Source organism: Rhinopithecus roxellana, chromosome 7 (genome assembly GCF_007565055.1).
Source record: "Rhinopithecus roxellana isolate Shanxi Qingling chromosome 7, ASM756505v1, whole genome shotgun sequence".
Taxonomy (NCBI): Eukaryota; Metazoa; Chordata; class Mammalia; order Primates; family Cercopithecidae; genus Rhinopithecus; species Rhinopithecus roxellana.
The window spans coordinates 134,598,232-135,688,270 of NC_044555.1; the positions used below are offsets into that span (position 1 = coordinate 134,598,232).

The window sequence follows — 1,090,039 nt, forward strand, 5'->3', positions numbered from 1 at the left end:
CTCCAAAGGACATGGATGGTGGAAGAATCCATATATGACACAGACTGCTGACCAGGAAGTGAGCATGGGAAAGGCAGAGATACAGCCTTACTAACAGCTACTATAACAATTATTAAATCTTACAGAGAACTCACTAAGTGCTAGGTACTTTGGTTAGCACTGTTTACATTTTTCTCACTTAATCCTGCAGGCATTATTAGTATCCCCACTTCATAGGTGAGGGACTTACACAGTGTCCCACAAACATTAAGAAAGCAAGTTGGGATTTGCATCCATATCAGCTCAGTTTCAAACACCATGTTTGTAGCCACTATTCTCTACTGCCTCTTTATAGCTCATGAAGCCCAGCTCTTAAGAAATACTTTCTGCGTGTAGCTGCAACACTAGAAAGATGGCAGAGCAAAAGCAAAGAAAAATCCCTTTGGTTCCAGAAAATCTCCTGAAAAAGAGGAAGACTTATCAAGCCCTCAAAGCCACCCGGGCAAAGCAGGCACTTTTGGCAAAGTAGGAGCAGAGGAAAGGAAAAGGGCTTAGGTTTAAGCCACTGGAATAATTCCTACATGATTCCTGGTGGCAGAAATGTGACAAGGTGCATCTCAGACAACTAGAAGTGAAACCTCATGACTTGGAATTGCCAGATAAATATTCCTTGGCCTTTGTTGTATGCATTGAAAGGATTGATGGCATGAGATTACTGGTGCAGATCATTGCAAGACTTCGCTTAAAGAAAATTTTCAGTGGTGTGTTTGTAAAAATCAACCCCCAGAACCTAAAAATGATGCATATAGTGGAAACTTATGTGACCTGGGGATTTCCAAATCTGAAGTCTGTCCGGGAACTCATTTTGAAACATGGACAATCCGTGGTCAAGAATAAGATCATCCCTCTGACAGACAACACAGTGATTGAGGAGCACCTGGGGAAGGTTGGTGTCATTTACTTGGAAGACCTCATTTTTGAATTTACCTTCCCAGGGAAGCATTTCCAGGAGATCTTATGGTTCTTGTGCCCTTTCCACCTCTCAGTGGCCCATCATGCTACCAAAAATAGAGTGGGCTTTCTCAAGGAGATGGGCACACCTGGCTATCGGGGTGAATGCATCAATCAGCTCATCCACCAGCTGAACTAGACCCAGGTGCCAAACTGCAGTAAATTTTTATCAATGAGGTGGAAGCATGTGTTTTTGTTTTTTGGGAATTTTTATCAAGTATCTTCAGAGAAGATTATTTCCTGCTTTATCTTCAAAAACTGGAAAGGAGGGGTCAAAGAAAAAACAGTAGCTTATGTTCATGGCAAGCACCTCTTATCACGGCCCAGTTCCAAGGAAAAATTCCCAGCGTTTTCTACATTGTGGCTGCCGCCTCGTCTGAAATCAGCACATTCCATGGAGGAAGGAGTTCTGCTTTGCTGCATCTTCTATCCTAGGGTTTAATGTTGGTAAATGAGTAGCTCAAGCATTTGTATAAGGCTTCCTAAGACTCCTGCAGCAGTCAACCAAGCCCAGGGACATAATTGAATCTGGAGATTCCTGTGGCCTTGTTTTGGAAAAGACTTGAAATACACATAGGAAGAAAGGCACAAAAACAAATACTTACTTGTCTCTGAAATAAAAGAAAGAAGAAAGGAAGAAAGAAGAAAGAAAAAAGAAAGAAAGAAAGAAAGAAAGAAAGAAAGAAAGAAAGAAAGAAAGAAAGAAAGAAAGAAAGAAAAATACTTTCTGCTCTCTTGATTTTTCTCTTTAATAGCCTAATTAGTGACATTTGAGTGTATTTGCAATGAAGAAACTAGAGCAGGAGACCTGTGGGATATAATTTTAGGGGACTTCCATGTTTGTATAACCAGGTATTCTAGCTCTTTTCTCAAAAGTCAATCTAGTAGATAAATCATCTTCCAAAATTGTCATAGTCAGTAAACAAAAGACTTTCAAAACACCTTAATAACTACAATCACTTTCTAATATAAGGCAACATCATTTTGATCTCAAAAAGAAACTGTTGTGTTTTGTGACAGAAGGAGAAACTGGATACAGACTGATCTCTCTTATATAGATAACTGGAGAAATCCACCTGAAACTGTTAAGCCTCTAAAAGAAGACGACTTCTAATTCAGAAAGTTTATTTTTTTCTTACACTGCTCAAATATTGGATTTGGATCATTTCATTTTCTCCCCTGTTTAGTTTCTGTGATTAGGTCCACAGAGTTTAAAAGATATGAGTCATAAACTATGAAACACAAAGACCTCTGATTCATCTAGAATTTGTTGAGTAGATGAGTCAGTATATTGATTAACTTTAGTGGCTACTGACACTTTTCCCTTTCATTACTAGTCATTCAGACACAGAATGGGTAGTGAGATACTTTTTCATACTTCTTTATCATCAGACTTTGTTTTCTGTGGTTTGTTAGCTTTTTTTCTTGGTTATCTATACAGAGATGAAAACTAAGCTATAAACAAAGGCATTGATTGCATCAGTGAGTTGAATCACTTGGTCTTTAATTACGAACTACTTGGAGACTGTTAAAAATTCATGCAGTCTTGTATTCATAATGGTACAGGTTTAAAAGTCATTAAGAAACAGCATGACTAGCTTAGATAATTAATATTTGGCTTGAAAAATAAAAACATTGCAATTATGAACAGCACGACCCATGGTCAATTATCTATCACATTTTTCCCAAGTAAATTCTAAAATCCAAATGAATTTATTATGAAATTAGCCATTCATTCATTCATTCATTCATTCATTCCACAAACATTTATTATTTTTAACTACTGGGTGTCAGGAACTCTGCCAGAAACTGTCAAGGATCAGAGATGAAGAAAATCCCATTCCTACCCTCAAAGAGCTTATAATCTAACAAAGGAGTTAATACCTCTCTACACAAAATGCCCTTTAATACAAGATACATGTAGAAAATGATCAAAGAAGCATCAAAGTAATTCAAGAAGAGACATACTTTCAATGGTGGAATATAGGAAAAGCATCATAATACAAAGAGTTCTGAAAAGTAACAGAGAAGGCATGATCAGAAAGTAAAATGTCATGAAAGATAAGGTATATTCAGGGACTGAAACTAAGTTATTTTAACAACTACAAATGCATAACATAGGGCACTGCCTCTCAAACTCTATCATTTGTAAGAATCACTTGAAGATCTTGTTAAAATGCAGAGTATTTTTTAGTAGGTCTGCAGTGGATTGTGAGATTCTTCATTTTTAGCTAGCTCCCAAGTACTGCCCATTCTGTTGGTCCATGGACCACATTTTGAGTGCCAAGGTCCTAGGGCACTGTACTAGAAGTCGAAGACTGAAGAGTGCTCACAGTCAACAGTGTGCTACAGACAATAAGGGCAACAGGATCTTATAGGAAGCTGAGGTCAGTAAGCACTGGAGTGGTCATAAAGTGTTTCTTAGAAGAAGTAGAGCTAGAACTAAGACGTGAAAGTATAGAGGACTCAGTTTAACATGTTGGAGAGGCAGAGATTCTAGGTAGGTAAAATATGGTGAGCGAATATGCAGAGGAATGCATATAATCTGTCCAAGCAATAATAAGCAGACCAGTCTGGCTAGAGTGGAAGCTTTTTGGAGAGGATTAGTGGGTTATAATGCTAGAAGTATAAGGTTTAGACCAGATCATGGAGGTCCTTGAGAGTCAGACTAAGATGCTTCAAAATCAGCTTGAATGCAGGCTTGGCATGATGGAGATAAAATACTGAAAAGTCACCAACAGCAACGACAAAAATACCCGCAAAAGTACCATCCTGTTCCTAACCCTGTGCCCATAGTACTGGACCTCCCTGAAAGGTACACTTTAAAATTTTTGTGCAGAGCTGCCATATGGGTATCTGGCAAGGAGGGCTGGTAAAATGAGTGTTTCACCAGTTGTAGCTTCCATAGAGAGTATATTTACTAATATGTAGTACTACTATATACCAGGAGGAAACATAAAGAGTCAGAGATACTTGAAAAGCTAAAGATTAAGGGGATGGTCAGCTGGAAAACTGAGATTTGGAAGGCAATCATTTCAGCATTGGAGGATGGTAAAATTGCCCAGGGACGAAGTCTAGAGCAAACGTTCTTAACATTTTCTGCAGGGTCCTGGACGCCTTTGAAATTCAATTAAATTATGGCCCCTTTTACCCAAATGCATAAACAGATGCACACACAAGTACAATCTGGCATAAACTTACCAAGGTTTCCTGGAACCCTCAGAAGCTTTTCCATTTCTTCCTAAGATTAGAAACCTTGCTTCTAAAGAGGAAAAAAAAAGGTGAAGGACAAAGCCTTGGAAGAGGAAGCAGTGAAGAAAAACAAGGAACCCTTAGGTAAGAGGAGAAACCATATATTTCTATATAAGATTGCCTGAGCCAAGGAAAAAGAGTTTCTAGAAGGAAATGTCAACATTACGATAGGTCATAGTTCAATGAGGAAGAGTATGTTGGATCCAACCATGTTGGATCATGGTTGATTGCAAAAGAGAATGGTGAGTAGCATGCTGAGAGTATAAACCCTAAGTTCAGGAGTAAATAGACAATGAGGAAGTGGAGTTGGAAAGAAAGAGGATTATAAAAAGAGAGATAGCAGAAAAAATAAATAAGGCAGAGAGGAATTTTAGCATGAATGAGAAAAAATTGAGGAAACTTGTGTCAGTAAATTAAGGTGTGATGTTGTCATCTTAGGAGGGTTTGTAGAGTTGGAAGCTTGATGAAATGTTTGAATTGGCTGTCATAAACATAGAGAGTCCAGAGGGGATGAAATCAAGATCTGCAATCAGTATTTGATATATTACTAATGATGAAATATATGAAGCTTTTGAGCTTACAACGTTTCTCTCTGCCATCGTTCCCCAAGGATTGGCCATTTATATCTGCCATGGTCAATTGCAGGGCTAAATTCTTGAGACAAAATGCTGGCCATATATGTGTCAAGTCATAATCTTCTCATGTTACTGAAAAGCTGTTTTCTGTAAACAACTTTCCAAGAGTTGTTACTTCACCCATGAAATGAAATTTCTCCCGTGAAGAGGCAGTGTTACCTGTATAGATCCACTGGACAGGCAGCCATTGACAGTGAAATAAATTAAAAATTTCATTGAAATTACTGTACACACATGCATATGGGGAATAATTTCATATTAAAATATGAAGGTAAATAATGAATATCAGATAGCCAATCAGCAAGAATTTGAAATATATAACAGTTATTATCATACTCCCCAGAGTAGTGATAGTCCAATTTGGAACATTTGAATACAGGAAAATTGTAGTTTCCTCTGCTTCCTGGCAAGGGCCTAAAGGTCTTGAGAGGGAAGTTATGTGGATGAAAAAGAATAAAGACTGATCCAGGGGAGCATGGCGAGGCACAAGCACATTTTGAAGGCAAAATATGTTGCTTGTGCCTGCCAACATTGTGAATGGGTTTGTTAGATGGATTGAAATGTACTAACTATCTACAAAGTAGGTAGTACCAAAATCATCTGATTCACTTTTATGAGGTCTGATATATGGCACCCATTGAGATTACAGGCGTGAAGTACCTAAGACAGGGCCTGGTATGAACAGTAGCTTCTCAGAGAGGGCAGTTTCCCCTTTCTCCTTTTGAATTGGTGATTGCAGGAAGGAAGTGTTGCTGTTTTGATAATGGCACTGAATCTAGCCTTAGCAATTAAGGCTTCTACCCATGGCAAAACTTACATTTAATTTTAATTCATAAATAGTTATATTTTTGTGCCTCCACATGAATTTTGTCGACATTTGTCCACATTACAAAAACGCAACACCAGATGACACATTTTGGCACTGCGTTTAATCTCCATTTGAAAGACAGAGAATTGTAATGGGGAGTTGGCAGAGGTGTGTATCTGCATTTGTAGCTGGTTGTAGCATTTTTCTTCTCTTTGAAGCTCTAAAAAGTCATCACTTTTCATAAGCTGCAAGACAATGGCTGGACTCTCTGAGATGTCAATATTTTACCATTGTCAATTCATCCAGAAGCTGAGAACACACTAATCAGTCATCTATGGCAGTCTTACAAAATAACCAAACTAGAGAGCTATAAAATATAGGGTCACAGCCTACTAGCCACTCAGTTGTTATGTATAATGTACAGGCAACATCATCTCCATTGAAAAACATTTTCTAAAAACCTAATTGCCCTTCTGGGGTTATTCTAAGAAGAGAAGGGCATAGAACCCAAGCCTTTGAAGAGGAGGACATGAACTCTGAACCCTCAGAAGTCACAAATGTCACACAGTGACAGTGGAGCAAACCTATGGAGAGCAGGAGAAACATGCTCAGCCATGCATGACTGTCCAGTCAAGCATATGGCAAGAGCAATTTTCCCATTTGACATATTCCCTCCTTTTGGGCATCTCACAATCAATCAACCACTATTTTTGAGGGCCTACTATGTGCAGGGACTTATGCTTGTATCTGTGGTGATCTACCAAACTGGCTGGATTCAGAAAGGACACCACAGAGGTCTTTGCTATAACTTCTCCTCCGTTCACCAGGATTTCCAAGGTTTCTGAATATTCAAGTATAGTTATGGGGGCAAGCTTAGTGTTTTCTTTAATTGAAATACAAACATATAAGGGAAGCAGAATCTTGTCATTAAAAATTGAATATTAATATTAAAACATTTTGTCTAGAGCTAACTTTTGTGTGGAGCAAATTTTTGTTCTGAGGGCAAACTCCATGATACAGAATTTGAAGAGGAAGTTGGGAACTAACTTATCTGTGCTTGAAAAGTGCAGCAGAATACCTATTATGAAGAATTAGCTGCTATCCCCCTTCAACAAAAGGGACACATATTGTACTGCATTCCCATTCTGTTATTTTCATTGACATGGGGAAAGGATACTACAACAGAAATGAAAAGGAAATGAGAGCCAAATTCATGGCTTGTGAATTTCAAATGCTGAGATCTAGAATCTCTAAGCATGTGACCAGCCTGAATCAGCCTCTTCACCCACTTCCTTGGTATATACTCTCTGAGGGGCAATGTAGTATCTTCATCAAAGTATGACCATCGCAGACAGGCTGTATGAGTGAAAATCCCAACTCCACCACACACTAGCTATGTGACCTTGGGAAAGGCCCTTAACTTCTTGGTGCCTCAGTTATTCCACCTGCAAAAATATGCCAAAAGTAGTACCTACCTCACTGGCACTATGCTTCCTGTACAGCCTGTATAACTATGAGCCAAATAAACCTCTTTTCTTCACAAATTAGGCAGCCTCAGGTATTCCTTTATAGTGACACAGATGGACTAACAGGGGAAGGGTTGGATTACAGGACCTGTAGGCAGGTTCTAGGGTTTCAAGACCAGATGTGACTTGTGCCACACTTTGCAGGTAGTGGACTAGGCAGTAGTGAGCCTCAAAGACATCTCTCTTGCACCCAAAATGGCTGAGGAGCAATAGATTTGAAATGGATGAGGATGTCCCTAGGTTGAAGATACCCAGGTAGCCTCTCAGCCTCTGTCAATCCCAGAGCAGCAAGAAAGAGGAGCTGGATGGTTTCCCATACACCAGAGATGGAGTCCAGAACTGAGAAAACCAGAATGGGGAGAGGGCCAATAGTGGAGAGTGAGGGTCAAAACAGTGACAACTTGTGTGGGTGTGCTATGGTTTGTATGTTTTTCACCTCCAAAACTCATGTTGAAATGTAATTGTCATTCAAACAGTATTATGAGGTAGGACCATTAAGAGGTTATTAGTCTATGATGGCTCCATCCTTATGTATGGGATTAATGCTGTTACACAAGGGCAAGTTCCGTTCCCTTTTTGTCTCTTCTTCTGCCTTCTACCATGTGAGGATGCAGCAAGAAGGCCCTCACCAGATCAGATGTCAGCACCTTGACCTTTGACTTCCAAGCCTCCATAACTGTGAGAGAATACATTTCTGTTCTTTATAAATTACTCTCCCTCAGATATTCTGTTGTAACAAAATAAAACATAAGGCAGGGTGCCAACATGAGAAGATGGAGCCTGCTGACGACCAGTACACTTGACCCTGGAACTCCAGAGGTAAGTGGAAAGAGAGAGCCCCTGACCTGACTGAGATGATATGTCTTCCATCTAGCAAAGTGGAGACCAGTAAAAAAGGAATTGAATTGATTTATCAAAAAAGAAGTCACAAATTTTACATACTTGTATTTAATGCCTGAGATTCATTCCAAGGACTCATGTTTAGTTTTTTCCTAATAGTCACAACTATACTATGTACTAGTTAATATTATCCTCACTTTATAGGTGAGGAGTGTGAAGCTGAGGAAGGCTAAGCAATTTATCTAAGGTCACGACAAGTCTAGCAAGTGACAGAGCTAGAATTCCAGCGAGGTCTCTGGATCTAAAAGCCATGCCTGATCCTCCCACTCTGGCACTCTGCTTCTCGAGAGCTTGGAGGGACTATGCAAGTCTAGATCTCAATAAAGCAGGACTAAGATGGTCTCTATCAAACGATATAAAGCATACTTTATATCTTCTCCTGAACCTCCTTCTTTGCCCACAACTTGAGCAGGTCTATTCCATGTGCCAAAATGAAACTCCCAGCCAGGGTAAACACCTCAGCCTTGCCATACTTCTGTCTCACCTTTAACTTGTGCCTTCTTGAATCTATCTTCTACTGATAATTTTCCATATTAAACCACATAAAAATGATAGCTCTCCAATTAATGTAAAGGATCTAGGATTGAACAGAAGAAATACTAAGCTAATACACAGATTTAGAATCAAAAGAAATCTAGTTCCAATGTCAACTCTGATAATAAAAGACCATGCTAAAATAAACCATAGGAGGTACAGTGCAAGTATTGGAGGGCATGACTACATTGGTTTTTATTTTACTTTTTTTTTTGATAATAAGAAGGCGCCTGGTAGAGAACCAATATTGGAGTCAAATTTACCTTATTTTCATGACTCTTTACACAACTATCTAAGCCACAGAACTTAAACACTTTATAGAAGCACACATGAGGTGCTTTTATTTGTAAAAATCTCTCCTACTTATGCAAAGAATATTGAATCTTATTTCCTTTCTATGTTTGGAATTCTGGCTAAGCTTATTTAAATCTTTACTGACTTACCTTTAAGCAGTATCTGATTTGAATGCTTCCATTACCTAATGCTAATATTACATTTTTCTTGATGCTTTTGGTTTTGCCTTGCTTCTTAGTCGGGTATGTCATTTTTAGAAATAGATGATCATAGTCAAAATAATGCAACAAGGGGTAAATATACACAGAGAAATGTTATTTTGCATTTTCTATAGATGACAAGACTATCCCAGGTATGCTTGCACAGGACTAAGCAGGCATAATTTTTCACCTTTTGAATATAGTATAATAGAGTCAATGCCTGATTATTAATATGTACTGTATTTTTTGTGTGTGAATTGTTGGCATGAATTTTAATGCCTCTATCAGCTTCCCACAACTCCATGCAACATTCTTCCAAATCAACTTCCCCCATTGACTGGAATTATTTACATTCTCATTTGCTGAAAATACTGACTTATAAAACACAATTAGGAAAGTAGGCTTAATTAAGACAACGTATTCTAAGCTAAGATAGAGAACACTTCCAAAGCCAAACAGAAATGACTTTGGATTTTTTGGACTTCTTGAGTTATCTGTACTACAATGCCCCTCTCTTTTATGGGTTATTGAGAGTTGGCTGTAGTTTCCATTTGGTGTTAAATCATGAACATATGAGTAGATATAAGCCAAGAAGCATGTACATCATCCATATGGAGCTGTTACAGAAAATACCCTGCCGATGCTGAAACAGTGAAAATAAGAAGCCAATCTTGCTGGAACAGTGAAAATAAATGTGAAGATTGTGAAGATAAAAGACCAGAGTATAGAAAAGTTGACCTTAAATTTCTTTTGTTTTTTCCTATGCTACTCATTGTTCTATTTTTCAAATAGAAATTGCTGTTGAATACAGAGATTTGCATAAAATTCATGAAAAGTTGCATTCTAGAAGGCAGAACAAGAGAGCTTTTCAGCATAAGTGCACATATTTGTATCTCTCAGAATAATTAGTCGTAGTGAACCAAGCAAACTATGTTTTTACCATGGTGAACATTGCAAACCATTATTCCGTTATCTTGAAAACTTCAACTGCCCTTTTCAGACACTTTTTAAAAATAGAATAGTGAATCTGTGTGTTTGAGAAAAATACAGATAAGAAGATGCTATGTATTGTCCAAGTAACTTATTAAGTCTTAAAATAATTTTTCTTGGAGACTAAGCGTCATACTTTGTAAAATTATACAGACTTAAAATGCAATAAGGGCATGTTTATCCTAGAGAAATTTGAAAACTGACATTGGTTTTAAACTTTGGTCAAATTTATTCTTGCTTTTTGACTGGGTCATTTTAGTAGTTCATTTAACACTCATTCTCAGTAAAGTACAGTATTCATTGTATTATTGAGGAGAATAAAGAAGAAAATTGAACAGTGAAATCTGTTTTTTTTCCTATCATGGTTTTATTTGACTTTACATGGCTACATGGCTGAAATATCAAGGTTGGGTTATTTTTTGCATTATCTGTTTATCTTTGTTATAGGTAAATAGTGTTAGGATTTTGCTGTTGGCAAATCACCTCTTGCTTTTGATCATGATACAAGCTAATGCTCTAGTTTATGTCCAACTAGAAAAAAAAAAGGAAACTAGCATAAGAATGGCAAATGCCTTATTTATTGACAAAAACAGTGGACCAAGACATTTGAAATCAGTTAATTCTTCTGAAATAGTGGTCCCAGGTGGACCCAGACTTGAGACTTCAGTTCTATTTAGCACAACAGGGATATAAACTAGTCAGAAATATATTATTTCAGAAACCTGAACCACAAAGTGGTCCAGGAAACAGCCTGAAAAGGTAGAAAGAGCAATGGATGAGGACTCAGGAAACCTAAGGTCAAGCCCTACTGCTTTCACTAAGAAACAGGGAGACTTTGGACAAGTCATTTTCCCTCTCTGAGCCTATAATTCTCATCCACAAAGTAAGAACAATAATATGTCTTCTGTTTTCTTGGGAGGATGAAATGAAAGTTTTGCAAACAATAAAATGCCAGAGCTTTGTACTGGATTCTCAGTATTGAGAAAAACTTTCGCTATTCTCCTATAAGAATGAAGGAACTATTGATTGTTTATCTTTATGTAATGTGTAATATATATTTTGTTGTTGTTTAATAACTATAAAATGTTCCTATTCCACTAGATGCCAGCTGGTATAGTTTACACTGAAGTAAAAACAGATAAATAAGGAGATGAATCATATCAGAATGAATAGTGGAAGCATTCATAGTTGGTATATGTTAATGGTTATGCCCAAATCAGTTTCCATACCCAAGATTTCCATTAGGAATTTATGAAAACTGGTTTGATGTCTTTGAGCTTCTAAATTCTATTTGGATGGCTTGTTGTTCCCTAATCGTAATTCCCTAATTTTGAAAGCCTATAAGCCATCAACAGTCTTTAAAATTCATTGCCTAGAATATGCAGAGTGCACGCTGGGTATTCTCAAGTGGTGGCACTCAAAAAGGAACCAGGTCATTTTCTGTACTCATTTTTTTTCAGTGACATTATCAGTCTCTTAATCACTCAGGTCAGACAATGTCACCATCTCTAAGCACTGAGCAAGCAACAGAGAACTATAGTTATGTAGGCTGTGCCTTGCTTGCATACTCCCTACACTTCCGCTGAGTATCCCACACCATCTTTCCAAATACTCACGCAAGTAGGGCTTTGCACCCCTTCCTTAAGTCAGAGGGCGTAAGTACAACAGAATGGTCAGAATGAGAAAAATTTTGAACTCCATATTTCAGTTATAGTAAGTAGTCTTAAAGTATCAATGACAATTATTGTCATTTAGAAAGCATTTGGACTACAAGTATTCTTGGATGTCTTTCCTAGAACTGCTAGTGGCACCACCTAGTTTGGAAACATTGGCATGCACATTGTTGGCTGGAAAATTCGGCAGCCGTTTCCAACTCTCTTCTCCCTGCTTCCTACAGATGTTGAAAGGCTAGGTACGTATAGCTAGGTTTGGCCAGAACTTGTTTGAGACTTGGGGAAATTATTGTGGTTTCCTGATAACAAAGCACATGTGTCTTCTCCTTTTCATTCTTCCTGCTAAATTGAAGCCATAATATCTGAAGCTATAGCAGCCTTCATGTGACCATAAGGTGATAAAACCTCACCACACACACACACACACAAACACAAAGGCCAAAACGTTGAGTGTAGCAGAATAAAGAGATGGAAACAGCCTGAATTCCTGAGGACACTGTTAAGTTGTTTGCTCAGCGATGAGACTGCCTTACTTCATACTTAACAGTGAATATCCTCATAGATTCGAACTATACTCATCATCAGGTATTAGTTACTTTCAACTTAAAGCTTTTCTAATGAATATAAAAATATTCATAGGGAATATTGACAGTTTTAGACAGATGAATAACATTTTTCCTTAGAAATGCCCATGTCATCCATCACTTAGATGGCAAAAGCAAAAGATTAATAAAGCATATATGAAGGAAGAGCCTGACAGTAGAATTTTTTTATTAGACATCATTTTTATATCTAAAATTTTGAATTGTCCATTGCTAATGGACAGTCCTCTCACCTCAAATTTAAATTCTTATCTTTTAATCTCTATTACATTATAACAATATTTTTGTTATTTTCTACCCTCCATAAAAGGGAGTAAAGTTAGTGTCTACAATGTTGGAACAAAAGGCATCTTTAAATCTCTTAAAAAATAAACATAAACAGACATCAAGTAGTAATTGTCGTACAGCAACCTGCCTGCTAATGTAGCCTACAAAAATGACAAAAAATGAACAAATGAATCAATATAAAAACCATGCCCTTATCATAGCTTAAGGACAGAGAATGCCCAAACTTCAAAGTAACTGTGAGTGAAAAGACAAAATTCACCAACTCCCAGAGTTTCATCTCTCCTGGTCCTGGCCCATGTCTGTCCTACTGTAAGGCTCTGTGGCCAGCAAAGGCAGACTTTTCAAAAACAAACAAAGAAACCAACAAAAAACCAACCTCAGGGAAGACACACAAGGGAACCTAGAAAAATGTGCTAATTTTATTTTAAATCTACTTCCAGAAAGACTAAGTCCACTTTAATCTTGAAAATACAAAATAAAAAGTTTCTAGGAAGATGAGAACATGAACTATAAGGAGAGAACTTAAAAGTATACATAATTAAAAGGGGCACATATGGTTTAAAGGAGTCAAACACTCTTTAAGCAGGCAGGCATGATGTAAAAGAGCAGGCATGATATGAAGGAATGGGCTTCAAAACACATAGCTTTGGCAGGTAGAAGAAAAGTAAGAAGGAAGGGAAAAGAAACATTTGGCAATTGGGTAGTCAAAAGGAATACAAAAGCAAAGGGGGAAAATTTAGGGCCCTGTAAGACAAAAGAGAACCACATCATCTAAGCACTTACAACTCCCACATCACAACCAAAGTACCTGCTCCTTGCTATACTGACAAAAGAAGATGGCATTTAATTTGTAGTCTTGTAAAAATAACTCAATACCATAAAAATGAACAAAAGAAAATTGAAGGTAACAAAGCTATGACAGAAAATTAGGAAACAAAATATCATATATATGAACTGAGGAATCCCCCCCGCCACAAAAAGTATGAATCATATAAAGAAGTAAGTCTCAGGTTTGTCAAAGATCAGATGGCTGTAGATGTGTGGTATTATTTCTGAGGACTCTGTTCTGTTCCATTGGTCTATAGCTCTGTTTTGGTACCAGTACCATGCTGTTTTGGTTACTGTAGCCTTGTAGCATAGTTTGAAGTCAGGTAGCGTGACGCCTCCAGCTTTGTTCTTTTGACTTAGGATTGTCTTGGCAATGCGGGCTCTTTTTTGGTTCCATATGAACTTTAAAGCAGTTTTTCCAATTCTGTGAAGAAACTCATTGGTAGCTTGATGGGGATGGCATTGAATCTATAAATTACCTTGGGCAGTATGGCCATTTTCACGATATTGATTCTTCCTATCCATGAGCATGGTATGTTCTTCCATTTGTTTGTGTCCTCTTTGATTTCACTGAGCAGGGGTTTGTAGTTCTCCTTGAAGAGGTCCTTTACATCCCTTGTAAGTTGGATTCCTAGGTATTTTATTCTCTTTGAAGCAATTGTGAATGGAAGTTCATTCATGATTTGGCTCTCTGTTTGTCTGTTACTGGTGTATAAGAATGCTTGTGATTTTTGCACATTAAGTTTGTATCCTGAGACTTTGCTGAAGTTGCTTATCAGCTTAAGGAGATTTTGGGCTGAGACAATGGGGTTTTCTAAATATACAATCATGTCATCTGCAAACAGGGACAATTTGACTTCTTCTTTTCCTAACTGGATACCCTTGGTTTCTTTCTCTTGCCTGATTGCCGTAGCCAGAACTTCCAACACTCTGTTGAATAGGAGTGGTGAGAGAGGGCATCCCTGTCTTGTGCCAGTTTTCAAAGGGAATTTTTCCAGTTTTTGCCCATTCAGTATGATATTGGCTATGGGTTTGTCATAAATAGCTCTTATTATTTTGAGATATGTTCCATCAATACCGAATTTATTGAGGGTTTTTAGCATGAAGGGCTGTTGAATTTTGTCAAAGGCCTTTTCTGCATCTATTGAGATAATCATGTGGTTCTTGTCTTTGGTTCTTTTTATATGGTGGATTACGTTTATTGATTTGGGAATGTTGAACCAGCCTTGCATCCAGGATTCCCTATTTAATAAATGGTGCTGGGAAAATTGGCTAGCCATAAGTAGAAAGCTGAAACTGGATCCTTTCCTTACTCCTTATACGAAAATTAACTCAAGATGAATTAGAGACTTAAATGTTAGACCTAATACCATAAAAACCCTAGAAGAAAACCTAGGTAGTACCATTCAGGACATAGGCATGGGCAAGGACTTCATGTCTAAAACACCAAAAGCAACGGCAGCAAAAGCCAAAATTGACAAATGGGATCTAATTAAACTAAAGAGCTTCTGCACAGCAAAAGAAACTACCATCAGAGTGAACAGGCAACCTACAGAATGGGAGAAAATTTTTGCAATCTACTCATCTGACAAAGGGCTAATATCCAGAACCTACAAAGAACTCAAAGAAATTTACAAGAAAAAACAACCCCATCAAAAAGTGGGCAAAGTATGTGAACAGACATTTCTCAAAAGAAGACATTCATACAGCCAACAGACACATGAAAAAATGCTCATCATCACTGGCCATCAGAGAAATGCAAATCAAAACCACAATGAGATACCATCTCACACCAGTTAGAATGGCAATCATTAAAAAGTCAGGAAACAATAGGTGCTGGAGAGGATGTGGAGAAATAGGAACACTTTTACACTGTTGGTGGGATTGTAAACTAGTTCAACCATTGTGGAAAACAGTATGGCGATTCCTCAAGGATCTAGAACTAGATGTACCATATGACCCAGCCATCCCATTACTGGGTATATACCCAAAGGATCATAAATCATGCTGCTATAAGGACACGTGCACACGTATGTTTACTGCAGCACTATTCACAATAGCAAAGACTTGGAATCAACCCAAATGTCCATCAGTGACAGACTGGATTGAGAAAATGTGGCACATATACACCATGGAATACTATGCAGCCATAAAAAAGGATGAGTTTGCGTCCTTTGTAGGGACATGGATGCAGCTGGAAACCATCATTCTTAGCAAACTATCACAAGAAGAGAAAACCAAACACCGCATGTTCTCACTCATAGGTGGGAACTGAACAATGAGATCACTTGGACTCAGGAAGGGGAACATCACACACCAGGGCCTATCATGGGGAGGGGGGAGGGGGGAGGGATTGCACTGGGGAGTTATACATGATATAAATGATGAATTGATGGGTGCTGACGAGTTGATGGGTGCAGCACACGAACATGGCACAAGTATACATATGTAACAAACCTGCACGTTATGCACATGTACCCTAGAACTTAAAGTATAATAATAAAAAGAAAAGAAGTAAGTCAACACACCAAATATAATTAAATATATTTAAACAAGCTTGTGAGGCTATAAAAAACTACCTTCAGTCAAAGTCAAAAACTAAAAGTAGAAATGAACTAAACACAGGATGAAATAAGAAGACAGATGAGTAAACTCTGCAAATAAATGGAAGAAAAATACAAAATTATCTTATGAAAGAAGAATAAATGACAAGGGATCCAAGGGAGAAGGAATGGGTTGAAATGAAAATGTAATAAGAGGTATTGAAAAAGGCAGAGAGAGAAAAAACAAAAACATTAAAAGACCACAAAATACAAGTAAAAAGGGTCAAAAAGAAAGTAGCAGAAATGGAAGAGAGGCAAAGAAGGAATAATATTTGTGTTATTGGAGTCCCTGGAGAAAAAAATGCAGAAACACTGAAACAGAGCTAGTATTTAAAACTACGAAACAAATATCTTCCCAGAAATAGAAAAATGCCTGAGTTGACCTATGACTTAGGGAAATTAACAGAGAATTTTCAACTCTAAAACATGACCTGGTAACATGATTAGATTTAAAAAATAAAAGTAAAATCTTCTAGGCCTCTAGGCAAAAAGATCAATTAACTTACAAAACAATTAGACCGGCACAGAATTTTCATAATCAGCATACAAGCAGAACAGCAATGAAGCAGCATTTTGAAAAATAAAACACTCAATGAAATAAAGTATAAACCAATAATTGTATATATTAATACAATCAGGCTGTTCTTCAAGTTTCAAGACTAGAAAACCAGTTTTCAACATTCAGTAATTTAAATAATTTGATATTCATCACCTTGTTCTGTGGAATACACTAGGGGATAAGTTTCATCCAATCAAGTTACGACTGTGAAACTTCTGCAAAAGAACATATGGTGACATATTAAAACTATGAAAGTACAACTAAGACAAAACGTATGAATGAGGGTGACATATACACACACAAAAATTGTCTATTGTGATAAAGTGGAAATAATGTAACTAAAATTGAGAGGAGGAATAGTGAAAGAAAAAATGTAAAGGTCACTGCTATGTAGGCAATAGATGTGTATTGAAGAATACAAATTTATTTTCTCTATTGTGTTTACTTTTTTCAATTGAATAGATCTTCTAATCTTTATTACTTACTTTCTTCTCTTAACTTTGCATCTAGTTTGCTCTTTATTTTCTTGTTATTTAAGGTAGAATCAGGTTACTAACTTTAGATCTTTCTTCTTTTCCGATGTATACATTTAATGATATAAATTTACCTCTGGGCGCTACATTAACTGCATCCCACAGATTTTGATATTCAGTATCAAAATGTATTCAGTTCAAAACACTTTAATTTTTCTTCAAATTGCCTCTTTGATCTATGTGTTATTTAGAATGTGTTGTTTATTTTCCAAACATTTGGGTATTTTACAGATATCTTTTTGTTAATGATTTCTATATTAAGACCATTACAGTCCAAAAATAAACTTGATTATTTCTGTTCTTTCAAATGTGTTGAGCTGTTATTTTATGGTTCAGAATATGGCCTACCATGTGCACTTGGAAAGAATGTGTATTCTGCTGCAGCTGGGTAGAACACTCTATTAATATCAATGAGGTAAAGTTGGTTGATAGTGTTGTTCAGGTCATCTGTATACTTTCCGATTTTTTGCCATCTTGTTTTATCAATAACACAAAGAGGAGTATTAAAGTCTCCCACCCTAAGTATGAATTTGTCTATTTCTCCTTTCAAATTGATCAGTATTTTTATCTCATGTATTTTGAAGCTCTGTTATTAGATGCATATGCATTTTCTAATTGTTATGTCTTCTTGAATAATTGACCTTCATCATTATGTAATTTTCCTTTTTCTCTCTAATGATATTCTGAAGTCTACTTTGTCTGTAATTAATACAGTTTCCTTTTAGTGTTTGCATGATATATCTTTTTTCATCTTTTAATTTTCACCATTCATTTGTATTTAAGGTGGGTTTCTTATCAACACAAGGATACATACATATTAAGGCTAAAAGTCATAATTTAGAATACAAATATATGACTTATAAATATTTATGCACCAAATAAGATAGCAACCACCTTTATGAAGCAAAAACTACAGGAGATGGCATTAATAATGGGAGAGATTAATAAACCAATTCCAGTACAAAGCAGATCACATTGACAAAACGCAAGGAGAGAGAAAATCTAAACAACACAATCAATAAAGTGCATTTTATGGATATATATTGAATGTCCTTATAATAGCAAATACACATTTTCTGCATCAATTGCGGCACAGTCACAATACTGATCAATATTGGAATCTAGAGAATAGCTACACTGTTTTGGTTACATTCGGAAAAAGCTCTAACAATAGTAAAAAGTAAAAATCAAGGAAAAATATTGCATGGAATACTCTAATCACAATGTAATGAAAGAAGACATTGTTGTTTAAAAAAAGCCAGAAAATAGAAAAGGACCTTCAACTTGAATTGAAAAAAATCTTTTTTTTTTTTTTTTTTTTTTTTTTGAGATGGAGTCTTACTCTGTTGCCCCGGCTGGCGTGCAGTAGCACGATCTTGGCTTACTGCAACCTCTGCCTCTGAGGTTGAAGTGATTCTCCTGCCTCAGCCTCCTGAGGAACTAGGACTATAGGCGTGCACCACTATGGCTGGCTAATTTTTGTCTTTTTAGTAGTGATGAGGTTTCATCATGTTGTCCAGGCTTCTCTAAAACTCCTGACCTCAGTCAACCCACCCACCTCGGCCTCCCAAAGTGCTGGGATTACAGGCATGAGCCACTGCGCCTAGCCAACAACTCTTGAATGTAAGAGAAAATGTAAATTGAGGTTATAGAATTAAAAAATAAAATAATGACATTAAAAACATTTCTTATCAGAATCTATGGAATGCACTCAAAACAGTGAATTAGGGGATAATTCACTACATTATACACTTACTGATAAAAGTGGATGTTTGAAAATAAATGAAATGCCCAGCTCTAAAAAACTAAAAGGAGTAAAACCAAAAAACAAACAACAAAGTAAACAAAAAAATTAACAAGGAAGAATGTAAAGTTAAAAATAGAAATTAATGAAGCAGAGAATAGAAAAAAGTAGGTCTAATTAATCATTAAAAGTTATTGGGGATTTTTTTCTTAATGTTACCAAAACATCAAAATCAGTAACTAACTAAAGAAAGAAACAAAAAAGGAAGTAAAATCATACAAAAAAAAACGGATAAGAGGGAGGAAATTTAAATAAAATCTAAAGATACTACTTTTCAGACCTCTTTGTAAATACGTTGAAAACCTAGAAAAATGGATAATTTTTAATGAAAATCTACTTACTAAAAATAAGCTCGTTCGATATAGAAAATTTAAGCAGACCAACTTTCATAGGAATAGAGAAAGTTTTAAGGATTTACCTTATATTTTAAAAAAGTCACACTCAAAAGGTTTCACAGGGGAACTCTACCAAGCTTTCAAATATTAGTTTGTCTCAATGTGCTATAAATTCTTTCTAAGCATTGAAAAGGAAGGAAAACTTTCTAATTACTTTTATGAAGCAAGTATAACATAAATATCTAAATCAGATGAATATAATATTAAGAAACTAAACCAGAGAATAGTATCACCTATGATTATAATCCAAAAATACTAAATAAAACATTATTAAATAGGTTACAATATCATATTATGAAAATAACATACCATAATCATGTGAGACTTATTCCAGGCATGTAAGGTTGGTTCAACAATAGAATATTCATTAATATGCTATATTAATAAATCTAAAAAAAATGCACAATTATGTTCATAGATGCTAAAAAAACCTTCAGCAAATTTCATTAATTTATAAAAATAAAACAAAACACTGAAGAAAACAATAATTTAATATATGACAAAACTGTTAAGTCACCAAGGTAAGATGGAATAAGGGACTTTCTTACAGGTTGTTCTGGAAAAACTGGGAAGCCAATTGATGAAAAAGAAAAGATTGATTACATCCTCATTTCACATCAATAGACTCCAAATGGATTGGGATCCAAAGGTCAAAAATACAACCTTACAAGTACTAGAAGAATACTGAGAGAATTCTTCTTTAACCTTAAGGTAAACAAACTTTAAGACCCCAAATCCAGAGCCAAAAAAGAAAAGATTGATGAATTTGACTACATACAATTAAAAGACACATGAAAAATATTATATAAAAAGTCAAGGACATCTGATAAACAGGGAGAAAAATATTTGCAACATATACTACAGACAAAAGACTTATATCCTTATGATATAAAAACTCTTAGAAATTGAGGAACAAATCTTCTACACAACAAAAGAAGCTATCAACGCAGCAAACAAACAACCTACAGAATGGGAGAAGATATTTGCAAACTATGCATCCAACAAAGGCCTAATATCCAGAATCTAAGGGAACTTAAATCAATAAGCAAAAACAATCCCATGAAAAAATGGACACTGGACATGAAAAGACACTTCTCAAAAGAAGACATACAAATGACCAAGAAACATGTACCAAAAGCTCAATATCATTAATCATCAGAGAAATGCAAATCAAAACCACAATGAGATACCATCTAACACCAGTCAGAATGGCAATTATTAAAATGGAAAAAAACAACAGATGCTGGCAAGGCTATGGAGAAAAGGGAACGCTTATACACTGTTGGCAGGAATGCAACTTAGTCCAGCCACTGTGCAAAGCAGTCTGGAGATTTCTCAGAGAGCTTAAACTAAAGCTCCTATTCAACCCAGCAATCCCGTTACTGGGTATATACCCAAAAGAAAATAAATCATTCCACCAAAAAAATCATATGAATTCATAAGTTCATTGCCACGCTATTCACAATAGCAAAGACATGAAATCAACCCAGGTGCCAATTAATGTTTGATTGGATAAAGAAAACATGGCACATGTACACCACGCAATATTATGCAGCCATAAAAAAGAAAAAGATTATGTCTTTTGCAGGAACATGGATGGAACTGGAGGCTATTATCCTTAGCAAACTAATGTAGGAACAGAAAACCAAATACTGCATGTTCTCACTTATAAATGGGAACTAGCCATTGAGCACACATGGTCATAAATATGGGAATAATAGACACTGTGGACAACTAGTGGGTGTTTGGAGGGAGGGGGTTGGGTTTAAAAACCACCTATCAGGTACTATGATCACTACCTGGGTGACAGGATCCACACTCCAAACCTCAGCATCATGTAATATTCCTATGTAACAAGCCTGCATATATACTCTTTGTATCTAAAATAAAAGTTGAAATAAAAAAATTAAGGAACAAATGACCAAGACTTTGATAGGGATTAGGAAATAAGACAAGAACAGGCAATGCACAAATACACACACACAAACACACACTTCCATACAGATACACACAGACACACACACCCACTTCCTACTTCTGTCTGCCAGGACACCTGGGAGCAAGAATACCCCAGTAGCAATGAGCACATCCAGTGCCCAGATCTTGATCTCTAAACTCCTTGCTTCCATAAGGGGAACCAGGAGCTCTCAAAGAAGTGGTTGATTCTGGAGCTGGGGCAAAGAAAACACAAGGTGATCCTGGAATATCTTGTGGTAATAAGTAAGGAAGTGCTCAAAAAGGATGGATGCATATCAAAAGAAAACCACATTCCTTAATTAAACTAAAGAGCTTTTGCATGGCAAAAGGAACAGTCAGCAGAGTAAACAGACAACCCACAGAGTGGGAGAAAGTCTTCACAACCTATACATCTGACAAAGGACTAATATCCAGACTCTACAATAAACTCCAACAAATTAGTAAAAAATAAATAAAATAAAATAAAATAAAAAAATAAAAAAAAAGTGGGCCAAGGACATGGATAGACAGTTCTCAAAATAAGATATACAAATGGCCAACACACATATGAAAAAATGCTCAACATCACTAATGATCAGAGAAATGCCAATCAAAACCACAATGTGATACCTCCTCACTCCAGCAAGAATGGCCATGATCAAAAAATAAATAAAAGTAGATGTTGGCATGGACGCAGTGACCAGGGAACACTTCTACACTGCTGGTGGGAATGTAAACTAGTATAGCCACTATGGAAAGCAGTGTGGAGATTACTTAAGGAAGTAAAAGTAAAACTACCACTTGATCCAGCAATCCCACTACTGGGTGTGTACCCAGAGAAACATAAGTCATTATACGAAAAAGATACTTGCACGCGCATATTTATAGTAGCACAATTCACAATTGCAAAAATGTGGAACCAACCCAAATCCCCATTAATCAACGAGTGGATAAACTGTGATATACACAAACACACATACATAGACACACACACACACACACACACACACACATATATAGAGAGAGAGTATATCACATATATGTGATATATATGATATATACATATATGATGGAATACTACTCAGCCATGAAAAGGAATGAATTAATGGCATTTGCAGTGATCTGGATGAGATTGGAGACTATTATCCTAAGTGAAGTAACTCAGGAATGGAAAATCAAACATCTTATGTTCTCACTCATATGTGGGAGCTAAGCTATGACAATGCAAAGGCTTATAAATGACACAATGGACTTTGGGGACTCGGGGGAAGAGTAGGAAGGGGGTGAGGGATAAAAGACTACCAATTGGGTGCAGTGTATACTGCTCAGGTGATGGGTGCACCAAAATCTCACAAATCACCACTAAAGAACTTACTCAAGTGACCAACCACCACCTGTCCCCAGTAACCTACGGAAATTAAAAAAATTTAAAAAAAAGAAAGAAAATCAGATTCCAGAATGACAGCACTCCCAATGGCCAAAGACGGAACAATTTGGAAATAAAATACACAATGATGATATTGGATTATAATTTGTAGAATAAAATTAACATCCATGAATCCATATTGATATAAATAATTGAAAAAAATGGGGAGAGGGGTTGGGTAATTCATTCTTACAGAATAATGCCAATTGATAAATGTAGAAGGAAAGAGAGAAATAGAAAATAACCATTAAAACATCACAGTAATCTAGGCATTGTGGTGCATGCCTGTAGTCCCAATTACTTGGGAGACTGAGGCATAAAGATTGCTTGAGTCAAGGAGTTCAAGGCCAGCCTGGGCAGCATAGCAAGACCCCATCTGTTAAAACAAACAAAGAACCAACACAGTAAAGAAGAAATCTAGATGACCTCGAGTTTGCTGATGATTTTTTAGATATAACACCAAAGGCACAATCCATGAAAGAAAAAATTGATGAACTGGGAATCATTAAAATAAAAAAAGTCTGCTCTGTGAAAGACACTGTCAAGAGAATGACAAGGCAAGCCACTGATTGAGAGATAACATTTATAAAAAGAAATCTGATAAAAGACTGTTATTCAAAAGAAAACACAAAACCAGACTAAAATATGAGCCAAAGACCTTAACAGACGTCTCACTAAAGAAGATATACAGATAATGAATAAACATATGGTAAGATGCTCCACATCATATTATCAGAGAAATACAAATTAAAACAATGAGATACCACTACACATCAATTCAAATAGCCAAAATCCAGAACATGACAACATCAAATGCTGGTGAGGATGTGGAACAACAGTAACTCTCATTCATTGCTGGTGGGAATACAAAATGGTACAGACACTTTAGATGACATTTTGGCAAGTTCTTACTTAACTAAACATACTCTTACCATAAGATCCAGCAATTGTGCTTCTTGCTATTTACCCAAAGGAGTTGAAAACTCATGTCCACACAAAAACGTACACACAGAAAAAGTTTATTCATAATTGCCAAAACTTAGAAGCAACTAAGATGTCCTTCAGTAATTGAATGGATAAATAAACTGTAGTATATCCAGATAATGGAATATTATTCAGTGATAAAAAGAAATAAGCTATCAAGCCATGAAAAGATATGGAGGAAACTTAAATGCACATTACCATGTGAAAGAAGCCAATATGAAAAGGCTACATATTGCATGATTCCAACTGTATGACATTCTGGAAAAGGCAAACCTATGGAGACAGTAAAAAAAAAAAAAAAAAACAGTGGTTGTCCAGGGTTAAGAAAGGAGTGAGGAATGAATAGGCAGAAAACAGGGGACTTTTAGGGCAGTGAAACTACTTTTTATGATACTGTAATGGTGGATATATGTCATTATACATTTGTCCAAACCCATAGGATGTACAATGCGAAGAGTGAATCCTAATGTAAACTATGGATCCTCGGTGATAATGATGTGTCAATGTAGGTTCATCAGTTTTAACAAATGCACCACTCTGTGGAGGATGTTGATAATGGGGAAGGTTGTGTATGTGTGGAGACAGAAGGTATATGGAAAATCTCTGTACTCTCTGCTCAGTTTTGCTGTGAAACTAAAAGTGTTCTAAAAAATAAACTTTGCTTAAAAATAAATAAATAGCTTTGGGCATATATGGTTTAAAAAGAAAGAAATACTTGCTTATCCCTAAAACTGGGGATGGTGAGAGCAAGCATGGAATAAGCAGAGAAGAGACTTCAAATTCACAACTATTAGGTTGGTGCAAAAATAATTGCAGTTTTTGCCATTAATTTTGATGACAGAAAGCCCAGTCACTTTTAAGCTAGGCACTGTTACAAATTTAACAGTCATTTTCCATTTCAACATCCTAAGAACCTGAATTGATATTTTGTAAGTGGACATAAAAGATGTTCAAAAATGTGTTGTGACTTGCCCAAGGTCAAACAGCTCTTAAATTGGAAGATTTCTGGTAATACTTATTTTTTATGTTTATTTTTATTTTCTACATTTTCCTAGATTTAACATATATTTTGTTGGGGAATTTTTCAAACATCAAAGAAATATTAAATTATTTGAATTTGTTTAGGTCTTTTAAAGCAATTGTTTAAATATTCCTAGAGTACTACATTAAATCAATAGACTTATAGAAAACTTGGTGCTCAAGCTATACTTTTTGCCAGCCAGTGAGCAGGTAGAGCACTACTGCCTAGATGTAGAAAAGGAAGGGATTGGGGATGTGAACAACATGAATTTAACTGTGAGGGTCCACTTGTACGTGGATTTTTTTCAGTATGTTACATCTAGTGTGCCTACCTCTCCTGCCTTCCCTTCTACTTCCTTCACCTCTTCTGTCTCTGCTACCATGAGACAGCAAGACCATCCCCTCCTCTTTCTCTTCATCCTCAGCCTACTCAATGTGAAGATGATGAGGATAAAGACCTTTATGATGATTCACTTCTGCTTAATGGAATAGTAAATATATTTTGTCTTCCTTATGATAGTTTCAATAAAACTTTATTTTCTCTAGCTTACCTTATAATAATACAATATATAATACATATAACATACAAAATATGTTAATTTATTATTTCAATTGTCAGCAAGGCTTCTGGTCAACAGTAGGCTATTAGTAGTTTAGTGTTGGGGGAGTCAAAGTTTATATGCAGATATTTAACTGTTCTAGGGGTTGGTGCTCCAACCCATGTGTTGTTCAAGGGTCGGTCACATGTACTTTGAACCAGATTAGTCCTCTATCATAACAGCCCCAAATAATGTAAGGCCTCCTCAGACTTGACAAACATGATCTTTAGGTCTTAAACCCACTGATTAAAATGTTAAATTTGAGTACAGAGGAGCTAATAGTGATCCCAGTATACCTCACCATAAGAACTTTCTTAGGTCCTGTGAAGAACTACAAAATCCTAGTCATTTTTGGTAATCAGTGGATAGTAAACTCATTTGGTTGTTCAAATTCCTCCCCTTCTAATGCTTCATTAGGTACTGACCCTTGACTCTCCATTGGAAAACACACTTGGGGAGACTGTGGGTAAAGGACTGGCTATAAGGAGACATTAAGCTGAAGTCTTCCAAAGCAATGTGGTGGAAAATGAGCTGTCAGTAAACCCTGGATCTTGTGTCATCCAGGCCCACTTTGTGACTTCAGCAAGGCTTTTTTCTTTTTTGTCTTCTCACTTTCTAAATGAGGGATGTCCTGGAAAAGAGTGGAACATTACAGAAGAACAGACCTCAATTTGAGTGTTGGCTCTGAGACCTATCAGCAGTGTGATGTTGAACAAGTTAGTTAAGTTCTCGAAGCCTTGGTTTCCTCACCTGCTGTGATGGTTAATCTTACATGTCAACTTGACTGAGCCATCTGGGCAAAGATGTGAGGATAACCCGATTATTTTCATAGTCTCAAAGTATCTTCCACAAGGTATTTATTAATTACAAGGAGAAAATTACAGTGGAGAAAGTCAGCAGATACATTATTAAGGTTAACGCCACCAAAGATAACATCACCAAATCCATGATGAGACATACTAAGAAAGTTACAGTATTACTTCTGTGATATTCTTGCCAAAAATGCATAGCCTCAATCTAATCATGAGAAAACATCAGATACATTCAAATTGAAAGACATTCTAAAAATAACTGACCAATATCATGAAAGTCAGGGACAGACTGAGTAACTATTTCAGACTGGAGAAGACTAGGGTGACAGGACAACTAAATGCAGTGTGGGATCCAGAATTGGATCCTCAGACAGAAAACAAAAATGTCATGAGAGCAGAAAGTGGTGACATTTGGATAGTTTCTGCAATTTAGTTACTAGTACTGTACCAATTGTTATTTGTATCAAAATACAAATAATTTATATGATTATATAAGATATTTACACTGGGGAAGCTGGGTGAAGGGTAAATGGCACCTTTCTGTATTATTTTTGCAACTGCTCTGTATGCCTAAAGTTATTTCTTTAAAAAAAAAGTACAAATTAGAAAGACACAAAAATACCTGCCCTTCTGAAGCTATCATTCTGAGAAAAAAAAAAGAAAAAAAAAGAAAAAGCATAACCATATAAGTTAAAAAAAAAACAAAAACCCTGGACCTATCCCCCAGGAAATATAGTGAAAACCTTGGGTAAAGCACAGCCTTAAGCCTTCAAGGGGGTAAACACACAAACATAGATTCTTGCACTTCCATAGGTTCTGTTTGCTGACTTGAGTTGCTGCAATGGTTCTTTTGTGATTCCTTGCTGTCTTTTCAATGTTAGTATGAATATATGGAGCCCTACACAGTTTGAATCAGGTGTAACAAGGACATCATCTCTGATTTCCCCACCCCTTTCAATTTCCTTCAATGGCTTTGTCTCCAGAATAGATTGTCTTTTCCACTTCTTCAAAGGAATATACCTCACTGAGAAGATTTCTACTAATTTGCATCTCTTAGATAATACAAGGCAGATTTTTGAGAACCAGTGGGGATTGGCCTTGGGGAACTTCTGTGGAGAACCTACCCCAATCTGAAAGCAGAATTAACCTCTTTTTATAAAAAATTATATATATATATATATATATATATATATATATTCACTTAAAAGGTAATACAGGAGCATTATAAAAATTTTTGGAAAACACAGAAAAATAGAAAAACAAATCACCCACATCTCACTCCCTCGCCTCCCTCTGAAGACTATATATACTTTTTGGTACATTTGCTTCCTTCCAGTCTTCTTCTTATGCATCTGTTTCATGTAGTTTACACTTACGTTTATATGATTTCATACATTTTCCTTTCATAATAAAACATTTTTCAGGTTATTACAAACCTTCTGTAAATATAACTGTAATGGCTGAGTAATATTGCTTCATGTGGCTATTGTCTCAATCCCTTCTCCCCATTTTTTGATACTTCATTTGAAGGAATGCCTTGTTAGTTTATGTGAGCTTTAGGAGTTGTGCTACTCTTCTAGAGGATGCTGACTACTGGTGTGTTTTCAGAAAAGGCATTATGATGCAGAGGAATGAGCTCTAGGCTTGTAGCAGAAGACATGGGTTCAAATTTTGAGTTTTTAATAAAGCTTTTAAACTTCATTTGCTCATTGTTCTTTTCTGATCCATTTCCTCAGTTGCAAAATGCCATAACTGATGCATAATCTTCAAGTTTCCCTTGGGTTGTAACATTCTATGATAAGATTATGTGTTTTCCTATTGACTTGTTTGAGTTCCTTGTATATTCTGATTATTAAATCCTTGTTGGATGGATAGTTTATAAATATTTTCTCCCATTCTGTAGGTTCTCTTCACTTTCTTTGTTTCCTTTGTTATGCAGAAGGTTTTTAGCTTGATATAATCCCATTTGTCTATTTTTTGCTTTTGTTGCCTGTGCTTTTGAAGTCTTATTAAAAAAACAAAACCAAAAAAAAAAAAAAGAAAAAAAACTTCTTTCCAAAAAAAAAAAATCTTTACCCAGACCAATATCCTGTAGTGTTTCCCTGATGTTTTCTTTTAGTGGTTCCATAGTTTCAGGTCTTAGATTTAAGTCTTTAATCCATTTTGAGTTGACTTTTTTATATGATGAAAGATGGGAATCTAGTCTCACTCCTCTTCATATAGATTTCCAGTGTTCCCAGCAGCATCTATCAAAGAAACTGTCCTTTGCCCAAAGTATGTTCCGGCAACTTTTAAAAAATGAGTTGGCAACAACTCAATAGTAAAAAACAAAACCAAATAATCTGATTAAAAATGGGCAAAAGAGGGAATCGCTTTTCTTAGCCAAGGGAACTGAGACACACAACACCTGGAAAATCAGGTAACTCCCACCCCAATACTGCGCTTTACCAAGGTCTTCGCAAAGGGGCACACCAGGAGATAATATCCCACACCTGGCCAGGAGGGTCCCACGCCCACAGAGCCTCCCTCATTGCTAGCACAGCAGTCTGCGATCTAACCGCAAGGCAGCAGCGAGGATGGGGGAGGGGTGCCCGCCATTACTGAGGCTTAAGTAGATAAACAAAGCCACTGGGAAGCTCGAACTGGGTGGAGCTCACAGCAGCTCAAGGAAACCTGCCTGTCTCTGTAGACTCCACCTCTGGGGACAAGGCACAGCTAAACAACAACAACAACAACAACAACAACAAAAAGCAGCAGAAACCTCTGCAGACAAAAACGACTCTGTCTGACAGCTTTGAAGAGAGCAGTGGATCTCCCAACACAGAGGTTGAGATCTGAGAAGGGACAGACTGCCTGCTCAAGTGGGTCCCTGACCCCTGAGTAGCCTAACTGGGAGACATCTCCCACTAGGGGCAGACCGACACCCCACACCTCACACGGTGGAGTGCACCCCTGAGAGGAAGCTTCCAAAGCAAGAATCAGACAGGTACACTCACTGTTCAGAAATATTCCATCTTCTGCAGCCTCTGCTGCTGATACCCAGGCAAACAGGGTCTGGAGTGGACCTCAAGCAATCTCCAACAGACCTACAGCTGAGGGTCCTGACTGTTAGAAGGAAAACTATCAAACAGGAAGGACACCTACAGCAAAACCCCATCAGTACGTCACTATCATCAAAGACCAGAGGCAGATAAAACCAAAAAGATGGGGAAAAAGCAGGGCAGAAAAGCTGGAAATTCAAAAAATAAGAGCGCATCTCCCCCTGCAAAGGAGCGCAGCCCATCGCCAGCAACGGATCGAAGCTGGTCAGAGAATGTCTTTGACGAGATGAGAGAAGAAGGCTTCAGTCCATCAAACTTCTCAGAGCTAAAGGAGGAATTACGTACCCAGCACAAAGAAACTAAAAATCTTGAAAAAAGAGTGGAAGAATTGATAGCTAGAATAATTAATGCGGAGAAGTTCATAAACAAACTGACAGAGATGAAAACCATGACACGAGAAATACGTGACAAATGCACAAGCTTCAGTAACCGACTCGATCAACTGGAAGAAAGAGTATCAGCGATTGAGGATCAAATGAATGAAATGAAGTGAGAAGAGAAACCAAAAGAAAAAAGAAGAAAAAGAAATGAACAAAGCCTGCAAGAAGTATGGGATTATGTAAAAAGACCAAATCTACGTCTGATTGGGGTGCCTGAAAGTGAGGGGGAAAATGGAACCAAGTTGGAAAACACTCTTCAGGATATCATCCAGGAGAACTTCCCCAACCTAGTAGGGCAGGCCAACATTCAAATTCAGGAAATACAGAGAATGCCACAAAGATACTCCTCGAGAAGAGCAACTCCAAGACACATAATTGCCAGTTTCACCAAAGTTGAAATGAAGGAAAAAATCTTAAGGGCAGCCAGAGAGAAAGGTCGGGTTACCCACAAAGGGAAGCCCATCAGACTAACAGCAGATCTCTCGACAGAAACTCGACAAGCCAGAAGAGAGTGGGGGCCAATATTCAACATTCTTAAAGAAAAGAATTTTAAACCCAGAATTTCCTATCCAGCCAAACTAAGTTTCATAAGTGAAGGAGAAATAAAATCCTTTACAGATAAGCAAATGCTTAGAGATTTTGTCACCACCAGGCCTGCCTTACAAGAGACCCTGAAGGAAGCAATAAACATGGAAAGGAAAATCGGTACCAGCCATTGCAAAAACATGCCAAAATGTAAAGACCATCAAGGCTAGGAAGAAACTGCATCAACTAACGGGCAAAATAACCAGTTAATATCATAATGGCAGGATCAAGTTCACACATAACAATATTAACCTTAAATGTAAATGGACTAAATGCTCCAATTAAAAGACACAGACTGGCAAACTGGATAAAGAGTCAAGACCCATCAGTGCTGTATTCAGGAGACCCATCTCACATGCAGAGACATACATAGGCTCAAAATAAAGGGATGGAGAAAGATCTACCAAGGAAATGGAGAACAAAAAAAAGCAGGGGTTGCAATCCTAGTCTCTGATGAAACAGACTTTAAACCATCAAAGATCAAAAGAGACAAAGAAGGCCATTACATAACGGTAAAGGGATCAATTCAACAGGAAGAGCTAACTCTCCTAAATATATATGCACCCAATACAGGAGCACCCAGATTCATAAAGCAAGTCCTTAGAGACTTACAAAGAGACTCAGACTCCCATACAATAATAACGGGAGACTTCAACACCCCACTGTCAACATTAGACAGATCAACGAGACAGAAAGTTAACAAGGATATCCAGGAATTGAACTCATCTCTACAGCAAGCCGACCTCATAGACATCTACAGAACTCTCCACTCCAAATCAACAGAATATGCATTCTTCTCAGCACCACATCACACTTATTCCAAAATTGACCACATAATTGGAAGTAAAGCACTCCTCAGCAAATGTAAAAGAACAGAAATTATAACAAACTGTCTCTCAGACCACAGTGCAATCAAACTAGAACTCAGGACTAAGAAACTCAATCAAAACTGCTCAACTACATGGAAACTGAACAACCTGCTCCTGAATGACTACTGGGTACATAACAAAATGAAGGCAGAAATAAAGATGTTCTTTGAAACCAATGAGAACAAAGATACAACATACCAGAATCTCTGGGACACATTTAAAGCAGTGTGTAGAGGGAAATTTATAGCACTAAATGCCCACAAGAGAAAGCTGGAAAGATCTAAAACTGACACTCTAACATCACAATTAAAAGAACTAGAGAAGCAAGAGCAAACACATTCAAAAGCTAGCAGAAGGCAAGAAATAACTAAGATCAGAGTAGAACTGAAGGAGATAGAGACACAAAAAACCCTCCAAAAAATCAATGAATCCAGGAGTTGGTTTTTTGAAGAGATCAACAAAATTGACAGACCACTAGCAAGACTAATAAAGAAGAAAAGAGAGAAGAATCAAATAGACGCAATAAAAAATGATAAAGGGGATATCACCACCGACCCCACAGAAATACAAACTACCATCAGAGAATACTATAAACACCTCTACGCAAATCAACTAGAAAATCTAGAAGAAATGGATAATTTCCTGGACACTTACACTCTCCCAACACTAAACCCGGAAGAAGTTGAATCTCTGAATAGACCAATAGCAGGCTCTGAAATTGAGGCAATAATTAATAGCCTACCAACCAAAAAAAGTCCAGGAACAGATGGATTCACAGCTGAATTCTACCAGAGGTACAAGGAGGAGCTGGTACCATTCCTTCTGAAACTATTCCAATCAATTGAAAAAGAGGGAATCCTCTGGAACTCATTTTATGAGGCCAACATCATCCTGATACCAAAGCCTGGCAGAGACACAACAAAAAAAAGAGAATTTTAGACCAATATCCCTGATGAACATCAATGCAAAAATCCTCAATAAAATACTGGCAAACCGGATTCAGCAGCACATCAAAAAGCTTATCCACCATGATCAAGTGGGCTTCATCCCTGGGATGCAAGGCTGGTTCAACACACGCAAATCAATAAACGTAATCCAACATATAAACTGAACCAAAGACAAAAAGCACATGATTATCTCAATAGATGCAGAAAAGGCCTTTGACAAAATTAAACAGCCCTTCATGCTAAAAACTCTCAATAAATTCGGTATTGATGGAATGTATCTCAAAATAATAAGAGCTATTTATGACAAACCCACAGCCAATATCATACTGAATGGGCAAAAACTGGAAAAATTCCCTTTGAAAACTGGCACAAGACAGGGATGCCCTCTCTCACCACTCCTATTCAACATAGTGTTGGAAGTTCTGGCTACGGCAATCAGGCAAGAGAAAGAAATCAAGGGTATTCCGTTAGGAAAATAAGAAGTCAAATTGTCCCTGTTTGCAGATGACATGATTGTATATTTAGAAAACCCCATTGTTTCAGCCCAAAATCTCCTTAAGCTGATAAGCAACTTCAGCAAAGTCTCAGGATACAAACTTAATGTGCAAAAATCACAAGCATTCTTATACACCAGTAACAGACAAGCAGAGAGCCAAATCAGGAATGAACTTCCATTCACAATTGCTTCAAAGAGAATAAAATACCTAGGAATCCAACTTACAAGGGATGTCAAGGACCTCTTCAAGGAGAACTACAAACCACTGCTCAGTGAAATCAAAGAGGACACTAACAAATGGAAGAACATACCATGCTCATGGATAGGAAGAATCAATATCGTGAAAATGACCATACTGCCCAAGGTCATTTATAGATTCAATGCCATCCCAATCAAGCTACCAATGAGTTTCTTCACAGAATTGGAAAAAACTGCTTTAAAGTTCATATGGAACCAAAAAAGAGCCCACATTGCCAAGACAATCCTAAGTCAAAAGAACAAAGCTGGAGGCATCACGCTACCTGACTTCAAACTATACTACAAGGCTATAGTAACCAAAACAGCATGGTACTGGTACCAAAACAGAGATATAGACCAATGGAACAGAACAGAGTCCTCAGAAATAGTACCACACATCTACAGCCATCTGATCTTTCAGAAACCAGAGAAAAACAAGAAATGGGGAAAGGATTCCCTATTTAATAAATGGTGCTGGGAAAATTTGCCTAGTCACAAGTTGAAAGCTGAAACTCGATCTTTTCCTTATTCCTTATACGAAAATTAATTCAAGATGGATTAGAGACTTAAATGTTAGACCTAATACCATAAAAACCCTAGAAGAAAACCTAGGTAGTACCATTCAGGACATAGGCATGGGCAAGGACTTCATGTCTAAAACACCAAAAGCAACGGCAACAAAAGCCAAAATTGACAAATGGGATCTAATTAAACTAAAGAGCTTCTGCACAGCAAAAGAAACTACCATCAGAGTGAACAGGCAACCTACAGAATGGGAGAAAATTTTTGCAATCTACTCATCTGACAAAGGGCTAATATGCAGAACCTACAAAGAACTCAAACAAATTTACAAGAAAAAAACAAACAATCCCATCAAAAAGTGGGCAAGGGATATGAACAGACACTTCTTAAAAGAAGACATGCATACAGCCAACAGACACATGAAAAAATGCTCATCATCACTGGCCATCAGAGAAATAAATGCAAATCAAAACCACAATGAGATACCATCTCACACCAGTTAGAATGGCAATCATTAAAAAGTCAGGAAACAACAGGTGCTGGAGAGGATGTGGAGCAATAGGAACACTTTTACACTGTTGGTGGGATTGTAAACTAGTTCAACCATTATGGAAAACAGTATGGCGATTACTCAAGGATCTAGAACTAGAAGTACCATATGACCCAGCCATCCCATTACTGGGTATATACCCAAAGGATTCTAAATCATGCTGCTATAAAGACACATGCACACGTATGTTTATTGCGGCACTATTCACAATAGCAAAGACTTGGAATCAACCCAAATGTCCATCAGTGACAGACTGGATTAAGAAAATGTGGCACATATACACCATGGAATACTATGTAGCCATAAAAAAGGATGAGTTTGCGTCCTTTGTAGGGACATGGATGCAGCTGGAAACCATCATTCTTAGCAAACTATCACAAGAACAGAAAACCAAACACCACATGTTCTCACTCATAGGTGGGAACTGAACAATGAGATCACTTGGACTCGGGAAAGGGAATATCACACACCGGGGCTTATCATGGGAAGGGAGGAGGGGAGAGGGATTGCACTGGGAGTTATACCTGATGTAAATGACGAGTTGATCGGTGCTGACGAGTTGATGGGTGCAGCACACCAACATGGCACAAGTATACATATGTAACAAACCTGCACTTTAAGCACATGTACCCTAGAACTTAAAGTCTAAAAAAAAAAAAAAAAAATGAGCAAAAGATCTGCGTAGACGTTTCTCAAAAGAAGACATACAAATAGCCAACAGGTATGTGAAAAGATGCTCAACATCAGTAATCACTAAGAAAATGCAAATCAAAACTTCAATGAGATATCCTATCATCCCAGTTAAAATGGCATTTATCTAAGAGACAGTTAGAATGGCTATTATAAAAATGACAACAAATAGCAAATGCTGGTGAGGATGCAGAGAAAGGGAAGTGCTCATACACTATTGCTGGGAATGTAAATTACTACAGCCACTGTGGAAAGCAGTATGGAAGTTCCTTACAAAACAACAGAACTACCACATGATCCAGCAATCCCAGTGCTGAGTATATACCTAAAATAAAGGAAATCAGTATATTGAAGAGATCTGCACTCCCATATTTAGTGTAGCACTATTCACAGTAGCCAAGATATGGGATCAACCTAAATATCTATCAATGAACAAATATAAAGAAAATGTGACATATATACACAATGGAATATTATGCAGGCATAAAAAATGAAATCTTGTGATTTACAGCAACATGGATGGAACTGAAGGTCATATGTTAAGTGAAATAAACCAGGCACAGAAAAACAAATATTGCATGTTTTCACTCATGTGGTAACTAAAAAAGTGGATCTCCCGGAGATACAGAATAAAATGGTGGTTAGCAGAGGTTTAGAGGTAAGGGGAGGTGGACCACAAAGAGAAGTTGGTTAATGAGTACCAAAACAGAATTAGAAAGAAAGAGTAAGTTCCAGTATTCAATAGTAGAGTTAGGCGACTATAGTTAATGATAATTTATTGTGTGTTTTAAAATAGAAAAACTGGAATGTTTCCAACACAAAGAAAAGATAAATATTTAAGGTGATGGGTAACCCAATACCCTGATTTAATCATTACATATTGTATACAGGTATCAAAATATCAAATATACCTTCAAAATATATACTAGTGTTATATACCAAAAATTTTTAAAATATTTTAGTCAAAATTTTTTATCCCATTTTCAGCAATTTAAAAAATTTTATATGTCAATGAATCAATATTGATATTGATGTTTACATGTTAATACTTCAACATTTATAGAGGACATGGTTATATAGTTCAAAATGTCAGGAAATGCTACCTACATTTTTTGTCAGTAGGCATACTCTTTGGCATCTGGGACCTCTAAATGAACTCTTTACAATTTTTCTGTATTATCCCCAGTTTGTATAGAAAGCCTCTATTTACACATCACAATGGCCTACATACTCTGAACCAAATTAATTGATGACTAAGGTACTGTTGGATGTTCAACAGGAACACTAGGCCCTTTCCTAATGGACTTATTGTTAGAAGTTTCTTCCTTATTTTATGTTTTTTTTAAAAATAAATCTCACAGAGATTATAAACTTCTTGTTCCTATAAATGGTCCTGATGCCTGTTCAACCTTTAAAAATGTTAACTATAAACAAAATTACTGCAGAAAGTTTCTATCATCTTTTTATCAGTGAACTTCTAGAAACTACACTTTGGTGAGTGCTATGTAATGGTTCTAACTGGCTGCTTGGAGACCTGTAATAAAGGTTAATGCACTGAAAAACCTACTCATTTAAAATATGCTTTTGGTTAAAAGCAGACACTTTGACCAAAACTGGGGCATATGAAAATGGAAAGAAAATACTAGATAACATTTCCATTCTTCAGTAGCTCTTGAATATGAGATCAAAAGATTTTCTTCACACTCACATTTGCCTCTGATGCATTCGAGGTGAATGAGAAAAGTAAGCAAAAGTTTTGTCTGCTTCAGAGATAAAATATGGTTGCCATTTGTCCTAGGTGAAGCATTTTCCCATACAGAATCGAGCAGATCAGAATGGGGAAGGGAGGATTGTATCGTGATAGAAGATTTGGGGAGGCAGAATGGGGGCTGCATGTAGGACTTTACATGTGCTATGTAAATGATAACATGTTGGAGAAAACACACATTACTAATGAGGATAGTAGAAAATGAAAGTACAGCCAGAACATTTCCCATCCTAGAGCCTGTGGCTTTCTTTTGGGTTTTATTCTTTAACTGAGAATTACTTGGCACCTTACACTCAATAGAGTCAGTATAATTCATTCCAGGAAGGCATATTTTAAATAAAGTGAATTTGATGTGCTTTCCAAGTAGAGCTGACCATTTTCTCTTTCAAGCAGTGGTATGGCAAAGTGTCTACTTACCCTGGAACCTTAAACTGAGAGCTTAATGAACACTTCTTGAAGATAGTTGATTACAGAGATAATCAATCCTAAAAAAAAAGTAAATCATTCTCTTACAGACTATTGGATGGAATTTTCATTTTTCTCCAAAGCATAAGTTTTTCCTTAATTTATAGTTCAAATGACAAATATTTTAAAACATAAAATGGTATAAGATGCAGTGGCTTAAGATTTCAAGACTGCATAATTTGAGTTTCAGTTGAGACTTGGGGGATCTCTTGGTGAGTAACCTGAGCCTCCAATGGACTACAGATAATCAATAAGGTTCCTGGTAGTGCTGATATTCTATGATATTTTAAAAAACCCTAAATGCTGGCAGAAAAGTAAAAGGCTATCTTGGGGCCATCATCCTACTGAGAAATGTAAGTGACTAAAATGTCATGATCTGATAAGTAAAGTCTCAAAGTATGGCCAATTGACCTAAGAAGCTATTGAGTGAGGCACAAGTGTGACACCTGGAAGTGCAGCTGGGTGAGGGATATGGCCCTCTTCCAAGCTGTGGTCTTTCAGAAGATTGTGAAAGTATTTTGGCCTGGAGTATACCTTTAAGTTGGATCCCTCACAGTAATGCAAAGTAGACTATGGGGTGGAAATGGGCAGGCACTTGTTTGCCTGTTCACAGTAGATCCCATTATCATTGGTGGTGGGTCCAGAGGCATCTCATTCATTGAGGAGGTTGCAGGTTTATGGAAGAAAGAGTCTAAGTGGGGGCCATTGGGATAGTGGTGGAAGGTCTTCTCAGTCATTTAACTGTTACAATCCAGGCCAACTCTGGGCCATCCTGATCATATAGATGTGGTTTGATTGCCGTGAAAGGAGGAAGGATGAACCACCTAGTGGCAGGGAAGCATGGCCTCTTTGGAGCAGCAATTCCCAGGAGGTGAAATGATTAGGCAAAGGTTCTAGAGGCTGAGGCCTCTGCTCTCCTTTCACCCACAGAACAACACAGCTTAATTGTATCTCTGATGACCATCACTGAGCCCAAGCATCAAAGCTTTCAAGAATAATTCAGAGCTTGAGGGGCTTACTGCATTCCATTTCCTGAAAATAAAAGAGGCAGAAGCAGCTAAAAGTTGACTTTAGGCAGTCATTTCATTTCTATTAATGACACCGCCAAGGATTTTATTGTTAGCAACTTATTAGAAAAATAAAAGTTTCTCACAATGCTAATAACCAGGATGCTTTAAACAAAGGCACTGATTTAAAACCCTTTAAATATTTCAGTATGAAAATCAATGATATGAATTCCCTCCAAAAAATCATTATCAAGTAGAAACAATTTTATACATCTTAATAAATATTACTTTAAAAGCATGAAAACTTGCAACTGGAACCCATGCCTGGTTAACATATACCCTTTTGTAAACAAACTAACAACAAAAAAAAACTAGAACAAAACATCCAACTACAGCTAGTACCCTTAGCACTGCTGATGTCACCTGATGGGGAAGCCTCTAAGACATCAACTCTCGGGATGATGAGAGTACACATTTATCTGGAGCTTTTTACCATTTACAAAGCACTTTCATATACATTAGGTTTCCTCTCTGGCCACTGGGAAAAATGCTTGACTTCCCTCTGGAATCCAGTCCTTCAGCCCTGCAGAGCTGGCTCCAGGAAGAAACTGTTGGCAGCCATACTGCTGAATGGATTGATGAGAGCAGCCCAGGGACAGCAATCGGAGCTCCAGGAAGTAAATTTCTCAATCACCATATCAGACATGGAGATTATTGATCTGGGCAATTCAGGTGACTCTTCACTTTGCCTTCCTCATCATTATAAACTACCAATCTGCATTTGGCCATGGACTGGAGGTTATACAAAGGGACTTCAAATCAAGGAGCCATAGAATGCCAGAGTTGGACTGTTTCCAACTTCCTTAATTTATATACAAGAAAATAGAGCCCTCAAGAAGTTAGAAGAATGAGCCAGGGATTCGTCATTGCATAGCAGCATAGTCATATGCAGAAGAAAACTCCCTGTGGACGCCTTACAGCCCACCAACATGTGTTCCCCAAAAGTTGGCCAAAGAGGTTTCTTAGCCCTAGATTTATAATCTCCAGGAAAAAAGCCCATCTGAGTCTTCTTAAATGATGAAGCAAGAATTGCTCCACCGTATTCTTGCTTCCTGTTGCCTATTAGATTGACTTTCATTAATACAAGGGCATGGCTCAGTCAACTGCCTTCCTCCAATTCAGCCACAGTTGAGATCAGGGAAATTGCACCATGAGAATTTTTTTTCTAATCCAACAGTTAACTGATGCCACTTCAGTCCCAAACTCCCAGGGTATTATAGTTCATCAGGGTGGCCCTGAGACTATAAACAACAATGTGGTAAGTAGAACAAGCACTGGATTTCATGCCCAGCCCCAGTTGCTCAGCTGTCCCACCATGTGCCCTTGGTGAAATCACTTTAACTTGTTTCCTCTACTGTTAAATGGAGAGTATGGTTAATTCTCTGCTTACCTCTCAGAGCTAAAGTGAGATGAAATACTTTGTGAATGTAGAATGGGGGTAGTACATGGGCTTTGCCAGCAAACCAACTTTGGGACAAAACCTGGCTATGGCACTTATTAGCTCTGTGACTTTGAGTAAATACTTAGATTCTGTGAGCCGTGGTTTCCTCCTAAAAAATAAGTAAGTAAAATACTAGTATCTACCTCAGAGAATCATGCTGATGAGTAAATGAAATAATGTATATACAATGCTTAGTACCGTGCCTGGTATATAGTGGCTCAATCAATATTATCTATTTTATTGTTATGCTAAATATGTAAAAGGAATTACAGCAACATATCATCTAAAATCAGAATAACGTGACCTTTCAAGTACCATAAACCTAATTAAGCAGATGATTGACATAAGGTCACACGGTATTTCATATTTAGGACCTAGTAGGAATCCAGAGCCAGGGACTTTAGAAGAGCTCTGAAATGGGATCATTACCTATGATAACAGAAAACTCAAGGGTAGGTTCTTTCAATCATGATACCTGATTGAGATCCAAAATATAAATGGTAGAAACAGGAGTTGTGAAAAAAAATACATACGCATATTCAGGAAGTTCAGAGAATTGTCCTGACCCAATTTGAAATCAACTCCTGAGATTGCTACCTATACAGAGGCTGGTTAGATAGATCCTGGAAGGGCCTAGTATGTGTCAGATACCATCCTGGGCTTTGACGACATAGACTCAGGCCCTGCCCTCATGAGGCTTACAGTTTCTAGGGAGAACTGATATTGAAATAGGCTGGGCACTGTGGCTCATGCCTGTAATCCCAACAGTTTGGGAGGCCGAGGTGGGTGGATCACTTGAAGTGAGGAGTTCAGGACCAGCTTGGCCAACATTGTGAAACCCCATCTCTACTAAAAAATACAAAAAATTAGTTGGGCGTGGTGGTGCGTCCCTGTAATCCCAGCTACTGAGGAGGCTGAGGCAGGAGAACCTGGAAAGCGGAGGTTGCAGTGAGCCAAGATCATACCACTGCCCACTGCACTACAGCCTAGGTGACAGAGTGGGACTCCGTCTCAAAAAATAAAAAAAAAGAAAAAAAAAAAAAGAAAATTGAAGTATATCTTTAGAAGGATCATTCTGGATATTGCAGCCCATGTGTGGAAACTGCCCCAAATTCAGAGTCATGTCACTCCATTCTAAACTCATGGCAGTACCAGTGGTTCTGTCAGAAGAGGAGCCACAGTTATGAAAGGTGGTAGTCCCCATGGTGTCCATGGAATTCTTTCCAGCAAGCTTCCCCAAATGAGCTGTAACCTGGATCGTAATTTCTTCCTAGAAAGTAAGTCAGCCTGACAGCATACCAGTTCAGAAACAAATGCTTAATATTTTAAGTGGAAATCTGTGGTGTGACACAATGACACAAGTATCACACGCTGTCAATTTGTTCATTTCCTGTAACTGACAACTTTCTTAAATTAATCCTAATTTTTAGACACTATCTACCCGAACCTGCATGACATTGCCTTTAGTACAACTGTACAAATGGAGGATTTCAAGTTCTTTGAAACAAAGATTAGTACCTGGAGACTACAAATTAAACTCCTTTAAAAGTAATTCAAGTCAAAAATCTCACTTTAGAAAATCTGAAAATCAGCATTTCTATAAAACCAATCCTTCTCAAAAACAATTTCTGGTTTTATCTCAATGGATTGGGTCATGGAGTCTCAGTTTTGATCCTTTCCTGTCAGAAAAGATGGCTTTCTGTTGGCCCATGGGTTCTCCCAGTAGGTTCCTTTTGGTTGGGGTTTTGTGACTAGGGGAAATTGGTGAGGCACTGGCAGGGATAGGGGAGGCAGTCAGAATGGGAGAAGTCAACAGAGGGAGAAGAGTCAGAGGGACGGAAGGTTGTGCCTACAGTTTCTGAAATATTCGGTTGAACTGAGAGTTCTGAAACTGGGGCCTGAGGTGGGTTTTGCTAGGTAAGAAAGGAGCTTTTCCAGCCAAAACAAGGGCATTAGGCTGGTGAGGAGGAATATTCCATCTTAGCTAAGATGCCGTAGTGAGTGGAACGAGAGGGAAGCAACTGAATCCCCACCACAGGCTAGCTGACAGCTAGATGACCCCAGTATGACAGCAGCAGTGGGCCCTCCCTCCAGATAGCCTTTTTTATTTCTTCTTGCTACTGTCCTCCATGCAAAGTGCTTTCTCCTCCCTCCTGCTAGCTTTTTGGTGGAGGAAGCATGGCTTGGATCCAGCATCCTGCCCGAATATTTGAGGATTCATTGAAGAGCTGAGTTCTTGGGCCCCTGGCCCCATCACAGCCAGAGATGCACAGAGTGAGGAGGAAGAGAAAAAACACACCTTGGATCAGAGAAGACAAAGCTTCTATCTTGCCCAGTAGCTGATGCTCAGTGAGCAGGTGCCAGGCCCGGGCCAAGAGATCTCAGGGACAGCCTGGCCCCTTCAGTGTTGCTTGTCTTAGCCTCATCTCTGAGGAGCGTGGCTAGGAAGTGGGAGCTCCTTCCACCCAACTCAACCTTCCTGCTTGGTTTTGATCTCAGGAAGGGAAAGCCCCTGCCCCTCTTTTGAAGCGGCAGCTGGCACCGCTTGTCTCTTCTCTCCTTCCCGCAGGCACTTCTGTTCATAGTGCTGCCTCTTGCTGGCTCCTTCTGCTTCTACTTGGTCCTCCTGCTGATTGGGAAGAAAGTGCACCAGTGGGGTGATGGGGGGCTGGAACTCTTAAAGGGGCAGCTTTATTTCTGTTGAAAATTTGTTTGCCTAGCATATTATTATTTTTTCTATCTTTCCCCATTAAATACAATTTTGTGAGAAAAGTAAACCAGAAATAAAGTGACCATAATCACCATTTAAATGTTAATTGTAGATGTTCTGGCTTTCCTGTAAGGATTTTCAAGCAGATCAAGTACTAATGCTGGCAACAATCATTAGCAATCAAATCCAATTTGAGGATTTTTTACTGAAGGCATAAAGATTGGGGGCCACAGATCTGAGCGAGGCCGTCCTTGTTGCTTTAAGGGCCCTCAGAATAGGGCCGAATACTAGAATTCTATGAATAAACAAGGCACAGAGATAATGTGAAAATCCCCAGCACCATTTTTGCCAATAACTGTTTCTCCATAGAGTCTTTTTGATCACCCGACTTTATAGGTAGCCAAATCTACAAGTCACTTTGAGATGTAGTCTCCCCTTGGCTGCCCACTGGTTGATTTTCCATCAGTCAACCAGTATCTGTTGAGGACTTGGTCCCATGCAAAGTAAATAGACATCTAAGCAAAGTCCCACTGGATGCTTGAGTTGCAGAGCCTTGTTTCTTTATGTTAATGATGTGGTTCCCCCCCACCCATAAAACAATGTGAAAGAGACCAGACCCTGGGTCCCTTGTAGCTCAAATGCTGAAGTCATTCATGGTTGGAGCTGAGGCACCTTCTACTGGCTCCAGCCCTGGAAGAGCTTCCCAGGTTCTAGGTTCTAATCTGGGATCCCCCTCTAGGGGAAATATCAGATCTTGAGTATTTTAATGTCTTGGGGCCTCTGTTTCTTCAGGAAAAAAAAAAAAAAAAAAAAGAAGTTAAAAGCTATTTGGATGATTTTGGTAATATGAGATAATACTCTAGAAGCATATTCAAATAGAAGGGAGAATGTCAGAGAAGTATGAGCCAGAGGGCTGCTGGGTGTTTTATGGGGAAACTGAGGCCCAGATAAGTGACTCGCTTGGAGTCACACAGAGAGCTACTGGCACCCTGCTCTGTCAAGGTTCAGTCTACTGTCCTTCCCAAGAGAGTTCTAGCCTTAGATTTGAATAATATGCCAATACTATTCCCTCTGTATAACGGTACGAAGAAGGCAAATTAGATGCCCGGGACTCCAGAATGCTCATATCCTGAAATGCCAGAAACTGGTCCCGCCCCTTCCCACAGGCCTTTCTCTGCAAGGAGGCCAGGGAACCTTTCCCTCCAGGGAACTGGCTAAAGGGATCCACCCCTTCCTGGGGTCCCTTCCTGGACCAGAGGTGGAGGTTGAAGGGAGTAGGAGGCTCGGTTAAACCCTCCACGTGCAGAAAGAGAATTTCAGGCCAGAAGGGAGACGGGCAGCCGGTGCGTGGGATACTGGGCACACACCCAGTGGTTTTCCCATTTCTCAGAGGAAGAGCGTGCAGAAGTCTTTTGCTCAAGGCACCTGGTGACTGTGCGAGGAAAGTGACAGTGGAACCCAGTTTAACAGTGTCCCAACCCCGAACTCAAGGACCACACAAGGGCAGTCATTTGTTCCTATCCTTGCAGCCCACTGAATCCAGGGCCTACAGCTCGCAGACCTACTAAGTGCGCGCCTAAAGGCATGCCTGGAGGGCCTGGGTGCGGGCACGTGGAGCCACGGGGACGGTGAAGGTGACCGCCTTCTCCTTCCTGGACCCGCATGCTACGCACTACAGACCTGAGGGATGCTCAGGCCCGCAAAAGTTTGCTCCACTACTCGGGGGCTCAAGGAGCTGTGCTTGAGGTGGCAGGGGGCGACCTTCAACCCCAGGGCTGTTTGTGCTGTCTTTTCTAGATCGAAACTAATTCCCAGTGGGGTGGGGGGTGGGCTGGGTTTCAGAGAGGGGTCCCATTCCCCAAGCCAGAGTCCCGGTCCCGCCAGCCCACCTCCTGTATCCCTGCCACGGCCCCTGCGTCCCGGGTCCGGGTCCGCGTCCGGGTCCTGGTCCGGGTCCTCAGCTCTGTGGCCGCTCCCACTAGCTGATTTTGACAGTGGGGGGTGGGAGGGGGTTCCTGAACGGCGGGGGCGGGCACTGCAAGCCCCTGCCAGATCCGGGGATGATAACGTGCCTGCTCCATGTCGCGGCTTCGAGCTGTCCAGGCTCCGCCCCCTGTGAGTGTGTAAGTGTGTGATGCTGCCGCGGCCGCCGCCGCCGCCTGTGCAGCCGCTGCCGCTGCCGCCGCCGCCGCCGCCGCTGCCGCCCCGGCTGCCGCGCCGCGCCGCTGCCTCTGCCCCGGCCGCCCCCGCCGCCGCCGCCGCCGGCCCGCAGCCCGCCAGGCGGGCGGCCCAGACCGCCTGAGCCCGCAGCGGCTGCCGCCGCAGCGTCGGGGCGCTGGGTGCGCGGGCTACCGCAGACCGAGCGGACCGGAGTGGGCGACCAGGCGCTTGCCCGCCCAGTGCCACTGCCGCCGCTGCCTCTCTGGAGCGCAAGACCAGGCATCTCCAGCGCCCGCCCCTGCTGCCGATGCGGCCCGCACACTTTTAGCTGGGCGGGAGGGCTGGAGAGCCGGGCCGCCGAGAACCGCCAGCGAGCTGTGCTGAGAGTCGCGCCGACCCGCTGCGATCAGGGACAGGCGCCCACCCGCCGCCGCCGCCCGACCGCTATGGATCTATTCGACTTTTTCAGAGACTGGGACTTGGAGCAGCAGTGGTAGGTGTTGATTTTTGCCTTCTCCTTTGATGAGCGAGTCTCCTGGCGAAGTCTGAGGTTTTCGCCTTTGTTAAGAGGAGCTGGAGCTGTCGTGGGGGGCGCCCCGGACTCCCTTCCCACTTGCTCTCAGCTACCTCTGGCCCCGGCCGCGCTGACTCCTAGGTCGGATGCCAGGGTGGGGGGAGGTGCGGGAAGAGGGAGGGATGCGGACCCTAAAGCGTCGCTTTGCGCTCCAAGTCTAAAGAGTTGCATTTGGCTCACATCGAATTCGGTGCCGCCCGAGAGCTGAACCGCACGACCTCCCAGGAGCTTTTCTCTCGGAGCGGCTCGCGGGTCTGGCCTCCTTGAGCCCCGGATGCCGCCCCCCCGAAATGCCTCAACTTTCCAGGTGCCCAACGCCCGCGGCCGGCCATGGGGGGAAAGGCAACGGCCAGGTGCCGCCGGCTGCCCTCTGCTTCCTTGGTGGCCACCGCCCCCGCTGCAGCCACCTCCATCCCTGCGCTGCGCGGCGCGCACACCTTTCCTTCTGCCGACTCAGCCCAAGTTCCCTGCACTCCCGGGTGGAGCAGCGGCTTTGGGGGCCACCACGCAGGGGACCTTGGTTCGGGGCCGACTTCGGCGCTTGGCTTTCAAGACTGAGGGTTTTCGGAGTTGGCCCCCAAAGTCCGCAGCTCTGATGTCAATGCACATTTAATTACCGGCTGGATCCCCGTCGGCCTCCCACTGGGAGGCAGCCGTAGTTTTTTGTAATGGGCATCCAGCTCGGATTCAAAGGTTGAGTCAGCTCTTCACAAAACCATAAACTTGTCGCTGAGACATTTTGAAAGATGGTAGAAAGGTGACTGGGGAGCTGGAAAGTTGTTACTGTCTTAGAGATGTGCGTGCGCGCGTGCATAAATACTGATATACATATCTATTAACTTTTCAAAAACTTCACCTACTACAAACATTATCACAGTTTATTTGTCATAGTATTTAAACATATCAGATTCCCCCCGCAGTCTAAGGAATTAGATAGGGAGGGGGCGCAGTGGTAACCGCTTAAAATTGCATTCTTGGTTATTGCCTTTTAAAATGTATTTAGAATGATCTGTAGTACCTACCAATAGTGCGAAATCTTTTGCAATGTTAAACTACTAGCGGCCGTTGGTTATGAATGCTGTGTATTTTTACAAGGATTTCCCCTGTTGATGTGATATTTTAGGCAATTTCCTTCTTTAAAAAAGGGTCATATGCTTAGCCAACAGCTTCATTATGCCAATCATGCCTCCTTTAGTTGCAAATCCAAGATAATCAGAACTTAAATACATTTTATTTTGCAGCAATTCCGGATAAATCCTTGAAACACAAATTATGCTGTATCAGTATTAATCTATAAGGCGTTTTTGATGCCACGGTTTTATCAGCTCTGTAGAAATACATTGTTACATTAAAAAATGCTGTTATTTGAAAGTAAAAATTACAATAAAATTATTGCTCAATTAGATATTATGCTCCTGCACACAGCCTTTACTCTGCTTCACTAATTTATTTTGCAGACAACTGATAACCATAGCACTACTATTTGCATACAATTTGCCTAATATATGGTGTGGGTTACATCGTTAATTTAACAGACATTGTTCTAATTAATTTCATGGGTATAGTTCAAATGTTAAACATATACAAGGTACTATTTTAGAAACATTTTTTATATTAATTCCGGTTTAATCTTATGCATATGCAATTGCATATTTAAAGGGGATGGACTCTTTTATGTTTGATTTCTTTAAAGAAAATGATAGGCTCCCTCACCCCTGTGGGAGGCTTTCTTTTTCTTATCTTAAGGAAAATGCAAAACCTTTTTTTCCTCCAGATCCCTAACTGAGCCACATCAGTTAAGGAGCATAGACTTGGACACTTTGAGAATATTATGTGAAATACTGATTAATTAGTGTAACGCATCTGCATAAATAAGTCTGTCCTTTCCCTCCGTACATGATCCAGGAAAATTTCTCCTTCTTACTGCTCATGAGTGGCACACTTCGTTATGCATCTCTGTTTATAAACATTTGTAATGTGGTTGTGCTTCTGTGTTTTATACAGCTCCACAGAGAAAAGGAACATAAATGTGACAATAGTGGATGAACTAAAAAGCTTGACATTGTCTTGAGTGGAAATTGGTACCTTTCCCACTTCTCTTTGGAAGTCCAGAGCATGCCAGTTACATGTTCATTATATGTTTACGTGCCTTCCTTGGGAGTAAATAGCTACTTAAAGTGATGGCCTCCACTCCCCACACCCCTAACCCCCAGGAGGGCCAAGAAAGGAAAAAAGACCAGCAAAGTTAACGATCTTATTTGCCTTTAATTTATTCTTAACATTCACTTGTGGAGCAGTAAGCTCTGAGCTATCTCTACTGCAACCCTAGATGTCTGACAATAAATGGATCAGGACAGCTTAAAAACGAACTCATTTTCCTAGACATAATGAAGAAAGACTTTACATATACAGGCATATGTGTTATCTGCAAACATTTGACTGTAGCAAACAAAAAGTGTGTGCCCATTTATAAACACACACATTTGTTAGGACAAATGTAAATGGAAAGGATGGAGTACTAATGATGCTGCAGTGTGCATGTTATGGGCAGTGTTTGGGAATGCTCACATGCCTAATGGAACATACCACTGGATTTCACAAACTGCAAGAATAACTAAATGGGTCATGCTCTGGACTCGATTAAAGGGCCAAAGCTCAAGTTCTTTAAGATTCCTGGATGAATGAGCAATGTTCACCTGAGTTTGAATTTAATACAAACCATTCTGTGAAAGAAAAAAGATGGCACAGATGTCTGTCTGTGTGCATGAAAGACATCACTTGCTCTTAAAGAAAAAGACAAATTTAAAAAAAATCAAATTTCTTCATTTAAATCATTCCATAGACTTGTTTTTGGTAATCAAGTAAATGAATTATTGAGGTGACTGAAGATCATGTAATGATGTCATTAATCCCCAGTTAAGAGGGGGGGAAAAAAGCAAATTCAGAGGGCCTACAAAATGTACAGCCTTTCAGTTCTGTAAGCACCTCCCACCCAGTATTGATTAGTTATTGCTTTGTGACAGGCCAAGGTTCTTTGTGGGGATGCTTACCTTTCCTTCGTTGGAAGGAAGGAAAGGAAAGAAAATAAAGAAAATACAGAAAGGGACACATTCTTAAAAAAAAAAAAAAAGAAAAGAAAACCACCATGATAGCAAAATCAGAACGTTGAAAAGCGTAGTTATAATTGTAAAGTGATTGTGACAGTGGCTGGCTTCTCACTGCAAGGGACAGCATCAATTGTTTGTAGTTTTTATGTGATGTCTCACAAATAGCCTAATTAGAGGCAAGCTTGCAAACGGGCAGTTATACAGGAAGAGACTTAAACTCACTAAACTGTTATATAAATAGAAAGTTCAAAGGTCTGTGTGGGGCTGTCAAGACTGAGAAGGGGCCATGTGTCGGCCAGGCTTCTCCTCCTAGGGTATAGGCAGCCCCCAGGGCCTGCCCCAGCAGTCCAAACTGCACTTTCCCCAGTTTTCTTCGACCTTGCGAGGGCGGGGCAGTGCTGGAGAAGGGGCGGGGGGCTGCTTTCTAGACAAAAGTGAACTGTTTCAGCTCCAGCCGGGCATGGCCCATGCACTGCAGCAACCCGGCTGCCTCCTCGTGTTCTGTGAGCACAGGTCTTCTGAGGCCTCCTTAGCTACAATCCTCCAGAAGAGCGGAACAGGACTGTTTATGGATGGGAAGGTGTGGAGATGGGGGGACACAATCTTTGCCAACTTGGAGATGCTAGGGCTGTGGTGGGGTAAGGGGAGGGGAAGTCCTGTTTTGAATAAGGCCTAGAGATTCCCAGCATTTCTTCGTCTCTACCTCCATCCATTTATCTTTCCCCTTTTCCCTCTGTGGTCTCTTAAAAGGCAGACTGCCTATGGTCTGTTTTCTTTGCTAGTACAGTATGCATTCTCCCGTGTGTTTGAGCATTCATTCAATAAACCATTTGGGGTTGTGTTTCTTAAGGGAATGTGTGGGTAGGAGAAATTTAAGTTGGTGCAATTCACTAGTAAGGTCTCCTCCGCAACTCCCCAAACCCTCCAAAGAATGAAAGCTCTCAGTAAATCTTAAGAGGCACATCTATTGGACACCGAAGAAAATTATCTCATGGTAGAAATCAGTTTAATGATACATGAATTGTTTTGCTAATGATTCAGCCAAGCGTTTAACAACTTTAAAATATACAAATCAAGATAGAAAATGACTGCCTCGAAAATGAATCCATCATTATAGACATAAATGAGATTCCATACATTTAAGCATCCTGTAGATGGATACAAATTATATCGTATTTAAACAGGCTAATTATTATTGACTAGAAATGGTTTCAATGTACTAACCTTTAACATGAAGTAAATGCCCATTATTCTTAGCTAAGATTATTTTTGCATGCAAAATTTGCACTTATTTAACACAATTTCAAAACTGTAGAAGTCCAATGAAATGGCCTTCTCTGGAACAATTTAGAGCTATGGCCTTAAGAGCTTGTAACTGTAGGTCATACCTCAAAGAGGAAAAATGCCATATACTTGGTTAGCCTGTCATGTAGACAAAACAATTTTTGCTGCAGTGACTACATTTTTTACTTGTAATTTTGTTTTTCTTTTTCTGATTGCTGTGGGATAAAGAGAGATTTGAAAAACTTGCTTACTGATAAATGGAAATAAATGTTACTGATTAAAGAACTCAAGACCAAACTTGAAGAAACCTTTTTGAGTGTGTGTGTGTGTTGTGTGTGTGTGTGTGTTTCACCTGTGGTAGAACTCAACATTATCATTGCTACTATAATTTGAATGTTTACTCTGTGCCACAAGCTTGGACTAAATTCTGTAAGGACTCAATTTCGTTTAATCCTTCCAACAACTTTCTGAGACAGGACCTGTTATGATCCCTGTTTTACAGATGAAGCAATGAAATCACACAGGCACTCACTCAGTGATGCAATCCAGGTTTCAGCATAGATGGAGCTGACCCCAGAGCCTACAGCATCAACAACTGACATTTTGTCTGAACCTTTCCAACATGTGGAATGCTGTTCCACATGCTATCTCATTTGATCATTGTGAGTTAGAATGTTCAGGTGTTCTTGCCATTTTATTGAATGGCAAATTCAATCTTAGAGAGGTTGTGTGACACATGTAAGTTCACACAGCCTGTTGGTAGTAGAGCTTGCTCAGAAATCCACATCTGCCTATTTCCAAGTCAGGTGCCTTTCCACAAAAGCTCATTGCCTGTTATTTATTGTGTGGGTCCGAATATTTATTTAGCTGTCACTGAAACAAATGGATTGGATTGTGTATATTGTACTTGTGGATAAAATCTGTGGAATTACCATGTAATTTGACCAGCCCTGGAACTCTGCTTTTACCTTTTAATTAGAAAGAGAGCAGTCTATATACTGATACAATCTCTTAGCATGTCATTTATGGAAGCCCCTTTCATGAAAATGTGAGAATGGAAAATCATATGCGTGTGTGTGTGTGTGTGCGTATGTGTGTGTATATATATATATACACACACACACATATATATATGACAAATCTCAGGTCCATTTAAATCTGAATGCTCAAATTTTGAAGATTTGATACTTGAATATAAAGAAGACCATGGTATATTTTTTGGCTCATTTGGAGCCTCAAAACTGGAGGTGGGAAGTTGGTAACATTTCTTTCCAAAGCTTTCTAATTTACCACTTGTGCTAATTGATTGGACCCTCACAATAACCTTAAAGGTTTGTTAGGATTGGTATTTTAGCTTCACTTTGTAGATAAGAAAACGGAAGCTCAGAGAGGTTAACTTACTTGCCTGAATTTACACAGTAGGTGAATAGTCTTAGGATATGCGTTTGTTGCTCTTTTCGCTGTATCACCACTGTTGCATTAAGTTGTTAATATTTAAATATCCACGTTGCTTCCTAGAGAATAGTGTGTCACCCTCTGGCATCATTTAGCATGGTGTTTTTCCATCACAGGTACTCAATAAACATCTGTTGATTGATGTTACAGTCACATTCAACTCAAAGACTGTTCCAGGCAAATGCAGGTCTCTTTCAAGGATAGTTGCTTAGTAAATCCTGGTGATAATACTGTACCTCTGCCTGTGTGATCGTATATTAGTTATTTGTAATTCTTTTAATGTCTTTTAGCCAGTCTGATCTCTTTTGCAGAAAATAAAGAGAATAACCAATGGTTACAGAAGAAGAGTAATAGGAAAAGGCAAAAACAGTATTCATGTAATTGGCATGATTTTAAAAAATAGAATTTCTATGAATTCCAAGTTATGTTTAGCCCAGAAGAAAAACAAGAGGAAAGAATATCTTTTAAGGTACAGCATTATAGGTATTAACGGACTGGTATTGTGTCTCAATCTGCATTGAGAACATTAATAAAGAATGTGTAACAAAAATCTGAGGGAAAAATGAATGGTCGGAGGGTTGAGATTCCTCCAGCTTTCCTTGAGTTTCAGTCTTTATGACTTGTATTTCATGAGAAGGCTGTTTTTCTACTTAACTGTAGCAGATCCACACCATAAATTATCATGACTGTTAAACAAAGGTCCAGCCCTAGGTTCTTCTAATGTAAAACTTTTATGTTACACTTTAATGAAATTTTATATGCATGTTCAAAGCAAGGCACACTTTACACCATAGAGAGGGTGATGCTCTGAATTGTTGAATTTATTTTAAAGTAAATCTTTTAGATGACCTTAGCTCCTAACATCTACCTACTTACTGAGCTCAAAAAAAGTTGTCTGAGAACTGAAAAAAATGGCATGATTTAAGCAAAGCTGACAATAGCATTATAGCTAGAACCTGATTTTGATTATGGATTGCTTAGTTTATGGGCTGCTGTTTTTCAAATATACCTGTATATTTTGCTTCATTTGAAAAATAAAATCAGCTAATGTTTCAAAGTAATCTTTGATTTGGTTCTTCAGTAGGTACTTTCCCTTATATGAAGGTGTAAAAGTCACACTTTGAGGAATAAGCTAAGGAAACAAGCTTTATTTTCATTACAAAATCAAAATCACTCATCTGTTTATTTTTCCAATGTTTCTTTTGTTGGAGAAATAAAAGACATTACTTCCATCCTATGAAGAACAGTTTGTTTTGTTAGATTTCCAAGTAAGAGTTCTCTGCATCATCTACCATCTTCAATGAAAACCAGATCTCAGTAGCAGATACTGGTTCACTTGGTGACCTTTATTAAACCATTTTCCTGGAGTCAGTTTTTGTGTTTTGTAGGCAATGTATCTCCTGGAAATAAATAGCTTTGAAATGGTTTCTTTTTTGTATAAGTAAAAAATCATATGCTACTTGTCTTGTAGTGGTGCTGCAATTGAAATCTCAGCTTTAACAATCACTGGAAGAAGTTGTTTGCTAAAAGTGTGATGTCTTCTTGGTGTTTGGGTTTCTAGTATGGTTTGATCAAACCAACCAAGCAGATGGAACGTGTTGTTATAAGGTCACTTTAACCTTTAGACTATGGCAATATGTACATGACAACCTGACTATCTGTTGAACAATGAAAAATGCAATTACGTAGACTTTATTTCCCCAATCAGGATGTCAGTCAACTAATATTTTAATAAATTATTTTTCCAAAGGACTGATTGTTTTCATGCCAGGTCGGCACAGCCACAATGACTAAATTAGACTCAGTGTGATTGATGTTTCTGATGAAGTGCCATGGAGAGGTTTCATCAATTCGCTATTATTTATTTGCTGCCAAAGTGCTTGGCTTTGGTGTGTAGACGTTAATCAGTTCCTAGAAGCTGGAGTTTTAAGGCTGGAGGGCCCCTTTGAATCATGTGATCCAAACTCCTCATTGTACAGGTAAGGAGACTGAGGCCCAGGATGGGAAAATGACTTGCCCAAGGACATCCAGTCAATAATTGGCAAAACCGGGTCAGGAGCCCTTGTACCCTACTTCAGTGTTTGTCATCTTTCAAGAACTGTTTGTATTGCCTCCCTACTCTGTGCCCAACACTTTGCTAGTCAGTCATTTTTAGGGAGAGATAAAAGGCCCGTAGAAGATGACCTCTGGCCTCGCAGAATTTACATTGAAATGTATAGTTAGCATTAGGGAAGCATTAGGGAAATAGTATGACATGGGCTGTAAGTAAAATAGGAATTCTGGGAGAGAGAGAGAGAATGCAAGCTAAGTAGGCAAAACAATCCTGGTCAAGGCCCATGAAACTCTTTTATCAGTATTAGTACAGTTCAGAGTGAAATGGAAATACAGAAATTTTTATTGTTTAGGGGACCAGGAGCATTGAATACTAAACTTAAGACAATTGACTTTGGACCCTGAAGTATCTGGTTTGACAATAGCTCACATTCATCACGTAATTGCCTGAGTCCTCTTTTGCTGTGTGAATGGAGTATTCTCATTAACACAGACCAACATTTGCTGGGGGACAACCACAAAACTCTCGCAAGAAGAGTTTTGGAAACATTCATGCAAACGTTCTTCAAAGAAATACCAAATGAAAATGTGTTTTTTTTTCTGAAATAATTGAAACAAGTGTTTGTAAATTGGTACAGTTGCTGGCAAAATGGCCATTTTTCAAAAGAAGTGTATATTGTAGCTCGAGATGTTCACAAATACATTGCTTCTTTTGCTTTTTCTCCTTTTCTAAAAATATAATTAACTGTTTTGTTTGTTAGGTGTGTACCAACATTTTACCATCAGTATTTCTTTTTTCCTAAAAAGTGAGTTGGTGCCTTGGTACTGTGTAATTGGTGTTGACATCTGTGTTTACGATTAGCTGTTTGGCCACCAAGTAATTCTTTGCCTGGCTATGTCATTGTGCAAATCTCAGCTCTATCTCTGGGAAGCTGCTAGGGAGCAGCAAACCTCCTGCCTCCTCCGCCCCTCAAACTCCCATACTCCTACCCAGTCTGTTCAGATGCCTCTCCTCTGTGCTTTCATACCTTCCGGAGCTGACTTCCACCTGGGCTGGATCCTGCTTTCTCCCTTTCCCGACTCTTCCCATGCACCTTTGTTGTTGTGAGTGATGAGAATGTGTCTTTTATTTTTGTGTTCCCAGTGCCTGGCCCAGAATAATGACCTAATGCTGCCAGTCCCGAGTACAGCATCATTCATTTATTCGACTCATTCAGGCACTATGCTAGCTCTTCAAAATATTAAATCTAGGCGAGAAGACCTAAAAGCAGTATTAATAATAGTAATAATTTAAGCTAATAATTAGAGGTAACATTTCCTGTGTGACAGGCTCTGATTTGTGTTATCCTATTTCTTTATTTAACAGAGCAGGACACTGGGACAGAAGGGTTCAGCGACTTGCCCAAGGCCATACTGGTAGTATGTTGATGAGCTGGAATTAATCCACAGACCATGTGAATCCTTAGCTTCTCTGCTAATCTATAAGGATACCTAGGATAGATGCTATAATAGCAGCAACCGCTGCTTGTGCTTGGGCTCTGTAGTAGACTGGACTAATGAGGACTTTACCACCCATCCTTAGTATTTACAAATTGGGTTTAAGTTCATTACCAAATATGAGGCATGACTTTCCAGATATCTACTCCAACAAGAGACACACAAGTCTGTTCCTCTTTAGTGTAAGTGGCAGATTCTGTGCTTGGGAGGAAGGTATACTCGTCCATAAGCCTGAACTTAATTCAAACTTGACAAGAATGTGAGCTCATTAAGGGTGGAGAGTTTTGTTGGTTTTATTCACTGCTGCCACTGCAATGCTTAGAATAGTGTGTGGTGCACAGTAGGTGCTCAGTTATTTCTTTGCTGAATAGGTAAATGGAATGATAGACAAAAACCTGCTTAATACTTTGTGTGATCAAATTTTTGAAGAGATAGCTCAAGAGGTGTAAGAATGAGGACCAAGAGAAGTGCTAAAATCACGATGAGCAGACAGGTGGGTACAGGTAGGTGTGTTGCCTTGCCTTCCGTACATTTCTGAAATAGGATGCTTATAGAAATGTTATAAATTAAATGTTCTTTATGTGCACCTTACTTGCCAGGAATACTGTAGGGAAGTCTTTGTTGATGAGCAAAATCTCTCCCAAACAGCCCTAAACTTATCAGATTTGTATACAGCATTTTTAGATTCTAGATTTTTGTGTACAGCATTTTCTTGTCATGACGTATACCTACATTTAATATCTGCAACAGTGCTTTAAGGGTAATTGTGCAGCCTTAAAAAAAAAGGTGTAGCAACTTCTTACCATCCCTGGATTGTACCTTTCATCTAGTACAAAGAGGGGGAGAACAGACCTTCAACATTTGCTGTGTATTTTTCTCCACACTTTTGTAACATTGTCTCCTCTTAGCTAGATGCCTTGTTTGCTTAATAGTTCCTGCTTTGAGGCTAACCTGGGATTTGAATTTTCCTAACATACATTTTTACATTGAACACATTTTCTATTTATGTCTCTGGAGAATTCAAATTACAATTTCATACCAAGGATGTGCAGAAACGTTTCCACACGTGCTGATTTTTAAGAAATCTATAAGGTAATTTGGTAGGGAAAGAGGATTCGCATTTACAGAGCATTATGGCATATACTTTACAAACATCACCTCATTGAACAAGGACCCTAAAAGATAAGGATTTTCACCCCCATTTTACAGACAAGAAAGATGAGGATCAGAGGGGTGCACCCCTGACTTTCTCAAAGTCACATGATTAGCCAACAGCAGAGCCCCAAGTTTCTTGGACCCAGAGATCACATCCCTTCTGCTATAACCTGCCTTCACAGAGTTGAAGATGAGCTGATAATAGAGTTTGTTGGGTACCTTCAATGTACTAAAAGTAATCTGGAAAAACACCCCCGAATATTATTTTATTATCTTCAAATTGCAAAATTAAAGGTGGCAGGATGCAGGTCCAGAAGATAGACAGAAACATGAGATGACAAGGAAATTTAGGAAATTTTAGTGGGAGTGAAACACCCGGCCAGTTAAGTGAACCAGACTTTAAGGTACATACTAGGAGGACAGACTGTAGATAATTAATGGGTCTTTAATAAATTGGGCCTCATAATCAGAAATGAAACTTATCTGAATATTAATTACAAATCCAGAAAAAACTCAAGAGCCATGATGGACCTTATGAAAAAATAGCAGTTAAAAGTTAACTATATCTCTTTTGATACAATTAGGCATTTCGGCCATTTAGTTTTGAAGTTCTGTAACAGTTTAAACTTCAACAGTGCAAATGTATTCAGACTGTAAGTGGTAAAACTTCCTGTCAAGAATGACGAAGGCTGTTTTCATTGTATTCTGATTAGCATCATACTTAGAAATTACAATGAAATGCCAATGAGCACTCTAATGCCATTGAAAAAGGACATCCATGACACACGTCTGCCATACATACTTTGGTAAACAATTGCAGTGACTCATATACCTTGAACAAAAAACAGAAATTTGATCAACCTATTTCAAAAGGCTTGAAAGTTAAAGCGAATTCTAAATGTAGATTAGTAGCAAATGATGACAGCTGAGCCAGCATTACCTCAGTTGATTAATTTATAAGGATACTGGTCAATGATTTTACCCAACAGCTATGCATAGTAGAATCCTAATGGGATCTGTCTGTTAAAATTACATAAAGTAGGGCATTTGATTTATTTCATAGTTTCTCAGAGCTCAATTTTAACTTCATACAAATAATGCATTAGTCACCCAGGATAAATGACATGCTGAATACAGTTGTGATTTTGTCTGCTTCTCATAATCAGATTTAGCAAAGGATTACATCTGTCTTCGTAGTTTATTCCTATCCTAAACATTTGTAGGTAGAGTGGGATCTTTTCTCTTGTTTCATATCTCGTTAGATGACATCGGACCATCCAGCCCTTTCCCTGCCTCTGGGTTTATGGAGTGTGTAAGGAAGATTCACTGATTTAGGGGTAGTATTAAGACCTACCACATCAAATAGAAGGGTTTAGAAACATTGCTACTCTAAATATATCATTAAGAATATATCACTATCTATCTATTTATATATTGCTGAACAATTTTATTTCATTTTTGAGATTTGGTTACATTCTTAAATCTGGAGTACATATTATTATAAAGCAAATTCAGTAAAATAACACTTAAATCATTCAAATGCACTAAAGCAGGTGAAAATGGGGGGATCACCAAACTTTGCCTAAGTGCCTATACTCCAAATCATCATCTCCCTCACCATTGACCCTGGGGTTGGGAGAGTCTTTTCTTTGTGTTGTGAATGCTGCAGTAGCTGCTCCAGGAATGTACATCTCTGAGCCTTACAGTGTCAACCCAAATGTGATTTCAATGTCAAGACCTGGCTAACTTTTACACTCTGATCACCATTATTTCTGTCTTTTAGTAGCTTCATTGCCTTAATGGAGGATGGAAAGGTGAGTTTGCCCAACTGAAAAACTTTGAAATCTGTTCGGCCTACACTTGCACACCAAAATTAGAAGAAGGGGGAGGTTTTAAATTTGTGGCTGGCTGGAAATATGTGGGTTTATATTTTTAAGATGTAAAAAATATGATTAGGAGAAAGTTCTCAGAACTTCATGGACATCATGTAACTCTTAGAAAGTAAGGTAAATGATAAAATATGGGATAAGTTTCCTTAAATTGAACATAATCATAAAAATTCAAGGCAAAGCAACATATTCTGCAAAATTTATGAGATTTGAGGGTGGGGGAGAGTTTGCAAAGCTTGACAACCTCCAGTGCATCTGACCTGGCACATTCCTATGGGTAATGAGAACCTTATGGGGTGCTGGGCCTTGGTTTTCTTAGTCAGGGCCTGCTCCCCGAGGGTATCATAAATGATACGCGAGTCAGGAACTTTATGGCTCATGGCATTTCTCAGGGATATTTTAGTTAAGCTGTCCCACCCAGTGACAGTGGCAGAAGTTGAGAAGAGGGCCCACTTATAAATCTTTATTGAACTTTAATTAATTAATTATTTGCCATTGTTCATAGGAATTTGAAAGGGAAAGACATATTGAATGACCATGCCTATCTGACTTTATAGAAATGGTCCAGGTTCTTGGGGTTAATGTGACTTTTATTATTTGATAGTCATGCATTTGTTTAACAATGGCAATAACCAGAAAACCACAGAAGTATAAATACCAGTAATGAAAAGTTCAATGCAAAGAGGGAAAAAGAAGAAGAAAAAGTGCAATGCCAAAGTTAGGACTGTTTCTTCTGGTGTTTTCTTATGTTTTGTCTTCCCTTTTCTTTCCTTTTATTCCCACATGCCATGAAAGTTTGGAGTTGGCCACAATCTCATTTGTGAATTTGGGCCTTCCGTTGTAGGATGTGTAGGGAGGTCAGTCACGAAATGTGTATTTGTAAATATGTGTTTGTTCAAAAAAGTCTTACCACCCGGATTTCCTGAACATAGTTCTGATATAGCTTTATTCTCAAAGGACTTCTAGCAGTGATGCTACATTTTTGTGGTGACAGTTGGAGGCAAGGAAATGTCCAAGTTGAATTGGTGTACTTGATGTTGATCCTTTAACTATGAATGTTTACTGCCTTCCCTGGGAACTTGGAGCTTAGCCGACTTTAACAGCCATAGAAGATAAGCCTGATGTTACTTCTAAATACACAACCCTCAGTTCTCTATCACCTACCCTCCTCTTTCACTATCTTTTAAATTCTTGACATTTATTCATATAAACAGTTTAGTAGTTACTGTTTTATTTGATTCCTTGAATAGGTCTGACAGCATTTGGAAAAAGACAGTTTATGATATGGGCATCATGATCTTATTTCACTGTCGTCCTTTTAATTGTATTACTTACATCTGATAAATTTTCAGATTATTTTCTACCCTTTATTAGTGATCTAGGATACTTATGGCAGTGTTTTGAAAGGTGAGAAACACAACACTGCTTTCTGAATTTTTTCTAAAGACTATGGTGCATTTTATGAGAGAAATTTTTAAAAGGTTGTTATGAATGAGACAGCCTACACTGAATGAATGAGGAGATTGGACAAAATGAAACCTTATTTTAAAGGAAAATAAGCCATTTTTACCTTCCATAAGTTTACTTTGAAAGGGTAATAAACAAATTGTTTCCTCACTGGAAAAAAGGGAGGAAATAACATATTCGGGAGACAGAAGCCTTTAATATCTTGCAGGCTGTTTTATTGTATTCTGAATTTCAGGTCCAAAACTGTCATGGCTAATGTAGATTTATGAACCATCATTTAGAAAAATCCGGGGAGCCATCTTGCATTTAAATTGTCAAATTATTAGACCTTAATTCTCAATGGAATAAAAAGACACTAGAAATTCTGGGTGTTTTGCTTTAGCTAATAAAGCCATACTTGTTTCTATTTCCAGTGTCTTATTTCCAGTAAGACTGAATTTTCATAGACAGACAATGGATAAACAAGCCTTCTTAGCTTTAGTACTGATACTTTGTATCCCTCCATTATTTATTAACTGGACTCTTAAGGCCCTCTGTGAGCTACATGTTTTTCATAATGATAGTCTCCCATTTAAAAATAGAATTGTAAAAATCATAAAAGCTATAACAATATAAAAAGAAATGTGATCAATTTTTATGAATCAGTGTGAACTAATTTCAGTGGTGTGCAGGCAAAATGGTAAATGCAGCTATGGCTCAGTTCTCATGCAATGTATGATGTGTAAAGAAGAAAGGAGAATCTACCATTGGTTCTTTGCAACGGTTGCTCCTGATTCATGTCCCAGCAGTGGTATAGAATCTTAGAACTTCAGATCTGCAAAGGTCCTTAAGGGGGATGAGAGCGAGGCCAGCCCCTTGTTCAGTCTGCCCACAAGTAGTTATCCAGCTTCTGCTAGTCAAAAACCAAAAACAAAAACATGATGAGAATGAAACTACCTCCTATGGTAACAAATTTCTTCTTTTTTGGATAGGTCAAAACAAATTCCATTGTGTGTGGACAAAGAAGCTTTCTTTGAACTTCCAGCCCTTGGTTGCAGTTCTGCCCTGGAGACCACACAAAATAGTCTAAGCTCTTCAGTTCACGTCAGCCCTCCCAAGGTCAAAGGACAGCTTGCCTATCTGTGTTCACTGTGTTCTCATTTCTTAGGGCAAAACATCCCAAGCCAAGCTTGGAGAGACTTCAAGAAACTCTGTCTAGATATGCAGGTGGGAGGTGGCTGGGCCCTAAAGGCTCTAACTCTATTTTTAGGTTAGATAGAGCAGGGAGAGGCGTCTTTATCTCCTGCATATAAACTTTTTCAAGGGAACTTGGGCTGAGAAGCAGATATTCAACAGTCTTTTCCCAGGAAACACCCCTCCGGATATCCCCTCCAATTGCCACAATATGAGAACCCCAAAAGATCAAAAGGTTAACAGGAATGTTTCCAGGAGGAATCAAGTAACTAATGTTGAAGCCTGATGCTTCCTGTGAAATCATACATCTTTCACTGTCACCATATTGGCATATACTTGGCAGATGACAATGGCCCTCAGAGTTGAGCAACTACTGCACATCAGACACTCATCTGAACGCTTTCCATACACACACTATTAATACTTCCAGTAACCTTGCGAAGTAGTAGGCAAGCTTATTGCCATTTTTGTGATGGGGAAATTGAGGCCCAGAGAGGTTGAGTCACTTGCTTAAGATCACATAAGTAAGTAGTAGAGCTGGGATTTGAACCCTGGCACTGTAACACTGAACTGTGATACAGCTTCTCAGAGATAAGTCTTGAGATGTTGCTCAACGTTGGCCCCCTCTGAACAAGCTACTACTTGGATGTTATGAAAAGCCACTCTTCTGGCTGTGACCATCGATCGTTTCATCCTGTAAGGGGGAGAGTGGGTCCTAGTATTATTTATTCCACTCTGATACTACATCATTGAATAGCTACATTCTCTTTGCAGTCTATTTGGTAGCCGAGAACTAGCTTTGTGATGAGTAAACTTTTAAGTATAGTGCCTCCTGAAGAGAGGAATGGTCATTCATTTATTCCTTCATTCGACAAATATATTCTGGGTGTCTACCATTAGCCAGGCACTGGGGATATCATAGTGATATTTGTGTAAATGGCCCCTGGAGTCAGACCATTAAATACTAAAAGTAGAACAAGCAGTGGGCAAAAGTCCAATGTTTTTCTAAGATGCCACAGATCGTATCTGAAAATCCTTCTGGTGGCACAGATTGTGGCACTTTAAGATGACAAAAACAGATACCCATTGCCCAGTCCTACCCAGCCTTCTCTTCAGTACCACGGCCCTGGTTGCTTCATGCTAGAGATTTATATGAATGAGATCAGCATAGGAGATGGAATTGGTCAAAGCCATAGCAAACCCACTTCCAATGAAAGGGCTTGAGTCATCTGTCATATAAGGAAATGCATGACACAGAGCATCTGGCTTTCTTTGTGGCTGCTAGGATGCCAAGCGGACCCAACACTCCCTTGAATGATTTTTTGTGTCTAGTACTCATTTTTTTCACTTGTACAAGAGGCATCTTAAGTCAAAATCTAGCCCTTAATGCATTGTACCACATTGTTGATTACTGCAACCTTTCAGTCATTATTCCACAAATCATTTCTTGTACTGCACTATTGATTAGTTATTATAAAACCCTGAATTCAACTGTACAGTATTGGTTCTTTTTGCCAAAGGAACTCTAAATTAGAAAATAATTTTGTCAAATACTATTGTCACAGCTATTAATGGGGCATCCCAGGATGAATAGTTTCTTGCTACCAAATACCTTTTATAAATATTGCGTTTAAAATTGAGACTCGAGATTCATCTTGATTTGGGGGGAAAAGTCTATTAAAAGGACTTTATATTCCATTTTGCTTTGGTCTGGTCTTGGCATAGGAGTGTGGATTTTGCTAATAAGATCAAACAGAGCCAGCTGTTTTCTTCCAGAGAGCCACCTTGACTATCAGTGTGGGTGTCAGATGACAGCCTTTGTGGTGAGAAGTTTATTGTATTTACTTGGGCGGTGGTCTGTAGTATTTGCAGTGCTTCATTGGCATAGTGTCTCACTTCTGCAAGAGAAGTTATCCATGACTGTGGGTCATTTACTGTCTGTCAGGCGAGACATTTATAAACCAATGTCCTTTGTGCTCTGCCCTGAGCAATGACCCCACATATGACTGAGCTTTGATGGAGAAAGGAAAAAGTGGTGTGTTGTGTTTGGTCACTTTCCACTTGAGTGGCAGTTACCTGGTAAAATTTAAGGTGGAGGAGTATGCATGTCTTGTGTTTAAGCAAAGACTGGATGACCCTTATTAGGAATGTTGCAGAAGGAATTCCAGCATTAGATAAAGGTTGAACTAGATTACCTTTGAGGTTGTTTCAGCTGCTGAGTTTTTATGATGCTTTAAAATCCTTTAGGAGAAAAGCTGCAGTGTAGGTCATAGGCTGTGAATCCTAAGCTTGAAATTGTTGGAAAATTTTGCTCGAATCAAATCACATTAAATTCACTTTAAATTTTAGAAATATATAACTTACAATATTTTGTCTGTTGTTGGTTGGGGTAAGGGGGAGAATAGGAGGAAGATTATTACAACATAAAATACAACAAACCATGAAAACAACATCATACTTCAAAATTACAATTTTTCCTCAAAAAATTAAAAGGATTGGGAATCATTGACCTATATATTGCTTTATTTTTCTTTTTGGCTCATTTGTGAGCTCAACAATTTGAGCCTATTAATTACTGTTGCCTCCTATTGGCATTTTAATGGCACCTTATATAAATAGAGGCAGTGAAGCTAGTTGCTACTCTCCCAACACGCCCCATTTTTTGCATTTCTGACTTAGTGCAGGGACCTGTCTCCATTTGGTTGTTGGCATGCTTGTTACAGAAGTCAGTTAAATATTCTTCAGGTCAGAAGTGAGATGTTAGCATTCTCACAATGAAGAATGTATGGTTTTCTCTCTCTTATCTACTCACTTTCTGTGTGTTTTTAAAGTAAAACCTAAGCATCTTATTCTTCTTTGTTCATAGCATAATGGAATAAATATTACAGTCTTTGAACACATTCTTAGTGAAATCACTTGCAGCAATTTCTAGTGTTTGGTTTGTACTAGATATCTCCCACTCATGTAGACATGAAAATAATACGAAGCGGAAGAAACTACAAATGAAAAAAGAAAACCAAAAAGAGTGTTTACGAATTCAGAGAAGAATCTAAAGTATTCTTGTGCTTATGCATTAAGGGCACATACTATGCATGTGTCATCATTTAATGACATTAAAATGTGCCATTCAGAGACCCGAGGAAATAAATTAATAAGAATGTTTACCTGTGCATATATAGTATGTATATATGCATACATATGTATTTATATATGCACTGTATATACACACATATATACACACATATAAAAACACATATGTAAGCTAGTTGTAGAGTCTAGGCTTTTGTGAAACTTAAACTCTTAAGATATATGGTTCTAATACCCCATCCCACCTCTCCCCACTCCATATATATAAATAACCTTTCTTACTCCGTTAGCCTTTTGGTCTGGTTGAAGGCTGTTTTGTCTAAACATATTATGACATTTTGTTTTAAACATTTTTTAGAATAAAATAATTAATGCTAGCTGCCCTGAGCATTTGTGCATTTAAAAGTAAAATAAAAGTATATAAATCTAGTTTACATCTGAGATGTTTCAAAGAGGGACTTTAACTATCTAACAATTCAAAAACATACAGAATCCCTTAATATCCAAGATGGACACACCCAGCTGTATTCGGGGCCTGCTGCTTGTCTAGAACTATTTTCAAATGCTTTTGGATTCAGTGAAACCCCAAATGCATATTGCCTCAAGTACTTTTTCCCTCTTTAACTTTGAGACCCCTGTGTATTTGGAGGGAAATGAAATACATATGTTTCTGATTCATTTACACTCATCAAAATGTTTTGTGAGAGCATTTGATGTTCCAGAAGCTTTTGTGAATTTTTGAAAATAAACTTTTGCAAACTTTCCTCACCACTCTCACTGCCACTTTCCATAAGAAAGTCATATTTAGCTGAGGGTAAACAAATTGAAATGTCCAACAGGGTTGAGTTCAATTCTTTGTAGCTTAGGCAGAGTGTTCTGGGGGCTCCAGGTGGTAGGCACCGGGCTCCGACGTTTTTGTGCTGGCGTAACTGGGCTCAGCAGGTCGCAATAGTCTTCTGGTTCTTCTTAACACTAGCCCAGCTGTTCTTTCTTTTGGATGCAATAGAAAGAATTTCCAAATAGGTTTAAACCGAACAGAGAATTGACTCCTGTAACCAGAACTTTCATTGAACTCTTTGTAGAAGAAAGGCCTTGATCCTTATTTGTTATGTGAAATAAAATGTCTTAAGTGGGAATAACTTCCATATCTCACAGTGCCTTTTACTTCAGACATTAGAGCTGTGTTTATAATTTTAATCGCTGTATCTACGGTTCCTTTTTTCAAAAAAAAAAAAAATAAGGAATCTGATATACAGTAATCAGAAACAGTTTTGATCAATCTTTTTCATTGTGGCTGGTGGCTCTAGCCTTTTTTGTAAAGTAATTTGTTTATGCTTACACTTACAAAGCACTCTAATAGCCTTATTCTATAATGACCCAGACAGGGCCTCTGAGAAGAAGTCTTTGTGTGGAAGTCAAACAGTTTAGTGGAGCATAAAGACGGCAGACATTGCCAAGGCCAGGAAAGCCATTTATCAGTGCACGGCCTACTATGCACTGAAAATGAACTTGGATAGAAGCTATCTTAAGTCTGCTTCCTTCTCACAGGGATTTGGCTTGATGGAAGCAGGCCTTCAGGGTTGCAGTCATATCAGTGCGTCAGTGGGTCACCAGGTACCATTTGCATGGAGCCTCTGATATGGCACTGTCACCATTCTTGCACCCTGTGACAACACAGAGGACTGGTCAATTACAAACCCAAGAAAGCCTCTAGTAATTATTCAAATTCATGGTACATTCAGGTATAACTTACAAACTGAATGTACCACATTCAGGTTCCACAGCTACCCGAAACAACAACAACAACAACAACAACAACAACAACAACAACAAACCAGACACTTTTGCCTTGATCTTGCAAAAAAGTTATCCTAAAAAATAGTATGTGTACCTTTGGTGGTAACTAACACTGAAGCACATTTCGTGGGAGGTAGTTTTGGTTATCAAGATATACTTCCCCTCTATCTCATAAACCTTAAGAAGGTATTAGAAACAAATTACATTGCATAGTTTATATATCCATATCTCCAAGGCTTTCTATATGTCAATAAAATGCCAATCATAAGATTTGTACTGATGTGAAAGTCAGGGGCAAAATGACCACCTAACTTCTCAGTTGAGACTACATGGAATTACGTATGAATATTTCAGATAAGATCAGATCTGATCATAAACTCTTATTTTTGTAGCATGCAAGTGTGTGGATAATGTGTAAAAAGGAAGACATAAGTCAAATGTGGTACATCTGAGACTCTCTTGCACTGAGGTTGAAAAGGCATTGCATCCATGAAACAGCCCTTGTGCCGTCCAAAAGCACTGCTCCTTTCTCCTCAGCTGCATCAACTTTCTGTGGAGCTCATACCATTGCCAGATTAGGGCACTCAACAGGGGCAGAGAACTTCAAATGAAACTTCTGCCACAGTTCAAGTATTTGTCACCACATTGCCAGTGAGCCAAAACCTTTCCCCTTTGTGCTCATGGCTAAACAAGAATACTCTCACAATCTCCCCTGTTGTTCTTTTTCTAAGTGTGCCCTGAAAAAGTTCTGATGCAAAATAGTCAAATCATGACTGTTACTTGCTTGCCACCTGTCCTGACGACAAGAGGAAACATGGGTTGCACCTACTGGACCTAAAGTCTTCACTTCTTCTCCAAGGATTGCAGGTGCACGGTTCACTATATTTAACTATGTGGGCTGTCCCAGAGGGGGCTTGTGCATGCATTTGCATGGGGCAGAATGATCAGCTCTTGCCTCCAGTCCACCTGGTGATAGGGACAGTTTCACATTATATATGTATTTTCGGGAACATTTTGTGTTAAGAGGTGGGAGTGGACTTTCTGGGCGTGCAATTGTTTGTTTATGGAAAGAGGCATACATTGTGTCTACAAAGCAATAGGGAAAAGGCTTTGAGGGAAAACTTCAGTCCCTTCCTGCTTGGGGAACATGCCGTGGGAACCTTTTAAGTTTTCTATTCACTATTTTACTGTTCTAGGTCTGCACTGAGTGGGAGTTAAATTTTAAATGCACATCAGGTCTTTGCAAAGACTTTTAATATACAATTGCTGGTACAGTTGCTTATACAATTGTACAGTTGCACAACAATTACTTATGATTGATGTATATTTAGATTGACTTTGGCTAGGCAAGAGTGGCACCCCAAAACCCTGTTCCAGTTTTGAAAAAAACTACTTTATTAATATATTCTTATCTTGTTGATATTGTCATATTTATATGTTCATTTCTTGCAACTAAAGCCTTCTGGCACATTCATTGACAAACTATTCCAATAACTTAGTATAAAGATCTGCTCTATGTGATCACACACATGGGCATGCAAACACTAATAAAAGGAGAAACCGAGGCAAAGAAATCATGCAAATTTCCTGAGGTCAAATTTTGTATTGTGATAGGATTGAGAATACATCCTTGAAACTGGAATTCAACTTCAGTGACTAAAACACTTGCTCTCTGTAGCATCTTTGTGAAATGTAGGGGTGATATATATGCATATATATCATCTTCATTAAGAGGAAAGTGAGATATTTATGGTAGCTGCTAATGTTAATATCAATTTTCAACATTAGTAACAAGATGAGCAGAATGAGGCCAATAGATCCAGGTCCTGTATATGACTAAATTTATTTATTTTCATTTTGAAGTGAAAATGTTAAATCAATTGCATGATTTCCTTTGAATTTGTAATAATGACATTATAAAGCATATACATGCACATATACCCCATTCATGTAATTAAACAGATTCATCAAACATATTGATGAAAAATCTTGGAAATGTATGGGACAGAGGATTAATTAACTCAGAAGCATATAAACTCTAAAAAGTTTGTTAATCTATTTTCATTATACATATGCTCTTCCATGTACGATTTGTGACAGCTTAAGGACAGATGGCCGAGTAATTTACAACTCTGACTTCAATTATATACCGTGTTGTTCAAATGAAAATAGCTCTCTTGCAGCACAGATAGAGATGTTAGCAACCATTTATAAGAAGTGTTTGGAAATTAGGATGAAAGACAAAGCCTGCTTTGTTTGATTTCATGCAAAAAAATTTAGAATGCTTGTTCATAAAATAATTTCCAAATATTAGTCTTTAGTTCTTGACAGTTTTAAAATTGTGAAAGTGTAAAAGGAAATTATAACTGCTTTTCTTTTCTCTTTCATGTAGTTCATAGCAGATATTTCAACACTGTCGCTGCTCCAGAAAATCCTTGGATCCAGTTCCTCCAGATTGAGAAAGGAATGACATACTCCTTAGGGTAATCATGTAGGCAGGGATGAGGAGAATGGTCAAAGAGAGAATTCTGTGTTTTGACTTGTAAAGGCACCCACTCCACCCTAGTATTTTCAAAGTGGCTCTTAGATGTCAGGCAGTATGATTCTCATTCAAAGCCTGGGACACCACAGAATAAACTGCATCTTGCCACTTAAACTTACTGTTAGCACTTCAGTACTGATGTACAGCTTTGGTTGAAGCCTCTCTCTCTCTCTCTCTCTCTCTCTCTCTCTCTCTCTCTCTCTGTGTGTGTGTGTGTGTGTGTGTGTGGTTTGAAAATTGTATGCCCCTTCAGACTGTAACCTAGTCTTTTAATGTGCATGAAGAGAGTAAAAGTAAATATATGCCCCTATAGAGAAAAGGAGGTGATTTATTTATTGCTTTTCCATTTTTAATTTGCCCATTCTAAATAATGTTCCAGAAGGATTTGTATGACTTAATACTTTCCAGAAAAATTCTATTTTTGTAGGCTAATGGTTCAGTTTACTTCTCATTTCTTCATTGCCTTTCAGAAAAGTACTTCCACAGGAACTTAGCATTAAAATTTGCCTTTTCAAATATACCATATGGAATTCCCAAAGGAAATATTTAGTCCAGTCTCACTCATTAATTTGGCTGTAGAGCTGAGTTCTCTTCCTCTCACAACCCCCTTCCCCAATTTAAAACATTTTCATAAAGTCAGAAACAGAGGAACTAACAAGAATCTCTGGATCCATTAACATTCAGTCATGTAGAATTTCTCAGAATATTCCCATCGTAAAGAGAATGTAGAGGCAACATTTGAATGGATGGCATTATGTGTGTTTCAGAAGCCAGGTGTACAGAGCACTTTTCCGTACATTTTATATCTGAGTTACCAATGCCTCATCTTCCAGAGAACAGGCTGTAGGCGGCATGTGTGTCCAGGGACACTGAGCTTGCCTTCCTTTACTAAGGGCTGTAACTGCCACATCACCATTTGGAGTCATGACTTATAAAGTACTCAGTCTTCTTTGTTGACAACTGTTGTGGGCACCTCTCCCTTCTAAGTGTTCTTAAGGAACAAGTTTTGAGAAATTAGGTCAGTTGAATTTTCTAATAGTTTTGGAATGTAAATTAACTGTACAAAAAGCTTCAACTGCGGTTCTAATTGTAGCTTGTTAAAAATGAAAAACAGAGATGTCAGAATTCTATTAGGAAAAAATAATTCTAGTAATATTTTCCTGCTATATTGACCCTGCTAATTGTATAAAAGTAAATACATTCAAAATTTAACTTATGTGTACATGTGTGTGTGTGCATGTGCAGGAGAGAGAGACAGGTGTTAGAGCTACCGGTTTGCTGAAGTAATAACTTTCCTTTTCTTCTTTTCTATAACCAAGCATAATATATTAAGAGAGCTTTGACATCACATTTAAAGTCTAAAATCCAGCCAATGTCAATATTATATGGCAAATATTGACTTTAATCAAAAAGGTCTGACTGATGTTAAAGCTTATAGGAACAAAATTGTAACACTTATCACTAAATTACCACTATAGAAATATGTAGATGATAATCTCAGCCCAGTGAACGAGCTGATTCTCAATAGATAATGGTCCCATTAGTCAGATGTTATCATTTAGCTTATCTATATAACTTATACATAGTTTATATTTAAATAACCAGAATGGAAGACTTCATAAATACACATTAGAGTTTGGGCTATAGATTTCAACACTATCTATCTATAGATAAAGCTATAAATAGATGAATATTGAATATAGTAATTTAACACTTAAGTAATTTTATAGTATCATTAAAAGGAATGACAGTTGAGCCATTAATTGTAAGGATTTGAAATGTTAGAAAAAACCATTGTGAAATTCACAGAAAAAGACAGGAAGAACATTTTAAACATCATCTATTTTGGAGATGGAAAACAACATTTGATTTCATGTATATATAATGTATCCCATAGTAGGGACCCAGTGTCAGTAGACTGAGATAACATACAAGAAATCTGGAAGTTCTGACTGCTCTGTGTGCTCAGGACCTCCATAGGGTACCAGGCTTTACCAACTTCAGGACTTCCACTAGTCTGAGTAGCCAAGGCACACCAGTCACAGCTCAGAGAGACACATCTTTAGGTTTGCTGAAAACACCTGTTTCTGAGAGCAATCATAGTGTAATAGCTTTGACTCAATAAAGTGATCTTCGGTGAGCAAGAAGATCAGTTGGCAGAAATGGAATAGGAAATGTGGCACAAAAAAACTTGGCACTCCACTATAAGAAATAACTTTACCTTTGTTAATTCATTTAATCGGTGAATTCTTATGTATTTAATGAGTTATAATCCACTACTATCATTTATTTATTTATTGCTAAAATTTGAGATAATTTTAGATTCATACATAGTTGCAAGAAAGAATATACAGAAGTCCTGTGTACTTTTATCCAGTTTTCCACAGTGATAATATCTTGCAAAACTATGGTACAATACAACCTTGTTAATTTTTTTGATGCACAAATTTTCCCAGACTTGACCAGTGGGAGGTGTTTCTAGCTGGCTCCTTTGTCCTTTTGATTTTTAATCACTTCCTTAATTTCTGGAACAAAATACTTCAGGTTCTTCTGGTACTTTTTCTGCTTCAGCCCCAAAATCATTTCTCTTAGGAGCCTAATTTCTTTATTGGAAAATGATACTTATAGAATAAGATATAGAACAAAATGGTACTTATAGAAAAGGGGATAAGTATACCTTTACTACCAGAATGCCATTATTTCTAGGCCATCTCAGCAAATAGAGCTAGGAAATATATACATGTATGTGCACATACACATACATGAACACACATCTATCTCTATTTCTATGTCTGTTCATCTGTATATACAGTATGGTAAAATATCATGAGGTTATAATAATCTCACCAATTCCAATAAAACACCACATTCCAGTCTTTCCCCTTTTCTTACCGGAAACTCCCTTCTCTAAGATTAATAAATTTAGCTCACGTGATCCACAATACACTTAGTTATTTGCTCAATCCAAATGTGCTAACCCCTACCACTGTGAAAAATCAATTCAGGTAAGAGTCATCAATGGATTGTAAAAGCAGTGGGTGAAAGTTTCAGGAGTAATGATAAATTTACGTAATTTCTAATATTTCCCTACAAAATATTTATTAATTGCAAGGGGAAGAAGTAGCAAATTGGCAGTGGAGAAACCTGGCAGACACCACCTTAAGCAAGTGACCAAAGTGAGCATCATCAGGAATGAGACATGGAGACCTCCTTTGCCTCCTAATGAAATGCACTGAGGGGAACACAAGATCACTTTTGTGGTATTTCTGCCAATAGTACATAATCTGGATTTAACTATGAGGAAACATCAAACAATAAACCCAAATTGAGGAACATTCTACAAAATAAGTGCCCTTTTTCTTAAAAAAAAAAAAAAAAAAAAAAAAAAGTCAAGATAGTGAAAAATACAACTGGAGAACTGCTCCAGGGTAAAGGAGGCTAAAGAAACATGAAAACTAAATTCAAGGTGTGAATCTAGACTGGATCTTGGACCCTTTCTTTCTTTTTTTTTTTTTTAAAGTATATTATTGAGACTATTGGTGAAATCTAAATAAAGTTTGTAGATTAGATAACAGTAGAATATCAACATCAATTTCCTGATTTTGATAATCATATTGTAGTTATATAGGGGAATGTTCTTTTTTTAGGCAATACGCAATGTTGGTTTTACAGGTAGGGGGCTATCATGACTGCTAATTAACACTATGTGAAAGATATATAAGCTGTTTTAATATTCTTGCAGCTTTTCTGGAAGTCTGAATTTTTTTCAAAATAAAAAGGTTTCAAAAAAACAAATGAGAAGTGTTCCCCCACCACCTCATCTTCATTCTATGCATTGACGTTTGTCATTTCCTGGACCAGTAATTGAGTCCCTTCTAAGTCACCTGAAGCCATCTTGTTTGCTTGCCCTAAGTCTAGTACTGGCTCAGATGAACCTGCCTCTGTACCTCTGTATCCCATTTCTCCTGTTGATTTCTTTCTTCTCCTGACATCAGAAAACCATTTGAAGGACAGTATACACATTATCCTTTCTCTTGACTCTTTTTACCAGCTCTCCAATGACCATTTGTCTTTACCTGACCCAAGAAAATGATGCTGCTGCTAACCATAGGTACTGTCCTGTAATTGCAGATTTCAACTTTTTTGATATGCTCAAAGTAGCCTAAGGCAAGTAACAATCTGTGCTAGGAGAAGAGCAAAGACTACTGCAATTCACTTTGCTTTTTAAATTTACCTAGAAAGAACAAGAGAGCCAATAAAAATTTGAGGGATTTGTTAATTTGTTAACTTGGTATTTGATTTGCCCTCACAGTTGTACCTCACCTTTTAGATATTTTTCTACTTTGGGAAAACTTGAGCACACTAGTCAGTTATATACTATTTTAACTTATCAAGGTGAGCTTCTCATTTAAAGGGAAACTGAGATCAATTCTTTTGTTAAATCAGTCATCACTTCCTACTCTTGTTAAAGGAAATTTTTTCTGTGTTGATATGTCTTTAGGTATGAAGTGCACATATATGTTATAGAAATTCTCATGATATTCCTGGTGTTCAGCCTTAGACCTTTGACAAACTCCTGGTCACATGGTCTCTTGAAAGGCAGAGTAGAAATGGGGGCTTGGCATGATGTTATGGCTATCATTTGGCTCAGGAAAGCTTCTGAAACTAGGGAGGGAAGTGCCTTCCCATTTACATTTTGGATTCACTCCAGTTCACATTTTGGATTCATTTCCGTTCATTAATTTTTTCCCTAAGCACTATAATACTTTAAAATAATAAATATTTCTAAAAGAAACAATCCGTTCTCAACTCAAACCAATGTATTCAAAAAGCCATATGAATGTTATTTTCATTCAGAAAATTACACATCTGGTTATGGAATTTGCTTCAACTTCAGCATGTTGAGTATAAGTGGTCCCTATTTTTTTTTTTTAATAAAGGGCTTTTCTGTAGTTATCTGAGCACATTCACACAAATATCTTTCAGATCATTAAAGTAAAAAATTTGATTTAATGCTGATAAGTTATTGTAAAGACTTTCCTTTAGAAACATCTTCCGTTTTCCTACTATGCTCATAAAGTTGATAACCATAACTTAAAATTATATTGATACAAGTTTTGTCACAGATTCCAGATCTGAAATATCATTTATCATAAAGATTTATAAACAAATCAGTAAAAATAAGTCCATCTATTTTCTACTCCAAGGGTGCTAATGGAGGTGCACACCAGTGTGATGTCCAGGACATTTTGTCTGCCTCCTTAATTAGTGAGAAAATCTGTGGTAGCCCAGTGCTAGCTTTGGTAGGTTGAGGGAATGGACTCCCGTGCATGACCCCATGACCCTTCCCATTCCACTGAAGCTTTTTTTCACCCATGATGACATGAGCCAGTGTGTTATCATTAAAGGAACACTGAGAGCATCTATCAGGCACCTTTTTTTGTTCCTATGAAATGGGGTCTTTATGTACAAAAACAAAGTGTAGGTAACACAGCTACAGCAACTGGCTAATCAGTAAATGAGTAGATTGTGCTTGTGTTGACATTTCTGTTGTCAACCTAATCATTTGTTTGTTTAACTGATGGTTGTTAACATATCAAAGCTAAGCTTGAGAAAGTGATAAATTGGATGCATGTTTGTCCAATTGTCTCTGATGCAAAATGATATTTTAGCAAAAACCTTTTGATGTGCACAGATTCTCTGATGAGGTTCAAGGAGTAAATAAATTATTCTGAGGGTAGGAGTACTCCCACCACATGGAAACTTGCTTTGAGGTTCCTAGCACCCTCATGACCAGCTTTCCAAACCAAAGAATGAGGCTTCTTGAAAACTCACCTGTATTTTACTAAGTATCACCAGATGGTTGTAACGATTATTAAAACAAAATTGGAAATGTTTTTCCTCTGTTGTTGGGAATGAAGTGACATAGGTGGCTCTCTTGGAATGGCTAAAATGATAAGGAAGCAGCAAGTGGGTAGTCAACAGTTTCTGGAGGCACAATGTTGCCCATTTGCATGTTAGCTTAACCATGTAATCCTGTGACTTTGGGCAAGTCCCTTCCCCTCTTGGTGCCCTGGTTTCCTTATCTGTAAAAAGGAGTGGTTGTGTTTATCAGATAGGTTAATATGTGAAGGGGCTGAGAAGAGTGCCTGGCATGTGGTAATACCTGTGCCTACTTTGTGGGGAAGTCAGGAGCATTAGATAACTTCATGTGTGTCAATTATCCAGGATGGTGTCGGACTCATATTGAACACCCAAGAAATGTTAGCTACTGTTATCATTATTGTCATTCTCATGTCATCTGTGGGCAGATTTGCCAGCCTTTTCCATTGAAGAGCAATACTCAATATATGGTAGCTATTGTTAATATTATATAATATTATGCCTGGCACATAAGTGCTAAAAAACATCAGTATCACTACTATTTAAAATTGTTATTACATCATGAAAATGTCCAGGAATCTTCCATTTGGTCGAATTAAAACGTTTTCCAAGTTAGGTGATTTGACAAGTGTTGCCTTGGGGTGATTTTTGCAGACTGTTCATAACTCCAGTCTTTTATTCCCATCCCATGCCTTCCTCTTTTCATATGAATGAATTCTATGCATTGAGATTTCCTAAGTCTGGTGACAATTCTTGTAAATTTGCTCCCCCTTTTTTTTTTTTTTTAACTTTGCAATGTCTTATATAGTTAAGCTGCAGTTCCCCACATCACCAGCAGGTGCTGACGACTAACACATAATATGTTTCATTCTCGAATTTTTTAAGATTGAGAAGCTTGGAATTTAGGGGAAAAATAGTGTTATACTTGGGAAATGAGAATACTGGAAACTATATAGAATAAGTTGGACTACAACAAGTATATCCTGTAGGTATGGTAGCCTGACTAGTCTTGAGAGAGAGAATTGAAAGCTTAAGACCATCCTGTTTTTGTCTGTTTAATCATTTACATTTAGCACATGTTTGGGTGGCTCTGGCAGGTGCTAAGCTGAGTGCTGTGGGACCAATGATGAGGAAAAAGTGGAAAACAGACATTAACTTTGCTCTGGTTATTTCTCTTTTTAAGGCATACAGACAGGAAAAATGGCCAGTGAATTGTTCATTAAGAAAAATATAACTTCTGTTTATTAAAATAGGCTTTCTTTATTAAAAATATATCAGAAAGATTAAAGCAAAAATATATAGTAAAGGTATGAACATAACATTCAAATGCATCTTGGGATGATGAGGTAGAGGCAAACACAATTCTTCCCCATCCCCTATCTGACATAGTCTTCACAAAGCACTGTATTTGCCAGGAGGACGGAATATTCGACTTCACAAGAGAAGTCAATGAAATTTAGTACTGATCCAAATAAAATGAAATCTCATGTTCCAAAATTCTGAATATTTATTTTAGGTTCAAGGTAAAGGGCAGGTTGGAAAAATGTGGCTTGCTTATCATCATTTCATAGAAGATACAGTAGGAAAACATTCAGCGTTATGGAACATGTGATTTCATCTTCAGGAAAGTTGCCCTGAGTTCTACTGAGGCAAGAAGAATGCAAATATGTATTCATTTGTGCATGACTACTTATTATAGGTAATGCATGAAGTAGAAGGAGGAGCATGGGACCTCTCTGAGCCTCAGTGTCTTCATCTGTGTAATGGGGTTGTTGTGAGGCCCTAGGGCATAGCGTAGGTGAAAACATTTGTAGAGTATTAAGCAGTATACAAATGTGGAAGATGGTTAAAGGGTTCACGTTTTTCCAAATATTGAATTTATGTTTGTAAATATATACAGTATCTGTCTATATGATAAGTTGGAAGTATTTGTATTTTTTTTTTTACCAGGAATCAGATATTTGACTGTTTTAACAGCTACACAAGTCAGCTGGATTTCCTCAGCTTTTATTTTTACATATTTGTTTATTTTAGAATGTTTGTGTATACATGTGAGAAGAATAAGTATTGATAGGAGATCATTAATTATCTTTTTTCCCCCCCCAAAAAAAGCAAAACATTGAACTAGCTCCTTCCTGTCTTATTTGTTCAAGTGTTGTTAACATTCTTTAATGGCGGGTTTTAATCAGTTCATCATCATCACCAAAAGTACATCACTGAAATCTAGATTTAGTAACATGGCAAAGACAGAACATACAAATTGACATTTGTATGTTTTTTTGATTCCCATTTTGTGCAAAGCTAACTTAAGATGCCAGTGACTCACAAAACATATTGTTTAAACATGTTCAGATTGCTAACAGACCATACTGTTATGCCTTTTAGATTCCAATAAACCATATGAAAATGCTAATTATTGAGTCTACATTAATTTGTATAAATTATGCAAATTGAGTAGCAATTAAGTATTACTGTAGTTGAGGTGGATTCCATGCCATTTTTTAACTTAATGTTGAATTGACACAGACTCCTTTCACTAAAACAAATTGTTTTATTGTTGAGTGTTTACAAAGCAATTGCTGATGGTAATTGGTTGTAGATGACACTATTGTGCATTTCAGTAAGATTTATTTAACCACATGCACCACAACCAAAACACACAAACACAGGAAGAATGGTCAAGGAATGACTTTATGACAGTTCATTCAGAAAAAATGGAGTTTCTGTCCATGAAAATAGGCATTCTTTAAGAAAGTTATTTTAGAAAGATGAAAACAGACAAACAAAGTAAATCACTTGGAGATATGTAGTTAAAGAACAATTGAAAGAAGTAGAATTTAGCAAGAAGTCAAGGCATCACATTCAGTGTTTTAAGCAGGATATTGGGAAGTAATTATAATTTTAGCTGCCTCCATGGTATACGGATGAGAAATTCAGCCCTGATTTGTTCAAACTAATCGTGTACACTTTTGCCATGGTGCACAATGGTTCTATCCAAATTACTTAGACATAAGCAAATATTGTAACCAAATACTGAGCCTGGATATGCATGTGTGTGTGTGTGTGTGTGTGCGCGCGTGTGTGTGTATTTAACAGTTGGTCAAACAGCGTCGTCATACTTTAGCAAACATTAATTAGCAAAGTTATGAAGTGTTGGCATCTTGGGAGCAGCTTAGCCATTTTTTAGTGATGTTTCATAGAAGGCTAATTCTGGAAGAGATCATCTCAACCCATTTCTTTGGAAACCAGGAATCTGCAGTCATGCTCTGTCACCACTGAACAGAACTCAAGGCCAATTATCTTCTGTTCCTGGGATTCAGAGTGACTTTTGCAAATGTAAAGGTTGAGCACACTGATGCAATAATTATGAAAGGAAAAGAAATCTTTCCTTTCACCAGAAAGTGTTGTGTTAGATAGTGCATAAATTGTGATTCACAAATACAGTCATGGCTTTAAGGTTGAAACATGGTATCCAGGTGATTAGTAGATTGTGTCAGCCTTTCATAATTTTTTTTTTTTTTTGAGATGGAGTCTTGCTCTGTGGCCCAGGCAAGAGTGCAGTGGTACGATCTCGGCTCACTGCAAGCTCCACCTCCTGGGTTCACAACATTCTCCTGCCTCAGCCTCCTGAGTAGCAGGGACTACACGTGCCTGCCACCACACCCAGCTAATTTTTTATATTTTTAGTAGAGATGGGGTTTCACCATGTTAGCCAGGATGGTCTTGATCTCCTGACCTCATTATCCAACCGCCTCGGCCTCCCAAACTGCTAGGATTACAGGCATGAGCCACTGTGCTTGGCCCGATAATTTATTTTTTGTTAGTTTCTCTCATCGGCGATGGATTTGGAGAATCTAGATTCATGACAAGTGATCTTCCTGAAAATTGAACAGAAATAAAGAGAATATGTTATGAAATTTCTGCTAGGGTCATATTTATGCCATTATTCTAATAAGAACTTTAATAAGGCAAATCTAGAAATTGGTTTTACTGGCTTCATAAATTTGTCTTTCATAGTTTCCAACCCAATTTTCATTTGCTTTGACTTAAAATATTATCAGCATTCTGAAAATTTTGAAGAGTGAATCATTAAATTCAATATTTATTACTTAATATCTTAATAATAAATGTTAAATCTCTTAATGGACTGTATTTCAAATACAGTTCACTAAGTCCTCTGGTTTTCTTTTAAAAACCATGCTTCATTGTAATTCCCATTGCCACTTTTGCCAGACATCTTATTTCCCTGGCAAATCTATTGAGGAAAAATGAAATTTTAAAGCAAGGTCTGTGCTTGGAAAATCTAATTCACTCTAACTCACTAGGTCACTTAGAACCAAATGATTCAAATGGAATTCTACTTCCAGCAAAAGAATGGAAGCTGTATGTAGGGATGTGAGTGAAAGCCTTGCTGCTTTTCTCAGATAGGATGACTGGATGCAACAGTGGCCGAGTACTTAGCCACAAGTCTGAAGCCCCCTGCCTAGGACCAGCTTCATGGCTCTAGGCAAGTTGTCAAACTCTGTGACTGAGTGTCCTCATCTGTGACTACCATGAAGATAAAATGATATGCATATATGAAAGTTCTTTGGAATATGAAGAGGATGTATAAATGACAAGAATTCGGACTTATTTAATAGAGCAAGGCATTTAAAAGCTGGCATCACATGTTGATTTTGGCTCAAGCTGTGGCACTGCATAGTGTGCATTTGAATTCAGAACTGTCCATGTTGACCTGTGCAACCATGGACATGTCACATAGTTTTGTAGGCCTTAATTTCCACAACTGTGAAATCATGAAAATAACAATTTCCACCTCATAAGGTTGTTTTATTGGTTAAACAAAGTAATGTCTGGCACAAAAAAAGACACTTAGTAAAGGTTAGCTGTTACTACTGGGATACATTGTATTAATGATGACAGAAAAACCACTGTTCTTATTTTGCAAGTAATAGAAGATGTCTGACTAAGCTTTATTTCTTTTTGTATTAGTTATCTTCCTACCAGAAATTTTGATCTTCAAAACTTTATTGAATTGTCTCCCATATCCCACATTTGTCCATGTAGTTTTGTTTCATTTCTAAATCACATATCAAATCTTGTTACCTGCTTGCTCAGTAGAATACGATGGCTCCTCAGATGACACCCTGAGCTGTCGTATAAGGAAATGATAAAAGGTGTGGCTTTGTGGTCAGAGAGACATGGATTTGAATGCTAACTCTTCCCCTGACTCATCATCTGGCCTGGGTAAAGTTACTTAAATTCTCCATGCCTCAATTTCATCATTCGGAAAATGGAGATAATCATAGCACCTAAGTCATAGGGTACTTGATTGTGAGGCAATTTACACAAGGACTTGGCCCATAATAGTCACTCAATATGATAGCTGCTGCCACCATCATTGTGGTTATGATATGATTATTATGATTATTAAGAATTAAATTTAAACTCTTGAGGCTGGCATTAAGAAGCCCCCTATAATGTGATCTACCTTTATTCTTTTCATTCCTTACAAAACAGTTTTTTTTTTTTTTTTTAGCATTAGCATGGCCCAGATATTGCATGAGGCATACTTATATTAGCTAATCATTCCCTATGTATCTGAAATTCAAATTTAACTGGGCATCCTGTGTTTTCATTTGCTAAATCTGTCCACCCTACTCACACATCTATACCTCCCACCAGTACCTCCACCTTTACCTCCTGCCAGGTACAGAAAGACTTCCAGAATGGCAGAGTTTCCTAAAGTCTCTACTCAAGGAGGCATTCAGGCCCTGTGCCGGGCATTGTAACAAGAAATTTTTAAATTATTTTCCTTTCTTTATTTGTATGAACATTTGTTAATTCTTACATCCCAAATGTGTAGTGTATAGAAGATTGGTGGGCCTACTCACTTTCCCCATGGCTGTAGCCTTAGTTACCCCAATCACTACCCTGCTCTGCAGCCCCCTAACTGTCACTGTGGTTCTCTGCCCTGGCTTCATCATAGCTGGTGGCATCAGATTTTATGATGGTGTGACTCAGCATTGGCATGTTGTAAAAAGCTCCCCTAGGCAATGCCGATGTGCAGCCAGGGTGCTGAATAATTGCTAGGCTTCTGCTTCAGGCTGTTCCTTCTGCCTAGAGTGCCCCCCTCATTCCCATTCCCATGTTTTTTTCCTTCAGGAATTCGCACTTTGGAAGACCAAGGCAGGTGGATCACCAGGTCAAGAGATTGAGACCATCAGGCCAACATGGTGAAACCCCGTATCTACTAAAAATACAAAAATTAGCCAGGCGTGGTGGTGCGCCCTTGTAGTCCCAGCTACTTGGGAGACTGAGGCAAGAGAATCGCTTGAACCCAGGAGGCGGAGGTTGCAGTGAGCCAACGATTGTGCCACTGCACTCCAACCTGACAACAAGAGAGAGACTCTGTCTCAAAAAAAAAGAAAAAAAAGAATTCAGCCATTCATTTAGATCCTAAACCATATCACTTTATTCATCTTCCCCAGACTCAACACTATCTGCCTTCCATCATCAGCAGGCAATCTTCTTGTGCCTGGTTGTTGGTCCTGCAAGATTGGGAAGCCTGGAGGGCTGGGGGTGCCCGGTTGGATTCAGTGTCCCTTGCCCCAGTTCCCAGCACAGTCCCCTCAGCATTGCTGACAAGCCATTTATAGCTGCCCAATTGAAGTGACTGTGATATAGGGGCCCAAACTTTCTATGAAGCTAATAGAGACAGAAACTCATTATAACTTTTCTAAGTACTTGTTTATGAAGAAACCTATGTAGATATCTAGTAATCATTTTATCCCAAATTGAGATAACTGTTAACTACCTGTGTTGAAACTTTAATAAAGAGAATAATAAATATCTTCGTAGAAAACATTAACTATTATCAAGCTTTGGTTTTTAGTTTTATGTTGCTATCATAAGTCGGGTAAGGTTATTTCAAAACCCATAGAGGAGACATTGAAGTGGCTTAATTATTTAATTAGCAATAGTGAACTTTTGGAATTTTGGTCTCTGTATGTGACTCCTAGACACCATTGTGATATCTGCATTTTTGTTTAAAACAGGTTAATAAGCCAATAGATTTTTTAGAAGATCTTTTCCTATCTCAGTGAGCAGTGAAATCTGAATCTATAGCTTGCAAATGAAACTATTTTTCCCCAAAGCCATTGAGGGCTGTTACTGAGTCTGGTGTAAACAATTTATTGTTAAAGTCTTAGAATATTTGCATTTTAATTAAATAAAATTTTAATTAAATTCTAAACTTAGCTCAGAAAAGGCAAGTTTGGGCAGCTAATGCATGGTAAGTGGCCTATTCAGAGATGACTTAAATTTCAGGAATTCTGTGTTTGGTGCCATTTAAATAGCAAAGGAATGTGTGTCTTTCCTGCTTAAAAATATTTCCCAGCTGCCTTTGGGGACCCTCCCCAGGAGTAGACAAGAGGTTTGGAAAAGCTACAGACTGGTTAGATATTGAGATGTTGTAGACAGACAGAGATGGATACAACAGATCTGATTGTCATGGAGGTGGGGAAAGATGTTGCTTAGGAGAGAGGTACACATGAATAGGTACAAACATTTACTGAACACCTTCTATGTGCTGGGCACCAAGTTACCCTGAATTCAAAGATGAGTTTTGCCAAGATGATTTACGTGGTCCAGGTGTAAGTTGATGAGAGAGCCTGCTCTGTGATGAGAATTGTGGGAATGGAAAGGAAAGGAGAAACTTATTTCTGAATTTTGATTTTTTAAGTTTTTTTTTTTCTTTCTAGCTAATGCTTATATAATTGGAGCTTCTTGGATCTGCCATTATGCTCTAGGGCATATAGTTTGCAGTGTATGTTTTTGTTTATTTTCAGGACCTTTTACTGAGATCCATTCACTGTCAATCCCCTGGCTCCTTGTGTTGCTTTTCCTCCCTGCTGCTTAACTCAGGGCTTCAGATAGAGCTGCTTCATTTTGGGAGGTCAGGAGAATGATGCTGCCCTTTGTTCTGTCCTCCCGAAATGAAGCGCTGATTGCAGAAGGTAAAAGGCAGTGGCTTAGGGAGAAGCTGAAATGGCCCCATCAGTCGCATCAAGATTAAACAATTCTCCCATCTAATGGTAGGAAATGAGGCATTTTCTGCGAGCCAAACCCTGATAGCTGTGTCCTTGTGGTGCTGCACAGGACGTGCGGGGGTGTAGGTACTTTGTAATGAAGCAAGTTAAGAAATAGACTCAGACATGGGCCATCCTTTCCCTCCCCTCAAGGTCAGACTTCAGTGTCATTAGACCAACTCCTACGTAGTATCAAAACCTCTTATTCAGAAACACTGACAGGTATTTGACTGAATTCAAGAAAATCTACTGTTTCTAATCTTGTAACTGTTTATCAAGGTATTAAATCAAGCAAAACTATGAGGACATGTATTAGATGTTTCCATGCGTGTAAGGCATTATGCCTGATACAGTTCTTCTCAGGTATAGGTGAGCATTAGCGTCACTGGACTGCTAGAAGCATGCAGATTGCTGGGCCTCACCCCAGAGTCTCTGCTTCAGTGTGTCTGGGGCGGGACTTGAGAAGCTCCCTTTCTGACAAGCTTCTAGGTGAAGGCCATGCTGCTGGTCCCTGGACCGCACTTGAAGTATGAGGTTGAAGGGCAACTTACGAGTTCCATGCTTTCAAAACTTTAATGTACACAGAAATCATTCAGGAATTTTGTGAAAATACAGATTATGCCTCAGAATATCTGGCGAAGCACGGACTAAATTTACCTGAAAGTTTAAGCAAAGTCTATTGATTTATTTGCCTGAAAATTTTCATTTATCAAAAACAATATTTAACAAGAAAATAAGCCTTTGATCACAAATAGCTACTATTTCTTAGATCCTTACTGTGTGCAAGGTCTTGTGCTAAGTGCTTTGCATGTCTTATTTAATCATTACACCAACCTTATTAAAGTGAAGACAATCCCCATTTTACAGATGAGAAAACTGAGGGTTCAGAGAGATTACTCAAGTCATACAGCTAAGTAAATTACAGATTTCAGATCTGAACCTAGGTGTGGCTGAATTTGAAGCCCTGTGACTTCTCTTTTATACTACACTGTTTCTCTTAATAGCTACCCAAGATAGTTTCCACTCTGAAGACATTAATTTGATATTTAAACTGTCTCCCCTACTGTCAGTTATGTTCCTTGCTGATCCTTCTTTGACTTGTCCTCTGCTGAGCAGAGTATTTATGTCTAGACCCAAATAAGCAGACAGGTTCTGCAAACCAGAAATTTAAAAAAGAATTTTTCATTAAGCATGTGATGGGTTATAGAGTTGTAATTTTTCTTACATTTTGGCAACCTTTAAATGTAGTATGCCCTATGAGAGTTACAGGAAGACAAAGTAATCTAATTCATTAAGCACTTATTATGTACTTTGTGCTTTAATATCTTTTTTATCTTGCAACTCTCTTAACCATCCTGAAGGTAGGAACTACCCTCCCCATTTTATGGATTATATTAGAGAAGTTTACTAACTTGTTTAGCATCACACAGCTAAACAGAGACTTGATTTGTGATAGGAAGCTGGCTGTGTTAGATTTCTAAGCAATGCTATTTTCTTTAGATCATAGTGCCTCTCAGTTTCCTCATCTGTAAAATGAGGAGAATGATACTCATTATACAGGCAAATAATAACGTCTGGCATAGATTAGGTGTTCAGTACATGGTAGTTATTTATTATTTTTATGAGAATCAACAAGAACTGGAAGCAACATAGACCCATACCATTCTACACTCTCATTTCTCTTTCTCCTGCTATTCTCTTCTCTTTCTGTTGTCCTTTCCCCTCTTCCCTTTCCCCATCCAACATTCTGTAAGATTGAACTATCTTTTTTTATTAAAAAATAAGAACATTGAACTAGCTCCTTCCTGTCTTGTTTGTTCAAGTGTTGTTAACATTCTTTAATGGGGGTTTTTAATCAGTTCATCATCATCACCAAAAGTACACCCTTGAAATCTAGATTTAGTAAGCCCTAATAAGCCCTACTTAGGCTACAGTTCGGACACAGGGATTTTCAGGTCAGTAGTGTTCACCTTGACCCTCCAATTACAAAGAGGAGTGCCATTAGATTCCCATTAATTAAGGGCACATGCTACCCATCACTTTGGAAGTTTTGGTGTTAGAGTGTGTCTGTATTTCTGGTTTAGAAAGACATGATCTAAGTTGCTAGATATAAGATGTCATTTCTTGTCTTTTCTGTTAGCCCTAAACATCAGCTTGCTTTAATTAGAAATAACTGTAAGGCATCTGCTGAAAATATGTGCACTTTCATTAATCTAGGGTTACTCAAGAGAATGGCAAAGCGGTTTCTATATTACATTTGCTAATAAAGATTATAAACAGTATTTCAAGATGAGGACTAAAATGAAATACCTAAAACCTTACCAGGTCCAGCTGGTTCATATTTACATTGCCAGAAGGAGGGATTAGAGAAGCACTGCAAATGCACAACACCTTCCGTATTCTTAAAATTAAAGGGACAAATCGTTATCTGAAATGAGCTGCAGGCCAGGGGTGGGGGTGGGGGGGAAGATAACAATATCAGCAGGAACAAAGGTTGTGACTGACCAGCTAAAAAGTGACCTTTTTTTTTCATTTTCTCAGAATCTAAAAATGGAATCCCATTAAAATGCATTAAAACTAGGAAACAAATATAACATAAAAAAGCCAGTATAGTCGCAGATGCTAAGTGTACACTTCCCACAACAGGGATTGTGCCTTAGTGTCATTCCCATCAACCCATCAACCCAGCTTCCCCCTAAGCAGACACCACTTCCTGGGAGTAAAGAAAGCATTTTTGGGAGCTAATCTCCCAGTTGGTCTCAGGCCACTAGGGTCCCATTCAGTTAGTTATTACTTCAGGACACTTACTGGTTCCCTAGTGGTCCCGAATAAATGATTGCAGCTCCTAAAACATTCTGACTTCCAGAAGTAGCTTGTGCATGAGGAGAATGTGCAAATCTCATGAAATGAGATAATTCTGAGCTTCCAGAATCCTGTTAAATTCAGTATAAAACTGTGAAGCTGCCATACTTGGTGTCTTTGGTTAGTAAAAATCATGGACATCCTTCAGGAAAGCAAAACTACCCTCTCACTGCTAGTTTCCTTCTCCATAGCCAAGACGCGAGAAAAAATAAACGTCTGAAAATTAAAGATCTTTCAGCTATACCAGATGCCTTTGAAAAGAAACAACTCAGTCATTCAAACAGCCTGATTTTATGAGGTGACATTTTAGATTATGATATGACATTGCAGATTTGACATGATTGTGCTAATTGTGAGAAAATATGCTACTTTGATCAAACTAGAATGAAGGAAATAAAAAGACACTGTGGCTCAACTTGTAATAAAGAGCAGCTCATCCTCACAGCTTTGTGATTGTTGCTATAGTTATCTATTCAACATGGGATGCACAATACAGTTAACGTTTCATTACCAGTAGCCTGTTGCGTGCTTATTGTTAAAAGGAATTTAACATACAAGTTTTTGTATGGGTTGTTCGCCTAATTCTGATTCCTCGTGCTGACTGGCATGAGACAGGGAGCTGGATTGTATTAAACTGGTTTTATTGTGATGTGACTATGATGGATGTGACAAGGGCCTCTATTATTCGCTGGGGAGTGTGGCCGTTAATGAAGCCATTAGCTGAGCTAAGGCAAGTGAAGAAAATAGGGAAATTACCACTATTCTGAAGCCATTAAGTTGTAATCCACCACTTTCTCTCCTTACTCAAAAAGGCATCTTCTTTTTAAGGCCTCCCTGACTGTCCTTTAAAGATTCATTAATTCATTAACTTTCCAAGGAGATGGGGGTGGATAGCATAGTTGAAATTTTAATCAGTTCAGCGTATCATATTATTAACATTATGACAGTGTCTGTGCTCATTGCTGGATCACATCAGGTTAATTTTAAACAAACCACATTACAGCAGATGTCTTTCTGTTCTATACATAACAGAAGAGCTTCCATTTGTAGAGTACTTTAGATTTCACCAAGCTCTTTTATGTTTGGTTGATACCCAGGGCAGGCACTATCTACCCCTGTTATACAGATGAGTGAACTGAGGCTTAGTGAGGCTAAAATAACCTGAGGAATGAAGATCGACCAGCCACTAGATGGGCAGAAGTGGGTTTCACCCTTAAATTCTCACTGAACCTTTATATTACTATGAATCATGCTTTTCCTATGTATAGTCTTTACCGGAAAAAATGAAACCTCTGGTGAGCACAGATCTTTTGAAAATGAATAACTTGTGTTGTATTCTGTATTAAATGTTTAAAAATATTTATTTAGCTAATCAGGGCTTTGCATCTTTTTAAAACAATGGCGGTGTGCTCTGTGCGAGTCATATATGTTATATACTACCGTGTGGGTGGTTTCAGTTTACATATAAAACGTTTAGCTCAGTCAAGTTGAGTGATGTCTGGTACTTGGCAAAGCAGAGTGTTCTTAAAGACACAAGCTTTGGCTCCATAGCCCTTAGGAAACCAACATTTCCCAAGCAGAAGTTAGGACAGTTTTTTTCTTTAAAGGGATAGTGAGGTCAATTCTATGCTCAATCCTTGCCATGCTAATAAAATTTGGGACCCAGAACCAGTGCCTTAACTCATCCCCAAATTGATGCATCTTCAAACCCATTTGTGTATATATGTTGCATATATAATTGTTGCTACCTATTGCAAGATCCAAATGGGTAAATGATACACATTTTGATCTTCTACACTAGAGTATTCTTGAGACCTCCTAAAAGGGAGCATGAAGAACTGAGGCTTGGCTGGCTGCTGGGCAGACCACTTTGCTTAACAACCATCCATGCAGACAGGTGCCCACAGGGTGATGGGCTGTCAGGGGAAGGCAGTCACAGGAAGGAAGGAAGTGGGATAGGAACTGAAACAAAGATTATTTCTCCTCATATATTTATGAGTTTCTCTAGGTGGGCTAGAGCCTAGAGCGAGGAGAAACTCAGTGTGTATTGTTAAACAGAATGGATAAAAGGAAAGGGACTGTGGACTGTGACTTAAGAATTCATTGAGCAGTCTATGATCTTTTGGACCATCCCTGTCTTCATCACAAGTAAGTCCACACCTAGAAATGGAACTTTTCCTTCCAAACCACAGAGTGGATCACCAGGGAGAGAGCTGTAATGAAATCTCTGTTTCTGAAACCAGGTGGCCTTACTGTTTCTGTGTGAGTTGGTGTTAGCAAATGGTTGCATGAAACCTTCCTGATTACTTATCATCCTCTAGAGGGCAGAGCCAGGACTGGATCCGGGCCTCCTAAATTGTAGACCCTGGTATTCAAAAGGGGGTCCATGGAACAGCAGCATTGACCTCTCTTGGTATAACTTGTTGGAAATGCCCAATGTCAGGTGCCAGCCAAACTTCCTGCATTGCCAAAAGATCCCCAGGGAATGCATATGCACAATAAAGACCAAAGAGCCCTGCTGTTGAGCTCACACTGCTGATAGGCTTGGTTCATTGAAATGTGAATCTTATGTGCAATGACTAAAGATTGTGTTCTTTTGCCTTACTTTTACAAAAGAAGAAGGGAACTGATCTTGATTGGACCCCCTACCCTGTGCCAGTAACTGAATGTGCCTGGCATGCTATGTTTCTGCTTGTTCAACCTTCACAACTACCCTGGGAGATAAGCATTGTCTTCCTAATCTTATAGGCAAGGAATTCTAAGCTGAAAAACAAAGTGACTTGCCCAAGGCCACAGGGTAATTGTCAAGGCTGGGGTTTGAACCCTAGTTTGTGTGATTTCAAAGCCTTCTGCATGACAGCATGCTGTAGTAGAAAGCACAGAGAGAAAATCTGGAGGAGACGAAATTGCCTAGTTCCTCGGGGAACATCTCTAGAGGATTGATTTTATTATTGTTGTTTAATAACCCTAATTATTTGTGTATTTTTTTTGTAGTGGCTTACAGCATATCTTGATAAACATGCAAGAATTGATATTTGGCAGTATTATGAGAAATAACATTAGGCTGTAACAGTGTTGTAAGTTTAGATACTTTTGTTGAATGCTCAATTATCTGCACGTCTTACTTTCAACTTTTTATTAATAGGGTTAAAGTAAGTGAACAACTCTTCTGCTCCTACCATCCATATCACTTATTTATTTTTGTCTCTCCATGTTCCGTGAAGGCAGAAGTCTTTTAAGTCTCAACAGCTAATTACCTCCCTTGGGAGAAAGCTGGGAAGACAGGAAACATCGAAAAGGTCAACTCAGTTTAAGCTGGTGATTTGCCACAATGTGAGGTGAGGTGGTCACTTTCGAACTTGGAGCGAATGGTCACCAAGAGGGGAACTTGCCAGGCAGCAAGAAAAGGAATCTCCCAGGGCCGCCCATTTGCCTCAGGCCTTGTGTTTTATTTCGTAGCCTGCTCGAATTCATTATATGGTTACATTTTTCCCAAACAAAATACTCACCGCTTAAATATAATCCAGTTATTTCCAAGAATTTTGGGATTTGTCATTTGGATTACTCACAAGACTTCTTTCCTATATACTCACGACTGTTTCTTAAAAGTATCCCAGTTGGGAAATGATTTGCTGCCCTAAGAAAACAAGCAGGTTTACATATCCCCATCCCCACCCCGCTTCTCTCTCTCTCTCTCTCTCTCTCTCTCTCTCTCTCTCTCTCTCTCTCTCTGATTTCTTCCACTCTTCCACTAGGGCCAACTGAGAATCCTCCCAATGTGTGAGTGTGTACACACCTGTGTGAGTGTGAGTGTGCACACATGTGTCTCAGTTTGCCTCTGTCTTAGGGATTGGGGCTGCTGTAAAGCAGCCTTATATTGGGCAGGTTTTCCTACATGTTGATTGTTAATGAGATTAATATTTTCTCCCTTGTTATGTAGGGCAATTCTGTATTAACAAGCTGTCGTCTTTTTCTTTCTTACTGTGGGGCTTTCTCAACTGTCATGCCATCAGGCTCATGAGCCTTTCATGAGAAAGATATGGGCCTCTTATGAGTCCACTGAGCTCAGTCCACATGAACAGCCAGTCCAGTCATGGCAGAATCTGTGGTACTGTGTTACAATCACCGCAGTCATGAGTAAATTTGAGAAGAGATACTGTGAGGCTATGCAAATATCCCAGTGTTTCTTAGAGCTTCACCCACTAATTTTAGCATCTGTTGATGAAAGTTGCCTGCAGGAATTATTACTATGGTGTTCTAATGATTTTCTATTTCTCTCCTTCCATCAACCTTTATTAATTTCTTCTGTGAAGAATCCCTTCTTCTATTTATACATTACCCAATTTGTTTTAATAAGTTGGGAATCATGGATATTTATTTTATTCTATGAGTTATAATCAAATACTGTTGTTATTTATTTTGTTGCTCAAATTGTTCTAGCTGTAGCTAGGGGTTTTCCACCCCCTTCGTTTCTGGTTGAGGAACAGGCTGGAGAGGGGAATGCCTTGCCCAAGATCATGCCTTTGGAGAGAGCGCCAGGGTTAGAACGCAGATCTATCTCTTTTTGAACTCACAGTTCACGCCTGTCTCATTATACTGTGCCACTTTATGAAACACTGAAAAGTATCTAGGTATACTCTCTCACTTTGCTATGTTTTTTTACTCTTTGAATTAACACAGTTTTGATTGTCCTTCGGAGTTGGGTACAGGAGGAAATTTTGGGTGTCAGCCTCCTCTGTTGGAAAGCCTTTTTGTCATAGACAAATAACTTCACTAGCTTGATCTACTGTAGAGTGGAATTTAAAATAAGCTGGATGCCTTTTGTATCCCTTTTAGGTTGTTATCCGATTATAAGGCAGCATAGGTAGGGTGACCATGCATACTGATTTGTTTTGAGTAGTGCTACTCAAGACCTACTCAAGGCCAGTATATTTAGTGTTTTTGTAGTATTGGGTTTAGATGTATGATACTGCTTTTTATTTGCTGTGGCCATATGCAAAAAGATATTACCACTTTAGCACTGATTGGGTCTCAGTTATTTGTGTGTTATCATGCATCTATTTAATTGAGCAGCTACTACATGCAAGGAGCTGTGAGAAATGAACATGAGGCCAAGATATTGACCTTGCCCTCAAGGAATTTACAGTCTTTTCAGATAATCCATACCCATAAACACCATAAAAAGTAGACAGAATTAAGAACTATGAGAGCTACACAAAGAACATGACGGGAATTCAAAGAAAGTACTGCTCCTTTCTTGCAGTGAGGGGTCCAGAGTGGATCTGAGGTTGATTTTGTACATGAAGAGATGAGAAAGGACAATCTAAGTGGAAGATACAGGAGAAACACAGATACAAACAAAAGAATATCAAGGGAACTGTTTGCAGGTCCCTTTGTCTGGTTGCATGACACAGAATATAGCAGAAATCCATGAACCAGCTGAAAGTAAGAAGAATTTGGCTGGCTGCAGACAGGCAGTACAAAAATGTAAGGGCATACTAACCTTTATTCCATCACTGTGGGCCAGTTACTATGCTAGGAATCTTATATACCTTCTCTCATTTCATCCTCAAAATTTCTCTGAGGAAGGGAGTGCTTTTCTTATTCTTTCCTTGTATTAAGGACTATGAATATATTTCAGGAGAAGAGCTTCCAAAATGCTTCCAATAAATATGTGGGATGGTTAAGCAATGGCACAACAAATTTAGTTGCCATGACTTAAGTCTGTCCAAAGGCCCCTCTACAATTCAGAAGCTCTCAAGAGAGAAATGTCAACTTCCCAAGTGTCCAGGTTTAATAACATTTGAAGAAAGAAAAGGACCTTCCTAGGAGACCTCCATTTTACCTGGAGGTATTTCCTTTCTATTAGTTCTACCTGTCTATCTATGTGTGTACCAAGAAGAGGGTCACGTTTTCCCCTTCATCCTGCACCTATCACTCTCCATCACTCTCCACTGCTCTGACCGCTAAGCTCTTTCATCATCCGACATTGACTTGTAATTTAACAGAGGCCATGTGCTAAGCAGGACACTGCAGTATTGGCTGGCCAGTTTGACTCAGCTGTCTTCCCACTGCAAGTCAATTGTTTTTGCCTGAAATTATTTCAGCAAACTTTGTGCTGTATCTGTGTCATGCTTTTGGCCAGTTTGTTAATGTAAGTGCTCCTTGGTAGTAGGAGTAAGATCAATTCCTTCTCTACCTACCCATGGCCCTTGGACAATACCCTCTACCCAGTGGGTTTCACCAACAGACACTTTGTGGTGGGCATATTGGCAAAAATGTTTGACTCCCAACCACTACTTCCCAAGGTTTTGCCATGCACAAAGCTCTCCTTATTTGCACACTGGGGTTTTCTGTAACTGCAATGTCCATCCATGTCTAAGGAAGCAGCCAAATAAAGAAGCTGCTTCCCTTTTATTTTATTTTATTTTATTTTTTTGAGACAGAGTCTTACTCTGTTGCCCAGGCTGGAGTGCAGTGGTGCAATCTTGGCTCACTGCAGCCTCTGCCTCCTGAGTTCAAGCAATTCTCCTGCCTCAGCCACCCGAGTAACTGGGATTAAGGCACGTGCCACCACACCAGGCTAATTTTTGTATTTTTACTAGAGATGGGGGTTTCGCCATGTTGGCCAGGCTGGTCTTGAACTCCTGACCTCAAGTGATCCACCCACCTCAGCCTCCCAAAGTGCTGGGATTACAGGCGTGAGCCAGCATACCTGGTCTGCCTCCCATTTACTTTAAAACATCTGTTCTAGTCTTCCAGTGTAGGCATGATCATAAGGTGGGAACACCTTTAATAGTTAAAATGGATTCTGAACAATTGGCGCATGAAATTAAGAGAAGATAAAAATGCAATCTTTTTGGTATGTGTGCCATAATATATACTGGCTGGTTACATCTTTAATCATTTTTAAAGTATTGAAATATCATCTACATGAAAATAACTCTGCATTGGTATAAAATATTTGCTTTTAATGATGTTTTTGTTTTAGTTAAAAAGATTCATAGAGCTAAAAGGAACTTTTAAAGGTCATCAGGTTTGTTCTCATAATCTAGCAATCGGCCATTCTAGGCAAGTGAAAATGTAGTTTGCTTATAACAGTGTCCTGAAAAATAATTTTTCAACCTTGAGGTGGGGCTATGTCGACTATTTCCGTATCCCATTCCTTGCTTGGAAATAGTACAAATATTCATTGAAAAAGCGAATGAGCCTTTAAAGGAAATGCATTTAATTGGCTAGAAAGCAAATTCTGAACACATATTTGTAGAGTGGATGCATGGAAGAAGGAATGGGCAGACAAGCCACTAGGAAATCTTCTGATGTAGCTAACCTGATTTTCTCATGTTACAGATGAAATCAGTTTCTTCTTATTCAGTTTACACAGTGTAAGTGAGTTTCCTCAACTAGCCATCATACCCTTTCTATTTGAAGGAAGTTATTAATTCTTCCCTCAGTCCCATCTCTTCTGGCTGAGTAATCATAGCCTCATTTACCTTTCCTCATAGGTTCATCTTTCCAAGCCTTTGAGAGTCTCTGTGGCTCTCTGATCCCCAAATGCATCATAATCCTCTCTCTGTTTTAGAGCCTAGGCCTAGATATGCCAATGTGAGATTTACAGAGGGATTAGTGGGCATTTTGTATCTAAACCTGGATGATGACAATCACAGACTTCATTAGTGGATAAAGAAAACCATAAGACAATAGGGGTTTTGTGGGATTTGTGGTGAGTTTTTTGCAAAATTATGTTTGACCATTCTTTGCTCTTCTTTCCCCAAGTTGCTGTTTCTGGAACTCACAGTTGTGATTAGATAGCATCAGAAAAGGAGGCTGCTACCTTTCACTCTTGGTTATTAAAAACAATATGTTTAATAGTTTATTACACATTTTCAAATAGCTTCCTCTAAAAACTGGAGAAAGATTCCTCCCACCCTCATGCAATTCTCTTGCTCAAAGATTGTCTTTTAGCTAGAAATATTGATTTGCTGTTGTTTAGCCACCAATGGATTGCTTCTTATCTCTGAGACAGGATTTTTGTTAGAATGAGAGTTGACAGAATTCAGATTTAGTCAAGTGAGGTGTGTCAGAGTTGGTAAAATGTTAAAGTTTGAGAACAAATTGGATGTTAACCCAGGAAATTTTGTGTGAATTTTGTCAAAAGAAGTGATTTCAGGAATCAGGACCTTTGTGGTGTATATTTGCCGAGAATAATTATTTAATTACAGAAGATAATGATTTAAATGCCTGAGTCTCCTTTTGGGGGAGGAGAATTGATTTTCACAGATTTGTTTGTACAGATTCAGTCATAAAGCAAACCTGAAATGAAAAGTCAGTCCAAATTTTTAACAGAGAATTGCATCAGGTTTCGTACATTCGTATACTGGATGATAACTAATTTTTCTTCTTTGTATTTTTTTGAAATTTCTAATTACTTTCATACATGCTTGTATAACAAGTAAAGACACAAACATACATCAAATATGAACCCTATTTTGTCAAATAAAAAAATCATGTACAAATGCTCCTCCATCAAGCTATGATTTTTTTTACCTTACAGTGGTTTGAAAGTGATAAGCATTCAGTAGAAACCATACTTCAAATTAGTAATTGAAATGCATATTCAGCTTACAGTATTTTCAACTTATGATGGGTTTATCGAGGGACATCTGCAAATACATATGTGCAGGAAAAAAACTAGAAGGAAATATACCAAAATATATTGTGTTAATGGTTATTACCAATGATTGATAAGATTATAGGCTGCTCATCTGATCTTTGACAAACCTGACAAAAACAAGAAATGGGGAAAAGATTCCCTATTTACTAAATGGTGCTGGGAAAACTGGTTAGCCATAAGTAGAAAGCTGAAACTGGATCCTTTCCTTACTCCTTATACTAAAATTAATTCAAGATGGATTAGAGACTTAAATGTTAGACCTAAAACCATAAAAACCCTAGAAGAAAACTTAGGTAATACCATTCAGGACATAGGCATGGGCAAGAACTTCATGTCTAAAACACCAAAAGCAATGGCAACGAAAGCCAAAATTGACAAATGGGATCTAATTAAACTAAAGAGCTTCTGCACAGCAAAAGAAACTACCATCAGAGTGAACAGGCAACCTACAGAATGGGAGAAAAAATTTGCAATCTACTCATCTGACAAAGGGCTAATATCCAGAACCTACAAAAAACTCAAACAAATTTACAAGAAAAAAACAAACAACCCCATCAAAAAATGGGCAAAGGATATGAACAGACACTTCTTAAAAGAAGACATTCATACAGCCAACAGACACATGAAAAAATGCTCATCATCACTGGCCATCAGAGAAATGCAAATCAAAACCACAATGAGATACCATCTCACACCAGTTAGAATGGCAATCATTAAAAAATCAGGAAACCACAGGTGTTGGAGAGGATGTGGAGAAATAGGAACACTTTTGCACTGTTGGTGGGATTGTAAACTAGTTCAACCATTGTGGAAAACAGTGTCGTGATTCCTCAAGGATCTAGTACTAGAAATACCATTTGACCCAGCCATCCCCCATTACTGGGGATATACCCAAAGGATTATAAATCATGCTGCTATAAAGACACATGCACACATATGTTTTTTGTGGCACCATTCACAATAGCAAAGACTTGGAACCAACCCAAATGTCCATCAGTGACAGACTGGATTAAGAAAATGTGGCATATATACACCATGGAATACTATGCAGCCATGAAAAAGGATGAGTTCATGTCCTTTGTAGGGACATGGATGCAGCTGGAAACCATCGTTCTCAGCAAACTACTGCAAGAACAGAAAACCAAACACCGCATGTTCTCACTCATAGGTGGGAATTGGACAAAGAGATCACTTGGACACAGGAAGGGGAACATCACACACTGGGTCCTATTGTGGGGAGTGGGTAGGGGGAAGGAATAGCATTAGGAGATATACCTCACATAAATGATGAGTTAATGGGTGCAGCACACCAACATGGCACATGCATACATATGTAACAAACTTGCACGTTGTGCACATGTACCCTAGAACTTAAAGTGTAAAAAAAAAAAACAGATTATGGGCTGCTTTTATGTATTTTTCATTCTTCTCTATATTGTTACAGTTTAAAGAACATGTATATGTGAATCAGGGTTTCTTAATCTTGGCACCACTGACATTTGCAGCCAAGTAACTCTTTGTTGTAAGGGGCCATCCTGACTATTGTCCTGAGTTTCCCTGACCTCTACACACTAGATAGCAGAAACACCTATTCCTCCATAGGCGTGACAACCAAAAATGTCTTCAGACGTTGCCTAATGTCGCTTGGGAGGGGGCAAAATCAGCCCTGTTTGACAACCACTGGTATAAATTAAATTAGTGCTTCTTCAGTAAGAAACTTTCTAGCCATATAGAAACAAAACTAAGGCTTAAATATCTATAAATAAGGTAAGCAACAGCATAGCTCCCTTACACTACTCTCTTCTCTTTCCATTCTCAGTAGAATGCAAGTGTGGGATAATGGCCTGGTTGAAGTTTACAGAGTTGTCAGGCGATGAATGGTTTTGATAAGCCACCAATTCCCTCCGCATAAAATAAATAGACTACATAAAGCAATATGGGCATAGAGATTTCTTATATGTTTAGGCACACAATTAGCACTTAATGTATGTTTAATAATAAGCAATGAAACTCTTACCAAATTAGTAGTAGAACTTATGGTCCTTTTCTGCTCTAAACTCTCCTCCAGATGCTGGGAAGTGAAAAAAAAAAAAAAAAAAAAAAAAAAAAAAAAAAGAAAAAGAAAAAGAGATTGGGCAAAAGTTGAGTTGCTTTCTGCCTGTGGCCCTTGGAATCACAACTTTAAAAGTTTTGTTCTGGAGACCCTGTGTATTGCAAAGGTCCCATTCAAGAAGAGGACTTCCTCTCTTTTGGAGAGCGCCTATGCAGTAAAGGGTTAACCCAGCACGCTTGGGGTGTTCCAACCCTGCATATTCCAAAAACAGGGCCAGTCAAGGGCTTCTGGGAGATAACCTCTAGGTCCTTGGAATATTCTGCCTGATGAGAGGGTCTTTGTATACCTGGGGAGTTAAGCCACACCAGATAATTTATGCTAACAATGTGGGTTATGGTAGGATCCTTGGGCCACTGTGTATCAGTTTGACCTTTGGAGGGGCTGGAGACTGAATAAATAAAATCAGGCACGTGGGTGCTCCATGATTACTGACTAGTCTTCAATAAAAATCTGGACACCAATACTCAGGAGAGCTTTCCTGGTTGGAAATATTTTGTACATATTGTCACCCATCATTGCTTGGGGAATTAAGCACTGTCTTTACTACTCTCCTGGGAGAGAAAAACTAGAAGCTTGTACCCGGTCTCTCGTGGAGCCCACCATGTGTATCTTTTTCCTTTGCTGATTTTAATCTGTATTCATTTACTGGAGTAAACCATAACCATCAGTACAGCACTTTCTGTGACTTGAGTCCTTCTAGCAAAACATACTTGAGGGTGGTCTTGGGAACCCCTGACACAGCCACATGTCCTTTAACTCACAGAGAGTGATGGGGAAGGTCAGGTTTGAAGCATGGTGTGAAAACCCCAAATCTATGGCCTTGCCCAGTGTGTGTCAACTCTGACTTGATGTACAGCTTGAATTGGCTATTTGGTCCTCTAGTAGGCAGGGTCTTCACAGGCCAGGTGAATGTTGGAACCCAAGTACCTGACTGGGGGGAAAGCTGCACTTCATACCTGGGATTCTATCCACCTGGGGAAAATATCGGTCAGTATCCTCTTCCCTGAGAATCAGACACATGTGTACATTTGCCAGGGTCTCGCTTGCCAGGCAAGCATAGCAGAGGTGTGGCCTTTAATTGCCTTTGGTTCTCAAAGTGTTCTGAGCAGTGTACCTGAACCACTATGCTTGTTGGTCTACTCACTTTGTTGTTTTGTTTTTTGAGTAGAGGGAATAAGTTTAATATTACAAAACAAGTCTTGCTTCACAGCACAGATGGATGCCTTTGTATGAATGAAAAAGTCAAATCTGGGAGAATGGAGAATGGAAGGCCTTATAGGTTTAGATTTTTCTCTAGCATGTTTCATTCAAAGCCTGTTTACCTCTGGATATGGAAACTGGGGACGTCCTTTACTTATAGCCTCTGCAGTGACAACTACCCCTAAGTTAGTCAGGGCCCCAACTCCATTCTAGGTATTTGTTGCTTGGTGGGAAGAAAATCAAAACAGTAAGAAATGAGTGGTTTTATCCCTAGTAGCTTGATCTTGCAAGACAGGGAGTTGCACCAAAGATCTGACAAATGCTCCGGATGGTTCTCCCTTCTTGTTGTTTAAGAATTCCTCAAATATTTGAACTGTAACTAACACATAGTAAAATGTACAGGTATTCAGTTCAGTGAGTTTTGACATTTGCTTACACCCAGGTAGCTGCTACCCAAAACAAGATACAGAGCAACTCTGTCCAATAGCAATATAATACAAGCCACATCTATAATGTTAAGGTTTTTTTTTTTTTTGCAGCCACATTAGAAAAGGTAAAAAGATACAGGTGAGTAAATTTTAACACTATATTTTCAATCCAGTGTATTTGAGTCATCATCATTTCAACACATAATTAACATAGAAATTATAATTAAAATTCACATTTTCTTTGTAACAAGTCTTTGTTACAAGCATATTTTATGCTTACAACACATTTCATTCAGATGCCAACATTAAAAAAATTGTGGTAGAAAACACATAACAAATGTACTGTGGCCTTCTCTGAAAGGGGTATAAAGTGTTCAGGCTGTGAATGAGCATAGGCTTCTGGAACAGAGTGCTGTCCTTGGGTTTTACTTCCCAGTGACTTTGAATTCTGAATTCCTGTGGTCAGAAGGCAGACTCCTAGAACTTGATCTGAAGACTGAAACTGTACCTGAGCCTCTATCTGTGTCCTCAACTCATTCTTTGCTGTTTGTTTATTTCTTCCATGTCCCCAGACCCTAACTTCCTTCCACTAATATTACTGAGAGTTTGCCAGTGCAGGACAATCTACAGATTGCTCCCAAGGGAAAGGCATTGTAATCCCTGGAAGAACTTATAACTCAGTAGAAGAAGACACTTCCAGACACCATTAAAAACTATGACATAGCCCTCAGACTAGAGGAAGCCTATGGTTAGAGGGAGCTTCCTCAGGTTAGAGGAAGGTACAACATGGAAGTATGGCTAGGAGTTGAGGAGGCAAAGAGCAGGGTCTAAGAATGAATAGAGTGTGGATTAACTGTCAGATGGCCAGCTTTACTATTTATAGGCTGTGTCACCTTGAGCCAATTGCTTCATCTCTCTGGGCTTCTTTGCCATTATCTGCAAAACAGGGATAATACACATATTTACCAGAGGTGTCAAACATCAAACAAAAATGAATATCAAACATTTGTTGCAATGACTGGCTCATTTGCTCACTCATTCATTCAACAGATATTTTAAAACATTAACCATATGCCAGGTGCTGGGCTATTTGCTGGGGATACAGCAATAAAGTGCGGTAGGCGTGGTCTGTATTCTCTTAAAGTTTGACATCCAGTTGAGGAGTTTAGTTAACAGTATTTATTATCATGGTGAGAGGCAGACATGAGAAAGGCCATGGTGCATGGTGCAGCTGAAGAAAAGTGAGAGGTTTAAATCAAGTTTACCTGTGCCTGGAGGGAGACAGGACTGGAGGTTAGCAGAGGGTGATAAAACTGAAGGAGTTAGATTGGGCCCCCATCACAGTCTCAATTTTGATGAAAAAATTTTGGAAATCTTCAATAAGCTTTTCAATATTTGGGATTATTCAAGTATTTTAATAAAACTAGAATAGACAATTCTGTTTCTTATGGGGATAATGGAAGACACTCCAGTTTAATTTGCATTTGCCATGTCTTACTGTCCAGATTTCAGACTCTTTAAGATTAGGGAGCATGCTATCCCTGAATCTTCCACCCAACCTACTTTTGCAGTGTAGCTTAGACTTAGATTCTTCTTGACTCTCTACATATGTTGGCCAGAATTGTGTCTGGCACAGAATGAATGTTCAATAGATGTGTGTTGAATGGCTGGATGGGAGAATGGATGGATGCCCAAGACGCTGGCAGAGTCAGTCTGGCTATTCCAGGCTCCTCCCACAAGTCAACCCCTGCAGAGAAGAGGCAACTTTCCACCCAATAGAAGGGGACATGGCCTAGAAGTTAAGATATCTGGGTCCTAGCCCTGTCTCTGCCATTCATTTGCTTTGCGATCTTGGGCAAGTCATTTAACTCCTCTGGGCCTGTTGCCCAACCTACAAAACTAATGAGCTTTGACCTCTGGAATCTCTTTTGTGTTTCACATTTCATGATCATCTGGCTCCCAAGGTTCATTTTCTCCTGTCTCCTGGCTCCTGACACTCACATGTTGTGTAAGCTGCTCACTAGCCTATATTTTGTGGAACTGAACTCAAGCCAATTAAAAACAGAGTACATTAACAAGAGTTTCAGTGAAGATGTCTGATCCCATTGTTGTTGCAAAGGGTTAGTGAAGGGGCTGCAAGAGGATTATGGTCTCTGTTGAAACCTGTATTTAATTATTCGTTCCTTTCTCTGTATTTTCATCGTATACCCACTGAGTACTTGACCATTGCTGTGCATGAAGAAGAGGAAGAATTAATCCTCATCTGACCTCTATTTAAATGATACATTTTAGTTTTGACATAGAGTGATTCTAAGTTCTGCCCTGATAAGGCCGGTTTCTGCCACCTTTTTGATCTGAGACATGTTCTGCTTCCTGGTTTGAGCATCGGAGGACTTGGATTTGTCAAGACATGTCCCTCAGCAATATCAGCATTTCTTTTTTGGGACAGTTACTGACTAAGTTCACAGCACTGGGGAGAAAGAACCGAACAGCTAGAAAGATGACAGCCAATGACTATAGGTTTCCCATCCCATTTTAGTCATCTCTCACAAAACTAAAATCACCATAAGAAATCTTTCTGCATATGTAAGAGTCTGTATTTTCAGCCTTGGAATATTCATTCAGTTTTTATGCGTCTGATTATGCACATACCAATAACCCTCTAATTTATGGATGCTTGCTATTAGGTTTTGTTTAAATGAGTTCCTTCCAAAAGGAACCAGCCTTCTGTTCTAAAGAGACACGTAAACCACGCGAGGTGAATTTTCCTACAACTGATTTCAAGTGTGGAGTCTTCAGGGTGTAATTTAGATGTAGCTGTGATGGTTTATGGCCACAGAAACTGTAGGTGTGCGGGTAGGAGGCTACATGGTACTTACGAATGACTGGACGCCAGAGAGCAGAGGGAGAAAGCCAGCGGTGGGGATTTTAGCTCAGTTTTACATCTCTACCCCAAGGCATTAGATGCTGCTAATTCTTCAAAAGCCAAAGATTTGTTTTACAGAAGAAATTCTGATTTGATTAAGATATTGCTTCCAGACCTAATGTTCCTTTAGCAAATCATGCCTACATCCATGATTAGAAAAAAACTGCATGTTATCTAAGCATAGAAAAGCCACATGATTTGAAAGTATTTTACAGAAGTAACATTTAGTGTAATTACAGTACATTTAGATTAATTATAGCCCTGGTTCCGGGCGCCACCATACTTAAGGTCGTATCAGCATTTTTGTTTTTAACCCTGTGTGGAATAAGTTTATCCTCTGGCTGCATATTATTTACTCCAGAAAATATTTGAGTTCCACATAACGTGAGATCAAAATTGAATGGCCTTTTCTACTTTTAGGCTAACTTTAAAAAGATATAATTTCGGAGAGGCTATTCTCTTTAAGATTGTTGTTTGTGTATAGAATCTCGAAATAGGCAGAGATTAATTTTGAAAAAAAATGAAAATGGTCACAGTGCTTAGCTAGGAAGTTGACTTGCTATAAATGGCTTGTGTTTCCCTTTGAAAGGCTTTATAGCATTGGCCATAGAGTAAAACCTGGTTGACATTTAACAGCCATGTCTGTCCAGAACTTACCTATCTGACCTGAGTGTGTGGCTCCATTCAAATTGGGCCCTTAGGGAGGCACCACCTTATTCTAACAGTTCTACCTGACTAGGCAGGTAACAGTTTGAAATTGCACCTTTGTGAATGGCCTTTGGAATCTGTGGCTGGTTCTTTTTTAATATCCTTTATTGTAAACCCCAGATTTTCATTTATTGATGGTAGTGATGATTGTGATTTTTTTTTTGAAACAACCAGAAAGTAATTTGGAGCAAGATTTGGTGAGTAAGGAGGCTGATAAGGTCGAATACAGGTTTTACTAAAAAATGAGCTGTGGCTCTAAGATAATGAGCCTAATTTTCATGCATGGTTCATAACTGTAGCTGAAGGTAATTCCCTCAGAGCAGTTCTAAATGTGGTTGAAGAATGCATGTCTCCTTGAAGGTAGTGTATAGTTTCCTCATAGTGTTGCTTCTAAGAGTCAGCATTTATTTAAATGTTAAATGTCTGGTAGTTTCTCTTATGAAGAGTCTCATTGTCTTATAGTTATAAACCATGTAAATAAAGGGAGATTTCTTTAAATTCTAAGTATTGGACTGTAATGAAACTAAAAATTGTTATGACTTATGGCCTATTTTGCTGTTGCTATAATAGAATACCAGAGACTGGGTAATCTATAAAGAACAGAGATTTATTTGTTACAGTTCTGGAGACTGGGATGCCCAAGATCCAGGAGCTGCATCTGGCAAGAGCCTTCTTGCTGTGTCCTGCCATAGCAGAAGGTGGAAGAACATGGTTCCTAACTATAGCTGAAGATAAATCCCTCAGAGAAAGAATGCATGAAAAAGAGAGAGAAAGAGAGAGAGCAAGGTAGGAGCAAGGAGAGTGCTGAACTCTTAAAGATCTCACCTCTCAACACTCTTGCGTTAGAGATTAAGTTTCTAACTTTGGGGGACACATTCAAACTATAACAACCTGTCATATATAATAAAGGCATTTCCTAAAATCTATTATCTTTATACAAATGAATGGAAACATTCTCAAAAATATTTGTTAATGCTAGCTAATAGTTGGCATTTTATTGAGCACTTACCATTAGTCAGGCAGTGTGTTTGCCATGCTTTAACTGGTTTACCTATGACTTTTTGAGAACCTTAGAGACCCATCCTTTCAAATAGTGCCAATTATGTTCATAGAGAGGTTAAATAACTTGTCCAAGGTACACAGCTTGTAAAATGCTGAGCTGGGATGAGAAGTCAGGCCAGTCTAACTCAGGGTCTGCCCATTTTGCCCCACTGGATGCTTCAGTACATTTGATAAACACATGCATCCTGAGTAGAGCCACAGATTATTGCTTCCCAGCATTCTAGCTGTTCTCTTGGTTGATCGAGGCAAAAGGAAGGACTGTTCAGCCATTTATTACAGAGCAAGTTATATCAAATGAACAAAAGAATCAAGACAAAAGCAGTGAATTTCTCCAGCCCTCACTTGGTTTTATTTTTCTTTTCCCTTTCTATTTTGCCCTGCTAGGTTGTATTTTACCTTTTCGTGGTGGAGTTGTGCAGGCGAGTGGCTCTCATCAGGAACAAATGATGCCATAAATCCAGGCTAAAATCAATGAGGTTATGAGCTCTAAGAGTGAGATGCAGTTCGTAGGCCCAAGTGTTTTCCCTTCTTAACATGCTGCACCTTGGAAGCCAGAAGCCAGAGGCTTGGGTGTTGTTCTATATGCAGTTAGTTCTCTCATTTACAGACATATATATAGCTGCTCTGTCACTGAGCTGGGTTCCCAATACCCATCTTCCCATTTTGAACAAGAGGAATGTCGAGAAGAAATAATAGAGAGTACATATGCTCTCATGCCTGTCTCCAAACATTTAAGAAAAGAGACAGAAAAGGAAATGCCAAACAAAACCACCTTTTGGTAATAACACTGTAATGTAAAAATTATAGCCTGGAATTCTTGCAAATGGCTTCATCTCCCTCTCTTGGAGAGACTGGCACCAGCTCTTTAGCTTTACTCAGCTAAAGGGAACTGATTTACCAGTGCCAAATGCATTAATTTAGTAAGAAAGAGAACAATAGCAATGGAGTCCATTCAGTTTTCTGATGACTGGTTATGGCCATTTTCTGCAGTACTGACTTCACTTAGAGGAAACTCATTAACAGGCACCAGGCATCTTAGGTAGTGGCTGTGAGTGAGAAACATGACACTCAAATACTGTGTCTTCATTCTCAGCTGTTGGTGCCCTTAGTGTGTGAGATAGTGGAAGGGTAATAAGAGTGACCACTGAGATTTCTACTCCAAAAAGACAGGTTCAATCCTGTAAGAGAAGCTAGTTTGCCAGTTGGAGCTGGCCTATTCTAGTTGACTAGGTGGGAAAATGGACTTATTTTCTACTCCCTCATCACAGAGATTTCTTGGCTTGGGGAAGGGCCGTTACTAGGGTCACAACATTTTAAAAATATCACTAATCAAGATGAATATTATTTTAATGTGGTATTTGTGAAAAATCAAAACCCATGCAGAAAAATCCACAATGAATAAAAAATCTATTTTTTTTTTTTTTTTGAGATGGTGTCTCGCTCTGTTGCCCAGGCTGGAGTGCAGTGGCCGGGTCTCAGCTCACTGCAAACTCTGCCTCCCGGGTTTACGCCATTCTCCTGCCTCAGCCTCCCGAGTAGCTGGGACTACAGGTGCCCGCCACCTCGCCCGGCTAGTTTTTTGTATTTTTTTTTTAGTAGAGACAGGGTTTCACCGTGTTCGCCAGGATGGTCTCGATCTCCTGACCTTGTGATCCGCCCGTCTCGGCCTCCCAAAGTGCTGGGATTACAGGCTTGAGCCACCGTGCCCGGCCAAAAATCTATTTTTTTTAAACTTTAAGTTCTGGGATACATGTGCAGAATGTTACAGGATTATTACATAGGTATACATGTGCCACAGTGGTGGTTTGCTGCACCCATCAACCCATCATCTCCATTATGTATTTATCCTAATGCTATCCCTCCTCTAGTCCCTCACAGGGCCTGGTGTGTGATGTTCTTCCCCTCCCTGTGTCCATGTGTTCTTATTGTTCAACACCCACTTATGAGTGAGAACATGCAGTGTCTGGTTTTCTGTTCCTTGTGTTAGTTTGCCGAAAATGATGGTTTCCAGCTTCATCCATGTCCCCGCAAAGGGCATGAACTCATCCGTTTTATGGCTGCATAATATTCCATGGTGTATATGTGCCACATTTTCTTTATCTAGTTTGTCATTGATGGGCATTTGGGTTGGTTCCAAGTCTTTGCTATTGTGAATAGTGCTGCAGTAAACATACGTGTGCATGTGTCTTTATAGTAGAGTGATTTATAATCCTTTGGGTATATATGCAATAATGGGATTGCTGGGTCAAATGGTATTTCTAGTTCTAGATCTTTGAGGAATTGCCACACTGTCTTCCACAATGGTTGAACTAATTTATACTCCCAGCAACAGTGTAAAAGCATTCCTATTTCTCTACATCCTCTCCAGCATCTGTTGTTTCCTGACTTTTTAATGATTGCCATTCTAACTGGTGTGAGATGGTATCTCATTGTGGTTTTGATTTTTATTTCTCTAATGACCAGTGATGGTGAGCTTTTTTTTTCATATGTTTGTTGGCTGCATAAATGTCTTTTTCTGAGAAGTGTCTGTTCATATGCTTCACCCACTTTTTGATGGGATTGTTTGTTTTTTTCTTCACACTATACTACAAGGCTACAGTAACCAAAACAGCATGGTACTGGTACCAAAACGGATATATAGACCAACAGAACAGAACTAAGGCCTCAGAAATAATGCCACACATCTATAACCATCTGATCTTTGACAAACCTGACAAAAACAAGAAATGGGGAAAAGATTCCCTGTTGGAAAAACTGGCTTTCCATATGCAGAAAACTGAAACTGGACCCCTTTCTTACATCTTATACAAAAATTAACTCAATATAGATTAAAGACTTAAACATAAGACCTAAAATCATAAAAACCCTAGAAGAAAACCTAGGCAGTACTATTCAGGACATAGACATGAGCAAAGACTTCGTGACTAAAACATCAAAAGCAACAGCAACAGAAGTCAAAATTGACAAATGGGGTCTAATTAAACTAAAGAGCTTCTGCACAGCAAAAAAAAACTATCATCAGCGTGAACAACCTACAGAATGGGAGAAAATTTTTGCAATCTATCCGTCTAACAAAGAGCTAATATCCAGAATCTACAAGGACCTTAAACAAATTTGTAAGAAAATATCTGATTTTTAAACAAAGACAGGATCTATAACAGTGCCATTCTGAGCCATAGTGAAGCCTGAGGCAAAAGGAAAAAATAAGACATTTTGATTTTTAACAGTATTTTAAAATTTCATTTATCTTGATGACAGTTTTTTTTTTTCTGGGGGGTACCTCCTGTTCTCCTCAAAGTCCAGCTCTAATGCTTTCTCTCTGGGGTTTTACCTGATTTTTCTCTGTACCCCTTGCCACTTCAGTGTGAATGTATTTCACCTCTGGTCACCCATTAATACTTTCTGCAGATCTCCTTACAGTTCCTGCCATGGTAGACCATACGTTTTATATATTTGAAGTATTTGCATTTTTCGTAAGACAATGGTTTCCTTGAGGATGAAGTCTATGTCTTTTGCTTTTTGTATCCATAATGCCAGCCAGACATTTTGTAGGTAATAAAAAACATATCTGTTGATTGTTAAAAACCAAAAAATGAGTAAGTGAATGAGTTAAATGAATAAATGAACATAACATTTGAGATTTCTTTTAGTATTTTATTAGTGGATTTACATTTCAACAATTATTCCTAAATATAACCTTGGATCAATTTTGACCCTTAATTTGGGAAATCAAAGTCACCTGGATAGAACTGGCTCTAGGGTATTTTCTCTTATAACCATCAGGCAGGGAGTCTTGTCTGCTAAATGGGTAATGATAAAGTCATCTTCATGAACCTATCCAAGCATTGAACTCATTTTCATTACATAGAAAACTCAAGAGCAATTCATCATCAATTTAGTAAAGTCTTAGGATGGAGATGATAGCTTGCTGAGTGTCAGCTTTCAGTTGATGCCTCATTAAGTGTATCTGGCTTTATTCTAGGGTGTGGTCCTTATCCGGGTCCCTGCCTCAGAATCAGGAGTAGGGTAGTCTTCTCTTTGTAGATGCCAATCCATACCTGTACCTCGCCTCACTCCTACTGAGCCAGGATCTCTAGGGGTTGACTTCTTTGGTCCTAGAAGGAATGCAGTGGAATACACTGCAGCCCTTAGTAATTTAACCTAAATGGTCTGTGTGGCCAAGCTGTTTGGAAGCCTACTTTTCTTTTTTGAGGGCTACATTTTCTTACCCATTTTTATGACAGTGATTCAGTGGTGAGTTTCTTTTCCTGAAATGGTTCAACATAGGGGAAATAATCTTTTATACTAAAAGAAAAAAAAAAAAAAAAAAAAACAGAACCAGAGTGGGGCAAGTTATACAATATTCATGATCACTTCAAATTAGAGAAGTAAAAGTCAGTGTTGAAGTGGCCCCTTGCATGTGGAGCTATTATGATTAAGATTCAGGGTCTGTGAGATCTAATCCTAGTTGCAGGACACTGTGAAATTATTGAACTTACATATGGGAAAATGTTAATGAAAGTGGTGAGTTCCCACCCCCTAACATTGTTACTTGTTTTAGAATTTAAGACAACAGAGTTATGCCAGCAAATGACAGCTTTGTTCAGTCTACCTGATGTCAAATGACTGGTCTGACTGATTTCTTTTTAAACCACGTTTAATCAATTGTCAAGTCGCTTTGGCATCATACAGACACAGCCTGTGCTGTGCTAGGAGCTGTGTATTGACTTAGTGTTAAGAAGCCATGGCTGAATGGTGAGTAAAAGTCATGCAACACCAGAATATAAACTATGGAAAGAATGGAGACTCATAATCACAGACACTGCTGCTCAGCTTTCCCAAGTTGTTCAGAAAAGTACAACCTCTAGTGTCTCCCCTGGGCCTCTTGTTTTCTGCAAGCAACTCTCCAAAAGATTCTAAACCTCACTCATGGCTACGGGTAACAAGCCACCAAAGGGCCTCAGTTTTGTCCTCTCATGTAAGCAGTCATTAAAACAACCTGTCTAACCATGCTTTCTTCCTTTCCTTCCCCACACCCTCTGGAAACCAAGGCTAGAGACATCGGTCAGCTTAACTATTCCAAAAAAGACCCAAACAAACCTGAAGACAACTGAGTTCAGGTTGAAGGTGATTTCACTGTTATTCCCAAGAATAATAGTTGTCTCCCTTCCTCTCTCTTCCTCCCTTTTTTCCTTCCCCTATTTCTTTTCCTTTCTTGACCTCCTGCAAAGGGTCTGCCAAACTGGAGGCCTTGAACTAGGTACTAATGGCTCAGTGGGGAACTTGACGCCTGGTTGCATGGAGTTTACATTTCAGTCAGGGTGTGCAGATGTGAAAAAAGTCACAAAGAAAGGCACAATCCAGTTTCAGATTGCAATAAGTCATCAGAAGAAAGAAAATAGGTTCCTGTAATGCAGTTACAGAAGAGGAAGAGACCGACTTTAGCCTTGGTCATCTGAGAAGGCCCTGATTGAGCCGAGGCCTGCAGGATGAGAAGAAGCTGGTCAAGTGTGGATCTTGGGGAAGCATTTCAAGGAGATAGCAGCGCAATTACAAAAGACCCTGAGGCAGGGACATGCCTGGCTTGTTCACAGAATAAAATGAGCCTTGTTAAGGAGGGTAACTTTATAGAGGATGAGGTCAGGGAGGTAGGCAAGGATCAGATCTGTGGGTACTTCAAAGGCCCAGATAGGCAATTGGAATTTCATTCTGCCTGCAATGGGAAGCCTTTGGAGGAGTTTAAGCGTGGGCAGGGGGAACTGATTTACATTTTAAAGGGGCACATTGGCTGCTATGTGGGGATCAAAATGTAGGAAGGCAGAGAAGGCAGTGGAGGCCAGCTGGGAGGCTGTTATTGCAGTGGTGTGCACCAAGGTAGTGGCCATGGAAGGAGAGAGAGGTTGGAGGTGGAGTCCACAGAAGTCACTGATGGATCCTGTGTGTGTGTGTGTGTGTGTGTGTGTGTGTGTGTGTGTGTGTGTGTGTGCATGCTGGGGGCGACGGAGGTGAATGAAAGGGAGGAGTCCAGTGTACCTTCTCAATTTTTGTGTTGAGCGACCAAGAGGATAGTAGTGCCATTTGCTATGCTTTATGCTTGTATAACTAGGACAGTCCATTGAGATGGTTTTTCACAAAGGACTAATCTTTGCCAAGTAAGTTTTATCTTTGGTGAGACAACAGTAAAATAAAACTATTTGCAGTACTCAAATAGTTGTCTTTTACTAGCAGATTCACACATTCATATGTAGGATTTCTAACATCTGGGGACTGATTTTCAGCCTGGGTTATCTTCCAGACTGTGAGCTACTTGAGGGTAGCTAAGACACCATATCTTATTTCTCCTGGTACTTCTAGTGTCAGTGTCAGTGACCAGCACATGCCAGGTGTTTTATAAATGCTTGTTGAAAGGAAGAAAGGAAAGACAACTGACCCTCTCTAGAACTTGACTATCTTTTATTTCTAATGCTTGTCATGACAATGAAGAGGACCCAAAAAGGAAAATAAAATAAGGGCATCTCTGCAGATTAGGAAGAAAACTTCAATATATCCTGAAGGGAAAAATATGATAGAACAAAACAACAGACATGCTGTAGATCACTTCTTCCCTCACTATTTAAATATTCAATAAATCTATAGCAGCACTTACCTAACTGTCTGGCAGTATCTTAGTATTTAGGACTAAATTTCAACTCAGTTGATCCTTTGAATTCAATCCCAGATAAGTTTTAAATATATATGTTGTTCATGTCTGAGACACTTAGGATGACACATATTATCATTAGGCTATATTCAGTAACTAATAAATACATTATTAAGAAAGGGAAGTCCAAAATGCCTGTGTAATTATAGAGGAGCTTCCTCATTCATTTGATGCAATAGAGTCAGTGAACTGTCTGGAAGAAAAACTATTTTCTGCCAAAGCATTTGGTAGTTCCCTCTTGATTCGGAAAAAAAAAAAGAAAAAATCAACATTACTCTGTGTGCCATTTTGGAGGTGTTTTAACGTGCTCCAAACCTGCCTTTTTTCTTTTATCTTTTTTTTTTTTTTTTTTTTATTATACTTTAAGTTCTAGGGTACATGTGCATAACGTGCAGGTTTGTTACATATGTATACTTATGCTATGTTGGTGTGCTGCACCCATCAACTCGTCAGCACCCATCAATTCATCATTTATATCATGTATAACTCCCCAATGCAATCCCTCCCTCCTCCCCCCTCCCCCCTCCCCATGATAGGCCCCAGTGCGTGATGTTCCCCTTCCCGAGTCCAAGTGATCTCATTGTTCAGTTCCCACCTATGAGTGAGAACATGCGGTGTTTGGTTTTCTGTTCTTGTGATAGTTTGCTAAGAATGATGGTTTCCAGCTGCATCCATGTCCCTACAAAGGATGCAAACTCATCCTTTTTTATGGCTGCATAGTATTCCATGGTGTATATGTGCCACATTTTCTTAATCCAGTCTGTCACAGATGGACATTTGGGTTGATTCCAAGTCTTTGCTATTGTGAATAGTGCCGCAATAAACATACGTGTGCATGTGTCTTTGTAGTAGAATAATTTATAATCCTTTGGGTATATACCCAGTAGTGGGATGGCTGGGTCATATGGTACATCTAGTTCTAGATCCTTGAGGAATTGCCATACTGTTTTCCATAATGGTTGAACTAGTTTACAATCCCACCAACGGTGTAAAAGTGTGCAAAGGATATGAACAGACAATTCTCAAAAGAAGACATTCATACAGCCAACAGACACATGAAAAAATGCTCATCATCACTCGCCATCAGAGAAATGCAAATCAAAACCACAATGAGATACCATCTCACACCAGTTAGAATGGCAATCATTAAGAAGTCAGGAAACAACAGGTGTTGGAGAGGATGTGGAGAAATAGGAACACTTTTACACTGTTGGTGGGATTGTAAACTAGTTCAACCATTATGGAAAACAGTATGGCAATTCCTCAAGGATCTAGAACTAGATGTACCATATGACCCAGCCATCCCACTACTGGGTATATACCCAAAGGATTATAAATTATTCTACTACAAAGACACATGCACACGTATGTTTATTGCGGCACTATTCACAATAGCAAAGACTTGGAATCAACCCAAATGTCCATCTGTGACAGACTGGATTAAGAAAATGTGGCACATATACACCATGGAGTACTATGCAACCTGCCTTTTTTCACCCCAACCTCTGCTCTGCCATTTTACACCATTTTCCATTCTTAATTGTTTACTCTTCTGTGCTTTTAGTCTCGCTCTTCCAGTGGCCAGGAAGATATCTCCCTCACTTTCTCTACTTCAGGTAGCCTAATTATCCTTCAGTGCTCAGCTCAGATGCCATCTCCCCTAAGCAGCCTTCCTGGACTTCCCCCAGGCTGAACTCATACCTTCCTCCATGTTTCCTCTGCTTTGTATTATGTGCAGTTTTTATGGATGCCTCCTACAACTACATGGTATTTATCTTCCACAGTTCCTAGATAGTGCATTCCACACAGTAATACTCAATAGAGATTTATTGAATGCCTAAGTGGAATTGCATTAATGTCACGGTCCTGTTTCTTATTGTCTTCCTCTGCCTCAGAAGGAGGACATGTAGAATTGGCTGCTCTTTGCTTTTTACAGCAGGTCAAAATAAATGCAAGCTCTGACACATTACATGGAATTGAAATTAAGAAGAAAGAGTATGATGCTTGTTATCAGTGGAATCATGGGCATGGTAGGAGAAAATTACAGTAGTGACAGGACTGCTAGTCTCAACCTAGGATACTGGCAGTAGCTGGCTTTGTGACTGCAGCCAAAGATTATACCATATTATATTAGTTAAATGGTTGAATATATATCTGTTCTTGGAGGAATAGTATGTAATTAATCTCTAGTTTTTTAATATATTTATGATAAGAACTCTGTTTCCCCTATATTTTATTTTTCTTAGGTTGTTAAATAAAACTAATGATATCTTTCAAGCACTTTACTCAATATTCCCCCAAAAGCATCAGCAGCAAAAGTTTATGAATATTTTTATTAGAGATGATTTGGATTTTATTCCTGAAACACAGAGCTAGAAAAATTGTAAGGTCATTAGCCATAAGAGTTTTAAATACATTGTCATTTGAATATGTTAGTTTTAGCTTCTACATTCTCTGATATCTTTAGCCTTTCCCATTTTAAGTTAATAATGACAAAAATAAATTTCGTACTTATTGGCTTTTTTTCATCCTAAGGTGTTTAACAAATCTTAGGGGTACAGATATAATGTGTAGCAATCCATATGCTTGCTCGTAAGCTTATGGCCCCGAGAGCATAATTTGATTACAATTATTTGTGTTTCATTGAAATTCCACACAATCAACTGAAGAATTGGGTCCTAAGTTATTGGAAAAGTACAAGTAGAAAACCTTGTCTATTCAGTTAACATGTCTTCAAATATATCTATTTCTATTATTCCTTCCTTTCATATCCTTAGTAATTTTAATTTCCTGATTGTTTACTCTCTGACAGGCACTGTGCCAAATAGTTTATGTGCATCATCTCATTTAACACTTGCAACAACTCTGTGAGATATCATTATCACATGGTGCAAATAAGAAAACCAAGACTCAGAAATATTATTATTATCCATTTTGCCCAAGTCTGTCAGCTAATAGTTGTCACAATCAGGGTTGAAACCCAGGTGTGTCTGACTTCCAAGCTCATTCTCTTTCCCTATGTTTGTAGGTGTCTCTGGTTGAATCAGATGCTGATTTCTTCCCAGAAGTCTAGATTCAGAATTAAAGAAACAAAAGAATGAAAGTATTAAAATGGTTGCTTGAATATCAAAACTGGATGGTCATGAATACCAGGGATGTATTTGTTTTGTTATATATATGCTTTGGCAATCCCGAATTGGAGTACAGAGTCAGTCCTCAGACAATAGTTCTCTATTTGAATCATAGCAATGAGATGCAGCAATTCAGTGACAGTTGCATCCCCCTTCGGTTCCCCAACTGAAGACCACCTTCTGGCTGAATTACTTTATGGTGTGGCCTTTTGGTACCTCAGTAGCTAAGAAAGTGTTTTCAGATTAATAAGATGTTGAAACACCAGATGAGCCATCAAGGCGTGTGCAATGTCTCCATCCTTAAGAATCTCCATGTTGAGAAAACTGTTCATCCTAGATAGCTGAACCATTCACCTCTTGGGATCTTTGACAATTCTGTGATTTTTGCATGACATGCATACTTATCAAGTTAATTTCACCTTAAGCCAAAATCTCCTTCGTAGCTCTTTATAACCAAAGTGCCAGCAAATCAACCAGGTGTTTCTGACAACCCATAGACTGGATTAGACTCTCTGTTAGGCACTTGTGGTACTTTTTGCTTCATAGTATTTCTTACTCTAACAGTTCAGTGATTATGTGTATAATGCCTGTCTGCCATGCTAGACTATGAACTCCAGTTGGACAGAGACTGTATTTGTAATGCTCAGTACTCCACCTTACCTGCAGTGCTTAACCTTGTGACTGGCAAATAGTAGGAAGTCAATAAATATTTATTGATGGAAGAATGAATGAATGAAATTTAATAGAAGACTAGACACATACAACCATGCAGCGGATTTAGTGTTGATTTATGCTACAGTAATTCCCATTCTTAATTTTTAAGCACACCTCTAGTTCAATACCTCTTTCATGACCTAACAGCTCTAGGGGTTTTATGTGATGGAGGGCAATTCTGTTTGCTTGGTGATTACAAGAGGCAGATACAATATTTACTAGCCTTAGCAGTTCCTGAGCAAATGTGGTCCCTGGAGAAAGGCACATAATAATAAAGCAGGGAAACCTAGCCGTTATCTCAAGGCAAAGCCACACAGGCATCAAGGCTGCGGCTCGCATTCCTGTGGTCTGGAGCTCTGGAGTTTTCAAGGGTTATTTATGGTGACACTGATGAGACAATTCATTTAAATACTGTAACTGCTGAAGTATCCCAGAATGAAAAACTAAGATCACGGTGGAGTAAATACCTTGTTGACTCTTTTAACTCTCTGATATACCATTGTTTCAAGGATTTACACTAAAATACTTGAGTCTTGAGTCCTAAAATGACCCAAGAGAGAGAAACTGACCATGGCTTCCTCCTGTACATAGGATTTTGTTTCTTAAAATGAAGTTCACTCTCATCTTTACTCAGCCCATTGTTCTTTAATTGGTCAAATGACGCTATAAATGAAGGACTTTGATAGCAAAAAATAAATGTTTTATACATTGCTAGAAAAAGCTTTAGGGGAAAATTTTAGCAAAAGAACAGATTCTTTCTTGTTTCTATAGAAACCAGTAGTGATCAGGAGGAGCGAGGTGTTCTTTTAAACATACACATTAGTAGGGCCAGCTCAGCAGTCTCCAGCATACTGGAGAGCTGGAGTCAGAGACCCGCTAGCTGGGGGAGTGCCTCTGTCTGAGTCCTTTTGATATCACTGGGAGTTGGGGACATCTTGCTGGAAACACCCGGTTCCTCATAGGCTGAGTAGGGTTGCATCCACAGTCACTCAGCATCACAGAGCCAGAAAGGTTTTTAAAGGAATCTCTTGTCAAAAGGGGAGGAAAAAGATAAACATAGGAAAGCTTTAATATCAGATGTCAACAGGCCTTTAAATGTGCTCTTTACCACTGAACAATAAATACTCTAGTTGTGTCCTGACCAGATCACTTATAAACTGTCCAAAGCATGCATTTGAATCATTGGATTGTATGACAATTTGTTGCCCTTTTGGTTTGTCTACTTCCATAAAATCTTTTAAAAATGAAATTTGAATTAAATGTATCTTTTTAAGTTAAATTTCTAGAGCTGTTAGGTTCCTGACAAGTGAATGTTGGACAAGACTTACAATCAAATTCCAAAGCAAATACTTTTTTCTAAAGCCTAATCAATGCTACAGCTTTCAATGATTTATCTAGTCTTTTAAATGAAGTTTAGGTCAAATGTAATGACAGGATGAAGCAGATGCATTTTACTTCAACCTGACATGCCCCAGAAGGTAAGAGAAATATCTGGTAACTGATAAAAGAGGTTTCTGTTTGCTTGACATTTACTTTGTATGTAAACAATCCAGTATATTGGCATGTCAATATATTAGTTGATGGTGGTCCAGAACATGATGAGAATTTAGATAGTATTTCTTTCTGCTCACAAATACACACTCTTGATCAACAAGAGAACATTTATTGCAATCTTGCCTTGCAGTTGGCAGAGCAGAATGAATCATTTTGAAATATAAACTTCCTCAGATCTAAAATATATCACAGGAAAACACAAGATATAAGGGGAGTGGATTATGAAATAAAAGGAACATATTTCATAGATAGATTATAACCATTAAAGATTGCCATTAGTAAGATGCTGGGCCAAATGTGTAAGACTACATTTGGTGAGCAGGTATGAAAAGCTCATTATTTCCTTGAAACTGTTCTTTGGAGGCAATACTGCATTGTAGAAGGGTAAGAAGTAGCCCCTTACTGGCTGTGTGAACTTGGGTAAGTCACTTTCCCTCTCTGACTTCGGGTTCCTCATCTGCAAAATGGTAGTAGTAAAAATGATAGTGATGGTGATGATGATGATGATGAGGAGGAGGAGTAGGAACAGAGGTAGGAATAGGAGGAAGAGGATTTTTCTCTCTAGGGTTGTTGTAAAATTTAGATAAGAAAATCTAGAAAACTCTGCATGTAGAAGATGTACAATGTGAGTTATGTTCCTTTCTACTTTCCCTAAGAACAAACCATATTAGTACTTAACATTTCGCTTTTACCAAGCTTTTAACGGTCATTTCTTTACTCTTCAATGAGAACTGAAGTTTTGCTGAAATATGCTTTGGGAGAAAAGTAATCAAACATCTCTAAAAAGCAAAACAAAACAAAACAAAACAAAAAAAACAAAAAATATGAGGAATAAGAAATATGCCATATTTTCTAGACACATTTTATTTCAGTTTTTTTTCCCCTGGGTGTAAAGTTAGGATGCAAAATCTATCAAGTTATTCTATTAATTTTAAATTAAGAAATGTGGAGCTTTGCTTTGCTAGAACCAAAGCTTTCCCAATTCTCTGAGGAGAACTGTGTATGTGTTTGACCTCTAGGGCTGAAGTCATGGTGTTAGCCCCATGTGACATTAGTGTTCAGAAGCTCTTTCTATGCATGGATAAATCTTGGTTGCCTAGCACAAGTTGTGAAACATAATAGGGGCTCATTAAATATTTGTTTAATGAATAAATGAAATTATTATGAAATAAAATTTAAAATGTAATATTTACCAAACTAATCTCAGTACATTTGTTTCAGTGATTTTTTTTCATACCATCATATGTGATATCAGACCACATGTAATATATATAAAAAGGATAGCTGTCAGTAAAATGGAAAGAATCCTTGTTTCCATCTCACTGGCTTGATTGATATATATTCATATCCAGTATTTCCTATAGACAGGCTACCATAATTAATTTGATTATTCTTTCACATAATTTTGATGGATCAAGATGCAGACGATTTACAATTTCTACTAATCCAAAGTGTACAGTGTGTGTTTGTTTTGGTCTGTAATCTCCGAACACTCATTGTCATCATCATCAAGCCTACTTTGAACCATACAAGCTATATAGTGTCACATCTACATGGTTATAGACCCTCAATATGCTTAAGATGAAATTTCATATCACCCAATAAGAAATCTTCATTATTTATTAAGAATGAGTCAGGATGAGAAAGCAGTTGCAACTTCCTGGCTTATTTTGCTGAAAATCTCTTCAATTTGAACCAAGCAATCATTACTCTTCTTTTAATACACATCACACACATAGGTGGATCAAGAATTGAAGTCTCATAACATTTAGTAAAGTAGAATTATGCATCTTCGTAGAACAAATGTAGAATGTGTATTTGTATTCTTCCTTTTCATTTCAAAGATAGTGCTGCTTACAACACTGATGATCTGGAGATGCAGATGTGACTGAAAGGATCAGTGTAATGACAATCCTTCTACCTGAGACACAGGAAGTTTTCCCTTTGGATAGGGTCTGGTGCTTTGTATTGGTTTCCTTGAGCTGCTGAAACAAAACACCACAAACTGGTGTGGCTTAGAACAACAGAAATGTTTTGTTTCCCAGTTCTGGAGGCTACAATTTCAAAATCAAGATGTTGGGAGGGCTATGCTTCCTCCAAAGGTGCCAGGAAAGATGTGTTCCATGCCTCTTTCCTAGCTTCTGGTAACCACAGACATTCCTTGGATTGTTGATCCATCGCTTCAATCCTCCACCTTTACATGGCCATCTTCTTCCTGTGTCTTCCCATCCTCTTGCCTCTATGTGTGCCTATCTCTCTGTCCAAATGTCCCTTTTTATAAGGATACTAGTCATACTGGATTAGGGCTGACCCTAAGACCCTCATCTTAACTTGATCACCGCTGTAAGAGCCCTATTTCCAAATTAGATTACATTCTGATGTGCTGAAGGTTAAGACTTAAACACATTTTTTGGGGGGGGAGGTTGGAAACAATTCAATTCATAATAAATTTTCATACTAAAGTTTGTTATTTGTAACTGCACCTCTGGCTCTTGTGGTATAGATGAAGCATTAGCTCAAAAAACCCAACTGCATTCTTTGGAGCTGCTTTTCTGGGCAAGCCTGTGGACTACTTAATTGTCACCAAAGTTCTACTGTCAGGCCACTTGACTTGAAGCCATGCTTCTGTGGATTCTTAAAGATGACACTTCTGCCCTCCTGCCTGTGATTACTGTGCCTGATTAGCTGCAGCATTGCTTTCCAAATATTCCAGAACTTGGAATTTCCAGTAACTTAGCTTGGACTGGTCTCTGCGCCACCCCGTACCCCTAATTGCAGCTCATCTAGGTTCATAAGTTTAACTGGGTCTGAAAGATATCAAGAAAATTTAAACTTTGGGGGGGAAAACAGATGGAAAAGCTGTATTGGAGTGTAAAGTAAAAGATTGTATTGATTAAAGAGAGGAATTCTAAAAGTCTTGTAGCTAAACTTATTCCTGTGGGAAAAGCTGCTAACCTAAATCCTCCTAGAAAAATAATGCCAATTAAAAAAGGCACTGAGTTCACTAGCTTAAAAGCAGGCATTCTCAAGATAGTATTATCATTTAAAAGCTTCTAAAAGCTTTCTGGGAAGCTTGAGCAGGTTCATTGTCGTAAGGACAGATGGACACCTGATAAAGTATTTATGGCCCAATCTAACTAAGGATCAGCACAGGGTCATAGGGTAAATGATAATAGGACTAATATCTCTAGATCCACCTACATATAGGAAGCACTTTCTAAAAGTTATGAGAAAAAAGATTATTCAGCCTGAGGCATTAGTAACTATTTTGATTAAAAATATTGGTAGGGAGCTTCAAAGGTCATCATCAAGTAAGTGAAAAGACACATCACAGAATGAGAAAAATATTTGCAAACCATAGATCTGATAAGGTACTAGCATCCAGAAAAGCCAAAAAAAAAAAAAAAAACAAAAAAATAACGGTTACAAAATAATTCAATTAAAAATTGGCAAAGCATCTGAATAGATATTTATTCAAAGTAGATACAAAAATGCTAATAAATACATGAAAAGACACTGAATATCTTAGTCATCAGGGAAATGCAAATATTATTAAAAACCATGAGACACCACTTCACACCCACTAGGATCACTATGCCCAAGAAGATACACAACAACAAGTGTTGGCAAGGATGTGGAGAAATTAACGCCCTTTGCTGGTGGAAATGTATTAAATAAAATTATGCAGACACGGTGGAAAACAATTTGGGAATTCCTCAAAAAGCTAAATATCGAATTTTCATGTGACCCAACAATTACGCTTCTAAGTATACATGGAAGAATATTTAAGACATGTGTCCACATAAAAACTTGTACTGGAGTATTCATGGCAACATTATTTATCACAACCCAAAGTGGGAACTACTCAAATATCCATCAACTGATGAATGCACAAACTAAATGTGGTCTATCTATACAAAGAATATTACTCAGCCAAAAAAGGAATGAAGTACTGATGTGTGTCACAACTTGCACTACAATTTGGATGAACATCGAAAACGTTAAGCTAAGTGAAACAAAAAACAGACATAAAAGGTTACATATTATATAGTTCGACTTATATTCATAGAGTGGTTGTCAGGGGCCGCTGGGAAGGGAGAATGGAGAGTGACTGCTAATAGGTACAGGGTTTCTTTTTGGAGTAATAAAAATGCTCTGGAATTAGATCGTGGTGTTTGTTGCACATCTCTGAATATAAAAGGACTACAGAATTATCGACTTTGAAACGGTAAACTGTATTATCTATTAATTATATCTCAGGAAAGTTTTTAGAAAAACAGTTTCACTAACTGGCTTTAACATTCACTGATGATTCTTTGAAACAGCAACTAGATATACTGTTTACAACTTAGACAACAATTTTTATTTCAGAAAAGAGTATTTTAGCACTGGCATTTAGAATTGCTGCTGCGTGGTGATGATAAATAGCAGACAGACTTTAAAAATTGTTAGGGAAATTATGTTAGAAAACATTAATCACTCTAGTTTTGTAAGAATTCACCCAGCTTCCAGAAAAAGATACACAGGCTGGTTTCAGTGTTGGATCAGCCAGCAATGACAGTCAAAACTTTCTAGTTTACTAGCTTTTCAATTGTAAGGTCAGTCATGTACTCCTTGAAGCCTGTGGGACCCTGATCCCCAGCACATCCACTAGAGGGGGAGCAAGGGAGATAGAATAAACATGCAATGAGTGGTCTTGGGGTGGCTAACAGCCTGAGAGAAATGCTATATGGCGTGGATAGGAATTTGAACTTCTAGACCAGCATATAGTTTCTTGATATTGTGAGTGTCTGTGGAATGCAATAATCGATACTAACCTCTTGCTATTTAAAATGGTGATAAGGACATTTTTTTTTTTTTGTCCTCAAGAATCACATGGAAAGCACCTTAAAATTAGATTCTGTTTGAATTGGACATCAGGGATCTTTTAAAATTACATTTTAAGAAAAGAACATGTGGAGGAAGGTTAACTTTGATGTGAACAACGCTTGAAAACCAACCGCAGATATTTAAGGTTAACATATGTCTTATTCCCACAAGATAGGCAACTTTAGTGTTTTTTGCAGTCATGGAAACAAGTTTGGGTTAAACGATATAGAGATCTGAAGCTTTGCTCTTTGAAGTGAAGCTAAAAGATAGAACAAATGGAATAGTTCTTGTATTTGGAGAGAGAGAAAAATCATGATTCCACAATAAAGTTAGTATTAGCGGTCATGTTCTGATGTGACAATCCAAACTAGAAATGCAGGGCAAATTTCTATTTCTGAGACTCCAAACTAAAAATCTTGGAGCCGGATTTTTTCACCCTTAGCATCGTGTACTCTGCCTTGATAAGGAGGAGACAAAGGATAAGCCAACAATCTTTTAAGATAATAAATATAGAGAGATAGTTGAGATTTAACCCAATCTATATTTCTCACAGCAACATCAGGGGTTTTGATGACCTGGATCATCCAAAGAAAGAATAAATATTGCTCAGTAAGGATTTAATAACAACTACATTTTATTATTGTCTGAGTCATGGAAATCAGTAATCCTTGTCTATAGTGTACTGATGGCTCATGAAAACATTAATTCTCAACAATATATAGTCAATTCCCACCAATCCTAAAAGCAGATTATCTAACATGTAGATTATTTCTGGCCCTTCTGCCATAGTGACAAAGGGAAGAGTCGGGCCTTTGTGAATGGATGTGATTGAGTAGCTCAATAAGGGTTGGTGTCGACAAGGCCAAAGTTAGTGGATTCGTCATTATGATTCATGGCCTCTTGTAGGCAGAAACACCAAGCAAACTGAGCCATAACCACAGCTCTGGGTTTGGTTACTTTGATCTTAGTCAATGACATGGAAATCTTTCTTAATAATAGGAGCACACAGATTCATTCTGTAGCACAGCAACTTATTTATTCTTGTTTGGGTCAAATTGTTTAGGAAAGGGGTTGTAACTGAGTATCTTACTTCTGGAGGCAAGGGATGGTGGGCTGAATTTATGGTGCTTTGTCCTGCCCTGCCCTTGTGCTTCATGAAGATGATTGCACAACAGCTGTGGCCTTAGTGTTTACCCAACTTCTAATATCTAATAATAGTAACTACCATTTACTGGGTACTAGACTGTGCCTTTTACTTACCTTGTCGTTTAACTCTCAAGAAAAAGCTAAGAAGTACACATTATTGTTTCCAATTCAGGGATAATGAAACTGAGAGTCTGAGAAGTCTGTATGTATAGTATCAGTAACCGCTTTCATTGGAATATTGTGCAGATTCATAAATACATACATAGTGCTGGGGTGTGTGTGTGTGTGTGTGTGTGTGTGACTGAGCACTGGGCACTGTGCCTGGGACAAGAGAAGCACTAAGTAAATGAGAGTCACACGTTTTTTGTCTGACATAGCACTGACTATTTTGCCAATGCCTACCTAGCAGATTCAATAGGTAATGGTTGAATTGAATTGAAATCTCACTAAATAGATTTTTCAAGTTGGCTTTCCTTCTGTAATTAGCTTTCTTACAATTTGAGTGGTAATTGGTTGATGGAAAGAATAATTAATAATAAAGGTTGTTTATTTGTGGGGTGAGCATTTATCACTGTTCTCATTTTCCCTCTTTTCCATCAACATTTAACTCACAAAAAGGAGAATAAGTTAACTACAGAGAAATTATATTACTAAATATTGAATAGCAATTACAATACATAATATGTTTTCCTTTTAATTAGCAAGTAGACTGTTCATTATGTTTTAGATAATTGTTACATATCACTTAATTTTATTTCTTTATCATTTGTGGCAGGTGATTACGTTTCCACAGGGTATAATTTTTAATCACATTATTTTGAAATTTGATTGCAAGATTATGCAGTACAGAATTCAGTGTATTCAAATCACCCCGAATCTCTCACATTCTTTGCTTCTGGAAAATTTGCCCTTCTTTCTTCTTCCCTGAATATGTATGATAAGCAAGAATTCAAAATTAATGAAGCCCAGTACTGGTGTAAATCTCTCTAAATTGCTCATATTTAGAGATCTTTGAACTTGAACTCAGAAACTTCAACTTGTGTCCCATTGCAATAGCCATCTCTTTTAAAACCAGTCTTTTTTGCTAATAAATGCAAATAATGTGCAAGTGCAAATAATAAGTTATACAATGAAATAGAATGTAATATATAATTATTATCTGATATTATATTATATATATATACATACTAAATACAAATAATAGCGTCTCTGACTCCTCAAGGAGCTAAATAGCATGTGGTGTGTCGTTACTAGTTTTCCTCTCCTGTGTCTTTAAGGAATTGAGCTGATCATGCCCCTTGTTGCCTGCTATGGGATTGACACTGCAAGTTTAGCTATGACAAGAATTCAGTAGCAGTGTACAGGTTGCTTGAACACAGACAGACCTCCCTGCTTCTGCTTTGATAATGTTTACAATAAAGGAAAGATCATAGGTGCAGCACCTATTACAATTATTGTTATATTCAGGCATTGGCAGCCATGGCACCCAGATGCTTTGTCACAGTTTGTCTTAATAACTGGATTATCTGATTTCCTACAAGTTCTGCAATGACAAAGTGGCAGCCTTTGGGGGAAGTTTCATAGAATGAGCACTGTTTTAGGCAAGGCAGCCAACTTGGTTTAAAATCAGATCATATCAGAGGAATGAGCGGAGTCTACAATTATAGGTCATACAAAGATTGTGAAGATATTAAATGTGAAGCAAAACTCTTCAATTTCCTTATTTCATTTTGTTCTGAGGAGTTTAAATAATACTGCTTAATGCTATCAGGACGATGTCAGTACTTCAAGGGAATAACTTTCCTATTTAGACTTAGTCATGCAGTCTGTTTAACAGCTATTTCCTTTATAATGGCATGTTGCATTTCCCAGCATTCCTTAGGGCATGCAAGGAGAATGGCATGGACCTCTTGAATAATTAATATGGTTTTTTGAGCAGTAGTCATGGAAACCCAAGCAGTGTCACATATTTGGATTATAAGAATTAGGCACATTTTGAATATAACATTTAACCAAAAAGGTGGCTACCCAGCAAAGACGAAACCTTTTTCCCAATTCCTCTAGTTTAGCAACATGAATGTGGTTTGGGGTGTGTGTGTGTGTGTGTGTGTGTGTGTGTGTGTGTGTGTGACAGAGAAAAACTAACCCTTGCTTCATAATACAATTATTTTTATATTTTTGTGTTTGAATTGCTTGATTGATTCTCTTTGCTCTATTTTTGAATTCTTTGTTTAATTGAAATGTTTTCACGAGCAAGCTTCTGTTTTCATACTTTATCTAGGGCTGCTCAGTCACAGGTTATTACTTTTTTATTAAAGAGAAAATGCAGAACTTAATTTACAATAAAATAGCATAGACCACTCACTGTCTTGAGTTATCTCTAAGGTATCACATCCTTTCTAATGCTGCCCCAAACCTCTGATGTTATTAGGTTGTAAGATTTTCAAGTGTGTTAGACAATTGCTATTCATGAAAAAGCCTAAAGTGTTACTGTGAAGTTTCTAGACCTGCTCTATTAGACAAGTTGTATGTATGGTTCTTTTATTTGTCTCAAAAAGTGTCTCTTCAGAATCAATATCATCATTACCTTGGATGTGTGTGTGTGCATGTGTGTGTGTGCACACACGTGCGCACAAGTCAACCAGGCAATAGCAAAAAGCTATCATCCAGTCTTCAGTAATGGTGTACGTGAAAAGAATAAGAATAACTGGAAGTTATTTATAGAATGTAAACCCTCTGGTTTCATAAGCCATGTATGCTGCTATTTGCTCAGTTTTATTCCACAAACAACTGCAGTGTCTAAGGCTCCCAAACCTCTGCCTTCCTAGACTGATGAAGGAGGTGATTAGTAATACCATGAACAAATAACAGAAGAGTAAAAAGAATAAAGGGAAGCAAAGATTTCTTTTTGTTACTACTTCTAGTTTTCTGCCTACTATTTAAAATTGTCTTTCTCACAAAAATGTGCCACCTCATGGAGGCCCACACATGTTTTAACTATTTTGTTTTGCACTTTCATTTGTTAAATGTGCTTAAATAGTGGGGATCTTCCTCAGAGCTCCAGATTTTTCTCTCATCTTACATTGATCCTTTCTCTGTGGTGAATATGCTCAGCGGTATCATCTTTTTCCCCCCGAATGCCTTTACAACAAGACATTACTCTGTCTCACTTGCATTAGGGCCCACCTACTTTTCACCTCTGAGGCTGTGCCTGTGCTTTCATTAGGATTCCAACTGCATCACTGGCCCGGCTTCCATCCATCTGTTGATAAGTTGCAGCTCCTCTGCGACTCTTTTTGGAATTACCAGGCAAATACTGGACTGATGCTTCAGCAAATCCCCAAATTCTTTCTTTATTTTTATTTGGTCATGTGTTATGATTACTTTCACTCTTGTCCTTTTACTTTTCTGTGAACTGATTTAGTCGGAAAATTCCAATTGGAGATGTCTTTTCTTATATCGTTTTGCTTGTGCTTTTAGGTTTTAGAAATTTGCAGTCCTGTGCTTATGAAGTTTACCTGTTTGCAAGGGCTTGCTGACTTATTCCCGTATATCTCCACTTTATCCCTTAGGCTCTCTCCCTGACAGTTCCCTTGGTTATTTCTTGAAGGTCAAACTGTCATTTTGATAACTTCCCAGCATCCTTCTTCTCCCTCATCATTTTTCTGGATTATTTCTTTGAGGACTCCACTCAAGAGTCATCTTTTCCTCTTTCATGGTACCAGTCCCTCCCAGTCTGAACCAAGTGCCCCATGTGTAGACCACCACATGACACTAATAGGTGTGTTGAAGGGATTTGCTTTTATGTTTCCCCTGCTGCCTGAAAACTTTGAGGTTCTTGAAAACAAAGACCGTATGTTATTCATTTTTCTATCCTCAGACCTTTATACATTGTTCATCACATAGGTAGGTGCCCAATACATGTTCCTGGCAATGTTGGTTCCATGTAAAAGGTTGTTAGGCTGCTTCATTTTCTTACTTTGGATTATATTTGTTATCTATAGATGCATTCTGTTTGGGGAAAAACAAAACACATCATGGGATACTTGGAGATGTATTTGTCACCTAACTAGCACTTTGCAGGGCAAAAATATTTGAATATGGACTGTGAAACATTGGTTAAACGAATTAATTTTTTTTTTATTGTATGAAGGGCATCCAGGGACATAAATGTTAGACTCTAGCCTTTTAGGCAAATGTTTTAGAAAGGCACCCTCCCCAGTGAAAAAAAATCACCATTGTCACCTTTATTAATTACAAATAAAAAGGTCTTACTTTGAGGTGGGTTCCACTAGAAAGGATGCCTTTTCCCAGAGGCTGAGCTCAGTTGCAGATTTTGTTTCTAGGCTACACATTAGCCATGCCTGTTAGCATGGCAGCTAAGTTGTTTTGAAGCATCAGACATTAGGGCTCTTGTAAACTTACAGAAAATGTGTCTATGATCAAGAAGGTAAGCACTCTTTGAGTGATCCAGCAGCAGACAGAATCAAATAGTAATTTGGCCTAAAAGCATTTTTGTTGTGATAGTTAAGCACCATTGTTAGATTCCATACGCTGAACTGAAAACCCACGTATGTCTGTAATTGATGGCTGAAATGGCTGAATATAGCCTCCGTATTTGTTAGCAGATTGGCTCCAATATATTTGGTCTGTAAATAACATTGGAGTAGTACACACATCTATAGGGAGCAAACTTTTACCTGAGATGCGCATGCACAATTTTCTCTGAGTTCAATGCAAGGCCAAACACAATTTAGTTTGGTGAATAACAGGCTTTTATCAGCAGTATGTATATCACAGCTACACATGTTTTGAAAAATAAAGTGATTGTTGTCATTTGCCATAGGAAAAGAGAGTTGTCTGTAGTAATATATTTAAATGATGCTGTTAGTCATTTATGCCCCAACATAAATGCTGTTTCATGTTTGTTTTATTAAATATAGTAGTATTGCAAGAATATTTTGTTGCTCAAAGACCTACATGAAAACTGGACTAAATAAAATTAAGGAGCTATCACTGCATGCAGCGTGTGGAAACCAAGTAAAAAGTTTGATGTTTTGTGACTGTGACTGGAAAACTCATCATGATACTGACAGCTGAGCTTTATTAAAGCATTTAATGTGCAAGGTGGCCAAATAAATGTGATAAAATATGAGGATTTCTTTAGAGTAAATAATTTGAGGTGCTATGAATGACATGGAGGAGTGGCAGAATTCAGCCTGGAGTTCTTGTGTATACTAAGAGTGAAAAAGGGAGGTAGGTCAGCATCTCTTTTGCAGTCCCATTAAACTAATTTCCTTTGGGTCCTGCATCACTATCGTGCAGATAGTGCATGATTTTTAGAGATAACATGTAACTTTGCAACCCCCTCTGCTGCCTAGTTGGTAAGAACTCAGAAACTGCAAACTGAGCTGAACATTCTATGCTGTTTATAGACCAAGGTGCCTCTGAGGAAGTAGTACTTTAATACTTGTCAAAGCAGTGCTGCATTTGCCTGGATACACTTGCCCATTCATATCCAGGGGCTTTTTGCCCAGTGCCTCCTATTTGCCAGATGGCTGCTACTGGTTATGAGTCAGTGAAGCCTGTGGTTATCAAATTGAACTCAGCTTCTAGGAGGCTCTTATCCTCGGAACCAGCCCATCCACCTTTTGTAAAAGAACCCCCAAATAAAATATCTGTCATTGGATATTTCTTTAAGGGGAAAATAGGTAAAATAAAATGAAAAATATTATTTTCCTATTCTTTTAGCCATATCTGTTAGCACGGTAGCTAAGCTGTTTTGAAGCATCAGACATCAGGGCTTTTGTAAGCTTAAAGAAAATGTGTGTTGTGATAATGAAGCACCATTTTTTCATTCAGATGAAGTTGTAGAAAAGACCAAAACAAAATTTTAAAGAAAATTATTTGAAGTTAGGCACCTTTTTGAAGAAACAAGTTCATAACAGTTATTTATACATGTGTGTCTATATATGTGTGTGTGTGTGTATTTTTAAAAAATAATCTCAGATAAGTGGGTTGAAATAAAATAATTTTACTTCTTAATGTAGATAACAAATCAACTTTATACTATTATTATAGCTTTTAAAAAACATTTTATTTTGACATACAGAAAGTTATAAGAATCATGGAAAGAATTCTCATATTCCCATTACCCAGATTCCTCCTATGTTGACATTTGTATCACATTGCTTCCTCCTTCCCTCTCTCTCACAAATATACACATGCATACACCTCTCACACACATACATATATGTGTATATGTATACACAAACACATTTTTTCCTGAATTGTTTGAGAATAAATCACAGACATATTGAACATAAAGTTCAATATATATTTACTAAAAGCAAAGATTCTTTTACATAAGCACAGCACATTGATCAAAATCAGGAAATTAACATTGGTACTAATCTGTCTAAATACTTTAATCTAAAGGCTTTATTCAGATTTTACCAATCGTTCCAATAATGTCCTTTAGAGCAAAAGAAAATCCAGGGTCATATGGTGCATTGGATTATTATGTTTCTTAAGTCACCTTTAATCTGGGACGTTCCTCACTCTGTCTTTGTTATTTCATGTCCTTGATATTTTTGAAACTACAGGGCAGTTATTTTGCAAAGTGTCCTTCATTTTGGGCTTGTCTTATTAGTTTTGTCTTTGTTAGTTTTCTAGTGATTAGAGTCGTATTATGTACTACTGGCAGGAATACCACAAAAGTGACATTGTGTTCTTCTCAGTGCATCACTTTAGGAGGGACACTGTTGATTTGTCCCATTACTGGTGATGTTAACTTTGATCATTTGCTTAAGGTGGTAAGGTGGTAGAAAGCTTGTCACGCTAATGCCAGGTTTCTCCCCTATAAAGTTAGTATTTTTTTCTTTGTAAATGGTAAATATCTTGTAGGGAAGTACTTTGAGACCATGTAAATGATCTTGCTGCTTATCAAAATTTTACCCTCAAACTAATTAAAAAATAAGAACATATGAATATGCTCATTTCTTCAAAGAGCATATACAAATGTCCAATAAGCATATCTAAAGACGCTCCACATCATTAGTCATCAGGGAAATGCAAATCGAAACCTCAAAATCAAAACTACAATGAGATAACACGTCACATCTGCTAAAGTAACTATTCTTAAGAAGACACATAATAACAAATGTTGAAAAAGTGAGAAATTGGAATCTTCATTCATTGCTGCTGAGAACATACAATGGTGTAGCCACTGTGGGAAACAGTTTGGTAGTTGTTTAAAGATGTTAAACATAGAGTTACCATACGACCCAGCAATTTCACTCCTAAGTATATACCAAAGAGAATCGAAAACATTTGCTCACACCAGAACTTGTACACAAATTTTTATAGCAGAACTAATCACAATAACCAAAAGGTAAAAACATCCCAAATATCTATCAATTGGTGAGTTCACAAACAAAATGTGATATATCAATATAATGAAATATTATTCAGCCACAAAAAAGAATGACGTACTGATGCGTGTTACAACTTGTACCTCAACTTGGACAACCTTGAAAACATTATGCTAAATGAAAGAATGCAGACACAAAAGGCCACATATTGTATGATTCCATTTATGCAAAATGTGCAGAATAGGCGAAGACACAGTGACAGAAAGTAAATTAGTGGTTGTAACTGTTTAGTGATGGAAGGATGGAGTGCAACTGCTTAATGAGTACAGGGTTTCCGTGGGGTTAATAAAATGTGTTCTGGAATTAATAATGGTTATGGTTCCATCACCTTGTGAGTATACTAAAAACCTCTAAATTATACACTTTAAAACAGTAAATTGTATGGTATGTGACTTGTATCTCAGTGAAGCCATTACAAAAATGAAGTTTCCCTCACTAGATTTAGCATTCGTTGACAATTCTGCTGAATCAATTATTATTATGGTGGAGGCCAAATGGTGATTTTCTTAAAAAATAATAGATTTTATTTTTAAGAGCATTTTTAGTTTCATAGCAAAATTGAGCAGAGGGTACAGAGATTTTCCATATACACCCTGTCCCCATACATGCATAGCCACCCACCATAATAGTATCATCCGTAGTAGTTTCACTGTCCTAAAAGTCCCTGCGAATGCTAAGTCCTCTTAGCAGACAGAGCTAGAAAATCCATGTGTATACATATGTTCATATATGCATACATAGATGCACACATCTATTATATATTTTTATCTTTCATAGATTTAATATAGACAAAGGCACACATTAAAAGCTACAAGTTTGTACTCGTACTCTAATTTCCATCTGACATAACAGGGTTCATTTTTCCTTTTTCCTTTTCCATATTTATAACTCCTTTTTCTGACATTGAGAAATCTGAGTCCAATTATTCACTATATATTAACTAATTAACTAAATTCTAGAATAAACGGAAAAGTATTTTCAGAATTGCTAACCCATGACACTATGGAAAGAAGCCTACTAGCTAGTGTGCAACATTTGCTTAGAGTTATTTTTGTCTTTAGCCTAAGGACATATAGTTTGAAGACTGTGTGCAAAAATCACTTACATTAGCTCTTAGTCCCCTTATGCCCCCACCCCCACTGTGGTTGTGTTATTCATTTGAAATATACTTAAGTTTGCTTTTTTCTGTTTGAATTCCTTTAAAAGTTTTGGGTTTTCACCTTTATTTATTTCTTTTCTTTTCTTTTTATTAAAAAAATCACTGTGAAACATTAACATGCTTTTAAATGTTAGAACTTTTTCATTTAAAAAGGTATCCGGGATCTTACTCAACATCAGTTTATAGAGATCTTCCTCAGTTTAAAGCTTATTTTAATTAAACAAATCTCTAGTAGAGGAATATTCAACAATGTGTTGGTTTCTTTACAAGAAAAAAAAGTCATTTTATTTTCTGTTTTGAATTTTATTTTCAAATTCCTGGGTCTGGGAAACTGTTAAAATGGTGGAAGAGTATATCCAAGGAAACATTAGCATTCAAGAGAGAAAACTGGGAAAATGACTGATGTAGTAATTACATAATCAAGGACGGTATTGAAAAACTGAATTTTATTGTGTCTGCTTACCAGCTGTTAAAATGAGGAGCCCAGGTCAGCTTGACGTAGTTATTTGCCCCTGGAGTTAAATGAAATGATTTTTTTTTGAGACGGAGTCTCGCTCTGTTGCTTAGGCTGGAGTGCAGTGGCCCGATCTCAGCTCACTGCAACCTCCACCTCCCGGGTTCAAGCAATTCTCCTGCCTTACCCTCCTGAGTAGCTGGGACTGCGAGCGCATTTTTTGTATTTTTAGTAGAGACGGAATTTCACCATGTTAGATAGGGTGGTCTCGATCTCCTGACCTCGTGATCCGCCTGCATCGGCCTCCCAAAATGCTGGGATTACAGACGTGAATCACCACGCCAGGCCGAAATGATCACTTTTAAACTGAATGCCTACTTAGTGACAAGTGCTATTTAGGACATAAAAGAAACATGAGATTTGGCTGCTGACTTTACAGAACATCAGATCTAATTGGAGAAGCCAACCAAACATGTACAAAAAGAAAATTAAATCTTTCCAAATTCAGGAAAATAGAGGTGCTGTTCCAGGATACTAGATAATTACTTGACTAAATGGATTGTCCCAGTTCCCAAGGAAGCCCTGACTGCTCTGAGAGTAGTTCAAAAGTGAAGTACTCTGAGAACTGGATTGATTGGGGGATGTCTGAGGATGAGTTGGGGCTGAGATAATTTTTGGGAGGGCACATGGGTAGGTGAAAGGAATCAGGGATCTATTGCAGAAGGTAAGACAGCTACTGGGTACAAACATAGGTAGGACTGTCCAGTGGTTTTAATGAAAGAGCTAGAGCCAAACTCCCTGGATTTCACTATGGTGGCCCTGCCATTTATTAGTCCTACAATTGTGATCAAGTCACTCATTGGGATAAACATCAGTTACCCTCATCTATAAAATGGAGTGATAATAGTACCTGCCACCTAGAGATCTTGAGAGATCAAAATAAGATAATCCATGCAACTTGTAGGACAGTGCTTGGCACAGAGTATGCTCTCAATAAATATTTGCTATTTATCATGCAAAAGCATGAGGGCAAGGAAGCATAAGATGTAATTTAAGAAGACTGAGTAAACCAGTCTGATTGGATTAGAATGTTTAAGATGGGAGCAGTGGGAGTTAAAGCCCGAAATATATGTTGGGAACATACTACATTATGGAAGGAGCAGTATAGTAGTTAATATCTATATGTGACTTACTGTATGCTTGGCACTCATCAATGTGTTTTTTTTTTTAAATGTATGTCAGTCCATTTCTGCCTCTTGCCAACCCTATGAGAAAAGTGTTATTATTATTATCCTCAATTTACTGTTCAGGGAAAATTGAGGCACAGAGATGTTAAGTAACTTGTCCAAGACCACACAGCTTCTAAGTGGAGAATCCTGGGTGACAGATCAAGGTGTATTAACTAGCCTTGAATTATAGAGTTTTATAGATACTTGGAAAAACTTCACCTCACTTCCAGAAGATGTGAATATGGAAGTGGAGGAATTAGTGGCAACAGTGGCAACGTTTATATTACGAGAAGATAATCTCAGCCATGCCGTGATGGAAATATATATTAGGCTTTTAGAATTTGAAGAGATTAATATTCCACAAGTGTTCATTTTAGGTAACATTAGCTTTTTTCCTCTCATAAGTATACATTATTACAAGAGGATAATACTCAGATTGTTGAATTAGAGTGGTGATAAGTGTTTTAGTAAACCTATGGAAACACTTCTCAATCGGAGCTCTGTCAATCTGCAAATTAAGCAAATATATACCCAGTTCATCTTTTCTGTGTAGTTTAAATATTTGAGAAAAAGAATTCTTCAATATTTAGATAATAGGACAGACATTGGACTAATAAGGGATGCTCCTCTGAATACTTTTACATATTTCATTGGTGACCAAAGTGCTTTTTTATTATCTATATTATAATTGATACCAATAGATAGTTTAAACCATAGGATCACAGACTCATAGAGCAGGCCTTTAGAAATTTTCCGGCCCACTCTCTTCAATTGATCTAATGAGGTAGGCTTAGACAGTGTCAATTACTTGCCCAAGGTCACACACTTAATACAGCCTCTCTTCCCTCCTTCCCTCCCTCCCTATCTCCTTCCTCTTTGGCTTCCGCCTTCTCTTCTTTTCTCCCTCCAACCTCCTTCCCCATTCCATATATTCTTCCAACAAACATTTGAAATTGGACACATTCTAGGTGCTAGACCCAATTCTGAGCACTGGAGACCCAACAATTTACGAGGTAGAAGTGTTCCTTGCTCTCATAACTCTAGCTCAATACTCTTAATAACTATTTCTAGACTAGAGCTTATATACTACTCCATTACTCTGATGAGGATTCAATGGCTCAGATAATCTACAAGAGGAGATACTTTATACATTAAACAAAAACAGTTGTAACATACAGCCAGCATTTTGCATATTTTAGGGGATATGTACAAGAAGAGCTATTATTTTTACATTGATTCTAACAGGGTTTCCAAAGACAGAAAGAGCCAACCACTCCAAAATTGAATGACCAATGGGAAATTGCTTTTAAACATATTACTCATGATGAAAAAGCATGCGTTTTAGTATATGAATATTTTATTAAGCAAAGTGCCTGTGACTAACTCCAGAATTTTGTAATACTTAGCGTGAAATATGTAATAAATTGCATAATTGAAAAAAGAAAGGTGATTACAAAAACATGGCTTAAGGGGCTAATAACTCCTAGAAAGAGCACGCCAATGCATAACTGCTTGAGCATTAGAGTACTATATCTTGAAAAAGGCCTGTAGTGAAAGTTTGAGTTGAGCCCTTAAAAGGAAACATCACACTAAAGTTACCTTTATCTCTTTGCCAAAGGAAAGCGGTTGGTTGTTGGAAAATGGCTGAAGTTGATTGCATGGTCTGCCTGGCCCTAAAGTACCCTTGCAAATGAGACAGAAAATCCAGAGTTATATGCCCTCCAACTGAGAAAGCATATTTATTGACTGAGATATATTTGTTTTTCAGGCATGCTTAGAGATCTACTCTCTGTTTTCCTTAGGCATTATTCATTCTATGTATCTTCAAGTCCCATAATTCCCCAGACACTCTGCATGCTCTTTGCCCATAGTAGGTGTCTCATGTAGGTTTGCTGGTAGCATTGATTTTGCATGGGTTTCAGCTTCCCCCAAAAGGCAGCCCTTCAAGCTCCTCTTTAGGGAGCATCGGTGTACTTTTAACTGTGGTGGCTTCATTAGTCTTGGTCCCTTCAATGCCATTAGTGGATTTTTAACAGAAGGAAACTAGCCTGCTCCATTACTCTCTGCAGCATGGGTTCTTATGCAGTACATGTATTCACATGGGCTTTATACATATCACAGCTTTTCAAGTGAATGAAATGTCAACGTTGATCCAGAATCGGTGATATTTGTTCATACATGTAAAATGTAGACATTTCTGATACAATTATGTGAGTCTGTCAAAGTTACTTCTTGAAATGACGTGTATGAGTAGTGCCATTGCTTTAAGGGTGGCACTCACAAAACTGGCAGAGGCCATAGATATGCAGCAGACAGTGAAGGTTTCACGCTCTCACCTCATCAGGCCTCTACTTTGTTAGTCCCTCCAACAAACCAGAAGGAAACTGTTTATGGAGGGCAGAAACGGGACTGACTCATGAATCCTGGATTCCAATAAAGATCATATTGAGCTGGTGGAGTCGTTCAGTGATTCAACTTGCAGAAATTATCATGTAAATTTTATTTCTCCAAAGCAATCATTCGTGTTCACATTTTTTTTTTAAATCAAAATCTGAGTCTTACCTGATTAATATACTTTTCTTCTACTGTGAAAGTTGTGCTTTAAGTAAAGGCAGCAACATCAAAACATTATGCAATTTCTACTAGCTTACCAATGTAGTCATGTTTGTATGGTCACCCGCATGCCACTGTCTTCTTCTTTCTGATCATCTGCTCCGGATTGTTTGAGAGAGCTTGAACCAGGCTAAACTAAAGTGAGTCACAGCACTCCCTGGTCTTTCTATTGTGAGTCGGCATCAGAACTTGTAGAACCGCAAGGACATACTCAAATTTCAGTTCTCCATGTTCACTTTAGAGATCACATGAGACACTACATGTTATTGAGTAAAAGAAACTGAATCCATGCCATGGATCCACATGGCATGTGGACAGTTAAGAGCTGAACTAGGTTAGCATTTGCAGCAGGGGAGTTGGAAAAGTGGCCTGGTCACACCTAGCCCAGCAGGTCTCTTGGTGCAGTGACAAGACAATCAAATTGACAGGCTTTGAGAACTTTCCTCTTTCAACATAAGGAGGGAGGGGGACAGAGAGGCAATGAGAGGCATTTAACTGTGCTGATGGGACTTTTTAAATTTTTTGTCACTGATGCCACGGACGTTAATTCTGGCAGGGTTAATTATGAGAAATTTAAAAGCTGCTCTGAACAGACTGTACCCTTCGCACTCTGATAGAGCAGGCTCTGACATGAGAACATCTCTTCATTAATATCCATCCCCAAAAGGCTACTACATGCAGCGTTTGGAATACGACTCTTGAACTTCCAGGGACAATGCAGGACACCAGGGAGATAGGGTTCAGAGAAGGATGACTATGCTTCTTTTACATTTTCAGGAAAACACTGCAGTGCTGGCCTGGAAATCACCTGGCTGGTGACATTTGGAAAGGAGAATTTATTTATTTGCTTGTTGGTATGTTACGAGTTTTGAAATATGATTTTCACTTCATTTCAGGTAGACCTCACTGCGTCGGTGTTCTCAGTGTTTCTGTGTAATTCATGCAAACACCAACAGGTAGGCTTGCAGAAGCCTTATAATTGTTTACCATTTAGTATGTCACCCAAGTGGCTCTAGGGCATGCATTTCTTTCTCAGGAAAATTTCACCAGCTCCTTACACTAGGCACTCTTCCACCAGCCTAATATATTATACTAAATAGCAATCTTATTACACCAAATACATTGCAGAAAGTAAACTGTGAACAAACACCAGTATAAATAGTGCAGCTGTAAGGCAGATGCTGGGGAAAAAATGAAAGCCTTCCTATACAATACGCTTAATTTGTATTATTGTAACCTGAACGGCCATGTTTTGAAGGAAACTCACCTAGAAATGGAAGTAGGTAAAACAGTAAAATGCCGTAGCAGTGTTACCTTTCAGCAAAGATAAAGCCCTATTGTTCAATGGATTGGGAACTGAGAGCGGTCACAGAGCAGCTCTTCATGTTAAAACTCTGTTCTAGAACACAAGTGTAGTTCCCCCTTAGTAAGGGCATCTGCTAATCATTACCACCAAAAACGCAGTTGGAAAGACATTAAAATATACTACCTATTTTATACTGCAGAGCTGGCAGTGTGAACACAGAGCTATTCTTGGATTTGCTGGCTCTCTAAGGAGCTGACAGCCATTGGCTGTTAGAAAAAACAAAATATGAAAATCCATCAATATGTAATTATCTCTTCTCTTTTGTCTGAAGATCATACTGCTCAAAGGGATATAATAAGGCACAACACTGTTGTTCTGCCTCTGCATTCTGTTTCATGCCTTTTCCTTCCTACGGAGTGGGCACCTACCTAGGCCTTGCTTCTGATCGTCCACTAGGATCTATTTGCATAGCCACAGTCTCTACATGCTTTTAGGCCTCCCTCCCTTTCTTCCTTTTTAATTCCTCAAGCCCCTGAGGCATCAGTGGTTCTCTATGAGAAGCATCCTCGCCTCTTTATATTCTTAGCTAGCAAGTGGGTGTCAAACCCCAATGTTGCCTCATTCAGTACCTCAGGGCATCATACCACATGGAAGTGTTCTTGGTGGCATCCTAGTGGCTTTAAGAAATACCCACATACCCTTCTAGAAGAACCCAAGAATCACGAGGATAAGACAGAAAGGAGCCCAGGGGTTGCTAATTTCCAAGACAAGGAATTGCCTCATTTGTTGTATTTGTTTTCCTTAGGAAATGTTTCCTACTCCCAAGACCCAGTAAAATGAATATTTTTCATTATGACTTCATAGAGGGGTAAACATAGATAGGGAAAGAATCATATGTGCAAAATAACTGGATCATAACTACTCTTGTGGTTTTTCCATTCAGAAAATACTTGTACACAGCAACTCATTGGAGGAGGGAGGTTGTGTTTTATTATATAATCCTGATCTGCAGTTTTTCTTAGATGCACAAGATGGTTGTTTCTGTTTCTCTTTGAATTACCCTTGTGGCCCTCTGGGTATTGTATAAATGATGAACTTGTATGTTCATTGGAACATAAACAATCTTCATCCAAAATGTTTGGTATAATTTTTCTTCCTCTTGAGCTCATTGCTCTTGCTGTGCTGCTGTCATTGGTAGTGTCATCCAAATATAATATTGGACCTGAATGCCATCAGCAGACGTGAGCCACAGGGAATAGGGAATAGGAGGGGGACATAGGTCATCATAATTATGTGAAATTTCTTGGGCACTGTTTACATGGAAGGAACACTTGACTATGTGTGGAAGCTTGTCTACAAGTCGGTTCCCTGGCTTAACTCTAGGGTAAAGAGTTCCAAAGCTCTGGAGGCAGAAGACCTGGGTTCCAGGCCCAGCCCTGCTACTGATTTGTTCTCGGCTTTTAAGTTAATTAACCAACAAGAGCCTCAGTTTCTTTCTCTCCTTCAGGAATGGAGCTAATAATCATTTCTGCTCTGCTTTTGTTACTAAGGATCAAATGAAATGCTGTACAAGTGCTTTAGATACCAAAAAGTGCCATGCATATTCTGGTTATTCTTGTAGCTTGTATATTATTATCTAAGTCCATTATTTAATGGCTTCCAGCCACAATCAGCTCTTTCAAGGCATGGATGGGATTTATTCCACCATTAGCGAAGAAATTTCCTTTTCTGAGAGGGCCAAGATTACATTTTGTGTAATCTTGCCTTCCATAGAAGTGACCACTTTCAAGTACTAATTTTACATGCACTTGAGCACTTGGCAAATGAAGTGAAACACTTTTTTAAAAAAAACATCTTTTCTTTTGGATAATTGTTGCAAAACACTGATATGTAATTTCTCGTCAGGGTAAGGATATACGCTGTTTTCAACTGTATTTCTTGTTTTCATCGAAAATGCAGCCCATTCACAACTTGTTCCCACAGGCTTGCACTGCCACATTTCCTCATTAGCTTTGCCTAAGACAAACTCCTGTGTCATGGCTGATGGAGCCTTATGAGCTTTTTAGCTAAATGACTGATGTTTGCCTCGTGTCAGATCCGAGGGCACTCCTGGCATCTCTCTTTATTCCCTGTCTAACACCATCAGTCGAGCAGCTGCCGTGCACCCATGATCAGGCTGATTATGAAAATGTGCTCAGGAGCCTGATGACTCCAGTTGTCTTTTATCTGAAGAGGCCAGTAGATGCTGGCTAGATCTTATAGTTGTGTGAACAGCAGATTTTGTCCCAGGATTAGCAGGTGAGAATCACTGGAGCTGAGTCCATAGCAGTTAGGTGAGGGCCATGAAAACTAACATTGGTTTATTATAGAAGAAGCTCCTAGAAGGACTGGTTTTGGCTGTTTTAGTCATTTTCCCATTCATCCCTTAGAAGATTATTTTGGCCTTTTCATTTTGGTTTCATGTCCTAGACAAGTTTATTATTCTCATGACCATGGGAAGAAAGCTTTTTAAGCCCAAGGCCTGCAAAAAAAAAAAAAAAAAAAAAAAAAAAAAAAAAAAAAAAAAAAAGTATATTTTTCCTAAGTGCACTTTTTAATGAAGATAAATATTTTTTTATGGGGCACATCAAATTCCACCTGTACCTTCATGAAGTTTCCCTGAATATATGATGACAGCTTTTATTTGCTGCTGAAATTAAAAGTGATCTGTGACCTTCTCTGATCCTGAGACTGTTACTGGCCTGGTAGAGTGGTCTGCAGATGATAGGGCTTAGGCTTCATTAGGGCACTGGCCTACTCCTGTGAGCTAGCTTGATGGGGTTAGGCCCTGAGGCATGCGGCCTTTGGGTGGAGCTCAGCTAAGTGCCTCATCAGCAGGGAGTCAGCTCTATAACCTCCCAGCTGAGCCCAGGCAGGATGAGGTTGAAACAGCCTATTGTTTGTTCTCCTCTAGGCTTTTTTCCTTACCCAAAAGTAGCCCTGTGGCTTTTTTCTCTTTTCTTTCTTGCCTAGTCTCCCTTTGTATCATCTTTTACTTGGAAAACCAGAAACCTGTATTATAATTTAGTTCAGAACCTCAGGTTGTTCTAAAGTATTTGAAATAGATTGCTGTGCTGACCCTGCAGGGGAGCCCAGGGAGACCGCACCAAAGGACATCCTCATGTATCCAGGAAAATTTGGTGAGACTGTAGCTGGATCTTGATATGCTAATTTCTAGTCATTTCTGAGAAGCTGTGTATTCTCTAAACCAGCAAGTTCTTGTGGTGCTCAAACAAGTGAATGGGGGTAACAATTTTTATATTTGCTTAACACCTTTTATAATTAGTGTATCATGATTGCGTTTCTAGCTACTGACAAGGAGTCTAGAACAGGGGTGGGAGATAAAATACAGTTTAAGGCCACCTGGGAGTGAAAGAGGAAGTTTGGTAAAGAACATAAGTTTTGTAGCCCTTGCCTAGTGTTAGAATCACCAAGAGAGGGTTGAGAACAAACCCATGTCCGGAATCCACACCTGAACAGTTAAGTCAGAATCGCCTGGATGGACCCTGCATGGGAATGTTTTCAAAGCTTCCCATGTGATTTGAGTGTGCATGCAGCCAGAGATAAGAACCACTCGTGTGGTAGAAGAGGCATGAACTTCTAAGTCAAAGATGGTAATTTGAGCCTTGTCTTATCTCTGTACCTTATTGGTTCTGTGGACTTGGAAAAAATCATCTAACCTCTCTGTACCTCAGGATCTTCATCTGTAAAATGGGAATCAGAGTAATAGTGAAAAAGATCAAATGAAAAAACTAAAAGGCAGAAATGAAGTCCACAGGCAAACAGCCCGGGCGGTGCCCTGAGCCTAGTTAAAGATCGACCCCAGACCTAACCGATTACGTTATCTATAGACTCCAGACATTGTAAGGACAAACGTTGTGAAAGTCTCTGTCTTGCTCTGTTCTGTTCTAATTACCGGTGTCTGCCACATATCTTAGTCCTGGGCCCAGTACAAACACAATCCTCTATTTTGTCCCAACTTCCTGAGCCCAGTACAAACACATCCCCCCCATACATCTCAGAAACACCACCTAGAGAGCCCCTGATAAGGTCACAACCATTTGTAGTTTTACTAAATGCGTGGGAACAAATAGAAAACTGTTAATTGTATAACTTAAAATATTAACCAATTACCAGTTGTGATGCTGCAACCAAAAGAATTCCTTTGTACCTCTGTAACCTTACATATCCTGTATGCATTGGGCTATAAAAAGCAGGCACATGCATCATTCGGGGCCCTCTTGTATGTTGTAGAACGGAGGGACCAAGTTCGAACTTGCATTAAAGATCCTTGCCGCTTGGCTTTGACTCTGGACTCTGGTGGTCTTCTTCGGGGAATAAACTGTCTGGGCATAACAATAGCTGCTATTTATTGAGTGCTTTCTTTGTACCAGCTATTGTGCTGAGCACATTACGTGCATTCTTGTTTAATCTTCACAAAATCTCAAACGATTTGAGAGTACTGTAGTTAATCTCCATTTCACAGATTTAGAAACTCAAGCGCAGAGAGTGTGAATAATTTGTCCAGGTTGTATGAACAATCAGCCTAGAACCAGAACCCTTACCAGCTGATGTTTACTCCAGAGGCCAAGCTTGTAACTATGATTCTAGAAAGAATGACCACCACCAAAACAATTTCTTCACAGGGATATGAATCAAGTGAGTTAATATATGTTTAAATACTCTGTAAACTGTGCATGGATATACACGTAGAAGTTGCATATTAGTAGTGGTAGGAGTAAAAAGAATAGGCTGGGAATTTCGGTTCATGAAACATTGGTGTTAGCTGAAAAGCTATAGACATGCAAGCAGAAGGGAGTGGGATGTGGCTAAGCATTTGTGGGCTCTTGTGGCTCGGTTAGAATTACAAGACAGCACTTTAGAACTGCTTAGCCTGAGCTAGTCAGGACTTACTTGGGTCTGCAATCAATTCAGAAATATATCTGGGACACCCTCCTGAGGACCCCTTTGCCTTTTGTTTATGTCTACTAAATTTCAGGTTCTTTCTCAGTTTACAGAAGTAACACCAGGCACATAATTCATGTTTTAAAAGAAGAGAGAAAGAGACGTGGTTGTCATATGTGAATTAGCTGCTTTGACTTTTTTCAATAGTGGATTGATCACATACCTCTAATTTAACTCCCTTTAAAAAACCATACCAAAACTACAATAAGGGATTTTTTTTTTTTTTAAGAAATAAACTCAAAGGACTGGAGATGTGGGAGAGGAAATAACCAAATTTCTGAAGCTGGAAAGCATTTGAGCAAATATTAACTGATTTAGCAGATCTGGAAATCCATATCCTAACAGTGGGAAAGCTTAGAATCAATGCAATTCATACTGCAGAACCTTCAAAAATCCCAGGAATTGGTGATAGCAGATATCCCTTGAAGCGGGAGTGAAGAGGGTATAAAATATAGAGGACTGATTGAAAGCTGTGTAAGAAGTTAGATCCCTAATTCCTCTCCCTCACTCTTACTGCTCTTCCTTTCCCCAACCTTGCAGAAAATGGAACTTTATTTTTTGGAGAGGATAAAACAGAGGTTTGTTGTCCTGGAGTACTTTCCTGGAAACAGAGACTTTTAGTGAATAAATGCATACACCACCAGCTACACACAGGGAGTGCCAGTTTGCTTCCAGTAGAATGCTGGCAGCGAGGATTCACTGTGACATTCCAGAAAAAAAAGAGATAAAGAGAAAATTCCACAAGCCTCCAGAAAGAAGGAGGAAGGAAGGGAGGTAGGAGAGGGGGAGAGAATAGGTATCATGCAATGGGACAGAATGGCTTTGGATTTCACAGCAACACTCGAAATTCAAAGACAATTCTGAAGGAAAATAACTTCCACCTTAATATTTCTACTTAGCCAAATTATCGATCAAGTGGGAAGATAGAATGAAGACATTTTCAGACACTCAAGATCTTAGAAAAAAATGACCTCTAACCAATTTTTTTCTCAGTAAGCTGGAGAGGATGTATTTGTTCACCAAAGAGAAGGAATAAATCAAAGGAGAGGATAGCATGTCTGTAGGAAACAGGAGCTGCAACACAGGAGAGAGGCCAAAGGAGTCTACCAGACAATGGTGAAGAGAATCCCGGATGTAGAGGGCAACAAGTTGAGGTTGAAGCAGGTCAGAAAACTCTGAATGAAATTTATGAAGAAGATGAGATAGATAGCTAATGTGAGTAAATGTATTGACAGGATTTATGCAGCTAGTAGAGAGTTTGAGGTTGCATTAGTAATATGTGCATAGAAAAATGAGCCAAACATTAATAAAAAGCCAGTCATGATGATTGACTCCAAAAAGTAGCTCAGGAAAGGAAAATCCTAGTTTAGTACATGGCTTAGCTCTGAATAACATATACCATCTAAAAATTGTAAAAATAAAAATTTATCTAACTAAACTTTTGGTGTAAATATGTTGGGAAGATGGAGGGATGACAAGTATTCGAGTATGTAGTAGGGAAGGAGAAAGAAAGAAGGCCAACTAAATGCTCATTTTCCACAGAAGGAAATCAACAGATAATACCTAAAAATAAAAAAATAGCAATTCAGTGTGTTTTTTAGAGAAATGAAGGCAAATGCTCCAAGAATAAAATAAAGTTACAAGCAATTGCTTGTTGAGAAGAGGGAATAACCTAGGGGTCCAGTGCAGGTCTGGGAACTGCTTTGGGTCTTTAAGAAGCTTTGATAGGTAGTTGACTCTTGAAATAATCATATGTATACATCAATTTGATAAAAAGCCCTAACATCTACTGTGCTCTTTTGCAAATACAACAATGAAAACTGCCTTGAGATAGAAAATGAAATGCACAAAGTAGTAATAGAAACTCCTTTCCTTGGTGTAGGAGATAAGAAATATATATATAAACTCCTACTAAGCAGGTGACAGTTACAAAAGAAAGAAGTCCAACAGTAAAGAAGCAAAGTCTCCACCAAACTTTTATTTTGACGGAAAAACAACCAGACACCAATGAAATGCGCTGTAGTGCATCTGAAGGAACAAGAGCGCCACCCACGCCCAACCACTTCATGGCCACTTGTGCCCTGATGTGACTGCCTAGCCAAGGGGCCAGGGAAGCTGCACAAAGACCCTTTCATCTAGCCAGGTCTCTCTCCTTAATTGCTTTCAAATCCAGTAGAGCTAACCCAAATACAATGGGTACTTGAGATGTAGCCTCTGAAAAGAGCATAAAGTGGAACGACTATGTTCCCATCTCCTCTGACTGTAGGAATCAGGATTTCCCTGGAATTTCCCATTAGCTTCACTTTTTAGTATTTCGGCTCTCCCAATTAGGCCAAGTAGTGATGTGCTGAATGCTAGGGCAGATCCTAAATGTCAGTTAGCAAGGTTTAATGAAAGCAAAGAGTTCTGTGCACAGGAGAGTCATATTAACAGATATTTGTAGCCATTTGCATAATTGATGTGACTAAATAGTTTAATCAGGAGAATATTGGAAATATTTGTTACACTTTTAGCCTCCTTTTGTATTGCTCTAGGATAAAAACTGTGGAGATAACTGAATGTATTGACTAACTCCTCAGGGAATGTGATATATCTTTTGACAGTGAAAATTCCCAATAAACTCTCAGCACTACTAAGGAACAACTCAATGGACCATGTTAACACTTCCTGTCTGTCTGTCACCAGACAGCCACCAGGGGTTACTATAGCTAGACTCTCTACAGAAAGGGTTATAACATCTGCTGAGGGGCAGATGAAGGGGTCTGCCTTACCCTATTTTCTATGGTGAAGCTACAGTTAGTTAATTTGAAATGAATAATGCCTTAGTGGAGTTTACTAAAAACCTCTGCTTGTAGGGCCTTGCAACAAAGACGAGAATGTTTAAGCCGAAAAAATGCTTAATATCTTTAAAAATATCAAGCCAGGCTGTTTTTGTGTGTTACCCTATGAAAGGCCCCACGAGGAGGTGGAGGAGCTGAGGTGGGCAAAGAGGGGAGTATGGTAATCTCAAAGAGCCTGGTGAGCTGGACAGCGATTTCCTTTCTCTGTGCCAGGTAAAATCAGCACAGGAGCACTTAATCGCTTGTTGTTCTAGGGTATTATTAAGTGAATACATTTTTCATGGCCCACCTGCTAGTGTAACTAATTAACAGCCATTCTCATTAATTACATTGATCAGGATCATAAAATAATTTCAAATTGCTGAACATGATCAGCAGGAGTAAAATGGTTTCACTTTAATCCCTTAATGATTTTTTCATGATTAATCAAACAAAATATATGTAGTTATTTGATCCACTTTTTTCATCTTAGAACTGAAACTCAGGGCAATTATAGTCGACATAAAGTTGATGCAAACAGAACTACGTTTCATGCAGTAGCTAATTAAGCAATAAGACACAATGGGGTGGGGGTATATGATTATCATGAGATAATCACCCCCCTGAGGAGTCACAGAGCAAAAGGTACAGTTGAGTACCTCTGCTCCCACAGGGCTGTGATTACCTTCGCATAACCACGTATCCCGCCGGCACCTTATTGCTAATCGGAAACTCTTCATTTTACACAGAAATAAATTGAGGAAAAATGACTTTGATCATAGGAAATGGCTCACTGCAGTATAAAGGTTTCATCTATTAATAGTGACAACATCAATGCATACTTTGAAAGGTTAAATAATCAACCATGCTGTTCTTACATCATCAATAGGAGTTGGGGGGATTTTAAATTGGTTGTTTACACTTTGAAGAGTACATACATCTGGTGGTTTGGGTGTGTGAAATGTAGTCTACAAATGCTCATACATCTAATAATTAATGTTTGATTTAATTGGAAAGGTCTTGCTTCTAAGGTACTAGACATTTTTGAATGAAATTATGAAAGAATAGTAAGGAAACTCATTTCCAAAGTCTAAAAAAGAGAAAAAAAATAGATTTGCTAAATTTTGGCCGTAATTCCTCAAATCGCTGCCAGCATTAAAACTTTCACGCCATCTTCCAGTCAGCAACAAGATGTGACAATTGGAACACAAGGCCATTTAGGTGAAGGAGATAGTTCTGGCTCTGAGACATAGCTCGTCCCCTTCCCTCTCCCCATAAATGAATAAACAAAATAAAACCCAAACAAACAAAAACAAAGTAAAATGACCAATGTCCTTCCTGTGCCATGGCCAGGTGGCAGGGTGAGAAGGCCCTGCTTCCTAGAGTGCCACCATCCCAAGGCACTAGTGTTCTCCTATCCTTGCCTGCATACTGCATGCCGTGGGAAACCTGAATTCATTCCAACCACTAGACTTAGTTACTTCTTCATGTAGGAACAATAACGGTGTTAGAGCAGGGGTCACACAAAAGAAAAGCAAAATAAACAGACAAAAACCTACTACCCTTTCCAGCAACTTCTAAACAATACAGAGTATAGATAGAATCTAATGGTTGACAAACATACCTTTGGCTACTCTGGCTGTGTAATGTCTTGAACGATTTTGTTCTTTTTAACTGTAAAGAGATCCCTTGTAAACTTTAATGATATTAATCAACTAAACTCTTTTATCATGAAAAATAACTATGTATCTGAGTTATGCCTGAAACAATCAGATTTATTTCATTTCATATTTCCCTTCTGTTGGGCTAAATAATTATGGCTTTCTCAAAAGCGGTTTCTTTAAAACCATCTTTCTCTATTTTAAGTCTAGAATGGTAACAGAGTAGGTAAATAGTTGTTGGCTCTTGAAGAGGTTTATCCAAATTTGCCCAAGTTTGTCTCAAAATTAGAATGCCTGGTTTGGCATCTGTGGACTTCCTGAAGGAAATGCAATCATGTACTTATTGTGACCCTGTGAAATGAATATAAATTGTGTCATATGCAGGATGCATTACTGACTTTATGACATGCATGCTTTGAAAATTGAGTACATCCTATATATAAAAGCATCCTTCAATTTCCTATATTATGTTTTTAAAGTAAGTTGGTTAACAATATGATGAATTGAAAAATATGTATGTAAAACAATTGGACATCAGATTCAGGAATTTTCCTTAACGTGTTGGTAAGTTCTATCTTTGAAAACAAGAGTCTCACTTTAACCTTGCTAAACCTTCCATTGAAGCCATTTGGCTTGATCAGTTCAAACATTTGACTTGATGTGGCTCTGCTTGGCATGGGGTTCTCTACCATAGAGAAACACTTTTTGTGGTCAGGGTTATGAATGACCAAGACTTTGTTGAAAAACAAAATAGGCAGAAGATATAGGCAATCAGTATGATCTTGAAACATTGGCTTCATAATGAGTCTACTGGTCTCTCAGCTTATCTTGGGTTCACAGCAGCACTGAAGCTTACATTATGTATTACGAAGAGGAAATGTCAGTTATTAACTTAAGTAGCGTAGGTACAAATTGTAAAAGGGCTTTTAAAGTGCCAAGTGCTGGAAAAAGGAAATTAAATGTAGTTATTTATGATAGACATTTAGAAATACTTAGGTTTGTTCTTGGAAGACCTGGCATTTAGATTTTAAATCATGTTCAGTCCTCGAACTTGAACAATTCATGTAAAAATAAGAAAAAAGGCATCTTCCCCTATAATCATCTAAGTGCATATGTGTGTTTGGCCATGATTTCTGCTCCCCCATCCCCCAAAACAATCAACCATCAGAACTTTCTCCTTCAATAAAACATAACACTTTCTTCTGTCTGGTGAGTTGAAATGATGACAGGTGAAAAAATTGACAAGTGAAGGACATTTGTAAACCTCTTTCAATTGAGATTGATTTTTGGTTTTTGTGTACGTGTGACTCTTCCACATTTGGTGGATATCATCTGGAGAGATCTTTGCACTTGTAAACATTACAGGTGTTTTGATCTTTCCAAGCTAAGGAGACTTGGTAGTCTTGTATGGAATTTAGCAACACAATAGGTCTGTAGATGGATAGTCCACATGGTATTAATGAAGTGCCATTTAGGAACTGCTCATTGGCCCAAACAAGTGGGAGGACAGCTTGGCGAGACAGATGGAAAGGGCTGCTTTAAGAAGGGATCAGAAAAGGCATTGCTCCTCTGCCGGCCTAAATCCACTAATCTGATGTTATTATTAGCGATAAGGAGCAGTGGCCAGAAGAAAATCTCATTCTCTACAAATGTCGTTTAAATAGGACTCTGATATTTTCTGGTCAAGTCGACAGGCGTTATTCAAATACTGAGCACTTTATTTGTAAATGCAAGAGGGAAAGAAAACCTTCAGTTCAGCAGTTCTTAGGATGTCAGCTTACTAGTATTGATTAATCGTTCAGTAGTGGCAGCTGCTTCTTTATTAATGTGCAGCTCACCATACAAAAGATACCAGGTGTAGGAAGTGTTTGTTGATAATTCACATTTTCTCGCAATGTGGCAGAACCTACTCTTACTTATTCAACTACTATTCTTAGAAGTTCACCTCCTTCCATCTCCAGATGCCTGCCACCCCCAAGCTCCCTGTACCCACTCCCAAGATAGTTAGTAGGCTGAGCCTCCGTCAAGCAGACAGTGACTGCAACGTTAAAAAAAATTTGGAAATATTTTAAAAGTGCCCCAAGCTAAGTGTACAGAAAATGCAAAGGATCTGAGGTATGAATGAGCTTGGCAAGTTGGAGAAAGAGAAAGGAGGCCAGTATTGGCAAGAAAAGAGTAATTAGGTTGGAGAGTGGCATGAAATGAAATAAAAGAAGTAGGCGGAGACAGACATTGTACGGCCTGGCAGCCATGGGAAAGAGTTAGATTTCATTCTGAGAGCAGTTGGAAGTTGTTGGAGAATTTAAGTCAGGCAGTGACAAGATTCGATTTATGTTTTATTAATAAAAATGTAGTCCTCTTCCATATGGAGAATGGATTGGAGGGTGTGGGATTGGAGGGGGTGATAGTGGAGGATGAGAGAAGAGTTGGATGTTTATTATGGCAGTTTTCTAGGTGAGAGTTGATTCTGACTTGGGTCAAGGTCATAGAAATATAGATGGAGAGAAAGGGAATACATTTTGGAGGTAGGTAGATGAAATTTGCTCATGGGGTTGAGTGAACAAAACAAACCAATAAATGACTTGAGAGTGATTGTTGGAGCTATATAAGGAGAAAAGGCCGAAGGAGAACAGGCAATGTAGAGTAACAGTTAAGAGCTCCAGTTTTGCCATGGAGCAACCTTGATTTTGATCCTTGGGCATATTCTCTAAGCTTCATTTTCTTAATCTGTAAAAGGTGGATAGTAGTAGCCACTACAAAGGGTTTTTTTTTTCTTTCTTTTTTTTAATGGAATTGTAAGGACTAATGCAGGTAAAATACTTAGCACACTGCATCATAAATAATAAATGCTTAGTAGATAATTACAAAGGAGTCTTAGGAGAGAAACAACTTTGGAAATTCATATAAGTTTTTTAAATTAAATAACTGATGGGACTTCCCCCTCTTCCAATATGAAGTTTCTGATTTGACACACTAAAAAGTCAAGAATGTGTCTAGTGAGTCAAGGGTAATGTCAGCAGCACAGCTGGCTACCTTGAAAGATTTACCTCCACAAACCATAAGAAATAAAAATATAGGAAAAGTAAATTTTACACAAAACCAAATTCTTTCAGGATAATTTGAAGACAGACAGTGCCAAATGTGAAATCACTATGTGTAAAGAGGAAAAAAAAAAAGTCACCAAATCTCAGTGTGTGATTTCATGACTCTTCCCTGACTCTGCTCTGATAAAAGACTTTGCAGTCAGCAAGGGGAGACGAGAAAAACTTCGAAAAGGGTCGGTATGTGCAGAATTCCCTAAGTTCTTCTATGCTGAAAACTTTTATTTTCTCCTATATTGGCATCTGAATAACAGACTGGCTAGATATAAAATCTAGCCACTTTCTTTCATTAGGTGTTGTTTTTTTTTTTTTTTTTTTTTTTAATTCCCCATCATTGCCTTCGTTTTGAAAACTCTGATGCCAGTCTAATTCTTTCGTGTTCTGTAGCTTATTTGGATTTTAGGGGGAGATGTTTATCATTATCTTTGAAATCTAGTTTTGCCACCAAATGCATTGAGCTGATCGTTCTACGTATCTTCAGCTATGCAGTGAGCCATTTCAGTGGGCTGATTCAGATCTTTTTCAGGAACATTTCTTGAATTTCAGAAAATTTCAGGAACATTTTCTTGTATTGTAATTTTAATTATTAGCTCTTTAGCATTTTTGTTTTTTCTTTTCCAGGGACCCCAATAATATAAACGTGATTTGTTTTTTTGCCTTTCTTCCATTTATAATACATTATTTCTGGTTCTTTTTGAGTTTCTAATTTATGTAATTATCTCAGTTATTTTTCTGTATTTCTTCAATGTCTCTTATTAAATTTCATTTGAATCTATTCTCCCTCGTGCACCTTGTAATTTATTCTTTATTTTTTAAATAATTTTGTCTTTTTCATTTATTTATTTATTGAGTTTCATTACTTACTTTTAGTTTATTCCTGGGTTTTTATTACACAGGTTTTAGATTTCTGAGTCAAGGCAAATTTTCATATCTTCAAATGCTTTTTTGAGAATATTCTTTTTGAGTATTTTAAATCTTTTTACAGTGTTGGATTATAGTTTTCTTGTACTTTGCAATTGTTTCTTGGAAGGTGGGTTTACTCAACTGAAATTCATAAAATTTCACTTCCTATGCCATGACACATTCACAAAAATTAATTATATATTAGGTTTCATTGAAAACATGAATAATTTTTGTAAAGTACAAATAGTATAATACAAATAACACACTCCAATTGCAATGCAATAAATTGAGAAATTGCTAACAAAATAAAAACTAGATTGTCAGTCACTTTCATCTAGAAATTTTAGTTTATTTTTTATTTTTAAGAGACATGGTCTCGCTCTCTCACCCAGGCTAAAGTGCAGTGGCACGCCCATAGCTCACTGCAGCCTTGAACTCCTGGGCTTAAGCAATCCTCCTACCTTGGCCTCTCAAAGTGCTGGAATTAAAAGCATATGCCACTGCAAAAACTCCTGAATGAAAGAGGAAATGCAAATTGAAATTACAGATTTAAAAAAATGGAAAACAAAACACTACATATAAAAATCTATGAGATGCATTTAAAGCAAAGATTAGACAGAAATTCATTTCATTGAGCACTTTTACCAATAAAAATGAGAGTGCAAATAAATGGGAAAATGCCCAGATCAAAATATTAGAAAAAGAATAACAAAGTACACCAAAAGAAAGCAAAAAGAAGGAATTTATAAAGACAAAATAGAAAATAATGAGGTAGAGAGCAGAATAATAGAGCAAATCTGTTCAATAAATCAAAATTCTGCGTTTTTTAAATTATGCAAATAAACTATTAGCTAATTTAATGAAGAAAAATAAGTAGAAAGGAAAACTATACAAAATAAGAGATGACAAGAAGGAACTATCCATTAGAGAAAAGTAAGTTTTCAAAAATCACAAGTATTTACTTTTCAGATATCCACATGCAGTTGAAAACGTAGATAAAATCAATAATTTCCTAGAGAAATACACATTACCAAGACTGAGCTCACTTGATTTGAAAAGCTTAAACAGATCAATACCCATGGAAGGAATAGAGAAAGTTACGAATGAACTACTTCACAAAAAACACCAGGCCCTGATGATTTCACAGTTCCAAAACTACTCTGTGAATATTAGGGTTGATCAAACTGTGAATATATGTCATTTGAATGACATATAGTATATGTGAATATATGATAATGAGCTTAGGTTTCTCACTGTTGGAAAAAGGAGTTACAAATTAGCAAAGGGGGAAGGCCGGATTGAAACTTGTGTTGGATTGCAATTGGTGGTATCAGTATGAACTCATGTTTGATAGGTGATAGATAGATAAATAGATATAAACATGTATACATTCCCATTATTTCCTAGCTTGGTTTGCTGATAGAGCCTAGAATTAATGACATCCTCATAGCAATAAGCACACCTTGCACCCAGGTCTTAATTTCTAAATACCATACTCTGATAAGTGAAATCAGGGTCTCTTGGTGAAGTAGTTGAGTCCGGCACTGGGGCCAGAAAACCGTAAACTAAACCTATAATATCTTGTGATGCTAGAAATAAGGAAGTGTTAACAAACAATCAAGGTGTCAAAAGGACAAAGGACACAGGAGCCAACACCAAAGAGCACCCAATGGTCAAATCATGGACAATTCAAATAACAAAACAAGCAGTGATAGTAATGGGTTATGATCCATAGAATAAAATAAATATCCGTGAGTTCATACTGCTATGAATCAATGAATGAGTGAATGAATGACATACAAAGTCACTATTAGTGAAAGACCATGCTGTAATTATCGCAGGCAAGATCTAACAATGAATAATTCAAGGAATCTGAGTTTTGGAATCTGGAAGATTTGGCAAGAGCTTTTACTAGCTTAGTGAGCATGGGAGCCAGTTACTTTACCTTTATGAGATTCTGTTTCCTCATCTTGAGACCATAGTAAAGTCTCAATATTCTTGCTTTACATCTTGTCCTCTATGACCCTAAACATGGTACATGGCACACAAAGCCAATTTCTTATAATTGCCTTAGAGCAAGAGAGCTGTATAATGCCCAGAAACAAGCTCAAGTGAGTTTAGAGTAAAAGCTTTAAAAAAAGAGAGCAAGTTCTTTCTTTCACTTTCACTAATTCAGGCCAGAATTGGGAAAACACTCATTTATGTGGCATTGTATCAATCAGGAATCTCTGTTAATTGACACTTCTTTGTGAGTCTCCTATGCTGCACCACTATAATTTGATGTTCATAATCATGATCCAGAGGTATTGCAAAGTCCTGAAGTGCCTACTGAATCGTCAAAGATTCAATTACATACAATCTAGTTTTAGTTCTAAGTGATCATTTGAAAATTGCTAATTCCTGTGTAGTATAGAAACTGAAAAATCTGGCATATAGCCTTCACATGCTATAGCATCTATAAGGCTTGGAAACACCATGGAAAATATGCAGGCTACTAAAAAGCAGGTTGGGTTTAGACAATTTTACAAATCTATCTGCAAGGCTGACTTGACTTTTTTTAAAAAAATTATTTTGAAAGAATTTTAGACTTTAATACAGAGAATTTAGGTGTCTTCTCTGACCACCTTTCCTTAGTGTTAGCAACTTATATTACCTTAATAGAATTATCAAAAAAAGGAAATCAACATTAATAAAACACAATGAACTAAACTACAATACTTGTTCCAATTTCAAAAGATTTTCCTCTAATGTCCTTCTTTCTGTACAGAATCCTATCTTGGATTCTCCATGCATTTAGTTGTGTCTCCTTGGTTTCCTCCAATCTGTGACAATTAATTCCTCATCTTTCTTCATCTTTCATGATCATGAGACTTTTTATGAATCCTGCTAGTTACTTTGTAAAAGTTTCCTCAATTTGTGTGTATCCTAGATTTTGTCATGATTATATATGAAGTTATGCCTTTGGGCAAATACCACAGAAGTAATATTGTAGTTATTGTACTTTTCTCAGTGCATCACATCAGGGAGTTCAAGATGCCAATAATCTTAGTTGTTAAAGTTACTCTTTTCCCCTTTTTACCTGGTCTAAATTCGGGGGAGATATTTTCAGACTCTGCTAACACCCTGTTTCTCCTCAAATATTCAACAGAATAATAAGATGAGTATTTTGAGAAGTTGATGATACCTTGCCATCTTCAGAACTGCTGCTAAAAGGGAATATTTAATATACCATGTAAAGAGGCAATTGTGTTTTGGAAACTAGAAGTCAGTGTAGAACTATAATCTAGTTTTGTTGTACTTATTGAAGTCCAGGATAGAATATGACCCTTGAGAGTAGAGTTTTCTGTCAAAAGGGACAAAAAATGCCATGGTCAGGTATTGGATTATATAGTCTGGGAAGATGTATTCCAGGACTTACAGCACTGGTTTTGACATACCTCATTGTGTCAACAATTTTTTTTTCCAAATGGCTTTATGAAGCTATCATAAGGTACTCAAAGCAAAATTAAGTTTAATTAGTATATATACAGTCACATAACTATGCAGTACTTCTATAAAGAAATGGGAAAGATGTCATGAAATCTAAGAAGCACAGATATGGAATTGCATCTTCGGAATCCATGGAAAACTCTGGCTACTTGGTGACTTTTGTGTAGTTGCTTGGCTCTGAAGGAAGCTAAGGCTTGTATTCTTTATTGGTAGGGGAGTCAGTGGAATACTTTATTTTAATTAATTAATTTTTGGGGGACAGGATCTCACTCTGTCACCCTGGCTGGAGTGCAGTGGCGTGACTGTAGGTCACTGTAACCTCAGACTTAGCCATCTTCCCACTCCAGCCTCCCAAGTAGTTAGAACTACAGGCATGCACTGCTCATGTCCCCAGGCCAGCTAAAAAAAAAAAAAAAAAAAAAAAAAAAAAAAAAAAAAAAAAAAAAAAAAATTGGTAGAGATGGGGTCTCACTGTGTTACCTGGGCTAGGTGAAACATTTTAAACACTTCTTTAGACATCCCCAATGTCTACATTTTACATTCTTGTCCTGAAATCCAATCTTAGTTTGTAATGGCATATATGTGTAAAGGTGCTTTTAACAACACGAATGTTTAGTGTGGCGTAGAAAGTCCTTGAGCCAAATCCTGCCTTCAATGTGCACTTAAGTTTCCATTAAAGGAGAGTGGCAACTGAGCTTATAAAGCTGAGGGTAACATTTGAATTCTTCTATAAGAAATCAGGTACTAAGAACTAGGATATTGAATTTCACTTTTCCCCATGCTGACATTGACTTTCCTCTGGAGCATCACCTACTAGCGGGATCTAGTTCAGTTGCACGATTTTTTGTTTTTCTTCAGTAACCAAAATCCAGAGATACAAATCCAGGGCTTAGGGGGCTTGCATATAGTTTTGCCATATTCCTGAGGGTTTGTGAGAGCTTAATCACTTTCACATTTTATTTATAAAGCAAATGTTCCATGACATTGAAACATTAAATGTATTATACTCAGTCATGTGCAATGTATAATTTTCGAAAATCTCTGATTAATTTAATATGGGTGATTTTCATTCTTTGATATGTGGCCTTGGTGTAATTTATAACAAGCTATAAATATTTGAAATGCCATGGAAATGTGGTTTGAGGAATAGTATTAACACCTGCCTTCTATTCTAGTTGGGTTATATTAAGTTCTAAATGTACATGGGTATGTTTCTGGGATATGATTTGATCTGTGGTCTGTCTGTGTGTGTAGTGACTGGCTGAATTAAAAGGGGTTCTCACTATTTTCTTAGCTTTTGATCTGAAACCAAGTCTAATTTTGGGAGTTTTATAGCAGCATTCCTTTTCTGTACTTTGTAATTCCTTGTAGAAGCAGAAATGCCAAAGTACTTTGCATGCTAACTCCTCTCCTTCTTACTCCACACACCCTTCCCAACTCAGTATGTGCATTATAACCAGGAAATAAATAACATGGTCCCTGTTAAAGCCTGTACCCTGAGATACACACATTGGATATGGTCCTCGTGACATTCGTCCTGTCATGGTATGGCTCAGCCAACCTGTCCAGGGAACTACAAGAATACGGATTGTCTTTAAATCTGATCCCTTCCTACTTCCTTGGGAAGGCAGGTGAAAGGGGCAGCCTCTGAGCTCAGTGGCCTAAGCTTTGCCCCTCCCACATCCATCTTGTTCTTAGGAAGGGAAAGAGTGAGTGCAAAGCGGAGCCCGTGAAAGCTTTTGGCTTTCCCTGAGCACTTCCTGGTCTCCACTACCGAGTAATCTGAACCTCATGAGCCTCACTTCCCTTATCTGTCAATGATGGGTAATAATAGTGCCTATCTCATAGGATTGTTTTAAGAATTAGAGATCGCACATGTGAAGAGAGAGAGGGGGGTGGAAGAGAGCACTCACGCATACTTAGTACATAGTATGGGTGCATTGTTATTGTCACTGTAGTTCTTTCCCCTGCTATTAATAATTCTAACTGTAAATGACTTGGTATTGAGTCACAAGTGGTGAAACAGCCTGTTTGTTGCTCACTTGGCAGTTAATGGCCAATCCAGTAACACAATGTGGGATTCCTGATGCCTACTTTGGGGTTTATTCTACCTGATCATGATGCTCTTTGTCCTCTTAGTACTCCATATTTAATGATATCTATGTTTTTGTGCATTTCCTTTCAAAACAATAAAAACTACAGTGAAGCAAAACAGAGAACAAATATTCTTGCAAATAACATTTAGTGAGGGCAGAGGAAATTGTACTTCCCTTTTCTGTTTTTCCCCCTTTCATTCTGAGTGAGCCACAGTATTACATGTAAAAGTTGTGTAGCTGCATCTTTTTTCTTTTACAAGATGAGTGGTTTATGATTTATGGAATCAGCTTGGGATTTGCTTATGCAAGTGAACTTCTGCCATTCCAACTGCATTTCCAGTGGGTAATGTGCCTGGAGAGGTGTGGGGGTTGGTGGTCAGGCCGCTGCTAAAATCTGACATTTGGGAAATGGCATCAGGTTATCTCCACTTAGTGACATTGGGCTCAACTGATATTATCAGCCTTTCCAAAGACTGCTGTGTAATAGTTGAGGTGAGAATAAAATATATTTTTAAATATATTTTATTTCTCTATGTAGGCATTACCATTCCTTTAAAAGGTATTGAGGGTGCTTGTTAAATGGGAAATAAAGCTAAGGAGGAAACAACGCTGAATGAATTATATTAGCTGACATTGAAAGCAGTAACTTATTAAAATAATGCTTTATAATTATTTTACTTAGCCCAATGTTTTTCAAATATTATTCTGTCCTCCCAGTATTCCTAGCAGAGACATGGAAAACAGGCCCATTTATCAAGTATATGATGTGACGGTTAAATGGAAAGTTGGGCTAGATTTTCACTTGTGTGAATTTGCACCCTGGAAGTTAGACATTCATAGTCAAGTGGTCTGGCAGGTAGGGGAAGCCCTGGGTGAATGGTGGTTGTTTTACGCAGTGAGATATTTGGAAGGTAAGTTTTCTTTGGAGAAGTTGGCTTCGCTGTCTTGTCTCCAATTTGTTGAAATTAAACACTACATTCAGGTAGTATGGTCTAATGGTTACAGTAAGATTTGTGAAGATGAGAAATGTATTTGTATACACATAAGATATATTAGTTTCCCATGGCTGCTGTAACAAATCATCACACACTTAGTGGCTTAACACAACACAAATTTATTTTCCCACAGTCTTGGAGTTCAGAAATCTAAAATGGGTTAGCAGGGTTACATTCCTTCTGGAGGCTCTAGGAGAAAATCCATGACAGCACCCCCTCCCCAGTACTTTCCCAAACTCATCTTCCTTTGCTTCCTTAAAATGGCTCTTTCTTCAGACAGACTGGGACACTCACTATGCCCTGAGTGGGCTGGCTGGACTCCTATCTCTGAGCCTTACATAGTCTCCATTCTCCATCTTGGGAGACTCCAGTTTCAACTCCTCCATGAAGCCTTGCTTGCCCACTCCAGCCTTCAAGCATTTCTCCTTTCCCTGAACCCACCTGTAGTGGGCCCACCCACTCATTTGGCAGTTGTTAGGGAATGTCTAAATCAGTTAATTGTCTTTATATGTCAATCGGTCTTATTTTTCCAAATAATTATAATCTTGAGATCTGGGGCCATTCCTAGCACATTTGCATGCTTTCCACTCAGCATTTAGTACCTAGTAAGTCTTAAATACATATTTCTTGATAACAGCATGTGTGAATAGGGATTAACTTTGCAGGGCTTTTGTTCTGGGATTTATTTTCCTATGCTATTAATCAGACACTTTATGCCATTTAAATTTATTGACATTTAATTTCTTAGGAAACCCCCTCAGTCTACCATAGAGAATTATGTACTGACTCATTCTCATGACTGTGAAACTATATGAAAGTGCGTGTAAGTTTTGTGGTAAGCTACACACCTTTTATAGTTCTGACAATAGCGACTTTTCCTAAGCCTCAGTCCATGTATCAGACTAGGCCTATTTAAAAAGAGTTCTTATCTATGGAGATTTTTCCTCCCTGCTTAAGATGTCTGAAACCTCTATTAACAAAGCCCTCTCTTCTTGTGCATTATATTTGTAAGGCATAATCGTTGTAATTTCCTCCAAGGATTTCCTCAATATGAAAGACGAAACTGTTTTACCAAAGCTATTGAATATACATTGTTTTTCTAATAGGGTATTTTCCACCTGATGCTGCTGTTGCTGCTGCCAAACTAAGAAGTATATGGAACCATGTTAGCAAATGAACATGCTTCTAAAAACAGACACAGCATATGTGGAAAAACATTTCTGGAGACTTACAAGGTAAAAAGGAGACATGATCACCAGACCAGTCCTAGGTTTGTGGCTTATATAAGACCTGGATTGGTAAGCTGGTTATTGTCCTTGTGGCAGCCCAGTAACTGGAAGAAACAACATGCTAGCTAAGGCCAGACATTTTGTACAAGAGAATTTTCTGATTAGTAAGAAAAGGTAACCAATGTGCAAATATTTGTGATCCAATTGGTGACATTTCCCAAGTGCTTTTGAGACCTTGGAGAATGTGGTCTTCATGAAGTCATTCTTTGGTTCTCTTTCCCCCTTTTTGAAACTCGGCTCTTGAAAAGGTGGGGGAGGGAAAAGGGAGGTGGCCAATCTTTTAGAGAAGTTACAAAATAATCACTGTAGTTGTGTCAAAGCTGCCCTTTGAGACTATAATAATGATCACATCATAGAGTTTAAGGCAGTCTTTCACTCAGTTTCTAAATTGGAGAGGCTGTTTCCAGGAGACTCAATAGTGACCATAAGGATTGTTGTTAGGCTCCATTATGGCCTGCTTCCATTTTACATCCCCTAATATATTAGGCCATAGAAATCAGAAGTGTGAATTCAGCCTTTCATTTATCATTGTACCTCCCCACTTATCGTTAAATCCTTAATTTTGAAGGCTCAAGTGGCCTATTGTGCTGGCAATTAGCCAATTGCAGGTGCAAAATCTTGATGGCATCCATAGGGAGGCCTTGGTGGGAATTGTCTGAAGAAATGGATCCCTCTTTATGCACTTGGATGCAGAATTTGTGAGGGAATGAGTGTAAAGAATATTAAATGCATAACAGATGACATCCCAGGAAAGAATTGCAAGTGAAAATGAATGTGAAATTGCTTGTCTACGGATTGACCTTCTTTGATTAGGCAAAAAAGACCCTTCACCCTAAGCCCTTTACAATAGAAATACCCAGGGTACAGTGGGAATGGAGACATTTAGAGGTATACTCCATCCTTGACATCCGCCTAAAGAGTTCAATAATGGGGTGGCCTTCCATGCCTTTCCATCCCTATTCAATACCAACGCAAAATGTTCGGGCTTGGAATGTGAGCCCCAGCACAATTTAGCTCCCAGCTTTTTCTCCCGTCACATGCCCTCGTGAGCCCTGTGCTGTAGTCTCCTGTTGTCACCCGAGCCATAGCTCTCTCTCTCTCTCTCTCTCTCTGAAATTCCTTTCCCTGCTTTATATACTTTAACTGATCTGTAAAGATGCACATCAGGTCCTCATCACTTCTGAGAAATGTTTCCAGGTCATTCTAGCCAAAGATAAAATCTTTATCCACCACATTCCTGCTGCACTGTGTATCTCTGTTTTGTACTTAGCCTTGAATTAGAGTGATTTATGTCTCATTGATTTGTGTACTCCTGTAAAACCTAGCTTGGTGCTTTGGCACCGGTTCATTAAATTAATAACAACTGTATATTCAGTTTAGGAAAAACTTGATGTAAGAAAATCTGAGCACATTCTTCTAAATAAGATATGTAAGAATTGGCAACTCATTAACAACTTAATAGAGAGGCTGGGGGGATCATCAGAGACGGAGAGCTGATTGGGATAAACTATCAATTGATGCAATTAGAAATGGAGACACACCATGTTTAAAACTATAATCAGAGAGAAAGTGGGAATTGACTGATGATAGCTTAATTTACACACAATTTTGCGTACCTACAAGCGTTGCTTTATTTTTACTTTTTAGTCTGCTACACCTTTCTGAAATTTCTTGCATTATTGTAGAAGTAGGTGGAAAGCTGAATTGGCCCTTTGAATAAGAGCAATGTCTGTTAGTGCCATTTATGAATCTAATGCTAGAAACCAGATTGAAGAAATGAGATACAGTATTCTATTTTCAATCACCTGGAGGAGTGATCCCTGCTTGGCAAGGTGAACATAGATGAGATGCACTTTTGCCTCATCCTAGCCAGCAGGATTTGGAAAGACCAACCATCAGAGTCAGCAGATTCAAAACCACTATAGCAGGCCACCTCCTCCATATCCTTTCCTCCCTCCTTCCCTCCCTCTTTCCCTCCTTCCCCTTCCTTCCTTCCTTCCTCCTTCCTTCCTTCCTTCCTTCCTTCCTTCCTTCCTTCCTTCCTTCCTTCCTTCCTCCCTTCCTCCCTTCCTCCCTTCCTCCCTTCCTCCCTTCCTCCCTTCCTCCCTTCCTCCCTTCCTCCCTTCCTCCCTTCCTCCCTTCCTCCCTTCCTCCCTTCCTCCCTTCCTCCCTTCCTCCCTTCCTCCCTTCCTCCCTTCCCTTCCCTTCCCTTCCCTTCCCTTCCCTCCCTTCCCGTTCCCTTCCTTCCCTTCCCTTCCCTTCCCTTCCCTTCCCTTCCTTCCTTCCTTCCTTCCTTCCTTCCTTCCTTCCTTCCTTCCTTCCTTCCTTCCTTCCTTCCTTCCTTCCTTCTTTCCTTCCTTCCTTCCTTCCTTTCCTCCTTTCTTTCCTCCTTTCTTTCTCTTTCTCTCTCTTCCTTTCTCTTTCTTTTTCTTTCCTTCTTTCTTTTCTGCCTTTCTTCCTCCCTTTCCTTCTTTCTTTTTCACCCTAATGTTTCTTTACAGGCAAAGATAAAGGACTAACCGGTTTTCCTTAATGAATAAATGATTCTATGCAAGAGAAAGGGGAAATGATCATTTAATAACTTTACATTATTTCCCCACACCTCCCTTATTTCTTTAGTCCCAAAGTGAACATATATTTCTGTTGGCTGGTATAATTCAACATTTCCAACTCCAAAATGTTGTCATCAGTTCTTGAAGGTTTGCAGCAAGTTTATATGTCTTTTGTCACTCAGCACACTTCGCGCCTGCTTTTTCCTCCTGTGACTTCCATACTAGTGAGGATTAAAGCCCATTTTAGTCTAAGCAAAACAAAGTTAAGAGGGTAAAATATGCAGCATGCAGAATCAAGAAATGCAACAATGCACTCAGAAGCCAAGGGCTTACTCTCCTCAGCTGATGCACTATTTCAAGTCTCTGTCACTGGCCTTCTTGCACATAGAAGGTATGTGATAACTTTGGAAGAGTTAGAATGGAATTTTGCATTGACAGTGTCATTTGGTGGTTTAAAGTTTAGATGGAGTTGTCAAACCATTATCATGGCTCTGCATCCTAATCTCTAAAAGAAAATTACTGTATGTGAAATTAAAATGAATCGTTTCTGATTTTCCCATCTATTTTCTATTCGTGCCTTTAGGGGGCCTTTAAGGACTAGAGGACAGAATATTATGAAAGGAGGTAGATATATTTATTCTACTCATGAGAAGGCCCAATGCTCTTGGCTTCGCTGCCTGTGAATCATCATGTCTTTCCTCCCTTGAAGGATAAATATGGCATTCATTCCAACCCATTTAGCCCATTATTCCTTTGTATATAAAATAGGTCCAATTAAGACATTCTTGTGTTAATTTCTGCATTCTATGTATGGCTAGAAAGAATTTAAAAATATCCATCACAGCAAATGTCTCAAAATGTTTCATGCATACTGAGCATACCACTCTTGCCCCCCTCCCCAACCCAAAGGCAATAATTCACCCAATTATGGAGATTTGTGATTTTATGTTTTCCACTTACCTACATTAAGGCTCTGTGTATGCACAATTCAATATTTAGATGAAGCCATATATTTGTAAATATCTGGCGTTTTTACTAAAACTAAAAATTTTCATTTTTATCCAGATGTCTGACATCATAGAAAATCAGTCTAAGAATCTACTCTTTATATGTTAACTCATTCATGGTTACTCAAGCATACAAACAGAAAGAGACATGCTTACCTTGTTCTTGTCTGCAACCCCTGCCCCTCCTCAACCAGTGAGGGGGTGAGATCATATTCTGAAGTGTCTAACTGAAATTTCATTATGTGTCTTCCACTGGTCATGGAAATTCATTAGACAAGCCACCCTGGACTTTAATCTTCCATTTACTAGCCATATGATCTTGGGGAAATCATTGAGCTTCTCTTTGGAGCTGGCTTCTTTAACTCTTAAAAATGAAAAGAACCCAGGGAAGAGTTGAGATCTTGTAATTGCAAAGACTCCATTGCAACCCAAAGTTCTGTGAATTTCTTTACCTCTACCTTGTCTGAAAATTAACAGTTGATGAATATTATTGTGCCAGTGTCCTTTGTGTTATAATTTAGCACACTTTGAGGTGATGTTGACATCTTGTGTAAAAGTTGGTATACAATAACCAAAAACATTGTTTTCAAAATTTTGAAACAAAAGGACAACATTTTCAAAAACCCCTTGAATATTGAGTGTTGTGTGTTGATGCAATTCACATTCGCCTTATGTTTACTCCTTGTAAAAAATCTTTCTTGTATATACCTCTTCGATAAAATCAGCATGTAAGAAGCTCATACAAAATATGTATCCTCAAGATCATATAATATTTGGTTACTAAAAAGATTCACTGCCAGAAGAGATACAACAAAGTTCCTCTGAATTATGAAGTAAAACTTTGAATTTAAAAATGTTGCTTTCCATTGAAAGGTATCTTTCCACAAGGGATAACATGATGATAGATCTTTACACAGGAGTGACATCCAGGGAGAGCATTTAGGGTATATATACAATGAACCTTACTTATTTTCTCTTTCTCTCTCTCTGAGTGTATCTGTACATTTATATTTATGTGTGTATATATTTATATATGAATATCTATAGTTTATATTATTAGAAGATGAAAGTTATTTATAACCTGAATTATGTTCTTTCCGTGACTAACTCTTTAAAAATTCTAAATATCTGTTTGAGTCATTAAAAATATCTTATTTTCTTACCTAAGGGACACTTGAGGTTTATAGCTTGTGTTAGTCTGTTATCATGCTACTATAAAGAACTGCCCAAGATTGGGTAATTTATAAAGGAAAGAGGTTTAATTGACTCACAGATCCACAGGGCTGAGGAGGCCTCAGGAAACATACAATAATAGTGGAAAGGGTAACAAACATGTCCTTCACATGGTGGCAGGAAGGAGAAGTGCCGACCAAAGGGGGAAAGCTCCTTATAAAACCATCAGATCTTGTGAGAACTCACTCACTATCACAAGAACAGCATGGGGGTAACTGCCCCTATGATTCAATTATCTCCACCTGGTCCTGACCTTGACACATGGGGATTATTATAATTCAAGGTGAGATTTGGGTGGGACACAGAGCCAAGCCATATCATAGCCTTGAGATTGAATGGATCTAATTAAAAAAAAATACTATTTCATTCCTTTACAAATATTTTCCTTTATGATGACATCAGCAGAAATTGGTACAAGGTGGATTTTCACGAGGGTTCATGTTAGCCGGGACAGTTTATTTAGGCATGGTTATCATTTTCTTATGAAGGAAGGAAACAGATTGACCAAAGGGATTCTGCTATTCGTAGAAGTGAGCAAGTACTGCACAGGGAGAAATTTCTAGTCAAAATGGATGCCTACTGAACAAGATTTTTGGAACTGGAAGAGTATGCTGCACTTTTTGTCTTGCTCATGGCCCTAGACCCCACTGCCTGATAACCACCAGAAGGAAAGAACTCCCTATGCCACTGAGTGAAGTTATGATGCAACCTGTCCAGAGGCCAAAGAATATTAAATGAGAACACCCAAGGACACCAGAAAAATTGAGATAAACATTCTTTTCTTCCTGTTTTTTCCTCAACTTCTTCTATTCTATTTTCCTTCAGTATGACCTATTATTCATCTTCAAAATCCCTCGAAGTGGCAGTTTTGAAGGATTCCACAAATAGCCTTGTATACAATCCCTCATGGCTTTCATAAAGACCCTGTCATTTGTCCTGCATGAGTCCCTCCTGACTCTCTTATCCTGGGGCTACAGACTTTCTCCAAGATAGCTCAGGTGCTAATGTCAGCAAAACAAAACTGATAATGATTGGTACTGTGTGTGGGAGTGCAGTCTGACTATTGAAACAGCACTAGAACAAGGACTTTGGACCAAATACATAGCTGAGCTCCGAAGTTGCATTATAAAAAGTGAAATCCCCCAACTTCCTTCCCTCACACACTCCACCTCATTTTGCTGGATGGCTCCAATGTCATTTACGAACATATTCTTTACCAGAACTGTTAACCAATAGATTGAGAAAAAGTGGGGTTCATCTCTTATTTCTGTTATTAATCTTCCAAAAGTTGGTAAGATCTCCAGAAGATGAGAGATTGTTGGAAGATGGAATGCTGCATTAATTTAAGACTTCTCTGTGTTGATAGAATATTCCACATATGACTTCTGTAAACAACTGTGTGGGAAAGGGTTATCATAGTCCATGTATCTGAACTCACAGTTGCATAAGCTACACATAGAAATCAAGCGGATGATATGTACCCAAATATATAACAACAGTTTTTCTCCATCTTGCCTCCCTAGAGGACTTTCCCAAACCACAGTCTTGATGACTGCTATTTCACACTTTGGCGATGTGATTTTATGAGTTCTCTGTGATCTACCAGCATATTTTTGTTTGCTTTAGCAATTTTGCCAAGAAATACGTAACTGGGATTATTGTCCTGACAAAGCATTTTCATCAGTGTGATTAGAAATAATTTTGAAGAGTGACAGTAATTGCCACCCCAATGTATGCACTTTTGTGCTTAGCTCAGAGGGACTAAGTCCTTAGAATGTCGATAACATGAGTGTGCAGATGTAGTCAGCATTGTCAAACTCTGGAGTTCAGTCTTAACAGAACTGTCACCAGGACTGGAGTCACAGGTGTCAGTTTTTCTTAGGGAAGAGTGTCTTGGGTCATTGGTTGCATAAAGTAAGGCTTGTCTCTCATTGCTACTCAGTAGTCTAGTAAGTGATTTTCTTAGGAAATCCATACTTTGTGGCTTGTGGCTAGCAAATGTGAAGGGAGTGGGTTAGGTGGCAGGGGAGCTGTGTTTGTAATAAAGATTGTTTTCATTTTTCCAATAACTCTTTACCTTCACACCATTGTTATTCATAATATGTGCCTTCGAACCCCCAAAATGTAAGGTAAGGACCTTTAAAAATATATCTTAATTCATTCATTTTAGAGAAACTGAAATGTACAAATTAGTGCATTTTATCTCTGCTGGTTAATTTCTGAATCACTCATTACACCCTGAGTTCAATAAAAAAAAATCTATATCCTTCCTATAGTGATTTTTGGGTTGTAATATAGATGGACCTTACTCTGGAAAAGACATTCTCATCAGAAGGCCTGGATTCCAGGCTCTCTAATATTAATTTTGAGCATGCTTTATGATTTTGAGCAACTCTTTTTACATATCTCTACCTTATCTTACCTACTCCTCCCTACTGGGACTTTTATTTTTCCTCTAGGAGATATCTGGAGCTTGTTGCCTCCAAAGGAAAAGCAGTGCCTCTTTAACCTCCAATTTTTAGCAGCTGTGGTAACCACCCATTTCATGAAAACCTTTTATCAGAACTGCCAACTCATACCATAAAGGATGGATTCACATTTTTCAACTCTTCTATTTTCTGGTCTGCCCTTTGTTGGTGATCTCAATGAGTATCAAAATAGAATCCTTGCACAAATAACATAACTCTCAGATAGAAAAATAATGATAGAAAACACTCTCAAGGGAGAGCTGTGCAAGGCAGTGAATGCCTATGAGCCAAGCAAGCACCTGAGTTTGGAAGAGACAATTCCAGGGAGCTGTCCTGGTCTAGCTGCCATAGCAGAAGTGATGGCAGGAGCTAAGGACATACCAATTTTTATTCTTTCCTGAATCATGGGATCTGTGATTAGAGCAGGAGCCCTTTTATTGGACGAGCTTGGGGCAAGTTATTGGTTAGCTAATCAAGAAGTCATTTCAAGCAAGGAATTATTTAGAAATTTTAACATATAAAGTGTTTTGTTTTAATGTGTATTTTATATATATATATTTATTTTCTAATTTTTGGTGGTCTTTTTTGGAGTATTGGATGGCTTGTTGAAGTTCCATGTTGACTTTTTCTTCTTTTTTTATAAACCACACCCTTTATCCATTGCCAGTTTAAATTTATTTAAAGTGGAACAGGACTTACAGGCACTTGGGCAATGATCTCAGCAGTTTTTTAGTGATACATTTTAATCAAGTTTCTCCAGATAGGCAGCTTAGTTTTTATAGAAACAGTAAGTCTGTTTTTCACTCATATTTAGTCAGTTTATCTTATATTTGTTTTAATTATGTAATCATAATAACAACTACAATTGGCATAAACTGTCCTGTGGTTAAGAACGCAACTCAACTAACAAGAATGCTGTGTTCAGGCACTCTATTGAAGAGCCCATTAGCTGTGGATATTTAGCTTTTGTTGAGTAAAATGTGTTAGGATCATCCATTCATTTATTTGTTCTATTTACTGAGCTACCTACTATGTGCCAGGTACTCTGCTAGGTGCTGGGAACATATTGGTGATGCAATAAAATACCACTGACCAGGAGCTTACATTCTAGTGGGTGAGTCAGAAAGTAAACAAGTAAATACAACTATAGAGGTTTATCCTATTTACTTTAGTCTATTATGCATGATTTGCAATTACTAAATTATGATGTTAACATGTCAAGAGCATTAGGACTATACTGCCAATTTACCCTTGTTACTTTAACATTGTCAATTGTTTACTTGAAATCCAACTCCTGAGTGATTGAAAAGTTTCATATTCTCAAGCCTGAAAGAGTCAAAGTGAACTGGGGCATTTTTGTCATGTGATACCTCCTGATGCTTATAAAATAGATGCAAACACCAGTTGAGGCAGCCCTTTCCGAGAGCTCTGACAATGATTTCTATTCATTCAGTGCACACGGGTTGAGACTGTAGTAGTCAGGGTCCTTCAGAGAAAGAGAACCAGTAGGAGATAGTGTAGATAAATAGAGGGAGAGATAATTTTAGTTTAAGGGATTGACACACACAATTGTGGGAGCTGGCACAGCTGAAGTCTGTAGGGAAGCCAAGAGGCTAGAAATTCAGGTAAGAGTTGATGTTGCAGTCTGGAGGCAGAACTTCTTTTCTGGGAAACCTTAGCCCTTGCTTGTGAGACCTTCAACTGATTGGAGGAGACCCATTTACATTATGGAACGTTGACTTTACTTAAAGTCAACTTGTTGTGAACATTAATCACATCTACAAAATCCCTTCCCAGCAACACCTAAACTGGTTTTGACCAGCCGACTGGGGACCATAGTTGATATCTGCAGTTTACCATCACAAGCACCTACTCTATAGGTGCAGTGCTCAGTGCTGGGAGCTGACAGGCTCAGTTTCTACACTCAAGAGCTCTGAGTCTTGTAAGTCAAGACTGTCTGCCTTGAGTATCAGAACCCTACAATGTAGTAGGGAGTCAAATGCTAATGTCTCTTGTGATGTAGTCCCAGCCCAACCTGTGCCAGATTTCTGGCATAGGCTGTTTGCCTATTCCTGCCACTCTCCTTCACATGCCGTGTTCTCATTCACTTACTCCTTGAACTCAGCATATTATTTGGTAGCCATGGTTGTATAGTGTTTTAACTAAGTTGTCACTAACCTTTTACTCCAACTACACTGTAAGCTCTTCAGGAACATTATGTGTTGACATCCCGGCAAGGAGGCTGATGAAGATGAAGCAGGGGCTTGGTAGAAACAATTCAGGTGCATTGTGTTGCCATTGATTCTAGTAGGAGTTGCCCAGAGATTAAGAAATAAAAATAAAAAGTCATCAGATTAGTTCTAAAGGTTATAAAGATGGTATCATATAACATAAAGAGATCCACACGCTGTATTTTTCTGGGCAAATCATTGCTCTTTGCTGACCCTTAGTTTTCTCATATGTAAATGAAAGGGACAGATGAAGTGTTCTCTTTGCTCTAAAAGCCAGTGATTCTAATTGACTTTCATGCAGAAGACCATGAGTGTTATTTAGTATTCAAAGAATGCAAACACTTGTTTTTTCTAAACCTTTGAAAGGCTTAGAGCTGGAAGGAAATTGTTCTTCTTAAGATCTGTGTGAATTGGTGTGCCTTAAAAAAGTGATATGATGTGTTTCTATCTCCCATTTCACTGTGCCTAGCATAGTGCCTGGCACCAAGGAGGTGCATGTTAATGTTTGCAGAAACAGACTAAAAGAATAATTTAAATATTGGAGGGTTTATTTCAGTCCTAATATTTTATATGAATATGTTATCACTTCCATTATATAGTTCATATATATGTCCCACTCAAACATTTGAATATATATATATATATATATATATGTTTTAACTTGGTCTAGAATTTAAACCACCTCAAATCATATGAGGAACAAGAAGAGTTACATTAATATATAGGTAATTGAAATAAAAATAAACAGTTAATCTGTTTGCATAGAAGACCTGTGTAGGTATTATGTATTAAAATAAAATAACCACAGAGTTTCAAACTGCATCAAGCTAGAAAAGCAACTCCAGATTCATAGTCCCAAGTGTGAGCCTCTCCTATCCTAGTTCTTTTGAAAATTCCTGCCTCTTTTAATGTGAGGTTTCATAATTTGGCCAACACATATGCCTTTAAAGCCTACAGGGTTGGTAGAAGGTCTGTGATAAGCTGGCAGTTTTGTTATTCAGATAGTGATTTTGTCAATGCAATTTGACAAAAACTACACATCTAATTTAATTCTTAAGATGTTTCTAAACCAGTAGCTCTAGACATAGCAAGCTAATGTCAAATAACATAGGCTTATTTTGTAAGGGCCAAGTCTTTAAAATTTCTGACTTAGTGGGCAATTTTGAAGTGTCAAATAATGCATCTTCTCACGGTTAAGCTGCTTTGAATCAGCAGAGTTTTGCAGTCCGCAGTCCCTTCCCCATCGCCACGTCTAACCTCGTCACCAGCCACTTTTTATTTTGAACTCTTCTCCTTTAGCACCTAATTTTTTCATTCTGTATACACAAAGCTATAATGATCTAGGTTAAAATGTATTTGATTCCAATATAACTTTAAAAAAGCTTTCTCGGGATGTATCAGCATTGAAGTTGCTCCCATGTTTTAAAGCAATGCAGCCATATTACCAGCGTTATTTTACTTTGTATACCTGCTACGATATATGTCTTATATTGCCTGTGCAGATATTTAACTTGCTGATCATAGCAAAATGAGTTTCAACTGATTTATGTATATTTTTCCTTTATGTATAGATACACTTCTTATTGAACAATGATCACCAGAAGGAAAGTAAGACTAGATTGTTGAAAATGAATGTAATTAGTATTTATTTCTCTTTACATTTCTTTTTGTTTACATATCATTAGTATTTATAAAGCCAAAATAATATTCACAGTTACTTTCAATAAAAGAGAAATTACTACTGCCCGAAACCAGACTGTAGGGCACCCAAAATCCAGATGGAAACTAAAATTTCTGTCACATATCCAATTGTCCCCCATATGGTAACAGTCCTTTTTATACTTGGACATCATCTGCATCCTAAACATGTATTCAGACACATTGATGCGGCTAAGAATGGAGTTATAACAATTGTCCGAGGATGTCTGGAATTTAGTTTGTACTTAGCCCATAGCAAAATGCAAGTGAACATAAGAAAACCACTTCCAACATTTTGAGTCTTTAGTTATGAGCTCCATTTTCTCCATTGTTCTTTTTTTTTTTTTTTGCATGCCAATCAGATGAGTTTGTCTCTTGTGAATATATCTCTGCAGGCTTCTGTACCATTTCCTTGTGTCCATGAGGGACCTGTCACTCTTCACTGACTTCATCTTAATAATTTGCTTTCCTTGTGGGCTTTGCTTGTCCACAGGGATTAGCTACTCCAAAGACGGGATACCTAACGTGAGGCTCTAAGCTGAGCAGCCAGGCCCTGTCAATAGCTGTGAATAACTGACTTCTGGACATTCAGCTGCACATGAGCTTCCAGAGGTGCAAGGTTGATGTGTCCCCTGCTGGCTTAGCATGCTGGCCTGTCCTGAGACTAACGTGACTTGTAGAACTGTTACCTTGTCACTGACAGATTTGCTTAGTGGTGCTGACTTTTGGCCCCTTACTCCCCCCGCCAAAGAAAAGGTCAGTGCGGCAAAATAAATCTTCAAAGGACAGGAGGGTGGTCAGTCTTTCCAGTCAGAGGGAATATGTAGCTCAGTCAACCTCATTATGAGTCACATGTGGCCTCCCACCAATTACAAGACACTTCGTTTAGTGATCTAGTGCTGCCTGTCCCTTTCTCCTCTGGACTGGATGGACATCAAAAACTTCAGATGCCAGTTACCTTTCTTTCATTTCTCTACTCTTATTAATGTCTTACTTTAAAAAAGTCACACTTTCTTTCCTCCATCAGAAAAATGTCTTTGTTCCTAAAGATAGAGGATCCTTCAGCCATTCTAACTTAGAAGGGAAAGGTAAAATGCATTAGTTCAATTTAAGCACCAAAGACTGTTATCACCAATGACCTGTTTAAGCAGGGCGTATCATGGGGATTAATGACAGACTGAAGGGAGCTGATGACCTACGGCAAAACCAAAAGGCCATTAAGCCCCATCAGTTATTTAATTCCTGGGGAAAACCCATTTGGTGGTAATTATTGCTGTTATAAACTGGACAAAAATCAGAGGTGCATGAGTTATATTAATGAACCCTGATCATTTTATTTTATAATGTTAGTCCATGAAAAAAGTAAATGGTTTTAAAAGTTTGAGTTTCACTTTTTAATTTCTAAGGAAATGCCCCTTTGGAAAAATTGGTGGTGCCAAGAGAGGCCCAGCAGTTTGGTGGACTCTCCCCCTATTCTCTCTTCAATTCTTAATCTCAGACATGCTGAACTAAAGAGACATGGATGTTGGGTGGTATTGTCTTAGAGCATCATCTCTCTACCATTTACTCTTTGTGGTTATTTCTGTTAATATTTAGCCAGACCGGCCTTCTGCTTGCCAGCTTGCACCCAAGTCATTTTACTCTCCTGGTGCGAGTTCAGGTCTCTTCTTCTCTCCCTCCTCTACTCCCACCTTTTTTCAACCATATTTAGCAAGAATGTACTATGTCTAAGGTGCTGTATTCTATTGGGGTAGGTGACATGGATGTATATTTGATATTAAAGACAAAGAGGTTAGATGATACGATTTCTGAGATGGAAGGGGGTGTGTTAGTTTCCTAGGACTGCTGTAACAAATTGTCACAAACTTGGTGTGTTTAACAGTGGTTATTTTTTTGTCTTACAGTTCTTGAGGCCAAAAGTCTAAAATCAAGGTGTCCAGGGCCACACTAGCGCTGAAAGTTTTCGGAAAGAATTCTTCCTTGCCTCTTCCAGCTTCTCATGGTCCCAGGCATTCCTTGGTTTTTGGCTGCATTACTCCAATCTTTGTCTCCATCTTCACATGGCCTTCTCTGTGTCTCCAATATCCCTCTCCTTTCTCTTGTAAGGGCACAAGTCAATGGATTTAGGACCCACCCTAAATTCAAGATGATTTCATCTTGAGATTCTTAATTTACTGCGGTACTAAATACCCTATTTTCTTTCTTTTTTTTTATTTATTATTATTATTTTTTTTAATACTTTAAGTTCTAGGGTACATGTGCATAACGTGCAGGTTTGTTACATATGTATACTTGTGCCATGTTGGTGTGCTGCACCCATCAACTCGTCAGCACCCGTCAATTCATCATTTATATCATGTATAACTCCCCAATGCAATCCCTCCCCCCTCCCCCCTCCCCATGATAGGCCCCAATGTGTGATGTTCCCCTTCCCGAGTCCAAATTTCCTCATTGTTCAGTTCCCACCTATGAGTGAGAACATGCGGTGCTTGGTTTTCTCTTCTTGTGATAGTTTGCTAAGAATGATGGTTTCCAGCTGCATCCATGTCCCTACAAAGGACGCAAACTCATCCTTTTTTATGGCTGCATAGTATTCCATGGTGTATATGTGCCACATTTTCTTAATCCAGTCTGTCACAGATGGACATTTGGGTTGATTCCAAGTCTTTGCTATTGTGAATAGTGCCGCAATAAACATACGTGTGCATGTGTCTTTGTAGTAGAATAATTTATAATCCTTTGGGTATATACCCAGTAGTGGGATGGCTGGGTCATATGGTACATCTAGTTCTAGATCCTTGAGGAATCGCCATACTGTTTTCCATAATGGTTGAACTAGTTTACAATCCCACCAACAGTGTAAAAGTGTTCCTATTTCTCCACATCCTCTCCAACACCTGTTGTTTCCTGATTTTTTAATGATTGCCATTCTAACTGGTGTGAGATGGTATCTCATTGTGGTTTTGATTTGCATTTCTCTGATGGCCAGTGATGATGAGCATTTTTTCATGTGTCTGTTGGCTGTATGAATGTCTTCTTTTGAGAAATGTCTGTTCATATCCTTTCCCCACTTTTTGATGGGGTTGTTTGTTTTTTTCTTGTATATTTGTTTGAGTTCTTTGTAGATTCTGGATATTAGCCCTTTGTCAGATGAGTAGGTTGCAAAAATTTTCTCCCATTCTGTAGGTTGCCTGTTCACTCTGATGGTAGTTTCTTTTGCTGTGCAGAAGCTCTTTAGTTTAATTAGATCCCATTTGTCAATTTTGGCTTTTGCTGCTGTTGCTTTTGGTGTTCTAGACATGAAGTCCTTGCCCATGCCTATGTCCTGAATGGTACTACCTAGATTTTCTTCTAGGATTTTTATGATATTAGGTCTAACATTTAAGTCTCTAATCCATCTTGAATTAATCTTCGTATAAGGAGTAAGGAAAGGATCCAGTTTCAGCTTTCTACTTATGGCTAGCCAATTTTCCCAGCACCATTTATTAAATAGGGAATCCTTTCCCCATTTCTTGTTTCTCTCAGGTTTGTCAAAGATCAGATGGCTGTAGATGTGTGGTATTATTTCTGAGGACTCTCTTCTGTTCCATTGGTCTATATCTCTGTTTTGGTACCAGTACCATGCTGTTTTGGTTACTGTAGCCTTGTAGTATAGTTTGAAGTCAGGTAGAGTGACGCCTCCAGCTTTGTCCTTTTGACTTAGGATTGTGTTGGCAATGCGGGCTCTTTTTTGGTTCCATATGAACTTTAAAGCCGTTTTTTCCAATTCTGTGCAGAAACTCATTGGTAGCTTGATGGGGATGGCATTGAATCTAGAAATAACCTTGGGCAGTATGGCCATTTTCCCGATATTGATTCTTCCTATCCATGAGCATGGTATGTTCTTCCATTTGTTTGTGTCCTCTTTGATTTCACTGAGCAGTGGTTTGTAGTTCTCCTTGAAGAGGTCCTTTACATCCCTTGTAAGTTGGATTCCTAGGTATTTTATTCTCTTTGAAGCAATTGTGAATGGAAGTTCATTCCTGATTTGGCTCTCTGTTTGTCTGTTACTGGTGTATAAGAATACTTGTGATTTTTGCACATTAATTTTGTATCCTGAGACGTTGCTGAAGTTGCTTATCAGCTTAAGGAGATTTTGGGCTGAGACAATGGGGTTTTCTAAATATACAATCATGTCATCTGCAAACAGGGACAATTTGACTTCTTCTTTTCCTAATTGGATACCCTTGATTTCTTTCTCTTGCCTGATTGCCCTAGCCAGAACTTCCAACACTATGTTGAATAGGAGTGGTGAGAGAGGGCATCCCTGTCTTGTGCCAGTTTTCAAAGGGAATTTTTCCAGTTTTTGCCCATTCAGTATGATATTAGCTGTGGGTTTGTCATAAATAGCTCTTATTATTTTGAGGTACGTTCCATCAATACCGAATTTATTGAGAGTTTTTAGCATGAAGGGCTGTTGAATTTTGTCAAAAGCCTTTTCTGCATCTATTGAGGTAATCATGTGGTTCTTGTCTTTGGTTCTGTTTATATGCTGGATTACATTTATTGATTTACGAATGTTGAACCAGCCTTGCATCCCAGGGATGAAGCCCACTTGATCATGGTGGATAAGCTTTTTGATGTGCTGCTGAATCTGGTTTGCCAGTATTTTATTGAGAATTTTTGCATCGATGTTCATCAGGGATATTGGTCTAAAATTCTCTTTTTTTGTTGTGTCTCTGCCAGGCTTTGGTATCAGGATGATGTTGGCCTCATAAAATGAGTTCCAGAGGATTCCCTCTTTTTCAATGGATTGGAATAGTTTCAGAAGGAATGATACCAGCTCCTCCTTGTACCTCTGGTAGAATTCAGCTGTGAATCCATCTGGTCCTGGACTTTTTTTTGGTGGGTAGGCTATTAATTGTTGCCTCAATTTCAGAGCCTATTATTGGTCTATTCAGGGATTCAACTTCTTCCTGGTTTAGTCTTGGGAGAGTGTAAATGTCCAGGAAATTATCCATTTCTTCTAGATTTTCTAGTTGATTTGCGTAGAGGTGTTTACAGTATTCTCTGATGGTAGTTTGTATTTCTGTGGGGTCGGTGGTGATATCCCCTTTATCATTTTTTATTGCGTCTATTTGATTCCTCTCTCTTTTCTTCTTTATTAGTCTTGCTAGTGGTCTGTCAATTTTGTTGATCTTTTCAACAAACCAACTCCTGGATTCATTGATTTTTTGGAGGGTTTTTTGTGTCTCTATCTCCTTCAGTTCTGCTCTGATCTTAGTTGTTTCTTGCCTTCTGCTAGCTTTTGAATGTGTTTGCTCTTGCCTCTCTAGTTCTTTTAATTGTGATGTTAGAGTGTCAATTTTAGATCTTTCCTGCTTTCTCTTGTGGGCATTTAGTGCTATAAATTTCCCTCTACACACTGCTTTAAATGTGTCCCAGAGATTCCGGTATGTTGTATCTTTGTTCTCATTGGTTTCAAAGAACATCTTTATTTCTGCTTTCATTTCGTTCTGTACCCAGTAGTCATTCAGGAGCAGGTTGTTCAGTTTCCATGTAGTTAAGCGGTTTTGATTGAGTTTCTTAGTCCTGGGTTCTAGTTTGATTGCACTGTGGTCTGAGAGACAGTTTCTTATAATTTCTGTTCTTTTACATTTGCTGAGGAGTGCTTTACTTCCAATTATGTGGTCAATTTTGGAATAAGTGCGATGTGGTGCTGAGAAGAATGTATATTCTGTTGATTTGGGGTGGAAAGTTCTATAGATGTCTATTAGGTCCGCTTGGTGCAGAGATGAGTTCAATTCCTGGATATCCTTGTTAACTTTCTGTCTCGTTGATCTGTCTAATGTTGACAGTGGGGTGTTAAAGTCCCCCATTATTATTGTATGGGAGTCTAAGTCCCTTTGTAAGTCTCTCAGGACTTGCTTTATGAATCTGGGTGCTCCTGTATTGGGTGCATATATATTTAGGGTAGTTAGCTCTTCCTGTTGAATTGATCCCTTTACCATTATGTAATGGCCTTCTTTGTCTCTTTTGATCTTTGATGGTTTAAAGTCTGTTTTATCAGAGACTAGGATTGCAACCCCTGCTTTTTTTTGTTCTCCATTTGCTTGGTAGATCTTCCTCCATCCCTTTATTTTGAGCCTATGTATGTCTCTGCATGTGAGTTGGGTCTCCTGAATACAGCAGACTGATGGGTCTTGACTCTTTATCCAGTTTGCCAGTCTGTGTCTTTTAATTGGAGCATTTAGTCCATTAACATTTAAGGTTAATATTGTTATGTGTGAACTTGATCCTGTCATTATGATATTAACTGGTTATTTTGCTCGTTAGTTGATGCAGTTTCTTCCTAGCCTCGATGGTCTTTACATTTTGGCATGTTTTTGCAATGGCTGGTACCGGTTGTTCCTTTCCATATTTAGGGATTCCTTCAGGGTCTCTTGTAAGGCGGGCCTGGTGGTGACAAAATCTCTAAGCATTTGCTTATCTGTAAAGGATTTTATTTCTCCTTCACTGATGAAACTTAGTTTGGCTGGATATGAAATTCTGGGTTTAAAATTCTTTTCTTTAAGAACGTTGAATATTGGCCCCCACTCTCTTCTGGCTTGTAGAGTTTCTGCCGAGAGATCTGCTGTTAGTCTGATGGGCTTCCCTTTGTGGGAACCCGACCTTTCTCTCTGGCTGCCCTTAAGATTTTTTCCTTCATTTCAACTTTGGTGAATCTGGCAATTATGTGTCTTGGAGTTGCTCTTCTGGAGGAGTATCTTTGTGGCGTTCTCTGTATTTCCTGAATTTGAATGTTGGCCTGCCCTACTAGGTTGGGGAAGTTCTCCTGGATGATATCCTGAAGAGTGTTTTCCAACTTGGTTCCATTTCCCCCTCACTTTCAGGCACCCCAATCAGACGTAGATTTGGTCTTTTTACATAATCCCATACTTCTTGCAGGCTTTGTTCATTTCTTTTTCTTCTTTTTTCTTTTGGTTTCTCTTCTCGCTTCATTTCATTCATTTGATCTTCAATCGCTGATACTCTTTCTTCCAGTTGATCGAGTCGGTTACTGAAGCTTTTGCATTTGTCACGTATTTCTCGTGTCATGGTTTTCATCTCTGTCATTTCGTTTATGACCCTCTCTGCATTAATTAGTCTAGCTGTCAATTCTTCCACTCTTTTTTCAAGATTTTTAGTTTCTTTGCGCTGGGTACATAACTCCTTCTTTAGCTCTGAGAAGTTTGATGGACTGAAGCCTTCTTCTCTCATCTCGTCAAAGTCATTCTCTGACCAGCTTCGATCCGTTGCTGGTGATGGGCTGCGCTCCTTTGCAGGGGGAGATGTGCTCTTATTTTTTGAATTTCCAGCTTTTCTGCCCTGCTTTTTCCCCATCTTTGTGGTTTTATCTGTCTCTGGTCTTTGATGATGGTGACGTACTGATGGGGTTTTGTTATAGGTGTCCTTCCTGTTTAATAGTTTTCCTTCTGACAGTCAGGACTCTCAGCTATAGGTCTGTTGGAGATTGCTTCAGGTTCACTCCACACCCTGTTTGCCTGGGTATCAGCAGCAGAGGTTGCAGAAGATAGAATATTTCTGAACAGCGAGTGTACCTGTCTGATTCTTACTTTGGAAGCTTCCTCTCAGGGGTGTACTCCACCCTGTGAGGTGTGGGGTGTCAGACTGCCCCTAGTGGGGGATGTCTCCTAGTTAGGCTACTCAGGGGACAGGGACCCACTTGAGCAGGCAGTCTGTCCGTTCTTAGATCTCAACCTCCGTGTTGGGAGATCCACTGCTCTCTTCAAAGCTGTCAGACAGAGTCGTTCGCGTCTGCACAGGCCTCTGCTGCTTCCCCTGTTGTGCCCTGTCCCCAGAGGTGGAGTCTACAGAGACAGGCAGGTTTCCTTGAGCTGCTGTGAGCTCCACCCAGTTCGAGCTTCCCAGCGGCTTTCTTTACCTACTTAAGCCTCAGCAATGGCGGGCGCCCCTCCCCCAGCCTCCCTGCTGCCTTGCCGATAGATTGCCGCAGACTGCTGTGTTAGCAATGAGGGAGGCTCAGTGGTCGTGGGACCCTCCCGGCCACGTGTGGGATATATTCTCCTGGTGTGCCAATTGGCTTAAAGCGCAGTATTGGGGTGGGAGTTACCCGATTTTCCAGGTGTTGTGTGTCTCAGTTCCCCTGGCTAGGAAAAGGGATTCCCTTCCCCCTTGTGCTTCTCAGGTGAGGTGATGCCTCGCCCTGCTTCAGCTCTCGCTGGTCAGGCTGCAGCAGCTGACCAGCACCGATTGTCCGGCACTCCCTAGTGAGATGACCCCAGTACCTCAGTTGAAAATGCAGAAATCACCGGTCTTCTGTGTCGCTCGCGCTGGGAGTTGGAGACTGGAGCTGTTCCTATTCGGCCATCTTGCTCTGCACCCCCCCTATTTTCAAATAAGTTCACATTCATAGGTTCCGGGTGAACATATATTTTGGAGATCACTATTCAAAGTACTATAAGACTGGGCATAGTGGTTCATGCCTGTAATCTCAGTGCTTTGGGAGACTAAGGCAGGAGGATTGCTTGAGGCCAGGAGTTTCAGACCAACCTGAGTAATATAGCACTCCATCTCCACAAAAATAAAGAATAAAAAAGTAGCTAGACATGGTGGCATGCACCTGTAGTCCTAGCTACTCCAGAGGCTGATGTTGGGGAATTGCTTGAGTCCAGAAATTTGAGGCTCCAGTGAGCTATACTATGATCCTGCCATTGCACTCCAACCTGGGTGACAGATCAAGTTTCCATTTCTAAAAACAAAAACAAAAAGCCAAATTCTACAGGAAGCATATTCCAGGCAGGATCATTAGAGAATGCTTAACGGAAGAAGTAACCTTTACATTTAGACATGTAGAAGAAAGGTTTTTCCAGGCAGAGAGAATATCATGAGGGCAAAGACACAAGACAAAGGAAGGATTGTGGCAACGATGGAGTTGCAGAAGGATTGAATGGGGGTCAGCTTGCCCGGGCACAGAATGTAGAGGACAGAGGAGTGAGGGGCAAATTTAGGAGATGGGTATGGGCCATATCGTAACCCTTGGCCTGGGAAACACTGAACACTGTAAAATAAGACAGGAGGCTTTGGAAGTGCTTATAAGAGAAAAGTAATGAAAACAAGGAAGTAGCAATAGCAATTGATAGGAAGGACTGGATTCTGAAGGTAAAATGAATGGTCTGGAAGCTTGTAGATTTCATAGATGGATGAAGTAGTGTAAACAAAGAGCAGTAAAGGGAAGGAGGCAAAGATGATGCCCATATGTCATGCCTGTGTGACTGGGGATTTGGTAAAATTGATTAAAGAAATGAGCAACTCAGGACAAGGAGCAAGTTTGAGAAAAAAGTTGTATCATATGAACTTTAAGACATTGGAGGGCCAGGCAGAAGTGACCCTCTACTAGGTGAGATTTCAGGGCTGGAGTTCAAGGGGGTATCACAGGTGTGTTTTATGTAGATTTGGATGTCTTTGTGTAGAGCACCCTTCAAAGCTCTGAGATTGGCCAAGCTGGCCAAGGGAAATCTTATGGTGTTCAAGAAAGAGCAAGTACAAAGAGAGCCTTGGGGACTTCCTCATTTGAAGGAGGAGAAGCCAAAGATGGGAAAGGAGATTGTAAAGAAGAAGCCAGGGCAGCAGAATTCAGAGCTGGTGAGCCCCATTTTCCTGAAGCCAGGCAAGAAGGTGTCAGGAAAGTGGAACTGCTTTGAAGTGAGAGACTGGTGATGGGGGGACAACACTGTGAATGTACCTAATGCCACTGAGTTGGACACTTAAAAATGATCAAAATGGCAAATTTTCTACTATATATATTTTCTATCATATATTAATATATTTTAATTTGAATAAAATATTAATGTAATATACCAAAAAAGTGGAAATGATCAACAATGTCAAATACTGTAGATGAGTCTATGGAGATAACTGGGAAGAGAAAGCAAACTACTTTAAAAATATTTGCCAGAGAGAACCAACCATGATTAGAAATATCATTTAGTTATCCCCAATCATCCTGATTTAGTTGGCACTTTGAAAAACATGTTAGCATATTGGGTTACTTCTTGTGTTGAACACTTGGCATTATAAAAAATTCTTGGTCTGGGACAGGTAGGTAACCAAAAAAAAAGAGAAAAGACTTATTGGGCTATGAATGCATGGCTTTCTTAGAGCCAAAGTGGTCGTAAACATTGGAGCAAAGAAAGCTAGCTATGAGATTTGTTTCTAGAAGTAAAATCCCAATTCTGATAGTTAATGATATGCTAATTGCTGTAAAGACATAGTGGCAGTTTCTTCAAGACTTTGACACCTTCTCCAGATTGGTATAACAGCTGCACTATATTGGAAAGCTACATTCTGCTTTGGCAGATGAATGGTGGCAGTCTCTAGCACGCATCTCTCATGGTTTGCGAAGTTATCAGTTTGACTCTAACCTTTTTTTATGTGTTGGTTGGCATTACCCATAAGAATGAGCATTTGCACCATAAGTAAATGTGACTTTTATCATAGTACTATTAGATATACTGAAATAAAATATGTATTTCCCAAAGTGTATCTCATTTTAAAGTAATTATCCAAGGAAAATAGAAACCTCATAAAGAATATTAATTGGCCTCAGGTGAATTACAATTATATGACAAGAGTTTTTGTGTGTGCGTGTGTGTGTGTGTGTGTGTGTGTGTGTGTGTCTTCTGAATGGTCAGCGAGGTTGAAGGAATAGGGAGAAGAAGATGATAATCTCTCTCTGTCTCAGTTTTCTCATCTGTAAAATGAGGTGACAGGACCGATTAGCCTCTGAAAGCATACTTTAAACTGTAAATATTATGTGCTTCTAATATTCAGAATAGAACAGCAACAGACATGCCTAAAAGTTTGAGATAAAGCTTTATATGCTTTCAAGTGGCAAATTGTTAGTTTACTTTAATGAATCCAAACTTTATGAAGTCAAATATTTGATTAATTGCATCATTAATCTGCTTCTATTAGCTGATTGAAACAAATTGTTTATTAATTTCCAGTTGGTAATATGTAAATTTATAATTTAATTAAAATCTCATTATGTATTTTTTAAGACAAAAGGCACATTGATACAGAGTTTGATGAGTGAGACACAGACAATGCTATAGAATCAGCTCAGCTGCAAGAAAGATAATTTGTTACCAGGCTCTGTGCAGAGGGAGAGCTGGGCCCGGGGCCAAGCTACTGGGCCCACTTAAAATCACGGGGAAGCTTTTTATAGAATGTGAGTTCCCTTGAACATTGACATGCTTCCTCAGTAAGTCTGAAAATTAGAGCTTTAGAAGTGAGAAGGTTTCTCAAGATTATCAGACTCCAGTCCGGCTCTCTGTCAGGTATTTGAACCCACAACTCTTGAGCCTGTTCAGTGGGCCAAGCAAAGCTTGCTTCCCTGTGGATGGAACCAAACTCACCCTCATACACCTTCTTCTCTGTGAATCCCAGAAAGTCTGCTTTATCTTCCCCAAGCTGTGCTTCAGAGATTGAAAGACAGAGCCCCTATGTGCCCTGAGTCTTGTCTTTTTAAAGGCAAAATATACCCAGGTTTTTTAACAAGTGTCCACAGGACAGCATTGTGAGCTCACTCTGCTTTCCTTGAAGCTGATACATTCCATTTTGCCTAGTTCCCTAGAGAGTACCAGACCCCACAGAAATGCCCTCTGTGAGGGGTCTTCCCAGAGCCTCTCTTGTCAGGGTTACCAATTAAATGTATTTTCCGTAGAGACCTCTGTGCAGGTTAGTGAAGCATCTTGATGAGGGAGGAGGTTTCTCACACAAAGGGCCTGAAGGTAGCCATTTCCCAAGGAGCATTAAAGTCCCTCACTGGGCTTAAAAATGTGCAGGGGCCCACATTTTGGTGATTTGGTTTTGGTTTTCTGGATAAATTTAGGGAGCAGTTATGAGTGAGATACCACAGATAAACATTTGCCTTTGCCTTTGTAGTGTAATTGTTGACCATTTGGGGTAATATTCTTATTCCTTGTTTTCCTCGAAGTCTTGCCTGATTCTTGCAGGTGGGAAACACTGAAGGTCACCTGGGTGCAGGTTCTAATGATGTTTCCAAGGTGGGAGACAGCTTGCCTCCGCCCACTGTCCTCACTACCACCTAACAGTAGAACGTTTAGAATGTTTCTTTTGGGCACTTCCCTCCACTGGAGGAATGGATCTTGCAGATGAATGACCTCTCTTGCCACTCCTGTGTCCATTCCTGTCCCCAGCCAGCCTGCCCTCCTTTCTATGTTTTATAACTTTTCTGGGCAGAAAGACAAGGAAAGCTGCTGGTGGAGTCCAGAGAATACATTCATCCCTGCTAACCTTTACAGGTTCCCCTTTCATGACTGTTCATCAAATCTCTGGTTCAGCCTGACCTGTTCTTCACAGTTGCCATTCCATAGTTTTCCTCTTTCTGCGAGCTGAGTTCCTTACTTACCCCAACCTGGGCAGATGAATCCATCTTCTGTTTCTCTAAGGACATCAAGGTCATTTGGCCATTTGGCATGAGTTTCATAATCTTTCTTCCTCTCCACCTGTCATAGTGATTCTCACTGCTTCCAAGTATTTGTCAATCTTCAGCCCCTTCTTACTTTCCCCTACAGAGTAAGAAGTATCCTGATGCCGTCCCAAATTGTTCTCTCATTCTCCATTCTGCCAGTGCATTTGAGCACCCATGAACAATGGGATGGTTTTTTCCTGTTTAGATTAGGTGCAGGGTTCCAGAAGATTATGTTTGTCTAAGGACTCAATAACAGAGAAGATATAGCCCAAATGAAATGTATCCTTTCTCAGTCTAAGAATGTAGTGAAATTATATTGATAAACGATTTCTGATTAAATCTATAAAAGAAGAAAAAAGCTCTCAATTTTGCATAGGATTGCTTTAATAAAGTTTTTAGAGAGAGGAAATATATACATATATATGTATGTATATAAATATATATGACTGTCATACATGTATAAATATATATGACTGTCAAGCACACATGTAAAGTGAAAGGGCAAGGCACAAGCCTGACTGATTGAACTGGGAAAGACATAGCAAGAAATTTTCAAATTCAGACAGTTTGGTACCTACACAGATAGTGAAGAGAAGAAAAAGCCAAAGAGGCCAGCTCCCTATTATCCTTTCCCCACACAACAAGAAGGACAACAGAGAAATAAAAGGGGCCAGATGGCTGTAAAATGAGTTGCAGAATATCTCATTGCTGAGGACTTCATTCTAGTCTGCAGCTAAGTGACATTTTTACTCAGAGCTCCATTGAAAGGCAGGGGGAGGAGGGCATGGGCCAGAACCCGGGAGTTGATGAGAAACTGGCTCATAACAGTCTTCCAGAGGAGTTAGGGAGGTAAGTGGGTGAAAACCTCAGAACAACTCTTTTAATAACGGCCTAACATACTCTTGTGTTTTGGGAGATCACAAGGCATTCCACAAAGACTCAGATCAGCTATGGTTCAAACTTCTGTTTGTGTGGATATGTGCAAGGTTGCCAGGATGCCATGCCAGAGCCATGCCTCAAGAACAGTAAGAGACCAGGTTACAGGCACAGATGAATGTTATTCAGGCACAGATGAATAACGTGTGTCTTATTGTCTATTTAAAAGCCTACCTTTGTGAGAAGAGGGATTCCATTGAAATGCAGCCGTCATTTTGGATTTCCCTGGTCTATGAACCTGGTAGTGACAGACTAAAAACTAATTTGTATTGAACTTGAATGTTAACTTAATAATCAAATAAATACCTTCATGTTTAATGCTTAAACAGAATTTCATTAAAATTTCTTTGACGTTAAGCCAAATTTTGAAGTGAATTGGAACTGGTTTGCATTTCTTAAATTGGTCTTTCTTTGGAAATAATGAAAAAGTGTTAGAGTCTTGGCCGAATTCCAATGACTGTGACTCAACTTGTTAAAGTTAAATTTTAATATTTACACATTACATAGTATAATATTTATACTAAGCAACAGATTGAGTGTGTAGAATTCAAAATAGGATACACTTTGACTTGGAATTGCAGTGTGGTAGTCATTACACCCAGAGAATTGGGGGTGATCAAATGCTGAGACTGAGGCAGCCCAAGCAAAAGAGTTTCAAATACAAACACTGCTAAGTGTGCAGTTCCAGCTTGTACTTATGTGTTGGTTTTCATGACAATGTGTGCTTTGTACTCTTGCCGATCATTGATTTTACTGTTGTTAAGATACTTAGGGGAAAGCTGGCTTGACACCATCTACTAGGTTGGATGATAATGTAGCCAGTGAGACTGCCATTGACCTCTCCTCCGCCTGCCAGGAGCCAGTCTGGCTCACTACTGGAAAGCAGGAGAAGTTATGTAAAGATTAATGTAATCATAGAATCCCAGAATGTAAGAATTGCTTAGCACACTGGAAACTTTCCAGTACATGCTCCCTGTTTTACATGTGAGGAAGCTGAGCCCGAATAGGATTAAATGATCTGCTCAAGGTCACTGAGCTAGTTAGTGACAGAAAGATGAAAACACAGGTCTCCACCTCTAATCCAGATAGAATACCCCTGAATAGAAACTCACGTGTAGTTACCTGAGATTGATCTATTTGAAGATATAGAAATAAATAATAGAGAAACTCCTGGATCAAACATCCCTAGATTTTTTTGGCAATGATGTAAAGGTCATTCAAGAGTCATTTATAGTATAGAGTGCAACTGGATGATACTGCAGTTCCTTTCAAAAGTCAGGGTTCCAGGAGTACTGTGAAAGAACAGCAGCAAATACAAGTTGGTGTAGTATTAAACTCTCAGGTCTAGGCCCTAGAGGGCAAGGGACTCAACGCAGTGCCCTTTCTCATCCAGTCACAGTCATACACAAAGGCATTACCAGGTCAACTTGTTAGGTCATGGGCACCCCGAAACTAATCGTACCACTTGTCTGAAAGAGGATTCGACACATTGAGTGGAGCGTGGTACAGTTTAACTGCATGACTACATGTAGCCTCTTCTACTCTGTGGTACTGTAATGTAAATTTGCCTGCCTCATCCCTAAATTGTGGATGTGCATATGTATGTACACACACACAGATGCATACACAAGCCTAATCAACATTCACTGTACCCTTATATTCAGTCATATCATTGGCTTAATAGTGTCATGTTGTCCCTAGAAGATAACATTGAGACAACCACTTACAAAGAAAGCATTCTGTCAGTCACTTGGCCGTTTAGTCTCCACATCCTTCTTTATTTAATAACTCTTTCTACCTTGTGCCAAACCATGGGCTTTCTTTGGAGGGCTTCCAAGTTACTTTTTTCCTAAACTAATCCCACACAGTCTGGAATATGACAGCCTTTTCACATAGACTGGATTGCTTGCAGACACTATGTCCTGTTAAGTTTGTAGTGATTCATGAGCATTTTAAGTGAAACTTCCAAAACTCATTTTATCTGTTCAGCCACCTGTTTACAAACCACAGGACTACAGGAATGCTCTTTTCACTTCCTCTTTCACCTTTCCTTTCTCCCATGAAAAAGTGAACTAAGATCAAGGGTCAGAATAACCCAAAGGGTGGTAGAAAGAAAAGAGCACTAAATGAAGAGTCTGGAGATTTGGGCTGTGGTCCAAGTCATGCCACTGATCTGGTGGATGACATTGGACAGTCGATTTCTCTTTCGTGTACTTGATCTTCCCTATAATGGAAAATGATGGCTTTGATCTTAATACCCTCTAATAACCCTTTGATTGAAGGTTGTTTTCACGCTCAATTTTCTCCTGTTTTCATGTTCCCGATTTGAACTACAATAAAGTGTTTTGCAGGTGTGTGATGTCTTTTAGGGTAATTTTCCTTCTATTGGAAGATGCATTGTCATCTCTATTGTTGCGATGTCACTGAAACCCCTTATTATCAATAAAATGGATGGGTTAATATGTTAGATTTTATAAATGAGTAACCATAGATTTCATATGACTGTAATATGTAAACATGACAAATCCGTCTTTGATTGTTATGCTCAAGTAAAACGTAAGAGGGCAACTGTGGCCCCACTTATCTAGAGAAATTGAGTATCTAGTTATTCGAGGTAATTTAAGCATCTTGTGTCAGACTCTTAAGCTACTTGCATATGAATAGAAAACATTTCCATGGTCACTTTTGGATGGTTACTTTTGCCGAGTTTTACTGAATAATAATACCTTACATCTCTATGTAAGTGGGACCTGTTCCCTCTTCTCTCCCTCTCTCAAAGATCTAGTGTCTCTTCTCTTAGAAATAACAAGCATAAAGATAAATAACATGTATAAAGCAATTTGTCTTCAACAGACATTTTCACATACCTTATCTTATTTGAGGGTCACAGCAATCCCTGGAGATACTTACTGTTGAGAAGAGTCAGCCTTGCAGAGCTGAAGTGGCTCAACTCAGCTCTCATGGGCATTAAATGGCAGAGCAGGTGTGGATGACACAGACCTTCAGGCTCTTCCCTGCCTCACCCAGTGGGCACTCTTCATGTGTGAGGTGGTTGTGAGAAGAGACATTTGAAAGCTTTCATAAATCATTCTCATGCATTCATTTGCCTCAGGAAGAATTTTGAAGCCCTACTGTATGTCATGTAATGGTTTGAGGCACTAGGTTGACCACAGTGAACAAGCCATTATACCTGTGTTAGGCAAAATAATGTCCTGTCTCCCCCAAAATGTCCATGACTATATATATCATGTGAACACACTACAAGACAAAAGGGACTTTGCAGATGTGATTAAGTTAAGGATCTTTAGCTGGGGAGATTATCCTGGATTATCATGGTGGGCCTAAAGTAATCATAAGGGCTCTAATAAAAGGAACGCAGAAGGATCAGAGTCAGAGAAAGAGATGTGATGAAACAAGTAGGGGTGAGAGAAAGAGAGATCTCAAGATGCTATGCTGCTGGTCTTGAAGACAGGGGAAGGTCGCCAGCCAGGCAATGAAGGTGGGCTCTACAAGCTGGAAGAGGCAAGGATATGGATTCTGGAGCCTTCAGAAGGAACGCAGCTCTGCCAACACCTTGATTTTAGCTCAGGGAGACCTATTTCAGACTTCCTACCTCCAGAACTGAAAGAGAATAATTTTTTTGTTGTTTGAAGGCATTGTGTTTGTAGTAATTTGTTACTATGAAACTGATGTAATACCTGTCTCTAGAAACTCATCACGTATTTGGAAGAATGGCAAATAAACAGTTCCATCAGAGAGGAATGAGTGACATTGAAGAGAAGCTGCACCCTGTTGGGGACTGGAGACTGAATGCAGCCTGGATGAAAGGTGCGAGGCTTCCTCAAGGAGGCAACAAGGAAGATGAATCACAGACGTTTGGGCATTTCAGAAACTAGTGACTGGGGCACAGTTTTTTTATGTGTCACTGTGCCCAGGGCAGGGCCACTCCAGAGGGAAATGAATAATAGCCTGAGGATTCTATTTACATTGAGGAGCGGGGGGCAGAGAAGTAGGGGGCCCACCACTCATAGGATTCTGTATCCTGGCCCAGCATTGATAGAGTTATCCTATCTGCTTCCACGGAATAAGCAAGCCCACAGCGTGGGCATCAGTTATATATCTGTATGAAAACTACGTACATGCAATATATATGAGTGTGGAGATATATATATATATATATATTTATATATATATATATTTTTTTTCATCTAGTGATCCCAGCATATATATCCCAGCATAATATTCAATATCCATTAACTTAGGGACACACTGTGGAATTTGAAACAGCTGAAGCTTGAAGTAGATCATATCCTTTCTTTCTAGTCTGCGTTGGATCATACATTACAATGAATACAGGCAATTATAGGCAGATTCAATGACAGTGTTGCCATTTATTGGAGTATAATTCCTCTAGCCAATCAGTACTCTAAGTAACAATAAATTATGTCAAACTTCCAATATTACTTGAGCATGTCGAGGGCTATGGATCAATGGGTGTCTGATACTTGAAAAGCTTCAGCATTCAGTTCTTGTTGAATCTGTAATTAACAAATGAAACTAAAATAATCATAGTAAATTGTTCATTTGGCCACATTTTTGTTGTTGAGCGCACTGTGTGCTGAGGAACAATAGTGTGAAGTGTTGCACAGCATGGGCCTGCACTCTTCTATTTCAAGGTGCCCAACAGCAAATGAATGCATCTATCAAAGCATCTGAATGGTGAGTTGCTGTGATAAAATGATTCATACTTGCAGGATGCTGATTTATGTGGCTTGAATAGTATGTGTTAATAAAAGATTGTTTTATATTAAAAGGCAGAGTTTAATTTTGATAGATTGGCTAGCAATTTTCCAAGAAAATATCAGTAAACTGAGGGAGTTCTAAAAGTTATGTATGAAATGTATGTGAAACAGGTAGAAAAAGCTCCTGGTGGCTTATGTGAATCAAAATTTTTTCCAGCTATTGTGAGTACCTTTGGGGAAAAAAAAAACCAGACATAAAAGCCTTCAAAACTGCACAGTTTAGATTTAAAGACACAGTTATTGGTAGATTGTCCTACTCAATTATTTAGCCTTTTTAGCTTCTGTGCCTGAAAAATGACTTCATCTTATGAAAGGCAATTTACATTAATCCCGGAATACTGCTTAGGATCTTTAAATATTTCAGAGAAGGGAATGCACTGGTTCCCACATACCAACACAGTGTTTGTGATGTTCATTAAAAATATTAGGGACCACGATGTTCAGAAACTACTTAGCATAATTTTGTTTTACTAGTTAACTATGCACCAGTGATGCTCAATTGGGTCTTAGCATTAATACACTCATAATATACAGTGCACTGCTTCCATATGGTACATTGGGTAGAAGCATATTAAACATATTACACAAACAGAGCTCAACACCTCACATATTATTGATCAACAATGCACCAATTAGACAATACAACAGTCATGAAAATCAACATTGGCATATGTGCCCCAGGTCCAGATGAAACTGGATTGACAGGGAGAAATGAAAATAGAAAAGGGGAGATAATTAAACAGGATGGCATAAGACCGCATAGGTTAGACTGTTACAGCAAACCCAAAGGCACAGTTTTTTATTGTCCTGAGGCACAGCAATGAAACCAATATTGTTTAAGCTCTAAGTGGCTTATTAAGTAGACCTAGAAAATTTCTACTTTTAGGGTAGTGCTGACCAATAGAAATATAATGTGGGCCACAGATACGAGCCACATATGTAAGTTTGAATTGCAGCCACATTAAAAAGGAGTGTAAAGAAACAGATGAAATTAATACATTTTATTTTAACTCAATATATGCAAAATATTTCATAGTACTGTCTGTATAAAATTATTAATACTATATTTAATATTGTTTACATACTAAGCCTTTGAAATCTGTTATATATTTTACACTTATAGTACATCTTAATACAGACTAACCACATTTCCAGTGCTCAGACTGGTTAGTGGCTCAGATTGATTAGTAAAGTTGTGGATTATTTCATTACAATTGTATCTTATCCTCCAGTTTATTTTATGCTCCTTTGGATAACTGGTTTTTTTTAGAAGGCTGGGAGGGTGGGGTTGAATGTGTTAATTGCAGAGACAGAGACTCAGAATAGTCCAGGAACTTGCCCCAGGTCACACAATCTCTAAGTGGCAGAATCCCTCTCTGAGGTCTTTCCACCACATGACCTCCTCCTTCTAAAAGTCCATTCTTTGTATGTCCTTCCATATCCTTGTTTGCCATAAAAGCACAATTATGATAACCCATTGTATTAGTCCATTATTGTATTGCTATGAAGAAATAGCTGAGACTGGGTATTTTAGTCCACTTTCATACTTCTATAAAGACATTACCTGAAACTGGGTAATTTATAAAGGAAAGAGGTTTAATTGACTCACAGTTTCCCATGACAGGGGAGGCCCCTGAAAGTTACAATCATGGTGGAAGGAGAAGGGGAAGCAAGGCATGTCTTACATGGTGGCAGGAGGGATAGAGAGCAGGGGAACTGCCACACTTTAAAACAATCAGATCTTGTAAGAACTCCCTCACAATCACAAGAACAGCATGGGGGAAACCACCCCCATGATCCAATCACCCTCACACCAGGTCCCTTCCTTGACACTTGGAGATTACAATTCAAGATGAGATTTGAATGGGGACACGGAGCCAAACCATATCACTTGGTAATTTATAAAGAAAAGAGGTTTAATTGGCTCTCTGTTCTGCAGGCTGTTCATACATGGCTTGGCTTCTGGGGGAGGCCTCAGGGAGCTTTTACTCATGGCAGAAGGCAAAGCAAGAGCAGGCATCTCACATGGCAAAAACAGGAGCAAGGGAGAGAGGGAAGGTGCCACACACTTGAAACAACCAGATCTGATGAGAACTCATTCACTATGGCAAGTACAGCATGAAGCCATGAGGGATCTGCCCCCGTGACCTAAGCACCTCATGAGATTTGGTGCTTTTTGTCAAATAAAAACCTTAAAATAATGTCCCTTTGCTCTAACACTTAGGACCTCTTTCTACTTTCTAGATGAACAGAATTTGAAAGCATTTTACAATGAGAGCAGGAGGTGGTATCGAAGAAAAATTAACTGCACCTGGAGTCAGACAATCTGCATTCATATTCTGGTTTTGCCCCTCATTACCTGAGTGACAGTGAATGCTAAGCAGTCAGCCCTTCTGGGCCTCAGTGCCTTCATCTGTGAGATGGGAAGTCAGAGTGCCCGTCTGGCCTATTTCTCAAGATTGCTGCAAGTTTTGTATAAGATCATATTTGTGTAAGGAATTGCTCAGTGAAGTGAAAAGTACCATGCAAATGGAAGAGTCTGTTGCTTTTCAAGAGAGAAACATTTTAAAATCCCAGTATACCCCATATTTATTCATTTATTTATTTGGTAATGACATCAATAATCTGCGAATTTACTTACCTTCATAAAAATTCAGCCATGACAGATAAGGCTAATATTGTCTCAATATACCCCCAGCTCCACCCGTCACTTGCCTAACTACATACTGCTAGTTTGCTTGATACAACCTTTTGGTCAAAGTAAGAACATTTGTATGAAGGCCCAGTGCTAGATAGGAGACAAGCAATCGGCGCACACATAGTTTTGAATGGAAGGCTGAGCTGGTGACCCCAGGTAAGCAGAGACCTCTCACCTCCACAACAGAAAACATTTGTGCCAGTGGAATTGCTCCTGCGCTGCCACATATAACATGTTTATTGTGTGTGTAAGGGTGTATGCATGTGTGTGTGCAGTGCCAAGGCTCAAGAATGAATTACGCATTTAGTGGGTAAATCCATTGGATCCACACAAGATGCAAAGGTTAAACATGGCTCAAATTGAGTCAAAAAGAAACAAGGAAAGCAAGCATTTTCTGTTTTATATTAATTGGTAGGAATGTGGGCTGTAAAATCCTCTGTGGCAGTATTTGTTGCAGAGAATGTTTTCTTTATTCAATGAGGATAGTAGAGGAGAAGAAAAATCTCCACCAAACACTATCGTACCACCTTAAGTGGTACTAAAGATAATAATTCTAATGAAGATAGAAAAAGGAGCTGCTATTTCATCAATGATAGTAAGTTTTGTTTAAAATATGAAATATTAAAATATTAAACTGCCAGGCATTGTCCATTTTTATTCACTGTTCTTCAGAGAGCAAATGCAGTTGCAGAAGAATTTTATTAAAAATAGCATGCATACTTAGAAGAAGCATTGTTAACCAAATTACTATCACTGATATCATTTACATGTGTCATGTTTCAAAAGAAGAGTGCGTTGTTTTAATTTGCTTTTTAAACACCACAACAAGGTCTCCAAAAATTTAAATAAAATAGAACAGTTCATTAGAACAGAAGAAATCTATCTGAATATACTGGTCACAACTTGCTTAAAGCATTTCTGACAGCAGCCCTCTGCTGAAGGGAAAATTGCACAAATTGCCAGTTATTATCATTTTTAATAAATAAGCCTTCTACCTTCTCCCTCCCTCCCTCCCTCTGGCTTCTATGTGATTGTGTTCAACAAGCATATTTTCAGTGGGACCATTTCTATTACCGAGTGATTGAGCTCTGATTTACACATCAATTACCCACCTTCATGGAGATTTTCATGCTCCCCTAGCTGACATCAATGAAACATAACTGCGTAAACGCTTTATTTCATACCAGTTTTGGATAACTGAGACTGATAACTAATCATATCGAGAGACAATGTGCTATAATACACAAAACAATAAATATTTCCCTTTAAAAATCTCATCTATTCTTTATGAGTTAACCATTCACATGCTTACCTCAGTTGTCCATTTCTTGAAGGATCTTCCTGTCACTAGCTATCTCAAATGAAGTTAGGGTTTTACCCTAGAATACAAGCATTTGCAAAAGCCAAATTATCATTTTCCAGCTTCCCCAAGGAGCAGAAAATCTTATTGTTTTCCTTCCAGTGCTGTAGACCAATTTGCCAAATAGCTCTTGGACAATCCACTGGACTGAACTTGTCTGTATCTTTAATCTCTTGTTCACTCTTCCATGTTTGTCCCATGGTATCATCTTTAATACCACTTCATTCATGTGTACTTGAATTAGCTGAAATGTTCAAGTCCCAGCTGGAACAGAGCTGGCTGATTTTGTTTCCTACCCCAAGCCAACCTGAGAGTGTTCCTATGGCACTTTCCTCATAAACTTATAAAATGTGTTATTCTGTACTACAATTGTTTTGGAATGGATTTGCCTCTTCTTCTGGATTGTGAATTTCCCAAAAGTTTTATTAGGTCTTTTTTTTTTTCTGAGCACTAAACATGGTACCTGGCACGACGTAGGTATCCAGTAAGTGTTTGTTGATTAAATAGACAAATTAATGTATTAACTAATATTTTGTCAACATTTGTCACTGAACTTAGGTAGAAAAATATATTTGCCTGTCATTTGTTCATTCATTACGTTGAAAAATATTTATTTTGAGCTGAAGACTGAGCTTGGCATGTTTCCAGATAAATGGGAAGCAGAAATGCATTATTCCTCTCTAGTGACAGGTTCATTTAACACCCACAAGTTCTTTCAGACATAGCAGGAAAGGGGGGAAAGAAGAATGAGTTGGAAAGCCAAAGGAGAGTTGTGCTAGAGTAGTAGGGACAGGATTAGAATGGATCAAGTGCAATGTAGAGTGAAAAAGACAAGGTCTAGATGATCTGCACGCACTGTGAGGAGGCCTGGAGTTTTCATGGTGAACTGGCTCAGGAATGCAGTCTGTAGGTGCATGCATTTGGTAGTTTGAAATCAAGGTATTTGCAGGGTTGGTTCCTTGTGATGGGTTTTAGGAAGAATCTGCTAATTCTTCCTAATATCCCAGAAGTTTGAATGAAGTGTGATGTTTCTGGTAGTTTGTTGACAATATTTGGCATTCTTTGGCTTGCAGAATCATCACTGTGATCTCTGCCTTTACCTTCACATAGAGTTCTCGCTGTGTTTCTGTTTTCACATTTTCTCCTCTTATAAGGATGCCAGTCTTATAGGATTAGGGGCCCGCCCTAGTCCAGTATGACTTTATTTTTAACTAATTACATCTGAAATGACCCTGTTTCCAAATAATGTCATATTCTGAGGTACTGTGCATGAGAATCTCAACATAGGAATTGTGGGTTGATACATTTTGACTCACAACAGGGTTACCCTGATTCTTGTCAGGCACCTTGTTAGGGCAAGAGAGAGAAGTGTAACCTAGGGAAGAGTCACACCTATAGGTCCACATGAGAAAGCAAGCCTACGGTCATAAGAGTTTGCTGCTGCCCTACACTCATACTCAGGCCAGGGCTCTGCAGGAGTGCATGGTAGAAGGAGGCAGAGCCAAAAGGTTAAGCCTATAGGGGGTAGAATTTGCCTGGGCAAAAATTAGTGAGTGCAGGTGGATCAAAGGGTTTGTCGAGATGTGAAAACAGAGTCAGCTTAAAATTGTCAATTATAAACTGCTCCTTAAGGGCATTAATTTCCTTAGTTTAAAAGTAATTAAGAATACTATTTCTGAGAAAATATTGTTTTAAATTAAGTAGTTATTGAAATTGCCTTGCTTATAGCTAAATGAAAATAAAACACCTTTTAAAAGTGTCACTTATGAGAAGCCAGAAGGTTATATTAAGACTTTGACTTGGAAAAGAATTCCTGATATTTAATGGGCATAAAGAGGAAATACTTCAGGTAGCTTTTTCCTAATTTGAAAGACAGAGCTGTTCTGTGTAAGTTGGCTGCAGAAGCAACTGGTGTGGAGTTTGGGACGTGGCACATGGGATGAAGCCAGGACACATTGGGAGAGGACAAAGGCTTATCAAGAGCAGAGGGCCAAGCTAAGCCTTGGGCTACTGAGCAGGGCACTATACCTGCCTCACTAGGGCAGGCAGGCCTGAGGAAAGAGGAAGAGGAGGAGGTGAAGGGAGAGGAGAAGGAAGACCTCATTGATGACATCAACTGTGTACTCCTGAGCAGCACCACAGATTCCATAAATTGAACCTTGCCTCAAGCCAGAATTCAAATAAACCATGAAGTACTTTAGAGCCATCACAAGTATTCTAAGCTTGTCACTGCCTCTCTGCTTCCTTTCTCGTAAATCCGTGGGACCATTTCTGGTTGTGGAAAGCATCCTCCTGAAGTAAAGAATTAGATCTGGTAGCTCTTTAAAACTCAGCATTAGTATCAACTTTGATTAATTTAGATAGGGAATTATAAATGAGATTGGTTCAAGTTGACAGTAAAGAGTGAATGAAGAAATATTAGAAGAAACATGAAGAAACAGGAAATTTATAAAAAATTATTACCTCTGATTGGCAATGGGGAACAGGGTGGATGCTGACAAGGGTGGAAGTGGGAATGTTTTATATCAATTTGAATTTTATGTACAGTAGTTTAAATTTTTGATCCTATTCAAAAGTCATAAAATATAAATGAAAACATTTACTATATTCACTATCTGATTACATATTTGCTTGGTTTTTGACATCCATTCGAGGCTTCTACTAGTCTTCAGGAAGTATTTTTATAAGCTTCCAAGTCATGCAGTTGTTTGCAGCTCTCTTGGTTTGGCCAGGTTGAGTGTGAGGCACTTGTAAGGCATTGGTTTCTGTTACAAATGGGTCAATGAGCCATGTGAAATGATAGTGAAGCCTCATTTTTAATGAATAGGTCAGAACTAAAGTTATTTTAAAATGATTTTCTATAAAAATGAAAATCAGACATGTAATATAAGAGCATGTTATAAGAGCAGAAAAGAAACTCAGGAATCCTTAGATATCTATTGTGCAATAGAGCTGTAGTACGGTACGTGCATATGGAAGAGGACAAGGAAGTGCTTGACATGAGATTCAAGGAGATAAAGTCAGACATTCCATAGTTGTAAAGGGATAACTGACACATTCTGAGCTGCTTGGGAGAGAAGGGAAGTAACACTTGTTGAGGAGATAGCCACCCCTCTCAAGCAGTCAGGGATATTGGACCACATCTCTTAGCCAACAGTTATAGTGTATGAGGACAAAAGAATTTAATTTCACTGGAGAAGTTGCTTTTAGAGGACATTTAATTGGCATACAAAGTGGTTGATATGCTGAATACTGCTGCAGGCAGATGGGAATCTTTGGGTTGCTAGAGTCATGGTCATTCTATATAAAAGTGGTATTTCCATTAAAATGGAATTCCCTGAAAATGGAGTTTTAGTGAACTCTTACAACATTTTTGATAATCAATATCCATCTGAGTGTCTACCTGTGCTTGCTTTTCTGAGAATAGTGTAAACCATGCTCCAATAGCCCCTGAGAAGCCGAGATATTCTGAAGATAGTTAAGATTTTAGACATACCTTCTGGATCAATTGCACCGTGCATGTTGTGTGAGCAGAGCTTAAACATGTGGATGTGCCTCTCTGTGAATAGAGTGTCCTTCTCTTCTGTGAGTAAGACTAGAATCTTCTTTATGACCAAGAGGGTGGCCTCTGGATTCTGACAGCCCCAGCGGTTACTGTGTTTGTACCACTGACTAATTGTATGGTGTTGAGCATGTTAACCTCCCTGTGTCTCAGTTTCCTCATCCACAAAATGACGATGGTATACCACTTCAGGGTTTTTGTGAGGATTAAATAAGATAATGCTCATAAAAGTCCTGGAACAGTGGCTGGCATAAACAAGAAATCAACAGACAGTAACTATTAGTGTTATTGTTGTTCTGCACAAGTCTATTTTTGTAATAACTGCTTTCACCTTCAAGGCACTTTTCCCAACATATGCCAGCAATGTATATTTCTACGTAATAGAATACATTAGTTCCCTTAAAGTGTCTGGTCCTTGATTTTCCTTCATGAAATGAAGAGATAAATGATCTCTTCAGGTTAAGTTTTTCAGATTTTGATATGCACAAATGGGTCAAATAAAGAAATCTATCTATTAATATAAAGACCAGGAGTTATTTTCCATGTGATGCCTGGGATTCACACTGTGAGATCCTGATGCAGTTGGTGTAATGTATACCCTGAGCCTGGAGATTTATAAAATCTTCTCTGGATGATTCTGATGGGCAGCTAAAATTGTGAACCAAGTGATAGAAGAAATATTTAGAAACATTTAAAATTAAAAGTTATTATTTTAAATTTCAGGTCAATATTTGTGAATTACATTTTTGAATTGACCAACTTAGTGTTTCTGTCTCAAAGGTCATATCTGAGTCTGTACAGAAAAATTTGTAAAGGATATCTAATGAAATTAACTTAATCTGTTACTAGAAAGACTTTAGACTTCAACAACCATGAAATTTTGCTATGTTTTTACACAGTAAAGAGAGCTCAAAAGCTATAAAGAGATTTACATTTGCTTTTTCAGGGTGTCAGTCATCTCATCTGTTAAATGTGAGCGGTCATTAGTAGTTTACAGAAGCCTTTCTTGATAACTGTCATATTTAACCTTTACACTAACTGCATGTAGAGAAGACATAAGGTTTATTTTCATGTACAAAGGAGGAAACTGAGGCTTTAAATGTAAAGCAATTTATTAATGAACAAGAAACTGGTAAGTGAAAGAGACAGGGCCTGTCCCAGATCATCTAAATCTGGATGCTATCTTTTTTTGACACACTGTAAAATTCCTTAAAGCTTTCTACCTGGGAACAACAGAATCTGTTTCTTTGATTGGCATCAGGTTAGGTTTTTACTAGGTTTTTACCATTCCTGAGTATATTAAATTATCTTTGCAGCTTGAGTATTTTGTGTTTGTTAGAGAGATGACAATGTCTTCTTGAGTGTTTGGTAGGCCAGTCAAAATAATTTTGTCCAAAGCCTAATCACACACTTTTATTCAAAAAAGCAAATATGTTTTCCTTATGACATTTGCACTGGCCATTGCTTATTTGTGTACAGAAAGGTTATTTGTGTTCAGTTGGAGGATGCAGTGACTTAAAAACCTCTGACCTTAAGGAGGGAAAAGTCTAATGGGAGACTTAGAGAATCCTGGTTGAATCATTAGAAAAAAACAAGATTGAATCCTCTTAATGAGCACAGTATATCATAGGACCAGGAATATCCATACAGTGGAATATTATTTAACTATAAAAGGAAATGAAGTACTGACCCATGCTACAGTGTGGATGTACGTTGAAAACAGTATACTCAGTGAAAGAGGCCATGAACAAAAAACCACATCTTGCATAATTCCATGTATATGAAGTATCTAGAAGTGGCAAATTCATTCACAGAGAAAGTAGACTAGTGGTTGCTTAGGGCTGGGCTGGATGGTAGGATTGCACGAGTGGATGATACCTAAAAGTGTACAGATCCTCTTTTTGAGTTGAAAATATTCTAACATTATATCATGATGATGGTTTCAAGATTCTGTGAATATGCTAAAAACCACTGAATTGTACACTTTAAATGGGTGAAATTGTATGCTATATTAGTTATATCTCAATCGAGCTGTTATTAATGAAAAGAGAGGACTAGAAAAGAAGCAAAGCAGGGGATACAGAAACAAGGTAGGAGGGATGGCTCTTGGGGAATCTGCCTGACTTAATTGGAGGATGATTAGACAGGCTTTGCAGATGGGCTGAATCTTTGCTTCCATTTTCAGAAACGGAGGCAATGAGGTAATCCCAAGATGCTCCTACATTGAAATATTAAGCCTGTTTCTTCCAGGACGTCTGGACTATTGATGTCTACATAATTTTTAAAACCACAGATTTAAAGGAAAATAAAAAACAAATTGGAATGATCAGATGGGCAGGTGTCTAGAGCTAAAAACTTGTGTGTTTCTCACCTTTTCATTCTCTTCTTGATTATTTTTCATGAGAGATAGTGTTTGCAGGGAGATAGTACATTTGCTGAAGAGAGTGGTGGTATTCAGAGTTCCTCATGAGTCCTGCCATTAAATATGGCTGAGGAGGTTCTACTGGTTTTGAAAATTCCTTTCCAAGGCCGCTTACCTCCTATTCATTTGCACACCTCCAGATCAAAGGTTCTTGTGTTTTTACTCTATATATGTAAAATAATGATGGCCTGTTTTGAGCTGTTTTTATAGTTTTGAATTTAGCATTTTACATAATGTGGGTTAAGTTTGAAGGTATTGGATAGCAGAGATTTTCTTTTCTTAAGAAAAAAGTTATGTAGAGATTAGATGAGTGTCAAATTCAAAATAGGATTAGGTATAGAAAAAGTGTCACCTGACTCTCTGGAACATATAATATGGATAAATATCTACACATGCTATAGAAGGCAGGGATTCATTCAGAAGAACCACAAGAAGTGAGTGATAGCTTATGTTTGTCCTTTGGGTGGATTAAGTATGTATTTTTATGCTTTTGCAAAAATATTAGCCAAATAAAGGCGTTTAGTGTAGTTGGACTGGAAAACACGTGAGGCTGAATTATTTACCTTTATGTACACCACTACTACAGCAAATCATATGTTAGCAGTATTTTAAAACAAATTTATCATTTTAAAATATCAATTTTTTAAAGTTTCCCCAAGTGGCTTTGTAAAATAACCAAATTAGGTAAACAATGAGTATTAGGCTTCATGAAATATATGAACCAAATGGACTGAAACTGGTTTTAACTCTCCCTCGCCCAGCCTCTTCCCCACCGATGCAGTTAATTTTTACAATCCCTTTAGGGTCTGTACATTTTGATATAAGGAAACTAATGGTTTTTCTATACTCGAATCCAAATTAAATCCCTAAAGTTTTTCCCTACTGGCAATTTCTAATAAAAAGCAGTCCTAAGGAAAGGTGACCAATGGAGTGCATGTGAGACTCATCTTCATTCTGAAGTGTGATGGAAACACAGGAGGCAGAAGGGACAAACCATGTAGCTTGGGAATGTGAAAGCCTGAGTTCCAGCCTCCTAGTTCTCTGACAAACCCACTGTGAGGCCCATTACCTTACCTTAGTTCTATTTCCTCATCTGTAAAATGAGGGCACTGCAACTAGATGATTGCTAAACTCTCTTCCTGTTTTAAACAGTCTCTGTTGTAAAAGACTAGCCTGTATTGTCAGCCTGCGTGGGCTACCACTGTGCGCTAATGAAGAGGGCGTAATTGAACTTTCTGGATCTCAGGGAATCTACATGTGCCCTGCATTTTATTGTCCCACCAATGTACCTGAGGTTTTTAATGAGCAAAATGAGAGTTATCTACATACAAGATAAGGTTCAAGTGTCTGAGAGAAGGAGAAGGCTAGGAGAAGATATTACTTGAACTTGAAGATGGAAGAAGCAGATTCAGATTTTCCTTTGCCACTAGCTTGATGACGGCTTGAGACAGCTGCCTCTGTTCGTTTTGGGAGGGCCTTAGTTTCCTCTTTTGTAAATGAGGGCAGTTCCTCTGTTTGTGGTGGCCTGGGAAGCACACGGGTGGGTGAAATCACAGCTAATATAAAAAACCTGGGCCGGGTGCAGTGGCTCATGCCTGTAATCCCAGCACTCTGGGAGGCCGAGACGGGTGGATCACCTGAGGTCAGGAGTTCAAGGCCAGCCTGGCCAACATGGCAAAACCCCGCCTCTACTCAAAATACAAAAAATTAGCCGGGTATGGTGGCTGGTGCCTGTAATCCCAGCTACTTTGGAGGCTGAGGCAGGAGAATCGCTTGAACCTGGGAGGCGGATGTTGCAATGAGCCGAGATTGCGCCATTGTACTCCAGCCTGGTTGAGAAGAGGGAAAACTCCATCTAAAAAAAAAAAAAAGAAAGAAAGAAAGAAAAAAAATCCTGTGATAGAAGCTTCTCACCATCATGCCTTCCACCAGGGAGATTAACAAAGTAGTTACATGGGACTTATTCTTCTTTCTGACCTTTTCCAGTCAGCTAGTGTGGATATCAGTGAAATAGGGATTCCAAAAAGGTAACCTGGAGAGAGATAAACCTAAAACCTTTGGTTAATTCATAGTAAATTTGATTTTGAGTGGTCAGTTTTTGTGTTATCATAATGTGACCGATTTTATTATATCCAGGAGAAAAATGTTGGAAAAATATCCTAACTTGCTAAGTGTGGTGAATCCTTGAGTTGAGCTTTTTGGCTTAACTTCTCAGTATGAACATGGGTTTTCATGCTGATTGATAGGATCAATTCGTCCTGTCTTCATCACTGAGAAGAAACTTGAGTTGTTCATGCCAATGATATGATGATTAATTCAGGTTTTTGGCTTGAGCATTTCTCTGTGGGCTATGGAGCTCTTTTCCTTTGGAAAGCAGGCCTGGGTGCGTAAAGATATATCGAATTATCAGGGGACAGACATATACTTTCCTGTAGCCTCTACAGGGCTCACAGGTTCAAGCACAACCTGCCTGAATCATAAGAAATTTAATTGAGTAGATAAAGAGGTCCTCATAATTATAAACTGCAGTAGGTATAACAAGCGGCTAAATACATAGCTGTGGTTTTAATTAGCTGGTGCTTCAAATTAGTAATGTTGGTTTCAGTCAGAAATCAGTGACATTATCAACTGAAAGCCTCATCACCATGTAGTTCATTACTCATTAGACCTCACTGTGTGAAGCCTTCAATACAACGCCATGCTGAGCAAGAAAGGAAAAAGTTGGAGATATTTGGTTGCCTTCCAAGAGCAGTGGAGCTCTGTGGAGATTAAATTCATTCTCGCCAGAGATATGAGAATTAACTGTTCTTTGTTGGATGTGTTAAAAAATGCAGCAGGCAGTTTTGCTTGCAACGGATAACACCCGCGTGCACACTCAATCTGCTATTCAAATTTGTGTCTGGAATTTGGTAGCTAATGAACTGATGCAAAATGCAGCCAAGAGCCTCGTAACAAATCAAAGCCAGGGCCAAAGCACCGAAAGTGCCCTTACTGCTGGTCGTTTGAAAGGTTGTCATGCAAGTTGAAGCATGTTTCCTTTTCTTCTTCTTCTTTCTTTTTCCTTCAGGGTTTTAATTATATCTTTCCCTTGGAGGAGAAGGAAAGTAGTTTGCGAAGCCAAGAGACCAAAGCACTTCAGTTCTCTTCATGGGGGAATTAAATGTGATCTATGGGCCTGTCATTCTGAGCTGTCAGGTGCACAAAATGAACAGATAGCTAGAAAACTGACATCCTGCTTGCATTACTCAGAATGAAAAGACTTTGGTTCTTGTTTGTGTGTCGATACTAATCTGCTATGGAAAGCAGAGAAATTAAGTGTCCTTCTCCTTTGCAACAACTCCACCCTCACTAAATATTGCTTTAACTTGTTACTGTACCCCCACCCTAACACCCAATCTTTCTTACATTTGGACAAATTTATGGGATTGGATTACACACAGCCAATGTATGGTGTTGAGATACAGTCACAAACGCCACACTTAACGGACCGAAGATGTTACTGTGCCTGATTAGTTACATGTCAGTCTCAAACATGGACACATTGAGACACACAGCAATTGTTTGGGATTCTGAGTTCAACTTGTGAATGGAAATGAAAGATGATGCTAGGAAATCTAATACCTGTGGAGGGTATCTGAGACTACAAGTGATAGGCTGCCTTCCAGTATCTGGACTTGACATCTTCCTTGACCAGGCGAGGCCTAGATGTGGGCCCTGGCTTTGGGTAGGACTCTGAAGGTTTTGTTTGCTTTGCTCAGACAGTGATAACATTTGTTGAATATACTCATGAATGGTCCAGTGAGCTTTAATGTATCTGACGTTGTTTGTATTATGAAAGTGTAATGTGCATTTAAACATCCTATAAATGTTGTCACTGTTTTTTAATGGAGAAATGAGTGTTCTTTATCCAGGAGATGAAGTTATCAAAGTCACTTTGAATTTGACCTCAAGGATTCTTGTGAAGAAAAGTGGATGATTAAGTGTAGTGGCATTGTACACTCCATGTTTATCAACATCTAGTTAAGCTGCACAGATAGTTTATGTTCTAGGTTCTTACTTTGTAAATTAAATTTATGATACTTTGAGCAAACTAGCCTACCAATGACAGATATTAAGGTTTCGGATATAGTCAAAGCCTGTCAACTGTACTCTTATATCAGTAGATCTCTTGTAATTCCTTTAGCTATTATGTTCATTTGCATGTCAATTATCTAATTAAGTCTTAACATGGGAATATTAACATGGGGAAGGAAACCAACATTTATCCAACACCTGCTAGGCATTTTATGTACATTTATGTAATTTAAATTTGCCCAGTGTATATGTACTCACGTTGGGTAAGGTTAACATCAAAAGCATGAAAAAAACCCAATGAATAAAATAAAATACACTGCTACGAGACTTACAATTATGGTTTAATTTGCAGTCTTGCATGATGAAGAAAATAATTGTTTTCTTAGTAAGAAAGCATTCCATTCCATAATACCAAAAGGCCTGGAATATGTCTTAAATGTTGTTTAGGAGCTTTTGATCCTCCAATGGGAAAGCCTGAAATGTGATGAGAGTCACAGTTAGTCTTTGTAAAACATTTGTTCATTGAGGTCATTAAAGACTTTTGACACCTCCTTTTCTTCATCCACAGCTAGTCATTTGTTATTCAAGTCAGACCCCCTTTTTTTTGTGAAGAGTTTCTCAAAAAGGCTTCCATTCACCTTTGAAGAAAACTATGAGAAGACCAATACCACAACAACCAAACAAAAAGAAGTGTAGGTGATTTGGTTATTTATTTTTCTGTGGACTTCCGAAAATGTCCTTAAATTCTCCTGTGAGTTCACTTTGGCTATGGGCTCAGGACAGAATTCCAGTTTATCTGCAGCTCCATACTTTGATAATTCTTTTCTCTTAGGACTTTGTGACATCTGTGGATTCTGAGCCCTAGGTAGTTGGCAACACAATGTAACTTTAATTTAGTACCTTTCTGCACTGTGGACTGACTTTTGGGGAGTATGTAATTACTTATAATAATCAAACAAGGACAAGGGAAGAGAATTTTGCTTTACTTGCTTGTCATGAATGTAATTTCAGATAAGCAAGTTTTTGTTTTCATCTTTATTCTGAAGAGCTGGTCAGGATCTTAAACTCAATAGGTGTAATGAAAAGGATTATCTGCTCTCTATGCAGTGTCAACTTGGGCAGCAAGTTGACTTGAAATTTTTTTTTATTATTGACAACAACAAAAATTTAAATGACTCGCATGATTAATTAATCTTTTTCTCTTTTTGTCTTTTCCTTTTCATATCAGTCACTATGAACAAGACCGTAGTGCACTTAAAAAAAGGGAATGGGAACGGAGGAATCAAGAAGTCCAGCAAGAAGACGATCTCTTTTCTTCAGGCTTTGATCTTTTTGGGGAGCCATACAAGGTAGCTGAATATGTATGTATTTTTTCTTTCTGGAAAATGGTTGCTTGTTACATTTTCGAACTCACTAATCAACATTTGATTTATGTTTAAAGCACCCAACTCATTTCCAGGAGAATATATTTTACAAGTGAAATTTGTACATACACTGTATTTGAGGCAACTGCAAGTTTCTGATGAAGTCTTCAGAAACAAATTTCATCTTCTTTTGGGAGCACAGTAGGATTGAAGAGATACTTGTGAGACTTCCTGTTTCCAATGAGCCCCTCTCTGCCCAACACTTCTTACAGCAAGGAATGCCCCCTTGACACTTTCTATCTACTGCTGTGATTTTCAGTAGGCAGTGCCTGAAGACTTCATCAGAATGTCAATAGAGATATCTGTTTCTTTTCCCAGTCAGTGTCATCCATTGCAAGGCCACTGTTTTTCTTTTCCATTTTAGGTTGTTAGCAGCTCTTCAGTGGTTTGAGTGCTCTTTGAAAATCATTGTTCCAGAATAAAGGAAAAAAGCCAATCATTTTTTCTGATGGTTAATAATCATGGGTTAGAAGATTGTCTCAACCAGAGGGGGGTAGTATAGTTAAGTTGAATTTCTAGTGGTAGTCTGGCTAGTGTGTAGCTCCAATAATCATCAAACTGCTGTGTCTACAAGTGTTGATTTTACAGTGACTGCTTCTAAACTTTCTATTTGGGGTAGAGATGAGAGGCGACTGGGAAGAGATTATGATGGAAGAATCTTATTGAATTGCTGGCAGCTGGTTGGTTTTTATTGAAATGTAGTATCAGTGTAATTTTCTGTAATAAAACAAAAATGATGTAAGAAATACAACAATAGAGAAAATTTTCAAGAGCTGTGATTTTAGAAGAGTACCCTTTAAGGGACAGTGACTTCTGGAAAAGGAAAGTTTTTAAGGAAGACAGCATAGGCCCAAATACTACTTTGGGGTAGAGAGTAAGCTATTTGTATTGGTGACTGGTGAGACTAGGGTCTTGTTACCTTGTTCAAAGCAACTAGGCAACTCTTGATTGAGACATTGCAGGAACTTTCAAGTTTGGTAAGCCTGATGAAGAAACTTAGGTCACCTAAGCTATTGGTTTTCAATCTGTCAGTAATAGTATGATCCATAAAAAAGCAGTGTTCCCATATCAACAGGTTAATTTTTATACTACTTTGAAGGTATATATTTAGATATATAATTGGTTTAACGAAAATTTATGAAGGCCTACTATGTACTAGTCACTGCCTTACACCAGTGTACAAAGAGGAATAGCATAGTCTGTGTTTTCAAGGAGTTCCTAGTCGAGTGGCAGAGATCATTTGAACCAGTGATGGCATGCCTGCATGGTGACAGAGAGATAGCAAGGGAAAGATCAGTGAAGACTTTGTACTCAAACTCATTATAAAGAGTTTGAACATAATTTTTTACATGATAAAAATCATTACAAATATTTAAATCATGGTATGGCCAGGACAAATGAACAGTTTAGAATGATGTTGGGCAGTGTGGACCATGGGTTGCAGGGAGGGGATACTAAGGAAAGATAAAGAAGCTATTGTAATTGATGAGGGGAGCTTATATCAGGAATGATTTAAGGTAGAGTAAGGAAGTTGAAATTATGGAATTGGGTGTCTAATTGCATGTGGGGAGTATGGAATAAGAATTAATGGTTCCCAAGTTTTTTATTTGAGAGGGTGGTGGTATCATGAACAAGTTGTTCAGGAGGAGAACATGGTTGGTGCTTGTAGAGAAGAAATAACTAATTTAGTTTTGAGCGTGTTGGCTTTGAGATGCTAGAGAGGTATCAGGAGAGAGCTATCCAGAAGGCTTGGATATATAGGTCTGAAACTCATGGGAGTGGTCAAGAGAGAAGTTTAGCTGTTATTGTCTTATAAGTGTCAGTGGAAGCTGTGAGAATGCCTACCATCACTGAAGAGATTATGGAGTAAAAAGGAGGACAAACAATTCTTGGGAGTAGCACCATTTAAGGGGTAAAAGAGGTGGTGAAAGCAGAGGCCAGGAAAGGAAACTCCAAAGGAATGATCAGAGTGGTAGGAAGAGAACTAGGAAAGACACATTTAATAGAAACCTAGGGAACTAAGGATTTTGTAGTGGAAGGATTTGCTGTGCCTCAGAGAGGTCAGGAAAGGTAAGAACTTTAAAGTGGCTGTTTGGATTTATCAGTTAAGGAGTAATGGTGACCTTAGGGAGAGTTGTTTTATTTGTTGATGACAATGGTCACTGTGGGATGCCAAGCCGCCAGGGGTTGGAGAATAAATGGGAAGTGGTTAAGTAAAGAAAGTGAGACGTCAATGTAGATATGATCTTGCAGAAATGTTTTACATGGAGGAAAAAAGAAAGAAAGATACATTAGAAAGTAAAGGGAGGAATGATATAAAGGGAAGCTTTTTAGAAAAATGAGATAAACGTGCATATGTTTAGAGATTGATGGGAAGCAAATAACTTCAATGGAGAAAGAGAAGGTGGAAGATACAGGAGAGAAGGGTGAAGCTAAGTGGAGAAAGGTCCCAGAGGAGATTAAAAATAATACAAGATGGAGAGCAATTGAGGAATAATGAGCTATGGGGTGGAAGGTGGGAATAGAACATTAGAATGAGAACAAAGCAGGAGAGGGGAAGGAAGATTGGGGAAGTGCAAGAAATCAGGGCTTCCATTTTCTGCAGAAAATGGAGGAGAGGTCAAAACATGATAAGTGTCTTATCCTTTCTCAAGGTGAAGAAGGAACAAGGAGATAAGTTTTACATGTTATCTTTGGATGGGTTAGAAAAATGAGCTTTACTCAAAAGTTTATTCTTAAAATCCAACATCCACACTATCGTCAACACTATAATGAGGTGAAGAACTCTTGATTTATTCTCCCTTCATAATTTTAAGTCACGATGAATTGATGGTCTTGTACCTTTAAGGTAAATGCCATCTTTTCACAAGGCCTGTTATATAGATCCATTTTTTAAATGTTAGCAGTGTATTTTTGAGTAGGCAGTTGAAAAAATCTGTTATCAACATTTTCAGAAGTTTCAAAAGCCATCTGTCTTGATATTACAAGGGTACATCAAGTAGAGACATAGATGGGAACATTTAGTATAGTGTGGGGCAGGGCATATTGTGTGATTAGTAGCTTGTTACCTTTGTGCTTCCTGATGAGGAAAAACATTTGTTATTTTTTTTCTTTTTTTTTTTTTTTTTTTTTTCTGAGACGGAGTCTCACTCTGTCACCCAGTCTGGAGTGCAGTGGTGCGATCTTGACCCACTGCAGCCTCCACCTCCCAGGTTCAAGTTATTCTCCTGCCTCAGCCTCCCAAGTAGCTGGGATTACAGGTGCATAGCACCATGCCCAGCTAATTTTTGTATTCTTAGTAGAGATGGGGTTTCACCATGTTGGCAAGGCTGGCCTCAAACTCTTGGCCTCAGGTGATTGCTCACCTTGACCTCCCAAAGTGCTGAGATTACAGGCGTGAGCCACCACGCCTAGCCAAAACCTTTGTTCTTAAGTCAAAACTGTGAAGAAAAAGAATAATGCTAGTGATTGTTGACCTAATAATTATTTTTCTTTCACCCTTGCTTTGATGATTGGTTGTCATCTTGAGCTGTGTCCACATTCAGGGTTCCCTGGGACAGGACTGAGGAGTAACAGAATACTAGAACTGATGTTGCACCTCCATAAGGCTCCCCAGACCAGGACTGGGCTGGATACCCTTGGAGTATCTGGACATGCCAATGATCATGGGAGTCCTAGAGCTGACCCATGGTCCACCGGTAGAAACGAGGACATACCACAGCTCTTCCCTAAGGTGGCAGCGGGAGGACTTATCAAATTTAGAATAAACATTCCTGATGGTGGGTCAAGACTTTCAGGAAAGTTCTTGCTACCCTGAAGCCTAAAACAAGGTCCAGTTACCTGTCCAATAGCGCCAGTGGTTCATAAACTAGCCAATATGAACACTGATCTCTAGGACCTATTATCCTTTCTTGGCAGAAAGATAAATGGTGATCTCTCACGTTCCTGGCTAATTTCTTTCCCTTCTTTTCTTTGCCTCTACCACTGCTAGAATGGAGAGAATGTTGACCGCCCCTAGATTTGGTTAGTGATAGGGAACTTCTCTCTTGGGCTGCTTTTGTAGCATATGATTTTCAAATTGGAGTTTGTGTTATGCTATTGAGAAGGATGTCTTCAAATGTTCCTGAAAAACATGAAGCCATTTGACTTGTCTAGGTTAGTGCACTAAGTCTGGTAAGGAACTGGCATGTAACAAGTGCATGCCAGCTTACTGTGTGCTAGGCACTGTGCTAGAGTTTTATGTGTGTGCTCATTTAGACCTTATAACAACTGGGGTGTGCAATTTTCCCATGTTTTCCATGAGGAATTTTAACTCAGAGAAGTGAGATGGCTTCTTTGCATTTTCATATCCTTATACATGGAGAATTTAGACTTTGCATCCAGTTCTGTATGATTCCATATCTGTAACAGGAAGTTATTTATCCTCTGACGGGAAGTCAGAAGACTTGATCAGCTTACCTGCTGGGTGACAGTGGAGAAGAAACTCCCTTTCTCTGATCCATAGGTTTTCTTTTTCCTTTCTGGATTGAATCATAGTAATTAATAAGAATAGTAACATTCTATGACTCTTCATAGCCCAATAGGAATGAGGAAACTGAGGTGCAGAGAGGATTATTAAGTGGCTTACCCAAGGTCATTTGTGTTGGGGCACATAGAGGTAGAGGCCAGATGGAGGCCAGACCTACTCTGCTGACTCACATGGTTGTTTTAGGGATCAAATGAAATAATGTGGGAAAACTTGCTTTGAAATCTGTAAGGTGCTATACAAATTCAGGTATTATCGTTATTATAATTAGAGTAAAGAAGGAAATAGAAACTTAGAGCTTAGAGAGATTAACTGCAAAAATACTAGAATTCGAAAAAAATGAATTACTAAATCACATGTTGGCCACAATAAAATAAAAGAAAACAATGAGCTTCAAAACTTAAATTATTTTGCTACTTGTATTAAAAAGAAATACTATGGTACAATAGCCTCCTAGCACATTAGTCTTGCATGCAATGAAATTATACTACTGATTTGTAGATAGCATTAGAAACAAACTGAGGGAAGTTTGCATTTCCTGAAGTAATGAGAGGCAAAAAAGCTTAAATGAAGGAATGCTGTTAGTCATGAGCCACAAACCAGACATGTAATTTATGCCTGAAAATACTTGGAAAATACATTTCCTGATGATAGAGAAATTGTGATTACTTAGAAAATAAAGGCTGCACAGGTTACCTTTAAAGAATCAACCAATTATCTAGACTGGTAAGTAAAGAATTGGATAATTGAAAGAAGCATATAATTGATTAAAATGGCTGAATTTCATTTTTGTCACGTTTATAATGTTCAATCAAGATTATCAAGAATATTTTGCTCCTTAATAGGATTACTAAGACTCAGGAGGGTGAAAAAGAACATTTAATATGAATCAGAAGTTGCTATGGTGTATAATGAGAGTACATTGTATAGGTGTGTATAAATGTTTTTCGGGTCTCATTGGGTTTTCTATCCAGTGGTTCTCATATCTCCATCTTGAGAAATTTAAAAACTGATTGACAGTTACCCACCTCCAGTGGTGGGAAGGTGGAGTGCTTACTCTGACGACCTGGACTGGACTGCTAATTATGTGCCAATTGTTGAATGGTGAACTTCTTGAGGCTCTGTGTCCATGTGTTCTCTGTGTATAACCCTGCCTCAGGAGGGTCCCAAATTTACCAGTGTCTGTCTTAAGAACTACTACAATAATTCCTACGTGTAGCCACAGAACATCTGTTATGCAAACCATATGGATCTTCCTTCAATCAGCAACTCAGAAAGCATCACCTGTGAACTCAACCTTGAACTGTGTGCTATACATTTCCTGGCACATGTCCTTCTGAGACAATTGCTCTATGAGGAAACTAGTCTAAGGGAGATGACATCCCTCATTTCTCCAGGTTATCACAGCTTCACTCCTGTGTCATTAGTGTGCAAGAAAGCTGCACGCCTGGATTGTATTAGCCTAGACCTCTAAGTCCACATACAGACATGCTTTCACTGAGTTAGTCATCTTAAGAAAAAGCCACATGAAGATATATTTGCATCATCTTGGAAAATGAGGCCCCAAAAATTGTTTCATTGCTCAACTGTTCTTCTAAACATATCAATGAGAGGAATTCCTTTTCACATTTTATTATCAGACAACCATTTGTCTCGTTTAATGAATTAGGATATGCTTCTTTCGATCAAAGATAATTCTGTAACCTATGAGCTTTTCCTTTTTGCCTTAGCTACCAGGAAACTCAAAGTTCAATTTAATGTTCAATTGTAGTAACCAAGTTAGCCTGATTTTTGCTTTCTATTATGTACCTTTGACTCCAGCCATTGCAAATTCTTTATTTTGATATAGACAGGGTATGAATTTTAATTTATCCTATTCAATTCTATAAAAATTTATTGAGTTTTTGATAAGCGCAAGACGTGGTGCTACATCTTGGTTATATAAAAATAAGTGAAATGTAGTCTCTGACCTTTAAGAACTCATAGTTTTATTCAAGAAAAGTTATCATAAGTGTAGTATACACTATGTAGTAGAAGGTTGATTTTCTAGACTTATTGAGAGAAATGTCAATTTTCCTCTAATTTTGTTCACATAGACAGTTTTAGACATTGGCCAGTTTAGAAATTCTCTTAATTTCAAGTATATTTTTATAACCTAGATATCGAAAAGTGTACCTAAGCTTGCTTCAGAAACCCAGATCATTATAAGTAAATGTCAGTGAAGAGATATTACAAAGGTAGGCAAGGTTCTCCCTACTGAGGAAAATATGAACCTCTTTTATTTACTCCTGAAACAAGAACAGGAATTTGACTAGCTTGCTTATAAGCAAATGAGCTTTCACATTCTTGAGTCCTGATTATGTTTCCCTAAGGAGACTACAATGACTTCTCAGGGCATGGAGGTATTACAGTGGTCTCTATGACACCTAGGGACAAGGTTCTGATTTTGCAGAGCTCTGTTTCTGTGAAAGCCAGATAATAAAATGAAGGCATTCTAATGGGAAGTGAAATGGTATTGTTTTCCCTTGTTGGGTCAGATCATTGAATATGGCCAGGTATCACTGTTCATGAGGCAAACATCTGACCCAAGAGGTAATCTGTTTGATAGGCCAAAATAACCTACAAATGTTTAAAGCTTGCATGAGATTCTTATTGGACCCTCAGCACAATGAATTTTTTTTGTTTTAAATTTAGAGATTGAACAGGGAGCCTGGTTTTGGCTGCTGTCCATGTGGTTCATTGTGCAACTCAGTTGAAGGAGACCACTATATACAAAGGGGTTATTCTTGTCTGGGCTAAAAAGTAATTCCTGCCTTTAAAAATGACAAACCTAGAGACTTTTAGGAAGTAAAAGTGACTTCTATCCATCTATAACTTTTAAATATATCTTTCAGATGTACTTTTGAAAACAGAGTGATTATTCAGCTGAGGATTATAGAGAATGTTAATTGTTTAATCACTACTTCAATACTAAGGTTGCATATGATGCAATATATGATTGGAGGATAAGCAAACTAAAACTGACATGTAGTTACTTGATTTCTAAAAATATCTGTCCCTGACAAAGCTCCCTTGGCATATGTTTAGCATACTTTTCCTTAATCTTTGAAATTTATATTTCTCCTATTGCCCTCATTTCTTTGGAAGTGTATCATATGGGTTCACACACACGGTATGAGTAAAATACTTTATATGGTATATGGAGATGGTGCTGATAATGAGGCCAAGATTACTGGTTTGATTCTCTCTCTGATTGTTCCTTCTTGGTATCATTTGCTGGCTCCTCATCTTATCTCAGTCTCTTAAAGGTTGATGCTTCCCAGGGTTCTCTGCGAATCCCTGTCTTCTCTTTCTACGTTTTCTTTCCCCAGACGATTTCACCCATTTCTGGCACTTCGCCCTCTATCCATCTGCATATCCTCCCATCTTCACATAAAGAGGAAAACACACAGGCATACAACCTAAGTTTAGACTGAGATGCTAGCCCTGGATAGGTATACTCCCTGTGTACACCAGGAGACTGGGCTGTGTTAACGGCATGTGAAAAATTTTAGATGTTAAACAACTATCTTCAGCAGAGAGTGTACCAATGGTTAGATGGTCACTCCCTCCTGTGCGTTGAAAATGTACCCAAGGCTTCTGGGACTTGAAGGCCACATAGGGTGATATCTTTTGTGGCCCACTTGCCAGATGGCTCCTTGAATACTGGTAGCCTTCTATCATTGCAACATCTTGGGCCAGGATAGTGCAGCCTAGGTACAAAAAAGTCCTTTGGCTTTCTGAATTCAGCAGCTTGTTTTGATAACCTCTTTGGCATATAAAGAGAATAAAGAAAGCCACTTTTGGGGGTGAACAACTGAGCTTGCATCAAAGTCATTTCCAAGTATACAGCTACCCATCATTTTTTAGTATGATAACTTTGCTTTCTGTATTACAAAAACCCATGCAGGAGCATAATTATTTTAAAAACAATCATAACCGTTTTAATAGAACAAATACATCCCACAGGGGGTGGTGTAGCTGGTATACTAACTGTCCATAAAATGATTTGGTTGCCTCTCTAACTGCTATACGTTAGGCTAACATCACTTTGAAAAGATAACTTTGTTTTGGTTTACTTAAACAACAGTTTAAATACTTGAATAGATTTTCCTTAATAATTGAAAAGACACAGAAGGGCTTGAGTCACTGTTGATGAACAATTGCACCATTTCAAAGTAAATGAGTGTGAATCATCAATATGTAAACACAGTCTTTCCAGAATATACAGGCAAACACTAGTAATTCATACAGTTCTTTGATTAGAAGGAATCAGATTCACTTTAGTCATAAGTTAGCTCAATTAGATGCTGTTTAATTCCATTCCTTTTCTAAACTTATCATAGTCATGGTAGTACAATTTAACTGATTTTCTTATCCAATAGCCTAAGCCTTTTTCATGGTATAATGTGGTACAAAGGCTGATATGTCAAACATTTATATAGGTAGAACATTCCATTATAACTCCAATGATTGGTAAGCAAAAGTTGTTAATCACAATGTAGAATGTAGCAATTCAGCTCATCTGTCACAGAATAAATTATTTTTTCTAATAAAATTAGTAAATGATATAATTTAAAACTTTTTCTCAATGAGCATGTTTAAGAACTGGCTAGGGAGTATACAAATGTTAGTCATATCCGCTCATTCCAAGAGGCTTTTTCAATAGTGTTATTGATTTTTTTTTCTTACATAGCACATGAAAAGCATGAAATTATATGGCAGCAGGACAATTTTAAAGAACCCCGTATGGTAGTCTACTTAGGGCATCTGTTTGAAACATTAACATTAGGAAACACAAACCTATTCATTCTCTCTCCTCCCACCCCCATCTTTTTGTTATTTTAGACAAACAAAGGTGATGCACTTGCCAACCGAGTCCAGAACACGCTTGGAAACTATGATGAAATGAAGGATTTGCTAACTAATCATTCTAATCAGAATCATCTAGTGGGAATTCCAAAGAATTCTGTGCCCCAGAATCCCATCAACAAAAATGAACCAAGCTTTTTTCCAGAACAAAAGAACAGAATAATTCCACCTCACCAGGATAATACCCATCCTTCAGCTCCAATGCCTCCACCTTCTGTTGTGATACTGAATTCAACTCTAATACACAGCAACAGAAAATCAAAACCTGAGTGGTCACGTGATAGTCATAACCCTAGCACTGTACTGGCAAGCCAGGCCAGTGGTCAGCCAAACAAGATGCAGACTTTGACACAGGACCAGTCTCAAGCCAAACTGGAAGACTTCTTTGTCTACCCAGCTGAACAGCCCCAGATTGGAGAAGTTGAAGAGTCAAACCCATCTGCAAAGGAAGACAGTAACCCTAAGTCTAGTGGAGAAGATGCTTTCAAAGAAATCTTTCAATCCAATTCACCAGAAAAATCTGAATTCGCCGTGCAAGCACCTGGGTCTCCCCTAGTGGCTTCCTCTTTATTAGCTCCTAGCAGTGGCCTTTCAGTTCAAAACTTCCCACCAGGGCTTTACTGCAAAACAAGCATGGGGCAGCAAAAGCCAACTGCATACGTCAGACCCATGGATGGCCAGGACCAAGCACCGGACATCTCGCCAACACTGAAACCTTCAATTGAATTTGAGAACAGCTTTGGGAATCTGTCATTTGGAACACTCTTGGATGGAAAACCCAGTGCAGCCAGTTCAAAGACTAAACTGCCAAAGTTCACCATCCTCCAAACAAGTGAAGTAAGTAATTTTTAAAGTTTTGTTTGGTTTCACTTTTTTAAATTTCTCTGCTCTAACCTCTATAATACAGTATTCACAAGCAGCTCTCATTTACCTTATTGAGCTGTATAGGATACTCTTCAAGTTCAGAGTCTGAATTTTGATCTTCTGTCACTTGTGACATAACTGATTAACACACTGCAAACAAAGTTAAATCTCCATAATTTGGAATGACAAAAGACAAGGTTGGTCTGACTGAATGATTGACAAGTTGGAGTTATAAAAGAGTTTCATAAAATACAGTTGTAGTAATATTATGTACAAATTAATAACATTTGAGATTATAATTGGTCATAAGTAGTATGAGGTTCATGAGAAGATTGCGAGTCACTATAGGCCTTCACTACTCAATAGCATATTCTAAACCTAAAATACAGAAGTTCCTTAAAGTAGAAGAATGTAGAAGTGTGGTTTGCTGGAACCTGAAATAGAAGGAATTCTTTAAGAATTTTAGTTTCTTGAGTGATTACAGAGCTATTCCTTGGCAAGATCTTAATGTTATCTTCCATATCCATCAATCTTCCCTTTTGCATCTCTTTCCTCCACAGGTATCTACATAGCCCTTTTATTCTACCTTCATCCTTTCTGTCAAAGCAAAAGGCATTGCAAGTAACTAAAGCCCACTGGTTTAGAATGACTAAATATCCTACCCATCTCAGGAATCATTGCCTTGTAGAAGAGAAGTCCAGAGGCACCAAAGCCTCTTCTGAGGAATGAATCGCTAATGATTGGATTCCAGGCCTTGTGGTCCCTGGGTGGGGAGCATATATGGTGCTGCCTCTCAGACACCACCATGTAAGCGGCTGTCTACTGCACCTCAAGGTCTTGATTGGAAGAAGCCACTGCCTTTAGATTGGATTCCTGTCACTGGTGACTAAAGGCTTGAAATAATACAGAGGAAGAAGTAGGGTTAAATTCTTACTCAATAGGAGTGACAGGCAGTCTGTCTGAATGGTCACAGATTCCAAGTCAGTGGTATCTGAGTTAGAGAAGTGTGACCCTATAAGCCCCCTGGTTCTCCTTCCTTTATTTATCCTCAGCAGATGCGGTGATTTCAGAGGACAATGGGAACATAAAGGGAGGGAGGCCTGGGGCTGTTGACTATATTTTCTGAATGTATGTTTTTAATATTGTTTCATTTCTGAGGCAGTTTTGCTTTTTGTATCATCATTCATCAAGTCTTGTCAAGCTTCCTCTTAAGTATCTCTCTAGTCTGTCACCTCTACCCCCACTGCCTTTGAACCACCTGTGAGCCCTCAGTGGACTGCTGTGAGAGCCCCTCTTGACTGGTCTCCTTCCCTCTAGTCTCACCTCTCTTCCATACCATCCATGCAGGCTCATCTAACAGGCAGATCTGACCATGTCACTCCCTGCTTTTGATTCTTCAGTGCCTTCTCATCACTTCCAGGGAAAAGTCCAAATTTCTTAGTCACACATACAAGGCTCTTCACCCTTTAGTTTCATACTCCTTTTTTGGCTACATATTTCACTACTTCTTCATGTGCAGTTGAAATCCCAGCCATATGGGACTACCTGTGGTTCCCTGTCATGTCATGCTTTATCACGCTTCCTTGCTTTTTGGCCTGCTGTCCCCTCAGCCTAGAATGTCTTTCCCCACCCTCCCTTGTCTTCCTGGTGAAGTCCTGTTTCTTCTTCAGGTCTGGTCAGTTGTCACCTTCTCTGTGAAAGCTTCCCTGATCCCCTCAGCTTAATTAAAAACCCCTTTGTCTCGGCTCCTCTAGCACCTTCTATATGCCTTGATTGGCACCGACTCCATTGTATTGTAGTGATTCGGTTATGTTTCTATCTCCTCTACTAGACTGTGAGCTCACTAAGAGCAAGGAATACCTCATTCTCTCTGTATCCCAAGCGCCTAGCAAATACTTAGCACATAATAGATATTCAATAAATGTTTGTTGAATGAATGAATTTCAAAAATGGTTACTTGATTACATTTTCTAAGCCACAATGTTAATCAAATAACATGCACAAATGTAAACAATTGCTAGGAAATCCATCATGAGTTATATCTTTTTCAGTTGTATTCTGTCTGCGTGTTTCTTACTCTGCTCTGCTCCTGTTCTGTCATTGAGAAATCCTAGCCATAATTTCTACGGAATGACTTAATACAGGCTTTAATACTTAAAAACCAAAAAAGAGATCTGCTTTGAAAAAGTAGAAGTATAATGGGAGATGGGGATATCATTCTTGTTTCTTCTTTTGCCCTGGTATCTGCTGCTGTTCCCTCCTTACACAGCCAGAACTGATCTGGAAATAGCACTGCCCCATAAAGCAGTCTGTCAGCCTGTTTCCATACCTCATTAGTAGAGCGACAAATCACAGACCCAGTGAAATCCACTCTGTTGTAATTCTCTCTCTTATACATTCACAAAATGGCTGACCCAGATTCAGAAATGACTTCATGCTTTCACTCAGTGCTCTGGCACACCAACGAGAGGTACATTTTCAAAGACAATCTGAGCTGTCATCAGCTCTGGAGACAATTATCCCGGGAGCAGCCTATGTGCATGCAGCCTTTGGTGATGGTACAAACAGACCTTGGTAGAGCTCTGTATGAAAAACGGGCCAGGTGCAATAAAGTCATGATAGGAGATCAGTGAAGAAAGTACTTATTTTAAAATATGCGTTTCAACAAACGATTTGACAGAAGAGTAGAGAGAAGCTTAAAGCCCTAAACTCAGAGGCATATACAGAACCCGAGGGTAACGTGAAAACCAAAAATAGGAGGAAAAGAAAAGAGAGGTTACACAGCCCACCAAGAGAGCTTAGAAGGGTGCAGATTAAAATGCGGGCATAAATATAGACAGGGTGGAGCATTACGGAGCTTTGAACCTAATGGAATTTACGTGGCTAAAACTCTGACCAAGCCTGAAAATTCACTGTATTAAATCTTGATGCACTTTTCAAAAACACTTAGCATTAGAATTCAGCCCCAGTTCCTGGCGCCAAGAAGTTTCAGGCACTGGGTTCCGGGTCCCTAGTCAGTGTAGCTGTCTTTGATGAGTGGTAACATTACTCTGAGTTATTACCAAAAAGACTTATCCGTGGAGCAATCACAGTATTTCTTTGAGCATTCTCAACTTTTTCCCCTGCTCTGGTGACAGGAGGTTGATGAGTGTTAGTGAAGTGCATTTGTGGAGAGGGTGAAGCGGGATGGGTTGAATGGCCAGAAAACAGACAGCATTCTAAGATATACAAATAAGCAGATAACATTATATTTATGAATTGAGAGATCACAAACTATTACTGAAATGTGATGTGCAAGTGTGTGTGCCCATGTTTGTTTATGTGTCCACATATTGAGTATATAGTGGGGAGATTTTTATTTTTTATCCTTGAAACATTTCAATGCATCTTAGAATTTCTGTATCAACAATAAGGATATTAGAAGTATAACCAACTTCATTGCAGAAGGTCAACTTTTCAATTGAGGCATGTCATTTTAACAAATAATTTGTTTAAAAACTTTATGTTGGTTGGGCGCAGTGGCTCACACCTGTAATCCCAGCACTTTGGGAGGATGAGATGGGTAGATCATGAGGTCAAGAGATCTAGACCATCCTGGCCAACTTGGTGAAACCCCATCTCTACTAAAAATACAAAAATTAGCTGGCCACGGTGGCACACACCTGTAGTCCCAGCTATTCGGGAGACTGAAGCAGGAGAATAGCTTGAACCCGGGAGGCAGAGGTTGCAGTGAGCCAAGGTTGCGCCACTGCACTCCAGCCTGGTGACAAAGCTAGACTCTGTCTCAAAAATAAATAAATAAATAAATAAATAAATAAATAAACAAACAAAACTTCATGTCATAGAGTTTATTAACATTCCTGGCAATAACAACAACAAATTGCTGATGTGTTTTGCAGTTGGGTTTAGAATAATTTTTTGGGAACTGCATCTGAAAACAGTAAAAGGCCTATTTATATCAAGTGGAAACTGAGGGTTGCTTGCAGATGGTGTTTTATTAGGAAATGAATTTGTTAATAAATGTAGCTTTATACATGATTTCTTTACATATGTTTTTGTTTATTTTTACCTTAGGATAAAAATCTGCTGGTGTAGACAGCTTTGCATTTTGGTGCAATTTGTTATTAGTATAGATTGCCAAGTAAATAATCACATGCACATGAAAGGATTGATACCACATATTAAGTGTCTCCATCCTAAGTCAATAAGCTTTTGAAAGTACAAAACTAACGTGTAGAGTGTCATATCCCTAAAGGGTTATTCGCTTTACATGCTGCTCTTGGCTGTGATCTCAGGCTATCTGAGGCTCCAATTGCCTCAAAACTAGTGGCCTTAGAAAAGTTTGATAGAAATGATGTGGGATTTGTCTGTAGCTTATTTTAGTGGGTAGCTTTGTCAACTAGCTGAGAAATTATTGCCAACATTTGTGACTGTGACTGTTTTGTTTCACACCCTATGTAGTGATCACTGTGAGTATAATTACCTTTATTTATTGTGAGGTAGATAGTAAACTCAGGTCCCTTGTGTGAGAACTGCACAGAATGCTAGGATATTACCATTGGTGTTCTAGATATGTTCATGCAGCTACACAGAAATGAGACAGCTGCTTCACTGAATGGAAGGCCATCCAGTTGCTGTTTGCAACTCAGGCTAAGAATTTTTCACTTGACGTAGTAATCTGTTTTCATGCTGCTGATAAAGACATACCTGAGACTGAGCATTTACAAAAGAAAGATATTTAATGGACTTACACCTCCACGTGGCTGGGGAGGCCTCACAATCATGGCTGAAGGTGAGAGGCATATCTCCCATTGTGGCAGACAAGAGAGGAGAATTTGTGCAGGGAAACTCCCCCTTGTAATAAACATCAGACCTTGTGATACTTACTATCATGAGAACATCACAGCAAAGACCTGCTCCCATGATTCAATTACCTCCCATTGGGCTCCTCCCACAAAGCATGGGAATTGTGGGAATTACAATTCAAGATAAGATTTGGGTGGGGACAGAGCCAAACCATATTAATCCACCCCCAGCCCCTCCCAAATCTCATGTCCTCACATTTCGAATCCAATCATGCCTTCCCAACAGTACCCCAAAGTCTTAACTCATTTCAGCATTAACTCAAAAGTCCACAGTCTAAAGTCTAATCTGAGTCAATGCAAGTCCCTTCCGCTTATGAGTCTATAAATTCAAAAGCAAGTTAGTTACTTTCTGGATACAATGGAGGTATAGGCATTGGGTAAATACAGCCATTTCAAATGGGAGAAATTGGTCAAAACAAAGGGGCTACAGGCCCCATACAAGTCCGAATCCAGCAGGGCCGTCAAACCTTAAAGTTCCAAAATGATCTCCTTTGACTCCATGACTCATATTCAGATCATGGTGATGCAAGAGGTGGGTTCCCATGGTCTTGGGCAGCTCTGCCTCTATGGCTTTGCAGGGCATAGCCCCCTTCCTGGCTACTTTCATGGGCTGGCATTGAGTGTCTGTGGCTTTTCCAGGTGCATGGTGCAAGCTGTTGATGGATCTACCATTCTGGGGTCTGGAGGTTGGTGGCCCTCTTCTCACAGCTCCACTCGGTGTTGCCCCAGTAGGGATCCTGTGGGGGCTCCAACCCTGCATTTCCCTTTCACATTGTCCTAGCAGAGGTCCTCCATGAGGGCCCTGCCTCTGCCGCAAACTTCTGCCTGGATATCCTGGCATTTCCATACATCCTCTGAAATCTAGGTGGAGGTTCCGAAACCTCAGTTCTTGACTTCTCTGCACCTGCAGGCTCAACACCATGTGGAAGCTGCCAAGGTGTGGGCCTTCTATTCTCTGAAACAACAGCCCAAGTTTTACCTTGGCCCCTTTTAGCCATGGCTGGAGCAACTAGAATGCAGGGTACCAAGTCCCTAGGCTGCACAGAGCAGAGGGCCCTGGACCTGGCCTATGAAACCATCATTTCCTCCTAGGCCTTCTGGCTTGTGATGGGAGGTGCTGCTGTGAAGAACTCTGACATGCCCTGGAGACATTTTCCCTATTAACATTCGGCTCCGTGTTACTTATGCAAAATTCTACAGCTGGCTTGAATTTCACCTCAGAAAATGGGATTTTCTTTCCTATTGCATTGTCAAGCTGCAAATTTTCCAAACTTTTATGCTCTGTTTCCCTTTTGAAATGGAATGCCTTTAACAACACCCAAGTCCCCTCTTGAATGCTTTGCTGCATAGAAATTTCTTCTGCCAGATATCCTAAATCATCTCTCTTAAGTTCAAAGTTCCACAAATATCTAGGGCTGGGGCAAAATGCCACCAGTCTCTTTGCTAAAACATAACAAGAGTCACCTTTGCTCCAGTTCCCAACAAGTAACTCATCTCCATCTGAGCCCACCTCACCCTGGATTTCATTGTCCATATTATTATCAGCATTTTGGTCAAAGACAGTCAACAAGTCTCTAGGAAGTTCCAAACTTTCCCACATTTTCCTATCTTATTCTGAGCCCTCCCAACTGTTCCAATCTCTGCCTGTTACCCAGTTCCAAAGTTGCTTCCACATTTTCATGTATCTTTTCAGCAGCACCCCACTCCTGGTACGAATTTCCTGTATTAGTCCATTTTTTTATGCTGCTGATGAAGACATATCTGAGACTGGGCAATTTACAAAAGAAAGATTTAATGGACTTAACAGTTCCATGTGTCTGGGGAGGCCTCACAATTGTAGCAGTAAGTTAAAGACACATCTTTCATGGTGACAGACAAGAGAAGAGAGCTTGTGCAGGGAAACTCCCCCTTATAATAACCATCAGATATGGTGAGACTTACTGACTATCATGAGAACAGCACAGGAAAGACCTGCCCTTGTGATTCAATTACGTCCCACCAGGTTCCTCTCATGAAGCGTGGGAAATGTGGGAGTTACAATTCAAGATGAGATTTGGGTGGGGACACAGCCAAACCATGTCACTTGAGGTATATCACCAGTTTATTTTTTGTGCATTCTTATGAAAATAAAATAGTATTGAGTCCAAGGCTATATCTGGGCTATTTCTAAACCCATCAAAATGAAGGGATAACTTTATACTTTTAGGGTGCCAGAAAAGACTCTTGAAATTAGTATTTGTCTTATAGCTGTGTGGAATCTAGAAAGCTTTGTACCTTCTTCTCTGCTAGTCCATCCCCTGATAGTTGCATTTTGTTTATGCTTTTTTACTAACTCTTCCAACTCACTGGTCTCATTGGTATTCAAATTCATTTTCTTATCATATTCCTCCTAACTTTCTCTTCATATTTCCTCTAACTTTAGTGTCTCCCTAAGCTAAATGAAGTGGTCTCCAACTGAACATGTGTAGTTGATAGTAATACAGATAGAATACCTGGCTTTACATTCATGATGGAAAGGGTGGATATGCTAGGAGAGAAGTGATTAGGAAAGGTGTCCTGAGGAGTGGAGACTGAGACCATTCTCACAATAGCAGGACTGATTTGTCAGGCAGAGACACAGAGGAAACCAGGGAGGGTTTCACAGAGAATAAATGGGAAGTTTGTTTTGAACTTGGCCTTTAATATTGGGTAGTATTAGAGTAGTTCAAGAGGAATCTGGAGAGCAGTTCATATGTGTGCATATTAGTGATGAATAGAGATAATAACATATACAGAAAGGGGAAGTGAGCAAAATGTGGAGTATGTTCTAAGGATAGGCCAGTTTATCTGCAGCTGCGGATATGTGGGACCAAAGTGAGAGAGCTCAAAAACCAGATTGTCAGTTCTCTTGAATTTGTAGGCAATGTGGCAACCAGAGTGTGATGCTGAACTTGACGCGTTACTTTCCCTGTCATCGTAGGAGACCTAGGAATTCTCTCAAGACAATTGCCATCATCAATTCAGGCAGTAATTTCTGAGCTTTCCCAGGTTTGTTCTCTACCTCCCTACAAGAAAGGACATCTCAATTCTTCTCTTGTAACCATCCTTTCTTTTTCAGTGTGCTTTCCCAACGATCTTTCTAAAGTAATGCTGAACTAGCTATTTTATACCATACTTTCCTTCCCTTGGGGTCCTTGTACTCCATTCATCCCCTTTTTCTTCCATTTTTTTTTTTTTCATTGGCATTAGTCAAACTCAGAGATAGGTCTCAAAGACGGCTTCTTAAAGAGTATGCAGATACCTGGGATTTTTTTTCTTCCTGTTTCCTCAAGTCTTCTTCTTTCTCATATGTATTTTTTTTTCTTTTCTAAGGCTGTATGCAAGTGGTTCTAGCCATCAGCATCCTAAAACGATGTCAGTGATTTCAACATGCCATTGTATAGGTAGATCAGAGTATTTGCTTTCAGTGCATCTTTCTTGGCACACTTTGCTTTTAAAGTCCTTGTCTTTTTTTAACACTTTTTTTGGTTGGAAAGAAACCAAAAGATTGATTTATTCTTACTCTGTTTAAAAAACAATTAATTCTTATGTTATACACATTTCTGTCATCATTATTAATAATGATGCAATTTAAAACAGCACTATTTGATAATTTTAGTGATTCTTCATGAGACAGCTGAAAATAAATCTCTACTTTGGAAAGTGTGAAATATTGCAAAGCATAGTTTTAATAAGGTATACTGAGATGTGGGTTTGTCTTCTGGCCTGGACTTTGTTTGTAAAATTAAGAGAGTTATTTTGCCTTTCTAGGGCTTTTGTCCCATGAGGAGATTAGACTAACTCATTGGTAGGGTTGCTTACAGCTCTAAATCTTCTCTTTGTGGTTAAGCCCAAACCTATCTTGTTTGTATAGTAATTTCAGCCATTATCTCCTCAACCCATAATCCTCTAGGAGTATCCACAGTAGAACAGCATGAAGGGATCTGAGCCCTGCCTGCACACATTCAGAACAGTTTGGAACTTTGTAAGACTACGTAAATATGGGCAGACTCGAATTGGATCTTTTTAGGGATTGACTAGCAATTCAATTGGGGTATTCTTATATTTCACCTTTTTTTAAATTTAAGTAACAGCTATATGCTGCATTTTACCAGAAAGTAACTGTAGACTCAGCAAATAGCCTCTAATCCTTTTGTCACCACCCACTAAAATAATGAAAGATAGAGAACTCCTATTTTCACATTACTTCTAGGAAAATATTTTGACAGATTCAGTATGCAGTAAAATGGTAAGCTTTTGTTATGTATATTCCAAATCATCTTGTTATCACTGGCTATATCGATTAGTTCAGTACTTTCTGAGCCAGTCATAAAAAAAGACTTCTCTCATTCTGCATTAAAGAATAAGAGAAATTGACAGGTAGATAACCATATTGATTCAACCCAAATAGTAAATGCAAGGGGCTTTGGACATAAGTAATAAATCTCTTTATGGGAGTTATAAGTGTGTTTGGTATTTTCTATTTGACATGAAAGAAAATAATCTCTAATTAACCATCATTTTAAAGTGAACTGTGCTTTGATTTGGGTTTATAATATAGGTGCCAACAACAAAAACTGTTACCTTTATACTTTATAATTTACAAATGTCTTCATACATCTTATCTTATTTTGATCCAGTTCTAATGGGGTCTGGAATTATCATTTCCTTTTCTGACACAGAAACTTAGTCTCGGAGAGGCTAAGAGTCACTTGCCTACATGGACACAGCCAGCAAATGGCTATGGCAGGACCAGGACCCAGGCTTTTAGTGACACTTCCACATGGCATTTGGTGTATGGCGTGCTACTGTATATATATATGGGTTAATTTTCTAAAAGTAGCTCCTCTACTGGCACATAAAGGGCAAGAGAATAATGAGCTAAATCCAGCTTAAGTTAAAATTCCCTTGTTAGGTTCATATTTCAAAAGTCTGGGACCGAACACACCAAAAGAGCAATTTTTCTTGTGGTATTACAGGTTATAGTCATGTGGTTTTCATTTACAAATATGGTGAGAAGTAGTGTTTTTGCAATATTCCTAAATGAGTAACATATGACACAACTTGTTAGAGGACCTTTTCTTGGTTCATAAAATTTCTGAGTCTTTGTGTCTTTAGTGGGATGACTTTATCAGAAATCCTCAGACAACAGAGCTAAAATCTAAATTTCTGTGGGTGAAACGCAGCCACCCTCAAGAGAAACCTTAAATGTAAATGAGAGGTCAGTAAAAAGTGGGTATGAAACTAATTGCTATAGAAGGAGTAAGACTTCTCTCAATTGTTTGAACCCCTGAAAAATATAATAATTATAAAAACTGTCTAGGATCATCAAATTGCAAAAGTAGTTAGCAAGGAACAGACAGAATTTGTGACATTTATTCATAGACACTAAATGGGTGAGTGTCGCTCTACCTCAGCAAAAGAATGCAGATGGTCCATGTACAATCTACTTCAGAAAATTACTGTGACAATAAATGAACTAAGTAGCTGTGAAAGTTCTCTGAAAAGTATACAAGACTCTGCAAATGGGAGGCGTATTAGTTTCCTGTAGCTGCAACCGAATATCACAACTGAGTGGCTTAAAACAAGAGATTTATTTTCTCACACTTCTGGAGACCAGGAGTCCAAAAAGATGCCACACTCATTCCCAGTACTCTAGAGGAGAATATTTATTTGCTTTTAAGTAGCTTCTGGTGGCCCCAGGCATTTCTTGGCTTATGGCAGCATCATGCCAATCTCTGCCTGCATCTTCACATGGTCTTCTTCTAGGTGTGTCTCTCTGTGTCCTCTTCTTCTAAGGACATCAGTTATTGGATTGAGGGCCTACCTTATATCCCAGATGATTCATGTCTAAATCCTTAACTAACTCCATCTGAAAATACTATACATATATCCAAAAAAGGTCACATTCTGAGGTACTGAGGAATTTTTAGGGAATAGTATTCAACCCTGTATAAGAAAGGTCATTCTTCCCACTTTTCAGACTAAGAATAGAGGAAGTCTATGCTCTGCTCAGTGTGAAAAGCCTAAGCCAGTCTTTTGCAGGTAGGTGGGCTTCTCCACCTCAGAACCGACTTCAGGTTTAGTCCACAATACTTCTGAGCCAGATCTTTAAGCTGTTCAATTTGACTGCGACTATGAGAAAGACAATGGGTCTGGATAAACTGTTAACATATAATTGTGCAAAAATGAGATTTAAAAATCTTTTAGGGAAATATAAAGTTCCTTTTCACTCAGATAATAGATAAAAATAATTTGTTAGTACAATTGACTTTTTTTGTGAGCTAGAGCTAAGTGGGCAAACCTTTTCTGAAAAATAATTATTTTCCACTATAGGGGCTATATGGTCTGTCTGTCACAAATTCTTATCTCTGCTATTGTAGCATGAAAACAGCCAAAGACAGTACATAAATGAATGGATATGGGTGTGTGCCAATAAAATTTGATATATGGATACTGAAGCTTGAATATCACATATTTCCATGTGTCATGAAATATTCTTTTCCTCTTTTACAAACATCTTACAGTGTAAAAAATACTCTTAACTTGGGAGCCAAACCACAACAGGCAGTGGGCTGGATTTGGCTGGCAAAACTTAGTTTGCTGACCCCTGGGCTAGATCTAGACAAAGTTTCAGACAGCAGAACACATTTTGCTTCTTGTGCCTGTTATCAACAGGAAGATGGCTTTTAGAAAGTGGGGAAAGTCAGTTTTATTCTTGTACAGAGCAGAATCCTAGAGTCAGGAGAGGTATCTATAGTCAAGGGAGAACTGGCCAAGGGAGTAGAGGCTCTCCTAGGTCTAGGCCTACAGACAGGTGAACGTAAATGTTGTGTACCCAGGATTTGAAATACTCTTCAACACCACAAATCTCACCCTCTATTCAAGAGAATCTTTTTCCTTAGTGACTCATGGGGTGAAGGTCATTTTACCTTTTGCTTCCTCAGAATTAGAGTGTCTGGACTCCCAGGGCAGGAAGCCATTTGCATACCTAGTCTTGGACTCAGAATCACAAGACATAAAAGAGGTGACCACAGATATAAGTGCTAAAAGGAAGCCAGCCCTATTATTTTATCTAAGGAGTAGATGGCCTAGGCCAAACCCAATTGACATTCTGGAATCCCTTATACATCAGAAAAACTAAAGCATGTATTTGACTTGAGCACGGGGAGGTAGAGATTTCTTAGATTCTTGGAAAAACACGTCCTCTTGTATAGCCTATGACTTTGAGTCAAATTAGGTGGAAGGGTTGATGGTCTGTGGCAGCCCCTACAGGCTTTGCATAGCTGATATGTAGGGGTGTTTTTGTATGTGTGTGCACATATGCATGTGTTAGGTGTCCATGTGTCTCTTTGGGGAGGGGGTGCTGAGAAATCCAGTGGAATTCTGGAGGAGGCTAGAAATTGTAGCATTCTTGGTACTTTCTGAAATTTTTTGCCCAGCATGCAGGGAGATATCTAGGTTCCTAAGTGATGTAGAATGAAGGAGAAATAACAGACAGGATCTGTTTAGTTAAGGCTTTAAAGATGAGGTGAGGTTCAGCAAGGACTTTGGGAAACACATGGGTTGATGGAGAAAAAAAAAGAGGCTGTATCTTAGATGTAATGAACTGCATAAAGCCTTGAAAGTTAGTGGGGCTCTAAGGTCCATGCTTCCTATGAATGGGATCATGCCACTCATGTCTTAAAGTAGGTATCATAGAAGAATGCTCCAATGATGTTGCAGTTTCATGAAGAAGTTTGGTGTTGGGAGAAGTAGCTGCTATGCTGTATAGTTTCAAGGTCACTGTTCTCATAGAAAACAGGGTGAATTATGACTTCCAGAGTCAGTTAAGGAGATGGCCGCAGTTCTAGATTGAACCTGTTCTTTGGTCTTCCTCTGCTTGTCAGGTTGTCTTATTCATCCAGACCTTGATGTGAACTTACTGGAGAAGCTGATTTCCTCAGGGACATCCAGAAATGCCTTCCTTGGGCATCTGCTGGATATGGAGACCAGGATGTTCATCCTGAGTGGGGTCTGACCAAATGTTCTCTCCTGTGTGTTGAGACCCCAAAACTGCCTTTCTGCAGTTCTACTCTGTTTAACTTGAATAAATGTGGCCTTCAGATTATTGGGAAGATGAGAAGCTCTAACTTCCCTTCCCAGTCAAGATTGATGGATAAAAAGGGCCCACACCAGAGACATAAGCCTGAACCCACAATCCACATATATTATAATACATCTAGAAGGAGTGGTCTTATTCAATACTGGAGGGAAGCATTTAGCTCAAGGACAAACATTTTTTAAAACCTAGTGTAACATTTTGAGTAGTTCACACTGAGTTTGATACTATGAATTATGATTTTTTTAAACTCTGAAAATGTTATAGACTGTTGGAAAGATTCACTAGATACTTGTAAAATCCAGTATTTTCTTTTATTCATTCATTTACCAAATTTGCACTGACTGCCCATTGTGTGCCAGGTACTATGCCAGAAGCTGGAAAACTGAGATGATGACATATTGCCTTATCTTAGGTAGCTAAAGTCTGGGATATAGACACAAAAACAGAAAAGTCACAATGAAGTATAATAGAACAGTGTTTGGTATTCTCTTTAAGCAGAGAAAGAATAGCTACCTGAGGTGTTAGAAAAGCTTTTTCAAGGAGGTAGTAACTTGTGGCTAGCTCTTGGAGTATGATTGGAAGTTTTCTTGGTGAAGAAGTGGAAATACAGGCATTTCCTTCAATGTAAACCCACATCAAGTTGTAAATTGGCTTGATGGCTTCTGGGATTCATGAGACACAAGAGTCAGCTGTGTTTGGAGAGAGAAGGAAAGTTTGGTTGGGAAGACTGGGGGGCTTGGCATCACCTCTACATGATGGAGAGTCTTTTAAATCATTAAAAGGTAAAATGTATAAGGTATAAGCATAGTAAATAATGTTTTAGAAAAACCATCTTGACAGGATGATTGGCGGGGGAGTTGGGGGAAGGGAGTAACATGTTAAGACTGGTGAGATTTGAAGCAGAAAGATTGAACAGGCTGTTGAAATATTCCAGGCCGGAAATGCTAGCAATTTGAATCAGGGTCATTTTTGAGATAGATTTTTAAGTCTGATTCAATGGAATTCAGTGATTAATTAGATGGGCCATTGAAAGGAAGCCAACAGAGAGGAATTTAAAATGATGCTGAGGTTTCTAGCTTGGGCAAGCAATGGATGGGATGGTGATACCATTACCCAAGATTCCTTTCTTTGACATGGAGAGCTTCACAAAGCAGGTAAGTTTTTCCCTTTATCTCTTTTATTGTCATGCTGTCATGATAAAGGCTTTGAATGTCATGATATTTGATTAATGCTTGCACAGTGCTTCTTGTTGTAAAGCTATGTACAAAAAATCATGATCATTTTCTTATGCCTCATTGAAAGATTTATTTCTTACAAATGGCCTTTTTTGTTCATCACTTAAAAATTAATGTCTTACCTCAGAGAAGTTTGATAGTACTTTAGAGAACATGGGAAAATATGCTGAATATTTTCTTAGAAATCATAGAAGTGATAAGTTTCTATTAGTTTTGCAGTATATTAAATATTAAATTATGTTTTGTCTTTCGTAGTTTTTGAAGTCAAATGAACACATTACCAGTTGAATTTATCTTGTACTGATAGCTGTGGACTTTTCTATGATACTTCCTGACTTTGTTTCTTTTAGACTGAAGTTGGCTACACGGAGAACATGTTTACGATGGAGAGTGGGAATGACTTTGCACTCTGTACTATTCTCTCCCTCAGTCCCTATGATATAGTATTGATGGAGAAATCACATCCTTTGATTTTGGTAGAGTTGGTGTAGGGTTATTCTGACTATCTGTATATAAATTGTTACCTCAAAAACTGTTTGACTCAGCTCCCCTGCCTTTATTTGGTGACCATGGACATTGCCTTTTAGTTAAGATCAGTGAATTTCTTGTGGTAAAAGCAGGAGGAAAGAGTGGAATTGAGTGTGCAATATTTTTGCACTCCGTAGTTCCTAGGATTGCAGTTATGTTTTTTTTCAAATATAGATAAATTAATCATAATGTATTTAATTGACTTTACTTATCCAGTCCATCTCAGTTCTCAACTATTTGAAATTCTCTCTGTAACTCCCATATACTTTTGTGTTTTGAAATTACTGTAAACACAGATATTTTGAGACCTGAAAGCTTCACTTCTTGCAATGAACAAAGAAGCTTGGCAAGAGGAGGCCTCACCAAATGCCTCACCTTGGCTAATTGCAGAACTTATCCTTGAACTCTCCACCCATAAATATTGGCATTAAGTGAAAAGAAAAAATATCAGCATTTTGAAGAACAGCTTATATTCTGTTAATGCACATGAATTCAAAGAGCAGTACTCTGAGAAAACTGAATCATTATTTTCTTTGAGTGGGAGCCAAGGAGTGGCAGTAAGACTGTGGAGGTGATAGTGGCACTATTTATAAAATTACAGATTCTTGATTCTGAGAGGGCTCTGCAAAGCCAACCAGTCCAATTGGCTTCATAGAAACACATTAGTCTGCTTTTAGACTGCATATTCCTCACTCAGGAATGAGGAAGTCCTGAAAGGTCACAGGTGAAACCTTCATCTGAGAGAGTTTGCATCGAAAATAATCAAGTGCAGTGTGGAACTTGGCCATTTTCCATAACCCAAAGATACATGTAAAAGTTCCTTAGTTGGTAGGCTCCAGCAAACATATTAGCCATATGAAAAAGCAACATCTAACTTCTGTATTTTGACTTATGAAGGAAAAGGCCTCCCTGTCACATAAATATGTTCATTTCACCTCCTGTGGGGAAAAGAAAGGAAATTGTAGCTACAGTGTGTTATTGAATCTTCCTGAAATTAGCCTTTAGAGTTTTAGAGTTTGGGAAGATTGAAAGATTGACTGCCAGTGCCTTCCACACACAAAAAAACAAAAAAAAGTATTCTATGTTTGCATCAACACTGGTTCAATGCTGAAATACAGCTAGCCAAAACCCATGGCAAAGTTTTTCATATATTATATAACACCACTATATAATACATTAAAAGACATCCTGGATTGGAGATAAATTACTGAAGAAATACCAGATTTAGTTTGTAGGCTTCAACTGCAACATAATTTATTATGTGATTTATATAGGTAGACATAAGTACATTTCTTTCCAAACTATACAGCCATATACATATAAAAGCTATAAAATAAAAAAAGCAAAACCATACTAGGTGACTGCTGAGAAAAGATGACTGTTAATTTTTTAAATAGCAATCTGATAGTAAAGTTAACATGATACAAGAGAAAAGGTTTTACTAATAGACATTTAAAAATTACGTCTTCATAAATCTAGAGGATGTATTACATAGAGCTAGAAATAACAGTGGCGTGCTTTCTGATTAGAATAAGCCATTATGCATTTTTGTCTTTGCATCCCTATTTAATTTGTACAGTATTATTTATTCCAATAATTAGTGTTAACTTTCTTGGCAGTAGGCGATATAATTACCTTTAAAATTTAAATGGGATAAAAATGCCTTGAGAACATGGTTTAGGAAAACTCTTAATATTTATTTTCACTTGTCTCTTTAATTATTAATTTGTGTAGTATATGAAAGAAAATCTTGAGAAATGGAAGACCGCTGACAGAATTACTTCCCAGATGAGCAGACTTGGTTTTTCAGTTGGTTGGGTGACATTCTGGACTGCTGAGGCATTAGTGATGCCAAATGGAAACTCTACTACCCATTTAACATTGCCAATCTAAATACATTTCACTTAGAACAGCACAGGCCACTTTTTCTTATTCTCTTTCTTCTGAAAATAAGTCTTTATTTAAAATAAGTCATTATTCTGAAAACAAGTCATTCACATGACTTCTGATTTCACATATACATATGCAGGTGATTATTTTCCTAAATACATAAATTAATTTGAAACTAGTTTATAATCTTAATAAATGCTGTAACTCTGAATAAGCATACTAGTCTCCAAGAAAATCAATGTTTTGAAAGATGGAAGGGATAAATCTAGCCTGTCCTCAGCCATTAAAAAGTACACAAGCAATGCCAAGGTAAGGTTGAGAGTATTCATTCATTCATTATGTATTGAGCACATCTACATGCATAATATAGTTTTAATCTTTACAGGGGGATCCAAAAACTTTAGAAGAGATGACTGGATTTTTGCCAATTCCAGTTATAATACCTGGCACAGAGTAGGTACTCATTAAATATATGCTGAATAAGTGAATACATCCCCTGGAAAGCTGAAGAGTTCATACATATCTGAAGCAATTAGACAATAATAATAAGGAAATGTGTATGCAGTTGTGTGATAACAAGTTATAAAATAAGGGTATTGCATGTGCAGGCCTTTCTTGAAGATGATGGCCCAGTGATTGACCAGAAACAAGTCTGACATTTGAGGAAGTTAGCCTTCCAGGTGATAGGAATTAGGTAATCAAAAGATCAAGAGTAGGAGGAGTAAGCATGGTTTCGGTAGGTAACAACTGCTCACTAAATTTTTTTTAAAAAAATCAACTTTGTTTGACCTTTATCAAGCACTTATCATATGCAGAGTATGGTGCTAGGGCTTTGAGAGAGACAAAACTGGAAAAGATTGTGTTCTGCCTTCAAGAAACTTATGTCTAGCAGGACAATTTTGATATATTCACATTAACAACAAAGCAACAAAATGAAGTAAAAAATCAGGGTTGCAGGAGAGTTCAGAGTGCCATGGGAACCCAGAGCAGAGAGAGGTGCATGCTGGCAGGTGGATTTAGGATGGCTCTAGGGAAGTATGGTATTGGCATCTGCACTAAGCCCTATAAGACACTGGGATGAAATCATGGGCATTCATAAACTTTTGGGGCGTCACCCTTTGTGAGAAGCCGGTAAAATCTCTACCCCCATGTCTTAGAAAAATGTGACTTGGAAATACTCAAACTGTGTTTTATACAATAGCTTAGGCTTTCTGAAGTCAAACTGTGGACCTCCAAGGCAATCCATGTACCCAGAGTTGAGATCTTTGGTGTAGTGAGAGAAAACTTGCTTTGGAAGGGAGTAGAGCCATATTTAAATTGCAACTGCTACCTTTAGCTTTGTGATTTGGACAAGTTTCTCAAGCCCTCAGAGTCTCAATTTCCTCATCTGTAAAACAAGGATAATAATACTTACTTGAGATTATTTTAGCATAGAACAAGTTAACAGAAATCACCTGATCACACCAGGCACCAAACACATTCTACTTTTCACAATACCTTGGGGCTGCTTATGCTTTATTGAGAGCAGGGGAGGTGGCTGCATAGCTGGGCTATTGTCAAGTGCTATCTTTTTTCTGTCCTTTCCTACCAATTAACAGATGATTTGTATTTTAAAATAATCCTCAACATGCAAAACTTTATGAGTACACAGGGCAAAATTAACTGAGAAATATCCCACACTGGATTCTTAGGATAAGAACACCAGAAAATGAGCCTAAATGTTCAGTTGTAATGTTGATGATCACGGTGTGCTAAAAGGTGTATGTGTGTGTGTGTGTCAGTGTGTGTGTGAGAGAGAGTGAAGAAAGAGAAAGAAAGAAAGAAAAGAAAGAAGAAAGAAACAAAGAAAGAAACAAAGAAAGAAACAAAGAAAGAAACAAAGAAAGAAAGAAACAAAGAAGAAAGAAAGAGGAAGGAAGGAAGGAAGGAAGGAAAGAAGGAAGGAAAGAAGGAAGGAAGGAAGAGAAAGAAAGAAAAGAAATAAGGAAAGGAAAGAGGAGTGGCATGTTAAAATGTTAAAATGAGACTTCAGTGGTATCTCTGTTTTTGTGTTCCCCACCAGAGGGCTTTGGGCTTTCATAGGCCTCAGTTATTTTCATCGTCATGTATTTCCCCATGGTTTGTTTTAATTTACTGATGGATGGCTCAAGATTTTGGTAGAAGCATGCATAGAAACACACAAAGAAACACACAAACACACACATACACATGCACAAAAGAGCATGCATAGTTACAGAACAAAAGCAGCAGGTGACAAATACATACTTTAGCTATTGTATAAAAGTATAATGTAGCTTTACAAACATGTTTTTTTGGTGAAGAAATAAAAGGAGGGTAGTGATGGGTGATTAGGTTTAGAATCAAAAGTTACACAGCTGGTCATTGTATAGGTGACTCAGTTTGGCTTTGTATACTGTGAACGTTTTGATTGCAGGGCTTAAAAATATGTAATCCTAATTTTAAGAAGACTAATGGAATAAACACTCATTATGCACACAAAAGCACTTCCATTCAGCTTTTCATTACTGTGCAGTTATTTTCTCCAAAATAAAATGAGTAATTATTTGGAAGTACTTTCAGCACATCCACCATGTGGGCTAAGCTTGTTCCCGACATCTACAATCCTTTGAATGGAAGTGCCAAAGGCCTCCTGCCACCATGGGCCACAGCCAACTATCATGTGAACCTGAGTCTCACAGGTTACATGGGAAATACAGGACAGTCAGACCAGCCTGCTTCTGGGAAAGATGCAAAATGCAGGAACTAGAGAACAGCGATGAGGTGTTTTTGGAGACTAGGCACCAAGTAGGTATATCTTATGTGTAAGGATGGGTGGACAGGTAGATGGATGGATGGATGAATTGATGGATATTTCAGGCAAGCCTAAGGACATAGCAAGTTTAGAATCTACATAATGGCTCATCAGGCCATGCTAATTTACTTACATAAAAAAAAGAATCTTTTTCAAAACATTATACTTGTGATTTGGTTTACCAATAGTTAACATTCTATATTTTTAGCAAAAAACTTATTAAAAATGTTCCTAATTGGTATTATTTGGGGTTTTTATTTTCTTTTACTGAGAAATTCCAAAAAGTTGATTTGGATAGATAAATACCTGAACCTCAGGTCTTTGGTAGAGTATATCAGGGAATTGTGGTGCTCAGGAAATCACAGATATTATTCTCATTATTATTATTGTTAGAAGGACAAATAGTTCTAGAGTATCAGGAAATGAGAGTGGATATAGGTTTTGCTTTACCACACTCTTGTCTGAGGTAACCTGAGTAGAGAGATCAACAGAGAACTTTGCCACCATCTAGCTGATGAGTTGTGTGGTCTTGGGTATTCTTGTGTTGGTTACACATACACTTAACAGGTTTACCCTCTGAGCTGACTTTCTCAGCTGTATCAGAGGGAGAAGTAATCTTTGCTTTTTACTTTCTTTAAAAGGCTGTGTGAATATGTCCTGAGGTTGTGGATGTGTGAGTGCTGTGTAAACTGTGAAGTGTTTTGTGCTTGCAGGATGAGGGCTTCATACATCTTCAGTAGAGCTCTCCAGATGCTTTTATCTGTGCAATTAAAATTACATATGTGTTCTTTTCAATTTCTATGGTTGCAAAAATGAATGTATCAGTCTACATAGTACTCAATGACAGAATGGATTTACTTTTAAAATACCATGTTTTGAGCTCTAGCTTTGCATGTTTATGAACTTCTAGAGTTGTCCATGTGGATGTGTCCTATGGTACCCTGCTTTCTTGTGAATGAAGAGGTCTGAAATGCTTCTGGAATACTTCTATGTCAGTTTTGCTTATTGTGCATTTAACATGTTGGTCTTACAGGGGAAGCATGTCTTTTTTAAGTATGAAGGACATATTTCTGGCCTTTTTCTCTCTTCTCCATTGATAAGCTGTGACTGCAGTTTTTGTTTGTAAGCTTTCCAAACCTGGCGATTTTTCATCTGATTCAACCTTTCTCTTGACAAAACACCAGTCTCAAATGCTTTGCCCATTCCTGGTCAAGGCTTAGAATTGCACTCTTCCTTAGTGGCAAGAGACTTTTATTTGGCTTGTTGCCTCTCAGAAGACTACTTTTATTGGATCACTGACTTTTTTTTGGCTTTGGAGGCTTGGAGAACTATTTAGAGCATTTCTTTTTATGAGGCAAAATTGCCCAACAGAAAGTTGCTTTCTGTGGACTTTCCATCATTAAGATGAATTTGTGCCTGGTATACATTAATTTCACCCATACCTAATATCTTAGAAGTTACCCTGTGAGAGAGCCTGTACAAATATTTTAAATGAAATAGGCCTATGTACAATCTAGGTCTGAAAGGCATTACAAGTTTTTAAAGTGTTGTCATTGGAGAAGAAGCTGTGGAGGCTACTTTTAATAAGAGTATAACAAAAAACATGTCTCTCACTTAAGACCAACATGTTAAAAGCACAGAAGCAAAATTAAGAATAGATTAAATATTGTTATAAACTAATTAATGCATATTATTGATCCTTACTAATCAGAGGCTTTCAAACTAGAAATAGCTCTTATATTTCTGACATGTTTGAATTTAGCAATGTCCAGTAGTGATAATTTTGAAGGAAGCTATTGGTTGGCTTTTAAGTTTGTACCTTCGGCTTCAAATTCAGCATGTTCATGCAATGTTATATGGGAGGCTCAGTAGATTTTACTGAAAATGTAATACATTTCTTCAAAAAAGTTTTAAAAGGCATTATTCCAAATTTGATTGGTAAAGGAAGTATCCATAAGTTAACGAGGCAGTCCCAATTTCTAACCTGGGCCCTTTCTTATAAACACAAATTTCTGTAACTGCTCAAAATAGCTCTTAGGCACTTAGAACAAATATATACCTGGCCCACCTACACACCTATTTGATTTTCTAAATGTTGGAGCTAAACTCCTAAGATTGAAAATGAAACTCAATAAGCAAGTATCAATTTAAAGAATAAGCACCCCAGTAGCTAAATTGAGAAATGCAATTGTAATTATTTGGTGGAATAGAAATCAGGTCATTCCAGCTGCAAATTGTCATAGAAAAGCTCAAAAGGAAAATGTCTTCATTTTGACTAACATTGCCATATTTTAACTTTGGGGTTGTTATAACTTGTTTTTCCACAGATATTATCTGTATTATGTATGTTTAGGAATCAAAGCAGTTCTTAGCTTCCAACAGCTAAGTAAAAATAGATGTGTGTAATTGTTGAAAAGTATTTTTAGTGTTTAAGGAGAAAGCAATGCTTTTTTTATTTAAGTAGCATAACTCAGACTGGATTCCGCAGTAGACATCCCTGACTATAGACATTTCTGTAGGCACTTAAGTGCAAATTAAGCATGTTAAGACCCAAATTAGAGTCAAATCTGATGTGAGCCAATTCACTCTGAACCACAGCCCTGGAGTGAGAAGTGATCTGCTAGGTAGGTTGTTGCTTAGCTCAGATCTTGGTGCTGCCTTCACTGGGAGGGGAGGAAAAGGGGAGATGGTAGGAAGAACAATGACCAGTGGCTTAAAATAATTTAATAATTAGCTTTCCACATTGGTTAATTTGTGCATTATTTAAGCAAAACCAGAAACATTTTTAACCTAGAGAATTATCCCTGCCCATAGCAGGAATTATTGGAGGATGCCACAGGAATATACAAGGCTATTGAAACCATCTGCTTAGAGCCTTTAAAGCTTGAACCATGACAGCACAAATGGTGACTTTATTTTTATATGAATTTGAATTTTTCTTTTTAAAAATATTCCATTAAGCATTCAATATTATCAATAACTAAATGACATTCCCAAACTCTAGAATGGGAGAGTAAATTCTCAGTGGAGAAATAGCTATTCTTATATATAATAAACAACAATGATTCTGGTGAAATACTATTGTAGATAGGAACCATTTAAGAGCCAATGTTCATGTGTATGTAATAGTTTCAGAATCTAATGTTTAGAATTTCCAAATATCTCCCGTTTTCTGCATAGCTACCTCCCAGCCCCATACCAAAATATCACTTAATCTTCATTTAAAAAAAAAATACTGGTCTATTTATCTCTTTTGTAAATTTTCAGGATTTTGACATAGAATGTGTCCAGGTGAAAATATATTGCATCGTCTCTCTCTTTCTCTCTGTCTCAATCTCTCTCTCTCTCTCTCTCTCTCTCTCTCTCTCTCTCTCTCTCTTTCTCTTTCTCTCTCTCTCCCTGTCTCTCTCTCTCTCTCACACACACAGACACACACACACAACACACACACACATACATTCATATACACACACTCCTATCTGTAACCATTTTTTTTCTTTCTTTTCTTCTCAGGAGTTTTTAAGCAAAAACGGCTTTGAATTTTTCTATTTAAGAAATACCAACATGGAATTCAGTAGCACATTAGCAGTGGAAATTTTGAAGTCTGTGGATTTTCTTTTTAGCAAAGCCTAAGTGAATCTGTGAAAACTAATAAACATGATAACAAAATGTTGCATTTCTTTAATTGTTTTTATTCTGACAAATTCCTGATGATTTCATATATATTTGAAGCAATCCAGAAATCAAGGAATCGGGTGAAACCATTGATCTTATTTTACATATGCTGAATGAAAGACCCAGGAAGGGAGAGATGCCATAATTGACAACAGTTCTTCTGACTCCCACATAAATGTATGCAGCAGCAATGCCCTTGTCTTTTGTTCTTCCTTCATTTAGACTGAGTCAATCCATCAGCACACATTGATTGAGAACCTACTCTGTGCTAGATAGTGATAGAGTGACTGTATGAGTTATTGTTCTGAGCAGGACAGTTTTTAAAGTGAAAAGGGGCATAAACCAGGGAAACAGATGCCCTACTCTAGCTGAGGGACCTTTGACAAGTGACTTAGCCTCTCTCAGTCAGTTTCCTCAACAGGGGATGATGATAATATATGTATCAAGTGGCATGTGTATAGTGCCTACCAGTACCTGCTTCACACAGTAGGCCCTCCAGAAGGTTTTGATTTCTTCCTCTTTCCTGGAAGCATTCCCAGTTCTGGAATCCTGGGTGTTTTTGTCCAACACTTAATGGCATTTACTGAATGCTGCCTCCTATTGGGGTCCTTTGGGCGTAAGCCTGTATTCTGTTAGTGCTGTTTAGACCAGAATTTCTTGGAGAGCTGGGTCCATGTCTTTTTATCTTTGCATTTACTCTGATGCTGCTAGTTAATTAATTAATCCAATAGCTATTTATTGAATACTCTCATTTAGCAAATTATATATATGTATTTAAGATGAGTACAGAAAGATAGGCAAGTAAAACAAACCCGTGTCAAATGAAAAAATAAGAACCTGTGGATCTTAAAGGATTGATATTGTCTCTATAGATTAATGCTTAAGCAGTGACTTGTGACTCTAGGGGAATTTTCCTGACTATATTCAGATGTGCAAAGCATCAGTTTTATTGTCATATATGTTGGCATTTTCATTGGAACAAGAAGATAATAAATACAAATAACCATCTCTATATCATAGGCTTTCCTTCTTTAAAAACAACAAATTATCAGATTTCAGTTTCAACTATTAAAACAATCTTCCCAAGAACTTATTTTTAAATCTGTAATCTTGTCAATTTTGAGGTTTGTTTCAAACTTTTTAGATGTCCAAAAAATAATTCATGCAGATTACAAAATCTAGTTTTCACATGAAGGTATCCTTGTTTTTTATTTTTAATTAAAATCAATTAGGTACATATCAATGTGTTGATTTGGTAGCAGAAAATATAATATGTAATACCTTTCATACTAGAAAAAATGTTGAAAGGCATATTTTCAAATGTCATTTAGCTGATGAGATTTAGAGTTTTCTACATATTTACTTCTTAAGATGATATTGGTACTTAGGTAAGAGCTCATTATTTTAAAGCCTTTGATTTCCCTTTGGTTTGATCCTTCTGTGAAACCAGAAGCTTGTGTCTCTAGCTTCCTCGTCTGTTTTTATGCAATGTGGGTTTGTGTGTGTGTGTGTGTGTGTGTGTGTGTAGCACAACCAAGGATGTCAGGAGGTGTGCCGCTTTGTTTAATACACATTGATGTTTAAACATTTAAATATTGCTAAAGAAAACCAGCTGGCAAATAATTTAGACTTATATATGGTAAGTCATTCCTTTTTCCTCTTTCTCCCCTTATCCGCATCTCTTTCCCTTCTTCCTCTATTCGATACCTACTGTGCACTAGGCATGAGATATGTATATGCAGCTGCCTTGTACACATCTCTATTTGGATGTTCCCATTGGGACCTCATATTCATAATAACTAACACTGAACAGTTGATGGCACTACTGTCTATGCCAGAAGCCTGGAATCACCTACAATCCCTCCTACTCCCTCATGTTCTATAGCCTATCAATCACCATATCCTACCTTCCTTATTTACTTTGAAACTGTAGTTCCAACACTTTGACCATCACCTTACAACAGGTAAGCATCATGACTCAGCTGATTTCTGCTGCTGGTTTTCTTACCTCTGGTCCCACACTACTGAACCCCTGCCTTCTCCATGTTGCAGCCAGACTGATCTTTCAGTGCCACCCATTGCCTAAAGATAGAAATCAAAACTCTGGAGATCCCCTTGTGACCTGTCCCTTGCTGCCCTTGCCGCCCTTGCCAGCTTCTTCTAACATACTGCCTTCCAGCTATATGAAGTGTGCCATCATACTTTTACCAGCTAATCTCAGTTTACTCTTGCTATCCTTTGGGAAGACTTCTCAAAGCAGGTATTCCTCTTTTCTGTTCCTGCAGTTTTTGTAGTCTTTACGCCTCTGAAACTCATCTCACATTCTATTTTGATTGCTTATTTACATATATTTCTCTCCCAATAGCTTGGAAACTCCTTGAGGGCAGGGAGTATAGTGAAATTAATCTATCATTGTATCCCTTGTTACTAGCACAGAACTTAGCACTTAAGTAGGGGCTTAATAAATATAGTCATGCATCACTTAACAACAGGGATGCGTTCTGAGAAGTGCATCATTAGGCAATTTATCATTTTGTGAATATGATGGAGTGCACTTACACAAACCTAGATGGCATAGCATACCACACACCTAGGTTGTATGGAATATCCTATTGCTCTTAAGCTACAAACCTGTATGGCATGCGACTATACTAAATACTATAGGCAATTGTAACACAGTGGTAAGTATTCATGTATCTAAACATATCTAAACATTGAAAAGGTATAGTAAAAATACATTATTATAATCTTATGAGGCCACCATGACATATGTGGTTGATTGTTGACTGAAATGACTGTACTTGCTGTAGTGGTCCTTGTATTAGTTTGCTAGGTTGGCTATAACAAAGTGTGTACTACAGCCTGTGTGGTATAAGCAAGAGAAACACATTTTCTCCCAGCTCTGGAAGCTAGAACACTGAGACAAAGGTGTGGACAGTGTTAGTTTCTTCTGAGCCCCCTCTCCTTGGCTTGTAGGTTGCCGTCTTCTTTCTGTGTCTTCACATGATCTTCCTGTGCAAGTCTGTGTCCTAATCTCCTCTTCTTGTAAGGACACCAATTAGATTGTGTTAGGGCCCAATCTGATGACCTTGTTTTACCTTTATCACCTTTCTTAAGGCCCTATCTCCCAAAACAGTCACATTCTGTGGTAGTGGGGGTTAGGACTTCAATATACAAATTTAGAAGGAGGTGACAAAACTCAGCCCATTGCACTTGCCCTTCAGATATTTGCGGACTAGTGCTTGATTGTCCTGAAGGCCTGTCTTACGAGATATGAATAGAAATGTTTGGAGTGGGATTTTCACAATGGCCTCCTGGAGTGTCTGTGGTTGGGAAGGTGCCAGGTTTTAAGTGGGTGTGGTCCCCAGGACCACTCCTGTGCAATGAGTTTCTCTTTTTCTAGTTCATGGATTCTACTGGTTTGATTGCTTGAGGAGCAATGATGATAGGCTGTGTTCGGGAAATCAGAGTTGAACAGATGTCCTTTGGTAATATTGGCTATATTGCCAGATCTGAGGGCTTTTCCTTTACTTTCAGTGCCCAGTGAATGATATTGTAACTGTTTATAATGTGACTATTATCAGAATGCAACCATATTTGAAAAACTTTACACTTAGCTTCTCTGAATTGACTTACTACTGTTAAGGCAAACTTGGATACTCAGAAAGTATTTGGCTGGCTTTGTTGCATTTTTACCTTCTCGATGAATGGAATCTATTAGTTATTTGCTTATTCAGAAACATGTAAATCATCTATAGCCGATTTTCTCTCTTAGTGTGTTTGGTTGACTGACGTTGTTTGCCATCTCTCAAGTATTCTTTGTGTATATAAAATCCCAGACTCCTGTGCGGTTTAAATATAAAATTAAAATGTTACCAAAATACTCAGGTATTTTCAGCCTGGCCCAACAGCCCATCTCATGGAAGGCCTGTTTGAACTGATGGGCCCTTGATGTAGCAGACCCAGACTTTTCAGGTCAGAGGAAAGAAAGTATCTAGAATCATAGATCTTACAGAGAGAAGAGGCTACTTGCCTGCACTGCAGTTTGTAGTGAGGGACTGTTGTGATCAAATAATCAGGAAAGAGGATGCCTCAAATTGTGAGAATGTGTAATCATTTTATGCCAAGTCAAGGATAACTCAGTAACTGAGCAAAAAGCTTTTTGTTTTCCAGTTAACTAATTAGTTACAACCGCTCTCTGGCAGTGTGGACCATAGAATCATAGAACCACAGAGAACGTAGCAGTAAGGACCCATAAGGACCATCTAGTCTAAACCTAATTTCGACATTTAGGGAAATTGAGGCCCAAAGAAGAGAATGAACTTACTCAGGACTATGTGTTGGGCCAGAGACTGAGCTGGCACCTGCATTTAGGTATCCTGACCCTCAGTCCAGTCTCCTTTCTTCATTATATCAGAGTGTTTAGGCCTCTGCCAGCCATCTCACCATTTAGAGGCACTATGGCTTCCCATCTCAGTTGAGAGGCAAGAGTGTTTAGCAATTAAGAGCATGTGCTCAGGGACCAAACTGCCCAGATTTGTATCCCATACTAGCTATATGATATTCAGCAAGGCACTTCCTGTCTGTATGAGTTTGTTAGCATTACCAGAACAAAGTACCACAGACTTGGTGGCTTAAACAACAGAAATGTATTTCCTCACAATTTTGGAGGCTAGTAGTCTAAAACCAAGGTGTCAGCAGGGTTGTTATCCTCTGAGGGTCTCTCTCCTTGGCTTGTAGATGGCCACATTCTCCCCATGTCTTCATGTGGTCTTCCCCTGTGTGTATCTTAATCTCTTGTTCTTAGAAGGGCATTAGTCATTTTGTATTAGGGCCCACCCATATTCCCTCATTTAATCTTAATTACCTATCTAAAGACCCTATCTCCAAACATAGTCACAATCTGAGTTAGTGGAGGTTAGGACATTCATATATGAATTGAAAGGGGGTACAATTCAGCCCATAACCATGTGAGTAGGCCTCAGTTATCTTATGAACAAAACAGAGATGATAATAGATTCTACCCAAAAAGGGTGTGAAGATTAAATGAACTGGTCCAACATAGAGTGCTTAGAACAGTGGTAGTGTGGGTTGTTGATTTATAAACTGACAACAACAGAATCTAGGATTTTCATTTCATTCACAAGTATGAAATCTAAGTGTTTAAAATGTCAAAACATTTTTCCTACTTGCATTTACTTATTCAACAGTTGTTTATTTTATATCTGTGTATCTTATATTGTGGTAGTTGCCATTCTGGTCTGAAGAAACTCATAGTCTAGAGCAGAGACACATGATTACAATGTGTACAAAGTGCAATGAAATATGAGCATGGAGTCACTAAGAATAACTAATTTGACCTACAAGAATCTAAAAGGCTTCCTGGAGGATGTGAGTGAGGAACCAAATCATGAAGTGTAAGTAGGAATTTGTCAGCAAGCCAAATGCAGGAAAAAATTTAGATCTAGGGCACAGCATGAATAAAGTCTAGGGAATATGGTGGTGAGGGGACCCACTGTTGTTTGGTACAGCTGGAGTATCGGCTGTGTTGGGGAAAGTGGTATGTGATGAGACTGGACATTTTGCCATGCTCAGTAGGTTAGACTCATATTCTGTACGTTGAAGCTGGCTAATAGTGATGGCTGACATTACTAAATGATTGCATCACTCATTCTCACTAATCCTGATTGAGACCTTAAAATCCATCTCAACACAGCTCTTTAAGCAACCATCACCACTCAACTGGAGTTGGCCTGCATTCCAGCTGTAGACAGTGACAATTATTAACGATTAAAATTAAGTCAGAAATATTCATTTTACCTAAAAACTACTAGACTTGAGATTATTAGTTTAAAACTGCATATTTTCTTAGGTTGCAAAAATGTTCTTTTTTTTTTTTTTGCCTGATTTGTAGATGTGATAGTAACATTCCTTGGAAGAACTGTAGGTAGATAACATATAGTAAATTGGGTTTACAATGATTTTCTAAAGAAAGATAAAACTGTCTCACATTTTGATCTGAATTTATCAGGCTCTTGAAGTTCAATGAAATGTTCAAATACATCATCATATCATGACCGTTAGAATCTTGGTCTAAAACTCAGCATTGGAAAGTTTCAAGGAATGATACATCTTAGCGTTTTTGCTTCTACTAAGGGATACATGATTTTCCTCAAGAATGCAAACAAAGCAAAATCTTTAGGATTACCTTCTATAGTAATAAGGCAAGCATTTAGGACTGGATGTATTATTGGTCAGCATTACTGATTTGTGTCACAAGACCCACAGTATTCCAGAAAACTTGACCTGCTTTTCTGTGTGCCATCTTAATACTTATGTTTTTGTTCAGAAAAGAAAAGGTTCCTGTTAAGGAGATAAACTAGATTAAAATGATTATTCTCAGTTTTGATGAGTTGTATACAATTTTCATAAAACATGTACTATTCATTTCTGGCAAGATAAAGTCATATTTATTTTTGTGTCATATATAATTATATATAAGCATATAAAACTTAATATGTAGTTGCATATTCTATTTGCTTTCTTAGGTTTTCTCTTATATGTGTGCAGAGACAAAGGATGGTATCAATGAAGCCATCTCAGGTCAGTTTCTTGAGGAAGCTGATTCTGCGATGAAGATTTTTGCATGTGGGAAGGTTCTTGGGGAGTGCATTTATGGTCAACACTTGTGAAGGAGTAAAGAAAATGAAATGACCCTTTAGAGTTGTCCGGAATTGAGGCAAGGTACCAGGTTTTTAGGCCCCTCCTTCAACTAGTAATTGGATGTGGGCTGCCCCAGGAAGTAGGCACAACCTTGAGTCAGGAGCTTTCTTATGGTAGGGGAAATTCTTGGAAAGGTGACTCAGTGGAGGGCAGCTAGCAGCCCACTCTCCCAGAAGATGAAAGAATTAGTGTTTCTGCTCAGAAAGAGGCAGGGATCTGGGACACTTGGAACACACTATGGATATGTTCATCTGGACAAATATGCATATCTTTTGCATCTTATGGAAACCTGTCTTTACATTAATGGTGGTATATTTAATAGATGTTTAGCTTAACGATTTTCAACATCTAATTTTAGTTCTTCTGCCATTTCTCTGCAGAGTGGTCTGATATATGCTTCTTTTGCTTATATCATCTTCAGTTGAGTCAACTTGATGTCTGTTTCTGGCTCTGGCCTCCTGTACTAAGCCACATATGAAAAGGCCATCATTTGCTATGTACTGATATAATTCTCCCTTCTGTACACATCAGATCTTGTCCGCCTGACGAAAGGAAGTTAGATTGCCCAGAAACAATCAGTTATTTCAATGGAATGCATGTTCCTGGCCTCACCTGGCAATACATTATTATTTGACATGAATTTACAATGAATTCAACTTCCTTTCTTCTTGCCATACCTCAAAGTGAAAGTAAAAACCTGAGTCCCATTTAAGAATGAAACACTGGCAGACAGGAAGCTGTCCAATTGGCTAAGACCAACTTATGGATGATGCCTTATGAAGAAGGCTTTATTAGATGGAAAGGACTGTCAACTCAACGGTGTGGGACTATTACATACAATTTAATGTCCATCAACTTTGCTAGATGGGGGTGGAGGAGGGACAAGGGGAGTTCAAGTTCGGTATCTACCATAAGCAAACTTTTTTAGTGTTTTCAGTCTTAAAAGAAAATATTGGCTTTGTTGTGCCCAAATCGCCTATAGTTTGTTTGCATGTTTTGCTGCTTTAACTCCAAGAGATAAATGCACATAAGCACTATGTGTTCATCCTGCTAATGTCATTTAATTTAATGAGTTTAGAAAAATTACTTGATTAACCTTTTATAGTAAGGGTTTTGAGAATTTATGTTTACATTTTAAATTTGAAAATAAAATAATCTGTCTTCAACCATGAACAAGGTATCATAAAGCACTGTTTTTGTTTTTGTTTTTGTTTTTTTTGATGCGGAGTCTCGTTCTGTCACCAGGCTGGAGTGCAGTGGTGCGATCTCTGCCCACTGCAACCTCTGCCTCCCAGGTTCAAGCAATTCTCCTGCCTCAGCCTCCTGAGTAGCTGGGATTACAGGCTCCCACCTGTGGCTAATTTTTTTATCTTTAGTAGAGAGGGCGTTTCATCTTGTTGGTGAGGCTGGTCTCGAACTCCTAAACTCGGGTGATCCACCTGCCTCTGCCTCCCAAAGTCCTGGGATTACAAATGTGAGCCACCACGCCTGGCCTTCATAAAGCACATTTTTTAACTACCACCCAGTCATTCCAGTTACCATTTGTGTGGGCTAGGTTTTACTTTTAGCTTCATTTCAACTTTACCAATAATCTTTTGAGAGTCTATTAAGTACAAATTGTATTTGTTTGGTCAGGCCCCATCTGGTGACAGGTAAGGAGACTATGCATTTGGATGTTGCTGACACCAGGTCATGATGGAATCCGTGCCATTGGAAACAGAGACCCAAGTATGTCTGAGATAATGACACTCTAGCGTAATGCATGTATATAGAATCCAAAGACAGGCCTGATGAATAACAATACCATCTGACAGCAAATAATCAACGCAGGAAATTTAGGCCACAACAGCTTGCTTGCTCTTTACACTGTCATGGTTGATTGGTTATTCTCATCACCCTTTGTTTAAAATCATTTCAGAATTAATTGGCATTCATTAACGAAAGTCTTTGCAGTGGAATTGCAGAAACAGTCATTAATGTAGCTAATAAACATAAAAAAGAAAAAAGGTCCTATTACTGGGTCCCTACAGGCTGTTAACTAACATTTTGAATAAGAATACATAAACATAAATTAAACATTTTTCAAACTGCTAAGAATGTGGGAATTTCACATGGTGGTCTGTAATAATGCTTTGAACTAATTTGTTCCTTTTTTAAACATGTAGTTTAGAGAAAGTGATTCTGTTTAGAAATTATTATTTTGGATGATCTCTCAGAGAAGCCAGGGCAAAGCCAAAGGTAAGTCATCTTATCAGCTAGTAGATTTTAACTAAAAGTAGAGCACTCGAATGTAAGTATGACAATAACAAAATCTAACATCATGAAGTTATTTGATCACTTAGTAGGTAAGTTTCTAAGGTATAAACCTTAATTAATGAGATTTAGAAAAGCACTCATTCCACAAGACAAAGAAACAAATCTTTCAAGAAGTAATGCTTTATTGTTCAGGTGCCTCAGTTTTGGTTTATCAGTGTTGTATAATGTTGAATCTTCTACCACATGCCATTAGAACAAACTCCAGAGAACATCCACATTATTTTGGAATGATGAAATGATGCTGACTTCTGTTTCAGTTCAAGGGCCTAGGGATTACAAATATTCTCAACTTAGCTTCCGACTCATATCTTTATCTTCATATGCATAGCTCTGGTTAACTCCAAAATGTGCACCATTCTAGAAGAGCCTGGATAGAAAATCCATCAAATTTTCTTATTCTTTGGTAACATGACTAGGCATTTCCAGTTATCCAAAGGGTAATGGAAGAAAATGGCATATAGTTTTAAAACTTTACTTTCCTATTCAAAGGATATTTGTGTCACATGTCAGTGTTGTGTTTTTAAGAACAAGACAAAGTATGGAGAGAATCTGTGCTCTAACACCAAATACAGTAGAAACTCCCTTAACTCATCACCCAATTCAAAATTTGCAAGATTAACCAACACTCTTTCAACCTTTTGGGAAGTATGCTGGCTGCTGCCCATGACATATAGATTGTTGGCCAGAGGCAAGTTTTGGGTAGACTGCCACTTCTGCTCCCAACAGTTGAATTTGATAACTGGTGGGTGTTAGTTGTGTTTGCTCCCAACCCTGTTAATGCCAGTCGTACATATCATTGTAGTTATGTAATTAAATTTAGTATTGCATAAACCAAAGAAAAATGAGTGAAAAAAATTGTTTCTCCTATAAAAATGAATGTTTTGGAAAAGTTTAGTGATACTGGTTTCCTATTTCTTCTCAAATGTCTTTAGGTTCCTACTTTACTTTCAGGAATCTCAAATGAGCAACCTTAGAGCATGTATTGTAGGTGTGTATGTTGTGGAAATCCAGTCAGTGATCTGTACTCAAAGGCCTTGGCCTTGAGTTAAAAGATTTATAATTTTATGGATGAATTTATAATATAATTTTTAATATACCAAATGTTGTGATACCCCATTTAAATACAATCCTTTGATTTGATGGCCAACTGAGGGTTATAATCAATTCCAGTTGAAAGAGCTTCTCCTCTAACTAGAGAGTTTCATCATTGTAAGCTGAGATTTACTGTCTCAAATGAATAATCACTATTGAGTGCTATAGATCTTGCCTTTATGTCCTGCTACTACATCTACAGCAGATGGGTCAGTCCATTTACCAATCCGATCTCCTCAGGCACATTTCTTTCCCTAGGCCATTGTTCATACCATTTCTCGTTATATACAATGTTCCTTCTGTCCCCACTTTTTTCAATCTTTCCCCTTCCTCTTCAACAGGAGACATTTATCTAATTCCTAGTTCCCATCAGAAACAAAAGAGGCAATTTAGGTAAATTCATAATTCTGAACTTTGGTTATTTGAGGTTATTTGATGTATCATCTTCATACTTGAGTAGCTTACGTCATGCGTCTGCAAGGACCTGGTGGGGTTGTTGTATATAGGATGCAACAGAGTCCAGCCCAGGCCTCTGAGACTTTTCTACACAGAAAATGATTTTACTGCATTTATAAATGGTATGACTATAGCTGCTTTGAAATATATGTCATAGTTTTAGCCTAGCAAAAAGGTTTTGTTAATGTAGTTGAATGTAAAATACCAGGACAGGTAATTTATAATGGGATATCGATACACTTTCAACAAATTCCAGATCTCCTCAGAAGTGCAAATGCTGAATGTATCGCAACCATGTATAATTGTATTGTAGCAATAAACATATACGTGTGTGTCTAGAGTACACGTGTCATTGCAGGCGTCATAGTACAGTGGATTTGTATTGAACTCTTAACTATGACTAAAGTCAGTCCTGATTTCATTTTAAAAATTGTGTTAACCTTTGGTAATTAGAATATAAAACCAGGAAGACTCAAAATTGTTAGTCTAACTTTTGTTTATTGACTAGAACATCTAAATGGCTTTAGGCATCACAAAACTATAAAAAGTGGCTTCCTATTGGGTCTTTGATCCATTTTAATTTATTTTTGATGCTGTATGCAGTTTCTGAATATCTTTTGTGGCTTGTAATAAAATAGCCGCAGTGCAATTTTGCATGTATGTCAAGCGACGCGTGACCTGCTATGCAAATTTAATACCAAGGTGCCAAAGCTGAATTCATAATGTTTCCCAGCTACAGAGCTGTTTAAGGCAGTTTAGAAATCAATGAATATGTAATATGAAGGTGATAAGACCTAAATAAAAACCCTATTTATCTACTATGAAAAAGTATTTATACACAGAATACTTAGCACAAGCAGAAAACGGACACAGTTTCCAATTATATGGTTTGCATAAACAAATGTTAAACTGCGTGCTCTGAATAGATAATAATATAGCCAGTCCCTCTGCATTGTGTTTTAAACTTTGAAAATGTTTACAGATGTGTTTCCCCTCTTAAGATATAAATAAAACAAAATGTGCAGCTGAAGCAGTGGGATCCACTCTGAGTTCTAGTGTTTCTTTTTTTCTTTCTGTATTTTATGTTAACCTAGATTTTATACTTGATATAGGGCTGAACTTCTTTAATACCAGGGTAAGCAGACATGCGTTTTATGAAGTCTTGTGCTTTATTTTGCAGTAAGAAAGATCAATTGACAGCAATTGATTAAAGTGAGAAAATCCTAATAACCCAGGTTGCTGTAGAATGTGTAAAATTATTTGGATCTGAACTTCTGATATGCCACTATTTAAATTTATATGATACTACTGTTTCTGTTGGAGTGGTTATGCCATAATTCTAGTAAACATTTAAGGAGTTTGTATAGTAGCTGACTACAGTGTGGGAAGAGATTAACAGGGAAGACAGGGCTTGATTGATGGGAGTTAGTCCTAGCTTTTTATCATGGGAAAAATATATTTGTGCTTCTCCACAGAGAGAAGGAGAAAGCAAGTGAGTGTGTTTTTGTATGTGCAATGTGTGTGCTTACATGCATATGTAAGTGTGCATATGTATACATGCACATGCATGCATACACACATACACTCAGTCTGTACTGTTTATGACGCCCCTGCCAGTCAGATTCCAGACACATTTATATCCTCTGGTTTAGAGTAAGCTGCTACGATAATGACAAATAGTGTTTAGAGCAGTCAAGGAAAATGTAGGGGTGAGATTTGAAAATAGCATCTATAATGCCATCTGGGTGGTGCTGATACTTTGGAGAGCATGGAATACACCTATCTAGAGGGCAAGTGCTCTCATAGCAAAGTCAGATGAAGGTCTGTATGGTAGGGAAAGTGAGGACTCTTGGTAGATAATGATGAACTTTCACTCAGAGCCTGTATTTAGGTCTTTGAAGGAGGAAAATCAGTTTCTAGAAATGTACCTCAGTTAAAGCCACAGTTGGTCCTTAGATAACCTGCCAGAATTGACACCACAGCTAGAAAACTGATAGGTCCCTGTCTTTGAATTTTTACTTGCCATATGTTTCCTTTGGATAGCAGCATACTCAATAAGAGTGCTTAAAAACCAGACAGTAATTCTAAGGAAGGCCAAAATAAAGAGCAAGTATAAGTACATCTGATAAAATGTCAAAGTTTTAATGTTAAATTTTATTTATATTGTTTTGGGCCATTGTATTTTCTTTTAAAAAGCTTAAGCACACAGTAACTTACGCATTTCACCTGAAGGTTACATATCGCTTTACAAATGGGATGCGATTTCAGGCACTGTTCATCCTATTTAACAAATGGGGAAACTGTCAGGGTATGTGATGTGATTCTCAAAATAGCAGTGACATATTTGGGTTGTGGAGACTGGTGAAATGGAGATGTGGCAATTACCAGGGTCATTTCAACAACGGAGACAGCCAAACTTGATAATTCAGACAAAAAATAATCTACATTGGCCACTTTCGTTAAGCAGATGAACTGAAAAGTTGCCAAATCTCAACTTCCTGATGCTCTGTTCAAACCAGCCTTCCCTGCAACAGGACCAGGCAATCTGGCTGACTCCCGGGGCAGGCTCTTGTTCCACTTAGCTTAATTAAATGTGCCAGGCACCTGAAGTGGTGCAGTTACCCAAGGGAGTATTTGAGCCCCGTATTGATCCAAAGGAAGGGAGAACTGTTGAAGTGTGTGTGTGTGTGTGGCGATGGGCAAGGGCGTTCTATTCTGTAGTGCCCACCATGTTTCTAAAAGAGCCTCAGTCCTGACACTGAAGCACTTCATCCTCCACAAGCCCCCCTCCCCTGATATGCTCTTTCCAATAAACTCTTCTGTCCTTGGCTTTTTGCAGATGCTTCCGGGAAGAAGTTAATAACGGGTGTTTTGGAATATAACTATAGAAAAGCATTAAAAATTGTTGTTGCTGTTGTTGTTTAGAAAGAACATCTGTAGACTCAATTATTTTTCAAGATTCTAATTTACTGCTTTGCAAACAACAGGCCAAATTATATTATCTGTATTTAGCCCTACTCTGTTGCTATACTCCTGAGAGTTTAATTGTCAAACTAATGTGCTGTCAAAATGTCTTCTGTGGCTGGAAATCTTTCTAGCTCTTAGAGATTATAAGGCTTAAAATTAACTAGAATCCCCCTAATAAAATTTCAGTTTATAATTTGGGGCCTTTGCCCTTTGTATTCTGTGAGAACTTTTTGGTAGGTATGATGAGAGAGAGAATGTGTGTGTGTGTGTCTGTGTGTGTGTGTGTCTGTGTGTGTGTGTGTCTGTGTTTTGTGTCCACGTGAATATGTGCCCACACCATTATGGTAAATTGCCTTGGTGGAGTCCACTCAGCTGTGTAAAAATCTGTAATGCTGGCAGGAACAATTATATCGTGTCCATAATATTGAAATAGACCTCCTAGGTTTAGAGAAAAGTGGTTTTTTGCAGACAAAATTGTGTTCTAAGTGATGTGCTAGTAAGCGTTTTGATGAGCACAAGTTTATGTGTGGAAAATGTTCGACCCATCTCTCAACGCCTGGTGGAACACTCACTAGTTTTAACATTTAAAATGCTTTTTAAAAATGGCACTTTAAAGAATCATATAGGGTCCTCCATCTGTTCTGATATTCATTCCTTCATAGATAAGAAAAATATGTTGATTGTTCTAGAATTCATTGCCATGATAAATGACAAAACTTCCAGGGAATTTATATAATGTCCAAATGAGGAAAGCTAATCCAAGAAGAATCTGCATTGAAAATATAACCATTATTTGCAACCATTACCCACGATTTTGGATGTTCAAAAATAGGAACAAAATTTTGAAATTATTTTAATACTCTACAGAATAGCATTATTTTCCTGAAGAACAATTTTTCTAGACTCGTTGCTTTAGAATGTAGTTTTCAGTGCATCTTTATTGGGAACACATTGTGGTACACTCACACACTCAGTTTTAACCCTAAAGTGTAATTTACTTAGCACTTAAACTGATTTTATTTGTGGTTGTATGTCTGTGAATTAGTCTGTAACTTACTGTGAAATTTGCCATATCTGCCATGACCAACCCATGAAATTTATCATCTGTCTCTCTGATTTACATAAAACTCCATTTATAATCATCAAACCCAATTTACAAGTGAACAGTATTAAACTAAAATTCTGAACATTGAAGCATTTTGACATTGTATTTGCTGTGCACTGAAAAGGTAAATTACAAGTGTGAACCATGTATAGATATTTTGACATATTTTTAGGTTTCATTTGATCTTAAGTGTGCCATTATTGTGAATTCATTAGCTATTACTGGAAAAGTACTTAATATAATGGATTCATTTGGTATCCATGTGGATGTCACATTTTTTATGTATTTTCTACTATAATTTTACTTCAATTCCTCTCTAGAATTGGTTGATGGATTCTCTCATAACTATAGTTCATTTCTAAAAATCTAAAACTCCTAACTAAAATTTCTCATACTTAAAATTGTTTAACTACATGGCTTGGAAATAGGAAACTTTACTTGGTCCTTGTCAGAAATATTGAGTAATGGCAGCTCCATTAGAATGGCGTCCATTGTTGATAACTGGGAACAATGTGGTGCAAATGGAGTTAAAGAGACATTGGTGAGGAGGAAAAGAAAAGAAATGCCATTTCCAGGTAAGTTTTTATGCACTGTTTATCTTTTTTGGTAAATGCCACCATACCGAGCCCTCATTTGTTCTTGTCTTTTCTTAGTGCTTTATCTGTTCCTTCAGGGCTGCAATCAGGCACAGGTGGCTCCCTTCACCAAGTGAATGAATATTTAGTGCTGTCAGGAGTGTCCCATGAAAAAGCCCTTCCTGATATCTCCAAACTAGGCTGATCTGTCATTTCTGAACAGGGGATTCCTGTGAGTCACTTCTACACTTAAGTGAAACCTAACCAGTAGAATTACCTAACATTGCAGTTCAAGCCCATATGATTAATGATGAATCTTCCTAGGGCATTTTAAACAAAAGTGGCTTCATATCCAATTATACTGGAAAGGTCAGACAGTCTGCATCAAAGCTTCAGATTGTTGAGAAACAATAGCATACGGTTATGATTTTAGCTTGTTTGTACAGCTACAGTGAACTGTTTGCTCGAGATTCGATTTTGGGTAAACAAGCCCCTTTAGACTCACTTGGAAAAGTGAACAAGCTCATTGAAACTCTTTGCCTATTAAGCTCAGGAAGAAAATCGAGGTTGAAATCTGCCAATATTTATAATAGAGTATTTGATTCAGTTGTTTTATCTTATAGTAAAGCCAGCCAGAAGAGACAAAGAATTTGAGGGACCAGAACAGAGAAAAGTACATATAAAAGTATGTTTAATAAAGGCATAGTGTCAAGGCATTTAGACCTCTCTATCCTACTGTCAGCATTTCCTGTTACCTTTAACAATGTGGTGATTCTCCACTCTAATATCAACTGCAATCTTCTAATTTCAGGAATAAATTACATACAAAAGTTATTTTCATATCACAGGGCCATAAAGACAAAGGAATGCCAAGCCTGGACCAAGATATTCAGATTATAATTTGTTTTCTTTTTCGAAATCCTCATTAAACATGAACGATTTCTCCCATTCATGAACTGCTAACAGGTGTCATGGCAAATGATTCTTTTAAAAATAGTATCTGTTTCCCACGTTGCAGGTATGTGTATATCCCAGGAAAAACGATTGTCTGATTTATATGGATCCCCCAAGGTACATTAAACTTGAATATTAAAACAGTAGGTTTATTCTGGGTGAGTCATGGATTTAGAAATTTAGTTTTTGTTCCAGAGTTTTTGAGAGTAAATTTCTTGCTTTAGAATTACTGATGCAGTGGAACAGACAGCATATCAATGGTTGATTCTAAGGTAATAGAATTTAATAGAGCTCACTGTATGATTCACAGCCTTTCCCTCTACCCTCTTCTTGCTAGTCCTTCCCAAATCATATCTCCCGTCCACACTCAGATTTCTAACTTTATTTTATATTTTCACCTGGATACCCCACACCTACTAAAAAACCCACTTGTTTTATTCTTAAGAGTTTCACTTACTAGTTATAGTTATTTTTGTTTGTTTGTTTGTTTGTTTTGGTTTTTTTTGAGACGGAGTCTCGCTCTGTCGCCCGGGCTGGAGTGCAGTGGCCAGTTCTCAGCTCACTGCAAGCTCCACCTCCCGGGTTTATGCCATTCTCCTGCCTCAGACTCCGAGTAGCTGGGACTACAGGCGCCCGCCACCTCGCCCGGCTAGTTTTTTGTATTTTTCAGTAGAGACGGGGTTTCACCGTGTTAGCCAGGATGGTCTCGATCTCCTGACCTCGTGATCCGCCCGTCTCGGCCTCCCAAAGTGCTGGGATTACAGGCTTGAGCCACCGCGCCCGGCCTAGTTATAGTTATTAATGGAACCTTAAATAGGCCAGAAAGATAGAACTCCATCTTCTTTTTATTGAGATAGGATCTTGCTCTGTTGCCCAGGCTGGAGTGCAATGGTACAATCATGGCTCAGTGCAGCCTGGACCTCGACTTCCTGGGTTCAAATGATCCTTGCACCTCAGCCTCCCAAGTAGCTGGGACTACAGGTGCATGCCACCACACCCGGCTAATATATATATATATATAGAATATATTATAAATTATATATATATATTTATTTATATATGCCTATAATTAGGCTGACTGCAAGTGGTTTTGGAACATAATTTACTCTCAGAAATTTTGTATGTTGGGTGAAATAGGAAGTACTGGAAATCATTTTATATATATATATATATATATATATATATATATATATATATATATATTTTTTTTTTTTTTTTTTTTTTTTTTTTTTTGAGACAGAGTCTTGCCCTGATGTGCAGACTGGAGTGCAGTGACACGATCTCAGCTCACTGCAACCTCCACTTCCCAGGTTGAAACAATTCTCCTACCTCAGCCTCCCGAGTAGCTGGGACTACAGGTGTGAGCCACCACACCCGGCTAATTTTTGTATTTTTAGTAGAGATGGGGTTTCACCATGTTAACCAGGCTGGTCTTGAACTCCTGACCTCGGGCAATCCACCCACCTTGGCCTCCCAAAGTGCTGGGATTACAGGTGTGAGCCACCACACCCAGCCTATATATATACATATATATATACACACACACACACATACATACACACACATATATATATTTTATTATTTGTAGAGATGAGGATCTCGCTATGTTGCCCAAGCTGGGCTCCAACTCCTGACCTCAAGCAATCCTCCCACCTTGGCCTCCCAAAGTACTGAGATTAGAAGCACAAGCTACTGTGCCCAGCCCCCATCTTCTTTTATAACATAATTTGTTTCACACAGGCACCCAAGTTCAAAACCTTACCTTCAACAGCCAATCCAGGACTGCCTGACAGTTTACCAATTTATGATGCATTCATCTTTGGATCTTTTAAATATTTTAATCATAACATATATCCCACTTCAATTTTTATTATGATACTTCTACCTTTTCTTCTATAATGTGTATTCCCTGAATAGATCGTTTATTATATTCTTAATGGTATCCCCACTCCCCAACACAGTATCATTTACACAGTGAGTACATCATAAATGTTTGTGAATCAAGTCAACTGGAATCAAATGGAATCCAAGTATATAATTGCACAAGATCAAGGTGCCACAGTCAAGACCTCATAGCAGAAGCAGTACACTTCTTAGTGGTTAACATGGGATGTAGTGATCAAACAGCAAACAGACTCTTAGCCAGAAGAAAGTGTATTATTTTCCAAAAGGGCAGTGATCACATTGCAGTTGACTCTATACTGTTAAGAGTGTGCCACAGGAGTTTCACTGAGGACTGGGTGCCACAGTTAAAGGCATCATAAACTGGAATGAGTCAAGAGGAATGTGAGGAGAGGACTTTGAGCTTTTTCATGTGAAGCCAAGTCAGATAACTTAGGGAACAACAGAGTTTTCATCATATATCTGACAGTCTGTTGAATGGAAAGGAAGAGGAATATGGCTTGTTCTATGCGGCTGTAAGGAATGAAGTCCCCATCAACTGATGAAAACTTCAGGAAGGCCAGTTTTGGCTGAGTGGTCAATAATGTATGCCTTATCTTGAGTTAAAAGAAGTATGAGTTTTCTGTCATAGAAAGTGTAAATAGAGGTTAGAGAAGCCCTTGAGAGGGGATGATTCATAAAGGAGTCAAGTATGAGATGAGGATCCTCATCAACTAGAGGTCTACAATTAAGAGATCCTTCTAACTATGCAATCCTTGGACTCTATACATTTGCAGAATTAGGAGATCCTTCTAACTATGCAATCCTGGGGCTCTATACATTTGAGAGGGGCCCACCACCTTATCATTTCATAAAATATTTGTGAACTTAAGTTTTAGTTGTACATTTTGATCCTCTGTCAATCAACTGCACTTCTTAAACCCCTTAACTTATTTATTCTAGCTTCTGATGTCACTCCCTTCACTCCAGTGCAAGAAACATTTGTGCTTTCCAGTAATTAACTCCAAAATCTTGTTTCTCGGAGCTTTGCATTAAAATTGCATTTTCAGAGGTGAGTGCTTCTGGTAGCCATTCTAGCTACAGTTCTTCCTAGGAAACTATGTGGACATGATGTCTGCCATTTGGGAACCTGTCCATTCAGCAAGAAAACAAGTGATTCACCTTTGCATATGGAGCGATAGAACTGTAGGCCAGAGGAACTCTTTATAGCTTCTGTCAAGGGTTCTCCCGCCATTGAATCCACCAGTATCACTATTGCCAAAAAGTTTTCTGCCATGGTAAACTCAGCTATTTAAAACTTTGAGAAAGCTCACCTGTCATACGACATTCATGACACACACTTCCACTCCTGTAATGCCTTCACTTTATTGGAGTTGTCCCAGATACATTTAAGTACCTGTGTGATTCCTTTTCCAGACCAAAAATGTTCCGATTAGGATCAAGAGGGTATGTTGATGTGATAGCCCACACCAGAATATAAGGATGCTCTTTCTTTGAGGCTTGGAATAAAATGAGAGAGCGACCACTTGAAATGTGTATGGCTTCCTAGGCCCCTATTTCAGCTCTACTGACCATTTGCAAGGATGTTCCATAGTTCATAAATGCAACTCATATTTGAGTGTAATAGGGGAAAAATCATTGGCCAATTTAAAAAGTCATCATCTGCAAATGTTTTGTCTGAGTTATGCCTAAACAGAAGATTATCTTTTTAGGATAGATACCATTCTTTCATCCTGTCTGTTGTTAGAGCCAAGCTGCTTCTTTCAGTAGTCTATCATTTCTTTTGAGGGCAGAGATTATGTCTTGTCTTTCACCGTGTAGACATAGTTTATCAGAGTCACTTGTACTCATAGTAATGGCTTTGGACCCATTTACTAGGTTGAATGGTTTGAATTTATTTTGGAAAGTTGTGATCTGTTCTAGTTTTTACTTCAGTTTTAGTTTCATAACAATAGCTCTGATTTGCAAATTGGAAGAATCTAGACTGTTAGAAGACTGTCAAAATAGAATGTGAATATACAGAGACACCATCTAATTCTCATTTCTGGGGATGGGAACATGGTAAACTCTAATGTTGCCCTAAATACATATCTTTGAGGAGTTGAAATCATTCTGCTTGCTGTATTTGTACAGAGATATCTTTTATTCACTTTTATCTATTCATTGTAGAGACTAAAATCTGTGTATTGTAGGCATTAACGTAGTAATCTTTTTAAGTTATCCAAAATAGAATCTTTTTGGAACTTTCATGTTTGGAAATTATATCTCGTAATTAGGCATATTATCACTTTATAGAAAAATAATATGTCACTACAGAACTGAAAATAACATATATATATATATATATATATTCTTTTTCTTTTTCTTTTTTTTTGTCATTTGGGGGAAGGAAGGTAGTTTACACTGAGTATCTCTTATTTGCCAAAAAGTGTGGTAAGTTTTTTGTATACATCATTTCATTTAATTTTTGTGATTCTTTGAAGCAGGTGTTATCATCATCCCAATTTTATTAATGTTCAAACTGAGTCTCCAAGGGATGAAAGTATCTGGCTTGAGGTCATAGAATAAAGGATTTAAACTAAAAATCTGTCCAGTTTCCAAACCAATGTTTCTTTAAACAACAATATATCCATGCAATTGGGCTTGTCTGTGGCATCATGCTATTAGTTTTTACTTTTGATCCAATGTCGTCATTAGAATTTTGCCATGCCTCTCATTTATTCTAAGAATAGCTAATATTTACAGAAACGCAGAAAGAGTGGCCACTCAAATTTCAATGCTGGTAATGTTAGAGGACAGAATTGCAAATGATTCATCACAAATATAAAATAAGCACATAAAATAAAAAGAACAAAGCATACTGTTGTAATTACCCTGCAGTCCCCTAAATCTTTTAAACCCTACTAACTTGCAGCCACAATTGTTGGATTGTTCTTGTTAGTACTCCAGTATTTCAATTGTTGTTTTTTAATGCTTGCTCACTCATTGTTGCAAAATGTTCTAGTAATTGGATCTTTAAAAAATCTTCAGAATATTACAGATGAGTTTGTTTGCAAATGTGCACATATTAGAGTCTGAACTGTGCACTTTAACTATCCTAGAGATATTTAAAACATGCTAGAAAGTTATGTCATGGAATAAAAAAGAGCTAAATGAAAGATTTAAGCTGCCTCCTGTCACTCCATTAGAGACAACTACTCAGATGTACCATTGTGGTCTAAGTGAAAGATAAATCTTACAAGTAATAGCTTTATTCTCATATTCTTTGATCAGCTGAACTCAGTTGGAACTATATAAACAACAAAAAAATCCCAGGAGGTTAAATCTTTGCCTTTCTTCTATTCGAAATGAAAATATTACAGTCACTAGAAATATGGTAATATGATGCAAAATGGATCACTTCAGGTCAAGATTTCATGGGTCAACTTGTTTGTTTAAATGTAGTCCCAGATACTCGAGCGACTGAGGCAAGAGAATCACTTGAACCTGGGAGACGGAGGTTGCAGTGAGCCAAGATCATGCCACCGCACTCCAGCCTGGGTGATAGAGTGAGACTCCGTCTCAAAAACAAAACAAAACAAAACAAAATTAGACAAATGCTACATTAATGTTTGGGTGGTAAGATTCTATTTTTGAAGACTAAAGTTTGCAGATATGCCTATAGATTTTTGGAGTTTACCACTTTCTTATTCTGCATCATTAATGTGATATTTTAAATTACTGTATATTTTATTTTTTTTCTGTATTTAGTAAGAAATTTGCATTTTTGATTTGATGTAACAAAGGTTTTAATGTAATTTATGTTAGATTTTGCATTTTTTTCATTACCATTATACTTTAACCTGACGGAATGACTGATCTCTTTGTGTTAGTATTGCTAATAATCATGTGAAATGTTTTGAGACAGAGTACTATATTTGTGAATATAATTTTATGGCTTTTTTCACTTAGTAAGAACCTTTCTATCATTATGGAAAACTAAGAAAATTGCTTTCTGCTGTACAATCTGGCATTCATTGTAGATTAAAGCTTATTTTTCTGTGAATAAAACTTATTCAATAAAATACTAAAACAAAATTTCTAGGCTAGTCAAATTTTGGATTGACTGCCTTGCCAAATGTGCCAGTCATTTAACTACCTCCCTGACCACTTTTAACTTGAATGGGAAAAGATAGGATTAGAATGATTATTTTTAAGGATGTCTCTTATACATTCTTGGCACCTAGAACAGTCATTGGCACACAAGAAATGTCAATTTAATGAATGTATAAATTAGTGTGTTTAATGTGAGTGCTCACCAAGGGAAAAACACAATATGTTATTTGTCACCTCTGCAAAATTATAAACGTACCTGTCTCATGGAGTTACAGTATAAGAATAAAATTATATAATCATGTTAAATCCTTTGAGTAGTGTATGATATATTGTAATCATTCAATAAATATTACAATATAAAGTATATAGTTGAAGATTTGCTTTTTACAGTGACTTTGCTGTTTGAACTGTGAGATACACATATACACACACTCGCAGGCAAGTGCACAAACATAGACAATATGGCATGGTAGAAAGGGTAGCATACTAGTGGTCAGGAGAACTGGATTGAATACTTATTCCAAAGTTTACATGTTGTCTGAAGTCAGGAAGGCATTATTACCTATCTCACTTCAATTGTCTGGCCTGTAAAATGGGAATTGTAATACTTGAACTGCTTGAAGGTAGGGTTTTAAGATAAACTCTCTTTAGAGGAGTTTTCAAAGGTACTTAATGGCCCTGAGTCAATGATAAACCTAGTATAAATTGAGAAAGCCCAGAATAAGAATAGGTTTGTGACTTATAAATACTTAATCTAAAAATCATCACTTAATGATGATGATCATAGAACCTAGAATAGTCATGGGCTATTTAAACTGGAAAGATACCTTACTCAACAGATTCGGAAATGGAGACCCTGTTAAATAAAGTAAATTGCCCAAGGCCAGACACAATTTCTAAGAGGAAGATTCCAATTGGAAATTACGCATTCAACTAGTGATGAAATTGATCAAGTTATTCTCATTGCATCACTGACTTGGATTAAAAAATGGCACAACAGAACTGAAGACAAATAAGGCTCTTAAAACATATGCAGTGATAAAATGAATCTCTTTCAAAATGGATGATTCTCTGCACCCATCCTCTCTGCCTCCCTAGATAGCACTTTCCATCCATCATATAGGCAATATAGATTTGAGAGCAATACTTATAATTTTTCTAGGCTTCTGCTCCATCTTTCTGCTTAGACAAATGGAAACATTTAAATTCTTATGATTTTATAAATAACATAGCATTACATATTTATTCTTGTGGGAAAACATATATAACATCAAGTTTACCATTTTAACCATTTTTAGTGTACAATTCAGTGGCATTAAGTATATTTGCAATATTGTATAACCATCATCATTATCTATTTCCAAATTTTTACTTTTTTGTCACCTGAAATAAAAAGTCTGTAATATAAAACACATTGAGAATAAAATATATGTTGATTTTTGGAAAATTTGTTAGAGTAGTGCATTAACCACATGTAGATAATTTGCACAATGGGTTTATGTTTCTTTTTCTGTTAAATTCAGTTTAAACCATGATTTATTTTCCCTATGTATATGTCATAGCCCTTGGAGGCAAATTTCACATTTTTTTGAATCTGTGAAATATTACCAGTTTCATAGGTTGGGCCAAGGTCAGCTGACTGGATGAAATGTAAGAATTATCTGTCTTAAAAATAGCGACTGGACTAAGCTCATTTTAATACTCTTACTGATCACCATTTTCATATATTGTTTAGTTACTTAGAAACCTTTCTCTGTAATAAATTACACCTGATTAAATTACTTGCATTACCATGTGTTTAAATGTGCCAACCATAGTCAAATATTATCATTAAAATGCTCAATTTGCCAAGTATAGAGTCAAGAGCAACTCAGTAAATAAAGAATGAAGAAATTTTCTCAATGTGGAATAGTTTTTCCTTTGCTTGAATATATGACAGTTAAACATTTTTCTAACGGAGAACAAAGGCTTGAATCCAATTCAGCTCTGGAAAAAAAAATCATTTTGTAAAATGGATAAACTGCCATTTTTCTTACCCAATGATTCATCATGTATTTCTAAATTCTGATAAGAATTGTTACAAGTCTTTTCTGTAGCATTATTAGAAAATCTACATTATTATGTATGACAGACCATGTCAAAATAATTGTGTGTGGGACTAGTCTAGGTTAAGAGGAATCGTATTTGATGTTACTAATTTTCACATTATTTCACCTATAAAAATTCGTCTAGCAGCAAAAGTTTTATTGCACTGTATTTCAGAGTCTCTAATTTATTCATGGGATAAATGTTTCATATAATGAATTTTCAAGTAAATGTATTCTGAAATTCATGCATAACCATGCTTGCTCTAAAACTATAAAAATTTGGTTAAAATTGAGACATCTTCTCAATCCCCTTGGAAAGTGTATTGGGGAACCTGGAAGATTTTATGCTAATGAAGGCAATATGGCTCAGCTTTTCTTTTTATCCAATATATTTCTTTTATTGAGTTCAAGTCATTGTCCTAATTAATAACTTTAAATGGAAGCACTTCATCAATTGTATTGAGGCACTACTACTGCTTAAAAAGTACTATGTGCTAGGCCCATCCTGTGTCATTCAACACATGCCTTGTGATAGAGAAATATGTTCTATATTTTCTTCTGAGTATTTTGTGTGGTTTAAGAGCCCTCTGCCATATGGTCTTGTATCTGCCTTTCTTCCCTCACTCACTCCCTACTTCATCTCCTCCTTTGGATTTTTGTAGTGGTGGTGGTAGTTGCTCAGCTCGATGCTGTGCTGTAGTCTGTGGGCATTGGTGGGAAGCATCTCTCTGGTGTGATCTACACACAATAAACAGACATGAATACAAGTAATGGTTGAAAGCATGCAGTCACATCTGCCTCCATCTTCACATGGAAGGGTGGTCTTAGGTTATTTTGGCAGGATTTAATTCTGTTTGTTCAATTTGCCAATGTAAGAGATAAACATAGGATTTGGAAGTATAGAGTCTGTGTTTATCCTCAATACTAAGAATTCTTGTGCCTTGGGGATGTTGCCGTATGCCAAACCCAAGGTATTATATTTAAAGATTAAGTTCCTGAAAAACCCTGATTTTCAAAGAATAACATTCTACTGCATTTCAAAAGTTATAAAGTAGAATTTCATATATAAAAAAATCTGTATTCACTCCCCTCAAGACAGTGAAGAAGGTCACTTTTCCTAGGGACAAGAACAACAGAAATCTTAAAAGATGACATAGTATATGTTTCTTTGTCTAGATAGCCTCTTTGGTTTGGAATCCTTCCCTGAAAGATGGGCAACCCCTCCCTCAATCAAAAATAAAGAAAAAACAGGCTATTACGTATAGTTTTTAGTGAGTATAAAACTCAATATGCAATGAATTCAATATACAATGAAATGTCAGAAATACAATATTTAATGAAATGTTTCATTTGAAGAGAGGGGCTGTTGTGCATTTATACTCATTCATTCATGCATGCATTCAGCAACATTTGTTGTGTACCTACTATGTGCTGGTCACTTTTCTAGGTTGTAGGGACATAATAATGAATAAAACAAGTCAGGACTCTGCCGTCTTCTAACTTGCATCCTTGGAGTGGTGGCGAATGGGCATCAGAGAATAATGAAAATAAGTATGTAAAATATAAAATATGTAGGATGATGACAAGTGCTATTAAAATCATGAAACCAGAGAGGGTGTTAGAAAATGGCTCAGGGGCTCAATTTCTAAGAGTGGTTAGGAGAGGCCTAACTGATGTGACATTTGAACAAAGTCTTGAAGGAGGTGAGGAAGCAAGCCATGAACTATGTGTGGGAAGAGCCTTCCAAACAAGGGGAACAGCAAGTGCAAAGGATGTCTGAAAAGTATAAAGAGGCCATAGAGGCTGGAGCAGAGTACTCAAAGTGTAGAATGGCAGCAGATGAGACAGGGAGGGAAAGGTTGTTTCTGTTTTGGGTAGGTAGAGAACAGGTCTTGGAGCAGCATCTTGCAGACCATTTATAAGGGCCCTAGATTTTACTCTAAGTGAGATGGAGAGTCATTGGAGGGTTTTGAGCAGCACGAATGAGGCACCCTTGCATGGCACTTTGGTGGTTATAGAAATGCATCAAATTTCATCATTTCTCTTGATATGATATGGTAAACTTCGATAACGGAATTTTATAAAACTCATGTCTCAGGGCTAGCACCTTCAGTGGTGGGGGAGGTTGGTCTTGCAGTGAAGAATGCATAATGTGCCCTGATTAAATAATTAGCAATAGGTTTTACAGAAAATGCCTTCAGTATAGGATTTCCAGTACTTTCTATTTCACCAAACATACAAAATTTCTGAAAATAAATTATGTTCCAAAACCGTTTGCAGTCACCCTAATTATAGGTATCTCTATCTCTTCTATCCGTTGGCAGGAATAAACTTGAAAAGGCTGCCCAGTTATTGACTCTTGAGTCCAAAAATCAATGTGAGGTAGTCAGTTCTCAAATAAAAGAGATTGGGAAGAAAGCAGGAAGAGGACTGAAAAATTGGCCTCCTCAGAAATGCACGAAGGGGACATTTGCAGTCTTAAGGGGCATATTTCCTAGTAGCATGTCTTGTAGGGGCCCTACTGAGGTAAATGAGTTAATTTTAGTCTGTTTAAGAAGTTCCATTATAATGGTTCTTTCAGGATATGAAAATGCAAAGAGTGAATATTTCGATGACCAGATGCATGAAAGCATGTTTTAAATGACTGCAGTGTAACTGATATATGCTGCCATCAGTTGTGACCCAGGTAACAGTGCAGCTAAAACAATTTCAAGTGGGTCAGGATATCCTTGGAGTACTTCCTGAAGTGTTATAAAAATCTCCCAGCAATGTATCTTAAGTTCTGTAAATCGTGTTAAACTTAATGAAACCTTTTGCAAGAGCATTCCATTTCTATGATGCATTTAACTGCAGTTGTTGACATGTTGTATCTTGATTGAAGAAATATGTAAACTTTTGATTAATTACTTGTGGTACTAGGAATGTAAAATATACCAACTACTTTTTTTAAAGTAAGATTTAGGGTATGTGTTTTCATGTATAATTGATTACCCCCAATTAATTAAAATGTGCTCCTTTAGACTTTGTTTTCCGTCTCAGACTAATATTTGCATTCCTATGTTGTGGATTTAGTCTATGATGCTTATTTTTTAAGATAGAAAACTCTGAAACTCAAGGCTGAACTGCAGTATGTTCATCATGTTTATACTTACTGCTTTGGCACAGTTGAGTATGATAATAATAATGCTAGTTTATTTCAGTCAGATTCAGTACCCCTGGAGTACCTACTCTGTGCAGTACTGTGTTTTGTGGAAGTCGTGCAGTGTCTTCAAAATGAACAAGTATATACCATGGCTACAACACAAAAAATTTACTGAGAACCAAAATTTTATGCCAATGGCCTGTTGATAGTCTCCTTCCTTCTAAGATAAGTCTCCAGAATGTCAGGAGCTTCCTTTGTCTCATTCACTTCTGTATCCCTAGCCAGATTGACACATCAAGTTAACCATCACAGTGCTGGACAGAGTAAGTGCTTACTGCATATTTGTTGAAAGAATGACTAAATATGAGAACAAACATTTGCTATATACCTACTGTGTGCAGGGGTCTGAGCCAAGTAGGTCACAGTCCCTCCCATCAAGTAGTTTAAAGTTTGGATGATGTGGGAAATGAGGCTGAAGACAGAAATCAGAGAAACAAAAATAAAGGGAAGAGGAGAGTGAAAGTGCATAAATGAGTTGACGGTGTCTGCCAGGAAAAACCCAGAATGCTGTCACTGCAGAGGTGGGGTTAAAGGAAGCATCCGAGGACCTTGAACAGCAGACCTTAAACAGCAGGGTGAAGGGTAGTCTGGCTGGGAAAATGACGTCGATAGAAGCGCTAACAAGGGAAAGGACACAGTATGTTTGCAGAGCAGCAAGTGATCTGAGTTTCTTATCGAGCAATTTGTAAAAATGTAGGCATGTTCCTTATCAAGCAATTAGTAAGCATGTTCTTCTAGCACCTTTAATGTCAGTAGATTTAGTTTCCGGTTAGGTGTACAAGCAAAGGGGAAGAAGTTCAGCAAGTAATCCATCAAGAAAGCCCCAGATCAGCACATGTATATACACCATTCCACTCCCACTAGTGTGTGCTCGCTGGCACACACAAACGTGCACACACACACATGCGTGCATGCCCTGGATGATCCCAAGCATAGCTCTCTCCTGTCGCTGCCAGACTTGACCTCTTCTAATGATGGGGAGCAGACCACAGAGAAGTCTCTTGCACATATCCTAATATGAAGATGACAGGGGCCATGTGAACACATATGTCCAAAGAAAAACCATGAGGTTTTAATTGTGGTCAAAGGCATTCTACTTATAGACTTGAATCCAAATGGATGAATTCACTGGTCAGCAGCATAGCTATGAATTTGTTTAATCAACTTCTTAAGAATCAAGTCAAGTTCAGATACACTTATTTTGTAGTCTAATTTTCTAGGGGTCCCAAAGTTTTAATACACTCATCTTCTCTGGTTTCCCACAGGAAATGATGATCCCATACATTTAAAATGTTTTCATTATTCGAGGAATACAGGAATACATGATTCAACACAAGCACTACAGACAAGCCTCAAGTGCTCTTTTGCTTCTGTCTGAAATTCTTGTCCCTTCTCCTGCTTTTGTAGGTAAAAACTGCTATGAATTTAGTGCCTTCAAAGCATCATTTCTCTGTCTCTGTCTCTGTCTCTCTCTCTTTGTGTGTGTGTGTGTGTGTGTGTGTATTCACAACCACACCATATATATTATTTTGCATAGGTGCGTTTTACATAAATGGTTATATATACATATATGTGTGTGTGTGTGTGTGTGTCTGCGTATACATATATAGTAAGTGTTGCTGTTTTCACCTTACTATATGTCATAGTAATCTACTGGCTTTAACTCAATCCTTTGACCAGCTGTCCCAAATTCTATGCTATTAAATATGATAATGCACTGTTTATTGTGCCATCCCCTTATTTGAGGACACTGAAGTTGTTTCCAGTTTTTTAGCTGTTGGAAACAGTGCTATACTTAACACATTTCTATACTACTCCTAGTACCCCCATGGAAGCATCAAAAGAGAGAACGTTGGACCCTACAACTTAATTTTAAACAAATGTCTTCTCATAGAAGAATCTATGCCAGTGTAAGATGAGTTTCCTTATTTCCTTAGCTTCTTATTTCAGGTGATATGAACTACCTTGGTTAGGGGAGTGTTTCTAGATTTGTCACTATTGGTCCTACATGTATTTTCCCACGGTATACAGGGTGGCAGGCCATTTTCTCTGTGAATTTACTATGGATGGCTCTGCTACAGTGTCTTGTTTTAATTACTCAAGGAATTACAACTCAAGGTGTTGAGACTGTGTATCAGAGGGGATTTCTAAATGCAGGGAGCCCCTCTCTCAGATAGCTTATCTATATATATTCTTACATAGGAATACTGACTTACTACTTGCTCTCCCCACTCACCACAGATGCCTCTTGTGGCCTCTCTCTTCCTTCTTTCTCTCACAAATAGTTCTTGGACACCCTTATGTGCCACACACTATTGTAGACACCGGGGACCCATCAAGGAACACAACATGCTAAATTCTTGCCCATGTGGAGGTTATATTTTGGAGGGAGGAGATAATAAATGATAAGCACAATAAAGAAAGTATAGTATGTTCAAGCATGCTAAGTGCTAGAGGAAAAGAAGGAAAACAGTCTGACAATTCTGCAAAAAGTTAAACATAAAGATATCATATGACCCAACAGTTACACTCCTAGGTACACATTTAAGAGAACTGAAAACATATGTCCACACAGAAAAATGGCATGCAGATGTTCATAATAGCATTATTCATCATAGCCCTAAAGTGGAAACATCTCAAATCTCCATCAATGGATAAATTAATACTGTGGTCTATCCATACAGTGGAATATTATTCAGCTATGCAAATGAATGAAGTACGAATACATACCACAACGTAGATGAACCATAACAACATTAGGCTAACGAAAGAGGTTCAAAACAAAACGTCACATATATTATTTTATTAATACAAAACATTCAGAAATAGGCAAGTCCCTAGAAACAGAAAGCAGATTATCAGTTAGCAGAGGCTAGGGGATGGGGAACACTGAGTAACTGCTTAATATGTAGAGGCTCTCCTTTTTGGGTGATGAAAATGTTTGAGAATCAGACAGTGGCGATGTTCACTTAACATTGTTAGTGTACTTAATGCCACTGAATTACACACTTAAAAATGGTTGGTGTTTAATTTTACGTCTTGTAGTGTTACCTACATTTTAAAAAATAGAGCAGATCAAAGAGGACCTGGATTGCAGAATTGGGGTGCAATTTTGTAGGGTATCACTGAACAGGTGCCATCTGAGCTGCAAACATACCAGGTAGCAGGGGCAGTCATTCAAAGGGTCATAAGAAGGGGCATTGCCTCGTGTGTTCAGAGAACAGGAAGGAGGCAATGTGCCTGGATGTGAGTAAAGGAAGGGCAATAGGAACAGAGTCAGCCTTGGTCTTCCTCATTCACCTGCTGTTTCAGACACCACTGGCTATAATTGTCCACAGTTAGTTACCCGCCCAAAGTTGCAGTGATGATGGTATTGGCAGTGGTGAGGAAAAGAAGAAGGGTAAAGGCAGAAAAATCACTCCAGATACTTCCCAAGGCCCAGAATTTGATCATACATTATTTCCTTTGACTACGAGTTTCCTTTACATGATACTTCCCCTTAGTTTTTTTTTTTTTTGTTTGTTTGTTTGTTTGTTTTTAACATATTATGAGTAGAATGTATTTTTCAGTAACACCTTATCTCATGCAAAGGATAAAACTTACCTTTTGTAACATCAGTGAAGAAAGGTTAAGGTTCCCAGCAATTTAAAGGGATATTATTTCAGTGAATATCTATGTAAGAATAAATTAAATAAGACAGACATGCAAAAGAAAAATGAATTCATTTAGAGAAAGATCATGTCCCTCTGTTCTCAGATGCTTTTGAAGAAAACATAATCATGGATAATTATCCACTACTGCATTCCCAGGTCTCCTTTGACCCCACAAAATGGGCATAGGGTCATCATTTCCTTTTTAGAAATACTTGTAAATAATTGAGCGAGGAAATGATGTGGACTGGGAAGGGCAATGGACCTAGGACTAGAAGCCTAGGATTTGGGGCCCAACACTTGTATTTATAATTTGTACAACCTTGGGCAAGACACTTAACCTCACAGCTGCAGGTTCTTTATCTTCAAGCTAGAAATGATATCGTCCCTGCCTATCTAACTGGGTCACTGTGAGGTTCACATGAATCAAAGGTATATAACTGCTTTCAAAAGTACAATTTCATAAATAGAAAGTATTACTATTAGTCATCAAACATAAAAGCAGTTATTAAGAAAACCTAAAATCTCTCTCCTTCTATGTGTGCTTGCATATTTATATTTTTTTTATTTTATGATAGTACACATGTGGAGTCAGTCTCTGAGCCCCTTGAGAAAAGGGAAACCTGTTTTATTCATCTCTGTATTCCTGGCACTGAGCAGAGCTCTATACACACAGTAGGAGCATAGTTAGTTAGGCTAGGTTGAGTGAATGGATAAATAAAAACCAACTGTATTTTGAATTATTCTCATGAGATAATGGTTTACAGTGTCCCACAATTTACCATGTGCACTGTTTGATAGTTTGAATACTCTGGTGTCTAAGAATGGATGGAGGAAGCTAAAAAAACAGAGTTTAAATTGAGATGATGTCATAATTAGCTTATGTATTGTGACCTAGAATAAAGAACATGGTGATTCCACAACAGTTTTGGGGCCAGTAAAGCTAGGCAGTCTGGGATATTAAGGTGAATTTTGGTTGTGGCAACCCAGAGGAAGGTTGCAGTGGCCCGTTTATCTATCCCAGATGAAAGACATGCTTCACCCCTCTTTCTTGATCCATGAAGTTCAAAAGGAGGCACCAAGCATTTCAGTCCTTCTTCAGGATGAAGGTAGGCAATATAAGTTGGCTGTAGAAGGTCCACAATCAGTCAATGGCTTAACAAGTAGCTTTTCTCCCTCTTTACAAATGAGTCCTTGATCACAGTGAGGTATTTCCTTTGACTTAAGGATATCCAAAGCACTGATTTAAATACAGTTCCTTAGAGGTAAAATTGTATGGATTTCCTTCCCACTAAGTAAGGAAACTGAGACAAACACCAGTTAAAGGCCTCAGGGTAGTCAGAATGCTTCACTGACTGTCCGTTTTGGAACTAAGGACAACCAGAGCATCATGGATTGGATCTGAGATTCTCATGTCAGAAAGTGAGCAGAAGTGAACTGAATGTCATTCTGAGACTTCAGTGTAGGATAATGTCTGTTTTCTCATCTGGCAAATAGGGATAATTATCTCTACCTTACTAAGTGGTCGTGGAGATCAAAACAAACAACAATAACAAAACAGCCTATCTGTCTGCTATTTAAGTGCTCACATGCTCCAGAATGGAGGGTGCAGGCCAACAACATGGGGTTGAGTTTGAAGTCAGAATTAGCTTCTTTATTATCAGCTAGATTTGTTGCTTTCTAACCAGCCACAATGACAACAAAACTTACCATATGGAAGGGCCCAGCAGAGCTCCTGGCATGTAGTAGGTGCTCACTGAATGTTAAGAAATACAGACCTATAATGAGGGATGCTTGGCAATGGGTATGTAGAATGCTAAAGATAACCACTTACTTTGCCCATCAGTTAGACCATTGCCACCATTTGCACTCCCAGCCTCTTCCATTCCCTCAACTCTACTCTGTATTTCCCTCTGTATTCTCTTGTGCCTTTCTCTAATTTTTTTTCAACTCTCACTTTTTTTCCTACCCTACTTTTGCCTTGGTTCCTCAGTGAGATCTTTGAGCATAATATACTCCAACTACAGTAATTCACCTTGCTGAAGTGGCTGCTGAGTTCTGCTTTGAAGGAAATTTATTTATTTAATTTTGGTGAGGGGAAGTTGTGGCTGGACAGCTTATAGAAATGTAGGTCTAGTTTTCTGGGAATGTTTAAAGAAACCATGCACCAATATACATTGTCTTTCTCCCTCTCTCCTTCCTTCCCTTCCTTTCTTCCTTTCTTCTTTTATCGTTCCCATCCTCCCCCTTTCTTCCTTTCTTCCTTCCTTCAATCAATCACATATCCATATTCACATATAGATATATCTTTAATCTTTTGCCTATAATTCTTGTCAATTCTATCTTCATTTTTCCCCTTTGGGCTTATGAGTAGCTACAGTCAGTGCTCCATAAATGTTTATTATGAGTAACAATGATAATAGTGATAGAAAGAGCAACACATGTGCTATTCCTCAGTGCTTTTTATCTCATGTACAAAATTAAACACTAATGTTGCCATCAGTTACTCTCAAAAAGATGGTGGAAGCATATTTGTTAGTGATATTTTGATAATAACTATATAAACAGATATTTGTCATGCTATTCTGACTCCTACATCTTCATTCACAGAAGAACATTTTATTTACATTGTCAAGTAAGAGGGTGGCAATTTAAGTGAGACTTACAATTTATCACTTGCTTTGCTTTCCAAGGCAAGTCCTGGGAGTCGCATTTTTGAAATGGATCTAGAATCATTCTTTTCTAAATGTTTTCAAATATACTCAGAAGGATAAAATGGATATCTATATCCATATCTCATATTTCTATGGAGGGCTCATAGAGATATTTGTCCTCCATAGAGATATGAGATATAGATATTACCTCCATTTGCACCCTGGGATATTTTCCTTGCCTCAGGTAGTTTAGCTGATTCAAAGCCACCAGGGTTTATAACATGTCTGTCTAACTGCCTCTTGACATTATAGGCTTAAAGTCTATATGTAAAGAATCCACTTGGTGGAGGGCAACTTTCTTTTGGGTGTATATTTTACAATCAAAGTGAGATATTCCAAAATGCAAAGGAAAATGTATGCACAGGAAGAAGCATAACACTGAACAAAATTGGGCAAGCCTGACAAAAAATAAGTGTGGATAAGTGAAAACTTGAACCTGGCAGTGAAGAGCACATGATTTGGAGTGGGACAACACTGGCTCTACCATTTCTTTGCTTTGGAACACTGGAGAAAGTCCTTCTCTGGTCCTCATGTGTGAAATGGGGATAATAATAGTTTCTACCTCATGGTGTCATTGTGAGTCACAAATGAAACAAACGCATTGAAAATCATTGTGAGGATAACATGAAATAATATTTATCTAGTGTTTAGCAGATAGAACACTGGATAAATAGGAGCGGTTATCACTATTATCCTACCAGACAGGTTGTCTGTGTCAGCCCCTTGTTAGGATGGCATCATTTGCCTAGGACCAACAGTGGAGGGCAGTGAAGGATTATGGTGTAATGATTATTTTCTGACTTTTAAGGATGACTAATCTCAGAATCTCAGGCTTGAAGAGACAGAGTAAGCTTCATGGAGGAGGCATGATTTTATTTGACTATTTCAATTAATAAGTGTATCAGGTTGCTAGGGCTGCTGTAACATAGTACCAGAAACCAGGTAGCTTAAATAACAAACATTTATTGTCTCATAGTTCTGGAGACTAGAAGACTGCAGTGATGGCAGGGCCATGGTCCATTTGAAGCCCCTAGGGGAAGATACTTCCTTATCTTTTCCAGATTTTGGTAGCCCTGGGTGTTGCCGTAGCACTTCAATGTCTGTCACCATTGTCACATGATATTTTTCTCTGCATGTGTGTGTCGATGCCCAAATTTCCCTCTTCTCATAAGGACATCAGTCATGTTGGATTAAGAGCACACCCTACTCCAGTAACAGCTCATCTTAACCTCACAAATTAATCTGCAGTGGCCCCATTCAAACATAAGGTCATATACACAGGTCCCAGAGGTTAGGATTTCAACACATCTTTTGAGGGGCGGGAATGCAGTTCAACTCATAACAACAAGTATCTGTTAAGGTCTTGTAGTATACTAGGTGCTGATCTTGATGTGGAAGGACTGGTCAGAAGGGCAGAGGAAAGAGGGCTTTAAATGAGGGAAATTGTGTGAGTTCTGGTTTAGGAACAACAACAACAAAAACCCACAAGATTTTGTTCAGCAAGTAACACTGTGTTGATTGTCAGAGTACAGATTTCCCACTGAGCATGGTGGGTAGAGTTGCTGAGAAGACAGACTAAGTGACACGTATCCATGCCTTCTGATATTTGGGGTTGCACTGGCTCTTTTTTTTTTTTTTTTTTTTCTTATTCCCCTTCTTAAAGAATGGCCCTTCCCTCCACTCAGGCTCGCAAGAACTCAACCAGCGAGACCTTGTAGATTTCCTACCTCTTCTCATCTTCATGTGAGATGTCCTCTTTCATCAATCACTGTAGGCTGTCAAGCTGGCTTGTGCCTGCATCATTACTGCTTGGAACGTAGCAATGACTTCTTTCTAACTTGTTTTTCTGTTTCCAGTCCCTTCTCCCTAGGTGGTCCTCTATACTATTGCATATCTGAACATGTCAACACTCTGCTGAAAATTCCAACAATGATTGTGCAACACTAATATGATGAAATTCAAACTCCTTAGTTTAGCATAAATGCCTAAAATTCCTACTCCCTCAATTCTGAGGCATCCTGCAGTGCCATTAAAATGAACTACCACTGTAGCATCTCAACTGCCCCAACGTGTGTCATGCCTCACTATCTTTGTATACTCCATCCCTTGGGGCAATGTTCTCTTCCTTTCTCTCCCTTTACCATCTTGCTAGCGCCTTCTCAAGTCTTCACCACTCAAGTATCACCTTCTCCAGGAAGCCCTCCTTGGTCTAGTGTCCAGTCTGAGATAGGTTCTCATTTTTCTCATGTTTCATGAATATAGGGCTGCGGTCAATCCTCTACCTTGTCATATAGCACAGTGTATCACAATCCTTAATTACCATGGTTTTCCACTCCACCACCCAATGAGAAGTGTGGCTTGCGAAGGCCTGTGGCTCATGTCTCTCTGTAGCCCCCATGCTGAGTGCTGGGCCTAGCCCAGGGCAGAAGGCCAATGTAAATGTTCATGGGCTGGAGAGTAGAAAGGCAGCAGGCTAGCCAACCTCATGGCCTGGGAGTTACCTATGAGATGATTGATTTCCTAATGTCCTCTGGCAAAATGAAGATCAAAATACCTCTTCTACCACATACAAACACTTTGACAAGGGAGAAGTTTAGTGCAACTGAGAGATAAGGAGACAAACTTTCTAATTATACAGCTCATGGGCCTGGCATTTGGCAGGGATCATGTGAAGGACTCACTTTTCTCCATTTTAACTCACTATTTCCCAAAGTTTAATTATTGAGGGCACATTAGGCAGAAGATGAGGAGTGAGAATTAAAAAAAATAACTTCAGTAGACAATCACCTTGTAAACATCTTGTGATGAGACTGGCTATTAAACAGGAACGTTCAGTACCAACTGAAGCTCAGGCGAGTTTAGCCAAGCAAATCAATGCAAGTTAATCTTTCAGTGTCAGCTGGCTGAGTTTTGGACTAGTGATGAATGCCTTGACTGGAAAGATGAAATGCTGGAATGCCAGCCAGTGTTCTGACAGCTACAGATGGTGCCAATTACTGCCAGTGGAGCCTGTCCTGCTGTGAGCCCAAGATGTCTGATTTGTGGCCACAGGAAAATGAAAAAGAGGCCTTCCAGCTGGGCCTGTCACCTGTCCTTTATTGTTCTGTAACCAAAATTGTATTCAGGTGTGAAAACCTTTTTTTTTTTTTTTTTTTTTTGGTGATGGTGATGAGGGCATTGGACATGAGGAGGAAACAGGAACAATGTTACTCATGTCAATCATACAGCCATGTTCATTGCCAAGCATATGCCTGAGGAGGTGAAGCAAGTCACTACCAAGGTTGGCCACTTCTTCCCATACCATTCCTAGCAACCAAAAGACTGTCGATTAACCTGAAACATGGAAAAAGGCAAATGAAAATAGCTCCAAGGCTTAGGATTGCCATGGGATTTTATACACATAAGTATGATCTGTTGTATCGTTTGAGGAGGATGTTTTTGCTAGGAAGATTGCTGTGCCTCTCCTATGGCAGACCTCAGAACTGGGTTCTCCTTGTGTTTAGGCCATGGTAACAAATGAACTCAGGTAAATGTTTGGAGTCTAACACCCAATGGCCCTCTACTATGCTCCTCTTTTAGGAGAGGAGGCTGCACTCAAACTTTAGAGGTCCCAAGAATGATACCTTGGCATAAATTGGATCCTCATTATAAGAGTAACAATATAAAAAATAATAGCATCAACAACAATAATATCTGCAATCACATTTATTTATTGAGAACTTTTGATGAATAAAATATTAGGCCCGGTCTTTTACCTACTTTACCCTTAATCTTTTTAACAAAATTGCCTGAGAGCTATTACTATCCCATTTTACAAATGAAGGCACTGAGTAACAGAGAGGTTGAATGGCTTGCCCAAGGCCACAGAATTACTGAGTGATACCACCTAGATTTGAACACAATTCTCCAAATCTTACAAGGGAGTGCAACCAAGAAGCAAAAAGAATACTATTACTTTCATGCCATATAGTTAGAGTGAGGTGTTCAATTTATGTTGGAATGACCATAAAGGTGCTAACACTAAGCTCTTTAGTAGTAGTGGAATAGCAATAGGAAGGACAGAAGCAACAGCAGAGTTAGTAATTAACACATCATTCAGATTTTTACTATTATTACTGTTAGCCAAGTTTTGCTTCCAGTAGGTCACCACTACATATTATGGTTTGCTTCCAGTAGGTCACCACTAAATGTTATGATTCTGGTCCTAGATAATGGATAGATAATACTAGGCACACAGGTAGGTTTTTGTGAAGCAGGCAAGGACATAGGGTCAGCTGGTACCCAGTTTGAGTCAAGAAGAGACATCAGCCTAGTTAAGTTGTCAAGCCTTAGGGTGGCATTTGACTCTTACAGCATACCTAAAGGAAGCCACTCTAGCCATATCCATCAATAATTCCATCAGTCCCTGGAGAACTCTTTGGAGGCAGTTTGAGGAATGGAAAAGTCAGTCCCAAAAGCCCTAGCCCGACAGGGGCCCTGTGAGCAGTCACTCCTGCATAGCCTGATCTTCTGCTCCACATCAACTGAGCTCTGTTAACCTGGATGTTGTCCTCCATCCAGTGTGGTTTCCTAGGAGGTGGAGCGGGTTCTGGGGTCCTCTTATCAAGATTTGATCTGGAAGATCGGGTACTCTAATAAAAGACCATTTCCTCCTTTAATAAAACATAGAGCACAGGCTTCAGTGCCCTCTGAGAAAATCTCAAAGACTTAACACAGTGTCTTAAAAGGCACTTCCTCTAACTTTGTGGGCAAGCAGAGATTAGAGTTTGGGTCCTAAGGGAACTTAGCTCACTAAGATATGGCTGGTGCCTCTAGAACACTTTCACTTCTCTGACATAATGTCCATCTTTGATAAACTTTCAGTGCATTTCTCCCTTTTCCTATTTTCTTACTCAACACAAATCATCATTGACTGCACTTTGACATTTCTTTCTATCTTTGTTGAGACATCTGTGATCTCTAATTGATTTCTTTTCCAAAAGACAATTGCTTATAAAAACTTAAGTGACTCAAAATTATTTTACTTGTAATACTTTAAATTATTGTGGATAATATGTCTTGGCCACGTTAGTTTGCATTCCTGGCTTTTCAAGATGGCCAAGAGTTTCTCGAAGAACTAGCAATAAATGAGAATGATTTTTTTAGTTTTAAAAGAACTTTATATTTTAAAAAATAGAGTGTTGAAGGGCTATAGGCCAGTTTTCCTCAGTAATTTCCATGTGGCGATTGTTTAGGGGTTTTCCAAGACCACCCAGTATTCATTGACTTGCTAGAAGGACTCGTGGAACTTAACATGCAGTCAAACTCAAGACTGAGAGACACAACAAGAATAAATACTACAGCAAGATCAGTAAAGGAAAAGACACATCAAGAAGAGTCTTGAGGAGTCCATATGCAGGCGTCCTATGCTCCATCCCTGCCATGAGGGGCCACACAGCAAGCTCTCACCATAGCAACAAAAATGTAGCAGCATACATGAAATGTTTCTTCCCAGGAAAACCCATTTGAGACTTAGCTTCCAAAGTTTTTACTGGGGTCTGGTCACACAGGCCCATTCTGCCTAGCAACTATCAAAATTTCAGATTCCCAGAGGGAAAACCAATTTAGGGCCCCAAGTGGGCAAAACAGTCTTATCACTGAGGGAAAATTTCTTATCAGTATAGGGAACTGTTTACCAGTCAAGTGCCCAGACTTCAGCCAAAGACCAACCTTATACACAAGCCTTTCTAAGGAGAGCAGTCTCAGGCCTGCTACGTTAAACTCTGTTCTGCACATACCATCCTTTTGTCCCTTGGCCAAGGCATCTTTATAGCAAAATCACTAACAGTATGACCCCATTTGGCAGAGTGAGACTAACCTGCAGTATTGATCTCAATCATGTCTTTTAGGGGTCATGGATTTAGCCAGTTAAAACAAATCCCACCAATCATAAAGGTCTGTGTTAAAAAGCCAGGTGGCTTCCTTCTTAAGTTTTTGTGTGAACCATTTTGATCTAGCCTGGGGTATTGATTTAGGTGTAGCACAGCTCTGGCAGTGTGTTGGCAGTTGACCCAAAAACCTTGCAAGCCTGAAGTGGTATCCAGATAGCCAGAGCACACACAAGAAACACAATCCCCCAGGGCACACATGGTCCCCATGCAGACACACAACTTAACAACTGTTAGGGCATCTTGGGCAGTACAGATTAACAGAGCCCCCAGTGTGGCCTCCCACCCACAAAAGATGTGGCAGGCATCCTTTTTCTTGTGCTTTCTGAAAGGCAGAAGTAATGCTTTATAGTTAGATTTAAATGTTTATTTATTTATTTCAAATTAATATGACCTATAATCATTTTATTTAAGCATACTAAAATGGAAATCTGCTTTTTCCGTTTTGGAATTATCTGACTGGAATAGCCTAACTGCTAATAGCTTCTAAATTAAGATGATCAGAAATGTTTTTTCATTTTATTAAATATGTCCTATAGAAATCGAACTATTTTGATCTCAACTTCAAACACAAATATTTAGCAAATTTTAGGATTCATTTAACAATAGAATTATACCAGCAGACAAATAGCCTTATAAAATGACCCTCAGCATCTGGGAAGCATGTCACAGTTGTGCATGTTGTATTTCCACCATATCACTTTGCAGAATTGATAGTTTCTGCTCCAAATGACTATGAATAGTAAATTGCAGTCTCTTAAATGGGTAATTGGCTTATACATTAGAACTTTTGGAAATAAAGATAAATGGAGAGGGTGAAAGGAAGTCAATGATGATACAGCGCTTTACAGTTTGCAAAACACTGTCCCATAGATTCTCACAATTGTCCTCTGAGGTTGGCATTCTTATTGCCACTTCAAAAGTAAAAAAAAAAAAAAAAAAAAAAAAAAAAAAAAAAAAAAAAAAAAAAAAAAAAAAAAAAAAATGAGTTTGGAACACATTGAAAATCACTCTAAATAAACAAGTAGCAATGTATGGAATTAAACATAGATATTCTGACTCCCAACTCTACTTTTTGCGCTACTTTTAATACCACAAGACTAGCTTTTAAGCCTTCAGCCTCTCACCTTGCTTCAGCATGGAAACAGCATATAGCACTAGAGGAAGCCTAGCTGACAATTTGCTAGTGTTCTTTATAGCTTTATAGTGTCTCAAGGCTGGTGTTTTTGTTGCAGATGTTCCTCACTTCTTTGATTCAAGATCAACAGAGTTCCTATAAAAAGATATTGTATTTTGCATGTTTTCAGTAATTGATGATGTTGATGTCTTTGGTACTAATACATGAGTGCTTTTGAAGAGCCATTGGAACAGGGAAAAAGTTGCAAGACACAAATCTTAACTTACCAAACACTATTCCGAGACACTAACTAGTTAATCATTTGACTGTACATAACTAGCTGAGCTTGGGCGTGACATGCAATTCTTACTCCAGACAGAGCTGCTGCCACAGCCTCATTGGGTTTACTGTCCATTTTCCTTTGTTGTAAGCTATTTAACAGCAAATCTTTAGCCTTAGCCTTCCCTGGGACTGGCTTCTTGTTAAAGAAATCTCTGCTGTCTACTGAACTCATTTTCATTTCCTGCCAGCAAGAAGAGAGGGGATAAAACTAGTACAATCCATAGGCCATAGGCCCCAAGTGGACAGTTTTCTGTAGAGCTGAAGCAGACGATGGGTGGGTTTATGTAACATTAAACCCAGGTGGCTACTTACCCACTTTGCCTTGGTGCAGCATGTTTTGGACTTGGCACAAATTAGTGTGTTTGTCTTTCATTCTACTTGGCTACTGGCCAGCAAGGATACTCTATTTTCATTTTGAAATTTCACTTGGCAGATCCTGAAAAGTCACCAGAGGACTTTTCCTGAGTAATAAAAAGAAACTTTTATTGAAAACTAATTATTTTTTCAGATGAATATGCCAGCTGTTTAAAAATGCTACAGTCATGTTAAAGCATATTTTAGTAGTGTACTTGCAAATGCAGATCCGGCCATGAAATGCTTTTTGACAGTAACTTGTGAGCACCTTATTCCAATGTACCTCTAGGCCTAGTTACATGCAGGTCTGGAAATCTGATAAATGCCAAAAAATATCCACTAGGTGAGTAAATCAGTTATTTGAAAATGGACACATATTATAAAGTTCACTATATAACTAACAGGTTCTCCCTGCTTGGGAATGAAGACTGACAAAAGAGATGCATACCATTATTCATCGAGCAATTTTAAGCTTTTAGAAGGGAGTGGGATTGAATGACTTGGGAAGGTTGCAGTTATTCTGGGTATACTTGGGTTTGTGTGTCACTCTGCATCTTTGCCTGTGTCTACACACATAGTTGTGTATTTCCTGTGTTCTGGGCTCCACACTAACCACTGATATATGTATGAAACACTAAGATGAATTAAACATTGTCTTTGCCTGCCAGGAATTTACAGCTTCATGGGGTGAATCAGAAGAGAGACAAGAACATAAATGTAAACAAGACAGAGTTATGCACGTGTGAAATAGAGGCTTAAGGGATATCTTGGACTTACACAAAGCCTGGTGTACATTCTGACTCAAGGGACCAAAGAAGAGTGTGATAATAGAGGTCGCATTTGAGCTAGGTCTTCAAGGATGAAAATGGCAACGGTTAGTGGAATGTAGAGAAAGGACATTTTTCATTCATTGAAGGAATAATAACAAAGACACCAAAGAATGAAAGGGCATGGTCTAGAAGGGAGAATATCAAAGGAGATGAGGCTGGATGGAGCAGATGATAGAAAGTCTCAATGTGACACTACAGAGGTTATTTTCTTTTCTGTGTACATTTGTGAGAGGGAGAATGGATTTGCTCTCTGTTGAGTCTAGGCTTGTGAGAAGGGAACTGGCATACTCAGGCTTTCATTCTGGTGGAGAGTAGAAAATTAATTGGAGAGTCATAAGACTACAGACAGGGAAACAGACTAGTTAGGAGCTATAACAATAGTTCGGGGAAGGGATGACAAGGGCTTGCAGGGGCATTAAAACAGTTATCCAGTGAATTTAATCAATGCAGAGAGTGATCTGGCTAATTCAGGGGGTTTGGAAGGAGGCACTTTACTCTCAATTACTTGTTTTTATTGCCTTGACTTGGCCAGATAATTGTCTCAACTTTCCACTTTGCTATGCCTATGTCACAGCCATTGTATAGTTTGGACAAATTGCTTAGTATCTCTAGGTTTCATTTTCACCAGCTGTAAAATAGTGATACTAATTCTTGCTCCCAATGGTAATTGCCTCATAGGAATGTTCTGCGCATTTGTGTGAGTGGTAGCATATCCGTGGCATGCAATAATCATTAATAAGATTTCTAATACTAATACTAATGTGCTTCAACATCTTCTGAAAAGTCAACAAGCCCAAATACTAAAACATTTGAAGTGATGAAAGGGTGACTCCATTTGGTCAAGCAATAATCCCTGATGACCTCTCTTTCATTTGCAAATCCTCTCTGATTTAATTCAAAGATTTTATTTTATAACATAAATGTAATATCCAAAGTTGTCTTAAGAACGTTTCTGAGATTTTTGCAGCAGATTGGAGGCTGCTTTCCACCAGCTCCACAGCTGTTCCAAACACCAAAGATTTCCTAGACGATGAATTTGCCTGTCTGTCTGCAGGTAACAGTTGAAGTCCAGAGGTGTTTCAGAGTTTAGCAGTGTCCTTTTTTGATGACCTAAGGACCCAGTGACAGAAATAAGTTTTGTTATTTTTCTAAATCATGGTGAAAACTTCAAGAAAAAAAATGCCTTTGTTGACTGACCTCAGGCTATTGTAGAGTGTTAAGAAAATTAGGGGAAGATTTAAATGACATTTTCTTTCAGGAGATCAGCCTACTCCTCCCCCATACTCTACTCCACAAAACAAGACAAAACTGCACATTCATGAGATGCACATGTGTTGACATGATCTGAACTATGTTTTCCAGAACATCTGGGGTTGGTTGGCCAGTATTAGCAGTACTTACAAAACAAAACACCCAAAGCCAATGTTGCATATCAGTTCTACTACTAACAAGCAAACAAGTGAAACCATTCCTGGGGCTTAAAACTAGTTCACCAGGAAATTCAGGCAAGTGAGAATTGAGCTCCCCATTGCCAGTGCAGTTTTCTGATAGTGGTGTTGTCTCGGGAAGCCAAACTGTGGAAGACAGAAGCTCCATTTCAGCTACTAACAGCCTAGATGTTGAAGCATTTTATTCCAGGATGAGGTGTTTGGCAGCCAGGAAGATTGTGTACATAAATCTGGGCAAGACTCTAAAGGCTTCTGTCTCAGATCAGCTCTTTCTGACAAGTCATTTCAGTGAGACCATTTCAAGGTATGGCATCCAGTTCCTCGAGTGACCTAAATCTCCCCGATGCTGCTCTACCCCCAAAAAGATCCCAAAGAATTCATTTCTATCTATGCCTAGCCAAGTGTCTTAGACCAATTTATAGAGACGAGTTCTGCTGCACGTGTGCACACCTCAGGGCTCAGCAGTAGCATGCCAGGTTGTATGTATCTTTTCCCAGCTGGTCTTGGCAAAGGACCAGTCCCAAAGGACCTAGACTGAAGTGGCAACGTTTGATTTATCTAAATGAGTTGCTCTCATAGGAATGGGAAGATTTTCTCTGTGTGTGGGGCTGGCCCTGACTTGATATCTGACTACAGGTTCACTTTTTATACTCCATCCCCGAGCATCTGGGAAATTGCATTTTCCTTCAGAGTGCAACCCCTACCTTTTCAGAAATAACAGAAAAAAGGAAGCATTTGGGACAAAGCACTTACTTTTGAACAAGGTAGAAAACTCTTCAGTTTTAGAAGGAAGAGTTTAAAAATCACTGGATACAGAGTCAAAAGGCTCATGGTTCAAGGGAAAATTCTGCCATTTTAAAAACTACTGTGATTATGGGGTAAGTCACTTCAGTATTCTGATCTTGTTTAGCTTCTTATATATAGAATGGGAGTACGTAGTACCTGCTTCACCAGCCTCTCATTATTGCTTAGAGGGCCAAAGGAGGTGATCCATGTACTAATTCTTTGAAAAATATAAAGGATTGCTTATTTGGAAGTTTCTATTTGGGATGTGGCATGCTTTATGAGCAAAAGGCCCATAATTGTCCAGGTTAACTACTTGTCACTAGAGGCGGAAATAATTCAATAACTCAGCAGCCCACTCTCTTATTCAAACAACACTGAATGACATGTTTGTGGCTTCCTTTTCCTTGTATATAAATAGCACCAGCTTCGAGATGATGTGATCTTTGGTCAAGAGGTTATTACAGACTCTGATTTAGAGATACAATTAACTTCCCATCAATAACTGTGTTCAACCTAAAATAATTATAATAAATATTATTTTACCTGCAAGATTTTTGTCTGGAGGTAGGGTTCACTGTTTTACCCTTGTAAGTGAACTGCTGAGAATGAAGTAATAAAAATTATTTATTTTGACTACTCATGCAACATTGTCTGCCTGTTTGACATTATGTGTTAAGAACATTTAATTATGGATGGGTGAAATTGTCATTCATTTATTATTAAAATATTTGTGACACAACACCCACATCTCCAGTACTGTCATCTTAGGTACTAAGAACTGTAGGATTTTTCTGCCCCCAAACATTGTGTCCCTTTAAATTTAGTATACTTTTCCTTCTTTTGTGCATTCCTTCATTCATTCATCCTTTCATTCATTCATCTTCTTATTGGAATGAACCCTTTTTCTATCTAAGAAACTGTGTTAGTGCTCTGGAATTTGGAACTCTGTAGGCTGGTCTATGATAAGACACCTGACAGAAAGGAGGCAATAAAGTAATTTTTATGAAAAATAAAAAATTAAAGTATTACTGATGAGCAAAAAAATACATATTTTATCAAAGCAAAAGCCATACTTTCTGAAACTCCATGATTTATGTTTTTGTGCTTGTACGTTTTACTTTTTTTCCTTTATAGTGCTGCCACTGAGTTAACATATCAATAGATGCACAACCCACCAGTGGATATAAGTAATGCTTGGAAATTGTGGCTTTCAGAAAGTCCCAACAAGCACAGGAAAATGTCTTAATTTGACCATGGGCCTGAGCAAATGCTAGTTTGTTTGGAAAGACAAAACTAGCCAGTTATGCAGTGTATGGTCTGTAATCTGACAGAAGGAGACCAAAGCCTACCTATCTATTTCCATCCAGTGGCCTTGGTTCCCACAATAGTGCCATTCACAGCAAGACTATTAAATATCCTTGCATGGCATCACCTTATATAAACATAGTTGTGAGAGACCAGAAGCCTGGTGACAGAACATGTGCTGCAGTCCTCTGTCTGCCCAGTGGGGACCTTCCAGGCCACATTATACTCACACAGGGAGGGTGGCGAAGTGCTTGCTCTGCACTTTATTTGCTTCTAGTTGTTGTCTATGGATTCCTTTCCTGTAATAGGCACTTGTTTGGCTACTGTACTTGAGCTCTTGTATGATTTCAGCTGAGGAGTTTGGACGCAGTAGCAGGCGAGGACTACAAATGTAGTAGTGAGAGACTAGCCATTGAAAATGGAAGAGGAAAGGAATAGTTACTAGGCATACATTATGTGCTTGGCACTCTGTTAGGCCTTTATGCACGTTATCTCATGTGTACCTCCCAACAATAGTATGAACAATACTATAAAGCTAGTGTTGTATCCCTACTGTGTTGCAGAGAGAACAGCCACTTTCCCAAAGCCACACAGTGTGTAAAGCATGGAGCCAGGATACTATCCCAAGTATTCCACTATATGCTTTATTCAATTCACCACACCGACTACTACATTATCTTTCTTTGTTGAATCAGAAAATGACATATATGGTGTCTACTGAAGATGGATCATTCTCTTGTTTGTCTTAGGCTAACCAGTGTCACAATTTTGAAGATGTTGACTAAAAACATTTTAGGAATCTTGAAAAGTCTACCTCAATATTTACGAATAAGAATCCCCTTCCTCACCACTTCTACCAAATAATAGAGGCAGTGAAACCCAGTGTCTACCAAATGGTTCTTTATAAACATGTTTTTTCATAAGTTTTGTGCATTTGTATTTTTTGTGTACCTTCAACTGGTTTGAGTAGGTACGGAGACACAGGTGTGAGAACTGGAAGAACACTGAAAGATCATCTAGCATGTTTGACAGATGCATAAATTTAGATCCAGAGAAGGAGACTGTTATTCTCTCCAAAGTCACCCAGCAAGCAAGTGAAAACACTAGAACTTCACCTTGAAGAAAATGTCGTTGTGTGCCTATAGCTATAAATTAGGTCACCCAGACTTATTAGGCATCGATTCATATAAGAATAGACCCCTAGTTTTGTAGAGGTTTGACAGATATGCACAAGTGGCTTGCTTGGGAATTACGTGTATCTCAGGCATTAAAGCAGGAGATGGCATGTTACCTTTGATGCTGGAAAGACCAAAGACTCAGGAAAATAATTTTTCATCCAAGAATGGGCAAACAAATATTATCTCAGATTCTCTGATGCACAGTTCTCTTTGAGCGTCTGTGTATATTTATGCATATATCCACCTTTAGTTACTCTTTCTTTCAATCCCATGTTTAGCTTTTAGGAATTTAAACAATGTGCAATTATTGTTTTGTTTTGTTTTGCCTTTCATTAAGGCACATGAAGAGTATGTTGGAACACTTGGGCTAGAATGTGGTTCTACCATATAGTTTATCAATTTTAAACAGGTCAAATATTGGTACATAAGAGAATATTAAAATTTGTTGTTCTAGTACCTCCATCTTTTTTTTTTTTTTTTTTAAAGTGAAAATTAGTTTCTTAAGAAAGTAGAGGAACAAAAGAGTGGCTACTCCATAGACAAAGCAGCCCCAAAGGCTACTGGTTGCTCTTTTTTTATTATTATTATACTTTAAGTTCAAACATTTGCACAACATGCAGGTTTGTTACATATGTATACATGTGCCATGTTGGTGTGCTGCACCCATTAACTCGTCATTTACATTAGGTATATCTCCTAATGCTATCCCTCCCCCCACCCCCTCCCCACAATAGGACCTGGTGTGTGATGCTCCCCTTCCTGTGTCCAAGTGATCTCATTGTCCAGTTCCCACTTATGAATGAGAACATGTGGTGTCTGGTTTTCTGTTCTTGCGATAGTTTACTGAGAATGATAGTTTCCAGCTGCATCCATGTCCCTACAAAGGACACAAACTCGTCCTTTTTTATGGCTGCATAGTATTCCATGGTGTATATGTGCCACATTTTCTTAATCCAGTCTGTCACTGATGGACAATTGGGTTGATTCCAAGTCTTTGCTATTGTGAATAGTGCCACAATAAACATACGTGTGCATGTGTCTTTATAGCAGCATGACTTATAATCCTTTGGGTATATCCCCAGTAATGGGATGGCTCGGTCAAATGGTATTTCTAGTTCTAGATCCTTGAGGAATCGCCACACTGTTTTCCATAATGGTTGAACTAGTTTACAGTCCTACCAACAGTGTAAAAGTGTTCCTATTTCTCCATCCACGTCCTCTCCAGCACCTGTTGTTTCCTGATTTTTTAATGATTGCCATTCTAACTGGTGTGAGATGGTATCTCATTGTGGTTTTGATTTGCATTTCTCTGATGGCCAGTGATGATGAGCATTTTTTCATGTGTCTTTTGGCTGTATGAATGTCTTCTTTTGAGAAATGTCTGTTCATATCCTTTGCCCACTTTTTGATGGGGTTGTTTGTTTTTTTCTTGTAAATTTGACTGAGTTCTTTATAGGTTCTGGATATGAGCCCTTTGTCAGATGAGTAGATTGCAAAAATTTTCTCCCATTCTGTAGGTTGCCTGTTCATTCTGGTGGTAATTTCTTTTGCTGTGCAGAAGCTCTTTAGTTTAATTAGATCCCATTTGTCAATTTTGGCTTTTGTTGCCATTGCTTTTGGTGTTTTAGACATGAAGTCCTTGCCCATGCCTATGTCCTGAATGGTATTACATAGGTTTTCTTCTAGGGTTTTTATGGTTTTAGGTATAACATTGAAGTCTCTAATGCATCTTGAATTAATTTTCGTATAAGGAGTAAGGAAAGGATCCAGTTTCAGCTTTCTACTTATGGCTAGCCAATTTTCCCAGCACCATTTATTAAATAGGGAATCCTTTCCCCATTTCTGGTTTTTGTCAGGTTTGTCAAAGATCAGATGGCTGTAGATGTGTGGTATTATTTCTGAGGGCTCTGTTCTGTTCCATTGGTCTATATCTCTGTTTTAGTACCAGTACCATGCTGTTTTGGTTACTGTAGCCTTGTAGTATAGTCTGAAGTCAGGTAGCATGATGCCTCCAGCTTTGTCCTTTTGGCTTAGGATTGTCTTGGCAATGCAGGGTCTTTTTTGGTTCCATATGAACTTTAAAGCAGTTTTTTCCAATTCTGTAAAGAAAGTCATTGATAGCTTAATGGGGATGGCATTGAATCTATAAATTGCCTTAGGCAGTATGGCCATTTTCACAATATTGATTCTTCCTATCCATGAGCATGGTGTGTTCTTCCATTTGTTTGTGTCCTCTTTTATTTCACTGAGCAGTGGTTTATAGTTCTCCTTGAAGAGGTCCTTTATGTCCCTTGTGAGTTGGATTCCCAGATATTGTATTCTCTTTGAAGCTATTGTGAATGGAAGTTCATTCATGATTTGGCTCTCTGTTTGACTGTTACTGGTGTATAAGAATGCTTGTGATTTTTGCACATTGATTTTGTATCCTGAGACTTTGCTGAAGTTGCTTATCAGCTTAAGGAGATTTTGGGCTGAGACAATGGGGTTTTCTAAATATACAATCCTGCTTATGTAAACAAATGAATGCAATTCATTGAGATTTCCTTATAGTAAATGTAAGTGAAGAGTAGAAATAAGTTTCTGTCTTTTTGGAGTACCTAAATATTCATTTTATTTTATTTTTATTTAAGTTATTGGGGTACAGATGGTATTTGGTTGCATGAGTAAGTTCTTTAGTGGTGATTTGTGAGATTTTGGTGCACCCATTACCCGAGCTGTATACACTGCACCATATTTGTAGTTTTTTATCCCTCGCCCCCTCCCACTCTTCCCCCCAAGTCCCCAAAGTCCATTGTATCATTCTTATGCCTTTGCGTCTTCATAGTTTATCTCCCACATATCAGTGAGGGCATACAATATTTGGTTTTCCATTCCTGAGTTACTTCACTTAGAGTAATAGTCTCCAGTCTCATCCAGGTCACCGCAAATACTGTTAATTCATTCCTTTTTATGGCTGTATAGTATTCAATTGTATATATATACACCACAGTTTATTTATCTACTCATTGATTGATGGGCATTTGGGTTGGTTCCATGATTTTGCAATTGTAAATTGTGCTGCTGTAAACATAGGTGTGTGAGTATCTTTTTCCAATAATGACCTGTTTTCCTCTGGGTAGATACCCAGTAGTGGGATTGCTGGATCAAATGGTAGTTCTACTTTTAGTTCTTTAAGGAATCTCCACACTGTTTTCCATAGTGGTTGTACTAGTTTACATTCCCACCAGCAGTGTAGACATGTTCCCTGGTTACCGCAACCATGCCAACATCTACTGTTGTTTGATTTTTTGATCATGGCCATTCTTGCAGGCATGAGGTATCACATTGTGCTTTTGATTTGCATTTCACTGATCACTAGTGATGTTGAGCATTTTTTCATATGTTTGTTGGTCATTTGTGTATCTTCTTTTGAGAATTGTCTATTCATGTCCTTAGCCCACTTTTTGATGGGATTTATTTTTTCTTGCTGATTTGTTTGAGTTCGTTGTAGATTCTGGATATTAGTCCTTTGTTAGATGTATAGATTGTGAAAATTTTCTCCCACTCTGTGGATTGTCTGTTTACTCTGCTGACTGTTCCTTTTGCCATGCAAAAGCTCTCTAGTTTAATTAGGTCCCAGCTATTTATCTTTGTTTTTGTTGCATTTGCTTTGGGTTCTTGGTCACAAAATCTTTGCCTAAGCCAATGTCTAGAAGGGTTTTTCCAATGTTATCTTCTAGAATTTTTATAGTTTCAGGTCTTAGATTTAAGTTCTTAATCCATCTTGAGTTGATTTTTGTACAACGTGACAGATGAGGCTCCAGTTCCATTATCCTACATATGGCTAGCTTATCCCAGCACCATTTGTTGAAAATGGTGTCCTTTCCCCACTTTATGATTTTGTTTGCTCTGTAGAAGATCAGTTTGGTATAAGTATTTGGGTTAATTTCTAGGTTCTCTATTTTGTTCCATTGGTCTCTGTGCCTATTTTTATACCAGTACCACACTGTTTTGGTGACTATGGCCTTATAGTATAGCTTGAAATCAGGTAGTGTGATGCCTCCAGATTTGTTTTTTTTTTTGCTTAGTCTTGCTTTGGCTGTGCAGGCTCTTTTTTGGTTCCATACTAATTTTAGTATTTTTTTTTTCTAATTCTGCGAAAAATGATGGTGGTATTTTAATGGAGATTGTATTCAATTTGTAGATTGCTTTTGGCAGTATGCTCATTTTCACAGTATTGATTCTACCCATCCATAAGCATGAGATGTGTTTTCATTTGTTTGTGTCATCTATGATTTCTTTCAGCAGTGTTTTGTAGTTTTCCTTGTAGATGTTTTTTCTCCTTTGTTAGGTATATTCCTAAGTATTTTATTTTATTTTTGCAGCTATTGTAAAAGGGTTGAGTTTTTTATTTGATTCTTTGCTTGGTCGCTGTGGTGTACAGAAGAGCTACTGATTTGTGTACATTAAACTTGCATCTGGAAACTTGGCTGAATTCTTTTATCAGTTCGAGGAGCTTTCTGAAGGAGTCCTTAGGGTTTTCAAAGTAAATGATGATATCATCAGCAAACAGTTGACAGTTTGACTTTCCCTTTACTGATTTGGATGCACTCTATTTCTTTCTCTCGTCTGATTGCTCTTGCTAGGGCTTCCAGTACTGTGTTGAAGAGGAGTGGTGAGAGTGGGCATCCTTGTCTTGTTCCAGTTCTCAGAGTGAATGCTTTCAACTTTTCCCCATTCAGTATTATGCTGGCTGTGGGTTTGTCATAGATGGCTTTTATTACATTAAGATATGTTCCTTGTATGCCAATTTTGCTGAGAGTTTTAATCATAAAGGGATGCTGAATTTTGCTGAATGCTTTTTCTGCATCTATTGAGATGATCATGTGATTTTTGTATTTAATTCTGTTTATGTGGTTTGTCACATTAATTGATTTGCATATATTAAACCATCCCTGCATCCATGCTATGCAACCCACTTGATCATGATGGATTATCTTTTTGATATGCTGTTGGATTCAGTTAGCTAGTACTTTGTTAAGTATTTTGGCATCTATATTCATCAAGGATATCGGTCTGTAGTTTTCTTTTTGGTTGTGTCCTTTCCTGGTTTTAGTATTAGGGTGCTGCTGGCTTCATAGAATGAATTAGGGAGGGTTCTTTCTTTCTCTATCTTGTGGAATAGTGTTAAAAGGATTGGTATCAATTCTTCTTTGAATGTCTGGTAGAATTCTGCTCTGCATCCATCTTGTCCTGGACTTTTTTGTTGTTGTTGGTAATTTTAAAATTACCATTTCAATCTCACGGCTTGTTATTGGTCTGCTCAGAGTATCTAATACTTCCTGATTTAAGCTGCGAGGGTTGTATTGTTCCAGGAATTTATCCATCTCTTCTAGGTTTTCTAGTTTATGTGTGTGAAGGTGTTCATAGTAGCCTTGAATGATCTTCTGCAATTCAGTGGTGTCAGTTGTAATATCTTCTGTTTCACTTCTTAGTGAGGTTATTTGAATTTTCTTTCTTCTTTTCTTGGTTAATCTTGCTAATGGTCTATCAAGTTTATTTATCTTTTCAAAGAACCAACTGTTTGTTTCATTTATCTTTTGTATTTTTTTTTTGTTTGTTTCAATTTCATTTAGTTCTGCTCTGATCTTGGCTATTTTCTTTCTTCTGCTGAGTTGCGATTTGGTTTGTTCTTGTTTCTCTACTTCCTCGAGGTGTGACCTTAGATTGTCTGTTTGTGCTCTTTCAGACTTTTTTTTTTTTTTTGAAAACAACATTAAATTGATTTATATCACATTTGAACCTTATAATCCAGACATATTAACCTCAACTTTACTGCGATTTTGAAGTAAACATTATTGTACTTGCTAGAGATCTCTGAAATATTTTAAAAGTCTGTCCCATACCATTACTAAGGGATCACTTTTGGGTTTTCTTACAAGCATGTTGCAAAAATCAAAACTCTTTACATTGCCAGGAATTTTCCCGTAGTTTCTATCTTTTATTTATTTATTTATTTTTATTTATTTTTATTTTTTTATTCTTTATTTATTTATTTATTTATTTTTTATTATACTTAAAGTTCTAGGGTACATGTGTATAACGTGCAGGTTTGTTACATATGTATACTTGTGCCATGTTGGTGTGCTGCACCCATCAACTCGTCAGCACCATCAATTCGTCATTTATATCAGGTATAACGCCCAATGCAATCCCTCCCCCCTCCCCCCTCCCCATGATAGGCCCCGACGTGTGATGCTCCCCTTCCCAAGTCCAAGTGATGTCATTGTTCAGTTCCCACCTATGAGTGAGAACATGCGGTGTTTGGTTTTCTCTTCTTGTGATAGTTTGCTAAGAATGATGGTTTCCAGCTGCATCCATGTCCCTACAAAGGATGCAAACTCATCCTTTTTTATGGCTGCATAATATTCCATGGTGTATATGTGCCACATTTTCTTAATCCAGTCTGTCACTGATGGACATTTGGGTTGATTCCAAGTCTTTGCTATTGTGAATAGTGCCGCAATAAACATACGTGTGCATGAGTCTTTACAGCAGCATGATTTATAATCCTTTGGGTATATACCCAGTAGTGGGATGGCTGGGTCATATGGTACATCTAGATCTAGATCCTTGAGGAATCGCTATACTGTTTTCCATAATGGTTGAACTACTTTACAATCCCACCAACAGTGTGAAAGTGTTCCTATTTCTCCACATCCTCTCCAGCACCTGTTGTTTCCTGACTTTTTAATGATTGCCATTCTAACTGGTGTGAGATGGTATCTCATTGTGGTTTTGATTTGCATTTCTCTGATGGCCAGTGATGATGAGCATTTTTTCATGTGTCTGTTGGCTGTATGAATGTCTTCTTTTGAGAAATGTCTGTTCATATCCTTTCCCCACTTTTTGATGGGGTTGTTTGTTTTTTTCTTGTAAATTTGTTTGAGTTCTTTGTAAATTCTGGATATTAGCCCTTTGTCAGATGAGTAGATTGCAAAAATTTTCTCCCATTCTGTAGGTTGCCTGTTCACTCTGATGGTAATTTCTTTTGCTGTGCAGAAGCTCTTTAGTTTAATGAGATCCCATTTGTCAATTTTGGCTTTTGCTGCCGTTGCTTTTGGTGTTTTAGACATGAAGTCCTTGCCCATGCCTATGTCCTGAGTGGTACTACCTAGGTTTTCTTCTAGGGTTTTTATGGTATTAGGTCTAACATTTAAGTCTCTAATCCATCTTGAATTAATCTTCGTATAAGGAGTAAGGAAAGGATCCAGTTTCAGCTTTCTACTTATGGCTAGCCAATTTTCCCAGCACCATTTATTAAATAGGGAATCCTTTCCCCATTTCTGGTTTTTGTCAGGTTTGTCAAAGATCAGATGGCTGTAGATGTGTGGTATTATTTCTGAGGACTCTGTTCTGTTTCATTGGTCTATAGCTCTGTTTTGGTACCAGTACCATGCTGTTTTGGTTACTGTAGCCTTGTAGTATAGTTTGAAGTCAGGTAGCGTGATGCCTCCAGCTTTGTTCTTATGACTTAGGATTGTCTTGGCAATGCGGGCTCTTTTTTGGTTCCATATGAACTTTAAAGCAGTTTTTTCCAATTCTGTAAAGAAACTCATTGGTAGCTTAATGGGGATGGCATTGAATCTATAAATTACCTTAGGCAGTATGGCCATTTTCACGATATTGATTCTTCCTATCCATGAGCATGGTATGTTCTTCCATTTGTTTGTGTCCTCTTTGATTTCACTGAGCAGTGGTTTGTAGTTCTCCTTGCAGAGGTCCTTTACATCCCTTATAAGTTGGATTCCTAGGTATTTTATTCTCTTTGAAGCAATTGTGAATGGAAGTTCATTCATGATTTGGCTCTCTGTTTGTCTGTTACTGGTGTATAAGAATGCTTGTGACTTTTGCACATTAAGTTTGTATCCTGAGACTTTGCTGAAGTTGCTTATCAGCTTAAGGAGATTTTGGGCTGAGACAATGGGGCTTTCTAAATATACAATCATGTCATCTGCAAACAGGGACAATTTGACTTCTTCTTTTCCTAACTGGATACCCTTGATTTCTTTCTCTTGCCTGATTGCCCTAGCCAGAACTTCCAACACTATGTTGAATAGGAGTAGTGAGAGAGGGCATCCCTGTCTTGTGCCAGTTTTCAAAGGGAATTTTTCCAGTTTTTGCCCATTCAGTATGATATTGGCTGTGGTTTGGTCATAAATAGCTCTTATTATTTTGAGATACGTTCCATCAATACCGAATTTATTGAGCATTTTTAGCATGAAGGGCTGTTGAATTTTGTCAAAAGCCTTTTCTGCATCTATTGAGATAATCATGTGGTTCTTGTCTTTGGTTCTGTTTATATGCTGGATTACGTTTATTGATTTGCGAATGTTGAACCAGCCTTGCATCCCAGGGATGAAGCCCACTTGATTATGGTGGATAAGCTTTTTGATGTGCTGCTGAATCCGGTTTGCCAGTATTTTATTGAGGATTTTTGCATCGATGTTCATCAGGGATATTGGTCTAAAATTCTCTTTTTTTGTTGTGTCTCTGCCAGGCTTTGGTATCGGATGATGTTGGCCTCATAAAATGAGTTAGGAAGGATTCCCTCTTTTTCAATTTATTGGAATAGTTTCAGAAGGAATGGTACCAGCTCCTCTTTGTACCTCTGGTGGAATTCAGCTGTGAATCCATCTGGTCCTGGACTTTTTTTGGTGGGTAGGCTATTAATTTTTGCCTCAATTTCACAGCCTGCTATTGGTCTATTCAGGGATTCAACTTCTTCCTGGTTTAGTCTTGGAAGAGTGTAAGTGTCCAGGAAATTATCCATTTCTTCTAGATTTTCTAGTTGATTTGCGTAGAGGTGTTTATAGTATTCTCTGATGGTAGTTTGTATTTCTGTGGGGTCCATGGTGATATCCTCTTTATCATTTTTTATTGCGTCCATTTGATTCTTCTCTCTTTTCTTTTATATTAGTCTTGCTAGCGGTCTGTCAATTTTGTTGATCTTTTCAAAAAACCAGCTCCTGGATTCACTGATTTTTTGGAGGGTTTTTTGTGTCTCTATCTCCTTAAGTTCTGCTCTGATCTTAGTTATTTCTTGCCTTCTGCTAGCTTTTGAATGTGTTTGCTCTTGCTTCTCCAGTTCTTTTAATTGTGATGTTAGAGTGTCAGTTTTAGATCTTTCCAGCTTTCTCTTGTGGGCATTTAGTGCTATCAATTTCCCTCTACACACTGCTTTAAATGTCTCCCAGAGATTCTGGTATGTTGTATCTTTGTTCTCATTGGTTTCAAAGAACATCTTGATTTCTGCCTTCATTTCCTTATGTACCCAGTAGTCATTCAGGAGCAGGTTGTTCAGTTTCCATGTAGTTGAGCGGTTTTGATTGAGTTTCTTAGTCCTGAGTTCTAGTTTGATTGCACTGTGGCCTGAGAGACAGTTTGTTATAATTTCTGCTGAGGAGTGCTTTACTTCCAATTATGTGGTCAATTTTGGAATAAGTGCGATGTGGTGCTGAGAAGAATGTATATTCTGTTGATTTGGGGTGGAGAGTTCTATAGATGTCTATTAGGTCCGCTTGGTGCAGAGCTGAGTTCAGTTCCTGGATATCCTTGTTAACTTTCTGTCTCGTTGATCTGTCTAATGTTGACAGTGGAGTGTTGAAGTCTCCCATTATTATTGTATGGGAGTCTAAGTCTCTTTGTAAGTCTCTAAGGACTTGCTTTATGAATTTGGGTGCTCCTGTATTGGGTGCATATATATTTAGGACAGTTAGCTCTTCCTGTTGAATTGATCCCTTTACCATTATGTAATGGCCTTCTTTGTCTCTTTTGATCTTTGATGGTTTAAAGTCTATTTTATCAGAGACTAGGATTGCAACCCCTGCTTTTTTTTGTTCTCCATTTGCTTGGTAGATCTTCCTCCATCCCTTTATTTTGAGCCTATGTATGTCTCTGCATGTGAGATGGGGCTGCTGAATACAGCAGACTGATGGGTCTTGACTCTTTATCCAGTTTGCCAGTCTGTGTCTTTTAATTGGAGCATTTAGTCCATTTACATTTAAGGTTAATATTGTTATGTGTGAACTTGATCCTGCCATTATGATATTAACTGGTTATTTTGCTCGTTAGTTGATGCACTTTCTTCCTAGCTTCGATGGTCTTTACATTTTGGCATGTTTTTGCAATGGCTGGTACCAGTTGTTCCATTCCATGTTTAGGGCTTCCTTCAGGATCTCTTGTAAGGCAGGCCTGGTGGTGACAAAATCTCTAAGCATTTGCTTATCTGTAAAGGATTTTATTTCTACTTCACTGATGAAACTTAGTTTGGCTGGATATGAAATTCTGGGTTGAAAATTCTTTTCTTTAAGAATGTTGAATATTGGCCCCCACTCTCTTCTGGCTTGTAGAGTTTCTGCCGAGAGGTCTGCTGTTAGTCTGATGGGCTTCCCTTTGTGGGTAACCCGACCTTTCTCTCTGGCTGCCCTTAAGATTTTTTCCTTCATTTCAACTTTGGTGAATCTGGCAATTATGTGTCTTGGAGTTGCTCTTCTCGAGGAGTATCTTTGTGGCGTTCTCTGTATTTCCTGAATTTGAATGTTGGCCTGCCCTACTAGGTTGGGGAAGTTCTCCTGGATGATATCCTGAAGAGTGTTTTCCACCTTGGTTCCATTTTCCCTCTCACTTTCAGGCACCCCAATCAGACGTAGATTTGGTCTTTTTACATAATCCCATACTTCTTGCAGGCTTTGTTCATTTCTTTTTCTTCTTTTTTCTTTTGGTTTCTCTTCTCACTTCATTTCATTCATTTGATCCTCAATCGCTGATACTCTTTCTTCCAGTTGATCGAGTAGGTTACTGAAGATTGTGCATTTGTCACGTATTTCTCGTGTCATGGTTTTCATGTCTGTCATTTCATTTATTACCTTCTCTGCATTAATTATTCTAGCTGTCAATTATTCCACTCTTTTTTCAAGATTTTTAGTTTCTTTGCACTGGGTACGTAATTCCTCCTTTAGCTCTGAGAAGTTTGATGGACTGAAGCCTTCTTCTCTCATCTCGTCAAAGTCATTCTCTGCCCAGCTTTGATCCGTTGCTGGCAATGAGCTGCGCTCCTCAGTTGAAAATGCAGAAATCACCGGTCTTCTGTGTCGCTCGCGCCGGGAGTTGGAGACTGGAGCTGTTCCTATTCGGCCATCTTGCTCCGCCCCCCATCAGACTGTTTATATTCTTTGAGAGTTTTTGATGTAGGTGTTTAGGGCTGTGAACTTTCCTCTTGGCACCGCCTTTGCTGTATCCCAGAAGTTTCGATAGGTTGTGTCATTATTGTCATTCCGTTCAAAGAATTTGTTAATTTCCATTTTGATTTCATTTTTGAGCCCATGCTCATTCAGGAGCAGGTTATTTAATTTCCATGTATTTGCATGTATTTGAAGGTTCTTTTTGGAGTTGATTTCCAGTTTTATTCCACTGGTCTGAGAGAGTGCTTGATATAATTTCAATTTTCTTAAATGTATTGAGGCTCGTTTTATCGCCTATCACATGGTCAATCTTGGAGAAACTTCCATGCACTGTTGAATAGAATGCATATTCTGCAGTTGTTGGATGAAGTGTTCTATATGTGTCTGTTAAGTCCATTTGTTCCAAGGTATAGCTTAAGTCCATTTTTTCTTTGTTGACTTTCTGTCTTGATGACCTGTCTAGTGCTGTCAGTGGAATATTGAAGTTCCCCACTATTATTGTGTTGCTGTCTGTCTCATTTCTTAGGTCTATTAGAAATTGTTTTATCAATTTGGGACTTCCAGTGTTAGGTGCATATATGTTTAGAATTGTGTTATTTTCTTGTTGGACAAGGCCTTTTACCATTATATAATGTTCGTTTTTGTCTCTTTTAACTGCCATTGCTTTAAAGTATATTTTGTCTCATATAGGAATAGCTACCCCTTGCTTGCTTTTGGTGTCCATTTGCATGAAATGCCTTTTTCAACCCCTTTACTTGAAGTTTATGTTATTCCTTATGTCTTAGGTGAGTCTCCTGAAGGCAGCAGATGATTGGTGAGTTCTTATCCATTTTGCGTTTCTGTATCTTTTAAGAGGAGCATTTAGGCCATTTACATTCAATGTTAGTATTGAAATGTGAGGTACCATTGCATTCGTCATGCTCCTTGTTGCCTGTGTACTTTGTTTTAGTTTTTTCTTTTCGGTTTTTAACCTGTAAGTCCTGTGTGATTTATGCTTTAAAGAAGTGCTGTTTTGATATGTTTCCAGAATTTGTTTCAAGATTTAGATCTCCTTTTAGCAGTTCTTGTAGTGGTGGCCTGGTAATGGCGAATTCTCTCAGTATTTGTTTGTCTGAAAAAGACTGTATCTTTCCTTTATATATAATGTGTACTTTCACTGGATACAAAATTCTTGGCTGATAATTGCTTTGTTTGAGGAGGCTGAAGATAGGGCCCCAATCCCTTCTAGCCTGTAGGGTTTCTGCTGAGAAATCTGCTGTTAATTGGATAGATTTTCCTTTATAGGTTATCTGGTGCTTCTGTCTCACCGCTCTTAAGATTTTTTTCCTTCATCTTAACTTTGGATAACCCAATGACATTGTGCCTAGGTGAAGATGTTTTTGTGATGAATTTCCCAGGTGTTCTTTGTGCTTCTTGTATATGCATGTCTAGATCTCTAGCAAGGCCAGGGAAGTTTTCCTCAATTATTCCCCCAAGTAGGTTTTCCAAGCTTTTAGAATTGTCTGCTTCCTCAGGAACACTGATTGTTCTTAGGTTTGGTCGCTTATCATAATCTCAGACTTCTTGGAGGCTTTGTTCATATTTTCTTATTCTTTTTTTCTTTGTCTTTGTTGGATTGAGTTAATTCTAAGACCTTGTCTTTGAGCCCTGAATTTCTTTCTTCTACTTGTTCAATTTTATTGCTGAGACTTTCTGGAGTATTTCACATTTCTCAAAGTGTGTCCAAAGTTTCCTGAATTTTTTATTGTTTTTAATTTAAGCTATGTATTTCCTTGAATACGTCTCCCTTCACTTCTTGTATCATTTTTTGGATTTCCTTTCTTTGGGCTTTGCCTTTGGTCCTTCCCTGATTGACTTAATAACTAACCTCCTGAAATCTTTTTCAGGTAAATCAGGTATGTATTCTTGGCTTGGATCCATTGCTGCTGAACTAGTTTGATTATTTGGGGGTGTTGAAGAGCCTTATTTTGTCATATTACCAGGATTGGTTTTCTGATTCCTTCTCATTTGGGTAGGCTCTGTCAGAGGGAAGGTCTAGGGCTGAAGGCTGTTGCTCAGATTCTTTTGTCCCACAGGTGTTCCCTTGATGTAGTACTCTCCCCTTTCTCCTGGCGATGTGGCTTCCTGTGAGCTGAACTGCAGTGATTGTTATCTCTCTTCTGGTTCTAGCCACCCAGTGAGTCTCCCCAGCTCCAGGCTGGTACTGGGAATTGTCTGCACAGAGTCCTGTGATGTGAACTGTCTATGGGTCTCTCACTCATGGATACCAGTGCCTGTTCCTGTGCAGGTAGTGGAGGGCGCAATGGACTCTGTGAGGTCCCTTACATTTGGTGGTTTAATGCTCTATTTTTGTGCTGGTTGACCTCCTGCCAGGAGGTGGTGCTTTCTAGAAAGCATCAGCTGTAGTAGTGTGGAGAAGGATCGGTGGTGGGCTGGGCCCTAGAACTCCCAAGATTAAATGCCCTTTGTCTTCTACTACCAGGGTGGATAGAGAAGGACCATCAGGTGGGGTTGGGACTGGGTGTGTCTGAGCTCAGACTCCTTGGGTGGGTCTTGCTGTGGCTGCTGTGGGGGATGGGGGTGAGACTCCCAAATCACTGTAGTTATGTACCTAGGAGGATTATGGCTACCTCTGCTGAGTCTTGCAGGTAGTCAGGGAAGTGGGGGAAAGCCGGCAGTCACAGGCCTCACCCAGCTCTCACACAAACTGAATGGTGGGTCTCACCCCCACTGTGCCTCCCCCAACAGCCCCAAGTCTGTTTCCAGACGAAGGGCCAGACAGACTTGAAAACTTGCCCAAGGCTTTCCTCCTCTCAGCTGCTAAAGAAAAGGGCTTTAGTTCTTCACCCCGCCTGTGAAATTGGCTTGCCGGATTCGGCCCTCCCCTGGGTTCTGGCCAGGAGGCTTCTCACCCCATTCAAATTGTTACAAAGTCCAGCTAAGGAATTCGTTCTCCCTATGGCGTTCCTGCTCCTCTGGCCAATCTCCCGATGGATCCCTGTGGTGTCAGGCAAAAATGGGTTGCTTGGGGGACCCAGGGAGCTCTCAGGACCTTTCTGCTGCTTCCTCTACCCCTGTATTTCACTTGGCTTGGCTCTCTAACTTGACTCAGCTGCAGGTAAAGTTGGAAACTTCTCCTGGAAACAAACCTTCAGCTTCTCCTGCGTGGGTGTATGTTCAGGAGAGGAGGGTCTCCCTTTCCCACTTCCACAGTTGAGGTACTCACAGTATTTGGGGTGTCTCTTGGGTCCTGCAGGAGCAGTCCCCTTCCTTCAGAGGGTCTGTTGGTCCTCTCAGGATTGCTGGTTTGTTCTCGCATTCAATCTGGAGCTAAAATTCACAATGCTAGCCTCTGCATGCTGCTCTGTTCAGAGCTGCAATCTAGTCCTGCCTCCCATCCACCATGATCCCCGCAAGTAAGTTTCAATTAGTGTCCGTGAGTTACAATCAAGATGATAACTCCATACACTTCAAGCCAAGACTTCCATTAATCTTTTATATGTTCAAATACAAATCATCATTTAGCAATGTTTACTGAACATATTTCTGCAAAGAAATCTCTTACTAGTTTCTGGATGAAAATTATACTTGATTGTGTCCCCCCCAAATTTGGACCTACTCATGTTTGTTAAAATGGGAAAGGAGAAAGTAAGATTTTGGTTTAATCATTCTATTTTGTATGAGTTTGTAGGAGGTATTAGACATTATCTGTTTCAAGTACAATAAAAAAGCTCTAAAATTATGTAAGCATTTCAGTTTTAGTTTGCTGAGGACTATAGCATGCTATAGTGGAGTAATTACTGCTTCAGAGTCAGAATCCATTGGACTTCTGTTTTTCTGTCTATAAAATAAAAATGGGACTGATAGAATCCCTAAAATTCTATCATGTCATTGGAAAACTTGCATGTGCTTTGCAGGTAAGGGATTTAAGAACGATATTTGCTGTAAAAAAATGTGAGATGAGTATTATTTTCCCACAGGAATAAGATGACCAGTTGCTAAATATCACTGGGTTATGTTCTCTATTCCTAGACTTTCCATTTCCTTCATGAACTCTTATCAGTCCATCTTTCTGCAATCACTCAAGAGGTCTGTATGTGCTTTCCAGATATCTTCTCTTGGCTTCAGAAATTTTATTTGGGTTTTGTTCCAGCCTATATTTTATTTGTTTATGTAAAACTTGTCTCTACTCCTCTTCCTTTTCACTTCTTTTTGTGATTTGCTACTACTATTTTGTGTTTCTTGACAGAGGTAAGTCATGTACTGTTCGCCTGTTTATAGCTCTATTTCTAGCCAGCTCTTCTGCCTAAACATTCAGACTCATTTTCTCTTTCTAAAACTGACTTTAAAACTAATATTTGCTTTTCAGCTTACAGTTCAGTATGTCTGTAAAGTTTTTGTGATACTATTGTCTCATGGACCAGAGATAAACAAATGGTATTACATTATAATGCTCTAATACAATCAACTGTTGCATGAATGAAGTGTTTTTCAATGAATAACACTATTTGTCAAGCAGGTATAATTCCATTTTGATTAATGGAAAGAATTTTGTATCCTTCAATTGATGAAAGTGAAGATTTTACAGATCAAAGTTTTAATTAAAAAAAATGAGTACTGAAAATCACAATGCCTGCAAGTATTTAAATATAGCATAGGAGCTTCTGGAGAAACACATACACAAATAATTTTTCTTATTGTGTACAGATATTTTGTTCTTCATGGCTTGTTAAACAATGAAAATGAACATTCAGTAATGACATTTAAATTTTGTTTGATGGGTGGGTATGTTTGTGAGTGTGTGTATCATGATGAGGGGTGGGTACATGCACTTGATTTATTTCCTATTTTCTTCTTCTTTCTGCTCCTTGCATTTTGCTGGAGTACCATGAATGCTTTATTTTCTCAACCATGTCTACTCCCCCAATGACAAAGAACATTGAGGAACTACATGGACAGAAAAGGCAAGAGCTCTAATGAGGTCTTTAAAAAGGACTCCGTTGGGTGGTCAGAGTAGGGTACAATAGTTATTTGATTTAAAATGAAGTCCTTAATGGCTTCTATCACTAATACATTCTGAATTGATTATGTGAGTGTGGAATGCTTGCAAAGAATGGAGAAAACTGCCAAATACAGACTGGATTTGTCTGAAAGGCTTTTAAAAGAGGGGGCAGAAACATAAGTAAATATGTGTATATGAAATATATAGAAAGAAATGGGTAACTGTGCATATGCTACTATTTTCTACTATGGTAGGATTTCTGTACAGAAACAGCCCAAGGAATCATATCTCTAATTTTTTACATGTTATGTGCTCAAGGAAAGATATAATTAATGGTGCTAAGAATCCAAGCAGATTACCCTTATGTTTTTTCAAATTGATGCCTTCTACTTCATCTCATTTAATGCTCACAACAGGCCTGTGAGGTAGAGGATCCTGTGAAGATAGAGATCCTGAGTCTCAGCATGGTTAAGTAGCAATCTGCCTTGGATTACACAGCCAATGAGTGGAAGGGCTGAGGATAAAACATGGCTCATAACCAAGTGTCCTGTCTATTTTTTGTAATAAAATTTTATTATTGTATTATAATTTAGTTAAGAATCTTGCATGTACGTAAGCATATGAAGAAGAAAACAAGTTACGGCATGATGTCATCACTCAGAAATATCAACTACTAATGTTTTGGTTTATTTCCTTTCAGATGCTTGCATGGGTAGACAGAAGATAAGAATTGAGGTTATCATTGCAATCAGAGTTTTGTGCCTTGTTTTCCTCTTTGTAATACAATATGAACTTTTTATCATGTCATTAGATAGTCTTCAGAATTATAATTTTAAACTCTCAGTGCCTTTCTCCTGGTTCATGCCACCACTTTTTAAAGGAATTCATCCATCATTGGTGACAGTCCAAAATGGAAAGATGACATATGCCAGCATTTTAAGAGCCTTCTAATACTCATGATCATATTGGCATGGGGAGGTGTCACTTTACTGAGTTTTGTTTTGTTTTTATTTTTTGTTCTGTTTCATGTTTTTCACAGAGGCATGGAGAGAAAGACCTCTAAGCTGTTAGGTTTTAAAGCAGACCCTGCTTCCATTTTTAATCCTAGACTTGTCACGATCTTCTCTCTGTGATTTACCTATAAAGTAGGAGTGCACCTCATTGGTGAGGGAAGGATTCAATGAAGATTCAGGATCCCTTAATATGTAGGACTTTGGCTGAGGAAATAAAGGATAGGTTAGGATTTTCCAAGTTGTCTCTACCATGGCACAGGTAATAGTGAGTCTTATGCCTGGCTTCCCACTTAGGTGGATTATTGCTCTTGTAAATATCCTTCTGTATATATCCTTTGGTAAGTTAACAGGTGGTCAGCACTCCTAGGTTTCCATGTTGCTTTGATTCTCATTGCCATATAACTCAGAGCCAGTCATTTCCTCAATGTGGTTTCATCTCTAAAATGAAAATGTTGGATTAGATGATCTCCTTATTCCTACAAGTTCTAAAATTGTTATACATCTATTGTATGCTGTTCAGTAAATGGAGGACCAGACATGAGCCCTGTAATGCAGCTCCACAGGCAGTGATGGGGAAGTAGAAAACATTTTCTAATTTCTGTTAACCCCTTCCCCTATCTACTCTATCTCCGGAATTATTTTTTAGAAGCCAAGTGCTTCTTGACTTTTTGCAAAACAGTATTTTGATGAGTTAATTTAAAATAGGTCAGCAACATATGGACTCTATTTTACTTGAAATGTCCAGTGGTTTAAAAATGAAACGAGATCGCGTCACTGCACTCCAGCCTGGGTGACTGAGCACTCCAGCCTGGGTGACTGAGCGAGACTCCATCTCAAAAAAAAAAAAAAAAAAAAAAAAAAAAAAAAAAAAACAATTAAACGAAGATTTTGGCAAATGTTTTTAAAATTATCTTGAAACTTAACCCAGGTTTTCTGTGCCTGTGCCTTTATAAGAATGTGATTACTGTTCTTGTCTCTTTAAATACTGAAGCCTGCAGTGCCTATTACAATTGCATGTCCACTAAAGAACAAGTAGGCATCACCTGATAATCATACTGCATTGTTATTATTATTATTATTATTATTGTTATTATTTTTAGACAGAGTCTCACTTTGTTGCCCATGCTGAGGTGTAGTAGTGCGATCTCGGTTCGCTGCAACCTCTGCCTCCTGCGTTCAAGCAATTCTCCCACCTTAGCCTCCCGAGTAGCTGGGACTACAGGTGCCTGCCACCATGCCTGGCTAATTTATGTATTTTTAGTAGAGACAGGGTTGGGATTATAGTTGTGAACCACCGCGCCCAGCCCATAGTGCATTATTGAAAGGGAAAAATGTCTGCATAAGCAAGCACAGTGTAGCTTATCAATTAAAAAATAGTAGCCAAAGCAAAAAGAAGCAATATCAGTTGAAACAGCTACTTTATTAGTAATGCGTGATAGTGCTATACACAGACAAGTAGCAATAGTCTTCTACTTACATCTATTCTTAATTAATCTTGAATCCCTGACAGGCTTTTCACTGAAAATTCCGTTTTGTTCATTTGGATATCAGACCCTGTTTGTAAGATGCTATTTAGTTTTCTCCTAGCTACGGCCTAACCTTTTCTCTCTCAAGCCTTTTAAAAATGAATATTTCATAGCATCATTTGCCTTCCTTTGTAACCAGAGTGTTTTGGAAGGCTACGAATAAGAAAACAAGTTGCAAAGCCAGGCAGAATCCCTCCTCTTACTTCTATTGTATCAATCAGAATGTTGTTTTTTTCTAGAAGGATCAATGCCATTTATCTGTTGGAGCACATTAAACCCCTGCCTAAAGGATTCAGGCTACTGTTTTCTTTTCCAGAAAAGAATTACCACAACCATACAAGTCAGCATAGTAAGAAGCTAAGAAAATTTTATCAGTTCTTCGATTCATTCATTCATTCATTCATTCACTCACTCATTCTGCATTTCCTGCAACTTTCTATCCTGGGTAGGAGATAGATAAGTTAATAAGCAGTGACGATACCAAGCTCTCTAATAGAAGGATGATGCAAGGAGGGACTTACTGCCATCAGGCAAGGCTTCTCATATTCAATTCCCTTCTGGCAGACTGAGGGCCAGTCACTGGTAGAGACTAGTTGGAATTGACATCCCAACGAGGTAGAAACAGATTGTACCAAAGCATGGAAATGCAAAAGGATCTGGCCCACTTTGGAAAGAAATTCAGGCTGTGTAGTCATTGACATGGTGGCAAAGAGGTAGATGAACTGGGGATGGGGTTCCTAGATACAGAGAAGCATTAGATATTTGATTATTTCTCTAAGAAAAATACAAATAATTTTCAATGACCCTATGAATTCTACACGAAGCTCTCCTGACTCACACATCCTGAGACATTTATATCAGTAAAAGTTATTGTTGGCAGTAACCAAGACTCCTCATGAACTCCTACTCACCCTTCAAGACCTAGCTTAAATAGCACTTTTGTAAGGAAGCTTCCCTTGATCCTGACTTTATGTCCCCTTTCAGAGCACTGCTCAAACATCATCTTTTGCTCTAGGCTGACTTGCCTATGTTGCTCACCACCATATCTCAAAGTTCAACAGGGTGCCTGGTCCCTAGAAGGAGCTTGACAAATCATTTTTGAATGAACAAAAGAATATACATTATGCCCGTTAAAACTCTATGAAGGATACAGGTACAACCTTGAGCACTCATGCAAAAAAATATTGTAGCTAAAAGAGTAAATGGAAGTAACACAATTTGAATCTTTATTATACGACATTTAACTTAAAAGCACTAAGTTGAAAGTTTTTGGTTTTTAATTCGTCTTTCAAAGCCTAGAGTCACTTTCCAAATAATCTGCCTGGGACTATTTTGTTGTTTACACATCTCTTGATTTATTTTTTTTCCTACTGTTATTTTCATTAACAACAAATACTTTAATATCATACTAAACTGAGCTACATTAGATCAACTCAAAATCTTTTAGACTCTCCAAAGCTGGGCATTACATATTCAAAACAGGACCTAATGTTTCAGAGCTTCATATTCTACTATAATTATATGGTTCAATGCAAGTGATTATATCTCTTCTTCAGTAACGGGCTGAAAAGTTTTGGTTTGCTGGTTCCCTCATAATTTACTGCCTAGGTATAATAGGCCAGTCTTGCGGAAAAAAAGATGATAAATGATGCTGGCTGGGAATCATAGATTTATTAAATTTCTATCAAACAGTGCAACAAAAAAAATCTGCTTAAGTTAGAAATGGGCTCAAATTTTTTAATCAAAATTCATGAGTCCTGATGCTTGGTTCAGTAGGTCCGAGGAAGGCTTGAATTGAAGACTGATTAAAGAAAATAAAAGGCTTATTTGAAGTAATTTTTCAATGACGGCTTTTAATTGGATGTTAAATCAAATTCTTATCTGCCTTTCTGCAGATAGCACATTATATAAAATACAGTTAGCGGCACTACCACTGTAACGGATACACTGAATAACAATTGACTTCTCAGTTTACACTGAGAGGGTAGAAGGACTGTGTTTGTCAGCCTGTCAGAAATTAAGTATGTAAATTAATGCTTAAGTGTATGAATATGAATATGATTTACAAGAGGCTTGGAGTATTGTTGGGGAAAATACTGAGGTTTCTCTTTCCCCTTCAAGGTTAACAAGTACTCAGTGACCTTTACAGACAGCGTGCAGCCATGAGTGTGTTAGTGTGTGTACCCACGTGTGCATTTTTCCACTGAACTTGGGCTGGGAGCTTAAATACTCCCGAAGAGCAAATACCGGCCTCATTCTCTAATGTCCCTTTCTGCCATCCATGAATGTCAGCCCATAAAAGCAATTTCATTAGCATTTCCTCATTTGCCAATATAAGCAGTCAGTGTGGTACTAATAATGGGTCCTTATCCATCCTTTGCAGAGGATGGGTACTGTGCCCTGTGGAAGGAAGATGGGCTACCTTGACTGGGGGACTCAGAGAGCACCCTGGCCAGCAAATGTAAGCACTTGAGAACCTATTTGGGAAAAATGGTTGGCATTCCTGAAAAAGTGCTTAACCTTTTGCAGGCCATAGTGGGGATGGGGGCGGAACAAATTCATCTTTCACAGCTGACTGAGATGAGGGTGATTTGCAAGAGTTAATGGAACTTTTGTAAGTACTGAATTAACTCCCAGGATAGCGTCTACAGATTGAGGGAATGGAGTTGGCATAGAATGGTTTTCTCAAGTACATTTTTAATGGTAGATCTTTAGTAGACAGCTCATTAATTTCATGATTCATTGCCATGAATAATATCCTTTAGGTTTGGGAAAATTTTCTCCCATTTTTATTCTAATTTTTGGAGGGACTGTAAAAGCTGTGCTTCATAGAATTTAAAAAGGGGAAACCCCAGTACATAGTTTAGTTATAAATACATATTAGTTTCTCTGTTGCCCTAAACAGAATAGCTTCTGTGTTGGCTTTCCATGTTTGAATACTCATAATATCATCATTTTGCTGATTGAGAATTATTATTTAAACTAGTGAAATTTATGTTGCCTTCCTAAATAGTCTTTTTTTACTTTTAATTTTAGAAACAGAGTCTAGTTCCATCACCCAGGCTGGAGTACAGTGATGTGATCATAGCTCACTATAGCATCAGACTCCTGGGCTCAACAGATCCTCCCACTTCAGCCTTCCAAGTAGTTGGGACTTCAGGTGCATGCCACCGTTCCCAGCTAGTCTGTTCCATTGCATATTTTCATTACCACTTTTAGAGTTAAGTTATTTTAATTGACAAATTCTAAATTGCATTAATAATAATAATACCTACATCTGCTATGTATTGAGTGCCTCATTTGGGTCAGGCTAGTTACTTGATATTGATGGTTAACAGTAGCTTGTGGTGAGTGCTGTAGTGCCTGAGGAATATTCCAAGGCCATATGGTCAGAAGTGGCCCAGCAGGCATTGCAGCCCCACTTGGATTGACCCCAGACCCTACGTGCTGCACCATAATGTAGCATGCTTTTGTCCATCAAATCTTCACAGCACTTGCAAGTTAGTTGGCATTAAGCATCTTTTACAGATGATGAAACTGAGGCTTAGGAATGGTAAGTAAACCAGAACACAATTAAGACATTGGTGAGAAATTTGAGCAAAAAGTATTTCCATTTCCACTCTTCACCCACTGCCTCCTCCTCACCTTACACTGTGAGCACTTTCTCCACCATGATGCTGAGGGCCTGTACTATTTATTTATTTATTTATTTATTTTTTTTTTTTTTTTTTAAGACAGAGTTTCGCTCTTGTTGACCAGGCTGGAGTGCAATGGTGCAATCTCGGCTCACTGCAACCTCCGTTCCCCAGGTTCAAGCGATTCTCCTGCCTCAGCCTCCCGAGTAGCTGGGATTGCAGGTGCCTGCCATCACGTCTGACTAATTTTTTGTATTTTTAGTAGAGACGGGGTTTCTCCATGTTGGCCAGGCTGGTCTGGAACTCCTCGAACTCAGGTGATTTGCCCGCCTCTGCCTCCCAGAGTGCTGGGATTACAGGCGGAGCCACCATGCCCAGCTGCCTGCACCCTTAACATTTATTCAGAGACTCCTATGCAGTCGTCTTTTCTGGGACCTCATCTTTGTTGGTTTTATTTTTGGGGGGGAATAGCATTTGACATTTTCCCATCCTTCTTTTGAAGACTCTTGACATTGTATTTTCTTGGCTCTCATCCCGCCTGTCTGTCAATTGCTGTTTTTCCCTTCCATCCCTCAGCATGAGGTATCATTTCAGTACTTTAACTTTGAGCCTTATCAGTCATCAGATGTAGTCATTCTCTTACCCCATCATTTCTTACTGTGCCATCTCTCCCAGACTTCTGTCTCATACTTCTAGCCATGCTCTACTTGTGTCAGATTTGGATTTAAATCTGGATCCTGTGTAACCCTGGAAAACTCAATGAACATTTCTGCGTCTCTGTTTTCTCATTTGTAAACTGGGAATGATAATAGTTCTTCGTAGTGTTAAATGAAGTGTGATATTTATAGGGTTAAATCGTTCTTGCAAGGATTAAAAAAATGAGATGGTGAAACCGGAGAACTGAGCACAGTGGCACGCACATAATAAGCAGTCAGCAAATGGTAGCTATTTTTCTTGTTACTAGCATCCACTTTTGGGTCACATGGCACAAGTTGCCTTGCATTGTCATTCTTAATGGCCATATCTTGTCTCCGTGAGAGACCATGAGCAACTTGAAGCTATAGATATCTATATATCATTCTGCCTCAATCAACAGGCATATTCTTGACTTGTCTTTTGATAACAAGCATTTAGAGTGGTTTATTTTCATTCTGTGAGCTGAGTATAACAATTTATACTTATTTCCAAATTCTCCAGTGTTTGCTGACTATAATTGAAACCACATAAAGATACTCTGTTTAAATCCCATAAGTAATAATTCTGTGCTAACAACATTTTTGAATATTTCAAGGAAATAGCTAGTTTCTCCAGAGGATTGCTAGTATCACCAACATTTTTGGTGAGGTTTTTGTCTTTGTTTACTTTTGTAGCCAGTTTGAAATGCTAGATGTGGACTGCTATGGACAGGGTGAAAACCAACAACAAAGTTCTCTAGCTAGTTCATTAGCTTCATTATGATGTATGTGAGAGCTAGATTATTCCCTCTGTGCAATAGTTGTGTTTTCTAAATGAGGGAGTTGCTTTGGGAATGAGGTGCCTGTGGTACTTCTAGAGCATTCGGGATTTCCAGATTTATAAACAGTTATGCACAATCTTATGATGCCCTAATCACCATGAAAGAGAACACAGGGCCAGACTGGCCTTTCTGTAGGAGAAAGCACATTACAGGATAAGAATGTGCTAAGCAACCTCTAGTAGACAGGGCTTGTTCTCTGGATAAATATGCCTATTGTGATTGTGTGGGCATGTCAGTGGACATGAGGAGTTTCTGATTAGAAAGCCTATGTTGTTTGGGTAGCCAAATAGCAGGTGCTTTAAAAATGGTGGTATTGACACCCATCACCATTTCTTAATGAGGCCTCATGGATTCTGCCTAGTTAATTTGCCTGCTCTCCCTGACATGATTTATTTGTTCACTCTCCGTGCATGTTGTCTTATTTCAATTGGGGCTGCTGTAACAAAGTACCATAAACTAGAAGGCTTATAAACATTAGAAATTTATTTCTCACAGTTCTGGAGGCTGAGAAGTCTAAGATCACAGCACCAGCAGATTTGATGTCTAGTGATGTCCTCTTACATTCTTAGTATCTTCTTGTGGCAATCCTAATGTGACAGAAAATGCAGAAAAGCAAGGCAGCTCTCTGAAGCCTCTTTTATCAGGGTACCAATCCCATTCATGAAGGAGGAGCCCTCATGACCTAATGACCTCCCAAGGGCAACATCTTCTAATACCATAGTATTGAGGGTGAGGATTTCAATATATGAATTTGGGGGAATGTAAACATTCAGACTATAGTACATGTACTATTCCCACTGCCAGGAATACCATCCTGTTTTCCCTGCTAATAATCGACTCTACCTTTGACAACAGAGCAAACAAGTTATAATATGAACTTTGTGAGTTGTTGTCTTTTATTTGCTGCTAGGCTTTCCACCTACCTTTGTATCCAGTACTCACCAGGATGTCTTGAACCCAGGATGAGCTCTCTTAATGTCTGTAGAAGGAAGGAAGAGAAGGGAGGAGAAGTGGGCAATTTAGACAAACCACCGGGGAATCAAACAACTTGTTAATAATCCCAACTATGGAGTTTATCCATCTAGTTCTAGTCCTGAATAGCATCCCACTTTTTTTAAAAATGGATTTCAAGTGAGAGAATGTCATGTTCACACTAGTATTGAATGAGCCACAGCATGTCCCTGATTTAATTATGTTATGTGAAAATTTAAGTAGTGACGTAAGAACATATCACTTTGGGGACATTTGCTGTTTTTTGATTTAACCTTTGTGGCAGCAGAAACCATCTCCTCAATGAAGACCCCTAATGAAAGCTGGCAGAAATTCGTGTTTTTATTTTAACTTCATGGAAGAAAAATATTATGTTACTTACATAGATATGTTTCTAATTATAGCTTTTTCGTTGTACTATTTTAATTGTCTTCTTATATGCAATATTTGACACGCTGCCAGAAACTTCTCAATGATTTCTTCATTGAGCAAAGGGTTTTTAGACATCAACTACATTTCTTAAAACCGTACACTTTTGCAACATTAAAACTGAATCTTTTCTCCCAGAGTCACGTTGCAGCTTATATTCCTCCCTTCCCAGGACACATCATGCCCCTCTGCATAAATGTGGAGGGTGAGGTAGGGAGAACTTGAGCAGCCATTTATAAGGCTCACTTCTTTTTAAGCTTTAAGACCTTGGGGATGTTATGATGACATAGCTGTTTGTCTGTAGGGGAGGAAATAGGATTAAATGAAATGAAACCATACCGGAATCACTCAAGTCCACATTTTTATACTATGCATAATCTACTTTTTTTCTGGAAGTCATGATAGATGTTTTTTATTTCTTGTTTTGCAAAAATAGCCGCCTCTGGGATTGATAATACTAGTTTAAATTCTTCAAAAGAATCCATGAATTGTAACTGCTCTGATAGTTTTGCAGCTATTTATGAATTTGTGTTTTTGCTGAGAAAAATATAAGCTGTGGAGTAAATTTTAAGTGCAATTATATACCCCTGGAGGAAACTTTTGAGGCAGTATCATAAATGGACTTTTGGGGCAACCTCCTGATAATATGGGACAGCTGATTCTATAACATATGCATCTGGTCGTATATGCTTTTGCACATTTTCATTTATCTCATTAAACCCATTCTGACACATTTTTCATGTAATAGCGTTTCTGATAACTTTGGTTTGTAAAACATTAATATTGTATCTTTTGGGGGAAGACAATGATGTCTCTGTTTTAATCTCCTGTAGGTACGATGTGTATCCTGCACTTTACCAAGTGGCAGAAGGCACAGCTTGTCACCATTAATTGTGACTGGGATATGTTGTTGATGCTGAGACTCTATCCAATGTCCTGAACTGAAAAGTTTTCCATAACCACTGACAAAAATAGGCCATGAGTCTGTGTTCCTTCAGTTTAGTTCTACATTCCATGGAAGCCACTGCTACCTGGCCTATTGCTTAGCCTTTCAGACATCTCTCCCATTCCTTCTGAATACATAATTGGCTCTCGATCTTAGTACACATGTCTAACTAAGGTGTGCAGAATACGAACTCCAGAACCTCCCAATGTTTAGGCAAATTCTTTTGCGCTTGAGGGAGCAAGGCGATAAGTGGGGGTTTGATCAAGAGCTTCCCATCCAATCAATCATGGCTATGATCAAGAGTAGACCACAAAAGAGGAAGTAATAACTATAAGCTTCCAAATCACTGAACCTAGTAAAACTATTTTCCAAATCCTATTAAAAGAGCATTAAGATACAATACACATTGATTATACAATAGATGCCATTATGCCACATACAATATGCAATAAACACAAGTAACCATGCTATGTAACACTTTTTATCTCTATTAATCTAATAAGCAAGCTCTAACAAGCATTAATTCAACAGTAAGTACCAATAATTGTGTTAGGCTTCTTAGAATCCTAAGAAACTTTGGAGGATTGATTTGGCTTTCAACGTATTTTTAAAGTCTTTTTTTTTTTTTTTTTTCCTCTGGGAAACATGAGCTGATAACTGTTTTCTTCCTGTCAATACATGTCCCTGTAGCAAAGACCATCAGGAAGGCATGAAGAGGGCAGGAAATTTATTTGCTTTGAGGATCCAGAGACTATCTATGGGCTCCTTCTTGGGATCCAAACATCTGACCTTTCTTAATCTCAACTAATGGAAAGAGTCACCTTTCACCTCTTCTTCCTGTGTGGCCCCTCCCACTATTCCTTTTCCCTACACCAGGAGGATAGAGTCTTATTACAGAATCCATTCAGTGTTTGGATGTTGATTATACATTGTTGAAGGAACAGTTAACCATTGTTAAAAGGGGATGTATAAAGTGCTGAAAAGTGGTGACTTATGATTAAAGGTGTTCCCCTTCTTTCTTGTTGAGAGGCTGTTCAATTCAACTGTACTATTAAAGAATACAAGAGAAATAACACACATAACCCCTGCCCTCTGGAAGCTCATAATCTATTATGAAGACTAAGAGAAATATACAAAGGATTACAATGAAGTAAATAACAGGACTCTTCCTTATAACATCTTTAAGGATTCTGAATAAGTTGGATGAAGGCATCAACATGCTGATTGAGTTCATGCTCTCATAGATGGGCTTTTCATGTTGATTGTAGTGATGATTACGTTTTGTAACTGTCACAGTGAGTGTAGGAGTCAAAGAGATAGGTTAATATTTGAAACTTCCTGATTGCTTTCCATCTTGGCATCAGGTTATCATTTTACTTGCACTTATACCAGAAACTCCCATGTTCAAACACTTCCTTCCATATTATACATTTGGCCTTATCTTGATTAAGACTGCGTTTGTCACTTTTGTTTTCAAATCATCATGACACTGAGACAGTTCAATGCTTTGTCTGTGCTTAATTATGATATTCAGTTACAGAAAAACGTTTCCGTTTTTTTCCAATCTGCCTTAATCAGGGCCTTAATTCTGACCTCCTGGCTCTGAGTCATGTTGTATTTGCTCCTCAACGAAATAGGAAAGCAGTCCCTATTCAGGTTACACTAAATCACAAAGTGATGGGGGGTGACAGGTTCTGCAGCAAGTTAGAATCACATGCTGTTAGATTTTTGCCTGTATGGACCAAATTCTAACAGAAAAGTAAGAAAAAGAGGAGGTCACTGCATATGTCCAGATACTCTGAAGTGAGATGACAGCATTAGAGTGACAGCATCTTATTCTTCAGGCAAAGGAAGTATACAGGATTTCTAATTAGAAAATCAAAAGTACTCAAACATTATTTAAATTATCATACGGTAAAATATCCAGTGATTATCTGTCATCTATCTGTCTATCTATCATCTATCTGTCTATCCATCCATCCATCTTTCTGCTTCTGTTTACTGAGCCATCATATGGGATATTTCATAAATTTTGCTTCGAAAACCCAAATATCTTCCCCGAAACAAATATGCTATTGGTCATCTGAGCCCTTTGCTCCTTCAAGGAAAATTAGTGGAGCAGAACAACTGAAGTTGAAACACTGGCTAGTTTTAATGTTTATAATTAGAGATTGTTTACAAGCTTGATGGACTGGACTTGAGCCAGGAAACTATTAAAAGAGGCTGGGCCCATATCATTGTGGAGCAATGTAGGAAAGGGGATTCATATAAAATAGGCTTTAGAATACAACAGCCTGCATTCACATTCAGGAACTGTCTCTTTCTAGTTTTAGGGAAGATATTTAACTGCCCTGAGTCTCACTTCCATTATCTGCAAATTGGGAACAATAATAGTGCCTACGTTAGAGGGTTCTTTAGGATCACATGAAATAAATCATGTGAAGTGCTTAGCACAAAAATTGGCTGTGCTGTATATGTGCTAACATTTATATAGAGCTGGCTTGGTGAAAGAATGGCACTGGCTGAGATTGGTGGGAGGTAAGAACAGTTAGCAAATTAATACAGTGAGCTTCTCTCCTTGCGCTGTGTAACTTGAACTGGGAATGATCTCATATGAAAGAGTTAACTGTGCTTTCTACTTTGCTGGTGAATTATGAGAATTCTGAACTTTATGATTTTGGAATGTGAACATTTCTTTTGATAGTGGTGATTTGTGTCCTTTATAATCTGCAAATAATCAACCTATTTATTTGAAATACAAAAGAAGGCAATTCAAGAATTGATTTATTTCCCTCTGACATCTCAGTAGTAGTACATTTGAATCTTCATTCATTCACCATGTCTAAATCATATAAAAACCTGCCCAAGCATGATGAATGAAGGTATAGTTTTGAATTTTAAAAATAAAATATATGAAACAGATGTTTGCAGCAAGCTTCCTCACTTTCTGGATGATTAGATATAGGTGGTGCTGACTGAATATTTTGAGGGCTCATCTGGCAGCTTAAGCATAAAGTGCATGCTTGCAAGTTAGCAACTAGAATATAAGAAGTTGAGACACACCGCCGAGACCGTGTCCGCCCCGCGAGCACAGAGCCTCGCCTTCGCCGCTCCGCCGCCCGTTCACACCCGCCGCCAGCTCACCATGGATGATGATATCGCCGCGCTCGTTGTCGACAACGGTTCCGGCATGTGCAAAGCCGGCTTCGCGGGCGACGATGCCCCCCGGGCCGTCTTCCCCTCCATCGTGGGGCGCCCCAGGCACCAGGGCGTGATGGTGGGCATGGGTCAGAAGGATTCATATGTGGGCGACGAGGCCCAGAGCAAGAGAGGCATCCTCACCCTGAAGTACCCCATCGAGCACGGCATCGTCACCAACTGTGACGATATGGAGAAGATCTGGCACCACACCTTCTACAATGAGCTGCGTGTGGCTCCTGAGGAGCACCCCGTGCTGCTGACCGAGGCCCCCCTGAACCCCAAGGCCAACCGCGAGAAGATGACTCAGATCATGTTTGAGACCTTCAACACCCCAGCCATGTACGTGGCCATCCAGGCTGTGCTGTCCCTGTACGCCTCTGGCTGTACCACTGGCATCGTGATGGACTCCGGTGACGGGGTCACCCACACTGTGCCCATCTACGAGGGGTATGCCCTCCCCCACGCCATCCTGCGTCTGGACCTGGCTGGCCCCCCTGGACTTCGAGCAGGAGATGGCCACGGCGGCTTCCAGCTCCTCCCTGGAGAAGAGCTACGAGCTGCCCGATGGCCAGGTCATCACCATTGGCAACGAGCGGTTCTGCTGCCCTGAGGCTCTCTTCCAGCCTTCCTTTCTGGGCATGGAGTCCTGTGGCATCCATGAAACTACCTTCAACTCCATCATGAAGTGTGACGTGGACATCCGTAAAGACCTGTACGCCAACACAGTGCTGTCTGGTGGCACCACCATGTACCCTGGCATTGCCGACAGGATGCAGAAGGAGATTACTGCCCTGGCGCCCAGCACGATGAAGATCAAGATCATTGCTCCTCCTGAGCGCAAGTACTCTGTGTGGATCGGCGGCTCCATCCTGACCTCGCTGTCCACCTTCCAGCAGATGTGGATCAGCAAGCAGGAGTATGACGAGTCTGGCCCCTCCATCCTCCACCGCAAATGCTTCTAGGCGGACTGTGACTTAGTTGCGTTACACCCTTTCTTGACAAAACCTAACTTGCGCAGAAAACAAGATGAGATTGGCATGGCTTTATTTGTTTTTTTGTTTTGTTTTGTTTTGTTTTGTTTTGTTTGGCTTGACTCAGGATTTAAAAACTGGAACGGTGAAGGTGACAGCAGTCGGTTGGAGCGAGCATCCCCCAAAGTTCTACAATGTGGCCGAGGACTTTGATTGTACATTGTTCTTTTTTTTAATAGTCATTCCAAATATGAGATGCATTGTTACAGGAAGTCCCTCGCCCTCCTAAAAGCTACCCCACTTCTCTCTAAGGAGAATGGCTCAGTCCTCTCCCGAGTCCACACAGGGGAGGTGATAGCATTGCTTTCGTGTAAATTATGTAATGCAAAATTTTTTTAATCTTCGCCTTAATACTTTTTTATTTTGTTTTATTTTGAATGATGAGCCTTCATGCCCCCCCTTTTTTGTCCCCCAACTTGAGATGTCTGAAGGCTTTTGGTCTCCCTGGGAGTGGGTGGAGGCAGCCAGGGCTTACCTGTACACTGACTTGAGACCAGTTGAATAAAAGTGCACACCTTAAAAAAAAAAAAAAAAAAAAAAAGTTGAGACACAAAAATGTAGTAAGTGAATGAAAAGTGGAACTTTTGATTTCTCAAGTCATTACATTTGACCTGTTGACCCCTGGTCAGGGTGGGAGTTCATAAATGTCAGAGAACAACAACATAACATGAGCACATGGAGTCCAACAAAAGGGTCAGGAGGGGAACATAATATGAGGAGGGTGAATTTTAAAATCATATTCAATTTAAATTCATTCTGATATATTTAGAAAATGTTCAGTTCTATAACAATCTTACCCCCAAGGTATAATATAATAGCATTAGCCACCGTGGCCAGGACAATATTAAAGTTCTATTTGGTATAGACCAGGAGTTTGCAAATTGCAAATGCTTGTTTTTACAAATAAAGTATTGTCAGCACACAAATATACCCATTCATTTACATATTGTCCATACTTGCTTTAGTACTGCAAGGGTAGAGTTGAATAGTTGTGACAGAGACCATCTAGCCCACAAAGCTGAAAATGTAGTATTTGGTCTTTCACAGGGAAGTTTGCTGGCTGCGATTTTAGAGGAACAAGAAAAAAGTTATCATACACATGTATGCCTATATGTGTGTCTATGTATATGTGTGTACTGTATGTGTGTGTATACCCATATATTCAAAAATACAGTTTAAAACACCATATATACATATTAATTAGAAAATTATAACGAGTACTATACCATGCTACTAGCATGGTAGTTGGCTCTCAGTTGGTGCCCAATGAATGAGAGTTACTAGTATTAAAAATAGTCTACATAAAAAGTAACCTAGATTAGATCTTTAAAAAGTGTTTTGGATCAGCAAGGACTATTTTATAAAGAAACTGAGGAGCAGGAAGACTTGTTCATTTTTGGTAAAATGAGAACTAACCCCAGTCTTTACTCTTCTTTGCCAGAATTGAACACAATCATTGGCTTAATAAGACTTAAAAATCCTCAAACCATTTAAAAAATCTTTCACTCTTGTTTTTGTTGTTATGCTTTATAATTATTCAAAAGCTTAACCTCTGATGCATCTCTGTGCTTTATAAGCTGGAAAGAGAACCAGCAATATCAAAAAACAAAAATCTGTTCTCAGAATAACTGCAATTTTGTCAAAACATGCAATGTCCCAAATGCTACCATGGAGCTCATTTGAAGTAAATTCATATATTTAGATGAGGTCAGGTGACATTGATAACTATCTGAGTAATCCATTTTACATTTTGCCTGCTATTACTAAAAACTACATATTTCCATTATTTAGCATGATCCTATGTAGGGCAAAGCCTCACACTGAGCAATCTGGTTGATTCCAGTGTATTGTATTAAAGCAAAAAACCATGTAGGTAGGGGCAGAATGCAAGAAGCAGAGTATGAAGCTCTTGAGAGTAATGTATAGAACAATTTTCTGAGGCCAAATGTTAGCTTGGAAAATTTGAGGGAAGAACTGTCAATCTAAATGTCAGGTTATTTGAAACGACATGATTCTTAAGACACAGAAACACGTTTCTCGAATATTGGATAGCTGTTTTCGTGATTTTGCTTGTTTAGTTTTAAGGTCGGCCCTTTGAAAGACATTTTCTGTAACTTTTTTTTGATATATTATTGTATTTTATTCATTTATACATGCAATTACAATTTAAGCTCTAATTGTCATGAAATACAATGCCTATTAAATCCTATTCATCAGTTTCTTTAGAGATTTTTTTTTTTATGATACTTTAAGCTCTAGGGTACATGTGCATAACGTGCAGGTTTGTTACATATGTATACTTGTGCCATGTTGGTGTGCTGCACCCATCATCTCATCAGCGCCCATCAATTCATCATTTATATCAGGTATAACTCCCAATGCAATCCCTCCCCCCTCCCCATGATAGGCCCCGATGTGTGATGTTCCCCTTCCCGAGTCCAAGTGATCTCATTGTTCAGTTCCCACCTATGAGTGAGAACATGCGATGTTTGGTTTTCTGTTCTTGTGATAGTTTGCTAAGAATGATGGTTTCCAGCTGCATCCATGTCCCTACAAAGGACACAAACTCATCCTTTTTTATGGCTGCATAGTATTCCATGGTGTATATGTGCCACATTTTCTTAATCCAGTCTGTCACTGATGGACATTTGGGTTGATTCCAAGTCTTTGCTATTGTGAATAGTGCCGCAATAAACATACGTGTGCACGTGTCTTTATAGCAGCATGATTTATAATCCTTTGGGTATATACCCAGTAGTGGGATGGCTGGGTCATATGGTACATCTAGTTCTAGATCCTTGAGGAATTGCCATACTGTTTTCCATAATGGTTGAACTAGTTTACAATCCCACCAGCAGTGTAAAAGTGTTCCTATTGCTCCACATCCTCTCCAGCACCTGTTGTTTCCTGACTTTTTAATGATCACCATTCTAACTGGTGTGAGATGGTATCTCATTGTGGTTTGGATTTGCATTTCTCTGATGGCAAGTGATGATGAGCATTTTTTCATGTGTCTGTTGGCTGTATGAATGTCTTCTTTTGAGAAATGTCTGTTCATATTTTTTTAAATAAAAATGATAGAAATTGATTGTGGAACATTGGGAAACTGCGAAAATGAATAAAAACTAGAATGAAAATCACCCATAATCTCATCAATAAGCAATAACCACTGTAGATAGCTCAGTGATATCTATGTCTCCATCTGGTTATTGATCTCCCCAAAACAGAATAGTCGTGTGTATATGGTTTTCTGTCATGCCTTTTTGAGCATTTCCACTTATCATTAATTTTTAAAACTTGACGGAAGACCTTCTATATAATATTATGGAACATGATTACATTTTTGATTTAACCTTTCCCCTTTTGTTGAACATTTAGACATTTCCATTCTTTGGTATTGTAAATAGAGCTGCAATAAACAACATTTTGCATGAATCATTTCATGCGTGTTTAGCTTTTCTCCCTTAGAATAAAATCCTAGAAGTGGAATGATTGGATCAGAGAGTATGAACATTTTTAAGTCTATTGATACATATTTCCCAACTGTCCTGAGATTCCCTACTGAGCTGGTATTACAGGCACCCACCAGGACGCCCGACTAATTTTTGTATTTTTGGTAGAGACCGGGTTTCACCATGTTGGCCAGGCTGGTCTCGAACTCCTGACCTCGGGTGATCTGCCCGCCTCAACCTCCCAAACTACTGGGATTACAGGCATGAGCCACTGCACCCAGCCGACAATATGTTTTAAGGAGTACCAACAACAGTCCTGAATTTTCTATGCTAAACTCGGCAGTCCTGGGCAGATGAGAACAGTTGGTCATTCTATTTTGCTTTGTGTCACATGGACATAGGACTTAAATCCTGGAAATGTCAAGACTTTGGGTTTGGAATTTGAGAGAATCTTTACAGAAAGCTGCATTTCTATGGGAAAGTCATTCCTTTAGTTCACATGATCCTTGAAAATATGTACACAATTATAAACCATTCTTTCTCTTAGGTTTTTGTACTAGACTTAACTGTTTGCATAACATGAAGCGTCCTTATTTCTTTTGAATTATGAAATAAACACTTTTATACCCAAACTAGAAAGAATGAAGAGTTTTATTTCCCAAGAAATATTGTAGAATGAGTTCAAGGATTATTACTGAGATAAGAAAGAATGAATGCAGTGTGACAATGAAGGCCCAGTGAATTCAGAGAAGCAAAATGGTTCTGAAAGTGACATTTTCTCACATACTCCTCTCTGCTGACATTATTGTAACCACTGAATGCACAGTGCAAGCATGGTATTGATTTTAAATCACAGTCAGAGAAATAGGGGCTGGAAACATTTTTCACTATATTTTGAGGATAGAAGGATCATTATGTTATCCTAGGAATAGTTTTGTTAATGGAAATGACTGATTCTCCCTAGATCTTTTATAAATAGATTCAAATAGCTTCAGCAGCATTTATCCTGTGCTTCACTTCACTTCCACGATGTACTATGATTATGACAATGCCTGAACTGTGTCTGAGAATTGTAAGTTACATTCAGCCTGGGACAAGAAATTAGTGTCCCACCAAGTAAATCCAGTAATGCCATCAACTTTTTAGGCATGCTGTGAAAGCAGTTGTGAATTAATACTTTTGCTTTGAGCCACAGTAGACAGAGTGGAGAGTAGAAAATTCGCCTGAAAGAGCTTTTGCACTTTTCTAACAAATGTATCTGCCCAAAAGCCGTTTTGACTCCTTTCATAATAATAATGTTTTAAAATTAAAAATAAAACATTGAAACTAAGCCATTTGGGATTTTCTTTGTTCCAATTTAGCATAGTTGGAATTTTCATCAGATTGGAAAAATAATTCACTCCCGAAGTAACAGTTACTATGCTAGGTTTAATACCTAAGCTTCGAACCCACCCAAATCAGGATTTAGAATGGAAACAGTGACATACCTCCTGAAATCTCTAAGCAGCATTGAATGGAGCTGCTTAAAAAGCCAGACTGGAGTTTTCTATGGACCTTCTTAAAAAGAACTGCAATCTCTGCCTGGTTACAGAAAGCAGTGTACAAGGCAAATAAGAAATGCTACCTTTCTTTCTTCTTTTCTGACAAAATTCACAAAAATTTCCTCAAGCTTTCAACAGTGTCTCTGTCAGTGGCTCCTCAGGAAGAAGGATGGCCTTCGGCCATCATCAAATATTCACAGGGAAAGAGGTTTTTAAGAATTGTAGTGCCGGGCCGGGCGCGGTGGCTCAAGCCTGTAATCCCAGCACTTTGGGAGGCCGAGACGGGCGGATCACGAGGTCAGGAGATCGAGACCATCCTGGCTAACATGGTGAAACCCTGTCTCTACAAAAAGGAAAAAAAAAAACTAGCCGGGCGAGATGGCGGGCACCTGTAGTCCCAGCTACTCAGGAGGCTGAGGCAGGAGAATGGTGGGAACCTGGGAGGCGGAGCTTGCAGTGAGCTGAGATCCGGCCACTGCACTCCAGCCCGAGCGACAGAGCGAGACTCCACCTGAAAAAAAAAAAAAAAAAAAAAGAATTGTAGTGCCAATTGCACGCTCACAGCTGGACTGACCCAATGGGTTATGAGACAATGGAAGGGTAAGTTGTTAGTGTTATTGAGGAGAAGCAAAATCAGTGAAAATAAATTGGAAATTTCCCTTGTGTAAAAGAGTGAAGTATGCTGAGGTATAGAAGTGGATGTGCAGAGTTTGTATCGTTCATCTATTTGAACACTTACAGCATTTTCCAAGTGCCTTAAGTGAGGCATTGTTGGATAGTTTGTCAATATAATAAATAGTATATACAGCTTTTATTAAAATATGAAGTCATGTCCTTATAATATAACTATGTAAGATTTTAACGTATTCCTGTGTTAAGCTGTCATTCAGTGCCAAGTCTAAAATTATTGAACATAAACACCTCTATTTGACAATAGATTTAAGTGCAACTCTTCTGCATTGAACTCTTTCCATGTTACCTCATCTATTTATGTGACCTTAGAAAATGTGTGAAGAAATCAGTCTTACATTTAAGAACATTATTCCTACGTATTCTGATCTCAGTTTCCTTATATGTAAAATGAACTTTATATCTCTCTAATATTTAATGAATTTGTTTTGACAATCAAGGGTTATAATCAAGGGTAACATTGATCCTGTGTTTCACTTCACTTCCACAATGTACAAAAATATGGCTGGACAAAAGTAAGGGTAGGTATAGCTTTGACTGGAGTGGAAATATTTAGCTATTTGGAAACATTGAGAGTTTTTTCTTTTTCTTTTTTTTATTGTTTTAAACTATTATTTAGAACTATTATGTAACATTTTACAGATAGAATAGTTGGGGGTAAAGTCACTGTACTTATTGCTTAGTCCTATGGATGTATATGGGGAGGTCATATACAAACAATTACTAAAGAGGTAGATGATTTTGATGGCATATCACTCAACTGTCCTCCAGGTTGTTTTTTTCTTTTTTTTTTTTTTTCTTTTTTTTTTTTTTTTTTAATAAAAACTTGGTCCATTATTTTGACAATTGAAAACATTTGCAATCTACTCTACCTTGGTTTTCTGGGTCAACTGCCCATGGCTGATTAGCTCTTTAGACTGCAAACTCATTCGTTTGTTTATTTAATGAATGTTTACAGAGTCCTGACTCTATGTTAGGCATGATATCAGGTGCTGGTACTACAGCAGTGAACACAGCAGACACCTTCTGTACCCTCATGGAATGTAAGCTGTGTGTCTTCTCTGTCGTGGCTGCCCAAATGCCTAGCATAGTGTCTGTTGCACAGTAGATCTTAGTGAGATTTGCTGATGGGTGACAGATGATAGAGTGAATCAATATATGATTTAAAAAGTGAGCTACAACAGTTCTCTGCAAGTGTAGACTTTGTAAGCTCCAAACACTATTCTCTGCCAATAATGAACCTTACTATATATATGTGCGTGTATGTGTGTGTGTGTGTGTGTGTGTGTGTGTATTTTTTTAGGAGAAATGTTGATTTTCTTTTACATTTTTAAAATTTCAATAGGTTTTTGGGGGAACAGGTGGTGTCTGGTTACATGAATAAATTTTTTAGTGGTGATTTCTGTGATTTTGGTGCACCCATTATCTGAGCAGTGTACACTGTACCCAATGTGTAGTCTTTTATCCCTCATCCTCTCCCACCCTTTCCTCTGAGTCCCCAAAGTTCACTGTATCATTCTTATGCCTTTGCATCCTCGTAGCTTAGCTCCCACTTATGAGAGAGAACATATGATGTTTGGTTTTCCATTCCTGAGTTACTTCACTTAGAATAATGGTCTCCAGTTCCATCCAGGTAGCTGCAAATGTCATTATTTTGTTCATTTTTATGGCTGAGTAGCATTCTATGGTATACATACATATATATATATATACACACACACACACACACACGCACACATATATATCTGTGTGTGTACGTATATATGCTTAAAGATATATATAATGTGTATACATATGTATATGTGTATATATATATATATAAAACATTTTATTTATGCATTCGTTGGTTGATGGTCATTTGAGCTGGTTCCATATTTTTGCAATTCCAAATGGTGATGCTTAAGCTAGATCTGCCATGCATGTAACATCTCATTGTATGTTCCCTCAGATCTCTGCAAGCTCCCTCAGATCTCTGAGGATAGTTGACTGATTCTCATTTCAGGTATTCTATGCATCTTATAACTTCTCAGGAGCCCCTCTTTGCTCTGGCTGCTAGGGAACTGACTGTCCTTTGTGACCCAATTGGACTAAATATCCAGGCTTTCTAAGAAAGTACTTGTGCTACTTAATCTTGGACTGATCCCACCATCCATATTTCTTACAGTTTTAAACATTATTGTATTGCGTTTATACCCACAAACTGCCTGACATCTATTTTGTGACAGAACAGGATTGAACATGTAAAATACAAAAGTGCTTGTGGCATGAGGTCACTGACCTTACAGCCCAGGCTGACGACACTTTTTCTGAATAGCTAACTTCTTGAACTCTGTGCTTGCTTTGCTGAATTACTTTGTATTTAAAATAAATATACCATGTCCCTTCTCAAAACAACAAATATTGATTTCAAAAATCTTTTTTAGTTTTGGGAATCTCAAAGCATTTTATAGGTTAAAGGTATCTAGACTTGACCATACTTTTTTGCTAAAATTTATCCAGCAGTACTTGACATTGTGTTGGGCACTGATAAAGTATTTAGTGGATTTAATTATACTCCATATTTTACTTCCTGGGCTTTTCCAGGGGAATACAAACCAAAATCAAAATCTTAGTCTCTGAGATATGTGTAGAACATATGAATTGAGTGTTAAACCTCAGGTTGGCTTTCATCTCTGCATCCTAGAACCAGTATTAGTTTTAGGATGCTATGTTCCAAACACTTTCTACTTTGAAGGAATGGGGAGAGATTGCTACAGGGGTAATTTGTTATCTTCCACCTGATTTTTGTTTTTTTTAGAGAGAAGTAGGTGATATGGCATGGTGACTCTAGTTATTAACAATGTGTTGTATACTTGAAAATTGCTAAGAGACATTATAAGGGTTCTCACCACAAATAACTAATAAGTATGTGAGATAATACAAAAAAAAAAAAAAAAAAAAAAAAGAAAACAAGAATAGAAAGGTAGGTGGAACATAAAAGAACAACAGCCAACATTGAGGAACACAGAAATCCACCTGATTATTTTTATGAAGTGGCAAGGTAGAAAATTAGTAAGAGAAATTGAGATGAGTGCAAGGATGCTCCCGTTCTGGACCACCATAAGGACAGCTTTGATTCTCAACTGATTTTTATTTCTACCACTGTTTCTATATTGGTGCCAGTTGGAAACATAGCATGCAAGGTGTCACCCAATAAACGAATTTGCCCAGGGAATAAACTAACAACGATAACGTTTTCTTGGAAGCTAAGGGAGTAATTAGAGCAATGACTTTTAGAGACTTCATTTCAGAAAAGTTCATGCTTTAATATTCAAATAATTACATTAATCTGTAGATTAGTCAGCTGAAATATTAAATTTTTTGGCACAAGCTTAATGAAAATTGTCATAATGGTGCCAAAAAGAAATCTTATGGCCGCCTTTTAAATACCAAAGAAATTCTCCATTGTTGTGATAAAATACAGATGTGGCATAGAAAGAAACTTGCATGGTGAGCAGAAATAGAATATATAATTAGAACAAAGAGGGCTTAAATCAAATTAATCTTCATCTGACAGGAACAGTTACATTTACATCATTGAGTGCAAAGTCATAGCCAAAATTGAAATTAGAAACAGATAATTATGATAAGAGAGGACACTTATGCTGACTTTTCTCATGCATAATTGGAAAGCATACAAAATGCAATGCTGTTTCTAATTAGAATTAGCATTAAAAGATGCCAGTTTTGATGAATTCTGGGTTTTGCCATAAAATAAGTTGTCTAAATAATTAAACTATGGACATGCAAATTTGTTTCCCTGTGTGTTCAAGATACAACTTTAATAGTATCAGTGATATGAATGCTGTTAATTTCTTTTGTCAATGGCATATTGTAATTTTGTTGGCTTTGTTTTATTTCTATTTTTCTTGAGAATCTGATTTTATTCTTAAAACTCTGTCATTCATTTATTTCGGCAAAGTCTCTTTTCATACGTGTACTTACATATACACATGCCTTATAAAAATACAGAGTCTAATTGTTCACTTGGCATGTATGAAAAGAGTGTGTATGACAGTTTCAGAAATACAGATGTGTAAAGACTCTGTAATACAATCTTGCTTTTTTCACCTTGGAGTTCAAATGTGATATTTCTGAATGGTTGTACTCAAAGGGAAAATGCGCATCCCATTGACAAATTCTTTTTGAAATATTTCTTCCTGAATTATTTACTAGAATATTCCCTTGACTGGGGGGGGGGGGGGGGGCTTTTCCAGCAATCCTAGCAGTTGAGAAAATCAGGGGCAGGTGTTGGCCATAATCTTGGGGCTCCATTAATTCATGGTAGGTGCCTCACAGCTCTGTATGTAGTCTTTGCTTTTCTTTTATTGTTGTTGTTTTTAAAAACATTTATTTATAGAGACGGGCTTTTGCTATGTTGCCCAGGCTGGTCGACAACTCCTGGGCCCAAGCGATCCTCACGCCTCGACCTCCCAAAGTGCTGGGATTGCAGGCATGAGGCACCACGTCCAACCAATCTTAGCTTTTCTTGACCTCTTGTCCTGTTACTCTTTTCTTATTTTCTTTTTCCTTCTTCCCTTTTCCTTCTCCAAGGTGAAGCTTCCACTTTCTTCAGTAGTAGTAGTGGGTTTGGCTGTTTAAATCTCCAGGGGCTCTTGGGAGCAATTTCATTCTTTTCCATTAAATTCATTCTGTCATATAGTGATGTATATTATTTTGTAGATTGTGAAACTCCTAATTTCATTTTTCTTGGAACTGCATGAGTTTCTGTCAGTCAGGAGAAGTGGACCCAGACCAACCAATGAAAATGCATTTCAAAGCTCCTTATTTCTTGATTTTGGATAAAGAGTTTTTCTCTGCATAAACAAAATGGATATTAGTTGTATAGCATACAGGGTTTCTGGTTAGGGTAACATTGAATGCCTTTCCACCTAGGGCTCTTTAAAACCCTGTGAAGGATTAGATTAAAACCTTGTGAAGGTTGTAGATTTCCTTCCTAAGAAAATCTTTGCAAGCAAGGAGGATTCTGATCCATCAAGGATTATTTAAGAGTGATGCTGCCTGAGGTTTCTCCAATTCTATGATCCTGATCATTGTCAGATTTCTTCTTGGTTTAGTGTTCTCTCAAAATTTCCCAGTACTCAGAAGTGCCAAAAGAAACATCAAAGTGTCATTTCTCTTTTGGATCTTGGTTGTAGTATCTTTCCTTAGCTTTCACATTTTTCTTTGAATTGTGTTTTTATTTGTTTGGTTCATTTTGGTCTAAGGGCTAAGGGTAAAGGGCAAAGGAGAAAGTCATCAGTATTTTATTTTAGGGACCACAGTAGAATGATACTTGAAATGCCATTTTAATATAACTTCTCAGATAACTATTTTGTACAGATAAAACAGTTGTTGCCAGGATGAATTATATAATTGACTTAAATAAAAGTAACATGGAAGAGGGAAAGGATTTTAAACATCCGAACAAAAATAATAATTTATCATAAGAAGCTCCAATTTTTATTGTTAATGTGGTTGGATGATGTATGTTAAGTAACTGTTGATTAAAAGGTAGTTGTAAAAGCTACATTAATAACTTCTGAAATAACAGGATTTTATTTGAGAAGATGATAACATGGAAGAGAGTGTGATTGTGATGCAATAAGTGGCATCAATGTGACCATCTCAGGAAGATTTTTGTTTCTAAAACACAAACAAAGCATTTCAAATGATAGACTCAAAAGAGCATTTTCAATTGAGATATTTAGCCATAGAGGCTGATTTACTTCAACCTGAATGCAAAGTTTCTCAGGGAATTTGCCCCCAAAGCCACTAGCAACCTAAAGCTCACTCTTAAGACAGAAAGGCATCCTAAACCCTGTGATTTCATAATACCCTTGCAACCACATGCTGAAAAACTAATTTGCTAAGAACTTAAAAGGGTTGACAAACAAATTACAGCCATCTTGATAGGGGGTGATCATTGGCATTACCGACTCAATTGGGTATTCTTAATGAAATAAGACAGCTTTGTTTTCACAACTTGCCTTGAAATGTAGATGAAGGATATTTAATGCTTTTTAAATTAGCAGTATTACGTAGTTACATAGCACTTTACATTTGCACATATCATTGACGTCAACTCTATTTCATTTTCCTTCAAAGGCTTCTGGGAAGTAGGTCAGGATAACCAGGCCCATTGTATGGAAGGCATAATTGTAACATGTGCTCTGTCTGATGAGCCTTGTGTATGTAATCTGAACTCTTACATACTAATGGCCATCCACCCTGGGAGGCTGACTGGTGCCTACTGCTGCCTCATGCCTCCTCCATGCTGTCACTTCTGCTTGGAATACTTGACAGTTTCCACTTACTTCCTCTGCCTGGTGAACTTTTATTCATCCTATGAAGCCTGATCAAACTTGTCTCTCTTCTGAAGTTTGCTCTGCCACTTTTCAGCCCTTTTCCCACCCCCACGATCACCCTCACCCCCATCCCCAGCAGTTAGTCCTTTTCTTTCCTAGTTCAAACTCCCTCTGTTCTGTTCTTATGGCTACTATAGCATCTATCACGCTGTAATACAGTGATCTCATCACATATGCTTTCTGCACTTGGCTGGCCTGGAACATGTGTCCAGGTTACCTACAACTGTCTCCTCTCCTGAAGAAATGGGATCCAAAACTAAGAGTCCTTAATTAAATGCAGTTCACACCTCCTTGACTTCACTTCCAGGCCTTCAGAGGTGAAGCCTGCTTTTAACTACTCCTGCTGTTCTTGCTGACAATTTTATAGAGGATCTTTAAGGGCTTTCACACTGGGCCAAAAATGTGTGCATATGCATACACACACACACACACACACACCCATACACACACATATTTGCAAGTTAATGTGATCTGCAAGACCTTTCAGTTTGAGAAGAATAATGCCTTCGGCTATAGAGAAGCTATTCCCATGGCTATCACACAGAGAATAAATTAAAGTTGCTTTCTAAGGCACAGGTTAGGGAGGGAAAACACAGCATTTTGGGATCATTGACCAAAAGGTCTTTGCTGTAGCAGAAAGTTATGAGGACATGTTTTTGTTCATTGTTTTTCTCATTTGTTGTACAACTGGCCATTAAATTGCAGGTGTTCCTCCCAGCCAACAGTACCATCTGTGTCCTGGATGGTGGCAAGTTTGTGATGGTTCAAGATCAAGTTCAAGACCCAGATCAAGAATCAGATCTTGCCAAAATGTCACTTCTTTTTTAATTCAACTTTTCTCATTTAATTCCTGTCTACAACCCTTTGAAGTAGATGTTATTCTTTCTCATTTAAAGGTGACAAAATTGAGACTTTGAAGGGACAAGGGGCTTGACATGTGTACAGCTAGAGTTTTATGCCTATTGGACTGAGCCTTGAAACTATGCAACCTCTCATTTCTTTCCACAGAATGGAGCAGGGACCCTGCTTGAAGAAAACTTGATAGATGAAAAATCATATTACAAGACAAATACATTAGAATTTTTATTTTTAAAAGGCTTACTATAGAAGTCTTTACAATTTGGACTTGCTTTGTGGAAGGCAAGATGTGCCTTCCTTCTGAAGAAGTTCCATTGAATACATTGGGTAAAAGGCAGCTATAGTGTCATGAAGGCTGCCAACAGGCATGGAGTGTGAGTGGTTTTCATGAATAGCAAGAATACAAACCTGTAACAGAAGAAACTAAGGTAACAGGGTTACAGGCAGCAGGGACAATGATGTATTTTTTTCCCTATTGATAAACTGTTAAAACACTTTTGCAATGCACTGTTCTTTATGTTCCTCAGAATGTGTCACTGGGAAGCTCAGTTAGAAATGTAGAGCCATTTCTTAGTACGTAATGGACTAAGGCCTCAGTCTTGCCCCTCCGTCCTGGACTTGGCTCCTATTTCTCTCTGGGGTCTTTAGCTTCAATGAGAATCCAGAACAGATGTTCTGAATGTTTTGGGAGAGAGCCAGAGCCACTGGAGAAGTATAGAAAATGATGCTTCTCAGACTCAGGACTCTAAATTAATAGAACAGATTCCAAACCCAGACCCCTTCTCATTGACTTGATATTATATTTTAGACTGATTCTCAGGAAGAATCCCCAGATTTCCAGCTCTTCAAATGGGCAGTTACATTCAAAGAAGTGCATTTTGCAAACCAATTAAAAATGGTTCCATAGCATTGTGATCTCTGCTGCTGCAGGCAGAGCTTTCCATGGAAAGATATGCCTTCTTCAGAAGTCAAGTTATCAGCAATTTCACAGGGGCCAATTCAAAGCCTTTCCAGATTATTCAGTCTTCCATCTGACATATATTTGCTGAGTGCCTACTATATGCGAGTACTGTGCTAAACATTAGTGATGTGTGATGGGAAAAACTGGAAAGGGCAAACGTTTATCATGATTGGATTAGACACTGCCTTGGTGTGGCTTGCAGATTAGGAGGGAAAATCATGGGTGTGGCATGATATTGACACAAACATCTATAGCTCAAGGTAGAAACTACTAGGAGAGGTATAGATTAACTCCAGCCATTGTTACTGGGGATGGCTTCAGAAGCAGAAGGTTATATCCAAGAAAAACAGCAGCCCTTTCTATACGTGGACATGCTGAATTTGAAAACTGATATTTTCTTATCTCAAATGACACAAAGGAAACTGTTACTCCTAGATACACTTTAATCCTGTTTGGTGGGGTCCCACGCATTTGAAATATCAGTGGGATTTGTAATTGTAAAGTTGGGGGTATCTTTCCAAGAGCAGGAGGTACTACAAATGGGGGAAATGTTAATAAAAACATGGACAAAGGGGTAGAAACTCGTGCAAATATAAATCACTAATAAGTGATATTGTACAGTAGTCCATAATCTATCGATTATGGGAGGGATTGTCCTGGCTCCTGTAGTCTGGAAGGACCTCACACAAGTCTTCAATAGAACATATGAAGAGCTGGGAGAAAGCCTCTCATTCCTTCGTGAGGATGGTAAAACATGTTTTAATGCAAATACTTCCTTGATCTTCTTATGATGATCTTTCTGTTGCTGAAATTATTTGCTGCTTAATATGGTGTAAATGTATTTCACTGCAGGAGTATTGGTGCAGAAAAGAGTTAACATTGCACTACTGAAACTGCAGTTTCCTGAAGCGCCTGCTTACAAGGTTGGCCTGTGGCTGACTTCTGGGAACATGGCTTTGAAAACATTCCCTAATGGAAAAATGTGGCTCACTGTGCCTCAATTGTTTGTACAAACGTGATTCATGCTGAATACCTGCTTTCTTTCACAGGATCTGGAATTTTGGTATGTGCTAGGCAGAAGGTGCCTATGTAGCTAGTCCCAAATGAAAAGATTCAGTGCTAATTCTATAATGGGCTTCCCTGAGCAGAACTTCTCAAGAGATGGAGAGAACACAAGGAAGCCCGCATATGGATTCCTCCAGACTCTGCCTATTTCTTTTTTCCTTATTTTCCTATCGTAAGCCTTAGTCGTGAGTGAACTATATGTTGAATTCCATGGGTGTTTCTAGTGATTCTCCAAATGTGTGGGTGGTCTTATGGACCCTGCCAAACATAATTAAAGTGTATCTAGGAGTAACTATCTTCTTTAGGTTATTTGAGAGAAGAAAATACCAGTTTTCAAATTCAGGATGTCCAATTACAGAATGTGCAGCTGATTTTTCACAAACAGAACCAAGACCTGCATTTCCTCCTTATATTCATTTTCTCCTTCTCTTTTCCATGTGTAATTGCAAGAGAATGGCCCCTGATTTTTATATTGAACTGCCTAGTAATGAGCATTCCCCCAACACACTGAATTCTCCGAAAAGAAGCCCTTTCAGGCTTGTGACCATCTTGTCTGTGTTGTGATTGGCAGTAATCCAAGTAAAGACAATAGTAAATATGTTTTCTCCTCTCACACCAAGTGATCCTCAGTGAATCTGATTGTTGACTCATTTGCTCTCTCACTGTAACAGATGTTGCTTTTGGAGATGGAAATCAATGTTACAAAGTATTAACAAGGGGAGAACTTACAAGAAAGTGAACCTAAATGATTCTTTGCTGATTTAACACAGCCTGATCTTGGCCTGTTACGTCAGATTTTGCCAACAGATTTTAAAGGGTGTAATTTTAAGTAGGAGATTAGTTCTGTGAAGTGTATATGTGCATCCCAGATAGCCAAGAGTAGTGAAAGTAGGAAGACGAGACCCTAGTTTGAAATGTGAAGACAGATCGAAAGTTTACTTGAAAAAGACACCTGCAAAATTCATGCAAGACTGGATGTAGGCAGGAGACTATTGGCCCTACAAATGTGTTTTTTGACCCATAATAGGTTACAGCCTGATTTAATAGGTCACATTTCACTGCCTTTGTGGGCATCCTTACATCTTCTTTTCAGGGTAATTATCTCAACACACATCTGATGTGGCAATGTAATTGACTCTTGCTTTTGTACAGTTATAGGTTAATGAACCAGACTGACTTTTTTAGACCAAATCACTCATGTTTTGTTTTTGAAATGAAATAGAAATGTATTTAGAAGGCGATGTTTGATACATTAAAAATTCTCAGATGGCTGACAACTTTGATTTCTCATCCTTTATGCATCACAGTGTGTAGCCATGAAGAAAGGATTATAGAGGCATCTGAAAGCAGCTTGGATGTTTGAAATTTAGAATCCAAGAGGAAAGAATGGCAAAATGATGTTTTTGATGAGTTTAACGTTGGCTGTATAGAACACCATGTGATTATTATAGAAGAGTGGCTTACATTTTCAAAGTTTTTTTTTTTTTTTTTTTTTTTTTTTTTTTTTTTCCACCAGAGCCCCCTATGATTTTCAGGTATAATATGTGGTTACTTTAAATTTTCAGTTAAAATTATTTCCAAAAGTCTGTTTCAGATGCAATTTGTTTGTCCTCTGATAAAGATTTCTTTACTAATAATTTCTAAATGGAGGCAGTAAAGATATAAAAGATATTGAAACTTAGATTTGAGATTGAGAAACCAAATGCCTTATCATTTATTTTACATTGTCATGGAGTTAGTCCTCTGGAATCACTAACAAAAAATGAGCAGCAAATAATAACTAATAATTCAACCATTGATAAAGAAGCAACTCATTATGTATATAGCATAATCATTTTTGTTTAAAAATTGCTTGAATAACATAGACGCAGTGAGAGGAACAGCACACATTAGGGCCTATTGGGAGAGGGAACTTAGAGGTCAGGTGCAGCAAACCACCATGGCACACGTATACCTATGTAACAAATCTGCACGTGCTGCACATGTCTCCCATGTTTTATTAGAAATAAGGAAAAAATAAAAATAAAGATAAAAAAGAAAGTAAAAAAAAATAAAAAATAAATTGCATTTGATTAATAGAAAAAACACTTGAATATATAAAAAATACTAGAAGACCATACACCAAGATGTTAAATCTAGTAATTTCTAAGTGAAGAAGCCATAGATTCTTCTTTTAAAATATATTTCCTGAATTTTTTATAGATATCATGCTGTTTTTGTTATAAAATGAAAGAAAATATATGTATCTCTTTTAAAAAGTAATAATTATTGTGGGGAGGTCTGAAAATAATAGTGACTATATATTTGATTGTGATTACATGTTTTCCCCAAATCTTCACGAGAAGAAAGTAATCCTCCAAAGAATTCTGTTTCCAGCTCTTATTAACTAGCCTCTTATAACCAATTGATGGCCAGGACAATTTCACAAGCATCTGTGAAGAGGCTAGCCTCTTGAGTAATAAAGGAGATTCATCTTGGAAATATGCAAAATTTGGGAGAGAATTAATCAGAGTGACAAATACAAATGATGAGTATGCTGTAGAGATGTAAAGCTGCTGTTCAAAGAGAAAGAAAGAAAGAAAAGGGAAGAAAGAAAGAGAGAAAGAGAGAAAGAAAGAAAGAGAGAGAGAGAGAAAGAAAGAAAGAAAGAAAGAAAGAAAGAAAGAAAGAAAGAAAGAAAGAAAGAAAGAAAGAAAGAGAAAGAAAGATAAAGAAGTAAAGAGAAGGAAAGAAGGAAAGGGAGAGAGAAAACATTGTCAAAGGTTTGGTGGTAGAATTAGCTCTTATTTCAGGAGCCCTTAAAGTTGGGAAGAGGAGGACTCCAAATGCACAGGAAACTGGGTCTCTTATAGAAAATCTGAGCTAGAAGTTGTTCATTTTGCAAAATGTCAGAATCTAGGAGAAGCGCGACGACCATGCTCCAAAAAGTTATTTCATAGACGTTCTTAGGCTTTTGGGAGAACACCACGATTTCCAAGAATTTCCTCTGAATGAAGAATTAGGGCTCATCTTGAGTTATTACAAATATAACTAGCAGCACATACTTATCAGAAATGCCAAGTCAGGGTGACTGCCCATATCCTGTAATTTTTTTTTAAACTCACTTGCCATTATTAGTTTACATCCCAACTTTTCCCAAAAATGAATCAGGTCAGCCAAAAAGTTAAAATGAATGTCAGCAAAAACAATTCAAGTAAATGATTAAAGATTTATAAAAATTAGTGCAAGAGGAAAGAGACATACCAGGAACCTCACATACAATCACCATCCGAAATTGAGTACTTAATTTAGCACTGGTAATCTTTTTAGCATGAGATAGATGTCATATCCTCCTTATATGAGCACAGACTAACATGGAAGAAAACAAGAGTCTGGAAAGTTTTGTCTAACACCCTATAGATTCACGCTGGTTTCCTGTGCTTGATGAGCACTTTAATAATTTTATTTCTTCCTCTCCTTTTCCCTCTTCCTTTCCACTCTGCAGAATTCATATCCTATATTCCTCTCTTATTCGTCAGCCTTTCTGTGTGTTTCCCCGGAGATATACATAATTTTGCTCCTGCTATTCTAACACACATGGCCGCTGCTCTAAAAAAAATTCCTAACAGCAACCTGTGCAGTTCTTCCAGAATACTCACTCCCTCCATCTTACTCATATTTTTGTGAATATGTTGGTTTTGCTTGGGGAAAATTTTGTTTCTTTGTGCTCAGATCAGTAGGTAGGGACTGCAGATTATAGCTAACTGGACAGACTCTTCTCTGTAAAACAGTAGCCCAATGCTGTGCTTGTTCTCTGGCCAAATGGCAGAAAAGATTTTTTTAAAAAAATGATTGTTTCATCATGTAACGAACTTATGGGATCTTTTGAATGATTAAAATGAGTGAGGTTGACTTTACTGGACTTGAACCTGCAGAGTAATTTTTATTGATTGTGTAGTTCAGCAATAATGCTAATCGACATATCCTTATTTTGAATGTTTATTCATGCAAATGGGTACACCTTTAGTGAAAAGCTCTACAGAGTAGTATAGCCCTCTTTCTTCATTTAGATACATTTGATAATCAGGGGATACATTTGTTACAAAAATTGATTAGGTGGCCAGGAAAGAGTCCTACATTTATTTTGGTTTCTAACTTCTTACCTATAAGTTCTGTGTAATATGTGTATTTTACCTATAAGTTCTGTATAATATGCATGTTCTACTCTGATATCTGAAAATAGCTTATAAAATTAAAACTATCGAAATAGACAAGCTGGAATAATAAGTCACCCTGTGCTGGCATGCACTTTGCCTTCTTTGAAAGCGCTTGGTAAGTGTTATATAAATGTTAGCCTTTATTGTTTTTACTTAAACTTTTCACATTGAATCTGTGAGGTAGGCATGGTTAGCCCCATTTGCCAGTGAAACAAAGTGAGGACCAAGGTTGTGTAGTTTCTCTATGGCAGGTGTAACAAATTACCAAAAACTGGATGACTTAAAATGACAGAAATTTATTATCTCCTAATTTTGAAGGTTAGAAGTCCAAAATCAAGGTGTCTGTAGAACTTTCTGGAAGCTTTTAGGGAGAATCTTTCCTTGCCTCTTTTAGCTTTTGGTAACTGCTGGCAGTCTTTGGCTTGTGGCCTCATTGCTACAATCTGTGCCTCTGTCTTCACATCGATTTCTTCTCTGTATGTTTTGTGTGTCTTCTATTCTTCTTGTGTCTGTCCCCAAACTCCCTCTGCCTCTCTTTTATAAGGATATGGGTGATTATATTTAGGGTCCACCAGATAATTCAGGATAAATGCATCCTCTCAACATCCTTAACTTATTAAAAAATGTACTTTAAGTTCTGGGATACATGTGCAGAATGTGCAGGTTTGTCGCATAGGTATACATGTGCCATGGTGGTTTACTGCACCCATCAACCTGTCATCTGCGTTAGGTATTTCTCCTGATGCTCTCCCTCCCCTTGCCCCCCATACCCCAACAGACCCCAGTGTGTGATGGCCCCCTCCTTGTGTCCATGTGTTCTCATTGTTCAACTCCCACTTATGAGTGAGAAAATGCAGTGTTCGGTTTTCTCTTCCTTTGTCAGTTTGCTGAGAATGATGGTTTCCAGCTTCATCCATGTCCCTGCAAAGGATATGAACTCATTCATTTTTATGGCTGCATAGTATTGCATGGTGTATATGTACCACATTTTCTTTATCCAATCTAACATTGATGGGCATTTGCGCTGGTTCCAAGTCTTTGCTATTGTGAATAGTGCTGCAATAAACATATGTGTGCATGTGTCTTTATAGCAGCATGATTTATAGTCCTTTGGGTATATACCCAGTAATGGGATTGCTAAGTCAAGTGGTATTTCTGGTTCTAGATCCTTGAGGAATTGCCACACTGTCTTCCACAATGGTTGAACTAATTTACACTCCCACCAACAGTGTAAAAGCATTCCTATTTCTCCACATCCTCTCCAGCACCTGTTGTTTCCTGACTTTTTAATGATTGCCATTCTAACTGGCGTGAGATGGTATCTCATTGTGGTTTTGATTTGTATTTCTCTAATGACCAGTGATGATTAACTTTTTTTCATATGTTTGTTGGCTGCATAAATGTCTTCTTTTGAAAAGTGTCTGTTCATATACTTTACCCACTTTTTGATGGGGTTGTTTTTTTCTCGAAACTTGTTTAAGTTCCTTGTAGATTCTGGATATTAGCCCTTTGCCAGATGGATAGATTGTAAAATATTTTTCCCATTCTGTAGGTTGCCTGTTCACTCTGATGATAGTTTCTTGTGCTGTGCAGAAGCTTTTTAGTTGAATTAGATCCAATTTGTCAATCGTGGCTTCTGTTGCCATTGCTTTTGGTGTTTTAGTCATGAGGTTTTTGCCCATGCCTATGTCCTGAATGGTATTGCCTAGGTTTTCTTCTAGGGTTTTTATGGTTTTAGGTCTTACATTTAAATCTTTAACCCATCTTGAGTTGATTTTTGTATACAGTATAAGGAAGGGGGTCCAATTTCAGCTTTCTGCATATGGCTAGCCAGTTTTCCCAACACCATTTATTAAATAGGGAATCCTTTCCCCATTGCTTGTTTTTCTCAGGTTTGTCAAAGATCAGATGGTTGCAGATGTGTGGTGGTATTTCTGAGGCCTTTCCATTCCATTGGTCTATATATCTGTTTTGGTACCAGTACCAGGCTGTTTTAGTTACTGTAACCTTGTAGTATAGTTTGAAGTCAGGTAGTATGATGCCTCCAGTTTTGTTCCTTTTGCTTAGGATTTTCTTGGCTATAGGGGCTCTTTTTTGGTTCCCTATGAAATTTATGAAATTTAAAGTAGTTTTTTCTAATTATGTGAAGAAAGTCAATGGTAGCTTGATGGGAATAGCATTGAGTCTATAAATTGCTTTGAGCAGTATGGCCATTTTCAGGATATTGATTCTTCCTATCCATGAGCATGGAATATTTTTCCATTTGTTTGTGTCCTCTCTTATTTCCTTGAGCAGTGGTTTATAGTTCTCCTTGAGGATGTCCTTCACATTCCTTGTAAGTTGTATTCCTAGATATTTTATTCTCTTTGTAGCAATTGTGAATAGGAGTTCACTCATGATTTGGCTCTCTGTCTATTATTGATGTATAGGAATGCTTGTGATTTTTGCACATTGATTTTGTATACTGAGACTTTGCTGAAGTTAATTATCAGCTTAAGAAGATTTTGGGCTGAGATGATGGGGTTTTCTAAGTATGAAATCGTGTCATTTGCAAACAGAGATAATTTGACTTCCTCCCTTCCTATTTGGATAGACTTTATTTCTTTCTCTTGCCTGATTGCCCTGGCCAGAACTTCCAGTACTATGTTGAATAGGAGTGGTGAGAGAGGGCATCCCTGTCTTGTGCTGATTTTCAAAGGGAATGCTTCCATTTTCAAAAGGAATGCTTTTTCCCATTCAGTATGATATTGGCTGTGGTTTTGTCATAAATAGCTCTTATTATCTTGAGATATGTTCCATTAATACCTAGTTTATTGAGTGTTTTTAGCATGAAGCAGTGTTGAATTTTATCGAAGGCCTTTTCTGCATCTATGGAGATAATCATGTGGTTTTTGTCATTGGTTCTGTTTATGTGATGGATCACGTTTATTGATTTGAGTGTCTTGAACTAGCCTTGCATCCCAGGGATGAAGTTGACTTGATCGTGGTGGATAAGCTTTTTGATGCGCTGCTGGATTTGGGTTGCCAATATTTTATTGAGGATTTTTGCATAGATGTTCATCAGGGATATTGGCCTGAAATTTTCTTTTTTTGTTGTGTCTCTGCCAGGTTTTTGTATCAGGATGATGATGGTGACATAGAATGAGTTAAGGGGGAGTCCTTTTTTTTCTGTTGTTTGGAATGATTTCAGAAGGAATCATACCAGCTCTTCTTTGTACCTCTGGTAGAATTGGGCTGTGAATCTGTCAGGTCCTGGGCCTTTTTTTTTTTTTTTCTTGGTTTGTAGTTTTTTGTTGTTGTTGTTGTTGGTTTGTATTAGTTACTGCCTCAATTTCAGAACTTGTTATTGGTCTGCTCAGGGATTTAATGTCTTCCTGGTTTATGTATCCAGGAATTTATCCATTTCTTCTAGATTTTCTAGTTTATTTGCGTAGAGGGTTTTATAGTATTCTGTATTTCAGTGGGATCAGTGGTGATCTCCCCTTTATCATTTTCTATTGTGTCTATTTGATTCTTCTCTCTTTCTTTCTTTATTAGTCTGGCTAGTGATCTATCTATTTTGTTAATCTTTTCAAAAAGCCAGCTCCTGGATTCATTTATTTTTTGAAGAGTTTTTTGTGTCTCTATCTTTTTCAGTTCTGCTCTGATCATCGTCATTTCTTGTCTTCTGCTAGCTTTTGAATTTGTTTGTTCTTACTTCTCTAGTTTTTTTAATTGTGATGTCAATTTTAGATCTTCCCCACTTTCTCCTGTGGTCATTTAGTGCTATAAATTTCCCTCTAAACACTGCTTTAGCTGTGTCCCAGAGATTCTGGTACATTGTGTCTTTGTTCTCATTGGTTTTGAAAAACTTACTTATTTCTGCCTTAATTTTGTTATTTACCCAGTCATCATCCGGGAGCAGATTGTTCAGTTTCCATGTAGTTGTGCAGTTTTGAGTGAGTTTCTTAATCCTGAGTTCTAATTTGATTGCACCGTGGTCTGAGAGTCTGTTATGATTTTCATTCTTTTGCATTTGCTGAGGAGTGTTTTACTTCTAGTTATGTGGTTGATTTTAGAATAAGTGCTGTGTGGTGCTGACAAAAATGTATATTCTGTTGATTTGAGGTAGAGAGTTCTGTAGATGTCTATTAGGTCCACTGGGTCCAGAGTTGAGTTTAAGTCCTGAATATCCTTGTTAATTGTCTCTCATTGATCTGTCTAATATTGACAGTGGGGTGTTAAAGTGTCCCACTGTTACTGTGTGGGAGTCTCAGTCTCTTTGTAGGTCTCTAAGAACTTGCTTTATTGCTTTATGAATCTGGGTGCTCCTGTATTGGGTGCATATATATTTAGGATAGTTAGCTCTTCTTGTTGCATTTTTTTTTCTTTCCATTTGCTTGGTAAATATTCCTTCATCCCTTTATTTTGAGCCTATGTGTCTTTGCACGTGAGATGGGCTTCTGAATACAGCACACCAATGTGTCTTGACTCTTTATCCAGTTTGTCAGTCTCTGTCTTTTAATTGGGGCATTTAGCCCGTTGACATTTAAGGTTAATATTGCTATATGTGAATTTGATCGTCATTATGATGCCAGCTGGTTATTTTGCCCATTGGTTGGTGCAGTTTCTTCATAATGTTTATGGTCCTTACATTTTGGTTGTTTTTGCATTGGCTGGTTTTTCCTTTCCATATTTAGTGCTTCCTTCAGGAGCTCTTGTAAGGCAGGCCTGGTGGTCACAAAATCCCTCAGCATTTGCTTGCCTGTAAAGGATGTTATTTCTCCTTCACTTATGAAGCTTAGTTTGGCTGGATATGGAATTCTGGATTGAAAATCCTTTTCTTTAGGAATGTTGAATATTGGCCCCCACTGTCTTCTGGCTTTTAGGGTTTCTGCAGAGAGATGTGGTGTTAATCTAATAAGCTTTCCTTTGTGGGTAACCCAACCTTTCTCTCTGGCTGCCCTTAACATTTTTTCCTTCATTTCAAACTTGGTGAATCTGATTATTATGTATCTTGGGGTTGCTCTCTCAAGGAGTATCTTAGTGGTGTTCTCTGTATTTCCTGAATTTGAATGTGGGCCTGTCTTTCTAGGTTGGGGAGGTTCTCCTGGATAATATCCTTAGAGATATTAATATCCAAGTGTGTTTTCCAAGTTGGTTCCATTCTCTCCTTCACTTTCAGGTACATCAATCAAACATAGGTTTGGTCTTTTCACATAGTTCCATATTTCTTGGAGGCTTTGTTCATTACTTTTCATTTTTTTTCTCCCGAGGGAATCTCCTGGTCTGTGGGTTGAGAAGACCGTGGGAAAAGTGTGATATCTGGGCTGAATAGCAGGGCCCCTCACAGCTTCCTTTCATTAGGGGAGGGAGTTCCCTGACCCCTTGCACTTCCAGGGTGAGGGAATGCCCCATCCTGCTTCTGCTTGCCCTCCTTGGGCTGCACCCACTGCCTAACCAGTCCCAATGAGATGAACTGGGTACCTCAGTTGGAAATGCAGAAATCACCTGCCTTCTGCATTGGTCTCTCTAGGAGCTACAGACCAGAGCTGTTCCTATTTGGGCATCTTGCCCAGGAATCTTTAAGATCCTTAATCACAGTTTTTCCATATAAAGTAATATAAGTTAATGTTCACAGATTCCAGGGATTTGACATGGACATATCTTTTGGGAACCATTTTCTGGTCTTCTACAAAGAATATCCAAGCAATAAGTGACAGAGCTGAGACTGACTGAACTTTAGGTATCTTGATAGCCAAGCCTGTGTTCTTCTAATCCTGTAGCAAACTACCCCATCTCTGCTCTAGAATAAATTTGGAGACCAATCAATGTTATGTCTACATTTCAGAAGTTAGGAACCAAGTCCCCGAGAGGGGAGATGTTTTGATATCTGGTTAAGAAATAATATAACAAACATAAAAACAAATCAGATTCACAGTTAATAGAGCAGGATGGTTTTTCCCATTTCTCTATAAGGAATTAAGGATTTTGCTTGGTATATTTTATTTTAAAGACTTCTGAATATTATTTGGATTAAACGAAGCTAAAGAGAATATTTTATTATGCATTTTAGTGAGCTTATTATCAGTAATATGTTTAGCATAAAATGTATTAGTGACGTGCCCTTTAATTTAGCCTAATCGGTGCTAATTTAGTTAGATTGCATTAAATTACACCATTTAATGTTGCTATACGTGGGTCAAGAAATTTATTTCAGCAACTTAGGTAATTTTTCATGCAACTGAACAGTAAAAATGGCATTTAGGTGGCTGAAAAATGCAATACTCCAAAATAATAGTTTTCCTGAAGTCTTGTTAGAAAGGCACACAGAGCTTGTCTTCCATCTCTACTCATTTTCCCAATCTGTAAAAATTAGCCAAAGTATAAATCAGGAAAAGAGAACTGATGCTTATAAGGATACTGGAATCTTTACAGACGATTCTTGTTCCGGTCTTCATTTCTGATTCACTGTGTTAGGGAGCAAATAACATTGAAAAAGAAAGAGAGGCTGTTTTCTATCCTTGATCTTTATGTCTTCCTTTTTGGATTTTGTTGGTTCGGTGTTGGAAGTATGATGCTATTGATATTTCCCCCTCGGTGGTATAAAGAAAAAAGCTAATTCATGTTCAGAAAACACATACACAAAAACAAAACACGTTGCCGATGTGCAGCCTGAGCTATTTTCTCAGACTCTGTTTTAACCATCATGAACCACCAAGAGGTTTAGGTGAGGTTTTATGAAGACATAAAGATCAAAGATGGGAAACAACCATTTTAAAAAAAAATTTTTAATGTTGTTTGTTATGTAACATAGCAAATCAGAAATGAAGGCTGGGACAAGGTTTATTTGTAAAGATTCTGGTACACTTAAAAGTGTCAATCTCCTTTTCCTGATTTGTATTTTAGTTAGTTTTTACAGATTGGGAAAATAAGCAGAGACTGTCTTTCAGGGGATCCTTCCTTGCCCACTTGTTCCTCTCATTTATGTTAACTCTGTCAGTTCCACACATCTCCCACAGACAACTAAATGGTTGCTGTAACACTGCTGGAGCTCATTCTAGGACTTAATAACCATCCCAATATATGATTTTTTTTAACTTGTCTCTAGAAGGAAGCATTGCCTGGGTCTTGAGGGGAGGTGGATCTGCAATAATCCTAATTAGACCCATAGGTAGCTTTTTCTGAAGCTTGCTTTCAGATAGCTAACAAATGAGGTCAGATTTGCAGAAGTATAGACAGATTTGACAGAGATAGAATGCTTCTCTTAAAGGGACCTGTGAGAGTACAGGTGAACTAAGCATCAGATTCCACAGGCCTTTTGAACTAAAGGGGCATCACACAGTATTGGCAGTAGCCCTGGGTCTCTCCATGTGTTTGCAGCACAATTGAGCTGCTGCCCCTCCTCCCTAGCTTTCTATAGTTCTGGGAGCAAATGCCCCACAGCCCAGTTGGTTTTGCCATTTTGCAAGTTAGAAACTCAAGCCTTCGGTGAATTTCCTCTCCAGTGGCTGAGGAGATACCAACATGGCTAGGGGGTAACAGGAGTTCAGAGTAGATTAAGGAAACTTCCCTAATGCCAGAGAGCTTGGAAGGTGTGCCAGCCATTGCTGTCTGTGTCCAACAATGCTGCCACCCCTAAGCAGACAGGCTGTGAGTACCACCTGGTTACTACCACTGCCTTTTTGGGTCTCTTCCTTGCAGGACGCAGCTGAGGTGATGTCTTTGTTCAGCCCCTATTACTGAGCTCTTGGGTTTCTGAACCCAAGACTCAAGAAAAATGGGACTTAACTAGGAAAAGCTGCAGGGAGCCATCAAAGTGTCAGCAGCATTTTGAAGGCGAGACAAGAGGAAGTTGGGGATACTCTAGAGTCGGAAAGGCCAAAGGAGAGTGTACAGGCTGGCAACATTATGGCAGGGGTGCCTGTGTTGGCAAAACCCCGGAGCTGAATACCTTGATGAGGTGAACCGTTCTCCAGTACCTAATGCTACGGTGCATTAAGGATGAGATAGTTCTCACTGAGTACTGTTCCTTATAATAATAAAATTAATTTGACCATTTGGAACAAGATTTAGTAATGGGCCTCATCCAAGCCTCTAAATATGCATATTCCACTTTGGAACTGTACATAATTGCTCAATTGCACCTGCAAATCATGTTGTTAGCTCACTAATTATTCAAATAGTGGGGGCAATTCCACAATTGTGTGTGTAATTGTGTTAATTGTTAACGCAGTTAGGTACAGGTGCACCGTGACTAATTACACATGCAGAAGCAGCTCCCAAACGGCCCACTGTCTCCATGCACGGGCTGCCCCTCTCGGAGACAGACATAAGTGGGTGACACAAACAAAGCCATAGGCCATCAGTGGGGGTCCATCTGGCAAAGCTTTCACTTGGGAGCCGCATATACATTTGGGAAACAATCAGGTCTTTGACTGAATTCAGCTGTTTTTGCTTTTGCTTCTCTTGTTCCCCCCTGCCCCCAAGGCTGTAAGAGGCTTGGGGCACCCGGCTCCTGAGCTAGTGTGAGTATGTGTGCACGCATGTGCATGCGCATGTACACAGGGTCACACAGAAACTAGTTTGTAGGGCTCTCTCTACTCACCTTTTTGCTGATAGTTCCCTTGCCTGATGAGATTAGCTTTTAGTCTGGGATTTTATTACTATCTTTCTCTGTCATCCATATGGTTTCAGGAATCAAATTTATCTGTACCCGGTATCAGGATATTTATGCCATTTTCAGGGTAAGAGATGCAGCCTGGGAGGTGAAATTTAGGTGATTTCTGGGACATTCTTATGGCTTATGTCAATGGGACCAGAATAGGGACTGCTGCCACATTGATACTTTACCTATTTCCTCATCTCTTCACCCAGGTCGGCCTCATTTTGTGGCTTGGTGCACAGCTTTAGTAATAGCCTTCCTGGCTACAAGACATGTCTGATAAGTGGTGAAATAGCTCTTCTGTGTCTGTGGGTCAGGGCCTGGTTGCATATCTCATGCTGTGGAAGGTATGCTATAGATATGTTCCCAAAGTTTTAAGACTGACTTCATATCACATATTCTGCCCAGTTGTCTCACAAACCAGAAGTTTTACCTTTTGATGGATCATGAGGTATTGTGATATTTTGATCCAGAAAATGCACATAGGCACACATGTTTTCCATATTATTTCAGACTCCCTGAAGCTGATTCCTGGATCTCAGTTTATCATCCCCTTCCAGAAACCCTCAATATTTCAGCACCTAACAAAGTACATGGTTCATAGAAGTGGTTTGATGGAATGAAATAAATTATATGAAGGCATTCTCATTTGAGGTATGTGATAACTGAATGAAGTTGGTAAAAATTACAATGCAAATATACACAAGTCACACACACATGCACAAAGAACTTTGAGATGATAAATCCTACATTTTGTTAGGAAAGATATGGTCAATGCAGCTATAGGTTTTTATTATTGTCACAACTATTAGTTTCACAACACAGTTGGTAAATTTAATTAGTATTTGTAGCCAAGTATGCATTTGATGATCTGGAAAGTGTGTAATTAGGAGGGAGAGAGGGAAGGAAGAAAAGAGAGGAAAAATTGGGGGAGGGGTGCAGGGTAGAAGTATACAGACTTCTGTAACCATAGACCCTGTTCTACACAGGACGTGGGGCTCCCAGGCTGCACATGCGCATTGCACCTTGGGCCCTTCTAGCAGCCATCCACACGTACTTATTGTTTTGACTTTGTCCTCTGTAAACCTAGCTCTGAGGAACTGGCTCTCTGATAAGAATACCCTCACTGCTATAAGGAAGGCAGGTCAGCTGTAAAAAAATTAATTAACACTGGCTTGGAAGCTCAATGCCAAAAGGAGAATAAGCCACACTTAAGACAAATCAGTCTGTGACTAAAAAAGGAGAATCTTTTGAGGGAGCACTGAAGTTAGGGGTAAGGGAATCCACGCAAATTGACCTCGTACTGGTAGAAGCAATTCACTCTGCATCACTGTTGCACAGGGAACAGAACTGACTCACTTCGTACCCAGGTCTCTGTCCCAGCAAGGTGCCCAGTGTAACATAGGGATAATGTAGAACTCACATCACAGGATCGTTGTGAATGTTAAATGAGATCGTCTTTGTCGGGCACTTAGCACCATGCGTAGCCCACATTAGGTATTTAGTAAATGTGACTGTATCATTACTATCATTATTGTTATTGCTGTAATTATTTCAACTGTTGTTCTTTTACTCTATAAATATGGGAAATTAACCCTTCACTGCTGTTGCCTCCCCACCCCACCCTGGCCAGTCACTAACTTTGCCCTCCTGCCATTGAGTATTGTTCATGCCTTCCTCTTGTCATTTTCTATAGTCTGCCTTGTAGTACAGGCATTCATGTATTTGTCTTCACCCACTAACTAGGCTATATGACTGAATTAATTTGCTAGGGCTGCCATAACAAAGTACCACAACTTGGGTGGCTTAAACAACAGAATTCATTGCCTCACAGCCTGGAGGCTAGAATTCCAGGGTCAAGCTTTTGGCAGTGTTAATATCTTCAGAGGACTGTGAGAGAAAATCAGATCCAGATCTCTCGTTGGCTTGTAGATCGCCATCTTATCCATTCTTGTGTCTGCATACCCCCTTCCCTCTATGCATATGTTTGTATGAATTTCAACATTTTATAAGGCCACCAGTTTTATTGGATTATGTCCCAGCCTAGTGAAATCATTTTAATTTTATTACCTCAGTAAAGGCCCTATAACTAAAGAAGGTCACACTGTGAGGTACTGGGCGTTACGACTTCAACATGAATTTTGGGGGAACTCAACTGAACGCATAACAATCACCATTAACAATATAGTGTGTGTTTTATTTGTGTTTGAAACTCCTGCAATGATGTCCAGTTCAGTGCCTGGACTATATTTGAAGAAGCAATGGGTCTGATGTGGTTGAAGTCAATAGGCCTGAGTTCTAATCTCTTTTCTCCCCACCCATGGACCAGTTAGCCAGTCTGAGTCTAATTCTCTGTCTAAATGCGAGGCTCCTCATTCCTACCTTAATGGGAGTAATAAGCACTAACGATTATATACATGCAAAGTACCTGCACATATTAGATGCTCAATAAAGTTAGTTATTACTCAAATTTTTGCTGAGTAAACTAACAAATAATGTCTGTAGGGGTGATCGAAACCTACATATCTAGTCACAACTGTTGGCCAGAATTAAGTTTTTAACATCTTTCTTAAGTTGGCCTCTTTTTCATTTCCTTTCATGGTTTTTTACCTAGTCCGTGTGTAATGGAAAGAAATTAATGCACTGGTTTGGAATGATGTGAGCAGCCAGCCAACTTTCTGAACCAATTTTGTGAAGAACAATCAACATTGTGGCTGTGTGTGTGTGTGTGTGTATACATAAGTTTATTTGGGCAGTCCAAGTTGCCTTTTTAGGTGTGATATTTAATTTGTCAATAGGAAAAGCCAGTTTATCACTTCAAATTAAAATTTGTCTGTTAAATTTCAGAAATGTATGTAACTTTGTAAGAAAATATTCCCAATGACAATACTATATCTAAGGCCATGATGTCCAGTAATTAGGAAACAGAAAATAGGCACTTGTCCAGAAAGGAGGAAAATTCAAAGTTCACGTTGATATTGTTCTTCATTGTAGTTTCAGTTCAGTAACACAAGAGTGTCAAAATCAAATCCAATTTCCTTTTGCCTGCTCGTCTCAGCATTACAGCAGTGGCTTAATGTGCATTATTTGCTTCTTGGTTGACATAGATGGGAAGATCAGTAACATCAAAAAGTCAACCTCATAATCACTGATTTTTTCACACTGTGTCAATTGCAGTAAATCACAGAGATATAGATACGTGTATTTGTCATGTTGAAGGTGATTAAAAGATTTTGAATCTGTAATCACTACAATGAAATAGGTTGTCATCAATAAAGAAACTCTAGAGCAAGGGAGTTATATTGATCTGAGCACAGGAATTTGCAAACTCTCTTTCTCAGTATCTTGCCCTTCCAGAACTGTAAAAGATATAGTAGCGCATTTTGTGGAAGAAGGTTCATATTTTAGTTCAGAGCACTTTTTTCATTTTCAGCTTCCAGGTCCTAATGTGGACCTTCTCAGTGAATGGCTACATTGTCATTCATGTTATCTAAAAGTTTATCTATATCTCCCTACTAAGCTCAGCTTTGGTGCATTTGACCGCACATCCTAACTGGGTTAGGCATCCTGGAAAAATCATTTGGAGGAGAGAGGGAGCTATAGAGACTGTCTATTTTCATTCAGAATTAGCCACTGGCTGCAATTGGTTTCATACTAATTCTATAAAGCAGTATAGAATTGTGAGTAAAAATGCATACTAAACAACTTAATGCAATAAAAATGAAGCAAGAACACTGTACCAAGTTTTCTCTTTCCAGCAGTTACACAGAGCTATGTATCAAGAACATGTGTCTGTGTGGGCCTCCATTAATAAAAAACTTGCATTATTGCAGGTCAGAGGGGCCATCGCTATTTATATTGGGGCCTAAGCCAATATTCTGTGTGCCAAGTCTGTGCACCTTCCCACTGTCCTGCCTCTGTTCTCACCACTCTCTTCTTTATGCTTGGGTGGTCATATTTTGAAATTTCCCCAGGACCAGTTTATCATGCAGTCACGTTTCTCATCACATCTGAAGGATGTTGTGCTTCGCATGGTAATGAGGCCCTCTTTGTTTCAGCTGCTGCACTGCTCTCAGTAACTCCCATCAGTTCCTGCAGTCTGAGGGCTAGTGCTGTGATGTTAGTGTGTGGAGGGTCTCTCAGGGAAAACAGCTTGCTTATTACTTGGTTGGGTTTTCGAAAACAGATTTAAATCAGTTTCAGGTTTTAAGCTGTTATGTTTACTCTGGATTTTTAATGCATGAAAACAATTTATGAGCATCAGTTGCAAGCCTTGGGTGGTTATGTTTGTCCAGATTACTGTGCCCATGTATACAACTTACTGCGTATTTTCAAAAGAGGCTGAACCAAGTTACCGACACTCACTTGAGCATGTTCTAAAGAAAGAAATGACACTCCTAGATGACATTAATTTATTTACGAATGTATTAACTGTGATAGTGTATTTCTCACCAGAACTGCTGAAGAATATTATTTTCTGTCTTCTCTCAAAATGATTATTATTTGGTTTCAAATTGCTTTAAATTGCATCCAAAGAACATGTTTCCTCCACAGAGATATAGTCTGTCAATTTTATAAAATATGTGCCCTTGCCTTATCTCAGCTAATTAAGCATCTAGTCCTGCAATTCTTATCTAGACCCTAGGAAATTATGACAATTTAATACAGTAAAAGGATGACAGTATCGAGTTTGTTTTCCCACTAGCTGATTATACCACGATTCCAACAAAATCTATGTCTCCTGAATGTGGACAGAAATACTGGCTATTACCAAAGGTGGTGATTTCACTGAAAAACTCCGTGAGATCTTATGAATCACACTTGTAAACTCATATAACATAGAAGCCAGAATAGACCAAATAGACTAGAGAGGGAATCAGGCCCCTTCATTTCATAGTGAGGAGACTTTAGCCCAGAGAGCATGGGTGATTCACCAAAGACACACAGCTAGGTAAATGAAACTTGATTTAAAAAATGGACCCTAACTGCCAGCATGAATAGAGAGGGATGGTCCCTGCGATATATTTGAAGCTGTCAAAGGTTGCCTTGACAAAATGGAGAACGTCTGACAGGTCAACATTTACCAAGTGTTCTCAATGTAGGAATACCATGTTCCCCTGAAAGGAATCATCAAATGTAGAGTATTATAAAATGACTTTCTCTTGGCATTGTTAATCGGTATAATCAATACATTTTATCTCAATTTACAGTCTTACACTTCTGGGAGGTGTGCAAAACCTGGAATACCTGCTTTTCCAGCCTCTTCAATTCATAGGTGAAGAACTTGACAGAGATCTAAAGAGGGGGGAGTATAACCAGGATATTCTGACCTCAGCTGCTGGGCTCTTTATTATGGTTCATCCCTCTTCTTTCACAGTGAACCGCCCATTTAAAAACTGGCCCATTATGAGATTTATTTATTGTCCAACTTAGCACTCTGAAAACAGAGAGCTGTAAGAATAAGTCCATTGATATTTTGAATTGCCCAAACAGTGGTACTGGTTTTCAAGTGGTTACCTTGGCCATGCTGGTCAGAATGGCAATTATTAAAAAGTCAAGAAACAACAGATGCTGGTCAGGTTGTGGAGAAATTGGAACGCTTTAATACTGTTTAATATTGTTGTTGGGAATGTGTATTTTTTCAACCATTGTAGAAGACAGTGTGGTGATTCCTCAAAGATCTAGAACAAGAAATACCATTTGACCCAGCAATTCCATTACTGGGTATATACCCAAATGAATATAAATCATTCTATTACAAAGATACATGTACACGTATGTTCATTGCAGCACTATTCACAATAGCAAACACATAGAACCAACCCAAATGCTCATCAATGATAGACTGGATAAAGAAAATGTGGTACATATACACCATGGAACACTACGTAGCCCTAAAAAGAAATGAGATAATGTCCTTCGCAGGGACATGGATGGAGCTGGAAGCCATTGTCCTCTGCAAAGTAACACAGGAACAGAAAACCAAACACTGCATGTTATTACTTATAAATGGGAGCTGAACAATGAGCATATATGGACACAGGGAGGGGAACAACACTCACTGGGGCCTGTTGGGAGTGGGGTGGGGGGAGGGAGACTACCATTAGGAAAAATAGTTAATGCATGCTGAGCTTAATACTTAGGTGATGGGTTGATAGGTGCAAAAAATCACCATGGCGCATATTTACCTATGTAACAAACCTGCACATCCTGAACATGTACCCCAGAACTTAAAATAAAAGTTAAAATTAGAAAAAAAGATTGAAGGAGCATTTCAAACGAGACCAAATTACAAGGTCTGTGCACTTTGAAAGCTTTGGATGATAATACTGGAAAGAGCAGGTTTTCTCTCATTAGAGCTAAATGGAACCAACCAACCAGTAGTAAGTCCATTAGACAGAACTTGTGAGAAATGCAGCTTTTGAAAAATTAAGCTTTAAAATTCCCATAAGGAGGACCCATTTTACCATTAAATTGTCAATTGCAGGTCAATATATACTTATTCTACGTACACTCTCACATAGACTTTCACATATGCAGAGAGAAACACTAAAGTTGCTATGTTAGTCTGTTCTCATGCTGCTAATAAAGACATATCCAAAACTGGGTAGTTTATAAAGGAAAGAGGTTTAATTGACTGACAGCTCCACATGGCTGGAGAGGCCTCACAATCACGGTGGAAGGTGAATGAGGAACAAAGTCACATCTAACATGGCGGCAGGCAAGAGCATGTACAGGGGAACTCCCCTTTATAAAACCATCAGATCTCATGAGACTTATTCACTGTCATGGGAACAGCACAGAAAAGACCTGCCCCCCATGATTCAATTACCTCCTACCAGGTCCCTCCCATGACATGTGGGAATTACAGGAGCTATACAATTCAAGAAGAGATGTGGGTGAGCACACAACCAAACTGTATCAGTTGCAAATTCAGAAATCCATAGCAGGTCAATTAATTGTTTTAAAACTTTCTCTCTTGAATTACTTGTCTTTATTCAACAGCCTCAAGATAATCTTAGCTTCATTTGATTTAATTTGTTATGCAAAAAATGGCACCAAGTCCTCTTATGGCTGTTTTAATCAGTTGCTTGTTGAAATTTTATAAAATAGCCAATTGAGCTCCACATTGTATTTTTTGTATGATTAATTTGAAGTGATTGTATTGGCCATAGTAGTTATGAATGCAAGGAAATAATAATCTTATCTCATTTATGTTACTGAGCTGGGTATATATAACTTTATGCTCATCAGAGCAATGGACAAATTGGACTCATTGAACTGCAACTTACATTTTCATGTTCATTCCATTGTATTATATTGGTACATCAAAGGAATTTTGCAAAATAAAAATAATGAAACAACTTATATTTTAGTAGTGGCTACTAGATTTATATATACAGATAAATATAAACTCTTATTTGATAATATAGTTAGGAACCAGTTTTTTTGTACAGTGATTGAGAACATAGGTTTGAAGTCTTACGGACGTGATTTTTTTTCTTGGCTTTATCATGTATTAACTGTGGAACCTTGGGAAAATTACTGAGCCTCTATGAACCTCGCTTTCATCATCTACACCATGGAGATAATAATGCCTTTAGCTTAGAGTTGTCATGTAGAATAAGCAAGATAAAGGATAGGCCTGGTACACCTAAATGCTCAAAAAGCATGTCCTATAAAAATAACCATTTATATCCAAAAATTAGCTGGGCATGGTGGCACGTGCCTGTAATCCCAGCTATTCGGGAGGCTGAGGCAGGAGAATTGCTTGAACTCAGGAGGCAGAGATTGCAGTGAGCCGAGAGCTGCCACTGCACTCCAGCCTGGGTGATAAGAACAAGACTCCATCTCCAAAAAATAAAAATAAGATATAACCATTCTTATGACTGTTTTAACACAAAAGTGATAACAAAGGACCTTGCTGACACAGTTATTTTCATTTTTATACCTTACCTTTAACTCAGTGTACAATTAATCATTCTGTTGGGAAAATAATTATGTAAAATGGCAGTGCTAAGAGGGTCTTTATATAGAATTCTGTGTGCCCTGGAGGCATTTGTGATAATGTCTAGGATGGACTAAGCCTGAAGGTTACTGTTAGGCTATGATTTGGCTGATGTCATATACCACAATGCCTAATTAGGGAGCCCCATTGAAAGTGATCGTTTTCTCTTTGGTGTAGCCCTTCCATTTAAGGGTTGAATGTTATGGTTACATTAATGAAACTAGACAAAAAAATAAAGAAGACGGGAAATTTCCTACACTTTCTGAAACACAGCTCATAGACACCCTTAGAAAGGAAGCCTGGATCCTTTACAAGAGTGGGGCATTTGCAGCTGCTCTAATGTATATCTCCCCAGAAATTAACAAGTACTGTTATTTTCTGCACTTAAATAATAACTTACAAAATAGGTTTATTCATTCAACTTTCTCTTATCAATACTTCCAAATTGCTAGCATTATATTTTCTCATCTCCTTGTTTTGAACATGACTGTGACCTCCTACACACTAGCTAACCTCACTTTTACAGCCAAAGATTCTAAGGAGGAGCTGCAGCCCTTTGCCTAACATAACATACCAGGCACTAGGCAAAGCTGTATTCTGACTTCCTGATGGTCCAGTCTTTAGCAGCGTGGGTGGGGGAGGGCAGGGCCTACACTGCTGGGTAACTGGAGAGCAAGTCCATTAAAAAGGTGCCCACAGACTTTGCCTCCCTTTTATGTAACTTCTATTCTTGCTTTCACACTGCTTTTTCAGACATCTTTTTGTCACAGCTTTAACAATTACCTCATCATCACAGTATTTAGAATTTTTTGATGAGATACTGTGTTTGAATACTGTTTTCAGAAGTAAGGTGGGGCACAACTCTTCTCCTCTCCTCCACCCCTGCTGCTTCCCAACAGAATACAGAAGAGGCTTTGTAGGACTTCCAATAGAAGAAGCTCGATTAGAGCTCCTTGAGTTGCTGAATTAAATTGCAATCAATTCAATGGAACCAAATGGAATCATGAAGTAATGAATCCCCTGTCATGAGAATCATGTCAGCGGTACTTGTATGATATGATGACAGGACTTGGCTTGATCAGATGGTTTAAGGTTAATCCCATACCTTCCATTCACATGGTTATGTGACCTTGGGCAAGTCATTTCACCTCTGTGCACTGCATTTGTCCTCATCTTTAAAATCGGGCAGAAGGTAGCAGGCTGGAGTATATAATCCCCACGGCCTTTTCTCTGTCGGGAGCCTGTATAGGCGATGAGTGTATCCACTCATTACTGGACAGGCAACTCACAAGTATTCCATTGAGAATGAACAAGCAGCATTAGCTTTGCATGTCAATGATGGCACATTTATTATCAGATTTATTTCATGTATTACTTGTCCTTCCCCTCCCTGTCTTCCAACAGATATAGTAGATCTCAGTCAGTTTTAATGCTTTCGGCCTCTGCTGCACCTGTAGTAACTGTCTGCCAGAGGCAGCCCTTTTTCAAAGTCCCTATCTTACTATAAGTAACCAGAATTTCTAAAGATGGAAAGGTTGCCCCTGTCAACTCTATTTCACTGTTTCTCTATTTCTTGAAAGGAGCAATGAAAGGGAGAGGGTATCCCATGGTGAATAAGTAAGTGTCTGCCTTCATTCCAGCCTTGTCATGACTCCAGTAAGCTCATTTCATCACAAATTTATGACTCCTAAAATCAATATTCACTGTGAATGTTGGGGGGAGGACAATTTTGAGGGCACATCTGAAGTACCAGTGAACCCATAGGAATTCCCTTCAGTTAGGTGAAAAATGATCAAGAAACAAAAGCTAAAGGAGGAGTCAAGGACTACAGCATCAAGGTGCTGAACTCAGTGTTAAACCTGAGTCCTTAGTGCTTAGCAACTTTGAAGTCCTAGACGGAGGAAAGCCTTGGTCTGTTTGTGGTAACAGCAGGTACTTTCCAAGGTACAGACTGTCTGAGTCATTATTGTACAGGCAAGATTCTCTCAAGATGATCTTTTTCACTTTCAAGTTTTCAACGTGCCATTTTGTAGGTTCCTTTTTAGACTATCAGTATTTTGCTTTTGATGTTGATGGTCAGCTTGGAATTTGTGATGACATTAATAACCGTATAACAGGGATAAATAATCTTTCATCTTGCAGAGGTGGGGGCAGGGGGTTCATGGCAACTTAGCAAGTTGTCTCCTGGATTGCTATGGCTTTAGTGAGAACTACATGGATAAATCTATGTTAAACAACAGCAGCATAAAATAGTGGAAGACACACTGGATTGTTTAGCCAAAAACCCAGGGGCTAGTCTCCACCACCTCTGACTAGCCATAAAACTTCAGACAAATCATGCAACCTTTTGAAGTCTCGCTTCTTTTTCATCTTAAAAAATGAAAGTAATTTTATCTTATTTACCTACTTCAGAAGATTGTTGTAAGCAACAAATGATACCAGGAGGGGGATAATAGATGTAGAGGATGTAAAAGGATTTTGTAACCTGGCAAGGACTCTAAATTTCCAATGAATTATTTCTATTAGCAATGGTCTTAGTAGCAGTAATAGTAGAAGATATTCTTAATGTCATCCTCATATATAAATTCCCTCATTCCCCTTTGTTTTCATATGCCACCAGGATGCTGTTCTTAAAGTTTTGAATTAAGGGGTAAATATCTTTACTTTCAGGATTTAGGAGATCTCTCTCATGGGGTTAGATTATCATTTATAAAGAACTGAAACTGAGGATCTTAAAAATGCTAATTGTAAAGCTTATCATTACAGAGTAGATGTCAGATGCTGCCCTGAAACTTTATAGCATCCTGATAAGGTGTCATGCTTTCCTTTTCAGCATAGATTGCAAAATGAAGGGTAAAACATTTAGAAATTAATAAAGCATATTTATAAAAAATATACCTGGCCATGAGCAGTGGCTCATGCCTGTAATCCCAGCACTTTGGGAGGCTGAGGCTGGCTGATCACGAGGTCAGGAGATCAAGACCATCCTGGCTAACATGGTGAAATCCTGACTCTATTAATAATATAAAAAAATTAGCCAGGTGTTGTGGCACGCACCTGTAGTCCCAGCACTTGGGAGGCTGAGGCAGGAGAACCGCTTGAACCCGGGAGGTGGGGGTTGCAGTGAGCCAAGATCGCGCCGTTGCACTCCAACCTGGGTGACAGAGTGAGACTCTGTCTCAAAAACAAACAAACAAATATATATATATGTGTGTGTGTGTGTGTGTGTGTGTGTGTATATATGTATGTATATATATGTGTATACACACACACACATACACACATATATATACACCTAAGTGTCAGACTAGATAATTTCAAGATTAATGTGATCATAATAAATTTTTGTTTACCAAATACTCTCTGCCTAGAGCTTCTCAGATAACCAATTAAAAGCACACTAAGTATTACTAATTGCATTATTTAAATAGGCATATTATTTTAGGTTTAGAAGGTCCCTCTTCTTCATGATAATGCATTTTCATGAAGAAAGATCTTAAAACTGATTCTAAGGATCTTCAAATAACACGTCATAGTGTAGTATATGTTGGTGAGTTTATTTATCTTGAGTTGGGAGCTTTTACAGATTCCAGCTATATGTCTTCACCACAAATCTTGTTTTTTTGTGCTCATGGCATGAGTGAGAATAAATGGAAGTTGTGGAGTCTGTGAAGGCCACTGGAGGGAGATTTCCCAGTCTCCTAATATATCAGTGTCTCTTCCTGTCTGTTTCTGATGGGGTCCTACAGCACGTCAAAATCCTTAGGTAAGGAAAAGCTTCCTAAGAGTGAGCAGCAGTCACTGAAAGTAAATTAATGAAACCCTGCATCTGCTGATCTATTTGACAAGAAGGAATTCAGGCTGCCAACATTTAGAAACCACTAGAAGTAATCTCCATTGGAAACCAGGCTTCGACTTTCTGCCCTGGGCTGCCCAAAGTATTGCAGTAGAAAATGTGAAAGTAAGTTGAACTTTGAATTATAATTTCAATGACTGTCTAGCGAAATGGATTCATGCTCTGGCACTGCACCTTTGAGGCTGTGGGTTCGTTCACATAAGATAAAATCTGTCTGGCCTGACAGTTGAAAAGGTCGCAAGAACACTTGATGTCTGATGGTCTCAGTGTATTGCTAAATCTTGATTAAAATAGAAGACTTAGAAACAATTATGTTTTTTTTTTTTCAAAATAATATTTTCAAACAGAGCCATTTCTACATGTTTTGGCTTTAAGTTTATTGACTTAGCCAAGTATAGATTGTATTTTCACTACCATTTAGCAATAACCTCATACTTAACATGAAGCTCTCACATAGTTGAGATACTTTGGCCTTGGGGCCAACATGTTATTTTTGAAAATGACATCTAATTGTCATTGTAGTATCTTTGATATTAAAAATTGAACTATCTACATTTTAATGCTTCCACTTTAACTCTAGAGCACGTTGCCTGTCATCTGTTTTCATTATGAAAATACTTGCAGGAATGGCTTAGCATTTTTACTTCTGTAGATCATGCAGGCTCTGTACCTGTGAAATGTGTAGGTTTTAATTTTAGATTAGAGACATCTACTAACTAGAGATTAACACAAGTTGAATCTTTCTAATTAATCTACTTTTGGACCACAGATTGATAGACTTAACAGACACGAGTCACCTTAAAGACTGGATTCTAAGCCAACCCGCTTGTTTTACATCTGGGAAAACTGTGACCTGCCCAAAGTCATACAGTTTGTCACTGAACCAATAGAGTTTCTTCAAGACAGCCAGTTCAAGTATATTAAACAGTATCTCATGAAGTACTAAAGGAGTCCTGAGAGCGGGGACAAAGTGTTACATATAGATGTCCACCATACTCAGAGAAACTCTATTCAGATTAATCTACCACATTTTCTGTTCTCAGCCAATTACATTTGACTATGCCAAAAATAAGGTACTTTCTGTCTTTTCCAAATGCTAAAGTCACTCTCTATCTGCATTTTTTCTCTTATTCAAAGTTAAGGTCCTGTCTTACTCCCTTGCTTGACGACCCAGATCCATGGACAGTTTTTGCTTTTGTAACTTTCTGTTGAAGTTATTGTCAGAGTCATGCATCTGGCTTTTTAAAATAGGCTCACCACATAAACTGGCATTTCCAGGATAGCCCTGATTTCAATTTATTCTCCCCATAAATTGGTATTCTAGAAATTCCCATATTTGGCCATGTAAATCATGTAATGCAAGCTGCCTTTGGTACCCACTAAAAGAAAATGTTTTTCTGCCAATGTGCCTCATTTAGGGATCAATAAAAGATATCTGCTAACATGCACTGTAATTCCTTACTTTAGATATGCAAGTCTTGTCTACTCATCTATAGTATATGCTCCCTGTCTTAGTGTGTCTTGTGCTTCTATAACAGAATACCTGAGACTGGGTAATTTATAATGAACAGAAATTTATTGGCTCACAGTTTTAGAAATTGAGAAGTCCAATGTCAAGATGTCAGCATCTGCCACAGACCTTCTGTCTGCATTATAACATGGTGGAAGGCGTCACATGGAAGAATTTGGAGGTTGGGGAGAGACAGAGCGAGAGAGAGAAGCAGAAACAAAAGAGTGTCAAACTTGTCACTTTATCAGGAACCTATTCCCATGATAATGACATTAATTTATTCATGAGGGAAGAGCCCCCATAGCCTAATCGACCCTAAGGGCCCCACCTCTGAATACTGTTACAATGACAATTGAAATTCAACACGAGGTTTTGAAAGGACAAACATTCAAGCCATCGCACTCCCTGTGGACAGCCATTGTTTATCATGTACTGCCTTTCACATCATGCTTAGCTTAGTGTACTGTGCATACTGAGGGTGCAATGCATATTTGTCATTTGGGATTATTTCTTTTACATGAACAGATTTTCCAAACCCCAAATTTAGAAGTACTGCAACACATTGATTCTGATCAAGAGTAGGTCTGGTTAGTTCATTAAGAGTTTATTTTATCAGTAATGTGGTGTGCTTGTACCTGAAATTATAAATGCCTGCCAGGTCTCTGTATCCTGCATACTTCCACAACTCAGAAATAATCAATACTTTGTTTTCTTGTGGATGCGAGACAAGTTAGGATCACTGGTGCTGGGTATATGCTGTCCATGTTAATTGGCAGAGACCTTTAGGCTTCATAAACCATGGTACACCATGTATCACTCCTTCTTTGTTCTTCAGCATAAAATTCAATGGGCTTGAGACGCTCCACAGAGCTGGCCCACACTTAATGTCACAGACCCTTTATGACACACACTATGTCTATTTCAGGGGATTTTGCAGAGTGATTTTCTGGAAAAGTGCCATGCCCTTCCATGAGCCAAGAATTTCAGAATGTCCCACAAATGGTGGACAGACGGGACTTTGGGGCCTCTCTCCAACTAACAGAAGATACTAAGTAAGGTCCAGGGGAAGTTTAAGAAACAAACTTCCTGTGTTTGTTCTATTGATTGTCCTACCAACAAGAAGTGTAACAAATTGTGATGTTTCCAAATGAAAAGCATCAGGAATAAGCTCCCATTTTATTGAGTGGTTTCCTGGACACACATGCAGATGCATTTTGGAAGAGGCTGGATATAGCCAGAGACAGGTAACAAAGCCAGGTCACTTAACAAAGCAGGAAAGATAAGGGCCACGGTTGCAAATCATTATTTATAATCAAACGAAATGGTAATTTTGCCAACAATCCCTTCTCAAATATAAGACCATCATCATGGTAATCAAACTATTACTCTGACAGTTTACTTACCAGGAGACCAATCTGAGATTGATGACCTGAAAATGGAGGTTGTCTTTCAATTCATTTGAAATGCAAACCGAGTAGGCAACCTATACCTACTGTGGCATATTTTTAAAGCAAAATCAGGCACCTACATTGACCTCCTATTTACATTTCTTTGAGAAGAAAAGAAAATCACATAAAAGCTATCAAGAAACACATTTCACAGCAGGCAAATTAATTGGTTTTACAGTATTTGAATGGAGGGTTTGTCAAATAAAACATGCCGTGACAGTTAATAGTGTCATTTAGAGCCAGAAAATTATTGGCTTATTTGTTATTGGATAAAAGGAAGGCAAACATTTTGTATTAGAAAGTTTTAATGTGTTTAAAATCCTCATTAGGAATTAATGGACATGCTTGCTTAGCACAGCGCCTCATTAATTTGAGGCTAAACAGTTACTTCTGTGTTTCAATCTCAGTGTTGTTTCTTAACTTTTTTTTATTTCTCTTTAATTAGATCTTGCATTTGAGTTTGCTCTCTATACCATTGGAGATGTAGATTTAATTAATGAGATTTATAAATCTAATGAAAGTGAGTTATTCTTAGCTATCGTTTCATTTTAGTGAGCAGTTAAACCACATGTAAGTGGGCGCAGATCTAAGAGATTTCAGAAGTACAGAAAAAATGTGAACTTCCCTGAATATATTTAGCTGTGTCACTTGGCATTAATAGATAAAAGTGTTTTAATTAGAGTCATAAATAATAGGGGAGCTGGCGAGGATTCAGTTCCCATGCACATGGCTTGTTCTTTAGGATCATCACTGTCAAAGAAGAGCAATTGTAACTCTGTTTCTGTGGAATTTCAGTGTCATCCACTGGCAATTAAGACAATCCTAAGTGCAGAGTATAGAGAGTCAATAAGGTGCCAAGTTCGTTAGAGGTTAGTATGAAAGTGGAGCCACTTTCTATCAAGTGTATTCTGTTGTCACTTTTACTGAGGGCATCTGTGGGTACAATTTATAAAGTCTATTCCATTTACATTGCCTTAAGGGGAATTTAGTTAAGGAAAAACTGATAACTGAGTTTTTGGTTTTCAAACAGACGGTTAAATCATTAGCTATTTATCTGTAGGAAGACCATTGTAGTCTCTTTAGGGTGAGGGATTGTGAATGTCAAGGTAATACCTTTTTTTTTCTAAAAGATTTTCAAAAAATAAGAGCCAAAGGTACATATTTAAAAGATTTTTTTGTAAACGGGGTTATGGAACTTAATTTAAGACCCCATAATATACCTGTGGCAATGCCTTCAGAAATAACCATAAAAACCTGAACTCCCACTTTTTTTTTCCCATGAGGAAGTCCTTGTATCTTAGACACTGTAAATGAGTTGAAGAACTTGTCAATCGAAGACATATAAAAGATAATCATATTTTAAAATACTACATGATAGCAATCATATATTAAATGTGTAAAATGCTTGCTTGAATACAAAATATTTCAATGATTAAAAATAGCTCTTCTTTAAACAATTCAGAAACTCCTTCTAATGTTCTAAAGGAATGATTTATCTCAGGAGGATATGAGTTAATAGAGTTCTCTGTGCTCCCAAAGAGACAGAGTAGCATTCAGTTAGGCCCAGAGGAGATCCTCAAGCCTTGGGGCTTATATTCGGCCCTGGGTTTACTTTCATCTGGCCTTCTGGATTCTGTTACAGGAGTTACTACTGTGGAGTCCTGGTCATTACTCCTACTCCTGTGCTTTCTACTTATTGCAGTCAGAATGAAACCTCTTCTAGATTAGAACAGTTGGAGAACTGTGAACTGTGGTTAATTAATCAGTGTTGGAAAAAGCAGAAGCTAATGATGAGGAGCAGTGTCACCTTCATCCAAATTGTCAGAGCTACTTGGCCTCCAACTCCTTTCTTTCTCCCCACCTCCCTATCCCTTCTATTATTCTTCCCTAGCAAGTCTATGATCCATGTTTCTATTTTCCAAGACAACTATTCCAACCTTTCCTTCTTCTTCCAATTTCCAATAAACACACCCCACTCTTAGCTGATGATCTTGCCGCATACTTCATAAAGAAAAATAAGATACAACCAGAGAAGTACCATCTCATCTTCTTATCTTTAATTTCTCCAACCCAGCTGCTTATGTACCTAGGCACTCTGCCTTCCATCCTGTTACAATGGAAGAAGCGTACAGAAAGTGTCCATGTTCCTATTTCAGGCCAACCTCTTCAGTTGTGTCTTGATCCACTCACTCCTTCTCAAGGACTTTGCTTTTACAATCATCCACTTTCGCTTTTGCCACACTTTTTCCCTCTTCACTGAGTTCTATGCATCAAGTATACAAATATGTCTTCATATCGTCCCTCTTATAAATATAAAACCAAACCAAAACCTTGACTCCACATCACCACTTCCTATTATTCCATTTCTCTACCCCCTTTCACAGTAGGAATTGTTTATTCACTCTCTCCACTTCTGCCCCTTCCACTCTCTCCTCAATACACAATCAGGTTTACATCCCCACCAAGCTTCTGAAACAGCTATGACCAAGGATACAAATGACCTAGATATTGCTAAAGCCTATTCTGCAGCGTCAACCTTATTAATGACCACTTTTTCCTGGAAGCACTTTTTCTTCTAGGCTATTGGGACCCCATGCTTGCTTCCATACACACTTAAAGAATTCATTTTTGGCTTTGGAATACATGACATGTGATAGATAATATACCATGCTATGTGCAGTGTGGCCTCCTGGCAAAGGGACTACTGCATATAGCAAAATACATAAAATAGGAAAGAATAAAGCAGAGTGTTAATAAAATTGTAGAATCCAAAAGATGTGTGAAAGATCCCGTAACCTGGTGATCAGCCCAAAGGGAAGGTGTTGTTTGTTATTCTGTGGCAACATAGGAAATGTAAGATAATGATGTGTGTGTGTGTGCCAGCATGTTTGATGTTAGCATAAATTTAACTGTTCTGTATTTTGAACAAACTGGCCTGTTTTCAGAGATTATGCCTTATTAACCTTTTGGAAGTTGTAATGTTTTTTAACAAAATAATAGTGCCAGTGGTTAATTTTGTTTTATAATGCTCTTATTGATAAAATAAAAAGTTAGTAATCTTATATGTATCCCTCATTATTTGTGTACTATTATGTGAAATACAAAACACTGGGTACTTGTAATATATTTCCATGCCTTCACTGTATAGGCTGCTTGGGCTGCAGGCTGGTGAGTGAAGAAGCGGATTGTCCCAAATTACACAGCTAATTAGATAATGTATTAGTTCACTCCATTTTGTACATCTCTAGTTTTATAATCTTCTCTTTTGAGAGATTATTATGGGCCTGCACACAGACAGTCATTACCATTAATGGGAGTACACTAAGCAGGGATTAAGTGGAATCTAGATTTTGATCCTAAATGGTCTTTGGTTGCAGTACTAGGACTTTGGGACAGAAGTGAGTATCCTGCAGGCCCTGAGGAGTTGGCTGCTTACCTGGGAATTTCAAAAGGAAAGGACTAGGGCCAGAAGATCCATGGATTATAGGGCAAGCACCAAAAGAAGAAAGAAGGTCAGGAAGAGCATAGGCAAGAGAGGGCAAGCAAGTGGGGTCAGAATCATGGAGACTGGAAAAGAGAAGTAGGAGACAGCTCGAGTCTGATCCCAGAATGATGGAATCATAGCAAGAAGCCTAGAGACTCTAAGTTGGAGATCTGTCCCTGTGGAACTGGGCTGGAAGACCCTACTCAGCCGGGGTATGAGTCTGGGTAGCTGCAGCAGCAGTAACAAGAATGGCCTCACTGGCTAGCCCAGGGGACTTGAGACAGAGCATACTTGAGGGAATGTGAGGCAGGCAGCAAGGTGCTTCCAGATAGGTTCTTGATTTCTAACAGTAATATTTCTAGATGTTTATCTTGTTTTTCTCTAAGACTATAATATACCCTCATTCCCCCATCTCCTTTTATAGCTCACTCTTCTATAGAAACTAGTTATTAGAGCAAATAAATGAACAGTGAGCTAATGGCTATTCAGAGCCAACTGAATTAAGTACTCTTCACTTGAAATTCCATCTGCCATTAGGTACTCTCAGCTGATGATGGGCCTTTCTGCATATGCATTCCACCGTTGCCCATACCTAATGTAATCACTGAAGAGGTGTCCTCATAATGAAGCATGTCACCCACCCCTCCTCCACCCTTCTCATCCTCACTCTCCCTTATCTCTGTTGTCATATCCACTCAAGTCCCATCTCCAGCCTCCTTTTTCACCTTTAATGAGAGCCAGCAGATGGAGAAGCAGCCTGAGACTCTTTACGCACTGGGATCCTGAATAGGATTTAGTAATTAGCAACATTCATAAGATGTCGTGGGAGCCGGTTTACAAGGCGACCAAACTATCTCCTCAGTGGTTCCAAGGCTCAGAGTGCTGACACCTTTCTAAAGACTTTTGAGAGAACTTAGCATACAAAGTGCTGATGGAGACTTAACATGCACCCCCTACTAGGCTAAGGTACTTTTATATACCTCACTTCATCTCAACCTCACAAAAATCCTAGAAGTGGATTTTTTAAACTTTCTCTTGCATAGGTAGGGATACAGAGGCTCAAAGAAGTTCAAGTGGCTTGCCCAAGGTCGTAAAGCAAGTTGAACTTCAGAGCTAGGATTGAAATCCAGTTCTGTGGAGCCTCAAAGACCAGGCTCTTTCCACTGCCCCCTTGGAGCCCCTAGAAAATACAGTAAATTATCTCTTTCTCAAAGAAATAACAGTTCATGGTTACCTTTTGGTTTTATGTTCATGTATGATTACAAACAAAGGGTCATTTCCTGTATTTGGCTTAAAAAGACATACGTTAAATTATTTTGATCTTCATGCTCTATTTTTTGTTCTTTTTGTACTTTGTTGGTGCATATTAGCTTGTTTTACATGAAGTATTTTGACCAGGAGACTTACTTAAAAATTGGCCAGAAGCAGTATTTTAAAGCAAACACCAGCTCTTTGGATGCCCAGGATTTTTGCTGTATTAAAATGAAATTGGAAGACGAGCTGGTTAGCTGGACCATGTAACTGTTGTGAAATCGTTTTGTTTTGATTAAAGTTATATTACCCGAGGACTTCTATCTACAGCTTATGCAATATTAACTGTTCCCGTTTAATCATAGACTCATGAATACAAACTAGAATAGGGACGGTTAAGGTGAGGCAGGAAGCAAGGGACAGACAGATCCTAATGTGAACTGAGTTTGTAGTTTTCCAAATTCATTTTGGAAAACTGGGACTTCCTGGATAGAGACATCGGGGATTTCATAATGCATGCAAATAGGAACTTCAGAGGCTGCTGTTCTGTGTTTTTACAAATTACCAACGATGGGAATTACAAATTTTAAAAAGATCGAAAACTCATTTGGTAGTACAATATCATAACCTGGGTTTTTATTTTATTAGTCATTCTGTGTCAGGGGACTTCTGTGTACCACAAATCAATCATGGGGATAAATGGGGAAGTTTGTTAATGAAAGTACAAATGGAATTAGTTTGGAAGTCGCCATCAGTGTCTGTTGTGGATATTGGTTAACTGGGCCCAGTTATTTAATTTGCAATTAAATTTTCGGTTTTTAAGTTTTGCTTTGAGAAAGTGTTTGTCTAGGTGGAATATACCTAGACTAGTGGATTATGATTGCCAGGTATTGTGGGACCACCCTCAGGATGATTTTATGGGAAAAAAATGACCTCTCTTCTCTCACAATCCCTTAGTAATAATATACTCAGAGGTATGCATTGAGCTCCTCTGGATTAACCATGTGATGATCATTATTCTATTAATGTTTTACATTAATCTCCATGTTTTCTATTAGTGATGGCTGCTGCTTATATCTCTCAATGCCACAATCAGGGTGTTTTTGATATCTTGTATTACCCTAATCGCTAAGAAGTATGCTCCGATTAAACCATCCTATGCAATTCATTTATTGTTGCTGCAGTTAATTGAATATTTGATGATTTAAAGGAACTCTGATTATTTCATAAGATATGTATTTATCACCAGGCAGATAATTTGTGCGTGATCTCTGTGGCTACATGGAGTGGCAGCCTGCACTGTTAGATGCAGAGAGGGTAGGCACTTGTGAGGGTTCTCGGTAAACTCACCACCTGCCCGATGTGCACCTCCCTTCCCTGGCCTCAGAGGACCACATCCGTGCCCAGCACAAGAGGGTCGTCTGGGGCCAGGAGTGAGAGCACAGCCTCCCTTGTGTGTCGTGCAGCTTGCTTTCTGCTCCAGGAGGAGGGGGCGGAGAGGGGGAATGAGAAAGGACGCTGCAGCTCTGAGTGGCTAACTTGGCGCTTTGTGGACTATCTGAATACTCAAGAGTGGATTTAAAGAGAGGAGAAGGTGCCTCCGGAATTAAGCAGCAGCTTGGCAACTCAACGGGCAGCAGTTCTAATCCCAGTGCCACCACTAGTTCTCTTCCTCAGACTCTGTCTTTCACACCTGTCCGAGTAACTCCTCCAGAATTACTGCAAAGACGTGTGGGTGTCTGTGAGAGAGAAAGAGAAAGAGAGTGCAAGAGAATAGAATTTGGGGCTGAGCCCCAGCCTTAGCTCAGCTTTCTGCCAGTGTGCAGAGTGACCCTGGTGCATCTCCGCAGGGGACTCAGTGACTGAAGTGGCCTCAGGTGGCCCCATCACTTCTCAGCCATGTCGAATCCTTGGCCTCTCACTCCCATATGGAGCGAGGACTACAGTGGGGACCTCAACGGCTGGGAGCTTCTGTCTGACATGGCAGTGTCGGTGAACCCGGTAGGTACCCTTTCCCTGGCACTTAAATCAGACCTACTATTTGGTCTTGTCTGTTTCCCTGTAAATGTTGTTTCCTCAATTTGCGTGGAGTCTTGAAGGCAGAAATGGTGTTGTCTTCAGTGTCTTTAAATCCTCCCTCTTGGCACCATCCTGAGCACAGTGTGAGCTCAATCAGGATTTGTTGTCTAAAGAAATAAATGGGAGAGCTGATGAATAGGCGGACAGGCGAATGAATGCGATCCTATTACCCTTGTCATGACTACCTTACAATGTATGTCCCAGTGGGTTTCTAATTGTTTGTTTTCCTATCCCATCTAGACATTTAACTCTGAGAGAAAGAACCTGAGACTCAGAGTGATTTGTATTACCAACTCTCCATGTTTTGCACTGTGCTAGGCACGTAGGAAATATTTGCTGGTTAATTAAAAAACACTTGCAGGAAGGAAAAGCACTTGCGGTTCAAATGTGGTTGTCTTACGGAGAAAACAGCTGTGGGCCTGGGCTAGATGAATTTGTGGAACTAGTGACTTTGTGAGAATGTTGGATTTTAGTGTTTTCTAAAGAAAAATATCTAAACACTGAGTGTGAATGCATATTTATTTGACTGCTCTTGCCTTTAGAGTTCTTCTCTGTCTGTCCTGAGTGCTGCCGACTCCAATAGTCAGTCATTATTAAATGTGATGCAAAGCTCCAGAGTCCACAACTTTTTCTCTTTTGACAGCATTTCCTCCCATAAAGAAGTGGATATTTATATTTCGAAGAGGGGAGATGATATTTTCAGTTGGCAAGAGTGAGTCAAATCTTAGTTTGAAAAGATGAGAAGACAGGACTTAAGAAAAGTAAGGAGAACAACAGGACAAGGGGTAATAACTTAATTCATTGTATTGGGCTTTGCGGATTACAAAGCACAGTCACATCACTTATTTCACAGGATGCTCACAGGAGCCCTGTGAGATTTAAAAAGGATTGGTATTACTATTATTCTTTCCTTTTCTTTTACATTTGGAAAAACTGGAACTCAGAAAGGTACAGTTATTAAGTCCTGTTCCCAAGTGGTAGGGCCAGGACTCCCTCCCAACCCTTTTGACTCATCAGCAGGTGCTCTTGCTGTGTCTGCATATCACTCATATATTTTCACTTTGATTTAAAAATTAACGCTGATGTGTTTGTGTGGGAAAAGGGGAACAAAGACCTTTTCATGAGACTAGGCCATACATTTTTAGCCTAGGCTGCACACTCTAATACAATGTAACAATGATATTGAAGATTTAAGCCTTTGTTATAATCCTTTGACCTTTGTATTTGGGGAATGTATTTGTTAGAAGTTCAAGAACTCTCTTGGAAAATACTGTTGCTGGAGCACTGAGCAATGGAATGAGATTGTATTTGCAGTTGAGAATTGCCAGTTTAACTGTATAATCATATAAACATGTTAGACCAGCGTCTTCCAGTGTATATTCCGCAAACATTCATTTTGTGAAATAGCAGTAGTTATTAATTGGAAAATAAAACAAACAACTAAAAAAACAACTAAAACTAAAAACCCAAGACTTAAGGGCCAGGGAAGTTGGGAATGTACTTTATTAAAAATTTTAGACAGGTGTCTCACACCTTTTTATTTGCATCATGGATCTCCAAAGAGGGATACAATATGGGTTACAACATTTCCCATACTTCTTTGGACACAAAACCTTTTATTTTGCATAACTACTGTCCATGGGATGGTCCTTTTTAGTACTTCCCCACAGCTTATAGTTGTACATTAACTATGTGATTCTTCATATTCACCTTTCTATTGAGCCTATAAACTCCATGAGTGAGGAAATTGTGTCTCCTTTTTCTTCCCGTTGTAACTCTGCCTACCACCAAGTAGCACAGTCCTTGACTCTCCAAAATTATTTGTTGAATGATGAATGAATTGTGCTACACCAAATCACCAGTGGTTCTCTATCTGAAACCTGTATTTTAGATTCTTTACAAGGTATGCCCAGCCAACTTAAGTATTTTCTTCTACTGTTTCTTCTACCTAGTATTAGAGTATTATTGTTATTGGGAGGATGGCTGTATAAATTTGTCATCCAAACTGGAGGACATTTTTGAGAGAGAAAGGGAATAGAATACTATCAATAATTACACAGATAACAAGTGTAACCTGGGGTTGTACTGGGCCATCTAGAATTGATAGCCCTTCATTATTGGTGACTGTCTCAGGCTGTCTCTCCTATTTGGGATTTTAGGCCTCTTGGAGTGGGGACTTTTACATGTAGAAGGTCTTCAGTAAATACTGGTTGTAATGAATGCGTGTACAGAAGTGACTATAATGTTGTTTGAAGATTTGCTGTATTGTTTAACTTGTAGTTTTGTCAGGTGAGGAAATCTAGTGCCATATTCTATTCTTCATTTCCCCAAGTATAGTTGAGTCCATACTTCAGTCTGTTGGGGAGTTAATAATTGTCCCTGCAAGAGGCCTGGGCAATGTAGATATAATGGCAGTGCTCTCTTAACAGGACTGGGCTTTCATCTTTCAAGGCAGTGAATGAGAGACCCACTGTTCTTACCAGAGCAGGCAGGAAGCAAATGTGATCAGACTGCAATCCTGGAGAGGGTGAAGGTGTGAAGGGGAAATAGGAATGTTTGGGGGATGCCTAAAACCTGCACAGATGACGTGGTGAGCAGCAGACATTTTTCTAGATGGTTGCCTGACTCTCAAGTTCCTGATGGTACACTGTCTTGCAACTGGTATCTTATTTTGTTATCTCACTCCTTGCTTTCACTGATTATGAAGCACCTGCAGGAAAGGGCTGTGGGCTTGACATGGAGTAAACCCTCAGTACCTTTCTGCTAGTGACTTGAATCTTGATTCATTTGGAAGGTGTCACACTGGGAAAAATGGATCATGGGATTCACTGAGTATACTTCTGAGACTTCTTGTGACTGCCAAGGCAAGCATGCAATTTACGCAGGCCGTTATCCTTAGTGTTTTGTAAGCACCTAGTTGGACTCCCAAGTTCAAAAAGAACTCAATTTAATCACAAAGTGTTTTATATAGGCCTCATATTTTTAATGAATAATATGCAAAAGTATGTCAGAAGGTCAAAGATGCCTTAAAGATCATGAGATCAAGCTCTCTTTGGATAGATGAGCAAAGAGAAGCCCCAGGGGACAGGGGAGGGGTCAGTGCCTGAAAGCAAATCAGTGACAGAACAAGGAGTCACTTTCTTTCTGCACCATGCACTGCGATCTTACCACTTCATTAAAGTAAAACAAAATTAGTCATTTGCAGAGATATTCTTTTGTATTTAATAGGAAAAAATTGATAGCTAGATTTTCTTGCTTTACAGTTTGTCCTACAGAGTAAACTATTGTACAAGAAGAATAAATAGATTGTACCTAATGTTTTCTATTTATTTTGTTTCAGGTAAGTCTTCCCAGTGATCCAAGCTGTGTTGAAGAAATCTTGCGGGTGAGTTTAAACCTTTATTTTTGTACCTTTTAATAATGAAGCAATCTATCTGCTTAAGCTGTTTAAAGTAATTACTGTTCTGTTTCAAGGAGTTTCATGATGGGGAATCCTGACATTCTACTTCAAGACCCTTCTGCTTATTCCAGTGGCCTCATTTCTTACCTGTCTTCTTTCCGTTTTGTAATCAAGCTAGTTTTCTAATATCACTAAGCTTCTGCCCTATCCATTCCTACATCCTTCTCAGACACTCACCACCTTCTTTAGGAAACTTTCCCTGTTCAAGCACCATACCCTAAACCTTTGCCTTTTACCTTTCTGGAACCTCAACTCAGTCTCACTCCTGCCGCCCACTATGTGGAACATGGTTATCAACATTGATTGTGGCCTATAATGAGAGGAAGAGATGCGGGAGTGGGAGAGGAGGAGAAGATGAGAGACTTGAAAATGATAGCATGTTGTGGGAAGTGTTACTTATGGAAGTGAGTGTATGTGTGTGAATGCCTTGGGGGCAGAACAAAGTTGAAAGAGTGGCTATAATCTCTCCTGAAGTAAACAATTAAACCAAAAGAAGAAACCAAATTTAAGTGAGAAAAACATATCTGTCTACTGTCTCTGGCCATTGACATCATAAGGCAGTATGGAATCTCAAGAATAGGAGTCATGGTAATGAGCTCCTGTACTGGCTCTACCATTTGTCACTTCTATGACCTTGGACAGATTACTTTATCTCTCTAAATTTCCTTTCCTTGTCTGTAAAAGAGGACAATAATACCTGCCCTAACTCCCTTGTAGGCTACCAAGTGGTATATAAATCCTTGTTATTGTAATAAATGATGAGTGTAGTCATGTAAAAACCATGAAGGCTTTCTATCTGGGAAAGAAAATAATCTGTGTGCCAGTGAAAACTCTGCATCCCCTTTCCTCAGTTACCAAAGTCACTCCAACTCCCTCTTGATCCCCCTCTCCCAGTAAATGCCTTCTCAGCAGCCCAGTGATTGAAGCAAGCCCTGAGAAAATGCAGCCAAAGGAATAGTCAAGAGCCAAAAGCTGTTTACCATTGAATTGGCTTGCCACCCAGAGTATACCTGATGTGCACATTCGTGCACCTGTTTCAGCCCAAGAATATTGTTCTTAACTATTAAAGAGATGAGTCAGTCATATCACTTTGATCAGTGATAAGACTATATGGATTAGGGCAGGGGTTTCCAATCCCAAGGCAATGGACTGGTACCATGTGTTCCTCATGAGAATGTAATGCCTTGATGATCTCAGGTGGAACAGTTTTATCCAAAACCATCTCCCCACCCCTACTCCCACTCCCTACCCCCTCATCTATGGAAAAATTGTCTTTCATGAAACCAGTGCCTGGTGCTAAAAAGGTTGGGGACTGCTGGATTAGGGCTGTGCTGACTACTTTGGTAAGATAAGAACCCAGCAACCCCTCAGTCATCTGTCTCAGTCATCTATCTCAGGGGCCCGACGTTTTGGGTGGAGACGAGGCAGCTATTATGAGTGCCACAAAAGGAATGCACACTGGGAACTCAGCTGCTTGCTCCTTTCCCATTGGGAAAATACATTCAATCCTTGCTCACTTGTCAACAGCCTTCCTTAACAGAAGGTAGTAACATTGGAAGAAATGTCTTACTCTGCTCTACATAGTAACCTTGTTATTCCTTTCTTCTCCGAGTCACAAGCATAAATAAACTCAGTGGCCTTTTTCTTAACTCCCAAAGGAATGCCACACATACCTCAAAATCTCTACCTAATTTGTCACAATTGAAATCACCTACTTAAAAGCAACCCGGCCCTGGTGCCTAGGTGGTTATGTGACTAAATGCAGGAAGGAGGGTGAACACCTGGCAGAGGCTGGCGACACCAGTCTCCTAAAGGAGCCACTTAGAGAAACAACAGAATTTCACTTACACATGGAAAGAAAAGAAGCAGGTTTCCTTAATAGGCTCACAAAAGATAACATGCTTTGAGAAAGTAACAAAAGTCCTTCTGTTATTCTTGAAAGAGAATCTAGAGAAATGTCTCTTTTTTTGAAGGGCTATAGATTGTATAGAATTCTTTTTTTTTTTTTTTCTTCCCAACAACGCTGTTAATGAGTGGGCTTTCTTTTATTAAAGAATGAATGTTTCATTCCCCATGCCTCGAATAAAAATAAGCTTTCTGAAATTTGCGTCCCCAATTTTATGACTAATTGTTAAATTTTTATAGACCACCTTGCTTGTCACAATAGAGCATGCTTGTTGGGCTTTTTGTCTTAATTACACATTCATGTTCCTTTTGGTTTGAGGGCCTTAGAGGCCTGTGGCGGGTTCCGCAGTAAATTTGTCACCTCATTCCCCATAAACCCCCTTCCTGGGGAAAAGTACATTTGCTCTTTCTCCCTACCTCTCCTGGCCATGTTCACTGCTTTTCAAACTAAGCAGAGGCCCAAACAAGGTCATCTCTCCTCACTGAGAGGAGCTATGCAGAGGAAGGAGCACTAGCCCCAGAGTGGAGGAGCTGGCTTCCGGTTGCTCATGAGATTCCCTTATTTCCTAGCTGTGTTGCTTTTCAGTGTCTTCATCTAGAAGCATGAGCTAGTTATTACCCCCTCCATCTCTCTACCCACCTCCAATGAAGGAAAATTTAAATTATGCACATTGTTTGCATCTGCACCATGAAAATCTGAGTCCATTTGCTCTCCCATCTTTCCCACTTCCCTGATCCCCCTTTTTTCCCTCCACCACCTGGCAAGCAAACATATGCAAACCCACTTCATCTCACATGGAGACAGACTTCTTTTATTAACCAAATGCAACACAACCAGTCTTTCCCCACTCTCAGCCTCTCAATCCTCCAGGCTATGGAAATGGTTTCACCTTATGTGTTTTGTTATGGCCCCCTTTCTCAAAATGCTGTCCAAATTCAAGCCAGTTGGTTTCTCTTGAAAGCCCCTCTCACCATTCGTCTGACAATGTTCTCAGCACCCCTTCAGACCAGTGGGTCCACTTTTCTTTCTTTGCCCCCCGGACAAAGTGCTATAATATGCTGGAGCCCACCTTGTCTGGTCTTCCAGCAATTTTCTTCTTGTCCTCATGCCCTCTTAGATGCAATCAGATTACAACAGGCTAACTTGACCTGATGTGTCAACCTTATTTTCCTATAGCAGGTGACGGCTTTTCAAAGAACTTGAATCTCATTGTCTTATTTGGTCATAAGGAATAAGGTAGTTTCTTATTATTTCATGAAATCGAGGTCCAGAGAGGTTAAATGACCTGCAATCCAGGGTGGGGCTGGTATGTGGCAGAAGTAAAATAGTATCTGGCCTTTGTTTTCTAAATCTAGTGATCTTTGCACTACACCCAACTCTCAATCACCCTGTCACAAATCTAGAGTGAGAATCTCTGAATATTAAACAAAATTGCTTCAGACAGTAGCTGACATTTCCAGCAACTTTAAGAATACCAGCAAACCAACATAATTGGAACAGATCTTAGAAATTAATTCTTCCTTTTTGTCATTCTTTAATATTTTTGAATCTAATTTCAAATAATAATAAAACAATAGCAAATTTGCTTCTAATAATAAAAGAACTGATAATAGTAATGTGTTGTCTATTGTATGCCAGGCACAGTTCGTAAGCACATTATGTCTTTGAACCTTTACAACAACCCTCAAAAACTGTGTTATTAGTCATGCTTTACAGAATGGTAAAGAGTGAAAGTCAGAGAGGTGAAGTAATTTACCTCAGGTCACAGTTTTCCAAATCTCTGACAAGAGTCATGCTATACGTTCTTCTGGTCCTGTTGGCTTATCTGAATCCATTCTTACTTAGCAGCTTCCAGTCTGCTTTATGATTAACATTATAGTGGATTCAACCACCAATTCATTTCAGCTTCTGTTGTTTCCCCAATTTGTACAAATTCAGTTATGCCAGAATAATTTAAGTAGTTTTTTGAACAAACTAGAATTCATTGGCCTACAACACCTTTCCACCAAACTGATCTTCTCCCACAAAATGAGCCATACAAATTCAGATGTCTTTGCTCCTTTTCAAGCATATTATTGCTTATTATGAATTTTACAAATCAGAAACTTAAAAGCAGCAATCTGTGCAATGCATCCCAGCTTTTACACTTGCTTCTGTCAGCATGCTATTTACTCTTTAGAGTCAAGCTACCCTCACGTGTAAATGGAAATAAAAAATAATAACAACTCTGGCCACAGTGATGGCATTTTGCAGTAACATTCATCGATCATGTGAGGGATTCCTAGGCAGCTCATCTGTAGTAATATGGGCACCAGCAGCAGCTTCTTTTCTGAGCTCTATGGGGTTTTATGGATCCTAGCGTAATCATTTCTGGAAGAGTTAAGCCAAGGAGAGCAGCATGCTCTAAATGCTACTAGCTAAGGATGGATGCTCAATGATTATTTGTTCTGCAGTAGTATGATTTATTTGTTCATAGCAAGAATTTACTTTAAAAAATCAACAAACTATCAAATCCTTTCTGGAATCAAAAATGCAGATAGAGCATTTCTTTTAGATTTGATGCTGAACAGATTGTCTCTCCTAGCAAAGTACCTTCTGTAGTTGATAATTTCATAGGCAAACATCTGTAAGGGTAATTCAGTGTTTATGAGGGATGCTGAATTTGCTAGCTAGGATTTAGGGAACTTGATTTGATAAACTGTATCTTCTTACAGATTTCTTCCTGCCATATGGATCAGGTTGGTAAACACCTACTTGGCCACCTCTTTTTGATTACAGTATGATCTGTGTTTACAGCATTCTAAATTATGGCAATTCTACTTATTAGGCTTGTGTTTTGGTTAAAAGTTTTAGCATGGAAAAATTTACCAAATATTTACAGGGCAGTGTTTGTTATTTTATTTTTATTTTTTAACAGGGAAACAAATGAAAAAACCCATCTTGCAAGTAAGAAAAAAATGGATCAGGGAACAAAACTGGACAGATAATTATGTCTGAAAGGAAATTTTATTATATTGTCATGACTATGCAGCATAATCAAGCACCTTTCAGTAGAATTTCTTTTATAAATTTAACCAATAATTAGGCAATTGATTTTATATCCTGTCAATACATTAATGTATAAATAATGTTCAACTTGGATTCATGCAAAGATTTTCTACATAGCTGTCTTAAATAAGAATCATCTGGAATATTTCAGAAAACATGTAACTTATTTGGATATGGACTTTTAAAATTATAGTTTCTTGAAATAGTAATATAGTGTTCCACCCAGGAAAGACAATTCCTAAATATAATTTAGACTATAATTAATGTTAACATTGATGCAGTCAAATAAATGAACTAATGGTTGTGCCTTTTGCTAATCTGATGACTAGTTCTTACCTAATGGCACTGGGAAATATGTAAATTTGTCAGCAGGTGAAAATGCCCTTGACTGGGTAAATTATGTGCAGTATTACCTTTTCTGAAGCTAATTCAAAGCACTAATGGACTTAATACGTAGCATGCATATGTGAGGTGAGCTATTCATGGAACCAAATTAGCTCATAAGAGATATTATCCATTATATGCCTCCTAGTAATCATTTCCTCTTTTGTCAAACACAAACCAACACAGAAGAAAGATGCTTAATTTAATTATAACATCTGTTATGTGAACAATGCAGGTAAGCCATCCAGTGTGCTTCCAAATGCACTTAGAACCTGTCAAGCAGTTTAAATATTTTTATGTGGAATCTAGGGGTTCGCAGCTAGTGTATGAGGTGAATTTTAAATGATTTTACAGACGTCATTGGGAAAGTGAGTAATATGAGTAATGAGGTGACTGGGCCAGTGAATCATGGGAACCTGTCAAACATGGGGAGATGTCAGGGAAGAGATGATGTCAAATAACAGTAACTTAGCAACCCAGCATTTAGCTGTCCAGAGAATGAGCAAGAGTAGCCCCTTTAAAATAGCTGAGTAAATATATCAGTTCCTATATATCTTAGGTATGCTATAAAAATAAGTCTGTTCTCTGTCAACCTGTTTCTTTTTGGGAATATGGTGATTTATGATTTTCTATTGAATTGGATGAAAGCAGGTGAGAATTTAGGCCATGTGTAGAATTTACACCTGCTTTCTGTATCTTGGGTGTACGGAGAGAGTAATGAAACAATGCATTGGTTTGCCAAAAAGCATTCTAAGCTTCTCTGAAAGAAGTAATAGCTTCCAACTGTTGTCTGAGAACGAGCATTTTTGTCCTAGCTTTGCTAGTGGTATTGGGCTGGGGGAAGGAGAAGTAATGGAAGGAAGTTAACCATTCCACCTGCATCTGTGTAAAGGTGAAACTCATGTCTCTGCAAAACACCTTGGGAAAGTAGCCTCTTGGAATCAATTTGGTAGGCATCTCCCAGTTTTGAAATGAAAGAAAGAAGGAAAGAATAAAACAAGGCTGGTCCCTTCTCTCATTTGTCACCAGAAGCATTCAGGAGAATGAGAAAAATAAATTTAAACTCCATAATTGATGTAAACAAAGGGGATCCATAAGCCTGACTCACAATTTATTTTGTGAAGGTCAAACAGGGAAGAAGCCAATAAGTGATTCCCATGGTCTTGGATTTTTGGCATGGCAGATGAAAGAAACACTGATTTTCAGAATAAGTGGAACATGGTGAAAAGCAAAAACAATATTAGAATAATAAGAATGGATATTAAAGTTGGAGATTAGAGCTTCCATGGACCAAGTTTGGGACACAGTCTTGAGAAGTAGGGAAGGCAGGACTGAATGAGAAATTACATAAATGATACATATTTGTAGAAGGCACTTTGTTAGTGAGGCAAGGTGGATGAATGAGATGCTGCTTTTCTAGTAGCCTGCAGGGCTGATGTCTGTTGATAACAGAGAAGTAAAGGCTGAACACATTTGGGCACACAGCCTTGTATTCCAAAGAGAATTCCTGCTAGTCTGGAATTCAGCCACAGCCCTGACTGGTCCTGGAAGAACTCTTGACATGAAAAAAAAAAAAAAAAAAAAAGTAATAAAAAAAGAATCACCACTAGATCTATGTAAAAAAAAATACACAAAAAGCATGTGAGAAAAGTGTACCAGAAAAACACATTGTTATGGAAAAATTAAAGCTGTGACCAACATAGTGGCATGAAACCATGAAGCAATTTTATCTCAAAGGACAAGAACAAAATCAGTGATACTATTAAAGATGCTATTTAACTTAAAGATGCTATTAAAAAGTAGATAAATCAAGAGGTGTGAATTAATGAATTATGAACAGAAAATCATTATAATTAATTAATTCAAGATCCTTTTCCCAAATAAAACAATACTACAATAAAATAGATACTTGGTTACTTAACATCATCAAGAAGAAAAGGAAAACACTAATACATAAAACAAGAACTATTAAACAGAAATAATCTCAGATACAGAGGAAACTAAGAGAATAATGAGTAGCTATTTTCTCAGCTCTGTACAAATAAATATAAACAGGTGGATGAAATGGATGGTTTTTTTAGTGAAATGTAATTGGCAGAGATTAACTCCAGAAAAGACAGAAAATCTAAACAGGCTTATCGCCATCAATAAAATGAAGACTCTCCCCACCCCTTAACAAAAGCGTCACTCGCAGATGGGATTTCATGAGGAAATTAAACTAAACTTTCACAAAATATCACAGTATAACTTTTACACAACATAGAAAAAAAAAGAAAAAATTGCAAAGTACTTTTTAGAAAAGCCAACCTAGCTCTTATTTTGATACTAAAATCTGACAAAAATAGAACACAAAAAAGAAAATTACATAATAATATCATTTATGATTATTGTTGCAAAGCCCCTTAATGAAATACCAACAAACAGAATCAGACAGCACTGTAAAGGATATACAATATCACCAAATGGGTTTTATTCCAGGAGTATGAAACTGGTTCAGTATTACAAAATCCATTTGTATAATGCCTTTTGCTAATAGAATAAAAAAAGAAAAAGTACACAGTCATCTTCATATAGATGATAAAAGACACTTGACAAAGCTGAACACACATTCTTGATAAAATAGAAATAAGTGGAAACATCTTTAATGTGATAGCATATATCCACCTTAACCCAAAGGCTAGTATCACATTTCATGGAGAAACTCTCAAAGCATTCTTATTATAGTCAAGAAAAAGACTAGATGTTCTTTATACCACTATCATTTTATATTTTTCTGGAGGTTAGCCAAGACAATTAAATATGTAAAGAATAAGAGGCATTAAAGTGAGAGATAATGCTTAAAATGGTTATTATTTGTACATTATACATATATTGTTTTCCTGGAAACTAGAAGCAAATTAACTAAAAACACTATCATGAATAATACACAAATTCAGCAAAGTTGCTGTGTGCAAAATAAATGTATGGCGATAAATAGTCTTTACATATAAAGCAATCAACTATAAGATGTAATGGGCAAAAAAAATCCATTTACACCTTATGAATTGATGTAACAAGAAATGTGTCAGAGCTATATAAACAAACTGAGTCACTATGAGAGATGCCAAAGAATACGTAAATAAAAAGGCACACAATTCCTGAATAGGAAGACAATGTCACAGACGTTTATGTTATCCCTAAGTTAATCTTGGATCCTTACCTCAAGCCATACAAAAACATTATTTCTAGATGTATTAAAGATTAAAAACAAAAACATAAAATATTAGAGATGTATATGGGAGATTTTAATTCACTTTTCATTATCAGGTCAAGTCTCAGAATTAGACGGCAGGGATAAGAAGCTGTCGGGGGAAAGTTCAGAGGTTAGAGGAGATTGGAGAATGAAAGAGTAATTGAAAGAGAGAGAAGTCTCTCACTCTAATGGAATATAGTAAGATTATGAGGCAACATCAAGGCTCCAGGTAATATTGAAGATATTATATTTATACAGGTTCCAATCTGTAGATTGTATAATTTCCTCCAGCAGTGCTTATTTCATTACCCAGAGACCACTGGCTAATGGGTTGATGACAGCCTGGAGGCCTTAGAGAGGTTGAAAATTGCCCTGAATCATATATTCATATGGTTATGAAGCAGTTGACACAGAATTGGAACTCATGTTGGCCTGAATCCAAAGTACACACTAATAGTGTTACTACTTACCTAGCATTTTTTTGTACCTGGTACTGTTAGAAGAATTTCACATATAGTAACTCATATAATCACTGTATCAATGCCAAGAAGCAAGTACTATTATCATCCCCTTGTTAGATAATGACGTGGAAGTACTCTGGGCTTAAGTGACTTTCTAAGTTCAACAGCTAACCAGAGGCAGAGCCAAAATTTCAAACCAGGCAGTTTTTGGTGATTATGAATAATGTGGGTATTAATAATTGTGTACAGATTTTTGCATGAATACATGTTTTCATTTATCTTTGGAATATACCTAGGAGTGGGATTGTGGAGTCATGCGCTTAGAGTATGTTTATATTTATACAAACCATACTAAATTGCTTTTAGAGTGGCTGTACCATTTTGTATTTACACCAGCCAAGTATGAAAGACCACTTACTCAGCATGTACTTATTTCCCATTTGTATATCTTTTTTGATGAAGTGTCTGTTCAAATCATTTACTCATTTACTAAATCAGGTTGTCTGTTATTTTATAAATGAATCTCGAGAGTTTTTATTATTTCTGGACATAAGTCATTTGTCAGATATGTGATTTGCAAATATTTTCTCTCGGGCTGTGGCTTGTCTTTTAATTCTCTTGGTGATATCCTTCTAAGAACAAAATTTCTTAATTTTGATAGCATCCAATTTATCTTTGTTTCATGTTATGGGTTATTATTTTGTTGTCAAGTCTAAGAACTTTTGGGTTAATTCAAGGTCAAAAACATTATATCCCATGTTTTATTCTAAGAGTTTTATTTAAGACTTCATTTTGGATTAATTTTGATATGTGATGTGAGGTATAGGTTGAGATTTACATTGCTCATTGTGTTCCAGCACCATTTATTGAAAAGATTGTATTTAATCTTTCTCCATTGAATTGCTTTTGCAGTTTTGTAAAAAGTCAATTGACCATATTTGTGTGGGTCTATTTCTGGACTCTCCAGTGTCTTCTACTGGTCTTTGTCCTTGACCTTTCACCAATACGATAATGTCTTAATTTCTGTAGATACTGTAAGTCTGGATATAACATGATGTGAATCTTCCAACTTTGTTCTTTTCCTAAAATGGTTTAGCTATTCTAGTTCCTTTTCCTTTCCATATGAATTTTGGATATATAATTTATGTTTATAAAGAATTCTGCTTGAATGTTGGTTACTATTGTCTTACATCTATAAATCAATTTTGAGGGAATTAATACCTTTACTGTGTTGCATCTTTCATCTCATGGATGTGGTCAATGTGCCTCTCCATTTATTTAGGTTGGCTACTCTATTTTTATGGGGACACTGGTAATCTATAATTCCACTTTAGAGAATTCATACTATGAGAAAAATCCAAGCTCCTAGAAAAGCTATGTGAACAAAATTATTCATTACATGATTCTTTGTAATAGCAAAAAATGCTACTATATATCTAACAATAGGAGAATAGTTAAGCAAACTCAGATTTATACATTCAAAATCATAATCAACCATTAAAAAGATGGCTTTGCTGATGATGTACAACATGAGGAAAAACTATGAGATAATGTTAAGTGAAATAACCAGAATATAACATTTTATGTTCTTAAGTATTATATCAGTATAAAAATATGACTAAAAAGAAACTGAAGGAAAATATTTTGAAATGATAGTTCTTATTTTGTTAGAGTTAGAATTATGGGTGAATTTCTTCTTTTTTATATTTTCTCAATTTCTATAATTTATATTACTTTCATAAAAATATTTAAGAAGCAATTTACTCATGTAACAAACATGCATGTATACTCCCTGAACTTAAATAAAAATGAAAAAACAATTTAAGAGGTATGTTGCTGAACTAAAATGCACTTAGCAAAGAGTATCCAGGATAGTGGGTAGTCTCCAAACTAGAATGTCTAAAGAGATAAACAGTAGAAAATTGAACTAGAAGAGGGAGCAAGCTGTGGCTACCTGAGAGACTACCCTGTGGAAGAAAGAGGCTCAGAGGCTGCATTTGAGATAGAAGGCCTCAAATGGTAGAATCCAACTTTTGAGGGGCACTTATAGAGGGATAAGTATTAGGGCAATAAAAACAAGAATGTTCTGGGGTTTGGGGCATCATGGTTAAGACAGTAGAGCTCGGCTCTTCTCACTTGCTGAATGTTTTTGGGTAAATTAACATTTTTGTACCTCATTTACAAAAGTGTGATAATATGCCCTAATTCTCAGAATTATAGGGACAATTACATTACACGATGCATATGAAACCTCTAGAATAGTGCTTGGAGCACTCAATTAGATCTTTCCTTTCTCCCCTGTTCTAATTGGTAGATCTGTCCAAGGATAGAAGGAGGTGAGGTCTTTGTCACGGAAAGTGTTCAAATAGAGGCACTGTGCTCCCCCAGTACCTAGAGGATAAACTTCCAAACCCAGATCTTGGCAGTCAGAGTCCTTCCTTTATGTCACCACCCATGCCTACCTCACGAATTGCCAGTTATTCCAACGGTGTGCCCTTTTCCACATCCATTGCAGACTTCTCCCCCTTTATCAAATGTGCCATGTCCTCCTCTGCCTCTGTGTGTTGCCTCCTCCCTCTGCCTGCGATATCATCCATTCCTGTCTGGGGACCTCCTATTTACACCATGTAAGATCCACCACAGAGATCATAGATATTAATGAATTAATTTCTCTATCTGTCTTCTAAGTCCCCATAGCAATTTTTATATACCTACACTTGCCTTTGTATGTGTGTATGTTGGGGAGTTGCCTCTTACGGCAGAATGTGAGGTCCATTAGGGCATAGTCTGTGTGGAAATCCTTACTCTGTCTGTTTGGCCAATTACAGAAGGCACCCCCACATACATGCACACAAAGGTGACAAGTGTAGATGCATAAAAAGTGCATAGATTAAATGCAGTGTGTTTATTAAATGACTTAAATTTGTAGAGGAGTGGTTAGAGAAAATGACCTCATAGTGTTATTTCCACCCAAGGTACAATAATGATTTGATTTTCCATGAAAAGTATATTACAAGTTAATAAGCAGATAATAGTGCTTACTGAGTAGAATAATTATACAAATATTAGGCATTTTAATGACTCCATTTCTTATTTCTCCAAATGATATATTATCACCATTGTGTGCTTTTTCCATTGCCAATTTCTTTTTAAGAAGGGCAAACTGCCAAATGCAACTCCAATCATTTAGATGTGTCTGGATTCTTGGAAACTTGACTACCCTATGTTCTCCTACAAATGGACCTTGAAAGCTTCCTTGGAGGTTGTAGCAGGGAAGCCCAGCAGCTCCTATACCTTTGACCTAAGAAGGGTTCTTCTCTATAGAGAAGCAGTGGTAAGAGGGAGAAATGACACCCATCTAGCCAGCCAGTCAGTTGAATCAATCCTGACGTTCAGTGGGGTAACAGATGTCGCAGCCAGATAGTCATCACATCCTCAATTGACAATTACTATTTAATATATATAGTCCATTTTTAATATTGTTCCTCAAAATACAATAATGCTGGCATTATCAATTTAAACAAGGTACTGAATAAAGGCAGGGCCCCACATGCTACTACAATGGGAGAGATTTTCAAATCTGTCAAATAATGTTTTGGCGCCATTCACTGTGCTTATTATCACTGTGATCACAAGAAAAGAGCTTCCACAAGATGTGTTTTCTCCTCTAGAGTGATTCCTCCAGGGTGTGTGTGTGTGTGTGTGTGTGTGTGTGGCTGATAACCTGTATGTTGATAACCTGTATGTTGCTTCCATTAAACACTCCTTTCCCCAAAGCCCCTTCATTATTGGAATGACACACTAACACGAACAGACTCATCCTGCTCTTTTCCTGGCAACATGTTAACTGGAAATTGCAGAATCATAAAATAAATAACTAAGGCCAATCTAAAACTAAGGTGTAAAAACAGCATCCTGGCTGTCTGGGCCTCTGATTATTTTCTATTCAACTCCCTTAGTACTTCTCAGGACCTGTTGGGTTTAGAGGACACCTGAAAAACTAGTCCATACTCCAACTTTGCAGCCTCCTCGCCGCTCTTTAATCCTGGAGCCCCCAGCACATCCTCACACCCCTAGTGCTTTTGATGCAAAAATGAATGGCAGTTCTGACACCTGGAGAATCCACCCCGATATTGTTAGAGCCTGGTCTGCTTCTGTCCTATGTTACAGAGTGGAGACCATGCAGCATTGGCCTTTGAAAGAACTGGGATTAAGCTGAAAACAATGTGCCAGTGACATTGGACTGGACATCAAAGGACCTCAAAGCTAATTCTGACCCTGCCACTACCTTATTCTGTGACCCTTGGCTAGTCTCTTAACCATTGTGTGCTTCAGGTTCTCCATCTGTAAAGTGTTGAATTTTTTCCACTCTCCAGTACAGAAACACCAACCACATGTGGCTGGCTATTTGAATTTAAATTAATTAAATTTTAATAAAATAAAAGTTCAGTTCCTCATCCATTTCAAGTTTTCATTAGCGACATGTGGCCAGTGTTTGCCATATTAGACAACACAAAACTCAACATTTCCATCACTGTAGAAAGATACAGTGAACAGAACTGCCCCAGATATCTCTTCAGATTTGCTCTAGGTTTTTATTCTGAGTTTTACTATCAAATAAAACCAAATATTGTTTTACCTTCTGGACTGTGTATTCTAGACTGTGTTTAGAGTATATCTGACTAATTTATTTCCTCCTGAGTGTTATATATAATACATTAATCAAATTCAACTCTAGTTCTGAGCAGTGCCCCTACTATATAAGACAGAACAAAAAATAAGGCTGAGTAGATAGAAAGAGATAAAGCAAGTATTCCCACAAAAGAGAGAAGACGAGAGAAGTCTCAGGCATACACCTGGTTTGTTGGGCAATGCAGGGACCCATGTACTCCTAATTCAGGCCTCAGGCAAAGTGTCTTTCCCTGTGTTTGATAAGATTAATAATGCTTTCATCCCTAGGCTCTGGAAATAAAAGGGTACCTCAGGCCCTTGAATGGCCCTTTCAGGAGAGAAATGGTGCTATAAAAACCCAGGACTTGATTCATATTTGCTTCCTCTCTCTTCTCTCTTCCTCTCTCACTCTCTTTTTCCTGCACTCTTCAACGTTTCCATCTCTTTAGACATCCACCTAAGGTGCATCATTAAAGAAAGTACCACGGCAGCACTTGGACAACTCCAGTGACTTTAATTGTCCCAGTTCCTCATAAAGGGAAGTTGCTTACCTACACCTTGCTGTAGTGCAGGGGCTTGAGATCTGGATTATTGACATTAAAATGGACTGAGTCGTGAGAAAAGCCATTCATTGTACAAACTTTCAGTTATGTAGGGTAAATAAGTTCTGAAGATATACTGTATTATATACTCAAAATTTACTGAAAGAGTAGATCTTAAATGTTCTCGTAACATTTAAGCAACAAATAAATGTAGCTATGTGAGTTGGTGGATATATTAATTAGCTTCATTGTGGCAATCATGTTACAATGTATGTATACATCAAAACCTCATGTTGTATACCATAAATATATATTAATAATTTCTTTTGTCAGTTATACCTCCATAAAGCTGGAGAATAAAAAGCTATTAATTAGAATGCATCATGGTGACAAGGGAAATTTAATAAATTTGTGCCTCTCCTTAGAGATCGGCTTATTTTTACTGACTTGCCATTTGGGTTTTGTGACCGTCACACTTGCCATTGGTTTGTATGTGGCATGACTAAGGGCAGTGGTTTGAAAATAAATTATAAGTTGGGTTCTGTGGTTCATGCATGTAATCCCAGCACTTTGGGAGGCTGAGGTGAGAGGATTGCTTGAGAACAGGAATTCAAGACCAGCCTGGGGCAACAAAATGAGACTCATATGTCTATAAAAATAAATTAATTAGCTAGGTGTGTTGCTGCACACCTGTAATCTCAGCTACATGGGGAGGCTGAGGTAGGAGGATTGCTTGAGCCCACGAGTTGGAGGCTGCAGTGAGCCATGATCACACCATTGCACACCACTCACTCTGAGGTGACAGAGTGAGACCTCATCTCTAAAACCACACACATACCCACTTACACACACACACACACACACACACACACACACACACACACACAAAATGATGATATTGTACTTCTTATAACCACCAAATTATAATGGACATCCAGAAAGGTGAGGGAGCCTTGTTCCTGCTACACGATTGGAGTGTTCCCTTTTAGAAAACCTGTCCTATGGAGCATGGTGGTGCCCAAAGCCTAGAGCTCAAAGCCAGATACCTGGGCAGAGGTTCTTGAGCTGCATGACATTGTCTCCAAAACTCAGTTATCTGACCTATGAAATGAGAACAAGAAAAACTACTTCTCTGTATTATTGAGTGGATTAAATTTGGTAACATAAATGAAACAGTGAATTCTAACCCCCAAATACATACAAGCTCCTATTGGATTGTTATTATGACTCTTCTTGTTATTCATAAATTCCAAATATTTTCAAAGTGTAACTTTGAATTTCATATTTCAACCCTTCACAGACTCTCTATCTGATTTGGCCAAGGAGCTTCGATTGCCCCTGTGATTTTCTTGAATATTAAATAAGTAAGCTCCTTTCATGTCTTTAATAAAGTGTTTGTTTCTTTTTCATTTTTGACCACTCCATAGTTCATAAGGCACGTTGCAGCTTTTCAAATTGTCAAATTTGTTTAATTAGCCCAGAGACCCTGCCAGGTTGGTTTTTGTCAGCTGTATAGCAGTCTCTGTGGGTGGCTTGCAAATCTCTGACCAGGGTTTTGGGGTTTTTTTTTTTAATCATTTTACACATTTCTTTCCTTCTTTAATACGAATGAAGGAGAGACTAGATGAGCAGGAGGCAGTGGTGGGGGTGGGAGTAGGAAGGCAACGTGCTGCGGCACTGGTTGGCAAACTGGCTTTTGGACAAGAGTTACAAATTGATTACAAGTAACAGTTGGAATCCCAGGCCTGAGACATCCAGGTTTATGTGTGTGTTGCAGGTGGGGTAGAGTTCTCCTTGAGATATTTATTTACTTCAATGTTTCATTTGCACTGAAACCTTCCTGGGTATAAGGGTTTGACATTGTTCCCTTTGAATCTTCTATTTGGTGCTTTGATAAATTTATAGCCAGGAGTAAAAGTATTGATCTGGTTACCCCAAAAGATGTTTTAGGCCAAAAACGATAGAGGTTTAAAGAGGATTTAGAGACATCCATGGGCAGTGGATTCTCAGACGGTTATTAGGGAAGCTTGCAAGGGGCGGAGGGTGGGGGTAGTTGGAATGCACCCCTTCCTTATGGTGAGTAAATGTTTTGAAGTACAAATGTGAATCCCTAAAAAATGTCAGTGGGAAACTATTAATAAAATAAACTTTTATAAACTTTTATACTTCGAATGGTAACTGGTAATTGTTATTACCTTACTCTCATTCCAGTTATCAATACTCTACCTACCGAGAGTAACACCAGACCCTATACCGCGACCTAGTCTAGCTTCCTGGCTGTTAGATACCTTGCAAGGAGTAGACGCTCAATAAATGTTTTCTGAATGAATGAGATTAAATACAGATTATTAGAAATGGTGCTGGAGAAGAAGCCAATGAAAGTGTGTGAGTTTTATCAAGTTGGTTTTATAAGATTGTTACCTTTTAATTAAAGAAAAAGACTTGGTGGTAAAATCCGATAATCAGATTGGATTGATTTTTAACAAATGCTTAGTATAAAATATCAGGTATGAATCACTAGCTACTTGTAGCTTACACTGGCAAGTTGCTGTTTATACCAAGGCAGAGAGGGACCTGCTTTCATTGGTTTAACACAGGATTGAAGCTTTATAGCATGCCTTTGGGGCCACATTTTTGTACATACCGCTGGCCCCCAGTGTTCATACAGAGTTTAGAAAGTTCTGCTTTTTCATCAGTCAAATATCCTTTTAGGAAAAAAAAAATACCTCTCACTTGTGCTGTGTTTTTGCCACTGTTAATATGGAATACAGATGCTATTTATTTTCCGTTATTTGGAGGAATTGTAGAGAAAAACGAATCTGGGGAGAGGAGTTACTGTCCAGGCATTCAGAAATACTCAACCTATTAGGGGTTTGGAATACTTGGAGGGGGCTTTCTGAATCAATTTCACTGTGACTTAGTAGTGGTTTTGATGTTGTTAAATTCAGGCTACTGCAAGGAATTTGATACCTCTGTTGGTTTATTTTTATTTTTATTGAGGGGTGTCTGTGGGTGGGGGGTGGGAGAGAGGGCCTGGTGTTCAGTAGTTAGACTGTCATCTTGTGATAGATTTGTTAGTTAATTTCATGTGAATGGGACAAACCAGTTCTCTTTCATCCCCCTGGCACTGTGATTCTAAGATTGAAATAGCTGTTTCAGAGGAAAGACAATTCCATGCAAATCATATTGGATGGAGTTTCAGCTATATTAGCGACCTGGTACCTTATTTTTACTGAGCTCAGGAATAATGAGAGACCAAAGCTATAGCCAAGTTCTTCACTGGAGGCTTCTTTCCATGAAAATAGATATTACTTCTTTATTCCCCAGCAATTGAGCCTTTGTCCCTTCTAAAAGCAGTTGTCATGAACTCCTCATTACCATTTTTCTTAACGTGATAAGTGTAAACTACAAGAAAGCTATATTGTTTGAAAAGCTACAGCAGCCCTTAGAAATGGAATACTAACATGCCTTGTGTAATTCTTTGAAAAGCCTTAGACTGAGGATTGTGTGAAATGTATCCTTCTGTCCCCCTTTGCCTAGAGTTGTCATTCTCTAGTACCTTTCACTTATAGCATAAGCTGGTTTTCTAAAGGACTGCTGTGTTGCTGCATCGACACCATATCTCTCCAACAATGTGAAATCAACAAATCCCTTTAGCAATTTCTGAAACATATAACAAATTGTGCATTATTCTCTAAAAAACAATTAACTTTGATGGGCTTATTTTATTTCTACTTCGAATGGTAACTGGTAATTGTTATTACCTTACTCTCATTCCAGTTATCAATACTCTACCTACCGAGAGTAACACCAGACCCTGTACCGGGACCGAGTCTAGCTTCCTGGCTGTTAGATACCTTGCAAGGAGTAGATGCTCAATAAATGTTTTCTGAATGAATGAAATCAAATACAGATTATTAGAAATGGTGCTGGAGAAGAAGCCAATGAAAGTGTGTGAGTTTTATCAAGTTGGTTTGCCTGAGTTTGTGCTAAAGGAGCAAATTGGAAGGTAACCATTAAGAAATATCTCATGCTGTGAGGATATAGCATGTCATTCCGTCTTGTGAAGTGACTCTGAAAGAAAAAAAAAAAAAAAACATGGCTGTAGTGTTATGAAAGCCTGGTGAATTATCTCAAATCAGTATATTTTAAGTGATGGTCATTGGATGTAATTGATGGGAAAATAATTTGAAACAGAAGAGCTGGAAATTCAACAGTGCAGTTAAAAATCACCTTTGAAAAGAGTTACAATGATCTGATGTCAAAATTAGCTTAAGAATGTAAGAAACAATTTCAAGGGCTAGAAATGTTAAGAACTGGCCCTCAAGAAACCCCAGAATCCTCAGATACCTGAACTGGACCACTTAACAAAAGCCCTCTAGCTTGATTCCCTTTTTGCTACTGCTTTTTGCAGAACAGTTTCTCAGTGGCCAGTTCTTACATTTCTAACCTTTGAAATTGTGTTAATTCTGCCTGTACCAAACAAGGCAAACAATTCAATGTTGTTCAATCTGATAACATTTCCTAGTGGGGTGTTCAGTCTTCTATTCTGACGGGTTCAACCTAATTTAGACAAAGACGAAGGTCTTAATAAAGATTAAAATTTACAAGGCAATCGTGTTTAGGGAGTCAAATACCGTTAGTTAGATAGCTGTGGCCTCAGGTTGCTGCTGCTGAAACCTTTTGCTGAACTAAAAAGGTCTGGTTGAATTCTGCCCGGTATATCACTATAGTGCTCCGTTCCCTCATATTTACCTTTGGAGACCTTTCTTTGCAGTGTCTGAATGTAGAATGCCCGAGGAGTAATGGGGCCAAAAAAAGTTGCATGAATAGTCCCTGCACATGGTCATATATGTTTTCTGTCGTATTCAGTGGGTGAAATGGAATTGATTGCATCTGGCAATGGCAAGAAGATGGCTTGATTGATTTCCTGATTGAGTACACAGTGGAGATTCAGAATACTGATCACTATACTTCCCAATTGTACATTATAATTAGGGCTCTTTTTCAATGAAACTCTTGGTTGGGTCTGCCAGGATGAAGGCAGCCAATGTGAGCTGAACTTTTTGCATGTACAGTCCTGGGTCCGAAGGAGAATATTTATAGATTCCCTTAAACAAATGCCAGCACTAAAGAGTTTGAATAAAGAATTCAATTATTTATTTGAAGAAACATCACTAGGGTTTTTATACCATGCCATTGAAATCATAAATTAGTGTTAGAAACTTTTAAAAGAATTGCATTTTGCGTTGACCCATTGTTATGCCATGGCCGAGAAGTTATGTTTAATGTAACAGTTGATTTTACACTTCATCTCTATGAGCACTTGCATGGAAATCAGAGGAGCAATCTCAGGAGACGGTCTTAACAGCATTCCAAACAGAAGAATATTCATTCAATTGAATGGAACAGAGTTTTGACCACTAGAGAAGCTTGGCAGGAATGGTTAGTGATCAAGCCCAGGAAACTCTATGGGTTCCACTGTTGTTAGATTTTCTAAGAGCTCAGCAAACAATCAGACAAATTGGGCTGTTCGCTCTCTCACTGTGAGACAATAGGCTCCCCCTCAGCGTGTTCCCCCAACCCCATCCCTGGGAGAATGATAAATTTCCTTAGCCAGTTTAGTCAGCCGTGTTTACATGTCATGTAAAACAACTGCTCCAGATTCAGTTTTGCATCTTCTCATATATATCTTTGACTTTACAGAAGTGAAGTGTATGATTATCTCGTTAGGTAAAGCAGTACAGTTGGTTCACAACACCCACTCCGCCACCTTTTAGGAATCCCTTTTCACTTCTCTAGGCAGAGGACATTTCCTCTTCAGAGATGAACTGCTCACTGCCTTCTAAGGCAGTAGGCTCCATGATCGGAAAGCTCACGTGATTGGAAATTTTCTTAGTTTGAGCTAAAATTGGTCCTCTGATAACTTTACCCATACAGCCAGTCCTAACTTCTTGGTTCACAAAGTAGGTCTCAAATGTCTTTCATATGAAAGACTTTCATGGATTTGAAGACACTCCTCACTCTCCCTTTTCTGTGGACTAAACTTGCCCTGTTTCTTTAATGTGTATGTATACATGAGATGAGCTTTCCAAGCTCTTACCCTTCTGGTAGCTGTCCCTTAGACAGTATTCCCATGCCCCCACTGAGATGGGACATCCAGGAGAGCGCTCTGAGAGGACCCTGAGAGGAAAAAGATCAGTAACTCTTCCCACATGCCCTACTTCCCTCCAGGGGGAATTTCATTTGGAATAGCCAAGCTCCCTGATCCTCAGCAAAGGGCCCCTGTCCTTCTGAAGCCTGCCTGAGGGGCTCTAGTAGGAGAAGCAGGCAAGTTCCTGTGTCTGTAGAAGCTGCACAGCAGCCTGGCTACATTCTGGTGCACCATACTGGGAGCAGCAGCCTGTGCAGATCACATCCAGCTCCCTGAATCCTTTTACAAATGGCTGTGTGGCTCCCTCCATGGACCCATCTTAACCCTACTCCTGCTATTGTTGTCCATTTCCTATTAACAGCCCCACTGCTGCTGCAGATAAGGGTGCTAATGCCCCTGCCTGGCTCTGCTGTCCTATCAGGGAGGAGCAGAGCATCCAACAGGCCGGTTAGCAATTGATAGCAGATTGAGGGCCAAGGAAGGATTAGTTTGCTGCTCTCCTGAACCCTAGCCCCAGGGCAGCCCTTTCTAGGCATCCTAAGGGCCCTTGTGCCTTATTCCCTTGCAACCTGGTGCTTAGCTGCTTCATTCCCTCATTTCTGGCTCCTCACAGAACTGTCAAGAATCATGGATGCAAAGGGTCTAAATCATTCATTCAAACAAATTAGGTCTTTCTGGTAAGTCATTGACACCTCCTCCACACACGCACACACATATATGTTTTCGTAAATGAGTAAGGACCTTTAGATAAATAAACAGATTCAGCAGCGTCATAAGAAGACCTCACTCACAAATGTTTTCAGGTTTAATTTAGTTTTGGAGATGGAAAGATGCTGATGTTTCTTCATCCTTAGTCTGTCATGGCTTGTAAAGCTACTCAGTAGGATACCTTTTGGGAGTACACAATCTGTAAAGCAAAACTAAAAAATAAAAGAAGGAAAGAAAAGAAAAACTGAAGGAAGGAGGGAAGAAGGAAGGAAGCAAGGAAGGGAGGGCCCTTCTAATGGAAGTCAGACACCAAGATTAGTTACCATGACTCAGTTACCATGACTCGTTTGTCCTTTACTTCTGATTTCCTGTGAAAATATTGATGAACTTGAACCCGATTTTGCAGATGTATTGTTCTATTCTACCATATTTTTATTTGAGCCACTCAGCTGTTCACGCTTATTCTTAATCATGAGAATTTGTGAATACTTCCAAAATTGCATTTATTACGTTCTTGGTATTTTAGTAGAGGGAAAGGAGAAAGGTGTATGCGAGCTCCATCTTGAGTCTTGGGCAGATCCCAAGCTGCCTGGTTGCTAAGTCAAGGCATGCAGGCTCATACTGACAATGCCATAGCCACACCTGTGGGGCTGGTAGCAATGAAGTTTGAATTTGTACAACACTATATGGTTTCCAAAGCCCTTACACACTTATTCATTTGCTTTCCCTTATGTCAAGCCTGTGAGGTAGGCAGAACAGGTAGAATCAGAGATGAACAGTATTGCTAACTGGGAGAACTAGAGGCCATCCAAGTCAAAGCCCACATGTTATAAGCAGGAAAGCTGAGGCCCAGAATGGACAAGCAACTTGACCAGGGCCACCCACATAGCTTTTGGCAGAGCTAGGCTTGAATTAAGTTCTCCCTATCTTAATACTTAGCCCAAGTTGCTTTTGGGGCTCTCTCTGAGTATCACAACAACAATGAAATATGTGAACTATCATCATCATTAGCATTCATTAAGGTGGTCATTTGAACAATCACCCTAATCATCTCTTCAGTTTGAGCTCTTTTGCAGTAAGTATCTTAATATTTATGCTTAACCTAAACACACCATTTGAACAGCTACTATGTGCCAGGTATAATGATAGCCTATAAAAGGGATACACACACACTCACACACACATAACACACATGTGTGCTCACAAACACTGCTCCTCTCACTTCAATCATTGAAGCCTTTTCCAAATGCCTAGCACAGTGACTTTCCCCACCACCTTGTTCTCTGCACCTTTGCTCATTCCCCTCTTAAGGTGATTCACATGTCAGGCAGGGAACACTTCAAAAAGAGGTCCTTGACTTAAAAAAGAGGTCCTTGACTTTATCCTTTCCATGTCCCAGTGACTGGCTCATAATGGCTACACACACCTGTAATCCCAGCACTTTGGGAGGCCGAGGCAGACAGATCACAAAGTCAGGAGTTTGAGACTAGCCTGGCCAACATGGTGAAACCCTGTGTCTACTAAAAAATACAAAAATTAGCCAAGCAGGGTGGCACGCACCTGTAGTCCCAGCTACTCGGGAGGCTGAGGCAGGAGAATCGCTGGAACACGGGAGGTGCAGGTTGCATTGAGCCAAGATGGCGCCACTGCACTCCAACCTGGGCAACAAAGTGAGACTCCATCTCAAAAAAAAAAAAAAAAATTAGTAGAACAAATGCAAAGAATCCACCAAACAGATCTGCCATTTGCTGTGTGACCTTGGACAAGTCACTTTACCTCTTTGTGCTTCGATTTCTTGTCTGTGAAAAGGGTGTGAGGCTAATCCCTGCCTGTTTAATTTCTGGTACAAAAAGACCAACCAGTTACTTATTACACACTAGGCAAGAGATATACAAAGGTGAATAAGGTAAGGCTTGTGACAACATACTAGTTACTTGAGACAACAGCTATTCAGGTAGCTGTGTGTTAGATGAGTACAGGATCCATTTGAGATTAGCAAAGCCTGGAACACAGACTGTCTTTTGCCCTTCAGCCTGTGGCATACCCAGCTTTTTTGTCTAAATTGGGCAAAGCAAGGATATCTACAAGTGGTTTTGGATTTGTTTTAACTCCTAGCCATGACCTATTGTATGGATAATATGGTGGAAATTTTAACCTTTTGTGATTTTGTGGGGTTTGACTTTGGAGTCTTCATATCACATTAATATAGTGTCTTCCTATTATTAGAAGTTATGTAGAATGCTCTATCACTTATGAAATCTATTCTTTGCTAAATACTAAAAGATAAAACAGTATTCCTTAGTCTTTTCTTCATTATCCATGTTAGTCAATCTTACAAAGGGACACATATTGGTTATAGTGGAAAGTGTGCACTCTTGTACCAGTAATCAACCTTCACTTGCTACTAAATGTAAGGCTGTGTATAAGTGACCTCACCTCTTGGAACCCCTATTACCTCAGTTGCCCATTGGGAATATGAATCCCTGCTTGCTTTCTCTCTCTCTCTCTGTCTCTCTCTCTCTCTCTCTCTCTAAAAGTATCAAAGGATCCCAAACATAAATCCGTGCTTCTTTGTGGAAGTTCAGACCAGTCTTCGATGTGTGTGTGTGTGTGTGTGTGTGACTTATTTTTGTTAAAACAGAAGTGATGCTTGGTGTTGTATACAGGTACTCATCATTGGGTCTTGTTATAAAAACTGTGGCAACATTTTGGGAGCAGGGGTTCATCCCTACTTCATGACTGGGTGAAGGATTAGTAAAGTTGGGTAAGAATGCATAGGTGTCTTATCTTAGGAATAGCAAGAACATAAAATAGATTAATATCCTTCAAGTGTTAATGAAAAGGATAACAATGGAATATCTGCTGTGAGCGTGCCACACTTTACAAGTCTAACTCATTTTGAGAAGTGAAAGAGCTTGCTTGCTCCAGAGTCCTTTGCAGAAGATATTCTTTCAGGAAATTATATTCCTTTCAACTACATCCTGCCTACTGTAATCAAATGCATCAGCGGTAACACGGACTCAGTGTGCTGTTTCATGAAATTTCACATTTTCAAATACAGTTTGAAATCAGTTGTAATTGTAAATGCAGAAGTTTGCGCAGTTCCATGTGGATTGGCTAACAGGGTGGTGCACTCCACTGGTAGTTCAAGATAATCAGATTCTGCCTCCGAGTAAACACAGAAAACCTAGGGGAAATGGTACACCTTTGAGAAGTGACTTGATTCTTCCCGGTGTCTGAAACACCTTTTAATAAACCCAGAGACACACCTCTAAAATCAGTGGTGAAAGGGGATAAAACCAAGCCTCTAATCAATTTAGGCATACCCAGTAGTTGCTGAAAACAGACAACACTCCTTTTCCTGGAAGAGACTTACTGCTGTTTTATTGACTCTGGCTAAATGTGAACTATATTTTATTTATTTTGAAAAAAATTATTTTAATTGACAAAAATTGTATATACTTGTGGGGTAAAACATGATGTTTTGATATGTATATACATCATGGAATGATTACATCAAGTTAATTTACATATCCATCACCTCACATACTTTTTTTTTTTTTTTTTTGAGACAGAGTCTCGCTCTGTCACCAAGATGGAGTGCAGTGGCACAATCTCGGTACACAGCAACCTCTGCCTCCCAGGTTCAAGCAATTCTCCTGCCTCAGCCTCCCAAGTAGCTGAGACTATAGGCACATGCCACCATGCCCAACTAATTTTTGTATTTTTAGTAGACACGAGGTTTCACCATGTTGGCCAGGATGGTCTTGATCTCTTGACCTCGTGATCTGCCCACCTCAGCCTCCCAAAGTGTTGGAATTACAGGCATGAGCCTCCATACCCAGTCCACCTCACATACTTTTTTATGGTGAGAGCAATTTAAACTCTGGCTTAGCAATTTTCAAGTATACAGTACATTATTACTATAAATAACTGTAGTCACCATGTTATGCAACTGATCTTCAGAACTTGCTCCTTCAAACTGAAACTTTGTACCCTTATACCAACATCTCCCCCATCCCAAGCTATATATTTTAAATGATCTGACTGTTTTGGAGACCAGCTTTAATCAGGAGAAACCATCTAAATTGTAAAAGAGATCATTGAGTATTTTTAAAACTCAGAGTAATTAGAATTCAGCTTTAAACTGTTGTCACATATATTTACTTTGCGGCCAGTTTTGATGAATACAGGAGTAGGATTTGTCATGAATTTTATCAACTGGATACAAATGCACATCTCAAAAACACTTGAAAGTAGTCTATCTCTTGAGTAGGTTAAGCATCTCCTCTAAATTGTGTATGCATTTTTAATGTACTTACCTCCTCCTTTTTAAATAGTGCTATGTAAAATTCAATCTTTTTCAGAATAATACTTACAAATTCTGCTTCAGCAGTGCCACTGTGAATGAATCTGTGAAGTATCTACTTGCATTGCAGCTCTTCATACATCAAAGACTTTTTGAACTGAGTAATTATAGAAGGAAAAAAACCTTGTTTTAGTGCCACCTGAGAGTTCTTATTAATATTACCTTTGAAATGACTAATTATGTTACTTATAAAAGCTGGAAAAAAAACAGGTATTATGTAACTTACTCATTAAAAAATACTTTCATAAATTTCGATCCCCTCCATCCCTCCCCAAATCCCTACTTTATTTCTATCATGACGTTTTTTAATGCTTAATGTTTATATAAGAAAATGACGACTCCAACACATACTGACTCCCTCCTGCTTCACAAAACTTATCATCTTTCTGTTGCTGGGATTTTGAGCATGTGATTCAATTATCCTTGCTCTTAGCGTAAAGCATGTTGGCCACATGCCCTAAGACTCAAGTAAGATTTGAACAACACCTCTTTCAAACTGAGTATTTGAAAGAGCTGAGAGGGTGCCCCTGCTGATAACAGAGGGTGGGAGCCTAAGGGGCTTTTCCTGTTTTGAGACTTGAACTCACAAATACACTGTCTATGTGTATGGCTGTGTGGAACTGAGCTACCAATCACATAGTAACCTCTATGAATGAGGAAGAATTCCCCTCAGCGGCTTCATCTTTGCATGGAAAAACCCACAGTATGTGCATCATGGGTCACTATCTGTTGGGCTGTATCAAGAGAAGATGAGTATCAGAAGGCAGTGACAGTACTGTCCTCCCTTGAGCTGACAGATCACACCTGGAACAGGATACCATGAGTTAGAAGAGCCCCAGGCAATCTGGAGTTCCTCCTGGAAGCACCAAAGATAGTGACAGAGTACAGAAATTGAGCGTTAGAAGAAAAGTTGAAGGTTCCCAATAAATGAATTAACAAGCTGAGAATGTCTCAACCTGGAGAAGAGACAATGCCAGGGGATAGGATTACTATCTTCCAACAGCTGAAGGTTTGTCATTCAAAAGAAGGAGGAGATGCATTCTGTGCAGCTCCAAAATACAATATATAGGTAGAACTTCCTGGGGAACAAGTTTTTAACTCACAAAAAAAGGCAAAATAGCCTGATCAGGCTGTCTCAACATGGAGCAGGCTGCTTCAAGCAGTAGCAAGCTCCCTGTCACTGGCAGTGTGCAAGCATCTGCTGGATAGTCCAAATGACTTTAAATTCACCTTAAATATTAGGTCAGTTAAGTTAGTATTTATAAAGGACCTACCCTGTTTAGTGCCAAGAAAGGGCTTGATTTTTTATGTGCTCTGAAATAAAGTTGCTTTATTTTTCCTCATTAGGAGATGACCCATTCCTGGCCTACTCCTCTCACTTCCATGCATACTGCTGGACACTCTGAGCAGAACACATTTTCCATCCCAGGACAGGTCAGTTCTCTTCCTTCCTGCATTTTTCTTTGTCTTATTTTAATTATACCAATCTTCCAGTTGGATTCTCAGTGACAAAAATGGCCTTGGTCTTCTAGTGCCATAAAATCTCGACTGTCTCTCTCTTGCCCCTCAGAATAGCAATATAAAAATAATTTTTATTGAAAGTGAGTCTTTAAGACAAAATACACACAGATACCGGCATGCATATCTTACTCCATAGGGTGTTGCCACTGTCCAAGTCACTGTGTCTAGAACAGATGAGACAGAGATTGAGTAAGAAATATTCAATCCCTTAAGAAATATCAAATAGATGATGGAACAGCAACATTCAAGATTTTAAAGTTGCAAAACCTATACTCTTTAATGAACTGATTTTCATTTTTATCACCTCAGTTCTTGCTCACAAGAAGACAGATCTTTACAAAACACCACATCACAATGACAGAGCTTTTCCTTCTGCAGTTCTATTGTCAAATGTTTAATATTATTTTTATTTACCTTCTCCCAGTAAGATTTGCTTTATTGCCGTCAGTTTTTAAAATGCCTAGACATGGATATTCTAACATGCTTCAAAAATATATATAATGTCTTCCTTTCTTCCTCCATTCCTTTCTTCCTTCCATGCATTTATTCAGAAATTGTTTACTGAGAAGATACAGTGGGCTTAAAGTTAGGGGTGAAGAAAAACCATCTACATGCTATCACATAGATCACAAAACAATGTAGTAAATGTCTTCATAGAGAAGACAAGACACTCCCCTGGGGAGTTGAAGAAGTGCTCACCACTGAGGTGGCAACATCTAGAGGATGATTAAAATTCTGACAGGTGAAGAAGGGGCCAAGAGAAGAATACCGCATGCAGAAGACTAGCGTGAGCAAGGTCATGAGAGATGAGGGATCATGCTGTAGTGCATGGTGATATAAGGTCTTAAGTGGCAGGATTAAAGTTTGTGTGATGGGGAGTGGAAAGAGAGGAAATCTGGGCAAATAGGTGCATCTTTGGAAAATGCCTCGGATACCACCTCAAAGAGTTTGGATTTTATTTGTAGAAGGAGAAAGACCCAAAGGAGAAACCCTTAGAGTTTAGGGTCATGATTTTGACAATAACACTGGTCTAAACTTTGCTTAATGATCTTCCTTCACTTATGAAAGAGGTCAGAACTAAATGAACAGCTAACCTCACTGTCCCAGTATGGGTGTGTGCTATTCATTTTTGCATTCTCACCTACCCTCCTTAGGCTCCTGTTATCCTTCCCCCTGGCATCTCCAGCAAAGGGAGTTATCCATCCAGTTCAGGTCCAACACTTGTACAGAAATTGCAGTGTTTTCAGCTGAGTTTTCCAATTTTGGAGATAATTTGTGCAAGTTGCAATTTTGACATTTGCAAGTGTATACAATAGAACTGTTGTTTAAATGGGCTTTTGTAGTAAGTGCACAATTTGGAATCAGGCACAGTTTGCATTTTCTGCCAATTATCTGTGCTACCATCAACCCCAAGACAAAGGTAGAAGTAAGTGGGCTAAAATGGTGAAAGCAAGAAGTCTACACACCCACTCCTGTTTCATTTGATTCCTGCCAAAGTGTTGGTTTGAAAGAAAAGTACATTTTCAATAACAACCAACACATACAATGGCACCATGTGCCTCACGTCATTCTAAGCACTTAATATATAGTAAAGAATTTAATCCCCACTACATCCCAAAGAGATTTTTAATTTTACTACCCCAATTTACAGAGGAGGAAACCTGGTAGTTAAGTAATGTGCTCGGGATTATCCAGTTAATAAATGAAGGAACCAGTATTTAGATCCAGGTGTTCCTGGCACCAGCGGTCATACTGTCTCTCTGTATGTCTTTTATCACACAGGCTTACTGATGCCCCAGTTCAAATTGTGTCTTCCAAAACATGGCCATCCCTATATGTAACAAAGGTGATTTCCCTTTCCTCAGTGCTTCCACTAGAACTAGGTGGCAGCATCCTTTCAGAAAGCATCAGTTTCTTACATCCATGACAGAGCTTGCCCAGAGGAAAGAGTGCTGTCTTAAGAGCTGCATTCCCAGCTGCTTTTAATCCTGGCACTGCCATTTGCTTGCTGTGTGGTCCTGTTCAAGTTCCTCTAAGCCTCTGTTTCCCCATGTGTATTGGGGCGTGGGGTGTGTGTGTACACTATATAATTCCAATGGATTTTTTTAGGTCAAATAATTGATGATTCTGTAAGCTTACCAAAACAAATACAGTTGAAATTTTTCAACTTAACTTATTTATCAATTTCAAATTGAAAATGCCATGTTTTCTCATAGACGATGAAAAACCTCACAAGGAAGAGAGTTAAGTGCATGCCAAGTAGAATTGAGAGAGTAATAATATCCTCAGGAGAAGTTTAATAAAGTTTTCCTGGAGGTAAACATCCTCTAGAACAGTGGTGGGCAAACTATGGCCCATAGGTTTTTATGTCTTTAAAGGGTTAACATTTTCAAAAGAAAATTAATATATTGTTATGAATAATATTCACATGAGTGTGCAATTCAAATGTCAGTGTCTATAAATCAAGCTTTCTTGGAATCCAGTCACACCCACTTATTTACGCATTGTCCATGACTGCTTTCACACTACAATGGCAGAGTCTAGTAATTATGACAGAGATGGTATGTCTCCCAATGCCTCAAACATCTGCTCTCTGGCCCTTTGCAGGAAAAGTTAGCTGACCGTTGCTCTAGAATCTAGATCCTTTAGGAACTTCTGATTTTAGGATTATTGTCAAGGCTATTGCTTAAAAGAACCTCATAAGTTTGTGCAAACAACTTGGCATCAGTATATTCTACTGCAAAAATTACATATATGGCATGTCTATGAAAGAAATTCATAAAGCAAAATCAGGCATTTAAAATAAAGTATTATTTGTTGTGCATTAACAATTACTGTGAGAACTGTGCAGATTATTTCTACAACCAAACTATTTCCAATTGGGGTTGGATATGTATGTAAAGTAACTTTGGTGATATACAAAGGTGTTTCATTTATTTTGATTTGATTTCTAGTTTAAGAAATGTGAAATCCAATGCATAATAATCAAAACATCGTATGTACCTCATAAACATATACACCTACTGTGTACCAAAAAAAGTAAAAATTAAAAAATAAAGTAAAAAGAAATGTGAAATTCAGTTTAACATTAAAAATTGCATCCAGAATAAGTATCAGTTACTCCAATTCGGTGAATAACATAATGTTCCAGTTTGCTGTATACATTGTTGCACTGATGCTCTGGAAGAACTGATTGTTTAGGTGTAAAGTCCAAAATATCTGGATGAAGGTTAAAAATTCAGGCATAAGACTAGTACAAAGACTGACTACATGTTTTACTCTCTGATCAGATATTTGGCTTAATTGACTTTGGAACTTGACATTTAATTTCCTGGAGGTATACAAGCCCAAACTCATCCTGTACCTTTGTAATGAAATCCCTTAAATAGTAACAGATAAAAATACTTGTATATAGTTACAGAGACATAAATGGTTAACAAGTCATTTATTTGGCACTCTGGAAAATGAGATGTTCTGGATAATTAAAATTATTGGATAACTGAAGGTTATTATTCTATAGGAATCATGCAATATAAATTATTTTGAAGTGTAATTAATATTTTCCTGACTTCTTTTAAAGATTATGTTGAGCATGTTTTAGTCTTTCTTGATAACTTATATATTATTGTGAGTGTAAATTATTGTAGTATGTGTAATATTATACTATGCTACAATTATGTTCTCGGAGTCTATTAAGACAGGTGGGAATGCTTGCCTCTATATTAAATGACTGTAGATTCTTGTGCTTTTTAAGTTCAGACTTTTCTGTGTCATTTTTGTGGGCTCCTTTGCTATTGGTTTTCACCTGTCAATTTTCTCAGTGCCTGTGCCTCTATAAATATTTCCCCTTCCTTGCCATCTGTGATTTGAAAATGAGTGGGAATCTTTTGAGTCCTTTGTCAAAAGACAGTTCTCTATCAGGGAGAGCACAGAAGCCTCTGAGCAGCAAACTATATGGGCTTTGCAACAGACAGTTCTTTCTCTAAGAGGCCTTTTCTGCCTCTTGTTGAGTTTGTGGTAGTCTTCTGGAGTGGTGATCTTGCCAGAAGACAAATCTCTGGAGCAACAGAATCATACTAAATACATTGGAAATTTCACTTTTGATTAAAGCAAAGTGTTATAGTTTTTGCTTACTTTTTATACAAGATAAGGAATGCTATGAGCCTAGTTTTCATCTACAGAGGGTCAATATTAGGCTTAATAAATAGATTACTTGGAACAATGATTGATATAACTAATTCTTGTATTTACTTGAATTCATTGTCTCCACTTTTGGAATGCCTGTATTGCGGTTTGTACCATTTATCTTCCATCCACACAGTGCCATGTGTGTGCCCTGAACGTTACTGTAATGATTTTGCCTTCACGTTTTGTCAGTATCCACACAGGTGTGCCACACTCCCAGCAAGGCAGCATATGCAAATCTGAATTTCTCAAAACAGTGAATGAATTGTGTATAATGTGACTTTCAAATCAAATTTAAATTCCTTTAAATAACACAGTCCGCTAACATTTCACATTGCTTCCTATACTTCGACAGACTTGCAATGCAGTTTTAAGAACACTTCTTATATACAAAATGAGGTACATCTGTGCACATGTGTCATAGAAAGTTGGATCTGTTTCTATAAAAGGGAAAAACTGAGCAGATCTATTAATGATGATCTTGTTTGCAGTTTTACAAAAAAACATGATCATCTGTTTGAACCAACTCCTCTTTATTCTTTTAGAGGCATCGTTTTCCAGCTAAGTGAGAAATTATATACTTCAATTTCACACATATGGGTCATTTGTTCCCATGTTACACACATTTCCAAATAGATACCAGTCTTACTTATAATTTTGATTAAATGGCAGTTATGATCATGTTGCAGCAGGTTTGGCTGGCAAATGTTTATCCTTCAAATAGAGCTATAGACAAAAGCCTAATTAATGGAATTGTTAACAGCAGTTTCCTATTTGCAAACATTAGTCAACTACATCTTCAGCAATAATTAACATGCCTCTTATTCTCCTTGTGTCATCTAACTAATGTTTGTGTCATATATATTCTTCCTTGTAGGAATCGCAACATCTGACCCCAGGATTCACCTTACAAAGTAAGTGGTTTTGAAAAATCCTTCTTAGTCCAAACATCCATGTTCTCTGTTCCCTAATTTTTTTCCTTTTTCCTACTTAAAATCATTAAAACATGAAAGAAGAACAATAACAAAAAGTTTTTTTAATTGTTAAGTTTTAGCTCTCAGAAATAAGTGAGAAGATGCAAAGTTTGTCTTTCTGTACCTGGCCTTTCTCACTTAACATAATGACTTCCAGTCCCATGATATATATAATTGGTTCCTTTTTTTTTTTTTCATCTGTTACTTACCTCAAGAAGGTAACTCGGGGGACTGCATGTTTGGAGATCAATTTAATTCAGAATAATCATTTGACAGTAGAAACATGAACAGTAATTGTTTATATATTTTCTTTTCAGAGTGGAATGACCCAACCACCAGAGCTTCTACAAAGTCAGTATCTTTCAAATCGTGAGTAGTTGGATTTTCAAATTAGGCCTTTTTGGGGATATTTGGCAAGGAAACAGTGTCTCAATGCTGATCTAATCATGTTCTCTCCTCTGCTCCTTGAAACTATGAATCTTGACTCATAATAATATGTAGTTTGGTTGGGGTGGGGAGAGAATCAGATTTCCCATTGTCTTAGTCTGCTTGGGCTACTATAACAAATACTATAACCAACATGGCTTGTAAACAACAGAAATTTATTTCCCATAGTTTGGGAGCCTCAGAAGTTCGAGATCAATGCACAGCATAAAGGGCATCTTGTGAGGGACCATTTCCTCATAGAAAGCTATTTTCTTACTCTAATCCCACATGGTAGAAGGGGTGAGGGGTCTCTCTCAGGCCTCTTCTTATAAGGGCACTAATCCCATTCATGAGGGCTCAACTCTCATGTCATGATCCCCTCCCCAAATACCCATATCCTAATACTATCACTTTGGGGGTGAGGATTTTAGCATATTAATTTTGGAGTGATACAAACAGATTATAGGACCCATAACAAGTAAGTAACAGTAAAAGTTAATGAGATCACCATTAGGCTCTCTAAGTTTGTAAATACAGACCAGGTCAATACCTGGGATATGAAAACAACTGTGATTTCAGTGAAAAAGGAAAACTCTAGATGGCTTGTTTCCCACATTTTAACTAGTTGTTCAAACGCTGTATAATATCAGCTAAAGACATTATTGTACACAATATTCAGTCACCACTGACTGGGATGGACGAGGGAATCTAAGCAGCCATGATTGGACATGAAATGTTGAGTGGATTGCTATGGCCAGTCAGCCCAAGACCTCACTATTTGCAGGTCATCAGGCGCCTGTATATTAAAGACAAACAAGGGCATCCAGGAAGAGCTGGAATAAGATATTACATGACGATAGGTTGAAGTTCAGAAGCCAGGGCCCTGCAGTTCACTCAGCACTGTCTTCATTTTTTATTAATGCTAACTGAAGGAGGAGTTTGGAGAAACCAATTTCCTCAGATTAACTATTGTAGATTTTCTAATATCCATTTGTCCAAGAGAGTATCAAGGGAGTATTATTTCTCTCACAACTTCTTTTGTACCTAATAATAGAAAATGGAAGTCAATTTTTTTGTGTAATAGGCACATACTTAGACTTTTTCAAAATGAAATAATTTATGACATTCAAGTGGCCTAATGGCACCCTTGAAGTGAATTGCTCACCTTTTGGAAGATCATGAATAATTGCATAAAACAACTGGGAATGACTCCCAAATAGACTGAGGATTTGAGAAAGTAAGTGGCATTTCTACATTCTTGGTGCAGGGCAGTAGCAAAGCCCCAAAGGCCTGACCCCATCAGTGGTTCATTTATTTGCTTTTCTAGACTGATCTGGGCCTTCTAATTCAAAGTTCAATTTCAACAACCAAGAATTCTCAATTTTAAGAAGCAAGAAAAAACAAGAGAAGGGGATAATAAAACCATAATCCCGATTTAAGGACCAAATTATATGAAAACACAAAAATCAAAGTCATCTTTGATGCTGTATATTTTAGCTTTTCCATTAATCACATTTTGAACTGCACTCCCCCTTGTTATTCTAGGATATAATAGATCTAATCCTCCCTGCCTTCACACTAGTCTCACTTCATCCCCATTAAAAGTCAGTAAGATTCACACACACACACACACACGCACTTAGAAAATCAACACAAGTTTCCAAACTTGGAAAAAATATAAAAATATATTTTCCTGTGTAAAATTATTCCTAAAGCAAGAGTATTAGGCTCCCACTGTGAAATATGCTGCTTGCTATATATACCGTAGAATGCAATGTTTCAGTAGTTTGTAACTAACAGAAATAAACTTGTCAATTGTGGTTTATAGTTAGAGGCTACATTTCCAGAGAACAGCACTTCACAGCACAGTAATATATAGTGTAGTCAATACAACTAAAATACTCTATAGGAAGCATCAGTAAAACTAGAAGACACTGAGTTCATTTTATGAATGAGCTCCTCTCTTTTTGTCTGTTTAATCTGAAGTCCAAGCACTGTCCATCAGATTTTAGCTGGAATAAGTTTCCTTCTTACGGTAGGGTATGGGTTTAACATAGGACAGATCAGAATTGTAATAAGGTTTTTTTTATTTTTAGCTTCCAAATTATTGGCTTAGCCATTACTATCATTCTCCCACATTTAACTACGGTGTGCTTTTTAAGCCACCTCCTAGGATTTTCCATTTGGCAGGGCAATCCTCCAGGTGATTAAGATCGTTCTGAGTGTAAACAGACTGCTAATGTCTGCACCTTGGTGAGAAGCAGCCTGTAAGTCAGCCGTGATACAGGAAAGACCCAAGGCCAGAAAGTGTCCTAAGCACACTCCTGACACTTAGTGCAGTAAAGAGAGATTAGAGTCTTGTAAAACAGAATCCCTTAATTACTGGGACACTTCATTACTTTTCCTCATCTTGGCCTGTTTTCCCTGGTTGACAAAACGCAGATCTTCCATTGAAGTATGCATTGTTTATAAGGATTATACACATGGGCACCAGGTCTGAAAACATTGGCCACAGTGTGCCTGAGTATAAACTTGGAACTAGCCAGTCTCTCTCTTTCTTTTTGACAATTACTGCTGTCTCTGACCCTGACCCCAACAATATGACTGGCTTTTTGGAAAACTGGGTATTTTCCTTCTCAGTGTACTCCATTGGCATACAGTGCTTTTTATCAGTGTCCATTCATGCCATGACATCCTACCTGCTTCAGCTGGAACTCTGAATGCTTATGAGGCAAGAGTACTGAATTGGGGAAGTTTGGAGACCTAGGTTTAATCCCCTCCTTTGTGTCAGTTGTGGTATTGTGGGGGAAAGCACTGACCTAGTATACAGAAGATATGAGGTTAAATCACAGGAGAATTTATTTTTATTTTAAACTATACAGACAGAGTCTCTTAAAGGGAATTAAACAAATTAATGAGTATATGTGTCTACCCATGCAGCTACACCAACAAACACTTGTCAGTGTTCAAATTTAAGCAGTTATACTTTTTAGTAATTAAATCTAGCAACATAAAAATACATTTAACTTTAATCATCAATACTTTCTGGAGGAGAAAAATTGGTCTCCCACCCCTCAGCCTCTATGATTCTGAGCTATGTTACAGTCTTGGAACAGGCCCCACCTAGGTCTTCTAAATCAAACGATGTTTCTAATCTCCCCCAAAAATGTCTCTGTCCCAAAAAACAGGGTGAAGCATGGGCATAAGAAGGTGAAACTGTGATTTTCACGGCTATGGAATTGTATGTTTACACAGTAATATCATGTCTGTCTATTCTGTCTCAAAGAGATCTGTTTATTTCAAAGACAAGATTCAGGGTCTGAATGGACTCACCAGACATTGTGTTACTTTGTAGTTTTTCTTTTTCTTCTCCCCCTCCCCCGCCCCCTCCCCTGCCCTGTCGCTCCCCAAGACAGAGTCTCACTCTGTCCCCCAGGCTGGAGTGCAGTGGCACGATCTTGGCTCACTGCAAGCTCCGCCTCCCGGGTTCATGCCATTCTCCTGCCGCAGCCTCCTGAGTAGCTGGGACTACAGGTGCCCACCACCTGTAGTTTCTTAATGAAGTTATTAAAGAGCAATGAGGAAGAAAACAGAACCAAACCGAAGAACTTGGATTTTCTTTGTTCAGTTGGATTGATTCATCCAGTGGATTATAACATCTTGCCACTTACCTGTCAGTTCAATGGCCTTCCCAAATGCATGACCTTGTTGGTCTTTTATGGGCCATCATAGATAGGAACAGATAAGATGCATTAAGTTGCCCCGAAAAGGATTTTCAGGCAGGTTCCCTGAACTCAAGGGTGTACATCCAGTTAGTTCTTAGAGTACTGTTGAGGAGATGGCAGCTCCAAATATCAAGCTCCTTTGTAAAACTTGGTTGTTAGCATTTGGACTATGTCCAGGTGGAAACCATCCATACCCCCATTTAACTGAGCAGCTCCTGTGTTTTAAACCATGCTGTCGAGAATGCCTGGATAGTTTCCATAAAATCTTAATATAGCCATAATGCTGGGTTTGTTTTTTTTTAATAAAACCAGTTTGCCAACTTATGGTATTAACTATATGTTTTAAAACATCCCAACTCGGCCGGGCGCGGTGGCTCAAGCCTGTAATCCCAGCACTTTGGGAGGCCGAGACAGGCGGATCACGAGGTCAGGAGATCGAGACCATCCTGGCTAACATGGTGAAACCCCGTCTCTACTAAAAAAATACACAAAAAACTAGCCGGGCGAGGTGGCGGGCGCCTGTAGTCCCAGCTACTCGGGAGGCTGAGGCAGGAGAATGGCGTAAACCTGGGAGGCGGAGCTTGCAGTGAGCTGAGATCCGGCCACTGCACTCCATTCCGGGCGACAGAGCGAGACTCCGTCTCAAAAAAAAAAAAAAAAAAAAAAAAAAAAAAAAAAAAAAAAAAAAAAAACAAAAAAAAAACATCCCAACTCTGGAGTCAGAGAGTTGATGGAAGGTCTTATGGAGACAGATTGGTTGAGGCCAGCCTGAGTTTACATGTGGGTGGTTGTTATGCATGTCACATGAAGACATCCTTGATTGTAGCACTAGTTAGGAAGAAAGGGCACTACACTATCACAGGAATGACAGACACAAACAATAATTATTGTGCTGTTGAGAACAAGTGTCAGGTGCTTTTATGTACATTGCCTTATTAAACTTGCCAGGCATCGTGGAGGTGCTCCAAATTATTCCCATCTTACAGATGAGCAAAGCAAAGCTAGAATGATAGTCCTTCCTCCTGAAGTGTACACAGTCCAGTAGGAAGATGGACTGGTCGTGCCCACTTATTCTGAATGGATATTTTGGCTACAAACATACAGAAGAGCCCTCTGAGTCACAATGCTCCTTAGTAAGAAAGTTTGAATGCAGGCCAAGGGCCCAGTGAGTTCAAAGCTCCCTCTCATCCTGCTGAGTTGCCCTTCCTCACAGGATTTGATAAGTTCAGGGATTTAATATACCAAAGTTTTCCTTTTGTACCTGGACACAACATTCCTACAACCTGGTGGGATGTAGTGCCACAAGAAATTATACTGCTCTGTTTTTGATGACACAAAACTGGGTCAAAATTGTTTTATGTAACTAAAATGTCATTATTTCTAAAGTTTTCTGTAAGTGCTACGAAAATTTCATTACCAAAGAGAATAGAAAGACTGTGAAAATGTTTTCCGGATTGCTATAACCAATACAGGAATTACATTATTTTTTAGATCAATTTTGAAAATATTTTTACTAAAAATCAATTGATATTCATTACAACCCTGGCCATCCTTTTACCAAAGCTTTTATCATTGAAAATGTTTCCTTTGAGATTTTAATTTGAAATTTAAGAACTGCAATGCATTATTGCAGAGCAATAACCCACTTTCTAGCAATTTCATATATTCTTCCCCATGTAGATGTTTGATCTGCTACTTGGATGCAATTTTGATAGCAAAGTGACTGTGTAATGGGGCAAGGAAGAAATGACTGTTATTTTCTTAATCAGATTAATTCTTAATCAGAATACATGATTTGGTACTTAGAATTTAAAAATACTGCAGCCGGGCATGGTGGCTCACGCCTGTAATCCCAGCACCTTGGGAGGCCAAGGTGGGCGGATCATGAGATCAGGAGATTGAGACCATCCTGGTTGACACGGTGAAACCCCGTCTCTATAAAAAATACAAAAAATTAGCCGGGCATGGTGGTGGGAGCCTGTACTCCCTGCTTCTCAGGAGGCTGAGGCAGGAGAATGGCATGAACCCCAGAAGCAGAGTTTGCAGTGAGCCGAGATCGCACCACTGCACTCCAGCCTGGGCGACAGAACGAGACTCCGTCTCCAAAAAAAAAAAAAAAAATACTGCTAATCAGTTTGAGACTCATAATAGCCAAACTAACTCTCCTGATAAGCTGGTAATCTTGGTAACTTTACTAGTTGCAGACATTCTGGTTTTTAAATGAAGAAGTATACCAACTCTTGCTTTTAACTTGTCTTGTATGGCCTGCATCTCTGAGCTTGCCAACTTTTCCTAAGGACTTAATATATTTTTGGAAGTTCTCCACTGCATCAGGGGCAACCACCTGGGAGCAGAGAAAACAAAATTTGGCAGCCCGTTCAAGCTGTGAATTAAAGGTAATTCACAGTTTGAAATGAATCAGTGTGAGGTCCTTGAGAAGAGTAATCAGACATCAAGAGGATTTTATGTTGAGGACTGTATATTGGCTAATGTGACAACAAGCAATATTGGCATTTGGAATGTTTGCATCAGGAAGCACTGAAGCTGCCGGGGCTTAATGGGTACCAAGATCTAAAATGGGGGCTCCGTTCAAAGAGAGCTGTAGATTTACATTTCTATCACAAAAGCTGGAAACAAAGATGGATTGGCTCAGCCATCATAGTTGAAAGATTAGATCTGATTTTTGTGGTGGTGTTCATGGACCTAAGTCTATCATAGGATTTGTATATCTCAGAAGGCTTTTGCGACACCTCTGTAATTGAAAGCAAATGTCTCTCTCTCTCCCTCTCCCCCACCCCCTGCCCCTCTCTCTCTTTCTCTCTTGGTAAAGGCAAACATATCTTCCTTTCTACTAGATTTCACTTTTTTTTTCAACAAATATGCATTCAGTACCTACTATATGTAAGGCTCTGGGCTATACACTGGTAACTCAAGGAACTCATGGTCTAGTGAAGATAAGACTTGCACCGACAATGCCAGCAACCCAACGAACTCATACTAATTGAGTGCCTACTATGTGCCAGGCACTTCCCATGTATTTTTTTCTCCTTACAAGCAATCCCCTGGGGTTCATCATCATTATACTGTACAGAAGTAGAAATGCAACTCAGAGACATTGGGTGAGTTGCTCAAAGTGGCACAGTAACCAAGAGGGAGGCAGAACAGGACTGACTCCAGAACATATGCTCTTAACATTAAAGCCATCCTATGAGTCATTTGGAGGTGGCCTTACTGATTTTCAGTCAGGTATGATCTTGCCCAGGCATTAGGACAAAATCGACTAACCACAATGCAAGCCAAAATGGCAATGCCATCTTAGTTTAAAACAAGGTTAGTATTAGATCTAAATATTATAACTGAGTTAGGTCTTGCATATACTACACATGCTGACATGGGCACTGAAGACAGATCTGTCCTCAGCTCAGGGCCTGCATCCAGATTGTGTCACCAGGACTCTAGAATGTTCCCTTCAGTGAGGCTGAAGGATCTATTCCTGCAAGGAACTTAGACCATCACAAAAATGAAATTCATGTAAGATTGATTTTGGTGGCATATCCCTTCAGAAATGTCCATCGTGCCACATTAAAGAGAAGAGAAAACTGATATTTGGGTCTATTTTTATAAGAGACTCATCCATCGCCTTTCATGCTTACCAACTTGTTTGATAATTAGAAAGTGGCTTTCTATCCTCATGGTGAAATAATTTCCAAAAATATCCCCATCTGTTATCAACCACAGTGGCATATTTCCAAACTCTTCTCAGCATTTTTAAACAGTAACTGTGAGTGAAGCAAATAATGCTGGTGGAAGGCACTGAAATTAATAAGCAAGGGACCAAAGTTAAAAAAAAATTCAGTTATATAATTGAATGTAATGTTGTGATAACACAACGATGCACACACACATGCATACATATGCTCTGTATCCCAGAACAGTAGGTCACTCTAATGTTGTTTGATCTAATGAGATGCACACATACACACATGCACACTCTTTTTTCAGTTTTTACATTGTAAAGTGCTATGATCGCGGATATTTTTCTTTTTTCTTTTTTCTTTTTTTTTTTTTTTTTGAGATGGAGTCTCGCTCGGTCGCCCAGGCTGGAGTGCAGTGGCGCGATTTCGGCTCACTGCAAGCTCTGCCTCCCGGGTTCATGCCATTCTCCTGCCTGAGCCTCCCGAGTAGCTGGGACTACAGGCGCCCGCCACCACGCCCCGATAATTTTTTGTATTTTTAGTAGAGACAGGGTTTCACCGTGTTAGCCAGGATGGTCTCGATCTCCTGACCTCATGATCCACCCGCCTCAGCCTCCCAAAGTGTTGGGATTACAGGCGTGAGCCACCACGCTCAGCCAGAGATATTTTTCATGTGCACAGTGAATGATAATTTTAACACACTTTGACACAATACGTTAGCCCATGTGAGTGGCACAGCATTCCTGTTAGACAGCCAATTGAAAAGAACTCAGGCATAGGGAGGGGAAGAGATTTTCCTAAAATCCCCCACCTAGGGAGTGGCAGGGCTGGGACTAGAAGCCAGGATTCTGCATTCTCAGAATATGCTGCCTTGTCCCCAGATTCCCCAGATGGCTGCAGGGCCAGAACTCATCAGAGCCCTGACAAGTCTTCCAAGCCCAGATGAAGAACATATAACAGCAGTGTAGACAAGCTCCATAGATCATTCTTAGAATTTATAAACAAACAAACAAAATCCAACTGAGACTGGAGTAGAGGAGAAGAAATATCTGCTTCTGAACTATTCATTTTGTTTTTCCATCCTATCAAGCATCTCACAAACAGCCAGATCCTGTACCACAATTACATTATTGGGAATGTTAGGTTTAAATGGTCTGCTCTTGACACCTTCTCAGAGTTGCTAAAAGCCTTCCATTTTACACTGATGAGTAGGGAGCAGTATTGGCAGAATACCACAGATGCACGCACAATTACAGCTGTAAAATCAGTTGAAGAATCTGACAAATGCCTTTATTTGTGGTTCTTCCACCCACTTTAACAATGAAGACCAAAAAAGGAAAAGGTCTCAAAGCTATTTGATTGACATCTACGAATATGCTGCCAAGACTGGGACAGGGTAGGTGGGATGGAGTAGATGGGGTTGGGGTAGGTCTTCTGAAAACCAAAAGAATAAAATTTATTTTCTTTGCTACCCTGTAGGTTTTTGACACTGAAGATCTACAGTACGACCCCATAGTACACTGCCTTGCCCTTGCCAAAGGTTCTAGGGTCCCTGAGAGAGCAATAAGTGAGAGAAAAGTATCCAGAGAAGAGTAGAAGCTAACGATTTAGCAACCTATAACTCTGACAGCTCCATTGCCTAATTTCTGGAGTTACTTGTTTTGGCATAAGAAGCCCACTTTATAAAAATTCCAGATGGAGATCTCAATTTTGTAACTACATAGAACATTTCTCTTTTTTTTCTTTTTTTCTTTTAACTTTTAGGTTTGGGGGTACATGTGACGCGGGGATTTGTTATACATATTGTTTCATCAATAAGTTATAAAGCCCAGTACTCAATAGTTATCTTTTCTGCTCCCCTCCCTCCTCATACCCTTTCCGCTCAAGTAGACCCCAGTATCTGTTGCTTCATTCTGTGTGTTCATAAGTTCTTAACATTTAGCTTCCACTTGTAGGTGAGAACATGCAGTATTTGGTTTTCTGTTACTGCGCTAGTTTGCTAAGGATAATAGCCTCCAGCTCCATCCATGTTTCTGCAGAAGACATGATCTCATTCTTTTATATGGCTGCATAGCATTCCATGGGATATATGTGCCACATTTTCTTTATACAATCTGTCTTTGATGGGCATTTAGGTTGATTCCATGACTTTGGTATTGTGAATAGTGCTGCAATGAACATATGTGTGCATGTGTCTTTATGGTACAATGATTTATATTCCTCTGGGTATATAACCAGTAATGAGATTACTGGGTCGAACGGTAGTTCTGCTTTTAGCTCTTTGAGGAATCGCCATACTGCTTTCCACAATGGTTAACTAACTTACACTCCCACCAGCAGTGTATAAGTGTTCCCTTTTCTCCATAACCTCACCAGCAGCTGGTTTTTTTGTTTGTTTTGACTTTTTAATAATAGCCATTCTAACTGGTGTGAGTACATAGAATATTTTTATATTTTTCAAAAGAAAAATCTTTTAAAGTACCTATTGCTCATAATATCTGGAAATTGTCTAGGCCATCTAAAAATTGAAAGGGTCATTCTAGGTTTCTCCAAAATAATTTTCGTATATCATACGGTATAGAAAGAAAGGAAGAAAACAATCTGGATGTGAGCAGTATTCTTGGGTAATTGCAACCACCACTTTTGGCACCTGCTATATACCTGGCACCCTGGCAAATATTTTATAAGCATCAGCTATTTCATGCTCACAGCAACCTTGTGAGATGGATATTGCTATCTCCATCGCCATCGTTGCCACTATCATCACTTCCAGGATTGTCCTCTCAAGGGCTCAGAGACAATGCCAAACACCTGTGGCTGCACAGCCAATGCCAGTAGTCACATTAGAAGTCAGGCCTGCCTGGTGCTCTTTCCACTGTGCAATTTCACTGGTTCACCTGTTTAATCACCTTCTAGCCTCATAATATCTCTGAGAAGTTGATAAGATTAAACTGATTTTATGGAGAAGGAAATTTCATCCCAGAACAATTAAATGACTTGCTCAAGATAACACAGCTAGTTATTGAGGGAGGTGAAGTTTCACTCCAGGATTCTTGGATTACAAAATTCAAACCTTTTTTTTTTTTTACCTTTTTTAATACCCTATTTGCCTCACCCACATAGAGTTTCAATTGAACTGTTATTAATTGTTAAATACAAAGGAAAAATAACAAAATAATCTTAATAATGCTACTACTTTCTAGTTCTTTGGCATTAGTGTTTTCTACACATACTGTTATATAACACATAATATATATTGTTAAATCTTTTAGATTTGGTCTTTACTCAATTTCTGGAGCAAGGAGACAGCGGAGGGAGCCAGTGTTGTCCTAGAGAGGTCACAGATGTGGGGCATCTATTTCCGAGTGGCTTAAATTCCAGAGCTCTCACTCCCCTGTCATGTGACTTGATGAATTTATTTGGTGCTTTTCTGAGCCTTTGTTTCTTCATATAATAAGACAGAGATGATATATTACTCAGACTCTGTAGTGAATTGTGTTGTCAACAGATGAGCTCACGAATGAGCTTTGCACTCACCTACTCTCATTGGTTCTCTTTCCATGTTAGAAGTGAGGAAAGTCATGCCCAGGTGACCTAAGTGAGGCATCCCAGCTCACACAGATAATAGTGTTGCCAAAGCTCAGTCCTGTTTCTTGACTCCTAGTTGAGTGCTATTTTTGCTAATCTTGGCCGTTATTTTTCAAAAGTGTTTTGTCAATGCAGTTTGAATCAAAAAATCAACTGCCAGTGCTGTCAGAGAGCAATAGACTTAAAATCAATAACTATGTATGCCACTCCTCTCCTAATTAGGTATCCCCAGCATGTTTCTGGATGTTTCACACTGCTGAGAAGAGTGACTGCATTTTTCCACTCAATTATACCCAAGGAAACATTGTTCAATTTAGTAATAGTTTTAGTGCTTGTAGAAGAATTTGAAAACTTTAGAAAAATCTCATACGTTTTATAATCTCACTGTCTTAGAGATTGGGATTTGGGACTAGGTCTACCCTTTATCTTCATGCTTTTATGCAGCTCTTTAAAATTTTGATATTGAGGGCCTGAAACTGGTGACCTGTGTTGCCCTTTACTACTGGATTAAAATTTCAGGTTGCTACTATGGTAACCGTACCTTGAAAATTAGATCCTGACAGAGTCACTAAGAAATGTAAAAGTGCACTGGTGCCATGAACTTTGAAGAAAGGTTGCATACAATTGTCAGCGACAGCCTCTTAATTGAAATAATCTGCCTTTCCCATCTGCTAGAAAGAGTTTGTGTGTCTTGGGGAGGAGGGACAAAAAGATTATATCTTGATGGATTTTTAACACAAAAATGGCTGTAGTTCGAAGCAAAGCTGTTTTCTGCATGAAATTTAAATCAACTTCAGCTCAATTTATGCTATTCAGAAAGAACTGTGATACTCAGTATTCATGGTGGCAAGAAGCCAAGATGCACAGTAAAGATATAACGATACTGAGAGAAGATACTGCTGGGGATCTATCCCAGAAAAAACCCCAGTGGCCCCAGGGTCCAAATAACAACCTCTTTTAAACCACAGATTTCTGTGCCCAGGCCTCTGGGAAGTTGGGGAATGCAGAGCAGCCGCATGACAGACTTTCAGATCAAGAGGGCCAGCAGTCACTGATTTGCTTAGTGGCATAAAAGCTGAAATCATATTGATGCTCCCAGAGCCAGGGAAATGAAGCAAGCAACATAAGGTCTCTTGGCTTTCAGGAACATGAGGGTGAATGGCACTTGCAATTTCAGGAATTCCTTTGTGCATGTCTTTCCCAAGGCAAGCACATCACGGGGTGTCTGACTTTATAATTAGTAGTGGCTGTATCTGTGGTTCCATAACAGGATTTTTGTTGTTGTTGTTATTGGGCCTTTTTATTTTCTTTATTTTTTTCAACATTCTCATAAAAGGATTTTGATTTGTACTTCTAATGCCACGCATAGAAAATGACTCTTTAACTCTCTGAAGGGCAAAATTTCAGACAAGAAGTGATGTTCTCACTCTGAGAATATTGGTATACTATTTTGCACACAACAGATATCAAATATTAAACCTGTTGGACAATATCAAGTAGTTGGGACTGAGGGATGTGGAGCCATAGGAATTCTCACCACCTAGTGGTGGGAGAGTACCTTGAGGGGTAGTTCTATCTGAAGACTTCAGGTAGAATTGCCTCTCACTTCATTTAAGAGTCTTTTCATTTTGGTTTGGTCAGCATGGGTACTAAGGGGACTGTGATAGTGATGATTGAATTGTGATATACCTCTAAACTCAAGGAATGCCCATGAAAGCCCTACAAACAAATATCACCAGTCTTCTACCTTTGAGGACTGTGGAACCACAGGTAGCAGGATGTTTGACTCTCCTGACATAATAGTTTCACAAATCTATTTACCTGAGTGGAAGTGGTGGTATCTACTCCCCTATTTCTTCAGCAGTAGGTACAGGAAGAATCTACTAAACAACAGATAACTAGAAAATATTCTTGAGTGTAAAGTGAAAGAATGATCCAGAAAGTGTCACTTGCTCTGAAGTAATACTATTTTTTGATATATTTTACTCTTATATTTGTTAATCCATATTTTAAAAGTAGTATCATAAGAAGAAATATAAATGCATGCATGTGTGCATATGTATGTGGCTGGAAAGCAAATACAATGCAGAACTTGAAGTGGACAGGCTCTGTAGCTGGAATGGCTGGGTTCAAATCCCAGCTCCACCATCTTTTAGCCATGTGATCTTGGTCAAGTTACTTAACCTCTCTATCACTCAGTTTCCTCATCTGTAAAATGGTGGGTAGTAATAGCACCTACATGATACAATTAAATGATTGAAGTGCTTATCACAGTGCCTGGTACATAGGAATTTTTTGATAAACACTGTTATTAGTCATGCTCATGATTATTACGGTCATCATCACTGAGTCTTTTGAGTGAGTGCTGTTTGCACTACATTCCAATCTTCAGTCACTTGGGAAGCCTTTCACTCTATTCCCTGACTTGTCCCAGAGGCCTCCAGTTGGAGAAAGACCTCTCCAGAATGAGCAAACCTGGACTACATTGAACATTTCCTTGGCTCACTTGCCTACCCCAGTACCAGAGGATAAAAACAAAGAATGGCTAGAATGTCTTAAATGTATACATATTTGGTACTAGGCACAGTCTTCTTGTTCTTGGAGCTCATCACAGCATCTTATCACAGTCACAATTGTACTCTGAATTCGTAGTTATTTCTAAAAATAAAAGCTAGGACTTACTAAGTGCCAAACACTATGCTGAGTGTTTTATATCCACTAGCTAATTGACTATTTACAACCCAGTGAGATGTAGGCACTGCCATTACCCACATTTTATAAATGAAGAACTGAATTTCATGACTTGAAGCTAAATTTTTATAGCCAGTAACGATGGATTCATTACTTGAACTTATGTCTGGTTGACTCCAGTAAGAGACGCCTTACCCCTGGCCCTCTTGCCTACCCATGGACTCTCCAATCTCAGAGTCCACCTGGACTTGATTGTCTTGGGAAATGGCAGCACCTCCTCAGAGGTAGCGGAGCAAATACAAGAATACAAGAGAGAGGAAACAATGGAGGACAGGAATTTGACCAGAGATATTCTCTGCTCCTGAGTCCCAAAACAGCCTCTCATATTTTGTAAAATCACCACTGGAATAATTTGCTGAGTCATACTTTTAAATTCTGTGGTTCACATATATATGAAAAACTACTTTTGAAATATATAACAAGCATGTTGTCAATTTTCTAGTCAGGTGGAACAAATTATTTTCTTTATTCCCAGTTTTTGCATGCATAAAGGAATTTGTCTGAATAAGAAAACATGTCAATAAAATTTCACGGAATAGCCTCTGCCATTCTGTGAAATAAACATTCCATTCCCTTGCCTGGGCAAACTGTTCCTGTTGCTGCGTATCTACTTCTGTTTCCTTGGTCTAAAAAGACACTTCAGATTCTGCCTTTAATTATGATAAGGCTTTACTATTAACCCTTGAGAATAAAGCTTATTTTTGCTGGGAGGGAAGGTAAAATAACATTTAAATTGGTTTTAAAAATAGGAATGGAATCTCAGAAGACACACTAATGTAGAATACACTGTATATCAAAATATATAAGTGCATAGTTGTAACAGTGGCTTAGTAAACATATTGCTGAGTGAACTATGAAAAATAATTCACCAAGGTACTATTTCCCATACTCCTAAGCACTGAGTTAAGAGAGTAATGCCATAAAGTACATATGCACTGTTTAAAAATATTTGTGTGTTTTTTAAATAATACTTTCTTCAGGCCCAATAGACTAATCATTTTTTCTTCCCTTGCTAAAAAAGTACACTGTAAGGAATTTAACTAAGTGGTATATTAAGTAAGGGTCTAAAATATTTGTAGAAGATAACAATTCTGAGCAAAGAAATATCTTTAGCAATTTGATTCTGAATGTGACATAAATCAACTTTATAAAATAGAATTAAAAGAAGTTCAGTTACAGCTTTCCAATTTTTCATATAATTTAGCATTTCATACTCATTGTATTCGCTACTGGCACTTTTGTTATAAAAGCCTGAAACTGCAGGTCAAATGAGTACTTACGTGGATATAAGTAATCTGATTTGTTTTTCAGAGAGAGATCTTTCTCTGAACAACATGATTTATCCAAGTTAAGAGACTACCTCTGTGGAAGAGCAACTCTCTTGAAGACCATTCTTTACATAAGGTTTTACTCAAAACTCCTAGAAACCTGTACGAAAATTATAGAATAATAGGAGGGGTTCCTAAGCTTTCAACCTTCCAATGCTCTTGCTTAAATTTTAGACCTCAACTAAAGTAACTTGACTTTTCAAATTATGTTTCAATTCAGGTTTGTTGTCTTTTTATTTTTTCTTTTTTTTCTTTTTTATTATACTTTAAGTTCTAAGGTACATGTGCACAATGTGCAGGTTTGTTACATATGCATACATGTGCCATGTTGATGTGCTGCACCCATCAACTCGTCATTTACATTAGGTATATCTCCTAATGCTATCCCTCCCCCTCCCCCAACCCCACAACAGGCCCAGGTATATGATGTTCCCCTTCCTGTGTCCATCTTTTAATTCCATATTAAAAAGTTTGATGAGATTATGATGAGAAGGGGGGGAGATGATAAGGCAGTTCATTATGCACATCAAAGCATTTCAAAACATTTCTGGTTTAAAGCCATTAAATAATTTCCCAAATTTGAACCTGTGGTATAAAACACTTTTTTTAGTCTAATTCCAACAATGTAAATGAGATACATGTGGAAAGATTTCAAAGCAACATTTCTTATAAATAGAATTTCAATAGCTTCGCCTTTTAAAAGGAAAGCAACGGTAAAGTGGATGAATCATGACAGTCTCCCATAATGAGGAAACAGAGAAAATGCTCATTCACATGCCCACCCTATTATGGTGTAGTTTGGCTGTGTGATGGTTATTACTGAATGATTATAATACACAATTTTACGTGGGAGACAAAAAGAAAATCGTATATAGATGTTTTCCCACTTGAAGTAAACCTGTAACAAAAATTCTAGAATATATTTCCAAACAGATGAAAAGGTAGTTTTTCACCCTTAAAAAGAATCCTTCACTTTGAAAATGATTCACCGCAGGTTCCCTTTAAATAGTAAGCTCATCTCATACATTTACAATATGGTTTGATTTTCAAAACATCAGTTTACATGCACTTTCCAGTAACAAATCTATTGTGCTATGTGATGCTTACTCGTATGGGATAAAAAAGCAAAAGTGTTTTTTTCTAATTAATACACAATATTATAATGTACAATATACAAATATCAATACATTTTGTTCAAACTAATAAGTACTTGGAAATGGAGAGGCAAGAAGACCCCATTTCATTGACAACAGTTATAGGGATTTACGTTAAAAAACTATAAAATAACACTGAAGTACATAAACAAGATTTGAAAGAACTAGAAAGATATATATGTTCTCATAGCAGAAGTGTTATAGTGTTATTTCTCCCAAAATTAATTTATAATGCAATTCCAATTAGAATTCCTCAAAATGATTCTTTTTGGCATAAGACAAATTATTTTATAGTTCATACACTAAAAGGGTAAATGCTCAACCATAGTAAATGAAAAGAAAGAACAGTAGAAAAGATTTTCATTACTAGATATATGAAAAAACTATAATCCACTTTAATAAAATCAATACATTATTAGCATGAAAATAGATACTAGATCAACAGAAGAGAAGAGACAATTCAATTTGTCTACCTATATATGTATGTAACATATAACAATAGCATTACATTGATTCAAAGAGAAAAAAATTGACATGTAATGATGATACTGGCACTACTAGATTTCCATTTAGAAGAAAATAAAGGTAGTTTCCTATCACATTTAAATATATTAATGTAGGAAGAGGATGAGAAAAAATAACTAATGGTTACTGGGCTTAATATCTGGATGATTAAATAATCTGCAGTAAACCACCATGACAGGTGTTTACCTATGTAACAAACCTGCACTTGTACTCCTGAAATTAAAACAAAAGTTAAAAAAGATACAAATATAAAATATAAAACAACAATAATGAAAATACCTTTAGTAAAAATTCTTGGAACTCTATTTCTACAATCTAGGGGAGAGGACCCTTCTTAATTCAGTCAGAAATCCAGAAGTTCTAAAAGATGAATAACTATAAACAACTGAAATATAACATTTTTATTAAAAAAGATGCCATGTTTCTATATACAAATGGGATTTTCCTACATACAATGAAATGAAAGTTTGTATGAATAAAAATTAAGCTTGTATGAAGAATAAAATAAAAGCAGAAAAACAAATGTAGAAAAATATTTGTTTAAAAATTATTAAAATGTATAATTAAAAATTTAAATATTTAAAGATTAACAACACTATATAGTACATCTGACATGCCAAGCAGTATTCTAAGCTCTTTACCTGTATTATGTCGTTTATTTTTTTTTAATTAATTGATTTTTTTTTTTTTTTACTATATTTTAAGTTCTAGGGTACATGTACACAACGTGCAGGTTTCATACATAGGTATACATGTGCCATGTTGGTTTGCTGCACCCATCAACTCATCATTAACGTTAGGTATTTCTCCTAATGCTATCCCATGCACTTTCCAGTAACAAATCTATTGTGCCAAGTGATGCTTACTTGTATAGGATAAAAAAGCCGAAGTATTTTTCTAAAAATTTGAGTCGATGGTTTATAGTTGCTCGTCTTTAATATTAACTATTAATAGTCTAGCAGATTTTGCTAACACAAGTTGAGATGGAGCTGCCACTGGCTGCCTGAAAGCTCGTTCTGCAATGCTCATTCTTGATTATCAAAATGCCGTATTTCAGCAGCAGTCGATCAAACACGACCTTGTTCTTGTTCTCATGGGAATCTAATCCTTGAGTCCCTTCTTTCCCCTTAAATTTGTCTGGCTCACAGACACATTCCATGAGCTGAAAATCTAACAATAAATTAATGAGAAAATTAGATCAGTTTGCATAACATTTGAAAAGGAATGTAACCTTTGTTTGCACAATATTCACAGTCAAGGTGGAATGGACAGATCAGTAACTGGAAGTGTGGTGTAGCACCTCACAGAACATGAATTCTCTAAAGAACCCTGGCAACCCATGTGAAAATGTTACCTGGAATCATCATTTTGAATAGAGCAAAATGCCGTTGGAAAAGAGGCTAGGGCTGAGCTGTGCAGCATCATTTGAGATCTGTGCATCCAGAAACTATAAGCACATCTTGAATACAGAAGATGCACCTCCCTGCTTTCACTGTAATATTTTAAATAGTGTGCTGGCTGGCTTAGCTTTTTAAAACAAATGTGTTTAATGTTTGTCAGGGAGAGGGTGAAACCACACAGGAACATTTACAGCAATATGTAAATTGACATTATATGGATTTTCTACTCTCCTAAAAAACTATTGGGAAAGTCACTTTTTTTCTGCATAAAAATAGCAGCCCCTAAAATATATCTAAGCAGTTAAGGCTTCACCCCCAATAGTTTGAGTAAACACATTTTTTTTTAACTTTTCCATGGAATTCAACTTTGAAGGTTTTACATAAGGTAATTCTGAAATGGTTCTACAGAGTTAATCCTGGGTCTTTTATTTATAAAGCATTAATCTCAGACTTTTTAAAAAATGTGATTGTCTCAGATAATTTCTGAGAACAAATTGAGCTTCTAAGATTTAAAAAGAAAGGATCCAATTCTGTTTATTTGTGGCCACCAAGCAGGTCAGCGGGAGAATCATGTATGTGTCACTGAGTGATTATTTTGAGAAATTGAATATACTGACTCTCATCTTCTAATTGAAAATTGGGTTGCTGCTGTGCTTTTTAAAAAGTTTTATTAATATCAGACAACTTTCCTTGGAAGCTTTGGCCTATATGGTTTTATTTATGCCATGCAAATGATGTGAATACTTGAGGCAAATAAAATCAGAGGAAAAGAAAATAACCAATTTTCTGTCAATTATGTGTATGTGTGAGGCAAAATTATTTTGCGTATGAAATATTTAGATTCTCTTTTTCTAAATCCTTTATCATGAAGTAGTTACTATGAAATATTAATTGGTATTCAGCAAAAAAGGGAATTATATGATCCAACATATTTGGGAAACAGTGGGTTAAAAAAAACTAACAAGTCTTTTCATTGTAGGAATTCTTTGAGCCTTTAATATGCAAATGCTCACTGTGTTTCTACAAGAGGGGTGTAGAATATGAAGTGTTTTTCAAACTAACTTGGCCATAGAATTTTTTTTTTCCCAGAATCTCTACCAACATGATGTGGAATAATTTGGGCCACTCCAGTCTAGATAACTACGCCATTATAGAGTTCTTTGTGCATATGTAGACTCAGCTTCAATATCTACCTGGAGTGTGGATGCTCATTATCTTTTATCTTGCCATCTTCACTCCACCTTTACTCCAGTTGCCCCGCCACATCTGAAAATACATTTTAAATCAAAAATATCCCTTATAAGCAGCTTAGTGAAATTACAGATAATTTGTGTTTCAAAATTATGGGGGCTTTATTTTTGTACTGATAACATGGAGGGTGTTCTGAAATTCCACCAACTTTCACCCAGATTTCTTTTGTGAGGAGCCTTTTGTCTGTTCCCTCCCCCCCGCCCTCAGACCACCTGCAACTGTAAGTTGTCTCCGGGGTGGCGCTGACTGGGATCATCTTCCTTCACTGTGAAGAGAAAAGCTGGCTGAATAGAGACAAAAACACTGCATACTCACTGAACATTCTTGGGAGATAATTTGCTGCCATGTTTTATAAAGCTGGGGACTGGATGTGCTTAAGAGCTTTTTAATAAATATTGCCAAGAGAGATAATAGTCCTATTATCTGGGTGACTTTTGAGACCATTCTGAATGCTGGTGTTATTGAAAATGCAGTAATGAAGTCAACTCTCAGATCTAAGCATGTGGATCGTCCACTTCAGACTGTGTCTTCCCTAGCTGGCTTGCTGAGGCCACTCAGCCCAGCTCTGGGCCGCCTTCCCCTGCCCTCTGTGGGAATGTGTTTTGAGAATGCAAACACGCATAACATCAGACTGAGAAAAAATGCAATTAAGAAGATATTTTTTAAAAAATGACGGGAGGAGGTGATGCATTATACACAATCCAGAATCTAAAGGAAAGGACTTCCCATTTTGCCCTCATTTTCTGTGCACTGCTTGGCTCTATTAACACCAGTAATCCAGAGCTGATGTAGTCCCTCCTAAACAGCCAAATTATATTTTCAACAAGGCCAAGAATGTGTCCTTTATTTAAGCACTTTCTTGATAACTGATCTATTATGAGAAGCATTTACTACATAGTTAAACTGGCAAGAACTAGAATTTCTGGTTTTCTGAGCTACACACTTAGAGCAAAGATGTTTCTGTGAACACAGCACTTCATTTAATTATCATTTTAATTACTTTATTGACTTAAACATTAGTATTGAACACATTTTACAATAATGAATATATAAGCAATTTATTATTTTCATTATTTTTTATCTCATTCACATTATCTGAAGCTTGATAGCAGATAATTAGTTGATTGAATATGAAAATACCCAAAATATTGTTGGGTAGCAGAGATGAGCTCCAATTAAGTTGACTCTTTCTTCCCTCACCAATTACATATTATTTTTTATATTTGTTTCTGGTATATACTCAATATTTATAATATGCATATTTGGAATTTGTACAGAGGGAGATGGTTCCGTGATTGTATTTGAACTATATTGTAACAGCTACCTTATAATATCTATGAAGACAAGTATTGAAATTTTTATTTCTGGAATTAACATTTTACTTTAGAGTTTCTCATTAATCATTACTTTTGTTTATTTTATGTATGGTGTTAGAGACATGTTTTTGAAAATATTTTTTCTCAGCAAACTGGGTAGGGTTAAATTTAGAAACTTGACAATAGAAGAACTGTCTACAGAAAACACCAAAGATGAAAATGCAAAATGCTGAGAGGCTGGTACAAAAGTGCAGTTTACAAGACTGGACTCTCCTTGAGGTTGGAAGTTGCTGGAGAAAAGTGGCTGATGGTCTCACACCTCATCTAGCTAAACTCTCTTTCTGTTATCTTGGTTACCTGCACTATGAAGTGGCCTTTCAACTTTATTTAATGTTTGCAAAATCTGGTTGATTGATTGCCTAGTCACTGAGGTTTGAGGAACCTCGGATTTAAACATTATCTAGGCAGTAGCAACATGTACTTTTTTAAGGGCATTTAAAGGAATGTTAGTAAACTTCCGGTGGGTATTCCAAGTCTAGATTTATGGTTATTCTTTGAGGAAATACTAAGAGTAAATAGAACTACCTAGTTTATCTTGTAAAGTTGAGGTAATCATTTCGCAGGGATGCTTTTCACTGTTAGTTGAGCCTTCTCTTGCTGTTGCAATTTTATTTGTCCACAGGGAGAAAACAGGTAGAGTGGGAACAATGTTAGGAATCCAGGTAGCAGTGTGTGAAGAAATGTATATTTTCATGTACAAAGAGAAGATAAATTAAATTCTTAGAAGTCAGAAGATTCTTATGTTTGCTGTAAAATAAAATTCTGCTGACAAATCCACCTCAGGGGGACCTGGCTTTGGGGAGGAAGGTCCTTAATTTGCTTTTCTCCCCAAATTCTGATGAAAGCCAAGAGAAAAATCAATTAACCAGTGTCAAACCAGGGCTCAAAGATGCCCTGATGCAGCACTGTGTGTTCATTGGTAAGCCCCAGTGTACTGTGAGCAAGTCATCATCATTTGGTGCGTGGCTGATGAGAGATACTTAACTTAAAGAGAAGTGGCATAATCATTGAATTTGACTCTGCCAGTTGACTTACCCTGAAAGCCCAGAGTGCATTGGCTTCAAATGGTTAACTGACACAATTTTCAACAGAATATTCTCCTCCAACTGGTTGGAGATCCAACTTAGTGACTTGAGATTAGCTGAAAGGTGGAAAGGCTTCCCTGCCTCTCTAACTTATGTTTTAGCAATAGATAACTAGGAGTTTTGTTGGTAGTATGGTTAATATAGATCACAGGCATTTCTTTTGGGGAGGAGTGCCTTGCTATTTGAGGTGAAGCCCAATGGCTTGACTTTCCCCTAAATTCCACAAACACAACAATGCAAACAGATTTTTTTCTTTTTCCCACGAACTCCATTCTAGTGTCCTAGAAACAGGTAGATTTATGCAGATGAATTTGGCATAGTACAGCAAATTGCTGCTGTGAGATATATCATAGAATTACTTCGTAACTCAGGCTAGCTAATGGCTGGAATGAAATAAAACATAAAAATACATTTACATAGATTATTTTATAAGTCAGATAAAGCTTTATGTTACCTACCATTGGAACTGGACGTGTTTTTGCAAGCAGCATAAGGGTTGTTCATGTAATACTTTCATTATTTCCAGCAAATGTAAAACAAAATAAAAACAAGAACATTGAATTTAGCTGCCATTAACTACCATTAACTGTAATTTTTCCTGACAAGCTCTCTCTCACCTGATGGTGAGTGAAATGCTGGGAAAAGTCGACTGAAAAATTGTATAAACGTTGATGAAATATGCCCTTGTATTTTAAGCATGGCCAGTTCAGACATTTAAAATCGAGCAATTTATAATGTGTTAGCAGCCAAAACTCCATCATATTTTAAATAAATTTATTTTTCTACTTCTTGTGAGACTCTAAGTCACTCTAAGAAGAGTCATGACATTTCACTGTACAAGGCAGGTCACAAATTGAATAATGTGAAATAACTTTATAAGAGAACTGAAGAAAATGATATGGCAATAATGTGCTTTACAGTAAAATTTGATAGCCCTCTAAAGATCAATGAGTGTGTTTGTTTACTTTGAAGTGAAAGGACAAAGGCTTCATAATGGAATTCAGAAAAATGCCTGAATTAAAGGCATCGTTGCCAGATAAAATGGCTTTCCTAGTCTGTGGTGAATTCAGAAAACCTACCACGTCTTTTGCAGTAGAAAGAATAGCCTAGGTACTGTCTGTGATAATATGTCTTATAAAGCTGCCCTGGAATGAATGAAAGTCCTCTTGTGGCCACACAGAATAAAACAAGCTGCAAGTCACAAGGTTCTTGTCCTGTCCCAAACATTGATTGAAAGGGCACTTTATAAAGGGAGAAAGAAACAGCGGGGGCACCCTCATTTGCATCACCAAACCCTAATGATGGAGGCACTTTTATGGACACACTGTGTACACAGAATAGGTTCAATTAAAAAGAAGCCGTTTTACATTGGCCTTTACCCCACCAGGATTTTTTTTTTAAAAGACAAAACAAAGACCATTTATCTGGGTAACAATACATTACTTTAAAAAAGGAGGCAGAGTGTAGAACATAGAGTAGGCAAGAGGCATGGGTCTGCCATGGTTTTATCTTTGCCACTTCTTTTCTTAGCCAGTGCACTGTAGACATCATGAAAGCATATCTTTGTCAAAATAAGGTAAATATGAATGACGGTTAGAGTAGGCAGGAATCTTGTAGCTCACCCTGACTAGGAAGAGCAAGATTCAGAACTTCACTTGAGTTTAAAATGAAGTTCCATTAGCAGGGACCAAAATGAATTGCTGTCTGATAATTCTGGCCTCAATAAAATGAGTTGGGGATTTGAGTTCAATGCCTATGGACAGATGTTCCACAGACAAAAAACGAGGCTCTTAATTGGCACTAATTAGCACCCTTGTTGGCAGGGAGAGATTGACAAGGTTATTTCTATGGCACTTCCCCTGCTGACTCCCATAGCTGTTCTTTCCAGGATAAGGGGAGACCAATGTAGGTAAACTTATGCTCTTAGCCTTCAAGGATTATTTGTGCCCCCAAACAAAGACAGTCTTCGCATTTCTAAGCTGTCAACTTAGTAAGATTCTTTGCCTAGGATATACATTGGCTTTTATTTTTAATTAAATAAAGTGTAATTAGTAGGAAACAATCAATACGGTAGAGTGACAAGCACTTTTATGTTGGTTTGTTTGTCTCTGCTTAAAGAAGCAGAAGCAAAAAGAAAAAAAGAAAGAAGCTGTATTAAGAATGAGAAAAACAATCTAAGCACATTATAGATGTTAACACTAGTAGAGAATATAGAAGGTGTTTTATACTGGCACAAATTCCTGCAACCTGCTGTGCAACACATCTTTTCAATGCTTTGTTTATAATCACCTTCATCTGTAAAATGGGAAAATGCCACCAGCCTCCTGAGAGGGCTAAAGTCTGTAAAGAACCTGGATGTCCTGGGGCATAAAGGTGTCTTATAAACTATCTCTAAAATGAGTAGCATGATGAAGAAGCTGTGGCTGCATTCTAATATACATTAAGCAGAGCTATATGGTAGTATGCTTTAAGTTTCTACAAATGCTTCTCTCTCTATAATTGCAAACTTGAGAATTATGCAAAAGTAGTTATTTTGCATTTATTCAATTTAGTGCTAATAAGGAATTCAAAGAATGGATTAAAGTCATTTTTAGTAACTTGACAGAATTTTGTATACTGTAGCATGATGGTGTACATTGCTGAAGAGCTGGAGAGGCTCTTAAATCTAGACTAAGCCCATTTATTTTTCTAGGAAGACCGAGAAATTAGATATCCAGAACTAGATTCAAAGAATGCTCATCAAGAAGACCCACATGTGGTAGAAATCATGTGTGGGGATGGGGCAGTTGGATGGCAGGTTCCTGAGAAGCAGAGCCTGACATAGGCATTCCTATGAATGAACTTTAAAGAAAAAGAAACCTGTAGGAAATGAAGAGAACAAGTGGGATGATGGGCTTGGCTGCAGCTTGATCCTATGAGGAATCCTAGAGCATGAACCAAATCACAAAGTTGTCCCACATTGAGGCAAGATGGGGTCAGTCATTTGGCTGGATACTGGCTGAACACATTCCTGTCACTTGGATAGGGGTTTCCCATCCAAGAGCAAAGTGACTTTCCTTCTGCCAAGGGCAAGTATCTGGAGAAGGGCCCACCTGGAGGTCCCTGGAGAAGGAGCCACAATAGCTAGAGCATCTGTGCACCAGTCTGTTAAAAGAGATGAGGGAAGGGCCATGCTACCAGCCTTCACTACAAGGCTAAGGTTGGTAGAGCCAGGTAGCTTCCTATCTAAGCAAGGCCTTTTGTTTCCTGAGCAACTTTCAGAAGAGCGTGGTGTTGACTGAGCAGAATAAAGCCCATCCTTAGATAGTGAAATTTTTAAAAAGTATCCTTTGATAATTAGCAACAGTATGCACATAGATGAGCTAAGCAATATTTTATTTGATGTGAACAGTCCTTCTTGAAGTATAAGAAGACAACACAGATGTTAATTTGGCTTCTTATGTGTTCAGATACTGTGGAAGTAGAATTCCCAGTTCCTCAAGCAAAACATTCTCGTTCATACCTGTCCATACTTGCATATGCCTCCTGTGTCATGCCTCTGCCTGTGGTACTCTGGAATCCTTGTCTTCTAGTCATTTCTCAAGATTGCACACCAGCATAAATTCCTAGGGGAAGATTTCCTAGAACACAGGTCCACCCAAATGAAGAAGTCACTATAGAGGCTATGTAAATACTCCAAGTTCCAAAGACAAAGGGATTTCCAGTACTTCCTCAAGGCCATCTCTCATAGCTTAGATTTCCTGTCCACACCCTGGAACCTAAAGCCTAGGCTCCTCTCAGTTCACTCACACTCTTTGCCCCCGAAGGCATTTTCCTTGTCACCAAGCACCTACTACAATTGAAGAGGGTACAGTCAGTCCCAAGCAGCCCTACCAGGTTTCTCTTACCTCCTCACCATGGATGCCTGGTATCCCTTCCTCATCAGCATTCTCTGATTCTGACACTGGATCCCATCCAAGAGCCATACACTGTGCTGGTACATCACAATGCCAACCACCCCTTTTACATACTCTTAAAACAACCACCTCCAGATGCCCCCAGCTCTTCTTCCCTCAAGGCCACAGAAATCTGCAGACTCCATGCATCCCAGTCGTGATTTTCAAAGACTGTGGCTTCTGTTGCCCTTGAAGGATCTAATTAGGGGAATTGCCTGGCCGAAGTTATGCTTTAGAATGATTACTGAGGCCATAGTGAGAGATCCTGAAGGCTTGAAATAAGGTAGGGATAGAGAAGAGAGGACAGACTGGAGAAGGGTATGATATCTGTGTTCCCAACAATGGATATGAGTAACTGACAAGATGTGTGAAGTAAGAAAGAGGATAGAAGTTTTAAAATGATCAAGCTTGCTTGCTTGAAAATTTGGGTAGGTGGTAATACAATAGAGATATCTTAGTCAGCTTGTACTGCTATAACAAAATACCTAAGACCGGGTAGTTTTTAAAGAAGAGAAATTTATTTCTTCACAGTTCTGGAGGCTGGAAGTCCAAGACTAAGACACCAGCAGGTTCAGTCGTCTGGTGAGCACCCATTATCTGCTTCCAAGATAATGCCTTGTTGCTGCTTCCCTAGGAGGGATGAATGCTGTGTCCTCACATGGTAGTTAGAACAAAATGGCAAAAACGGCTTAACAAGTTCCCTCCAGCCTTTTATAAGGCACTAATCCCATATAAGAGGGCAGAGCCCTCATGGCCTACTCCTAAAGGGTCCACCTTTTAATGCTGTTACACTGGGGATTAGGTTTCAACATGAATTTTGGAGGAGACACAAACATGCAAACCATGGCAGATGCAAAAGTAAAGCAGAAGAATGAACTTCGTACACAAGCTACAACATGGATTAAACTCAAAAATATTATGCTAAGTGAAATATAATATGCTAAAGTCACATGTTGTATGAGTCCCTTCATATGAAATATCTAGAATAGGCAAATCAATAGAGACAGAAAGCAGATTAGAGGTTGTCCAGGGATGGAGGGTAGAGGGGATAGAGGGATTGGGAGAATGATAGTTAAAAGTTACAGGGTTTCATTCTGAAGTGGTGAAAATGTTCCTGAACTAGATAATGGTGATGGCTGCACAACACTGCAAAGATACTAAAAAGCATAGAGTAGTCCATTTTAAAATAATAAATTTTATATGTATTTTATTACAAAATAAGTAGATAGATTAAAAATAAAACAAAATAAATGAAGGAATGCATACATATATACTTAAACCAGTAGGAGGCACATGCAAGAGATGGTGGGCTCAGTTTTAACTTTCTTAGGCTTGAGGCGTTTGTGGAACATTGTGGCAGAACTGGATTTAGGTGCCAGAAGCTCAAAAGAGTGTTATAGCTGTCAGGGCTGTAAATACATTGCCTCAGCCCACACATTTTGGGGAGCTGGGAAGGTAGGAACTGGGGCAAAGCCCTATATTAGTTTCCTGGGGCTGCTGTAGCAGAGTACCACAAGTTGGAAGGCTTTAAGCAAAAGGAATGTCCTGTCTTCCTAACTTCCAGATGTTAGAAGTCCAATAACAAGGAGTTGGTTCCTTCTTAGGGTTGTAAGAGAAGGATCTGTTTCAGGCCTCCCTCCTTGGCTTGTAGACATCTATCTTCTCTCTCCCTGAGTCTCTTCACATACTCATCCTTCTATGGGTGACTGTATCCAAATTTCCCCTTTTTATAAGGACACCAGTCATATCGGATTGGGGATCACCCTAAGGACCTCAAGACTTTATCTCCAAATAAGACCACATTCTGAAATACTGGGGGTTAGGGCTTCAACATATGAGTTTTAGGTAGGAATGCAATTCACTCCCTAACAAACCCATTTCCTGAATTTCCCTTTTCTGAATGGCAGCAATTGTAACAATCCTCCAGTTGCAGTAGTAATCAGCTGCACAGTTCTGTCCCATCCTAGGTAGTGGGAATTTGGGAGTACTTTCCCCAAAAACCACTCTAGAGCTTCCGTCCATTCTTCTGCACTCTCTCAGAATAACATGGACTTAGGGAGCTGACTCAAGAGTCATCTGCACGCAGGCATTTTCAAATAACATTGTTATTGCAATTACCAAGTTGAGAAAAGCCTGCTCAACCACTACTTGGGCAATTAATAAGGTAATGAAAAAAAACAAACATTTACTTTTTTATGTGAAGACAAAATGTTTGTAGGAAGCAGCTCTCACATTCTTTGTAAGCAGCTCTGCTCTGTGGATTTTCTCAGCATCTTTGACCAAGCCTGGCTTGTGACCATCTTGTTTTCCTATGGTAGTTCATTCTCTGGTTTTGTGGTGGGACATTACGCCAAGAAAACTCGCTCAAGACCAAGAGACAGATCAGGCTGTTGTTCCACATTTTCTTTCCACTAAATCACAGTTTTCTTTCAAGGGAAGGTGGCTATTGTGAAGCTGTCAAACTAGCTGTTAAATGGGCTGAAGTGAAGGCTCCTATTAACAATAGCAGCTATCTCTGTCAGATTCAAGCTCTGCAGACAGTTACAAGGCAATTTGGCCCTGATCGGTGGGCTATTAAAAATAACAAAAGGCAAGAAGAATGAGAGAGGAACACCCTTTTTACTTCCTGGTCTCAAAACTAAGGGGGCAACTGAATATTTCACACTTGGACCTAACCTGCAGTTAGTGTGGCCTTCATAATCTCACAGGGACAAGGCACCCTCCCTCCCTGGGTGTTTTCCTTTAGCCAGGTCTGGGAATGGAAGATGGCAGTGGGGAGACAGCAACAAGGTCTCTATCAAGTTGAAGGTGGCCAAAGAGTTCTGAATGCTGATCATGACTGGAAACAGTGTCACTGATGAGGACAGCGTGTGTGCTGTGTGTGTGGCTGTGGGGGGCGGGAGGGTGGCAGCAGTGATGACGCCCTCTGCATGAGAAAGAGCAGTGTGGACAGTTCTACACTGTTATATCCAAGACTGTGAAGGTTAGACGACAGACAACCAGAAGAGAATTAAAGGGAAATTATCTCTCAGCTTAAGGGAGCCCCAACTTAAATTGGATTAGTGAGTTAACATTTGCCTTACTGTAGGAGTTATACACCAGTACAGGGCCCTGATAGGAGCCCGACTACCTAACCCCTCATGTCATGGTTTGGAAAATCAATTAGCCAGTGAAGGACTGGGCCTTCCATAAACTCAGTAGAGGAGAAACTGCTGCAGCCCAGGCAGTCTGCACCTCTGACCAGCAAGAATGGACGCCTTTTTTTTTTACGTTGAAATAGATTCAGAGTCCCATTTTACCTGTGCTTAATGAATTCGTATATAATATGATCCTTACCCCAGCTTCTTCTGTAATCACTAAAATGTGAGCCTCCTTCCATCAGCCCTCACATCGTATTAGAGCAACTCATCCAAATTTGCAGCCCACATTAACCACATGCCTGCCTGTGAGTTTTATTGGGAATGGGGGCAGGTGATTTGTACTGTTGAGAGGGACATTGCATAGACAGATTCCTTCTTTACTACCCTCAGGTTTAGAAATTCCAAAGTCAGGGAGGAGGAGAAGAGTCTTTGCCCACAGGATCTTGGCTTGGTCTCCACGCCATCCAGACAGCTATCTCTTTAATATAATGCTTTGTCTCTCCTGGAAAAGACAAAACCCTTTTCCCTTGGTGAGGCTTCTCCTGGTCGTATCAATTGCAATTTTAATGTAGGGAAAAAATACAATGAGAAAGAGATTAGGCAGGAAAAAATAGCTCTTCTTCTCTGTGTTTTTCTTGGCAGATATGTCTAGGAATGCATTGGAGACCTTCTGCCATACTTTGTTATGCAGGACAGTAAGCAGAGTGGTTAGGGACATGAGTTTTGGAATCAGGCCACTGTGGATTGCCAGACCAGCTCTCCCTTCTTCTGTTGTCCAGCTGTGAGACTTTAAAAAAAAATGACAGCTCTATTTAGATGCATATGACATAAAATTTACCATTGTAAAGTATACAATTCAGTGTTTTCTAGTATATTCACAGAGTTGTGAAACCATCACCACTATCTAATTCTAGAATATTTTCTTTTTTTTTTTTTTTTTTTTTTTTTTTTTTTTTTTTTTTTTTTTTTTTTTATTATACTTTAAGTTCTAGGGTACATGTGCATAACGTGCAGGTTTGTTACATATGTATACTTATGCCATGTTGGTGTGCTGCACCCATCAACTCGTCAGCACCCATCAATTCATCATTTATATCATGTATAACTCCCCAATGCAATCCCTCCCTCCTCCCCCCTCCCCCCTCCCCATGATAGACCCCAGTGTGTGATGTTTCCCTTCCCGAGTCCAAGTGATCTCATTGTTCAGTTCCCACCTATGAGTGAGAACATGCGGTGTTTGGTTTTCTCTTCTTGTGATAGTTTGCTAAGAATGATGGTTTCCAGCTGCATCCATGTCCCTACAAAGGACGCAAACTCATCCTTTTTTATGGCTGCATAGTATTCCATGGTGTATATGTGCCACATTTTCTTAATCCAGTCTGTCACAGATGGACATTTGGGTTGATTCCAAGTCTTTGCTATTGTGAATAGTGCCGCAATAAACATACGTGTACATGTGTCTTTGTAGTAGACTAATTTATAATCCTTTGGGTATATACCCAGTAGTGGGATGGCTGGGTCATATGGTACATCTAGTTCTAGATCCTTGAGGAATTGCCATACTGTTTTCCATAATGGTTGAACTAGTTTACAATCCCACCAACAGTGTAAAAGTGTTCCTATTTCTCCACATCCTCTCCAACACCTGTTGTTTCCTGACTTCTTAATGATTGCCATTCTAACTGGTGTGAGATGGTATCTCATTGTGGTTTTGATTTGCATTTCTCTGATGGCCAGTGATGATGAGCATTTTTTCATGTGTCTGTTGGCTGTATGAATATCTTCTTTTGAGAAATGTCTGTTCATATCCTTTCCCCACTTTTTGATGGGGTTGTTTGTTTTTTTCTCGTATATTTGTTTGAGTTCTTTGTAGATTCTGGATATTAGCCCTTTGTCAGATGAGTAGGTTGCAAAAATTTTCTCCCATTCTGTAGGTTGCCTGTTCACTCTGATGGTAGTTTCTTTTGCTGTGCAAAAGCTCTTTAGTTTAATTAGATCCCATTTGTCAATTTTGGCTTTTGCTGCCGTTGCTTTTGGTGTTTTAGACATGAAGTCCTTGCCCATGCCTATGTCCTGAATGGTACTACCTAGATTTTCTTCTAGGGTTTTTATGGTATTAGGTCTAACATTTAAGTCTCTAATCCATCTTGAATTAATCTTCGTATAAGGGGTAAGGAAAGGATCCAGTTTCAGCTTTCTACTTATGGCTAGCCAATTTTCCCAGCACCATTTATTAAATAGGGAATCATTTCCCCATTTCTTGTTTCTCTCAGGTTTGTCAAAGATCAGATGGCTGTAGATGTGCGGTATTATTTCTGAGGACTCTGTTCTGTTCCATTGGTCTATATCTCTGTTTTGGTACCAGTACCATGCTGTTTTGGTTACTGTAGCCTTGTAGTATAGTTTGAAGTCAGGTAGCGTGACGCCTCCAGCTTTGTCCTTTTGACTTAGGATTGTCTTGGCAATGCGGGCTCTTTTTTGGTTCCATATGAACTTTAAAGCAGTTTTTTCCAATTCTGTGAAGAAAGTCATTGGTAGCTTGATGGGGATGGCATTGAATCTATAAATAACCTTAGGGAGTATGGCCATTTTCACGATATTGATTCTTCCTATCCATGAGCATGGTATGTTCTTCCATTTGTTTGTGTCCTCTTTGATTTCACTGAGCAGTGGTTTGTAGTTCTCCTTGAAGAGGTCCTTTACATCCCTTGTAAGCTGGATTCCTAGGTATTTTATTCTCTTTGAAGCAATTGTGAATGGAAGTTCATTCCTGATTTGGCTCTCTGCTTGTCTGTTACTGGTGTATAAGAATGCTTGTGATTTTTGCACATTAATTTTGTATCCTGAGACTTTGCTGAAGTTGCTTATCAGCTTAAGGAGATTTTGGGCTGAGACGATGGGGTTTTCTAAATATACAATCATGTCATCTGCAAACAGGGACAATTTGACTTCTTCTTTTCCTAACTGGATACCCTTGATTTCTTTCTCTTGCCTGATTGCCCTAGCCAGAACTTCCAACACTATGTTGAATAGGAGTGGTGAGAGAGGGCATCCCTGTCTTGTGCCAGTTTTCAAAGGGAATTTTTCCAGTTTTTGCCCATTCAGTATGATATTAGCTGTGGGTTTGTCATAAATAGCTCTTATTATTTTGAGGTATGTTCCATCAATACCGAATTTATTGAGCGTTTTTAGCTAGCTTTTGAATGTGATTGCTCTTGCCTCTCTAGTTCTTTTAATTGTGATGTTAGAGTGTCAATTTTAGATCTTTCCTGCTTTCTCTTGTGGGCATTTAGTGCTATAAATTTCCCTCTACACACTGCTTTAAATGTGTCCCAGAGATTCTGGTATGTTGTATCTTTGTTCTCATTGGTTTCAAAGAACATCTTTATTTCCGCTTTCATTTCGTTATGTACCCAGTAGTCATTCAGGAGCAGGTTGTTCAGTTTCCATGTAGTTGAGCGGTTTTGATTGAGTTTCTTAGTCCTGAGTTCTAGTTTGATTGCACTGTGGTCTGAGAGACAGTTTGTTATAATTTCTGTTCTTTTACATTTGCTGAGGAGTGCTTTACTTCCAATTATGTGGTCAATTTTGGAATAAGTGCGATGTGGTGCTGAGAAGAATGTATATTCTGTTGATTTGGGGTGGAGAGTTCTATAGATGTCTATTAGGTCCGCTTGGTGCAGAGATGAGTTCAATTCCTGGATATCCTTGTTAACTTTCTGTCTCGTTGATCTGTCTAATGTTGACAGCGGAGTGTTGAAGTCTCCCATTATTATTGTATGGGAGTCTAAGTCTCTTTGTAAGTCTCTAAGGACTTGCTTTATGAATCTGGGTGCTCCTGTATTGGGTGCATATATATTTAGGAGAGTTAGCTCTTCCTGTTGAATTGATCCCTTTACCATTATGTAATGGCCTTCTTTGTCTCTTTTGATCTTTGATGGTTTAAAGTCTGTTTTATCAGAGACTAGGATTGCAACCCCTGCTTTTTTTTGTTCTCCATTTGCTTGGTAGATCTTCCTCCATCCCTTTATTTTGAGCCTATGTATGTCTCTGCATGTGAGATGGGTCTCCTGAATACAGCAGACTGATGGGTCTTGACTCTTTATCCAGTTTGCCAGTCTGTGTCTTTTAATTGGAGCATTTAGTCCATTAACATTTAAGGTTAATATTGTTATGTGTGAACTTGATCCTGCCATTATGATATTAACTGGTTATTTTGCTCGTTAGTTGATGCAGTTTCTTCCTAGCCTCGATGGTCTTTACATTTTGCCAAGTTTTTGCGATGGCTGGTACCGGTTGTTCCTTTCCATGTTTAGGGCTTCCTTCAGGGTCTCTTGTAAGGCAGGCCTGGTGGTGACAAAATCTCTAAGCATTTGCTTATCTGTAAAGGATTTTATTTCTCCTTCACTTATGAAACTTAGTTTGGCTGGATATGAAATTCTGGGTTTAAAATTCTTTTCTTTAAGAACGTTGAATATTGGCCCCCACTCTCTTCTGGCTTGTAGAGTTTCTGCCGAGAGATCTGCTGTTAGTCTGATGGGCTTCCCTTTGTGGGTGACCCGACCTTTCTCTCTGGCTGCCCTTAAGATTTTTTCCTTCATTTCAACTTTGGTGAATCTGGCAATTATGTGTCTTGGAGTTGCTCTTCTGGAGGAGTATCTTTGTGGCGTTCTCTGTATTTCCTGAATTTGAATGTTGGCCTGCCCTACTAGGTTGGGGAAGTTCTCCTGGATGATATCCTGAAGAGTGTTTTCCAACTTGGTTCCATTTTCCCCCTCACTTTCAGGCACCCCAATCAGACGTAGATTTGGTCTTTTTACGTAATCCCATACTTCTTGCAGGCTTTGCTCATTTCTTTTTCTTCTTTTTTCTTTTGGTTTCTCTTCTCGCTTCATTTCATTCATTTGATCTTCAATCGCTGATACTCTTTCTTCCAGTTGATCGAGTCGGTTACTGAAGCTTGTGCATTTGTCACGTATTTCTCGTGTCATGGTTTTCATCTCTGTCATTTCGTTTATGATCTTCTCTGCATTAATGAGTCTAGCTGTCAATTCTTCCACTCTTTTTTCAAGATTTTTAGTTTCTTTGCGCTGGGTACGTAATTCCTCCTTTAGCTCTGATAAGTTTGATGGACTGAAGCCTTCTTCTCTCCTCTCGTCCAAGTCATTCTCTGACCAGCTTTGATCTGTTGCTGGTGATGGGCTGCGCTCCTTTGCAGGGGGAGATGCGCTCTTATTTTTTGAATTTCCAGCTTTTCTGCCCTGCTTCTTCCCCATCTTTGTGGTTTTATCTGTCTCTGGTCTTTGATGGTGGTGACGAACTGATGGGGTTTTGGTATAGGTGTCCTTCCTGTTTGATAGTTTTCCTTCTGACAGTCAGAAGGACTCTCTGTTGGTCTGTTGGAGATTGCTTGAGGTCCACTCCAGACCCTGTTTGCCTGGGTATCAGCAGCAGAGGTTGCCGAAGATAGAATATTGCTGAACAGCGAGTGTACCTGTCTGATTCTTCCTTTGGAAGTGTCCTCTCAGGGGTGTACTCCACCCTGTGAGGTGTGGGGTGTCTGACTGCCCCTAGTGGGGGATTTCTCCCAGCTAGGCTACTCAGGGGTCAGGGACACACCTGAGCAGGCAGTCTGTCCGTTCTCAGATCTCAACCTCCGCGTTGGGAGATCCGCGGCTCTCCCCAAAGCTGTCAGACAGAGTCGTTCGCGTCTGCACCAGCTCCCGCTACTTCCCCTGTTGGTCTTCAGCTGTGCGCTGTCCCCAGAGGTGGAGACTACAGAGACAGGCAGGCTTCCTTGAGCTGCTGTGAGCTCCACCCAGTTCGAGCTTCCCAGCGGCTTTGTTTACCTACTTAAGCCTCAGCAATGGCGGGCGCCCCTCCCCCAGCCTCGCTGCTGCCTTGCGGATAGATCGCGGCAGACTGCTGTGTTAGCAGTGAGGGAGGCTTCGTGGGCGTGGGACCCTCCCGGCCAGGTGTGGGATATATTCTCCTGGAATGCCTGTATGCTTACAGCGCAGTATTGGGGTGGGAGTTACCCGATTTTCCAGGTGTTGTGTGTCTCAGTTCCCCTGGCTAGGAAAACGGATCCCCTTCCCCCTTGCGCTTCCAGGTGAGGCGATGCCTCGCCCTGCTTCAGCTCTCGCTGGTCAGGCTGCAGCAGCTGACCAGCACCGATTGTCCGGCACTCCCTAGTGAGATGACCCCAGTACCTCAGTTGAAAATGCAGAAATCACCGGTCTTCTGTGTCGCTCGCGCTGGGAGTTGGAGACTGGAGTTGTTCCTATTCGGCCATCTTGCTCCCTCTAGAATATTTTCATCACCCCGAAAGAATCTCCATAACATTAGCAGTCACTCCCCTTGCCCCATCCCCCCAAGCCCTGGCAACCAGTCTCTTTCTGTCTCTACAGATTTATCTGTTTTAGACATTTCATATGAAAGGAATCATGTGATATGTGGCCTTTGGTGACTGGTTTATTGCACTTGGCATAATATTTTCAAGGCTTATTCATGTTGTACCATGTGTCAGTATTTTCTTCCTTTTTATAGCTGAATAATCATTCATTTCATGGATCTATCACATCATGTTTATCCATTCCATCAGTTCATTGACATTTGTGCTGTTTCTACTTTATGTCTATTCCCTTATAGTTAATGATGTTGAACATCTTTTCATCTGCTTATTGACCATTTGTTTTTCTGTGTCTGTCAGTCTGGGCTGCTATAACAAGAATCCCATAGGCTGAGTGGCTTAAACAACAAACATTTGTTTCTCACGTAAGTGGCAGTTGGGAAGTCCATGATCAGGGTACCAGTATGGTTGGGTTCTGGTAAAAACCCTCATTCTGATATCCTCACATGGTAGAAAGAGAATGAAAGGAAGCAAGCTCTCTTGGGTCCCTTCTTAGAAGGTCACTAATCCCATCATGAGTATTCAACCGTTATGACCCAGTCACCTCCCAAAGACTCCACCTCCTAATACCATCACATTGGGGATTAGAGTTTCAACTCTGTATGACTTTGAGGGAGGGGGACACAGAAACATTCAGTCCATAGTGGTATCTTCTGTGGAAAAATGTCTATTCAGATCCTTTGCTCACTCTTTAATTGGGTTACTCATCATTTTATTGCTGAGTTTCCAGGGTTCCTTATAAATTCTGGATACTAGATCCTTATCAGATATATGACCCACAAATATTTTCCCCCATTCTGTGTGTTTTCTTCTTAACTTTTTAAAGCCTGAATTTCCTCACTTGAACAGAGAAAATACAAGTACAACCTCCCAAATTTCGTGGAAAGAGTCAATGAAGTGATCCATTAGAACACTTAGAGAAATGAATCTCTGGCACACATTAAGCTTACCTCAATAAGTCTTAGTTATTATTAGCTAGTATTGGTTTACTTGGATTTTTTGCGAGACAGAGGCAAGGTGTAAGCTCTCAAGTCATAATTGTACATCTGACAGGTGTGATGTGAAAGGTTCAAAGTGCTTTCATTAAACTAACATGTTTTTCCTAGAATGATTGGAGCAATTTTATTTGAGGGACTACACTTTTATTCTGAATAGATTTCCTAGTTCTAGATATTAAATGCTAAGTCTTGGCCAGTATTGGGTCTGCTATTCTCCACGTATCTATATTTATAGTTCTTTCTGATTCTATCCAGACAGCTAGTTACCTATTTATCAAGAATGTGAGTCTATGAATAACAAGATAGAAATAGCCACGTTCTGGGGCAAGTATTCAGAATTGGCACCCTCTTACCTGAAGCCAAATCAGGAAAGAATAGAGCTCCAATTTCATAAGATGTTCATCCACTATATGTAAAACCTACCCCCTTGTCTCTCTGTTGTTGCTTAAACTACTTTCTTCAGCCAGAGACCTGGTGATTTCCTCTACAGTGATTCTTTTAAGGGTGCTTTTAAATGCATTGATATAAGAGCCAGGCTCCAGTTTGCCTTAATATCAGTAATAGTGGAAGCAGTGGCATTTATCAAGAACTCAAAGTGAACTCTTTTCACATGTTATTTCAGCTAATCTTTGCAACAGCTGTCCAAAGTTGTTATAAGTAGCCTTGTTTTAGAGAGAAAAAAAATGGCAACTCAGAGAGGTCAATTAGTTTGCCCAGATTTGTACAGTTAGTAAATGCAAGAGCACAGGCTGGACCTGTAGTCTGTTCAGCTCCCAACTCTTTGCTATTTCCTTTACATATTGTTACCGCTAAGGAAATTGAATTACAGAGCCCTTGATTGTTAGACAACTGAGTTATTTCTGTGTTTCAGAATTAGAAAGCCAATCCTTTCTAATTCATTAATATAGGGTAATACAGAACAGTTTAGATAAGTATGTCATTTGCTGACAGTGGCCCTCCTTTTTCCTGAGAATCCTCCTCTCCGGTTCAGTTTTTCTTTATAAGTCAATGGCAGTGCTAAAATCATGGCCTTACATGTGTTCAGCAGGGTCAGGGATTAAAAAACACTCATGGTATATTGGTGAGCTACAGAGAATTCATTTGCCGTAAGTTGAAATTTGGAGAGAGATGGCCAAAATGACTCAACATGGTTGGCATTCCACATCAATGTAATTGTGCCATGTGCTATAATTTATAGTGTAAACAAGTTTCCTGCAAAAGCTAAATATATCGTGCAACTCATTTAATATGCACAGAAGGAGCCATTAAATTATTTCAGTCCCATTACTCAAAATGTTCAGAAAATTCCTCTGTATTAGAGCCAGTGCAGGATTGGCTCTACAGCCAAGTGCATCAACATAAATGTTGAATTCTCAGAAGGAAATGCATGCCTCATACTGTTACTTAGGGAAAATATATGCCTAGACATTGTGGAGCCCCTTCTAAAACAATTCTCATTTTGTTAAAACAATAAGATCAAATTTTCAATCAGGTTATAAAGCATCTCTGCATTTATAAAGCTTGCAGACAATTGTGAATACCAATAAAAAGGTGATGTGTTTTTAAAGGATTAATAATTTATGAACCATGGAAATGGAAACTGAGGCTTTTTATGTCATTTTCTAATTTTGTCTACCTACGTGGAAAGAATGCCTTGCGGAAGCCATATGTGATGCCTTAAAACTGTTTAAATTGGAGTAATTATCAGAACAAATGGTGTCATTGGATGATATTAGTCTGTTTGTGTTCCTTCTGTCTACCCAATGAATCAACATTAATACATATTTTTAAAAACATTTGAAACATGGTCATCTGTGATTTCTTTTTCGTTTTAAAGTATATGTTTAAAATTTGATCTAACCTTCCATATGTACTAAAACATTCCTTAGATTGAGAGCTTGCAGTTACATATTCCTTATGCAAAAAGGGAGTATCTTTCTCTACTTAGCTGTTAAACAGTTTGGATAAGGAATGGATATAAAATTTTATCAAGTATACTTTTGGCCTCTGTTGAGGTGATCATCTGGTTTTCATCATTTTATTTGTTGATGATGTGCTATGTTCCATGAATAGACATTTCATTATCAAAATGTTTTAGCACTCCTGGAATGATACTAGATTAATATTTGATGATATATAGTTCAGTTGCATTTTAGGTAGATTTGAATTTTCAAGATTTGAAAAAGTTGATATAGTAATATTAAAAAGGTTCTCATTATTAAAAACATGATCTACTTCTGTTTCTGGCATGCAAAAGCTATTTGTGGCAAATATACAATTATTTTCCTTCTTTCAATTTTTACTTTAACATGAGAACACATTTCTCTAGTTTGCTTTGTTTCCAAATAAAATGACATCTGATGTGTCAGGAAAATTCAAGCTGAACTATCTTGAGCCAATAATCACAGATGATAAAGATTGGATGATTCCTGTGTGCTAGGGGTTTGAAGTGAGATATTGCATTTAATAGTTACAGCAATTCTGTAAGACACTCAGAAGTTCAAGGGATTTGATCTGAGGTGACACAGGTAGTGAGAGTTTGAACTTGGGTCTATCTGACTGCAGTGCAGGCTCTATTGCTACACTGAGCTCTTCAGTGTACTCAGTAGCCACACACAAGTTAATTAGCTTTGCAAAGTGGAAAGTTACTGGTCTCTGAGGACTCTGAATATTGGCTAGTTCTTATGGATGTGTGTGCCCTTGGACCCAACATGTTACATGATGAGCTCTGGCTAGCTTAGCTTACATGCATCACCCTTAGCAGAGAAACAAGTCCATTAGCTATTGTTCTGTTTATGGTAATGATACTACCAGCCTTTGTTAGAATTTAAATGTGGACAGCACATTCACAATGAGACATTAGTAAATGAGAGTTATTATGTTCAGCAGGTCACCAGGATCTGAAACTCAGATCTTGTAAGTAGTTATCAACTTACAAGGATGTCTGGTGGTGTAGGGGAGCAGTTTTACCATGGCACCCTGGAGAACCTGCAGGTATCCAAATAGGCCACATAAGCAGAGGTTTGAACCACAGCTAATGTGAGCCTTGGTGGAACACCCAGTGATCCTCCCAGAACAAGAGAGGACAAGAAGATTATGAGATATACTTCAAGCCCATCTCCCACTCACCTCCCTATCTCCTTTGGAATGCTGTTATGAGACAGTTTCCCATCACCTACCAGGTTCTGTTGAAGAGTTTTCGTCCTGCCCTCCACATAATAGAACTCTAGCCTATACAACTGCTAAACTGAAGTCTAAAATTGATTCCTCAGCGACAGTGTGTCCTGTAACTTGGTTTTCAGTCATCTGGCCTCCTTTGTTTGGTATCCTCCTTTTTGGTGTGTGGGACAAGAGTCGGGGGTCAGCTGGCACCTTCAGTAATTCTTCTTTTATTTTATTTCAAACCTAGTTTAGTAAGTACTAAACTATCTATATCTAAAAGTGGACCTGTATCATTATTGGTTGAATTAGCCAGGCCTTGGCCTTGACCTTGCCCTGTCTGTATGTGTGTGTAACAGGTGGTACTCATACTCATCTGCTGGAATGCTCACAGGGGTCCTGGGCTACACGTGCCCAAGAAGGTATATCCAGCTCTGCAGAGTTAAAATACTGTCAGTATGGATTAGAAAGCAATCTACCTCTTCCCCTAAAACGGAGTGTGGAGAGTGATTTTGATGCAGCCAAAAGAGCTGAGCATATAAATCAGGTGGGATTTTTACAAGTAACTGAGCAAAAATGCTGTCAACATTGTAGTTGGGCCTACATTGTCAGGCCTGAATATTTTGCTTAAATAATTTGAAATAAACTGTGAATTCTTTATGCATCAACATAAGGGAAATCTTATCTGCTATGTCAATTCAGGTAAACAGGCCTTGTTGACAACCTTTCTCTGGAAATGGGTTTGAGAAATGGTTTAAAGCACTCCAAGCTAAAGTGTTCTGTTATCAGCAGCTGAAAATTTGCCATGCATCACATAGGACTAAGAATTGGTCCTTTCCCCCATTGAGTTAAATGTAAGACACAATGACTGTCAGCAGATATGAGTTGTAGTGCACTTAACAGCGACTTAATATTTTGGTTGTTTTGGACAGTTTCCTTAGATAGATATTAATGGACCAACTCCATAAAGGAGTTATTTCCTTAATCATTTGACAGTTAGGAGCTGATGTGAAGAGATGAGTAATGAAGTACCCTTTGTGACTGTAATTTGGAGGTAACCACAGGAGTTTTTTATATCTAATCTGCTGTAGTTGTTCCAAGAAGCTGAAGGGAGACTGAGAGGGACAACTCCAAAAGGAATTCTGCCTTTCCTTATCACTTGAGAATGGAAGCTAACTAGTGACTGGGTTTGTCTCCAAAGAGAAATGCTGAATTACTAGAGACACTCTTCTGCCAGATAGACAAAGGTCCTAACATAGGTCTTCACTCGGCATCTGAGCCTTATCAAAATATAGAGACATTCGATAGAAAGGCAGCCTAGTGTGAGGGAAGGCTTTGATGTCTGGTGGAATTCCTGATTTAAATTCAGTGTTCTCGGACAACCTTGAATGTTAGGATCATCAGTGTCCAAATTCAGTTGACTCCAATTCTGAAATGTCTCTAGAATCTGGTCTCCACTATTTTTACTGTCTGTGCCCTGACCCAGGCCACCAACCTGTGTTACCTGGAGTACTACGATGGCAGTCTAACTGGTTTCCTTGCTGCCTCCTTCTTTCAGTTAATCTATATTCTCTCCTTCCTGAAATCTCATCCACAAATACCAAGCCTACTATATGGACTTGAATGAATTCCTATTGCTCCACTTGGATGACTTTCCATATCACCTACTATGACTCAATGGAAATTCTTTCAAGGTGACTTGTACAGCCCTACAAAGAGCAGAATATCAGCTATCGGGGTCCATGCTTGAAATTTTTTTAAAGATAAAAGATTCTGTGTTCTCCTTTGGAATTATCCCCACATTTGTTTTCAGGCCCAGGTTGATCTACTGAGTTATGGTCTTCTCTGGGGAAATTCACTCTTAGATGTTTAAACACACACTTCTAAAAAATGATACAAGACTGTTTTGTTGTGTGTAACATTTTCTTGAAAGCCATCTGAATTCTGTTAGGCACTTTGTCATTTGCATGATAACTTGAGTTCCCACATTGGGAGGACATTATATAACCCAGAGAAATATACTAAGAAAATGAAAATCAAATCCAAAATGATGACAGTAGAGCAGAAAATTGGTATTGTGCTGAATTTATGTGACCAATTCTAAGGAATTCCAACGTTGAAGAGGTGATGGTTTGATTCAAGTCAATAGTCATGTACATCAGTGTTCACACTATTAGCTTTGGCTTATGTATACAATATAGATATAAATTCATATGTACCACATATGTGCCCAGACAAAATGATAGTTACTCTACTCTTCTCCTACTATTGTTTGAGAACTCAGCTCTCTAGGCTGTCAGACTATGTGGCACTTTCTGAATCTCTGAGATACATATTATTTTTTATTCCCATTGCATAGATGAGAAAACTGAGGATCAGAGAGGGTAAGAAAATTAAGCTCCGATTCTCTTATGAAATCTCATGCAATATTCATGGAGCCACAACCATCTCCATAAAACAAGGAATCTTAACTAGATGAGTTGTTTTTAGGCTTTGTTCTTGCAAATCCCTGGGAGTTAACAAAACAAAGTACTTTAATCTTATTTGAGGTTTCTCATAAAGTTTCATTTGGCTACACAAGAAAAGATTTTTTGAGTTTAAGAGTTTGAAAATCATGGGCTTAAAGCAAGGGTCAGCAAATTTTATTTTGATAAAGACCTAGATAGTAAATATTTTAAGCCTTCATTTGGTAGCAACTACTCAACCTGGCCATTGTAGCTCAAAAGCAGCCATGGATGATATATAATGAATGGGAGTGGCTGTAGTCCAATAACACTTTATTTATGGATAATGAAATCTAAGTTCCATATAAATTTTTATGTGTTGTGAAATATTATTCTTCTTTTGATTTTTTTACACATTTAAAAATGAAAAACAAACAAACAAAAAAACTGTTCGGGGGGCGGTTCCAAGATGGCCGAATAGGAAAGCTCCAGTCTACAGCTCCCAGCATGAGTGAGGCAGAAGACAGGTGATTTCTGCATTTCCAACTGAGGTGCTGGTTTCATCTTATTGGGGCTTGTCGGACAGTGGGTGCAGGACAGTGGGTGCAGCGCACTGAGCATGAGCCAAAGCAGGGAGAAGCATCGCCTCACCCGGGAAGTGCAAGGGGTCAGGGAATTCCCTTTCCTAGCCAAGCGAAGATGTAACAGATGGCACCTGGAAAATCGGGTCACTCCCACCCTAATACTGCGCTTTTCCAATGGTTTTAGCAAATGGCACACCAGGAGATTATATCCCACGCCTGGCTCAGAGGGTCCCACACCCACGGAGCCTCGCTCATTGCTAGCACAGTAGTCTAAGATCGAACTGCAAGGCAGCAGCAAGGCTGGGGGAGGGGCGCCCGCCATTGCTGAGGCTTGAGTAGGTAAACAAAGCCGCTGGGAAGCTCGAACTGGGTGGAGTCCACTGCAGCTCAAGGAGGCCTGCCTGCCTCTGTAGACTCCACCTCTGGGGGTAGGGCATAGCCAAACAAAAGGCATCAGAAACCTCTGCAGACTTAAATGTCCCTGTCTGACAGATTTGAAGAGAGTAGTGGTTCTTCCAGATTTGAAGAGAGTAGTGGTTCTTCCAGCACGGAGTTTGAGATCTGAGAACAGACAGAATGCCTCCTCAAGTGGGTCCCTGACCCCCGAGTAGCCTAACTAGGAGGCACCCTTCAGTAGGGGCAGACTGACTCCTCACACAGCTGGGTACCCCTCTGAGACGAAACTTCCAGGGGAAAGATCAGGCAGTAACATTTTCTGTTCAGCAATATTCATTATTCTGCAGCCTCCGCTGCTGATACCCAGGCAAACAGGGTCTGGAGTGAACCTCCAGCAAACTCCAACAGACCTGCAGCTGAGGGTCCTGATTGTTAGAAGGAAAACTAACAAACAGAAAGGGCATCCACACCAGAACCCCATCTGTACATCACCATCATCAAAGAACAAAGGTAGATAAAACCACAAAGATGGGGAAAAAACAGCAGAAAAGCTGATAATTCTGAAAATCAGAGAGCCTCTCCCCCTCCAAAGGAATGCAGCTCCTCACCAGCAATGGGACAAAGCTGGACAGAGAATAACTTTGACGAGTTGAGAGTAGAAGGCTTCAGACGATCAAACTTCTCCAAGCTAAAGGAGGAAGTTCAAACCCATTGCAAAGAAGCTAAAAACCTTGAAAAAAGATTAGACAAATGGCTAACTGGAATAACCAGTGTAGAGAAGTCCTTAAATGACCTGATGGAGCTGAAAACCATGGCACAAGAAGTACGTGATGAATACACAAGCTTCAGTAGCTGACTAGATCAACTAGAACAAAGGGTATCAGTGATTGAAAATCAAACGAATGAAATGAAGCAAGAAGAGAAGTTTAGAGAAAAAAAGAGTAAAAAAAGACAAACAAAGCCTCCAAGAAATATAAGACTATGTGAAAAGACCAAATCTACGTCTGATTGGTGTACCTGAAAGTGACAGGGAGAATGGAACCAAGTTGGAAAACACTCTTCAGGATACTATCCAGGAGAACTTCCCCAACCTAGCAAGGCACACTAACATTCAAATTCAGGAAATACAGAGAACGCCACAAAGATATTCCTCGAGAAGAGCAACTCCAATACACATAATTGTCAGGTTCACCAAAGTTGAAATGAAGGAAAAAATCTTAAGGGCAGCCAGAGAGAAAGGTCGTGTTAACCACAAAGGGAAGCCCATCAGACTAACAGCAGATCTTTCAGCAGAAACTCTACAAGCCAGAAGAGAGTGGGGGCCAATATTCAACATTCTTAAAGAAAAGAATTTTCAACCCAGAATTTCATATCCAGCCAAACAAAGCTTTGTAAGTGAAGGAGAAATAAAATCCTTTACAGACAAGCAAATGCTGAGAGATTTTGTCACCACCAGACCTGCCCTGCAAGAGCTCCTGAAGGAAGCACTAAACATGGAAATGTGCTACCAGCCACTGCAAAACATGCCAAATTGTAAAGACCATCGATGCTAGGAAGAAAATGCATCAACTAATGAACAAAATAACCAGCTAACATCATAATGACAGGATCAAGTTCACACATAACAATATTAACCTTAAATGTAAATGGGCTAAATGCTCCAATTAAAAGACACAGACTGGAAAATTGGATAAAGAGTCAAGACCCATCAGTGTGCTGTATTCAGGAGACCCATCTCACGTGCAGAGACACACACAGGCTCAAAATAAAGGGATGGAGGAAAATCTACCAACCAAATGGAAAATAAAAAAAGGCGGGGTTGCCATCCTAGTCTCTGATAAAACAGACTTTAATCCAACAAAGATCAAAAGAGACAAAGAAGGCCATTACATAATGGTAAAGGTATCAATTCAAAAAGAAGAGCTAACTATCCTAAATATATATGCACCCAATACAGGAGCACCCAGATTCATAAAGCAAGTCCTTAGAGACCTACAAAGAGACTTAGACTCCCACACAACAATAATAGGAGACTTTAACACCCCACTGTCAATATTAGACAGATCAACAAGACAGAAAGTTCACAAGGATATCCAGGAATTGAACTCAGCTCTGCACCAAGCAGACCTAATAGACATCTACAGAACTGCCCACCCCAAATCAACAGAATATACATTCTTCTCAGCACCACATTGTACTTATTCCAAAATTGACCACATAGTTGGAAATAAAGCACTCCTCAGCAAATGTAAAAGAATAGAAAAATATAACAAACTGTCTCTCAGACCACAGTGCAATCAAACTGGAACTTGGGATTAAGAAACTCACTCAAAACCGCTCACCTGCATGTAAACTGAACAACCTGCTCCTGAATGACTACTGGGTACATAATGAAATGAAGGCAGAAATAAAGACGTTCTTTGAAACCAGTGATGACAAAGACACAACATACCAGAATCTCTGGGATGCATTTAAAGCAGTGTGTAGAGGGAAATTTATAGCACTAAATGCCCACAAAAGAAAGCAGGGAAGATCTGAAATTGACACTCTAACATCACAATGAAAAGAACTAGAGAAGCAAGAGCAAACATATGCAAAAGCTAGCAGAAGGCAAGAAATAACTAAGATCAGAGCAGAACTGAAGGAGATAGAGACACAAAAAACCCTCCAAAAAATCAATGAATCCAGGAGTTGGTTTTTTGAAAAGATCAACAAAATTGACAGACCGCTACCAAGACTAATAAAGAAGAAAAGAGAGAGGAATCAAATAGATGCAATAAAAAATGATAAAGGGGATATCACAACCGACCCCACAGAAATACAAACTACCATCAGAGAATGCTACAAACACCTCTACACAAATCAACTAGAAAATCTAGAAGAAATGGATAATTTCATGGACACTTACACTCTTCCAAGACTAAACCAGGAAGAAGTTGAATCCCTGAATAGACCAATAGTAGGCTCTGAAATTGAGGCAACAATTAATAGCCTACCCACCAAAAAAAGTCCAGGACCAGATGGATTCACAGCTGAATTCTACCAGAGGTACAAGGAGGAGCTGGTACCATTCCTTCTGAAACTATTCCAGTCAATAGGAAAAGACAGAATCCTCCCTAACTCATTTTATGAGGTCAACATCATCCTGATACCAAAGCCTGACAGAGACACAACAAAAAAGAGAATTTTAGACCAATATCCCTGATGAACATTGATGCAAAAATCCTCAATAAAATACTGGCTAATCAAATCCAGCAGCACATCAAAAAGCTTATCCACCATGATCAAGTGGGATTCATCCCTGGGATGCAAGGCTGGTTCAACATACACAAATCAATAAACCTAATGCAGCATATAAACAGAACCAAAGACAAAAACTACATGATTATCTCAACAGATGCAGAAAAGGCCTTTGACAAAATTCAACAGCCCTTCATGCTAAAAACGCTCAATAAGTTAGGTATTGATGGGATGTATCTCAAAATAATGAGAGCTATTTATGACAAACCCACAGCCAATATCATACTGAATGGGCAAAAACTGGAAGCATTCCCTTTGAAAACTGGCACAAGACAGGGATGCCCTCTCTCACCACTCCTATTCAACATAGTGTTGGAAGTTCTGGCCAGGGCCATCAGGCAAGAAAAAGAAACAAAGGGTATTCACTCAGGAAAAGAGGAAGTCAAGTTGTCCCTGTTTGCAGATGACATGATTGTATATTTAGAAAACCCCATCATCTCAGCCCAAAATCTCCTTAAGCTCATAAGCAACCTCAGCAAAGTCTCAGGATACAAAATTAATGTGCAAAAATCACAAGCATTCTTATACACCAATAACAGAGAAACAGAGAGCCAAATCATGAGTGAACTCCCATTCACAATTGCTTCAGAGAATAAAATACCTAGGAATCCAACTTACAAGGGATGTGAAGGACCTCTTCAAGGAAAACTACAAACCACAGCTCAACTAAATAAAATAGGACACAAACAAATTGAAGAACATTCCATGCTCATGGATGAGAAGAATCAATATCGTGAACATGGCCATACTGCACAAGGTAATTTATAGATTCAATGCCATCCCCATCAAGCTACCAATGACTTTCTTCACAGAATTGGAAAAAATTACTTTAAAGTTCATATGGAACCAAAAAAGAGCCCACATTGCCAAGTCAATCCTAAGCCAAAAGAACAAAACTGGAGGCATCACGCTACCTGACTTCAAACTATACTACAAAGCTACAGTAACCAAAACAGCATGGTACTGGTACCAAAACAGAGATATAGCCCAATAGAACAGAACAGAGCCCTCAGAAATAATACCACACATCTACAGCCATCTGATCTTTGACAAACCTGAGAGAAACAAGAAATGGGGAAAGGATTCCCTATTTAATAAGTGATGCTGGGAAAACTGGCTAGCCGTATGTAGAGAGCTGAAACTTGATCCCTTTCTTACACCTTATACAAAAATTAATTCAAAATGGATGAAAGACTTAAATATTAGACCTAAAACCTTAAAAACCCTTGAAGAAAACCTAGGCAATACCATTCAGGACATAGGCATGGGGACCGACTTCATGTCTAGAACACCAAATCAATAGTAACAAAATCCAAAATTGACAAATGGGATCTAATTAAACTAAAGAGCTTCTGCACAGCAAAAGAAACTACCATCAGAGTGAACAGGCAACCTACAGAATGGGAAAAAATTTTTGCAATCTAATCATCTGACAAAGGGCTAATATCCAGAATCTACAAAGAAATCAAACAAATTTACAAGAAAAAAAAAAAAAAAACCCATCAAAAAGTGGGTGAAGGATATGAACAGACACTTCTCAAAAGAAGACATTTATGCAACCAACAAACACATGAAAAAATGCTCATCATCACTGGCCATCAGAGAAATGCAAATCAAAACCACAATGAGATACCATCTCACACCAGTTAGAATGGCGATCATTAAAAACTCAGGAAACAATAGGTGCTGGAGAGGTTGTGGAGAAATAGGAAAACTTTTACACTGTTGGTGGGACTGTAAACTAGTTCAACCATTGTGGAAGACAGTGTGGTGATTCCTCAAGAATCTAGAACTAGAAATACCATTTGACCTAGCCATCCCATTAGTGGGTATATACCCAAAGGATTATAAATCATGCTGCTATAAAGACACATGCACATGTATATTGATTGAGGCACTATTCACAATAGCAAAGACTTGGAACCAACTCAAATGTCTATCAATGATAGACTAGATTAAGAAAATGTGGCACGTAGACACCATGGAATACTATGCAGCCATAAAAAAGAATGAGTTCATGTCCTTTGTAGGGACATGGGTGAAGCTGGAAATCATCATTCTCAGTAAACTGTCACAAGAACAAAAAACCAAACACCACATGTTCTCACTCATAGGTGGGAATTGAACAATGAGAACACTTGGACACAGGAAGGGGAACATCACACACCAGGGCCTGTTGTGGGTGGAAGATGGGGGAGGGATAGCATTAGGAGATATACCTAATGTAAATGACTAGTTAATGGGTGCGGTATACCAACATGGCACATGTATACGTATGTAACAAACCTGCACGTTGTGCTCATGTACCCTAGAACTTAAAGTATTAAAAAAAAAAAGAAAAAAAACTATTCTAAAATCATAAGCAGTATAGAAACAGAGGGAAGGCTGCTTTGGGCTGAGGCCTTCAGCTGGCCAGTCCCTGGAGTAGATGGCCCCTAAGGGAACTCCTAGTTCTCACACTAAGGAGCCCAGTTAATCTTATGAAATACCTATTTTCTCAACCCCCTGGAAGGCCATCAGCTACAGAAGACAATCTTTATCAGGCCCACATGCCTATGGCAGAGTGCATGTTTAGTCCCTGCCTGTGGGCACAGTGGTTGGCACTGGGCTATGGGTCCCCACCTGATAGAGCTTGGAGATTTGTTCCTATACAGTATAATACAGATTTTCAAATGGCTTGTCACTGCCACAGCCCTCAGACCGGGATTCTGTAGGATTCCCAGTGAGGTGGTGGCCATTGAATCAGAAAATTTTAAGTTAAAACCTTGGGAAAATGAAATATATCTCTTCCTAAAGGGGAAAAAATAGCCTGAGCACCTTTACTGCATGGAAACTGAATGAATTCCCTAAAAAATATCACCTTCTCTTCCTTATCACCTGCCTTCCTACCAACAAATGATTCAATGCTGCAGAGACTACAAAGCACTAGATAGGAAAATATATAATTCCCTGAGTAATTCTAAACCAGTCATGTTTTATTTCTTTTAGCTTACTTTATGAAGAAGAAGTGCCCTTTAAGGAGTCAAGAGGGCTAAGTTACTATTCTAGAAGAGAGACTACAGTAAGACTCTGCCTAATGAGGACATGCAAGCCCTCTCTAGGCTGTGTTATTATCCTCAAAGTCAACTGTGTCATTCATTTGGGCCATCAGAAACTTACTCTGATTGCCATGAACTCTGGGGTATTTGGAAAGACAATGATAATTTAAACCAGTAACCAGAGGACCCCAAACTCATTGGACCAGAAGTTATAGCTCTGTTTTAGTTAATAGCTTAAAACCTGAGCGTAATAGCCTCCTCCCTCTCCTGTATGACAGAGGTAGCAACACTGGTTCTGTCTCCAACACCATTACAAGTCTAGTCTCTGAGTGTGAACTATAGAGAACAAGACTCCAGCTGCAAGGTAGAAGGTACAGGAAAGCTCATGGCAACTCCTAACTGGAAGATCATTCTCACGATTAAAGGTACTGAACAATAGAAAGGTATTGTTAGCTACCTATCAGAGAAAACATGTATGACCATATGTTAGGGATGTTGCCATTTTCTCCACTAGGTGACACAGTGACATGGTGAAAGAGATAGCACTCTCAAGTACTTCCAATTGGAAGAGTACATCTGAGAATCAATCACCAGCATTGCAGCTAGCACTATAGATACCTTGAAGCTGGAATCTACCCAGTATCGAGTGCTGCTGTCTGCCAAGAGGAACATCATTTTGTAGTTCACAAAAAGGCACTGTGTAGGCTTGCAAGTTCTAAGAACAACTCAATGTGCCAACGGTTGTTTCTGAGCAAGGATTCTGGATCAAGTAGGAGCCTATTATGCACAGTCTTACACACAAACTTCAGAGCCAGATGTGTGTCGGAACAGCCTCCTGAGAGTGACAGGCCTAAAGACACGGTGCTCAAGGTGAGCACAACTTCCAGTGGGGGGTCACCCTTGGTTCATTTCTCTGGATCAGCAGGTAGATTCCCACGTATGAGAGTCAGAACATTGGGGCCACTCATTTTTTTCTGAACTCTCACTTGGTACTGTCTGGATGTTTCCTCTTGCGACTGACTTTCAAATTTCTGGGATATCTTAAGCACTCCAAGAGGATCTAAGAAAACCCAAGACAGACCTGATGAGTTTAGGCCATTTCTAGATGAGTAAACCAAAGCTCCAAAACTTTCCAAACTCCTTAATAGTCTTTGAATCTCTCCTTATTTGGTCAAGAGTTTCCAATGATGTGTAGGGCCTGATACCTCTGCCAGCCTTTGGGTTACCACCATAGCTTTTAAAAATTATTGTACAACAAAATTCCTCTGACAATAATAATAACAATATCAATAGTAACTAAGATGAAAGTGATAGCTGGTAGCTATATTGGCTCCTAGGCAATTTGTGTAATCTTTATTTTCTAATTCTAAAAATTGTCCAGAGTGGATATTATTATTATCCATTTTAACATATAGAAAATTGAGATTTAAAGGGTCTTATTTACTGGATAAAAAAAATCCAATAGGAATTCCTGTATTTGAACTTAGGTCTTTTTGTTTCTCGAGACCTTGCTCATAAGTTCATGCTGACTCAACTAAGGGCTTCTTCCCACAACTTTCTATAATAATGTTTCAAGCCCTCTATTTTAACCTCTTCAAAATCACCTAAGCCTTCCACTATGTAAATTGGCAAAGTTTTTGAAGTGTGATCTTATGATTTTATGGTTATGATTCACATGGGACCTGTCATGTCATAGTGCACTAGAATGTTTCAGTGCAAAGAGCCCTTGGAGGCCACTAAGCTCAGCTTGAACCTCAGAAAACCAAGGACAAAGATCCTCTTTTGGTCCATTCCATCTCATCCAAATTTCACTATCTGAACTTTTATAGGATCATCTCCTCAGGGCAAGAACTTGGGTTTTTGTTCAGTTTTATAGGTTATTCTATGTCTTAATACTAGAAATTATAGATCATAGTAAAAATAAAAACATTTTTACACCAAGATGAACATTATGGTTGACTAGACCCTGAACAAACAACAGGGTTCTGTTTTCACCTAATTGAAAAGTTGAAGAACAATGTCTGTTTTTTTGTTTTGTTTTGTTTTGTTTGTTTTGTTTTTAAGATCACACACACAAGCATACATTTATATGAGCAATTTTTTTCACATTTTTGTGGTAGCCAATGTGTGATGAATTGTCTATGGAATTATAACCTCATGAAAAGAGATCACCATTTTTCTGCTGAGACGACTTTAACTGCATTGGGTGTGAATGGTGCTGCTATAATAATTAAATCTAAAATCTTTCATAATCCTACGCTTTCCCTAGAGTAATGTTCAGCATTAGCCAAGGATGAAAATGCAAACAAGTACATGTATATTCAATAATAAAGCTTAATAGGTCAGGGAAGAAGTGGAATGAAATGAATGCCTAGTGCCTCCAGAGATAACTAATAGTAATTTGCCTTCCTAGTTACTTCCTTGACTTGTGTTTACTGGGACTTAAATATATGCATCAGATTTTCCTTTATTAACAACCAAATCCATACCAAGCTTGTTGCATGGTGGGGGCGGGGTGGGGGAGGTTGTTTAATGTCAATCACTGTGTAGATTGGCTGCCTATTTCCAGAATTGTACGTTGGAGTGCATTTCATCTCCATGTTAAAAATAATATAATGTTGATTGGAGAGTAAAATAACTGCTGAGTTCAGAACTCTGTGCTCTGACTCTGGATGTGCTACTTCTACCTGAAGGAGAGAAACCTGAAGACCACAACCACATTTCTACATCTGGTCTTGAGATGCCCTTAGACATTTCCCAAGTCATCATGGATTACCTTCAGACTGTTCAGAAAATTAAAAGGAGAGGAGCAAAGGCACACAGAAACTTCTGCTTCTGATTGCTTGTTAATAGTATTAATGAAGTTCATTATTTCCAACTGAGATATCTTTCCAAACTAATGGTGCCCCACATTATTAGTTTTGTGCTTTCATAAAGCACTTTCACATGCATTAGCTCCTGTTATGCTCACCACCACCCTCCTGTGACGGAACCAAAGTATTATCCCATTGAAGAGATGAGGGGCACAGATGAACCTCAGAGCTGGTAAATTACCCCAGATATTGGGGTTTATGATTAGCCAGCAATTGAATCCCAATGTCTTGACTCCATGCTAATATGTTTTGTGAGGTTTTTGTTGTTGCTGTCAATTTTATTGAATATACCATCTTTTATAAGTTGTACCCTCTAGGAAAACCTTGTCTACTCCCAATTCTGGCTGGAGATGATCTAGGTTCCATGTTTGCCTCCTTGATTTCTAGCTGTCTGTTCACAAGCAAGCCCCTTAATCTCTCTAAACCTCAGAGTCTCCATCTGAAAAATGCAGCTGTAACACCATCTCCTTCATAGAAGTATTGTGAGGACCAAGTTCCATGCTGCTGGTCAAATACTTAGGGCTTCCTCTGTCTCTGAAAATTGACCCTCTAAATGCAGGAATTATTTACCATTTCTTTTGCTGACTACTTGAATATAGATTAACACATAGACATTCCCTAGCTGTATCGAGATACACACACACACATACACACACACACACACACACACACACACACACACACACACACACACACGGGAAGTAAAGCCATTTATAATAACAAGCATAGGTAGTTTTTAAATATTTAAGTTCTATAGCTTATGAGAATGATATAGTCTTCATCTCCCACAATGTGTTGTAAAGAATTATTTGTTCAGTCATGAGCCTGCAACTGCAAAAGAAATACCAAGATACACTTTTTCTCCTTCTCTAAGATCTTCAAAACATCCATTAGTCTCTTGAAGGACAGTCATAAATCCTGCAAATTTAGTTTATCTGAAAGCTACTCTAACAGTTGTCCTTCCCACCAATCATCCTTTATATCAGTCTTTGGTTTGCAGACCTCAGTGTAAACATTCTAGTGTTATGTGACTGAGCATGAAAGTGGGGGAGCTGTGCTTTTCTTGGAGAGTTATTGGATATCCACTCTGCCCTGACTCTCTTTTCAATACTTGAACATAACCTCTGAAGTAACTTTCCCCCTATTTATCAAATTAGAAGCTTCCTTTTCCCTTCTGGCTTCTCTTCTGGAAAAACACCCAAGTGGGATTACAGAGATGGAAATTTCAGGAGTGGCTCTAGCACTAACTATTAATAACTGTGTGAGCTTGAGCAAAGCAATTAACCTCTCTGAATCTTTCCTTCCTTGTCTGCAAAATGATCCCAGTAGACTCTATCATTTGTGGGAAGATGCTGTGAAGCACAGTGAGGTGAAAATGCTGCACCCCCTGCCCTCATGGGAAATACGGACTAGTGGGGAGAGATTCAGTGGAAAGCTGTGCTGTGATCCAGATGGAGCTGAGGGTTGGGCAGAGGAAAAAAATATTCTTCCTGAGATGGGAGTTCTTTCTAGAAAGCTTTTGTAGAGGAAGTGGGATCATTGGGCTACAAAGGATAAATGGGATTTCTAGAGTTGAGAAAGAGATTTCTAGACCTGGAACTGAGCCTGATGCAGAGCCTAGATGCAAGAAAAAGCAATATATGCATAGGAAATGGTCATTGGTCCAGAGAGGCTGAGACTGTCTCCTCTTGAAGCCTAAGGATGAGGTATAAAGTTGTATTTAGTAAATAAAAATATGAACACCAATGGGTCTTTAAAGACAGTGTAGCTGGAATTTTAAGATAATAAGCTATTCTTCCTGCTGTAGCTCACACTTGGAGATAGAGAGGATGCCACTGGAATTAATATCTCTATGGAAACAAAAGGCTCTGTGACTCCATAAACAATTTTGAAAGTGCTAGTTCATCACCAAAATCCAGACCACTCATTTTTCAGGTGCCTTGCCTTAGGAAAGAAAGATTTCTTATCCACATCATGGGCTTATATCTCTCAGATCAAATTTTACAGGAAGAGATCGGTCATATATCAGAAGGTTAATGACTAGCCATTTCTCTCCCAGCTCTTTTGTGGCCACCTAGCTACCCAGCAGCAGAGGGCACTGAAAGAGAGTCCAGGTTCACTGTGCCTTTTACCTCCATCATCCAGAGAGACCCAGCAGGCTTTGACAACAGCCTCTAGAGCTAGGGACTGTGATCATGCCCCTCTTCTTTCATGGGAGACTCCGAGCACCTTCTCATGTAGAGATCCAATGCCACATCCCACATACACAGTGATTGATCAGTACATTTATTGCACTTTTAGTAGCAAAAACATATAGAATCCAGTCATCTCTGGAGATCCTGAAATAGTATTTTCCCCTTGATTTAGGGGAAGGTAGAGAGGAAAGATATGTGCAAAGTATGACATAAATATAAGAGCTCAAATATCTAATTAGGTGAAACGATCTTAGTTCCCTCTACACATTTGAAGGATTTGCAGCTGTCAGATTGTAGCTCCAATACTTTATTCTCATTGCAAGATGTATCTGAGGATGATTTAGAAAATATGTTTTCTAACTCAAACACCACTCTGATCTCTTTGTAGGATGCTTGAGGATGACCTGAAGCTGAGCAGTGATGAAGATGACCTTGAGCCTGTGAAGACCTTGACCACTCAGTGTACTGCCACTGAGCTCTACCAGGTAAGAAGAGCTTGGGGCTTTGTTTTGGGACTAAGTGGGGGCAGGAGGAACTGGAATGGCTTTGACATGCTTTGACATGCACAAACTTCCCCATGCTTTATCTCTGGGCTTTGGAGAGAGGGAAAGAAGCAAAGATGAGCATAGTGTTCTGGAACAAGTCAAATCAGCTCAACCTTTCATTAAAGCTATAGTAAGGAGATGCAGAGCTCTTTAAAACTGCTTTCAACCCCCTCCAATCTCTCTCTCTGTTCCATACACAAATGCTGGTCAGTAGTAAACAATAGAGATTGTCTTACCCTCTCTTGGACTACTTATTGTCCTGGGTGAGGTATAACTTTCGTTTGGTGACTCTGGTGTGAGGCTTGGAGCCCATACTCATTAATTTAGATATAAATGTGATGCTTCATTCACCTTTCCCAGATGTACCATTTCAGAATGCAGCTGAGAATCAATATGCAACCTCTTGCCACTTAAATGAACCTTTAGGCAAAAGACATTTGGCAAAAACTTGCTGCTGCCCTTGTCTCCTTCTATTCCACACTTTAAGCATTTACAGTACTTTACCACCAAATGAGATGGCAGAAATGCGTGTTTTCAGCATTTCAATGAGACTGGACTTTATGATTTGAAAAGGCCAAGTATCATTTATGACTCATGAGAATGGCAACCTAGTGTGTGGTGTCAATGATGCTTCCACATTTTCTCTTTGATGGAGAACTGTCTGGAATGTGAGGTCCTTCTGGGTGTGCTTATCACCTCAAATGAGGAATGCAGGATTGCCTTTCTTTAAATCCAGTACCTGACCAAGATCTTCCTACAGTGAAGTCTGCTACATTATAAAACAGACTGTTTAAAGGAATGCTTATGCACTGATATTTCAAGAGAGTTAACAAATATGGAATTCCATGTTGATTAAACATTTCATGAGGAAGAGCCTGCAAAGAAAAGCTTAGGAAAAATTATCAAGGTTCAGCTACTCTATTCTCATCTACAGTTGTTTACCACACTAGAACTCCTACCATTCTGGTATACTTTAAAAATCAAATCCATCTTCAAAGTTATGTGGCCAAAACTTTCATCTACTTTACTTTCTCCACTTTCTTGTGCTTGAATTTTAATAATATGTAAAAAATAATTGCATCTTTGCAAGTTTAGTGCTTTATCAAGAACAACCATAGGGTAAGTACAGACTACACAGTGCTGGCCTAAGCCAATTTCACAACTGTTTCCCAGGGACTTGGTGTACATTTGCTGAATGCAAGCTGTCTCCCTCCTACTTGAGTTGGGCTTCATAGCAAATGTAAAATGCACACTTAATTTCCAAAAATTGTCATTTCTGCCTCACACATTTAATACGCCAATGACAGGAGCATCATCATATTTGTAAGTAAAACAGAAGCAAAAACGAAAACATTCCAGATCGTTGATTTTGACAGATAAAAAGTTGCTTTTTAATTGAAATGTTTAAAGCAGAATTCAATAATAATTGAAAGTAGATTTTGCACATTGACTTCCTCTTCATGTAATTATATGAATGTAATCTTTTTAACTTATAAAGTTATTTTCTGTATTTATCTTAAAATTGGCAAAGGGTCTGTTGGCCTGAATCATCTAGGTGTTAGGGTATATTCACTGCTGAGACTCTCAGATGATCAGGATTGGTAGGTTGGAACCTTTTTATGGCATGCTGCCTCTAGTCATGATGTCTTCCTCAAAAAGGCTTAGATTCTCAGTGAAAATTGGATGGGGAGATTGAACTGGGGGCTCTAAGGTGAGGCAAAATGACAACTTATTCCCTCTAACTGAGTCCTAGGAGCAAGATGTAGGCACAAGGTTATAAACATTTGCAAATGAACCCTCCTTCTAGAGTCTGAAGATTAGTTACAAGACCTGGAAGGCTATAGACCAAAAGAGAATGCTTGTGCAGTAGTGGCAGCAGTAATACTAGCAATGTTTGCAGAGCTCTGCCTTTAGGATGCATAATGTCCTTTTGCAAAAGTAAATGGGTTGACATAATTTTCTCTTTTTTGTGGCAAAATTCACTTAATGTAAAATTAACCATTTTAAAGTGTTCAATTCTGTGACACTTAATACATTCACAAGGTTGTGCATCCATCCCAGTTCCAGAATTTTTCATCACTCCAAGTGGAAATTCCATACCCGTTAAACAGTTACTCCCCATTTCCCCCTCCCCCTAACCCCTTACAACTGCTAATCTACTTTTTGACTCTATGGATTTGTCTGTTTCATATAACTGGAATCCTATAACATGTGACCTTTTTTGTCTGGCTTCTTTCACTCACCATAATGTTTTCTTGATTCTTCGATGTCATGTATCAGTACTTCATTTTGTTTTATGGCTAAGTAGCATTCCATCGTATGAATAAACCACATTTTCTTTATCTACTCATCATTAGACGGACATTTTGATTGTTTCCAACTTTTGGCTACTGTGAGTAGTGCTACTGTGAAGATTTGTGTACAAGTTTCATATAGACATGTTTTCTTTCTGGTGTGTACCTAGAAGGGGAATTGATGAGTCACACGGTAATTCTACAGTTAACTTATAGAGGAATCACCAAAATCATTTTTAGATAATATAGTGCCATGTAGATAACATAGTACTGTTCACTTGTCTTTGAATTGGGACAGTCATACCTCCAGCATCATCATAAGGAGGAGTATTGAGATTACCGTTTTTAGAACCACTCTTGCTCTGTGCCAGGCACAAGCTAGGTGTGGTGTCTCATTTGAACCTTACAGCAAACCTTAGCAGTAGGGTTGGGCCTCTTAGCTGAGCAAAAGAATTGCAGAGTCACTCCATTTGTGGCAGAATGATTGGGGAGAAAGCATACAGACAAATGCATTAGTCCATAAAACTGTACTCAAGGGCCCAGACAACACTGCTGGTTTCAGCTGACATAATAGAAATGGCTCAGAACTCAGTGGCTGCATTCATGCAGACATAGTCCAATAAAAAAGCCATTTACTTTCTGGAGACATCCCCGAATCATCTCATCCATAGTCATCACACCTTGACTCATTTGACGAAACTCAGATTATCCAGGTGTAGTGAATATACAGCAATCTTTTTCAAACAGTGCCTAAGAGCTTATACTGTGGGCTTAGAGCATAAACATCCCCAAGAGAATACGTTTCAAATACATGCATGAAAATGAAATACAGGATCAAGTTGTGTCGGCTTCTAAACTGGCATTTGGGTACTGAGTATCTTACGATCAAAACAGCCTCCACTTTTTTGCCACTTCCACCTTCTACAGCAGTATTAGCCATGCTGAGCCAGGTGACAGGTCGTGTGCATAAACACTAGCAGAGCAAGTAGAGTATGTTCAAATGCTAAATATTATTCCCTCAAATGGGAAAATGGAACATGAGTTCAGAATGGGGGAATTATAATATATAAATTAAAGATACCAAATGATCAGCCATAGAGACTCATGATCATAAGAAAACTTTTTTAACAGAAGATTTTACCTTTGAATGACTCTTTAAAGTAAGCGATATATAATCATACATGTGCATGGCTTCAATGAAGAAGCGATAGTGATTGCAGCCTAAAAATACCTGTTAAAACTTTGTATTTTCTCTCTAGTCCTCTACTGCATTTGACTTTCTTGGTTGGGACTATTTGGACAGCAGACATATCCATGCTGTGTTCTAAGGTGGTGGGACAATGCTGGGACAGTGTAGGAGAGTATGTGAGATTATAGCTATATAGTCACACAGACATGGCTTTGAATTCTAGCTCTGCCACACTCAAACTGGTTGACCTTGGGCAAAGATCTAAGTACCTATAAAATAGAGGTAAAAATAGGACCTTCTTCAATGGGTCATACTGGGGATTCAATGATTAGGTGAATCAATACAGGCAAAAGCACCTGACACTATGCTTAGCACATGGTAATTACTCACCACTTTACGTGATAATAATCATCATCATTATGAGTGCTACTAATGATCTAAAAAGCTTCATATTCTTTGAGATGCTACATATATTTACTTTCCCTTTTCTTGTAAGGAATGGGATGTTAAAGACAGTTGCTGGATTATCTATCCTGTATATGGCAAACTTGAATGAAAATGTTCTGTCATCCTAAAGTTGATTAGCTGTGTGCCTGGCCATGAGTAATTTTAACTGTAGATATTAAGAACATAGTTTTTGGAATAAAGAAGCCTGGGGTTTAATCCCAGGCCTCAAATACTAGCTATATTGCATTGGGAAAGTTGTTTAACATCTCTAAATCTCAGATCTTTTACCAGTAGACTGGAATAAACCAGCCTTGTCTGACTCATAGGAGTATTGTAAGGATCAAGTGAAGACAGTGTATAAGAAAATGCTTTGAATTACACAATAGGTGGTTACTCTTCCGTGTGGTCCTTTTAAACATTAACTGGCAGCCCTCTCTTTAGGATCCATAGGGAAATAGACACAGCCCTTCATTTTGGCCTAGGTATCCATAGGGATCTGCTAGGAACTGCGTTGCATGTCTTAACTGGCCCCCAAAGGCAGCCATTGGATATGAATGACCTTAACTTTCGTCTAAGCCCTGACAACTTTTAAACTAGAGATCCCAGGAAGAAAGGTTAGGTTGCCAATGATCTGCACCAAGTCCTCCAGGAAATTATGTGTCTCTAAAAGAGCTTTTCTTCCAAAAATTGGCATGGGTGGAGAGTTGATTCATACCCTTCTATTGTAGTTCTTAACTTCTCTTTCTGAGCTCATGTTATGCCCTAAAGAAAGGCTTGAAGGCTCTTCTAGGATGCTGTACTCATCTTGGCTCTCTCTCAGGAGCTATCCCTGAATGGGAGATAAATAACTATTTGAAGTTGACATTGGACTTTGCAAACATCCAGAACCGTGTTGGAATTAGACATAGTGCTATGTACTTAGTGTCTGAATAAACATATGTGGTGCCATGTATTTTTTAAGTTTGATATCAATGGCATGGTTGAGATTTGGGGGCCACATGGTGTCCATTATCCGGCTGACTGCATTTTTTACTTCTCAGCTGCCATCATAGATGGCATCATAGATATAAAATCCAGCCCTGGCCTTCCCCATGAAACACTTATTGAATTGCCATTTTCAAGTCAGTCCTCCAGGGCAGGCAGAGATGGCCACTGGGGTTTGGCTAGGGAGTGGCCTGACCCAGGAGGACAGATGTTTTGGGAGTGGGAATATGTTATGTTCTCTGTATTTCTGTATGCCCCTGCCTCATACCACTAAACCTCTGGTTTTTCTTTTTTGTCAGTTTTTCTTTTCATTTTTCTCGGGGTTAAAGGAACCCCTGAAAATTAGGAGTTAAACCTGGAATCAATTTTCATTTACAGCTGAGAAGCAGTTATTGATGCTCCGCTTGCAGTTCAATAAAAGATCTAAAGATATAGACCTTGTGCTTCTCTTTCAATATAAGTAGCCTAATCAGTCTCAATTTTTTTTTAACAAAGAAATTGTATCGACAGGTTTATTAAAATCGCTGTCTTTAAAGTTTTAAACTATCGGCAATTTGACTTATTCCAAAGGCTTCTAGAATATGTGGCAGGCAAACTCCAAAGCTCCCTCCAGCACATGCTCTTAGAGCCAGGTAAACATCTGCTTAATGTTTAATTGAGTGATATTATGATGTCTGATTTCCACAGCCCTAAACATGTAGCCTGGTGTCCACAGGTAGCAGGTTGGCTTGTGATGACTGGGTTCTGAAACCTATTTAGATCTGGGCCTGGCTGTCTCATGCCGCAGTTATCTCACATTGGCATTAGAAGCAGCAGACTTTAGAAATCTAAAAGCCATAAAAGAGATGGGTCTTGTTAGAAATTTCCTTTAGGGCATTACAACATTAATAACATCTTATTAATATGAATTAGATTGAAATATTAGATGACTTCATTTAGCACAGTTAGTAAGTTCAGAAAACATTTGATATGACTGAAAATGTTCAGTGACCAGGTTCACTAAAAGACTCTACATAAAGCTTGGAGTAGTATGCTAGTGCTTTAAAAACAGAACTGAACCATTAAAATTTTATTTGAACACAAAACATTCTAATGTGTTGTATCTGGGCACATGATCATGAGTAGCTCCAGTGTACCCAATTTTATTTAACCCCATCTTATTTCTTTTTCTGCCGAAGAAGTACCCTGGTATTCTGTGAAATATTCACTTAATTGAAAGCATATTAATTACTGGAGATGTATGGACTTTCCAACTAGACACTAGTCGCAGAGTTGCACCTTAAGCATATGAGCATTTACAGAAAACAATAATCTTCTTAGATCTTCCTCTCCACTTCACAGTTTTGTTTGTTTGTTTGTTTGTTTTAATCTTCAGATTACTAATTACCTAACACACAAAAAAGTTACTTTTAATCCAGTTTATTGATTTTGGTCTTATATTTGATCCATTTTGATTTGTTTGTTGTTTGGTGGTGGTTATGGTTATGGTGGTTGTTCTTGTTGAGCGAGCTTACTGACCTGGTTGCTATTTGAGAATTTCAAATGAAATTATTACACAGCCACTGAAGACCCGAACATTCTGGCAGCTTTGGGATGTGTTCCTGATACCTGTGATGCACACCACTGAACTTTCAGAACCTAGTAGCCACATTAAATTGAAAGCCCGCGTTTATGTTTTAAGTTTGCTAATGAAAAAGATGCAATAAATTTTACCCCTGCTATCATCTAGCTCTTTTGAAGTTGGTGTGCTGTAGAGAATATATTAGTTGTGACAACAGATACTCTTCCCTGCTGTAATCAGTCCTATTTTGTAGCCACAGTTCTCCCTCATCATACTGAACAAGTTGTTACCTCCCCGAGGTTTCTCTGCATTTCCATTTACTTTGTTATCAGCAGAAAGGCTGGGGAAAGCCTCTTTGGTAATGACATCGATACGACACACACAGCAAGCGAGGTCAGCCTGTCAGAGCTCTAGAAAGAGCAGATGGATTAGGATGAAACTGGGTGCAAAATAACTTTGATAGAGTCTTTTAATGTAAACAGTTTATCTGTCATTGCCTTTCATTGAAATCCCTCACAGAATGATAGCATTTGGGCCGTTAAGGTTACAGAATGTAGCTGAATAAAATCTATACATTGTCATACTCAAACTCTCCACCAATTAGAGAATGAGAGGACATTTTAATTTATTCATTGAAGACAGGAAAGTAAATAGGATAACATATAAGGTTAATAGAATAACATTGGCCTTCATATTCCCAAGATTGTATTTCCCATTTGGCTATATTAGCACAGAGACTAGATTAACAAGAAACTGCTTAGGGCTTGTATGATGTGGTTTTTAAAATGCTTGAGACAAGTCCGTGACTGTTTAGAAACCTGTGTGCTGAATTTTTTTATTACAATTAGGTCTTCTCCTTTAGTACCAATTTTTTTGACTTGTAATCTATATATAGTAGAATGCTTTGAGCATACAGAGATGCATGGAAGTGTAATGTTTTTACGTATTGTGCTTATCACATGGTCAGTAATGACCAAATGCTGGTTAATGTCTAATACACTTTATGAATTATCCAACTTTGAGCATTTCAGTTGCAAAGCCAATAGCTGTTTTGCTTAGCTTAGCACTTTTCCACAATGACTTTAAGTCAAACACTGGTGAGGATATGTTGCTTGCCCCAATATCCAAACAGAAACAAAAATGAATATGATGTCATTTCAAAATATATAATGTTCATGTATGACAGGGATGACCACAGCCTTTTCACCCACAAAGAGCACACAGCACATATATGGTTCTGTAAAGAGTGTGGCAGTGAGAGTATCAGCCACCTCTGGAAAGCTGGGGACCACTAAGTACAGATTTCAGTTGAAGTGCCTGGAGAAACAGTCCTCATCATGTTGCCCTTTCTGGGCTGGAGGAAGTGGCTAGACATCATTGGTCCTTTCTTCACTCAAACCCCACCCCCGTTTGGTCCCAGCACGTTCTTTTTCTTAAGTCTCTCCATCACCCCAATTAGGGTCCTAATCCATTCTTGCAGCCTGGAAGTTTCACTCTGGAGTCATTCGTAAGTAAGTCCCAGAAAATGCAACATGTGTGCCTAACTTCATTGGTAGTTTCCAAGCCTTGAGTTTAATCAGGGTTCTGGAATATACCTAGAACAGCATGCACACCTCAAGCAAAAGTTATATAATGAAACACTTTGCCACTTTGAAAAAGTAAGATTTTGAAATTTATATTCTTGCTTGAAAAATTTACTGGGGCTTCGGTTTAGGGCTCAAGAATGCTTAACTCTGCCCCATCCCCGCCAGATATCTGCCATCTGCTAAAAAAGTCACCAGGCAGGCTGCAAACACCAAGGACCTTGCTCTGCATGGAAAACTGAATTGATATTTTCTTAAGCAGCTATATTTACTTTTATATTTATTTATCAAGAGCAAAGAATGTAAGCATTGTTAAGTGCACAGAAGGGTTTCCAAATTTGAGATAAACCAATCCAACATTAACCATTCAAAATACAGGTGGATGGGCAGAAAAAAGAAACAAAACTTTCTAAAATGTATGGGGCCACATAACTCATATTTCACACAGCAAAAATTTCATAGGAGTCTTTGGAACATTTTACTAAAAATGTATAAACTTGCTAAAGCTGATTTCTTGTTAATGGAGGCCGACTAAGGCTTCATATTTAGCCCTGAATCATATATATGTGTGTGTGTCTTTCTCAAAAATCTAAAAATAAAACTACTATATGATCCAACAATCTCGCTACTGGGTAGTTTTCCAAAGTAAAGAAAATCAGTATATTAAAGGAATACTGGCACCACCGTGTTTATTGCTGCACAAGTCACAATAGCTAAGATATGGAATCAATCTAAATGTTCATCAACAAATAAATGGTTAAAATGTGATATATATATATAAATGTGATATATATATATATATATATATACACACACACACACACACACACACACATATATATACACAAAATTGATTATTATTTAGCCATAAAAGAGTATAAAATCCTGTCATTTCTGGCAACATTGCTGCAAAAGCAAGTAGGGCTTTAGTTCGTCCCCCTCCTGTGGAGTCTGCACTCTGGATTCATGCCCTTCCCTGAGTTCTGGCCAGATTTCTCAATGGGTTCAAATTGTTACAAAGTTCAGCTGGAGGTTTCCTTCTCCCTGTAGCCTTTTCCCAGTGCCTCTGGCAGCCCTCCTAAAGGACCCCTGTGAGGCAAGGCGGAAATTGCTTACTGGGGGGCCCAGCAAGCTCACAGGGCTTTTCCCACTGCTTCCTCTACCCTTCCTCTACCCCTGTATTTTGCTAGCAGGGGCACTGTGCTTACAATAAAAATGGCTTGGGTACGGTTCCATAAAGTAGTAGGGATACAGGGAACCAAGTTACAATTGGCAACATTAAATTCACGCAGACAATGAGGGCAAGAGATAGTGTACAGACCAAATGTGTTAATACCCATGTAATTTTATTTGAATATTGACATAAGTGACACCCACCCACCACCTTAAACACACACATATAAATGAAGTCTGCAATAACATCCTTTTGTCTTATTGACAGCAAGTATGGCCATGCTACTATATGACTGTATTTGTGGTGTTCTGGCTGTGAACAGTGTACTCTGTGAGTGTGTGTGTGTGTGTGTGTGTGTGTGTGTGTAAGACAGGGAGGGGGAGGGGAGAGAGAGAGAGATACAGAGATACTGAGACGAATGGAAATTCTGTGCATTACTGATTGACACACCACTGCCCTCACCTATGGATGTCTGTTCCAATTCCATATGCTCTGTTGTGTTCCTCTGTGAAGAAAGTAGTGCAGTGGTGCTTGTGATAATTCCTCAGAAAAGTGAAAGAACCTGACCTCTTATATCCTCATTTGCCCTCTTCTTCTCCCCTCTGTATCTTCTCACCTCTCCTGCCCATTCTTACCTCTCTAATATTTCTTCTCCCAGCTCTCACTTGGAGCAGAATCACAGCATGAGCCCAGTTTCTTAAAGACAGCGATTAGGTTCCCCTTTGAGCCTCTGAGCCACGAGCCTGCCTGGTAACGTGGAGAAAACTATAGTGGGTGAGAGCATCCCTATGATCAGGCATGTCCCAGAATCCCCGAGTCTAGCCTTCAGAATCCTCTGGGCATAAGCATGGCCTCGAGGGTCATTAAGTCTTAGTAAGTCTCTATTCCTCTTTACTGCATCTGCCGAGAAACACCATGGTAGGTATAACTCCTTAGCTCAGGGGAGCAGATGTGTTATGAAATGAGGGGGAAGGAAACTATCCTGAAGAGAGAACAATCTGTTTGGGGGATGATGTTAATTCAGCTTCCCTCAGGAGCCATGAAAACATTGATTTTGTACCATTAAGTCTTCACAATGTGACCATGAAACTGTTCTCAGCAACTTTTCTGTTTTAATATATTTGTGTAAATCCTGATGTAGTTTCACAACTGTTACAATTGAGGCTTCAAAAGATAAAGGAGAAGACATCTCAAGTAGACAAATTAGACTCTGTGGCACAACTCTTTATTGGCAGTGTGCATGCCTGCAGATAATGGCAGCAGCTATCTTCCAACCCAGCAAGATTCTCCTTCTCAGTCTATAACTAATGGTGAATAGATACAGTATTTGGAGAGAGGCTTCCATGTGTTTCAGCTCTTTTGGCAGAAAGTGAAGAAAATTCCACACTTTTTTCTGATAAAACATATTATATTGTCCCTTCCAGCCAGAGCAGAAGTAGTGTTTCCTGAGAGGCTCCCTTCCTGAATGATGATAGTATAGACCTCATAATACTACCAGGACATGCTACAGAGCCTGGTTTTCCTGACTATAGTTAGAAATAGACTGAGGGAAAATTGAGTACATTAGACAATTAGTTGCTATTTTTTGCCTCCTAGTTCAGACTATTTTGAGTCGTTAGCACAGAAATAGTAATGCTGTCTGTGGTCGAAGAGACATACTGGTTTGATCTGCCATGTTCTTGTGTTCATTACTTCTCTTTTGATTAACAAGAAAGTAACTCCCTAGCTTCCTGGTTCTCCCTCATTATGTCCATCTTCCTTATTGTATCCACATTTATCTACCCAAATCAAGTCTGACTCTATCCAATTTCTGCTTAAAATTCCTTCCCTTGAACCCTACATTCTCCATTGTATACTACAGACTTTATGTAATAAAGGGCAAACACCATTGTTGCCAAGAACATTGTTGCCAAAGTCCTTCACTCAATATTCAATCACACATATATATATGATTCAGGGCTAAATATGAAGCCTTAGTCCACTTCATATATATATATATACACATGTATATATATATGAGAAAAAATGAGAAAAAAAAACATATCCATATATATTATATATTATTTTATATATTATATATCCATATATAAATATATATATTTATATATACATATGGATGTAATCCTTTTAGATATATGTGAAATACTCCTGTGTGTGTATTAAAATATAGAATACCAGACCTTAAAATGACCATAGAGAGTTTTTACTCCAGCGTTCTCATTTTCTCAATAAGAAAACTGAGATACAAACAGTCAGTTAGTATTTAGTATATAAATAAAAATGAATGTAGTCTCATCACCCGAAGTATAATGTGTTCCAAAGGGACAAGAAACCTGATCACACTAGTAGGTTAAGGATAAAGGTGTATTATCAGTATTTCTTGCCAATTAGGCTTTTGAATACATAATTGAGTAGCTACTATGTACTAATAATACACTTCCCATTTCTTCTGGTTACGCATGGTAGGGAGAAAACCTCTATTAGGCATTGATTGTCTCTCACTAAAAGACACATGTCATTTTGCGACGTGTGCCCCCTTAGCATCAGAGGCAAGAGGGCTCAGATTGGTTAGGGGAAAGAAAATTGAACTTTCAAACCCACAAACCCCAGGGGAACAGAGTGACCAAGTGCCACTTACATTGGGCCTCCTGACTGGGGAAAAATAAACACCTCAAAGCAATACTGAGGTGCTTGCCTGGCATCTCCATATTTACTCCACTTAGAGAATGATTAGTGTCAACAGATGACTTTTGTGGGTGAAACATGCTTCTTCACCAAAGACAGTACATTTTTCATTAAGTTACAATAAACCAAACCTTAGTTATAAAGGAAATTTCCAACTGACAAATGGATCTTGCTAAAGGATTTTCTATCCAGCAACATAGCCAGAGTGAAGGGAGCAATTCTTTATGGAATGCAGGCACTTCTGAATACTGTTACCACATCATCTTTGGGCTGGATGCTCACAAAACTCTGGCTGCCATGTTAGTGAAATGTGCATGCAGGTACAAGTAGTATCTGCTATTCAGTGGCTGTTCAACTGGCTGTGGCAGGGTCTTGAATGGCAGTGTGAGTGAAATTGATACTTACTCAATAAGCAATGGGAAGCCATGAAGGATTATGACAATGAGAGCAATGTGATCAAAGTGGAGCCTTAGGAAGATTCATCTTGCAGTAGAACATAAAATGGATTTAGAATAGAGAGACCAGTAGAGAAGTGAGGTGGCAGTGGCCACAGTCCTGGTGAGAGGCAACACAAATCAAGTTAGCAGTAGTTGCAGGAAGAGTGAGGAGGGCACAGGTAGCTATAAGCTTTCTTCCAGAAAGTGGGATGGGAAATTCACCCTGTGAATGCTGCTCCATACTCCCTCCTCTTTGGAGTGTAAATAAGAGCCCTACATTCAGTTGCAGGATGAATTTAGATGCACATCAGCCTGGAGCTCAGTTCTTCCTCCAGAGGCTTATTTTTTCCCTCCATACAGAGCTTAGTGTCGTCTGGCACATTTTCATTCCCAGAGCATAATGTCCAGGCCTATGAGTTTGCCTAGTCATTCCTGATTCATTTATCTCATCAATGTTTAAGTGACTATTAAGTGCAAGACATAGTTCCATCCACTTAGAACAAATTTTCCCCAACCTCTGCCTGTCAAAAGTATATTCCCGCCCTTGTTATGTATAGCAAAGACCTATTTCATTGATTATCAGAAAAGAATGAATAAAGTTAAAATGTGGAAAGCCTAGTGATCTAAAGATAGGTAACATGTTTTTGCTTCCTAGTGGTTCAAGGTTCAAATACAGGATGTTTCCATGCACGTTTTCAGGCATGCATAATAATGGTTAATGTTTTCCTAAAGATTATAATCCCTGTATGACAAGTCAGAAATTCAGGCACCCAGGTGTTGTAAAATCTTGAGTGACATTTTGTCCTCTTAATCTGCCACCCTTGGCTGTGTGTGCTTAATGCCAGCTGAAACCCCAGCCTACAGGATACATTGTCTTTTGCCATTTTATTCATTCCAGTGAAATCTATTTAAATGCTGTAATTAAGCAATTCATTTTTATATTTAAGCAAGTGCTGTCAGTATATGTCTCTTCAATTGTTTTAGCCAGTTCTGTTGGTATTGACTTTAGATCATCTGAATACCCTAATGATGAGATCATTTGTTAATAGAAGAGTTTCTCTTCTGAACTTAGGCAATCGATGCAATTTACCAATACATGCTGCTAAGTTAGAGTATGGCTGTGTCTCACAGAACAATCATGTGAAAAAAAAAAAATAAATCCAAAACAAAACAAAGAAACACAAAACCAATGCAATTAATTGTTTTTCTGTCTTTTTCCATGTTGTTGAATATCCAGTTATTTGAAATTATCTGAACGATTGGCTTTTCCCTTTTGATTAAGAAATGTAAAAACCCAGTTTGGATGTATCTGCTAGTAGAATGTAAGGAAAATGCATATGAAATAGAAAAGCAAAAGGAATATAGAACAATACTAATAAAATCACACTTTATGCTTGACTGACAGTATTATTATTGATTATGGAAAAAACCAATACCTGAGTCCACTGCCACAATATCTCTAGGCCATCCAAATGTTCACTTTGACAGTCTCAACATACAGGAAACATATTGCATTAGATTTGTTTTCTGTAAAAGGAGGGGGATAATGTCATAAGTTTGACTGTAACTGTTCAGAGCATGCTTCTTATAACCCCCAAAAGATTCTCTACATTTTCTATAAATATGGTATACATGTCTATTGGACTAGAATAACAATTAATGGAGTATAATCTCTGGGACAGAATTACCTTGCTAAAGAATTTTGAAGAAGTGTTATCATTATATAGAAAACAGCTGGCAAGTTTTCTAAGCATCTTTTATGTCACATTTTATCCCTAAGGAAATAGGATATCGTGTATGCCATGTGGATGGGACTCAAGAGATAGCAACAGTCTTTGCTTCCTTTGTTCTTTCTACCTATTTTTTTAATAGCGCTATATTATATGGTTTATGTAATTCAATATGGTTCCTGGGTTACCTGAGCTTTAGTGCAGCACAAGGATTATCTATATAAAAAAAGACGGGGTTCTTATTTTTAGGAACATAGGTTTAGCGAGTGAGCAACTCTGAGCCTGTCTGTAGCCACATCATCCCTCCAAAGGAAATAAATTTGCTGATAATGAGAGAGGAGTCATCTCAGAAATGCTCCTTGGAATCAGAGAAGTTCCTTTTTCCTTGCATTTAATTTCTCAAGATACCCCATGACAGAGGTGGCCCAAGTAGAATAGGAGCTTCAGGGCTTCCCCATCCTCAGGGTCCAACGTTAATAAAGAAGTAAAGAGCCTCTCTGATGGAGTGAAGTGTGGAAGGAGGGGCTACTGAAGGAGAGATCAGCTGGAAAATACAGAATCATCCTAGGCTTCCTTGGAAACACAGAGAGAGAGAAAAGAGAGAAAGACAAACAGAGAAAAAGAGAGGTCTGTAGAATCTAAACATATCAAAGTCTTCTGTGAATAGCACTTTCCAGACAGAAGCATTCTATTCACTCCAGAACCACTACTGATATGGAGACTAGAAGATAGTGGTTCCTATAATCCTCACTGGAATAACTGTGTAGGTTTCATACCGCAACGTGGCCTCTACTCAGCCCATAAACTATCTGGCTGTAAAAATCTACGCATGAACACCTGTGTAGAAAGCAGTCACAATCAAGATGCACTGCATTTACATATCATGTTGCAGCTTCCAAAGCACTGTTGTCAATGTTGGCTACTCACAACCACCCTTGCTGTAGAAAAGGCAGGAATTATTATCTTCATTTTTAAAATGAAGAAACTGATGCTCAAAGGTGTTTAGTACTTGCCAATAGGGTAAGTGGCAAAGCTGGGACTAGAACCCAGGTTTTTAACATTTCTGGCAGAGCACTCTCTCCACGCTAGCCTATTACCTCACATCACACCATACTGGAGTACATTCTCTAACATTTTAATTTCTTTTATTGTTTTTTCTTATACTAGAGCTTCCTCATTTGTGAGATAAGTATCATGATAGGGAACCATGGCAAAAAAAAATAAGGAGAATATAGGTTTTTAAAAGCATATAGACGTTATAAATTAAAGCAACATAACTGTTAACTCTCCAGCCTCCATTTTCCAATCAGTTTAAATTACTTTAATGTATGTTTTTAAAGTTAAAATTAGCTGCAATCCCAATATGTAACTGTCTTGATGTTTGGTGAATTGTGCTATGTCATTTCCTTTTAATTTTCCTCCTTTTGCAGTGTGTCTCACATTCTGGCAAGTGTGTCTGGAACTTGCGATTGTCTTCTTATGTCCCATCATTTCAAAAGAGAAATTATCTCTTTGTGTATCTTGTAGAATAATTCACGTATCATTTGCACATAAATAATTCACTTAACATTTTTTCTTCAAAGTCTCTTAATGTAATAATTCCTCATAGCATGCCTAAAAGAACATCAAATTACAGTGAAAGCAAAGTAACAAATTGCGAGCTTTTTCTCATATGGCAAGGTTCTCTGCCATCATTTACTCCACCGTCATTTACTTGCCATCATTTACTTGAAAGATTCAAGGTGATGAGCACACAAGAGGATGACATGAGGACATCTGACTAGAGCTGTTGGGACATCAGAATAATAGCAAGTTAATTTCCAAAGAAAGGAGAACCTCTCAGTATAGACATTTTCGATCAATAGCCAGGCAACCCAGAAAAAATAATTTAAAGGAAGTTATTTTCCTATGTTGGCTCTATAAAAAGATGAATGTTTCAAAGAAACTGGCCTCAAACATGATCATCTTCCTCCTGATCAGAGAAAAATAACTGGGTCTAATTGGCAGTTCCAAAGCATAGAGCAGAAAGGGTATTTTCAAAAAACATGCCTCCGAATCAAAGGGAGGTTAAGCAATGTCACTTTGATTTTTCCCTCTTCCTGTCTCCTGCCAGTGGCAAGCTCATCCTATCACATCCAGCATGCTTTAAAAGGAAACCACTTGAACACAGCACCCATTACTTTGTGATAACCTAAGTCTTCTAGAACAGACTTATCTGGAGTCTAAGGGACTGAAGAAAGTGGATTCATGTGATTTCCACAGTGACATGTCTTCAGCCTACTGCTATATCTTATTGCAAACCAGCCAGACTTGGGAGAGAAAAGGGTGTTTTAAAAAAAAGGCAGATGTGAGTGTGCATGTGTGTACAGACTGGGTCCTACTGCTGTAGGAAAGGTGTGTGCCAGTCCCCACTTCTTGCCAGCACCTCCTCTCTCTTTGTTCTTCTGACATGGGACAATCTGCAGGATGAGTGAGGTTCGCATCCTCTGTACATGGACTGCAAATGAAAAGGTTTTCATATCCAAGATACATGTGACAGATGAGTTGGGCCAGCCAGACACATATTTCTTGTTTTCTCATTTTCACCTCTTACCTCGTTCCTTAGTTTTTTTCCTATTCTATCACTTGCCAAAATTCAACCTCAGGCACAGATGGTGAGAAAATGATTTTTGCCTACCAAGCCAAAGAAAGTGCCCAAATATTAATGGTTATTTATCTAGAAACAGAACCTGAGACTTAATAAATGGAAGCATGGATTTCCAGCACAACATCTAAACTTTGGAAGTGTTTTATTCCGTTGTTATGCATAGAGGGTTTCAGTGTGTCGAATATCACTTGTCACCCAGCATGTCAAGTCCAGAGTTAGATTACATGTTGTCTCTGCTAAAAGTGGTTGCCTCTGTATTCTAATTTACAGCAGTATTCTCTTCTCTCTTCTCTGTAGCCCTTACCCACCTCCAAGATTCACAAATATAAAGGTCCCCAAACAGATACTTTTGTAAAGGATCTGAACAACCCTGAGGTTGTCAAATGGCTGCTTCAATGCTCTTTTTATCAAACATAACGTCTGTAGCCTGAAAAAGTCTACGGGAGTACAAGTTTGGTTCTGATTACATAATTATGCTACAGAAATATGAAAAAAAATCATCACTGAAACCCTCCAGGTGCTTAAACAGTTTGATAGACTGTAGCCACTCTGCCATCAGCACCCCCAGCTGTGTTGCTTAGCAACATTTTAATTCCAGAAGAATCGAAGGAGATGAAATCCCTGTGGAGAAGGAAACAGAAATAAGAGGGCTGTTGACAGATGATCTGAGTTGTTTCTTCTAATATACTGTGAAGATCACTAGCTCTTTTCATGAATGATAAATGGACTGTACACAGATCAATGGGTTCAGTGCTAAACTGGAACCAGCCTCCATGTCTAAAGCAATGCAGGCCGAGAGGCCCAGAGATTTCCTCATTTCTATGATTTGGTGTATATTTTCTTAAATGATCCATGGGAGGAAATTGATTTCAGTATTCAGTCATTCCTTGTCCTTTTGTGGTATCGGCTAATAAAAATGATTTTGGAAATGGACACTTGACTTTCTATCATGGTGGAAGTGTGGCCAGGTGTCAGCAGCAGTGCTAGGGTGAGCAGTTCGCTACCACAAATCTAAAAATCCAGGATATGCCCATGACCATTCTGTCTGCATCTGTTTCCCCAACCTGTCAGTACAACCCAATCAGGTCCAAACAGGGTAAGATTAGAGTGAAAGGTGGGAAGAGAAGGACCCTAGTTGTGCACCCAGAAGTCCACTTTTATGGTCCCTAATGAACTTGCTAGGCAGCCTTCACAAGGCCTGCCTGTATTGGAAAGCTGCACTTGGACAGGTAACCGTGTTTCCCAGGAGAAGAAAATTGCTTTCTGAGTCTCCAGTCTGCTTATCTACAGCACCCTGTTTCGGTTAGCTCCTTATGTTTCTGAAGAGCATTTTATATTGCTTATTGTTTTGGTAGCTAGTTGCAACAATTATGCCTGCTAATATTGTCTAATTGCATTTTTTCTTCTGTTTACAGGCTGTTGAAAAGGCAAAACCTAGGAATAATCCTGTGAAGTAAGTTATTATTTTTATTAGTTGCAAATGTTAATTTTAATGGACTCAATGCATGTGAAAAAATAAGGTCATAAAAGGGACCTTGGATTTTGAGTTAATCTCTATTCATGACAATTTAAAGACAAAAACAAAACAAGCCAAAAAAAATCCTCCAATGAGCAGAGACCAGCTTATATTTTTTCCTGTGTTCCTGATGAAGAAATGCCCCAAATTGTACCCAGTTTACATAAATTAATATGTGCAATCCATGAACAGCTGCCAAATTCTATTATAATCATATTCAATACATAGTACTTCAAGCCTTTGGGTTTTGCACATGCTAAAAAGATTACATTTTTAATTGCAAACCTTGGACCTATGACAGAGACATAAATGACTGAAAGTGTGCCAAGTGATTTCCAGCCACGTGGGGAAGTTTGGCACCTTGGCATCAAGGCCTCAATACTCAGTTAATGAAAAGCTCATAAAGTATACTTAACCAAAGGCTTTTCTTTTTTGTTTTAGCTAACAGAAAGCAACTCCCAAGGCATTTTATGAGATACTCTTAAATCATAAACAAGCTACACAGACCTCCTTTAAATATAGTACATCTTAGACATCCCTGTCTCTTCCAGAAGGGCGACTTTCAAATTAAGAAGGATGACTGTCTTGTCATTTGGGTTTGTAACATCTGATTGCAGTGTTACAATGCATGCTAGCCCTGCCAGCTCTGTGGCTGAGGGAGGACTTTCTCTATTTGCTGGGTTATGATAGGTCTGGTAATATCACATCTCGAGGAACTATGTGTTAATTTATTTTGGCTGGCTTCCATTATAGTTGGTACCAAATACAGAAATGGAGAGTACATTGATTTTTAAGTTTCTGGGAGAATGGATCAGCTAATGCTAATGACAAGAAGCCTGTTTATGTTTTGTATAATAAAATAACTAACTTTTCCAGGGCACCAGGGTAGCATTTAGCATACCATTAAATCCAAGCCCTAGTACGTTTTTCCAAAAGGTGTTGTGTACTTTGCTTTTAAGTTTCATTTTTCTTAGGCCAATGAATATTTCCTATCAGGCTCTGTAACATCTAGAGGGATATCCATAGTCTGGAGATATATTATGATATAGTCCTGTGGAAGTATTTGTAGTAGCTGAGGTTTTGTCAAATAGTGCAGTTGGGGTTGAAATCTTCTCTGCAGCCTGATTTCTTTTCCATCTGAATGCCCTAAAGGCTCCTCCACTGTAAGCCTGTGGCTGGCAAGCTCGGAGAATTAGAGGTGGTGCTAATGAGGCCAGGGTCAGGGCTTTTGTCCCTGGGTGGGCGATTAGTGATCTTCTTTCCTGCAGTTCAACTGCACTCCTCCCTCCAGTCCGCCTGCATGCAGATGTGTGCCCCAGGTCACAAGGCATGGGGCTAGGGCTGGAGGAATGTAAATCGAGGCCCTCAATGGCAAATGTCTCCAAGCTCCAGCCCTCCCAATAGGAAGTGATTCCCAAGCTGCATTTTTGCATGCATAGAATAGCCCATTGGCAGTGTTTGGGGTTGCATTTAATTCTATTCTAATGGCCTAGAAGCGGGACCTGTTTTCTCTTTGCTCCTTTTGAGAATTTGACCCTACAGTAATTGTATTTTTATGAGTTCTTATTAATTCACAGTGCAGACTCTATCTAATGTCTAGCTTTCTGAGGAATGTTATAAAAAGAAGAGAGGGAAACTAGAAGAGTCACAGAATTATTGAGTTTTGGGCTTTAAATATATTTGAAAATCCACTTAGTAATAAACCTAAGTCACAACCAACTGGTAGGTGTTTAGAATTGTCTTCTAATTAAATAAGATACTGTTCTCAGGATGAGTTTGGGTTCATGATACCAAACTCAGCACTTGAAGAAGGAGACTTCCTCAGGACCTCAGCTCAGAAACAAAAACTCCACAGCAGGGTTCAGTTGCTCTGCCTGACAGGAGAACACAGTCAAAGTTTTTAAAAAGTTTTATATATAATGGTCCTTTTGCCATTTCTGACGACATCAAAGGCACCCCTCCCGAGGAAATCTCAACTGCACAACCCTACTATGCCCCAATTCAGCAGGAAGCAGTTAGAGCAGTTGTCCGCCAACCTCCCCAACAGCACTTGGGTTTTCCTGTTGAGAGGGGGGACTAAGAGACAGGACTAGCTGGATTTCCTAGGCCGATTAAGAATTCCTAAGCCTAGTTGGGGAAGGTGACCACACCCTCCTTTAAACATGGGGCTTCTAACTCAGCTCACACCTGACCAATCAGGTAGTAAAGAGAGCTCACTAAAATACCAATTAGGTTAAAAGAAGGAGGTAAAGAAATAATCAAATCATCTATCGCCTGAGAGCACAGGGAGAGGCACAACGATCAGGATATAAACCCAGGCATTCGAGCCAGATCGGGCAACCCCCTTTGGGTCCCCTCCCATTGTATGGGAGCTCTATTTTCACTCTATAAAATCTTGCAACTGCACACTCTTCTGATCTGTGTTTGTTCCTGCTTGAGCTGAGCTTTTGCTCACCATCCACCACTGCTGAATGCTGCCATTGCAGACCCGCCCTTGACTTCCACCCCTCCAGATCTGGCAGGGTGTCTACTGCGCTCCTGATTCAGCGAGGTGCCCATTGCCACTCCCAATCGGGCTAAAGGCTTGCCATTGTTCCTGCACAGTTAAGTGCCTGGGTTCATCCTAATCAAGTTGAACACTAGTCGCTGGGTTCCATGGTTCTCTTCCATGACCCACAGTTTCTAATAGAGCTATTGCACTCACCACATGGCCCAAGGTTCCATTCCTTGGAATCCATGAGGCCAAGAACCCCAGGTCAGAGAACAAAAGGCCTGCCCCATCTTGGGAGTGGCCACCACTATCTTGGGAGCTCGAGGAACAAAGCCCCCCCCCCCCCTGCCCGTAACACTAGAGAATTTCAGTTACACACAATGCACTGGAACCCCAAATAGAGTAAATGTTCAATACAGGTTTTCTGAATGAATAAGTAAACAAATTGGACATATCCCAGAAAACAGGGATTCTTCCAGGAAAATAGGTTTATTTCAGGAACCTAGTCTGCAGGCTTGATAAGGCTGGTGGCACTCTTCTAGTAGAGTGTCACCATCATGTCAAAATATAGTACATCATGTGTATGGTAACTAACCAAGTGGTCCTGTCCCTGTTATTCTTGACTCATGCCACATGGAAAAATGTTCCTCCATTGCTCTGGCTATTTCTAGCTGTTTTGTTTCTGACCAGTTCCTTGTTTGATCTCGTATCAAGAAATAACATTTGATTGTCTTTTTGAGAATACAATGAAAATTGTGTACAGTTTTACTGGAAAACAGAGGCCCAATGACATCATTTACAATTCAAGTATGAACACAAATTGGTAAATATGAACATGTGTGTGGTTTCATATAGCCCTTTGGTGTAGAGTTTGGCAAATGGTTGAAAAAAAATCAAAAGAAGAACTTTCTTGACATGTGCAAATTTTATGAAATTCAAATTTCAGTAAGTATAAGTAAAGTTTTATTGGAACACAGCCACACTCATTAATTTCCATATTGTCTGTGACTGCTTTTGTGTTACAATGGCAGAGTTGAGTAGTTGTGACATAAAATGTATGTAGCCTACAAAGCTGTACACTTTTACCATCTGGCCCCTTATAGAAAGTTTGTGGACTCCTGTTCTAGTTGGTGAGGTAGAAAAAAGCATTAAGCTTTTTTGTGATGCTGAAGGTTAAACTATGAATCCTTTCTCCTTTGGCCTTTAAAACAATAAGTAGATATTTACTGAGCCCTTATTGTGTGTTTAGGACTTTCTAGGGTTGATATGCCACTTAATTCTCATCCAGAGCAAACAGACTCGCTCTTCACTCACTACCTTTGAAAATCATATGGATATGAGATCCATTGACAGGGCATTGATGCCTCAGAAACCAGTGAACATATAGAACACATATCTAGAGCATACTGCTAGTCTTCCAAACAGTGTATAGATGGATTTATAGACAAGGTCATATGAATTTTCTAAAATTCTGTCACTTCCACATCTAACTAAGGTTAAATTAGCTTTCAGTTATGGTGATGGTAAATAAACTCATTAGTACATGGCTAATAAGTTTCTAAAAGTTTCGCTTCCCTCCCCCTATTTCTTAACCACTTATTCAATTTATTTTTAATATTTTCATGGTTGTAAGCTACTTCTTTCATTGCCATAGGGAGACTCTGATATACAGTAATTATGCTCCATTTAAAAAAGAAATTAAATATATGCCTAGTCAATGTAAGCACATAATGTACCTGGATACACTAATGCCATTTCCTTGAAACATTAAATATTACCTCTGAAGGTAAGATTCAAACATGAATGTTCTTAAGATCAGTGATCAGGACAAGAGAAATCTGGTGTATTTCTCACTATAGTGGAACCCTACTGGTATCAGAGTTTGATTAGTATGTTCAAATTATAGCTCTTTAATGTGTCAGAAAGACTTTCACTTGTATTTTAATGCTCTGCAGCAGTCATCTCCAAGATTTCATTGTGACAGTAAGGCCTGAGAGATGTACAGATTTCTTCCACCATATGTGACTTATCACATATATTTTTTTTCAAAAACACATTTCTGTTATTAAGACATAATGTGATAGTACATTTCTGAAAATGTGAATTGCTTTTGGCTAAAAGCCATGCACTAATAAGTTGAGTTGAATCTAACCAAGGTTGACATCTGTTACCAAAAGAGAGAGAGAAAGAAACAGAGAGAGCATGCACACACTGTTGTCAACCATAAAATTCTTCCCTGCTTTTACACTTTAACAACATTAAACAATGTGATGGTTGTCTTTCACAATTCAGGATCAGAATCCATTCTGCGTAGGAAATTACAGTTTTTTTACGACCTGGTTCGTTATAGATATGTTGCTTTCATTAGTGAAAATGACAAATAGCCATAAAAATTTTCCTGACTATGATATTTGCACATTATTCATTTATTCACCTGATGAATATTTATTTAGGTTCTACAACATTCTGGGAACTGTGATATATGCTGAGGGAATTAAAAGTAATTCTGAGATAGGTCCTACCCTTGAGGAGTTTAGAGTCCAGCAGAAAAGATAAAATCGGTTTGTAAAAAATTAAGCACAAGATATATAGGGAGAGAAATGTTTGTTAAGTGGGGAACAGATAAATTACAGGGAGGCTCTAAGAACAAAAAATGCTTCTAGTTAACACCGTCAAAGATAGAAGAGACAATGGGGGAGGAGAAAACATTTGCACCAGAATTTTAAGGACTGCTGGTTTGCAACACTGGTGCTGGCAAGGGAAAGCAAGGAGCCCAGGATGCCTGATGGGGTGCAGGCAGTGAAAGACCAGGTTGGAAACCAAGGCTGAGTAGAAATGGTAGCTTAGGGCCCTCAGAGCTTATCGAGATGAAAGAGATTCACATGGTAGAGTCAAATGGCATTAAAGAGCTCTTCACTTGGTACTGAATGTGAATTATCAATCAGTCCGTCCCCTAATTATTAAACACAAAGAGTTGATAGACCAGGGTTCTAGTCTTAAATCTGATATTAGTTTGTAGTATGAAATTGCATGTGTCACCTCCTTGTTATAGGCCTCAGCTAGATTATTTATATGGACATTCCACTTCTTTAAAAAAGCCAAAGCCTGGAAGTCTGTTTTATGATTATGTTCATTTTAGAACAATATTAGCCCTGTTAGTTCGATGTAGATTCATGCATGCACATAAGTTATATATATATATGTGTGTGTGTGTTTGTGTGTGTGTGTGTAATGCATCTATATTTAACTCCACACACACACATGTGCACAAACACATAATGCCTTTCCCCACCATTTTCACCTTTTACATTTGTGGAATAAAGGACAAGAAGCCACATCATTAGAGTTTATCTTAGGTAGAAAATAAGTGTGGCTCCAAAGACACTGGGTAAAGCCTTTGAAATGGCCCCCTCGGATCAAAGGTAATTTTGCATGTGGAGTCCATATCTCTTATGATGTTCTTGTATATATGCACATCACAGACATGCAGAATGTCAGTCAGTTAAGTCACCATTCTGAATGATAAGGCAGTGGAATCTGATTTGTGTTCTGCCAAACAAGTTTTGTGGGATTGTCTCCTTTAGACAAAAGGCTCCGGCACCAAGAAGTTTTGGCATCTTCTATCATATCCCTTTCCTGGAGCATCACTGTGCACATTCACATAATGTAGGCTCAGATAAAGAGTTCTGTTTAGCTTTGTCTTACCTAAGGATTCCCAAATGTGTTTGACCAGAGGATATCTTTGTCTGGCAGGGCAAATGTTTCATGAAACACAGAATTGAGTGTTGTTGCTAACAATAAAGTGGCTTCATTCCATTTAAAAATGTTTGATTCCACATTTGTTGGCAAGATCACAGAGAAAAGGGAACACTTATACACTGCTGGTGGGAGTGTAAATTAGTTCAGCTATTGTGGAAAGTAATGTGGCAAATCCTTAAAGAACTTAAAACAGAATCACTATTCGACCCAACAATCCCATTTTTGGGTATATAACCAAAGGAATATAAATCATTCTACCATAGAGACATATGCGTGTTTATGTTCATCGCAGCACTATTGACAATAACAAATACATGGAATCAACCTAAATCCCCATCCATGGAAGACTGGGTAAAGAAAATATGGTGTATATACACCATGGAATACTATGCAGCCATAAAAATGAATGAAATTATGTAGTTTGCAACAACATGGATGGAGCTGGAGGCCATTATCCTAAGCAAAGTAATGCAGGAACAGAAAACCAAATACCGCATAATGTTTTTAAATTTTACTTCAAGTTCCGGGATACATGTGCAGAACGTGCAGGTTTGTTACATAGGTATACGTGTGCCATGGTCATTTGCTGCACATATTGACCCATCCTCTAGGTTCCCTCCCCTAGCCCTCCACCCCCCATCAGGCCCTGGTGTGTGTGTTCCCCTCCCTGTGTCCATGTGTTCTCATTGTTCAACTCCCACTTATGAGTGAGGACATGAATACTGCATGTTTTTAGTGGGACCTAACAACGAGAACAATGGACAGTACGAAAGGAACTACAGACACCTGGGCCTATTTCAGGTTGGAGGGTGGGAGGAGGGAAAGGATTAGAAAAAATACCTACCAGATACTATGCTTATTACCTGAGTGATGAAATAATCTGTAAACCCAACCCCCATTACATGCAGTTTACCTATATAACAAACCTGCACATGTACCCCTGAACCTAAAATAAAAGTTTTCTAAAAAAATAAAATGAATTGACTGTAAATGCTTAGATTTATTTCTGGGTTGTCTATTCTGTGTCATTCTTCTGTGTGGCTCCTATGTCTCTTTTACAGTGTGTTACTGTAAGTTATTTTTATGAATTGTAAATGCCCTGAGACACAGTCCTCAATGAGGGTATAGGAAATTTTGGGGTGGGTTCCACTGAGTGAGATACATGAAGCTAAGTAGTCCCCAGTGAACTTCCTCAGATCAGTGGGCAAAATGCCCAGTCCACTCATTTCAGGATAATGAGGCACCCTCAACAATGTGCTTCCTACGTCCTCCCCAAACCTCTAGTCAATCTCTAACTGGCTCTAGGCAATTTAAGGACAATTAATGGAAAGATACCAATAACATCTCTCTCTAAACAGCTGCATAAAATAAATTGGGTTCTTTCTGTTGTTCAGATAGACACAATTGGATGCAACAGGTTCCAGCAATCATCCTCACAGCTAATGAAATTTGCACAAATTTCTGGACACCTTCCTTTTCATTGGTATTTGCATTTGTACCATCTAGGCAATCTCAGAAGAGAAAACTGAGACCCAAAGAGCAACTGCCCAGAACCCCAAGTTTCCAGGAACTCTTCAGTTTTTACCAACTCCCTCTCAGGACACACATGTCCACTTTCAATGCCTAGAAATGTGTTATTGGTTTTTTCAGTTGTATTATATAACTTTATTTAACAATTTATTTTCTTAGAACATGACACCAAATGTGTCAAAAATTAATGAATCATCATATTTGCGGGTTCTTTAACAATTATGCCAACTTCAATAATATAAAATTTATATCTGTAAGGATAAGTTTCTTCAAAACTTCAAACACATTAGTTGCCAAATTACCATCACTCGTCATTCCAAAAGTTTTATGAGAACCTTTTCTCTTTAGGTGTTAAATTAATACCCTAATAACCATAGGGATAAAATAGAAAGCACCCATTTATTGGTGAATCTGATGGACCTCGACTAAGCTGGCAAATGTGGAATTAAACCATTTTAAAGGGAACTAAACCATGTTACTTTTAGTATCAACGTTCATAAAATACTGCCTGGTCCACGTGTTAGTTTCTAACTCTGTCCTTCTTAGTGTTTGCTGTTTAGACAATAATGGACAACGCTGTTTAATCTGCCCACACAAATCAGCTCAGTTTCGGGTACATAAGAGTTACACCTAGAATTTTACTTCAATATTGCCATGTAGTGATCTTTCAGTAGTCAAAAATTTAGAGTCACATAGCTAACCTGCTAGAATTCAAGCAAGCCACACATTTGCTCTTTTAACAAACAATAATGATGTCCCTACTATGTGCCAGACACAGTTGATAGAGAGATTAGTTAAGTAAGATCTCTACTGTGAGAGTCCCCACACACTGGTAGGGAAAGACAAAGCCATTACACTACAGAATAGGTCGTTTTTGTATGATTGAAGCGTGTGCAGCATTGTATGGAGCAGAGATGAAGGAGGGAGCAACTGCTGAGAGTAAGCTCTCCCTATCTCAGCAGGAGTCCCCCAGTGAACAGTGGGGAGAGGCCATTCAAGAGAGCAGAACAACACTTTCAAAAGGCACTAAGAGAGGAAAGCAGATGCTGTGTTGTGAGCAATGTCTGGTACTTAGAGGCAGCTTGGGGCGGGGGGGTATTTTTCACAGTAGCAGAAAATACCAGGTGTGTGAGTTGCAGAATAGAAAAGAAAGGAAAGAGGTGTTGCATGTGCCAGTATACCTAAAGCATCACACTGCCAAATATTAATACTTGGGCCCTACTTTTGGTATTAGGAGGAGAGCAGTGCAGTGTGGGTGAAACTAACAAAGTGCTGGAAAGGATTCTTTTATTCTAGAAAGTTAAAGGTTAGAGTTAGGGAGAGATTATAAGGTGCTCTTTTTAAACTGTTTGCAAATAAACAGACACATCAAATTCTTTCTGATTATATCTAGCTAATCTTTCTCTGTGGACTTTTATGTAAATCTCAGCTCATATAGAGTTCCTGTAAGCATTCAGCTGTTCCCTTGTGGCTTCATGAACCCTTGATTATTTCTTGCATTTTTCAAAATGTTTGTTTCATACAGTTCCTCTCACATTACTCAAATGTCTAGGCTACACTAAGATATAGTATTTTAGGCATGACACAAAACACTATTATTTTAGCTTCAGTTTCTGAATTCACTTCACAGACATAAAATTTCTTTCTGAATGTGTTTTTGTCAGCCCAAAACATAAGCACAGTAGGGCTATTTTTATTTCTAGGGAAATGATGCATGCCCCCATGGTGACTATACCAGGGCTCCAAACAGTAAATCAGTCTTCTGTCGACCACAGAATGTGTTCAGAGTCAAAAGCCCGAGGTAATAAGTTATTATTCCGTTAACTACTAGTTTGAGGGGACTGAGAACTATAGAAATGACTCATTTTGGCCAGGGACTCAAATAGGAAACAAATAGTATCTGCTTTCTGAAAACTTTTGCCTAAATCAACAGGAGTTAACTAGAGAGCCATCATTGAGAAAAAAAAAAAAAAAAAAAAAAAAAAAAAGAAGTAAATCATTCTTCCACAGGAAAATGTTTTTATTTGTAGAATTTACAGCATAGGGGTATATTACATGTCATTATAATCCAGTTTTTATATTCACATGTGTTTATATACTCTATATCAGCATACCCTCATGCATCATGGTAATTTAAATCCAAGACAGAATTGTTCCCCTTGTTGGGGCAGGCAGAGGCAGCCATAACTAAAAGAAGGTCTCGAATCTTTCTCTCAATTCTCATTCCTTTTCCAATTTGTTTACTACCTTCTGCACCTCTCAGCACCATACTGTCACAACAAGTGGGTCCCAAGTACTTAGGGAAAGCATTTCAGAAAACTGTTGTGGCTCATATTCCTCCATGGAAGCCTGGCAAAGGGAGCTCAGGGCAGCCAGAGAGCTCATTCGTACTCATTCATGTTTGCATTATCAAAGGCTGCAGTGTGGTTGCTGGGGATCTGCTAAGAATAGCATCTACATCTAAAATTACAACTTATTCATCTCTCTCACAAGCTGGAGATGTGTGTAACTTCCAACACTGGCTAGGTGAAAGTTTAACTTGACTCAAACCATGTTGCAAGGGTTGAATAGTAAATTAGACGTGTTAGAAAACTTGTTTTACATATATATGTGGATGTGTATATACACTCTCTACATACACATTGTACACTCACATATAATTCAAGCTTCACCTATTTCCAAACAGGGATGTAACATAATTGAAACAAGATTGTAGAGGAGAATGTTTTAAAAAAACAGAAGAACCTATTTCCAAACACTACAGAAACATCTGTTTACATATGTGATGGAACTAGAAAAAGCTATGTGTTTTTTAAATCAACACCCAAATGAGGGCCGCCCTACAATGACAGAGCAGAGCACAGCTGTACCCTTCCTGCAATGATGCTGTTGTGGTGCACAGCCCTTTGGGAGATCCCCTTGGAGAGTGCAGTCAAACCATGCATGAGGTTCTTCTCCTGGTCTTAGTGATAGGTGATAGACTTTTGAATGTGGTTTTCACTTTTAAAAACTAATCTAAGATGGTGATTCAGAGCCATGGATGTTGAAAAGCAGTTGTAAATCAAAGCAGTTAGTGTGGTTCAAAATAAGAATGATTTCCTCTTGCACACAGTGAATGCCTTGAAGAGGAATTTTGCAAGGCTTTGAGCAGGAATAACAATATTGGACCACCGCTGTATACAAAATAGCATATGACATATACACTCTCACTCTCTTTACCCGACTTTATTTTTTCTCTTAAGTAATCATCATTCTCTCTCTCTCTCTCTCCCTCTGTCCCTTTCTCTCTCTCTCCATGTTTTGAAGTGTCACCTCCCACAAGAATATAAGGTTCATACAAGTGAGAATGTTGTTTTAGTCACTACTGTAACCCTAGCATCTCAAATAGTAGCTGTCATGTAACAACAGCTCAGTATCTTGAATGAGTAAGTGTAAGCATCTAAGGATATGACTTTAAAGTTAAACTGTCCTAGTTTAGTTTGAGTATGCATTTAGTCTTAGAATAAGTATGATTTTGTGCTGCCCTTTGGAAATCATACTGAACTAATTATTACATAGGGTAAATTATTTGCTTTTATTGGAAAAGAATAGAGTTTTATTTTATAATAATCTATATTCCATATTAGCTTTACTCTGAGCCGTCATAAAACTAGTTTTACTGTTATTAATAGAGCTAGAATTTGACCCTCCAAGTGATTCTTCTGGTGTATATCCACCTTCATACTTTTGATGCATTCCCTCTACGAATTGAAAAGAGGAGGCACAGGAGTGAAGATGTCAGCCTCCCTATGAATGGGGGTTAATGCATGGGTAGTTATAGTTGATGTATGTCATTAGGCACTTTCAAGAATGACAGAAGTCAAATTTTCATAACATGGGACGAGGAAACAAAAACATCATTAAGTTAACAGTTGAAAACACGTGCAATTTTCTATTTTTGAAAGGCATCTTGATCCTCAGAAATCAGCAGGATTAGGCACAAAGCAGCCAATTTCAGAACCCACATACTTGTCCTCTTCTTTGGAGTTATGGAGTGTGAGATGCATCTGATACTTCCCTTTTGTCCTTCCTGCAATACTCCACTATCACAGCACTAAAAAACACTCAGCAGCTTTTCCCATTGGCCAGTAGTTGCAGAAGTTGGATGGCTCCAAAGCACTAAGGCTTGACTCACTGTCACAGACATTTATAGCCACAAGGTCTAGGCAGTATCTCTGCAAAGTGGTTAAACTAAACAAGCTTTCTTTAATTTTATATTCTTCTCATGAATATGTAAGTCATTAAATTCTTTGGTCACATCTCAGTGACGGGGTAAAAATATCCCTCACTTAATATTGAAGTGTACAAAAGAAACAAACAAACAAACAAACAAAATCCAAGACCGTGTTATAGGAAATAACATTGCTGCAAGGTTAATTTTGCCTCATACAGCATTTCCTAGAATTGAATTGCCTGATCTCCTCCCTTGGGGGTTGCTCCAGTGCTTGCAATAACCAAGGCTGACTTTTATTGGAAAATCACCTCTAGATGAAGAACATACTCCAGAGGAGATTTTGCATGGGACAAACTGGTTTCTGGTGACAGTGGCATGTTATCCAGGTTGGCACTGTTTGAGTTCCCAATCTTTCTGTTCATTCAGGCAGCACATTCATTAGCAACCCTTAAAACACAGTAGAATAAGTAGGGAATTTACTTTAAATCGTAAAGTAATTTACAGGGAATTTACTTGAAATTGTTTTCAAGACTTATTGGCTAGCAGGCCAGTATTCAAATTGTAGCTCTTAACATGCACATTGAATGTTTTACTAGTAGTGGTGAGACTCGCGGTAGTTTTTATTTCAAATGCTTAACAGATAACTCTTTTTACATAATATAGGACACTCAAGGATCCTGACTAACTGGGAAGAATTATGGAGGGTAGGATGATAGGAGAGGGTATGATAATACTGAGCAATGAAGATCTCATGTTACCTTTGCAGGCATGGCTTATTGAACAGGCGTTTCCTGTTAGTTGGTTTTTTTCTTATCGAACAGGCGTTTCCTGTTAGTTGTTTTTTTTTAATTATAAAAAGAATCCATAGTTATCTTGACAGCACAGCGTAACACAACTCACCGGGAGACACAAATTCGGAAATACACCCCAGCTTCCAAACTTCACCAAGTGGAAATGGAGAATATTATAAATGGAATACATTGAGCCTCCAGGAGGAAGGAAAGGGAGGAGGAAATTGATAGAGAAGCCACACATCAGAGGACGCTGGTGACCTTGGGATGACATTAATTCTAGAGGCTAGAGGACAGATACTCAAAAGCTGATTTGATTCAAGATGGAATAGTTGGAGAAAAATCCAGAAAGGATAGTTTTATGAACAAGAGAGGGAAACAGCATATATTTCATCAAAGTACAGACTGCATCTGATCCTTAAGCTTCTTAGGCAAAACCTACAATAAGAAGGAGAGAAACGAACCCCCTGTTGTATTCCTTTTAAAAGTCTCTCTGCCTGGGCCACTCACCAAAGCACAAGAAAACTTGTTCAGAGACAATGTACCTAATGTCTACTTCTAGATTTGTAATAATTCAGACATTAATGTAAAAAGCCAAAATGACTGTCTATGCTGACTGGTTGGTACCTTCCCTTTATGAATTTTGTGTCCAGATTACTCTTCTTTACTCGAACTGAGAGAGGGAAAGTAAAACAATTCCCAAGATTCAGCACTGACACAAAGCTTTTTAACTACTGATATAAGTGGCACATGACTTAATACTTGGGTTTTCAGCAATCAAAAAGCAACCCTGTGCAATATCACCGTAGCTCAGTTCCCAGTGGGCATAAGAGATGATTAGATATATTGAGTTCTTTGTGTCATTCAAAGAATAAAGAATCTCATACACATTGGTGTTAGCTTCCTCTCACTTCATTTCAATTTTCAATACCCAGTGTCATCACTTGTAACAGTTTCTTCATAATGAAACCTCATGTCGAATTGGATTTGTCTTTCAAGTGAAAGCATATTGGGAAGCCTTCTGAAAGCTGATCCTTGAAATAATTTTTACTGCTACAAAATTTTTACATATATATATAATTTATTTATTTCAAATTCCCCAAGCAAGAATAATATAGAAAATGAATAATAAAAACAAAATTATGACATTTGAAAAAAAGTTATAGGTTCACTTTTCATATTTGACAAGTCTGGGGGAAGAAGTGCTCTGGTTAATCCAAATAATTTGGTTAATAGAGCTACCACATATAGAGAGAATGATTTTCAAGGAATTAGAAGGCTATATACCCTTAATAAGAAACAATGTGATCCATAATATAATCTTTTCTAATTCAGAAAGACCATATAAGACTATCACTGTGAATAGTTCTCATTGTGCCATTTGCACAGAAATTCTGGTTACTCAAAAGTTCTAGGTGCTTGGACACAATCATTCTCAGTCTCATTTTCCAGAATATCAAATTATGTTCTTGGATTTAGTAGTTTGGTGTTAAATCATGCCTTTGCTCTATGTGGCTTCCTACCACCTCAACAAAACTATAGTCAATCACACAGTGAGGTAAAAAAACATATGGTAGTGTCTGCACAAATTCTATAGTGTCCAGGTTAAGTCAAGTATTGACTAGACATTTGTCTCCTACCTCCCAACATGAAGATAGTTGAATTGGGGTAGTTTTTCTATAGATTATTGAGAGTAGAACTCCCCCAAGGCTTTTTAGTAGTATAGATGACTGAAATCCAGACATATTCCTTGTAACCCCTGGAGTGATAAGGGGTAGGAGCCCTGAAGCCTCTTGACTGCAAACCATCATGTTAGTTTATCCTGGTATACTATTCCAATTCTTTCCTTTGTGGACCAAGATTTGTAAAAGATTACGAATTACTATCCTAGGGATTTAGGTGTTGCATATCCGTGTTCATTTTTTCAAAATTAAAATTCTATAAAGCAAGGGAAAGCACTCAGATGGTAAAAGCTTTCTGAGTGGTTCTGGTTTCATGGTTCTCTCTTCCTTCAGCCAATTTGATGGGCTAAATCAGCATTTCTTAAAGTATTGTCCATGAATGGTGTTTTGAGGGATGTTAATAGGTATTGTGAAGGACACAAAACAAATGTGTGTGTCTTTGGGGTGTGTGTGAGTGTAAGAGTGTGTGTGTGTGTGTGTGTGTGTGTGTGTGTGTGTGTGTGTGTGTGTGTGTGTATTTGGTGGAGAGTGGTTAAATAAGTATGGGAAATGCTGAGTTTTTAAATTTTTCTTCTAAGTTGAATTTTGAGCCCCTAATATTACATTGTGCACCTCTAAGATGGGGGACATAGTTTCTTGTTGTGCTTCCATAGCTTATTTGACCCTAGAAGTTTTTTGCCTATGGAATATCAGAATCAACTTTGAGACATGCTGGAATGAGTAAAGTTGAGTTGTGTTGGTGATTTCAACCCATCAGTGGGTTAAGGAAAGTCATTGTCATGTGAGGCTACCCCTAACTGAGCCAGAAGCAAAAATGTCTTTAGACAAGGTGTTTCTGGTATATGGAGCCACTGCAGCAAACCCTGGAAGGTTCACCGGCCTACCAATGGGACCACTAAGCTGGACAATGGTCCTAAGCAGTCTTTAAGCCACAGCCTTATTGCAAGCAGGTAAATTGAACTAAAAAATTAGAGATTTATGGTTCAACTAATTAGGTGATTATGAATACTCATATTGGCTAGGTCAGCATCCTTAGTCATGTCTATTCCTCTCTTAAAACTTTCTCCATGGTAGACATATAAAGTGGGGTTTTTGAGATCATAACACAATTTTTAACAGCTTTATTGAGATATAATTCACATACCGTACAGTTCACTGATTTATAAAATTCATTGGCTTGTATATTCACAGATTTTTGTAACAATCACCACAATCAATTTTAGAACATTTCTCTCACTCCCCAAGGAAGCCCTGGACCCATTACGCAGTCACTTCTCATTTCTCCCTCCAGTAAGCCTTGACCAGTAAACTACTTTCTGTCTCTATGGATTCACTTATTCTGGATATTTCATAAAAATGGAATCATACAATTTGTGACCTTTTCTGTCTGTTTCTTTCACTTAGTATGTTCTCAAAGTTCATCCATGTTTTAGCATTGGTTAGAACCACTAGCTGACTCTAACTAGGGAATGTTACTAGGAAAAAAAGAATGGTCTTCCCTTTTCTACATTCCAAATGTATAGGGAGAAGGAATTTGATGGCATTTTAAGAACATTAAGAGATATTGAAACAAAAGTAAATTATAACTTGATGCATTCTGATGCTTAAGATGAAATGACTCTATTATGTGGATCCTTCTCAAAAGCATTGAACATCTTGTGGATTAGTTTTTAGTAAGCTGGTGTTATGAATGGTGTTCTTCAATTCTGTAAACTATTCATCCTACTTGCAAAACAAAGAGGTGATGTGGCTATTGTATTGCATATCTATGGCTTCCCAATTCATATTCTTACATCTGGCCATTTCCTATAATTTTATGAAATATTTTAATACGGAAAACTCATTTCAATTACGCAGTCATTGTTAAGTTTTGCCAAGGTTGAGTATGGATCGTTTTGTGTTCATTAGAGCACAAAATTAGAATTTTCATTGCCGCAACCGTAAACACCATTGGCACAAAGGATTTGAGCATTTTCTCATAAAATCTTGGAAAACTGATAATTGTTGTTTTCCCTGTTTTTCAGCATATTTTAGTTTTTTGAAACTATTTTCTGTTTTTCCTCTCCTGGTATATTTCTTTTGGCCTAGAAGTGATTCTCTTCCAAATGGATGATGTCGCACACAATGCATGAACTAGTAAACACAGAGAGTACCATCCCTAGAGTCAGGGGAAGGAGAATAAATTATTTCTTTAATTTTCTCAGCTTTAGTTGGTCCAAAGTCTGGCAGTTAGACCTGAGTAAGTCTGGTAAAACCGTCTGGCACACCTACATCTGTTCTCACATTTGCCAATCAGGATTTATCAAAAATCAATGACTCAAAAACATGAAGCTCTTGAGAGGTGCTAATTTGTGGCTAAAGAATAATTCAAGTGCAGCGCCATTTGGTCTTCATGGAATATGGTTTTGATTTTGGGAAATTCAATGACTGTTTCATCTTTCTCTCTTATATTCTCTGTTAAAAGAAGAAAAACTGGAAAGTAGTTCTAATCTAAGGACTTTATTTTCCCTACATTTGTCCCTTTGGAAATTTGGAATAACTTTGCCAAGGGGATTTAGATACCTCAGTGCTATTTATTTATTAATGGTCACTCATACATCCCTGATATCTTCCTAGTTATCGGGATGTTCTCAGCAAAACACCAACACTTGATTCTGTTTTTCATTTACCGTCCCTTTTCTCCAACCCTCTGCCTGATATTCGAAGTCAATCACCTATGAAGAAGGTGACTCCCATTCCTCTCCCTCCCAGGCAGCAAAGAGGAGATAACATTCATTATTCATTGCAATGTTTCCACTTTGCCAAGATATATTCTCTTACTTCAAATTCGGAACAGCTTATTGGCTTCTGGGAGTTCAACAGCCATGGGTGGAGGAACACGTTCATTAGAGGAAGCACATGACTCTGCCAGATTTAACTGACAGATATTGAAGCTGGAGCAAGCAATTGGCTGACACTCTTCAGGCGTGAATGTCCTTTGGTTCCTGCTGTGCTCATTGTTACACAGGTGCTCCTTATAAAGTACATGCACATTTCTAAGATCATAAAACCAATAATGTCATTCACATACCAAAAACTACAGGGAGCTTATGCCTCCATGACAAATTTGAGATGGGAGCAATCTATACTATGATGTGCATGTATAGTATGTATACATATGAATGATGCATATGTAACTGACTAAATTATATTTTGATATGGTTAGATTGCATTTATCAGACTTTGTAGATTTGGAGATTAAAATGATTTGCTTTTGAACCTCATATGCTTGTGACAAGAGGTTTTGTCTCTGAAAGCCAGAAGAGTCTTGTCAAAAGGTAGCTTCCTTATTGCTTCTAAGGTCAGCTTTATGATGTGAGGTCTAGAGTATAAACATTAAACTCTACTACTGTTTGCAAAAATTTTGAAACAGAAAGATACCAAACCATATTTAGCTCACTAGTAAGTAAAAACCAAAGTGTGTGTGATAGATAAAATATGGGCATGTGTTAAAAAAAAACAAAAAACAAAAAAAACATGATGTATATTAGCAGAGTTGAACTGGGTCCCACAGATACAGCACAGAGAATAGAAAAGTACTTCAACTTCTAAGAAAACACTCAATTGTTTGCTTTGTAGGATGTATATAGTCTTTGCCTAGAAGAGTTTTATTCTCTGTGAGGAAATCCACAGTGTACAAAATATTCCCTCTTGCAGGATCACAAATCACTTTCTAAATCCAACCAAAAGCTTCTCTGATTGCATGTGTTTATGAGACTGGTGAGTGTCCAGGCCCTTGAAGAAGGAAGACTGTTTCAGTATATTTGTTACAGAAGAAGGAAGTTTTGGAGGTTTCTCTGGAGCTGTTTATCTTTTGTGAAAAAGTAGAATATGTCAAAATAGAGCCACAGCTTAAACTCTGGCAGTTCCCAGCAAATAAATGAGGCCTAATTATATTTAGGACTTTAGCTCTATTTACATAAATAATAACAGTGGAAATGACCACCAGATTTTTATTTTTTCTATAAAAAGTGAATTGAGGCTGGGCGCGGTGGTTCACACCTGTAATTCCAGCACTTTGCGAGGCCGATGTGGGCAAATCACGAGGTCAGGAGATCGAGACCATCCTGACTAACACAGTGAAGCCCTGCCTCTACTAAAAATACAAAAAATTAGCCAGGCGTAGTGGCGGGCACCTGAAGTCCCAGCTACTCAGGAGGCTGAGGCAGGAGAATGGCGTGAACCCAGGAAGCAGAGCTTGCAGTGAGCCCAGATCATGCCACTGCACTCCAGCCTGGGCGACAGGGCGAAACTCCATCTCAAAAAAAAAAAAAAAAAAAGAATTGAATGTCAGCTTCATATACTTTGGATGAGCCTCAACTCTTCTTAGACTGGAAGAGCAACTATAGGAAATCAAAATGTAAAACCTTTTTACTATGTGGACTTTGATTTTCTTTAGGGAAAGAGTTAACCACCAAAGATAATGATTAAACCTACCAGCTAATGAAAAGACAATAATAAGATAGTGAAATTTGTAGAAAGCCCATCATATATATGCATGGGTGTGCATATGTGTGGGGGTGTTTGTATACACTTTTAGCAAACATCAGTTTTCTTTCATTGGAGGCAAATCTGCCTAAATTCAGGGTTCTTACCTGAAGCCTATGCCTTCCATGTAGATGAACAATGATAGATGTTATGAGATTATGAAAAATGGAGATAACTTGGACAATTAGCACCTCTTCCAAGGAAAACATTCTTCTTAATTTGACTCACGTGAATGGAAATGTGTTGAGCCTCTACTCTGCTAGACACAGTAGGGAATGCCAAAATGAGGAAGCCAACACCTGCCTATAGATGCATTAGAGGTTAAGTGGGGTGGAAGCAGGGAAAAGAGGAATTCAGATGCACAGCCCCTTCTACTTCCAGATAGATGCCAACCCAAGTATGACACAGAATAATTTTTAAAATGTTAGAATCAGGCCAAAATTCCCCACAAATCCTTCTGGTTTCAACAATCTTTGGGTAATATAGGCTTACACTGCTTCTGTTGAGTTCTAATATCTACACACTTTATCTCACATTCTGCCAGAAGGTTCTTTGTAGGCTGAATATCAGCAGACAGCCCAGCCAGATCTACTCAATAAGTGAATGCATATAACAAGACACTTGCACACACATCTAAATCTAATCATTCCATCAAAACAGTAATAAAAAGTAAATCTGCGTGATATTAGATCAGATTATTTTAATGATTTCCTTTTAAGAGCAGCTGTCCAGTTTGCATACATCCCCTCTTGAATCAAAAGAAGGGGGGAAATGCATGAGCACTATGGCTTCACACAGTTCTAATCCTGTCTAATCTGTGAATCCTTGTCTGCTAATATGTAGCTTCCTGTCAGTAGATAGCCATAGGGATAAACTTAAGAATATTCAGCGGTGTTATACCATCATACCAATGAGATGCTATCATCTTTATTTTTAGAGAAAATTTTAAAGACCAGAAAATAATTTGAACTTTTTAACTAGCTTATAGAGTTAATGCCTAGAACACAGTAGCCATTTAATATTTGTTTAAATGATTGAATGCAAGAAATATTAAAGAAAACCTCAGCCTATAGGGCAACATTTCCACAGTGTGTTACAGGCACACTTGTCCAAAGGGATGCTAAGAAGTCAGCAGTTTGGTGTTCCAAACAGTTACCTCCATAGCAGAATGCTGGCCGATGGCTCTGGCCTTGGAAGTCCAGGCCTCCTGTAAGGCTTTCAAAGAACCTAGGTTACAAGAGGCATAGGCTGGAGTAGTGAGGGGCACAGTGTTTGGGTTCAAATTCCACCTCTGTCACTTCCTCACTGGGTAGTTTTGGGCAAGTTGCTTTAGCTCTTTAGCTCTCTTTGTTTCCTTTCCCTCATCTGTGTAATGGGGATAATGATAGAATGTGCCTTATAGCGTTGTGATGGAGATTAAATTAGTTGATATGTGTAAGGCACCTGGAATAGTGTAGCTATGCAAGCCTTTGGTATGATGTTCATTCCCATATTGGATAGCCTACCAGCTGGGTTCAATGGCAAGAGTTCCATACCTGGTGTAAGAAGACCTGGATTTGAAATCTGGTTAGCTTTGTGGCCTTGGGCAATTTCTTTAACTTTTCTTAGCCTTAGTTTCCTTGTTTCTAAAATGAAATAATGCTTCCTGTAATTGATGTGAGTATTAAAAAAGAGAATTAAATGAGATTCCATGTGTACAAAAATCCCTGGAATATGTTAAGTGCTGGATAAGTATCTTCTGAGTCTGCTGGATGAGGGTCCTTAGAGCAATGGCCCTCGCACCCAGCCACGCTTAAGCTGATCTGATATTCCTGGTATTTTTCTTGCCTTATCTTGCAGCTCTACTGCTTCCCATGTACTGTGCATTACGTAGAGGGTAAGTCCAGAGGTGGGGAAGCATCAAGGCTGTACTGGAAGTTCCATTTTAGGCCGAGGCTTGCTATGTCATAAAAGAAAATAACAAAGTATGTGTTGGTATCTTTTGCCAAGAGCAACCTAAACACATCAAAGCCTGACAGTTCTATTTATTTGGTCTCTTCTGAGATGAAAAGGGGTGAATGGAAATTCTCGCACTCCACATCACACTGGTTGCATGAGCTCCCTCTCCACCACTGACAGTGGCCGACTGATGGTATAGTTTAGGAGGGAGATTCTCCCTCCACCCCAGTCCTTACTCTTGTTGGGGATCTGTGGGAAATCAATTTCATTGCAGAGCAGGAATGGAAGTAGCCATGAATTCCATAGTTTCTAAATGAAGACACAGCATATGGAGAACACAGAGTGGAATTTATAGCTCATAATTACAGAGGATATGTTATCGGTCAAGTCCATCTTGCTGGTGTTCACAGCAATCCACTCCTGCCCACATTAAAGCATTGCCAAATTGCAATAAGCTCCTGGCCATTTTCCCAGTGATTGAACCTTGCACACCACTTCAGTCCATATTTATTGATTTTCGTCAATCAAATGAAAGCTTATTCGTGGATCTATCTGGGTGACCTCTTAAAATAAAAGCCTCAGTGTCACATGGAAAGAACAGCTTATGAATTCTGCTCTGATGCTCTAATTAAGAGATATACAAAGTATTTAGTAGGTGCCCACCTCACAGTTCTACTTCTTCCCAGATATTTTCAGATTCTCCAAACCTGAGACCTAAGGCGTCACATTCTCTAGTGATTGTATTTGAGGTTTATCATGAATTCTCATCATCGGTTTACCTTTTGGTGCCACTCTGAGTAATGTTAGGATTTTTTCTTATGATATGCCTGAGACTTAAACTTTACAATTTATCCAGAGAGCTAATACATTTTGAAAAAAAGAGAAATTGGGACCTTGAGCATGGACATTTATCAATAACTACTAATGCTATGACTATTGAATTAGAGAGAGGGAGGGAGTATGGCTGAGGCAGGGTTCAAGGCAGATAATATGTGTTGGCAGAAACCTTGTAGCAGCCAGACTAAATAAGCTTAATAATTTTCTTTTCTTATTTAAACAAATAACACTTTTACTGTAAATCATTCCTCCCTGTTTTCTTCTCTCCCTTTCTCTGTTTTATCTTGTTTTTCTTTTTTGCTGCATGTCTGTCTCTTCTTCTCTTTCCTGTTTGCTCTCAGTCCTCTCTTTCTTTTCCTTTCCTTTTTTTCTGTCGTACATTCTCACACTCTACCCACCAGGGCTCAAACTCCACTATAGTCTCATTAGACTGTAGTTTATAGAAGGAAAGTAAAGATACCTGGAGGTTAGATTAAAGGGAAGGGTCCTCCAGCTATTCTCTTGTGGTCGGTTATTATTTTGAATACTAAACAGCAGTTCACTCACAGGCAAGAGGGATGTGGCATCCTGCATTCTACTGAGATGGTAACTTCTTTCATGGAGTGTCATGAACAATGTTTATTACCAAAGCACTGCCAAACTCCCTATTTTTGGAGATGGAATAAACGATGTTACAATGTTTTTACACATTCACTATTGAATTGTACTTTATTTAAATGAAACAACATTGGGGAAGGAATTATTAAGTACACCAAAGTGTCATCTTTCAGGCAGTATTTCCATATGCTGAGTTTCTGAAATGAATGCAAAGATGATCAGGGATTTTTACTGTATTCCTGAAGATATAGATGGTATCTAACATCTCCTCAATGAAGGCTTTGGCTCTGTTTTTCATAAGGTTCCCACTCTGTTCATATGAAGTAGTGTATCTTAAATATAAACCTATCATCAGGTTTAGCAAATCAATACCATAAGAGTGTGAAATGTTCCCCAGAACTCTACAAGGGCATTTCACAGTAAAAGCAATTGAAAAAGAAGCTGCAATGGAATATCTTATGAGATAGCCATTTAGATCACAAAAGGGCCATAAAAGTCACAAGCAGTTTGTGTGAAGCAAGGTTCATAATATAACCATACAGGACTGGAAAGAAAGAGGAAAATTGCAAACCAATTTGTGGTTATAGCTTTTTCTGTCAATTCTACTGGGATTTAAAACTTGTAAAAGGTAGAAACTTCTGCCAGCTTACATTATGTAGAGAGACTGTGATAACCATAATCACAGTAGCCAAACAAACACCAATTATTTGAAGCCAATAAAATCTTTATTAACTTCAAAGCAATTAGTGCTTCTTGGGTTTATTAAGCCACAGAATGAGAAGATGCCACCCAAGACCATTTGTCAGCAACAAATTTGGGAGTCATCCCAGGATACTTCATTTATGTCTTTCAAAATGGTTTTGCAATTGAAGGATGAATAGTTTGAAGTTGAGTAGAAGAAAGAGTGGCTCTGCTTTGGGGAGTCTATAGAGGCTCCAAGATGGCACTCAGAAGCAGGCCCTGTTTGGTATTTAATGTTGTCAGACAACCTACCATGTCCATCATTTCAGGCTCTGCAGACCCAGCTAGCTTTCTCAAAGCAATTGCAGTAATAATTGCTGTCTATACTGAGGGCCTGCTGGGCACCACAATTTCTGTATGCATCATCTCTAATCAGTTCATCAGCTCTGCAAGGCCTTATTCTCTTCTTATAGATGAGGAAACTGAGGCTGAGAAAAGTAATTAATAGTAGTTGAGAATGGAACCCAAGGTTGCTTGGTTACCTCACCTGTGATCTTGCCGGGTTCCTCCTTCACTTGATGAGTCAGTTGATGGCCAGAGCCACACCACACACATTTTTCTACTTGAGTCACATTGACATTACCAAATTGAGACTTAATCTTCACGTCCTCTTAGACTGGAGGCAGGAGCTGACAGATCTGGCTATATGTAATTCTGTATTTCTTGCTCTAGCTTTAAATTAACCTCTCCCAAACAGTAAGAAAACTAATTAGATTACAATTGCAAGTCTTTTAGCATGAATCTTTATGATTCACTGTTGATTATGAGCTGATGCACAGCCAGTCTATCCAGATCTTTATTTCCATCTGAGCAATAAAAGTAGTTTCTGGGTTCCCTTCAGTTAACATTTCTCTTTAAAGAGCAGCATTCCATTAATGAAGACATATGAAATGAAATTTCGTTGCTGCTGTACTCAATCTGATTTCTGCAAACAAATGAAAAGTAATATTGCCTCTTTTAATATCATTAGGAAGCTTGACATCTCATAATTATCTTTAGGTTGTAGTATAACTGAGGCAAGAGTCCTAGTATTTTTGTGCCACTTGTGCATCACTGAAGTTCTTTCCTCAAATGGCAAAACAGATTACACTGGTATTCTTGTCATCTGTCTATGTAGTCTTTCTGAGACCAGACAAAAATGTCTATTTCTGTGTTTTGTAGAATCTTCACTCACCCCAAGAATTCATGCCTGTAGAGCACTCTCAGCAGATTACTCACTAGTTGTAGCTTAGCTAAGAGTCTGGAACCCAGTAGGTATTATCCCCTTTCTTGGCTTATAAAAACCAAAGATGAGAGGAAACCCAGATTCAAGTTGTCCAGAAGAGTTCTGGAAGTCCCCAGGGCTCAAAGCCAGCTCTGAAAGATCCTACAAAATGAGTTACACTCTAGTACATGGAAGTCAGTGGGCATCCACTACTTGCTAAATTTATAGGCAGAAAGTCAAAACACTTTGCCTGAGTGTATCCTGCAGCATCATAGCCTGAGGCAGAACTGTGACACAAGAAGCTGGAGATGAGACAGACCGGAGCCATTCTGACACTGCTGTGTTCTAGCTCTGTGGCCTCAAACTAGTCTAGTTTCCTTCAAGAGCATCATGATTTTTATTGGCAAATGGGAATAAGTAAATGGAGGTTACAGTCTCTGCACTGGCTCCCTCACAAGGTCACTTCAAGGAACAAAGAGAGGTTGTTCTTTGTCCAAATTATGTATAAATGATAAGAGGCTATAAATTAACGTGAGATTATTCTCATCATACAGTATCCAAAGAGGTAGGTAAAACATCAGGTCTCAACATGCCCTGGCCTACAGTAACCATTAGAAAATATCCTATGAATCTGGAAAATGTTTCACACTGAACTATACCAGCTTCCTTCATTAAAGGGGAAGCAAAGGCCAAAGGGGAAGCCCTGGTGGGGGATGAAGTTGTGCAGGACACTTGCCATTTCTACTCTGGAATGGAATTACTCAGGGGATAGCAGAAGCCCTCTGTGTTTCTGAGCCAGCCTAGGCCATTGTGAAATGACCACTGTCCCAGCATTACCTCCCTGGCATAGAAATTAGTGATCACCTCAAATAGCCAGGGCCAATTAGCAGCAGAACCTTGCCTGCAAGCCACTACATCTCCAAATGCTCTGTTCTCCATCCCCGTTCACTACTGGCATTCTAAATGTCGAATTTCAATTGCATTGGTCCCAAACCATGTATGTGTATCACAAATAAAGCAAGGACTCTTTGAGGCCTCTGGCTACTCAACCTGGAAAGATGTCTATCACCTTGCTAATCACTGACCTGAAGCTGATGAGGGTTTAAAGAACACAGTGCTCCTGGTCCCATGGCCACTAAGGCAGTGCTATTTCAGCAGCTTCTGCTGGCTGACTTCAGATAGAGTCTTGGGATGAGTGATATTTTTGCAAGCTGCAAATGCCTCTGAGTAATGGTTTCATTCATTTCATCAAATACCACATTTTACAACTGGTTGTGCTAAGTAGACATTTAAGAATTCATACGCAGCTGGGCATGGTGGCTCACGCCTGTAATCCCAGCACTTTGGGAGGCCGAGGTGGGCAGATCACGTGAGGTCAGGAGATCAAGACCATCCTGGGTAACACGGTGAAACCCTGTCTCTATTAAAAATGCAAAAAATTATCCAGGCGTGGTGGCACACACCTGTAGTTCCAGCTACTCAGGAGGCTGAGGCAGGAGAATCACTTGAACCTGGGAGACGAAGGTTGCACTGAGCCAAGATCACACCACTGCACTCCAGCCTGGGTGACAGAGCGAGACTCTGTCTCAAAAAAAAAAAAAAAAAAAAAAAAAAAAAAAAAAAATATATATATATATATATATATATATACACACACACACACACACACACACACAAGCCGTGTTTGTGATTTGCATTGTCAACACTGAGTTATTTCACAGTGCCTGCCCAGTGCAGTGCATAGATATTTTAAGTAATATATCTGCTTCTTAGAGTAAAAATTTTAAAATGTGATGATTATTATAGCCATTAATACCCATTTATTAGAGTGGTACAGTTATAAATTATACGACTCCAATTAATTTGTAACTTTAGTCATTATATAAACACAAATCACACCAACTAGCATCTTCTTATTTGCATATTTTACACAATTTTATCATCTATAATGACTTACATTGTTGAAATAGATTTGTTAATGTTACTCAGAAAGATGAAAGCAAATTATCTTGTTTTCTCTTGTAACTGTTAATAAGGTGAAGGCTGAAATGCATGTTTTTATTCTGCTGTAGGTATTATGTCATATTTGGAAAGGAGTGGGGTTCTCTTTCAGAAAATGCATTGGGAAATTCTGGTTTTGACTGGGTAAGTGCTAGAGAACTAGTTCAGAACACCATTATGGAAAGAATCCACTCCAGAAAGAAAAGAGTGATGATTACAGTCTGTTCGGCCTTAAATCTAACAATTTGGACTGTTCATTTGCTACTTACTTGCAATTGGGATTTTATATTTTCTTTGTTGCTTTTGCTGCTACTGCTGATATCAGGAAACATGTCTTAGGCTAACGTCATCCTCACTATGGCAGATATGTAGTAGACTCCACTGGGAGCCAAGAGACTAGTACTCTCCCACCAAATCTGCCTCCAACTCAGGATTTAACTGTTGTCAATTCCCTTTCCTCTCCGGGCATCAATTTATGCTCCTATTGAGTGGAGGAATAGAAGAGACATTCTCCAAGTTCAGCTCTAAAAGGTTGGATGGGAAATTTTATAAATTTGGATCTGCTTGCCATGATGAATCATGGAACTGAAGGTACCGCTTAGGTTGAGATCAGGTATAGCCTGTGCAACTTAATCTTCTGAGAATTTCTCAGATTGGAAACAAGCAAGAGTTATTCTGGATTTCCTGGGGATTCACAAGAAACTATAGACCTGCTGAGAGGTTACTGCTCCTCTGTGGGGTTGAAAAGGATGATTTTCTTGGTCATCTACCACTCTATTTGTTGTTCCCTTTTGCATAATAAGAAGAGCTTTGGAGTGAGGTAGACCTAGATAAGACTGCTAGCTCTTCCAATTATAGCTTGTGAACTTAAACTACCTAAGCCTCAGTGTCTGCGAAGCAGCTACACATTAAGAAGCCTTTCATGCCTACCTTCCAACATCAAACTCATGAACACAGTCTCTCTCCCGTTGGGTTAACTGGGTTCCAGCATTATTCCGATCTCTTCAAAGAATGACTGTGAAGATTGAGAAGACTTGTGTGAAGTGTTCAACCCCTACCACCGAGTAGTTGCTCAATAAATGAGCACTTTTGTTCCTGTTATCTGTTATTAGGGGTTCCCTTTGTCAGTCATTGAAACCATCAAGCTTACCATAATTTTGAAAACACACACTTTTACATCATTTGCATTCATTCATTTGTGTATTAAATATTCATTAAATGCCTACTAGTTGTCAGGGACTGTTCTAGGAACTAGAGATACAGCAAAAAACAAAACAGTCCAAAGCTCTGCCCTAGTGGAATTTATGTTCTCTTGGGTGGAGACAGACAATAAACAATATGAAAGTATAATGATAAAATATATTGGAAGGTGATAAATAGTATAGACAGAAATAAATCAGGGGATTGTGCTAGAGATGGATGAGGTAGAGCTGTAGTTTTAAATGGGGTTATCAGGAAAGGCTTTTCTGAGAGCTGCATCGAGCAAAGACCAAAAGGAAGTAAGGGAGTGAGCCTTGCAGAGATTGCAGGGAAGAACATTTCAGGAAAAAGAATAGCACATGCAAAGGCCTTGAGACAAGAGTATACCTGGTGTGTCTTAGAAACAGTAAAGAAGATAGTTTAGCTGAAGCAGAGTAAATAAGGGTAAGAATGTTGGGGAAGGAGATCAGAACTTGCACTGGGAATTAGACTGGACAAGAGCTGGTAGGCCACTGGAAAGACTTGGCCTAGATTGAGTGAATTGGGAGCTGCGAGAGAATTTCAAGGAGAAGAGAGATATGATCTGAATTATGTTATAATGGGATCACACTATACCTATTGACAAAGGACTACGGGAAGGGAGCAGGGGTAGAAACAGAGAGAACAGTAAGGAAGCTATTACTATACGCCAAATGAGAAGGATGGTGGCTTGTATCAGGGTAGTGGGGATGAGCGGTGAAGAGTGGATGGATTAGTGATGTATTTTGAAAGGAGAACAGATAAGATTTGCTAATGGAGTAATTGAATAGGGATACAGACAAAGAAGAAAAGTCAAAAACAATTCCATGAGTTTCAGCCTGAGCACTTGGAAAGGTGCTATTTGCTATTAGCTGAGTCATTTACCATAATTATTATTTACAGGTAGCATGATAACAATAAAACCATATGGACATATTTGAATAATTTTTTTTCAACAAACAGATTGGGAGAAGATTAGCTGCTTGTTATCTATTAACAATATTGAGGGGAAGTGTCCAAAATATGTGAGATCATTTCTGCTTACACTGACCAGTGCTTCTCCATTTCCTTCTCCCCTGGTCATTCCTTTGATTGAGTTTCCTAAGTCCAGGCTGCAATTACATGCCCCAAATCAGTGGTTCTCAAACTTGGAAATCAATTATGGAGCTTGTTAAGAAATCCAAGTATGAGATCACCCTCTCACATCCATGGAATCTGACTGCTGAAGCATAAACACACAGCATTCACACACATCAAGTTGTCACAATTTTTACATGACTGAATCAGTCAAATACCTGGTTTGTGGTTGCTCACTAGTCAGCTTTCAAAATAAAATAGCTCGGTGTTTTAAAGAAAACATTTTTTCTGTCCAGGTTGTCTGTACTCATCAGCTTCTGTACACCACCAAAGTAAAATGGCTGTAACCAATCTTATCCAGATGGGGGTTTAGGCAGTTGATGGACTCACTCACGTGACCTTTAGTTCCCTGAACACAGTTTTGTTTGGCCTCCATTCCTCTTTTGACAGTTTCAAGAGCTGGATTAGTAAATCTCCAAGGTCTTCTACACCCATATGATTCTATGATACTGCGCTTCTGCTATGTTGCTATGAAATTGTTATTAGAAGGCCATTTACCCCTTAAACTTGGGTATTCAAAAAACTAGAAACCTAAATGATGATGACAGATATCTTATTTAAATTTCATATAAGAATTAATTCCAAGTCAATTCAACATAGCATAGTAGTAAAAGATCATACAGCCTTTGTGATTGGAAAGACTGTCGTTCAAACCTTGATTCAAGTTGCTTAACGCCTCTACACCTCAGTTGCTCACCTGTAAAGTGAAGGTAATAACAGCATGTGCACCATACTCCTATAATAAGGATGAAGTGAGGTTTCATGAAAAGTAGTTAGCACATTACCTGACACGCAGTATGTCTCTATTACCATCATCATCATCATCATCATCATCATCATCATCATCATCATTTCTATTAACTGAAGAATAATTGATAAACATGCATTTTCAATTTTCATTGAAAGGGGTAGACAAGGTTGCAAATAATTTTATGAAAGCATATGTTTAAAGATTTTAGGACTAGCTCTCCAATAGGTTTGTCTGAATATATACATATGGATGGGTTATTGGTTGAAATAGAGCATAATTTTTCAAAGTGTGTTTAGACAAAACAAAAACAACCAAAAAGCATACTTTTTTTTTCTAGCCATTTACTGGCAGTGAGAGCTTGGACAAAGTCATGGCACATATTAAGAACTCAACAAACAGAGTTTTATTGGTATTATCGTTATTTTACATATATATGTATACACACACACACACACACACACACACACACACACACAGAGAGACACACAGAGACACACACACATAATGGTGGTGAAAGAACCGTGTTGGACAAAAAATATTTATATGCATGATGTCCTAATAACTTTGTTAGGTCTTACACTCACTCAAGCAACAGACTCAGAAGAGAGAGGAACATAATATATTTTGAAATTAGGTTTATATAAGACTTTCTCTTTATAAGCTACAGATTGTTGATAGGCTAACAATAAGCTTAAACTTGTGTCATTTGAAACTACACACACACACACACACACATACTTATATATATATATAAATCTGTGCATTCTTATACAATTCTATGCCCAAATTTGATATTCCTATCATCCTTTTCTATATCAGTAGCTCATTTTCAGAGGTAATGTTATTGGTGCTCTTCACTCTCATGGACAAATTAAGTCCAAATCAACACATACCAGACCTTCCTGAAGCTCTCAGCAGACACCCAACTTCGTGATACTTGGTTTCGTGTGAAATTGCCTCCTCCTAAAGGCCAGACAGGAAATCAGGACTTGGAATAAGCATGGTTCTCCAGCTCTGCTCCTGCCTTGGCAATTTCGGTGTTTCACAAGAATTGCTGTGTTTTTGATAAGAATGATAAAAAGTCAGATATAAAGGCAAATATCAAGAAGACTTCTGGCTGACAAAAGCAGAATTTGGAGAGAAATGTGGAAATAGTGACTTAGTTCAGCAATAGAGGAAGTATATTTTAGACTCTAGTTTGTTTTTTTTTTTTCTTTTTTTCTTTCTTTTTTTTTTTTTTTTTTTTTTTTTTGGAAAATCGTGACTTTCTAGCAAATGACATCCTAGAAGATATTTATCAAAGCAGGAAAGCTGTGGAAAATAGCACCTCGCATTCACTTTAATATTTTGCCTTTTCTTTTGACATTTTCTTGCCTAGAGATCTAATTCCATTAAATATGTACTTTTTTTTTTTTTGGCTGGAAGTCTTCTTCGTGGATCTTTCAGATAAATCTTAAAAGTACATAAGGTCTGTAGAGCAGCTTTTTTTTTTAAGTGCAAATGAGACACACAGTAGAATATTGTCTATGAGGGTTTCCAAATTATTTATATTCCTGCAGAAATGTACCTTGAATTCTCTGTGATGATGATAAGGGAAAAGGTAAGATTCCAATATGCCTTCTGTGGAGCACTGTCAAACCATATTAGTCCTATTTAATATCTGACATGCAGGAATTTACTTTGGCTGATACCCACTTTGATTGGCTTTATTAGGCATTGTCAAGGCTGTAACTTTGCCTGATGGACAAGGTACATAGAAGTGTAATCAAGTGTCAAGTTAGCAGTGCACTCAGTAATATTCCATTATGCCTTTTCAAAGGGACATAGCTTCACTACTCTGCTTCACCATGACACTTCTCTAGGACTTTGGAGTGAACATGTTTGCTAAATTGGAAGATTACATTCCAACTGTGGTGAACTGGAATGTCTCCTTGTCGACTTTCAAGCATATACTCTTGCATCCGTAATTTCTTCTGTTGCTTTTATCATTCCCTATGCTTCCAACTATTTTTTCTGCATTCATATGAAATCAAACTCCCACCATAGGATTCACAAATGTAGGTTTTTAGAATGTCACATGTTATGGTTAGTCCCTGTGGGAAAGGGGCTACAGTTGAGGGGATCCAAAGTTGGAGTTGAGGGTAGGAGTAATCCAGATTTGGGTTATGCTCTGCAGCAGAACTACCACTTTATTACTACATATCTTGTAGGTGTGATCTTTTTAGCAGGAAAGACCTTCAGTATATTAAGGGAAAACGCAAAGTCATTGAATAAAGTGAGTAGAGCACTGAGAAGCTACAGCAGGGCTGAAATACTCAGGTTAATATGTGACACTACTCAGAGGCTCAGAAATGCAATGCAGGCTCCAGTCTTCTCCTACAAACCAGCTCAACTGATGGCTGCCGGCTAGGCTGGTAGTCCTATGGGATAGGAGAGGAGACCACAGTTAAGAATAGTTTTTCCTTTGCATTATCAAGGCAGGAAAAAAGTCTGTGATTTTAAGGTTCTCTGCTTCCAAATGATCAATCTAACAACTATGAGACTAGACATCAGAAAGACAAATATGAGAACCCAGAAGAAAGGAGAAAAGAAAAGGAAATAAAGAAAATCTTTTAGCCCTAAACACAACTAAATCATATCCCCAGTCCACCTTAGACCTCTGGTTTGTTTAAAAAAAACTTTGCATGAGAAGAGTTGATTCCTTTTTCCCCCACATATGTCTTACAGTTTTGGGTCATCTCTGGTCATTAGATAATTGTAGTGGCTTTACACAGCTAATTTTTCTATTGCCAAAGACAAAGATGTGTTGGAATTTTTGCATGGTGGAGGAGATAGTGGGAATGAAGGGAGAGCGCAAAATATGTTGCCTTTGCAAAATTGTCATCGAAAGGATAGCCAGAACATAAATGATACTGTTTTGGCTTCAAAAGGGTAAGCAGGTGTCTTCAAAGTCCCAAATGAGCTGTGTACAAGCTTGTACAAACAAGCGCAGAATCAGGCCTGTTTGTTATTCACACAAACAGAGTGTAAACCATGTGAATTCCACAGTTCCCAGGATTCAGATGGCGCACAATGGTCCATAATGAGCAGCACCTGTGCTTACCTCAATTACCAGACAGTTCTCAACAGCGGCAGAAAGGGCTCACTAGAATTGTTTTTCAATAATAGATTTAGTTATGTCTTTTATAATTGGATTCAAAAGCTCAAAATTTCATTTTGCAACTTGTTCATAAAATTTGTATGGAAAAAGTCTGGCATTTATTCAAAAGAAATAGTCTATGAAGAAAAAATTGCAAAACAGCCAACCGCTGGTAACTAAGCAGCCAAATTATAGTCCAAGCACTTGGCAAATACACCGTCTTTTTATTATTTCAGTAATTGAATTTCTGTTAAAGCATGGAGCATAATTTAACATGAGGAATTTATTTATAATACAATAGTGTTTCAGTAATAAATGCATTATGATTGTCACTTTTAATGGAGTCTTATGTATTCCCTCTGAGACTGTGTGGCAGACTTCGAGACAGCCACTGCACCAGTGTTGTTTGTAGACAATTGAATTAATTGGAGACATGGTCATTAACTCGACCTGAATACCTCTGATTGCTTCTGTAAATAAGGTTAGAGAGCAAATGGCTAATCTTTGTTGTCATTATAGATTCCTCTTACATTTTCACACTGCCTTGTATATTAAGATCATTTTGCTAAGCAGCTTTTCAGACTCTCCTTATATTTATAGTATTGTCTTGTGTGGCACATAACTATAATTGTATCAGACTTATATTACATTCCCCATATCTTTATAAAGTACAATACTATAAAAGAACCTATGTTGAATCACAACTCATAAAAACCATCAGACCAATAAATGAATAAGCCACAGTGTATAAACCATCATATTAAAGGAAAGTAAAACCACACCGCAAAAGTTGATTTGGTCTCTTGCAGATCCATGTACAATTTGGAAACACAATTAACACAGGATGGCCTCCCAAAGATGCAATCACTAAAGAAAGAGCACAGCAAGGAAAGCATTGATTAAAATATCATCATGTTTCAGTTGATGTCATGCCCTTTCTTGCCCTTCTGTAACAACATTAGTAACATGCAAATCAGAGGAGGTTAGGTTATTTCTCCTTGTTCATTCTAGAATGGAGTTAAATAAGAACTATTTCAAATACAGATATTAAAAACTTTTAAATATTTGACTTACCATGTTATTTTTGTAGCTTTATCCTGTTATAGGCATGCAAGATATTTAGAGGGGATTTGGAGAGAAAAATCTTCTCCCTTTATGCCTCAAATAATTCAAAAAGTGCATATACTGGAAACATCTCTCAAAATGGACTTCCCAGTCATTTTATAATTCAGACATATTATAAAGGACCATTAAAAATCTACAGAATTATGTTGAATAATGAGACATTTACAAGTAGGATACCACAAAGAAGATGAAAAAGAAGGAAGAGGAGGAGCAGAAGGAGGAGGAAGACAAGAAAGAGGAAGGAGGAAAGAAAAGTAATTCTGTGCTTTTTTTTCCCCCTTGGCAAGATTGAAATATACTGAATATATCAAAGATATCATTTATACTAGATCTGTATAAATTATCTATACTACTTGAAGAGTAAATCACTTCCTCATTGTTGTACCAAGCCACTGGAAGCCTATCAGTTTTCATGAGTTCCATGGCTAACTGAAAGTGTTGACATTTTCTTTGGATATTAAACAGGTCATCCCCAAAAGAGAAAAATAACTACCATTTCAATTATTTCAGACTTTTTGCCTTTATATATTCTTATTTTAACACTAATCTTTGTGTATATGATGAAAATGTTACATTTGACTCTCATACATATGAATGTACATATGTGTATGCTAGTAATCATGGCTGGAACCCAAATGTGGGTTGTTGTAAACATTGACTGGCAGCAGTATCATTTTTAATAAATGACTAATGGCCAACATGTGCTGCAGAAGTCATCATTTCTGTCCTTAGCCAGCTAATAGCAACATTATTTTTAAATTAATGTTATGCACACCATTTGAAGGATGACACTTCTCCCAATGTTTTTACTTCTTAGCCAGCCATCTCGATTAATGCTGAAATGATTTTACTTTCTTGGTATTAGCCATCTTGGATTTTAACAAACAGGTGTACACACACTTACATATACACTCATTGAAGTGCAGACTTGCACACGTACACTCATACATACATACACACACATTCATCCATTCACAAGGCACAGGTACACATACACATGCACACACATATTATCTCTTATTTAAACACCTTGAATTTAGGCATAGTTATCTGAAATGCGTATTGAAATATAATTTCAGTGAAAGGGAACATTTTGGCATATAATCTTTCTGGAAAATATCTCTCTGCCAGTGTTTTGCCCAAGTTTCTAACTGGCATAGTAGTATGGGACTCACAGAAACTGCACTGGATTTTGAGATGTTGATACCATCAGACTAGAAATTATTCTTATCTCACTAAAAGTACATGTCTCCCATGCTTTGCAAGTGAGAATATTTTGTTTGTTTGTTTGTTTTGGACATTTAAACCCCACCCCCCAAGTTGTCAAAGCTTTGTCTACACCATAATCCCTAAGATGTGCATTTGTTTGAATTTAGTTGGTAGGGACCCTGTAGCATTGTGATTTGCTGTTGACAGACTAGAAGGGCATATGATGTAACCTTCAGAATATTCAGATTTCTAGATTTCTCTAATGAAGTGGTTGGCCACAAATGTAATTTGCTTAACCCCAGAAGGTATTTTAATTCCCTGTTTTAAATCCATTTTATTCTAAATTCTGCCTTCTTTGAAATTGCTAAATTTCCTAAATTCCTTTTAATAACAAAACCAAACACCCTTACCTTATTACTACCAGCCTGTCACCATCACAGGTCCTGCCAGTTCTTAGTGAAATGCTTAAGTTTGTTTCCATTTCTTTCTATGTCAGCATTTAATAGACTCTGTGTTCATTTGTGACACAGGATTGTCATTCCTCTTGCTATTGATCTAGTTGTAAGCCATGCCATTCCACATACAGGAGTCAGTGCTGAGTAAGGCTGCCTGTACTTAGCTATCTTATCACTGGTGGCCATGTACAGACTTCCTCTTGATGTCAAAGGCAAATTGGATACAATATCAAATGAGTTCCCCTAGCATGAGGAAATTGTGGTCCTTTTTTCTTCTCCCATTTGCACTTGGCTTCCTTCAATTTAGCATTGATGAGAAGGAAGACTACTAGCTAGAAGGTAAGATTTTCAGGCAGACTAAAGATCTAGTATTTCCTATGCTGTCATTCAAAATAACAGGCTTATGAACTTCTATTTAAAATAGCTGGGCTTTTTGACTAGAGGGCTTTTGTGTAGAAGATTTAAGATGTCAGCTTTAAATATGACATTGGTAGTCTTTGGCGAAGAATGGGAGTGAATTTTTGTAGAAACTGCCTTTTTTTCTGACTGTTTATTAACAGTCTTTGTGATTTATAGTAAATGCTGGGGAGGATTTGCAGGCCCATTTATCATGAGAAGGGAACACCTTCTTGTTCTTAATGTGAGTGTGTCATAATTAGCAATGCATGTGGGCCAGGAGATTTAGTTCTGTCTTTTCTGAAAGTCCTTCAACCTCGTATTTAATCCCAAACTGATTGAATATTTTTTCTTCTTTGAGGAAATTAATTATGCCACTGGAAAAACCATCAACTAGAGAGGGAGTTGATAACAGGCACAATGTAGGCTGGGTTGGCTAATGTATCAAAATGACATGATTAGAGTAACTCACATGTTAGACAAATTGGAATAATGGAGTCATCATTCTAATTAAAAACAGGAAGGTCTGTTTACATGTAGCATTCATTTTCAGTAAGAGCCACACCATTTGTTTTTCATGTTCATGCATGTTTGTACACTCTGCGACCCATCGAAGGCTGTTGCTCCAAATACTAATTACGTTAAAAATATCCATCCAGATACTTTGCATTTTGTCAATGGAACTGAAGCTGAAGAAGGAGTTGGGCACCGTGTCATAAGGCCAGCATCCATAGAGGCAGTTGAAAGGTTACAAATCCATCATCATGCAACCTATTTGCCTGATTATTTTCATCAAATTAACTTATGCTTCAGGATGTTTCTGTGTTCCATAGACTGGCCTAAGTACTGGCTTCTGTTGATAACCAGTAACACATGGACATTTCACAGTTAAGTATTGTTCTTTACCGGGTGACTTAGTTTGTGCTTTATTACTATATATTATAAGGCCATTTGAAGTATTTTCTTATAACAAGAAAATTATATACAATTCATCATGCCAGTCACCCTGGGATATGCAAAATGACTTTACAGTCTGGTCCCTGCCATCAGGGAATGTACAATTTAGTGGTGCAGGTTAGCACAATGAAATAAAATCATCTGAGAATAATGAAGTGATAAACTATGATGTGAAACAGGGAGGTAGCTATAAGAATTAAAAAGTCATTAGCGATGACCTCATATTATTTGAATTTGAGCTTGAAAGATAAAGATTTAACCAAGCAGAAGAGAGGGGAAAAGTGTCACTGTAGATAGAGCAAACAGGATAAGCAAAGGCATGGAGGCAATGTGGGAGCAGAGAGGACACAAAAGTTGCATTTGTGTTGTGAAAACAATCAGAAATAAAACTGACACTAAGGTAGGGTGCTGATGGAGATCTAGCTCCAAAAACCTTATAGCAAAGAGTGTACATATCTGCCAGAAAATCACTGTGAATTCTGAAATCAAGAGATCTCATGATACAACATATTGTCACAGAGGGTGAGTACAAAAGAGCAAAGCTTTTAGTTCACCAGGGAATGAGGTCAAGGCAACTAAGAAAAGAACATTGGATTTGTGGCCAGGCGCGGTAGCTCACGCCTGTAGTCCCAGCACTTTGGGAGGCCAAGGTGGGTGAATCACGAGGTCAGGAGTTTGAGACCAGCCTCGCCAACATAGTCAAACCCCGTCTCTACTAAAAATACAAAAGATTAGCCGGGCATGGTGGCACACACCTGTGGTCCCAGCTACTCAGAAGGCTGAGGCAGCAGAAGCACTTGAACCCAGGAGGCAGAGGTTGCAGTGAGCCGTGATTGTGCCACTGCACTCCAGCCCAGGCAAGAGTATGAGACTCCATCTCAGAAAAAAAAAAGAAAGAAAGAAAGAAAGAACATTGGATTTGCAATGATGAGTCGGGAAGAGAAGGGTTGTTGCTGGCAGTTAAGAAGTAGTGTTAGTAGCCAAAAGAGTTTCAAAGCCTAATTACTAGGCCTGAAGAAGTTTCTAGTGGTGAGGAAGTGGAATCAGTAAGTGTTGACTTTGACCACATTTTTAAGACGTTTTCATGACGGAAGACAGTCAGTGACTTTTTCCTGATTAGGAATGTATGGGCTAGTCTGGGTGACCACCCAGAAGGACTGTCTGTACAGTATCCTCTTCTCTTGGCAATATGTTGTGTTGCTGCCTTGTGAGGGTTAGACACAGCAATTTTGCGAGTTACAGTTTTTGCCATTCACTTAGATTTCTAATGATCATGTTTACAATATAATTATGAAGTACGATTCATTCCGTAAGGAAATTATATGACTTTTATTTTAGAAATTGCGTATGTGACTTTGAATGGGCCGACTGCAACAAGGTTTTCTTAGCACACAGTGTTGGTCTCCTTCAGTGTTTTCAACACCAAATTCTTACAACCGGCTTCATTAGGTCACTTGAAGAAAACTTTTTGGATTAATTCTGAGTCTTATTGCTTTCTGATATGATTAGAAAGACGAGTTTTGTAGTGGGTTTTGATTGTTCTCATAGCCTCAAACTTGACAGTGTTTAGTCAATGGTCACAGTAGCCTAGTGAATAGGTAATCCTTTGATACCTGTTCCTTCTACCTTCTAGTGTTCTTGTGGCACTCACATCATGGGAGTTAACTTGCTTGAAAACTATCAAGTGCTCTGCACTTAAAAGTATTCTGATCTTACTGATCTGATGATTATGATATCCTCTTGAAGCCATAGGGTCACAGAGCAATAGGGATGTTAAGTGCCTACCCAAAGGCAGAGGATGTGTCTGTGGACAATCCTCCCTGAGATTTATAGAGAAGAATTCTTTATGGCTTTACTCCAGGGTGTATTAAGCACACTAAGCATTTTACAGAATATGTGGTTGATAAAGCCTCTGGTCTCAGAAACTTACCTTCTAAATCAAGTGTCTGTGATATATCAGGTAACAGATCAGAAATGAAGGGAAGCAGACAATACTGATAAGGAGAATGGCATTGACCAACATCACAAAAGAGATGTAGTCTAAGGAGAGATTGGAAGAGCAATGCCCACTTCCCAAATTGAGCAGCAGGTCTAAGTATACTGAGTAATAGGAAAGAAGATATAAAGCAGGCAAAAAGGCAGAGGCTTATGCTAAGCCACTGTGAAACTATCTTCAGGAAGACCTGTGCCTTGTCTAAGCATGCTTTGTACTTTCCTAGGGAATTCAGCCCACCAACTGCCTGGGTTCTCCTGACAAGCAGTTGGGCCCTATCTCTGGGCCAGTTTTTGGAACACAGTAGAGGAGATTCCTCCATGGAAGCAGTTTCTGGGTTTAAGACACCCAGTGGAAGTACATAGCCTGCTCCACCTACGATTTGTGACAGATGTGATTCTTTATGGGAAGGTCTTGACCTTGTTATAGACTCCTGGCCCTTTCTGGGTTCTTGTGAATGCAAGATGCTACTCAATCATTCATTCTCAGCTTTGCAGAGGCCAGAGCTCATGGGAGTCAGTGTTCACATCCACTTGCTTGCCTTTCTTCTCTCCTTTGCTCCCATTTTTAAAAAATGGGCTTTAAAGGCAAAAGGTACAAAAATACTTGGCTTTATATGCTTCTTTTTCCTGCCTGTTTGGCTGTTTGAAACAGCTCTGTCTCATGCCAGAAAAGTCAGTGTGATTTTTAAAATTATTTCCATAGAAACCGAAATATCAGTTTATTCTCCCATATGCAAATTGCAATGCTTTCAAGACATAATGGTCCATTAGCCAACATCGGCCAGTCTTACTGGGAATATGCTGACATCCTCCATAGTGTCACCTCACCATGTACCATGGTGAGGTTGAATCCAGGTGCCTTTTTTTCATTCCTTTGAAATTGCATATTGAAGTTAATCTCATAGTATCCTTAAAACTATTTTTCACCTTGATATGGTTTGGTGATGCATCTCAGTATTCTCAGCTGTAAACTGGAAGTAGTAAGAGTATCTAATTTACAGTATTGTGGTGCAGATTAAGAGAAACTGCAGGGAAAGTGCTCAGCAGCCCAGTTCCTGGCATATAATGAACACTAGCACTACCGGGATGAATTATGCCCTGGATCCCCACTATGGCCATGGATATAGCCTGCTATGACCCTGTGCTTGGGCAGTGACAAGCCACCTTTGAATGTCATTAGTGATCCATAGGACATGTTCACAGGAAAGAAACATACATTAAGTGAACTGCTGGTTTGGGCAAGTAGGCTCAGGAAAGTGGTAAACTGATATCCCAGCTTATCAGAAGGAATCTGATAGAAATTGTTCAGGAACAATTGCCTAAAGAAAGCTTAAATTTCACCAAGTCAGATTAAAAATGATACAAGGGAGTCAACTTTCTCTGTTGCTAAAGGAGGACAGAATAATTATGAAAAAGTGAAATTCACAGTTTACCTCAAAATTGGGTTTTAGCCTTTAGTTTCAAATTTGTAACTCACCAACTTCCTTTTCTCCCAGTGGCTCCCATCTGAATAGCCCCATGTAGATATTAGCCTTGCCACGCTCTGTGTGGTCCCCTGGGAGTTATCTGCATCACCTGTGATTATACCGGAATTGCAGAACTCAGACCTTGCCCCAAGCCTACCTAATTAGAATCTGCAGGTTAATAAGATCTCCAGGTGATTCCTATGCACATTAAAGTTGGAGAAGCATGGGTTCGTGAGTTTTCTCACCTAAATTACCTCATCCAGCCCTCTTAAAAACCTATGTGATATATTATCCCCATTTTACAAGTAAGGAAACTGAGACCCTTATGTTAAGTGCCTAGCCTAAGGTCATACAATGATGAAGTATCTATCCAAGGTGACACTCAAAAGCAGATCATCTAACTTCCAACCCTATGCTCTTCCCAGTGTACTAAAACTGACTCTTTAAAACCAGTAAAGAAAATGCAGCTGTCTAGATATGTGGCAGTAGATTGAAAATGGGAGACAGGGCACAGGTAGGAAAAGAAGAGGCCAAGTGCCTGAGTCTGGTCAGTCTACAGAAAGGACAACCAAGCCCTGATTAGTTGTGAGTCAAACATGGTGCTGAAAAGCCATTGCCAAAATCACTCATAATTATCTTCTCAGAAAGGAAGTAGGGGTTGAGTAAGTTAGAAGAAATAGGAACCAAAAGCTGGTGATTGAAAAATGTAAAAAGCCAGTCACTTATAGTTATCATAAAAGTTCAAAAAAGTCTGTTTGCAGCCTCTCTGGAAGATGTAACCTCTCATTGCACCATTGATGTGGCATTAATCTACTAGCATCGTTTTACTCAGAGATCTGCTTCACAGCACGTCATTTAGCCATCTAGGTTCCCTTCCCAGGGTGGGCTTATATGTTTGGACTTCTCTGAAGGGAAACTAAATTTTACAAACAAAAGAAAATCTGTTCAGGTGTAAGAGGGTGCACTTAGAATTTTAATTATTTGGCTCTTGTGTTAGTTTCCTATTGCTGCCGTAACAAATTACCTCAAACTTAGTGATTTAAAGCAATACACATTTGTCATCCTAGAGTTCTGGAGGTCAGAAGTCAGATGTGGGTCTCACATGGTTAAAATCAAGGTGTCAGCATGGCTGCATTCCTTTATGAAGGCTCTAAGGAACAAACTGTTTCCTACTCATGTGAGTTATTGGCAGAATTCAATTCCTTATGGTTATAGGACAGAACTCTCCACTGTCTTGCTGGCTGTTAACTGAGGGCCAGTTCCAGCTTCTAGAGGCTGCCACATTCCTTGACTTTTGGCCTCCTTTGTCCATCTTCAAAAGCCAGCATAGCAGGTCAAGTTTTTCTCACATGGCATCACTCTGGCCTCCTCTTCTGCCTCCCTCTTTCACTGGTAAGGATCCCTGTGATTACATTGGGCCCACTTGGATAATCCAGCATAATCTCCCCATCTCAAGATCCTTAATATTCACATGTGCGAAATCTCCTTGGCTATATAAGGTAACATATTCACAAGTTCTATGGATCAGGATATGGACATCTTTGGGTCAGTCATTACTCCATCAACCACAGATCACTTCAGTCATTCAGGGCTTTAGCAATATCATGTATAGTAACTTGTCTGAGAAAATGAATAGGAATGAATAGGTGTGGACCTCCTTATTACTCTTAGCAAATAAATTGAGGAGGCTCTATTTCAAACATCAGGATGAGATAACAGGACCAACATCTTAATGTATACAAGTTAGGCAAAGATAATCTTTTTCTGAAGTTACATCAGGATGTGGCCCAGATCACAACTGGACCATAGTCGACTGTCTGCTCATCAATAGCATCAGAGAATTAGCAGAAAATATATTTGATTATTACTTGCTTGTGATGATATTGGGATATGAATTATTTTATTTTCAAATTGTGCTCAGGGGGCATCCCAAGGAGGTGGGGAAGCTGCTGGGGACATAGGCTCCCTCCACTCTCCACATCCCTTGTTTCTTGTTTCCACCACAGCAATTCTGCTTTTATCGGTTTTATATATTGTTCTTCTGTGTACACTTTCTATTGCTTTCTATTTCTGCATACACTATTTGTTGCAGAAATGGGCTAAGTGGATTTTCAGGGGGCAGGAGAGATGAGGGAAAGATTTCAAAACTGCTGACACAGACAAAATGGATTCTTCCCACTCTCTGGCTAGAATAGGTTCAGGGTTCAGAGCATCTGCCTCTGCTGGCCTAATGTGATGAGGCAGGCATAGTGCTCCAGTTCTGGAACCCAGAATTCAGAGAGAAAAATGAGGGAGGAAGGGAGATAAGATCAGCTGCGGATGTTGATTCCTTTGCCTGAAGTTCATCTCATTACAGCTTATGATGAAATCAAATATGAAACCGTTCTAAATTATCTAGTAGACAGACATTTGATCCCAGTAAAACCGGAACACAGTCAAGTTGATGAAATTCATACAAGTCGTAACTGAAGAGGAGAGTTTCATGTAGGACTCTCCCATTAAGCATCTCATGCTCCATGTCTTTGGCAAGTTCTGGGCTTTGTGAAATGCGTTGCCAAGATCAATACCCTGTGGACTTGCTTATAGAATCCTCCCATGTACATTTCCTGTACATAGTCTGGATGTCCACACAGCTTGATGGAGCAGAATGACCAATTCATCATCTCTGTTTATCTGCAGAGAAAGGGATTTACAGTTAAATTAGAATTAGACTCAAACAGCACTGGTTCTGGTGTTTGGCTTTCTGGAGGCTGTTAATCTGAATTAGTAAAAAGTCTGACTTATAAAATAGCCTTACAGAAGTGCAGTTTTAATCCTGTAAGGTTTATAAAATAGCCCTGTGACTGATAAAGTATTGTAGAGAGCAGGGCATTCCTAGACTTGCCTCAAGGAGCAGATTGGATTACACAAATGTCTCTTCACACGTTTTCTCATGAAGTCCATAAACAGCCTCACTTAAAATCCCCAATACACGTTAGGTTCATAAGGATTATAATCTTTGAGTTGGAAGACACCTTAAATTTTGTGGGTAGTGGAGCCAGTGGTGCAAGTGGTAAAGGAATTTACCAATACAGTTATAGGTAAAGAAAGGAATATTTATTAAAGTATGAAAATGTGTTGCAAGGTTGCAACATCAGAGAAGGGGTTGTCTACAAAGAGGCAAGGGCTGGAGGGAAGTTGTATAGGGTTGTGCTGGAGGGGGCTATGTACAGAAGAGGTCATTTTGCCCAAGAAGCAGGGTCATTGTGCCTGTGGAATGAGGTCATTGTTTGGGATTAGCCATCTCTCAGAACAACTGTTCATTGTTCTTCCCCACCTGGGCCCTCCCACACCTGGGGCCCCTTCCTCATTGTTGCTTACTTATCAGGACTCCATATTAAAGATCATCCAACCCCACTTCAGACCCACAATAAGGATTCTTCTCCCACATTCTTTATAGCCGCTGGCTATCTGCTCACCTAAAGTGCAGGGTTCACTGGCATGCAAGGTAGTGCATTCTTTCTGTGGTCAGCTGTAAGTTTTTAAAAGTATTTCCTGATGTTGAAGTAAAATCTTCCTGACTAGATCTCCAACTCATTGGTTTTGTATTTACCGTGGAAGTTCAGAACAAGACCACTCTTTCCCTGCTGCCAGGGCAGACCTGCACATTGTTTGAAAATTTTCAGTATGTGTGCCCCTCCTCCCATCCCCAACCCAGAGTCTTCTTCAGGCAGAATAGTCCGTTTCTTCAATGTGGCCTTTGGCCTCATCATCTTTTCTGCATCTATTCATTAATTATGGTGCTACACATTAATCCCTTTATTGCAGAAGAGTCTGGGTGGTGTAAGCATAGAAAGACTATCACATATAGAGTCTAGCATGCCCGGACTATCTCTTAAAGCCCATCTTTTTCCCCTGGCACTCTCAAGCTTTCCACCAGGGCCAACCCTGTCTGGAGAAGGCATCTTAAACGCCTCCCCAGCGTCTCTCCTACTGGCCTACTCTTTGATCACCTTCCCCAGCTTTGGATTCCCCTGCTAGGGTCACTGACTTGCTAAGCCATCTTCTCTGCCCCCAGTCTGGCCTATGACCATGAAGACCTAACAAATGGGTTTGGAATTAAAATGAAGCTTAGTTTCTACTTGGTAAAGATGGCTCACTCTGATGAATGAGATAGCAAAATCTGATCTTTGAAAAGGTTGAGCAGTTGACTTTGAAGTCATTACAAATGTGGGTCCTTTGAGAAGTTTTATTACATTGTAGTGAAGTTACTGAGTACACTTTTAATATTTACAGACTACAGAGTGGATGGTTTAATATAGCAAATGTTAATTATTTTTAGTATCAGACATTATGTTTGTTGTAACCACTAGCATTCTTTTTAAAAGCAGTTTATTGAAATATGAAAGTAAATGATGTGTGAAAAATAACATTAATACAGTCTTAGTGAATGAAGAATATATAAACTGTGCATTAGTTTTTCATCTCCTAGGCAGAATCAAGTATTACATGGGCTAGCTTTACTCATAGCCACTTTAATATACATCTGGAAAATAAATTAGTAACGTATGAAAATAAATGTAGCAGAAGTGGAAATTTAACTAGCTGAACAGCTAACAGATTTCAGTGAAGAACTGAAAGTGACATATTATGATGCTTTGCCAACTTGAAAGTTCCATGGTGTATTCCAGACAAGAATGTGGCCTTAGGCCAACTATTCAGATATTGATGTTTGTCCTGCTTTTAAAGACAATGTTTCAGTTTTGTACTCACTTTTTGTCCCTGGGAGCAGTCCCAACTGGGCGCAAGGTAGGCCCACAGGAAATAAGGCCCAGACTCAGATGTAGAGCTTACATTCCTTAGCAGACTGGCTGCATCTACAGTCTCCAGCAAGCCCATGAGCAGAAGATGGAGAGTAGAGGCACTGGAAAGGTGCTGGTGAGAGCAATCTTGCCTCCATTTAAGCAACCGTTATTCCTTTCCACAAATGCTAGTTCTCCATTTCCAACTGTGCAACTTCCCAGAGAAAGCAATTTCTTTTCACTAACACACTGAAGTCCTTCACCCCTAGTTTGAGTTCTCATGGTGTCCTCCCTGAATTAAAGTCCACCCTCCTTCTTATCCCCACATCTGTATGTCTAAGTATAAAAAGCTGATGTACTTCATCTTTTTCTTCCTATACTAATTTCCTCTAAGTGTTCATTGGCAAAATTGACTGTGCATGGGGTCCCACCTAAGAACGCAGAAACAGATTTTGCTATAAAAATTCTTAGGATACATAATTTCAGGTCTCATTTCATTGGGTCTCAGTCAAGTTTGCCCTTATGTTTAAAACAGTTTTAATTTCATGTATTTATTTATATCTCCTTATAAGTATTGTCAAATTTTCATATATGGTTTCTATTCACATCCATAATTTCTTACAATTCTGAAATTCAACAAGTTCTGAGAACCAATATTTTTTTCTAACCTCGAGACAAACTCATTTGATGATAAAACCTGACCTAAACTTCTGTAAAGATATTTATTTAAAACATTTATGTATTCCTCTTACTGTGAATGTTAGTGCAGCAATAGTAACAAGTTTTATTAAGGGGTGCTTATCCAGATCCCATTGAGAATATTATATATGGTATATTCAGCATATTACTTTTTAAAATTAGAAACATCTGAATGCTAAAATACATCTGTTCTCAGAAGGGCTTTAGATAAGAAAGATACAACACACACACACACGCACACACACACACATTTTTCTACTAAATCCATGAAACTTTGATTTAGCTGAGGAATAAGTTGATTTTGGTAGATAAATCATCTGTACTTCATGTGTATCACCTTAATGTGTTTGGTTTTGAGAAAGTAATCCCAGGGATTTTTTGTTTCCTACAGAAGTTGCTAAAAAAATATCTAGTAAGTGGAACTCTATCCAGAAATATTCCAAAATCAACCTAGAGTCTATTTTAGCTTAGTAATAGCAGGATGACCAGCTTCTTATTAAAATAAATGAGTGCATAAATGTGAAATGATACTAGGAAACAGCCTTTTCACTTGAGAATCATAAATGTGGATACAAATTAGATTTTATCCCTCAATCCACCACCCAGTATTCTCAGTGTTGCAGATGCTCTGTGTTATATTTAAAACTTCACTTGGGAGGAATTGAGGCCAAGTTAGCCTAATCTCTGGATTAGTCTCACTTAGATTTCTGTTCTCTCAATCTTTATTTAGTAACTAAAGACAAAAACAATTGATTAGATTTAAAGATAACTTTGCATAAATAGGGTATCATTACTGACCCTAAAGAGAGATCTACAAAGGAATACAGGGAAGTAAGAGCCCTGTTATATAGGTCTCCTCGCTTTCCCCCCACTGCTGGGGGAAGACACACAGTTCTCAGGAGATACAGTAGTCTCCTTATTTCTTGTACTTTCCCTAATCTCTTGATGTACTTGACAGAGGAATGTACTTGTAATTCGCATTTACTTAGCAGATAGCAGTTTAAAATGAGCTTTCACTATATGAAAGAAAATGTCTACCTGGGAGATTAAAGGGCCAGTCTTTAAGGACACATGGCACAGGAAGTGGAAAGGCTCTCTGCACTGAGTAGTGACTGATGAGGAGCCCATGCTGGTTTTGAAGGGATCCTGTTCCTTCCCAAGCAGCAACTCAGTATGGCTCCAGCTCAGCGAGAGAGTTGTAATGTTGGAGAAGAGGCTGTAGTGAGGGCATGGGGTGGGGGCATGAACTCGTTTGGGTTCAGACAATGTATAAAGGTCTGTGCTCCTTGAGTTGGGGGCTGGGGAATCCTTGCGGATCGTCTTTGTCACATTTAAACATGGGGCCACAGGACCAGGTGATCTCCAGGACCAGACTGGGCTCTCTTGACTGAGCTGCTGCTTCAGATTTGGGGAATACGAGGGAGAGAGCAAGTCAAGTTGCCGCTGCGTGCAAGGGGCTGTGAAGGCCCAGTAGATGACAAACAGACAAACAGGCCCTGAGCACCCCCTTCCCCATGAGCTAAACTGATCTCCAAAGAGGGGTTAGGCTGAAGAGACAGAGGGAGATTAGAACCTTCCCCCAAATTTAGAGACCCATTTCTGAGAGAAAGGAAAATTCAGTCCAAAGTGACAATGAGAAAAAGAAAGGTGATGGCATACCCCAGTGTGCCCAGATGCAGCTGAGGCTTGTTTGTTATACGACACAGAGAGCAAACGATTGGTAAGGAGGAGTATTAATTATCAATAAAGGCAGAGTAGCAAATGGTGTCACTTTCCAAATGCTTTGCTTGGTCAGCTTTACAAACTTAAAATCAGTCATTACAGCTGATTGGTCTCTTATGATCACACCTCCTTGTAAGAGTTACAAGGAGGCTATAAAACTTATGGTGGAGGAGGCCTAGGAATGTGTTGTCACATTCCCTTATTCATACACCCAACAGACAGAAATTGAGGACCAACTCTAGTCACTTTGGGGCTGAGCACCAGGCCCTCAGCAATGAATACGCTCAGCACAACTAGTGTCCTTTGAGGCAGCTGGGGGGCCAGAGTGCTAGGTGCTAGTCTTGGCTCTCCAACTAGCTGGGAGGCAGAGACCAGCTCCACCCTCTTTCTGAACCTTAGTTTCCTCTAATTAAAATGATAATTGAACTCACTCCTTCTTGGTAATAGAACTATATACCATATGTTTCGCTAAGATCAGAGCCTCTTGATGAACCTGTGGGGTATTGAACAAGGGGGCAACAAAAAATGAAAAATTATCTTAGCTGAAAAAAAAGGACAGTTCAACATCTAAGGCACTACATCTATATCTGCATCCAGAAGGCATGCAAACTTGGCTTAAGGTTTTTATGTTGAGTGAGGGTGGCAAGGTTTTCTGGAAGACAAGGCAGTGTGATGGAAAGCCAAGGAACTTGGATACACATAGGCCTGGTTCTCTTCAAACTTTTCAACTTGGGCCAGTCACTGGACCTCCTAAGCCTCACATTTCCTATCTGTAAAATGGGGATGGTAAACCCCACTCTGCCTGTATTTCATGGATCATAGGCCCTTCTGCTGAACTGGGCTGTTTTCCATCTGATTTGAGAGTAAATGAGGCAATGAATTATGTTGTTTTTCTTTCAGCCCACCCTTGGCCACTCCCCAGCCCCCACCTGCAGTGCAAACCAGTGGGGGTTCTGGCAGCTCCAGCGAATCGGAGAGCAGCTCTGAATCAGATTCAGACACTGAAAGTAGCACCACTGACAGCGAATCTAATGAAGCACCTCGTGTGGCCACTCCAGAGGTGAGTGAAGGTGCCAGGGCCCTAACCATGATCTGCCTGTCCTGGAGGCAGCACCCTCAACACACACACCCCCCCCCCGCCACACACACACACTTTCAGCACAATAATTAAGCACAATAACCACTTCAGAAAAGTATCCAGATATTTAACAGCATTTTTAAAAAACATATATTCACATAGTCCTAACATGCATACATACTTTGCTGTGTGACTGATTTGCTGTGTGACTCACTTAGCTACTCGTAGCATAGTAAAACTAGCATAGTAATGAATAGACTAGCAGCTTGTCTTCTGAGAGAACCAATGAAGCCAGTCAAGATCCAATTCTGGCCTTGGGGACACTAACCCTTACTCTAGATTAAAGTGATTAAAGTGAGAATTGCCACTTGGCAAGTAAGACCCAAGAAGTATGGCTTTCCTTAAAGGTAAAATGATTATTTAAATGTTATATGTTCTTTATTTTAATATGCATCCTTCAAGTGTGTTTGATAATAATTCACCAAGACATTTAACACAGCTCCATGAAATACTAAAATAATAATTTTGAAATGAAAGAATTTGCTTCACATCCTCTCTGAGTCCAGGATAGCTACTCAATTTCCCTGAGCCTGCATTTGGTTACAGCAAGTAAATTCCACCCTCAACCCCCAGCTCTCCATACACTTGTTTTTCAATAATCAGAAAAGAAAAATTGGAGACAATAATAATATTCCTGCTATTAATAGTAGAAAGACCTGTTGAACGTGGACCATGCATGTGCCAGATACTGTGCTGAGCTCTTGACTTGCATTGTCTCATATCATCCTCATGACAACCTTACACAGTACTTATTATTATCTTTGTTTTGTAGATGAGAGAATAAAGTTCTAGGAGGTTAACAAGAACTTTCCCAAGATCTCACAGATAGACAGTGGTAGAGCCAGGACTGAAAACCCCAGTCTATGTGTATCCAGAGCTGATGTTCTCAACCCGAGAACTCCGCTGCCCCCAGTGGCAGCCGATACAACTTCCTCAACCCTTGCCTGCCATTGTCTTGTGCAGGTTGCTATCACAACTACTCAAGTATTTTTAATTCTGTCACCCTCTATTGGCTGGTGCCATAAGCCTCAGCTGATGGCTTTCAAAAGAAGAGCTCTTGTAATAAAAATGATGACTCTTTTTTCAGCTGGCAGAACTCAGAGTTAGGAATCAAGGACCCGAATAGTACACATCATTGCCATGGTTTAGTGGATGCTAATGTCTGCATGCATGTCCCTATAAATTGGTTATTGCCCATACACCAAGGAAAGCTCAGTGGTTTCTATTTTTTGGAAGTAAACTCTTTTTGTCCTTCAGTAAAAATACAAAAGGCCTAATCTGTTTGCAGGGAATGATAGCATCACATAGAAGGCACTGGCACTCTGGCAGCTGGAAAGCGTTTCCTTTTGAATTGTACCTGAGGTGCGCTTACGTTCCTTTCAGGATCGGAGACTATTACCTCTGCCTCCTGGTGAGAGGTTGACTGATGATTCCCACAGAGGATTTTGGAAACAGGTTTCCCTCATGGGCATCCCTGCCAACCCACTGGAACATCTGTCTATGAATAATTCTTTTCTTTCTGGCCAAAGTAGAGAATATTTTCAGAGAAGGAGTATAAATGAGTTTAAATAACTAGACTGTAGCTGGTTTGTATCTGGTTATTTAGGTCATTTGAATATTATGGATAGTGGGTGTGTGCAGGTGTGTGTGTATGAGTGTGTGTATTTGTATATGTGTGAACAGTCACTTGACATCCAAAGCTTTTAGTGGTAGTCTCTGTACTGAGGGTTCTCTTGAATCCTTCCCAAGTGTAAAAATCATTCTTGCTGCTGTTTCTCAATCTGCAGCCTGAACCACCCTCAACCAACAAGTGGCAACTGGATAAATGGCTTAACAAAGTGACATCCCAGAATAAGTCTTTTATTTGTAGCCAAAATGAAACACCCATGGAGACTATTTCTCTGCCTCCTCCAATCATCCAACCAATGGAAGTCCAGATGAAAGTGAAGACGAATGCCAGTCAGGTCCCAGCTGAACCCAAAGAAAGGCCTCTCCTCAGCCTCATTAGGGAGAAAGTCCGTCCACGGCCCACTCAGAAAATTCCAGAAACAAAGGCTTTGAAGCATAAGTTGTCAACAAGTAGTGAGACAGTGGCTCAAAGGACAATTGGGAAAAAACAGCCCAAAAAGGTTGAGAAGAACACCAGCATTGACGAGTTTACCTGGCCCAAACCAAACATTACCAGCAGCACTCCCAAAGAAAAAGAAAGCGTGGAGCTTCCTGACCCACCAAGAGGCCGCAGCAAAGCCGCTGCCCACAAACCAGCCCCTAGGAAAGAACCAAGACCTAACATCCCCTTGGCCACCGAGAAGAAGAAGTACCGAGGGCCTGGCAAGATTGTGCCAAAATCTCGGGAATTCATTGAAACAGATTCATCTACATCTGACTCCAACACAGATCAGGAAGAGACCCTGCAAATCAAAGTCCTGCCTCCGTGCATTATTTCTGGAGGTAATACTGCCAAATCCAAGGAAATCTGTGGTGCCAGTCTGACCCTCAGCACCTTAATGAGTAGCAGTGGCAGCAACAACAACTTATCCATCAGTAATGAAGAGCCAACATTTTCACCCATTCCTGTCATGCAAACTGAAATACTGTCCCCTCTGCGAGATCATGAGAACCTGAAAAACCTGTGGGTGAAGATTGACCTTGACTTACTCTCTAGAGTACCTGGCCACAACTCACTCCATGCAGCACCTGCCAAGCCAGACCACAAGGAGACTGCCACAAAACCCAAGCGTCAGACAGCTGTCACAGCTGTGGAGAAACCAGCCCCTAAAGGCAAGCGTAAGCACAAGGTAAGCTGTCCAAAGTGGCCTGCCAAGTGCTTGTGAGCAGTGTTTGTTTGTTGTCTAACTTGATCTTGAGCCTCATTTTCAAGGAAGCCAATGGCAGTGCATTGCAGATTTTGGTAAAGGTGATGATGCTTTCTGTGGGAAATGCAGTATTTGACATGACCAGAGAGGAAAAACTAGGAATGATCTGTAGCCAGTGGCAAGAGCGTCCATTATGGCATATGAGGACTTATGATGCATAGGAAAGAAAAATACACAAGTGCCCTCAATGTCCAAATGCATCTTCTGGGGCTTCTTCATTTCTCTGGACAAACATTAGCATCTCCACAGCCCGGTTATACTCTGAGCCTCCTGGGTCCTACCAACCACATGTTCTGCCCAGCCTGCTGGGATCACTGACCTATGTGGTAGGCTTGACTTGGGAAAATCTTACCTGCAGGAGGTTAGAGCTGAATTCCAAGGCTATAAAGAATACTCATAAGGTGAAATCCAGAGTGGCCCTTTTCATTTGAACTACATCTAGAGAAATGGTTTGGTATCCAATACGCTCATTCTGTTGTATCTCCACATCTCAGGGTAGGATTTTTTTAGAGTGATGTTATCTCATGATGATATTCAGGTAATCTTATTTCTGTCCCAGTGCTGTCACAGTGGCTAGAAAGGAGGTTCTCAGTCCTTTCTTCATTTATTCTGTCCCTTTCCAGGAAAGACTTAAGATTCCTCATTGAGCTGCAGCCCCCACTGTGGCCAGGCCATCCTACTGACTAGGATGCTGCAAGAATGATTGCAGTCATCATTCAGATTGACTTTACAAGTTCCAAAACAGGGGGTATTCTCTCTGAGTTGCATACCGACATACCTAATGAGATTACAGTTTGAGCATCCCAAATCTGAAAATTCAAAATCCAAAATGCTCCAAATCTGAAACATTTTGAGCACTGACAAGACACTCAGGAGAAATAAATGTTCACTGGAGCATTTTCCAATTTTGGATTTTTGAATTTGAGATGCTCAACTGGTAAGTTTAATGCAAATATTCCAAAATTCAAAAATATTCAAAATCTGAAATACTTCTGGTCCCAACTATTCTGGATAATGGCTACTCAACCTATATTCCAAAATAGGGACCAAGAAGTCAAAGGCCTTTGCCCTACCACTGATTCTCCACACTTAGTGATGATGACAGTACAACCACAGCTGACAATGTACCTTCAAAACAGCACATGCAAAAGTCCAAAGGTGTGCTTTGAACGTGGTTCATTTCCTTGCATGGTGCTCATTGTGTAAGCAACCTTTATATGTCAGCCATGATCCCCATGCTGCTTGGACAGGATTTATGTTACATTCAAGTTACAATATCAGTTTCTAAACCACTCATTTGTGGAGGCATTGTTGATAGGAGAAGTGTCCAAAATTTGTATTAATAGATTCTCTTTACTTTTGTCGTGAGATTCCCATGCCACTCAGTCTTTACACAGAGGTTCAGATCACACAGTTCCACTCTTCCAAATGCCAACTTCTTGGTAGGACTAGGCTAGGCAGGTTGATTGCTTTTCTGTCTGATCAAAGGTGCACATTTAACTCTCCTACCTAATCTAGAAGTTAAAATAAAAGCGAACTATGTATCTTGCTCATGTTTTTAGTGTATAAAATATGGTTATCTGAATGACGCCATGCATTTCAAGCTCTGTGTATTTTTTCCTTGTTAAAGCCAACAGAAGTTGCAGAGAAGATCCCTGAGAAGAAGCAGCGCCTGGAGGAGGCCACAACTATCTGCTTGCTCCCCCCTTGCATCTCACCAGCCCCACCCCACAAGCCTCCCAACACTAGAGAGTGAGTTTGCCCTGTCTCTGTATGATGGCTTGGTATGATTGTTCAGACTCCTACGAAATCCTGATTGAACCTGTTTGGGGGAATCTTGACCCAGAATACTTTAAGGTAAAAAACAGGAGTCTCTCAGTCAAGGCCTGACAGCTGTCCCTGGCCACTGGTCTAACAAGGGTGTGATGAGGGGTGGAACATAGGCTGCCAGAATTGGGGTGACTCCATGAGCTTTTAGCAACATTTCTTTACTGTAATTCAGATTTATCACTAAAATTAGTCAAAATGAACTTTTAGCACTCAGTGAAGGGTAAAAGGAAGTAAACAAATTAACAAGAAGCATCAAGAGAAGCCCTATCACTTTCACCAGATCACTTGCTTCTACCCAACGTTCAGTTCTGATGGTGATTACCCAATTTCCCTGGAAAAGCAACTCCTTGATCTTGACAGAATGAGGCAGCTGCTTCCTCTTTGATGTCATTACTTAACATTGATATGAATCTTGAGGACCAGTAGCTATGTCCGGAATTCCACAGAAGCCAAGGGAATGAAAACATAAAATGCCGGCTTTTCCTGACACAGAACCGTCCCAGGACGAGGGCCACTCCCAGACAGCTCATCTCTCTGGCCTCCCCCAAACATGTCATTCCAAGGAGCTGGCACCCCTTTTTCCTTCTCTCTCTGTGTGGAAGGTTCCAGTGTCCATCAGGAGGCCTCCTGGCACCTCCTCACTCAAACAGCTTGAGTCTTCTCCAGAGAAGTCCTGCCTTCTGTTTCTGCCAAGCATTGTGACCAAGTTATTTCTGTCTTATAAATACCACTTAACTAACAATCATGTCAGCTACTTGAACCATTCTGTCTGAGTAATTATTGCCATAAATTCATTCAACGTTAGAGATTACTTCCATCAAAGCCCAGTTTTGGAGCCTATTAGCAGCCCAGAGCAGAGAGGCAATCTGGCTAACTGCTGCTAACAATTGATTTCACAGATTACAGTTTAACATCAGTGATATGGCATCAATCTGCTACAGATAAGATGTTGGAAATAAGTTATCAGCTTACATTTGTCTGGATCTTTGTTGTTTTGAGATGAAAGGAAAGAAAAGATTAATTACCACTAGATCTGGTTTAACTAATAAGGAGATTTGGGTCCTGGGCTGCTCTCTCCCTGAGGATCAGTAGTTATTGGTGAGGTGCGTCTGTATTCTCTGATATAACTTTGCTCGAAACATCCCTTCACATACATACTTGAAGTTCTCAGAACTAGAGACCCTTCCAGTGGAGCAAGCTGACCCCTTCACCTCAGGGTGGATCAGGCATGTGAGGAGGCATGCTCCCCTGATGGTCAGGCATGGTCATTCCAGAGCCCTCCTCCATTGTTTGCAAGGAAGAAGTACTAAAATGGCATAGCTGTGGTGGCATTGCTTCCTCAGTTTCCAGGCTTGGACCAATTTGGGCCATCCAGCCTTGCCACAACCTTCAGTCCCCACTGATACATTCTCTAGGTGACCCAGTGGCCTGTCACTTTCCCCATCTTATAAAAGAGAGATGACCAAGTATTACATAAAGGTCTAGTCATTTGAGTTGGTTCTTACCAAATGTCATGCTCAGGGTTGGGGTCCAGCCCCAGCTGAGGTCTGAGGCGAGTGTGTGGATATGGGGCAGGGAGCTGGAAGAACACTCAAAAGACAGCAGGTAAATGAGACATAGCTTTATTCAGCAGCTCCTTCACAGGGTGAGTGTTACATTTACACATTACACAAACAATAGTGGCTGAGAGCCAGGTGGTGAGCTTCTCTATGTTGCGTCTTCATGGCTATGATTATATAAGACGTGGGACTGTGTGCTTGTGCCCCAATCCACTGAGTCATCTAGGCTGTTTACTTCAGCCTATGCCTGCTGCCCTATGCCTGCTTGGCTGTAGCACAGCCATGTTCCTTACACCAAATGGTGTCTTTAATCCACTATCTTTACAATGTCTCTGCTTTTCTAGTAGGTAGGAAAGCAGTGTTTCCCTTGTAGCATTTATCGTTCAGAAAGAGCCTCAATCAGTTTGTTATGCCCATCAAACAGATGAGTTTTCTCTGGAAAACTTTCTGGAGTTGAGGAAGAATAAAGCAATAACTGACCTCTTAGCGGTCTCCTCCTGGGAATCCTCTCCTCAAGCTTTGCTTCTTGTGCCTTATTAACCTTTCAAACAAAATGGGAGACAACATTCACTTTTCTAAATGACTATTCTAAACCTAACAAAGATTCCACACCAGACTATGACAGCTATAGTTCTCCACAGTTCAACAGAAGGACCCTCCTGGACCTCCCCTTCTTTTTTAGAGCTGGTACCTTCAGCAGGCCCTCTAAGAATTGAGTGCAGGTGGTGATGCTCTTCTTTTCTCTACTGTTCTCCTCTGGCCTATTGGAAGAGGTACCCAAAGACGCAAAAGCTGTTTTTGTAGTTGGAAGTCGTAACAATGACTGAGTGGTCTCTAGAAAATGCTCCCTGGGTATCTTTCACCAAAGAAGTCTTTAAAGACCCCATGGTGCCACATCACGACCAGGCAGATGTAAAAGGGCCAGGTCACAGGCGCTCACTGTACAGAATGCAATGAATCCCCGCTGGTTGGTTTAGTGGCAGACAGGTAGGCATTGAATGACTGTAGTTGCCAATGGCAAAGTAACTGCCTCTCAGAAGTAGCTCTTTCCCTTGCAGCCCCCAGTTTCTTCTCAGGCAGCTCAAGTAGTTGGGGAGTAGTTACAGCTAATGAGCCACCATTCACCTCCTGTAGATACCACAGCCATACTTGACATCCACACATATAAATTCCCAAAGGCCTGGTGCCTTTGTAATTATTACACTTAATATGATCTGCTATTTGTGGAGCTTCCTCATGGACAAGAATCTTGATCCATATGTTCACCATCATTTTAATCAGGCATCACTAGTATTTTAAAATGGTTATATATGTCAAAGCAATTTTTAAAATCCATTGGAAAGTATTTTTAATTAATTTTAATCAATTGAGGTAATGACAGAAACAGTTGTGTTTTTTCAGTTTCACTACACAACAAAAATTAACATAGGGCCACATTTATGAAACAAAAGATGGAGAAGATGACACATATTACAACTGGCAAATTTGTGCAACACAGTGGAAGTGGGCCAAGGAGTCTGCACTGACTTCTATTTCAGGGAATCAGACCACTTGAATGCTTGTTCATCTTTGATTTGTTGTTTTGAGATATTGTAAATCTATATTTCTAGACACTGACTGAAATTGACCAAGAGGAAAACATAAATTCTTGTTGACTTAATTTGCTATTGAAAATTGTAGTCAATAATCATGAAAAGTAAATAGCTGCACAGTGCAATATTAGTTGTCTAAGAAAAGATTAAAATTCAAGTAATCTTCATTGATTTGTCTAAGACAGTAACTAAAATGAAAATCCATGACCCAATTACCATGTTAAGCAGCTAGCATAAGGTTTCACTTGTACTGTTTTATTTGAAGTCTCAGACTATTTGATGGTGCCCATTTAATGGGCAGATAAATCAGTTTGAAAGCACGGGAGTACTTTTAAAATTGCAGATGTCTAATGTGAATATGACGTAATAATATTTTTAAATGGAGTTTTGTAAAGTGGAGTACATCAGTACTTCAGTATAACAATTTAAGGTCAGAGGCTCATTATGCTTGGCGTTAGAGTAGAACATTCTGTATATACAATTTGCATTGTATGTCACAAAACTATTTAGTGCATTATTTATTTCTAAGTAATGCATAAGCATAATATTTCTTAAGAAAATATTCTTCCACTGATTGTTTATTGTGCCATTTATTGCATGATTGTGCAGTTAAGTCCTAGGGCAAAATAAATAGGAACCATCCTGGAAAATGATGGGATTAAAGTCTTCATTGTATTTTCCATAAAAATCTAATTAACAGTAATCTTGAAAAGTTGAAAATATCCTACTGTAGCACACTCCATTAGACATTTACATTTGTCATGGAGTTCTGCTGCAAAGACATGAATTTATTCTTGGATACATATGTATACATATATCTATATTTATATAGAGAGATATCTGTATTTATATAGATATCTATATCCATGTCTACATGCATTTTTATATATACTCTTCACCATAGGTAGAGGGATAGCAATTAAAATATGACTTCAGCTGACAGTACTAGCATCATGGGGAAAATCAGAATAAAGAAAGAGAAGACTTTATGACACCCTACACTTCTTGTTTTCCACAGAAATAATTCATCCAGGAGAGCAAATAGAAGAAAGGAAGAGAAACTATTTCCTCCTCCACTTTCCCCACTGCCAGAGGACCCTCCACGCCGCAGAAATGTCAGTGGCAATAATGGTCCCTTTAGTCAAGACAAAAGCAGCTCTGTGACTGGACAAATCACATCTACCAAACCTAAGAGAACTGAAGGCAAATTCTGTGCTACTTTCAAAGGGATATCGGTAAATGTAAGCATCTTGGAAGAAATACTGTAATTGTCAGATAGAAACAAGTTAACCCAGCTCATCTAACTTGATCATTTGGGGATGTTACAGGAGGAAGGGAGGAAGATGCAGTGAAAAAGTATGAGAGGCCTGTGTATACAAACACACAAACTCTCCATTATTTCTCTTTGTATAGTGCCTAGTATATTGTCACAAATAATTAGGAATTATAAATGCTACAGATGTTATTATGACACTGATAATGCTTAAAAGAATCTGCAAAGTCATTTCCACAAGGGCTAAAATCTACTGGGTAAACATGATAAATATATTAATATTTTCTCCTAGAAATATATCATCCTTCTTAGGGAAATCATTAGGCTTCTCTGATAGCAGTGAGCAACCAATGCCTCTTCTTAGGCCATTCTTTCTTTCTATTAATGATTTGAAATCTGGGAGACTTTGTGGTATAATTTTTGCCTTACCCTGTGAGTTAAGACACTTAACTCTCAACTTGCATAGTGCTAGCACTGCAACAAATTTGCTCTATGACTCTGGGCCAATCAGGAAACATCTCTGAGATAATAACATGAGTGGATTTGACTAGATGATCTATGAAGCTTCTTCTAGCTCCAAAGACGTTTGCAATTTTGTGCTCGCAGAGTCTTCTCTATTCCATCTAGGCATGAAGTCCTGTTTATTGACTCAACGGGTGAGTAAGTATAGAGAGATAACATTTCTGTATAACTTACATGATCATGGCTGAATTCAGCCATTTCCAGTCAGATGTGCCAGGACTGACATAAATGCCAGGGTTCTTGCCGTACATCTTGGCCATAGAGACAAATGACACTGTCTTGGGCTGGCCTAACTGTTTGGTCTAGGCCAATCTGACTGTGGCAGTGGAGACATGGAGCTGGCTTACAAGTGTTTTACGGCTCTGTTTCCTTTAAAATGTTTAGGTTGAAAAAAATATTTGTTTTCTTCGTATCCATCATAGCAATTTGTAGATGCATAGGTTCTCAGCACATTTATATCAGTGAGATCTAGGTGGTAATAATTATTTCATATTCAGAAGGTCCAGGATCAACTGTAAAAGATCCACATAAATATAAGAAATACATTTCACATTTGGCTTTTATCTTTAAAGTGACCCTGTTGACTATGGCAAGTGTCCGTGCATACGTGCATGCATGCACTCAGCAAACACTGACGGCACTGGGCTGTGGGGTGGAGGGACAGTATCATAAATCAGAGATAGCTCCAGTGTTCAAAGAGCTCTCAGTCTAAAGTGAGCAATGAGACATGTGCTCAAAGGACTAGAATGTAAAATAGCTGGTGATTGGTGTCTTAGGGCAGGGATAGAGACAGGTCTCTAAATGGTCCAAGGAGGATTAAAGCACTTCTGGCTGTAGGCATAAGGTAGTTTTCCTGGTGGAGGAGGCGTTTCCTGAGTTGGTCCTTAATAGATGAGTAGGGTTTAAAAATGAAGGGAAGTGGATGAAGAAGATGTGGTCTATCCACAAAAATGGAAAAGGGAGGAAATCCTGTCATATGCTACAACATGGATGAACCTTGAAGACATTATGCTAAGTGAAATAAGCCAGACACCAAAGGCCAAGACCATATGATTCCATTGACACGAGTTCCCCAGAGTAGTTAAATTCATAGAGACAGAAAGTAGAATGGGGGTTGCAAGGGTCTAAGGCAAAGGGTAAATGGGGAGATACTGTTTAATGGGTACAGAGTTTCAGTTTTGCAAGATGGAAAGAGTTCTGGAGATTGGTTGCACAACAGTGTGAATATACTTAACATGACTGAACTGTACACTTAAGAATGGTTAAGATGATAAATTTTATTATATGTGTATTTTACAATTTTAAAATTTTCAAAATGCAACGAAAATAATAAGTTGAATACATTATCACAAGGTGGTAAAAAAAAAAAAAAGAGAGAGAGAGAGAGAAATGAATGGAAGGCTTTTTGAAATCCAAAACTTCACATGTCTCAAATCAGGAAAGTGAAAAAAGCAAGGGCATGTTCAGTTCGGTTGAAACTAAGGTTCATGGAAGGGAACAGTCACTGATTGCACAGAAAGCTGCAGCCAAATCAGGTAGGGCCTTGAATGCCAGCAAAGGAGCTTCAGCCTGGAGTTTGTATTTGAGTGCAGGGCAGGGAGATGCTAGGAAATTTGTTCAGGAAGTGCAAGCTAGCAGACAGCAGAATGAGGGTGGAGGCAGAAGCTAGCTCAAGGGCTGGGAGTCCAGACAGGAGACTCTTTGTTAGTCTCAGTGAGAAGCCGTGAGGGCCTGCATTTTGAGGCTTTGAGGGAGAAAGGGACAAATTCGAGAGATATTGGAGAGGTACAATTAATAGGAGTAATTAACTCCAATTAACTGTTAATTAAAGATGAAACAGAGCAGTGGTTTTCAAAAAGAGTTTTAGGAGCATTATCATTGTTCAAAATGAAATAATTTACGGAACTTCAATATATAAAGCTGATTAAAGCAGAGCAGCTCAGGTGAAAGGAAAGGTGGGGAGTCTCTACCTTGCCAGTTTCAGTGCCCCTAGCCCAGATACTACTGCAGTTCCCTGTGTAACTGTGCCAAACTCAGTTTGGAAGCTCTATTGACATTGAGAAATTCAGCTTTGATAACAGGGAAGACCATCCTGCCATTAACAGAAACAGAAAACTGGTTTGATTAGTGATTTGGTTTGCCAAAAATTTGAGGTGCTAATGGCCATGTTGGTGGAATTGTCCAAAGATGGTTACTGTAGGCTGGAGCTTTGGAGATTGGGTAAGATTGAGGTTTCCATTTGGGTGTTACCTACTTATTGTTGAATCTGTGCCAACAACACACAAGGTTGACAGATCATATCAAGAAAGAAGAGATCTGCAGAGTGAACTTTGGGGAACATCAACCTTAGAGAGATACCAATTCAGAAGAGCAGAAGAAAGAGGAGGCACCGTGGGAAGTATGGTCAGAGAGAGAACAGTCAGGAGAGTCCTACAGTTGCTGGGGGCGGGAGGGCAGAGTCGGCCACTTGAACACAGCAGGTGGTCTTGTGATACCACACTGTCACATAATTACAAATCTTACCACCTCCTTTCCCCATCCTCTCTATAGCAATGACGGTTCAAAGCAAAGCCCTTGTAAGTATTTTACCCATTTGATTTTGGCCCTGGTAGAAATGAGGCTTCACCATCCCAAGATTTCAAAACAAAATAGAGACAAATTCACATTTCATTTAGCTAGAAACCAATCAAGTGCCTCACATGAACAAAAGGGCTGATTCAACCTCAGTTCAGCCAGGGCAGGGATGATTAGAGTACAATTTCCTGGTATTTTGCTGGACTGTATCCGGTATTTTGCAGAGTGACCTGAGGACGTTACTTACCCTAGAGAAAGCTTCTGGGTTGGCTCCCGTATCAAAAATACCCACATCAGGGTCAAGGGATTTATTTAATATCTCTATCTCTCCCTCTCTTCGTCCATGCATCTCTTCCTTTCTCCCTCCCTCTTCCTCTCTCCTCTCTATATTCTTCCTTCCCTTCTCCCTCACATTTACCACTGGATTTAGACCTTTGCTGTGGCTGTCTTAATGGGATGGTGGAGCTATGTAATCACAGCACCCGATTAGCTTGATGTTTGGTGTCATCATAGAATAAAAGCTGGTGATTCATGGTGTTCATAAAATATCCAGGGTCACCTATTTATCCTCAAGCTGTGTGTATTGTTTTCTTTTTCTTTTTCTTTTCTTTTCTTTTCTTTTTTTTTTTTTTTTTTTTTTTTTTTTTTTTTTTTTTTTGCCTTCTTTCTTAACGTGCTTGACATTCAAAGCATTTATGACAAGATGTTTTAAAAAGCTGGACCTAATGGAAACTATTTGTACTCCTTTTTCCCAGGATGGAGACACTCCAAAAAAGGCATCCTCTGCCACCGTCACTGTCACCAATACTGCTATTGCCACTGCTACTGTCACTGCTACTGCCATTGTCACCACCACTGTTACAGCTACTGCCACTGCCACGGCCACCACCACAACTACTACCACTACCATTTCCACCATCACCTCTACCATCACTACTGGCCTCATGGATAGCAGTCACCTGGAGATGACATCCTGGGCGGCTCTGCCCCTTCTATCCAGCAGCAGCACTAATGTCCGGAGACCCAAGCTCACTTTTGATGACTCGTATGTTGTTCCAGATTATCATGGACAGTTTGGAGTAGTGAATGGGGGATGGGGGTAGCGTGGCTTTTTTAGTGCTATGCATGTGTCACCCCAAATAAGACCTCAGCATCAAATCCTATACCCTTAAAAGTACACCCCACCTGCTGCATACACACTCACCACTCTGTCCCCACCAAGAAATGTTTTTGTACCATTTTAATTATGCAGCATTGTTACTGTTCCAAAGGCAGGTGCAAAGGCAGGTTGTTTTGTCCTTTCCTATCCATGTCCTCACATATAACCAATACACAGATTTATAGCCAGGTTTTGTTTGATCTATTTGGACAACTGTAATGGTTGGGGTTGGAGGATGTGGTTATTTATCCTAATGGGCCATTATGTACTTCAGATTTCATTTACAGTATTATTTCAAGGTTGGTTATGATATGAATGACAGCATTAGTCTGCCTTTTTCAAGGCATTATATGGGAATAAATTTATAGCAGAAAAGGTTTGATGATTCAGTCTTTTAATGAAAAGATGAAGCATTGGTTTCTGAAAGAGCTTGTTTTGTTTATTTAGGGTTCACAATGCTGATTATTACATGCAAGAAGCTAAGAAGCTGAAGCACAAAGCTGATGCGCTGGTAGGTTCCCTTTTTCTCATTGCTTTGTTCCCATTAAGGATTTATGTTTCAAAAGCAAACAAAGAAAGCACTTTTCCAAACAAATTTTCAGTAGCACAGCCCACACCTGCCTGTCAACACATTGCTGCCCTGACACAAGGAGATTTGAGCTGGTGAATTACTTAGCTCTGTAATTTCCAAAGTTCTCAGGGCTTGGTTATCATGTCATTTGTTTTCCCACTGTTCTTCCCCTTGCCCCAACTTCAGAAGCTCAATGGCATATACCATAGTCATTATCTTTCAAGTGAATTTGAAATGACTTATGAAACTTCCCTGGAAATGATGCGCTTTTTGGGTCCAGTAAGCCAGAAGTCATGTGAGAATGTGAGAGTTGTTTAGAGCTGTCTAAATGGCCTCAAAAATTGGCTTTGGGAAAACTAGGCCTGAGGAAAAACTCAGCTCCTTGCTGCATTTGATGACATGTTTTCAGAGTGAGCCCCACAGTTAGGCTGGGCCCCCAAGCAGAGAAAAGAAATGCTGTCATCTGGATTTCTCAAGATACTTTACCCAGCTGCCTCCAAAGGTTTTAGCCACCTAGATCAGTGATAAGCTCAACATTTTGAGTTGTTTGATTTGGTTGAGGCTCCTAACACTGGGTCTCAACCACACATCACATGGGAAGCTTTAGAATAACTCTGATGCCTACCCCATATCCCGGACCAATGAAATGAGAATTTCTGGGACTGGGACCCAGGAATGAGTATTAAAGCTCCCCAGAAGATTCCCAAGTGCAGATATTTGAGAACCACTGTCCTAGGGAAGGCCCTAAATTCAGGCTTCTCACTTTGACTAAACCCCATTGGGTTAAAAAATAGCATCCTCAAACATTGCATTGTGTCCCGCTAGGACTTAGTTGTCCCAGTAGTGTTTTATACTGGGAATGCTGTGATGAAATACCATGACTAGTATGTGGCCAACATCAACTGTCCATGGTCCTTACATCTGCCTTTTCCCTACTTTCTGTCATTTCCCTGCTGTGGTACAAATTGCTTAGTGTCTCCAGGTAACCTTTCTGTGGTGTAAATTGTTCCTTAGAAACAATTTTCCCCTGCTCCTGCAGACAAAAATGACAAGGCAGGCTGGGTGCTAACTCCATTGGAGATGCCAGGACAACTGTACCTGTGACCATTGTATCGGTGATGAGAGATTTGAAAGGCACTGGATGGCAATGCTGCTGCCTCAAAGACCAAAGGTTTTCTCTAAATGTCCTCAATTCTATGGCACTACAGAGCACTCAGGTGCTCCTAGGGTTTGCCATCTGTCAAAATTGGAGTTAGGGAGCATACACATGTTCCTTTGACAAGCTGTTACATGAGCTGATGAAGACTGGGATGTACACAGGAGACCATGTAAATGAAATGTTTGAGGAACTGAGAAAAATCAGTGCCGCAGACATATATACATATAATTATGAACTAATAACACTACATTCCAAGGTTGTGTTTACATATATGTCTTTCAAGGGATCACATTTGGTCTAATCCATTTAGAATATGCATTCCCAATTGGGGAGACACTGCCCCTATGGGGGCAAAAATTGGTTTTGGAGATGGGGTGAAAAAGTTTTAGTTATTGCAATGGGGTGTGACCCTCCAGGGGGCCACAGGGCATAAAGAGAGAATAAGTATATTTTTTGTATTAAAATTTCATTGGGGGTACGTGAAAAAATACAGTGATCCCTCTGTATCTATAGAGGATTGGTTCCAGGACCCCTTTGGACACCAAAATCCTCAGATGCTCAAGTCTCTGATATAAGATGGCAATTTGCATATAACCTGTTCACATCCTCTAATATACATTAAATCATCTCTAGATTACTTATAGTATGTAATACAATGCAATGCTATGTTAAGAGTTGTTATAATGAGTTGTTTAGGGAATGATGACAAGAAAAAGTCTGTATATGTTCAGTGCAAATGGAGCCATTCATTTTTTTCTGAATATTTTTGATTTAAGATTGGTTAAATCCATGGATGCAGAACCCACAGATAAAGAGGGCTGATGGTATCTTAAAAATTTCTTGGTGGTGGGGGGGTGATATTGAAAAAAAAAAGGTTGAGGAACACTTAGAGGAATGATATTTTTGCTAGGCTTATGTGTATATTAGCCTGGGAAGCATCCTTATAGTTTAAGCCACTCATTTTATGGATGGGGAAACAGTCCCAGGGGTGGGGCATAACTTGGCTATTAATTGGCACTATGGTCATGTAATTTTCTGTCTGGACATCAGCTACTCCTAGGGAAGAAGGGCTTTAGGCTAGGTGATCTTTACAGATCTCTCCAGCTATTGGGTTATGAATGAAAAGTCACTTTCAGAAATCAGGATCTAAGAACAATTTCCAAATGGGAGAGCCAGTGAAGCCAGATGACGTAAGGAAATTATCTTGTAAGGCAAAAGAGAAAGGACCTGGTTTGCATATATGTATACAAGTTTTCACGAAATCAGCTTGAATTTTATTGAAACCGGTATTTCTCCGCAGTAACTTACAGAAAGAAAACCACAGAATTCCTGCAGCTCATAAAAGCTGAAGAACATTTATTGTAAAAAGTCATTTACAATAAGAGATTCTGCAGGACCTGTAGCTAATCATTTTATGGTTGTACTTAATCCTTTGCTAGAGACAGCTACTCTGCCATTTTGAGAATTGAAACTTTCACAGTTGCATAGAAAATATTTTGATAAAAGGTATACAAGAAAATTAAAATAGCTAAATCTGCATTATATTCCTTCTTTTACATAAAATACCATATTAGTGGAATTCTTACATCCTGCTATCAAAAATTGAAAATGTTAAATCCTGTTATAAAATACTCACTATAAAAGTGTCATATATAATATTCATTACACATAAAAAAGAAATCAGTATGTCTAAGTCAGTTTAATCATGACCATTATCAGAGCTAAAACCTTTGCAATAAAATTTTACTAAACTAAAATATTTAGTAGTACTATATTTTTTGGCTTTTTGACACACTATTTCAAACTATCATTTACAATGAAAGTGATGTGATTATTGTCAACAGGCATACTACAGCTTCCCGTTTTTCATGACAATAGCATCAATTTGTTAATCTTCTCCTGAGAGTAAAGTTGATGTGCTCACAAAGAGTTCTAAAGCAAAAATGTATGTGTTCATTGTCCATGAGACTTATAAAAAGCAGCCCTTAGTTGCAAGTACTGTCTATAGGACACTACAATGATGGGATAGTTTAGTAAATTTCATGAATAGAAACTAGTTGAGGCAATGATTTGGATCAGGTCCAGCAAAAAGACAACAAGAACAGCAACAACAATGCCAGGAACTACATATGACACCCTGCCTGCATTTTTCTCTTCTCAGCTAGCCTTGGTGTCATGACGATAGAACCTTAAGCTGGTAACTTCATTGTTAAGACCAATTCATACATTGTCTTCTGTATCAGGGTTTCTTAGCCTGGGCACTGCTGACATTTTGGGCCGGTTCATTCTCTATTGTGGGAGCTGTTTTGGGCATTGCAGAAGTTTATAAGCGTTCCTGGTCCCTGTTCACCAGATGCCCCCTCTCCCCAGGAGTGACAACTGAAAGTGTCTCCAGACATTGCCAAATGTTCCCTGTGGCAAGGGGGCAAAACTACCCCCGTTTCAAACCACTCTTATATGTGAAGGAGAAAACAGAGAGTATCATCTTGACGAGTCATCTTCCTGTTTCAGTTCGAGAAATTTGGCAAAGCTGTGAATTATGCTGATGCCGCCCTGTCCTTCACTGAATGTGGCAATGCCATGGAACGCGACCCTCTGGAAGCAAAGTCCCCGTACACCATGTACTCTGAGACTGTGGAGCTCCTCAGGTGAATGGCCTTTCTGCAATCATCTTCCTACACTCATTTCAGCTAGAATTAGAAGCTATGTTTTTAAAAATTTATCATTTCCACTTATTAATAATTTGTCCAAGCCATCCTCTTAGAAGTCATGATAATTAGTTCTTGCTATTTTATTAATATCATGGAAAATTTATAATTGATGGACATTGATTTTATAAATTATCTCCTCCAGAAGTTATAATGTGAGTGTTATAATTTTCAATATTCGTAACATTAAAATGGAAATGTAGTGGGTAGAAATAAGTATCATTTTACCATTTAGCATTGACTTGTCTTTTCAAAGGTGCAGTTTTATAATTCAAAAAAAAATGGTGCTCTCAGGATGTCTATTACAAACCATGTTTTCTAAGAATTTTTATCTTGGTTATTAAAAAGGGAGGGGGCACCGTTCCAACTCGGAGTTGGTGTTTAAGGCTGCAGGTGTGGAGTAGACTTTCTATGCATCTGGAATTAGGGAAATAGATGAGGTGGTAGTAGGGGCTGGCGGTACAGATGAGAGGATGAGAATAGGAGAGGGGATATTAACTGCACACATTATTGGTTTCATTTATATTTTAAATGAAATTTTCTGGCTGTTGGTCTTGGTGGTGTAGAAATTCTGGGTTATCAAAAAATTCATAGAAGAAGAGGAAGAAGAGGTAGAAGAAGAAATAATCCATTCTGGTGTTACCCAGTGATTTGCAGATATTTATACAATAATTTAATCCACCCCTGAATAGTGAATAAGCACCATCGTTCAGTAGATGGACTAAATAATCACTTTTGATTGATTGAGTAAGCAGTTTTTTACCTGAAAAGTCCTTATGTCCAGTTCCATCTGGCTTGATTAATCAATCATGCCAGGACTGGTTTATACTATCTTGCTTGTATCTGCATTAACTGTTACAAATCTGAGGATATTTGTACCTAAATCTTCAGACAAACATTGGACAGATTTAGTGTGTATATTTTCCCAGTGACACATTCCAAAAGATAAAAAGAATTTAAAAAAAAAAAAAAAAAAAAAAAAAAAGCAACTCTGCTGACATAGAATCAGAAGTTTAGTTAGAGCCACAAAAGTAGGGTGATTATAAGGGCAGCTCTAGCCTTGCCTGCTGAGCCAATCAGCCTTCTTTCTCTTTGCACTGCTCTGAAATGTAGGCACCGAGAAAAGTGTCAAGTACTTCTCCTTGACTTACTTTATATACTGTGAAAGGCACCACCACCATTCTGTAGCTTTCAAGAAGAAATTGATTGCTCAGTGTCTAGTAAAAACTACCTGTGATTTTCAAAGATACACAACATGAACATACTGGCAAAAATTATAAGGATTCAAAACTGAAGGGAAACATTAGTGAACAAACACAGGGACAATTCATGCTCTCTATTCATTCAAAAATGCAAATTAAAAAAGGCACTTTTTAAATTAACAGGAAAACGTAACAATGTTAATATCTAGCATTAAAAACTACAGCAAAAGAAGGCCTAGCAGTGAACTAGACCTCTCCTATGCAGCTGGTGGGAATGGAAACTGATTATTGTAAATTGAGGGCAATTTGGCATTGTGTAGGAAAAGCCATACAAATGAGTATTCATATCTTTTGATCCAGTACTTTAACTGTGGAAATCTGAGTTTTCTCTCCTGAAGAAAACAATTGTAAAGACTAGAACAAGTAATCGGTATGATGTTCAATTTGACATTATATATAATAGCACACAATTGGAAGCACACCAAATAATAATAGAAAAGTAATTACATAGTAGGACACTCAACAGAATACTTTGTAGCGATTGAAATACAACAATGACAGAGACTATGCAGCCACACAAAATACATTTATAATATGATGTTAAAATAAAATCAAGCTGCAGAATAACATGCACACTATAATTATGATCATGAAAAGTTTGTATATGCATCTGAACCAAACTGGAAAGGAAATGAAATCATAGCTGTAATAAGTGAGTGAGATTATGGGTGTTTTCCCTCTCTGCGTATTCTTCTTTCGTATTTTCTTTTAGGAAAACACATGCTGTCTTTAAAATATGAAAGTAAAATACAAATTTCATTTTGTGGTAAAAGTGCGATGTGAATCATTAAGTAATTTTCTTTTAATTATTTGAAAAAAGTTATTTAGGGAAAAAGCATGATTTATGTTTTATTATATGCTATTTTACTTCCCATAGAAGTTTATTTCAATGAAACCTGAAAGTCAGTGGAGAATTTACAAGCATTCACTTTAAAGTCAGTGTTTTTAAACTTTATTTTGAGGTAATTGTAGATGCACATGCAGTTGTAAGAACTAATACAGAGAGTTCCTATGTACCCTTCACCCAGTCTGCCCCAATGGGAACATCTTGCTTAACTATATTACAGTATCACAGCCTGAATGTTGACATTGATACGCTCCAAAGACTTCATTCAGATTCAACTAGTTTTGCTTTGCTTTGTTTTGTTTCCAACTTCACCATTTTTGCATGTACCCGTTTATGTCTTCTCTATTTTTTACTTTTTTAATACTTTCTGTAAATTACATGTGTGTATAATATTTTTTAATGAGAGGAATTTCAGTTGGGAATAAAATGAGTTAAAGCAACTAGGTCTTCTGGTCCATTTAAGCAATTGAAACTCCACTATCAAGTCACTTCAAATGTGGTTGCAATTAGAGGGTGAGTGTAATATGAACATAGTTTTTAGTACTGCAATATTATGTTGAAGAAATTTTTATTACTCTCTCCCCGACAGTATGCTGGCTAAAGAGAGAGAGCCCCATTTTCTTCATTCAAGTAATTATAGTTGCTCTGAGCTCCGGGAATCTGCAATAGAAATGTATTTGTGAAAACAAGTGGGGCATCACAATGACTTGACATTTCAGTGATCCAACTGTCAAAGAAAGCTAGATTTATTACATAATAAAAAACTCCTTTGCTTAATATTGCAACAAAAGAAGGGACCCACATTAAATGTACAAGTGCCTTTCTTGGAAAATGTTCACTCAACACAACTAGAGCAATAACCAGGAGAGCAAGGCGGCTAGAATGCTGAGGAGGCCAAGTCTCAGGGGGTGAGCCTAGGCTCCCCAGTGTTCTGTGGGGGAAGGCTGCTGAAAGTGAGGAGTCAGGCATGCCAGCTCAGTGGCCCTGCAGGCTTTCCATCGCCTTCTTATAAATGAGAACTTTCAACTTCCTTCTGCCACACTGAACTCCATTACTTATTCTACCACAAATACCTGTGAAATTGCATTAAAGCTCAGACAATGATTTTATGCAATGAATTGATTTTCAAGAGTCTAAATGCCCTGAATGGAATGTACTTGACTAGAAGAAAAAAAAAAAAAAGGGAACTACTCAACCTTTTATCACCCCAGTGCAGAACAGTAACAATTAAGGAGAATAGAAAGACAAAATATACAAGCATCATAAATTAAGGGTGCTTAGACCTTAAAATGCTGTGAAATCGACCTTCATTAAAAAAAAAAAAAAAAAAAAAAAAAACACTTTCAATAGGAATATATTCAAAACCTGAGCCATTAGAAAAGACCTTTTAACTGTGTGATTGAGGTCTCCCTATGCTCATGTCAGACATAGTTGTATATTATTTACCTAATCTGTCATAAACTGAACTGAAACTGACATTCTTGTCCAGCTCTCATTGAAAACCAATCATGTTGTTTAGCTACAGTGTGCCTAGAAACAGTATTTTACCAGCATTTAGACACACACACGCACACACACACAAACTCACAATAATTCCATAGCATTTTCCTAAGTCTCATGATTTCACTGCCTTCTTCAGAGTTGAACTCTGTATTTCACATGAGTCCTCTTATGACGTTTTGATCCCGATTTTGTGTGTGTTTTCGGGGAAGCATGCTTTTGCCCACATGCACTACTCAGTCCTCCTGCCCAGAGCAAATGTGGGAATAACTCATTCAGGCAATCAGAATACCAATGATTTTGGGCATTTCTGAAGGGTAATACAGATTCCACTTTAGCTTTTTCTTTCTCTCCAAAGGTATGCAATGAGGCTGAAGAACTTTGCAAGTCCCTTGGCTTCGGATGGGGACAAAAAGCTAGCAGTACTATGGTGAGTCCCATGGAGGCCACAAGGAAATTGCTGAAATGTCATAGAAGGATTTGAAAACTCCAGATCAACTTAAGCTGCTTACCCCAGATCATTACTCTTGTTTTCCATTAAACTATTAAAGGATAACTAATGGATTTCTTCAGTCGCTGACTAAACATTTACTCTCCTAATTTATACCCTTATCAAAATGGAATTTTAACGCTTGCCCCTTCCCTCTTTAGAATCTCTTTATTTACTTATGTTTCTCAATCTAACCATAGGAGAGTAACTGCAAACTGTGAATCAGCATTCTTCTTAACAGTTTATAAGTTTCACTAAGCACTGGCATTAACAGAAGCCTTTCCTTATCACCACAGCTACCGATGTTTATCACTCCTCTATTTGAGAATGTTTAAGCTGAAGAAGGACCATGCTATGAAGTACTCCAGATCACTGATGGAATATTTTAAGGTAATCCTTATTTTGTATAATTTATAGGTACATGATGATAAAATCACTAATAAGACATGACATGCATGTTATTGAATGTCAAATGCTGCCAAAGGCTTAACCTCTCTCCTCCCTGCTGGCCATGGCCGTCCTACCCCTCCTTAAGGGCTCAGCAAGGAGTTTATGTCTGATTTGATTCCAGGGAGAGAAGGCACGATAGTGCAATCCCCTGACTTTTTTCCAGACTCACCAAATGACCCTTGGCAACCTCCTGGTTGCAGTGAGGAGTATGTCACCTTTTTGCTGCTCTGTGAGGTGGGCACAACTTGTGGCTGTAGGTATGGCCAGTCTTTTGTTAAATGATAGGTCAGCCCAGGAATCTCTCAGAAGTGAGAGAAGTCACTGTGGCCACCCTGGCTCTATGTGCACGTCCACACCCCTGGAAAGCCTTTGGCCATGGGGAGTCTTGGAGTGCAGTAGCTGTAATTAAAAACAACTGATTGCTTTGGTTACCAAAACAAACAAACAAAGCCATATTGTAGGGAACTGGGGCTTTTAACTTGCAAGCACAATAAAGATAGGCAATCTCAAAATGCAAAGCCAAAATTTGAGAATGAGTCCAGGTAAAAATTGCAAACAGCAGCTTCATACTAGGCCTGATCACTGTACCCTCCAACACTAGTCATGATTTAGAGTTGGGGAGACTCAATGCTCCTTCTGTTGGGCAGGTCTAAAAAGAAAAGGACATGATTTTTTTCTTTTTCTGCCAAGTGCCTGAGACTTCTTGGCTAAATCATACCAAAGTAGTTGTTTGAAATGAGCGAAATTATGGCCTTACATGAAACATACAGTGAGTGGAAGTGCACAGCTTTATGAAGACGCTGTGGCACAGTTGGGAAAAGGAGCAAGTTCCCCAGCTATTATGTGGTGTGGCCATAATGCCATAAGGCTAGTATTCATGTGGGTAAAAGGGAGTCATGTACAATAGGCCCTCTTCTCTTCATATGTCTACACTCTTAACTTCTGCTTTAGAAAGTTCTTTCTTGAACTTCAGTGGGCATCAGAATCCCCCAGAGGGCTTTTGAAACAAGAGTGTTGTGCCCCAGTCCCCAGGTGTCTGATTCTGTAGGTCTGAGGCATGGCCCAAGAATTTGTATTGCTAATCAGTTCCCTGGTGATGCTGCTGCTGCTGTTCTTGTGATCACACTTTGAGACCCACTGATGTAATATTTGCCCTCTTTGGCCTGCCCTATATAGTTTACAGGGTATTGCAAAACTCCAAACAAATATTAAATAATTCATTCATCTAGGAGTGTGTTGAGCTTTCTTGAGATTAAAAACTGGAGTCTGCAGAATGCACCTTAGGTGTGGGTCTACAAAGTTCCAAAGAAGTGTTCCATTCTCATTGGACTCCCGAAAATGCTGACTCTTTCCCTGACCCTCCTTTTGTAAAGGGGGCTGGGCTGGCAGCAAAGAGGCAGAAGATGAGCATCACTGGGGATATAACTTCTGAGAGCAGGTCTGAGTCAGGCACAGTGCCACAAGAGTTGTGGCCATCTGTGTTGCTTGACCCTCCACCTGGCTAGGCCATTACAACGAGCCTAATACTTGTCCTGTAGTGGTAATGCTGAATGTCAGTTTTCCCTCCGATCCACAAGTGTGTGGTCTTGAAAATACAAGGAAGCCCATCCTTTAAACCAGCCCAGTTCCATCAGAGGAACAAAGGCATGTTTAGTATTCGATTGCAATGCAGCCCTGGACCAGTCACTTTGTTAAATAGGGAAGCTCTTTAGCCATGAGGGTTTCCATGTAAATATAGCAAATCAAGGTGATTCCTGAAAACAAACAAACAAACAAATGAAAATACTGCTTGGCTTTGACACATTCTTGGATTATTAGAAATGACAACTCACTCTGCATCCCAGGGAAAAAGTTTCCAACTGGAGCTAAAGGTGAAAAGCTTACTTGTACTCTGAAGAGCTTGTTTTGCAGAATAAATTTCAGATGAGGATAATTAAACCACTTCTTGGAGAACCGAGTCTGATTTCACTGGGCCTTTTAGTGTATAAGATCTTTCATCAAGTGACTTTCATGGTCCTGATTGGAGCCCACTAATTATCCTAACCAGCTATTTTCATCGAGTGTGCGTCGTGGTGTGCTGACGTGCACATACATCCCAGCTCTGCATCCCGAAATGCTGCAATCAATATTAATGTACTCTAAATCACACTTCCATCTGTTTCTGAATTAATAAAACACAAAATAGATGTCCTTATTTCCCTTTCTCTCTCTCTTTTAGCAAAATGCTTCAAAAGTCGCACAGATCCCATCTCCATGGGTAGGCAATGGAAAGTAAGTATTTTGTGAAAATTGCTTTTTCATGAAGATGAGTGATTCAACAGACCCCAAATATTTTGCAGTGACAAGTCAGGAGTGAAGGTCAATTCTAGAACTACAGTCATTTTTGTGCATACAAAATTCTAGTCAGGCTTCGGCTAATGGCAAGACAGAAAAGTTTAAAAAGATGTGGTTCAGAGTTATTTAACTATTTGATCTTTAAGCCAAATTATAGCCATAAAAATATCTGCTAATAAGATGGCAAGCCCCATGCCATTTTAGGGAGGCAGGATAAAGTTAACTCCATTGCGGTGATTTTTCAATGATTCATTCAATAATGAAAGACCAATGAAATATTCATTGATATATAGTAAGTGCTGTTTAATAAAACCAAAGGCATAATAGTGCTGAAAATGTGAAGGCACTTGGTCAGCCAATTATCCAAGCCTTCATGATAATTTTTATATTAATACTAAAATGCCCTAACGTAAGATAGAAAAGCATCCACTATAATGCTGATCAGAGACTCAGGGAACTCACCTGTGCCTGAGGCCTTATTTAGAGTTCTATCTGCTTGGGACAGCTCAGTCTTAGCAGCAGTGGAGTAGGGGCCCAAAAACCGTTGACCTGGTGCTGAAGCTGCCCTTGGCTTACAGGGTAAGCTAAGAGGGCCCCTTCCTCTATCTGGGCTTGTTCTTTATCGCTAAAATGAAGGGGTTGGACCCAATGCCCTCGAAGGCCCACTGAAGAGATGTCTCTTATAGAGAATGAGTTTGAATCCCAGTTCTGTGTCAGCCGTGAAGTTAGCTGACTTGCCTGAGCATCAGTTTCTCCTCTGATTCCCAAACACCCCTCACCAGCCCAAGCCCACACCCCTCAGTGATGGGAAGAGAAACTAGATGACTGTGGACATAGACTGTTTTATAACTCCAAGCTGCTTTTTCAGTTTTTCATCATTTCAAAATTCCTGCATCTCTGATCAAAATAATTTCTTCAAGAATAAAACAGTCTCTACTGCCACTTTATAAATATCTAGAAAACACACTCCAAAAGCAATGGGACAATGAACTCTACTTTGAAATCATAAAAACATTCAGTACGAGGGAACAGATGAATTGAAAACTACACATTAACTCAATTACTGCATTGAAAGGAAGCACTGTTTAAAATGTTGAATTGGGTCTTACTCTTATATTGACGAACAAAAGGGAAAGAGTGCTTCTCTCTTAAGAGAAAAAATGAGTTCAGAAAATAAAAACAACCAGAGAAAGGCCCAGAGAAAACTGTTTTCTCTGAGCACAGAGTAAAGTAAGGGCAGGGGCAGGTAAGCAGCTATAAAAGGATCACTGGGAAAAAATGCGGTTTTTTTGTTTGTTTGTTGTTGTTGTTGTTGTTGTTGTTGTTGTTTTAATTCTGAAATGAAAGAACTCAAACACAACCTAAGCTTGTGAAGTTGCATGAAAAACCTCCTGAAATGATTTTTAAGCAGATTTTGCATGAAGAAAGCACATTCCCTTTGGTAGGTCACAGAGCTTTTGAGTGAGGCAACTCAAAACAGTCACTCAGGGGTTATGTCTCATTCATTCAGCAAATGCTTTGCATGCATCTGCAGCACGATGGGCTGGGGATAGAAAGCTGAATTCGATATGGTCCCTGTACTCCAGAAGCACACAGTCCGGTGCAAGGAGGTGACAGGTATGAACAAGGTGCTATGGAAGCCTAGGAGAAGGAGCTTGGGCCTCCCTGCATAACTAGGAAGGGCTTCTTGTCTGCAAGCAAGATTATGGCCTTGTTTCCCTGTGAATGAGGGTGGTGTCCCCAGTGGAGGACTCTCACAGCACCTTCCAGGAGCAGCACCCTCTGACTTCAAACCCTCCTAGGCTGGCTAGCAATTGGGGAAGTCAGTTGCCCAGAGGTGGTTAAGGGCTCTGCAGGAAATTATATGGAGAGATGAGCAGAGGGTTGAGAACAGACATTCAGGAACTGCTTCCATGGAAGCTGGGGAAAGGAAGTGCAAAGAAGCAATTGGAAGAAGCAGAAAAATCTGCTGAGTTTACAGCAGGGGCCAGGAAACTTTTTATTTAAAGCATCAGACACTATATATTTTGGGCTTTGTGCCAAGAGGTGAAACCAAGGCTACTATGTAGAAAAATATGAGAGAACACAAATTTTCACAAAATTGTTACTGATAAGATTCAAAATATAATACCAATTATGTATAATTTTTGAAATACAAGTCTATTGGTAATAAGAACGAAGAATGTAAATTTTTTTCATAACATTTTGCTTAATTGGGGTTCAAAGTTAGTATCCTCTCTCAACAAATTGATTGTAAATGTTCATCTTTTGCAAACTATTCGGAGCTCACAGGCTATACAGAAACACAAGATGGGCCAGATTTGCTGACTCTTGATACAGGGTTCTGGAATCCACATTGTGCAGAGTCTAAAAAGGCTGAGCAACAATTTCGAATGTCACAGAGAGATAATAAAAAGAAAGAAGCTGGGCAAACATGGATGGCAGTACTTTGAAGTGACCTGGTGGAATGGAAAGAGAATGAAGAGAATGGGCTTTGGAGGAAAATGGACCTGCTATTAGATCCTGGCTTTTCAGCTCTTTAGGCTCTGTGGCCCTCAGGATGGAGCTGAACTTCTCTGAGGCCAGAAACAGCGGCAGCAGAACTTTCCCTGCAGAGTTATGGTGAGGCTTAGACAGAATATTGGTGAGGCCCTGAACTATGCTTGGCACACAGAGACTGTGCAACAAATGATGGCTGCTGCAGCTACTGTTGCCATGATTATTGTTGTAATTGTTACCTATTTAAGTTAGAAGGGATAATGATCCTGCCTCTAGAATTCCCACAGCACTTGGTTAGCACCACAGTTTTGGCACTTACCCTAGATTTCCAGAAAAGAATGTATTTTGCTCCTCTATTAGACTCTTTGCTCTTTTGCAATAAGTAGCCATCCATCCTATCATTCCCCAAGTATTTATTGAGTTCCTACCTTGTGTGAGACACTCTGCCAAGCCTTTTGTAGATATACCCCCTATCCTCACGCTATATATGCTTTTCTCCTTCTACCTTTCAGAGCACTTTATATGTAGTAGATACTAAATAAAGAATAGAAGCAAGTCATTCATTTATTCAACTGGTGTTCATTGAGAACACATATGCCAGACACTGTTCTGGATACTGAAGTATGGCACAGAGTGAAATAGACAAAACAAAACAAACTGCCCTCATCAAGGTCACATTCTGTTGAAGGAAAAAGATAACAACAAACATGTGGCATACTAGGTGATGGGAAGTGTCATGGAGAAAACTGAAACAAGGAAGGCAGGCAAAAAGGGCTGCTGAGGATAGGGGAGGGAGCAGCGGTACCATGCTGAATCTTGAGTAGGGACGTTAGAGAAGGATGATGGTAGAGCAAGCCATAACAATACTGGAGGAGTTTCTTCCAAGCAGAGGGATAGCAGCTGCCTCTGAAGCAGGAGGGAGCACGCCTGACAAGTTCAAGGAACAGCATGGCAGGGTATGGCTTAGAGGTGAGAGGATGGTGGGTTGGACCAGGGTGGTAGTGGTGGAAGTGGTGGGAAGCATGTGCTTCTGTGTGCATGCTCATTTGCATGTGTCATGGAAATATGGAGAAAAGGGTGAGATCTGCAAGTAGATAGACACAAAGAACAGGAAGGGAAACCCTACGCAGTGATGAGAGCTAAGTCAGAGTTGGAGAGCGTACTGAAGTGAGTGGGCCCTGCATCAGCCCTCTCGTAACCACAGTCACAACTTCTTAGGCAGCTTTTCATTTAATGAGCACAATGTAGTGTGCAGACATGCTCCTCAGAATATGTCAGACCTTAGAGCCTAGTGTGAGAACAGTAACAATTGAAAACAGACACTTATCCTAGCTCTTCTTGCCTCCACCACTGAGTATTTAAAATAAATAAATTAGAGAATAGTAGGGGGAAAAGTCCCCAATAGCACTTCAGTGTGATAAAGTAAAAAGGGCTTTTCAAGATGTATGTGGTCAAGAGAGATGATTTGGTTTGTCTTGTGACTCCTGGACATGATTGGAAATCATTGCCTTTTCTTGCAGTCAAGAAAAGTAAGGCCGAGCAAGGAGAAGGGATATGCTCAGGGGCACACAGCAATTTTATGGCAGGGCCAGGGCTAGACTCCAGATCTCCTGGGATTCCAGTACCTCTTTCCCTGAACCATGTGGTCTCTCTTTCCCTTTTTTTTTTTTTTTTTTTTTTTGGAGATGGAGTGTCACTCTGTCACCCAGGCTGGAGTGCAGTGTCTCGGCTCACTGCAACCTCTGCCTCCTCAGATCAAGCGATTCCCCTGCTTCAGCCTCCCAAGTAGCTGGGACTACAGGCATGTGCCACCAAACCCAGCTAATTTTTGTATTTTTAGTAGAGACAGGGTTTCACCATGTTGGCCAGGCTCGTTTTCGAACTCCTGACCTCAGGTGATCCACCCCGCTTGGCCTCCCAAAGTACTGGGATTACAGGCATGACCCACTGTGCCTGGCTTTTTTTTTTTTTTTTTTTTTTTTTGATACAGCCTTGCTCTGACTCCCAGGCTGGATCACAGTTGTGCGATCTTGGCTCACCGTAGCCTCAATCTCCTGGGCTCAAGCGATCCTCTTGCTTCAGCCTCCCAAGTAGCTGCAACTACAGGCACACGCCACATGTCTTTCTAACTTCCTTCAACATTTGTGGCACATGACAGCTTTGTCATTTTCTCTAAGAATTACAAATGAGAAAGTATTTCTTTCTTGCCATAAATTGACATTTAAGAGTTAATGACTACCACTGGGGAAAAAGACTAGGAAATAGCTTTTGCAACCTGCCACAACAAAGAAACCCAGCTTTCACTGCCTTTTTGTCATTTCACTGTCTTCTGTGCCTAGACCCCTTAGCTTGGACACCTCCTCATCCCACTTCTACCTTAAGAATAAATCTTTCTATCAAGAGGTAATGAAGTAGCTCAGAAATTATAAACATAGCAGGAACACTCTTGAACCCACTAACACCAGACAAGCACAGAACAAGTGTGAGGACGAACTTGCTCCCTCAGACCAGACCAGAACATACCAGAAAATAGACTCTGTTTGCAGAAATGGTCCAACTCTCTCCTATAGCTGTAGGCACAGCCTGTGAGTCTCAAGAGCATTGCAGTTGTAATTGTTCCCAGATCTAGTCAGCAGCATTTCAGCATTTTGGTACGCTGCGATTGCTGTTTCCCCAAATCATCTGTATGTGCTGCCCATCAGGGTGCACATCTGTTCTGGGAGCCACCCTGGAAAACTAGAGTTGCCAACAATAGCAACTGGTAAGGGGGTGGGGCTGGGGCAGGAGACAGAGTTACTTGATTGTGTGATAAGGTGTGTTCAGAGGAATAAGAGATTCTTTCAAACATGCGGATTCATGGAGCCCTGAAGACATCTTCCCTCCATTTCTTTTACTCACTCATTGTGTTCTGTCCTGATAAATTGATGCATTTGCCTGGGCAGATGTTCAAAGTGTGACTGGAGGAGGATAGAGAAGCAGAGGGGCACACAGACCTTGCTCCTGCGCACAGGAAGCCACCCATGCTTTAGTGACTGTTCCTGGGCAAGCCTTCAGGTTCCTTAGGTAGCCAGATCTAACCCTGGGCCCTGGAGGAAAAACGACCCCCATGCTGTATGCAGCCAGCAGGTGACTCCTTGTTGTAAGTATTAAAGAATGTAATGAAAATGTGTGTCTAAACACTAGCACTCTCTGAAGTGGAAACTCTGAAGACTTCTTTTTATAAATCAGCATGCAGGTAAATAGTCAGCAATTAACAGCCCATCTCTGTAGCATGTCTTAAAGAATCCTAAAGAGAGAGAATACTACTTTTCCCAGCTTCCCAAATACTGCTCCTTGGGGGGCTGTAAGAATTGTACTTTGCTTATTGTGGTAACTGTATTTGGAGCAAACTGACATTGTGGTTTCCACGAAACACTTTGATGATAGACCAATATTGGACATCAAGTGTTTTCTAACTGCTGATAGCCATTCCAGCAGCAGGTAGAGAAATCATCATAGCTCTGAGCTGTTTCTTTCTCTGAAACATCACAACACTTGTTATATGTATTCAAAGGAAGAGCTATATTTATGGGTAGAATTAATGCTGGAGAAATATCCACCCAGTCCTCTCTGGTATTTGAAGACAAAAGCAGTGGTGTGCATGGAGTCCTCGGTGGTTGTCAAAGGCAGTGGAGACTTTGGTGTTTAATGTTAGAAAGGAGGAAGAGTGGGCCTCATTCTATAGCCTGGCACTGTAGCTCTGGGTAGCTTGGTCAGATGAGGCAGGTATGGGGTGGTAATAATCTCTGTATCCACTAGAGCCTCTGGAAAAAGCTATTGTGTTGACAAAAGCTATTGCATTGACAAAAGCTATAGATGTACTGTGAGAAGAGTCAGTGGGATGTGAGAACAAGCTCCACTCTGATGGGGCTTCACATATGTACACTATGCTAAACTTCACTCCGGCAAATGACATTCTGATGAGATCCCAGCGTAATGGGGGAGGCCTAGAACCCCACTGTCACTCTTTCCTACCAGCCTAACAAGGCCTGTCTCTTTCCATTCCCCAGGAACACTCCATCCCCAGTGTCTCTCAACAACGTCTCCCCCATCAACGCAATGGGGAACTGTAACAACGGCCCAGTCACCATTCCCCAGCGCATTCACCACATGGCTGCCAGCCACGTCAACATCACTAGCAATGTGTTACGGGGCTATGAACACTGGGATATGGCCGATAAACTGACAAGAGAAAACAAAGGTATGCTCATCTGTTCTACCCATATAGCTCACAGACCATGATGGAGTTAACTTCACTTTAAAGGATTTTAGTTGCACTTGGTGGCCTTATATCTTTCTGTATCTCTGATTTCTAGGACTTAGATAAGGGAAGACAGAGTTTGCTCAGGGATGACACAGTGACCTGTTATTCCCGAAAGAGTGAAAAAGCCCTGGAGTTTTGTCCTCCTTTAAAGCTTAAACTAATTTGAACTGTGATGTGTTTTGAATTTCACTCACTGACAAGGATCAACACAGAGAAACAGAGGCAAAGACAAAAATAATGATTTACAAATTAATTATGATCCCGTTGGCTCCTGTTATTATTATTATTATTATTATTATTACTATTATTATTTTGAGAGGTGAGGTTGAACTAAGGCCTTCATTATAATTACTAGCTCCAGTTGAGTACACAATAACGCAGCTTGCATTTGGAAGCAAGGGCCAAAGTTCAGCTAGTACTTTTCACACACTGATGGCTGGGATGAAGAATCAGGGTGCTGTTCGTGATGACACTTGAACTTTGTTACAAAACAAATGCAAAGAGGACCCTGCTTTACCAGAGTGAATCCGCGGTCTTTGGTGACTCATGCTGACATCTGTGACCTTAGCTGTCGTTGAGGATCACAACAAAGCCTCACTATCCTAACGAAGGTGGGAAGTAAAATCAAACTGCACGTTTGTCCCAGCTGTTCATTTGACTTGGCTGATTCTGGCCCCACAATCACAGACTGCTCCGCACCAGTCAAGGTGGGCACAAATGTGGGCTACCCATTACTATTGTATCGCTGAGCATGGGGAAACTATCTTATTGGAATAGGAAGGATGCAGATTTTGCAACCCAATCATTTAAGTTTGAATCCTACCTCGGTCATGCATTGCCTGGGCAACCTAGGCAAGTTAATTAAATCTGTGAGCTACTTCCTAGCTTCCATCTCTCTAATGGACATAACGGTGATGATGATGGTGAAACTTCCCAGAGGGATGATAGAGATGGGTTGAATTAAATAATAGGTGTAAAGCACCTAGTATAAAATTCGGAGTTCAAGGTAGAAATTCTACAAAGATTTATTATCTTTCCTTACTATGTAATATTATGTATCTATATAACTCAAAGATTTTGTGGCTCACAAAGCACATTCTGTGGTTTGAGACCTCACCTCTCAATGCAGCTATAAGCTTACACTGACTCCTGGGAGTATCTGCATGTATTGGTTCCACAGGTTTGTGCAGCAATTTCTATATGCCAGGAACTGCACTATTGCTTTATCATTTGTTGTCTCATTTGTCCTTATTTCATACATGAGGAAACTGAAGCTCTATGAGATTAAGAAACTCACCCATGTTATCACAGCTCTTGCTTGTTAGAAGCAGGAATCTAGAAGTATCTGATTCCAGAGTCTCATCTCTTAATCAATAGGCTACACTGCATATCTAGAGAGCAAAATTAATGACAGGTCCTCAGAGACCTTTGGTGAAATCCCAAACCAGTTATCTGAGCAATGGATAATTATTAAATTGTCTACTTTTCTACACCTCTGGAAATTCAGAGACAACTGGCCTATACAACCAGACTCATCCAGGGGTTCTAGAATTACAAGTGAAGATGGACACATCTTAAGATTTGTCTAGCATGTCTGCCTCCACTATTTCTCTCTTATTTTGTATCAGTAACTGGAGGGCAGTTCAATATTTATGGATTTCCTTTATCATTGCATCCATTTTCAAAATCTGGTTAAGTATTTCCTTCTAAATTAACTTCAGAGCTTTCCAGGAGCAATGTGGTGGCTGTGCTGAGGTTAGGGTGAACTGGTGTTAATCTTGTCATTAGCACAGTGTGTCAAAGAGTTGCTAAATTCTCTGTGTCGTTTTGAATGAAAACAACCCCATCATTCTTGCATTTGGTTATGAGAGAGCAGAGACAAAATATGTCCTGTTAATGCTGTCATTGGGCTTTTCAGTGGACTGGGGAGAGGACTAGTGTGAAATCTTCTGCTCAAAGCCTTGAGTTTCATGCCTTGTCATTTCTGATCTACTTAGCTTTGGGAATTCTATTCACATCTACCTTGTCTGTATAGAAGTGAGATAACTGCGGAGCTTCCCTTTTGGTTGCAGCTCTACATCGCACTGGAGACAACCATGTATTTGCACGTGTTTTACCCAGTGGAGATGGGTGAAGTTGGTTTTCCCAGTGAAAGGTCTCCACTCCTGCCTCATACTGCCCACCATGCAGCTGCAGATGACTTATTGTAGAAGGTTCTGGTGCTGAAACAAGCCAATGGCACTTATGCTGCCCCCTGGCCTTTGGTCTAGAAGCTTACCTGCCCAGCTGCTTATACTGTTCATTTGGAGCAGTTATTAAAATGGTGTCTAATTAAGAAAGCCACAGAGAGCTTTGTACAGAATACCCAGGGAACATCCTGGCTCATATGAGGCTCACATTCGTTCAACAACGACTAGGTCCTTAAATATTTTCCTTAATACTGTATTACATAGGAAAATATTTTAGATGCCAGAAATAATTTACTCTTTTATCAGAATAAATTATTTTTATTGCATAGTACAGGTTAAAAAGTATCATATAATCAAATGAGGTTGACACCTAGAGAAGGATCCCATATGTTATATATAACATAAGGAATAAATGCATTGTTTGATGAAATTCCATCTCCTAAGCAATCAAGCACATGTAACCCATGCATGGAAATCACTTTCCAAGAAGGCAGGAGAGCATCGCATGTTAGGGCAATCTCCAGTCCCATCCCCTCACCCCACCCCCTGACACAGATTCCTTGCTGCCAGCCAGCACATAGCTGACGCTGCTTCCTTTGCCAGAGAGCTCTCTTATAACCAAGTGCCAGGCAAATGAATTCATACATGAAAAGGGAACACCTAGCAAGTTTTTAGAGATCATATAGTTTTTCCCACATAGTACTTTTATCCCGTAAGGCAGACATTCCAAAACTCCAGTCACGCTAGTTAGTAGTGTAGCCTCAGGGCTGCCCTCTTCCCTAAGTGAACCAAGGGGAAATCAGCTGGGCATTCTTACCATTCATGTCCTAGGTCAGGGGCAGGAAAAATTGTTAAGTGACAGATACTTGCAGGCCATTTTCCATCCCCAATGAAATTGGTAAGAAGACTTACAGAATCAAATTCCTCCTTGATGTTTATTTAGCTGTGGAGGCCGATGGCTACTATTAATGCCCAGATTCATGGGCCTTGTCTAGACCATGCCAAGAAAACTCAGTAAACTCGGTTCATTTAGACAAAAGGAAAAGAGGATATTTTCAACTCAGTAACACGTTGAATGACAAACAGTTTGACATTAGATAGACCATGGCTCCCTACAATTTTGTGTAGAAATACCCTTTTCTAAATATAAATGTATAATCAATGAAAACATAAATTTATTACGTGCTGCAGAGTTTTTGGAGCTCACTAAATATTAAAATAATGGGGCTTGATAAACTTGTAGAGTTTTGGTCTCCTAGTAGGCACTCTATAAATGTTTGTCAAATGAATGAATGGACAAATGCATCACATTTCCATTGTCCGTGTGGTTGTGGTGTCGTGTGAAAGCAGCTTCTCAATGAGGTGCATATTTTCATGATATCCTATAAAGGCCTAACTGAGGACTGCTCTGCCTTTCAGAATTCTTTGGCGATCTGGACACCCTGATGGGGCCTCTGACCCAGCACAGCAGCATGACCAATCTTGTCCGCTACGTTCGCCAAGGACTGTGTTGGCTGCGCATTGATGCCCACTTGTTGTAGTGGGTGTTCTCCTATCTCTAGCATCACGACCCATCACTCTACCTCTACCAGCGCACTGATGGTCACTGGTGGAACTCCACTCATTGGGGAAAGTTCTCTTTGGTTATGTTTGTTTTTATGCTTCTTTTGTTATCTGTGAAAAACAGAAGTCATTGTAAGTTGACACTACAACTTAAGGGCAGTGTATGTTTTATTAGTCATATTTTTAGCATTTGATATGCAATCCTCAGATTCTACCATCCTTTTGTGCTTCATGGAATGACAGTCCCTACAATATTGTTTTAAGCCCATGCTACCCAAAACAAAGAATGGGAAGCACTTGTGATAAAGACAGGCTCCTGAGAAATGCAACAAGTGGTCTTACATATAGACATGAGAACTTAGACACAAGGGACCATCCCCCAAACTATACTCTTATACCCAGAAAAGAACATACTTCAGAATCTATCATTAAACTTTTGTGTATCCCACAGATTCAATCTTCAGGTGAGAATTTTCATTGTCAAAACCCACTGGTTAGATGTAGCAACATCATGAAATCAAGAGTATCGAGAAAATAAATGAGCATAGCAATGCTACTCTTAAAAAGATGCTATGCCACACAACCAGAGGACTTTCTTGCTAGCATCCCTTTCCTGATTCCCTATGTTGTTAATTCTAATGATAAGAAGAAAGGGTGACATTTATTTTGACAAGTTTTAGGCATCAGCTGGCATCAGTATTTTTCAACTCTATTATTTGAAGTGTAAATCCTCACCTGGGATTCTCTGTGTGCAAAGCTCTCCTTTTGAGGAACAGTTTGGTTGATGCATGCTTTAGTAGCCAAAATGCTACACTCTAGACTTAGAGTTGGGAGTTAAGAGAAGTCTGGAAAGTGTCCAACAAGGAATTCACACCTCTGCCTCCTTTACAACAACAACATTTACACAGTTGGTAAGTGGGTCCATAACTGGCAGGATTTTTAAATTGTATTTTGTTCAAATCTATGGAAACAAAAATCAAAATCAAGTTATCACTACCTAAAAGTAATAATATACAGTTTTCTTCCTAGTGGCTTGAAAATCTGGACTTCCTCAATTATTATTCGCATTTTCTCTCTTATAGGGTTTCTGTTTTCTACTTTCTTTTTTCTCTTATCTGTGTTTCCTTTTCCTTTGTTTGGCTCATTAACTTTTGACTGAATTACAATTACTGATTATATTAAAGTCCATATTATCATGAATCATTTCCATGAAAATTCCTAAGAAAACTCCAAACTCTCTAAATAGTGGTTAGCTTTTATTTTTTTAAAATGAGTCTTGGGGTAGTGCTTCACCCTGAGATGCTTTGAAAGAGCCCTAAACATTGGGAACCATTCACCTAATTTGGACATATTTCTCACTGGTTGTGACTACACCCTCATGATACTTTACACTCATTTTATGTCCCTAAACATCACAATGTAAATATCATTTTTGATGTTCTAGCTCACCAGAAGATTCTTACACTTGTGGTAAACACTATCCAATGCATTACTTACTGGTAATTACCTGCTGGTATATAATTCCATGTAGCCTTTAATATGCTGGGTTATCAAACTCTGTTCACTGAGTTATGACCAGATAAATAATAGATATGCACATGAAAGATGCAAACTTGTATGATTATTAAAGTAAGCCATGTAGGTCTATGATAGAAACAGCAGGTGATGACTCTGCACTCCCATTGTCAAGGTTAGATATATCCCCAGTTGCAAAACAGCCATACTTGAGCTGTGCTCTGGTCATCTTTGAGTTTAAGGCCCTTTGTTGTATAAGGCTGTGGAAGTTGTACTCCAATGGCTGAAGCCATGTTGTTAGTATGGCTGATGGGAGCATCCCAGCAGCTGAACCCAGCACTTTTTATGCTCCCACTGTGGTTGAGCTTTATGTTTACAGTCTCAGCAATGACACCTATGCATGCACACACAAAAAAATGAAACCTGAAAGAATCTTTTCTGAGCCTCTTAAAAGAGGAAAATGATAACATTAAAGACTCTGAACATCCAAGGTTGGTGTCACATATAAAAATTAAGCTGATGACTTTGCAGTGACTCAAGTTCTCTCTTTATCATGGTTTACCAGGTAGAGTGCTTGGCTATTACTATATAATGAAGCCCACTGGCTTGACTTGTAAGTTCAACCTAAACCACAATCCTAGACCATTATGGACTTAGGAGTAGATTCTTGAAATCCCACATCCAGAAACTAGACGTTAGAATGTTGGGGCAGTTTCCCAGAGAAACAAGCATATTGCCTCATGGATGAAAGACTTGTAGTTCTAGTTTCAGTGACTTGTTATATCTACTTACATACAACAGGGAGGCAAGAGGATTCTCTGTCATCTCTGGTGACTGAGTATAAAATATGTGCCAAGTTGGCAGCACAGTGACCAAATCTGACAATCGAGCTCTGGATCACCACTTGATTATGTAGTAGACTCATTTATAAAGCAGCTTAGGAACTAATTAAACATGGAGGATGAATTACCTTCCTATCCCTTGAGATAAGACATCTTTCGGTTTCATGATTAAGGATTGTTGCTGTTTTATAGTTGCTCTATTCATCACAGTGTAAATGGTGATGCGTGTCATAGGTGCACAGCTATTTGAGGGACTAAGGGATGGAGATATTCCGTCAAATGAATCTCTTCAGCATAGCAGTTTGTGGGAGGGATATGAGACATGTGGATGGCAGTGAGAGATCGTGCCTCTAGATCTTGATGGAGGCTTAGTGAGACACACTTAAATAAGCACATGGAGGTTAGAGTAGAGGGCAGAGTAAAAGGAAGCTCCATCTGAGCAAGGACAGCAAAAGATCTCAGCCCTGCAACTTGACCCAGGTAGGGCCACCACTACGCCTTCACTTGTCACCCAAGCTCCAACCACAGAGAGTTTGACAAGCTTATGTTATGATGTTGACTTGGCTTTGTATTTTTAATTAACTTTGGATTTTTAGTGGTTTTGTCATATAACTGTCTGAGTTTGGTAGGTAGGATTACTTTGAAAAGGGTTTACTAGTGTGGTCCTCCGGGTAGAATTTAGCTGTAAGCATGTTGTTAGCCAGCCTGTAGACTGTTAATTACTTAATAATCTCATTGGGAAAATACTAGTAGTTTTATATTTGGATGACATAATTGGAAAAGCAGACTAGCTGCTACTACTTTTAAAAGACTTAAGGTCGGGATGCCTTTTTTTTTTTCCATGTAAGGAAATGAAAAGATCAAAATCTTCAGGCAATAAGCAAGTTGCAAAATTAGAAACCATTGCCTAAAATATGTTTTGTTGAGTTTCCGAATGGATGAATTTTAATTTGGACATTACATCACTAAATGCATTAGATTTTGTCTGCATTGGAAAGATACTTCTTCTAGCATATCTTTCCCAAAGATATCTAATTTGGATTCTGTTTTATGCAAATTTGCATCCCGGAGGTTGAAGCTGAAGTTTGAGGTTGGAAAGTATTTTTGAAGGCAGAATCAATTGAGTTGTGAGGGTGAGGCCCTCACATACTTCTCAACAGACATGATAAAATTCACCTGCATGAGTTGGCAGGTGGGAAAACCAAACTGGATCACTGGGTAAGACTACTCAGTAAAGCAATGAACTGCTTGCTTAGAGAAGCATCACTATCCCCATTGAGAAAAATGTGTGGCAAGATGATACAGCTACACAGTATCAAATGAATGGGTCAATTCAGGGCCCCCAAATTTAATTCTGTGGGGAAAAATATTGAGCCAGTTGTCAGTGTTCTGTTACACGACTGGCAGACTAAATTCTTCATCGTTGTTGTTGTTGTTTATCATTTTCACTCGCACAGCCTTATTCTCATAATTAAAATCTGATTCATTTTCTCTTTAGTGTTAGTAGACTCCAACAACAGAAGTGGCATCTGTGTATTGATAATCAGCATTTACCCTGGTGGGAGACTAATCAGATAGGCCAGTGTCAGACATTAATCCTACCACCTGATATTTTTGGTGAAGGAAAAAGTATTAATTCTCTTTCCATCCTCCTCCTCAGAAATATAGAAGCCCTCTTTGCCAAAATCATCACATTTTACTCTGTAATCTACTAGCTAAAAGAAAATTGCATTGTGGGGAGGGCGGAAAGGGGGTGGGGGTGGGGGTGGAGGGTGGGGAAGCCCCACAAAGCCAGATTGCAGTTCTTGCCCCTCTTTGCTTCTGACATGAGATGTTAAAGAATTATTCATAGTGCTCACATTGCGTTAGGGGACACTGAACTGCTTTTTAGATCCATGATCAGTCATCATTCTTCTAAGAGATTGGAGCTTTGCTGTTTCATTAACTGTGCAGTATAGACTAATGGTGTTTAATAAAAATCATTCAAAATTTCAAACTCTTTTGCCAGTGACCTCAATTTTGTTGGCTCTTTGATTTGTATCAGACTTTGAGGAGGGAAGGGGGAAGTGAAGGAAGCCTGCTTCCAGGCCCCTGACAGGATGCTGCAGTGGCAAGCTCAAGTTCGCCTGCCTGCCAGCAGTTGGCTGGTGAGCAGCAGCATGCAGACCAGCTGTGGGAAGCCTCCTGAAGAATGCCCCAGCTGATGCTTTCAGCTGGGAATAGCTTGTTCCTATTGGGGAACTCATTGTTCTCCAGTCTCTGCAGCAGGAAGCCAGCTGTCATATCCGGAGGAAATTTCAGATGCTTTACCTTTTTGGTTTTGCCCTGCATCACTCATGTGGCTACGAAATAGAAGTGTCTCTGAGAATAGAGCCCAATGTAGTGACAATGGGTAGTCAAATGTACCCCAGATGCTCATGCCCTCTTGTGGTTCTGCAGTGTTCATGAAATTGGGGGGAAAGGAGACCCTAGACAGTAAGCAAAATTGGCGACACTCCAACAAGGCTAAGTTAATGCTGTGTTGCCCAGACCAAGAGCTAGCTTCTCATTTTGTCAGCCTAGCATGCAACCAGTAGTGTGGTGGTAAAATGTTTAACAACCAGCTCACTGAGAATAGAAAGCACCTGGTTTGCACCATTTGCCAATTTCCGTGGCATAAATACTACCACTTTAGATGATTTTAAGCTACCAACTGTGATGTCACTGAACACATGGTTGGAAAGAGATGCACACAGTTGACTCTTGCAAGCCTGGGCAAAAATGCCTCAACACACTACTGGATGCAGCCAGTCAAAGAAGGTTCATATTTCATATATGTGTTCATGTGGACACACACAGACACACACACAAACTCACCCTTACACACACACTTCAATGACTAAAACAATTACATAGCTTTAAGATATGAATCAATGTGTGAATGTAGAAAGCTCATGATAAGGCCCTAGAGGTATGGGCTGCCCTGGAAGCCTAGGTTTTAAGCAGGAGAATAGCTGAGAAGAATGAAGCCCTCCTGAGCTGAAAGGAGAGATGGATCAATGGAGATGGTTTCATCATCTTCCATATCTCATAGGTAAAATGGGCACTTAGAAAACCCTCATGATTGATTTTTTAAAAAGATAAGTGAGTGTTTTTTATTTTATTATTATTATCATCATTATTTTGATTTACAAGTGCTATTTGTAACTTTCACATGTAACTAGGATAAAGTATTTACGGAACTCTATGGAGAATAGCCCAATCCAGAATTTACTGTGTTTTTCTTTTATGTGACATGGAAACTCAGTAATTCTCCCATCTTCACATTGTTGTTCATAAGATTTTTTACTTTAGTTATTAGGGAATCTAAGTTTTTTGTTAACATTTGCTTTTAGTTAAAAGTATCTACTTACTGTTTTAGCTCTGAATTCAAACCAGAATATCTCTATATCAATTACATGACTAATAGTCAGAAACAATCATCCAACCAAAATAATTATCTTTTCCACCCAGTACAAAGAAAACTAAGCTCAGTAACAAGAAGGCATAAACTAAAGTATATAATGAGACTTTCATTAAATACACACACACACACACACACACACACACACACACACACAAACTCACTCACACATACACTTTTTAAATTAGGTCTCCACACATAAATCATCTTGAAAGTAGAATAGAAAATCTCAAAGAATTAATTCTCCTGGTCCTGTGCATCTTCTGCAGTTAATAAGAGGTTTGTATCTGGAAAGACTGAAGAACTTGTTCTAAAATCTTTTTTTTTAAACATTTCCATTTTCTGTCTGGGCCTGTATCCATGGTTGAATGTTAGCCCTGGAGGAGATCCATGTCTTACTCGCTCTTTCTGGCCCTTCTGTCTTTTGCCTCTGCAATTCTTTTTGTAGCTGGCACAATAACAGGGACTGGAGGTCTATTCTTTCATGGTATTGCTACAACATTTGTCCTTACTGGGAAATGGTAACATCTGGATCTGGTTTAATTGGCATTATACTTACACAGGGACTCTGAGCACCCCCTTCACCACACCAGACAGTGGACTAGTTTTCACAGCTACAAAGAGTTAGAAATGTGTTTAACATCATCCAGTGCATCCCCTACTTTAACACCACCCTCACTAATCAAACATATTCACCCATAAATTTTACAAATGAGATTGATTCCATCTCAAGACAATTTGTCAAATACTTAATTTTCTTCCTGGATGATTCTACTTACTGGATATTTTAGAAAGAGAAATATCTGAGATAAAATCCCTCACATTTACTCAATATTACAAATTGCTGTTTCTATTCCTACTCTGAGTAGTGTTTCTGAAGATTGTTTGCTGTAGTGTTGTCTTTGATAAAATGAATGTCAGTTGTGAGCCTTTTAGAGATACCATGCTCAGAATCCTCTTTGGGATCAGGAGATACCTAAAATTCTCCCCCTTTGCCCACTTCGTTAGATGAGTGACATATTCTTTGGATCCTGCAAAGAAGAGACTGGTTTCTTTTCTTTTCTGGTGGTGGTAGTGGTTGTATCTGTGGCTGTGATGGTTGTTGTTACTTGTCTTTCTCTCTCTGGCTCTGGCTTTTGCTTTCCTGCTAGTGTTCTTTCTCTTTCCAAACAAATAGTGAAATTAAATGTGAGCTTCTGAATTGTACTTGTTCATGCTTTTAAAACATAACAGATTAATAAAAATAGATGTGTCCTGATTTAAAACATGCCCCCTGGAAAGGCATGCTGTATTATGAAATCGTGATAATATAACTGCATTATTACATGGCAGTATAAATATTAGTCTGTTTAATTCATTTGTCCAATTGTATAACTTTGTGGAGCAGTGTTTTGACCTTTACTACATAATTTTGGAGCAAGTGGAGTGGTTGCAGGCAGACGAGACAGTGTTATATCAGGATTTTTCAATGAACTTTAGTTGGAGGCCTGGCAATGGCAAACATCTTCAGATGTTTCTGTAACCATTATAAATATGAAAAAACCCTCTTCAAAAAATTTCCCAGAGTACTTCAGTCAAGACTTTTTAGGTTCATCTTTTTTTTTTTTTTCATTTCTCCTTTTCTTTTTCCATTATTTTTGGATGGGTGTTTGTTATTATTGGACTGAAGAAATATTTTGATTGCAATGGTCTCTCTCTCTCTCTCTCTCTCTCTCTCTCTCTCTTTCTCTCTTTTCTTTCCTCCTTCCCTCTATCCATCACCCCTCATTAAAATATTGAAATACGGAGTCTTTGATAAATCTGCATTAGACCAGGCTATATGCTAGGAATGAAATCTGGGCAAACATCGATGGGTTTTCAAAGAATGCTCCACGTTCATTGGGCCCTTTCACACCCCACAGTGATAAATGAAAAGGATAGAGATAGTTTTTGCAAAGGGCACTTTGATAATATCTTCTGAGACCTAATGCAGTTTAACAAATGACTCCACCTGTTTTTCCAGTAAGTAAATTGACTGAGACTTGCAAAATACCTCTGCGAGTTGTCAGGGGTGTCTTCTGCCTGGTCTATAGTGTGTGTGTTTGCTTTGTATCTAACAGGCACATTCACGTCTCATGTGCTCATATGAAGTATTTCTTAACATTCCCATTAGCCTGTATATAAGAATCAGAAAGATAATCCCAACATGTTGTAAATGAAGATGTGACTCTATAACCTTTCTCTTCTTCCTGGAAAAAAAAAAGACATTTTCATGCGTATTTTAAACAGAAATTTTGTATATTTAAGTGTCATGGAAAATATTTATTGAGTAACTGGGATACAAATGGGAATTTAATTGTCATCATATGCTTTGTGTGTGGGGATGCTCACCAACACCATGCCACTGGACCATTGTGGCAAGCCTAACTGCACAAAGAGTACACATCATCAGTGTGTGTGTGTATGTGTGCGCACGCACGTGTGCGTGTGTGTCCCTGCATGTGCAACATGTCTAGCTTGCTGTCCTTCATGGGATTTTAGCTTTCCCTTCTTGAAAAACATTATTTTACAGTTCCAGGAAGCCCTGGTTACATTACTATATGAAGGCAGTGATTTGAAATGAAAATTCCTTTCCTCTTGGAAGCTTTGGTCATAATATCATGGTTCAATTAAACGGATTCCACCAGCCTTCGAGATGGAAAAAGCTCTGTTCAAATCCAATTGAGTTTCCAAGAGGAAGTTGTAGGTCAAGATGCATGAGAGGGAAGATGAAGGCCACCTCAGCTGCAGCAACATGAGCTGAGTTGAGCCCTCAGTGTTGAAGCTGACTTGCTCCAAGCTGCAGTCCAAAACCCTTGGGCCCATGCCTGGCCTATGCTCCCTCCCAAGTAAGTAGAGGAGCAGAACCATCAGGAACAGCCTGCCTGGCTCCTAAGAAGAAAACTTCCTGACGTCCTGTCCCCAAAGGAAGACCCTTTCTTCCCCAGGGGCACCCCAGGTGGCCAGTAAATTGTGATGACCATTCAGAAAGTGCCCCCTTGGCTTTATGAGAATCCAATTCGTCTTCTGAACCACCTTTTCATGGGTGCAGATTTCCAATATTCATGCTCATTGCAGATCCACCAACTGTCACTGTTCTTAACAAGCATGCTCGTCTTGTCAGAATTTCAGTAAGTTCCAATTTCCTGTACAGACCAGGGTAAACTGTTCTAACATCAATCAATTAATGAAATGTTATCTGGTTTTTAAAAGCTGGTTTCATGTGCTTTATGTGTATAAAACTATATCTGCCTGTGTGGCTTTGCATTTCAAATGTGTGGCGCACAAGCATTTTGTTGGTGCTTTGTTCTCAGTACAGTAACTCTGTGTACAAACATTTTAATGTGGTTTTGTTGTTTTCCAACAAGATGTCTCTGTAAAAATGATATTGGCTGAGCTGGTGCGTTGGTTTCTCTCATAGAGGCATTAACTATACTGCCAATGCATTGAATTATTTAAAAATGCAAAATAAAATTTTTATGAAAATCTCATTTTAGATATGTAGATCATTCTGCTTAGAGACTTTCCAAGCCATAGTACCTTGTTATCAACTCTTCCACATTACAGTACATAGCCAGTGCCCCCGCTTACATCAACAGCCATAAAACTGACAGCCATAAAGAAAATAACTCTCACAAAGCCAATTCATTTTATAAGAGAGACCCTTGGACCATCATTCAAAGCCCATTTAAGAGAAAATTATAAAATATTTAGTTATCTGGATTCCCAGTACACAGCACAAAAAGCTTGCAAAGTATAAAGTTATAACTAGTAGATGCTGACAAAAGAGAGAGAATTATAAAACTAGACTGAAAAAAACACAGCTGGCAATGGCCATTTACTGCAGGGGTATGCCGCCAGTAGCCCTGGGAGGACAGCACAAGCAATAATTTTGGGTCACAATAATGTCTGAAAGTCATCAGGAAAAGTTTGAGTATACCTTAACTAACACGGAAACTCATGTCATATATTTAGGAACTGTTTCCTTCAAGATGTTAAAGATTTTCTGGACAGTTAAAGGATAGGTTTCAGGTATCTAGAAATTTCATTTACATGAAATGTATTCTCTGGCTATGTAAAGTGAGGAATTGCAATGCTAAGACTACACGGCACAAAACACCTGTCAGTAAACGCAACATTAACAACTTGGCTGGATTTCCTGTGAAAAAAATGAACTACACTTGGCTTGACCAGATATTTTGACTCTGCATAATCATAATCATAATCATTATCATAGTCCAAGTGTGAGCACAAATATAGCTAAATGTGATTAAAACTGATAGTTAAAATACCCCCACTAAGAATTCCAAATCCTTTACAAAATGGAAAGGCCACAATATCTGTAAATATGAATATTTTTATTGTGAGATGATGGGAAAATATTTGAGCTGAATAAATAGAACGAAATGGATTATAAATGTGTTCTCAAGCAACCAAGTTGTTTTCTGCTTCTCTCAAAGCAAGCAGATACCATAAATGATGACCACGCCTAGGTAAAAGTATGCACACATGCAGAGAAGAACTTAGAGGAAATATGCAGAATGACATTTTTAAAAATTAGGAGTGCTGGGATTATGCTAATTGATTAGTTTTTGTGACATTTACAACCAGTAAGGCACTACTGGCCAGGCACTGTTTTAGCACGTTCTTATATATTAATGCATGTAATTCTTTTAAAAGCCCTGTGAGATGGGTACTAGCATATCTCTGTTGTATAGATGACGACATGGAGACACAAAGAGGTCTTCAGGAAAACAACTTTCCTGAAGTCACACAGCCAGGTGTGTGACCCCAATGTGGCCCCAAAGGCTTTAATCTTAACCACTACCCTCTACTACTTGTTATTATTAATAATGCTATTGATTCTATAACATATATTATTTTCATTTTAGAAACAGAAGTAAAGAAGGACCACAGGCCCTCAGGAAGTGATTTCCTCTCAGTCTTTCCAGAGGTCACTAAAGGAAAGGCATTGGGCCAATCTTCCAGAAACACCTTTTCCTATGAAGACAGACCAGGGCACAGGAGGAGTCAGCAACTCAGGAAAAGTTTGGTGAGGTGGAGCCTCTTAGTCTTGGAAGTAACAAATAGAAGAAGAGATGGCACCACCTTCCTGGCTGTCACTCTAGCTGAGATAAAGATCAGGCCTTGGATTGGCAGAGCTATTTGTTTGTTTATTTAAGACAGGGTATCATTCTGTTGCCCAAGCTGGAGTGCAGTGGCATAATAACAGCTGACTGCAACCTCCACTTCCTGGGATCAAGTGATCTTCCTGTCAGAGGCGTTTCAACCAGAGCGGCTCCATCTTGAATAGGGCCTAGGTGAAATAAGGCTGAGACCTACTGGGTTGCATTCCCAGGAGGATAAGGCATTCTTAGTCACAGGATGAGACAGCAGGTCAGCAAAAGATACAGATCACAAAGACCTTGCTGATAAAAAAGTTTGCAGTAAAGAAGCCGGCCAAATCTTGCAAAGCCAAGATGGCAACCAAAGTGACCTCTGGTCATCCTGACTTCTCATTATATGCTAATTATAATGCATTAGCATGCTAAAAGACATTCCCACCAGCACCATGATAGTTTACAAATGCAATGGCAACCTCTGGAAGTTACCCTATATGGTCTTAAAAGGGGAAGAACCATCAGTTCCAGGAAGTGCCCACCCCTTTCCCAGAAAACTCATGAATAATCTACCCCTTGTTTAGCATATAATCAAGAAATAACCGGAATAGGAACAGCTCTAGTCTCCAACTCCCAGCGCGAGCGACACAGAAGACTGGTGATTTCTGCACTTTCAACAGAGGTACTGGGGTCATCTCACTAGGGAGTGCTGGACAATCAGTGCTGGTCAGCTGCTGCAGCCTGACCAGCGAGAGCTGAAGCAGGGCGAGGCATCGCCTCACCTGGGAAGCGCAAGGGGGAAGGGAATCCCTTTTCCTAGCCAGGGGAACTGAGACACACAACACCTGGAAAATCGGATAACTCCCACCCCAATACCACACTTTAAGCAAAGGGCACACCAGAAGAATATATCCCTCACCTGGCCGGGAGGGTCCCACGCCCACGGAGCCTCCCTCATTGTTAACACAGTAGTCTGTGGCGATCTAACCACAAGGCAGCAGCGAGGCTGGGGGAGGGGCGCCCGCCATTGCTGAGGCTTAAGTAGGTAAACAAAGCCCTGGGAAGCTCCAACTGGGTGAAGCTCACAGCAGCTCAAGGAAACCTGCCTGTCTCTGTAGACTCCACCTCTGGGGGCAGGGCACAGCTAACAAAACAACAGGGGAAGCAGCAGAGGCCTGAGCAGACGCGAACAACTCTGTCTGACAGCTTTGAAGAGAGCAGTGGATCTCCCAACACGGAGGTTGAGATCTGAGAACAGACAGACTGCCTGCTCAAGTGGGTCACTGACCCCTGAGTAGCCTCACTGGGAGACATCCCCCACTAGGGGCAGTCTGACACACCACACCTCACAGGGTGGAGTACACCCTTGAGAGGAAGGTTCCAAAGTAAGAATCAGACAGGTACACTTGCTGTTCAGCAATATTCTATCTTCTGCAACCTCTGCTGCTGATACCCAGGCAAACAGGGTCTGGAGTGGACCTCAAGCAATCTCCAACAGACCTATAGCTGAGGGTCCTGACTGTCAGCAGGAAAACTATCAAACAGGATGGACACATATACCAAAACCCCATCAGTACGTCACCATCATCAAAGACCAGAGACAGATGAAACCACAAAGATGGGGAAGAAGCAGGGCAGAAAAGCTGGAAATTCAAAAAATAAGAGCGCATCTCCCCCTGCAAAGGAGCGCAGCCCATCGCCAGCAACGGATCGAAGTTGGTCAGAGAATGACTTTGATGAGATGAGAGAAGAAGGCTTCAGTACATTAAACTTCTCAGAGCTAAAGGAGGAATTACATACCCAGCGCAAAGAAACTAAAAATCTTGAAAAAAGAGTGGAAGAATTGACAGCTAGACTAATTAATGCAGAGAAGGTCATAAACGAAATGACAGAGATGAAAACCATGACACGAGAAATACGTGACAAATGCACAAGCTTCAGTAACCGACTCAATCAACTGGAAGAAAGAGTATCAGCACTTGAGGATCAAATGAATGAAATGAAGTGAGAAGAGAAACCAAAAGAAAAAAGAAGAAAAAGAAATGAACAAAGCCTACAAGAAGTATGGGATTATGTAAAAAGACCAAATCTACGTCTGATTGGGGTGCCTGAAAGTGAGGGGGAAAATGGAACCAAGTTGGAAAACACTCTTCAGGATATCATCCAGGAGAACTTCCCCAACCTAATAGGGCAGGCCAACATTCAAATTCAGGAAATACAGAGAACGCCACAAAGATACTCCTCCAGAAGAGCAACTCCAAGACACATAATTGCCAGATTCACCAAAGTTGTAATGAAGGAAAGAATCTTAAGGGCAGCCAGAGAGAAAGGTCGGGTTACCCACAAAGGGAAGCCCATCAGACTAACAGCAGATCTCTCGGCAGAAACTCTACAAGCCAGAAGAGAGTGGGGGCCAATATTGAAAGTTCTTAAAGAAAAGAATTTTAAACCCAGAATTTCATATCCAGCCAAACTAAGTTTCATCGGTGAAGGAGAAATAAAATCCTTTACAGATAAGCAAATGCTTAGAGATTTTGTCACCACCAGGCCTGCCTTACAAGAGACCCTGAAGGAAGCCCTAAACATGGAAAGGAACAACCGGTACCAGCCATTGCAAAAACATGCCAAAATGTAAAGACCATCGAGGCTAGGAAGAAACTGCATCAACTAACGAGCAAAATAACCAGTTAATATCATAATGGCAGGATCAAGTTCACACATAACAATATTAACCTTAAATGTTAATGGACTAAATGCTCCAATTAAAAGACACAGACTGGCAAACTGGATAAAGAGTCAAGACCCATCAGTCTGCTGTATTCAGGAGACCCATCTCACATGCAGAGACATACATAGGCTCAAAATAAAGGGATGGAGGAAGATCTACCAAGCAAATGGAGAAAAAAAAAGCAGGGGTTGCAATCCTAGTCTCTGATAAAACAGACTTTAAACCATCAAAGATCAAAAGAGACAAAGAAGGCCATTACATAATGGTAAAGGGATCAATTCAACAGGAAGAGCTAACTATCCTAAATATATATGCACCCAATACAGGAGCACCCAGATTCATAAAGCAAGTCCTTAGAGACTTACAAAGAGACTTAGACTCCCACACAATAATAATGGGAGACTTCAACACTCCACTGTCAACATTAGACAGATCAACGAGACAGAAAGTTAACAAGGATATCCAGGAATTGAACTCATCTCTGCACCAAGCGGACCTAATAGACATCTATAGAACTCTCCACCCCAAATCAACAGAATATACATTCTTCTCAGCACCACATCGCACTTATTCCAAAATTGACCACATAATTGGAAGTAAAGCACTCCTCAGCAAATGTACAAGAACAGAAATTATAACAAACTGTCTTTCAGACCACAGTGCAATCAAACTAGAACTCAGGACTCAGAAACTCAATCAAAACCGCTCAACTACATGGAAACTGAACAATCTGCTCCTGAATGACTACTGGGTACATAATGAAATGAAGGCAGAAATAGAAATAAAGATGTTCTTTGAAACCAATGAGAACAAAGATACAACATACCAGAATCTCTGGGACACATTTAAAGCAGTGTGTAGAGGGAAATTTATAGCACTAAATGCCCACAAGAGAAAGCAGGAAAGATCTAAAATTGACACTCTAACATCACAATTAAAAGAACTAGAGAGGCAAGAGCAAACACATTCAAAAGCTAGCAGAAGGCAAGAAATAACTAAGATCAGAGCAGAACTGAAGGAGATAGAGACACAAAAAACCCTCCAAAAAATCAATGAATCCAGGAGTTGGTTTTTTGAAAAGATCAACAAAATTGACAGACCGCTAGCAAAACTAATAAAGAAGAAAAGAGAGAGGAATCAAATAGATGCAATAAAAAATGATAAAGGGGTTATCACCACCGACCCCACAGAAATACAAACTACCATCAGAGAATACTATAAACACCTCTACGCAAATCAACTAGAAAATCTACAAGAAATGGATAATTTCCTGGACACTTACACTCTCCCAGGACTAAACCAGGAAGAATTTGAATCCCTGAAAAACCAATAGCAGGCTCTGAAATTGAGGCAACAATTAATAGCCTACCCACCAAAAAAAGTCCAGGACCAGATGGATTCACAGCTGAATTCTACCAGAGGTAGAAGGAGGAGCTGCTACCATTCCTTCTGAAACTATTCCAATCAATAGAAAAAGAGGGAATCCTCCCGAACTCATTTTATGAGGCCAACATCATCCTGATACCAAAGCCTGGCAGAGACACAACAAAAAAAGAGAATTTTAGACCAATATCCCTGATGAACATCGATGCAAAAATCCTCAATAAAATACTGGCAAACCAGATTCAGCAGCACATCAAAAAGCTTATCCACCATGATCAAGTGGGCTTCATCCCTGGGATGCAAGGCTGGTTCAACATTTGCAAATCAATAAACATAATCCAGCATATAAACAGAACCAAAGTCAAGAACCACATGATTATCTCAATAGACGCAGAAAAGGCTTTTGACAAAATTCAACAGCCCTTCATGCTAAAAACCCTCAATAAATTCGGTATTGATGGAATGTACCTCAAAATAATAAGAGCTATTTATGACAAACCCACAGCTAATATCATACTGAATGGGCAAAAACTGGAAAAATTCCCTTTGAAAACTGGCACAAGACAGGGATGCCCTCTCTCACCACTCCTATTCAACATAGTGTTGGAAGTTCTGGCTAGGGCAATCAGGCAAGAGAAAGAAATCAAGGGTATTCTGTTAGGAAAAGAAGAAGTCAAATTGTCCCTGTTTGCAGATGACATGATTGTTTATTTAGAAAACCCCATCATCTCAGCCCAAAATCTCCTTAAGCTGATAAGCAACTTCAGCAAAGTCTCAGGATACAAAATTAATGTGCAAAAATCACAAACATTCTTATACACCAGTAACAGACAAGCAGAGAGCCAAATCAGGAATGAACTTCCATTCACAATTGCTTCAAAGAGAATAAAATACCTAGGAATCCAACTTACAAGGGATGTCAAGGACCTCTTCAAGGAGAACTACAAACCACTGCTCAGTGAAATCAAAGAGGACACAAACAAATGGAAGAACATACCATGCTCATGGATAGGAAGAATCAATATCGTGAAAATGGCCATACTCCCCAAGGTTATTTATAGATTCAATGCCAGCCCCATTAAGCTACCAATGAGTTACTTCACAGAATTGGAAAAAACTGCTTTAAAGTTCATATGGAACCAAAAAAGAGCCCGCATTGCCAAGACAATCCTAAGTCAAAAGGACAAAGCTGGAGGCGTCACGCTACCTGACTTCAAACTATATTTCAAGGCTACAGTAACCAAAACAGCATGGTACTGGTACCAAAACAGAGATATAGACCAATGGAACAGAACAGAGTCCTCAGAAATAATACCACACATCTACAGCCATCTGATCTTTGACAAACCTGAGAGAAACAAGAAATGGGGAAAGGATTCCCTATTTAATAAATGGTTCTGGGAAAATTGGCTAGCCGTAAGTAGAAAGCTGAAACTGGATCCTTTCCTTACTCCTTATACGAAGATTAATTCAAGATGGATTAGAGACTTAAATGTTAGACCTAATACCATAAAAACCCTAGAAGAAAATCTAGGTAGTACCATTCAGGACATAGGCATGTGCAAGGACTTCATGTCTAAAACACCAAAAGCAACGGCAGCAAAAGCCAAAATTGACAAATGGGATCTAATTAAACTAAAGAGCTTCTGCACAGCAAAAGAAACTACCATCAGAGTGAACAGGCAACCTACAGAACGGGAGAAAATTTTTGCAATCTACTCATCTGACAAAGGGCTAATATCCAGAATCTACAAAGAACTCAAACAAATATACAAGAAAAAAACAAACAACCCCATCAAAAAGTGGGCAAAGGATATGAACAGACATTTCTCAAAAGAAGACATTCATACAGCCAACAGACACATGAAAAAATGTTCATCATCACTGGCCATCAGAGAAATGCAAATCAAAACCACAATGAGATACCATCTCACACCAGTTAGAATGGCAATCATTAAAAAATCAAGAAACAACAGGTGTTGGAGAGGATGTGGAGAAATAGGAACACTTTTACACTATTGGTGGGATTGTAAACTAGTTCAACCATTATGGAAAACAGTATGGTGATTCCTCAAGGATCTAGAACTAGATGTACCATATGACCCAGCCATCCCACTACTGGGTATATACCCAAAGGATTATAAATTATTCTACTACAAAGACACATGCACATGTATGTTTATTGCAGCACTATTCACAATAGCAAAGACTTGGAATCAACCCAAATGTCCATCTGTGACAGACTGGATTAAGAAAATGTGGCACATATACACCATGGAATACTATGCAGCCATAAAAAAGGATGAGTTTGCGTCCTTTGTAGGGACATGGATGCAGCTGGAAACCATCATTCTTAGCAAACTATCACAAGAACAGAAAACCAAACACCGCATGTTCTCACTCATAGGTGGGAACTGAACAATGAGATCACTTGGACTCGGGAAGGGGAACATCACACACTGGGGCCTATCATGGGGAGGGGGGGAGGGGGGAGGGATTGCATTGGGGAGTTATACATGATATAAATGATGAATTGATGGGTGCTGACGAGTTGATGGGTGCAGCACACCAACATGGCACAAATATACATATGTAACAAACCTGCACGTTATGCACATGTACCCTAGAACTTAAAGTATAGTAAAAATAAAGATAGAAAGAAAGAAAGAAAGAAAGAAAGAAAGAAAGAAAGAAAGAAAGAAAGAAAGAAAGAAAGAAAGAAAGAAAAAAAAAAAAGAAAGAAAGAAATAACCATAAAAATGGCCATCCAGCAGCTCATGCTACCGCTCTCCCTATGGAATAGCCATTCTTTTATTCCTTTACTTTCTTAATAAATTTGCTTTCACTTTATTCTGTGGATTTGCCTGAATTCTTTCTTGCCTGATATCCAAGAATCCTCTCTTGGAGTCTGGATCAGGACACCTTTCCACTAACACTCCCACCTCAGCCTCAAAGTAGCTGGGACTATAGGTGCAAGGCATCATGTCCAGCTAACTTTTGTATTTTTAGTAAAGATGGGATTTTACCATGTTGCCCAAGCTGGTCTCTAACTCCTGCGTTCAAGTGATCCATTCATCTCGGCCTCCCGAGGTGCTGGGATTACAGGCGTGACCTCTGTGCCCAGCCAATCGGTAGAGTTTTAAAATTAGTTCACTTTAAGACAGGTCCAGCCCCACACTAACTCCTACTCCTTGCCTCTGAGATGCAGACACTTGTTCAGAAGGGAAGTAGAACATCCCAGGGGAGTGAGTCCCCTGGGCTTTTGGCAGGATTTTAAATGAGGTTCTCACTGCCTGAATTAAGTGAGACATGTAAGAGGAAGAAAGCCCCACTTTCTTCCTCTGTAAAATGAAGTTGGTCATATCCACCTTCTCCCTGCTACCCAGAAATGAGCAAGATGTCATCTAGACTGGTGTTTCTCATCCTACATTCTCTCTTGGAAACCCTGAGGTTTTCCAAATAATTTCTTCTGACATACTGTCATTACCAAGGCCAAGAGACTTAATCCTTTGAGGGTGTAAGAGTAGTGAGGCAACTTCTAGGTTGCATGTCTAACAGGGGATATGCCACAAGTGGGTAGACTGTGGCAGAGTGTATCACACAAAGGGCTAGGAATACACTGAGGCTCATGCTTTGGGGAAGAATATGTTTAGTTTTGTGTGTTTCTCCAGGAAACACATTGTAGCTTAGGTGGGAGATTTTGTTTCATCCCCCTTTTTAAGAAAAGGGAATAAAATAGTAAAAACGTTAGCTGTGATATGAGAGGGAATCTACACAATTTGTTAAGGGAGATTAGGCCAATACATTTCAGGTACAGGCATTTGAAATTGACTCATGTCATCAAAGCCCTTTGCAATTATGCAGGTCATGAGCTGGAGGTCTCCTGGGATTGACAGTTACACAAACTAGTGTGTGAGTTCAGGAGTTCAGTGACAGGCAGGAAATAACTTTCAATCTCTGTCTTTCTAGCTCTGGGACTCTCCACCTTAAAGAAATACTGGAGGACTTTTAAAAATGCAAATGTCAGGCTTCCACCTCAGAGACTGATTCCATAGGTGTGTGTCAAAGGTCTCTGATATCTGTATCTTTTAAGGCTTCCTTGTTGATTCTTATGTGAAACCAGGATGAAGAACCACAGTTCTAGGCTTATCAGAGAAAAGGCCCAGTTACCCATTTATCCCACCCACCTTCCTGCAGGAACAGGAGATAATGGTGCTTCTAGTGCTCTAGAAAAAAACATCCCACAGGAATCCAAGCTCTGAGTATTCTTCTCCAAGGAAGGAATTTCCTTTAACGCTTTTATAACTTTCCGGGAATTTTCCAGTTAGCTCAAACCACAATGCACTTGAACATATTCTCATTTCCAAAATACAATAAGCCCTGCAGCAGGCCAGAGATGTAAGGGGAAACTCATGAGGAAGAATGTGCCTTTCTGGAAACAATTCTCTTCAGCATGGCTGGACCTGGGCAGAGGATTATATTGTGGATCTGAGTTTCTCCCACAATTCTCAACTCAGAAGACACAGCAGTGAATGACCAGAAAGGATCCAGAAGGAACCTTCTCTCATAGAGGTTCATTTTAAAAGCCCCTCCTTACAACCTTTCTGGGATAAAGCATTTGTAGGACAAAACAAACAAACAAACAAACAAACAAACACTACAAACGAATCAGTGGGAGCAAAGCTTCCTGAGTTTATCCTAGTGTTATCAATGGTCTCTTTGTATGGGTTCCTATGTTGTTTACATTTTCATAGCAGGCCAGGACTGTTTAGCTCAAAAGCCCTGGGGACAAAATCAAAATTTTACACATCAAATTTGTTTTAAATATAGCCCGAATAAGCAGATTTTTAGCAGTTTAGAGCCTGCTTGTTTTGCATACCTCTTGAAACTGTGCCCAACATCTCTTAGGCATAGATCAGATAACCCAGGGAGATATAAAGACCATGGCTGCCCTTCAGAACTGTCTGACCCAGAGACTCCCCACTGAGTTGCTGAGTGATATCAGCTAGATGTAGAAGCCCACTCTTTCCCTTCTCTCTCCCCACTACCAGGTCCCTAGCTCTCCTCCCCTTCCTAGTGATGGCCTCTGGACCCTGGCATCTGGAAGGTCTGATTCTGTGAAGGACTTTCTCTCACTCCTCCACATACAAACCTGTCAGTGTCATCCAAATAAAGCTTGTTGTATGTTACTGCCACCTCACGGTGATATCCTTTTCTTTGATCAGTCCCCAAATTTCCTCAAACTCACCACATCAGGAATCAAAACAGGACCTCGAAAGGTCAACTGACAGGGGGAAGAGGCAAGCTTTATTTGGGGTCTCCTCTTGGAAGCCCCAAAGCATCTTGGCCACCCCTCTAAACTGACCAAGTCTTGGCCAAGAATCACTGAATAAGTTCCATGATAGACACCAAACACATCCTAAAGCATTGCCCTCACTGAGAAAGAGCCATCTCCTTCAAAGTGTAGCCCAAACACCTCCAGTGTGCTCTGTTGGTGTGCCTTGCTCTGGACTTTAGGCCCAGCTTATCTCTCACACTCTGGCACAGAGTACCTTCACCTTGGCTGAGCTTTAAATCTTACTAATTCTGGGAGCCCACCCCAGAAATTCTGATCTAGTTGATTTGGATACTACTCTCTACCTCCAACCCTCAACTTCCGTAAATGGGTAGTTTATAAAGTTTTCCAAGTGATTCTCATCAGCAGTCAGAACTAAGAATCCACTTTCTAGCCAAAGCTCCTTCATCCAGGGCTGTACACCTTACCCCCCACCCCCACCAATGTCTGGCAGTGGTGGACTGGATCCTTGAATATGGCCGAATTTCTGGGCCCATAGCTTATCTTTGGTAGATAATCAAAGGTCATTCAAAAGCCACTGGACATTTGGGCTTGGGAACTCATATTCAAAACCCATGGTGTACAAGGATCCCAGAATATCCTTAAAATCCCTGTGGAATTGGTTACTAATAGAAATAGCCACCCACAAAATAATCATAATCTTTGCTAACTAAACTGTCAAGTGTGAGTTGTAGTCCCTTATGAACTAAGCCATGCCAGTGCCTTCTCAGATTTTAACCCTTAGTTTGGGGCAGACAGGAGGCCTAGATTTGCATCTAAGCTCTAGGGAGACATGCACTCGTGTTCCATGATTCCATCAAGTCTTTGAGTGAAATAAAGGCTCTTTAAGAGAGACAGCATTGTTTAGGGCACATCTGAATACAAGATGACTGAGAAAAAAGTTTCTTCCATTTGGGATTTCAGATTTATATTTGACTATCCAGTTGAATCCCAGTCTTTTAATCAGCTCAGAACACAAAACACATCATCTGCAAGGTACAGGCGATGTCTTATGTTAGCTTCTATTGTTGGGTAACAAAGTATCACAAACTTAGAGGCTTAAAACAATGTACGCGTTTATGACCTCTCAGTTTCGGTAGGTCAGGAGTCTGGGCACAGCTTAACTGGGTCCTCTACTCAGGTTCGCATGAGGGTGCAATCAAGGTATTTGTCAGAGCTGTGATCAGCTGCAGCTCTGGGTCTCCTTTTACACTTCCTCGGGTTGTTGGCAGAGTTCATTTTTTTGCATCCATGAAACTCAGATTATCTTGCTTCCTCAAGACCGACAGAAGATGGGGCCCGTCCTCTTAGACCCTCTTTCAAAATCTTCCCTAATTCAGACCCACCCAGAATAATCTCTGTGTTAATGAACTCAAATTAAACTGATGAGGGGCCTTAAGTACTTCTGCAAAATCCCTTCACCTTTGCCATATAATGCAACCTAGTCACACAAGTGACATTCATCATCTTCACAAGTCCTGCCCACACTCAAGGGGGCTTATGCAGAGTGTGTATACCAGGGGGCCTGAATCTTTTGGGCCATCGTAGATTTATGTCTACACCATTCCCCTTAGGTGCAAGAAGATTTCACATCCTGCACAGAAGGCTCTTCTGCTTTCCTATTATCCCCGGAGCAATGGACCTGGAGCTACTTCAACTATGGCCTTGCCACCAATACTATCCTTTTCTCTGTGCCTTAGTTTCTCCAAGCAGAAAATTATTCAAACAACCCTTACTTCTGTGCTGCTTAAGGGAGTGTTATAAATTAATGAATTAATTGTGTTAAGCTCATTAGTCAGATGAAAGGTGCTATAGAAATGCAAATTATTGTTATTTTGAAATCTTGTGGCTGTCATCACAAAATTTGCACTTAGCTATTAGACACTGTGCCTTTGCCATCTATCAGCCCCCAGTTCACTAACAATGTTCATATTTTGCTTCAAACCATTAATTTGGAAATAACCACCTTGGTGCTCATGATGTGCTGATGAGGAATTATCTGCCCTGGGAACTTGCCAGCAAGAATTATTAAAAAAAAAAAAAAAAAAAAGATTGCATTAGCTGAAGCTCAAAGAGGAGAGCCAATGAGGAAGAAGGAAGAATATATTCCCACTGTTTGCTTCTGTTACCCTCTAGGGATTGCAGAATGGCTTCTGACATGTCTCACATCCCAAGGAGCCCCAATGTCCTGATTGGCAAGGTGCAAACTGACTCCTCTTTCCTTTTGACTATAGCTGCAGCTGCCCTAAGACGATGTAAGGTTTCCTGCTCAGGGGGCTTGCCAAGGACAACTTCCTTTTCTGGACCCTGCTTTCCAAGCACTCCTGGAAGACCTAAGCCCTGCTCCCCACATAGCATCAGACTCTTGATGGGGCCAAGCTTTATTTCTCTTGGCCTTCATCTATAGTGCCTGCCTAGTTCCGCCACTTCCCCTTGAGGTGTGCATATTCTCCTGAGCTGTTTCCTTGCAATCGACCCTGCCCCTGTTGGTCATGGGGGAATCTCTGATCTACAGGCAGATCCTTTTTCTTTTCAGGAAACCCCTAGCCTGTCTCCAGCCCCAGAGGGTTCTCTTAAATCCATCCTCCTTAGGAGCACATCCCAAGGCTTAGCCCAGCCTCTGCCTCTCTGTCCTGCTGTAGGAGCTGATGGGTAGAGAGAGGATTGAGTGGGTGGGAAGGGAGAGGAAAGCAGGCCTTGATCTAGAAATACCCAAGTCTGAGGCCTTTCGTTTGTGCTCATCCCTAGCTGGTACAGTACCTCTCACTCGCTGTACTGACAAAAGGCTGGAACCCAGCTGCTCCACACTCTTGAGGTCATCCAGCCCTCCACTAGCTCCAGGAGACTTCCATGTAGCCATTGGTGTCAGACCTGTACAGCTCAGCTGTAATCCTGCCAGGGACAGGCTGACAAGATTTGAATGTGCAGAGTTGTAGGAGCCAGCTGGGAATAGATCTGCCATTCTCCTTAGCACTGAGCTGGAAAAAAGTTCTAACTGTTTGCCATGAAGAAGTCTGAAGAATTTCTGCCCTTGGGTCAGTTGTGCCTAGTTATGGGTTAAATTCATGTCAAAGTCCTAACTCATAGTACTTCAGAATATGACCTTATTTGGAGAAAGAGTCTTTCAGAAGTAATCAAGTTAAAATACAGTTGTTAAGTTCAGTGCTAATCCAATATGGCTGGTGTTCTTAGACAAAGGGGATATTTGGAGACAGACTCACATAGAGGAAGAAGGCCATGTAAATGTGAAGAAGGCCATCTATAGGCTAAGGAGAGAGGTCCAGAACACATCCTTCTTTTACAGCTCTCAGAAGGAACCAACCTGCTGATGCTTTGATTTTAGACTTCCAGCCTCTAAATCTGTGACACATATACTTTATATGTATATATTTGAGATGGAGTCTTGCTCTGTCACCCAGGCTGGAGTACAATGGCACAATATCAGCTCACTGCAACCTCTGCCTCCTGGGTTCAAGCGATTCTCCTGCCTTAGCCTCCTGAGTAGCTGGGATTACAGGCACCTGCCACCACGCCCAGCTAATTTTTTGTATATTTAGTAGAGATGGGGTTTCACCATGTAGGCCAGGCTGGTCTTGAACTCCTTGACCTCAGGTGATCTGCCTACCTCAGCCTCTCAAAGTGCTGGTATTACAGGCATGAGCTACCATGCCTGGCCTTACTTTACATTGTTTAAGCAACCAAGTCTGTGGTACTCTGTTATGGCAGTCTTAGCAAATTAATATAGCACTCATCCCTTTATTTGATAAGTAGTCATTATGTGCATAGTATGAGGTTCTGGGACCTCATGCGGGAGCAAAACCAGATGCTCCCCCACCCTCATGGATCATATGGTCCAAAGGGAGAAAGAGCCATCCAGCAGGTATTTACACGAATAAATGGGAAATTGCAACTAAGATGAATACTGTGCAGAAGAATTGCCTGCTACTATAAAAGCCTAGTGCATAATGGGAGGTGGGTGGCAAGTCAAGGAAGGCTTCACTGAGGAGGTGTCACTTGATCTGAAACCTGAAAGCTATGTAAGCCTCAAGTAGACAAGGAAGAGAGGAAAGAGCAGTTGAGGCCTAGGGCATACTAGGTACAAAGGCCCTATGCTAGGATCTGCTGCAGGCCCCCACTCAGACTCTCAGATGGCCTTCAAGCATGCTGTCACCCTTACAGCCCATGTGTGAGTGCCATTAGCCATTGTCAGCTCTGTGAGGGCATCCCTAAAGGACCCTCAATAGAGGATACCCATCACTAAGGGAGGAAGAATTCCGATGAGAAGAAGGCCTGGGAACTAATGCAAGAACAGACTTGCCCAAACACTGGCTTCAGTTTTCTGCCCCCTGAGTCCATGACATAGGCACCAAAGGCAGCACAGGTGTCACATGATGGAGTCATGAGAAGGCTAATCTTGACTGAAATAGTCACTCTGCCACTTTCTGGTCAACTCTTCATTTAACCTTTCTGAGTTTCATTTTTCTCACCTGTAAAATGGAGACAATAAAGTGCCTCCCAATTTTAACCCCATATAAAGGGTATATATAGCACAGGAGAAATACTCAATAACTACTACTATTAACTTAGCAATTCTACCCATACTCTACTCCTCTACATTCACACATGGCATTGGGATTGTTTCTGGAAATGGGGAGTGGTAGACACACCGTACCCATAAGATTAACCTTCCCTAGACACCTTAGCAGAATACAGGTGGTAGGGTATGAGAAAGCAAGTCAAGCAGATTGGGCCCCGTGAGGAGAGGTCACCTCCAATCAGGCCAAAGGCCAGTGGGATGGAGACGTAGTAGTCAAGGAGAGGAGGCAGGGCCAAGGGAGCTGCTCTCTAGACCTGTCTCCAACCCCAACTGATCCTGGCTTACCACTTCTGGCCATTTAGCTATATTTCCTTCCTGATTTTCAGGACTGTAATTTATGGCTTGGCAAACTATGACTTCTTTGTAGTGGAGTCATTGTGTTTGTTAGCATAATCATTTCGCAGAAAGAATGTCAATAAAGGCTGGGGAGTGAAACACAAAATGCCCCACAACCCCAACTGCTAAATAATTGCTGGAATGAGTTGTCAGGAACCTTTTATTTACTGATTTTGCGCATTTCATTTATTTCTGGCACAGGGCCAATCTTGCTGACAGTTAAGATTTATTGATTTAATTGCCTAGGGTAACCATGCAATAAAATCATCTCAAAGATAAATTTTCATGGCACTGTGCAGCATGGAGGTAATTTTTCAAATGCTACGGCTATATTTCTGCAGGTTACAGGTGCAAAATTTGCTTAAAGCTAGGATGTCTCATTATTGCAACTCAGGAACATTGGGGGCCAGCTCTTTGGTGGAAATTCTATAGAGGAGAGAGTGAGACACACAAAGAGACAGAGAGAGAGAGAGAGGGAAAGAGGGAGGGACAGGGAAGAGAGAGAGAAAGAGAATGAACAAGAGAGCACAGCCCTTTCAGGAAAGAAATGATATTTCCTTAATTGGTTCATATATTCAATGCCCATGAGAAAGTGTGGCTTCAGTTTAATTAGGAATGGGCTTGGAGGTTATTTACAGTGTTCTGTGGAATCATTTGTTTCCAGCTGTGCAACCCTTTGTATGGTATGAGCCTCACAAGGTAGATGATTGCCACTTGTGACATTCGTGTTTATTGCTTCTTTAGATCTTTTATTTACCCTGTTAAAGTGCTCATATGGCTTCGAACAACGGGTACATGAAAAACTCTGATTAACTCCCAGGTTAATGGTAACATTTCGGGAAGTCAGAAATAGCATAAACTTTTAACAATGTGAAATCTTTTCTTATCTCTCTTGATTTATTTTACAGTGTTTTTGCTTTGATTGCAGGTTTCAGATGGTGCCGTTTAATAGCTTATTAAACTTGCAGCCTAGCAGGTCTGTTATTTGGATAAAATTTTATTTTTGCTCAGGTGTAAACTTTTGGAATAGATATAGATTTTTTTTCCACCTTATTGAATTCCAGTGACCAGGGTCTGGCTGATTTTCTCAGATGTTCTTTGTGTGATGCAGGACCATGCAGGAACCAGTTTGAAATTGTTGCCCTTGAAACTTCATTCTTGCCCATAGTGGAGAAGGATGACAACCTGGGATGGGAAGGGGAGCTTCAAGCTTTTCAAATGAATCTGAACAAGGAGCCAAGAGCTATTAATATGTGCTATATTTAAATCAAGCCCCAGCCTCCTCAATGCTCAGATGGTGAAACTGAAGCCCAGAGAGTTAGGAGTAGAGCTCCTAAAAGCAGGTCTTCCGATGCTCAGGACAAATCATCTCGTTTTTGTATTATCTATACTGCCCTGTTCACATTACTCACTGCAGTATAGTCCAAGTGCACATTAGCTTGGAAGACTCATCCCTCTCTTTACTTCAGTTTCTGTTTATAAATAAAGGGGGTTGGAGTAGATGCTCACTACGTGCTCGCCCACCTCTGACAGGCTGTGATTATAAGGACATCTGCATATCTAGCAGTCTTACTCCCATCACCTGGCCATTAATACAACTGAACCATTCTCCCCATGAACCACTAGAGTTCATAAATTCTATATGCACATGTGCCAATGGCCCAGACTCACTGTTTCATGGCTACATATTCTCTTCCAATGGAGTAGGCTTTGCATAGTTCATAGCTTGTGATTTGCAGAACTACAACAAAGTGAAATTAGACTTTGACTAAAGAGGAAGCAATGGAAATTTGAACTAAAATGAAGTGGTGAGCACAGCTGACTGTGCAGACATGCTTCCCTGCTGTAGCCAATGGCTGGGTGGAAACTAATCTGTTGTGGGAGTGTCTGTGGCAATGTTTCTGAGGGTCAGTGCCAGGAGTGGTTGCTAGGCACTGGGTCTGTGTGTGTGCATATTCACATAACCCACCCCGATGTGGAAAGAAGCCATTCTAACTACGGTCTTACACAGGAGGGAGTGTGAAGAACAAGAGGCTATGTGAGCATTGAGGGGATCATACCAAACCTGGCTCAGGTGTCCTGACTGGCCTCTGCCCAGCAAACTAAGGTTTGGAGTGTTCCATCTTTGCACTGTAGCAACAGCCTCATATCTGTCCTTTCTGCTGCTTTCTGCTTCCATTCTTGCCCCGTCTAATATACTCTAACTGTGGCCAGAGGCACCTTTTTAACATGCAAATCTGATGATGCCAATTCTCCATTTACAATCCTTAAAAGACTCCCCATCACTCCCAGGATAAAGTTCAGAAGCCTTGGTGCGATGTGACAAGACCTGGATGTCCTGGCTCCTGCCTTGCTCTCCAGCTGTCCTCTTCCAACCAATTACCAGTTCCTCTAGAGCTTCATTGAATGGGCCAGCGATGAACCTCAGTGCCCAAATGAAGCATGTGCATGCGTATGTGCATGCATACCTGTATGTGTGCACACATAAGCATGCACACACACACACACACAAACACACAGAGTTCTCCTTGATTCTCTCCTTTCCATAATCAGTTATAACCAATCCATCAAGACGTCCTGTCAACTCAACTTCTAAAACAAATTCATAAACCATCTCTTTCCTCCATCTCCACTGCCTCCACGCTGGTTCAAGCCACCATTATCTGTCATTTGTTCAGTAGCATATTAAAGAGTCTTAAAAGTCTCCTGGAAAAGGAAAGCTCTTGAACTATGGTTAACCCTCAAGTTTCCAAACATATTTGACAATGACTTTTTTTGAACAACTGTTAACATTCACTCAGCAACTATTTTTTGAGAGCTTTATGCTATAAATTGTCTAGGTGTTGAGAATATATCACTGAAAAGAGAAAGACTAATTCTCTGCTCTTACAGAGCTTACAGTCTAGTGAGGAAGAAAGGCAATACACAAAATAAACTCTAGAACACCAGGTAGTAAGTGCTGCTCAACTGGGATGAGAGGATGACTGGGAGGGATTCAAATGAAAACGCAGAGGGTTGGCTCTCCACAGGAGTACAGACAGTTCGTCCATTGTGACAGAAGGGCATGCAGTGGACATTGGCACACACATCTGAGAATGAAATGTTCCAGTGTTCCAGGAAACTGTGCAGGAAATTCTACCTAGAGGATAATTGCCTTACTCAAGAAACTTCTTGCTCCAGCTGAGTTTTTCACTATATCTTAGCTCTTGCCAGCACTAACCCCTTCATCCACCCCTCCAACATACTCATATGCCTCTCCACTCCAGCAGCACCCAGCTACTTTCCATTTCCCCCAAAATACCTAGTGAATTTACCCACACTGCCCTCTTTACTTGAAGTGCAGATTCCCCTCTTCTTTGTCTGGCAAAATCAGACTTGTTTTTGTATCCCTTATCTCTTTAGCAATTAGCACAAGGTCTTGCCTGGAGTTGATGCTCCGAAAATGGTAACTTGAATTGTTCTACCTTACTCTTTGCTTGCTTAACCCTTCAACTTCCCACAGCGACACCATTGTTATTACTTTTCAAAGGAGAAAACTAAAGCCTCACCACAAGACTTTCCAGGCCAAGAGGCTGTCATGTCCCATTTGAACACAAAAGGATGTCTTAAGGCCTCTGGTCCCCAGTGCCCCAGATATCCCTAAGAGGAAGCCCTATGTGAAGAATGGGAAGCTCAGAGTCGCTCTGCCCCCTCCCCTCTACAAATCCTGAGAGTGAAGACTCAGCTCAAATCAGCACTTCTGGTTTGAGTCTCTGATTCTTTCCACTTGTTCCCAAGTTACTACAAGGGGGCATGTGAAAGCAATCAAGGTCTTTCCCCAAGCAAAGAAGACAATGGCCAATAAAGGGCTGGTTCTTGCCAAGAGAGTGGTTTGGGGACCATAGAAGGGCAAGGCAGAAAGTTGATCCCTTGTGAAGATTTCTATGAGCTTGTTAGGACCCAGTTAGTCCAAGGTAATGGGTGGAAAAATGAAGGTCTCCCTCATATGGAAGATGTTAAGATTATAAAGCAGGAAGTTCATGGTAGGGAGGATATTAAAAAGCACACATTTGTGCTAATTTGGAAACAGTCATTTGGAAGAACGTACAGGAATGGGGCAGATCTCTCAGTGTTCTCTGGTGCAGAAAGCTGGGGGCATATTTCTCAATTGATTACACATCTATGGACATCAGGCATACTTCTATTCCTACCCCATCAAACACCTGCCAGAAGTTCAAATGCACCAAAGCCTTTATGACTCCGCATTAACATTTTAAAGTCCACTGGGACATTCAAGTCTCTCTAATTAGAAAATTCCCATTGTCAGGGGTTCGAGGCTTCTAGCCTGACAGAACCACTAAGGACCTTTCCAATGTAATGGTCTATCTGCACCTGTATAGAAGGAATGGCCAGTTTTCTTGGCTTGTCTATGCAGGGGATTTACCAATGAATTTGGCCTGGTATGCACTACAGTGACCATTAAAATCTAAGCATGACACATGTAAATTCAGGCCAGAAGGGTTTAGATAAACTACAGCGGGTAGAATATAAAGCCGTTTCTGTTGCTGAATGGGTTCAACTCACAGGCATGTGTCCGTGAACACTCTGCTGATTTCCTATCACCTTCACGAGCCTGGTTGGTGTGCTGGCAGCAGCCAGGATAAAGCACATTTTCCATTGAATCAGGTCATTGCTATGGAGCCAAGCAAAACACATCACTTGAGGTTTTGTCTACCTATAGTAGTCCTTCCCCAGGGTACCTGTGTCTTAGCGTGGCCAACTGGATCAGGATGAGAGAAGCCAGTGGCATAAGCCCCAACCTCTGATTCAACAGCAAAATAGAACATTGGAAGAAACTAAACTGGGTCTTCAGAGATCATCTCATTATCTCCACCTGGGTCTGGCTTCATATTGATTTGAGCTGCTCTGCCTACGTCCCAGCACCCATCTTCTGTGACACTATCCAATGTCTTATTTACTCATATGCTCATGAGCTCAACAGTCACTGGACACTCACTATGTGCCAAGCACTTTTGCTGGTCATTAAGAATACAAAAATGAATGCGACAGGCTCCCCGCCTCAAGGGGAGACAAGAGGTCCCCACAAAACCTGTGCTGAGGGACCTGTGGGTAGTGATGAGTACATAGCCACATGCCCCTTTCTCTGCGTCAGCAGATGTCAAGCTTTATATTCTTAATTACTATTGAGGACCCTAAACAACTTGTATTTACATGGATTATGTCTATCACTACCTACCATGTTAGAAGTTAAGACTAAGATATTAAAAATATTAATTTGTTAAATAACTATAAAATAAAAAATCAATCCAGTACATGGTGTCATAAACAGCACATGTTTATGAAAAGTAACTGTATTTTTTCAAAGCAAAAATTATTTAGTTAGAAGAGATGCATTGTTTCACAGTATTTCAAATGCCTAATCTTCTCCTTAATGAAAGATAGATGGATTCTTCCACTTCTGCATTGAATCTGTTTGCAGTATGTTGCTCTGTTTGAAGTATATGAAGAAAATGCACATAGTTATGCATTTAGAGAAAATAAAACTATTTTAAAAGACCAGATAATTTTGAGTATTCTTCATTGATGCAACATGAAAAATCTCAACAAAAAGGACTTTTTAAAAAAAGTTTAGTAACAATAAAGATCTAAAACCATATCAATGAATGTTTGTACTCTGCTGTATTAAAATCCATTGATCTCTCTATCACTTTGAATGGGTTTTTAAGTAGTCATGCTTTTGTAACACTGTGCATTGGTCATCCGGAAAACCCTGGTGCCCTGAGTTGCGTCTATCTTTTAAACGATGATACCTTTCATTATGTAATACCCCAAAGCCACATTTGTTTATATCACCACTGATCTGATGGAAATGTCTTTGGCTATTGGGAAGCTGTCAAGCTCACAGTGGTGAATCTATGTTTCCCAAAATTCTAATTTTTGCTCGAAAGTTCAAATTTTGTCATTGGAAAGAAATTAATTTGTTTTTTGTTTTTGAAGTGGCAGGCTCACTGTGTTCACTTTTGAGAAGATGTTTACTAAATACTTGCTAAGTCACCATAGATTGTCCCACATATTTTCAAGTCAAAATGGGGTTCTATGAAAAAAATAAATCAGCAAGTTCATCTCACAACTCAATTACACAAGTGGTTTTCTTTGAGTCAATAATTGTATTATAGTGTATAACAAATGCTTTATATGTAGTTCCCATTTTGTCACACAGAATATTTAAAAGACCTGCACTCAAGGCTTGAGCTTTCATAAAATTAATAACTTTTTCTACTTCTTCAAGGACATTCTTAAGTGAAACTTTTTTTAACTTCAAGTGTGGCAGTGAAGAAGCCAAAAACTACTAGTACAGTAGTAGCACCAACATGCAGATGTCAAGCCAGAGAAAAAGGCAAATAATGAAAATAGTTTTTACTTCACAGAATCTCCAAAAGAGTCTCTGGGTGCCCACAAGTCTATGGATTACACTTCAAGAATCATTGTTCTGTTTAATTTTCATGCCACTCCCTTTAAAACAGGTGCCTAGGTTTACCAGACTCTGAGACCTGTGCCATTGAGTCTGCCTCTATGCATAAACCCCATCCAGTCTGCAAACATTTTGAGGATGGGGTTCTGCTCATTGCTGTATTCATGTCATCAGGCACAGGGTCTGATATGTGGCAGGCCCTCCTTTAATATTTGTTGAATGAAAAAATGAATGAATGAATGAATGAATTGCTTGAGATTGAAGCTGAATATAGGGTACTATGAAAGGTTCACCAGGAGGTGGCTACTCTGCTCTCTAATTTATTTCTCCACCTTTCTGATTTCTGTGTATGTAAGAATGGACTATACCTCTCATGGAAGAGTAGTGCTTTCAGAGACGAGGAAAAGCTACATTTACAGAGCCTTCTCTGCAGGGAGTGTTTGCAGAAGTCCTAAAATTGCTCACTCAAAGGGAGCTTAGTGAGAAAAATGAAAATTCCACTCCTTTTCTCGCAAAGGCTATTTCATTTTCCATTTTAAGATACTGATGATGCTGGCCTAATGGGGTCTATTGACAAAGGAGATGGAACCAGGAGGGCCCTCAGCGAGAGAAGGCTGCACCTAAAGGGCAGATTGGAGTAAACCACAATGAGGCACATAAAATTGGTCTTCTGAGCCACTCTACAGAGAGCCTTAGACATGAGAGCCACATTTGAAAACAAATCCCACATTTAAAAGGTAGCTCACAGAGATCACAGAAGAAGCAGGAGCTATGTGCAAGAAAGACAGCAACCCTCAGGGAAGTTTTCTCCTGTTTTGAGTTGTGTGTGAATGAGTGCAGCAATCACGACTGTGGGAAACCCTTCTGTCTTGTTCACTGTGGCCTAGGACATTGCCTGGCCAATAATAGGAGCTCAATTGAATTAATCAATGAATGAATTAATGAATGAATGCTGAGAACTGTATAATTCAAAGAGCACATTTTACTACAACAGGCTACTCCTCTTTACAGACATCCACCTTACCTGCTTTGGTTCTGGTTTCCACAGGCTGAAGTGCTATTCTTTGTCAACATTAACCTCACCCTATTCAACCTGTAAGTCTCCGTACCAGGCCAACCCCCTATGAAGACACTGTCTTTCTCAGGCCCTGACCCCACTTGCCACGGAAGAGTTGACCTTAGCTAGGAGCACACACAAGATTTTTTTCTCCCCATTCTATAGTTTAGAATAATGCTGGAGAAGATGCTGTCCAGAAAGGCAGGGCTGCCTCTGGGATGTGCAGGGTCCTAGGTAAATATTTTTGTGGGTTCTTCTCTATACAAACAATTTAATGAAAACATGTATGGCAAAATTCATGGGCTCACATGAGGTATAGTGATTTGTTGATGAAGATTGAGCATTATAGGGGGAGAGGAGGTACTTAGCTATTTGTTTACTGTGCCATTAGTGCTTGTGAAGTTTCCCCACAGGTTCAGGTTCCACATCTTCTTGCTCGGGCTCAGCAAGCATGCCTCTATGTTCCTAATTGTCCAATGCACCACAGATGACTAAGGTGATATCTCCCATTGAGAGGAAAAGGGACCATCACTGTTGTTGCTCAGAATGCCATGGCTCTTGAGCACCTACTTGTACTGAAACAGTCTAGATCTTCTTACCTCTACAGGCCCCTGATACTCTTAAGTTCATGCTGGCTACACCAAGACCCATGACGCTACCATTATCCACCAGGCTGCCTGTGAATATCAGCTCCCTGTGGGCTCTCAGACATTGTTACTGTGCTTCGTTGATGATGAGCACAAAGGCACAACTTCTCCAGAGTGTGCAGGAAAATGTGAACAATATGTCACTTTATGGTCATGTTCAATGTACCCTTTGGCACTTTATAGCATACATGTAGAATGACACATCTTCCAATCATAGCCTCTCTTGAACCCTGGAGGTCATAATCATCACATTCCTAGGACCGGATGTCTTTCCACGTTAACTGCACCCTTGCATTATACACATGCCACCACAAGCAGGGAGGATGAGTAGCAGGGGCGGGAGGCCCATTGGCAGAGCATGAAAAGTGATCACATTCACGTAAGGGATGATCATGATATCATCACATGATTGAAAGCAAAAGAGGAAATTTATCAGAAAGGCCCATTGGAAAAGTGAGACAACAACGTCAGAAGCTCACAGAGGAGATAGAAATAGTTAACTCTGTATGACTGTTTAACAAGTGCCACAGAGCCCATAGAGAGACTGATGTCCTGGGTGTCAGTGGAAGGGGTCATATCAGGTAAAAAACGCCTGCCACAACCTCCACCTCTGGTGCTATAGACTAGAGGTGGGCACACAGATGGGCAAAGACTCATGCATGGACCCACACATGCAATTCAAACCCAACTGGTGCTGGTGTACTAACAAGATCCTGGAGCTCTGAACCTATCCTATGTCAGTCAAGTCAGCATGTCAGCATTATTCTAGCAGCCCAATCTTGCACAATTTCCCAAAAGAAATGCCATACAACACACTGGAACAACGTGTAGATATGAGTCCAGGAGCTCCAAAGGGGATCTATTTGGCCCCATGATCACCTGTTCCCTGTGAGGGCACCACAGGGGAATAGGTGGAGAGTACACAGAGAGAAGAAATGGAGACTGGAACTTACGTGGGTCCCTGTTTGGGCTCAGGGTGCCTTGTTCAACTGGCACTGCCAGTCTGACTGGTCCCTCTCACTGGAAGGGGACTTAGAAACTTTCAAGGAAGGATTTTCTGGTGATCAGGACCAGAAAAGGACCCAGTCCAGACTGGCAACACCCTGCCTGGATGATACTACTGACCCTGTCTAGTCACAGGTACCAGATGGGGTCTTAGAAAATTCTGGAAAGCATTCCAAAGCAGCGGACCTCTTGAGGAATAGGGACTGGACGAGAGGATATGTTAGCTCAGGTCTGAGGGTGGTATTGCAGCTACAGACTGTATTTCTGAGCTCTCCTTGAATCTAGGTAGAGTTATAAGACTAGTTTTCACAATGGAATGTGAGTGGAATTAATGTGTACTCCTTCCAGGCCAAACTAATAATAAAACAAGAAATGATTAATCCACCTTTCATTTCCACTTCTGCCAGCTGGTAGCAGAGTTCTCTGAGGCCCTAGTTGTGGCACATCTACAAGACGTAAGGACCCAATGTCCCTAGATCTTATGTGGAGGAAAGGCTGCCAACCAGCAACTTCCATAATGCACTGCCACCTGAATGAGAAATAAACTTCATTGTGTTAAGCTACTGACATTTGGGAGGTTTATTTGTTAGAGAACCAAGTGTTGTTCAAAATGTAAAGTTCAAGTTTACATGGGGTTTACATTAAGAGTGGGCATGATACCGTCTTAAAGCTTTCCAAATGTGTCTTCTAGCCTTCTGATTGCCAGCAACCTCATTAAGTCTGACATAGCTTGAGATTCAATGGGACTGGAGCAGCTGAAGATACAAAATGCCTGGAGGTCACAGCTCAGGAGACAAGGATTAGCAAAAGGGATGGGTCTGTCTTTTTTGTGTTTTGCATTTCTAGCTGCACTCTGCAAAACTGACTCTTGCAGGTTCAGACAAGTGTGTCTGAGCTCTCCACAAACATTCTCCAATGTCCAGGAGCCCTTGCAGACATAAGGGATCTAGGACAATGGTGGCTAACCCTGGAGCTAAAAAAGTATAGAAAGGGGCTGGGCGCTGGGGCTCACACCTGTAATTCCAGCACTTTGGGAGGCCCAGGCGGGTGGATCACTGGAGGTCGGGAGTTCAAGACCAGCCTGACCAATATGGAGAAACCCCATCTCTACTAAAAATACAAAATTAGCTGGATGTGGTGGCGCATGCCTGTGATCCCAGCCACTCAGGAGGCTGAGGCAGGAGAATCGCTTGAACCCAGGAGGTGGAGGTTACGGTGAGCCGAGATCATGCCATTGCACTCTGGCCTGAGCAACAAGAGTGAAACTCCACCTCAAAAAAAAAAAAAAAAATGTATAGAAAGGTAATGAGGTTGATTTGTGTTCCCTGAATTTATTAGACAGAGCTTTGATTGACTACATGATTTCATGGCCCTTCATAGTCTTCATTTTACTTTGAAATATAGCATATAGAACACTAATAATAGATGATATTGATTTAATGGGGGATTTTCATGAGGAAGAGATTTTTATGAGATGCAACAGTACTTATTTGAAGCATATTGACATTTTTAGTGCATGCTGAACAGCTTCCAGATTTACAGGCTACAGCTTTATAATAGAAAAAGACGACAATGAAGATCATTAGGAATCCTAAATTAAATTGGAAATCTTTAAGAACTGTAAAGTTTTAGTCAGAAAGTACCTGTCAAGAGGGTCCTAAGTATTCACTCTGGGATTTCCAGTCACAGCAATCATGCCTTAGAAAACAATAGAAATCATAGTTCATTTTTAACTGTTTTAATACAGGAACTCATCCCGATAGGAAATGTCTTGGGTTTACTCCAAACCTGAGAGTTTTTAGCAAGTATGATCTCGTCTTTTGTGGTTTACCCTGCTAGCAAAGCCCAAGAAACGCTGCATAGCTAAGTGATAGAGTTATATGAGCGAGACAGAGAGATAAAAACAGCGTGAAAAGCAACATCTCCATCATCAACTGGCTGTCAGCTTCTAAATACATCACTAGTCCCTTGAGGATTGAAACACTGTCAGCTACCCATCTTTGTAAATTCTTCCAAGCAATCACACAGTAAGTCTAATTCAATAATGTGCACATAGTAGGAATCAAAGGTCACTTATCTATTGACTTATTTACTCATTATACGTATATTTCTTGAAGCCTACTCTGTGCTGAGTCATCGGGATGCAGAAAGAGATAAACAAGGCTTAACCTTAGGCCTTCAGTTTCATATACAACAGCAGAGACAAACCACATCTAGTAGATTACCACAATCTAATTTGATCAGCACAAACAGAAATGTACTGTTGTAGAATATTTAATGGTGTGAAGAGTGTTCAAAATAGACTACAAAAAGAGAGATAACAGTATCTTATCTAAATAATAATTTATATAATAATCTTATCTAAATAATAATAGATAATCATTATTTTTGTATAACACTGAAACAGTGTTATAATAATAATGTAAGCATATTTTTGCAAAGAAAATATTGGAGATTTCTAATTAAGATGGTATTCTCAGTTCATATTCTGAACCATATCCTACCACATCACTCTTTCTCCCTCCCTCTTCCCTTCTCATTCTTTAGACATACATCACTGTTAGATAAAAGGTACAGAGAAAAATTTAAAAGAAAACAGCCACACTCCAAGACAGAATGATAACCCTTAATACAGAAAAACAAAGTAGCACATAGAATGAAGTGTCCAGGATGGTGTACAGGACATGGTTTTAAAAACAACCAGAAGTGTACAGAAGTTTCCGATGTTTAATGAGGCACAGAAATACACTACACAACATGGAAAAGGAGGCAAGGCTTGTTGCTTGAAATAAGGACTTGGGATGGTGCTCCGCTCAAGACATTTAAGCTGAGAGCCAAATCAAGAATGCAATCCCATTCACAGTAGCCACAAAAAGAATAAAAATACATAGAAATACAGATAGCTAAGGATAAAGAAGTGAAAGATATCTATAAGAAGAACTACAAAACACTGCTCAAATAAATCAGAGATGACACAAGCAAATGGAAAAACACTCCATGAACATGTATAGGGAGAATCAATGTTGTTAAAATGGACATACTGCCCAAAGTAACTTATAGATTCAATGCTATTCCTCTCAAAATACTGCTGACATTCTTTACAGAATTAGAAAAAAACTATCTTAAAATACAAATGGAACAAATAAGAGAGCCCAAATTGCCAAGGCAATCCTAAACTAAAAGAACAACACTGGGGGCATCACATAACCTGACTTTAAACTATATTACAGAGCTACAGTAATCAAAATAGCATGGTATTGGTTTAGAAACAGACAGACCAATGGAACAGAATAGATAGTCCAGAAATAATGCTGCACATGTAAAACTATTTGATCTTTAACAAAATTGACAAAAGCAAGCCATGGAGAAAAGACTCCTTATTCAATAAATGGACACGAAATAGTTATGGTTATGGTTATAATAGAATGATTATGGTTATAATAGAAAGGCTATGAAATAACTGGCCAGGCATATGCAGAAGATTGAAACTGGATGCCTTCCTTACACCATATACTAAAATAAGCTCAAGATGCATCAAAGACTTAAATGTAAGCTCAAAAACTATAGAAACCATGGAAAAAAACCTAGGAAATATTATTCTGGACATAGGACCTGGCAAGGATTTCATAACACAGATGCCAAAAGCAATTGCAGCAAAACCAAAAATCAACAAATAGGACCTAATTAAACAGCTTCTGCACAGCCAAATAATCTGTCAGAAGAGTAAATAGACAACGTACAAATGGTAGGAAGTATTTGTAAGCTATGCATCAAAAAATGGTCTAGGCCGGGTGCGGTGGCTCAAGCCTGTAATCCCAGCACTTTGGGAGGCCGAGACGGGCGGATCACGAGGTCAGGAGATCGAGACCATCCTGGCTAACACGGTGAAACCCCGACTCTACTAAAAAATACAAAAAACTAGCCGGGCGAGGTGGCGGGCGCTTGTAGTCCCAGCTACTCGGGAGGCTGAGGCAGGAGAATGGCATAAACCCGGGAGGCGGAGCTTGCAGTGAGCTGAGATCCGGCCACTGCACTCCAGCCTGGGCGACAGAGCGAGACTCCGTCTCAAAAAAAAAAAAAAAAAAAAAGGTCTAGTATCCAGTATCTACAAATAACTTAAATTAACAAGCAAACAACAAATAACCCTATGAGAAAAGGGTAAGGGACATGAAGAGACACTTCTCAAAAGAAGATATACAAGCAGCCAAGATTGTTACATTTGCTGTGCAGAAACTTTTTAGCTTGATGCGATCTCCACTTTTGCTTTGGTCATCTGTGCTTTTGAGGTCATACTCAAGAAATTTTTGCCCAGACGAATGTTCTGGAGATTTTCCTCAATGTTTTCTTCTAGAAGTTTCATCGTTTCAGGCCTTAAATTTAAGTGTTTAGTCCATTTTGATTTGATTTTTTTGTATGGTTAGAGATAAGGGCCTAGGTACATTAATCTGTATATAATTGTTCAGTGTTCCCAGCACCATTTTTTGAAGAAACTGTCCTCTCCCTGCAGCATATTTTTGGTGCCTTTGTCAAAAATGAGTTGACTATAAATGTGTGGATTTCTTTCTGTGTCCTCTTTTCTGTTCCATTGGTCTACGTGTCTGTTTTTTAATGCCAGGACCATGCTGTTTTGATTACTATAGCTCTGTAGTATACTTTGAAGTCAGGTAATGTGATTCCTCCAGCTTTGTTCTTTTTGCTCAGGATTGCTTTGGCTACTCTGGGTCTTTTGCCAATAAATTGGAAAACCTAGAAGAAATTGATATATTCCTAGACATGTACAACCTACCAAGACTGAACCATGAAAAAATCCAAAACCTGAATATGCCAATAACAAGTACCAAGATAGAAGCCATAATAAAAGGTCTCCAATCAAAGAAAAGCCCAGGACCTGATGGCTTCACCACTGAATTCTAGTAAATATTTAAAGAACTAATATCAGCCCTACTCAAACTATTCTAAAGAAGCAGCACTGTTTTTGAAATCCCCAAACTGGAAAAAAAAACCCAAATGTGTATTAACAATACAGATAAATAAATTATGCTGTAATTATATGATAGACTACTACGCAGCAATAAGAATGAATGGTCTGGGGGCGGAGCAAGATGGCCGAATAGGAACAGCTCCAGTCTCCAACTCCCAGCGCGAGCAACACAGAAGACCGGTGATTTCTGCATTTTCAACTGAGGTACTGGGGTCATCTCACTAGGGAGTGCCGGACAATCGGTGCTGGTCAGCTGCTGCAGCCTGACCAGTGAGAGCTGAAGCAGGGCGAGGCATCGCCTCACCTGGAAGCGCAAGGGGGAAGGGAATCCGTTTTCCTAGCCAGGGGAACTGACACACACAAAACCTGGAAAATCGGGTAACTCCCACTCCAATACTGCGCTTTAAGCAGACAGGCACACCAGGAGAATATATCCCACACCTGGCCGGGAGGGTCCCACGCCCACGGAGCCTCCCTCACTGCTAACACAGCAGTCTGCGGCGATCTATCCGCAAGGCAGCAGCGAGGCTGGGGGAGAGGCGCCCGCCATTGCTGAGGCTTAAGTAGGTAAACAAAGCCCTGGGAAGCTTGAACTGGGTGGAGCTCACAGCAGCCCAAAGAAGCCTGCCTGTCTCTGTAGACTCCACCTCTGGGGACAGCGCACAGCTGAAGACCAACAGGGGAAGCAGCGGGGTCGGTGCAGACGCGAACGACTCTGTCTGACAGATTTGGGGAGAGCCGTGGATCTCCCAACACGGAGGTTGAGATCTGAGAACAGACAGACTGCCTGCTCAGGTGGGTCCCTGACCCCTGAGTAGCCTAGCTGGGAGACATCCCCCACTAGGGGCAGTCTGACACCCCACACCTCACAGGGTGGAGTACACCCCTGAGAGGAAACTTCCAAAGGAAGAATCAGACAGGTACACTCGCTGTTCAGCAATATTCTATCTTCGGCAACCTCTGCTGCAGATACCCAGGCAAACAGGGTCTGGAGTGGACCTCAAGCAATCTCCAACAGACCAACAGACAGTCCTTCTGACTGTCAGAAGGAAAACTATCAAACAGGAAGGACACCTATACCAAAACCCCATCAGTACGTCACCATCATCAAAGACCAGAGACAGATAAAACCACAAAGATGGGGAAGAAGCAGGGCAGAAAAGCTGGAAATTCAAAAAATAAGAGCGCATCTCCCCCTGCAAAGGAGCGCAGCCCATTGCCAGCAACGGATCAAAGCTGGTCAGAGAATGACTTTGACGAGATGAGAGAAGAAGGCTTAAGTCCATCAAACTTCTCAGAGCTAAAGGAGGAATTACGTACCCAGCGCAAAGAAACTAAAAATCTTGAAAAAAGAGTGGAAGAATTGACAGCTAGACTAATTAATGCAGAGAAGATCATAAACGAAATGACAGAGATGAAAACCATGACACGAGAAATACGTGACAAATGCACAAGCTTCAGTAACCGACTCGATCAACTGGAAGAAAGAGTATCAGTGATTGAAGATCAAATGAATGAAATGAAGCGAGAAGAGAAACCAAAAGAAAAAAGAAGAAAAAGAAATGAACAAAGCCTGCAAGAAGTGTGGGATTACGTAAAAAGACCAAATGAACGTCTGATTGGGGTGCCTGAAAGTGAGGGGGAAAATGGAACCAAGTTGGAAAACACTCTTCAGGATATCATCCAGGAGAACTTCCCCAACCTAGTAGGGCAGGCCAACATTCAAATTCAGGAAATACAGAGAACGCCACAAAGATACTCCTCCAGAAGAGCAACTCCAAGACACATAATTGCCAGATTCACCAAAGTTGTAATGAAGGAAAAAATCTTAAGGGCAGCCAGAGAGAAAGGTCGGGTTACCCACAAAGGGAAGCCCATCAGACTAACAGCAGATCTCTCGGCAGAAACTCTACAAGCCAGAAGAGAGTGGGGGCCAATATTGAAAGTTCTTAAAGAAAAGAATTTTAAACCCAGAATTTCATATCCAACCAAACTAAGTTTCATAAGTGAAGGAGAAATAAAATCCTTTACAGATAAGCAAATGCTTAGAGATTTTGTCACCACCAGGCCTGCCTTACAAGAGACCCTGAAGGAAGCCCTAAACATGGAAAGGAACAACCGGTACCAGCCATTGCAAAAACATGCCAAAATGTAAAGACCATCGAGGCTAGGAAGAAACTGCATCAACTAACGAGCAAAATAACCAGTTAATATCATAATGGCAGGATCAAGTTCACACATAACAATATTAACCTTAAATGTTAATGGACTAAATGCTCCAATTAAAAGACACAGACTGGCACACTGGATAAAGAGTCAAGACCCATCAGTCTGCTGTATTCAGGAGACCCATCTCACATGCAGAGACATACATAGGCTCAAAATAAAGGGATGGAGGAAGATCTACCAAGCAAATGGAGAAAAAAAAAGCAGGGGTTGCAATCCTAGTCTCTGATAAAACAGACTTTAAACCATCAAAGATCAAAAGAGACAAAGAAGGCCATTACATAATGGTAAAGGGATCAATTCAACAGGAAGAGCTAACTCTCCTAAATATATATGCACCCAATACAGGAGCACCCAGATTCATAAAGCAAGTCCTTAGAGACTTACAAAGAGACTTAGACTCCCATACAATAATAATGGGAGACTTCAACACTCCACTGTCAACATTAGACAGATCAACGAGACAGAAAGTTAACAAGGATATCCAGGAATTGAACTCATCTCTGCACCAAGCAGACCTAATAGACATCTATAGAACTCTCCACCCCAAATCAACAGAATATACATTCTTCTCAGCACCACATCACACTTGTTCCAAAATTGACCACATAATTGGAAGTAAAGCATTCCTCAGCAAATGTAAAAGAACAGAAATTATAACAAACTGTCTCTCAGACCACAGTGCAATCAAACTAGAACTCAGGACTAAGAAACTCAATCAAAACCGCTCAACTACATGGAAACTGAACAACCTGCTCCTGAATGACTACTGGGTACATAACGAAATGAAAGCGGAAATAAAGATGTTCTCTGAAACCAATGAGAACAAAGATACAACATACCAGAATCTCTGGGACACATTTAAAGCAGTGTGTAGAGGGAAATTTATAGCACTAAATGCCCACAAGAGAAAGCAGGAAAGATCTAAAATTGACACTCTAACATCACAATTAAAAGAACTAGAGAGGCAAGAGCAAACACATTCAAAAGCTAGCAGAAGGCAAGAAATAACTAAGATCAGAGCAGAACTGAAGGAGATAGAGACACAAAAAAACCCTCCAAAAAATCAGTGAATCCAGGAGTTGGTTTTTTGAAAAGATCAACAAAATTGACAGAGCACTAGCAAGACTAATAAAGAAGAAAAGAGAGAGGAATCAAATAGACGCAATAAAAAATGATAAAGGGGATATCACCACTGACCCCACAGAAATACAAACTACCATCAGAGAATACTATAAACACCTCTACACAAATCAACTAGAAAATCTAGAAGAAATGGATAATTTCCTGGACACTTACAGTCTCCCAAGGCTAAACCAGGAAGAAGTTGAATCCCTGAATAGACCAATAGCAGGCTCTGAAATTGAGGCAACAATTAATAGCCTACCCACCAAAAAAAGTCTAGGACCAGATGGATTCACAGCTGAATTCTACCAGAGGTACAAGGAGGAGCTGGTACCATTCCTTCTGAAACTATTCCAATCAATAGAAAAAGAGGGAATCCTCCCTAACTCATTTTATGTGGCCAACATCATCCTGATACCAAAGCCTGGCAGAGACACAACAAAAAAAGAGAATTTTAGACCAATATCCCTGATGAACATCGATGCAAAAATTCTCAATAAAATACTGGCAAACCGGATTCAGCAGCACATCAAAAAGCTTATCCACCATGATCAAGTGGGCTTCATCCCTGGGATGCAAGGCTGGTTCAACATTCGCAAATCAATAAACGTAATCCAGCATATAAACAGAACCAAAGACAAGAACCACATGATTATCTCAATAGACGCAGAAAAGGCTTTTGACAAAATTCAACAGCCCTTCATGCTAAAAACGCTCAATAAATTCGGTATTGATGGAACGTACCTCAAAATAATAAGAGTGATTTATGACAAACCCACAGCTAATATCATACTGAATGGGCAAAAACTGGAAAAATTCCCTTTGAAAACTGGCACAAGACAGGGATGCCCTCTCTCACCACTCCTATTCAACATAGTGTTGGAAGTTCTGGCTAGGGCAATTAGGCAAGAGAAAGAAATCAAGGGTATCCAGTGAGGAAAAGAAGAAGTCAAATTGTCTCTGTTTGCAGATGACATGATTGTATATTTAGAAAACCCCATCGTCTCAGCCCAAAAGCTCCTTAAGCTGATAAGCAACTTCAGCAAAGTCTCAGGATACAAAATTAATGTGCAAAAATCACAAGCATTCTTATACACCAGTAACAGACAAGCAGAGAGCCAAATCAGGAATGAACTTCCATTCACAATTGCTTCAAAGAGAATCAAATACCTAGGAATCCAGCTTACAAGGGATGTAAAGGACCTCTTCAAGGAGAACTACAAACCACTGCTCAGTGAAATCAAAGAGGACACAAACAAATGGAAGAACACACCATGCTCATGGATAGGAAGAATCAATATCGTGAAAATGGCCATACTCCCCAAGGTTATTTATAGATTCAATGCCATCCCCATCAAGCTATCAATGAGTTACTTCACAGAATTGGAAAAAACTGCTTTAAAGTTCATATGGAACCAAAAAAGAGCCCGCATTGCCAAGACAATCCTAAGTCAAAAGAACAAAGCTGGAGGCATCACGCTACCTGACTTCGAACTATACTACAAGGCAACAGTAACCAAAACAGCATGGTACTGGTACCAAAACAGAGATATAGACCAATGGAACAGAACAGAGTCCTCAGAAATAATACCACACATCTACAGCCATCTGATCTTTGACAAACCTGAGAGAAACAAGAAATGGGGAAAGGATTCCCTGTTTAATAAAGGGTACTGGGAAAATTGGCTAGCCATAAGTAGAAAGCTGAAACTGGATCCTTTCCTTACTCCTTATACGAAGATTAATTCAAGATGGATTAGAGACTTAAATGTTAGACCTAATACCATAAAAACCCTAGAAGAAAATCTAGGTAGTACCATTCAGGACATAGGCATGGGCAAGGACTTCATGTCTAAAACACCAAAAGCAACGGCAGCAAAAGCCAAAATTGACAAATGGGATCTAATTAAACTAAAGAGCTTTTGCACAGCAAAAGAAACTACCATCAGAGTGGACAGGCAACCTACAGAATGGGAGAAAATTTTTGCAACCTACTCATCTGACAAAGGGCTAATATCCAGAATCTACAAAGAACTCAAACAAATATACAAGAAAAAAACAAACAACCCCATCAAAAAGTGGGCAAAGGATATGAACAGACATTTCTCAAAAGAAGACATTCATACAGCCAACAGACACATGAAAAAATGCTCATCATCACTGGCCATCAGAGAAATGCAAATCAAAACCACAATGAGATACCATCTCACACCAGTTAGAATGGCAATCATTAAGAATTCAGGAAACAACAGTTGTTGGAGAGGATGTGGAGAAATAGGAACACTTTTACACTGTTGGTGGGATTGTAAACTAGTTCAACCATTATGGAAAACAGTATGGCAATTCCTCAAGGATCTAGAACTAGATATACCATATGACCCAGCCATCCCACTACTGGGTATATCCCCAAAGGATTATAAATTATTCTACCAGAACGACACATGCACACGTATATTTATTGCAGCACTATTCACAATAGCAAAGACTTGGAATCAACCCAAATGTCCATCTGTGACAGACTGGATTAAGAAAATGTGGCACATATACACCATGGAATACTATGCAGCCACAAAAAAAAGATGAGTTTGCGTCCTTTGTAGGGACATGGATGCAGCTGGAAACCATCATTCTTAGCAAACTATCACAAGAACAGAAAACCAAACACCACATGTTCTCACTCATAGGTGGGAACTGAACAATGAGATCACTTGGACTCGGGAAGGGGAACATCACACACTGGGGCCTATCATGGGGAGGGGGGAGGAGGGAGGGATTGCCTTGGGCAGTTATACATGATATAAATGATGAATTGATGGGTGCTGACGAGTTGATGGGTGCAGCACACCAACATGACCTAAGTATACATATGTAACAAACCTGCACGTTATGCACATGTACCCTAGAAGTTAAAGTATAATAATAAAAAAAAATAAAAATAAAAATAAAAAATATAATAAAATAAATAAAAAAATATAAAGCAATAAAATAATATGCCAAATTAAACAAACAAACAAAAAAAGAATGAATGGTCTACTTCTACATGAAACAACATGGATGAATTTCACAAACAGGTGAATAGCGGCATCCAGATGCAAATCGGTAGAAAATGTATGAATCTATGTGTTTAAACTTTGTAAAACAGGCATATTAATCTAAGGCAATAGAAGTTAAAAATCATGGTTATTTTTGAAGAGGTGGGTGTGGAAAATGATTGGGAGGGTACAAGAGAAGGGCTTCTGGATGTTAGTAATGTATTTCTTGATCTAAATGGTACTGACATAGATGTATTCACTTGGTGAAAATTTTTCAAACCATACCCTTGTAATGTATGGACTTTTACATGTGTAGAAAATTTATAATGGACAAAAGACATCTAAAATTGCTAAGTGAAAAAGTCATAATAGAAAAAAAATTATATGTTCTCATTTATCTAAAAAGGGGAGGAAGCGAACGTGCACAAACACACATACACACACACACATATCTGTGTGTCTTTGCTATACCCCTGCTCCCTCCCTGCAAAAAGCATGGCAGGATAGCCATAATATTTTTAAAATGGCAGCTTACAGGAAAAAGTAAGTCACAAGATGGGAGTATAGAGATGAAAGCCATGTCTCCTGGGGATACTTGGATTGTATATTATACTTTGGAATGATATGAATGTTTTACTTAATTTTCAAGGATAATTGAATGAAAATGAGAACAAATCCACTTGTATAAACTGGAAACAAAATTAAATGAATGAAACTGCATATTGAGTTTGTGGCAGAGCCACACAGAAAGAGATTATTTCAACTGTCACTAATTGGACCATTCATCCCTAGCAGGATACATCTTAGGACAAAAAAAAAATGCCAATTTAACAATGACAAAAAGTCAACCAAAGCAAACTCAAAACCCCACAACAACAAAACAAAACAAACAAGCAAAAGAGAACTGGAAAAAATAAACATTTTTCAGTAACATTGGTAATAAAAATTATTATTGTTCTTTGAAACAATTACATATGCATAATTTATATAATTATAAATATATAATTAACCTAATTAAGGAATTAGGTTAATCATGTCTTTAACAATGAGGTTTTCCTCTCCACAAAAAAAGAAATAGAAACATAAAATCAAAGAAACTGACTATAAAGTTTATGAACCTGATTTTGATTTAGAAATATTATTATAAATTAAATATGTACTTGAACTCTGATTTGAATAAACTAAGTGTAAAAAATTAAGAAAGCTTGAAAATAAATTTGTACTATTACTGAATATTTGATAATATTAAGGAATTAATCATCATTTCAATTGTGAAATATTCTGTAATAAAAGTTTTTTAAAGTGTGTTTAAAATTCCAAGCAGTATAAATAAAATGAAACCCTCACTATCTACAACTAGACACATCATAATAAACTTCATGTTCTGATATGAAGGAAAAAGAAAAAATCTTAAACACTACTGTAAAGGCAGTGTATTAGTTAGCTATTGCTGCATAATAGATTATCCCAAAGCTTGGGGGCTTAAAATAACAAACATTTATTATCTCACAGTTTTGGTGGGCCAGAAATCTGGGTGAAGCTTACCTAGTTGACTCAGCCTTAAGATCTCATACAAGACTGCAATCAAGATGTTAAATGGGGCAGCAGTGGCATCTGAAGGCTCAACTATGAGAGACTTTGTTTCCATATTTACTTATGTGAGCTTAGTAATATTCAGTTTCTCACTGGTTATTGGATTGAGGGTCTCAGCTCTTTTCTAGCTGTTGCCTAAAGGTCTCCTTCAGTTCCTTGCTACATGTAACTCTCCATAAAAAGTTCACAACAAGGCAGCTGATGTCCTCAGAACAACCAAGTTGGGGGGGAGTAGAGGCCATCTAAGATTTTCTCTAATTTAATCTTGGAAGTGACATCTCATCATTGTTGTCATATTCTATTCATTAGAAGAAAGTCACTAGGCTCAGCCCATACTCATGGGCAGGGGGAATACACAAGGACACACATACCAGCAAGTTGAGATTCTTAGGCATCATTCATTTTAGGCGTTGCCTACTACTGGCAGATGAAGAAGTAAAAATTAGACTCACAGCAGATTTTTCAACAGCAATAATGGATTCTAATGATTCTAAGATAATGAGAGAATATCTTCAAAGTGCTGAAGGAAAATAGCAACTAACCTAAAATTTTATTCCAAGCTAAATTAGGTATAATAAAAGAGATGTTCCCGCCCGTCTCGGCCTCCCAAAGTGCTGGGATTACAGGCTTGAGCCACCGCACGGTGAAACCCCGTCTCTACTAAAAATACAAAAACTAGCCGGGCGAAGTGGCGGGCGCCTGTAGTCCCAGCTACTCGGGAGGCTGAGGCAGGAGAATGGCGTAAACTCGGGAGGCGGAGCTTGCAGTGAGCTGAGATCTGGCCACTGCACTCCAGTCCGGGCGACAAAGCGAGACTCTGCCTCAAAAAAAAAAAAAAAAAAAAAATAAAAGAGATGTTTCTTCAAGAGTCGATTTTTTAAAAAGAAAAGTATTTTTTTAAAAAGAGAATAACTCTGGAGTAAGCACAATCATTCAACATACCCAGGATTCTATGTCAAGATTAATTTGGTATAGAATTCAATAATAAATGTAAAAGAAAAGATTATTTTTTCATACAAAACATAAGAGAATTTCCCACAGCTACAAGGGATATGTTTCAGCAGAATGAAGAAAAATGATGGAAGAAGGAAATAGTGGGATCCAAGAATCAGCAGAAATGATAGGAACTAAAACCTGTTACATCAGGGTGAAAAGAAAACCTAAATGTAGTTACAAAGAGATGACTTTTTTGAGACCAAGGAGAATCATAAATTTGATCCAGCACCTTGGGCAGCAATTTCCATGTCAACTTACCAAGGAAGGAAATCAAAGCCCTTGGTAGGTTACATGACCAGTACATGATGCAAGATAGAGCTTCACCCTTCCACATGCCCCTCCCAAAAAGACCTTTGGGTATGTCCTAGGAAACAGTTGGAGACCATTTATATAAAATATTACTGAAATTTTTCCATAAAAGATGGAATTTCAGCCAGAGACCCTTTTTCTTGACCTATAAATATTTTACTATGAGCTTCCCTTCTTGATCCAAAATGAAAACAGAAAGGAATCAACATTTTCTGAGTGTGAGAGGCCTGTGGAGCTACCAGAAGGAAAAAACTGAGGGGTGCAAATAAAGAAGGCGGCCAGAAAGAAGGGACTCTCAAATTCCCATTCAAGATAATATATTTTTAGACTTAGGAAAACTTATAAAAAATAGGGCAAAACAAAATAAGATTGTAAAGCTATACTTTCAAATGTTTACAATGATCATGTCTGGGAAATACATATATGGAAGTATAGTAGTCCCCTCTTATGGAGGGATATGTTCCAAGACTGCCAACAGATGCCTGAAACCGCATATCATACTGAACCCAATATATACTATGTTTTTTTCTTATACACATGTACATATGATAAAGTTTAATTTATAAATTAGGCACAGTACTCTTGCACTTTGTGGTCATTATGAAGTAAAATAAGGGTTAAACGCAAGGACTGCAATTCCAAAATAGTGAATCTGATCACCAAGATGGCTGCTAAATGACTGATGGGCTACAGGTAGTGTCTATAGTGTAGAGACACTGGACAAAGAGAGGATTCGCCTTCCAGACAGAATGGAGCCAGACAATGCGAGATTTCATAACACTATTCAGAAAGGTGCACAATTTAAAATGTATGAATCATGTATTTCTGGAGTTTTCTATTTAATACTTTTGAACTGTGGTTTACTATGGGTAACTGAAACCATGGATGAGGAGAGGCTGGTTTCAGTTACCCACTGGATATAGGGACTACTGTATTGGTGATTTTAATTTTCTTTCTTTTTTATGCATTTTTGTAACTTACTACTATAATAACATGTATTTATAATAATAATAATAATGCCTCTTCAAAAATGAATGAAAAATAAGTTTCATAAAAATATTTTTATATTTTCTGTGTCCTGAGGATTTGTCAGAGCATGTTAGAGATGGAAGAGTTGAACATGGTACAGGGAAATATTGTAAACGTGTCTCATCCCAGCCCTCCACCAGCATCAGTTAAGTATCACACAAAATTGCATATAACTTCTTGTGAGAGTCATTAGTGCTAATCACCCAATATTTCTGGCTCTCTGTCTTCTAGGCACATGGTAGGATCATACCTCCTCACCCTTCTTTGAAGTTAGGTTGGGACATGTGACTTGATTTGCCCATAAAATATGAGTACAAGTTACACTGCCACTTCTGGATGTAATTTGCTGCATAGTATTCCACTTTCTGAGGTAATCATGAGCTCACATCCTGAGGGGGAGCCTCCAGAAGTCTGGTTTTCTGAATGGCTGCAATGAGCAGAGCCCCTCCACTGACTCATGTTGGATATGTAGCATGAGTGAGAAACAGACCTTTGTTGTTACTCCACTCAGATTTGAGAGTTGTTTGTTACTGCAGCACCTTCTAGTCTATCCTTGCTGATATATTTTCCTTTGGGGTCTGAGAGAATCATATTAAAAGTCAGGCGTGTACCTCTCACAGCTCAGTTACTGAGCACCTTCTGCAAAATTAATCATGCTTATCTTAGAACAGTCTATGAAACCTAAACCTTAACAATTCTTCTTAGGTATTTCTCATAGGATAGCCATCGTGCAATCAACAAAGGAGAAATATATTAACCCCCTCCCCCACAATTTGTGGCTCAGGATTTAGCCTTCTATCTGTATTAATCTGTTCTTGCAGAGCTATAAATAACTACTTGGGGCCAGGCACAGTGGTTCATGCCTGTAATCCCAGCACTTTGGGAGGCCGAGGTGGGTGGCTCACTTGAAGCCAGGAATTCAAGACCAGCCTGGCCAACATTGGCCAACATGGGGAAACCCCATCTCTACTAAAAATACAAAAATCAGCCAGGTGTGGTGGCGCATGCCTGTAGTCCCAGCTACTCAGGAGGCTGAGACAGGAGAATCGCTTAAACCCAGGAGGCGCAGGTTGCAGTGAGCTGTGATCATGCCACTGCACTCCAGCCTGGGCAACAGAGTGAGACCCCATCTCAAAAAAAAAGAACTACCTCAAACTGGGTAATTTATAAGGAAAAGAGGTTTAATTGACTCATGGTTCTACAAGCTCTACAGGAAACATGGTTCAGGAGGCCTCAAAAAACTTACAATCATGACAAGAGGTGAAGGCCTTCACATAGCCAGAGCAGGAGGAAGAGAGCAATGAGACGTGGGTGCTACACACTTTTAAACAACCAGATCTCATGAGAAATCTCTTATGAGACAGCACTAGTGGGATGTTGCTAAACCATTATAAACCACCTCAGCTTTGCGCAGTGGCAGTATCGTAGCCAATGAGGTTTATCCGAGGCGCGATTATTGCTAATTGAAAACTTTTCCCAATACCCCGCCATGACGACTTGAAATATAGTCGGCAATAAAAAAAAAAAAAAAAAAAACCACCTCCATGATCCAATCACCTCCAACCAGGTCCCACCTCCAACACTGGGAATTATAATTCAACATGAGATTTGGGTGGAGACACAAGGCCAAACCATATCATATCATAGGCCAGATGTCAGTTGAAACCAGCATTCTCCAAAACAAATTAACTTGGGAACTAAAGTGGCTGAAATCCATCAAAATGGCCTATAGTAGATAAAATGTAGAAAATGGCATGTGGCAATAACAACCTACATGAGGTGAGGGGGACAGAGATGAGGGAGCATAAATCAAGCAGCCATTTCTTCATGGAGGTACAGGGCCAGTGCCTGCACCAGAGAAAAGTGACATGGATCTTCCCAGTGTTGACAATGGAAGCTTCTTGGAATAACACAAAGAGTATTGACTCAGCAACTAGGAGACCAAGGTTATAGTCTCAGATTTGCCACTGAGTCACAGTGTAACCTTGGGCAAGTCCCTTGGCTTCTCTGTCTCCCCATTTGTAAAATGAATGTGTTGGGTGGCCTCTGGGCTATAACACTCAAGTGCCTTCTGGAACTAGGCAGATAACACAAACAGGTTATGTGCTTCAACTGAGCCTATTGCAGTAGGGAGTGGTAGAAACTTGTGTGAGCACATGCCCTGCCTAAAGGAGTCAAATTCAAGTTTTTAAAACATTATAGAAGAAAGAGGAAAGGCATGTGTGGGTCTCATTTGACTAGTACATCTCTAGTCTGTGATTGACCCCTGGTTAGTCTCGAAATATCTGTCTATGTATTGTTAGGGCTTCTCATTTTTTTCTACCGACAAATTTTAGAACACAATGGACCCAGTATAGGCCTCCCACAAGTCTTCCAAATGATAAGCTTAAAGTCACCTGATGACTTCACCTTTAACTTTTAACACTTTATGCTTAGAAGATTTGCTCCAATAGCCAGGACTTCAGAAGGATCTATTCCTATTATTTACTCATGAAACATCTCTAGTACTCACTCAGAAAAAAATCTCAGGATTCCTGTCATTATGGCCTTCTTTTCTTCACACAAATGGCTAACTGCCTTGGAATCCCAGAGGCAGTGCAAGGCAGAGGGGAGAGGGAGAATAAAAGAAAATTGCTTTAAATGGGCTAAATATACCTATGAAGCAAAAAAGCAAATTTTCCTGCAAGGCAAGTGCATCAATTAAAGCTTTCAATGGAAAGATGTTACTTATGCTCTCAGCATTAGTCTGGAATATATATTACAGAACTCTATTTACTCCTCTAATTAATATAAATGAGTGGTTACTATAGCAATTATTGCATTATATGATGCACATAAAACTCTGGCTATGCTTAGAGCTAGGGTCAATATTTTAAATCACTCTTGACTCATCATTAATCAAATATCCCTTTCTGGATATTCCAATGCATGAAGGTTGAGCCTTTATTAGTAATAATGGAATGTGGAATTAATGTAGCACATTTTATCTTCAAAGTGTTTTAACTATATTAACTAGCTAAATTCCACAGCATTCTCTCTGTGAGCATCTGTCTCTCCCACCTTTCAGGTGGGGAACCACTATAACGACAAGGGAGGTTTGTTGAAGGGCATTTCTCTTTGCTATGGTTTGGAAATCCAGGGTACAGAGTTTTATTATCTGTCTTAGGAATGACATAAGAAAGAAGAATTTACATCAAATCAGAATTCACAGATGACTTTTGGTATGTGCCTGAGGAAAAGTGTCTGAGAAAATGTGAGAAGCCTGGAGTAGCCAGGTAGGGAGAAATGCGGAGGGGGTGGAGAAAGGGAGTGGGTAAATTTGGCCTGACAGCCTAATGGCCTGAGACATACCAGGGAGGGGGATGGATGTGCAGCTCTCCTCTCTCATGCTTCTGTCTCTCAGCGTCCTTTTCTGTGGCAAATCAATTCCCCAGGCCTCTGATGCCACGTGGCACTTACCATAGCCTGGAACTATGCTCCCTCCATTGCTTGACTGTCTGCTCCTCTGGGGCAGAGGTAGGCCTGATTCCTCTCTGTGCTCTCTCAGCAATGAGTACAAAATTTGGCACAGAAGAGGTGCCCGATCAGGGTCAGCTTCATGGGCATGCAGTCAGGGTAGTTCCCCAGGGCTCCAAGCTCAGAGCTCATAAGGGTTTTGTGCTTCGCTTAATGCTCAGTGGTCACTGTCTTGAAATTCTTAATAATTTCATTTGAATTTGTGTTTTATAAATGAAACCTGGTGAGACAATAAGGCCTCCGTTCACCTCCCACCAACCCCCTACCTCTCTGAAATAGGTTCTTGGCTACCTTCTCCCCTGACCCCAGTATTCTAGGGACCACCAGTCTTCTCCCTCCACATCACCTCCCAGAGACTATAGTTGCCCTCTGCCCCTGGCAAGGGCCTGAGCATGGAAATCAGGCACACAGGCACTGTGGAGTGTCAGGGTGAGTCATGGCTTCACAGCACATTCAACAACTAGGCAGGGATGAGCCCTGCATCTACCCCTGACCCGGGTACTGTAGATGTCCTGGAGGAGAGGTTGCAATCTCCAGCAGTCTCCTGTATGCTGTGGGTTGCGGTGACCATCCTATGGGAAGGAGAGATGCTTGGCTTGGCTTCTCTGCTCTCAAGCACTCAGCCAGGGCTGTGTGTGTATACATCTAGGAGCAGGCAGGAGGGAGAATCTGGCTGCTGGTGGACCTCATGGGGTCCCCTGGGTATCTCTGAGGTTTGTACTCTCCTTGCAAGTATCTCTGTGCCCAACTGAATGTAACATTAAACAGCAAACAAAAATCACCAGGACAGGTCCAGAGAGAGAAGGCAGAAGAAAGAACAGAAAGTTTTATATTTTTGTAACTTTAACAGCATTTCCCCTGAATTTTGAACAAGGGAACCATATTTTAATTTTGTACTAGGTCCTGAAAATTGTGTAGCCAACTTGTCTTCAATAAAGACTCATTAATAATAATAGGTATTTTATATCAGGCAATTGTTCTGAATAGGCACTATGCTAGGTTTGCATGCATCATTTCATCTAATCCCTATGACAGCCTTATGAGGCAAGTCAATTTCTTACTACTTCCATCACTTAAGAGATAGTGTTCATAGGTATGCTAATCATCTTTTATGAGCCTCAATTTTCTCATCTGTAAAATGGGCCATAATAGGTTAAACTACATGATATTGTCATTTCGTACATCAGAAATGGTTAAATATTGGCAATTGTGTATGATTCAATTCCTCCTAGGAGTGCAGGGGAGATATAATGACATAACATAAAAGTATTGAGAAAAGTGCCCAGCCCATAATTATCAACTAATGGTAACTGTAGTCGACTTTTATTAACAGTAATGATATTTTTAGTAGTACATGATTCTTCTTTTGATACATAAGGAAACAAGGGCTCCTAAAAGTTGGGTGACACCGCCGGAAACAGATAAGTCTGAGATGGGAACTCAGGCCTTCACTGCTGGAGCCGAATTGCCCTGCTTCCATGGGTATTTGGAGAAAGCACTAGGCTCGTCCCATCTTGGTACAATCTTGGCCCAAGGAAGTGTGCCCTGAGCGGCAGCCCTGACAGGTCTCTGTGAATCCACCCTTAACACTGTCGAAGCCCTTACTAGCATTGCTTTTTCTCCATCTCTAAAATGAGAGAAATTTCCTCAACCTGAAAACGCAGTGCATATATGTGGGTTGACAGTAAGAGGGCAGCTTGCCAGCAAGGTATTGTCTAAAGAGCATGAGTGTTTTCTTGTATTTAAATCCAGTTTTCCAAGGACAGACACGTCTGAAGATTTGTCCTCTCTGATGTCTTCTTTCTTGGAGGACTCATCAGGATTATAATTGCAATTGATTTCTTTTTATTAGCTGAAGATGAACTGTAAAAGGGTAAAGGTTCATTTTGGATAAATCCTCAAAAGTTCGGAAAGCTCCCAAGACTCCTGCTGAACTTTCTTAATCTCTCCACAGCTTTACGTTCTGTGTAATTATCCATATTTGTGAAGGGTAAACTGCTCTTGGCTTCTTCATCTCTGTCACTTCCGATTGCTTGCTGGTCCCAGAAGCACCACTGCTCTCTGTTAGAGTCCCACGGTGCTTTCTTCAGAGCCCACACAAGGTCAGCATTGCCTGGGAAGGCACAGAGGCAGTTCTTCCCTAAGGATCCCAGGCCTAACAAAGTGGATTCTATTTAAATCAGAAAGCCAATAGTCAGGGACCAGTGGGGAAAAAGTCCTGAAATTAATAATGTTTAAAAAATGAAAGGCCCTTTGAAAATGAATGTGTTACTAAATCTTCCTGGGAAGTAAGACCTTAGTAATGGTTCCCATTTCTCTTACTCACTGAAGAGTGAACAAAAATGTCTCTTCCACACTCATGTCCAAGAATTTCCTGACAAAATCATTCCAACAGTCTTTCTGAGGAAATTTGAGAAGGGTTTTTTAACCCCAGCCCAGTCTTAAGACAACACTGCCCCCAACCAGTGAGAGGAGAAGGTAGGTAAAGTGACCTGGAAATGCTTCACATTTAATCCTGTCCTTCCACAGGAGATAGTCCCAGAGGTTGTAAAGCTCGCAGCACCATCTGAGAGTTAGGAGCCCTCAGTTCATGACCTGGCTTTGCCACTCACCCCCAGGGATACCTTGCCTCAGCCATTCTTGCTTTTGGCTTTTGGTTTCATCACCAGGAAAATAAAGGTTTGGATGCAATCTCTAAAGAAGTCTTCAGTTTCAACACTCTACTTAAAAAACTTAGTGATGATAATATTAATGGCAATTACATAATAATAGTACCTATTATTAAGAATCTATTATGTGCAATGCCACTTAGTAGCTAAGTGAACTTAGGGCAAGTTACTTAAACTCTTTGTGCCTCTGTTTCCTCATTTGCAAAATGAAGATGATAATAAGACTCACCTCCCACATAGGATTCTTGTGAAAATGAAATGAGTTAATTAATCTACATAAAATTCTATATGCTTGGCACATTGGAAGGCCTCAAAAAACGTTATCTGTGACATTATTACTATCTGTTGGGCATTATGTTATTTGCTTTGGACAAATTAGGTGGTCTGTGCACCTACTTCAATGGTAAAATCGCTACTCAAATTTGCTCATCTGGAGGTGGGGTTATAGGTTACCTGAAGAGTGATAGAAGTAACAGAATTAGTGAGAAAAGGGGTAGATTAGTTCCATGTAAAAAATTATGATTTTAACTAAATGTTTTAAATGTCTTTTTTATTTAGTCTATACTCAAATATAAGTGTCCTTGTGAACTGATGGAGTCCTCACAATAATTCTAGGAATCCAGAACCATTGAAGTCCATGCCCAACAGGAACAGCATGCCAAGATCATGTCAATTAACTTCCCACTCTAGCTTCTTTGAGGGGCTTGGGCCAGGCCTGGGTAGTGAAGAAAACACAAAAGTGTCCTTTGTCTTCATCCCAGGTCTGCTAGTCTCTGGTTCTAGGCCTGAGAATGAGGCTACTCTTCTCTGGACATTGTTTTCTCTGGCTAGAAAATGAGGGGTAGACCAGCCAGATGGTCTTACAGGCCAGTTCTACCACTCTAGTACTAAATAGTGCTAAATGAAATTTTATTCACAACTTATATTGATGTCTCTGTGTACTTGAAGAAAATTACTACCTTCCTAAGTAAGATAAAGTTTATATACTTCAAGGCTAGCTATCTCATGCCAGACGGGATTCTTGAAGTGAGAAGGTCAACTTTGTAAGCTGTATCTTGCACCCTTACCTAAAACCAGCCTCGTTCGTTGTATGACCTCTCTGATTCCAGATGTGGCTCATGCACTGACATTATTGGAAGTAGAGAGAGGGTATGGTGGTGGAGGTAGCCCCACCTGGTTACTCATTATTCTGGCTAGAGTGTGGACATAGGACTTTGCACTTTACTGCTTCATAGCTTAACGGAGACATGGCTGGAGCATTTATTTATTTATTTATTTTGGTGTGTTTATTTCTTTTATATATATATATATATATATTTTATTATACTTTAAGTTCTAGGGTACATGTGCATAACGTGCAGGTTTGTTACATATGTATACTTGTGCCATGTTGGTGTGCTGCACCCATCAACTCGTCAGCACCCATCAAGTCATCATTTATATCATGTATAACTCCCCAATGCAATTCTTCCCCCCTCCCCCCTCCCCATGATAGGCCCCAATGTGTGATGTTCCCCTTCCCGAGTCCAAGTTTCCTCATTGTTCAGTTCCCACCTATGAGTGAGAATATGCGGTGTTTGGTTTTCTGTTCTTGTGATAGTTTGCTAAGAATGATGGTTTCCAGCTGCATCCATGTCCCTACAAAGGACGCAAACTCATCCTTTTTTATGGCTGCATATTATTCCATGGTGTATATGTGCCACATTTTCTTAATCCAGTCTGTCACAGATGGACATTTGGGTTGATTCCAAGTCATTGCTATTGTGAATAGTGCCGCAATAAACATACGTGTGCATGTGTCTTTGTAGTAGAATAATTTATAATCCTTTGGGTATATACCCAGTAGTGGGATGGCTGGGTCATATGGTACATCTAGTTCTAGATCCTTGAGGAATTGCCATACTGTTTTCCATAATGGTTGAACTAGTTTACAATCCCACCAACAGTGTAAAAGTGTGCAAAGGATATGAACAGACATTTCTCAAAAGAAGACATTCATACAGCCAACAGACACATGAAAAAATGCTCACCATCACTCGCCATCAGAGAAATGCAAATCAAAACCACAATGAGATACCATCTCACACCAGTTAGAATGGCAATCATTAAAAAATCAGGAAACAACAGGTGTTGGAGAGGATGTGGAGAAATAGGCTGGAGCATTTAAGTAAGACTTTACTAAAGGCTTGAGAAAAACTACTAGAAAATTAACCAAGTGAGCTAAGAATCTACATAATCTGTCTTGCAAGCTTAGTTTTACTCTCTAGGGAGGCCCTAGTTCTTTTTTCCATTCTAGTTCACAATCTACCTAGAAGCTCAGCAAAAGCAATCTTGGCAAGCACCCAGAGGTACTAGCTCAGAGATCTGTACTCCCTAAATAGTAGACTGCAAAATATCAGTTTAAAGAGAATTCAGGTCCCCTTCCTCTTTCCTGGCTTCCTCAAGGCCACCTACCTAGTTGTAGGTAGCTGTCTAAGTTGTCTAAGAATCCTAGTTGTTTAAGAATCCACCTTCTTTAATTATAGACTCTTGGAGTCAGAACAGAGCACTACCATGGACTACCCAGACAACTTGAACTTGATTGAAATATAACACAGTAATAGCAATTCTTATAGCTGCACCAAGAACAAACATGTTTGAGTGTCTATTCAGGCACTGTTCTAAGCACTGTATATGGGCTAATGTACTTCTTACAACAAGGTTATGAGGTTGATACTATTATCCTCATTAACAGATGAGGAAACTGAGGGCCATAGAGGAGGAATAACCTGCTCAAGGCCACAAAGCAAATTCCAGTTGGGAATCCAGCCCAGGCAGTCTGACTCCAGAGTCCCCATGTTTAACTGATGCATTATGTGTGAGATACATCCAGAAACAGCCTAGGACTAAGCGAGCCCTGAAATGAATTGGAGAGAACAGTTCTCAACATTAAGCAATATGCTCAGGTCTAGTAGGTGTTAGATAAATGACCATCTTTTGGATAAGTACGTAAGGAATTGCCTCAAACTGCTGACAAGCTAGAGGAGAGAGACAGGCACACAGACAAATAATGATATAATGCCATGCACACAAAGAGGACAGTTACTGTCTTCTCTTCTCTTGAGTTCGGTATAAATATAAAAGAAGCAAATACTAGGTCCTTCTTCCAGGGCAAGCTTGCCAAGTCTCTCAGAGTGTACTGCTTCTATGAATACAGAGAGTTTGTTGCTCCTCATTGTTTTGGTAGGCCACACTTGATATGTAAAGTTGTAAGATATTATTACAGAGCAAAGCAGAATTTTAGAATATATAAATGTCTTCTCATCCATTAGGATGGCTACTATCAATATAACAGAAAATAGTAAGTGTTAGGTGTGGAGAAATTGGAACCTCTTAGCACTGTTGGTGAGAATGTAAAATGGCACAGCTGCTGTAGATGACAGTATGGCAGTTCCTCAAAAAATTAAAAATAGAACTACCATATGATCCAGCAGTTTCCATTCTGGGAATATATCCAAAAGAATTGAAAGCAAGATCTCAAAGAGATATTCGCATATCCATGTTCATAGCAGCATTATTCACAATAGCTAAGAGGTGGAAGCAACCCAAATGTCTATCAACGGAAGAATTGATAAACAAAGCATGGTTCATACATACAGTTAATATTATTTAGCCTTCAAAAACAAGGAAATTATGTCATATGCCACAGCATGAATCAACTTTGAGGATATTATGCTTAGTGAAATAAGCCAGTCACAAAAGACCAATATTGCATGATTCCACTTACATAAAGTCCCTAGCATAGTCAAAGTCATAGAGACAGATAGTAGAATGATGGTTTCCAGGCATTGTGGGGAGGGAGAAATGGGGATTATTGTTTAATAGGTATAGAGTTTCAGCTTTACAAGATGAAAATGTTCTGGAGATTGGTTGCAAACAATGTGAACAGAGTTAACACTACTGAACTATACACGTATAAGTGGTTAAGATGATAAATTTCATGGTATGTGTATTTTACCACAGATTTTAAAAAAGCATAAACACAAATCATAGCAGTTGTGCTATAATCCTGATCAAATATAAAGGCATAATTTTGTGGTGATGCCCAAACTATTGCTGACTCGTAAGGATCTTTGTTCACTCTGACGCAACCTCGATTTCTAAGCATAACATGAAATGGCAGCCAGATGCACCTGGAATCCACAAATGAAATCCACTTTGCCCTTTTTTTTCTATTAGCAACCTAACATGCCAACTGCCTAATTGAGAAGACATAGCCACGGTGTAATGATCAATGTGTTCAGTAACCATAACAGTATTTATTCTGCAAGGGATAAAGACCATCAGAGTCTTGTAATAGGGCCCTAACATGGAAGCTATTGTATTCCCATTTAAACTGAAAAGAGGAATCCACAATCTGTGCTGCATGTTAAACAATAAAAGCCCATGAAAGGCAATTAATGGCTCAGTGCAGTAAAGACTGGGATACCTCAGTGCCTGGCTACAGCAAGTCTTGTTCTCCACCAGTGTCTGGTCAAGGGGTCTTTGGGATAAATAGAGCCCAGGAGGCTTCTGAAGCACTCACTCAGCAAAGGCAGGCTTTATCTAATCCTTCCATTTGACAAGTTTTTCAGTCACCATGTACTCACTTGGGTGGGTCCCTGAGAGAATCTCTGATTGAGTTCATTTTTAAGAACTGTTTAGTCCCACTGGGGAAGACATAACATGCAGTTTTTGAGTACAAAAATCCTGGATTCAAATTGTAGCTCTTCCACTTAGCGGTAGTGTGATTGAAAAACTTGTTTTCCTCTGAGTTTCAGTTTCTTCTGTAAAATAAGAATAATAACAGTATTGGGCTCATAGAGTTGTTGTGAGGATTAGTGGGATAACACATGTAAAGCACAACAGTACTTGGAATTATTATTAATAATTCCATAATACATTATTGCTATTGTTACCATTGTTATTTTAATATTTTGCTCAGAAAACGGAGTGTCTAATGACCTTCCTGAAGTATTTCTGTGACTTAGAGTTCCTGGAAAAGAGAAAGGTGAATATCTTCAGTAACTGCTACATTGGGACATGGTTCACTCAGTTAACAAGTAACCCCTGAGGACTCAAGGGGCTATAGCATAGTATTGTCTTGGAACACTGCTGAATCTTTATCTTGGTCTTCTCATTAGCTATATTGCTGTGCATTTAGTAGCTTCAATAAATGTGGCTGCAAGGAGATGTCAGAGCATGCACTGCCATGGCTCACTTCAGAGATTTCTGCTGTGTTAGCAGAGCCCTCAACCACTACACTTCCCTATCACCAACACAGCATTTGCCAAGTAGCTTGGCTCAGAGCCAGTAGTAGAAAAACCTGAAAGCCCAAGTCTTCCTCCTAGAGCTAGTGCAGGTATTTCTTGATCAGCCTTGAATGGCCTGACCACCAGAGATGCCTCCCTTACCTCATAGAGATTAGCCTCTCCTCAAAGAATTACTAGAGTTTCCCCATACCAGTTAGGTGGTTGTTCAAGGGCCTGTAAATGAAGGACGTTTCCAATCAGCACACCCACTAGCTAACATAGGCTCCAGGCTGCACCTGGTGTAGACCAAGTGTTAATTATTTCTAATAATTTTAAATAGAATATCTCATTCTGAGAGTATTTATCACATGCTTAGACATGGTTCTAAACACTTTACATATATTCACTTATTTAATGCTCACAAGAACCCTATGAAGTAGATGCTCAAAGAGGTCAAGTCTTCTGGCTACTTTCCATAGACCTCAGCTGGAATGAGGCTCCTGCAGCTGCTTAGTGTCCATCTCAGTTCATTTTGTGCTGCAACAACCAAATACCTGAGATTGGGTAATGTATAAGGAACAGAAATTTATTTCCTCACAGCTCTAGAGGCTGGCATGTCCAAGATCAAGGCACCAGCATCTGGTGAGATCCTTGCTGCTGTATCACCCCATGGCAGAAGGCAGAAGGGCAAGAGAAAGAGAGAAAAAAGGGCCAAACTTGTCCTTTTATAACAAACCCACTCCTGCAATAATGGCATTAATCCATTCATGAGGGTGGAGTCCTCACGGCCTAATCCACCTCTTAAAGATTTCACTTCTTAATACTTTTACAATGGCAATTAAATCTCAACATGAGTCTTAGGACAAGCATTCAAACCATAGCAGTCCCTCAAAGACTCAAATTATACTATATAGGAGATTCTGGTGTAAAGCCATATTCACAACAAACTCCTGTCTACCTGTGAACTGAGGGCAAATAAGGTTAAGGTACAAAAAAGGAATCAGAAGTGTTTTTTTTGTTTGTTTGTTTTTTGTTTTGTTTTGTTTTTGAGATGGAGTCTCGCTCTGTTGGCCAGGCTGGAGTGCAGTGGTGCTATCTTGGCTCACTGCAACCTCTACCTCCCGGGTTCACGCGATTCTCCTGCCTCAGCCTCCGGAGTAGCTGGGACTACAGGAGCGTGCCACCACGTCCAGCTAACTCTTTGTATTTTTAGTAGAGGCGGGGTTTCACCATGTTAGCCAGGATGGTCTCGATCTCCTGACCTCGTGATCTGCCTGCCTCAGCCTCCCAAAGTGCTGGGATTACAGGTGTGAGCCACCGTGCTCGGCCGGAAGTGTTACTTTTGAAGTGAGTAATGGAAATGATTTAGGGTTTCAGCACTGGCACTATAATACTGAGAAAATATGTGTGGAGTAGATTAATAAATGAATAAATCGTATTAATGATTTTTCAGCAAAGATTTATGTTAAATGACCAATAAGTAAACAAACAAACAAAAAAGCACATAGGTAAGAAGAGACTTTTCACTTCCATTTTGTGGGACCCAGAGCTCAGGAAACAGAGAAATAATTATATTGTTTTCTAAACCTCTGCTATGCCCTGAAATGGAAGTGGGAGAAGAACAGAGAACTCAGGAACAGGGAAGCATGATGCTTTGGGCGGTTGGGTAGTGTGTACTCAATGCAGTAAAGGTGGAAATTGGCTTTTGTCTGTCAAACCAGAAGAGGCCCTTGCAGACTCTTTCTTCCCCACTGGGTCATTGAACATGAGGTTATGAAATGACTGCAGCCCTCCCAGGGTCTTGCATCTGGCCAGAAACCCACTGAAAGCCTTGTCTTAATGCTATTTCCCAGGGAAGTACCTTTACAGGCAACTCAGCCCAGCCCTGCACTATTAGCTTCAGATGATCTGGGCAATGCAGATTTATCATCCTTAATCTAATGGTTTAGTCTGATTCCCAGGAAAGAGCTTTGAATCCTGGTTTCAGTAAACATCTTCTCTCTAATCTGTAAGCTATTTATCAAATATGAATGTGCTTTTTGAAATGAGTAACTCATTTCCCTGGTGTTTTTGTTCCGAAAATAATTGAAAGTGACAATACAAAGAACTACACATAGAGTTGAATCATCATAAAATAAATATAAAGTTGGAACTGCCCTTAGAGGCTCACTCTCTTGTGCAGCTTCCTCTCTGAGGAGGCACAGATACTTCCATAGGCAGATCTATGTTCCATTATTGATTAGCTTTTAGACTCTTGTTACATATTATATTAGAATGGTTCTGTGAATAAAGAATGAATAGTCCACCCATACATATGAACATCTTATGAAAGAACTTCTAACTTTTTTAAAGGAAACCTCATTTGGGCAAAATTTGAGAAAATGACAGAAGCCATTAAACCCATGTTCTAGGTGACTTCTTAATTTCTATTCTGTTCTTTTCAGAAGGAAGCCAAAGATCACATTTACCCAATTTGGTTTGTAGGTGCACATGTATGTGTGTGTGTGTGTGCACACGCATGTTTGTGTATATGTACCCACCACTTTGAACAGCAATTTGAAACTAAGGCATTAGATAACATTCTAAAGGAGAATAAATGATGTATGAGACTATTCTTTAAGATTAGCCATTAAAAGTCTAAGGTTGATGTTTAAAGGGGGATTCAAGTTCAAATATTCTTGAGTTTAGCCAAAAACATCTGGCAGCACACTCTTACTCCTGCTTCCTCTCCCTCTCCAGCTCTCCCTGAATTTTCCTTTCTTTTTTAGGTAAGTGCAACTGCCTTAAAAGCTGCATGGGCAAGGGGCCAGTGAACCTTGGAAAGTTATATTGGTTGCCAAAAACAAACCACTGAATGTGGGCCAGTTTATCCAGAGCACAATTTTGGCATTACCCCAACTACAAAATCTGGTTGCTACACTTACCTCCACTTTACTCATTCTAGAATTTATTCCCACTGGTTATAGTGGCACACAATATAGCCCTTCAGGCTGCCATTGTTGTCCTCTAATAGAGAAAATAACCTTCCTGACCAGGCACTTGTTGATCAATATCTGAGCTTGTATATGTTTTATATTGTTGCTGTAACAAACTACTACAAACTTAGAGGCTTAAAACAACAGAAATTTATTGTCTTACAGTTGTGGGAATCAAAAATGAGACATGGGTATAATAAGTCTAAAGTCAATGTGTTAGCATGGCTGTTTCCTTTCTGGAGGGAGAATCTGCTTCCTTACCATTTCCAGCTTCTAGAGACATTCCTTGACTCATGGTCCTTTTTTCCATCTTCAAAATCAATAGTGTCACCTTTCTCTTACCTTTCTTCCATTGTGACATTGCTTTCTGATTATGGTCAGGAAAGTTAATCCACTTTTAAAAACTCATGTGATTAAAATGAGGGTCCACCTGGATAATCCAGTACAACCTTCCCATTTCAAGGTCATTCACTTTAATCCCATTTGCAAAGTTAACTTAACCATCTAAGGTAATAGGTTCTGGATTTACAACATAGATATCTGTGGGGGCCATTACTCTGCCTTCTGCAGAGCTCCATCATTTTTTTTTTTTTTTCCTTGTGGTGGTGGTAATAGTAGGAGAACCTACCTACTTCCATTGGATCTGAAGAAAACAAGACTTTATTCAATCTAAGAAACTAAAGAAAGAGCCTCCAGTGTTTCAGCCATCATAGTGGTCATTGAGATGCTCACTGTCTACAGCCTATCAGCAAAATGAGAAACTCATCTAGTTGGCTCAGATGAACCTGCACACTCAGGCTCTCTGGTGTTTGGAGTCCATGATACAACCTGGCTACTTAATAGCTCTTCCTTCCTGAAATGAGAAATTGTTTCTGCAGAGGTGGAAATTTTCGACTTCCATAAAATTGTACTTTTACAGTTGTCTGTTCACAGATATATAAAGTATGTATACTTTTAACATAAAAACCACATTTTCTTTTGCCAAATTAGCACATACCATGCTTTTGCTTTCACTTGATAAATATATATTTTTATTTAAATGCCTACCATACAGCAATATAATTGTACACTGAAGGTAATGGAAAACTTAGCTGAGATGCCATAATCACCTTTTAAGTAAAATTGCTAGGCTTTCATTGAATCATGATTCCATGGCAGTTAAAACAAATGTAGGCGACTGATGCTGAGAAGATCAATTGCATTTTTCAACACAGGGAAGTAATGTATTTGCCCCCCTCAAAAGGTGTTTAAGTAATAAAATATTTCACAATGCAAATTGACTGGTGAGGTAGGGGAGGCAGTAATTTCCAGTGAGGTTTGGTGTGGGAGTTGATTCAGGCGCTACAACTCACACAGACAAATCCAGGCTGCCAAGTCTAGAGCATTAGCAATGTCTTATAAATTTGGGCAGTTCAGAGTGTATAATTCAGCTTGAAAAAATAAACAATCCCTTTCTCCCCTTCACTTCTTGTGTAATTAACGAAAATACTGACTTAGTCACCTGGATAATTACAGGGCTGTAGGCCTGGCCTCAGGCAGTTTACAGAACTGCCAGTAATACCATCTGAAAAGTGAAAAATATCAGGCAATCAACTGTTGGCTTTGTCAAATACCTGGTTTAAATGATTTCCTTACTCCTCTCCATTTTGAATTGAAGAGAAAATGTTAACATGCCTGAGGGGTTCGTTGCATACACACTTGGGCTATGGAAGATGCTGACAAGGACATTCCTGAATGTCTGCTATTTTATACAGTGAACTCTCCTATTCACCCAGTGACTCTCAGCCTTAAAACCAGAGACAACACCGATTCCTTCCTGTGATCCTACTTCATCAAGGAAATTGAAGCCAAGGGGCATGAATTCATCTCAATTTAATGCCCTCTTCCCATCTGCTAAAGTATTGTCTAGGACCATTCTTACTTGTCTCCCTCTTATTAGTTGTATGAACTTGAACAAGCCATTTTACCTCTGTGAGCCTCAGTTTGCTCATCTGTAAATAGGGAAGATTTGAAGGCACACTATAATAAGTGCTCTAGGGAGCATGACTGAAGATGATGATGGGAATGTGATAATGGTGACTCTGCTGTGTCTCCTGAGGGAAGAAGGAGGAAAATGGGGTGAGACTGGGGAGTTGCCTGCCTCGAAGAATCTCTGCTTGTGCCTTTCTCTACCCCTCACTTCTTTATCTCATTTCAACTCACTCAGTTGAGGGCTTAGATGAGAGAAGGGGGAGGGGGAGGATATAATACATCTCTAGAACACACAATGGTGAACAGTTCTGAGAGGTCAAGTTGCCTTTTGTGCTTCTTCCTCTCTTCTGGGAGAAGGAACCTGTATCAAGGGATCAGTGGAACCAGAAGCACAACCATAATTTTTCTAATTTAAATATGCAAACAAAACATGGTTTGTAATCCAGAAGCATTTCTCTACTACCTGGATTCCTTTCAGATTAGTGGGTTAGGTGTTCAAATAGAGGCAGGAAAATCATAGGCTATCGAATCAGTGAGATGTGGTTTGAAGTTCTAGTTCTTCATGTACAAGCCTTTATAATACGGGCTATTCACTTTACCTTTCAAAGTCTTGGTTGATTTACTTTTACAATGGGAATGAGGATTATAGGAGTCAGTCACTTTTAAACATATGAAACTGTTATAACAGCTATTTTTGTGTTTTTAAAATAAGCATTCTTAGAATAGCTTTAGATTTAGAGAAAAATTATAAAGATAGTAAAAAGAGGCAGATCCAAAATGGCCAAATAAGAACAGCTCCAGTCTGCAGCTCCCAGCATGAGTGACGCAGAAGACGGGTAATTTCTGCATTTCCAACTGAGGTATCAGGTTCATCTCACTGGGGCTTGTCAGACAGTGGGTGCAGCCCATGGAGCAGGGCATTGCCTCACCAGGGAAGCACAAGGGGTCAGGGAAATCCCTTTCCTAGCAAAGGGAAGCTGTGACAGATGGTACCTGGAAAATCAGGACACTCCCACCCTAATACTGTGCTTTTCCAATGGCTTTAGCAAATGGCACACCAGAAGATTATATCCCACGCCTGGCTCAGAGGGTCCCATGCCCACAGAGCCTCGCTCACTGCTAGCACAGCAGTCTGAGATCCAACTGCAAGGTGGCAGCGAGGCTAGGGGAGGGGCACCACCATTGCTGAGGCTTGAGTAGGTAAACAAAGCAGCCAGGAAGCTGGAACTGGGTGAAGTCCACCACAGCTCAAGGAGACCTGCCTGCCTCTGTAGACTCCACCTCTGGGGGCAGGGCATAGCTGAACAAAAGGCAGCAGAAACTTCTGCAGACTTAAACGTCCCTGTCTGACAGCTTTGAAGAGAGTAATGGTTCTCCCAGCATGGAGTTTGAGATCTGAGAATGGGCAGATTGCCTCCTCAAGTGGGTCCCTCACCCCCAAGTAGCCTAACTGGGAGACACCTCCAAGTAGGGGCCAACTGACACCTCATACAGCCGGGTACCCCTCTGAGACAAAGCTTCCAGAGTAAGGATTAGGAAGCAGCATCTGCCATTCCACAATATTTGCTGTTCTGCAGCCTCCACTGGTGATACCCAGGCAAACAGGTCTGCAGTGTACCTCCAGCAAACTCCAACAGACCTGCAGCTGAGGGTCCTGACTGTTAGAAGGAAAACTAACAAACAGAAAGGACATCCACACCGAAACACCATCTGTACATCACCATCATCAAATAAAACCACAAAGATGGGGAGAAACCAGAGCAGAAAAGCTGAAAATTCTAAAAATCAGAGTATCAGAGTGCATCTCCCCATCCAAAGGAACACAGCTCCTTGCCAGCAACAGAACAAAGCTGGAGGGAGAATGACTTTGACAAGTTGAGGGAAGAACGCTTCAGACGATCTGTAAGAACGAACTTCTCCAAGCTAAAGGAGGATGTTGGAATCCATCGCAAAGAAACTAAAAATCTTGAAAAAAGATTGGACAAATGGCTAACTCGAATAAACAGTGTAGAGAAGTCCTTAAATGACCTGATGGAGCTGAAAACCATGGCATGAGAACTACGTGATGCACGCACAAGCTTCAGTAGCTGATTCGATCAACTGGAACAAAGGGTATCAGTAATTGAAGATCAAATGAATGAAATGAAGTGAGAAGAGAAGTGTAGAGAAAAAAGAGTAAAAAGAAATGAACAAAGCCTCCAAGAAATATGGGACTATGTGAAAAGACCAAATCTACGTCTGATTGGTGTACCTGAAAGTGATGGGGAGAATAGAACCGAGTTGGAAAACACTCTTCAGGATATCATCCAGGAGAACTTCCACAACCTAGCAAGGCCGACCAACACTCAAATTCAGGAAATACAGAGAACTCCACAGAGATTCTCCTTGAGAAGAGCAACTCCAAGACACATAATTGTCAGATTTGCCAAAGTTGAAATGAAGGAAAAAATGCTAAGGGCAGCCAGAGAGAAAGGTCAGGTTACCCACAAAGGGAAGCCCATCAGACTAACAGCGGATCTCTCAGCAGAAACTCTACAAGCCAGAAGAGAGTGGGAGACAATATTCAACATTCTTAAAGAAAAGAATTTTCAACCCAAAATTTCATATCCATCCAAACTAAGCTTCATAAGTGAAGGAGAAATAAAATCCTTTACAGACAAACAAATGCTGAGAGACTTTGTCACCACCAGGCCTGCCTTACAAAAGCTCCTGAAGGAAACACTAAACATGGAAAGGAACAACTGGTACCAGCCACTGCAAAAACATACCAAATCGTAAAGACCATTAATGCTAGGAAGAAACTGCATCAAATAATGAGCAAAATAACTAGTTAACATCATAATGACAGGGTCAGATTCACACATAACAATATTAACCTTAAATGTAAATGGGCTAAATGCTCCAATTAAAAGACACAGACTGGCAAATGGGATAAAGAATCAAGACTCACCAGTGTACTGTATTCAGAAGACCCATCTCATATGCAGAGACACACATAAGCTCAAAATAAAGGGATGGAGGAAGATCCACCAAGCAAATGGAAAACAAAAAAAGGCAGGGGTTGCAATCCCAGTCTCTGATAAAACAGACTTTAAACCAACAAAGATCAAAAGAGACAAAGAAGGCCATTACATAATGGTAAAGGGATCAATTCAACAAGAAGAGCTAACTAACCTAAATATATACGCACCCAATATAGGAGCACTCAGATTCATAGAGCAAGTCCTTAGAGAACTACAAAGAGACTTAGACTCCCACACAATAATAATGGGAGACTTTAACACCCCACTGTCATCATTAGACAGATCAACGAGACAGAAAGTTAACAAGGATATCCAGGAATTGAACTCAGCTCTGCACCAAGTGGACCTAATAGACATCTATAGAACTCTCCACCCATAATCAACAGAATATACATTCTTCTCAGCACCACATCCCACTTATTCCAAAATTGACCACATGGTTGGAAGTAAAGCACTCCTCAGCAAATGTAAAAGAACAGAAATTATAACACACTGTCTCTCAGACCACAGTGCAATCAAACTAGAACTCAGGATTAAGAAAATCACTCAAAACTGCTCAACTACATGGAAACTGAACAACGTGCTCCTGAATGACTACTGGGTACATAACAAAATGAAGGCAGATATAAAGATGTTCTTTGAAACCAATGAGAACAAAGACACAACATACCAGAATCTCTGGGACACTTTTAAAGCAGTGTGTAGACAGAAATTTATAGCACTAAATGCCCACAAGAGAAAGCAGGAAAGATCTAAAATTGACACCCTAACATCACAATTAAAAGAAGTAGAGAAGCAAGAGCAAACACGTTCAAAAGCTAGCAGAAGGCAAGAAATAACTAAGATCAGAGCAGAACTGAAGGAGATAGAGACACAAAAAAATCCCTCAAAAAATCGATGAATCCAGGAGCTGTTTTTTTGAAAAGATCAACAAAATTGATATACTGCTAGCAAGACCAATAAAGAAAAGGGAGAAGAATCAAATAGACGCAATAAAAAAAAAAAAAAAAAAGATAAAGGGGATATCACCACTGATCCCACAGAAACACTAATTACCATCAGAGAATGCTATAAACACCTCTACGCAAATAACCTAGAAAATCTAGAAGAAATGGATAAATTCCTGAACACATACACCCTTCTAAGACTCAACCAGGAAGAATTGAATCCCTGAATAGACCAATAACAGGTACTGAAATTGAGGCAATAATTAATAGCTTATCAACCAAAAAAAATTCCAGGACCAGACGGATTCACAACCAAATTCTACCAGGGGTACAAAGAGGAGCTGGTACCATTCCTTCTGAAACTATTCCAATCAATAGAAAAAGAGGGAATCCTCCCTAATTCATTTTATGAGGCAAATGTCATCCTGATACCAAAGCCTGGCAGAGATGAAAAAAAAAAAAAAAAAAAAAGAATTTTAGACCAATATCCCTGATGAACATTGATGCAAAAATCCTCAATAAAATACTGGCAAATCGAATCCAGCAGCACATCAAAAAGCTTATCCACCATGATCAAGTGGGATTCATCCCTGGGATGCAAGGCTGGTTCAACATACGCAAATCAATAAATGTAATCCAGCATATAAACAGAACCAAAGACAAAAAACACATGACTGTCTCAACAGATGCAGAAAAGGCTTTTGACAAAATTCAAAAGCCCTTCATGCTAAAAACTCTCAATAAATTAGGTATTGATGGGACATGTCTCAAAATAATAAGTGCTATTTATGACAAACCCACAGCCAATATCATACTGAATGGGCAAAAACTGGACGCATTCCCTTTGAAAACTGGCACAAGACAGGGATGCCCTTTCAAGAGAGTGTTGGAAGTTTTGACCAGGGCAATCAGGCAAGAGAAAGAAATAAAGGGTATTCAATTAGGAAAAGAGGAAGTCAAATTGCCCCGGTTTCCATATGACATGATTGTCTATTTAGAAAACCCCATTGTCTCATCCCAAAATCTCCTTAAGCTCATAAGCAACTTCCTCAAACTCTCAGGATACAAAATCAATGTGCAAAAATCACAAGCATTCTTATACACCAGTAATAGACAAACAGAGAGCCAAATCATGAGTGAACTCCCATTCACAATTGCTTCAAAGAGAATAAAATACCTAGGAATCCAACTTACAAGGGATGTCAAGGACCTCTTCAAGGAGAACTACAAACCACTGCTCAACAAAATAAAAGAGGACACAAACAAATGGGGGAACATTCCATGCTCATGGATAGGAAGAATCAATATCATGAACATGGCCATATTGCACAAGGTAATTTATAGATTCAATGCCATCCCCATCAAGCTACCAATGACTTTCTTCACAGAATTGGCAAAAACTACTTTAAAGGTCATGTGGAACCAAAAAAGAGCCCGCATTGCCAAGACAATCCTAAGCCAAAAGAACAAAGCTGGAGGCATCACGCTACCTGACTTCGAACTATACTACAAGGCAACAGTAACCAAAACAGCATGGTACTGGTACCAAAACAGAGATATAGACCAATGGAACAGAACAGAGCCCTCAGAAATAATACCATACATCTACAACCATCCGATCTTTGACAAATCTGACAAAAACAAGAAATGGGGAAAGGATTCCCTATTTAATAAATGGTGCTTGGAAAACTGGCTAGCCATATGTAGAAAGCTGAAACTGGGTCCCTTTCTTACACCTTATACAAAAATTAATTCAAGTTAGATTAAAGACTTAAATGTTAGACCTAAAACCATAAAACCCTAGAAGAAAACCTAGGCAATACCATTCAGGACATAGGCATGGGCAAGGACTTCATATCTAAAACACAAAAAGGAATGGCAACAAAAGCCAAAATTGATAAATGGGATCTAATTAAACTAAAGAGCTTCTGCACAGCAAAAGAAACTACCATTAGAGTGAACAGGTAACCTACAGAATGGGAGAACATTTTTACAATCTACCCATCTGACAAAGGGCTAATATCCAGGATCTACAAAGAACTTAAACAAATTTACAAGAAAAATCAAACAATCTCATCAAAAAATGGGCAAAGGATATGAACAGACACTTCTCAAAAGAAGACATTTACGCAGTCAACAGACAAATGAAAAAATGCTCATCATCACTGGCCATCAGAGAAATTCAAATCAAAACCACAATGGGATACCATCTCACACCAGTTAGAATGGTGATCATTAAAAAAATCAGGAAACAGGTACAGGAGAGGATATGAAGAAATAGGAAAGCTTTTACACTGTTAGTGGGACTGTAAACTAGTTCAACCATTGTGGAAGACAGTGTGGTGATTCCTCAAGGATCTAGAACTAGAAATACCATTTGACCCATCCATCCCATTACTGAGCATATACCCAAAGGATTATAAATCATGCTGTTATAAAGACACATGCACATGTATGTTTATTGCGGCACTATTCACAATAGGAAAGACTTGGAATCCACCCCAGTGTCCATCAATGATAGACTGAATTAAGAAAATGTGGCACATATACACCATGGAATACTACGCAGCCATAAAAACGGATGAGTTCATGTCCTTTGTAGGGACATGGATGAAGCTAGAAACCATCATTCTCAGCAAACTATCACAAGGACAGAAAACCAAACACTGCATGTTCTCACTCGTAGGTGGGAAGTGAACAATGAGAACACTTGGACACAGGGTGGGGAATGTCACACACTGGGGACTGTTGTAGGGTGGGGGGAGGGAGGGGGGATAGCATTGGGAGATATACCTAATGTAAGTGATGAGTTAATGGGTGCAGCACACCAACATAGCACATGTATACATATGTACCAAACCTGCACATTGTGCACATGTACCCTATAACTTAAAGTAGAATAATAATAAATAAATAATAAAAAGTTAAATTAAAAAAGATAGTAAAAAGAGTAATCATGTACTCCACATCAATTTTTCCCTATTAACATCTTACACTAGTATGACATATTTGTACAACTACTGAGCTAATATCAATACATTATTATTACTAAGGTCCATATTAATTGTCTTAGTTGTTTTCTGTTTTTTTTGTTTTGTTTTGTTTTGTTTTTGAGATGGAGTCTCGCTCTGACACCCAGGCTGGAGTACAGTGGCGCAATCTTGGCTCACCGTAACCTCCCCCCCCCGGGTTCAAGCAATTCTCCTGTCTCAGCCTCCCAAGTCTTAGTTTTTACCTAATGTTATTTTTCCGTTCCAGGATCCCATCCAGGGTTACATTTCATTGTCATGTCTCCTTAGGTTCCTCTTGGCTGTGGCAGTGTCTCAGGCCTGACTTATTTTTGATGACCTTGATGGTTTTATGGAATACAGATTGTCCCCATTACAATGGTTTGACTTAAGATTTTTTGAATTTATGATGGTGCAAATATGATAGTCAATAGAAACTGTACTTTAGTACAGTATTCAATAAATTATGTGAGTTATTTGACACTTTGTTATAAAACAGGCCTTGCATTATATGATTTTACCTAACTGTTGGCTAGGATAAGCTATGATGTTCCGTAGGTTAGGTGTATTAAATACATTTTCAACTTAATATTTTCAACTTATGATGGGTTTATTGGAATATAACACCATCATAAACTGAGGAGCATCTGTATTGGTCAGGTATTTGGTCGAATGACCATAAACTAGGAATTGTCTGATTTTTGTCATAATTAGATTGGTATTATGGGTTTTGGGGAGGAAAGCCACAGAAGTAAAGTGCCATTTTCATTACATCATCTCAAAGGAACATGATATCACCATCTGCCATCCATTTACTTATTTTTTTCAATCCCATACTACATGTACAGTGGTTTCAGAATTTTTCATCCATACAGTAAAAAACAACTTCGCCAGTACAGTTCTTTTTGTCTTTAGACTTAACATCTCTGCTTATTTCCAAAGTTACTTAAGTCAGCAAATTTTCCCCTACCCCTTTTAGTGTGGTTATGTCACACATTTCTAACACAACTAGATTATTTTGTCACAGTCTGCCAATTTGGGTTCATAATCTCCCAGATTATTTTCTAAATGTATATACATTAAGATTCATACTTTGTACTTGTGTGGTTATTGACAAATACAGTGTCATGTATCCACCACTACAATATAATACAGAGTAGTTGCACCACCCTAAGAAATCCCATAGGTTTCACCTATGCAATCTTACCCCCATCCCAAACCTCTGGCAACTATTGACCTGTTTTCTGACTTTATTTTGTCTTTTCCAGAATGTCATATAAATGGAACCATATTGTGCATATTCACTTTAAACTGGCTTCTTTTACTTAGCAAGATGCATTTAAGATTCATCTATGATTTTGTGTGGCCTGATAGCTCATTCCTTTTCATGACTGTATAGTATTCTATTATATGGATGTACCACAGTTTGTTAATTCATTTGCTAATTGAAGATATCTTGGCTGGTCCCAGTTTTTGGTGATTATGGTTAAAATTGCTATAAATATTCATGTGTAGGTTTTCTATGTAAACATAACTTTTCAAGTCAGTTGGGTAAATACCTAGAAGCACAATTAGATTTTATGGTAAGACTATATTCAGCTCTGTAAGAAACTGTGAAGAAGCCTATCAACGTGGCTGTACCAGTTTGCATTCCTACCATCAATGAATGAGAGTATATGTCACTCCACATCCTCACCAGAAATTGGTAATATCTGTTTTTTGGATTTGGGCCTTCTAATATGCATGTAGTGGTATCTCATTGTTGTTGTCATTGGCAATTCCCTAACGACAAAAGATGTTGAACCTCCTTTCATATGCTTGTTATTTGTATATCGTCTTTGGTGAGATATTTGTTCAGATGCTTTGTACATTTTTAAGTTGGGTGGTTTGATTTCTTATTGTTGAATTTTAAGTGTTCTTCATGTATTTTGTATACAAGTCCTTTATCAGTCAGTGACTTATCTTTTGATTCCCCTAACAGTGTCTTTTATGGAGTAAATTTTTAAAATTTCAGTAAAGTCTAACTAATACACGTTTTATTTCATAGACCATGTTTTTGGTGTTATACGAAAAAATTGTCACCAAACCAAAGGCCATGCTGATTTTCTCCTGTATTCTTCTAGAAGCTTAAAGGTTTTGCATTATGAACTTACCTTCTCATTTTTAAAATATTTTGCATTTCACATTTACGTCCTTGATCCATTTTAATTTAATTTTTTAAAATTTAGAGTGTAAGATCTGTGTCCAAGTTCTTTTTTGCTTTTTGCTTATTAATCCCAAGTTGTCCCAGCTCCACTTGTATTCTTTTAAATTGGCTTCTTTTACTTAGAAACATATATTTAAAATTCATCCACTGATGGCGAGTGATGATGAGCATTTTTTCATGTGTCTGTTGGCTGTATGAATGTCTTCTTTTGAGAAATGTCTGTTCATATCCTTTCCCCACTTTTTGATGGGGTTGTTTGTTTTTTTCTTGTATATTTGTTTGAGTTCTTTGTAGATTATGGATATTAGCCCTTTGTCAGATAAGTAGGTTGCAAAAATTTTCTCCCATTCTGTAGGTTGCCTGTTCACTCTGATGGTAGTTTCTTTTGCTGTGCAGAAGCTCTTTAGTTTAATTAGATCCCATTTGTCAATTAGAGAAATGCAAATCAAAACCACAATGAGATACCATCTCACACCAGTTAGAATGGCAATCATTAAAAAATCAGGAAACAACAGGTGTTGGAGAGGATGTGGAGAAATAGGAACACTTTTACACTGTTGGTGGGATTGTAAACTAGTTCAACCATTATGGAAAACAGTATGGCAATTCCTCAAGGATCTAGAACTAGATGTACCATATGACCCAGCCATCCCACTACTGGGTATATACCCAAAGGATTATAAATTATTCTACTACAAAGACACATGCACACGTATGTTTATTGCGGCACTACTCACAATAGCAAAGACTTGGAATCAACCCAAATGTCCATCTGTGACAGATTGGATTAAGAAAATGTGGCACATATACACCATGGAATACTATACAGCCATAAAAAAAGGATGAGTTTGTGTCCTTTGTAGGGACATGGATGCAGCTGGAAACCATCATTCTTAGCAAACTATCACAAGAACAGAAAACCAAACACCGCATGTTCTCACTCATAGGTGGGAACTGAACAATGAGGAAACTTGGACTCGGGAAGGGGAGCATCACACACTGGGGCCTATCATGGGGAAGGGGGAGGGGGGAGGGATTGCATTGGGGAGTTATACATGATATAAATGATGACTTGATGGGTGCTGACGAGTTGATGGGTGCAGCACACCAACATGGCACAAGTATACATATGTAACAAACCTGCACGTTATGCACATGTACCCTAGAACTTAAAGTATAATAAAAATAAAAAATAAAATAAAATAAAATTCATCCACGATCTTTATTCTTTCTCCATTGGTATTCTTTCTCTATCAAACTGCCTTTGTGCTTTGGAAAAAATCAGTTGACTATAATTGTGTGGTTCTATTTCTGATCTCTATATTTGGCTTTACGGATCCATATGCCTATTTTACACCAATACCACACTCCTTGATTAAAGTTGTTCTGTAGAAAGTTTTGAAATTGGGTAATATGAGTCATCCATCTATGTTTTTCTTTTTCAGAATTGTGATGGTTATTATAGGTCATTTGCTTTACATATAGGTTTTATAATCAGTTTGCCAATACAGTTTTTTTTTTTTTTAAAGAAGCCCTTCTGAAAGTTTAAATGGGATTGTGTTGAATTTGCAAATCTAATAGGGAGGAATCTTTACAATAGTGAGTCTTCTATTCATGGATTATCTCTCAATTTCTTTGTATATTTGACTTATTTCATCAGTGTTTTGTAGTTTCCTGAGCTTAGATATCAAACATATTTTGTTAAATTAATACCTTAGCATTTCATTTTTGCTGTTATTATAAGTAATATATTTTAAAATTCAAATTCCAATTGTCCATTGCTGATATATAGGAAAGCATTTGACTTTTGTATATAGACTTGTACCCTGCAATCTTGATATACTCACATTAGTTCCAGGAATATTTTTTAATTTGTTTGGGTTTTCTACATAAAAAATCATGTATCTTCAAAGAAAGACACTTTCCTTTCCAATCTGTACACATTTTATTCCTTTTACTTATCTTATTGCACTAGCTAGGACTTCCAGTTGTCTTAGGACTTCCTATTCCTATGTTGAATCGGAGTGGTGAAAAAGGATACTGTTGCCTTATTTCTTACCTTAAGAAGAAAGTATTCAGTCTCTCTCTATTATGATGTTAGCTGCAAGTTTTTCATATATACTCCTTATTAGCATAAGGAAGTTCCCTTCTTTTCCTAGCTTTTGAGAGTTTTTATTATGAATATGTATAGAACTTTGTCAGATGCTTTGTCAGCATCTATAGTTACATCCTCATTGTTTTTCCTATTAATGCTGTTAATATGTTGAATTGCATTGACTGATTTATTAATGTTGAACCAGCATGTATTTCTGGAATGAACCCCACTTGTTTATAATGCATTATACTTTATATATATTGCTGGATTTTATTTGCTAGTATTTTGTTTAGAATTTTTTGCATCTGTGTTCAGGAGAAATAGTATGTAATTTTCCTTTCCTAAAATGGCTCTGCATAATTTTCATATTAGAGTAATTCTGGCCTCAGAAGATGAGTTGGGAAGTGTTCCTTCTGCTATTTTCTGGAAGAGATTGTGTCAAATTGATATTAAGTCTTCCTTAAGTTTTTCATTGCATTCATGAAAAAAGACATCTGGGTTAGATGGTTTACTTGTTTGCTTTGGAATGTTTTAAACTACTAATTCAATTTATTTTCAACACTTCCAGGTTATCCACTTCTCACTGAGTGATATTCTTGGTTTGTGTGTTCCAAAAGATTGGTTCATTTTATCTAAGTTATCAGCTTTATGTGGACATAGAGTTGTTCATAGTGTTTGCATATTATCTTATTTAATATTCATAATATCATTAGTGATGAAACTTCTTTCCTTCTTGATGTTGGTAATTTGTGTCTTCTCTCTTTTGTCTTCATTGGCCTAGTTAGAGGCTTGTCAATTTTACTGATCTTTTCAAAGAATCACCTTTTGGTTTTGCTGATTTTCTCTGTTGTTTGTTTTTTATTTCGTTGGTTTCTGGCTTGATATTTATTATTTTCTTTCTTCTGCTTACTTTAGTTTATTTTTTAATTCATTCTCTATTTTCTATAGTAGGATCTTGGGATTATTAATTTTAGATCATTTTTATTTTCTAATATTTGCAAGTAATTCTATAAATATCTCTCTAAGCACTGTTTTAGCTGTATCATGCAAATTTGATAAGACATATTTTCATTTCCATTCAGTTTAATAAATCTTTAACTTTCTTCTGACACTTCTTTTTTGACTGATGATTTATTTAGAAATGTGTAGTTTACCAAACACTTCAGACTTTTCCAGCTGTCTTTCTGTTGTTACTTTCTAATTTAATTACATTTTTGTCAGAGGACATATTTTATATAATTTCTATTTATTTAGATTTCTTAATGTGTGCTTTATGACCAATAATGTTATCTATCTTGATGAATGTTTCATGTATACTTCAGAAGAATGTGTATTCTTTTATTTGATAAATTCTGCTATAAATGTAATTTAGATCAAGTTGATTGATTGATAGTACTGTTCGGGTCATATACATCATTACTGATTTTCTGCTTCCTAGATCTTGCGATTAATGACAGAGAGGTGCTGAAATCTCTAATTGTGATGGTGGACTGATTATCTATTTCTCCTTTTAGGTCCATCAGATTTTACCTCATGTACTTTGATACTCTGTTACTAGGTGCATATGTGTTAGGAATTGTTACGTGTCTTTGGAAAATTTACCTTTCAACATTATGTAATGTTCCTCTTAATCCCTGTTAATATTCATTATTCTGAAGTTTGCTTGTCTAAAATTAAGAGAGCTACTCCAGCTTTCTTTTGATTAGTGTTGGCATAAGGTAACTTTCTTCATCTTTACTTTTAACCTATTTGAATCTTCATAATTAAAGGGTTTTTATAAACAATATGCACTTTACCCTTCTATTTAAAATTTATTCTGAAAACGTCTGCCCTTAACTGGCATATTCAAAGAATTCATATTGGGAATGGTTATTGATCTACCATTTTTGCAACTATTTTCTTTTTATTTTTTTGTTTCTTTTTCTCCTCTCTTTCTGTTTTCTCTGGTTTTAGGTGAGTATTTTATATGATTCCAATTTATTCATTTTATTTGTATATAATTTATACATGATTTGTAAAAAACTTTAGTTTTGTTCTATGGTTTACAATATACATTATTAAATAAATAATATATGCCCTCAAACAACACTATACCAGTTCACATAGAATACAGGTATTTTATAGCAGAGAAGTCTCATGTTCTTTGTTCTGTCTCTTATGACATTGCAGTAATTCATTTAACTTATCCATTTGCTATAAACATCCAATAAATTGTTATTATTGTTTTAAACAAGCATTCATCTTTTACCAATTAAGAATAAGAAAGATATTGCAATGAGAAAAGAATAGTCTCTTCAATAAATGGTGTTAGGAAAACTGGATAACCACATGCAAAAGAATGAAATTAGACACTCATCTCACGCTATACAAAAATCAACTGAAAATTGATTAAATACTTAAACATAAGACAAGAAACAGTAAATCTACCAGAAGAAAACATTAAAAAAACTACATGACATTGGTCTGGGAAGCTATTTTTTATATTTGATCCCCCAAGTTGAAGCAATAAAAGCAAAAATAGACAAACAGAATCACATCAAATTGCTCGACACGGTGTCTCATGCATGTTGTCCCAGCACTTTGGGAAGCCAAGGTGGGAGGATTGCTTAAGGCCAGAACTTTGAGATCACTCTAGACAACATAGTGAGACCCTGTCTCTGCAAAAAATTTAAAAATTAGCCGGGCATGGTTGTGCATGACTGTAGTCCCAGCTACTTGAGAGGCTGAGGCAAAATGATTGCTTGAGCCCAAGAAGTCAAGGCTGCAGTGAGCCATAATCACACTACTGCACTCCAACCTGGGCAACAGAGTGAGACCCTGTCTCAAAAATACATATATATATCTCAAACCTAAAAGCTTCTGCAAAGGAAACAATTAGCAATGAGAAGAGACAGGCTATGAATTGGGAGAACATATTTGCAAGCCATACATCTGATAAGAAGTTGTGTGAGAAACTCCAACAACCGAATAGCAAGAATACAAAAAATCCAATTAAAAAATGAGCAAGAGACTTGAATAGACATTTCTCAAAAGAAGACATACAAAGAAACAACAGATGCCAAAGAGGTTGTGGAGAAAAAGGAACGCTTTCACACTGTTGGTAGAATTGTGAATTAGTTCAACCAATGTGGAAGACAGTGTGAATGTGGTGATTCCCCAAAGATCTAGAAGCAGAAATACCATTTGACCCAGCAAACCCATTACTGGGTATATACCCAAAAGAATATAAATCATTCTATTATAAAGATACTTGCACATGTATGTTTATTGCAGCACTATTACAATAGTGAAGACATGCAATCAACCCAAATGCCCATCGGTGATAGACTGGATAAAGAAAATGTGGTACATTTACACCATGGAATAGTATGCATCCATAAAAAGGAATGAGATCACGTCCTTTGCTGGGACATGGATGGAGCTGGAAGCCATGCTCCTCAGCAAACTAATGTAGGAACAGAAAACCAAACACCATGTCCTCACTTATAAGTGAGAGCTGAACAATGAAAATACATGGACACATGGTGGGGTACAACATACACTGGGGCCTGTCCAGAAGGTGGAGGGAGGGAGAGCATCAGAAAGAATGGCTAATGGATGCAGGGCTTAACACCAGGTGAGGGGTTGATCTGTGCAGCAAACCACCATGGCACATGTTTACCTACATAAAAAACCTGCATATCCTGCACATTTACCCTGGAACTTAAAATAGAAAAGAAGAAGACATACAATGACCAACAGATTTTTTTTTTAAATGTTCAACATCACTAATATTAGGAATATGCAAATTAAAACCACAATGAGATATTATCTTACACCTGTCAGACGGCAATTATCAAAAAGACAAAAGATAACAAGTGTTGGCAAGGATGTAAAATAGGGAACTCTGTACATTGTTGATGGGAATGTAAATTAGTACACCCATTATGGAAGACTGTATGGAGGTTCCTCAAGAAACTGAAAATAAAACTTCCATATGATCCAGCAACTCCACTGCTGAGTATATATTCAAATGGTACAGGCCTGGTAGCTCACACCTGTAATCCCAGCACTTTAGGAGGCCAAGGCAGGCAGATCACGAAGTCAAATGGTATATCAAAGAGATATCTGCATTCCCTTGTTTATTGCAGCACTATTCACAATACTAAATTACAGAATCAACCAAAGTGCCCACCAACAGATGAAAGGATAAAGAAAATGAGGTATATATATATGCAATGAAATACTATTCAGCCTTAAAAAGAAAGAAATTCTGTCATTTGTGACAACATGGATAAAACTGGAGAACATTATACTAAGTGAAATAAGCCAGGCACAGAAAGACAAAATACACATGTTCTCACTTATATGTGGAATCTAAAACAAGCTTACAGAATCAGAGAGTAAAATGGTGGTTACAGAGACTGGTAGGGAGAATTGGGAGATGATAGCCAAAGAGTACAAAATCTCAGAGAAGAATAAGGTATTTTTTGAGATCTACTGCACAGCGTGGTGAATATAGTTAATAATAGTGTATTTTACATTTCGAAATCGCTAAAAGTAAATCTAAAATATTCTCACTATAAAAAATAAGTACTTGAGGTGGTTGATAAGTTAATTAGCTTGATTTAATTATGCCACATTTAAAAAATAAATTATAATATCACTTTGTGTCCCATAAATACATACAATTATAAATTATCAATTCATAACAAAAAAATAAGGAAAATAAAAGATTTTATTTTACCTTCATGTATTCATTTTATGACACTCTTCCTTCCTTTATGTAGCATCTAGATTCTATCCAATATCATTTGGCTTCTGTATGAATAACTTTTAATATTTTGCATAACAGGTCTGCCAAGAGTGAATTCCCTGAATTTTTGTTTATATAAGAATGTCTATTTCTTTTTCATTTTTTAAGGATAATTGTGCTGAACATAGAATTCTATGTTGGTGGATTGGAAGAAAATTCATCATTTAAAGTGTACAATTTAGTGGTTTTTAGTATATGCATAGCTTTTGAAACCATCATCATTGCCTAATTCTAGAATATTTTCATTACCCTAAAAAGAAACACAGTAAGACTACTGGTTAACAGTCACCTTCCTTCCACCTCCCCCTGTTCCAGGCCCTGGCATCCACGAATGTATTTTCTGTCTCTATAGAATTGCCTAGTATGGATATTTCATTTGAGTATATTCATGCAATATATAGCTTTTTGTGTCAGTCTCTTTAAATCAATATAATTATTTCAGAACTGTAGCATGTTGTAGCATGCATCAAAACTCCAGTCCTTTTATGGCCAGATAATATTTTATTGTATGGATATACCAAGTTTTGTTTATTCAGTTGATGGGCCTTTGGGTTGCTTTCACTTTTTGGTTATTAGAAATAATGCTGCTCTGAACATTTGTGTTCAACTCTTCGTGTACACATATGTTTTCAATTTTCTTTGGTAGACCCCTAGGAGTGGAATTTCTGGATCATACAATATCCCTATGTTAACTTCCTAAGGAAACTCCAAAATATTTTCCACAGAGATTGCACCATTTTACTTTCCCACCAGCAATATATGAAAGTTTCAATTTCTCAATGTCCTTGTCACACTTGATGTTTTCTGTTTCTTCATCATAGCCATCTATGGAGGTGTATAGTGCTTACTTACATTCCTATATCTTTTTCAATGAATTGACTGTACAAATCTGTTGTCTATTTTTTTATGTTGTTGTCTCCAACGTATTTTGTGAGATTTATCCCTAAGTACTTCATACTTTAATGCTAGTGGAAATGACTTTACTTTTTAAAAATATTTTGATTATTTGTCTTAGTATACTTTTCTTTTTTTTTTTTTTTTTTTTTTTTTTTGCTTTTTTTTTTTGAGACGGAGTCTCGCTCTGTCGCCCAGGCTGGAGTGCAGTGGCCAGATCTCAGCTCACTGCAAGCTCCACCTCCCGGGTTTACACCATTCTCCTGCCTCAGCCTCCCAAGTAGCTGGGACTACAGGCGCCCGCCACCTCGCCCGGCTAGTTTTTTGTATTTTTTTTAGTAGAGACGGGGTTTTACCGCGTTAGCCAGGATGGTCTCCATCTGACCTCGTGATCCGCCCGTCTCGGCCTCCCAAAAGTGCTGGGATTACAGGCTTGAGCCACCGCGCCCGGCCTGTCTTAGTATATTAAAAATGAATTTATATATTGACTTTTATCTTACAACCTTGCTAAAATCTTTTAATAGTTTTAGTAGTTTTTTTGTAGATTTCATTGGATATTCTACATAAATGATCAAGCCATCTGCAAATAAAAATAGTTTTAGTTCTTTTCCAAACTTGATGCTTCTGATATCCTTTTACAGTCTGATTTCACGGCCTGAACTTCAGTAAAATGGAAGTGAACATCTTTTTCTTGATCTTACATTAGAAGTAAAACATTCAGTCTTCTACCATAAAGTATGATGTTACTGGCTGGGTTTTTATAGATGCTCTTCATCAGTTTGAGGACATTTTCCTTCTGTCTCTAATTTGATGAGAGTATTTTTAAAGTAAAGAATACATATTGCAGCTTATCAAATTATTCCTCTGCATTTATTGAGATGTACATATAGATTTTCATTTTTAGTTTTTTAATAATATGAATTACATTGATTTTCAAATGTTTAACCAACCTTCTGGTCTCATGCTCATGGTGCATTGATTTTTTATGTATTGATGGACTCTGTACTTCATTCTAGGTATTTTCTATATGTCATCAAGAACACAAATTTCTCCTTCTGCCATGCCTAATCTGCTGTTAATTCCATCCACTGTGTTTGTCACCTCAGACACTATAGTTTTCATCTCCATAAGATCATTTGGAGTCTATGATTTCTATGTCTCTACCTAATTTTTGGACATATGAAATACAGTTATTACAACTATTTTAATGTCCCGTCTGATAATTCTGAAATCTGTGCTAGTTCTGGGTCAGATTTGATTTCTCAAGGTAATTTTCATTTGATTTTTCTTAACTTAGTGAGTTTAAACATCTTTTAATATGGTTAAGGCTGGTTCTATATCTCTTTTGCAAATTGTCTGCTCATGTCTTTGTTCACATTTTTCTGTCAGTTTTCAGTATTTTGTTTCAACAGTTTTTAAAGTTTTTACATGTTAGTGATATTAATTATCTAGGTTATAAATTTTCTCCAGTTTTTCAGTTGCCTTTTGAATTTGTTATGGAGGTTTTGTTCTGCTTTTTAAAATTTTAAGCAGTGTGATGCATCTTGGGTGAGTATACAACCAGCAGACACTAGAAAGTAAGTGCTGCATAGGAAATCATGGGAAGCCCCGCTAACCCCAAGGTTGTGTGCTCAGGGGACTTCAGGCAGGCTGAATCTGCTAGTTGATCAGAAATATAAGACCTATGGATAACTTCACAATCTCTTTTCCCTTTCCTTCAGGGCCAAAAATTTGAGTTGGATACCCTCTAACTAGGGAGCTACATGGATATAAATTAATCACACAGTGCCCCATCCAAGAAACTGGAAGCTTGTTAGAGCTATTCATAAAAATGAATTCCACCAGTGTATCAACTGTGAGGCAAGATCCCAGGAAAGTAGGGTGCTAACAGTGACAGCAATAAAATAAGGTGAGAAAAGCATCCGGCTTGTGAGGACATATTTTGAGAAGACCTTTGCACCTAAAGGTCACATACCTCTGCTAAGGCAAACTCCTCCATGGGAATACTCATCAGTCTTAGGTGGGAGTTTTCTGCATGCAGTCTCCCAACATAACTTCTAGCGTATTAATATCTGCCTCATCTCTCCTACACTGTTGAAACCCAAGTCCAGTACTACATCTGCTGAGATGACCATGACCCCAAGGTTTGTGATGAGATGAGGATACCCAGTGAAGCAAGTCTGTTTACTGAACACAGACTAAGGGCAGTGATTTTAGAATGGATTATGAAAAACTGAGGAGAGTTGCATGGATGCTGGGAAAAGGAGATGGGATGGAAAAGTTTTCTGGTGGTAGCCATGAAGTGAGAAGTCTTCCATATGCATAAGATAAATTTTTAGTAAGAAGTGGATGATCTCCACAAACACTTAAATATGGCCACATCACCATAGGTGGATTGTAAGTAAGACATACAAAAACTAGGTAATGGTGAAGAATGGTAGAAAACAGAATGTAACACTGAATGGGGTGGCTGTGGAGAAAGGCTTGGAAGAGACATCCTCTCCTTGCTACGTGGTCCACCAGAAATAACATGGGAAGATAAGGATGGTGACACGTAAGTCTGGAAGCTCTTTTGGGGGTGCGAAAAAAGTGCTCCCTTTCTCCAACTACAACATTATGACTTCCCTCACACTACCCCTTCCACACTACCCCTTCCCATAATAAGCTGTCAGGATAGTGCATTTGATCTCTAAGCCTCTCTTCCCTGAAAACCCAGGACTACCATTGACTTGGCTGGGTGGTGGCTTACTGACCAATCAAAGCTCAGGGGTGAGACTCATCACTGTCCTGGGAGGGGTATATATAGGAAGAGCAGGCGGGCTGAGGTAGACCATTGAGAGTCACTGACATGGTAAAGATGACCATGACACCATGAGCTTCCAGCCCAGTTGTGGAACAACCACCTGCTGACACCAAAGAGCCAAGGAAGAAGGTGGCCCCTTCTCAACCAAAGCCCAAAAGTCCTATCAAGGTGAGAAACCCACCCAAGCTCCTCCTCATCTTCCCCTTGACTCCTCCCTCTCAACACTCCTACCCTGTTCTTGCCTGACACAACCCCCACCCCAGACTGTACTGCTTCTCATGAAGCCCCTATTTCTACCCCTCCTCCATCCACTTCTTTAACACAGATGCCCTTCTGTGATCTCCCTGTTGTCCTTCCAGGTTCCCAAGACTACCTGAAGGAAAAAGGAACACTTTGAGGGAGTTCCAAGAAAAAGGCCACTCCCTAAAAGACCACCTCTTTAAGAAAATGTGAGAAAGAGAGCAGGTCAATACTATCTGACCACTGTGACCAGCTGAATGAGGAGCTCAGTTAAAATGAGCCACAGCAGGACCAAAAAAGTGAGGAGACCTCCACCATCTACAGCACCTCCCTGGACAGCTAGTAATTTCAGGACAAGGCCGGAGACCTCAGATCTATCTGAAAAGTCTCCAGAGGTCTGATCCCAGAGAAATAGCCAACAGGGTCTAGAGTACATTCTACACCCCACAGGGTACGCCCCATGGTGATGAAAATAAAATAAACCGGTTGTAAAATGATTTGTGTGTCTGCATGTTCTAGGATGGTGGAGAGGGCGGAAGGAGGGAAGAGGTGGTGTGTGGGAAGGGAGGGAAGTGGATTCTGTAGGGTTGGGGTCAGACCAACAGGTCCACAGTTAACCAGACATGGAGGATAATGATTAGGTAAGTCCTGAACACTGAAGACAAATTTCCTACTGAACACTTTCACCAATGGGTAAGGTTGATATCTTTGCCTATGGGGTTGGAGGGCAGACCCAGATGAGATGTGATGTGTGGGGTGACAATGACACTCCCTGAAAAAAGGCAGACAACAAAATCAACTGCAGGCCACCTACCTGATAATGGTGCTTGTTGCACTCTACCCTATGATGTAAGCACCTAAAAGCCTTCACAAAACCCCAAACATCTTACTCTTCTAAAAGTTAGTCCAAAGAATTAAAATAGTGGTGTTTACACAACACTGATTATGCAACTTTCTTGCTAAGAAACGGGGCAGAGTAGTGGATGAACAAGGGAGCAGCAGTTGGGGGTAGTGGTCTGCATTCCACGCAGGCAATAAAGTAAAGCATTATCTGCAGAGGTTTTTGTTTTGTTTTGTTTTGTCTTTTTCTATAAACATAAACCCCCAAAAAGTTATTCCTGTTTTTAATTATCACCTTCATACTCCAAAATTGTTTAATAATGTCAGATGTCAGTGATGAAATACTCTCCACGCCCCACAAAGTCTTTTGTTGGTCTAAGTTCTAGAAGTTTGGTGTGATTTATGTTGCATGTACATGCGTATGTGTATGTGTGTTTGTTTGTGTATATATATGAATGAAATTATTTCATGTTACCACATTCTTAGCACTTATCCCTTAAAAACAGGTGTATTCTTCAAGGGAGTTAATTTGGAGAGCTCCCTGTTATACAGGTTGGCCCCCAACCCTGGCTGACAGTTACCATTGCTCCTTTTTGTAGCAAATTTCTAATGGTTCGAAATTGCTTTAGGTCACTTTCAGTGCAATCCCAGTCTTCAATTCCTGTGTTGATGTGTGGAATACATATATCTTATGTTGGTTATAAACAAACAATGATAGCACAAAGGTTGTAAAGATTTACACTACTGCATTAACTTGTTTTTATTTATGTTTAAATCAGCAAAACAGTGTGAACTCAGGTGCAAAGTTTTGCTTGAGAAGTCCAAAATTTTCCTGTATTCGAGCATAAAATATTTTATACTTATTTTGAAAAATGTCTTCATTTTTCAAAAATAAAAAAATAAAAATAAAGTGGAATTTATTATTCTTTAATTGTCAGTTACTTATTTTAAGACTATAGAACAAAGCAAGAAAATATAGCATTATATTAGTTGTGGTTACTTACATCGTACCCTTTGCAGATGTTTTGGTTGCCTTAAAATATTTTTACTGCCATAATTATAAATAAAAGTCAATAAAATAAGTTTTTAAAAATGTATATATTTGAAGCATTATTATTGTTTTCCTTATATTACTGAAAATTTGTTCAATTAAGGAGGGAGTTTTTAAAAAAATACTTTCTGGTATGGAATATATTATGTATGCCACTGATGGGAGACTTTTTTTTGCCAAAACCTTTTTTAATTCACCTGTAGTGTCCAGGCTTTATTTTGTATTTTTGCTGAGACCTTTCCCTTCAATTCCTACTTTACTAAGAGTTTCTATAAGGAATGATTGTTGGATTTTGTTAAATGTTCATTCTGCATCTATTGCTTTCTTTTTTAGTCTGTTAATAAGGTAAATTACATTGACTGGTTTTCAAATGCTTAAGCAACCCTACATTACTGGGAAAATTTTCACTTGATCGTGGTGTATTATCCATTTTATGTATGAATGACCTCTGTCTCATTCTAGGTGGCTTCTACTGCTATGTCTTCAAGGTACACAAACCTTTCCTTCTGCTATGTCTAATTTACTGTTAATATTATCAAATGTATTTCTTATCACAAATGCTAATTTTTATTTCTATAAGTACAAGCTAGGTGATATTTATGTCTCCCATAATTCTACTATACTGCTTGAACATACAGAATTCAGTTTTAATAACCATTTTGATGTCTTTGTCTAATTCTAAAATCTGTCAGTTTGGAGATAGTTTCCATTTCTCAGGATAGGTTTTTAAAATTTAAATTCAATTTTTCTTTTCATTTTAAATTAGGCTTAGTCTTCTAAGGCTACTATAAGAAAATGCCATAAATTGGATGGCTTATAAAGATGGATAGTTATTTCTCACAGTTCTAGAGGCTGAGAAATCTAATTTCAAGGCAACAGCAGATTTGGTGTCTGTTGAGGGCCTGCTCCCTGATTCATAGTCAACTATCTTCTTGATGTGATTTCAAATGGTAGAAAGAGCAAGGATGGTCTCTCTCTCTCTTGGACCTCTTTTATAAAAACAATAATCCCATTCATAATGGCTCCACTCTCAGGACCTAACACCTCCCAAATGCTCCACTTCCTAATATCATCACCTTAGGTGTTAAGATTTCAACTTAGGAATTTTAGGGGGACATGCATATTCAGTGCACTTAACTTAGTGAGGTTAACCAGCTTTAAATATGGTTAAGGACTATTTCTATACCTACTTGTGAATTGCCTGCTCATGTCTTTTTCATATTTTTCTATTAGATTTGGGTCCATTGTCCAAAAATTTGTTAGTTTTTACATATTAGGGATATTAGCCCTGCAAGCTACACATATTTGTAGCCCTCTACATTATAATTTTTCCCCAATTTGTCAGTTGTCTTCTGATTTATTTCATGTTGTGTTTTGTTTTTCCTTCTAAAATTTTAAGAAATGTAATGCATTTTGAGTGAGTAGGCAATCAGTGGACACCAGGAAGTAAGTGCATCACAGGACACTCTGGGAAGTCCCACTATGCCAAATAGGTGTGTACTCAGGTGAGGACCACAAACTGGCTCAATTTGCTAGTCAGTTAGGAACCTAAGGCCTGGGGTAAACCCCACCATGCCTTTCCTCGAGGTCCATAAACCCGAATGAGAGATCCTCTATTTGGGGAGCTACATGGACAGGACTTGATCACATAGTGTTTCCTTCAGGAAGCTGGAAGCTTGTTATAACCACAGCCAACTTCGTAAGCATGCAACTTATACACTCGCACAGGGCCTGAAGCTTGCAAGGGCTCTGTGTACTTGGTTTAATTACTGAGGAGTCCTGAATCCTGTAATAATTTTTGAACAGGAGTCATATTTTCATGTTACACTTGCCTTGAAAATTATGTAATTGGTTTCTTCCCCACCCTCAGCCTTCTAGAATCAGGATTTCTGTGGTGAGTGCTAGACCTAGAAGTAAAAAGGCTTCAGTCTCATTGCTCTACTACTTCCCAGCTGCAAACAATTCTGTGACTCTCTCCTCCTATTTCACATGGGAAACACATAAAGACATAGATAGAAAACAAATATGTTCCTCAGGATACTCTCGCCAGCAGGTCCTCATGCTGGCCTGCTGTGACTTCCAATCTGGCATGCTTGCAAAACCAAGACACCAGCTGTTGGAGTCTCCTGTCTGCATCAGGAAAACTCATATGGAACTTGTTCTTTCACTTTCCAGTTGAACTTATACCTTGAAACCACAGGCAGCCCGGCAAGTAGGCAATATGGACTGACTCCTGGAGTTGAAATCCTTGAATATTCTTCACTTCTAAGTTCTGAAATGAGGCCATGATCTGCTGGAGTATTGTCGTATCCTTTGCCTCTGAGTCAGAAGAAAGGAACTGGCAAAGGCTTTGTAGGTTGTCAGGACATCAAAAGGCCCTTATGACCTTTTTATAATTGTAAAGGATTCAGCAAGATTTGGATGAGATTTTGTCTCAAGCACTCACAAATTCTACCATGAGGAAAAGGTGATGAGCAAAATATGTTGGTCAGATGTCAAAAGCAGCAGAGTATAGATGACTCCAGATGAAACCTCACTTTTCTTTCCCAGGTACGGATCAAGCCAAATGGAAGTGCTTTATCTGTTTGGAAACCTGGATTTTACCATCTGGTCCAACGGTCATGAAGATCTGAGAAAGCAGCTTTCAAACACTAGTGACCACATACCCTGGAGAATGATACATTCAGGGCAGCTTTTTTCATACCTTCGTTTTCTAACCTGTTAGCTAAAAGAGTTCTTGCCTGCCATAAAAGCCATGTCATCTATGTCTTTCACAGATGTTTCAAGTGGATAGTGACCCAAGTACAGCAAAAGGGCATTTTTGTACCTTTTAGGAATTGCCTAAAGGTGTTCCTTTCTGTATTGCCTCTTCTGCTCAGCTTCTTCCAGGGCTGAAGATGAGCACGAGGGTCCCACTTCCTATGTGTCTTGTGGCATGACAGCTCCAAACTATACCAGCATTCCCATGTCCCCTTACATTTAGGCAATTTTTAAAAATGGGATGACCAGGAATTGCTGAAATTTGGAGGGAGATTGATTGTACTCATTCTGTGTGTTTAGAGATGAAGCATTAGGACAAACGGGCTTGGCAGTTGTGGGACAGGTACCTACCCCTGCCAAGACACTTCAATTCTGACCTGTGACAGAGTTCTTGGGAGAGCTAGCTGAATCAATCTCCCAGGCCTTTATTTGTGACATGTAGTGTTAGAGGCTCATTCACAGGTGACAAAGATCTAAGTATGCTTGGTGAATGGAGTACTGGCTGGTCTGCCATGTGAAACAATGGAAGCAATCACTTTTGGGGTGCTTTAACTCTTTAGGCCCCTATGATATAATTTGGTGGTTACCTGATTCGTGAGCCACTAATGTCCTGATTTTTCACCAATAGAAGCAGACCCCTTATTTTGAAAAGACTGCTAAACACTGATTATCATGCAATGATCTCTGAGGCAGGCTGCACCAGTAGCAGTTTCCAATCCTCCTCCCAGCTTTCTCTCACTGGAGAGATCAGTATCCAGAAGTATACGACTCCCTGAAGTGAAACAGATTCTAATCAGAAATAAGTAAACATATTTCCTCTTAACAAATAAAAATGCTTCAAACTGAGAAGGCAGAAAGGCAAACACAATTCCCTTCCAAAGACAAACAAAGCCTCCAAATTGTGTGGTTCCACACTGGTGTCTTTAAAGATCTTACATTACTTCTGTAATGTGCAAAATTGCTATATATAAAAAATGTAACATGCAAAAAAAATTTTTAAATTATAATCCAACTCTCACCCATTAAAGCAAAACAAAACAAAAGAGAAAATAACAAGTGTTGGCAAGGATGAAGAGCAAAGGGAAAACCTGTGCACTGCTGGTGGGAAGATAAATTGATACAGTCACTATGAACAACAATATGGAGGTTCCTCAAAAGCTAAAAATAGAACTACCCATGATTCAGCAATCCTACTACTGGATATTTATCCAAAGAATATAAAATCAGTATACTGAAGAGATATTAACACTCCCACATTCATTTCAATATTATTTACAATAGCCAAGAGGTGAAAATAATGTAAATGTTCAACAAATGAATGAATAAAGGAAATGTGTTATATTCATACAATGCAACATTCACCCTTTTTTAAAAAAACAGAAGTCCTATCATGCTACAATATGAATGAAACCTGAGCACATTAGATTAAGTGAAATAAGCCAATCACAGAAGGGCAAATATTGCATGAATACACATATATGTAGTATTTAAAGTAGTCAACCCATAGAAACACAAAGTAAAATGGTGGTTGCCAGGGGCTGGAGTTAGGGGGAAAAGGGAGGTTGCTGATCAATGGGTATACAGTTTTGGTTGTGCAAGATGAAAATAAATTCTATAAATCTGCCATGTAACAATGTGCATATAGTTATCTATACTGTACTGTACATTTCAAATTTATTAGGAGAACATATTTGATATTATGTGTATTCTTTTTAGCCAAAGTATAAAAAAGTAATTTATTTGCAGAAGCATCAACAGTAGCTGCAAGTGGTTGGCTGCAGTGGGCTTGTGATGGGCCCAAATGATGTTCTCCAACTCTGAATCAAACTCAGGGGACACAGGGGACCCAGGGCCACTCTAGGCAACAATCTTACTACCCTTCCAACTTCACTCATTTTTTCATTATCTGTTAGGCTATATCACTCCTCTTCTTAAATGAGAAAAATAAGACTATATGTCTAGCAACATCTTGAAAGGCCACTTAAATCACCTATGTCTTTAAACACAGCTCAAGTATAACATGGGCTCTGACAGGCCATGAAGAGTGGAACTGGCAAGATAAAGACTGGGGATGAAGCGGGTAGCCAGATGTCTTAGTCTATTGAAGTAGTTATAACATAATACCATAAGCAATAGAAATTGATTTCTCATAGTTCCAGAGTCTGGCAGTCTGAAATCAGGGTGCCAGCATGGTTGAATTCTGGCGAGGACCCTCTTCTTGGTCATGGAATGCTGTCTTCTTGTGTCCTCACATGGCAGAAAGATAGCAAGCAAGCTCTCTGTGGCCTCTTTTATAAGGGCACTAATCCGGTTCAGGAGGGCTTTACCCTTATGACATAATCACATGACTCCCACAGGCTCCATCTTTAAATACCATCAAATTGAGGGTAGAGATAGCACCATATAAATTTTGTGGGGGCACAAATATTCAGTCCACAGCACGGGGCTTTGAGCTTCACCAGTGAGCCTCACAGGTCATTGATTCCGCTGAGTCTAGGGCCAGTGATTCTCAGGATGGCTTCTAGCTGCAATTGATAGTGTTCGATAAGGAGAGCCCCAGCATTTCAGAGTCAGAACAGCACACTTGACTGATTTTATTTATGTGCCATTCATGATTGTATTAGTCCATTCTCACACTGCCATAAACAACTACCTGAGACTGGATAATTTATAAAGAAAAGAGGTTTAATTGACTCACAGTTACACAGGCTATACAGAAAGCATGGCTGGGAAGGCCTCAGGAAAGTTACAATCATGGTGGAAGGCGAATGAGAAGCAAGCACATCTTACCATGGCGGAACAGGAGAGAGAGAGCTAAGGCGGAACTGCCACACACTTTCAAAACAACCAGATCTCGTGAGAACTCTATCACAAGAACAGCAAGGGTAAAGTACACTCCCATGATTCAATCATCTCCTTTCAGGCTCCTCCTTCAATACGTGAGGATTACAATTCAACATGAGATTTGGGTGGGGACACAGAGCCAAACCCTATCAATGATACTGTCCCCTAGTGCACTTGCTCAGTCATTCATAACACACACATTTTCATGCCTTCTGTGTATCTGACACTGTGTCAGGCCCAGAGGGAGTGGTAGAGAAAGGTGGCCAGAGGAGCACAAGAGAAAATCTTTTGACCTGGGCTCTAGGCCAATACTTCTCTACCCATAAAACCACAGATTTTTGAGGGGCTTTGGAGTTAATGAAGAAGGTTCAGCATGGAAAGCAAGCACCAACTCTGGACTGAATAAATAGTATAAGTGATTCATAGAGGTACTATAGCATAGTGGTCAAGAGCTGGGGCCCCAGAGCCAGACTGCTTGGTCTCAAATCCCAGTTCTGACATGTGGGTAGTTTCTTCATTTTGTCATGCCCCTGTTTCCTCATCTATATAATTGAAATAAATAATAACATTTACCCAAGTGTTAGCATATGTGAAGCATATAAATATTTGATTATTATTACATGTGTGTTACATTTTTTTCAAATGTCTCTAGATGCTATTATAATAAATTAAATATAAATTTGTTTTGTAATATAACCTAATGTAGCTTATGGTTATTCTGCATTTTCTCAGTCAACTGATGCCAAAAAGCATAAATATTTTCAAGAGAGGATATTATGATTTATTTGTATGTATGAAACAAAAAAATGGTACAAACCTCCTTGATGCCATTGCCCCATGATTCTGGTGCTTTCCAGTCATTTCCTTACATAGACAGAGTCTAAGATTAGGGACTGGCTAGGTCCAGTTTCTCATTCCAGCTCTGCTCTGTCAAGCATTCAAAAACATTTATTAAGAAACTAATTATACAAGGCCCTGGGTGAAATACTACCTTTTACCTGCAAACCCTGCAACAAATTAGTTCATCTCCCTAAATATCATTTTTAACCTGTAAAGTTGACATGTAACTTCCAGTTAATTTTGAAAATTAGAGGAGTAATACATGTAAAATCATCTAGCACAGTGCCTGGCACAGAAACTATGCCCAAGAAATGTATATTTTCTTTCTAACTCATGATATGACAGTTGAGAAATGGCTACATAACCTGCCTAATCCTTTAAATATGAGAAATTATATTTTGTTTCATGATAGTCACAGAAGTGAAATGTACCCTGCTCTATTCAAGCACGGGTTGGGGATCGTATAAAAATGAGATCCCATAAAGCATATCCTGGCTATGGGCTGCTGCTGCCCTTTACGGAGAAGAATCCAGCACACAAACACTGGTTAGGAGAGACTCTAACCTAGAAATGCTCAGTGGCTCAGAACTTAATCAGTTGGGTGTCAACATTTAGTTATGAATATGGCTTCTAAGGATTTCTACTCTATATCAATATCCTTTAGATAAACATACAGCCTGAAAGGGCAAAGGGAGAAGGAGCATGGCTCTGAATTCTAGGATGAAGGATAGGAGGATGGATGGAGGCAGAACAGGAACATCAATTAACCCCAATCATGTAACACTCATTTGTAATTTCATCCCTGTGGTTTACATGGCATTAGAGTCTATGCATAAAGAACACTGCAGTAATGATGATGAATCCCTACCACATCAGGGATCAGGGTGACATGTGCTATGAGTTTCCTGGAAAAAGGTTACATATCCCCCAACCTGGCATAGAGGATATAGAAATGAACAAGTTGGATAATGACCCTTCCCTCATGGAGCTTATAGTCTAGTAGAGGGACAGATAACAAACACATGAATATACAACATCAGGTGGTACTAAGAGGGACAGATAACAAACACATGAATATACAACATCAGGTGATACTAAGCACTATGAAGTAAACTGAATCAGAGCAAGAGGTCCATGACTGACATATTTGAGGCTGGGGGCAAAGGTGCTCTTTTAAGATAGAGGGGTGAAGGAAACTGTCTCTGGGGAGGTAGCTTTGAACAGAGGGGGATATGTGGTAAGGGAGGAAGCCTTGTGAGGATCTGGGGAAAGTGTCTCAGTCAGATGGCAAAGCAAGTGCAAAGGCTTTGAGGCATGAATGAGCTTGGTGAGTCCAGGAGTAGCATGAAGAGCAGCATGGAGTTTGTGAGTAAGAAAATGTGCAGGAGAAGAGGTCACAATGGTAGTCAAGATATGACCACTTCTAGCCACCTCTGTCACTACCACCATGGTCTAAGTCACCACCATATCTTGCCTGGATTCCAATATAGCCTACTTAACTGATTTCCCAAGTTCTGCTCTTGATCTCCTTCAGTCTAATGTACTGGTTCCCAAATTTTGCTGTGCATTGGAATCACTGGGGGAGTTTTATTTATTTATTGTTAATTCATGTTTTTGAATAATGCCTATTCACAAGTGGCAAAGCATTCCAAAGGCTAGCAGTGGAAAAATCAGAATTTGAAACTATTCAGTTATTTCCTGAGCCTCCTCCACCATAGCTATTATAGTTTACTGCCTACCTGCAAAGTAAAGATGTTAAATAGATCACAATTACATAGCACCTACTATGTGTTGTTAGTCACTATCTTACAGATATTAATTTGTTCAATCTTCGTGGCAATCCTATGAGGTCAGGTTTACTTTTAACCCGTGATAAGGATGAGGAAACTGAGGTTCAGAGAGGTCACACTGTTCACCTATGTTCGCACGGCTAGTAGGTGGTGAGTTTGGTATTTGAACCCATGTAATCTGGCTCTAGAGCATTCATTTTCAAGAGAGTTCATATCACTACCAAGGAGACAATAATTTATTTTTTGCAGGATGAAAAATTATTACTCTTATAGATAAGACCCAAATATACATACAGTACGTAAATAGTATATTAGTCAAGTTTCTCCAGAGAAACAGAACTAATAGGATATGTGTATATATTTATACAAAGATATAGTTATTATAAGGAATTGGCTCATGTGATTATGGAGACTGGCAAGTCCAAAATCGGCAGGGTGGGCTGGCAGGCTGGAAATCTGGGAAAGTCAATGTTCCAATTCAAATCTGAAAGCCGTCTGCTATAGAACCAGAAAGCACTGATGTTGCAAATTAAGTCTAAAGGCAATTTGCCGGGGAATTCTCTCTTGCTTGGGGGAGGCTGGTCCTTTTGTTTTATTCATCCTTTGAACTGATTTGATGAAACCTACCCACATCATAAAGGGTAATCTGATTTACTCAAAGTTCACCGATTTTAAATGTTAAACCCATCCAAAAACACCTCACAGAGGTACCCAAAATAATGTTTGACCAAAATATCTGGAAACCTTATGGCCCAACCACTTTAACACATAAAACTAACCATCACAAATAGATGTACAGCATATCTGTGGTATTAACATCTCATGGGGAAGGCAAATTGGAATTTTTTAAAGTTTGAAAGGCTCCTTGAGTGGAGGGTATACGGGCAATAATGAAAAAAAGAGATTGAGAAACGCTGTGCTAGAGTGTGCCTTCAATAATCATACAGTTTAGGACAGTCAATCAGCTGAAGAAACCACATAGGTGGACAAGTGGCTTAGCTATTATAACTGACTAACTAATACTTACTGCCAGCATGTAATGTGCACATACTATGGTTAGATTTTTACATGCATGTGCAGGGATTATGGCTAACCACTGTCATGGTTCCAGCTTGCTCTATTTAGCTCCTTCCTCCCCTCCAGGGGTAGGGGCACCTACAGGTGTAGGGGTTACGTCTACTACGCAAATCCCCCTTCTTTGAGATCAAGGTGTCATGGGCATTATGGGCTAGTGTCCACTGAGATAATAAGGCAATGACAGAGCAAAGCATGACTGGGCATCTCTCCTGCTGGAATTCAGAACCCCATCCTTAATGTACAGATAGGGGTGGTGAAGAGGTTATAGGCTCTGGGTGGGAAGTTCATGGGCAAGCAAGACTGTGACTCATGGGCCCTTTAAGACAACTTCACTGACATCAGATCCCAGGATTTTAGGGCCCACCCAAAAAACGTTCTCACTCGTGCCTCATTGGGGAGCTGTCATAATTTCCCATTCCCACGTCATACACTTAAATGAAATCAGAAGACCTGTGGGTGGGAGTTAGGCATCAGCATTTTGTAACAATCCCCATGTGATTCCATTGCGCAACAAAATTTAGGAATCTCTGCCTTATTTTCAACGGTGCTCCTAGAGTTATCTCAAAAAAAAAAGTCTAATCATACATTTCTCCCCTGCTTAAAACCCTCCAGTGATTACCTATTGCACTTAAAGACCACCTTTTTCATGTGACCTATAAGGCCATCTCCCCATTGTTATCTGAGTGCATTCCTCCTCCACTTACTGTGCTTTAACTGACCTCTTTTTGTTCCTCAAAGATGCTGAGCTTGTCCTGCCTCAGAGCCCTAGCACCTCAACATTGGAATATTATTCCTAACCCTAAGCCTTCTTGTTATTTAGACTCATCCCAAATATCACCTCCCCTAAGATTCCTTCCCTGATTCCTCTAGATAATTTTGTACACAGACAACTTTTATGTAAATGCTGTGATGTGCCACCAAGATTCCCCTTCAGGGACTGAAGAACTTGCCACAGCTGTTGAGAAAGTTGTCAGCACTTGACTTTGGCTGGACAGACTGCACCTTTTCAGGTGCAGCCTGCATCAGGTGAGTTGCCACTGCTAAAGTTTGTGGACACAGACACCTTGCAGTACTGTGAAGGTCCATCCCAGCCTCAGCACTCCACAACAGGTGACAGAAGCCTTGGCCAAGAATACATCACAGCCCAAATTCTCCCTTGTCCAATTCTTCTTCTTCCCCTTCCATAGCTGTTGATCCCAAGAGCATTTCCCAAGGATATTATTGTACACTGATTTCCATCTGAGTCCAAAGTAACTAAAACTGCAAAGGTTGCTGCCATGAGTAATCTGAGAAAGGAAACACTAAGATGGCATTCTGGAGCTGGACCACCTGCCAGACAGTTGCCACCGTAGACCCCTTCACTGGAGATAGGTGGCACAGAAATAGCTCTAGCACAAGGCAACAATTTAATTGTTAACAATTTTACCTGTGGGAACTGGGATGTGATGCTTGTGGAAAGAAATTCACTAGCAAGAGTAGAATTGGTTGGCCTGTGTTAAGCATAAGTAATGCTTTGGAGAAAGGTAACAAAAGGCTACAAGTGATTATTGTAGAAGGTAAAGAAGGTCTCATGTCTTGCATCCAGAGAGCAGAGAAAGCTAAGACCCAGGTTTAAAAATGAATAATCTAAGTAACAAAGCTCCAAAGAAGTTTAAACTCCCAACCACAGGCCTGTTAGACCAAAGCCAGGGCCCTGATTGGGAAAGAATGGACCCCAAATCATAGTGTAGGGACACCTGGGTTGATATACCAGCAATCTGGAATCCTCAGGATTTCCCCCAAATCTTCTGCATATGCAGAAGTGGCCCACTCTTTCCTAGAAATGCTGTTTCATTTCCTGACAATGATGCAGAGGCCTCTCCCTTGAAAATGACACATGCATTCTCAGGGTCTGCCTCTGCCTCTACTTCTGGCAGATAGTCCAATGGGGAGGTTATGTCACAACATAACCTGGCTGGGGGAAATGATGGGCCTGCTAAGGCAAGAAGGAAACTTGACCTCAAAAAAGCTGCTGGACCTAGTCAACCTGAACCAACCAGTGGGAGTCAGGAGAACGTGTATGGGACTGAATTCAGAGGGCACTGGACCAAAAGGAAGTCAGAACATTAAACTGGATAAAAAGTGTTTATATGGGAGCACCAACAGACACAAGATTTAACACTCTGACAAGGACCCTGGGAGATGATATGAAAAAGGTGCCTAAGATGATGCTTAGAAATATGGAAAAAACAGTAGTATGAACCAATTAAGGTAGAAATGCCAGAATTGTTGATACAGGCAGTAGTAAAAGGAATTAAAGGCCCTGGGAAGTGGGCATGCTACATTAGCTATCTCATGGAAGTCTGGAATTCCTACTGGATGAATATGTTGTACAGGAGGGCATGGAGGATATATCATTTCCCAAGGCCATTGGGAAAACACAGGAGAGAGGAACACCAGTATCACTAAGGTCAGTGGTAGATCTCCCCTGTAGGACAGGGCAGATGGTAGTAGATGAGATCATAGAGATGAATTTACTGATAGCAATAAAAATAGCAATAGAGGGCAGATGATAATATTTTACCATCAGAAGCAATGAGTATAATTACTGTAATGAGCAGCAAAATCAGAATTGCCATGAGGACCTGACCCATAGAGAGCTATGGAGATAGTTAAAAAAAAAAAAAAACACAGTATCCCTAGGGACAAGCTAGATGGGCAGCCAGCAAGTGTAGCATTCAATCTATACAGTCAGAGGAAATCAAGGACAGGTGAACAAGAGGTTGTGGGCAGTCACACTGACAAAAAGTCAAAATTCCTTGTTTAGTTTCTAAACCTGAGCAAATTTTCAGATCTGGAATCCACTGAATGGAGGCTGGGTCCCTGGGAGGAAGGATCCTACAACACCAGGCAATTATATATGGCAATGATTCCTTTACATGTTCTCAAAAGGGACAAATGGTCATTTACTTGGATAACTGTATAGTCGTGAAAAGAGACTATCCAAACATTTCATAACATCCAAGTTTCTACTGATAACCAAGGACTTGAAACATCATAATGACTCTCAATTACAGTAGGGGCATATGAGGACCAGGTAACCAATGTAGTCCTGGGCCCAGATCTGGCTCAACAATGTGTCCTCAGGATCCACAGACCCAAATGATAATCACTGATTCTTCTAGTTTTCAAATGTATAATTGGAATTGACATACTTGGTAGGTGACACATGACCTGAATTAGTTTATTGGCCTGAGAGATATGAGGTATAATAGTGGAGCAGGCCAAATGAAGCCCCTTGTGTCACTTGGGTTTATGGCAATCCAAAGTAGGAGAATCACAACAAAGACTTCTAGGGTTGAAGAAGAGCAAGGTCATGCCATCTATGGTGGAGAATTATATAACTTTAATAAAACAATCTCTAGCATGCTACCAGGCCCTGATAGAGATAAAGTGTCTGATCATGAGTTATTAAATGACCATGGAGCCAGAGCTGTTCTACGTGAGCTGGGTGATTTTAGACCCACCAAGTCATAAGGTTAGGTGTACTCAGCAGCAATTCCTTGTAAGACCAGCTGATGGAGGAGGGAAAACACAGAGTTTCTTACTCAGACTGGCTGAAGAAACAGGAAGCAAGCTGCAGACAGGCCATAGCTGCATTGTAGCCCACTGAGGGGTGACCTTAAAAGAAGCAGTGAAGGTAAATCCTCCCAATGGGCAGAGCTTTGGGTGGTGCAGTTGTTCATTCACTTTATTTGAAAAGAGATATCCTGAGGTTATAATATGTAAGGAATCACAGGGAATCACCAATAGACTGGTTGGTCAGAGGCCTGCAGATAGAAATATAAGATTGAGGACAAGGTGGTCTGAGATATGTATGAACTTGCAGAATTGAGTATGAAATGTAAAGATCTTTGTATATTTCATGATAAAAACCCATGAGAGAACATCTGCTATATAAGAGGTACCAAAATCACAAGGTAGACAAAATGACTAGACCAAATGAAGTCAGTGTTACCCCAGTGCTTGCACAATGGACACATGAAAAGAGCAACCATATGGCAGAGATAGCAGCTATGCATGGGCCCACTTGCATGAGTTCCCACTCACCACGGCTGTTCTAGCTACTGTCATAGAAGAATGTCCAATTTGCCAGCAACAGAGACCAATACTTAATCCTAATCCTCAATATAGGATATATTCCTAGCTTGAGGAAATGACCAGACACTTTGTGGCAAGCTGACTACATGGGAACTCTTCCACCTGAGAAGAGTGATTCATTTGACAAGTGCTTCATTTTGACAAGAATAAAACTATGTTCTAGAAATCACCTCAGACAGCACAAGAACATTTGGTTTACCTACTGGCATAGGATTACATATAGCATAACAAACCAAGGAATGTAATTTACAGACAAAGAGGTGCTGAAAAGAGTACATGACCATGGGATCTACTGGTTATAGCACACCTATATTACTTAGAAGCTGCAATCAAGACAATGCACAGCCTGATGAAGGCACAGCAGAGGTGACAGTTCAAAGAGAGTTACCCTTCAGGATACAGTGTACACTATAAATCAAGACCTTTATATGGTTTTGTGTCCCCAGTGGGTAAAAAAATACGTTGAATCTCGATTCAAAGAGTAAAGGCAGGAATGGCCCCCTTATAGGATTGGTGTTTACTGTTTTCACTCAGTGATCTTTTGGATAATTTGTGTTTCCTGTCTTTGCAACTCTGGGCTCTATGCGTTTAGAGCTTAAAGTTCCTAAAGGGAAAACACTTCTACTAGGGGCACAGGAGGGAGAGATGCTATTGTAGAATAGAACTAGGAAAGAATATGTGTGGAACTTAGGTGACCCAGTCAGTTGCCTAATCCTGATGGTGAATAGACAAGATTAGCAAACATGGACTGAAAAGGTAAACAGGGATTCAGGCACTTCAGAGATAAGATCTCCGTCATGCCACCATGTAAGCCATCAAGACCAGTCAGAGTACTAACTGAGGAAAAGAAGAATTTGGAAAGGAGACTAGATAGGGATATTCAGTGTCAGTTGTGGCTTCAAAACTAGTTGCAACAACAAGGGCTATAATTTGTCTCATAAATCCTCTTACAATTTTTTCCCCAGGAAAAGAAACTCACCAGAGTTCTGGAGTTGATGCTCCCAGAATTTCTATAAAGAAGGGGGTCCAAGTGGCAGAAGAGATGGACTCTAGCGGTTGTTAAAAAATGTAGAACCCAAATCTGCCTTCAAGACTGAAGGATTTATTTCCCTAGCTTCCACGGGAGCTACTGGGCTTATTGTTTTCAGCTGTCAGCTCTCTTTGGCAATTGCCTTTAGCTGAACCTCTCCCAAGTTCATATCACCCTTCCTAAGGGAATTTGCACCCAATAACTGATAAATGTGAGTGTAAAAATGCTTCATCTTTTTGCCACAATGTGGCACAACTCTGAAGGGTTGTCTCAGCTTGCACCCCCGTTGGAGTCAGGTATTTGTTGAACAGTGTTACAGTTCAACTATTCCCTCTGCCAATCTTTCTTCCCTTTCTTCTCCACCCTTCCACAGTTGTTGATCCCGAGGTAGCTCTCTAGTACATTTCCTGTATACTAATCTTTGTCTCATAGTCAGCTTTGTGGAAAATCCAACTTGCAAAACACACACACACACCCTTGTAGTAATTCTGTATTATATGACCATTTAATTGCTCCCCTAGAGTTACAATACATAAACTTTTCCTATGCATATTTTGGTTGCCTATTATCTGTTTCTTCTCCTAAATTTTAATGCCACAAGAGCAAGGGCCATGCATTGTTTATTCACCATGACTGGCTGTATCCTTAGTCCCTCCTTTGTACATATATGTAAGGAACATAGTTGCGCTGCAGACAGGCAGGCATAGGCCGAGGTAAACATCCTGCATGACTCAGTGATACTGGAGTGCAGGCACACAATTCTGTGCATTATACAACTACAACCATGTAGCCATAACATGGGAAGGCTCATCACCTGTCTCTGAACCACTGTTGTCTGTGAGGTGTATAAATGCAGCACTGACACTGTGAAAGAGTTGCTGAATAAAGCCATGTCCCATCTATCTGCCGTCTCTCGAGTGCTATTCCAGCTTCTTGCCCTCCTTCTTGCCACCCTCTCCTCTCAGATCTCAGCTGGGGCTTGAACCTGACATTTGACATAGTCGGTAGGATAAGGTGAGCGGACCTTAAGCCCCTGAGGCTCCTGGGTCAGCTATGTGGCTGCAGAATGGGCTGTGGTACCCGGTGGCAACGGTGCTGCTAGGATGGGCCCCAAAGGAAACACGGGAGGTAGTGGAGGAGTCTCTCATGTGTGTGAAGAAAGCGCTGAAGGAGCCGGAGGCACATAGCATTGAGAAGGAATGCACCTTCACTGACTGAGTCGGATGGGTGTTTCTGACTGAACTGTGGCAAGTACATGTTCAGTCCCTGTGGGATGCTGCACAGGTAAGAGACCTTCAAGCACAAGCCACATGCCTGGGGGCCCAAATACACAGCCTGGAGAAAAACCTGGGGGTAAGGGACATCTAGGCACAAACAGGGCACTTAGAGGCCCAGATAAATGGCCTGGAACAGGAGTTAGAGACTGCTGTGAGTGCGACCTTGAGCCCGTCCTCCTGGCCAGAACCTCCTGTTTAGTCTGATGCTGAGGAGGAGGAGACTCCTTCGCTGCAGGCTCACTTCGTGATCCATCAGAAGGTAGAACATGAGCAGCTGATAGGGCCTCAGGGTCGGGCTCAGGGACCCCCTACCGTGGTGGAACAGACTTCCTATAGTGCCTGTACCCCCACTGAGCTGCAGGAGTTAGGCAAGCAATGTCGGCAGCGTCTGGGGGAGCCCCTCCCTGCTTGGTTACTCTGCCTTTGGGACAAAGGTGCTGACATTTCCTGCTCTGCCTCTGAGATGGAGAAGCTGGCTTCTATTACAACTAACCCCTCCCTTCGTCAGTGGCTGCAGCTGAGCCAACAGTTAGCAAAGGGCAAAGTGACCACACTCTGATTGAGTGGCTGATGGCAGCCATACAAACTATGTGAAACAATGCTGGAGAAATACCAGAAACTGTGAGTAAATGGCAATCATATACAGATATGGTGCAGATACTCCAGGAGATGGGTATGTGGCAGGCCATTGTTGATCTGAGTACCTGAGGGCCAGATGATGAATGCTTTATCTCCCAAATAAGGGATCTTGTGCTGGGCTCAGCACCCCCAAGTGCTTTTGGCTCTCTGGCCACTGTCCTCACCGTGTATGTGGGGTGTCGCTTACATGAAGTGACTATGGCAGCCTTCGGGGAGGCAGAAGGCCATTGGTAGAACTGGGGAGTTGTGCCATAAAAAAAGGGGAAGATGCTCCCTCCGCAGGTAACCACCCCACAAGATAAAAAGGGGCCTCAGCAGGTAACTTGCATGCAGATGTGGATTGATTTAATTTCAGCTGTGGTTGCTCAAGAGATAATTAGCAGGCAACCCAACAGAATGCTGTTGGCTCTGTGGAGGCAATTGTCCCCAGAGAAACAATTCCAGAAAATACTCAAGAGGGGGCAAAACAGTGTTGCTCAACCTAATCCCACCAGGACGTTTCAACTCAAGGACTATTTGCAGGCGGGTGAATATGATATAGAGACTTTGCTGTTTGATTTGGAACTGACCAAGGTGCCTGGCTTGGGGGGGACACCAGACGACCGAAGGCCATATGTAGAGCTGGCAATCCATTGGTCTCCCACGAATGTACAGTGGGTCCTAGCACAGGTAGATACCGGTACAGACTGCAGTCTTGTTTATGGGAACCTGGATAAGTTTCCAGGCAGAGCTGCATTTATTAACGGTTATGGGGGCCAGTCAGTGAAGCTGAAACCTGTGTCTCTGCATCTTGACATCGGTCGCTTGGCTCCCCACCTATACACTACGTATGTCTCTCCCATACCTGAATATATTTTGGGGATGGACATTTTGCATGGTCTGAACTTATCCCCATGGCTGGAGAATTCAGAGTCCAAGTCTGTGTAGTAAAGCTGGTACTGTGTGGACATATACATCACCGGCCCCAAGTTCTGCCACAACCCTGACAGGTTACTTCCACTCATCAATACCATTTGCCAGGGGGGCATATGGAGATAACTGAGACTATTAAGAAGTTAAAAGAGGTACAAATAGTGCATGGCACCCATAGTCCCTACAGTTCCCTGGTATGGCCAGTCAGAAAGCCTGATGGGACTTGACAGATGACAGTGGATTATTGGAAACTGAATAAAGTAACACCCCCTCTGCATGCAGCTGTGCCTTCCATCATGGATTTGATGGACTGCTTGACAATGGAACTGGGACAGTACCACTATGTTGTAGACTTGGCTAATGCATTCTTCTCCATTGATGTTGCTCCAGAGAGCCAGGAGTAATTTGCCTTCACATGGAAAGAACAATGGACTTTCACCATCCTGCCACAGGGCTATGTGCATAGCCCCACCTTGTTGCCACAGATTTAGCTGCCTGAAAATATCCAAAAGGGGTCCACTTGTTCCATTATATTGATGATATTATGTTAACCTCTGATTCTCTTGCAGATTTAGAAGTGGTGGCACCCTTCTTGTGGCAACATTTGGCAGCATGTGGTTGGGCCATCAATGAATCCAAGGTTCAAAGGCCTGGATTGTCTACCAAATTCTTGGGAGTTATTTGGTCAGGTAAGACAAAGGCCATACCAGAGGCTGTCATTGATAAAATCCAGGCATACCCCCAACCCACCACGGTGAGGCAGCTGCAGACTTTTGTGGGCTTCTTGGGGGTATTGGCAGGCATTTGTGCCCCATTTGGCTCAAATGATAAAACCATTGTACTGGTTAACAAAAAGGGGGGCTACCTGGGATTGGGATGATGAGGCTGAGACAGTCTTTCTGGCCTCCAAGTGGGCTATTCAGCAAGCACAGGGCTTACAAGTGATAGATCAGGGGTGCCCATTTGAACTTGAAATACATGTGACTACAGATGATTTTGACCAGGGCTTATGGCAGCACATGAAGCATTTTAGTATGCCAATAGGCTTTTGGTCCCAACTTTGGAAGGGAGCAGAGCTCCAGTATTCATTGATAGAGAGGCAATTAGCTGCTGCATATGCTGCCCTTCAGGCCTGTGAGAACATGATGGGACAGGCTACAGTTGTCGTATGGATGACTTACTCAATAGCAGGGTGAGTATGCTCCTGAGTAACGACCCTCCACACTGGGATGCCACAAACATCCACTTTAGCAAAGTGAGGTGCCTATCAGAACAGTGAAGTACACTGAGTACAAGTCCCTTAGTAGCAGTAATAAGAGGTTTTGGGGCCTATAATCCTAATGCAAGATAAGGCCATGGGGCCTGAGGCACCCTAGACCCTGAGCCATCACTGTTTATGGAAGGGCACACTCCCCCTATTCCTGATGGTGCAAGGTACACAGATGAGTCCAGTCAGGGTGATACTGCTGCCTGGACTGCTATTACAGTCCAGCCTAGTCCTGACACTATATGGTTTCGTACTGCGTCTGGACAAAGCAGTCAATGGGCTGAACTCAGAGCAGTGTGGATGGTGATCACAAAAGAGGAGACATCTATGGTAATCTGCACCAATAGGTGAGCAGTCTATTGAGGCTTAACTTATGGTTGACTACCTGGAAGTTACAGAATTGGCTTGTAGGCCATCAGCCCACTTGGTGCCAAACCATGTGGCAAGACCTTTGGGAAACAGGTCACCAGAAAGATGTAACTATCTATCATGTGTCAGGCCATATGCCTTTGGCCACCCCCAGTAATGATGAGGCAGATGCCTTGGCCAAGGTCCGATGGTTAAAGTCGGCATGAGATGTGGACTTGTGGCTACACAGGAAACTGGGACATGTCGGGGATAAGTTGATGCAACAGGTCAGTTGGTGCTAGGATCTGTCTTTGCCTCAGCGGGACATTTGCAAGGCCTGCCAGAAGTGCCCAGTGTGTGATCAGGCATACCTTAGACAGAGACAACTGCCTAGTGTAACACAACAAGTAGACAGTAGGGTGGATGCCCTTGACCAGATGGCAAATAAATTACATTGGGCCACTGCCAACATCGCAGGGTTACACACATTCAACGACTGCTGTAGACATGGCCACCAGCCGGTTGTTCACCTACCCTTGCAGGGTGGCCAAACAGCAACACACCATTCAAGCCCTGCAACACTTATGTGCCTTATACAGCCATTCCCTGGCCATTGAAAGTGACAGGGGAACACATTTCACTGGACAGCAGGCACAGTGGGCACAGCAGATGGACATACAATTGGGGTTTCATGTTCCTTATAACTCATAAACCGCTGGCATGATTGAGTGATATAACAGACTCCTGAAGAACAGGTTACATTTGCATGTTCCTCCCCTGTGTTTGCAGTCCTGAAGTTCCATGCTGGACCTGGTGCTCCAAATCCTGAATGGGCAGCCACGGAAAGGTGGCCAACCCCAGTGGAAGCACTGTTACACCAGGCTGGTACCCCTATCCAGCTACAGATACACACCAAAGATGGCCAGTTTCAATCAGGTATGGGGACAAATGGTAATCTGTTGTTGCCTGCCCCAATGCCCCTGAAGGCAGGGGGAGAGAAAACCTGATGTTGGCCATGTACCCTCCAAGCCCCCAACTGCAGATGGTAGGCTATCGCAGCCTGCTGTGGGGAGGGCCTGCAGTATGACTTACATGTTACTCTTAGGGGAATGGCCAGGGAAGGGACGCTCCTCTGGGGGACATATGTGCTGTCTGTGTGGCCTATCATGAGCTCCCCTGCGACACTGGCATGGGTACAGAACCCAAAAGAACCACAGGGAGCTGAGAAGGTGTGGTACCATTGCCCAGGGCAGAAGCCCTTGGTGACAGCATTGTTATCCAGAGATAAAAAGTTGGCCTGTATTTTGCCTGAGGGATGTGATTTACCCCTTTTATTACCTGTGCCTGCTTTGTCGTTTCAGTCATAGGTTGGCATGCTCCAGCAGCATTTTGGACAGGACCCACACCTATGGCAAAGTGACCAACGTCTCCAAATGTTGGATCTGCACTGTCCTTCCAGCAGCAGCTATAGATGGCTTGCCCTGGCATGTACATTCAGCTTCTGTGAGAAACTGGATGTGGCTAGAGACTTAGGGCCCCATGGACAATGGTTGGGATGCAACATGGCGAACTTTGGATAGCGAGCATTGTAAAACCTGCGTTGCAGAAAATGCCTGCCCCCTGGCTGACCCATAGCATTCATGATGAATGGGGCTGGCTAATGGGAGAACACGTGGTGCCCCCATTGCAAGTACCATAATATATAGATCAACACTGGGATAAAGTCACTGTGGGATGGTTGCCCACTGTGGTCTGTAAAAACATAACACATGTCACTACACCAAGGCTGTGGTGGAACAAGCAGCCTTACCGAGGCTGAGTCCTGATGGACTTTGTGTTCCTGGGAGTTGACGAGTCTGAGGGGGCATGGGGTGACCATATCTGCCAGCCAATTGGACTGGATGTTTTACTTGGCGATGCCCTTATGTATGTGCTTGCCACCATACTTCCCTCATTGCCTAGGTGCCTGCACAACTAAGAGTTGCTACATTCCTGGTTTTTGCGAGTGTGGTGGGTCCCCTGGTGGCTCTACCCCTTAGCAATAACTCTCCTTGGAGCAGGTTTCATCACTGTAGAAATGCAGATTATAGCCCTTGCAGAACACACAGTTAAGGCCCTGAATTATACCCGAGTTGCCCTCCTTCTGTTAATTGATGAGGCTGATCAAACCAGGAAGGTAGTGCTGCAAAACTGGATGGCCTTAGACATAGGAACAGCTGACCAAGGTGGCACCTGTGCCCTTATAGGGTCACAATGTTGTACATATATCCCTGACAACCAGAACATAACAGCATCTTTACAAGGGGTGTTACAGGAGATTAAGGTGATTGAGCACCTTATTGATGACCTCCTACAGAGATGGTGAGTGTCTCTGGGCTCTAACCTACATTGGGGCCTAATAATAATGGGTAGTTATAGCAGAAATATTAGTGATAGGTTGTTGCTCCCTGTATTGTTGTTGCTGTGGCCTATGGGTTCAGGGTGCTGTCATATGTGCACAGGTCCCCACTAAGAGGACTCCCTCAGCCTAGGGGATGGAGTGTAAGGAACATGGCTGCACTGCAGCCAGGCAGGCATAGGCTAAGGTAAACATCCTGCATGACTCAGTGGGATTGGAGTGCAGGTGCACAATTCCATGCATTGTATAACCACAGCTATGTAGCTGTAACATGGGAAGGCTCATCACTTGGCTCTGAGCCACTATTTTCTGTGAAGTGTATAAATATTGTCTGTGAGGTGTATAAATGCTGGACTGACACTGTGAAAGAGCTGCTGAATAAAGCCATGTCCCATCTACCTGCTTTCTCTTAAATGTTCTTCCAGCTCCTTGTTCCCCCTCCACCCACTCCCTTTGGACGTCAGCTGGGGCTCAAACCTGGCAATATAGCTCCTCAATACTTTTTAAAAGAATAAATGAACATATGAATGATGAAAGACAACACTATTTTAGAGGTCTGAGGTATGTCTCTTGCTTGTTTCTAGGAGCTCCTCAGCATTGATTTGGCTAAGGAAATGACAGATGTGTGATGGAAAAAGGGGAGTACCAGCCAGGCTTAATGAGAAACTGATAGCTTCCTCCACCCACTTCTACCAGCACTGTGAGCAGAACAAAGTCAGAGTTTATGACTTAAAATTAGGCCTCAGGAATGGAGGAAGGTATCCAAGTCCTTTGAAGAGCAGGAAACCTGGAACAGCCTGTGTGCTGGTTACTAGCCATTAGCCACATCTCCATCTATACTCCACTCCAGAAAATTGATCTCTGAACTTCAGACCCAGGTTCCTTGATTATGGCTAATGGATGGGTGGCTAGTTATGTAATTGGAGAGAACACTATTGGCATTTTTATGACAAGATTTGAAGAGGTATGTAAAAGGACATCTCAGAATGGGCACAGGGTGTTAAAATGAATGTGTCTTAGGCAAAATCCAAAAGAGAGCCAAAAAACTGAGTGTCCAAAGTGTGAGACAGGGAAAGCCCACCTCTGAACACACGTCCTCCCTGAGGAGCCTGAAAATCCAGATCACGGGAGAAGGATTTAACCTTAACTAGAGCTGAAACAAAGTTAGAGAGCTGAGAGAAATATAAAAGTGGAAGCAGCAGCAGGAAGAGCCCTGTAGGCACTCCCAGACCACAAGGAAGCCAATGAAACCCATTTCTGACTTTATCTCACAGGGATCCTTTGGGAGGTTGCCAGTGGAATTGGGGAAAGACCACAGAGAGAAGGAAACTTCCAGTTGAACTTTATAATAATTTTGACTGGGTGTGAATTTTCCAGAGCAGAATCCGGGGGTGTAGGGCAAATGGGAAGTGCAGGTATGAGCACGTAAGCCATGGCATGGAGCGGGTGAAGCCTGAAAGTCCTGTGGGGAGGCTTATAGCCTGGGGCAAATTCCCAGCCCTGCTCACCAGCTACCTGGATATAAACTCAGTGCTGTTGGAGTAGCACCACAGAAGTGACACTGGCCTTTCTGGCTGTATGGAAGCTGGATGAGGCCTGTCACTGCTAGCTTTCCCTCACTTACTTGGTGGCCTGTATGAGGCAGCAGAGGCAGTCATAGTCCCCCCGGGAATGTAATTTTATTAGCCTGAGAAACACACCCCATCCCCCACAGCACCCGCAGAAAGCCCTGCCCAAGGAGACTCTGAGCTCAGACAGGTCTAACCCTGCCCCTACCTGATGGTCTTTCTCTACCAACCCTGGTAGCCAAAGACAAAAGACATAACCTCAAAAGACATAAGCTCTATGGCCCCACCCACTGCCTGAGAAACCCAGTATTTATCCAGGAGACCCTAGGGCAAGCTTGTATCCTCCCTATACTATCATAGCTGATACTCTCTTGAAATTGCCACCTCCTGGCTGGAGGCCAACCAACACAAACCATTTCAGCAGCTCATAAAACAACAACCCAGCCCCAAGAAAGGAAAAAAAAAACAACAGCTAACCTCACCGCCTGTAACACCCTGACTAGCCAGAGGTCCTGAGTCTGTCCACATGACAACTTTACTGCCAGCACAACCAGCATTTGAGAAAACCAGCACACTAAACAAAACTACAACTAATGTCCTACACAGAGTCCACTTCACCCCCCTGCCACTTCTACTGGAGCAGGTGCTGGTATCCACAGCTGAAAGTCTGAAGGTGGATCACATCACAGGAGTCTTTGCAGACACTCCCCAGTACCAACCTGGGGCACAGTAGTTCCACTGGGTGGCTAGACCCAGAAGACAAATAACAGTCACTGCCATCTGGCTCTCTGGAAGCCCCATCCCTAGGGCAAGGGGGGAGAGCACTGTGTGAAGTGAGCACCCTTGGGATAAAAGAATCTGAACAGCAGCACTTAAACCTCAGATCTTTCCTCTGACATAGTGTACCCAAATGAGAAGAAACCAGAAAAATAATTCCATATTATGACAAAACAGGGTTATTTAACACTCCCCAAAGATCACACTAGCTCACCAGCAATGGATACAAACCAAGAAGAACTATCTGAATTGCCAGAAAAAGAATTCAGAAGGTCGATTATTAAGCTACTCACAGAGGCACTGGAGAAAGGTGAATATCAACTTAAACACATTTAAAAAATATTACATGATATGGTTGGACAAATCTCCAGAGAAATAGATAGCATAAATAAATTAAAACAAAAACCACAATTTGGGAAATAAAGAACACACTTAGATAAATGCAATATACACTGAAAAGTCTTGAAAATAGAACTGAACAAGTAGGAAAAAAAAACTTCAGAGTTCAAAGACAAGGCTTTCAAATTAACCCAATATGACAATGACAAAGAAAAAAGAATTTAAAAAAATGAACAAAGCCTCCAAGAAGTTTGGGATTATGTTAAGTGACCAAACCTAAGATTAATTGTTGTTCTCGAGGAAGAAGAGAAATCTAAAAGTTTGAAAAACTAATTTTAGGGAATAATTTAGGAGAACTTCCGTGGCCTTGCTAGGATCTAGACATCCAAATACAAGAAGCTCAAAGAGTACCCAGGTTATCTAAAGTCAAGACAAAGGGAAGAATCTTAAGAGCTGTGATGCAAAAGCATCAGGTAAGCTATAAAGGAAAATCTATCAGATTAACAGCAGACTTACCAGCAGAAGCCTTACAAGCTAGAAGGGATTGGGGTCCTATTTTTAGCCTCCTTAAACAAAACAGTCATCAGCCAAGAATTTTGTATCCAGCAAAACTAAGCTTCATAAATGAAAGAAAAATACAGTCTTTTCCAGGCAAGCAAATGCTAGGAGAATTTGCCACTACCAAGCCAGAACTATAAGAACTGCTAAAAGGAACTCTAATTCTTGAAACAAAACCTTGAAATTCACAAATATAGAACACTCTTAGAGCATAAATCTTACATAACCTATAAAACAATAACACAATTTTAAAAAAGAAAGTATTCAGACAACAATTAGCATGATGAGTTGAATAGTGTCTCACATCTCAATACCAATGCTGCATGCAAATGACCTAAATGCACCACTTAAAAGATACAGAATGGCAGAATGGATAAGAATTCACCAACCAAGTGTCTGCTGTCTTCAAGAGACTCACCTAATACATAAGCATTCACATAAAATAAAGAGGTGGAAAAAGATATTCCATGCAAATGGGCACCACAAGCTAGCATGAGTAGCTATACATCTATTGGACAAAACAGACTTTAAAGCAACAACAGTTAAAAATATAAAGAGGGACATTATATAATGATAAAAGGATTAGTCCAACAGGAAAATATCACAATCCTACATATCTATGCACCTAACACTGGAGCTCCCACATTTATAAACAATTACTACTAGACCTAAGAAATAAGATAAACAGCAACACAATAATAGTGGGGAACTTTAATACTCCACTGACAGCCTAGACAGGTCATCAAGACAGAAAGTCAACAAAAAAGAATATAAACTATATCCTAGAACAAATGGACTTAACATATATGTACAGAACATTCTACCCAACAACTGCAGTATATACATTATTTTCATCAGTACATAGAACATTCTTCAAAATAGACCATATGATAGGCCACAAAAGAAGTCTCAACACATTAAAAAAATGAAATTATATCAAGTACTCTGTCAGACTACAGACCAGAGCAGAAGTGAATGAAATTGAAACAAAAAAATACCAAAAGATAAATGAAACAAAAGTTAGTTATTTGAATAGATAAACAAAATTGATAGACCACTAGCAAGATTAATCAATAAGAGAGAAAATCCAAATAAACTCAATTAGAAACAAAATGGGAGCTATTACAACGGCTACCACAGAAATAAAAAAGATAATTCAAGGCTACTATGAACACCGTTATGCACACAAACTAGAAAAGTTAGAGGAAATGGGTAAATTCCTGGAAATATACAGCTCTTCTAGATGAAAACAGGAAGCCATAGAAACTCTGAACAGACTAATAACAAGCAGCAAGATTAAAATGGAAATTTAAAAATTGCCAACAAAAAAGTTCATAACCAGATGGATTCACACCTGAATTCTATCAGACATTCAAAGAATTGTTACCAATCCTGTTGACACTATTCCAAAAGATAGAGAAAGAGGGAATCCTCCCTTAATTATTCTATGAAGCCAGTATTACCCTAATACCCAAACCAGGAAAGGACATAACAAAAAAAGAAAACTACAGACCAGTGTCCCTGATGAACATTGATGCAAAAATCCTCAACAAAATACTAGTTAACTGAATCCAACAGCATACCAAAAAGATAATATACTATGACCAAGTGGGTTTTATACCAGGGATACAGTGATGGTTTAACATACACAAGTCAATAAATGTGATACACCACATAAACAGAATTAAAAACAAAAATCACATGATCATCTCAACAGATGCAGAAAAAGCATTTGACAAAATCCAGCGTCTCTTTATGATTAAAACCCTCAGCAAAATTGGCATAGAAGGGACATATCTTATGGTAATAAAAGTCATCTATGGAAAACCCACAGCCAAAATTATACTGAATGGGGAAAAGTTGAAAGCATTGCCCCTGAGAACTGGAACAGGACAAGGCTGCCCACTTTCACCACTTCTATTCAACATACTTCCGGAAGTCATAGCCAGTACAATCAGACAAGAAAAAGAAATAAAGGGCATCCAAATTAGTAAAGAAGAAACCAAACAGTTGCTGTTCACCGATGATATGATCAAATACCTAGAATATGCTAAAGACTCATCCAAAAAAGCTCCTAGAACTGATCAATGAATTCAGTAACGTTTCAGGATACAAAATCGATATACACAAATCAGAAGCACTGCTATACACACCTACAGCGACCCAGCTGAGAATCAAATTAAGAACTCAATCTCTTTTACAATAGCTGCAAAAACAATAAAATACTTGGGAATATACCTAACCAAAGAGGTGAAAGACCTTTACAAGGAAAACTACAAAACACTGCTGAAAGAAACAATAGATGACACAAACAAATGGAAACACTTCCAATTTTAATGGATGGGGAGAATCAATATTGTGAAAATGACCATACTGCCAAAAGCAATCTACAAATTCAACCCAGTTCCCATCAAAATACCATTACCATTCTCAGAACTAGAAACAAACAACCCTGAAATTCATATAAAAAAACGCCTACATCGCCAAAGCAAGAGTAAGCAAAAAGAACAAATCTGGAGGCATCACATTACCTGACTTTAAACCATACCACAAGGCCATAGTCACAAAAACAGCATAAAAATAGGCACATAGACCAATGGAACAGAATAGAAAATCCTGAAATAAAGTCAAATACTTACAGCCAACTCATCTTTGACAAAGCAAACAAAAATGTGATATGGGGAAAGGACACCCAATTTAACAAATGGTGCTGGAATAATTGGCAAACCACATGGAGAAGAATGAAACTGGACCCTCATCTCCACCTTATACAAAAATCAACTAAAGATGGATCAAATACTTAAACTAGAACCTGAAACCCTAAAGATTCTAGAAGATAACATCAGAAAAAGCTCTTCTAGCCATTGGCTTAGGCAAAGACTTCATGACCAAGAACCCAAAACCAAATGCAACAGAAACAAAGATAAGTAGATGGGACTTAACTAAACTCAAAAGTCTTTGCACAAAAAAAGAAATAATCAGCAGAGTTAACAGACAACTAGCAGAGTAGGAGTAAATCTTTGCAAACTATGCATCTGACAAAGAGCTAATAATATTCAGAATCTACAAGGAACTCAAACAAATCAGCAAGAGACAAAACCAAACAATCTTATCAAAATTGGGATAAGGAAGAATAGACACTTCCCAAAAGATATACAAATGGCCAACAAACATATGGAAAAACATATGAAAAAATACTCAACATCACTAATGATCAGGGAAATGCAAATCAAAACCACAATATGATGACACCTTTTTCCTACAAGAAAGGCCATAATAAAAAACAAATCAAAAAATAAGAGATGTTGGTGGAGATGTGGTGAAAAGGGAACACTTTTACACTGCTGGTGGGAATGTAAACTGGTACAATCAATATGGAAAACAGTGTGGAGATTCCTTAAAGAACTAAAAGTAGATCTACCATTTGATCCAGCAATCCCACTCTGGGTATCTACCCAGAGAAAAATAAGTCATTATACAAAAAGGTTACATGAACATGGATGTTTATAGCAGCACAATTCACAACTGTAAAAATATAGAAGCAGCCCAAATGCCCACCAATCAAGGAGTGGATGAAGAACTGTTGGTATATACATATCCTGGAATACTACTCAGACTTAAAAAGGAATGAAATTATGGTATTCACAGCAACCTGGATGAAGTTGGAGACCATTATTCTAAGTGAAGTAACTCAGGAATGGAAAACCAAACATTGTATGTTCTCACTTGTAAGTGGGAGCTAAGCTACAATGATGCAAAGGCATAAGAATGATACAATGGACCTCGGGCACTCCAAGGGAAGGGCGGCAAGGAGGTGAGAGATAAAAGACTACACTTTGGGTGTAGTGTACACTGCTCAGGTGATGGGTGCACCAAAATCTCACAAATCAGCACTAAAGAACTTATACATGTAACCAAACATCACTTGTTCCCCAAAAACCTATTGAAATTATATATATGTGTCTTATATGTGTTCTCGCCAAAGAGACTTGCCCCTCCAGAGGAGGCCCCTGATAACCTGGTAGGCAAGATGAGACTTTCCCCAGCTACATCAATACTTGCTCAAGAGGTCTGTGTACAAAGTGGCCACAGTGGCATGGATGAAGGCTATGAATGGGCTCCATAACATGGCCTTCTGCTCACTGGGCTTGACTTGGATACTGTCACTACAGGGTGACAAGCCTGTCAACAGAGGAGGCCAATGCTTATCTCCAACACGGTACCTCTCCCTTGGAATGCCGATGTGTCTGGAGTTGGTTCCTTCTGGTGGGTTCTTGGTCTTGTTGACTTCAAGAATGAAGTCACGGGCCTTTGTGATGAGTGTTATAGCTCTTAAAGGTGGCACAGACCCAAAGAGTGAGTAGCAGCAAGATTTATTGTGAAAAGCAAAAGAACAAAGCTTCCACAGCCTGGAAGGGGACTCGAGCAGGTTGTCAGCTTTTATTCCCTTATTTGTCCTTGCCCACGTCCTGCTGATGGGCCCATTTTACAGAGTGCTGATTGGTCCATTTAACAAAGTGCTGATTGGTCCATTTTACAGAGCACTGATTGGTCCATTTTACAAACCTCTAGCTAGCCACTGAGCACTGATTGGTGCGTTTTTACAGAGCACTGATTAGCCCATTTTACAAACCTCTAGCTAGCCACAGAGTGCTGATTGGTGCATTTTACAATCTTCTTGTAAGACAGAAAGTTCTCCAGCTCTCCACGTGACCCAGATGTCCAGCTGGCTTCACCTCTCACTGAGCTAACCACCTAATGTCAGGTTTGTTCTGTACCATCATGAAGGAAGCAGAAATTTGTGGGAACAAATATTTTTCTGAGCACTGATTTGCCTTTCAAATCCACAGCACTTCTTCCACCCTCACCTTTTATGGATTTAAGAACTATTTTATGCTTCATCTTGTTATCACCCACAGCATTGCCTCTTTTGACCAGAGAACTAATTTTGCAGCAAAAGTGGAATCATTGTATTTTTCCTGTGGAATTCACTAGTGTTAACATGTGTCCCCTCACTCAGAGGCCTGACAGAAGATGGGATGGCCTACTGGAGACTCAGTGATAATGCCAGCAGGATGATAACACTCTGCAAAATTGAGGTGCTGATCTATAGGATGCAGTATAGGTTTCAAAACAGTAGCCAAGATACGGTGATTTTCCATAGCCAGAATACACAGGTCTGGGAACCAAAGGGAAGAAATAAAAATTACCTCAATCACTATTACACATTACATAAGTGTGCTTCCTGTCTCTCAAGCCTTCAGGTTGATGGTTTTGGAAGTGCTGGTACCCAAGGGAAGAATATTTCCACCAGAGAATAGTGGTAATGGTTCTCATTGTAAGGAGCTTAGCTGAGCTGGGGGAGCCAGCAGAGCTGCCTGGTGTCGTTGTAGCCAATTAAAGTAACAAGTTACAAATGAGTTAAGCCTGTAATCACTTACTAAGATGGTATTAGCAAGCGTCTAAACCAGAGTGCCAACTCCTTGTTTTATTTCCTCCTGTGGAATGGCACACAAGTTGAGGGTCCAGTGGATCAGTGTGGATGTGGGAGTCATCTCACTATTGAAGGAGCCCTAAATAAAAGGCTCCAGTAGTTTTATGGGCCCTGGAATGGGGAAGGGAGAAAGAAGAGAGCTCAGGGTGCAAAAGCACTAGGTCCTCAAGTCAGAGTGTGAAGTGTCTTCAAGGTTTTCCCCTCCTCCTCCCATAAGAACGTCTCAGCAGAGATGCCTGAGACAGGCCTCTGCCCAAGGCCTCAGATAAACAGACCAGGTGTTAAGATGTCCAGGCTAGGAAAATAAATACATAAAGATCATGACTGGCTAGAAGGATCTAAGGCCTTGACTCCAATTCTGTTTCTGTGCACCAAGTCTAGTGTGAACAGGGAAGATTTTTATCTGCCAAGTAAAGTCTTTGTAATCTCCTATGGTCAGGCCTGATATATCACATGTAGGTTTTTAAGCAGCAGCTGATGAATTAGAAGTTGACACTGCCTACTGGTCATTTCAGCTTTCCCAATATGCTGAACCAAGAGGTGGAGAAGTAGGTGATCATAAGGGTGGGGTGATTGATCCTGATTGCCAAGATAAAATTGAGTTACCGTTACACACCAGCAACCAGGAGGACTGCAAATGGACCCAGGTGATTCACTGAGGTCCTTCTAGCATTCCCATTGTCAATAACAAAAGTTAACGTAAGACTGAGGCAATTCAATAAGAATGGACCAATAAGAACTTAGATCCTGTGGGAATGAAGTTTTGGGTCATCATGCCATGTAAAAATCTTTGCAGATATCAGAGAGTAGAAAGAAGATGGAATGTATGTAAATAAGACAGATGTGATTTATCAATAGAGGCCTGACGATCAGCTACACAAAAGGGAACTGTGGTAGCCATGTGTTTTGTATGAATTATTTTCCTCCCTTCATCCTGGTTCATTACAGGAAGAGTATCAGGTCCCCTTAATATTTCTAACTTCGCAAAGTGTGTTTTAGGCGGGAGTATGAATAAACAGATATGAACTTGTGATACATTGGCTAATGGGACTTTGTTTTGAGGATAGGAGTCTCTTCATCTAGGCAAAAGATGAGACTAGGTGCTTCAATGCAAAGTGGGCCTGTAGGGCTTATTTCCAATTTTCCCACACCAAAATCCATCATCCAGCCTTCTCTGTTCTTCTCTGTACCCCCATGAGACTGCCTCACATGGACTCCCTAGCTTCTGGTTGGGTTTGGACAATTTGAGCAACAGTGAGAGACAAGAGGGTGAGAGGAAAGAGGTTGGGATACTGGCTGTCTCCTCACCTAGTCCCCACAGTGCCATGGATTTTCAGGGGTTGCTTTCCTTTACCCATGGCCCAATAGGGTAGCCCCTGTTCTATGACTTTAACTGTCACTGAGCTGCAGTAATGATGTTCTTACTCTTTCCTTTTTAGGCCTTAGAGATGTAACAGCTTCTCACTGTTGCTAGCCTCTGAGTGCCCCACTACTCAGGCACTGAAGAGTGTGAGTTCCCTTAGCCCTCTCCATACTTTTATACATAGTTCCTCATTAAATTATTTTCAGTTAAAGCCTTTTGCATATACTCTCTCTTTGCTCTAGAATTCTAGTGAATACACGTGAGGATGAGGATTTCTGCGATGTGAGATTTTATGGAGAGATAGGTTTATGGGAAGTTCTATGTTGAGGAAAGTAAAGTTGGAGAGGAACAGATGTCTAGAGAATAATGGCTAAAATCCCCCAAAATGTTTCTTTTCTAAAGTTTAAAAATAATGTCACTACTTAGCTTTTTTTCTGGACAGCCATAGGCTAGGCTGGGAATAGTGGCTGGAGAGTCCTAGAACTCTAGGCTTGCAAGCCCCTTTCTTGTTCATGGGTGAGAAAGTTGGAGTCACCAAACCCATCAGAGGGAGACTGTAATACTCTCTTTCTTTATTCTAGCCTCCAATATCTTTCGTGGCCTCATCCTTGTTTGCCTTTCTTTGATTATCTGCTGAAAATCAATGTAAATTATTTTACTGACGTCATTGCTATTCCAGTTACAAGAAATTATCTAAGGAAGTTAAATCAGTAAATTTCAAAGGTGAAACTCCAAGTACTCCTTACATTATAACTCTCTCACTGGGTACAAATTTCAGTTTTTGTGGTAGAAAAGAAACAATGCTTAGTCCTGATGCCCACTTCCCAGTAAATAAATTTTACAACTTTGGGAACATTTTCTAATGTATATGAGCTTCATATTGGATTTGTATACCTCTTGCAGTTATTATAAGCTAATGAATATGAATCCTAGATAGGCAAAAGTAAAACTGGCAAATGCACCCTTAGACTCCTTCTTAGAGGGTATCAGCTACCACCTACTGTATAGTCAGTCAGTTGTTATATGAAATATTCAGTAAATAAATTTATTGAGTACATGTTATGTGCCTGGCACTGTGCAGAGCAAGTTATGCACATACCTCTCAAGAAATGAACAAGATATCCAAATGTGAACCCATTTTAAAATTCTTCTGGATGGATTGTTTTCAAGCAATAGCCGGATTCCTGGCCATATTCTTCCTCATTGGGACTCTTGGTCTCACTTTTACATTGAAAAGGCTTAACTACATACTCTAAGCTTATCACAGATGATAACTTATTCCCAGATAACTGGATCTATAATATACCTCCTCCAACATAAATTCATATCATTAAAAGAATTCCAGAAGATCTGATATACACATATCACATATGTATATATAATATATATATATATATATATATATATATATATATATATATATATATATAAATACAGGTATATACACCTATATATGTATACAGGTGCCCATTTCATGCACACACACATCTTTCCACTCAGAGATGATTATTATGATTAAAATTTACTGATGACTTATGATGTGTTCAGTGTCATTCATTATGCTAGGTGTAGTTTACACATTATTTCATTTAATCCACATAAGCAGTCTGTGTAGTAAATTCTGATTCTCATATTTTGCAGATAAGATTTAGTTTAAATGATTCAACCAAGGACACATAGATATAGTAAATGGTGGAGGTGGTATTTGAATTCAGTTTTGTCTGACTCCAAAAGGTGTCCCTGAACACGTTGCTCCACTTCATTTAATAGATGTGGCTGTGTTCCATACCATATGACCCTCATCCTTCACTGAACTATGGTTTGGGTAAGGTTTGTTTGTCCCTACCAAAACTTATGTTGAAATTTGATCTTCAGTATGGCAGTGTTGGGAGGTGGGGCCTAGTGGGAGGTGTTTGCATCATGGGGGCAGATCTCTCAGGAATGGCTTAGTGCCATTCTCACAGTAGCGATTAAGTTTTCACTCTGACAGGACAGAATACGTTCTTGTGGCAATGGATTCGTTTCCTTGAAAGTACGTTGTTTTAAAACTAAAATGCCCTTCAGGTTTTGCCTCCTCCCATGTGTCCAATTCCTCTTTGACTTTCTCTGACATGTTATGATGCAGCACAAAAAGCCCTAACTAGAAGCCAAGCAGATGACAGCACCTCACTTCTTGAACTTCTCAGTTGATAGAACCATGAGACAAATAGACATTTTTTTGTATAAACTACCCAATCTCAGGTGTTCTGTTATAGCAACACTAAACAGACTAATGCAGGGTATATGAAAAAATGCTCAACATCACTAACCATCAGAGAAATGCAAATCAAAATCACAATGAAATATTATCTCTTTATCTCTCTCTTGTTATAATGGCTTTTATAAAAAAAAGGCTGGCAATAATAGATGCTGGTGAGGATGTGGAGAAGAGGCAATCCTCGTACACTGTTGGTGGGAATGTAAATTAGTACAATCACTGTGGAACAATTTACAGAGGTTCCTAAAAATAAAAATGGAACTACCATATGATCCAGCAATCTCACTACTGGGTATATATCCAAAGGAAAAGAAATCAGTATATCAGAGATGTCTGTACTCCTGTGTTCATTGCAGCATTATTCACAATAGCTAAGATGTGGAATCATCCTGAGTGTCCATCAACAGATTAATGGATAAAAACAATGTGGTATATATACACAATGAAATAATATTTGGTCATAAGAAGAAAATTCTATCATTTGCAATACTATGGAAGAACCTGAAGGACATCATGTGAAGTGAAATTAGGCACAGAAAGACATATATTGCATGATCTCACACATATGTGGAATCTAAATAAGCTGATCTCATAGAAATAGAGAGTAGAATGATGGTTACCAGAGGCTGTGCTGATTGGAAGGGATGGGGAGAGGTTGGCCAAAGGATACAAAATTACAGTTAGATAGGAGAAGAAATAGATTCAACAGATCTACTTTCAGCATGGTGACTATATTTAAAGATGATGTATTCTTTTTTTTTTTTTTTACTTTTGTTTTAGATATGGGGGCAGATGTGCAGGTTTCTTACATGGCAGTGAGCATATTACCCAGTAGGTAATTTTTCCAACTCATGCTCCCCCTCCCTAATTTCCTCCCAACTCCAGTAGTCTGTAGTGTCTGTTGTTCCTATGCTTATGTCCATGGGTGCTCAATGTCTAGCCCCCACGTGTACATTAGAACACGCAGTATTCGGTTTTCTGTTTGTGCATTAATTTGCTTAAGATTATGTCCTCCAGCTGCATCCATATTGCCACAAAGGACATGATTTCATTCTTTTATATGGCTGTGTAGTATTTCATTGTGTATATGTACCACATTTTCTTTGTACAATACACCATTGATGGGCACCTGGGTTGATTCCATGTTTTTGCTCCCATGAATAGCACAACAATGAACACATACGTGCATGTGTCTTTTCAGTATAATGATCTATTTTCCTTTGGGTTTATACCCAGTAATGGGATTGTTGAGTCGAATAGTAGCTCTCTTTTAAGTTCTTTGAGAAATCTCCAAATTGCTTTCCACACTGACTGAACTAATTTACATTCCTGCCAACAGTGTGTAAGTGTTCCACTTTCTCCACAGCTACACCAGCATCTATTTTGCTGACTTTTTAACTAGCAATTCTGACTAGAGTGAGATGGTATCTCCTTGTGGTTTTGATTTGCATTTCTCTGATGATTATTGATATTGAGCACTTTTTCATATGTTTGTTGGCCATTTGTATGTCTTCTTTTAAGAAGTGTCTGTCTTTGGTCTTTGCTCATTTTTTTTCATGAGGTTATTTGATTTTGGTTGTTGATTTGTTTAAGTTTCTTATAGATTCTGGATACCAGCCCATTGTCAGATGCGTGGTTTGTGAGTATTTTCTCCCATTCTGTAGGTCATCTGTTAACTCTGTTGATACTTTCTTTTGCTAAGCAGAAGCTCCTTAGTTTAATTAGGTCCCACTTATCAATTTTTGCTACTGTTGTGATTGCTTTTTGGGACTTAGCCAAAAATTCTTTGCCAAGGCTGCTGTTGGGAAGAATATGTCCTAGGTTGTCTTCTGTGGTTTTTATAGTTTGAGGCATTACCTTTAAATCTTTAATCCATCTTGAGTTAATTTTGCATATGATGAAAGGTAAAGGTCCAGTTTCATTCTTATGCATATGGCTAATGAGTTATCCTAGCACCATTTTTTCAATAGCAAGTCCTTTCCATATTGCTTGGTTTTGTTTGCCTTGTGGAAGATCTGATGGTTGTAGGTGTGTGTCTTTATTTCTGAGTTTTCTATTCTGTTCCATTTGTCTATGTGTCTGTTATTGTACTAGTACCACGCTGTTGTGGTTACTGTAGCCTTATAGTGTATTTTGAAGTTGAGTAGTTCTATTCTTGAAAAATGCTAAAAGATGCTGGGCACTGTGGCTCATGCCTGTAATCCCAGCACTTTGGGAGGCCAAGGTGGGTGGATCACTCGAGGTCGGGAGTTCGAGACCAGCTTGACCAACATGGTGAAACCCTGTCTCTATTAAAAATACAAAATTTGCCAAGCGTGTTGGAGCATGCCTGTAATCCCAGCTACTCGGGAGGGTGAGGTAGGAGAATTGTTTGAACCTGGGAGGCAGAGGTTGCAGTGAGCCAAGATCACGCCATTGCACTTCAGCCTGGGTGACAAGAGAGAAACTCCGTCTCAAAAAAAAAAAAAAAAAAAAAAAAATGCTAAAAGAGTGGATAAGTATTCTTATCACAAAATAATAACTATGTGAGGCAGTATATTAATTAACTAGATTTATCCATTCCACAATATATATATTTCAAAACATCATATTATTCAAGAAAAATATCTGCACTACAAAGTTTATTTCAGCAGTATATTATCTATCAATTTATAAATAAATATATTTGAACATTCTACCTAAAAGTTCTACTCATCAAAGATTAACTTCTATGAAATGTTTAATAGAAACTAAATGACTAAAACAGATACATAATTGTCACTTTTTCTCAAAAAGTTAAATTTGGTATGTCACTCTCTGTGACCTGGGAAATGTTATAAAAATTGGATGAGCTAGCTCCAGCATTTTCACAGTTCTCGACTGTGAAAGCATAAAGAAAAAAGAGTATTTTCTTCACGTATTGTTGAAATGAAGCATGTAAATGCAGAAAGAGTAAGAAAACTACTTCAAGACCCTTTCAAGCAACGAAAAAAAGACCCAAGTAGTCAATTCCACTCTCAGGAAAAGAGCAAGGCTCTTGCTAACCAGAGACCACAGGCTGATCCAGAGCAGAGACTCCAATGCCTTTGGCTCTGCCAAAAGCAGCAGAGGTAGCACATTAGAAGAGAATATTCCACCTATATTGGACTTCAGAAAATACAGTGACCTCACAGTGCCATTGTCATGCATACCAACACACACTCACACCTTTTTACACCTGAACATACATTTTCAGTAAATTCAACACTAAAAATATGAAGGAAAGTTCAATGGATGAAGAATGGCCCAGACACTTCAAGTTTCCTTTATGACCTACTAGATTATTCAAATAACCTTCCCACACTAAACAACAAAAGATTAATAACAAATATTTTTTAGTTTTTTGAAGATGTGATAACAGAGTAAAGAATTACAAGGTCAAAGTCTAAAGGGAAAAAGAAGTACACAAGTTTATAAAGAGGTAAACTGAGACCACTTTTGCTAAAGCCATATGCCAGTCTTCTCTATTTTTAATTTGGGTTTTCTGAGGAGGCCAAAGGTCAAAACATAGGATCCACCCAAAGTGGGAGACATCAGACAGAATAATCTGTTGACTTTAAACTTGGGTTTCAAAGGGCTGCCTCCTCAGTGTAAAGGTGAACCATGTGTAAACCTACCACTTTACCCCCAGATCACTGTAAAGAAAGTTACCTTAGTACTGAGGGGGAATTCACCCTCAGAAGTAGTAATCATAAACTAATATTCAGAAAGATTCAAAGTCCAACTGGCCAAGGCCTGCATGATCCCAAACACCAAAAGTCATGAATTTAAATTAAAATGGTTCCAGGCTGCTAGTGACCCTGGTGCCTGGCAGAAGCAAATGCAATTCTACTCTTGAGAAAAGCTTCACTGACATAGACATTAAACAATTTCTATAAACAATTTTAAAAGGACAAGAATTAGAACACAACTTTAAAAACTAAAGAAATAAGGAACAATGAGAATGATTAAATAGTAAAAGCAAACAGTAGAAACAGACCTGAAAGACATTAGATATTAGAATTATAGAACAAGACTATAAATCAGCTATATTTTATGTGCCTAAAAGTGCAAGTTTGAAGATACATACAGGAAATAGGAAACCATAGAAAAGCAGATGTTTTAAAAGATAAATAGTCCTTCTAAAAATAGACAAAATATGGAAAATGCAAAAAGGACTGTAAAAAACACAGAGGCTAGTAGAGTAAGTGGGGGAGGGTTGGAAGAAAAAGAAAGAAAGGAAGCCAAGAAGGAGAGAAGGAACGAGGAAGAAAAGAAAGGAGGGAAGAATACTGAAATAAATGAGGGGATGTACTATGTTGACGGAATAGAAGACTCTACATTGTAATATATTAATTTTCTCAAAGCCAATCTATAGATTATGAGAGGATTTGGTATATTGGATATCAACACTTGTTATAAAACTACAGTAATTGAGACAACATAGCATGAATACACAGAGAAATAAATAGACAAGGTGATCAGAATAGAAAGCCTAGAAATAGACCAACACACATATGGACTCTTTTTTATGTAAAGGTGACATTAGACAGCACTGGAGAAAGAATAGCCTTTCCCATACATGACATTGACTCAATAGGATGTATATTTGCAAAAAAGATGAAATTGGGCCTGTTCCTCATTCCATACATGAAAATAAATTAATTGTACCTTGTAGAGCTAAATATGAATGACAAAACACTAAACCTTTTAGAAATTAATATAGGAGAGTATATTTACAACATGAAGATAGAAACAAAATAGTAAATAGGACACTAAAATCAATAAGCAATAAAGGAAAATATTAGTAAGTTGGAGTACATTAAATAACTAATTTTTATCCAAAGACTTCATTAAAAGAGAGAAAAGGCAAGGAATGCTTTCTTCTTTGCTTTTTATACTTCACTATGCATATAGTAGATAGAGTGTTTATTAAAAATATAAATCAGATCCCATCACTCCTCACTTACAGCTTTCCAAACTTCTTACCCTAGCCAACACTTGGTCTAGTATCACTCTCCCTTTTCCATTATAATTCAGCTACACTCCAAATTCCTTTCCTATCTCTGGAACTTCACACATACTATCTTTCTTCTACTCCTCAAATCCTTCTTTCCTTCAAATTCTTCAGGTATCAGCCTAAATGTCTCCTCCTTAAAAAAACTGTCTTTGACCAACTATTATGAAGTCCGTTTCTACATTATTGTGCCTTAGAACACCCTTGCTTTTTTTTTCATGGCACTTATAATGTATTTTCATTATATAAATTTGATATTTTATTTATCCACTGAATTTCTGCCCTATTAGACCTACATTCCAAAAATGTGTTGAACATGAATGGATAGATGGACGGATGACTGAACAATTCAGAATTTGCTTTTTACATTTGGCAAAAAGTCTTCATTTCCAGACTCCAAATGCAATAATTTTATTTCACCAAATATCCTTTCTGGTAGGCAAGGGATTAGTCATTTTTCTATCCACTCATTGATTCAATCATACATTCAACAAGTATTTTTGAAGAGACTATTTGGGTAAGTGGATGGTGGGTTAAGCCATTGAATGATCACACTTATGAATGAAAAGAGAAACACAAGGGTATGGTGAAAGGGATTCTTACATAGAAATACACTTTAAGGACCCATAGAAATACGATTTGAGGGAGAAGTTTTCTGTATTTCAGTTGTGACTTTCTTTGCAGTTGTAATACTGAGATAGTAACATGCTCTGTAATGTCAATTACTTTTTATTCCAAAATTTGCAAATGAGTCATCAGTTATTTCTGTCAAGTTTTTTCAAGTATCATATAACAGCTGTATTTTGGAAATTACATTGTTTACTGAGTTAACTATTATATCTTGTGGTTGTCTGAAAGTGTGAATAATTTTGGCAGCATCTTCCAATATATTCTACCTCTTTAGTAGACATAGGAAACAATTAAGAGAAATTTAAATGTCTGGTGGTTGTAAAACATGGCTGCAAGTTATTTGATACTCTTCTCATTGAATGATGGAGTCCATGCCCCCTCCGTTTGAATCTGAGTGGGCTGTGACTTCTTTGATAATTAGAATACGTCAGAAGTGATATTGTGTGACTTCCAAGACCAGTTTATGAAAGCTTAGGCCAATCCTTCCTAGTTCTCTTGGAACATTTACTCTCTTTGAAAGCGTCATCTCAGGATGCTCTCTTTCAGAAGACAGCTGTCATATTATAAGAGGCCCCAGTCATATGGTAGGCTACATGTAGGTACTCTTGTCAACAATTTCAGCTAAGTCCAGCCTTCAAGACATAGTAGCCTAGGCATTAGTTAAATGAGGGAAGGACCCTCCAAGTAATTCCAGCCTTCAGCTATTCAAATTATCCCGGTCATATGTGTTCTCAGCGGAGGCTCCACAACACATGGAACAACCCCCACAGTGTTCTGTCCAAATTCTTGACTCAAGAATCCTTGAGCATAATAAATCAATGGTTGTTGGTTTTGACACTAAGTCCAGAGTAGTTTATTGTGCAGCAATAATAATTGAAAAAAGATGATGAAATGACAATTTTGGCTGGAGCACTGAAAAGTGGTAACATCTTAAATACAGAATTTTAAAAGATAAATAAATAAATAAATAAATAAATAAATAAATAAATAAATGCATTGTAAAAAGATTACAAAGCAGGGTGGGAATGATCGTTTGGAGGCAATAGTCTCATCTTTCAAGGATAAATTATTGGACAATGTCCCTGGATTATAGGATTGTTCATATTTGATCCATAATTTAGGAAGGATCAAACACTATTAATTTAATTATTTAAAGGTTAGTGTTCTCACATCCTCAGGCATCTCTAACATAGTAATCAGTATAGAAGTAAAAAATATGTAGCCATAAACAACAACAAAATCAACAAATAAAATAGATTGGTGGATAAATAGAAGAATGAATAGATAGGTAGATATAGCAAGCATGGTGATAAAGTAAGTGTAGTATAAGGTTAATTGTAGAATATGGGCATATGGAGGTATATTATACCTATAGCCGTGTAACAAATAATTCCAAAAGTTAGTGCTTTCAAACAGAAAGCCTTCATCACCTCAAAATTTCTGTGGGTCAGAAATCTGAGTATAGTTTAGCTGTATCTTCTGGCTCTGGCTCTCACAAGGCTGCAATCAAGGTGTCACTGCTGCTGCAGTCATTTTAAAGCCTGACTTTGGTAGATCCATTTCTAAGTTCAAGAGGTTGTTGACAGGGTTCAATACCTTGCAGAATGTTGGCCAGGGCTTTCTCGGTTTTTTTTCACATGGGCTTCTCTACAAGACAGTTTGCAACATGGCAACTGGTTCCCTTCAGAGTGAGTCAGCAAGAGGACAAAATAATGCTAGCAAGACAGAAGTTACAGTCTTCTATAGCCAAAAATGTCATTCTCATATCATCAAGATGAACTTATGTTTACTCTTAAGAAGTCAACGAAGCAAGTACAATGGCTTAGAAAGATTTCCAACTGAAAAAGCTCAAATCAAAAGTGTTATTGAGCTGAAGACTATAAACTATAAACTTCAGTTTTCTCAAATATTTCTTTATATGGAAGAGCAGCATTCTGCTGCTTTCCTGAAGAAGTCTTCCCTGACCTGTGAAGATTCTGTCCTTCCTTATTAAACCCCTGCATTTTTGCTCCAGAGTGCTTGCAACCATGGCAATCCACCAAGCCTATGAATCATACCTAGGGTTACCACATAAAATATGGACTCTGGTTAAATTGGAATTCCAGATAAATACTTTTTAAAGGGTGTGTCCCAAATATTGCATGAGATATATATTTTAAAGTATTCATTGTTTTTCTGAATGTCAACTTTAAGCATCCAATATTTTTACTTTCTAATCTGGCCACCCTGTCCCTCTAGATCTCTCCTGCTGAAGCCCCTGGACCTCCCACGCTCTCGCTCTTTGATTCCCCTGGGACTTTTCACCTTTCCACCTCGCAAGCCTGAAGGAAAGAGGAGACTGGGGTAGTCCAGGCTCCAGCTGCCAGAGGCTAGACAGGGCTATGGAATTGCTGCTGGCATCCACAATTAGCCCCGGGAGCACATTTTCCCATAGAAACAATAATCTTAATGGCGGCTGGCTTTCTAGTGCTATGGGCCCTATAGTCCAGCCATATTCTTGGTTAAATAGGCCTTTGTGGACTGGCCTGGGAACCTTCTCACCATTTGTAACATTGTTTCCATGGGAAAAATGCTTCTCAAGTTCCAAACAACTGACTTACAAACAAACTTTTGGAACAAAACGCTTTGCTAAATTGGAGAAGGCCCGTAGACTCTCCCAGAGTCATTCAAAGGCTGGTGACTTCACTCCAAGATGTTAGCAAAGTTTGGGCCTGCTTAGCATACCAAAGGGAGGCCACTGGGTTTGCTAAAGAAACTTTAATAAGCAAACAGACAAGATTGACAGATCCATAATAGACAAGCTGACTCTGTCTTTGATTGGCGACATAGACGAGCATTTACACTGAATGATTTCCCTTAATCAAACACATGCCTTATCTGGACAGGCAGGACACTTATCCGACTAAGTGGGTAGTTATTAAGGAGATGGCAGGTACTCTGTATCTAATTGTACATTTAGCACCCTTTCACATACACCAACGCGCCAGAGGAAAGACAAGCTTATTTTTTCCCTCTATTGTCTGATACTTTCAATGTTTCATTGGTTCGTTCACCTTGATGAAAACAGAGCAATTACGCAGCTTTCATCTGCTTCTTTGAAAGGCATATGGAAAATTCTGCTTTCAGGAAAAAATTATTAATTCCACAAAAGTACTTCAAGGCATTCTGAGATGTGGTCTCCCATATTGCTGAAATTACATGCAGTGCTGCAGCATTTGCATAACAAATGTGACAGAATGGTTACTTAAGAGACTAAAACAGGAGGACTAAAATGTACAGAGATACCTCATTTCTCATTAATTATTATTCGAAATGAAATGTAATGCCACTAGTTATAGTATGCCAGACGTAGAAGAAGGAAACATATCATCATGTATTTAAAAATCCTTACAGAGCATAATAATAATTAAGAAATTATGACACTACTGATCTTTTAGAAGCAATGTAGCCACCTGTTCATTCCTTTATTAATCACCAATTTTCTTCCTCTTTAACACTACACAGTAAAGATTATTAAAGGGAAGAATACAAAAATAGATGTAGGGAGAGATAATTTATATTATGTAGCAAAAGTATATTAAAATGTATCATTTTAATTAAGACTTTCACTAGTAGAGAAAGTCATATTTTTGTCTGGTTTATAGCAACATATAATTTGACTTAAAAGGATAACAATGCATATTAGTAATTGTTATTGTTGATATTATTAATTTGCTCTAAAATTAACTGTAAGTGATTCTTTTTTCTTCTTTGAGCAGCAAGCAATCCCTATCATAAAACTGTGTTTACTGGGTGGTTGAGAGAGATGCATTCAGTCAGGGCTGTAAATAGGAGGACGGTAGTGAGTTTCTCAGGGGCAATGATGGGGTAGGGTGCTGCCTGTGCAGGAAAGCTTGGTCCATATGTCCCAATCAGCTGAGTTTCTGCCTTAAAACTGGTGCGTGATTCTCACAGCTACTGGGCAGACATTGATGCCACAGGGGGCAGCAACAAATGCCCGTTTAAAGATGCTGGAAAGGAAAGTGGAAGTTAGAGTCACAAATCGCTATTCAAGTTCTAAACGGGCAATTTTTTTTTAATCATGTAACCCTGAGCCAGTCAGATTCAATTACTTTTTATTTCTGCAAAATCTTTCCAGGCTTCATTAAAAATATCCCAAAGGTCTTGATTGTTATTTTTAAAACTATGAATTTAGAAACTGCTTGTTAAAAAAATAAAGCAATGAACATAATCATTTATTCTGGTAATAATTATCATATAAATATTAAATTGTTTTATTGGTTGAATTGTGAGAACTCCAGCTATCACTGCTTATTCACAAACTTGATTTTTGATTTTATTTTTAAAGTTAACATAAAGTAAAATTGACTTTTGGGGGTGTATAGTCCTATGAACTGTCACACGTGTAAATTTGTGTAACTACCAACACAATAAAGATATAGAATAAATCCATCACCCCATAAAACTTCCCCCTGCTATTCCTTTATAACGACAACTCTCCCACCCCTTTATAGGGGCACTCTCTCCCACTCCTCCTTGGCAACCAGTGATATGTTCTCTATCACTATAATTTTGTCTTTTCAAAAACGTCACAAATTTTTCTCAATAAAGCCCATCCTTTAACCTACATTTTGTGACTGAAGTTTACCCTGAAGGGCTATGTATGACAGCGGATCACCCTGATGAGATGCATCTTGCATGCCAGTTGGGGCACCAGAGAGAACCACCTACCACAACAGTCACCTAATTCACCTCCCTGCACCCGCATTGATTCTCTTTCAATTTCTTATTCACACTGCAGCTAGTGTGGGTCTTTCTAAACAAACCTGTCGAGTTGCCTACTTTCCCCCACCAACCCAATTTAAGACATTTCAATGGCTTCCCATTGGTCTTAAAATAGAGCAAAATCATACACATAGCTTAATATGACAGCATGATCTGGCCTCTACCCTTCTCTCCAGCCTTATCTTCCACTCTTCTTTCCTCTCTGATCTCCAGCCAAACAATATTTTCTCAGTCACTTATAATAAACATGCTCCCTCCTGCTGGTAGGCACATCCTCTTCCATCTAGCTGGAATGCTTTATCCTTTGCCTCTCCTATTCTTCATTATGAATCAAATGTTACTTCCTCAGTGAGGGCTTTTCTCAACTCCTAGTCACATTCCCAGAGCATCAGGAAATCTAGGAAACAATTACTTGTCTGTCATTTGTATGAGTTTACACTTATTTGTATGAGTACGTGGTTAGAGTCTGTTTTCCTCACTAGACTATAAGATTCATGTCTCTTTTTGGTCACAAGAAGCCTAGTTTATAATGCCTGTAATAAGGTGGGTGTTCAATAGTAGTTTAACATACTATTTTAAGTATAACATAGAAAAAGCTAAGCCTCAAAGACCACATATTGTATGATTCTGCTTATATGAAACGTCCAGAAAAGACAAATCTAAAACTAAATAAAGTAGATTAGTGATTGCCTAGGGCTGAAGGAAGGAATGGTGATTAAATGTAAACTGGCATGAAGAATTTTACAGAGGTAATGAAAATGTTCTAGAACTGTACAACTCGGTAAATTTATGAAAAAATAATTACATTATAAATTTAAATTCCTGTTTATAGTTGGGTCTTATAGCTTTTCAAGTTTATTCTGACAATCTCTATCTTTTAATATGTATGTTTAAACCATTTGTATTTAATGTAATGGCTGATAGGTTTGGATTTGAATTCATCATTTGTTATTTGTTTTCTTTATTTTTCATCCATTTGTTTTCACTCTTCCATCTTCTTTAGGTTTATTTGAACATAAGATATGCATGTCAATTTATCTACTGTGTTTTTGATTACACATCTGTGACTCTTTCAATTTGTTGCTCTAGTAATTACAATATACATGTTTAACTTTTTATAGTCTACTTAGAACTAATCAATTGCTACTTCAAAGGAATATAGAGCTCTCATCATCATATTGGTCCTTTTACCCTACCCCATTTTATATTATATTAATAGTTGAGTTCTGTATTACACCTTTGCACATTAAACCCCAATCGGTGTTATAAGTTTTGATTTTTTTTTTTTTTTTTTTTTTTTTTTTTTTTTAGATTTAGTTTCACTCTGTTGCCCAGGCTGGAGTGCAGTGGCATGATCACAACTGACTGCCACCTCGAACTCCTGAGCTCAAGTGATCATCCCACCTCAGCCTTCCGAATAGTTGGGACTGCAGAAACACACCATCATGCCCAGGGAAATTTTTAATTTTGTAGAGACAGCGTCTCACTATGTTACCCAGGCTCGACTTGAACTCTTAGGCTCAAGTGATCCTCCCAAATCAGCCTCCCAAAGTGCTGGGATTATGGGTGTGAGCCACTGTTCTCAGCAACTCTTGATTTCAACTCTTGAATATATTTTAAGAATCAACATAAGCATAGTCTAATTATCATTTATGTTGTACTTCTTTCATTATTCCGGGTGTTTCATATTTCCTTCTGGTATCATATCCCTCTCAGAGTAAAGAACTTTGAGCAAATCTTTACAGCAGTTATACTGGCAATTCTCTTACTTTTCCTTCATTTGAGAATATCTATTTTTCCTTTGTTTTTCCTGAAGTATATTTCCACCTAGAATTCTGGAATGGCAGCTCTTTTCTTTTAGAATTAAAAAAAATGTTTTGTACTTTCATTCTAGCCTAAATGGTTTCTGATGAGTGTCAAGCATTTCCTGAGCAGCAACATTGTAGCAACTGTTATGTTGGCTTCTTACAGTTCCATAGATTCAGCTAGTAAGGAGACAGCAAGTACAAATGGAGTTAGACAGTTGTACTCACACTGATAGCATAAGCAAGATCAGCATGGTGTCAACTATCTGCATCCCTGTTCCCACAGGATGACACTGAAGTCAGTGGACCAGATGATTAACAATATAAGCAGAGGATTGCTCTGTCATGGAACAGCCAACTTTAGACTTTAGTTAAAGGGGAGGAGGCAAGGTGAGTAGCCCTACACTTCACCAGATCCAGGGAGGTAGGATGAGGACCTTGCTCACGGCAGCCTCTCAAAAACTAGGGAGGCAAGTGAGAAACTTGCGATAGCTCCTAATATGCTGCCTATCAAACCATGTTTCAGAAAGATCGCAGGATTAGGTGAAGGTATGGTTTAGCCTTGCCTGTGGAACCTATGTGGAAATGTGCAAGATGGCCAGCGTGCCATGGTAGAGCTGTTCCACTGTGATAAGAAATCCACAGACAGGCAAGTCATTGCTTTCTTATAACTCATGTATTATATTTGTCTGGCTGCAATTGATAATTATTTCTTTATTTTTAGTTTTCAGCAGTTTTAATATGATATGCTTGGGCCTGGATTTTTTTAGACTTAACTTGTTTAGATTTCACTAAGCTTCCTGGATCTGTAGGTTTGTGTCTTTTATCAAACGTGGGCATTTTTCAGCCATTATTTCTTCAAATTTTACCTGCATCACATTCGTTATGCTCTATTTGTGGGACTCCTATAACTTCAACCCCTCTTATCAGAAAAGTAGATTTCCCTTTTGAAACCACCTTTGAAAAGTCTATGACAGTGAGAGAAATCCAACATGGCTAGCTCCTTCTTGGTTCTAGCCTCACAGGCTGGCAGTCTTCACTCATTCCTGGGCATTGGCCAAGCTAACTATGCAAGGAATTTAGTTTATGGTTTAACTTGGAAGAAAGGATTATAATAGTCCCTTCCTAAAACTAATCCCCTCTATGTTTGGGGGCTGAAACAATCTTCATAAAACTAATGAAAGACCACAAGATTAGATTATGGGAAAGACCTAAATTCTGCTAAAATATAGGCATATTTTCTATAGTTTCTTACTGCTCAAGAGTCAATATGGTCAGGCATTATAAGATTTTTGACTTCCTTCCTCAATTGCTTCTATATATAACATCACTATTGTAGAACCTCAGATTGGTCTTTTGAGATTTTTTTTTTTTTCAGACTTTTGCATTCTGGCAACTGACTTACCCCACCCAGACACAAGACTCAACTAGTCCTATGGCCTCTACCCAGAGGTGGACTCATTGCATGAAGACCGTTTTCCACACCCCATGACTGCATCTCCAACCAATCAACAGCACCCATTCCCTAGCCCCTTGCCTACCAAACTATCCTTGAAAAACCCTAACCTCTGAACTCTCATAGAGACTTATTTGAGTGACAACACCAGGATTGCCTCTTGGTGGCCTTGTGTTAATTAAACTCTTTCTTGAGCAGGAGTTTCTACTCTTATATCAGATAAAAGTCTTTAAAACAATAAAAATTAAAGACAATGAAGGGCATCACATAATGATAAAGGGTAAACAAGGATAAAGATAAACAAGAAGACATAAGTGTCTTAATTATATATGCACCTAGCATTAGAGCACCCAGATTCATAAAACAAGTTCTTCTTGGCCTATGAAAAGACATAGACAACCATGCAATGATAGTGAGAGCCTTCAACATCTCCACTGAAAGCTTTAGACAGATCATCAAGGCAGAAAACTAATAAAGAAGCTCCAGACTTAAACTCAACACTTGACCAATTGGACCTAATAGACAGCTACAGAACACTCCACCCAAAAACCACAGCACATACTTCTGATCTGCACATGGAACATATGCTAGATCAACCACGTGCCCAGTCATGAAGCAAGTCTCAATAAATTCAAAAACATTGGCATTGTACCAAACACACTCTCAGAATACAGTGCAAATGGAGAAAAAGGATATTAGAGTTTGAAAGAAAAAAGCAGCCATTGCAATCCTAGTCTCTGACAAAACAGACTTTAAACCAACAAAGATAAAAAAATACAAAGAAGGGTATTACATAATGGTAAAGGGAACAATTCAACAAGAATAGCTAACTATTCTGAAAATATATGCACCCAATACAGGAGCACCCAGATTCATAAAACAAGTTCTTAGAGATCTACACAGAGACTTAGACTCCCACATAATAATAGTGGGAGACTTTAACACCCCACTGTCAGTATTAGACAAATCAATGAGACAGAAAATTAACAAGGATATTCAGACTTGAACTCAACCCTGGATCAAGTGGACCCAGTAGACGACTACAGAACTCTCTACCCCAAATCAACACAATATACATTCTTCTCAGTGCCACATGGCACTTACTCTAAAATCGACCACATAATTGGAATCAAAACACACCTTAGCAAATGCAAAAGAACTGAAATCATAACAAACATTCTCTCAGACCGTAGTGCAATCAAATTAGAATTCAGGATTAAGAAACTCACTCAAAACCATACAATTTCATGGAAATTGAACAACCTGCTCTTGATTGACTCCTGGGTAAATACCGAAGTTAAGGCAGAAATCAATAAGTTCTTTAAAGCCAATGAGAACAAAGAGACAACATACCAGAATTTCTGGGATGCAGCTAAAGCAGTGTTAAGAGGGAAACTGATAGCACTAAATGCCCACATCAGAAAGCTAGAAAAAGCTCAACATCACAGTTAAAATAGCTAGAGAGGCAAGACCAAACTAATCCAAAAGCTAGAAGAAGACAAGAAATACCTAAGGTCAGGGAAGTATTGAAGGACACAGATACATGAAAAACCCTCCAAAAAATCAACAAATCCAGGAGTTGGCTTTTTGAAAAAAATAACAAAATACATAGACCACTAGCTAGACTACTAAAGAAGAAGAGAGAGAAGAATCAAATAGACCCAATAAAAAATGATTAAGGGGATATAACCATTGATCCCACAGAAATACAAACTACCATCAGAGAATACTATAAACACCTGTACACAAATAAACTACGAAATCTAAAAGAAATGGATAAATCCCTGGACACATACACCCTCCCAAGACTAAACCAGGAAGAAGTCAAATCCTTGAATAGACCAATAACATGCTCTGAAATTGAGGCAGTAATTAATAGCCTACCAACCAAAAAAGGCCCAGAACCAGATGGGTTCAGAGCTGAATTCTACCAGAAATACAAAGAGCACCTGGTACCATTACTTCTGAAACTATTCCAAACAATAGAAAAAGAGGGACTCTTCCCTAACTCATTTTTTTTAAGACACATTTTTATTTCAGAGATGTTAAAATACAAAAAAAAAAAAAAAAAAAAAAAAAAAACAAACAAACAAACAAAAAAAACTATTCTCTCAGAATCTATGAAATACCGTACTGAAAATCTACTATAACTAGTGCCTAGAACAGGGCCTGGCACACAACAGCAAACAAAAACAAAGCATTAACATTCCAGTGGTGTGACAGGCAGAACAATGGGCCCCAAAGAGGTTCATGTCCTAATTCCAGGAACCTATAAATATGTTACCTCATATGGCAAAAAGGACTTTGCACATTAAAAACCTTGAAATGGGAAGATTATCCATGCAGACCCAATATAATCACAGGGGAAGGGGAGGCAGAGGAGAGAATATGAAGGGGATGCATCCACAAAAAGAATTGTAAAAGAGATGCAACACTGTTGGCTTTGAAGGTGGAGAGAACAGGTAATAAGCAAAGGCATGTGGGAGGCCTCTGAAATATGGAAAAGGCAAGAAAATGGGTTCTCCCTTAGAGTCCACAAAAATGAATATATCCCTACTGACAATGATTTTTGCCTACTGAAATCCAAATCCATTTAAGATTGCTAACCTCCAAACTGTACTATGATTTATTGTTTAAGATACTATGTTTGTGGTAATTTGTTGTAGCAGCAATAGGAAACTATACATGTGGGGTCATAAATAAAATAAAGAATTCAGAAAAACTCAGAGTAAGGGAGAATTTAAATAGCTTATGTCTGGTATGTATGTGATTTTAAAAAGGGTGAGCAAGAAAGGTCACTCTGAAGATACTTTTGAGCAGAGAACTGAAATAAGAGACAGAGTAAGCCAAATCATTATCTGCATAGGGGAGAACATCAAGTACAAAGGCCCCAAGGCAGGAGCATGTTTGCGTGACCGAGCAACACACCGAGGCCAGCATGGCCGAAGCACAGTGACCTGTGACTTATAACTTGATATGCATATTAAGTATGTATCCTGTAAGAAAGGCTTAGTAAGTATATCACTATAGAAATTTCTTAAGTATGAAAAAAATTTAGTAAATAAACTCCATAAAAATGACACCAAACCTAAAATGTATCTGTAGATTTTTCTTTTTTTTTTCCGAGACGGAGTCTCGCTCAGTCGCCCAGGCTGGAGTGCCGTGGCGTGATCTCCCCTCACTGCAAGCTCCAACTCCTGGGTTCACGCCATTCTCTTGCCTCAGCCTCCCGAGTAGCTGGGACCACAGGTGCCCGCCACCACGCCTGGCTAATTTTTCTTTTGTATTTTTAGTAGAGACGGGGTTTCACCTGTTAGCCAGGATGATTTTGATCTCCTGACCTCGTGATCCTCCCGCCTCGGCCTCCCAAAGTGCTGGGATTATAGGAGTGAGCCAACACACCCAGCCCTTTTCTCTTTTTTTTTTTTGAGACGGAGTCTCACTCTGTTGTCCAGGCTGGAGTACAGTGGTGTGATCTCTGCTCACTACAACCTTTTCCTGGGTTAAAGCGATTATCCTGCCTCAGCCTCCCAAGGACTTGGAATTACAGGGGTGCACCAGCATTCCCAGCTAACTTTTTTTGTATTTTTAGTAGAGATGGCATTTTATCAAGTTGCCTAGACTGGTCTAGAACTCCTGACCTCAGGTGATCTGCCCGCCTTGGCCTCCCAAAGCGCTGGGATTACAGGCGCGAGCCACAGCACCTGGCCCTAATTTTTATATTTTTAGTAGAGATGGGGTTTCACCCTGTTGGCCAGGCTGGTCTTGAACTCCTGACCTCAACTGATCCACCCGCCTCGGCCTCCCAAAGTGCTAGGATTATAGGCGCAAGCCACCATGCTTGGCCTTTATCTGTAGTTTCAGTAAGGTAAATTAATTTTCTTGCTATAGGATTCAAATACTACTTTACTTATGAATATCTAAATCAGCATAAGTTCACATGGTACTAAATATTGTATTACAATAGTAAGTGAATAAATTATTTTTTAAAATGTTTTTGAATTCCAAACTTGTTTTCAATTTTTTTCAAAGCTAAAATAAACAGAAAATGACAACATGAAAATAGAATTTGATGACTAGAATTAGTTCAAGCATATGCACTTTTTGGCACTCACAAATTAAAAACAGAAACAAGCATGAACTTTAACTCCAAGTTCCCTTATCAAATATCCAAGGCAGATTAAAAATCACATCCTCTGTTTGCTTCTTCCTTTGCACCTTCAACACAATAGAGAGGATCAAAGCTGAAGATTAGTTCTTTGTAAGTCTAACAAAACTGATAGACCTCTGGTGAGAATGGTCAAGAAGTCACAAACTAAATTTGGAAATAAAAAACATCATAACAGATTAACACATTAAAAAGATGTAGTTACCGAACAAATTTATGATAATAGATTTTAAAATTTAGATGCAATGGATAAATTCCTAGAAAATTAAATTCTAGTTCCAGAAATAGAAAACATGAATAGTCCTCTGATCATTACAGAAACCGAATCAACCATAAAAGAACCATCCCACAAAGAAAACTCAACCCCAGATGACTTTATTGAGAAGTTCTACCAAACATTCAAGACAAGGACACAAAACTCTACCATAAGAAAAAGAAGATTCCAAATTATTTCGTGAAACTAGTATAAATCTGCGAAGGACAGTGAGATAGGAAAATAAACATGCAAATTTCACGCACTAATACAATGCAAAAACCCTACACAAAACACCGTCAAACCAAATCTAGGAGAGCATATCCACAAAATACCTATATCAAACATTATAGTTATGGATGAAATTTTGTATGTTTTCTCTTGGAAAGCAGGGGAAAAAGATGCCTGTTATCACTACTTCTTCTCAACAATGTAATTCAGGCCCAAATGGTAAATAAGGACAAGAGGAAGAAATCAAAAGTAAAGAAAAAGACAAAAATCTCAGAATTCACAGATGATTATAATTGTAAACATTTTGAAACAATCTACATGTAAATTAAAATTAGTAAATCTAATAAAGCTACTGAATCCAAGATCAAAGGATACTTGTATTCCTATATACCAGAAAGAGAAAAGATGACTGGAAAATTCAAATGGAAGTACACAGAGCTAAGAACATACAAAACCTACTTGAAGAACAAGGAAGGATCATGTGCTCTGTTGTATTATGGAAGCGTAGAAGTGATATAAGGATACACAAAAAACATACCCATGGTACAGAATAGACAAGTCAGAAGCATTCATCAAATATAAGATTCTTGATATGATAGAGGTGATACTGAAGATCAATGGGAGGGAAATTGGCTTTTCAATAAACAGTGCTAGGAAAAATGTTTACTCGTATGTATTGAGTTAAATTAGACCCTTACCTCACACTGTACACAAAAATCTACTCCAAGTCAATTAAAGATCTAAAGAAAGGCAAAACCACAAATCTTTTAGAAGGTAATAAAAGAGTATCTTTAAGAAAGACACAGAAAGTACAAGCATAAAGAAAAAAACTTTCTTGAACTCTGATAACCTCAACTGCATTAAAATTAAGAAAACTACTATTCAAACATCATAAGGAGAAAAAGACAAGCCACAGAATTAGAAAAGGTATTTCTGCCACATATAACTGAAATGGCCTAGTCTCCATAATTAGAACTCCTAAAAATGAATAACTTTATTTAATTAACAAAAAAAGTCAGCAAATTGGAACAGGTCCTCACAAAAGATATATCCAATTTGTCAATAAAAATACGAAAAGGCTCTCAACCCCATTAGGAGTTAGAGAATTGCAAATCAAAGCCAAAATGAGATACTATTACATACCCACCTGATTAGTGGAAACTGAAGTCTGAAAAAACTAAGCATGGATGAGAAAACAGAACAGGAACTCTCATACTGTTGCAGAACTGTAATCTGGTACAGACACTTGGTTCTACCTACTCAAGTTGAAGATGCAGATTCTACAACCTAGTAATTTTAATCCTAGGCATGATACACTCTACAGAAACTAATGCACACAAGTGCCAGGATATAGGTATAGGTACAAGAACATCAATGATGGCAGCATTGTTTCTAACAGCCCCAAAATGCCTATCAACAGCAGAATGCATTTGTTCTTTCAACCTGTTATCCATTCCTACCAGTGAGGATAAAAGATTTCTAATCATTAAAAAAAAAAAAAAAAAAAAAAAAAAAAAAAAAAAAAAAAAAAAAAAAAAAAAATTCTCTGGATGCGGTGGCTCACACCTGTAATCCCAGCACTTTGGGAGACCGGGGCAAGCAGATTGCCTGAGCTCAGGAGTTCAAAACCAGCCTGGTTTTGAACAAAAAATGAAATGGGCATGGTGGGGTGCACCTGTAGTCCCAGCTACTCCGGTGGCTGAGGCAGAAGAACTGCTTGAATCCAGGAGGTGGAGGTTGCAGCGAGGCAGGATCGTGCTACTGCTATCCAGCCTGTGCGACAGAGCGAGACCCCGTTCATCATACTGGATATGGTAAATAACGTCTTCATCAGCAGCAACAGAGTCTGAATTAGACGTAGAGGGTACACTGTCCAATTTATTTGTGTTCTCTTTGGATTTATGCTTTATATTTCCATTAGTCCTTTTACAAGAACTGCCATTCTTCAGTGGAGTTTTGCCACGTGACTGTCCATCAGAAGTTCTAGTAACACTATGTATGTGTGCTTCAAACCAAGCACCAAGGCCGACATCTCTGGCATCCACCAATTCATTTACCTGCTTGCCCCGGTAAAAGAGGCGCTGGCATTCTGGTCGCACGTCGAACAGCGCCCACACCCGCTCGCGCAGCTCCTCAATCGTGGCTTTGCGAGACACGTCCTCAATGGTGCACGTCTTGGAGCCATCAATGGTGCGAACCTGGATCCACATCTTGGCGCCTAGAGAGGAGCCGGTCCCCTTTGTCTCCCCCTGCGCTCGGGGCACCGCGACCCGCCCGGCCAGCGCCGCTTCCCCTGCGGCTCGGGCCCTCCGCGGCAGGCGGGCGAGCGCACGCACTGGACCTACCGGACGCCGGGCCCGACAGGCGGCGGCGACTCTCAGTCCGCGCAGCCGACTTGAGAAGAGACGACCGGAACCACTCTGAGGCGCTGCTGCAGACACCGCCTCAAAAAGAGGAAGAGGCCATGTCTGCGCCGGGCAGAGTGTTTACTTATCCCCTAACTCATTTTATGAGGCCAACACCATCCTGATACTAAAACCTGGCAGAACACAACAAAGAAAGAAATTTTCAGGCAATACTATTCAAGACATAGGCATGGACAAAAATTTTATGATGAAATCACCAAAAGCAATTGCAACAAAAGCCAAAATTGACAAATGGGATCTAATTAAACTAAAGAGCTTCTGGGCACAGCAAAAGAAACTATCATCAGAGTGAACAGGCAACCTACAGAATGGGAGAAAATTTTTAGTCTGATATCCAGAATTTACAAGGAACTTAAATATGTTTACCAGAAAAAAAACAAACAACCCCATCAAAAAGTGGGCAAATGATATGAAGAGTCACTCCTCAAAAGAAGGCATTTACATGACCAACAAACATACGAAAAAAAGTTCAACGTCACTGATGATCATAGAAATGCAAATCAAAACCACAATGAGATACCATCTCACAGCAGTCAGAATGGCGATTATTAAGAAGTTAGGAAACAATAGATGGCTGGTAAGGCTACAGAGAAGTAGGAAAGTTTTTACACTGTTGGTGGGAATGTAAATTAGTTCAACCATTGTGGAAGACAGTATGGCAATTCCTTAAGGATCTAGAACCAGAAATACCATATGACTCAGCAATCCCATTACTGGGTATATACCTAAAGAAATATAAATCTTTCTACTATAAAGACACATGCACAGTATGTTTATTGCAGCACTATTTACAATAGCAAAGACATGAAACCAATCCAAATGCCCATCAATGATAGACTGGATAAAGAAAATGTGTTACATATACACCATGGAATACTATGCAGCCATAAAAAGGAATGAGATCATGTCCTTTGCAGGGACATGGATGAAGCTGGAAGCCATGATCCTCAGCAAACTAATACGGGAACAGAAAACCAAATGTCACATGTTCTCACTCATAATTCAGAGTTAAACATTGAGAACACATGGATGCAGAGAGGGGAATGACACATACCAGGGCCTGTTAGCAGGTAGTGGGTGAGGGGAGAGAACTTAGAGGGCGAGTCAATAGGTGCAGCAAACCACCATGGCACACGTATACCTATGTAACAAACCTGCACATTCTGCACATGTATCCCATTTTTTAAGAAGAAATGAAGGGGAAAAAAAAGACTAACAAAGTAAAAAAAAAAAAAGAGAGAGAAGATCTAAATAAATATAATCAGAAATGACAAAAATGACATTGCAACTGATCCCACAGAAATACAAAAGATCCTCAGAGAATACCATGAACAATTCTGTGCACACAAACTAGAACCCCCAGAGGAAATGGATAAATTCCTGGAAACACATAATCTCCCAAGATGGAATCAGGAAGACATTAAAACCCTGAGCTGACCAATATTGATCTATGAAATTGAATCAGAGAAAACAAACCTACCAATCACAAAATGCCTGGATCAGATGGATTCACACCCAAGTTCTACCAGATGCATAAAGAAGAACTAGTATCTATCCTACTGCAACTATTCCAAAAAATTGAGAAGAACTACCTAACTCATTCTATGAGACCAGCATCAGCTTAATACTGCAAAAATCTGGCAGTGACACAACAAAAAAGGAAGCTTCAGGCCAATATCTCTGATGAACATAGATGTAAAAATCCTCAACAAAATATTAGCAAATCAAATCCGGCAGCACAACCAAAAGTTAATACACTATGATCAAGTAGGCCTTATTCCTGAGATGCAAGGCCGGTTTGACATATGCTCATGGAGAGATGTGATTCACCACATAAACAGAATTAAAACAGAAAACATACTATCATCTCAATAAATGCAGAAGAAGCTTTAGATAAAATCCAGCATCATTTCATGATAAAAACCCTTTGAAAACTAGGCATCAAAGGAACATACTTCAAAATGAGCTATCTATGACAAACCCATAGCCAACATCATACTGAATGGGCAAAAGTTAGAACCATTCCACTTGAGAACTGGAACTAGAAAAGGATGCCCACTCTCACCAACCCTATTCAGTGTAGTACCTAAAGTCCTAGCCAGAACAATCAGGGAAGAGAATGAAATAAAAAACATACAAATAAGAAATGAAGTCAAACTATCTGTCTTTGCTGAAGACATGATTTCATGCCTAGAAACCTGTTAAGACTCTGACTAAAAGCTACTAGAATTGAAAAATAATTTTAGCAATGTTTTAGGACACAAAATCAATGTACAAAAATCAGTAGCATTTCTATACACCAATAACATCCAGGCTGAGAGTCCAATCAGGAGCACGATCCCATTTACAATAGTCACACACACACAAAAATACCTAGGAATATAGCTAACCAAGGAGGTGGAAGATCTCTACAATAACTACAAAACACTGCTGAAAGAACTCAGATATAACACAAATAAACAGAAAGACATTCTAGGTGCATGGATTGGAAAAATCAATATTGTTAAAATGGCCATACTGCTCAAAGCAATTTAGAGATTCACTGCTGTTCCCATCAAACTACTGAGGTCATTCTTCACAGAATTAGAAAAACTATTCTAAAATTCATATGGAGCCAAAAAAGAGCCTGAATAGGCAAAACAATCCTAAGCAAGAAGAACAAAGCTGGAGGCATCACACTACCCAATTTCAAACTGTACTGTAAGGTTACAGTAACCAAAACGGCAAGGTACTGGTACAAAAACAGACACAAAGACTAAAAGAACAGAATAGAAACCTCAAAAATAAAGACACACACCCACAACCATCTTATCTTTGGCAAGGCTGACAAAACAAGCAATGGGGAAAGGACTCGCTACTCAATAAATGGTGCTGGAATAATTGGCTAGCCATACACGGAAGAAAGAAACTGGACTGTTACCTTTAACCATATACAAAAATTAACTCAACGTGAATTAAAGATTTAAATGTAAGACCTCAAACTATAAAAATCCTAGAAGAAAACCTTCTCAACATCAGCTTTGGCAAAGAATCTTTGGCTAAGTCCCCCAATCCAATAGCAACAAAAACAGAAATTGACATGTGGGACCTAATTAAACTAAATAACTTCTGCATGGCAAAAGAAACTATCAACAGAGTAAACAGATAATCTACAGAATGGGAGAAAATATTTGCAAATTAAGTACCCAAAAATGATCTAGTATCCGGAATCTACAAGGAACTTAAACCAACAAGCAAAAAACAAATAACCCCATAAAAAAATGGGTGAAGGACACAAACAGACACTTCTCAAAAGAAGATATGCAAGCAGCCAAGAAACATGAAAAAATGCTCAATATCACTAATCATCAGAGAAATGCAAATCAAAACCACGAGGAGATACCACCTCACACCAGTCAGAATGCCTATTATTAAAAAGTCAAAAAACAACAACAACCAACAAACAGATGCTGACAAAGCTGCGGAGAAAAGGGAATACTTACATACTGTTGGTGGGAATGTAAATTAGTTCAGTCACTGTGGAAAGCAATTTGGAAATATCTCAAAGAACTCAAAACAGAGCTACCATTCGATTCAACAATCCCATTACGGGGTATATACCCAAAGGAAAACAGATAATTATACCCAAAAGACATATACACTTGTATGTTCATTGCTGTGCTATTCATGATAGCAAAGACATGGAATTAACCTAATGTGCCCATCAATGGTGGATCCTATACGGAAAATGTAATACATGTACGCCATGGAATACCATGCAGCCATAGAAAAGAATGAAATACTGTCTTTTGCAGCAACATAGATGGAGCTAGAGTCCATAATCCTAGGTAAATTAACACAGGAACAAAAAACCAAATCGCACATGTCTGACTTCTAAGTGGGAGCTAAACATTGAGCACCACGGACATAAACATGGCAACAACAGACACTACGGATTACTAGATGGGGGAGGAATGGAGGAGGGCAAGGGCTAAAAAACTACCTATTGGTGGGACCAGGTGCGGTGGCTCATGCCTGTAATCCCAGCACTTTGGGAGGCCGAGGCGGGAGGATCACGAGGTCAGGAGATCAAGACCATCCTGGCTAACACGGTGAAACCCCGTCTCTACTAAAAATACAAAAAATTAGCTGGGAGTGGTGGCGGGCACCTGTAGTCCCAGCTACTCGGAGGCTGAGGCAGGAGAATGGCGTGAAGGCGGAGTTTGCAGTGAGCCGAGATCAGGCCACTGCACTCCAGCCTGGGCAACAGAGTGAGACTCCTTGTCAACAAAACAAAACAAAACAAAACAAGCTATTGGTACCATGCTCACTACCTAGATGTGATATACCCATGTAACACAACTGCACATGCACCCACTGTATAAAAAATAAAAGTTGAAATTTAAAAAATAAATACATAGGTTATTTCTCCACTGCAAAACCAGTCTCAGTGAATTGGTTTTGTCCATGCAGTGGGAAGGAAGAACCCATCGGGTAATACACTTTCTCACAGCTTTCAGCACCTAGAGCCTTGCTGCCATCACTGTTATTATCACCACTACCACTGTGGAACTGTCTGGGGGCTGAGAAGGAAAAGAAGAAAAAAAAAAGTAAAATGAATCCTACTGTCTCTGAATGTTAGCTATCCACTTTCCCACTTCTTAAACCAGAAGTATGTTTTTTCCTGCAGTTCTGTCTAGGTTCCTACCTTGGACTCAGGACTGGAGATACTGGAGGGAAAAAATGGGAAATTCACCAACAGTTGGTTGGTACTTCAAATTCTCACCTTCCTCTTCAATCTTCCTGCTACCATTTACTTTTCAAAGCTCTCACTTAGCTTCTCCATGTAATCTGTTTAAATTTTATAACTGTATGCCCTAAGAAAAACAAGGGAGAGTATGGTTACTCCATCCCAACTCTTGAAGCCAGGACTTTCTCAGCCTCAATTTTGTCACCTGAGAATGGAAACTATCAGTGGTTACACAGCATAATTGCATTAAGAACATGATCTTACTATCCCAGGAAATTCTTATCTGGGAAGATGAAATTGTATATAATTTTTGGTTGTTTCAGGGACTTCCTAAAAATTCAAATATTTGAACAAAAGAACACTCATCTAATTCTCATCAGGGCGATGGGTCCCTTCTCAAATTGGCAAGTCATTCAGTGCACTTTTTTTGTTACTGTTACTCTTTAAGGCTTGCTTCAAAACCCTTACCTCACTGTGTTCATCAGTTCCAAATGATTGAAATATCACAAATTATTCCAATCCTAATCATGCTCCAGCGTTAAATTATCTATTCTAAATCAGACCCCCAAAATCTTATGCATATCTTACTATTGACTACCCCTTCCTAGACATTACTAAGACAGGCAAATACTGATATCTCTTACTGCAGAATGAGATAAATGGACTTAGCTTGATCAATCAAAACATTATTATGGCGTGTGCATAATAATATATATCATATGTGTGTGTGTGTGTACATGTATGTGTGTGTGTATATATATATATATTCTCTTTTTCTGGATAATCCTAACTGGTACACACACCATTATATATACATATGTGTATGTGTGTGTGTGTATATATATGTATGTGTATGTATGTATGTGTGTGTGTATATATATATATTTGTGTGTGTACCAGTTATATACGTGTGTGTGTGTGTGTGTGTGTATGAAACAAGGAATTGACTTGCCTGATTATGGAGGCTAAGTGCCATAATCTGCTGTCTAAAATTTGGAGACCAAGGGAAGCTGATGGTGTAATCTCAGTCCAAACTTGAAGGCTTAAGAACAGGAAGACTAATGGTGTAAGTCCCGGCCTGAGTCCAAAGGCCTAAGAACTGGCTCTGATGTCTGAGGGTAGGAGAAGACACATGTCTCCACTCAAGCAGATAGGAAATTCTCCCTTCATCTACCTTTTTCCTCTATTCGATGGATTGGATGATGCCCACCCACATTGGTGAGGGTGGATCTTCTTTACCAATTGATAGACCAATTCAGTCTGCCAATTCAAATGCTAATCTCTTCCTGAAACACCCTCGCAGACACACCCAGAAATAATGTTTTGCCGGCTATCTGGGCATCCCTTAACCTACCCAGTTTGACACATGCAATTAACCATCACAGGTGTGTGTGTGTGTGTGTTTGTGTGTGTGGGTGTGTTTGTAGAAGTCAGCAATTGACAGACCTATCCAAAAATATTCTTGTGGGACCAATTTAGCAATTGGAACCCTTACCAGTTCCTCTACTTTCACAAAAATAGTTTAGACAAATCACTAAAGATCTTAACAAGAGTTTATATATCACAAATGAGAGACATGAAAATTACCCAATTTATTTACACCTGCCAACCTTTATGGACTAGAAAGTTCCCTGGATCTCACCATCCCAGCATTGTCAATGAGAAGTTTTCAATTTGTTTTGCTTTGTTACACATGATACCCAGAAGACAATTTTATTTTTCTATGTCCACTTCTATGTTCAAAAACTTTCCTACATTAGAGTCATGTGGTTAGCTCCCATCTTCCGAGTCTCTCTCAAGCTCCCAAATACCCATCTCAAAACACTTACCTTCTGTACGCTTTTTCTTTAAACCAGTGTTCCTTGTTTTCATAAGTACAAAAGTATCACCTGTTCTATAGAGAACCAAACCATAATTATTGGATGCTTGAACTTGTAAATGCCACACACTAGTGTGTTAATGTAGGTTTGTGTGTAGTCAAATAAATATGTCTGAGCTAAAGGAAGAAAAATAACCCATGTGCCCTTAATCCAGTTTATTTACAGGCTGTATGACTTGTCTGCTTTTTAAAGAATTTTGCCTAATATCTCAAAGGCTCTTCTCCCCTTTTTGCTTTATATTTTAAACAAGACTGACATTAATGTCTTTAAAAGTATCATGTGAATATGTCATGCATGGTATAACCAAAATGTGAGGCATTATGATTTTAGAATCTGTGTCTTTAAAATTTTACATTGCATTTTAGAAATATTTGATGTAGTTTGTCATATTGCAGTTTCCTTTGTTTCTCCAGCTCCTTTTCACTACCCAAAAGTCTCCACTTCTGCTTGACCATCTGCTCCACTTTTCTTTCCATTTCTTATCTCAAATACCCCTTTCTCTAATTACCTTTATCAGGTTTGACTCACATATACTTATTTATTTATTTAATTTATTTTTTATTATACTTTATGTTCTCGGGTACATGTGCACGACGTACAGGTTTGCTACATACGTATACATATGCCATGTTGGTGTGCTGTGCGCATTAACTCGTCATTTACATGAGGTATATCTCCTAATGCTATCCCTCCCCCCTCCCCCCACCCCACAACAGGCCCCGGTGTGTGATGTTCCACTTCCTGTGTCCAAGTGATCTCATTGTTCAATTCCCACCTATGAGTGAGAACACGCGGTTTTTGGCTTTCTGTTCTTGCAGTAGTTTGCTGAGAATGATGGTTTCCAACTGCATCCATGTCTCTACAAAGGACATGAACTCATCGTTTTTTTTTTTTTTTATTTTTTTATTTTTTTATTATACTTTAAGTTCTAGGGTACATGTGCATAACGTGCAGGTTTGTTACATATGTATACTTATGCCATGTTGGTGTGCTGCACCCATCAACTCGTCAGCACCCATCAATTCATCATTTATATCATGTATAACTCCCCAATGCAATCCCTCCCTCCTCCCATGAACTCATCGTTTTTTACGACTGCATAGTATTCCATGGTGTATATGTGCCACATTTTCTTAATCCAGTCTGTCACTGATGGACATTTGGGTTGATTCCAAGTCTTTGCTATTGTGAATAGTGCCACAATAAACATACGTGTGCATGTGTCTTTATAGCAGCATGACTTATAATCCTTTGGGTATATACCCAGTAATGGGATGGCTGGGTCAAATGGTATTTCTAGTTCTAGATCCTTGAGGAATCGCGACACTGTTTTCCACAATGGTTGAACTAGTTTACAGTCCCACCAACAGTGTAGAAGTGTTCGTATTTCTCCACATCCTCTCCAGCACCTGTTGTTTCCTGATTTTTTAATGATTGCCATTCTAACTGGTGTGAGTGGTGTGAGATGGTATCTCATTGTGGTTTTGATTTGCATTTCTCTGACGGCCAGTGATGATGAACATTTTTTTCATGTGTCTGTTGGCTGTATGAATGTCTTCTTTTGAGAAGTGTCTGTTCATATCCTTTGCCCACTTTTTGATGGGGTTGTTCGTTTTTTTATTGTAAATCTGTTTGAGTTCTTTGTAGTTTCTGGATATTAGGCCTTTGTCAGATGAGCAGATTGCAAAAATTTTCTCCCATTCAGTAGGTTGCCTTTTCACTCTGATGGTAGTTTCTTTTGCTGTGCAGAAGCTCTTTAGTTTAATTAAATCCCATTTATCAATTTTGGCTTTTGTTGCCATTGCTTTTGGTGTTGTAGACATGAAGTCCTTGCACGTGCCTATGTCCTGAATGGTATTGCCTAGGTTTTCTTCTAGGGTTTTATGGTTTTATGTCTAACATTTAACTCTCTAATCCATCTTGAATTAATTTTTGTATAAGGTGTAAGGAAGGGATCCAGTTTCAGCTTTCTACTTATGGCTAGCCAGTTTTCCCAGCACCATTTAGTAAATAGGGAATCCTCTCCCCATTTCTTGTTTTTGTCAAGTTTGTCAAAGATCAGACGGTTGTAGATGTGTGGTATTATTTCTGAGGGCTCTGTTCTGTTCCATTAGTCTACATCTCTGTTTTGATACCAGTACCATGCTGTTTTGGTTACTGTAGCCTTGTAGTATAGTTTGAAGACAGGTAGCATGATGCCTCCAGCTTTATTCTTTTGCTTAGGATTGTCTTGGCAATGCGGGCTCTTTTTTGGTTCCATATGAACTTTAAAGTAATTTTTTCCATTTCTGTGAAGAAAGTCATTGGTAGCTTAATGGGGATGGCATTGAATGTATAAATTACCTTGGGCAGTATGGCCATTTTCACGATATTGATTCTTCCTATCCATGAGCATGGAATGTTCTTCAATTTGTTTGTGTCCTCTTTTATTTAGTTGAGCTGTAGTTTGTAGTTCTCCTTGAAGAGGTCCTTCAAATCCCTTGTAAGTTGGATTCCTGGGTATTTTATTCTCTTTGAAGCAATTGTGAATGGGATTTCACTCATGATTTGGCTCTCTGATTGTCTGTTATTGGTGTATAAGAATGCTTGTGATTTTTGCACATCAATTTTGTATCCTGAGACTTTGCTGAAGTTCCTTATGAGTTTAAGGAGATTTTGGGCTAAGACGATGGGTTTTCTAAATATACAATCATGTCATCTGCAAACAGGAACAATTTGACTTCCTCTTTTCCTAATTGAATACCTTTTATTTCTTTCTCTTGCCTGATGGCCCTGGCCAGAACTTCCAACACTATGTTGAATACGAGTGTTGAGAGAGGGCATCCCTGTCTTGTGCCAGTTTTCAAGGGGAATGTTTCCAGTTTTTGCCCATTCAGTATGATATTCATTGTGGATTTTTCATAAATAGTTATTATTTTGAGATATGTTTCATCAATACCAAATTTTTGAGAGTTTTTAGCATGATGGGCTGTTGAATTTTGTCAAAGGTCTTTTCTGCACCTATTGAGATAATCACGTGGTTTTTGTCTTTGGTTCTGTTTATATACTGTACTACGTTTATTGATTTGTGTATATTGAACAAGCGTTGCATCCCAGGGATGAAGCCCATGTGATCTTGATGGATAAGCTTTTCGATGTGCTGCTGGATTCGGTTTGTCAGTATTTTATTGAGGATTTTTGCATCGATGTTCATCAGGGATATTGGTCTAAAATTCTCTTTTTTTGTTGTGTCTCTGCCAGACTTTGGTATCAGGATGATGTTGGCCTCATAAAATGAGTTAGGGAGGATTCCCTCTTTTTCCATTGATTGGAATAGTTTCAGAAGGAATGGTACCAGCTCCTCCTTGTACCTCTGGTAGAATTTGACTGTGAATCCATCTGGTCTTGGACTTTTTTTTTGGTTGGTAGGCTATTAATTATTGCCTCAATTTCAGAGCCTGCTATTGGTCTATTCAGGGATTCAACTTCTTCCTGGTTTAGTCTTGGGAGAGTGTATGTGTCCAGAAATTTATTCATTTCTTCTAGGTTTTCTAGTTTATTTGCGTAGAGGTGTTTATAGTATTCTCTGATGGTAGTTTGTATTTCTGTGGGGTCGGTGGTGATATCCCCTTTATCATTTTTTATTGTGTCTATTTGATTCTACTCTCTTTTCTTCTTTGTTAGTCTTAGTAGCAGTTTATCAATTTTGTTGATCTTTTCAAAAGTCCAGCTCCTGAATTCATTGATTTTTTTGAAGGGTTTTTATTGTGTCTCTGTCTCCTTCAGTTCTGCTCTGATCTTAGCTATTTCTTGCCTTCTGCTAACTTTTGAATGTATTTGCTCTTACTTCTCTAGTTTTTTTAATTGTGATGATTGGGTGTCAATTTTAGATTTTTCCTGCTTTCTCTTGTGGTCATTCAGTGCTATAAGTTTCCCTCTACACATTGCTCTAAATGTGTCCCAGAAATTCTGGTATGTTGTGTCTTTGTTCTCATTGGTTTCAAAGAACATCTTTATATCTGCCTTCATTGAATTATGTACCCAGTAGCCATTCAGGAGCAGGCTATTCAGTTTCCATGTAGTTGAGCAGTTTTGATTGATTTTCTTAGTCCTGAGTTTTAGCTTGATTGCACTGTGGTCTGAGAGATAGTTTGTTATAATTTCTGTTCTTTTACATTTGCTGAGGAGTGCTTTACTTCCAACTATGTGGTCAATTTTGGAATAAGTGCGATGTGGTGCTGAGTAGAATATACATTCTGTTGATTTGGGGTGGAGAGTTCTGTAGATGTTTATTATGTCCACTTGGTGCAGAGCTGAGTTCAATTCCTGGATATCCTTGTTAACTTTCTCTCATGTTGATCTGTCTAATGTTGACAGTGGGATGTTAAAGTCTCCCATTATTATTGTGTGGGAGTCTAAGTCTCTTTGTAAGTCTCTAAGAACTTGCTTTATGAATCTGGGTGCTCCTTTATTGGATACATATATATTTAGGATAGTTAGCTGCTCTTGTTGAATTGATCCCTTTACCATTATGTAATGGCCTTCTTTTTCTCTTTTGATCTTTGATGGTTTAAAGTCTGTTTTTTCAGAGACTAGGATTGCAACCCCTGCCTTTTTTTGGTTTTCTATTTGCTTGGTAGATCTTCCTGCATCCCTTTATTTTGAGCCTATGTGTGTCTCTGCATGTGAGATGAGTCTCCTGAATACAGCACACTGATGAGTCTTGACTCTTTATCCAATTTGCCAGTCTGTGTCTTTTAATTGGAGCATTTAGCCCATTTACATTTAAGGTTAATATTGTTATGTGTGAACTTTATCTTGTCATTATGATGTTAGCTGGTTATTTTGCTCGTTAGTTGATGCAGTTTCTTCCTAGCATCGATGGTCTTTACATTTTGGCATGTTTCTGCAGTGGCTAGTACCTGTTGTTCCTTTCCATGTTTAGTGCTTCCTTCAGGAGCTCTTCTCGGGCAGTCCTGTTGGTGACAAAGTCTCTCAACATTTGTTTGTCTATAAAGGATTTTATTTCTCCTTCACTTACGAAGCTTAGTTTGGCTGGATATGAAATTCCAGGTTGAAAATTCTTTTCTGTAAGAATGTTGAATATTGGCCCCCACTCTCTGCTGGCTTGTCGAGTTTCTGCTGAGAGATCCGCTGTTAGTCTGATGGGCTTCCCTTTGTGGGTAACCCGACCTTTCTCTCTGGCTGCCCTTAACATTTTTTCCTTCACTTCAACTTTGGTGAATCTGACAATTATGTGCCTTGGAGTTACTCTTCTTGAGGAGAATCTTTGTAGCGTTCTCTGTATTTCCTGTATTTGAATGTTGACCTGCCTTGCTAGGTTGGGGAAGTTATCCTGGATAATATCCTGCAGAATGTTTTCCAACTTGGTTCCATTCTCACTATCACTTTCAGGTACACCAATCAGATGTAGATATGGTCTTTTCACATAGTACCATATTTCTTTGAGGCTTTGTTCATTTCTTTTAACTCTTTTTTCTCTAAACTTCTCTTCTTGCTTCATTTCATTCATTTGATCTTCAATCGCTGATACCCTTTCTTCCAGTTGATTGAGTCAGTTACTGAAGCTTGTGCATTTGTCACGTAGTTCTCATGTCATGGTTTTCTTCTCCATCAGGTCATTTAAGGACTTCTCTACATTGGTTATTCTAGTTAGCCATTCGTCAAATAATTTTTCAAGGTTTTTAGCTTCTTTGCGATGGGTTCAAACTTCCTCCTTTAGTTCGGAGAAATTTGATCATCTGAAGCCTTCTTCTCTCAACTCGTCAAAGTCATTCTCCATCCAACTTTGTTCCATTGCTGGTGAGGAGCTGTGCTCCTTTGGAGGGGGAGAGGTGCTCTGATTTTTAGAATTTTCAGCTTTTCTGCACTGTTTTTTCCCCATCTTTGTGGTTTTTATCTACCTTTGGTCTTTGATGACAGTGACGTACAGATGGGGTTTTGGTGTGGATGTCCTTTCTGTTTGCTAGTTTTCCTTCTAACAGTCAGGACCCTCAGCTGCAGGTCTGTTGGAGTTTGCTGGAGGTCCACTCCATACCCTGTTTGCCTGTGTATCAGCAGCAGGGGCTGCAGAAGAGTGAATATTGCTGAACAGCAAATGTTGCTGCCTGATGGTTCCTCTGGAAGCTTTGTCTTAGAGGGGTACCCGCCCATGCGAGGTGTGAGGTGTCAGTCTGCCCCTAGTGGGGGATGTCTCCCAGTTAGGCTACTTGGGGATCAGGGATCCACTTGAGCAGGCAGTCTGTCCATTCTCATATCTCAAACTCCGTGCTGGGAGAACCACTGCTCTCTTCAAAACTGTCAGACAGGGCCATTTAAATCTGCAGAGGTTTCTGTTGCCTTTTGTTTGGCTATGCCCTGTCCCCAGAGGTGGAGTCTGCAGAGGCAGGCAGGCCTCCTTGAGCTATGGTGGGCTCCACCAAGTTCGAGCTTCCCGGCACTTTTTTTACCTACTTAAGCCTCAGCAATGGCGGGCGCCCCTCCCCAAGCCTCGCTGCCACTTTGCAGTTAGATCTCAGACTGCTGTGCTAGCAACAAGGGAGGCTCCGTGGGCATGGGACTCTCCAAGCCAGGCACAGGATATAATCTCCTGGTCTGCCGTTTGCTAAGACCCTTGGTAAAGTGCAGTATTAGGGTGGGAGTGACCCGATTTTCCAGGTGTTGTGTGTCACAGTTTCCCTTGGCTAGGAAAAGGAATTCCCTTCCCCCTGGTGCTTCCTGGTGAGGCGATGCCTCACCCTACTTTGGCTCTCGCTTGTTGGGCTGCACCCACTGTCCTGCACCCACTGTCCGACATGTCTCAGTGAGATGAATCTCAGTGAGATTACCTAAGTTGGAAATGCAGAAATCACCCGTCTTCTGTGTCACTCATGCTGGGAGCTGGAGGCTGGAGCTGTTCCTATTTGGCCATCTTGGAACTGGGAATCGACTCACATATACTTAAACAAAGATTTGTTTCTGGTAAAGTATACAGAGATAAAGCTGTATACACTAGAATTTTGCTTGAGGGAAACTCACAGTGGGGAAAGGATTTGTATAATTCCATTTTTAATTTGGGGACTTTATCTCTGTTCTCTGGGCTTCTTATCAAACCAATTCACAGGGCTCTTCTGTATAATATTTGCATTTCCTGTTTATAAATCACTTTGATATACATTTGATGCTTGTGAGAACGTCTTAAGACAGGGAGCAAAATTACCCTTCTTGAACAGATTGGGAAACTGAGACTCACCCAAAAGAGGGACACCATGGACCACGTGCTAAACTAGGCAGCTTTTCCATGTTTTTTAAAAAATTTACTCATTCATTTATTTACTCAAGAAATATCTTCTGCACTCTTAGGCGGTATGAATTTCTGTGTTAGGTGCTAGGCCTTGATCCTATATTACTTTCAGACTTCTGAAGTATACAGATAAGACACCTTCCTTTAGAATTTGGATAATAAAATTCTTTTGCTTAGCTGTCATTTTTATTTCTAGATCAAACCCAGGTGTCTTTCAGCTCAACCCAAGTTGAATTAGAAATTAATGAAAGGAGACAGAAACAACACTAAATTGGAACTCAAGAGACATTAGGTACCGAACCTTACTCACTCTTTCACTCCAAGTATGACCTTAGACAACTTCGTTTTTCTCTCTGAGCCTGTTTTTCCATCTGTAAAGAGAGGCATTAGACTAGCGATATGTACAGCTCTAAGAATCTGCCTTTAAAGATTCATAGTAATTGGCTTTTACTATCTATTCAAAGACCAGTGACTCCTAGTGGTGAGTGAAGACTACATTCCCCAAGTTGGGGGTGTCAGAATCTCAGAGTGTGCAGAATTTTAAAAAATGCTTTTAATATTATAATTGTGTATTTTCAAAAGCGAGAAAAAACTATCACTTTTTTTATTGAAACTGTCAAATGCAAACTTATGGTAGCCCTCTAGACTCATGAGAACAGAGAACATAAGTGCAATTTTTATAGTTAATTTGGGGTGGGAGGAATAGCATAATATCCTTTGACTTAAAGTGTCCATAGGTTTTAAGAATTAGAAAATGCGCTGCTTAGCTTGCAGGGGGCTGGCATCACAGACCCTGTGGCCACCCTTAAGAGTTTCTGGTGGGTTGCCTGCTGGATGTCACTCCCTCTTCCTTCCTCCAGGTTACTGTCTTGTGGGGAGGAGGCTTTTGCTGCAGCAGTCTCTCATGGCCACAGCAGCTCCCCTTTCTGATGGAGCTACTGATTGAATTACTGCCTGCTACAAGCCAAGTGTATTATTTAACAGTCATTTACCTTGTTTCACTGTCTTCCTTTGTAGATAATTTAATCTTGGTTTTGATCTCCATGTTGTGCTTTTTCCCCTTTGGTCTCCTAACCTCCTGATTTCAGCAAGCATGCCCTTGCTGCCCATTCCTCCCTTGATTTCATCTCTCATTTCACCTAACCTGTCTCTGCCTGGGCACTCCTTCTCACTGTTTTTTATTTCCACTTTGCCAATTAGCACTTTGGTGTACACCCCTCTCTCAGCCTCATCCATAGCTTTTGCCTATCTAGCATTTAGCCACTCATATCCTTCTGTCATATTCTTGCAGATTACTAGACCTGATGCATCAATTTTCCCCCTTTCTGCCTGAGAAAATAGTTACTTGCTAAATGATTGTGCTTTTCAAGCCTCCCCTACTTGAAGCTCACAAATTATCATTGATCAAAGACTTTCATTAAGTGCATCATTAAGCAAACACTGTTCTTTAACACACCTGCAACCCGTCTTTCCGAGAAAGAAAGCAGGGAGAAGACCAGGGCAATTCCGTTGCTAAGTTCTTCTTATGAAGACAGCGTGAAGAGCAGCCCTTCATCTCCATGGGGCTGCTCTCGTCTCCACATGAGCACATAACTGGCAGTGACATAAATCAATTTTTTTACGGATTAACGCAGGCTTCCATGCAGAAGACAGGCAGGGCTCCTAGTGACTCGCATCTGAAGAATGCTCCTGATTTCTTTTCTCGCCCCTTTTAAAATAAAATAAATACAGAGGCTTGGAGTTGAAAGTTTCCTGAATGCTAGCAAAGCTCTGTTGAACGAAGCAAGTTGCCACACACTGCTGAACTCTCTTTGCTCCCAGAAATGCCACTTGAGCCATCTTCCAAACCTCAGCCTCTGTGGCACCCCTTTGAAAAGCCATTGTTTCTATTTCAACTGCTAAATGTGGCCACTGACTCCTCATTTACCCCTTTGAAGTCCAGCAAAAAGAGGGAAATTGGAGGGAGGAAAGCACCTGGGAAAAGCCGCCCAAGAGCAAACATCAAAATGCCTACACCCTGCATGTGTTAGAAAAAAAAAAAAATCAGTGAAACCCAGTGGGAGCCAATAGCATGTGTTTCTTATTCTTAAAACCCCAGCAGGCTTCACTTTACCCAGACCAACTTTTGAAATGTAAAAGAGAACAAAAGAAAGAGGAGATGATTAACAAAGAAGAAAAGCCATGCTTAGATGATGATTTTATTTCCCAGATACGCCTTTCCTGCCTCATTAATATACTTCTGGAGTGGATGAAAGTACTTGGCATCCAAAGCAGGTAGTAATGGCCCATCAAGAGATACCACGTCAGCTTCCTTAATGCCTTATCAAAGGTTTATTGAAGAATGCAGTCATCTTGCTACTCTCACTGGTTTTAAAGAGTTACATGAAGACAAATGAAATGCCCCTCTCCTTCATACGTTTTCTCTCAACCATTTCTGACAATATCTTTTATGTATAAATCATTCTTCTCTGATAGCATTTGGCTGGGTCTATCATATTAACAATGGGACCAAGACAATGCCAGAGGTCTGGGTAAATACTTTATGTTCATTTAAAGATGCAGAAATGTGTTCACAGCATATTAAACCCCAGAGAGCAGTGGGCTGTTGTTCACGCTATGTACAATATTACTGGTGCTGAAGCAACTTGGGCTTTGTAAAGTGGCAAATATATTATTGGAAGTTTGTATAGAGATGTAGTTGAGACTATATTATTAGTAACAACAAAATGGAAAAGCTATCTGTCACCAGTGGTTTTATTGAAACCAAGCTTGAATGGCTTTTGCCTGCTTGCCTCTGTGTAGTATTGGAAGCAGATTTACCCAGGTGCCCAAACTTGACAGGTTCAATGTGCCAGACACTAGCAGTGGGTCTAGTTTCTTGTGTATGAAAGGCCAACCCATTCCACCCCATCATCATCCTGCCATTTCCTCTAGTTCCAGGCTTTGAACCATATTTGGACCTGTTCTCTGCCTCTCATCAGATGCTATTATGCCCCATTTTTTCTCTGTCTTATAGAGTCTTCTACCTGCTTCAGCCTCTCTGGGGCTGCTCTTGCTTAGTACCTCATCACCTCTTGTTGGGATATTGTAATAATATTTCCAAGGATCTGTATACCTGTGTTGTTCCGCCCAAGGCACCATGGCAGTTTCTATCCTGAAATTCAGCTCTGATCACTTGCCTCCTTGCTCATCACTCCCAACACAAAACCTTAAAATACTTCAATTTGCTTGCATAAGAAAGTCCTGTTGCCTTGTACTGGCATTTAAAGACATGCTCCAGTGAGAACACTTGGACACAGGGTTGGGAATATCACACACTGGGGCCTGTCGTGAGGTGGGGGTAGGGGGGAGGGATAGCATTAGGAGATATACCTAATGTAAATGACGAGTTAACGGGTGCAGCACACCAACATGGCACATGTATACATATGTAACAAACCTGCACGTTGTGCACATGTATCCTAGAACTTAAAGTATAATAATAAAAAAAATTGAAAATAAAAAAATAAATAAAGACATGTTCCATGAGAATCCAGAAACCCTATTCGTACCACATTTCCACATCAATATTTTGCTACTACAACCCTTCATGTAATCCCCTCCTCCGGACAACTAAAATACTTGTTCTGCATACACCTAACAAACATTTCTTTCATATTTTACCCTTTGTTCCCACCCCATGCCTACATATCCAACTCTTCTCTGTCCTTCAAGATATAGTTCAAAGGTCAATTCCGCCATAAAGTCTTCTGTTTCCCACAGCCATAAGTGATTGCTTCCTCTTCTGACCCCCACTCAGAGTACTTGATTTCTGCCTCTGTTGTGCTTTGTCACTCTCTAGCCTATATTTGAATAATTCCTCCTGATACATGTAATAGCAGTTTTTATTTTATAAAATTGCTATATATCTTAGTACTATGGTTTGAATGTTTGTGTCAGCCCAAAATTCATATGTTAAAATCCTACCTCTCAGGATGATGGCATTAGGAGGCAAGGCCTTTGGGAGGTGATTAGGTCATAAAGGTGGAGCCCTCAGAAATGGAATTAACGCCCTCATAAAAGAGGCCCAATGGACCTAGGTCACCTCTTCTACTTCTGTTTCTCTCTATGAGGACACAGAGAGAAAATGCTACCTATGAACCAGGAAATGGGCTCTTATCAGATACCAGTTCTGCCAGTGCCTTGATTTGGTCTTCCCAGCCTCCAGAACTGTGAGAAATAAATCTCTCTTGCTTAGAAGCCATCAATTCTATGGTATTTTATTATGGCATCCTGAACTAAGACTCTTTATAATCTTATTCACAACTTTATCACATAGGTAGGCATTATTATCCTAATTTTACAGACTAAGAAACTGAGACTGAGAATGATGAAATGAGTTATCCAAGGACCTACAGTTTGTGGCAGATTCAGGAGTTGAACCCAAGTTTGTTCCTCCAATTCTGAGTTTATAACTCCTGCTTGTCAATATGAGGAAAAAATGTGGTTGAAGTTTTTTTTTTTTATTTTTTTTTTGGAGGAATCAGATTTTAATTAGAATAATAATTAGTTATTTGATTCAATTCATCCACTTATCATCCTTCTCTGATTTGGGTGTGTGGATGCCATAGGACAGTGGGAAGGATAAGTTTGAAACTGTGTTTTGCCACCTTTGGCTTATATGTTTTTAGCAAATCACTTTCCTAATTTGGTCTTCACTTTCCTGATCTGTGACATGGACATAATTGTGCTTACTGTCAAAAGACAAAATTACAACACATTTAGTTTAAGATCTAATTGGTTTTTATTTGCAATCTGGGAATTTGGCAACACTTCATTTCATAAAATAGAATGACTGTCTCTGGGCATGACAGAACAATTTATTTCTGTAGGGTGGGAAAAAGCAAACAGAACAATAAAAAAAGCAGATTGCTTAACATCAGGTTATTACCAGTCACTCTTCTTGTAAGGGTTAAAGAAAAGGGGGTTTCCTTATTACACTGATTCAGGGAGATTGGGCTCTTTCTGATTGGTTGCTGTGAATTTCCTGTTTTCAGGAAAAAAAAGTGGTCTATTTGGGGATCTACCTGCTTTCATAAAGTTTCAGTTTGACTGGAACTTGGCATAAGTGACTCCATTTTTGTTTGATCTGGTTTGTTGGGGCCTAGTATAGGAGACTAGTCCAAAGCAATGGCCTCCCATTAACTTTAGCATTACCTAGTCAGAATTAAGAGGATAGTGTATTTGCCAGAGGATTGGTCATCACCACCCCTTTACTTATGTGCTCTGGGTGCTCCCTGGGCTACTTAACACAGTTCCCCACCCACTTTGGGAAATAGGGAGCACGGAGATAAATACTCCTACCCCTGCCAGCAACTTTTACCTGACTCCTGTCCTAGGATAAATCAATGCAACAGATTGTTTTCTGACCTTTTTTAAGTGAGATGTGCTCAGCAGTATCCTGAAAAGTCAGTTTTCTTTTTCAAAAATAACTTCAGGCAAATGGTAAGGCATTTATCCCCTGGATACTGGTCTGCTCATAGCTCTACCCAGAGCACACCCAAGGTTGGGAATCAATCATTTGGAGGTAAAAATAACCACTATTTGATGCGAAAGACTAATTTGTGATAAGGTCACTTTGTGGTGACTGGACTAATTTAACTCAATTGGCTGGAGCACAGTGCTCACAGGCCAGGGGTTCCAGATTGATCCACATGTGGACCGCTTGACCCGGTAGCATGCTGTCCCATTCATTCCTCCAGGCAATTTGTCATAGGCCTTTCCTCTTTGACAATTATTGGGAAACTGAGTGATTGATTCAAAGTGGAATTAAATAATAGAGAGAGAAATGAAAACAGAGGTAAATGGTAGGAACTAAAAAAAAAAACTAAGTAAACATAAAGAAATATATAAAAAATCAATCATTTTTCAAAGTGAATGCACTCATACAACTCCACCCAGGTCAAGAAATAGAACATTACCTGGATCCCAGAAGTCTTCCTCATGATCACTTCCAAGCAGTATTCTCTTCTCCAAAGGGTATGAATTTTGTCAGAAAGCCAGATCCAGAGGAGGTGAAACTTCTGGAAGGCAACCAGTATGGAAGACAGGTTACTTCACTTTGACTTTCTGATTTTTCCCCATTGCAGTATCAAAAAGATAATGCTTACCTTGGAAGGCTGTTGTGATAATTAAATGAAGTTATGCGTAGCTGTACAAATGGTTCCTGACATATGATGTTTTGACTTACAATTTTTCAACTTTACAACGATGGTGCAAAAGTGATATGCATTTAGTGGAAATGGTATTTTGAACTTTGATCTTTTCCTATGCTACTGATATGAGGTGTGGTAGTCTCTTGTGATACTGGGCAGCAGCAATGAGCTGCAGCTCCCAGTTAGCCATGACATCACAAAGGTAAAGAACCCATACTCTACAGTGTACTGTATTTCCAGATTATTTTGCCCAACTGTGGGCTAACGTAATTGTTCTGAACATGTTTAAGGTAAGTTGGGCCAAGGTATGATGTTAGATAGGTTAGATGTATTAAGTTCTTTTTCCACTTATGGTATTTTGAATTTATGATGGGTTTATCAGGACATAACCCCACAGTAAGTCAAGGAGCATCTGTATAGACTTAATAGGTGCTCAATGAATAGGTGCTGTTATTTTGCCATCAGTATCATTGATGAATTTGGATGATGTATAATGCAGAGTAAACCCAAACTCAAGGGATGTGCACGGTGCCATCTACACTTTATTGTATCTCAATAGCAGCTGTTGCAGGAGATGTAGCCTGTGGCTGCTCTCACCAACAGATACAAGACCTGTTTCTACAAACCTCACTGAGGACCAGGCTGTGGATGCCCAAGAGTTCATTCTACCTGCTTCATCAAATAACTGATGTGTTTCTGGGCAATCAGGCCCAATCTCAGCCCTGCCACCTGTAATTAGTTTGAACTACAGGCAAATGCTGAACAGAGCCCAGCAGCAGTTCCCCAAGGGAAGGACTGCAGGAGCAGGGTTGAAGAATAGAACGTAGAGAGTCTGAGGGCTGTGGCTGTAGTGGGTAACCTGAGAAAGAATAGGGCGATGTGTTCAGAATGTCCTCAAACCATTTTTTGTGAGTTGCTATGATCTTGTTACAGTCATCTCTTTTTAGTTACGTGTATTCTGATGAGTTGAGAAATGGGTTACCTCTTCTGTTCTTCTAAAGAACAATTAGCAGTAGGTGGGGATGGTGATTGGTTAAACCTACTTCTAAAAATTATGTCAATAATCATGGCTTCCGTGATCCTTTGCCTCAAAACACTCAAAGGTAAAAAAGCACTTGGTAATATCTGGTAGGATGTTTCTTGCCCTCAGGAGAAAGTAAAGCTATGGTCTTTGCTTTTCGAGCTTCCTTTTTACAATGCCTGATCATCCTCCCATTGAATTCCATCTTATTTTGGGACCCATCTGATGCCTGCAGGCATTAGCCCCTGTCTTCTTCCTACTGTCTAGGATTCTTACTCTGTAGGCATGGACACTCAGCTTGGGCTTTTCAGCCATGATTGCTCAAACACTTCTCTTTAGAAACTCTGGTATCCTGAGAAAACCACTGCTCTTTAAAGAGACTAGGTCCAGCTTATGCTTCTCCCATCTTGGGAAGCTTTCCTGAATGCACCCAAGCAGACTTGGTCTCTCCCCTCCTTATTGCCACTCTTGTAGGTATCTGGAGCTCAGCACAGATTCCTCTGCATTGAAATGTATTGTTCATTTATTTGTCTCACATTCTGATCTCCCTGAGTGCTAAGAGCAATTTCCTTATTCTTCCCTATATCTTCAGCTTTTAGCTCAGTTCCTGGCACATAAGGGAAAGCAGTAATCTCCCAGATTGATGAATAAATGTTTGTGCTGATCATACACTATGAAAAAGTCAATTGCCAGCTCTTTTTTTAATATATACTTTAAGTTCTAGGGTACATGTGCACAACGTGCAGGTTTGTTACATATGTATACATGTGCCATGTTGGTGTGCTGCACCCATTTACTTGTCATTTACATTAGGTATATCTCCTAATGCTATCCCTCCCCCTCACCTCCTCCCCACAATAGGACCTGGTGTGTGATGCTCCCCTTCCTGTGTCCAAGTGATCTCATTGTTCGATTCCCACCTATGAGTGAGAACATGCGGTATTTGGTTTTCTGTTCTTGGGATAGTTTGCTGAGAATGATGGTTTCCAGCTGCATCCGTGTCCCTACAAAGGACACGAACTCATCCTTTTTTATGACTGCATAGTATTCCATGGTGTATATGTGCCACATTTTCTTAATCCAGTCTGTCACTGATGGACGTTTGGGTTGATTCCAAGTCTTTGCTATTGTGAATAGTGCCACAATAAACATACGTGTGCATGTGTCTTTATAGCAGCATGACTTATAATCCTTTGGGTATATACCCAGTAATGGGATGGCTGGGTCAAATGGTATTTCTAGTTCTAGATCCTTGAGGAATCGCGACACTGTTTTCCACAATGGTTGAACTAGTTTACAGTCCCACCAACAGTGTAAAAGTGTTCGTATTTCTCCACATCCTCTCCAGCACCTGTTGTTTCCCGATTTTTTAATGATTGCCATTCTAACTGGTGTGAATGGTGTGAGATGGTATCTCATTGTGGTTTTGATTTGCATTTCTCTGACGGCCAGTGATGATGAACATTTTTTCATGTGTCTGTTGGCTGTATGAATGTCTTCTTTTGAGAAGTGTCTGTTCATATCCTTTGCCCACTTTTTGATGGGGTTCGTTTTTTTCTTGTAAATCTGAGTTCTTTGTAGTTTCTGGATATTAGGCCTTTGTCAGATGAGTAGATTGCAAAAATTTTCTCCCATTCGGTAGGTTGCCTGTTCACTCTGATGGTAGTTTCTTTTGCTGTGCAGAAGCTCTTTAGTTTAATTAGACCCCATTTATCAATTTTGGCTTTTGTTGCCATTGCTTTTGGTATTGTAGACATGAAGTCCTTGCCCATGCCTATGTCCTGAATGGTATTACCTAGCTTTTCTTCTAGGGTTTTTATGGTTTTAGGTCTAACATTTAAGTCTCTAATGCATCTTGAATTAATTTTCGTATAAGGAGTAAGGAAGGGATCCACTTTCAGCTTTCTACTTATGCCTAGCCAATTTTCCCAGCACCATTTATTAAATAAGGAATCCTTTCCCATTTCTTTTTTTGTCAGGTTTGTCAAAGATCAGATGGCTGTAGATGTGTGGTATTATTTCTGAGGGCTCTGTTCTGTTCCATTGGTCTATATCTCTGTTTTGGTACCAGTACCATGCTGTTTTGGTTACTGTAGCCTTGTAGTATAGTTTGAAGTCAGGTAGCGGGATCCCTCCAGTTTTGTTCTTTTGGCTTAGGATTGTCTTGGCAATGCGGGCTCTTTTTTGGTTCCATATGAACTTTAAAGCAGTTTTTTCCAATTCTGTGAAGAAAGTCATTGGTAGCTTGATGGGGATGGCATTGAATCTATAAATTACCTGCTCTTTTTATCTACATTTTTCCTATAGAGTGATAAAGTAATAATAACTTCAATCTTTCTCACATTCAATCTAAAGTAGAAATTTGTTTTAGTGACATATCTCCTTGTATTAAGTAATAACAAACCAAGGTATTTTGCCCAGGCTGCCTTGTTTCTTGGCAAGTTTACTTTCGCCTTTCTTTTCAGATTCCCCAGTGGATATTCAGGTCTTCTAGGCCCATCACATCCCTCAAACTTAGGTTTCAATATTTGACTATAAATTTTGGGGGCTTGAAGAGTAACATTCAACTCCCTCTGTAGCCAAATATTTAAAATTTTCCTACAATTTGTCCCCAAACTACTTTTTAAGTCTTACATCACAGCATCCCTTTGGAGTTTGGGTCACACTAGACTACTCCTGTTTTTGTTACATATACAATCACCTTTCATGCCTTCACACCTGAAGGTTGGTTCTGTTGAAATGTAATCTCCATTGTTGGAGGTGGGGCCTTGTAGGAGGTGTTTGGAACACTGGGGGAAGATCCCTCATGAATGGCTTGGGCTATCCCCCTGATGATAAGCGAGCGCTCACTCTGAGTTTACACAAAATCTGCTCATTTAAAAGTATGTGGCACCACCCCTCCATCTTGCTCCTGCTTTCACCATGTGAGACACCCCCTTTGCCTTCTGCCATGATTTTAAGCTTCCTGAGCCCTTCCTAGAAGTCAAGATGATGCTTGCAGAACCATGAGCCAATTCAATCTCCTTTCCTTATAAATTACCCAGTCTCAGGTGTTTATTTATGGTAATGCAAGAATGGCTTAATACAACACTTTCATTCAAACTGGTCACTCCTACAATGCCCTTCCCTCCCCTTTTGGCCTACTGCCATCTTACTGAGGTTCACATTCAACTCTAATGTCATCTCCACTATAAAACAAGTTGCCTCCTTCTCTATGCTTCCATAATTCTTTGTATGCACTTGTCTGATCACAATTATCCTTTATCCTTTGTATCTTACAATATTATTACTTGTGAGCCTGTCTGCTTCCTGCCTAGTCTTCATAATCCTGTGCATTCCCCATGTTGGTATCTATCATACCTGCCCCAAGTGAGTGCCCAAAAGATTCATAATCTGTCCCTCAAATGTCATTTTATTTAACATAGAATTTTAAAACCTTAAAATGTGCTTAGATAAAACCAAACAAATTATAATTTGAAAACAGGATTTCTCTATTAACTTTTCCTGGAAACAGTTTTACTTATCAGAAGAAAGCAACTTCATCATAATTAACTAGGAATCCTTTTGTAAGATTTCTCAAATTAGTAAAGATGTCTTAGTTGGATCACACAGCCCTCATTACTTGATCATATGTGACAATGATTCAACTGTCATTAAATAGGAATTAAAATATTTCCTGATGATCTTTATTTGAATATGCATTTTAATATGTATTGATGGAACTCTAATGAGGACTACAGGCAGCAGAGTTACCACAGATCAGAAATCATTTTTTCCTAATGCCAGTTATTGAGGGTCAATTGCCATTTTCATCCTGAGATGTGATTTTCAGGTACAACTGGCTCAGAGTCATGAGCTGAATGTGAAATACTTGATTCTGAAAGGCAAGTCACAGAAACCATGCAATTTTTGGAGATTAAAAATGGTCTATTGCTTTCTTTGGGGTTGGCTACGAAAAGAAATCACCATGTATGGAATTGCTTTGCTTTGGGGGAATTGCTTTTGTATTTTAGTAGTTAAACCAGATTTATTTTCCAAAATGAACTCTTTCTCTCAATATTTTCTGAGGGATACCCTGTGACTGATGCTTGCACATTTGGCAATCAGTTGGCCCTTTTCCATTGTGCCACTGCTCATTCACAAACTTCCCATAAACCAAGCAGTCAGCAGTCTCTTGATAATAAGAAAAAACAGAGAATGTACTGATGACTTGTCCTTCCCATCCAAGTTGGAAGGAAAGCCTGGTTGAGGTCTCTGAGCTGTTTTCTATCCATTTAGGTCACTTAACACCTTATCAAACTAAGTCATTTATTGAGCATTAAAATTAATGTCCAAGAACATTAAATGTAAGTGAACATATCCGGGAGATTTAATCACTCTGTCTAATCAACCTAAAGGCTCTAAAAGCTAAACAAGCAGTCTATGTGAGGAGTTACATCAGAAAGGTCAAAGGGCGCTGACTATCCTAACACCAGATCGCAAGCTTCAAAACAAGGGCCAGTCAAAAGTGACAGATTCTAGCCCTGATGATGTATGGAGACCTTCTCGGGTGACCTGAGGTGTCAACTCACAATGTAATGACTCATCAGTGAAGAAGAACGGTGGAAAGGGATCAGGAAAACAGTAATCTGGTTATGACATGTAATGTATGCCTAGAAATGAGTGTCAATTTCACCCAGACAGCCTTTTTAGCCTTGAAAAACTGAATCAACACAAATGAATGGAGTTCTGAAAGTTCAAAAGGTTTTCCTTGAGAGAAAAAAAAAAAGATTGCTTCCTTAAAATCAAGCAATCACTCAGGAGGCATACAATGCTATTACTTCCAAATGTCTCTCATTACCACTCAGAATATTTTTGTTTCAGATTTATGGCAGTTTGAGTTTGTTTTCCCTCAAACCGTTCTTTACCCAAGGAACCCCTTTTAATTTGTAACTTGAAAAAAAAAATTCCCCACAGACATTTGCAGACAGCTGCTGCCTAGTATTGCAAATTCTGCTTTCAAATGGGATTCAATTTTTGCTCATTTTCAACCTGAATCCTTTTGCTCTGTACAGCGGAAGCATGCATTTCTATTTCCACTGCCTTTTGTACTTGTCTTATTAAGACTCCTAGCCCCTGTTTAAAAAATCAAGCATTTTGAAGGCAGATTAATAAAAATCAGAAACAACAACAGATTTATGTTCTCAAGAACACACATAACCACCCTGATGTCACCAAGAGCAGTGGATATTGGAGTCCAGAGTCTCACCTGACAGACAAATGTATTTATTGCATCTACATCTTAGTCACTTGGGTTGAACAAAGGAACTCACTTAGCAATTCACTTATTGTACCCCAATTCCAAGGCTTGTTTCATCTTGGAAAATTTGCAAGGTTTCCAGATGCTGACAACATGAAACAGTAACTATGATGTCTACCGTGAGGGCAAAGGGTGACCCTCAGGAAATTTCTCATGGCAGTGATTTTTGCCATGGCAATGATGACTGCATAGGTGCAGTCTTCGTGTCGGTTGGAAAGGTTTTAAAATGCAGAGTTTGCGGAGTAAAGATGGTAAGACAGAGTAGCCCTTAGACAATCCACTGTATAATTAGCTTCTGCTGAAATTAAAGGCTAAGTGACATGCTCTCTTGTTGTCAACTTGAACACCATTGCCAGAGATTTAACATAAATCATACTTTCCTCTTCCTGCATATAGCATTACCCTTAAAACACAGACACACACACACACACACATACACACACACAGACACACAGATGTATAGATTCTCTTTAGAATAGGCCTACCCTTCCCGAATCCCGCTGAATAAAATTTGCTACTTGTTTCAAAATAGCAACTGTTTTTAATCAGCTCAATATAGATAAAAGTCAAACACCCAAAGGAGCTCACATGGAAAAGTTTCCTTTGAGTTGTAGCTGACGTTATTCTCCATATTTTTAGATTTAGCAAATATAGATCCAAGCCAGTTTTAGCTACCTCAAATTTTAAAGAGTATTAGAAATATCTCACTTTTTTTTGGTAGGAGGAAAGTTATTGTATCTTGGTTGCACTTAGGATTTGAGACTTTGAAATTATTTCCTGGGTTGAATTCCAGGTTGGGGTTGGGGCTGAGATGGGGATGGGAGATCTGTTTAGGTTGGTTTCCAATTCAATCCTGTTTGCAAGTAGAGAAACCTGATCCTACCTACATAGGGCTCACTGTAAGAGACCTTTGTTTTTTAGGTGAAGGTCTCCAATTTCTTTTTTTCAAGAGAAAACCTGGACTCAATCCATCTAAGTGAAGGGCAGGTCTTCTAGTTTATTTAAGTCTCAAATGGAAAAAAGCCCCCTCAGACATAACCATTTGGTTACAAATCTATTGTAACCTTTTCCAGGCAAGTCACATTTCCCTCTCCAGTTTCCAGTGCATAAATATGAGAGGTGAACAGGAATGGCCCTTTCCAGATCATTAAAATATAAAGTTAGTTATTCTTCTATTAAATACTGACCAAGATAGCATGCTTATTTATAAGATTCAGTACTCCTCCACCACTCCCACTACATACACTACTAACTCTTAATGGATTTTTGTCCTTGAATAAGACAACCTGACTCATCTGTGCAATGATTCACTGCTCCTTAGAGTATATATTATTCCAATTCGCAAGAGTTAAAAATGTCCAGACAGAAGTGAACCATACGAAAGCCAAAGGATAAACAAATTAGTGGACAATCGTCAGGCAGCAAAGGAAAATCTAAATTACTTTCCACAAACATGCTTATACTTTGCCAAAACATGGCAAAATTGAGTCAAAAATGGAATGCTTTTATTCTAAACACTGCATGAATCCAGAGGTTAATATAATACTTTGCTCCTTATAAACATGGCTAAAAGCTGTGAATACAACCTGGAAAAAAATGACCATAGGCAAAAATGACCACAGCCAAAAATGAATGCATAAGAGATTGACTGAAAGGTTTAAAGCACCGTGTCTGTCAGGTAGGAAGGAGAAGGCCTCTCTGAGAGGAGAGAGAGCTGTTACATCATTTGTGAATTGATCCTGCTGATTTTATGAGGTATGTTACAGAGTTAGGAAATAGTTTATGCTCAAATATATGGTCCACAAATGAACAACTACAGTCATATCATTTCTAAATGACAGTGTAGCATTGGTTAAATGACTGTTTCCTTACTAATGATATCAACTTCAAAAATTGTTTCTATCTGATTTTTATGAAGAGGATTTACAACCAGATCCACATAATATATTATGCAAGGCAATTTTGTTGGAGGGAACATTGAATTGGCCCAGATCTGACTCAGCATCTTGCCTTCATGGGATTGGTTGTTAAAAGACCAGAATGAGCATTCATACACCATGTCCCAAAAGACTCTGGAATCAAGCTGCAGTGCTCCAGACAAAGCCTTCAAGGCATTTTTTAAAGATAAGGTAGAATCAGGCCACCAAAAAAGGCAACACGTGGAGGCATTGTATCCAACTGTCTGGGTTCAAATCCTGACTCTACTACCACTAGCTATGTGAATATGGTTATGTTAATGTCTCTGAGCTTCACTTTCCACATCTGTAAACTGGACATCACCATAGTGCCTACTTGAGAGGGTTGTGTTGTAAAAATAAAAGGAGATTACACATGTTAAGCACTTAGAAGAATGATACAGTGTAAGCACTAACTGAATGTTAGCTCTTGCTTTTGCTGATACATAAAGTATTCTAGACCATTGGTGGAAGATTTCACACATATGACTGCCTTTGAGATTGTACCCATGAGTTACCACTGGTCAAAATATAACCTAGCCTCCACATAAGAATAGGAAAAGACAAGAGTGAGGACATAACTTCATAATTGGCATCTTCTTTCTGCACAACAAGTTCTTCCTATTTTATTTATATATTGAGCAACAAGTATGGCTCAGGCGCAAAGAATAGAACAGTTATATAAATCACTGTGGTCCTTGAATGAGTGGAGCTTACAGTCTACCCTGTGCTCACATTTGTGGCCCTGAGGGATCTGGAATGGCTTTTTGTCACCATGTGGAGACTCCCATATTCTTCCTCTGGAGTGCCTGTGGCTGAGACACAGGTTATCAAACTGCCTCCAAAATAACACATGATCAACTGCTTTCAGAATTTCAAGATTTGCAGTAAATATTTGTGTGAAAATGAACAGATTTGATAACTTCCATGATTTTTATTTATGTTTCTTTGTTTGATATTTTTAATCTGCCTAGTTCTACAAAGGTTGTGACACAACATAAATGATATACTCCACAATAAGACAAAAATAAGTGTGGAGGCTCCCCTCAACATAGTAGATTAAGCCCGTCCTTCCTCATATTATTAGAAAATACAGAAAAATATGTTTTATAGGGAAGTAATAAATGTAAAGAAGTGCTGATAAACAAGAAGACTGTCATTGGGAGACCAGAAATGTTAAGGAATCCCTGGAAGATAGAAAACAGATTGGACTGAAACTGAGACCAATGTACACATAGAAGATCTCTTCAAGCTCACAATCAATAGAATCAAGTAGGCGGAGGGGCTCCAGGGTTAACAGTTAAGGTAATTAATTTGGGAACAGCTTCCAAGAAGAATTCTAGAAAAACAAAAGAGAGAATGGAGGGAAAAATGGTAAGAATAATTAATATCTACTCTTAGAAAAGTTCAAGTATACAATGCATTATTAATTATAGTCACCATGCTATATATTAGCTTTCCAGAACTTGCTCATCTTAAGTTTGTATACTTTGACAAACAACCATGCCCCAGACCCTGGCAACCATCATTTTATTTTTTGTTTCTAAGAGTTCAATGTTTTTTAGATTCCACCTATAATTGAGATCATACAATATTTGTCTTTCTGTGTCTGGCTTATTTCACTTAACATAATATCCTCCAGGTTCATCCTACTTGTCACAAATGGCAGGATTTCCTTCTTTTTAATGGTGGAATATATGTATACATATACACACACAATGGAATATGTGTATATATGTGTATATATATATTCCATATATATGTGTGTGTATATATATCTATTCCATATATATACAGAAAATGTGAGATATATGTTTATCAGTGAATGCTTAGGTTGTTTTCGTATCTTGGCTATTGTGAATAGTGCTACAATGAACATGGGAGTACAGATACCTCTTTAACATACTGATTTCATTTCCTTTGGATATGTGCCCAGGAGTAGAATTGCTGGGTCATATAGTAGTTCTACTTTTCTTTTTTTGAGAATTTTTCATACTATTTTCCATAATGGCGGTACCAATGAACTATCCCATCAACAGCATATAAGCGTTCTCTTTTCTCTACATCTTCACCAACACTTACATTCTGACTTTTTTATAATAGCCATACTAATGTGTATGAGGTGATATCTCATTGTGGTTTTAATTTGCATTTCTCTGATGATTAGTAATGTTGAGCACCTTTTCATATACCTGTTGGCCATTTGTGTATTTTTTTTGGAAAAAAATGCCTATTGAATTCCTTTGCCCATTTTAAAATATTGTGTGTGTATATGTGTGTGTGTGTTGTTTTTCTTTTCTTGCTATTGAGTTATTTGAATCCTTACCACACAAATGGTTTGCAAATATTTTCTCCCATTCTATAGGTGGCCTTTTCATTTTTTTGATTGTTTCCTTGCTGTGCAGAAACCTTTTAGATTGATATAGTTTCATTTGTTTATTTTTACTTACATTTGTTGCCTGTGCTTTGGTGTTATATCCAAAAAAAATGATTGGCAAGGTGACCGTCAAGGAGTTTTCTCCCTATGTTTTATTCTAGGACTTTTATAATTTCAGGTCTTACATTTAAGTCCTTGATCTTTTTTAAGATGATTTTTTTGTATGGTATCAGATAAAGGTCCAATTTATCATTTTGCAAGTGTATATTCAATTTTCCCAAAACTATTTACTGAAGAGACTATCCTTTTCCTATGGTGTATTCTTGATGCCTTTGTCAAAGATTTGTTGACTGCATATGTGTAGGTTTATTTCTAGTACTATATTAAACAGAAGTGTGACGAGAGTGGGTGGGCATACTTGTGTTCCTGATCTTAGGGGAAAAGCTTTCAGCCCGTCACCTTTGAGTATGAGTTTAGTTATGGGCTTGCCATACATAGCCTCTATTATGTTGAGATACATCCCTTCCATAGTGTATTTGTTGGGAGATTTTGTCTTGAAACAATGGTAAATGGTGTCAAATATTTTTTCTGCATCTATTGAGAAGATCACATGATTATAATCCTTCATTCTGTTAATGTAGTGTATCATACTTATTTATTTGTGTATGTTGAGTCATCCTTGAATTTCAGAGATAAATCCCAGGTTATCATGGTGTAAGGTCCTTGACATGTGCTGTGGGATTCAGTTTGTTAGTATTTTGTTGAGGACTTTTGCATCTATGTTCTTCAGGGATACTGAACTTTCCTTCTAACTTTCTTTTCTTGTAGTGTCTTTCTATGGCTTTGGAATAGAGGTATTGCTGGACTCTTCTTCAAGAGAAGAAGAAGAAAGAAGACACATCTAAACCAAGTAGAAATGAGAAAAGGAATATAACTGCATATAGCTATTAAGATTTTGTAAATTACAAGAGGATTAGAGGACTTATAAGCTTATTCTGATAATTTTGACAGTCAAGAAAGCTTCCACATTATGTAAATTGTTTCACAGCATTTAAGGACATTGACAGTTTGCTTTCAAGTTATACAAGGCTACACTACCTTTATATTTACAAAAGATAAGTTTAGCACCAAAGGAAAACCTATAACCAATCTCTTCTCTGAAAATAGATCTAAAATCCTAAGTCAAATATTGGCAATCAACTGCAGCAGTTGATCAAGTAGGCTGTGGCAAAGACTGCCAGTTGCCTATCCATTATCCACTTTCCTGTTCTTTCTTTCTAATAGAATCTTCATTTGATTTAGTAGGAAAATGTGCCCAGATGAAAAGAAAAAGAAAAAAAAGAAAAGAACAAAATTTTCAATCCTGCCTGTAGATATATGTGATCTTGCAGCTAACTCAGTGCTGGAAAATGAGATGTAAGTAGAATTACTGGGTGGGAATTCCATGAAAGTCCTTAAAATAGGTACATGCAGGTAGCCTAATCTCTTTTACCTTCTCTCTCCCCTGTAATGAATACTGTGCATTTCTTCCTCCAGAATTGCTCTACACTTTTCCACTCTGCTGTGCAGCCCCAGGCCAACCTGTATGGATCTCATCAATGTCCTTGTCCTCTGGCTTCTTGTTTGGGTTTGGCCAATGAGAGGCACCGGTAGGAGAGTGATGCTGGATGGGCAGAGAAATCAAGATCTTTATTCCCTGGGCTCTCTCCCCGTTGAGTCACAAGTGGACAGTGGCTTCTTATCTCTACCAAAGGCCACAGCTCTGATCAGGCAACCCTCTCTGACAACCATAGCTGCAGCTCTTTTTGCATTACTATAACCGTTCCTATCCCTTTCCCTTCAAGCCAAGGAGTGGTAATGGCTCCCTATTGTTGCTAACTCCTGGGTTTCTTGCCATCCTTTTTTTATTTCCCTCTGCCCATATAATTGTAAAAATTCCATCCATTAAATTTGATCAGTTAACTCATCTGTTTCTTGTCAGGACCCTGACTTATATATTCATTCAGTCTCTTGTGTGGAGCATAGATGTGTTACCTGGAGTTAAATTATTTTGTGTTTCCAATTCAGCTATCACATTATTTCCTGGAGACTGTGTTGACCAAAGTCTAGTTTGAGTGCATAAAGGTGATGTGGTAAATAAATGGATAGTAGGGATAGAAAAGATGTGACATATTATTATTTCATGTATTCCAGTGGAATGCATGCTTATGTTCCCTCAAAATTTATATGTTGGAATCCTACCTTCCTAATGCAATGTTATTATCAGTTGAGGCATTTGGAAGGTGATTAGGTCATGAGGTTGGAACCTCATGAATAAGATCAGTGTTCTTATAAAAGAGACTTTAGAGAGCTCACACACCCTCTTTCTGTCATATGAAGACACAGCAAGAAGACGATAGTCTGCAACCCAGAAGGGTGGCCTCATCAGAACCTGACCATAATGGCATACCAATCTTAAACTTTAAGCCTCCAGAACCATGAGAAATAGATGTTTGTTGTTTAAACTGCTCAGTGTGTGGTCATTGGTTATAGCATCCAGAACTAAGATGTGTATCATCTCACCACATGCAATAACATGTCATCAGTTGACTTCTTCTTCAGGTGAAGATAATTAGCAAGTGGTAGGAAGGAGTCCAACTCTTGAAGATCAAACCACCTGACCCATTTTGCTTTTAATAAATTTCTACATCTAATCCTCCACATAAAACATCATGCCAGCTTAACCCTGAAGGGGTCAATTCAGATCCTTCACTGAAATGCCCCATTTGAGCAAGTCTCCAAAATCAGAATGGTCTTTACTGGCATTGTTTCAATGCAGTGAGGAAATCTTATTCGTCTTTTCAAAATCACATGCAGCATCTTTCCCCTTGATACTCAGCATACCTCATTGTAGAAAAGCAGAGTCTTAGATTCATTGCTTGATTCTTCTCATGGCAACCTGAAAAGAAATGGAATTGAGCACATATTTTGATCATATTAGTAATTGTCATTATTCCTTTCAAAACTGAGACAAGATCAGGAGACCAGTTGTTGAACACTGTTATTTTCTATAAATAAATCTATGTATGCTTGGACATTCAGGCATAACCTCTAATATTTCGTTTGGCAACACCCTTCCTTGATGTACACATTGCAGATTCTCCATCAGTACTAATCCAGATGCACTGTTTTCCCTAGTTTAAACAATCACTCATGAAATAATTATTAAGTAAATTAAGAAAGCCCCCTCCCCTTCTGTACTGTCAGTTGTCAGTGATAAATATAACAATAATAAAAGTAATTGAATTCAATAATCATATATGTCCCACACATATGCCAAGAGCTGATTTATACTCTATACATGAGTGGTTTGGTTTTGCAAAGTATCTGCTTTCATGCACCATGCACACATGATAGTAATTGCTCTTTCTTTTGTTTGTTATTGATGTTTTGTAACATTCAACAGTGTCATCTAACACCTTTTTCTTCTTTCTCTCTGAGTAGTATATTTATTACTAAATTTGCAATGCTATCACAAACTTCTTGGCAATCAAGTGGCTTCATACCTGTGATGAAGTCTGAGTACGTGTTTGTTTGCATGAAACAGACCAAAATTAGCAGAGGCTTCTATCGTTTATAACAGCCTGGAGTTAGAAGATTCAGGAATGGCATGTAGGCTCTGCTCCAGGAAATCATCCGGAGATCTAGGTTCCTTCTAGCTTATTGCTTCTCCTTCTTTCAAGTGCTGCCCTCACCCATGTGGTTCAAGATAGCTCACTACCACATCCACAACGCAGGCAGCAGATGAGAGGAAAAAGGGGAGAAGGCACAATGTCTCTTTCCTTTAAGGACATACTCAAGTCTCATGTATCACTTACCTTCATATTCATTGGCCAGAATTCATCACTTGGCTACACATAGCTGCAAAGAAGCTGAGCAATTACACATTTGTTCTGAGTGTCCACATGCCCAACTAAAATGTCAGAGCTTTTCTTTCTGCAAAATGTGGAGCACAGATATGGGTGACCTCTAGTAACCTCTGTCACTTCTTGATATTTCTACAAGCAGCAAATCCTTAAATAATGCTCTTGTAATTTGAACCTGTTCTTTGTGTTTAATTAATTACTGGAAAACCTAATTGTTCACTTGCATAACAAATATTTAATGCCATGTGTTTTGTTAGAAAAGGACGTGAAAGCTGTGATGCCTTTATGCAACCATTTAACAATTCTTAATACTTTGAACAGTCATAAGCATGTTTTCTCATCACACTTTTCCTTTTCTCTCTTTCTCCCTTCCTTCCTTCTTTTCCGCCTTCCTTTCTTCCTTCTTTTTTGCCTGCTTATATGAAATCATTGCAATCACACATTCACTTGTCCTAGAACATACAGATACATGGTCTATATTTGTACTTGAGTCCTGCTCACCATTTAAATTTACCACTTTACTCTGAGTTACAATGTTTTGGTTACCATTTTCATAAGTTTTTTATATGCTTCATTAAACAATTTTAAGTCACTAATCTATTTTTGAATTGAGCTTAAAATCAAACACAATAAACAAAAGGAACAATAAAAAATACTGTAAAACACCCATAAGCAATAATATACAAATGACATAAAAATATGAAAATGAAGAACTATCTTATAATTAATATTAGGCAAGAGAAGTTAATCAACTAAGTCCTTACAGTGGATGTGCGATTTTTAAGACTATAATGATTATTAAGAACATTAAGACATTTCTGTGACAATCATAATTAATCTTACATTTCAAATCTAGGGAACATATGAGGATAAATTAATTTCATTGCCTTTTCCACTGAAACTATGAAATGCTTTTGGAATCACTTAATATCCCATCAGAGATCTATATTGATGTTCTGAAGACTGAAGCCTGCACTTTGAAAAATACTATTTCCTTACTTAAATTGGCCCTGGTGTGGTTTGTATACTCATTTGCTTGGATCAACCAATCTGTTTCAGCCTGGTATTGCAGCCAGCAAAAAAGATTAAGGCACAAGAGTGGTTGTTCCTGTTATTTTATGGTGGGGCATATATTAGGAGTTTGGGAGCAAGGAAGGCAGAAAATCAACACTACTTAACAAAATAATCTTATTAACAGGGATTTTAATATCTCTGAAAAATCAGTGTCAGTCAGTGGTATAGTGGATTACTAAGTCACCTTTGCTATCCAGTGGTTGCTTTTCTCTAACTTCAGAAAGATTTGGAGAGAGAATTGACATATACATTCCAGCTAGATTCCAGTGATCCTTGCATTTTTAAAATTTCTAGCAACAGTACTAATACACTAACATTCTAAGACCAAAGTCCTCATGAAAAATAGAGATCAAAATGACTGTCAACTCACCATTTACCCCTTGCAGACTTTGTAGGATAGAAAATTTACTTGAGTAGAATATAATCTGTGAAAGGAAGAATCTCTCTGGCATGTGTAAAGCTAAGGAAGACATGGCTTATGGGTAGCTTTCATCTGGGGCCTGGAAAGCTGAGCAGATCATTTTCCTTGACTTCTTTCTCTTGATCTTCACTGGATCACAACTTCATTGGGCCAGTGTTTGGGGGAGTCTTCTCCAAACTTATAGAGGTAATAAAGTTGACATAGATCTACAATATCACATAGTTATTTTAAAATTTGTAAGAAATATGAAAGATTTTAAGGAGCTAGAGAAAGACTGATATCTACTTTAACTCGTTGATCTCAAAGGAGTGTTTTTCTGACTGAACTAGAATTGTGAAAATTGATGGATCAAAAAGGATTTGCTTACTTCAAAAACTTTTTGCGTCCTTTCATCAAATTGGAGAACATCAGGACTACAAGATACCTTAAATGGGCATATAAACCTTCCTCTTATTTTACTCCATCTGCTAGTTAATTATCCTATGGTACTGATACAATGTAACACCAAAATGACCAATCATCATCTATATTGGTAAGATATTGCCACAATAATGCTGCATAACAAATTCCCCTCCTAAAACTCAGCACAATGCAATAAGAGCTATTTCATTTGCATTCACATATCCGTGGATTGGCTAGAGATCAGCTGATCAAAGGTGGGCTCAGCTGGACTTTGCTCTAAGTTGTGAGTTGGATCTAGGTCTGTTCTACAGGTCTCTCATTTTCCTGGGCAGTGGCTAAATGAGCATATTCTCATGGTGAAATGCAGGAGTGCAGGAGAATAATATAATGTCACAAGCACATTTCAAGCTCTGTTAGCATCAAATCTATTAACATTATATTTGGCAAGGCCAAAATCAAGGGGGCAGGAAAATATACTCTGCCTGCCACAAGGTTATGGCACAGATGTGGATGCATTAAAAAATGTTACAGGACAGTGAAAAATTGGGAGCAATAATTTAGTCTACCACATTATTCCCATGTCTTTCAACTGTTTCTCATACAACGTGATTCTGAGACTTCTCTCCATCCTGGGAGCTCTCCCCTTAGCGTGATCATGTTTTTCCTTATTTATCTGATGATGCATTGGTCTCATGGCTATATAATATTTCAGGCATGGTTGATAGTCAGCAGATGCATACCAGAGGTCATCCCTTTATATTGGCTGTGGCATCTATTAGCTCTGGTTCCATGTATTGCTGGAACTATACACAGCAAAGCCAATTTATCACCACTGTCTTTGTGCAAGTCTATTTTACATGACGTGAGATTCTAGTGACATTTTGGCATCAATATGTTGCTAACAAGTTATTAATTAGCCACCATACTCTTTAATTAACTATCTCAATTATAAAGTTTCCATTTCTATTCTCATTTTGCAGTCAGTTAATGCTTTGCTTAGGAAGAACTCATCTTATAGAATTTTTATATAATCTATTGAAGTAGCATGCTTTTTTAACAAACCCATCAGAATATATGAGTGTAAGTGTGTGTGTGTGTAAATTCTCCAAAGGAATAGTCTGCTTTAAAGTTGGAAGTCATAAACGTATTCAAAATGTTTGTGAACATACTTTTGAATGTACAGTACATGCCATAGCAGTATAAAATCCATGGGCATTCACAATAGATTTAGATGTAGGTCCTTGGAGACTGCAACTCTGCTTATATAGAAACAATAGTCAAGGTCACGTTTCTTACTATTCTAATGGGCATAATGTTAGATCTTATGGAAGAAAATGAAAAACAAAACTGTTTAGCATAGCTGTTCTGTAATATTAACACCATATACCTTCTTTCAGAGTCCTGAAAAAGTACGAGTGACTTTTAAATCCTAAAACAGAAAATAGCGCCCAGAGATCGGCGCTGTAATTAATGATCTCAAAATGGCTTAGCAATAATTCTGATCTATAAGCTTTTGCACATTGCTATTCCCCTATCAAAAGGTGGAGTGTTTTTCTCTCCCTTTGAACCCAGGCAGGCTTTTGTAACTGCCTCAACGATGTCGTAGAAGTAACAATGTGATGCTAGTGCGTGAAAGGCAACACTACTTGCACCTACCCACCCCACTCCTCCCTGGAGATGCTTGTCTTTGGAACCTAGCCACCACCATGTGAGGAAGACAAGTAGCCACATGGAAAAACTATTTTAGCTTTAAAGCTAAAGCCTGGGAAGTTTAGTCTGCTAGCCAACAGATGACAGTACCAACTACCACACAATGTGAGTAAGTTTACTTTCAGATTATTCCACCCTCCAGCCTTTCAGACAATTTGCTGAGGTTGAGTACAGCAGAGATGGGCATCCCTGTCAAGCCCTACTCAAATTGCAAATTGATGAGCAAAATAAATGTTTTTTGAGGTACCTGTTATACGGTAGATAACTTGAACAGGAGCGGGGCAGAGAAATGGGTCATTGGCTTGAGGGGTTGTGGGGACAATAGAGAGTGGAGGTGGTGGGTAAAAGAGGTGTTTAGAGAAAAGCAGAAGAAAAATAATGAGCTTGGTTTTAAATATGTGGCGTTTGAGCTGCCTGAGAGAGGTAAACAAGTAGAGCTGTCCAGTAAGCATGTAAATATAACAAGTAGAGCTGTCCAGTAAGCATGTGAATATCACAAGTTGAAAAGTTTGAGGAGTCATCCCTCTGAAAAGAGTACTGGCCTGGAAGGCTATAGATGGGATCGCTCATTACTTAACCCCTAACTTGCTGAGTGACCATGGGCAAGCCCTCTTCCTCTCTCAGAATCAATAATCCTGACATACACTGAGAGAAATGGAATTTTAGGGTTCATTTTTGCTCTAACAGCGTGTAACGGTGTTTATTATCAGATGCTTACGTATTTCTTGTTCTGTCACAGAAACATAATACAATTGAAATCCTGGTGGTCTTAAATAAGTTTACCATTCAATGAAGATAATTCAAAAAATCAAATTTATCATCTAAGAACTTCTGAAAGAAAAAAGACATCAAATGTAACTTAGACTTCTCAGAGTAGCATTAATAAGAGTCTCTTATGTACTCACAGAATATAATTCACCTCAGAAAATCAGCCTCAGGAAGCCCACATGATATAGGGTGTGCTGACTGTGTCACAAATAGAAATGGGGTACTTCTGACCAATCCTAACCTAGGTATATTGGAACGTGTTGTGACCATTACTTTCAAACAGATTGTACATAATTCCAACGTTGACTATCTGCTTTTATCATGGAGCTATTTCCAATATCATGTGTCCAATGTGGTTCTTAATCTTGTTGGAGTTTCCATGAAAGCTAGGGAAAGTCTCTCCAGAAGAGACTTTCTTTACACAATTTTTCATACAGTCATGAGGAATTTACAGACCTCCCCTCCCAGATCATGGACTAGCAGGCTAAGAACCTTCAAATTAAAACTGTTATATTCTCTTTACCAGTAGATCAACTTTCAAACAACACTTACTATGTAATCATGGACAGGCTTCTCAAATTCTTTACCTACTACCCTGCTTTCTCATTTATTGTTTTATTATAATTTTTTTAAAAATAGACTTTAGTTTAAGAGCAGTTTCAGGCTAATGGAAAAATAATGCAAAGTATAGAGTTTCTATACATCCCATTACCTCACACATGCACAACCTTCCCTATTATTGATATCCCCCACCATAATGGTACATTTCTTGCAACTGATGAACCTACATTGACACTTCATTCTTGCCCAAAGTCCATAGCTTATGTGATGGTTCATACTTGGTGTTGTACATTCTTTGAGTTTCAACAAATGTATGATGACATCCATCCCCATCATAATATTATACAGAGTAGTCTCACTGCCCTAAAAATCCACTACCTATTCATTCCATTAAAAAAATCAGGATTTTTTAATGTCTTCATAGTTTTACCTTTTGAAAAATGTCATGTAGCTGAAACCATATAGTTAGTAAAGTTTTCAGACTGGGTTCTTTCACTTAGTAACATGCATTTAGGTTTCCTCCATGTCTTTTCGTGGCTTGATAGTAGTTTATTTATTTTTAGTGCTGAATAATATTCCATTGTCTTGATATATCCATGTGTTTATCCATTCACTGACTGAAGAACATCTTGGTTGCTTCCAAGTTTTTGCAATTATAAATAAAGCTGTTATATTTCTAGTTTGCTGATAGGTTGTATAACAAATGGGTGTTAAATTTTGTCAAATTCTTTTTCTGTACCTGTTCATATGATTATGTGATTTTTCATTTTTAGTCTGTTGATGTAATGGATTATCATTTATTATTTTGAGAGCAGTAAATAAGCAGAAAGAATAATATCTACCTTGCAGTGTCATTTTAAGGCCTAAACTGACTAATGCATGTAAAAGGCCTAGCCTTGCAAATGGCATGTAATAGGAGTACAGTAACTTACCATTTTCTTCTATTTAATCTGTCCAACAAAGGTGTAAACTACTGATACTTAAGCCGTGATCCCCAATCTGCTCCCAGAAAAGCTCTAAATCTCCTGCCAGAGGAGCACCCAGGCACTTGGGAGGACGCTACCACCATGTGGCTATCTCAGCCTTCTGATCTTTGCTAACTTATCAAAGGGCAAGTTTTGTAGTGTAGTGCTCTTACAATATCTTCAAAACAATAATTATCAACATCATCACACACAGTTTTCTTATACTTAGCAGTGCAAGTGCCTGCAAGATCATTACATATTAACTGATAAACAGATTTTTTTGACCCTACAATCTGTGAAATATCACAACCTGTACAATGGAACAAACCACGGCTTAGAGACCATCAGTGTTTAATTCCTCCCAGAGAGTGTTTGGAGAGATTCAGATTCATGTCAGTGACTTAATGGAGCTTTCAGACATGTTGACCAGCAATAGGATGGACTCCAGTAGGAGTATTGTCCACAGTAAATTACATGCACACTTTGAGAATTGAGATGGCAACAGATAAGCATTTTCTTATACTGACTGGCATGAAGTTCTGAAACAGGCACACTTTGGAAATTAAGGCTTGCCTACTCTATCTTCTGTACTCCCCTGACTTTGTTGTATAAAATAGAACAGGTCGGGAGGGTCACATGCAGTTGGTTAAAGCTGAGGTCTAGCAAAAGAATACACTAAGACAGACATGGATCTTCCCTGTGTGTCCAAGAGCCAGATCTGCCTCCTGAGGAGCCCTGCTAGAGGGCCTGTGTGCCTGTGGGTGTGGTTTGTGGTCTGCTGAGTCATTACTCTTTATTATAATTACAACTAATGTGGCTGTTGCTTTACAGGCAATTTTGTGGGTTTTCCTGCAGTTTTACTAGTTAGGAAGTAATTCATAACTATGAAGACTCTGCCTTCTTCCTAAATTTATGTGCCTAAGGAAGGGAGGTGTCTTATGTCAGATGTGCCAAAGAAACTGCCACAGCAAAAGTCAGTCCCCATTCATTCCATGCAGCAAACATCCATTGACAGCTCCCTTGGGGTTAGGCCCTAGGGTGGGAGTGGGAAGTTGGAGAGGCGGCAGGGTTGAAGATGTCATAATCCATGCCTTCACAGAGCTTGCAGTCTCATGGTGGTAACAGACATGCGAACAAGTCATTCAAAAGCCAAAGGCAAAGCCGAGAGAGACCTGGAAAATCACCAGAAAGCACCTGGGATGCTGTTCAACTAAAAATCCCTGTAGGAAAATGTCTTCAATCCAAAAAAAAAGAAGGCCAGGACTTCTTATGCCATTGCCCTATTTAAAAAAAAAAACAAAAACAAAAAAACCTTTCCACAGATCCCCAGCAACTTAGACAAAACAATTCAAACTTCAATTGTCACTTTACAAAAGCTGGCTCCATTCTACCTTATAACCTTATCTCCTCTGGCCAAGGCTTCGTTCTGCCCCTATGTTTTCTCACTGCTATACTGTTTCCCCTGTCTTGTGGGGTTTTAAAAATAATTTTTAAATAATTTTTTTTTTTTTTTTTTTTTTTTTGAGACGGAGTCTCACTCTGTCACCCAGGCTGGAGTGCTGTGGCCGGATCTCAGCTCACTGCAAGCTCCGCCTCCCGGGTTCACGCCATTCTCCTGTCTCAGCCTCCCGGGTAGCTGGGACTACAGGCGCTGCCACATCGCCCGGCTAGTTTTTTGTAGTTTTTAGTAGAGACGGGGTTTCACGGTGTTAGCCAGGATGGTCTCGATCTCCTGACCTCGTGATCCGCCCGTCTCGGCCTCCCAAAGTGCTGGGATTACAGGCTTGAGCCACCGTGCCCGGCAATAATTTTTATTATGAAAATTATACAAGCTAGTGAAAATAAGTAAAACTGGTGGTGGCAGTAGCCTATCTAGAGTGGCTGCTTTGAAGATGCCAGCATCAGTGGGGAAGGCATGGCAAGGGCTATGCGCTCTGTGGAGCCATTTGTTGTTACAGACAGGTGATCTGAGTGGGAGCCCTACCAAGTTGGCATAGCAGGAGCCCCTGCTCCGGGGTGCAGCTACAGCCACCCCGCCATGGCTCTAGACCCAGGCATCCCTGCACTCTTAGGAGCCCAGGGAGTGCCTGCTCCTGTTCCCTGGCCTCTCCCTGCTCCTGGTGTCTGCTCCAGTGTGGAACACAGTTGTGGTGAACACGGTTGGGTGTACACATGCTTTGGGTGGCGTTGACAGGCTAACCATCTGCTGCCTCAGCCCCCTCAGGACTTTGGGCACTGACAAGCACAGGAGAGATGCTGGGGGGCTGAGGGTGGCTTGGCATGGGTCTGCAGGCACTCCTCAGCAGGGAAAGCCTGGGTACCATGGGTGGCATGCTGATGGCAGCAGAGGCAGACAGGTTCCTGGGGGAAGGGGTGGGTCCCCAGTGAAACCTCACCTTCAAGCCAGACCTGAAGCCTGTGGCCCAGGACCAGGCTGCCAGTTCAGGTGGAGTCCACCACATGGATTCAGAATTTCATTGATGCCTTTCAGACAATTGAATGGTGCTTTTTAAGGCCCACCCATGGCTACTCATGGACCAATCAGCATGCACTCCCTCCATTCTGAGCACATAAAAACCCCCAGACTCAGCTAGATATAGACACTCATCTGGACAACCTGCCTGTGGAAAGGAGCTGCCCACTTCGAGTCTCTTGAGAGCTATTCTGTCACTCAATAAAGCTCCTTTCCACCTTGCTCACCTTCCAGTTGTCCACAAAACTTCATTCTTCCTGGACGTGGGACAAGAACACGGGGACCTACCAAATGGCAGGAATAAAGGGAGCTATAACGTATTCCTGACTGGCTCTCTGAGATTTGGGTGGTAACAAGCTCCTGGACTGTGGGATTGAACAGTGGCAACCCTTCTGGGGGCCCAAACCTTGGGATTCCTCGAGCCAGAGCTACTGTAACACTATAGCCTTCCTGCCTTCTGTCAGTGCCTGACAGCCACCCCACACTACAGGAAGCAGCAGCAGAGCCAGGCCAGCCCAACAGCCACCAGCTGGAGTGAGGTGGTAGGACTGAAACAGCTGTAAGAAAATGGGCTGAAATACACCCTTCCAAAACACACCTCCCTCCCGCTCCACTCACCATGCTGAGGGCCACAAGAAGAAGAGAAGAGCTGTGGCCCTTCTGGAGGCCCAGACCTCAGATATCCCTGAGCCAGGGTTGTGACATGCTCTAACACCCTCTTTGGGGCTCTATGGTTCGTGACATCTCTGAGCTTTCAGGTGTCACCATGTTGTCTTATCCAGATGCTGGTGCTGGCAATGGAAGCAGCTTGCAGTACGTCTGGTCCAGCTGCAGTCTCACATGGAGCTGGGCTGGTGTGCCTGGCTGTGAGCAGTGGCCAGACCCCATGCTTGCTCACTCACACACCCCTTTCTGCTCCACCCCTGACTTGCCCTTGGCAGGCATGGAATCCAAGCCAGTAGCACAAGCTGAGCACAGCCTGCCAGCCCTAGCGGGTGGAACGAACCCATTGGATGTCAGCAAAACTCAAACAGAGATGCCACCAGCCACAGTCTCTGGCTGGTGAATCGACACCCTAAGAATCCTGTGACAAAACCTTCCAATGATGATACACTAAAAATGCTTATAATCTCCCCGTTTTCCCATTTTTGAGGTAATCAATGTAAAAAGTCTGGTGCCTCTCCATTCAAGCCTTTCTCTAGGCTTATGTGAACATATATTCCTCTGTTTTGAAGGCCAGCTCCCTCTTGCTTCCCCCTAGTCATTACATATTCTAATCCTACCTATCTTCAAAAGCCATTTTCCAATTCTTCAAGAAGTTTTTCCAGATTTTCCTTCCAGTTGGAAGCAATCTTTTTCATCTTCATGCTCAAACTATAATGATAACAACATAACAACAACAATAATGGCTAACATTTTCTAAGGACCAAGTATGTACCTGCTCCTGATAACTGTATGTATTTACCTATTTTAATCCTCCCAACTAAAAGTGGACACTATTTTATCCCTCTTATAAATAAAGAATTTGAGGCTCAGAAGATTTTAAAAACCTTGTCCTGGTTCTTCCTCCATTTAATGAGGGGAGGAGCTAGAACTTGAACCCAGATCTGAGTGTTCTAAAGACAGTGCCCTTTGCATTCCACTCAACTACTGTTTGGGCAGATTTCATATTTCCCCAACAGAACCTGAGTGCTCTAACAGAAGGATACACTGTGATGTGTGGTGTATCATGAGCTCAGAAACTGTTGTGGAATGCTTCTTATTTTTTCAAGATGGCAGAGTAAAATGTAATCAAAAGCTCACATTTGACAAAAAATGTATGTGATAGAAGTGATTTTTCTCTACTCAGGACCCAAGATTTTACTCAAAATGTGACAGAAAACTCTAAAAGCCCCCACAAGTTAGACAAGTGAATTCTAAGGCTACAGCTTGTGACAGCTGTTATATATAACCTGAGGCCATTGTGTAGTTCAACTGTGTTCCTGTTCCTTGAAAGTATCTTGGGTATCATATTCGAGTGATTTAAGGTGGGGGTTATTTTAGCAGCCATAAAGTATGGTCTAGTTAAAGGCCTACTTGCTCTATGCCTATCCTAGTACCAATAATTAATATACCAGTTCAGTTTGGGATAAGACTTTGTGACAGTGTCCCAGAATTAAAATCTTCACAGGTTAAATGAGGGTCTCAGCTCTTCACCAGCAACCATTATGGTTTATTTGCAAATGGTCAAGTAAGTGCTGTCAAAGCATGAAAGGCCCACAAATGGAAAGCAGAGACATATTTCAATTCAATCTACTTCCTCATATTTCCTTATGCAACATTCAAGCTAAGAATTTCTGAAAAAGAAGATACAATACTTTTAACATTAGTAAGTTTCCAGAAAAATTGTAAAACTTTTATTAAAATAATGGTAATCATCCACTTTTTCTTTAGAGTCAGGGGATAGAATTCCTTTCTCATCTAAAATTAGCTTTGAAATTTTGCCTTTTGCATGCTGTGGAGAGTGAAAAATTTAGAAAGGCTGAGTAACTATTTTGATGATCCTGTTTGGAAACATGTGAGATTTTTATTATAATTAGCTGTAAGGAGATAATTACTACAACCACTACAAAATCAGGCACTCCTTTATTGTTTTACATAACAAATTATTGACACATAATAGATGTGCATAGTTTTGGGTGCATGTGATAATTTGATAAATTTAAATTTAAAAAAAATTTTAAAGAATGATACTGACCTTATAGAATGAGTTAGGAAGGGATCCTTCCTCCTCGAATTTTTGGAATAGCTTCAGTAGGATTGGTACCAGCTCTTCTTTATATATCTGGTAGAATTCAGTTGTGAATCTGTCTGGTCAAGGGCTTTTTCTGGTTGGTAGGGTTTTTTTTGTTTTTTTTTTGTTTTTTTTTTTACGTTTTTTTTTTTTTTTAATTACTGATTCAATTTCAGAACCTGCTATTGGTCTGTTCTGGGTTTCAATTTCTTCCTGTTTTAATCTTGGGAGATTGTATGTTTCTAGTAATTTATCAATTTCTTTTAGGTTTTCTAGTTTGTGTGCATAGAGGTGTTTATAATAGTCTCTGAAGTTTTTATTTGTATTTCTGTGAAGTCAGTGGTAATGCCCCTTTGTCATTTTTTATTGAGTTTATTTGGATTTTCTCTTTTATTGTTTATTAGTCTTGGTAGTGATCTACCAATCATCTTTATTCTTTCAAAAATCAGCTTTTGGTTATGTTGTTCTTTTGTGTGGCTTTTCTCGTCTCCATTTCGTTCAGTTCAGCTGAGATTTTGGTAATTTCATCTTTCTGCTACCTTTGGTGTTGGTTTGCTCTTGTTTTTCTAGTTCCTCTAGGTATGATATTAGGTTGTTAATCTGAAATCTGTCTAACTTGTTGATGTGGGCATTTAGCACTATAAACTTTCCTCTTAACATTGCTTTAACTGTGTCACAGAGATTCTGATATGTTGTATCTTTGTTTTTATTACTTTCAAAGAATTTCTTGATTTCTGCCTTAATTTCATTGTTTACCCCAAAGTCACTGAGAAACAGATTATTTAATTTCCATTCTTGTTATTAATTTATATTTTTATAGGGCTGTGGTCTGAGACTGTGGTTGGCATAATTTCCTTTCTTTTCTTTTTTCAATTTGTTGAGAATTCCTTTATGGCCAAGCATCTGGTCAATTTGAGATTATGTGCCTTGTGCAGATGAGAAGAATGTATATTCTGTTTTTGTTGGGTGGACTGTTCTGTAGATGTGTGTTAGGTCCATTTGGTCAAGTGTAGAGTTTGAGTTCTGAGTATCTTTATTAGTATTTGTTCATAATGATTTGTCTAATACAGTCAGTGGGGTGTTGAAGTCTTCCACTATTATTATGTGGTTATCTAATTCTCTTTGTAAGTGTCTAAGAACTGGTTTTATGGATCTGGGTGCTTCAGTGTTGGGTGCATATGTATTTAGGATATATTACATAATGACAAAGGGTTCAATTCAACAAGAAGATTTTGTTATCATTGTGTAATGCCCTTATTTGTCCTTTTTTATAATTGTTAGCTTAAAGTCTGTTTCATTTGAAATAAGAATAGCAACTCCTGCTCTTTTTTGTTCATTTGTTTGATAAATCTTACTGCATCCTTTTACTTAGAGCCTATGAATAACCTTGCATGTGACATGGATATCTTGAAGACAGTATACAATTGGGTGTTCCTTCTTCATTCAACTTGCCACTCTGTGCCTTTTTTTTTTTTTTTTTTTTTTTTTTTTTTTTTTTTTCAAGACAGAGTCTTGTTCCGTCACCAAGGCTGGAGTGCAGTGGTGCAATCTCAGCTCACTGCAATCTCTGCCTCCCAGGTTCAAGCAATTCTCTTGTCTCAGCCTCTCCAGTAGCTGGGACTATAGGTGCACACCACCTCGTCTGGCTAATTTTCATATTTTTAGTAGAGATGGGGTTTCACCATATTGGTCAGACTGGTCTCAAACTCCTGACCTCAGGCGATCCACTCTCCTCAGTCTCCCAAAGTGTTGGGATTACAGGTGTGAGCCACCACATCCAGCTCACTCTGTGTCTTTTAAGTGGGGCATTTAGCCCATTTATGTTCAAGATTAATACTGATATGTGCAGATTTGATTCTGTCATTGTGTTATTAGCTGGTTGTTATGTGCACTTGATTGTGTAGTTGCTTTATAGTGTCAATGGTCTATGGACTTAAGTGTGTTTTTGCAGCAGCAGATACCAGTCTTTTATTTTTATGTTTAGCACTCCCTTAAGGACCTCTTTTAAGACAGATCTGGTGATAATGAATTCCCATAGTATTCGCTTGTCTGAAAAAGGATTTATTTCTCCTCCACTTACAAAAGCTTAGTTTGGCTGGATATAGAACTCTCGGTTGAAATTTATTTAAGAACATTGAATATAATCCCCCAATCTCTTCTGGCTTGTAGGGTTTCTGCTGAAAGGTCTACTGTTAGCCTGGTGGGATTCTGTTTGTAGGTGACCTGTCCCTTCTCTTTAGCTGACTTTAACATTTTTCTTTTATATTTACCTTGGAGAATCTGATGACTATGTGTCTTGGAGATGTTTTACTTGTATAATATCTCACAGGGGTTCTCTAAATTTCCAGAATTGGCATGTTGACCTTGCTGGCAAGGTTGGGAGAAATTTTCATGTGTCATATCTTCAAATATGTTTTCCAAGTTGCTTGCTCTCTCTCCCACTCTCTCATGGATGCTGAAGAGTTGTAGACTTCATCTCCTTACATAATACCATATTTCTCAGATATTTTGTTCATTATTTTTTTTCTTTAAATTTATGTTACTGAGTTAATTCAAAGAACTGGTCTTTGGCCAGGTGCAGTGACTGTAATCCCAGCATTTTGAGAGGCTGAGGCAGGCAGATCATTTGAGGTCAGGAGTTCAAGACCAGCCTGACCAACATGGAGAAACCCCGTCTCTACTAAAAATACAAAAAAATTAGCCAGACGTGGTGGTGCGTGCCTGTAGTGCCAGCTACTCAGGAGGATGAGGCAGGGAAATCACTTGAACCCAGGAGGCAGAGGTGGCGGTGAGCTGATATCACACCATTACACTTCAGCCTGGGCAACAAGAGTGAAACTCTTTCTCAAAAAAAGAAAAAAGAACTGGTCTTCAAGCTCTGAGATTATTTTCTCAGCTTGGTCTATTCTACTGTTAATACTTCTGATTATGTTATGAAATTCTTGCAGTGAGTTTTTCAGCTTTATCAGTGCAGTTTGGTTCTTTCTTAAAATGGCAATCTCATCTTTCATCTCTTGACTCATTTTACTAGATTCCTTGAAACGGGTTTCAAGTTTCTCCTGCATCTCAATGATGTTTGTTGACATCCAGATTCTCAATTTTATGTTTGTCATTTTAGCCATTTCATCCTGATTAACTATTTCTAGGGAGCTGGTGCGGTTTTGGAGGTAAGGAGACATTCTGGCTTTTAGAGGTTCCAGAGTTCTTTCATTGGTTCTTTCTCATCTGTATGGGCTGATGTTCCTTTAAATGTGGTATGATTTGAGTATGGCCAGTTGTCTTCATTTCTGGATGTTTTCAGAGGACTGAGGCTTTCTGAAGGGTCCTTATTTGTGGTTGAATTCTTGTCTTTGGTTTCACAGGGGGGTATATTCACAAAATATTTTGGCATTGAAGTTTGAGCTGCAATCCAGTAAATCCAGTAGATGGTGCTTAAGCATAATGGATGGTAGGCAGGCCCTTAGCCAAGTGGCTCCTCTGTATTTCCTTGCATTTGTAGCCATGCTCCCTCTCAGTGCTCTGAGAGTGTGGGCTCCTTTCCCCCTCAATGCTGGCTGTAGATGTTGGCTTGACACTCTCAGTCTGTGTACTGCAGACTGGAGCTAGCTAAGGCTTTTGTTCCCTCCCCAACTTGGGGACAGCATGGGCAGAGACCTTGGCACTGGCAATGGCAGGGGGCCTTTCACTTGTCCCTTTGTACTCCACCCCAGAGAAACACAGAGCAGCTACCAATCAGAAACATCAGCCTAGGGTGGGGCAGCTGCATTGTGGGCCCAAACTGGGGAGCCCTGCCTAGTGAAGAGCAAGAGGGTGGGGAGCTTGCAGGGAAGACAACCTGGCTTCTTCTCTGTATGGGAACTCTGGCATACTGGAGGTGAGAGTAAAGCACTCAGGCTCTTTGTTCCCTTCTTGGACTGGTGGTAGCAAGGCAGGTACATTGGCAGTAGCAGAGGGGCTGTCAGATACCTCTGGGAATTCCACTCCAGAGAGACACAAAACACTGCTAAGGCGGACCTTCAGGCCAGGGTGAGGTGTCTACACTGCAGGCCCATGTCAGGGGTCCTTCTGATGAGGACAGAAGAGAGGGAAATACTGGGTAGAAGATGGCAGTTTCCTGGCAAAGGCCCCGCACTCAAGCCTGAAGACCCGCAGCCCTAAATGAAGACAGGCATTCCCGTTTTTGCACCCAAAAAGTTGCCTTTGGCCCACCATGACCCCTGTACTGCACCCATATAAACCTCAAACTCCAGGCTCCAGAAGCAGACCAGCAAGCCAACAGATCAGCAGACAATGGCAGAATGACACAGCAGAGAAAGAAGAGGAGGATCATCTGAACACCGAGAGGAGTTCCACTGAAGTGGTTGGAGAGGAGTCCACTGGGGGACCCAACTCCAGGGGTAGATCACCTTCCCACTCCATCCCCTTCTTCTGGCTCCCCATGCATCCTGTGGAAAGCCACCTCCACCACTCGGTAAAACTCCACATTCATCCTTCAAGCCCGTGTGTGACCCAATTTTTCTTGGATACTGGGCGAGAACTTGGGATACAGAAAGCTGTCATATTGGCCCTCTGCCCTTGCAAAAAGACAGAGGGCCTATTGAGCTGAATAACACTCCAGCAAAGATGACACTCCTGCAGTGGCAATGGAGAAGAACCTGTGGGATTCTCTGCCTCTGGGATTTCCTCCTCAGAGAAATGCAGTGTTGCCACCCACTGAAATGTTCAGGCAGGGGTGACATAGCTGTACTGGAGGCTCAGGTTAGGAGGTCCTCCCCAGTAAAGAATAGGAGGGGCAGGGACTCATGGGGAAAACTGTTTGGCTGCTTTTCCATAAGGCAGCTGTGGTTTGTTGGAGGCCTATGAGAGAACGTAGTATCTTTCTTCCCTCCCTCCACAGACTGAGGGCTGTATGAGTGGGGGCTGTGGCAGCTGCAACAACAGCGGGCCTGTCGGTTGCCTCTGGGACCTCCATCCCAGAGAAATGTAGACCTTATATGGGCCCAAGTGGTCAGGAAGGGGTAGGGTGACTGCACTGGGGTCCTAGGCCAGTGGACTATGCCTGGCAAGGTATACCAGAGATAAAGACTGTAGTTCATCTGCTCCTCAGCACCATGGATGTGGTCACTATCCTGGGGGCATGCAAGCTGGAGCTGGAGTGCTTAGGGATTCAAGGACCTTGGGCTCCATGTGGGCCTGAGCAGCAGCTCTTTCCAGCTTCCATGCAGCTCTCCATTCAGTCTGGAGGCCCTGGGAGGAGGGAGCAAGGGAGAATTTCCTATGTCCAGGATTGCAAAAGTCTGTGGAAGAAGTGTCAGTCTCTAAGGGTTTTCATTCACTCATTTCCCATGGTGGGAAGCCTCTCTTGGCTCTGCACCAATCCTGAGTGGGTGGTTGTCCTGTCTTGCTTTTCTCTGCTCTACGTGGGTCACATTGCTTCCTTGATGACTCTCAAGAAAGCAGTGTTCAGGATGTCCTCCTGAACATTCCAATTGAAGAGCTAGTGTTAACTAGCCAGTCTTATCTGCTTTCTGCGAGAGTGGCACACACTAGCTCCTTCTAGTCAGTCACCTTGTCCAAGAAAAACTTGAAATTAGGATTTTAACATATGAATTTGTTGGGGCGGGGGGCAGATACAAACATTCAGTCCATAACATTTCATGATAAAAACACTCAAACAACTAGAAAAAGAAGCGAACTTCCTCAACCTATTGCATCTATGAAAAACCTACAAACGTCATTATGGATAATGGTGAGGGACTGAATGCTTCTCCCCAAGATCAGGAAGAAGAAAAATATGCTCACTCTTTCCACTTCCATTCAACACTGTACTGAAGTTTCAAGCCAGGACAATTAGGCAATAAGACAAAAGCAAATATTCTGGCAGTTGCTGAAATTATTAAACATAGAGTTACCTCATATGACACAAATTTCACCATCTCCTTGACTCTCTCTTTTTAACTGTGGTTATTCTAATAAGTAGGTAGTGGTATCTCTTTGTGGTTTTAATATGCATTTCCCTAATGACTAATGATGTTGAGAATCTTCTCATGTGTTTATTTGCTGTCTATGTATCTTCATAGGCTTAAAGTTTATTTACATCCTTTGTTCATTTGTTCATTCGGATGTTCATTTTCTTATTATTGAGTTTTGAAAGTTGTTTATATATTCTAGAATGAAATTATCAGCTATATTATTTATATACTTTGCAAATATGTTCTCCTCGTCTAGGCATTGTATGCATTCTCTGACAGTGTCTTTCAAAGAACAGAAATGTTTATTTTGATAAAGTTCAATCATGACTTTGGAGTTGTAGCAAATAAATCTTTGCTTAACTAAAGGTCACAATTTTCACCTATGCTTACTTCCAGAAGTTTCACTATTTTAGGTTTTATATTTATGTCTGTGATTCGAGTTAATTTTCTTAAATGGTGTAAAGTATGGAACAAAGGTTGTGTTTTATTTTTTGTGTGTTTTTCCATATAGCTATCCAATTGCTCCAGCATCATTTATTGCAATGTACTGTTCTTTCTCCACTTTATTGCCTTTGTTCTTTCATCTACATTAAATTGATCATATCTTCTGGTTCATTGATCTATTTTTCTATGTTTATGTCACTACCTTGCTTTCTGTAGCTTTATAATAAGTCTTGAATTCAGGTGGTGAAAATCCTTTAAATTTTTTCTCCTTTTTCAAAGTTCTGGTTATTGGAGGTTCTTTGAATTTCCATACAAATTATAAGACCAGTTTGTCAATTTCTTAAAAGAACTGCTGGAATTTTAAATGGGACTATGTTGACTCTGTACATTAATTTGGGGAGCATTGACACATTAACAATCCATGAATATGTTACAGATCCCCATTTAGTTCTGTTTGCTTCAATTTTCTTAGCAATATTTTACAGCTTTCAGTGTACAGTTCTTTTGCATGTTTTGTCAAATGTTTCCCTATATATTTTTAAGCTATTGTAAATGGTATTGTAATGGTATTGTTTTTAAATTTCAATTTCTGAATGTTCTTTGCTACAATTTAGAACTACAATTAACTGTTGTACATTGATCTTGTATCTGCTAAATTCAATTATTAGTTCAAATAATTTCCTTGCAGATTCAATCAGATTTTCTACCTAGATAATCATGTCATCTGTAAATAAAGATAATTTAATTTTTGTTTTAAATATAGATGCTTTTTATTTCCTTCACTCTTCTTATTTACACTGGTGAAAACCTTCACTACAATGTTGAAGCAGTGGTCTTTAGCAGACTAAAGAATCCTTCTATTTTTAGTTTACTAAGCGTTTTTATCAGGAATGCATGTTGGATTTTGTCAAAAGTTTTCTATGCATCTATTGAGTTGATTATATACTTTTTCTTTTGTAGTCCGTTAGTATGGTAAATTACATTGATTTTCAAATGCTAAGCTAACCTTGCATTGCTAGACTAAACCTCACTCTGTCATGATATATTATTATTTTATATATTGTTCAATCCAATTTGGTGAATTGTGGCCAAATTTTTTTGCATCTCTGCTCAAGGTAGCTATTCTGTGGTTTACTGCTCTTTTAAATGTTTTTGTAATATGGGTTGAGTTTTGTTATCAAGATAATATTGGCCTCATAGAATGAGTGGGGAAGTATCTCCTATTCAGTTTTCTGGAAGGGTTTGTAAATTGCTATTATTTCTTTTTCTAATGTTTAGTAGGATTCACCAGTGAATGTACATGGCTCCAGAGTTGTCTTTGTAGGAAGGTGATTAACTACAAATTCAATTTCTGTAATAGATATAGCTTATTCAGATTAGTATAGCTTTTCCAGTGACATTTGATACCTTGTGTCCTTCACAGAATTTTACCACTATATCTAACTTAGTAATATTATTGACAAAACATTATTGGTAATAGTCCCTTAGTTTTTTTTACCATCTAGTATATCTGAATAGATGCCACCTCTGTCACTCCTGATGTTAGTAATTTGTATCATCTCTATGCTTTCTTACTAGTCTGGCTAGAACCTTATCAATTTTACTGATCTTCTTAAAGAACTATCCATTCATTGATTTAAAAAAAATTCTGCTGTATTTTATTTCATTGATTTCTTCTCTGATTTTTATTATTTTCTTTTTCCTGCTTAATTTATGTTTAATTTGCCTTTCTTAATTTAATTTTTAAATATTAGTGCTGATGTAATTGATTTGAAACCTTTCTTCATTTCCAATATAAGCGCTTCTTAAGAAGACAAAACTATGGCTATTTATTCTTTTTCAGTAAGTTTCATTACTACTAAGGTATAAGCATTTAAATTGTTTGTGTAAGTAGTTATTCTTGTTACCCCAGTTTTACATTTTGTACGAGTTACAACCTTCCACAGAGCATAAGACAAAATATTATTTAAAATGTGATATCCTGCAAAAACTATAATCAAATTCACCAATTAGAATATCTTGCATCTAAATTCAAAACATATTTAAATTTTTAAAAATAATTTCAACTTTTATTTTAGATTCAGGGGGTACATGTGCAGGTTTGTTACGTGGGTATAGTGTGTGATGGTAAAGTTTTGGGTATGGATGATCCCACAACCCAGGTAGTGAGCATAGTACCCAATAGGTAGTTTTATGACCCTTACTCCCCTAGCTCTAACTCCTCTCTTGTAGTCCCCAGTGTCTATTGTTGGCACCTTTATGTCCATGTGCACCCAATGTTTCTAATATAAACTTTTTGATACTTATAAATTTCTCTAATGACTACTTAAGCTGCATTCTACAAATTTTAACATGTTGTATTTTTATTTCTATTTATTTTTGGATACCTTATAATTTCTCTTTTGGTTGATTTTATCAACCCCTTGGTTATTTGAAAGTGTGTTGTTTACTTGCAAATAGTTGAGGATTTTTCCGGTTATATTTCTAGCATTGATTTCTAATCTAACTCCATGTTGTCCAGGAACATAAGTTGTATTCTTAAATATTCTAGAATATGATTTGTTTTGTTAAATGTTCTGTGTACACTAAAAATAATTTGTATTTTGCTGTTGTTGAGTGGAATGTTTTATAAATGTCAATTAGATTAGCTTGGCTGAGACTGTTGTTCAAATCTCCAATAATCTAAATGATTTTCTGTCTACTTGTTCTGTCCATTATTGATAGAGGGGTGTTGAAATCTGTAATTGTGAATTTGTCTATTTCTCTTTGAAATTCTATTAGTTTTTGTTTTTTGAGTTTTGAAGCTCCGTTTTAAGGTTTATGAACATTTAAGATTCTTATGTCCTCTTGATGAATTGACCCCTTTATCATTATAAAATTACTCTTTACCCCGGTAATATTTTTGTTCTGAAATCTACTTTGTCTAATATTAATAAGGCCACTTCAGCTTTTCTTTCATTAGTATTTGCAAGATATTTCATTTTCTGTCTGTTTGCTTTCAGACTATTTGTGCCTTTATGTTTAAAGTTGTTTCCTCCTAGGGAGCATATAATTGGCTCATGCTTTTTTTTTATTGAATCTGACAATCTGTTGTTTAATTGATATTTTGAAACCATTTACATTTAATCTTATTATTGATATGATTGTGTTTAAATTTATCCTTTTGATATTCGTTTTCTATTTTTCCCATTAGTTCTTTGTTCCTTTTCCCCCTCTTTTCCTAACTTGGCTAATCGAGTAATTTTTATAGTTTCATTTTATATCCTTTGTTTTCTTATTCATTATAACTATTAGTTATGATTCTTTAGTGGTTGCTTTAGGGTAGATTTATAGTATACATCTTTAACTTGTCACAACATGCTTTCAAGTGATGTTATTACCACTTCATGTATAGTATAGGAACCTCTTTGTCCACATTACATTCTATACTACTTTTACATGTATTATAAACCCCACAATACAGTTATTATTTTTGCTTTAAATGGTCAATTATCTTTTACAGAGGTTAAGAAAAAAATGTCAATCATACTTACTCATGCCAATAAATTTCCCATATTATTCATTCTTTATAGATCCAGATTTACATCTGATATGATATTCCTTCTGCTAAAATAAATTCATTAAAAATTTACTGTCATGCAATTTTGTGGGTAATGCATAATTTCAGCTTTTGTATGTCTGAAAACATTTTTATTTCATCTTCATTGTTGAAAGATATTTTAGCTGGATTTGATGACGAGTTTATATGTTAACTTGGCTAGGCTATATAATACCACATTATTCAATTAAAGACGAATCTACTTTCTGCTGTTAAAATATTTTTTTAGATGTAGATAACATCTACAATTGGTAGAAATTTAAGTAAAGGAGATTATCTTCAATAATCTGGATGGGCTTTATCCGATTACTTCAATGGTCTTAAGAACAAAACAGGTTTCCTTGAGCAGAAAAATATTCTGCTTCAGGAATGCAGCATCAGTTCCTGCCTGAGAATTCCCAGCCTACAACTCTGTTCTATGGATTTGGGGACTGCCATTCACCAAAACTGCATGAGCCAATTCCTTAAAATAACTAGCAACTCCCCCACTACCCCTCTCTCCTACTGGCCCTGTTTTCCTAAGAACACTGATTGGTACACTGGATAAAAATTCTAGGTCATAGGATTTTTTTCTTTCAGCATTTTAAAGAAGTTACTCCACTCTCTTCTCACTTGCATTTTTTCTGATGAGAAATGTGCTGACCTCCTTATTTTTACTCTTCAACGTATATTCCTTTTTGTCTGCTTTTAAGATTTTTTTTTTTGTTTATTACTAGTTTTAAGTAATTTGATTATCATGTATCTTGGTATTAATTTACTTCATGTTTCTTATTCTTGGGTATGTTTCAGCTTCATGAATTTGTAGGTGTGTTAGTTCATTCTCACACTGCTAATAAAGACGTACTGACACTGAGCAATTTATAAAGGAAAGATGCTTTATTGACTCACAGTTTTGCATGACTGGGAGGCCTAGGAAACTTACAATCATGGCAGAAAGGGAAGCAAACACGTCTTTCTTCACATGACAGCAGCAAGGAGAACTGCTTAGTAAAAGGGGAAAAGCCTCTTATAAAACCATCAAATCACTCACTATAGCAAGAACAGCAGCATGGGGTAACTGCCCCCATGATTCAATTACCTCGTACTGGGTCCCTCAAACAACACATGGAAGCTAGAATTCAAGATGACATTTGGGTGGGGACATAGCCAAACCATACCATTCCACCCCGGCCCCTTCCAAACCTTACGTCCTCACATTTCAAAACCAATCATGCCTTCTCAACAGTCCCCACAGTCTAAATTCATTCCAGCATTAACTCAAAGTCAAACTGAAAAGTCTCATCAGAGACAAGACAAGTTCCTTCCACCTATGAGCCTGCAAAATCAAAAGCAAGTTGGTTACTTCCTAGATACAGTGGAGGTACAGGAATTGGTTAAATACAACCATTCCAAATGGGAGAAATTGGCCAAAACAAAGGGGCTACAGGCCCCATGCAAGCCTGAAATCCAATAGTGTTGTCATTAAACTTTAAAGTTCCAAAATGTTCTCCTTTGACTCCATGTCTCACATCCAGGTCACAGTGACACACAAGGTAGGTTCCCATGGTCTTGGGCATCTCCACCCCTGTGGCTTTGTAAGGTACAGCCTCCCTACCGGCTGATTTCATGAGATAGCATTAAGTGTCTATGGCTTTTCCAGGTGCACAGTGCAAGCTGTTGGTGGATCTACCATTCTGGGGTTTGGAGGACGGTGGCCCTCTTCTCACAGCTCCACTAGGTAGTGCCCCAGTGGGGTCTCTGTGTGGGGGCTCTCACCCCACATTTCCTTTTCACACTGCCCTAGCAGAGGTTATACATCCAGACGTTTCCATACATCCTCTGAAATCTAGGTGGAAGTTCTCGAACTTCAATTCTTGACTTCTGTGCACCAGCAGGACCAACATCAAGTGTAAACCACCAAGGCTTGGAGCTGGCACCCTCTGAAGCAACAGCCTGAGTTGGCCCCTTTTAGCCACAGCTGGAGCTGAAGCAGCTTGGATGATGGGCACAATGTCCCAAGGCTGCATAGAGCAGGGGGTGCCCTGGGCCTGGCCCATGAAACCATTTTTCCCTCCTAGGCTTCCAGGCCTGAGATGGGAGGGGCTGCCGTGAAGGACTCTGACCTGCCCTGGAGACATTTTCCCCATTGTCCTGGTGATTAACATTTTGCATCTAGTCACTCATGCAAATTTCTGCAGCAAGCTTGAATTTCTCCCCAGAAAATGGGGTTTTCTTCCTTATCACAAGGTCAGGCTGCAAATTTTCCACATTTTTATGTTCTGCTTCCTCTTCAACACTTTTCCTCTTAGAAATTTCTTCTGCCAGATACCCTAAATTAACTATCTCAAGTTTAAAGTTCCACAAATCTCTAGGGCAGAGGCAAAATGCTGCCAGTCTCTCTGTATAACAAGAGTGATCTTTACTCCAGTTCCCAACAAGTTCCTCATTTCCATCTGAGACCACCTCAGCCTGGACTTTATTGTCCCTATCACTATCAGCATTCTGGTCAAAGACATTCAACAAGTCTCTAAGAAGTTCCAAAGTTTCCCACATCTTGTCTTCTGAGCCCTCCAAGTCTCTAGGAAGTTCCAAACTTTCCTCATTTTTTATCTTCTTCTGAGCCCTCCAAACTGTTCCAACCTCCGCCTGTTACCAAATTCCAAAGTCACTTCAACATTTTCAGGTATCTTGATAGCAGCATTCCACTACCAGGTACCAATTTACTGTATTAGTCCATTCTGATGCTGCTCATAATGACATACCCAATACTGGGTAATTTATAAAGGAAAGAGATTTAAGTGACTCACAGTTCTGCATGGCTGGGGAGGCCTCAGGAAACTTGCAATCATGGCAGAGGGAGAAGCAAACATTTCCTTCTTCCAGTGGTTGTAGCAGGGAGAAGACCCCAGCAAAAGTGGAAAAAGCCCCTTATAAAACCATCAGGTCACTCGCTATCCAGAGAACACCAGCATGGAGGTAACCACCCCCATGACTCAATTACCTCCCACTGGGTCTCTTCCACAACATATGGGGATTCTGGGAGCTATAATTCAGAATGAAGTTTGGGTGGGGACACAGCCAAACTGTATCAGTTGGTTTATAGCTTATATCAAATTTGCAAAAAGTTTCATTCATTATTACTTCAAATATATTTTCTGCTTTCTTCTCTACCCCACCCTCTCTTCTTCCAGGAATCTAATTACATATATAGTAGAATGCTCAAAATTGTCACGGAGCTCACTGATGTTTTGTCCATTTTTCTTTATCTTTAGTCTATGTTTTTATTTTGGATAGTTGCTGTTGCTAGTCGTCAAGTTCACTACCATTTTCGATTTTTAATTTTTGTGGGCACCCAATAGTGGGGGGTGGAGGTGTAGAGATTATTAATGCATACAAAAAAAAAAAAAAAAACAGAAAAAAATAAATAAGACCTATTATTTGATAGCACAACAAGGTGATTATAGTCAACAATAACTTATTTGTATACTTCAAAATTGCACATTTTTAAAAAAGAGTGCAATTGGATTATTTGTACCACAAGGATAAATGCTTGAAGGGATGGCTGTCCCATTCTCCATGATATGATTATCATGCTTTGTATGCCTGTATTAAAACATCTCATGTCAATTGAGGGGCAAGGTGGTCTACTGAAGACAGCCAGGAAAAACATCTGCCACCAAGAGACTGGGACATCAAGAAGATTGGCACACTACTAGCAGATCGTCAGAGAGAAGGCATTGAGAGTGGATGGAGGAAAGACACAGATGCTGGAATGAATGAGGAGGCAGCTAGGAACACTGAACAGTGATAAAAGACACTGGGACTCATTCCTGGCCCCCAATGACTCCTGGGGAATGGGTAAGTTAAACAGACGAAGAACAACCCATTCTCACCACAGGCCTCTGGAATCACAGCAGGAGGAGACCCTGTGGTCACAATGGACACTTGAGTTGGCAGGGAAAGTTGCTTAGAGAAGTGTTAGGGGCGGAACTCTAGTTGGCGCAGAGCCCAGAGGGTTTAGTGTGGGAGAATCTATAGTGGAGCACAGTCAGGGAAGCCCATCTGCCTAGGCTCGACTTGCTCCTATAGAAGACTTTAGCTGTAGGGGAACTATGGTACCTGAACTCTGCAGGGTAGTCCTGCCCATAAGAGAGGTCCAGTCCAACCTGAGCACCTGTCAGTCTGCTGGCCTCTCCTGGGACTCAGCCTGGCCATGCTTGCTCACACAGCAGCCTCTGGTGCCCAGGGGGCATACCCCCTGGGGGCCTGCATCATAGCTCCTGAACTGGCAGACTATGCCTGATCAGCAGAAAGCTTCTCCAGAGTGGCCCCTGTGGACATGCACCAGCCTGCCCATGCCCTCCCCCTACTGCAGCCTCCCCCATGTCACTTTGCCTGAATACACTCACCCACAGTCACCTTCAACATCACTTTGCCAGTGCATGTTTGCACAGGGGAACTTTGCCTCTCCTTCCCTACCAGTGCACATGTGTATGTGCACCCTGTGGTGCCACTGCTGCCAACATGAGTCCACCCCTGCCCCTCCTCCATCATACTGCCAAGATTCTTGTGTTGAACCCTGGCTCCCTAAAATGTTCCAGAAACAAAACCAGTTGACTGAACCCACCTTATATCATAATCAAACCTTCAAGGTCATCAAATAGGACAAAGGAAATAAAAAATTTCCTAAGGACAGCAATTTCAATGATTGATGGAACATCAGCCTGTAGAGTTGAGAATGAACCAGCGCAAGAACTCTGACAACTCAAAAAGCCAGAATGTCTTCTTTCTTCCAACAACTGCACTAATTCTCCAGTGAGGGTTTTTAGCCAGGCTGAAATGGCTGAAATGACAGAAATAGAATTCCGACTATGAATAGTAACGAAGATCATCAAGATTTAGGAGAATGTTGAAATTCAAGCTAAGGAAGCTAAAATCACAATAAAATGATACAAGAGCTGACAGACAAAATAGCCAGTATAGAAAAATAATGTAAATGACCTGATAGGACTGAAAAACACACTACAAGAATTTCGTGATGCAATAGCAATTGTTAACAGCAGAATAGACCAAGCTGAGGAAAGAATCTCAGAGCTTGAAGATTTGCTTTCTGAAATAAGACAGTCAGTCCCTGAAAGACATGGGGAGAAAGAAAGCAACTTGGAAAACATATTTCAGAATACCCATGAGAACTTCCCCAACGTAGCTAGAGAGGCCAATGTTCAAACTCAAGAAATGCAGAGAATCTCCACAAGATACTTCACAAGAAGATCATCACCAAGACACATAATCATCAGATTCTCCAAGGTTGAAATGAAAGAAAAAATGTTAAAGGCAGCTAGAGACAAAGGACAAGTCACCTACCAAGGGAAGCCCATCGGGCTAACAATAGACCTCTCAGCCGAAACTCTACAAGCCAGAAGAGATTGGGGACCAATACTCAACATTCTTAAAGAAAAGAAATTCCAATCAAGAATTTCATATCCAGCCAAACTACACTTCCCAATCAAATAAAATTCTTTTCAGATAAGCAAATGTTGAGGGAATTTATAACTACCAGATCTGCCTTACAAGAATTCCTGAAAGAAGCACTAAATATGGAAAGGAAGGATCATTACCAGTCACTACAAAAACACACTTACGCACAAGAAATAGTCACACTATAAAGCAACCATACAAAGAAGTCTGTGTAATAATAATACTTTGATGACAGGATCAAATCCACAGATATCAATGCTAATATTGAATGTAAATGAACTAAATGCCCCAATTAAAAGATACAGAGTGGAAAGTTGGATAAAGAAGCAAGACCCAATGGTATGCTCTCTTCAAGAGACCAATCTCACATGCAGTGACACTCACATACTTGAAATAAAGGGATGGAGGAAAACCTATCAAGCAAATGAAAAACAGAAAAAATGGGGGTTGTGATCCTAATTTCAGGCAAAACAGACTTTAAACCAACAATGATCAAAAAAGACAAAGAAAGGCATTACATAATGGTAAAGGGTTCAATTCAACAAGAAGACCTAACTATCCCAAATATATATGCACCCAACCCAGGTTCATAAAGCAAGTTCTTAGAGACCTTCAAAGAGATTTAGACTCCCACACAATAATGGTGGGAGACTTCACCCCATTGACAATATTAGACAGATCATCAAGGCAGAAAATTAGCAAAGATATTCAGGACCTGAACTCCACACTGGACCAAATTGACCTGATAGACATCTATAGAACTCTCCACCCCAAAACAACAGAATATACATTCTTCTCATGGCCACATGACACATATTCTAAAATCAACCACACAATTTGACATAAAATAATCCTCAGCAAATGCAAAAAGAACTTAAATAATAAAAACCACTCACTCAGTACACGGTGCAATAAAAACAGAAATCAAGACTGAGAAAGTCATTCAAAACCATACAATTACATGGAAATTAAAAAATTTGCTCCTGAATGACTTTTGGGTAGATAATGAAATTAAGGCAGAAATAAAAAGTTATTTAAAACTAATGGGAACAAAAATACAACATACCAGGATCTCTGGGACATACCTAAGGAAGTGTTAAGAGGGAAATTTATCGCACTAAACACCCACATCAAAAAGTTAGAAAGATCTCAAATTAACAATCTAACATCACAACTAAAACAACTAGAAAAGCAAGTGCAAACCAATCCCAAAGCTAGCAGAAGACAAGAAATAATCAAAATCAGAGCTGAACTCTGTGAAAGAAACCTGAACAAACATTCAAAAAATCAACAATCCAGGAGCTGGGTCTTTTAAAAAAAAGTTAATAAGATGCACAAACCACTGGCTAGATTAATAAAGAAGAAAAAAGAGAAAATCCAAATAAACACACTTAGAAACAACAAAGGGGATGTTACCACTGACACCACAGAAATACAAATAACCCTCAGAGACTACAACGAACACCTCTATGCACACAAACCAGAAAATCTAGAAGAAGAGGATAAATTCCTAGACACATACACCCTCCCAAGACTGAAGCAGGAAGAGATTGAATTACTGAACAGACCAATAACAAGCTCCAAAACTGAATCAGTAATAAATAGCCTACCAACCAAAAAAAAGCACAGGACTACATGGATTTACAGCCAAATTGTACCAGATGTATAAAGAAGAACTAGTACTTTTCCTACTGAAACAATTCCAAAAAATTGAGGAGGAGGGACTCATCCCCAACTTATTCTATGAGGCCAGCATCATCTGATATCAAAACCTGGCAAACATACAACCAGAAAAGAAAACTTCAGGCCAATATCCTTGATGAAAATAGAAGCAAAAATTGTCAACAAAATACTAGCAAACTGAATCCAGCAGCACATCAGAAAGCTAGCCTACCACGATCAAGTAGGCTTTATTCCTGGGATGCAGGGTAGGTTCAACATACGCAAATCAATAAATGTAATTCATCACATAGACAGAACTAAAGACAAAAACTACATGATTATCTCAATAGATGCAAAAAGGCTTTCAATAACATTCAATATTGCTTTATGTTAAAAACTCTCAGTAAACTAGGTATGAATGGAACATAACTCAAAGTAATAAGAGCCATCCATGACAAACTCAAAGCCAACATAATCCTAAATGGGCAAAAACTGTAAGCATTCCCCTTGAAAATGGTATAAGAAAGGATGCCTTCTCACCACTCCTATTCAATATAGCATTGGAAGTCCTGGCCAGAGGAATTGGGCAAGAGAAAGAAATAAAATGCATCCAAATATGAAGAGAGGAAATATAACTATTCCTGGTTGCAGACAACATGATTCTATATCTAGAAAACCACATAGTATGAGCCTGAAAACTCCCTAAGCTGCTAAACAACTTCAGCAAAGTTTCAGGATACAAAATCAACATACAAAAATCACTAGCATTACTATACACCAACAACAGCCAAGCCAAGAGTGAGATCAACAATGAAATCACATTCACAATTGCCACAAAAAGAATAAAATACCTAGAAATCCAGCTATCCAGGGAGATGAAAGATACCTACAAAGATAATTACAAAACACTCCTTAAAGGAATCCTAAGCAAAAGAACAAGCTAGAGGCATCACATTACTAGACTTCAAATAATACTACAGGGTTACAGTAATCAAAACACCATGGCACTGGTACAAAGCTAGACACATAGACCGATGGAACAGACTAGAGAGCCTAGAAATAAGACTGCACACCTACAACTATCTATCTGATCTTCAACAATGCTAGCAAAAGCAAGCAATGGGGAAAGGACTCCATTTTTAATAAATGGTGCTGGGATAACTGGCTAACCTTAAGCAGGAGATTGAAACTGAACCCCTTTTTTAAACTATACTAAAAAATCAACTCAAGATGAATTAAAGACTTAAAACTCATAAAGCTATGAAAACCCTAGAAGAAAATCTAGGCAATACCATTCAGGACATAGGCACAGGCAAAGGTTTCATGATGAAGACACCAAAAGCAATTGCAACCAAAGCAAATATCGACAACTGGGATCTAATTAAACTCTAGAGTTTCTGTACAGCAAAAGATACTATCAACAGACTAAACAGACAACCTAAAGATTGGGAGAAACTGTTTACAAACTATGCATCTGACAAAGGTCTAATATTTTTCATCTATAAGGAACTTAAACAAATTTACAAGAAAAAAACCCATTAAAAAGGGGGCGAAGGACATGAACACTTTTCAAAAGAAGACATACCATGGAACCAATAAGCATATGAAAAAAGCTCAGCATCACTGATTATTAGAGAAATGCAAATCAAAACTACAATGAGATACCATCTGACACCAGACAAAATGGCCATTACTAAAAAGTCACAAAAATAACATATGCTGGTAAGGTTGTAGAGGAAAGAGAACACTTACAGAACTGCCAGTGGGTGTGTAAATCAGTTCAACCATTGTGAAAAGCACTGTGGTGATTCCTCAAAGAGCTAAAACCAGAACTACCATTCAACCCATCAATCCCATTACTGAGTATATACCTAAAGGAATATAAATTGTTCTATCATAAAGACATGTGCATGTATATGTTCATTGCAGCACTATTCACAATAGAAAAGACATGAAATCAAACTGGATAAAGACAAATGTGGTACATATACACAATGGAATACTATGCAGCCATAAAAAATAATGAGATCATGTTCTTTACAAAAACATGGGTGGAGCTGAAGGCCATTATCCTTGGCAAACTAACACAGGACACAAAACCAAATACCAGATGTTATCACTTATAAGTGAACAGCTGAATGGTGAGAACGCATGGAAACAAAGAAGGGACTAACAGACACTGGGACCTCTCTGAGTGTGGAGATTGGGAGGAGGGATAGGATCAGAAAAAATAACTATTTGGGTAGTAGGCTTAGTACCTGGGTGATGAAATAGTCTGTAAAACAAAGCTCTGTAACATAAGTTTACCTATATAGCAAACTTGAACATGTACCTCTGAACTTAAAATAAAAGTTCTTTTAAAAAATCTCATGTACCCCTAATAAATATATACACCTACTATGTCTCCATAAGTTCACTAATCTTTTATTCTGCAATGTCTAATTTGTTGTTAATAGAATAGCATCCATTGGATTGTTATTGTCAGACATTATGATTTTATTTCTAGATGATAGGCTTGGGTTTTTTCCATACATTTTGTATCTCTACTTAATATTTTTAATATTTCCCTTGGCTTCTTGAACATACAGAATATAGCTATAATAATAATTTAATATTATTGCCTATTAATTCTATCATCTGTATCATTTCTGAATCTGCTTTTATTGATAAATTTTATTTTTTTCTGTTTCTCTACGTGACTGATACTTTTTATTGGATGTAGACATTCTATCTTTTAAATTGATGTATGCTGTAGATTTTTGTATTCCTATAGTCTCAAGGTTTATTTGTAAATTCACCTAAATTACTTGGAAATAGTGTTATCCTTTTAGATCTTACTTTCTGGCTTTCTTAAGGGGTACCAGAGCAGCATTTACTTTAGGGTTAATTTTACACTATGACTGAGGTAAACCTCATCTATATATTCAACTTAATGTCCAACGAGTTATGAGATTTTCCACTGTGGCTCTTGAGAACAAGCACTATTCCAGGAAATGTATGGACCCCATGGATAGTTCCATCTATTCTTTTTAGGTGATTCTTTTCTTGACCGTGGGTGCTTTTCTCACATGTATGCATTTATTAGTACTTGGTTGAATACTCATGGGGGACTCTGTGCAGATCTCTAGAGTTCTTTCTCTACATAGCTTATCTTTTCTGGTATTTTACCCTGTGATCTCCAGCTGCCACAGCCTACATGGACTCCTAATTCCTTCTTCTCAAATTAGAGAAATAGCCCTAGGAGAATTTCTCTAAATAGTAAGCCAAACCAACTGTAGGCTATATTTGTTTCCTGTCTCTCTAGGATCACAGTTCTTCATTGTCTAATCTTCAGTGTTTTGAGAATTGTTTCATAGAGTTTGCCTTTGTATGTTATTTCATCTGGGAGGGAAAAACTAGTCCCTGTGATTTCAATTTACTTAGAAGCAAAGTCTTCAATAGTTTATTTTAATGAAAGAGGCTTGAGCATGTTTCAAGGCAGAGGAAGGTTATCATTAAGAAGGGGTGGTTTAATATTTAAAAAGGAGACAATCAGTGGTGCTCAGTTGTTGAGAAGTTGGATGTGGATGGAATCTAGAATGCAGGTGGAAAACTGACTTTATATGTGAGGAAGAGCAAATCCTGTGTTATAATGGGAGGGATGGAGAATAGGATGGGTGTATGTGTGGCAGGATTTTCTGTTTAATGGGCTCTATTTTTCTATTACATAGAAGGAAAATACATCTGCTGAGAATGAAGGTGGTAGAGGTTAGAGACATTTTAAGAGACACATGTAGTTTTATGAAAAGTTGTAGAAAGAGGAAAATTGTTTGACCAGAAAAACATACAAGGAAGGTCAAGCCTTACTAATGATCCATTTAAGGATGGTGATCATAAATACATATTGGAACAAATCTAGCCTAATATCTCCTCTTGACCATGAATAGCTCAAATTCAACGTATTCACAACTGAAAACATAACTTTAAACTGACTCCCTGACATGGTTAACAGGATGAATGACAAATCACATTTGTTGAAATGGTCAGCATTGAAGAGGAGGGCAAACTTAGAACAGAGATGTGTTTAGTTTTGGACAACCCGAATTTAGGAGAAGCTAGTGACCACCAAGACCACCCAACTTCAGCTTCACATAATAGATTACAGATTCCAATGGCTACATTTGGTCCTCAGTATTCAAGATCATTAATAATCTTGACAAAAGCCAATTGATATGGTTTGGATATTTGAGCCCTCCAAATCTCTTGCTGAAATTTGAAAACTGAAGGTGGGACCTAGTGGAAGGTATTTGGGTCATGGGGGTGGATTTCTCATAAATGACTTGGTGCCATCTTCATGGTAGTGAGCTAGTTCTTGCTCTATGAGTTTCCACAGGAGCTGGTTGTTAAAGAGCCTCACACCTCCTCCCCTCTGTCTTGCCTCCTCTCTCTGCATGTGATCTCTGCACACACTGGCTTCATTTCACCTTCCAACATAAGTAGAAGAAGCTTGAAGCCCTCGCTAGATGCAAATGCCAGATTCGTATTTCTTGTACAGTCTGCAGAACCATGAGCCAAATAAACCTCTTTTCTTTATAAATTACCCACCCTCAAGTATTCCTTTATAGCAGCATAAAAACAGACAAAGACACCAATTCAGTTAGTGGTAGCAGATGAGATGAGGTGGCAACTGGTCAGGACAAGGGTAGGAAGAGGAAATACAGACCAAAGAGCATCTTTAAAAGAGATAAATGATTGGACCATGTTTAAACATTATTGGAGAAGATACAGTGTAAAGAGGAAAATGGTGAATACACATAAGAAAGAAGTAAATTATCATTGCTGTATGATTTTGTAAAATTGGGCAGGGATGGGATATGCAGCACAGATGAAAATGTTGGCTTTATTATTTTTTACTGCCCACAATTATGCAGATAGAAGCTATCAATAAAGCAAAATACATGAGATTGCCATATAATCCTGATTATAAATGTCTTTGCAAGAATCAGTATAGGCATAAATGTTCCCCTGACATAACAGAAAATAATTTCCAGAGATAAAATAGAGGGCTATATTTTAGTACATTTTTAAATTTGAGAGGCTTTCAGAAGTAATTGGCCCTGGTCAAAACTAAAGTTGTCTTTGTAGACCTTGTAAACACTCACTACCATATAAATAATAACACTTAGCAGGCAAATTTGGTCAGTTATTCCAGGGCACATTTGGCAGACAACTCATCTTGGCAGCCTCATATAGAATCAGACCTTCTGAGGAGTGTGAATGAGTGTTTTCTATAGCTGAAGGGAGTAACACCCATTTTGAAATTCTTCTAGGCCAAGTGTATTAGTGCATTCTCACACTGCTATAAAGCATACTATCTGAAGCTCGGTAATTACAAAGGAAGGAAGTTTAATTGACTCACAGTTCTGCAGGCTTAACAGGAAGAATGGCTAGGAGGTCTCAGGAAACTTACAATCAAGGCAGAAGGGAAGTCAGGCATGTCTTACATGGAAGCAGGTGAGAGAAGAGTGCCAACAGGGGAAATGCCAGACGCTTGTAAAACCATTGGATCTCACGAGATCTCCCTCACTATCATGAGACTGCCCCCATGATCCAATATATAATCATTTCCCATCAGGTTCCTCACTTGCCACATGGGGATTACAATTCAAGATGAGATTTGAGTGGGAACACAGAGCCAAACCATATCATTCCACCCCTGGCTCTTCCCAAATATCATGTCCTCACATTTTAAAACCAATCATGCCTTCCCAACAGTCCCCCAAAGTCTTAACTCATTCCAGCATTAACTCAAAAGTTCAAGTCCCAAGTTTCATTTGAGAGACAAGGGAAATCCCTTCAGCCTATGAGCATGTAAAATCAAAAGCAAGTTAGTTACTTCCAAGATACAGTGGTGTACAGACATTGGGTAAATGATCCCATTCCAAACAGGAGAAATTGGGCAAAACAAAGGGTCACAGGCTCCATGCAAATCCGAAACCCAGTGGGGCAGTCATTATATCTTAAAATTCTGAAATGATCTCCTTTGACACCATGTCTCACATCCAGGGCATGCTAATGCAAAGGGTGGGCTCCCACAACCTTGGGCAGTTCCTTCACTAGCTGGAGTTCAGTGCCTGTGGCTTTTCCAGGCACATGGTGCAAGCTGTCAGTGAATCTATCATTCTGGGGTCTGGAGGTCAGTGACTGTCTTCTCACAGCTCCATTAGGCAGTGCCCCAGTGGGGACTGTGTGTGGAGACTCCAACCCCATGTTTCCCTTCCACACTACTCTAGCAGAGGTTCTTCATGAAGGCTCCACTCCTGAAGCAAACCTCTGCGTGGGCATCCAGGCATTTCCATACATCCTCTGAAATCTAAGTGAATGTTCCCAAACATCAGTTCTTGACTTATGTGCACCTGCAGACCTAACACAACATGGAAGCTGCCAAGACTTGGGGCTTGGACACCCTGAAACAATGGCTGGAGCTGTCTGTACCTTGGTCCCTTTTAGCCATGGCTGGAGCTGGAGATTGGGACACAGGGCATCAAAACTGTGGTCTGCTTTTGCATGGAGCAGAGGTGCTCTGGGCCTGACCCAGAAAACCATTTTTCCCTCCTAGACTTCTGGGCCTGTAATGGGAGTGGCTGTTGTGAAGGTCTCTGACATGCACTGGAGACATTTTCCCCATTGCCTTGTCTATTAACAATCAGCTCTTAATTACTTATGCAAATTTCTGCAGCCAGCTTGAATTCCTTCGCAGAAAACAGGTTTTTCTTTTCTACCACTTGGTTATGCTACAAATTTTCCAAACTGTTACACTTTTCTTCCCCTTTAAATGTAAGTTACAATTTCAAACCATCTCTCTGTGAGCATACACAACTGAACACTTTCAGAATCAACCAGGTGACCTCCTGAATGCTGTGCTGCTTAGAAATGTCTTTTGCCAGATTCCCTCATTATCTCTCTCAAGATCAAATTTCCACAGATCTCTAAGGCAGGGATGAAATACCTCCATTCTCTCTCTCTCTTTTTTTTTTTTTTTTTATTATACTTTAAGTTCTAGGGTACATGTGCACAACGTGCAGGTTTGTTACATACGTACATGTGCCATGTTGGTGTGCTGTACCCATTAACTCGTCATTTACATTACGTATATCTCCTAATGCTTCCCTTCCCTCCCCCGATCTCACGACAGGCCCCAGTGTGTGATGTTCCCCACCCTGTGTCCATGTGTTCTCATTGTTCAATTCCTACCTATGAGTGAGAACATGTGGTGTTTGGTTTTCTGACCTTGCGATAATTTGCTCAAAATGATGGTTTCCAGTTTCATCCATGTCCCTGCAAAGGACATGAACTCATCCTTTTTTATGGCTGCATAGTATTCCACGGTGTATATGTGCCACATTTTCTTAATCCAGTCTATCATTGATGAGCATTTGGGTTGGTTCCAGGCCTTTGCTATTGTGAATAGTGCCACAATAAACATACATGTGCATGTGTCTTTATAGCAGCATGATTTATAATCCTTTGGGTATATATCCAGTAATGGGATGGCTGGGTCAAATGGTATTTCTAGTTCTAGATCCTTGAGGAATTGCCACACTGTCTTCCACAATGATTGAACTAGTTTATAGTCCCACCAACAGTGTAAAAGTGTTCCTATTTCTCCACATGCTCTCCAGTACCTCTTGTTTCCTGACTTTTTAAAGATCATCATTCTAACTGGTGTGAGATGGTATCTCATTGTGGTTTTGATTTGAATTTCTCTGATGGCCAGTGATGATGAGCATTTTTTCATGTGTCTGTTGGCTGCATAAATGTCTTCTTTTGGGATCCTCCATTCTCTTTGCTATGGTAGAGCAAGAATCACCTTTGCTCCAGTTCCCAATAGGTTCCTCATCTCCCTCTGAGACCACCTCAGCCTGGACTTCATTATCCACATTATTATCTGCATTTTGGTTAAAACCATTCAACAAGTCTCTAGGAAGTTCCAAACTTTCCCACATCTTCCTATCTTCTTCTGAGCCCTCCAAACTGTTCCAACATTTTCCTGTAACCCAGTTCCAAGGTTGCTTCTCATAAGTTGTGGAACTCCAGGATGTCAGTGAAGTACCTGTACAAGAGGTAGCATATCATTGTAGTAAACGCATGAATCTTAAAGCCACATTGCCTGAGTTCAACTCCTGACTGCTGCTTACTGGCTGTGTTACCTTACATAAGTATTTTTAAAAGATATCTGTGCTATATTTTCCTTATCTGTAAAACAGGAAGGGAGAGAAGTTATAGTACTTACCCCATAAGATGATGATTAAATGAATTAATCTTTGTAAAGCACTTAGAGTAGTGTCAGGTACATGGGAAATATTTGGTGTCTGTTAAATAAAAAGTAATATTTAAATTGGTGAAGAACTGCATTTTCAGAGAAATTCTGTCTACAAGATAAACTTTTATCTGGGTGAACATATTGGTCACTGTAGTTAACTTTAATAGCATCACCAACTTGTCTATTTGCTAAATTATATTAATCTTAGCTTAACTGACTAACCAGGTTACCAGATATGTTAAACAGACTACCAAAATTTTGAAGTGGATGTCATAAAACTAGCAAAACTCTAGCAGAGAGGTACAAAAATTAAAGAAGTTGACATCGAACATGCTATTTATAGATGCTATAGCTTGTGTCTGAGTTGTTCTTTAAAGTGAAAGTGTTATTCCATGAGAAAAGCAGATAATTTAGCTCATAACTCCAAACTGAGACAATCATTGGACTTTGGTACATGGCAGAAGTGCTTTTATATGAACTTCCTATTTTGTCACATGGAATATTAAAACGACATGTGCTCAAGGGTCAAGATTTAATATAATTAATACTTTTTAATGATTCATCAAGGACATTCTTATGTGAAATTGGCTTTTTTTTTTTTTTTTTTTTTTTTTTTTTTTTTTTTTACTACAAGCATGTGACAGTGAATAAAACAATGGCTACTAACATGTTTTTTTTTTTTTTGCCACTGTATTGATTCACTAAAATCATGGTAAATAAATATGCTATAAAAAGTGATATTTCAAAATTAAAATTTCAGAGAGAAACATCCTCCTGAATTTAATCAGCACAACAGTTTTTAGTTATATATATATATATACACACACACATATATACACACACACACACATATATATATATGTATAGTGGAACAAAGTTGAATTGTGCAATAAGTCTAAATGAATCCAAACATTTTGCTTGGCATACATACCAAGTAAGAGGAATGAAGAGTTAGCTTCATTCTGTTGTGCCCATGAGCTATTTCACATATTTCAACACAGTCTAGTGATTTTTCTTTATTTTCCTCTAAAGTTGATTTTCTGTTCTATAATTTTATTTTTAGATGCAGCATCAATACAAGATAATCATGAGTCCCCCCACTCCAACAAAGAAAAATAGATCAAGATTATGATATTTACAGAAAAATAAAGCATAATAAACCTTGATTACTTTAAACCTTATGTTCAGATGACATTTATTTTCACATTGTTGTTTATTACATACATATACTTGTTTTCATTGTTTAATTATTCAATTTTACTATTCAGTATCGGTGATAATTGCTTATGTATCTTGGATTGAGATGGATGCATAATAATTTTTCCTGTAAAAATTAATGGGATTTTTTTTTTCATTTAACAGCTTTTCACTCAGCAACAGGGTTTTCAGGAGCAAATTAAAGCTATTAAATTAGGGATAGATACGTGCTATCTAGTATTTTAGTTATATTCATCAAGAGTGTTGTTCAGGATATCTAAGACATAATACTATTGGAAACTGAAGTTCCCTAACTCCTCTTTGAATAAAAGTAATCAACTGACACATTAATGTAAGGGTGGCCCCATGTTGAATGTAATCTTATTATCACCATAAAATCTCATTCTCAAACAATGATCAGTTCACACTGACATGTATGTACACCTTTATTGATTTATATCCCTATACTTTTTCAAAAAGTTTTGCAGCAGTGTACAATGGCATAATTTAATCAAAGCTCCTAGATCATTATCTGGAAAGTAGTAAGAACTCAATAAATGTTTGCTGTTATTGTCATTATACAGACACACATTGAAATCAGTAGGATAAAACTGGAAGATTAATTATATGCAAATGCAAAGGGAAAATAAGCTAACATTAAGCCCTGAGAGTTATAGTGATTGAGCATTAAACTTCACTCAGATTTTCCAAGCAACTACAGAAAAAGGGCTATAGAAGTATTTTCTGACAGAAGGAAGTCTAACAATTCTTCAAGGAAATTAAACTTTCTCTTGCTGGTGTGGTTTTTATACCAGAGACTGTGAAAAACATAATGGACAATATCTTACATGATAGTTTTGTAGTAAATGCAGCAGTTAATTTATCCATCCATTCATTTAGAAAATATTTTGTCATTTTCTTTGTGGCCAATGGCATAACAATAAAGCACAACTCAATTAGGGCATCTCTATAGCAAGCTAAACAAATGAGGCCAAATATAAAGCTTTCCAGAAATCTAGATAACGAAGGTTAGAATTTACACTACCTAGCCTAACAATACCTACTAACAAAAAAAAAATACCTAATAAACATGTTAGTAGCCATTGTTTTATTCACTGTCTCATGCTTGTAGGAAAAAAAAGTCAATTTCACATAAGAATGCCCTTTATGAATCATTAAAAATTATTAATTATGTTAAACCTTGACTCTTGAGCATGTCTTTTTAATATTCCATGTGACAAAATGGGAAGTTCGTATGAGAACACTTCTGCCACGTACCAAAGTCCAGTGATTGTCTCAGATTGGAGTTGCAAGCTGAATTATCTGCTTTTCTCATGGCATTACACTTACTTTAAAGAACAACTCAGAGACAAACTACAGCTGTTCAAATTTGGGTATTTAGCAGGCATTTCCTTGAACAAAATCAGACTACAACTTCAAGAAAAACAACTGACAGGCCGGGTGCGGCACCTCACGCCTGTAATCCCAGCACTTTGGGAGGCTGAGGTGGGAAGATCACGTGAGGTCAGGAGTTCGAGACCAGCCTGGTCAACATGGTGAAACCTTGTCTCTACTAAAAACACAAAAATTAGCTGGGCGTGGTGGTGTGCCCCTGTAATCCCAGCTACTCAGGAGGCTGAGGCAGGAGAATTGCTTGAACCCAGGAGGCAAAGGTTACAGTGAGCCTAGATTGTGCCACTGCACTCTAACCTGGCAGACAGAGCAAAATTCTGTTTCAAAGAAAAAAAAAAAAAAAAGAAAGAAAGAAAAGAAAAGAAAAGGAAAAAGAAAAAGGAGAAAAACAACAGACGGTATTTGTTGCGTATGATAAATTTCATCATTAAAGTGAAAATTAGAATTTAGGAAAATTTGAATCTGCCACCTAGAATTTGACAGCTTTCTAGTACTTAAGGATTTTTATGAGTTGGGGGAACATTAATGAATGTGAATTCCTGATGTTTCATACTGAAATATGTGAACATTTGGAAGATCTGCAAAACTAAGTGAAACAGTATTTTACCAAAAAAATCCTAATGTATAACACTAAAAGTTATGCTTGAGTAAAAGATTAATTCAAAGTGTAAGCAAGACCAATGGATTTTGATATAACTGAGTATAAACGATTCATTGATATTATTTCAGAATTCAGATTTTAACTTTTAGAAAGCTAACTTTTGGGGGTTTGATGTAATATCAAAGAAGAATATCCACAATTATATAAAAAGGTGAATAGAAACCTCATTTATCCTACTATGTATCTGTGTGAGGTCATATTTCCTTTAACCAAAATTATATGATGCAACAGATTGAATACAAAAGCAAATATGAGAATCCAACTACCTTTTATTAAAGGAAATATTACAGAGATTTAAAAAATATTAAAACAGTGGAACTCTCCCGACTAAACTGTTTTGTTTCAGAAAATATATTTCATAAAATAATGTTTTAATTATAGCAAATATTTTGTTATTGTTCTAAAATTAATAAATATGTAAAAATTAAATCAGTTTTAATTTTGAATATGATAAATATTGAGAGTTATAAGCCATATAAACAAAAAATCTTTGAGTTTTTAAACAATTTTTAAGGGTGCAAAAAGTTCCTAAACCTACATCATTTGAAAACACTGCTTTGGCAATGGATGTTTAAGCACTTTCTGGAGAAACTTATAAAACTTTAAAGACATTAAAGCAAACTAAATAAATGGAGAAATGGGTAATGTTCTCAGGTAAGAAGACTTAGTATTGTAAAGATGTAATTCTCTCTAAATTGATCTATAGATTCAAAGCAATTTCAATAAAAATTGCAATTTTTTTCCCAGGGGAAGTTATACTTATTCTACATTTTACATGGAAAGAGTAAATGTCTTGAAACAGTCAATACACTCCTAAAAAAGAACAAAGTACGGAGAATTAGCCTACTTCATATCAAGACATAATTTTAAGCAACAGTAAATAAGACAGTGCAATATTTTCCCTGGGATAAACAGATTAGTGTAACAGCTTAGAGAGCCCAGAAAACAACCCACACATATATGGAAATGCTATATGACAGAATAACATTGCAGACCACGGGTAGAAACACCATTCAAAATATAGTACTGAGACAATTGGCTATTCACATAAAGAAAAATACAAAATTGAATCCCTATCTCATAGCATATTAAAAATTCAATTCTAAATGGAGCAAAGACTTGAATGTGAACTGTAAAAGTATTCAAACTTTTACAAAAATAGTACATTTACTATATAACCTTAGAGTGGGAAAATTTTAAAACAAGTCACGAAAGGCACGAATTATAAAGGGAATGACTAATAAATTCAAATACATCAAAATTAAGAACTTTGGTTCATCAAAAGACACAATGAAGGGAATAGAAAAACAAGCTACAAGCTGGCTAAAAATTTTTGTAACATGTATCACCTACAAATAATTACCATCCAAAATATATAAATGACTCTTATAAATCATTTAGAAAAATACACACAGCCCAACAGAAAAAAATATATGTAGCCCAAAAACTGAATAGGCATTTCCCAGAAGATGAAATACAAATGACCCATACACTATGGATAGATGCCCATTCTCATTAGTAACCAGGGGAATGCAAGTTGAAATCACAATGACGTATCATTTTACACACAAAACACTGGCAACTATTAAGCAGTCTGACAAAACTAAGCGTCAGCAAGGATGCAGAGAAACAGGAATTGGGTGCTGCTGGTGGGAGTGTGAATTGATGTAGCTACTGTGGCATCATAGACATGTACTGCTCTTCCACCTCTCTTTTCACAGGTCCAGATCTGTATTGAAGTTTGAAGCTTCTCTTTGTCTACACCTCTCTCTCCCCATTATCCTTCACACATTTCCCCAATAAATCTCTTGAATATCAAGTTCCATTCTGGCAGATGCTTCTTAAAACACAAAGTGACTCAAGCTCTTTGGAAAATATCTTTACATTACCTGGTAAGGTTGAACCTGGTGTGTTTTATAATCCAGTGACGTTACTCTTAAGTATGGCCTAGAAAAATTTATACCATAAGAAATGTACAAGAATCTTCGTAGCAGCATTGCACCAAATAGCCAAAACCTGGAAGTAAGTCCAATTATTGATCACTGGCAGAATATGTAAATGAATTGTGGTTTATTCACACAATGATTACTTTACAGCCTGGGCTACTCTGTTTATGGCAGAACTCCAGGGAAGGGGGCATTCACACAGCTTAAGAACCCACTACAGATAGATGCATCAACCTGGAAAACCTCAAAAAGGACAAAGTGAATAAAAGAAGCAAACAACAGAAAATTCCCTAGAGTATGATTTCACTCAAAACCCCAAACCAGGCAAAACTAGACAATACACTGCTCAGGAATGTATGTATACGCACAAAAACTCAGGGAGGAGTAGGGGTAATTCTATGATTTGGGTATCTTAATTTTTGTCTAGAAGATGGGAAAAACAAAGAGCAAAGGAGCAATCAATACAAATTCTGGAGAAAGGTTACAACTTGGGCAAGGAAGGAGGGACAGGGCATAGAGGGGGCTTCTAAATTACTGGTAACATTTCTTAAGGTGGGTGGTGGGTAATATTGTAACTGTTATTAGTAGTATTATTTTGTGTGCATGCTATACTTCACAATATTTTGAAGGGGCTGGTACCTCCATGGAATAACAATTTAAAGCAACCTTTTGGCATATCTCTTCTTTTTTTTTTTATTTTTTTTTTATTTATTTTTATTATACTTTAAGTTCTAGGGTACATGTGCATAACGTGCAGGTTTGTTACATATGTATATTTGTGCCATGTTGGTGTGCTGCACCCATCAACTCGTCAGCACCCATCAATTCATCATTTATATCATGTATAACTCCCCAATGCAATCCCTCCCCCCTCCCCCCTCCCCATGATAGGCCCCAGTGTGTGATGTTCCCCTTCCCGAGTCCAAGTGATCTCATTGTTCAGTTCCCACCTATGAGTGAGAACATGCGATGTTTGGTTTTCTCTTCTTGTGATAGTTTGCTAAGAATGATGGTTTCCAGCTGCATCCATGTCCCTACAAAGGACGCAAACTCATCCTTTTTTATGGCTACATAGTATTCCATGGTGCATATGTGCCACATTTTCTTAATCCAGTCTGTCACAGATGGACATTTGGGTTGATTCCAAGTCTTTGCTATTGTGAATAGTGCCGCAATAAACATACGTGTGCATGTGTCTTTGTAGTAGAATAATTTATAATCCTTTGGGTATATACCCAGTAGTGGGATGGCTGGGTCATATGGTACATCTAGTTCTAGATCCTTGAGGAATTGCCATACTGTTTTCCATAATGGTTGAACTAGTTTACAATCCCACCAACAGTGTAAAAGTGTTCCTATTTCTCCACATCCTCTCCAACACTTGTTGTTTCCTGATTTTTTAATGATTGCCATTCTAACTGGTGTGAGATGGTATCTCATTGTGGTTTTGATTTGCATTTCTCTGATGGCGAGTGATGATGAGCATTTTTTCATGTGTCTGCTGGCTGTATGAATGTCTTCTTTTGAGAAATGTCTGTTCATATCCTTTCCCCACTTTTTGATGGGGTTGTTTGTTTTTTTCTTGTATATTTGTTTGAGTTCTTTGTAGATTCTGGATATTAGCCCTTTGTCAGATGAGTAGATTGCAAAAATTTTCTCCCATTCTGTAGGTTGCCTGTTCACTCTGATGGTAGTTTCTTTTGCTGTGCAGAAGCTCTTTAGTTTAATTAGATCCCATTTGTCAATTTTGGCTTTTGCTGCCGTTGCTTTTGGTGTTTTAGACATGAAGTCCTTGCCCATGCCTATGTCCTGAATGGTACTACCCAGATTTTCTTCTAGGATTTTTATGGTATTAGGTCTAACATTTAAGTCTCTAATCCATCTTGAATTAATCTTCTTATAAGGAGTAAGGAAAGGATCCAGTTTCAGCTTTCTACTTACGGCTAGCCAATTTTCCCAGCACCATTTATTAAATAGGGAATCCTTTCCCCATTTCTTGTTTCTCTCAGGTTTGTCAAAGATCAGATGGCTGTAGATGTGTGGTATTATTTCCAAGGACTCTGTTCTGTTCCATTGGTCTATATCTCTGTTTTGGTACCAGTACCATGCTGTTTTGGTTACTGTAGCCTTGTAGTATAGTTTGAAGTTAGGTAGCATGACGCCTCCAGCTTTGTCCTTTTGACGTAGGATTGTCTTGGCAATGCGGGCTCTTTTTTGGTTTCATATGAACTTTAAAGCCGTTTTTTCCAATTCTGTGAAGAAACTCATTGGTAGCTTGATGGGGATGGCATTGAATCTATAAATAACCTTGGGCAGTATGGCCATTTTCCCGATATTGATTCTTCCTATCCATGAGCATGATATGTTCTTCAATTTGTTTGTGTCCTCTTTGATTTCACTGAGCAGTGGTTTGTAGTTCTCCTTGAAGAGGTCCTTGACATCCCTTGTAAGTTGGATTCCTAGGTATTTGATTCTCTTTGAAGCAATTGTGAATGGAAGTTCATTCCTGATTTGGCTCTCTGCTTGTCTGTTACTGGTGTATAAGAATGCTTGTGATTTTTGCACATTAATTTTGTATCCTGAGACTTTGCTGAAGTTGCTTATCAGCTTAAGGAGCTTTTGGGCTGAGATGATGGGGTTTTCTAAATCTACAATCATGTCATCTGCAAACAGGGACAATTTGACTTCTTCTTTTCCTAACTGAATACCCTTGATTTCTTTCTCTTGCCTGATTGCCCTAGCCAGAACTTCCAACACTATGTTGAATAGGAGTGGTGAGAGAGGGCATCCCTGTCCTGTACCAGTTTTCAAAGGGAATTTTTCCAGTTTTTGCCTATTCAGTATGATATTAATTGTGGGTTTGTCATAAATAGCTCTTATTATTTTGAGGTACGTTCCATCAATACCTAATTTATTGAGCGTTTTTAGCATGAAGGGCTGTTGAATTTTGTCAAATGCCTTTTCTGCATCTATTGAGATAATCATGTGGTTCTTGACTTTGGTTCTGTTTATATGCTGGATTATGTTTATTGATTTGCGAATGTTGAACCAGCCTTGCATCCCAGGGATGAAGCCCACTTGATCATGGTGGATAAGCTTTTTGATGTGCTGCTGAATCCGGTTTGCCAGTATTTTATTGAGGATTTTTGCATCGATGTTCATCAGGGATATTGGTCTAAAATTCTCTTTTTTTGTTGTGTCTCTGCCAGGCTTTGGTATCAGGATGATGTTGGCCTCATAAAATGAGTTAGGGAGAATTCCGTCTTTTTCTATTGATTGGAATAGTTTCAGAAGGAATGGTCCCAGCTCCTCTTTGTAACTCTGGTAGAATTCAGCTGTGAATCCATCTGGTCCTGGACTTTTTCTGGTGGGTTGGCTATTAATTGTTGCCTCAATTTCAGAGCCTGCTATTGGTCTATTCAGGGATTCAACTTCTTCCTGGTTTAGTCTTGGGAGAGTGTAAGTGTCCAGGAAATTATCCATTTCTTCTAGATTTTCTAGCTGATTTGCATAGAGGTGTTTATAGTATTCTTTGATGGTAGTTTGTATTTCTGTGGGGTCGGTGGTGATATCCCCTTTATCATTTTTTATTGCATCTATTTGATTCCTCTCTCTTTTCTTCTTTATTAATCTTGCTAGCAGTCTGTCAATTTTGTTGATCTTTTCAAAAAACCAACTCCTGGATTCATTGATTTTTTGAAGGGTTTTTTGTATTTCTATCTCCTTCAGTTCTGCTCTAATCTTAGTTATTTCTTGCCTTCTGCTAGCTTTTGAATGTGTTTGCTCTTGCCTCTCTAGTTCTTTTAATTGTGATGTTAGAGTGTCAATTTTAGATCTTTCCTGCTTTCTCTTGTGGGCATTTAGTGCTATAAATTTCCCTCTACACACTGCTTTAAATGTGTCCCAGAGATTCTGGTATGTTGTATATTTGTTCTCATTGGTTTCAAAGAACATCTTTATTTCTGCTTTCATTTCACTATGTACCTAGTAGTCATTCAGGAGCAGGTTGTTCAGTTTCCATGTAGTTGAGCGGTTTTGATTGAGTTTCTTAGTGCTGAGTTCTAGTTTGATTGCACTGTGGTCTGAGAGACAGTTTGTTATAATTTCTGTTCTTTTGCATTTGCTGAGGAGTGCTTTACTTCCAATTATGTGGTCAATTTTGGAATAAGTGCGATGTGGTGCTCAGAAGAATGTATATTCTATTGATTTAGGGTGGAGAGTTCTATAGATGTCTACTAGGTCCACTTGGTTTAGAGATGAGTTCAATTCCTGGATATCCTTGTTAACTTTCTGTCTCGTTGATCTGTCTAATGTTGACAGTGGAGTGTTGAAGTCTCCCATTATTATTGTATGGGAGTCTAAGTCTCTTTGTAAGTCTCTAAGGACTTGCCTTATGAATCTGGGTGCTCCTGTATTGGGTGCATATATATTTAGGAGAGTTAGCTCTTCCTGTTGAATTGATCCCTTTACCATTATGTAATGGCCTTCTTTGTCTCTTTTGATCTTTGATGGTTTAAAGTCTGTTTTATCAGAGACTAGGATTGCAACCCCTGCTTTTTTTTGTTCTCCATTTGCTTGGTAGATCTTCCTCCATCCCTTTATTTTGAGCCTATGTATGTCTCTGCATGTGAGATGGGTCTCCTGAATACAGCAGACTGATGGGTCTTGACTCTTTATCCAGTTTGCCAGTCTGTGTCTTTTAATTGGAGCATTTAGTCCATTTACATTTAAGGTTAATATTGTTATGTGTGAACTTGATCCTGCCATTATGATATTAACTGGTTATTTTGCTCGTTAGTTGATGCAGTTTCTTCCTAGCCTCGATGGTCTTTACATTTTGGCATGTTTTTGCAATGGCTGGTACCGGTTGTTCCTTTCCATGTTTAGGGCTTCCTTCAGGGTCTCTTGTAAGGCAGGCCTGGTGGTGACAAAATCTCTAAGCATTTGCTTATCTGTAAAGGATTTTATTTCTCCTTCACTTATGAAACTTAGTTTGGCTGGATATGAAATTCTGGGCTGAAAACTCTTTTCTTTAAGAACATTGAATATTGGCCCCCACTCTCTTCTGGCTTGTAGAGTTTCTGCCGAGAGGTCTGCTGTTAGTCTGATGGGCTTCCCTTTGTGGGTAACCCGACCTTTCTCTCTGGCTGCCCTTAAGATTTTTTCCTTCATTTCAACTTTGGTGAATCTGGCAATTATGTGTCTTGGAGTTGCTCTTCTGGAGGAGTATCTTTGTGGCGTTCTCTGTATTTCCTGAATTTGAATGTTGGCCTGCCCTACTAGGTTGGGGAAGTTCTCCTGGATGATATCCTGAAGAGTGTTTTCCAACTTGATTCCATTTTCCCCCTCACTTTCAGGCACCCCAATCAGACGTAGATTTGGTCTTTTTACATAATCCCATACTTCTTGCAGGCTTTGTTCATTTCCTTTTCTTCTTTTTTCTTTTGGTTTCTCTTCTCGCTTCATTTCATTCATTTGATCCTCAATCGCTGATACTCTTTCTTCCAGTTGATCGAGTCGGTTACTGAAGCTTGTGCATTTGTCACGTATTTCTCCTGTCATGGTTTTCATCTCTGTCATTTCGTTTATGACCTTCCCTGCATTAATTAGTCTAGCTGTCAATTCTTCCACTCTTTTTTCAAGATTTTTAGTTTCTTTGCGCTGGGTACGTAATTACTCTTTTAGCTCTGAGAAGTTTGATGGACTGAAGCCTTCTTCTCTCATCTCGTCAAAGTCATTCTCTGACCAGCTTCGATCCGTTGCTGGCGATGGGCTGTGCTCCTTTGCAGGGGGAGATGTGCTCTTATTTTTTGAATTTCCAGCTTTTCTGCCCTGCTTTTTCCCCATCTTTGTGGTTTTATCTCTCTCCGGTCTTTGATGATGGTGACGTACTGATGGGGTTTTGGTATAGGTGTCCTTCCTGTTTGATAGTTTTCCTTCTGACAGTCAGGACCCTCAGCTATAGGTCTGTTGGAGATTGCTTGAGGTCCACTCCAGACCCTGTTTGCCTGGGTATCAGCAGCAGAGTTTGCAGAAGATAGAATATTGCTGAACAGCAAGTGTACCTGTCTGATTCTTACTCTGGAAGCTTCCTCTCGGGGTGTACTCCACCCTGTGAGGTGTGGGGTGTCAGACTGCCCCTAGTGGGGGATGTCTCCCAGTTAGGCTACTCAGTGGTCAGGGACCCACTTGAGCAGGCAGTGTGTCCATTCTCAGATCTCAACCTCTGTGTTGGGAGATCCACTGCTCTCTTCAAAGCTGTCAGACGGAGTCATTCTTGTCTGCTCAGGCCTCTGCTGCTTCCCCTGTTGTTTTTTTAGCTGTGCCCTGTCCCCAGAGGAGGAGTCTATAGAGACAGGCAGGTTTCCTTGAGCTGCTGTGAGCTCCACCCAGTTCGAGCTTCCCAGCGGCTTTGTTTACCTACTTAAGCCTCAGCAATGGCGGGCGCCCCTCCCCCAGCCTCGCTGCTGCGTTGCGGTTAGATCGCCGCAGACTGCTGTGTTAGCAATGAGGGAGGCTCCGTGGGCTTGGGACCTTCCCGGCCAGGTGAGGGGTATATTCTTCTGGTGTGCCCGTTTGCTTAAAGTGCGGTATTGGGGTGGGAGTTACCCAATTTTCCAGGTGTTGTGTGTCTCAATTCCCCTGGCTAGGAAAAGGGATTCCCTTCCCCCTTGCGCTTCTCAGGTGAGGCGATGCCTCGCCCTGCTTCAGCTCTCACTGGTCAGGCTGCAGCAGCTGACCAGCACTGATTGTCCGGCACTCCCTAGTGAGATGACCCCAGTACCTCAGTTGAAAATGCAGAAATCACCGGTCTTCTGTGTCGCTCGCGCTGGGAGTTGGAGACCGGAGCTGTTCCTATTCGGCCATCTTGCTCTGCCTGGCATATCTCTTCTTAAAAGCAACTCCAATAACTTTCAGCATATGCCTTACTAGGTCAATGCGCTAAACCTGATTTGGGGAAAGGAAACAATAAGCCATTGCTAATGACGGTGTTCATATTTCTCCTCTTTACACAGTGAACATGTTCTCTGGAGAGCAGAGATAGTCACAACAGATAAAACAGGTGTGCTGCTGGATGCTTCCCTGAAGTCCCATTTAGTCATACAGCAAAAGAAACACAAAATAAAGCAGGCCTGTGTTTAAGTGGCTATAAAGGTAATTTTATAGAAATATCATGTGTGAATGCTTCCCTTTCAGAGTCAGAGAATTTGAGGAGGTGAGTTTGTGAGGGAGCTCCTTCACAAGACAAGGCCAGCAGAAACAACCTCTTCCTTCTTCCTTCATTTTCACAGACACAGTGTGTGTAGGTGGAAGTGCTTCTTAACCAACCATTGGGCCTCACTCTGGCTATGGCCAGATGTAGGAGCTTCAAAACAAGCCCTTTAACATTCCCACTGCTCTGGGGTGAAGATGTTCCAGGAAGGTCTCCGTCAGGGACAGGAATGCCCCACCATTGAATGATAATGGTCCAGAGTAATCCTGAAGATATGGAATACATAGTTTCAAGCAGTCCAATGGCCCCAACTGCTGTAGTCACAGGCTCTCCTGTTAACTCCATTTTCCCCGTAATAATACCAAGAAAGTATTTGCAGAATTATCTCATCAAAAGATAAGAAAACATAATGATGTTTCAACATATGTAATTTTGACAACAATCTCATGAAGCAGATACTTATCATCTCCATTTTACAGGTGAGAAAACTGAGGCACAAGAAGAGAAGTTACATGCCCAAGGGCACTCAGCTTATAAGTGGTATAGGTCTCCTAGCACTGGATCACAGAGCTCATTCACAGTCTCTGTCACCTGCAGCATGCCAGTTTCCATGTTCTGTGGACTGTGAGACCCAAGTCTCTCTTATCCATCCCTCTTTTCCATTCCCACCTACACTCACTTCTCTCAGTCTCTCGGTACTTTTCTACTTGATTATTTGAAGAGCCTTTTGAAGAGTCTCTCTGCTCCCTGTCTCTGGCCTCCTTTGTTCATCCATTACATTGTCCATTGACTGCCTTCTCTATGTAGCCTCCATGTATCCCCACACCCCATTCTCCTTCCTCGAGTTCCTATGGCATTTTGCTTGAACCATCTTTAAGTAGCGAGTTCATGCAGCATTGTATATAGCACAACTATGTCTCCCAATTATAATACTTATTATAACATTCTAGGCAATGCAAATTCACTTTTGGCCTTTTTAGCATCAGTGTTAGTTTTAGTCTCAGTGCACAGGAATTAGGAGTCATTCCTACTGGTAATAATTTGAAGGAAAAAAAGAGGGAATAAGAGGTAGAGAAATGAAAAGGGAAGTAAAGGGAAACGCAAAGAAGGAGTTGAGAGTCTTGCAGTGAAACCTGAGGAGGAAAAATAAAAGAAGTTAAGGAAAGGTTAAACAAGGCCAAGATCAATACACTTGGTCTTGCTGTTTTCCCCATGCAGAACCAAGGCCAACAAAGACAGTGGCTGACCCTGCCAAGTGTAGCCTGGTATCTACTGATATAGTGCACTAGTCCAGACATTAGGACAGTATATTAAGGGGGAAGCATGGGTAACCCCTCTACCACTGTAGAGTTTAAGACAAATAAATGTTGTTCAACGGAGAAAGGATCCAGAGCCTTAGAAGTCTCCACAGCCTTAGATCAACCTAGAGGGGCCTTGAACATGATTCATAACTTCAGTCACCTTAATCCTTTTTTTCATAAGGTCTAAATTTCTTCAGGGATGAAGAATTTTGTGTAATAAATATAATAATAGCAGTAAAACACAGTTCATATTTGCTGTGTGCCAGACACTGGACTAAATGCTTTCTGTAGATTATCCCATTAATCCTCACAACACAAACAAGTTGGGTTAAGAAAGAAAATATCATTTTCTTTACTTCACAACAGAAGTAATACAGGTTTTACAGATGTAGTGCGTTGCCTAAGGCATACAGTTGTACTGGGGAAGTTTGGGGATTCAAACACAAGGCTGTGACTCTGAAGCTGGTGCCTTCACCCATTAGGTTTTGCTGTTTCCCAGACTGTGCTCCAGGGAGAGACTAGGATGGTAATGGGGTACACTGCAAGTGTTATGGCAGGGAAGGAAAGGGAAAGACTGTTTCGAACTGAGTAAATCTGTGAAGACTTTGAGGAGGAGGTAGGCTTCATTGAAATATATTGTCATTACAGGGGAGCATCTGTACTACTGCACTGTATCAGTAGATACCAGGTTACACTTGGCAGGGTCAGCACTGTCAATTTCCTCCAGCCAGAAACCATCAGGAGCATACTGTAGTTCAACAAATCAGAATTATTGATTTGTTGCAATGAGAGTGACCTCACATCATGGGGAATTGTATGGTGCCACAAAAAGAGGAGGATAGAAAGCACTTATAAGATTATCACAGGATCTGGGATTGCATTAAGTGGTTTAGGGGAAGGTTCAACGAAGTGGGACTCTGTTATGGATTGGATGCTGTGAGGAGTGGGGGTAATTCTATGATTTGAGTATCTTAATTTTTATCTTGAAGATGGGAGAAACAAAATGAAAATAAGTCTATAACTGGAAAAAGTAGCAGTTACTCATATTAGCCAGGATAGTGGAATATTTGGTAGGTTTTGTGCTTTGGACAATGTTTTTGTTTATGCTTGTGCTCAGACTTGTTTACAAGTAGTCTTGATCCATCAAAGTCACAGAATGGCGTTATCTGATGTTGATGCTCTGTGTAATTGTTTATGCTTAACCAGAGAACACCAAGGTCTAGTTGTGAATGCGCAACCAGCTTTCAGATATCAGAGACTGCTTTTCTCTTTTAACACTTAACTTCTGTTCTTAGTCCTTGGTTCATGGGTTTCAGCTAGTTAAAGTCAAATAGATACATTTAATGAGATAATACACACAAGGATGATAACTATCACTTACTGAATGCCAGGTACCATGATAAGTACTCTGTACACGATGACTTATTTAATTCTATGCAATCAAGTAAAGTAGTGTTAAATATTATTATTTCCATACTTTTTATTATTGTGTAAAAACATACAACACAAAAACCTCCATCTAAACCATTTTTTAAGTGCACGGTACAATAGCTTTAACTATATGAACATTGTCATACAATAGATCTCTACAACGTTTGAATCTTGCAAAACTGAAATTCAAACTCTGTACCCATTGAACAACTCCTATTTACCTCTCTCTATAGCCCCTTACAACCAGTATTCTACTTTCTTCTTCTATGAATTTGACTACTTTGGATACCTCATATAAGTAGATTAATGCAGTATTTGCCTTTCTGTGGCTGGCTTATTTCACTTAGCATAATGTCCTCAATAATATATCCTTAGCACAATACTTCATGTGGTACAACTTGGGTGAACTTGGAAGTTGTACCATATGACAGAATTTCCTTCTTCTTCAAGGCTGAGTAATATTTGATTGTATGTATGTACCACATTTTCTTTACCCATTTATCAATCAGTGGACATTTAGGTTGCTTCCACTTCTTGGCTACTGTGAATAATACTGCAATGATCATGGCTGTGCATATATCTGTTTGATATCCTCTTTTCAATTCTTTCAGATATAAATCCAACAGTGGAATTGCTGGATCATACGGTAATTCTATCTTTAACATTTTGAAGAACTTCTGCACTGTTTTCCATAGTGACTGCATCATTTTACATTCTCACTAACAATGCAAAAGGATTCTAATTCTTGCACATTTTTCTCAACACTTATTTTCCATTTTTGAATAGTGGCCATACTAATGGACATGAAGTGATATCACATGGTAGTTTTCACTTGCATTTGCCTGATGATTAGTGATGTCGAGCATTTTTACATATACTTGTTGGCCATTTATATATCATCTTTGGAGAAATGTCTATTCAAGTCCTTTTCCCATTATTGATTGAATTATTTGGTTTTTGTTGTTGAGTTGAGGAATACTTGATATATTCTGGATATTAACCCCATATCAGATATATGCTTGCAAATATTTTCCTTTCTTTTTTTAAAAAAAATTATTTTAATTTTAGATTCCTGGACACATGTGCAGGATGTGCAGGTTTGTTACATAAGTAAATGAGTGCCATAGTGGTTTGCTGCACCTATTAACCCATCACGTAGGTATTAAGCCCTGCATGCATTAGCTCTTTATCCTGATGCTCTCCCTCCCCTGGCCCCCCTGACGGGCCCCAACATGTGTTGCTCCCCTCCCTGTGTCCATGTGTTCTCACTGTTCAGCTCCCACTTACAAGTGAGAATATGCAGTGTTTGGTTTTCTCTTCCTGTGTTAGTTTTCTGAGGATCATGGCTTCCAGTTCCATCCATGTCTGTGCAAAGGACATGATCTCATTCCTTTTTATGGCTGCATAGTACTCCATGGTGTATATGTACCACATTTTCTTTATCCACTCTATCATTGATGGGCATTTGGGTTAATTCCATGTCTTTGCTATTGTGAATAGTGCTGCAATAAACATATGTGTGCATGTATTTTTGTCACAGAATGATTTATGTTCCTTTGGGTATATATCCAGTAATGTGATTTTGGGTCAAATGGTATTTCTGGTTCTAGATCTTTGAGGAATCACCACACCATCTTCTACAATAAATTTACATACCCACCAACCATGAAAAAGCATTCCTATTTCTCCACAGCCTCACCAGCATCTGTTGTTTCTCAACTTTTTAATAATTGCCTTTCTAACTGGTGTAAGATGGTGTCTCATTGTGGTTTTGATTTGCATTCCTCTGATGATCAGTGATGTTGAGCTTTTTTTCACATGTTTATTGGGTGCCTGTATGTTTTCTTTTGAGAAGTGTCTGTTCATGTCATTGGCCCACTTTTTAATGGGGTTGTTTGTTTTGTTCTCGTAAATTTGTTTAAGTTCCTTGTGTAGATTCTGGATATCAGACCTCTGTCAGACAGATAGATAGATAGATAGATAGATAGATAGATAGATAGATAGATAGATAGATAACAAAAAATTCCTCCCATTCTGTAGGTTGTATGCTCACTCTGATGATAGTTTCTTTAGTTCTTTAGTTTAATTAGATTCCATTTGTCAATTTTTGCTTCGTTGCAGTTGCTTTTGACATTTTTGTTATGAAATCTTGGCTTGTGCCTATGTCCTTAATGGTATTGCCTAGATTTTCTTCTAGGGTTTTTATAGTTTTGGCTTTTACATTTAAGCCTTTAATTCATGTTCAGTTAATTTTTGTATAAGGTATAAGGAAGGAGTCCAGTTTAAATTTTTTGCATATGGCTAGCCAGTTTTTTCAGCACTATTTAATAAACTGGGAATTCTTTCCCCATTGCTTGTTTTTGTCAGGTTTGTAAAAAATCAGATAGCTGTATATGTGTGGTATTATTTCTGAGATCTCTATCCTGTTCCATTGTTCTATGTGTCTGTTTTTGTACCAGTATTATGTTGTTTTGATTACTGTAGCCTTGTAGTACAGTTTGAAGTCAGATAGCATGATAACTCCAGCTTTGTTCTTTTTGCTTAGGATTGTCTTGGCTATGTAGGCTCTTCTTAGGTTCCATAAGAATTTTAAAGTACTTTTTTCTAATTATGTGAAGTATGTTAATGGTAGTTTAATGAGTACAGCATTGAATCTATAATTTACTTTGGGTAGTATGGCAATTTTCATGATATTGACTCTTCTTCTCCATGAGCATGGAATGTTTTTCCTTCTGTTTGTGTCCTCTCTTATTTCCTTGAGCAGTTATTTGTCGTTCTTGAAGAGGTCCTTCGCATCCCTTGTTAGTTATATTCCTAGGTATTTTATTCTCTTTGCAGCAATTGTGAATGGGAGTTCATTCATGATTTGGCTCTCTGCTTGTCTGTTGTTGGTATATAGGAATGCTTTTCAATTTTGCACATTGATTTTTGTATCCTGAGACAGTTCAAGTTGCTTATCAGCTTAGGAAGCTTTTGGGCTGAGACAACGGGGTTTTCTAGATACAGGATTATGTCTTGTAGAGTTTCTGCTGGAAGATCCGCTGTTAGTCTGATGGGCTTCCCTTTGTGAGTAACCCTACCTTTCTCTCTGATTGCCCTTAATATTTTTTCCTTCATTTCAACCTTGGTGAATCTGACAATTATGTGTATTGGGGTTGCTCCTCTTGAGGAGTATCTTTGTGGTGTTCTCTGTATTTCTTGAATCTGAATGTTGGCATGCCTTGCTAGTTTGGGGAGGTTCTCCTGGATAATATCCTGCAGAGTGTTTTCCAACTTGGCTCCATTCTCCCCGTCACTTTCATGTACACCAATCAGATGTAGATTTGGTTTTTTCACATAGTACCATATTTCTTGAGGCTTTGTTCATTTCTTTTTACTCTTTTTTCTCTAAACTTCTCTTCTTGCTTCATTTCATTCATTTGATCTTCAATCACTGATACCCTTTCTTCCACTTGATCAAATCAGCTACTGAAATTTGTGCATCCAACCTGCCTTACAAGAGCTCCTGAATGAAGCACTAAACATGGAAAGATACAACCGGTACCAGCCACTGCAAAAACATCCCAAATTGTAAAGACCATCGATGATAGGAAGAAAGTGCATCAACCAATGAGCAAAATACCAGCTAACATCATAATGACAGGATCAAATTCACACATAACAATATAAACCTTAAATGTAAATAGGCTAAAAGCTCCAATTAGAAGACACAGACTGGCAAATTGGATAAAGAGTCAAGACCCATCAGTGTGCTGTATTCAGGAGACCCATTTCATATGCAGAGACACATATAGGCTCAAAATAAAGGGAGGGAGGAAGATCTACCAAGCAAATGGAAAACAAAAAAAGCAAGGGTTGCAATCCCAGTCTCTGATAAAACAGACTTTAAACCAACAAAGATCAAAAGAGACAAAGAAGGCCATTACATAATGGTAAAGGGATCAATTCAACAATAAGAGCTAACTATCCTAAATATATATGCACCCAATACAGGAGCACCCAGATTCATAAGGCAAGTCCTTAGAGACCTACAAAGAGACTTAGATTCCCACACAATAATAATGGGAGACTTTAACACCCCACTGTCAACATTAGACATATCAACAAGACAGAAAGTTAACAAGGATATCCAGGACTTGAACTCAGCTCTGGATGAAGTGGACCTAATAGGCATCTACACAACTCTCCACCCCAAATCAATAGAATATACATTCTTCTCAGCACCACATATGATTTATTCCAAAATTGACCACATAGTTGGAAGTAAAGCACTCCTCAGCAAATGTACAAGAACAGAAATCACAACAAACTGTCTCTCAGACCACAGTGCAATCAAACTAGAACTCAGGACTAAGAAACTCAATCAAAACCGCTCAACTACATGGAAACTGAACAACCTGTTCCTGAATGACTACTGGGTACATAACAAAATGAAGGCAGATATAAAGATGTTCTTTGAAACCAATGAGAACAAAGACACAACATATCAGAATATCTGGGACACATTTAAAGTAGTGTGCAGAGGGAAATTTATAGCACTAAATGCCCACAAGAGAAAGCAGGAAAGATCTAAAATCAACACCCTAACATTACAATTAAAAGAGCTAGAGGAGCAAGAGCAAACACATTCAAAAGCTAGCAGAAGTCAAGAAATAACTAAGATCAGAGCAGAACTGAAGGAGATAGAGATACAAAAAACCCTTCAAAAAATTAATGAATCTAGGAGCTGGTTTTTTGAAAAGATCAACAAAATTGATAGACCACTAGCAAGACTAATAAAGAAGAAAAGAGAAGAATCAAATAGATGCAATAAAAAATGATAAAGGGGATATCACCACAGTGATGCCCTCTCTCACCACTCCTATTCAACATAGTGCTGGAAGTTCTGGCCAGGGCAATCAGGCAAGAGAAAGAAATAAAGGGTATTCAATTAGGAAAAGAGGAAGTCAAATTGTCCCTGTTTGCAGATGACATGATTGTATATTTAGAAAACCCCATTGTCTCAGCCCAAAATCTCCTTAAGCTGATAAGCAACTTCAGCAAAGTCTCAGGATACAAAATCAGGGTGCAAGAATCACAAGCATTCCTATACACCAATAAAAGACAAACGGAGAGCCAAATCATGAGTGAATTCCCATTCACAAAATTACTTCAAAGAGAATAAAATACCTAGGATTCCAACTTACAAGGGATGTAAAGGACCTCTTCAAGGAGAACTACAAACCACTGCTCAACGAAATAAAAGAGGACACCAACAAATGGAAGAACATTCCATGCTGACGGATAGGAAGAATCAATATCATGAAAAAGGCCATATTGTTCATGGTAATTTATAGATTCAATGCCATCCCCATTAAGCTACCAATGACCTTCTTCACAGAATTGAAAAAATCTACTTTAAAGCTCATATGGAACTAAAAAAGAGCCCACATTTCCAAGACAATCCTAAGCAAAAAGAACAAAGCTGGAAGCATCACTCTGCCTGACTTCAGACTATAGTACAAGGCTACAGTAACCAAAACAACATGGTACTGGTACCAAAAGAGAGATATAGACCAATGGAACAGACCAGAGGCCTCAGAAGTAACACCACACATCTACAACCATCTGATCTTTGACAAACTTGACAAAAACAAGAAATGGGGAATGGATTCCCTATTTAATAAATGGCGCTGGGAAAACTGGATAGCCATATGTAGAAAGCTCAAACTGGATCCCTTCCTTATACCTTATACAAAAAATAATTCGAGGTGGATTAAAGACTTAAATTTTAGATATAAAACCATAAAAACCCTAGAAGAAAACTTAGGCACTACCATTCAGGACATAAGCATGGGCAAGGACTTCATGACTAAAACACCAAAAGCAATGGCAACAAAAGCCAAAATTGACAAATGGGATCTAATTAAACCAAAGAGCTTCTGCACAGCAAAAGAAACTACCATTAGAGTGAACAGGCAACCTACAGAATGGGAGAAAATTTTTGCAATCTACCCATCTGACAAAGGGCTAATATCCAGAATCTACAAAGTACTGAAGCATGTTTACAAGAAAAAATCAAATAACTCCATCAAAAAGTGGGCAAAAGTATGAACAGACACTTCTCAAAAGAAGACATTTATACAGCCATCAGACACATGAAAAAATGCTCATCATCACTGGCCATCAGAGAAATGCAAATCAAAACCACATTGAGATACCAGTTAGAATGGCGATCATTAAAAAGTCAGGAAACAACAGGTGCTAGAGAGGATATGGAGAAATAGGAACACTTTTACACTGCTGGTGGGAGTGTAAACTAGTTCAACCATTGTTGAAGACAGTGTGGAGATTCCTCAAGGATCTAGAAGTAGAAATACCATTTGACCCAGCCATCCCATTACTGAGTATATACCCAAAGGGTTATAAATCATGCTACTATAAAGACACGTGCACACATATGTTTATTGCAGCACTATTCACAATAGCAAAGACTTGGAACCAACCCAAATGTCCATCAATGATAGACTAGATTAATAAAATGTGGCACATATACACCATAGAATACTATGCAGCCATAAAAAAAGATGAGTTCGTGTCCTTTGCAGGGACATGGATGAAGCTGGAAACCATCATTCTCAGCAAACTATCGCAAGGTCAGAAAACCAAACACCGCATGCTCTCACTCATAGGTGGGAATTGAACAATAAGAACTCTTGGACACGGGGCGAGGAACATCACACACCAGGGCCTGTCATGGGATGGGGGGAGGAGGGAGGGATAGCATTAAGAGAAATACTTAATGTAAATGATGAGTTAATGGGTGCAGCACACCAACATGGCACATGTATACATATGTAACGAACCTGCACATTGTGCACATGTACCCTAGAACTTAAAGTATAATAATAATAATAATAATAATAATAATAATAATAATAAAACACTTAACAAAAAAAAAGGATTATGTCATCTGCAAATAGAGGTTGTTTGACTTTCTCTCTTCCTATTTGAATACTCTTTATTTCTTTCACTTGCATGATTGCCCTGGCCAGAACTTCCAATACTATGTTGAATAGGAGTGGTGAGAGAGGGCATCCTTATCTTATGCTGGTTTTCAAGGGCAATGCTTCTGGCTTTTACCCATTCAGTGTGACATTGACTGTGCGTTTGTCATAAATGGCTCATATTATTTTGAGGTATGTTCCATCAATATATATTTGGGATAGTGCATATATATTTGGGACAGTTAGGTCTTCTTGTGGAATTGAACCTTTTCCCATTATGTAATGCTCTCCTTTGCCTTTTTTTTCTTTGTTGGTTTAAAGTCTGTTTTGTCAGAAACTAGGATTGCGACCCCTGCTTTTTTCTTTCCATTTGCTTGGTAAATTTTCCCCTATCTCTTTATTTTGAGCCTACGTGCGTCTTTGCACGTGAGGTGGGTCTCTTGAAGAGAGCATACCATTGGATTGTGCTTCTTTATCCAGGTTGCCATTCTGTGTCTTTTAATTGGGGCATTTAGCACACTTACATTTACATTTAAGTTTAATATTGTTATGTGTTAATTTGATGCTGTCATCGTGATGCTAGCTGGTTATTTTTCAGACTTGTCAATGTAGTTGCTTCATAGTGTCATTGGTCTTTGTACTAAAGTGTGTTTTTTAGTGGCTGCTAATGGTTTTTCCTTTCCATATTTAGTGCCTCCTTCAGGAGTTCTTGCAAGGCAGGCCTGGTGGTTACAAATTCCCTCAGCATTTGCTTGTCTGAAAAGGATTTTACTTCTTCACTTATGAAGCTTAGTTTGGTCAGATATGAAATTCTGGTTTCGAAATCCTTTTGTTTAAGAATGTTGAATACTGGCATCCAATCTATTCTTGCTTGTAGGGTTTCTGCTGAGAGGTCCACTGTTAGTCTGATGGGCTTCCTGTTGTAGGTGACCTGGCCTTTCTGGCTGCCCTTCACATTTTTTTCCTTCATTTCGACTTTGGACAATTTGATGATTATGTGCCTCAGGGTTCATCTTCTCATGGAGTATCTTTCAGAGAACTGGAGTTCTCTGAATTTCCTGAATTTGAATGTTGACCTGTCTTGTTAGGTTGGGGAATTTGTCCTGGATGATATCCTGAAGTATATTTTCCAATTTGGTTCCATTCGCCCCATCTCTTTCAGGTACCCAGTCAGTTGCAGGTTCAGTTTTCTTTACATAATCCCATAGTTCTTGGAGGTTTTGTTCACTCCTTTTAATTCTTTTTTCTCTAATCTTGTCTACCTGTCTTATTTCAGCAAGACAGTCTTCAAGCTCTCAAATTCTTTCCTCTGCTTGGTCTATTCAGTTACTGATACTTGTGGTTGCATTGTGAAGTTCTTGTCTTGCATTTTTCAGCTCCATCAGGCCATTATCTTCCTTTCTTAACTGGTTATTCTGGTTAACAGTTCCTGCAATGTTTTATCATGGTTCTCAGCTTCTTTGCATTGGGTTAGAACATGCTCCTTTGGTTCAGCAAAGTTCATTATTACTCACCTTCTGAAGCCTACATCTACCAACTCATCCATGTCAGCCTCTGCCCAGTTCTGTGCCCTTGCTGGAGAGGTGTTGCAATCTTTTGGAGGAGTTGAGGCACTCTGGCTTTTTAAGTTTTCAGGGTTTTTTCATTGATTCTTTATCATCTTTGTGAGTTTATCTAGCTTTGATCTTTGAGGCTGCTGACCTTTGGATGGGGTTTTTGTGGGAACTTTTTTGTTCATGCTGTTGTTGTTGTTGCTTTCTGTTTGTTTGTTTTCCTTTTAACAGTCAGGCCACTCTTCCATAGATCTGTTGCTGTTTGCTGGGATTCCACTCCAGACCCTATTTTCCTGCGTCCCTCCTGCACCTGGAGGTGTCACCAGTGGAGGCTGCAGAACAGCAACGATGGCTGCCTGCTCCTTCCTCTGGAATCTCTGTCACTGTGAGGCACCAACCTGATGCCAGAAGGAATGCTCCTACATATAAGGTGTCTGGTGACCCCTGTTGGGAGATCTCACCCAGTCCGGAGGCACAGGATCTAGGACCTGCTTAACAAAGCACTCTGGTTACTCTTTGGCAGAGGCGGACCACTGTGCTGGGGGGAATCTCACTCATCTGGACTGCCTGGATTCCTCAGAGCCAGCAGGTGGAAAGACTAAGTCTGCTGACACACAGAGAATGTGGCTGCTCCTCCTCTCAGGGGCTCAGTCCCAGGGAGATCAGAGGGTGGTGGCATGGGCTCACAAGGGGGATCTACTGATCCATAGGTTGCACAGATCTGTGGAAAAAGTGTGGTTTCCCAGACAGAGTAGCATGATCACTCACTGCCTCCCTTGGCTGGGGGTGGGAGTTCCGCTTGCCCCATGTGGCTCCCAGGTGGGCCATCACACCACTCTACTTTTCCTCATTCTTCATGAGTCACACCAACCACCTAGTCAGTCCAAATGAGGGAACCTGGATACCTCTGTTGATGATGCAGGATTCACTTGCCATTTTGTTCTTCTCTTTATGGGAGCCTCCGACAACAACTGTTTCTAGTAGGTCATCTTGGCCCCTTGATTTTTGTTTTCAATTCTGTTTATGTGGTGTGTCACATTTGTTGACATGCATGCGTTAAACCTTCCCTGCATCCCTGGTATGAAACCCACTTGTTGATGGTGGATTATCTTTTTGATATGCTGTTGGATTCAGTTAGTATTTTTTTGAGGATTTTTGCGTCTATGTTAATCAGGGATATTGGTCTATAGTTTTCTTTTTTTGTTGTTATGTCTTTTCCTGGTTTGCGTATTAGGCTAATACTAGTTTCTTTTTTTTGTTTGTTTGTTTTTGTTTTTGTTTGTTTTTTCTTTTTTTTTTTTTTTTTTTTTTTTTTTTTTTTTTTTTTTTGAGACGGAGTCTCACTCTGTTGCCCAGGCTGGAGTGCAGTGGCCGGATCTCAGCTCACTGCAAGCTCTGCCTCCCAGGTTTACGCCATTCTCCTGCCTCAGCCTCCCGAGTAGCTGGGACTACAAGCGCCCGCCACCTCGCCCGGCTAGTTTTTTGTATTTTTTAGTAGAGACAGGGTTTCACCAGGTTAGCCAGGATGGTCTCGATCTCCTGACCTTGTGATCCGCCTGTCTCAGCCTCCCAAAGTGCTGGGATTACATGCTTGAGCCACCGTGCCCGGCCATACTAGTTTCATAGAATGATTTAGGGAGGATTCTCTCTTTCTCTATCTTTTGTAATAGTTTCAGTAGTGTTGGAACCAATTCTGTTTTGAATGTCTGACAGAATTCAGCTGTGAATCTGCCTGGTCATAGAGATTTTTGGTGGCAATTTTTTTTTTATTATGGTTTCAATCTCACTACAGTCATTCATCTGTTCAGAGATTTTATTTTTTCCTGATTTAACCTAGGATGGTTGTATATCTCCATGAATTTATTCATCTCCTCTAGGTTTTCTAGTTTGTACATACAAAGGTGCTCATAGTCACCTTGAAAGATCTTTTGTATTTCTGTGGTATCATTTGTGATATCTCTCATTTTGTTTAGAATTGACCTAATTTGGATATTCTCTCTTCTTTTCTTGGTTAATCTCAATAATGATCTATCAATTTTGTTTATCTTTTCAAAGAACCAGCTTTTTGTTTTATTTATCTTTTGTTTTAATTTGTTTTAATTTAGTTCTGCTCTCACCTTTGTTATTTATTTTCCTCTGTTGGGTTTGGGATTGGTTTGTTCTTTTTTCTCTACTTCCTTGAGATGTGACCTTAGATTGTCTATTTGTATTCTTTCAGACTTCTTTCAGGCATTTAATGCTGTGAACTTTCCTCTTAGTATTGCTTTTGCTGTATCACAAAGGTTTTGATAGGTTGTGTCACTATTATCATTCAGCTCAAGGAATTTTTAAATTTCCATCTTGATTTCATTGTTTACCCTAAGATTATTCAGGAACAGGTTATTTAATTTCCATGTATTTGTATAGTTTTGAGGGTCCCTTTTAGAGTTGATTTCCAGTTGTACTCCACTGTGGTCTGAGAGAGTATTTGATTTAATTTCGTTTTTCTTAAATTTACTGAAACTTGATTTGTGGTCTATCATGTGGTCTCGCTTAGAGAATGTTCCATGTACTGAAGAAAATAATGTATATTCTGCAGTTGTTGGGTAGAATGTTCTGTAAATATCTGTTAAGTCCATTTGTTCTAGGGTATAGTTTAAGTCCGTAGTTTATTTGTTGACTTTCTGTCTTGATGACCTGTCTGGTGCTGTCGGTGGATTATTGAAGTCCCCCACTATAATTGTGTTGTCATCTATCTCATTTCTTAGGTCTAGTAGTAATGGTTTTATAATTTTGGGAACTCCAGTGTTAGGTGCATATATATTTAGGATTGTGATATTTTCCTGTTAGACTAATCTTTTTGTCATTATATAATTACCCTCTTCATCTTTTATATATCGTTCAGCTCCCTAAATCCATTTCAGCACTAGATAAGGTTAAATTCTTCTCCCATGATCTAGCTTTTTAGGTTCCCCACTAGTGGTGAGTGTTCAGAGGCAGATATTGCCCCCTCTCACATGTTGGGAACTCACAGTTTTTCAGCTGTCTCATGGAGATTGCAGTGGCCAGCTGCTACTTTCAAAGGGTCTGTGAATTCTTACCATTTTCTTGGTATTCCTGTGGTTGTTCTTGGAGCAAAAGTTTACAATGTGAGTTTCCACATGCTTTTCTGTCCATCTAAGTGGGAGTTTTACATTAGTTCTGTCTCCTATCTGCCATTTTTCTGGTCCTCCTCTTTCATTTCTGATATTAGTTATTTGAGTCTTCTGTTTTCTTTCTTGGTATGGTTAAAGGTTTGTCAATTTTTTTTGATCTTTAAAAAAAACACAACTTGTAGTTCTTTTATTTTTATTTTTTTAGCTTTTTCTATTTTCTATTTCATTTATTTCTGCTCTAATTTTTTATTATTTTCTTCCTTCTAATAACTCTGGGCTTAGTTTCATTTTATTTTTCTAGTTCCTTGAAATATAAAGTTAGATTGTTGATTTGATATCTTTCTTTTTTAATGTAGGCATTTGTTACTATAAATTTTCCTCTCACTCCTTATTTTACTGCATTCCATAAGTTTTGGTATGTTGTATTTTTACTTGTCTCAAGATATTTTATTATTTTCCTTGTGATTTCTTCTTTAACCCATTGATTGTTCAATAGTGTATTGTTTAGTTTCCACATATTTTTGAATTTTCTAGTTTTTTTTTCCTTTTTCTGTTGATTACTACTTTTATTCCATTGTGGTCAGAAAACATCTAGTATAATTTTAATTTTGTTACATTTGTTAAAACTTGTTTTGTGGCCTAACATGTGATCTCTTCTAAATGATGCTCTATGTTTGCTTGAAAATCATGTGCATTCTGCTGTTGTTTAGTAGAACATCTTGTATATGTCTATTAGGTCCAATTGGTCTATAGTGCTGTTCAAGTCCTCTATTTACTAATTGATCTTCTGTGTGTTTGTTCTATCTGTTATTGAAAATGTGCTATTGAAATCTCCTAGTACTATTGTATTACTATTTGTCTCATCAGTTCTGCCAATCTTTGCTTCTTATATTTGGCTACTCTGCTGTTAGGTGTGTACAAATGTGTGATTCTTATATCTTCCTGGTGAATTGACACTTTTATCATTATAATAATGTCTTTCTTTGTTTCTTATTACAATTTTTTACTTAGTCTATTTTGTCTGATATAAGTATAGAAAACCGAGCTCCTGTAGATATTTTATTTTTGGTTAACATAGGGATTACATAAAATACATTACAATTACAATAATCTATTCTAAACTGATAACAATTTAACTTCAACTACATATAAAACTCTATTCCTTTACCCTTACCCCTCCATTTTACATTATCAATGTTATAAATTATATCTTTTTATATTTTGTATTCATTAACACAGTTTTATAATTATACTTATTGTTTATGTTCTTATATTTTAAAATTATATACCTGGACTAACAGTGATTTATGTACCATCATTACAATATTATAAAATTCTGTACTGATCTATTTATTTATCTTCACAGAATTTTATATTTTTGCATGCTTTTTTGTTGATGTTTAGTGTCCTCTTATTTCAATTTGTACAGCTCCCTTTAGCATTTCTTATAAGGCAGGTCTGATGGTGAACCTCCCTCAGCTTTTGTTTAGCTGAAAAGGACTTTTTTTCTCCCTCATTTTTGAGGAGTACTTTTGTCAGATTTAGTATTTTTGGTTGGCAAGGTTTTTTTTTTTTTAATTTCAGTACACCTTAAATATATCATCCCAATCCCTTCTGGCCTGTAACATTTCTGCTAAGAAATCTGCTGACAATCTTATGCGTGCTTCTTTGCACATGACAAGTTGCTTTTCTTTTGCTGCTGTAAAGATTCTTTCTTTGTCATTGTCTTTTGACAGTTTGATTGTATTGTGTCTCAGTGTGGATCTCTTTGGGTTCATCATAGTTGCAGTCCTTTGACCTTCTTGGATTTGGATGTCCATTTGCTTCTTCAGATTTAGAAAGTCTTCAGCTCTCATTTCTTCAAAGACGCTCTCCTCCCCTTTCTCTTTCTCTTCTATTTTGCACTTGCACTTTTTAAGGGATGAGCAGTTTGAGGCTGACAGAGATTAGATCAATTTCCCAAAGATACACAGTGATAATGTTGCAGACCTAAGTTCTGAATGAAAGATGATCTGAATCATATACTCTGCTTAGTTAGCATCTGTACCCCATACTCAGCTGGAAGTCAAGGAGATGATGAAGAACCATACAATCTGAGGCCATTCAGTGCAGGAGCGAAAAGGACTATGCCACTGAGTCAAATGGGAAAAAGTCTTCTTTTCTACTTGGTATTGTGTTTACTCAGGAAAATTAACATATAGATAATTTTAGAATGGTTTACATTAAAATACATGTTTTATATGTAAATATGCTGTTAAAATTTTAAAAAGGATAAGCTTTAGTTTTTAAAAAATCACTTATATGAGAGGTGCTTTTTAGCCTAGCTCTATCACTGTCTCACCTTATAAGCTGAAGCAAGTCACATTGCCAGGAAGTGTTGACCTCGGATTTGAGCCTATGGCTTCTCAGCCCTAATGCTCCTTTACAGGACAGGAGCCATGTGAAATTAAGCTTTGCAACACTTAATGTCATACTATAGCATGTGGCCCGGCACTTAAAAGCCCTGTATCAAAAAATGTAGATACTCCAAAGTTGGAAATAGTCACCTGTAGAACTTACATGGCCCAACTCTTAAAGTATTTTCATGGCTGTAGCGGTGTTAGGATTACAGAGGATGGTGGAGTCCTCACAGCTATCGGGGTAGAATAAGTCTTAGGAAAAAGGAAAATTGCAGAATGGGCCAAATACCTGAAAGACAGGACCAGAGGACTGGTGGGAGAGCTATCCCTACTTGCTAAATTGGTGAATCTCAAAAGGGTTCATGTGAATAAGGACAGGAATCACTACAAGTTCTTGCATATTTCTTCTTTTCCTCTGTGTCTTCTTTCTTTCTTTCTTCTTTCTTTCTTTCTTTCTTTCTTTCTTTCTTTCTTTCTTTCTTTCTTTCTTTCTTTCTTTCTTTTTTCTTTCTTTCTCTCTCTCTTTCTTTCTTTCTTTCTTTTTCTTTCTTTCTTTCTCCTATCCCTCTAATCACTACAGAAAAATATGAGGAAAAAAACATGGGGAAAACAAAGACTACGAGATGTTCTCACAACCACTGTTGCTGAATTACACTCATTAACTTCCTTGCTAAAGGGTATCTTGAATCTCCATTATTCCAGTTATTTTTGTCTTTTTTTTTTTTTTTTTTTTTTTTTTGAGACGGAGTCTCACTCTGTCGCCCAGGCTGGAGTGCAGTGGCCGGATCTCAGCTCACTGCAAGCTCCGCCTCCCGGGTTTACGCCATTCTCCTGCCTCAGCCTCCCAAGTAGCTGGGACTACAAGCGCCCGCCACCTCGCCCGGCTAGTTTTTTGTATTTTTTAGTAGAGACGGGGTTTCACCGTGTTAGCCAGGATGGTCTCGATCTCCTGACCTCGTGATCCGCCCGTCTCGGCCTCCCAAAGTGCTGGGATTACAGGCTTGAGCCACCGCGCCCGGCCTATTCCAGTTATTTTTATACATTTATCATTCATTACTTTTTATAATAACATTATAACATTAATAGAAATCAAAAACACACTAATGTACCTGCAGTCCCACTAGATATATGAATCAAACAGGATCTCATAATCAGAGACAATCAGTTTCTGAGTCCTGATTTTGCCACTCCCTAGCAATGTGGTCTGAAGCTGCTCAGCTTTGCTAAGCTTTACGCTCATTCTGCAGAATGAGCATGACAATAATGCCAACCACCCAGGGTTTTTGTAAGCATTAAATGAAATAATGTACATAAAAGTACCTCATAACTGTAATTTACTGGGTACTTTGGTTATAATTACTTTTGTCTTTTATATTCGCTTCCCACTCTTGTCCATAAGCATATAGACCTTTCCCAACTGCAATTGTTTTACACAGAAATTCATAACTTGCCCTTTGCTCTTATCATGGACTTGCTTGCTTTTTGCTATATTACCACTATCATCATTTTTAAGGTTGTAGGCTATGTTAAATGGATGCACCAAAATGCATTAAATCATTTCCCCCACTGTTGAGTAGTGTATCTGTTGGTGAAACTTTACTATATAGATAACAAAAATGAGCATCTTTTAATGGTTTGTAAGTTTTTGAACATCAACAGGACATTTAAACTCAAAGTCTCTAAGGGCTTAAGGAGTTTTTCTTCTGAGTGTGTAAATGGTCAACAACAGGCTTGCTCCCAGTAAGGCCTTCATGAGCCAGAGCTGTTCTGCCACAAAGACAGTACTGAAGGGCTCACAAATTGTGCTTGTGCCCCTGCAAAGACAGGAAACAAAGACAGAGCAGGGCCTGGGCAATGATTTTTCAGTGTGACTGTGCGAGTTACTATGCATATTGCTGGGAGCAATTATTTAGGAATCGGAATAGATGTAAACACAACTTTCAAGCACCACAAGCAAAAGTTCTTGCCCAAAGAGGTTATTATTTAAAACAGTCTAATTTGATGTGGGAACAAAGAGCAAAGCCATCCAGGTTTCCAGTCACAAAAAATCTGGACATGAAATTAGTGCTGTCAGAGGTCTTGCTAGGAGGCAGGTCTGGGGCAGGTCAAAGTTGGAAAAATGATCAGAAGGAAAAGAGGCCAAAGCCAAACACCACTTAGGTGGAAGGAAAGACTAGGAGAGCAGAGGCAGTTAGGTAAAGCAAGAGAAATCAGAATCTAACCCTAGGGGAAGAAGCTTCTTCAAAGCTACCTCATTAGGAAAGACCAGGTGGAGTGGAGAGAAATGGCCTCTCCTTTTAATGGAAAAAAAAAAAAAAGAAGGTGACTGGCTTCAGGAACAGGAAGTGGCCCCAGAGGACACAGATGCTAACCATCATATAAACCCAGGGAAAAGCCAGATTCCCTCCATGGTGACACATGGAAGAGGTGATGGGGAGTGGATGCAATCACAGACTAATTTGACAGTGTCATTTCCCTGCTTAAGACCCTTCAAAGGTTCCCCTTTGCTTTTAGGACAAAATCTGATTCCATGATACGGCTTACAAGGCCCTGAATCTTCTGACCCCTCCCAACCTTGTCAGCTTCGTGTCCTCTCACTGCCCATTGTTCTGGTTCAAATATTGCCCTCTCAGTTCTTTGAATGAGTTTTGCTTTCTTTCACTTTCAAACCTTCTTACATACTGTTCCTTCTGCTTGCAACACTCTCCCTTCCCACTTTCTTCACCTAGCTAATTCCTATTCATCATTAGGGTCTCAATTTAAATGTCACTTTTTCCTGGAAGTATATGTTTATGCACTCCTTGGCGTTCTGTGTATATTCTGTAGTGACACTGGCCACACTCTTCAGTAACTGTTTACTTTCCTGTCTTTGCATAATCTGTAAGCTCAAATGAACCAGGTGCTACACCTTTCTTGGTCATCACTAACTCCCTAGTGTCTGGCACAGAGTAGGTACTTGATAAGTATTTTGAATAAAATAATAAATAGATGCAAGCAAGTGAGCCAATTACTTTTAGTTCATTCACCATTTACTGAGTGCATAGTCTGTGGAAAGCTTTGTTCTAAAAGTAGTTAACAAGACAGCATAGTCCCCGTCCCTGTTTGAGCCCACTGTCTAGTCTACTGGGAGCATAGACAGGCACACAAACAATCCAGACATAATTAATTATCCAAGAGAGATGCAGAGTGCTCTTAGTGAATGGGGCAAGTGGTCATGCCAAAGAGGAAGAAAGAGGAAGACTCCGTGGAGAGGAAAGGATGCAAGTTTGGCCTTGGAGGTCCAGTAATGCTTTAGCAGACAAAGAAGGGTGAGGAAGTGTGTTTCTGGCTAATAGAGTAGCTACCGCAAAGCCGTGGAACCAGGAAAGAACGGAAGATGTTCGGTGGACAGCGGGCAGGCTGAGTGGCCACTGTCAGAGACACGTACTTGGGCTGTGAGATGAGAATGGAAGGTAGACAGTGACCAGATCACAGAGGGTCGTATTTGCCAAGCTGAAGAAAATGAACTTTAGCCCATAGTCAATGGGGAGATATATATATCATGTTTGAGCACGGAAGTCACAGGAGAAGAGCTGTTCTGTGGTTGACGGGCGAACTGCCAGAGGACAACAGCCTGCATGATTGGGAAATCCTCATTTTGTAAGCACCAAGCCTGGGAGAAAATTTTCTAAGAAAAATCTGCATTTCATAGTTTATAGTATAAAACTGTATAAATGTTTATCAAATTACAGAGGATGTAGAAAGAATGTTGGCTGAATCCTGGAATACTCAAATGAAATGGGCTCATTTGGGGCCAAACCCAATGATATGCATTTACCTGGCATATACCAACCAAACAGAAGGGCTACAATATGGCGCAGGTGAGAGGTAAAAAAATGGCTGCAGTGGAAAGGACGAAGGACAGGAAGACAGGTTAGTGTTCTAACTCCAGCTCTGCCTCTGGCTTGCTGTGCAACCTTAAGCAAGTTCCTTATTCCCCCTTGGGCCTCTGTTTTCTCTGCTAAACCCTTTTCATTCTAATGTTGTATAGTCAGATGGGAATCTCAGAGTACACAGTTTAATTTCGGAAGATGTCCCATCCCAAAGCTGCTGTTAGCCTTTGTGAAAACAAAAGAAGAAGTGCCCCTCCCTCTAGACACTTTACTTACTTTAGTTAGACAACTTCTCTAAGAAATATACCAATCTTTTCCGTCTACTAAGTAAGGGGCATCCTCTAGGGGTATACAGTGCACAACCTACACAATTGTCTGGCAACCCTAGACTCATACAGTACTCGTGTCCAAAAAGAGAGGCTGACAAAGTCATTGGGCTAGCCCAGTGAGTCATATATTGCTATTTCAGAACAGATAAAGAAGAATGTGCCTTTTGAGGTGGGCAAAGTAGATTATAAAAAGCCTGTGATAAGCAAGAATAACAATGACACCCATCAACAAGGTGATGGTGGCAGTCCTGCAGCCATCCCTTCTCCATCCATCATGCAAAACTTTCTGAAAATGACTTTAGCCAGAGACTTACAAGCGAATGTGCGGCTGGGGTCATGAGGATTAGTTGAATAGCCCAATTGCTTTGGGTGGCAGAAAAGGGATGCCTTTCTGGCTGGCCCCTATGTAGATAATGACAGCTACATGAGCATGTCCTCTCAAGCAAGATTTTCTCAAAATCATTTCAAAAGGAGCCCTACACTGTGGGGACTTTCTCAGATACTTCAGACACCCAGATACAGAGAGCAACAGTGGACTTGGCATGTAAGTCTACTGAATACTTTGAAGGACTGGTGTTACTTCCTCCACAGAAGAAAACTTTGTAGCACGCGATGAGTACATTTATCTAGGACTGACTTATTTACCAGCAACTAAAACATGAAATTAGCCAGTCCTTAAAGACAATTTTGTCTTTCTCTGCCTGATGCTTTAATAAATCATCCCAATCAAGGTCGGCAGGCATTGGGGGAAGGTACCACATTTGCTTTTCATATTCTCACATTCTGCATGAACAATCGTTTTCCATTCAGGGCCTGTGATGACTCCCTTGAGACCGTCTGCATGATCTTGTGTTTTCTAGTTTCTGAGGGACTGGCCATGTATTTGCCTTGGCAGACTATAACAGAAAACTTTCTTTCCTTTTTTTTGGTTTCAAAACGTAAAATCCTGGGAATGTTTTAGAAACAGGCCTCTGACCAAGACAATGTTTCCACTGTAATAGAACATAACAGGGAAGGTTCTCGTGAGCAGAATCCTTCTCCTTCCCTAGCCATATTTTTTTAAAAGAGTGAAACAGACTTTATGTGATAGGTCATATTTCTATCAATCTCTCCTGCTGCCATATGTGTGAAACACATTCCTCTTGTGTTCTCCCAGAAGCCCCAGAAGATGCCATTTTTTTCTGCCAAATAGTAAACTTACATGCTTCTAGGAGAAAGAAGGACTTAGACAGGATGGGGATGGTCCAGCTAATGGTCCAGCAATGGTCAATAATGGTGATGGTGACAGTCATCCTAAGGTCTAAGGTCAGAGGAGTCTTTCTCCTGGGCTGAGGGGGTGTGAAGAAGGACCTATAATGTGTGAACTTTAGCAATCTACTTAGGAAGATAGGCAATGTGCAATCTGGCCCAGGGGTCCCAATGCTAGGCTAGCCACGGGTCTCTAGTAATCAGCCCATTCTGCAACGGAAGGGGTACTCCTGAGGATTTTAAAAACCAACAAGATATGAAAATCTCACACCCCATTTAGGTTTTTGGTCTTCCCAGGTAGGCATTGCATTAGCTGAATCCAAATTTCCTCACTGGGTATTTGTATTTTCTTCAAATTTTTATGCTGTACAAAACAAAGCAAAACAAAACAAATTGGCACTCCTGACACCAGGATCTGGAAATGAGGAAGCACATGAACAACCATCATGATCTTAGAGATCATTTTTTAATTTTAAAAATAATTGCTAAATTTTAGTGATGTCTTCAATAATAATATCATGAATCAAGCCACCACTTATCTCATTTGATAGCTATTTCCACATTTTACCTGAAAAAGGAAGCCATGAGGAAGCTCAAAATTTTTCTGTCTGCTACCCTACATTTTTTGCTTTTCCAAGACATTAACTCTTTGTGATGCGTTTGACAGAAATGAAGAGAATAAAATTAACTTTGACATTTTATCACGAAGTTAAGATACTATAGGAAAATGCGAGTGCCTATTCTGGTGAGAAGGAGAGATGAAGAGAGAGAGAAAGAGAGAGAGGTGAATCTTTGAACTTTGGAGCCTCAGTTTTTCACTTGTAAAAACAAGGCTGTTAACACAGGTGGATGGTGGTGATTATAACCAATGTATGGTACCTCTTCTCAGTGGTGGCCTGATTCATGACACCAGCTCTGAAGGAACTAATTAAAACAAAAAATGGGACATCACTGTCTAACGATCATCCCAGTCATTTTTTGAGGACCTACTATGAGTCACATACTGGACAGGGTAGGCGTGATCAAGCCCTCTCAAGTCCCTTATGGACCAGATGAGAAACACATAAACCAATTAAAACCTTCTCTGGTTGATGCTTCTTCACATTAACTCCATGAAGTAGATATTATTACTTTACCCAGTTTATGGATAAGGAAACTAAGGCTGAGGCAGTTCAAGTAATTGGCCCAAGATCACAAGTTAGTAACTAGAAAAGCTGTGCTTTTAACCCGAAACCATGGTATGCCAGATTATCTGCTTTTCCCAGAATTGCTATGACTGAAATTTTTCAATGGTGTCATAGAATCAGAAATATTACAACTGGAAGGGATCTCAAGAAATTACCTAACCCACCCATCTCTTTCCACAATTGAGACAATTGAAGTTTAGATTGAATAAGTGATTTGACCTCAGTCACATAGAAAACGATTGGCAGAGCTGGAACAAGAATGAAAGTTTGCAGGTACAGGAGGAATGTTCCCTGGGGGAGCAACTCTCCTCCATAAGACCGCACTGCTCAGAAGAAAAAACGGAGGGAACTAGCAGCCTAGGCTTCTGCCACCTGGCTCAGGGCCTGCCTTCTTCTAGCAAGGGTTCTTGACCTGCAAACTGTGAATTTGGATTGGAAAAAAGTTATGTTGTTAATTTCACCAACTTCTAAGTAGATTTAGAATTTCCCCTAATTAATGAATATAGGAAATAAACCACAGCAGTATTAGCAGTACTTCTGACATGTTATCAAGAGAAATTATAGATATTTGCAAATCTATACCTACATTAGTTGTTGAACATATCTCAAACTGTCGTTTATACTCACTACTCTAAAATTATAGTACTTGTTCATAACAAGGAGTACATATGTGACTGTACTACAAATGTGTTTGTAAAAACATTTTATAACTATATTTCAATATTGTGTCTTTTATAACCTTATTTATTTTATTATATTCATTTAAATACCATTTTCTGATTATGGGCCTATAGGATTCACCAGACCACCAAGGGGACCAGGGTACCAATAGAGGTTAAGACTACCTGCCACACAGTAAACAGTGCTCTCATTCAGACAAGGTTAACCTCTAGGTGGGAGGACAACAGCAAAATCCTGTCTTACCAATAAATGACATTCTCTTCTAAATTTCTAAATGTGTGTCTAATGACATGCCCCAAAATGGACCTGAAATCAGTTCTTCCCATGATTGGATTTCAACTTTATCCCCATTCCTAACTAAACACAGAAGAAAGATTGTAATGAGCCAAGAACAGCTGAGGAACAAAGAAAGACCTTGCCCCAGCTACAAATACTTTTGGAAGGCAGAGAGCTGGCTTTTCATACTCAGATCACAACCTCACCAACTAGCAACAGAGTGTATGTCCTCACTCCAAAAGTTCTGGAACACACAATTGCTGGGATCACTGAAATTTTTCAGTTTCACAGAAGGGAAAAATAGGCTGAAGTAATTCTAAGAATTCCTCACTTAGGAGCCCATAAAATGAGCAACAAAGGAATTAAGGGACATGTCATTAAAAGGTCCTTGTTAAACTTTCTCTGTGGAGTTAACTGTGATTCCCAAGGCAGGCTGATGCTAGAGATGGCCAAAATATACCTGTAAATACTCAATTGCTGGTGCAATTATGAGAGCTAGCTGACCATCTCTCATTTGGGGAAACAACTGCCTAATTGCATCCTTAACTAAGTGTTTGCAGATATTGTCAATACATGCAAAAGAGAAGGTCACTAAGAGCTATGACCGTGAGCCTCATTATCGCAATATGAAATCCTTCTACAGCAACAGTGAGGAGACCCAGAAACCAGCAGCTTTCCTGTGGATCAGTCATCCTGGTTGGACAGAGAGGAATGAAATAAGATAGGAAAGGTGAACAAACTATGTTATTCTCCAAGGGTCTGAACCAGGCTTCTGGAATGGTCAGCCTCAATCAGGCTCATTTAACTGCAAGAGAATTGGCCCCAAGGCCTCACATGAGGAATGAGACAGAGAGGGCAGCTGGCTCCCCTATTTTCAGACCTGGCATGATACAATACTGGTTGAACACTTGTAAAGTTTGGTCAGACCCCCCCAAAGCAACCCTGCCTTCCTTAATGATGCATCAGATGGATCGAACTGTGGCCATTGCTCTGAATTGCTACATCTGCCCACAGAGCTGACTGAAGATGTGACTTTTTAAAAAAACAACTGCAAAGCTCAAGATTTGGCTATAAAAAGCTTCTCTTTTATAATCATCAAAGGAATTGGGGAAGGGTTTCACTTGACTGTGTCTCTCAGTACCATGATGAAACTCACCTGTTGGTCAGACAGCTGCTTCCTGTTCAACCTGACAAATCAGAGACTTGAGAAATGCCAGAGGTGGGAGGGCCTTTTGAGCGCATGAAGGCCCACTCCTCATGTTTTTTCAGATGAGAAAGTAGAGGGAGAGAAGAGGCTTGTTTGAGATCACACAGAAAGTTAGGGAAAGAACTGAGACAAGAATCCAGTCCTCCAGGGTCAGTGGCCAGGATACCACCTTCTTGTCAATTGCTGCTTAATATGAAATGCACATAGATGACGCCTGAAAGTAAATAATATGTGTGATAGAACCTTGACAGAGCCAAGACAAGTCACTTCTGGTCTCCTCTTCCTCCTAAACCTGTCCCAGGGAGCACTCAGCTGCACCCCAATTCTGATTAACATCTGGCAGATAGAATTCCCTGTACCTGTGTTGTCCCCAAAATTGCCTAAAGTGAATGGCACGGAAAAAATGCATAAATTAATGATGGCTGGAGATGGCAGAATCTTGTGGCAGGCAAAGCCATAAAAACAGAGAACAACTATTTTCTAGGTATCAATATAAAACTCCTCTGGGAATTTATCTGAAGGAAAAGTATTTCTGTAAAACCGAGTTATAATCTAAATTATATTATTTGGAGCTATGTAAGTGTGGACCAATAACACATAAAATAAAATGGCACTTTATGAGGAAGACTCATCCTGTATTTCAAGTATTTTCTCACTCTAAAATTTGTTATTTAATATGGACACTTTTGCCACAAAATTTCTAGAGTTTATTCAATATCTTTTATGTGCTTTACAAGGTCATTAGAGAATTTATTTGCTCTTTCCCTTACAGATTGGAAGGTGGGCAGTGATATATGAGGTTTCACATTTTATTTATTCACCAAACTGTTCCAGATGTGATCCCATCATTTATCCACTGACACATCAAACCTGCTGGGTGCCCTGCACACTGACCTCCTCCCAACATTTTCTTTCATGCTCTTAAAGTTATAGCAGGGCTCACTTAGATGGAAAGACAAGAGAATTGCTATTTGGGGAGAGATGGTGGCAAGAGGGAGACGATCAAACTTCAGTAATAAAAAATTTAATTGCTTGGCTACAATTTGGAAACAATATCCAGGTGGAAAACTGACCCAGTACCTTTCCCCTAAACCATTGCTTCCTGCTTGCGCTCCACACAGGGCTCATGCCTCAGATTTGGAATGTGCAGAATCTGAATAAATGGAATTGAGCAGGTACTAAATCATTTCCCCCTTCTCCAAGTGATTTGTCACCGTAATAAGCATTCTGAGGGTGATAGACCTTTTATTACTACACACTGTTAAGCAGGAAGGAGGCTGCAATGTATTCCTGGCACTCTTTAGGAAAAATAACTACCCCATGCAGACATTTTTTAAAATATCGATTTAACAGAAAGAGTTATATTTAAACCCAAGTGCTTACTTAGTACAAAATATGAAACATTGTTATGTTTGCATTGGAGAAGATAATGGTGACTCATTCTATGACACCACAGTCTCTGAGATGCAATCCACATTTTCCAAAACAATCTCTCAACATATTTTGGTAGGGACAAAGAGAGAAAGAGGCTTCCCAAAAGAGGGCTTCTCATTTGGGAAGCCTCTCCATTTGGGAAGCCAGTTTTATGTATACTATAAGCACTCATGTTGCCATCTAACATTTGAAAAGCATTTTATAATTTGCTTAATGATGTCATATGCTTTATCCTGTTTGATCCCTACAACAGCCTTATGAGGATTTCAGGGCTGATGTTATTAGTCCCATATTCTGGAGGAAAATACTGAGGCTTAGAGAGACTGAAATGATAATGAAAAAGTATATCATATGTCTAGAATTGGCACTGTAGCCAGTGTTGCCAAACTTAGTAAAAAATAATTTAGCATATTACAAGGTGCATAGCTATACTAAAATATTATTCATTATTCACTTGAAATTCAAATTCAACTGTGTATTATGTATTTTATCTGATTACTTTAACTGTAATGGGATGCCAAAATGAGAAGTCCTAATCCCTTCTTGTCCCCACCAAAAAAGAAATTTATGAGTTGGTTAGAAAAGTGTGGGTGACTGGCCCACAGTCTCATGGTAAGTAAATGGCAAAGTTGGAGATTCAGGTCATTTATTTCATCTCTTAGCTGAGTACTGACACTTGCGACCAGAGGCAGGAGAATAGGCACATGCTGTGGTGTTGTGACAGGACATCAACATGCTTAGGCCAACTGAGGTGACAAACAGTTATCTCAGGCCCTTGCAGTTCCTATGCACAGCTAATGCAATGATCCAAGGGCCATCTTTGCCTGGAATCACCCACACTTATCCAAATCCAAACTAACCCCACCTAACAACCACAGTACCAAAATGGATGGTTCTCTTAAAGTGGGCATGAGAATATATGCTCAGTCTTACCCCAAAATACAGAAATGTACATCAAAGCAATGCAATACCATTTTTCTGCTTATCACATTGGCAACACACTATGCTATATTATACTTGGAGTGGATAAGGAATGGACCTCTTTTACACTGTTAGTAAGACTATAAATAGAGACCATCTTTCTGGAGATTGATTTGGCACTATCCATGGCAATGTAAAACTCACCTACCATTTGACCCAGCATTTTCTAAGATATGACAACAAAAGCACAAGCAACTAAGATAGCTAATTATATGTGTCAAGCTGACTGGACTAACAGATGCCCAGATAACTGTTTAAACATTATTTCTAGGTGTGCATATGTGATATTGTTTGGCTGTGTCCCCACCCAAATTTCGTCTTAAATTGTAGTTCCGATATTCCCCACTTGTCATGGAAAGGACCCAGTAGGAGGTAATTGAATCATGGGGACAGATTTTTCCTGTGCTGTTCTTGTGACAGTGAATAAGTCTCATGAAATCTGGTGATTTTATAAAGGGCAGCTCACCTGCACACACTCTCTTTTCTGACCCCATGTAAGACATGCTTTTCCTCCTCTTTTGCATTCCACCATGATTGTGAGGCCTTCCCAGCCATGTAGAGCTGTGAGTCCATTAAACCTCTTTTTCTTTATAAATTACCCAGTCTTGGGTATGTATTTTTTAGCAGCGTGAGAACAGACTAATACAGTAAATTGGTACCAGTAGAGTGGGGTGCTGCTGTAAAGATACCTGAAAATGTGGAAGTGACTTTGGAACTGGGTAACAGGCAGAGGCTGGAACAGTTAGGAGGGCTCAGAAGAAGATAAGAAAATGTGGGAAACTTTGGAACTCCCTAGAGACTTGGAGGGCTCAGAATACAGGAAGATGTGGGACAGTTTAGAAATTCCTAGAGACTTGTTGAATGACTTTGACAAAAATGCTGATAGTGATATGGACAATGAAATTCAGGCTGAGGTGGTCTCAGATGGAGATGAGGAACTTGTTGAGAACAGGAGTAAAGGTCACTCTTGCTATGCAAAGAGACTTGACATTTTGCCCCTCCCCTAGATATCTGTGGAAATTTGAACTTGAGAGAGATGATTTAGGGTACCTGGTGGAAGAAATTGCTAAGCAGCAAAGCGTTCAAGAGGTGACAGAGCATAAAAGTTTGGAAAAGTGGCAGCCTGACCATGCAGTAGAAAAGAAAAACCCATTTTCTAGGGAGAAATTCAAGTGGCTGCAGAAATTTGCATAAGTAACAAGGAGACAAATGTTAATCACCAAGACAATGGGAAAATGTCTCCAGGGCATGTCAGAGACCTTCATGGCAGCCCCTCCCATCACAGGCCCAGAAACCTAGGAGGGAAAATGGTTTCATGGGCCAGGCCCAGGACTCCCCTGCTGTTTGCAGCTTAGGGACTTAGTGCCCTGCATCCCAGCCACTGCAGTCATGGCTAAAAGAAGCCAGGGTACAGCTCAGGCTGTGGCTTCAGAGGGTTGAATCCCCAAGCCTTGGCAGCTTCCATATAGTGTTGAGCCTGTGGGTAAAAAGAAGTCATGAACTGAGGTTTGGCAACCTCCACCTAGATTTCAGAAGATGTATGGAAATGCCTGATGTCCAGGCAGAAGTTTGCTGCAGGGCTGGAGTTCTCATGGAGAACCTCTGCTAGGGCAGTGCAGAAGGGAAATGTAGGGTAGGAGCCCCCACACAGAGTCCCCACTGGGGCACTGCCTAGTGGAATTGTGAGAAGAGGGCCACTGTTCTCCAGACCCCATAATGTTACAGCCACCAACAGCTTGTACCATCCACCTGGAAAAGCCACAGACACTTGACACCAGCCCATGAAAGCAGCTGGGAGGGGAGCTGTATCCTGCAAAACCACAGGGGCAGAGCTACCCAAGGCCATGGGAGCCCACCTCTTGCATCAGCATGACCTGGATGTGAGTCATGGAGTCAAAGGAGATCATTTTGGAGCTTTAAGATTTGACTGCCCCTCCTGGATTTCAGACTTGCATGGGGCCTTGTAGCCCCTTTGTTTTGATCAATTTATCCTGTTTGGACTGGGAACATTTACCCAATGCCTGTACCTCCATTGTATCTAGGAGGTAACTAACTTGCTTTCTATTTTGCAGGTTCATAGCTGGAAGGGACTTGCCTTGTCTTAGATGACACTTTGGACTTGGACTTTTGAGTTAATGCTGAAATGAGTTAAAACTTTGGGGTACTGTTAGGAAGGCATGGTTGGTTTTGAAATGTGAGGATATGAGATTTGGGAGCATCCAGGGGTAAACTGATATGGTTTGGCTGTGTCCCCACCCAAATATCATCTTGACCTGTAGTTCCCATAATCCCTTCGTGTCCTGGGAGGAATCCAGTAGGAGGTAATTGAAATATAGGGGCAGGTTTTTCCCATGCTTTTCTTGTGATAGTGAATAAGTCTCACAAGATCTGATTGTTTTATAAAGGGCAGTTTCCCTGCACACACACTCTTGCCTGCTGCCATGTAAGATATGCCTTTGCTCTTCCATTCCCTTCTGCCATGATTGTGAGGCCTCCCCAGCCATGTAGAACTATGAGTTCATTAAACCTTCTTTTCTTTATAAATTACCCAGTACTGGGTATGTCCTTATTAGCGGTGTGAAAAGGAGCTAATACAGTGTGAGGGTGTTTTTAGAGAAGATTAGCATTTGAATTGCTAGACCTAGTAAAAATGTTTTCTTCAGCATTGTGGGTGAGCATCATCCAATCTATAGACAGCCTAGATAGAGCAAAAAGGCAGAGGAAGAGCAAATTAGGTCTCTGTGCTTATGCAAAGACATCCATATTCTCCTGCCCTTGGACATGGATGCTTTTTATTTTCCAGCCTTTGGACTTGTACCAGGTCTTACACTATTGTTCCCCAGTTCTTAGGCCTTTGGGTTTGGAGTAGAATTTGCACCCACTCCCCATTCTTAGGTCTTTGGAATTGGAATAGGACTCACACCATTGGCTCCCTGGTTCTCAGGCCTTTGGGCTTCAACTGTAACTATACCATGGCTTTCCATAGTCTCCAGCTTGCAGACAGCTGATTGTGGGACTTCTCGGACCCCATAATTACACTAGCAAATTCTGCATAATAAATCTCTTTCTATATTTCTAAATATATCCCATTGACTCTATTTCTCTGGAAAGTCACAACTAGTGCAAAAAGAATCCATTTCTTCAGATTTCAATCAAAATATGTAACAATCTTTTTTAATTTTTGTAGTTAAGTCATTTTATCAAAAGCAAACGATAGCTGGACTGTATAAGTGGTAAATTTGGAGGTGTCAGCTTGAACAGACAATGAAGACATTTTGAAGGACCAACACTATTGTGAAGTGATCAGGGAAAAAAAATTAAAATTTTTCCAGTTACATGGTTAACCCTAAAGGCAAGAAAGATATAATCCTGTTAGAATAGTTTGTTATTTTATAAGGTAAAAGATGAATGGCTTTAATGAGCAAGCATTGAAACATTTGAACTCTCCTTCAAAGAAAAGGGGAAATGAAAAGTAGTTGTTGAGCATGGACAATATGCAAGGAAGGCACTGCAGTAGACCTATGGCCCTAAGAGTCTGTGGCCAGACGCCATTTCCATGGATCTATTCACCAGAGTCCTAGTCTTGCTCTACCCTTAGGAGATCAGACACAGATGTCTAAAGTGCAAATCAAAAGAATATAGTAGAGTGCAAAGAGCTTCAGGCTAAGATTTACATTAGAGATTTATTGCTTGGATTTCAGGTAAGTGCTTTAACTTCTCTAGATCTTGATTTCTTCATCTGCAGCATGGGAATAATAATGCTTGCCTTATATCTCACAGGGCCAATACTGTGTTAAACGTAGAAATAACAGGTGAGAATGTTGACAAAAGTAAAACCATAACATAGATGCCTGGTCCTGTAGTAATGAGGCTTGGACTGGAGAAGACATTAAAGGTATGTCTCAATTCTGCATGGGCTGGCCTCATGATCTTGGAAAATTATTCCATTGCTTTAAGGACTTTCTGGGTAGGAGAACAGAAGAGCCTAGTTTGGCTACTATTCAGTCTCAAATATGTGCAAGGCATTGGTTGTTAACTTTGTAAAAATAGTGATTTCAACCTTGCACTCCTATGTCCTCAGAAAAAAATTTTCTGAGAGCTAAATTGCCATGGATTGCAGATGATGTCATGTATAAGTGGTAGGTGTCTCATGTTTGAGGATCTCTTGGGATATGTTGAAGGCTAGAGTGTCATGTTCACTGCTCCTACTCATATGGCCCCTCTTACCAAAAAGCCCATAGAGACAGCCTCTTTGGATGAGCATATCTAGCATTTTCTTTTCATGTGTTATAATTAGACTGTAATGATGTATCACAAACTGGATTTTTAAAACTATACCTTTAGTTTTGAGCAGACAGAAATGCTTTAAGTGTTGCATTACTTTTATATCTGCTTCACGTACGTCACCTTTCTATATAAATTTCTTCACTAAAGACATGATTCTTCATTTGTAGTCTGCTTAGGAATACTTTGTTATTTGCAGTTGTCTACGTTGTATTTAGCTTTTCATTAGCTTTTTACTCCGGTTTCAGTAAAATAGAAGTATATTTTGCAATCTTTTTTTCTTCATCTGTTTACAGCTGTTTTTATTTTGTCATCTCTGTAACAATATTTTTCAGATCTATTTGTAATCTTTTAATATCCACATAGTTTATTCTATGATTTAAAAATGGAAAAATTCGGCCGGGCGCGGTGGCTCAAGCCTGTAATCCCAGCACTTTGGGAGGCCGAGGCGGGCGGATCACGAGGTCAGGAGATCGAGACCATCCTGGCTAACACGGTGAAACCCCGTCTCTACTAAAAAAATACAAAAAACTAGCCGGGTGAGGTGGCGGGCGCCTGTAGTCCCAGCTACTCGGGAGGCTGAGGCAGGAGAATGGCGTAAACCCGGGAGGCGGAGTTTGCAGTGAGCTGAGATCTGGCCACTGCACTCCAGCCTGGGTGACAGAGCGAGACTCCTTCTCAAAAAAAAAAAAAAAAAAAAAAAAAAAAAAAAAAAAAAAAAAAGGAAAAATTCAACTACACACTGAATTTTCTGAGTTTAATAGATATTCTTTAGGAAATAATTTAAGTAATAAACCACTAAGCATGCATCCCCAAAATGTAGGAATTTAGCTGTTTAAATTTACTTGTTCTTGGTTCTATGAATAATATAATGTTTCAGAGTATCCCCCAAAGACAAAAGCTCTCCAGCCAAGGTGCACTGAGGTTGCTGGGGGCCTATGTCCATCTTAGGGCTATTGTGAGAATTACATGCAGCCATGAAGGGACAGTCTTTGTCCTCTATCCACATGTGACTAATCATTTTTATCCATGCCACTGATACTTTTGGCAAGATAAATCAAACTTTCAATTTTGGAAGACCAAAGATGGCGGTATCAAGGAATACATCACCATGCTGCTAAACCCAGAGTGATGTACACCCCTCTCAGAAGGCAGGTGCCAGATTCTGCAGGGGTTTTATTTGGTCAGAGCCTGGGGCTTTTAATACATTTGATGACTGATCAAACCAGATGCATGTGACCCAGCCTCCTTTGCCTTCTAGCCAATTTTGAAACCCATCTCACTTGAAGCAGGTGAATGGTGATGCAATGGCTCAAAAGCAAACTGAATCAGATGGTATTATCTTTTATCCAATGACGAAACACATGCTTAGCAAGTGACACTCTAGGATACAGAAAAAAATGATTCTCTAAAGCAAAATTGCAGGACCTGGGAAAACCTAGATATAGGTGACCAATTCAATGTAGCCAAAGGCCAGAAAGCCTTTTGCAATGTCAGCCTGTCTCCTACCTTCAAGAATGCCCCCTTATTGTCAGCTTTGTTTCCAAGTATAGGATATTGCAATACTCAGGTGAGAGGTAATGGTGGCCCCCAACTCAGGCAGCCAGCTACAGGAATGAACAGGAGAGAACCAATATGAGAACTACTATGAGAATCGCAATACAGGTCCTCAGTCCACTGCCCACATTGTCAAAATTCAAATGGTTTGAGCATGGAACATTTCTTCTTAACTCATTTTGTGGCAAAACCTGACTAGAACTGGGGGAGGGGTGGTATTTATAGTCTTTGTTTATTCTTCATAATATGAATAATCCTACCTATTACTGTAGAAACATCATTTGTTTGATTAGGAGTTGCTGCCCTAGTAGTATGTAGTACACAATATATGCACTTTATTGCCTTTTTAAAATTTGAAATTTGTAAAACTCTGAACCACACCTGGCTCCAAGAGTTTCAGGCAAGGGATAGTGGACATGTAGAGTATAGTGATTTAAAAGGTGGGCTCGGAAGCCAGACCTCCTGCCTCTTGTCTCAGCTTCACCATCTAAGAGCTGTGTGGCCTCTGGTTAGTTACTTTACCTCTCTAAGCCCTGATAAAAATAGTGGAACCTAGTTCATAGGGCTATAAAAATTGAGTGAGGGAATAAACATAAAGTACTTAGAAAGTGCTTGATGTTAAGAATAATAATCTGGGGACAACTGACATAAACCTGGACTCTCCCAGGAAGCCAGGTTCCTACACCTTAGGATATATCAGCCATCATCAAAGAGGTGAGCTCTAGAGAATCTGGTGACACTGGTTGCTGGAAGAGAGTGAAGGGAAACATTTACTGATAAAGCTAAACCTCACTGTCATCACTTAGGGTCCCAATGTTTGACACCTGACATGTTCTTTCAAATCTAGGCTTGACTCTGCTATCAACTTACATTGTGAGCTTGAGTAAGTGACTCATCCTCTCTGGACCTTTGGATCATGAACGAGTAAATTAGATGATTTCCAAAGGCCGTCCAGCTGGAACACATTGACTCCAATAGGAACATACAACAGAAGAACAACTCTGGTTGGGGATTTGAAAACCTCTCGCTTGCTAATTCCTGGGGCCTAAGACAACAAAATCATTGTTTTCATAACCCAGAGTTATGTCCAGGGCCAGGCCAGAGCAGCAGATGGACAGACCTGACTCCTAGACGTTTGTAATTGATCAGGACACACTGTAATGAAGTAATTTTCTTGTCTTCATTCTCCATGTCAGCAGGGGCCTGTCTGCCACATAGGAAGGGTGACAGAGTAATCTGAGCTGCCGCTGAAAACCTGCTTTTTCTCCACAGTTATTTCGCCTGCCACGAGCTGTGGCAGGCAGTGGGAAAGAGTCCAGACAAGCAGGGGAATTTGGCTGCTCTCAAAATATCATACAGGAACTTTAAAAATTGAACTGATTTATGCTTTGTAATGCTTTCAATAATGTGTAAATGAAGTTAGAGCTTGAATCTGAATTTAAGGAAAAATTTTATGTTACCAGACATGAAAGGGCCACAGAAAAATCTCATTGTATGATAACACTCTCTCTGCTGTACCAAGAATTGCATTTTGCATAAATAATTGGTCCTGGAGTAGAATGTGTAACATACATTACTTTTCAGCATCAAAGAATGCTCAAAATTACCTGGAAGTCTGAAAACTCCTCTGGGGCTTATGAATTCCTGGGTTTAGGCAAAGGCCTTGCCACTATAAATATGGCTTACAAGCTCTCCAAGCTCAAAGTGCTGCCATGGAAACTTGACACACACCTCAACCTTCTCAACTGAGGTATGGGCATCATGGGCCCATAACTTGCCCCAACCCAGACTCTGGATTAAGAAATAATCCACAGTCTCGGTAGGGACCTATGTGGAAGATAATACCTCTCCACCCAGGGACACTGTGCCAAAGGTCAAGTTGTGTGACTCAGAGTAGCTGAGGCCCTAGAATGCCTCCCACACATACATTCTCTGAGCCAGTGGCCCATAGTTTCCCCCTAAGGTTTTATTATCTTGCATTTTTTTAACCTCAGAGAATTTTACAATAGCTAGATTTGGGACAAAGAAAATAAACATGGCTCCAGCAAAACCAGTTGCATATGGTATTGAAACAAAGACTTAGAGAGGAAAAGTGCAACACAGACCTGAGTGTTGTAGCCCATTTACTAGTGTAATACTCTCTGCCCATTGGGAACAGCTAGAAAAGCTCTCCTGAAACCCAGAGGCCCTGAGTTGGTCATAAAAATCCAGTTAATTTGTCTTCAGTCTGATTTGAGGTGAGTATAACAAACATCTCTGGGAGCAATCCTGCTTCTGCCTACCAAAATCTTCAGCACAACATTTGTTGGTCTTGTGGAAACCTGCTAGTGAGGTCTGCTTAGCATATCAAAAAGCAAAGGGAATTTGACACTTGCATTACTAAAAACTTTTTCTAGAAGTTAGCATTATGTATGCCTAGTTCTGAAGACTACTAGATATTGTTTCACACTTGAAATATCATAAATAAAAACACTAGGTAGAGTATAAAGTACCACATGGTATAGCGATGTCACATGGAAGTTCTGAAATTGTACAGTTTATTCCAGTTGGGCCACATCATGAAACTGGAGAGGTGTGTTGGGTGCAGCATGAACCAGGACAGAGGAAAGCAGAGAGAAGGTGCTCCACACTGATGAAGCAGCCAGAGGAATGGACCTTGGCAGTGGGAGGGGAACATCTGGGCTCAGGTTCTAGATACAGTAAGTGTGGCTTTGCCTTGGCTGGGGCCAGTGGCAGGTTAATGATTTTGTGTTACAGTAAGGATTAGAGCACAGGTTATTACCGCAAACATGCTAGTGAGGCAGGCCTGGCAAAGAGAAGACTAAAAGGAGCAAACTGCTGTCAAAGAGTCCACGTCTGGGACCCCAGATTCATAACAACATTTTGGAAACACTTGAGGTCCTCAAATCACTTGAGGACCCAGTCTCATGACCAATGGTCAATTTTTATGCACAAAGATTGTAGTCCCACTTACAACCAGCCCATCCGGTGCTAGAATGGTGATTATTAGTGTCAAACAAGCCTGGCGTAAATACAGAACTTGTGCTTTTCAAAGCATATCTTCATCAATAAATTCATGTTTGCCTTCACATGAAAACATTTTAAGCAAGTAAGGTGGTTGTTAATCTTCACCTGCATAGAAAGAGAAAATCTCACCTAAGGTGACCCAGTCAGCCAAGCACAGAGGAAAGTGGCCTATCCTCTGATCTCAGGTTTTTCGCCAGTTTCATGCCCTTTTTAAAGACTGACCCATGCAAATTTAGCCAGCTTTCTACTGGTAAATAGCTCATTTCCATAGGACCTCCGTATCCTGGGCTGCTTAGGACCATGGCCCCTCCATTTTCCAATAGGTCTGCAATTTAAAAACTGGATTATGATGAGAAGCATCTGGAGTCTGATAAAGGCTAATTACATTTAAGAAATATGAAAACTGAGAACACAGGAGAAGATCAGCTTCTACTACTGCCTGGGTAGAATAATCAAGAAATTAGCACAAAGTGACGGTGACCATAAAGAGACACTAGAGTATAATTGAAATATTAAAATTAAAGATATTCTGGCAAGTGGTTTGTCCTTTGAGAATACAGGCCGTCTTCCTTGCTACAGGCCATAATACGACTGAAGAGCTTTTCAACAAAGCATTGGGGGCTCTGTAGAGGGGTTCCCTCATAAGCTAGGGCTGAGACTGGGGCAGAGGGATGCTGGTTAATGAGTAGGCTTTTCTGCATGAAGCATGAGGACCCTGGTTGGGCCCCACACTTTCAGAGTTGCTCTAACAAAGTAAAGCAAGTACAGAGAATGGCAATCAGAGGGAAGAGTCTGAACTCACAGCATGGGAAAACCTCTAGAGATGGCCATGCTTTTTGTTGGTGAGGCAATGGCTCCAGATGAATACAGTTGGTATTTTCAGTTATTTGAGTGAAGACATCATGAGGAGAGGAGATTGTGCATAGTCTCTAGACTGCCAAAGGAATAGCTAAAGCTACATTTAAAGCATTTTTTTTTTTTTTTTTTTTTTTTTTTTTGAGACGGAGTCTTGCTCTGTCGCCCAGGCTGGAGTGCGGTGGCCGGATCTCAGCTCACTGCAAGCTCCGCCTCCCGGGTTCACGCCATTCTCCTGCCTCAGCCACCCGAGTAGCTGGGACTACAGGCGCCCGCCACTTCACCTGGCTAGTTTTTTGTATTTTTAGTAGAGACGGGGTTTCACCATGTTAGCCAGGATGGTCTCAATCTCCTGACCTCGTGATCCGCCCGTCTCGCCCTCCCAAAGTGCTGGGATCATTTAAAGCATTTTTAACCAAACATTGCTGATCTCCTTTTAGGTGCCATACAAGGGACCTACAGTTTTCATACATGGTCTCATGTAATCCTCAGACCGCCCATGCAGTAGGGTCTGATCTGCAAAACAAGGCATTAGTCTTCTTTTACAGTTGGTAAACAGACTCAGAGAAACAAAGTGGCTTCCCCAGAGTCAAATGAAGGAAGACTGAATCATGGCATTAGTTCTGTCCTGCACCATATCCACTACTTCACACAGATCTTAATTTGACATAAGAAATACTGAACATTTAGAGATATGCCAGAATAGGACTCATGCTTCACGAGGTAATGAATTCACTCTCATTTGAGACATTCAAACAGAAGCTGGATAACAATTGACAGATATTCAGATATTATGTACAGGTTGGAGCATATGACCTCTAACATGCCTACCAACACTGAGCCATTGGACTTAGCCACCTCTAAAGCATGTGTGAAGTGGGTGGGGTACATGCTGTAAATAAATCCCTCATTGATCCCCCAGTAACTAGAAAAAAGGGAGATCGATGACTCACAAATCATTCTAAATCCTTCTTTTAGCCTCCTAATCCAGAGGCTATTCACTACCCACTTCACAAAGTTCCCTAATTTGACAGCAGCCTCCTGTTTTCTTACCCTTTAAAATAATGTAGAAAAATATCCATAGAAGAAAAGGGGAACAGATGGCATGTGCAGCTTAACATGGAGAACAGTTTGCAGAAAGGTCCAGGGGAAAAAATAAGGTGGCCCACCATGACACAGTACCTGTCAATATATTCATCAATTGACCATTTTCCAGAAGGCACAGTATCTTACTCAAGCTCATAAATTTTAATCTTTGTTCTCAAGCTACATAATACGATCCTTAAGAAGAGTACCATTAACTCTAAACTACACCCACCCCACCATCTGGTCATCCTCCCAAGGAATTAGGCTTCAACATTTCCATCCAGTCTCTGGCAAACCTTGACTCTGTGAACTCTGAACATGCTTACTGGCTGAGCCTTGATGTGCATTTTAACACAATGTCATTTGGTAATATGATCAAAGCAGACACTTAAACAATTAACTTTGGGAATACAAGTATATGTGGAGAGACAATCAGTGTGTAATATCTTTATACCCCATCTATTTCTCCAGAAGGATTTTAGGCAGCCTAAGTATGATATCTTAGCACCAATACAATAAAACAAAATTATTAAACAAGAATAAAAAAAAAGAAGGGCCAAGTATTAAAGAGTTAAGAGGAGAAAAAAAGGATTATATGGGAAGATCTGGGTCAGAGACTCCAAACGCAGATGCCTAAAAGGGCCTGGCAAGTAAAATAAATGCATGGGGCCAGGTTTGAGACAATTGGGAGAAGTAGGACCTGTGGAATTGAATATATATATGCTCGAAAGCTGTGTGTGTTCATGAGTCACTTAACAACAAGGATATGTACTGGAATCACTTAACGATAGAGATATGATCTGAGAAACATTTCATCAGGGAATTTTTACCATTGTGCAAACATCATAGAGTCTACTTACACAAACTTAGGTGTAAGTAGATGGTATAGCCTACTACATATCTAGGCTATATTATATAGCCTATTGTTCCTAGACTAGGGAATAGCATTGAATCTATAAATTACTTTGGGCAGTAAGGCCATTTTCATGATATTTATTTTTCCTATTCATGAGGATGGAATGTGTTTCCATTCATTTGTGTCCTCTCTTATTTCCCTGAGCAGTAGTTTGTAGGTCTCCTTGAAGAGGTTTTTCCTGTCCCTGGTTAGCTGTATTCCTAGGTATTTTATTCTCTTTGTAGAAATTGTGAGTGGGAGTTCATTCATGATTTGGCTCTCTGCTTGTCTATTGTTGGTGTAATAGGAGTGCTCGTAATTTTTGCACATTGATTTTGTATCCTGAGGCTTTGCTGAAGTTGCTTATCAGCTTAAGGAGTTTGGGGGCTGAGGTGATGGGGTTTTCTAAGTATAGGATCATGTCGTCTGCAAACAGAGACCATTTGACTTCCTCTCTTTCTATTTGAATACGCTTTATTTCTTTTTCTTGCATAGACTTGGCCAGAACTTCCAATACTATGTTGAATAGGATTGGTGAGAGAGGACATCCTTGTCTTGTGCCAGTTTTCAAAGGGAATGCTTCCAGCTTTTGCCAATGTAGTATGATATTGGCTACAGGTTTGTTATAAATAGCTCTTATTATTTTGAGATATGTTCCATCAATAACTAGTTTATTGATCATTTTTAACATGAGATGATGTTGAATTTTATCAAAGGCCTTTTCTGCATCTATTGAGATAATCATGTGTTTTTTGTCATCGGTTCTGTTTATGTGATGGATTATGTTTATTGATTTGCATATGTTGAACCAGTCTTGCATCCCGAGAATGAAGCTGACTTTATTGTGATGGATAAGCTTTTTGATGTGCTGCTGGATTTGGTTTGCCAGTATTTTATTGAGGATTTTTGCATCAATGTTCATCAGGGATATTGCCCTGAAGTTTTCTTTATTTGTTGTGTCTATCCCAAGTTTTGGTATCAGGATGATGTTGGTCTCATAAAATGAGTTAGGGAGGAGCCCCTCCTTTTCAATTGTTTAGAATAGTTTCTGAGGAAATGATACCATCTCCTCTTTGTACCTCTGGTGGAATTTGTCTGTGAATCCATCTGGTCCTGGGCTTTTGTTGGTTGGTAGGCTATTTATTACTGCCTCGATTTCAGAACTTGCTATTGATCTATTCAGGGATTCGACTTCTTCCTGGTTTAGTCTTGGGAGGGTGTATGGGTCCAGGAATTTATCCATTTCTTCTAGATTTTCTAGTTTATTTACATAGCGGTGTTTATAGTATTCTCTGATCATAGTTTTTATTTCTGTGGGGTCAGTGGTGATATCCCATTTATCATTTTTACTTGTGTCCATTTGATTTTTCTCTCCCTTCTTCTTTAGTAGTCTAGCTAGAGGTCTATCTATTTTATTAATTTTTTTAAAATGCCTCCTGGATTCATTGATGTTTCGAATGGTTTTTTGTGTCTCTATCTCCTTCAGTTCTGCTCTGATCTTAGTTATTTCTTGCCTTCTGCTAGCTTTTGGATATGTTTGCTCTTCCTTCTCCAGTTCTTTTAATTGTGATGTTAGGGTGTCAGTTTGAGATCTTTCTAGCTTTCTGATGTGGGTATTTAGTGCTATAAATTTCCCTCTTAACACTGCTTTAGCTGCATCCCAGAGATTCTGGTACATTGTCTCTTTGTTCTCATTGGTTTGTTTCAAAGAACTTCTTGATTTATGCCTTAATTTCATTATTTATCCAGGAGTCATTCAGGAGCAGGTTGTTCAATTTCTATGTAGTGTGATTTTGAGTGAGTTTCTTAATCCTGAGTTCTAATTTGATTGCACTGTGGTCCAACAGACTGTTTGTTATGATTTCAGTTCCTTTGCATTTGCAGAGGAGTGTTTAACTTCCAATTATGTGGTCAATTTTAGAGTAAATGCCATGTGGCACTGAGAAGAATGTATATTCTGTTGATCTGGGGTGGTGAGTTCTGTAGACATCTATTAGATCCACTTGATCCAGAGCTGAGTTCAAGTCCTAAATATCCTTGTTAATGTTCTGTCTTGTTCATCTGTCTAATATTGACAATGGGGTATTAAAGTCTCCCACTGTTATTGTGTGGGAGTCTAAGTCTCTTTGTTGATCTCTAAGAACTTGTTTTATGAATCTGGGTGCTCCTGTATTGCATGCATATATATTTAGGGTAGTTAGCTGTTCTTGTTTAATTGATCCCTTTACCATTGTGTCTTTGTCTTTTTTGTTATTTTTTGGTTTAAAATCTGTTTTGTTGCAGACTAAGATTGCAACCCCTGCTTTTTTCTGTTTTATATTTGCTTGGTTAATTTTCCTCCATCCCTTTATTTTGAAGCTATGTGTGTCTTTGCATGTGAGATGGGTCTCCTGAATAAAGCACACTGATGGGTCTTGACTCTTCATCCAATTTGCAAGCCTGTGTCTATTAATTGGGTCATTTATCCTATATACATTAAGGCTAATATTGTTATGTGTGAATTTGATCCTGTCATCATAATGTTAGCTGGCAATCTGGCACACTAGTTGATGCTATCTCTTCACAGTGTCATTAGTCTTTATAGTTTCTTCTGTTTTTCAGTGGCTGATAGCAGTGTTTCCTTTTTATATTTAGTACCTACTTCTGGAACTCTTGCAAGGCAGGGCTGGTGGTGACGAATTCCCTCAGCATTTGCTTGTCTAAAAAGGATTTCATTTCTCCTTCACTTATGAAGCTTAGTTTGGCCAGATATGAAATTTGGGGTTGAAAATTCTTTTCTTTAAGAATGTTGAATATTGGCCGGCACTCTCTTCTGGCTTGTAGGGTTTCTGCTGAGAGATCTGCTGTTAGTCTGATGGGCTTCCCTTTGTGGGTGGCCTGGCCTTTCTCTCTGGCTGCCCTTAACATTTTTTCCTTCATTTCATTCTTGGAGAACCTGATGATTGTGTGTGTTGGGATTGATCTTCTCGTGGAGTATATTAGTGGGGTTCTCTGTGTTTCCTGAATTTGAATGTTGCCTTGTCTTGCTTGAGGTTGGGGAAGTTATCCTGGATAATATTCTGAAGTGTGTTTTTCAACTTAGTTCCATTCTGCCCATCTCTTTTAAATACTCCAATCAGTCATATGTTGAGTCTTTTTACATAGTCCCATATTTCTTGGAGGTTTTGTTTATGCCTTTTCTTTCTTTTTTTCTCTAATCTTGCCTGCCTGCCTTATTTCAGCAAGATAGTCTTCCATCTCTGATATTGTTTCTTCTGCTTGATCAATTTGACTATTGATACTTGTGTATGCTTCACCAAGTTCTTGTGCTATGTTTTTCAGCTCCATCAGGTTATTTGTTTCTCTCTATACTAGTTATTCTAGTTAGTAGTGCCTCTAACCTTTTATCAAGGTTCTTGGCTTCTTTGCATTGGGTTAGAACATGCTCCTTTACCTCAGTGAAGTTTGTTATTACCCACCTTCTGAAGCCTACTTCTATCAATTCATCCATCTCATCCTCTATCCAGCTCTGCACCCTTGCTGGAGAGGTGTTGCAATCATTTGGAGGAGAAGAGGCACTCTGGCCTTTTGTGTTTTCAGTGTTTTTTGTTGTTGCTGTTGATTCTTTCTCATCTTCATAAGGTTGTCTACTTTCGATCTTTGAGGCTGCTGACCCTTGGATGAGGTTTTTGTGGGGACTATTTTTTGTTGATGCTGTTGTTGCTTTGTTTATTTGTTTTTCTTCCAATTCAGGTCCCTCTTCTGTAGGGCTGCTGTGGTTTGCTGGGGGTTCACTTCAGGCCCTATTCATCTGGTTTGCTCCCATGCCTGGAGATGTCACTTGAGGAGGCTGGAGAACAAACAGCAGAGATGGATGTCTGTTCCTTCCTCTGGGATCTCTGACCTCACGGGGCACCAAACTGATGCCAGTAAGAATGCTCCTGTATAGGATGTCTGACAGCCTCTGTTGGGGTTTCTCACACAGTTGGGTGGCTCAGGAAGCAGGACCCATTTAATGTGGCAATTTGGCTCTCCTTTGGTGGAGGGGGTATGGTGCACTGGGGGGAAACCCATGCATCTGTGTGCCCGGATTCCTCAGAGCTAGCAGAAGGAAAGACCAAGTCTCCTGATCCTTGGAGACTATGGCCACCCCTCCCGCTAGGGAACCAGGCCCAGGAAGATCAGAATTTGTCCCTGAGCCCCTGGCTGGAGTTGTAGTTCCTGCAGGGAGGCCCTGCAGCCCTGGTGTTGGCTGCTGCCCCTCCCCCAAGGAGCTCGGACAGCTTAGATTGCAGGCAGCCACAGCAGTAGTGATGGTCACCCCTTCCTTGGGGAACTTGGAAGGCTCAGGCCAATTCTAGGCCAGTGGCTGTTGAGAATCTGTGCAGCTCCATGGTTAAGATACAAGGCCCCAGGAGCCTGGGATCCTGAGTGGAATCTTCCGATCTGTGGGTTGCACAGTTCCATGGAAAAAGCACGATTTTCCAGTATGGGTAGCATGCTCACTCACCACCTCCCTTGGTTGGGGGTGGGGGCTCTGCTGCCCTCTGTGGTTCTCAAGTGGGCGGCTGCAGGACACTGCTCTTTCTTCCTCTCTGTGGGTCAGTCCTAATGACAGAACCCGGATACCTTGGCTGCCAGTGCAGGATTCAGATCCTGTTTTGGATTTGTTCGATTGGAGCCTCCGATCACCGTTGCTTCTAGTTAGCTATCTTGGCCCCACTCCCCCAACTCCTGTTTTTCTTAATACTTATAGCCAGTCAGCAAAACCATATGAGCTCTACCTTCAAAATATATTCAGAAGCTGAACCATTCCCTTTCCCTCTGTTGAAACCACTCAGGCCCAAGCTGCCATCTTCTCTGGTTCACTTTATTGCAATAGCCTCCTAACTAGACTCACTATTTCCATTCTTCCCCCGACCCACTTCATTATAGTCTCAGTATAGCAGGCAGAATGCATCTTTCAAAATGTATCATGTTTTTTCCATCATTGACACTTTCCACAGGCTCTTCATCTCATTCAGACTAAAAGTCAGTCTTTACAAGGGTCTAGAATGCCCTCCATGCTCTGATCTTTTGTTGCCTATCTGACTTCATTTGCTACCACTCTCCTCACTCCCCTCTGCTGTTCTTCAAACAAGCTGGCCATGTAACTTACTTAGGGCCTCAGCAAGTGATTTTCACTCTGCCTACTATTATCTTTCCTCTGATATTCACGGGGTTTTCTCCTCCCTTCTGTTATGTTTTTACTCAAATATTATTTTCTCAGGGAGTCCTTCCCTGGCCATCCTGTTTAAAACTATCATCCTCCCCTCTCTTAAACTCCTAATTTTCCTTCCTGGTATTATTATTCCCAGTAGCACATTTTACCAGCTAACATACTATATAAGTGACTTATTTACTTCAATTATTGATTGATTATCTGCCTACATGGAGGACAATCCAATCCTACATTGGGCATTGGAAAATAAACTCTCACAAGGGCAAAGATATAGGAATCTTTGTTTATATCATCACTTCATTCCCAGTGTCTATCATAATGCCTGACATTTAGTAGATGCTTAAAAAATATTTGTTGAATCATAATGGATGAATAAATTCTTTTTACTGTTCCTTGATGCCTCAGCAAAAATAATAATTATCAGTAAATGTTGCTATTTATTGAGGGTCTGACACTCAGGTGCTGTATGTACTTTATCTCATTTAATCATCCAAATGTTCCTACAATATAAACTGTATTATGTATATTTCACAGAGGCATAAAACTGCTAATAGACAGAATACAAGGTAGGAGGGAGGATAATAACAGCGAACATTTATTGAACATGCACTACTAAGTGCTGGCTGCCATTCTAAGAGTTTATTATGCTGTCTCTCATTTAATACTCCTAAAGTGTTATTATTATTCCAATTTTGCAAATGAGAAAACTGAGTCATAGAGGTTTTGAATGACTTGGTCAATGTCACACAACTGGTTAAAAATGGCCCAAGGAGTCACACCCAAGCACCGGACTTCAAGGCTCAGGCCCACGTTTACCTATGTAACAAACCTACACATGTACCCCGAACTTAAAATAAAAGTTGAAAATAAAAAAAAAAATTTTAAATGAAGAGTTACATTTTGGCCATGCAGGATTTAGGATGCTTATGAGACATAAAAGGGGAAATATAAAGAAAACAATTGACTGTGCAAGTCTGCAGCTCAGGGAAAAAAGTGTAGACTAGAAATACCAGTTTGGAAGTCATGAGCATAAAGTTGGTATTTAAAGCCATGAGAATGGATGTAATCATGGCTCCTTGTGTGTCTGTGGTATGCACAGATGTATTGCAGCAAAGGTTGACTGGGGAAAGAAATAATACATCCCAAATGTATAAATGAAGCTTTCCTTTGAGATGAGCATAGTCCCAGCCTGCAGGTGACATTCTGGTTACTCCATGCTGAGTTCTGTCAACATTGAAGAGCACCTCTCATTCTTTCTAGCCCTCTCTTGGGACCACGAGTTTGAATTATTTGCATTACAGTTCTGTCAAAAACCCAGAGGAAGCTGTTGATATTTGAGAGTGCCAGTTTTACGGAATTCCTCCAAATTTTCAAAGCTTTATCTTCCTTTCATACCAGGGCACCAGGAAGCTACAGACCTGGTCTCTATCACTCTGCTCCCAATGGAATTGCCTTTACAAAACTGTAGCTTAACATTATGCATTTGGATTTTCCTGAGGGCCCACATAATAGATACCATATGTGAAACATCAATACATTTCTTAGGTAAAACTCTCGTTAGGTATACTGTCCATTGTGTCATACAAGTTCCCTTAAGCAAAGACTTAGGCAGCAAATTTTTCTTAGAGTTCTGAAATTTAAAAAACAAGTTGCCTCTCTTTTTAGGCTAGTCTACTTGCTTTTGTAAGCTGCTGAAGATTCTCTAGGCCATGATTTGTCCATCTTTGCCTTGTCTTTTAGGAACTTCAGGGTTAAATCGTTGCTTATCTTGAACAGTTTCTCTTCTTCTGCACCAGGAGTCATAATCTGGGGTGCAAATGATGCCTACCGATGAATTGTGTTCAGCTAACTTTGTGTTTAAAAAAACTGCACTCATGTGTCACATAATATTTCAGTTAACATTGGACCACATATAATACAGTGGTTTTATAAGGTTATAATAGCATATTTTTACTGTACCTTTTCTACATTTGGATACATTTAGATATACAAATACTTACCATGGTGTTATAGTTGCCTACAGTATTAAGTACAGTAACATGGTGCTGGAAAACTGGCTAGCCATGTGCAGAAAACTGAAACTGGACCCCTTGCTTACACCTTATACAAAAATTAACTCAAGATGGATTAAAGGCTTAAATGTAAAACCCAAAACCATCAAAACCCTAGAAGAAAACCTAGGCAATACCATTCAATACATAGGCATGGGCAAAAATTTTATGATGAAATCACCAAAAGCAGTTGCAACAAAAGCTAAACTTAACGGGATCTTATTAAAGAGCTTCTGCACAGCAAAAGAAACTATCATCAGAATGAACAGGCAACTTACAGATGGGAGAAGACTTCTGCAATCTATCCATCTCACAAAGGTCTAATAACTAGAATTTACAAGGAACTTAAACAAATTTACAAGAAAAAAAAAACATCACAAAGTGGGCAAAGGATATGGACAGACACTTCTCAAAAGAAGGCATTTATGCAGCCAATAAACATGAAAAAAAAGCTCAACATCACTGATCATTAGAGGAATGCAAATCAAAACCACAATGAGATACCATCTCGTGCCAGTCAGAATGGCTACTATTAAAAGTCAAAGAACAACAGATGCTGGCAAGACTGTGGAGAATTAGGGAACACTTTTACATTTTTGGTGGGAATGTAAATTAGTTCAACTATTTTGGAAGACAGTGTAGTGATTCTTCAAGGATCTAGAACCAGAAATATCATTTGACCCAGCAATCTCATTGCTGGATGTATATCCAGAGAAATATAAATCATTCTATTATAAAGATACCTGCACATGTATGTTTATTGCAGCACTATTCATAATAGCAAAGACATGGAACCAACCCAAATGCCCATCAATAATTGACTGAATAAAGAAAATGTGGTACATATAGACCATGGACTACTATGCAGCCACAAAAAGGAACGAGATCGTATCTTTTGCATGGACATGGATAAAACTGGAATCCATGATCCTCAGCAAACTAACACAGGAACAGAAAACCAGACACTGCATGTGCTCACTCATAAGTGGGAGTTGAACAATGAAAACAGAAGGACAAGGAGGGGAACAACACACACCAGGACCTGTGGGGGGGTGGTTAGGGGAGGGAGAGCAGGACAAAGAGCTAATGCATTCAGGGCTTAAAACTTAGGTGACAGATTGATAGGTGCAGCAAACCACCATGGCTCACATATACCTATGTAACAAACCTAACCTGCACATTCTGCACATGTATCCCAGAATTTATAGTAAAACAACTTAAAAAAAAAAAAAAACAGAAGTCAAGGATGATTTGAAACGTTGGAATTGGAAAGAACTGGTTCCAAATCCAGCTGCTGTGCTTGAATCCAAGTGGCAAATTATAGTCACTGCAGCAGGGACCCAAAAGCACCTAGAACTCTGAGGGAGGTAAATCTTCCCCATTTGGAACAGCTTTGGTCCCAAGAGGGTGGGGAATTAAACAAGAAATCAATAATACAAAGACATCAGGAAAATATACAAATTTAGAAAAAAATACAATTTAAAATATTCCATAAGCCAAAGAAGTCTCAGTAAAGTGTTAAAAATATATTTAACTGAACAAAAATGCAAATACAACATATAAAAATCTGTGAGATGCAGCCAAAGGTGCACATAAAGTATACAGCACTATTTATTTTAGAAAATAAGAAAGATCTTAAATAAGTTGCACTTCAAGATACAAATATGGCCAACAAACATATGATAAAAAGCTCAACATCACTGATTATCAGAGAAATGCAAATCAAAACCACAATGAGATACCATCTCACGCCAGACAGTAGGGAGATTATTAAAAAGTCAAGAAACAACAGATGCTCGTGAGGCTCTGGAGAAATAGGAACACTTTTACACTGTTGGTGGGAATGTAAATTAGTTCAACCATTGTGGAGGACAGTGTGGTGATTCCTCAAAGATCTAGAACCAGAAATACCATTTGACCACACAATCCCATTACTGGATATACACCCAAAGGAATATAAATTATTCTACTCTAAAGATACATACCTCACAGCACTATTCACAATAACTAAGACATGGAATCAACCCAAATGTCCATCAATGATAGACTGGAGGAAGAAAATATCATACATATATACCATGGAATACTATGCAGCCATAAAGAGGAATGAGATCATACCCTTTGCAAGGACATTGATAGTGCTAGAAGCCATTATCCTCAGCAAACTAATGCAGGAACAGAAAACCAAACACTGCATGTTCTCATTTACAAGTGGGAGCCGAGCAATAAGAACACATGGACACAGAGAAAGGAATAACACACACTGGGACCTGTTGGGGTGGGAGTGCAGTGGGAGGACTGAGCACCAGGATAAATACCTAATGCATGCAGGGCTTAATACTTAGGTGATGGGTTGATAGGTGCAGCAAACCACCATGGCATACTTTTACCTGTGTAACAATCCTGCATGCCCTACACATGTATCCTAGAAATTAAAATAAAATAAAATTTTAAAAAGATATGAAAAAAGAAAAAGCAAGCGGAAGAAAGAGGATAGTAAAAATAAGAGCAGAAATCAATGAAATTTAAAACTAACAATAGAAAAAAACAATGAAAGAAAAAATTTAACAAAGATCAATAAAATTGATATCACCCACAGCAAGACTTATAAAAAAAGAGAGAAGACACAAATTAATATCAGAAATAAAAGAGGGAATATCCCTAGAAACCCTACAAACTATAAAAGGGAAGTAAGGAAATCCTACGAACAACTCTATTTATATACATTTGGCAATTTAGATTAAATGGACCAGTTTCTTGAAAACCACAAGCTAACAAAACTTATTAAATGAGAAATGCATAAATCTATATAGTACTATAGTTAATAAAGAAATTGAATCTGAGTTTTAAAACTTTCAAAAAACAAATGAACAATTTATTAGCGAATTCTATTAAGCACTCCTAGAAGATATAACACCCAGTTTACGTAATCTCTTTCCAAAATTAGAAGAGGAGGAAACACTTCCTGATTCATTTTATGAGGCCATTAGGACTGCAATACCAAAGTCAGACAAAATAATTATAAGAAAAGTGCAGATCAATACTCCTCGTGAATGCAAAGTTCTTCAACAAAATATTAGCAAATAAAATTCAGCAATATGCAAAAAGAATTATATGTGAAAGGAATAATAATGAAGAAATTATAACATTGGTTCCATATTCAATCAATGAATGTAATCCATCATATTAGCAGTATAAAGAAGAAAACGTAATCTTAACAAGAGATGCAGAAGAAATATTTGAAATAATGTAATATACATTTACAAGAAACACTTCCTCAACTGATAAGGGCATCCATCAAAAAGCCTACAGCTAGCATAATGTTTAATGGTGAAAGACTATATGATTCCCCCTTAGGATTTAAAACAAGGATAGAATGTCTACTTTCACCACCCCTATTCAATATCTTACTGAAAGCCTTAGTGCAATAAAGAAGGAAAAAGAACTAAGAGCCATACAGATTGGGAAGGAAGAAATAATATCGTTCCTATTTTATTTGGCATGATTGCTTATGTAGAACATCCTAAGGTATCCACAAAAATCACTTAGAACTAATAAGTGAGTTAATCAAAGTCACAGGATAGAATATCAATACACAAAAATCCAATATATTTCTTTTTTTTATTATTATACTTTAAGTTCTAGGGTACATGTGCATAACGTGCAGGTTTGTTACATACGTGTACTTGTGCCATGTTGGTGTGCTGCACCCATCAACTCGTCAGCACCCATCAATTCATCATTTATATCATGTATAACTCCCAATGCAATCCCTCCCCCCTCCCCCCTCCCCATGATAGGCCCCGGTGTGTGATGTTCCCCTTCCCAAGTCCAAGTGATCTCATTGTTCAGTTCCCACCTATGAGTGAGAACATGCGGTGCTTGGTTTTCTCTTCTTGTGATACTTTGCTAAGAATGATGGTATCCAGCTGCATTCATGTCCCTACAAAGGACGCAAACTCATCCTTTTTTATGGCTGCATAGTATTCCATGGTGTATATGTGCCACATTTTCTTAATCCAGTCTGTCACAGATGGACATTTGGGTTGATTCCAAGTCTTTGCTATTGTGAATAGTGCTGCAATAAACATACGTGTGCATGTGTCTTTGTAGTAGAATAATTTATAATCCTTTGGGTATATACCCAGTAGTGGGATGGCTGGGTCATATGGTACATCTAGTTCTAGATCCTTGAGGAATTGCCATACTGTTTTCCATAATGGTTGAACTAGTTTACAATCCCACCAACAGTGTAAAAGTGTTCCTATTTCTCCACATCCTCTCCAACACCTGTTGTTTCCTGATTTTTTAATGATTGCCATTCTAACTGGTGTGAGATGGCATCTCATTGTGGTTTTGATTTGCATTTCTCTGATGGCGAGTGATGATGAGCATTTTTTCATGTGTCTGTTGGCTGTATGAATGTCTTCTTTTGAGAAATGTCTGTTCATATCCTTTGCCCACTTTTTGATGGGGTTGTTTGTTTTTTTCTTGTAAATTTGTTTGAGTTCTTTGTAGATTCTGGATATTAGCCCTTTGTCAGATGAGTAGATTGCAAAAATTTTCTCCCATTCTGTAGGTTGCCTGTTCACTCTGATGGTAGTTTCTTTTGCTGTGCAAAAGCTCTTTAGTTTAATTAGATCCCATTTGTCAATTTTTGCTTTTGCTGCCGTTGCTTTTGGTGTTTTAGACATGAAGTCCTTGCCCATGCCTATGTCCTGAATGGTACTACCTAGATTTTCTTCTAGGGTTTTTATGGTATTAGGTCTAACATTTAAGTCTCCAATCCACCTTGAATTAATCTTCGTATAAGGAGTAAGGAAAGGATCCAGTTTCAGCTTTCTACTTATGGCTAGCCAATTTTCCCAGCACCATTTATTAAATAGGTAATCCTTTCCCCATTTCTTGTTTTTGTCAGGTTTGTCAAAGATCAGATGGCTGTAGATGTGTGGTATTATTTCTGAGGACTCTGTTCTGTTCCATTGGTCTATATCTCTGTTTTGGTACCAGTACCATGCTGTTTTGGTTACTGTAGCCTTGTAGTATAGTTTGAAGTCAGGTAGCGTGATGCCTCCAGCTTTGTCCTTTTGACTTAGGATTGTCTTGGCAATGCGGGCTCTTTTTTGGTTCCATATGAACTTTAAAGCAGTTTTTTCCGATTCTGTGAAGAAACTCATTGGTAGCTTGATGGGGATGGCATTGAATCTATAAATAACCTTGGGCAGTATGGCCATTTTCACGATATTGATTCTTCCTATCCATGAGCATGGTATGTTCTTCCATTTGTTTGTGTCCTCTTTGATTTCACTGAGCAGTGGTTTGTAGTTCTCCTTGAAGAGGTCCTTTACATCCCTTGTAAGCTGGATTCCTAGGTATTTTATTCTCTTTGAAGCAACTGTGAATGGAAGTTCATTCCTGATTTGGATCTCTGCTTGTCTGTTACTGGTGTATAAGAATGCTTGTGATTTTTGCACATTAATTTTGTATCCTGAGACTTTGCTGAAGTTGCTTATCAGCTTAAGGAGATTTTGGGCTGAGACGATGGGGTTTTCTAAATATACAATCATGTCATCTGCAAACAGGGACAATTTGACTTCTTCTTTTCCTAACTGAATACCCTTGATTTCTTTCTCGTGCCTGATTGCCCTAGCCAGAACTTCCAACACTATGTTGAATAGGAGTGGTGAGAGAGGGCATCCCTGTCCTGTACCAGTTTTCAAAGGGAATTTTTCCAGTTTTTGCCCATTCAGTATGATATTAATTGTGGGTTTGTCATAAATAGCTCTTATTATTTTGAGGTACGTTCCATCAATACCGAATTCATTGAGTGTTTTTAGCATGAAGGGCTGTTGAATTTTGTCAAAAGCCTTTTCTGCATCTATTGAGATAATCATGTGGTTCTTGACTTTGGTTCTGTTTATATGCTGGATTATGTTTATTGATTTGAGAATGTTGAACCAGCCTTGCATCCCAGGGATGAAGCCCACTTGATCATGGTGGATAAGCTTTTTGATGTGCTGCTGAATCCGGTTTGCCAGTATTTTATTGAGGATTTTTGCATCGATGTTCATCAGGGATATTGGTCTAAAATTCTCTTTTTTTGTTGTATCTCTGCCAGGCTTTGGTATCAGGATGATGTTGGCCTCATAAAATGAGTTAGGGAGGATTCCCTCTTTTCTATTGATTGGAATAGTTTCAGAAGGAATGGTCCCAGCTCCTCCTTGTACCTCTGGTAGAATTCAGCTGTGAATCCATCTGGTCCTGGACTTTTTTTGGTGGGTAGGCTATTAATTGTTGCCTCAATTTCAGAGCCTGCTATTGGTCTATTCAGGGATTCCACTTCTTCCTGGTTTAGTCTTGGAAGAGTGTAAGTGTCCAGGAAATTATCCATTTCTTCTAGATTTTCTAGTTGATTTGCATAGAGGTGTTTATAGTATTCTCTGATGGTAGTTTGTATTTCTGTGGGGTCGGTGGTGATATCCCCTTTATCATTTTTTATTGCATCTATTTGATTCCTCTCTCTTTTCTTCTTTATTACTCTTCCTAGCGGTCTGTCAATTTTGTTGATCTTTTCAAAAAACCAACTCCTGGATTGATTGATTTTTTGGAGGGTTTTTTGTGTCTCTATCTCCTTCACTTCTGCTCTGATCTTAGTTATTTCTTGCCTTCTGCTAGCTTTTGAATGTGTTTGCTCTTGCCTCTCCAGTTCTTTTAATTGGGATGTTAGAGTGTCAATTTTAGATCTTTCCTGCTTTCTCTTGTGGGCATTTAGTGCTATAAATTTCCCTCTACACACTGCTTTAAATGTGTCCCAGAGATTCTGGTATGTTGTATCTTTGTTCTCATTGGTTTCAAAGAACATCTTTATTTCTGCCTTCATTTCATTATGTACCCCGTAGTCATTCAGGAGCAGGTTGTTCATCTTCCATGTAGTTGAGCGGTTTCAATTGAGTTTCTTAGTCCTGAGTTCTAGTTTGATTGCACTGTGGTCTGAGAGACAGTTTGTTATAATTTCTGTTCTTTTGCATTTGCTGAGGAGTACTTTACTTCCAATTATGTGGTCAATTTTGGAATAAGTGTGATGTGGTGCTGAGAAGAATGTATAATCTATTGATTTGGGGTGGAGAGTTCTATAGATGTCTATTAGGTCCGCTTGGTGCAGAGATGAGTTCAATTCCTGGATATCCTTGTTAACTTTCTGTCTCGTTGATCTGTCTAATGTTAACAGTGGAGTGTTGAAGTCTCCCATTATTATTGTATGGGAGTCTAAGTCTCTTTGTAAGTCTCTAAGGACTTGCTTTATGAATCTGGGTGCTCCTGAATTGGGTGCATATATATTTAGGAGAGTTAGCTCTTCCTGTTGAATTGATCCCTTTACCATTATGTAATGGCCTTCTTTGTCTCTTTTGATCTTTGATGGTTTAAAGTCTGTTTTATCAGAGACTAGGATTGCAACCCCTGCTTTTTTTGTTCTCCATTTGCTTGATAGATCTTCCTCCATCCCTTTATTTTGAGCCTATGTATGTCTCTGCATGTGAGATGGGTCTCCTGAATACAGCAGACTGATGGGTCTTGACCCTTTATCCAGTTTGCCAGTCTGTGTCTTTTAATTGGAGCATTTAGTCCATTTACATTTAAGGTTAATATTGTTATGTGTGAACTTGATCCTGCCATTATGATATTAACTGGTTATTTTGCTCGTTAGTTGATGCAGTTTCTTCCTAGCCTCGATGGTCTTTACATTTTGGCATGTTTTTGCAATGGCTGGTACCGGTTGTTCCTTTCCATGTTTAGGGCTTCCTTCATGGTCTCTTGTAAGGCAGGCCTGGTGGTGACAAAATCTCTAAGCATTTGCTTATCTGTAAAGGATTTTATTTCTCCTTCACTTATGAAACTTAGTTTGGCTGGATATGAAATTCTGGGTTTAAAATTCTTTTCTTTAAGAACGTTGAATATTGGCCCCCACTCTCTTCTGGCTTGTAGAGTTTCTGCCAAGAGATCTGCTGTTAGTCTGATGGGCTTCCCTTTGTGGGTAACCCGACCTTTCTCTCTGGCTGCCCTTAAGATTTTTTCCTTCATTTCAACTTTGGTGAATCTGGCAATTATGTGTCTTGGAGTTGCTCTTCTCGAGGAGTATCTTTGTGGCGTTCTCTGTATTTCCTGAATTTGAATGTTGGCCTGCCCTACTAGGTTGGGGAAGTTCTCCTGGATGATATCCTGAAGAGTGTTCTCCAACTTGGTTCCATTTTCCCCCTCACTTTCAGGCACCCCAATCAGATGTAGATTTGGTCTTTTTACGTAATCCCATACTTCTTGCAGGCTTTGTTCATTTCTTTTTCTTCTTTTTTCTTTTGGTTTCTCTTCTCGCTTCATTTCATTCATTTGATCCTCAATCGCTGATACTCTTTCTTCCAGTTGATCGAGTCGGTTACTGAAGCTTGTGCATTTGTCACGTATTTCTCATGTCATGGTTTTCATCTCTGTCATTTCGCTTATGACCTCTGCATTAATTATTCTAGCTGTCAATTCTTCCACTCTTTTTTCAAGATTTTTAGTTTCTTTGCACTGGTTACGTAATTCCTCCTTTAGCTCTGAGAAGTTTGATGGACTGAAGCCTTCTTCTCTCATCTCGTCAAAGTCATTCTCTGACCAGCTTCGATCCATTGCTGGCGATGGGCTGTGCCCCTTTGCAGGGGGAGATGCGCTCTTATTTTTTGAATTTCCAGCTTTTCTGCCCTGCTTTTTCCCCATCTTTGTGGTTTTATCTGTCTCTGGTCTTTGATGATGGTGACGTACTGATGGGGTTTTGGTATAGGTGTCCTTCCTGTTTGATAGTTTTCCTTCTGACAGTCAGGACCCTCAGCTATAGGTCTGCTGGAGATTGCTTGAGGTCCACTCCAGACCCTGTTTGCCTGGGTATCAGCAGCAGAGGTTGCAGAAGATAGAATATTGCTGAACAGCGAGTGTACCTGTCTGATTCTTACTTTGGAAGCTTCCTCTCAGGGGTGTACTCCACCCTGTGAGGTGTGGGGTGTCAGACTGCCCCTAGTGGGGGATGTCTCCCAGTTAGGCTACTCAGTGGTCAGGGACCCACTTGAGCAGGCAGTGTGTCCATTCTCAGATCTCAACCTCCGTGTTGGGAGATCCACTGCTCTCTTCAAAGCTGTCAGACAGAGTCGTTTGCATCTGCTCAGGCCTCTGCTGCTTCCCCTGTTGTTTTTTTAGCTGAGCCCTGCCCGCAGAGGTGGAGTCTATAGAGACAGGCAGGTTTCCTTGAGCTGCTGTGAGCTCCACCCAGTTCGAGCTTCCCAGCGGCTTTGTTTACCTACTTAAGCCTCTGCAATGGCGGGCGCCCTTCCCCCAGCCTCGCTGCTGCCTTGTGGTTAGATCGCCGCATACTGCTGTGTTAACAATGAGGGAGGCTCCGTGGGCGTGGGACCCTCCCAGCCAGGTGTGGGATATATTCTTCTGGTGTGCCCGTTTGCTTAGAGCGCGGTATTGGGGTGGGAGTTACCCAATTTTCCAGGTGTTGTGTGTCTCAGTTCCCCTGGATAGGAAAAGGGATACCCTTCCCCCTTGCGCTTCCCAGGTGAGGCGATGCCTCGCCCTGCTTCAGCTCTCGCTGGTCAGGCTGCAGCAACTGACCAGCACCAATTGTCCCGCACTTCCTAGTGAGATGACCCCAGTACCTCAGTTGAAGATGCAGAAATCACCGGTCTTCTGTGTCGCTCGCGCTGGGAGTTGGAGACTGGAGCTGTTCCTATTCGGCCATCTTGCTCCGCCCTCACAAAAATCCAATATATTTCTAAATACTAGCAATGAAGATTTGGAGACCACAATTTTTTAAAATGCCATTTACAATAGGTAAAAAATACGTAGGTATAAATGTAGCAAAACATGTGTAGAATGTGTATGCTTAAAATTACAAAACATTGATGGAAAAGAAGACAACTGAAAGAAATGGAGAGACAAACTATGTTTACAGATTGAAAGACTCAACATGTTAAAAATATTTCCCAAAATTGTTCTATATATTTAATAAAATTCTAACTAAAATCCCAGCAGGATTAATAGATATAGACAAGGTAGCACTAAAATTTATGTGGAAAAGCAAAGGAATCAGAATAGTGAAAACAATTTGAAGGAATAATGTTGAAAGACGCACACAGTGCAGTTTTACAACCTATTATCTGTATATATTTACAGTAATAAATACAGTGTGATACTGGTAGACATATAGATCGATGAAGCAGAATTATGTCCAGAAAATGATCCACACAAATAAGTTCAATTGATTTTTGACAGAGGAAAGATAGTCTTTTCAAAAAGCGGTTTTACAAAATTTGAACATGTATAGGAAAAACAAACAAACATCTTATTTTACCTAACTTCACACCTTATAAAATTAAATGGATCATCAATATAAACGTAAAACATGATATTGTGAAAGATTCACAAGAAGCACAGGAGAAAAATTCTGTAAGCTTAAGTTATGCAATGAGTTCTCAGACATGACCTATGGACTGATGCATACAAGAAAAATTGATAAATTGAACTTCAGCAAAATGAAAAATTTTGCTGTGCAATACACTATAAGAAAATGAAAAGGAACCAGTACAATCTAAATACTTGTGAAAATATGTTTCAAGTTATATATCTGATAAAGGACTGGTACTGAACATAAAGAGACTCAACAATAGTTCAACAATAAGAAAACAACGCAATTAGAAAATGGGTTACAGACCTGAAGAGACACTTTACCAAAGAGGATATATGAAAGATGAAATTGCATATGAAAACATGTTCAGCATCGCTAGCTATCAGGGAAATGCAAATTAAAACCACAAGGATATATCACTACACACCTATGAGAATGGCTAACATAAAAAATACTGACAAAGTGTCAGTGAGCAAGTGGAAATCATATACATTGTTGGTGGGAATTCAAAATGGTATAGCCACTCTGGAAAACAGGTTATTTTGTTATAAAGTTAAACATGCACTAACCATATATTCCACCTATAGCAGTCTTGGGCATTTTCCCCAGAGATATTAAAACTTATGTCCACACAAAAACATATGTATCTCTGCTCAGAGCAGCTTTATTTACAATAGCCCCGTATTGGAAACAACTCAAACGTCCCTCAATAGAATAGATCAACAAACTATGATTCATGTATACAGTGGAATACTACTATGCAATAAAAAATAAATTGTCATAGGTATCAACTTGGATGAATCTAACAGGCATTATGCTGAGTCCATAGGCTAGTCTCAAGTGGTATTCTATATTATCTGTTTATATAACAATCTCCAAAAGGTAAAACTGTAGTGGTGAAGAACGACATCTGTGTGTAAAATTCTAGACTCCTATTCTGTTACATCGATCTACGTGTCTGTACTTAGTGTTAAACTATGAATGTCTCAAAGGAAACAGCCGTATCACATTCACCTTTGAACCCCCAATACCTTGCACATAGTAGACTCTCTCTAAAGGTTGCTGGATGGAAGAATGCTGACTTTGAAATTTCACATATGGAGACACAGGTGGGCAAATTCAGAAACAGAATCCAAGTCATGGCCTTTCACATCTGTACACCTCCATCTATCAATACTCAGAAATAGCAACTATTCCAGCATATCTTCCATAAGAATAATCACTCTCAGTTCTCCCTCATTATAACTGCTGGGCCCAACAGCCAAGCTAAAGGATAGGTCATCACAGAATTAGCCTTGCTCTAAGTATTTCCAAATCTTGATGAGCTAAGTTCTTGCTCAGATGGTGAGGGGGACTTTCACTTGTTCATCAGTCTCCTTAGCTGGGAAATTTATGGTAAATTGGCAAGGTACCTTCAATTATACTGCAGATATTTTTTTTTAAAAGAACTGCCAATGAAAATTTTCAGATGGGTCTTTCATCATCTCAGATTCTGACAATTTCAGGCCAAATCCTTAGCATAATTTTATAGAAGTCACAGAGTGTCAATTTTGTGAGTCTTGGCAAGTCATTTTTTTTTTTTTTTTTTTTTTTATTGGCTTAGAAGTTGGTACGTTTTATCCTTTTGTAGTTTCAAGGCCAGAATACAGCAGTTGTCCACTTGCTCATGTTTATAAGGTTGGTAGCTGATGGTTACACGCATATATCCCATCAACATTTGTGGAGACTGTGGTAATCAGATATAGCCATATTATTCCATATTGGCCAATCAAATTTCATTCAACCATCCAAATAAATTATATGCCTAATAAATTAAAATAGGCCCTGATTCTAGTCTTGTCTGTTATAAACACATTCAAATATTCTTAAGGCAAATCACACGAAATAAATGAATTCAGCAAAAACAAATCCTTTTGCAAATTAACATTACACATTTATTATTTACCCAGGCAGATAGCTAATCCTGCAAACCACTGTCTCCATGGAAGCACCTATCAAAGCTCATACTCTCTGCTGCATATATTTCACATGGAAATCCCACACTTTCACATCCAGTCTATGGTCAGAGGCTCATGTGTGTCTGAAGCTTCGTAGTGTCTGTCTGTACATGCATCCAAGCTGGCTGGGTCACTGCTCAGGGACAATATTCTGCATGCCAAATGATAAAATTAGTGAATTTAAATAAACAGAAACTACAGAAACTCTCAGGTTGTTTGTCAGCTTCGTGTAGGTCACCTGCTGTTGCTTTGCAGGTATCCTTAGTTTGGTAGTTCTCAGTGGTAGCTGCACATTAGAATTACTTGAGGAGCTTTTTAAACATATCCATGGCCAGAATTTACACCAGAACAGTTAACTTTGAATCTCTGGAGGTGAGACTGGGCATTGATGTAGTAACAACTTTCCAGGTATTTCCAATGTGCTGCCATAGTTGAAAAGTGCTTCTCTGGATCAACCAAAGTTACAGACACTCCCATACAGTCATCGTGGACCTTGCCACAACTCTAATTTCATTTGTAATATTCATATGCCAAAACGATTTGGTAAAAAATGAATTTTCACCTGGGAGTATTTTGTCCTTCTAAAGGAATCTCTATTGGTAGAACTATTGAGGGAGGAAGAAAAATTTGCAGTCAAATGTCAGCTCCCGGGCTCTCTTTGCAGTCAGTCCCCCAAGTTGTACATCTTCTTAGGGATAGTTTTACTTCCTTCACTACAGATGTTTGGGTAGCTCTGAGCTATGACATAAGTTCACTATGCCTACTGATGAGAGTGGCAAGGGGATGAAAGTCTTCCTCTAAGCTGTATTCTCAAAATGGTGTCCTTAGGGAGCCTTACAGAACAAGTACTGTACCACACCAAGGCTGAAAAGTCAACTGATATTTTGTCCCAGTCTCTTTAAATAACCTTAATTTACTAACATGAACGTACCTTAGAAGCATGTAAAATACACTATAATAAAATATAAAGATATATCCCATGTTCACAAATGGGAATAATTACTATTGTTCAAATGTCCATACTGTCAAAAATAATCTGCAGATTCAGTGCAATCCCTATCAAAATTCTAGTTACATTTTTCACAGAAATAAAAAACGTCCTAAAATTTATATGGTAGCACAAAAGATCCCAAATAACCAAAGCATTCTTGAGAAGAAAGAACAAAGCCATCAGACTGCCTGATTTCAAAATCTACTACCAAGCTATAAGAACCAAAACATCATGCTACTGGTATAAGAATAGAAACATAGACCAAGGGAACAGACTAGAGAACCCAGAAATAAATCAACCCATTTATTGTCAATTGATTTTCATGAGGATGCCAAGAACACACAATAGAGAAAGGACAGCCTCTTCAATAAATGGTGCTGGAAAAACTGGATATTCATATGCTGAAGAACAAAATTAGACTCTCATCCTATACCATATACAAAATTAAACTCAAAATGTATTAAAGACTTAAACATAATATATGAAACTGTAAAACTACTAGAAGAAAACATAGGGAAAAGCTTCATGAAATTGTTCTGGGCAATGATTTTATGGCTAAGACTTGAAAAGCACAGACAACCAAAGCAAAAACTGGCAAATGAATTTACATCAAGTTAAAATAAAAAGTTTCTACACAACAAAAGAAATAATCAACAGACTGAAGAGACAACCTACAGAATGGGAGAAAATATTAGCAAACCATGCATCTGATACAGAATTAACATCCAAAATATATAAGGAACTCAAATAACTCAATAGTAAGAAAGTAAATAACCAGATTAAAAAATGGGCAAAGGACCCAAATAGACATTTCTCAAAAGAATACATGCAAATGACCAGCAGATATATGCAAAAATGCTCAACATCATTAATCACGAGGAAAATACTAATTTAATAACAAGGAGATATCACCACATACCTGTTAAAATGACTACTATTGAAATACAAAAGATAAGAATTGGTGAGGATGTGGAGAAAAGAGAATCCTGGTACACCGTTGGTGGGAATGTAAAGACATTATGTAATATAGTACAGAGCTTCTTCAGAAAACCAAAACTAGAACTACCATGATCCAGCAATCCTTCTTCTGAGTATATACCCAAAGGAAATTGAATCAGTATGTTGAAGAGATAACTTGTATTCTCATGTTCATTGTAGCATTATTCACAACAGTCAACATATGGAGTCAACTTAAGTATCCATGAATGAATGAATGAATGAATACAGAAAATGTAATACACAGCACAAATATAAAATAGAATACTATTATGCCTTTTAAAAGAAGAAAATCCTGTCATTTGGGACAACATGAGTAAGCCTGGTAATAAATTTATAATAATAGCTAACATATATTACCAAGTATTAAATACTTCTATTAATTTATTTAATATTTATAACACCTTATTTCCTCCATTTTGTGGGTTGTCTTTTCACTTTATTTTTTTAAGATTGGAAAGTTGCCTTTTATTTTTAAAGACTGGAGATTCACTTTTTATTTTTAAATTTTGGTGGTACATAGTAGGTATATATTAATGGGGTGCATGAGATATTTTAATACAGGAATACAGTGTGTAATAATCACATCAGGGTAAATGGTATAAGTATCACATCAGGAATTTACCCTTTCTTTGTGTTACAAACAATCCAATTTTAGTTATTTTAAAAGGTACAATAAATTACTGTTGGCTGTAGTCACCATGTTGTGCTATTAAGTAATAGATCTTATTCATTCTATCTAACAATAATTTTGTACCTATTAATCATCCCCATTCCCCCTCCCCCTGATACTACCCTTCCCATCCTCTGGTAACCATCATTTACTCTCTGTCTCCATGAGTTACATTGTCTTAATATTTTTAGCAATGATAAATAAGTGAGAACATGTGAAGTTTGTATTTCTGTGCCTGGCTTATTTCATTTAACATAATCACCTTCAGCTGTGTCCATGTTGCTGCAAATTATGAGATCTCATTCTTTTCCATGGCTGAATAGTACTCCATTGTGTATATGTACCACATTTTCTTCCTCCATTTGCCTGTTGACAGACACTTAGGTTGCTTCTAAATCTTGGTTATTGTGAATAGTGCAGCAATAAACATGAGAGTGCAGATATCTCTTCAATATACTGATTTTCTTTCTTTTGGGTATATACCTAGCCGTGGAATTGCCAGATCCTATGGTAGTTTTATAGTTTTTTGAGGAACCTCCAAACTGTTCTCCATAGCAGTTGCATTAATTTACATACCCACCAACAGTGTATGAGGGCTCACTTTCCTCCACATTCTTGCCAGCATTCGTTATTGTGTGTATTTTGGATAAAGCTGTTCTAACTGGGGCAAGATGATAGTGCCACGTAGTTTTGATTTGCATTTCTCTGATGATCAATGATGTTGAGTACCTTTTCCTGTGCCTCTTTGCATAGGAAACAGGCATAGGACATTTGTATGTCTTCTTTTAAGTAATGTCTATTTATATCTTTTGTTCATTTTTAAACCAGATTATTAGTTTTTTTTTCTGATTTAGTTAATATATTCCTTGTTATTAATCCCTCGTCAGGTGGGGGTAGCTTGTAAATATTTTCTCCCATTCTGTGTGCTGTCTTTTCACTTCACTAATTATTTCTTTTGCTGTGCAGAAAGTTTTTAGTTTGATATCATCCCATTTGTCCATTTTTTGCTTTGGTTCCCTGTGCTTTTGGAGTATTACTCAAGAAGTCTTTGATCATTCCACATGTCCTGGAGAGTGTCCTCAATGTTTTCTTGTAGCAGTTTCATAGTTTAGAGTTTTAGATTTAAGCACGTAGTCCATCTTGATTTCATTGTGGAATATGGTGAGAGATGGGAGTATAATCCCATTCTTTTGCATATGGCTATCCAGTTTCCTCAGCATCATTTAATGAAGAGACTGTCTTTTCCCCAATGTGTGTTCGCACCTTTGTCAAAAAGAGGTCACTATAGATGTACGTATTTATTTCTGTGTTCTCTATTATGTTCCATTGGTCTATGTGTCTGTTTTTATGACAGTACCATGCTGTTTTGGTTACTATACCTCTGTAGCATTATTTGAATGCAGGTAATGTGATGCTTTTAATTTTGTTATTTTTGCTCATTACGACTTTGGCTGTTCAGGGATTTTGTGGTTTGATATAAATTTTAGGATTATTTTTCTCTTTCTTGGAAGAATGTCATTGGTATTCTGATAGAGATTGCATTGAATCTGTAGACTGTTTTGGATAGTATGAACATTTTGACAATATTAACTCTTCCAATCTATGAACATGAAATATCATTCCATTTTTTGGTGTCCTCTTCAATTTCTTGCATCCATGTTTTATAGTTTTCTCTGTAGAGATTTTTTTTTTTTAGGTGGAATTTCACTCTTGTCACCCAGGCTGGAGTGCATTGGTGTGATCTCGGCTCACTGCAACCTCCACCTCCCGGGTTCAAGCAATTCTCCTGCCTCATCCTCCAGAGTAGCTGGGACTACAGGTGCCCGCCACCATGCCTGGTTAATTACTGTATTTTTAGTAAAGACAGGGTTTCACCATTTTGGCCAAGATATTCTCAATCTCCTGACCTTGTGATCCACCCACTTCAGCCTCCCAAAGTGCTGGGATTACAGGCGCGAGCCACCATGCCTGGCCCATTGTAGAGAAGTTTTTGCATCTTGTGGTTAAGTTTATTCCTAGGTATTTTATTTTATATGTGGCTATTATAAATACCATTACTTTCTTGATTTCTTTTTCAGATTGTTTGCTGTTGGCATATAGATATGCTACCAATTTTGTAAGTTTTTTTGTATGCTGCAACGTTACTGAATTTGTTTATCAATCCTAATAGTTTTCTGGTGGAGTCTTTAGGTTTTCCAAATAAAGATAATAACATCTGCAAAGAAGGGTAATTTGACTTCTTCCTTTTCAATTTGTGTGTGCTTTATTGCTTTCTCTTGCCTGATTACTTTAACTAGAACTTCCAGCAATATGTTGAACAACAGTGGTGAAAATGGGCCTCCTTGTCATGTTCCAGATCTATGAGGAAAGGCTTTTTTTATTATTATTCTTGATCTTTGGGAGTTCGATTATTTAATGACTCTCAGGTAGTGTTCTTTGGGTTAAATCTGCTTGATGTTCCATAACCTTCTTCTACCTGAATATTGATATCTACTATAGGTTTGCAAAGCTGTTACTATTCCTTTGAATAAACTTCATACCCTAATCTTTCTCGCTCCACTTCCTCTTTAAAACCAGTAACTCTTAGACTTGCCCTTTTGAGGCTATTTTGCAGATTTTGTAGACTGGAGCTGTTCCTATTCGGCCATCTTGCTCCGCCCCCCCACAATAAAGATTTATTTCTCATTCACATCAAAATATAACATAGATTGGACAGCTCTCAGTGGAGGCTAATTTCCATGCGATTATCTAGGGATCCAGATTTCTTCCATCTAGTGATGCTACAGTCTTCAACATAGAGTAAAAGAAAGGTTTCTGTAAAGAAAGGTAGGTTCTGCATTCACAGATTCAACCAACCACAGACAGAAAATATTCAGAAAAAAAAATGAAAAATAACAATACAACAGTAAAAATACAAATAGAAGAAAACAACACAGTATAACAACTATTTACATAGCATTCACATTGTATTAGGTATTAAAAGCAATCTCAATATGATTTGAAGTATTGGGAGGATGTGTGTAGGTTATATGCAAATACTATACCATTCTATGTCACAGACTTGAGCATCCATGAATTTTGGTATCTGCAGAGGTCCTGGAATCCATCCCTGTAAATACTGAGGGATAGCTATATAGTATGCACAATCTCTAAAGAAGGGAACAAGAGAGCATGGACAGTGGTGTAAGGGATTCTATAGCCAGGCTTAGAAATGGCACACTCTCACTTGTGCTCACACTCCGTCCAACCCGACCATAAGCAGGGCTAAGAAATGTAGTCTTTCTGTGTATCCAGGAAGAAAAAACAGGATTGGTGAATATCCAGTCCATCTTTGCCACATGCTCTTCCACAGCTTACCACCTTTTACAACAATGAATACCAATAAGAAATCAACAAACCCCAAAATATTGTGCTCACTTTCTCTCCCTACTCTTATACCTTACCTTAGCCATCCTCAATCCCAGTTAGAGTTGAGGGCTTTAAATCAATGGTGTCTTGGTTAAATATTGTTTAAGAAGCAAGTAGATACCTAAAATTCTGAAAAACATAACCAACCCAGGTCAGCTCCCTCATCAAAACCCTCTAATAGCTTCTCATCACGTGTCACAGACATACAAGGTTTTCCACATGCTTTGGTTCTTAATACCTTTCCAGAAGCAAGCAAATTTGTTTAAGGTAACTTGTTTTATCTTAAATATTAATGTGACTGGGTGTGGTGGCTCAAACCTGTAATCCCAGCACTTTGGGAGGCTGAAGCAAGTGGATCGCCTGACATCAGGAGTTCAAGATGAACCTGACCAGTATGGTGAAACCCCATCTCTACTAAATACAAAAAAAAAAAAAAAAAAAAAAAAAAACATAAACAACATAGCCGAGCATGTTGGCACATGACAGTAATCCCAGCTACTTGGGAGGCTGAGCCAGGAGACTCCCTTGAAACCAGGAGGCAGAAGTTGCAGTGAGCCAAGATTGCTCTATTGCACTCCAGTCTGGACAACAGAGTGAAACTGTCTCATAAATAAATAAACAAACAAACAAATATTCACATGAAATTTTTCATTCTGCTCCAAAATACACTTACGAGTATTTAAATTTAAACTGTCTCCCTAGAAATTTCTAAACACAGTGATTGTTCAAGGAAGATGCCCTGCCATTATTCAGGTTTTAGAATGCTGTCTGGCATGAGAACAAAGGTTTAAGCAGCACAGACCTTGAAGCCCTTAGAAAAGTAGTGTTAAACTGACTCTACTAGAAAGAGCCCAGCAGAGATGCTCCTAACTGCCTCAGACCCTGTCTTAGTTTGCTTGGGCTGCCCTGACAAAGTACCACAGGCTGGGTGGCTTAATCAATAGACATTTATTTCCTCATAGTCCTGGAGACTGGAAATCTGAGATCAAGATGTCAGCAAGGTTGGTTCCTCTCAAGGCTTCTCTCCTTGGCTTGCAGATGGCCACCTTCTCCCTGTGTCCTCACATAGCCTTTCCTGTGTGTGTGTCTGTGTCCTAATCTGTTCTTCTTTTCAGGACATCAGTTGGATTGGATTAGGGCTTACCCATATGACCTTATTTTACCTCTTTAAAGGCCTATCTCTAAATATAGTTACAATCTGAAGCACAGGAGGTTAGGACTTCAATATATGAATTTGAGGGGCACACGATTCAGCCCCTTACCAACTCCCAAGGTAATCTAAAGAGTACTGCAAGAAAAGAAAAATTCCCCTATGAATTCATTGCAAGAAAAAAATGCCCCTTCCCTCAACATACATACACGTCTACCCATGTTTTGGCAGCTTTAGATTCAGAGCACTTTGATTTAGGGAATTTTTTGCATCCGCCTAGTGGCTGTAGAGGAGTTTTGTGCTCTGTGGCACTGTTTTGTGGTTTTTCCATGGCTGCTGCACATCTAAAGCAATAAAAGGGATTTGAATTGCAATAATTTGCCTTCTCTCTGTCACTCACAGTGCCCTGACTTGGTTGTCAAGCTTTTGAGAAAAATCACAGTTATACACACACTTTCTGTGCTGATACCTGCCACCCCTCTATTTGTTTTCTGATAAATATGCCCTTTCCCTGGAATTCTACTCAAATGCCAGTCTGTGATTGATTCCGGTGCCTGTCTTGTCCCTGTGTTATATGATAGCCCTTCCTGGATAAAAAGCCCTGCCCCTTCAGAGAAATGTGCTCAGAACTCAGTCTCCCCACTCCTCCCCCAGCCAGCACTCAGCAGCTGCTGAGCAGAAATGAGTTTTGGGAATGTCAGTGTAACAATTACACAGGTACCTAGGAGAACCAAAAGCTCTGGTCTCGGCTGCTTGATGGCTTCAGGGAAATTAAGTGCAAGCTGTTTGGTGAATAGTTCTCCTTAGGACATCATGAAATCCCAGAGGTGAGGATGCGTGGACAGCGCCTGCCTGTTACTTTCCCCCTCCTCCCCCAAGCTTCTAGAAAGAAGAAAGAAAAAACTGCAGCTTAGTATTTGATATTTTGAATTAATTAGAGCCCCAAATCCCACACCAGCCAGCAGGCTTCTTAATGAGGCCAATGTATTCATCTTCTTCAGGGATCATTACAGTGTCTCACGATGTCCTGTGGGTTTCAAAGCACTACTGCACACCACTGCTTCATCCGGGATCCACAATCACCTTGGTAGGTGGTCAAGACAGAAGTCATTCTTCCCATTCCTAGATGAGCTTTCAGGGATGTTGAGTCACCTTTTCAAGGTCACATAACTAATAAGCAGTAGAAACTGGATTTGAACTCAGCTGGTCTGTTACCAGGTTCCATGCAGTTAACCACTGCTGTTCTACACTGCCTCTCCAGAAAGATGTATGGCTGTTTCATGACAGAGTTATTTAGGGATGCAGAAAAAACATGGAGGTTCAGTCAAATTTGAATTTCAGATAAACAATAAGTTTTTTGTATAAGTGTGTCCCATAGTTATGCTTATCTCAAATATTGCATGGAAAATACTTATATGTACTAAACATTTATTTGATGTTTATCTGAAATGTAAATTTAATTGGATATTCTGTTTTGTATTTGCTAAATCAGCCAATGCCATACTCGGCACTATCTTAACAAGGCTGGCCAACTACCTGGCCTGACCAGCTCTACTCCAGCCATAGCCATGCCTGCCTAATGCCACTTTCTTTTACTGACCCTGGCTTGAAGCTTACCAGCCATGCCTTCTCCATCCTCCTGACTTCACCTGCTTAATGTGTCCCCAAGCCCCAGACAGTCAGCATTAGCTTTGGTTCTCTCATCTGGCCCTTCCTTCCCACTTCCCTAAGCACTACTCTGATGCAGAAGCCTATTACCTATCATCCAGATCATGACCAAAGTTCTTCTAGTTGCTGCATTCAACAGACGATTGGCAGACCTTTTCTGACCAAAGCACAGGACATTCATCTATTCAAAACTTGCTAAAGGCTCCCTAAGTTTCTTAGTGTGGCCTTCAAAGCTTTTTGATTGGGGTCCAACTTGACAATGCCACCTCCTCTCCCCACTCCTACCACAGTTGAGTGTGGATTATAAGCCTCAGTCACACTGAGGACCCCAGTTTCCCACTTTCGTTTGCTTCTGTCACTCCATTGACCTTGAATCTCACCTCTCTTGGCATCCTTAAGTCTAGTTTGACAACCACTGCCTCCAGGAAATATTTTTTGCTTTCCACTCACATAGCCATAAGTGATTTTGCCTCTGGCTCAACTCTCACCATGCATCCTAACCCTTTTTGGTACATGCCATAATATCGTTCTTTTCTTGTTTTGGCCTATGTCTTAGCTCTTCTCTCCACTGTCTTACATTCCTAGAGGACAAGAGCTATTTTTAGGTTTTGTTTCTTCTCTAAAGGGCTTAGCACAGTTTCTGTCACATGACAGATGTTTCATAGAAATGTTTGGATATAGAGGGGGCGGAGCAAGATGGCCGAATAGGAACAGCTCCAGTCTCCAGCTCCCAGCACGAGTGACACAGAAGACAGGTAATTTCTGCATTTTCAACTGAGGTACTGGGTACATCTCACTAGGGAGTGCTGGACAATCAGTGCTGGTCAGTTGCTGCAGCCTGACCAGCGAGAGCTGAAGCAGGGTGAGGCATTGCCTCACCTGGGAAGCACAAGGGGGAAGGAAATCCCTTTTCCTAGCCAGGGGAACTGAGACACACAACACCTGGAAAATTGGGTAACTCCCACCCCAATATTGCGCTTTACCAAGGGTCTTAGCAAACGGGCACACCAGGAGATTATCTCCCACACCTAGCCGGGAGTGTCCCACGCCCACAGAGCCTCCCTCATTGCTAGCACAGCAGTCTGTGATCTAACGGCAAGACAGCAGCCAGGCTGGGGGAGGGGTGCCCACAATTGCTGAGGCTTAAGTAGGTAAACAAAGCCGCTGGGAAGCTCCAACTGGGTGGAGCTCACAGCAGCTCAAAGAGGCCTGCCTAGTTGTAGATCCTTGAGGAATTGCCATACTGTTTTCCATAATGGTTGAACTAGTTTACAATCCCACCAACAGTGTAAAAGTGTTCCTATTTCTCCACATCCTCTCCAACACCTGTTGTTTCCTGATTTTTTAATGATTGCCATTCTAACTGGTGTGAGATGGTATCTCATTGTGGTTTTGATTTGCATTTCTCTGATGGCGAGTGATGATGAGCATTTTTTCATGTGTCTGTTGGCTGTATGAATGTCCTCTTTTGAGAAACGTCTGTTCATATCCTTTGCCCACTTTTTGATGGGCTTGTTTGTTTTTTTCTTGTATATTTGTTTGAGTTCTTTGTAGATTCTGGATATTAGCCCTTTGTCAGATGAGTAGGTTGCAAAAATTTTCTCCCATTCTGTAGGTTGTCTGTTCACTCTGATGGTAGTTTCTTTTGCTGTGCAGAAGCTCTTTAGTTTAATTAGATACGCAGCCATCCCACTACTGGGTATATACCCAAAGGATTATAAATTATTCTACTACAAAGACACATGCACACGTATGTTTATTGCGGCACTATTCACAATAGCAAAGACTTGGAATCAACCCAAATGTCCATCTGTGACAGACTGGATTAAGAAAATGTGGCACATATACACCATGGAATACTATGCAGCCATAATAAAGGATGAGTTTGCGTCCTTTGTAGGGACATGGATGCAGCTGGAAACCATCATTCTTAGCAAACTATCACAAGAACAGAAAACCAAACACCGCATGTTCTCACTCATAGGTGGGAACTGAACAATGAGGAAACTTGGACTCGGGAAGGGGAACATCACACATTGGGGCCTATGATGGGGAGGGGGGAGGGGGGAGGAATTGCATTGGGGAGTTATACATGATATAAATGATGACCTGATGGGTGCTGACGAGTTGATGGGTGCAGCACACCAACATGGCACAAGTATACATATGTAACAAACCTGCACGTTATGCACATGTACCCTAGAACTTAAAGTATAATAAAAAAAAAAAAAAAAAAAAAAAAAAAGAGGCCTGCCTGTCTCTGTAGACTCCACCTCTGGGGACAGGGCACAGCTAAACAACAACAACAACAACAAAGCAGCAGAAACCTCTGCAGACTCAAACGACTCTGTCTGACACCTTTGAAGAGAGCAGTGGATCTCCCAACACGGAGGTTGAGATCTGAGAACGGACAGACTGCCTGCTCAAGTGGGTTTCTGATCCCTGAGTAGCCTAACTGGGAAACATCCTCCATAGGGGCAGACTGACACCCCACACCTCACACGGTGGAGTACACCCCTGAAAGGAAGCTTCCAAAGCAAGAATCAGACAGGTACACTCTCTGATTCAAAAAATCAGAGCGCATCTCCCCCTCCAAAGGAACGCAGCTCATCGCCAGCAATGGAACAAAGCTGGGTGGAGAATGACTTTGACAAGATGAGAGAAGAAGGCTTCAGTCCATCAAACTTCTCAGAGCTAAAGGAGGAATTGCGTACTCAGCACAAAGAAACTAAAAATCTTGAAAAAAGAGTGGAAGAATGGATAACTAGAATAATTAATGCAGAGAAGGCCATAAACGAAATGACAAAGATGAAAACCATGACACGAAAAATACGTGACAAATGCACAAGCTTCAGTAACCGACTCAATCAACTGGAAGAAAGAGTATCAGCGATTGAGGATCAAATGAATGAAATGAAGCGAGAAGAGAAACCTAAAGAAAAAAGAAGAAAAAGAAATGAACAAAGCCCACAAGAAGTATGGAATTATGTAAAAAGACCAAATCTACGTCTGATTGGGGTGCCTGAAAGTGAGGGGGAAAATGGAATCAAGTTGGAAAACACTCTTCAGGATATCATCCAGGAGAACTTCCCAACCTAGTAGAGCAGGCCAACATTCAAATTCAGGAAATACAGAGAATGCCACAAAGATACTCCTCGAGAAGAGCAACTCCAAGACACATAATTGCTAGATTCACCAAAGTTGAAATGAAGGAAAAAATCTTAAGGGCAGCCAGAGAGAAAGGTCGGGTTACCCACAAAGGGAAGCCCATCAGACTAACAGCAGATGTCTCGGCAGAAACTCTACAAGCCAGAAGAGAGTGGGGGCCAATATTCAACATTCTTAAAGAAAAGAATTTTAAACCTAGAATTTCATATCCAGCCAAACTAAGTTTCATAAGTGAAGGAGAAATAAAATCCTTTACAGATAAGCAAATGCTTAGAGATTTTGTCACCACCAGGCCTGCCTTACAAGAGACCTTGAAGGAAGCCCTAAACATGGAAAGGAACAACCGGTACCAGCCATTGCAAAAACATGCCAAAATGTAAAGACCATCAAGGCTAGGAAGAAACTGCATCATCTAACGAGCAAAATAACCAGTTAATATCATAATGGTAGGATCAAGATCACATATAACAATATTAACCTTAAATGTAAATGGACTAAATGCTCCAATTAAGACACAGACTGGCAAACTGGATAAAGAGTCAAGACCCATCAGTCTGCTGTATTCAGGAGACCCATCTCACATGCACAGACATACATAGGCTCAAAATAAAGGGATGGAGGAAGATCTACCAAGCAAATGGAGAACAAAAAAAGCAGGGGTTGCAATCCTAGTCTCTGATAGAGAGACTTTAAACCATCAAAGATCAAAAGAGACAAAGAAGGCCATTACATAATGGTAAAGGGATCAATTCAACAGGAAGAGCTAACTATCCTAAATATATATGCACCCAATACAGGAGCACCCAGATTCATAAAGCAAGTCCTTAGAGACTTACACAGAGACTTAGACTCCCATACAATAATAATGGGAGACTTCAACACTCCACTGTTAACATTAGACAGATCAACGAGACAGAAAGTTAACAAGGATATCCAGGAATTGAACTCAGCTCTGCACCAAGCGGACCTAATAGACATCTACAGAACTCTCCACCCCAAATCAACAGAATATACATTCTTCTCAACACCACATCACACTTATTCCAAAATTGACCACATACTTGGAAGTAAAGCACTCCTCAGCAAATGTAAAAGAACAGAAATTATAACACACTGTCTCTCAGACCACAGTGCAATCAAACTAGAACTCAGGACTAAGAAACTCAATCAAAACCACTCAACTACATGGAAACTGAATAACCTGCTCCTGAATGACTACTGGGTACATAACAAAATGAAGGCAGAAATCAAGATGTTCTTTGAAACCAATGAGAACAAAGATACAACATACCAGAATCTCTGGGACACATTTAAAGCAGTGTGTAGAGGGAAATTTATAGCACTAAATGCCCACAAGAGAAAGCTGGAAAGATCTAAAATTGACACTCTAACATCACAATTAAAAGAACTAGAGAAGCAAGAGCAAACACATTCAAAAGCTAGCAGAAGGCAAGAAATAACTAAGATTAGAGCAGAACTGAAGGAGATAGAAATACAAAAAACCCTTCAAAAAATCAATGAATCCAGGAGTTGGTTTTTTGAAAAGATCAACAAAATTGATAGACTGCTTAGCAAGACTAACAAAGAAGAAAAGAGAGAAGAATCAAATAGATGCAATAAAAAATGATAAAGGGGATATCACTGCTGATCCCACAGAAATACAAACTACCATCAGAGGATACTATAAACACCTCTATGCAAATCAACTAGAAAATCTAGAAGAAATGGATAATTTCCTGGACACTTACACTCTTCCAAGACTAAACCAGGAAGAAGTTGAATCCCTGAATAGACCAATAGCAGGCTCTGAAATTGAGGCAATAATTAATAGCCTACCAACCAAAAAAAGTCCAGGACCAGATGGATTCACAGCTGAATTCTACCAGAGGTACAAGGAGGAGCTGGTACCAATCCTTCTGAAACTATTCCAATCAATAGAAGAAGAGGGAATCCTCCCTAACTCACTTTATGAGGCCAGCATCATCCTGATACCAAAGCCTGGCAGAGACACAACAACAACAACAAAAAAGAGAATTTTAGACCAATATCCCTGATGAACATCAATGCAAAAATCCTCAATAAAATACTGGCAAACCAAATGCAGCAGCACATGAAAAAGTTTATCCACCACGATCAAGTTGGCTTCATCCCTGGGATGCAAGGCTGGTTCAACATACACAAATCAATAAATGTAATCCAGCACATAAACAGAACCAAAGACAAAAACCACATGATTATCTCAATGGATGCAGAAAAGGCCTTTGACAAAATTCAACAGCCCTTCATGCTAAAAACTCTCAATAAACTAGGTATTGATGGAACATATCTCAAAATAATAAGAGCTATTTATAACAAACTCACAGCCAATATCATACTGAATGGGCAAAAACTGGAAGCATTCCCTTTGAAAACTGGCACAAGACAGTGATGCCCTCTCTCACCACTCCTTTTCAACATAGTGTTGGTAGATCAGGCCAGGGCAATCAGGCAAGAGAAAGAAATCAAGGGTATTCACTCAGGAAAAGAGGAAGTCAAATTGTCCCTGTTTGCAGATGACATGATTGTATATTTAGAAAACCCCATTGTCTCAGCCCAAAATCTCCTTAAGCTGATAAGCAACTTCAGCAAAGTCTCAGGATACAAAATTAATGTGCAAAAGTCACAAGCATTCTTATACACCAGTAACAGTCAAACAGAGAGCCAAATCATGAATGAACTTCCATTCACAATTGCTTCAAAGAGAATAAAATACCTAGGAATCCAACTTACAAGGGATGTAAAGAACCTCTTCAAGTAGAACTACAAATCACTGCTCAATGAAATAAAAGAGGACACAAACAAATGGAGGAACATACCATGCTCACGGATAGGAATAATCAATATCGTGAAAACGGCCATACTGCCCAAGGTCATTTATACATTCAATGCCATCCCCATCAAGTTACCAACGAGTTTCTTCACAGAATTGGAAAAAACTGCTTTAAAGTTCATATGGAACCAAAAAAAAAGCCCGCATTTCCAAGACAATCCTAAGTCAAAAGAACAAAGCTGGAGGCATCACGCTACCTGACTTCAAACTATACTACAAGGCTACAGTAACCAAAACAGCATGATACTGGTACCAAAACAGAGATATAGACCAATGGAACAGAACAGATTCCTCAGAAATAATACCACACATCTACAGCCATCTGATCTTTGACAAACCTGAGAGAAACAAGAAATGGGGAAAGGATTCCCTATTTAATAATTGGTGCTGGGAAAATTGGCTAGCCATAAGTAGAAAGCTGTAACTGGATCCTTTCCTTACTCCTTATACGAAAATTAATTCAAGATGGATTGGAGACTTAAATGTTAGACCTAATACCATAAAAACCCTAGAAGAAAACCTAGGTAATACCATTCAGGACATAGTCATGGGCAAGGACTTCATGTCTAAAACACCAAAAGCAATGGCAACAAAAGCCAAAATTGACAAATGGGATCTAATTAAACTAAAGAGCTTCTGCACAGCAAAAGAAACTACCATCAGAGTGAACAGGCAACCCACAGAATGGGAGAATATTTTTGCAGTCTACTCACCAGACAAAGGACTAATATCCAGAACCTACAAAGAACTCAAACAAATTTACAAGAAAAAAACAAACAACCCCATTAAAAAGTGGGCAAAGGATATGAACAGACATTTCTCAAAAGAAGACATTCATACAGCCAACAGACACATGAAAAAATGCTCATCATCACTGGCCATCAGAGAAATGCAAATCAAAACCACAATGAGATACCATCTCACACCAGTTAGAATGGCAATCATTAAAAAGTCAGGAAACAATAGGTGCTGGAGAGGATGTGGAGAAATAGGAACACTTTTACACTGTTAGTGGGATTGTAAAGTAGTTCAACCATTATGGAAAACAGTATGGTGATTCCTCAAGGATCTAGAACTAGAAGTACCATATGACCCAGCCATCCCATTACTGGGTATATACCCAAAGGATTATAAATCATGCTGCTATAAAGACACATGCACACGTATGTTTATTGCGGCACTATTCACAATAGCAAAGACTTGGAATCAACCCAATTGTCCATCAGTGACAGACTGGATTAAGAAAATGTGGCATATATACACCATGGAATACTATACAGCCATAAAAAAGAATGAGTTCATGTCTTTTGTAGGGACATGGATGCAGCTGGAAACCACCATTCTCAGCAAAGTATCGCAAGAACAGAAAACCAAACACCGCATGTTCTCACTCATAGGTGGGAACTGAACAATGAGATCACTTGGACACGGGAAGGGGAACATCACACATCGGGGCCTATCATGGGGAGGGGGGAGGGGGGAGGGATTGCATTGGGAGTTTTACCTGATGTAAATGACGAGTTGATGGGTGCTGATGAGTTGATGGGTGCAGCACACCAACATGGCACAAGTATACATATGTAACATACCTGCATGTTATGCATATGTACCCTAGAACTTAAAGTATAATAATAATAAAATAAAATAAAAAAGAAATGTTTGGATATAAGTGGATGGCCTGATCCCAGAATCATTCTTCATTCAACGACACTTACTCTATGCCAACACTGGGCCAAACTATGGAATTAGAGTGATCACTAGGATCTGGGTCTTTTCTTAAAGGCATACCATAAAAGCAAAGCAACCTTAACTGGAATGAAACTAGACCACCCTGAAACCAATCTAAGATCAGTGTTTCTGCAAAAGAACCACACACCCAACTCCAGAATGATTTGAAGAATAAGGGAGGACTTCACTCAATAACCCTTGAGAAGGTTGGAGAATGTATGGAGAGGTGAGGACAAAAGTATATCCTACAACATGGAGCAAAATATTCTCTAAGTCCTCTTCCAATTCTTCATCCCAAACCCACTCTTTGTAGCACCTACTTATTCCATCTCTTTCTCTCCCTTCTCCCCTAATGTCAAAAAGCAGCTCTCATTTGGCCTTGATGGTGCTCCATTCTCAATCCGGCCCTCTCCTGGGATTTTGTTTGGTTTTGAAGTATTGCTGTACACTTTCTCATATTGAGCCATTGAACCCTTCTCTTGGTTTCCATGGCTACATCCCCAGGCACTATCTGCACAACAGAGTACCTAGAGAGGCCACGGAAAAAAATAATAATTTTTTTCCCACCATAAATTGACGAGACACTCTGTGAGGGCCTTCTAAAGGTATACAAAAAAAAAAAAAAAAAAAAAAAAAAGGCCCGGAAAGAAGAAAACCTAAGAATAGGAAGGAAGACCTGACGAGGGGGCCGGAAGCCCGTACTGCTCCTTCACCTTTGATGACATTTTCTCTTCCAAGTCCTCCTTGCAACTTGTAGTATGCTGTCTCTCAAGTGGCCTCTAAGATGACACCCAATGGCCCCATCTCTTGGTATCAATGCCCTGTGTCACTCCCTCCTCTTAGGTTTGGGCTGGACCTAATGACTTACTTAAAACCAAATATGGAAGAAATGATGGGATATGACATCTGAAATTAGGTTATTAAAAAAACTCCCGTTTCCATCTTAGTGTCTTTCTCTTGCTTGTACTCTCTTGCTCTCTCTTAGATTGCTCCTCCTAGGTGAATCCAGCTGCCATGCCATCATTTGGAGGGATTCATATGCATAAGCTTGGACCCATTCCCCCACAGTTGACCCTTGAGGTGACTGCAGCTCCAACTGTCATCATGACTGCATGACATACTTTGAGCTATTGGCCTCCAGCTAAGCTGTACCCAGATTTCTGACCCATACAAACTCTGAGATAATAATTGTTGGTTGTTTTAAGCCACTAAGTTTTGGGGTGATTTTGTTTGTTATGCAGCAATAGATAACTAATACACAGCTGAAATTTCTACATGCTTCACTGTGACTCAAGCACACCCATCCTACTTCATGTCCAAATGTCATTTTATAATGCAGCAGTCGAAATGATAAAGCCAGTGGTCTCCAAAGACACTTGTAGGGCTTTTATAGCTATTACAAATTTTGCTTCATGAATCCCAGACCCATATGCAAATGTGAAGCTCAACCTTTGATAAGCCATTTGATTTCCCTTTTAGCTAATGAAGTGAAAATACACCATTTTACAGTAAGATTAAATTGCGAAAATGTTTCACTCTTGTCCCCAGTTAGTTGTAATTAAAAATAGAAATGGAAGAACAGGAAAAGTCACTGACTCCCTTCTGGCATGCTGGGCAATGGAAGGGGAAACTGTGATCCTCTGCAATCTCTAAGTGGAGGTAAAAGGGTGGGCATGGGGGAGCAGGGTGAGAGCACAAGCCTGCCCAAACTGGCAAAGGGTGTGCAGTCATCCCCCAGCAGCTCAGAATGCCAGAAGAAATATTTCCCCATGCTTTCTGGGGAGGAGGAAGAGAGGGAGGGCATTCCTATTTCTCAATGCCTGCTTAACACAGAGCATCTTAACTTGGGGCTCACAAATACTTAGTAGGACATGATTGAGTTTTAAAGGGTCTGGAAATTGCTGACACATAGTAAGAACTCAAATGTGTAAAACAGTGTGTGTGTGTGTGTGTGTGTGTGTGTGTGTGTATGTATGGGTGAGGGAGGTATTTATGTATCTGTGTGGCTGAGACAGAGAGTGGGTGAGGGAGTGTATATGCACCTCTGTGTAGGTATGTTGTGTATAGGGATCCATGTGTGTGAGATAAAATAGGTGAGAAGCATATATATATAAACGTGTATGTGTTTAGGTACCCACATGTACGAGAGACAGCATGAGTGAGGAAGCGTCTATGAGCCTATGTGTCTCTGTGTGAGGGTATTTGTGTAAGTATACAAATACTAGGGTTACATATCTATGAGCTAGGGTTTATCTATGTATGTGTGGGTGTTGTGAAAGTATGAGTGAGTGGTGGATACGTATGAATGTGCATTATTGACATGAGAGAAAAGTGGTTCTCTGATTCTGTAATGCTTAAGAATTCCCTGGGCATCTTGTTAGGAAGGTAGGTCCTCAATCTCTACCTCCTGAGATTCTAATTCAGTAATCTGGGTAGGGGCCCAGAAATCTGTAGGTTTTTATCCTGACGGTTCTCAGGCAGGTATGTCCAGAGAGAAACACTAAACCCAGAGACCCAGAGTGAAAAGGAACTATAAAAGTCATCATTCCACAGATGAGTAAACTGGGTCTGGAGGAGGAAAGTGGCTTGTTGTAGGCCACACAACTAACAAATGAAAGCCATGACTCAAACCCTGGTTTCCTGTCTACCAGCTCAGTATTCATTCAACTACATCAATATTTCTCCAATGTGAAGAGACTTGGGGAGAGAGTCACCTGCGGGCTTTATTCAATGTCCCCCATCCCATATAGTGGCCCTTGAGAATCCTTGTCATAGTGAACATCTGTTTGTGTTAATTATATGCCAGGAGGGTGTTGGGGAAGAAACCAGGACTTGATGCCATATCACAACCCTGCTAGGACTACTGTATTAAACAGCAAAGGCAAAGGACACCCCTGTAAAGTGAGCCCTGTGTAGGGGGACACCCTAGCTGGAAGTCCAAAATATTCTACCCAGCAAGCAGCTGGGATGAGGGGGCAGATACCCTCTTGGCAATAATTGGGCTCATGGATGATTCTGGTTTCAGAGAAACTGGGCATAGCCAATGGCATTTCATAGGAGAGACGCTTCAAAGACATACTTACAAAAGAGCCAAGTGCTATTTTTAATTCAACCATCATGCCATCTAACAACCTCTCTCATTACCCTCTACCTGGCCCATTCATCTCAGATGCTGAACATTGTCAGATGCTTTTTAAAAATCTAAGCACACTGTAGCCCCTGAGTTTCCTTTATCTGCCATGACAGCAGTGTCTTCAAAGAACTTCCGTAGGTTATTTTAAAATGACCTCCTCTAGCTTGGAGCTTAGTTTCCCAGAGAGCTTTCACTTCAGTGCTGGATATGAGAGGGGGAGGACCAGGAAGGCTGATTCGGCAGCCCTGCTGAGGCAACAGTGAGCACTGGCAGAGAACTGTGTGTGGGGCCCAAAGAGTTAGTGGTAGATGTGAGGGGAGGCTCTGCCTTTTTCATGAGCTGACGTCAACTCCTTAACTCCAGGTGTCTTCATCTCTGCAACAGCTTAGCCAAGGGAAGGATGGAGCCACTTCACCCCTATCCTAACCACTTCATTTACCATTGTGCTGTAGACACACGGGGCCACTGACATGCCAGCAGCCACCACAGAAAATAACTCAACAAAGAGATTGTCTAGGCCACAGTCCCACAATCCATTGTTCTGTGCTCTTTCCATCCTGGTCATGAGGCAGGAGGCTAATAAACAGCCAAGCAATGCAGGGCTGAGTCAAACAGAGATGACTGGGGCACTTAAAGTCTCCTTTGTGGCTCTTGAAGTCTCCTTTGTGGCTCAATAAAGATTGAGCCAGTGGCGGAAAGCATCTTCAGGGAAGCCCAAGCTTGCCATCTGAAGCATAGAGCTGTTGATTCCGCCTGGGATTTTCCCATTATTCACTGTGTTTCATGTAGGGATTAGCTGAAACCTGATTTCCTGGGATGTCAGGTTTCACTGCTTAGGTCCTTCCTGTGGAGTGTCACAGTCTTTTCCCTGAGCTTTTCAAAGACCTACACCTCTGTGCCTCTATATCACTATGCTGTACACTTCTCAGTCAGGATATAGCTCTAGAAGGCAGGGCTTCTGTGTCATGCATGCACCTTGCCCAAGACCCTTCAAATTATGGATGTTTGGAAATGTGTGTATCTCTGTTGCTGGGAAAAAATTGGATGCTCAGAGCCTCCCACCACTGTAGGCTAGGATGTGTTACCTCTGTTGGTGGCCACATACTGCCCTGTGACATGGGAAATGCAGTAAAGAGAGCAGGAAATCACCCCTCTAGACCCCCACATGTCCCAGGCCCAGGTATAAGATCTCAATCCTCACAAAGACCCTGTGATTTATCCTCCAATTCCAGTTGAAGAAATTGAGGCCTAGAAATATTTGGCAATTTTCCAATATAGCTAGTAAATTGGCAGAGCTGGATTGTAACTCAGATTATCATGAGGATTAAATGAGCTGGTGCAGGTAGAACCACAGACCTCCAAATGATGCTAAATAGGAGCTCTTCTCACCCTCCTCTCAGGCGGCAGTTCAGTTGTAGCACCAGCATAAGGAATTTCTCATCTCTGGGCCTCGGTTTCTGCATCCATTAACTAAGGGGATTGACTTTCCAAAGTGTGTTTCTCTAAATACTGTGGGAAAAAGAAAGCAACAAGGAGACAGGGTGAAAGCTGCCTCTAAAACCACGAGGCTTTCCTTTCCCCTTCAAGCAGCAGTTCTTAGACTGGGGGCAGTGGAGAGGGTTCAAGAGAGCTGCAGACTCCTCTCAAACAACATTGTGTGTATGTGCCTGGGTGGATTTTTCTGGAGAAGGTGGTCATAGCTTCAACTCAGGGCCAACACCCAAAAGAGACTATCAAAGGTAAATCCTTCAAGAGGGCACCCAACATCCATTGGGCATTTATTCCAAGCTCGTTTCCTTATCACTGTAAAAGGCTAACATGATTTTTAAAAGCTGTACTTAAAAATTTGAGGCACCATTTGTATGGAGACTAAGTCAATCAAGAGACGTCTTGGACTCAGATAAACTGGAATTCACTTGCAGCTCTGCCACTTGCCGGCTGTATAATCCTGGCCGAGTTACTTCACTGAGCCTCCCTGAGCCTCACTGAGCTTCACTGAGTTGATATGTAGTAGATGTATCAACTGAGGAAAAGTATTACTACAACCTGGCACATGGTAGGCATTGGTTAAATGCTGTTGTCCTTTCCTTTCTTCTAAATCTAAATCCAAAGTAAAGTTCTAATTACTCCTCAGAGTTGGCAGAATCTCAACTCTGAAATAGTTATTATTGCTATTGCTGTTGTTAGCTAACATTTATGGAGTGCTTACTATATGCCAGGCACTGTCTTTAATGATGTTAACATATTTACTTGTGAGACTTATTGACTACCATGAGAAAAGTATAGGAGAAACTGCCCCCCATTATTCAATTATCTCCCACTGGCTCCCTCCCACAACACATGCTGGAGCTACAATTAAAGATGAGATTTTGGTGGGGACATGGCCAAACCATATCAGAAGTGCTCATAAACCTGGGCTTTCCTCAATCTTGTGGGAGGAGCCTGAGCTCATCTCTAACCCCAGGACCCTAGGCTCTGGCAAGGGCTTCAGGTTTATGGCTAGACTATTGTTACCATGACACTCTCACTGCAGGCTGGACTCAACCTTACCTTCTGGACTCAGGAAGCCAGACACATATTAATTCCTGACATTACAATCTCCACTCATTTATGCATGCATTCATTCATTCATAAATAAATGCATTATTTATTCACTTGACATTTCTTTTCCTTTTTGCATCACTACGCTCCCCCATTATTTCATCTCCTTTCACTTCTGTCTCATTCTCCATAACATATGTCAACAACCTCGATGATATCTTTCGATACTTTTCTATATGCTCAAATACATTTGGGACAGATGGCCACTTTAGAAATCTGAGATCACAATGTGTACAATTTCTGCACATTACTTTCCTCACTCGGAAATCTCTCCCAGAAATCTTTCTAGGTAAACTGGTAAAGCTCTAGCTTTTTTTTTTTTTTTTTTCATGGATGCAGTCAATTTCATCATACAACTTAACTTTCAGCCATATGTAAGGGTTGGCGTTCCCTGAATACCCCAGACTGTATCCTTTCTCTGTGCCTTTGGCCATCCTGCTCCCTGGACCTGGCAAGTACATTTCCCTATTGACCTGAAGGATACTTCCTCATCTGTAAAGACTCAGCTCATAGCAAATCTTTCCTGCCAACAAATGACGTGGCAGAAGTGACCCTGCTCTCCTTTGTGTCCTCAAGGTGCCCTGAACAGACTTCTATCCGAGAGTGTCTAAAATGTTAAGTGATATATTGATATCTGTCTCCCCAAACAAGACTCTAAGTTCAGGAAAATAAGACTTGTCTGTTTTGCTCGCTGCTGGAATACTGCAGGAACCCAATAAATATTCTGATACCAGGTGTGGTGGTTCATGCCTGCAATCTTAGCACTTTGGGAGGCCGAGGTGGGAGGATCCCTTGAGCTCAGCAGTTTGAGGCCAGCCTGGGCAACATGGCGAAACTCCATCTCTATAGAAAATACAAAAAATAAAATAAAATAAAATGGCCAGGTGCGGTGGCTCACGCCTGTAATCCCAGCACTTTGGGAGGCTGAGGCCGCAGATCACCTGAGGTCAGGAGTTTGAGACAAGCCTGCACAACATAGTGCAACCCGATCTCTACTAAAAATTCAAAAACTAGCTGGGTGTGGTGGCACGTGCCTCTAGTCTCAACTACTCAGGAGGCTGAGGCAGGAGAATCACTTTAATCCGGGAGATGGAGGTTACAGTGAGCCAAGATGGCGCCACTGCACTCCAACCTGGGCAACACAGTGAGACTCCATCTAAAAAAAAAAAAAAAAGACAATACAAAAAAAAAAAAAGCCAAGTGTGGTGGTGTGCACCTGTAGCCCAGCTACCTGGGGGACTGAGGCAGGAGGATCCTTTGAGCCAGGGAGGTCAAGGCTACAGTGAGCCAAGATTGTACTACTGCACTCCAGTCTGGGCAACAGAATGAGACTCTGTCTCAAAAAAAAATTATACGTGATGGATGGATGAATGAGTAAATGAATGAAGATAATGAAAGCCTGGACAGGAGGACCAGCAGTGGAAGAGGAGTGACACTGGTAAACTTCAGAGCTATTTATGAGGTAGAACTGCCAAGATGTGGCAATTAGCTTGAGGGAGTGTTTCTTATTTCCATAAGAACATAATAAGCACTGTGAAAGGTCATGTTTGTCTTGTTCGTGGTTTTCTCCCAATTGCCTAGATTGAATAGTGCCTAGTGCATAGTTGGTGCTGAATAAATATTTATGAAATAAATTAATTGCACTGGATTCAGGGATCTCCAGCCTAGGCCTTGTCCCTGACCCAGAGGACTAGACCCTTAAGCAACCCAAACCTCTCACCTCGCTGGCTCTCAAAGACTTCTGCTTTCTGCTTGTTCTCCTGTACTATCCAAATCATGATGCAAGATCCTTCTCCCTTGGAATCTTTCTGAAGTCCTCACCTCAGCTAGTGTCATTTATTTCCAGCCCAAACCTGTGGTGATGAATGACTATGCGTTTGTGTGTGTGTGCATGTGCCCACGTGCCCATGTGCAGCTGTGTGCGTGCAAATGGTGTCAGTGAGTGTGAAGTAAGATTCCCAGCGGGGAGGCTCAAGAATATTTCTATCACAGAAAGAGGGAGCAGAGCTCAGGGGTTATTCTTAGCAGCAGCAGAAAAAACTGATATTCTTGTGCTGAGGTGAGAGTTGGCAGAGTTGCCTCACTCTCCTGTTGGCACCAGGTCAGAATCCAGGGTATGGAGAGGAACCTTTAGCTCCAAGAAAACTCAGGAGGTAGACCTAACTGTGAGATATTTACCCTGAGTTGCCTTTAGGAACCCTGGAGTCCAGGTACAGGTATATAGAGGAAGAGAAGCCCAATCCTCAAGCCAAATCCCTAAGAAGGCTTTATCAAAAGAGGATCTCCCCCCATGCTTCTAGCCCCATCTACAAGAGGGGTCCCCTTGGGGGTAGCAAGGAATAGAGTAGCGAAGAGTGATTCCTTCTTGGGACAATGGCCACACTCCCCTGTAGTTTCTGCCATAAATCAAAGTTAGAGGCCCAAGGAATTCATCACACTACAACAAAGCAATAGCCTAAGCAAACGCACTGATGATGACAAGTACAGAAATTTCCACAGACTAGTGAGGAGCTCTGATATGTGTCTCGAGGGTACATAAAGAACAGGCTGTTCCCCTTCCTGTGTCCAAGTGTTCTCATTGTTCAATTCCCACCTGTGAGTGAGAACATGCGGTGTTTGGTTTTCTATTCTTGCGATAGTGTGGCCTGTTGTGGGGTGGGGGGAGGTGGGAGGGATAGCATTAGGAGGTATACCTAATGTAATTGATGAGTTAATGGGTGCAGCACACCAACACGGCACATGTATGCATATGTAACAAACCTGCATGTTGTGCACATGTATCCTAGAACTTAAAGTATAATGAAAAATAAAAATAAAAAAAAAGAATAGGCTGAACTGGATGGTAGGGCCCAGACCGTGGTGTTCCTTGAATGTCTTTTTAAAAGGTTTGGGCTTTATCCTGAAGGCAGTTTGAGGAGTAGGGGGTATAATCCATGAAAGAGTTTAGGCAGGGAGGGGACATAATCAGCTTTCGATCTGCAGTCACTCTGGTGGCAATGTGGAGAACAGACTGGATGGAAGCAAGTTTAGGGACAGAGGAACAAAGAAGAGACTGCGGAGGTTTCACTGGCACCATATATATAGAGGGGACATGGGAAAAGTGGATCATCAAGAGTTGCTTAAAGGATAGACTTCATAGAACCAGGACAGTGGCGAGGGAATGTAGAGCAGGACTAGATTTCAAAGAGATGATGGGAAATCGTGGAAGATGGACTGGAGTTGAAGGAAGGTTTGAAGGAAGGAGGCAAGAGTTGAGTCAGAGGTGACTCAAGCTTTACAAAGAGCCAGGAACATAAAAGATAAACAAAAGGTCCTCAGCGGAGTGTTGCTGTGGTTGGAGGGCTTTGGGGACAACAAGAGTGCAGAGGCCTGTCTTGACCAGTTAAACTGGAGGTCTCAGCAGTGAGCCTAGTGTAAATGCCCAGCAGGCAGTTGGGAAGAGAGGTCAGCACTGGAAAGAGCAACCTGAATTTGACAGCATGAGATGACTCAACCCACAAGCCAGGCCAGTGCTGTGTCACTGATCCAGAACACAGGCTCAGACAAATTCGACAATCTTGGCCTGCAACTTGGCACAAGGCACATGCCATGCTGCCTCCCAGCAACAGGTTCTCACAATCTAAAATCCACCTCCTATATGTATGGCTTGAAGGAGATGCATTTAACTTAGGTTTGGAATATGAAATGTGTGTACAACCATTTATTCCATTAGTACATTTACTTTCCACCTCAGAACTAAATGCCTCTACTAATTAAATACATTTATTTTAACTGCAGAAGCATTTATTTCCAAAATAAGGACATGTTAATTATCTGCAAAGTGAAATTACCCCCATGATACTAATCTATATATTCATCTGCCTGGATATATGTTACCCATGGATGCCCGGTTGTGCTGCCAACCATTGCACAACACTGTTCAATGTACTCTTACCACCTGCATCCCCATCCTTCTTGTTATTATCTTACTGAGAACTGTATGGTTGATGTGGAATGTGTAATTTAAATATTACCACACTCATTCCAAACCTAAGAAGACTACAGATACATTATTCACAAGCAGGTTCTGATAGAATTCAAGGGCATTTTTACCGGGAGAGGAGGTAACTGTCTCCAACTACCCTGAGGAGATTTTTGCTCACGTTTTATGAGAACTGACACCCTAATTCTCTTGTCACTGACATTTCCTAGACATGGGTACATATCTGTAATTCTCATGATAAGTCATTAGTATTAATTAAGCCACATCAATAGCATAATTTAGCTAGTCAGTCAACATCTTCTGAGAGCTCTCAGTGGAGGTAGCCCTAACTCAGAGCATTGGAGAGTTAATAAGGGAAAAGAAAATGCAGGAATAGAAAGAGTTTTCCAGAAAGATGGGCATTCTTGCCTTCACAGTCACTGGGGAGTCACTCACAGAAACTTCAAGAAGGAGTGAGTTCTTCTTTTATGATATAACATCTGTTTTTCTCATCTGCACAATGGAGCAGAAATACCTTGCAACAGTCTGGCATCAAGAGGAGGAGCTTCAGAGAGAGTAGGCTTCAGTGCCCCTGGGGAAAGACAAATGGAATGCAGTTGGTTCCAGCAGGAATTTGGCAACTCTGTGGACCAAATTCTGGCCTTTGGTCTACCAAATCTGATCAGTCAGAAGTGAAAAGGTAAGAGAGCCCTCTCAGTTAACAGAATGTCTTCTTTCTTCCTTCCTTTATATTCCTCTCTCTCCCTTCCTCCTTCCCTTTCTCATTCCTTTTATCCCATCCTTTCTCTCTTCCAGAATATTTTTTGAGCATCTACTATATGCCAGATAATATGCTAAGTAGTGGAGGAACAATAGTGTACAAATAAAAGTTCCTTCTCCTAAGCAGCTAGGATTCTAGTGAGGGGAGAGAATCATAAGTAAACAAATGAACAAACCAAACAATATGTCAGCTGGTGAGAAGTATTATAAAAAATAAATGAGAATACAGGAACAGAAGTCATGAGAAGAAATGGTATTTTAACTTCAGATAGTTTCATGTGCAGCATAGACATAGTAGAAGTCAGCAGGAAGGAGAATATTCCTACTCTTGGATACCCAGACTCATGAGGCATACATGCAGTGTTAGTAGCAATTGAAATAAATGTTGCATTTTTAAAGTGCTACCTTGGTGCTGCTGGAACTACATATTTTATACATCCAAATAGCTTTCCTAGTCAAGTACCATGTGCTCATGCCTCCAAAAAGACAGAGGCCATTACCACCTACTTTTCCCTTGGGCTAGCACCAACTTGACTCCCCAAAGGAAAGCTCAAGAGCTTTAATTTGGGGATTCCCTGACTTCTGATGAGTAGCAGGACACATAAAAAGGAAATGCAAGTCAAAAGTTACGTTTCTACTTCCATGAATGAGACATGGGTTGGGCTCAAGGTGAATAAGAGGCTAGAACTGAATGGTTTGAGAGTGGTCCAGAAGATGGCATTGTCTAATATCAGGAATAACTGAGGCTACATTGAAGAATTCCAAATTAAGAATTTAAACCCCAAGTCCTCTGGTCCCCTATGCATCCTTGATTGTAGTATGTAGAAAAATATGGATATGCATGGGCCATTTTACACAAATTTTTAAATACACTAACGTACACTAATGTGTTATACACCAAGTTCAAGAAGCTTGAACTTTGCTTTGCTTGGCAGCCACTGGTTCTAAGGACTAGACTCAAGATGTGGGCGTTATCAAATAGTTCCCATAAAGAAGGACAGAGGAGAGATTGCCTTCATATGCCCGTGGATGTCTACCAACTTGAAAGGATATATCATGCTATTGAGGTTCCTGTCCCTTCTTGGTGACCAGAGAAAATGGTAATTTAAGATGGAATTATCTAGAAGACTTAGCCTATATAGATTACTATTATATATCAATCTGTGCATTTGTTTTGGTCCATCTCCTCCTGGGTTGATGGGTGCAGCAAACCACCATGGCATATGTATTCCTATGTAAGAAAACTGCACGTTCTGCACATGTACCCCAGAACTTAAAGCATAATAAATAAAAAAAAGAATAAAACTTGCTACACTATAACTTGACAAAGCAGAAGTCTGGAAAAAAAAATGGGTGGTTTTTCAAATGGGATATTTTAGCCCTGAGATCAAAAAGAAACAAGCCAGAAGTATTAATAAAAGGCACAACAGAAGCTGCTGTGAGTAAAAACAGAGCATAGGATTGATCATTACTTAATTCAACAAGCATATGTTTTTCACTCACATCACAGTTCAAATGGATTTTTGCCAACCAGTCTTTCACTTGGTGCCTTGGGATCCTGGCTTCTCAAAAAAAAAAAAAAGAAAGAAAGAAAGAAAGAAAAAAAGAAAGAAAGAAAGAAAGAAAGAAAGAAAGAAAGAAAGAAAGAAAGAAAGAAAGAAAGAAAGAAAGAAAGAAAGAAAGAAAGAAAGAAAGAAAAGAAAAAGAATGGATGCTTCATGATAATTTTATGCACAGTTGCAGCATTAGTGCCTAAATAATGTCTGGCTCAGAGTAGATACTCAACAAATGTTTGTTGCATGAATGAATGACATAACTGCAACACATCTTTGGGAGAGCACAAGCTGCAGCCCCTTAAGGTACTGGGCTGCCTAGAGAGGGCTGTTTGTTTTCTTATGATTCACTTTTGAAAGTCCTCTGTATAAATCTAAATATAAGTCTTTGTCAGGTATTTGCTTTGCAAATATTTTCTATGCCTTGTCTTTTTATTATTTTATCAGTGTCCTGTAAAGGAGATGAATCTTTTTATTTTGTCCAGTTTATCATTTGGCTCTTTTATGGATTGTGCTTTTGGAGTCATATCTAAGAAATCTTTGCCTAACCCAAAGTCACAGATTTTCTTCTAAAAGTTTTACAGTTTTAGGTTTTACATTTAGGTCTGTGATCTATTTCAAATTAATTTCTGATTATGGTGAGGTAGTGGTCAAGGTTCTTTTTTTTGCATTTGAATACTCAATTGTTCCAGCATCATTTATTGAAAAGATTATTCTTCCAGCTCCATCCATGTCCCTGCAAAGGAAATGTTCTCATTCCTTGTTACAGTTGCATAGTATTCCATGGTGTGCATGTGCCACATTTTCTTCATCGAATCTGTCACTGATGGGCATTTGAGTTGATTCTTTCTCCACAAATGCAGCAGTATTTGCAATACCACACTATTGTAAACAATGTAAATGTTCATCAATGGGGACCAGTTAAATAAATTCCAGTATATTTATCCAGTGGAAATCCACGGCACCATTAAAAAGAATGTAATAGCTCTATACATACTTATTTTTAACAATCTTTATGCCCTGTTAAGTAGACATAACATTTTAAATTGAAATAAAATTAATTTTTATATATTTTCCTGTTAACCATATGTTCACATCTTTTCATCCAATAAATATTCATTTAGATGTACTTGTGTGCAGGCACTCTTCTAGGCACTGAGGATACAGCAGTGATATCTAGTAGGAGAAAGCAGACAATAAATAATTAGTGTGATGGTTAATTGTATGTGTCAACTTGGCTGAGCTAAGGGATGCTCAGATAGCTGCTAAAACATTATTTCTGGATGTGTCTGTGAGGTCGTTTCCAGAAGAAATTAGCATTTGAGTCAGTAGACTGAGTAAAGAATATCCAACCTGACCAATGTGAGTGGCCATCATCTAATCCATTGAGGGCTCAAATGGAACAAAAAGGTCAAAGAAGGTAAAATTCTCTTTTTTTTCTTGATCTGGGAGATCTGTCTTCTCCTGTCCTGGGACTTCGGTGTTCCTGGTTCTCAGACCTTTGAACTCAGATCAGGACTTACACCATTGGCTCACCTGGTTCTCAGGGCTTCTGGTTTGGACTGGAACCACACACTGGCTCTCCTGGGTCTCCAGCTTGTAGACAGCAGATCATGGTGCTTCTCAGACTATATGATAGTGTGAGATAATCCCTCATACTAAATCTCTTTCTATATAGCTATATATCTCTTATTGGTTCTGTCTCTCTGGAGACCTCTGATGAACACAAGTAGCTACACACAAAATTTGATCGTGATAAGTGCTATGGGGAGAAATAAAACAGGGTGAGAAAGATGTGGAGTGTGGGATTGAAGGGTTACAATTTTAATAGGGTGGACATGGACAGTTTTACCAAGAAGGTGACATTTGAGTAAAGACTTAAAGGAGGTGAAAATGTGAGTCACACAGACATCTGGGAGACAAGCATTACACGGTGAAGAAAAGCAAGGCCCCTAAAGCAAGAGCTGTTGGAGGAATTTCAAGGAGGCCAGTGTGGCTGGAACAGAGTGAGCAAGTGGAAGGGAGTGGCAGGGAATGAGTGAGGGAGACAACAGCTCAGTAGGGCCTTGTGGGCTACTGGAAAGACTTTGGCTTTGACTGTCAGTGAGATAAGAAGGGATTTGAAGGAGCTTCAGCAGATAAGGAACAATTTTGTTTATTTGTAGGAGCTCTTTCTATATTTAGGAAATTACTTCTTCATCAGTCATATATTTTGGAATTTGTTGTTCCCCATTTGTCATTTCTATTTCTACACTTTGCTTATAATATTTTTCTATGTAAACCTTAATATGTACTTGGTTAAATTGATAAATTCTTTGCATAATTAATAGCTAGCTATTGTTGGCCTACCTATAATTAATTTTTGCTTTATCTAGTAATAGACCTAAATTTTCATTTGGGATCCAGCCCTCTCCCCTCACACTGTGCAGGGCCTGGGAGACTAAAGCTTGCTGGAAATAACTCCAGCCAAACATTGCCTGTCTTCCATATCTACAGTTTTCTTCTAATCACTTTTTATAACTCCAGCCAAACATTACAACATGTAGCACCTGCTCTCCCCACCACAGTGATGGATTTGGACAGGAATGAGACCTCAGCCACTCCAAGAGCCCAGCTGTTGGCTATCAATAACATCTTCTCTTCTAAACAGGACATGCAGCTATATTGAAGGCTTCCAAAATTACCCTATGCCTACCTGTCACAGGAATGTTCAGAGGACTAAGTCTCTGCCTTTCTCCACCCCATGCTTCCTTCATATGGAAATACGAATGGGCAACTTCACAATTTATTATTTACATCACCTAGACTCAAGTCAGAGGGAGAAGCAACAAATCAACAGTACCCAAGAAGTTCTCAAGTCCTCAAGGTGAACTTTACCTGTATATACAAAATATATTTACCTCTTTCCTTTAACCCTTTTTCTTACTCCCACCACTTTCCACCCAATGTATAATAATATTAGTCACTTCATAGAGTTCTTATGAGGAGTTAAATGAGGAAATTACGTAAACTGCTGAGGGCTGGCCATAAGTTCTGAATAAGTGCTATTGAGTTATGAGTATTATTATCTTCCTTGGACTGGATTCACAGTGTCACCTCTTCTGGGACCATAGTAAGCAAATGGTTCCAGCACCTTCTATTATGTCATTTTAATTTGGGGTATGGCTTAACATATTAGATGATCCTTTACATGCCTGAGCAGTCTTTCTTTGATGGTATTTCTATGATCTTATGAAGAGCTAGATGCTGCCGCTCCATTTTATCTTGCTCGTGGCAGCTGGTGTTTAGCCAACTTGTCTTTTTTTTCTGTTTTTATATTTTTGGTTTTGTTTTTTGGCAGAAGCCTGTGTTTTTCAGATTACTTTTTGCTTGTGTCTACTTTTTCCCAAAACAATATTACATATTAAACTTATTGTATATTTAAGTTTATTTTGTACATCAAGTGTTGCATTGAATTTCTATGCTATTGTGGGGCAAATTGACATCATTGTAATTTAAGTCATTTTATCCCAAATTAGGCTATGTCTTTCCATATGTTCAAATCTTCTTTTATGTCCCTCAACAGTTTCCTTCATATAAATATTGCATATTTCTTATTAAATTTATTTTTCTAATCTCCATTTTGGATGTCTTAAATATATCTTTTCTCTCTTTGCTCTTTATCAAAGATTGGCAAACTATGGCCTGTTTTTGTAAATAAAGTTTTGTAATAAAGTTTAAATGGGCCACACCCATTTGTTTACATGTTGAGTATGGCTGCTTTCAGACTGAAATGGCAGAATGAAGTGGTCATAATAGAGACCATATGGCCTGGAAAGCCAAATATATTTACTATCTAGCCATTTACAAAAAAAGTTTGCCAACTTCTGCTTTATATTTTTTATCTAGCTGTTATTCAAAGACAAAGAAAGCTATTGATGCTTGTACATTAATTTTTTACCCAGCTACCTTACTGTTTTTGTTACTTAATAGTTTACAGTATTTCTTTTAGTTTTTCCAGGTATAACATCTGTAAATATTAATAAATCTGTTTGCTAATATTTCCTTTAGCATTTTTATATCTATACTCACTTGAGAAGTTGTCTTTAATTTTCTTTTGTGTTTATCAACCTGTGTTCACTCAGGAAAATGAAGCCACTTAAGTATACCAGGAGTGGAAGGTTTAATATAGAAATGAGGGCTTATGTGAATTTTGGGAAAGCTGATGAAACAGGCCAGCAGAGTCACTGCAGGAGACCAGGAAAGTTACATCTGGAAGGTTAGTGAAGCAGACACTAAAGACTTAAGCATGAAGCATAGAAGTCAGGATCCTTCAATACTTACTGGGAAACATCTGAAATTTTCAAGAACCTCTGAGAAATCTCCCATGCTGTGGCAATAAAGTGGTGGTACTCAAGCCATCACCAAGATGGCTCATATGTCTCATTGCACTATGTCCAAAGACAAATGGTCTCTGCTTTTCTTCTGTCTCCTAAATCTCTTAAGATTTCCTCTTATTTGTTTAAGTCTAACCCAGAAGACTTACATGGCAAGTAATTCTGGGAAATGTAGTCCCTTTTTCTCCGAAGGGGTGGGGATAATACCAAGTTGACAACGGAAAATTTAGCACCCTTTTTAAGGCTCAAGTGATTTCTTGGTGCTCTAAGTATTTCTTATGATTATTCCATGGGTGCTTACAAAGAATAAGTATTCTCTGATTTAAGAATATGTAATTGATTTAACTTATTGATTAGATATTAATAAAACAGATGTTTAAATTACCTTATTAATTTGGATAAGTCCTCCACAACTACTTACTTCTTGACTATTTGTCATGGAAAGATGTAGCTAAATAAAGAACTACTCTATATGTATTTCTAGCTCTCTCTGTATTCTCTACATTTTGCTTTATAATTGTTTTCTTTCTTTTTTTTTTATTGTACTTTAAGTTCAAGGGTACATGTGCATAACGTGCAGGTTTGTTACATATGTATACTTGTGCCATGTTGGTGTGCTGCACCCATCAACTCGTCAGCACCCATCATTTCATCATTTATATCATGTATAACTCCCAATGCAATCCCTCCCCCCTCTCCCCTCCCCATGATAGGCCCCGATGTGTGATGTTCCCCTTCCCGAGTCCAAGTGATCTCATTGCTCAGTTCCCATCTATGAGTGAGAACATGCGGTGTTTGGTTTTCTGTTCTTGTGATAGTTTGCTAAGAATGATGGTTTCCAGCTGCATCCATGTCCCTACAAAAGACATGAACTCATTCTTTTTTATGGCTGTATAGTATTCCATGGTGTATATATGCCACATTTTCTTAATCCAGTCTGTCACTGATGGACAATTGGGTTGATTCCAAGTCTTTGCTATTGTGAATAGTGCCGCAATAAACATACGTGTGCATGTGTCTTTATAGCAGCATGATTTATAATCCTTTGGGTATATACCCAGTAATGGGATGGCTGGGTCATATGGTACTTCTAGTTCTAGATCCTTGAGGAATCACCATACTGTTTTCCATAATGGTTGAACCAGTTTACAATCCCACCAACAGTGTAAAAGTGTTCCTATTTCTCCACATCCTCTCCAGCACCTATTGTTTCCTGACTTTTTAATGATTGCCATTCTAACTGGTGTGAGATGGTATCTCATTGTGATTTTGATTTGCCTCTCTCTGATGGTCAGTGATGATGAGCATTTTTTCATGTGTCTGTTGGCTGTATGAATGTCTTCTTTTGAGAAATGTCTGTTCATATCCTTTGCCCACTTTTTGATGGGGTTGTTTGTTTTTTTCTTGTAAATTTGTTTGAGTTCTTTGTAGGTTCTGGATATTAGTCCTTTGTCTGGTGAGTAGACTGCAAAAATATTCTCCCATTCTGTGGGTTGCCTGTTCACTCTGATGGTAGTTTCTTTTGCTGTGCAGAAGCTCTTTAGTTTAATTAGATCCCATTTGTCAATTTTGGCTTTTGTTGCCATTGCTTTTGGTGTTTTAGAAATGAAGTCCTTGCCCATGACTATGTCCTGAATGGTATTACCTAGGTTTTCTTCTAGGGTTTTTATGGTATTAGGTCTAACATTTAAGTCTCTAATCCATCTTGAATTAATTTTCGTATAAGGAGTAAGGAAAGGATCCAGTTTCAGCTTTCTACTTATGGCTAGCCAATTTTCCCAGCACCATTTGTTAAATAGGGAATCCTTTCCCCATTTCTTGTTTTTCTCAGGTTTGTCAAAGATCAGATGGCTGTAGATGTGTGGTATTATTTCTGAGGAATCTGTTCTGTTCCATTGGTCTATATCTCTGTTTTGGTACCAGTATCATGCTGTTTTGGTTACTGTAGCCTTGTAGTATAGTTTGAAGTCAGGTAGCGTGATGCCTCCAGCTTTGTTCTCTTGGCTTAGGATTGTCTTGGCAATGCGGGCTCTTTTTTGGTTCCATATGAACTTTAAAGCAGTTTTTTCCAATTCTGTGAAGAAACTCATTGGTAACTTGATGGGGATGGCATTGAATGTATAAATGACCTTGGGCAGTATGGCTGTTTTCACGATATTGAGCATGGTATGTTCTTCCATTTGTTAGTGTCCTCTTTGATTTCACTGAGCAGTGGTTTGTAGTTCTCCTTGAAGAGGTCCTTGACATCCCTTGTAAGTTGGATTCCTAGGTATTTGATTCTCTTTGAAGCAATTGTGAATGGAAGTTCATTCATGATTTGGCTCTCTGTTTGTCTGTTACTGGTGTATAAGAATGCTTGTGACTTTTGCACATTAATTTTGTATCCTGAGACTTTGCTGAAGTTGCTTATCAGCTTAAGGAGATTTTGGGCTGAGACGATGGGGTTTTCTAAATATACAATCATGTCATCTGCAAACAGGGACAATTTGACTTCTTCTTTTCCTAACTGGATACCCTTGATTTCTTTCTCTTGCCTGATTGCCCTAGCCAGAACTTCCAACCCTATGTTGAATAGGAGTGGTGAGAGAGGGCATCCCTGTCTTGTGCCAGTTTTCAAAGGGAATTTTTCCAGTTTTTGCCCATTCAGTATGATATTGGCTGTGGGTTTGTCATAAATAGCTCTTATTATTTTGAGGTACGTTCCATCAATACCGAATTTATTGAGTGTTTTTAGCATGAAGGGCTGTTGAATTTTGTCAAAAGCCTTTTCTGCGTCTATTGAGATAATCATGTGGTTCTTGTCTTTGGTTCTGTTTCTATGCTGGATTACGTTTATTGATTTGCGAATGTTGAACCAGCCTTGCATCCCAGGGATGAAGCCCACTTGATCATGGTGAATAAGCTTTTTAATGTGCTGCTGAATCCGGTTTGCCAGTATTTTATTGAGGATTTTTGCATCGATGTTCATCAGGGATATTGGTCTAAAATTCTCTTTTTTTGTTGTGTCTCTGCCAGGCTTTGGTATCAGGATGATGTTGGCCTCATAAAATGAGTTAGGGAGGATTCCCTCTTTTTCAATTGATTTGAATAGTTTCAGAAGGAATGGTACCAGCTCCTCCTTGTACCTCTGGTAGAATTCAGCTGTGAATCCATCTGGTCCTGGACTTTTTTTGGTTGGTAGGCTATTAATAATTGCCTCAATTTCAGAGCCTGCTATTGGTCTATTCAGGGATTCAGCTTCTTCCTGGTTTAGTCTTGGAAGAGTGTAAGTGTCCAGGAAATTATCCATTTCCTCTAGATTTTCTAGTTGATTTGCGTAGAGGTGTTTATAGTATTCTCTGATGGTAGTTTGTATTTCTGTGGGGTCCGTGGTGATATCCCCTTTATCATTTTTTATTGCGTCTATTTGATTCCTCTCTCTTTCCTTCTTTATTAGTCTTGCTAGCGGTCTGTCAATTTCGTTGATCTTTTCAAAAAACCAGCTCCTGGATTCATTGATTTTTTGGAGGGTTTTTTGTGTCTCTATCTCCTTCAGTTCTGCTCTGATCTTAGTCATTTCTTGCCTTCTGCTAGCTCTTGAATGTGTTTGCTCTTACTTCTCCAGTTCTTTAAATTGTGATCTTAGAGTGTCAATTTTAGATCTTTCCAGCTTTCTCTTGTGAGCATTTAGTGCTATAAATTTCCCTCTACACACTGCTTTAAATGTGTCCCAGAGATTCTGGTATGTTGTATCTTTGTTCTCATTAGTTTCAAAGAACATCTTGATTTCTGCCTTCATTTCCTTATGTACCCAGTAGTCATTCAGGAGCAGGTTGTTCATTTTCCATGTAGTTGAGCGGTTTTGATTGAGTTTCTTAGTCCTGAGTTCTAGTTTGATTGCACTGTGGTCTGAGAGACAGTTTGTTATAATTTCTGTTCTTTTACATTTGCTGAGGAGTGCTTTACTTCCAATTATGTGGTCAATTTTGGAATAAGTGCGATGTGGTGCTGAGAAGAATGTATATTCTGTTGATTTGGTGTGGAGAGTTCTATAGATGTCTATTAGGCCCGCTTGGTGCAGAGCTGAGTTCAATTCCTGGATATCCTTGTTAACGTTCTGTCTCGTTGATCTGTCTAATGTTGACAGTGGAGTGTTGAAGTCTCCCATTATTATTGTATGGGAGTCTAAGTCTCTGTGTAAGTCTCTAAGGACTTGATTTATGAATCTGGGTGCTCCTGTATTGGGTCCATATATATTTAGGATAGTTAGCTCTTCCTGTTGAATTGATCCCTTTACCATTATGTAATGGCCTTCTTTGTCTCTTTTGATCTTTGATGGTTTAAAGTCTGTTTTATCAGAGACTAGGTTTGCAACCCCTGCTTTTTTTTTGTTCTCCATTTGCTTGGTAGATCTTCCTCCATCCCTTTATTTTGAGCCTATGTATGTCTCTGCATGTGAGATGGGTCTCCTGAATACAGCAGACTGATGGGTCTTGACCCTTTATCCAGTTTGCCAGTCTGTGTCTTTTAATTGGAGCATTTAGTCCATTTACATTTAAGGTTAATATTGTTATTTGTGAACTTGATCCTGCCATTAGATATTAACTGGTTATTTTGCTCGTTAGTTGATGCAGTTTCTTCCTAGCCTCGATGGTCTTTACATTTTGGCATGTTTTTGCAATGGCTGGTACCGGTTGTTCCTTTCCATGTTTAGTGCTTCCTTCAGGGTCTCTTGTAAGGCAGGCCTGGTGGTGACAAAATCTCTAAGCATTTGCTTATCTGTAAAGGATTTTATTTCTCCTTCACTGATGAAACTTAGTTTGGCTGGATATGAAATTCTGGGCTGCAAATTATTTTCTTTAAGAGCATTGAATATTGGCCCCCACTCTCTTCTGGCTTGTAGAGTTTCTGCCAAGAGGTCTGCTGTTAGTCTGATGGGCTTCCCTTTGTGGGTAACCCGACCTTTCTCTCTGGCTGCTCTTAAGAATTTTTCCTTCATTTCAACTTTGGTGAATCTGGCAATTATGTGTCTTGGAGTTGCTCTTCTCGAGGAGTATCTTTGTGGTGTTCTCTGTATTTCCTGAATTTGAATGTTGGCCTGCCCTACTAGGTTGGGGAAGTTCTCCTGGATGATATCCTGAAGAGTGTTTTCCAACTTGGTTCCATTTTCCCCCTCACTTTCAGGCACCCCAATCAGATGTAGATTTGGTCTTTTTACGTAATCCCATACTTCTTGCAGGCTTTGTTCATTTCTTTTTCTTCTTTTTTCTTTTGGTTTCTCTTCTTGCTTCATTTCATTCATTTGATCCTCAATTGCTGATACTCTTTCTTCCAGTTGATCGAGTCGGTTACTGAAGGTTGTGCATTTGTCACGTATTTCTCATGTCATGGTGTTCATCTCTGTCATTTCGTTTATGACCTTCTCTGCATTAATTATTCTAGCTATCAATTCTTCCACTCTTTTTTCAAGATTTTTAGTTTCTTTGCGCTGGGTACGTAATTCCTCCTTTAGCTCTGAGAAGTTTGATATACTGAAGCCTTCTTCTCTCTTTTCGTCAAAGTCATTCTCTGCCCAGCTTTTATCCATTGCTGGCGACGAGCTGCGCTCCTTTGCAGGGGGAGATGCGCTCTTATTTCTTGAATTTCCAGCTTTTCTGCCCTGCTTCTTCCCCATCTTCCTGGTTTTATCTGCCTCTGGTCTTTCATGATGGTGACGTACTGATGGGGTTTTGGTATAGGTGTTCTTCCTGTTTGATAGTTTTCCTTCTAATAGTCAGGACCCTCAGCTGTAGGTCTGTTGGAGATTGCTTGAGGTCCACTCCAGACCCTGTTTTCCTGGGTATCAGCAGCAGAGGTTGCAGAAGATAAAATATTGCTGAACAGCGAGTGTACCTGTCTGATTCCTACCTTTGAAGCTTCCTCTCAGGGTTGTACTCCACCCTGTGAGGTGTGGGGTGTCAGACTGCCCCTAGTGGGGGATGTCTCCCAGTTAGGCTACTCAGGGGTCAGGGACCCACTTGAGCAGGCAGTCTGTCCGTTCTCAGATCTCAACCTCTGTGTTGGGAGATCCACTGCTCTCTTCAAAGCTGTCAGACAGAGTCGTTCGCGTCTGCACAGGCCTCTGCTGCTTCTCCTTTTGTTGTTTAGCTGTACCCTGTCCCCAGAGGTGGAGTCTACAGAGACAGGCAGGTTTCCTTGAGCTGCTGTGAGCTCCCCCCAGTTGGAGCTTCCCAGCAGCTTTGTTTACCTACTTAAGCCTCAGCAATGGCGGCCTCGCTGCTGCCATTTCGGTTAGACCGCAGACTGCTGTGCCAGCAATGAGGGAGGCTCCGTGGTCGTGGGACCCTCCCGGCCAGGTGTGGGTATAATCTCCTGGTGTGCCCGTTTGCTTAAAGCACAGTATTGGGGTGGGAATTACCCGATTTTCCAGGTGTTGTGTGTCTCAGTTCCCCTGGCTAGGAAAAGGGATACCCTTCCCCCTTGCGCTTCCCAGGTGAGGCAATGCCTCGCCCTGCTTCAGCTCTCGCTGGTCGGGCTGCAGCAGCTGACCAGCACCAATTGTCCGGCACTCCCCAGTGAGATGACCCCAGTACCTCAGTTGAAAATGCAGAAATCACCGGTCTTCTGTGTCGCTCGCGCTGGGAGTTGGAGACTGGAGCTGTTCCTATTCGGCCATCTTGCTCCACCCCCTAATTGTTTTCTTTCTTAGATACAGGATCTTGCTGTGTTTCCCAGGCCAGAGTGCAGTGGCATGATCATAGCTCACTGTAGCCTTGAACTCCTGGACTCAAGCAATCCTTCTGCCTCAGAGCTTCTCAAGTAGATGGGACTATAGGTGTGCACCACCATACTCTGCTAATTTTTTTCCTATTTTTATTTTTAGTGATGGAGTCATGCTATGATGCTCAGAGTGGTCTTGAGCTCCTGGCCTCAGGCAATCCTCCCACCTCAGCCTCCTGAGTAACTGGGATTATAGGTGAAAGGCACCATGCCTGGATTTGCTTTATAAATTTTGTTATGTTACTTGGTGCATAGATACTCATTGCTGTTAGACCTTCATTATGTGTTGTACCCTGCCCTTCTTTGTTTCACTTTTCCTTGAATTCAGCCTTGTCTGATATTAATTTTCATCTGTCTGCTTTCTTCTTATTTCCATTTTTCTAATATGCTTTTGTCTACTCATTTGCTTTCAATTTTTTCTGAGTCATTTCATTCTAGATGAGTATATTACAGTCAGTACTTAATTGGGTTTTTCTTTGCCACTGAATATAAGTGTCTCTTTTCCTGTGTATTGATAGGGTAGATATGTGTAGTATGAGTGTTACAATTTTTTAAAATGCTTTGATTTCTCTGCTTGGTTTTATTTGGGGTCTCCGATTATTTTTAAGGTGTATAGTGTCGTTTTGTTTTTAATGTTATCTTACATGCACAATCTCACTTTCTCTTCCCTTACATTTCCTAATTTTCACTGGGTATTTTAATATTTCTTCATCATCATGGTTGATTACGTTTACATGTATATTGCAGTGGTAGTTTCCATAATTGTTATAACCTTTAACCATAGTTCTGTATTTATTTTTGCCACAGGTTTTCCCATTCACCTTTTGGTTCAACTTTATCTTCTAGTAGAGTCTTCAAAAAAGTGTTCTTGGAAACTATAGCCCATGAAACATTATTGCATATTTGAAAATATTTATCTGTCAGCATTACACCTGAATTACAATTTAGCTAGGTCAAATTTACTGGCTCACATCACCTTTTTTGGTAATTTTTTAAGCACTTCTCTACTGTCATGTAATGTTGTATATAGGTTAGCCTAAAGCCAACTTGTGTTTTTTTTATTTTGCTGTTATAGCAGTTTGATCATTTTTGTCTGGATGCCCCACAGGATTATTTTTCTTTGTCTTTATTTCAGGAAACCTTACTAGACTATGGTTCAGTGCTGACTAGACATTTTTTCCTTAACAAACACCATGCCCTTTAGATCCTTAGATTCAAATCTTTTTTAATATCAGTAAAGTTTTTAAAATTACATATTTGGATATTTTATATTTTTCTCGTTTTTTCTTCTTAAAGAAGAAAACATTAATTCTAGTGTTGTCACTCCTTTGCCTGTCTTCCATATCTACAGTTTTCTTCTAATCACTTTTTATAATTTCCATTTCATTTTGCTCAGTTGCCTCAAAGCTGCTATCTATTTTTCTGTTGTCAACAATCTGTAGTCTTACATCAGCTAGTATGATAATATTGTGTCACCAATTACCACTATTTACAAGCTAACCATAATTTCTCTGATGATTTTAGTTTTCTCTTCTATTTCGTGTCCTAGATACAGGCAGCTCAATTTTAATTTTTGTTGCTTTTCTTGATTCCTTGTACCTTCGCATTAAGCTCTTAATTCACAAATTACTTCAATTGTTAAGTTATTGAGTTCTTAAACAAATATTTGGTCATGATTTTCATCTACTCCACATCAAAATGTTCATACTGTGTAGGCTGTTTGCCTTTTTTGTGCTGTCATTTTCCACCATTTTGTGATATTTTTGTATGGATCTCCTTGTTCCTTTTTTATTATTAGTCATCCTTGAATGAGCAAAAATCTTCCTAGAGCAGGTATTTGAAAGAAGTAGTGTGGAAGAGGGGCCGGGGCTGTGTTCTGCATTAGTAGAAAATCCCCTAATTCTTAGTAAAATCCTTTATGATTCATGGTCTTGTGGGAGAAGGTTGTGAAGTGGGTTTTGTGAATGTGCTTCGTGTGCAACAGAGAGTGACTGAGAGGTGGTTTAACCTTTCTTCTTAGCTCACAAAGAATGGCTGCTACAGAGCTGCTTAACACCCACAGTTTTTCTTCTACATGCTGCACATTTGCAAAGATGGAGTATCTGTCAGTTTTCTCACTCATTCCTACATCCCCTGCCATTTTAAAGTATCCAAAGAAGTTGGGGAGATTCCCGCAGCTAAACAGGCACTCAGATCTTATTGTTCCAAACAAAAGATTATTAGATTTGCCCTGTGAGTAGGTCACCTACTTTGGAGAATTTTGTGCTCTGCCAGCTCTCCTCAAGATTTGGAAAAGCAGTTATTTTCTATTGGAGCCCCCATCACTCCAGTCCAAAGTTCACTGCAGGTAACATCCCATCTTATTTGTGTGGTTCCTGACTATAGGAGTTTCCTAGTTTCAACAAAAATAATGTCTTTGTTTTTGTTTCTCATTGATTTTTCCCCAATTTTGTTTCCAAGGGAAAAGTAAAAACACTCTAACTCTAACATCTTAAAATTAATGCGTGGGAGGAAACTAAACCACTCATTAGTATATGCCATGCTGTATGTGATATGGCAGAGACTGCTACCTGTCCACCAGAATCTGTTTATTTTTCTTGGATGCACAATAAGACTACATTTCCTAGTTTCCCTTGCAATTACATGTGACCATGTGATTAAGATTTAGTGGGTGAAATTTAAGAAGAAGCAAGGTGTGTAAATTCTAGGGGTAGCCCATTAAAAACCCTAACATGGGCACCTGTGTGTTTTTCTCTTTCTGCTTAATTGGGTTGGAGATAATCACAGTGATGCTGAAAGCCATGTGCTGAAGAAGGCAAAGCCTCCTTCTGCTTGGGCTCCTGAATGACTGTGTGGAACAGAGGCCCTTGCCACACTCTTGGGCCATTCTGGATTGTTACATGCACAAAGAGTAAAGTTCTTTTCTGTTAAGCCATTAGATGTATGGGTTTATTTGCTGTTACAGCCTAGTCCAACCCAAATGATATAGTGAGGGAGGCAGGACAAGGAAGAAACCTATTCAGTATGGAGTTATTCTTAGGAACAAGTTATAAAAATTATAAGGATCAGCCACCACTGCTGGTTGATCCATTATAGACCAGAATAAGCAAGTGGTATGATTCCAGAAGGAGATGCCATGGTTGTGAGAGAGAGAGATTAACCATTCCTATAAAAAGAAGGGTCAAAGAAAGTAGCCAGTCACCAGAATGCTTATATTAAGGAGGATTGTGACTACCTGTATATAAAGTACAGGAAGAAAATGGAGCAGGGCAATTAAGATGAATTGCAGACACAACTATTTGTGCATATTAATTTGAATTTAAATTTAAACTTAATTTAAGGATAATTTAAAGGAAAATCTTCCCTTACCTATTTCATGCTGAAGAGGTCTTTCAAGTTGTCAAACTCTATATATATAAATAAGACTGCACAATCCAGACCCTCCGGAATCCAGAGATGAATTGCATGTGATAGTTGATGGGTGGGAAGCCCACAGAGCAGCACCTCTGGTCATTGCCATCCAGCTAGCTGGTGCTCTCAGAAGAATTAGATGAAGAGGCATGACTTTCAAGCCTCCTCTGCCATACAAGGTGAGTTTGGGTTCCAGACTTCTTCCTAGCCCCCGTTTCTGCTTCCTCTGATTTAATACCCAGTCACTGAGTACCTACTAAACACTCGGCATTAAACTGAAAAGAACAGGGAAGTCAACAACCTTTTACCAATGCCTGATGGGGATAAAGACATGACCCATGCCTCAAAGAGTTTGTGGTCTTCCCGTGGCAATGCCCTTCCTCCCTAGGCCAGATGGACTGTGAAAAACAACAGTCTCAAGTAGATTTATTGGGAAGCTCACGAAGACTCAGCTAAATGGGTCATATTTGCAGGGACCCCTTACAAGGCTCTGCACTTGATTTTGTAATTTTGAATTATTTTTCTCAAAAAGGCCTCCCAAAGTATGTAAGCTTCAGGCCCTATAAAACTTGGATCTGTTCCCTTGAAGCCACATAGTCTGATCAGAAATAACTTTCAGGGCTCATTGGGTGCTGGATAATTCATGGTTAGATATTTAAATAAAAAGGCAGAGAATTTACAGGACTTTCCAACTGAGACCAAGGCTTTTTTTTCTGGTAGCTTGACTGTCAGGAAACAAAAAGCAGGGCATCTCCACCTGCTGGCAGAAGACCAAAACTACACCATATTGCATTGACTGGAGACATCAGGCTTTGTTTCCTTTTAAGTGAATAGGTAAAATCAATCAAGCAAACTAGAATTAGGAAGACAGAAGAAGGACTTACAACCATACCTCCACAACAAAGCTAACACTTTCATTTTGAATCAACTCTTTCCAGCTCCTGTTTACATCATTCACATTTTTACATGGACATAATAATGTTTCAAGCAGTCCTGCTTTTCAGAAGGCATTTGTTTCACTGACCATAAGCATCTTATGTGCTTCTACATTGTCTTCATAGCCAGCTGTCTCAAGTTCTACATCATCTGTCAGTGATGGGTCCTGAATAAATTCAGCAGTCTCCTCTAAGTAACTTGTATATATCCTTTTTATAAAGAATGCTGCAGTGGCCACCCTTAAGTATAGAAGTTTGTCTTTCCCAGGCATTACTTACAGGAAACTGGGGACCAAATGCCACTCCATAACATAGCTTAGGGGAAGTGAGGTTCCGAAGGACAGAGTGGCGTGGCACATTTGTAGTGGATGACTAGACAAATGAGAGTGAATGAGCGAGTCTGTTGTTAGCGGATGACACGCAATGCAACCCCAAGGGCCTACTCCAATTTGCACAGTCCCTAAAACATCCCAGGGTGCCAATCTTATCGCAGTCTCATCAACATTGACAATAATCATTTAGAGAATTTTCACCATGAGACTTTTGACACTCTGCTCTGGGATTTTGGAGTTCCAACTGCTTTAACAATTTATATAGTCACTCAAATGTAGAATCCAGTGAATTATTAATGACAATTTTGCTCTGCATATTGAAAGGGCATTCCATATTAATCAATTACAAATCATGATAAATTGCTTTCTAAAAATTATACTCTTGAAACCCAGAAATGTTCAAGCCCCTTACCAGTTTACATACATCCTTTATCGTGGCTTGTTAACTGAGTGACCAGGAAACAGAGAAAGGAGGATGTACTTAATGAATAACTGGCCAGAAGTCAGAAGACCTAGATTTTCTTCCCATCCCTTCCATAGATTTGCTCTGCGACCCTAGACAATTCATATGCCCCCTCTGTTACCGTACTTTTAAGCTGAAGGGGTTATAGTGCATACTTTCTGAGGTCCTTCCAACACTGGAGATCTATGAGTTCATAAGATCACACAGAGTCTTGGACTTTTCAGAGATCACTAGGCATAAGAAAACCCTCAAGGACATCCTCTTCCTAGACTGACCACTCCAAGCTAAGGCCTTAATGGGTCTACACTGTCATCTATTTATATAGGAGAGAGGATGGTACAAGCTAAGTGAAAGTCTGTTGTCAACTCAAGAACCAAGGTACAGTTCCAGCAATCAGTCTCCATGGAGGGTTAGCAGAGGTCTGATCTAGTCAACAAGGGTTTGGCACTGCCATATGCTACTAGAAAACACATGCTTTCATGCCAGGCAGCAGGGTGGGAAGTGCAATGCCATTAAGGACCATAGCTTAGCCTACTTAAACTAGCCTGGGATTGAGTTACTGAGCTCAAAATACAATTCAGCACACTTTCCTGCCCACTTCAAGTCAGGCCAGCCCCTGGAGAACTCCAGGGACAAGGCAAGTCTGGAGTTTGTCCCCAAGGAACTCCCAGTCTGGTGGAGGAGATGGGCCCATAGCAGAGTTACAAATGTCAAAAATAAGAGCACAAATTCCTGGGTTCTTAAAGAGAGTTCAAGTGCGCGCGCACGCACACACACACACACACACACACAGAGAGAGAGAGAGAGAGAGAAATTAATTTAGATAAGGAAGGGAGGTAGGGAGAGATGGTGCCAGCAATGGCTTCCTAAGGAAATGTCACTTGTGATGGGTCTTTTAGGTGAGTTGGACATTGATAGAAAGCAATCAAACGGGCACAGGATAGGGTAGCTGTCAGAAAAAAAAAAAAAAAAAAAACTATGCGAAAAGGTCTAGAGGCAAGAAAGCATGGGTGTGCTTGCGTAGCAATGAAGAATGTGGTTTGACCAAAGCATAGGATTCACAGAAGGATCTTCCCAGGCCATCAGTAGACTCCTTCTTGGCAGGAGTCCACTGTGGCTGGACGAGCAACAGATCAAAACAGGTCTTGTTTGAGGCTTGTGCCCACAACAGGGCCAACTGTTGACCAGGACTTCCTTTACCTTTAGCTTTCCCTCCCCCTAGTGTAGTCAGAGACTACAAAGCCAGTCCCAGAGTGTTGTCCCAAAACAAATGTACATCAGGCTATTGTCATCAGGAGCCCTTATCTTGTTCTGTTTGTTTTAAGAAGACATAAGTGAAATAACCAGGTCTCTGAAGAGAGGGCAGAATTGGGTTGGTCCCCAAGGAAAATGAGGTTTCTCCACCATGGCTGTTCTGCCCATGCAGCAGCGGCCAGGGGTCACCAGCAGCTCTTTGCTCAGTGCCCCTGCTGCTAGGCCTGATGCTTCCCACATGGTCAGCTCAGATGCACACTTCTCCATTTTTATTATTTGAGCAATATAATCATTATTGCTTTCATTACCCAAAATCATATAAACACCCATTTAAGAGTAATGTAGGAATCATTTTTCTCTTTTATTTGATGAATTAATCTTTCTGGTTGGCTCTTGAGGTGGGAGGGGTGGGCAATGGGGACCAGCCTGCTTCATCTCACTCTTTCCTAGGCCTGCTCCTTAGGCACGTGCCCCACAAATCCCACCTCCGTAGGTTGGAAAAGGGGCCCACAGAGGATCTCAGGTATCTGAGAAAGGGCCAGAGGCTATTTGGCCTGACATCCTGGAACATCACCAGCCAGGAGCCATAAGTCCTTTAGGCTAGCCTGCCTGCAAACTGGATCAGGTATAGCAAAAACGATTGATCTCACCTTCTAATTTTCAATGAGTGGGAGTGGCTGTCTGGAGTGCTGTGTTGGGAAGGAGTCTGAGGTAGCATCTGGACCCTATGTAAATATGCCTTTCCTGTTCCTGATGAAGCTTTCAAGACATAAGATTTTAGAAAGCGTTGGCTCAAGTTGTAGGTTGTGGGAGGAAGGAATTAGTAAGAGTCATCATAAACTCAATATCTGTTGTGTGCCAGGAGCTGTGACTACTCCCTTCTTTTTAGTAGGGGAGGTCAGGATCTCACTATGTCACCCAGGCTAGAGTGCAGTGGTATGATTATTGTTCACTGTAGTCTTGAATTCCTGGGCTCAAGTAATCATCCTGCCTCAGCCTTCTGAGTAGGTGGGACTACTGGTGTGCACCACCACACTCGGCTCACTCCTTCCTTTGTATCCTGCTGCATCGTTAGTGCATGATACCCACCACCCCCTCAGAGGCCCAGGCTAGTGCGGTCTCTCAGAAAAACAGCCTTTGAGTCAACAGAGACAAACTTAGGGAGTGCCTGACTCCAAAGTCCAGGCCTTCTTCCTTTGAGGAACAGCATGGCTTCCACAGGGAGTATCATTCCAGGGAGACAGGGCCAGCAGACAGATCTCATTTTCATCTGTTCTTTTACTAGCCCTTGGAGGATTTGCTCCAAATGCATGAGGCACTGAGGTTTACTCCAGCTTTACTTCCCCTATACCTAGTGAACAACTCTGGCTCAGCTTCCCTACAGCAAGGCCCATGGCTCTAATGGAGCCAGAGAGGCAATCTCAGACAAGAAGAGCTGTATCCTCCAGGGACCAGCAGGAACTTCCAGAGATATCCTACAAGCTTCAACTGCTGGGAAAAGCAGACTGGGGTCTTCCTCAGGCTCCACCAAAGATAGCCAAGTGGCAACAATGACATGAGCACTTCATTCCTGACCTAGACCCTGGCAACTCCATGAGAGGAAGGCTCTGAACTCACCTCTGTTCCCAGGATATGTGACATCAATGCACATTGTCATACCAGATATACCTGCCAAACTTGAAAACCCCTGGGAAGTGACCAGAATGCCACTGAATTCAATACCTTACACCAATGAACATGACCTGAGTCCTGTAGGATAGGAGGCAGCAGCAGTGTATACCCAGACTTGCCCTCAAGAACATCTCTGACTTTTAGACATGGCAGGAACATTGGAATCTCTGCCTCCACTTTTTTTTAAATCTATTTGGATTCCACAAAAAAAAAAAAAAAAATGACTTTGAAAAAGGAAAATTTCACTCCCTGAAAACAAGAGTAAACATTTTATCAATTAAAAGTAACAGCTCATTTACAGAAAGGGAACAGGTCCAGAAAAGAAAGGGCCTTTCCTTTAGTCTCATAGTCAGATTTTTTATGGCAAAGCACAGACTAGAATGTATTCTTCCTGAACCATATGGTATGGACTGAATGTTTGTGTACCTACCTCTCAAATTTATATGTTGAAGCCCAATCCCCAATAGGATGTAATTAGGAGGTGAGGCCTTTGGGAGGTAATTAAGTTATAAAGGTAAAGCCCTCATGAATGGGATTAGTGCTTTTATAAGAAGAGACACAAGAGAGATGATCTCTTTCTTGACCACATGAGGATACAGTTAAAAGATGATCATCCGCAAACCAGGACAAGAGCCCTCACTAGACAATCTATTAGCACTTTGATCTTGGACTTCCCAACCTCCAGAAATATGATAAATAAATGTTTATTGTTTAAGCTATCCAGTCTATGGTTATTCCGTTATGGCTGCCTAAACTGACTAAGACATCATACTATACAAGCACATTGACACAAACCTATTTCATCCCCTGAGAGCTCTGCTAGAGGTTATGAGCTCATGTGACCTGTTGAGTGGCAGAAGTAAGAAAGCAAATGTCTCAGCTTGTTGAGGCTACTGTAACAAAATGCCACCAACTGGGTGGCTTAAACAACAGGAATGTATTTTTTCACAGGTTTGGAGGCCGGAAATCTAAGATCAAAGTGTTTGCAGGGCTGGTTCCTTGACTTATAGAAGCATCACCCCAATCTCTGCCTTCATTCTCACATGGTGTTCTTCCTGTGTGCATATCCATCTCTATGTCCAAATGTCCCCTTTTAATAAGGACACAGGTCATTAGGCTAGGGCTCATCCCAATTACCTCATCTTAACTTGATGACATCTTAAAAGATGATTTTCATCTAAATAAGATTACATTCTGAGATACTGGAGTTTAGGACTTTAACATGAATTTAGGGGTTGTCTCAGTCTATTTTCTGTTGCTTACAACAGAATATCTGAAACTGGGTAATTTATAAAGAAAATAAATTTATTGCTTACAGTTGTGGAGGCTAAACTCTCTCTTTCTCTTTCTATAAAGCCACCAGTCCCAATTCCATGCAACCCATTAATCCATTAACCTATCAATCTATAAATGAATTAATTGGCCAGTAATGGTGACTCATGCCTGTAATCCCAGCACTTTGGGAGGCTGAGGCAGGCAGATCGCTTGAAGTCAGGAGTGCAAGACCACCTGGCCAACATGGTGAAGCCCTGTCTCTACTAAAAACACAAAAATTAGCCAGGCGTGGTCATGGGCACCTGTAATTCCAGTTACTTGGGAGGCTGAGATAGGAGAATTGCTTGAGCCCAGGAAGCGGCGGTTGCAGTGAGCCAAGATTGTGCCACTGTACTCCATCCTGGGCAACAGAGTGAGACTCCGTCTCAAAAAAAGACAAAAAAGAATTAATCCATTCATGAAGGTAGAGTCCTCATGACCCAATCACCTCTCAAAGGCCCCATCTCTCAATACTGCCAAATTGGGGTTAAGTTTCAACATGAGGTTTGGAGGAGACACAATTTCAAACCATAGCAGGGCTATGGAAAAAATTCGATACGTGATGGTAAGTATAATTAGAGGCCAGAGGTCAGAAATAAATAGTGAGGTCGCAAAAGCCCAAAGGGCTTTCTGAGTCAGAAGGGTGCTGGAAAGGGTATAGGCAAGGCAGCTCTGCCCCTTATTTTCGCAGTCTCTGCCTCTCTGGGTCATTGGGGAGGAGATAAGAAGAAATGCTTTTCCCTCATAGGCAAGCACATGTGGCTAGAGTTACTGAAACACCAGTGATAACAATGCTCTTATTGTCCCCCTCCTTCTCCATCTTCCATGTGCATGTACTCACCAACAGGCATAATGGCATGGCCAGGAACTTCAAACTAGAAACCAACTCAAAGGTACTAAACTTCACAAAGTGCTTTCCTTTTACAATAGAATAAGCCAATTGTCCTTCAATGGACTGGCAGGACTTGTAGCTCTCAGCTTCTATAGCTTCAGGGATATCCACAGAATAATAGCAGTTGAATGTCTTTTAAACTCAATTGCTGGTTTTATGCAATCCTATTTGGAGAGCAAGTGGCCCAGAGAGAAGGGACTTACCCAAGGTCACACAGTGAGTTAGAGACAAACTTGGAACTCAGTCCCCAGTTTTCACCTTCTTGTAAGAACTATCAGATCATGGGAATGCCCAAGCTCAGTGTTGTTTTTTCTGTGCTACCCTCCTTCTAGCATGCCACGTTGCTTACCTCAGTGGAAAGTTAGTAACAGGTTTTCCCACCATATATGGACCCTAAAGATAGTCAACAGGGACCTCTTAGAAATATTGTCTTGCTCCAAAGAAGATACACTTTGTGGTGGTGTGTGTGTGGGGTGGGGGGGGGGCGTGGGGGTGGCATGCATTTCCAGCATCGAAATATGAACTTTGCACTGGTTGTGTGTCTCCACCTTACCTGTCAGTTGTAACTTCCTACTCTTTGGCAGCCCGCCCTTGGAAACATATTGCCTCAAATCTCAGTGCTGCTTCTGCTCTGCTGGTAGGCCTAGGAATCAACGGCAAGTAACGACCTACTATGTGAAGGCTGTGAGAAAGATTTCTGAATGAAGTCCACGTGCACATGGACTTTATTGCAACTACACCAGCTGCTGAGGTGGTAGGAGGGGTTTGACTTTTTCTCATTCTTGATTGAATATCAAACAGATGAAAGGGTAGCCAAGTTTGAGATCTTAGATGGTGAGTAAGGAAGGATCTAGAGAACAAAATGTCCAAGCTCAGGTTCTAGGGTGCTGAAAGCCTGGAGTACAGCAGAGTACTGGCAGCTGCTTGTTACTCAACAGAAGGGGTACTCAGACACTTGGATCTCACTAACGGTCTCAAAGGATGACATGTTCTCCAGAAACATGGCCTCTTCTTTGGTGAAGTCATTGACCCTGTGCCAAGATGCTTGTCAATTAGCCATTTGACTAAAAGGCAGTTCTTCTAAATGTTTCCTCAGCAAGACCCACGACACAAAATTTGTCTGGGGACACTTGCATTTGTCACCTTTCTAAACTGCCAGCTATTATTAAAGGCATTAGAATAGACCTAGAATAACTATTTCACCATTAACATAAAGATGGCTTTTAAGTTGTCCTGGAATAAAAGAAATTGTGAGACTGTTCAAATGTAAGAGGTCAAGAACCCAAGTGAGTGACTGTTTCATTTTTAAAATATCTAATAATTTGCATGTAAGAGATTTCATACAATGAAATGAATTGAAAAATGAAGGTGGGAATAATATTTATCTTACCTTTCTAAGTCACAAAATGTAGTACAGAACTGAAATGTCATACCAGCCCAATGAATTTTTATAAGCTACCCATTTTGTACTGTCTGTTAAATAATGCTGCTTTTAGATTCATCATCAAAAATCCCTCAGAATCATTCTTAAAGTCTAACCAGAAAATATAGTTGACATCCAAGTCATCAGCATTCTTATTAATGTGTGAAGCTATATGGCAGGTCCTATACTGTGTGCCATATATTTTATCTCCTGTGCTCTTGGCAACAACCCAGTGTGGCAGATATTAACACCATTTTATAGCTGGGGAAACTGAGGTCCAGAGAATTGAAATAACTTTCTCCAAGTCACGCAACTAATAAGAGGTAGAGCCAGAATTTGAACTGAGGTATTTCTTCTTTTTTGCTAATATCTGTTCAATAATCAACCAATAGTAGCCATGTGGCTCTACATAGGCTATGGTGGGGAATCACTTGGTCAAGGTTTGTTCCCCCTTTGTAGAAGATGAGAGAGAAGATTGACAAGCCAATCCAACATTTTCTTCCAATGAGACATAGAAAGTAGGAATATTTATTTATGAGCACGAGTCTACATCACCTTCCAATTAGGGACTCACATGCCCTACTTGAGCAGCCTAACTCCATAAGTTATCCTCTTCTCTGGATCAACACCTTGCGATGAGTTGTATCTCGGAGAATACCATTTGTATTTACTGAATAAATAAATGAGATTATTATTCATTATTATATAGGGGGTGCTGCAAAAATGGGGTCTCTGACAGTGAGCTGGGTGAGACCCAAATGAGATGAAAGAGTTTTAGGAATGAAACAGGGAGTTTTCGGGAGCAGTGTGTTTCTCCAGCCCCGAGACCCTTTATAGAAACAAACTTGTTTGGAACAGATTTGCTGTGTTGATGAGTTCACCCATTATAACTTGGGCGACATGGGTGAGACAACATGTTCTCCTGGCACAAATGCCGATCTTGGATTCTCTTCTCTCCCTGTGGGTAGAAAACATTTCTGAAAGAAATGGGAAACATCTGGGGAAAAATACAACACAGCGATGAACATCAGATGCCACCCACCAGATTAGCTCCTGAGATACATTTCCTGAGGAAGAAGAATACACCCTTAATGCAATTAGATGACAATACTGCAAGCCAACCAAGAAGCTAAAAGGTTTAGGTATCTCCCTAAGTTCTAAGTGGTTTTGTGTGCACCAGTTTAACTTTCCACCAAGATTTTAGGAGTGTGACATTGGAGCCTATGAATTTAGATAGCTCATTGGTTGTGGGACACTAACCACACGCCAGTATCAAGTGTGTTTTTAGATCCCTCAAACATGAGGAGAATTCAGGTAGAGTATTGCACGTTACCACCTACTGCAGACTCGGAGACAGCTCTGAATTTCTATTATGGCCTTATTTATAACTTTCAGACTTCATTAATTTGGGTAGAATTATGATTTGGCTTTGGCTTTTTATTAAGGTTGTGTGTGACAAAAAAATTATGCTTTCAATTTGTAAAAGCAAATACCTACGTGAGACCTGTCATGGCCAGCATGAGCTGCAGACAGTCACGTTGATGGGGTTAATTGCCATTTTAAAATAATTCACTGCCTCCAGATTGATTCTTCTGTTTTTTGTCTTTACACAACATTACTGTGTCTCACTCTAATTATTCAATGCTAAGTTCATACTTCTGAAGCAGGAGACTGGAGTCAGAGGAAATGGTGTTTGATTTGTTGCCATGGAAACATCTCGCTGTAGATGGACTCTAATCCCATGACAACTCTCTCTCTCTTAAGAACCATTTTTTTCTGACATAATAAAAATCTGATCAAGGTCAGATTTAATAACCATCTCAATTCCCCGACTTTCTCCTGTATTTGGTGTCAGAGAGTCATTTTGACAAAGTGATGATTAAAAGAACTTTTGCTTGCTTTCTGTATAAATTTATTGTTTGTGCCTCTAAATATATAAACCTGGCTCTGTGTCACATTAATTTGCAGCCATACCCTTTGTTATTGCATAATTTCTGCATTAAAAAATTTACTTATAATTGAATTGTTTGTACTACGTTGGCAGATGTTAACATTTTGTAGTGCATTGTTCTTGCTAATACATACATTAGGGGTATCAATAAAGCTTATCATTTGTCAACAAATGGTGTTTACAGTATTAACAAATGCCATGATCATTTATCTTTCAGTTTGTATTGTAATAATTTTCTGAACTGATTATCATGCAAGTATGCAGTTCATTGAGATGGGAACTGTGCAATGCTGCACTGAAATGAAATGAAATGCTTCATGTTCAGAAAGGTAAATGAGAAATTGCCTGCTGTGTGACCTTAAGCAAAGCCCTTCCTCTCTGGGCCTCTGTGGCCTCATCTGTACAATGAGAGTTGAGACCACATGATCTCTAAGGACCCCTCCTACATCTGGCAGACCCTGATCTGCCTCAACCTTGCCGGGTAAGGGTCATAGGCTCCTGCGGGACTCTCCTTCTGAGGGTTTTATGAATCCTGGGTCTGTAACTGAGTCTCCTACTTGCCATGAATATGGCACTTGGCCAGTCCCAAAGCTTTTAATTTGCTTCATTATAGCCTTACACTCATCTTGTGAAGGGGAAGGGCAGGGATTTTTAACTCCAGTTTATAGGTGAAGAGCCTGAGACTCAGAAAGGTTAAGCCACCTGTTCAACATCACACAGCTTCTATTTAGTAGAACTAGATCTCATATTCCCATTCTTTCACACGGTCAATGGAGTCATGTTAGTGAAACGTTGTCTAGGTATACAGATGCATCGAATCCCTTTCAGACTCACAATTATTATTATTATTATTATTATTATTATTATTATTATTAATTTGAGACGGAGTCTCGCTGTGTGGCCCAGGCTGGAGTGCAGTGGCACGATCTCGGCTCACTGCAAGCTCCACCTTCGGGTTCACGCCATTCTCCTGCCTCAGCCTCCAGAGTGGCTAGGACTACGGGCACCCGCCACCACGCCCGGCTAACTTTTTTGTATTTTTAGTAGAGATGGGGTTTCACCGTGTTAGCTAGGATGGTCTCAATCTCCTGACCTCGTGATCCACCCACCTCGGCATCCCAAAGTGCTGGGATTACAGGCGTGAGCCACTACACCAGGCTCAGACTCACAGTTTTGAATTCCAGCTGCACTTCTTACTACTTGCACATCCTGAGGGAAATTATTTCAACTGTCTCTACCTCAGTTTCTTTATCTGTAATAAGAGGAAGCTAACAACAATGCCTCACTGGGCTGTGAAGTTAATTAAGGGAGATTATGCATGTAAAGTGCTTACCACAGAGCCTGGCACACAGTAGGTGCTTATAATGGCAATGACAATGAGCATCATCATCACCCCCACTAACCACTCCAGATGGGGCCTGGCCAGTGGCAGGGAGTAGGGTCCTCCCAGCTGTCCACCCTCTGACAGCTACCTTTACATACTCACTGGCAATCCAGGGGCTTTCTTTTCTTTTCCCAGGCTTTTGCACACTCATCATTCCCAATGACTACAAATCTTACAGAAAAATACCAAATATAAAATAAACCAGACGCCTATGTGCTTAAATCATTCCATTCCTTGACAGTCATTCTGTAAACATGGTTCTGATCTCCCTTTAGACATAATGGGCCTGTGATTTGTGTGACAAATGTAGCAGATGCAAATATTTTTCTTGCCTACTTTTCTGCTTTCCTTCCACGAGTCATCAGAGTTTGTTCCACAGAATTTCCGTGACAGTGTCATTCTCTAGAGTGAGAGTCTACATAAGGCCAGGTCACCTGAGAGACCATCATCCATCTGGACAGGGATTTTCTCCCATACTTGACTTGCTTTGAAATTCTATCAATGTCTGAATACACTGGCCTGGTGCAAGTTTTAGAGTTATATAGATGGGGGATGTACAACTTTTCATTGCTTAGGAGGATGCAGCTTCTTCTACCTGCCTCCTAGCAAGGAAAACCTTGGTCCTGAGTACTTTCAATTGTTTTTCATACTTGTTCTTGTTTATTGGTTGCCATGTTCCAAGGCATAGAGGACAACTCAATTGTGACTCTGGGGCCTCCATGAATTGCTCATGCAGCTCTTCTCTCCTGGTTTCCCATCTGACACCCCTCAAACACACACACACGCACACACACACACACACACACACACCCCATACTCACCTTAAAATAAGTGGATTGGATAAAATGGCTTCCAATAAGCCCTTTTGTGCTGACAGTGGAGAAGTGGGTAATTTGTCTCAGCCCCCCTGCTGGATACACTTCCGGCCAGCAGGACTGTGAATAATTACTCTCAGGGCTACAGGTTCAAGGAGGGGCAAACACTGAGTCACTGTTGCCCACTGCTCTTGTAAAACTCACTTGTTTTTCCATTTAAAATAAACCAATGAAGAAATACGTTACACAAGAAGTGAAATATTTTACAGACTTATGAGACTTATAAACAAGGTTTTGTGCTCTGAATGTTAGTGCAGAGAGCACACTAAAAATATAGGCGAGGTGGTAACTGGATTATACTGTCTTCAATGGCCATAACAATACCTTCCTCTCTGATGAGATTTTAAATAATTGAGTGAATTGTGGCAGGTAGTAACAGCACATAAGATAATATGGTTAGGCTTTGGGTCCCCACCCAAATCTCATCTTGAATTGTAATCCCCATAATCCCCACATGTCAAGGGAGAGATAGGTGGAGGTGACTGAATCATGGGAAAGGTTTCCCCTATACTGTTCTTGTGATAGTGAGTGAGTTCTCACGAGATCTGATGGTTTTATAAGGGGCTTTTCCCCCTTCACTCAGCACTTTTTCCTGCTGCTTTGTGAAAAAGATGTCTTGCTTCCCCTTTGCCTTCCAAACTTTCCTGGGACCTCCCCAGCCATGCAGAACTGTGAGTCAATTAAATTTCTTTCCTTTATAAATTATCCAGTCTCAGGCAGTTCTTTATAGTAGTATGAAAAGGGAGTCGGGTAAAGAGACCAAATTTCTATTTATCTCCCAACTCCTACTCAGTCCTCCCTCATGGATTATCCAGTTTGATTTTGGGCTAGCCAGTCTGGTTTTGCAGCAAGTCTAAGTTTACAAAAATGTTTTAGAAGTACTACTACCTTCATAATATCCTCCAAATGGGTGATCTCTCCATTTACTATGCTACTCCTATTATTGAAACCCTCACAACTTCTCTCCTTGTCACTATACCAGCCTCTTACCTGGTCTGTCTGCCCTCTGTCACTCTCCTTCCAACCCTACCATTAGGGAGATCTTGCTAAAACCTAACTCTCTCAAAAATAAAATGCACACCTTATTATGTCCTTGAAATCCTTTATAAACTGTCTAGTCTCTTCAGAATAAATCTCAGGCTCTTAAGGGGGGCCCACTAGGCCCATCTGATTTGACCCAACCCACCTCTTTGACTCAACTCTTCTCTTCTGTCATGTGCCAAGTAATATCACCCTCTGGCTTATTCATCAACTAACTCATTATTTCTCTTCCTCTGCTTCTCCCAACCCTTGTATCTAGAAAAAGGGACCACTGGCATTACTTAAATACCTTCTGTGGTAGATTACCTACAAAAATGGTCACCAGCAATCTCTTCCCTTCCTATATACACACAATGCTCCTCCCATCAAGTCGAGTTTATTTACTCTCCCCTTGACTCTGGAATATCTAGCCCTGTGACTTCCTTTGGCCAATAGAATGTGACAGAATTGACACTGTGACTTATAAGCTTAAACCTTAAGAAGCCTTGGAAGCTTTGTAAGACATGGATGAAGCTGGAAACCATCATTCTGAGCAAACTATTGCAAGGACAGAAAACCAAACACCACAGGTTCTCATTCATAGGTGGGAATTGAACAATGAGAACACTTGGACACAGGGTGGGGCACATCACACACCGGGACCTGCCGTGGGGTAGGGGGATAGGGGAGGGACAGCATTAGGAGATATACCTAATGTAAATGACGAGTTAATGGGTGCAGCACACTAACACGGCATGTGTATACATATATGTAACAAACCTGCACGTTGTGCACATGTACCCTAGAATGAAAGTATAATTTAAAAAATGAAAAAATAATAAAAATAAATTTAAAAAAGAAGCCTTGGAAGCTTCTGTTTTCACTTTTGAAACACTCACCATTGTGTAAGGAAGCTTAGCCTAAACTACTGAATAACAAGAGAACACTTGAAGAGAGAGGCCCTGAGAGAGACAATCACTCATCCAACATGCAAGGACACAGCAATGAACACTCACAGGTCCTCTTATATGATAAGCAGAACATGGGTTGTGATCAAAGCAGGGAATGGGCTACAGAGACTAGATATTTCAATTCTACCAGTCATACTGTCTGCGTGACCTTAAAGAAAGCATATAACGTCTCTGGCTTTCAGGATCCTTGACTGTACAATGCATGTGAAAGGAAGAGCTGCGCTTACCTCACAGGGCTATGATCAGACCCAGGTGAGATTCTGTGGCCTGAAAAAAGGGCTCCATCTATCATGAAGTGCTGAATCCAGGTAATGTGATGTCCCAGTTGGCTCAAGCAAGGACTGAGTAATCTGAGCAGGTCTCCTAGATAATGTGAAGTGGGGGCAGAAAGTTTGAGGAGGATTTCACAAGGAATGAGAAAAATATGAGGAAGTTTCCTCGGGTTATAAGCTCAATTACAGCAAAGAGAGACAAATCTGTCCCTTGATAACCAACCCAGCTGTGCCTGTCTCTGTAACCAAAGTAGTAATGGTCCTTTCACCGTTATTTACCCCAAGTGCCACAGCAGAGTCTAGAACAGGTTAGTGGACTCCCAGTGCTGAAAAGAAAATGACCAATCATATGGGGCTACCAGATAATGAACTGCTGTTAATAGCCTGGTGACCAAAGCCATGATTGTTCTCTCTTGCTCCCCCAGTTTCTCTACATTCCAGTCTTAATTTTGTAAGAATGCATGTCAAAAAAATTTTATGGCAAGAACCAAGAACTGAAATAAAAATCACCACAAGCAAATAAGAGCAACTGCTGTCAGAAATCACGTGCAGATCATTTTTGGCAAACATTGGGAAATGTCTCACAATGCTCCAGTGAGCACTGAGAAATGCCCCCAAAGAAACCCTGCTGACAGTAGGGCAGAAAGGTACAGGTAAGGGCAAAGAGCAGAAGGCAGGAGGTCACTTCCACTTGACAGAAAGTTCCATAACAAAATCTCCATTACCTTTAATGATTAGTGTTCAGTTTTGCCTTCCTAATTAGCGATTTCACCCACTCTCTTTGGGAAAAGCACACTGCACTAGAAGTCAGGAGACCGCTGTTGGAATCCCTGGTTGGCCTCCTACAAGCTGAGTGAACTTGGGCAGAGGCTTTGACTTCTCTGATTCAGTTTTCTCATCTGTGACATGGGGTGAATCTCCACCTACCCCACAAGCTTGTGTGAGAGAAGAGAGGGCAATGTAATTTGAAGGCTGCAAAATGCTAGACAAATGGAAGTGATTTTTATGATTAAATCAAGCCTTGGAATTTACACATTTGCTGCCTGCTCTCGAGGTTGAAAATAGAGCTCAAAGGTCAAGTGCAATTCATTAAAACCTAATTAGAAGACAAATTGTCTTTCATTTAAACATGTGATACAGAATCCAGCAGCTTAAGGAATAAGGATAGTTCGTTCATTTTAAACTCTTTGTTTCAATTCAAAGCTTCCAGGATTTATGGAGCAGCTGCTCTGTGCAGACCTTCTGAAGGGGACACAAAGAAGTAGAGGGCACCATACCCACCTTCCTAGAGCTTGCAGTCCAATATGGATGAGAAGACAAGGCCACAAATAAACAAGAGACAGAGCATGCTTGGGGGCTGAAGTAGCTACAAGACTAATGCCCTAGGCTAGGATTCCCTTGTGGACAGGAGTGTTATCTAATTGGGAAGAAGTTAAGACAGTACTAAAAGAAGGACTTGAAGGAGCAGCATGTGTGTTGGCAGAGACAGGCAGCAGACAGAAGCAAAGTAGCAGAGGTGGCAGAATGTGGGCCTAGTCCAGAAACCCCCAGGGTCTGGCCTGGTTGTGGCACGTATACCCCACAGACAAGTTGAAGACATGAGGCCTTTCCCTGAAAGTCAGGAAGATCAAACTCAGGAATTAGACCTTCAGTCAGTTGTCAGTGCAGAGCTGTAGACAGCACAGGATTGATCAGAAATGACTCCATGTACTTTGATTATCTTCTGTTGACTTAAATGACTCCAGAGTTTTGCTATTTCATTGTCATGCCCAAATGCAAGATTATACATACTTGATCTGACCTTGGTCTTCAACAACCCAGCTTTTTCACTCAGTTAGCCGGCTTCCTTTCCTTCCATAATCATTTATTGAGCACTGTGATGGTTTTTTTATGTGTCAGATATTTTACACTAATGGGGACTCAGTTACAGTCCCCATTTAGTCAATCAAACATGAATCTAGGTGCTACGATGGAAGGGATTTTGCAGATGTGTTTAAATCTCCTGATGAGTTCACTTAAGTTAACTTAAGGGAGATTATCTTGGGTGGGCCTGACTTAATCAGATGAGTCTTTAAAAAGAGAGTTTAGGCCTTCCATGGGGCAGAGATTCCAAACAGCTCCTGCTCACAGGGTTTCAGCCTGTCCGTGGTCTTCTCTCCTGACTGCTGCCTGTGGATAATAAGCTTCAGCCAGTGCCTGTGAAGTTCTAGCCTGCTAGCCTGCTTGTGATCTTTCCTTTCTGGCTGCCTGCTCTGCAGACTTCAGACTTATTTAGCCAGGCCTGACAATCACGTACGCGAGTTTCTTGCACACACACACACACACACATACACACACACACACACACACACACACACAGGTTGAGTATCACTTATCCGAAATTCTTGTGACTAGAAACATTTTGGATTTCAGATTTTTTTTTACAGATTTTGGAATATTCATATTGTACTTACTGTTTGAGTATCCCTGATCTGAAAATTCAAAATCCAAAATGCTCCAATGAGCATTTCCTTTGACCATAATGACCATGCTTAAAAAGTTTTGGATTTTGGATTGTTTTGGATTTCAGATTTTTGGATTATGGATGCTCAACCTGCACATAATACATAGTGTATATAATATATATTATGTAGTATATATAATAGTGTAGTTTTTTAAAAAATATATATACACACACACATGCATATACATATATATCTGGAAAGACAGATAGATATGCTGTATCTATGTATCTTACTGTTACTTATGTTTCTTTGGTTGAATCCGGACTGACACAAGAAACTACCCAGTACAAAACTCTGTGCAGGGTACTAATGGTATAGTGGTGAGCAAGACATAGTCCCTGTCACCAAGGAGCTCATGATTTATTGAAGATGAAACAGGCAAGTCAACTGACATTTCCAGATAGCAGATCAGTGCTGGGAAAGGGTGGCATGGGAGCAAAAAACAAAAGGACATTTAACCTAGAATGGGGAGGTAAGGGATGCTATAGGGAGATATGATGACAAAGTAGAAACCTGAAGCATAAGGAATTTGCCAGATTAATGGGCGGAAATGAAAGGTGTTCCCAGCAGAGGAAGCATTCCCAAGGCTGAGAATATCTTGCTACTCATTCAAGAAAATTCTGAAGTAAAATACTCTGAACTCAATAAATATTTGTGGGATTAATTACTTTATACGCATAAGGGAAAAAGAAGACATTACCCTGGGTAGGAATATAAGCCAGGACCAAGCATTGTTTATTGAAGTAACGAAACAAATGAGAAACAAACAATTCCAGAAATTGAGAAGAAGAGAGAAAAAAGTAAGATCTGCAAAGATCCTTTGAATAAGTAGTTAACCTGAGCACAGTCTAGGAAAGGCCCACTGGACCTCCTTCCACATGCAGAATCTTTCCTTTGGTACTACACATCAATTTGTTGAGGCCTGTATCGAACTGACAGTGTAGTTTTAAGATGAAAGAAGCCCCAGAGGTACAGAGTGTTGATGAATATAGGCCAAAGGAAGGTCAAGGTCACATGGTGGAAAAGAAGATCATGTCTGATAAAGGAGACTATATCTCCCAGAGCAAAAGACCTTGGCCATATTTGTGGATATAGTCTTTCAAATAGCTTCATTTTTTATTCAAGCTTTTAATGTAATTATTTGGTATTAATCTGGGAAACAAAATATAAAAACAAATGTAAAGGGAAAGAAGGTATGGCCACCTTAAGTTTAAGAGAAAGGACTGACGCAGTGCAAAATGGAATCTAGCCTAGAAAGATAGATCTGATAATAACAGTGAAAGGGTTTTAAAAGTGCCTGACACAGCTCTACAGAGCAAGATTGGTGAGATATTGATCCCTTGAGGAAATGACCAAGCCCACCAAGCAGCAATCCCCAGGAAGCTTTCTCTAAAAAAGAGGAAAACCAACCAATCTTTTTTCATGGTGAATCAATTCTGCTGATTCAAGTGACATTTAGCTGTTGACGTTTTAGAGTCTGAAACTATACTTAGCAAAAGAAAATTGCACTGACAAAATCTATGGACATATTAGTAGTAATACACCATGTTATTCTTCTTGTTTTTCTTCCAAAATCTCCGAGGTTAAGCATGCTGTATCCATCTACTTAACCATGCTTAATGCCAGGCACTAGAACTCTAGAGATGAATCTGTCACAGGGCTTGCCCTCAAGGAACATTCTCCTGAGAGGCTCCAAGAGATAAAAGTGGAGGAGAACCTGGGAGAAAAGTCTATATGGGACTCCAAAGGAGTCAGTTCTACTGAACAGGGGATGGTTCCCAGATAGAATGGCTGTTCACCAGTTGGACAACCATCATGAAGGGGTGAGAATGTTCCAGGCAGAACGAGTCATGGGAGGCAAGATTCAGAGTCTTGAAATTTCTGGAACTAGGAGTATATCCTACTGGCTAGAGAGTTAGAGGGAAAGGGAGTGCTGAGACAGAGGTAAGAGTGATCCTGTAACCAGTGGTTCTCAATTCTGTACATGAGAGTCATGTACAGAAACACAGAAAATTAGCAATATTCCTGGAAACATAGAAAATTAGCAATACATGGAACCCAATAGAGACCACTGAGCCAGGATTTGTAATATTTTGGTGCAGACCAACACTGGCAAACCAAGGATGGAGACACTGAAGAATCTTTGCAGGGTTCTTTGATGATGAATGCCATGTTCATCAGACCTTGAATGATATTTAGAATCTTAATAGGCATTTCAGCCACAAGTGTTTTCCATTAAAACCTTTACACGTGCTGACTGTTATTAAATTTAAAAAATTTAACCAGCCTTTTTCACAAAGCCCAAAGTGCATTTTCTGTGTAATTGTGCTGACACAACAGGGATTTAGTCAACTCAATCATAGAAAATCCTCACTCTCAATTTCATGAGCCTCTTATTTTTTTCATTTTTCCCACTTTTGTTTGCCATTGCTCAGGACAGAGGCCTTCCCTGTTACTTCCCTTCAGCATCAGCATCAGCATTCAAGAAACTGGCATTGCTCACTCCAAAGAGCTATGGGAAAAAGAGGTAAATAAGTGAGAACTTCTCCAAAACTGCTCCAGGGGAGAGGGCTGCAGATTGGAAGTCCTGCATAAGCTGACATCTATGCTGAGAATGAACGTTGTTCCAGAAATTGAGAAGAAGAGAGAAAAAAGAAAATATTTCTGGCACCATCACCAGATAGTTCTCAAATAGGTACACAAGTTACCCTTAAACATACAAAAAGGTGGTCAACTTACTCATATTAAGATAAATGCAAATTAAAGCTACACTGAGACTTCTGGTTCCAGGAAAAAAATAGGATTTTTTTCATTGCACACTTCCAATAATGGGGGGGACATGGAATTTCTCCCTAAGTACAGCTGAAAACCCTGGACATTATATATAAAACAAACATGAGAAGATTTTGAACATCAGAGAGAAGGAGGCATTCCAAGACCTGGGAGTGACATGACAGTGAGTTTCCTACTTTTTCTTTTCTTTTTTTTTTTTCCCCTCATATATTCCACCTGAGGGTGAAGAACCTGGCAATGTGGAAAGGCCAACAGGTACAGGAGAAAAGGAAATTTCCACAAAAGTCTACTTTATTCAGCCAAAGGACCCAGAAAGGAGCAGCCACATTGAGACAAAACTATTGAACAATAGTCACTCAATTTTAGTCAAACATCACAGAAAGAACTATGGCCCCAGCCCCATTCCAGTCAGCAAAGACTGAGTGGGGAGCCTAGACTTCCACCCTCACCACACTGAAACCAAGCACCACAAGAGTGGTGTCACAGAAGACCAAGCGATGAGCTGGGATTTTCAACTCCCTCTCCCCAGCGGTAAAGAGGCTGCCATCATGCTGTGTTACCAGAGGGCACATGGAGCCCATTGGTAACAAGAAGCCCCATCCCTCTCGCTACAGTGGTGTCAGAGGACACTTAGTGGAATCCACATTTTCACCATCACCCAGTGGTGACAAAGCTACCCCCAATGGTGTAAGGGGAGACCATACAGGGAAGCAGAATTTCTACCTCTGAACAGCAGTAATAAGGTGTCCTTCCCACTCCCTGCTTGAGTGGTATTATTGAAGGTACCTCCTGCTGGCAGAAATCAACCCTGCCACCCTATGCAGTATCAGTGGAGGCCCTGTGAGGGGTAGTAATGAGGTGTCTTTCCCTGTCTGGACCAGGGATGTATCAGTGGAAGCCTGATGGGGAGTCTGAATGAATTTCTACCTCTGTCCAGCAGTAATAAGAAGCCCTGAGTGTCAACAGAGGCCCCTTGGAGAACCTAGAATTCCATCCTCAACTAGCAGCAATGAAGCAGCACTCCTGTTCCCAACCAAGCTGGAACTCAATTGAATACACTTGTTAGTGGTAATGGTATTTATAGGGGTGACAGCTCCAAAACTACTTTTTGTGTATTATGGAAATGAGCAAAGAATAAATTCATTAATCTTGTTGGAAACTAAAGTTCTCACTCTGGAAGAAAAGTTATATAAATATAAAATTGGGGAAGAGAGAAAGAACATTGAATTAAAACTAAAAGTATCACTATCAAGTTACAATTTAAAATTCAGGGTGGGTACGTGTGTGTGCCTGTGTGTGTGTGTGTGTGTGTGTGTGTGTGTGTGTGTGTGTGTGTGTGTTTACTTCTATCTCTGTCCATTGAAAGAAGCTAGAAACATAGACACCCGACACCCTATTGATGATGAGCTCAACTAGCAACCAAATATTGGTTTAAACTCCCCACTCAAAAGAGTCAGAGCTTCTTGGAAAAGTGGCCGATTCCAGGCTAGGGCAGAGTAGGGAATCCCTGTTGAGGCAGCCACTCCATCATAGTCAGTTGTCTGTTGGCATCTTCTGTGATAACAGCTGACTGGACTAAAAGACAGTGGATCAAAAAGTCAAAGGAACCAGTCATTTGAGGCCTGAGTCTGATCATGGTCAGGGGTATCCCAAGAAGCCTCTCAATCAGGACTGCCTTGCTATGCTCCCTCAGTATTAAGTTCTCTTGAAGACTTTGGCCTGCCTCAACAGTGCCACAAGGAACTAACAGAAAATGTTTGCATCCTCACCTGGGCTGGATGTTTAGCAAGGACTGGACATAGTACTAGGGACAGCCAAAGTCAGGGCAGCCCCAAAAGGACTATGGCTCCCCAGTGTTTCCTCAGTGTCTCCTGAAGTTCTTTTTGGCTTCTTTTTTGGGGAACTCAGATGGTTCTCACAACAGAAAACATGGTCTCCAACAAGCTTGGGTGAGGCCTAATAGGGTTTGATCATTTTGGTTACCTGCTTTGGTTTTTGGCAGCTTTATGTTGGGAAGTGGTTCTTGCTCCTGCATGCAGTGGGAGGCTAGAATGGCCATAAATCTGGGAGGGAAGCTTTCCCAGTGTCTTGTATGATGTGTGCCAGGAGGAGGTGCCCACAGGTGCTCTGCTGGTATTGAGATGTATCAGGGTGTGGGCTCTGACCTCAGTAGTGGCTGAGTTTCTCACTTGGGCAGTCCTTCCTTCAGCTGTCTACTTTTTAAGGAGCACTTATTTTGTACCAGCTCAAAAAATACTGAGAAGCTATTTTGTTCTGGGAACTAGAGGTCCAAAGATAAAGAAGTTGTGCCTTGTTCTTAAGGATCCCAGTCTTTGGCCATAGAGAGATAATTAAACTAACAAGTGCAACATGGTATGGAACATTCTGCAATTGAGGTAAAATCAAAATGCACAATAACACTCAGGACCACCTTTCACCTCTTAGATTGGTAAAACTCCCTAGAGGAGACAGATATAAAGAAAATAATACCACCAAGCCTTGCATAATTACAAACCATGAGGAATGCTATGACAGGATGCTATTCTAGAGGGGAAAAAGCTGAGTGCAGTTTGGACATGTTGAGTTTGAGGGACCTGTGAGCTAGTACCTGCACTTTGTATTACAGAAGAGATTTAAGTAGAAATCTAGTCCAGTGAATAAGGAGGCTTGATCTTGTACCTCCTAACCCTCTTCTCACTGGCAAAGTAAGTAACAGAACCAAGAGTTGCAAAGGATACAAAGTGCCCTTGGGCAATTGTGAATTAATTTAATAAATTTTGTGCCTGATAAATTCAGGGCTATACTTGGGCTGGTAGATGACTGACTCCTACAGATCTTCTAAGTGAAATACAGATTGCTGGAATTCCAAGGGTCTTGGAGATTACCTACTAAAAACTCTTCACTTTACAGATAAGAAACCCTCAGCCCAGAGAGCAGATCTGCTCAAGTTCATATGGCTGGTTTTTGAGATGCTACACACTTAGGTTTTCTTCAATGACTTTTTGACCTTAAGCAAGTTCTTTACGCCCCTTGTGCTTCAGTTTCCTCATTGTTAAATGGGGAATAGTGATAGCATCTACTCCATAGGCATGTTGTGCTACTTCTTTGGTGACACTGGAGTCTGTGTCCTCTAGCTGAAGTCATCCTTCAAAAGGTCAGCCAACCTAGTGAGTACTCCTGCAGGCATAAGGTGAATGGGTCCTGTGTTTGCCCAGAGGCAGTTTTAGTATTAGGGCTTCCTGCACAGAGATCTGGCATTTGGGGGAAATGCCTAGACTGCCATATCCATTGGATTACAAGTTGAATTGATAACAACCACAGTCACAGTCATTTGCATTGAGCACCAACCATGTGCCAGGCACTGTGTTAGAGACTTTATTCATTGCATGGCTAACCATAAAACCAGTCTCACAAAGTAAACAATAAAACCAGTCTCACAAAGTAAACAGGATCATTCCCATTTTACAGAAGAAAGTGAAGCAAGTGAGAAACTAAATAAATATTCCAAGAAACATGACAAGTGACTGTCATGTCATATAAAAACTCTCATAAATCAGAAAGTGGAAAACAACACAAAAGAGGCAAAAGACACAACTAGACAATGATAACATATGCACCATATATATTTAATAAACATTTAAATGTCAATGTGATTGGTAATCAAAGAAATGTAAATGAAAATCAGACAACATTATTTGCCCATCAAATTACCAAAAACTTTAAACATGAAAATACATAAAATTGGCAAAGTGGATGGGATATGACTATTTATACACTTATGTTAAATTACCAACTGGTAAGACTTTTCTGAAAGGCAATTTGGCAAATTATATGAAAATCTTTGAAAATCTATATTATTTGACTCAATATTTCTATTTACAAAAATGTATCCTACAGGGATAATTAGAAAAATGTGTCGATTTGTGAATGAGAGCATTTGACACTATTATTAAAAGTCTAATTAGTCAACTAAACTCTGGCATATTTACGTGATAGAGTACAACTCAGCATTAAAATTATGTTTTTAAAAGTATATTGTTTATGATATAATTAATAAGCAAAATAAAACAGGATACAAAATATCCAGCATGACCTCAATCTTATGTTTGTATAGACATGTACACTTAATACATTCATGCATATATCTATATGTTCATAGAAAAATTCTGAAAGAATTCACAAAAATATTGTAACAGAAGGATCTCAGGGAGGTAGGAATATTGGTGATTTTAAAATTTTCTTTTCTGCATTTTCCAATTTTGTTCAGTAACTTTATAATCAGAAAATGCATATATTTATCAAAAGACGACTGTAAGTTATTCTAAATGAGTTTGTACCTCCTGGCCTGGGTAAATTCTGTCCCAAGGCTCATCATAATGAAGGAATAATTAAAGTCTAGCATTCCTTGAGAAATTTCTCTTGTAAGAACAGGAATGATATTGGAACACTAGAAAAGACAACATTCTATCCCAATTTTGCAATATGAGAAGCTGGCAAATTCTATAAATCAGACAGTTTAGTGGATTTATAACCAGTTGAATGACTGCCTATATGCCTCAAATTCTAATTAACTGAAACATGTTAGAGGCAGGGGGACCTGAGACCCATCTAGTGTAACAATTTCCAACAAACTCTTGGATGCAGGTGTTGATGGCCTATAGATCAAAACGACAAATATCACAAAGCTGGGAAGGAAATGAACTATATCAAAGAGAATAAGGACACACAGTTAGTTATTTAAAAGGAAGAGTTGGTGAAAAATATGAAGATGAAGTTTAATAAAGATTGTGCAAAGTTCTGCACTTAGGTCCAAAAAGTCAATGTTTTTAGGGGAGGACCTGAGTAGATGGCATTCATAAAAATGAATTGTAGGTTTTTAATAAGGATCAGTTGTATCCCAAACAATTGTGAGATGGGGCTGCCTTGAAGACCTGTGTCTGCTAGGGCTCTCTGAATAGAATATGTGGCTCTGAACAAGTGAGGTGTTGATCCAGCCCAACTCTGTCCCAAGGAGACCACAGCTGGAGGGACGTAGTCAGTTATTGGCAACAACATACTCTCAGAGAGACATTGAATTCTTGAACTTTGATAAGAGTAGGTGACCAGCAAGGCAAGCTGGCTCATCTGTCACAGGGATTTTTGAACTGGAGATGTTTGATCCAAATAAGAAAAAGATTGAGATGTGCTCAGGGATTTGGCTTACTCTGGGTGGTTCCAAGAGGGTCTGAATAGGGTTCAGCACAAGGAAAGTCTTTGCAATGGTGTATCCTCTCCCTGAGGGAGTAACAGCCAGAATGGCCACTCAGGTGAACACTAGTTCACCTATATTGAAACAGGAGAGCTCCCTGAACCCCCTCACATGACATGTGATAGATGTGTAGCTTGTCTGTTCAGCCATGACACAATCAAACCCCTTACAGGAGGGTAAGCATGCAGACAGGCAGGTGCATGAGCCAGGGCAAGTGTTTTTGGGCTCCAGCCCCATGGTAGTGTCTACGACTGGGTGCCTGTGACTCCTGGAGCCCCACTAAGCATGTTGCAGTGCTTTTATTTTAAGCTCTGCTGTCTACAGATGGCTTAAGTATTAACCAGCTCAGTGCTCTCTTGGTACCCAGGTCCTCGTCTGGCATCCAGGAAGAATCAGGTCACACACAGATTTGAAGGATGGTGAATGTGGAGGTTTTATTGAATGGTGAAGGTGGCTGCTTCATCATTGGCTTCACCATCCTGCTGGCTCCCAACGGGATGGATGGGGAACTGGAAAGGGGATGGAGTGGGAAGATAATCTTCCCTTGGAGTTTGGCCATCATGCGGCTGATCTCCTCTCCAACCGTCCCCAGCTGAACTCCTCTCAACATCCAGACAGACGCTCCTTCTCTTCTCTCCTTGTCTACCATGCTACTCTTCTGTTCCTCCAATATTCTGCTCATCTTCTTGTAGAGCCTGGGCTTGAGGCTTATTTGGGTACAGGATTGGGGGGTGGTATGGCGAATCAAAAGGCAACATTTGGGAGCAAATTCAGGAATGCCCATTCCCTTTTAGGGCTGCCGGTTTCTGGGCTTGGGGGTGAGGCCTTTGCTGGGGAAACATCCTCTTTTAACCAGTCTTTCCTTGCCTCCTGTCCATATCAATATGTCCTCCAAGATTCATTCCGTGAGTCTTTTTCCTGATATTCACCTAAATAAAAGCCCTAGCATATGTAGACCTAGAAGTCTAGCAGTTACTGGTCTATAATTATTATTAGGTAGGTGCAAAAGTAATTGCAGTTTTTGCAAATACTTTTAATGGTGGAAACTGCAATTACTTTTGCACCAACCTAATACTGAACTATAGCTGAAAGGAGTGATCTATTAAAGTGACCCTTGCAAAGCCATGTTTGTGGTTCTCCCTTGGTCCCAAGATGTGGAGACAGGACAAAGGATACAACAAATGTTCTCTTAGGTTTCTCCTGTTACAAAAACCAAGCCCCACTTTCCAGGTGACAAGAATGGAGAAACAATTATCTAGTAAATGACTTGTCTCTTCCAGGCTTCTGTTCAGATCCATTCCACATAATTTCTAGAAAATGTTTCACAAATCATAGATGTATCAGGTATGTCATCTGCACAAAATTCTTCATTAGTTCCTCAGTATCCAGGGAAATGAGGCGACCCTCCATTCTTTTAGCCAAGCATCTGAGGCCTGCCACAGTCTGTTCCTATGTTCACTTTCCCCACACAACCTCGGCTCCATTCCAATGAAATGGACTCCTCCTTCCCCTTTCCCAAGCATTCCCAAAACATTCCCACCTGTATACATCTGCTTCTACTGTGTGTCAACCTAGAAGGCCTTCTTGTCCTGCCCTCCTCTCCACCAAGCTGATCCTCTGCTTCCCTGAAGGCTGACTCCACGCTGCTGTGGTCTATCACCCCCTTTAGGCAACTAACCAAGGATACCAGGTGGCATATGCTCTCTCAGCGAGGCTTAAATCCCTCAACTTTGTATCCTGTACCCCAACACAGGCCTTGCTTAACAGATGTCTGGCAGGGAGGGCACAGATGTGGCAGTGCAGCCACAGAGATCTGTGAAGGTCATTAAGTAGAATAATATCCCAGAAGGGTGTGTATGCTCTTCTGTTCCCTATTATCCTGTCTGCTTGTACCTTTCAGGTCCTTGACAATTTATGGTGCAGCAAAAATCCCATTAGAACAGGCTACATGAATATGTTCAAGTTATGTCATTGTACTGGAATTTGGGTGTGTTGAAGGCAATTCAAAATAAAAAAATTACTGTCCAGGACTTAGGCAATTTTCGTTGGAGTAGAATTTGCTTTGTCATGTCATTAAAAGGAAAAAGATCTACTTAGTCTTGAGGTTGCCCAGAGAATGAAGTGATAGATACCTGGACAAAAATTGTAATTACAGTTCATAAAAGCTAAACATAGCTGTTCTAGTTTTTAATTAGAGTATATGTTATGTGGCTGAGGGTGACTGATGGATGGAATTTGGTGCCATAGGATCAGAGACCCGGAGCAGCATGGTTATGTGTGTAGCCAAAAGCAAGTGACTATTAGATGACGTAGCTTGTGATGCTAAACACTGACAATATACTTATATTTTGTATATAAACATTATGGCCTCTCTTCTGTTACTGTGAGAAATCTTTGATAATTCACATGTGAAATTAAAGACATCTTATTCATTCAGTTATTTATTATTCTCTGTAAAATGAGTTAGGAATTTGTCCCCGTGAATAATGTTAGCCATAATAGTTAATTTACTCCTATTCATTGGCAGTAATAAAAATGTACAAGGGGAGGCAGAAACATTATTATTTCTTGCTTGAAGTGCAATTTCATGTGGTGAGAAAAACATGTTAATATGCTGCAAAGTGCTACAGGAATTTAGTTCTCAAAGGAATGGTGGTATTAAATGTATTCTGACAAGAAGGAGCCTCGGAAGGGAAACATTTATCTTCATAAAGTCATTAAATTTACTGAGCAGCATCACATTCTTCCTGCAATCTGCTCACGCCATTAAAGGCAAAGCTGTGGAACTGGCTCTGTCACATGAGAGGCCCCTGCATTTCTGAAAAGAGGAAGAATGGTGCTCTTTCTCCTAATATTGGGTTTCCCCCTCAAAACCAACAAGCTCACGCACAGATCCACACACGGGTGCTCTGCTACCTCTTTCCAAAATAAACAAATGAGATACTGACAAGATTCTTCCTTTCTCCACGATCAGATGATTCTCCATGTGACTAAGAAAAAACCAGATTTTGCAAAGCCTCCTGTTTCATCATTCCAGGAGACTCTTGGCTCCTAGGGTGTTTTCCCATCCCGCTGAGTTGGAGCCCAGGCAACTCACACAGGTCAGGATCAACACAATAGCATGAGTTGTTCTGCAGAGCAGTTTTGTGTGTATGCATTTCAAAATTGAAGTATTCCTATTCATACACAATACATGAATCAGTGTTTTTGAAAATCACAGCAAAAGACAGGGCTCTGGTACCTTGGAGTTATACATTTCCCTTGTGTTTTTCAATAGATAGGTGTCATTAATGAGCTAAAATCACCAAGAAATGCCCACAGACTTCAGAACCAAAGTCATGCTGTCAGCTTTGACACATGGCAGGGAATGAAAACAAATTGAATAGTTTTCAATAAATTGTAATATCATTCCCATTAACCTGATACCTTTCTTCCCAAAACTTTGCAAACAGCTGTTGTTCTGAGAATGAGGACAAATATCTTACCTGCATTCATGTTAAGAGAAAGAATGTAATTTCAAGTGCAGTTTAGGAGAGGATGGTGGTATAGAGCACAAAATAAAGATATTAAATTAAGAAGAGGTGCTGTGGATAATGATTTTTAAATTCCAGCACAAATGTGTCTAGAGAAGAAAATGTCTCTAACTGAACTAAGGAGCTAAGGGTTCCTCCACACTGCACCACAAACCACAGCTAAGGCTGTCTAAAGACAAATACAGAAGAGTCAAGCCATTTGTTTGGTGACAAGAAAACCAAACCATTGAAGGGATCTAACTGTAAGCTCCAAGAGGTCAGAGGCAATATATTTCTTGATCACTGTTATAGTACAAGTTCTTAACCCATAGGTGCTCAATATATATTTGTTAAGTAAAAGAATGGATGCATAGATGAATTGTTCAGTTTTGTTCCAGGTGTTTGCAGGGTCAGATGGCTAAATTCCTAATCTTGTTCTCCAAGCAATATTGGTCTGTCCAAAGGAAACTAGATTTTATTAGCAAGATGAATTCTGACGTGTTTAACCAGGTAGAGAGAATCTGCAATGACCAATTCTCAGAATTGGGATTCTCCATTCTGAGAAAAGAATAATATTTGTTGTGTCTAGCATATGCTAAGTTCTTGACCTGTGTTTTTATTGAATCCTTAGAACAGCCCATTTTACAAATTAGGACCTTAAAAAGGTTAAGTAATTTGCCTAAGAGGACACAGCTAGTAACTGGTAGAAAAGTACCTACAACTCATTCATTCATGTGCCAACTATCCAGTACAGGGCTTCCACATGCCAAGCCCTATTCTCAGTGCTGGTTTGACCACAGTGAACAAGAGAACACAGTCCTTGTCTTCCTGGAGTCAATGATCTAAAGTTGGAGACTGTCATTAAACAATTAATATTCCACTTAATCACATGACTATACCGGTGATAAGTACTACAAAGAAACAGCACACAGTGGTATAAGGAAAATAGTAGATGAAAATAATCTTATTTTGGGCAAGTATCAGACAGCCTTCCTTGAAAAAGAGACATTTGAGCAATACTTGTAAGGATAAATAAGAAATAACCAGATCAAAAGAGCAGAAGGGGAGGGTATTCCATGCAAATGGATCATGTGGAAAGAAACGCCTAGCGGTGGAAAATAACATATATCTTCTGAGAGACCAAAAGGCAGCCTGTGTGACTGCAGGGCAGAGAGTGAAGGAACAAATGGCTCAGGATGTGGCCAAAAAAGGCAAAAGTGATCATTAGCTGGTGTTAAGGATTTGACCTAATAATTGCAAACTTCTAAGCAACGAGGAAAATGTCCTAATAAGGTCTGCATTAGTAAGAATCACTTTTGCCAATAGATGGAGTACAGATTGAAAGCAGGTAAGGGGAGAAACTGACAGAGGACTCCTTCTCCTGGAGTTGGGAAACAAGGACAGTGAGGACTAAGCTCTGATTTTTTTCTTATCTTGCCCAAATTCTTATCTAAGGGATCTGGGGAGTCATGCCCTACAAACCACATATTCTCATCGGATGGGTTTTATTTAACCCTATATATTGTGACTTACCTTCCGATTTGACTCTGGCATAACATTATGTGACAAAGAGAAAAATAAAAATATTTTACCCCAAAATATGTTTCTTTGCCATATTTAGAAATTGCTCTGCAAAGCTGTCCTTTGTGGTGAAAATTTGCATCTGTAAAGAATCTCTATTCACATAGCTAGATCTTCTTCTTCCAGGCCCTCCCAATCCTAAAGCGATTACATGAGAGTCTAGCACCTTTTAAAGATCTGAATAGGAAATATTTGTCATCTATTGTCTCTAAGGGCAACCACCATGAGACTTCAAAAGAAACTTGGGGTGGGGCGTGGTGGCTCATGCCTGTAATCCCAGCACTTTGGGAGGCTGAGGCGGGCAGATCACGAGGTCAGGAGATCAAGACATCCTGGCTAACATGGTGAAACCCCGTCTCCACTAAAAATACAAAAAATAGGCCGGGCGTGGTGACTGGTGACGTGCGCGGCGACGTGCGCCTGTAGTCCCAGCTACTCTGGAGCCTGAGACAGGAGAATGGCGTGAACCTGGGAGGCGGAGCTTGCAGTGAGCAGAGATGGCACCACTGAACTCCAGCCTGGGCTACAGAGCGAGACTCCATCTCAAAAAAAAAGAAAAAAGAAACTTGGTCTTCATAATCTTTTTTTTCTTAACCTGAACATTTCCTTTCTATTGATTCCAGGTCTTTAGACAAACTCAACCAATTGTCAACCAGAAAATGCTTAAATTTACCTGTAGCCTGGAAGCATGCCCCCACCTCCTTTAAATTCTTCCACCTCTCTGGACCAAACCCATGTATTTCTCAAATGTGTTTGATTGATGTCTCATGCCTCCCTAAAATGTATAAAATCAAGTTGCACCCTTACCACCTTGGGCACATGTTCTCAGGACCTCCCGTGGGCTGTGTAACAGGCCATGGGTACTCATATTTGGTTCAGAATAAATCTCTTCAGATATTTTACAGAGTTTGACACTTTTCACTGATAACAGTTGTCCGGATGAGAGACGATGTGGCTTGGGTTGGCAGAAAAAAAATGAAGACAGGAGTACATAGGAGAAAGATATTCGGGAGGTGCAATCTACAGAGCTGGGAGCAAGGAGAAAGAGGTATCAAGGATGACTCTCAGATTCTGGACTGAGCAACTAAATAGATGACAGTACACTACTCTGAAATATGCCTTGGGAGAAGGAGAACACTTTGCCCAGCTGCCATATTCACTCCACATTCCAGCAGAAGAACTTTTTGACTCAACCACTGTGAGGACTCCACCCTTGGCCTAGTGATTTGCATCAATTTTAGAGGTAAAATATCATTCTCATTCAGGAAGGTATCTGAATTTGTCAATGCAAGCTCAAATATATTCCATGGGAAGACAAATGCCCACGTAGATTATAGACCAGGGGGCTTTTCTTTAAAAATGATGCTAATTGGGTGGTCTTAGCATTCATGTTACCACCAATAAGCCACTCAGCTCTGTTCAGCCTTTCCGCAGTTGTGCCACCAGGTTTCCCAATCCAATGGCACCTGATTTTCAGCACTGATGCTCATTAATAGAGAGTGCACAAGACACCAGTGATGAGCCCAAGTGTTTCTCTAAGCCTCACACAGTCTGTTCGATTTAGAATATCTGCCCTCCATAACTGATCTGATGATCTCCCAGGCCATTTGAGGGACCACAGAGGAGAAGAAGGCAGAAGAGGTTTCCAAAAAAATGGACTGTGCAGAGCTCAATGTTTAACAGCCTAATGACTCTGTGAGACAGTCTATCAGGAACAAGTTGAACAATCTTTGCCTGAATGGAATGATAGTAGAATGACCCTTCAAAGAGGCACTTGTTCCCATAAAGCAAGATAAGATCATTTCCTTTTAGCACTATTTTACTGATGAGTCAAAAAGAGAACTTGACCTGGCCTCAAGCATGGATTTTTACAGAATCAAATTCCTACATATGTAGCATGTCTAAATACAGAAAATTATTTTATCCAACAAATATTTATGAGAAAACGGAAAATTAAATGTTCAAGAGTAACTCATGTCTGAGCAACACGGCCATCATTCTGCAGACCTTTCATTAATTACAATAATGCCTCATGGTTTCTAGAGGACTATTCCATGTGAGGCTCTGTTTCTCATCTCTCACTGTCTCTCTCTGTAGCCTCGGGTTGTCAGCCTTTCGAACTCCCTTCTCTGGCTTTCTGGATTTGATTTACCTCTTGGCTCTTAACTCCAAATGCTTTTATAAAATCAGAGTTCCTCCACAATTTCAAAAGCAAGATTTCCCTATGATCCTCAGCTTCTTAAAGCTCTTCCAGCTGAGTCACACCCAGGAACAAGCTCTGAATAGCTCACCAGTAGCCTTTGAACCTAGCATTACTTTATCTGGTAGTGTGCAGAGATATACATAGGCATATACATGAGCACTGCTGCCCCTATACACGCTGCTTCCAGTCAATCACCTTTCTCACAGGTCACACATGTCAGGCTCATATTCTCCAGGGAAGCAGAACTTGTGGCACCATGCTCTCACCAACTCATCTAACTAGACCCAGATGTGCCTAAGGTACCAGACCCACAGTAACCGTGTATCTTGGGAGAAATTTTAGGATGTGAAGAGTCATCACTTTAGCGTGATAGCCAAAGATCCCACTACTGCTAATGGTGAGGTAGAAGAGGGAATCTCCTCTGAAGCAGTTCCTGGGCCAGTGACAATGCTAGGACAAAGCAGACAATCCTAGTATATGGCAGACAGACCTTAAGGTAACCCCTGATTATTCCCATCTCCTGGTATTAATGACTTTGTATAATCTCTTTTCTGAGTATAAATGGTACCAGTGATTTGCTTCAAACCAACAGAATGTAACCTACAGAATGGGAGTCATGGAATGCCATTCCCATGATTACCTTGTTATGTAAGACTCCACCATAGCAGACTAGAAGGAGAGATTCTCCTTTATGGCTTGATGAAGTAAACAGCCATGTCAAGGAAGCCCATGTGACAAGGAAGATCAAGTGGCCCCTAGCCCATAGTCAGGAACAAAAGTCAAAGGCCTCAGTCATACAGCCACAAGGAAATTAATTCTGCCATAAAACTGAATAGGATTGAAAGTAGATTCGTCCCCATCCAAACCTCCAGAAGAAACCTCAGCCCTAGACAACATTTTGATTTCAGCCTTGTGAGACCCTGATCAGAGGGCCCAGTTAAGCTGTGTCCAGACCTTCAACACACAGAAACTGTGAGAAAATAAATGTGTGTTGTTTTAAGGTGTTAAATGTGTGATAATTTGTTATGCAGTGATAGAAAACTAATACAAAAGGGCTAGAATCAAGGGCTTATGGAAAACAAGGAGTTCATCCAGACTGACTTCAGGCTGTGGGAGAGGGGACAGATGGAAGGAGCAATGGTGGGTAGAAGCATAAGAAAAGTCAGAGCTGGAAAAACCCTAAACATCAGCGCAAAGGAAACACCTCAGTCTGCCATCCCAAGCCCTTGCTGTCTTCACCCTTGCTTCCTAGCTTTGACTCAAATATGCATACATTGTATCCTCCATTCTATTCATTCAACCCAGAAATCCTGAGCACCTCTCATGTGCCAAGTCCTTCTTAGATCCTGAGAGGAGGAGATATGAGAAAGTCAAGGTCATTGTTTCTTAGGGGTTCAGAGAAAGATCTTGGTTCCCAAAGGGAACTGATTGAGCCAGGATGCTTGTTTAAAATGCAATCTCCTGGGCCTTATCCACAGAGATTCTCAGTAGGTAGGTCTCAGTCAGGGTACAGGCATTCATTACTGTAAACACACATCTCAGATGATTCTTATGCAGGTAGTCCAGAGTCAACACATTAAGATTAAACAGTGACCTATAGGGCCATTTGTGGGTTTTCAATAGAAGAATTACAAGATATAGCTTATATTTTAAGAGGCTCGTTTTGGCTGCTGCATGGAAAATGAACTGATGAGGGATAAGGGTGGAAGCATGTGACAAGCAGGAGCTATGGCCATGGTACAGGAGAGAAAATAGTGGCTTGACCAGGATAGAATCAACAAGGTTAGAGAGAAATAGATGGATATAGGCCATATGACAGAGGTGGAGCCAACAGAACTTGCTGTTGAATTGAATGTGAGGAGTGAGAAGGGGAAGAACTGAGGATGATGCCATTATTATGATTATAATTACTAAAGTTACAAGTCTATTGTAGTCATCTCACAGTACAATACTTATGAAAGGGAACAGGTAAATATAAAATCAATTTTTCCCATCATAATAATTTAAGTAACTGATTGCAACACATTGATTTCCTTAAATCAACAGCTGTGCCCATCATCGTGACTGAATCAATTGTTTAAATATCATTCCTCAGACAAAATAGCAAAAGCACCCCCTTGTTTTCTTTTTGTTTTTTTTTTTTTTTTTTTTTTTGAGATGGAGTCTCGCTCTGTCGCCCAGGCTGAAGTGCAGTGGCGCGATCTCGGCTCACTGCAAGCTCCGCCTCCCGGGTTTACGCCATTCTCCTGCCTCAGCCTCCCGAGTAGCTGGGACTACAGGCGCCCGCCATCTCGCCCGGCTAGTTTTTTGTATTTTTTAGTAGAGACGGGGTTTCACCGTGTAGACCAGGATGGTCTCGTATTTTTTAGTAGAGACGGGGTTTCACCGTGTAGACCAGGATGGTCTCGATCTCCTGACCTCGTGATCCACCCGTCTCGGCCTCCCAAAGTGCTGGGATTACAGGCTTGAGCCACTGCGCCCGGCACCCCCTTGTTTATGAAGTGTATGACTCCTTTCAGAGAAGTCTACTTCAAATTGTTTCAAACTGTTCATAAAATGTTTCAAGAAGGGATTATAAAACTCTAAAGGCTTTAAAACTGGATAAGGATGCCTTCTTTTCTATGAAGATGAGAAAACAAGTACAAAAAAGAGTTAAGTACGCACACAATTGCCATAGAAACATTTCCTGCGTGGGATAGACTGATTTGGGAAACAATAATTTCCATTGGGTACCTACCTTGTATGTGTGTTTGTTTTTTAAAAAAAATTAATCTCACTTAATCTTTATAATGACGCTGTGAGGTAAAGACCATTATTATCCCCATTTTATTCTCAGTACTTCATAAAGGTGACAGAATGTCAACGAATTATTAAACAAATAATAACTTTTACCGCACCTCTCCCATCCAAATAAATTCCAATTAATTAAAAAGATACATTTTGGAAATAAATCTATTAAACAGTACATCAAAATACAGGTAATGTCAGATCATGGGGTGGGGAAAAATTTTCTATACATGAAAAAAGGTCATTTGTTTCTTAAGTTTTTCTTATGCAATGTTTAGGTGCAGATATTTTAAATACATATCTGTAGTCAAATTTAATAGTGTTTTTCAAATGCTTCTTCAAAGTGGGAAAATATATAGCCACGATAACACAGAGTTAATAAACTCTCCACTGTGTGGTGGCTGCTTTGGTGTCAGACTGCTTCAAGCATGTTTGCCACTTGCTAGCTGTATGACTTGGAGCAAATTATTTTAACTTCCCTGTTCCTATTTTCAACATCTGTAAAATGGGAATAATAATAGTACCTACCTATTTGCATTTTATGAGGATTAAAAAAGTTAATAAATATAACTTGCTTAGAACTGGGCCTACCATGCCATAAATGTTCAATGAATGTTATCTATTAGTCTTTTTTTATTATGAAAATTACTACTACAATGCATTAAGAGAATAATCACAATCTCCAAAGAAAAATAAACCTACCTCATAAGAAACAATTTACAAATAAAAAATGTAAATGACCAATAAATAATTCTAAATGTTCAACCACACTAATAATAGAAGAACTGGAAATTTAAAAAGTAAGTAATATTTTTCACCTATCAATTAGACAAAAAAGAACATTTAATTGTAATATTCTGGATTGGCACACACCTATAGAAACATTCACCTATACTGCTGGCCAAAGTGAAAACTGGTACAATCATTCTTTTTTTTTTTTTTTTTTTTTATTTATTTTTTTATTATACTTTAAGTTCTAGGGTACATGTGCATAACGTGCAGGTTTGTTACATATGTATACTTATGCCATGTTGGTGTGCTGCACCCATCAACTCGTCAGCACCCATCAATTCATCAATTATATCATGTATAACTCCCCAATGCAATCCCTCCCTCCTCCCCCCTCCCCCCTCCCCATGATAGGCCCCAGTGCGTGATGTTCCCCTTCCCGAGTCCAAGTGATCTCATTGTTCAGTTCCCACCTATGAGTGAGAACATGCGGTGTTTGGTTTTCTGTTCTTGTGATAGTTTGCTAAGAATGACGGTTTCCAGCTGCATCCATGTCCCTACAAAGGACGCAAACTCATCCTTTTTTATGGCTGCATAGTATTCCATGGTGTATATGTGCCACATTTTCTTAATCCAGTCTGTCACAGATGGACATTTGGGTTGATTCCAAGTCTTTGCTATTGTGAATAGTGCCGCAATAAACATACGTGTGCATGTGTCTTTGTAGTAGAATAATTTATAATCCTTTGGCTATATACCCAGTAGTGGGATGGCTGGGTCATATGGTACATCTAGTTCTAGATCCTTGAGGAATTGCCATACTGTTTTCCATAATGGTTGAACTAGTTTACAATCCCACCAACAGTGTAAAAGTGTTCCTATTTCTCCACATCCTCTCCAACACCTGTTGTTTCCTGACTTCTTAATGATTGCCATTCTAACTGGTGTGAGATGGTATCTCATTGTGGTTTTGATTTGCATTTCTCTGATGGCGAGTGACGATGAGCATTTTTTCATGTGTCTGTTGGCTGTATGAATATCTTCTTTTGAGAAATGTCTGTTCATATCTTTTGCCCACTTTTTGATGGGGTTGTTTGTTTTTTTCTCGTATATTTGTTTGAGTTCTTTGTAGATTCTGGATATTAGCCCTTTGTCAGATGAGTAGGTTGCAAAAATTTTCTCCCATTCTGTAGGTTGCCTGTTCACTCTGATGGTAGTTTCTTTTGCTGTGCAAAAGCTCTTTAGTTTAATTAGATCCCATTTGTCAATTTTTGCTTTTGCTGCCGTTGCTTTTGGTGTTTTAGACATGAAGTCCTTGCCCATGCCTATGTCCTGAATGGTACTACCTAGATTTTCTTCTAGGGTTTTTATGGTATTAGGTCTAACATTTAAGTCTCTAATCCATCTTGAATTAATCTTCGTATAAGGGGTAAGGAAAGGATCTAGTTTCAGCTTTCTACTTATGGCTAGCCAATTTTCTCAGCACCATTTATTAAATAGGTAATCCTTTCCCCATTTCTTGTTTCTCTCAGGTTTGTCAAAGATCAGATGGCTGTAGATGTGCTGTATTATTTCTGAGGACTCTGTTCTGTTCCATTGGTCTATATCTCTGTTTTGGTACTAGTACCATGCTGTTTTGGTTACTGTAGCCTTGTAGTATAGTTTGAAGTCAGGTAGCGTGACGCCTCCAGCTTTGTCCTTTTGACTTAGGATTGTCTTGGCAATGCGGGCTCTTTTTTGGTTCCATATGAACTTTAAAGCAGTTTTTTCCAATTCTGTGAAGAAACTCATTGGTAGCTTGATGGGGATGGCATTGAATCTATAAATAACCTTGGGGAGTATGGCCATTTTCACGATATTGATTCTTCCTATCCATGAGCATGGTATGTTCTTCCATTTGTTTGTGTCCTCTTTTATTTCACTGAGCAGTGGTTTGTAGTTCTCCTTGAAGAGGTCCTTTACATCCCTTGTAAGCTGGATTCCTAGGTATTTTATTCTCTTTGAAGCAATTGTGAATGGAAGTTCATTCCTGATTTGGCTCTCTGCTTGTCTGTTGCTGGTGTATAAGAATGCTTGTGATTTTTGCACATTAATTTTGTATCCTGAGACTTTGCTGAAGTTGCTTATCAGCTTAAGGAGATTTTGGGCTGAGACGATGGGGTTTTCTAAATATACAATCATGTCATCTGCAAACAGGGACAATTTGACTTCTTCTTTTCCTAACTGGATACCCTTGATTTCTTTCTCTTGCCTGATTGCCCTAGCCAGAACTTCCAACACTATGTTGAATAGGAGTGGTGAGAGAGGGCATCCCTGTCTTGTGCCAGTTTTCAAAGGGAATTTTTCCAGTTTTTTGCCCATTCAGTATGATATTAGCTGTGGGTTTGTCATAAATAGCTCTTATTATTTTGAGGTACGTTCCATCAATACCGAATTTATTGAGCGTTTTTAGCATGAAGGGCTGTTGAATTTTGTCAAAAGCCTTTTCTGCATCTATTGAGACAATCATGTGGTTCTTGTCTTTGGTTCTGTTTATATGCTGGATTACGTTTATTGATTTGCGAATGTTGAACCAGCCTTGCATCCCAGGGATGAAGCCCACTTGATCATGGTGGATAAGCTTTTTGATGTGCTGCTGAATCCGGTTTGCCAGTATTTTATTGAGAATTTTTGCATCAATGTTCATCAGGGATATTGGTCTAAAATTCTCTTTTTTTGTTGTGTCTCTGCCAGGCTTTGGTATCAGGATGATGTTGGCCTCATAAAATGAGTTCGGGAGGATTCCCTCTTTTTCTATTGATTGGAATAGTTTCAGAAGGAATGGTACCAGCTCCTCCTTGTACCTCTGGTAGAATTCAGCTGTGAATCCATCTGGTCCTGGACTTTTTTTGGTGGGTAGGCTATTAATTGTTGCCTCAATTTCAGAGCCTGCTATTGGTCTATTCAGGGATTCAACTTCTTCCTGGTTTAGCCTTGGGAGAGTGTAAGTGTCCAGGAAATTATCCATTTCTTGTAGATTTTCTAGTTGATTTGCGTAGAGGCGTTTATAGTATTCTCTGATGGCAGTTTGTATTTCTGTGGGGTCAGTGGTGATATCCCCTTTATCATTTTTTATTGCATCTATTTGATTCCTCTCTCTTTTCTTCTTTATTAGCCTTGCTAGCGGTCTGTCAATTTTGTTGATCTTTTCAAAAAACCAACTCCTGGATTCATTGATTTTTTGGAGGGTTTTTTGTGTCTCTATCTCCTTCAGTTCTGCTCTGATCTTAGTTATTTCTTGCCTTCTGCTAGCTTTTGAATGTGTTTGCTCTTGCCTCTCTAGTTCTTTTAATTGTGATGTTAGAGTGTCAATTTTAGATCTTTCCTGCTTTCTCTTGTGGGCATTTAGTGCTATAAATTTCCCTCTACACACTGCTTTAAATGTGTCCCAGAGATTCTGGTATGTTGTATCTTTGTTCTCATTGGTTTCAAAGAACATCTTTATTTCCGCTTTCATTTCGTTATGTACCCAGTAGTCATTCAGGAGCAGGTTGTTCAGTTTCCATGTAGTTGAGCGGTTTTGATTGAGTTTCTTAGTCCTGAGTTCTAGTTTGATTGCACTGTGGTCTGAGAGACAGTTTGTTATAATTTCTGTTCTTTTACATTTGCTGAGGAGTGCTTTACTTCCAATTATGTGGTCAATTTTGGAATAAGTGCGATGTGGTGCTGAGAAGAATGTATATTCTGTTGATTTGGGGTGGAGAGTTCTATAGATGTCTATTAGGTCCGCTTGGTGCAGAGATGAGTTCAATTCCTGGATATCCTTGTTAACTTTCTGTCTCGTTGATCTGTCTAATGTTGACAGTGGAGTGTTGAAGTCTCCCATTATTATTGTATGGGAGTCTAAGTCTCTTTGTAAGTCTCTAAGGACTTGCTTTATGAATCTGGGTGCTCCTGTATTGGGTGCATATATATTTAGGAGAGTTAGCTCTTCCTGTTGAATTGATCCCTTTACCATTATGTAATGGCCTTCTTTGTCTCTTTTGATCTTTGATGGTTTAAAGTCTGTTTTATCAGAGACTAGGATTGCAACCCCTGCTTTTTTTTGTTCTCCATTTGCTTGGTAGATCTTCCTCCATCCCTTTATTTTGAGCCTATGTATGTCTCTGCATGTGAGATGGGTCTCCTGAATACAGCAGACTGATGGGTCTTGACTCTTTATCCAGTGTGCCAGTTTGTGTCTTTTAATTGGAGCATTTAGTCCATTAACATTTAAGGTTAATATTGTTATGTGTGAACTTGATCCTGCCATTATGATATTAACTGGTTATTTTGCTCGTTAGTTGATGCAGTTTCTTCCTAGCCTCGATGGTCTTTACATTTTGGCATGTTTTTGCGATGGCTGGTACTGGTTGTTCCTTTCCAGGTTTAGGGCTTCCTTCAGGGTCTCTTGTAAGGCAGGCCTGGTGGTGACAAAATCTCTAAGCATTTGCTTATCTGTAAAGGATTTTATTTCTCCTTCACTGATGAAACTTAGTTTGGCTGGATATGAAATTCTGGGTTGAAAATTCTTTTCTTTAAGAATGTTGAATATTGGCCCCCACTCTCTTCTGGCTTGTAGAGTTTCTGCCGAGAGATCTGCTGTTAGTCTGATGGGCTTCCCTTTGTGGGTAACCCGACCTTTCTCTCTGGCTGCCCTTAAGAATTTTTCCTTCATTTCAACTTTGGTGAATCTGGCAATTATGTGTCTTGGAGTTGCTCTTCTGGAGGAGTATCTTTGTGGCGTTCTCTGTATTTCCTGAATTTGAATGTTGGCCTGCCCTACTAGGTTGGGGAAGTTCTCCTGGATGATATCCTGAAGAGTGTTTTCCAACTTGGTTCCATTTTCCCCCTCACTTTCAGGCACCCCAATCAGACGTAGATTTGGTCTTTTTACGTAATCCCATACTTCTTGCAGGCTTTGCTCATTTCTTTTTCTTCTTTTTTCTTTTGGTTTCTCTTCTCGCTTCATTTCATTCATTTGATCTTCAATCGCTGATACTCTTTCTTCCAGTTGATCGAGTCGGTTACTGAAGCTTGTGCATTTGTCACGTATTTCTCGTGTCATGGTTTTCATCTCTGCCATTTCGTTTATGATCTTCTCTGCATTAATTAGTCTAGCTGTCAATTCTTCCACTCTTTTTTCAAGATTTTTAGTTTCTTTGCGCTGGGTACATAATTCCTCCTTTAGCTCTGATAAGTTTGATGGACTGAAGCCTTCTTCTCTCCTCTCGTCCAAGTCATTCTCTGACCAGCTTTGATCCGTTGCTGGCGATGGGCTGCGCTCCTTTGCAGGGGGAGATGCGCTCTTATTTTTTGAATTTCCAGCTTTTCTGCCCTGCTTCTTCCCCATCTTTGTGGTTTTATCTGTCTCTGGTCTTTGATGGTGGTGACGTACTGATGGGGTTTTGGTATAGGTGTCCTTCCTGTTTGATAGTTTTCCTTCTGACAGTCAGAAGGACTGTCTGTTGGTCTGTTGGAGATTGCTTGAGGTCCACTCCAGACCCTGTTTGCCTGGGTATCAGCAGCAGAGGTTGCCGAAGATAGAATATTGCTGAACAGCGAGTGTACCTGTCTGATTCTTCCTTTGGAAGTTTCCTCTCAGGGGTGTACTCCACCCTGTGAGGTGTGGGGTGTCAGACTGCCCCTAGTGGGGGATTTCTCCCAGCTAGGCTACTCAGGGGTCAGGGACACACCTGAGCAGGCAGTCTGTCCGTTCTCAGATCTCAACCTCCGCGTTGGGAGATCCACTGCTCTCCCCAAAGCTGTCAGACAGAGTCGTTCGCGTCTGCACCGGCTCCCGCTACTTCCCCTGTTGGTCTTCAGCTGTGCGCTGTCCCCAGAGGTGGAGACTACAGAGACAGGCAGGCTTCCTTGAGCTGCTGTGAGCTCCACCCAGTTCGAGCTTCCCAGCGGCTTTGTTTACCTACTTAAGCCTCAGCAATGGCGGGCGCCCCTCCCCCAGCCTCGCTGCTGCCTTGCCGATAGATCGCGGCAGACTGCTGTGTTAGCAGTGAGGGAGGCTTCGTGGGCGTGGGACCCTCCCAGCCAGGTGTGGGATATATTCTCCTGGTGTGCCTGTATGCTTACAGCGCAGTATTGGGGTGGGAGTTACCCGATTTTCCAGGTGTTGTGTGTCTCAGTTCCCCTGGCTAGGAAAACGGATCCCCTTCCCCCTTGCGCTTCCAGGTGAGGCGATGCCTCGCCCTGCTTCAGCTCTCGCTGGTCAGGCTGCAGCAGCTGACCAGCACCAATTGTCCGGCACTCCCTAGTGAGATGACCCCAGTACCTCAGTTGAAAATGCAGAAATCACCGGTCTTCTGTGTCGCTCGCGCTGGGAGTTGGAGACTGGAGCTGTTCCTATTCGGCCATCTTGCTCCGCCCCCGGTCCGTTACAATCATTCTTAAAAGCAATTTAGGAGTAAGTACCAATACCCCAACAAATGACCAGATCCTTTGATTCAATGGCTTGACATGTAGGAATCCAGTGTAAGGAACTTATTAAATAAACAAATATTCATGTGTGAAGCAGTCCATTGTGGCAATTTTTCCAAAAATTTGAAAACAGCCAAATGTTCAACAGTAGCAAAAGATATTATGGTACTGCCATACATGAGAATAGTATGTTGCTGCTAAAAATCACATTTTCAAAAAGTATTTCATGATACACAGAGATACGCAAGATATAGTAAGTCAAAGAAGCAGTATACAAACCAGTCTGATCCCATGCATGGATGCACACCTATGTGTACAAAATATTCTGAAAGAAAATGCGCTATAACATAAACTATGGTTATCTCTGAGAGGTGAGATCAAGAGTAATTTTTATTTTCTTCTTTATGCTTATCTTTAACACATTTCATACAATAATCATGTATTACTATGTATCAGGGAAAACATAATTAAAATAAATTTGTGTTTGGTGCTAGGATATTTGGAATCTTAAGAAACTCCAAGAAACCAGAAAAGGTGAAACTTTATTAGATAAAATTTTCATCTTTGTGGTAAATAATATGGTTTAACTGGTCTTAGGTCCAAGATCATCAGCAGTTATGGAGGGAGCCTTGGCACTGACTTCTCCTTGGTGATCACATCTTCTCTGGAACCAGGGAAAAAGAAGGGGGATCTTCCTGGAAGTATATATATATTTATTTTTTTTGCATGGCAACTTTCTTCCTGGTTTCTGGGCTTTTCCTCCGGTCTGCATGCTCACTTCCTTTCTACCATATTGTAGGTAGAGTGTAGCCCTTTCCCAATCTTTCTAGAAAAAAAATTTGAACTAAGATGCTGGGAAGCTTACTCTTGCCTTTATGTTGAGATTATTAAATGTGTTCTTTGCTATGTTTGGGGGTCGGTATTTGGATCTGATATCTTGGCTGTTACTGATGTTAGCTCGGTCTGCTTGATCCAGGGAGTCTGTACCTTGAGTGATGTCCCTTGGAATAACAGAAACATTATTGCTGTGGTTTGAATGTTCTTCTCCAAAATTTAGATGTTGCCAATGTGACAGTGTTAAGAGGTGGGGTCTTTAAGAGGTGTTGGGGCCATGAAGAGTAATCATTCATAAACAAGATTAAGGCTCTCACAAAAGAGGTTTCATGCAGCATTCGGTTTGCTTGGCTTTTTGCCTTCTTTTCTCCAGATGATGCAGCAAAATGGCATCATCTTGGAAGCAGACAGCAGGCCCTCACCAGACAACTGGACCTGGAGGTATCTTGATCTCGGACTTCCTAGCCTCCAGAACTGTGGGAAAATATAATACATTTCTGTTGTTTATAAATTACCCCATCTCACATCTTTTGTTATAGCAACATAAACGAACCAGGCAACTATTTTTCTATAGTTTCTCTCAGCAAAGAGGTAGCCTTTTGGCTACTTGGTAAGGACTCAGATTCTGTTTTCAACATTAGCTATATATTTTCACTCCCTCAGGGATCCTTCTAGAATAGGCAAAGCCTTGGGCCAGGCTGGGACTAGGGCAGCATAAGTGTGGCACCTAGTGGCTCCTTGTGCATGCTCTAGGTGCTTCACTTACCACACACATCCTAGTCCCTGCCCTGCCTGAAACATAAGACTAACACTTATCCCTAACAAAAAATGTTCAAGGGTTTAAAGTTAGAAAAACATTGATGGCAGACTGCTATTTTGTTTCCTTTTTTCAGCTTTATTGAAGTATAAACATTATATATATTCAAGGGTACACTGTAATGTTTTGATATACAGACATATCTCATCTGCACTTCACAGATATTGTATCTTTCACAAATTAAAGATCTGTGGCAGCTCTATATCCAGAAAGTCCATCAGCACCATTTTTCCAACAGTATGTGCTCACTTTTCATCTCTGTGTCACATTTTGGTAATTCTCACAATATTTCAGACTTTTTATTATTATATTTGTGATGAGTGATCTTTGATGTTACTATTGTAACTGTTTTGGGGCACTGCAAACCATGCTCAAAGAAGTTGCCAAACTTTATGAATAAATAATATGTGTGTTCAGACTGCTCCACTGACCAGCTTTTCCCCCATCTCTCCCTTCTACTCAGGCTTCCCTGTACCCTGAGACATGCAATACTGAAATTGGGCCAATTAATAACCCTACAGTGGCCTCTAAGTGTTTAAGTGAAGAGAAGAATCATACATCTCTCACTTTAGATCAAAAGCTAGAAATGATTAAGTTTAGTGAGGAAAGCATGTTGAAAGCTGAGTGAGAATTTAGATATGTGTCCCCACCAAAATCTCATGTTGAATTGTAATCCCCAGTGCTAGAGGTGTGGCCTGGTAGGAGGTGTTTTGATCATGGAGGTGGGTCCCTCATGGCTTGGTGCTGTCTTTACAACAGTGAGTGAGTTTGCATAAGATCTGGTCATTTAAAGGTGTGTGGCACCTCCACCCCAACTCTCTCTCACTTCTTTCTGCTTTCACCATTTGATGTGCCTGCTCCCCCTTCACCTCCTTCCACGATTATAAGCTTCCCAAGGCCTCCCCAGAAGCCGAGCAGATGCCAGCACCATGCTTCCTGTAAAGCCTGTAGAATGGTGAGTCAATTAAGCTTCTTTTCTTTATAAATTACCCAGCCTCAGGGATCTCTTTATAGCAGTGCAAGAATTGCCTAATATACAGAGATAAATCAAAAGCTAGGCCTCTTGTATCAGTTAGCCAAGTTGTGAAAGCAAAAGAAAAGTTCCCAAAGGAAATTAAAAGTGCACAAATGAATGATAAGAAAGCAAAATAGCCTTATTGCTGATATGGAGAAAGTTTTAGGGACTTGAACAGAAGTTCAAACCACTCACAACTTTCCCTTAAGCCAAAGCTCAATCTAGAGTAAGGCTCTAACTCTCTTCAACTCTGTACGGGCTGAGAGAGGTAAGGAAGCTGCAGAAGAAAAGTCTGAAGCCCACAGATGTGGGTTCATGAGGTTTAAGAAAAGAAGATATCTCCATAACATAAAACTGCAAAGTGAAGCAGTAAGTGCTGATGGAGATGCTGCAGCCAAGTTATTCAGAAGATCCTGCTTAGATAATTAATGAAAGTGGCTTCATTAAACAATAGACTTTAAATGTAGGTAAAACAGCCTAATATTGGCTACTTGCCCATTTCACAGGTGGGGAACTCAGGCACAGAGAGGTTAAGTAATTTGCCCAAGAATATACAGCTACTTAGTAGCAGAGCCAGGATTTGGGATGCAAGCAGTCTGATCCCAGAGCCTGCATGTCTAACCACTTTCTCTACTACCTTGTACTATAAACACTTGCTATTGGCTTTCCACTACAGATAAAGCATGGAAGGGTAAATTATAGCCATTAGAGAGAATAGAAATGCTATAAGCCTTGCCGTTGGAAATGCAAAATGCAACTCCCCTATGGAGAGAAATTTGGTAATATTTAGCAAAAGTATATGTATTTGCCTTTTGACCTGACAATACCAATTCTAGGAATCAATCCCACTGATATACTGGCCAAAATATGAAAACACATATATACAAAGCTATTCATTACAGAATAATTTGTAACAGCAAAAGTCTAGTAACAGCAGAAATGTTCATCAGTAGGGGATCGGTTGAACGAACTACAGGGCATCTACACAACGGAGCACTATGCAGCTGTTAAATGAGGAAGAGCTCTATAAATAAATAAAGTCAGTGGAGAGAAACTTGTGGAGGTGATAGATAAGTTTACAGCCTTCACTGTGGTGGTGATGAACTAAGTAGGTGTGTACTTATCTCCAGACTTATCAAGTTGCATATATTAACTATGTTCAGCTTTTTAAAAATGAAGAAAATCTCAATATACTGCTGTAGAGTGACTTCCAGGAAATTTTGTTAAGTTAAAATAAGGTGTAGAAAAATGCTAACAACACTTTATCATTGATCCAAGAATAGAGGGATGCTAATATAACATATGAATATTCTTCTATTAAAACATTAAAAAGTAGAAGGATGAAACTTAAAAATTTTTGAAATGGTTGCCTCTAGAGTTGGATGGAAACAAGGTAGAGAGGAAAGAGATAGAAGCTAGACTTATTTGAATATATCTTGGCTTGTAGATTTGACTTTGGAACAATGTAACCATATTACATAATCATAAAACAACATTATAAAATAGTAATTCCTAAAAATTGAAAGCAAAAAGACACAAACTAATCTAAATGTATATGTAGTGGATGGCAGAGAGAAACGATTCCACATGACTTCTAAACACAGGAATTTGATAGTATATCCCTAGAGAGATTTATTTTAAGGACAAAAATAACTTTAAAAAATATAAATTATTTACAGTAATTATGTTGGTAGTGGTAGCATTAGTACCATTATTCTGAAACAGTTATATTTGTAAGATGAGATCAATTGAATAAGTAATTGTGTGATACTTTAATTCTATCAGTCCCTGTGGCCTTGAAAACTGGGTTTCTTAGTGTGGGAGTAAGATGATATGGATGTAAGATTGAAGTTACATAAATACCCTGTAGTACTGAATTTGAATTGATATGAACTCATGATACATTTAATCTTAAAAATACATTTCCTACTGTTACAATTTGTTTAGAATTTGTCTAGCCAATTTCCCGATTTTCACCAGAAATCCACCCCCATGGAAAAAAAATACATTTCTAGCATTTCCACTGAAATGCTCTAGAAACACTGACTGATACAATATAAATCTATCCTCTTAAAATACAGATTCTGGCCTTGAAATACCATTTCCCACTAAAAGAAATGAAATGCCCTTAGAGAAATGGCTGGGTCAGGAAACGTGCAAAATGAGCATGGCGTATCTTGTCCTACGAGATAACAAGGAAACTATAAAACTATTAGGGATGTGGCAAAAAGACTCAGGAAACAACTTACTGGCAAAAGATGGCACAATTTAGGTATCAAAAATGACTGCGATTGAACACATTTAATATATTTAAATCCATAATTTTATTATCAAAAAATCTAGTGGGTCACTTTTTTTCTGATGATAGGAAATCAACTTATTATTTTGAAAATTCGTAATTAAAAGGAAAGAATCAGGTATTAGATCTGCATTCCTCATATGAACTATACTACTGGGCAATCAAATCATAGATGAAGAAAATTTATTTTTATAAAAGTATTCTAACTAATAAGTGAAGATATAACTAGAATTAGAATGTCACCATTTTGCAATCACTAATGAAGTGATGGATCTAAACACTGAGAAATAATGTTTGTTATTATAACAAAACCTAAAGATCTACCTGCTGAAGGAAACAACCAACACTATATATGACACATTACTTTTGCCTCCTCCAAATCAAATCTGAATCAGATCAAGCCTATAGATCCAACTACCAATTCATAGGAAATACAAAGGTCAGAGGAACATCTTAACCTATACCATGGGGATTCAATCAACAAAATCCAGATTGTGAGAACCTCTCCAGGAAAAATGTTTGTTTTTTTTCAGAAAATAAATTATGAGAACAAAAAGATGGAAGAATTTCTTATAGTTTTTAAACATTCTAAAAGACAAATCAATCAATTGTAATACATGGACTTTATTTGGATCCTGATTCAAAAAATGTATGTACTATGTGTGTATATGTGTATATAATTGAAAATTTGAACACTGACCAGATATTTGATAATATTAAGAAATTTTTGCTATATTTATATTTGATAATTGCATTTTAGTTATAAAATATTTAATAACTTTTATTGATACATGCTAAAATATGTATGCATTAAATTATACAAAGTGTGGGATTTGCTTCAAAATAATATGGGAGGGAGGAAGTAGGTGGAGCCAGAGGTGCAACAAAGTTGGCCCTGAATTGATAATTATTGAAGCTGGATAATGGATATGTGGTGGTTTTTCATACTATTCTCTTTACTCCTGTGCATTTAAAATTTTTCTAATTTTAAAAATATAGGTCAAGCTGTCTGGCATTAATTGGTAGAAAAAGAGAAGGAAAGGTTGAGGAAGAGGTAGGGACACTACAATATTATTCTCATCCCAGAAAATGGAAAGTTAAGAAACTCTTTTAAAAAATGACAGCCAAGAAATAGAGGTCTACTATTTAAAGTTACAGTGTAACTAATAAGAAATATTATTGTTTAAAGTGATAACGTAACTAATGAGAGAACTAAACAATAAAATATCCACCAAATTGTGGAAGATGCATTAGTTATCAATTATTGCATGATAAATTACTCCAAAACTTATTTGCTGAAAGTAACAAACATTTTCTTGCTATTTCTGAGGGTCAGGAACCTGAGAGCAGCTTAGCTAAGTGGTTCTGGTTCAGAGTCTTTCAGGAAGTTACAGTCAAGCTGTTGGCCATGGCTGTCATCTGAAGATTTGACTGGAGCTGGGGGATGTTCTTCTAAGACAGCTTATTCACATAGCTGTTTGCAGGAGGCCTCAATTCCTTACCGACCATTGACTGTAAGTCTCCGTTCCTTGCCATGTGGGCCTCTCCACAGGACTATTTGAGTGTCCTCAAGACATGGCAGCTGGCCTCACCCAGCATAAGTGATGGGGGCAGGGACAGAGTGAAAGAGACCAAGGTAGAATCTACAATGTTTTTTATAACCTAACCTCAGAAGTGGCATACCATCACTTCAACTATATGATACTGGTCATGCATCTCGACTATGGACCCTGGTACAATATGGGAAGGAATTATACAAGGATGTGAATAATAGGAGGTGGAGATAATTGAGGGCCATCTTAGAAGTTGACCACCTCCAAGAGGTGAAAGGTAATATCCATAAGTGATTGTCTTTATAAATATATAAGTAGATAGATATCACAATATGAATATATTCTGTAGAGTTATAGAGTTAGCCAACAGCAAAGCTCAAAGCAGGTATGATTAAAGATGTCCACTACTAGGGAATGAGGGTGGGGCAGGAGAGAGATAAGGTGTAGAAATATTGTTTTTTGTTTTAGGCCCCTTTATGCTACTTGATTTTTACCATGTTTCTTCATTCAAGTGCAATTACAAAATCAAAGTGACTTGAAAAGTGTTCCCTTACAAAGATAGTACTAAGTAAGTATCTTTGTATATACTTCCTTGATCTGAATTCAGAGGTCAGCGAGGGGCAAACTCAGGAGTCTGGACCATAAATGGTGCTAGCAAAGATGAGGCAATAGGCCCAGGAAACAAGGATCAAGAGCGGGGCTGAACATAGAGCCACAATCTTTATCTACCACTCCATTTATCTACCACAATCTATCACTCCCAGGCACAGGGAACAAAAGACCCTGACTGTCAAGCTCCAATAGGCATCCCTCAGAGGCCAACGTGGTCCAAGAAAGGGTCATCTCACAAAGCTTTGGATTTCAGATCAAGGCCACAGTAGCCTCTCTAGGTTAGGTGCTTTATAAGTGTTCTCTTGACCACCTGAATGGAACAAACTATGACACAGGCAACGAGAAAATATTTTTGAGCTTCCCACACTTTTTTGGCAACTGCCATCAGGCCCCTCAACATCTCAAGATCAAACATTTGTGCAAGAAAGGAATCTGTCATCATTAAAAAGATCTGCCTACTGGAACATCCTGCCCTTTGGTCCTCATGGGTAGGAGCATTAAGCTTTGTTTAGATTAGTTCAATGACTGACTTGGATGGTGACTTAGACTTACCCACATTTCAAATTCACTTGGCACTATAGACTTAAAACTTCTGAGGGTCCTCAGATCCCTGCTCTGATAGACCTTCAATGTCCTCCTACCACTCCACCTCCCATCCTCAATGATCTACAGCTGCTCAGAAGAACCTCTTGTTCCTAAAACAATGAAGATACATTTTTCAAAAGAGCCTCTGCACTTAAAAGACTAATCTAAAACACAGCTTAATACTGCTATGAGTATTTAATATTATTATGGTTGTCAGTTGATTTAAATATTTTAATGAGTGGCTTTATTACACTTCTGTCCTAAGGCTTTAAGCATAACACAATTGTAAAACTCCAATGTCCTTGTAGCCATATTTCTTTGACATTTTAGTAGTTTGTGGAAAAGGTCAAATCATGGTTGTTATGGCTCACACCGACAGATGACAGCAACAGTGATTTTGTACAAAGAACCTTGAACTAGGTGGCAGGAGCCTTGCATTTAAATTCCATATCAAAACATCATGTTGTATACCTTCAATATATATACTTTTTATTCATCATTTATACCTCAATAAAGCTGGAGAAAATAAATAATATATAAAATGATGAAATACAGAACTAAACAAAGGGTATAACTATGTTAATAATTGAAAAAAATGATGGATGAAAAGTAAAAATTACAGCTGAGTAAAAAAATAAATAAATTCCAGATCTGCCACTCACCAGCTAGGTGACCTTGGATGAGCATCTTAGCCAATGTGAGCCTATGTTTTGTTATCTGTAAAATTAAGATAATGAGCCTGACTAAAATAGTTTTTTATGAGTCAAACTGAACAACATGTGAATATATTTTCTTTTTCTTTTTCTTTCTTTTTTTTTTTTTGAGAAGGAGTCTCACTCTGTCGCCCAGGCTGGAGTGCAGTGGCACTGTCTCTGCTCACTGCAAACTCCACCCCCCAGGTTCAAGAGGTTCAAGCAATTTTCCTGCCTCAGCCTCTCGAGTAGCTGGGGTTACAGGCATGCACTACCACACCCGGCTAATTTTTCTTTTTTGTCTTTTTAGTAGAGATGAGGTTTCACCATATTGGTCAGACTGGCCTCAAACTCCTGACCTTGTGATCCACCCACCTCGGCTTCCCAAAGTGATGGGATTGCAGGCGTGAGCCACTGTGCCCGGCTGTGAACATATTTTCTAAACTATAAAGTGAATGGCACATAGAAAAGATGTACACTCCTTTGTACAAGTGAAAAAATATGTAGTAATATGAAAAGCTGAATTCTAAGCTCTTTCATTCACAAAGACACACTGAGCTTCCACCATTCACCTAGGAGGAACTCTCCACCCCTTTTTGTCTCAGAGCCTGCTTGTATCAGCTGTGTCTGTGAGCAGCATGGAGGAGCCACCCCATACCCATAGTGCCTTCACAGTGTCTGACACAAAGGACACCTGATACACACTTACTACACAGGAATAAACAGCCCTCCCTCCCACCAAAATTGTATTAAGCCTCTACCTCCAGGGCTCTCTGAAAGCTGCTGCATCCCATAGTCCAGAGAGATCACATGACTTACTGTATGGCCTCCTGAAGCTAGCCTTTACCTTGAGTTTACGAACATCAGCAATGGCATCTGACCACAGGCTCCCTTGGCTTGGATGGTGACTTGGAATTACACACAATTCAAATTTGATTGGCTTTATAGACTTAAAACTTCTGCTCTTTTTATTAGAATTTGACCTCAGTATGGATCATAGATGCTTAGTTTCTCCTTCTCTTAATTTTTAGAGGTTGATTACTATAGCAGGAATCCTGTTGTTTTCTAAGATATTTATCCTTTTTAGTTTCATCCAGGACTGGGAAGATATCAAGGCAACAAGACTTGTGTATCAGTCACAGCCAGAGTCACTGGCAGATGGGACTATAGGTAAAATGCGACTGGACCCAGTTTTGGCCAATAAGTGGCACAGGAATTAGCAAAGGGTGACAAAGATTATATTGCTAGAAGAATTGGGCAAGGTTCAAGGAAGCCAGAAGCAGTAAATTCAGTAGAGGCCAAGAGTTCTGTTTACCTGCTAAGAGAGGAGCAGACAGGGGCACTCAGATATCCTGGCAAACTTCTTGAAAGACGGAGCTGGTTAGACTGAGGATGTGTTCTGATTGCTGCCTCTGAGCTTCACTGTTAGCCACTCAGCATTCAGTTCTGCTGGATCTTTATCCCCTTCCTCTACCCCCATCACTTTTAGAGCTGGTGTTGGACCAACTAAGCCCAAATACATAAAACCAAGGGGCAAAAATATATCTACAAATACAAATAAACAGGATTGGTACTATTACTATCAAAGTAGAGTTTAAGGCAACAGTATTAAGCAGAAGAGAGATATTTTATATAAATAAAACACACAGTTCAGCAAAAAGTAGTAAGCATTGTGAATCTTAAAATACCAAACTACCCAGCATCAATATATATATATATATATATATATATATTTTTTTTTTTTTTTTTGAGACAGAGTCTCGCTCTGTCACCCAGGCTGGGGTGCAGTGGCACGATCTCAGCTCACTGCAACCTCTGCCTCTTGAGTTCAAGCAATTCTCCTGCCTCAGCCTCTTGAGTAGTTGGGATTACAGGCACACATCACCATGCCTGGCTAATTTTTGTATTTTTAGTAGAGACAGAGTTTCCTCATGTTGGCCAGACTGGTCTCAAACCCATGACCTCAGGTGATCTGCCCACTTCGGCCTTCCAAAGTGCTGCTATTACAAATGTGAGCCACCGTGCCCAGCCCAGCTTCAAAATTTATGAAGCAAAAATTATAGAACGAACAGGAGGACATGAAAATGGAGAGGAAAATTGGACCCACATAGTGGAGGGACTTGAATACTTCTGAAGGAATCTGTATTCTATAGGAGACAGGAAACAAAGCAATCTCTCTGGTCCTTGGGTGTGCCTTTGATTTTCCCGCTTGTGTCAAGCTCTGTTTGTGAGCAACCCCAGGAAGCTACCCTGCATCCCCAGTGTCAGCCACATTGGACACAGAGGCCACCTAGGACATACAACTACTCTAGAATAAATGGAAATTATCTGCATGACCCTGCTCCCCATCCAAACTAAATTCATTCTTGAAGATACATATCACAACCCATCTCTTATATCAAGGCTTCTTCCCACCCAATGTCCCCCATGACCTCCTTCTCCCACCTCTGAGCCCTTGGAACGATCATCAGTAAAACTCTTTGGGAAATTAATCACACCCTGCTTGTGACCTATCTTCTTCTGTATTATCTATTTGAGCTGTTGCTTGAATCTTGCCTTATCACTTCACTTTTCACAAACTTGTTTTTATCTGCCAGACTTAGCTATATACCTCAGAGGCCTGATGTGGCCTGATATTTTTTGTTGTTGTTTAGAGTAGCATCACCATCCTGCTAGAACAACTGCACACTTACAGTGCTTTCTGAGAAAGCGGACTCTGGGACAGTGGGTGGATGGGCCTGAAAGGCAAGAGATTTTCTCTGATAGGAACCTGCTATGATCATACAAGGCAGGGGTAAGGAGATTTTCATGGTTAATACTATATGTCAAGTTGACATATAGTATGCCCATAGGATGCTCAGATATCTGATCCAAAACATTATTTCTGGGCATGTCTGTGAGAATGTTTCTGGAAGAGATTAGCATTTGAATTGGTTGACTGAGTAAAAAAGATGGCTTTCCCCAACGTGGATGGGCATTATCCAATCTGTTGAGGACCTAAATAAAACAAAAAGGCAGAGGAAGATTGGATTTGTCCTCCCTCTGCTTGAATGCTTGAATGAAGAACACCGATCTTCTCCTACCTTCGGTGCTCCTGGTTCTCAGGCTTTCAGACTCAGATAGGAATCTACACCAATGGCCCTCCAGTTATCAGAACTTCCATTTATATCAGTGACTTTCCTGGGGCTTCATCTTGCAGACAGAAGATCATGGGACTTCTCGGCCTTCAAATCACATGAGTCAATGCCTTATAATAATGATAATAATTTCAGATAGATAGATAGATAATTTGAAACAACTGTTTCAGTCAGATACGTGCATGTGTGTGTGTATATATATATTCTCCTATTTGTTCTGTTTATTTGTGTCTCTGGAGAACCCTGACTGATACAGAGATGGTATTTGCTTATGCTGCAAGGAAATGATGCAAGTAAATTCTCAGGAAGAAACAGGGCTGAATGGGCTAAAAGGAGTAAGAGAGTTAAGGATATCTCTAGCTGATTTGGTTATGATCTGCAAGGTTCCAAGCATAGTGCTGACATCCATGACCCAAGATAAGCCCTCCATACCAAGAGGACACTATTAGCCAAAGGCCACTTGCTCAGTTGGTTCAGGACCAAATCATCCACTGCTTCTGACCCATGTAGGGATGGCACAGGGAAGGAGGAAGGGTAGCTCAGCAGAGGCCACTCTCATGCAAGCATTCTGCCTGTGCTCCTGGCACTTCCAGTGCCCCACCCCACAGATTACCCAAGCCCTTTCCAGACCAAAAGATACAGATCCCTGCAGAGGAGTGGAATACCCCTCTGGCTCCCAATATCAAAGATTAGATACAGACAAGCCCTGGCTAGAGCCCACCAGCTCTAGATGCCAGACCACAAATGGCTCCTCAGAAAGCATGATTCTCCCCCACTCCCCTGGTGTGCTTATCAGCAGACACATGGCTCACCAGTGTAACTCTACCCCCATCCCAATGCACCTAATGGCAGTCCTTCCTCTGCTACCTGAACAAGACCCTCAGAAGCTGGCTTCTCCAGGTGCTCCAGGCAGAAGTATTGGCTCCCTCAAATCAATCAGTTTGTACTTCCCTGTGAAAGGCTGTATGAAAGAGGGAAAATCACAGGGACTTGAGAGTCAGAGAAACCTGAGTTAGTATCTTTGTGACCTTGAGCAAATCATCTCCCATATCTGGGCTGCATACCTAACAGGTTGTTGCCAGGGTTAAATAGCACCTAGTGCAATAGGCACTCAAGAAGCAGTAACAGTTATTGCTATCACTCTGTGCTGTGATAAAGTTAATCAAGGAAAAGTTCAGAAAGGTAAGCAATCTGTGAATGTCTGGAGGACTGAAACAGGCTTCCTAAGGCTTGAACAGAGCCTTACCTTAGTCAGCCTCTTGCACAGGTGAGGCTCATAATTGCCCAAAACATCCCTACAGAAGACCCAGAAGAGGTTGAACTCCCCTTCCTGCTGGCCAAGCCTGGAGCCTGCATCTTATTTGCATACTGATTAACACTAGTTAGGAGAAATGCATGATCATGATCTTTGTCCTGTAAAGGCTAGGTAGAAACAAAGTCAGTGTGAAGCAGAATAGTCTTTTAGCCAACTGGATATGCTTTCTCCCTGAAGCAACAACTGAGGAGGGCTTTGAACTCTGCTGGGAGCTTGCTAGCGTCTCAGGAAATTCTCTTGCAGGGACTGAGTCAATGAGCCATGCCCCTTCCGTGTGTACAGTTTCTACCTTTTGGGGATTTTGTTTGTTTGTTTGTTTGTTTGGAGACAGAGTCTCGCTCTGTCGCCAGGCTGGAGTGCAGTGGCGCGATATTGGCTCACTGCAACTTCTGCTTCCCAGGTTCAAGTGATTCTTCTGCCTCAGTCTCCCGAGTAGCTGGGAGTACAGGCACGTGCCACCATACCCAGTTAATTTTTGTATTTTTAGTAGAGACAGGGTTTCACCATGTTAGCCAGGATGGTCTTGATCTCTTGACCTCGTGATCTGCCCACCTCGGCCTCCCAAAGTGCTGGGATTACAGGCGTGAGCTACTGCGCCCGGCCTTCTAAGGCATTTTTATAGCCATTTTCTCATCTGGTTCTCCAAATAACCCTGTAAGGTAGGTATGAATAAACCCATTTCACAGAGCAGGAGACTGCAGACTCAGAAGGATAAAGAGATTAATCTAAAGTCACACACACACACACACACACACACACACACACACACACACACAGTTTTCAACTTCAAATTCAAACAAATCTGTCTGGAGCCCCCAGAACTCATGCTTTCTACTCCACTCCACTAACTCTTAGTACTTCCTTCTCTCTTCTTTACTACCCTGCCAAAAAAGTCTATCTTTCTCTAATTCAGTCTTCTTTTCTGTGGCTCCTGCTCACCTAGGAGTTTATAGCCACAGAATCTAGCCAAGCCTTCAGGCCAGAAAAATGAAGATACCTACAAGCAGTGACCTGGCAGCTTCTGTTTTTAACAGTTTAATTTCAAAGGAAATGGACCTCACTTAACTAAATTTCCTTTTCTATTTTTTCTAGCTATTAAAGAACTTGCATATCTAATAAATATTTAATAGGAATTTCCCTCCAGCTGAATTCAGACCCCTTAGCATCTCATTACCATGTCTTAGAATAGTATCCTCATTGTCACTTGCTTAATTATGCTCAGAAAGAGTTGAATTGTGTGGCTGTTGGGATCAGAAAGTGATTAAATTCACTTGGCAAGACTTTGGATATCTCATTATGATCCTCATTTAGCACTTCTAATGAAGTTATTTTTTTCCCCCAATACTGACTTGGGAAAGGCTTGTTCAGTGTAGCTAACTATTTCCCTAAGCTTTGTACAACTTCATACTGTGCCAGAAAAGATCAGAAGTTACTTCACACCTCATTTGCACTCCCAAAAAAAAAAACAGCCATCCAAAGTACAATGATATAAGGCCCTGGAAAAAGGGGTGGGGAAGTTAGACTTTGAGACACTTTCCAGATCACTGAGTCCAGTCCTGTCTGATGGTTGAATCACTTTTCCAGCAACAGTATCAAAGGCTAGTCCAGGTCCAGCTTGGACTCCTCCAATATCAGGAAATTCACTTGGCCTTAAGGCAGCCTGCTCTCTCTTTAAAGGACTCAGTAAAACCTTCGTTACTTTCAATCATTGGTCCTCACACTGCTCTCCAGGTCATCCCTGGCTTTGTTTGAGAATAAATTATATCTCTCTTTTAGAAGATCCTTTGGTGATTTGGAGATTCGTTCTAATGGCCACTTGAATTTTCTCTTCTATCAGTTAAGTATCCCCATTTCCTTCCTCCATTTCTTGTATGATGTGATTTCCAGTCCCTTTCTCATCTAAATAATACTCTCTTATCTTTCTTCTTCCCCCACTTTCTTCCTCCCTTTTCTTCTTGAGTGCCTACCCTACTAAGTAAAAGCTATAAAGGTAGATGCTGGACATAGAGTAGTGAATACGTCAAATATGACCCCTGCCCTCCCTTCCAGGGCTTAGAATCTAGGTGGAGAGAGAAACAAGCACACAGACCTCTACAATGGTGATGTAAGCATTATGTGAGTAACAAAAGGTGGAGAAGTATCTGACATTTATTGAATGTTGACTTTGTGCCCAGCTGTATGAGAAGTACTTTCTATTATTTCACTTATTCTTCACAATACCCCAATTCTTCAGAGGAGGAAACTGAAGCACACAGAGGTTAAGTAATTTTCCCAAGATTACACAATAAGTAACAGATCAAGGATATAAATCCATAGAATACACTGTTATTGGACTCTTTGAGTATAGAACCCAGATTTTGATTCAACACCTCAAGAGTCCTCGGATCAGTCAAGAAAGCACAGCACTTTACATCTGAATACTCTGTCTTTGCCTCCATCTGAACTCCTCTTTCTTGTCTTGGGAGCATGACCCTTCCAAATGCTGGTTCCTTTAAATGTGTTGACAACAAAACCCAGAGATGCTGTTTGCCTATTGTTCATCTCAAGCAACCCCTCTGAGCCCCCTTCCATTCTGCCCCTCCCCCAGCTTTCCCTCACAGAAGAGGTCCTGCTAGGCCCCTGCACCCAGGCCCACATGCCTGCAGCCCCAGGTTTGACCAGTAAGAATTGAATCCTGGAAGGGTGGCCTTAAAGAGGGTTCTGACTGATAGCCAGATGCTTCCCAACATCCCTGGGCCTTATTTTCAGAAAAAAATGTTTCTTCTGCACATGAATGGAATAGATACAAGAGTGCCAGTCACAGGTTCCAGCCCAAACAAACTGTGTATTTTACTCATGCCTCTTCTTTGGTTGAAACTTTCTGATAAAAGGTTGACATGCTAGGGGTGAGGCCAGTAGGCAAACAGGTTTAAAAACGCATACTCTGACTTCCAAGGAGAGGTGAGATGGATCAAGGAATCTCCCTCTTATGGGTCTAGGGGTCCCCAAGCTGGAAATAAAGGAAAATCTTGAGCTCCTTCAAGGGAAATTCTAGGCACCTAGTTAGCCCTGAGAAGTAAATAAGCAACTTGATAAGCAAGAAAGTAACAGCAGCTTAAAACACTAGCCAAGGAAGTTAGAGTCAGGAAGTATATGGCTCCCCTCTGGTAAGACAGAACTGAAGACTGAACTCTGACCACTATTCTTTGTTCTAAATTTCTTCCTGAGGAGCCTGGAGGGAGTCACACCCATGAGCCAGAGCTATCATTATTTTCGGCTGATCCCAAATTTTTAAAAAATATTTCTCTTCCTCAACCAATTGCAAATCAGAAAATCTTTTACTCTACCTATAACCTATAAGCCACTGCTTCAAGATGTCCCACCCTTTTAGGCCAAAACCAATGTGTAATCTCTATGTATTGATTTGTGATTTTGCCTACAACTTCTGCTTTCCTGAAATTACCCCCCTTTAAAAAACTTGCTTGCAAGGTATCAGGGAGGTCTGGATTTGAGCATTAGCTGCCCAGTCCTTCTTGCTTAGTGCCCTGCAAATAAATATCCTCTTTTCTCCCACTGCAAACTTTGATGTTAATATCTGGTTTTCCTGTGCCCTTTAAACAGATCCCAGTTCAGTTCTAAAACAGAAGCTACTCCTTGGATGAGAAGAATCAATCTGAAAACTAAAATGGGTCACCCCAGTTCTGTCACCAAGTTGCACTGTGAGCTTGAACAAGTCTCTTCCCCTACCTAGGTCCTTCATTTCTTAAATAATGAGTGGTTTAAGCAAGCCAACTTCCACGGGCCCCTCTAGCTTTAAGATATGCTGGGTTCCAGTCCATTTATTAAGAACTTTCTCTTTCAAGAACATCTGTAAGTGCCTACAAAGTGCAAATCCCTGTAAAGGGGTAAACTCAATTCTAGGGAAGAATTATTGAGGAGCCAGAAGCAACCATTGTGATGAAAAATCTCAGCCCTCCCTAAGACCTCCTTTTTGCCCTATTGGTCACTTTTTACAAGCCTAGCCCCATGTCCTTAGAAGCACCAGTACCACACAGCAGGGGAGAAAGAGGAAGTCCCAACCTCAACTATAAACTGGTTTCTAGTAGCTTTCAGGCTATTCCCCCAGTAATAAGCCAGCCATCTTGACTCTGGGACTAGAGCTCCTTCTAATTTGCTTCTTCCCGAGAAAGGTAGGAGAATTAAATGCAATCCCTGACCTGCCAAACTCAAATTAAGATGACATTCCAAAAACACATGGAACCATTGTCAGTATTCACCACTATTAGGGTTATCATCTGTCCTCAAACAGAATAGGAGAGCAGAGTGCTGATATTTGGAAACAAAAGGTATGCCTCAAAGTAATATGAAAAGGTATCACTGGGATTGGCCTGTCAGCTGACAGCACAAAGGCCAAACAAGCTGGTACCCACTTGGGTGAATATACAGAGCCTGGCCCACATTCCCTAAGCACTAATGATGAGCGCATAATTATTTCATGGTTGATTAGACTTAGGGATGCTCATCTGTCTCTCAAAAGTTCCAATGGTCATAAGAAAGAAAACCAAAAAGGCTCTTTACTGTATTATAATAAGGAAATAAAACTGCCAAGGAACCTAGACATTTTGGGTCCCTGAGAAGCCAACTTGCCATTAGAAAGTTGCTTGGGCAACATGGAGGCACAACTATAGATCCTTCGTATGGATTGTATCTATCAGGGGCTTGAATGCTTCCCTGGGCACATGAGGAAGTTGAACAAGGTGAAACAGAGGAGTTCCTTTATCCCCCTTGTAGGGCATGCGACAGGGGTGTGACTCGCTTCTTAGGTGCCCCATTGCTCAAACCCCGAGGGGGAGCACGCAGATGGGCAGGTCATGCGGAGCGCTTTGGAGCTCCATCCCTATGGCAGTGTCTAGGGTTGACTGTTCACAGCTCCTGAAGTCCCAGTGGTTGTGTGTTAGTGTCCTCTTTCAGTTTTGCTGTCTGCAGGTGGCTTGTGTTAATCAGCTCAATTAGACCCTCTGCTTCATGTCAAAGACAGAGGGCTCTGTGTATCCCGGATTCTTACCCTAGTGCACCAGAAAAATCGGACCACACATGGGCTTGGAGGATGGGTGAAAGGTTTTATTGAATGATGGAAATAGCTCTTAGTGAGATGGATGGGGAGGCCAGAAGGGAGATGGATTGGGAAGGTAGTCTTCTCCTGGAGTCGAACCACCCAGTGCCTGGAACCTCTTCCAACTGCCCCCAACCAAATTCCATGTTGTCCCACTGTCGATGGCCTGCCGGCATCTGCTGGTGTCTGTCAGTGTGCTCTTCTGCTCCTCTGCTCCTCTCAACGTCCAGCTGTTTGTGCATGTGCCTGCTAGGATCTTGGGGTTTTTATGGGCACAGGATGGGGGCATGGTAGGCCAGAGTGGTTTTGGAAAATGCAACATTTGGGCACAAAACCAGAAATGCCTGCCCTCACTTAGGTCCATGGCACAGGCCCAAGGGTGGAGCCCTCTCCAGGGACACTGCCCTTCTCTACCCAGCACTTTCCTGCCCACCCTCCTGTATCAAAGGCAGTCTTGGATCTCCTATTCGGCACTTAAAATGCATAGAATAACCATAAGTTCTTCTCAGGTTTGCAAATCACATCCTAAGAGAGTTCTATCTCTCCCTCTAGACTCAAACTCCCACACATGTCCTCTTCTCCACCTTCAGCATCTTGCACACCACTTTCACTTCTCAGTTCTCTGCCTTTCCACCAATGCAGCCACCACCACTTGGCTACCAAGGCTTTGAAGGCAGGCTCCATTAAGTAGTCCTTGCTTTTCCCAGTTCTTCTTCCTAGGCCTCCATATTTTTTATGCAGTGATTACAGTGCAAAAACAGCCGTAAGTGCTAAGTTAACCCTTAGTACTGCCTTTGAATCTGCTGCTGCTGCTTCTTTCAGGAAAAATGAAACATTTTACTAGACATTTGTAACCGAATAGAGTCTCATTATCCAATGGCCAAAACCTCTTATAACAACTACAACTCATAAGACCATAGTCCTAATAAACTTGTATATTTGAATAAAGTGGCTTTGCTTTCATGATACTTTCCCACAGGCTTACCGATCCCAACCCAGCACTAACAAGGTGAAGACCACAGGTGGGCAGACTGGCACTGGACGTGTACAGTATAGAAAGTCAGAGGACTACATTCTAGAGCCTGGGCTGACCTTGATTAAGTAAATGACCTTGGATAACTCCTTTTGCCTTGCTGAATGTTACTATGGCCCTCTTGTCAGAATGGGCTTATGGAAGACAGGTGACTAATGGGTCTTTTGCTCAAATCCATTTTACACTGGGCCCAGTGGGTTCCTGAACCTATATTGCAGTTATTTCCCCAGATCCAGATGCATAGTTGGAATAGACATATTAAGCAATGGCAGAATCCCCACATTTGTTCACTGACTTTTGGAGTGATGGCTGTTATGGTAGGAAAAGCCAGATGGAAGCCATTAGTACTTCCTCTACCTAGAAAAAGAGTAAATCAAAATCAACCCTTGGAGGGATCTCAGAGATTAGTGCCACCATCAAGGACTTGAAAGATGCACAGGTGGTAATTCCCACCACATCTCCATTCAGCTCTACTACATGACCTGTGTGAAAGACAGATGGATCTTACAGAATTACAGTAGACTTAACCATGTGGTGACTCAGATTAGAGCTGCTGTACCAGGTGTGGTTTCATTGCTTGAGCAACTTAACAATCCTCTGGTACCTGGTATGCAGCTATTGATCTGTACAACTGTTCCATAACTGTCCATAAGGCCCACCAGAAAAATATTTGCTTTCAGCTGGCAAGGACAGCAATATACCTTCACTGTCTTACCTCAGGGAGATATCAGCTGTCCAGCACTATGTCACAATTTAGTTTGAAGGGAACTTGATCACCTTTCACTTTACACTATATCACACTGATCCATTACATTGATGACATGATGTTGATTAAATCTAGTGAGCAGGAAATGGCAACTAGTCTAGACTTACTGGTAAGACATTTACATGTCAGAAGGTAGAAAATATATCTGACTAAAATACAGGCATCTTCTTCTTCAATGAAATTTCCAGGAGTTCAGTGGTGTAGGGCATATCAAGGTACTCTTTCTAAGGTGAAGGATAAGTTTTTGCATCTGGCTTTTCCTAACAAAAAAGAGGCACGATACCTAGTGGACCTGTTTGGATTTGGGAGGCAACATATTCTTCATTTGGGTATGTCACTCTGGCCCATTTACCCAGTGACCTAAAAAGCTGTTACTTTTGAGTGGGATCCAGAACAGGAGAAGGTTCTGCCACAGGTCCAGGCTGCTGTGCAAGCTGCTCTGCCATTTGGGCTACAAGATCCAGCAAATCCAATGGCACTTAAAGAGGACCCTTTAAGTGAATGGCAGTGCAGGCCTTTGAGATTTGGGAGCAAGGCCCTGCCATCATTTGCAGGTAACTACTGTCCTTTTGAGAGGCAGCTCTTGCCTTGCTACTAGACCTTAGTAAAAACTGCATGCTTGACCAAGGGCCACGTAGTTATTACAAAACCTGAGTTGCTAATCATGAACTGGATGTCATCTGACCACCAAGTCATAAAGTTGGGCATGTAGAGCAGCATTCCATCCAATGGAAGTGGTGTATATTTGATCAGGACTGAGTAGGCCCTGAAGGCACAAATAAGCTACATCAAGAAGTAACCCAAATGCCCATGGGCCCAACTCTTGCTACACTGGCTTCTCTCTCCCAGCCTGCACCTATGGCTTCATGGGGGTTCTCTACAATCAGCTGAAAGAGGAATAGAAGACTAGGGCCTGGGTTACAGATAGTTCTGCATAACATACAGTCTCTACCCAAAAGTGGATAGCTGCAGCACTGCAGTCCCTTTTGGGGACATTCCTGAAGGAAAGTGGTGAAGGAAAATCTCAATCAGTGAACTTTGAACAGTGCACCTGATTGTGCACTTTGCTTGAAAGGAGAAATGGCAAGATATGCAATTATATACCAGTTCATGAGCTGTAGCCAGTGGTTTGGCTGACTGGGCAAGGACTTGGGAGAAATATGATTGGAAAACTAGTGCCAAAGAAACTTGGAGAGGGAGTATGTAGACAGACCTCTTTGAATAAGCAAAGAACATGAAGGTATTTGTGTCTTATGTGGATGCTTACCAAAGGGTGACCTCAGGAGAGCAGGAGTTTAATAATTCCGTGGATAGGATGAGCCGTTCTATGGATACTAGCAGCTGCCTTCCCCAACCACTCCTGTGATTGCCCAATGGGTTCATGAACAAAGTGGCCATGGTGGTAGGGATGGAGGTTATGCATGGGCTAAGGAACATGGTCTTCTACCTACCAAGTTTCACCTGGATACAACCATGCTGAGTGCTCAATTTACAAGCAGTAGATACCAACACTGAGCCCCTGACAATGGTACCATTCCTGACAATCATAAAGCTAACTGGTGGCAGATTGATTGCATTGGATGACTTGCATCATGGAAGGAGCAGTGTTTTATCCTTACTGGAAAAGACACTTACTCTGGCTACAGATTTGTCCTCCCTGCATACAAAGATTCTGCTATAACTACCATCCATAGACTCATGGAATGTCTTATTCACCAACATGATATTCCTCACAGCATTGTTTCTGATCCAGGAACTCGTTTCACAGCAAAAGAAGTGTAGCAATGGGCCTATGCTCATGGAATTCACTTGTTTACTTTGTCTCCACTATCCTGAAGCAGCTGGCTTGATAAAATGGTGGAATGGCTTTTTGGAGACTCAGTTAGTGCCAGCTAGATGGTATTACCTTGCAAGACTAGAGAATGGTTCTCCAAAAGGCTGTAAACTCTGAATCAGTGTGTAATATGTATTGGTGTGTCTTTCATAGCCAGGATTTATGGGGCCAGGAATCAAAGTGTGGAAATGGGAGTGGTACCATTCACTCTTACTCCTAGTTACCCACTAGAAAACTTGTTTTGAGATAATAATTAATTTTTTATTTTAATTTATACATTTATGGGTTACATAAAATATTTTGATACAGGCTTGCAATGTGTAACAATCACATCAGGGTAAATGAGGTACCCATCACCTCAAGCATTTATGTTTTATGTTACAAACAATCCAGTTATACTCTTTTAGTTATTTAAAAATGTACAATTAAATTATTTTTGACTATAGTTACCCTGTTGTGTTAGCAAATATTAGGTTTTATTCATTGCTTCTAACTATTATCTATGCCCATTAACCATCTCTACCCTGTCCCATCTGCCCAACTACCCTTTCCAACTTCTGGTAATCATCCTTTTTCTCTCTATCTCCATGAGTTCAAATGTCTTAATATTTTTGCTCTCACAAGTGTATGAGAATATTTGAAGTTTGTCTTTGTGTGCTGGATTATTTCACTTAACATAATGACCTCCAATTTAATCAATGTTGTTGCAAATGACAGGATCTCATTCTTTCTTGTGGCTGAAAAATACACCTTGTGTATATGTACCATATTTACCCATTCATGCATTGATGGACACTTAGGTTGCTTCCAAATATTAGCTATTGTAAATAGTACTGCAAAAAAAAAAAAAAAAAAAAAGAGAGAGAATGCAGATAACCTTCAATATATTATTTCCTTTCTTTTGGGTATATACTTAGCATTGGTATTGCTGGATCATATGTTGACTCTATTTTTAGTTTTTTGAGGAACTTCCAAAGCATTCTCCATAATGGCTGTACTAATTTACATTCCCACCAACAGTGTACAAAGGTTCTCTTTTCTCTACATCCTCACCTGCATTTGTTATTTCCTGTTTTTGGACATAAGCCATTTTAACTGGGGTGAGATGATATCTCCTTGTTGTTTTTATTTGCATTTATTTGATGATCAACAATGGTGAGCACCTTTTCACATACCTGTTTGCAATTTGTGTTTTCTTTTGAGAAATATCTATTCTTATCTTTTGCCCATTTAAAAAATTGGATTATTAGATTTTTTTTCCCATATAGTTATTTGATATGATTTGGCTGTGTCCCCACCCAAATCTTATCTTGAATTGTAGCTCCCATAATCCTCACTTGTTGTGGGAGGGACCTGTTGGGAGGTCATTGAATCATGGGGATGGGTTTTTTCCATGTTGCTCTCATGATAGTGAATAAGTCTCATGAGACCTCATGGTTTTATAAAAGGGCAGTGCCCCTGAACATGCTCTCTTGCCTGGCACCATGTAAGATGTGTCTTTGCTCCTCTATTGCCCTCTGCCGTGATTGTGAGGCCTCCCCAGCCATGTGATACTGTGAGTTCATTAAACCTCTTTTTCTTTACAAATCACCCAGTCTCAGGTATGTCTTTAATAGCAGTATGAGACAGACTTATACAGTAAATTGGTACTAGGTAGTGAGGTGCTCCTATGAAGATACCTGAAAATGTGGAAGCAACTTTGGAACTGGGTAAAAGGCAGAGGTTGGAAAAGTTTGGAGGGCTCAGAAGAAGATAAGAAAATGTGGGAAAATTTGGAACTTCCTAGATACTTGGGATGGGGAGCTCAGAAGACAGGAAGATGTGGGAAAGTTTGGAACTTCCTAGAGACTTGTTGAATGACATTGACCAAAATGCTGACAGTGATATGAGCAGTAAGGTCCAGACTGAGGTGGTCTCAGATGGAGATGATAAACTTGTTGGGAACTGGAGTAAAGGTCAATCTTGCTATACAAAGAGACTGGTGGCATTTTGCCACTGCCCTAGAGATTTGTGGAACTTTGAACTTGAGAGAGATGATTTAGGGTATCTGGCAGAAGAAATTTCTAAGTGGTAAAGTTCTCAAGAGAAATCAGAGCATAAAAGTTTGGAAAATTTGCAGCCTGACAATGCAATAGAAAAGAAAAACCCATTTTCTGGGGAGAAATTCAAGCCTGCTGCAGAAATTTGCATAAGTAAAGAGGAGCCCACTGTTAATCACCAAGACAATGAGGAAAATATCTCCAGGTCATGTCAGAGACCTTTGTGGCACCCCCTTGCATCACAGACCCAGAGGCCTAGGAGGAAAAAATGGTTTTATGGGCTGGGCCCAGGGCCCACCCTGCTGTGCATAGCCTAGGGACTTGGTGCACTCATCCCAGCCTCTCCAGCCATGGCTAAAATGGGCCAAGGTACAGTTTGGGCCATGGCTAAAAGGGGCCAAGGTACAGCTTGGGCCATGACTTTGGAAGGTGCAAGTCCCAAGCCTTGGCAGCTTCCATGTAGTGTTGAGCCCATGGGTACACAGAAGTCAAGAATTGAAGTTTGGAAACCTCCATCTAGATTTCAGAGGATGTATGGAAATACCTGGATATCCAGGCAGTAGTTTCCTGCAGGGGCGGGGCCCTCATGGAGAACCTCTGCTAGGGCAGTGCAGAAAGGAAATGTGCTATCAGAGCCCCTGCACAGAGTCCCCACTGGGGCACTGCCTAGTGGAGCTGTGATGAGAGGGCCACTGTCCTCCATACCCCAGAATAGTAGACCCACCTACAGCTTGCACTGTGCCCCTGGAAAGCCACAGACACTCAATGCCAGCCTGTGACAGCAGCCAGAAGTAGGGCTGTATCCTGCAAAGCCACAGGGGATGAGCTGTCCAAGGCTCCAAGGGAGTCTACCTCTTGCATCAGTGTGACCTGGATGTGAGACATGGAGTCTAAGATGACTTTGGAACTTTAAGGTTTAATGACTGTCCTGTTGGATTTCAGACTTGCATGGGGCCTATAACCCCTTTGTTTTGGCCAATTTCTCCCATTTAGAATGGGTATATTTACCCAATGCCTGTCTCCCATTATATCTAGGAAGTAACTAACTTGCTTTTGATTTCACAGGCTCATAGGTAGAAGGGAGTTGCCTTGTCTCAGATGAGACTTTGGACTTGGACTTTTGAGTTAATGCTAGAATCAACTAAGACTTTGGGGGAATGTTGAGAAGGCATGATTGGTTTGGAAATGTGAAGACATAAGATTTGGAAGGGGCCAGAAGTGAAATGATATGGTTTGGTTGTGTCCCCACCCAAATATCTTGAATTGTAGCTCCCATAATCCCCATGTGTTGTGAGAGAGACCTAGTGGGAGGCAATTGCATCATGGGGGTGGGTTTTTCCTGTGCTGTTCTCATGATAGTGAATAAGTCTCATGAGATCCGGTGGTTTTATAAAAGGGCAGTTCCGAACACACACTCTCTTGCTTGCCACCATGTAAGATGTGCCTTTGCTCCTCCTTTGCTTTCTGCCATGATTGTGAGACCTCTTTGGCCATGTGAAATTGTGAGTCCATTAAACCTCTTTTTCTTTACAAATTACTGAGTCTTGGGTATGTCTTTATTAGCAGCATGAGAACAGACTAATACAAGGTCCTTATATATTCTAGGTTTTTTTGTTTTGTTTTGTTTTGAGACAGAGTCTCATTCTGTCACCCAGGCTGGAGTGCAGCAGTGCAATGTCAGCTCACTGCAATCTGCACCCCAGGTTCAAGCGATTCTCCTGCCTCAACCTCCTGAGTAGCTGGGACTACAGGCATGCACCACCATGCCCAACTAATTTTTGTATTTTCAGTAGAGATGGTGTTTATGTTGTCTAGGATGGTCTTGAACTCCTGACCTCGTGATCCGCCCATCTCGGCCTCCCAAAGTGCTAGGATGACAGGTGTGAGCCACCATGCCCAGCCTATTCTGGTTATTAATCTCTTTTCAGATGGATAGTTTGCAAATATTTTCTCCCATTCTGTGGGTTGTCTCTTCACTTTGTTGATTATATCCTTTATAGATAGATAGATAGATAGATAGATAGATAGATAGATAGATGATAAGGATTTATCATGAGGGATTGGCTCACATGATTATTGAGACTGAGATATCCTGTGATCTGCCATCCGCAAGCTGGAAGCCCAGGAATGCCAGTGGCATACTTGATATAATCTCATTTGTCCATTTTTGCTTTGGCTGCCCGTACTTGTGAGGTATTGCTCAAAACATTGTTGCCCAGACATGTGTTCTGGAGATTTTCCTCAATATTTTCTTGTAGTCGTTTCATAACTTGAGTTTTTAGATTTAAGTCTTCAATCCACTTTGATTTAATTTCTACATATGGTGAGAGAGGAGCCTTGTTTCATTATTCTGCAGATGGATATCCAATTTTCCAAGCACCATTTATTGAAGAGACAGTCTTTTCCCCAGTGTATGTTCTTGACACCTTTGTCAAAAATGTGTTCACTGTAGATGTATGGATTTATTTCTGGGTTTTCTATTCTGTTCCCCTTGTTTATGTGTTTGTTTTTGTGACAGTAGCACGCTGTTTTGGTTACTACAGCTCTGTAGTATAATTTGAAGTAGGTAATGTAATTTTTCCAGTTGCGACCTTTTGCTTAGGATAGCTTTGTCTATTCTGAGTCTTTTTTGTTTTCATACCAACGTTAGGATTGTTTTTCTATTTCTGTGAAGAATGTCATTGATATTTTGATAGAGGTTTCATTGAATCTGCAGATTGCTTTGGGTAGTATGGACTTTTTAACAATATTGATTCTTCTAATCTATGAATATGGAGTATCTTTCCATTTTTTGTGTCCTCCTCAATTTCTTACATGAATGTTTTATAGTTTTCATTGTAGAGATCTTTCACTACTTTGGTTAATTCCTAGATATTTAATTTTATGTGTGGCTATTGTAAATGAAATTGCTTCTTTATTTCTTTCTCAGATTGTTCACTGCTGGGATATAGAAATCCTACTTACATTTGTATGTCAATTTTGTATCCTGAAATTTAAATAATTTATTTATCAGTCTAACAGTTTTTTTGTGGATTCTTTAAGTTTTTCCAGTTATAAGATCATATTATCTGCTAACAATGATAATGTGACTTTTTCTTTTCCACTTTGGATGCCCTTTATTTCTTTCTCTTGTCTGATTTCTCTAGCTGGAATTGCTAGTACTGTGTTGAATAACAGTGGTGAAGGTGGGCATTCTTGTCTTGCTCCAGATCATAGAGGAAAGGCTTTCAGTTTTTCCCCATCCAGGATGATACTATCTGTGAGTTTGTCATATACAGCTTTAGTTATGTTGAGGTATGTTCCTACTATTCCCGTTTATCTGAGGGTTACTATCAGGAAGAGATGTTGAAATTTGTCAAATGCTTCTTCAGCATCAATTGAAACGATTATATGGTTTTTGTCCTTCATTCTGTTGATACGATGTATCATATTGATTGATTTGCATATATTGAACTATCCTTGCATCCCTGCGATAAATCCCATTTGGTCCTGATGAATGATCTTTTTAATGTGTTATTGAATTCAGTTCCACTGGCCTAGATATATTAGTTGCAAAAGGAGGGATGCTTCTACCAGGAGACACAACAATGATTCCATTTAATTGGCAAATAAGATTACCACCTTGCTACTTTGGGCTCCTCATGCCTCTGAGTCAACAGGCCAAGAAGGAAGTTATGGTATTGGCTGCAGTGATTGAGTCACAATGTCACGGGGGAAATCGGACTACTGCTCCACAGTGGAAGCAAAGAAGAATATGTCTGGAGTAGCTGTGATTCCCTTAGGGTGTCTCTTAGTATTATCATACCATGCAATTAAGGTTAATGGGGAAAAAATCCAGGTAGGACTATGAATGTCCCAGATCCTTCAAGAATGAAGGTTTGGGTCATCCTGCCAGGTAAAGAACCACGACCAGTTGAGGTTGTTGCTGAAGACAAAAGGAATCCAACATGGGTGATAGAAAAACGGGGTAATAAATACCAGCTACTATCATGAGACCAGTTACAGAAACAGGGGCTATAATTGTCGTGAGTATTTCTTTCTTATTTTACATAAATATATTTGTGTGAATAAATTTAAACTTAGTGTGAAAAAAAGAGAATAGGGAAATATTAAGCAAATATCTTTGTTTTCTTTCCTCTTGTATTCCCTTATCATGTAACATAAGATGTATTGAGTTTGTATTAGTTTTTAAGTAATGTTAATGTTACCTCATAGTATTTAAGTTAGAGGATATCAGAAGAAGAATAAACGTCACTCAAGGACTTCATCTCCTCTTATGGGAAAGGGATAAGTGTGTATTAGTTGCATACAGAACAGCTGTATCATGTTAGCTAATTATGACTTTGTTATTGTCTTTATTTGGAATTTTTTTTTTTTTTTTGGAGACAGAGTTTAACTCTTGTTGCCCAGGCTGGAGTGCAATGGCATAATCTCGGCTCACCGCAACCTCTGCCTTCAAGCAATTCTTCTGCCTCAGCCTCCTGACTAGCTGGAATTACAGGCATGCACCACCATGCCCAGCTAATTTTTTGTATTTTTAGTAGAAACGGGGTTTCTCCATGTTGGTCAGGCTGATCCCAAACTCCTGACCTCAGGGGATCCACCTGCCTCAGCCTCCCAAAGTGCTGGGATTACAGGCGTGAGCCACAGTACCTGGCCTTTATTTGGAGCTTAAGTATAGCTTAAGGAGATGCATACAGGTGTGAAGTTGACAAGGAGAGGAATTGTGATGGTTAATTTTATGTGTCAACTTAACTAGGCTAAGAGATGCCCTGATAGCTGGTAAAACATTATTTCTGGGTACATCTCTGAAGGTGTTTCTGAAAGAGATTAACATTTGAATTAGTGGACTGAGTAAAGGAGATGGTCCTCCTCAATGTGGGTGGGCCTCATCTAATCCATCGAGGGCCTAAACAAAACAAAAAGATGGAAGAAGGAGGAATTCACACTCTCTCCTTGAGCTGGGCTGTCTGTCTTCTCCTGCCTTTGGACATTACCAATCCTGGTTCCTGCACTTTTGGACTCAGACTAGGACTTACACCTTTGGCTTCCCTGGTTCTCAGGCTTTCAGGCTTGTACTGGAAATATACCACGGGCTTTCCTGGGCCTCCAGCTGACAGATGGCAAGTCATGGAATGTCTCAGTCTCCATAATCATGTGAGCCAATCCCTCATGATAAATCTCTTTATAGGCCAGGCACAGTGGCTCACGCCTATAATCCCAGAACTTTGGGAGGCCAAAGCGGGCAGATTGCCTGAGGTAAGGAGTTTGAGGCAAGCCTGGCCAACATGGTGAAACCCTGTCTCTACTAAAAATTTAAAAATTAGCCTGGCACGGTGGCGGGCACCTGTAATTCCAGCTACTCGGGAAGCTGAGGCAGGAGAATCACTTGAACCCAGGAGGCGGAGGTTGCAGTGAGCCGAGATCAAGCCACTGCCCTCCAGCCTGGCGACAGAGCGAGACTCTGTCTCAAATAAACATAAATAAAATAAGATAAATATCTTTATACACACACCCATGCACACACACACACACACAATTGGTTTTGTTTCTCTGAAGAACCCTGACTAATACAGTGTCTGTCTCTGCAGTGTGGTGAGAACAGACTTAGTTTGAAAAACAAACAAAAGAATAGGGAAGGAACTTAATTGGCAAACAGTAACTATAGCACTGTTCTAGATCCTTTACAAACATTAGGTTATTTAATCGTCATCACAATCATTTGCAATAGATACCATTGCTATTATCATATGATAGGAGAAAAAACTAGGGCACAGAAAGGTTAAATAACTTGCCCCAGGTCACACAGTTTATAAACAGCAGAGCTGGGATTAGAACCCAGGTAATCTAGCTCCAGAATCTGTACTTACAACCATGATGCTATGCTGATAAACAGAGGCTGTTTTTAATATCCCTGACATGCAATTGCTAATAGGCTTGAACTCCACATTCAGTGCTCTTTCTCTTACATGGCACTGCCTCTCATATACCTGTATGCTTACTGAAGATCCACTATAGAAAGTTATATCTGGAAGAACCTGAAAATCCTCAAGGCTTTGCTCAGACCAGAGATCAGTGCTTCTCCAAAGGAGTGTTTGATGTTCCTGTGAAGTTTCACAGGAGACTTGCTTCTGAGGTCCATGGCATTGATCTTATTCACAGCCTTGTCCTCATTTATCATGATTCTTTAATCAATAGATACTTCAGCAACTGGAACTTTGGGCTTGTATTCATGGAGATGACATTTGGCTGAGGCCAGTCTCCTTTCAGACGACCAATACAACTCCCCTACCAGGGAGCAGATCCAAGACTCCTGCAGTTTCTGAGGCATAAGCCTTTTTCTCCACAGAAGGTGAGGCCAATGGTTCAAAGTTGTCACTTGGCTTTTGTATAATAAATGTCTGTCTTGGGAGATTAACGGGCTTCATTTCCCTTTCCTTCATTTTATGTGGCCTACTTGGCTTGCAGGTAATTTTAACAGCAAGAAAAGGAGATGGAAACACCTTGTTGAAAGCAATACAGTGCTCTGTCGGTTCTCTGTAAGATATTTTCCAGAGGCTTTCTCCCCCTCCACCTCCCCCTTCTGTGAGCAGGACTATAAAAGGCAGAGAGTGCCTTCTGTCAGAATCTGCAGTCTGGAAGATAATTCTCTGGGGAGACACACCAACTAACCAGTTCAGAGCACTTTCCTACCCCTGAAGCTTTAGAATATATTTCACAGCTTTCTCTGAATTCTCATATCTAAATACATGCAGGCAATAAAACTACTATAAAACTACAATGACATAGTTAAACAAAAATGCCTGATGGTTTTATTCTTTTTTTATCCTTCATCTCTGGGAAGGAGAAACATCGTACAGGCACTTTAATGAGGAAGCCCCACCTTGAAAGTAGATGAGTCAACGTTTCCTGAAGCTTACATCTTGGTCCCACCTTTCAGAACAAATGATTTTAATTCACAGTATCTTCATCACTAAGGTCATCTTTGCAGGATCACTCTGACAAGGAGAAGCAAGTCTGCAACATAAAAAATGACTCCTGTGTCATGGTTTTTCCCGGCCTAAAAGGAATTCACACATGATTAGAAATTATTCTTTGTGGTAAATGGCAGGAAAAATATCTGGAAAGGTGGAAATGATCACAAATAGAACAGCCGAAAGAAGATGGTTAATTGTTGATTAAATTTTGACATTAGCCCTATAGATAAATAGCCCCATCAAGTGTCTTTTAAGAAGTGTCAGTACTGGTATTCAATCGGGGAAATAAAAGATGGAAGAAAATCCATTTTTATTAAGTTTCTACAGAGCTGAGGGCACAATACTAAGTGCTTTCCTGCATGCTACCTTATTTAAGCCTCAAAATGCTCCTGTGAGGGTGGTATTACCATTAACTTCAACAGATTAGGAAACGAAGGCTCAGAGAGGTAAGTGGTTTGCCAAAGGTCACACGACTAGGAAGTTGGTAGAGCTGAGGTTCAAATATCATGTTGCTTTTCTTTTTCTGAGGCAACTATAGAGAAACACCATAGCAAATACAACTACTAATGTTGACTTGCAAGAAATCTGGGGTTTCCCAGAGTCTGATATCCTTCAGCACATACTGTCTCTCCATCTAACACTCTCATTTAATGAGCAGGAAAATCCTTCCTAGGGTTCCCTGTACTTTGACTCAGTGACTATTCTTTGTAGGTATCCTTTGAGTTTTAGCTATTTGGTTAGTTTCATGATTTATTCTTCTGGTATTTTCCAAAGGCCACAGAATAGATAGTTGACAACCTCCATTATTCAGGAATATTTTGGTTTCAACTGAAAGAAACTAAATTCATTTTAGCCTAAACATTCTCACCTCAAAAAAAAATTCCAAAAAGTTTTTTAAAGTAATATTTTAAAATAAAAAGTCCAAGGATAGTTCGAAAATTCAAGCCCTGGGAAGGGCAAGAATCCTCAAAGACAATGGGAACCAAGAATGCAAATACCATTAGCTAGCTCACCCATAAGCGTACGCACATTCACTTGTAAATTCTGTGTGTGTGTGTGTGTGTGCATGCAAACACACACGCACTAAAACCTTACAAGGTGTAGTTACAGGCCTGATTCTCTTGAGGTTAAGTTCAAAACTCTTCCAGAAGGGAGTACATCCAGCTTGGGATAGTGCCTACACCACTGAACCAAACAAGAGCGACCAAAGGGCAAGGTCAGAACATGGCCGCATCAAAGATAATCATGTAAAAGGAGAGAGGCTTAGGGAAAGTAACGATATAGGCAATTCTATCGAAGCCTGTTTATCAGTTTATGGATGAGCTACCCTTAAAAGTGCCCACCCTAGTTCAATTAGTTAGAGTTGAGAACAGTCATGTTGTACTAAACACATCCCACGAAGGCCTACCCCTTGATCTGGGGCTGAGCATGGGACAGGCACTCTACTACACATATTCAAAACCTATTCAGAATCTGGGAGCCACTGAAGTGCTTAGATATAGCACTCAACCCCCTGACAACCACAAGTAAAGGCTAAGACCCAGAAAAGCTGTGTGATACAAAAGTGATGGTACACTCTTCACCTTGAGTCTCTTTTTTCAAGCAAAGTTACTCAGGCCCTGGCCAGCTGACAATTCTGCCACAACCAACTCAAGGATCACTAAGGAAATACTCCCACAGAAAGAATTTGCCACAAAAAGACTCTTATGAGCCCTACTCATCAGTCATTTAATTTCCATCCATTTTTCTTATCCACTGAGACCATCTCTTGCCCACTTACATTTGGCCTCCATTTCTTTTCCCATCATGAACAGGAGTGGAATTGGTATCTATGTTTGTTTTACCTGCGATGAAGCTCAGAGATCAATTAGTGCTCATTAACATCTCATCTCAGTTTCCTAGAGGAATTTTCTGTTCCATCTCTCATTATCAGAGACTGTAAACCAGTGGCCCATTCGTGACTCTGGTCTGCAGACCTGCACTGAATGACACGCACAGTATTTTTAAAAATATGAATTACCTGCCAACATTTAGAACTTAGGAAATTTACATAAATAGGTAAGTTTCCAGCTTCTCATGAAAACATGAACAATCTGGCCCCACTTGACCTCCCTCCATACAGGAGTTCCGCCTGGAAACAATCAGCTAGAGCTCAGTATGGTTGCTCACTTCCTTGGGGCATGTGCTCTTCAGATCACCCTCTGTTGCCTTAAATCCACTTCCCTCAGTACCTTTACTTGCTACCTGCCTGGTCCCTGTAGGTGTTTGAGTTTGAAAGCCCTGCCTTCAATGATTTTTGAATTCCAATACTGGTAACAAGGCTGATGTATATGTCTTTCCATCTCAAATCATTCTTTTTGGAACTATTATTTATGCTTTATAAAATACTATTTTTAAAATAGATTGATACAGAACTTTTAATGCCTTTATAACACCTTTAGGATAAAGTTCAAACCCTTAGCATAACATTCCAGATCCTTCATAATCTAACTATAAACTGTGTTTACAGACCACAGCCCACAGTACCCCATCATGTGTGCTCTGCAACAGCCGCATTCTGAACATTTCAGCCACTCTTCATTTCTTAGGCCCACCATTGTGATTTCCTGTCTCTGTCACAACTCATTCTTCCTCTGCCTAGAATACTTTACCTGGTTGCCTGGCCAGCTAACTTTTAATACCATTGTATAGCCCAGATGCAATATCATCTCCTCTCCATAGCCCTTCAAATCATGTGCCTGTCCAGGGTCACCTGCTAACCCATACAGTGCCTTAGTGAGAAATTTTAAAATATACCCCTTCCTTCAGACATGTTCCTTTATCTGCCAGAAAACTGCTCTAATGTAGATATTTTGGGTGTCTACACTCTGGATGGTTTCTACTTAAATTTGTCACCTTTGTCCAGTGCATGATTTGCATGGCTGTACATAGCCATCCTGCTCCTGTCAGGAGCAATTTAGCAACTCTTCTGTGTTCCTACAGTAATGTTCCACACTTCTGGCATATAATGAAAAACATCATAGTATAATGAACTTCCCATGTCTGTCATCCCTACAGACGTGCCATGAGTTCCTAGGGGGCAGGAACTACATTCTGATGATTTCAGTTTTCTCAGGACACATGGAGGGCAGTCCATAATGGGCATTGAATCAGTTTGTCAACTATTCAATTGCATACACCCAGTGGCTGGATAGAGTGAATGGAAAGTAGCAAGATCAGAGTGTCCAAAGATATAACTAGAAAGGAGTGAAGGGTACAGTTCACAAAGGGGCCCAGAGACCCCCTTAGAAGCAACTAGCTTTGAATTGTCAGGAAAAATATTAGCGATCTATAATCCTATTAAAAGAAAAACCAAGAAGACTGAGCTAAAATGTGTTGTGTTATTCCATTCTAAAAATGTATTTTTCTTTATATTTTTTTAACTCCTAACACAATAAAACAGCTTCATTCTGACAGTCATCTTACTTAAATGAAAACATGATTTAACAAAATGATACTTTATGAGCTGTAAACCAAGCAAATACTTGACATAAAATGGAAGAGAGAGACAGAAAGGAAAAGAAGGGTAGGAGTGGCAAAAGAAAAAGAAAGAAGGCTGCTTCTAGGGGTGCACATGGGCCTGTTTTATAGTCATCACACCTCCAGGTAGGTCTCCTGGCTAGTCCAAGGGATAAGTGAGGAGACAGAGGTCAAGCAGGTTTAAAGCCAAAGACAGGATAAGCCACAGAGGTCAGTGCTATCAAGGTAGTAATCTTTGCTCAACAGAGACAACAGCAGGACCAGGGAGACCTCTGTGAGCAGAGACTACAGAGAACTTGAGATGGTAGGGCCTTTCTCTCTCTGCAGCCCAAGTATGTGGGCTGGACTTACAGGGATCGAGGCCAATCAAGGTAGTATCTTATCTATCAAATATCAGGAATTATCCCAAATCAGCCTCATCTGAAGGCAGGGCCCCATCTTCCAGCTTGACTGGACTCACAGGGTCTTGCTGGGTCCAGCTCCAGAGTAACAATCCAGTTATTGCTTGCTCTTTGTAGAGCTTCCCTTCCTCCTGTGCTGAAGCTGAGGCTCAATCCACTTATGCTGCAGCCTGTGATCTACTGTTATTTCTCTTTCCCCTTTGCCCATGCCTAATTGGTAAAGGAGTCAGGAGTTGTTTTCCTTTACTGCTGTGGTCAGTACCTTTAAACTTCCTCTCATCTGTCCTTGGCTGAAAGAGCAGTCTACTACCTTCTTGTAAACTGGAGAGACCATGATGATGTGGTTAGGCTTTGTTTCCCCACCCAAATCTCATTTTGAATTGTAACCTCCTCACCGCCAATCCCCCATAATCCCCACGTGTCAAGGAAGAGACCAGGTGGAGGTAATTAAATCATGGGGTCAGTTACCCTCATGCTGTTCTGGTGATAGAGTGAGTTCGCATGAGATTAGATGGTTTTATTAAGGGGCTCTTCCCCCAACCTTTGCTCTGCACTTCTTGCTGCTGCCATGTGAAGAAAGATGTGTTTGCTTTCCCTTCTGCCATGATTGTAAGTTTCCTTAGGTCTCCCTAGTCATGCAGAACTGTGAGTCAATTAAACCTTTTTCCTTTATGAATCACCCAGTCTCAGACAGTTCTTTATGGCAGCGTGAGAACAGACTAATACACATGGGTTCCTTAGAGCAGGGTCTATTCCTAAAAATCAACCTTCCTTTAAGAACAGGACCAATCTTCTGCTCCACCCCAGTCCATTTTTCTTTTCTTTTCTTTTCTTTTTTGTTTTTTTAGACGAGTCTTGTTCTGTTGCCAAGGCTGGAGGGCAGTGGCACAATCTTGGCTCACTGCAACCTCCACCTCCCGGGTTCAAGTGATTCTCCTGCCTCAGCCTCCTGAGTAGCTGGAATTACAGGCACGTGCCACCATGCTCGGCTAAATTTTTTTGTATTTTTAGTAGACATGGGATTTCACCATGTTGGCCAGGCTGGTCTTGAACTCCTGACCTGAAGTGATCCACCCACCTCAGCCTCCCAAAGTGCTGGGATTATAGGTGTGAGCCACTGCGCCCAGCCAGACAGGTATTATTATTACTCCCATTTCAATTTCACAGGTGTGGCTTAGAGTAGTTTATTAACATACTCAAAGTTATATCATTAAATAATTTGTGGAAACCAAGACTAAACAAAAAATGAAGATCAATTGTAGTCAGTGGGATCTACTTAAAATGCAGATTCTGATTCATTGGGTCTGAGGTGGCCCTAAGATTTGGATTTCTGAAAAGCTCCCAGGAGATGCTGATTCTGCAATCTTCAGACCACAGTCAAGGCTCTGGAGTTTTCTGTACCCCCGAGGAAAAATCCAATAATTATACTTCTACTGTCTTAGAATCATAAAGACTTTTAGCTGATAGATCTTCTGTGATCCACTAGTCAGTGATGTTATGTGTCAAAAGTTATGATGGGCAAGAAATGGGCATGATTCCCCCAACTTTCCTAGAAAATAACACAGAGAAGAAGCGAACAGGAAAGGAACCACCTCCAACCCCCAACATTTATGGCCATTCAATGTTTCTTTCATCTCCCTCAAGCAAACCTCTTACCTCTGCTCTGAGTCACAGTGAAACCAGGACTAAGAATGAAGTTCCAAGTAATCCTCTCTTTGAGCTGCAAAGCAAGCACTTGGATAGCTTACTCCTTTCACTCACAGCTGCTTAGATGGCTGCAGAGTACACACCAGAGGAATGTTAGGCTCTATATCATAAAGAGCTTGGACTGACACAAAATTCCACTGAGACAAAAACATCTTACTACCAAGGCCCATTTATACAAGTCTGGAAATCAGTGAATAACCAGGCAATTGCTATAAATGTGCCTTTCTTGAATGCGGTCTTAGAAAATGTCAGATGAACAAAGTATTTTCAGGGTAGCAGCAGGTCAGGTGAATGTTCAGCTTCACAAGAGTATTCACCATGACCTTCAAAGTTTTTTTAGCTAGTTTATGTACAGGTGAGCACCAAATTCTTCTTTAAAAAGTATGTCTCTTAACTTCTAGAGGTCACACTTCCAAACTGGAAGTTAACAATAGAGCCCAGTCATCTTTTTGTGGGTCTTTTTCTTTAGAAAACATAAAATAACCTTTCAAATGTTTCAGAGACATATGGACAATGAAACACTCCCATTTCTTACCCAGCCATTATGCAAGGAGCAAACCATAGATAAAGGCACTACAATGTGAAATCTTAATAAACCCATTGCTGCCAGCAGAGGCAAGTATGCAAGGGTTTCAGCAGACTTTGATAATTAAGGGTATTTTATTTCCTCTAAACAATGTTGTTGTGATATCTCTAAAGGAAGGATTCTACAACTTGCCGGAATCTTCCAAAGAGTCTCTGAGTTGACAGCTAATAATTAACAAACAATGAATAGTGTCTTGCTGTCCGTCACAGTGACTGGTACTGTCATCTCTGAGAAGAGGAAGATGTGCTAATGTGGCATGCTTCATAATACCCAACTTTTAGCTCAGCACCTGATGTGCTGGGCAGTCCTTTCTCAGGAAAATGTGGCAAGTGGGGGTTGGGGGGACAAGTGACAGTTCTCTGGAGCCATTCCAGAGAAGCCACTTGCCAAGCGAACAGAAGTTCATGGCCCAGAAGCTCCTTTAATTCAGTTATTTCATCATCTTTCTTTGCAGTGCTCCTCTCACTAACTTGGATCAGTTCTACTCATACTTACTGAGCACCTGCATGTGCAAAGCCAGGAGAACTCCGGAGATTAACTGGCCAAGTGCTCTAATGGATCTTGGCTGCTGAGCTGGGCTGTGATCAGTGGGAACACAGAAAACTAGTCCTGTTAAGTGTCACTAAGCTGTATGGCCCTAGTCCTGGCAGGATCATTTTCTATTCTCCCCTCTTAAGACATTACCCACCTCATTTCAAGATCTATGAGCTTAAATATACATACACATGTGGGCAGACCTATTGCAGACTCTCCAGGTAACTAATATCCAGAGCTATCTACCTACCTGGCATGGAACCTGGCTTTTTTTAGGATGGGAGGAGGCGCAGCTGGGGAAATTTGCTCAAGTCACTTAGGGGAATCTGTCCAACCATGGCTATAGCACAATCACGGATAACAGCAGAGTTAAGACACAAATGACTGCTATCTGGGGACCAGGGGCCTTGGGTTCTAGCCTCACCCTGCCATGGATTGTGTGACCTTGAGAAAGCCCCTCCTGTCTTCGAGGAAGCTGAAGTGCCTCTCTGCTAAGAGAGGGAATTAGATTGGATGATGTATGCTCTTCGCTGCATTCCTAACCCTCAGCTCAGTACCTGAAAATGTTTATTGCCTGAATGATCTGCCACATGCTGTTCCACTGCTGACATGCCAGAACACTGTGGAATCATCCCCCCAGTACTCTGAATCTGCTTTCTTAACTAGGCTATCTAATGACAGAATCTTCACTTGAATGGGGCTTTAAAAAAATAATAAAGTGACAATCATCTGAGTTTCTCTTTTACTTTTTAAATCATTCCTCAGCTCACAGTTGCTTCCCCCCATCACCCAGGAGACAGAAGCTCACACCAATCATGCTCCCTTCACTGGTGGTACGTGCCACTGTACACAGAAATTGGTGAGGTCTGTGAACATAAGGAAAGCATTAGAGACAAAACCCTGAGTCCCATAATCCCCAGCTCAGACAACACAGCACATAGCCTTGCTGCCAATTCATACAATGAAAGAAGGGAGCAGACAGAAGAATATTAACACTGTCAATCTGAATATGAGGGTTTAAAATTAGTAAAGGGAAAAATATGTCATTCATGATTCAGGCGGCATTGCCTATTGCTTTGCACGTTCAATTCAACCAACAAACCACTTGGAATTCTTCGTATCCAAAATGTCTAGTGACAAAAATTCGTGCTAATATCAAGCTTCAGCGAAACAAAAAAGCTCACAGAGAAAATAGGAGGAGAGGCTGAGAGGAGAAATTGAAATCACAAATTAAATTGGTGGTTTCTATAATTCTCGTTACTGATTACCAGATAATTCTGGATTTATTGGAAAGTGGTCAAAAACAAAAGGAAGAAAAGAATAAAGAACCATGGTAAAATATGCCAAGGAGAACACCAAGCAGGCAGATTTGGTGACATTAAAAATTGTTGAGGCTGCTGTCATCTCTGTTCTGAATACATAACTGGAGGCTGGGATATAGCAGCAAGAGAGAATTGCAGCACTCACATGACAGCCATCACCCCATGCCTTAGTCCTGTTGGGAGTGGAAATGGAACACCTGAGGGAGTCCAGTGAGCAGGACCAGGGCAGGCAGGCTAGTCATCACCCTGGGGCCTATGGGGAGGGGAAGGAGAAGGGACAGAGGGGAGCAAGTTCTGGCACGTCACTGGGATGAAAGGACAACAGTGAAAAGGGCATGCACTTGAAACCTATTCACTCACCCTCCTCAATACTCAGAATGTGACAGGGTGCCAGGGAAGAAACCACAACACTGACCATTAGCAATGGAGCCCCAAAGGCCATAGGAGCTCCCTGACCATGGCCCCACACCCAAAAACACACACATACACATTTTTTACATTAGGTGCAGCAGAAATATTTGGAACAGAAACAAGTTTGTGAAGCTCAGTCCCAGCTGTACTGTGTGTTCTTTCTTGAGCAAATACTAGCTCTTCCCTGAATTCAGTGTCCTTAATTAGGTGCTAAAGCAGCTGATCTCATAGGGACCATCTAGATCTGTCAAGACAAGGCTAAAACAAGCTCAGGGGGCATGGGAACACAAGAATCCTTGCCTGGGCCAGGTGAAATTGAGGATGGGTACACCAAGCAGAGGGCCCAGCAAGTATCAACAGGGTTGTCCTGCAATTGCAGTGGACATGACAGAAGCTTCTAGTAGTCCTGGACTTAGAGATACTTGATTAGCCCTGAACAAAGTGCTCATTACCCAAGTGACCAAAAGCATGCTTGCCTCAATCCTGACAGTAATGCCCTAGCTGATGCAGGCTCACTCTGTCATTCCACAGACAGCCTGTCAGCATCTCATAATCAGGAAAAAAAATCTGTTTCTCCCATCATCAAGAAGCTTTGCAGATAGCTGCCACAAATGAGACGGTATTTCAAACAAAAAGGTTTCAAATATCAAAATCCAGATACTCCAACAAGTGGCATCTCAACTTCATGGCCTTAGATAACCCAATATTCCTAAACTTCCCCTCTTTGTGCTCAAGACAAGAAATTGCCCTTCTTTTTCCAAGATCATAACTATTCAAACTTTTAAAGTAACACGTGTCAATCTGATTAGAAAGAGCATTTAGCAAGAAATCCAACATAAAAGGCAAATATCTAATCAAAGTCAATGTCACTGAAATCATGACCAGCTACACACCTGTTCCTTTAGGATATGCAGCAAATGGAAACCATTGTGACCTACAAAATGAGTGGTAAAAGCTCTGGAATGGGTATTAGATGTTTAAACAAGAACCATCAAAAGAGTGAAAGAAACTGCCCACCTGACTTTCATTTTTGTCTATAAATCATTGCACAGATGAAACGCTGAGGGCTTTCAGCTACTAATCTTTTCCAGGGAGATCTAGTCACATGATTTAATCTGCCATATCTAAATAGTGAGACATCTTAACCTAAGCTCTCAATATTCAAACTGGCTAATTAGAGAAAGGAGGGTGGAGGCAAATCAAAGGGAGCAATAATATTTTTCCATCTGAATATGCAAAACCATGGTATTGTTAGACACTAAACTTTTCTTATAAGACTCCTGTGTACAGAAATGATTACTTCCTCCTGCGAGGACTTGAAGGCAAACAACTGAAGTGTTTCATTTATTTCCCTTCCTTGTTCATGCTTACTATACACAAATGAGGCTTCTGGCTCACTAGTCAAAGGGAAATAAAATGGAGGCCACTTGGTTAGAAAAGATGAATGGGGTTTCCATTGGTGTTCCCATGTTTAATAACAAGTTCGTTGGCAGTGTTTCTACTCTAAGGGTAACAAATGCTCATTACGGAAAATTTGGAAAATCTAGAGTATTGTACAAAAAGAGAAATGTTCTATCCCCAAATGACCAATGTAAACATTGATACAGTTCTGCTATGGTCTGAATATTCATGTTCCCCAATTCTTATGTTTAAGCTTAATCCCCAAAGCAATGGTATTAGGGGATGGGGTCATTTGTAAGGTGATTGGGTCAAGAGGGCGGGGTCCTCATAAATGGAATTACTGTCCTTATGAAAAAGGCCCCAGGGAGTTTGTCTCTTCCACAGTGTGAGGACACAGCAAGAAGGCATCGTCTATGAGAAAGTGGGACCTCACCACACATGGAAACTACTGGTGTCTTGATCTTGGACTCCACAACCTCTCAAACTGTGAGAAATACATTTCTGTTGTTAAGTTACTCAGTATATAGTATTTTGTTATAGCAGCCCAAGCTGACTAAGAGTAACAAATGCTCTGTCTTTTTGGTTATAAACAAGTCCTGTTTGCTTTATAATGTTGTAATTGAACCATGTCCACAATTGTATTTTAAAAATACATACAACTTAAGTATCTTTACATGTTACAGCCATCATTTTGAGAACCACGTGAAGTGGATGTGATAGAGACAAAAAAGTGCACCATAGGTGGTTAAGAGCATGTGTTTTGGGATTAGATGCAGCTGGAGTCAAATTGCAACTCTACTATTTACTGGTTCTGTGGTCTTACATGAGTGATTCAGCCTCTGAGATTCAGCTTCCTTCTCTATAAACTAGGGATGACAATAGCAGAGTATCCATTACCAGGTTGTTTTGAGGCTTAATGAGATAATGCCATAAAATACTTAACATGGTGCTGGGAGTAACTCCTTAGTACATGTAGCTGATATTACCACTGTTACCATTTTTTAACTTATCCATTCTCTTACTGTTTACCATTGGATTGCTTCCAAATTTTCCATTTGGACAAGTTTGCAATGTGTGCATACATAGTTTGAATTTTTTTCCTTGGCATATATTTTCCAAAAGTGAAACTCCTGTACATTCTATGGTCATTAATATGTATTTTCAAATTTGTTGGCTAATGATTTTGTCCACTGGGAATCAGTGTGAAGATACTGTCAAGGGCTGGAGAACAGAAAGAGACTAAGGGACCCTTGAAGTGCTTAAATATCTTAAGATTAGGAAGGCCCTTGAGGACCACCAAGTGTAATCCTGCTTAGACTGCTAATGGGAGACAGCTGCCCGTGTCAATGACTTTGGCCTCATTTAAGATAGGCATAGACCATCGGAGCAATGTGCATATGAAGCAGCATGCAGTAGGCACTGCTGATAGTTTGCATCATCCATGCACACAGGCAATGGAGCATTTAACATTGAATCCTGTTCCATGGGTTCTAGCCCTATCCTGAAAGTTAGGAGCATCTTCTTACGTACCCTTGGAATACCTGTCATCATCAGGAACATTTATAAGCATGGTAGTGGGGTAACCTGCCTGAAGTGCTTTTCTCCAACTTTTTGAATAGCCACCTTCTTGTCATCCTTTATGCCTCAACTTCCATGCCATCTCCTCCAAGAGTTGAGAACACCAAGTTTTGAGTATCTACCTCACACACAATTCTGTGTAAATTAATTTCCTTCCAAGCATTCATCATGGCTTGTAATCATTTATTGTTTGTTCACTTATTCGTAGTGCATCTCCCTAATTTGACTGTCTCCTTCAGGAGGGTTGGGACCATATTCAGTCTTGCAACTGTTGTACCCTTAGTCCCCAGCTAGCAAAGGGCCTGGCACAAAGTAGGCACTCCTGCCCCCATTACCTGTTTGTCTGATGCTCAGGGACCTCTTGGCAACATAAGCAGCATGACTTTGAGCTGGAAAGTGGGAATACAGGAATGAGGTACATATAATCCCTGCCTTTAAGGAGTGCCCATGGCAGGTTTCTTTTCACGGTCATCTTAGAAAGAACCAAGAAGTCCTTTCACAAGAGCTACATTCTATGATGCTGAGGACGCAGCTCAAAGCTGGAACTCAACAACGGATCTCCAAACACAGGAATAGTTATTCTACCACCCCAACATGTGCACTTGAACTTTGCACCTGAGTGGATCTTTTCTGCTTTAGATAGCCCTCAAAAACATATTCCTCAGGAAGCCCTCACAACGTCCCATAAGCCATGAGCTGAAAGGGCTGGTGAAGCAGAGCAAAAATGAAAAAAAATGGGGCAAGACACAGGGCCAGAGCCTCAAAACTGGGCTCTAATCCCAGTTGTGTCCCTTAGGATAAGGGACAGGTCATATCAACCCTGAGCTTCAGTTTCCTCCTGAATAGTAGTAGATAGTACACTCTGCCCTGCCTTGTGGAAGGCCTCAACGACCATGTATATGAAAAGCAATAGTGCAACAGGAAGGTTAAGAGTTAGTATAGAAAGCTGGAAAGATAAACAGTATGCCAGCCTGGTGACCCTCTGGGTCCCCTCTGGCACATGTCAACAGTGAAAGCAGAGAAAGAACCACATCTTCTGTGCCTAGACCTGAACTTCCCTGGCCGAGGAATTTTTAGGCCTCTTTAAACAGCCCTATGTTCTATCTCCTCCTGAATGAACACTCAACAGCTACTTTGTTCTTCAAGGCAAGTTTACTAACCAAATAGGCAGTATCTCCATAGCAGTCAAAAGAGATCTTTAACTGTTCAATACAAAAGTTCAGACAAACCATAAATGCCCTATTCACCTTGTCAGTCCTACAAAAAATGTTGGGGTTCTGTCAATTTCTCCTGCCACATATGGCTGCAACATTGACTTATATTATTAATTACATGCAGTATGTGTGTCTCGGGTTATAACAGATGGTGTTTGCACTGCATGCAGAAGCTCCACATAGTCAAATAGTATAACTATGAAGATTTTCCAAAAAGAAGACAAAACAACAACGGAAAATACTCTCACCAGTGAAAATCTGAAAAGTGTTTATCTTGCTTTCTACTGTGGCAAAATAGAGAACATCCAATTTCTGCAATAACTCTACTGACTGAGAAAAACCAGCCAAGCACAGAGAGAGTGATGCCAATAGAAGACAACCTAAGCAGCATGCTGTCACCCTTCTAGTAGGGCTATTAGTTAAAAGTGGTGAAAGTACAGAGTCTAGGCTTCCTTGCCCTGCCAATAGATCTGCAAGCTGCCAAGATTGCCAGCTCCATTAATGGACTTTTCTAGTTGGGAGAAAACTCTGTTTTATTAGAATTCCCAGGGCTTCTTTCCTGTAACTTTTAAACTAGAGCTTAAGGGATACTGGAAACTCATTGTCTCCAACCTCCTTAATTCCCATTTGAGGCAACTGAGGTTTAATTATGAGAGAATATTTAGCCAAGTTTATGGCTGAATAATGACTTAGCTCTCTAAGCTGGTGCACCTCACCAGGCTCCTCACACACTTGGAAAAAAACAAAAAGAGCCTACTCTTGTTTTACCAGTTTCTCAAGACCCATCTGCTCCCACTTTTTCCTGACCTGCTCCTGTTCCAATACCCTTCTGACTCTTGCCTTCCTTGTGACTATAACCTTGGACCTGTCTCTGAACCTTCGATTGGGGTCTAGATTTTGCCTCAAGCTTTCTGTAAAACATTAAGACTTGCCTCCCCATCATGACCCACAACTTTGGCTCCACTGACTCCACCCCACAACCCCAGCAATCTCATCTGAACCATGGCCTAGCCAGTTCAAGCCATGGCTGAACAAACTCCAACAAGGAGGAGATTCAGATACAGGCAAAACCAAGTCAAAGCCCAGGTCTTCTGACCCTGAAACCAATGAACTTTCTACTACTTTCTACTGCCTACTCCTTGCCTCTGCATTACTGTTAGTTTTACATTCTGTATTAGCCAGCAAAGCTAGCCCCTCTCCTTCACTATATGAAGACAGTTTTCATGTCCCTGTACCATCCCAACCAATTTTCCTGGGCCTTCTCTCCTCTACATGAATCATCCACAGCTTCTTAAAACTGACCTCATAATTCATAGTTTCCAGACCTTCAGAGAGCTCATAAATTCAATCATCATCCTCTTTAAAAGAAAAAGTGATCATACTTTGGATCACCACATCCTTTGCTTTAGACAATCTACTCATATCAATGCAGCTCTGATCATGGTCATATTTGCATCAGCTGTATGTCATATTATACCAAGTTGTGGCCAATTAACACCCCAGGTTTATATTCAAAGTCAGAATTCCCCTTGGATATTGTTCAAATCACAATAAGAGAACAAAGGTGCATTCTCTTTTCTCTGGGGCCTCTATGCTGGGATTTTGTAAATCCAAGGATGCCAGAATCTATGTTTTCCACCAAGTGAGAAAAGCTCAACTGCAGTAGAAGAGTTTGAAGCCGGGAATAAATGAGCAGAGCTCTCTCTCTCTCTCTCTCTCTCTCTCTCTCTCTCTCTCTCTCTCTCTCTCTGTGTATATATATATATACACACACACACACACACACATTTTTGCACAGTAATTGATTACTAATCTTTTGGAGGAAATGCAAACTATCCACAATCTATGGCAATAATCTGAAAGAAAGAGAGCTACTAAATGGTTTTTGATTAAGCTGCTAAGTAAGAATGAAGAGGGACTTACAAACACATTTGGGTATACACCTAGAGCAAAAGAAAGAATTTCTCAGTAGACTTTTGGCCACTACCTTCCCTCTAAATAACCTTTGATGAAGCAGCCTGCTCACCTAGTTGCAGATCGTCTTAGAGCCTATACTTAGCCCCTTGAAGCTATTTTAGAAAGCACAGAAAATAAATGGGTAGTGCTTATTAAATTAGCATTGATCTCGGAATGAGGCATTTTATAACGCCTTCAAAAATGGTGTCCCAAGGAAAGTGTGAGACAGTCACAGAGAGGGACTGGGACTTTGACAAGTGTTCTAAGCATTGTCCCTCATATCATTGGTGCTGTACAACCAAAGCCACTTAAAGAATGGATTTGAAACTGCTTGAGCAAATAAGTTGCAGGAATAGATTAACACTGAGGTCTTCTGATGCTAGATTGTATAGTTTGCTTCACATCCAAAAAATAAGTTGTAGATCTCTGCTTTCAAGGCAGATAACAACTACTCTTAATAAATGTGCAGTCATCCTAGAAACAGAATGCAGCCAAGTACATGAGAAAGTACGTTGGAAGAATGTGAGCTCTTGCTAAATAAGCAGTACAGACACAGCAAATATCTGTCTCCCTCTTTCCAGAGCTGTCCTGACCTTAAATACCCTAGTAGATGGTATCCCTATAAACCCCTGAAGTGTCCCAGAAATACCAATATTTCAGCAAATAGTGACAAAATTAAGTCAGTAATCATAGCAACACCAACTTCAACAGATTACAGAAATCACATCACAGATCATTTGTCCCTGGTCCTCTACTGATATTAATAACACAGTACTCTGAATTTAAGAGGCATTTCTATGGTTTGTTGTTTTAGGTGGAAGTCTTTGATTATAAACCACCACAAAGAATTATTGGTAACTTAAGCAAAAATGAGAAAGTATTAGAAGGCCAGTGGGAATTTTTATAAGATCATAGAAAACTGAAGAACCAGACTTGAAACAGACAGGAACCAGGAGCTCCAGAGGGTTTGGGAACAGCCAGCAGCTTCAATCAAGTATATGCCACCACTGGAATTCATTCACTTATCCAACACATTTTTGCAAGTACTTATCATGTGCCAGGCACATGATAACAGATAGAGGATGCTGTTATATCCTCTACATGCTGAGGATATAGCAGCAAACAAAACAGACAACATTCCTCATTCTCAATGAACATTCCTTCTGGTAGTGGGAGATATAAAATAGCAAAAAAAACTGATAGCAGTAGTAATATCTACAACTTTTAAGCATCTACTGTGTGACTGGCACTGTGCTAAGTGTTTTACATATTCATACATTTATTCAAAAAATATTTACTGAATCCTAGTATGCCAGAGACCATCCAGAATCCTTGCCTTTGTGAAGCTGATATTGTGGTGAAACAAATAAATTCAAAACCCTCAAAGATTAAAATCTTAGGAAACAACACACAATTGGCCATGCTGAGGTTATGTATCTGTCCCCAGCTTCATCAGGGCAGTGAGGGGGATGATCTGATAGAAGGAATCTCCATACACCCTGTCCAGCCTTGAAAGTGGAAGGGCTGTCATCAATATTTACTGCCCAACCAAGACTGAACAAAGTGAGAGAAGAGTCCTCAAAAAGAAATCAGGGATCATGAGCAAAGGAAACGGAATGCAAGGCAGAAAAAACCAACCCATTCCTTTGCATAAGGCATGGAACAATGAAGACTACTTCATCTGGGCCTTATTAATGTGTCTTGGTGAAAAAAACACCACAAACTAGATTATATCTAGAACACAAAGTGAAACTATGTTTTAGATCATTTGAGCTTGATTTCAGTCCCATTATTTACAAGGCTATCTCTAAGACCATGGGCAAATTACTTTACTCTGTATCTCAGTGTCCTCTTCTGTGCAAAGGGGGATGTTATTAGCATTTACCTAATAGTGATGTCATGAGGAATAAGTAAGTTAATATTTGTAAAATGCTTAGAACAATGCCTGAAATACAGTAAGTATTATATACATGACTGTTAAGCAAATAAAGTAGAATGCTTAATTGATAGAAAGACATTCATGGTATATTATGTGAAAGAGCAAGTGGCTCAATAAGTACACAGTATAATCCCAATTCTTATATTAAAAATTAACAGCTATTATAGAAGATTATATATATAAGAAATATGCATATCAAATAGTTCAAAGCATTTATCTCTGACTGGGGTTGGGTGATATGAATAACTTGTATTTTCTCATTCTTTCTTGTCTGCTTTTTTCAAATTATTAACTGTGAATATGTATCACTGTTATAATTTTTAAATTATTAAAATATATTCAGACATGTATAAACACCTAAATATCACTAAAAGGGATGTGTTGGCAGAAGGGGAAGTGACCAATGACAAACATGTCTTAAACTGTTAAAAAATTAGTGTTACTTAGTAAGTCACACTGAAATAATATAAAAGTCAAGAAAATTCCTGCTCAAAAATAATTATAATAAAGACCCTGTAGTGATTACTTGGAGGCTAATATTACGTTGGAAGAAAAGCAATCACTAAGAAGAACCACACCTGAGTACTGGGCTCAATTATTCTTTGACAAAAGGCTACTGAAGACTCTCCTGCTTAAGTGGAAAAAGCCTAACACTCTTTAAAACAACACAGAGTTCCTGGTAACCTGAGAGAGAATACCAAATGATTCAACATATATGTAATTGGGGTCACAGAAACAGAAGGGAAGAAATCATTAGATAAATAGGTAGATCTAAAAATGAAATAATATCTGAAAATTTTCCAAATTTGATGAAAACAATAAACATGAATCTAAAATCTCAAACAAAATAAACACACAAAAATTTACACTAATACATATCATAATCAAATCTTAAAATATAGTGATGAAAAAAACTTAGCAGCCAGAGAAATAGGCATACAGTTATTACGTACAAGAGAACAAACGTAAGAATGACAATAACTTCTCATCAGAAGCTATGCAAGCCAGAAGGCAATGGAACAAAATCTTTAAAGCACTGAAAAAAAATGTTTACTTCGAATTTTAATCTGAGAAAACATCTTTCAGAAATAAAGGCAAAATAAGGAATTCTCCAAACAATATCTGATATAATTTATTATCATCAGACCTGTGCTACAAGAAATATTAAAGGAATTTCACCAAGCAGGAGGAAAATAATACCAGATGGGAAAATATGGATTTATACACAGAAATAAAGAGAACTGAGAAGTTTAAATATATGGGTAAATATTTTTTAAATGTCTTCACACTTTATTGTTAATTTACTTAAAAGCTAAGTGACTGTTTAAAGCAACAATAATAACTATGGATTGTGTGGTTAATAACATATGTAGAGGGAAATCTATGAAAATAATAGTGTAAAATAGAAGAGAAAATGGGAAAGTATTGTTGTAAGACTTTTACAGTTTACATGAAGGGATATAATATCTTTTGAGGAAAGACCATGATATGATAAAGATGCATATTGGAAATACTAGGGCAACTAGTGATAAGATAAAACGTAGAGGTAGAGCTAACAAGCCAAGAAAATAGATTAAATGGAAGGCTAATAAAATACCTAAATAATACCAAGAAAGGCAGGAAAGAGAAACCTGCACAAAGAACATATGGGGAAAACAGAAAACAAACAACAATGTATTTAATTCCAAACAAATTGAAAATACATTAAATGAAAATGGTGCACTGCAAAAATAATTAAATGCTCTATATAAGACACACAATTTAAATATGAAGACACAGAAGAATGGAAAAATATTTGGCATTCAAGCACTGATCATAAGAAAGCTGGATTTTTATATTAGCATCAGATAAACAAGACTTCAGAACAAAGAATATTGCTCAGGCTAGTGAGGAACATTTACATTTTATAATTATAAAAGAGCCAGTTCATCAAAAATATAATAATTCTAAACATCTAAATGTGTATAACAGACCTTCAAAATGCATGAAGCACTAACTGACACAAAGAAAATGAAAAATAGGCAAATTCACAATTACATTTACAGATTTTGATATTCTATCTTCAGTAATTGATACAAGTATATCCTAAATATTAGTAAATATATAGAAGAATGGAACAACACTATCAGCCAATTTTACCTAAATGGCATTTATAAAACATTCCATCCATCCCCTAACAGCACAAAGCACAATATTTTAAAAGTCATATTGGACATTTCACCAAGATAGACCACATGTTTGGCCCATAAATCATGTCTCCATTACTGAAAATAATTGAAACCATACAGAGAAGATTCTATGATGCTTAATATTAGGTGTCAACTTAACTGGATCAAGGGATTTCAAGATGGCTGCTGAAGCATTGCTTCTGGGTGTGTTTGTGAGGGTGTTTCCAGAGGAGACTGACATGGGAGTCACTGGACTGAAGGAAGAAGACCTGACCTCCACATGGGCAGGTACCACCTAATTACTCCTGGTGCAGCTACAAAAAAAGCACATGGAAGAAGGGGGGACATTCGGTTTGCTTGCTCTTTTTCCTTTGTTCACTTTCTCTCTTTCTCTATCTTCCAAAGTAATATACCCTTTTCATCTTCCCGCTTTTGGATATCAGACTCCAGGTTCTTTGGCTTTTGGTCTCTGGGACTGGCGCCAGTGGCTCTCAGGCCTTTGGCTTCAGACTGCAGTCTGCACTTTTGGCTTCTCTGGTTTTGGGGCTTCAGGACTTGGACTGACCCATACTAACACCTTCCCTGGAAGTCATGCTACTGGCTTCTCTAGGAGCCATGCTACCAGCTTCTATATTTCTCTAGTTTGCAGACAGTCTATTGAGGGACTTAGTCTCTATGATCCTGTGAGCCAATTCTTCCTAGTGAATTCCCCCCCACACACACGCGTGTGTGTAAATATACATATATATATATATATATAATATAACATAAAATGTTTACACACAATGTATTTATCCCCTATTAGTTCTGTCCCTATGGAGAATCCTAACTAAAGCAGGTTTCATGGCCACAGTAGAGTTGAATTAGAAATAAATAACAAAAATACAAAATTATCTGGAAATGTCTCAAATATTTGAAAAATGTTAAAACCTCCTAAATGTTACTTTTATTTCCAATCAAGACAAAGTATCATGGAGAGGATTTATCCTCCTTTCTAAAACAACTAAAAGGCTAGACTAAACATGCAAACAATAGCACTCAAGACATTGGACATTAGGCAACGAAAAATAATTATCCTTGAAAAAAATGAAAAACAAATGAAGTGAGCCCTAATATTGGCCCAGACTACTACTTGGAGAAAGTTTCAGGGTGCAACACAGAAAGGGGTAACTTAGGAAACCTCCTTTAATTAAGTAGACACAGGTGGGAATCTGAAAAAATCAAGGTGATTAGAGTTCATACGAGAGGATACCAAAGAGGAGAGAGCTGCACAGAGAAGAAATTTCAGAGATCTGCAGTGGTCTCCCTCAAGTAATCAAGAGAGTACTAATCTGTGCATGCAAGAGAAGAAACCGTGCAAGGCTAGGGAAATAACCACCCGAAAGGATTGTAGAGAATAGCACTCAGAGATCATACATATACAGAAACAGTACCTACTGTCAGTAGTCAATGTGTAACATCTTACAATTCAGGGAGCATTGGTTAGAACAGTAGTTCCCAAAGGAAGGCAATTTTGGCCCCAAGGGGACATTTGTCAATGACTGGATAAATTTTCGGTTGTCACAACTGGTTAATGCTACTGATATCTAGTATGAAAGTTAAACAACACGCTGGAAAGCTCCCACCACTAGTAGTTATCTCTACCAAAATGTCAGTAGTGATGCAACTCAGAAGTCCTAGGTTAAAGTACTAAAAAGGGTCTTGCCTCAGTAATAGTCAAAAATTAACCATAATCCAGGCATGGTGGCTCAGCCTGTAATTTCAGCACTTTGGGACGCTGAGGCAAGAGGATCACTTGAGGCCAGAAGTTCAAAATCAGCCTGGTCAACATAATGAGACCCTATTTCTACAAAAGAAAAGTTAAAAAAAATAGGCAGGCCTGGTGGTGCATGCCTGTTGCCTCACCTACTGGGGAGGCTGAGGCAGAAGGATCCTTTGAGTCCAGGAATTTGAGACTGCCATGAGCCATGATCTCACCACTGCATTCCAGCCCTTATGACAGAGCGACACCCTGCCTCAAAAAAAAAAAAAAAAAAAAAAAAATTAACCCTAAACTAAACTCTGTTCTTGTTCTTGTCCCAACTAGGAAAACTTTTACTTCTGTAAGACCTGAAAACAAACAAACAAGCAAACAACTTCCACAGAACTGAATCCCAGAGCAAAGATCAAAAACAAAGCTCAGTTTAGTAGAAATGTAAACATGTTAGTAACTAATAAGGCAAAATATGCAATGCCTGGTATCCAATAAAAATTTACCAGACAGGCAAAGAAGCGGGAAGCACAACCTATGAAATCTATTTTTCTTTTCATCAAAATAAAAATAAATCAAAATTGACAGAAAATTAAAAATATGATAGGTTGATGGAAAAGATATTAAACAACTATTATAACTATATCCTATATGTTCAAGAAGCTGGAGGAAAGATTAATCATGTTAAGTAGTAAAATGTAACATATGAAAAGATCCAAACCAAATTCTAGACATGAACACTAAAATATCTGAGATTTTTAAAAAGTCATTGGATGTGGTTAATGACAGATTACGCATTGGAGATGAAAAGATTATGAAGACATACCAATACACACAGATACACACAGAGTAAAAAATACTCTAAAACCATGGAGTGAAAACTAACTAAAACATAAATAAACAGATAATTAATAAACGATGGTGCAAACTGCCAGCAACAAACTATACATGCAGTTGATGTCTACAAAAGACAGAGGAGAGAGGGGAAGTCCAAAAATATTTGAAGAAAAAATTGGCAAAATTTTTCAAAAGTTGATGTGAACTGTAAACCCACAGATCTATGCCGCAACAAACTGCAGCACAAGAAGCATGAAGAAAGCTACACCAAGACATAATCAAATGGCTTAAAACCAACAATAAAAAGAAAATCTCAGAAGCAGCCAGAGGGGAAAATTTGACATACAGAGGAACAAAGATGAAGATAATAGAAAATTTCTGAATAGAAACAGGGAAACTAGAAAAGAGTAAAGTGAGATATTTAAAGTACTGAAATAAAAGTAATTCAACCTAAACTTCTTTATACTATCTTAAACTATCTTTCAGAAATAAAGGCAAAATAAAGCTTTCTCTGATAGAAAAGATGAAAGGCAGATGTGTACTACAAGGAAGAAAAACAAAACCAGACAGAAACTTAGAATCTAAATGAATGAAGGGTCCTGGAATTGGTAACTGCATGAGTAAATACAAACAATTTTTCTCATTATTTAAATCTCTTTGAAAGATCACTGGAATCATGAGATACCACTTCGTGATCACCAGGATGACTACAATCAAAAAGTCAGATACCACCAAGTGTTGGTGAGGATATGAAAAAATCCCAAGCTTCATAAACTGCAGGTAGGAATGTAAAGTGGTGCAGCCATTTTGAAAAATACTCTTGGACTTCCTCAAATAATTAAACATAGTTACCATACAATCCAGCAATTCCACTACTAGGTGTATACCCAAAAGAAATGAAAATACATGTCCACCCAGAAATTTATATACAGATTGTTATAGCAGCATTATTCATAATAGTAAAAAAAAAAGATGGAAACAACACAAATGTCAGTCAATGGATGAATAAACAAAATGTTGTAGAGCTAGACCATGGGATATTAATTCATTCTTAATAAAAAGTGAAGCACTGATATCTGCTACAATATGGATGAACCTTGAAAACATCGTGCCAAGTTAAATAAGTCAATCACAAAAGACCAAATACTGTATGATTCCATTCTTATGAATGTCCCGAATAGGGATCTAAAGAGACAAAGAATAATTGTTGCTTAGGGCTAGGTATGGGGAATTGGGACAGGGACAGGGTATAGAGGGGTGACAGATAAAGGATACACTTTTTTTTCTTGAAGCGATGAAAACATTTTCAATTGACTGTGGTAATAAGTATATATTTCTGAATACAGCAAAAAACAGAATTTTACACTTTAAATGAGTGGACTGTGTAGTATATCAATGACACCTCAATAAAGTCATTAGAAAAAGAAGATTGACTCTTTTAAAGAAAAAATAAAATGTACCGTAGGATTTATAACATATCGAAATAAAATGATATCACAAAGGGCAAAAGGGGAGAAATACAGGTATACTATGTATGACTGTCATATTTCATATGAAACAGTGTAACGTCACTTGAAGATAGATTGTGATAAGTTAAAGATGCATATTATAAAACTTACAGGAAATACTAAGTAACAAAACACTTGTTATAATTAACAAGCCCACAAAGGAGATAAAATAGAATCATAAAAACTCAGTTAATCCAAAAATGACATGAAAGAGGAACAAAGAACAGATGGGACAAATAGAAAACAAATATAAAAATGGTAGATTTAAACGCAGCCATAACAAAAATTAGATTAAATATAAACGTTCTAAAAACCACACAAAAGGGCAGATAAATCAGATTAATAAAGCAACAAAACCTAAATATATGCTACTTAAAAGAAAGCCACTTTAAATATGAAGACACAAATAGGTTCAAAAATAAAAGGGTGAAAAATGATATTCCATGCTGACGTCCAGCTGTCCAAAGAAAGCTGGAACAGCTATATTAGTATCAGGCAAAGTGGATTTCAGAGGAAATAATATTACCACAAGTAAAAAACAATCATTTTATGATGTTAAAGGTATTGATTAATCAATACAATGTAACAATTTAAGAATTTATGAACTTAAAAACAGAGCTTCCAAATATATGAAACAAAAACTAGTAAAAACTAAAATTAATGAGAAAACTCTGCCATTAAAATAGGAGATTTCAATATTCCTCTATTAATAACTAATAGAAAATATAAACAGAAAATCAGCAATTATATAGAAGACTTGAACAACAAAATTAGTCAACTTAGTCTAACTGCATTCATAGAACACTCCACCCCACAACATTAGAATACAGATTTGCTTTTCAAATGCACATGGCAAGTTTACCAAGATAGGCCATATTCTTGGTCATTAACAAGTCACATTAAATTTAAAAGTATTCAAGTTACACAAACTATATTCTTGGACACCTATAGAATTAAATTAGAAATGAATAAGAAGTGTGTACTTTTAGAAACCAGTAAATAATACACCCATGAATAAATATCTCTTTTAAATAAAAAAAGAAATCAAGAAGAGAAAGGTATCTGAAAAAATTCCGAACATTTGTAAACTAAATAAAATAACTAAATAACTCATGGATAAAAGAAAAAAATTAAAAGGGAAATGTAAAAGTATGTTAAACTAAATGAAAAGAAAACACAATATAACAAAATTTGTCGAACACAAAGTAGAATTTAGAAGAATATTTATAGCATTATAGACCTCTATTACACAAAAAGGAAGGTCTCTAATCAATGATGTTAGCCTATACCCTAACAAACTAGAGAAGAGAAAATGAAAAATAAGCAGAAAAAAACTAACAAAGAACAGAGCAGAATCAATAAAATAGAAAATAGAAAAACAATAGAGAAAATCGGTAAAACCAAAATCTGGCTCTTTGTATCAATCAAAAAAATTGATAAACATCTAGTCATGTTGATCAGGGAAAAAAGAGACAAAACACAAATTACCAATATCAGGAATGAGAAGGGTGACATCACTAAAGATTCTACAGATATTAAAATACTAACAAGAGGATATCATGGTTCATCATATGAAAATAAATCAATGTAATACGTCACATTAACAGAATGAAGGGAAAATACATGATCATCTCAATTGATGCAGAAAATTCATTTGACAAAATTCAACATGCTTTCACGATAAAGACATTCAGCAAACCAGGAATAGAAGGAAACTACCTGAATATAATAAAGGTCATAAATAACCCACAGTTAACATCATGTTCAGTAATGAAAGACTGAAAGATCTTTCTTGAAGATCAGGTACAAGACAAGGATGCACTCTTTTTAAATTTCTGGTCAACATAGTACTAGAACTCCTAGCCAGAACAATTAGGCAAGAAAAAATAAAAGGCGTCCAAAATGGAGAGGAGGAAGTCAAATTGTCTCTGGTTGCAGACAACATGATGTTATATGTAAAAACTCCTAAAGATTCCACAAAATACTGCTACAACTAATAAATCTAGCAAAGTTGCAAGATACAAAATTAACATGCAAAAATCAGTGCATTTCTCAACACTAACAATGAACAATCTGAAAAGGAAGGTTAAAAACTAATTCCATTTACAATGGCATAGAAAATAACAAAATACTTGGGAATAAATTTATCCATTGAGCCAAAAGTCTTGTACACTGAAAGGAATTAAAGACAGCAACAATAAAATTTAAAAAATCTTTTGTTCATGGATTAGAAGACTAATATTATTAAAATATTCATACCACCCAAAGTAATCCACAGATTCAATGCAAATCTTATAAAATCCCAACAACACTTTTTTCAGAAATAGAAAAATTCACCATAAAATGCCTATGGAATATAAAGGAACCAAGAACAGCCACAATAGTCTTGAAAAAGAACAGAGTTGAAGGTCTCACACTTCCAGATTTCAAAACTTACTATAAAACTACAGTAATTGGTCATTTTAGAGGGCGGAGCAAGATGGCCGAATAGGAACAGCTCCAGTCTCCAACTCCCAGCGCAAGCGACACAGAAGACCGGTGATTTCTGCATTTTCAACTGAGGTACTGGGGTCATCTCACTAGGGAGTGCCGGACAATCGGTGCTGGTCAGCTGCTGCAGCCTGACCAGCGAGAGCTGAAGCAGGGCGAGGCATCGCCTCACCTGGAAGCGCAAGGGGGAAGGGGATCCGTTTTCCTAGCCAGGGGAACTGAGACACACAACACCTGGAAAATCGGGTAACTCCCACCCCAATACTGCGCTCTAAGCATACAGGCACACCAGAATATATCCCACACCTGGCCGGGAGGGTCCCACGCCCACGAAGCCTCCCTCACTGCTAACACAGCAGTCTGCCGCGATCTATCCGCAAGGCAGCAGCGAGGCTGGGGGAGGGGCGCCCGCCATTCCTGAGGCTTAAGTAGGTAAACAAAGCCGCTGGGAAGCTCGAACTGGGTGGAGCTCACAGCAGCTCAAGGAAGCCTGCCTGTCTCTGTAGTCTCCACCTCTGGGGACAGCGCACAGCTGAAGACCAACAGGGGAAGTAGCGGGAGCCGGTGCAGACGCGAACGACTCTGTCTGACAGCTTTGGGGAGAGCCGTGGATCTCCCAACGCGGAGGTTGAGATCTGAGAACGGACAGACTGCCTGCTCAGGTGTGTCCCTGACCCCTGAGAAGCCTAGCTGGGAGAAATCCCCCACTAGGGGCAGTCTGACACCCCACACCTCACAGGGTGGAGTACACCCCTGAGAGGAAACTTCCAAAGGAAGAATCAGACAGGTACACTCGCTGTTCAGCAATATTCTATCTTCGGCAACCTCTGCTGCTGATACCCAGGCAAACAGGGTCTGGAGTGGACCTCAAGCAATCTCCAACAGACCAACAGACAGTCCTTCTGACTGTCAGAAGGAAAACTATCAAACAGGAAGGACACCTATAGCAAAACCGCATCAGTACGTCACCACCATCAAAGACCAGAGACAGATAAAACCACAAAGATGGGGAAGAAGCAGGGCAGAAAAGCTGGAAATTCAAAAAAATAAGAGCGCATCTCCCCCTGCAAAGGAGCGCAGCCCAGCCAGCAACGGATCAAAGCTGGTCAGAGAATGACTTGGACGAGAGGAGAGAAGAAGGCTTCAGTCCATCAAACTTATCAGAGCTAAAGGAGGAATTACGTACCCAGCGCAAAGAAACTAAAAATCTTGAAAAAAGAGTGGAAGAATTGACAGCTAGACTAATTAATGCAGAGAAGATCATAAACGAAATGACAGAGATGAAAACCATGACACGAGAAATACGTGACAAATGCACAAGCTTCAGTAACCGACTCGATCAACTGGAAGAAAGAGTATCAGCGATTGAAGATCAAATGAATGAAATGAAGCGAGAAGAGAAACCAAAAGAAAAAAGAAGAAAAAGAAATGAGCAAAGCCTGCAAGAAGTATGGGATTACGTAAAAAGACCAAATCTACGCCTGATTGGGGTGCCTGAAAGTGAGGGGGAAAATGGAACCAAGTTGGAAAACACTCTTCAGGAAATCATCCAGGAGAACTTCCCCAACCTAGTAGGGCAGGCCAACATTCAAATTCAGGAAATACAGAGAACGCCACAAAGATACTCCTCCAGAAGAGCAACTCCAAGACACATAATTGCCAGATTCACCAAAGTTGAAATGAAGGAAAAAATCTTAAGGGCAGCCAGAGAGAAAGGCCGGGTTACCCACAAAGGGAAGCCCATCAGACTAACAGCAGATCTCTCGGCAGAAACTCTACAAGCCAGAAGAGAGTGGGGGCCAATATTCAACATTCTTAAAGAAAAGAATTTTCAACCCAGAATTTCATATCCAGCCAAACTAAGTTTCATCAGTGAAGGAGAAATAAAATCCTTTACAGATAAGCAAATGCTTAGAGATTTTGTCACCACCAGGCCTGCCTTACAAGAGACCCTGAAGGAAGCCCTAAACATGGAAAGGAACAACCGGTACCAGCCATCGCAAAAACATGCCAAAATGTAAAGACCATCGAGGCTAGGAAGAAACTGCATCAACTAACGAGCAAAATAACCAGTTAATATCTAATGGCAGGATCAAGTTCACACATAACAATATTAACCTTAAATGTTAATGGACTAAATGCTCCAATTAAAAGACACAGACTGGCAAACTGGATAAAGAGTCAAGACCCATCAGTCTGCTGTATTCAGGAGACCCATCTCACATGCAGAGACATACATAGGCTCAAAATAAAGGGATGGAGGAAGATCTACCAAGCAAATGGAGAACACAAAAAAGCAGGGGTTGCAATCCTTGTCTCTGATAAAACAGACTTTAAACCATCAAAGATCAAAAGAGACAAAGAAGGCCATTACATAATGGTAAAGGGATCAATTCAACAGGAAGAGCTAACTCTCCTAAATATATATGCACCCAATACAGGAGCACCCAGATTCATGAAGCAAGTCCTTAGGGACTTACAAAGAGACTTAGACTCCCATACAATAATAATGGGAGACTTCAACACTCCGCTGTCAACATTAGACAGATCAACGAGACAGAAAGTTAACAAGGATATCCAGGAATTGAACTCATCTCTGCACCAAGCGGACCTAATAGACATCTATAGAACTCTCCACCCCAAATCAACAGAATATACATTCTTCTCAGCACCACATCGCACTTATTCCAAAATTGACCACATAATTGGAAGTAAAGCACTCCTCAGCAAATGTAAAAGAACAGAAATTATAACAAACTGTCTCTCAGACCACAGTGCAATCAAACTAGAACTCAGGACTAAGAAACTCAATCAAAACCGCTCAACTACATGGAAACTGAACAACCTGCTCCTGAATGACTACTGGGTACATAACGAAATGAAAGCGGAAATAAAGATGTTCTTTGAAACCAATGAGAACAAAGATACAACATACCAGAATCTCTGGGACACATTTAAAGCAGTGTGTAGAGGGAAATTTATAGCACTAAATGCCCACAAGAGAAAGCAGGAAAGATCTAAAATTGACACTCTAACATCACAATTAAAAGAACTAGAGAGGCAAGAGCAAACACATTCAAAAGCTAGCAGAAGGCAAGAAATAACTAAGATCAGAGCCGAACTGAAGGAGATAGAGACACAAAAAACCCTCCAAAAAATCAATGAATCCAGGAGTTGGTTTTTTGAAAAGATCAACAAAATTGACAGACCGCTAGCAAGGCTAATAAAGAAGAAAAGAGAGAGGAATCAAATAGATGCAATAAAAAATGATAAAGGGGATATCACCACTGACCCCACAGAAATACAAACTACCATCAGAGAATACTATAAACGCCTCTACGCAAATCAACTAGAAAATCTACAAGAAATGGATAATTTCCTGGACACTTACACTCTCCCAAGGCTAAACCAGGAAGAAGTTGAATCCCTGAATAGACCAATAGCAGGCTCTGAAATTGAGGCAACAATTAATAGCCTACCCACCAAAAAAAGTCCAGGACCAGATGGATTCACAGCTGAATTCTACCAGAGGTACAAGGAGGAGCTGGTACCATTCCTTCTGAAACTATTCCAATCAATAGAAAAAGAGGGAATCCTCCCGAACTCATTTTATGAGGCCAACATCATCCTGATACCAAAGCCTGGCAGAGACACAACAAAAAAAGAGAATTTTAGACCAATATCCCTGATGAACATTGATGCAAAAATTCTCAATAAAATACTGGCAAACCGGATTCAGCAGCACATCAAAAAGCTTATCCACCATGATCAAGTGGGCTTCATCCCTGGGATGCAAGGCTGGTTCAACATTCGCAAATCAATAAACGTAATCCAGCATATAAACAGAACCAAAGACAAGAACCACATGATTGTCTCAATAGATGCAGAAAAGGCTTTTGACAAAATTCAACAGCCCTTCATGCTAAAAACGCTCAATAAATTCGGTATTGATGGAACGTATCTCAAAATAATAAGAGCCATTTATGACAAACCCACAGCTAATATCATACTGAATGGGCAAAAACTGGAAAAATTCCCTTTGAAAACTGGCACAAGACAGGGATGCCCTCTCTCACCACTCCTATTCAACATAGTGTTGGAAGTTCTGGCTAGGGCAATCAGGCAAGAGAAAGAAATCAAGGGTATCCAGTTAGGAAAAGAAGAAGTCAAATTGTCCCTGTTTGCAGATGACATGATTGTATATTTAGAAAACCCCATCGTCTCAGCCCAAAATCTCCTTAAGCTGATAAGCAACTTCAGCAAAGTCTCAGGATACAAAATTAATGTGCAAAAATCACAAGCATTCTTATACACCAGTAACAGACAAGCAGAGAGCCAAATCAGGAATGAACTTCCATTCACAATTGCTTCAAAGAGAATCAAATACCTAGGAATCCAGCTTACAAGGGATGTAAAGGACCTCTTCAAGGAGAACTACAAACCACTGCTCAGTGAAATAAAAGAGGACACAAACAAATGGAAGAACATACCATGCTCATGGATAGGAAGAATCAATATCGTGAAAATGGCCATACTCCCCAAGGTTATTTATAGATTCAATGCCATCCCCATCAAGCTACCAATGAGTTTCTTCACAGAATTGGAAAAAACTGCTTTAAAGTTCATATGGAACCAAAAAAGAGCCCGCATTGCCAAGACAATCCTAAGTCAAAAGGACAAAGCTGGAGGCGTCACGCTACCTGACTTCAAACTATACTACAAGGCTACAGTAACCAAAACAGCATGGTACTGGTACCAAAATAGAGCTATAGACCAATGGAACAGAACAGAGTCCTCAGAAATAATACCACACATCTACAGCCATCTGATCTTTGACAAACCTGAGAGAAACAAGAAATGGGGAAAGGATTCCCTATTTAATAAATGGTGCTGGGAAAATTGGCTAGCCATAAGTAGAAAGCTGAAACTGGATCCTTTCCTTACCCCTTATACGAAGATTAATTCAAGATGGATTAGAGACTTAAATGTTAGACCTAATACCATCAAAACCCTAGAAGAAAATCTAGGTAGTACCATTCAGGACATAGGCATGGCCAAGGACTTCATGTCTAAAACACCAAAAGCAACGGCAGCAAAAGCAAAAATTGACAAATGGGATCTAATTAAACTAAAGAGCTTTTGCACAGCAAAAGAAACTACCATCAGAGTGAATAGGCAACCTACAGAATGGGAGAAAATTTTTGCAACCTACCCATCTGACAAAGGGCTAATATCCAGAATCTACAAAGAACTCAAACAAATATACGAGAAAAAAACAAACAACCCCATCAAAAAGTGGGGAAAGGATATGAACAGACATTTCTCAAAAGAAGATATTCATACAGCCAACAGACACATGAAAAAATGCTCATCGTCACTCGCCATCAGAGAAATGCAAATCAAAACCACAATGAGATACCATCTCACACCAGTTAGAATGGCAATCATTAAGAAGTCAGGAAACAACAGGTGTTGGAGAGGATGTGGAGAAGTAGGAACACTTTTACACTGTTGGTGGGATTGTAAACTAGTTCAACCATTATGGAAAACAGTATGGCAATTCCTCAAGGATCTAGAACTAGATGTACCATATGACCCAGCCATCCCACTACTGGGTATATACCCAAAGGATTATAAATTATTCTACTACAAAGACACATGCACACGTATGTTTATTGCGGCACTATTCACAATAGCAAAGACTTGGAATCAACCCAAATGTCCATCTGTGACAGACTGGATTAAGAAAATGTGGCACATATACACCATGGAATACTATGCAGCCATAAAAAAGGATGAGTTTGCGTCCTTTGTAGGGACATGGATGCAGCTGGAAACCATCATTCTTAGCAAACTATCACAAGAAGAGAAAACCAAACACCGCATGTTCTCACTCATAGGTGGGAACTGAACAATGAGATCACTTGGACTCGGGAAGGGGAACATCACGCACTGGGGCCTATCATGGGGACGGGGGAGGGGGGAGGAGGGAGGGATTGCATTGGGGAGTTATACATGATATAAATGATGAATTGATGGGTGCTGACGAGTTGATGGGTGCAGCACACCAACATGGCATAAGTATACATATGTAACAAACCTGCACGTTATGCACATGTACCCTAGAACTTAAAGTATAATTAAAAAAAAAAAAAAAAAAAAAAAAAAAAAAAAAAACTACAGTAATTGCCAGGCACAATGGCTCACACCTATAATCTCAACACCTTGAGAGGCTGAGATAGGAGGATTACTTGAGCCCAGGAGTTTGAGACCAGCCTGAGCAACATAGGGGGATCCCATTTCTACAAAATATTTGAAAGTTAATTGGATGTGGTGGCATGCTCCTGTGGTCCCAGCTGCACTCCAGCCTGGGCAACAGAGCAAAACCCAGTCTCAAAACAACAACAACAACAACAACAAAGCTACAATAATCAAAGCAATGTGGTACTGGTACAAAGGCAGACATATAGACCAATGGAATAGAATAGAAAGCCCAGAAATAATTCCTCACATACATAGTCAAATGATTTTCAACAAGGATGCCAAGACCATTGGATGGGTAAGGACAATCTTTTCAACACATGGTACTGGGAAACCTGGGAATCCTCATGTGAAAAAATTAAGTTGGACCCATACCTTACACCATATACAAAAATTACCTCAGAATGAATCAAAGGCCAAAAGAGCTAAAAACCTTTAGGAGTAAACATAATGGGAAAATTTCATGACATTGGATTTAACAATAATTTCTTGGTTATGACACCAACAGCACAGGAAACTAAAGGAAAAATAGACAAATTGAACTACATTAAATTCTAAAGACTTTTGTGCATCAAAGGACACTATCATCAGAGAGAAAATATAAACCAAAGAATGGGAGGAAATATTTGCAAGCTATATATCAGATAAGGAGTTAATATCCAGAATATATAAAGAACACTTACAACTCAACAACAAAACATACATAAATAAATAGTAAACATTTTTGCCAATAAAAAATGGGCAAAATAGTTGAATAAAAATTTCTCCATAGGATATATACAAGTGGCCAGCAAGAATATAAAAAGATCCTCAAACCTTTAATTATTAAAGAAATGCAAAGCAAAACCACAATGGGCTATCACATCGCACACAGTAGGATAGCTATTTTTAACAAAGAAGAAAAGAAAATGTTAAATATTGCAGGATATGTAGAAATTACAGTCCTTGTACAAGCGTTACTGGTAGGAATGTAAAATGGTGCAGTTTCTTTGGAAAATAGTATGACAGCTCCTAAATAATTTAAAAATAGTATTACCTTATGATTCAGCAATTTTAGTTCTGACTGTATATCTACAAGATTGAAAGAAGGGACTTGGAAAGATACTTGTGTACCTACGTACATAAAAGCATTATTTACATTAGCCAAAAATTAGAAGTAACCCAAGTGCTTGTTGATAGATGAATGGATATGTGTAATGTGATACTGTATCCATAGGATGGAATACTGCTCAGCCTTAAAATGGGAGAAAATTCTGACACACTTTAAAACTTGGACAAACTGAAGACATTATGAAATAAGCAAGTCACAGAATGACAAATGCATATGATTTGACTTATATAAGTGACTTACAGTAGTCAAATTCATAGAGACAGAAAGTAGAAAGGTGGTTGCCAGAGGCTGGAGAAAAGAGGAGTTGTTTAATGGATACAGAGTTTCGGTTGTGCAAGAAAAAAACAGTTCTGGAGATGGATGATGGTGATGGTTGCACAACAATATGAATTTACTGTATCTCACTGAACTTCACACTTATAAGTGGTTAAAATCATTTGTTTCAAGAAACTTTTCCATTTCCTTCTTAATGTCTTCACTGACCCACTGGTTACTCAGGAGCATATTGTTTAATTTCTGTTTGCTTGTATAGTTTACAAAATTCCTCTTGTTATTGATTTCTAGTTTTATTCCATTGTGATCAGAGAAGATGCTTGATGTTAGTTCCATTTTTGAATGTTTTAAGACTTGTTTTGTGACCTAACATATGGTCTATCCTTGAAAATTACCCATGTGCTGAGGAAAATAATGTGTATTCTGCAGTTCTTGGATGAAATGTTCTGTAAATATTAGATCCATTTAGTCTATAGTGCAGATTAAGTCTGATGTTTCTTTGTTGATTGTCTGCATTAAAGATTTGTTCAATGATGAAAGTGAGGTGTTAAATTATCCAGCTATTATTGTATTGGGGTCTGTTTCTTTAGCTGTTATAATATTTGCTTTATATATCTGGATGCTCCAGTGTTGGGTGCATATATTTTTACAGATACATATTTACAGATCTGTGGGATAAGGTTTTGGGAATGACTGGAAAGAGACAGAAGGTAATCTTGTACAGTGATGGAAATATCTTATATCTTGATGGTGGTTGTGGTTACACAGGTGTACACTTTGTCAAAACTCATACAACTGTACAATAAAATAGACTAATTTTTAATTTATGTAAAATACATTTCAATACATTTAAGGGTTTTCAAAAAAGTACATGTATTAGAATGGCCAAATATTAAAAACTGACAATACCAATTATTGGTGAGGCTGTAAAACAACAGCAACTCTCATTCATTGCTGGTGGGGAATACGAAATGATACAAGCACTTTAGAAACAGTTTGGCAGTTGCTTACAAAGCTGAACATAATTTTGCTATACAGTTCGGTAGTCATACTCCTATGTATTTACTCAACTGATTTGAAAACTTGCATCCACACAAAAACCTGCACTTCAATGTCTATAGCAGCTTTACTCATAATCACCCAAAACTGGAAACAAGCAAGATGTCCTTCAATAGGAGAATGGATAAACATACTGTAATATATCCATACAGGTGGAATATTATTTAGTAATAAAGTGAATGAGCCAAGAAACCATGCAAAGATATGCATGAATATTAAATACATATTTCTAAATGAAAGAAGCCAGCTTGAAAGGCTATGTATTGTATGATTCTATTTATGTGACATTCTGAAAAAGGCAAAATTGTAGAGATGACAAATAAATCATGATTGTCAAGGGCTTATGGTGAGATGGGGGCAGTTGAATAGGTGAATACGGGGGAATTTTCAGGGCAGCGAAACTGTTCTGAATGATATTGTAATGGTGGATATGTAATGCTATATTTTCAAAATCCACAGAACTTTACATTACAAAGAGTGAGTCTTAATGTATGCAAATTTAAAAAATCATTTGAGGTCAGTGGATCCCAAGATGAAATACAGAATGTGAAATAAAGAATTGAACTGTGATATCATTTGGCTCTGTCAGCCTAAAAGCTGTGATACCTCAGTAGTAACAAGCACCCAAATCTCACCTCGAATTGTAATCACCATAATCCACACATGTTGAGGGAGAAACCAGGTGGGAGGTGATTGGATCTTGGGGATAGTTTCCTCTATGCTGTTCTCATGATAGTGAGTTCTCATGAGATCTTATGGTTTTATAAGGGGCTCTTCCCCCTTGGCTCCTTAAGCTTTTCTCTCCTGCTGCCATGTGAAGAAGGCCCTTGCTTCCCCTTCACCTTCTGCCATATAGTAAGTTTCCTGAGGCCTCCCCAGCCATGCAGGATTGTGAGTAAATTAAACCTCTTTTCTTTAAAAATTGCCCAGTCATTTAACAAGGATGTATATCAGATGGAGATAAATATTATGGAAGGAAATAGGAAAGGTGGGTGGAGGGAGCACATTGCTTTTTACATGGAAGGCATAGGATCAGCTACACTGACACTGAAGCAGAAATGTGGACGGTGAATAGCAAAGCCCTGAAGAGGAAGCATGCTTGGTTCATGTAGGAACAGCAATGAAGTCTGTGTAGCCCAATGAAAGGGTGCAAGGAGAGAAGGGGTAGAAAGTAGAGATTAGACCAGAGAAGTTTGGCATGGACTGCGATGGGGTAGATCACATAGGGCCAGTTGGGTTTTTCCTCTGAGATGAGAAAACTATAGAGCTCTTAAAGGCTTTTGAAGAGTGACCTTATTTGACATAAGTTTTTAAAGGATTATGATGACTACTATGTGAAAATTGGATTATAGGTAACAAAGGAGTGGAGGTGGAAAGAGGGATCAGATTCTGGATATATTGTGAAGCTAGATCTAACATGATTTGCTCATAGATGTGATATAGAATATGAAAGACAGAAATCTTTGAATCTTTGAATACTTTTCTGATTATTTATTCCTGATAATTTTTTTTTGAATTGGAAGCCTAGATCAGAGACTATACATATTCAAAAGTCTTTCTGATAAATAGTCAAATTGTCCTCTGAAACCTGAAAAAATATTTTTACCCATTTTTTTTTTTTTTTTGAGACAGTGTCTGAGACTGTCTAGATAATTTCTCAGCAGCACCGGAAAATAACATGGTATTATTATTTTTAATATTGACAGTTTAATAGGGAAATATGTTTTTTGTATCTTAGTTTTACCCTTAATGATTCTGAATATTTAATATTTTTATTGGTCAATGGTATTGGCCATTTTTTTTCCACTAGGGAGTTCGTCTTTTTACCATTTAATATTTTTAATTACAATTCTTATTTAAAATTTTACTTACTTATTTATAAAACCCATTCTCTTTTCCTCCTGGAAACCCAGATAAACTACATTTCTCAGCCATTCTTACACTTAGGGGTAGTCATATGTCCAAATTCTGGCTAGTGGAACGTCAGTGGAAGTGATGTAGACTACTTGCAGACCATGTAGACCATGAAAACCGCCCTTGTATGATCCTCCACACTCTTTTCTACTCAAAGCTAAGTGGAAAGAAAGAACCCCAAAGGAGCCCCCGGGAGTCACATGGTGAAAATGGCACAGGAAGGGAGGATCTTGGCAAACTAAATAGCTACTTATAGGAGAGTTGCCCACCAAGAACACTGGTTTTGAAGTGTTGTAAGAAATGTACTTTATTGTGTTAAGCCACTGAGATTTAAGGGTTTATCAATTACAGCAACAGGTGTATTTCCTAACTATTAAATAAATATATTGAAACAAAAATAATTACCCAGTCTCAGATATTTCTTTATATCAGTGTGAGAATGGACTAATACAAACAGTATTACAAATGTGTGATGAAAGGAGATGGGAGAAAAGTTGCTGAACTAAGTAACTTTGGAAATGAGTGTATTTTGCTTTAGATTGTAGGACTAAAGACGGTAAGAACTGCACATAAGCCTTCTACTCTAGTTGATATATTTGTTTTCCACAGGGATATGGGTTAGCAAATTTGATACTACTATACATGTTTACTGGAATTCAGCAATCATGTAAATGGAGGCATACGGTGGGAACCAGATTTCTCATAATTGGAGTGGGTAGGTACACATATGTAAAAGGAGAAGGCTAGAATGACCTATGTGGTGATGAAGAATTGAAGACATCAGTATGAACTTATCTTCAGCTTCAATTATATAAAGATGGTTATATAGAGAAATACGGAAAGATATGTGCATGTAAATACTCAAGTTAGTATATGTACATATATTTTGTTGCTCTGTTGGCCTAAAAGCTATGATACCTCATTAGTAACAAGTACACTTAGTGCCCATATCTTGGTCTCTAATACCATTTTTCAATTAAAAGAAACAGTGCTCCCTGAAAAAATGTCTGATTCTGGGAATGAGTCAAGATATATTCAAGATGATCCTTGAGCATCCCATAGTACATAACATAAGAAAGTGCTAAGAAAAACACCCACTACATTATAGGGGTATGTCAAAGGGATAGACATGTCAGCTGAAAGAGCTTCTGATAGGCAGAGATAGAACAAGTTAAAGAACAAAATAAATAACTTATTATTGGATTATAATCTTGTAAGATACAATTAATTTCTCTGAGTTTCCCTTCAAAAATTTAGCCTGCTAACTTCCTTGTCTTTTGTTCTAAAAGACAACTTCCTTGTCTTTGTTCTAAGTGTAAAACAGCCTACCCTTTCCCACCAGCTCCAATCCATAACTCACATCTGTTCCCTTGGATACTTGCCCCCACCCATTGTTCTCCCGAAACTGCATATCTCACATGCTCCGCCTCTGTACCGCATGTCCCTCTCCCCTTCTATATTTAGAAAAATATGCACAAGTAGCCAATAGGGTCAGCTCAAATTGTGTGGTCTGACCCCAGCCCATTGGGGAGAGACACAGAGGTAGGGATTGCATTAACCATATAAAATCCCCCTAGTCTCCTTTGTTCCACGTGCTCTTGCGATCTTGATTGATGCAGGTAGCACCCTTCTGCAGAAGTAATTTGCCTTGCTGAGAGAATTAAACTTTTGCCTAAGTGCTGGTTTTACTTTGTGGCACCAAGCATTTATTCCTAGAGGATTTTTATAGCCAACAACCTGAAGTATAACATATATGTGCATGAGTCCATACTTATAAAATCAAATAATTGTAATAATAAATAAGAGAAAAGACACAAATCTTTCATGTAGAAGAACTAGAAATGATTGATATAGGTACTTTCCTCTCAGTGAAGTGCAGCATAACTCCCCACTCCTTAAAAGTGACTTCCTTCCAAAGAGTACATTATGGAAAGGGAGGAAACAGAGTAACTTTATGGTAGACAAACCTAACAAACACTATTGCAGCCATGTCAACATAAAAAATTTTGAGTCATGTTGATAGCATGAACTCCTCATGTGACATGATGAGAATGGCACTTCGTCTCTGTAGTCTTCCTCCCCAAACCCATAATCTCAGTCTAATAATGAGAAAAATATCAGGCAAACCACAATTGAGGGTCATTAAACAGAATACCTGACAATTATTTTTCAAAATTGTCAAAGTCATGAAAAATAATGAAACTGTTAGAAACTGACACAACCAAGAGGAGCCTAAGGAGACATGTTGACTAAATGTAATATGTTATCTATTCTGAATAGGATCCTGAGACCAAAAAATGGCATTAGGTAAAAGTAAGGAAATCAGAATGAAGTATAAAGCTGAGTAATAATAATGTATCATATTGATTTATTAATTGTGACAAATGCATCAAACTAATGTAAGATGTTAATAATAGAGGAAACTGGGTATGAAGTATATGAGAACTTTGTGGTATCTTTGCAATTTTTCTGTAATACTAAAACTATTATGAAATAAAGTTTATTTTTAAAAAATCTGATAACTGCCCCCATCACCTGAGATTCTGATTTAATTGATCAGTTTTGTGGCCTTAGCATTGGGATTTTTAAAGCCTCCCTAGGTTATTCTAGGATAGGTTTGCAGCCAGGTTTGAGAAATAGTGGAAGAGTGCCTGAAGCTGAGGACACTGAGCAAGTGCCAGGAACAACTTGCATATTGACAACGCTTATTGGCCCTAATTTAATCTCATAAAATAATATTCCTTCAACAGATACCATCTCCCTACTTCTTAGGATAAGTGAATGGCACCATACAAAATACACTGATGCCTTTAATATTGTTCTAGATTAAAAAGCACTATTCAAAAGAGCTTTCTGTGATGAAGATATTCTACATATACACTCTCCAATATGGTAACCACTAGCTACATATGGCTATTGAGCACTTGAAATGTGGCTAGTGTGACTGAAAACGTGAAGTTTTAATGTTATTTAATATTAATTAATGCAAATTTAAATATCAACATATAACTAGTGGCTACCATATTGGACAGCACTGCTCTATAAAAATTCAATCAGGTTCCTAAGAGACTTCTTAATGTTCTTTTTTGGGATATGGACTAATTTTTCTCATTCTGACTTTTTTCTTCCTACAAATTGGAGTCTCCTACTTTCTAGGAGACATTTTTACTTTAAAACAGCAGTACAAATGCTATGCGACTCCACCACATTTGCAATAGAAGGGTCTGGTATCATCCCTGGGTCTCCCCCACCTGCAGTGCCTGCTGCTGGCTGCAGAAAGCAACCATTGTGCCCTCAGAGAAGAACGTTTCTTGTGAGCCCCTGCCGTGCCTCCCTTTCTTGAGTATTTTGGTTCTTTCTAATGCTAATTTTTCAACTGCTCTCTCCAGAGTTAATTCCAAACTCCTAAAGTAAAAAGGAAAACAGGTTCTCCTGGTGGAGGGATGCAGCTGTTCTATTATTTGTCTTCATTTAAAAAATAGCTATCCCCCAGCCCTCTACCATATCCATGCATTTCTACTATGCTGCACAGCTAATGACTACATTAAGCATTTGGAAGGTCTGCATTATTGCATTGCTGATAGCTCAGTGGCTGAATACAATTATACTATGGATTGCTTAGGCTGTTGGGGTGATGGGAAGAAATAAACATTCTGGAGGGGCAGTGTAGATTCAGTGTTATCACATACAGCACCCCGCCACCCCAACTGCCAGATCTACATCCCTATTATTGAAAGTGAAAACCAAAGATGAGATTTTAGAAATACTGCTTCCATGTTGGGGCTACACACATTATCACTTACACACTATAGTGGAAGTTCAGCTGTCTTTGCTTTTTAGTAGATATGGGGTTGTGTGGTTTTAATGATGCAAAGAAATGGAGGAATTATGGGTTTTCCTAAAATGTAACAGCTTCAGCAGTCGAAGGCTGTCCCAAGGTCATCTCACTGATGAGGAAAAAAATCTAGGTTATCATGAACAACTAGCAAATGACAAGAAATTGAGATTAGCATTAAAATTAGAAATTCTAAATTGGGAACTGCTGGCCAGCAAGGCCTCTCTTCCCCAATTTCACTGTATTCCTAGAACCAAGTTCAGGGTCCATAGCTTTAGGATTTTGTGTGTTTGCTTATTCTAACAGCTTCATTGAGATATAATTTACATATTATGAAATTTATTAATTTTAGATGTACAATTCAATTGTTTTTATTAAATTTACAGTTGTGAAACCATCACCACCCTCCAGTTTTAGATTTCTTTCACCACAAAGAGATCCCTGGTACCCATTTATAGTCACTACCTATTGCCCCCAACCTCTCCCAAGACGTAAGCAATCACTAATCTACTTTCTGTTTTACAGATTTATCTCTTTTGGATAGTTTATACAAATTGAATCACTCAAATGCAGTATGTATAATAGTATTTTGTGACTGGTTTCTTTCACTCAGCATAATGTTTTTAAGGTTCATCCATGTCGTAGCATTTATTGGTATTTCATATATTTTTATGGATGAATAATATCCCATTGTATGGATGCAACACATTTGGTTTATTAATCAGTTGTTGGGTATTTATAGGCTGTTTACATTTTTTATATGTTATAAATAATACTGCTATGAACACTTGTGCTGGGATATTGACAGAGGTATGTTGAATCTATAGATCAATTTGGGGAAAATTATCCTCTTACCAATCCATGAACATGGAATATTTCTCTATTTAATGTTCTTTATTTCCTGTGAACTGTGTTTTGTATTTTCCAGTCCATACGTCCTGTACTCCTTTTGTTAAATTTATTTCTAAGTATTTTATTTTCTGGATGCTATTATTAAGTACATTATTTTCTTAATTATTTTTACATTGCTGATTACTAGTGTTTAGAAATACAACTGACATTTTTATACTGATCTCTTATCCTTTAACATTGCTAAACTCATTAATTAGTTCTAATAATTTTATTGTGTGTGAATTCAGGGATTTTTGTAAAAAGAATTATGTCATTTGTGAATAAACATATTTTAATTTTTTCTTTTCCAAGCTTGAAGACTTTTATTTCTTTTCCTTGCCTAACTGGACGGGCTAGAACCTCCAGTATGATGTTGAATAGAAGTGGTGAGAACAGACATATTCACCTTGTTTCCAATCTTTTCCTGACATGCAAACAAAGCATTCAGTCTTCAGCTTAAGTATAATGTTAGCTGTAGGTTTTTCATAGAAGTTCTTTCCTATTCCTAGCTTCTTGAGAATTTCAATAATGAATGGTTTTTGGGTTTTACCAACTTTTTAATCCTTCTATTAAGATGATCATGTGATAAAATGGGGAAAGGACACCTGATTCAACAAATGGTGCTGGGATAATTGGCAGGCCACATGTAGAAGAATAAAACTGGATTCTCATACCTCACCTTACACAAAAATAAACTCAAGATGGATCAAGGACTTAAATCTGAGACCTGAAACCGTAAAAATTCTAGAAGAAAACATCATAAAAACCCTTCGAGACATTGCCTTAATCACAGACTTCATGTCCAAGAACCCAAAAGCGAATGCAACAAAAACAAAGATAAATAGATGGGACTTAATTAAACTCAAAAGCTTCTGCACAGAAAAAAAAAAAAAAAAAGCAAAAACAAACAAACACAAAAAAACAGCAGAGTAAACAGACAACTCACCAGCTCACAGTGGGAGAAAATCTTCACAATCTATACATCCAGTAAATGAATAATATACATAATCTACAAGGAACTCAAACAAACTAGAAAGAAATAAACAAATAATTCCATTCTAAAAGTGGGCTAAGGACATCAATACACAATTCTCAAAAGATATACAAATGGTCAACAAACATATGAAAAAATGTTCAACATCACTAATATCAGGGAAATGCAAATCAAAACCACAATATGATATCACCTTACTCCTATAAGAATGGCCGTAATCAAAAACAAAAACAAAAAATAGATGCTGGTCGGGCATGGTGGCTCATGCCTGTAATCCCAGCACTTTGGGAGCCCGAGGCAGGTGGATCATGCGGTCAGGAGATAGACACCATCCTGGCTAACACAGTGAAACCCCGTCTCTACTAAAAATACAAAAAATTAGCAGGGCGTGGTGGCGGGCCCCTGTAGTCCCAGCTACTCGAGAGGTTGAGGCAGGAGAATGGCGTGAACCCTGGAGATGGAGCTTGCAGTGAGCCGAGATCACACCACTGCACTCCAGCCTGGGCGACAGAGTGAGACTCCATCTCAAAAATAAATAAATAAATAAATAATAGATGTTGGCATGGATGTGGTGGAAAGGGAACGCTTTTACACTGCTTGTGGGAATCTAAACTAATACAACCACCAGGGAAAACAGTGTGGAGATTCCTTAAAGAACTAAAAGTAGAACAACCATTTGATCCAGCAATCCCACTACTGGGTATCTACCCAGAGGAAAATAAGTCATTATATGAAAAAAGATACTTGCACATGCATGTTTATAGCAGTACAATTTGCAATTGCAAAACAAAATGAATCAAGCCCAAATGCCCATCAGTCAATGAGTGAATGGATAAAGAAATTGTGATATATATTATATATATATACACATTGTGTATGTATATATGTATGTATAACATGGAATACTACTCAGCCATAAAAATAAATGAAATAATGGCATTTACAGCGACCTGGATGGAATTGGAGATCATTATTCTGAGGGTAGTAACTCAGGAATAGAAAACCAAACACCATATTTCTCACTTATAAGTGAGAACTAAGCTATGAGGATGCAAAGGCATAAGAATGATACAATGGACTTTGGGGACTTGGGGAAAGAATGGGAATGGAGTGAAGGATAAAAGACTACAAATCAGGTACAGTGTATACCGCTCAGGTGATGGGTGCACCAAAATCTCACAAATCACCACTAAAGAACTTATTCATGTAACCAAACACCACCTGTTCCCCCAAAAACCTATAGATATAAAAAATTTTAAAAAGATGGTAATGTGAGTTTTGTCCTTCATTCTACTGATATGGTGTATTACTTCAATTGATTCTCACATGTTTAACCAACCTTGCATTTCTGGAATAAATCCCACTCATTCATTGTATTATAATTCTTTCTATATGTTGCTGGATTAATTTTGTAATATCATGTTGAGGATTTTGCATTTATGTTTATAAGGGCTGTTGGTCTGTAGTTTTTTTTTTCCCTTAATATTTCATTGTCTGGCTTTAAGAATAAAACTGAACTTTTAGAATGCATTGGGAAGTCTTCCCTCAGCTTCTTTTTCTTTTCAGAAGAATTTTTATTAATTCATCTTTAAATGTTAGGTTAAATTCACTAGTGAAGTCTTCTTGGCGTGGGCCTTTGTGTGGGATTTTTTTTAAATGCTAATTGATCTCTTCACTTGTTATAGGTTTATTCACATTTTTAAATTTTCTATCAAGTCAGTTTTTATATGTCTTTCTCAGAACTTTTCTATTTTATTTAACTTATCTAATTATTGGCAAAATTGTTCAGAACAATTAGTAACCTTATTTTTGTTTTGTTTTGTTTTGTTTTGTTGGTTTGTTTTGTTTTGTTTTGTTTTTTTGAGACAAAGTCTAGCTCTGTTGCCCAGGCTGAAGTGCAGTGGCGCAATCTTGGCTCACTGCAACCTCTGCCTCCTGGGTTCAAGCGATTCTCCTGCCTCAGCCTCCTGAGTAGCTGATTTTTATTTATTTATTTATTTTTGAGACAGGGTCTTACTCTGACACCCAGGCTGGGGTGCAGTGGTAGAAGCACAGCTCACTACAGCCTCCATCTCATGGGCTCAAGCAGTCATCACACTTCAGCCGCTCAAGTAGCTAGGACCACAGGTGTGTGCCTCCATCCCTGGCTAATTTTAAAAATTTTTCTGTAGAGATGGGGGTCTCCCTACATTACCCGGGCTGGGCTTGAACTCCTGGGCTCAAGCAGTCCTCCCACTTCAGCCTCCCAAAATGCTGAGATTACCGGTGTGAGTCACTGTACCCAGTCCTTATTTTTGGAAGGTCAGTATTGATGTTCCCTTTTTTGTTCCTGATTTTAGTCTTTCAAGTCTTTTCTCTTTTTATTTGTCAATCTAGCTAAAGATTTTTCAATGTTGTTGATCTTTTCAAAGAATCAACTTCTAATTTTGTGGATTTTTTTCTGTTTGTCTATGTTCTCATTACTTTCCACTCTAGCCTTTATTATTTATTTCCTCTTGCTGGTTTTGGAATGTTTACAGTTTCTTTTTTTTTTTAATTTTTTTTTTTTTTTTTTTTTTTTTTTTTTTTTTAATTATACTTTAAGTTCTAGGGTACATGTGCATAACGTGCAGGTTTGTTACATATGTATACTTATGCCATGTTGGTGTGCTGCACCCATCAACTCGTCAGCACCCATCAATTCATCATTTATATCATGTATAACTCCCCAATGCAATCCCTCCCTCCTCCCCCCTCCCCATGATAGACCCCAGTGTGTGATGTTCCCCTTCCCGAGTCCAAGTGATCTCATTGTTCAGTTCCCACCTATGAGTGAGAACATGCGGTGTTTGGTTTTCTCTTCTTGTGATAGTTTGCTAAGAATGATGGTTTCCAGCTGCATCCATGTCCCTACAAAGGACGCAAACTCATCCTTTTTTATGGCTGCATAGTATTCCATGGTGTATATGTGCCACATTTTCTTAATCCAGTCTGTCACAGATGGACATTTGGGTTGATTCCAAGTCTTTGCTATTGTGAATAGTGCCGCAATAAACATATGTGTGCATGTGTCTTTGTAGTAGACTAATTTATAATCCTTTGGGTATATACCCAGTAGTGGGATGGCTGGGTCATATGGTACATCTAGTTCTAGATCCTTGAGGAATTGCCATACTGTTTTCCATAATGGTTGAACTAGTTTACAATCCCACCAACAGTGTAAAAGTGTTCCTATTTCTCCACATCCTCTCCAACACCTGTTGTTTCCTGACTTCTTAATGATTGCCATTCTAACTGGTGTGAGATGGTATCTCATTGTGGTTTTGATTTGCATTTCTCTGATGGCCAGTGATGATGAGCATTTTTTCATGTGTCTGTTGGCTGTATGAATATCTTCTTTTGAGAAATGTCTGTTCATATCCTTTCCCCACTTTTTGATGGGGTTGTTTGTTTTTTTCTCGTATATTTGTTTGAGTTCTTTGTAGATTCTGGATATTAGCCCTTTGTCAGATGAGTAGGTTGCAAAAATTTTCTCCCATTCTGTAGGTTGCCTGTTCACTCTGATGGTAGTTTCTTTTGCTGTGCAAAAGCTCTTTAGTTTAATTAGATCCCATTTGTCAATTTTGGCTTTTGCTGCCGTTGCTTTTGGTGTTTTAGACATGAAGTCCTTGCCCATGCCTATGTCCTGAATGGTACTACCTAGATTTTCTTCTAGGGTTTTGATGGTATTAGGTCTAACATTTAAGTCTCTAATCCATCTTGAATTAATCTTCGTATAAGGGGTAAGGAAAGGATCCAGTTTCAGCTTTCTACTTATGGCTAGCCAATTTTCCCAGCACCATTTATTAAATAGGGAATCCTTTCCCCATTTCTTGTTTCTCTCAGGTTTGTCAAAGATCAGATGGCTGTAGATGTGCGGTATTATTTCTGAGGACTCTGTTCTGTTCCATTGGTCTATATCTCTGTTTTGGTACCAGTACCATGCTGTTTTGGTTACTGTAGCCTTGTAGTATAGTTTGAAGTCAGGTAGCGTGACGCCTCCAGCTTTGTCCTTTTGACTTAGGATTGTCTTGGCAATGCGGGCTCTTTTTTGGTTCCATATGAACTTTAAAGCAGTTTTTTCCAATTCTGTGAAGAAAGTCATTGGTAGCTTGATGGGGATGGCATTGAATCTATAAATAACCTTGGGGAGTATGGCCATTTTCACGATATTGATTCTTCCTATCCATGAGCATGGTATGTTCTTCCATTTGTTTGTGTCCTCTTTGATTTCACTGAGCAGTGGTTTGTAGTTCTCCTTGAAGAGGTCCTTTACATCCCTTGTAAGCTGGATTCCTAGGTATTTTATTCTCTTTGAGGCAATTGTGAATGGAAGTTCATTCCTGATTTGGCTCTCTGCTTGTCTGTTGCTGGTGTATAAGAATGCTTGTGATTTTTGCACATTAATTTTGTATCCTGAGACTTTGCTGAAGTTGCTTATCAGCTTAAGGAGATTTTGGGCTGAGACGATGGGGTTTTCTAAATATACAATCATGTCATCTGCAAACAGGGACAATTTGACTTCTTCTTTTCCTAACTGGATACCCTTGATTTCTTTCTCTTGCCTGATTGCCCTAGCCAGAACTTCCAACACTATGTTGAATAGGAGTGGTGAGAGAGGGCATCCCTGTCTTGTGCCAGTTTTCAAAGGGAATTTTTCCAGTTTTTGCCCATTCAGTATGATATTAGCTGTGGGTTTGTCATAAATAGCTCTTATTATTTTGAGGTACGTTCCATCAATACCGAATTTATTGAGCGTTTTTAGCATGAAGGGCTGTTGAATTTTGTCAAAAGCCTTTTCTGCATCTATTGAGACAATCATGTGGTTCTTGTCTTTGGTTCTGTTTATATGCTGGATTACGTTTATTGATTTGCGAATGTTGAACCAGCCTTGCATCCCAGGGATGAAGCCCACTTGATCATGGTGGATAAGCTTTTTGATGTGCTGCTGAATCCGGTTTGCCAATATTTTATTGAGGATTTTTGCATCAATGTTCATCAGGGATATTGGTCTAAAATTCTCTTTTTTTGTTGTGTCTCTGCCAGGCTTTGGTATCAGGATGATGTTGGCCTCATAAAATGAGTTAGGGAGGATTCCCTCTTTTTCTATTGATTGGAATAGTTTCAGAAGGAATGGTACCAGCTCCTCCTTGTACCTCTGGTAGAATTCAGCTGTGAATCCATCTGGTCCTGGACTTTTTTTGGTGGGTAGGCTATTAATTGTTGCCTCAATTTCAGAGCCTGCTATTGGTCTATTCAGGGATTCAACTTCTTCCTGGTTTAGCCTTGGGAGAGTGTAAGTGTCCAGGAAATTATCCATTTCTTCTAGATTTTCTAGTTGATTTGCGTAGAGGCGTTTATAGTATTCTCTGATGGTAGTTTGTATTTCTGTGGGGTCAGTGGTGATATCCCCTTTATCATTTTTTATTGCATCTATTTGATTCCTCTCTCTTTTTTTCTTTATTAGCCTTGCTAGCGGTCTGTCAATTTTGTTGATCTTTTCAAAAAACCAACTCCTGGATTCATTGATTTTTTGGAGGGTTTTTTGTGTCTCTATCTCCTTCAGTTCTGCTCTGATCTTAGTTATTTCTTGCCTTCTGCTAGCTTTTGAATGTGATTGCTCTTGCCTCTCTAGTTCTTTTAATTGTGATGTTAGAGTGTCAATTTTAGATCTTTCCTGCTTTCTCTTGTGGGCATTTAGTGCTATAAATTTCCCTCTACACACTGCTTTAAATGTGTCCCAGAGATTCTGGTATGTTGTATCTTTGTTCTCATTGGTTTCAAAGAACATCTTTATTTCCGCTTTCATTTCGTTATGTACCCAGTAGTCATTCAGGAGCAGGTTGTTCAGTTTCCATGTAGTTGAGTGGTTTTGATTGAGTTTCTTAGTCCTGAGTTCTAGTTTGATTGCACTGTGGTCTGAGAGACAGTTTGTTATAATTTCTGTTCTTTTACATTTGCTGAGGAGTACTTTACTTCCAATTATGTGGTCAATTTTGGAATAAGTGCGATGTGGTGCTGAGAAGAATGTATATTCTGTTGATTTGGGGTGGAGAGTTCTATAGATGTCTATTAGGTCCGCTTGGTGCAGAGATGAGTTCAATTCCTGGATATCCTTGTTAACTTTCTGTCTCGTTGATCTGTCTAATGTTGACAGCGGAGTGTTGAAGTCTCCCATTATTATTGTATGGGAGTCTAAGTCTCTTTGTAAGTCTCTAAGGACTTGCTTTATGAATCTGGGTGCTCCTGTATTGGGTGCATATATATTTAGGAGAGTTAGCTCTTCCTGTTGAATTGATCCCTTTACCATTATGTAATGGCCTTCTTTGTCTCTTTTGATCTTTGATGGTTTAAAGTCTGTTTTATCAGAGACTAGGATTGCAACCCCTGCTTTTTTTTGTTCTCCATTTGCTTGGTAGATCTTCCTCCATCCCTTTATTTTGAGCCTATGTATGTCTCTGCATGTGAGATGGGTCTCCTGAATACAGCAGACTGATGGGTCTTGACTCTTTATCCAGTTTGCCAGTCTGTGTCTTTTAATTGGAGCATTTAGTCCATTAACATTTAAGGTTAATATTGTTATGTGTGAACTTGATCCTGCCATTATGATATTAACTGGTTATTTTGCTCGTTAGTTGATGCAGTTTCTTCCTAGCCTCGATGGTCTTTACATTTTGCCAAGTTTTTGCGATGGCTGGTACCGGTTGTTCCTTTCCATGTTTAGGGCTTCCTTCAGGGTCTCTTGTAAGGCAGGCCTGGTGGTGACAAAATCTCTAAGCATTTGCTTATCTGTAAAGGATTTTATTTCTCCTTCACTTATGAAACTTAGTTTGGCTGGATATGAAATTCTGGGTTGAAAATTCTTTTCTTTAAGAATGTTGAATATTGGCCCCCACTCTCTTCTGGCTTGTAGAGTTTCTGCCGAGAGATCTGCTGTTAGTCTGATGGGCTTTCCTTTGTGGGTGACCCGACCTTTCTCTCTGGCTGCCCTTAAGATTTTTTCCTTCATTTCAACTTTGGTGAATCTGGCAATTATGTGTCTTGGAGTTGCTCTTCTGGAGGAGTATCTTTGTGGCGTTCTCTGTATTTCCTGAATTTGAATGTTGGCCTGCCCTACTAGGTTGGGGAAGTTCTCCTGGATGATATCCTGAAGAGTGTTTTCCAACTTGGTTCCATTTTCCCCCTCACTTTCAGGCACCCCAATCAGACGTAGATTTGGTCTTTTTACGTAATCCCATACTTCTTGCAGGCTTTGCTCATTTCTTTTTCTTCTTTTTTCTTTTGGTTTCTCTTCTCGCTTCATTTCATTCATTTGATCTTCAATCGCTGATACTCTTTCTTCCAGTTGATCGAGTCGGTTACTGAAGCTTGTGCATTTGTCACGTATTTCTCGTGTCATGGTTTTCATCTCTGTCATTTCGTTTATGATCTTCTCTGCATTAATGAGTCTAGCTGTCAATTCTTCCACTCTTTTTTCAAGATTTTTAGTTTCTTTGCGCTGGGCACGTAATTCCTCCTTTAGCTCTGATAAGTTTGATGGACTGAAGCCTTCTTCTCTCCTCTCGTCCAAGTCATTCTCTGACCAGCTTTGATCCGTTGCTGGTGATGGGCTGCGCTCCTTTGCAGGGGGAGATGCGCTCTTATTTTTTGAATTTCCAGCTTTTCTGCCCTGCTTCTTCCCCATCTTTGTGGTTTTATCTGTCTCTGGTCTTTGATGGTGGTGACGAACTGATGGGGTTTTGGTATAGGTGTCCTTCCTGTTTGATAGTTTTCCTTCTGACAGTCAGAAGGACTCTCTGTTGGTCTGTTGGAGATTGCTTAAGGTCCACTCCAGACCCTGTTTGCCTGGGTATCAGCAGCAGAGGTTGCCGAAGATAGAATATTGCTGAACAGCGAGTGTACCTGTCTGATTCTTCCTTTGGAAGTGTCCTCTCAGGGGTGTACTCCACCCTGTGAGGTGTGGGGTGTCAGACTGCCCCTAGTGGGGGATTTCTCCCAGCTAGGCTACTCAGGGGTCAGGGACACACCTGAGCAGGCAGTCTGTCCGTTCTCAGATCTCAACCTCCGCGTTGGGAGATCCGCGGCTCTCCCCAAAGCTGTCAGACAGAGTCGTTCGCGTCTGCACCGGCTCCCGCTACTTCCCCTGTTGGTCTTCAGCTGTGCGCTGTCCCCAGAGGTGGAGACTACAGAGACAGGCAGGCTTCCTTGAGCTGCTGTGAGCTCCACCCAGTTCGAGCTTCCCAGCGGCTTTGTTTACCTACTTAAGCCTCAGGAATGGCGGGCGCCCCTCCCCCAGCCTCGCTGCTGCCTTGCGGATAGATCGCGGCAGACTGCTGTGTTAGCAGTGAGGGAGGCTTCGTGGGCGTGGGACCCTCCCGGCCAGGTGTGGGATATATTCTGGTGTGCCTGTATGCTTAGAGCGCAGTATTGGGGTGGGAGTTACCCGATTTTTTCTGTTTGTCTATGTTCTCATTACTTTCCACTCTAGCCTTTATTATTTATTTCCTCTTGCTGGTTTTGGAATGTTTACAGTTTCTTTTTTTTTTTTCAGTTTTTTTTTTTTTTTTAAGGTGAAAGGTAGGTTATTGATTTGAGATCTTTCTTGTTTTTTAATATAGGCTTTTAAAGCTATAAATTTCCCTCTAAGCACTGCTTTATAGTTGCTTCTCACACATTTTTATATGTTATGCCTTCTTTTCACTCATCTCAATTTGTTTTCTAGTTCCCCTTGTGATTACTTCTTTGAATCATGAGTTGTTTAGGAGTGTGTTGTTTAATATCTGCATATTTAGGGATTTCCAAATTTTTTTCTGTTAATGATTTCTAATTTAATTCCACTGTTGTCAGATACTTTGTATTATTTAAATCATCCTAAAATTATTAGTGTTTGTTTTATAGACTAACACATGCCTATCCTGGAGAACATACCATGTGTAGTTGAGAAAAATGTATATTCTCCTGCTTTTGCGTGAAGTGTGTTCTATAGATGTCTAAAAGATCTAGTTGGTTTATAGTGTTGTTCAAGTCTTAAATCACGTTGTTAGTTTTCCATCTAGTTGTTCTTAGAGCTTCAGACTTAACTGATGACAATGAGTGACTTCTATTTGCTGTCATGTACGCTTTCTCCAAAATTCATCACAATAAACCTCATAGTGGGTAGTATTGTGACTATTTTTACACATAAGAAAATTGAGGCTGAGTTTAAAGTGGCTTCTCAAGGACAGTCATAAGTGGCAGAGCCAAGATTCAATCTGACATCTTCTGAACTGACGTCCATTGTTCATTCTACTGTATCATGTTGCTCTTCATGCACACCTTCCCTATTTATGGACTGAGTGGTCTCCAGTTCTGACTTTCTCCTGACATATTGGGGAATCCCACTTGAGTCTGGAGGACTGAAATATTCTGTGTAGACAGAGACAATCCTGAGGGGCTGGAATAGCCATGAGGACCTCTTATTGAAGGAAATGAAAGGTAAAACTGGTATAAAGAGTACCACTTAAAAAAAAAAAAATCCCAGTCTGTTTTCCTGAGGTTTTTCACAGTGACCATCATTTTAAAAGAAGAGGCCACTTACACTTTCACCAGACATGAGGTTTGGGAAGAATTTAGAAAACTGGTCTGATCTAACAAGACCCTAAGGCAGAGGAGCATATGGTGGCAGTGAAAGGCGAGTCTGCTTAGGTCAGCTCCTAGCATTTGCAGGATGTGACAATTGATTTTATGTCAACTTGGCTAGGCTATGGTGCCAAGTTGTTGGGTAAAACATCAGTCTATATGTTGCTCTGAATGGATCTTTTAGATTTAACGTTTGAATAAATAGACTTTGAGTAAGGCAGATTACTCTTCATAATGTGGGTGAGCTACATCCAATAAGTTGAAGGCCTTAAGAGAAAAAGACGGAGGTCCTCTGAGGAAGAGAAAATTTGCCTTCAGATTGCCTTAAGATTCAAGCTCCAATATCAACTCTTCTCTGCCAACCTACCAGCCTACCCTGCAGATTTCAAACATGCCGGTCTCCACCCCACAACAATTGTGTGAGCTCATTTCTTAAACGAAACCTCTTGAGAGAAACTTGACTAATCCACAGGGCTCCAGATAAGATTATAAATGCAGACTCAAATATCATATCTAAATATTTAAAATTTGTACTAAATATTTAAAATTTGTAAATCAAGCTAACAAACTGTTCTATATTTCTACCTAAACAAATATATGTGCACAACAACCTGGAAAGTCACGTTCAAATTTAAAATCCTTGGACTCTTTAGAGTTCTGTACCAAAACGTGGTGACATGGAGAGGACCAGACCCCAGCAACTGGCCCACCTGTCTCTCTTCTCTTCCTACTCTGGGTTCACCCTTCATTTTGAGGGGCCTTACACATGTTTTATGGGCCCCTATAGTCCATGCTTCTAAGTTTCATCCACACTCTCCCCAAATAACAGCTGCCTCCTAGAAACCCCTTAAGCATACAGGTAATCACATAAATGTGTGTGTGTGAGCGCACGTGTGTGTGTATCCCCAGGAATACACACCCAGGAATGGAGTCCGTGAACTCTCTGGAAATAGGAATGGACTTGTGAACATTTAGGCAGGGAATTCCAGCTTCTCAGGTGCCCACTCAGATCTAGAAGGTGATCCAAGGATTCTGTGTGGTTACATCTCCTCAGGTCCACTCTCTCCTTTTCAGAGTAAGGTTCTTTAAAGCACAGAGACCTTATAGGGGTTATTTTTGCATGTGTCTAAATGTGGCACTAAACCTTCAAATCCTCAGGGGAGAAAGATAAGGTAGAGCAAATGGCTAGTGGTTTCAGGGCCTTGCCCACAGGAAGCGCTGCTCTTCCAAGGGCTCCTATCCAATCCTGAAAATAGACATGGGAAGTCTGGGCAGTTTGTGCCAACAGGATAACCAATTAAACCATTTCCAGTGAGGCAAGGAGGGGAAACAATCTCAGAGGGAATAACTCAGTCAGGCTTTGCAAACCTAGACTACTAGTACTATGGCTTAAATATGTCCTCCAATTTTCATGTGTTTGAAAACTTAATACACTAATTCACATTTTTATTGTAGGTGGGACCTTTGGGAGTTACTTAGGATTACATAAAATCATCATGGTAGCTTTATAAGAAGAGCAAGAGAGACCTAGTATGACATGCATGCTCTTGCCCTCTCACCATGTGATGTCCTACACCATGTTTTGACACAGCAAGAAGGCCCTCACAAGATGCGAGTGCCATGCTCTTGGAATGTTCAGCTTCCACAACTGTAACAAATAAATTTCTTTTCTTTTCTTTTTTTTTGGGGGGGAGGCTTTTTCTTTTTTTTTAATTTAATTTTTTTTTGTATTATACTTTAAGTTCTAGGGTACATGTGCATAACGTGCAGGTTTGTTACATATGTATACTTGTGCCATGTTGGTGTGCTGCACCCATCAACTCGTCAGCACCCATCAATTCATCATTTATATGAGGTATAACTCCCAATGCAATCCCTCCCCCCTCCCCTCTCCCCATGATAGGCCCCGATGTGTGATGTTCCCCTTCCCGAGTCCAAGTGATCTCATTGTTCAGTTCCCACCTATGAGTGAGAACATGCGGTGTTTGGTTTTCTGTTCTTGTGATAGTTTGCTAAGAATGATGGTTTCCAGCTGCATCCATGTCCCTACAAAGGATGCAAACTCATCCTTTTTTATTCTTTTCTTTATAAATTACCCATTCTCGGGTATTCTGTTATAGTTACAGAAAATAAAATGAGACAACTAGCTACCTCCACTTTCCTGTCTTTTTTTCTCCAGTAAGGTTGCAACCTGCATCCCAAAAATTTCATCCATAGACCTATGGTTTAATAGGTCTACAGGTCTCCAAGATCCTGTGGCTGGGACAAAAAGAAACCTATTCTGAGTCAAGGACTTCCTGGCTCAAGGCTGTCCTCACTGGTTTATCCAAAGGTAATTCCCATTTAAATGGTTAGTGAACACCAAGACAACTGCTTAATAGCTGTTCCCCTACTGGTATAGATTACCTAAAGTCTCTCCAAGAATGGAGTCCCAGCACATTTCCACCATTCCAATGAGCTGTCAGGTTTGACTGGAGCCAGTAACTGTTTATTCATGCATGACCAGGCTGCTGATAGAGAGGTAGTGCAATGCAGAAAGGCATTCAGCACTGGACCACCCATGAATGAGTGTGCTTATGTGTTGTAATTCCCTCGGTGCAGGTGGGCATCTGATACTCATTCATTCAGCACCAAGGGCTAGGCCAGGTCTCAGAGCCAACTCAGCAGCAGCAATCTGTCATCTGTCACACACCTTCTTGTGTTGCCTTTCTCAGGTTGGCTGCAGCCTCTGAGCCATGACCCTGTAACCATTTCAAAGATTGCCATGGACACTAGAACACTGTTTCAGAAGTTTTAAGATGCCTCTAGGAGAGGGGTGGCAATCAAGTTCTTTTATGCATGCTAACACCAGGCAGCACAGTATAAACAGGTACAAATTAGAAATATTTTGAAGAAAGAGAAGGGATTGAGTTAACCTATGAACAGTGATGTGGACAGTTGCTTTCATGAAAAAAGAAACATATAGCAGATGAGGCCCCAATTAACTACCTATTATATGTGTCTACATTACAAAGACAGAGACACAAAGGATTGAATTTGAGAGTGTGAAAATAAATAGGGAAGAAATGTGTTGGGCCACAGCCTCCCAGAGAGTGGCTCCCTAGGTCCCATTCGCAGCACTGATTTAACTTCCTTTAGGTTTTTTTTCAATGCCTGGATGGAATTGGAGATTCTATTTTCCTTTTCACTGCTCTGTTTTAAAAGAAATGTGATAGCATGCAGTACAGAAAGGAGGTTATTTTCTGTAAGTTTGGGACTTTTAAGCTACTAGTTCATTTAACAAACACTTCCTGAGGTTATACTATGTGCTAATCCCTATGCTAGAGGTTGAGACCATCTTGCTGAATAGAATAATCATGGTTCCTGCTCTCATAGGGCTTACATTCTATCAGATGACAGGGAGAAAAACAAAAATAAACACATAAGTATAATAAAAATATTATCAAATAATAACAATGTCTATGAAGACAAAGTGGTAAAATGGCCAGCAACTATGATGAGGGTGGTCAGAGAAGGCTTCTCTCAAAAGATAACCTGTGGTCTGAGAATTGAGTGATGAGAAGAAGCAATCTGTGTAAATACCTGGGGGAAAAGCATTGCAGGTAGAGGGAACAGCAAATAAAAATGCCCTGAGGTATAAATGACCTTAAGGTGTCCAAGGAGACGCAAAAAGAAGAAGGAGAAGAAAGAGAAGTAAGAGTATGAAATTGGAGAGGCAGGTGAAAATGGGCCCTCTAGGGCCTAGTAGTCTATGGTAACATATTAGGATTTTATTGTAAGTAAAATTATAATTTACTGGAGGAGTTTATACATTCAGCCCACCTTTTTTTAATAACAGCACCTCAGTTTTTCATTGTAAATATCTTTTTTCCTCCATTGAAAGCAGTCCAGTGGGACTAACAGTCTCAATGCTCTGCTAGATCCTAGCCAAAGTACAAGCCTAAATCAATATGTATTTTGTCTACACGTTTTTCTTTTGATTTCATGACAGCTTTATTGAGATATAACTTACATATCATTCAATTTATTTTTTTAAAACGGACAACTTAATGGTTTGTAATATATTCACAGATATGTGCAATCCTCACTCCAGTTAATTTAAAAACATTTTAATTACCTCAAAAAAAAACCCTGAACTCTTTAGTTATCATCCTTCTACTCTCTTTCCTCTCCCTCTCCCATTCTAATCAACAACTAATTTACTATCTGCCTCTGTAGTCTTGATTTTATGGACATCAAATATAAATGGAATCATATGTGATCTTTTTTGACTGGCTTCTTGCACTTACCGTAATGCTTTCAAGGCCCATCAACATTGTAGCATGTATCAGTACATTGTTGCTTTTATGGCTGAATAATATTCCATTGTAGGTATACCACATTTTGTTTATCCATTCTTCAGTTGATGAACATTTGGAATGTTTCCGTCTTTTAAGTGTTATAAATAATGCTTTGTGGACATTTGTGTAGAAGTCTTTGTGTGGCCATGTTTTAAATCATCTTGGGTGAAAACCAGATTTGCTGTCATATGGCCACTTTGTGTTGAACATTTTGAGGAACTACCAAACTGGTTTTCACAGTTGCAGAAATAAATTTATGTTCTCAACAAAAATGCATGAGGGCTCCAATTTCTCTATATCCTCACCAACACTTGTGCAGGATGGACTAAGTGTTTATGTCTTCCCAGAAATTTTATGTTGAAGCCTAATCATCAATGTAATAGTATGAAAAGTTGGGGCCTTTGGCAGGTGATTAGCTGATGAGGGCTCTGCCCTTATGAATGAGATTAGTGCCCTTATACAAATAACTCTGGAGAGCTAGCTAGCCCCCTTCCACTATGTGAGGACACAGTGGGAAGGCATGAACTATGAAACAGAGAGTGAGCCCTCAACAGACACAACATCTGACAGAGCCTTATTATTGGAATTCCTTGCCTCCAGAACTGTGAGCAAAAAAATTTTCTTGTTTATAAGTTACCTAATCAAAAGTATTTTGTCATAGCAGATCAAACAGACTAACACAACTTATTTTCCTATTTTTTCAAAAATTACAGCCATCTCAGGAGTTGTGAAGTTGTACCTAATTGTGATTTTGATTTCTGTTCCCCTGATGGCTAATTGTGTTGAGCATTCTTTCATGTACTTACTGGCCCCTGTGTATTCCTTTTGGAGACATGTCTATGGAAATCCTTTACCCATTTTTAATTGCCTTGCTTTTTAATGTTTAATTATTAGGTCACAAAAAAAGTCTTAACAAATTTAAGATCAAATTCATCAAGTATTCTTCTGAATCATAACAGTATGAAGCTAGAAATCAACAATAAGAAATTTTGGAAACTTGACAAATATGTATAAAGTAAACAGTACGCTCCTGAAAAACAAATGAGTCAAAGAAGAAATCAAAAGGGAAATTTAGAAATATATTGAGACAAATGACAAGGAAAACAACATATGAATCCTATGATGTGCAGCAAAAGCAGTTCTAGCAGGAAAGTTCATATCAATAAATGCCTACATTATAAAAAGAAAGATTACAAATACAGAGTCTAACATTATGCCTCAAGGAACTAGAAAGGGAAGAAAAAAACTAAACTCAAATTTAGCAGAAGGAAAGCAATAAAGATAAGAATAAATTTGAAAATAAATATATTGTGGGTGCTATATTATTACCAGATATACAATTTGCAAAAATTTTCTTCAAAGACTTGAATTATGATATGCCAAAGATTTTGCTCATGATGAATTCCAATTTACTTTTTTTAGTTACTTGTGCTTTTGGTGTCATATATAGGAAACTATTACATAGTTCAAGGTCACAAAGATTTATACCTTTGTGGAGGGGTGTGCCCAAGATGGCCGAATAGGAACAGCTCCAGCCTCCAGCTCCCAGCGTGAGTGACACAGAAGACAGGTGATTTCTGCATTTTCAATTGAGGTAGCGGGTTCATCTTACTGGGGCGTGTCAGACAGTTGGCACTGGTCCAAGGGTGCAGCCAGATCAGTGAGAGCTGAAGCAGTGGGAGGCATCACCTCACCTGGGAAGCACAAGGAGGAAGGGAATTCCTTTTCCTAGCCAAAGGAAATTGAGACACACAACACCCGCAAAATCGGGTAACTCCCATCCTAATACTGTGCTTTACCAAGGGTCTTAGCAAATGGAACACCAGGAGATTATATCCCACACGTGGCCCAGAGGGTCCCACGCCCACGGAGCCTCCCTCATTGCTAGCACAGCAGTCTGAGATCTAAGTGCAATGTGGAAGCGAGGCTGGGGGAGGGGCGCCTACCATTGCTGAGGCTTAAGTAGGTAAACAAAGCTGCCAGGAAGCTCGAATTGGGTGGAGCCCACCACAGCTCAAGGAGGCCTGCCTGCCTCTGTAGTCTCCTTCTCTGGGGACAGGGCATAACTAAACAAAAAGCAGCAGAAACCTCGGCAGAGGTAAATGCACCTGTCTGACAGCTTTGAAGAGAGCAGTGGATCTTCCAGCTCAGAGGTTGAGATCCGAGAACGGACAAACTGCCTGCTCAAGTGGGTCCCTGACCCCTGAGTAGCCTAACTGGGAGACATCCTCCACTAGGTGCAGACCAACATCTCACACCTCACACGGTGGGGTACACCCCTGAGACGAAGCTTCCAGAGCAAGAATCAGACAGCAACACTTGCTGTTCAGCAATATTCTATCTTCTGCAGCCTCCGCTGCTGATACCCAGGCAAACAGGGTCTGAAGTGGATCTCAAGCAAACTCCAACAGACCTGCAGCTGAGGGTCCTGACTGTTAGAAGGAAAACTAACAAACAGAAAGGACACCCACACCAAAACCCCATCAGTACATCACCATCATCAAAGACCAAAGGCAGCTAAAACCACAAAGATGGGGAAAAAGTAATGCAGAAAAGCCGGAAATTCAAAAAATCAGAGCGCGTCTCCCTCTCCAAAGGAACACAGCTCATCGCCAGCAACGGAACAAAGCTGACGGAGAATGACTTTGATGAGTTGAGAGAAGAAGGCTTCAGTCAATCAAACTTCTCAGAGCTAAAGGATGAACTACGTAACCAGTGCAAAGAAACTAAAAACCTTGAAAAAAGAATGGATGAATGGATAACTAGAAAAATCAATGCAGAGAAGACCTTAAAAGAACTGATAGAGATGAAAACCATGACACAAGAACTACATGACAAATGCACAAGCTTCAGTAAACGACTCGATCAACTAGAAGAAAGAGTATCAGCAATTAAAGACCAAATGAATGAAATGAAGCAAGAAGAGAGATTTAGAGAAAAAAGAGTAAAAATAAATGAACAAAGCCTCCAAGAATTATGGGATTATGTGAAAAGACCAAATCAACGTCTGATTGGTGTGCCTGAAAGTGAGGGGGAAAATGGAACCAAGTTGGAAAACACTGGATATCATCCAGGAGCACTTCCCCAACCCAGTAAGACAGGCTAACATTCAAATTCAGGAAATACAGAGAACGCCACAAAGATACTCCTCGAGAAGAGCAACTCCAAGGCACATAATTGTCAGATTCACCAAAGTTGAAATGAAGGAAAAAATGTTAAGGGCAGCCAGAGAGAAGGTCGGGCTACCCACAAAGGGAAGCCCATCAGACTAACAGCAGATCTCTGAGTAGAAACTCTACAAGCCAGAAGAGAGTGGGGGCCAATACTCAACATTCTTAAAGAAAATAATTTTCAACCCAGAATTTCATATACAGCCAAACTAAGTTTCATTAGTGAAGGAAAAATAAAATCCTTTACAGACAAGCAAATGCTTAGAGAATTTGTCACCACCAGGCCTGCCCTATAAGGGATCCTGAAGGAAGCACTAAACATGGAAAGGAACAACCAGTACCAGCCATTGCAAAAACATGTCAAAATGTAAAGTCCATCGATGCTAGGAAGAAACTGCATCAATTAGCGAGCAAAATAACCAGCTAATATCATAATGACAGGATCAAGTTCACACATAACAGTATTAACCATAAATGTAAATGGACTAAATGATCCAATTAAAAGACACAGACTGGCTAATTGGATAAAGAGTCAAGACCCATCAGTTTGCTGTATTCAGGAGACCCATCTCACGTGCAGAGACACACAGATGCTCAAAATAAAGGGATGTAGGAAGATCTACCAAGCAAATGGAAAACAAAACAAAAAAAAAAAAGCAGGGGTTGCAAACCTCGTCTCTGATAAAACAGACTTTAAATAAACAAAGATCAAAAGAGACAAAAAAAGACCGTTACATAATGGTAAAGGGATCAATTCATCAGGAAGAGCTAACTATCCTAAATATATATGCACCCAATACAGGAGCACCCAGATTCATAAAGCAAGTCCTTAGAGACTTACAAAGAGACTTAGACTCCCATACAATAATAATGGGAGACTTTAACATCCCACTGTCAACATCAGACAGATCAATGAGACAGAAAGTTAACAAGGATATCCAGGAATTGAACTCAACTCTGCACCAAGAGGACCTAATAGACATCTACAAAACTCTCCACCCATAATCAACAGAATATACATTCTTCTCAGCACCACATCACACTTATTCCAAAATTCACCACATAGTTGGAAGTAAAGCACTCTTCAGCAAATGTAAAAGAAAAGAAATTATAACAAACTGTCTCTCAGACCACAGTGCAATCAAACTAGAACTCATGACTGAGAAACTCAATCAAAACCACTCAACTACATGGAAACTGAACAACCTGCTCCTGAATGACTATGGGGTACATAATGAAATGAAGGCAGAAATAAAGATGTTCTTTGAAACCAATGAGAACAAAGATACAGCATACCAGAATCTCTGGGACACATTTAAAGCAGTGTGTAGACGGAAATTTATAGCTCTAAATGCCCACAAGAGAAAGCAGGAAAAATCTAAAATTGACACCCAAACATCACAATTAAAAGAACTAGAGAAGCAAGCGCAAACACATTCAAAAGCTAGCACAAGGCAAGAAATAATTAAGATCAGAGCAGAACTGAAGGAGATAGAGACTCAAAAAACCCTCAAAAAATCAATGAACCCAGGAGCTGGTTTTTTTGAAAAGATCACCAAAATTGATAGACCGCTAGTAAGACTAATAAAGAAGAAAAGAGAGAAGAATCAAATAGATGCAATAAAAAATGATAAGGGGGATATCACCACTGACCCCACAGAAATAAAAACTACCATCAGAGGATACTATAAATACCTCTATGCAAATAAACTAGAAAACCTAGAAGAAATGCATAATTTCCTGGACACTTACCCTCTCCCAAGACTAAACCAGGAAGAAGTTGAATCCCTGAATAGACCAATAGCAGGCTCTGAAATTGAGGCAATAATTCATAGCTGACCAACCAGAAAAAGTCCAGGACCAGATGGATTCGCAGCCGAATTCTACCAGAGGTACAAGGAGGAGTTGGTACCATTCCTTCTGAAACTATTCCAATCAATAGAAAAAGAGGAAATCCTCCCTAACTCATTTTATGAGGCCAACATCATCCTGATACCAAAGCCTGACAGAGATACAAAAAAAAAAAAAAAGATAATTTTAGGCCAATATCCCTGATGAACATCAATGCAAAATTCCTCAATAAAATAGTGGCAAACCGAATCCAGCAGCACATCAAAAAGCTTATCCACCATGATCAAGTGGGCTTCATCCCTGGGATGCAAGGCTGGTTCAATATATGCAAATCAATAAATGTAATCCAGCATATAAACAGAACCAAAGACAAAAACCACATGATTATCTCAATAGATGCAGAAAAGGCCTTTGACAGAATTCAACAGCCCTTCATGCTAAAAACTCTCAATAAATTCTGTATTGATGGAACGTATCTCAAAATAATAAGAGCTATTTATGACAAACCCACAGCCAATACTGAATGGGCAAAAACTGGAAGCATTCCCTTTGAAAACTGGCACAAGACAGGGATGCCCTCTCTCACCACTCCTATTCAACATAGTGTTGGAAGTTCTGGCTAGGGCAATCAGGCAAGAGAAAGAAATCAAGGGTATTCAGTTAGGAAAAGAAGAAGTCAAATTGTCCCTGTTTGCAGATGACATGATTGTATATTTGGAAAACCCCATTGTCTCAGCCCAAAATCTCCTTAAGCTGATAAGCAACTTCAGCAAAGTCTCAGGACACAAAATCAATGTGCAAAAATCACAAGCATTCTTATACACCAGTAACAGACAAAGAGAGAGCCAAATCATGAATGAACTCCCATTCACAATAGCTGCAAACAGAATAAGATACCTAGGAATCCAACTCCCAAGGGATGTAAAGGACCTCTTCAAGGAGAACTACAAACCACTGCTCAGTGAAATAAAAGAGGACACAAACAAATGGAAGAACACACCATGCTCATGGATAGGAAGAATCACTATTGTGAAAATGGCCATACTGCCCAAGGTAATTTATAGATTCAATGCCATCCCCATCAAGCTATCAATGACTTTCTTCACAGAATTGGAAAAAACTGCTTTAAAGTTCATATGGAACCAAGAAAGAGCCCACATTGCCAAGACAATCCTAAGTCAAAAGAACAAAGCTGGAGGCATCACGCTACCTGACTTCAAACTATACTACAAGCCTACAGTAACCAAAACAGCATGGTACTGGTACCAAAACAGAGATAGAGACCAATGGAACAGAACAGAGCCCTCAGAAATAATACCACACATCTGCAGCCATATGATCTTTGACAAACCTGACAAAAACCAGAAATGGGGAAAGGATTCTCTATTTAATAAATGGTGCTGGGAAAATTGGCTAGCCATAAGTAGAAAGCAGAAACTGGATCCTTTCTTTACTCCTTATATGGAAATTAATTCAAGATGGATTACAGACTTAAATGTTAGACCTAAAACCATAAAAACCCTAGAAGAAAACCTAGGTAATACCGTTCAGGACATAGGCATGGGCAAGGACTTCATGTCTAAAACACCAAAAGCAATGGCAACAAAAGCCAAAATTGACAAATGAGATCTAATTAAACTGAAGAGCTTCTGCACAGCAAACGAAACTACCAACAGAGTGAACAGGCAACCTACAGAATGGGAGAAAGTTTTTGCAATCCACTCATCTGACAAAGAGCTAATACCCAGAACCTATAAAGAACTCAAACAAATTTACAAGAAAAAAACAAACAACCCCATCAAAAAGTGGGCAAAGGATATGAACAGATGCTTCTCAAAAGAAGACATTCATACAGCCAAGAGACACATGAAAAAATGCTCATCATCACTGGCCATCAGAGAAATGCAAATCAAAACCACAATGAGATATCATCTCACACCAGTTAGAAAGGCGATCATTAAAAAATCAGGAAACAACAGGTGCTGGAGAGGATGTGGAGAAATAGGAACACTTTTACACTGTTGGTGGGACTATAAACTAGTTCAACCATTGTGGAAAACAGTGTGGCGATTCCTCAAGGATCTAGAACTAGAAATACCATTTGACCCAGGCATCCCATTACTGAGTACATACCCAAAGGATTATAAATCATGCTGCTATAAAGACACATGCACACATAGGTTTATTGTGGCACTATTAACAATGGCAAAGACTTGGAATCAACCCAAATGTCCATCAGTGACAGACTGGATTAAGAAAATGTGGCACATATACACCATGGAATACTATGCAGCCATAAAAAGGGTGAGTTCATGTCCTTTGTAGGGACATGGATGCAGCTGGAAACCATCATTCCCAGCAAACTATCGCAAGAACAGAAAACCAAATACCGCATGTTCTCCCTCATAGGTGGGAATTGAACAATGAGATCAGTTGGACACAGGAAGGGGAACATCACACACCAGGGCCTATTGTGGGGAGGGGGTAGGTGGGAGGGATAGCATTAGGAGATATACCTAATGTAAATGACGAGTTAATGGGTGCAACACACCAACATGGCACATGTATACATTTGTAACAAACCTGCACGCTGTGCACATGTACCCTAGTACTTAAAGTATAAAAAAAAAAAAAAAAACAGATTTATACCTTTGTTTTCTTCTAAGAGTTATATAGTGTTAGCACTTATATTTAAGTTTTAATAAATTTTGAGTTGATTTTTTTATATGGTGTGAGGGAAGAATTCAAATCCTTCTTTGCATGTGGATGTCCAGTTGTCTCAGCACCATTCACTGAAAAAAACTATTGACAGACCATAGATATAGGTTTTACCATAGACTTCTCAATTCAGTTCCATTGATCTATATGTCTGTCTTTAAGACAGTACCACATTTGTTGATTACTGGAGATTTATAGTAAGTCTGAAAATAAAGAAGGGTGTATCCTTCAACTTCCTTTTCTTCCAAAATGGTTTCAATTATTCTTGGTTCCTTGCATTTCCATGTGAATTTTAGGATCAGCTTATCCACGTCTAGGAGTATCTTTTTCATTCTTTTACTTTCAATTAATTAATGTTCTTGAAACTAAAGTGTCTCTTGTAGACAGCTTATAGTTTGATAAAGTTTTGAAATCAATTCTGCAAATCTCTGCCTTTTAATTGCAATGTTTAATCTGTTTACATTTAATGTAATTACTAGTAAGGCAAGATTTATTCTTTCATTTTGCTATTTATTTTCTATATGTAAGTTATTTTTGTTTCTCAGTTCCTCCATTACTGCTTTGTATTGTGTTAAAAATATATTTCATAGTGTACAATTTTTGTTTGCTGTCATTTCTTTTACTGTATATTTTTTAGTTATTTTCTTAGTGTTTTAAAATTCTAGTGCAAATTAATTCCAACTTAATTTCAATAGTGTACAAAGACCTTACTCCTTTATGGAACGTTTCCTTCTTATACTATTACAGTCAAAAAATATATCTTTTTATTTGTGTGACCCTCAACTAGATTTATAATTATCACATCATGCCGTAGTCTTTTAAGACAATTAGAATTGAAATGGTATCATAATGAGAAATGCACTTATACTGGTTTAGATCACCTACATAGTTATTTTTAACAGTTTTTTTTAATTTCTTTATATGGATATAGGTTGCAATCTAGTTTTCTTTTACTTTTGTCTGAAGGTCTGCTAGTTACACATTCTCTCAACTTTTTGTTTACCTTGGAGTGTCTTAATTTCTTGTCTTTTAATGACAGTTTTTCTGTATATAGAATTCTTGGTTGACAGTAGTTTTTATTTTTTCTCAGCATTTTGAAAATGTTATCACACTGTTTTCTGATTCCATGGTCTCTAATAAGAAATCAGCTGTTGATCTCATTAAAGCTCACTTGTAAGTGATGGATCACTTCTCTCCTGCTGTTTTCAAGATTCTTTCTTTGTCTTTGGATAATCTTATTATGCTGTGTATTGGTGAAGATCTATTTGTGTTTCTCATATTTGGGGTTGCTTCTTGGATGGGCAAATTCATTTCATCAAATTTGGGAAGTTTTTTCATTGTATCTTCAAATATTATATTAACATCTTTCTTTCACTCCTCTTCTGGGACTTCCATTAGGCATATTTTGGCACACTTGCTATTATTGCACAAGTCACTGAAGCCTTGTTCATTTTTCTTCATCTTTTTTCTTTCTGTTCCTCAGACTAGAAAATCTCAGTTGAACTAATTTCAAGTTACTTTTTCTTCTGCCCACTCATATCTGCTGTTGAGCCTTCCTTATGAATTTTTCATGTCAATTATTTCCCCCCAGAATTTTTATTTGGCTCTTTTAAATTTATATTTCTTTACTGATAGTCTCTATTTGTTGTGACATTGTTCTCATACTGCTTTTTAGTGATTTAGACATAGCTAAGTTTAGCTTTATGAATCTATTTAAATAGGTGATCTGAAGGTTTTGCCCAGTAAGTCCAATTTGGGGGCTTCTTAAAGGATTATTTCCATTGATTGCTTTTATACTTGTATATGGGTCAAACATTCTTGGTTTTTTTATGTCACATAACTTTTTGTTGAAAACAGAATAGTTCAAGTAATAATATAATTTAGATATTTGCCCTGCTCAAATCTCATGTTGAAATTTAATCCTCAATGTTAGAGATTGAGTCTTGTGGGAGGTGTCTGGATCATAGGGGCGAATCCTTAATTGATGGTTTGGGCTATCCCCTTGGTGGTAAGTGAGCTCTCTCTCTGAGTTCACACAAAATCTAGTCACTTAAGAGTTTGTGGCACCTTCTCCTCAACTCTTTGTCTTTTGCTCTTGCTTTCACAACATGTATGATGCCTGCTCCCCCTTCATCATCTACCAGAATTGTAAGCTTATTGAGGCCTCCCTAGAAGCTGAGCAGATGCCAGCACCATCCTTTCTGTAAAGCTTGATGAACTGTGACCCAATTAAACCTCTTTCCTTTATAAATTATCCAGTCTTGGTTATTTCTTTATAGTGATGTAAGAACAGCCTAACACATACAAAAAGTTGGTAATGAGGAGTAGGGCATTGCTACAAAGATACCTGAAAATGTGGACACTACTTTGGAACTGGATAAAAAACAGAGGTTTGAAGAATTTGGAGGGCTCAGAAGCAGACAGGAAGATGAGGGAAAGTTTGAAACTTGTTAAAGACTGGTTAAACAGTTATGACCAAAATGCTGATAGAGATACAGTCAGTGAAGGACAGGCTTATGATGTCTTAGAAGGAAATGAGAAATTTATTGGGAACTGGAGCAAAGGTCAAGCATGTTATGCCTTAGTAAAGACCTTGACTGGATTTTTTTCCATGCCCTGTGGACTGTGAAGGTTTAAACTTGAAAGCAATGACCTACAGGATCTGGTGGAAGAAATTTCTAAGTGGCAAAGTGTTCAAGATGTGGCCTGGCTGCTTCTAACAACTTATGCTCAAATGTGGGAACAAAGAAAAGACTTAAAGTTGGAACTTATATTTAAAAGGGAAGCAGAGCATACAAGTTTGAAAAATTTGCAGCCTAGTCATGTGCCAAAGACAAAGCTTTTTCAGGAGAGGAATTGAAGCAGGCTGAGGAGCAACCACTTGATAGAGAAATTTGCATAACTATAAAGGACTTAATAACTAAGACAATGGAGAAAAAGCCTCTAAGGCATTCAGAAATCTTCCAGGCAGCCCCTCTTATCACAAGCTCTGAAGCTTCGGAGGACTGAATATGTTCACGGGCCAGGCCCAGGTTCCTGCTACACCACACAGCCTTGGACACTGCTACTTGTATCCAGGCTGCTCTAGCTCCAGCCATAGCTCAAAGGGACCCAGGTACAGCTCAGGCTGCCACTTTGGAGAATGCAAACCATAGGCCTTTGTGGTTTCCACATGGTGTTAATCCTGTGGGTACACAGAGGGCTAGAGTGAATGAAGCTTGGGAACCTCTGCCTAGATTTCAGGAAATGTATGAGAAAGCCTGGGTGCCCATGCAGAAGTCTGCTGCAGGAGTGGAGCCCCAGAGAGAACCTCTACTAGGGGAGTGTAAAGGGAAAATGTGAAGTTGAAACATCCACACAGAGTCCTCAATGGGGCCCTGCCTTGTGGAGCTGTGGGAAGGGTGCCACTGCTCTTTAGACCCAAGAATAGTAGGTCTACTGGGAGCCTGCACCCTCAGCATGGAAAAGCTTGTCAGTCAACTCCAGGCCTTGAAAGCTGCCTCAGGGACTGAACCCTACAAAGCCCTGGGGCAGAGCTGCCCAAGTCCTTGGGAGCCCACTCTTTGCACCAGTGTGCCCTATATGTGGGACATGGAGTCAAAGACAATTATTTTGGAACATTAAGGTTTAATGACTGCCCTGCTGAGTTTTTGAACTTGCATAGGGCCTGCAGCCTCTTTCTTTTGGCTTAATTCTCCATTTTGGAACAGGAATGCTTACCCGATGCTTATACCCCCATTTTATCTTGGAAGTAAATAGCTTGTTTTTGATTTTACAAGCTCATAGGTGGAAGGGACTTGCCTTGTCTCAGATGAGATTTTGAACTTTGGGTTTTTGAGTTAATGCTGGAATGAGTTAAGACATTGGGGGGACTATTTCTAAATAGATAAGTATACTTTAAAATGTGAGAATGACATGAGATTTAGGAGGAGCCAGGGGTGAAACAATATAGTCTAGATAGTCTACCCACCCAAACCTCAAGTTGAAATATAATCCCCAATGTTGGAGGTGGTGCCTGGTGGGAGGTGTTTGGATCATGGAAGCAGATCCCTCATGAATTACTTGGGCTATCCCGTTGCTGATAAATGAGCTCTCATTCTGAGTTCACACAAGATCTGGTCTGTGGCCTCACATGTGGCATTAAAAGTGTGTGGAGGCCAGCACGGTGGCTGACGCCTGTAATCCCAGCACTTTGGGAGGCAGAGGCAGGAGGATCACCTGAGGTTAGGAGTTTGAGACCAGCCTGGCCAATGTGGTGAAACCCCGCCTCTACTAAAAATGCAAAAATTAGCTGGGCATGGTGGTGGGTGCCTGTAATCCTGGCTATTCAGGAGGCTGAGGTAGGAGAATTGCTTGAACCTGGGAGACAGAGGTTACAGTGAGCCAAGATCACGCCACTGCATTCCACCGTGGGCAACAGGGCGAGACTCCGTCTCAAAAAAAAAAAAAAAAACAAAAAAAAAAAAAAAAAACAAAAAAAAAACAAAAGTGTGTGGCATCTATTCCTCTCCCTACTCTCTCTCTCTCTCTTGCTCCTGCTTTCACCGTATGTATTCCTTGCCCCACCTTCACCTTCTGCCATGATTGTAAGATTCCTGAGGCCTTCCTAGAAGCCAAGCAGATGCCAGCACCAAGCTTTCTGTAAAGTTTGCAGAACTGTGAGCCAACTAAAGCCCTTTTTCTTTATAAGTTACCCAGTCTCAGTTATTTTTATAGCATTTCAAGAATGGCCTAACACAAATGATATAATGTGGCAATTGTTGAAATCAAATTTTCCCTATTTCCTTGGGGGTTTTTGGTGTTGCTTAATGTTTGTTTGCTTGTTTAGTGACTTTTCTGAACTATTTCTGTAGTCAGTAGCTTTTCTTGTATGTAGCCACCACCAAAGTATCTATTCTTTTAGTTTAACAGTTGGCTAGTGATTGGACAGATATTTTCTTAACCATAGTAAGATACTGCTGCATCCCAAATTTTCTTAGCAAAAAATATGGCATAGTCCATATTGGGGCTGTGGCATTTAAACACCATTATTTTAGTGTTTGGAAGTTTTGTCAAATTTTGTTAGGGTTAGTTTAGGGTCTTTTCTTAGAGCATTTAATTGCTTGTTACATAGTCTGAGGAAAAGCAAACACCACTATGAAATAGGTGGCCTGGAGATGGTTTCTTTGTCCACCTTTTTTAGGAAATGATACTGTCACCCAACACACATTACACTTCTCCCCATTTGTGTTCTGGCAGCCTAAACCCTAATGTCATCCCCATGCACAGACACACAAACAGAAATACCAAGCCTATTTCTTTTCTTGCCTATGGGTTATCATGTTAAGAATGGAAATTTTTCTTCAGTGCTCAATCCTCACCTAGTCCTTATCCCCAACTTTTGCCTCATGGTAGACCTGCAAATATGTCTACCTGTCAGTATATAAACCTATGGGCAAGTCAAACCCCTGCAATTCTCCAGGACCTCACTTTGCTTCTGTCTCACAAACTTCCCTCTTCCCTTCCTTCCCTCTTTTCCCACAATCAGATAACTTAGAGATACATACACATGTTCTGAAATAAAGGGTTTTTCATAACATTTTGATTTTGTTTTAATTACCACAATCGCTGTTTCATTATGCTGTTGTATCTTGTAGGAGTGTCATTTTTTTGCAGCATCTTGGGCCTGACCTGAGTGCTTTGGCTCCTACTCAATCTTTGCTAGTGGCTGAAACTTCTTGGCTCTTTTCACTCTTTTCACCTTTTGTGGAATTTCTGTACTAGTACTAGACAATTTTTTTCTTGAACTCCCATGAAGCAGTCGTTTTATCGCCCTCTGTATCTTCTTCACCTGAAAGGGCAACAGAGTGATCACAGAAGGACATTGTGTTGGAGGAAGTAGATAGGCACTGAATGAGAAGAGGAGCTTTGTAAAAAGGGACATGGGCTAGTGAGGCAGTTTGTGCCAGGCAGGTAAAGCGTAGGAGTCATAGGGGAGGGTGGATCAAGGGAAAAGAGCCTAAGTGAGGTGGTCTCACCTTGCCCCCATTTCTGGCCCTGGGTTGACAGGATTTATTCATCTTGTTCTTCCCTTTTGTGCTTGAGATTAATTGTTTTGTGCTTGGGTTTGATTGTTCCATAACTTTGCTAGATCCCTTCAGTTTTCTGGTAACTTTAACCATGTTGAAACCCCACAGTAGTCTTCTCTACCAGCATATAAAATGCTCATCCTCAGGACAATGAGGAGCCACACCCTTTAGCTTTATTTGTTCATCTAGGCACTTCCCCTGGCCAGGAGGGGTTAAAGGAGCTGTAGACATCACAAAGCACTCTTGGCTTCTGCCTAATCATGAGGATGCTGGGGAGATCCATGTGCTCTGGTTGGAGACAATGAGCATTTCCTTAACATCCCCATTAAAAAGCCTTCCCAAAATGACCTGTAACCCTTTCTCATCACCTGTACAGATGGCAAGAAAAAAGTGATGCCTCCAAGTCTTTCTCCATAGCCACTTCCATTCCATTTTTATTTTGTTCTCTCCCATCCTTCATCATGACCTAATATTTTGGATATCTTACCTAAAATCTCTCCAAGAAAATGTGATTATATTTAAGTTTTTGTGTAGATATAAATCACCTTATTCCCCTTCAAAAGATTTATCTTATGCACCTTGAAGACAATTTTATTCTTGGCTCTTACACAAAACTTCCCATCTCACCTTCTTTTTCCAATGTATGTATAGACCTCTTCAATTTTTCTGTTGTTTCAGATTGACATAGCAGCTCCTATCAGTCATGAAAATATTATGATACTGGCATAAGGACAGACATATAGACTAACAGAATAGAAGTAAGAGGCCAGAAATAAACGAATTTATCTATGAAAACTTGATTTCTAACAAGGGTTCAAAAACAAATCAATGGAGAAAGAATAGTTATTTCAACAAATGATATGGTGGAAACTGGATATTCACATGCAAAACAGTGAATTTGGACCCCTAATTCACATCATATACACAAATTAATTTAAACTGGATCAAAGAGCTAAATATAAGACCTAAAACTATAAAATTATTTGAAGAAAACATAGGCAAAATTCTTCATGGCCCTTCATTCAGCAATAGTGTCTTAGAGTATAACACCAAAGGCACAAGTAACAAAAGAAAAATTTGATAAGTTGACATCATCAAAATCAAAACCTTGTGATTCAACAGATAAAATCAAGAAAGTGATAGACGATGCATAGAATGGGAAAAAATTTTTGCAGATCATACATCAGTAAGTGAAATTCATGTAGAATATATAATATAAAGAACTCTTACATCTCAATAATAATAATGTTATCCAACTTAAAAAGTGGACGAGAGGTATGAAAAACATATCTCAAATGGCCAATAAGCAGACATCAATATAGTCAGCATCAGCAGCCATCATGAAAATGCAAATCAAAACCACAATGAGATACTGCTTCACGTGCCCTAGGATAGTAATAATAAAAAATGACAGATAATAAGATTTGGTAAAGTTGTGAAAACCATTACCCCTCATATCTTGTTTGTGGGAACATAAAGTGGTACAGAAGTTTTAAAATATAGTCAGCCAGTTACCCAAAAAAAGCTAAACATAGAATTATCATATGATCCTGAATTCCCACTCCTAGGTTAGTACCAAGAAAAATGAAAATTATATTCTCACAAAAACTTGTACATGAATGATCATAGCAGCATTATTCATAATGGCCGAAAGGTGGAAACAACCCAAATGCCCATCAACTTGAAAAATGGATAAATAAAATGTGGTATAGGAATATAACAGAACATTGTTTGGTCATAGAAAAAATGAAATACAGATATATGATACAACATACATAAATGTGAAAATATTATGCTAAATGAAAGAAGCCAGTCACAAAGGATTATATATTGTATGGCTCTATATGAAATATTCACAATAGGCAAATTTATAGACAGAAAAGAGATTAGTAGTGCCTTAAGGTGATCAAGGAATGAGGAAATTTAGAAGTGACAACTAAGGGATAAAGTGGTGTTGTTAGGAATTATGAAATTATTCTAAAATTGATTGAGGTGATGGTTGCATAACTCTGTGCATATATTAAAAGCCATTGAATTGTCCACTTTAAATGACTGAATTGTATAAAATGTAAATTATATTTTAACAAAGCTGTTAAAATTAATATGAATTTTCCTCATGAAAATAATTCAATAGGTTTCAGGCTGGATGTGGTGGCTCACGCCTGTAATCCCAGCACTTTGGGAGGTCGAGGTGGGTAGATCACTTGAGGTCAGGAGTTCAAGTCCTGCCTGGCCAATATGATGAAACCCCATCTCTGCTAAAAATACAAAAATTAGCCAGGTGTGGTGGCACGTTTCTGTAGTCCCAGCTACTCGGGAGGCTGAGGCAGGAGAATTGCTTGAAACCGGGAGGTGGAGGTTGCAGTGAGCTGAAATTGCACCCCTGCGCTCCACTTTGGGCAGCAGAGCAAGATACTATCTCAAAAAACAAACAAACAGAAAGTAATTCAATAGGGTTTGAATCTTGGCTCTTCCACTTACAAGCTGTGTGACCTTGGGCAAATTATTTTCCTTTTCTGACATTCAGTTTCCTTATCTATAAAAGGGAGTTAATAACACTTACCTTATAAGGTTATTGTAAGGGTTAAATTAAATAGTGATTTTCAAACATGAAAATATGAAGACCCTAAAAGCTGTGGACTCTTGAGAACATGTCTTTTGGACTCAAGTTTGAAAAACACTGCCATTTTAGTTCATCACAATCACAAATACCAGTGGTAAAGCAGACGCTGAAGTCATCTGTCACAATTCATTTATGAAGTGGTACCCCAAATAATCCAGAATCCATGTATGCATTAACATGTAAATAGAACATTTCATACTTACCATAGAGAACTCACCGACCCTAACATCCTCCTTAAGAATATATGCACAACAATTGAAATTTTTATATACTGCTGGAGGAGGGAGTGTAATGTGTTACAATTACTTCGGACAACTGGTTGAGTCAGTATCTACTAAACTTAAAAATATTCGTGCATTGTTATCAAATAATTTCACTCCTAGGGGAAAGACATACACACACACACACACACACACACAGAACAATAGATATATATTAACTTGAAAATGTATGAAGACAAAAATACTTATGCATATTTATGCAAAAACATGCATAAATCTTAAGCCAACACTTGTATGTAACCATGACCCTGGTTAACATTGCCAGCATCCTGGAAGGCACCCTCAGATGTCTCCAAATCACTACTTCTCCTTCCTCCCCAAAGAAAATCATTCTTAACTTCTGCAATATAGAGCAGTTGTGCTTGCTTTTAAACTTTATATATATGGAATTGTAGAGTCTGTATATTTTTTATACTTGGCTTCCTTTGTGCAATACAGTGTCTATGAGGTTGATCGATACTGTGTGTATACTGGAGTTCAGTTTTGTCACTGCTGAATAGAATTAATTTTTGTGTGACTGTATATGCATTTATTTATTCTACTATTGATGAACATTGAGTTTGTTTTCAAATGTAATGCAAAAACAAAGTTGAAAAAAAGACATGTGCAGATAAAAAAACAGGAAAATATTTCCTTGCCAACAAATCAGCACTACAAAAACTACTTTTGAAAAAGTTATCATCATTAATCATTAGAAAAATGCTTACATCAAAACCACAATGAGATATCACCTTGATTAAGTGGATTAAATAATCTAATCAAAAGATAGAGTAGTTAAATGGACCAAAAAAAAAAAAGAGCTCATTATATGCTCCCTACAGCAGATCCACTCTACCTTAAGGACACCTATAGGTGAAGGAATGGACAAAGATATTCCATGCAAATGGTAACCAAAATAGAGCATAGGTGGCTATATTTATGTCCAATAAAATATACTTCAAGTCAAAAACTGTCACAAGTGACAGAGAAAATCATTATTTAATGATAAAGGGCTCAATTCATCAAGAGGACATAACAATTATAAATATGTATGCACACAACATTGGAGCACCAGCACCTAAATATATAAAGCAAATATTAATGAACATTAATTAATAGATAACAATACAATAATAGTAGGGGATTTTGGTACCCAACTTTCAACAATGGACAGAAAAACAGACAAAAAGTTAATAAGAAAATACTAGAATTGAACTGCACTTTAGACAAAATTAACCTAACAGATATATACAGAACTTTCCATCTAATGGCAGCAGAATACACCTTCTTCTCTAGTCCACAAGGATCATTCTTTAGGATAGACCACACGTGAGGCCACAAAATAAGTCTTAACAAATTTAAGATCAAATTCATCAAGTATTGTTTCCAACCATAATAGTATGAAACTAGAAATCAATAACAAGAAATTTTAGAAATTTGACAAATATGTATAAAGTAAACAGTATGCTTCTGAACAACCAATGAGTCAAAGAAGAAATCAAAAGGGAAATTTAGAAATATATTGAGACAAATGACAATGAAAATAACATATCAAATCCTATGATATGCAGCAAAAGCAGTTCTAGGAGGAAAGTTCATATCAATAAATGCCTACATTATAAAAAGAAAGATTATAAATACAGAGCCTAACATTATGCCTCAAGGAACTAGAAAGGGAAGAAAAAACTAAACTCAAATTTAGCAGAAGGAAAGCAATAAAGATAAGAATAAATATGAAAAATAGAAAATATAAAACCATAGAAAAAAGCAATAAAATTAAAAGATTTTTTCCTAGCTTAACTAGGAAAAAGAAGGCTCAAATGTATAAAATCAGAAAAGAAAGTGGTGATACTACAATATACAACTCTGAAATAAAAAGAATCATAAAAAACTATTATAAATAATTATATGCCAACAAATTTGACAGCCCAAAGAATGGATAAACTCCTAGAAAAACATAACTTCCGAGATTGAATCAAGAATTAGAAAGCCTGAATAGACCACTAACAGAACAACAGCTCACTAAACAAAACTGCAACCAAGGACTCCCACTGAGTCCACTTCACTCCCCTGCCACCTTCACCAGAAGAGGTGCTGGTATCCAGGCTGAGAAACTGGAAGACAGATCACAACACCGGACTTTTTTTTATATATTCCCCAGCAGCAGCTGGGAGCCCAGTAGCCCTACTGGATGGCTAGACCAAGTAGGACAAAAACAATCACTGCAGTCTGGCTCTCAGGCAACCCCACCCCAAGGGGAAAGGGGAGAGCACCACATCAAGGGATCACCTAGTGGGACAAAATAATTTGAACAGCAGCCCTTCCGTTTGATATCTTTCCATTGAAAATAGTCTCCAAAATGAGAAGGAACCAGAAAAGTAATTCTTGTAATATGACAAAACAAGGTTCTATAACACCTCCAAAAGATCACACTAGCTCTCCAGCAATAAATCTAAACCAAGAAGAAATCTCTGAATTGCCAGATAAAGAATTCAGAAGGTGGATTATTAAGCTACTCAAGGAGCTACCAGAGAAAGGTGGAAACCAACTAAAAGACACAAAAAGCAATACAGGATATTAATGAAAAAGTCTCCAGAGAAATAGATTTCCTAAAGAAAAGACAATCACAACTTCTGAAAATGAAAGATACACTTTAGATAAATGCAAAATACACTGGAAAGGTTCGACAATACAGTTCAAAAAGTAGGTGAAAGAACTTCAGAACTTGAAGACAAGGCTTTCAAATTAACCCAGTCCAACAAAGATAAAGAAAAAATAATTTAAGAAAATGAACAAGACCTCTGAGAAATTTTGGATTATGTTAAATGACCAAACATAAAAATAATTGGTGTTCCTGAGGAACAAGAGAAATTTAAAAGTTTGAAAACCTTATTTGAGGAAATAATGGAGGAAAATGTCCCTGGTCTTTCTAGGGATCTAGACATTCAAATAGAAGAAGCACAAAGAATACCTGGAAAACTCATCACAAAAAGATCAGCACCTAGGCACATAGTCAGCAGGTTATCTAAAGTCAAGACAAAGGAAAGGATTGTAAGAGTTGTGAGGCAAAAACATCAGGTAATCTATGGAAAAAAAAAAAAACAAAAACCTATCAGATTAACAGCAGATTTCTCAGCAGAAACCCTACAAGCTAGAAGGAATTGGGGTCTTGTCCTAAACCTTCTTAAACAAAATGATTATCAGCCAAAAATTTTGTATCCAACAAAACCAAGCATCATAAATGAAGGAAAGATAGTCTTTCAGACAAACAAATACTGAGAGAATTCACCACTACCAAGCAAGCACTACAAAAAAAAAAAAAAAAAAAAATGCCAAAAGAAGTTAAAAATCTTGAAATAAAACCTTAAAATACACCAAAATAGAACCTCCTTAAAGCATGAATCTCACAGGGCCTGTAAGATGATAATACAATGGGAAAACAAAACAAAACAAGGTATTCAGGCAACAACCAGCATGATGAATAAAACAGTGTCTCCCATCTTAACACTAAGGTTGAATGTAAACGGCCTAAATGTTCCACTTAAAAGACACAAAATGGCAGAATGGATAAACTCCACCAACCAAGTATCTGCTGTCTTCAAGAGACTCACCTAACGCAAAAGGACTCACATAAACTTAAGGTAAAGAGGTGGAAAAAGATATTTCACGTAAAAGGAAACCAAAAGCGAGCAGGAGTAGCTTTGCTTATATCAGGCAAAACAGACTTTAAAGCAACAACAGTTAAAAAACAAAAAGAGGGACATTATATAATAATAAAAGGATTAGTCCAAAAGGAAAATATTACAATTCTAAATACACATGTACCATACTGGAGCTCCCAAATTTATAAAACAATTACTACTAGACATAAGAAATGAAATAGACAGCAACAGAATAATAGTGGAAGAATTCAATACTCTTCTGACAGTACTAGATAGGTCATCAAGACAGAAAGTCAACAAAGAAACAATAGACTTAAACTATACCCTAGAACAAATTGACTTAACAGATATTTACTGAGCATTCTAACCAACAACTGCAGAATATACATTCCTATTCCCCTAGCAGACCATATGAGAGGCCACAAAACAAGTCTCAATAAATTTTAAAAATCTGAAATTGTATCAAGTACTCTCTCAGACCACAGTGGAGTAAAATTGGAAATTAACTCCAAAAGGAACCCTCAAAATTATACAAATACATGGCAATTAAATAACCTGCTCATGAATGATCTTAGGGTCAACAATGAAATCAAGATGGAAATTTAAAAATTCTTTGAACTGAATGATAATAGTGACACAGTCTATCAAAATCTCTGCAATACAGCAAAAGAGATACTAAGAGGAAAGTTCATAGCATTAAATGCTTACATCAAAATGTCTGAAAGAGCACAAATAGAAAATCTAAGCTCAAACCTCAAGGAACTAGAGAAATAAGAACAAACCAAACCCAAACCCAGCAGAAGAAAAGAAAATACAAAAATCACAGCAGAACTAAATGAAATCGAAACAAATAAAAATAAATACAAAAGATAAATGAAACAAAAAACTGGTTCTCTGAAAAGATAAACAAATTGATAGACCATTAGTGAGATTAATCAAGAAAAGATGAGAGAAGATCCAAATGAGCTCAATTAGAAATGAAATGGGAGATATTGTAACCAATACCACAGAAATACAAAAGATCATTCAAGGCTACTATGAACACCTTTATGCACAAAACCCAGAAAACCTAGAGGAGATGGATAATTTCCTAGAAATATACAACCCTCCTAGATTAAAACAGGAAGAAATAAAAACTCCGAACAGACCAAAAACAAGTAGCAAGATTGAAACAGTAAGAAAAAAAATTGCCAACACAAAAAAAGTCCCGGACCAGATGGATTCACAGCTGAATTCTATCAGATATTCCAAGAAGAATTTGTAACAATTCTACTGAAGCTATTCCAAAAGATAGAGAAGGAGAAATCCTCCCTAAACCATTCTATAAAGCCAGTATTACCCTAATACCAAAACCAGGAAAGGACATAACAACAAAAAAAAAGAAAACTACAGACCAATATCCTCAATGAACATAGATGCAAAAATCCTCAACAAAATATTAGCTAAATGAATCCAACTGCATATCCAAAAAATAATACACCATGATTAAGTCGGTTTCATACCAAGGGTGCAGGGATGATTTAACATACACAAATCAGTAAATGTGGTACAACACATAAACAGAATTAAAAACCAATGATCATCTCAATAGATGCAAAAAAAGCCTTGACAAAATCCAGCATCCCTTTATGATTAAAACGCTCAGCGAAATAGGTATAGATGAGAAACACCTTAAGGTAATAAAAGCCATCTATGACAAGCCCACGGCCAACATAATACCAAATGGGGAAAAGTTGAAACATTCCCCCTGAGAACTGGAACAAGACAAGGGTGCTAATTTTCACCACATGATGAATAGAACCATACCTCACATAGTACTGGAAGTCCTAGCCAGAGCAGTCAGACAAGAGAAAGAAATAAAGGGCATCCAAATTAGTAAAGAGGAAGTCTAAGTGTAACTGATTACTGATTATATGATTATATACCTAGAAAACCCTAAGGACTCATTCAAAAAGTGCCTAGAACTGATAAATGGTTTCAGTAAAATTTCAGAATACAAAATCAATGTACAAAAATCAGTAGCAATGCTATACACTAACAGTGTCCAAGCTGAGAATCAAATCAAGAAGTCAATCACTTTTACAATAGCTGCAAAATAAAATAAAATACTTAGGAATATACCTAACCAAGGAGATGAAAGATCTTTACAAGGAAACTATAAAACACTGCTAAAAGAAATCATAGACAACATGAACAAATGAAAACACATCCTATGCTCATGGATAAACAGAATCAATATTGTGAAAATGACCAAATTGCCTAAAGGAATGTATAAATTTAATACAATTCCCAGCAAAATGCCATCATTAATCTTCACAGAACTATAAAAAACAATCCTAAAATTCATATGGAACAAAGAAAGAGCCCACATACCCACAACAAGACTGACTTCAAAGTATACATGACTATAGTTATGAAAACATCATGGCACTGTTATAAAAACAGGCAAGGAGACCAATGGAACAGAATAGAGAAATCAGAAATAAAACCAAATACTCACAGTCAACTGATCTTTGACAAAGCAAACAAAAATGTAAAGTGGGAAAAGGGCACCCTATTAAGCAAATGGGGCTGGGATAATTGGCAAGTCACACGTAGTAGAATAAAGCTGTATCCTCATCTCTCACCTTATACAAAAAGGAACTCAAGACTGATCAAAGACTTAAATCTAAGACATGAAAACATAAAAATTCTAAAAGACAACATCAGAAAAACTCTTGTAGACGTCGGCTTAGGCAAAGAGTTCATGACCAAAAACCCAAAAGCATATGCAACAAAAACAAAGATTTTAAAAGGGGAGACTTAATTAAACTCAAAAGCTTCTGCACAGCAAAAGAAATTATCAGTAAACAGACAACCCACAGGGTGGGAGAAAATCTTCACAAGCTATGCATCCAACAAAGGAATAATATCCAGAATCTACAAGGAACTCAAACAAATTAGCAAGAAATAAACAAATAATTTCATCAAAAAGTGGACTAAGGACATGAATAGATGATTCTCAAAAGAAGATATACAAATGGTCAACAAGCATATGAAAAAATGCTCAACATCACTAGTGATCAGGGAAATGCAAATCAAAACCACGATGTGATACCACCTTACTCCTGTAAGAATGGCCATAATTTAAAAATTTAAAAAAATAGACGTTGCCATGGATGTGATGAAAAGGGAACACTTTTACACTGCTGGTGGGAATGTAAACTAGTACAACCACTATGGAAAACAGTGTGGAGATTCCTTAAAGAACTAAAAGTAGAACTACAATTTGGTCCAGCAATCCCACTACTTGGTATCTACCCAGAGGAAAAGAAGTCGTTACATGAAAAAGACACGTGCACATGCATGTTTATAGCAGCACTATTCTCAATTGCAAAAATATGGAACCAGCCTATATGCCCATCAACCAATGAATGGATAAAGAAAATGTGGTACCTATATGCCGTGGAATACTACTCAGCCACAAAAAGAAATGAAATAATGGCATTAGCAGCAACCTGGATGGAGTTGGAGAGTATTATTACAAGTGAAATAACTCAGGAATGGAAACCCAAACATCATATGTTCTCACTTGCAAGGGGGAGCTAAGCTATGAGGACACAAAAGTGTAAGAATGATATAATGAACTGTGGGGACTTGGGGGGAAGGGGCTGAGGGATCAAAGACTACACACTGGATGCAGTGTACACTGCTTGGGTGATGGGTGAATCAAAATCTCAGAAATTACCATTAAAGAACTTATCCGTGTATTCAAATACCACCTGTTCCCCCAAAACCGTCAACATAATAATAAGGAAAACAAAAAAGAATTGACCAAGTTCAACATTCATTCTCGATTTAAAAAAAAAAAAAAAAAAAAAAAAAAAAAAAAAACTTTCTTTTTTTTTTATACTTTAAGTTCTAGGGTACATGTGCACAACGTGCAGGTTTGTTATATATGTATACATGAGCCATGTTAGTGTGCTGCACCCATTAACTCATCATTTACATTAGGTATATCTCCTAATGCTATCCCTCCCCCCACCCCCTCCCCACAATAGGACCTGGTGCGTGATGTTCCCCTTCCTGCGTCCAAGTGATCTTATTGTTCAATTCCCACCTATGAGGGAGAACATGCGGTATTTGGTTTTCTGTTCTTGCAATAGTTGGCTGAGAATGATGGTTTCCAGCTGCATCCATGTCCCTACAAAGGACATGAACTCACTCTTTTTTATGGCTGCATAGTATTCCATGGTGTATATGTGCCACATTTTCTTAATCCAGTCTGTCACTGATGGACATTTGGGTTGATTCCAAGTCTTTGCTATTGTGAATAGTGCCGCAATAAACATATGTGTGCATGTGTCTTTATAGCAGCATGACTTACAATCCTTTGGGTATATCCCCAGTAATGGGATGGCTGGGTCGAATGGTATTTCTAGTTCTAGATCCTTGAGGAATCACCAAACTGTTTTCCACAATGGTTGAACTAGTTTACAGTCCCACCAACAGTGTAAAAGTGTTCCTATTTCTCCACATCCTCTCCAGCACCTGTTGTTTCCTGATTTTTTTTTTTTTTTTTTTTGAGACGGAGTCTTGCTCTGCTGCCCAGGCTGGAGTGCAGTGGCCGGCTCTCAGCTCACTGCAAGCTCCGCCTCCCGGGTTCACGCCATTCTCCTGTCTCAGCCTCCCGAGTAGCTGGGACTACAGGCGCCCGCCTCGTCGCCCGGCTAGTTTTTTGTATTTTTTAGTAGAGACGGGGTTTCACCGTATTAGCCAGGATGGTCTCGATCTCCTGACCTCGTGATCCGCCCGTCTCGGCCTCCCAAAGTGCTGGGATTACACGCTTGAGCCACCGCGCCCGGCCTGTTGTTTCCTGATTTTTTAATAATCGCCGTTCTAACTGGTATGAGATGGTATCTCATTGTGGCTTTGATTTGCATTTCTCTGATGACGAGTGATGATGGGCATTTTTTCATGTGTCTGTTGGCTGTATGAATGTCTTCTTTTGAGAAGTGTCTGTTCATATCCTTTGCCCACTTTTTGATGGGGTTGTTCATTTTTTTCTTGTAAATTTGATTGAGTTCTTTGTAGGTTCTGGATATTAGCCCCTTGTCAGATGAGTAGATTGCAAAAATTTTCTCCCATTCTGTAGGTTGCCTGTTCATGCTAATGGTAGTTTCTTTTGCTGTGCAGAAGCTCTTTAGTTTAATTAGATCCCATTTGTCAATTGTGGTGTTTGTTGCCATTGCTTTTAGTGTTTTAGACATGAATTCCTTGCCCATGCCTATGTCCTGAACGGTATTACCTAGATTTTCTTGTAGGGTTTTTATGGTTTTAGGTCTAACATTTAAGTCTCTAATCCATCTTGAATTAATTTTCATATAAGGAATAAGGAAAGGATCCAGTTTCAGCTTTCTACTTATGGCTAGCCAATTTTCCCAGCACCATTTATTAAATAGGTAATCCTTTCCCCATTTCTTGTTTTTGTCAGGTTTGTCAAAGATCAGATGGCTGCAGATGTGTGGTATTGTTTCTGAGGTCTCTGTTCTGTTCCATTGGTCTCTATCTCTGTTTTGGTACCAGTACCATGCTGTTTTGGTTACTGTAGGCTTGTAGTATAGTTTGAAGTCAGGTAGCTTGATGCCTCCAGCTTTGTTCTTTTGGCTTAGGATCATCTTGGCAATGTGGGGTCTTTTTTGGTTCCATATGAACTTTAAAGCAGTTTTTTCCAATTCTGTGAAGAAAGTCATTGGTAGCTTAATAGTGATGGCATTGAATCTATAAATTACCTTGGGCAGTATGGCCACTTTCACAATATTGATTCTCTTCCTATCCATGAGCATGGTGTGTTCTTCCATTTGTTTGTGTCCTCTTTTATTTCACTGAGAAGTGGTTTGTAGTTCTCCTTGAAGAGGTCCTTTACATCCCTTGGGAGTTGGATTCCTAGGTATTTTATTCTGTTTGAAGCTATTGTGAATGGGAGTTCATTCATGATTTGGCTCTCTCTTTGTCTGTTACTGGTGTATAAGAATGCTTGTGATTTTTGCACATTGATTTTGTATCCTGAGACTTTGCTGAAGTTGCTTATCAGCTTAAGGAGATTTTGGGCTGAGACAATGGGGTTTTCTAAATATACAATCATGTCATCTGCAAACAGGGACAATTTGACTTCTTCTTTTCCTAACTGAATACCCTTGATTTCTTACTCTTGCCTGATTGCCCTAGCCAGAACTTCCAACACTATGTTGAATAGGTGTGGTGAGAGAGGGCATCCCTGTCTTGTGCCAGTTTTCAAAGGGAATGCTTCCAGTTTTTGCCCATTCAGTATGATATAGGTTGTGGGTTTGTCATAAACAGCTCTTATTATTTTGAGATACGTTCCATCAATACAGAATTTACTGAGAGTTTTTAGCATGAAGGGCTGTTCAATTTTGTCAGAGGCCTTTTCTGCATCTATTGAGATAATCATGTGGTTTTTGTCTTTGGTTCTGTTTATATGCTGGATTATGTTTATTGATTTGCATATGTTGAACCAGCCTTGCATCCCAGGGATGAAGCCCACTTGATCATGGTGGATAAGCTTTTTGATGTGCTGCTGGATTTGGTTTGCCACTATTTTATTAAGGATTTTTGCATCGATGTTCATCAGGGATATTGGTCTAAAATTCTCTTTTTTTGTTGTATCTCTGTCAGGCTTTGGTATCAGGATGATGTTGGCCTCGTAAAATGAGTTAGGGAGGATTCCCTCTTTTTCTATTGATTGGTATAGTTTCAGAAGGAATGGTACCAACTCCTCCTTATACCTCTGGTAGAATTCGGCTGTGAATCCATCTGGTCCTGGACTTTTTTTGGTTGGTAGGCTATTAGTTATTGCCTCAATTTCAAAGCCTGCTACTGGTCTATTCAGGGATTCAACTTCTTCCTGGTTTAGTCTTGGGAGAGGGTAAGTGTCCAGGAAATTATGCATTTCTTCTAGGTTTTCTAGTTTATTTCCATAGAGGTGTTTATAGTATTCTCTGATGGTAGTTTGCATTTCTGTGGGGTCGGTGGTGATATCCTCTTTATCATTTTTTATTGCGTCTATTTGATTCTTCTCTCTTTTCTTCTTTATTAGTCTTGCTAGCAGTCTATCAATTTTGTTGATCTTTTCAAAAACCAGATCCTGGATTCATTGATTTTTTGAGGGTTTTTTTGTGTCTCTATCTCAAAAAATCTTTTTAACAGTTTAGATATAAAATAAAGGTTATCAAATAACAAAAGCCAATTATGAAAAACCCACAGTTAACATCACAATCAATGGGGAGAAACTGAAAACTTTTTCTCTAAGAACTACTACAAGGCAGGGTGCCCATTCATGAAACTTTCATTCAACATAGTACTGGAAGTACTATCATGAGCAATTAGACAAGAAAAAAAATAAAAGATACACAAATTGAGTGGAAGAAATAAAGTTATCTCTTTTCAGATGACATGATACTATATGTAGAAAAACACAAAGACTCTGCCAAACAACTGTTAGACCTAATAAGTGAATTCAGTAATGCTGCAAGTTATAAAATGAACAAACAAAAATTTGTCATTTCAAGCTACAGTCATCAAAGCAACATGCTACTTGCATAAAAACAGACACACAGACCAATGGAACAAAATAGAGCAACCCAGTAACAAATCGACACACCTACAGTGAACTCGTTTTCAACAAAGGTGACAAGGACATACATTGGGGAAAAGACAATCTCTTCAATAAATGGTGCTGGCAAAACTGGATATCCATATGCGGAAAAAGGGATCTAGACCCTTATCTCTCACCATACACAAAAATCAAATCGAAATGCATTAAACACTTAAATCTAAGACCTCAAATGAAGAAGCTCCTACAAGAAAACATCACGGAAAATCTCTAGGACATTGGTCTGGGCAAAAAATAGTTGAATAATACCCACAAGCACAGACAACCAAACCAAAAATGGACAAATGGGGTCATAACAAGTTAAAAAGATTCTGCACAGCAAAAGAAACAATCAACAAAGTGAAGAGGCAACCCACAGAATGGAACAAAATATTTGCAAAGTACTCATCTGACAAGAGATTAATAACTAGAAAATTTATGGAGCTAAAACAATTATATAGGAAAAAAACCTAATAATCCAGTCAAAAATGGGCAAAAGATTTGAATAGACATTTCTCAAAAGAAGACACACAAATGGCACACAGGCATATGAAAAAGTGCTCAACATCATTGATCATCTGATCAATGCAAATCAAAATTACAATGAGTTATCATCTCATCCCAGTTAAAATGGCTTATATCCAAAAGACAGGCATTAACAAATGCTGGTGAGGATGTAGAGAAAAGAGAATCCTCATACACTGTTGGTGGGAATGTAAATTAGTACAACCACTGTGGAGAACAGTTTGGAAATTCCTCCAAAAGTTAACAATAGAGTTACCATATGATTCAGCCATCCCACTGCTGGATATATACCCTAAAGAAAGGAAATCAGTATATCAAAGAGATAACTGCACTCCAATGTTTGTTGCAGCACTGTTCAGAACAGCCAAGATTTGGAAGCAACCTAAGTGTCCATCATGGTACATATACACAATGGAGTACTATTCAGCCATAAAAAGAATGAGATTCCATCATTTGCAACAACATGGATAGAACTGGAGATCATTATGTTAAGTGAAATAAGCCAGGCACAGAAAGACAAACATCATATGTTCTTACTTATTTGTAGAATCTAAAAATCAAAACAATTGTACTCATGGAGACAGAGAGTAAAAGGATGGTGCCAGAGGCTGGGAAGGGTCCTGGGCAGGTGGCATGTGTGGGAGGTGGAGACGGTTAATGCGCACACACAAAAAAATAGAATGAATAAGACCTACTATTCGATAGCACAACATGGTGACTACAGTCATTAATAACTTAATTGTACATTTAAAAATAACTAAAAGAGTTTTTATTTATAACACGAAGGATGAAAGCTTGAGGGGATGATGCCCCATTCTCCATGATGTGATTATTATGCATTGCATGCCTGTATCAAAACATCTAATGTACCCTGTAAATATATACACCTACTATGTGCCCACAAAAATTGAAAATTAAAAGTAAAAAATCCATTGCATTCCTATGTACAAATAAAGACCACAATACCACTTACAACAGCATCAAAAAAATAATAAAACAAAGTACCTAGGAATAAATATAGCCAAAGATGTGAAATACCTGTACACTGAAAACTGTAAAACATGGATGATAGAAATTGAAGAGAACACAAATAAATGGAAAGATATTTCATGCTCGTGGGTCATAAGAATTAATTGTTTTAAAATGTTCATACTCCCCAAAGCAATATATAGATTCAATATAATCCCTCTCAAAATTCCAATGGCATTCTTCACAGAAATATAGAAAACAGTCCTAAAATTTGTGTGGAATCACAAATGACCTCAAATGGTAAAAGCAATTCTGAGAAAAACAAAAGTTGGAGTCATGAAACATTCTGATTTAACATTATATTATAAAGTTATAGTAATCAAAGCAGTATGGTACTGACATAAAAACAGACACATAGACCAGTGGAACAAAATAGAGGCTCAGAAATAAATTCAAACATATATAGTCAACTTTTTTAACAAGGGCACAAAAAACACACGATGAGGAAAGTATAGCTTCTTCAATAAAGTATGTTGTGAAAACTGGATTTCCACATGCAAAAGAATGATACTGAACCTTTATATTATATTATATTATATTATATTATATTATATTATATTATACCATACACAAAAATCAACTCAAAGTGGATAAAATACCTAAATGTAAGACCTAAAACCATAAAACTCCAAAAAGAAAATAAAGGGGAAAATATTGAGATTGGCCTTGGCAATGATTTCTTGAGTATCACAACTTAAACTCAGGCTACAAAAGAAAAAAATAAATAAATGAGACCACATTAAACTAAAAATCTTCTTCATAACAAAGAAAACAATCACCAAAATAAAAAGGCAACCTGCAGACTGGGAAAAATATTTACAAACCATGTATCAGATAAGAGGTTAATATCCAAGTTATATAAGGAACTCATACAACTCAATAAAAAGAAAATATATTACCTGATTTTAAAATGGGCAAATGGCTGGGCTCTGTGATGGGTGCCTGTAATCCCAGCTACTGGGGAAGTTGAAGCAGAAGAATGACTTAACCCCAAACCCAGGAGGTAGAGGTTGTAGTGAGCCGAAGTCTTGCCACTGCATTTCAGCCTGGGCGACAGAGTGAGACTTTGTCTCTAAATAAATAAATACAGGCAACGGACTTGAATAGACATTTCTCCAAAGATGACATTAAAATGGCCAACCGGTACATGAAAAGGTGCTCAACACCACTAACCATCAATAAAATGCATATCAAAATCACTAAGAGATACCACCTTACACCTGTTAGGATAGTTATTCTCAAAGGCACAAGAGATAACAAGTGTTGACAAAAATGTGGAGAAAATGGGACCCTTGTACACTGTTGGTAGAAATGTACATTGGTGCAGCCATTATAAAAAAAACAGTATGGAGTTTCCTAAAGTTCATCTCCTCTGTTGACACATTAGTGTCCAGCTTCTCACCTGAACTTCAACACAGTGGGCCTCCACCTTGGTTGCATGTTGGAATTACCAGAGGCTTAAAAATTACTGATATCTGAGCTTCATCTCTGGATATTCTAACATACTTTGTCTGGTAATTAAAAGAAAAGAAAACAGTTGATTCTAATGTATACACAAGATGGACAACCACTAATCTAGAGAGATTCAGAGTGGGTGTGCAGTGCAGGTCTCCTTGGGGGACTTTGATGAAGTTTGCCAACAAAAGGGGCTAAGATAAGGGGTGCTTTTAAAGGGGCTGAAATAAAGTGGCTGGCAAGATTGGAGAGGACATTGAATCAGCTGAGCTTGGTGATGATCGGGGTCAGGGCAGGGAATCAAGCGTAGCTTCCAGGATCCTGGCTTAGACAGCAGGAATGATGAGGCAGGGAAGACTGGAGATAGGAAAAGTACTTGCAAGGGGAGACATATTACACTTGAGATGCCTGTTAGAGTTCCATATAAAGATGGTGAGTATGGAGTTGGACACAGTAGTCTGGAGCTTGGGGAAAGAGCCACTGCACAGGTAAATTTGCATATCATTTAAAGGCAGAGGGATTGGTGAAACCATCCTAGGGAGGAAGTACAGAAAAGAAGAAACCTCAGAACCAAACCTTTTGAGCACTCCAGTACTGGCTTGGGAAACTAAAACACAAAGTGATTTTTGAAAACAGCCAATATCTATTAGACAATTTGGGCCAAGCACAGTTCTAAAGGTTTTACTTCCTTTAACTCATTTAATCCTCTCAACAGGTCTATGAGTTAGATCATAACTAACTCTAAAAGTTAATTTTAGAGAGAGAAAGTTCTTCACTGAGAACTTTCAAGCTCAGTCCCTATTCCTTTCCCTTTTGCCCCATATCTGAACAAGATAGGTGCTTTGTCCCTTGGTACCAGTAGAAATTGCAAACCATTAAAAGAGCAACCCCATGCGTAAACCTTCACCCCAGCACCACCCTTAACCACAATAAAAACCCAAAGTCAACCACCACTACTTCACTGCTAACTCACTCCAGACAGAGTCTAAGCCTTTCTCTTTGGGGAATACTTTTGCTGTTTACTATGTGAGTAATAAACCGTATGCTTTTCCTCTGGCTGCTATAAATTACCACAAAATTGGTGTCTTAAAACAACAAAAAAATATTTTCTCATGCTTCTGGAAGGCAGGAGTCCAAAATCAGTTTCGCTTGTCTGAAATCAAGGTGTAGGCAAGACCATACTCCATGCAGAGGCTCTATGGGAGAATCTCTTCTTTGCCACTTCAAACCTCTGATGGCTGCTTGTATCCCTTGGCTTGTGACTGCATCACTTGAATCCTCAAAACCAGCATCTTCAAGTCTCTATCTGCTCGACTTTATATTGGTATCTCTTCTGTGTGTGTATAAAATCTTTCTCTGCCTCCTTCTTATAAGGATACATGTCATTGCATTTCTGTATCACTCAGATAATCCAGGATAATCTCCCTATCTCAAGATTCTTAAACACAGAAAAATCCACAAAAACTATTTTCAAATATGTTGACATTTTCATTTTTCAAGGATTAGAATCTGACATATTCTGGGGCTCTATTTCAGCCTACCACAACATCTATTGGTGTCTATGTGTCATTTGTCCTAACATCCATAAACCTTTGGGGTGAACATTACATAGTGTCCAGCGGGGGATGCTAAGGCCTCAAACAGAACAATAATATTAGCAGTTCGCAGACTATTGAACTGAAGGAACACTGGAGGTTGGGGAATTGGAGAAAGATGTGTTTGGTTTTGTTTTCTTTCAGCAGGACTACTTCCTCATTACCTAGAAAACTCTTGAGTACTTAACAGCAAGCCCACAAGAAGTGAAAAGGCTATCTGGGGTGCAATAAGCTGGCTTGGAAGTGTTGGGGGGAACAAAATAAAGAGATGTCTAGACTCAAAGGAGCATACCAATGCATAATTATAGAATTAGCTGATTGCACTGTGACCAGAGAAAATACTCTGAATGCATTCAGGGAACTAGCAACTGTCTGCAAAGCTGGAGTGGATTTTCAGGTCTATTTGTATGGAATTAAAGCTACAGTTGTTCTACATCATCCTACTTTTAAGAAGCAGCCAATATTCAATTTACATCAGTAGTTACCTTGACTGTAGCTACCCTTGAGTTCTGTTTTTCCTAATTATTAGGCTTACTCTGACATTTTGTTCTTTATAATTCTTTATCAGCACCTCCTGCAGTTTCCCATGACAGTTTATCTAGTGCATATGATTAGTTGTATCCTTCAACATTTTTCAATGAGTTTAGATTAAGTTCACTTTCCCCACGAAGTCAGAATACTGGGTCCCCAGTGCAGGTCTGCCACTAACTTGCTATGTGACATGGGCAAATCCCTTCCTCTATAGGTTTCAGGTTTTGCATCTGAACAGCAAGGGAAGTGTATGGCCCTGTTTGAAAGTGTACAGTCCTTTGTGGCTGCTGAAGTATCCTAGACTCATCCCAGAGAGAGATAATTATAAGCAAGTGTCATGATCCAAATGGAAATGTAAGCATGCCTCTTATACCACAGTACTGCTGACTGACATAGGAGGCTGGTGCCTCTGCAAGGTCTCACGGTGATCCTAAATTCTACTACATGGCGTTAGGCATAGAAAGGCAATCATTCTTGGAATGACTGTAACAGATCTCATTCTTGGCAATTACTGTAGGTGGGAATGAGAAAATTATTTTATGTTGAACAAAAGCCTTTATGTCTTTTCCAAGCAGTGGAAAACTGCTTGGATAGACACACCAAACCACCCTGATGGAAGAATTTGGAATGTCTAATTTAAAAAACAGGCACATGGCAATACAATGAAGTCCTCTGCCTCTTTTCCATTTATTTCCCTCTACCCTGTTTGCTCCACTGTGCCCAATTTAAACAACGTTCTCTGGAAATTTGAAAGCTTCACTGTAATCATTTTTATAAGGTTTAAGCAAGTATTAAATTAATTAGCAAAATAGAGCAGTCAAATAACCAGCTTAATGTGCTCACGGGGTGTACAGTCTTTAAAGAGTCTTTTTATTCCACTTGAGTTAAGCCACCTCCCTCTAACATAGGACAGTGAGGAGAGCACAGTTTTTGAGCCTGATAACGTTGGGGTGGAATTTCAGCTCCATTGCTTCCTATGTGACCTTGGGCAAGTTGTTTATCCTTTCTGGGCCTCCATTTTCTCATTTATAAAATCAGCTACTCACTACGTTAAGTGGTTTACCTGATTTGTATCATTTAATCTCACAATAGCTTCTGAGTTGAGTGTCATCTGCTTTTTGTAACAATTAAGTGAGATCACTCAGGTGAGCATATACTCAGGTGAGATACTCAGATGAGTACACAGTAGGTGTTCAAGAAAATTATAGCCAGTTGTTACTATATGCTCAGCTTTATTCTGTGGAAAAAATCATGAAGTATTTACTCATCAAGTATAAATTGAACACATAATATGTGCTTATTTAAAAATCAGAGAAGCAATGTTCAAAGGAAGGCCATGACTCAGTTTCTGAATCTTGACTGGTTCTCTTTTTGGAAGGGTTTGGATCAGGTTGGATTAAACACCCCTGCTGGACAGATGATCCCCAAGAGTCATAGGGCTGAATATAAACCAAATGAAAGGCAGACAAGACTTGAAACATTCAAGTAGTCTTTGCAAGAGAAGACAGGGGCTTGCATTCCTCTCCCACAAAATCTCTACAGCATGATCTCCCCTCAAGTTGGCCTCAATTGACTGACCATCCCTCCCCTCTGTCTGTCTCAAATGCTCCTTGCAGAGCTTGCCAACCTCCTACTCTTTGATCTTCCTGGCCTTCCTCAGGTTATTCCCCATTTCTGACAGAAGACTTACATTTACATTGAAATTCAACTCATCTTACATGTTTGAATGGCACCTCCCTGAGGATAGTATCAAGATTGAAAGTTGAGGTTGTGGTGAAAATAACTGCTGTTTAATATGATGAGAGCTGACTGGAATAGTTTGATCCCTATTAAAAGCATCACGAATGTATAGTTAATTTTTTAAATAAAAGTAAGAGTGATATTTATATAGTATGCATAAACCAATTATAAACACAAAGCAATTAATAAAATGTTAATACTACCCATCAGATGTCAGCTTATTGCCAGATACCAATATGTGTAACCTCAGCTATCTATATCATATACATACTCTGCTGCATAGATTAACATACAAATACTTTTTAATTACATGATTACATGTGACTTAAAGATTTATATATGAAGAAAACACAGTTAACCAACGAAAAAACTATAAAGATGGCTGAGGCACTAAATAGCCTAAATAATAAAAGAATATCAGAGGCTAAAATATGGTACCAATAGCATCAGTAACTTAAAATGAGAAATGCAGTGCATAAGACCTGACACTCAAGTTTCAGATTACCGTGACTAAAAAGAAACAGGTTCCAAATTGCGAAAATAAAATAAAATAATAATCTGCTTAATTTTACTGAGCCACTGTACTGGGTTGAAGAGTATTTGTCCAAAATTCATTTCTACCTGGAAGCTCAAACTGTGATCTTATTTGGAAATAGAGTCTTTGCAAATGTAACTAGTTATGGACCACATGGTGAAATCATTTTGGATTTAGGGTGGGCCCTAAACCCAATGACTTCCTTAGAAGAAGAATACAGGACACAGAGACATACAGGGGAAAAGCCATGTGAAGATGGAAGCAGAGATTGGAGTGATGTATCTACAAGTCAAGGAACAAGTCAAGAATTGCAAGAACCACCAGAATCTAGGAGAGAAGCATGGAACAGATTTTCCCTCCCAGTGTCCAGAAGGAACCAACCCTGCTGACACTGTTATTTCAGACTCCTGGTTTTCTGAATTATAAGAGAATATGTTTCTATTGTTTTAAGCTACCCAATTTGTGATAATTTGTTACAGCAGCCCCAGGAAATTAGTACAACCACTTTCACTTTGATTTCAAAACCTAACAATGTACCAAAAATAGAATTGAAAACCAATCTAATTTGAAAATATGGAAGCATAGCAGCATAAATTCTAAACAAAACACTAGCAATGCAATTACTGAAGAATAAAAAATATTAAAAGACTAGTTCACCATGATTAGGCAGGTTTTATGTTACACATGCATAGGTGGTTGATTGTTAGAAAATCTATGAATTGCACTCATCACATCAGTATCAAAGGGATAAAATCATCTTGATATATGTCAGTAGGACATTATTCTTAATAAAATGAGTTATAAGGAAATTTCCTTAGCAAGACATATAATATGCATCTGAATGTGTATATGGTTGTGTGTATATACACATATACTTTGCAGCTCTGTTCACTGAGAAGACCCCAGAAGCAATGGCCCTGGTAGCAACTAACACAGCTAGTTCCCAGATTTTGATTTCAAAATGTCATTCTCCTTGGAGAATCAGACTGGAGCAGGGAATGGATAAGATGAGCCTGAAGCATATTATAGTACGAGAAAGTAAAGAAATGCTCAAAGATCTTTCCTGCTTTCTCTTGTGGGCATTTAGTACTATAAATTTCCCTCTACACACTACTTTAAATGTGTCTCAGAGATTCTGGTATGTAGTGTCTTTGTTCTCATTGGTTTCAAAGAACATCTTTATATCTGTCCTCATTTTGTTATGTACCCAGTAGTCATTCAGGAGCAGGTTGTTCAGTTTCCATGTAGTTGAGCGATTTTGAGTGAGTTTCTTAATCCTGAGTTCTAGTTTGATTGCACTGTGATCTGAGAGACAGTTTGTCATAATTTCTGTTCTTTTACAGTTGCTGAGGAGTGCTTTACTTCCAACTATGTGGTGAATTTTGGAATAAGTGTGATGTGGTGCTGAGAAGAATGTATATTCTGTTGATTATGGGTGGAGAGTTCTGTAGATGTCTATTAGGTCCGCTTGGTGCAGAGCTGAGTTCAATTCCTGGATATCCTTGTTAACTTTCTGTCTCGTTGATATGTCTAATGTTGACAGTGGGATGTTAAAGTCTCCCATTATTATTGTGTGGGAGTCTAAGTCTCTTTGTAGGTCTGTAAGGACTTGCCTTATGAATCTGGGTGCTCCTGTATTGGGTGCCTATATATTTAGGATAGTTAGCTCTTCTTGTTGAATTGATCCCTTTACCATTATGTAATGGCCTTCTTTGTCTCTTTTGATCTTTGTTGGTTTAAAGTCTGTTTTATCAGAGACTAGGATTGCAACCCCTGCCTTTTTTTATTTTCAATTTGCTTGGTAGATCTTCCTCCATCCCTTTATTTTGAGCATCTGTGTGTCTCTGCATGTGAGATGGGTCTCCTGAATACAGCAGACTGATGGGTCCTGACTCTTTATCCAATTTGCCAGTCTGTGTCTTTTAATTGGAGCATTTAGTCCATTTACATTTAAGGTTAATATTGTTATGTGTGAACTTGATCCTGTCATTATGATGTTAGCTGGTTATTTTGCTCGTTAGTTGATGCAGTTTCTTCCTAGCATCGATGGTCTTTACAATTTGGCATGTTTTTGCAGTGGCTGGTACCAGTTGTTCCTTTCCATGTTTAGTGCTTCCTTCAGGATCTCTTGTAGGGCAGGTCTGGTGGTGACAAAATCTCTAAGCATTTTCTTGTCTGTAAAGGATTTTATTTCTCCTTCACCGATGAAACTTAGTTTGGCTGGATTGAAATTCTGGGTTGAAAATTCTTTTCTTTAAGAATGTTGAATATTGGCCCCCACTCTCTTCTGGCTTGGAGAGTTTCTGCCGAGAGATCTGCTGTTAGTCTGATGGGCTTCCCTTTGTGTGTAACCTGACCTTTCTCTCTGGCTGCCCTTAACATTTTTTCCTTCATTTCAACTTTGGTGAATCTGGCAATTATGTGTCTTGGAGTTGCTCTTCTCGAGAAATATCTTTGTGGCATTCTCTGTATTTCCTGAATTTGAATGTTGGCCTGCCTTGCTAGGTTGGGGAAGTTCTCCTGGATAATATCCTGCAGAGTGTTTTCCAACTTGGTTCCATTCTCCCCATCACTTTTAGGTACACCAATCAGATGTAGATTTGGTCTTTTCACATAGTCCCATATTTCTTGGAGGCTTTGTTCATTTCTTTTTACTCTTTTTTCTCTAAATTTCTCTTCTTGCTTCATTTCATTCATTTGATCTTCAATCACTGATACCCTTTGTTCCAGTTGATCGAACTGGCTACTGAAGCTTTTGCATTTGTCATGCATGTAGTTCTCATGCCATGGTTTTCAGCTCCATCAGGTAATTGAAGGACTTCTTTACACTGGTTATTCTAGTTAGCCATTTGTCTTATCTTTTTTCAGGGACTTTACCTTCTTTGCGATGGATTCGAACTTCCTCCTTTAGCTTGGAGAAGTTTGATTATCTGAAGCCTTCTTCTCTCAACTCATCGAAGTCGTTCTCTGTCCTGCTTTGTTCCATTGCTGGCAAGGAGCTGCGTTCCTTTGGAGGGGGAGAGGCTCTCTGATTTTTAGAATTATCAGCTTTTCTGCTCTGCTTTTTCCCCATCTTTGTGGTTTTATCTACCTTTGATCTTTGATGATGGTGACATACAGATGGGGTTTTGGTGTGGATGTCCTTTCTTCTAATAGTCAGGACCCTCAACTGCAGGTCGGCTGGAGTTTGCTGGAGGTCCACTCCAGACCCTGTTTGTCTGGGTATCAGCAGTGGAGGCTGCAGAACAGCGAATATTGCTGAACAGCAAATGTTGCTGCCTGATCGTTCCTCTGGAAGCTTCGTCTCAGAGGGGTACCCAGCCGTGTGAGATGTCAGTCTGCCCCTACTGGGGGGTGCCTCCCAGTTAGTCTATGCAGGGATCAGGGACCCACCTGAGGAGGCAGTCTGTCCGCTCTCAGATCTCAAACTCCATGCTGGGAGAACCACTACTCTCTTCAAAGCTGTCAGACAGGGACACTTAAGTCTGCAGAGGTTTCTGCTGCCTTTTGTTCGGCTATGCTCTGCCCCCAGAGGTGGTGTCTATAGAGGCGGGCAGGCCTCCTTGAGCTGTTGTGGGCTCCACCCAGTTCGAGCTTCCAGGCTGCTTTGTTTACCTACTCAAGCCTCTGCAATGGCAGGTGCCCCTTCCCCAGCCTCGTTGCCACCTTGTAGTTGGATTTCAGACTGCTGTGCTAGCAATGAGCAAGACTCCGTGGGCATGGAACCCTGCAAGCCAGGCATGGGATATAATCTCCTGGTGTGTCATTTGCTAACACTATTGGAAAAGCGCAGTATTAGGGTTTGGGTTTCCCCATTTTCCAGGTGCCATCTGTCACTGCTTCCCTTGGCTAGGAACAGGAATTCCCTGACCCCTTGCACTTCCTGTGTGAGGCGATGCCTCACCCTGCTTTGGCTCATGCTCGGTGGGCTGCACCCACTATCTTGCACCCACTGTCCAACAAGCCCCTTTGAGATGAACCCGCTACCTCAGTTGGAAATACAGAAATCACCCGTCTTCTGCGTCACTCACGCTGGGAGCTGTAGACTGGAGCTGTTCCTATTTGGCCATCTTGGAACTGCCTATCCCCCGAATATACATTTTTCTCATCACCATGTGGCACTTTAAAATTGACCACATAATTGGAAATAAAACACTCCTCAGCAAATGCAAAATAACTGAAGTCATAACAAATAGCCTCTCATACCACAACACAATCAAATTAGAACTCAAGAATAAGAAACTCACTAAGAACCACACAACTACATGGAAACGGAGCAACCTGCTTCTGAATGACTCTTGGGTACATAATTAAATTAAGGCAGAAATTAAGAAGTTCTTTGAAACTAAGGAGAAAAAAGAAATGGCATATCAGAATCTCTGGAATGCATCTAAAACAGTGTTAAAAGGGAAATTTATAGCACTAAAGGCCTACATTCAAAAGCTAGAAAGACCTCAAGTTAACAACCTAACATCACAAGTAAAAGAGCTAGAGAACCAAGAGCAAACAAACCCTAAAGCTAGCAGAAAAGAAGGAATAACCAAGATTAGAGCTGAACTGAAGGAGACAGGGACATGAAAAACCCTTCAAAAATCAATAAATCCAGGAGCTGGTTTTTTGGAAAAAAGTAATAAAATAGATATACTGCTAGCTAGATAGCTAGACTAATAAAGAGGAAAAGAGAGAAGATCCAAATAAACACAATCAGAAATGATAAGGGGGATATCACTACTCACCCCACAGAAATATAAAGAATCATCAGAGAATGCTATAAACACCTCTGTGCACATAAACTAGAAAATCTAGAAGAAATGGATAAATTCCTGGATACATATACCCTCCCAAGACTGAACCAGGAAGAATTGAATCTGTGAATAGATCAATAACAAGTTCCAAAAATGAGACAGAAATACATAACCTACTGGCCAAAAAAAGCCAAGGACCAGAAAGATTCACCGTTGAATACTACCAGAGGCACAAAGAAAAGCTGGTACCATTTTACTGAAACTATTCCAAACAATTGAAAAGGAGGGACTCCTCCCTAACTCGTTCTATGAGACCAGCATCATCTTGATACTAAAACCTGGCAGAAAACAACAAAAAAGGAGAAATTCAGGCCAATATTCTTGATGAACATCACTGCAAAACTCTCAGCAAAATATTGGCAAACTGAATCCACCAGTATATCAAAAAGCTTATCCATCATGATCAAGGAGGTTTCATTCCCAGGATGCAAGGTTGGTTCAAAATAAGCAAATCAATAAACGTGATTCATCACATAAACAGAACTAAAGATGAAAAACACATGATTATTCAATAGATGCAGGAAAGGCCTTTGATAAAATTTAATATCCCTTCATGTTAAAAACTCTCAATAAATTAGATGTTGAAAGAACATGCCTCAAAATAATAAGAGCCATCTCTGACAAACCCATAGACAATATCATACTGAATGGGCAAAAGCCCATTCTCCTTGAAACCTGTCACAAGACAAGGATGCCCTCTCTCAATGTAGTATTGGAAGTTCTAGCCAGGGCAATGAAGCAAGAGAAAGAAATTAAGGGTATTCAAATAGGAAGAGAGGAATTCAAACTATCTTTGTTTGCAGATGACATGATCCAATATGTAGAAAACCCCATTGTCTCAGCCCAAAAGCTTCTTAAACTGATAAGCACTTCAGCAAAGTATCAGGATACAAAATCAAAGTGCAAAAAAATAGGTAGCATTCCTATACACCACAACAGACAAGCAGAGAGCCAAATCATGAATGAGCTCCCATTCACAATTGCCACAAAAAGAATAAATACCAAGGAATACAGCTAACAAAGGAAGTGAAGGACTTCTTTAAGGAGAACTATAAACCACTGATCGGAAAGGACACATACAAATGGAAAAGCATTCCATGCTCAAGGATAGGACAAATCAATATTGTGAAAATGGTCCTACTGAGGCTGGGTGCAGTGGTTCACACCTGTAATCCCAGCACTTTGGGAGGCTGAGGTGGGCGGATCCCCTAAGGTCGGGAGTTCAAGACCAGCCTGACTAACATGGAGAAACCCTGTCTCTACTAAAAATACAAAATTAGCCGGGCATGGTGGTGCATGCCTGTAATCCCAGCTACTCAGAAGGCTGAGGCAGGAGAATCACTTGAACCCAGGAGGCAGAGGTTGCAGTGAGCCAAGATTGTGCCATTGTATTCCAGCCTGGGCAACAAGAGTGAAACTCCATCAAGAAAAAGAAAAAAGAAAAAAAGTGATTTTACTGCCCAAAGTAGTTTATAGATTCAATGCTATTTCCATTAAACTACCATTGATATTGTTCATAGAATTAGAAGAAACTATTTAAAAATTCATTTGGAACCAAGAAAAGAGTGCAAATTGCCAAGACAATCTTAAGTAAAAAGAACAAAGCTGGAGGCATCACACGACGTGACTTCAAACTGTACTAGAAAGCTACAGTAACCAAAACATCATGGTACTGGTACAAGAACAGGCACACAGACCAACAGAACAGAATAGAGAACCCAGAAATAAGATCACACACCTACTACCATATGATCTTCAACAAAACTGACAAAAACAAACAGTGAGGAAATGATTCCCTATTTAATAAATGGTGCTGGGAGAACTGGCTAGCCACATACAGCAAATTGAAACTGGACCCCTTCCTTACACCATACACAAAAATTAACTCAAGATGGATTAAATACTTAAATGTAAAACCCAAAACTATAAAAACTCTAGAAGAAAATCTAGGCAATACCATTCAGGACACAGACACGGGCAAAGATTTCATGACGAAGATGCCAAAAGCAATTGCAACGAAAGCAAAAATTGACAAAGGGGTTCTAATTAAAGAGTTTCTCCACCTCAAAAGAAACTATCATCAGAGTGAACAGATGACATATGGAATGGGAGAAAATTTTTGCAATCTATCCATCTTACAAAGGTCTAATATCCAGGTTTCTACAATGAACTTAAATTTATAAGAAAAAAAACACCCATTAAAAAGTGGGCAAAGGCCATGAACAGACACTTTTTGAACAGTCAAAAGAAGACATACATGTGGCCAAGAAACCTATGAAAAAAGCTCAACATCTCTAATCATTAGAGAAATGCAAGTCAAAACCTCAATGAGATACCATCTCACACCTGTCAGAATGGCTATGATTAAAAAGTCAAAAAGCAACAGATGCTGGCAAGATGGTGGAGAAAAAGGAACCCTTTTACAGTGTTGCTGGGAGTGTAAATTAGTTCAACCATTGTGGAAGATAGTGTGGTGATTCCTCAAAGACCTAGAGGCAGAAATACCGTTTGCCCCAGAAATCCCCTTACTGGGTATATAGCCACAGGAATATAAATCTATATATCCTTCTATTACAAAAATACATGCACACGTGTGCTCATTGCAGCACTATTCACAATAGCAAAGACATGGAATCCACCTGAATACCCATCAATGATAGATTGGATAAAAAAATATGGTACATATGCACCATGGAATACTATGAAAGGGACAAGATCATGTCCTTTTGTAGGGACATGGATGGTGCCATTATCCTCAGCAAACTAATGCAGGAACAGAAAACCAAATACTGCATGTTCTCACTTATAAGTCGGAGCTGAACAATGAGAACACATGGACACATGGAGGGGAACCACACACACTGATGCCTGTTGGAGGGTGGGTGGGGAGGAGGGAGAGCCTCAGGAAGAATAGCTAGTGGATGCTGGGCTTAGTACCTAAGTGATGGAATGATCTGTGCAGCAAACCACCATGGCATGCATTTGCCTATGTAACAAACCTGCATATCTTGCACATGTACTCCAGAACTTAAAATTTAAAAATTAGAAAAAACATATTTATTGGATAAATGAATTCATCATACACACACAGACACACACACACACACACACACACACACACACGAACATGATTCTGAGTCATATAATTGAATTTTATTTTGTTAAAATATCACAGCATTTCAATTTAAATTATGTTTACATTTCTTTTCTTCTTAGCAGCTTCCCAGTATATTCAAAATAGACTTTCTTGTTACATTCAAAGTAGGCCAAATGTTAGGGGTATTTATATATTGTAAACACATATTTTTAAAAAGTTGAGATCATACTTTATTACTATTTTACAGCATGATTTTTATTACTTTACATTATATTGTATTTTACTATATTTTCTAAGTACGTTTATTACTAATTCTGACATATTTTTGATGTCTGCATGCTGTCTTATAAACAGATGGACCAGAGTTTATTTAACCATTTCCTTACTGTTGGATATTTATACTATCTTCAATATTTTGCTCTTATAAATAATATGGTCTGTTATCCATATTTCTTGGGAACAGTTCTGATATATCCTTAGGATAATTGGAAAGTACTGGATCACAGTGAATGCAGTTCTTTAAGGCTCTTGTTATATTGCCAAATTTCACTTCATATGGAACCAAAAAAGAGCCTGAATAGCCAAGACAATCCTAAACAAAAGAACAAAGCTGGAGGCGTCATGCTACCCAACTTCAAACTATGCCACAATGCTACAGTAACACTGTAGGCACTTCAGAGCAATTGTACTAATTTATATCATCATCCATGACATATAATGCAAATTGCCTTATCTCTCTGTATCATCACCAAACTCACTTAACATACTATACTTCCTTTTTGCCAGTTTTAGAGAAATAAACTGTAATTTTATGTACCTTTTTTTGGTCTGTTGGGATCTTTTTTTCTGCTTATTTTTAAGAGCTCTTTATATATTAAGGTATTGATTCTTGCCTATCACAGATATTACAACCATATTTTTTTCAAATTTGTCATTTATGTTTTATTCTTATTTATGGTCTTGTTGAAATAAATTTAAAATTTTTATATAGTCTTTTCCTTTGTAACTTCTTATTTATGCTCAAAGAATTATTCCTTCCTCTGAAATTAAATATTCACCTATTTTATTTCTAGCTTATTTGCCTCCAGTAGTGAAATATTTCACATTTAACTATTTATTTCATAGATTATTTATAATGATATGTATTGCAATAAACCTATTCACTTCATTTTTCCCCATATTTAACCAATCCTACTAGCTCCATAAAAGCTCCTTACTAACTTGGATTTCAAATCCCTCTTGCTAAAATGGAAGTATTATTTCTAAAATGAATAAATAAAATGAATAAATAAATAAATAAATAAATAAATAAATAAATAAATAAAATGGAAGTATTATTTCTAGTATTCTGTAGGTTTTGTTTCTGAATGGGATCTCCTTTTAAAATTGTATTTTCTAACACGTTATTGCTGGCATATAGAGTACTATAAATCCTATACATTTATTTTGTAACCACCTGTTTGAATTCTCTTAGTAGTTCTTATAATTGATTATCTTACATGTCCTAAGTAGAGTGTGACAGCATCTGCAAAGATAATTTTGTCTTCTAATTTCCAGCATTACCTAATTTCTTCTTGCTTTGCTATATGTATATTTATAAATAGATTATATAAAGTCGGGATTATATAGAACATAAAATTCACACAACACACATATGTAATGTAATATATGTAGGATTTAATATAATTTAAATAAAGTATGATAATTTACTATAGTGTGAGAATTTCCTCATCGGCACTCTACTATTTTAAGAAAATCCTAATTTTAATATTTGCATAAAAATTGCATTGTATAAGATGTACTATAATTTATTTGTACATTATTTTTCATTTTTAAATATTTAACTTTTGATTTTAAAGTAATTTCAGATTTACAAAAATTCAAAAAATAGTGCATAGCATTCTCATATGCCCTTCATCCGGTTCCCTCAAATATTAACCTCTTATATAACCAAAGTAAAATGATCAAAACCAGCTTATTATCATTGATGCAATACAGATGCTCCTCAACTTTCAATGGGGTTACCTCCTGATAAGCCCGTCATACACTGAAAATATATGTACAAAATGCATTTAATACACTGTAGAATATGGGTTGTTTACCTTTGTGATCGCGTGGCTGGCTGAAAGCTGCAGCTCACGGCTGCTGCCCAGCATCCTCAGAGCATTGCACTACATATTGCTAGCCTAGGAAAAGATCAAAATTCAATGTTCCAAGTGCAGTTTCTATTTAACGCATATTGTCACTTTCACACCAGTTTGTATTTAATGTATATCATCGCTTTCACACCATATGTAAAGTAAAAAAAATTATAAGTTGAACAATTGTTAAGTCAAGGACCATCTCTACTATTAATAAATCTACAGACATTATACAGACTTCAATTATCCCACTAATACCTTTTTTGGGGGATCCAGGATCCAATCCATCATTACACATTGCATCTAGTTGTCAGGTCTCCTTAGTTTCTGATAATCCGAAACAGTTCTTTAGTCTTTATTTTTAGTGATTCTGAGACTTTTGAAGAAAACTAGCCATTTATTTTGTAGCATGTTATTCAACTTGAGTTAGTCTGAGGCTTCATAGGGCATCCTGTCTGGAGAGATATGATGTCGATATGTTCCAATATTGATGACAACTTTGATTGTTGTTTGCCTGCTTTCTCCACTGTCAAGGTACTATTTTCCTTTTGCAAGTATAAGTATCCTGTGGGGAGATATTTTGAGAATATGTAAATATCCTGTTTTTCATCATGCTTTTATCCACTAATTTTAGCATCCATTGATGGTTTTTCTCGGAACAAGTATCGCTGTGGTGTTTGCAAATGGTGCTTTTCTGTTTCCATTACTACTTCTATATTTACTAAATGAAAGAGCTTTCCTTTCTCCATCATTTATTTATTTCAATTATGTTTTGTATGGAGTCATGTATATTTCATACTTTGGGTTATAATTCAATACTATGTTATTTGTTTTGTCACACAAATTGTTTAAACTGTAACCATTGAGTGCCTTTTCAGGTTAGCTCTTGAGTCCTTTTGGCATGTTCCCATCCCTTCATTCTTTGAGCATTTCTTTTTTATTATTATTATACTTCAAGTTCTAGGGTACATGTGCACAATGTGCAGGTTTGTTACATATGTATACATGCGCCACGTTGGTATGCTGCACCCATTAACTCATCATTTACATTAGGTATATATCCTAATGTATCCCTCCCCACTCCCTCCACACCACAACAGGCCATGGTGTGTGATGTTCCCGTTCCTGTGTCCAAGTGTTGTCATTGTTCAATTCCCACCTATGAGTGAGAACATGCAGTGTTTGGTTTTTTGTCCTTAAAATAGTTTGCTGAGAATGATGGTTTCTAGCTTCATCCACGTCCCTACAAAGGACATTAACTCATCCTTTTTTATGGCTGCATAGTATTCCATAGTGTATATGTGCCACATTTTCTTAATCCAGTCTATCATTGATGGACATTTGGGTTGGTTCCAAGTCTTTGCTATTGTGAATAGTGCCGCAATAAACATACATGCGCATGTGTCTTTATAGCAGCATGATTTACAATCCTTTGAGTATATCCCCAGTAATGGAATGGCTGGGTCAAAAGGTATTTCTAGTTCTCGATCCTTGAGGAATCGCCAAACTGTTTTCCACAATGGTTGAACTAGTTTACAGTCCCACCAACAGTGTAAAAGTTTTCCTATTTCTCTGCATCCTCTCCAGCACCTGTTGTTTCCTGACTTTTTTGTTGTTGTTGTTGTTTTGTTTTTTTGTTTCCTGACTTTTTAATGATCGCCATTCTAACTGGTGTGAGATGGCATCTCATTGTGGTTTTAATTTGCATTTCTCTGATGGCCAGTGATTATGAGTAGTTTTTCATATGTCTGTTGGCTGCATAAATGTCTTCTTTTGAGAAGTGTCTGTTCATATCGTTTGCCAACTTTTTGATGGGGTTGTGTGTTTTCCTTGTAAATTTGTTTGAGTTCTTTGTAGATTCTGGATATTAGCCCTTTCTCAGATGAGTAGATTGCGAAGATTTTCTCCCATTCTGTAGGTTGCCTGTTCACTCTGATGGTAGTTTTTTTTTTGCTGTGCAGAAGCTCTTCACTATAATTAGATCCCATTTGTCAATTTTGGCTTTTGCTGCCATTGCTTTTGGTGTTTTAGACGTGAAGTCCTTGGCCATGCCTATGTCCTGAATGGTATTACCTAGGTTTTCTTCTGGGGTTTTTACGGTTTTAGGTCTAACATTTAAGTCTTCAATCCATCTTGAATTAATTTTTCTATAAGGCATAAGGAAGGGATCCAGTTTCAGCTTTCTACATATGGCTAGCCATTTTTCCCAGCATCATTTATTAAATAGGGAATCTTTGCCCCATTGCTTGTTTTTGCCAGGTTTGTCAAAGATCAGATGGCTGTAGATGTGTGGTATTATTTCTGAGGGCTCTGTTCTGTTCCATTTGTCTGTATCTCTGTTTTGGTACCAGTGCCACGCTCTTTTGGTTACTGTAGCCTTATAGTATAGTTTGAAGTCACGTAGCGTGATGCCTCCAGCTTTGTTCTTTTGACTTAGGATTGTCTTGGCAATGTGGGGTCTTTTTTGGTTCCATATGAACTTTAAAGTAGTTTTTTCCAATTCTGTGAAGAAAGTCATTGGTAGCTTCATGGTGATGGCATTGAATCTATAAATTACCTTGGGCAGCATGGCCATTTTCATGATACTGATTCTTCCTTTCCATGAGCATGGGATGTTCTTCCATTTGTTAGTGTCCTCTTTTATTTCACTGAGCAGTGGTTTGTAGTTCTCCTTGAAGAGGTCCTTTACATTTCTTGTAAGTTGGATTCCTAGGTATTTTATTCTCTTTGAAGCAATTGTGAATGGAAGTTCATTCATGATTTGGCTCTCTGTTTGTCTGTTATTGGTGTATAAGAATGGTTGTGATTTTTGCACATTGATTTTGTGTCCTGAGACTTTGCTGAAGTTGCTTATCAGCTTAAGGAGATTTTGGGCTGAGACAATGGGGTTTTCTAAATACACAATCATGTCATCTGCAAACAGGGACAATTTGACTTCCTCTTTTCCTAATTGAATACCCTTTGTTTCTTTCTCCTGCCTGATGGCCCTAGCCAGAACTTCCAACACTATGTTGAATAGGAGTGGTTAGAGAGGACATCCCTGTCTTATGCCAGGTTTCAAAGGGAATGCTTCCGGTTCTTGCCCATTCAGTATGATATTGACTGTGGACTTGTCATCAATAGCTCTTATTAAATTGAGATACATCCCATCAATACCTAATTTATTGAGAGTTTTTAGCATGAAGGGCTGCTGAATTTTGTCAAAGGCCTTTTCTGCATCTATTGAGATAATCATGTGGTTTTTGTCTATGGTTCTGTTAATATGCTGGATTACGTTTATTGATTTGCATATGTTGAACCAGACTTGCATCCCAGGGATGAAGTCCACTTGATCATGGTGGATAAGCTGTTTGATGTGCTGCTGGATTCGGTTTGCCAGTATTTTATTGAGGATTTTTGCATCGATGTTCATCAGGGATATTGGTCTAAAATTCTCTTTTTTTGTTGTTGTGTCTCTGCCAGCCTTTGGTATTAGGATGATGCTGGCCTCGTGAAATGAGTTAGGGAAGATTCCCTCTTTTTCAATTGATTGGAATAGTTTCAGAAGGAATGGTACCAGCTCCTCCTTGTACCTCTGGTAGAATTCGGCTGTGAATCCATCTGGTCCTAGACTTTTTTTGGTTGGTAGGCTATTAATTATTGCCTCAATTTCAGAGCCTGCTATTGGTCTATTCAGGGATTCAGCTTCTTCCTGGTTTAGTCTTAGGAAGTTGTATGTGTCCAGGAATTTATCCACTTCTTCTAGATTTTCTAGTTTATTTGCGTAGAGGTGTTTATAGTATCCTCTGATGGTAGTTTGTATTTCTGTGGGATCAGCAGTGATATCCCCTTTATCATTTTTTATTGCATCTATTTGATTCTTCTCTCTTTTCTTCTTTGTTAGTCTTGCTAGCAGTCTATCAATTTTGTTGACCTTTTCAAAAAACTAGCTCCTGGATTCATTGATTTTTTGAAGGGTTTTTTGTGTCTCTATCTCCTTCAGTTCTGCTCTGATCTTAGTTATTTCTTGCCTTCTGCTAGCTTTTGAATGTGTTTGCTCTTGCTTCTCTTTTACACTGTTGGTGGGACTGTAAACTAGTTCAACCATCGTGGAAGACAGTGTGACGATTCCTCAAGGATCTAGAACTAGAAATACCATTTGACCCAGCCATCCCATTACTGGGTATGTACCCAAAGGATTACAAATCATGCTGCTATAAAGACACATGCACACATATGTTTATTGCGGCACTATTCACAATAGCAAAGACTTGGAACCAACCGAAATGTCCATCAGTGACAGACTGGATTAAGAAAATGCGGCACATATACACCATGGAATACTACGCAGCCATAAAAAAGGATGAGTTCATGTCCTTTGTAGGGACATGGATGAAGCTAGAAACCATCATTCTCAGCAAACTATTGCAAGGACAAAAAGCCAAACATGGCATGTTCTCACTCATAGGTGCAAATTGAACAATGAGAAGACTTGGACACAGGAAGGGGAACATCACACACCAGGGCCTGTTGTGGGGTGGAGGGAGGGGGAAGGGATAGCATTAGGAGATATACCTAATGTAATGACGAGTTAATTGGTGCAGCACACCAACATGGCACATGTGTACATATTTAACAAACCTGCACATTGTGCACATGTACGCTAGAACTTAAAGTACAATAAAAATAATAATAATAATAAAAAGACAAATTTATATTCTGTTGTTTTTGGGTGGAGAGTTCTTTAGATATCTTGATGACCTGTCTAATATCGTCAGTGGGGTGTTAAAGTCTCTGGCTATTGTTGTGTGGGAGTCTAAGTCTCTTTGCAGGTCTCTAAGAACTTGCTTTATAAATCTGGGTGCTCCTGTATTGGCTGCACATATATTTAGGATAGTTAGCTCTTCTTGTTGAATTGAACCATTTCTCAGAGGTTTTGTTCATTTCTTTTCATTCTTTTTTCTCTATTCTTGTCTGCCTGTCTTATTTCAGAAAGATAGTCTTCAAGATCTGAGGCTCTTTCCTCCACTTGGTTTATTCTGCTATTAATACTTGTGATTGCATTGTGAAGTTCCTGTACTATGTTTTTAAGCTCTAACAGGTCAGTCATTTTCCTCTCTAAACTAGCTATTTTGGCTGTCAGCTCCTGTATTGTTTTACGATTCTTAGCTTCTTTGCATTGTTACCACATGTTCATTTAGCATCAGCAAAGGTCATTATTACCTACTTTTGAAGCCTACTTATGTCATTTCAACCATCTCAGGCTCAACCCAGTCCTGAGCTCTTGCTGGAGAGGTGTTGCAGTCATTTAGAGGAAAGGGGGCATTCTGGCTTTTTGAGTTTTCAGCATTTTCATGTTTATTTTTTCTCATTTTTGTGAGCTTATCTACCTTCAATCTTTGAGGTTGCTGAACTTTGGATGGGGTTTTTGTGGGATTTTTTTTACTTGTTTTCTGTTTGTGTGAATAGTCAGGCCACTCTCCCATAGGGCTGCTGTAGTTTGCTGGGGGTCTGCTCCAGATGCTGGTTGCCTTAATTTTTCCCGTGACTGGAGGTATCACCCATGAAGGTTACGAAACAGCAAAGATGGCAGCCTGCCCCTTCCCCTGGAAGCTTCATCCCGGGGGGGGATGAAGGAGGTGGCTGGAGACCCTGGTTGGGAGGTCTCAGCCATTCAGGAGGAATGGGATCAGGCATCTGCTTAAAGAAGTAGCCTGGCTGCTTTTTGGTAGAGCAGCTCTGTTGTGTTGGAGATCCCTTCAGTACTTGAATTGGGCTTTCCAAGGCCCACAGGTTGGAGCAGCTGAGAAGCTCAAATGGTCAAGGTAGTGGCCTGCTCTGCCCTCAGCCACTCCATCCCAGGGAGGACACTAGCCGAGGTAACCGGTGGCCCCCAATGGGAGGGCCCCCCCACCCACCCCACAAGGAGGAGTGGAATGGGGATCCCACTTAAAGAAGCAGTCTGGCCATGCCTCCACGAAACAGCTGCGTCGTGGTGGGGAACCACCTCTGCCCCTATTGGCTTGGACTCTCCAAAGCCTGCAGGCTGGAACGGCTGAGCTGTCCAACCAGCCCAGGTGGCAGCCCTCCCCTTCCCCAGGCAGTCCATTCCATCTATTTAATAAATATTTATCAGACGCCTATTGTGTGGCAAGCACTCTGATAGGCTCTAGGAATACATGCTATCTTAGTCTGTTTGTGCTGCTACAACAGTGCACTACAGACAGTAATTTATAAAGAACAGAAATTTTATTTTCTCACAAGCCAGGAAGTCCAAGATCAAGATGCCAGCATCTGGCACAAGAACACAAACTTCTCTTCATGGTATTTACATTCTAGTGCAGCAGATACATTAAACATATAAATACACAAATAAATACTGTTTAAAATTACAGACTTAAGTACTTTGAAGAAATATTACAGGTTTACTACTACAGTACAAAATGGGCTACTGATTTGTTGGGAGGGTGAGAGTGATAGGCAGAACATACAGAAAGTATTAAAAGTTATTTTCCAAATTTTTAAAAGTGGTTGTTATTTTAATATGATCATTAATGATTATTAGTGATTCTTCCTTTTTATCATTTTTGCTATATTTTCCAAAATTTTAACAATTAACATATGCTATGGTTTAAATATGTCTCCCAAAATTTATGTGTTAGAAACTTAGCCCTCAATGCAACAGTGTCAGAATATGAGACCTAATGGAAGATATTTAAGTCATGAGGGCTCTGCCCTCATGAATAGATCAATGCCATTATTAAAGGGCAAGTTTGGCTCCCTTTTGTCTCTTTGCCCTTCCACCACGTGAGTACACAGTGTTATGGAGCATACAGCAGGGAGATTCTCAAAAGATGCCAGCACCTTGATCTTGGACTTTCTAGCCTCCAGAACTGTGAGAAAATACGTTTCTTTTATTTACAAATTACGCAGTCTGCGGTACTCTGGCACAAACAGATTAAGACAACATGTATTACTTTTATAATCTTAGAAATAAACAGTAAATGTAAAAGAAGAACATAACAAAAATAAACTAGATATTTTAAATATTACTGAATAGTTTGCCAAGGCCCCAAAAGTCATACTGTCTAACAAGGCCAAGCTGACCTTTGGGTCCTTGAGTACACTCACCCTAGTGGCCTGATGAAGTGGCCACCAACATGAAGGAACACCTAAACAATAGCCTCGTCCAAACTATTCTTCAAGTTCTCTTGTAAAGTTGATGTCAAGACATAAATACTTTCATCACTGATTTACCTCAAATGCAAAAATAAAGTCTATTTTGAATATAATAGAAACCTGTTAAAAACAAAAATTTTAAAACATAATTGAAATACTATGACATAGACCAAAAGGAAAATTCAGTTATATTATACTACCTGAAATCATCTTTGGAGTAACCTCCAACTGGATGAAAAAGATACTGGGATGATTTTTGTGCACTGGTATCTTCCTATGTTTATAGAACATAGATTCAAAAGAGAAATGTGACAGATGCTAGATAGAAAGAAGTCTGGTTCAAATCATGTGTGATTCTTAAAGATCAATTAATGCCATCAGACAAAAATATATTGTAGCCCAGGCAATGCAAAAGTATGGTGTAGGACCATTTATCATAATCTGAAATTGAAAAATCCACAGTGAACAAAGGACCAGAAATCAGACAGCTTTTAATCAACTGATCTAGTTGCTGCAGTAACTAGGGGTAGGCCCATATATTGTGGTTCTCCTGCTGGATGCACATATAGAATTGAAATTTCCTAGCCCATTTACAAAAATTAACTTGAATCTTCCAATTTGGATTGATCAAGTCCTTGCTTTGGCCAATGAAATGTGTGAGGAGATGAGGAGTTGCCAGTGCCATTGTGATCATCGAAGCCTGGGTAGGGATGGAGGCTCCCACAATGAGTCATCACAATGAGCAGAGTTCCCGTGACCTGAGTCAGGCATGCTGCATGGGCAAAAAATACGGTTTTTTGTTGTTGTTGTTTTCTGCCTTTTTTTTTTTTCTTTTTTGGTAAGCCATTGAGATTTAGGGGTTATTTGTAACTACAGCAAAACCTAACCCACAGTTATTAATGCAAACCACCAGCTGTCCTTGATCAAAATTATTTAAACCTTTATTTCTAGTGATAGGAAGTTTAGTAGCTGGTATCCAGCTAGTTACAAAAGACAGACTGTTCCAAGTTTCACAAGACAGTGAGAAAGAATAACTCATATAGAATAGCACGGGCTGGCCGGGCGCGGTGGCTCAAGCCTGTAATCCCAGCACTTTGGGAGGCCGAGACGGGTGGATCACGAGGTCAGGAGATCGAGACCATCCTGGCTAACACGGTGAAACCCTGTCTCTACTAAAAAATACAAAAAACTAGCCGGGCGAGGTGGCGGGCGCCTGTAGTCCCAGCTACTCGGGAGGCTGAGCCAGGAGAATGGCGTAAACCCGGGAGGCGGAGCTTGCAGTGAGCTGAGATCCGGCCATTGCACTCCAGCCTGGGCGATAGAGCGAGACTCCGTCTCAAAAAAAAAAAAAAAAAAAAAAAAAAAAAAAAAAAAGAATAGCACGGGATTTGAAGTCAGAAAAAAAATTTAAAAAAGAAAAGAAAACTGTGTTCAGGTGCTGGCTACCACTACCTCAGTGCAGGGACATGTCATTAACCTCTCTGAGCACCAATCCTTTTTCATCTGTAAACAGTATAATATTGGCAAGTATTTATCAGGGTCATTGTAAAAATAAAATAAGACAATGCATTTGGCACATTAGTTGGAAGATAGCGAGTGGTCAATACATGACTATCAATATCATTATTATTATTATTACTTCTCAGTATGTATCTATAACCTTACTTTTTAAAATACCATAAGGCCAATAACTTGTTAACTTTATGGCTCTCCACATGGTAGGGATACACATTTTTGAATACAAATATATATTTCTTGATTCCTCTGTCCCTCCTCAATGGAAGAAAATAGTGTTGGTAGAAACAAAATATCAGCCTCAATTTGTACATATACTCAAGTTCATGTAAGTCATTACAATGTGTTTTTGAGAGTTGCCACTTCACTGCTCTATAAAAAGCTTCCTGGAAAAAGTATTAACAGATGGCCTCTTACTCTCCGAGACTGTTAGTAGCACACCAGATGGCAACCCAAATGAGAAGATTCAACTTAAATTCTCCAAACTGAAGGAAATGTGACACTAGCTTTTTAATAGGTGTGCAGCATTAGAGGTAGCAAAGAAATTATCGGTTAAAATAGAAACTCATTTTCTTGCCTTATTTCAAGAATCCAGGCTGGAATCCAGCCTTCATTGTCTTATCAGTTTGCCAGATAGTTCATGTGAAACACTGGAAATAGTTTTCACAACATAAACAGAAATTTTACTTGAAATGACTGACAGATTTATGAGGTGTAAGGCTAGTCTAAAGAATGAGAATGCAAGGCAGTGCCCCAGCGATGAGTGCTCTATGCTGTGGACACTCCTTTCTCTCCAGGATCAGTCATTAGTTTGCAACATTTTGCTATTATTGTTAGAAATATTAGGTTTCAGCTCAACTGTCAAACTTTTGACAGGGAAGTAATAACTGTTCTAAGATACTTATCATCCTTCCAGATGTCCAACTCACCCACTGATGAATAAAAGCCTGGACTGGATGTGGGTCCTTTCCCAGGCATTGGTACAATGCAAATTCTACCAGATGACTTTGCATTCTGAAATAATCTTGCCCCATTAGGGTTTAAGAAAGGCCAACAGTTTTCATATTAGGGTAGAGATGTGTCCTTCTGCCATATGTGATGTGTCCTTCTGCCATATTAGATTACACGAGCCAATGAGGATGTTTTGGCCATCAGAGAACTCCTAAATATAAACATTTTAAGAGGATTATTAACCAACTTTGGGGACAAAGTTGACGTTCAAGTATTCCATTCAAACCCCCTTGGATCTTCAGACATTTACACGAATGGAGGCACATTGTAAAGATAGTTTTTTGGCAAAGAGGCTGGAAATATGCTCTAATGGATGAATACACAACCTTAAAACATATACTCTGAACCAGTCTTTTGGGAAATGCAAATCACAGCCTCCCTGACTACATAAAACTTTAACTGAGAGTTAAACCTGGGAATTTTTCAGCCTGGACCACTGCTGCCTTCTCCTGTGCAAGTTGTAGCTCAGGGCTGAGGTAGACACAAACAAAACATGACTGCCACAAACCACATCAAATTTACAGGAACTCCTTCAACTTTTCATGTGAGTTCCTGGTACAACTAGAGTCAATGAAAAGCACAGATTGAGTCCATCTCTGCCCTAATGAATCTTCCATACCTCTGGAGCTAAGATTGTGGGCATCTTAAAATTAGAAGAAACACACATGGCTCCACAGCTTAAGGGAACAGGTACTGTCTAAAGAAAGAACATATCGATCGAGGGGGCTAACCAGCATGGAAAACTGAATTCAAAGAAGCACAAGTTGCCATGTGTATATCCAGTACTGTCTAAGGGAGAGAGATCCTGGATCTGGAGGCCCCTGAGGAGAGGATCTTTACTCTAGGACAGGGACAGGTCACTGAGTTCCCTCATTGATGGAGTAAAAAGTTCACCCTCAGGCCACTCACCTCTCCAAGTAATATTTGGCTAAATGATTCTATTTCCCATATCTCTGGATATTGAGAAGTGAACACAAAAGCATTCTGGTTATTGGAAAGAGGGAAGGAAGCCTTGTTATAAATTATTTTGTCTTATTCATTACTGTCTGGTATTTCAGTTAGCATGAGTCATCCTCATTTCTGGCACCCCAAAACAGTCTAAAACTAAGAACCAGGCCTGAGAAATGGAGTTTTTAACCTGGAGTTCATGGTCCTTTAGGGCAAGACTTTGGAAGCTCAGTGGACCCCCCTGAAATTATATGTATAAATGTGTGTAGATGAGCATATAAGCATGTGGGAGTGTGGGACAAACCATAGGTTCTCTCAAATTTCCAAATTGGTCCAAGACTCAAGAAAGATTAAAGCCACTTCTCTAGAACATGGTGACCTAACCAAGAAGGTTACTCAAGAAAGGTTAAACCCACATTCTCTAGAATGTGTTGATCTAACCAAGAAGCTGCTCTTAAGAAACCTTTCTTACCACCAACCATAACCCTTAGATGGCACCTAGGTGTCTAAATGGCATCATCATTGCATCCCCCAAATTGCAACAATGCAGTACCTAAACCAAGCCAGTTATTATAATTTTGATTATGTCTAAACATTGTCATAAAAGATTTTACCACTTTCCTCAGTTATTCATCCTCAAAGTCAAATAATTATCCTTTTATATGCTACCAATTCCTCACCTTACAGATGAGTTTGTGGGTTTTGTACTGCGAAGTCTTGGTATAATTGGCTGATATTTCAGGAATTAGAAGAGAGGTCTGGTGGCAGGCTAGTTCTGTTCAACCCAAAAATGTCTGAGTTTTATTTGTCATGTGATGTATTAGGGCTTAAAAAGAGGTTACATTAATCTGATAATAATTAAATAAAAACATGATTGCCAATTAACAGCATAGGATAATGTATAAACATGCAAACGGATGTCCTCTTAGACAAAGAAAGCATTTCATTAGAGCCAAATATACTGATGACAACATCACGTGCTTACCATGGTGGTGGATGCAGGCAACATCCCACAGAGACAGCCTTCCTCTTGGCTTCAGCATTGGCTGCCATCCAAAATTCACAGACCATAAACAATAAAAAAAAAACTTTCCATAGAGAAAAGTTAGGGGCAGAACTCACTTGGGGTCCCCAACTTTCTGAGGAAGTGCTCATGCCATAACTCAAAGCAACATTTTCATCAGCCCAAGGTGGCAGGCAGGATAAATGACCTGGCCGTGAATGCACACGTTGAGAGGGAACAGTGAAAAGGGCCCTCAGGAAATACCTGTCGAATCCTGACTCCTACCCCAACAGGGCTGGGCTGGAGAGGAAGGCCCCATTGAAGGTGTTAAACCACAGTGGGAAGCTTAGCTCCTCCAATCCTGTCTCACTCCAATGAAACACAACGGCTTCATTGTTGACTTTCTGTTGAAACAAGTCTCTGGTTTTACCAGCAGCCTAGTTCGGGGAATGTGCTGGCTGGACTTTTATGTTATATAGAACTAAGATGGTTGAGGATGGCCCTAAGTCAGGTCCTAGGCACTAAAGCCTAATGCTGGTCTAGTCCAGGGGATTACAATTTTCTCTGTGATTACTGCTGCTTCAGGTGAGCAGATGTCCACATATTTTGCACCATATTTTTCTGAGGTGTTGATATTTTCTAGCTTTTGAAGATGTAAATTTGTGATGTGTGAAATGAAAAGTACAGTACCAGCTTCTTTGAAAACCTGGAAAAAAATCATTTAAAAAATTCTTTCCTCTTGAGGTCACTGGGTTGAATCCACCTCAGTCTGGTTGTTACCAAACTGCATTACTAAGGTTTAATTTCTAAATACCAAAGTTTCAGGGCATCGAGAGAAGAGAGGAGAAAGTGGTACTGAGGCACCGAATGGAGACTGAGGGGAGATAGGTTGACCAGAACTCTCAGCAGCTAGGCCAATTGGGGTCTAGATTCCAAAGAAAGAGGTCCATTACTGCTGGGAGGCCCAGAATTATTGTCCCAAATCCACTAGAAGCTTGTGGGAATGAACACCCTTTATTCTTTATTTAAGCTGCGAAATAGCTGCAGTGTGTTCTTGGGATAAAGAAGGAGAAAGAGTCACCTCCTCCTACCCAGTGAATCAGTCACATCCTGCGCAAGAGCCTATTCATAGGTCTGGTCTCTGGGAGCAGAGTGGAGAGTGGAGAGTTAGAGGTAATGATGGGAACCTATTCGCAGAGTTAGGGATTAAAGTAGACTATACATAATACAAATCTCCCCATGAAACGAAGTATTTCTGGAAAATTTCATGGGCACTTTTGGATCCCAAATTAGAGCTTCTTCTGTGGCAGCGATGGATGGAGATCAAAACCACGTGAACCTGAAGATACTGGGTATTGGGCTGTAGACTTCTTCCCACACACCAACCTCCCAGTGCCTCCATCAGTTACAAATGGCTACATGTTATTAAACAGTCACTGAAACCACATATTAAATAAATACATATGCAAAGAACAAAGGGCTACTGAATATGTAAAGTGGCTGGCACAGTATAAAGAGTCAACACATGGTTGATCGATATTGCTATTATTGCATAGTTGATTGAAACTGTGAACGAGTTCTAACACTGCACTGAGGTCCCTGAGAGCAGAAACCTCTTGGTCTCTCCTATAGTACAGAGCACAGTTCCTGAAAGATCGCATTAATATTGTCACTGTTCAGTGAATGTATTTCAGTGAATACATGGATCGACAAGAAAGAATAAATAAATGAATAAAAGAAAAAACACTGCACCAGCATAACATGAAAAGAACATTCATCTCCCTTATTGAATCAATGTTGTTGATTTTACCTCCTGAAATTTTAAAAGACATTCTTCCACTTTTCTCTGACATCACTGCCACCATCTTATCATCAAGTCTAGCTTGGCCTCTTCAAAAATTTCTTAACTGGTCTCTTTTCCACCTATCTCAATTCTCCTCCCAAATTATGCCCCACTCTGAAGCTAAAGAGATATATTTAAAATTTATCTGATCATCCTGTCACCCTCATTCTTAAAACACCACAATAAGTCCATTGCACTTGGGACAAATATGAAACTCTTTATCATGGTGTGACAGAATAAAGATGGATGCAAATTCTTTGCAACCCCACCCCCACCCAACCTCATTGAGAGGTGAAATCTACTTTCCCTCCCCTTGAATCTGGCCTGGACTTATTGACTTGCTGAATTAATAGAACGTGGCAGAAGTGATGTTCTGGGACTTCTGAAGCTGTGTCACTGTCTGCCCAGCTTTCTTAGAGAGCTCACTCTGGAGAAAGCCAGCTGTCATATAAAAAGGTCAAATGTCCTGAGATGGCCACCGCAGGGTAAAATGCAGTGTGGAGACAGAGGTCAAAGAATCCTGAAATTTCAGATATGTGAGTAAAGAAGCCAACTGAAAAGTGGATTCTCCAGCCCTATCCACCACAAGGTGATGCCATGTGGGTCACAGGCAAACAAACCAGCCACTCTTCCCAGATTTCTGACTCATAAAATTATGAGCAAAATAAAATGGTTGCTTTAAGCCACTAAGTTTGGGGGTAGTTTGTTATGCAGTGATAGATAACTAGAACAAATGTCTTAAATGATCACACATGACCCAGCCCCTGTTCTTTTTCCCCAGACTTGTTGCATGCCATTATTCCCTCACTCCGCATCCACCCATACTGGTTATCCATGAAATCTTCTGTCACAAGGCTTTGCACACACAATGTCTCACTGCCACATAACCACCATTGGCCTCCACCATTTGTCTGACTTTTTCTTCCAGGTCTTAATATTATTTCAGGGAAGCCCTCCCTAAACCCCAAGACTATGTCAGGTCCCACTGTTCTACCCCCATAATAGTACCTGCCACACTATCTTATCATTTATAGGTCTGCCTTCCTCTCTCAGATGAAAGTTCTTCAAGAACAAAAATTGTCTTCTTCATTAACCCAGTACTGAGCATATTGCTTAACACACATAGCTGCTCAACAAATGTTGATTAGTTAGCTGATTTGAGGAATGAATTAACGTATAGATGCATGATGTAATTCCTGGAGAAACAGAGGAACAAATGCCCAAAAATGCCAGAATCTAATCTGAGCTCAGTGATCCCTTTCTCATGGACCTGTAGGAAATTATAAGCCTCCTCATGTGCACAGCACTTTAATGTTTGTAAGTCACTATTCCATCCATCATTTAATTTCTTTTAAATTAGCCTCTTTGGCCTGTTTATCTCTCAAATGGAAAAAATACTTACAAATTATCTGCCATATGGGAGAAATGTTATAGAATAGGCGTGAGAATGAAGATTATGAAAATGACCATGATTTTCTTTAAAAATACAATATTTTCTAATGGATGTGGAATATCTCCACAGATATATCCCATAGGCACCTCAAACTCAATGTATCCAAAACATCATCTTCCCACTAAACCTCCTCCTTCTTTTTCCTCTGTCTCACAGATTGGCCCCACCGTGTACCTAGTCACCTGAACCAAAAAGATGAGCATAATCTTAGAATCTTCTCCCTATTCTTCAGGCTGGGAAAAATCAATAAACTGCATCCATAATTGAAAAACTCCAGCAGATAGCTCTCCATAATGGGATCTATACAAAGGCATATCATCTAAAGTTGAAGTCTTTGTCGTATTTGAATCATAAGCAAAATGTACTTTGAAGATTCACCTATTCTAAAAGTTCTCTAGACCAGGCAGAATTTGCAGTGTCTCCATGAGCAAAGTCTGGCTAGCAAGGGTTTTTTTGTTTGTTGGTTGGTTGGTTTGTTTTTGTAAATATCAGGCCAACCCCTAGAAGACTAGGACTACAGAGACTTTCCAAGATCAGCCGGTGCAACCCCTTCTCCATTTTGATATGGCAAATGAGGGCCAAAGAGGTGGAATGACTGGTTCAGGATCATTGCACAAGTCAGTAGCTGCCAATCCAGTGGCTTTCTTCCCATTGCACTAACATAGAAACAATAACATTAAGTTACCACTTTAGTCGTTTAAAATGGGAGTCTGGCCGAACAAGAGAAGGCAAAGCTGTATTTAGCAGAAACAGGATAATAAAGCATATTGAAGGGAAGAAATGGATCATCCAGGAATGTTATTATTCCTTCATCCTTAAAAAGGGACTCACTGGCCATCTCTTCTAGAGAGTCAGCCACCTGATGGCAGGCCCTCACTGGATGAACACTGATATCCCTTCTATCTATGTGATTTTAGTGAAGACTTGGAATACCTGAGTCGTCAGTGCCAAGTCTCCCTTCTCACAAGAAGTAAACCGACTAATGTTTCCAAATGTGTAATACAATTTGGGGTCTGTTTTTCAGGTTCGGTTTCTGTGGTTGTTCTGGAATCTGATATCTGTATGTGGGGTGGAGGTGGGTCTGAGGGGTGAACAGTTGTTGACAGGGCAGGGAACCATCCTCCTCATCTGTGCGATGCTGGTGTCATTTACTTAAATAAGGGCTGAGAAGTGTCCATTGTATATTGTGACAAGGTCATTTGGAGTGGAGCAGGGTGCAGTGATAGGAGTTGATGGCAATGGTCCAAAGGCTGAGTCTCAGCTGTGGGGAAGTAGAAGACCGGCATAGCCACATGAGAGACAACCCAGGCAGTTGCTGCTGAAGAAGGCCACACTCTACCCAGACATTGAGAATCCCTGTGGCTAAGACAGAGCGGAATACAGCATTATCATACATTTTGGACTTTAATTTCTTTGGACATAGAAATTCTAAGCTTTTGACTTTCACTTACAAGAAGATATTTCAGTTTTAGACCTTAACTTCTTTAGGTCTTAACTCTAAAAAATAAGAAGATTTAATTGTAAGCTTTAATTTCCCTCCATGAATTAGATCTTGGGGGAGGAGGATTGCATCCAAATTCAGGACATCTCAATGTTGCCAGCACTTCATTGTTAGAGAATCTTTACTTTGCCCTTTGACATCAATAAAGAATCTCTAAAGAGCTCTCCTAGATAAGATGAATGAACATAATTTGTAATGGAAAATAGGGAGTTAATTTTCATCCTTGACTATCCAGCAGTCTTGAAGTGAAGTTAATTTGCCTATTGTTCTGACCCATTCCAGAGCCTTCTGAAAGCAAAAATCTGCATTGCTCCCCAAGAATTGTAGGAGGTTACTCAAAGGACCAATGGTTGTTATTGGGGGAATATGAGCTCAGGACTGCTGAGAGACTACTAATCTGCCCTTCCTGACTGAGGAGGACAGCTGCACCTCATATGACCTCAACAATAACACAAACTTGTTAAAAGAGCAAAAGCCAGGAAGGATTAACAGGGAATAAGAAGGAGTAAGAAACGGCGACAAGTAACTCAGTCTGTCAAGGAGATGAAACTGAGGGTTAAGGAATCATCAAGAGGTGAGAAAGGGCAGTTATTATCCTAGTTTCTCCTGCTTTGCAACATCTGTAACAGTCCCTCTTTCCTTCCTTCCTCCAGACACCCCATGCACTGGAATACTCTATGTAACAGACTTACTTAAGACTTGGGGATAGTGGAAGGGAATTACTGCACAGAACAGAAAAGGGAACAATGCAGAATTGAAGATTAGACATCTCAAAGCTCCTTGGTTTACCTACCACAATATTTGTCTTCGGGTATCTTTCTTCTTAGACTCCAATCTCCTCTCTTGTTGCTTGTGTCTGTTCTCTCCATAGAAATCGTTTTCCTACCTCTCCTCTTGTACAAATTTCAGAGCCCCATCTCATCCACTCTCTAGGACATTTGTCAGCAAACTTTTTCTGTGAAGGGCAAAGGAGTAAATATTTTATGTTTTGCACACCATAAGATCTTTGTCATCACTGCTGAACTCTGCTTTTATGGAGCAAAAGCAGCCAAAGATAATGCATAAAGGAATTGACATGGCTGTGTTCCAATAAAGCTTCATTTACAAAAGCAAGTGGTGGGCTACATTTGGCCCTTGGGCCATAGTTTACCAACCCGTGCTCCAGGAGAAAATTGAAAATTGAAAATTCTCCTCAAGTTCCTCAGTTCCTTTATTACATGTAGTGATTGAACTCTTCTTTATCTCAACTCCTCTCATTACATTCTTCCTTCTGGGGCCTCCCTGTGCATACTACAGGGGAGTATTAAAAGCTTTCCTAGACCAAAGATCCTTTTATTTTTCGTTGAGGTGCCATCATTCCTTAGTGTGTTGGTCAGCTTTTCTGCAGTAACAAACAACCCCAAAACCTCAGTGGCTTACAAAGCAAACATTTATTTCTCATATACAGTATAGGTCACTGGTTTGGGTCAATTCTGCTCCACGTGTATTCTCATTCCAGGACCCAACCTGAATGATGCAGTCTGCCTTTGGGAGATGATGTTCTTATTTCTGGCAGAGGGAAAGAGAAAGAATTCTGGCAGAAACCCACAATGGCTCTTAAAGCTTCTACTGGGATGTAGTGGGTTATATTCACTCACATTCTTTAGCTAAAGAAATGCATATGGCAGGTTAAACCTCCGTGGGACAGGAGCTTATGGTCCCTCCATGTGGGGAGGAGTTTACTGCAGGTAACATGACAATCATAGATGATGTTTCATCCTCTTACAAGTAATTAAGAAGAGAGAATAATACAGTGTCTCCTAATACCAGGGGTGTGTTAGAGTGTATTATTCTCTCAATTACCTGTAAGAGGATGAAATGCAGAAGTTGCTTCACTCGTTCCATTTATAAAATAATTTTTTTTAATATAATGAGGCACTGAGGAAAAACTCTTGTCACCCTCATTATACCCAGTGCTTTCTGAAGCCTTTACCTGCAGCACATTTATAGGTCCTGTGAGAGGATGGGACACTTCTGCAGATGGCTCAGTTCCTCCAACATGCGTTGATTCTTATGACCTCTACTTACAGCAAGAGATCTTATCTCTGATTGGGAGATTCTGATATACTGATGAAATCAGCCAAACCTCATTTGTGTATATTCTATGATTTTGGAGCTTGTGATATAAGACACAGCCTAGCCTGGAATTTACCTTTGGAGTCTATGCCATTAAGGCTATTTACTAAATATTTCTGGTACTCCTTCTGGGAACCTGACCTCCAGAAGTTAAGTATGGATAATAGCATGACCATGTCACTTTCTGGCAGAAACTTGAAAAGGCAGCACATAATTCTCCATGTTCCTTGTTCCCACCATGGTGATTGTGCAAGCAAATTTTGACAAGAGGGCCTCTACCAGCCTGAATTCCTGAATGAGTGTGAGGAATGAAGCCCCCTGCTGATCTGCTTTGGAGAAATCATGTGAATAAGAAGTAGAACTTTGTCATGTTACACCACTAAGATGTGTGGGGTTGTTTGTTACCACAGCATAATGTAACTCATACCAACTAATAGACTATGATGAAAGGGTTTCCCACTGAAATTAGTAGTGTAAACATACTTTCAGGGGTCACACAATCTACTTAAGAAAGTACTTTTCCTCAAGTGCTTTAAAAGCACCTATTTACTTATGAATAATTGCCGTATTGATAAAAAGTCATTCTTTTCTCTTCATTAAGGCACTTAGTTTCCTAAAGATACTTTCTGATTGTAGTATGAGTCATGTTTTGAATTTATTTTACAGTAGTCAGTAATTCATTATGGATTTCAAGAAAGGTTTTCTGCCACATCTCTTTAATTTTTTAATCAAATATTTATTGAGCACCTACCATGTTCTAGGTACTCTGCTAGGTGTTGGGGAATTATTAATAAACAAGAAATATATAGTCATTTCCTTCAGGGAGCTGGGAAATGTTCTGAAGGAAAATAAAAGAACAGAGGGCTTTGAGAAAATAAAAGAACACTAGTCTAGATGTTACCGTGAAAGTTTGAGAGAGTATAACATAGAACCTGACATGGCTAGAGGTGACAGAGAAAGCTTCCTGGAAAATATGACATCCTCACTAAGATTGGAAAGATGAATAGAAATTAGCCTCACATGGCATTTGTCAGCAAAATCTTGATTAAATGGAATATTCATGAAATAGGGTATTTATGTTAATTTGAAATTCTAGCTTTTGAAATAGTCTTTTTTACTTAAATGGTAATATCTCATTTATATAAGCTAAAATTCCAGTATTTTCACATCTGTTTTTCTCATCTTACTGTTAGAAGTGAAATACTCAATAAGGAAGTTTGAGAATACATGTTTTTCTCTATTTTGTAGACACTTTCTGTGTCCCACCCGTGTCCCTTAGCCCTTGCCATTTCCATATACATTGGCCCAATTTCTGACTGTCAGTATGTGAGTCTCTGCCTAGACACTGTCTCTGACCACTAGTGTCGGCTTCACCTGCTCACATAGCATCCCTGTAGGATGAGGAATTGACCTCCACACTGTAAGCAGCTCTGGAACACTGAGTAATGGAAGTTAGTGGATTAATGGCCCAATTCCTTCATACTGTGAGCAGGGTGACTCTGAGGCATGTATTCTACCCTGGTATTGTATTTGTCCATTTTCATGCTGCTGATAAAGACATACCCGAGACTGGGCAACTTACAAAAGAAAGAGGTTTATTGGACTTACAGTTCCATGTGGAACAGTTCCCTCCCCCGTAATTCAATCACCTCCCACTGGGTTCCTCCCATGACATGTGGGAATTGTCGGAATTACAATTCAAGATGAGATTTGGGTGGGGAAACAGCCAAATTATATCAGGTATCCAGAGTTCTCCACAAGGATTCAGCTCAATTTGTCCACAGTGGTAACTCACTTGACAACACACCCTTCATTGTCTACTTTCCCTTCCCTGTATCATTTCTTCATTCTTCTACCAGTGTTTCCTGAGGTCACCTCTGTAAGGGTTGTTTTTATGTTTCAACTTGGCTAGGCAAACACCAGTATAGATGCTTTTGGTCAAACACCAGTCTAGATGTTACCGTGAAAATTTATTTTGAATGCAATTAACATTTAAATCAGTAGGCTTTCTTTGAGTCAAGCAGATTCCCCTCAATAATGTAGGTGAGCCTCATCCAATCAAAGGCCTTAAGAGAAAAAGACTGAGGTCCGAGGTCCCCCAAGAAAGTAGGAATTCTGACTCCTAGCTGCCTTTGGACTTGAGCTGCAACATCATTTCTTCTCTGGGTTTCCAGCTGACCTGCACTTCAGATTTTCGACTTTCCAGCCCCAAAACCTGGCATAAGTTAATTCCTTAAAATAAATCTCACACTCTCTCTCTCACATATACACACATGTATATACATATACATATATACACACACACCTATATACACACATATACATATGTGTGTGTATGTGCGTGTGTATAGATATAGTTGTATATATACCATGTGGTGTGTATGCTTGTGTGTGCATATATAGATGCACACACACAGTTTACCCTCGAATAACATGGGTTTCAAGTGCACAGGTCCACTTACATAAGGATGAATTGACACCAATAAAATTTACATCAATAAAATTTACACCAAGTGTGCCTGCCTCCCTTTCCACCTTTTCTATCTCTTTTGCCTCTGAGACAGCAAAGTCAACTCCTCCTCTTCCTCCTCTTTCTCACCCTACTCAGCATGAAGACAATAAGGATGAAAATCTTTATGACAATTAACTTCCACTTAATGAATAGCAAATTAATTTTATCTTCCATATGATTTCCTCAATAAGATTTTCTTTTCTCTAGCTTACTTTGTTGTAAGAATACAGTATATAATATATATAGCATATAAAGTATGTGTTAATTGACTGTTTATGTTATCCATAAAGTTTCCAGTTAACAGTAGGCTATTGGTAGTTAAGTTGTTGAGGAGTCAAAAGTTATACATGGATTTCTGACTGTATGCAGGGTCAGTGCCCCTAACTGCATCATTGTTCAAAGGTCAACTATATATACATATATATAGTGTATATATATACATACACATATATGTTTGTGTGTGTATATATATTTTTTTCCTATTGGTTCTGTTTCTCTGGAGAATCCTGACTAATAAAACCTACCAAATAAACTGCTTGTATCTGAATCCTTGTTTCAGGGTCTGCTGCTAGGAGAGCTGAACTAAGACATCATCTTATAGATAAAGATTCATATTCCACAGCAGAGAACAGGTAGGTGACTTGCTAAGGTCACAAGACTACTTAGATGTAAACCTCAGACTAGAAACCCTATCTCTTGACCTGCACTTCTTCCACCTATAAAGATTAGGCCAACACTCGCCTACCAATCCCCCACCGGGGTCCATGACAGCCTTTGTGGAGTGGCCTTTTTCTCTGGACCCAGTTGCATCCTCTGAATACACTCTCAGCAGCCGTTTCCAGTCAACAGGGCTTGGCATGCAAGAAGAAATCTATTTGCCATCCCACTTCTGGACTGTATTCCAGTCCAGACTGAATTCAATTATGCTTTCCAAGTCTGCTCCACCTTACCCTACCCCACACACACTTACATGCTGATTGAAGCCTATTCCATTTCCTGATAGAGGCCCCCCTCCCCCACCCCATCAAAAAAAAAAAAAAAAAACCCACACACACCAAAGGGACTGGAGCTTGAAATTAAGTATCACTCCTAGAGCCCAGATCTGATGATCCATTCACAGCTGAGGATCTTGCCCCAGGCTCCTTTGAAGCCTTTCAGCCCAGCGTGTGCATGGCCAAGAGTAGGTGGTACTCTGTGTTGATGGATTAAGAAAAAGAGCAAATGAATTAATGTACACCTTTAGGTAAAGTGAATTATTTTGAAGTCTCTTATTCCAGTGGCCTTTAGGGGAACTGGCCAAGAAAGAACAAAAAAATCACAATATTGGTTATTCCTGAGTCCTCACACGTGAACTCGGAGCTCATTCAAATATTTGCCAAAGTGCTTACAGATGCTGCAACTTCTCTTGTTACAGAATCTCACTAAAGCTGTTGATTTAGGAAAGTGGATTGGCAAGATAAACTTGGCAAAGATGGCAAACCCTAGCAGGTTAGTAGCAGCAAAACTAGCTGGTCCAGGGACCTCTGGCCCAGTCAGGTTTCTTTGGACTGTCTCCTGGGACAAAGCTGTCTACATTGGTCTGGGCATCTCCTAGAAGAGAGAGCCTTGGACAGGGTCTGCATTTAGCCTTAGTAAAAGTGGACCCCCATCCCCATGAATGCTGCAGGTCTTCAGCATACACAGCTGCAGCCCATCAAGAGAAGGATGAAAACCAAAGGGGCCTGGGCTGCATGTTGAGTGGGAAATGATGAAAGAGACAGTGGAGCCTTCAACAGAGGAAATGTTTTAGCAAACAAGTCTTGGCCTCTGCTCCCTCACCCCCACCTTTGACCCATCGTCCTGTGAGAAGAGTGGCTCAGGGCCAGCTGGGAAAGCAAGGATGCTGGGAACTAGGAAATCTGAGTCCAGTTTTTCTTCTACATGAGTACGGACAGTTTGCCAAGGTCACTCAGATGGGGTCATTAACTGTGAATCAAAAGTCGTCTGGGCCAGGGATGAGGGGACCAGATTCCTAGTGTCAGCATCACCACTGACCCCTAAGTGCCTCACCCAAGGTCAAGGGCTGTCCAAATGCATGACAATATTGCAGTAGCATAACCGTTCTAATGCCTTGGGTTTAATCTGAACAGTTCACATAGTCTGATCATATCCTAACAACAACTCAGTGAGATAGATAGTACTATCATGCCCTTTTACACATGAGGAAACTAATTAAGGCTCAGAGAGCTTTACCTAAAGCCACACAGCCAGTCAGGGATGGAGTCAGAATTCACACTCCAAATTCAGGGCACATTCTCATATGCCACCGTTTCTCTTACAAGCTTTCAAATAAACTTTAAAAAGTGATAAAATACATACTTTCACACATTTGTCAGGACCTATTCTAAGTGTTGAGAATACAGTGGTAAATAAGATGCCAGAAGGTCCTTGCTCTCTGGACTTGACATTCTAGCAGGGAAATATATAATGACCCATTAACAAGAACGGCACTCAAGTTCAGAAAATGGTATATGCTATGAAGGAAATGAAGCAAGGTAATCAGAGGCAGATGTGGCAGGTCTAAAGACTTGGTGGCCAGGGAATGAGGCAGATTGTGCTTTCTACAACCCAGCATCTTTGGAGGAAATCCTGCTCCCCTAGGCTGTGTTTGTGTGAGTGTAAGGGCAGGTCCAGGTGTCCAGATCAAGGTCTGGCCGCTGAAGGTGATAACCTGTGGGGCGATCCCACATCTCCATACTTTCTGCCAGGAGGTGTTTCCCAGGCCTGGTCCTCATCACCCTGGAAGTGGCTGTCAAGCTACAGGCTGCCCTGGTACCATATAAGTCTGGGATTCTCTGCTTCTGAGGATGTTAGGAAATGTATATGTGTATGAGGTTGGAGGTGGAAGATCCTTCAAAGCCTAGTGTCTACAAAAAGAAGGAAAGTAAACGCATAAGATGTATATTGCCGCTCACAATGAACACAGCTCCTATGTCCAGAACAGTTGGCTTCTTACAGGACTGTAGAGTATGACAGCTGGGAAGGATGGCCCCTCGATGGGAAGACCCAAGCCCCGAAAGGAGGATTATCCAGGGTCACCCACGTGGCAGGGTCAGGATCAGGGTCACTTTCAGGTGGATCCCACCCTTCTCCACGGCTCATGAACAAGGAAAAAGAGGAGGAGGCACACTTATGGAACAGATGCCAGACACTGCTCAGGCATCGTATGTTCTCAATACCTGCTCACTGAGGGCTCAAAAACCCACTCAAGAGGAGCAGCTACTTTCCCCAATCCACTGAACAAACAGGCCCAGAGAAGGGAAGTGGCTTGCACAATGTTGTCCAGCTCTCAAGTGGCAGAACAGGATCAATCTGGGGCTGCGAGGGCTCTTCCCTTGCTGTTGCTCTTGAGATCCCCCAGCAATTTTTTCCGGGCTGCCTGGATTGCCAAGCAGACCCCCAAAAGGGGGCCAGAGATTGAAGGCTCTTCAGTTGCTCTTGTTTATCCACCAAGTCACAAAAAAAAAAAAAATTCCAGGGATGCATGTCACCACTGAGTCATGGAAATCTGCACTCAGAGGGGAGAGCCTTGTGATGAGTTGGGGGAGGTGAACATTAATATGTCGGGACCTTGGAAACTTAAGGAGCCCCAGGTTCAAAATGCTTGATGTGCCACCTATAATACAATGCAAATTCCCCTCTGCTGCCTTCCCTTTCCTTCTCTGGCTGCCCAGAATGAAGTCTACTGCTGGCCCAGTAGTCTATGAAGTCTACCTGCAGACCCAGGTTCACTCTGGGACCTGGGGTGATCACACCAGGGGCAAGGCCTATATGACCACAGTGTGTGTGTGCTCAGCCTTCCAGAACCAGGGCATGATGGCCCTTGGTTGAACTCAGGGGAGGTGAACTCTGCCTTTCAGTGGGGCTTGGACTAATGCTACTCGAAGCTAGTGTGCCTATGTAGGTATTAGGGTGAAGGCAATAACCAAAAAGTGAAAAATGGAGCATTACCTCCAGTTACTGTACAAATCTCTTCCTCTGAGACCCCTTCCCAACAGGCAGGTCTAAGAGCCTATTTGTTCTGTGAGAACATGTGACACATATTACCACCCACATTGGAATAGAACTCTGTGCTCAGCTTCAGTTCTGACCACCTCCCAGCTCTGAGTGCCCTCAGGGCACCAGGGTACCTCCTTGCTTTCACCTGAGTCACCCTTTCTGTGAAGGAAGGCCAGATTTTACAGATAAAACACAGGACTCCCAATTAAATTTGAATTTGAGATAAACAATGAATAATTATGTCGTATAAATATGAACCATGTACTACGTGGAACATACGTATATTAAGCAATTATTTATTGTTCATCATAAATTCATATTTAACTGGGCATCCTGCATTTTATCCAGCAGCTGTATTCCTGCGGCCTACGTGGTGGTTGGCACCTGCCACCAACACTGCTTGATGGAGAAAATAGCATAATATTTTGCAATAGTATTTGGGGATGAATACTATAGGCTGCAAGGGTAACATTTGTGCATTTGTGTCATTTTTGGAAGACATTTCCACCATATATAAAGCCTGTGCCTTGTGGATTGCAAATGAGACCCAGTTCCAGAGGGGGGTGGGAATGAGAAAGCAGTTAGAAAACAACCTCAGGGGATCTGAGACCCAAGCTTCATCTGCCGAGTATTTTACTCTCGTTAATTCATAACAGTGTCTTTAAAATCCTGGACTAGAATTTGAGAACAGTCAGTGTGTGCGACAGTCATTACTCCTTGGAGACACCCACTCCTCCAGCCGGGCGCCCTTCGTGCGTTCTTGGTGCCACAGCGGCCTCCAGTGGTTCTCTGAGGAACCACACGCTGTCTCCACCGCCAGGCTCCAGCTTGTCCCTCAAGCCAGGGCGGAAGGCGGCGGCGCCCTGTGGCTGCCTAGGGGCCTGGGCTGTGTGGCCGGATCAGAGCTGTAAGGCACAAATCCAAGTGCGCACCGCGGTAGAAACAAAGCCCTTCCCTGTTGCTGTGAAGTTCAGACCAGACAGGGTTCTATTTCATCTTCCACGCCAACGTGTAACGTATCTGCTGACCCAATTTTACAGATGTTCTCTTCAAAACGGACTCGGCTTTGTGAATATTTTTCTCTATCAAGCTGTGGTGATAGAAATGTCAAAAAGCGGGTGGGGGAGCAGGGAGGCTTGAAATAGAATGAGACACTGTTCTGCTCAGAATTGATTCTTATTTTACCAATTGGTTGGACTGGAATGAATAGTGGGAAAGGTGAAACCACTGGAATTAGGACCCCCTACCCCTGCCCAGTGCCTCTTACCGCCAACCTAGCAACAGTCTCGCTTCATTTCCTAGAAAGGGCGGCACCAGCGATCCATTATTGAAAACACGCGACTCCCATAACCTTGTTCATTTTCATATGTGTAGCTCAGGGCAAGAGGTTCTCTGCTACGGCTTCCCTTTGATTTGAAAGCAATACAAAGAATAAAGGAAAATCAAAACTGTGGCCATAGCAAGGCTGACGCTTGATCCTTCCACACACATGTGTGCCCTCCAGTTACTACAAAGGCAATTTTCCAAACGGGTGGTCGCCAGCGTTCTTCCTTTCACAAAGTGATTTTCTGGCGGTTTCATAGCTTTGCGGTGGCTCCTTTGCACATCATTTCAGCTGAAATCTACTCCCTGGATCGGGAGACCCAAGAAGAGAAACGCTGTGGAAGCAGCAGTCCTTGCAGAGAACTGGACTTGGAGGTGAGCTGAAAATAGACTTAGTGGACTTGGATCTGAGGCTGCTTCCAGTTGGCTAGCTGTGTTTCCTTGGTGGAGCTGCTTACCACCTCTGGGCTTTTAGCTCCCACCTCAGAATAAGGAGCTGCAGTGGTGCATGCCTGTAGTCCCAGCTACTTGGGAAGCTGAGGTAGGAGAATCGCTTGAGCCCAGGAAATCAAGGCTAGGCTGGGCAACATAGGGAGATCCTGTCTATAAAAAAACGAAAGGAAAATAAACAAATAAGGAGCTGGATGGGTGCCCTTCCAACTCCCAGTCTCTGATTCAAGCTACAGTACCTTTGGTCTTTCTCAAACTTTAAAGACAATTCTTTTCATTCATTCATTTAGCATACATGTAAGTGCCTACATTTGTCAGGCCCTAGGTTAGAGGCTTAGTCTAGAAAAATGAATAAGAAATGTCCCCTTCTTTAGAAATAGGTCATTGCAAAGCAACGTAAAAAGTACTAGAGGGAAGATAGGAACTTGGGTTCTGTGCACTCTGCTGATGGGAGTGTGAAGTTGTGCTACCTCTCTGGAGGAAATTTGGCACTAGCTTCCAGATTTTCTTTTTTTTTTTTTTTTTTTTTTTTTTTTTTTTGAGACGGAGTCTCGCTCTGTCCCCCAGGCTGGAGTGCAGTGGCCGGATCTCAGCTCACTGCAAGCTCCGCCTCCCGGGTTCACGCCATTCTCCTGGCTCAGCCTCCCGGAGTAGCTGGGACTACAGGCGCCCGCTACCTCGCCCGGCTAGTTTTTGTATTTTTTAGTAGAGACGGGGTTACACCGTGTTAGCCAGGATGGTCTCGATCTCCTGACCTCGTGATCCACCCGTCTCGGCCTCCCAAAGTGCTGGGATTACAGGCTTGAGCCACCGCGCCCGGCCAAGCTTCCAGATTTTCAAATGCAGACACTTCATCAGTCAGGAGCCCTGGTTGTTTTACTGACTAGTTAATTTAAGCAGAAAAAAGGATTTTTGTTTTTTGTCTGTTTGTTTTTGAAAGGCTTGAGTAGCTCATAGAATCCCAGGGAAGGCCAAAGTCAAAAACTTAAAAAACAGGTAAGGACAAAGGTGACCAGGCAAGCTGCCATAACCACACAAAAACAGTCTGGTAACCATAGTGATACTGCCAGTGCTGGACACTGGTGGTTACCATCACTGCAGAGCCTTCCTCTGGGGGAAGATGAATTCACACTGGTTCCTACTTTACCAACTCAAGGAGGAAAGCATCTTGCTGAGTTGAGTCAAAGTCATATGCCTGCTCTCTAGCCACAAAGGAAGTCATGGGAAAATGAGCTGCTGGCACTTTTCACCTCTGCAGTGGCAAGTGGGCTCCCCCTGCCTGCCACTCAAAATAATTAGTGCAGAATTTCCCGAGTTGAGAAAGGCACTTATGATGCTGGTGTCCAACATCATGTCAAATGTCCTCTACACATACCTTTGACCCAAGAATTCTATTTCTACAATTTTATCCTTTAGAGATACATTAATACACAAGTCCGCAAAGATGGCTGCATGGTGATGTTGTCTGCATCATAGTTTGTAATAGAAATGACACTGGAAACAACCTAAAGAGTCAGCAATAGGAGCTTAGGGAAATGACAGAAAACAATGCAGCCATTATAAACACTGTACTCATTCATTCCACAAACATTTGCTGTGGGTGTTACTGTGTACTGGGCACTAGGAGACAATGATGCAAAAATAGACACTCTCTGCCCCCATGGAGCTTACTGGGGAAACAGATATAAATGAAACAATTACACAAACCAATGTAAAAGTACAACCAAGCTGAGGACTATGAAGAAGTGGTATGTGTGTGATGCAAGCTGCTATGCGACCTAGTCAAAGGCATCAGGGAAGGATGACCCTGGGAAGAAAGGTTAAGTTGACCCTGAAGATGGAGTAGAAGTTAAAACAAGGAGGTGTGGCAGGTCAGCAGGGGCCAAACCATGAATGGTCTACACAAAGGGCAGGTTCACGAGTTTTCTGCTTGTCCTCATAGTAATGGGAAGTCATTGGGAGGGAGGGAGAGCAGGGAGGTACAAGTGGTAGGCAGTGACACAATCAGGTTTGCATTTTGCGAAGATCATATTCAGAACTGAGTGAACTTGTTTGCAGTGCAGCAAGAGTAGGAAACCAGTTAGGAAGTGGTTGCATGTCCAAGTGATAGGAGATGGCTTCGGAATGATACCTGGTGGAGGTAGAAACCTGGATGGATACACCAATACACAAAGTATCAGTGGATGCATGTACCAGATGGATACATGGATACACAAAGGAGTAAAATCCACATGGCCTGGTGGTGGATGTTTCTATCCCATAGAGTTTCTGGGCTATCCAGGGCACACTGTGAGCAAATAGAGTCGTGAAACTCAAGGCTGGGAAAAGCAGCAGCCTCAGTATTATCTTTTGTGGAAACACTCACATTTATTAGACGTCATGGGAGAGGAAGGAAACTCAGAAGTTTCTAGTTTTGTCCTCCAGGAAATGGCCTCACATGTTCATATGGAAATTCTGCCAATTTGTGTGTCATAGAAATTTGAATTTGGGGAAGCCCTTAGAAATCATGCAGTGTGAAAAGCAGACTAGAGGTGCCATGCCACCACACACCCAGGTTGTAAAACAGGATGTAGAAAAACCAATAGGAGATAGAGTATGATCCATTTTTTATATATTATTCAGGGGAAGGACTATGCCAACCAAGTAAACAGTAGTGTTAGATTATTTTCTTTGCTTTTATATATTTTTCTAATTTTTCTGTGACGAATACGTAACACTTTTTCAACTGAGGGAAAATGCAGTATTTTTTTTTAAAAGAAATCACCTATTTAACATATTTTCTATGGGAGAGGAAACTCAGATGGGAGGGTCTCTCCACTGAAGAGGAAGAAAGAGAAATCCAGTCTACTACTACTACTACATAAAATGGTTTGTTTTTAAATCTTCATCTTGATTTGAAAGCTCCTTACAATCTTTAAAAATGTTTTCAAGGCTATATGCAAACAGCCAATCACCTTATATAGTCAGCATGCTATTTTAATAATTAAGCATGCATTCTCCAATCATAGAAGTCTCAGAGAAAGAAGGGATTTTAGTAGTTTTTCTTTGTGTGTGTGCCTATGTTAGAGTTTCTCAGCCTTGGAACTATTGCCATTTGTGTTGGGGTCCACGTGTTTCCTAAACAAAGGAATGAACACACAAGACAACACAAGACAAGACAAACATGGCGACCGCCCCGAATGGCGCGCTCTGCTTTATTTTATACAGTCATTTGTGGAATGTTGCCAAGTCACAAGACACATTGTTGTTTTTCTGACCTTTCCCTGACTTTCTGGATTTTCAAGATGTTTACACATAAACAAGCCCCCAGGGTCTGCCGTTTGCAGCTGGCTCCTTTGTCCTCCTTGCAAACAGGGAAGGAACACCCTGCTTCGTTTGCAAGAGCAGGACTTATCGGGAACATCTCGTTTGCGAGCACGTAGTCCTCTACAATTTGGGCCAGATAGTTCTTTATTGTTGTTGGGGAGGGGGTGCTGTCTGCGTGTGATTCCTATCATCCCTGGCCTCTACACACTAGATGCTAGTAGCAGCCTTTCCCCAGTTGTGATAACCAAATATAACGCTAGACACTGACAAATGTCCCAAGAGGAGAACTGCTCTCTATTGAGAACTTCTTGCCTACATGATGCTTACATACCTCAGATGACAACTCACCACACCTAGGAGCAGGCTCCGCCAATGGTAAGCTGCTATGTTAGAAAGTTCAATCTCTGTTGTTTTTTTCTTTTTCTTTTTCTTTTTATTTATTTATTTTTTTTCTTTTGAGACAGTCTCACTCTGTCACCAGGCCGGAGTGTAGTGGCACAATCTCGGCTCACTGCACCCTCTGCCTCCCGGGTTCAAGCAATTCTCCTGCCTCAGCCACCTGAGTAGCTGGGACTACAGGTGCATGCCACCAGGCCTGGCTAATTTATTTTATTATTATTATTATTATTATTATTATTTTGTATTTTAGTAGAGACGGGGTTTCACCATGCTGCCCAGGCTGGTCTCAAACTCCTGAGCTCAGGCAGTCCACCCACCTTGGCCTCCCAAAGTGCTAGGATTACAGGTGTGAGCCACCATGCCCGGCCAAAAGTTCAACCTCTGGATGGCCATCTGTCTCCCTGCAGGGTCCAGTGCTGGATCTTCCCTTGGGGCTTTAGATAGTGTGTTTAATCTCTCTTGCCTCTGATGGTTCTTCAGAAATTTCAAGATAGTGCCATGCTCTCCCCCCAACCCCTATGTTTACCCACCCCAGAGTCTTTTCTCTCCCCATTTGAACACTTCTTCAACTGTTCCTCACATGACATGCTGGGTCTCACCCATCTTAGGGCTGTCCTCTGAACAGGCTCCTGTTTGTCCACATTTCCATGACAGCTCCATGTTTGCCACTAAACATGGTTCTCCAGGTGCTGGCTGACCGTGGCACACAGGCAGAGCAGCTTACCTCCTTCTTCCTCCTGGATATCCATTTATGTAGCCTGAGATGCCTTTCACTTCCTGGCAGCCACATCACCCCGCACCCCCATTCTGAGCTGTTGGCCACAATGTGAAAGGGTTGCATGTGCAATACTGCTTCCTTGGGTCATCCCTCACTAGCACCTTGGTTCTGGGGCCTGCCTGTTAAGTCTCCATGTATCCTTTTCAAACTTCAGCAGTTTCCAAGAACTGGTAAGCATGCTTGCCTCTGAGGATAATAGGGTAACTGGGGAACAGGATGGAAAAGGAAATGACTCTTCATTGTATACATGTTTGTGCCTTTTTTTGTTTGAGACAGGGTCTCGCTCTGTCACTCAGGCCAGAGTGCAGTGACATGATCAGAGCTCACTGCAGTCTTGAACTCCCAGGCTTAAGTGATCCTCCTGCCTCTGCCTCCCGATAGCTGGGACTAGAGGTGCCATGCCACCACACCCAGCTAATTTTTTAAAAATTGTGTGTAAAGATGGGTGTCTTGTTATGTTGCCCTGGCTAGTCTTGAGCTTCCAGCCTCAAACAATCCTCCCTCATGTTTGTGCTTTTTAAACTTCACACCATGCCCAATAAACAAGCCAGTAAATATATACATTGAAGTTACTTCACCTGCTGAGATTTACTCAATCCTTCCAGCCTGCCCTTATCTATTTGGAAATGTATGTCTTCCAGTGTCCTCACCAATATAAGAAGCACTGCCTTCCAAATTTTTAGTCAAAACCAGTAGGATAGGTAGAAAAAGATAAACTAAGGCTCATCAAGACACTAAGCCATGACCAGTAAACAGGCAAATTTCCAGTTGGGAACCCCAAGAACCCACTAATTTACTTCCTTTACCTTGTTGCTATTGCATATATGGTTTCCCTAAGCCTACCTAATTGGTCAGTCCACTTCCTCTTTCTTTCTGGTGAGTCTCTGTACTATAACTGCAGGGCAAGCTGAGAGACATACCACTGCCCAGAAAAGTGTGTCTACAGTCAAGTGCAACTCACCGTGTACCTTCAAGAATTCAACTTCTTAACAAAACCCACACCACAGCTGCCTTGGCCTCACACGGGGAGGAACAGGTTGGATACTTTAAAGGGGCAAACCTGTACCACGGTCTCAAGATCTGTTAAATGGCTTCTCTAAGGCAGCACCAAGCAGTCCCAAAACAGCAGCAAGAATTGCACACAGGATAATGGCAAATTTAATGTGATTTATTCATATAATAACTCATGCTGCACTTAACATAAATACCAAGATATGTTTTTCAATAGTGTAGAAGATGTGAATCCATAAAACCCGTGAGTTAATGAGTACTGAATAAAAATCACCTGTGAAAGGTTCTTTCGGAAACACACCCAAAACTACAATAAATTAGGGCAAGTGTTTTGTAAATGGCAGCTTCAGTCCTACTCCAAACCTTCTTACCCACATAAATCATAGTCCCTGACTTTTATAGAGGAAAAGCCAAAAGCAGTTAACCCCTGGACTTTGCTCCTTATCCACGTCCCAATTCTTGTTTCCTAGCATGTGCTGAATACACTACTAGACCTCAAGCTTTTGTTCCTCATTGGCAGTGGGAGCCCTCTTACCTGGGCCGTCACATTACTCAGAGCCAGGTACCTGAGGGTTGGCTCCCAGCCTCATCTGGAGCCAACTTGTCACGTTCGTTCACTCCCACCCAAACTCTTTCCCCATCTGGGGATAAGGACTATCACCTGGAATCCAGAATCAAACAAGGGCATCCTTTGGTGATTAGCACCATAGATGACAGTGATCTCAAGCAGGGCATGGACTAATAGCCGGGAAACTGATCCCAAAGAAAACCCTTGAGTGTGGGCTCCCCACAACAGATTGTGTTTTATCAGACATTCAGAGGAAAACAGCATCTGCCCCATCAGGTGAGTTAGTGGACAGGGACACCAACAGGAGCTTTCAGTAACATGTGGAAAGGCAAGACCCAAGCGCAGTGAGGGCTCTTGGCCATTATGGCCAAACGATGGGTGATGTGAAGGCACCAATTAATGACAGTCCTCTCTGCTTGAAGTTCTCATGTGCAGAAGAGAGAAACTGTCCTGGAGTACAAGGGGACCACTGAGTGCAGTGGGGCTGATGGCAGGTTCCACCACAACGGACTATCCCGAAGGCCCCAAGGGACAACCCAGGTTCTACTTTAATCCCAGATCCCAGGCCCGAACTCAAGAGATTCCTCTGAAGAGCTATAACCTCCAGGATGGACTTGGGAAAGGAAAAGGGGCTGAGCCTCTATTTGGGAGTTTATACCCAAAGCCCTTCACACAGTGAGGTATGGACAGCTTGGGAACCTGACAGGTGGTG

At 39.2% G+C, this 1,090,039-nt stretch overlaps 2 protein-coding genes and 3 pseudogenes across 8 annotated transcripts; 4 read left to right on the plus strand and 1 right to left on the minus strand.

Annotated features, from left to right (window-relative positions):
* The first annotated feature begins 379 nt into the window (after positions 1–379).
* Positions 380–1,129, plus strand: LOC104659999 (annotated as a pseudogene).
* Positions 1,130–44,180: 43,051 nt separating this feature from the next.
* Positions 44,181–562,620, plus strand: AFF2 (AF4/FMR2 family member 2). 6 transcript variants are annotated; one of them, XM_030933764.1, is made up of 21 exons: positions 44,181–44,692; positions 199,660–199,792; positions 209,268–210,128; positions 363,709–363,753; positions 390,651–390,737; positions 395,887–395,923; positions 396,301–396,352; positions 451,150–451,246; positions 469,453–469,490; positions 517,815–517,974; positions 519,840–520,850; positions 522,559–522,680; positions 526,928–527,150; positions 531,034–531,323; positions 531,885–531,948; positions 535,679–535,815; positions 539,843–539,914; positions 540,271–540,364; positions 542,643–542,695; positions 549,307–549,497; positions 553,169–562,620. In XM_030933764.1, exons 1-21 carry the CDS (start codon positions 44,646–44,648, stop codon positions 553,288–553,290), a joined length of 3,936 nt encoding a protein of 1,311 aa, XP_030789624.1. In that variant the 5' UTR covers positions 44,181–44,645; the 3' UTR covers positions 553,291–562,620. The 6 variants fall into 6 exon arrangements, with proteins under 6 accessions (XP_030789624.1, XP_030789625.1, XP_030789626.1 ...); XM_030933765.1 differs by having other exon boundaries at positions 199,660–199,780; positions 396,301–396,334; XM_030933766.1 differs by lacking the exon at positions 390,651–390,737 and having other exon boundaries at positions 396,301–396,334.
* On the plus strand, positions 309,739–311,459 carry LOC104680795 (annotated as a pseudogene). Its single transcript, XR_004058320.1, has one exon. The product of XR_004058320.1 is annotated as an actin, cytoplasmic 1-like (transcript).
* A 41,882-nt stretch (positions 562,621–604,502) lies between the features above and the next one.
* LOC115898954 lies at positions 604,503–604,616 on the plus strand (annotated as a pseudogene).
* A 34,949-nt stretch (positions 604,617–639,565) lies between these two features.
* On the minus strand, positions 639,566–695,636 carry LOC115898648 (E3 ubiquitin-protein ligase UHRF2-like). The gene is made up of 2 exons (XM_030933670.1): positions 695,216–695,636; positions 639,566–639,645 (listed from the first exon to the last, which is right to left on the minus strand). Exons 1-2 carry the CDS (start codon positions 695,631–695,633, stop codon positions 639,566–639,568), a joined length of 498 nt encoding a protein of 165 aa, XP_030789530.1. The 5' UTR covers positions 695,634–695,636.
* Positions 695,637–1,090,039: the final 394,403 nt, after the last annotated feature.

Bases quoted from the DNA above. Each gene is read 5' to 3' on its own strand.
- AFF2 (XM_030933764.1), top strand. From the start codon at position 44,646: ATGGATCTATTCGACTTTTTCAGAGACTGGGACTTGGAGCAGCAGTG. The intron at 199,793-209,267 runs GTATGTATTTTT...TTGTTATTTTAG, and splicing joins CATACAAGGTAGCTGAATAT to ACAAACAAAGGTGATGCACT. The intron at 535,816-539,842 runs GTGAATGGCCTT...TTCTCTCCAAAG, and splicing joins GAGACTGTGGAGCTCCTCAG to GTATGCAATGAGGCTGAAGA.
- LOC115898648 (XM_030933670.1), bottom strand. From the start codon at position 695,633: ATGTGGATCCAGGTTCGCACCATTGATGGCTCCAAGACGTGCACCATT. The intron at 639,646-695,215 runs GTCTCGCTCTGT...TTTTTCCTTCAG, and splicing joins TATCCAGTATGATGAACGGG to GTAGTCTTGGGAACCTGGAA.